At 50.3% G+C, this 1,035,403-nt stretch overlaps 336 protein-coding genes and 1 non-coding gene across 337 annotated transcripts in view; 174 read left to right on the forward strand and 163 right to left on the reverse strand.

Annotated features, from left to right (window-relative positions):
- Window positions 1–303: 303 nt before the first annotated feature.
- VC83_00906 (uncharacterized protein) lies at window positions 304–4,334 on the reverse strand. The gene is made up of 3 exons (XM_024464593.1): window positions 3,515–4,334; window positions 1,681–3,461; window positions 304–1,631 (listed from the first exon to the last, which is right to left on the reverse strand). Exons 1-3 carry the CDS (start codon window positions 3,804–3,806, stop codon window positions 576–578), a joined length of 3,129 nt encoding a protein of 1,042 aa, XP_024327869.1. The 5' UTR covers window positions 3,807–4,334; the 3' UTR covers window positions 304–575.
- Window positions 4,335–5,173, forward strand: VC83_00907 (uncharacterized protein). The gene is made up of 3 exons (XM_024464594.1): window positions 4,335–4,574; window positions 4,635–4,647; window positions 4,703–5,173. The coding sequence occupies exons 1-3, from the start codon at window positions 4,416–4,418 to the stop codon at window positions 4,888–4,890; spliced, it is 360 nt and encodes a 119-aa protein (XP_024327870.1). The 5' UTR covers window positions 4,335–4,415; the 3' UTR covers window positions 4,891–5,173.
- A 3-nt stretch (window positions 5,174–5,176) lies between these two features.
- Window positions 5,177–6,631, forward strand: BET1 (protein transport protein bet1). The gene is made up of 4 exons (XM_024464595.1): window positions 5,177–5,476; window positions 5,807–5,998; window positions 6,093–6,186; window positions 6,243–6,631. The coding sequence occupies exons 1-4, from the start codon at window positions 5,466–5,468 to the stop codon at window positions 6,447–6,449; spliced, it is 504 nt and encodes a 167-aa protein (XP_024327871.1). The 5' UTR covers window positions 5,177–5,465; the 3' UTR covers window positions 6,450–6,631.
- Window positions 6,632–7,860, reverse strand: VC83_00909 (uncharacterized protein). Its single transcript, XM_024464596.1, has 2 exons — window positions 7,726–7,860; window positions 6,632–7,665 (listed from the first exon to the last, which is right to left on the reverse strand). Exons 1-2 carry the CDS (start codon window positions 7,759–7,761, stop codon window positions 6,670–6,672), a joined length of 1,032 nt encoding a protein of 343 aa, XP_024327872.1. The 5' UTR covers window positions 7,762–7,860; the 3' UTR covers window positions 6,632–6,669.
- Window positions 7,861–8,581: 721 nt separating this feature from the next.
- On the forward strand, window positions 8,582–18,315 carry GLT1 (glutamate synthase [NADH]). Its single transcript, XM_024464597.1, has 5 exons — window positions 8,582–9,646; window positions 9,699–10,566; window positions 10,621–15,339; window positions 17,438–18,063; window positions 18,118–18,315. The coding sequence occupies exons 2-5, from the start codon at window positions 9,915–9,917 to the stop codon at window positions 18,223–18,225; spliced, it is 6,105 nt and encodes a 2,034-aa protein (XP_024327568.1). The 5' UTR covers window positions 8,582–9,646; window positions 9,699–9,914; the 3' UTR covers window positions 18,226–18,315.
- Window positions 18,316–18,772: 457 nt separating this feature from the next.
- Window positions 18,773–21,717, forward strand: VTC2 (Phosphate metabolism transcription protein). Its single transcript, XM_024464598.1, has 3 exons — window positions 18,773–19,759; window positions 19,810–21,407; window positions 21,492–21,717. Exons 1-3 carry the CDS (start codon window positions 19,102–19,104, stop codon window positions 21,597–21,599), a joined length of 2,364 nt encoding a protein of 787 aa, XP_024327567.1. The 5' UTR covers window positions 18,773–19,101; the 3' UTR covers window positions 21,600–21,717.
- VC83_00912 (uncharacterized protein) lies at window positions 21,718–22,638 on the reverse strand. Its single transcript, XM_024464599.1, has 2 exons — window positions 22,038–22,638; window positions 21,718–21,984 (listed from the first exon to the last, which is right to left on the reverse strand). The coding sequence occupies exons 1-2, from the start codon at window positions 22,559–22,561 to the stop codon at window positions 21,921–21,923; spliced, it is 588 nt and encodes a 195-aa protein (XP_024327566.1). The 5' UTR covers window positions 22,562–22,638; the 3' UTR covers window positions 21,718–21,920.
- A 347-nt stretch (window positions 22,639–22,985) lies between these two features.
- Window positions 22,986–26,596, forward strand: VC83_00913 (uncharacterized protein). Its single transcript, XM_024464600.1, has 2 exons — window positions 22,986–25,930; window positions 25,981–26,596. The coding sequence occupies exons 1-2, from the start codon at window positions 23,069–23,071 to the stop codon at window positions 26,299–26,301; spliced, it is 3,183 nt and encodes a 1,060-aa protein (XP_024327565.1). The 5' UTR covers window positions 22,986–23,068; the 3' UTR covers window positions 26,302–26,596.
- VC83_00914 (uncharacterized protein) lies at window positions 26,597–28,396 on the forward strand. The gene is made up of 2 exons (XM_024464601.1): window positions 26,597–26,816; window positions 26,871–28,396. The coding sequence occupies exons 1-2, from the start codon at window positions 26,698–26,700 to the stop codon at window positions 28,321–28,323; spliced, it is 1,572 nt and encodes a 523-aa protein (XP_024327564.1). The 5' UTR covers window positions 26,597–26,697; the 3' UTR covers window positions 28,324–28,396.
- On the reverse strand, window positions 28,378–29,943 carry VC83_00915 (uncharacterized protein). Its single transcript, XM_024464602.1, has 3 exons — window positions 29,842–29,943; window positions 29,580–29,764; window positions 28,378–29,512 (listed from the first exon to the last, which is right to left on the reverse strand). The coding sequence occupies exons 1-3, from the start codon at window positions 29,842–29,844 to the stop codon at window positions 28,480–28,482; spliced, it is 1,221 nt and encodes a 406-aa protein (XP_024327563.1). The 5' UTR covers window positions 29,845–29,943; the 3' UTR covers window positions 28,378–28,479.
- A 219-nt stretch (window positions 29,944–30,162) lies between these two features.
- On the forward strand, window positions 30,163–32,220 carry VC83_00916 (uncharacterized protein). Its single transcript, XM_024464603.1, has 7 exons — window positions 30,163–30,457; window positions 30,511–30,815; window positions 30,876–30,974; window positions 31,025–31,305; window positions 31,355–31,378; window positions 31,428–31,721; window positions 31,780–32,220. The coding sequence occupies exons 1-7, from the start codon at window positions 30,246–30,248 to the stop codon at window positions 32,128–32,130; spliced, it is 1,566 nt and encodes a 521-aa protein (XP_024327562.1). The 5' UTR covers window positions 30,163–30,245; the 3' UTR covers window positions 32,131–32,220.
- A 250-nt stretch (window positions 32,221–32,470) lies between these two features.
- Window positions 32,471–34,076, forward strand: VC83_00917 (uncharacterized protein). The gene has a single exon (XM_024464604.1). It carries the CDS (start codon window positions 32,645–32,647, stop codon window positions 33,845–33,847), a length of 1,203 nt encoding a protein of 400 aa, XP_024327561.1. The 5' UTR covers window positions 32,471–32,644; the 3' UTR covers window positions 33,848–34,076.
- Window positions 34,077–34,749: 673 nt separating this feature from the next.
- Window positions 34,750–35,429, forward strand: VC83_00918 (uncharacterized protein; the record flags this gene model as incomplete). Its single annotated transcript, XM_024464605.1, has 2 exons — window positions 34,750–34,859; window positions 34,913–35,429. The coding sequence occupies 2 exons, from the start codon at window positions 34,750–34,752 to the stop codon at window positions 35,427–35,429; spliced, it is 627 nt and encodes a 208-aa protein (XP_024327570.1).
- A 727-nt stretch (window positions 35,430–36,156) lies between these two features.
- Window positions 36,157–38,502, forward strand: VC83_00919 (uncharacterized protein; the record flags this gene model as incomplete). The annotated part of the gene is made up of 3 exons (XM_024464606.1): window positions 36,157–37,190; window positions 37,239–37,542; window positions 37,592–38,502. 3 exons carry the CDS (start codon window positions 36,157–36,159, stop codon window positions 38,000–38,002), a joined length of 1,749 nt encoding a protein of 582 aa, XP_024327569.1. The 3' UTR covers window positions 38,003–38,502.
- Window positions 38,503–40,072: 1,570 nt separating this feature from the next.
- VC83_00920 (uncharacterized protein) lies at window positions 40,073–40,516 on the forward strand (the record flags this gene model as incomplete). The annotated part of the gene is made up of 1 exon (XM_024464607.1): window positions 40,073–40,516. One exon carries the CDS (start codon window positions 40,073–40,075, stop codon window positions 40,514–40,516), a length of 444 nt encoding a protein of 147 aa, XP_024327841.1.
- Window positions 40,517–40,857: 341 nt separating this feature from the next.
- Window positions 40,858–43,201, forward strand: DAL81 (Fungal specific transcription factor; the record flags this gene model as incomplete). The annotated part of the gene is made up of 2 exons (XM_024464608.1): window positions 40,858–41,213; window positions 41,266–43,201. The coding sequence occupies 2 exons, from the start codon at window positions 40,858–40,860 to the stop codon at window positions 43,199–43,201; spliced, it is 2,292 nt and encodes a 763-aa protein (XP_024327842.1).
- Window positions 43,202–46,887: 3,686 nt separating this feature from the next.
- VC83_00922 (uncharacterized protein) lies at window positions 46,888–48,662 on the forward strand. The gene has a single exon (XM_024464609.1). It carries the CDS (start codon window positions 47,122–47,124, stop codon window positions 48,256–48,258), a length of 1,137 nt encoding a protein of 378 aa, XP_024327839.1. The 5' UTR covers window positions 46,888–47,121; the 3' UTR covers window positions 48,259–48,662.
- A 1,553-nt stretch (window positions 48,663–50,215) lies between these two features.
- Window positions 50,216–50,550, forward strand: VC83_00923 (uncharacterized protein; the record flags this gene model as incomplete). The annotated part of the gene is made up of 3 exons (XM_024464610.1): window positions 50,216–50,239; window positions 50,289–50,354; window positions 50,455–50,550. The coding sequence occupies 3 exons, from the start codon at window positions 50,216–50,218 to the stop codon at window positions 50,548–50,550; spliced, it is 186 nt and encodes a 61-aa protein (XP_024327840.1).
- Window positions 50,551–57,634: 7,084 nt separating this feature from the next.
- VC83_00924 (uncharacterized protein) lies at window positions 57,635–57,891 on the reverse strand (the record flags this gene model as incomplete). Its single annotated transcript, XM_024464611.1, has 2 exons — window positions 57,635–57,663; window positions 57,711–57,891. The coding sequence occupies 2 exons, from the start codon at window positions 57,889–57,891 to the stop codon at window positions 57,635–57,637; spliced, it is 210 nt and encodes a 69-aa protein (XP_024327837.1).
- Window positions 57,892–58,521: 630 nt separating this feature from the next.
- On the reverse strand, window positions 58,522–65,861 carry VC83_00927 (uncharacterized protein). Its single transcript, XM_024464614.1, has 4 exons — window positions 65,307–65,861; window positions 63,322–65,213; window positions 62,447–63,271; window positions 58,522–62,398 (listed from the first exon to the last, which is right to left on the reverse strand). The coding sequence occupies exons 1-4, from the start codon at window positions 65,548–65,550 to the stop codon at window positions 61,970–61,972; spliced, it is 3,390 nt and encodes a 1,129-aa protein (XP_024327836.1). The 5' UTR covers window positions 65,551–65,861; the 3' UTR covers window positions 58,522–61,969.
- Window positions 58,772–60,187, forward strand: VC83_00925 (uncharacterized protein; the record flags this gene model as incomplete). Its single annotated transcript, XM_024464612.1, has 1 exon — window positions 58,772–60,187. The coding sequence occupies one exon, from the start codon at window positions 58,772–58,774 to the stop codon at window positions 60,185–60,187; it is 1,416 nt and encodes a 471-aa protein (XP_024327838.1).
- Window positions 60,559–61,632, forward strand: URA3 (orotidine 5'-phosphate decarboxylase; the record flags this gene model as incomplete). Its single annotated transcript, XM_024464613.1, has 1 exon — window positions 60,559–61,632. The coding sequence occupies one exon, from the start codon at window positions 60,559–60,561 to the stop codon at window positions 61,630–61,632; it is 1,074 nt and encodes a 357-aa protein (XP_024327835.1).
- A 378-nt stretch (window positions 65,862–66,239) lies between the features above and the next one.
- RPT6 (protease regulatory subunit 8 (SUG1 protein) (CIM3 protein) (TAT-binding protein TBY1)) lies at window positions 66,240–67,772 on the forward strand. The gene is made up of 3 exons (XM_024464615.1): window positions 66,240–66,486; window positions 66,537–66,656; window positions 66,715–67,772. The coding sequence occupies exons 1-3, from the start codon at window positions 66,372–66,374 to the stop codon at window positions 67,647–67,649; spliced, it is 1,170 nt and encodes a 389-aa protein (XP_024327833.1). The 5' UTR covers window positions 66,240–66,371; the 3' UTR covers window positions 67,650–67,772.
- VC83_00929 (uncharacterized protein) lies at window positions 67,773–71,103 on the reverse strand. The gene is made up of 2 exons (XM_024464616.1): window positions 68,968–71,103; window positions 67,773–68,919 (listed from the first exon to the last, which is right to left on the reverse strand). The coding sequence occupies exons 1-2, from the start codon at window positions 70,726–70,728 to the stop codon at window positions 67,984–67,986; spliced, it is 2,697 nt and encodes an 898-aa protein (XP_024327834.1). The 5' UTR covers window positions 70,729–71,103; the 3' UTR covers window positions 67,773–67,983.
- Window positions 71,104–71,378: 275 nt separating this feature from the next.
- VC83_00930 (uncharacterized protein) lies at window positions 71,379–73,865 on the reverse strand. The gene is made up of 5 exons (XM_024464617.1): window positions 73,247–73,865; window positions 72,734–73,146; window positions 72,519–72,681; window positions 72,337–72,468; window positions 71,379–72,274 (listed from the first exon to the last, which is right to left on the reverse strand). Exons 2-5 carry the CDS (start codon window positions 73,073–73,075, stop codon window positions 71,619–71,621), a joined length of 1,293 nt encoding a protein of 430 aa, XP_024327546.1. The 5' UTR covers window positions 73,076–73,146; window positions 73,247–73,865; the 3' UTR covers window positions 71,379–71,618.
- A 203-nt stretch (window positions 73,866–74,068) lies between these two features.
- Window positions 74,069–75,325, forward strand: TRM9 (tRNA methyltransferase, has a role in tRNA modification). Its single transcript, XM_024464618.1, has one exon. It carries the CDS (start codon window positions 74,180–74,182, stop codon window positions 74,897–74,899), a length of 720 nt encoding a protein of 239 aa, XP_024327548.1. The 5' UTR covers window positions 74,069–74,179; the 3' UTR covers window positions 74,900–75,325.
- Window positions 75,326–78,795: 3,470 nt separating this feature from the next.
- Window positions 78,796–82,022, reverse strand: VC83_00933 (uncharacterized protein; the record flags this gene model as incomplete). The annotated part of the gene is made up of 6 exons (XM_024464619.1): window positions 78,796–79,656; window positions 79,778–80,248; window positions 80,908–81,056; window positions 81,137–81,163; window positions 81,209–81,328; window positions 81,891–82,022. The coding sequence occupies 6 exons, from the start codon at window positions 82,020–82,022 to the stop codon at window positions 79,020–79,022; spliced, it is 1,536 nt and encodes a 511-aa protein (XP_024327547.1). The 3' UTR covers window positions 78,796–79,019.
- A 975-nt stretch (window positions 82,023–82,997) lies between these two features.
- Window positions 82,998–84,325, forward strand: VC83_00934 (uncharacterized protein). The gene is made up of 2 exons (XM_024464620.1): window positions 82,998–83,345; window positions 83,497–84,325. The coding sequence occupies exons 1-2, from the start codon at window positions 83,103–83,105 to the stop codon at window positions 83,983–83,985; spliced, it is 732 nt and encodes a 243-aa protein (XP_024327543.1). The 5' UTR covers window positions 82,998–83,102; the 3' UTR covers window positions 83,986–84,325.
- Window positions 84,326–84,614: 289 nt separating this feature from the next.
- Window positions 84,615–87,391, forward strand: VC83_00935 (uncharacterized protein). Its single transcript, XM_024464621.1, has 3 exons — window positions 84,615–85,056; window positions 85,111–86,003; window positions 86,054–87,391. The coding sequence occupies exons 1-3, from the start codon at window positions 84,862–84,864 to the stop codon at window positions 86,484–86,486; spliced, it is 1,521 nt and encodes a 506-aa protein (XP_024327542.1). The 5' UTR covers window positions 84,615–84,861; the 3' UTR covers window positions 86,487–87,391.
- Window positions 87,392–87,901: 510 nt separating this feature from the next.
- VC83_00936 (uncharacterized protein) lies at window positions 87,902–90,634 on the forward strand (the record flags this gene model as incomplete). The annotated part of the gene is made up of 3 exons (XM_024464622.1): window positions 87,902–88,334; window positions 88,415–89,974; window positions 90,438–90,634. The coding sequence occupies 3 exons, from the start codon at window positions 87,902–87,904 to the stop codon at window positions 90,632–90,634; spliced, it is 2,190 nt and encodes a 729-aa protein (XP_024327545.1).
- Window positions 90,635–91,485: 851 nt separating this feature from the next.
- On the reverse strand, window positions 91,486–92,250 carry VC83_00937 (uncharacterized protein; the record flags this gene model as incomplete). Its single annotated transcript, XM_024464623.1, has 1 exon — window positions 91,486–92,250. Exon 1 carries the CDS (start codon window positions 91,864–91,866, stop codon window positions 91,486–91,488), a length of 381 nt encoding a protein of 126 aa, XP_024327544.1. The 5' UTR covers window positions 91,867–92,250.
- A 64-nt stretch (window positions 92,251–92,314) lies between these two features.
- On the forward strand, window positions 92,315–94,621 carry VC83_00938 (uncharacterized protein). Its single transcript, XM_024464624.1, has one exon. It carries the CDS (start codon window positions 92,762–92,764, stop codon window positions 94,079–94,081), a length of 1,320 nt encoding a protein of 439 aa, XP_024327541.1. The 5' UTR covers window positions 92,315–92,761; the 3' UTR covers window positions 94,082–94,621.
- Window positions 94,622–97,144: 2,523 nt separating this feature from the next.
- Window positions 97,145–99,431, forward strand: VC83_00939 (uncharacterized protein). Its single transcript, XM_024464625.1, has 2 exons — window positions 97,145–98,359; window positions 98,407–99,431. Exons 1-2 carry the CDS (start codon window positions 97,405–97,407, stop codon window positions 99,192–99,194), a joined length of 1,743 nt encoding a protein of 580 aa, XP_024327540.1. The 5' UTR covers window positions 97,145–97,404; the 3' UTR covers window positions 99,195–99,431.
- Window positions 99,426–102,126, reverse strand: VC83_00940 (uncharacterized protein). Its single transcript, XM_024464626.1, has 9 exons — window positions 101,186–102,126; window positions 101,042–101,121; window positions 100,918–100,976; window positions 100,800–100,867; window positions 100,648–100,722; window positions 100,355–100,587; window positions 100,091–100,202; window positions 99,724–100,004; window positions 99,426–99,645 (listed from the first exon to the last, which is right to left on the reverse strand). The coding sequence occupies exons 1-9, from the start codon at window positions 101,587–101,589 to the stop codon at window positions 99,590–99,592; spliced, it is 1,368 nt and encodes a 455-aa protein (XP_024327817.1). The 5' UTR covers window positions 101,590–102,126; the 3' UTR covers window positions 99,426–99,589.
- A 1,526-nt stretch (window positions 102,127–103,652) lies between these two features.
- On the reverse strand, window positions 103,653–104,613 carry NHP6 (Non-histone chromosomal protein 6; the record flags this gene model as incomplete). Its single annotated transcript, XM_024464627.1, has 4 exons — window positions 104,466–104,613; window positions 104,062–104,147; window positions 103,899–103,994; window positions 103,653–103,828 (listed from the first exon to the last, which is right to left on the reverse strand). The coding sequence occupies exons 2-4, from the start codon at window positions 104,120–104,122 to the stop codon at window positions 103,653–103,655; spliced, it is 333 nt and encodes a 110-aa protein (XP_024327818.1). The 5' UTR covers window positions 104,123–104,147; window positions 104,466–104,613.
- A 2,199-nt stretch (window positions 104,614–106,812) lies between these two features.
- VC83_00942 (uncharacterized protein) lies at window positions 106,813–107,329 on the reverse strand (the record flags this gene model as incomplete). Its single annotated transcript, XM_024464628.1, has 2 exons — window positions 106,813–106,933; window positions 107,151–107,329. 2 exons carry the CDS (start codon window positions 107,327–107,329, stop codon window positions 106,813–106,815), a joined length of 300 nt encoding a protein of 99 aa, XP_024327819.1.
- Window positions 107,330–107,849: 520 nt separating this feature from the next.
- Window positions 107,850–111,089, forward strand: VC83_00943 (uncharacterized protein). Its single transcript, XM_024464629.1, has 6 exons — window positions 107,850–108,701; window positions 108,834–109,274; window positions 109,323–110,119; window positions 110,166–110,361; window positions 110,415–110,720; window positions 110,773–111,089. Exons 1-6 carry the CDS (start codon window positions 108,537–108,539, stop codon window positions 110,815–110,817), a joined length of 1,950 nt encoding a protein of 649 aa, XP_024327820.1. The 5' UTR covers window positions 107,850–108,536; the 3' UTR covers window positions 110,818–111,089.
- Window positions 111,090–111,406: 317 nt separating this feature from the next.
- Window positions 111,407–112,963, forward strand: VC83_00944 (uncharacterized protein). The gene is made up of 2 exons (XM_024464630.1): window positions 111,407–111,616; window positions 111,680–112,963. The coding sequence occupies exons 1-2, from the start codon at window positions 111,556–111,558 to the stop codon at window positions 112,792–112,794; spliced, it is 1,176 nt and encodes a 391-aa protein (XP_024327813.1). The 5' UTR covers window positions 111,407–111,555; the 3' UTR covers window positions 112,795–112,963.
- Window positions 112,964–113,276: 313 nt separating this feature from the next.
- Window positions 113,277–116,625, forward strand: VC83_00945 (uncharacterized protein; the record flags this gene model as incomplete). Its single annotated transcript, XM_024464631.1, has 9 exons — window positions 113,277–113,324; window positions 113,404–113,482; window positions 113,549–113,724; window positions 113,779–113,895; window positions 113,949–115,042; window positions 115,103–115,565; window positions 115,885–115,929; window positions 116,207–116,251; window positions 116,446–116,625. 9 exons carry the CDS (start codon window positions 113,277–113,279, stop codon window positions 116,623–116,625), a joined length of 2,247 nt encoding a protein of 748 aa, XP_024327814.1.
- Window positions 116,626–116,821: 196 nt separating this feature from the next.
- VC83_00946 (uncharacterized protein) lies at window positions 116,822–118,613 on the reverse strand. The gene has a single exon (XM_024464632.1). It carries the CDS (start codon window positions 117,850–117,852, stop codon window positions 117,070–117,072), a length of 783 nt encoding a protein of 260 aa, XP_024327815.1. The 5' UTR covers window positions 117,853–118,613; the 3' UTR covers window positions 116,822–117,069.
- On the forward strand, window positions 118,614–120,235 carry VC83_00947 (uncharacterized protein). Its single transcript, XM_024464633.1, has 4 exons — window positions 118,614–118,695; window positions 118,753–118,871; window positions 119,078–119,243; window positions 119,296–120,235. Exons 2-4 carry the CDS (start codon window positions 118,775–118,777, stop codon window positions 120,062–120,064), a joined length of 1,032 nt encoding a protein of 343 aa, XP_024327816.1. The 5' UTR covers window positions 118,614–118,695; window positions 118,753–118,774; the 3' UTR covers window positions 120,065–120,235.
- A 33-nt stretch (window positions 120,236–120,268) lies between these two features.
- VC83_00948 (uncharacterized protein) lies at window positions 120,269–122,398 on the reverse strand. The gene is made up of 2 exons (XM_024464634.1): window positions 121,273–122,398; window positions 120,269–121,219 (listed from the first exon to the last, which is right to left on the reverse strand). The coding sequence occupies exons 1-2, from the start codon at window positions 121,932–121,934 to the stop codon at window positions 120,655–120,657; spliced, it is 1,227 nt and encodes a 408-aa protein (XP_024327821.1). The 5' UTR covers window positions 121,935–122,398; the 3' UTR covers window positions 120,269–120,654.
- An 81-nt stretch (window positions 122,399–122,479) lies between these two features.
- RPN8 (proteasome regulatory particle subunit) lies at window positions 122,480–124,088 on the reverse strand. The gene is made up of 3 exons (XM_024464635.1): window positions 123,619–124,088; window positions 123,292–123,563; window positions 122,480–123,241 (listed from the first exon to the last, which is right to left on the reverse strand). Exons 1-3 carry the CDS (start codon window positions 123,800–123,802, stop codon window positions 122,639–122,641), a joined length of 1,059 nt encoding a protein of 352 aa, XP_024327822.1. The 5' UTR covers window positions 123,803–124,088; the 3' UTR covers window positions 122,480–122,638.
- On the forward strand, window positions 124,089–125,272 carry ADK1 (Adenylate kinase). Its single transcript, XM_024464636.1, has 4 exons — window positions 124,089–124,386; window positions 124,460–124,512; window positions 124,576–124,730; window positions 124,789–125,272. The coding sequence occupies exons 1-4, from the start codon at window positions 124,227–124,229 to the stop codon at window positions 125,234–125,236; spliced, it is 816 nt and encodes a 271-aa protein (XP_024327507.1). The 5' UTR covers window positions 124,089–124,226; the 3' UTR covers window positions 125,237–125,272.
- Window positions 125,273–125,468: 196 nt separating this feature from the next.
- On the reverse strand, window positions 125,469–127,198 carry HEM13 (Coproporphyrinogen-III oxidase). The gene is made up of 3 exons (XM_024464637.1): window positions 127,137–127,198; window positions 126,689–127,073; window positions 125,469–126,637 (listed from the first exon to the last, which is right to left on the reverse strand). The coding sequence occupies exons 2-3, from the start codon at window positions 126,905–126,907 to the stop codon at window positions 125,618–125,620; spliced, it is 1,239 nt and encodes a 412-aa protein (XP_024327506.1). The 5' UTR covers window positions 126,908–127,073; window positions 127,137–127,198; the 3' UTR covers window positions 125,469–125,617.
- Window positions 127,199–127,427: 229 nt separating this feature from the next.
- Window positions 127,428–128,614, forward strand: ATG8 (ubiquitin-like protein atg8). Its single transcript, XM_024464638.1, has 4 exons — window positions 127,428–127,507; window positions 127,603–127,753; window positions 127,815–128,022; window positions 128,079–128,614. Exons 2-4 carry the CDS (start codon window positions 127,664–127,666, stop codon window positions 128,144–128,146), a joined length of 366 nt encoding a protein of 121 aa, XP_024327505.1. The 5' UTR covers window positions 127,428–127,507; window positions 127,603–127,663; the 3' UTR covers window positions 128,147–128,614.
- On the reverse strand, window positions 128,615–129,326 carry VC83_00953 (uncharacterized protein). The gene is made up of 2 exons (XM_024464639.1): window positions 129,137–129,326; window positions 128,615–129,072 (listed from the first exon to the last, which is right to left on the reverse strand). Exons 1-2 carry the CDS (start codon window positions 129,280–129,282, stop codon window positions 129,015–129,017), a joined length of 204 nt encoding a protein of 67 aa, XP_024327504.1. The 5' UTR covers window positions 129,283–129,326; the 3' UTR covers window positions 128,615–129,014.
- Window positions 129,327–129,759: 433 nt separating this feature from the next.
- Window positions 129,760–130,848, reverse strand: GGC1 (Mitochondrial GTP/GDP carrier protein 1; the record flags this gene model as incomplete). The annotated part of the gene is made up of 4 exons (XM_024464640.1): window positions 129,760–130,527; window positions 130,586–130,627; window positions 130,678–130,715; window positions 130,773–130,848. 4 exons carry the CDS (start codon window positions 130,846–130,848, stop codon window positions 129,760–129,762), a joined length of 924 nt encoding a protein of 307 aa, XP_024327511.1.
- Window positions 130,849–131,525: 677 nt separating this feature from the next.
- Window positions 131,526–133,672, reverse strand: RPC82 (RNA polymerase III subunit C82; the record flags this gene model as incomplete). The annotated part of the gene is made up of 4 exons (XM_024464641.1): window positions 131,526–132,596; window positions 132,652–133,428; window positions 133,533–133,595; window positions 133,664–133,672. The coding sequence occupies 4 exons, from the start codon at window positions 133,670–133,672 to the stop codon at window positions 131,526–131,528; spliced, it is 1,920 nt and encodes a 639-aa protein (XP_024327510.1).
- Window positions 133,673–133,881: 209 nt separating this feature from the next.
- QCR2 (ubiquinol-cytochrome c reductase core subunit 1) lies at window positions 133,882–135,734 on the forward strand. The gene is made up of 4 exons (XM_024464642.1): window positions 133,882–134,279; window positions 134,335–134,509; window positions 134,562–135,415; window positions 135,470–135,734. Exons 1-4 carry the CDS (start codon window positions 134,016–134,018, stop codon window positions 135,563–135,565), a joined length of 1,389 nt encoding a protein of 462 aa, XP_024327509.1. The 5' UTR covers window positions 133,882–134,015; the 3' UTR covers window positions 135,566–135,734.
- Window positions 135,735–135,856: 122 nt separating this feature from the next.
- VC83_00957 (uncharacterized protein) lies at window positions 135,857–136,633 on the forward strand. Its single transcript, XM_024464643.1, has 3 exons — window positions 135,857–135,949; window positions 136,046–136,160; window positions 136,218–136,633. Exons 1-3 carry the CDS (start codon window positions 135,918–135,920, stop codon window positions 136,296–136,298), a joined length of 228 nt encoding a protein of 75 aa, XP_024327508.1. The 5' UTR covers window positions 135,857–135,917; the 3' UTR covers window positions 136,299–136,633.
- Window positions 136,634–139,653, forward strand: VC83_00958 (uncharacterized protein). Its single transcript, XM_024464644.1, has 7 exons — window positions 136,634–137,011; window positions 137,060–137,206; window positions 137,261–137,328; window positions 137,380–137,508; window positions 137,559–137,786; window positions 137,838–138,296; window positions 138,347–139,653. Exons 1-7 carry the CDS (start codon window positions 136,978–136,980, stop codon window positions 139,589–139,591), a joined length of 2,310 nt encoding a protein of 769 aa, XP_024327503.1. The 5' UTR covers window positions 136,634–136,977; the 3' UTR covers window positions 139,592–139,653.
- VC83_00959 (uncharacterized protein) lies at window positions 139,654–143,040 on the reverse strand. The gene is made up of 6 exons (XM_024464645.1): window positions 142,818–143,040; window positions 142,749–142,766; window positions 142,600–142,686; window positions 142,261–142,547; window positions 140,064–142,209; window positions 139,654–140,013 (listed from the first exon to the last, which is right to left on the reverse strand). Exons 1-6 carry the CDS (start codon window positions 142,858–142,860, stop codon window positions 139,844–139,846), a joined length of 2,751 nt encoding a protein of 916 aa, XP_024327502.1. The 5' UTR covers window positions 142,861–143,040; the 3' UTR covers window positions 139,654–139,843.
- An 813-nt stretch (window positions 143,041–143,853) lies between these two features.
- On the forward strand, window positions 143,854–151,285 carry VC83_00960 (uncharacterized protein). The gene is made up of 4 exons (XM_024464646.1): window positions 143,854–144,332; window positions 144,395–144,719; window positions 144,771–150,712; window positions 150,765–151,285. The coding sequence occupies exons 1-4, from the start codon at window positions 144,084–144,086 to the stop codon at window positions 150,804–150,806; spliced, it is 6,558 nt and encodes a 2,185-aa protein (XP_024327796.1). The 5' UTR covers window positions 143,854–144,083; the 3' UTR covers window positions 150,807–151,285.
- Window positions 151,286–151,352: 67 nt separating this feature from the next.
- On the reverse strand, window positions 151,353–154,150 carry VC83_00961 (uncharacterized protein). The gene is made up of 3 exons (XM_024464647.1): window positions 152,563–154,150; window positions 152,164–152,510; window positions 151,353–152,108 (listed from the first exon to the last, which is right to left on the reverse strand). The coding sequence occupies exons 1-3, from the start codon at window positions 153,611–153,613 to the stop codon at window positions 151,722–151,724; spliced, it is 1,785 nt and encodes a 594-aa protein (XP_024327797.1). The 5' UTR covers window positions 153,614–154,150; the 3' UTR covers window positions 151,353–151,721.
- A 751-nt stretch (window positions 154,151–154,901) lies between these two features.
- On the forward strand, window positions 154,902–156,182 carry NTF2 (Nuclear transport factor 2). Its single transcript, XM_024464648.1, has 6 exons — window positions 154,902–154,976; window positions 155,114–155,131; window positions 155,245–155,309; window positions 155,373–155,444; window positions 155,503–155,601; window positions 155,685–156,182. The coding sequence occupies exons 1-6, from the start codon at window positions 154,970–154,972 to the stop codon at window positions 155,793–155,795; spliced, it is 372 nt and encodes a 123-aa protein (XP_024327794.1). The 5' UTR covers window positions 154,902–154,969; the 3' UTR covers window positions 155,796–156,182.
- Window positions 156,183–156,535: 353 nt separating this feature from the next.
- TVP18 (Golgi apparatus membrane protein tvp18) lies at window positions 156,536–157,278 on the forward strand (the record flags this gene model as incomplete). Its single annotated transcript, XM_024464649.1, has 4 exons — window positions 156,536–156,572; window positions 156,628–156,643; window positions 156,831–156,923; window positions 156,978–157,278. 4 exons carry the CDS (start codon window positions 156,536–156,538, stop codon window positions 157,276–157,278), a joined length of 447 nt encoding a protein of 148 aa, XP_024327795.1.
- Window positions 157,279–158,637: 1,359 nt separating this feature from the next.
- On the forward strand, window positions 158,638–162,043 carry VC83_00964 (uncharacterized protein; the record flags this gene model as incomplete). The annotated part of the gene is made up of 2 exons (XM_024464650.1): window positions 158,638–159,643; window positions 159,699–162,043. The coding sequence occupies 2 exons, from the start codon at window positions 158,638–158,640 to the stop codon at window positions 162,041–162,043; spliced, it is 3,351 nt and encodes a 1,116-aa protein (XP_024327799.1).
- A 180-nt stretch (window positions 162,044–162,223) lies between these two features.
- VC83_00965 (uncharacterized protein) lies at window positions 162,224–163,846 on the reverse strand (the record flags this gene model as incomplete). The annotated part of the gene is made up of 1 exon (XM_024464651.1): window positions 162,224–163,846. One exon carries the CDS (start codon window positions 163,844–163,846, stop codon window positions 162,470–162,472), a length of 1,377 nt encoding a protein of 458 aa, XP_024327800.1. The 3' UTR covers window positions 162,224–162,469.
- On the forward strand, window positions 163,346–166,807 carry VC83_00966 (uncharacterized protein). The gene has a single exon (XM_024464652.1). The coding sequence runs from the start codon at window positions 164,389–164,391 to the stop codon at window positions 166,720–166,722; it is 2,334 nt and encodes a 777-aa protein (XP_024327798.1). The 5' UTR covers window positions 163,346–164,388; the 3' UTR covers window positions 166,723–166,807.
- An 82-nt stretch (window positions 166,808–166,889) lies between these two features.
- On the reverse strand, window positions 166,890–170,492 carry MSH5 (mutS protein 5). Its single transcript, XM_024464653.1, has 5 exons — window positions 169,671–170,492; window positions 169,368–169,618; window positions 168,704–169,312; window positions 168,218–168,647; window positions 166,890–168,164 (listed from the first exon to the last, which is right to left on the reverse strand). The coding sequence occupies exons 1-5, from the start codon at window positions 170,287–170,289 to the stop codon at window positions 167,071–167,073; spliced, it is 3,003 nt and encodes a 1,000-aa protein (XP_024327943.1). The 5' UTR covers window positions 170,290–170,492; the 3' UTR covers window positions 166,890–167,070.
- A 17-nt stretch (window positions 170,493–170,509) lies between these two features.
- On the reverse strand, window positions 170,510–171,360 carry VC83_00968 (uncharacterized protein). Its single transcript, XM_024464654.1, has 2 exons — window positions 171,111–171,360; window positions 170,510–171,052 (listed from the first exon to the last, which is right to left on the reverse strand). Exons 1-2 carry the CDS (start codon window positions 171,164–171,166, stop codon window positions 170,689–170,691), a joined length of 420 nt encoding a protein of 139 aa, XP_024327801.1. The 5' UTR covers window positions 171,167–171,360; the 3' UTR covers window positions 170,510–170,688.
- On the reverse strand, window positions 171,345–172,778 carry EFB1 (Translation elongation factor 1 beta). The gene is made up of 4 exons (XM_024464655.1): window positions 172,644–172,778; window positions 172,486–172,525; window positions 171,638–172,232; window positions 171,345–171,579 (listed from the first exon to the last, which is right to left on the reverse strand). Exons 1-4 carry the CDS (start codon window positions 172,681–172,683, stop codon window positions 171,559–171,561), a joined length of 696 nt encoding a protein of 231 aa, XP_024327802.1. The 5' UTR covers window positions 172,684–172,778; the 3' UTR covers window positions 171,345–171,558.
- Window positions 172,779–173,166: 388 nt separating this feature from the next.
- Window positions 173,167–175,566, reverse strand: HSP78 (chaperone ATPase hsp78; the record flags this gene model as incomplete). The annotated part of the gene is made up of 1 exon (XM_024464656.1): window positions 173,167–175,566. One exon carries the CDS (start codon window positions 175,564–175,566, stop codon window positions 173,167–173,169), a length of 2,400 nt encoding a protein of 799 aa, XP_024327483.1.
- A 620-nt stretch (window positions 175,567–176,186) lies between these two features.
- On the reverse strand, window positions 176,187–178,062 carry SAH1 (S-adenosyl-L-homocysteine hydrolase). Its single transcript, XM_024464657.1, has 4 exons — window positions 177,911–178,062; window positions 177,780–177,840; window positions 177,459–177,726; window positions 176,187–177,406 (listed from the first exon to the last, which is right to left on the reverse strand). Exons 1-4 carry the CDS (start codon window positions 177,992–177,994, stop codon window positions 176,467–176,469), a joined length of 1,353 nt encoding a protein of 450 aa, XP_024327482.1. The 5' UTR covers window positions 177,995–178,062; the 3' UTR covers window positions 176,187–176,466.
- A 271-nt stretch (window positions 178,063–178,333) lies between these two features.
- On the reverse strand, window positions 178,334–180,348 carry VC83_00972 (uncharacterized protein). The gene is made up of 4 exons (XM_024464658.1): window positions 180,176–180,348; window positions 179,634–180,127; window positions 179,286–179,573; window positions 178,334–179,233 (listed from the first exon to the last, which is right to left on the reverse strand). Exons 1-4 carry the CDS (start codon window positions 180,230–180,232, stop codon window positions 178,951–178,953), a joined length of 1,122 nt encoding a protein of 373 aa, XP_024327485.1. The 5' UTR covers window positions 180,233–180,348; the 3' UTR covers window positions 178,334–178,950.
- VC83_00973 (uncharacterized protein) lies at window positions 180,349–181,773 on the reverse strand. Its single transcript, XM_024464659.1, has 2 exons — window positions 181,098–181,773; window positions 180,349–181,044 (listed from the first exon to the last, which is right to left on the reverse strand). The coding sequence occupies exons 1-2, from the start codon at window positions 181,553–181,555 to the stop codon at window positions 180,825–180,827; spliced, it is 678 nt and encodes a 225-aa protein (XP_024327484.1). The 5' UTR covers window positions 181,556–181,773; the 3' UTR covers window positions 180,349–180,824.
- A 1,064-nt stretch (window positions 181,774–182,837) lies between these two features.
- VC83_00974 (uncharacterized protein) lies at window positions 182,838–184,357 on the reverse strand. Its single transcript, XM_024464660.1, has 3 exons — window positions 184,271–184,357; window positions 183,715–183,904; window positions 182,838–183,669 (listed from the first exon to the last, which is right to left on the reverse strand). The coding sequence occupies exons 1-3, from the start codon at window positions 184,301–184,303 to the stop codon at window positions 182,894–182,896; spliced, it is 999 nt and encodes a 332-aa protein (XP_024327487.1). The 5' UTR covers window positions 184,304–184,357; the 3' UTR covers window positions 182,838–182,893.
- VC83_00975 (uncharacterized protein) lies at window positions 184,358–185,270 on the forward strand (the record flags this gene model as incomplete). Its single annotated transcript, XM_024464661.1, has 2 exons — window positions 184,358–184,663; window positions 184,720–185,270. Exons 1-2 carry the CDS (start codon window positions 184,582–184,584, stop codon window positions 185,268–185,270), a joined length of 633 nt encoding a protein of 210 aa, XP_024327486.1. The 5' UTR covers window positions 184,358–184,581.
- A 116-nt stretch (window positions 185,271–185,386) lies between these two features.
- Window positions 185,387–186,517, reverse strand: VC83_00976 (uncharacterized protein; the record flags this gene model as incomplete). Its single annotated transcript, XM_024464662.1, has 4 exons — window positions 185,387–185,863; window positions 185,935–186,000; window positions 186,052–186,296; window positions 186,370–186,517. 4 exons carry the CDS (start codon window positions 186,515–186,517, stop codon window positions 185,771–185,773), a joined length of 552 nt encoding a protein of 183 aa, XP_024327489.1. The 3' UTR covers window positions 185,387–185,770.
- A 365-nt stretch (window positions 186,518–186,882) lies between these two features.
- EMP24 (p24 complex component) lies at window positions 186,883–188,008 on the forward strand. The gene is made up of 4 exons (XM_024464663.1): window positions 186,883–187,302; window positions 187,360–187,567; window positions 187,620–187,807; window positions 187,861–188,008. The coding sequence occupies exons 1-4, from the start codon at window positions 187,108–187,110 to the stop codon at window positions 187,876–187,878; spliced, it is 609 nt and encodes a 202-aa protein (XP_024327488.1). The 5' UTR covers window positions 186,883–187,107; the 3' UTR covers window positions 187,879–188,008.
- On the reverse strand, window positions 188,009–189,280 carry VC83_00978 (uncharacterized protein). Its single transcript, XM_024464664.1, has 3 exons — window positions 188,979–189,280; window positions 188,705–188,930; window positions 188,009–188,647 (listed from the first exon to the last, which is right to left on the reverse strand). Exons 1-3 carry the CDS (start codon window positions 188,982–188,984, stop codon window positions 188,319–188,321), a joined length of 561 nt encoding a protein of 186 aa, XP_024327491.1. The 5' UTR covers window positions 188,985–189,280; the 3' UTR covers window positions 188,009–188,318.
- A 240-nt stretch (window positions 189,281–189,520) lies between these two features.
- NAR1 (Cytosolic Fe-S cluster assembly factor nar1) lies at window positions 189,521–191,260 on the forward strand (the record flags this gene model as incomplete). The annotated part of the gene is made up of 1 exon (XM_024464665.1): window positions 189,521–191,260. One exon carries the CDS (start codon window positions 189,521–189,523, stop codon window positions 191,258–191,260), a length of 1,740 nt encoding a protein of 579 aa, XP_024327490.1.
- Window positions 191,261–191,318: 58 nt separating this feature from the next.
- Window positions 191,319–192,162, reverse strand: VC83_00980 (uncharacterized protein; the record flags this gene model as incomplete). Its single annotated transcript, XM_024464666.1, has 2 exons — window positions 191,319–191,931; window positions 191,993–192,162. The coding sequence occupies 2 exons, from the start codon at window positions 192,160–192,162 to the stop codon at window positions 191,319–191,321; spliced, it is 783 nt and encodes a 260-aa protein (XP_024328089.1).
- Window positions 192,163–192,465: 303 nt separating this feature from the next.
- On the forward strand, window positions 192,466–192,942 carry VC83_00981 (uncharacterized protein; the record flags this gene model as incomplete). The annotated part of the gene is made up of 3 exons (XM_024464667.1): window positions 192,466–192,472; window positions 192,548–192,841; window positions 192,911–192,942. The coding sequence occupies 3 exons, from the start codon at window positions 192,466–192,468 to the stop codon at window positions 192,940–192,942; spliced, it is 333 nt and encodes a 110-aa protein (XP_024328090.1).
- Window positions 192,943–193,409: 467 nt separating this feature from the next.
- On the reverse strand, window positions 193,410–194,627 carry VC83_00982 (uncharacterized protein; the record flags this gene model as incomplete). The annotated part of the gene is made up of 4 exons (XM_024464668.1): window positions 193,410–193,748; window positions 193,796–194,199; window positions 194,310–194,524; window positions 194,587–194,627. The coding sequence occupies 4 exons, from the start codon at window positions 194,625–194,627 to the stop codon at window positions 193,410–193,412; spliced, it is 999 nt and encodes a 332-aa protein (XP_024328091.1).
- A 640-nt stretch (window positions 194,628–195,267) lies between these two features.
- Window positions 195,268–197,023, reverse strand: VC83_00983 (uncharacterized protein). Its single transcript, XM_024464669.1, has 2 exons — window positions 196,370–197,023; window positions 195,268–196,316 (listed from the first exon to the last, which is right to left on the reverse strand). The coding sequence occupies exons 1-2, from the start codon at window positions 196,854–196,856 to the stop codon at window positions 195,673–195,675; spliced, it is 1,131 nt and encodes a 376-aa protein (XP_024328092.1). The 5' UTR covers window positions 196,857–197,023; the 3' UTR covers window positions 195,268–195,672.
- Window positions 197,024–197,488: 465 nt separating this feature from the next.
- PLR1 (Pyridoxine 4-dehydrogenase) lies at window positions 197,489–198,624 on the reverse strand (the record flags this gene model as incomplete). Its single annotated transcript, XM_024464670.1, has 4 exons — window positions 197,489–197,882; window positions 198,024–198,407; window positions 198,462–198,526; window positions 198,577–198,624. The coding sequence occupies 4 exons, from the start codon at window positions 198,622–198,624 to the stop codon at window positions 197,489–197,491; spliced, it is 891 nt and encodes a 296-aa protein (XP_024328093.1).
- A 10-nt stretch (window positions 198,625–198,634) lies between these two features.
- On the reverse strand, window positions 198,635–200,604 carry VC83_00985 (uncharacterized protein). Its single transcript, XM_024464671.1, has 4 exons — window positions 200,371–200,604; window positions 200,068–200,313; window positions 199,422–199,734; window positions 198,635–199,371 (listed from the first exon to the last, which is right to left on the reverse strand). The coding sequence occupies exons 2-4, from the start codon at window positions 200,181–200,183 to the stop codon at window positions 198,793–198,795; spliced, it is 1,008 nt and encodes a 335-aa protein (XP_024327997.1). The 5' UTR covers window positions 200,184–200,313; window positions 200,371–200,604; the 3' UTR covers window positions 198,635–198,792.
- On the forward strand, window positions 200,605–204,338 carry VC83_00986 (uncharacterized protein). The gene is made up of 3 exons (XM_024464672.1): window positions 200,605–201,164; window positions 201,223–203,442; window positions 203,493–204,338. The coding sequence occupies exons 1-3, from the start codon at window positions 200,763–200,765 to the stop codon at window positions 204,252–204,254; spliced, it is 3,384 nt and encodes a 1,127-aa protein (XP_024328094.1). The 5' UTR covers window positions 200,605–200,762; the 3' UTR covers window positions 204,255–204,338.
- CKB2 (casein kinase 2 regulatory subunit) lies at window positions 204,331–206,243 on the forward strand. Its single transcript, XM_024464673.1, has 3 exons — window positions 204,331–204,717; window positions 205,204–205,449; window positions 205,506–206,243. The coding sequence occupies exons 1-3, from the start codon at window positions 204,661–204,663 to the stop codon at window positions 205,986–205,988; spliced, it is 786 nt and encodes a 261-aa protein (XP_024328095.1). The 5' UTR covers window positions 204,331–204,660; the 3' UTR covers window positions 205,989–206,243.
- Window positions 206,244–207,789: 1,546 nt separating this feature from the next.
- On the forward strand, window positions 207,790–209,975 carry VC83_09590 (uncharacterized protein). Its single transcript, XM_024473003.1, has 2 exons — window positions 207,790–208,382; window positions 208,431–209,975. Exons 1-2 carry the CDS (start codon window positions 207,795–207,797, stop codon window positions 209,682–209,684), a joined length of 1,842 nt encoding a protein of 613 aa, XP_024328771.1. The 5' UTR covers window positions 207,790–207,794; the 3' UTR covers window positions 209,685–209,975.
- Window positions 209,976–210,021: 46 nt separating this feature from the next.
- Window positions 210,022–211,372, forward strand: VC83_00988 (uncharacterized protein). Its single transcript, XM_024464674.1, has 3 exons — window positions 210,022–210,407; window positions 210,471–211,025; window positions 211,079–211,372. The coding sequence occupies exons 1-3, from the start codon at window positions 210,294–210,296 to the stop codon at window positions 211,340–211,342; spliced, it is 933 nt and encodes a 310-aa protein (XP_024327783.1). The 5' UTR covers window positions 210,022–210,293; the 3' UTR covers window positions 211,343–211,372.
- A 58-nt stretch (window positions 211,373–211,430) lies between these two features.
- On the reverse strand, window positions 211,431–216,742 carry DNA2 (Tripartite DNA replication factor). Its single transcript, XM_024464675.1, has 4 exons — window positions 216,642–216,742; window positions 214,974–216,590; window positions 214,822–214,917; window positions 211,431–214,775 (listed from the first exon to the last, which is right to left on the reverse strand). Exons 1-4 carry the CDS (start codon window positions 216,684–216,686, stop codon window positions 211,512–211,514), a joined length of 5,022 nt encoding a protein of 1,673 aa, XP_024328088.1. The 5' UTR covers window positions 216,687–216,742; the 3' UTR covers window positions 211,431–211,511.
- Window positions 216,743–216,945: 203 nt separating this feature from the next.
- On the forward strand, window positions 216,946–218,686 carry VC83_00990 (uncharacterized protein). The gene is made up of 7 exons (XM_024464676.1): window positions 216,946–217,098; window positions 217,173–217,235; window positions 217,287–217,309; window positions 217,364–217,374; window positions 217,430–217,459; window positions 217,513–217,596; window positions 217,647–218,686. The coding sequence occupies exons 2-7, from the start codon at window positions 217,193–217,195 to the stop codon at window positions 218,368–218,370; spliced, it is 915 nt and encodes a 304-aa protein (XP_024327529.1). The 5' UTR covers window positions 216,946–217,098; window positions 217,173–217,192; the 3' UTR covers window positions 218,371–218,686.
- Window positions 218,687–220,703: 2,017 nt separating this feature from the next.
- Window positions 220,704–224,322, reverse strand: HIR1 (HIR complex subunit; the record flags this gene model as incomplete). The annotated part of the gene is made up of 4 exons (XM_024464677.1): window positions 220,704–221,053; window positions 221,112–223,829; window positions 223,916–224,209; window positions 224,286–224,322. The coding sequence occupies 4 exons, from the start codon at window positions 224,320–224,322 to the stop codon at window positions 220,965–220,967; spliced, it is 3,138 nt and encodes a 1,045-aa protein (XP_024327528.1). The 3' UTR covers window positions 220,704–220,964.
- Window positions 224,323–226,190: 1,868 nt separating this feature from the next.
- VC83_00992 (uncharacterized protein) lies at window positions 226,191–229,991 on the forward strand (the record flags this gene model as incomplete). The annotated part of the gene is made up of 2 exons (XM_024464678.1): window positions 226,191–227,009; window positions 227,090–229,991. Exons 1-2 carry the CDS (start codon window positions 226,474–226,476, stop codon window positions 229,989–229,991), a joined length of 3,438 nt encoding a protein of 1,145 aa, XP_024327527.1. The 5' UTR covers window positions 226,191–226,473.
- A 1,646-nt stretch (window positions 229,992–231,637) lies between these two features.
- VC83_00993 (uncharacterized protein) lies at window positions 231,638–233,094 on the forward strand. The gene has a single exon (XM_024464679.1). The coding sequence runs from the start codon at window positions 232,073–232,075 to the stop codon at window positions 232,958–232,960; it is 888 nt and encodes a 295-aa protein (XP_024327526.1). The 5' UTR covers window positions 231,638–232,072; the 3' UTR covers window positions 232,961–233,094.
- Window positions 233,095–234,256, reverse strand: VC83_00994 (uncharacterized protein). Its single transcript, XM_024464680.1, has 3 exons — window positions 234,134–234,256; window positions 233,678–233,945; window positions 233,095–233,467 (listed from the first exon to the last, which is right to left on the reverse strand). The coding sequence occupies exons 2-3, from the start codon at window positions 233,933–233,935 to the stop codon at window positions 233,405–233,407; spliced, it is 321 nt and encodes a 106-aa protein (XP_024327525.1). The 5' UTR covers window positions 233,936–233,945; window positions 234,134–234,256; the 3' UTR covers window positions 233,095–233,404.
- An 889-nt stretch (window positions 234,257–235,145) lies between these two features.
- VC83_00995 (uncharacterized protein) lies at window positions 235,146–236,369 on the reverse strand (the record flags this gene model as incomplete). The annotated part of the gene is made up of 1 exon (XM_024464681.1): window positions 235,146–236,369. The coding sequence occupies one exon, from the start codon at window positions 236,367–236,369 to the stop codon at window positions 235,146–235,148; it is 1,224 nt and encodes a 407-aa protein (XP_024327524.1).
- A 1,036-nt stretch (window positions 236,370–237,405) lies between these two features.
- On the reverse strand, window positions 237,406–237,789 carry VC83_00996 (uncharacterized protein; the record flags this gene model as incomplete). The annotated part of the gene is made up of 1 exon (XM_024464682.1): window positions 237,406–237,789. The coding sequence occupies one exon, from the start codon at window positions 237,787–237,789 to the stop codon at window positions 237,406–237,408; it is 384 nt and encodes a 127-aa protein (XP_024327523.1).
- A 1,074-nt stretch (window positions 237,790–238,863) lies between these two features.
- Window positions 238,864–242,424, reverse strand: VC83_00997 (uncharacterized protein). The gene is made up of 3 exons (XM_024464683.1): window positions 241,612–242,424; window positions 240,706–241,564; window positions 238,864–240,654 (listed from the first exon to the last, which is right to left on the reverse strand). The coding sequence occupies exons 1-3, from the start codon at window positions 242,218–242,220 to the stop codon at window positions 239,258–239,260; spliced, it is 2,865 nt and encodes a 954-aa protein (XP_024327522.1). The 5' UTR covers window positions 242,221–242,424; the 3' UTR covers window positions 238,864–239,257.
- Window positions 242,425–242,557: 133 nt separating this feature from the next.
- Window positions 242,558–244,313, forward strand: BAT2 (branched-chain-amino-acid transaminase bat2). The gene is made up of 2 exons (XM_024464684.1): window positions 242,558–243,072; window positions 243,126–244,313. The coding sequence occupies exons 1-2, from the start codon at window positions 242,832–242,834 to the stop codon at window positions 244,097–244,099; spliced, it is 1,215 nt and encodes a 404-aa protein (XP_024327463.1). The 5' UTR covers window positions 242,558–242,831; the 3' UTR covers window positions 244,100–244,313.
- A 337-nt stretch (window positions 244,314–244,650) lies between these two features.
- VC83_00999 (uncharacterized protein) lies at window positions 244,651–245,408 on the forward strand. Its single transcript, XM_024464685.1, has 2 exons — window positions 244,651–244,686; window positions 244,740–245,408. Coding segments are annotated over exons 1-2 (555 nt in total). The 5' UTR covers window positions 244,651–244,685; the 3' UTR covers window positions 245,294–245,408.
- Window positions 245,409–245,423: 15 nt separating this feature from the next.
- On the reverse strand, window positions 245,424–246,795 carry VC83_01000 (uncharacterized protein). Its single transcript, XM_024464686.1, has 2 exons — window positions 246,599–246,795; window positions 245,424–246,548 (listed from the first exon to the last, which is right to left on the reverse strand). The coding sequence occupies exon 2, from the start codon at window positions 246,250–246,252 to the stop codon at window positions 245,593–245,595; it is 660 nt and encodes a 219-aa protein (XP_024327778.1). The 5' UTR covers window positions 246,253–246,548; window positions 246,599–246,795; the 3' UTR covers window positions 245,424–245,592.
- A 716-nt stretch (window positions 246,796–247,511) lies between these two features.
- Window positions 247,512–247,863, forward strand: VC83_01001 (uncharacterized protein; the record flags this gene model as incomplete). The annotated part of the gene is made up of 2 exons (XM_024464687.1): window positions 247,512–247,584; window positions 247,649–247,863. 2 exons carry the CDS (start codon window positions 247,512–247,514, stop codon window positions 247,861–247,863), a joined length of 288 nt encoding a protein of 95 aa, XP_024327779.1.
- A 30-nt stretch (window positions 247,864–247,893) lies between these two features.
- Window positions 247,894–248,559, forward strand: VC83_01002 (uncharacterized protein; the record flags this gene model as incomplete). Its single annotated transcript, XM_024464688.1, has 1 exon — window positions 247,894–248,559. The coding sequence occupies one exon, from the start codon at window positions 247,894–247,896 to the stop codon at window positions 248,557–248,559; it is 666 nt and encodes a 221-aa protein (XP_024327776.1).
- Window positions 248,560–248,775: 216 nt separating this feature from the next.
- On the reverse strand, window positions 248,776–249,077 carry VC83_01003 (uncharacterized protein; the record flags this gene model as incomplete). The annotated part of the gene is made up of 2 exons (XM_024464689.1): window positions 248,776–248,782; window positions 248,893–249,077. The coding sequence occupies 2 exons, from the start codon at window positions 249,075–249,077 to the stop codon at window positions 248,776–248,778; spliced, it is 192 nt and encodes a 63-aa protein (XP_024327777.1).
- A 231-nt stretch (window positions 249,078–249,308) lies between these two features.
- Window positions 249,309–250,580, reverse strand: VC83_01004 (uncharacterized protein; the record flags this gene model as incomplete). The annotated part of the gene is made up of 4 exons (XM_024464690.1): window positions 250,302–250,580; window positions 250,071–250,213; window positions 249,891–250,024; window positions 249,309–249,651 (listed from the first exon to the last, which is right to left on the reverse strand). The coding sequence occupies exons 1-4, from the start codon at window positions 250,363–250,365 to the stop codon at window positions 249,309–249,311; spliced, it is 684 nt and encodes a 227-aa protein (XP_024327782.1). The 5' UTR covers window positions 250,366–250,580.
- Window positions 250,581–250,590: 10 nt separating this feature from the next.
- VC83_01005 lies at window positions 250,591–250,713 on the forward strand (the record flags this gene model as incomplete). The annotated part of the gene is made up of 1 exon: window positions 250,591–250,713. It is a non-coding gene; the product is annotated as a tRNA-Leu (tRNA).
- Window positions 250,714–261,438: 10,725 nt separating this feature from the next.
- On the reverse strand, window positions 261,439–262,248 carry VC83_01006 (uncharacterized protein; the record flags this gene model as incomplete). The annotated part of the gene is made up of 1 exon (XM_024464691.1): window positions 261,439–262,248. One exon carries the CDS (start codon window positions 262,246–262,248, stop codon window positions 261,439–261,441), a length of 810 nt encoding a protein of 269 aa, XP_024327780.1.
- A 555-nt stretch (window positions 262,249–262,803) lies between these two features.
- VC83_01007 (uncharacterized protein) lies at window positions 262,804–263,166 on the reverse strand (the record flags this gene model as incomplete). Its single annotated transcript, XM_024464692.1, has 1 exon — window positions 262,804–263,166. One exon carries the CDS (start codon window positions 263,164–263,166, stop codon window positions 262,804–262,806), a length of 363 nt encoding a protein of 120 aa, XP_024327781.1.
- Window positions 263,167–278,454: 15,288 nt separating this feature from the next.
- On the reverse strand, window positions 278,455–279,318 carry VC83_01008 (uncharacterized protein; the record flags this gene model as incomplete). The annotated part of the gene is made up of 1 exon (XM_024464693.1): window positions 278,455–279,318. The coding sequence occupies one exon, from the start codon at window positions 279,316–279,318 to the stop codon at window positions 278,455–278,457; it is 864 nt and encodes a 287-aa protein (XP_024327774.1).
- A 7,958-nt stretch (window positions 279,319–287,276) lies between these two features.
- VC83_01009 (uncharacterized protein) lies at window positions 287,277–287,822 on the reverse strand (the record flags this gene model as incomplete). The annotated part of the gene is made up of 1 exon (XM_024464694.1): window positions 287,277–287,822. The coding sequence occupies one exon, from the start codon at window positions 287,820–287,822 to the stop codon at window positions 287,277–287,279; it is 546 nt and encodes a 181-aa protein (XP_024327775.1).
- Window positions 287,823–292,530: 4,708 nt separating this feature from the next.
- On the forward strand, window positions 292,531–293,652 carry VC83_01010 (uncharacterized protein; the record flags this gene model as incomplete). Its single annotated transcript, XM_024464695.1, has 2 exons — window positions 292,531–292,698; window positions 292,747–293,652. The coding sequence occupies 2 exons, from the start codon at window positions 292,531–292,533 to the stop codon at window positions 293,650–293,652; spliced, it is 1,074 nt and encodes a 357-aa protein (XP_024327455.1).
- A 666-nt stretch (window positions 293,653–294,318) lies between these two features.
- On the reverse strand, window positions 294,319–295,720 carry VC83_01011 (uncharacterized protein; the record flags this gene model as incomplete). Its single annotated transcript, XM_024464696.1, has 4 exons — window positions 294,319–294,693; window positions 294,756–295,057; window positions 295,113–295,435; window positions 295,482–295,720. The coding sequence occupies 4 exons, from the start codon at window positions 295,718–295,720 to the stop codon at window positions 294,319–294,321; spliced, it is 1,239 nt and encodes a 412-aa protein (XP_024327454.1).
- Window positions 295,721–298,872: 3,152 nt separating this feature from the next.
- VC83_01012 (uncharacterized protein) lies at window positions 298,873–302,376 on the reverse strand (the record flags this gene model as incomplete). Its single annotated transcript, XM_024464697.1, has 1 exon — window positions 298,873–302,376. The coding sequence occupies one exon, from the start codon at window positions 302,374–302,376 to the stop codon at window positions 298,873–298,875; it is 3,504 nt and encodes a 1,167-aa protein (XP_024327457.1).
- Window positions 302,377–302,600: 224 nt separating this feature from the next.
- On the forward strand, window positions 302,601–304,573 carry SIR2 (NAD-dependent histone deacetylase sir2). The gene is made up of 2 exons (XM_024464698.1): window positions 302,601–302,922; window positions 302,983–304,573. The coding sequence occupies exons 1-2, from the start codon at window positions 302,664–302,666 to the stop codon at window positions 304,245–304,247; spliced, it is 1,524 nt and encodes a 507-aa protein (XP_024327456.1). The 5' UTR covers window positions 302,601–302,663; the 3' UTR covers window positions 304,248–304,573.
- A 1,597-nt stretch (window positions 304,574–306,170) lies between these two features.
- Window positions 306,171–311,588, forward strand: VC83_01014 (uncharacterized protein). Its single transcript, XM_024464699.1, has 2 exons — window positions 306,171–310,070; window positions 310,124–311,588. Exons 1-2 carry the CDS (start codon window positions 306,793–306,795, stop codon window positions 310,998–311,000), a joined length of 4,155 nt encoding a protein of 1,384 aa, XP_024327459.1. The 5' UTR covers window positions 306,171–306,792; the 3' UTR covers window positions 311,001–311,588.
- Window positions 311,589–312,238: 650 nt separating this feature from the next.
- VC83_01015 (uncharacterized protein) lies at window positions 312,239–315,292 on the forward strand. Its single transcript, XM_024464700.1, has 3 exons — window positions 312,239–312,624; window positions 312,722–313,159; window positions 313,210–315,292. The coding sequence occupies exons 1-2, from the start codon at window positions 312,347–312,349 to the stop codon at window positions 312,801–312,803; spliced, it is 360 nt and encodes a 119-aa protein (XP_024327458.1). The 5' UTR covers window positions 312,239–312,346; the 3' UTR covers window positions 312,804–313,159; window positions 313,210–315,292.
- VC83_01016 (uncharacterized protein) lies at window positions 313,492–315,151 on the reverse strand (the record flags this gene model as incomplete). Its single annotated transcript, XM_024464701.1, has 3 exons — window positions 313,492–313,802; window positions 313,863–314,008; window positions 314,913–315,151. The coding sequence occupies 3 exons, from the start codon at window positions 315,149–315,151 to the stop codon at window positions 313,492–313,494; spliced, it is 696 nt and encodes a 231-aa protein (XP_024327461.1).
- Window positions 315,293–318,039: 2,747 nt separating the features above from the next.
- VC83_01017 (uncharacterized protein) lies at window positions 318,040–320,686 on the reverse strand (the record flags this gene model as incomplete). The annotated part of the gene is made up of 4 exons (XM_024464702.1): window positions 320,562–320,686; window positions 319,637–320,490; window positions 319,517–319,579; window positions 318,040–319,354 (listed from the first exon to the last, which is right to left on the reverse strand). The coding sequence occupies exons 1-4, from the start codon at window positions 320,571–320,573 to the stop codon at window positions 318,040–318,042; spliced, it is 2,244 nt and encodes a 747-aa protein (XP_024327460.1). The 5' UTR covers window positions 320,574–320,686.
- Window positions 320,687–321,229: 543 nt separating this feature from the next.
- Window positions 321,230–323,539, reverse strand: VC83_01018 (uncharacterized protein). The gene is made up of 2 exons (XM_024464703.1): window positions 322,212–323,539; window positions 321,230–322,161 (listed from the first exon to the last, which is right to left on the reverse strand). The coding sequence occupies exons 1-2, from the start codon at window positions 322,976–322,978 to the stop codon at window positions 321,651–321,653; spliced, it is 1,278 nt and encodes a 425-aa protein (XP_024327453.1). The 5' UTR covers window positions 322,979–323,539; the 3' UTR covers window positions 321,230–321,650.
- A 23-nt stretch (window positions 323,540–323,562) lies between these two features.
- VC83_01019 (uncharacterized protein) lies at window positions 323,563–324,904 on the forward strand. The gene has a single exon (XM_024464704.1). The coding sequence runs from the start codon at window positions 323,665–323,667 to the stop codon at window positions 324,367–324,369; it is 705 nt and encodes a 234-aa protein (XP_024327452.1). The 5' UTR covers window positions 323,563–323,664; the 3' UTR covers window positions 324,370–324,904.
- A 299-nt stretch (window positions 324,905–325,203) lies between these two features.
- On the reverse strand, window positions 325,204–328,366 carry VC83_01020 (uncharacterized protein). The gene has a single exon (XM_024464705.1). The coding sequence runs from the start codon at window positions 328,173–328,175 to the stop codon at window positions 325,500–325,502; it is 2,676 nt and encodes an 891-aa protein (XP_024327790.1). The 5' UTR covers window positions 328,176–328,366; the 3' UTR covers window positions 325,204–325,499.
- A 1,847-nt stretch (window positions 328,367–330,213) lies between these two features.
- Window positions 330,214–330,537, forward strand: VC83_01021 (uncharacterized protein; the record flags this gene model as incomplete). The annotated part of the gene is made up of 1 exon (XM_024464706.1): window positions 330,214–330,537. One exon carries the CDS (start codon window positions 330,214–330,216, stop codon window positions 330,535–330,537), a length of 324 nt encoding a protein of 107 aa, XP_024327791.1.
- Window positions 330,538–331,316: 779 nt separating this feature from the next.
- On the forward strand, window positions 331,317–335,346 carry VC83_01022 (uncharacterized protein). The gene is made up of 3 exons (XM_024464707.1): window positions 331,317–331,833; window positions 331,942–332,429; window positions 332,477–335,346. The coding sequence occupies exons 1-3, from the start codon at window positions 331,706–331,708 to the stop codon at window positions 334,882–334,884; spliced, it is 3,024 nt and encodes a 1,007-aa protein (XP_024327792.1). The 5' UTR covers window positions 331,317–331,705; the 3' UTR covers window positions 334,885–335,346.
- A 127-nt stretch (window positions 335,347–335,473) lies between these two features.
- On the reverse strand, window positions 335,474–336,226 carry VC83_01023 (uncharacterized protein; the record flags this gene model as incomplete). The annotated part of the gene is made up of 2 exons (XM_024464708.1): window positions 335,659–336,226; window positions 335,474–335,518 (listed from the first exon to the last, which is right to left on the reverse strand). The coding sequence occupies exons 1-2, from the start codon at window positions 336,091–336,093 to the stop codon at window positions 335,474–335,476; spliced, it is 480 nt and encodes a 159-aa protein (XP_024327793.1). The 5' UTR covers window positions 336,094–336,226.
- Window positions 336,227–336,561: 335 nt separating this feature from the next.
- VC83_01024 (uncharacterized protein) lies at window positions 336,562–337,337 on the reverse strand (the record flags this gene model as incomplete). Its single annotated transcript, XM_024464709.1, has 2 exons — window positions 336,617–337,337; window positions 336,562–336,566 (listed from the first exon to the last, which is right to left on the reverse strand). Exons 1-2 carry the CDS (start codon window positions 337,041–337,043, stop codon window positions 336,562–336,564), a joined length of 432 nt encoding a protein of 143 aa, XP_024327786.1. The 5' UTR covers window positions 337,044–337,337.
- A 230-nt stretch (window positions 337,338–337,567) lies between these two features.
- VC83_01025 (uncharacterized protein) lies at window positions 337,568–338,073 on the reverse strand (the record flags this gene model as incomplete). The annotated part of the gene is made up of 2 exons (XM_024464710.1): window positions 337,568–337,750; window positions 338,053–338,073. 2 exons carry the CDS (start codon window positions 338,071–338,073, stop codon window positions 337,568–337,570), a joined length of 204 nt encoding a protein of 67 aa, XP_024327787.1.
- A 248-nt stretch (window positions 338,074–338,321) lies between these two features.
- On the reverse strand, window positions 338,322–342,241 carry VC83_01026 (uncharacterized protein; the record flags this gene model as incomplete). The annotated part of the gene is made up of 2 exons (XM_024464711.1): window positions 341,285–342,241; window positions 338,322–341,222 (listed from the first exon to the last, which is right to left on the reverse strand). The coding sequence occupies exons 1-2, from the start codon at window positions 341,369–341,371 to the stop codon at window positions 338,322–338,324; spliced, it is 2,988 nt and encodes a 995-aa protein (XP_024327788.1). The 5' UTR covers window positions 341,372–342,241.
- Window positions 342,242–345,251: 3,010 nt separating this feature from the next.
- Window positions 345,252–346,613, reverse strand: VC83_01027 (uncharacterized protein; the record flags this gene model as incomplete). The annotated part of the gene is made up of 2 exons (XM_024464712.1): window positions 346,376–346,613; window positions 345,252–346,066 (listed from the first exon to the last, which is right to left on the reverse strand). Exons 1-2 carry the CDS (start codon window positions 346,419–346,421, stop codon window positions 345,252–345,254), a joined length of 861 nt encoding a protein of 286 aa, XP_024327789.1. The 5' UTR covers window positions 346,422–346,613.
- An 8,271-nt stretch (window positions 346,614–354,884) lies between these two features.
- On the reverse strand, window positions 354,885–356,297 carry VC83_01028 (uncharacterized protein; the record flags this gene model as incomplete). The annotated part of the gene is made up of 1 exon (XM_024464713.1): window positions 354,885–356,297. One exon carries the CDS (start codon window positions 356,295–356,297, stop codon window positions 354,885–354,887), a length of 1,413 nt encoding a protein of 470 aa, XP_024327784.1.
- A 92-nt stretch (window positions 356,298–356,389) lies between these two features.
- VC83_01029 (uncharacterized protein) lies at window positions 356,390–361,716 on the forward strand. Its single transcript, XM_024464714.1, has 4 exons — window positions 356,390–357,266; window positions 357,362–357,815; window positions 357,870–361,400; window positions 361,450–361,716. Exons 1-3 carry the CDS (start codon window positions 356,954–356,956, stop codon window positions 359,911–359,913), a joined length of 2,811 nt encoding a protein of 936 aa, XP_024327785.1. The 5' UTR covers window positions 356,390–356,953; the 3' UTR covers window positions 359,914–361,400; window positions 361,450–361,716.
- A 276-nt stretch (window positions 361,717–361,992) lies between these two features.
- Window positions 361,993–362,994, forward strand: VC83_01030 (uncharacterized protein). Its single transcript, XM_024464715.1, has 2 exons — window positions 361,993–362,619; window positions 362,714–362,994. Exons 1-2 carry the CDS (start codon window positions 362,060–362,062, stop codon window positions 362,934–362,936), a joined length of 783 nt encoding a protein of 260 aa, XP_024327467.1. The 5' UTR covers window positions 361,993–362,059; the 3' UTR covers window positions 362,937–362,994.
- Window positions 362,995–365,864, reverse strand: VC83_01031 (uncharacterized protein). Its single transcript, XM_024464716.1, has 2 exons — window positions 365,714–365,864; window positions 362,995–365,541 (listed from the first exon to the last, which is right to left on the reverse strand). Exon 2 carries the CDS (start codon window positions 365,378–365,380, stop codon window positions 363,425–363,427), a length of 1,956 nt encoding a protein of 651 aa, XP_024327466.1. The 5' UTR covers window positions 365,381–365,541; window positions 365,714–365,864; the 3' UTR covers window positions 362,995–363,424.
- A 29-nt stretch (window positions 365,865–365,893) lies between these two features.
- On the forward strand, window positions 365,894–367,344 carry VC83_01032 (uncharacterized protein). Its single transcript, XM_024464717.1, has 3 exons — window positions 365,894–366,295; window positions 366,366–366,592; window positions 366,655–367,344. The coding sequence occupies exons 1-3, from the start codon at window positions 366,109–366,111 to the stop codon at window positions 367,063–367,065; spliced, it is 825 nt and encodes a 274-aa protein (XP_024327465.1). The 5' UTR covers window positions 365,894–366,108; the 3' UTR covers window positions 367,066–367,344.
- Window positions 367,345–381,428: 14,084 nt separating this feature from the next.
- VC83_01033 (uncharacterized protein) lies at window positions 381,429–383,184 on the forward strand. The gene is made up of 5 exons (XM_024464718.1): window positions 381,429–381,517; window positions 381,621–382,186; window positions 382,275–382,598; window positions 382,666–382,765; window positions 382,820–383,184. The coding sequence occupies exons 2-5, from the start codon at window positions 381,676–381,678 to the stop codon at window positions 383,076–383,078; spliced, it is 1,194 nt and encodes a 397-aa protein (XP_024327464.1). The 5' UTR covers window positions 381,429–381,517; window positions 381,621–381,675; the 3' UTR covers window positions 383,079–383,184.
- Window positions 383,185–392,887: 9,703 nt separating this feature from the next.
- FBA1 (Fructose-bisphosphate aldolase 1) lies at window positions 392,888–394,739 on the forward strand. Its single transcript, XM_024464719.1, has 5 exons — window positions 392,888–393,296; window positions 393,348–393,458; window positions 393,515–393,817; window positions 393,870–394,347; window positions 394,406–394,739. Exons 1-5 carry the CDS (start codon window positions 393,147–393,149, stop codon window positions 394,486–394,488), a joined length of 1,125 nt encoding a protein of 374 aa, XP_024327471.1. The 5' UTR covers window positions 392,888–393,146; the 3' UTR covers window positions 394,489–394,739.
- A 284-nt stretch (window positions 394,740–395,023) lies between these two features.
- KES1 (Oxysterol binding protein) lies at window positions 395,024–396,924 on the forward strand. Its single transcript, XM_024464720.1, has 3 exons — window positions 395,024–395,443; window positions 395,532–395,851; window positions 395,904–396,924. The coding sequence occupies exons 1-3, from the start codon at window positions 395,378–395,380 to the stop codon at window positions 396,682–396,684; spliced, it is 1,167 nt and encodes a 388-aa protein (XP_024327470.1). The 5' UTR covers window positions 395,024–395,377; the 3' UTR covers window positions 396,685–396,924.
- An 11,520-nt stretch (window positions 396,925–408,444) lies between these two features.
- Window positions 408,445–410,742, forward strand: VC83_01036 (uncharacterized protein). Its single transcript, XM_024464721.1, has 2 exons — window positions 408,445–408,674; window positions 408,745–410,742. The coding sequence occupies exons 1-2, from the start codon at window positions 408,614–408,616 to the stop codon at window positions 410,676–410,678; spliced, it is 1,995 nt and encodes a 664-aa protein (XP_024327469.1). The 5' UTR covers window positions 408,445–408,613; the 3' UTR covers window positions 410,679–410,742.
- VC83_01037 (uncharacterized protein) lies at window positions 410,743–411,664 on the reverse strand. The gene has a single exon (XM_024464722.1). It carries the CDS (start codon window positions 411,619–411,621, stop codon window positions 410,950–410,952), a length of 672 nt encoding a protein of 223 aa, XP_024327468.1. The 5' UTR covers window positions 411,622–411,664; the 3' UTR covers window positions 410,743–410,949.
- A 54-nt stretch (window positions 411,665–411,718) lies between these two features.
- Window positions 411,719–414,723, forward strand: YME2 (mitochondrial escape protein 2). Its single transcript, XM_024464723.1, has 2 exons — window positions 411,719–412,154; window positions 412,206–414,723. Exons 1-2 carry the CDS (start codon window positions 411,929–411,931, stop codon window positions 414,542–414,544), a joined length of 2,565 nt encoding a protein of 854 aa, XP_024327473.1. The 5' UTR covers window positions 411,719–411,928; the 3' UTR covers window positions 414,545–414,723.
- Window positions 414,724–420,456: 5,733 nt separating this feature from the next.
- Window positions 420,457–421,753, reverse strand: VC83_01039 (uncharacterized protein). The gene is made up of 3 exons (XM_024464724.1): window positions 421,481–421,753; window positions 421,194–421,362; window positions 420,457–421,103 (listed from the first exon to the last, which is right to left on the reverse strand). The coding sequence occupies exons 1-3, from the start codon at window positions 421,589–421,591 to the stop codon at window positions 420,607–420,609; spliced, it is 777 nt and encodes a 258-aa protein (XP_024327472.1). The 5' UTR covers window positions 421,592–421,753; the 3' UTR covers window positions 420,457–420,606.
- Window positions 421,754–422,060: 307 nt separating this feature from the next.
- VC83_01040 (uncharacterized protein) lies at window positions 422,061–425,539 on the forward strand (the record flags this gene model as incomplete). Its single annotated transcript, XM_024464725.1, has 3 exons — window positions 422,061–422,898; window positions 422,948–424,914; window positions 425,159–425,539. The coding sequence occupies 3 exons, from the start codon at window positions 422,061–422,063 to the stop codon at window positions 425,327–425,329; spliced, it is 2,976 nt and encodes a 991-aa protein (XP_024327809.1). The 3' UTR covers window positions 425,330–425,539.
- A 4,382-nt stretch (window positions 425,540–429,921) lies between these two features.
- VC83_01041 (uncharacterized protein) lies at window positions 429,922–430,525 on the forward strand (the record flags this gene model as incomplete). The annotated part of the gene is made up of 2 exons (XM_024464726.1): window positions 429,922–429,958; window positions 430,020–430,525. 2 exons carry the CDS (start codon window positions 429,922–429,924, stop codon window positions 430,523–430,525), a joined length of 543 nt encoding a protein of 180 aa, XP_024327810.1.
- Window positions 430,526–434,835: 4,310 nt separating this feature from the next.
- On the forward strand, window positions 434,836–435,633 carry VC83_01042 (uncharacterized protein; the record flags this gene model as incomplete). The annotated part of the gene is made up of 3 exons (XM_024464727.1): window positions 434,836–435,168; window positions 435,261–435,388; window positions 435,486–435,633. The coding sequence occupies exons 1-3, from the start codon at window positions 434,944–434,946 to the stop codon at window positions 435,631–435,633; spliced, it is 501 nt and encodes a 166-aa protein (XP_024327807.1). The 5' UTR covers window positions 434,836–434,943.
- A 255-nt stretch (window positions 435,634–435,888) lies between these two features.
- On the reverse strand, window positions 435,889–437,371 carry VC83_01043 (uncharacterized protein; the record flags this gene model as incomplete). Its single annotated transcript, XM_024464728.1, has 2 exons — window positions 436,780–437,371; window positions 435,889–436,698 (listed from the first exon to the last, which is right to left on the reverse strand). Exons 1-2 carry the CDS (start codon window positions 437,047–437,049, stop codon window positions 435,889–435,891), a joined length of 1,080 nt encoding a protein of 359 aa, XP_024327808.1. The 5' UTR covers window positions 437,050–437,371.
- Window positions 437,372–437,510: 139 nt separating this feature from the next.
- VC83_01044 (uncharacterized protein) lies at window positions 437,511–440,826 on the forward strand (the record flags this gene model as incomplete). The annotated part of the gene is made up of 1 exon (XM_024464729.1): window positions 437,511–440,826. The coding sequence occupies exon 1, from the start codon at window positions 438,127–438,129 to the stop codon at window positions 440,824–440,826; it is 2,700 nt and encodes an 899-aa protein (XP_024327805.1). The 5' UTR covers window positions 437,511–438,126.
- Window positions 440,827–441,698: 872 nt separating this feature from the next.
- VC83_01045 (uncharacterized protein) lies at window positions 441,699–443,276 on the reverse strand (the record flags this gene model as incomplete). The annotated part of the gene is made up of 2 exons (XM_024464730.1): window positions 441,699–442,929; window positions 442,981–443,276. The coding sequence occupies 2 exons, from the start codon at window positions 443,274–443,276 to the stop codon at window positions 442,218–442,220; spliced, it is 1,008 nt and encodes a 335-aa protein (XP_024327806.1). The 3' UTR covers window positions 441,699–442,217.
- A 1,123-nt stretch (window positions 443,277–444,399) lies between these two features.
- HSP70_1 (Hsp70 chaperone) lies at window positions 444,400–446,810 on the forward strand. The gene is made up of 3 exons (XM_024464731.1): window positions 444,400–444,517; window positions 444,608–445,344; window positions 445,400–446,810. The coding sequence occupies exons 1-3, from the start codon at window positions 444,510–444,512 to the stop codon at window positions 446,605–446,607; spliced, it is 1,953 nt and encodes a 650-aa protein (XP_024327803.1). The 5' UTR covers window positions 444,400–444,509; the 3' UTR covers window positions 446,608–446,810.
- Window positions 446,811–449,194: 2,384 nt separating this feature from the next.
- Window positions 449,195–450,047, forward strand: VC83_01047 (uncharacterized protein; the record flags this gene model as incomplete). Its single annotated transcript, XM_024464732.1, has 2 exons — window positions 449,195–449,621; window positions 449,680–450,047. 2 exons carry the CDS (start codon window positions 449,195–449,197, stop codon window positions 450,045–450,047), a joined length of 795 nt encoding a protein of 264 aa, XP_024327804.1.
- Window positions 450,048–456,742: 6,695 nt separating this feature from the next.
- VC83_01048 (uncharacterized protein) lies at window positions 456,743–458,353 on the reverse strand (the record flags this gene model as incomplete). Its single annotated transcript, XM_024464733.1, has 3 exons — window positions 456,743–457,007; window positions 457,054–457,166; window positions 458,096–458,353. 3 exons carry the CDS (start codon window positions 458,351–458,353, stop codon window positions 456,743–456,745), a joined length of 636 nt encoding a protein of 211 aa, XP_024327811.1.
- On the forward strand, window positions 457,934–460,042 carry VC83_01049 (uncharacterized protein). Its single transcript, XM_024464734.1, has 6 exons — window positions 457,934–458,460; window positions 458,526–458,695; window positions 458,748–458,784; window positions 458,834–458,991; window positions 459,052–459,582; window positions 459,662–460,042. Exons 1-6 carry the CDS (start codon window positions 458,133–458,135, stop codon window positions 459,962–459,964), a joined length of 1,527 nt encoding a protein of 508 aa, XP_024327812.1. The 5' UTR covers window positions 457,934–458,132; the 3' UTR covers window positions 459,965–460,042.
- Window positions 460,043–465,088: 5,046 nt separating this feature from the next.
- On the reverse strand, window positions 465,089–465,931 carry VC83_01050 (uncharacterized protein; the record flags this gene model as incomplete). The annotated part of the gene is made up of 1 exon (XM_024464735.1): window positions 465,089–465,931. The coding sequence occupies one exon, from the start codon at window positions 465,929–465,931 to the stop codon at window positions 465,089–465,091; it is 843 nt and encodes a 280-aa protein (XP_024327497.1).
- Window positions 465,932–466,370: 439 nt separating this feature from the next.
- Window positions 466,371–468,112, forward strand: VC83_01051 (uncharacterized protein; the record flags this gene model as incomplete). The annotated part of the gene is made up of 2 exons (XM_024464736.1): window positions 466,371–467,023; window positions 467,074–468,112. The coding sequence occupies exons 1-2, from the start codon at window positions 466,767–466,769 to the stop codon at window positions 468,110–468,112; spliced, it is 1,296 nt and encodes a 431-aa protein (XP_024327496.1). The 5' UTR covers window positions 466,371–466,766.
- Window positions 468,113–468,142: 30 nt separating this feature from the next.
- On the reverse strand, window positions 468,143–469,750 carry VC83_01052 (uncharacterized protein; the record flags this gene model as incomplete). The annotated part of the gene is made up of 1 exon (XM_024464737.1): window positions 468,143–469,750. The coding sequence occupies one exon, from the start codon at window positions 469,748–469,750 to the stop codon at window positions 468,308–468,310; it is 1,443 nt and encodes a 480-aa protein (XP_024327499.1). The 3' UTR covers window positions 468,143–468,307.
- Window positions 469,751–470,467: 717 nt separating this feature from the next.
- On the reverse strand, window positions 470,468–471,743 carry PEX14 (peroxisomal membrane protein pex14; the record flags this gene model as incomplete). Its single annotated transcript, XM_024464738.1, has 4 exons — window positions 470,468–471,214; window positions 471,264–471,580; window positions 471,633–471,639; window positions 471,711–471,743. 4 exons carry the CDS (start codon window positions 471,741–471,743, stop codon window positions 470,468–470,470), a joined length of 1,104 nt encoding a protein of 367 aa, XP_024327498.1.
- Window positions 471,744–472,129: 386 nt separating this feature from the next.
- On the forward strand, window positions 472,130–474,824 carry NDC80 (kinetochore-associated Ndc80 complex subunit ndc80). Its single transcript, XM_024464739.1, has 3 exons — window positions 472,130–472,293; window positions 472,388–474,351; window positions 474,416–474,824. Exons 1-3 carry the CDS (start codon window positions 472,249–472,251, stop codon window positions 474,621–474,623), a joined length of 2,217 nt encoding a protein of 738 aa, XP_024327493.1. The 5' UTR covers window positions 472,130–472,248; the 3' UTR covers window positions 474,624–474,824.
- A 406-nt stretch (window positions 474,825–475,230) lies between these two features.
- Window positions 475,231–478,324, forward strand: VC83_01055 (uncharacterized protein). The gene is made up of 7 exons (XM_024464740.1): window positions 475,231–475,607; window positions 475,709–475,837; window positions 475,889–475,894; window positions 475,983–476,140; window positions 476,724–476,800; window positions 476,860–476,956; window positions 477,015–478,324. Exons 1-7 carry the CDS (start codon window positions 475,556–475,558, stop codon window positions 477,294–477,296), a joined length of 801 nt encoding a protein of 266 aa, XP_024327492.1. The 5' UTR covers window positions 475,231–475,555; the 3' UTR covers window positions 477,297–478,324.
- VC83_01056 (uncharacterized protein) lies at window positions 478,320–480,383 on the reverse strand. The gene is made up of 3 exons (XM_024464741.1): window positions 480,115–480,383; window positions 479,935–480,037; window positions 478,320–479,871 (listed from the first exon to the last, which is right to left on the reverse strand). Exons 1-3 carry the CDS (start codon window positions 480,172–480,174, stop codon window positions 478,667–478,669), a joined length of 1,368 nt encoding a protein of 455 aa, XP_024327495.1. The 5' UTR covers window positions 480,175–480,383; the 3' UTR covers window positions 478,320–478,666.
- A 508-nt stretch (window positions 480,384–480,891) lies between these two features.
- Window positions 480,892–481,602, forward strand: VC83_01057 (uncharacterized protein; the record flags this gene model as incomplete). Its single annotated transcript, XM_024464742.1, has 5 exons — window positions 480,892–480,916; window positions 480,987–481,081; window positions 481,119–481,232; window positions 481,276–481,385; window positions 481,428–481,602. 5 exons carry the CDS (start codon window positions 480,892–480,894, stop codon window positions 481,600–481,602), a joined length of 519 nt encoding a protein of 172 aa, XP_024327494.1.
- A 410-nt stretch (window positions 481,603–482,012) lies between these two features.
- VC83_01058 (uncharacterized protein) lies at window positions 482,013–482,876 on the reverse strand. The gene has a single exon (XM_024464743.1). The coding sequence runs from the start codon at window positions 482,865–482,867 to the stop codon at window positions 482,310–482,312; it is 558 nt and encodes a 185-aa protein (XP_024327501.1). The 5' UTR covers window positions 482,868–482,876; the 3' UTR covers window positions 482,013–482,309.
- Window positions 482,877–483,393: 517 nt separating this feature from the next.
- On the reverse strand, window positions 483,394–483,804 carry GUF1_1 (Translation factor guf1 mitochondrial; the record flags this gene model as incomplete). Its single annotated transcript, XM_024464744.1, has 2 exons — window positions 483,394–483,678; window positions 483,730–483,804. 2 exons carry the CDS (start codon window positions 483,802–483,804, stop codon window positions 483,394–483,396), a joined length of 360 nt encoding a protein of 119 aa, XP_024327500.1.
- Window positions 483,805–490,972: 7,168 nt separating this feature from the next.
- VC83_01060 (uncharacterized protein) lies at window positions 490,973–494,103 on the forward strand. The gene is made up of 2 exons (XM_024464745.1): window positions 490,973–492,563; window positions 492,616–494,103. Exons 1-2 carry the CDS (start codon window positions 491,449–491,451, stop codon window positions 493,736–493,738), a joined length of 2,238 nt encoding a protein of 745 aa, XP_024327825.1. The 5' UTR covers window positions 490,973–491,448; the 3' UTR covers window positions 493,739–494,103.
- A 380-nt stretch (window positions 494,104–494,483) lies between these two features.
- On the reverse strand, window positions 494,484–495,767 carry VC83_01061 (uncharacterized protein; the record flags this gene model as incomplete). Its single annotated transcript, XM_024464746.1, has 2 exons — window positions 494,484–495,573; window positions 495,745–495,767. 2 exons carry the CDS (start codon window positions 495,765–495,767, stop codon window positions 494,484–494,486), a joined length of 1,113 nt encoding a protein of 370 aa, XP_024327826.1.
- A 74-nt stretch (window positions 495,768–495,841) lies between these two features.
- VC83_01062 (uncharacterized protein) lies at window positions 495,842–497,803 on the forward strand. Its single transcript, XM_024464747.1, has 2 exons — window positions 495,842–495,948; window positions 496,009–497,803. Exons 1-2 carry the CDS (start codon window positions 495,912–495,914, stop codon window positions 497,076–497,078), a joined length of 1,107 nt encoding a protein of 368 aa, XP_024327827.1. The 5' UTR covers window positions 495,842–495,911; the 3' UTR covers window positions 497,079–497,803.
- Window positions 497,103–497,552, reverse strand: VC83_01063 (uncharacterized protein; the record flags this gene model as incomplete). Its single annotated transcript, XM_024464748.1, has 2 exons — window positions 497,103–497,420; window positions 497,487–497,552. 2 exons carry the CDS (start codon window positions 497,550–497,552, stop codon window positions 497,103–497,105), a joined length of 384 nt encoding a protein of 127 aa, XP_024327828.1.
- Window positions 497,804–497,982: 179 nt separating the features above from the next.
- Window positions 497,983–498,969, forward strand: TRM8 (tRNA (guanine-N(7)-)-methyltransferase (tRNA(m7G46)-methyltransferase); the record flags this gene model as incomplete). Its single annotated transcript, XM_024464749.1, has 3 exons — window positions 497,983–498,125; window positions 498,175–498,392; window positions 498,443–498,969. The coding sequence occupies 3 exons, from the start codon at window positions 497,983–497,985 to the stop codon at window positions 498,967–498,969; spliced, it is 888 nt and encodes a 295-aa protein (XP_024327829.1).
- Window positions 498,970–499,158: 189 nt separating this feature from the next.
- MDM1 (Intermediate filament protein) lies at window positions 499,159–503,190 on the forward strand. The gene is made up of 2 exons (XM_024464750.1): window positions 499,159–502,849; window positions 502,907–503,190. Exons 1-2 carry the CDS (start codon window positions 499,215–499,217, stop codon window positions 502,971–502,973), a joined length of 3,702 nt encoding a protein of 1,233 aa, XP_024327830.1. The 5' UTR covers window positions 499,159–499,214; the 3' UTR covers window positions 502,974–503,190.
- Window positions 503,191–503,200: 10 nt separating this feature from the next.
- Window positions 503,201–504,823, forward strand: VC83_01066 (uncharacterized protein). Its single transcript, XM_024464751.1, has 2 exons — window positions 503,201–503,650; window positions 503,716–504,823. Exons 1-2 carry the CDS (start codon window positions 503,357–503,359, stop codon window positions 504,577–504,579), a joined length of 1,158 nt encoding a protein of 385 aa, XP_024327831.1. The 5' UTR covers window positions 503,201–503,356; the 3' UTR covers window positions 504,580–504,823.
- Window positions 504,824–505,481: 658 nt separating this feature from the next.
- On the reverse strand, window positions 505,482–509,465 carry VC83_01067 (uncharacterized protein). Its single transcript, XM_024464752.1, has 6 exons — window positions 508,591–509,465; window positions 508,116–508,539; window positions 507,761–508,030; window positions 507,037–507,712; window positions 506,743–506,982; window positions 505,482–506,684 (listed from the first exon to the last, which is right to left on the reverse strand). Exons 1-6 carry the CDS (start codon window positions 508,913–508,915, stop codon window positions 505,923–505,925), a joined length of 2,697 nt encoding a protein of 898 aa, XP_024327832.1. The 5' UTR covers window positions 508,916–509,465; the 3' UTR covers window positions 505,482–505,922.
- A 984-nt stretch (window positions 509,466–510,449) lies between these two features.
- VC83_01068 (uncharacterized protein) lies at window positions 510,450–511,072 on the forward strand (the record flags this gene model as incomplete). The annotated part of the gene is made up of 2 exons (XM_024464753.1): window positions 510,450–510,636; window positions 510,696–511,072. The coding sequence occupies 2 exons, from the start codon at window positions 510,450–510,452 to the stop codon at window positions 511,070–511,072; spliced, it is 564 nt and encodes a 187-aa protein (XP_024327823.1).
- A 1,580-nt stretch (window positions 511,073–512,652) lies between these two features.
- On the forward strand, window positions 512,653–513,057 carry VC83_01069 (uncharacterized protein; the record flags this gene model as incomplete). Its single annotated transcript, XM_024464754.1, has 1 exon — window positions 512,653–513,057. The coding sequence occupies one exon, from the start codon at window positions 512,653–512,655 to the stop codon at window positions 513,055–513,057; it is 405 nt and encodes a 134-aa protein (XP_024327824.1).
- A 12,202-nt stretch (window positions 513,058–525,259) lies between these two features.
- On the reverse strand, window positions 525,260–527,215 carry VC83_01070 (uncharacterized protein). The gene is made up of 3 exons (XM_024464755.1): window positions 526,011–527,215; window positions 525,885–525,958; window positions 525,260–525,830 (listed from the first exon to the last, which is right to left on the reverse strand). The coding sequence occupies exons 1-3, from the start codon at window positions 527,125–527,127 to the stop codon at window positions 525,735–525,737; spliced, it is 1,287 nt and encodes a 428-aa protein (XP_024327539.1). The 5' UTR covers window positions 527,128–527,215; the 3' UTR covers window positions 525,260–525,734.
- Window positions 527,216–527,281: 66 nt separating this feature from the next.
- CLB2 (G2/mitotic-specific cyclin) lies at window positions 527,282–530,175 on the forward strand. Its single transcript, XM_024464756.1, has 5 exons — window positions 527,282–527,513; window positions 527,679–527,806; window positions 527,940–527,997; window positions 528,067–529,438; window positions 529,494–530,175. Exons 3-5 carry the CDS (start codon window positions 527,989–527,991, stop codon window positions 529,580–529,582), a joined length of 1,470 nt encoding a protein of 489 aa, XP_024327538.1. The 5' UTR covers window positions 527,282–527,513; window positions 527,679–527,806; window positions 527,940–527,988; the 3' UTR covers window positions 529,583–530,175.
- Window positions 530,176–530,440: 265 nt separating this feature from the next.
- Window positions 530,441–531,622, forward strand: OPI3 (phosphatidylcholine biosynthesis). Its single transcript, XM_024464757.1, has 4 exons — window positions 530,441–530,577; window positions 530,654–530,693; window positions 530,746–530,762; window positions 530,826–531,622. The coding sequence occupies exons 1-4, from the start codon at window positions 530,517–530,519 to the stop codon at window positions 531,335–531,337; spliced, it is 630 nt and encodes a 209-aa protein (XP_024327537.1). The 5' UTR covers window positions 530,441–530,516; the 3' UTR covers window positions 531,338–531,622.
- An 885-nt stretch (window positions 531,623–532,507) lies between these two features.
- On the reverse strand, window positions 532,508–533,034 carry VC83_01073 (uncharacterized protein; the record flags this gene model as incomplete). The annotated part of the gene is made up of 3 exons (XM_024464758.1): window positions 532,508–532,582; window positions 532,751–532,901; window positions 532,997–533,034. 3 exons carry the CDS (start codon window positions 533,032–533,034, stop codon window positions 532,508–532,510), a joined length of 264 nt encoding a protein of 87 aa, XP_024327536.1.
- Window positions 533,035–533,574: 540 nt separating this feature from the next.
- VC83_01074 (uncharacterized protein) lies at window positions 533,575–535,301 on the reverse strand (the record flags this gene model as incomplete). Its single annotated transcript, XM_024464759.1, has 4 exons — window positions 533,575–534,770; window positions 534,826–534,985; window positions 535,042–535,163; window positions 535,226–535,301. The coding sequence occupies 4 exons, from the start codon at window positions 535,299–535,301 to the stop codon at window positions 533,575–533,577; spliced, it is 1,554 nt and encodes a 517-aa protein (XP_024327535.1).
- Window positions 535,302–535,777: 476 nt separating this feature from the next.
- On the forward strand, window positions 535,778–538,211 carry VC83_01075 (uncharacterized protein). The gene is made up of 2 exons (XM_024464760.1): window positions 535,778–536,211; window positions 536,265–538,211. Exons 1-2 carry the CDS (start codon window positions 535,887–535,889, stop codon window positions 538,133–538,135), a joined length of 2,196 nt encoding a protein of 731 aa, XP_024327534.1. The 5' UTR covers window positions 535,778–535,886; the 3' UTR covers window positions 538,136–538,211.
- On the reverse strand, window positions 538,188–539,773 carry VC83_01076 (uncharacterized protein). The gene is made up of 3 exons (XM_024464761.1): window positions 539,408–539,773; window positions 539,219–539,357; window positions 538,188–539,171 (listed from the first exon to the last, which is right to left on the reverse strand). The coding sequence occupies exons 1-3, from the start codon at window positions 539,600–539,602 to the stop codon at window positions 538,231–538,233; spliced, it is 1,275 nt and encodes a 424-aa protein (XP_024327533.1). The 5' UTR covers window positions 539,603–539,773; the 3' UTR covers window positions 538,188–538,230.
- A 159-nt stretch (window positions 539,774–539,932) lies between these two features.
- VC83_01077 (uncharacterized protein) lies at window positions 539,933–542,784 on the forward strand. Its single transcript, XM_024464762.1, has 3 exons — window positions 539,933–540,099; window positions 540,147–541,985; window positions 542,037–542,784. The coding sequence occupies exons 1-3, from the start codon at window positions 540,010–540,012 to the stop codon at window positions 542,625–542,627; spliced, it is 2,520 nt and encodes an 839-aa protein (XP_024327532.1). The 5' UTR covers window positions 539,933–540,009; the 3' UTR covers window positions 542,628–542,784.
- Window positions 542,785–542,800: 16 nt separating this feature from the next.
- Window positions 542,801–544,121, reverse strand: VC83_01078 (uncharacterized protein). Its single transcript, XM_024464763.1, has 2 exons — window positions 543,102–544,121; window positions 542,801–543,026 (listed from the first exon to the last, which is right to left on the reverse strand). Exons 1-2 carry the CDS (start codon window positions 543,462–543,464, stop codon window positions 542,838–542,840), a joined length of 552 nt encoding a protein of 183 aa, XP_024327531.1. The 5' UTR covers window positions 543,465–544,121; the 3' UTR covers window positions 542,801–542,837.
- Window positions 544,122–544,410: 289 nt separating this feature from the next.
- VC83_01079 (uncharacterized protein) lies at window positions 544,411–547,293 on the forward strand. The gene is made up of 4 exons (XM_024464764.1): window positions 544,411–544,764; window positions 544,820–545,641; window positions 545,694–546,815; window positions 546,863–547,293. The coding sequence occupies exons 1-4, from the start codon at window positions 544,683–544,685 to the stop codon at window positions 547,039–547,041; spliced, it is 2,205 nt and encodes a 734-aa protein (XP_024327530.1). The 5' UTR covers window positions 544,411–544,682; the 3' UTR covers window positions 547,042–547,293.
- TIM54 (mitochondrial import inner membrane translocase subunit tim54) lies at window positions 547,294–549,274 on the reverse strand. The gene is made up of 2 exons (XM_024464765.1): window positions 548,949–549,274; window positions 547,294–548,895 (listed from the first exon to the last, which is right to left on the reverse strand). The coding sequence occupies exons 1-2, from the start codon at window positions 549,015–549,017 to the stop codon at window positions 547,477–547,479; spliced, it is 1,488 nt and encodes a 495-aa protein (XP_024327855.1). The 5' UTR covers window positions 549,018–549,274; the 3' UTR covers window positions 547,294–547,476.
- Window positions 549,275–552,139: 2,865 nt separating this feature from the next.
- CBK1 (Serine/threonine-protein kinase) lies at window positions 552,140–554,902 on the forward strand. The gene is made up of 4 exons (XM_024464766.1): window positions 552,140–553,114; window positions 553,174–553,674; window positions 553,729–554,205; window positions 554,254–554,902. Exons 1-4 carry the CDS (start codon window positions 552,459–552,461, stop codon window positions 554,552–554,554), a joined length of 1,935 nt encoding a protein of 644 aa, XP_024327856.1. The 5' UTR covers window positions 552,140–552,458; the 3' UTR covers window positions 554,555–554,902.
- A 141-nt stretch (window positions 554,903–555,043) lies between these two features.
- VC83_01082 (uncharacterized protein) lies at window positions 555,044–555,766 on the reverse strand (the record flags this gene model as incomplete). The annotated part of the gene is made up of 1 exon (XM_024464767.1): window positions 555,044–555,766. The coding sequence occupies one exon, from the start codon at window positions 555,764–555,766 to the stop codon at window positions 555,044–555,046; it is 723 nt and encodes a 240-aa protein (XP_024327853.1).
- Window positions 555,767–556,033: 267 nt separating this feature from the next.
- Window positions 556,034–557,883, forward strand: VC83_01083 (uncharacterized protein; the record flags this gene model as incomplete). The annotated part of the gene is made up of 3 exons (XM_024464768.1): window positions 556,034–556,205; window positions 556,264–556,669; window positions 556,713–557,883. The coding sequence occupies 3 exons, from the start codon at window positions 556,034–556,036 to the stop codon at window positions 557,881–557,883; spliced, it is 1,749 nt and encodes a 582-aa protein (XP_024327854.1).
- Window positions 557,884–558,069: 186 nt separating this feature from the next.
- Window positions 558,070–559,332, forward strand: VC83_01084 (uncharacterized protein; the record flags this gene model as incomplete). The annotated part of the gene is made up of 2 exons (XM_024464769.1): window positions 558,070–558,554; window positions 558,612–559,332. The coding sequence occupies 2 exons, from the start codon at window positions 558,070–558,072 to the stop codon at window positions 559,330–559,332; spliced, it is 1,206 nt and encodes a 401-aa protein (XP_024327859.1).
- Window positions 559,333–559,906: 574 nt separating this feature from the next.
- On the forward strand, window positions 559,907–560,773 carry VC83_01085 (uncharacterized protein; the record flags this gene model as incomplete). Its single annotated transcript, XM_024464770.1, has 2 exons — window positions 559,907–560,004; window positions 560,059–560,773. 2 exons carry the CDS (start codon window positions 559,907–559,909, stop codon window positions 560,771–560,773), a joined length of 813 nt encoding a protein of 270 aa, XP_024327860.1.
- Window positions 560,774–560,972: 199 nt separating this feature from the next.
- VC83_01086 (uncharacterized protein) lies at window positions 560,973–563,441 on the reverse strand (the record flags this gene model as incomplete). The annotated part of the gene is made up of 2 exons (XM_024464771.1): window positions 560,973–561,530; window positions 561,579–563,441. The coding sequence occupies 2 exons, from the start codon at window positions 563,439–563,441 to the stop codon at window positions 560,973–560,975; spliced, it is 2,421 nt and encodes an 806-aa protein (XP_024327857.1).
- Window positions 563,442–563,716: 275 nt separating this feature from the next.
- VC83_01087 (uncharacterized protein) lies at window positions 563,717–565,663 on the reverse strand. Its single transcript, XM_024464772.1, has 3 exons — window positions 565,496–565,663; window positions 565,008–565,446; window positions 563,717–564,957 (listed from the first exon to the last, which is right to left on the reverse strand). Exons 1-3 carry the CDS (start codon window positions 565,634–565,636, stop codon window positions 564,470–564,472), a joined length of 1,068 nt encoding a protein of 355 aa, XP_024327858.1. The 5' UTR covers window positions 565,637–565,663; the 3' UTR covers window positions 563,717–564,469.
- Window positions 565,664–566,527: 864 nt separating this feature from the next.
- VC83_01088 (uncharacterized protein) lies at window positions 566,528–570,054 on the reverse strand. The gene is made up of 3 exons (XM_024464773.1): window positions 569,868–570,054; window positions 567,709–569,764; window positions 566,528–567,659 (listed from the first exon to the last, which is right to left on the reverse strand). The coding sequence occupies exons 2-3, from the start codon at window positions 569,504–569,506 to the stop codon at window positions 566,698–566,700; spliced, it is 2,760 nt and encodes a 919-aa protein (XP_024327861.1). The 5' UTR covers window positions 569,507–569,764; window positions 569,868–570,054; the 3' UTR covers window positions 566,528–566,697.
- Window positions 570,055–570,923: 869 nt separating this feature from the next.
- On the forward strand, window positions 570,924–572,138 carry VC83_01089 (uncharacterized protein; the record flags this gene model as incomplete). Its single annotated transcript, XM_024464774.1, has 3 exons — window positions 570,924–570,974; window positions 571,052–571,561; window positions 571,611–572,138. The coding sequence occupies exons 2-3, from the start codon at window positions 571,064–571,066 to the stop codon at window positions 572,136–572,138; spliced, it is 1,026 nt and encodes a 341-aa protein (XP_024327862.1). The 5' UTR covers window positions 570,924–570,974; window positions 571,052–571,063.
- Window positions 572,139–575,216: 3,078 nt separating this feature from the next.
- Window positions 575,217–575,650, reverse strand: VC83_01090 (uncharacterized protein; the record flags this gene model as incomplete). The annotated part of the gene is made up of 1 exon (XM_024464775.1): window positions 575,217–575,650. Exon 1 carries the CDS (start codon window positions 575,550–575,552, stop codon window positions 575,217–575,219), a length of 336 nt encoding a protein of 111 aa, XP_024327550.1. The 5' UTR covers window positions 575,553–575,650.
- A 95-nt stretch (window positions 575,651–575,745) lies between these two features.
- On the reverse strand, window positions 575,746–577,098 carry VC83_01091 (uncharacterized protein). Its single transcript, XM_024464776.1, has 3 exons — window positions 576,430–577,098; window positions 576,164–576,362; window positions 575,746–576,069 (listed from the first exon to the last, which is right to left on the reverse strand). The coding sequence occupies exons 1-3, from the start codon at window positions 577,029–577,031 to the stop codon at window positions 575,785–575,787; spliced, it is 1,086 nt and encodes a 361-aa protein (XP_024327549.1). The 5' UTR covers window positions 577,032–577,098; the 3' UTR covers window positions 575,746–575,784.
- A 1,339-nt stretch (window positions 577,099–578,437) lies between these two features.
- On the forward strand, window positions 578,438–580,816 carry VC83_01092 (uncharacterized protein). Its single transcript, XM_024464777.1, has 5 exons — window positions 578,438–578,906; window positions 578,955–579,449; window positions 579,497–579,717; window positions 579,789–580,361; window positions 580,416–580,816. The coding sequence occupies exons 1-5, from the start codon at window positions 578,553–578,555 to the stop codon at window positions 580,582–580,584; spliced, it is 1,812 nt and encodes a 603-aa protein (XP_024327552.1). The 5' UTR covers window positions 578,438–578,552; the 3' UTR covers window positions 580,585–580,816.
- A 30-nt stretch (window positions 580,817–580,846) lies between these two features.
- On the reverse strand, window positions 580,847–582,401 carry VC83_01093 (uncharacterized protein; the record flags this gene model as incomplete). Its single annotated transcript, XM_024464778.1, has 2 exons — window positions 580,847–581,135; window positions 581,205–582,401. The coding sequence occupies 2 exons, from the start codon at window positions 582,399–582,401 to the stop codon at window positions 580,854–580,856; spliced, it is 1,479 nt and encodes a 492-aa protein (XP_024327551.1). The 3' UTR covers window positions 580,847–580,853.
- On the forward strand, window positions 581,928–584,642 carry VC83_01094 (uncharacterized protein; the record flags this gene model as incomplete). The annotated part of the gene is made up of 2 exons (XM_024464779.1): window positions 581,928–582,893; window positions 582,934–584,642. The coding sequence occupies exon 2, from the start codon at window positions 583,422–583,424 to the stop codon at window positions 584,640–584,642; it is 1,221 nt and encodes a 406-aa protein (XP_024327554.1). The 5' UTR covers window positions 581,928–582,893; window positions 582,934–583,421.
- A 1,094-nt stretch (window positions 584,643–585,736) lies between these two features.
- On the reverse strand, window positions 585,737–586,241 carry VC83_01095 (uncharacterized protein; the record flags this gene model as incomplete). Its single annotated transcript, XM_024464780.1, has 1 exon — window positions 585,737–586,241. The coding sequence occupies exon 1, from the start codon at window positions 586,115–586,117 to the stop codon at window positions 585,737–585,739; it is 381 nt and encodes a 126-aa protein (XP_024327553.1). The 5' UTR covers window positions 586,118–586,241.
- Window positions 586,242–586,707: 466 nt separating this feature from the next.
- VC83_01096 (uncharacterized protein) lies at window positions 586,708–589,185 on the reverse strand. The gene is made up of 6 exons (XM_024464781.1): window positions 589,167–589,185; window positions 588,590–589,081; window positions 588,450–588,532; window positions 588,045–588,404; window positions 587,117–587,260; window positions 586,708–587,062 (listed from the first exon to the last, which is right to left on the reverse strand). Exons 2-6 carry the CDS (start codon window positions 588,971–588,973, stop codon window positions 586,810–586,812), a joined length of 1,224 nt encoding a protein of 407 aa, XP_024327556.1. The 5' UTR covers window positions 588,974–589,081; window positions 589,167–589,185; the 3' UTR covers window positions 586,708–586,809.
- Window positions 589,186–591,647: 2,462 nt separating this feature from the next.
- On the forward strand, window positions 591,648–593,221 carry VC83_01097 (uncharacterized protein; the record flags this gene model as incomplete). The annotated part of the gene is made up of 6 exons (XM_024464782.1): window positions 591,648–591,949; window positions 592,229–592,250; window positions 592,305–592,337; window positions 592,407–592,592; window positions 592,645–592,762; window positions 592,809–593,221. 6 exons carry the CDS (start codon window positions 591,648–591,650, stop codon window positions 593,219–593,221), a joined length of 1,074 nt encoding a protein of 357 aa, XP_024327555.1.
- A 409-nt stretch (window positions 593,222–593,630) lies between these two features.
- On the reverse strand, window positions 593,631–595,199 carry VC83_01098 (uncharacterized protein). The gene is made up of 2 exons (XM_024464783.1): window positions 594,858–595,199; window positions 593,631–594,791 (listed from the first exon to the last, which is right to left on the reverse strand). The coding sequence occupies exons 1-2, from the start codon at window positions 595,175–595,177 to the stop codon at window positions 593,735–593,737; spliced, it is 1,377 nt and encodes a 458-aa protein (XP_024328046.1). The 5' UTR covers window positions 595,178–595,199; the 3' UTR covers window positions 593,631–593,734.
- A 523-nt stretch (window positions 595,200–595,722) lies between these two features.
- On the reverse strand, window positions 595,723–599,011 carry VC83_01099 (uncharacterized protein; the record flags this gene model as incomplete). Its single annotated transcript, XM_024464784.1, has 2 exons — window positions 597,444–599,011; window positions 595,723–597,393 (listed from the first exon to the last, which is right to left on the reverse strand). Exons 1-2 carry the CDS (start codon window positions 598,353–598,355, stop codon window positions 595,723–595,725), a joined length of 2,583 nt encoding a protein of 860 aa, XP_024327557.1. The 5' UTR covers window positions 598,356–599,011.
- A 1,631-nt stretch (window positions 599,012–600,642) lies between these two features.
- On the reverse strand, window positions 600,643–603,562 carry VC83_01100 (uncharacterized protein). The gene is made up of 2 exons (XM_024464785.1): window positions 602,830–603,562; window positions 600,643–602,778 (listed from the first exon to the last, which is right to left on the reverse strand). The coding sequence occupies exons 1-2, from the start codon at window positions 603,015–603,017 to the stop codon at window positions 601,170–601,172; spliced, it is 1,797 nt and encodes a 598-aa protein (XP_024327911.1). The 5' UTR covers window positions 603,018–603,562; the 3' UTR covers window positions 600,643–601,169.
- Window positions 603,563–603,782: 220 nt separating this feature from the next.
- Window positions 603,783–606,729, reverse strand: PRP4 (U4/U6 small nuclear ribonucleoprotein prp4). Its single transcript, XM_024464786.1, has 3 exons — window positions 605,705–606,729; window positions 605,428–605,651; window positions 603,783–605,376 (listed from the first exon to the last, which is right to left on the reverse strand). The coding sequence occupies exons 1-3, from the start codon at window positions 606,391–606,393 to the stop codon at window positions 603,890–603,892; spliced, it is 2,400 nt and encodes a 799-aa protein (XP_024327910.1). The 5' UTR covers window positions 606,394–606,729; the 3' UTR covers window positions 603,783–603,889.
- Window positions 606,730–607,294, forward strand: TMA7 (Translation machinery-associated protein 7). Its single transcript, XM_024464787.1, has 3 exons — window positions 606,730–606,862; window positions 606,911–607,003; window positions 607,052–607,294. The coding sequence occupies exons 1-3, from the start codon at window positions 606,841–606,843 to the stop codon at window positions 607,147–607,149; spliced, it is 213 nt and encodes a 70-aa protein (XP_024327909.1). The 5' UTR covers window positions 606,730–606,840; the 3' UTR covers window positions 607,150–607,294.
- VC83_01103 (uncharacterized protein) lies at window positions 607,295–608,120 on the reverse strand. The gene is made up of 3 exons (XM_024464788.1): window positions 607,976–608,120; window positions 607,896–607,926; window positions 607,295–607,841 (listed from the first exon to the last, which is right to left on the reverse strand). The coding sequence occupies exons 1-3, from the start codon at window positions 608,004–608,006 to the stop codon at window positions 607,385–607,387; spliced, it is 519 nt and encodes a 172-aa protein (XP_024327908.1). The 5' UTR covers window positions 608,007–608,120; the 3' UTR covers window positions 607,295–607,384.
- A 194-nt stretch (window positions 608,121–608,314) lies between these two features.
- Window positions 608,315–611,585, forward strand: VC83_01104 (uncharacterized protein). Its single transcript, XM_024464789.1, has 2 exons — window positions 608,315–611,075; window positions 611,132–611,585. The coding sequence occupies exons 1-2, from the start codon at window positions 608,649–608,651 to the stop codon at window positions 611,321–611,323; spliced, it is 2,619 nt and encodes an 872-aa protein (XP_024327915.1). The 5' UTR covers window positions 608,315–608,648; the 3' UTR covers window positions 611,324–611,585.
- A 241-nt stretch (window positions 611,586–611,826) lies between these two features.
- DPM1 (dolichol-P-mannose synthesis) lies at window positions 611,827–612,868 on the forward strand. Its single transcript, XM_024464790.1, has 2 exons — window positions 611,827–612,059; window positions 612,115–612,868. Exons 1-2 carry the CDS (start codon window positions 611,950–611,952, stop codon window positions 612,743–612,745), a joined length of 741 nt encoding a protein of 246 aa, XP_024327914.1. The 5' UTR covers window positions 611,827–611,949; the 3' UTR covers window positions 612,746–612,868.
- A 72-nt stretch (window positions 612,869–612,940) lies between these two features.
- Window positions 612,941–614,269, reverse strand: VC83_01106 (uncharacterized protein). Its single transcript, XM_024464791.1, has 3 exons — window positions 613,810–614,269; window positions 613,571–613,755; window positions 612,941–613,486 (listed from the first exon to the last, which is right to left on the reverse strand). Exons 1-3 carry the CDS (start codon window positions 613,973–613,975, stop codon window positions 612,968–612,970), a joined length of 870 nt encoding a protein of 289 aa, XP_024327913.1. The 5' UTR covers window positions 613,976–614,269; the 3' UTR covers window positions 612,941–612,967.
- Window positions 614,270–615,245: 976 nt separating this feature from the next.
- On the reverse strand, window positions 615,246–615,718 carry VC83_01107 (uncharacterized protein; the record flags this gene model as incomplete). The annotated part of the gene is made up of 2 exons (XM_024464792.1): window positions 615,246–615,249; window positions 615,414–615,718. 2 exons carry the CDS (start codon window positions 615,716–615,718, stop codon window positions 615,246–615,248), a joined length of 309 nt encoding a protein of 102 aa, XP_024327912.1.
- Window positions 615,719–615,892: 174 nt separating this feature from the next.
- VC83_01108 (uncharacterized protein) lies at window positions 615,893–616,919 on the reverse strand (the record flags this gene model as incomplete). Its single annotated transcript, XM_024464793.1, has 3 exons — window positions 615,893–616,051; window positions 616,104–616,334; window positions 616,386–616,919. 3 exons carry the CDS (start codon window positions 616,917–616,919, stop codon window positions 615,893–615,895), a joined length of 924 nt encoding a protein of 307 aa, XP_024327917.1.
- A 313-nt stretch (window positions 616,920–617,232) lies between these two features.
- Window positions 617,233–618,258, forward strand: VC83_01109 (uncharacterized protein; the record flags this gene model as incomplete). Its single annotated transcript, XM_024464794.1, has 2 exons — window positions 617,233–617,348; window positions 617,403–618,258. The coding sequence occupies 2 exons, from the start codon at window positions 617,233–617,235 to the stop codon at window positions 618,256–618,258; spliced, it is 972 nt and encodes a 323-aa protein (XP_024327916.1).
- A 1,143-nt stretch (window positions 618,259–619,401) lies between these two features.
- VC83_01110 (uncharacterized protein) lies at window positions 619,402–620,712 on the forward strand (the record flags this gene model as incomplete). Its single annotated transcript, XM_024464795.1, has 2 exons — window positions 619,402–620,056; window positions 620,106–620,712. The coding sequence occupies one exon, from the start codon at window positions 619,402–619,404 to the stop codon at window positions 619,765–619,767; it is 366 nt and encodes a 121-aa protein (XP_024327607.1). The 3' UTR covers window positions 619,768–620,056; window positions 620,106–620,712.
- Window positions 620,713–621,723: 1,011 nt separating this feature from the next.
- VC83_01111 (uncharacterized protein) lies at window positions 621,724–622,041 on the forward strand (the record flags this gene model as incomplete). The annotated part of the gene is made up of 1 exon (XM_024464796.1): window positions 621,724–622,041. The coding sequence occupies one exon, from the start codon at window positions 621,724–621,726 to the stop codon at window positions 622,039–622,041; it is 318 nt and encodes a 105-aa protein (XP_024327608.1).
- Window positions 622,042–622,844: 803 nt separating this feature from the next.
- VC83_01112 (uncharacterized protein) lies at window positions 622,845–625,771 on the reverse strand. Its single transcript, XM_024464797.1, has 2 exons — window positions 624,486–625,771; window positions 622,845–624,408 (listed from the first exon to the last, which is right to left on the reverse strand). The coding sequence occupies exons 1-2, from the start codon at window positions 625,408–625,410 to the stop codon at window positions 623,546–623,548; spliced, it is 1,788 nt and encodes a 595-aa protein (XP_024327609.1). The 5' UTR covers window positions 625,411–625,771; the 3' UTR covers window positions 622,845–623,545.
- A 4,657-nt stretch (window positions 625,772–630,428) lies between these two features.
- Window positions 630,429–631,712, reverse strand: VC83_01113 (uncharacterized protein). The gene is made up of 2 exons (XM_024464798.1): window positions 631,249–631,712; window positions 630,429–631,195 (listed from the first exon to the last, which is right to left on the reverse strand). The coding sequence occupies exon 2, from the start codon at window positions 631,129–631,131 to the stop codon at window positions 630,457–630,459; it is 675 nt and encodes a 224-aa protein (XP_024327610.1). The 5' UTR covers window positions 631,132–631,195; window positions 631,249–631,712; the 3' UTR covers window positions 630,429–630,456.
- Window positions 631,713–631,829: 117 nt separating this feature from the next.
- On the reverse strand, window positions 631,830–633,401 carry GAL1 (galactokinase; the record flags this gene model as incomplete). The annotated part of the gene is made up of 1 exon (XM_024464799.1): window positions 631,830–633,401. The coding sequence occupies one exon, from the start codon at window positions 633,399–633,401 to the stop codon at window positions 631,830–631,832; it is 1,572 nt and encodes a 523-aa protein (XP_024327603.1).
- A 702-nt stretch (window positions 633,402–634,103) lies between these two features.
- ILV2 (Acetolactate synthase, mitochondrial) lies at window positions 634,104–636,966 on the forward strand. The gene is made up of 5 exons (XM_024464800.1): window positions 634,104–634,554; window positions 634,611–634,709; window positions 634,759–634,826; window positions 634,878–636,569; window positions 636,626–636,966. The coding sequence occupies exons 1-5, from the start codon at window positions 634,391–634,393 to the stop codon at window positions 636,682–636,684; spliced, it is 2,082 nt and encodes a 693-aa protein (XP_024327604.1). The 5' UTR covers window positions 634,104–634,390; the 3' UTR covers window positions 636,685–636,966.
- A 25-nt stretch (window positions 636,967–636,991) lies between these two features.
- Window positions 636,992–639,628, reverse strand: VC83_01116 (uncharacterized protein). The gene is made up of 2 exons (XM_024464801.1): window positions 639,358–639,628; window positions 636,992–639,199 (listed from the first exon to the last, which is right to left on the reverse strand). Exons 1-2 carry the CDS (start codon window positions 639,573–639,575, stop codon window positions 637,084–637,086), a joined length of 2,334 nt encoding a protein of 777 aa, XP_024327605.1. The 5' UTR covers window positions 639,576–639,628; the 3' UTR covers window positions 636,992–637,083.
- VC83_01117 (uncharacterized protein) lies at window positions 639,623–645,807 on the reverse strand. The gene is made up of 6 exons (XM_024464802.1): window positions 641,326–645,807; window positions 641,198–641,275; window positions 640,974–641,146; window positions 640,269–640,924; window positions 639,899–640,218; window positions 639,623–639,852 (listed from the first exon to the last, which is right to left on the reverse strand). Exons 1-5 carry the CDS (start codon window positions 642,845–642,847, stop codon window positions 640,176–640,178), a joined length of 2,472 nt encoding a protein of 823 aa, XP_024327606.1. The 5' UTR covers window positions 642,848–645,807; the 3' UTR covers window positions 639,623–639,852; window positions 639,899–640,175.
- Window positions 643,284–645,270, forward strand: VC83_01118 (uncharacterized protein; the record flags this gene model as incomplete). Its single annotated transcript, XM_024464803.1, has 4 exons — window positions 643,284–643,958; window positions 644,019–644,552; window positions 644,602–645,153; window positions 645,202–645,270. The coding sequence occupies 4 exons, from the start codon at window positions 643,284–643,286 to the stop codon at window positions 645,268–645,270; spliced, it is 1,830 nt and encodes a 609-aa protein (XP_024327601.1).
- A 772-nt stretch (window positions 645,808–646,579) lies between the features above and the next one.
- Window positions 646,580–647,078, forward strand: VC83_01119 (uncharacterized protein; the record flags this gene model as incomplete). Its single annotated transcript, XM_024464804.1, has 2 exons — window positions 646,580–646,697; window positions 646,747–647,078. The coding sequence occupies 2 exons, from the start codon at window positions 646,580–646,582 to the stop codon at window positions 647,076–647,078; spliced, it is 450 nt and encodes a 149-aa protein (XP_024327602.1).
- A 55-nt stretch (window positions 647,079–647,133) lies between these two features.
- On the forward strand, window positions 647,134–647,556 carry VC83_01120 (uncharacterized protein; the record flags this gene model as incomplete). The annotated part of the gene is made up of 1 exon (XM_024464805.1): window positions 647,134–647,556. One exon carries the CDS (start codon window positions 647,134–647,136, stop codon window positions 647,554–647,556), a length of 423 nt encoding a protein of 140 aa, XP_024327896.1.
- Window positions 647,557–649,975: 2,419 nt separating this feature from the next.
- VC83_01121 (uncharacterized protein) lies at window positions 649,976–652,330 on the forward strand (the record flags this gene model as incomplete). The annotated part of the gene is made up of 1 exon (XM_024464806.1): window positions 649,976–652,330. One exon carries the CDS (start codon window positions 649,976–649,978, stop codon window positions 652,328–652,330), a length of 2,355 nt encoding a protein of 784 aa, XP_024327895.1.
- A 69-nt stretch (window positions 652,331–652,399) lies between these two features.
- On the reverse strand, window positions 652,400–653,089 carry VC83_01122 (uncharacterized protein; the record flags this gene model as incomplete). The annotated part of the gene is made up of 1 exon (XM_024464807.1): window positions 652,400–653,089. One exon carries the CDS (start codon window positions 653,087–653,089, stop codon window positions 652,400–652,402), a length of 690 nt encoding a protein of 229 aa, XP_024327898.1.
- A 447-nt stretch (window positions 653,090–653,536) lies between these two features.
- On the forward strand, window positions 653,537–657,265 carry VC83_01123 (uncharacterized protein). The gene is made up of 2 exons (XM_024464808.1): window positions 653,537–654,927; window positions 654,984–657,265. The coding sequence occupies exons 1-2, from the start codon at window positions 654,214–654,216 to the stop codon at window positions 656,991–656,993; spliced, it is 2,724 nt and encodes a 907-aa protein (XP_024327897.1). The 5' UTR covers window positions 653,537–654,213; the 3' UTR covers window positions 656,994–657,265.
- Window positions 657,266–657,842: 577 nt separating this feature from the next.
- Window positions 657,843–659,664, reverse strand: VC83_01124 (uncharacterized protein). Its single transcript, XM_024464809.1, has 4 exons — window positions 659,519–659,664; window positions 659,362–659,407; window positions 658,321–659,316; window positions 657,843–658,252 (listed from the first exon to the last, which is right to left on the reverse strand). Exons 1-4 carry the CDS (start codon window positions 659,658–659,660, stop codon window positions 658,186–658,188), a joined length of 1,251 nt encoding a protein of 416 aa, XP_024327900.1. The 5' UTR covers window positions 659,661–659,664; the 3' UTR covers window positions 657,843–658,185.
- A 98-nt stretch (window positions 659,665–659,762) lies between these two features.
- VC83_01125 (uncharacterized protein) lies at window positions 659,763–660,834 on the reverse strand. Its single transcript, XM_024464810.1, has 2 exons — window positions 660,762–660,834; window positions 659,763–660,675 (listed from the first exon to the last, which is right to left on the reverse strand). The coding sequence occupies exons 1-2, from the start codon at window positions 660,801–660,803 to the stop codon at window positions 659,803–659,805; spliced, it is 915 nt and encodes a 304-aa protein (XP_024327899.1). The 5' UTR covers window positions 660,804–660,834; the 3' UTR covers window positions 659,763–659,802.
- Window positions 660,705–661,801, forward strand: VC83_01126 (uncharacterized protein). The gene is made up of 3 exons (XM_024464811.1): window positions 660,705–660,734; window positions 660,813–661,366; window positions 661,434–661,801. Exons 2-3 carry the CDS (start codon window positions 660,927–660,929, stop codon window positions 661,630–661,632), a joined length of 639 nt encoding a protein of 212 aa, XP_024327902.1. The 5' UTR covers window positions 660,705–660,734; window positions 660,813–660,926; the 3' UTR covers window positions 661,633–661,801.
- On the reverse strand, window positions 661,802–663,443 carry RHO2 (Rho GTPase). The gene is made up of 5 exons (XM_024464812.1): window positions 663,045–663,443; window positions 662,818–662,896; window positions 662,755–662,760; window positions 662,487–662,678; window positions 661,802–662,423 (listed from the first exon to the last, which is right to left on the reverse strand). Exons 1-5 carry the CDS (start codon window positions 663,080–663,082, stop codon window positions 662,133–662,135), a joined length of 606 nt encoding a protein of 201 aa, XP_024327901.1. The 5' UTR covers window positions 663,083–663,443; the 3' UTR covers window positions 661,802–662,132.
- Window positions 663,444–664,499: 1,056 nt separating this feature from the next.
- Window positions 664,500–668,819, forward strand: NST1 (Stress response protein nst1). The gene is made up of 4 exons (XM_024464813.1): window positions 664,500–664,715; window positions 664,810–665,993; window positions 666,048–666,325; window positions 666,374–668,819. The coding sequence occupies exons 2-4, from the start codon at window positions 664,868–664,870 to the stop codon at window positions 668,543–668,545; spliced, it is 3,576 nt and encodes a 1,191-aa protein (XP_024327894.1). The 5' UTR covers window positions 664,500–664,715; window positions 664,810–664,867; the 3' UTR covers window positions 668,546–668,819.
- On the reverse strand, window positions 668,796–670,979 carry VC83_01129 (uncharacterized protein). Its single transcript, XM_024464814.1, has 2 exons — window positions 669,949–670,979; window positions 668,796–669,884 (listed from the first exon to the last, which is right to left on the reverse strand). The coding sequence occupies exons 1-2, from the start codon at window positions 670,720–670,722 to the stop codon at window positions 669,027–669,029; spliced, it is 1,632 nt and encodes a 543-aa protein (XP_024327893.1). The 5' UTR covers window positions 670,723–670,979; the 3' UTR covers window positions 668,796–669,026.
- On the reverse strand, window positions 670,980–673,814 carry IML2 (Mitochondrial outer membrane protein iml2). The gene is made up of 2 exons (XM_024464815.1): window positions 671,425–673,814; window positions 670,980–671,374 (listed from the first exon to the last, which is right to left on the reverse strand). The coding sequence occupies exons 1-2, from the start codon at window positions 673,344–673,346 to the stop codon at window positions 671,131–671,133; spliced, it is 2,166 nt and encodes a 721-aa protein (XP_024327575.1). The 5' UTR covers window positions 673,347–673,814; the 3' UTR covers window positions 670,980–671,130.
- SEM1 (26S proteasome complex subunit) lies at window positions 673,815–674,710 on the forward strand. The gene is made up of 3 exons (XM_024464816.1): window positions 673,815–674,011; window positions 674,328–674,430; window positions 674,518–674,710. The coding sequence occupies exons 1-3, from the start codon at window positions 673,882–673,884 to the stop codon at window positions 674,549–674,551; spliced, it is 267 nt and encodes an 88-aa protein (XP_024327576.1). The 5' UTR covers window positions 673,815–673,881; the 3' UTR covers window positions 674,552–674,710.
- On the reverse strand, window positions 674,711–676,511 carry PGK1 (phosphoglycerate kinase). Its single transcript, XM_024464817.1, has 3 exons — window positions 676,165–676,511; window positions 675,672–676,092; window positions 674,711–675,602 (listed from the first exon to the last, which is right to left on the reverse strand). Exons 1-3 carry the CDS (start codon window positions 676,228–676,230, stop codon window positions 674,836–674,838), a joined length of 1,254 nt encoding a protein of 417 aa, XP_024327573.1. The 5' UTR covers window positions 676,231–676,511; the 3' UTR covers window positions 674,711–674,835.
- A 23-nt stretch (window positions 676,512–676,534) lies between these two features.
- On the reverse strand, window positions 676,535–677,828 carry VC83_01133 (uncharacterized protein). Its single transcript, XM_024464818.1, has 4 exons — window positions 677,677–677,828; window positions 677,498–677,588; window positions 676,898–677,445; window positions 676,535–676,839 (listed from the first exon to the last, which is right to left on the reverse strand). Exons 1-4 carry the CDS (start codon window positions 677,743–677,745, stop codon window positions 676,708–676,710), a joined length of 840 nt encoding a protein of 279 aa, XP_024327574.1. The 5' UTR covers window positions 677,746–677,828; the 3' UTR covers window positions 676,535–676,707.
- A 283-nt stretch (window positions 677,829–678,111) lies between these two features.
- VC83_01134 (uncharacterized protein) lies at window positions 678,112–680,780 on the reverse strand. The gene is made up of 6 exons (XM_024464819.1): window positions 680,420–680,780; window positions 680,349–680,368; window positions 680,200–680,300; window positions 679,921–680,145; window positions 679,256–679,864; window positions 678,112–679,205 (listed from the first exon to the last, which is right to left on the reverse strand). The coding sequence occupies exons 1-6, from the start codon at window positions 680,487–680,489 to the stop codon at window positions 678,260–678,262; spliced, it is 1,971 nt and encodes a 656-aa protein (XP_024327579.1). The 5' UTR covers window positions 680,490–680,780; the 3' UTR covers window positions 678,112–678,259.
- Window positions 680,781–680,951: 171 nt separating this feature from the next.
- VC83_01135 (uncharacterized protein) lies at window positions 680,952–684,396 on the forward strand. Its single transcript, XM_024464820.1, has 4 exons — window positions 680,952–681,670; window positions 681,734–682,232; window positions 682,288–683,038; window positions 683,092–684,396. Exons 1-4 carry the CDS (start codon window positions 681,512–681,514, stop codon window positions 684,218–684,220), a joined length of 2,538 nt encoding a protein of 845 aa, XP_024327580.1. The 5' UTR covers window positions 680,952–681,511; the 3' UTR covers window positions 684,221–684,396.
- A 136-nt stretch (window positions 684,397–684,532) lies between these two features.
- Window positions 684,533–686,689, reverse strand: VC83_01136 (uncharacterized protein). Its single transcript, XM_024464821.1, has 2 exons — window positions 686,210–686,689; window positions 684,533–686,153 (listed from the first exon to the last, which is right to left on the reverse strand). Exons 1-2 carry the CDS (start codon window positions 686,397–686,399, stop codon window positions 684,559–684,561), a joined length of 1,785 nt encoding a protein of 594 aa, XP_024327577.1. The 5' UTR covers window positions 686,400–686,689; the 3' UTR covers window positions 684,533–684,558.
- Window positions 686,690–686,726: 37 nt separating this feature from the next.
- On the forward strand, window positions 686,727–689,251 carry VC83_01137 (uncharacterized protein; the record flags this gene model as incomplete). Its single annotated transcript, XM_024464822.1, has 4 exons — window positions 686,727–686,910; window positions 686,960–688,206; window positions 688,258–688,374; window positions 688,427–689,251. Exons 2-4 carry the CDS (start codon window positions 687,409–687,411, stop codon window positions 689,249–689,251), a joined length of 1,740 nt encoding a protein of 579 aa, XP_024327578.1. The 5' UTR covers window positions 686,727–686,910; window positions 686,960–687,408.
- Window positions 689,252–690,186: 935 nt separating this feature from the next.
- RLI1 (Fe-S cluster-binding ribosome biosynthesis protein) lies at window positions 690,187–692,406 on the reverse strand (the record flags this gene model as incomplete). Its single annotated transcript, XM_024464823.1, has 7 exons — window positions 690,187–690,213; window positions 690,262–691,430; window positions 691,482–691,643; window positions 691,697–692,099; window positions 692,151–692,162; window positions 692,255–692,279; window positions 692,387–692,406. 7 exons carry the CDS (start codon window positions 692,404–692,406, stop codon window positions 690,187–690,189), a joined length of 1,818 nt encoding a protein of 605 aa, XP_024327571.1.
- A 197-nt stretch (window positions 692,407–692,603) lies between these two features.
- Window positions 692,604–698,642, forward strand: VC83_01139 (uncharacterized protein). Its single transcript, XM_024464824.1, has 6 exons — window positions 692,604–692,828; window positions 693,259–693,692; window positions 693,748–693,774; window positions 693,827–693,920; window positions 693,979–697,846; window positions 697,908–698,642. The coding sequence occupies exons 1-6, from the start codon at window positions 692,822–692,824 to the stop codon at window positions 698,086–698,088; spliced, it is 4,611 nt and encodes a 1,536-aa protein (XP_024327572.1). The 5' UTR covers window positions 692,604–692,821; the 3' UTR covers window positions 698,089–698,642.
- A 2,825-nt stretch (window positions 698,643–701,467) lies between these two features.
- VC83_01140 (uncharacterized protein) lies at window positions 701,468–703,843 on the reverse strand (the record flags this gene model as incomplete). The annotated part of the gene is made up of 1 exon (XM_024464825.1): window positions 701,468–703,843. One exon carries the CDS (start codon window positions 703,841–703,843, stop codon window positions 701,468–701,470), a length of 2,376 nt encoding a protein of 791 aa, XP_024327968.1.
- A 4,544-nt stretch (window positions 703,844–708,387) lies between these two features.
- VC83_01141 (uncharacterized protein) lies at window positions 708,388–709,372 on the forward strand (the record flags this gene model as incomplete). Its single annotated transcript, XM_024464826.1, has 3 exons — window positions 708,388–708,487; window positions 708,599–708,672; window positions 708,734–709,372. The coding sequence occupies 3 exons, from the start codon at window positions 708,388–708,390 to the stop codon at window positions 709,370–709,372; spliced, it is 813 nt and encodes a 270-aa protein (XP_024327967.1).
- A 13,166-nt stretch (window positions 709,373–722,538) lies between these two features.
- VC83_01142 (uncharacterized protein) lies at window positions 722,539–726,519 on the reverse strand. Its single transcript, XM_024464827.1, has 2 exons — window positions 725,729–726,519; window positions 722,539–725,626 (listed from the first exon to the last, which is right to left on the reverse strand). The coding sequence occupies exons 1-2, from the start codon at window positions 726,202–726,204 to the stop codon at window positions 722,896–722,898; spliced, it is 3,207 nt and encodes a 1,068-aa protein (XP_024327966.1). The 5' UTR covers window positions 726,205–726,519; the 3' UTR covers window positions 722,539–722,895.
- Window positions 726,520–727,298: 779 nt separating this feature from the next.
- SAM2 (methionine adenosyltransferase sam2) lies at window positions 727,299–730,225 on the reverse strand. The gene is made up of 3 exons (XM_024464828.1): window positions 730,041–730,225; window positions 729,317–729,982; window positions 727,299–729,267 (listed from the first exon to the last, which is right to left on the reverse strand). Exons 1-3 carry the CDS (start codon window positions 730,098–730,100, stop codon window positions 728,809–728,811), a joined length of 1,185 nt encoding a protein of 394 aa, XP_024327965.1. The 5' UTR covers window positions 730,101–730,225; the 3' UTR covers window positions 727,299–728,808.
- Window positions 730,226–730,283: 58 nt separating this feature from the next.
- FET5 (ATP binding protein) lies at window positions 730,284–732,265 on the forward strand. The gene is made up of 2 exons (XM_024464829.1): window positions 730,284–731,101; window positions 731,156–732,265. Exons 1-2 carry the CDS (start codon window positions 731,054–731,056, stop codon window positions 732,002–732,004), a joined length of 897 nt encoding a protein of 298 aa, XP_024327964.1. The 5' UTR covers window positions 730,284–731,053; the 3' UTR covers window positions 732,005–732,265.
- Window positions 732,266–734,675, reverse strand: VC83_01145 (uncharacterized protein). The gene is made up of 2 exons (XM_024464830.1): window positions 734,156–734,675; window positions 732,266–734,104 (listed from the first exon to the last, which is right to left on the reverse strand). Exons 1-2 carry the CDS (start codon window positions 734,538–734,540, stop codon window positions 732,684–732,686), a joined length of 1,806 nt encoding a protein of 601 aa, XP_024327963.1. The 5' UTR covers window positions 734,541–734,675; the 3' UTR covers window positions 732,266–732,683.
- A 361-nt stretch (window positions 734,676–735,036) lies between these two features.
- SIN4 (mediator complex subunit) lies at window positions 735,037–739,119 on the forward strand. The gene is made up of 9 exons (XM_024464831.1): window positions 735,037–735,557; window positions 735,617–735,974; window positions 736,023–736,269; window positions 736,322–736,770; window positions 736,821–737,040; window positions 737,091–737,210; window positions 737,259–737,372; window positions 737,424–737,714; window positions 737,762–739,119. Exons 1-9 carry the CDS (start codon window positions 735,412–735,414, stop codon window positions 738,730–738,732), a joined length of 2,916 nt encoding a protein of 971 aa, XP_024327962.1. The 5' UTR covers window positions 735,037–735,411; the 3' UTR covers window positions 738,733–739,119.
- Window positions 739,120–741,155: 2,036 nt separating this feature from the next.
- On the forward strand, window positions 741,156–741,887 carry VC83_01147 (uncharacterized protein; the record flags this gene model as incomplete). Its single annotated transcript, XM_024464832.1, has 1 exon — window positions 741,156–741,887. The coding sequence occupies one exon, from the start codon at window positions 741,156–741,158 to the stop codon at window positions 741,885–741,887; it is 732 nt and encodes a 243-aa protein (XP_024327961.1).
- A 708-nt stretch (window positions 741,888–742,595) lies between these two features.
- Window positions 742,596–743,119, forward strand: VC83_01148 (uncharacterized protein; the record flags this gene model as incomplete). Its single annotated transcript, XM_024464833.1, has 2 exons — window positions 742,596–742,611; window positions 742,674–743,119. 2 exons carry the CDS (start codon window positions 742,596–742,598, stop codon window positions 743,117–743,119), a joined length of 462 nt encoding a protein of 153 aa, XP_024327960.1.
- Window positions 743,120–743,750: 631 nt separating this feature from the next.
- On the forward strand, window positions 743,751–744,611 carry VC83_01149 (uncharacterized protein; the record flags this gene model as incomplete). Its single annotated transcript, XM_024464834.1, has 1 exon — window positions 743,751–744,611. The coding sequence occupies one exon, from the start codon at window positions 743,751–743,753 to the stop codon at window positions 744,609–744,611; it is 861 nt and encodes a 286-aa protein (XP_024327959.1).
- A 1,606-nt stretch (window positions 744,612–746,217) lies between these two features.
- On the reverse strand, window positions 746,218–749,356 carry DIS3 (exosome catalytic subunit dis3). Its single transcript, XM_024464835.1, has 3 exons — window positions 749,140–749,356; window positions 746,876–749,084; window positions 746,218–746,822 (listed from the first exon to the last, which is right to left on the reverse strand). Exons 1-3 carry the CDS (start codon window positions 749,333–749,335, stop codon window positions 746,243–746,245), a joined length of 2,985 nt encoding a protein of 994 aa, XP_024327636.1. The 5' UTR covers window positions 749,336–749,356; the 3' UTR covers window positions 746,218–746,242.
- Window positions 749,357–749,441: 85 nt separating this feature from the next.
- On the forward strand, window positions 749,442–751,936 carry VC83_01151 (uncharacterized protein). Its single transcript, XM_024464836.1, has one exon. It carries the CDS (start codon window positions 750,470–750,472, stop codon window positions 750,824–750,826), a length of 357 nt encoding a protein of 118 aa, XP_024327637.1. The 5' UTR covers window positions 749,442–750,469; the 3' UTR covers window positions 750,827–751,936.
- A 1,163-nt stretch (window positions 751,937–753,099) lies between these two features.
- On the forward strand, window positions 753,100–756,927 carry VC83_01152 (uncharacterized protein). Its single transcript, XM_024464837.1, has 3 exons — window positions 753,100–753,958; window positions 754,106–754,216; window positions 754,322–756,927. Exons 1-3 carry the CDS (start codon window positions 753,889–753,891, stop codon window positions 756,070–756,072), a joined length of 1,932 nt encoding a protein of 643 aa, XP_024327638.1. The 5' UTR covers window positions 753,100–753,888; the 3' UTR covers window positions 756,073–756,927.
- Window positions 756,928–758,016, reverse strand: VC83_01153 (uncharacterized protein; the record flags this gene model as incomplete). Its single annotated transcript, XM_024464838.1, has 3 exons — window positions 756,928–757,472; window positions 757,547–757,779; window positions 757,894–758,016. 3 exons carry the CDS (start codon window positions 758,014–758,016, stop codon window positions 757,193–757,195), a joined length of 636 nt encoding a protein of 211 aa, XP_024327639.1. The 3' UTR covers window positions 756,928–757,192.
- Window positions 758,017–758,361: 345 nt separating this feature from the next.
- VC83_01154 (uncharacterized protein) lies at window positions 758,362–761,768 on the reverse strand. Its single transcript, XM_024464839.1, has 2 exons — window positions 761,327–761,768; window positions 758,362–761,277 (listed from the first exon to the last, which is right to left on the reverse strand). The coding sequence occupies exons 1-2, from the start codon at window positions 761,528–761,530 to the stop codon at window positions 758,446–758,448; spliced, it is 3,036 nt and encodes a 1,011-aa protein (XP_024327640.1). The 5' UTR covers window positions 761,531–761,768; the 3' UTR covers window positions 758,362–758,445.
- On the forward strand, window positions 761,756–766,367 carry SSK2 (Suppressor of Sensor Kinase (SLN1)). Its single transcript, XM_024464840.1, has 2 exons — window positions 761,756–765,802; window positions 765,856–766,367. Exons 1-2 carry the CDS (start codon window positions 762,361–762,363, stop codon window positions 766,359–766,361), a joined length of 3,948 nt encoding a protein of 1,315 aa, XP_024327641.1. The 5' UTR covers window positions 761,756–762,360; the 3' UTR covers window positions 766,362–766,367.
- Window positions 766,368–770,084: 3,717 nt separating this feature from the next.
- Window positions 770,085–770,387, forward strand: VC83_01156 (uncharacterized protein; the record flags this gene model as incomplete). The annotated part of the gene is made up of 2 exons (XM_024464841.1): window positions 770,085–770,120; window positions 770,145–770,387. 2 exons carry the CDS (start codon window positions 770,085–770,087, stop codon window positions 770,385–770,387), a joined length of 279 nt encoding a protein of 92 aa, XP_024327642.1.
- A 2,793-nt stretch (window positions 770,388–773,180) lies between these two features.
- VC83_01157 (uncharacterized protein) lies at window positions 773,181–775,235 on the forward strand (the record flags this gene model as incomplete). Its single annotated transcript, XM_024464842.1, has 2 exons — window positions 773,181–773,504; window positions 773,553–775,235. 2 exons carry the CDS (start codon window positions 773,181–773,183, stop codon window positions 775,233–775,235), a joined length of 2,007 nt encoding a protein of 668 aa, XP_024327643.1.
- Window positions 775,236–776,204: 969 nt separating this feature from the next.
- Window positions 776,205–778,273, forward strand: PUT2 (1-pyrroline-5-carboxylate dehydrogenase). The gene is made up of 2 exons (XM_024464843.1): window positions 776,205–776,312; window positions 776,367–778,273. Exon 2 carries the CDS (start codon window positions 776,525–776,527, stop codon window positions 777,887–777,889), a length of 1,365 nt encoding a protein of 454 aa, XP_024327634.1. The 5' UTR covers window positions 776,205–776,312; window positions 776,367–776,524; the 3' UTR covers window positions 777,890–778,273.
- A 196-nt stretch (window positions 778,274–778,469) lies between these two features.
- VC83_01159 (uncharacterized protein) lies at window positions 778,470–779,929 on the reverse strand. The gene is made up of 3 exons (XM_024464844.1): window positions 779,598–779,929; window positions 779,439–779,548; window positions 778,470–779,289 (listed from the first exon to the last, which is right to left on the reverse strand). The coding sequence occupies exons 1-3, from the start codon at window positions 779,720–779,722 to the stop codon at window positions 778,796–778,798; spliced, it is 729 nt and encodes a 242-aa protein (XP_024327635.1). The 5' UTR covers window positions 779,723–779,929; the 3' UTR covers window positions 778,470–778,795.
- Window positions 779,930–779,987: 58 nt separating this feature from the next.
- On the forward strand, window positions 779,988–781,933 carry VC83_01160 (uncharacterized protein). The gene is made up of 2 exons (XM_024464845.1): window positions 779,988–780,170; window positions 780,235–781,933. Exons 1-2 carry the CDS (start codon window positions 780,149–780,151, stop codon window positions 781,797–781,799), a joined length of 1,587 nt encoding a protein of 528 aa, XP_024327938.1. The 5' UTR covers window positions 779,988–780,148; the 3' UTR covers window positions 781,800–781,933.
- Window positions 781,934–781,970: 37 nt separating this feature from the next.
- Window positions 781,971–784,058, reverse strand: TUB2 (Tubulin beta chain (Beta tubulin)). Its single transcript, XM_024464846.1, has 6 exons — window positions 783,957–784,058; window positions 783,798–783,821; window positions 783,715–783,740; window positions 783,608–783,649; window positions 783,498–783,552; window positions 781,971–783,445 (listed from the first exon to the last, which is right to left on the reverse strand). The coding sequence occupies exons 1-6, from the start codon at window positions 783,966–783,968 to the stop codon at window positions 782,264–782,266; spliced, it is 1,341 nt and encodes a 446-aa protein (XP_024327937.1). The 5' UTR covers window positions 783,969–784,058; the 3' UTR covers window positions 781,971–782,263.
- A 163-nt stretch (window positions 784,059–784,221) lies between these two features.
- VC83_01162 (uncharacterized protein) lies at window positions 784,222–787,153 on the reverse strand. Its single transcript, XM_024464847.1, has 2 exons — window positions 786,137–787,153; window positions 784,222–786,086 (listed from the first exon to the last, which is right to left on the reverse strand). Exons 1-2 carry the CDS (start codon window positions 786,932–786,934, stop codon window positions 784,620–784,622), a joined length of 2,265 nt encoding a protein of 754 aa, XP_024327940.1. The 5' UTR covers window positions 786,935–787,153; the 3' UTR covers window positions 784,222–784,619.
- Window positions 787,154–790,166: 3,013 nt separating this feature from the next.
- VC83_01163 (uncharacterized protein) lies at window positions 790,167–794,797 on the forward strand. The gene has a single exon (XM_024464848.1). It carries the CDS (start codon window positions 790,820–790,822, stop codon window positions 794,234–794,236), a length of 3,417 nt encoding a protein of 1,138 aa, XP_024327939.1. The 5' UTR covers window positions 790,167–790,819; the 3' UTR covers window positions 794,237–794,797.
- A 1,260-nt stretch (window positions 794,798–796,057) lies between these two features.
- VC83_01164 (uncharacterized protein) lies at window positions 796,058–796,399 on the forward strand (the record flags this gene model as incomplete). Its single annotated transcript, XM_024464849.1, has 1 exon — window positions 796,058–796,399. One exon carries the CDS (start codon window positions 796,058–796,060, stop codon window positions 796,397–796,399), a length of 342 nt encoding a protein of 113 aa, XP_024327934.1.
- A 1,549-nt stretch (window positions 796,400–797,948) lies between these two features.
- Window positions 797,949–800,147, forward strand: VC83_01165 (uncharacterized protein; the record flags this gene model as incomplete). Its single annotated transcript, XM_024464850.1, has 5 exons — window positions 797,949–798,326; window positions 798,487–798,757; window positions 798,811–799,335; window positions 799,387–799,481; window positions 799,537–800,147. The coding sequence occupies 5 exons, from the start codon at window positions 797,949–797,951 to the stop codon at window positions 800,035–800,037; spliced, it is 1,770 nt and encodes a 589-aa protein (XP_024327933.1). The 3' UTR covers window positions 800,038–800,147.
- On the reverse strand, window positions 800,127–801,863 carry SEC13 (GTPase-activating protein S13). The gene is made up of 4 exons (XM_024464851.1): window positions 801,774–801,863; window positions 801,647–801,685; window positions 801,433–801,548; window positions 800,127–801,326 (listed from the first exon to the last, which is right to left on the reverse strand). Exons 1-4 carry the CDS (start codon window positions 801,774–801,776, stop codon window positions 800,582–800,584), a joined length of 903 nt encoding a protein of 300 aa, XP_024327936.1. The 5' UTR covers window positions 801,777–801,863; the 3' UTR covers window positions 800,127–800,581.
- Window positions 801,864–802,245: 382 nt separating this feature from the next.
- On the forward strand, window positions 802,246–804,079 carry VC83_01167 (uncharacterized protein; the record flags this gene model as incomplete). Its single annotated transcript, XM_024464852.1, has 3 exons — window positions 802,246–802,359; window positions 802,419–803,252; window positions 803,399–804,079. The coding sequence occupies 3 exons, from the start codon at window positions 802,246–802,248 to the stop codon at window positions 804,077–804,079; spliced, it is 1,629 nt and encodes a 542-aa protein (XP_024327935.1).
- A 1,642-nt stretch (window positions 804,080–805,721) lies between these two features.
- VC83_01168 (uncharacterized protein) lies at window positions 805,722–807,601 on the reverse strand (the record flags this gene model as incomplete). The annotated part of the gene is made up of 3 exons (XM_024464853.1): window positions 805,722–806,434; window positions 806,497–807,072; window positions 807,571–807,601. 3 exons carry the CDS (start codon window positions 807,599–807,601, stop codon window positions 805,722–805,724), a joined length of 1,320 nt encoding a protein of 439 aa, XP_024327942.1.
- Window positions 807,602–808,159: 558 nt separating this feature from the next.
- VC83_01169 (uncharacterized protein) lies at window positions 808,160–810,651 on the reverse strand (the record flags this gene model as incomplete). Its single annotated transcript, XM_024464854.1, has 6 exons — window positions 808,160–808,445; window positions 808,507–808,853; window positions 808,915–809,050; window positions 809,100–809,136; window positions 809,189–809,794; window positions 810,465–810,651. 6 exons carry the CDS (start codon window positions 810,649–810,651, stop codon window positions 808,160–808,162), a joined length of 1,599 nt encoding a protein of 532 aa, XP_024327941.1.
- Window positions 810,652–810,725: 74 nt separating this feature from the next.
- Window positions 810,726–813,088, reverse strand: VC83_01170 (uncharacterized protein; the record flags this gene model as incomplete). Its single annotated transcript, XM_024464855.1, has 2 exons — window positions 812,690–813,088; window positions 810,726–812,637 (listed from the first exon to the last, which is right to left on the reverse strand). The coding sequence occupies exons 1-2, from the start codon at window positions 812,893–812,895 to the stop codon at window positions 810,726–810,728; spliced, it is 2,118 nt and encodes a 705-aa protein (XP_024327620.1). The 5' UTR covers window positions 812,896–813,088.
- On the forward strand, window positions 813,089–817,632 carry KIN1 (serine/threonine-protein kinase KIN2). Its single transcript, XM_024464856.1, has 3 exons — window positions 813,089–814,190; window positions 814,246–814,882; window positions 814,932–817,632. Exons 1-3 carry the CDS (start codon window positions 813,639–813,641, stop codon window positions 816,908–816,910), a joined length of 3,168 nt encoding a protein of 1,055 aa, XP_024327621.1. The 5' UTR covers window positions 813,089–813,638; the 3' UTR covers window positions 816,911–817,632.
- Window positions 817,633–818,163: 531 nt separating this feature from the next.
- Window positions 818,164–819,733, forward strand: RCD1 (Cell differentiation protein rcd1). Its single transcript, XM_024464857.1, has 4 exons — window positions 818,164–818,647; window positions 818,703–818,858; window positions 818,913–819,288; window positions 819,346–819,733. The coding sequence occupies exons 1-4, from the start codon at window positions 818,287–818,289 to the stop codon at window positions 819,521–819,523; spliced, it is 1,071 nt and encodes a 356-aa protein (XP_024327618.1). The 5' UTR covers window positions 818,164–818,286; the 3' UTR covers window positions 819,524–819,733.
- A 702-nt stretch (window positions 819,734–820,435) lies between these two features.
- VC83_01173 (uncharacterized protein) lies at window positions 820,436–823,187 on the forward strand. Its single transcript, XM_024464858.1, has 3 exons — window positions 820,436–821,026; window positions 821,189–822,766; window positions 822,827–823,187. Exons 1-3 carry the CDS (start codon window positions 820,592–820,594, stop codon window positions 822,971–822,973), a joined length of 2,160 nt encoding a protein of 719 aa, XP_024327619.1. The 5' UTR covers window positions 820,436–820,591; the 3' UTR covers window positions 822,974–823,187.
- On the reverse strand, window positions 823,188–824,291 carry VC83_01174 (uncharacterized protein). Its single transcript, XM_024464859.1, has 2 exons — window positions 824,180–824,291; window positions 823,188–824,125 (listed from the first exon to the last, which is right to left on the reverse strand). Exons 1-2 carry the CDS (start codon window positions 824,226–824,228, stop codon window positions 823,293–823,295), a joined length of 882 nt encoding a protein of 293 aa, XP_024327616.1. The 5' UTR covers window positions 824,229–824,291; the 3' UTR covers window positions 823,188–823,292.
- A 115-nt stretch (window positions 824,292–824,406) lies between these two features.
- On the reverse strand, window positions 824,407–825,431 carry MMS2 (E2 ubiquitin-conjugating protein mms2). Its single transcript, XM_024464860.1, has 6 exons — window positions 825,348–825,431; window positions 825,156–825,281; window positions 825,022–825,101; window positions 824,832–824,957; window positions 824,698–824,777; window positions 824,407–824,645 (listed from the first exon to the last, which is right to left on the reverse strand). The coding sequence occupies exons 2-6, from the start codon at window positions 825,226–825,228 to the stop codon at window positions 824,579–824,581; spliced, it is 426 nt and encodes a 141-aa protein (XP_024327617.1). The 5' UTR covers window positions 825,229–825,281; window positions 825,348–825,431; the 3' UTR covers window positions 824,407–824,578.
- Window positions 825,432–825,441: 10 nt separating this feature from the next.
- On the forward strand, window positions 825,442–830,983 carry VC83_01176 (uncharacterized protein). The gene is made up of 5 exons (XM_024464861.1): window positions 825,442–825,691; window positions 825,772–825,838; window positions 825,892–828,842; window positions 828,900–829,113; window positions 829,163–830,983. The coding sequence occupies exons 1-5, from the start codon at window positions 825,614–825,616 to the stop codon at window positions 830,929–830,931; spliced, it is 5,079 nt and encodes a 1,692-aa protein (XP_024327614.1). The 5' UTR covers window positions 825,442–825,613; the 3' UTR covers window positions 830,932–830,983.
- VC83_01177 (uncharacterized protein) lies at window positions 830,984–832,531 on the reverse strand. The gene is made up of 2 exons (XM_024464862.1): window positions 831,958–832,531; window positions 830,984–831,904 (listed from the first exon to the last, which is right to left on the reverse strand). The coding sequence occupies exons 1-2, from the start codon at window positions 832,455–832,457 to the stop codon at window positions 831,133–831,135; spliced, it is 1,272 nt and encodes a 423-aa protein (XP_024327615.1). The 5' UTR covers window positions 832,458–832,531; the 3' UTR covers window positions 830,984–831,132.
- VC83_01178 (uncharacterized protein) lies at window positions 832,528–834,119 on the forward strand. Its single transcript, XM_024464863.1, has 2 exons — window positions 832,528–832,741; window positions 832,793–834,119. The coding sequence occupies exons 1-2, from the start codon at window positions 832,718–832,720 to the stop codon at window positions 833,648–833,650; spliced, it is 882 nt and encodes a 293-aa protein (XP_024327622.1). The 5' UTR covers window positions 832,528–832,717; the 3' UTR covers window positions 833,651–834,119.
- Window positions 834,120–834,124: 5 nt separating this feature from the next.
- Window positions 834,125–837,226, forward strand: VC83_01179 (uncharacterized protein). The gene is made up of 4 exons (XM_024464864.1): window positions 834,125–835,215; window positions 835,262–835,391; window positions 835,440–836,100; window positions 836,160–837,226. The coding sequence occupies exons 1-4, from the start codon at window positions 834,642–834,644 to the stop codon at window positions 836,394–836,396; spliced, it is 1,602 nt and encodes a 533-aa protein (XP_024327623.1). The 5' UTR covers window positions 834,125–834,641; the 3' UTR covers window positions 836,397–837,226.
- VC83_01180 (uncharacterized protein) lies at window positions 837,192–839,277 on the reverse strand. Its single transcript, XM_024464865.1, has 3 exons — window positions 837,730–839,277; window positions 837,423–837,683; window positions 837,192–837,361 (listed from the first exon to the last, which is right to left on the reverse strand). Exons 1-3 carry the CDS (start codon window positions 838,952–838,954, stop codon window positions 837,225–837,227), a joined length of 1,623 nt encoding a protein of 540 aa, XP_024328031.1. The 5' UTR covers window positions 838,955–839,277; the 3' UTR covers window positions 837,192–837,224.
- A 361-nt stretch (window positions 839,278–839,638) lies between these two features.
- Window positions 839,639–840,707, forward strand: VC83_01181 (uncharacterized protein). The gene is made up of 3 exons (XM_024464866.1): window positions 839,639–839,986; window positions 840,058–840,204; window positions 840,263–840,707. The coding sequence occupies exons 1-3, from the start codon at window positions 839,840–839,842 to the stop codon at window positions 840,434–840,436; spliced, it is 468 nt and encodes a 155-aa protein (XP_024328030.1). The 5' UTR covers window positions 839,639–839,839; the 3' UTR covers window positions 840,437–840,707.
- A 12,153-nt stretch (window positions 840,708–852,860) lies between these two features.
- VC83_01182 (uncharacterized protein) lies at window positions 852,861–853,328 on the reverse strand (the record flags this gene model as incomplete). Its single annotated transcript, XM_024464867.1, has 1 exon — window positions 852,861–853,328. One exon carries the CDS (start codon window positions 853,326–853,328, stop codon window positions 852,861–852,863), a length of 468 nt encoding a protein of 155 aa, XP_024328029.1.
- A 404-nt stretch (window positions 853,329–853,732) lies between these two features.
- VC83_01183 (uncharacterized protein) lies at window positions 853,733–854,396 on the forward strand (the record flags this gene model as incomplete). The annotated part of the gene is made up of 2 exons (XM_024464868.1): window positions 853,733–853,829; window positions 853,918–854,396. 2 exons carry the CDS (start codon window positions 853,733–853,735, stop codon window positions 854,394–854,396), a joined length of 576 nt encoding a protein of 191 aa, XP_024328028.1.
- Window positions 854,397–854,566: 170 nt separating this feature from the next.
- Window positions 854,567–854,931, forward strand: KTR5_1 (alpha-1,2-mannosyltransferase (Kre5); the record flags this gene model as incomplete). The annotated part of the gene is made up of 2 exons (XM_024464869.1): window positions 854,567–854,592; window positions 854,646–854,931. 2 exons carry the CDS (start codon window positions 854,567–854,569, stop codon window positions 854,929–854,931), a joined length of 312 nt encoding a protein of 103 aa, XP_024328035.1.
- A 170-nt stretch (window positions 854,932–855,101) lies between these two features.
- SDH4 (membrane anchor subunit of succinate dehydrogenase, Sdh4) lies at window positions 855,102–856,193 on the reverse strand. Its single transcript, XM_024464870.1, has 3 exons — window positions 855,748–856,193; window positions 855,675–855,692; window positions 855,102–855,618 (listed from the first exon to the last, which is right to left on the reverse strand). The coding sequence occupies exons 1-3, from the start codon at window positions 855,971–855,973 to the stop codon at window positions 855,266–855,268; spliced, it is 597 nt and encodes a 198-aa protein (XP_024328034.1). The 5' UTR covers window positions 855,974–856,193; the 3' UTR covers window positions 855,102–855,265.
- On the forward strand, window positions 856,171–858,199 carry VC83_01186 (uncharacterized protein). The gene is made up of 5 exons (XM_024464871.1): window positions 856,171–856,421; window positions 856,482–856,607; window positions 856,673–856,750; window positions 856,802–857,496; window positions 857,545–858,199. The coding sequence occupies exons 1-5, from the start codon at window positions 856,272–856,274 to the stop codon at window positions 857,930–857,932; spliced, it is 1,437 nt and encodes a 478-aa protein (XP_024328033.1). The 5' UTR covers window positions 856,171–856,271; the 3' UTR covers window positions 857,933–858,199.
- Window positions 858,200–858,894: 695 nt separating this feature from the next.
- Window positions 858,895–861,305, reverse strand: VC83_01187 (uncharacterized protein). Its single transcript, XM_024464872.1, has 7 exons — window positions 860,672–861,305; window positions 860,515–860,584; window positions 860,345–860,463; window positions 860,030–860,288; window positions 859,746–859,979; window positions 859,435–859,682; window positions 858,895–859,327 (listed from the first exon to the last, which is right to left on the reverse strand). The coding sequence occupies exons 1-7, from the start codon at window positions 861,201–861,203 to the stop codon at window positions 859,143–859,145; spliced, it is 1,647 nt and encodes a 548-aa protein (XP_024328032.1). The 5' UTR covers window positions 861,204–861,305; the 3' UTR covers window positions 858,895–859,142.
- Window positions 861,306–861,739: 434 nt separating this feature from the next.
- VC83_01189 (uncharacterized protein) lies at window positions 861,740–865,253 on the reverse strand. The gene is made up of 2 exons (XM_024464873.1): window positions 863,692–865,253; window positions 861,740–863,643 (listed from the first exon to the last, which is right to left on the reverse strand). The coding sequence occupies exons 1-2, from the start codon at window positions 864,903–864,905 to the stop codon at window positions 862,299–862,301; spliced, it is 2,559 nt and encodes an 852-aa protein (XP_024328027.1). The 5' UTR covers window positions 864,906–865,253; the 3' UTR covers window positions 861,740–862,298.
- On the reverse strand, window positions 865,230–865,881 carry VC83_01190 (uncharacterized protein; the record flags this gene model as incomplete). The annotated part of the gene is made up of 2 exons (XM_024464874.1): window positions 865,230–865,789; window positions 865,846–865,881. The coding sequence occupies 2 exons, from the start codon at window positions 865,879–865,881 to the stop codon at window positions 865,565–865,567; spliced, it is 261 nt and encodes an 86-aa protein (XP_024327478.1). The 3' UTR covers window positions 865,230–865,564.
- A 369-nt stretch (window positions 865,882–866,250) lies between these two features.
- VC83_01191 (uncharacterized protein) lies at window positions 866,251–869,452 on the reverse strand (the record flags this gene model as incomplete). Its single annotated transcript, XM_024464875.1, has 2 exons — window positions 866,251–869,169; window positions 869,358–869,452. 2 exons carry the CDS (start codon window positions 869,450–869,452, stop codon window positions 866,847–866,849), a joined length of 2,418 nt encoding a protein of 805 aa, XP_024327479.1. The 3' UTR covers window positions 866,251–866,846.
- Window positions 869,453–870,300: 848 nt separating this feature from the next.
- On the reverse strand, window positions 870,301–871,957 carry VC83_01192 (uncharacterized protein; the record flags this gene model as incomplete). Its single annotated transcript, XM_024464876.1, has 2 exons — window positions 870,301–871,547; window positions 871,693–871,957. The coding sequence occupies 2 exons, from the start codon at window positions 871,955–871,957 to the stop codon at window positions 870,301–870,303; spliced, it is 1,512 nt and encodes a 503-aa protein (XP_024327480.1).
- Window positions 871,958–873,626: 1,669 nt separating this feature from the next.
- On the forward strand, window positions 873,627–877,907 carry VC83_01193 (uncharacterized protein). The gene has a single exon (XM_024464877.1). It carries the CDS (start codon window positions 874,200–874,202, stop codon window positions 877,506–877,508), a length of 3,309 nt encoding a protein of 1,102 aa, XP_024327481.1. The 5' UTR covers window positions 873,627–874,199; the 3' UTR covers window positions 877,509–877,907.
- Window positions 877,908–877,918: 11 nt separating this feature from the next.
- Window positions 877,919–879,549, reverse strand: VC83_01194 (uncharacterized protein; the record flags this gene model as incomplete). The annotated part of the gene is made up of 2 exons (XM_024464878.1): window positions 877,919–879,059; window positions 879,142–879,549. 2 exons carry the CDS (start codon window positions 879,547–879,549, stop codon window positions 878,190–878,192), a joined length of 1,278 nt encoding a protein of 425 aa, XP_024327474.1. The 3' UTR covers window positions 877,919–878,189.
- A 717-nt stretch (window positions 879,550–880,266) lies between these two features.
- Window positions 880,267–881,751, reverse strand: VC83_01195 (uncharacterized protein; the record flags this gene model as incomplete). The annotated part of the gene is made up of 1 exon (XM_024464879.1): window positions 880,267–881,751. The coding sequence occupies one exon, from the start codon at window positions 881,749–881,751 to the stop codon at window positions 880,267–880,269; it is 1,485 nt and encodes a 494-aa protein (XP_024327475.1).
- A 2,037-nt stretch (window positions 881,752–883,788) lies between these two features.
- GLD2 (Glycerol 2-dehydrogenase (NADP(+))) lies at window positions 883,789–885,370 on the forward strand (the record flags this gene model as incomplete). Its single annotated transcript, XM_024464880.1, has 2 exons — window positions 883,789–884,199; window positions 884,286–885,370. The coding sequence occupies 2 exons, from the start codon at window positions 883,789–883,791 to the stop codon at window positions 884,835–884,837; spliced, it is 963 nt and encodes a 320-aa protein (XP_024327476.1). The 3' UTR covers window positions 884,838–885,370.
- VC83_01197 (uncharacterized protein) lies at window positions 885,371–887,512 on the forward strand. The gene has a single exon (XM_024464881.1). It carries the CDS (start codon window positions 885,978–885,980, stop codon window positions 887,040–887,042), a length of 1,065 nt encoding a protein of 354 aa, XP_024327477.1. The 5' UTR covers window positions 885,371–885,977; the 3' UTR covers window positions 887,043–887,512.
- A 59-nt stretch (window positions 887,513–887,571) lies between these two features.
- VMA13 (H(+)-transporting V1 sector ATPase subunit H) lies at window positions 887,572–889,741 on the forward strand. The gene is made up of 3 exons (XM_024464882.1): window positions 887,572–888,068; window positions 888,173–888,707; window positions 888,765–889,741. The coding sequence occupies exons 1-3, from the start codon at window positions 887,768–887,770 to the stop codon at window positions 889,378–889,380; spliced, it is 1,452 nt and encodes a 483-aa protein (XP_024327682.1). The 5' UTR covers window positions 887,572–887,767; the 3' UTR covers window positions 889,381–889,741.
- A 21-nt stretch (window positions 889,742–889,762) lies between these two features.
- GCV1 (Aminomethyltransferase, mitochondrial) lies at window positions 889,763–891,331 on the forward strand. The gene has a single exon (XM_024464883.1). It carries the CDS (start codon window positions 889,800–889,802, stop codon window positions 891,207–891,209), a length of 1,410 nt encoding a protein of 469 aa, XP_024327683.1. The 5' UTR covers window positions 889,763–889,799; the 3' UTR covers window positions 891,210–891,331.
- Window positions 891,332–891,895, forward strand: VC83_09591 (uncharacterized protein). Its single transcript, XM_024473004.1, has one exon. The coding sequence runs from the start codon at window positions 891,571–891,573 to the stop codon at window positions 891,886–891,888; it is 318 nt and encodes a 105-aa protein (XP_024328772.1). The 5' UTR covers window positions 891,332–891,570; the 3' UTR covers window positions 891,889–891,895.
- Window positions 891,896–892,727: 832 nt separating this feature from the next.
- On the reverse strand, window positions 892,728–894,164 carry VC83_01200 (uncharacterized protein; the record flags this gene model as incomplete). Its single annotated transcript, XM_024464884.1, has 2 exons — window positions 892,728–893,330; window positions 893,956–894,164. The coding sequence occupies 2 exons, from the start codon at window positions 894,162–894,164 to the stop codon at window positions 893,006–893,008; spliced, it is 534 nt and encodes a 177-aa protein (XP_024327743.1). The 3' UTR covers window positions 892,728–893,005.
- A 350-nt stretch (window positions 894,165–894,514) lies between these two features.
- Window positions 894,515–895,965, forward strand: VC83_01201 (uncharacterized protein; the record flags this gene model as incomplete). The annotated part of the gene is made up of 2 exons (XM_024464885.1): window positions 894,515–894,632; window positions 895,589–895,965. The coding sequence occupies 2 exons, from the start codon at window positions 894,515–894,517 to the stop codon at window positions 895,963–895,965; spliced, it is 495 nt and encodes a 164-aa protein (XP_024327744.1).
- A 216-nt stretch (window positions 895,966–896,181) lies between these two features.
- On the reverse strand, window positions 896,182–896,946 carry VC83_01202 (uncharacterized protein; the record flags this gene model as incomplete). The annotated part of the gene is made up of 1 exon (XM_024464886.1): window positions 896,182–896,946. One exon carries the CDS (start codon window positions 896,944–896,946, stop codon window positions 896,182–896,184), a length of 765 nt encoding a protein of 254 aa, XP_024327904.1.
- Window positions 896,947–897,886: 940 nt separating this feature from the next.
- Window positions 897,887–898,584, forward strand: VC83_01203 (uncharacterized protein). Its single transcript, XM_024464887.1, has 4 exons — window positions 897,887–897,970; window positions 898,023–898,140; window positions 898,190–898,252; window positions 898,311–898,584. The coding sequence occupies exons 3-4, from the start codon at window positions 898,241–898,243 to the stop codon at window positions 898,533–898,535; spliced, it is 237 nt and encodes a 78-aa protein (XP_024327745.1). The 5' UTR covers window positions 897,887–897,970; window positions 898,023–898,140; window positions 898,190–898,240; the 3' UTR covers window positions 898,536–898,584.
- Window positions 898,585–899,072: 488 nt separating this feature from the next.
- On the reverse strand, window positions 899,073–899,783 carry VC83_01204 (uncharacterized protein; the record flags this gene model as incomplete). Its single annotated transcript, XM_024464888.1, has 1 exon — window positions 899,073–899,783. The coding sequence occupies one exon, from the start codon at window positions 899,781–899,783 to the stop codon at window positions 899,073–899,075; it is 711 nt and encodes a 236-aa protein (XP_024327905.1).
- Window positions 899,784–900,502: 719 nt separating this feature from the next.
- On the forward strand, window positions 900,503–903,093 carry VC83_01205 (uncharacterized protein; the record flags this gene model as incomplete). Its single annotated transcript, XM_024464889.1, has 5 exons — window positions 900,503–900,688; window positions 900,951–901,051; window positions 901,119–901,527; window positions 901,797–901,897; window positions 901,965–903,093. 5 exons carry the CDS (start codon window positions 900,503–900,505, stop codon window positions 903,091–903,093), a joined length of 1,926 nt encoding a protein of 641 aa, XP_024327746.1.
- A 1,548-nt stretch (window positions 903,094–904,641) lies between these two features.
- VC83_01206 (uncharacterized protein) lies at window positions 904,642–907,281 on the reverse strand (the record flags this gene model as incomplete). Its single annotated transcript, XM_024464890.1, has 4 exons — window positions 904,642–905,255; window positions 905,346–906,465; window positions 906,516–906,805; window positions 906,858–907,281. The coding sequence occupies 4 exons, from the start codon at window positions 907,279–907,281 to the stop codon at window positions 904,642–904,644; spliced, it is 2,448 nt and encodes an 815-aa protein (XP_024327906.1).
- An 11,011-nt stretch (window positions 907,282–918,292) lies between these two features.
- On the forward strand, window positions 918,293–922,252 carry VC83_01207 (uncharacterized protein; the record flags this gene model as incomplete). The annotated part of the gene is made up of 5 exons (XM_024464891.1): window positions 918,293–918,304; window positions 918,798–919,413; window positions 919,513–920,737; window positions 920,799–921,054; window positions 921,677–922,252. The coding sequence occupies 5 exons, from the start codon at window positions 918,293–918,295 to the stop codon at window positions 922,250–922,252; spliced, it is 2,685 nt and encodes an 894-aa protein (XP_024327907.1).
- Window positions 922,253–923,048: 796 nt separating this feature from the next.
- Window positions 923,049–925,119, forward strand: VC83_01208 (uncharacterized protein; the record flags this gene model as incomplete). Its single annotated transcript, XM_024464892.1, has 4 exons — window positions 923,049–923,552; window positions 923,601–924,270; window positions 924,322–924,716; window positions 924,765–925,119. The coding sequence occupies 3 exons, from the start codon at window positions 923,049–923,051 to the stop codon at window positions 924,444–924,446; spliced, it is 1,299 nt and encodes a 432-aa protein (XP_024328087.1). The 3' UTR covers window positions 924,447–924,716; window positions 924,765–925,119.
- Window positions 925,120–925,599: 480 nt separating this feature from the next.
- On the forward strand, window positions 925,600–927,277 carry VC83_01209 (uncharacterized protein). The gene has a single exon (XM_024464893.1). The coding sequence runs from the start codon at window positions 926,023–926,025 to the stop codon at window positions 926,824–926,826; it is 804 nt and encodes a 267-aa protein (XP_024327903.1). The 5' UTR covers window positions 925,600–926,022; the 3' UTR covers window positions 926,827–927,277.
- Window positions 927,278–928,184: 907 nt separating this feature from the next.
- On the forward strand, window positions 928,185–930,238 carry VC83_01210 (uncharacterized protein; the record flags this gene model as incomplete). The annotated part of the gene is made up of 5 exons (XM_024464894.1): window positions 928,185–928,870; window positions 928,919–929,309; window positions 929,393–929,650; window positions 929,705–929,785; window positions 929,837–930,238. The coding sequence occupies 5 exons, from the start codon at window positions 928,185–928,187 to the stop codon at window positions 929,888–929,890; spliced, it is 1,470 nt and encodes a 489-aa protein (XP_024327976.1). The 3' UTR covers window positions 929,891–930,238.
- Window positions 930,239–933,952: 3,714 nt separating this feature from the next.
- VC83_01211 (uncharacterized protein) lies at window positions 933,953–935,643 on the forward strand. Its single transcript, XM_024464895.1, has 3 exons — window positions 933,953–934,128; window positions 934,179–934,967; window positions 935,029–935,643. The coding sequence occupies exons 2-3, from the start codon at window positions 934,455–934,457 to the stop codon at window positions 935,281–935,283; spliced, it is 768 nt and encodes a 255-aa protein (XP_024327975.1). The 5' UTR covers window positions 933,953–934,128; window positions 934,179–934,454; the 3' UTR covers window positions 935,284–935,643.
- VC83_01212 (uncharacterized protein) lies at window positions 935,644–937,142 on the reverse strand. The gene is made up of 8 exons (XM_024464896.1): window positions 937,010–937,142; window positions 936,864–936,928; window positions 936,732–936,809; window positions 936,660–936,678; window positions 936,522–936,598; window positions 936,405–936,466; window positions 936,233–936,353; window positions 935,644–936,180 (listed from the first exon to the last, which is right to left on the reverse strand). Exons 2-8 carry the CDS (start codon window positions 936,882–936,884, stop codon window positions 935,920–935,922), a joined length of 639 nt encoding a protein of 212 aa, XP_024327974.1. The 5' UTR covers window positions 936,885–936,928; window positions 937,010–937,142; the 3' UTR covers window positions 935,644–935,919.
- Window positions 937,143–937,356: 214 nt separating this feature from the next.
- On the forward strand, window positions 937,357–940,226 carry VC83_01213 (uncharacterized protein). The gene is made up of 3 exons (XM_024464897.1): window positions 937,357–937,830; window positions 937,931–937,966; window positions 938,018–940,226. The coding sequence occupies exons 1-3, from the start codon at window positions 937,485–937,487 to the stop codon at window positions 939,922–939,924; spliced, it is 2,289 nt and encodes a 762-aa protein (XP_024327973.1). The 5' UTR covers window positions 937,357–937,484; the 3' UTR covers window positions 939,925–940,226.
- Window positions 940,227–945,388: 5,162 nt separating this feature from the next.
- Window positions 945,389–945,756, reverse strand: VC83_01214 (uncharacterized protein; the record flags this gene model as incomplete). Its single annotated transcript, XM_024464898.1, has 2 exons — window positions 945,389–945,535; window positions 945,628–945,756. The coding sequence occupies 2 exons, from the start codon at window positions 945,754–945,756 to the stop codon at window positions 945,389–945,391; spliced, it is 276 nt and encodes a 91-aa protein (XP_024327972.1).
- A 1,520-nt stretch (window positions 945,757–947,276) lies between these two features.
- VC83_01215 (uncharacterized protein) lies at window positions 947,277–947,588 on the forward strand (the record flags this gene model as incomplete). The annotated part of the gene is made up of 1 exon (XM_024464899.1): window positions 947,277–947,588. One exon carries the CDS (start codon window positions 947,277–947,279, stop codon window positions 947,586–947,588), a length of 312 nt encoding a protein of 103 aa, XP_024327971.1.
- A 969-nt stretch (window positions 947,589–948,557) lies between these two features.
- Window positions 948,558–951,587, reverse strand: SFP1 (split finger protein). Its single transcript, XM_024464900.1, has 3 exons — window positions 951,096–951,587; window positions 949,803–950,969; window positions 948,558–949,751 (listed from the first exon to the last, which is right to left on the reverse strand). Exons 1-3 carry the CDS (start codon window positions 951,413–951,415, stop codon window positions 949,430–949,432), a joined length of 1,809 nt encoding a protein of 602 aa, XP_024327970.1. The 5' UTR covers window positions 951,416–951,587; the 3' UTR covers window positions 948,558–949,429.
- A 15,657-nt stretch (window positions 951,588–967,244) lies between these two features.
- On the forward strand, window positions 967,245–968,036 carry VC83_01217 (uncharacterized protein; the record flags this gene model as incomplete). The annotated part of the gene is made up of 2 exons (XM_024464901.1): window positions 967,245–967,881; window positions 967,945–968,036. The coding sequence occupies 2 exons, from the start codon at window positions 967,245–967,247 to the stop codon at window positions 968,034–968,036; spliced, it is 729 nt and encodes a 242-aa protein (XP_024327969.1).
- An 864-nt stretch (window positions 968,037–968,900) lies between these two features.
- On the reverse strand, window positions 968,901–970,739 carry VC83_01218 (uncharacterized protein; the record flags this gene model as incomplete). Its single annotated transcript, XM_024464902.1, has 1 exon — window positions 968,901–970,739. The coding sequence occupies exon 1, from the start codon at window positions 970,656–970,658 to the stop codon at window positions 968,901–968,903; it is 1,758 nt and encodes a 585-aa protein (XP_024327773.1). The 5' UTR covers window positions 970,659–970,739.
- On the forward strand, window positions 970,740–973,701 carry DUS3 (tRNA-dihydrouridine synthase 3). Its single transcript, XM_024464903.1, has 3 exons — window positions 970,740–971,264; window positions 971,332–973,194; window positions 973,249–973,701. Exons 1-3 carry the CDS (start codon window positions 971,011–971,013, stop codon window positions 973,337–973,339), a joined length of 2,208 nt encoding a protein of 735 aa, XP_024327772.1. The 5' UTR covers window positions 970,740–971,010; the 3' UTR covers window positions 973,340–973,701.
- Window positions 973,511–975,208, reverse strand: VC83_01220 (uncharacterized protein; the record flags this gene model as incomplete). Its single annotated transcript, XM_024464904.1, has 2 exons — window positions 973,511–974,489; window positions 974,550–975,208. The coding sequence occupies 2 exons, from the start codon at window positions 975,206–975,208 to the stop codon at window positions 973,511–973,513; spliced, it is 1,638 nt and encodes a 545-aa protein (XP_024328073.1).
- A 440-nt stretch (window positions 975,209–975,648) lies between these two features.
- Window positions 975,649–976,293, forward strand: VC83_01221 (uncharacterized protein; the record flags this gene model as incomplete). The annotated part of the gene is made up of 2 exons (XM_024464905.1): window positions 975,649–975,696; window positions 975,748–976,293. The coding sequence occupies 2 exons, from the start codon at window positions 975,649–975,651 to the stop codon at window positions 976,291–976,293; spliced, it is 594 nt and encodes a 197-aa protein (XP_024328074.1).
- A 127-nt stretch (window positions 976,294–976,420) lies between these two features.
- On the forward strand, window positions 976,421–978,344 carry PGM2 (phosphoglucomutase pgm2; the record flags this gene model as incomplete). The annotated part of the gene is made up of 3 exons (XM_024464906.1): window positions 976,421–976,934; window positions 976,984–977,997; window positions 978,052–978,344. The coding sequence occupies 3 exons, from the start codon at window positions 976,421–976,423 to the stop codon at window positions 978,342–978,344; spliced, it is 1,821 nt and encodes a 606-aa protein (XP_024328071.1).
- Window positions 978,345–978,849: 505 nt separating this feature from the next.
- On the forward strand, window positions 978,850–983,408 carry VC83_01223 (uncharacterized protein). Its single transcript, XM_024464907.1, has 4 exons — window positions 978,850–979,226; window positions 979,302–979,548; window positions 979,609–982,551; window positions 982,618–983,408. The coding sequence occupies exons 1-4, from the start codon at window positions 979,149–979,151 to the stop codon at window positions 983,223–983,225; spliced, it is 3,876 nt and encodes a 1,291-aa protein (XP_024328072.1). The 5' UTR covers window positions 978,850–979,148; the 3' UTR covers window positions 983,226–983,408.
- A 367-nt stretch (window positions 983,409–983,775) lies between these two features.
- VC83_01224 (uncharacterized protein) lies at window positions 983,776–986,131 on the forward strand. Its single transcript, XM_024464908.1, has 2 exons — window positions 983,776–984,838; window positions 984,886–986,131. The coding sequence occupies exons 1-2, from the start codon at window positions 984,814–984,816 to the stop codon at window positions 985,926–985,928; spliced, it is 1,068 nt and encodes a 355-aa protein (XP_024328069.1). The 5' UTR covers window positions 983,776–984,813; the 3' UTR covers window positions 985,929–986,131.
- A 64-nt stretch (window positions 986,132–986,195) lies between these two features.
- VC83_01225 (uncharacterized protein) lies at window positions 986,196–987,097 on the reverse strand (the record flags this gene model as incomplete). Its single annotated transcript, XM_024464909.1, has 2 exons — window positions 986,196–986,818; window positions 986,908–987,097. The coding sequence occupies 2 exons, from the start codon at window positions 987,095–987,097 to the stop codon at window positions 986,196–986,198; spliced, it is 813 nt and encodes a 270-aa protein (XP_024328070.1).
- A 58-nt stretch (window positions 987,098–987,155) lies between these two features.
- Window positions 987,156–989,980, reverse strand: VC83_01226 (uncharacterized protein). The gene is made up of 3 exons (XM_024464910.1): window positions 988,777–989,980; window positions 988,548–988,703; window positions 987,156–988,497 (listed from the first exon to the last, which is right to left on the reverse strand). The coding sequence occupies exons 1-3, from the start codon at window positions 989,285–989,287 to the stop codon at window positions 987,425–987,427; spliced, it is 1,740 nt and encodes a 579-aa protein (XP_024328067.1). The 5' UTR covers window positions 989,288–989,980; the 3' UTR covers window positions 987,156–987,424.
- Window positions 989,502–991,125, forward strand: VC83_01227 (uncharacterized protein; the record flags this gene model as incomplete). The annotated part of the gene is made up of 6 exons (XM_024464911.1): window positions 989,502–989,513; window positions 989,891–990,180; window positions 990,231–990,281; window positions 990,307–990,421; window positions 990,471–990,881; window positions 990,925–991,125. The coding sequence occupies 6 exons, from the start codon at window positions 989,502–989,504 to the stop codon at window positions 991,123–991,125; spliced, it is 1,080 nt and encodes a 359-aa protein (XP_024328068.1).
- Window positions 991,126–992,408: 1,283 nt separating this feature from the next.
- VC83_01228 (uncharacterized protein) lies at window positions 992,409–992,944 on the forward strand. The gene is made up of 2 exons (XM_024464912.1): window positions 992,409–992,660; window positions 992,725–992,944. The coding sequence occupies exons 1-2, from the start codon at window positions 992,472–992,474 to the stop codon at window positions 992,857–992,859; spliced, it is 324 nt and encodes a 107-aa protein (XP_024328075.1). The 5' UTR covers window positions 992,409–992,471; the 3' UTR covers window positions 992,860–992,944.
- Window positions 992,945–997,912: 4,968 nt separating this feature from the next.
- Window positions 997,913–998,379, reverse strand: VC83_01229 (uncharacterized protein; the record flags this gene model as incomplete). The annotated part of the gene is made up of 2 exons (XM_024464913.1): window positions 997,913–998,270; window positions 998,318–998,379. The coding sequence occupies 2 exons, from the start codon at window positions 998,377–998,379 to the stop codon at window positions 997,913–997,915; spliced, it is 420 nt and encodes a 139-aa protein (XP_024328076.1).
- A 4,869-nt stretch (window positions 998,380–1,003,248) lies between these two features.
- VC83_01230 (uncharacterized protein) lies at window positions 1,003,249–1,004,969 on the reverse strand. Its single transcript, XM_024464914.1, has 4 exons — window positions 1,004,796–1,004,969; window positions 1,004,640–1,004,742; window positions 1,004,183–1,004,591; window positions 1,003,249–1,004,134 (listed from the first exon to the last, which is right to left on the reverse strand). The coding sequence occupies exons 1-4, from the start codon at window positions 1,004,856–1,004,858 to the stop codon at window positions 1,003,408–1,003,410; spliced, it is 1,302 nt and encodes a 433-aa protein (XP_024327757.1). The 5' UTR covers window positions 1,004,859–1,004,969; the 3' UTR covers window positions 1,003,249–1,003,407.
- Window positions 1,004,970–1,005,761: 792 nt separating this feature from the next.
- VC83_01231 (uncharacterized protein) lies at window positions 1,005,762–1,006,259 on the forward strand (the record flags this gene model as incomplete). The annotated part of the gene is made up of 1 exon (XM_024464915.1): window positions 1,005,762–1,006,259. One exon carries the CDS (start codon window positions 1,005,762–1,005,764, stop codon window positions 1,006,257–1,006,259), a length of 498 nt encoding a protein of 165 aa, XP_024327756.1.
- Window positions 1,006,260–1,006,815: 556 nt separating this feature from the next.
- On the forward strand, window positions 1,006,816–1,010,117 carry VPS35 (retromer subunit). Its single transcript, XM_024464916.1, has 4 exons — window positions 1,006,816–1,007,081; window positions 1,007,168–1,009,388; window positions 1,009,440–1,009,586; window positions 1,009,640–1,010,117. The coding sequence occupies exons 1-4, from the start codon at window positions 1,006,948–1,006,950 to the stop codon at window positions 1,009,802–1,009,804; spliced, it is 2,667 nt and encodes an 888-aa protein (XP_024327759.1). The 5' UTR covers window positions 1,006,816–1,006,947; the 3' UTR covers window positions 1,009,805–1,010,117.
- Window positions 1,010,118–1,012,149: 2,032 nt separating this feature from the next.
- On the reverse strand, window positions 1,012,150–1,012,912 carry VC83_01233 (uncharacterized protein; the record flags this gene model as incomplete). Its single annotated transcript, XM_024464917.1, has 2 exons — window positions 1,012,150–1,012,705; window positions 1,012,779–1,012,912. 2 exons carry the CDS (start codon window positions 1,012,910–1,012,912, stop codon window positions 1,012,150–1,012,152), a joined length of 690 nt encoding a protein of 229 aa, XP_024327758.1.
- Window positions 1,012,913–1,013,031: 119 nt separating this feature from the next.
- Window positions 1,013,032–1,013,751, reverse strand: VC83_01234 (uncharacterized protein; the record flags this gene model as incomplete). Its single annotated transcript, XM_024464918.1, has 3 exons — window positions 1,013,032–1,013,531; window positions 1,013,578–1,013,647; window positions 1,013,701–1,013,751. The coding sequence occupies 3 exons, from the start codon at window positions 1,013,749–1,013,751 to the stop codon at window positions 1,013,032–1,013,034; spliced, it is 621 nt and encodes a 206-aa protein (XP_024327753.1).
- Window positions 1,013,578–1,015,319, forward strand: VC83_01235 (uncharacterized protein). The gene is made up of 3 exons (XM_024464919.1): window positions 1,013,578–1,014,251; window positions 1,014,478–1,014,813; window positions 1,014,870–1,015,319. The coding sequence occupies exons 1-3, from the start codon at window positions 1,014,132–1,014,134 to the stop codon at window positions 1,015,020–1,015,022; spliced, it is 609 nt and encodes a 202-aa protein (XP_024327752.1). The 5' UTR covers window positions 1,013,578–1,014,131; the 3' UTR covers window positions 1,015,023–1,015,319.
- A 681-nt stretch (window positions 1,015,320–1,016,000) lies between these two features.
- SFH1 (Chromatin structure remodeling complex protein sfh1 (SNF5 1)) lies at window positions 1,016,001–1,018,449 on the forward strand. Its single transcript, XM_024464920.1, has 2 exons — window positions 1,016,001–1,018,016; window positions 1,018,099–1,018,449. Exons 1-2 carry the CDS (start codon window positions 1,016,343–1,016,345, stop codon window positions 1,018,201–1,018,203), a joined length of 1,779 nt encoding a protein of 592 aa, XP_024327755.1. The 5' UTR covers window positions 1,016,001–1,016,342; the 3' UTR covers window positions 1,018,204–1,018,449.
- A 271-nt stretch (window positions 1,018,450–1,018,720) lies between these two features.
- Window positions 1,018,721–1,019,589, reverse strand: RPL30 (60S ribosomal protein L30). Its single transcript, XM_024464921.1, has 3 exons — window positions 1,019,446–1,019,589; window positions 1,019,231–1,019,385; window positions 1,018,721–1,019,151 (listed from the first exon to the last, which is right to left on the reverse strand). The coding sequence occupies exons 1-3, from the start codon at window positions 1,019,522–1,019,524 to the stop codon at window positions 1,019,056–1,019,058; spliced, it is 330 nt and encodes a 109-aa protein (XP_024327754.1). The 5' UTR covers window positions 1,019,525–1,019,589; the 3' UTR covers window positions 1,018,721–1,019,055.
- Window positions 1,019,590–1,019,991: 402 nt separating this feature from the next.
- Window positions 1,019,992–1,021,479, forward strand: VC83_01238 (uncharacterized protein). Its single transcript, XM_024464922.1, has 2 exons — window positions 1,019,992–1,020,704; window positions 1,020,784–1,021,479. Exons 1-2 carry the CDS (start codon window positions 1,020,123–1,020,125, stop codon window positions 1,021,156–1,021,158), a joined length of 957 nt encoding a protein of 318 aa, XP_024327761.1. The 5' UTR covers window positions 1,019,992–1,020,122; the 3' UTR covers window positions 1,021,159–1,021,479.
- A 344-nt stretch (window positions 1,021,480–1,021,823) lies between these two features.
- VC83_01239 (uncharacterized protein) lies at window positions 1,021,824–1,023,838 on the reverse strand. The gene is made up of 2 exons (XM_024464923.1): window positions 1,023,575–1,023,838; window positions 1,021,824–1,023,524 (listed from the first exon to the last, which is right to left on the reverse strand). The coding sequence occupies exon 2, from the start codon at window positions 1,023,299–1,023,301 to the stop codon at window positions 1,021,955–1,021,957; it is 1,347 nt and encodes a 448-aa protein (XP_024327760.1). The 5' UTR covers window positions 1,023,302–1,023,524; window positions 1,023,575–1,023,838; the 3' UTR covers window positions 1,021,824–1,021,954.
- Window positions 1,023,839–1,029,965: 6,127 nt separating this feature from the next.
- On the reverse strand, window positions 1,029,966–1,031,794 carry VC83_01240 (uncharacterized protein; the record flags this gene model as incomplete). The annotated part of the gene is made up of 2 exons (XM_024464924.1): window positions 1,029,966–1,030,531; window positions 1,030,834–1,031,794. 2 exons carry the CDS (start codon window positions 1,031,792–1,031,794, stop codon window positions 1,029,966–1,029,968), a joined length of 1,527 nt encoding a protein of 508 aa, XP_024328042.1.
- Window positions 1,031,795–1,032,281: 487 nt separating this feature from the next.
- On the forward strand, window positions 1,032,282–1,033,600 carry VC83_01241 (uncharacterized protein; the record flags this gene model as incomplete). The annotated part of the gene is made up of 2 exons (XM_024464925.1): window positions 1,032,282–1,032,395; window positions 1,032,446–1,033,600. The coding sequence occupies 2 exons, from the start codon at window positions 1,032,282–1,032,284 to the stop codon at window positions 1,033,598–1,033,600; spliced, it is 1,269 nt and encodes a 422-aa protein (XP_024328043.1).
- A 285-nt stretch (window positions 1,033,601–1,033,885) lies between these two features.
- VC83_01242 (uncharacterized protein) overlaps window positions 1,033,886–1,035,403 on the reverse strand; it is a gene marked incomplete at its 5' end in the record, with an annotated part of 3,515 nt that continues 1,997 nt past the window's right edge. The window contains one exon of the mRNA XM_024464926.1: window positions 1,033,886–1,035,403. This exon is cut by the window's right edge and continues 158 nt beyond it. Coding sequence (XP_024328044.1) covers window positions 1,034,717–1,035,403 — 687 coding nt within the window. The 3' untranslated portion in view covers window positions 1,033,886–1,034,716.

Raw genomic sequence — 1,035,403 nt, forward strand, 5'->3', positions numbered from 1 at the left:
TGGCAAAGCGTCCCGTTACGCCATCCGTCCCGTTACGCCACGAGTTACGTTAAATTAATCATGTAAAAAGATGCTAGAAACACTAGCATCTTTATGTTAAATAAAGGTACATATATAAAACCTAAACATTGAATAGTTAAGCCCTATAATTTTTATTAATGGAGATATTTAGGTTTTTAGTTTTGCAAGTGTGAAGTACCTTTGCATATGAATTTGTATATAAAGGTACATTACTGCATCTACGCCATTGCTGCATCTACGCCACGACCTACGTTAAGTATATAAATTATCTAAGTTTAATAACAGTAAGCTCTAGCAAGTTAATTAAAGTAATTATTACAAGTTTGAATTATATATCACGTGATGTGAATTTGCTTGTGAATTTACCTGTAAAATTGAAATAGCCGGTCTGGCCATGTAGCCGGACCACGATCTACGTTACAGCAGGAAACGTAGCTATATAGATCAATTGATTACTCCTACTTCTGGTTGTGCCGGCCAGTTCATGAACCAGCTCAGTTCACGGTTGGGCCGGAACATATACAAACTAAGCTGAGGCGCTGCTGTTTATGGGCTTATCGTGATGAAGCTGGAACAGTCTGCTTCATTTGCCAAAGGGCGGTCTTTGCTCTGTCGCGAACATCTAAATCGCAGTCTCGCTCAAGAACTTCCATTTTCGCAAGAAACCCCAACTTTGTCAACTCTCGGACCCGTTGAGTGCGAGTCACAGTGTCTTGGTCATCTTCAACCCACGTCAGGTTGATGACAAGCCAGCAAAGAGCCAGCCGAACCTCCTTGTCTGGATGGCTGGATTGTTCCAATACAAGCTTTAGCAGTTCTGTCTGGGCCACAACCTGCTGTCGGTGCCGAGGAACACTTGCAGCTACGTTAGCTAGTATGTATTCGACAGACGTGATAATTTCTGGCTGAGGAGGCACAATTCTTGTCTCGCCATTGCCAGTTCCGTTATCTAAACCACGTTTGCTGAATGGATTTATAACTTTCGGCCTCAACTTAGATGCCAAAATTTCAAATATTTGGTCCTGGCCAAACGAATGGAAGAGGAAGTCAATCATATCGGAGTTCTCAGCCGGTCCAGTACTATTGTAGGCGCCAATGAGGTTTCGAATCAGGTCAAGACCTTGCTCTTGCACTGCGGTATCGTTTTCGCGTGCCTTTTTTCCCGGGCTAAGCTCTCCTTGTTGAAGAGCTGCAAAACGGGAATTCACAAGTTGACTCGTCGAACCTGAAATTGATCTGGCCCTTTCGGACTCTGGGAACTTTTGGCTAAAGCCTGGGCTTTTGTTTGCGGAGCTCACACCGGTTGCAGTATCTGCCATTTTTTGCTTATAGTCTTCGTCGTATGAGTAGTTCATATGGACATCATTGTCCTGGTCCACAGCTGTCGATCTCGTCGTGGACAACGTATAAGCGGCATCATCCTCTGTATCTTCACAGATGAGTTGTACGAGCCAACCCTGTCCAAGTTCTTCGACACACGCCATTTTGATATCATTTCCAGCGGACTGCACCAAATGCTTCAACGCCCAAAGCGCATTAAGACGAAGATTTACGTTGGCCGAGTGCGCGTGCTGGCAAAGGATTTTCAAAACGCCGGCGGCCGAAATTGTCTAGAAGCTTGTCAGCAAAGTCAATGTGAGGCTTTCCCGTATATCATACTTCACGCATCGGACTGAACTCAGTGACAATATTACACACCGTCGCAGTTGCCGCTATCTGAACTTCGATATCCGAATGGCTCAGAAGATTAAAAATCGGCATGACGACCCCATTATCCACTAGGGTCGTCCTCAATATGCTAACTGAGCGCGACAGATGGCGAACAGCGCCACAAGCCGCGATGAGGACAGAAGTTGGGTTTATCCCAAACCCAGAGTTAAGGCTAGATGCTTCGCCTGCGCTTGTTTTCGGGGTTGTTTCTACTTTGTGTGACGGTTTCTCACGGTGTGGTTTTAGTGACTCGACGATAAATGGCATGGTGCCTTGATCCACAATGGATTTTCGGTATTCATCCTTGAAGGGAACAAGAGCCGCAATTGCTCTCAGCACGCTTTCGCGGACCCTGATCTTGTGAACAAGAAGGGCGGAAAACCCACTGTCTCCAAGTTTTGATGACCTTGACGTATGCACACTATCCTTATCGACCTCAGAAGAAGAGCCGCCTGATGACCATGTACGGGCTTCATGGTTGGTTGGCACCCGGTCATATGAAGATTTCATCATCCTTGCAAGCTTGGTAATAATTCCAGCGTCATACGCTGATTTTTGTAGGTATTCGCTGTCGATAATCAGCTTCGCAATTACTGCAGGCGTGCGTTCCATGAGCAGCCACAGTTTGGCAGTCTGTCGTGCATCGTTGGTTGTGGAGTGTTCCGCTGTGCGTTCAAGTAAACCAACCAATATCGGGATGACCAACAGTCCGATTGATATCTCTCTGGATTTGGCTGTAACCCCTGCCCTGTATAGCCCTGCCAGGAGGTATGCTGCCATTAGCCGACCAATGTCAGTGCTAGACCTCATAAGCCATATCAAATATGGTACCAATGGGCTTTCAGGCTCTTCGGCGTCGCCTACCCCGCTACTACCAGGTGGTAGTTCGGTGCTCGCGGGGTTGCGGTGAGGCCACGCGGCTGTCTTGGAACCGCTGTCTTGCATGATGGAATCAGACGGCCCTTGTGTTCCCAAGGGAGGAAATGCAGAACCGATGCCAGAAACACTGTTTGTGTAGCTCGTAGAAACGTTGGGGATCAGATAATCGACGGCATTCATTTGTAACTGTCTGCCTGATGGGTCAGAGGCATTGAAGGCAGCCCATGCTGCTTTGGTTGATCGGTTTGGAGCAAAATCAGTTATTGGGAAAAGGGGGAACACAGCAAGTATAGCACTGGAATAAATAAGCTGGCAAGCTAGTAGCTTCGAATCAGCTACAATAATACCGATGCATTCCAGAATGATCGCAAGGTCGGCACCCTCAGAACCTTCTGCGTAGGGGAACTTGTTTAAGAGGCCCTCTTTCTCTACCGTCGCATCAGCCCCGGGAATAACCAGTCCCTGAAGGGCTATAATTCCAGCCAGTCTAGTGGCAAGAGCATCTAATACCCCAGCATTAACAAGGATTGACTGATGGCGTTCGTTTTGACAAAGTTTACTTATCAAAGATGCCGCAAGACATACTTGGCTGCGTGTATGAGGTAATGTCGACGATTGGCTGAAGATTTTGTACATAGAGCCAACATGAGGGGTAGATAAAACAGCATCGGCAAGCGAGGTAATGCTGAAGGAACTTGATGCCAGTGATAAGCAAGTTGACTCTGTCAAGTTAGACAGAGCCTGCAGCGCCGTCGCAACCAATTGCGGCGGGTTTGTAGACGGACAAAGGTTCGACAGTATGGCAGGCAGAGCGGATGCACAGTGCAATGGTTCTATGAATGGTGGTCCACCTGATATGCTTTAGTAGTGTAACATAATTTGGTTTGGCTTGAAGGTTGTTTACCATATGCCAAGCTCCCAAGGATGGAAAGAGCCTGTAGTCTCAGAGTCTCCTCTTCGCTCAATGATTCGGTATCCCGCGCTGGTTCCTGACCCAACTTGCTGTCCTGTCTGCTTTCTGTGGAAGCCGAGGCTTGCACTATTGAATCCAAAATTCCGAGGCCTACCCAAGCCTCCTTCCTCTGTTGGTGGCCAATAATATCATTCTTTAAGGTCCTTAAAGCAGTGACATGCTCTGTAGGTGAGCCAGGATGGAGGATCTGTGCCAGTATCGGCTGGGATGAGGAGGTTTCCATCGTTTATTGAGTTGTCTGTGAAAGACTGTCAGGAGATATAGAGGCTTGGTTCATCCCATTAGATCTGTGTTGATTTGAAACCAGAATGGATCAGGTCGAATATCGCTCTTGCTCCGATCCAAGCTGCGTTTGCAGTCACAATCGGAAACCTTCGAGCAGTTCTAGGATCATTTCCAGTTCGAATTCAGCGATGGCGGTGGTGGGCGAACACTGAGGAACGACAGAGGTGCCACTGTAAACTATTGTAGTTTAATCTTCTAAGTATAAATCATGTTGAGTAACAATTAGGGTAGAATAAAGTAATCGAAGCAGCCGGAAACGAAAATGCGATAGAAGCGCGTATTCGAGGGTGTTCCTTATCAAAAGATACCGAGATGAGCTGTGATGCGATCATGGCCTGTCTGGAGCGGTGTCGTATACCTAACCAGGTTCCCCAAATCCGAAAGATCTAGGCTGTGTCACATGATATTGCCCCACGTAACTCGCCCACGCGTCAAAGCTCGCGACTGAACTCCACATAAACACGGTTCTGGCTGAGACCCAATTGTCTTCGCCGCAACCTCTCCATCGTCCAGTCAATTACCTCAAGTACCAACGACGACACTCAGGATGTCCGACATCAACAGTTCAACTACTCAAGCCCAGGGTGGCGATAGCCATGGAGCTGAAACCGACAAGGGAAAGGGCAAGGCTGCCGACCCAACCCAAGATGTGAGCATGGGCGAAGACGATGATGAGGAGGACACCAGTGACGATGAGGTCGATGAGGTCAGTATTTGGGATTGCGACCCCTATGATGCATCGAAACTAAACTAATATTTACAATAGGCTGCTCCCGTCGGTATGATCTTGAAAACGCTTAAACCGCTGACCAACCACTCTGCTAACACATATAGTCGACGAAGCCGATGAGGACAACATGGAGGAGATCGATACCAGCAACATCATCAGTGGTGGCAGACGTACTCGTGGCCGCCAGATCGACTTCGTCAAGGCAGCCCAGGAGCTTCCCGAGGACGAGGAGGACGAGGAGGATGATGGGGATTTCGAGGCCCCAGCGGATGAAGATAAGATGGACGAGTAGATCATGGGCGGATATCTGCTATCAAGAATTAATGCATCTATGAGAAGCGTCTGGCCGGCGATGCAGTGAGCCTATGAACGTTCCTCTTTCTGTTCCAGAATACTCCCTTTCGTGTCGTCATGTTTGCCTCCATAAGCTCTATTCCCAAGAGCCCATACCATAAATTATGGTGTCAATGAGAGTTCTTCCAAATACGATTTTATGATTTGCCCTTTATTTGCAGCCGTTCCGTGCTGATCTTGAAATGCATGTGGTTGCAACAACGAGCTTTCCTAAAAGTAGCACGTGCTAAAGTTCTGATATATCTAAAGTATTGTAAACGTGACACGGTTTCCCAATCGCCAGGCTATTTAACTTTCAACACGACAATTTGTGGTGATGGTTGAAGATTGATTCCTCACCACCGGGTTATCGATACCTCTTCATAAAACGACTATCGCCCATGCCCAGGTTTGCTGGGTCAGTGTCAACAATCTAGACGGGGATTAGCGTTGTGAAGCGAGTTACTGCCTGTCTGTCAGACAGGCAAATCAACACAAGCCTCCTGTCCAAGTTTTATCTTCTCTGCCGTAGTTATGGCCTCGAGGTATGTGTGTGTGTATACTTCTCCCGAGAGTTTTGCGTCTGGCGAAACAACGCGTCCAGATCACCCGATAAAGGCCATCGAAGTTGCGAGCTGCAAGCTAGCCAGGCTTAAAACATAGATCATATGCATCCTTATGCTATTTCCAAGATGTCGCCGGTCTAGCTAAGCGCGTCTACTTCAGCTACATCATGATCGATCTTGTCAATCTGCGCTGTCGCAGCGAGAAGCACGGCGAACCTAGTCGGTTCGCGCCTGAGCCTCTCTGATCACTCCGCGACGTCATTGGTTATTGCAAGTGCCACATGGAAGCCCATTAACTCAAACTTGCAGGTTCGGACCGTCCTCTTTACACCAGAGAGATCCTCGCAGCGCTCTCTTCGAAGGATACGATGGTGGCGGGGCTGGCCGGGTAAAAAATGAAAACGCTTCACGACGGAACGATGGTGGTTACATCGGCAGTGGAGGAGCAGGGACGCTGGGGGGTGAGAGGCAATCGTATAGGCCAGCAACACCCAATTCAAGGTACGAATTATATGCGACACAAGCTTCGATTCCACAGCGTGATGTGGCTCTTTGGTGAAGCCTAAAGAATAGGTAATAACCTGGGAAACTTTAGGGGACAGTACAGCGATGCTACTCTGAACGAGTTGGAAAGCCAAAACGATGGGCAGGTGGAGGGGATTCTGGGAAAGGTGAAACAGTTAAAAGATGTATGTATACCTGGAGCTCCAACATCGGAAGGCGACACTAACACTTTGGCTTTCAGATGACGATTGCAATTGGCGACGAGATCCGCGAATCCTCAGCGCTAGCCGAAAAGATGAACGATTCATTTGACAATACCAGAGTGAGATTAAGGGGGACTATGAATAGAATGCTTCTCATGGCAGAGAAGACGGGTGTTGGCTGGAGGGTTTGGGTTGGCTTCTTCGCCGCTGTTATGCTCCTCTTTATGTACGTCTGGCTGTTCTAGATTTCGGGATTGGTACATGGCGTTTGAAGGTGTATAAATACTCTAGTTGTGGGATGAAGTCAAGCACAATTCAAGCTCTGCATGGCATTTCAGCATTTCAGCCAAGAGAGTTGAAAATGCGTGGTGTTCCGAGACCATCTTCTTAATCAGATATCCCATCATACCACCGTGGGCGATATCAATATCATTCAACCCGCGATTATCACTCTTTAATTGATACTTAATTGATACTCTGACTTGAGTGGTGAGACTCATCGTCTTCAATCTCTCGAAATGAACTGTTCCTCCTGTCACTTCCTAGGGTGCGAGGAGCAAGGTTACTCGACCTTGGGCTGCTCTGGAATCCACTGCTCTCACGGAGACCTTCATTCGCCCGCCGCCCAAAAGGCAAGCCTCCCTCGCCCTCACTTTCGTCGCTTGAACTTGTTAGTTCCTCTTCGGTGTCTGTGTGTTCGTAGCCGCCCATAGCTGACTCTGGAACCCCACTATCCAAATCAGCGTCCATGTCCATGTCCATATCAAGGTCCGCATTGTCGTCAAGCCCTTGCTCGTGGATGAGATCATCCTCTTGAAGCATTTGAGACCCGTCCTCGTCTTCAGATGCCAACCCGCCCTCACTCCCATACCCGTGGCTATGGCCTTCGTTACCGCGTACCAGCGCATCTCGATACATTTCATCAGGAATGCGTTGTGCCATGGTGGCTCCAGCAGATTCATCAGCGTCCAAATCGTCCTCGCTGCCCGACTCACCCTGGTCTAGCCTGGTGATGTCGGCTTCAGGAATATCGTCGTCAAGATCTCGTGCTTCTTCCATCTCCCCATCGCCCCCTTCTCCCTGCAGGAGTTCGTCTGCAGCCTCAGCCTCGGCAAGCTCTTGGGCAAGTTGTTCGCGTCGCAACGCTTCTTGGTGCTCCTCCAGTTCGCGCTTCTCCTCGCGGAGCTGGCGGAGGCTTTTCACAACTCCCGGCGGTTTTATCCATGAGCTACCATAATTTTGTACGTTCTGCTTTCGGCGCTCCATATAGAGCTCATCAGCACGCAGTCGCGCCAATGGCGTTCTACTGGAAAGTCCTTGTTGTCCCCGCCGTAATGGGTGTGGCCCTAAATTCTGGCCGGAGCCTGCGTTGGGAGAAAAGTGGTCGGCATTGGTGATGGCCTCGTGCTGACCTGGGAAGTCGTTGGTATGGTGGTTTGAGGAGTACCACAGCGTGTGAGACTATAGATCAAAGGTGAGCAAGAAGAGATCGCGTAGATACCAAGTAGCAGGGCAACCTACATCTCGTGGAGCGAGACTGGGAAGTGAGCACATCATCCCGAAGGATCTGAGGGAGGCGGACCGCCAACGATGCAGCCGATGATCTCGACGTATTGAAAGCTTTCAGACACCCAAGGTCACTGGGGGTGTTTGTGGTGGCGGCGTGTGATGCGCCTTCCTTTGTAAATAGAGTTGATGGCAAGACGAGGCTGCGACTGTACTTGTGAAACTAGTACAGTGGTTTTAAGGTTGGCACATGCATGTGGAGTAACGAACACAGAGCACAGAGCACAGACGGAAGTTGACAAGCGCATAGCAGTTCGGAGTGTTCCGAATCCGATAGGCTTGGTGCATCTTCCAAATGCGAGCGCTCCCATTGGTTTTCGAGGGATGAGACACGCCTTAAACTCCGAGGAGCCTCAATGCTGGTGTGGATGGTGTGGTGCGGTTGCAGCGAGTTGCATGTGATATAAGAATTTCTGTGCAAGGGTTTTTTGTACAGAGTCAACGTTAGGTTACAGCAAACATAACATACGGAGGTAATGTTAACGTCGGCACAGTTCTTGGGTATTACTCAGTATGGTGACTGATGTATTGCCCCCCACTTCGGGTATCTACACCACCAACCACCTCACCTCATCTTTCCCTATCTAGCGGGGTACGAGTACTTCCTTGTCCCCGCCAACCGCCTAAAGTTAGTTATATGTAGTGCTCCGAGTACCCCACGATGACAGAGGCCAAGGCTATGATAGAGTACTTCGGACTGGCCTGCAACTCACATATAACTTGTTGTACCCTGCTAAACTTAGTCACCACATAGTTTTGTACACTATGGCAGGTGGAGTATAGTAGCTCAGAAGAAAACATCCATACAGCTCACTTGCTTTATTCAGCTAAACCTCACCCCGCGCACCTCTATTGCCCACTTCCCTTCTCTCCCTTCTGTTTCCGGGGTGCTCCTATTTCTCCCGTCTACCCTCACTTCCTTCTCTCTGCCTTGCCTATTGCTTCCCCCCCTCCTCTTCCCCTCCTCTTCCCCTCCTCTTCCCCTCATCTCTCTTCCCATTCCCTTATCCCCTCTCTTTGAACAAAATCACCTTTTTCGAACAAAATCACCTCTTCCCTCTTCCCTCACCCCTCACCCCTCACCCCTCACCTCTCACCTCTCACCTCTCACCTGCTCACCTTCGACAACTGTGAGTAGAATTGTATATTATTCATTGATGCGCAGGCAGTGTGGTTTGTCAATATCCCAGGTAAGTACATCAGAATCCCTTCCCTAGTCTTATCCGAACCGTTCGGCGTTCATCTTTCGTGTTGTCATGGCATGGGGAAGCTTGGTGGTCCCGACGAATCACCAACCTCCTCTTTATCGCCAATCGCTCGTGGGAGAAGCACCCCCAAGGTGCTCACGCACCAGAGATGCAATATCGGTCGTAATCGACCAGGCATCAATTCATCTTCATATCTACTCAAGGGTTTATGCAGCCCCTGTTTGCTACCTCTTGCGCCTCGGCTTCCGGTAACGGGGGTCCGACTGATTGATTGCATTGGGACTCAGCTGCACCGGATTATCAGCAACCGCCGCTCCAAGCTATCATCCGAGACAAAGCAACCCCTCCATCTTATCAGCCCATAATCTCACCTTTTTTTTTTTCCCAAATTCAATCACATATTTGCAGGATCCAAATAACTAATGACCCTCAAATGTCAGCAGGGAACACAGCTATATTCACGTAGCTGGGAACAAGACGACATTACCCAACTGTTCCACGCAACATCCCGCGGTCTCCCGTTTGTTGGCCCTCTTGCCTAACATGGGCAGAGTCGATGATTTCGATGATAGACATATTCAAACTGAGGCCGAAAATGAGCCCTACAATCAGTATGAATACCAAACCAAGGACAACGAGTCGTGGGCTGGAGCTCTTCCAGTGAAGCAGTAAGTCTTTCTGTGGGATTAATCTTATACTTTGCTAATATTTGACATTTAGAGGCTTGTATGATCCATCATTAGAAAAGGATGCTTGTGGAGTGGGATTTACCTGGTGAGTATAATCCTCTCAGTTTGGACGCAACAGCTTACAAAATAATAGCCATATCAAGGGCAAAGCCAGCCACAAGATTGTCAGCGATGGTATGTCTACTCCACTGGTTGATGTTTTGATAACTGATTTTTTTTCTGTACAGCTCGGAACTTGCTTTGTAACATGACCCATCGTGGGGCGGTTGGTTCTGATGCACGAGATGGAGACGGCGCTGGTGTCATGACATCGATTCCTCACAAATTCTTCATTAAGAATTTCGAGCGCGAGACCGATATTAAGCTTCCTCCTCTGGGGCAATATGCTGTTGGCAACTTGTTCTTCAAGCCAGATGAAGAGGTTTTGCAAGATTCCAAGAAGCAGTTAGTAAATATCGCTGAGTCTCTTGGCTTGCGTGTTTTGGGTTGGCGCGAGCCGCCCAGGGATTCTACTATTCTCGGCCCTGCGGCTGCTTCGCGTGAACCCGTCATACTGCAACCGTTTGTTGTACTTACATCTGCGTATGGCCCTGGAAATGCGCCAGAGACTACAGACCCTGACCAATTTGACGAAAAGCACTTCGAACGACAACTATATGTTCTCCGTAAGCGTGCTACCCACACCATTGGACCACACAACTGGTTTTATTTATGCTCGCTATCCAATAAGAACATCGTCTATAAGGGGCAACTTGCTCCTATCCAGGTATACCAGTATTACTATGATTTGGTAAATGCAGACTACGAAGGTCACTTTGCTCTTGTGCACTCGAGATTTTCGACGAATACCTTTCCATCTTGGGATCGGGCTCAGCCACTGAGATGGGCAGCCCATAATGGTTAGTACTCTCTACACCACGATGCTTAACTTTGGTAACTAACTACTCATCCAGGCGAAATCAATACTCTTCGTGGAAATAAAAACTGGATGCGCGCTCGAGAGGGTGTGATGCAATCACATGTTTTTGGCGATGAGCTGGAACTACTATATCCAATTGTCGAACATGGTGGATCCGACTCGGCCGCCTTCGATAACGTCCTCGAGTTGTTGACAATAAATGGAGTCTTATCTCTCCCAGAAGCCGTCATGATGATGATTCCGGAGGCATGGCAAGATAATCCTGCCATGGATCCTGCAAAAGCTGCTTTTTATGAGTGGGCTGCCTGCCAGATGGAGCCATGGGATGGCCCAGCATTGTTTACATTTGCCGACGGAAGATATTGCGGCGCCAACCTCGATAGAAACGGACTGAGACCCTGCCGGTACTACGTTTTGGATGACGATAGAATTATTTGCGCTTCGGAAGTTGGCACCATCAGCGTGGACCCGGAACGTGTGGTTCAAAAAGGTCGATTGCAGCCTGGAAAGATGCTCTTAGTCGACACGCTGGCTGGCCGTATCATTGATGATGCTGAGTTGAAGGCTACTGTATCGAATCGCCATGACTTCAAAGCATGGCTTCAGGACCAGCTAATAAGCCTGCCTAAAATTCACGATACCTTTGCAACGGCTGGGGTTCTTGATCTTGCTCCAAAACCAACCAGCTATGCTATCCAAGAAGATCCAATGCTTAAGGCATTTGGCTACACTTTCGAGCAAGTCAGTCTACTCCTTGGCCCTATGGCCACTGATGAGAAGGAGGCACTAGGGTCAATGGGAAACGACGCTCCTCTAGCATGTCTGGCGCAAGCTCCGCGTCTACTTTACGAATATTTTAGACAACTATTTGCCCAAGTGACAAATCCGCCAATCGATCCCATTCGGGAAGCCATTGTTATGTCCTTGGAGTGCTACGTTGGGCCGCAGGGTAACCTCCTTGAAATGGATGCCTCGCAATGCAGTCGTTTACTTCTCCCCACGCCCGTTCTATCGATCCCTGATTTGAATGCTTTGAAGGATATCGCTAAGCTACATCCGCAATGGACAGTCAAAGTCATCGATCTCACCTTCAAGAAAGAGGAAGGGGTTCAGGGGTATATCAGACACCTGGATTACATCTGCAGCGAAGCAACGGCAGCGATTGAGAATAATGACCGCATTATTATCTTGTCCGACAGGGCTACTTCTGCTGACCGTGTTCCCGTTTCCACTCTTCTCGCCTGTGGAATGGTCCACCATCATCTAGTCAACAATAAATGGAGATCGCTTGCAGCAATTGTTATCGAAACTGCCGAGGCCCGCGAGGTCCATCATATGTGTGTTCTCCTCGGATACGGCGCCGACGCCATCAACCCGTATCTTGCTATGGAGTGCATCCTGAAGCTTAACCGCGAAGGACTTATAAGAAAGAAGTTGAGTGACGACACGCTTATCCGGAACTACAAGTACTCCGCAGATGGCGGGATTTTGAAAGTCATGAGCAAAATGGGCATTTCCACATTGGCTAGCTACAAAGGAGCTCAAATTTTTGAGGCTCTCGGTGTAGATGACAGCGTCGTAGAGAGATGCTTCAAGGGAACCGCAACTCGGATCCGCGGTATAACCTTCGAGCTGATTGCCGAAGATGCCTTTAGATTCCACGAACAAGGATTTCCTTCGCGCTCGACAACTAGTATTCCTGGGTTACCAGAGTCTGGTGAATACCATTGGCGCGATGGAGGAGAACCGCATATCAATGATCCTACGTCGATTGCCAATATACAGGATGCAGTACGAACAAAAAATGATAAGTCTTACGAAGCATATTCACTTTCCGAGTATGAGTCGATCAAGTCGTGCACACTCCGCGGTCTCTTGGACTTCAAATTCGATGAGTGTACTCCAGTTCCGATTGACCAAGTTGAGCCTTGGACCGAAATTGTTCGACGATTTTGCACAGGCGCCATGTCCTATGGCTCCATATCCATGGAGTCCCATTCCACCCTTGCTGTTGCGATGAATCGCCTAGGTGGCAAATCGAATACTGGTGAAGGCGGAGAAGACCCGGAGCGTTCCAAGCAAATGCCGAACGGCGATACGATGAGGTCCGCGATCAAGCAAGTTGCCTCCGGACGCTTCGGTGTGACATCAAATTACCTTGCGGACTCAGACGAGATACAGATCAAGATGGCCCAAGGTGCTAAGCCGGGTGAGGGTGGCGAGCTTCCTGGCCACAAAGTATCAAAATCAATTGCCCGGACTCGTCATTCTACACCTGGTGTTGGGCTCATCTCCCCGCCACCCCATCATGATATTTATTCTATCGAGGATCTCAAACAACTGATTTACGACTTAAAGTGTTCAAACCCTCGAGCTAGAGTATCGGTGAAGCTGGTATCTGAAACCGGGGTTGGCATTGTTGCTTCAGGGGTTGCAAAAGCCAAAGCAGATCATATTTTGATCTCCGGACATGACGGTGGTACCGGAGCATCTCGGTGGACTGGTATCAAATATGCCGGCTTACCATGGGAGCTTGGGTTGGCAGAGACTCATCAGACTCTAGTGCTCAATGACCTTCGAGGACGTGTCGTTGTACAAACCGATGGGCAGCTGCGAACTGGCAGAGACGTCGCTATTGCCTGTCTTCTCGGCGCCGAAGAATGGGGATTTGCTACAACACCCCTCATTGCAATGGGGTGTATTTTCATGCGCAAATGTCATCTGAATACTTGCCCTGTCGGCATTGCCACTCAAGATCCAGAGCTTCGTAAGAAATTCAAGGGTGCACCAGAAGATGTGATCAATTTCTTCTACTATATCGCCAACGAGCTTCGTGCCATCATGGCCAAGCTTGGATTCCGAACGATCAATGAAATGGTTGGGCATGCAGAGGTCCTCCGTGTCCGCGATGACTTACGGACTCCTAAAACAGCCAACATAGATCTGTCGTTGATTTTAGCACCAGCCCACCAGTTACGTCCTGGTGTCGCGACATTCAATGTGCGCAAACAGGATCACCGCCTTTATGTTAGGCTTGATAATAAGCTCATCTCCGAGGCTGAATTGACGCTAGATAAGGGCCTGCCATCACGCATCGAGTGCGATGTTATTAACACCGACCGTGCTATGGGGACTTCGCTATCCTACCAAGTGTCGAAACGGTATGGTGAGGAGGGCCTGCCGATGGATACTGTTCACGTGAACATTAAGGGATCTGCCGGGCAGTCATTTGGTGCTTTCCTTGCACCTGGTATTACGTTGGAGCTCGAGGGCGATGCCAACGACTATGTCGGGAAAGGCCTTTCTGGCGGTCGCTTGATTGTCTATCCTTCCCGGGCAGCTGTATTCAAGGCCGAGGAAAATGTGATCGTGGGGAACGTTTGCCTCTATGGTGCCACAGGCGGGTCCGTCTTCTTTCGCGGCATGGCTGCAGAGCGCTTTGCAGTGCGTAACTCGGGTGTTACAGCTGTTGTTGAGGGCGTTGGTGACCACGGGTGCGAATACATGACTGGTGGCCGAGTTCTCATTCTCGGAAGTACAGGGCGCAACTTTGCTGCTGGAATGTCTGGCGGTATTGCTTACGTTTTGGATATTCACCAAGACTTCATGTCCAAACTCAATATGGAGATGGTTGAAGCTTCTGCCATCGACGATCCTGCGGAAATAGCTTTTGTCCGTGGACTGGTAGAAGATCACCATCACTACACTGGGTCTGAACTGGCCGCCCGCATTCTGCTAGACTTCAATCGCGCACTTAAGCGCTTCATAAAAGTACTGCCCGTCGACTATAAGAGAGTTCTTGCTGAAGAAGCCGCGAAAGCAGTTGAGGCAAAACAAGCCGAATTTCAGTTACCTCTCTTGCATAAAGCTGAAGACCGAGGGCCGCGTGAAGCTGCCTCGGGCAATCATGTGCATGGAAAGAAACAGGACCTTCAAGATATAGAAGAGACAGTTGGCGATGCTGCCGCAGAGAAAAAACGGTCCTTGGTCCTTGATAAAACAAAGGGATTCATGAAATACCAACGGCGCTCGGAAAAGTACCGTTCGGCGAAAACAAGAACTCGTGATTGGGCTGAACTTTCTAAACGGCTTGATGAGGATGAGCTCAAGTACCAAGCCGCTCGCTGCATGGATTGTGGCGTACCCTTCTGCCAGTCTGACTCGGGATGTCCTATATCGAACATCATTCCAAAGTGGAACGAGCTCGTTTTCCAGAACCAATGGAAGGATGCTTTGAACAGGCTTATCATGACAAACAACTTCCCTGAGTTTACAGGCCGTGTTTGCCCAGCACCGTGCGAGGGGGCCTGCGTACTCGGCATCAACGAAGATCCGGTCGGTATCAAATCTATCGAATGTGCGATCATAGATAGAGGGTTTGATATGGGTTGGATGGTGCCTCAACCACCTAAAGTACGCACCGGAAAGAAGGTTGCAATTATAGGATCTGGACCTGCCGGCCTTGCCTGCGCCGACCAGCTCAACAAAGCCGGTCATCTGGTAACTGTTTATGAGCGTGCAGACCGACCCGGTGGCCTGCTGATGTATGGCATCCCAAATATGAAACTCGACAAGATGATTGTGAAGCGCCGCACAGACTTCATGGCATCCGAGGGAATTATTTTCAAAACCGGAGTCGCTGTGGGCGAGGATGTTGAGCTCTTAGACCTCAAGAAGGAAAACGATGCGGTTGTTATTGCTACCGGGGCAACGGTTGCGCGCGATCTCCCAATAAAGAATCGTAACCTTAGTGGTATGTATTGTTTTTCCTCTTCTCGTCCGTGACTTCCTTTCTCGTAATGTTCCGTCTTTCCTGTAATGCTCCTTCCTTCGGATACCTGGACCGCACCTCCCTCTGGACCTAGACCGCACCTTCCTCGAGATGCCTAGACACGCCAACGAGATGGATATCTTTCCTGCCCTCCATCTTTCTGTCTTTCACTGTCGACACGTTCTCCAAAGAAGTCAGGTAAGTCGACTCTTGATCTGATCAATTCAATTTACTGATACCATAGCAGTGATTCGAGTCTGTCGCTCTGCTGTCGTCTGCCCATTCGCTCTGCTGTGCTCTGCTGTCGTTTCAATCAGTGGCTGTCTTCTGGTGCTGCTCTAGTAAGTCAAAAGGTGCATTTTAATTCAGCCGTGTCACTGACGACTCGATTAATAGTCTTTCGTTTTCAGTCATCTGTCTACCTCTAGTAAGTCGACATTCGTCAACTTGAAGTAGTGCTGGAGCTACCAATCGGCAGCGTCGATTTATAGACTCTTGCCGCCTACAAGATGTCTCAAGACGAGGTCTCTAATGTCTTTGAGTATGTCTTGTGGCTTTTGTGGACCGTTCTGTCCCTTACGCCTGCCAAACTGAAGAACTCGGTTTTCGACATGGTCTTGACTTCGCAAGAAGTGATCGAGACCAAGAAGTGATCGAGACCAAGAAGTGATCGAGACGCTCATGTTAGATTCCCAGCTAGCGTTTGCGCCGGGCATTTTGGACGCTGTCCAAAGTAAGGAACTGCCAACGATTGCCTTCTTTAAGGGCTTACCGGAATGTCAGAAGAAGACCTGGGGCGTGTACGTCCTTGTGCTTGAGAAGGAAGGCTATCGGCCTAAGATTTACGTGGGCTCGGGGACTGGGGCGAACTCTGGTATACACCAACGGCTACGTCACTACGACGACGATTTCTACCTCTCATGTTTCTCGACGTATCCAGCTTTCCTTCAAGGATGGCTTTATGATTACACAGAAGGGAATACTCTGCTGGGCACCCCTACCTGATGCCCTAACAAGATTCAAACTCCGCGTGCTGGTCCTCCTTGAAACCGCATTTTCGATCATCTTTTGGGCGATGCATAATAACGACAAAGATTATGGTATGCCGAAGCACCTTTGCCCCTGGGGAATCGGCACCCTCGATTATGACGGTTTGTGTACCCATGCTACTACCATCGAGGCGGTTCTTGCCCCTGAGCAGATACAGGCGAAGGAGGCTGAGATACTGCAGCGCACTTCGGATACAAAGAAGGCGACTTATTATGGGGCGAAAAATAGCGATTTCGCTGCTTGGAAGGCGACCCGGCGCCGTTACAGTCGAAGAGGGATCACGCCGAGAAACTGTCTTCTATGTATAGGTCGAAGGCGAAGGCAAAGGCAGAATGGAGATTCGCCTGTGAGACATGCGGCCGTCTCTTCCTACAACAGGCCGCTCTCGACATGCACAACACCAGCAAGCGACATATCGATAAGATCAACGGCATCGCTCCAAAGGCTCCCAAGCGCCCGGGGCAAAGCGTGTGGGCCAAGGCGAATATGGCTGCGAAGAAGCACTACTGCATTGCCTGCGACTACAACGCGAGCACGAAAGAGAAATTGCATCGCCATTTTAAGTCCCAGAGGCATCAGAAGCGTGCTGCTGCGGCCAAGTTGGCTAAGTCCGAGTCCGAGTCGAGCTCGTAGCTGGCTACTCCTAAAAAGGTGACTTTTAGACTCCCCATCGCTTGATGCGATGGGTAGAGAGCATCGATATGTCACCAATTGCGACTATTTTTCGAGAGCATCGATATCATTGGACTGGGCATCGAAATCGGCAGCGCCGATTCTTCGAGAGCATACAACTCCAAATCGGCAGTGCCCATTCGTTGAGAGTATGTGATATTGGCAGAGGGGGCATTCGATATCAGCAGAGCAGGGCATTCGCTATCAGCAGAGGAGGGCGTTCAGCAGAGGGCGTTCACCATCAGTATTCTTTTCATGTGACCCAGATTTTTTTTTGTACTCTCAAGACTAACAAACCAATACTAATTTTTATTCTGTCTATCTATTGTTACGCTTGCTAATTATTATAACCTGAAAGGTATTCACTTTGCGATGCAATTCTTGCACAAAAATACCAAATCCCTTCTCGATTCTAACCTTGATGATGGCTCATACATTTCTGCCAAGGGGAAGAATGTAGTTGTCATTGGCGGTGGAGATACAGGCAATGACTGCATCGGTACATCACTCCGTCACGGTGCCAAATCCGTGACAAACTTCGAGCTGCTGCCCCAGCCGCCCCCTGAGCGTGCTCGTGACAACCCATGGCCTCAGTGGCCAAGGATCTATCGGGTTGACTATGGCCATACAGAAGTAAAGCAACACATGGGCAAGGATCCACGTGAGTTCTGCGTCATGTCCGAGGATTTTGTTGATGATGGCAATGGAGCTGTCAAGGGAATCAATACCATCCGTGTGGAATGGACCAAGTCTGCGACTGGTGGATGGGACATGAAGAAGATCGAAGGGTCGCAGCAATTCTTCCCAGCTGAGTTGGTGCTTCTCTCGATGGGTTTCTTGGGCCCTGAGGATCGTGTTCTGGGAGACGAAATAGAGAAGGATACACGCAAGAACGTCAAGACGCCTCCTGGGAAATACAGCACGAATGTAGAGGGCATTTTTGCTGCCGGTGATTGTCGTCGTGGGCAGTCGCTAATCGTTTGGGTAAGTCACCCAACTGCTTTTCAGTGAAGCTTGACAACTAACAGGGATATCTAGGGAATAAACGAAGGCAGAAGTTGTGCACGGGAATGTGATATGTTTTTGGAAAATTCGTCCCTTCTCCCGGTGACGGGTGGGATCGTGAAACTGTCCGTTAGCGCCTAGACCGGTTTAAAATAGAGGTGACGGCGGTATCTAGGGTTTTCGTAGATAAATATAGGGAATATGAACAAAATGACACCATAGGCTTTGGAGCATGGGTCGTATGTCCTTTTTTGATATAATCTCAAATATGCTACAATGAGGCATGGCTAACGGTTGTGGTATGATTGGTGGCATTGGCATTGTTGTGTTATATGAACCATGCCTTTTATTGGACTCGTGTGTTTCGAGTGTAGTGACGTCAGATGAATATGTCGACATGACTTTATATATTTTGCCAATAATTACATTAAAAAATTAGCTCACCATATATTCTTTGCCTACCTATTCCTGAGGAGCTAGTATACCTAATTTTAGGCTGGCTCCTTTGACAACAAGCGGCATACCAAATATCTGGATAGTGTCTTCATACCATATGTTACGTACATAGAGTTCTCACATGATCTATACTTCAGTAACCTATTGCTCTGGTTATATGTGTGGATAAACATGCCAAGCATTTGTCTCAGTCCTGCACAGTAAAGAGTATTACTCTGTAGCATATGCAGCTGTCAAACTTCTCCAAATATTGCAAATATTGGAGTTCTCAGTTAACAAAAGAAGAAATTATCCACTTTATTGTGGTCCTTATAGGTCGCAGCCAATACATCAGACACGTGCACGAATGGAGCTTGCCAAGTGACGTTCGGGGCCAATGAACAACGTGGTGGCGGCTAAAACTACGAGTACGTCCAGACGCAGCTCTTATCGCGATAGCTATGGTTACAGCAGATCGACACAAGCCTCATTGACGACAACCGAACGTGTCCACACATAAAACCTGTCACACAGGAATCAGAGCCGCAAGAAAGGCTCTCTTTTCAAAGGCACCACATCAAGATGCGGTTTGGGCAGATATTGGCGAACTCTGTTCACGAGCCGTGGAAAGAACAGTACCTTGACTATGCAAAGTTGAAGAGGCTCTTGAGAGAGGATGGCACTGGAGGTGACAACAAGCCATGGACGGAGGATGACGAGTCTCGCTTTTGCGAGGAAATACTCAATACGCAGCTCGGAAAGGTTGCTGCCTTCCAGGAATCGACATTCCAAAAGCTCGAGGAGCGTGCCAACAATGTTAGTGAGCGACTGAAAGATTTGGCACCCCAGGGTGCCGATACGGCCGACATTGCCAAGTTCAAGGAGATCAAAGATGAACTGGATAGCATAACCAATGAGGCGAACCAACTCAAAAAGTACAGCGCTTTGAACTATACTGGGTTCTTAAAGATCGTTAAAAAACACGACCGGAAAAGAGGGAACAAATACAAAGTCCGCCCAATGTTGCAAATCAACCTATCAAAGAGGCCTTTCAACTCAGAGCAAGCATACACTCCCATGATCAACAAATTGTCGGTAATGTATTTCATTGTGCGGCAAAACCTCGAGGATAGGGCGGATAAAGGACTGCCTAATATTGGGGACAAAAAGACCGCGTCGACTGCAGACATGCCACCACAACCGCATCCCCAGAACCGCGAGAAGTACATGGCATACAAATGTGAGCTTCCCGAAACCATTTGAAATTGAAATACTAACACATTTCCAAAGTTTGGATCCACCCTGATAACCTTTTGGAGGTCAAAACATACATTCTACGCCGCCTACCTGTGCTTGTATACAGCGAGCAGTCCGCAAACCAGGCCGATGCCTCCCAGGGGGACCCCACTATCACGTCTTTATATTTCGACAACTCTCAGTTCGGTTTATATTCACAAAAGGTGGATGGAACCGTTGATGCCTCTTCGCTCCGAGTTCGTTGGTATGGCAAATTGACCGACAAGCCAGAGCTGTTACTTGAACAGAAGACAATCTACAATACCGGGAACAGTGAGGAAAAGCGCTTCCCGATCAAGGAGAAATATGTCCAGCCTTTCATCACTGGCGAATATAAGATGGAGAAGCATGTGGAGAAACTCGAAAGACAAGGCCAACCAGAAGAGAAGGTAGCCGATTATCAGCGATCCGTGAACGAGATCCAAGAATTTATCAAAGAGCGAAACCTCCATCCGGTATTGAGAGCCAATTACACTCGTACAGCGTTTCAAAAGCCGTTGGATGATCGGGTGAGGATTTCAATTGATACCGAATTAGCTTTCATTCGGGAGGATTCTCTAGACCCTGATCGACAGTGCCGAAACCCAGACAGCTGGCATCGAACCGATATTGATAACACACAGATGGAATTTCCGTTTCCAAACGTCAACCAAAATGAAATATCTAGATTTCCATACGCTGTCCTCGAAATAAAGGTCAAGGAAAACTCCGGGAAAAAATCCCCCCAATGGGTTGAGGACTTGATGGCTTCGCATCTCGTGCACAAGGCGCCACGCTTCTCGAAGTTTGTGCACGGCGTTGCATCCTTGTTCGAGGATTATGTGAACAGCCTCCCTTTCTGGCTAAGCGACGTGGAGACGGATATTCGAAAGGATCCGCATGCCGCCTTTGCAGAAGAAGAGCTGGCGAAGGCGCAAAAGGCTGAAGGTGAACTACTTGTCGGAAGCTACATGGCCTCGGCCAGCAACCGAAAAGATAGTTACAAGGCGGCCGTAGGATCACTGTTGGGCAAATCATATATGACGGATAGACTCGATTTAGAGGCAGCTACAAAATCTCGGGCCATGGCTGATGCCGCCAGCAAGGGGAAAGGAAAGGGGAGAGCCCAGGATAATGAGAGTGGAGACCAAGACATTGGGACTATCAGTGGTGGATATGGTACCACATCATCTGTATTCCCTTCCTTCTCGCTCTCAAGATATGCACAATCGCGCAGGCAGCATAAAGCGGCCCTACCACCCGGAGTCACCAAACCCGGAGTCCTAATCAAAGATTCAGGCCCATTACAAGTGGAGCCAAAAGTGTGGCTGGCAAACGAACGAACGTTCTTGAAATGGCAGCACATTTGTATATTACTAGGTGCTCTTGCTGTAAGCCTCTATTCAGCTGCGGGCGAAAATAAGCTTGCGGAGTACATGGGTATTGCCTATATCATTATCGCAGCCTTTGCTGGATTTTGGGGTTACTACATCCATTTCGTCCGACGCAATATGATCATCGCGCGGAGTGGAAAGGACTTCGACAATTTTGTGGGACCGTTGGTTGTCAGCTTTGCCTTACTGGTTGCACTGTTGTTGAACTTTGGCTTTAAGGTATGAACTTCCCACGAGAGGAGCGGGAGTACGGTTGAGCCGTGATCCCCAGTTAGGTTGATACAACATGCTAACAGTTTCTAGTATCACGCCGCACTGGAGAGAATCGGTCAGAATGGGCAAGGAATCAATGGTACTGCTTCGAGCTCTCAAATTGTTGACAATAGAGTCCATTCGGAGCTTGTGAGATAGCATGGTGAGGTGTAAATAAAGTTGTTAAGTAGTGAGCATAGGATACGTTCTTACAACATCCCTAAGGCTGGGCCATGAAGCTGTTATGCTCATGCCCCAGAAATTCTATAATTATTTGTCCCCTGAAGATGCTATTGTGATGTCTCAAGAGTAGGCTAATTAGTTGTTAAATACATCAATAACCTCGCATACTAATTCGAGCATTTCACCACAAGCAGCAAATGTTGCTCGCCAGCTACTTAAACTCGTTTTATTTTATTTGAGAGCAGGATCTCATTGAATATCGCTTATAAAACTCTCTCAATCCAGCGTCTAATGTGCCTATTTATCTCCCCCGCCGCTCAACACAAGTACCAGGAGGATACCCATCCCGAACATCCAGTATCTGGCAAAAATATTAGCGAAGTGGCTTTACGACAACTGGTCGAATAAACTTACTTTTGAAGGAACGTCTTCTCGGGTTCTTCTTCCTCAACCTTGCCCTCCTTCGATAGTGCAATCGGCCTGTTGAGATTTGGCTTTTTCCCACCGGCCGTCCTCCTAACCGTCACCTTTGGGCCAAAATCCCTCGTATGCCCTGCATCTATCTTTTCGCTCTTGCAGCTAACTCCAATAACGTCTCCATCCGGACTAAGAGAAAGCGTTATGACTGGCGCATATCCCTTTGTGAAGTTGTCCAAGGACAAAATAGAAGTCGAGGACGCCCATGCGTTCGAGGCCTTGTCATAAATGCCCACTCGAGCCAGACCAGCACCCGGGGCTACATCGGGAGAATCGTATGAGGCAATCACAGCTTCGAGAGTGGTCGGGTTGTATTGTATCTGCGCGAGGGGGTCGATTGAGGATGTAGAGGCTTCGATGGGTTGAATGGACACAATTGTCGAAGATGGATGGTCGGTATCGCTTTGACCATGAGCGATAATCGCAGACGTACAAAGCACCAAGAGGGCGGAGAGCCTCATGGTTGATGCCAAAAGGATTGACTGGATTGAGGGGATGCGTCAGCGGCACGTAGGAAGCTACGAGAAGAGCAGGTGTTATGGGAGGAGGTTCTGGACGGAACCCGGTGGATTCATTAGAAGCCTAATCGGATAAGCTACACTTAAGCTTAATTACACTACAGGCCATGACAGTTGGTCGCCAGAAACCCCAATTGGATTTATTGTGCGCAACTCTGTATTTAATACAATGTAGAAATAAAACTTCTCCACGATGATATCGTAGTTTATAACCCGCCGTCATTTTGAAGTCTCGGAGTGGATCTATAGGCGTGAGAATAGAAGAACCCTGCCTCTCGCAGGCTGGAATTTGGTGCCTGGGGCATGACTTATTGCGCGGCGCGACTGTATAAACAAAGTTAACGACCAGAAAAGCTTTAGAGCAAACGAAACGCACTTCCCTCACCCGAACTTAGACATCCTGCGCATCTGTCCTGAGGGCTACAGCTCTCAAGAGTAGCCGCAGTGAATATGTCTTTATTCGGTCAAACTGCGAGTTCAGCGAACCAGCCTGCTGCTTCGAGAACCAATTTCTTCAGCGGACTTAATGCGCCCAAACCAGCTCAACATGCCTCAAGCCCCTTTGGCAACCCCCCGCAAGCGCAACAACCTACAGCATCTCTGTTTGGATCTACAACCACGGGCCAGTCACAGCCACAACCAACGCAGTCTTTGTTTGGCTCGATATTAAATACTGGCGGGCAGCAAAATAGCAATGGAGCTTTGAATACCCAGCAGCCAACCGATAGTGGACGGCAATCCCAAGGCCCAAACCAACAAACCGGGGCTTATTTCGACACCCTATTACAGAAGAGTCGCAAGAGAACACATGGCGATAACAGCCTTGAAGAACTCCCAAGCTTACAGCTTGGGCTCGGCGATTTGAGAGATCGCATCAAGAGGCTTGCTCCGCCATCTATGACAAACGGGGCCGATGGGAGGGCTCATTATCTTCTGGCCGCATCGGGTGTGGAACCTGGCTCAGCCGTTCGAGATCTAAGCCAATTCGACTCTCAAGCAAAGCGTCAGGACTGGGCGCCTCAACCAAGCGACGTTGATACGGACGTGGACAGTTATATTACCAAACTCCAGACCCAAACAACTTTGAGCATGATAGCTGAAGGGCTTTCCAGATCCGCCCGCGATTTTGATAGGTTCCTGGAGGAGAATGCGTCAATGGAGTGGGACTCGCAAAGGAATCGCATTTACCAACACTTTGGAATCAAATCGAGAGCCGAGGAACGAGCGACGAAGAACGGAGAATCGACTACAAATGGCAGTGGTGGGTTTGGGCGTTCTCGGCGAAACAAAAGCACACGCTCCGAAGAAAACCGAAACTTTGACAGCTTGAGCGGTAGTGCTTATCAGAGACAGTCTATGCAAAGATCAGTCATTGGTACTGTCGGTCCTGTCGGTTCATTACAACAGTCACTGGCCACAGACTCGGATGGCAAGGCTCCAGCATATACAACTTCGTCTTCAATGCCGTCGGGTCGTCTGCTGAGAGAGAAAGAAATCAAGTTTTCTGAGAAGATCAACCATCTTAACGAATCAAGGTTGCATAAGAGTGCCTACCCACTACTACACGAATTTGGAGCAGTAGAAGCTCAAAACCCCGGCGACCACACCGAGCAGGTTCTGAATGCCTATAAAGCAGTCGTCGAGATTGTCGGAGAGCATCCGGATCTACGAAGTTTTTCTGGGCCTAATGTGGTAAAAGAGCGCCAGTTTGCCAGTGCCTGGACCGATGAGGCCCCAAATTATGTGGCCGCAATTGACCTAAGGAAGAGGATATTGAGAGGAACTGCTCGCCACTTGGAGAAACAGTGCTTTCAAACAATGGAAGTCTTGCTTGCTAAGAACCCCAGGGAAGCCAATCTTGGCGGCATTCCAAATGTCCTGAGCAAAGTGAAGGCGTACGTCCGACTACGAGCATCACGCAAAGACCTTGCCCCAGATAGCACTGGCCTACAGACTTTGGATGGCGAGGCAGTGTGGGCAATTATCTTCTATTTGTTACGCACTGGTCACGTCCAAGAAGCCGCAGATTATGTACATGCGAATAAAAACGCTTTCCGTGCAATCGATCGCTACTTTCCACATTACATCTCCGAGTACAACGGAAACGCAGACAGACGCCTTCCACCTGATATGCACAACCGCATCAACAATGAATACGGCCAGAGATTTCGGATTGCTCCCGAGAATTCGGTTGATCCGTTCCGCATGTCATGCTACAAGGTCATCGGAAGATGTGGTCTCACAGAAATGACATTTGCGGGTCTCCATCAGGATCTAATGGACTGGGCCTGGTTGCACTTCGTGGTTGCAAGGGAGGTCAATCTTGCAGAGGAGCATGCCGGCGATGTATTTACTCTTACGAATGTCCAAAAGTCGGTGAAGGATCTCGGGGACCTTCTTGCTGCTAAGGGCCTAGTTGAACAAAAGGCATCCTCTGGAGTTTACTTTTACCTTCAGATTATCTGTGGCCGTTTCGAGTACGCCATGCAATCCCTGTACGAGATGGATTACGCAGCCGCTCTACATTTCGCAATAGGCCTGGGTTACTATGGCTTGCTTAACGTTTCGGATCCTATCGCATCGGAAGGCCGATTACTTACAACCAGCGTCACTGACCGGCCGCAAATTAACTTCGCTCAAATGATCGGGTGGTATACGAGAGATTTCCGTGCAGCAAATGTTACGGCAGCTGTCGATTACCTCACACTGATCTGCCTAAATGGCGATCTACCAGGCGGCATCGGGAGTCAACAAGTATTAGCGTGCCATGAAAGCCTTCGCGGCCTTGTCTTGGAGAGTCGAGAGTTTGCCAAATTATTAGGAGATATGCGATTGGACGGCCAACGAATTACGGGTGCCATTGAAGAGCGAATGAAGCTTCTTCACTTGGCCGACACTGATGATTTTATGCGTACCGTCATCATGCAAGCCGCTAGCATTGCAGATGATAGTGGAAGAGTTACAGATGCTGTTTTGCTGTATGATCTGGCCGGAGAGTACGACAATGTTATTACCATCACCAACAGAGCCCTAAGTGAGGCTGTGGCTGTCGAAATTGGCGAAGAAAAATCGTCTCTGCCATCGTTCCGACCTGGTCCGGATCAGGGCATCCCAGGTCAACGTGGCAGCCTGAGTCTAACATCTGTGGAAGATCCTGTTAAACTTGCGCAGACTATCACAGCCATCTACAATGGCAAGCCAATGTACCATGAGAAGATCACCCCAATCAACAAAGAAACGTGTCGTGTTCTTCTGAGAATGAATGAAGCGAAGAGTAAAGTGGAGGCGCAGAATTGGACAGGCGCTCTGGATGTAAGTTGTTAACCCAGTTTTAAATGTACAGATCAATGCTGACAATATAGATTATTGCGAGCCTCCAGATACTCCCCCTTGAGGCACATGGAGATTCGAATATCATCCGCCAGTTTGCGGGCAAGTACGCGGCGTTCCCGGAAACCATCACGAGAAACATTCCGAATCTCATCATGTGGACTGGCCGCAGCTGTGAGGAACAGCGGTCCCGGCTTGCAAACTCTCAATACAACAGCAATGACGGCACTCGGCGCCACATGATTGAGGACTTGAAGCGGAAAGCAAAGGATTTAACAATGTACGCCGGATTTCTCAAGTACCGCCTTCCGCCGTGGGTGAATGACCTGTTGGCGAGGATTGCAGCGGAATAATGAGACGGGGATGGGCTTCTATAGCGATGTGGCACGGAATATGTTTGCAGGTCCTAGTAATAGTTAAAGTCTTTTACGTGGTGGTGAAAGAAGGCTGATAAATGTTGCACGTGATATACCTGTGATCTTGTCGTGGGCTGGGTGTTGGTGGTCATTGTGATGATGATACTTTGTGATAAATATAATAAACAGCAACTACTTCAAGTCCGGACTGAACGGTATAAAGCACTTCAGTGGTTATAGTATAAACATACCATCTTATAGTGGAGACAAGGCAAAACAGTGCTCAGTAGTACGTGTTATCTTATCAGACAAGCCTAGCGATCGTTGGAACTTCAACTTCAAACTGGAGGATTATACGTATTTTACACTTGTACATCCAAAGAACCTCCTGCTATGGCGTCTCAAGAAGACCTTCGGGACCTACTACGGCTTATGACTACGGGCCGTAATAAGGTGCCTATGATGGCTGCCATGGGACGCGTCAAGTCCTTGCAAGCAGCCAATATCCGGAGGTACTCGGACATGTGATGCACATCAACACTGACTATTTACTTACTTTGTCCTAGCATTGCCGATATTGCGAAATCTGACCTTGCACAAGTGACAGAAGCCATCAGTGACGATAAAGCAGCGAAGCAGTTACATACAGCAGCTAAGAATAGCATCAAGGATCCGTCCAAAAAACGTGCGGCACTCGAGGGCCTTGTGTCAACCCAAGCAAAGCGCAATAAATCTGCATATGAGCTTGATTATGAGCCGCAAACCCCAGAGGAACTCGAGGCAAAGCTCGAACTTCCTACTCCTTCGTCTGATGAAGAGGATATCAGAAAAACGACCATAGTGACCAACCGTGCGCCTCTGGTTCTAGCATTCGCAGTCGCACTGTTGAAGTTTACCAAGCCAGAGCAACCACTATCAAGCAGACTGAGCCTCGCACAAGCGGTTGTCAGTGCCAACTCGAGGAGTAAAGCAGGCAGCATTGGAATTACAAAAGGTACGAGCGCCGAAGATGATGGGTGGGGGCAAGGACAGCCCAAAGTGAGGATTATGGGACGGGAAGTACACGTTTTAAAACGAGATGGGTACTATGTAGGAGATTCTGCTGGAAGCAACAGCAATGAAGAGAGCTCGGCAGCAAATAATGGGATAGAGATCCCAGGGTCTGATGAAGGCCATGATTCCACAAATGCCGCCCCTGATGAAAGAGATAATACCACTATGGATGGTTCACGCTGGGCTGTATCACAAAGCGTTACACTCAAAAAGTCAACCTTTAATGCCCGAGCTATTGGGATAAAATCAGCATCTGACGCTAGGTCTCTGAAGCAGGAACTCATATCAGGAACTCATATCAGGAACTCCGAGCTACGAGATGCGAGCCATAATATCACGGCATGGCGCGTGCAAGGCGACCACGGCGGAGTCATAGAAGATTGCCACGACGATGGTGAGAGCGGCGGAGGCCGTCACATCCTTGGAATCCTGCAATCTATGGATCTTGTCAGTATTCTCGTGGTAGTTACGCGATGTTATGGCGGGATTATGCTTGGAACTGATCGATGGAAGCTGATGACACAAGTGTGTCATGATGCACTCTCGCAGCGCCTTCGTGTCGCAGGAACCATTGGAAACGAAGCATTATGGGGCTTAGATCTTGAGGCTATGAGGTCTACGAATTCATCTGGAAGAAGCATAGGTGCTGGGTTGCCGATTCATGAGCCTGACGGTGGTAGGTCATATATCATGAAAGCATTTGCACCATCTGGGGATGCAACCACCAAGAAAAAAACTGGAGTTGCCTTGGAGAGAGAGAAAGAGCGAAACCTAGGGCTTCTTTTTGGAGCTCTGGAACTTCTGTTTGGTTCATGGGTCGAGCATATTGGTGCTGACGAGCTAGATAAGAGAGCATGGTTGTGGTATGTTCAAGTCAGGCCAGAGGTAGAGAGTGGCGCTGCGGGATGGGGTGGCAAAGGAGAAGTGAAGCTTTCAGATATACTTGGTTTGCGACGTAAAGGATAGGGTCCGTAGAATGTATAAAACTGCTCGATAATTTTGCACTTGGCACAGTATGTTATCCGTTATTATATTTATTGGTTATGCTAATTGCGTGAAATATTATTCGAATAGTTGGGGTATAATGAATCAACGCTAGCCTCTCCACACTCAACTCCGACATCAAAATTCTGGACTAGGTTCTCTCGCGGTTCTGGACCTCCTTCCCTGAGCTGCCATAGATGCAACCCCACCCTTACTTTCGCTGAAACTTGTCCCAACCCCAGAAGGTGACCTTCCCTCCTTGAATATATCACTCGTATAGGTTGGCTCTTCGGACTCATCATCAGCCTCCTCTGTTTTAGGATAAACGCGAGTTTCGACTGAAAATAGGGTTTTCTTATCGTCATCTTCCTTTTTGATCTGTGGTTCATGTCGCACAGGTGCCCGTCTGTCATATGTCGAATACCTTTGTAGCCCACCATATACATCTGAATCATCCGTATCTAGAATATCATCGTCAAAGGGCTCAGTCTTGACTTTTGAGCTGCCACCCTGGTGTTTTTGTTCCACGGCTGAAGTCTGATCCTCGGTGGCATTGAATGTTGATTGCAATAGAATCCAGGCCACTAGAGCGAAAAAGACTTCTGCAGCCCAGAATGCGGTTGTGAATACCATAAAAGAGAAGATCCGATGGTTGTACATAAGCCACCTAAGACCCGAGAACTTTGCCAGCAGTAGCAGACGCATGCTATAAACTTGAAGGGCCTGTTGATGGCGACACTGTATGTCGAGATACACTTTCCTTGGTGCATTATTATTCCCATTTTCAAAGACGATCCCTTCAGCCATCGGAATCCGCAGCCTTTCGGATTCACGGTGCCAGCCCAGGATATATAGTGGGAGGCCAGCGAGTTGTTTACCGAGGCTCACGACATCGGACCGGAAGGTGAGAATGGCAGGGCGTCGAGATGAGAATAGAATAGACCCAGCTGGGATCCAGCTATGAAGATCAGATGGCCGGCTTGTCGATGTCCCAGGTCGGCTCGAGTCCTTGTATTCAGATGACAGCATCACCATGTCCACCATGAAATTCCCAAGCTTGCTGTTTGCTGGTGATGTTGGGAGATCGATTTCGACCAGTATATCGTACGCCTGTTGTGGCATAACAGAATTATCTAGAGACACAAGCCCATAAGGGCTGGACGCATCGCCCCTAGACCGCTATATCAGTCCTGAAGTGTGTTTGGGGAGCCAGGTAGCTGAGTGTGGCTGGCACGTACCCATATTGGAGATGGACCTCCCGCTCAATTCCAATCTTTGGAATATAGTTCACGTAGAAAAGGACATAAGCAACAACGGCCAGGCCAAATAGCGTAGCGGAGGTTGCTAGAAAGAGGGCCGTGTTAAGATAGGCTTTCCTCGCAGCCTTGGACGACGCGAGTCTGATGGATCTCAATATCAAGTCCTATGGAGTGTTAGATAGTATATCGGACATTTCAGCCAAGACTTTCAATCTCTCGACTGTTTAATGTCACTCCTTACCATTGAGAGTATCTACCATTGCGCGTCGGCAGTTTAGTGGGCGTTACAAGCGCGTGTGAGGGGAGCTTCGTTGGACTCCAAGCTCAACTCAGAGCTTCAAAGGGCATAAAGGGCATTAGTGACGTACGGATGGATCACAGATAAGATAACCAACAGGAACCCGGATGACTAAGCAGGCTGCTGGTTTAGCACATCGGCCACATCCTTAAATATATCACGTGATACCAGAGAAACACACGGTGTGCAGGGGTCCCTTGCAAGGTAACCAGGGCCGTGACGTGCGGGAGCGCGTCGAGTGATCAAGCGAGTGATCAAGCGAGTGATCAAGCGCCCTGTCGTATCCATCCAGGCGCTTCCCGAGGATGAAGGAGCTGAGAGCCACAGCCTGACTCGATACAAAAGATATGTCGACTTTCGATTTGTTTGTGGATTACGACGACGCTCGTTACTACAGGGAGGCCCGCGAGTGCGCCGCGAAAAGAGATGCGGAGAATTTTGTTGTCGACTTCGGGTCACGCATGTCTAGGATTGCTTCCAACGTTCCGCCAAGTGGTTTCAAGACCCTTATGACGGAGGGTGCTGCGCCCAGGACCAAAGGAGCTCCAACACGGTGGATGTAAGTGTCAACCACGCCGTCACGGTTAGCTGGCAAATCACTGATATCCCCAGAAATGTTTGGGCACCCGACTCGCAACCTGATGCTGTAAAGGCTATTGGTGATCGGTATGGCTTTAGCAAGAGGCTTGTGGCCCTACTACTTACCACTCCTCCACCGAGTTCAAGAGAAGCTCCAGCGGAGAACTGGACGCCTGAAAAGGAGCTCGACTCTCCTAGCGCCGATATCGAAAAGGCGTCTCCTGCCCGGCCCACCCACCTCGATCGCGATTTAAAAGTAGTGAAGCCGAATACCACAAACTTCTTTAATATTGCGGCAAATTTCTCAAGCTACCAGTCAATTGATATCGGAGACAAATGTGGGTTCAGTCTGCGTTGGAGATCGTTATGTCTATGTGCCTCTCTAACCATTTCGAAAGTTATCTGCGTAGGTGCCAATTGGATGCATCCTGTAGAGCGCGACTCCGGAATAATTGAACCAGAGAGATTGTGGTCTTGGCTTGTCCTCTGTCATGACGGTATGCTTCTCCATATGCTTCTGTTTTGAGTTATCGCTGATCCAAAGCAGCTACTGTTATTTCGTTCCACGAAGATCCAAGCCCCAAAGAGGTGGACTCGAAATATATCGAAACAGTTCGCAAGAACACGCTGAGTGTTTTAAGTCAGCTTTCGACAATTGGGTCAGCTGACGGCGTTGAGCTTATCTCTCTGCGGCAACCTGCGGAATCCAAGGACACTTCGGAACTCACTGGTGTTGAAGGTGCCAGTAATCTATTCTATTATCTGTTCGACGATTGGACGGCGACCTATACGCTGTTGATGGTTCTTCAGGGGAACATCGAGAAACTCGTAAGTTTGCGAATCTAAACTTATCTTCCCTCACTAACGACACAAACAGCGCCAGAAGATTATGGCCGGCCTCGTATGTCATTAACCCGAGTACAGTTTCTGGGTAGAACTAATTTTAACAGGGCGAAAATAAGCCTGATGCACTAGCAAAAGAGATCATCCCCAAACTCTATGAGGTTGGAAAACTACTGCGCTCAAACCAGCATTTATTTAGCGGCTATGAGAATTTGATCTCTCGAATACTAAAATACGAAGAAGACAAGGAAAAGGAATCTTCTCATTGTCGCATTGACGAGCGTGTCTCGGTGGTTCAAACTGCACGCCATCGCTTCGAACGTTTGCGGGACAACATCAAGTTTCTCGTACTTAATTATGTGGATGAGGCAATTGGCGAGATAGATGGGCTACATACCACAGTACGTCTAGCATGATCCCCCCGTTTGTTTCATCTTCCGCTGTATTAACTTGCAATAGTACTTCAACATCACAACCCAAAAGGACTCGATGGCTACAGCGAAGCTTAATTCGAGCGCGACACTGCTCTCTAAACTAGGCGTGCTATTTCTCCCCGTCAGTCTCATGACCAGCTATTTCTCGGTGCAAATCAAGGAGCTGGACGGTGTGTATACAGTCAAAACGTACTGGGTCACGTTTGCTGTCGTTATGGTCCTATCGTTCGTTGCACTGTTCATGTTTAGCCGCGTGTTGGTAGGGGCCGGAACTGCAGTGGCCAAGCGCGTTGACAGGGTGGTCTACCGTGTTACTGGACGAATAGCGAAGGGCGGTTCTCCCAACAGGACGAGAGAACAGGAGCCGTACAGGTGAGTCATATAATGACAATGTACATTAGTATGTGCGGTCTGGAATTTTTAGTAAAGCAGATACCCATTAGTTTCAGTTTTAAGAGGAGGCCCAATGCATATATATAAATCACTTTGTTGTAGTCTTCTCATATGTTACAATACGCATAGATAGCCCCCACAGATTTGGCATGTAATTTCATAACCAAAACTCCTCCTTTCCCAGGTCCAACTTGGAGGCCTTTCTTCGATATCTACATCTTAAAAACCTATAATTGTCATGGTAAACTATAATTATCCCAAGGGAGCTGTGGTTGCTACCGAAAAGTGTTAGCGCGATTATGGGCGATCCTGGACAGAGCTATCGGACTACGTCAGTATCTCCAGTATTACCCGCCGGTTGGAGCTTCAGAACTTATTCTATCCCACCAAGCATCTCAACCCGACAGTTCGCGTTCCCATGCAAACCTTCAGGGCTTGCTATATTACATAAAATACCGGAATACCACGTCTACCTCGAGCTTTGCGGCTCCATCGCAATGGTATACAACGACAGCGATAACCCCAAACCCGACCGTGGATTCGAAGACCCTACTCCCCAATCCGACAACGATCGCTATGACGAATTCAAGGAACCTCCGAACCTGAAAAGGTTTGAAGGGACATACCTCCCAAGGCCATTCATAGGGGCCCGGATTCTGGGGCTCAACGATGCGAAGGTAGCTTCATCCGTCGACCAAGTCATCAGAAGTGCTGAGAAAACCCTCGGGAGGCCGCCAACAGAAGAAGAAGCTTCCGCCCTGGCATATTGGGCAGCAAAGCATTTGTCTTTATTCTCATACGGACCCATCGCGGGGTTTGCTGGTGGGATGATGCAAGCGTACAGAACAGCGCCGTCGTTCAAATTTCCATTCGTCAAGCCCAACCCTGACACGTTCAATCCCAAAGTCTTTCCATCCGCTAGACTCGCCTGGGTGATGGGCATGGAGGCCATTCCTTTTTGGCACGTAGCGAGGGTGTCTGCATATAGCACTGTTGGGATGCTTGTTGGGACAATGTTTTTTGGTATCTACTCTTCCTCCGTGGCGACAGTTGGTATGGTCGCGGATGCGAGGTTAAAGGATTTTTTGGCACATGTTAAGTCACAGGCACAAAATGCCCCCGGGTCAGGGCCGAGCCGTTCACGACGGCCAGTGCTACCAGTTCCTCGCGGGAGCCAAACGAAGCCAAGAGAACAGGCCACCGGAGACGACGCCAGCCCCAATAGCGACTCATTCTGGGGGACAAGCAACGAGGAGGGCCCGTTGAATGGGGGACTTCTAGGTGCGGAAACTGCGAGAGAGTCCCAAATCCCAGCACAACGCCCCGTGGGCGCCGCACCTAGAAGAGGCACTCAGCCTGCACCTACTGCAGAGAAAGAACTGTCATACTTTGATGATGCATCTCCAACCGGCGGCGTGGGAGTTACAGACGAGATGTCATCTGGCGGATCAGCCTGGGAGCGCCTTCGGCAGCAAGGGCTCACGAATGGGGGTTCACAGCAAGGGTCCTCATCACAGCCCAGTCGGCAGCCTCGAGCTGATTCCTCTGCTCAAAGTGGATGGGGTAATGGTGCCGATACTGCCAGTAGCGCCCAGGCACCAGAGGGGCGTCAGATGTCTGCAAGGGAGGCTGCTCAGCGAGAGTTCGACGAGCAGATTGAACGGGAGAGACAGGGTGGAAGCTTTAACAGTAGGGGGTAAGACGCGGTAGAATGTAATACTACAACTACACAAAATAAGACGCCTATCTTGTACAGTACTTCATGGGATTTTCAGTGAAGATTCGAGTTCAAATTCATATTGGGCAGATAAGTTTGCTAGCATGTTTACAAGGCGTTGGCGATGGTGGACCTATCACGACATCACTAGCAATAGCTGCTTCTGTTAAGAAATATTCCCCGCGGCCACTCTATCATACACAGCCTTATATTACGGAATGAAAGGTAGAAGTTACGTATGGTATGGCCTGCTTAGGTGAGAAAATATGAGACAAGACAATGGGCATTGTGCAAGGGATAAGCCGCAGGATACAACGCCTCTTTACGGACGCCCACGTTAAAGCCCGTGGGCGTGGCTTGTCTACCAAGAGCTGACAGTGAGACTCTACTTCAACGCTGTTGAGATCTCTACCACATTAACTATAGCGGTGGCTTTATCACTTCTCGTAGTTCTCACCCAAGCTGGCCATGCAGTACGACCAATAAGTTTCCGTACGAGTCCGTGCTTTTCCCCAGACAAAGACCCGTACGGAAACTTATATCGCCCTACCGTACACTGTACTGTATCTATCACTATGCGAGGCAAAATTCATTAAGTGGTTCTGCACAGTTTAAGGATCGTCAGTAGCCTCAGTCGTAGCGTCAGCCATGCTGGGTGGATTTCGCCCTACTAAGTGGGAAATAGGCGCGGGCCGTGTCTTTAACTAATAAAACGCTGTGGCACAGGCCACCCACACACCCCCTAGTTATTACAGAAATGCTTCAGCTTTGGGAACAAACCCAGGAATAGCCAGACAAGATGTATGTAAGCACATCCCGCCTATGGGCAGAAATGTTGAGCAAAGAATGCCAACTATGTTGTCCCATATTTTCAAGTTGCTAGTTATGGTGCTGGCGTTCGGCGCTGGCACAGCGTCGTCCCAGGATTCATCAAATTCGCTCGTGAGCCGCCGCCTCACCGAGTATCTAACGCCAGCCGCGTCTGGGACGCATGAGTTTGCCCGCGTGCCAGGCACGAATTTTGTGCTGTATGGCAGATGTCGGACAGCCAGCTTATCAAGATCGAGCTGAATCCGATCACCGAGGAACCTACTGCTTTCCAGTCATTTCCTATGGGAAACAACAGCAAGTCAGGGCTCCATGGCGTGTGGCCTTCGGAGTTATACCCCGGCAAGATGTGGCTATCGCTGCAGTGGGAAAATAAGTTGCTGCTCGTGTATCCAGGACAGAATCTCTCGGCCGTTCCGTCCATCATCAAGACCATTAATATCCCGGAGCCAGGAAACAGCCCACATTGCATCTTTGAGATTGGCAATCGCGTCTGGGCCGGCCTTAAGGATGCTTCCGAGCAAACTGGCCAGTACTATTTCTTCTCAGCAGATATCTCTAACTCCACCGACCAGAAGCTGTACCCGTGCCTCAAAAACCCTGTGTTCATCAAGGAGGAGCCAGCCACCAAGTTAATCTATGTCACGCAAGACACAGAGTCGTCCATCATGCGCATCAATGCTACCAGCGGCAGTTGCCGATTCCGCCAAACGTCGGCAGCACGCCAGTCGGAATGACCACTGCCCACGGTCCAATGAATGGAGTCTGGTTCAGTCTCGCTGGCAATGCAACCGGCGGCTCTGGTTCCTTTGGCTACATCGCATCCACTGGCGATATGCGATTCTTTCAGCTTAAGAAGCCGTAGCTAGGCACCAATGCTGGTTTGTTGCATATCGCCGACGCGCCAACCGTTGCAGGCGGTCCGGCTTTGTGGCTCTTTTCAACGTCGCTTCTCAGCACTAACTAACTCGCCCGATGATCTGATCCCCGTGACTGAAGGCATATCATCATGGAAATCGCGTGTGTCAGCAGGGTGTAGAGCTAAAAGCCGGTGGTTCAGTAGCCAAACAGTACTGCTTGGACTAAATATGTAATGAAGGCGTGGTCGAATAATAACCCTGAGTTCCGTAGTCAGTGAATAACAACATAAGTAGAAGGAGCGCTGGTGGATAATATATTATTACATCTATAAAAGAACGGTCACTGAATAACCGTCTGTGTCGCCTGTCCGAGAGCCAAAGCGCTCGTTACGTACATTTTGCCCGAGTGTTTCAGAAGCTCCAGAATCGAACATATATTGCGATAGCTTCGTACAAGCTATACGCAACATGGAGTCCAGCTGAAGAAATATATCCTAAAGTTTGACAGCGTGCGGAAAGTGGTCAATCGGGCACATCACCAGCTGGTCAAGCTGGCATCTCGTCAAAATCCCAAATACGTGTCCCGTACAAAAAATCACTGGACATGGCCAAGCCAAAGTCGCAAAAGCGCGAGGCGAACGTCAGCAATGCCAGCCCGCCGCTAACGCAGGAGAACTTCGAGAAAGAGCTGAAGGAACTGGCCAAGAAGGCGAAGGAGGAGACTTTCTTCAATCATGCCGTTGACTGGGCTGGCACCACCGTCAGGGCTGTGGTGATACTCGCCCTGGCGGCGGCGTCTTCGTCGGTTTCGCAACTTACGCTGTCGCCTGTGTACGGTGCCATTCCAGCGTCGATATGGCATGATAAGCTTGTTAATGCTGCGTGTTTCTTGGGGTGGTCGGGGAGCTTTTGGTTGAGGAGGAATGTGCGATGGAGGCTGATTGATCTGCTGCCATTGATTGCATTCTACATCCCGACGGTCCAACACTTCCTCTTTAACTACAGTAATACGTTTGGTGCTACGTATGGGCCCCTTATTACAGAGTTGTTGACCGTGGCGCCGCTTCTCCTACTCTCAGCGTCAGCTGTAGGGTTAGTATTAGAGGGGTTTGGAATCACGGGGAAGTGGCACTCGGTGCCAGGAGTAGCATCCTTTGTCTTCCTAAAGATAACATCAGCCTGGTCCGCGAATGTTATCCAGAGCACCAGCTACAAGTCCGTACTCCTGTCACGCGTGTCCTGGCAGGTCCAGCTCGCGGCGTCCTACGCCCTCCTCGCTCCGTCAAAGCTGCTGATTTACGCAGTGCCAGCTCTCCTGCACACAGCCGTCTTCAATGCCCACGCTCAGACCCCCTGGGCGACGCAGGCCCTGAACTCGAGTCTGCAAGCTGAGGGCTATAGGCTCATCGCACGCCAGGACTCGAATACTGGCTATATCTCCGTTCTGGAGAGTGTCAGCAATCAGTTCCGCGTCTTGCGGTGCGATCACAGCTTGCTGGGGGGAGTATGGACGATGCACCAGAGCCACAATCCGGTGGTTGGCGAGCCTGTGTATGCTATATTCACCATGCTGGAGGCGGTTCGGTTGATTGAAGCGCCCGTTTCCGTCCCTGATAGCGAGGCACAAGCTCTAGTCATGTAAGCATTCTTTGCTATGAGTCTGTTCACCCAACTAATATTGTACAGCGGCGCTGGCATTGGCACAAGTCCTGGTGCCCTCATGGCCCATGGCATCAACACGACGATCGTTGAGATCGACCCCGTCGTTTTGGAGTACGCAGTAAAGTACTTCGACCTCGCACCGAACCACCACGCCGTCATCGACGACGCCGTCCACTACGCGGCGCAAGTCGCCAACGACACCACCCAACGCTACGACTACATCATCCACGACGTCTTCACCGGCGGCGCCGAGCCCATCGCCCTCTTCACCGACGAGTTCCTGCGCAACCTCCACCGGTCTCTAGAACCCGACGGCGTCATCGCAATCGTAAGTCCAGTTTCTCCATTCCTCCCCCCACCAGCACTAACCGCCGCAGAACTACGCCTCCGACCTACTCCAACCAAGCACACATCTCATCATCCGCACCATCCTCGCCATCTTCCCCTCCTGTCGCATCTACCGCGAGACGGCGACGCCCACAGCCGCCGAGCTCCTCGCCGCGGGCCAGGACTTCACCAACATGGTTCTCTTCTGCCGCGCACGCTCGGAGGCGCCGATTACCTTCCGCGAGCCCGTGGAGCGGGACTTTCTGCGCAGCGGGGCGCGGAAGGCGTATCTGGTACCGAAACATGAGATTCTGCGTGGGGAGTTTGATTTAGAAGACGTTGGGGATGTGCTGAGGGCGAATGATACGGCGAAGTTGGAGGAGACGCAGAGGAGGAGCGCGGTGGGTCATTGGAATGTGATGAGGGCTGTTGTGCCGGGGAAGATCTGGGAGTTGTGGTGAGGGCGGGGTGTGTGGTTTGTTATATTTTCACATTTAGCATGGAGGGATGTAGTTGGTGTCATATGGTTGGTGATATAGTTGAGTATGGTACATAGTGTTGGATTAGGTGACATATAGGTGTATATAGGATGCAGATTAGATAAGAGATATGATCTATGGCCACAAGATCATGGCTGGTTAGAGCTGAGGATACAAGCTGGGAAAGAGACTGACTGGAGATAAGATAGCGCATATCCGCAGTCCGAGTCGATGATATCACGTGACAAGAGACGGGGAGGATAATCTATCTAATCACACCATCTGATCACGAGACCTCGCTCTCATTCCTGGTCTCGATTCAACGATTCGACGATGCCACGATGGGCCTCGATCGTTCTTGGTTATTGAATTGGCCATGGATCTCACAACTGTAACCTGCACTCCGCCTCCCAGCCCAGACGGCACATGTACATCATACGCGGAATCTGTATACGAGGGTACCTGTCGAAATTCCTTTTACACACATCTTTTACCTAAGTCCATCCATCGGCAGTGGCACAGGCAGATGTCAGACGGCATCATTAGGTAATCTTTAGGCCTCCTTTGCCGACCTCGCTCTGTCCCATCCACTACCCATCCACTACCCATCCACTGCCCATCCACTACCCATCCACTACCCATCCACTACCCATCCACTGCCCATCCACTACCCATCCACTACCCATCCACTACCCATCCACTACTCATCCACTACCCATCCACTACTATCCACTACCCATCCACTACTCATCCACTACCCATCCACTACTATCCACTACCCATCCACTACTCATCCACTACTCATCCACTACTCATCCACTACCCATCCACTACTCATCCACTACCCATCCCCTCCTCACTCCTGCCACCTACACCCCTTGGTCCCGCTCACACCCCATATTTCCCTTATCTTTCCCACCCATCAACCAACTCCCCCATACATACGTACTAAGTAAAACGGTTACCTTCTCTTTTTAATCAACATAAATGGACGTCGTGGTCATGGAAATTCTGCCAGGCCTCCACGACCACTCATCACGTTTGCATTACGTCCAGCTTTGCCTTCGGTCCTCGCTGAGCGGGTGAGAATTTCCATGCGGATGCGACTGTACTTTGATGGGAGGTACTGTACAGACCCAACTGTCACTCACGCGTGTACGCACACGCTTCCTTAACTTACAAGTCGGCGGGGAATTCGGCTCGGCGGGGAATCGGCGGGGAATTCGGCGGGGAACTCGGCGGGGAGGACCAAGGAAAATATGGCGTACGTATCCACCACCATCGCCACCCAGCCGTATCCAATTATCCACTTGAAGTTCCATAGTGCTGTAGTCATCAAATATGGCTGAGAGCTGTCATATTTTTCTTCTCATCGGTTGGGTTGGTGCGAATTGCATGGCGAGGCTTGGTTTGTTGGTCATCGCTTTTCCTTCCCGTTTATACTGCCAAGGTAAGACACAGTTGGTCCATGTATTGCGCCCTGCACAGCTAAAACAGCTATAGCAATCAGCCGCCCACAGCTACTACGAGGACGGTCATTTGCCAGATATTGGATATTGTGTCTGGGTATATCCCCCTTCGGCTCCAACTCCCCGGCCCATTTCTCCCTTTACTTGATTGGTTGGTCTCGTGACTCACAACCCATACATTTTCCAACATACATTTTCCCAAGAACACAGTACGTACTCTGAACTAGGGACCATACTTTGGCAACTAGGGCTAACTAGGATTGACTAGGGCTAACTAGGACTAACTAGGCTAACTTGAACTAACTAGGCTACATAACTAGGACTAACTAGGCTAACTTGAACTAATTAGGCTAACTAGGACTAACTAGGCTAACTACGACTAACTGTCCTGCCTTATCTCATTATCCGCACCTTTTTATCCTCTACCTTACCTAACCTTACCTAACCTTTACCTTACCTAACCTAACCTAACCTAACCTAACCTAACCTAACCTAACCTAACCTAACCTAACCTAACCTAACCTTACCTTACCCCCTACCTCACCTTACGTTACCCTTCCATACTTTTACCCTCTTACCTCTTATGGTACTCTCTTTCTCTTCTCTTACTTCGCTATCTTTAGCCCCCGAATATACGAAATACCTAATCTTCCTATCTATCCAACAACCACCCACCACTCTATCTCTGCATACCGTCAACACCCGAAATCCAAACCTCGAAAATTCCATCTCCGCCATTTCCACCACACAAACACTACCATTACACCCATACTATACTCAAATCACACAGTACCCCATATTCCCCAGAATCCACTGCGCCCCTACGCAAAACTACTCTCTTATCTATCGCTCCCATCCCCATCTATCTGCACCCGCTGCACGGCTGCACCTCTACGCCTCTGCACCACCACCTACCTCCAAGAAACTTGCGCCAGTCTCACTGCAGAAACACGATAAGCCTTCCCCGGATACCCCATTCGCCTTCTGCCTCGAGCTATCCTGTTCAGGGCTAGTAGAGCGCTTCTAGAGTACCCGCGCTGCTCTCGATACCATGCCCATTTGGCATATCAGGCGTCCTTGCACATCCCTCGCCGGCCCGCCGAACGTCCTCATACGTGTCGGTATCTGATAACCGTTTGACCAAAAAAGAAGCATAAGCAAAACCAATTCCATTGTCTAACGGACTGCTTGGTACCCGTACCAAGTCCAATCCGGGAGATCATCCCGATTACCTACGGTTGGTTCTTTGCCCGTGTCACCCAGTGCTTGTGTCGTGGGATCGGTCCGCGGGGGACTCTTCTGTGGGGTTCAATCGGCGCGCCACCTACCCCGTCCCCTGCGCACTCTCACCCAGCGGCCTCGAAAGCCATGTCGACCCCCATTTCTATCCCTCGGACGGCTCCCATCCCCATTGCTGCCAAACCCAACCATGCCAAGAACGACACGCCTGCGGAGGAGAGTATAAAACCAAAGGCCTCCTCGAGCATGAGAAGCTTGATAGTAGACGGTGACCTACCCAACACACGTACCCGGAAGGACCGACCGTGTGATGCCTGCAGAAGGCGCAAGAGTAAGTGCGTCATACACGAGGGCCAGGTTGCGTGTGTCTTGTGCAAATTCCACAAGCAGGATTGCACGTTTGTCCAGAGTCCGCAGCCGCGCAAGAGAAAGCTTGTCCCTGAAGAAGGAAAGGTGGGAAAGGAGGACTCCGCTGCCAAGAGGAGGTATGTATTTCTCGTTTTCGTCCCCGATACAGCGCATCTGACTTCCTTCTAGGTCGCCAGACAGGCCTGAAGAACCATCCAAGCGGAGGCAGCCTGACTCGAGCAATTCCAGCACCTGTGCCGGCTCTCTCACCGAAGATATGGCCAACATTGGCGGGCCAGCGATGCTGAAACGCACGCTCGGTCTACAGAATGATCGGTACAGTCAATATATAGGGCCGACAACAGACTTCGAGCCCTCTCTTCTCGACTTGTCGCATTTCGATCCTCAAGATGAGAGTCTACTTTCGCGAGGCACGCTGAGGAAGGTCAGCGATGTCGATACTTTCTTGATGCTCCCAGACTACAACACCCCTGGATACGAGCATGTCATAGAGGACTCGGATGCCGTTGAGGCAATCGTCACTCCTCACGGCCTGGCCCTGATAGATCTGTACTTTCATGTTATTCACCCAAGCTTTCCTATAATCCAAAAGACCGTATTTCTGGAGAAATATGCGAGGTCCTATCAAGAGTTTTCGCCTGCACTGTTAGCTGCAATGTATATTCTAGCAATCAACTGGTGGGACCACAGCGAACAGCTGGCCAAGTCCCCGAGACCGAATGTCAGAGAGCTTGAGCGGCTCGTACGTACGTCATTGGCAGATGCCATGTATCGGCCAAAGTTGTCGACAATACAAGCCGGCCTACTCCTATCGCAACGTCCGGAGGGAGACCAATGGGCGCCGACGGCACAGCTTGTCGCTATCGGCCAAGAGCTAGGCCTTCATCTCGACTGTTCGACCTGGAAGATTCCACTTTGGGAGCGCGGTCTCCGAAAGCGCTTGGCTTGGGCGTTGTATATGCAAGATAAATGGGGGTCGCTCATACACGGACGGCCGTCGCATATCTTTGCATCTAACTGGGCAGTGCGATCACTCACATGGAACGATTTCCCTGACGACCAGAGCGACCCGGGTGATGGAAGTGGTCGTGAGGATGGAGAGGTGCTGGAACACGAGCGTGGCAGGCTCCTCTTCACAGAGATGGTATCCTTGTCGCAACTTCTTGCTGAAGTCCTGGAAACCTTTTATACTCTAGCCGCGATGGATAATGTGACGCGTGCCGGCACGTCTGGTACCCATATGGTTCTCTCCTTGGCGAAGCCCGTGCAGCTGAAGCTGAAAGAATGGTTTGCTGCGCTGCCGGTGTGCCTGAAAATGGAGAATAGCCACACCAATCTGGCATCCTCGCCGTCGCCACTCAGCAATGGAAGCCAGGGCAGCAGGCTTTCGTCTACCGGCTTCTTGCATCTCTCATACTTCGCCACTGAAATTACGCTTCATCGCCGCATCGTGCGCTCTCTCACGCCACCTGGACCGAACCTTCCTCCCATCGACCCCTATATTCTCCACATCTGCCGATCCGCCGCGAAAACTCGGCTCATCAGCGCAATGGATTTTGTAAATAGGTTGACACCAAGCCATCTCCGCGCGTTCTGGTACTTCTCGTCCAAGACCAACTTCGCCCTCATCGGAACCTTCGGATCTCTCCTATGGGCAACGGCCCCTGGAAAGGAAGAGGCCGACTTCTACCGTATGCGCCTGAAGGAGTACCGCTGGACGCTTGGAGTCAGCGCGCGCGCCGGAGTCAGCGCGGATGGTGAAGGGCGTGGCGTGAAGGGCCTAACTGAGTTTGCGCTCGGCATGTTGGATACCAGCACTGGCCTCCTGAAGGCTCTCCCCGAGAAGCCTCTGCTCTCACGAGACAATAGCGAGGTCGGGCTGGGCAGTTCTCACTCCGCCAGCTTAATAAGCCTAGGCGGGATGATGAGCTCGAGTGCGCGCAGCGGCGGTGGCGGCTATGGCTTTGGGATGGGCGATGGCCAGGCGGGGTCGGGGGATGTGGATAGTGGACTTGCGAGCCCGAGTGATAGTACCAGCTCGGTGGAGGTGAGCCAGGGGTTTGAGGCCTTTATGGCGGCGCATCTACAGGGACGGGAAAGATGAGGGGCGATTGAGTGGGCGTTTTCCCCGCCCGACAAGGCTGCGGGGTAGTGAGATTGCTCCCCCGAGACATGTGTTTTATTTATGGAAGATGATGGGCACGACCCGGATGAAAACGAAAAAGCGGCAGGCTGGCTGGGCTGGCTTGGAGTTGTGTGTTTTTATTTAGCGCGGCGTTTGATATCCCCCAAAAACAGAATAGTGAACCACTAGAGATCTGGCATTGCCGCCGTAGGGCGCCGGAGTTTTATGAAGAATTGAAGAAATATCTTCCTTTATTTCCATGATTTTTTGCTTGTGACGTCTGTGTTGTGGTTTATGGTGCGAGATGGCGTGCGAAGAGGTAGGGTATGTGCGCGGTTGAGGGATGGGCATGGTCGGTCTTTCGTGATTGTTACCACCTTCCCAGTTGATGTATTCGATGGTCGTGAGAGGAGGTCGTTGTTACTGAGTGTGGTCTTGGTCTCGCATTGTGTCGACTCTGAGGTTAAGCTGAGGGGACCAGCGACCTCCACCCATGTGTCGAGTCCGAACTTTCGATGTAAACACCCACCTCGCAGGAACGAAACATCCCCATCCCATCCCCCTTCTCCTCACACCAGCATTCCCAACACCAACCATCAAGACGCAGAAGGGCAACACCCCCAGCCGCCCTTGTAAACAACACCCTCCCCTCCCCATCGATCCTGGGCTCCCTCCCCAAAACGGGAATTGCGGGGTTAGCTCTTCCCGGCACGTGCCTCCTATGCAGATGTGACTTGCGCCCTAGCGCCCCTTCCATGCCCCCTACGATAATTTTGGCCAAGTATATGCTATGACTATACAGCGTCTGTGTGGCTTTGTGGGGTAGGGGCGACCTAGAGGGGGTGTAGGGGCGGCGCTTAGTACCTTTCTTCTCTGGCCGTGGCGTGTTGCGTTGGGGGCCGGGGTGGCCGCGATGTGAGGTTCGTGGTCGGCGGGTTTGGCGGTTTTGGCGGTTTTGGCGGGTTTGGCGGGTTTGGCGGGTTTGGCGGGTTTGGCGGTTTGGCGGGTTTGGCGGGTTTGGCGGTTTGGCGGTTTGGCGGTTTGGCGGTTTGGCGGTTTGGCGGGCGTGGGATGGGGGATGTTGTAGTACTGTTGTCTGTTGTGAATGGGTGTTGGCGGTTGTTTTTGGTGTTGGGGAGCTGGGGATGGGGATGGGATGGGGGATGGGGATGGGGGATGGGGATGGGGGATGGGGGATGGGGGATGGGGGATGGGGGATGGGGGATGGGGGATGGGGGATGGGGGATGGGGGATGGGGGATGGGGATGGGGGATGGGGGATGGGGGAGAAGGGGCGAGATTGCAGGGGTGGTGATGGACCCCCACACTATTATTAAATATTGGGACGCGGGACTGGGGTAGAGTGTTTTAAGAGCGCGTTTGTATTGTAGGCGGCCCAGTTCGACGAGGCTGTGTGTGTAAGGAGATGTGCGGTGCAGTGTCAGCGTCAGAATGTGGAGTTGGGCCTTGAAGAGAAGGGCACACGACAGTGCAGCGACAGTGCAGCGAGTCCTGGAGCGAATCACTATTTTGCTGTGGATGCTCAAGTGGGCGGTCGTGGGAGAGCACGAGGGCAGTTTGCGCAAGCGCGTGATGCAGAGGAGACAAAAAGGAAAGGCATATGGAGATGATATATGGAGGGTTCCATGCCTCCGCAGTTTGCAAAAGGCAATCTGCAGCTGAAATGCAGCTGAGCGTCAAAGATGCTCTAGCTCGACGTCCGGGGGGGATGCAGCGCCAGCCAAATGCGTCCGTCCCATTCGACTCCCATCACATGAGACGATCGGGTAGGAACCTCGCGAGGTAGGGGGTTTTGCCCTCTGGCACCTCCGTAACGCTGCTTACCACCCACGCCTCGCCAATTATAGGGCGATCCCAGCTGTGCGGATTGCTGGCGTGGCGCTGGAGCTCCCCTCTAGATGTCCCAGCCTTTGTTTTCCCAGCACGAGACCGGCTGCAGATGGTGTCTCTCCCTGTCGATTTGGCGTTGTCTTGGGAAGAGAGGTTGCATCTGGATTGGGCAGATGTACAACGCGGAGTACTCACCAGCACGATATGCGGAGCCGAGACGGCAGGCGGAAGTAGGAGGAAGTAGGAGGCAAAGCTTACTCAGACACGGCGTAATCCGCATCACCGTCGGATTAAGTGGAGAGGCGGTTACTTTATAACTCCTTTATACTCTTGTCTTGGTGATTGGATTTGTATTAGGAGGAAGTAGGAGGAAGTAGGAGGAAGTAGGAGGAAGTAGGAGGAAGTAGGAGGAAGTAGGAGGAAGTAGGAGGAAGTAGGCGGAAGTAGGCGGAAGTAGGCGGAAGTACTGTAGGCGGTCGTAGGCGGAAGTAGGTGGATGTACTGTAGGCGGTAGTAGGCGGAAGTAGGTGGAAGACGACGCGGAGAGAAAGACCGATCGATGATTAACGGAAGTGAGTTGCAGTAGGTTGGTTTGGGAGCAGCAGAACAGCGAGACTAGCATGGTCCAGCTACAACGGCCGTCAGTTGGGAAGTTGGAAAGTTGGAAAGTTGGAAAGTTGGAAAGTTGGACATAGCAAGATTGGAGGGTTACTTACAGTACGGAGTAGTCGTAGTTACTATATTGGAATTCGAGGATTCATTCCCCTTGAGGAGGAGAGAGGCCTGTCCTTCAACGGGTCGATCGTGTTGACCCCCACGGAAGCACGAGTCCTTGTGGATCCTGTGCATCACGAATACGCGGCCAGTGTGCATCCAGTACTTAAAAGGTACTTGGTTGGGTACTGTGCATGTTACTGCATTAGAAGTATCTTCGTTGTCATTGCAGCAAGGGTCATTGGTACTCGACGGGAGGTGGAAGCGGGGGGGGTGGCGACGACAAGGACGGCGTAGACGAGGGCATCACGCCCCCCATTCACAAGACGCTTCACACGCGGTCATCGGAGCATGGACACGAGCCTTTCCATACCTGTCAACGCTAAGTATAGTACCTTACATGGTACTCTATTTTCAATCCAGCTACTTTACAGTATGAAGTCATGAAGACATGAATGAAAATATGAAGACATGAATGAAAACATGAAGACATGAAAACATGAAAACATGAAAACATGAAAACATGAAATATGAAAACATGAAAACGACAAGACGACAAGCCGGCAAAGCTCTGGCTGGGCTCTGGCATCTGGGCTCTCATGCAGTCTGTGTGTCTGGCCGTAAAAGGACGCTCTCCGGTTCTCCAGCATTGCATTTCATGCATCATATATCGTATACACGACTTCTGATAAGTCGAATGCTCTGTATAGGAGGTCCCATGCCTCGGAATTGTCCACTTGAGTAACCCTGAGGCCCTGCCATGATACCCTGAGTCGTGTGTGAGGATAACTTTATATATTTTAGTGATGCTATGGAATCATCAATAGCATCACTAAAATATATATCCTTCGAATCCAATGCCAATAGCATTTGGTGGCCAGAAGCAACATATCGTACTATCTATACTGTACTGTACGGTACGGTATGTACTGAGAAGTATAATGGGCTATATGGATATGGGATATGGGCCTTTATGGGCCCCGTTGTTCTGATTCTGGTCTTTCGTCTGCCCTTTGTGTCTGCCGCCGCCCCTCACCCGCCCCTCACCCCCCCCCCTTCACACCCATCTCCGTTATTAACGACCCCGTCCACGCCTGACAAGGCTAACCTACCCCCCCCCCAGCCCATTTTCTTGGATCTCGACTCATCATCGTGCCTTCCGATCGCCAAGCCACCTTTCCAACTGAGAGCGAAAATTTCACATATAAGTCACACAGACTTCCCCCTTCTTTTCCATCTCATATTCACTGCATTTGAAGACCCATTGTCCCATTTGCACACCGTCACTTCCCACCTGAATCATTATTTAAGGGTGCCTGCCATAAAACTTGAATCATGTCTCCTCACAGCGATGCCCCGTCACCTTCTGGGAGCTACACACAACCTCACGGTATGCCAATTAGGATCACTGCCTCACAATCTCAAATTCCAAGAAACGTTTACTCAGACTCCGAAGCACACTACAGTAGCTCATTTGAAAGCACCTCTACTACGGCATCATCCTTAGAAATGGCAGAGAACGTCTCGCGGCCTCTTGTTCCAGGAGTCTATGTCCCCACCGTCTGCTTCTTCCATGTGGGCTCGGAGGATCTTGACCACGAGACCATTGCCACCCATGCCGTCCGCTTGGCACGAGCAGGCGTTGCTGGCATTGCAACCCAAGGCTCCAACGGCGAGGCAGTACATCTATCACACACCGAGCGCCAACAAGTGACATCCACGACTAGGAAAGCCCTTGCCGATGCCGGCTACAGTGACCTTCCAATCATTGTTGGTTGTGGCGCACAGTCTACTCGTGAGGCTATCCAATTATGTAGAGAGGCACACCGCTCAGGAGGAGACTACGCTCTGGTTCTACCACCATCCTACTATGCACCTCTGTTTGCACCAAGCTCCAAATCGGTTTTGAAGTTCTTCAACGATGTCGCAGACTCTTCGCCAATCCCACTCATCATCTACAACTACCCTGGCGCTGTTTCGGGTCTTGACTTGAGCTCGGATATCATCATTGAGCTTTCCAAGCATTCAAACATTGTCGGTGTCAAACTTACCTGCGGAAACACTGGAAAGTTGAACCGCGTCGTTGCAGCTACCAAGTCATCCAAACCTGCCTCAAACCTGCCATCATTCCTTGTCCTCGGAGGCTCAGCGGACTTCACCCTTCAGACTATGATTGGAGGTGGACATGGTATCCTTGCTGGGCTGGCAAACATCTCTCCAAAGGCTTGCATTAAGACCATCGATCTTTACAAATCTGGTAACATTACTGAGGCTCAGGCCATGCAAGAGGTCGTAGCCAAGGGCGACTGGGCCGCCATTCAAGGAGGAATTGTTGGCACCAAGGCTGGCATGCAGGGCTGCTTTGGCTATGGAGGATATGCGAGAAGCCCTCTACCGCAGCCAACCAAGGAAGAGGGACAAAGGTGGACAAACATGTTCAAGGAGCTGGTGTCTCTGGAGAGGAGCCTCTAGTATCTTCGACAGATGGCCTCTCCGCTTGATTACGCCCAGGGAGAATTTCAAAACGCGTCAAGGAAAAGCATGGCTGTCACAACCTCGGAATTCGCAAAAGCAAACTTTACTAGAGAATGTTTGGCAGGTTAATAATGGTCCAACACGACTCTGGCTGGGCCGGGGACAACTTAATTGAGGGGTTGGACGGGGAGGAGGGTACGGCTAGAATACGGAGATTGACTTATATGGCGTTGCATTTTAGGGGCCTCTCTGGCCAGAGAGGGCTATTCATGCGTTGCACCTTTACTTGTGATCATAGATTGGTTTTGGGATTGGGAGGCAACTCTGGGGCTCGATTTAGAGCGCCTCAAAAACCATCGTTATAGCAAAAAATTATCAAACCATAGATAATAAGATTAACCCAATTTTTTGAGTCTCGTTCATCCTATGAATCCCGAATAAGGAAAGAATGAAGTGGATGCTGATGGCGTGTCGTGACTTTACTGCTCCACAACTGAGAAGATTGTCTGTGGGTCTGTATCCTCTCGTTACAAGGGGGTGGTGGGGAAGCGTGGGGGTCCATCTTCTTCGGCTTAGTCAGCGACCGGGTAAAGTTCGCTGCCGTCTTCCGTTTCCTGTCAGAACGTAGGTGACCCGAGCATCCCCCCAACCTAGGCTGACCCACTCCACTTCCGGCAAAACCTCGGCTGACCCCCATAAATAAATCTTCAACTTCCGACCTTCGACCTTCCGTCAACAACAGCACCAACTCCACCACCTCCGCCACCACGATGGCGCCCATCAAGCTATGAATACATTACCAATGGATTGATAATTCTACTAACAACCACAACAGGCGGCCTATAAGGCCTACAAACTCCTTACTGAACGCCCACTCGGAATGAAGCCTTTTCCCCAAGATGTAAGTTCAATTCCAGTTCAACTTCACTTTCAACTTCACGCTGAGATTAATACATTACTAATACATTATTAATGCATTAGTCATCCTTTTACAATAAGCATTGTTAAGAACACTGCAGTGCGTTGGCTTTGGTGGCTGAAGTCGTTTATGGCAATATTGGACCTATAATGCATTAATAATGCATTAAGAACACATTACCAAAGAACACACATTATTACACATAGCATCAACTGCTTCTGGTGTCATTGAGGAAGTATTGATGATATAGGCGACCCCATTTTCGGATGTTTAGGGGTATTCTGGTAAATCTGTTGTATAGTTTACCTTCATTACCCGGGTTGCTTTGTCGCTAACATCGCTTGAAATAACTGTGGTTGTTTCGATATTAATGCATTAGTAATGCATTAAGTATATATTAGGCGGCTCTTACCTTCTCCTCCTCTTCTTCTTCCTCAGTAACAAGTTCCTGATATCTTTCATCCTCAAATTGAAGACTACTATCAATACTAACAGTATCAGACCATGGGTCTAGTTGAGGTAGTGAAATTATCTCATCCATTGTGAATAATGCATTAGCAATGAATTACTACTGTTGTTGTTGCCATGCCCTACAGGTTTTATGTTGGTAGGAATTTAGGGCCCTATTATATACTGTTTTTAGCCCTACCTGACCATATCATCTGATGCAACGCAAGCTTAGCTGACCAACGTGCAAGGTTTAGTCATAAAAGTGGAGCATTTTCGGGTCAGCTGAGCTAACCCCTGATGGTCTGCTCACCTGTGTACTCGTTTCCTGTCCCTTCGCGCCCAGGATTATCCCACCAATCATAAGTTTTGCCCACTGTTTCCACGTTGTTGCAGCTGTCGCAGCTCAGCTTAGGTTAGGGGGGGGTCAGGTCACCTACGTTCTGGGCAGTGGGTGAAGTGCACCCAGCCCACTTCTGGCAAAATCTCGGCTGACCCCCCCACAAATAAATCCTCAACTTCTGACCTTCCACCTTCTGTCAACACCACTACCACAACCACCAACCACCACCACACCCAGCTACCACCATGGCTCCTAAGCTCGAGAACAATGTGAGAATGCATTGCTAATGCATCAGTAATATACTAACAATTGAAATAGGAGGCCGACAAGGTCTACCAAAAGCTCCCTATTCGCCCTCTAGGCATTCCTCCTTTTGGAACTGATGTAAGTTCACCCCTAGCCCACCCCTCTCAAAACTCACTTTGCATTTCACTTTGAACTTCACCTCCTTCTAATACATGCTAATCCATTCGGAATGCATTAGAAGACCGGCGCCTTCATCGTTTCCTCTAGAGAGCTGTTCTGCTGCCTTAACATTCTTAATGAACAGGAGAAGTATAAAGCTAGATTAACCGACTAGCCTACTATCCACCTCTGCTATCATGATGTAAGTTCAACTTAGCAATACATTACTAATGCATTCGTAGTCCTCGACCTCAACATTGTTAAGCTTAGCTAAAGTGTAGCGACGGTGAGTGTCATGGTTCACCAAGGCATAGGGTGCCTGTAAGAATGCCTTCTCGTCTCTCATTCTAGGGAGTAGACTCCAGGTAGCCGTGGGGTCACGTGTGATCATTTGGGTGGCCTAACTGAGTCGGAACCGAGTCGGATGGGTTTCGGATACTTGAGAAAATCGACTGATGGGGTTCCCCATCATCTTTTTTGTATCCTTCGTAGTAGACCTATAGGATAGCATCCGTTTAGCCTCCGACTCGCACTCTCATATGCTATTACTGTGAGCTGGGTGCCCTGTGTCCTTACAGTGCCAGTTGGGTATTATGAATTAAACTCAATCTAGAGAAGGAAGGAAAGAGAAGAGGAGCACTCGAGCAGTGACTCGATCTATATACAGCTATGTTGTTGTGGAGTGAATTCTCTTTAGCGAGACCAGTTCTGAGAATTCACTCCACAACTGAAAACTTTGCTCCAACCCTGGAAAGCTCCCCACACCCCTGAACCCCCACTCAAGCTGCAAGGTGCACTTGATATGCTAACAATGAGTAGCTATAGTAGCCTTAAAGAATTCTAGTAATGCATAAGGGCGCACCCTTATGGACCTTAGCAAGCTTGACCTTGTGGCCTTTTGTTAGGTGCGCCCGAAGGTTGCTAGTATGAGAGGAGACTTACTACTAGCATCAAGAAGTGATTGATGCTAGTAGTAAGTCTCCTAGTAATACATTCCTAATGCATTCCTAATGCATTCCTAATGCATTACTAGAATTCGTTAAAGCTACCATGGCTACTTATTGTTGCTACACTTTAGCCAAGCTTAACAATGTCAAGGTTGAGGACTACAGTGAAGATAAAGCCCTAAAGACACCTTAGAAAGAGAAACTACGCGCTATGGTCACTATCTGCCGTCCTACCATGCATAAGAAAGGTGATGGATTAGTAAGTCTCCTAGTAATGCATTCCTACAAAGACTAATAAGGCTTGCATAAAGGCAATTGCTAACATCACACGTAAGTGCTAGGGCTACAAAGACAGCAAGGAGAAGTGTAAGTGAACCATCTAATATATTGCTAATACATTCCTAATGCATTATAGTATGCCTGCTAACTGAGCCTTCTGACTACTGTCTAGTATAGGATTTCTTCACTAATGACAAGGGGGAGGAGGATGGAGGAAAGGAGGGCCTAGTTGTTGTCCCTTCTAATGACTCTTCATATGATGTCATACTGACATTCGTTGCACTCAGTTTGCTATCAAACTCAAGAGCAAACTTAGAAATCTCCTCCTCAAACCTACCAGTCACTATACATATTTTGGCTTGTCACACCAACAACAAGAGCAATACTACTCAACGATTGCTACAACCCTCTATGATTCATTACACGTCATTGCTCCTTAGTTACCCACAAGATTGGTTAAGTTATGACATAATCTGTCTATAGGGGTACTCTGACCTTGGACCTCCTTTCACTTCCTATAGGCTAGGAACCTAGGAGATGGTTCTATGGGATTTTCTTACGTCGACTACAGTTACCAAGCCTGGTTAGTCATGGAAAGTCTTGGAAAATGAGAGAACTACACTCCTTTGGTATAAATAGGATTGCCCTTTCCTTAAGAAATGGCAAGCAGACAATACAGTAAATCGACTAGCACATACTTCTACATCTTTTCCAAGCTTCCAAGCATTGATCTTGTTATTCTTTGTTTCTGAAAAGTCAGTGAGGTGCTAACCTCTGACTTACCCCTGAGTTCTCAGACTCAACATTTGTTACAACTTGTCTAAACCACTTCACTACATAATACACCTAATTGCTGTGTTGTGGAATAGTCTAAGCTACGACCCTTTGGCTCTTTTTCCCAAGACAGTGTGTTGTCTTAGTAAAATCATCCCTTCCTTGGGTGGCTAGATTCTCACATCTGGTGCACCCACCATTACACAAGATCGTAAAAATGCCTCTTCAACTTTCCGCCAAATCCGATATCCTCCCCGTCTATGGTTTAAAACAACAGAAGTTTCATCTGACCATATGACATTTTTCCAATCCTCAAGTGTCCAATCTTCGTGGTCAAGGCACCACTTTAGCCGTTGTTCTCTCATTCTCTTCGTCAATCCAGGCTTCCTTGTCAGTTTCGTTTTCCGATATCCTGCTGTTTTCAAGATTCGCCATATGGTAGTTGAAGAAATATCAAAACTGTTGATACTAAGTTCCCCTGCAATATCAGCGCAAGTTTTCTCACGGCCATATCTATCTCTGCATACTTTCGAAACAGCCTGATTGACTGTTTCCTCTGTCTGTTTTCGAGGGCGTCCAGAGCGAGGGGTGTCGTCTAGCCATTCATCTTGGAGAGAGAATGGCATGTGGTTTGGGTCGAAACCACGCTCAATTGCCCGAGTGTAAATCCGGTTTATCTGTCGAGCAGATACTCCTGTCTTCTCAGCTACTTCAGCTGTTGTCTTCCCTCTGATAGGGGATTTTAAGGTCACGATAAGAGCCCAAGTTGAGAGACTTGTATTTGGCGCCATGATTTTAACGTTTACGAGTCACAAAATGAGGGGTTCATAAGATTACCATTTTATGCAAGGCTTGGCACTACTAGCTCAGACACGACTTTTGAACTCGACCTCTGTATAAGCAATTACATTAGTAATTTATCTTATCTTATCTTATTGCAACTTAGTCCTAATTAGGTAATGTATATACCTAAATAGGTTTAATGCATTTTATAACTCATTAACTCATAAGTCTACTCGAGTTGGTGAGTTTGAGTTTGAGTACAGGTCTAAACTCAACTTAATGAGTTGAGTTTGGTTTCAAACTCATGAGTCTACTCGAATTGCTAACCCTAACTGAAGCCCTAACTAGCCAAATACACACATCTAGACAACATGGAACTAAGACCATTACAATTTCCTTAGATCATGACGAGGTCTTTATAAGTTGCCTAGGGTCTGGCAATTGCAACCCTAGAACCAAGACTAACATAGACAAGTTCATTGCTAAAGTTAGGTTGACACACTTGACTTTATTGACCTAGAGGTAGACGATTTACAAGGGCTGCCCCTAAGCCAAAATGAGGGTGATTATTCGCTACCTTCACTTACAAAGCCTTCTATTGCAAAGAGGCCACGGAAAGATAATGGGCTTAACATACACTAGAAGGGGACAACAGAGAGAACTGAACTAAGTCAAGTCTATAACAAGTCATGGTCTAGTCGAGAAATTCTAGAGTCATGGCGTAATACAGACATATAGCAATAATTATAGTAATTGCCATTCTATCTAAACCATGTGAAAAATGTTTAATAGTCCTGTGAAAACTGTTCTAGTAGGCCTAGTCCTGTGATAAAATTCAAGTGGTCCTATAACTGGTTTCTTAGAAGACTAGTAGGGGACTGTTGTAACGCTGACTTCTAAACGATAGAAGACACAAGAGGTTTCTTGCGTAAGGTTGACTTGACAGAGGAGGCAGGGGATTAGACACAAAGGCTTTCCAAGTAACACGTTACAGTATTGTAAAGAATACTATATTGAGTTGAGCATGAAGCTCCTATCTAAGGAAATACTATCTACTTATATAGTGGCGTCGTGCATCATGGGTAACCTGGATAGTTGGCGGATAGCTAGATATTCAGGATAGTTCGTGGATAGCTCAACTATCCAATATCCACTAGTTTCTGCAACTATCCATTAGCCCCGTCACATGGCAGCCTACCCTGCTTGCCCCCTGTGACTAACACGTCACGTTACTAGGCCCTGGCCCTGTAACCATGATGTCATGTTACTGTAGCCGTAACAACTGTGGGTTATTGGCTTTAGACTAGACCGTGATCTCAGTTGAAGATTTAGGACCAGACCGCCCTATGGTCTGGTCTAGGGTCGGTCCCCTAATAGGGTCAGTCCCTAGTGACGCACGCTAGTTTTAGACAGCTCTCTAGTCTTCGCTAAGTCATTGTGATAGGCAAAGTAGAACTTTATTTTGCAGTAATGTGGCTACGTGCCATACCTTTATGAATGCCATCAATTTAGCTAAGCTGAACCAACCCTAATGATACAATAAATGATAAGAGCCTAAATGATAACATAGAGAGCACTCCCCTTAGCCATCGTTTGAATTGCACCACAACGGCAAAGATATCAAAAATTGTCATATGCCGATTTTTCGCCTTTGCGTTTAGTTCAACTCTCATTTTGGTAGTCTTGCTCATTTTGCTCTAACATCGTCTTGTTGTAGACACCCAAATCTGCCACTCTAGCCTTAGTACCTCAAAGGCCTATGTGAGCGCTAAAGCTCTAAATAACATACAACTGCCTACTAGACACCCTTTCATCCTTGATTTCTTAAGCAACAGCAACAGACAGAGTACAATGAGATGCTAATCGATTTGTTTAGGTAGTAGATGACGTGTTAGGTTTGTGGATATCATAGGCTAGAGCCCTTAATATTGCAGCTAGCATAGACGTAGATCTACTAATGCACTTGACTTGAGCATCTTGAGGGTGATGTAGTTGGCGGAAAAATGCAGTTAAAAATAAATTTTTGCTTTCTATATCCATCTGCTAAGGTCCTGCTAATTTTGTCACTTTAACATTAGTAGGAATGCAGAACAAACTTTCAGGGCAAAGCAGTTCACACCGTTGTTTAGCTATTCGTGTGTAATGGTGGGTGCACCAGATGTGAGAATCTAGCCACCCAAGGAAGGGATGATTTTACTAAGACAACACACTGTCTTGGGAAAAAGAGCCAAAGGGTCGTAGCTTAGACTATTCCACAACACAGCAATTAGGTGTATTATGTAGTGAAGTGGTTTAGACAAGTTGTAACAAATGTTGAGTCTGAGAACTCAGGGGTAAGTCAGAGGTTAGCACCTCACTGACTTTTCAGAAACAAAGAATAACAAGATCAATGCTTGGAAGCTTGGAAAAGATGTAGAAGTATGTGCTAGTCGATTTACTGTATTGTCTGCTTGCCATTTCTTAAGGAAAGGGCAATCCTATTTATACCAAAGGAGTGTAGTTCTCTCATTTTCCAAGACTTTCCATGACTAACCAGGCTTGGTAACTGTATTCGAAGTCAAGTGCGACCCACAACTAGCTTGCTAATCATGTAGCGAACGTAAGAGAATCCCATAGAACCATCTCTTGGGTTCCTAGCCTATAGGAAGTGAAAAGGAGGTCCAAGGTCAGAGCACCTATAGACAAATTATGTCATAACTTAACCAATCTTGTGGGTAACTAAGGAGCGATGACGTGTAATGAATCATAGAGGGTTGTAGAAGCTTCTATGTCATACTGACATTCGTTGCACTCAGTTTGCTATCAAACTCAAGAGCAAACTTGGAAATCTCCTCTTCAAACCTACAAGTCACTATACATATTTTGGCTTATCACACCAACAACAAGAGCAATACTACTCAACGATTGCTACAACCATCTATGATTCATTACACGTCATCGCTCCTTAGTTACTGGGCTGATATTACCACATAGCATATCTCTACAACCCTCTATGATTCATTACATGACATCACTTATACTACCACATGACATATCTCTACCAACTAGAGGCCTAGGAGCATGAACGATAGCTCTAAAAGCTCCTACGAACCTCTATGATTCATTACATGTCATCGCTCTTTAGTTACCCACAAGATTGGTTAAGTTATGACATAATTTGTCTATGACATAATTTGTCTATGACATAATTTGTCTATAGGGGTACTCTGACCTTGGACCTCCTTTTACTTCCTATAGGCTATGAACCTAAGAGATGGTTCTATGGGATTCTCTTACATCGACTACAGTTACCAAGCCTGGTAAGTCATGGAAAGTCTTGGAAAATGAGAGAACTACATTCCTTTAGCATAAATAGGATTGCCCTTTCCTTAAGAAAGGGCAAGCAGACAATACAGTAAATCGACTATCACATACTTCCACGTCTTTTCCAAGCTTCCAAGCATTCATCTTGTTACTCCTTGTTTCTGAAAAGTCAGTGAGGTGTTAACCTCTGACTTACCCCTGAGTTCCCAGACTCAACATTTGTTGCAACTTGTCTGAACCACTTCACTACATCACACACCTGATTGCTGCGTTGTGGATGTTACGATATCAAGTGCGCCTTGCAGCTCGAGTGGGGGTTCAGGGGTGTGGGGAGCTTTCCGGGGTTGGAGCGAAGTTTTCAGTTGTGGAGTGAATTCTCAGAACTGGTCTCGCTAAAGAGAATTCACTCCACAATAGCTGTATATAGATCGAGCCACTGCTCGAGTGCTCCTCTTCTCTTTCCTTTCTTCTCTAGATTGAGTTTAATTCATAATACCCAACTGGCGCCCTATGCCTTGGTGAACCGTGACAGTGGAATAGTCTAAGCTACGACCCTTTGGCTCTGTTTTCTAAGACAGTGTGTTGTCTTAGTAAATTCATCCCTTCCTTGGGTGGCTAGATTCTCACATCTGGTGCACCCACCATTACATTCTAGAGCTATCGTTCATGTTCCTAGGCCTCTAGTTGGTAGAGATATGCCATGATGTATGTATCATAAACAGATGTATTAGAAGAGTTTGCAGCAATCGTTGAGTAGTATTGCTCTTGTTGTTGGTGTGATAAGCCAAGATATGTATGGTGACTTGTAGGTTTGAGGAGGAGATTTCTAAGTTTGCTCTTGAGTTTGATAGCAAACTGAGTGCAACGAATGTCAGTATGACATCGTGCTACTAAATGTTACGATGGTCACAGAGGTCAAGAAGCCAGTCTAGAGAATAATAAGCTAGATTGAATCTAAAGAGAGAAGGAGAAGAAAAGGAAGGTGGTGAGGCTATTCCTGTTATGTACAGTTGTGCGCTTAGCAGTTCCTTGTAACCTTAGTGGCTACTATGGCTGCCTGTTCCTATAGTTTCTAGTGGCTATGAGCTGTGATTGTAACACCACTAGCTTAAGTAGCTTTAGCTAATATCGTAACACCAAACTATCGATATCAGAGTTCTTATGACCTTCCTTCTAGCAGTCTAGATCCATCTCCTTATTGGCTTAGATAATGTCAAACATAAGCCTTGAGGATCACAGCTTTCTATACGCTGCTGGGTTGAGAGCTGCAATACTTCTGGTGTGTCGGCTTCGATTTGCCCCTCAATCGTAGGCTGGATAGGCAGAGCAGGGCTTGCTCTGCCATCTTCTTCGAAGGTAGAGTATTGGCGATGTCTCTGGGGTAAGGATTGGGGCTCATAAGCCAGGAATTCGAGCGGCTTCAAGGCCATTATCACTTATATAGAGTGACGTATGTAGATACTGCTATACTACTGTATTCGCCTTACAATTACATGGCGTCTATCCAAGGTGATTACTAACTTATATTCTAACTACAATAGGAATCTAGCTGGCTGTTAGCCTTGAACAGATAACTGTCTGACGCTGACAGTCTTACTTCCTATTTAGGAAATAGTGGGGTTCACAGCGAGCAGGGTTTGTACAGGGTTTAGACAGGGTTCCTGGTCAAATTTTCTACACTAACTACATACAGGACTGTCGAATGAGGTGTCTAACAAGGCCCCAATTCGCGGTCAGGACCGCGGCCAGTACCACGACCAGGCCCCACCAATCACCACCACCTACTTTAGCCCAGGCACACACAGATTCACATCAGCGCTTAACAGCTCAGAACTATTGGACACCAGCTATCCAAACATCCAAACATGCCAGGGTCCTCTCCCATTGCCCACATCAACTGCGGGACGTCAACTTCTCGTCCACTAAACATCTCCATATCGTCGTCGCTCACATGCGCTACCAGATTGATATAATTAATGCGTCTCCTTGCAGTACTTTGGTAGGGTCTTCGATTCGACACCTGCCGTCCCTCTCTACCCAAAGGCTGCCCCTCCCTCGATTCCCAGGTGCACAGCTTCCTGTCACCTTGCGTCCCGCCTTGCATCCCGTCCAGCCTATCATGTCGCTGAAGGCTGCTATGTATGCTGTATCTCCAGTCCAGCACCTGTCGCCCCCTTGCGCCCACATCTGATCCGTCGCACTTCATCACGTTCACATCCCATGAATAGCTTCTCGCCTTGAGACGTTCGCCCTTCAGGTGCCGATGATCTCTCTCCACTCGACTATCGCTTCATAGGAGTGAGAATAGCCATGCGGGAAGCTTTCACCGGTCTCCCAGCTCTTGTTACACGAATCGCCCGCAAGGCTCCACAAGTCGTCGAGAACGTTATAAATGCTCGAGGCAATCCGCTGGATATCGACTGGGACACAGCGCCATCTCCAGAAGACGGCCCTCTCTTATCAGCTAGAGCACTTCGCGACAAGTCCTTCCTTCCTGCTGAAATAGGTGGAATCGTTGGCGCATACGTATTCGTGGTGGTCACCATCCTTCTCGCCCTATTCTTCGTTCGACGCGGACGCCGACTTCGCAAAGCAAGAGAACTCGCAGCACAGAATGATGTTGAGATGCTAGTTGGACACGTTATAAACCCCGCCGCATATTATCCATCTCCAATCTCGCTCACTTCGGCCGCCACAGCCTTTCGCACCGCTGCGCGGCCAGCTGCCGAGAAGACCCAGAATCCCTACGTCTTCCCCTCTCAAAACTGCTCTCCCGCCTCGCCCGGGACCAACCCAGGAGTCGATTCGCGAATTATACAAGCAGATCGCGAGCTTTTAAATCGCGGACTCGAGGACCTATACGCGCATGTTATGGAACAGGAGGAAGCTAAAGCAGCCGGACTCAACATAGCAGATATGCCTGCCCCAACCCCTCTTCCATCTGCCTCGCCTCAGAGGCAAAGCACTGCCTCCAGCAAGCTCCTGGAGAAGCTCAAGCCGGCCAATCTGAGCAGCACCGAGAAAACACACTCGCGCGCAGCGTCCTTGATCTCGTCCCTCAAATCGCCGAAGCGTAAGGGCATCCGTGGAATGAAGATCAGCTCTCCAATGGCCACGCCTCTCTCTGCAACCTTCCCCGCAACATATGCGTCGGATGAGGAGCCACTTAGCCCTCGCCACCACCAGCTTCCACCTCCACCTCCGGTTCCTGAAGGTCAAATGCCCTATCAGTACCATTCCCGTAACAACTCCAGCGTGCAAACTGCAGATCCGTCACCCATCTCGCCGGCACGATCAATTGCAGAAAACCTCGCTTCAGCTTCAATGGGGCCACCACCTAACAACAGGCCGGTTGCTACGAACCGTCCTTTGAACTTGACGATCCCCGGTCCCGTTTCCGTGAACCCTTCGTCGGCAACCTCATCTACACGACAGCTTCCCTTCAGAGCGTTTGACCCACCTCCCGGACTTTCTTCACCGTCATTCTCATATTCTACCAAGACAACGGTCCTGGAACGGACTACGCCGCTGTCGCCAGGGTTAAGAACTCCGTGGTCTGCTGGAGCAACACCATATAGCCCCTACCAACCGTTCACTCCTCTGGTGCCAATCACACCACGACTGATCACGCGGGAAGATCGCAAGGCGATGAAGAAGATGGAGCCGAAATCTCGTGTTATGGAGATGGTGAAGGACAAAGACGATCTCTGGGATAGTGGGTATTAGGTGGGCTAGACGTGCGGGGCAATGATACTAGCTGTTGTAATCATGAGCCATTGGAAGCGATGTATGGCGTTGTAAATAGAATTTCCCTTTACTCAAGTAACGGCAACCGGGTAGCAATTTCACACATTCGAAATATATATAATAAGACACTGTTCAGTCGTAAAAGTTGTGGTGATTCGTCGGCTAGTCTTCGTACCTGGTTGGACCCCAAACCGCCCTAGCACCATACCAGAACAAACCCATGGGAACCTCGAACCGCAGAGTTTGATTTTATAACGACCCCTCGCATCTCAACATCCCACGACTAGCCCGGAGCACTGGAACACCCCGCCGACGTGCACAGCGCAGTCCCCGACTGCCAATTACCGGCCATGTCTCGAAGCATTGCCCAGACCCCGTACGAGGAGCGGCAATCGGCTCACCCCTTGAGCGCGTACCTGTACCGTCTCATGGTCGTCAAGGAGAGCAACCTCTGTCTCTCCGCCGATGTCTCAAGCGCGCGCACCCTGCTGCGCCTAGCGAACTCGATCGGCCCGTCGATCGTGGTCCTCAAGACGCACTACGACATTGTCAGCGATTGGGACTCGGACGTCGAGACCGGCACCGGCGCACAACTGGCGGCGCTGGCCGCCAAGCACGGCTTCCTCATCTTCGAGGACAGGAAGTTCAGCGACATCGGATCGACGGTGCAGAAGCAGTATACCGACGGGCCCGGGAAGGCGGTCGAGTGGGCGCACATCACGAATGCGCATATCCTGCCCGGCGCAGCGATTGTGTCTGCGCTGGCCGATGCGGCGAGCGCCTGGCGCGAGAAGAAGAAGTACGAGGTCAAAACGGATATTACGGTTGGCACGCCCAGGCCAGAGAGCCTGTCCGAGGACGATGAGGGCAAGGATGACGAGGACATCAAGAATTTGAAGGCGCTTCAGGCACGTCGCAAGGCGAGCATTGTCTCAATCACTACCGTGTCGCAGTCTTACGAACCTGCCAACTCGCCACGTGCGCCTATTCCAGAGTGCGAAGAGGACGTTATCTTTTTTAAGATCGAGGAGGCGCCGCTCGATCGCGGTCTGCTTCTCCTGGCCCAGATGTCCAGCGCTGGGAACCTGCTCGACGAGGCATATGCAAAGGCTTGTGTAGAGATCGCAAGGAATAACAAGGACTTTGTGATGGGCTTTATTGCACAGGAGACGCAAAACACAGCTGCAGACGACCAGTTCATCACCATGACTCCTGGCTGTCAATTGCCCTCGGGCGAGGAGCAGCGTGCCAACAGTGACGGTCTTGGGCAGCAGTATAACACCCCGCAAAAGCTGATCGGAGAGAAGAGCGTGGATATCATTATTGTCGGCAGGGGCATTATTGGGGCGGCGGATCCGGTTACGGAGGCGGAGCGATACAGGAGGAAGGGGTGGGAGGCTTATACGGCTAGGATTGGTGCCTGAAATCTCTCTGATACGATTTTATTTGAAGATTTGCTATGGATGCATATTGGTCTTTGGAATTATGGCGTAGATTGCGTTCAGAAGTGCCGCCTCGCGGCTCTCCACCATGGCTTGGGCATTCGGGACTGTGCGTTGGGCACAGTGTTTCAAACGGGATGATAGAAAACGGTTGGGATATTTATATGAGTTGCAACGGTAAATGAATAATTTACAAAACCGAATTATTAATCAGTCCCAGAGGATCCGTTTGTGTACTGGATATGCAACGCTTCCCAACTCCAGCCTAAACCACACAAAAATCTTTGCTACAAAAATGAATGAGGGACATTTGGTCCAATTATGCGCGCCGCTGAAACGCCACACCCGATTTCCCCCTTCCCACCGTCGCAAATACGGCGCCGTCCTTAATAACATCGAATCTACTCATGCCCATGGAGTCCGTATCGGCCATGCTGGAGAACCAGAAGCCGACAATGACAACAAAGTAACTGAGGATTAGAATCGATCCCTTGAAGTAGTTGCTCTTGCCTTCTCCGTACATGTAACTCAACAGGAAGACGCACAAGATGACTGTAACCATATCCCACTGAGGGAATATGAGGTTAAAGGTCTTCTCAACAGCATCACCTCCTTCGACATATGCAGCGGTAACAGCACTGAATAGAACGAGGGCGGGAATCTGCAAAAGACACACTTGGAGCGCGTATGCAGAACCAATCTCCATGGAGAGTGCAATATTGCCATTCATGGCAAAAGATATTGCGTTCTACAAATATATTAGTTGTGTGGAAGGACAGGGTAGTGGTATACTTACAAGGAACTCGGTGGTGTTGGGAACAAGTGCGAAGAGCGTTATGCCAAGGAATTTCTCATCAACAGCGAATCCTTGCAAGACAACATCGACAGTATCGACTAGTATTTCGGCAATAAGGGCGTATAAGATCGTAGCACTCATTAATATGACCGAACTCTTCGTTCTACTCCAGTTGGGCGCATCGTGAGCACCTGTTACAGCCACGTCGACGGCGGCTACCTCTACATCCACAGGGAGAGGTGATGGCTTGTGAGACGAGACCTTCTTGCCAGCATCCGTAGCATGTAGGGCAGTATCCACGGTTGGATCTGTTGCACCCTCCGTAAGTGGGCTCGCGGCATTGTCGAGACTGGCTCTAGGTGGTACCATGTGAGGTGTCGTGACAGGGCCATTGTGATTTGTCCCCGGCGAATCAGTCGGCGTTGCCCCTTGTTTCAATGGCTGGCCCACAAATTTCTTGTACAGTGGAGAATCACGGATCTCAGCACTGCGGGCAGTACCTGGGCTAATGTTTAGCTGGTGGCTACGTAGAGCCCTGTCGGCGGCCTGCTGAGTAGCTAAAAGGTGGCTTGCGTCTTGGGCGTGGATTTTTTTCTCGTCGACCTCGATGTTCCAGATGACTGCAGCATGTGTCCGGAGAGTAAACCATAGCCCGATGATATATGATAGAAACAAAAGTGTGGCGGCAAACCAACAGTAGGGCCGCACCGCTTCGATGTAGAATCGGTCGTCGAAGGAGGGAGTTTGCGAAAAGTAGCAGCGGCGACAGTCGCGGCTTGGACCCTCACTCTCGGTGTCGATGCATGACAAGCAAGAGAGTTCATGCTGGATGCCTTGTTAGCTGACTTGCCGTTTCGAATTTGGATTGGACTTACAGTTCCATATATTTGGTAGAATAGGGTGGGACCAAAAGCAGCAATGACTGCAAACAGCAGCATTGTAGACGTAACACCAGCGGATTTCGCATTGAACCTTTGCGTCTTCCGTTTTATGGCCCCAAAGCACATCGATAGCCCGGGAAGGAACAGGATACCAGCAAATATACTACCGATAATACTGCCCTCGACAAGTTGCCCCTTGCCTTGGTTTAAAGCAACACAGTACAAGTAAACCTCGACCAGCGTAGAGAAGAAGGCATTGATTGCCGCTCCCAGCCCCATAGAGGATTGCGCGGAAATGGATGCAACGGCTTGTCCAATAAAGTATGCAAGTGGGATGATGGATAGAAGCGCACCCACAAAGAGGAAGGCCGGTTGAGTGATAGCCAAGTCAAGCTCCATCATGTCGCGCAACACCCAGTAGTCGAGTATGACGAACATGACGACGGCCATGAGATTGATGAAGAATATGTTGGTACCGTCAACGGTATACTTCCAATACTTGAGGCCCACAGCACGGTATGTGCACAGGAGTATGGATGAGTTGGGTCCACCTCGTGAGTATGAACTGTCGGATTGAAACGAGAGTGCCAAAGGATGGCGGCGAAGGTGATATATCAGTAGTAGAGTTACTTTGCCCATTGGAATCCAAAAGACCATGATCCAGCAGATTCCAGAGACAATAAAGAGCAGCGGCGTAATCAACCCGTAAAAGAAGATGAAAAAGATTACGCGGCCAAGATTCCACTGGCCTCGACCAAAGAGTCTCCTCTTCGTTCGAGGGACCGAAGAGTCTCTATCACCTCCACGTCTCGTTCTGCCAAGGAGACTATCCGTCTCGGTAGCCACAGAGTCCAAACTTCCTCGCCTGCGTCCGACTATTGACCTATTCCCGCCATCAGGTCCGAAGAACAGTCTTCCATCCTCAAGGTCGCCGGATTGCCATCGTTCATATTCCGTGACACTTCTGCCTTCTCCCTCATCCTCGTTTGCATATGCTTCGTCTTGCTCCAGCCGTACGAACTTGCCAAATGGGTAGAATATGTAGCCCGATAACCCCCAAAGGACTCTTCCATACTCAAGTGCGCCTGGTGCGGCGCCAAATACAAAGCACACAAGTGCACCAGTTAGTGCAGCAAGCGCTAGCCACCATCCAAACAATATAGTCCAGGCGACGTTGAAAAGCAGAAGCCACTTACTTACCAGCCCCCCAGGAGCGGAATGAATGTCTCCCTCTGCTATTTTTTGAACCGATCTATCCTTTTTGTAGAGCGCAGGCTTCCATATACGGATACCAAAGGGATGCGTCTCGTTGATGGCTTCCTGCCTGTCCTTCAAAGTAAAGCTCTCGGTGTCGCTAATGTCACCATCCTCGTTATCATCATCGTCGTCGTCGGGGTTGGTTGTATCCGGATCCATATCATCGTTTTTACGTATCGTCTCCTGACTCTCGTCAGAACCAGAACCCTCTTCCGTAATTCCATCCGCACGGCCAGTAAAGCCAGATCCTGTTGCGCGTAGCTCGTCCTCGCGGTTCGAGTCTTCTCGAGGAACAGCCCCTACAGCCATGGGACGCCTTCTGAGCGATGACTTGGTTGTCCCAAACCCTGATACGGACCCTCCCACACCCGCATGTCGAAGTGCTTTGTCCCCTTCGATTTCATTTGCATCATCGTCGACCGAAAATTCCTGGCCGCGATGCGGGCCTTGTGGAGTGGATGAGACTCGACGTGTCATTGCGGGTTTCTGGCCTCGTTGATATCTTCCACGCTCTGGGCCTAGAAGTGGAGACTGTGCAGATTGTATAGAGCGCGCCGAGTCAACCTTTCGCGGGGTTGTTCGTTCGGATCCATGCGAGGGACTAGGGTTCGAGGGTCCTGATATCGATCCTAATAGTCGTGAGTCAGCCTGCCGCCTTTCTTGCAACGCTTGTTTCCGGACTGTGACAAGGCCTGGGGATTCTTAAGGGCAACATAACATACCATATCCAGTAGCGCTGGCTTCTGGTCTGCGGCGTACTGTATCAGTAGACCTGACGCTTGAGCCAAGCAAATCTTCGGATTCCTTCGTGATCGACTGGGACCGATGCAGAGGATGCCGAGCCTCAGTGCCGGTAGGGATGCTGGAGCCAACTGGTGTTTGTGAAGGACCTGACTCTTGTTCTTGAGCTTGAGAGGTTCCCTCTGAAGCTTTCGCCTTCCCGCTGCTAGAGTCTTTGGAGGACATAGCGAAGACCTTTAGGATCTAGGTCCTTCGCTGTATAGCTGTGGCCTCGACTGTTGACAGTAAACAGCGCCTGGAAATTCAGTTGCGAGATTATGAAACCAACGAAAAGGAGGTTTATAAAGGATATGGCTTGTGGATCATTGTCGAAATTGCTAACTACAGCCTCGGCCGCTCCAGTTCCTGAAGCAGAGCAAGGTGTGGATATACAAGCAAATAGAGCAATGAGAAATGCACCAAAGATGCGTTTGTTACAGTGCAGGTCTGTACGCTGTATGCGTGTCGATAAACCTGTTGTTGTATAACGAAGGAAGCATGAAGATTGGAGATGTATGCTGTTTACCTTGAAATGACGAAGACTGCTTTAGCTTGGTACAAGCTGCCAGGGTCAATAGATAAGTACTCCATACGCCAAACAGTACTATACCAAATGTTGTCCTCACATATATGCCTCCTTGAAATCGGAGATCGTCAACTCTCACAGAACTTTTTGTCCCGCGTTCTGTGGTACTTCATAGTTATATTTCATGCGCGCAGGAGAACTGTAGCTATTGGTTTCCCCCATTGGGGTTCAGAGTGTAAGTTACAGACAAAATGTACACCACGTATGTATAAACGCGAGCCAAGCACATGGTCCGTGCCCAAGGCCCCAAAGGCTTCACGCACTTCTTGAAGCTTACCTTGCCTTCTTACCTTATCAAACATCGAACCCCAACGTTGTCAACACAACAACCAGTCGAACCATCATCGCCACCAATACTCTCTGTTGACTGGCATAATATCGAACTTCCTACACCCATATATTCGTCGCCAAGCCATTCAAGATGGCGCTCGACAGCTTCTTTCACAACAAGATCGAGAGCATGAAGCTCGAGATCATCCAGGGCCAGGCGGTCCTCCGGAGACTTGAAGCGCAACGAAACGATTACAATTCAAGAGGTATTTGGTCTCTGCAGCAGATCTAGAGTGTGTATACTAATCACCCATAGTTCGTCTGCTGAGAGAGGAGTTGGGGCTGCTACAACAGCCTGGTTCATATGTTGGAGAAGTCGTGAAGGTGATGGGCACCAAGAAGGTTTTAGTGAAGGTTCATCCAGAAGGGAAATACGGTTTGTTGGCCTTGGGAAGCGAATATGACACAGGCGCCAGAGACTAACTTGAACTCAGTTGTGGACATCTCCGATAACGTCGACATTGCCAAGCTTACCGTTGGGAAGCGCGTCACCCTCCTCTCAGACTCATACAAACTGGAGAAGATGCTTCCGTCATCCGTCGACCCTCTTGTGTCGCTTATGATGGTCGAGAAGGTGCCCGACAGCACATACGATATGATTGGAGGGTTGGATCAACAGATTAAGGAGATTAAGGAAGTTATCGAATTGGGACTCAAGCATCCGGAACTGTTTGAATCGTTGGGGATAGCACAGCCAAAGGGTGTGTTGCTCTACGGCCCTCCTGGAACGGGGAAAACTCTCCTCGCGAGAGCTGTTGCCCACCACACAGACTGCAAGTTCATCAGGGTGTCCGGATCCGAGTTGGTCCAAAAATACATCGGAGAGGGTTCCCGGATGGTCCGTGAGTTGTTCGTCATGGCGCGTGAGCATGCTCCATCTATCATCTTCATGGATGAAATTGATTCAATTGGATCGTCTCGTGTCGAGGGCTCGTCTGGCGGTGATTCGGAAGTGCAGCGCACGATGTTGGAGCTTCTCAACCAACTTGATGGTTTCGAGCCGACAAAGAATATTAAGGTCATTATGGCGACAAATAGGCTTGATATCCTGGACCCAGCATTATTACGACCAGGACGTATCGATAGGAAGATTGAATTCCCGCCGCCAACCGTCGAGGCCAGAGCAGATATTCTCCGCATCCACAGCCGCAAGATGAACCTGACGAGAGGCATCAACCTGACCAAGATCGCCGAGAAGATGAACGGGTGCTCAGGAGCTGAGCTCAAGGGTGTATGCACGGAGGCCGGTATGTTCGCGTTACGAGAGAGGCGAGTGCACGTCACACAAGAGGACTTTGATCTCGCCACAGCGAAGGTCTTGAACAAGCACGATGATAAAGAGGTTAGTTTGGGCAAGTTATGGAAGTGAGCTAGGGAGGTTGGCGCAATTTTGCTACGGATAGGAACAATGAGGATGCGCTTGTGTACAATACAATAGAACCCGAAATAATATCACCACCATCACTGATGGTGATTGGAGACAATTGAATTTTTAGACAAATGTATCTCTATTCCAATTTGCCTATGCTTTCCAGTCTAATCATTCCCCGCCTGCTACCCATGCAAATCAATCGCCCAACACATTAAGTTCATTAGCAATGCCTGACGCCATCGCGATGCCAACCAGCGGCAAGGATATCCAAAGTGATACCACTTGTCCAAAACACGCCTCCAATGAATCAAACCAAGAGAAGGATGCATATTCACAAATCATCTATGTCGTAGTGCCCCCCAACCGTCCCGCACATGCAAATCCAACCCCGTCTGTCATCCGATGCCAATGATTCGCTCCCGCTTCGTTCCCTCTTCGGTGCCTGATACTGCTGAACAATCCACTCCAGAACAGCCTCGTAGCAAAGGACATACTGCCGTAAGCTCTGAACCATGCTGATTCGCTGCTTTCGAAGGTCGGCTACAGTGCGCTCTATAAGGTCTATGTTTGGATTGAAGAGCCAATCGTTCTCCATATCCTTGGATGCGTGTTTTGTTGTTAAATAGTCTGTTTCCTCCTCGGTCGAGATATCCATCGGCGTGACGCCACTTAGATTCTCTTTTCGTTGACGTTTGAGTATGTCGATGACCGAATCCACGGTGCAGAATGTCCCAGTCCGACCACATCCTGCGCTACAGTGAACTAGGATCGGTGGCAAAGACTGGTCTGGCTCTGGTTCCTCCAAGTTTATTTGCGACGCGACGGCTGGTGGTAATGCCCCATGTTGCAGCGAGTTAGACAGCTCGATTATTCCGAGAAGCTGGCTGGGCCGGGCTGTGGTCCCGAAATCTGGCCAAGAACTATACTGTAGCTGCATGATCTGCCTGGCGGGCGCGTGGGGTTGTGTCGAACAGGACAGTGTAATGGTTCGAACAACGACATCTGGATTGTCACCAGGGCTGGCCTCTGGGATTGCTGATTCGACCACAGTGTTCGCACGGCGCCTCCCAAAGGACTCCTTCCTTATAGGTCGGAAATGCTTAATGGGTTCTAGAGGGACCCTCTTCTCGGCTGACGAGGTTATTTTGAATCTGCCATATTCTTGAGCAGACCAATACGGATGGCACTTAACTTGCCCGCCCTCTGATTCTGCTGTCAGCATGACAATAACTCGTACATCTTGATCCCAGATAACGCTCCAGAAATCCTATCAAAAATTAGTATACGCGTTAACAATGATGAGAGGCGAACGCACCTCAAAGGTAGCAGGTAGAGGACCCTGGGATGCAATATATCGCTTATTGCTCCATAAAGGCTTGATATGAGTCGCATTTACATAATCGCAGACGCCTTCAGCTCTCCCTTGTAGTCTGACTCGGGAATGCTCGAAAGGCCAGATGTTGTTGTATCGGTTTTTCCCCCCTTTTTCAAATCCGGCGATTTGAACGTCATTGTCAGATCTGGCTGTGGGCGTTCCATAAGAAACTCGAGACGACAAGGCGTTTTGCATTCTAGATTGCTCGATTTGTTCTATATGTAAGAACTTATCTGACACTGTCTTGCCGTGGTCTTCCTTGTCAGTAGCGCTTCGCAGCCACGTAGGGAGGAAGTCATCGGCCAATTGATCTGCATCGTCCGGACGCCTGATATCGATTTGACCCACGCCACCAACGAGGTCCATGTTCTGTCGAATGTTGCTGAAAAAAGGGTTTGCGACACTTTTCGTCTGGGGCATTGCGCAGCCGCCAGCGACATCAGCAGCGTTAGGAAATAGGGAGCCCAACGAAAGATTCGTCGCATTTTGAGTATCGTTCGTTGGCTTCTGGTCAATGGCGTCGCTCTGGATTGCAGAAAATGCCTTGTATCCACCCTTTAGTATATATGCCTTCCCATTCCAACCTTCATTTGTGAACTTCTTGATGGTGTTCAGAGGTGCAACTGCGTCTTTCTTCTCTGCAGAGTGAGAATCGTAAACGATAATATACCTGCATTCACTCCACCTTGAGAACTGAGCCTTCTCCTCCGGAACCTTGAATGTATCGGTGAGCTTCGCCAAATTGAACGACGGCCTCTTCAATAATGTTGTGGGAATGCAAAGATTGAGGGCGTTGCGAATCCTTGATTGAGAATACTGTGGGGCAACTCGAAGGTCTAAAAGTAAGTAATCTAAAGAACTCTGGGTTTTCAAAAAGTCCCTTAGGTCGGGAGCAGAAATAAATGAAGGGCCATCTTGTAACACTGGCGGTAGCGTCTCCGCCCGCGGGATATCGGTTTGTTGGCTTGTATGTGGCGTGGACGGGCTGGGTCTATCATCAGGTAGAGACAACCGCGGGTGCCTATCACCTAGTTGAGAGAGCATATGTTCTCGAACCGGTGCTAGCGGTTGAGATAACTCCGCAGTCATAGGCAACTCCTGCATTGGGAGGCCAAGAATTGGCGATGCCTCAGTCGGAAAGGTGTTGGAGTGACGCGCGGGTGACAACCACGAATTACTGATGGTAGTGACTGCGCTGTTCGTCCTTTTCGCCTCGGTATTCCTGTCGTGGCCAGCTGCACTCTTGTATCCATGGGCATGAGCTGGGAGGACAGGCGCCGAGGCAAAATGGGATAGGTTGCCATGGCCCAAGCTGAACGACTGGTTGGCTTCGCTCTGTTTCCGGAAAGCGTCAAAATTTGCACGGTTTTCTATTGAAATATTCCTGGGCGTTTGCTCGATATAACATTGTACCGAAGAAGCAGTTGGGCTGCGATTATCTTTGGGGCCACTGCCGGAATCTCTTGTATTGTTGCCAGGATCAACGACAAGCCCAAAATAATTTGGGCTTGAGGGCCGCGCCTGTTCTTTGCCCCCTGGCGTGCGTATCGGAGAGAAAGACGCAGGTATTGTAGGTGGTGCCGCTGATGAAGGTGCTCTGATAGCCTGGGTCAACGGACTGCCTCCGGCTGACGAGGGGGTCTTCGGTCTATGAGAATGGGACCGAGTCGACCGCGGGGGCGGTCGTGCCGCCGCCTTCATGGTTTTCGTGTTATTGCCAAAGTTCGAATATTCGATAGTCTCGATAAATTTGCGAGCGACGAAGGATCGGGCTTTCAGGAGCGTGTTGCATTAGGATTCGGCGCTGACCGCAGGCCCCCTCGTATTTCTTGCCGCCGTTACAATCAGTGCCGTAGATGGCCCCCAGTGAAAGGCAAGTAGGGGCCAGAAATACGTTACGATGTGTCGGGGAAATAATAGAGTGATGGAGGTTGTGCGTCGGGGGATTAAACGCCTCGAATGGCGATTTGTAATGGATAAATGGGAGGGAGGCAATAAGATACTTGTAAAACTTGATGGAGTGAAGAGCGCGATGGATTGGACATGCAGGTGGGAGGTTGTGCGGCTGCACTAGTGTGGTCTGCCAGGTACCCCGTCGGTACCATGACCACATAATACTGGGTGGGAAAGGGTGGGAAAGGGTGCAAATGTACATCATAGGGACTAGAAAGTCCAATAGTGGGCTAGGCACAAGATAACGCTGGACAACTGGTGGCTGGACCGTGCTCGATGACTTCATTGCCGCGCCATCGTTTTGTTGGTGCAGGATGGATACCTGAGGCAGGAATAGTGGGCAATGGAAATTTAATACCCGACATAGTCTGATAATTGATACTTGAAGATGATATTATCTATCAGATGGGCCAGGTACGTTGACTAGGCCTCGATTTTGATATTCGTAACTCGATGAAACTCCGTCGCTATGCCTCCACAGACCGCGCTTCCTAATAGCGTCTCCCATATGTACATGAATGGCCGATTCCATCGAAAGGCCCAAAACAAAACCACCATAATCTATCAAACAACCAAGCCACCCCTAAACACCGTAAACAGAACGCCGGCCATCATCAAAACTGAACGAGTTCAAAATCCTACACCCGCTTGTAGTATAATAAAACGGGTTTGAAGCCTGCCGGCATAAGCACAGCCTTCGAACTCACTTTGCGGGTACACTCGTCGTTAAACTCCGTCCACTTCCCATCAGGACCAACAGCGTGGGCGATATAGTGCCCGAACCGGCTATTCCCCTGATGAGACACCGTCGAGACCAGCTCGTATCGGAGTTGGGTAGAGCCATCCACGGCGTGCTTCGTCAGGTCGAGCACCCGCGTGATCCCAACCTTGGTCTTGACAGTCCCATTCCATCCCGCCCTCTTGAGCTGAACCGAGATCACGTCTGCTGGCGATGCGATTTTGACATCTCGGGTCACGTTGACGGACTTCTGGCATCCCTCGCATCTGTAGCCTGAGATCTTGTCGCGAAGGAAAGCGGCAACAAAGACCTCGAGGCTAGACCCACTGAGGGCGGATTCGAGAGGCACCGAGAGAGTCCGTTCGGCGGAATGGTGAGGATTGGTGGTATGACCACACGAGGAACAACGGATACTAGAGGTGAGCAGAGTACTATGGATGGCTTGGAACCTAGTGTGGCCCATCGCCCCCATGTCCTCCGACATCATCTCGAGCATTGCCGTAAACTGGTCATCGGGGTCACCATATTCCTCCGGGTTGTCTGTTGCCCAGCCGCCTGAAGGAACTATGTTAGCCCTACAAATAAAGAAAGGTAGTCAACTCTGGACCTGCACTTACGAATAGCCAGAGTGCGATCTATGTCCTTTAGGAGCGTATAGATCTCTTGGCGTGAAGAGCTTTGGGCCCAATAAATGGTAGCAAGATCTCTCAACTTGCACGCGAGGCAAACCGCTGGGCGCTGACTGCAGCCTGTAGTAGATTAGACCTAGAACTAGACAAGGCATATGTGGTGAACCTACATTCGCCGAGTTTGTGAAACCCCAATAGCCAATTCACAAGCTTCGGGATATGTAGCAGGGCCTGCAGCAAGCTGTGGCGATAACATCTGGACATCTTGATGTTATCGAGCCCAGGCTGCTTCATAGAGATCCTTTCCATCCACTCGTCGGACACTGTCGCCGCCTGATCTTGTGTCAGAAACATATTCAGAGTCCTCACCGACCGGGATATTTACCATTGCCTGCCGCTCGGCACATTTCTTCTCAAGCCCAGCTTGAGCTTCCTTCGCCGCTGAGTGTTGATCATGGTAACTGGCAGTTGGTGGAACGAAGCCATATGCCAAGTCCACCTTTGCACCTCCCACAAAGGCAGAGTCGAGCTTCTTCTTCTCTTCAGGGACCGGCTGCATCCGTTTGCGTTGCGGGCTGCGCTGCGGGCTGGATTGCCGGCGGGCAGTTTTGGGTTGTTTGCTTACTCTTGGCCCGTAGTGCATCCCGTCGCTGGACGACGAAAAGGTCCGCTTTCGGATCATTGGGGACCGAGGAAGGGTGGGCTGCTGAATGGCTACTGTAGCCATGGCAATGTATTTTTGGGGGAAGGATTTTGTTGTGGTTCAAAATCGTCTTGTTTTTGTTGGAATTTGAGAAACTGATATTGTATGAGCGGACGGAAGTTTGAAATTTGAGAAAGTCGGAAAGGAAAAAACGACTGCAGCGAGTCTATAAGAGGATCCCATATATATACGCACCTCTTTAGTTCATATTATTGCTCGTGATCTTTATCCTCTTGATCTTTAACCAACAATGAAAATGCCAGTCGCCAATGGAGCTATCTAGCGACAATAAGAATCTCCCCACCGACAATAGAATTCGATAGGCGAACAATAGCAACGCTCAATGCAGTAACAAAGCACTAACGAGCAGCCTTTGCACTAGCTCGCTCAATACAGTCTCTGGCGATCGCCTGAGCCTTTATTGAATATTTGGAGGAGGTTAGGACACCAGCGATTGATTCTTCCAGCGCAAAGTGCTTCAATAAACATCGAGACAGGCAAAGTTCGGTCTTTCGGGGACCGTTTGTATATACGTATAGTAGTATATAGCATATATTGCAGGTGAAATATGAGAAATGTTCTCGGTTCGAGGCTTTCTTCGAAGATTCTGCGATTATCGTTTCGAGTAGACGGAAGGAGCGAGTACATGCGAGTACATGCGCCCCGTGAGTTTTTCGGTGGTCGGATCAGGCGCGTCGCTCCAGAATAACGAAGCGATAGACTCCTCACGATGCCCAAACGCTCAGCAAATTATTGAGGCGATACAGGACGCTCAACGGTGAAGCGCTCGCAGAAAAGTCGTGGCGACGGCCCCTCCAATGTTTGAACCGACGTTTCCCTACACAGCTTCCCACCAAAACTTTTACGCGGTCGAGTCGCCCACTAAACTCTATCCAGCAGGCGGTGTCACATTCGTCCTGCAGTACTTATCGCTCAATTGGAGAAAGTCACGTGCTAAACGACGGAGCGATTGCGCTCACATATCACGAACGCGGAATTTGAAAACACAAACTCCCCCACCAAACCACAGAGACACCATCTCACAAAGTGCTTTTATATACAACAGCGAGTGTGCCATGTCTCACCACGCTGCTACCTTGATATAACGTCAGCCTTTTCCAAACCGTAATGGCGGAGCCAACCCTCAAACCCAAGGCCTATGAAGAGCAGCATGTTCACGATGTGTATGAGCAAATCGCAAGCCACTTCTCGCAAACTCGCTACAAGCCGTGGCCCATCGTCAATGAATTTCTGCTCGGTCTCGAGGCTGGGTCCGTCGGACTGGACGTCGGATGCGGCAACGGCAAATACCTGACCGTCAACCAAGACGTCTTCATAGTTGCCAGCGATCGCTCGACCAACCTAGCCAATATCGCGGCCCAGCACCAGCCACATTCTGCCGTCGTGGCAGATAACCTTTCCTTGCCACATGGAGGTGGTGCGGGCGCCGGGCGCTTTGACTTTGCGATTAGCATCGCGGTAGTTCACCACCTATCGACCCCCGAGAGGCGGACAGCGGCCATTGGCGCAATCTTGGAGTGCTTAAGGGATGGGGGCCAGGCACTAATCTACGTCTGGGCACTGGAGCAGAAGACGAGTAGGAGAGGTTGGGATGAAGGTCACGAACAGGATGTTATGGTGCCTTGGGTGATGAAGACGGGGAAGCAGCAGCTTCCAGATGGAGAAGTTTCCAAGCCCAAAGAAACGACTTACCAGAGGTATTACCACTTATATAAGTCGGGAGAGCTTGAGGAAAACATCCGTTCGGCTGGGGGACAGGTCGTTAAATCTGGTTATGAGAAGGACAACTGGTGGGCAATTGCGACGCCAAACAGCGCACCTACCTGAGAATGTTATGTGGAAAAGAAGCCTCCACGAGAGATGCTGCCCCGCATTGAGTCATCGGGTATAGCCCTATGCTATATAATTCGTATCACATTATACTATAGTGTTGGACAAGGCGACCGCCACGTGTCCAAGGCGTCACCTGTGCTGCGTCACCCTCGGTATGGAACAGTTTGCACAGGAATGTGCGTCAAATGTGTGCCAAGCCAAGGCTACATTCGTACAGCAGGCATTGGGTGCCTCTTGCTCGAAACTCATCGGGCACTGGGATGGTATGGATGCTGCCAACAGTTTTAGGGCTGGGTTTGAAGGAACATGGCTCTATATTGAGTCATTCTATGAAATAACGATAATCTAGTAATACATTATTGTCAAGTGTGGTAAATAGACAAAAAAGAAATAGAAGTAAAAAATAAAATAAAAAGTCTGATCTTGCCAGAAGATGGATAAAAAGAAGTAATAATAAGAAAGTATAATATACTACATAAGCTAAGAGCTATTTAAACTACTAATTTCGCTATAAATTATTCCTTAAAGTCTTCCTCTTCTTCTTCCTTTATAAAAAAACTCTTTAAACACGCTATAACTTTAAAAAACTCTTTAGAAAGCCTATTCCTAGTTTTTGAAATAATAAGTCTCCCTATACTAAAAGAACTCTCTATAGGAGCACTAGTAGCAGGAATTTGTAAATATCTTCTAGCTATTATAGCTAGTATAGGAAATCAATATTAGTTTATTTTCTAATAGTCTAAAGGATTAACCTATAGAAATATTAGTATACTACTTCTTTAATAAGATTATTAAAGAAGTAGTATACTAATATTTCTATATCTATAACTTACCTTATAATTAGAAATAGGCTCTTGAAAATAAAGAGACATCTGTGTTTCAAAATCTTCATCTATATTTTGAGAATATAATAATTTCTCAAAATCAGCTAATGAATTATCATTATCATCATCTTCTTGTTGTTGTTTTAGGCTGTGTACATTTAATAGTAACAGTCCTTTCCTTATTTTTAATAATAGGGTTAAGTTCATTAATAAGAAGACCTTTAAAAAAATATAAGGTTGACTTTCTAGAATATCATACAGTCAACTCTGTTAAGTCGATACAATTGATGACATGTGTAAATATCGTAAAAGTGAAAATATCATTATATTGAAATGCCAAGTATTATGTAATCCACCTATATAATGTAATGGTGGGTGCACCAGATGTGAGAATCTAGCCACCCAAGGAAGGGATGAATTTACTAAGACAACACACTGTCTTAGGAAAAAGAGCCAAAGGGTCGTAGCTTAGACTATTCCACAACGCAGCAATCAGGTGTGTGATGTAGTGAAGTGGTTCAGACAAGTTGCAACAAATGTTGAGTCTGGGAACTCAGGGGTAAGTCAGAGGTTAACACCTCACTGACTTTTCAGAAACAAGGAGTAACAAGATGAATGCTTGGAAGCTTGGAAAAGACGTGGAAGTATGTGATAGTCGATTTACTGTATTGTCTGCTTGCCCTTTCTTAAGGAAAGGGCAATCCTATTTATGCTAAAGGAGTGTAGTTCTCTCATTTTCCAAGACTTTCCATGATTACCAGGCTTGGTAACTGTAGTCGACGTAAGAGAATCCCATAGAACCATCTCTTAGGTTCATAGCCTATAGGAAGTAAAAGGAGGTCCAAGGTCAGAGTACCCCTATAGACAAATTATGTCATAGACAAATTATGTCATAGACAAATTATGTCATAGACAAATTATGTCATAGACAAATTATGTCATAACTTAACCAATCTTGTGGGTAACTAAAGAGCGATGACATGTAATGAATCATAGAGGTTCGTAGGAGCTTTTAGAGCTATCGTTCATGCTCCTAGGCCTCTAGTTGGTAGAGATATGTCATGTGGTAGTGTGAGTGATGTCATGTAATGAATCATAGAGGGTTGTAGAGATATGCTATGTGGTAATATCGGCCCAGTAACTAAGGAGCGATGACGTGTAATGAATCATAGATGGTTGTAGCAATCGTTGAGTAGTATTGCTCTTGTTGTTGGTGTGATAAGCCAAAATATGTATAGTGACTTGTAGGTTTGAGGAGGAGATTTCCAAGTTTGCTCTTGAGTTTGATAGCAAACTGAGTGCAACGAATGTCAGTATGACACAAAGCTAGAGAATATCCTTTGGGAGTGGCAGAATCGGATTGAAGAAAAAGGAGGGTTTACAACTGGCGATATACTACAGCAGAAGGCACAGCAGATCTGGAAACGACTGCCAGAATATGCTGGCCAAGAGTGCCCATCGTTTTCTACTGGCTGGCTCGAAAAATTCAAAAAGCGGCATCATATACAATCACGACAGCGGTTTGGAGAGGCGGCATCAGTTCCGGAAAACGTTGAGGAAGAAATGAGGGCACTACGGACAATAGCAGGGGAGTTTCAAGAAGAGGATATATACAATATGGATGAAACTGGACTCTTCTGGAAGATGATGCCATCACGAGGCCTGTCATCGCAACTCCAATCTGGTGTGAAGAAGAATAAGACTCGGATCTCCCTGGTTTTCTGCGTCAACGCTACTGGAACAGACCGACTCCCTGTTTGGGCAATTGGCCATGCAAAAGCACCTCGAGCACTACAACGAATCAAAGGCTTGGATGACTGGAATACTTATGAGCGAATGGCTTCAAGCCTTTTATCAGCATATTGGAACTACTCGGCAAATACTCTTAACAATGGACGGCTTTTCAGCACACTATACAGGGGCTGAGCTTAACCCTCCTCCCCCTAATATCCGCATTTGTTGGCTTCCAGCTAACAGTACCAGTCGTTTCCAGCCTCTTGATCAAGGAATTATTCAAAATGTTAAAGCTTATTATCGACAACATTGGCTTCAGTTTATAATCGACACTATCGATTCAAATCAAGATCCACAGAAACTTATGAATCTTCGACTCGCTCTTCGCTGGATTATTCGTGCTTGGAATACAGAAGTTTCAAACACTACGATATACAACTGCTTCCAGAAATCTACACTTGTTTCAAATCCAATTAGCCTTCCAACAATAACGATGCCTACTGGAATACAAGAACTCTACAACCAAGCGATAACTACAGCATCAATTACAGACTCAATGGCTATTTCGAACTTTCTAAACCCTGTGGAAGAGGCTAGAGCGGTGGAAGGACAGACTACTGATGAAGAACTACTTGAGGAGATAATAGAGGGGCAACTTGGGCATCAGAACTCTCAAAATGATGACGAAGAGGAGGAGCAGCCTGAGCAGCCTGCGCCTATGGCAAAGGAGGCCCAGGATGCCCTCCAGATACTGATTGAGTATTCTGAAGGCCAGGATGCTCTTACTACGGGGCATATACGGGCACTAGAGCGGCTGCAAACAGCCATTGAGGCTATTCGAGCACAGTCACAGCAGCAGGTTACGTTAGATAGGTGGCTTACATAATATTACTCTATATAACGATATATACGATAAGACGATGGAAATGCTTGCTACGGATGCCATCGTCTTAACAAGGGTTTGACTGTAATCCGACATCGTCTTGGCGAGAGTGGACTGTACAGTCATGACGCGTTAAGTCGATACTCGATTCACGTTAAGTCGATACGTTTTGCTGGCCTCAACCCCCCTGTCCACTACCAAAATACGTTTGATATCTCGATATTTACGCTATCTCGATGGTATTTACGGGACCCGAGCTATCGACTTAACGGATTATGACTGTATAAGCTAACATTATATATTTCCACTTTTTTATCTTATCTTATCTTATCTAGCCTTATCTACATACTATTCCTAATATAGAAATTACCTTACCTAATTTAGCTAGAGCCATCTATATTCAAATATTCATCAATATTCATGAATATGTATTTATGAATATGAATATAGCCTAGTCAAGTTTATATTCGAATTGCTAACCCTGCCAAAGTCCATCCAAAGTTGTCGTGAAGTCATCCTCTATTCGTTTCCCCAGGCCACGCTATGCATTTTGCGCCAAACCAACCCATGCATCCCTTTTTTCAATCGTAGTCACACACAGCGGCGTGATATCGCAACCCTTCAATGTAGTGCGCTTAGCTGTATTAGTGAATTGTTTTGCGTTCGTCCGTGTCTATCGGTCCTGCCGTCTTCTAGTCCCCCCATGGCCGGAGTCAGGGCTGCGACTCTTTCCTTCTGGCATCGGTGGTAAATTTGGAGGTAAAGCGTAGCCTATGGAGGGCAAAGTAGAGCCCGGGCTCGAGCGTGGTTGTCCGCCGGCCATGGATGCTGATACTGAGTACGCTGGTGTGCTGTATGGGCTCATTCCAGTTGTCATTTCTGCTACGCTGGGTAGCATAGGCGGCCCTCCGGTCATTGGCATCCCCATGCCCTGTCCCATCCCGATTCCGCCATATATGTACCCATCTGATGGGGAAGTGGGCAACCCACTTCTCGCCATGCTCTGCCGCCGCGCAGCTATAGAACGTGTAGCGGGTCCCTCACGATAGTATCGGGAAGAGGGTACTGAGCTGCCTATCGTAGATGCAGTTGGGGACGAGAGCGACTGTGAGTGCGAGTGGCCGCGTGATGATAGCGGCCTCGCGCGCCCATGGGCGGGAGTATCGACAGGGGCGCTTGAAAGTGAGAATGGGACGACGCCGGCGCGACGTGCCATGTCGGCCTCTCCAAGCTGCCAATGCATGGCCTCCGCTGCCCGCCATGGAACGCCCATCTCTTCGGCAACCTTAGCCCACATTTCTGGTTTAAACCTACACGTAAAGTAATCAGCTGTGTGCTGGGGGGGGGGATGTTGGAGCTCATAGTTTGTATCCCAGGATCACAATTATGACAATCTGGCAAGTCTCAGGAATGTGGAGGTCATGTACATACCTCTCATAAAGTCTCGCCAACTTATTTTTCCGTTCCTCATCCCACTCACTTCTCCTCTCGAGGTAATTTTGATAGTGCAACCTGCAACTTATAGCACTTCGCCCTGGTAAACACTTGGAGATATCTTCCCATTTCATGCCACGTCCTCTCACGTCAATAATCAGTGCGTCTTCTTCCGGCGACCACTTGCTTTGCTTCTTGGCTGGCATCTCTGACGGATGTGCAGGCATGCAGCGCTTCCCTCCAGTGCCACCGGTTTGTGCTGTTGGATATGGAGGGACGCTTTCAACCGTTGTTATTGCTGGCAGAGAAGCTGGGCTCGTGGTCGCCGGCCTAGTTGGAGGAGGGGGCTCATTCGAGTCCGAGGCCCTGAGAAGGTGGGAGATATCCACCTTGACGGTTCTGATGGCGAGAGCCGTCACGGCTGACGTTCCTGCCACGTCTTCTGAATACCCGTATCCGGAAATGTTGCTATAATTCAGCCTGCTCTCTTATCGACGGCGCCGTGGAGACGATTGGAGGCCAAAGCTTGATGAGTCGTGCTAAACCTGGGTAACGGCAGTAGATGACAAAACCGGCTTGGTCAGGGTTCCTATCTCTGGAAGAATAGAATGACAGGTTGGGGTAGAGGGGGATAAAATCAACGGCAGTTCTCTAGTACTTGAAGGAGGCTATGGCTTTATGTTAGCAAGCTCCCAGGACGCTGGGGGAGCTCGCCTAGGTTAATCTGCTGATAGCATGATTGGCAGTGTCAAGAAGTAATGCTGGACCAATAAGATGAGACAGGAAGTAAAAGAGGACCTCCACTGGTAGCATCAGAAGGTAGATCGAAATCCACGATCTCAGGCGGCGGCAACATGGATCACAATGGGTCTGAGGGAAGATGTCCGGGAAGATGCACGGTGCATATAGAGTAGCGCTGATCAGATATGGAGGGGCAGGGGAAAGGGTAGAGTGGTGACTTACGGAGCATCATGCCACGAATTCGTGCATGAACAAGTCCTTCTATACTCCAAAAATGGCCAGCTGTGCAGGCGTTGTACCCCAGCTACCTTGTATTTTTGGTGGCAGAAAGCCCTCGGCAACGCATAGGGCTCACGAAGTGGTGGCTGAAAATGGTTGGGACGAACCCTCCAGGGGCCCTTGGTGGTAGTTGCAACAGGGCTCGGAGAATAAAATCTCCTTCTAAGGAATACGGATGCTCTCCCACGACAACAGCTGCTACCTTATGAGTGTCTCCTTTAAGATCGGGGAAAGCGGCGAGCGTCTGTGCGTATTCCTAGATGGATATATCGCGTTACTGCACTCTAGCATGGTAGTGTATGGTAGTGTCAGCGATCTTGTAGTATCAGTACGTACGCATGGTGGAGCATTCGTATTTTGACACTGTATAATACAGTACAATAGAATTGTTCGGGTGAAATAGCTTACCCCAGGCACGAGTTTTGGGGCTTTAGGATTCCACTTTGGGCGCTTGACGAGAGAACTGGCGGTCTGGCCTGCAAGGTAGGCAAGGTCAGGGGCCTTCAATCCAGGCAAGATCTGAATTGCCTGCATTGACTTGCATTAAATGCGCGTGCCTCTCCGTGGGCCGCGAGGCGCGAGTCCGCTTTGGATCCATGACTTGCAGTACTCAGCTACCGACAGGGCAAATTCCAAGAGCCCCGGAAATCCGAGGAACAGGTTCCGATGCCACGATATGACCCGCCTCAATATGGCTCCATGTCAAGTTGGGAGCCTTTTTCAAGCAGGAACCCACGCCAAGCAAGGCAACCGTTTGCAAAGCCGGCCAGAGATGATCAACGCCTCCAATTACGCATGACTCTATTAAAAGTTTGCTTGATCTGGAATTTGATGCGACGGGATATTACATTTGGCGGTGTGCGGCTTCAATGATACCTCGAAAGATTTTCTAAGACGATAGTCGACAATCCAAGTTTGATTGATGCCACCTCTAAGCCGCCGGCCGACGTCCGAGACTCTCTAGTAGCCGTGTTATGGGCCTCGAAAGGCACCTTTTCCTCGACCAGAATGGTTTCAAGCTATAAATATTGGCGGCCAACAATGCATTGATAGCATAGAGAGCGGTTCTTGGTGAGGTATAAAATCAGACGAATCCAATCAGCGCTCGGACTTGGACAGGGTGCATAGGGTACTTCACCATGGTGGACGAGGGTATAGACCCGCTATCAAATGTCGCACGGAAGACGTTCCGAATGGATTCCTGCATGTCGAAGAAGGGCATTGTGACACGGGAGGCTGGATTGTTGTCGGTCGTAATGACAATTCATAGACAATTCGAACGTATTGTAATGTGGTTGGCCTAGCTTTCTTGCGGCGTTTGCGTCGTGTCGGCGAGTTGCACAAAGGGGGAAAACGGTATAGGATATCAACCCCACCGCCAGCCCCATACATAAGCCCCCGGAACATTGCTGAAGGGATTCATGCCGCACGAGTTTGTCTGGGCGGTCTAGAAATGGATGTTGCAGCTCAGCTTGTTCCATGGAGAAATCCACAACGGATTGTGACCTATGGCGCCTGCAACCTGCCCCGAACGGAGAAGGAGGCTAAAATGAGGGACGTCTCAGATCGAGCCCATGTTTGAGCGGTGTATGTGGGCGATGCGACAAGGGCCAGCATGGTACGCAAACCTTACCTCCGTATTGGAGGCTTAGAGACCTGGGTGGAATGATGGCCTCATGTTGATGACGACAAAAAGCTCAAGCCAACGGCAACATCAGAGACAAGACGACGATGCCCATTCCGCGTAAGAATAGCAGAACGTCCGGACTGCGCACGACCCGAGCAAAGCCAAGGCGCCTTCTCAAACTGGTCGTGGATGAGTGGCCTGTTGGAGGTACTTGCCTGCGAATGTACTCAAAGAGCTAGCTGTTGTAAAGGAGGGGTGAGAATTGGCATTTTATTATAGTACTAGTACTGTACTGTGTGTGGTAAGATGAGGCAACAGGAGGGGTCGAAGGCACAAACCATGGGAGCGATCAAGCATCCCAAAGATCAGATGAAAAGACAGGATAATTTATGAATATCCCGATTCGGCTCGCATTGAGGCTTCTCGACGATACCCAATGGCCATTTAGCGTGGGGGGGGGATATGCGTTGAGAGTTTACAAAAGCTCCCTCCCACTTGTGGAGGGGACGCTAGCACTGCCGTTCGGATGAAAGAAGAAGGGAGCTGCCTTATATCCCTACTACTTGTATCAATATTATTTATTCTATAAGTTACACACCGAATACAACAGAAAAGCTCTCAACTCTCAACTCTCATCATTCTAACGCCCAGACTCCCATAATCGCAGTCGTCACAATGCAGACCGCAGGAGATATCCCCCTTCTCATTACTTCGGATAACTCTTCATCGGAGCGCCGAATCACACCCTCTTGGACCATCGGCCAGCTGAAGTCGAAACTTGAGGCAGTCACAGGCGTACCTCCGTTGTCGCAGAGGATCACACTCCGTGTCAACCAGCAGGGCATTCCCGTTGAAGCCGCGGACGAAGAGAACACTCAGCTTGCTACCTTTCCCTTGGCCCCTTACGCCGAGCTACACGTGAGTCCCCTGATTTACTGTGCGTCACGTGATAATCAATCGTGAAGTTGCCTTTCGTTTGAAGCTCCTACGATGTCTATTGTACAGGCTACGGAATCACATTTCATTCAGTGCTTGTCGTTATTCGCAAAAATAATCTAACACAATCCAGGTTGCCGACACCCGTCCTCGCGGCGCGCGCCCGAATTTCACTGATGCCTCGACCGTCGAGAAGTATGTGATGCCTGCTGAAGAATACGAGCAGAAGAGTGACAGCGTGCTTGCATGGAAGAAGGCACAGAAGCTTGGACGCTTCAATCCCGACGCTCCTACTATCGAGGAAGCCAAGATCAAGGCCTACCAGACCGAAATCGATTCGAGGGGCATTGCCGTTGGCAAGAGGTGCCGTGTGGGCGGGGATGACAGTCGCCGAGGCGAGATTATGTACGTTGGGGATGTGGAAGAGATTCCAGGGTCATTGGGTTCTTGGGTGGGCGTGAGATTGGATGAACCGGTGGGCAAGAATGATGGCAGTGTCGGTGGCACCAGATACTGGGGAGAGGAAGGGGGACCCAAGCATGGAGTGTTTGTGAGGCCAGAGCGAGTGGAGGTGGGCGACTGGGAACCCGTAGACGATTTGGATGATATGGAGGAGATCTGAACGTAACGCCACCTAGATCAGTGAAGATTAAAAGGCTCAGTAGGTGTGGGAGTTGTTTTAGTCAATACCATGGATGGCGTTGATATGGCCAAGCCCAGCCTTCCCGTCCGGAAGCCACAGCCACAGCCACAGCCACAGCCACACGATTGCCCTATTACAACCGTTGTGAAAGTCGGGTAACTGCTGATGACATGAGAGCTGCTGCAAGGCTGCTCGTGACCTTCTGGGCGGCTGTGCCATGGAAGAGACTATTCAACTGTTTGGATGATTCCAAATACAAATCCAATCACCAAGACAAGAGTATAAAGGAGTTATAAAGTAACCGCCTCTCCACTTAATCCGACGGTGATGCGGATTACGCCGTGTCTGAGTAAGCTTTGCCAGTGCAAGTGTGGTTGAATAGGCTCGGATAGATCGTATCCGTACTCATGACGAGCCCAGCCACGATTCGAGCCTAGCCGTTGATATTTGTATGGTGAGGCTACGTTGAAACCGTTCCGAATTCCACTGCCGAATGTGGAGGCCTATGCAAAGAGGCGCTTATCCTTATCGCCCGACCGCCGATCGCCGCCCGCACTTGCTCACTCCACTCCATGGACCCACCTGTCACATTTCCAGCTGTACCCATACTCCCAGTATCATTCGTTTCCGTCATACCTCGACCAAACTTATTCCAAATTCATACCAAGGATAATGAGCCGCACCATCCACGCAATCACCTTCCAGATACACCTTGGCATTCGAAATCTAGTAAGATTCACACCTGGTGGCCAATCTCCCCAGATGTGAGGAGGCGGAGTGCGAAAGGCGGCAGGCTGCTTGAGTATAATACTGACAGACAGACACTGGGAGAGCACCCAAATCGTTTCGCCTACCATGGCTATCCACGCCCTTATCGTCCTCCTGCTCACCTCGATGGCCGGTGCTGTCGACGTCTTTGGCACTGATGCCCCATTATCAAAGCAAGCCACGCAACTGACGTTGGTATGGGAGTCCCCACAAGGAACCCTGACTCCTCTGCTTGAGCCCTTGACGGCACAGGCCGGTAGGGGCGGGAGTATCAGAGCCAGTGTTCGTATAACACCATGATAAACTCTTTCCATTGTACGCCGGCTAATTTAGCAGACCAATATTCAAGGGAGCTTCAAGTCCGTGACTACGAATGGTGCTGGTGCTGGAGAGGTCAATAAGGGCGATATTGCTTTGGTATCATGCGACTCAACCAACTCGTCCTTCCTAACTCAAGACGCCGTCATCGACTTAATCGTCCCCAAGAACCCAGGCGCCATCGTGTTATACAGCGTCGCGTCCGCACACTGTGGCGTCAAGGACGTCGGCTCGTTCGCAAACTACTACACGTTAAGGAACGTCACAGGGAATGCTATGCAAATGTTGGCGTCGACGACATCAGCGAATGCAACGATTCAACCTGATACGGCCCAGGCCGAAAACCAGCCGACATCACGAAATCAAAGTCCGGCAGTGGCTATGAGCGTACTATATGCTGTTACTGGCATTGTCACAGTGCTCTTCCTCATCATCATCACCACAGGCGCCTGGCGCGCTCACAACAATCCGGCAAGATATGGACCAAGAACTGGCTTTGCCGGCCGTCCGAGACAGAGTCGGGCAAAGGGGCTTGCCAAAGCAATGCTCGAGACCCTTCCTATTGTGAAATTTGGAGACCCGTTGCCGCCAAAGGCGGAGAACCGGGATATAGAACTCGACAACACAAATGCATCAGAAGAACCTAATGCTGTACACGTGGCAACTGACAGCCCTCAACAGGATGCAATCCCTGTTGCAGCGGATATTGCGACATCATCCCCCAAATCTAATGAAGTGGGTTCATCTTCTCAACCAAACCTAGAGACTCTGGATGAACACCTTGGATGCTCTATATGCACAGAGGATTTTACAAAAGGGGAAGATGTCAGGGTATTACCCTGTAACCATCAATATCACCCAGCATGTATTGACCCTTGGCTACTGAATGTCTCCGGAACGTGCCCCTTATGGTAAGTAGATACCCCACCGCTTTCTTCATGCTCACTCTAATATTCCCCAGCCGCGTTGATCTTCGGCCTGTGCGCAGTAATTTGAGTGCCAGCGAGCCCTCTTCCCCAACGGATGCCGACCAAATGCCAGCTGTACCCGCTGAAACTGTCCACCAGTCTCGGGTCCAAAGGATCCTGGCTACGCGCCACGCGCCTGTCCATGAACGCATGGCCATTCTGAGGCAGCTAGCCAGGGAATCCGGTCAGCACCAGCCGACAGAGCCGGACTCGCCAGCCGCTCCTGCCGACGGGTCACGAAATAGATTAAGTCTCGCCGATAGGCTGAGAGATAGATTCTCGGTCTGTACGAGGTCGAGTAATGCGCACGATGAAACGTCGGCACCAACGACAAGCGTGACGGAAACAACCGCCAATACGACAACCACGAGGTCTAGTGGACCGGATGCCAATGCGACAAGTGAAGAAGCCCCGCCAAGGCCCTAAGCCAAAGCACTCACCTTGTCGAAATTAAAGTTTCCTTTTATAGGTACGGCTGCATTGGGGTGAATGGACAGTTTAGGGGTATTTTTGGCGTAGATTGCGCATGTGGCAGCTGACACCACGAGGATGGCATGGTGGCGTCGGTTTGTCAGCTCAAACGGCGGGTGTATATATAAGGTTTTGTACGGTGGGACGGCCCTGGCGCATGGGAAAGGCTAGTACAATTAGGCTCATGGCCTGGACGGTTTGGGAAGGCGTTTTGCGGGCCCTAATGACCGGATTGATTGCTTGCTTTATAGTACTCTATATGGGAAGGAATAGTTCGTTTTGGGGGCTGCACCTTTGTATATAGCGCCCGATATATGTTGTAGTTATCGTAACAACCATAGTAATGTTCATGAGATATTATAATGAGATGAGCATCCTAATACCGTAGAGACTAGGATGAAGTGGATTCAATAGCCTTATCTTCACCTCGGCAAAGGGTGAGAGTTGGAGGAACGGTGAGAGTTGGATGAATGGTGAGAGTTGGAGGAACGGTGAGAGATTGTAAAAAAAAGGGGGTTGCGCGCTGAAGACGCAAATGATTCAGCCACAATGCCCAGACAAATTCCGAACATGGGAATCTCTTTCTCTGCTTGGAGTAGGACTGCCCCGCTGTCAGTTATGCATGTCCTGGGTGCTGGGGGGTTGCAAAGGAATTGATCTAAGTCAGCTATCCCGATATCTTGGTATGAGAAACCCAGCGGGTCGACCCAGCACAGCCAAGCCCATGGTGGGGGAAATGAGTGCGAGCCTAAAGCGGCTGTCGCACCGGAGATCTCTCCATGGGAAACGGGATTAGCATCCGCATATTGCTGGATCAGCCGCAGAGGAGAGACAAGGGAGTCCCATATGGGGAGGCAGCGCATTCTCATTTCCGGTGAGGGGGCAGAACGAGGGGGGGGTCGCGAGGGTGGGGTCGCGAGGGTGGGGGGGGGTGGTTGACTTTTGGGGCACGCTGGCACCAAATCGTCGACCATCTCCTACTTCGCACAGCGTAAGGGCGACCACGCCAGCGATCGGCGTCACTCTCACCGGATTGGATCCACTTGACTCGCCCAGGGGAACCCGACGGCACTCTCTGCTCATCCTGTTGCGATCAGCTCAGCGGCGAACCCGCGCAAAAAAGTCATGACCGCCGGGCGACTAGAATCCGTATCCTCCAGCAGCACCGCCGCGGCAGCAGCCATGAATTAAACTTTCCCGGAATCTGGTCTGACACGGAGCCCCACGCTGTCGCGGCCCGTTTCGTCTCCCAGCACACCGCCATCAGCTTCCGGTGTGTGCGCGCGCGCTCAGCCCCTCACACGCCATCCGCCCCCCTACACACCTACCTCCCGCGGGAACCCCAGACGCGGCGGCCGGCCAGCGAGCGAATGGATCCTTTGTCCCAGGCATCGCTGTCGCCAGGCGACTACTACCTCGGCGGGCTCTCGCCACAGGCACAGGGCTCCTCAGTGGCTATGCCCGCCGGCGTCAAGCTCGAATTGCCGCCGGCGGCGCAAGCGCCTACCACCATGCAACAGCCCGGTCCGGGCCCGGGGCCGCGCAACTACAAGTCCAGGAAGTACCGGCCGTGTGACTTCTGCCGCGCGCGGCAGGTAGCCTGCAAGATCGAGGTTGCGCCGCCGTGCCAGCTGTGCCAGTCTCACCGGCGCGAATGCACGTTTGTAGAGCAGCCGAAGAAGAAGCGGCGGCCGCCAGCGGAGAGTGCGGGTGCGCCGGTGGTGGCGGCGGCGTCGTCGTCGCAGGGCTCAGGGTCCAGAGCGGCAACAGGGACTCCAGCTGAGGGGTCCAGGGTGCATATCGGTAGGTCTCATATCATCACGTCTCAACGTCATATCGATGCGACAGTCTTAGAAGGGGCACCCCAACTTACCATGTGCTAGAACCTCCACAGCTTCCAATGCTCGCGCAGGACAGCGACATCTCGGGCCATCTACACCCCAACTACGTTGCGCATTTTGACGAGCGCCTGCATTTTGAGCGCCTGCATTTTGACGAGCGCCTGTTCGAGCGTCAAATCGGCCATGACCATTTCCTCGACCACCAGCAGCATCAACAGCAGCACCATGAGCACCATCAAGGCTTGGATCACACCGCGGCAGCTAGCTTTCAGATGCCGCATCTCGACGTCCCATCCCCCGAACGAAGCCTCGACTCACACCCCTCCCGCTCAGCACGCCTCGTCGGCGAGACAGGCGAGACAAACCCCTACCTTTTGAGGAGGTACCACTACGACGAGAACGACGAGTGCACAATCTCACAAACACAGTACCGCCGAATCCGCCGCCGCCCAAGCTCCAGCAACCGCCCAACCCCCAAAGACGCACCACCCCCCGTCTTCACCCTCTCCGCCGACAGCACCAGCCTCTCCGCCGAACCCCGCACCGAAGACCACGTCCTCGCGCAGGCGCGCTACGACATATCGCAACTCTTCACATCGGAGCAGTGTTTCCGGCTGCTAGCCCTCTACTTCCGCTTCGTAGATCCATACCTCCCGATCCTCGCTCGCGCCTCCCTCTTCGTCAACGGACTCATCTCCCGCGTCGCCCTCGACGCCCTCCCCCTCTCCCTCACGGCCGCCCTCTACGCAACCGCCCTCCCCTACACTCCCTACGACGCGCTCCTCGCGCCGTCGCTCGCTCACGCCCCGGATCCATCCACGCAACTCTACCGCACCGCGCACCTGGCGCTGACGCATGAACTCCACAATCCCCGCCCCGCAACCCTACAAGCTGCGCTCCTCCTCCTCCATCGTCCCGCGCAACACACCCCCTTCCGCCCCGCCCTCATCGCAACAGCCGTCTCCCTCGCTCACTCCCGCGGTCTCTCACACGACTCCACATCCTGGTCTCTCCCCGCGCCCGACCTCGCACTGCGGAAACGGCTATGGCACGCCGTTTTCATCACTGATAAATGGACTGCCCTGACTCTCGGGACACCTTCCTGCATCCGCACAGACGATGCAGACGTCCCTCCCCTCTGGCCCGCGGATCTGGAACCCGCGCTTGGCCCTGACGACGGCAGCGACGCATCCACAAATTTCCGGCTCCTCGCCGACCTCTCTGCCATCCTGGCGGATATCCTAGACTCCTATTTCTCCGTCCGCGCCACGCAGCGCACCGCCTCCAATTTCGCTCTATCCCTCGATCTCGGGCGCGGCCTGCGCGCGCGCCTCGATGCGTGGAGCGAGGGGTTGCCGAGGGCGTTGTTTGTGAGGGGCGCGCCGGTTAGGAGGGAGGGAGGGGACGCGGGGTTGTATTTGGGGTATTTGGTTGCGAATATGACGTTGTTTCGTGGGTTGATGAGGCCGCTTGAAACGGGGGGTGGAGGGGGGCAGGAGATGGGGATGGGGAGTGGGGGGGCGGTGAGGGCTGGGGCGAGGGAGTGTGCGGAGGAGGCGGTGGTGTTTGTGGAGGGGTTGGCGGGGGCGGGGGGGTGGAGGGGTTTTGGCATAGTTGTATGTTTTGGATTTTTTTTCTGGGGGGAGGGTATCATCTACGCTCTTTCCTCTTTCGTTTTTCTCTCTTCCCTCGTTCTGTCCCCTTCGTTCTTTCTTCGTTCTTTCTTCGTTCTTTCCCCATCGCTCTTCCTTCGTTATTTCCCCTTGCCCCTTTATCCCACCCTTCGTTCGCTCCGTCCCCCGTCTCCCCCACTTCCCCCGTTCTTTCCTCACCCTTCGTTCCCTCCTTCCCCTGCCCCCCCCCCACCCTCCTCTCGTTCCTTCCTTCACTCACCCTCTGATTATCCCCTCGCTCTTTCCCCCGTTCCTGTTTTGCTCTTCCCTTCGCTCCTTCCCCCATTCCCCCCTCGCTCCTTCCCCCATTCCCCCATCGCTCCTTCCCCCCTAGCTCACTTCTCATAAACCCCACCTCACCTCACTCACCCACAAAGCTAACCACCACCCAGGGTCCCGCGCCAACTTCGCCATCGCCTCCGCCTTCCTCACCCAACTCCTCCTAACCGCCTCCACCGAAGCCGAAGGCGCCGAGATGAGCAACCTCGCCGCAAGATGGCGGTGGGCTATGCGCATGGGCGCGGAGGGTAACGATAATGGGGGTGGGTTGATGGGGATGGGGTTGGGTGTTGGGTTTGGGTTAGGTTAGGACTGGAGGTGGGGGGTGAGGGGTGAGGGGGGAGGGGGGAGGGGGGAGGGTATGAGGAGTAAGTAATGTGTAATTGGGAAAGAGCGAGGGGGGTGTAATTGGAAGGTATGAGGGAAGGCACGATAGATGATTGAAGGGAAAATATGAGAAGGAAGGCACGATGGAGATGAGAGACGGCGGAAGGGCAGTGGAATCTTACAGTACATAATCAGCCATGGCGAGGCATTGGGGGGGGGGGCGAGACGCGTATACCCAGCAGACTGCAATTCAATTCAAATTTTCATATTGGCCATGCCAGCCACACCTAGTCATCGCCCATCGTCTCACTTTCCACACGGAAATCACGTGACACACAACCTACAGTAAAACTGCAAATTATATTTGCAGTTTTACTTGTAGTTTTATCTCACCAAGTGGCTGCCACAGCGATTCGCTGACCGCAATATATTCAGCAAAGCGCGTACTCACTCACACCCGCCCATCGACGCAGTATCACCACCACGGCCTCATCTAGTCTCACTCTCCAGTCTCACCCGAGTCAGACACCCGCCGACCAACAGACCAACAGACAACAGACCAACAGACAACAGACCAACAAGACAACAGACCAACAGACAACAGACCAACAGACAACAGACCAACAGACAACAGACCACAGACAACAGACAACAGACCAACAGACCAACAACCAACAGACAACAGACCAACAGACCAACAGCGCACCAGCATTGGCTGGCTGTGGCACACTCGTACCTGTCTCCGCGCCTAAATAATCTCCGAAAATTGTCCCTCCCATCTCCTCCTGAGCGTCGCATCGACCACCCCAAGTGGAGACATGTCTGGTCCGGTCTCTAGCCCATGTCTGAGGACGTGGCCTGTCCCACCATGGCGTCGTTCCGGAACGCTACCCGCTTACCGCTTGCTGACTGTGGGATGGGGAGGACGGGGTGACGTCGAATGAGAGCGTATGGGATTGTGCGATGCTGTGGTCTGGGGCGTGGGGCGGGGCTGGGGCGTGGGATTTGGGGATAGGGAGTGGAGATACACGGCGCATCGACAGTACAGTAGCACAGGACACAACACGGATGCGGTTGATGAGGAGGTCGGTGTTGGATGCGGTTGATGAGGAGGTCGATGAGGAGGTCGATGAGGAGGTCGATGAGGAGGTCGATGAGGAGGTCGGTGTTGAATATCTCGTCGCACAGTTCTTGACGCTTCAGTCCCGCCATCATTGGCTTACGCGCTGGTATGCCATCCGTAGTGGACCTCGCTGACGCATGTTTTGAAACGGGTGTGGAGACAAAGGCGTCGTCCTGGTCTCCTCGTCGCCCTGGTCGCCCTCGTCCGGTCGTCCTCGTCCGGTCGCCCTGGTTGTCCTGGTTGCCCTGGTCGTCATCCTCTCTGATGCGCTGTACCTGACGCTAAATATTGAAAGGAAGCCTTTTCTCTTCCTTGCAAGCCCGTCATATCTCGGATTTCGGCGCTATCTGGTATGTACAGTACAGTCCCCCCCCATCTGCCGCAAATGTATTCTATCGTGTACCATCCTTGTACTCTTCCTCTGAAGCCAGGCTTGTGTTACATCCTCTACCACACTGTATCATACTGCAATCCTTGTCCTATTTCTCTAAACTATGTTGTGCTCTACCTCACTCTACTTGGTGTGATTGTGTTATGTTTATGTTGGGCCTCAGACGTATATATGACACCCCAAACTCTTCCCCCTCCCTCCTCTTCCTCCTCTTCCTCCTCTTCTTCTCCTCACCACCCGTTGTTACTTCTCTCAGTAACATCACACACTCCTTTTCGTTCTTTTCCCCCCTCGCTGCTGGAATCAAGATCCGTGATCTGATTAAACAGTTGACTCTTGGTTCTTGATTCTTATATCACATTCCTTTGTTTCACTCAATTCCATCCCCACTGCTGCGCCAGTGCCTTGCCTTGACGGTATCAACAACACTTTTAAGACACAAAATCACAAAACAAGATCGATCTACACTCCACCTCCCACGACGTCAAGACAATCATCTCCCACGCACATACTGCAAAGAATCTTCTTCCCGCGAAGATCGCATCCTCTTCGACTAAACAACAACAACAAAGAAGAGCATCCCTCAATTCATCGCCATGTTCTTCTCTCTTCCGACAATCGCCCTCGCCGCCTCGTTGCTGTCCAGCAGTGTCGTCGCTGTCCCTCACAAGGGGCACAGACACCTCCACGCCGCCGCAAAGCGTAATGCTGCTATCCTCGTTGACAGAGATGTTGTGGTGGTCAACACCGTCACCGACTGGGTGACTGTCTGGTGGGACGGAACCAGCTTCATCACCCCCACGGCCACCTCCGCCAATGCGATTCAAACCCAAGCCGCTGATGCCAAAGCGAAGGTTGCTGCTGAGGCCCCAGCCCCTATCATTACCGCTGCGCCCGCCGCTCCAGCTCCAGCTGCCCCCGCCGTCGCAGTGGCTGACACTGGTGCTGCTGATGCTGCTGCCGCCAAAGCCGCTTCCAAAGCCTCTGCCAACGCTGCTGCCAGCGAAGCAGCCAAGGCCGCCGCCAGTGCTGTTGCCAACGACACAGCGAAGGCCGCCACTAACGCTGCCGCCGCCGCAGTAAAGAACCCCGAAGGCATCATCGCCGGCGTCGTCAGCGTCGTCTACTCGGTCGTTGCGCCAATCGTCCCAACCCCCATCGCGCCAGTCATCAGCACCCCAACCCCCGTGGTCGTCACACCCCCCGTCGTCCCCGGCGGCGATAAGCGCGGCCTCGCCTACAACAACGCCAAGCTCGCCTCCAGCTTCACCGGCGCCGACTCCAAGGTCTCCTGGGCCTACAACTGGGGCTCCTCCACCCCTGCCATTCCGTCGCCTTTCGAATACGTGCCTATGATCTGGGGCACGCAGCCCATTCACTCCGATGGCTGGACCGAGGCTGCCAACTCCGCCATTGCGAAGGGGAGCAAGCACCTCCTGGCTTTCAACGAGCCTGATCTGCCTGCGCAATCAAACCTTGATGTTGGTGCTGCCGCGGCGGGGTACAAGACCTTCATGCAGCCGTTTGCTGGGAAGGCGAAGCTTGGGTCGCCTGCTGTTACGAACGGTCCCGCGCCAATGGGTATTGCGTACTTCAAATCGTTCATGGCTGCCTGCGATGGGTGCACGGTCGATTTCGTCCCAATGCACTGGTATGATGCCGCCTCCAATGTTAAGGGATTCAAGACCCACGTCGACGGTATGCGTGATGCGGCTGAGGGGCGCAAGCTGTGGATTACTGAGTTTGGCGCGTCTGGAAGCACGGAGGAGCAGGAGAACTTCCTGCGTGAGGTTATCCCGTGGTTGGATTCTAACGACGCTGTGGAGAGGTATGCGTACTTCTATGCCGACGGGGCATTGACGCAGAATAACGTTGTGTCGGCGCTCGGGAACGTGTTTATGAGCTTTGTCTCTTAGATGGATGTTTCTATTTGCGTTGTCGCTGCTGCAGATGCTTCACTTCACTTCCACTCGACACCTCTCCACGACGCATCAAGATTCACCTCGCGGATTTCACGCACCTTCACACATGATACACACTCTTTTCGATCCTACTTCAATTGTACATATTACTGTCAGCCTTGACGCGCTCTGGCACAACCTTTGACTTTCTCTTCTTTACTTCACTTCACTTCTCACACTATTACTTCGCACTTCTCCCGCGACCGACGACTGAACCGACTTTTACGATGACGATGATGGGTGGATGTGGTGTTTGTTCTTTTCTGTTCTTTCTGACGCAACGATAACAACAAGGAGGAAGATTGTTGGATGGATGGATAAACACTGGATCTAGACCTATTGTCGAGGTTCACTTGTCTGGTTATTGGAGGAGTAGGAGTAGAAAGACTCAAAACAGGATAGGGCTTGCGCATAGCAAGGGGCGGAAAAGGGGGGTGTTAGCTGGCTGGATTGACGGATGGCGCGTTTTACTTATATGTGTATTTGAAAATGGGAAAATACATACGACCTTCATATGTCTTATCTTTTTTTGTTGTTGTGTGATATTTGTGATATTGTATACATGTGCTGAGATGAAGCGGGTCGAATTTGATTCCCCATCCCGTTGTGATCCATCCCCGAACCCCTTTTGAAGAGGGGAACATCACGAAATACACCATCCATCGCCCCACTCCAACTCTCACCTCTCCCATCCAACACCCACCATCCCCAATAACCTCACCCCATCCTCTCCCACTCCGCCTGCCACCCTCAATATACTCCGCAGCTTTCTTTCTCCTCTCCTTAGCACTCTCTTCGCCGCCCTCGGCGGGCCTGGGGATGCGAGGTTCTCGGTGATGGTTGGAGTGGTGGCGAGGTATTTGTCGAGCATTGCGGGGGGGGTTTTCTTTGAGGCGGTGGGGTGGGTTAGAAATTAATTTCATTGTGCTTGAGGAGGTAAGCTGTGTGTGTGGGTTTTCTTTTACTTGTTGCCGTGGGTGGTGCTGGTTGCTGATGGGTCTGAGGCGGTGGACATGGTTGGGGTTTGGGTGTTTGATGGGTTATACGTCGGTATTTCGCTTGGACTGTTGGGTTTTCCCTTGGTTTGTCGTTTTATCAAGATCGCAACTGCTGGTTTACATGTCTTTCTTCGTTCGGTCTGTTGTATTATGAAGATCGCAGCTGCTGGTTTATTTTCATACTAATTACGGATTACAGCTGGGTTCTTATAATAATTCTCTACTATCTATTTTGAACACAATTCATGGCTGTCTATGGAAATGCTCCTGTTCCGTGAATATTGCGATACTCATGGACGATCTGCTATTGATGAGGAATATGAGTCTACTCTAGTTTGGCCAACCCCAGAAAGCACTGCAGAGCAGCGCAACGCCTTCCTCCAAATGGTATTTTCTCAGGGGTCTAACAGGGTGTTTTGAGGATTATAGTCGTCGTTCGACTCGCTTCTTGGAATCATTGAGTAGTATTTTCGGGACATCATGGCGATAGCATGCAGCACGCACAACCCTCAGCTCCACTCAGTTCGATTGCGGATAGTGGGATTGCGGTGGATAGTCAATATCCACCGCGATCCGCTCCGAGTCAACTTCCTATTCTATTTGGTAATGGAGGCCGCAACCGTTCAACTGTACCAACCGTCTGTACTGCTACTTGCTTACCGCGTCACGTGATGGCCGACTAGTCTAAATCGACCAGTTGGTCATCACTGGATCACGTGGGTTTGAGATTTCTAGGATAGGGTGAAGGAAGGACGGAGATGAGTTGGGATTTTATGGGAGATGGGGATCTGGACGTTCTTTCATTCGTTACAGTGGCTCAGGCCAGGTTAGGTCAGCGTTTTGCTGTACTGTAGAGTTGGGTTGGGATGAAGGAGATGGCAGAGCATTGTGTGAAGTGTGAGCGAGATATGCGCTCGTCAGCACTACTCCACGATGGGAATTTACTTGCGTAGTCTACAAAACTACTACAATACTGTAAGCAAGTCGCCTCCACTCCCCTCCTTACTCCTTACCCACTGCGGTCATCTGTATGCGCTGGGCTAAATCTCGTGCATGCATAATACGTACTCGCTTCAGCTATATGTCAGCTATATGCATACATGCATATAGCTGACATATAGCTGAAGCGCCGGCTGTACTGGTGTATAGGAGCCAGCGAGCGGCGGCGGTGCAAAGAGCAAGTTTCATATTAGCCGCTGCGTATACAGGGGCAGAAGAGTACACTTTTTAGTATTGAGCCAGGGTTAGATCTTACTGTACTGTACTATATCTTCAACTCGGCCGTTGGTCTGAGATCTGAGGGTTGAAGTGGAATGGTATTAGGGGAATGGTATAACCTGAGGGTTGAAGTGGAATGGTATTAGGGGAATGGTATAGGCCTGAGATCTGATCGAAGTAAATGGTGTAGGCCTGAGATCTGAGGTCTGAAGTGGAATGAATGGTATAGGGGAATGGTATAGGGGAATGGTATAGGGGAATGGTATAGGCCTGAGATCTGAGGATCGAAGTGAATGGTGTAGGCCTGAGATCTGAGGTCTGAAGTGGAATGGTATAGGGGAATGGTATAGGCCTGAGATCTGAGGATCGAAGCGAATGGTGTAGGCCTGAGATCTGAGGCCTGAAGTGGAATGGCATAGGGCGGTGCAGGTTATTTTGGTAACCACCAACGGAGATAATGCTTAGGGTACTTGTCTGGCATGTATCCGCCATTGGTCTGGGGCTGTGGATTAGCCAAACTTTACACACAAATCAACCCCCAATACATCACTGCCGTTGAGAGAGATACTTCTATACAAGGTCACTGCACTTAATCTCCGATTCTACCATTTACTTCTCCCCTTCTCTCTACTTTGTACCTCGCCACTCTAAAACAGCCCTACCGCTACTTCCCCGTAACCTTCCCTTCCCCGAGATCGTGCTTGCTGGCTGACGCGGCCTTTCACACCCCAGCGCTTGAATCCTCACCTGCTGCGCATTCAGGCTGCCATTATCCAAAACCATCCTCCACTTCTCATCATCCCTTTTACTCTTTTACTCTTTTACTCTTTTACTCTTCCTCCGTCAAAAACTATCACCATTATTTCACCATCACCGAGTAAAACATCTCTCGATCTTCACTCGAAACATTCAGACAAAGCAGAACCCACCCATTGCACGCCGTTGCATGCTCCCACCAGCGCACCCGGGACTGCACACTCACCACCAACCCGCCAATCCGCTCTCGAGCACCCTTAACCACGCCTGAACAGACGGGCAACAATCATCACCACACCAGACGCCATGTCGTCCCAATCATCACAAGACGCCATGTCCCGCAGCGCCTCCCAGGCCAACTGTCTCGACCCGCTCGACTCCCTCCTCGATCTCTCCTCCTACGAGACCATGACCTACGGCTCGCCCTCTATCTCCCCCGCACAGTCCAGCAAGTCCGTCTCCTTCCGCCCAACCGCATCAACACCCACCGCAAACACTCTCCTCCCGCCGCGTCAACAGTCGCACGCCCCTCCTAGCCACCCCTACGACGCCCACAAGCAGCAGACTGGCATCCCAACAGGCGGCCTCGCGACGACCCTCGCCATCAACAACAACTCGCAGATGTACGCCGGCTACGGCTACCTCTCTGGCGTCGACAACTCCGACGACTTCAGCGACATGGGCTTCAAAGCCGGCAGCGCCTCGGGATCCGGCAGCTTCGACAACCTGGGCATGGGCATCGACTACGACTCCCCCACCGTGGACCCGGCGTTCTTCTTCCCCCCCCCCCCCCACGCCGCCGACTACGCCAGCCAGACGCAGACGCCGGTTCCCGCACCCGCCGTCAAGGTGGAGGCGGGCAACGTCGGGCGGCTCTGGCCGGGCATGCATCAGCAGCAGGCGGCGAAGGCGGAGCAGCAGCGCAAGCAGCAGCAGATGCTGATCGCGCAGCAGCAGAGGCATAGCGCGGTGCCGACGCAGGCGGCGAGGGCGAGGGCCAGGCCGGCCACGGATCCGATTGTTGAGGAGAAGATCTCGCAGCTGCTTAACTCGATGAGGCAGAATAGCGAGGCGACGTCGAATGGGGATGAGGATGTTGCCGAGGGGTATGGGGGACATGGACGCTCGAGGAAGGATGAGGAGGATATGGATGAGGATGAGAAATTGTTGGCGAGTGAGGAGGGGAAGAAGTTGAGTAGCAAGGAGAGGAGACAGTTGAGGAATAAGGTTTCTGCGCGCGCTTTCCGCTCGAGGAGGAAGGGTATGTTTATTGATCTCATATTTCTGTCCTCGACTAACATATAACAGAATACATTGGCCAACTCGAAGGCGAGATCGCCACCCGCGTCAACGAGAACCAGGGCCTGCGCAACCAGAACCGCGAGCTCCTCTCGGAAAACAAGCGTCTCGCAGACCTCACCCGCATGCTCCTCTCCTCGCCCTCCTTCTCCGGCTTCCTCGACACGCTGAGCACGAACCCCAACCCCGTTGAGCGTCAACAGCAGGCCACTCCTCCTGAGCAGCAACAACAGACGCAAGCGCCAAAGGACCCGAACCCGTACGCGCAGCAGCAGCAGCAGAACCTGGATATGAACATCAACTACGCCATGATCCCTGATGCGGCGCCGTTGGATTTCAGCCTGCTGGATCTGAATACGCATGATTTCATCTATCAGCCGCAGGTCTTCAGCGTGCACAGTGTGGAGGAGGTGAGGTTCGATGCTAGTGTCCTCTCCGGCAAGCTTTCGAGTACGTTTGAGGCTGAGGAGGATAAGCTTGAGCTCCCGCTCCCGTTGTTTTCGGCCCCGGAACCGGTCGCGAAGTCGATGGTGGAGGCTGTTGTGGAGGAGGTGGATGAGGAGTTTGATTCTGATCCGATGTTCTCCTTATTCTCCCCTTCGTCATCGTCGGCTGCATCCGCACCGCTACCTCTTGATACTGCGGCGTTGATCGCGGCTATCCAGCCTGCGAAGGCGATGTTGAACTTTGAGCTTGTGGACCAGGAGGAGAGCGAGAGGAGGTTTTTGAGGGTGCAGAGGTTGGGGGCGGGGATTGAGGCTGTTGTGGCGAGGTTAGAGGGGTTAGGTCTTGAGTAAAGAGATCGTGTGATGGGGATGTGTGGTGGAATTGGTTTTGCGGTTTTAGCGGTCATGGGATGGGATGTTTTTTGGTAGGATAGGGATTGGGGGTTATGGAAATGGAATACTTGTAGTTACACTGTCGTTTGTTGGAGGTGTCTTCATTCACTATTGTGTGTTCTCTTCTTGAGTTCTAGGGAGGTGAAAGCGGGATTATAGAGATTCAAAAGACGAAATGAAATCAAATGAACTGAACTGAACTGGATTCGATTTCGGTGACTATGATGTGAAGAATTACAATGTAGAATATAAAATGCATATATCCCCCTCCCAGTTCAAAGACTTATACATGGCCAATTTAGATTCCCTGATACAAAAGTTAAAAAGTGAGTCGTTCAAATTATCTCCAGCGATCACAGCGCCGCTTCTTTCGCGAGGGCTTTCCAGGCGCTCAGGAAAGCCTCTGCGTCTATAGAGAGTGTTAGCTATCCCCTTCTTCCCCAGCGCCCAACAGACAAAACCGGGCAAGAAAAGGGGAAATACTCACCGCCGTCCTCGCAGAAACCAAGAACCATCTCCCCCCCCCTCCCCCTCCTCCTCCCCTCATACCCCTGGTCATAAACATTCATATCCAATTTCTTCAACAACACCTTCCTAGCACGCCGTCTGAAGTTCTCGGGCTTCAGCGAGTCGGGGTGGACGAACGCGGTCCAGACTGGGGAGCGCTTGAGGGGGCCGTGGGGGATAGTGGCGGAGAGGCGGGGGGTGGATGTTGTTTTGTCGAGGTAGAGGGTTAGGATATGGGGGGTTGAGGCGGTGGTGATGCGGCTGGGGGGTGTGTGAGCTGAAATCCGGCAGCTTGACGAGGGGATGGGGGACGGGAAGGGAGGAAGGGGATGGGGCGAGAGACGTACCCGCGGAATAGTTTGCGTTCTTCGCCGAGCATGAGTTCTTCGGGGTCGCACATCACGGTGCGTGGACAGTGCTGTTTGAGTACTGCGAAGACGTCGTGGAAGAGTACCATTTCTGTCATCCATTAGCACAGCAATCCCCACAATCCTCCTCACCCCCTCCCCAATGCCCCACACCCAACCCAGCCCAGCCCAACGAAACCGGAGCAAAAAGGGAGGAGGGAAGAAGCCAAAACCGAGCACAGGCAAGAAAGGGAGCAAACTCACTCTCCCATCCCTTAAAATACAGCACCAACCACTCCTCCGGCTTCCCCCTCTCCAGCGACCACCGCTCCAGCTTAAGCGCGCACCCCTTCCGCTTTATGCGTAGCTCATGTAAACCCCTCGATGCGTAAGCGGGGGAACCGTCGCGGGCGGTCCAGCGGCAGAGGAGGCGTGCTGCGGTGGGGGGGTAGGGGGGGAGGTAGAGGACTACTGAGAGGGTGTTTTGGTTGAATTTGCTGCAGGGGGTGTTAGCTTGTGTGAACGAAGGAGGGGGGAGGGGCTTGTGGGGGAAATACAGTTTGAACAACACCGTTGAGCCCGGCGGGGTTTCGAGGGCAGCGTCGGGCATGGAGGGGGCGTAACAGCAGGATCTTGGTCGGGCGGTTAGTTGGGGTCGACTGTTGTGGAAAGGGGGAAAGGGGGAAGTTGGGGGGAGTGAGGGACTCACACTACTTGGTGCCTCATCCTCGTCATAGCGTGTTTACGGTCGAAGATCTGTTGAGCCCAGTGGATTTGCTGGATATGTGAGTTGGTGAACGGTGAAGAGGATGGTATGGGATACTAACGCCTGTTTGGGGGATCCGGACTTGTGACCATAGGGGTAGGAGGGGTAGGGTTCGCGGAGCTGGATAGGGGTTAACACTCAGCTGCGGTGCTATTCAACGACAGGGGGGCGGAGGGAGGTCATACCTTCAATCCCACGAGCAGCTCTCAACCGCAACGTCTTCTCGATAAGAGTTTTCAAGACCGTGGCCTCGTACATCGACGGCCTGTCCGCAGTTAGCATTCGGTACCACCACTCCGCTTGCTCCCATCCTCGGAAACAAAACCCACCTGCTCAACAACCTCACCAGCTGCACCATATACCCATTATACATAATAAACCTCGTATACAGACTCCCCCCCCCATCCTCCCCCATCCTCTCCACAACCCCCCCCCACACCTGCCTAAAACTCCCCTTCTCCCCCAGCAAATACCTAATATCCTCCACTGACCTCCCCAAACACGGCGCCAAGATCCCCAGAAACCCGCGCACGAGTGACACCCGGTCGCGGTAGATCCTCAAAAGGTCTGAGAGATCGCGGAGGAGGGAGCCGGAGTGAAGAACCTCGCTGATGACGTTGGTGATGTCGGCGTGGGAGTGCGAGGGGAGGGGGGAGGTCCGGATGCGGGTTAGGGCTGCGGCGATGTCGTCGGCGCGCTTGGCGAGCCACCAGCATTCTACTGTTTCGGCCATGGTGGTGGCTGCATGTGTTGCCTGCTGTGCCGGTAGGTGGGCGAGATGGGAGGAGTTGTTCAGGGCGCCCGTGGTGAGGTGATGGGTCTTGAAGTGAGAGTTTGAAGCGGCGGCGGCGGCGGGATGGGGTGGAGATGGTCAGAGTCTGAGTCTGATAGAGGGGGCCGGGAGCGTCTGACGTGTCGCTGTAGAGGGGTGCGAGACCCTTATCCAAGACGAGGAGTGCAGGAGTGCAGTCCGTGATTTGGCGGTGGGCGAGTCAGTCCAGAGTGTGTACTCTCAGAGCAAGCCGTATGTCGACATGGTCATCTTGCCTATCAGTCTCCAAGACGGTGTATGGACTGGTGTAGGTATCTATCTCCACGTCGACTGGTGTAGAGACCTGAGGAGGGGGTGAGAGGTATCTATCGACCACCACGTCTCCTCGCAGCAGCATGCAGACCTCAACCTCAACCTCAACCTCGCGTGACGTTCTCAGTAGCAAAGCAAAGACGTCCTCAGTAGCAAAGCAAAGACGTCCTCGGGTATCAAACCAAACCAAAAAGCCCAAACGTAAACGAAGGTACGAGCGAAGATCCCGATCCCCCCAAGCGCGGTCCTGTGATAGCAGTGCGAGCCCAATCCGAAAACCAGTAAAAAGCAAGCGGGCGAGTACACCAAGAAAAGAAGAGGTGTATAGGAGCGTTGGGAGAAAGAGAGATAACCCAAAGAGAAGCAAAAGAATCCCCACAGCGCGGGTGAACCACTTACCTCCCCTCTCCCACGACCCGAGACTCACCGTCCAGTCCAGTGCACCACAGGTCCAGTGCACCACAGCACATCATCGCCCGGCAACTCACCTGCAAAACATCCCCCCCTCCCCCGCGCGCTATGGTGCCCCCCCCCCCGCGTCTCCAGAGCAGAACGCCCTCTGGCTCGCTCGGTCGCTCGCTCGCCCGCAATACAGTACAGCAGCGTGGGTGGTGGTGGTGAAGTACGGTATCGACGGACAAAGCGAGGCGGCGCTACGTCTATGCATCATTGCGTGGCCGTTCGAGAGCGCTCAACGGGTCGACAAGGGGTGGTGCTGATTGGAGGCTTGGGACACTCCTGTCGTTATCAGATCTGCGCCCTCGTCTGTGGCTTGGAGCCATTGGCTGGGGTGAGATCAGACGGGCGAATTGGAGGAGGGGTCGCGGGGGAGGCGAGAAGAGTTTTGTTATAGGATGGACGTTGCGAGTCTATGTCGACCTCGGACCCACTCGTCCGCCCATCTCCCTCCCAGGCATCTAAAAGGCTGCATGTTTCAACGACCATAGGGGGGCAGCTTCAGGACGAACACACACGGCCCGGAGACAGGGACATCGCACGGACGAACTACTCGGGGTTTAGGTATAAGAACAGGGCAGGCTGCGTACTACCGGATACCATTTGAGAAGGGAGTCGTACAGGGTGATGATGGTGTGCGGTTCCTGCATACGTGATGGGGGGGAGTAGGGGTTCCAGGTCGTCAAAACATCACACCATATATATCAATCACATCACCATCGCAGCATACACAAATCATGGCAAGCAACGACGTCCTAGTATTGCGGCTCATCCACGACGACGAGGCCTGATTATGTCGTAAAAGCCCAACCGTCCGAGCAGGAAAACAATCCGCACACTTTCTCCCCCCCATCCATGGCCGTCAAGGTCAAACCACGAGAGTCCAAACATGGAACAAAAAAAAGCACGTTACGATAAGAGTAGCAGTAGTAGTAGTAGCATGATTGCAGCCCCCCCAAGCCCCGAGCCCACCGCCGCAATTTCAACACCGCCCAGCCAGCCCCGAGCCCAAAGCAATAAAACGGCAAGAAGACGACGCAACGACCAGGTCCGCACACGCGAGAAACGGCGCAACGCACGCGTCGACACCACACCACCACCTTCCGAAATCGCCAAGTCTTGTGAAAAACACCGATTGCGAGGGGCGGCCGTGGCGTGGACAGACACATGTGGAACGCCTCGAAGGCGCGAGGAGCAGTCGTGTCGAGAGAGCTTACTTAGCCCGACTCTTCCTCGGCATCAGCCTGCACGACGCGTCAATCAGTGCGGCTGGGACGTTTGCGGACGCCGACCGGCTTCTCGGCACTTACATTGTAGGAAGCCTTCTCGTCCTCGTAGCGCTTCTTGTCCTCCTGCGCCTTGGTCTCGTAAGGGGTGCGCTGCTTGTCGTTGAGGGCCTTCCAGCGCTCGCCGAGGACCTTGCCGACTTGGCCTGGAGGGAGGTGTTAGTATATATTTGGCCACGATTGACAAAGGATGGATGGCCGTGGGGAGGTTCATACCGAAAGAGATTCCGGGATTCTCCTCGCGCACGTTGTCGCGCTGCTCCTGGGCGAAGAACATGTAGGCGGAGAGACCACGCTTAGGCGCGTTTGGGTCTGTTCCGGAGTCAGTATGGACGCGTCCAGGACACCCAAAAAGGCTAGGGAAGGGAAGTGCGCGCACCCTTCTTCTTCTTCTCGCCTCTGGGCTTGGAGGCGCGCTTGGTCTTGGTCTCCTTGGGCATGGTTGCGGTGAGGTGTGGGAGTGGTCTGGGAGAATGTGTCAATTGAGGTCCAGCCAATGTTTGCGCGACTGAAGGGAGAGAGGGGGAGATGCGATTCGTGTGGGGAGATGCGATTCGTGTCGGGCGATGCGATCGTGTCGGGCGATGACGAGGTGGCAGTTGTTGTTGTTGGTGGAGTTGCGGGATCTGCGCAGGGACGTGACGAATGTGATAACTTTTGTGTGGGCGAAATCGCGTGGTGGGAAGGTTGGAAGTGGTGGTTGTCGGGCAGAGGTTGCAGATGGACGCGACTGGGAAAGCGCAAAGATGTGAATGAAAGAATGACGATAGGTGAGGAACTTACGATGATTGATTGAATGAAGAGTATTTATTTATTTATTCCTTCGAAAGGTTGCTGTGTGAGGTGATGGAATTGAGCTGTGAGGAAGCAGTCGCGTCAGTGCGAGATCAGATGAGTGGTAGGTTGGGAGTGGGTGAGTGGGCGAGTGGGTGAGTGGGCGAGTGGGTGAGTGGGTGAGTGGGTGAGTGGGTGAGAAGTGGTGAGAGGGTGAGAGGGTGAGAGGGTGAGAGGGTGAGAGGGTGAGAGGGTGAGAGGGTGAGAGGGTGTCAAGTGAAGGTCGACGACGACGAGGGAAAACAACGACGAGAAATGGGCAGAGATGGGGATGAAAGCAGAACAAGTGTAGGGATTGAAAAGCGATAAAGGCGAGACGGAGAATTGTATTCTTTGGGTATAAGGAGGAGAGGTTGAGGATATGGGGGTAAACGTACCTGTTGGATATGAGTGACCTTATTGTAAGGGCGTAGAAGGAGGTAGTATGGTAGATTGTGAGAGAGAGTTATGAGGCAGAGTTGTGTGTAGAGAGAGAGAGGTGGGAGGTGGGAGGGAGGTGGGAGGTAGGTGGGTGGTAGGTGGGTGGTAGGTGGGAGGTGGGAGGTGGGTGTGGTAGGTGGTGGTAGGTGGGAGGTGGGAGGTGGGTGTGGTAGGTGGTGGTACTCGTAGGTGGTGGGTGGTGGGTGGTGGGTGTGTGGTGGGTGGTGGGTGTGTGGTGGGTGGTGGGTGTGTGGTGAGAGGTGGGTGGTGAGAGGTGGGTGGTGGGTGGTAGGAGGTTGGAGGTTGGAGGTTGGAGGTTGGAGGTTGGAGGTTGGAGGTTGGCTTGGGAGGTGGGTGTGGGGGGAGAAATGTGCGTGTGTGGTATGTATGGTGCGGACGGGAGAGAGGAGAGAGGAGAGAGGAGTAGGAGGAGTAGGAGTAGTAGAGGAGAGGAGAGAGGGGAGAGGAGAGAGGGGAGTACAGTAAGTAGTAGGAGTACAGTAGGAGTACAGTAAGTAGTAGGAGTACAGTAGTAGGAGTACAGTAGTAGGAGTACAGTAAGTAGTAGGAGTAACAGTAAGTAGGGGTAGGCGTAGTAGGAGTACTGTACGTACTGTACGTAGTGTGTGTGTGCGTGTGGGTGGGGGGAAATGTACATACAAATGCGCGTGTTGTATGTACAGTATGTACAGTATGTACAGTATGTACAGTATGTACAGTATGTACATACAACATACAATACGCTACTATGTGTACACTCTCTATGTACAAGACACACTCGATCCACCAATCACCGTACTTGGCCGTGGTTGGTACTGTGCCCACCCCAGCTGAGAGACACACGCATATCACAGGCATACAGACATGGGCCCGGAGAAACACGCATCTCACAGACGGCAGAGGCTCAACTTTCTTCCATCCTGTGCCATACCGTGCCATGCCGTGTTGCCATACCATACCATACCCTACCATACCATACATACCATACCATACCCTACCATACCACTACCATACCATACATACCATACCATACCCTACCATACCATACTCTACCATACCATACCCTGCCACGGCGGGACGCACAACGAGGCAAGTATACAGAGCCAGGCTAGACTCTCCTCTCGTGCGGTTTATGGTAAATGTAAATGCACGCACAGGTAGATGACCGCATCGCCCAGCAAACAAAATACGCCTGCTACCAAGCAAACACTGCTGAAACGCGCCATACTGTACTCCTTCCCCCCAGCCCAGAACCCTCAATCCGCTGCCAAGACTGTCCTTTGCGCCTTGACGTTCATTTACTGCGGGCTGGCTGGGGGACTATACCCACGCAAGTAGCAGGCTAGCATGGACGGCGCGGGCCTGAGTGGCAGTTATGATGTATGTGACCGAGACCGAGACCGAGCGGATTGTGTCACGTGTTGGTGTAATGGCTTGGGAATGGTCACGTGGTGTGTCGTCATGGAGTGTGTGCTGTGCCGATATGAGGAGGTGGAGGTGGAGGTGGGGATAAGGCGTGTTGGGGTCGTGTTGGGGATGGAGATGGGTTGGAGCGGTAGGGGAGAGCGTCTTGGTATCGAGTAGAATCGGTAGGGGAGTAGTAGGAGATGCGCCACGGCGTCATAGAAGGGCGTCATGGTTGGGGTAGACAGGAAAGGAAATAGATCAATACCATCAAATTCAAATTCAAAATATAACTCAACGCTCCCATTCTTCCCATCCCATCCCTTTCTCGCCGCCTAAAACTAAAAACCCTTCTCCCGCCCAGCGAGACAGTATCCCTTATCCCATCATCCATATCGTATCATCATAGCCATCATCATCCCCGCAGTCGGTTCGTCGGCCTGTCTGCCCCCTCACCGACTCGCGACTCGCTCTACTGCGCACTACCACTGTTCACAGAGACGATGGCGTCTTCCTCGATCAGAGCGACGTATTCGGAACCCATGGCTTGCACGGTCTCGAGGGCTTTGGCGGGGGCTTTCGCTGCGAATCCTCTGTTGCTGTAGTCAGTATCATCCATGATAATCATCCTTCACCATCACACGCATTTCCATCCATCATCCATCCATCCATATATCCATCCATCCATCCATACATCCATCCATCCATCCATACATCCATCCATCCATACATCCATACATCCATCCATCCATACATCCATCCATACATCCATCCATCGCTCGGGAAGATCGGAGAGAGGGTTCTACTCACTTGAAAATCTTGTACTCATGCGTGATCATACCCCCCGCTGCGCGGATCTCATCCATAGCCGCTTCCACGACGCTATAAGGCGTGTTATCGGGGTAGGAGATGATGACTTGGCGCTGGGGTTGGGCGGCGGCGGAGGCGAGTGCGAGGAGGGAGAGGAGGGGGAGGAGGGTGAACTTCATTGTTGGTGTTGGTGTTGCTATTGCTGTTGCTGTTGCTGTGGTGTGGTGGGGTGTGTGGTGAGCGTCGCGATACCACGGTGATTGTTTTCGTTTTGATAGAAAAATGGTTCGTGTGTAGTATGTATGTAGGTCTTGAGATTTTCCAAGGTTGGAAGTTAAACGTTATATGGGGGGTTTTGTGGTGGCGTGTTGTGGTACGGTTTATGGGATGCCTGGGGATGCATGTGATGTGACGTTTTTGGTATCAATAAGTACCTTCCCGACCTGGACGACTGCTTGGTGTTTTGACGGGCTAATTCCAAATGTTGATTTGATCAATGTCGGAGAGATAGTAGCCAGTGGGAATGATTTCTATGTTTATTTATACTGCGAGGGGTAAGGTAGATGGGAGTTATAAAAAGACCAAGGTGGTATTGATGTGTTCGCGTGATATGCCCCGCTGTCACCCGTGCAGTATCAGAAAGAAAGTGCCGATTGAAGAATGAGTGAATTAAGTTCACGCTCGCATCAGACATAAAACAAACACTTCTCACTACTGTCCTGTTCGCTTTGACCTGAATTAACGTCCTCTTTAAATTTCTCTTTCACTTCTCCAACTTCGATACTTTGGCGGTGAAATATTCATATTCACTTCCATATCAAGATCTTATCAATACCCCAAAACGGACTAGCGCTCCCCCCCGTTGATGCCAAGCTCATCGTTTTGTTCAGGTCGCGACCTGGACAACCTCACCACCACAACTCCCTCCTCCATTCCCTTGAAAAACACCCTCTCCTACAACTCCAACTCTCATTCACTCCCCCCATATCACCCCTTCTCCCACTACACGACATCACAGCCCCAGCGGCTCACGAAAACTAATAACTGGCGAAAAACCTGGCTAACAGGAGGTTGGGTGAATCATCGTTGCTTTGGAGGCCGTTGAGCAGACCAGGCGAAGTTGTGGGGTACTACTACTTTGCGTTGTTGAGGGAGGAGGGCAGAAGGCATCAAATACACGATTCTAGTTCTCCCAGAGAGTTGAAAACTATCTTGCATGGATATAACTAGGTGCTGCTGTTGTTGAGACCAGAACCTGCCCCGTTGAACAACTGTGCGCGCTTCTCGCCGCACGCCTGCCACTGGGCCAATTGCTGCTTGTTTTTCCATTTACATACTACCTCGTCGTCAGACCTTCCTTCCTCTACTACTACATATCCCATAACCATGTCTTACGGGGCGTCAGATGAGGTGGCGGAGGACTTCAAGGTGGCGCTGGAGGACTTGACTATGAACTCGAGATATGAAATCAGCAATCTGACTATCATCGCGAAAGAGAATACAGAGAACGCCCTCGCCATATCGGAGGCGCTGAAGGATCATATTAAACGGGTAGGTGAACATTTCCATACTGTAGAGTTCACTTTTGAACTATTGTCGACGCAAGGGGTGTAGCTGGCATCTCTTTTCATCATTCATTTGTATTCCTTCACTTGATTTGACCCTTTACTTACATTCATTCAGACCGGCCCTTCGAAGAAACTCCCCGCTCTCTACCTCCTCGACTCGATTGTGAAGAATGTCGGCACACCTTATACATTGTTCTTCGGTCGACAGCTGTTCTCGACATTCATGGAAGCGTACGCGCTTGTGGACAACAACGTGCGTCGGAAGATGGAGGAGATGCTCAAGACGTGGAAAGAACCAGTCCCTGGATCGATCGATACACGCCCAGTGTTCCTCCCAGAAGTGACCAGACCGATTGAGAATGCCCTCATAAAAGCCAGGACGTCGGCCATTCAAGCACATCAAGAATACTCCAGACAGCAACAACCACTCGCCGGCAAGAATCGTCCATCTCCCGTGCCTTTCCGAAATACTGCGACAACGCCGCTGCAACACCCAAATATGGGCGGGAACCAATATCCTGGCTCTCAATACCCTCCGCCATATGGCGCCCAGCAGGTATGTCCCTTCACCTCTCTTGACGATTCCGTCGCTGACCATTCCCAGCAACAACAACCCGCCCAATACCAACCGCCACCTGCTGCGACACAGCCGTGGCAACCTCAGCCTGTACAATCTAGGGGGTATGGGGTGCTGGATGATAACATAGACACACTGAACAGTGATATTGCACGTCTCATTACTGCTGCAAAGAGTGAATTTGCTCAAAATCCATATGATGGCAGTATCCAGACAAGACTTAAGGCCCTGCTTGATCTGCAGAGCATAGTCGGCAGCCAAAAGCTGCCTCCTGATCAGATAGCGCTCATAAAGGACCAAGTCAAGGCGTTGTCTGCTGCATCTAAGCCTCGAGCGCCGCCGCCGCAACCTGCGCCGGCACCTGTACAAACCCCCGTAGCCGTATCACAACCGCCTGCGCAGCAGCCCAGTCTTGCGTCTCTCTTGGGGGGGCAAAATGCATTGGCTGCTCTGCTGGCGAGGTCAACGTCGACACCTCACGCGACACCTCCACCACCACCAGCAAATGTACAGCCAGCGCACTCGCAACCGTCGTATACACCCCCAGCATACCCGCCAGCCCAGGCTAGACCGCCTTCAGCGATGCCAAACCCAACATCTCTCCTCGATCAGCTGCGGGCTGCTGGATTACTACCCAGTGATCCCGCGCCGACGGGAACGCCGCCAATCCGCCAAATGCCACAAATTCCTCCACCAGGTGCCTTCCGAGGCATCTTTCCTCCCCCTCCAGTTCTCCATGGTCAACCCGGCCAACTTCCCGCGTGGGCTGGAGGTCCCCAAGCTGCAGTCGACATCGTCCAACTCACACCCGCGTCGCTCAAGATGTAAGCCCTTCCCCCCCATGCCAGTCCACGCTTCTAACACCCACAGTCCTCGCCCCCATCTGATCGGTCGCCTCTACGAGCGCCTCGGCATCCCGTGCACGCAATGCGGACGCCGCTTCCAGACCGATGAGGATGGCAAGAGGAAGAAGGCCGCCCACATGGACTGGCATTTCCGTGTGCACCAGCGCATGGTCGAGGCGGAGAAGAGGGGACAGCATCGGAGTTGGTATGTCGATGAGCTGGTACGTACCACCCACCCTCTTCACAAAGGAAACAACCCTAATAGACACGGCAGGATTGGATCAAATCCCGGGAAACGGACGAAGAGCACCTCGCCAGCGCCACCACGGACAGAGATGCCCCAGCCTCCCAGAGACCCAAGAAACAGCAGTACCTCGCTGTGCCAGACGACCCGGAGCTGGCGAACAGTCTCTGCCCGATTTGTCAGGAGAAGTTCGAGATGAAGTGGCTGGATGAGGAGTTTGTGTGGATGGATGCGGTGAAGGTTGGGGACAGGATTTATCACGCGAGTTGTCATGCTGAGGCACGGAAGAGTTATCGTGGGACGCCGGAGCCGGTGTTGGGGAAGAGGAAGAATGAAGTGAGTTATTCTGGGTGTGTGGGAGATGCACGGGGACTGACATGTTGTATAGGAGGAGTTACTTTCTGTGCGGACGAAGATTAAGACGGAGCCTTGAGGGGGGAGGCGCCGCTTCTCAGATCTTACGGGATTTGCAGAACTGAATGGGAAAGATCACGTCAGGGTTGAACGTCCCATCAATAGACGCTCTTGGGTTGTGATTTAGTCACCAAGGAACAGATAGGGCCGTACATAAAATGCTGGTGGACTCTATGGGAAGAGAGAAGGCAATCGGCTGGAGGGACGGGGGGGGTGGAATGTATTACAATGCATAGCGCACGGAGTTCATGACGCACTTTGTGCCAGAAATATATTTTTTTATTAAATTCATTCACAAAATCTTGTTGAGAAAGTACAGGTGATAAATTAAACAAATTAAACAACAAACATTCCCATCCCCATCCCCAGACATACAATCCAAAATTGATATTTACCCCGACAACGGGTGGGTCACGTAACGTAGCCAGCTGTACTCCGTACCAGCGTAACGTGCCTAAATGTGTACTCGTAAACCAGGTGTGGGTATCTTTGGATAGGTTCTTGCCGCGTATGGTTACACTGGCCTTGCGGTGCTATGGAGGGGTTCCCGCCGATCGGAGATCCAAGACATGTTATTGGGCGGGCCGCCTCTCCGAATCTGTGGAGGACGGGTTTCTTTAATAAGGACACCTGGGCTGGCAGCTTTATCCGGACTTTTTTAAACTCGGTTTCTTATTTCTATTTCTACTTCTTTTGAAATTATAGAGCTTCTTCAACTCGAGAAGTACGGAATTTGTGTCACGCCAAACCAGAAATCATGTCTTGCTCTCCCTTCGTCGTCAAGTGGGGTATCCTAGCCACCGGAAACATCGCAGAGAGTACTTCCCCCCAACCCGCCCCAACCTTCCCCCGCCATCCCCTCCCCATCTAACAACCCCCAGAATTCACCAAAGACCTCCTCACCAACCCCGCCATCCGCGACACCCACGATGTGCGCCACGAGCTCGCCGCCGCGGCCTCCTCCTCCTCCGCCTCGCGCGCCCAGGACTTCATCAATAACTGCAAGGGCCCCTCGACGGCCAAGGCATACGGCTCCTACGCCGAGCTGGTCGCCGATGCGAATATCGACATCATCTACATCGCCACCCCGCATTCCCACCACTTCCAGAACGCGATGCTGGCGCTGGAGGCGGGGAAGAATGTGCTCTGCGAGAAATCGCTGACGGTGAACGCGAAGCAGACGAAGAAGCTGTATGAAGTCGCCAAGGAGAAGAAACTGTTCTTCATGGAAGCGGTGTGGACGCGGTGCTTCCCGCTGTCCGTCAAGATCCGCGAGATGGTCTCAAGCGGCGAGATCGGCGATGTCATCCGCGTCGTCTCCGACCTCTCGTTCCCCGAGCATGCCGAGGGCGGGAAATTGAACTTCCCCAACGAGAATCGCATGGTTAATAAAGAGCTCGCTGGGGGGGCGCTGCTGGATATCGGGATCTACGCTTTAACCTGGGTGTTCCAGATCATGTACACCACGCAGCCAAAGCCCAGGGAAGCGCCGACGGTACTAGCAGCTATCCAGAAGTACGCTGAGACCGGGGCGGACGAGATGACGAGCATGATTCTGCAGTTCCCCAAGCACAACGCCATGGGAATCGCATTAACAGGATTGCGAGCCGGATACAAGCACGGCAAGAATTACGGGGCTGCTATTACGATTACAGGAACAAAGGGGGAGATCCAAGTCGACGGCCCGGCATACTGCCCCACGCATTACCGTGTGATTATGAACTCTGATCCGACGAAGGTGGAGGAGGTGGAGTGTGCGATCCCGAAGGATGAGGAGAGGGGGGGGTGGGGACAGGGCATGTTTTGGGAGGCGGATGAGGCAGCGAGGTGTTTGAGGGATGGGAAGTTGGAGAGTGAGTGGATTAGTTGGGAGGAGAGTACGGTGATTATGGAGACGATGGATGAGGTGAGGAGGCAGGGGGGGTTGGTATATCCGGATTTGATTGAGAGTGCCGAGTATGATCCGAAGAGCCCTCTTAATGTGGGGAGAGCTTGAGGAGGGGTTGGGGGGTTGACAAGGGATGCTTGCCCTCAATGGATGCCCTCGATAGAGGTAGAGCTTGATAATGGATTGAGAAATGAACAATGAGATCATGAAAGGAGTGTGTCTTTATCGAATAACTATTCCCAAAAACAGACCAAATCACAATGAAAATCACTGCAACCCTTTATTACTTTGAGTTGTTCTAGAAGTTTGTTTTTTGGGGTTTCCGTTGTACGTAAATAGGCTCATTGTACGTAAATAGGCTCATTGTGGCGTGCATAAAGGTACGACGTTTATGCTTTGATCGGCCCTCGGCACCCCTGTCGTTAAGTGTTCCCTCACAAGACACGACAATGAAACTGCGATAGCTATAATACAACGACGATTTGTGGCCCACCGACAATGATATTCAACGATCTATCACGATTCGCAGCATACTGGCACTTGCGCGATCATAGCCCACAGTAACAGAACCATACCGAATCTCCACAACCATGAGTTCCGTTGACAGCAAGGCGGCGCAGGCCGCGCTGCTGCACTGGGTATACCCTCGCCCCTCCCCCTCCCCAAGACACGCATGTAATAAGGGTTGTGACACACAGAGCTAACGGTGTCTTGCAGGTGAACACATTCCCCCTCCATAAGGAAGCTAGGTCTCTGGTAGACCTGAGCGATGGCAAACTCCTATACCAGGTTATGGGTAAGTACCTCCTGCGCTCCCCCCCCCCCTTACTCCCACCAGAAGGCTAACATGTATATACCACAGCGGACATCGATCCGACCTTCACGAGACGGCGCATCAACGAAAAGAAAACCTTCCAAGCGGTCATCCGCGGCCTTCGATGCTACATAGTCACCGAATGCGCTGAGCTGGAGGAGCTGGTGGAGTCGCCGAGCTTCATCGCCATCTCCGCTGATGGCAAGACAGAGGACATTCTCGAGGTAGCCGTGGCTCTCAATGGCGGATCGACAACGTGTATTGACTTTTGTGAACAGCTTACTTCGTTCCTCCTCGTGGCCGCCATGAGCGGGCCCAGGCGCCAGGATTACATCAGTACGATTATGACTTTCGATCAGGGCGTGCAGGGAGAGATTAAGGAGATCATCGAGCAGGTGCGCATCCCCGCTCCCCCATTTGCAGGTTTCGGCCAGCTAACTGAGTACAGAGAATAACGGAGGCTCACGAGGCGAGGGAGTCGGGAAACAAAATATATCAGCCCCCGCCTGGCAAGGCTACTCCGGATGAGTTCCAGCTCGAGTATCGATATGGAGTTCTGCTCGGGCAGAAGCGGGGGGTTGAGCAAGAGAATGAGAGATTACTGAAGCAGACTGCAGATTTGACGACTCGGTTAACACATCTGCAGGAGAATAATGATAGCCTCCAGGATCACCTCAGAGACGCCGAAGATAGACTTAACGCTCCTGTCAGGGACGATGAGACGGAGCATCGCATTAGGAGGCTCGAGGATGATATCAGGGAGCGGGATGAGGTGATTGAGTTTCAAGAGGGCCAGCTCGAGCAAGACCGTGACAAGCTGGCGAGGATGGGACGGGAGCTTTCGAACTTGAAAGATGCCGACTCGCGCCTCATTCAGCTACAAGATGAGATCAAGGAGCTCGAGTTCAAGAATGACGAGCTTACCAAGAAGGCTAACACAGTTGACCGCTACAAGAACAAGCTCGAGGTACAGAAGGACCTGCAAAAGAACTTCAAGGACCTTGAGCTCGAGAACGAGGAGTTGAAGACGCAGTTTCAACACATCGATAAGATCATGGAACGTAACAGCAGTCTGGAGGCTTCCCAGAGACAGTTCCAGAACAGTATCTCCAAGGCCGAGATGGAAATCTTTGAGATTGGGAGCCAGAAGAAGATGCTCGAAGCTGAGAATTCCGAATTACGCTACTCCTTATCGACGCAGGAAGAGAAGATCGCACAATACGAACAAGCCATGTTCGAGCTACGGGAGCAATCTCCACTCCCCGAGATTTCACCCCACGGACAAACATTGGCAGAGCAGATGCAGAATTCCGAAGGGAACCGACAGAGTAACCTCGAGAATTTCAGGTTGAAGGCAGAGAATGCCCTCCTGAAGGGGAATACACTCGCGGCCCAGGAGAACAGCTCGCTTCGGGCACAGTTGGAGGAGTCCGACGCACATATCAAGGTCATTGAGGGGAAGTATCGCGAGGCGTTTGAGAAGGAGGTCATCACGCAGCAGCAGCTGCGCGCGATGATGAATCTGGTGGATGATAATAAAAAGTTCGTCAATGCCGCTATATCCATTGGCACATTAACCTTGCTTACACCTGAGTACTACAGAGATCAAGCATTTGTGGAGTTGAAGAGGGCGCATACGAGCGTGACTGAGCAGCTGGAGGCTCTTCAGAAGCAGCTTACTGCTCTCGAGGCCGAGCACGAAGACGCCAAGCGAGAGCTCTTGATGGCAACGGCAGATTGCAAGTTTACCCCTATCCATTCGCAGAGTTATGCTAACGTTTTCATAGTGAGTATGGTCGAGAAAGAAGAGATCGATGCCCTCGAGGAGTTGAAGGCCACCCAGGAATCCCTATCCAAGTCCTTTGAGAATGAATTAACTGCTCTCAAGGGCAAATACAAGGCCCTCCTAATTGACTACGAGGCCCAGAAATCACAGCTGATCGAGTCGTTACTCACTAACAACAAGCTTCGTGAGGCCCTCGAGAAGAACACGAACGTCGAGGATGAAACCCCTATCGTGGACGATGAACCCAAAGAAGTTCCCGCGACCCCAACCCAACCAGACGTAAGCACTCCGTTTTCTCCTCACCTCTATTCCAAGAACTGGAGGATCTTCAACACCCGATATTTCGTGGGCTCCTACCCCAAGCGGACCAAGGGCGCGAAGCTGTCAGCACAAGAAATTGCGCAGGCATCTCGCATCGGCAACCATTTTTCTTCCCACATCCCACACTCGTCGAGGATGGCCCCCGTCCTTAATCCCGCGGCCATCCCACTGCCTGATTCCCGGCCCACCACAGCCCGCAGCGAGCCCTACCACAGTGGCGGTGGACACGTCGGTGAGAAGATGTACAAGTGCAGATCACTAACAGCTACCCACACAGGCCGGAGAAGTATTGAAGAAAGACGCAACAATCGCAGAACTCCAGGTAAGGGCTCCAACCTACAACCCCTGTGGATCCCCGTCCCCCGCGCCGCAACGGGCACTACCCTGCACCGCGTCCCTACGCCGGCGTCTTTTACAGATGCCGAGCTGGACGCTGCGCGCTTTGCTGCTGAGACTGTAGCGGCCTCGCGGGCGCAGGAGGCGCTTGTGAGAGAGGCCGAGAAGCAGAGGGGAAATGCGATTGGCAAGGTGCTGGCGAAGATGCGTCGCTAGACGGGGGTGGGAGACGTGGAGGAGTTGCTGATTTGTTTGTTTTATAGGCTCAGGTCAAGGAGTTGGAGGAGAATGGGAACGATGCGCAGAAGGTAATGTTTATGTCTCTTGTTTTCCCGTCATTTCGTACGCGTTGTAGAAAGTGTGTTGGGTGCAGGGCTGGCTCTGTATTCCTCATGACTTGTTATTATGTTATCTCTTGCGAGCTTGTTGTCCTTTTTATCTCCTGCGATCTAAATTTACATATTGGATACAACCCATCTTTCTAATGCAATCAAACGTGCAGGCTGCTCTGGAGCGCGAGAACGACAATCTCAAGCGCGAGTACTCTATGATGACCATGGCGTGGTACGACCTCTCCAGCCGCGTGCAGAGCAACACCGTGATGCTGCAACGGCGCAGCGAGGTGTCGAAGAGCTGGATCAACAAGCAGCGACGCGCCGTGAATCCGACGGGGAGGAGGTGATGAGTGAGCCGTGCCGTCTGTGGGGTTGCGCGGCGGAGGTGGTCGTGACCTATATTGGACATATATTAAAGATCTACTACTACTGTTGCATTTGGGAAAGACGGTGTGTGTGGTGGTGGGCGCGGGGAAGATATATTTTGCCATTTACTCAGTTTGTAATTATAGCCTGGTGCGGCGGCAGGGTTGGAATGTGCGGATACCCTGCAATATAAACTTTGGCTTGGAAGTGCTTAGCAGTGCGTCTCATGTGATAGTTTTGCTTTTTTGTGTTCTTCGAGCCTCATTAGATGAAAAGAGAAAACCATACCATGACCCCAAACTCCGTTCTACCAACCCAGCAAAGGTAGTATCCCGAACCCGTTCCAATAACTCCTGCACACGTCAATTCCATATCCTCCGTCTCCCAAGAAACTCCCATCCATACCAATCCCTCCTCCCACGCCCCTACCCTTCACACCCCAACCCCGCCATCTCCTCCCTCCCCACCTCTCTCTCCTTCACCACCCCAACCCACCCCTCCATCCTCTCCGCCAACACACACGCCAGAATATGCTTACAACACGGCACTCCACCGCCAAGCCCATCCCTACTCACCCCGCCAAACTGCCACTCCCCCCCTCCTCCCCCGTGCCCACCATCCACATCCACATCCACCTCCTCCTCCTCCTCCTCAGCGTCAAAAACAAGTGAACTCGCTGCCCCCGGAAAGGCAGAAAACGCAAACGCAGCACAACTGCAATTCCATGCCCCCAGCCGGACGATGTACACCCTCCCGCCCACCGCACCGCGGGCGCCTGTCGTCTGTGAAGAGCGCACGAGGTAGACCTGTTTTCTCTGGGACTGGCTTGGCGCGGCTGCAGGCATGGACCCCGTTGCTTCGGTGCTAGACGCTGTTGCGGAGGTGGCGGATGGTTCTGGAAGGTGCGGGGGGGTGGTGATGCGGGTGAGGAGGGCGCGGTCGAGGAGGTCGAGCGCGGGGAGGAGGAGGGTGGGGAGGAGGATGTGGAGGGTTGTGAGGAGGGTGCGGATGGGAGCGGGGGCGTGGACGAGGGGGTTGGGTGTGGGGTTGGGGGTTGAGGGACGCGTGGTGGATGGCGGGAGGGAGAGGAGGGCGGTAAGGAGGGCGTGGGGTGTGGGCAGGGGGAGAGGGATGGGAGGAGTGGTGGTGGACGGGTTGTAGATTAACTCGCAGGCTGGGCGAACAGCGTTGACCCGCGCCGTTGTCATGATGCAGCTACTCTTGTGGAGGTGAAGTGCCGCTCTTCCCCCGATCGTCGTCGCACCGACGGAAGGAATGGGAATAATAAGGCCGCAGGCACGGGAAGTGCGTGGTACTCTTGTGGAGGTGAAGTGCCGCTCTCCCCCGATCGTCGTCGCACCGACGGAAGGAATGGGAATAATAAGGCCGCTGGCACGGGAAGTGCGTGGTACTTGGCGATACTGTATATCAGGGACCGTGAATGTACACGGCGTACTCTAGTTGGCACCCCACGATTAGCGATTAGAGTAGAGTATGTGCATGCATACGGGACTCAGCGCGACTTACAGAGTAGATCTGTTAGGGCGCTGTAAGGTTGATCTCGGCGTGATGGGTTGATGGGGGTTGTGGCCTATGGCGGCATCGCATTACACACGGGGGAGGTCACACTACAATACACTCTCTCAGACATGTGCAATTGATACCCACCACACCCACCATTTTCACCATTTACACCACTTATATGCACCGAACTATGGCTTCTTCACATAGCGCTACACCACGCTATATCACGCTATTCCGCGCTACATTTTGGGTTCTCGTGCTGCTATAACTGGCTTCAACGCCGATTCGGGGGCAAGCCACAATATAGAACAAGTGTTCCCGCTGATCACCCGAATGTTCCTCGGCCCCCGCTGAATTGGGGAGCTGAGAAGCATTCGGCAGTTTTTGGATAATGTCTTAGACCAGGCGGCTGGAGGGCTGGCGGGGGAGTATAATAGGTGCCTGTCCTGCGTCTTTACTTTGGCCCTCTGGTGTCCCTTGACGTCGTCTCAGTTCCTACGTGTCAATTCATACACTATATACCAAAGGTATATCCAAAACCTCCCAACAGTGAAGCATAGATAGCCCCTAATATATGATGATAGGTAGTATAAGCATCAAGACAACATGAAGTTCACATCTAGCCTCGCCGCTGCCAGTGTGCTGGCCGGTGTTCTTGCTTCGCCTATAGCTATCACCGAGACATCTTCGTTGGCCAAACGAGGTAAGAGCTGAACTTTTCGATTATACGTATTTGAGAATCCACTGCAGGTAGGTACCTGCAGTGGATTCTCAAATACGTGCATGAAAAATACTACCTATCATGTTTCAAAGGCTTGCATAATTCTGGGCTATTTTTTCATACGCTTTACTACTGACCAGGAGCATTATGATAATGCATATGAGAGAAGCCTACTAACAACCCATCAGCTGTCGACGCCGCTCTCTTCGCAAAATTGAAATACTACGTTCAATACGCCGCCGCAGCCTACTGTTCCAACAACGATGACAGCTCTGGCACTCCCATCACCTGCGCGACGGGCAACTGCGCCGATGTCGAAGCCGCCAATGCTGTCTCCATCCTTGAGTTCGAGTGGTAACCCAATCCCATCCTCACTTCCCCCTACCCCCACGCTAACAAACCCCAGCTCCATCCTCACCGACATGAAAGGCTTCCTCTCCGTCTCCACCGTGCGCCAGGAAATCGTCCTCGCCTTCCGCGGCTCCTCCTCCATCCGCAACTTCATCGCCGACCTCAGCTTCTCCTACGTCGACTTCGGGTGCTCCGGCTGCTCCGCCCACGCCGGCTTCGCAACCGCCTGGTACGAGCCCCGCTCCGCCATCCTAGCCGCCCTCAAGACCGCTCGCGCCCAGTACCCCTCCTACAAGATCGTCATCACTGGCCACAGCCTCGGCGGCGCCGTCGCCACCCTCGCCGCCGGTGACCTGCGCTCTCAGGGATACGCCGCCGACCTCTACACCTACGGTTCGCCGCGCGTGGGCAACGGCGCCTTCGCCTCCTGGGTCTCCGCGCAGCCCGGCACCACGGCGCGCGTAACTCACGTCAACGACCCCGTGCCGCGCCTGCCACCGATGCTGATCGCCGGGTACCGTCACACCACCCCCGAGTATTGGCTGAGCACGGGATCGGCGACGAATGTGGATTACACGCTCGCGGATATCAAGGTGTGTGAGGGGATCTCGACGACGAGGTGTAATGCCGGGACGATCCCGACGCTGAATCTGGATGCGCATCGCTATTACTTCATCGCTGCCACCACGTGTGCGCCGAAGCTGGTGTTTAAGAGGGATGAGCAGATGTCGCCGGCTGATGGGGCGGCTAGTAATGAGGAGATACTTTCGTGGATGACGGCGGATGCTGCGGCTAGCCCCACCGAGTTGTCTGCTACGACATGATGGGGGGTAGATAGCTGAGCTGGACTGGGCTGTTGGCTGTGGATATACTTGACTTGAAAATGGATGTGAGTAACGCTGTAAAATTATATAAAAGGCAATGTTATGGACTTGATGATAAGGGAGGAAGTAAGTAGGTCGCGTTAAACATATGACGGCTTTCAAGACATAGGAATTACATATTGATTTTCAAATGTCTGCTTTCATTCTCACTACACCTTACTACTATACCCTACTGGCGCAAGAGACCTGCAGTAATATCCGAGATGCACAACATAAGATCTTACAGCCCCTATTCCCAATATCACGGCGGCACAACATATCCCAACAGTCACAGCCAGAGTTACACCAACAGGCACAAGGTATATATACGTGAATTGTACTGCCAACAACGCGGCATTAGTTACCCTAATTTCATTTCCAACCCCCTTCATCATCACGTCTCCAAACCTTCATAATCGATCGGCCGGCGCCACAACCAGCGCGTACCGCGCGAAGGGCCTCGCTATTAACGCCACCCCGCCCCAACTCCTGACCAATGCATGTATGTGCGACTTATATCTCTAAGTAATCTCCGGGTTCTGTGGCCCCCTTCAGGGCTGCCCCGATGCTCCGACGTTGCCGGAGTTCTCCCCGGATGGACCTCCTTTTGTGTCCGATGTATGCGCCACGTCTCTCATCCACATTTCCCATTTCGTATCTCGTCCTCCTCCCTCTTCGTCAGGCACCTCCGCTGATCCTGCTACTGCCGGCTCCCCCATGGCGTCCACATCCGCGTCCTCATCTTCTATCACGTAATCACCCGTCCGACTGACAAGCCCGCGATAGTAATCCACCAGCACCTCCGGATTGGGAACGATGCGCCAATCAACACGGTGCAGGAACTCGAGCTCGAGCAAGCCCAGCTCGGCGAGCTTGATGCCGCCAACGCGGGCGTACGTTGTGTTGTTCCAGAAGGAGTCCGAGAGGCCTTTTGCGGCGACGGTGGCGGCGGTGATGAGGAAGCGGTGAACGGTTAGAGTTGTGATTGTGAAGGCGGGGTAGAGCGAGCAGAGCCGGTCCATGTAGTAGACCATGGACAGGAGGAGGGGTGGGGTGAGTGCGGCGTGTTTGGCGAGGCGTTGGAGGTAGTCGAGGACTGAGATGCCTGGTGGTGTGCTGTGTTGGTTAGCAATCGTTCTACTGCGATTGTTTTAGAGGGCAGGACAAACCGAGAGTGGAAGCGTGTGAGTACCACATCCCGCAGTGGCAGATTGTCGTTCGTCTGGATGAGCTCAGACACCATACCGGCAACGAGAATAACCATATCCTCCGCATCGACCAGTTCGTACCGTATAGGTAGCACCTTTGGCGCACGCTGTGCTGCCCGCGGCCGTTTCGGAGGCAAAAATTGCTGGCTCGCCCGTGATGAGCCGTCTTTGGCTGGCTCGGGGTCCTGGCGGCGCTTCGCGCTGGGAGACTGTAGGAGCGCTTGAATATCTATCGCTGTTCTTACTCCGACGCCTTCGCCTGCCGAGTCGCCCTGTGTGCGCCCTTCACCATTGGCAACCCCCCCATTACTGGACTCCTCCGGTTTACCCGACTCATCCCGCGATTTGCGCCTCATATTCAGATTCTTCAAGTCGACAAGATCCTGCGACGAATTTGACGATCCGAGCGCCGTGGTAGCCGGCGACCCAGACACGCCAGTCGACGCCGTATCGGCGGTCATATCGCGGTGCTGGCGGAGTAAGGGAAGCGCGGGGCTCGCGCTCTTGCCATTTCTGGTCGACGGGCTAGCGGTGGTGCTGCTGTTGCTGTAGCGGAAGGCGCTGGTGGTGCTGCTCGCGGGCGACGCGATGCGAGGGCTCGAGTTGCTAGGCGTGGCGAGCATCGCGCTCTTCTCCCTCCACTTCTGAATCGTGTGCGCGCGCGCTCGTCCTGTCCTAGCTTCCTGATTTGGAGCTGCGGTTGCACATCGCCTCCTGCGAGTACGTGGGCGGGGCTGCGCGAGGCTCAGGGAGGCGGTGGGGGAAATGGCCTGTCGAGGGCTTGAGCGGGGTGGGATTCGGTGGGGGTTTGATAGTTCGCGGTTTAGTCGTGCCGCGTAGAGTCGTTGGAGGGTATATGGGGGTTGTGGTTGCTGCAAATGTCCCCGAGGTAGTTCGCTGGTGCGATTTGTTCGGCACGGCGTGAATTTGGCGGGCGGGACTCGCGAGGCTTTGGATGACTGACCCTGCTTGTTGGGAGGGTTCGCGCTAAGACAATCAAGCGAACCTCAATTTACAGGCATCATTGGACCGAAGACGGAAGTCGGAACAGATGCTGATCGAGTGATTGTGATTGAGTGATTTAGTGACAATACATAATACATACATGGGGGCATGTTCACAATTTACGACATATTACCTGTTTCTTTGCCGCATTCAGTTTTCGGTTTCTTGGAATCATGGATAGTTGCATTTGCTGCGTCTATGGCATTACCACCCCATTGCCCACTATATAGTACAAATGCATATCTATTTTGCCCTTGTTCGATATGCCGCTCAGAACACCGTGCCAACGATTTGCAGACCAGACGCCTCGCCGACACCCACATTACTTCTTCTCCTTGTCCTCCTTCGCCTTCTCTGCGTCTTCTACGGAGGTGATTTCCCCGTTCGCGACGCCCTCAGCCTTCTTGGCGTCCTTGCCCTCCTTCTCCTTATCCTCGTCCTTCTTCGCCTCCTTCTCCTCTTGCTGCTGACGGTTCTGGATCTTGTTCTCGATTAAGTCATGGAAGGCTGTGATGGCGCGGATCAGACTGCTAATGTAGATGGCCATCAGCTGGTCGTTGGTCTTGATGCTCATGGCGTGTGCCAGTTCGCTGGTGGCCTCGCCCGACCCTGGGGTTTCTGATGTGGAGGCCTTTGGTGTGGAGAGGTTGGGGAGGAGGTTGAAGACGTCTTGGAGGTTGCCCAAGATGACATGGTTGACTGGTAACTTCCCATCGCTGACCTTCTGGAGGTATTGTTGTATATCACGCAGCCTCAAATGCAGCCCTTGGAGTGATTGCAGTTGCGATGTAATCCTTGTTGAGAGTGTGCCGACTGCTACATCACGTATATCTCGTAATAAGTGCTCAACTCCAATCTCCTCTGCCTCCTCTGCCTCGATGATAGATGGGGTGTGTACGAAGGTCTTAGATGTGGTCGTTCCGTCCTACAGAGTGTTAGCTGTGATGCCCGCTTAACAGAACATAGAGCGCCTACGTCTTTAATCTCATCCACTGCGAAGTATGCATCCGTCGGTACGCCAGCCTCTTTGGGTTGAACATCGATGATTACCAACAGCGGGTTGGGCGTATATCTCTTGAACAGCTCGTTGATTTCCAGATCCGATGCCCGTAACTTGGGGCCCGAATGATACCACCCAATCAACTTCTCCTTTGCGTTCACCTTCTTGAACATGTCGTTCATCGACTCTACGTAGTTGTGGTCTAGAAACCATACTGATGGGTCCTTCTCGTCTTCCTCGAATGGCACTGCAGCGCACAATGTCAGATTCGTTTCATTGGGGTGTGTGGACGTGATCCCTACCTGCGAAACTGTTTGATACTCTCACGTTCTTCCCCTCGTTCTGTCCAAGCAACACACCAACCACCCGCTTGCGAGTGCCCTTTGCGGAGCGGCCATAGTGATCGGCGGCGGAGAGGAGGACGAGAGGTGCGACGGAGACGGTGGTAGTGACGAGGGAATGGGCTTCTGCTGTAGTGGCCGGCATTATGGAGTTGTGATGTGGGAGGATGTGATGTCGTGGTTCAGATGGGGTGGATGGGTTCGATATGGAGCTTTGATATTCTGACCGCACTGTACCTTAGCTACTAGGCTGACCTCAACGCGACATCTTTGTGACGCTGCTTTAACGAATAAGCGCCGCTGCTTTTCACGAATGCACGTGATTGAGGCAACAAACGAAACAAAACATGCAATTCGGCGGCGCATACCGGCTAAAGACGCCAGCTTTATTTGCCCGGATTAGAGTGATCCATTCCGCCGATTGCGAGCGAGGTCCGAACCAAGCTTTTAAACTTCACAGCTTCTGCCATCACCTTCAACAACCCCAAATCTCTGTACAATATTTTTCTGCAAGTCCCTACCCTTTTGCGTACGAGCCGTTCTTCGTGAATTGACTTACTACCGCAGCAATGTCTCCAGTCACTGAGGATATTCACCACCTGGTCGCGAAACTCGAGCAACGGGTGAAGGACTTGGAAAGCAGGCTGCACCTGGCTTCCGGCGGAGTGTCGAAGCAATCCGGTATCGCCGATGGCGTCAGGATGATCCTGATGGGACCTCCAGGAGCTGGTATGACTTCCAATGCCACTCTGTTGTTGAGTGATACCCTGCCTCGGTACTCAAGCTGACCTGTGATAAAAAGGCAAGGGAACACAAGCACCAAAGATCAAGAGCATGTTCTCATGTTGCCATTTGGTGAGTAAAAACTACATGCACAACAATTCCCCTACTGGATACAATGCTGATTGTCCGCGTTAGGCAACTGGTGATATGCTTCGGTCGCAGGTAGCGAAGAAGACCGAGCTCGGCCGTCAAGCCAAGAAGATCATGGACGAAGGTGGCCTCGTCAGCGACGAAATTGTCATCGGCATGATCAAGGACGAGCTCGAGAACAACAAGGAGTGCAAGGGAGGGTACGCCTACACCCCCCATCCCCCATCAAGAAAAACACCCCATCTAATTCTCACATAGCTTCATCCTCGACGGCTTCCCAAGAACCGTCGTCCAAGCCGAGCGCCTCGACGAGATGCTCACCCAGCGCAAGGAGCCCCTAAAATACGCCGTCGAGCTCCAAATCGACGACGGGCTCCTCGTCTCCCGCATCACCGGCCGCCTGGTGCACCCAGCGTCGGGCCGCTCATACCACAAGATCTTCAACCCCCCCAAGGAGACCATGAAGGATGATGTGACCGGCGAGCCGCTGATCCAGCGCTCTGACGACAACGCCGAGGCACTCAAGAAGCGTCTTGTTACCTACCACAAGCAGACCGCGCCGGTGGTCAACTACTACCAGAAGACGGGCATATGGAGCGGGATCGACGCGAGCCAGGAGCCGGGACAGGTGTGGAAGTCGCTGTTGGGCGTCTTCCGCAATGAGCAGAAGCCAAGTCTTCTGTCCAAGATTTCGACGGTTGTTTGAACGGGTGTTAGTGCTTGTGGTGGGTTAAGGTTTGGGGGTGGGTGTGGGTGGGCTGGCTCGCATAAGTCAAAAGTTCCGTGTATAGAATGTCCGAGCGGCGTTTTTTTGAAGCATGGAGACGGATGTTCATGTACGATCAATTTTGCCTAGGTGGATTGTCTTCCTGAAGGAAGATTTTGTATACTACATTAGCACTGATCTGGTGTCATGGCCAAATGTATTAATGAAGAGATGCGAGATATAATTATTCTTTCTGCATGTTTGGTTGTCCCAACATCCACTAATATATTTACATGTGATAATCCAACACTATATATCTTTTCACTTTTTTGTAGCCCATAGTAGTACAGCTCATAATCTTACCGTCGTCCATGTTAACCCTCATACCCATTCTCTGGGTGATTTCAGGACCTCCTCTAGCTTTGCCTCCCTACTCCCCTTTTCTGGGCTATGCATGTATTTCCAGCTCGCAGTGAGCGGCAAGCTCATCAAGATGCTCTCCACTCGCGCACCAGGCGTATTCAAACCGAACGCAGTTCCGCGATCATGTACGAGGTTGAACTCCACATACCTCCCCCTGCGGATCTGCTGCCAGTTCTTCTCCTGTTCCGTGTACGGCATATCCTTCCGCTTGTTGATAATGGGCAAATAAGAAGGCAAGAAGGCCTTCAAGCACGTCTGGATAAACGCGAAGCAGTTCTCCTGGTCGTTCTCCGAGTCGTCGAGGTCGTCGAAGAAGATTCCGCCTACGCCGCGGGTTTCGTTGCGGTGCTTGACCGAGAAGTACTTATCGCACCACTCCTTGAATCGTGGGTAGTAGTCCTTGGAATGCTTGTCGCAGGCATCCTTCACGGTCCTGTGGAAGTGGATCGCGTCCTCGTCAAACAGGTATGACGGCGTCAAGTCCGTGCCGCCGCCGAACCACCAGGTTCCCACACTCCCATCTGGGTTCTCAGTCTCAAAGTACCGGTAGTTGAGATGCACAGTCGGAGCCATCGGGTTCTTCGGGTGCAGCACCATGCTCAAGCCAGCCGCAAAGAAGGGCAGAGAGTCAACAGAAGTGTCGATTTTCTTGTGATCCGCCCGCATCTTTATGATAGCCTGTTTCGGCAGACTGCCGTAGACGACGGAGATATTGACCCCGGCCTTCTCAAAGACGTTTCCCTCCTGCAGCACACAGGAGATGCCTCCTCCCCCATGCTCGCGCTCCCACGTATCGATTTGGAACTTCTTGCCGTCGATTTCCTGTAGCACCCGCACGATTTCCTTCTGTTGCTCTTTAATGAACGCTTCCATGCGAAGGCGCATAGGCGAGTCAGCAGTCACGCCAGACTCACGCTTCGTGAGGTTGTCGCGGTCCGCAATTGACGCTGTCTGTAGCTTGGTGGGCTCGTCGGTGACCTAGAGACCCAATTAGCATTGCGTTGGAGGACGATCAGCTAGGACGACTACCATGGAATAGATGAGGAGGCCGCAGAAAACCACGCCGACTGCTATGCGGGTCTTGGGAAACAGGACACCGGTCCGCTTTTTGTCTTCGGGCCTCGGGGGCTTTGGCAGTATATCGGCATAATTGCGTTTGAGGCGCGAGATCCGGGCAGGTTGTGTGAATGGCCGAGGGGCAACCCGGAGCAGGTTCGAGGCCCGGGTAAGAGAGTGCATTGGAGGCATGTTCGCGGCAAAGAAATAGCACCCTATAATATATATATTGGGTGTTAAATATGCACCCCTTGAAGTTTGACGGGAATTGCGGCAAAAGTGCGTGGGAGTAATACGTGAGGAAATCCCGTGCCGTGGCCTCCCAGAAATTATACTAGGGACCTGTTGATGCGACTCTCTGGGATGACGATAATAAAGTTAGTGCCTCAGGCATGACGATATTGTAGTAGAAGCAAAGTACCATAGTAAGCAGGCTTATCCCGAAGAGTATCCCGAAGAGTATCCCGAAGAGTATCCCCAAGAGTATCCCCAAGAGACCCCAAGAGTATCCCGAAGAGTAGTAGGGCGTGATTTTGATTTTGCTTTGTCTGGTGATGATGCGAGTCACTGGTTTGCCATTAGTCGGCGGCGGCTGAGCACCCACATCAGTCCAAAAACAGCTTAGCGTTATACGACACCGCTTTGGGCAATCTTGCCTCAGGACCACCCCCGCCATCTCGCCAGGCTGCATCGGTACGACTACTTCTACTCTATACTCCTACCAAAACACTCCACACCATCACCATCAACCCCACGACAACCTTCTCCAACGTTCTTCCCGTACCTTAAATAGTAAGCCCACCCCCCGTTCCTGTCGCTTCTTCAATATCAGCCTTGGATATAGACAGGAAAGACAGAAGAGCACGCTTACTGACCTCAACTTCAAGCGCCCACCTCACATCGGACCACAACCTAAACTACAAACCAACCAACCTCCCAGAGATCAAGATGCGCTCCAAGTTCAAGGACGAGCACGAGTTTGCCAAACGCAAGGCTGAGGCGGAGCGTATCCGCGCAAAGTACAACGACCGGATTCCAGTAAGCTCCCACCTTCACCTCACCGTCATTTCACATTCACCCACCGCTAACCCATGATCAGGTCATCTGCGAGAAGGTCGAGAAGTCGGAGATCGCAACCATCGACAAGAAGAAGTACCTCGTCCCGGCGGACCTGACAGTCGGCCAGTTCGTGTACGTCATCCGCAAGCGTATCAAGCTGTCCCCAGAGAAGGCCATTTTCATCTTCGTCGACGAGGTCTTGCCACCGACCGCTGCCTTAATGTCGAGCATCTACGAGGAGCACAAAGGTATGCCGATCCCACCCCACTCCCTTTATCCGTCCAGCATGCTAACTCGATCCCAGATGAGGACGGCTTCCTTTACATCACGTACTCGGGAGAGAACACCTTCGGATTCGAGGAGCTAGCTTAACCAGTCGGCATCAACTCTCTTTAACGACCCTCCTTTCGACAGGCATCGACGACACCACCCCCAACTTTCCCACACACCGGCGTTTGGGCTCCTATTTTCTCCCGCGGTTTCGACATTTGCGAGAGTGGACAGTTTTTATTGGGGGGTTATGGCAGCAGCGGGGGCTTGTGATAACGTTTTTTTATTATTTCGTAAACGGAGACGACGATGATGACGGCCAAGGCGGCTACAGCTCTCGGCAGGCCAGGCAGAGCAACGGGTTGTGCGGCTTGTAGAGTCGCATGGCGCTGGTGCGCCAAAGGATGGATGACGGTTCAACTAACTGGCTTTGCTCGATGATTCTGTGAGACTGCATGTGGAAGACTGGGGGGGATAGGGTCTTTATACAAGAGTCGATTTCCTGCGTGTCTATTGCGTCTTGAGATTGTAGTGGTTTTCTATCGTGGTTTCATAATGGGAATCCTAGAACCCAAGTTTGTGCCAAATATTGCTGATGTGATGTGCTTTGCTTTCCGACTGCTGCAACTCTTTGATACCGGGGAATACGCGCTTTCTCCCCCTCGTACAGAACTCCTTTGTTTCCCGTCCGTGATTTCCCCCTATGACTTTTGTTATACAACCGCTTCCCGCCCTGCAAGCACCCCCACCTCCTGCGTTCTTGTGCTTTCCCAACACAGTCTGATCATACAGTAGTATACAGCCATATCCACACCTCATATCATCCAAGCCGCCCAGATCCGTAGCCAGCCCGGCCCTACTTCCCATCCCAGATCCCCGCAGTGCCATCCATCCAACCCCAGCACTTGGGACCGGCGTCGACTCATCGGTCCCCATATCCCTGCCTATCGCAACTTCCCCCCCCCGCCTTTCACTTCTTCGCCGCAGCAGCACCAACCGGGTCGTCCGCCCTCGGAAATCCAATCCTCCTATAACCCCATTAGCCCCATCCCCTCTCATCTGACTCAACGGCAAGGAAATGGGAAAGCTCACCTTAACCCAGCGTCAATAGTCTCCTTCGTGCTGCGTCCGAGCTCCTTCTCTTCGCGGTTTATGCGCATTGATGCTGCGCCGAGGCCGATGAAGAGTGCGAAGATGGGGTCGAGGGTGCGGGAGATGATGTAGGCGGGTGGTGCCATTGTGGGCGAGTGTTGAGAGGGAGTTTGTTCGTTTGAGGGGATGTGGTGTTGTGGTTGCTTGGGGCGTGGATTACTTTTTTGGGATGGTGAAGCTACGGGGGTCGGTAAATGCCGTTCGTTGATATAACGCTCCCCTACCAATCACCCAAAACGCCTACAAGCACCAGCAAAATAATTTGAGATTTAAAGTTATTAGAGATGGGGTTTTTCATAAGGAAGGAGACGATAATCCCCTCCCGCATAACTAAGTATGTACAATGATTCTATTTACAATCATATTTCCCTCCGCATGTCGCAGGCCAAGAAGAAAACTGTGCGCCGGATTCTCTTTTTTGCCCCCTCTTCCTCAATCGTACACGCCAAAGCTCCAAAACCAGGTCTAGCCGTCTACCGTTTCTAACTCGCTCTGCTGGCCCAATGGCCGGTTGCAATAACTTTGATCTCTTCGTCCTTTCGAACACGCTACGGTAGGGTCATCTATTTGCTGAAGGCAATGTCGAAGGCGGGGATCAGGGTCTGAGCCAGCCAGAAGGAGAAGACGAGCTTGGGTCCAGTCATGAGCAGCTTGGGCACGAGACCCTTGAAGAACGACGATGGGCCCTCCTTCTTGATCATATCCCTGATGATCTTCATGCCGCTCTCCGGGTTCTCAAAGTTGCGGTTCTGGATACGGGTCTTGATGACATCCAGCGGCGCCGAGACGATCAGGGACGCCGACGCACCCGCAATCGACGCGACGAAGTTCTGAAACCAAGTCGCCTTATTGTAATCCTCCAGCCCGTAAAGATATCCCTTCGTGAACGCGGAACCTCCGAACAGCGCGAACGAGCCCGGCGCATTGCGCGCAGCGGTCCAGCCCCAGCCTCTGTACAACCCGAAGCCCTCATCCTTGATGATGCGGACGATGCCGCGGCCGCGGAAGGCCTCGGGGTTTGTCTGGCGCTTGATCTTGAGGACGTCGAGGGGGAGGAGCACGATCTCGCCGATGCCGATCATGGAGCCGGCGAGGGAGGAGATCATGGCCTTGCCGGTCGTGGGGCCGAAGGTGCGGTCGAAGGAGTCGCCATAGTTTTTGGTGATGAGATCACGCGCGAAGGGCTGCCCGCCGTACTTGTATACACGCTGTGATACCTTGTAGCCGGCGGCGTATCCGAGACCAGGGAAGAGGGAGAGGAACTTCTTTCCTGCTGAGACGGTGGCCTTGTCTTTGAAGATGACTTGGTTGAGCTGGGCGGTGCTGGAGATCTGTTGCGGGTTAGTTATGATATTCCAGCTGGCTTGTGATAAAGCATTCTGCTCTTACCTTTCCGTGGTTGCTCATAAGACGCTTCGCAATGGTATCGACCTTCAGTTGGTCAGCTGCGTCCTCTCGAGTTCTGCCCAAGCAATTCATACCGGATGGAAGACAGCAAGCTCAGCAATACCAGCAGAACCTAAAGGAGGTGTCAGCGCGGTTCCAAGCAGTACATGAGATCCTCATAAGGACATACCGGAACCCAGCAGACGCGCCGCAGTCGACTCCTTCTTAACGCCCTTTCCACCAGCGGTAGCCATTGTGGGAGACATTTCTTTTCTGTTTTTCAACGAAACCTCGAGGGCTATAATAAATAAAGGATAAGACAATTAAGGATTCCTTTTCAATGAAACAGAATTAGATGCCTCTCTGAAGGTTTCGTGAGAAATGTATATATTTCGTGGCAGGCGCAACGGGAGGGAACTCTTTTCCAATTTCTCGAATAAATCCACCGACTATCGGGCAAAATTAGCTTACAAGACCCCGGCGAGGCTGCACCAGTAACCAGGAACACCGCCACAAGCCGTGTACTACTCGACCATAAGCGAGGTCCCTTTTCAGCGAGGTCCCTTTTCGAGGTCCCACATACAATTCCGACTATCACATGGCGAGCGATGGGATGCGAGTCATCTACACCGCTTCTGGTCTCACCAGCACCTGTTCCATTTAAATCGTACGACAAATACTGATAGCTTAGCTGAGAAGATGCACAGTGAGATTTTTTGTTATCTATTGCTATAATTATACTAGGCGCCACGAGGAGATTTGACTCCCTCGATGCCTCATGGTATCACAAATTCCCAAAGCTCCCAAATATGTAGATCCAAAGCCCATCGGCCAGGTTCAACGCCTTCCATATATGCTACAAATAGAACGCCAGCAGCCCCCGTGCCCTAATATATCACATCTGAAGTTAGAATCCGGTAGCCCACCACCATGCTCAAAAGGTTCAGAACTCCTTGAAGATCCCCACAAGCTGATCAAGTCTGTTCATCTGCGTCGTCAAACGGTCTTCCTTTTCATTGAAGGCACTCAACTTCACCAGATGGTCTTCTGGGAGCATTTCATGCTCGTTGCCTTTGACATCTGATCTATCTGCCAGCGCAAGCACAACACGTTCTTTGTATCTTTCTGTCTCGAGAACTTGCAAACACCGCGCAATGTTCTTGTAAATACGATCGAGTAACAGGTTTGTGATCCGCTCTGTGTCAAACCACCAGAGGAAGATGGTGCGGCCGGGTGTTCGAAGGGTATCCCTGGGAACTTCTTGAATATCCGCGAAGCCTGCCATCTGCATTTTGACTAAAGTCTTGCGTACCTCCCCTTGCTTCATCAAGGCAATCTTCTGGACCTGTTTCTCGTCGAGCTTGCCATGCTTTCTCAGAATGTGAGACATGCGCAGGCCCTCTTTACCAAAGGCAGAAGCAATATATGTATCTAGTTCATTTTCTCGCATATATTCTGTAGCCTTCTTGAAGAGGACAGTAAACTCTCCCAGCCCATCATTGCTGAGCTTCTTTAGAAGGTCGTGGTTGTGCCCAGTCAGAAGCAATAGGTGGTCTTTTAATTGTGTGATTCGAGCTTGGTGATTCTCTGGAGAATGCTTCGCTGGGGCCTGAACGTCAAACTTCACTTTGCTTGCTCGTGATTTGGACGTCACCACGTCCTCTTCATCGGAGCTCTCCCCGCGTCGTTTGCGCGATCCATTGGCGCCATCAGTAGCGCTTGTAATTTTATTACCAGCAGCCTGGCCAATACCAGTACCGATATTGATGTCGGCGCTTAGCGCCTGTGCCAGAGTTGACGTTGTAATTGTAGAGCCTCCAGTGTCATTCTCTTCGTCATCGTCTTCAACGATATTCCCCCGGCAACGAGGAATCTTATCTTCTAGCAAACGAAGAAGCTCTCCGTAGACTTGAGACGTTACATCCCCAATGTCGTTTTTGGCAACCTCCGTGAGAGCATGTGTCCGTAATGCGACTGTAAATCTTTCATAATTTATCCGAACAACGAGTTCGCGCTAGAAATTTGGTCAGCAAGATGTTCTCTAGGAGTCACGGTCGCTGAAAACTTACATCAAGCTTTACATCTTCATCATAGCTTCCTGATCCTAATACTGCAGGTTTCCCACTTGCGAGCTTCCGCCGTTTATCTGCACCTTTCGGATGCCCGCCAGGCATATAACGCTTCATGTTTCCGTGTCGCCAGGATCGTTCCTTGTATTGTTTTTGTAGAGTGGCTGTGACGATTCTCTTCAACTCCAGGGTTGCCTTTGCGCTTTTAGAAGCGCCACTCTCTGAGGACGAGAGGGCTTCTTTCTCGGCCTGATTATAGGCATCCTTGGGGCTTCTGAACATGCTTTCTACCACTGGTTCAACAAACCCATCGTCCAAAAGCCTGGCCAATATGCCGTCCAGATTGATTGTAGGCTTTTGATCATCGTGGTGCCCATTTGTGCCATTGCTGGACCCGTTCACTGTGGCACCATTCGCTCCATTTGCTCCATTCGTATGCCCATTTGTAGTCTTGTTCTTCGATTCGTATGCCTCTGCGAGATCTGCAACCTTTGTATGCCCTAGTAAAAGCAGATTCTGGACAACATCCCGTGCGTCAACACCGTATCTCTCTTCGACCGTCTCTAATATCCTTCCAGAGCGCAGGAGGAAGTACGCCGAATCTTCGTTCGCCTCATAGAAGGTAGAGCCAGATTCTTGCTCGGTATTGTGGAACAATAGGTTTTGTTGTATCAGCACTACGAGTCCATGTCGCACCTGTCGGCCCGTGAGGCCAGTATGTTGTTTAATAGTGTTGATCGTTTGTCTTCCTCGTCGCTGGAGTATGGCGAATATGCGCTGTTACGGAGTTAGACTTTGGAGCTTAAACCTTGGTGAAAATAACACGCGCATGATTTAAAATGTAACAGGTACTTGATAGATCGCAACGAGGATACACATACACTGGTCAACTCTCCATAAGCTTCCCTGACGAGGAGGGCGCAAAGATCTGCCAAATGCTGCGTCTGTGATCTCATCGTTAGATTCCTATTGACTCAGCACATCCCCTCTGGGGTGATTTGTTTCTACTTACATGAGACATAATTTGTTGCTACTAGAGAGTATCTCAAGTTCTCTAGAGCTGCCACCAATACTACAGAAAAGTCATTGAACCATCAAATTGCACACAATTAACAAAACTGTTCGGATGAAGTTCGAGATATTATATGTGGGTGGGGTACATTTTGGCTGAGGCACCGATAGCAGAAACTCGGGACAAATTTGGGCGGTACTGGTCTGCCTGAGCAACTTTGATCCCGTGGCCAATCACAGTGCGGCTTAATCCGGGTGTCAATTGATGGTCATCCCGAATTTCTCCAACCACAACAGCTCGACCTCGTCACAACTCTCCTCTCGCCATAACTTTTTAGATCTCCCTCCTCACAATGATCTCGCGTTCGGCGATTGGACAAACTGCGCAGCGTGTCGCTCGTCGGCAATGCTGCGCTCAACCGGCAACCCGCCGCGGCTTCGCTGCTGCCACCGGCTCGACTTCTTTCAGCTACGAGAACGCCGATGTTAATGGCATCAAGGTGGCCAGCAGAGACGTTGCCGGACACACTACGAAGCTCGCCGTGGTCGCTAAGGCTGGAACCAGATACGAACTGCTCCCAGGACTGACCACCGCTCTGGAACAATTTGCCTTCAAGGTCAGTGGGATGGGCATCGACTTCTGGGCATGTAAAGCTAAATAAACTATCCCAGAACACCCAAAGACGATCCGCGCTACGTCTTACCAGAGAATCCGAGCTCTTGGGAGGACAACTGGTTGCCTACCACACCCGCGAAGCCCTGGTCCTCGAAGCCAACTTCCTCCGCGATGATCTCCCATTCTTCACTGAATTGCTCAGCGAGGTTATCTCCCAGACCAAGTTCACGCGTAAGTTCTTCCTACGAGTCTATCTGGCGCAGCACTGATGGTTTGAATTTAGCACATGAATTCCTCGAGGAGGTCAACCCAGCGATCCACCTCAAGCAGAAGAGGGCATATGCCAACACAGCTCAATTCGCTTCCGATGCGGCCCATGGTGTTGCGTTCCACCGCGGACTTGGAGCACCCCTCCAGCCAGCTCTAAACACTCCTCTCGCTAGCTACCTGAACGAGGAGTCCGTCAGGGAGTTTGCATCATCTGCTTACACCAAGCAAAACATCTCGGTTGTCGCCAACGGTGCCAACCAGGCTGAGTTGGGCAAGTGGGTTGGTGAGTTCTTCGGCGATGTCTCCACCAAGGGGAGCCACGAGCTGCCATCCAAGGCGACCAAGTACTACGGTGGTGAGGAGCGTATTGCTCACTCCAGCGCCCAGAACGCATTCGTCATTGCGTTCCCAGGATCAAGCTCATTCACTGCCGGATCATCATACAAGCCAGAGATTGCCGTTCTTGCGGCTCTCCTCGGTGGAAAGTCGACCATCAAGTACTCCCCAGGCTTCTCTCTCCTCGCCAAGGCCGCAGCTGCAGCTCCTGGTGCTACCATCTCCACCACCCACGCTGCCTACTCTGATGCCGGCCTTCTGACCATCAACTTCTCTGGCCCAGCCTTGTCTGTCAACAGCGCTGCCACTGAGGCAGTTAAGTCGCTGAAGAGCATTGCCGAGGGCTCCATCAACAAAGAAGAGTTCACCAAGGCTGTTGCGCTTGCCAAGTACAGATCTCTTGAGGAGGGCCAAAACATCGAGTCTGGCCTCGTTGCAACCGGTTCCGGCCTTATCCAGGGCGGACAGCCATTCCAGATTGACCAGGTTACCAAGTCGATTGAGGGTGTGAGCCAAGAAAGCCTGAAGACTGTAAGGATCCCCACATTCCTCGTACCTTGAATCTATGCTAACGACGTTCTACAGGCTGCCAAGGCACTGCTCGAGGGTAAGGCTAGTGTTGCTGCTGTTGGAGATCTTGGCGTTCTGCCGTTCGCTGAGGAGCTTGGTCTGTTGGTTTAAGGGGGTTGTTAGATGCATTGGAGTAGTTGATTTACGAACCCTGTACAAACAGTTTTCAGAGGGTATTGTAGAACACAAAATACAATTTTGAACATAGAAATATCTCTAAACTTATTCTTTCACTAAGATCATAGCTATTTCACAATTACGCATAGCTTTGATGTATTCCATTATCTGGGCTGTGTTGACTAGAATTTTAATTATATGGCTGTCCGCCAAGCGCATTTCACGTGACTTTCTAGCATCGGGCAATCTTGGCCCTCACCACCCGTCCAGCCGAGCTCGTCGACAGAACCTCAACATCACAACCAAGACACCTTCGTCACCTCATCCAACCCCTCCCACAATCAAGATGACTTTCGCCTGGAAGCAAGCTGGCCTCAGGTATGTTTGAAATTAATCGCCAACTCAATTGGCCCTTCACGGCCCTACCGTCATCAACCCGACGTCGGAATATTTTACTAACGAAAGACTCTTTAGCTACAACAAGTACCTCTCGGTCGCCGCCCGCGTCGTCCGCAGAAGCTTGAAGGAGGAGCAGAGAGTCGCCGCTGAGCGCAGAGGCGTCTCTGAGCTGCGTTCCGCCAGATGGGAGGTAAGAACCAAGTTGCGACCCCTTGTGCAGAATATTTCCTGACAGCGGCAATTCTAGAACGGCAAGCAAGGCGAGGTCAAGAACGTCGCCGATGCGAACGCAGAGGCCCAGGCCGCTGCCGGTAGCGCCTCGTCTTAGATCCGACATGTTTGAGTTATGAGATAGAAGGATAGAGCGGTGGGAGGATGTGGGAGAGCGTGGGCTTGTACAAATGTATTACACTCGATACGAATCTATCGCCCAACATTCTAATATCGACCGAACCAGTGTTTTTGGACAGCAGTGACAGCGGTTCTTCTCTGATACAACGTGCCTGTGATATCCAGGACTGAGTGACAATGTTCAAACGCTGCAACAGTTGGAAAGGCAACAAGACAAATGCACACGCCCCGAGCCACAGCTTGACAACGAATTATATCCTCCTCCGCAATGCATAGTTATATTTCCCAGAGAATCTATATCAGACCCAAACTATTCCTTTGGAATCCCGTCTTTTGGTAGAGTGCTACTTTGAATACGCCATATGACACATCACTCGTACTATTCAACTTGTGCAAATAAAACATAGCTTAATATATCAATGTCCCCAGTAACATGCCGATAGAAACTATGGCTAGAGTTCCTCACTGTCGTCCATTCTAAAAAATGGTGGCCGCCAAATTCTTCTCCCAGGCCAAAACCTTCGATAAATCTTGACATTGGCCCAAAATCCTAACCGAACCACATGACGAACAGCGACAACCCGTCATACATCACCATTCTGGCGGCCCTGTGTTAAGCTCAGCATTCCAAAAAGAAAAATCCGGCAGAGTCGGTCATGGACGCTGATGATATCAATTTCATCTCCAGGGGTAAGGTCGTGGTTTTATCGGACCTCTGCAGTTGCTAACCGCCTTCAGGAACCTCAAACCTTGATATCAATAATGGAGACAAACAACCCCAACCTCTGGATGAGTATGGGGAAGTACTTCGCCCGGCACCCCGAATTCATAGTTCGGGCGTCGTCGCTGTAGATATCACCGACGTTTTCACTAAAGCTGCTGAGGGTACGTTACTGCCCCGCGTCGGAGACCGAAGAGAAACACTAACCCGCTCGGAAGGGCTTGAGGTTGGAGAACTCGTCAAGGATGAGTATTTTACTCTTTTTGAGTCGGTTGGTGCCATAGAGGTATGTCCATCTTGTGTATGTTTCTTGCCCTGAGTCTAAATCTTTTTATAGATCATGGATACCAAAATGGACACAGGTTACCTTGCAAAGGGCGAGACTATGGAAGACAGTTATGATATTTGGAGAGAGCTTTTGCCAGAGGAGTGTTTAGGAATAGTAGATCAGTTATTATGTCTCGAGGTATGTGGTTCTATTCCTGCCCATGGAGGTTGTCGCTAAGAAGCAAACAGATGGCATGGCATATGGGTCATCCATTGTCACAGACGCTGTTCACCAGCCTCTACATTGACAAGATACTCACTTTAAAACTAGAAAATGTAGAAGATCTTTCTTCTCCAGCTGATTGCCCGAGTTTGATGGAGCCACTGACACTGAGGGTTCTTGTAGCCTACTGTCTAGCTATAATAAAGACATGCTGGCACATCAATGAGCGGGTCAAGTCAGAACATTTCTATGAAGTAGGTTCTCTAGATCCTTCGTCCGCTTCTCTGATTCTTATTATTCACTAGGAAGAAGATTTCGTCACCCACACATACAATAGGAGCCTTCTCGCGGAACTGGATGATGCGTCGATCACGAAATTTATAGATGTGACCATACATCTACTTGCAACTTCAGATTCCATGGACCCTAGGATTAAGGGGGCGTTGGTTCAAAGGCTCAAATGCCGAAATTCTCTCCTAAATACAGTTGGCGTAGCAGAAGATCGATCGTCCTCGGAACCATTGCTGTTAGCATGGTCTAGAACGCTCGAGCTTCTACCTGGAATCAAGTCTGAGAGAGAGCTAGCTAAGCCAGTTCCAAACGCGTTCAGTGTGAAGTTGCAACGGAAGCTTGCGAGTACGGTACCACCACGCCCTGTAGTAACAATTGCATTCGACGATGCATATCAGCATCTGGAACGGCTGTGTAAAGACGGACTAGTGGTTTCCGAAGTCTTGGACTTTCATGACACAAGCAGCTTGATGGTGAGTTCCTCCAACTAACACGCGGAGCATCATATTGATTATTATAATAGAATTTTGTCTTTCTCTTTCAAAATAGCAAACCCCAACCATCAGTGTATATACGCACTCTCCTTCAACACTATCTATTCTGCCAGATGGTCGTTCTCGGAAAACTCTCCCTTCGGTCCGTCCTTGATGAGGATCTCGCTGCGCTCGTCCTTCCTGCCAACCCCCTCCTCGATGCTATCAACGACGAGATCGAAGTTCCACATGATCCTCGTCACCAAATGGCCCAACATATGGAAATCTTCCGCAGTCGAGCCGCTCAATCCTTCTTGGATATCCTGCGAGCTTTATGTCAGAACCGCTGCCGTATACGGCGAACTCTTCACCACACTATTATCGATTGGGACACCCTACAGCTCGATGCCGAAGAAATCGACGCCGAACTACGCGATTTTACCAAAGAGAAACCGGTTGTCGATCCTGACTTTGGCCCAGAACCCATCTACTCTTTTCCCCTGTCGAGCTGGAGCTACTATTACAAGCTCAGACAGATGGAATGGCTAATACAGATGGGTTTTGAGCTTGAAGTATACGCCGCCGATGAGTTGGCCGGGATGTATTGGTATCTCCATAACATTTCACAGACAACCTTCCGTCACCTCCAGCGCATCCGAGGTTTCCTAACGGAAGACTACGCCGAACTGCGTCGGGATCCAAAGCAAGAGAATTTCGCCACCAAAGACGAGGCATTCGCTGCAACTATAAGCCACGTCAATATTTCCATGTTAAGCTCATCCGCTAAGCAGGGATTGGCTAATTCGACCGGCTGCCTATATACCGTGCTCACGAGGTACAATTTGATTCCTCAGACACCGCATCCGTACAGTACAGACGCCATCCGGTACGAGCAGCGGATGAAATCCTTCCTCGCCGTTTCTCTCCCGGAGTTCTTGCCATTCCCTGTTTTCCAAGAAGTTGTTTCACAGCCGCACGAGTCGTCAGCTAACCTACTTGCGTTTGCTTCTGATGCCGTGGCGAAGGCGAGGAAGGACTTTGAGTTGCTGAGCAAACTAGACGCGAAGACTGCGAAGTGCAGGGGCAAGTGGTGTGATGAGGCGTGGCATAACAACGTGAAGGATGAGGTGAAGAGCTGTATTAGTGTTAGTATAACACTGATGATGGTGAAAAAGGCCATGGCCGCAGCAGAGAAGACGAAGTCGAAAACACTGCAATTGAAGGTGGAGATTGAGTCTAGTGAGAAGGGTTACCATGACTGGTGGGTGGTCCCGAAAGTGACGCCAATAAAATAGATATTTAGCCTCGTTCTTGTTTTACATAAGGCACTCACAGGCTACATTATACAGAAGGCATATTTGAATAGGATTTGAATTCATGAGAACTATACGTATACGTAAACATTGGTGCATATTCCGGAGTCGAAGCTCAGGCACATAACTCGCACAGCAAATACCAATCGTTACAAAATAAATCAACCATAACGCTTGCTCCTATACCCAAACAAATTACTTTACCATATTTTACCATACTTATGAAGCTCCTGCTTAGATCTGCTGGAGATAGTTGCTTGGAACCAGGCCCGGCCGTTGGTTTTTGCCTGCAACCTCAGCCTCCCACCAACCATCGTCTTGCAGTCTCAAAACAGCGAGGGTATCGCCCTTCCCGAAACTGAGCTCCTCCGGGATTGCGGCCGTGTAGTTGTATTGAGCGCGAGCTATGAGCAAGTTAGCAACATTCCAAAATAAATTGACCACACAAACATACCGAAGTGTAAAATAGGTCGCCCATCTCTGTTAAACTGCCTGTTGTCCGCCACACTCTTGCTTCGTTGATGAGGGTTCACCTGAGCAATCTGCTGTCGTCCTTGCCCGCCATAGTAGCTCATGGGCCTGCTAGTTCCACTAGTGCTTGGCCTTCCGCCTCCATGTCGTCCTTGCTGCGATCCATATCCATCATCTCCAGCAGGAGCAAGCTGCAACGACATGTCCCCCCCGCTCATTCTACTTCCAGGCCTCTCTCTGAAGGGAGCTGGAGACACAGAACGTGCGGTATCACCTGGGGAATTGTAGCGTTGGTATCTTTGGGCCTGTGGTGCTCCTCGCTGTTGGCTGTTGCCGCCATATGGGTTTGGCGATGCAGAACGATATCCCTGTCTCCCATCATTGTTCATGACTTGGCTAGATTGACTAGGTCTCGGGGAGACACTTCGGGTAGGCATAGGGGAGGTTGCCCTGGGCATGTCGCTGCCCCTCGTTCCCGGACGAGATCTGGAAGAGCCATAGTCGGCTTGAGGCTCGGGTCGCGACTGGCTAGAGTTGAACATGTTATGAGTTTGTGCTTGATACTTTTGGCTTGTCTGCTGCATTGCTTTTGAGGTGAAGGCAGGCTGTGGAAGATCCAGTCTGGACACTGGCTGGTCATACGAAGGTGGAGGTGTCCCACGTGTGGCAGCTACCAAAGCCCCATTTCCCATAGGAGTGTTCCTAGTTCGCGAGGCACTTGCAGATTCTGGAACAGGCGTCGCCATTCCAGAGTAATGGTCTGCAGAAACCCGAGATGATGATTGTTTAGTGACTCCCTTTAACTCTGCTAAAGCCTGGGCAATGGGGTCAAGTTCATCCACTGCCCTCTCTTGTGGAGCAGTATTCCTTCGGTCGGGCGTTGCAACATCGAAAACATTGTTTCCAACGTTCAACTGGAAACTTGCTCGGGGGTCAACAGGTTCACCGCCAGTGGTCTCTCTATCGGTAAGGCTATTCTGGGAGTTGCCATAGCCCTGGGATCGACCAAACGAGGAAGCTTGGTAGTTCGACGCAGGCTTTGCTGACCATGTATTTCTATTTGATGGGCTGGGGGCTGCCGCTTGGATCTCCTTTCCGTGCTTGCTCTTCCTTCTGAAAGGGCTGTGGCTTTGAAAGAATCCGCTCTTCTTCTTTTGAACAGACTTATCGGCCGCGGGTGCAAACGCAGCATCTTGCTTAATGGGTGATTGCTTGCCGCTTGGAGGTTCCATGCTGGAAAACGATGTCGGATTGGAATATTCGCTGTGCGAATCACGGCTTGATGGACGAAGCCCGCTGACGGCGGAGCTTCTGTCGGATGGTGGTCCAGTTCGGCAAAGCATTGTCATACCATCCATTGGGTAAGGGTCATAAGGCACGGATGCCAGTTGTCCATTCTGGGGTTGCTCATATTGCAACCTGCTCGGTTCTCTCCTGTAGTCTACCTGTGGTTGTGCTGTCCTATCGGCCAATGCTTTCTGTGGAGTGATGGTAGTTTCGCGGCTTGGAGGTGTCTCTGGCTCTCTGTGCCCCAACTCTCGTGCAAGGCTAGACTTTGGATCGTGGTGAGACTCGTATGTGGAAGGTTGAGGAGAAGAGGACCTGAAAGCAGGATTAATAGTCCTTTGGAATTGTGCCACGGAATAGGCATCGTCTTCAGAAGCCTCCGACTGTGTGTCGCTTATATCGCCACGGCAGAAATTGATATACTTTGGAGGATCCGGGATCTCCTGGCCGGTTCCACACTCTCTGATGAATGAGAGGATGTCTTTCTCTACCTCGCAGTTCTCAAGTGATAGGCGGATCTTTTCGCAGGAGGCGTCGTCGCTAACACAGACAGTGGATGCAATGTTCGCAAAGGTCCACAGACTGCTCTTTGTGAAGTCTAGCCTCTCTTCTTCGAGATCTTGGAATTTATCGGATGCGCCCTTCCAGTCTCTATTCCAGCGGCCCGTGGTTTCCTCTAATACCTTAACGGCAGCTTCGTATTCGGAATTCGACGTGGCGACGTTAATTTGTGTCTTCTCAAGCTTGGCTTTGTTTTTACGCTCCTCCTGACCCATGACCATGTGGCCCTGTGCAAGATACCCCTTGATCTTAAGGCACTCTTGTTCGTATCTGTCCCGAGTCTGCACCAGTCAGTATGTGGAGAATATTACAAGGGTCAGATCAAGACGTACCTTATTAACTACTTGGGTTTGCTGAATTTTAGTCTTGAGGAGCTTCTCAATGCCGCCTTGGACAATTTTACGGCGCTCCTTCAGGGCTCCAGCGAATGCCGCCAGCGGCTCTTCCAACTCCGTCTTCATCTGTTGTGCAACATTCTGGTGTGACTTCCCCATGGACTCCACCTCTCCTCGCATCACGTCCATCGAAGCTCGTAGGGTGCCAGCCTCTTGTGACCCCAGCGGCTTACGGCCCAAAGCCAACAGCTTGCGTGCATATTCTTCCTCGAGTGATGCCCTAGCTGTTTAGGTGTGTCAGTGTTGAGTCCGATTCGGTTTCCAGGCTTTCCATACCATTATAAAATGCCTTCAATTCATCGCAAGTCTGCTTCGCATTGTGCATGCGCTCGAGGAGTGGGTTGACTCCGGCATCTTCCTTTCCTATTCCCCGTGTTGTTAGACTTGATTCTTTACTCGTATGGTTTAACGCTTTGCTTGCATACCCCAGAAATTATTGGCAACTGTAATAAGTCAGTATCATTCGATGCTTCTGGTTGGGACAGGGAGCATACATGACAGTGCGACTGATGGACCCTCTGAGACCGTGCCAGGCATCGCGACGATGGCTGTGTTGGTGGTCTCGTGGAGTGTGTCTCTCGATCGCGAATCAAAGGTATTTCGTATATTTTACAACAGTAATAATGCAGGTCTTGATGGTGAACTATCGGCAGGATAAGCCTTGTAAATCGTGGGTATAATAGAACAGTTGAGGTTGCGTAGTATGCGCAAATGGATGGGATGGTTAACAAGACTCCATTCTGAATTTGTTGACTTGGGTTGTTGTTCCCCCAGCAACCGGTCTTTCGTGACCACCAGACCACCCTCCACATATTAACATAGGGGTTGTTTAACCCCACCAACTCCTGACCAAGTATCATGTTTCAACGTTAGCTTTGCCTTATATATGATCTATTGGTATTTATTTTCGTCTGCTCTTTTTGTATAATATTGTCATTACGGTTCTTGTTTGTGCGGTAACGAACCCGGAGTTTCAGCTGAACTTGGTTATATTTAAATCCATGGGAAATATAATAATTGGTGGTATGTAATTATTATTAAATTCCAGACAGCCAAATTATCCATGATATATATACGTATATATATACAGAAAACCAACAAACTACTGTAGTATACAAGGCCCCTATCAGTATGGTATAAAATGTCAGATTTTCAAAATTGAAGGCTTGATAGTGAATACACGCACCCCTCGCCCCTCGCCCCTGACCCGTTTGTAACATGCCAAACACTGTAGTACGTGATACCAAGTGGTAGGAATGTACTAAAATAAAGATTGCGACTGAAAACCAAACGGCTTCTGATAGCCTGCTAAAATACAAAGAATAAACCCTGACAACCCCTTATAGTAAGTTCCAACTTACTATAAGGGTTACGTGGCAGGGACCATAACATAAGCACGTGACTAGAATGGCCGTTGCCAATCTAAAACTGTTGACCATTAGATTGCTTAGTCATCCGACATTAGTGCACTAAGTTAGTGCAGGTAGGTACACCAGCGCAGACGCTCGGTTAGGGAGCAAGCCTCATCAAGCGCGACTGTACAACACCACTTCACTCTAACCTCACTCGCCCTTCCTCCAAAGCCTTATCCTCATCCCTCTCAATCCACTATCCCGACCGCTCCCCCACCGGCATCCTTCACCGCCACCCTTTTTATCTGATCCCAGATCCCATGTCCATACAACTTGGTCTCTATCCTCTGACAACTGCAAGGTTCGAGAGGGAAGCTTCCTTGGTGTAGTGGACCTCTGCCCTACTCGATGGTCCCAATTCATCATCGGAGCGGCACATATACACCTTCGCCCGCGCAGAGTATCATAACAGCCAGCAGCCATTCGCCTCACGGTCCACATACTGGAGGCCTCAGCGCAGGCCCAAGCCCAAGCACCCCGACTGGCTCGAACTCATTGACGAAGATTGTCGTCGCACAAGTATACCTACTCCTCAGCACCATCAAGGAAGATAAGGACAGAACAAAGTGGGAAGCACAAGCAGAACAGCTCAGGAAGGTATGCTTTTGTCACGACTTCTCGCTTTAAACACGTCCGCCGCGCTAACTAAACTCCTGCAGCTGATCGATGACCACGGCATGGAAGTATTCCAGAAATACTTCAGCCGACTGGTTGTTGGTAATGCGCCACAGATATTCCCTGGCGTGAATAGATCAGTTGCAAACCCCGGAAACTACCAAATCCTGGTCAATGAGGTCCGAAAGGTATCGCATGATGTCGACCAAGCTGGGAAGATCGCCGAGTCCATCGAAACAGCGAATGAGGATATATTCCGCGACTTCGATCTGTCAACCTTTATGGAGCACTTTAAGCTGGATGCGCTCGAGAAGACAATCCTAGCTTTAGCGTTCAAGCAATGCTCGCGATCAGATCTAAAGACCAAAGGTTCGATAGTCCCAACCGATACCCTCAATGCAAACCACTGACACGTCACAGCCGATGCCATACTTTCTGCAAACTTTCAATCATTCCTCCAAACCCTCTCCTCACCACATGATAATCTCCATGGAGACATGACAGCATCATTTGTGGCAACCATAATCGACCGTTTTATCCAAGAGCACCCGCCAAACTTCAACGATGGGGCCAAGGCCGACTTCACGATGGCGATACGATATCGATACTCTCAACCGGAACAGGACACACTTCCAGTCGAAATTTTAGCAGCGCTATATTTAATGAAACCCTTTTTCAACCACAGCCCTTTCATATTATACATTCGACGGATGGGGGCTGCCTTTACGGCCGATGAGGAAACGTGTATAAAATACATTCGCAGCATGGGAATTAGTCGGCTTGATGAAGAACAAGTCGGCATGGCCCTTTTATATACAGCAATAAGCCGCACACCTCGATTTTCGACGCCGGTGCTCGTCAAGAGCCTTCGAAAGGAGCTACCTCGGAGCTTTAACTGGCAACGCGCCGTGGCACAATTTGATCAAGAAGGCCTCCGCATTTCTTCCGATCAGTTCTTTGCCCTCTATTCAGCCCTTAAACCGCTTGCCGACGACCACAGCTCTTTCGACGTGCAAAGCTTGTGGGGTGGCCGTTGGCAGAACTCAGAAACCCAGTTGTCTTTCATCAATGCCTATGCTTCATTGAATCCGGAACAGCTAGATGCAAGCACTATTCCGGGGTTGCAGCCGTCCTTTACTCTTGCAGAATTCGCAGGAGCGATGTCGAATGTTCAAGAGCGTGCAGCAAGCGCCGTGAGACACCCCCTGGTGTCTGTACTTGCGCTGGAAGCGGTGTTTCATGTGGCACTGCAATCCAATATTGCCTCCGACACTCCTGAAGCCAAGCGACTCTTTCAAGAGGTTGTTGTACCGAACTTGGATGTATTCGTGGTGTCTGCTTTTGGTGTGCCAAAACCTTGGCCGGAGCTGGCGACTGATACACTTAACTCTCTATTTGATCGCTTCCTATACAAAATCGACCCAAATTACGACTTTGTGTTGTTCTCGGTTTGGAATAAAGACAGGAATTGGCTCGTCGGGCGACTCATTGAGACGCATGGGCGAACACCACTCGAACTGCCTATGATCCTTGAGCATTCAATCAGACATAATTGGCTGTATGACCTCCTAATATTAAATGGATTTGGTTTGGATCTTGCTGCCTGGGCACATGCGAGCGGCAAACTCGAGCTCGATCAGTGGCAGCAAAAGCATTCCCAACACCCCGACGAACTAGCACAGATGCTGCTTAACTTCCTCGGCATTAAGGCGCAGCATGAGCTTCAGGTGCAAAGGACTGATCAGGAGCAGCCTACAAGTGTCATGCTACCTGTGAGGACGATATCAGCGCTTTTGAATATATTGACCAGTATCCTGCCTCGATCATTAAGCACGGAGCAGATGGCGCTTCAACGGTCATGCATCACGGCTTACCCTCGGCTGGTCAACTATGGCGAGGGTTTTGATGACATTATCGATGAGAACGGTCGTGAAAGGAACTCGCTACCCATCGAAGCCAACGAGAAAATGGAGGAGCACTACAAGCGCATGTACAGTGAAGAAATTAAAGTTCGAGCTGTTGTCGAAGCCCTCAGAGACTATAAGCTGTCACGCAACCCCTCTGATCAGGATGTCTTTGCCTGCATGATTCATGGACTTTTTGACGAGTATAGTCTCTATAGCACCTACCCTCTGGAAGCGCTCAAAACGACCGCCGTCTTGTTCGGTGGAATCATCAAGGCGAAGCTTCTGCCGGATTTACCATTGGAAGTTGCCCTCGGCATGATTTTGGACGCGGTGAAAGATAATACTCCTGACCAGCCAATGTACAAGTTTGGTGTGGAGGCACTGAAGCAAACTTTCGAAAGGTTTGGAGAGTGGCCAGGCTTCTGCAGGCATCTGTTGCGAATTCCTGGACTTCAAGGGACAGATGTTTGGGCTAGAGCTGATGAAGTCTGCCGTGAGCAGGCGGATTTGTCACGAAGCGGCAACGCGAACGACTTGTCCGCCGACAACTCCGTTAATGGCGGTGCTATCCCGAATGGAAACTTTGACGACATGCTTTCCACTGACCCAAGTGTTGCGCCGTTCAACGCGCTACACGTTGACCAGCCGGCATATAACAGTATTTATGAGGACCCGTCGGACGACACCCAAGAGAAGGTTTTATTTGTGTTGAACAATATCACAGAGAGAAATCTTGAGACGAAATTCAAAGAGCTTAAAGATGTCATCGAGGAGAGGCATCAGCAATGGTTCGCAGGACATCTCGTCGAAGAGCGCGCAAAGATGCAGCCAAACTACCACCAGCTCTACCTTGACCTCGTACGCCTGTTCGGAAACAAGTCACTTTGGTCGGAAGTCTTACGCGAGACCTATGTTAGTGTGATCCGAATGCTTAATGCGGAGGCCACTATGCAGTCGTCTACCGAGCGCGCTCACCTGAAGAACTTGGGTGGATGGCTGGGATCCTTGACGCTAGCACAGGATAAGCCGATAAAGCACAAGAATATCGCGTTTAAGCAGCTGCTCCTCGAAGCTTTCGATACTCAACGCTTGATCGTTGTTATCCCCTTTGTATGCAAGGTATTGCTGCAAGGCGCATCGTCGACGATCTTTCAACCTCCCAACCCTTGGCTGATGGACATCATACACCTGCTCATTGAACTCTACCAACACGCAGAGCTCAAACTTAACCTCAAATTCGAGATAGAAGTTTTGTGCAAAGGCTTGAACCTTGACCATAAGAGTATAGAGCCTTCGACGGACATTCAGACTCGCCTGCCAGCTATTGATGAACCAACCGAGCCTATTTCGCTTGATGTTGTCGACAGATTTGATAGCCTTTCTATGAATGGTATCGCACCTGGCGTTGGCACCGGCCGATTCTCGCCGCAGGATATAACTTCGTCAATTCCCGACCTGGGTCCTCTTCTGGTGTACCCCCCAGCAAATGATCTGGTTAACCAACCACGCCTGCAAGATATTGTTCGAACAGCGATTACCCGTGCTGTGCACGAGATCATATCACCCGTTGTTGAGCGTTCAGTCACAATCGCAGCGATCTCAACTGCCCAAATGATCCACAAGGATTTTGCCATTGAGGGCGATGAGAATAGATTACGACATGCTGCTATTGCTATGGTCAAGAAAACTGCTGGCAGCCTTGCCCTGGTTACTTCGAAGGAGCCTCTCCGAGCTAGCATGAATAATTATATTCGCGAAGCCTCTATGAGCATGAACCAGGGCTTAGCAGAAGGGACCATTATCATGTGCGTCAACTCTAACCTTGATATGGCCTGCAAGCAAGTTGAGAATAAGGCCGAGGAGCGTGCCGTTCCCGAGATTGAGGATATGATCGAGTCAGAAATTGAGGCGCGCCGCAGATGGCGAGCTTCAAGACCTACCGAGCCATACGTTGACCCTACTCTGAGCCGTTGGGCAATGACCATTCCAAACCCGTATAAGCTATTACCTGGCACTCCGGGAGGACTCAACTCAGAACAAATGGCTATATACGACGAGTTCGCCAGACAGCCTCGCATAGCCCCTCTCGGCATTTCAGCACATGCTACGTCTGCATCGGATGCCAGCCGCTCCATAGCAAATGACGTCCTCCAGGACCAATATCCATCTGTGGGGAACTTGCCAACGCTGGCAGAACCCCCAGTAATGCCGCTTCTCAACAGTCAGCCGCATACATATGGGCAACCGGCTGCCTCGTTGACTAACGGACGATCTCCAGCTCCTCCTGTTGACCACAGAAATCTTGCGGACCGAATTCAAGAACTACTCGATGAGCTCTTGAGGGCAGCAAGCAGCTCTCCAGAGCAGCACTACTCTGAATTGCCTCGACATCACACTATTGTTGATATTGTTGATGCACTCGGTCAAATTATCATTAGGAACACTCAAGTGTCTGATGAGGCCTCGAGGTTCACTGCAGACCATATTCTGCAATTGCTATTCAGGCCAGCTACTGAGGGTGACCTTGCCATTGAGAGCTTGGTGCACATTCTAGATATGCTTTGCCAGCTGCACGGTGGCACAGCTCGGCATGTTGTGATGTTTATTGCCCTGCAGCCCGATGAACGCTTGTTGAGCGTCCCACTTGTCCTGTCCTTGATCAATACGGACATCTCGCTTCTCGACTGGCAACGCGTTGATATCGCTGCCTCCAAAGCTTTGCAACAACGCAAGGTGTCAGCAATTGATTTCTTGTCGGCGCTCACAGGCCGAGTGCTTCTGGTTGATAGACCTGTCGCATTATTCACAGACTTTGCAAGAAGCTTTGAAGCTCTTGCTCAGTGGCTGGGCGAGGAGCCCGATTTGGAAGCTGGCAAGCAGCTTATCCAGAAGCTAAAATCATCTGGCCTAATGCAGACTTTGACCAGTGATAGCGACAACAAATTCCAGGCTCACAAGGACCAGATGGGCTACGTCTTCGAGGAATGGGTCAACCTGAGTAACAGCGCAAGCGCCACTGACAGCATCACCAATAACTTCATTGAGCAACTCCACAACAAACAGATTGTTACCGATCAAGAGAATACCTGCTTATTCTTACGTATTTGCATTGATGCGTCTGTCGATCGTTTCGATCACCACTTCCAGAACAACGGCTTAGCCAATGACGCCTATCTCCCAATTGATGCTTTGGCTAAGTTGGTTGTACGCCTGGTGAAGCGATCTGACGAACGACCTGGCGAAGTCCAGCGTGATAAGGTGGCTTATTTTGAGGCCATCTTGTCTCTCATACTTCTTGTTTTGAACCATCACCACGTCATGCGTGGTGAAGGTTTCAACCAAAAAGTTTTCTTCAGGCTGTTCTCGACAATGTTGCACGAATTCAATGTTGTTGCGCCACAATTCTCAGAAGCCGACAAAAATCGATTCTATCAAGTATTTGCCGATGCATTCTTGAAGTTGCAACCATCGCGCTACCCCGGATTTGTTTTCGCATGGGTGGGACTCATCTCTCACAGAGACTTCATGCCTCACATGTTTCGATTGCAGCAGCAGAGTGGGTGGGAACCACTCGTGAAGTTATTGGAGTGCCTGATGCTATACTTGGGAGAGCTTCTTAAGCAGCTCCATATATCGCCAGTGACGAAAGACATTTACCATGGAGCAATCAAGGTTCTTGTGGTCCTGCACCATGATTACCCAGAGTTCCTATCGGGCAACCATGTTCGCCTCTGTGCTGCTATTCCTCCCCACTGCATTCAGCTGCACAATATGATTTTGACGTCAGGTCCATCGGCATTCTCCAAAATGCCTGATCCTCTGCAGGCCGGTCTCAAGATTGACCGCGTTGAGGACATTCGCGAGCCTCCGTCCGTTGCGTTTAATACGGAGGCGCCCTTGAAAGAAGCCGGGCTCTTGGATCTTGTCGACCAGGCATTGCAAAGTGGACCATCTGAAGATGCTGTCGCTCATATTGTACATGTAATTCAGCGCCAGAAGAGCCACCATACATCAGCGGGATACCTACCAATTCACGTTGACTTGGGGCTTATCGACGCAATCGTATTGCACATGGGTATGCAAGCAATAGAAAATGCTGCTCAGAAAGGCGGGCCAATCTTCATCCAAGGGTCTCCTGATTCAGCTCTCTTGACTATGCTTATCCACGAGCTGAGCTCAGAGACACGCTACTACTTCGTGAATAGCATGGCCAACCACCTGCGGTTCCCCAATGCCCACACTCTTTATTTCAGCCAGTCCTTACTTGATGTATTTGGCAATGACATGAATGACCAGGAAGAGTCTGATATCCGTCAACAAATAACTCGGGTTTTACTGGAGAGACTCATTGGCCCTTGGCCACAACCCTGGGGCCTGCTCATCACAATCTTCGAGCTCATCAAGAACGAAAAATACATGTTCTTCGACCTCCCTTTTATCAAATCCGCACCAGAGGTAATTCACATCATGCGTTCCCTTGGCACCGAGTAATAACTGACCTCTCCAGGTCGCCGAACGATTCGCCGCGTTGACCCAACGTAATCCTTGAAGGCGTTCCCTTACGCTCTCTTCTGATTCACCAGACTATTGTTGACTCGAGCATACTCTGGAAACAAAGGATACGATTTATACATGCTGCCTGCCGATCGCAGGCAGCATGCACTTTCCACAAAGCTGTGATTTTTCAATTGTTTACATAAAAACTCTTACTATCCATTGGCGGCGCATGACATGAAGATTTGGAGAGAGTCTGGTTCCCTGCATAGCGAGCGTCGGGTTTTAAACGGTGGATAATGCATATCTCAAAACGATAATGGACGCCTTTGCCCCTCAGTAATGTCGAGCGGGACAACAAAGCGTATGGGGTTTCGGGAGGGGATGTATGTTTCTTTTACGGGGCTTTTGCTTTGCTGTTAGCGGGGCTAGGCAGCGCGGGGTGGGGGGGATGGATAGAACCCATGGATGTCACACATATGGCGTTGGGACTGGGGCTCTTTTGCTGCGTTTTTATTTATTTATATGAGGGGGTCTAATGGGAGTTTGGGATTGGTGGGTGGGTGTAACCGTTTATGTAAAATATAATGGAGTTTTTTGCCGATTGAATACGTTCATCACTGATGCCAATGTAACCAGCGGGTTTAAATCTATTCGGAGACCCATCTCTCCACTGCACTTCTCTCGCCGGGTATAATACAAAATGCTACCTACATTGCTTGCGAGCACGTCTCCCCATCTCATCTGTGTTTCTAAGCGACCCCCCTCCTTCCCACCCAACCAACAATAGTTACTTGCTCTGAAGCTAAAACAGCAATAGCATTCCTCCAACGGTCAAATTCCCCCCCCCGGCCCTCTCATGAAAACCATTCAGGCCGAATCACACCCCATATAGATAGATACCCAACAACGCCAGTGTCGATGCAATAAGGAGATAGGAGATATATTCATTGCTCCTCAAAGCGCCCATCTACAGCTCCTCCTCCTCCTCCATCTCGGCCTTGGGGAAATTAACCATGGGCAGTTGTGGTAGAGGGGCAGTGTTTGAATGAGCCGCTTCAGCAAGACTGAGGATGTTTCCAGACGGCAGCGGGACGCCCGCAGAGTTCAGGAGGGTCTTGGCCTCCTCGGGCGTGGCGCTGAAGGTCGTGGCGCGCTGCTTCTTGAGGGGGCTGCCGATGACGGAGTCATCGGGGAGTGTGGTCTTGCCGAATATGTTGTTGGTGATATCCATGGCGGGGGTTGCGGTGGGCGCTTCGGTGGTGGCTGGGGGTGTCACTGTTCCTGAGGGTGTGCCGGTGGATACAGGGGACTGGCGAGCACCGCCCAAAGGGTCGGCGGAGTGTTGGCGCTTCAGCTGAGAGGTATGTTAGTTGTTGTTATTGAGGAGGAGGAGGGTGCTCAATGCATACCTTAATTCGGCCAACGCCTTCAGCTAATTCTCCAGAGTACTTTGCGTCTTCTGGGCTGAGCATGGCCTTGACATGTTTATCATCGGCCTCTTCCATTTTACCAACAATGTCGATATCTTCATCATCATCGTCGCTGTCTTCAAGTATGCTGCCGTTGCTTGCTTTTCTAGCTTTAGCCTTCCGAGCCCAGTCCTCTGTGTCTCTGAAGGCGGAAAAGCCAACCGTGCCGCCTGGTTTCAAGGGGCCGAGATTTGAAAAGTCCATTTGTGTAGATCCACGCTTGGTAGCAGCTGGAGTTGTCTTCGCATGCTTGGAAGAGTCGAGTATTCCCATCTTCTGCAGCTGGCCTATATTCAGTTAGCTATGCATTTTCAAGATTTGGGTGTTTTTAATACTTACGTTCGCCCCTGTAGAAAAATGTGAAGACAGCGTATGGCTTGTCAGGTCCATCAATGCCAGTAACTGTTTGTGTGCTGATAGATTTTGGATCCAGAGTTTTGGGCTTAGCAAAGCTTGTCGTGTGATCGATATCAGCTTCGGACGATCCTCCATTTGCGTCTTTGTTGCCGCCCTCAGAGCCTTCATCGTCGTCATGCGCGTCGAATTGTGGAGAGTATTCACCCCTTTTGATTTCCCCTGATGCTAGCACTCTAAACATAGCAACTTTGATCTGACCAGCAGCTTCGGGGGGCGCATCATCATCAGAGCTCCAGTCAGAGATAGCATCATCATCAGATAGCTTCTCAACTGGTGGCCCCTCACTGTCTCCATAGCGTAACACCTCATCTCCCATCTTCTTTGTTGGCGACATGTCAATGTCGCCATTCCCAGTCCGCCGACGACTGCGCCTCTTCTCAAATTTCTGCCGGCGTCGTTCGAGCTTCGCGGCAGCATCTTTGCCACCATCAAGGTCCAGTCCATTAAGCCAGCGCTCTAGGCCCACCTCGCGGAATAGGAACTCTCGCTCAGCAAGGCCCCCGCCTTCAGAGTCTGGGACTTGCACCCATCTTGAGTTTACCCATGTCTCCTCTCCAGGGCGCAACAACGTAGCCACCTCCTCTTTTGGGCGCCCATCGAAATAAATATATGCAGCTATAGTTTCGTTTTCAGAGTTTGTAATCGGTATATAGGGTCCAATCATGCCATGTGGTCCTTTGTCGGCATTTTTATTGGAGGGGTCGCAGACAATCTGGGCACGCGGGTAAGGTTTGTCGGCAGTGGCCTTTGGAGTCGAGTAAGGAACAGCTATGCCAGAAGTGAGGAGAGTGATCGAGATAGCAAACCGGGAAGGTTCCGGCTTATTGGAGAGGGAATCCTTGGGGACATGAGCTTGTGGGACCGGGATGTAGGTGTTGACACGGGACACGCGCGACTGCTTCTGAACCGAGTACTCTGGAAGTGGCGCCCCTTCAGCGTGGACGGACACTGCTATTCCTTTGAAGCAAGGCATTTGGCTGTTAGCTAAGCCAGCTGCAGCGCTACAATAAATACAGGCTTTGCGGGCCTTGAGGATGATTTGGTGGAATGGCGGGCTCGGATGAGGAGGGGGGGACTGATGATTGGGCGAGGTTGAAGTTCGAGGTTGAGCTTGCTGGAGTGCGGACGCGAGGTCCGTGAAGCCTGAAAGAACAGAAGCAATATATCAATCTTAGTTCGAGTGCCTCAGCTCCTTGTGAAAGAGAAATAAGCTCTGTGGGTAAAGCAGCTGAGATGCAGAAGTTACAAAGTTGGTGAAGCGAGATGCGAAGGTGGTGCTGGTGCAGCCTGACCAAACAGCGGCGGTAGCGCAAGGGAGAGAGTGAGACGACGACACGACCCCACGAGACTGAGGACATTCGATTTCTTTATTCTAGGATGGGCTGTCCAACATTTACTCGACGAGCTGGAGCTGTCTGGTCGGGTAATAAATAAACAATATCTTATTATACCATCCAAATCAGAATAAATATTCCAATATTACAGCTTGTATAGCATATAGTCGTGCGGGCCAGTTGTGGACCTTGTTTATATCATGTAATGTACTCCGTACACACACTTTCTCCCAAGTACGGTAGCTCAACCCTTTCAGAACCACATAATGCACATTTATGGGAAAGTAAAATGGCATTATTTCAACGTGGCCTAATTATTTCAACAGTTCTCAAGACGATAATGGTATCACGAAAGCTGCAGTTCTCATAAAATATATCATTTGAAGCCTTTTCATTATTATAAAGTGCCCAAATAGAGATCCCCGTCACACCATACGGGTTTAGAATCGGACCAGGCCCATGCGGCTCTGGGAGGCGGTGAAGGCACCAGACTCGAGAGAAATGACCTGCGCGACAGATTGTTAGCATTCTGTGCTTGTACATATATGTTTGAATATGTGTAAATGTGCATATAGATCAGACTGTTGAGCTTGATAATTGATTGTCTCGACATGGAAGATTCCGCTGGCCGTTCTTAATGGAAGGTTTTATCATCATAATATGGTGGGTTGTGAAGGAAAAGCTGGACAGAAACATACCATCTAGAGAATATTAATTGAGCCTGAAATGTGTCCAGCACAAATCAAATCCAGGAAGCAACGAAGGAGAGAATTTGTAGAGAACGAAGATTGGGAAAAAGAGAAAGATGACCGGTTGAAAGGCATAAGTAAATAATTTCCCGCTAGTCACTAGCGCCGTTGTTACCTGAGGCACAACAAGCTTGTTGTCTCATTTGTATATCGGACCCCTCCATGAACAGCACTCTGCCTATCTGTGCAGAACCATAATCCTTTTTAAGCTTTATAAACCATCGCAACAGCGATACAGCATTCAAGATGGCTGGTGAGTGATTTCATTTATCCTCCTCTTATTGATGCACTTGTCGGACAGTGGGCAGCGCACACCTCTGCGTTGTCTGTTGTCCGTTGTCGCTGAAATAACCCCGCCAAAGAAGTCCAAAGCTAACCACTTCGTTGTAGACTTTGCAGGAATCGCGAGTGAGTAATTACCAGTGCGATATGGCCAAAATCTGGCTATGCGAAGATACCTCTGTTTATTTCACGCAATCGATGCCTCGTGCAGACGGGCCTTTGCTAAGTCCTGGGAACAGAGCAGTTTACGGAGTTTTATTACAACCAGTTCGATACCGATAGATCGCAGTTGGCTCCTCTTTACGTGAGCACCCATGCTTCAATACCATTCACTAGATAAGGCGACTAACAAGTGGTTCTCACACAGCGCGACAACTCCATGTTGACCTTCGAGTCCGCGGCTGTCGCTGGTGCCGGGCCCATTGTTGAGAAGCTTATGGTATGTACTGCCCATGGCGCGCTTCCAGTGGTCTAATGCTAATCATCATAATGCTCAGTCTCTCCCATTTGCCAAGGTCAAGCATCAAGTGTCGACTTTGGACGCCCAGCCAGCCGAAGGCGGTGGTATCATCATCTTGGTTACCGGTGCTCTGTTGGTTAGTTACCCCGCCTCCAAGCACATTGGAAACGTTATATCGCTATAACTGCGCCTCTTCGATAAGAGCTAATTCTGTTCTAGGTCGATGAGGAACAGAGACCAATGAACTACAGCCAGTGTTTCCAGCTTCGGCCTGACGGAGCCGGAAGCTACTTCATCTTCAACGACATCTTCAAGCTGGTATTCGGTTAGTGGCACCAAAAGTACTAGGCTGGTGGGAATATAGACAGCCCAAGACCTACTCTGTGGAGCGTAATGTGCCTTTGCTTGCATAGTGCAGCCAGACTTTGATGACGAATAAAAGAAGATATCGAATACGAACACGGAATTGTTTTGAATGTTATGATAGTTCTCGCAAGCCGCATAAAATAGAATGCACAGCGAGGCGTAACCACTTCTGCCTGATGACCTGAAGCGCTGTTGAACAGTATCACAAAGATTCCGCCTAACCCAAAGTATATAGCTCCAGAACTCGTGGTATAAGTGGATAGCAAATGCGACATCACTTTCTTGCAGCAGAGCATTATATATACACCATTGGATACACGAAGCTCAGTTGTTGGTGCCTGTAACGTAACAGATAAACAGTAATGTAAAAGTAAATTTAAAGGAAGTAATAACTGACGAGTGCATATTTCCGGTGCCTGCCGCATAAATCCGTGAAAGGCTTAGCGTGGGACGGTAAGGTACGCGGCATCACTCGAAGCTGCATAACAAAAGGACCCTCAGTCTGACCTTGAATAGGTAAACAGAATATTGAAACAACCAAAAGCTCTCTATTGCTCTATCCGCAGCTTTTACCAAGAACCTAAACAATAGTGAGTACTGACGAGACGGGCACACAGAGAGCCATCAGCAAGCTGGCGAGCCGATGCTAATCCACTACTGCGACAGCCACCGATACCCAATAGCTTTCAAAGAAATCAGCAACGATGACGATCTCAGAGGAATTCGCCACAAGGAATTTCAGTGAGTACAGGACCTCATTTACAATGATACCATGGTGATTAACGTTGCTCTACAGGTATATACGCGCAATGGTGAGAGACTCTCTTCTTGACAACTTGCAAGCCGGGCTAGTGCGTCCAGCGAAGCTCAACAAGCAAACATGCTTCCGAAGAACCAGCTTGTAGCAAGCAAGGGACCGGATATTGATCAGACTCACTCTCCCATATTTTCCGGAGGGCCGACTTTTGGACATGGCTAACGGGTTATTGCTTTCTTCAGGACGGGCGTAATCTGCATGTTACTCTGCTTTGCGCTTGGCATTGCAAACATGTTCCACCTCAGTCTGATTATCCTATTCAGCGCGCTCTGCCTGTAAGCCATCAGCCTCCGCCCCATGCCTCTTCAAGAGCTCACTAGATTGCACAGGGTATCGTCATTCATCATCGTCTTCATTGAGATCCCGCTCCTCCTGCGAGTCTGCCCTACCTCGTCGACATTCGATGAATTCATGCGGAGATTCTCGACGAACTACATGCGCGCCTTGATTTACTTCGTCATGGGTGCCATCCAATGGATTAGCATTGCAGTTGGCGTCACATCTCTCATTGCTGCCGCCGCGCTGTTGACAATTACGGCTGCGCTATATGCGGCGGCCGGCCTGAAGGGACAGGCATTCACCGGCAGCAAGACCCTCGGCGGACAAGGCGTTGCGCAGATGATTGTGTAGGGAGGGGGGATGGAGACTTGAGACCCAGTGGTGACGCCTGGTTAGTGAGCGGGGGGCTACAATGAAAGGGGACAAAAACTGGAATTGCTGGACAAGGAACGACCGACTGATATGGTGAGCATTGCCTGGGTATAGAATGGCTATTCTCAGTTTGGAGCATGGGCGTTCATGGATTTTTGGAGGCGTGTGTATTTGTATTCTTCTTCGAAGGAATTCGATGGCTGCCGTGCCTTGCGGCGGGTTATAAGTTATAGCAAGCGGGTGTTTATGCTGGTGCAGCAACTTTGCAGATGTCTGTTGCGTATCAAAGTGAAAATTAGGAACTCAGCAACCTCATGGCGACCATCTTTTTGATATTGAGTAGCTTTTCGAACTCCTACAATGGCCTCTATATTCTTATCCAACGGCGATATCTAAACTGGTAATGCACATATGTGGAGGCAGACGGGCGCCAGCCGATCCTTAACGCCACACTTTCTCCTCGTGATTGCTTCAAGTAAATGGCTGAAAGTGGCGATACCTCATCGTCTAAAGGTTAGTAGTTGCTACTGCACGTGTAGTATCATAGTCTGGTAACACAGCGAACGCATTTACAAACGCATCGACGCTCATCAAATCGAAATGTGACAAGTGTTGGATAGTGTGAGATAGACCTCAAACGTACCCCTTGATGATAAACCTCTTACAACTATCCAAGCGGTCTGAGAGTTTGGACGCATATCTACTTGCGATCGTCGGATTGGAGGTACTGGCCGTATTGGAATATGTGCATGAAACTTGGTCAGCAGCCTGTGGTCTGGCCATCGTCTTGGCCGTCTTCCCTCGAAATATAACACGTCTCTGATCGCCCAGCGCACCTCGATGGAGTCTTGTCCATAAAAGCATGACAACTGTGCGTTAACACCCTGTTTCACCGCCGCCATTCGATATCACATTTAGAAGCGTTATCTTTTATGTAGGTAAGTGGTTGCGCTGCGTGCTTATCAGTGGAATTCGAAATATATCCCTCAGGGCGTTGTGATTCGAGAGGTTAGTTCTATTTTAGTGGTGGGGAGATGATAATGACGCTCCGCTTTGGGAACAGCCTAGCTGGAGCCATGACGCGAGTCTGGCCCAAGCAAGTCCAAGGTCACATCTTGAACTTTCTCAACCCGCTCATGAGCATCCTCAATGCTACTTTTTTGAAATCCTCCATATCAATCAGACTGCCTTTCTCGTTCTCATCATTATTTTTTTAAATGCACGGTGCCTTGCCTACCAGTGTATTGCTGAGACCTACCAAGCTGACTATGGAAACAGTCCCTTGACAATCCATAGAATCCCTTTACCAACAGTTACGCATCATACACTCGTACAATCATGGCGACCCAACAGATACCCCAAATCCCTCCCCGCCCGACGCGAGGCCAAGCCCAGAAGCCAGCTTCCACGAACAGCGGCAGCACACTGGGCAGCGACATCCCCAAGATCCCACCTCGACCTACCAACCGCCGCGCTGACCGATCCGTATCCCCAATGCGAGACAGCTACGCACCCTCGCCTCTCAACGAGCTAGACTTCGTCGCCAGCGGCAAAACCGCATCACATCTGAGGGAGAATGGTCATACCTCTGCGTCAGATGCGCCTCCCAGGCCGTCGAGCGTAACACACATGCCCTCAGTTGGACAAGAGGGCATGGAGTATGCGGAAATCTGCACACCAGATGCCGTAGATTCGCCCGGAGCGCCCAATAAAACAAGGAATATTGCGGAGGATTTGAAGCTCTATGCTCCTAGGCCATCGCTTCCTGGGTCCAGCGCAAAGGACCAAATCAACACTGTTACAAGGACCGACTCGTCACAAGCTGCGGCCTTTGGTCTCGGAAAGCCGAGGAGTCAAGAGCGAGTTTCCGTTGATGACAGGGACCCGGAGAGACACTCGTTGAGAACGAAAGACAGCTTTGCTAGCTCAAGATCGACTGGGCTGGAACGCCCAACTTCCTCGGCGGATAACGAAGACCAGCCCGACGGCCCTGACGTAGGACACAGAGTGCCTATGTACCCCAACGCTGGCATGGTGCAGGCTCCTTCTACTTCGCCACAGTCCCCGTACCAACCAGGTATTGGATTCCACAATGACGGATCTAGGCCACGCCACCAACGTCAAAAGAGCGGCCGTGGCTTCGAGGGCCCGCCTGGTAGCTATGGAATGCATGGGCATGGGATTATCTCCAAGGATAAATTCGAACAAGCATACTATGAGAAGCATCCTGAGCTGTGGAAGAAAGAGCTTAGTGCATACGGCGAGGAGAGAAATAACTGGGCTATGAGCAGCGAGGATTTGAATAAAATTGTTAGGGATACCGGAAATAGAGGTTCAGGACTGGGTACGCATTCTTCATTATTTTTACCAAGATATCGGTAGCTAACACTTCTAACTAGACTCACCAGCTCTCATTGGTACCCCGACAGAGCAAATCGGCTATGTCGCCACAGACGAATATATCTCACGGATGGCTTCACCAAGGCTTTCATCTGATATCTCGCCATTGAAAAAGGAGAGCTCCACTTCCGTCGACAAGGCTGAATCAGCTGAAAGCCTGGGACGTACAGCCCAAAAAGCCTCTGAGACGAGCCTTGCGAGCGAAAACGACGACGACACTGTTGTGCACGTTCAAGAACCAAACCGTCGGATTAGTAGGATCTACGGAGGCGAGAAGCACGCAGAGTCTACGGAAAACCTTGGGCCTACAGGCGGTAACGCCCCTGGTGCGGGCGGTTTCATCACGGAGAGCGGTTATGGCGTCCCCATTTTGGCTTCGGACGAGGTGGCTAAAACACCGCTCGGGCATGAGCTCCAGCCGGCAGTTTCACCACTACAAGACAGCAATTACGATGATGAGCGGTCCTATTTCAGAAGCAGACAAGGCAGTGGCTTGTCTCCCAGTGGCAGTAGGCCGACAAGTCGCCATAGAAGCAGTCAGGACATCCCGAGTATATCTCAACAAGGAGAATTTGATAATCCTCGCTCACCACCCCTTGAGGATGTTCAGGAGTATGAACCATTGTTTCCTGAGGATGATAAGAGCAAACAACCACCAGTTAAGCCACTGACGGAGGCTGATAAGCTTAAATCTCGCCCAGAGCTGAAGAGCCGCCATTTCCCGTCCCAAGACGTCTGGGAGGATACCCCAGAATCTCATATGCAAACCGCCACTGTTTCCACGCCGCAATTGCCAGAAGGGCCCGAAGACGCCAAAGCCACCGGAGAAACCCTGGAAGTTCGCAAGGGCGAGACGCCTGAACAAGCGTTTGCGCGTCGACAGGAGGAGTTGGCCGATATGGAATTCAGCAAGAAAGAGACTGAGAGCTTCTTAAAGAAGCAGCCTTGGGAACAAAATGCATCGATCGCCGCTGAGGGGTTAAAGCAGCAGCGATTCCCGAGTAGAGATATTTGGGAAGACTCACCCGATTCGTTGCTACTTCAGACGACTGTGTCGGGGCCACAGAGCGAGGATGTGACTTCGCCTGTGGATCAGCCTGCGGGTGATGCTGCTGGTTTTGAAGAGAAACAGGTGCCCGCGACTACCAGCATTGCAGCGGCGCTGAAGCCATCCATTCCGCCTCGCCCGATGAGGAAACTGTCTGATCAGAAGCCGGATTTGAAGGCAGAGACTGCCGCGACTGATACAACAAAGTCTCCAAATACTTCACCAATTTTGAAGGCGAAACCTGCCATTCCCGAGCGCTCTAAACCAGTGATACCAAGCCGGCCAGTCAAGAAAGCCTCTGGAGACTCCGCCGAGGGCGCGCCGCTCACCACAGTAACATCGGGGGGATCCGCAAAGTCAAATAACTCCGCCAGCTCGCAGACCGGTGCGGCTGCAGCCTCGAAGCCGAAGCCCCCCGTGCCATCGCGGCCGGTGGGAAGCAAGATTGCAGTGCTCCAAGGCGGGTTCTTGTCGGATCTAAATAAGCGTCTGAAGCTCGGGCCGCAGGCGCCGAAGAAGGAAGAGGAGAAGGAGGAAGTGGCGGAGGAGAAGGAGAAGGTGCCGCTTGCTGATGCGAGAAAGGGGAGGGCTAGAGGGCCGGCTAGGAGGGCTCCTGCTAGGGCTGCGGTGGCGAAGGTGGTGGAGCCGACGCCGACGGGGGGGAAGAAGTTGGTGGTTTCGGTGTCGTCGGTGTGGGAGATTAGCCCTGAGGATGGGGATTTAATTTTCAGCTCTGAGCGGGAGGAGTTGAAGAAGGCTGAGGAAGCGAAGAAAGCCGAGGAAGTGAAGAAGACTGAGGGGAAGAAAGTCGAGGCTGAGGCTGCGGCGGTTGCCACCGAAGACAAGAAGGGTGAAGCTTCTGAGCCCGAGGAGGAGGTTAAGAAATCTGAGGATACGATCGTTACGACTGACAAGAATGTCGACGCCACCGAGCCTGAAGAAGAGGACAAGAAGACGGAGACTTCCCCTATTACTACAGCCATTGGTGCCCCTCTGCTAACCGTAAAGGAGGTTGTGGCAGAGACCGCGGCTGCTACATCTAAGGAAGTCAAGAAGGTCGTTGGAATCAGTGAATCCCCGGAAGCGGATGCTGAGGTCGAGGAATCCACTGTTGCTGATACGAGTGGTGACAAGGAGGTTAAAGATGAAGTCAAAGACCTGGGTGATGAGGATGCAACTTCTTCGTTGCCTGTCAAGCCGTCGGAAAGTGAGAGTGTCAGCAAACCTGAAGAGGAGAAGGAGGAAGATGAGAAAATAAAGGAGAGTGGGAAGGCTGTGGAGAGTAAGGAAGAGTAGATGGCTGAACTGGGGTATATCCTTGAGTAGAAGCATCGTGGGTTTGGGGTCGGGACTATTTAATGCAGACACAGGCAGCATGTTATATATACGAGTGTGTCAAGGTCAAACTGTAGTAATAGGAGTTTGGTTTGTTTTGTGAGCATGATAATTCATACATTTTGGGTATGAGGGGAAGCATTCTCCAGTAGCAAATTATAAATACTTGTTATTGGGTCTAGGACCTTGTTCACTATATATCTCGTTCTAAATCGGGAACTATAATGTCATTGCTCTGCATTCCACACTAACAACGTATTTAACAATGCCATATACTCTTCATGCAGCCGCCCAAACGCCCCAAAACCACCCGCACAAACTCCTCAAAGGCGCCCATATTTCAAATACTCGTACACAGCACTCCTGACCAAAGGCACCCAGGTGCCCTCAGGTCTTCTTGTTGAAGAAATCGCTCATCTTTTTCATACCGCTCACATTCACCTTCTTGAGGTCTCTCACGCCTCTACTCTCATTCTTCTTCGCCAGCTTCTCCTCCTCATCCTTCCTCCGCTTCTTCTCCGCCCTAGTCTCGCCCGTTTCCTCGTCCTCGAAACCTCTCTTCCTGGAGAAGTCGTTCATGGACCGCGACGCGAGAGCGTCGGCGCGTAGCTTTGCTAGGTGCGCAAGGTGAGCGTCTAGGGGGGTGAAGTCTCGAAAAGACGATGCTTGGTCGGGGGAGGGGGTGTTGAACTTGGAAGCGAGTGAGGTGCTGAGTGCGGCTGGTATGTAGGAGGAGCAGAGGTACTGGAAGGCGGTGCGGAGGCGGAGGAGGTGCGGCACACCTTCAGGGGCCACGATTGGTGGTTTGGCATCTGGCGAAGGCGTCGTCAGGGCGGTGGATGCCTCAGATACTGGGGTTGCAGAGCTTTCTGTAGCCGAACTTGGTGTTTGCGACTCGGCGCTCTCGGTCTTAGGAGTCGCGCTGCTGTTCGCGTCCGCAAGTTCAAGTTCCTCATCTGGGCAGTCCTCCCCGCGCGTTATGGAGAGGAGAGGGACTGCTAGTGCTTTGCTCACTAGCAAGTCTTCCATGCTTGCCGGAAGCCCCTTTTCAATTACTGCCGCGCATTTCTCGGCTAAGATGGCGATGAGTTTAGGTTCAGAGAGGCGGTACATGGTCTCGCCGGCGTCGACCGTGTCGCAAACAGCGCCTAGGCGATCTGTGAACTTGCTGCGCAAAGAGTCTTGGCCAAGAAGTGACTTGAGGTGGGGCGAGGTGGAGGAGAGGACGTCGAGATAGTCGTCTGCTTCGAGGAAGAGGCGCTTAGGTTCTTCTCGGGGCTTGGAAGACTTGCCAGCGAGGGCAGGGAGGAGGAGGAATAACGGGTCTATGGGCGTGGCGAGGAAGAGGTCGGCGGAGGAGGTGATATAGCCTTCTGACGGTGTATATTCGTTTCCTTCGTCTTTCTCAGCGGCCTTGTTTTCCCCATTGCCCGTGGTTTGAGAACCTTCATTGGCGCATTCCTCCTCGTTAGGAGCGAGCAGCCAACTTCGAGGTTGGGATTTCGGGGCGGCAATTTTTGTGAACTCAAAGAACCCCTTTTCAGGGCAGATAAAGTATCGTGTCGGTTCGGAAGTTCTGGGATGGGCTAATGTAGCAATTCGAGCTGTAGGGCTGGTGTCCTTGGGGAGGACGAAGAGTTTGGGCGGGTTCTTGGAGTCGGGTCGTACTGGCTTCTTCTGTGTGGTCGCGGATGTTGCGCCGGGCCCAGTATTGGGTGCTGGCCCCTTCGCCTTTGCTTTTGATCTGGTCGTACTGGGCGCCATTGCCTCTGTCGCTCAACAATGGGTGCTGTAGGTTCTGTTGATGCCGAAGTCTCGAACAGCCGTTCTCGTTGATACATGCCGATAACGATAAGAGACGCGACTCAAACGCGTCAATTCCCGCGCAACTTTCGCGACCCCCAAGAAGGAACGAAGAACAACAGCAAATTACAAGTTGAAACCCGCCGTTGACGAACCGCTGGCGGGATATAATATTTACTTCGCAGAGGTCCGGAGTTGTCCAAGCTACATCCGTATTTTATATTTTGAGTGTATTTTTTGGAGCAGAGTTTATACAACTTTCAGCATCACTTGAATGACAATTGATTTTTATTATACCCCGATCCCTGCGTAACAAAAACAACAACACCCCATTAGCATGGTGCGACCCCTCAGTGATCCGAATATACATTGATGGAGGGAAGGATTCGGCGATATGTCTCAACGTATGGCTCTCTGTTCCCATCCCGGCGGCGGGAATTATTTACATGTACTAATACCTACCAGCAACGGCGGATATACCACATTGGCCGCCGAGGTCTCCAATGGATGCGCTCAAGAGCACCCCAGGTGGGCGAGAACGCCTTCGCCGGCTTGGGGAACGAACATCACCTTCGCCGTCCCCTTCGAAACGAGATAAACAAACTCCTTCACGAAACCGACAATATGGCGCAGCAGCCCTTGCGACGGCGTCAGGTGACTTAAACGACAGCGACGACGAAGAGGAGGACGAGGAGACGTTGCAGCTGAAATTGCAAGAGATACAAGCGCGACTAAAGCTTAAGAAACTACAGAAAGCGAAAGCTGGGGGTGGGGATGCCATCGTGGCGGCTATACCGAGGTCTGGGACGGTTCCTAATTTACGAGCGAATTCCTCAGCAGCAGTCCACGGACGATCGAATATATCTGGACTCCGTGAAGAGAGGAAGGAGAGGGCCAGGTCTCAAGCTAGCATCCATGTGCCGGTATCGCCGGTCCGAAAACTCCAAGCACCGGAGCCTACAAGGTCGCCTAGTAGGGTGCTTCTGGGAATCGACAAAGGGCTTAGAGGCTGCGATGTATCCTTGAAGAGGCCGCCGCCTAGTCTCCGCAAACCGGCGGATGCGTTAATGGAGAATGTAAAGCGTGCTGGTGGCTATTTACGGGGATCCAAGTCACCTATGGCCAACCAAGATCCGTTTGCTCCGGTGCCTTCAACGTCGCAATCTCAGAGCAGGCCTGCCACTTCCTTCAGTGAGCGTATGGCCAAAGTTAGAGATCAAGAAACCACACAAAAAGAAACAGATGCAAGGCTCAAGAGGCTCCGGAGTAGGGCCTTTGATATCGATGCGAGGCAAATGGAAGACTTTAAGTCTGCCGCAGTTCCGTTGCCAGAAGTACGACCACAAGTGCCAGAGTTTAGCAGAGACCAAGTGTTGAACGGGTTGCAAGGCCCTGGCGGTGGCACATTACACAAAAGTAAAAGCACAGGCTACCTGAATTCGGCGTCAAGGAATGTTGGTGGATCGACCGCTTCGACACTTGCACAGTCCACAGACTCTCAGCCTTCTTCTCAACTTGGGCCTAAATCTTCTGCCTCGTCAATCCAGTCTATACCCAGCGGCTCACAAACCGATCCGGTTGAATTTGAGTCATTTTCCTCCCTCCACTTGTCAAAACGGATCATTCCCCATAACGTCGTTTCTCGAACGTTAGCGGGCAAGAAAATATTTACACTTCCTGATCTCCTTCGAGAGGTCAAAGCGCCAGATTTTCGATTGCCTGAGATAGAGGAAGACATTGTCGTTCTCGCCGTCCTTGCTTCGAAATCCGATCCCAAGCCTCAGAAAAATGGAGCTACCAAAGGCCAGAAATTCATGATCCAGTGTCTCTGCGATCTGAAGTGGGAGGTGGATCTGTTCCTCTTTGATACAGGCTTCCAAAAATACTGGAAACTCACCACGGGTACAGTGGTCGCCATCCTCAACCCGACCATCATGAAGCCCGTGAAGACAGACACAGGACGGTTTAGTCTGGTCATCAACTCGAGTGACGACACAATCTTAGAAATTGGCACAGCACGAGATCTGGGATACTGCAAGTCGATCAAGAAAGACGGCAATGCTTGCAGCACCTGGGTTGACAAACGTCGCACAGAGTACTGCGAATATCATGTTAATGAAACTCTCAAAAGGACTAAAGCCTCCCGAATGGAGGTGAGCACCATGGATTTCGACTCTAAAGCTGGTAAGAGGGGTGGTCGCCGCAATAACGACATATATAATCACGCAGAACGTCGATCGGAGCTGCTGAAGAAAAACCAAGGTGTTGCATATGATAGAGGTACTCAGTCAACAATGTATGTACATAGGGGAGACGTTCGTTTCGAAGGAGAAGCCGGGGAGAAAATGCAAAAAGCACAGAGAATGAGGCAAAGATTGGCAGAGAAGGAGAAGGAGCGTGATTTGCAAAGGCAATTGGCAGATTTGGGCGGCGGGTTAGGCGCAGAGTATATGCGTGTTGGATCCGGCTCCCAGCAATCGCAACGGCAGGAGAGCGAAGCTGATCTGTGGCAGCCAGAGGCTCGCCCTGACGCGAAACAGCTTGGGCTTCTAGGCGGGAAGGCTAGCGACATGAGTCTCGGCCCGGTAAAGCGGAAGAGGACAGGGATTGATTCTACAAGTTCTAGTGCCCCAGCAATGGGGTGGGGAGGGCATCTTACGAAAGAGCTGGGACGGATGAAGGATGGGGAGAGATTGCAGCCTGTGAAGAAGAAGACGCGTTTTGTTACTGCGAAGGGGATCAGGGAAGCTGGGAGGGAGAGCTTTGGTGGCGATGCGGCGAAAGTTCTGTTCGATGATAATGATGACGACGATGATGATCTCGAAATTATCAAGTAGCGAGCGTTGTGCTTGAGTTAGATAGAAATTCTAATCGAGGAAACTCTTTCTTGATTGTCCGCGTGCGGCTTCAAATAACTGCCCCTGAATCAAAACCCTCTGGTCTTATATGCTCATCGACTTGAATTTGTGATTAATGCTCGTCAACTGTTCTAATTGATTCTAGTTGGCGAGGTACAATAAACCAACACTTTCAGTTGGTGACATACAGCGGCTTGATAAAATAAATGATTCATAAAGCTCCTTTATAGCGCGATAGCTAGCTTACTCCACAAGATTGGAACATGGTTTATGTGTTAGCAATATAGCAAAGAGATGTGCAGCTTATCAACAATACAGAGCTTGAGTTCAAGCTCTCGCCAATATGTCGTGAAGCATTTCCTTAATATCAGGAGCCACCGTGCCCCGTTCACCATTCTGATAATGCATATCTTGCGCCAAGAATCTCCTCGCCATCTGCTCCGCCTCCTCCAAACTGGCCGCCTCTTTTTGTGAAATTTTCGCACAGGCGGCTACCAGATCCTCCCCCTTGCTCGACAGGATAATCAGTTCCTCCGCTCTCTCAACAATCGCGGGATCGACCCCATTCATCGCAGCGCAGTAAGTCCCAAAGCTCGACATGCTTTTACCAGATTTATAGTTGTACAGATATGTGACCTGGTCCTCAACGCTCTCGCTCTCAGCGTCGACACGTACTTCCATGTGCCCGAATTCTAGCTCTGGACGATCCTGCAGTGCACCACCTGCGAAGATCTCGTGGAAGTGTGTGGCACCGAGGACTTTGGGTCGGTTAACCCCTAGGCTGAGAAAGCATTCAAAGACACCACAGGCAAGGCCAGCTCCATCAGAAGAGTTCGTCCCTTTCCCAAACTCATCGATGACAATGAGACTGCGGTGTGTAGCCAAGGTGGTGGCCAGGGCAATCTGCTGCAGGTCGATCATAAAGGCGCTCTGGGCGCGGGAAATGCTTTCGCGCGTGGCAATTCGAGTTAGTATTTTGTCAGTTAGGCCAATGGTGGCACTGTCTGCCGGGACAAAGCTTCCAATGTGCGCCATGTAAACGATGAGTGCAATTTGCTTGAGATAAACGCTTTTGCCAGAGTAGTTTGGCCCAGTCATCAAGAGGAGGCTTGGGCCCTTTGGTTGGTTATTATGTGTAGACATCGCTTCCTCACCATCATCTTTGCCACTACCTCCCTGGAGAAAGACATTATTGGCCACATATGAAGGTACTGTCAGCTCCTGCAAAAGATGCCGGCCACCAGTAATATCTATTACGTTGTCGTTTGTCATCTGTGGAGGCAGAAGGTTGTGCTTTCGGGCTCCTTGTGCGAGGGCAACAAGACAGTCGAGGTCTCCTATAATGTCTGATGTGTCTTTGAGAACTTTCTCATGTTTGAGTACTCCTACTGCAAGTTCATGAATAATTTCAATCTCCCTGTCTGTGTCTTGTGTTAGCCATTCCCCATTTATTGGTATTTCAGCTGTCACTTACCACAGATCATGCCATACATGTCACCAAAATGATTATCTATCTCTTTCATTTGGCGGTTCTTGTAGTATCCCATGTCCTCAGTGCAGAACGATAGATTCCAGGCGTCGTCATCCAGTCCCTGGCCCTCATAGTTACCCCTGCCAGTTTCGGGATCGAGAGTAACCACTGTGAGAAACCCGAGTTGGGGAAAGAATATGCAGTTTTGGACATACTGAGCAGCCCATTCAGGTAACTCAGCAACCAATTTTGCCGCCATTTGGCTCAAGAAATCTTCGAGCCCATCATACGTCCTCTTTAGGTTGTCCAGATCTGAGTCCACGCCTTGCATCACGATAGTGCGATGGTGTAGATCTGATTCTGCAAAATCTACAGTTTGGGTGATGAGCTCACCAACAACATGTAGCTCGGCTGGCAGCAACTCTTTCAGAACCTAATGGGGTAGTAAGAATATAGGACAGAATTAGAAATAAAAACTGGAGTATTTACCTTGCCTACAATTGCCAGCTTGTCCCCGTCTTCAATGCTCCGAATTGCATCTACAACTTTCAACGAATGAAAGGTAAACTGCTGCAGGCTTCCCCATATGCCCTGTTTTATTGCTCCGCCTTTGCTAGCTGAGGCACCGACCCCTTTCATGAGGTGAATCAGCACAGTACGAATATTCTTGATTCGTTTGAGGCTCTGGGTAATGATATTCAAGGCGTCCGCATTGCCAGGTCTGAGGAGGATGGCAATCGTATTGTGGCGTTCCTGTATCAAATTCAAATCTAGGCTTGGTCTGAGGAAAACTTGTCGGAGCTTGTGTTTGCCTTGGGGAGTATGAGCCAGTTGGTGGAAGAGGCCATACACAGACAAGCTCTCTTTGACCCCTGAGTTGGATTTGGTAGGTCCTTGCATGTGTATATTTGGGTGAAATTCAGACTGGAGAATCTGTAGCGAGTTGAGGGTATCGGCATTGATGAACATCATGTCTGCCAGGCTGAACATCTCAATCGTGCTAACATTGAATGCTATCAGGGCCTCCTGGTCCCCTGGTAAATATTCAGTCGTTCTGCGTCTCGAAAGATAGCTCAATACTGCGCCCGCACACCCAATCTGTAATGACGTTAGATATTTATTTGCCATTAAAATAAGACTCTACTGCACCCACCGAAACACGGCTCTCAAGGTCAATGCACCCAGCAAGTCCGAGAAGTCGTCCTTGATAACCCGCAGCTTCATACTCTTCGGGATCTTGCATATATCCCATGTTTCCCATAAGCTCGTCACCTGGTGTGGAGAACTGCATGCGCGGGCCATTGCTACCGCTGAGGTCGCAATTCACCAGTTTGCTCTTTGCGGGTTCGTACTGAAACTCAGCTGACGGTCTCGAATCAAGAACATATGCACCGAAAATTGCATCTTATAACAGTTAGTTTGCTATTCGAATTGAGTTAAGCTATATTGAGCATACCAGGATTATCACCGCGACTTGCATCCTTCATGAGATGGTCTTCGAGGGCGTCGTCTGACTTGGTACTAATAAGAACGACAGTGGGTGAAGCATGTAGCTTCAGAGTATCAACAATATCCAGGCCAGATAGTTTTATGTCCTCCGTAAGGAACAACTTCTCCTCCCTTGCAATGTAATATGCACACCCCAGCGTACCCCGATCTCTCATGTCAATCGCCATTATGATCTCGTTCAACGCATCGGCATCCTCTCGATCCTGTACTTCTGCTTCACTCTCAATCTCAGCAATATGGTTACTGGTTCGTGAGAGGGACGAGGAGCCGCCATTTGCATGAGACCGCGGCAATCCGAAGGCGGCTCGTTTCGCTGATGCCAGTTGTGACAGAGCGGGTGACGAGGGGGGCAGGGAAGTTTGCAGCACGGAGCCTTGCCTAGAGAATTGAGTCTTCGCAGATTGGCTCTTAGCAATGGCCCTTCGACCTATCGGGGTTTGAAATCCAGGAGATGAAGTGGTTTCTGAGCTACGGGAGTTGCCTCTGGGGGCGAACTTGGGCCCACGGCCTGAAAACCAAACAGTTGAGCTCGACTGTGAGCTGATTTTCTGGCGCTTGGAGGACATTGCTAGCTAGTTTTGCATTCCGTGGCTATTAAGAGTTGAATGTGTCTTTTAGACACTCAAGAGACAGCAGTATGGACAAACGGCCTTTGGTGACTGAGGTTGGGAGTTGGCGAGTGTCACCCCTCATGCCTCGGCCTGGAGAGTCAAGTGTGTCCCACGCAGTGCCACTCGGCGGATATAAGTAGTAGAAGAATCCATACAGCACATAAAAGTTGGGTTTGAAAGGATTTGAAATAAATAATATTGACGCAACTTACACCTACGATTTATCACAGGATTCCAGTATAAATGCGAGCCAATTTTTTGTTCGACGCTCCCTCAATGTATGACATGCTTGCATTTTTTATTCATCTCCATCTTGCCCATCCATAACCCATATTATACACCCTCAACCCCCTCTCAGCGCACCTCCGCACTCCCCCCCTCCCTCACCCACTCCGCAAACTCCTTCTTCTGCTTCCTAATATCCACAAACCCCGGTCTGCTCTCCAGCACCTTATACGGATTCCCAACATAGTCCTTCGCGACCTGTCCATCCGCGCCCAGGAACCCCTTCTCGCCCTCGCGCTCGATCTTGCCGGCCCACACGCGCCAGCGTATCGGACGCAGCTCAGCTGTGCCTAGCACCAGGCCGAGGATGGTGGTGAATAAGGAGATGATGGTTTCGAGGACGATGTCTATGGGGAGGCTGGCGGAGGAGGGCACATCGTGGAGTGCGTTGGTGGTGGACTGTAATGCGGAGTGCTCTTGGGCTGAGTAGCAACTAGAAGGGTGTTGGGTCAGAAACGGAGCTCAAGGGGATGGATTGTTGGGGGGCGTACGCGTGTGCGAGGAACAGCAGGCCGAGGCCCGTCGTTGCTTTCGAGATCCAGGTCATTGTTTGTTTTGTTGGGTGTTGTCGAGGCTGTTCGTCAGTACAACCCTCTGATAGCTTGTGTGGTTGACGTTCACTTTCTGGGGTCCAATGCTTGGCGCTACAGCTCAACCCGCAAACTAAGCTAGGGTCACATCAGGCGTTTCCCATACAGCTACTACAACAATCACGAATACGTATATCACAATATTTACAGCTCTGTATCATTCCCAGACATTTTCGGCGCATGGAATTTTCGGGTTCTATCGCTAGTTATGATATCATCATGTCATAAAGCTTCGTTTGTACTCTTCTGACAGTAAATTAACCTTCAACTCCAGCTCGAAAATGTGACATTACGCCGTCACGGCGCTGGATATGGGCAAATAGACTAGATCTAAAAGACTCCATACCATCTACAACTTTTGCATAGCAACCTAGTAAATGTGTTAGCGGTTTGATGCTATATTTCGAGGGATATGTGGTGCAACTTACGACATCGGAAGACTGGATGTACTCGTCGAACGACTCGGCGAGCTCCTCCTGGAGGTCATCAAGACCAACCTTCTCGTCCTCAACAACCAAGTTAATCTGGAGCTTCTTGATACCGAAACCAACAGCAACGAGCTTGGATCCACCCCAGACGAGACCATCCTTCTCGACGCTACGGACAGCGGCCTCAAGAGCGACCATGTCGGTCTCATCGTCCCAAGGCTTAACGTCAAGGGTAACAACGGACTTGGCAGCAGGCTTGACCTTACCCTCCTTCTTCTTTCTGTACTCCTCTAGTCTCTCCTCACGGATCCTGACGGCCTCCGCATCCTCCTCCTCGTCATCAGAGCCGAAAAGGTCGACATCCTCATCCTCCTCCTCAGCGGCGGCAGGTGCCTTGGCTGGGTTCAGGGTAACCTCGGCGACCTCAGGGCCGTAGGCGGTGTATGGCTTGGTGGAGTCTCCGGAGAGGGTCTCGAACTCATCGGTGTAGGAAGCGATGTGCTTGTACCATCTGGCAGCGTTGGGGTACTTGGCTGCGTCTGGGGCGGAGGAGAGAGCCTTGAAGGTGACAACATCGGCTTGGGAGGCGTTGTAGCTATAGTCTTGTTAGATTTGCTGATAAGACCACAAATGCGTATAGGGCATGAAAAGGAAGCCAATGTTTAAAAATCAGAGTTGCACAAGTGCTTGGTTTTGTCGCCATAATGGGGTTCTTGAGGCCCCTCAGTAACACGGACCAATATCGTTCTTCATAATGAGGGGAAGCTCTAGTCACCGCTACTGTCATGGACAGCAACGGAGTGGCATGGCAGAGAGGTATAGGTGAAACTTGGAGATTGTATGCTTACCCAACGATGTAGGAGCGGGTGGTCAGGTAGCTGTTGAGGACTGGAAAAGAAGTCAGCGTTGTTGATCTCCAAATTTTCCATTTCTTGGCCAAATAGAGGGGTTCAAATGGAGCGGTCGAGAGGCAAGATGAGGGAAAATGACAGAAGCCAAGACTTACCAGTGAGACCAGCCTCAGAGACAAGATCGGTGAAACCCATGGTGAAAATTTGTAATTGAGGATAGAGACGAGGTTATTGAGCGATCGTAAAAGAAGAAGTTGTAATGTCGCGATCTCTATTTGGGCTCGAGGAGTGCGGATGTTCTTTTCGCAAATATTGTGGGAGGGGTGAGAGATTTAATTGGTCGCCTATTTAGCGCAGAGCCGCGTTGCCGCACGTGTGGTTCCTCAGTGGTACCTGAATCGCAGCCCGACGAATAATTTGCCATCTACCACTATTCAAATCTGAGAAGGCAAATTTCTCAGTGGAGAAGTTAGCTGGATGCTATTGAGTGAAAAATGCTACTCTAGCAGAGCATAGGTGGCGTAAGACATAATTTGGAAGAGGAGAGGCATCCTTGAACCAACTGAAGCCCATGAGCTCTATTGGGTGATAAAATAATCACTATAAATATAGTCGTATATGTGTAACTAACTCCATTTCAATTTTGACTTCCCCCGAATTTCCAATCCATTCCATCCCCTACTCTTCATCCCCACCTGTGATAGATGCGATTTCCAGACCATCTCCCTTCACCTTAACATTGGCAACCTGGTTTTTCCTCAGCTGCCCCCGAATAATAAGGTCCGCAAGCCTGTTGCCCACCTCCTTCGAGATCAATCTGTTCAGCGGCCTTGCTCCAAAGCGAGGATCATATCCTCTATCCGCAAGCCAAGTCTTCGCCTCATCATCGACCTCAAGAGTGATTCTCCGCTCATCCAATCTCCCTTGGAGCTCTTTGAGGCGAATATCCACAATCTCGCGCAAAGCCTCATGTGACAGCCGCTTGAAGACTATGAACTCGTCGATGCGGTTCAGGAACTCGGGTGGGTAGTTCTGGGCAACCACATTCATAACGGCCGTGCGGACCTCAGGATCGATCTGTCCCTCGTCGTCCTCCTTGTAGGGATGATCCAGGTTCGCTCCGACCAGGATGTCAGCACCGAGGTTGGAGGTGAGGATTATGAGGGTATTGCGGAAATCAACCTTGTGGCCTTGAGAATCGGTCAGGAAGCCTTCGTCCAGCACCTGCAGGAGTAGTGCCGAGATGTCGCGGTGAGCCTTCTCGAACTCGTCGAAGAGGAGAACCGCATATGGTTTCCGCCGAACAGCTTCCGTCAATTGCCCGGCGTCATCGTAGCCTACGTATCCAGCAGGAGACCCGATGAGCCTGGAGATGGTGTGCTTTTCTTGGAATTCACTCATATCGAAACGGACAACGGCTTGCTCGGTTGAGAATAGGAAAGATGCTATCTTCTTTGCGAGCTCTGTCTTTCCAACACCAGTAGGGCCCAGGAAGAAGAATGAGGCGAGTGGACGATTCTCGCCGTTCAACCCGGCTCTTTGCATCCGAACGGCATTGGCGACAGAGACAAGTGCTTCATCTTGACCTCTAACAAACTGCCGCAACGAGTCTTCCATGTGAACAAGCTTCTCAGCATGACCCGAGGTCAGCTTAGAAACCGGAATTCCAGTGGTACGCGATACGACCGCAGCGATATCGTCCGCTGAGACTGCGTCGTGGATGAGGTTGCTTTCCGAACCGGCATCCAATCCAGTCTCGCCATCTGCTGGCAACTGCTGCTCCAACCCTGGGATAATAGAATATCGAAGCTCTCCTGCACGGCCATAGTTGTTGAGGCGTTGTGCTTGTTCAAGCTCTATCCTCGCTTCCTCAAGCTCAGCCTTCAGCTTTTTGATAGCCTCTAACCCCCCACGTTCTTTCTCCCATTTGTCATTCAGAGCGCCCACTTCTTCCTGTGCAGCTTCCAAATCTGCTTCCAGCTTCTCTCTCCTCTCTCTGCTGGCAACATCCCTTTCTTTTCGGAGACTCTCCAGCTCGATCTGGATCGTCATAATACGCTGATCCAAGCGTAAAATATCCTCCGGCTTGCTCTCCTGCTGCAATCGAAGAGCGCTAGCTGCTTCATCCATGAGATCAATTGCCGAGTCTGGGAGAAACCTCTCTGTGATATAGCGATTTGCCAGCGAAGCAGCTGCAACAAGCGCGCCGTCCAATATGCGCACTCCATGGTGGATCTCGTAACGCTCTTTAATACCGCGCAAGATGCTAATCGTATCTTGGATATTTGGCTCATTCACCATTATCGGTTGGAATCTCCGCGCGAGTGCGACATCCTTCTCAATAAGTCGGTACTCATTAATCGTCGTCGCACCACAGCACTGAAGCTCGCCACGAGACAGTGCCGGTTTAAGCAGATTCGACGCATCGATGCTACCCTCCGCCTTCCCAAGTCCAAGCAGTATATGCAACTCATCCACAAACAATATGACCTTCCCCTCCGCCTCCTCCACCTCTTTCAGCACCTTCTTCAACCTCTCCTCAAAATCCCCTCTAAACTTCGCCCCCGCAATCAACTGTCCCAAATCCAGCGAGACAACCCTCTTCTCCCTCATCGACTCCGGCACATCCCCCCTCACAATCCGCTGGGCCAGCCCCTCTAGTATCGCCGTCTTTCCCGTGCCCGCTTTGCCGATTAGGACGGGGTTATTCTTCGTTCTGCGCGATAGGACTTGGATGGTGCGTTGGATCTCGGAGTCTCTGCCGATGACGGGGTCGAGTTTGCCGTCTTTGGCTTTTTGGGTAAGGTCGACGCCGTATTCCTCCAGCGCGGACTTTTCCTCCCCGCCACTCATGTCCATGCGGTGTGTGCCCCCTGGAGGGTGTGGCTTGCGGGGCCCATTGGCATAGTGTCGAAGGGATACCACGGGAGACAGTTTCGGTATGAGTCGTAGATTCGTACGAATAGTAGGTAATAAATATGATCGAGGAGTTATAGCAGAGCTTCGTGATGTAACAGTTGATAGCCTCGCAGAGGCGCAAATGCGCCTTGCTGGCGCGTTCATCCTTGAGGATAGCATTGCTGTAATGTGCAGTTATTCATAGACTTCGAAACATAAAGGGCATAATGAGATTTAAGACTTAAGTATTGCAATTATATGCAATGTTGATTGAAGCTTTGTGGAAATTTCTAGAACTTTCAAGAAACGTCATGACGTCCGGAATTGCCAAGACAACGCTGAAGGGCCGAAACCACCATCCCAGCCTCGTCATACCGCACAACATCATAATACTTTGAAGGAGCATCTCTTTAAGGCTTGGTTTATAAAAATTAGCTCATTGAAGTCTATAATATCGTAATTATAACCTTGGATAGGTTTGAAGATTTAGCTTTGTTTAAAGTTGCTGTCTTGGCGACTTGGTACTGCTCCTCAGTTCGAGATTAGCTGCAACAAGGGACTTGATGGACTCCATCTTGCAGTCAGTCTCAACCCCAATGCCTCTGGTCCTGCGCTCGAGGTCGTCTGTACTGGCAATCTGCGCCGAACGATCACTGGGTTAGTAGAGACTGGCATCTAGGCTATAATTATCGTACGTGTTGTTGTGGCGTGTTAAATTTGCCCTGTATTCATTATTCCGGCTGGCCATGCATACACCATATCACTTTATTCATAAAGCCATTTATCAGATAACCAAATATTTAATATCCTAGTTATGGAATTACTCTGTCAAGTTCATCTCTACATTCTACTTGACCGTGGTTGAAGAGCCAGCCAAGCAAACGCCATACGCTACAAAACGAAACACCCTCCATCCCATTCCCTTATCCTTTGTTGAAATATAACCTTTCCGGAAAACCCTTTGTTGTGAAGATGCCGTTGAAGGACAAATGCTCCTAGTTCCCCAGATTCATGCTATCATAACTCGTGTTGAAAAATGCTCCTGCCCATGATTGATTAAGACTCCAAAAGGAAAACTGTCTAGTAACGGTACATGTCTGGCTTGTATGGGCCCTCGATGGCGAGGCCGAGGTACTCAGCCTGAACAGGGGAGAGGGTGGAGAGCTCGGCGTTGACGTGTGCCAAGTGGAGCTGGGCGACCTGCTCGTCCAGGATCTTGGGAAGAACGTAGACGCCGACATCGAGCTTCTGGCTCTTGCCGAACTCGATGTACTTCTTGCCGAAAGCGGCATCCTCGGACTTGTACAACATGATCTGGGCAAGGACCTGGTTGGTGAACGAGCACGACATGACGAACGAGGAGTGGCCGGTGGCACAGCCAAGGTTGACGAGGCGGCCCTCAGCGAGGAGGATGATGTGGCGGCCGTTCTTCATGAGGAAGCGGTCGACTTGGGGCTTGATGTTCTGGACGGACTCGGCGTTGGCCTTCAACCACGCGACGTCAATCTCGATATCGAAGTGACCAATGTTGCAGACGATGGCATCGTTGGGCATGGCCTCGAAGTGCTCGCCAACAAGGATGTCACGGCAGCCGGTGGTGGTGACAAAGATTTGTCCCTGGGAGACAGCCTTCTCCATGGTGGTGACCTGGAAACCAGAGACAGCAGCCTGGAGGGCGTTGATGGGGTCAACCTCAGTGACGATGACACGGGCACCCATGGAGTGGAGAGCCATGGCGCAACCCTTTCCGACATCACCGAAACCGGCGACAACGGCGACCTTTCCGGCGATCATTACATCGGTGGCACGCTTGATACCATCGACGAGGGACTCACGGCAACCGTAAAGGTTGTCGAACTTGGACTTGGTAACGGAGTCGTTGACGTTGATGGATGGGACCAACAGCTCGCCGTTCTTGAGCATCTTGTAAAGGTGGTGAACACCGGTGGTGGTCTCCTCAGAGACACCGTAGCAGCCCTTGAGCATCTCAGGGTACTTCTTGTGGACCAGCGAGGTCAAGCTAGTTGCGATTAGACTCGGATTCCAATGTACAAGAAAATGGTTAAACTTACTCTCCACCGTCATCGAGAATCAGGTTGAGGCCCTTGTTGTCTTTGAAGGCAACCAATTGTTGCTCAAGGCACCACTGGTACTCCTCCTCGGTCTCACCCTTCCAGGCGAAGACTGGGACACCAGCAGCGGCAATGGCAGCAGCGGCGTGGTCCTGGGTGGAGAAGATGTTGCAGGAAGACCAGGTAACCTCAGCACCGAGGAAGGTGAGGGTCTCGATGAGGACAGCAGTCTGGATGGTCATGTGGAGACATCCAGCAATGCGGGCACCTTGGGGACGAGTTAGCACTGGATATGTATTATGAGGCAGTAGATTCAATTACCCTTGAGTGGCTGATCCTCAGCGTACTTGGCACGGGTGGCCATGAGACCGGGCATTTCATTCTGTTCAATATGGTCAGCTTCAAGTCCGATGATTATTTTATCTGTTTCAGCTAAGGGGTGGTGTAAATACCTCAGCGAGCTCGATCTCCTTGCGGCCGAAAGCCGCGAGGGACAGGTCAGCGACCTTGAACTTGGATGCTGGTGCTCCGCTCATGATTGTGATGTGAAGTGTTTTGGGGGTATTTTGGATGGGAGGAAAATGAGGTGTTTGGGAGAGTAAGATGAATGAGAAGGTGAAGGCGGGGGGGAGGGAAGTGGGACAAGTTGGAAGGATCGTATATTCGCTAAAGATAACCCCACCAACCTTTCGGGTTTGGCGGCCTTTGTGGTGGTTGGCCCTGAACGAATTGTGCCCGTGGCGGTGAGAGGACGAAGGAGGGGCAAGTCTCCGACGTCCAGACAAAAAACTCTACCACAACGTGCAGAAGCGCCCAGGAAACGTGCGATTGAAGCAATTATGAATAACAAGAATACTGATTTAGTATTTCTAGTTGTATAGTATAGATGTAGGACGACTACGATCGGGGAACTTGTGGTCTGAGATCTCTACACACGTTTTCCTTCCCAACGTAACCCTGCTGCCTTTACAAACTAGACGGGTTGCACCGAAGCTGCGACTTCCATTTGATTCACCACATTAGAGTACACTGTAACAGTTTTGCTGCGGGGCATACTGTGCTGGAAACCTTGTGTGGCCTGTCTCGACTATATGATTGGCTCCCAGCCCGCATCGGGTTTCTAGGAAGGGCGCCAGAACTCCCCGAACAAGTGATATGACAAACCCCTCGCTCCCCACGCAGCGTATTCCGATGTTATCCTTGGCGAAAACAACAAAATATGTGTGTTACTAGCGTGGTCGAAGAAGGTGCGGTTCCTAGATATTCCACTGCTACTCCGTACTTCACTTCGCAAGTCCCCGAAAAGGCAGCTGCTTAATATAGTTTTGAATCTTCTTTTATGGCTGTAATAGGGCAAATACTATACACAGCTTGTTCTATGCCGTCGAACGCCATTGCCATGCAAATCCCCCAAACGAGCAGATCATTATCTCGCGTTCCCCGTTCCCCATCCATGCCCCCCTATCATCACACAAAACCCCCCTAAGTTAGCCTAGGATGACTCTCCAGGAAGCAGGGTATCTTTAGAAAGGAACATCTTTGCGCTGATGGTGGCGGTGAAGTTGTCGACGGTGCGTCCGTACTGCTCGACCTGGCGAGCTAAGAGCATCGACTCGAGACGAGATGGCTCGGTTGGCAGCTTGAAAAGGGTCTTCCAGTCGTCTTCCGGGAGCGGCGCCTGGCCAGCCGCAACTCGTCCAGCGTTCTCGGCCTTCCTCTTTGTTTGCCAAGCGGTGACCTTGGTTTGTTCACGGGCAAGTTGTCTTTGGTAGTATCTGAACAAGCAGTGTTAGCCAAGTAGTAAGACGGCGCGAATTTGGAACGTACTGGAAGTTGTTCAATTCGGTGTAGTGGCTCTCAACAGCGTCCAAAAGCAGGTCGCACGACTTTTCCAAGAATGGGTCAATCGACATATCAAGAGTGGTCTCGTATGCTGGATATAATGGGATCTCTGGGTTGAGACCCTTAATGTCTGCCAAGCTGGTGGGGAACTCAAGCTCAGCGGATGGGACTGCCGGTAGTTGATGTAGGAAAGAAGTCAAAAGGTGGGAGTTGTGGACGATAAGGGGGAGCTCAACAAGGATATCCTTGTAGGTCATCTTGGACTTCTGGAGGCTAAAATAAAAAGGTTAGCATTTCGAAGCGACTTCCAGCTATGATATGCATGCGACGAACCTCTCGGTTGTGAACCTGGCAACACCTTCCTTATAGGCCGCCATAAACGTAGGCGAGAGTCTGAAAGCACGCAGGCTCAGTGCCCCCTGTGCGCTCCTCGACACATCGTGTACCAAGCATACAGTGCGCTCGTTAACCTCCTTCTGGTAGAAGTACTGGTTCTCGATCAGGTTCAAGTTAATGAAGCTGCCCATATTCGCGCTCGTGTACCACCCAACGTTGTTGGCGTCCACGTTGACCTCACGCAGGTACTTGATCATCTCGTTCTGGTAAACCACGTTGGCCTTGGCGCGCGGTGCCGCTGCCGCCGCATTCGACGCATTTAGGTGGTCGTTCTGGCTCTGGTGCGACGAGTCGGATTGGACGATATCTGTGGTAGGGAAGGGGAAGCTGTTGGTGACCTCGAGGGTGCTGTTCTTGTCCATGCCGACGATGGAGCCTGTTGCGGTCGTGGGGAACGCAGCTGCGCAGTGCTTGACGATCTTCATGACAACCTGTTTCCTGTCAGTCTTGAACTGGCCACCAAAGCCCTATCGGCATACCAAAGCCTCCACCTGCACCGCGTTGAGCGGAATCTCCTTCGAAATAGCGTCCGCCATATTGAATATGTAAGGTTTCCCTGGTGTACGACGAGTTGATGAAGCTTGCGATGGCGATCGGCAAGAGGGTTGTCAAGGTGAGGTGGTCGTCGCAGATTGAATACTCGTCGGGGCGGGACACTTTTTGGACGTCGTTTCTCGTTTGTGGGATCGCAAACGCAAAGTCTTGGCGTCAAAATCGCGCTAGTACATTTAGCACCATCACCACAGATTTCCCGCTCTCTCATGTCTCCCAACTATAGGTAAGTCACGTTCTCACAACCCTGAAATATGTTCTTCTAAGGTGATTGATTAGGTTTGCACGTTTTCAGTTCAAAATATTTTCAAAATATTATCATTCCAGGCCAGTAACGGCGCCTATTGGCAGAGCCTTATACGATGGAAGTCGATTGTAACGCCCGCTATGATGAGCTCGCTTGAAAGCAAAAAGCACAAAACCTCCCAAACCAATCTAGGTTGAAAGCAATGAAGAAACCAATATGTATCGCAACGGGTACAAGTCTATCTCATGTTTTGTCGTCTCATCATAACTTTCTTCCCCTTCATTAACTTTTCCTTCGCGGCGTCAAATCGTTGGTGTAGCTTGCTGTCTTCATTTGGCTGCTACCCATTTTTCAATAGCCCAGCTGTCAATGTTGTCCTTGATGACAAGCGAGAGGCGCTCAATGTGCCACTCGGTGTAGCTGTGCCTTGCAGCACCCGCGGCGCGGCGGTGAGCTGGCCCAATTCCACCAAGAACGGCGTCCTCCTGCGTTCTCCAAACGCAAGTCGCGAGGTTTCTCCCAGTTACGTCGGGAGATCCAAACCAGTACCTAGGGAAATGTTAGAAACTTACACCGGAAATTTTCATGGGGGTATCACTTACTTCAAGAAACCACCACTCTGGATCGCCTCAATGTGGGCCGCCTTGTCGAGAGCGTCGAGGTTTGAATAGTCGGTTGTTGGCGGAACTTGGGACCTGAATGCAACGATATAGAAGGCTTGCTCGGTCCACGAATGCCCAATCGCTTTGGCACGCTCACGGAGGTCCTCGACAACTTCGGCCCAGTTGAAGGTTTCGATATATGGAGCAGTTGCGTAGTCTTCCCTCAGGGACTTCATTTTAATCAATGCGAACGCCAAAAGTTGTTCTTGGATGCCGACTGTGCTGAGATCAAGCAGATGAGCATGGTCGGTATATGGCGAGATGACCAGATGAGTTTCGTCCCCAAGCTTTGGCGGAGGCACTGGAGCCACCGGAAGAGCAACTGGTGCTGTGATCTTGACGGTAATGGGCACCACCACGGGCTTCTCCACGAGAACTGGACCAATGTCGATCGCCATTGTTACGGCGGGGATGCAAATGTGATTGTGAAGCACCTACCGCGTGACGAGGAGGCGGCTTTGTTCCCGAGCTTTAGAACGAGGGGCGATAGTTGGTGTGACGAAGCCAGAGACACTGAAAGTATGTTCTTTGCCCAATTGACCGCGGCGTCGATGTGAGAAGGAGAGAACGAAGCGGGCAGGCAAAAAGAGAGAATGAATGGACTCAAAAACTACCTGGATTTTGACTTTACTATATAAAACAGAGGGCAAAAAAGAAAATGCGCAAGGCGGGCAGTCTAATAAATACCACAATTACTGTTAGTAAGTAGTGGCAACCGAGACAATCTAGCTCGACATCTTAAAGCCCGATGGTGCAAGACGGCCTCGGGTTGCCAGGCACACACTGTGGGACCCTGCCGGTCCTGAAGGCGGATAGAAAAACGATTAATCTAGGGTGGTGGATTTTTGGTTTTGCTTGGCTCGTCATGACTCGACAATATTTTACTGGCCGAGCTTCTTTTGTTAGAAGCTAAAAGAATAATCTCTTTTTCTTTGTAGAATATAGTACTGATTATCCGATAGCCATACACACATCAGATCCTGGCACGTTTGAAGCTAACAAGGACATCCACACCCACGGGTTTTTTCTGGCCAAACAGAGAACAAAGTTGCCCATGTCCCATGTCTCACGAAACGGCGTCCGGCATATCTGATTACTGTATATTACCAAAGCATCAATAATAGTTAAGACGGGGCAATCGTCATCATAATTCGAGATTGATAGCCTCCAAAATGCCATTTAGTCCTAGCCCTGCCTGGGGTGTTGTAGCCAATATACATCGTGTCTGCAACGCACAGTCCACACCCACCGTCATTAGATTATCCCGGCTGATTCTCACCGCTCACATCAAACGCTCGCTCCCTCCTGCTGATCCTGTCTAATTGACGGCTGGTGATATTACTCATATCACATTCAGCTGCCTGTACGAGACGGGGACCAACAAACATGCGTGCAAAATCTCAGTTTGGCCTGTGGTATACTCTTCGTCCGCTACAGCCTTACCCATTCAAATATATCCATCTATAGATGCTCTCCACGTAGCTAGAGAGATGTAGGAATGCTAGCATATTTTCACAAACCCTCTAGTCGACTTTTGCTTACGCCGTTTCGAACCAGGGTGTGCGATACAACGTCTCATCATCCACATCTCCCCTCCACACTCCACACTCCACACTCCACACTCCCCTCCACACTCCACACTCCCCTCCACACTCCACACTCCCCTCCACACTCCACACTCCCCTCCACACTCCACACTCCCCTCCTCCTCCAAGAATTCCCTCCCTATCACATCCTCATACATCCGTCCCTACCCGCCGCTCCCCGAGCCACATCCGCATGCTCTCGTAGACCCCGAGATACAGCCCGCTTGCCAACGCAGACCAGGCGGATCGCAAGCTTGCTCCGCGGAAGAGGCCCTTGACACCGCTTTCGGAAAGCACTCGTCGTGCCACGTCAATATTCACGCCGCGGCTTGCTCGTGCAGGAGCGCTTCCCTTTCCAGGAGATACTGAGCCGGCTGGCTTCGTGCTGCTGTTATCGCTGCGCTTGTCCATTGCTGAGAGCATGACCCGTGTCTTCACGACGTCTAGTGGCGTTGTGATAAACGATGCGACTGAGCCAGCCGCACTTGCGCTGACCGCCGTGACGGCTGCTAATTCCGAGATTGACCCCGTTGCCTTGCCCTTCTTCTGCCTACTGGAATTGATAGTCCGTTTTAAGTGCTCGTACATGGGGAACTGCATTGCCGTGAATGGGAGGTTCCGAGCTGCTAGGGAGGTGTAGCCCCTGAGCAACTGAGTTGGCTTCTTAAAATGTTGCAGGACTTGGTAGGTTGGTGATTGCTTGAAGCTAGAGTGGTGGCTGCCAGCTGGCCGCCGTACCATCTGTGCATTTTGTTTAATGACCTCTGCCGGTGTGAGAATCAGACATGATGCAAGCTCAGCTACAGATGAGGCTACGGAGTGGACAATTGGTAGCGGAACTAATGGATGTTGCGACCCGCTCTGTGTTGGGTTGATTTTAATACAACCGCTCTTGACGGCTTCATATGTTGTGAAGAAGATTCCCGCTACCAACAATCAATACAGAACAATAATTATATAAATGGACTCACATGAGGGTAAAGTAACGAGGATCACGCTCCCTACGCCCTGGTACAATCCCCTGAACAGAACCGCCTTATTCACGGCATTTTTGGCCGGGTCATAGTAGATCCTTTTGTAGTCTTTACTCTGGAATCGCGTCTTCAAAGTATCCAAAGGATACGCTAGCAGATCGATAGTGAAAGCAGCGATCCCTCCAGCCTTTATGTAATTATCAGCAACAGACCTGACGTCAAAATAAGAGACGCGAAAGAAGCAAATATGCAAGCGCCGCCGTGGGGGTAGACCCGTGGGGGGTTTGACATTATGAAATTCTCAAGATCCGCTCGTCGCACCAAATTAGGTGGGTAGATGTCTGTGGTGGGGGTTTGAACATTTTAGAACAGAGCAACGAAATTCTCATAACGATGTAAGATCTGAAAATTGTAAATGGCCGCCTATACACTGGATAGGTCTTCCAAGGTGTTGCTATCTCGTCTGACATTCACTTGTCATCCGGTTTGAGAGCGATTTGTACGGAAGGGAGAAATGACAGCCACAGGACGAATATCCTTAGAAAGAACTCACAATGAGGACCTCCACATTCGTATTATTCGACATATTTCACGCATCTTACAAAAGCATCCCCAACCTTGAAGCTCGACAGATTCCACATCCAAGGAATAGCTCACTTCGTCATCGAGGTCTCTTATCAGCCAAACCGCGCTTAGATAAAACCAGGTAAAAGGTACATACTGTATGTAGTACCAACATCACCGCCCAAACCAGACCTTCCAGACCACCTAACCGCCAACCCACGAACCCACGAAAACACCATACCAACACCATCCACCGTGGCGAACTTCATCTGGTCGAAGCTGCCTCCCTCCTCGCCCACTATGGCAACGGAAGAGATGGTTTCCCAACCCCGCCATCCAGTACTAACTCCGCAATTCTGCTTCTCCATCGCCGCCCTGCGAGGTACGCCTCTCCCCAAGCCTGCACCCACCTCCCACCCCCTCGTCTAACACTCACAGATTTCATCCGCATCTCACGCTCCTCAATCGACGACTCCATAACCCAGAACCTCAACGCCCTCGCCACCCCCGCCGCCCGCGGCTTCGACGTAACCTCCACCTCCCACCGCACCCCCTCCGGCGCCTGCACGCTCGACCCCCGCGCCTGCACCTCTTTCAAGTCCGAGATTCTATTCCCAGCATGGCAGGCGCGGTCCGACGTGCTTCAGTACTGCGGGCATGTAGCGGTGTCGCCGGACCCGGATGATCCGGGGCTTGTGGCGAGGCAGCTTGAGGAGGAGAGGGGGAAGGCGAGGGTGATTGATGATAGGCTTGATCCTTATTCGTCGAGGTTCTTTCCGAGGGAGAGTAGGACGGAGGAGTTGGCGAGGGTCGTGAGGATGGAGAGTGGGGTGGAGAGGATTGTGAGGGCGAGGACTTGGGAGGTTGTGGAGGAGAGGTGTGAGGGGGGGAAGGGGAGGGGTTGGGAGGAGGCGTTGAGGGAGTGGGAGAGTGGGAAGAAGAGGGGGGGAGTGAGGGCGTGTAGGAGGGAAGGGGGGGGGGATGTGTAAACATATAAGAGATGCATGTGGAGGAGTTTGAACGCGCAATATTACCCCTCTGCGATTAGAGTGTACAACATAGATACAAGTACGTATGGAAAACAAAACTACGAGCACATTACGGATCAGAGTTAAGAATATGATTAGATGACACATGACGATCCTGCTCTAAAGTAAAATCCATTATCGAGTAAACTACCAACCACGTCTCATCCCTAATCTACCGACTGCTTTTATACCATAAAGACAACATCAAGCAGACTGAGAGAGGAGACCCAAAAGGCACGCAAAGAGAAAGGCTTCACGAAGGCGAAGCCAGAGCCATGCAGGAAAGCAAAGAGCCACAGAACTTCGCCATCGAACAAAATCCACCCTTGCGCCTCTCATAGGATTCAAACCGCTGAAGTGACAAAAGACCAGGATAGGGATGTGTAAAAGCATTTGTCGTAGATGGATGATTGGCTGAGCTGTGATGAACGATTGAGGAGAGATGATATGTGTTACAAATCTTAGTTCTGGCCAGTCTTGCGGAGAGCGCTGCTGAGCCACTCAAGACCCTCGTAAAGTCCATCACCGGAGGTAGCGCAAGTGGATTGAATGTACTGTGTCCAAAAGTTAGTCGTGTTATCTTCACATGCCAAAAGCGGCTGCCTAGACAGGAGGCGATTCTTACCCAGCCACGCTGTCTCAAGCTGTGCAGACCAAGCTTATCGGTGATTTCGGCGGCGTTCATGGCGTTCTGGAGGCGGTTAACACATATTCAACAAGTCTGTCTTTGATGGCAACTCACTGGCAGATCCTGCTTGTTGGCGAAGACCAGGAGCAGAGCATCCCTAAGCTCATCCTCGTTCAACATGCGCTGCAACTCCTCCCTGGCCTCAACAACACGGTCGCGATCGTTGGAGTCGACAACGAAGATAATACCCTGGGTGTTTTGGAAGTAATGCCTCCACAAAGGCCTGATCTTGTCCTGTCCTCCGACATCCCATACGGTGAACTGGATGTTCTTGTATTCGACGGTCTCGACGTTGAATCCTGAATTAAAACGCGTCAGTCCCGATTGCGATGACTGATAAAGCAGCTGGGATGATTGTTGGATTTGCCATACCGATTGTTGGGATAGTGGTGACGATCTCACCAAGCTTGAGCTTGTACAGGATGGTGGTCTTTCCGGCAGCATCCAAACCAACCATCAAGATTCTCATCTCCTTCTTTCCCCACAACTTGTCGAACAGCTTCGAGAATGTAAGACCCATATTTGCGGTATGTGCGAGTAGGCTATGTTATGGCGAGGCGCTCGTGCGTAAATGTCTGTTCACCGTCATTCGAATCAGCGAGAGTTCTTCCGGCAACAATAGAGTAACAGTGATAGAGGAGGCCATGGTGGGAATGTGTAATATCATCCCCGTGCACGATGGGAAAGGCTTGGCCGTGTACGTAAAACCAGGCACTGTATGCGATGTTTATGGTTTTGTCACTAAGGGGATATTGGCGGACTTGACTGTTGGAGACTCGGTGAGGTTGATAAGATTCCTACTTACAACGCGGTGAGTTAATGAGGACGAGGTCGTTGAAGTGTTGGAGAGTTGGATGATGGAGTATCTACCTAGTAGATGATAAGGTGAGGCGAGAGTGGACAGGTCGTCTTCGTGGGATTTCTTGTGGTCTGTTAGCCGCGCTAAGCCACTTTTAGCGCTTCCAGAGTCTAAAAGGTGCCCCTAGGTCTGCTGTCATCATTTTAGGAGGTAACCAAGATCAGGAACCGCCCATATCAACGAGGATCAGGTAGCAGGTTTACGGCATACAAATAAACCGGCCACGATTGCTCAATTGCCATACCGACATCATGCGCTTTATCTCAGCCTGCCTCCTGGCAATTGGTACCCTTTTTACCGCCGCGACAGCTCACAACATCCAGCTCGCGGGACATGGACGCGAATGCTTCCACGAACAGCTCCGCAGAGATGACAAAATGACTGTTACCTTCCAGGTCGGCGACAGGGAATTTAAACAGGCTGGGAACTTGGACATTGATTTCTGGGTGAGAAGCTCATGACGTGTTGTCCATTGGAAGGGCTGTTGCTGACAGGTATACCAGATCACCAACCCTGCCGGCGGACTCGAGGCAAATGAGCGCAGTGTATCAACAGGAGACCACTCATTTGTTGCGAAGCACGATGGAAAGTTTGTATACTGCTTCAGCAACGACAACTGGTCGGCGAACAGCAAGGAGGTCTCATTCAACGTCCACGGAATTGTTTATGTGCCCGAGGCGGAAGAGACCACTGATCCTCTAGAGATTGAAGGTAACAATATCGCCTGATGTCTACAAAAATTGTTGCTAACTACTTCTCAAAGTTCGCGCGCTATCCGATCTTCTCGCGCAGGTTAAAGACGAACAATCCTACATTGTCCTCCGCGAGCGCATCCATCGCAACACTGCTGAGAGCACCAACGGCCGCGTTAAATGGTGGAGCACCTTCCAAATGGTTGTTCTGATTGCAAATGGTGTCTTCCAGGTGTGGTGGTTGAAGAGATTCTTCGAGGTAGGCACACGGATCAAATAATTCTTGGAAAGGTTGCTAACTCACTTGAACAGGTTAAACGTGTGGTCTGAAGGGGTTTGTCTATATTCACCCGATGGCGGGATTCTGATGTTTTGGCTCGGTTTTCAAGGGCGTTAAGCTGCGCTGCATAGTGGAGTACGGACTCATGGAAATGAAATCATAGGAGAGTGATCCAAAAAGTATGTAATATTACACGAATATGAATGCCACATATGACTTTCGTTGCTCGTATTTGAAGCAGCTACGATGGGTTTGATTGTGTGGCCGTGCGCAATGTCTCGATTAGTGGAAGCAACCGCCAGCCACTCCTCTAAGACATGTCTCAATGGCGGTGCTATCTTCGACCAACTAAGCCTAACCAAATCCACGAGATAGCCACGAGGCTTTGAAGGCCTGGCTTGTACGAGATTCTTCAAACAATTTGCCAGTCATCGCCCAAAAGGCTCAATACTATCCTCATACCCAACATTCAACCCTCAGATATGATCCATCACAATTCCTTGAGCTCGATACCCTCCTCCTGCCTTCCCTTCCCCTTCCTCCTCTTCATCTCCACAGTGTTCTTAAATGGCCACCCGCTCGTCCTCTTGTCTGCCCCGGTTCTCTTGCTAATATGGCTATCATTTCCAAACATCGCCGACCACAGCCCTAGAGCAGCCAAGAGTCCAGATACCGTGGCAGCTAGCAGGTATGAGAATTGTGACGTGGATCGCTGAGCGTAACGTGCATATGTGTAGAAGCTGATCGAAGTATGGTATAGACCTGCTAGGAGGAGAGTAGGAGTAGTGTATGGTGTCGTTTGGGCGTCTTCGGGTTCAGCTGCGGTTTGTTAGAGTATTCCAAGACGCAAAAAGAGGCCATCGTAGGGAAACATACAGAGTGAGCTAGAACCATCAAGAGGGAAAGCGCCGCTCAGGAACAGAAACAGGATGGCGAAAGGTATGAGAGTGAGACCAAGGAAGCGGGCAAAGTAGGTCTCGAGAGAGTTTGGCTGGTGGATGTCGTTGGAGAGAAGCGCAACGATGAGGCGAGGAGATATAATCAATGGCGTCGCCTGCAGAACTAGCCAGCCTGCTGTAGCATAGCAGAACAAGTTAAATGACTGAGAAAGTTAGAAAGCGCGTCAAGAACAAAGCTGTGGGCAACCTGCATTCATGATTCGAACGTGGAAGGTTTGCGCCAAAGCAATCGAGTGGTATTGTAACAAGATCAAAAGTTGAAATCACAATGGATATTGACGGATATCGATGTATCAATTCAAGTTAGAAGTCATACACCATGAGATTTACAGCAAGCTTCCATATATCCAAAAGTTCAAAACAGCTACCCTGCTGAACATTGAGGCCGATAGTGGCTATCCGCGTACGTGCGTCATCTGAGACCCAAAAGCAAAACCGAGAACCCACCATCCCTGTCCTGGCCAGAACCCCACCATCGCCACTCAAATCGCGCTTCTCCGGACTCGGGACCTTATCGAATTATCTTATTCCAATTTACAATAATCTGGTATTATTAATCGCATATTTATGACTACAAATCAATACTACTTTTGATTTTGAAACCACCCTAATGATTTTATTATTCTCTTTTCCCATTTATAGCTAGTGTTTTTCAGCTTCAGAAGTTCGACTGCTTGAGAAGAACTATATAAAGTTTCAGCATCCGCACGCGAAGTGCCCCTCCATCTGGACCATGTCCGCCATCCTCTCCGCAGACGACCTCAACGACTTCATCTCCCCAGGTGTCGCCTGCATAAAGCCGATTGAAACTCTCCCGCCCCCCGCAGCAGACGATAACCCCTACGAACTCAAATTCTCGAATGAGGCGCCCCTCCCCTCCGACTTGCCACCAGCAGAGATCAGCCTCACAGATTGCCTCGCGTGCTCCGGCTGCGTGACGTCTGCTGAAGCCGTGCTTGTGAGTTTGCAGAGCCATGCGGAAGTGCTGAATGCACTGGATACGGCGCCAGCACTGCAGCTCGGGCAAGATGGTGGGATACAAAGCGGGGTAGGGAACCAGGACGGGAGGATATACATCGCGAGCGTTTCCCCACAAAGTCGAGCCAGTATATCCGCTGCTTATGGCGTATCAGAGCGCGAGGCAGGGTATATGATTGAACAGCTCCTGAGCGGGCCTCAGGGACTGCGCATAGGAGGCGAGCAAAAGAATGGGTTCCAATGGGTGGTGGATACGAATGTTGCGAGAGAGGCATGCTTGGTTCTAGGAGCTGAGGAGGTGGCGGCGTCTATGCAAGGTCGCAAAGAAGGACCTACTAAACCTATTCTCACGAGTTCGTGCCCAGGTTGGATTTGCTACGCAGAAAAGACGCATCCTCATGTTCTGCCGCACTTGTCGCGGTTAAAGTCGCCACAGGCACTCATGGGAACGCTTCTCAAGACGACGCTTAGCAAGAAGTTAAAGATTTCACCAGATATGATATGGCATGTAGCAGTCATGCCATGCTTCGACAAGAAGCTAGAAGCGAGCCGCGAGGAACTCACGGACATTCACTGGGACGGGGAAGCATCGCCTGGGACAAAAGGGGTCAGGGATGTTGATTGTGTTCTCACAAGCAAGGAACTAATAATGCTCGCCGAATCACGAGGCATCGATTTCGCGGCACTACCTCGTTCACAACTTTCAACTTCGCAATCATTTCCTGATCAAGCCCTGCACAACTTCCTGTTCCCACCACGCTCATCTATCCAAAGCAATGGAGACCGCGCTGCGGGTACATCGGGCGGCAACCTCCATTATATCCTCCAATACTTCGCATCTCAACATCCAGGAAGCACTATTCAAACCACCCGAGGCCGCAACGCCGATGTGATGGATTATAACATCATCTCTTCCAGCGGCGAGACATTATTCAAGACCGCAAGATATTATGGTTTCCGTAATATCCAGAATTTAGTACGAAAATTGAAGCCAGTGCGGCCGTCTCGGATGCCAGGCGGACGTCCGGTTGGCGCAGCCAGGAAACCCGTGGGGAAAGCTGGTAGCTCCGTGGAACTCAGCTACGTCGAGGTGATGGCCTGTCCCGGCGGCTGCACAAACGGTGGAGGTCAGATTAAAGTCGACGACCCAATTGTAGCGGAGCGGCTGGGTAGGGAAACCAAGTCGGGGCCACAGGAGCAGAAAGAGTGGCTTGCCGCGGTGGATGAAGCGTATTTCTCCGGTTCAGAGAACGGGGTTGTGGAATCTAGCAGCAATGGGGAGATGGAGGTTGATACCCCGTCCGATACCATTTATGGCATATCTCCCTCCCACATCAAAAATACCCTGTCCCACTGGGCGGACATAACGGATATACCCCTTGAGAAGCTAGCGTATACATCCTACCGCGCTGTCATCAGCGACGTCGGTAAGGACAAGACAACTGACACGGAGCGTGTTGTCCAGCTCGCGGGCAAGATCGGTGGAGGATGGTAGCCGACGCCGCAGCACCACCCTGGTAGATAGATTTAGACCTAGCGCAGAGACGAAACCATCAACCAGATTTACCTCCCCTGTTAGCAAACCCAAAGCCCCCTCGCCCTGCGTCCGGACCCCTTGGTGTGCGTAAGATCTGCGCGTCCTCGCGATCGCCGCGAGTAGAGTTGGGTGTAGAGCGTCCGGAGGTGGTTTCGTTGCCGCGACGTGCCATAGAGACGGCCCCAGGCTTGGCCGTGTAGTTCGGGTCAAAGAGCTCCCTTGGGCCATTATGGCTACTGTCAGGGCGGCGAATATCCTGCTGAGCCCTTCCGCCTCCCCCACCATTGCCTCGATTCCTTCCCTTCCCTCTGCCACCACCCCTCCCATCGTCTCCTTGGCTCGGGGGGGTGACGTTCCCGGGACTAGAGCTACCAGACTTTGTATCTGTTCCAAATAGCCTTGCGCGCACCTCCTCATATTTCTTCTGTTTCTCCTCGCGCTCCCTCTGTGCCTTGGCGCGCATCTCTTCGACGGAGAGTTGGTTCTTGCCTGGTTGCTCGTCTTCGTCGCTGTCTCCGGCACCTTGCGAGGCGGGTTTCCGGCTGAGTACTTTGAGGGTAGGTTTGAATTCTGACTTGAGTGGGACGGTGTCTTTGGCTGCGAGGAAGTGGAAAGTTTCGGGGGTTTCTCTGGTCATGGTGTTAGAGTCGGACGAGGACCAGGAAGTAATGTAATTTGAGAGAAACTTACGCAGACCGCCACGTCTTCTTATTCTCTTCGGCGTGTTTAGCCAATCTCTCCGCTTTGCTCAACTTCACCTCCTCAGGTTGTTCCAGCTTAACCCCTCCTTCTTCTTTATCAGCCTGAGACTCCCAGTCGTCATCCCAGGCGTCGGGCACCGATGAGCCATTTTTAGCCATTCCAAGAGCTGGACCTATTTATATATAAATATATGTGCTTGTATATAGTAAAAATAGCAACGAAAGTGGTATGTTGTAATGTTGGAGAACTAAGCCATGAAACTCGCAACTTTATGTCTCGGTTGGATTCGTGCCAAAATGTGGGGGTTAGCGGGCCACTGCTGCGGCCGCCCAACCCCATGAAGCGCTCTGGAAGCCCTCCAGGTCGTTGCTGGCACAAGCTCAGGTACTTTACATAACAACAGGCTTTGGTCCATTGAACTCACAGCCGGACACGTAGCCACGTCGTTCAAGGGTGACACAATGGCAGGTGAGTTATAATTCTCAGATTCTCAGAATCTGTACATCATTTCCCAGCTGTTGGTTCATGGATTAACCCCACTAGACTCCAATTCCCCAGCCCCGACTTCGTCTCCCCTGCAAACGCATGGACTACACAATGATACGGCGATGCTGGACTCACCAGCTGATACACCAGACCGACAAACTACTCGATCATTCATAGAGTCGGCGAATACCTCAAATGTCACGGGAGGACCAAGGGGTAGGAAGAATGGCGACAAGGATGGGAAAGGGAAGGACCCCTTTGGGGCGCCGGGAAGCTGCTGGAAGAGCGCAAAGTATCGAGAGGAGGTCGCTAGGTGCGAGTCGGTTTTGGTACACCAGGATTGGAGTATGAGTACGTTCTTCCTCGAAGCCTTTGGGGCCGTTGAACGCGAATTATTATAACTAAGCTAACTATTAGTAGAGGAGTTTCCTGATCCATTAGGGAAGAGGTGATGGAACCAATATTGATCTAAGAGAATGGATATGCACATATTGTGCCGATGATACATAACTGGTGTACGGAGTTTAGGGGCATGGCAATGCAATGGCGGTGAGCTTTACGGACAGGGAATCGCTCGCTGGGATACCACTAATAGCGATGTAGTTGGTCTCTCATTAGGCTTCTACTACGAGCCTGAAGTGAAAACAATTTTGCAGTTGGAGATTCTTGGACTGTGGTATTCTTCTGTGCTATCGTTTAGCATGCTTCGCGGCACATCGGCATGCATTATGAAAGGCGGCAGCAATGACAGCTATCATGAAGTTATATATTGTCCCTGTATATTTGAATATACAGTCCTTATTCTTTATGACCCTTCATATCTTGCAGGCCAGTCTCCCCTTGTATTCTATTTGCGGTCAGGTCCGATCTTCTCTTCAATCCAACACCTGAGACTCTATATGCCCCGTCGTCGGCAACCTCACATATCCTTCTGCTCCCACACCGGGCTCTTCAGTGTTCCTGACTGAATAGCCATCTTCAAATTCTCAATCGTCCACACCTCCATCTTCGTTTGCGTCTCCATGGTCCAGGTTCCCATATGGGGCAGCAGAATCGCACGCTCGCAAGCCACGAGCCCGGGGTGAATCTTTGGCTCCTCCTCATACACGTCCAAGCCTGCCGACCTCACCTTACCAGAGTTCAATGCCTCCACCAGCGCTGCCTCGTCAATAACCGCACCGCGTGCCGTGTTGACGATCACGATTCCATCCTTCATCTGCTCGAATTGCGGCGTAGAGATGATGTGGCGTGTGTTTTTCTGTCCCTATCAGTTATAACCCCCTAAAACAAGAACGAATTACTCACATTCAGCGGCAAGTTCAAGCTAAGCACATCACTCGTCGCCAGCAGCTCCTCGAAGCTAACATACTTCGCTCCCCCTGACAGCTCCTCGCTGAGCTGCGTGCGGTTGTGGTATTGCACGGACAATCCGAAGGCCTCAGCCTTGATCTTGAGGTTACGTCCAATTCCGCCCATACCGAGAATACCGAGGACCTTGCCCTGGGGGTCGTGGCCTAGGGATGGGTTGGGGTTACCGCGCCAGTTGCCGGCGCGCAGAGCGACCATGCTGGTGTTGAAGTTGCGCAGGGCGCCGAGAATCAGGAACATGCTTGCGTCGGCGCTGGCATCGTCGACGGCTGAGGGAGTATTGGAGACGCGGATGTCGTGCTTGGTGCAGGCGTTGACGTCGATTTGATCGTATCCAGCCCCTGTGTTTGGTTAGCCCGTAACTCTCTTGTAGTTTTCTATTGCCATGCCCCGCAGTGTCCAGTCGGCAATGGAATGTTGAGTATATATGATTGAAGGAAATAGAGCGTACCATTGTGGGAGAGGTACTTCAAGCTCTTGGGCAGCGAGCTGACGAGCTCTTCGTCTATGAGCCCAGTTATGGAGACCGATTGGAAGGTTCTGTATGCAGCGACAACGCCGTCAAATGCACCGCCCTGGGCTTCCTTGATGAAGTCTGCTCTGTTGGTAGAGGTAGGCTGGAGAACATCGGTAATTGACGCGAGATCGGACCAGTCCTTGTGAGCACTGGGAAAATGAGGGGTCAGTGTCGTCGACGGATGCGAGGGGAAACGTTATAGGAAACATACTGGTCAATCACACCCAGGAGGAGCACCTTTGGCTTGGACATGGCGGAGTCTTTGAAAGTGAAGTATTATATGTAGTTTGGGAAGTAGCAAGGAGGCAGTAGTGTTCAATTAGAGTGGTGCTGTCTGGATAAAATACACTCCCTGGTCTGAAGTGCGAGGCTGATAAAGATGATGTTGAAAGAATACAGGCCCAGGCGACGGCATACACCTAATATACTTTATAGCTACTAGATACGACCCCCAGGAATGCAACAAGACCAAGTTTCCCACTGATACTCTTAGCGTCAGGTCCCTTTCTACTTGGTTCGATGTCTTTTGTTTTCCCCCAACTCGCCTGCCGTTACCCCGCGCTCTATGGAAATATAATTGTCACAACGCCCAACGGCCTTCCCTATCCCCAAAGCCTCTCATCTAGCAGCTCAGTTTAACCAATTCGGGTTTCGATATATCTAACTATTTCTTTATTATTCTCAATACTCAATACTTTCCATGTAACTTTGCATCGTTTTGTCCCCCGCCATGAAATCGCGATATCCGCACATTTGGAGCCGTGGGTTGACCGTCACCCTGCCATGCCCCGCATAATTACTGCCAGCGGAGAACCAACGCCGCTCCCCCAATGTCTTTTCTGGTCCGGCGTGGGGGTAATATATCTACCAATCACCCAAAGTAACTGCAGGCTCGTAGAATACATCGAATTGCTGTCAAACTATCAATATGCGATTGCTCCTTTCTCGCATCTCTAAAATCGGCCGGCTTTCCCTCCCGGAACCGCGAAAGTGGGATAACAGCTTGGTGTAATAGTAGAATATGGGAAATATACGGTTTCCATGTTGCTCTATGCTAATGACAACTCAAAGTTGGAGCGTAACCCAAGCAAGGCCAGCCCATCTGATATGATATTGTCCCTTCAAATCTACCCGCCATTACCAGTTCCCATCCCAATATCATAATCATTTATCCGTTCAAAACGCCCAATATTCGCTCCGTGCATGCCACACTAAAGGGGGTTCCTTTGTGCAAATCCAACACTCCAGCTACACACAGAAGGAAGCCAAACGATCCTTTGTCGAAAGCAAGCTGCTTCTACTGTTGGGCCAGACTGGCCAAGGCGGCCGCCGCCTCCCGCTGGTCCACCTTCTGTTCCGCCTCTCTCTCTTCTCGTCCACCCTTACTATTGCCACTACCACTGCCACTGCTTGCCTTCTCCATCTTCGCCATTGTCTGTGACCTCAATTCCTCAACCGTTGGAAGCGTTGCAAGTACATGCTTCCGCCTCTCAAACCAATCCATCTCATTATTGATGACCTGGTCCAACAGGATCTCCTTCTCCAGCCATTCCTTGTCTCGTATTTCATTCATCGTCTCGATTTCTTGTTTCAGAGACTCCGCCTCCTCATCCGCCCAGTGTGCTTGTCGTCTCAGTAACCTCCACAGCTCCTTCGTTCCCAATGCCAGCTCGTCCAGTGTAAACCCATCATCTACAGTCAAGGGCGTGAGACCATCGTGTCCTCGTCTAGGAGCGGGCGACTGGCCCCCATCACTGCCTCGGGTACCCTGGTTCTTGATGATGATCTTGAGACGGCTGCTGCCCTTTGTCGCCTGCGGCTGCATTGACTTCGGAAGTATAGACCTCGGGGTTGGGTCTGATGGGCGCAGTGCTTCGGTTTCGTGAACTATGCGCATGTGTTTTGCAAGGGCGTCGGAGCGAGTAAAGGACCTGTCGCATTCTATTTGCTTATTAGCTTGAGGGTTCAGCAACATCGTATAGGAAGTAACCTACCAGGCAACGCGCAGAAAAAGGGCTTTTCCCTTGTGTGGCTTCTCATGTGTGCCCTTAACGCGTACGCACTGGCATGCGCATGGCTCTTCCTTGGGCAGTTCGCCCACTCGCACGTATTCCTCTTCCCTTTATGCTCGGTATGGACATTGTGTATGTGTGTCACTAGCCTGTCCATATCACTAAAATCTCCACCATCGCAGCCTTCCCACGCGCACACAGTGACCTGTTCCTGCTGTGCATCTTCGTCGTCCACTTTCGGCAGTGAACTTGGGGACTGTGGCACGTCGCCAGAGGTGTCGGAGGATATTGAAGATAGGGTGTCGAATTTAGGATCGTGTGAGGCTGATGTGGCTCCTAATGAGCCCCCGTCAAGGCGCTGTCGTTTGGAGGGATGTGAAGCTGCAATGTGTCGTTGGTAGTATTCAGCTTCGTCCGAGTCTACGTTTGAGAGCGGCGAGCTCGCCGGAGAGGGGCTCCGTGAACCCATTTTGAAGGTTTGGTGCTGCTGCCAGGTAAGTTGTTTGAGGCGATTGAGTGGTGGTTTGCAGTGTTGGGTTGTCGCTGGTGAAGCTGGCGTTGCGTTTGTTGCTCAGTCTCTCATCTGATAGTAGAAATCGCGAGGCATCGCGATACAGGAGTACCGCTTAGGGAATAGCGTCGGTGGGTCGGCCATGCTCCCCTTCAAAAAGTCGATTTTTCTCGAGCCTCAAAAACGAACATCATTTCGAATCTCTGATTCCACTTTGTTGCTGGAATGTTATGGAGATGGTAAGTAGCGGATATTAATGCCGTACATGGGGACCTGGGGGCATTTACTATCAAAAGGTATGATACTACTTCTCTCTTCTCTTTCCCTGCACATGATGAATATTCTTCCAAGAGTTCTGCAATTCGTACGATTCTTTCGGGGATCCCAAGGCGACAGATTATCACATTTTACACTATTTCTGATGCAAATTCGCACTCTATCATTAGCCATGAAATACCTCGTGGCATGCATGCTAACTTGCGATGTAGTTGCTTATATGTTTATATTTTTCGGATTTTGTTCAAGACCTTCTACTGCCTAACGCTGATGTCGGTGAGCACGATATTAAATTACAATGCTCTAAAATACTACTAACTTATATGTAAATATATTACCACGGTCATATTGGAACCAGTGCCAATCCTGATGCTTTCTACCTTCTCAATGTGCGCCAGTGCACTCTTGTCGAGCGTGACGGTCTTGCAATTCTCGACGACTCTCTCCTTCCTGGTAGCTCCCGGAATGGGCAGGATCTGAGGGCTTCGCTTCACTGTCTTTCCTGCCTGCCTCACCCATGCAATTGCAAGCTGCCCAGGTGTGCATCTACTTCTATTGGACACCTCCTGGAGTCGCTGAACTAGCTCTATGTTGTGGTGGAAGTTCTCCTGTTGGAAACGCGGGAACCTCCTACGAAAATCGCCCTCTGAGATGTCATCCGCAGACTTGATCTGGCCGGTGAACATCCCACGTCCAAGCGGCGAATATCTATATTTGTATCAGTACTGCATCTCCAAGTTCAGATATACCGATGAGACTCCCGCAATAACGGGGATACTGGCCTCGCTGCAAGCTTCCACGACACCATTGGTCAAGATATCCGTCGACCAGAGGGTTAACTCCACTTACACAGCGTCAATCTTTGCGATTGCTGCACTTTTGTTGATAGTAGCCGCTGTGACTTCACTGAGGCCTATGCCTCCAATGAGTCCCTCCACACACTTCTGTAGCTCTTTAAGCGTCACACTGAAGAAATCAACATTAGTTGGCACCCTAGCATACTCGAAGATGTCAATCTTCTTCGTGCCTGCCAGGATCCTGTTGCAGTTATTGACTCGATCGCGGACGTGTTCTGGGTTACCATCAATCTCAAAACCGGTCTTGAACCCCGATTTTATCGAGAGTACGACCTTGTTGGCATCCTCAGGGTACTTTGTGAAATAGGCGGCAAGGAGATGCAAGGAGTAATAATGTGTGCCGTAAAGTCGCCGCCATTCCAGAAAGTTGCTCCCGCTTCGAGGGTAGCCTTCATGGCCTCCGATGCTCTATGATGACCTCCGATATTACGTGATGCCCTCCAATGCTTCGTGATGAGTGCCTAGGACTGAATGCGTCAATCGACCGTAGGACCTCTGTCTGTTAGCTACAACTGCGCGGAGATAACGGGCATTGACTGATTTACTGTGTTGTGGGATGAGATAGTAGTGTAAAGTGCCGATGTGGCATTCATCTATGGCAGAGATCGCTATTTACTCTAGAAACTGATTCCTAAGAACCATATGGCCATACAGTAATGATGTAGAAACTCGTGGTTGTAGTAGTAAACAGCAGGTATTTCTACAGAACACTCCTTAAATTAAGGTATCTTACTATCAACAGATACCCCAAATTGCTGGTCTCAGTTGTTATGCTTCTTATCCGAATCGATGCCAATGATCTTCAAGCCTCCAAAATCCGTATATGCGAGTTGATATTTCGTCGGATGCCATGCCACCACCGGGCTCGGCGCCTGCGATTTCACGCTGTGAACAGATTCCCCCGTCTCTACGTGAGATATTTCCAAGCCGTTTCCTTCGTCGCTGCCTCCAACCACATACATCCCGTCCCATGAAAAGCTGATGTTTCGGACTGGTCCAGTCATGTCAATCAGCGTCCTCTGGCAAAGCCAGTCTTTTGTGTCCCAGAGTGATATGATTGAATCTGACCCGCCGCTCGCTAGAAAGCGAGCTGTTGGTTGTAATGCCAGCGATAGGCACGAGGATGTGTGGCCGTTTAATGTGAGGGGCTTATCTTCCCATCCGCACTGAAAGACGGGTTGAAGGTCGGGATAGCTCAGTATTTTAACACGGCCCTCTCCCGTTGAAACAAATATCCTCTTTCCACTCCAGCAGAAGGCGATCTCGTTTGTTTGCACGTCTTGTGCACGCTCAGCCACCACTTTGAACTGTGTCGGGTCTATGAAGAAGAGGGTATCCGTCTAAAGAAAGTATTAGATATGAGCATGCGATCGATAGTTCTTTTGCATACCTTATTGCCTACAATAATGCCCTCGCCGTCCGGATGCCACACCAGCGAAACAGCCGATCCAAGTTGTTTGAGCTCATTGATACAGGTTTTCGTTCGCACATCCCACAGCTTTAAGACTCCATCTGCGCTCAAACTACATAGCTCGGCATCTTTGACTGGGTTGAATGCTACTTTCTCGATGCTGGCATCGTGTCCTTTCAGCTCGGTTGAATAGCGGACATTTGGCCTGTCGGGGTTCCAGACTCTAAGGGTACGGTCTGCTGAACCGGAAGCAATGAGTGTTCCCAGGGGGTTCCAGTCTAAACATCGTATCCTATAACAATAAAATTTAGCTTCTTATTGCCTTGATTAACCAGGAATCCCCTGATTTTAGAAGTAGTCGTCATGAAAGACACGCAATCATACCGCTTGGCCTTGCTCAGTCGTCGGGGGGTCATCGGGAAATAGGAGAAACATTTTAAAACTCTGTACAATCGGCATTATTCCGCAGAGATATATTGTAAATGAAAAAGAAAAAAAGGCAGCAACTCGTAGTTTTGAGCAACGGCCCAGGCACCCTTTGTTGGCTCTCGTGCCATACACGAAGCGGGGCAATGGTGTTTCTTTACCAAGAGACATAAAATTTCAGGAAAATAGAGGAGCTTACGCGTGTGACCCAACACCACGAGCAGACGGGTCATGGTAGGTTTGGGTTTTAAGGTTACTGAAAACCGCGGGGAACCGCTCCTTGGAGAGGCTGGGCCTTGGCCTCATGGGCGCCATTGCCCCTTCCTGCTAAAAGGAAACACTGGCAGTCGGTTCAAACAAGGGCCAGGATATGGACCGTAGAGAATCTGCAAGAAGCCTCCCACAGCTAGCAGCACGATTGCCTCAGTGGGCTGTTGTCTTTATACTATAAGGACTTGTAAGCCTTTGATGTCACGCGTTTTGGGACTGAGAGAATACGTACAAAGGTCAGGTATGAAACTTCGGGCTATATGCCTGCCTTCTCAAAAACAAATATATGGCACAGGCTCGAGGAATTAAACAATTGTGCACAAATGTAGACAAAATAGAGCGAGTCTAAGTGATCGATCGGCCTGGCTCTATCTCTATCTTAGATCTTCAATATCGACGCGCGGACCACGGGACACTGGGGTACCTCAAGGTCGTTGCATACGAGTACGCTTAGCCAATCTCGGCGCCATACCTGTTCCTGTTTGATCACCTTTTCGATTTATGGCTATAAGCTGTGAATTGACAACTCGGGGCCTCAATTCTCGTCTTGTGCTCTCGAAGCAGCAATATTGCCTACAAGGCATGCGTTGATTCGAATGAGGCCTCGCGCGCCATCACTGAGCCATGTACTGGCCCGTTGGAGCTCCCCGGATATACGCCGCTTCCAATAGCTCCACCTCGAAAGGCCGCATCCATCACTCCAATGATGATGTAGAGCCTCCCAATGCTCCCCAGAGCACCTCATATCTCAATGCCTCAAGCGCAGCTTCAGACAATGCCCAAGATGGTGACGAGTTACTCTCTGGGCATCTGACTCCAACCACTCCTCGCACCCCCGCTATTCAACCCGTGGAACACGATGCTCAACGCGGGCCACCAGCCACGTCTCTTGACGATTTGGAAGACGGACACAATGATTCGATTCGAGAAGCAGGGAGGCAGCCCATATTGGGACTTCAAATGTCTAGGACAGGGCACCTGTTTGCAGTTATTACAGCAACTTCGATGACAATATGGCAAACAAAGGTATTCAGCTTCTTGCTTCCCTAACTTGTTGAAATATCCATCCGCTAATTATAGATAGCCAACAGCAATACTGGCGGTTGTTGTACGTTCGCCTGGTTCCCTCGAAACTTATGGACCGAATGTCTCTCTCCTCATACGCCCCGACTCGGCCATATTCGTCGTTCAAACTACCCTAGGTTACCTTATCACCTATTCATTGGCAACCGACCCAGATACTCGCGCTTATAGGCCGCATTTCCCCGAAAATTCCAGTGTGAACACCAGAAGACAAAGCAACTTTACTGGCGCTAGAAACCAAAGCGATAGAATACTATGGGGCCCTGGCGAGGGTGGCGGAGTGCGTGAAGTCAGTGTTCGATTTCGGATGGTGATTAAGGTTGATGCGGGCATTGAGAGAGCTTTGGCGCTCGACGAAGAACTGGTTGTTGCAACCACCAAGCCACCTGCAGTGCAGTGTATAAGATGGGCTCCGGATAGCACTGGTAACCAAACCAGTACCGAGCTTCTGAGCAAGATGGCATGGCTGCCCAAAAAAGTCACCGTTTTGGACATGATTTATGATCGCCCGATGAATTTGTCGGCATGGATAACCAGTGACGGTAAGGCCTTTGCTGTGCAACGACTAGTCGAATCGAGGGAAGCCATGAAAGCAGAACCACAAGACACAGGCAACACAGCAAAGAAGTCTACCAGCACAAGCAAGCTCTTTAAGGGATATTGCTTCCACGATCCAAAGAGCGAAACGACTCATGCCACGAAGGTGGCTATAAATGCCCGATTTTCTTTAATTGCTGTTGCACGTGCGGACTGCAGAATTGATGTCTACGCAGCAAAAGATTACGCTGGAAACATACCCTTATCTCACACTCAAAGAACTTCAGTGTCAAGTGCTACTTCAGGGAAGATAACTTTCTTGGCATACTCTCCTGATGGATATTGCCTCTTCGCCGGCTTTGAAGAAGGCTGGGCATCCTGGAGTGTGTTCGGTAAACCTCAAAGCACAAGCTTCGCTGCCAACCTAGGGGCCGCCAAAAACGGCGATGAGGGATGGCTCTATGGAGTAAGCAAAGGGACATGGCTCCCTGGCGGCTCCGAGATACTTCTCGTTGGGCCCAACGATGATAGACTTTGGATCTTGGAAATGTCACGCAGTTCGATTACTGGGTGTTTTACTGCATCGAACATATCACGAACAATGCTTCAGACTAGGGACTCGATAATGGTGTACCGAGGTTATGATTTACCTGATCTTACTACGATATCCGCAGAGTCATCTTTGTGGCACCATGCCCAGATTCCTACGAACTATCTCACTGATCAATGGCCAATCAGGTGCTCGGTGATATCTCTCGACGGGAGATATGTGGCAGTCGCTGGTCGACGAGGTCTCGCGCACTATAGCATATCCAGTGGCCGATGGAAAACATTTGACGACGGGAACGAGGAAAATAGTTTTGTGGTTCGCGGGGGTATGTGCTGGTATCAGCATATCCTCGTTGCAGCCGTCGAGGCCGGTGATTCTTACGAGGTTAGACTATACCCTCGAGATGCACCTCTTGGAAACTCGTCTGTGAAACACGCAGTCCGCCTACCAGCGCCAATTGTACTCGTGTCTCCTTCCGGGGAGGATTCATTGCTTGTCTACACATATGACAACTTACTCTACCACTATATTTTTACACCCATTGATGGGAAGATCAAACTTGTCCAGGTTGGCCAAATTGCTTTCCATGGAATTGTCAGATCGCCAGCTCGGGTCAGGGGACTCAGTTGGATCTTGCCTGACAAACAAATGAACGAAGGGGACCCAGCTCAAGATGTGGCAACTGCTACTGTGGTGTTTCTAGTGGATGGGAAGTTGGTACTTCTACAACCATCATTTAACGAAGAAGTGCAATTAAAATATGATATGCGAGTTATCGCTCATAATATCGAGTATTTTGCTCTTACGAGAGATTTGCCCGACGAGAAATCTCAGGGTGTGGCAACATCAGGGTCTTCAAATACAGGTACATCTATGAATGGTTTCGAGGCTCAAGGCCTGAAGGATTCTCTATGGATGTTTGATGGACAAGAAATGAACGCATGGCCTGATGTCCAAGACGTGTTACGGTCGGCGCCTTCTGATTTGGCCCGAGAACTCCCATCAACTGTTCACTTTGCCACAGATTTTTACCCCTTGTCTATCTCACTAAACAAGGGGATATTAATAGGCGTTGAGCCCGAGTTGGTGCAACGTAGAGACATCAACTTCGCCTTCTTCCGTTTTGCAATAAGGGTATGATATATCCCCTGCCGCTCTAGTCGTAATTACTAACTGTTTACCAGACACATTTATTCATACCTCCAGTGCTCAAATTCCACTTATCTCGCTATGATTCGACGGCGGCGCTTCACCTCGCCCATCAGTATCGACATCTTGAATATTTCCCTCACGCCTTGGAAGTTTTGCTACACGATGTACTGGATGATGAAGTCGATAATCCGCCCCGCCCTGATCAAGCGCTACTACCTGGTGTGGTTTCATTCCTGTCCTCTTTCCCACAATATTTAGATATTATTGTGCAGTGCACGAGGAAGACAGAAGTGCGATCCTGGCGAACACTGTTTGCATACCTACCGCCTCCCGCAACCCTTTTCGAAGAGTCTTTGCAGCAGGGATCTTTGAAGACAGCAGGAGGATATCTGCTAGTCTTACATACCTTCGAGGAGCTGTCCTCAAGCTCCGAGCAGCTTGTTCGATTACTTGGCAGAGCCAGAGACGAAGGTGACTGGGAGTTGTGCAAGGAGCTGGCACGCTTCCTAACAGCCTTGGATGAAAGCGGTGCGACTTTGAGGGAGGCACTGGAGCTGGTTGATATGCGGAGCCCCACGACGGATGTTGAGCGCGTGGGCTCCCTTTTAAAAGGCACGACCCTGAAACCGCCACGGCGATCGGGTAGGCATAGTTTGCCGACAGGCTTAGGGATACACGATGGTTCGGACCGATCTGGCAGTGGTACTGTAAGTCCGGGACAACTGTCGAATAATAGTAGTGATGGAGGGTTACGCCAAGACCCGAGCAGGCCAGACTACTACTCATTTCCATAGTTTTTGTTTGTATATAGAATAGACTATGTATTGGGAGCATAGTATGATCGAGGGATTCGACAATATAAAATAATGACCTTACCCAAATTCAAAAGAATTTAGAACTGCTTTTGTTGTAAAACGTTCAATAAAAGTGGCTTCTGGAAAATTGTTGTAGAAATTGTCGGAATCGGCTGTAGCGCGCCTTCGAGTTTAATCGCGACAAGGGGTGTTGACATCAGATCAGATTATAACAAGCGGCGCCCGCTTTCCCCCCACGCACAAAACAACGCAACTTCCTCAACCAAAGCGGGCTCCACGCAACGCAGCCTTCCGTATCAACACCTCTGCTCTTTCGCAACACCCGGCGGAGCGCAGGAAGCGGCAGCAGACTCAGTCGCGACTGCCTGTCCAACAGGCCCACGAAATGGACGACTTCAATAGCGAAACCGATAGCGATTACACTAGTTACTGGAGAGACTGGGTAGGTCTATCATGATCGTTCCTTCTGTTTATAACCTCTTCTTTGAGCAAGTGCGATGGCAGGCACACTGCTGCTTATTTGGACGATGGGAAGGCGCGATGGGAGGGGCGCAAAATTCGACCATTGTCTCGCGCCGATCGGCCAAGGAAGGCTGTCTTTCCGCAGCTTTGAAGAACTTGCGCCCAATCCAACGTGCACGTCTACAGGAATAAATAGAAGACTTCAAAGGATAACCTAGTTCTATCGGCGCCGACGAAATGCAATCTATTTCCCCAGATCGCCTTAGGCTCAGACGCAAACTTTTTGGGCGCGAGACCAAGGAACTCCCACCAGCCGCCCCCAAGTTTATCCCATCGTCGCCCGATCACTCGTCGGACCGTGTAAAGCCACCCTTGTCTGGTTGGCTTCCACACATATGGAGCGATATGGTTCACATCTTAGTTGTGTTGTCAAATGCAAGAAACAATGGCTGACTTCGCTCTACAGTTCATCTCATCACGGGGTAACGAGTATTTCTGTGAGATCGACGAGGAGTACTTGACGGATCGGTTCAACTTGACGGGGCTTAATACGGAAGTGCAATACTATCAGTATGCACTCGACTTGGTTACTGATGTCTTCGATCTGGACTGCGACGATGATATGAGGGAGACGATTGAGAAATCTGCTAGGCACCTATACGGCCTTGTTCACGCAAGATACATTGTAACGACTCGAGGGCTGGCAAAGATGGTATGGGTTTTTTTCTCGAACTATGTATATGGATATATTGGCTAACACTGCACCAGCTGGACAAGTATAAGAAGAACGACTTTGGCAAATGTCCACGCGTCATGTGCAAATCACAACCCCTCCTTCCCATGGGCCAGTCGGACAACCCCAACATCAAAGCCGTGAAGCTCTACTGCGCCAAGTGCGAAGACATCTACAACCCAAAGTCCTCGCGCCACGCTGCCATCGACGGCGCGTACTTCGGGACCAGCTTCCACAACATCCTGTTCCAGGTGTACCCAGCTCTGATGCCCGCCAAGAGCTACGAACGCTACAGTCCTAGGATCTATGGGTTCAAGGTGCACGCGCCTGCGGCGCTGATTAGGTGGCAGAACTGGCAACGGGATGATATGAGGAGGCGGCTGAGGCATTTGAAGGTTGACAGCGGATTTGTGGAGGATGACAGGGAGGACCTGGACACCGAATATGAGGAGGACTTTGAGCCAGAGGGTGTCGCGAACGGTCCCGTTGCGAGTGGGCCCGTGAATGGCATGAAGTGAACACCTTTGTGACGGGATATAAATCCCGGGGTGAACTGATGAAGATATGATGTCTGGTTTCTCAACAAATGGGCTGATGGCGAGTGTAAGGGGGGGGGGATGCTGCACTGTAGGCATTTTTCGATATGGGATAATTAGGCGCGGCAAATCATACATGATGCTGCGATGGGATGAGGAATGGCTTCATATGTTGAGTGGCTTATCACTACCCACCCAAGGCATGTAGAAAGTCAACCAGCTTCCTTCCGCGCTTATAGTTCAATGTGCCGTGCTGTAGTATTGTTCTGTATGCTTCAGGTGATATATACGTGTGTGTCCCTGACCAAGCTATCTGTTGTTGGGGAGCTTCCTTGATGAATTCCAATTCTATTCTGTACAAACTTAGACTGCAAAATTGCATCAGCTGGGGTTTGTGGCGTTTGAGGGACCCAAGGGTCAGCCTCTAGTAGGGGGGATCCAGTTGGTGGTGGCGTCCGTAACTTGATATCAAGCTTTGAGAGAACTGCTTCTGGGTTGTACGGGACTAGGCCAGTACCTCGAAAGCCAGCTAGGATATTTTCAGTTGTCATTGTATGGTCGTGGGCAGCCTTGAATGCAATAAAGAACTCAATCTTAGTGATATGGGTAATAGAGGCCTTAATGAAGACCTCAAGTTCTCGACCATACATTCGCTTTAGTACACTAAAACACCCAACATCAAGAGGCTGGGTAAGATGTGAGGAGTGCGCAGGGAAACAGAGCGTAATAATGTTGCTCTCCTTGCAGTACATATCAAACTGGGCAGATAGGTGGCTCTCATGGCCATCTAGGACAATCATCTGCCAGACCCCTTGTGTTCGTACACGTGTATGCTGATTAAAGTGTTTTATCCAGTCTAGACCTGTATCATTGTCGGTCCAGCCATTTGGTGAGGTCTTGATGGCCCAAGTAGGTGGAAGGCCGCACTCTGTGTACCAAGGCGCAAGGTGATGCTTGCCTTGTACAATCAAGTATGCAGGCACTACAAAGCCGTCTGCACTCACACATTCAATCGCTGTTGCCCATTCCCGATTACCAGACTGAAGCTGCTTTGCTCGGCCTTTTCGATCTGAGCTCGTAACAACCATATTCCCACAGATAACACCCATCATAAAGCCCGTCTCATCAAAGTTGTAGAAGTCAGCATCCTGGATGCTGTACTTCGCCTGCATGTTCTTTACCAGCTCAAACCACTTTGTTATACAATCAGGATCTTCGCAGAGGGCTCGCTGGAGGTCGTACGCACGAGAGAGACGCGTCTTAAGCTTTGGTTCATTGTGTACAAAGCGGTAGGGCCAGTTTTTTCCAACTGGGGGTTCGCGACGCGTCGCACGGAGGAGATTCGCTATATCTCGTACATCCTCAATTCGAGGTGGAAATCCTCGCGAATCTAGGTCAAGTACGTATCGTATGAGCTCCTCTTCCTCAATTGGGGTCAATGGACGTTGTTTGTCGCGTCTACCAGCTCGTGGTTGGCTTCCGTGTATGCGACGGGTAAGTGTTACATGTGGGACCTCATATAGCTGCGCAGCACGTCGGATGGACAGTTTGTGGGGTGATTTGGTAGCTTGAATGGCTAGTAAAACTCGGCCTTCATTAGCTTTCTGAGGCATCTTTTTGTTGTGGTGTGGTGGAGTAATCGTTGGTTCTCAAACCACCGCCTGGAGGCGGTTGGCGAAAGCGAACTGGGACGCGAAAGCGATTGTGGGACACTTCGGGAGCGGACTCGCGACGCGACACGACCGACCATGAACATGACCGACAACGAGCACAACTACAACCACAACTATGCCGGTAGTTGAAGTAAATAAAAATGAAGCTCTTTTAAATGCCATTGAATTTTTAAATGAAAACCCAACAGAGAAGAGTGCTACAGTAGCACGGATGTACAGAGTAAACCCAAGTACGCTCCGGACTATACGACTACGACAACGACGCGCATCACCACAACGCACCGCTGTGCCACGCGGAGGCCAGAACAGAGTACTGTCTGATGTACAAGTTACAGCTATACAAAGATACATCCAACGCTCGTACGAAAATGGGTACGGTGCAACTAAGCCTATGGTGTTCAGTGCCATCTGCCAACTACGTGCAGCAGAAACTCCAACACGTGCACCACCATCACAACGGTGGTTCCAGACATGGATTAAGACACAACAACACAACTTCCATACAATAAAAACCCGGCCAATTGAAGCAGCACGGGTTGCATCTCATGAAGTATCAGCTATTAAAGAATGGTTTTATGAATTTAAAGATGTGTGTAATCAACTAGATATTACTGCAGGTGATATCTACAACTTTGATGAAGTTGGATTCCGTGTAGGAATGAGCACCGGTGAACATGTGTTGGTACCATCTGCAGTAAAGAAGGTAAGTTGTTTCTACTTATCTTACTTTATATTATTCTAATATTTATAGCTTTATATACAAGCTCCAGAGAACAGACAAAGTCTTACAGTTATAGAGACAATTTCAGCTGCTGGCATTGCACTTCCACCGTTCCTTATTATACAAGGAAAATTACACATGGAAAGTTGGTACCATGACAATCTACACGGTGATGAGAAAGTTGCAGTATCCGATTCCGGATATACAAACTCTGAGCTTGCAATGGAATATCTACAGCATTTTATTCAACATACACCGTCTATAAGAACGAAATTGTTAATAATGGACTCTCATGTCTCACATGAAGTTCCAGAGTTTATAATACTTGCACATCAACACAATATACACTTACATGTGTTTCCGTCTCATCTTATGCATATTCTACAACCGCTAGATGTTACTGTGTTTGCACAATATAAACATTGGCACCGACGTGCAATTCAACAAGCAATCCGGAATTTTGATACAGATTATAATGTTATATCTTTCTTTAGAGACTTGTCTACTATCCGTAAGCAGACATTTACAAAGGGTAACTGTATCAAGTCTTTTAGAGATGCAGGTATTTGGCCACCTAACTATGAAAAGATTCAAGAGAAGGTTGCTATATATGCAAAACCAGAAGTTTTAGAAACACCACAACGTGCATTTCAAGCAAGTTATGATCTTTCAACATGGAGTCAAACATTTGATAGGATCCTTAGTTCACCGTCACGGCAAAAGTGGGCATCTTCTTATACTGAAATCCAAACTCAGTTAACAGAGGCTGAGCTGTTCCAGTCAGAGCTTGTACAAATTACTACTATTATGACTGAGCAACGACAGCGGAAGGTTAGAAGTCGGAAATCTATTCAAAAAGGTGGTGCTATTACAGTTGAACATGCACGGCAAAGGATTTATGAGAAGAAGGTAAATGAGCAACTTTTAGAAGAAGCACGGGAGAAAAGAGAGAGAACACGCATGGTGAACGTTGAGCGTAAGATGCAGCTCCGTGCTGGCATCGATGCACGGAAGGCAGAACGTACACGGAAAAAGGACCTACATGAATTTCAAAAAAGTAACCCAGACACGGAGCCACCAATTGGCTTACGTACAGAAATCATTGACCCGGACGTTACACAGAAGAAACGTGAGGAGGAGGAGGAGGCGGACCGACTGTTAGCCATCGAGGAGAGTGGGTACGTGAACTTTGCAGGCTTGGACTACGACATGATTCACGATGCAAGTGACGGTGGCTGTGATGATCAATCACTGCCTGACAATATTGATCCAAATCTTTTTTAATTATTTAATTCTATAACTTATATATATTTACAGCATTGTTACGTTGTCAGTCGTGTTCATGGTCGGTCGTGTCGCGTCGCGAGTCCGCTCCCGAAGTGTCCCACAATCGCTTTCGCGTCCCAGTTCGCTTTCGCCAACCGCCTCCAGGCGGTGGTTTGAGAACCAACGATTAATTGGGTTTGAGGTTGCGATGCTATCGGAAAGTGTTTCATTTGGTGGGATGTTCCGTTTGGTGGTAAACCACGTTACTCGTATAACTAATTGCTTTAAAATTCAAATAGCCAAACCCACAAGCGCCGATTTTACTCCACCCCACACCAAGTAACTATTATATTGTTTGCAAGTGCCGGGGCCTAACGTGGTAGTTTCCTCTGTAGGGAAAGAACTGAAGCTTTATCGTGACGTATGAGAACAACATCGATCTTGAACGACAAGTGACCGAAGTGGCCACCAACGTCACAGTAATTATAATGTTTTTTCCACATAGATCCGATGCGTCTAGGGCAGCATAAATAATTTCGTCATCACATAGTTCATAGCATATAGTTTGCACACCTGCGCCTACTCGATCTCGTCAACATAATTATCTAGCATAGTACAGCTTGAAAGATGCCGACTATTCAAAAATTGAACACTGGTGCCTCCATCCCCGCCATTGGCTTCGGCACTTGGCAGGACAAGGAAGAGCAAGAGAATGCTGTTCTTGAGGCACTGAAAGCTGGCGTAAGTTTTACGACCCTAAGATTCGTCCAGAGCCAGGGCAAGTTCTAATATTTTTTTAAATAGTACAAGCACATTGACACAGCACACATCTACGGCACTGAACCTGCAGTTGCAAAAGCCATCAAAAGATCCGGAGTAGACCGCAAAACCCTCTTCATCACCACCAAGCTCTGGAACAACGCCCACGCACCAGAGGATGTCGAACCAGCTCTCAATGACTCTCTTAAAGCCCTGCAGACCGACTATGTCGATCTCTACTTGATGCATTGGCCCGCGGCCTTCAAATCCGGCACTGAGCTGATGCCAAAGGACGCGAATGGAAAAATGGAGACGGCGAATATCGACTACCTCGATACGTGGAAGGCGATGGAGAAACTGCTCGAGACGGGCAAGGTGAAGGCGATTGGGGTGTGCAACTTCAATATGACTGAGATCGAGAGGATTTTCAAGGAGGGAAAGGTCCCACCGGCTATGCATCAGGTGGAGATGCATCCGTGGCTGCAGCAGACTGAGTTTGTAGAGTGGCACAAGACGAAGGGTATCCATATGACGCAGTACTCGCCGTTTGGAAACCTAAACCAGACCTACGATGCTGGGAAGAACTTGGGCAAGCTGACGGTAAGGAAGCATATCTCCTTTCTCACAAAGGATTAGTTACTAATACAATGTAGGAAGAGCCTGTTCTCGTGGAGATTGGCAAGAAGTACGGGAAGAGTGGCGCACAAGTTGCTCTTGCCTGGGGTGTTGCTCATGGCAGGTGTGTGGTGCCGAAGAGCAAGACTGCTCAGCGGATTAAGGATAATTTGGAAGGGGACTTTAAGCTGAAGGATGAGGACGTCAAGAAGATTGATGGATTGGATAAGAAGCTGAGATTCAATGACCCATCTGAATCATTTGGATATAACTTCCACGTTGGCCTGGATGGGAAAAAATAAGATAGTTATTAAGTTTGTAATGTATTGTGCAATATCTAGAATCACGTAATTTACCAGCTGGTACTATAAAATATTCATGATCAGAGTTGTCAGGTTATATATTGTCATGCTGTATTCAAACTAATTTCTCTAATCATATCCAACGATACCCAGTGCCCCCCACCCGCTATCATTGACGCGCCTCATTCATAATATCCCTCAACACCGGCTTCCCAGAAAATAACGCCCGCTCATTAATCACCGCCTTCTTTGGCCCCTTAAGGTTCTCATTTCCAATTCCACGCCCGTCAAATTTCGGCTTCCTTGCCGCTTTCAAATCAAGTTGCTTCAACACCCCCTTTTCCGGCGTTGCCGCGGCACTGCCGCTCGCCTGCGTCGCCGCATCGTCAAAACAGTGGCTATCCAATGCGCCCCCCGGGAGGTCATATACCCAAGCTTTCCTCTCCATAAGCCTCACAAACTGTCCCACCATCTCCTCGCCACTCCCTTCCCCGCCCTTAAGCGTCGACCCGCTTCCTACGACTAGTAGCTTCGTTTTCGCACGCGTGAACGCAACGTTGATTCGCCGCCAGTCACGTAGCAGCTCTCCAATCCCACCTGCCTCATTGCTTCGTACTAAGCTTATCACCACCACCTCCTTGTCGCGGCCCTGGAAGCGATCGCAGGTGTGCATCTCCACCTCCTGATGAGAACGTAGGTTGTGTTTTAGCAGAGCGAGTTGCGATCGATAATGCGTCATGACTCCTATTTCGCTTCCTGGAACTCCGACGCTGAGTAGCGCTTGCACGAGCTGCGAGCAGATCGTGGCTTCTGTCGGATTGACGATGCGGTTACCCTTCGCCTCCTCACGGGGCCGGGGAACTAGGGTATCTGTATTAACGAAGCAGGCCTTCGTCGCTGGGTCTAGCAGGTCGCGGATCCAACACTGACCCTTCGCTGGAGCAGCGCAGATGGTCTTCCCCGCGCGCGACATCGTCGAGGGGGAGAAATGGTGCGTTTGGAGGTTAGCCATATTGGGGATGCTGATACTGCGTGCCGCGATCTCAGGTGTGCCGCATTTGAGTCGACCGGAGTAGATGAGCTCGTTGGAGAGGGCCATTACTTCCGCACACATGCGATACTGGTGCTCGAGGTTCACAACGGCGGCAGGATGGGCGTCGGAAAGCAGCTTGAAAAGGCTAACATCTAGCCCGCCTGTACGTGCTGCCTCGTTTTGCACGAGAGGAGGTAATTGGTTGTGGTCGCCGACGAGAACGAAAGTGTGAGCCATGCGGATTGGGCCAAGGCAGACCGGAAGGGTGATCTGCGATGCCTCGTCCACGATGCAGTAGTCGAAAGTGCGTTCGCTGAAGATGGCATGGTTAACTCCAAGGCAAGTTGTCGCAACTACGGGAGTATCATGCCACAGACGGCCCAATTCCTCAAATGACGTTCTGGGTTTTGCAGCCAGCTCAGCAAATTCTTGAACCTTCGTATTAATTTTCGCCGCAGCTCCAAGGCGGAGAATAGGGATCTTGTCATCACGAAGTTTGAGAAGGATGTTATCCACGGCAGTATGCGTGTAGGATGTAAGTAAAACGCTCTTCCCCTGAGATACCAATGCCTGGATGATATGAGCTATGGTAGTCGTCTTTCCTGTGCCAGGCATGCCGAGTACGAGCGCATAATTTTGCGCGCTCATGACCTTGTCAATAGCTCTTCTCTGATCAATGTTGATACTTTCCCGATCTTTCAGCACGTAGTTGGTGGCCTGTGACTTGAACTTTGGCGCTTCTAAGTCGACCACCAAGCTTCTCAACCGCCGTGACATAAAAGGCGCGTCCGCCATGAGTTGAATGATGTTATTTCGGACTGTTGCCATACCATTGCTGAACTCGTCCTTGTCAAGTCGATATCGCACTGGTGCCTCTGTTATCTTGCCTTCGGTCGATTCTGGAGGTGACCCTTCTCCTGCAACTTCCATAATACTTGCGAAGACCTGATTGTTGGCCTCATCAAAGCCGGGGCGTCGGATACGGGCGTTATGTAGGCGCCGGTCGACTGCCACAGTGATTCGGTGCTTTCGGACGTGTGTCACATACCCATTAGCAAGGGCAAAATGACCCTTCTCATCAGAGATCACTATGGGTTCGCCAATAGTGATCTGAGATTCAAGGAAAGACGCATTGATGGCTTCATCCTGCCTGATTAAGGTGTATCGGAAGCGATTGATCTTAGGGTTGTCCTGTTCTTCATACGCTGAACCCGGTTCAATAATCACATTTGAAAAGCACCTCCCTAGCTTTTCTCGTTCGGAGCTGAGCATGGTCCATAGCTCGCGTCTGAACTTCAGGCTTTCTTTCTCCTCTTTAGTCAAAAGGTCGTCCCATTTGAGAAAGAATTCTTTATGTTGTGGAGTGAGATGTTTCACAACCTCGTCGAACTTGCCCTTTATACCGCTCGTCTCTCCGTCTCCGTCGTCGGCAAGCTTATGATATATGAAGCAAGTGGTTTTGGCATAGCATCGACCGCACAGGTTCTCCTTTTTAAGCATTGGCGGCAGCTGCGCATGTCTTTCACGAACAAAGCAGGCAAGCTCGTTCCTCTGCATGATCATGTGGCGTAGCTCATGGCGAATGGCCGGAATTCGTATTGTCTCCGAAGTTTCCATATAATATAGGACGCCGTATGCGATGTCGATATCGTACCTGTCGGATAGAAGGAGATTATACAGTGCAGTCTGTGCTCGATGCGATGCATTGGCATTCTTGCCAGTCTTAACTTCGAAGGGAACTGTTAATGTCCGGCGGGTTTTCGCATCTTGCATTGTCACTTGGACAGTGGCGTCAATATTGCCCTTGAGCCCGTACATTGGCGACCACACGTGCTCTTCGACGTCCAAGAGCTTGCTAACACACATTGTAGCTGTCTCGCCGTTGCCAGCCTTGACGATTGCTTCCGGATGTCGTTTCGAAGTGACGAAAACTTCGGCCCAAGATTGTAGCTCTCCCATCTTACTTTGTAGGTGTTCCACAGCTTGAGGGATCTGTATCTTTATAGTATAGAGGTCCTCCAGATGCCTCGTTGCAGTTTTCTCAATGAGGTCATGTAGCCATGGGCTATCCCATCTGTTGGCCATCATCGCGGCTTGGAATATCTCATGGAGAATAGTCCCATAAACAAGTGGTGCACTGGAATCACTCGTAGCTTTGACACGGTCTTGCAACACCGCGCGTCTCGTGCAGCCGAACGAGTCGGCGACCACGGTGGCCGAAATCAAATGGTCTGGATGGAGGATCAACAAGTTATGCGAGTCGTCGATAACACATTGACCAGAAACAAAATTGCCGATGACGTGAACAGCGGCCTTCTCTGTGACCTGTGTTTCGATCCATCCATCTCTTAGTCGAATAGTTCGATACTCTTTGGTGTTTTCGACTTGTACTATGAGAACCTGTGACTGTTAGCTAGCTCTTAACGTGAGGCAGGGGCAATTAAACCTTTTCGATGCATTGACGCCCCCTCGAATTCTGGTAGTTATCATCGAGTATGTTTGTCACAAGATATCGCTGAATTACTCTGGGCTTTTGACTGAGCTGTAAAACATATTCTTAGTAATTTAAGCAGCAGGCTATGTATACTCAGTACGTACATTCGAAAAGCAACTAGCTGAATTCTGCAATGCCTGTGCCTGTGTAGCCGATGCCTCCGCCACAGCGAAGTCCGTGTCATCTAAATCATCACCGTATTCATCATCAGAGTCAGCTATATCCGCCACTGTCTTATTATCAGGGCCTTTCCCTTCAGCCAGTTCCTCCTGTTTCAAAGCAGGTTGATTGCCTGCGTCGGCAGAAGCTGGAAGGGTGTCATATTTCGAAAGGATTTCCTCGAAGTCTGCAGCAAACATTTCTTCGTCGGAATCTGCGAATTCATCTTCTTCTTCTGTATCCGCAGGAGGCATTATGCTGGGTTTCTTGGCCGCCGCGGGGCTATATTGAGTATTTATAGGTCGCCTATCGAGGTGCGTTCCTGTTGCAGGAGATTGTGAGGTTTGAATGCTGGTCTGATTCGATTCAAGCACCTCCAGGAACGATTCGTCAAATTGATCAGCGTCGAAGTCACCGTAATCGGACGAGGTGGAATCCGACTTTTGCGACACCACCGTATCGTCTTTTTCTTCAGGCTGCAATTGGAGTCGTGGTGCTTTGCCTTCCACAATGCCAGCATCTGCGGTCACATGGCGATCTTTCGCAGCTAAAGGCGACGCCTGATGCATCTCCTTCCTCTCGCTCCAGGCCTTACTTCGTGGGATAGGCGACGAGCTTGAGGGGCCGGAGGAAAATGCTGATTTATCCGGGCTCACTGCTGCCACTTTTATCCCATCAAGCAACTCACTAACCCGTGAAGGTTTAGACAGTGCGCTTTTCATAGGCGCCATGAAGACATCTGTAGCAGTATGATCTTCAAACACCCCAACTTTCCTCCTTTTCGGAAATTGTGTACCGCAGCTGATAGACCTTTTGAACGTTCCTTCCCTTGACGCAGAATTTTTGACATTTGCGCTTTGCGGTGACGAGCTGTTGCCCATGAGGTGTGCAAACAGAGGATTTTGAGGGCCCCTCGGGGTGCATTTGTCGGCCCCAATGGCATATCCAGACCATAAATCTAAACCCGGGCCGGCATGAGCAGCGTGGGCGCCTAGTTGTTGAAGATCACCAGCTTCTGGATTCGCTGCAAAATGTGACGATACATTTCCTGGCGACGACATTGGTGACGAACTTCGAGGCCGCTTTCTACCCCGCCTGGGTCCAACATAAGTAGTGGTATTGTTATATGCAGCGTTGATGCCATGGTCCCACATTACACGCTCGTCTGGCGTTTTTAATTGAAGTTGTGCCATTGACCCCACATCCATCATGCCGATGAGTTCGGGAAGCGCCAGTTTGCTCGAGGGAGTGGCGGGAGTTTCAATACTCGGTTTTGCGAAATCTTTTCGAGATAAAGGGCTTATACCATGCTCTGATCCTTTGAGTGGTATGTTCTCCTTGTCCTCTTCTAAAAGAAGAGGATTTTCCCCCGTTCCAGACATGTCTACGGAAGACCGGCGGTTCTTGATTTGAGAGTTGCATTGGAAGACCTTGAGTTTGCTTTTCGTGGCCGAGGATATAGGGATCGGAGGTTTCGCTCGCGCTGGTTCTGAGGGATTCACATCATATCGGTCCTGGGGCGCGTGGAATGTTTTATTTCGTTGCCATTGAGGCCGTCGTTGCTTGTTCAGTCAGCCCACACTGTCTCAATCACCCTGGAGGAATATAAGTACCTTTGTCGAATGATTCGTATCTGAGAATGACTTCTGAAGAGGCATAGTATGGTATGGAGGGGTGAGGGGTGAGGGGTGAGGGGTGAGGGGGCGAGGGGTGAGGGGTGAGGGGTGGTGGGGATGTTGGTAACAATTACACTCATGTCCCTCTACGTCGTCGTTCCTACTCTTGTGTTTGGAAGACGCGTCCCAAGTCGCGTCCACGAGAGCACGTGATATGGGGTACTGGGGTACCTCTAAACCTCTCAAGAAGCAAGAACACCACAAGCGGAGTTTTCCGGGACTCGCTCTGGCCCCTGGCGCTAAGCTCGTGGAGTGCTGCAACGTGGGGAAGAGCGATTATCGGCTAGCACCGTCGAGAATGGCGCGTGGGTGGTCGATAAGGATTTTGAGATTCTCTCGTGCCAGCCAGGGCTTCGAAAAACTTCATCTCTTCCATCTTCACCGCAACAGGTTTGTAGGTCTCACCCTTCACGGAAAGCCATCCTCATACGGAGGTGGCTATTTGAAACCATTTTCTAACCTTTGTAGCAGCTCACAAGACAGCAATCATGACTGAGAGACCATTGCCGTTCGTATACCAGTTCGCGGCTGGTATGTTACCCCGGACCCAGTATGCAATTGACTCTTGCTAACAGGACATAGGCGCCGTGGCTGGTGTGTCTGAGGTGAGGACAGGTCTGAAATTAACATGAACAATGGCTAACCCTAGTTAAATTCAGATCTTGGTTATGTGAGTCAACTCGGGAGATCCGGCGCATTTGAACTCTTCTGACTCTCACATGCAGGTACCCGTTAGATGTCGTCAAGACCAGAGTGTACGATATCTTTTGAATATACAGTCATTGTCGCGAGGCTAATATGGCGATAGACAACTGCAGACCGGCACGGGAACGGGCGCAGATTCCTACAATGGCATGTTGGATTGCTTCCGCAAGATCATCAAGAATGAAGGGTTAGTTAAACCACGCGCAGAACGCAGCTTGAGATTCTAATCAATACCAGTGTTGGACGGTTATACCGCGGAATCGAGGCACCAATCCTGATGGAGGCCCCCAAGCGCGCCACCAAATTCGCCGCCAACGACAAGTGGGGACAATTCTACCGCGACGCCTTCGGCATCCCCAAGATGACCCAATCCCTCTCCATCCTCACCGGTGCCACCGCTGGTGCCACCGAGGCCGTCGTCGTGGTTCCTTTCGAGCTTGTCAAGATTCGTCTGCAGGACAAGTCATCGGCAGGCAGATATACCGGCATGGTTGACTGTGTCGCCAAGATCGTGAAGCAGGAGGGCCCACTCGCCCTGTACAACGGCCTCGAGAGCACCATGTGGCGCCACATCCTCTGGAACGCCGGGTACTTCGGCTGTATCTTCCAGGTGCGCGAGCTGCTCCCCAAGGCCGACAACAAGAACCAGCAGATGATGTACGACATGTTGTCCGGTGCCACCGGTGGAACTTTCGGTACCATCCTCAACACCCCTATGGATGTCGTCAAGTCCAGGATCCAGAACACCACCAAGGTCGCCGGTCAGGTCCAGAAGTACAACTGGGCGTGGCCAGCGCTTGCGACAGTTTTCAAGGAGGAGGGATTCGGTGCGCTGTACAAGGGATTCACACCTAAGGTTCTGAGGTTGGGTCCTGGTGGAGGTATTCTGCTCGTCGTCTACACTGGCGTTATGGACTTCTTCCGCGCCATGCGGGATAAGAAGGAGGCGGCGGCGGCATAAATGCACATACCATTTGTCTCTGTTCCTTTTGATTATCTGTACATGTATGACTTGTATGGGCTATTGCTTTTTTGATGACATAGAAGTTATATATTGGCTGCGCTGGCAGGCATTAGAGTTGGTTGAGGCATACATATCATATCAGTTATGGGTTAGCCATGGCACAATATATCTAGAAACACTTGCACTATTCACATGGAGTCAAGATTATCAATGAGTATGTGTCTGGGTTGGGTTACATGAACGAAGTGCTCGTGCCGCTCAAAAGCCTGGCAAGGAAGGGCAAGGCAGTGCCTAAAAGGAGATTATAGTTACTGATAAGAAAGTATATAAAACCCCCGTATGCGAAAGCCTTCTTGTCAGGCGAACCGTCCAACGCAGACACTGCACAAAGCCCTTCTTCCCTTCCGAACTGTTCAACGAGGACGACGACCACACTGGCTTTTAGATCTCAATTAGCCTTACTGACTGAGTTCGAGCAGCTTTAATTAAATTTTTAAATTTTGGTCATTACATTGTCATTCGCTCAAGAGTAGTGGCGGTAACGGAGTAGCATCGGCAACAAGAACAGCATCGGCAACAAGGTAACAGTGGTGACAAGAATAGCGAATAGCAACAGTAACAAGAATAGCAGTGTTAGTAAGAACAGAAAACTTCTATACTGGTCAAGGAACTAACATATGAACGTAAAAGCAAGTGTTAAAGAACGTGTACGGTGTGAATCTTTGTCGAAACATTTCAACGAGTCCTCGCGATATATGAACGCTGCAGAGCACGTCCGGGAGTGAGGTAATATGAAGGAAGCGACGAAAACATTGCTTAAGGTGCAGTCTACAAAACATCATATGGGCAAAAAGACAAGTTCTGCCCAAAGTCTGAGGGGATGATAGTAGAGTCGTTTGGCTACAGAAGTTCGTGCATTAGCGATGGCCGCCCCTGAGCTCGGCATATTTATTGCGCGCCAGCTCAAGCCGCAGAGGAGCCCATCATGGGCACGACCACCGAGGATACTGGTGAGGGCGTTAGTTCGGCGTCGTCCCCTGTTTTGGGGCGGGTGTCAAAACCTCCCCGCTCATGACTGCCGGGCATTGGCGGTTGAATGAGTGGCGGCGGTGGTAAGAGTAGCAGCGGCAGTGAGAATACCAGTGACAGCAGGAATGGCAGTGATAGCAGGAGTGGCAGTGACAGCAAGAATAGCAAGACAGTAAGAATAACAGTGGCAGTAAGAATAACAGTGGCAGTAAGAGTATCCGCCTGCCCACTCGAGGGAGGGTTGGAGTGCAGGTCGACATCGTAGGGGAAGCTAATGAGCTGTTGAAGAAGTGGCAATCCAGATCCTTAACATGAATCGCATTGCTCGAGGGTCTCACTTCATCGATTTGAATTGTTGCCCGTGTGAGAGTTTGTTTGTCTGCCAGCTCCGAAAGTCACCGTAGCTCTTTATCTCCATGCGCACGCACGCATGGACGTCGACGGCATAATGCCGAACCAACTAACTATATGCTTGCCCTGAGATCAATAAACTAGCGTATGAACAAAGTATTAAAGAATTCGTACAGTATAAAGCGCCGTCGGAATATTCCAACTCTCCTCGCTATATCAAAGCTGCAAAGCACGTTCGGGAGTGAGGTAATAAGGACCAAGTGACGAAGACATTTCTCAAGACGCACTCAATCAGATGTATACACAATGATTATGTTTCTGCCCAGAATTTTGAGGGAAGGACAGCGAAGAGCAGCAGAGTAGTTGACTCCAGAGGTTCGTGCAGCAGCCAATTCGGCATTTCGGGTAGATGAGAGTAGCAGCGGCGACGAGAAAACTCCAGCACAGCACAAGTTATCACAGTAGGAAGAGTCGAGCGCACCGCAGCTCCCCGAGATCTTCTCCTTCTCCGAGCCCTGCAATGACAGCGTCCATCTTCGAGCCACAGTGCCGTGCTTGGCATCAAACAACTCGATGTCCCCCGTCGTGTGGTGATGGTTTTTGGTGATCCGAGGCCTTTACCTGCCCGTGGGAAGTCTGAGTAGAAGCGGTAATGCGGGTAAAAGGGGTAACGAGAGTAACAGTGGTGGCAAGAGTAGCAGCGGCAGCAAGAGCAATATGACAGTAACGACAGCAGCAACCTCCGGTAACTCCAGCCATCCCTTAAGAACGGCTTCTTTGAGCTTCTCGTATATCAGCAATGGTGACATTTGGGTAACGATCGAAATTTCAGTGCATGCCGTTTTTTACTTTAAGTCAAGCGAAGAAGTCATATTATATTATATTAGCTTCAACCACGGCACTCAGCACTCAGCGCAAAGTCAATCCAGATTTAGACCTTCTGGGCGGTACGAGTGATAATGTGACTGCAATTAAATTATCTCTCATTCCCCATAATCCCCAGCGATATACAGCCAGCTATCAATACCCCCCCCTTATCGCCCGTCCAAAAAAATACAAGTCATTCCATTTCATCCCCCCCCGGCCCGCACCAAAAAAAAAACTCATTGTGATATCGTACAACAGTCATCATCCCACCCCAAAAGAAAAAGAGCAACCTAGCAAAGCAAAACCAGGACCCGTGCAAACTCCAGTGGAAACGATAAGTAAGCTCAAGTAGACTCCATCGCGTCCTCGTCGTCTACCATGTCTAGGACGCGGGCGTACTGGACTGTGACGCGTTGGAGGTCGCGGAATTTGCCTGCGGGGATGGTTACTTTTCTGATTCAGAACGAAAGATTGAGACGGGACAAACATACCAAGAATCAACACAACACCCTTCAACAACTCCCTCCGATCCCACCCACAAATCGTATCCCCCTCCGCCATCCACCCCTTCCCCTCCCCCTCCCCCTCCCCGCCCTCAAGAATCCCCCCCAACAACCCCCTCAATAGCTCTTCCACCTTCCCCTTCGCACCCTCCGCTCCGAGACGCTTCGCATACATATACAGATACAACCTAAACTCGTCCCTCGCCCCCAGCCCCAGGGCACCCGCCACCCGATTCTCCAGATGCGCGACACTAACTGCACTTTCGAACCTCTCGAAGCCAGGGCGCGGTAACACACCCTTGACGAGGCGCTGGAGCATGTATGCGCGCCCCTTGAGCAGTACTTCCGCCGTTGTATGGCGCTCCAAGTGCGGGATTATACCAGCAGACACCAGCGTCTCGGGCGCGGAAGAGGTAGACGGCCCGCCGACGGCAGTGCTCTGCAGAGCAGACACAGAGGAATCATTACTATTCCAATACTGCGACCCCACAGCCCACCAAGCCTCACTGAGGCGCTGCCACACATACAGCGCAGGCGCATAAGCAAACCCATCTCCATTCGTGAGCGTAACCACAATATTCCCCGTCGAATTCAGATGCGCGGACGTAATCCCCGGCCCCGGCACCGTATGCGCCGACAGCGATTTCACCGCCGCATCCAGCACCGGCGCGAGCGACACAGGCGGATGCGGCGACGACAGCGTACGGATGTTCCAGACGTGACACATTCCCACCGCCGTGATGCAGAGGAGCCACCACCCGCGACATTCGAGGATGACGGGCTGGGCTTCGAGGACGAGGGCGTTGAGGAGGCGGCGGCCGGCGGGGGTCCAGACGTAGAGGGACCCGTCTTCGCAGGCGGCGGCCCAGAGGTTCTTGTTTCCTGTTACGAGGAGGACGGGGCGGGGGAGGAAGTCTTGCCAGAGAACTGCGGAGCGCTTGAGGGCTGTGATACGTGTAGGTTCATTGGCGTGTGCGCCTGTGCGCGCGTCATTGCGGGCTTCGAATATGACATCGTCCGCATTTTTCGCGGCGTCGTCAGGTGCTGCGCCATTGGAGAGGGGTTTCGTGGTAGGCAGGCCACCACGGTTGAGGGAGCGGAGGATGTGCGTGCGCACTTTCGGGACGGAGAGGCGCGTCTGCGAGACGGACATGACGGGGTCCACGACGGCGGGGCGGATGAATTCGGGGGTTACTTCCTGGCCGCGGGTGGGTGTTGCGGTGGCGGGTTCGACGCCGTCGACGCCGTTGCGCATGATCGGGATGGTGCCGTTGGTGCTGGTGCCGTTGACGCGTTTGCTACCGGTTTCGTCGTCGTCGCCGCCTTCGAGGACTACGGCTTTGCGCTTGTTGCCGAGGAGCATGGATGCGAGGCCGCCGGAGGGGAGGCCGTCGTAGGGCTTGGAGAGGTCGAGGATGGATTGGGGGGCTTCACCTATGGCGTTGCTTGAGCTTGCTGCCATGAGCTGGGATTGCGGTAGTGAAGATTGCCCGGTGCCAGAGGATGATACCAAGAGGGGAGCTACCCTCTTCTTTCCCTCCTTCGTGATCGTTACTCTCTTCTTCATTGCTTCGATCTTGGCAGCATTCGTCTCCTCTGCCGGCGGTGTAGGCGCGGCATCTTTGTCCGTCCCATTTGTTGCAGGCGTTGAAGCCCCCTTACTATCAGCAGCCTTGCTATCACCGTTTGTGACCGAAACCTCGTTCTTTTCCGGGCGCGCCTCAGTAGCTCCATCGCCCATCAGCGCACCCATCCTCCATTCAGCTCCGCGAAGTTCTCCGGCTCTACTCCGCTCCTCTAGACGAAGACCTGCGACGTCTTCAATAACGCCCACGCCCTTCCGGCCAACGCCGAAGCGTTGCAACACCTTGTCATTCTCCTCGATCCGAGCCACATAGCCCAGATCTCCGAGTTCAAAGGCAACAGCAAGGATAGTCCCATCTAAACTAGTGACGACCAGGGTCCGTCCATCCGGTGTCCAGGCAAGATCGGAAATAGATTTTTGAGCAAGGTCTTGTACAATGACCAGCGGCCTCGACGTGCTCGTATTCCAAACCGTCAACGCCTTATCCTGACCAGCACAGGCAATCACAGATGTCAAAGGCTGCGTACTGAAGCCATTGGCATCCGTATCCTCCGGCCCTTGCGCCTTGGGGCTGAACAATCTCGGAGCAAACGCACACACCTCTACCGGGCCCTCATGGCCGATGAGCGCGATATCGCTATCCCACAGACTGCGATTAATGATCGCCACAGAGCTGACAGGTCCATTGACCGAGTTCGCAGCAGCGATATGGTTCCCATCCGGACTCCACGAACAGCGACGAAAGTATGTAGTGAGAGGGCTCGATTTAAACGGATTCGCAATGGTATGCTCGAGGACGAAATTATTCACCATATCATGCGCCGTGGCGTTCGGCGCGGGGGATGTAAAGCGGAAGATTTTGATGGTGCGGTCGTCGCTCGCCGTTGCGAAGTATTTGTTCGCGGGGTCGAAGGTGATGCCCTTGACGTGACTTTGGTGCACGGAAAGGGTCTTCAGCTTCTCGAACGTATGACCGGACCACACCACGATTTTGGAATCGAGGCCAACTGACACCAGGATCGAGGAGTCGTAGGACCATGCTAGGTCTTGCACGTCGTTATCGTGTCCGATGAGACGTCTGAGGATCTTCCAATTTTCGACTGGCGGAGGTTCGTTGGTGCCTGGATGATTATTAGCCCATCTCCCTACTTCATCTCCCCATTCTCCTGTATTCCGCCCCGCCCCTCGTTTCTTGTATATAACTCACCGAAACTTGCCCCATGCGCCGGGGGCTCTTTCTCCAAGTGATAAACGCAAATAATCTTGTCGTCGGCGCCACTAGCCAGCCAGCGGCCATCGGGGCTAAACCTGACCGTATGAATTGTGCCACTATGGTAGCTCATATGGCACAGCTGCTTCGGGCCCCTGTACTCTGTATTCGCCGCATTGCGGATAGCCTCCATGCTCCAGATGCGCACATGGCCATCGCCGGCCGCCGTCGCGACACGGCTTCCATCGGGCGAGACGTGACAGGAGTAGACCTCGAAGTCCTTCTGCTCGCCTGGACCTCAGTTAGTTATATGGCTCCTTGTACTGGGGGCACCAGGGAAAGCATCGGTGGGAGGCGAGGGACGTACCGCTGTGCGTCAGCCACGCCGGTCGGATGAAATGCATGTTTGCGCGCTTAGTGTGGGACTGGCATGGTACGGCGTGGTGATGTCGTCAATCGACTCTGGTGATGGCTTGAGGTCGCGCGTCTGTGGGGGTACCGCGGAATTGTGTCCTGGCGCGATTCGTGAGGGAGACATTTAGCCGCGGTGCACGCACCCCTAGTAGCGCGAGGCTAGGTGCAAGGCTGGGATAGGCTGGGGGTCTTGATGATGTTTACTTCCGGATTGCTTGGAATGGGAACATGCACTGAAAGGCGTACAATATGTCCCCCCCAAAAAAAAGAAGGCGTGCATTGCACAGTGCTGCTCTGTGTACCTTGGAGGTGAGGTGGTTTGAAAACGAAGGCTTCGGGAAAACGGCAATGATGATAGGAGAAGTTTCTGGATATTCTACTCCATCTCACGCAATTTCGGTGTCCCACATCATGCCCATGGTGTACTGAGATATGCTTATAGGCCTACTTATAATCACTTGTAGCGAAAGGCTTATGTGCATATTCTACAGCCATGCAGTGCCGGCTTTTGTATTCCTCGGTCAGTATCCAAGCAAGCCTTTGTCCCACCAACCGCCACGTCAAAAGCGTGCGACAACGGATAGCCAACTTCCACCGCCGTCGTTGCCAACTTCGAGAGGACTTTATAAAGAACATCTGCCCTATATTTATACTAGTGCTCTTCGCTGGAGGCCACATCAACGAGTCGTGACTATCTCTGCAATAGGGAGGAGGGGCTGTGTGGGAGGGGGGGACTGGAGTCCTACATACTCGCTGTCCAGTAGCACTGGTGCGATGTGATACTGGTAGTTCTCGTAGCAGCGAGGGTCTACGAGAAGTTGTGGGAAGCACTAGAGTCGCCGCAGAAAACGAAGGGATTCCCGGCCGCAGTCGAATGGAGAAGGGGTCTCAAACGCTGTAGCACGGGTGGTCCCCATGACGGGCGTTGCTTAAATTTAGAGTCTTGCTGGTGCCAGTAAGTCTTGATTCTTCTCCTATCAGTTGGGCACCATGGAAGGACAGGGTCGACCCGGTGAGCATCTGAGACCAAGGCATCCGGCGAGCCGAAGAGCGAGTCCAAAGGGAGATGAAGTCTTTCCCAGGCGATTCATGGGAGAAGTGGAAGGTGGGGATGCCATAGGGCAGGATACATGCATCGGAGTTTGGGTGCAGATAGTTACAGATAGTGCAGATAGTGCAGATAGTGCAGATAGTGCAGATAGTGCAATAGTGCAGATAGTGCAGGATAGCACAACAGGAGAGTCGGTACGCTTTTGACGACAATGAGTGTACAAGTTTCTGCGGTTTCTACTCCACATTGAGTATATTGAGATTATGGTTTTTGGGTCAGCAATGAGCAATGTTATGTCATCCTCATCTTCCCTAAGGGATGCGCCAGGCGCGGATACAAGTCCGGCTTCACATAACTTCCCTATGCGATGCCGGACTTCTATCCGCGCCTGGCGCACGGAACATTAAGTGGCCGGTACCCGCGTTAGTTGACTCCACTACTCGTACCTCAGCTAGACAAGGTACTCGTACTGTACTCTGTACTCTGTAGGTACTTCACCAACTAGGCGGGATTCCTGCGTAACCCCGCATAGTTCTTGCGTAAATGGTCCCACTTTTAATGTACCCACGCAGGTAACGAGGTACCTGCGCTTTAGGGGCTTGCGGAATATAAAAACGCTCTAGTCGGACTACGCATACTGTGCCATAGTCAATACGGAGATACGCTTCTGTTTACGGAGTACATCTAAGACATTTTTTGATTTTGTCCACAGAGCCCACACCACGCCCCCCCCACCCCAACCCCCCCCCCAACCCCCCAACCCCCCCAACGGTCATGGATTCCCTGCCGTGATCTGCCACCCAAGACCTCTTTATGCTGGGTGACCCCTCGTGCTTTCCTCGCTGTCTGACCCAGCGCATACCTTTACGTATACAGAGCATATGAGCACTGCATTGCATGAGGATTGGCTCTTCAGCTAAAACAACTACTGCCGGATCCGTCGCCTCCCCCACACGTCATTGCCACCCTTAAGACCTCCACTACCTACCACCGACAGGCGAAGTCGAGCTCGAAGAAAGAAATATCGATGGCGTTGCAATGATCTCTTGGTTTTGACCTATACTCTCGTTGACCCCCCCAATCCCCACAGATGGGTCTCATATCATCTATCTTCGGCGGGAAGACGGCCCAGGAGATGCCGGCTGAGCCAAAACGAAAGAATGCGAAGCCGCGGACTAAGTCGAAAAAACCGAACAAATTATCGAAGCCCAGGACGAATACGTCAGCGAATAATCTGCTGGATGTGCCTGGAGGCGGGGTTTCGAGGAAGAGCTCGCTAGCGGGTGTTCATGCGAGGGGGAAGAGAAGATCGAGCAGTGTTCCTGCGAGATCTGATGTAGACCTTCCATTCACAGAAGATGTGGGAGGAGATTCTGGATTGGATCGTGGGAGGCAGCAAGAGAGGGATAAGAGGGCGTCGAGGCTGAGCAGCTTGTTTCGAAGCAAATCGAGCACGCCTGGGTCGATAGTGCTCCAGGGTAGGCCAGAGGATAAATGGATCTTAGACGACAATGGTGGAGTTGAGGCGTTGGATAATTCGGATCCGCTGCGTAGATATTCGCAGCTGGGGCTTGCAGGTTATGCTCAGGATCTGCCTACGGATAGTCAATGCTCAGTAACTGACAGGTAAGTTTATTCAAACGCTTCATTCAGCCGCACAACGGTATACAGAACATCGATATGCAGAAAGCTAACCCCTGATCCAGCACACCGGATTTGCACAGATCCCCAAGCTATATAAGATACCAACAAGCTCGACTCTCCCTTGTTGCCGAAACATCATCCGCTGTTCAAATAAATGATACCCTGCGCCGCCAGCACCTTGCCGAAACAGAAGCTATCCTGACGAGAAATGCAAGTGTCGACTCGAGAGACTCAAATGCATCTAACCGCTACTCGATGAGATCGGGCACATCTCCCGCTCGATCCGCCCGCATGAGCTCAACAGAACAAGTGCACATTCAACCAGAAAACTATACCTCCCACTCAGCTCGCCGCCGCTCCCACCTCACGCCCGGCGTTGCAACGAGAATGGGCGAGGCCAGCAAAGGGTCACGTTCTTCGCGGCTGCAGAAGCAAAATCCGAAGGCACGGAGACAACCAGCAGCTGAACCGGAATACAGCCAGACATTCACCCACCATTTCGAAAGGTCAAAAACACTGCCTAGTGAGGAGGAAATATATAGTTACTACGACCAGGCTAAGGCAAGCGAAAGCCCCGTAGAGGACCTGGAGATGTTGGCACCGCTCCAGAAACGGCGGTTTAGAGAAGACATCACAAGCACGCAGAGGATGAGCACGCCAACGGATTTGAGGCATATTGGTAGCTTTGAGCTGGGTAGCCTTAGGATCATGAATGGTGTCGCGACACCAAATGCGGCAAACACACCAAAGGCGCGAAGGGCACTACCTGCAGATAGTGAAGCAGACGATGTCTCTCTACGGACGACAGCAATGAGCCTCGCTAGCTTGGCACGGCATCCGTGGGAACAAGGGAAGACGCATGAAGTCAAACAACCCAGGGAGCCAGAAATCACAGTCAACCTTGCAGACCAACTCACCGTTGACCCGCTCTCCAGAAACCCAAGCACGGCAACAAAGCAATCAGCCTACTCAGACGTCCTGGCAATCAGCAGAGCGTCGTCGCAGCGTCTAGAAACGGCACCGCAGATACCCGGCGGTGCTAGCGAGCTTGCTGAGTTCTACCGACTGGATATTGATTTCCTTCCCAGCTTGTTCACTGCTGATTTATCAATGCCGTCGACCCCTAGATTGGAAACTTCATCTAAACGCACATCTGAGGAATACGAACTATTTGAGGACGCTAGGTCACATCTTGAAGTATTTGAGGACGCCAAGTCGGAGCTTGGAGTGCCCGATCGGCGCAGCCCTATTTCTGAACCCCCGAGAAGGCAAGACGACGAGCTGTACTTTCCTGCTGTCGAAACCATGCCGCAACGCCGTCCTGCGCAAACAATGTATACCTCGACGCACGCACGTCTTGAACCGTTGGCTGTCCCCGATAGTGGGTATAACTCTTATACTTCCCTGGCATCGGTGCAGCCATCCGGGTCACTGTCGAAACTGAGGAATGCCTCGGAGTCTCCTACTGAACTTGATGGTTATCAGGTAGCTCGACCAGCTGAATTTGAGGTGTCTTCTAAACCTAGAGTCCCCAAAACGGACTATTGGAGGACGCAGCATGCTCCGAGCGAGTTGGCTGGAGAATCTCGTGCAGAACCAATAGTGCCACCGCCGGTGGAAGCAGCTCCATCTGAGCCCCAACGAAGTCAGATGCCGCGGCCCCCGATCCCAACGACGGTTGCCCACGTGGATGCTTCATTGGAGTCCCAACCAGAAGCTGAGCTTGCCAAATCTACCAGCAAATCCGCACCTACATCTCCCAAGCACCGGTCTCCAGGCAAAGTTTTACAAAAGTCGTCTCGAGCTCGCCCAAATTCGCTAGCAGCTCAAGGCCGTGCTAATTCCGAAGACGCGATTACCCCCGTCAAGAAGAAGTGGCAGAGACACAGCACCCAGTTGAGCTCCGAAGTTCCCATCATGGTGCAAAAGGTTGACGAGCTGGAGAAGACAAAAGTCCCGCCCGTGCCAAAACGACTTTCTCTCACGTTCAAAGAGCGCGCAAGCAGGTTCTCCTCCGGATTGAAACATACAACAACAATGCCCGACACCGTCGAGCCCACGGAAGCGGAATCAAAACCCGCCGCCCCTCCAACAAAAGAGGAAGTCCAGCGCTCAATCCGCCGCCAGTCCTCTCCCGCTATGCCAGGAATCCGACTCGTAACAGCTGCCCCGTCCTACTACGCCCCCGCACCAACACCCACCCCCCCCACAAAATCACCCAGACCCCTCTCGTCCCCCCCACCAAAAAGCACCAACAAAGCCCCCCGCGCCGACCTCGAGCGCCACATGACAAACGCAAGCACCATCACCAGCTCCCTCGGGAAGAGTCCCTACAACGCTGGCGCCTCTGCCATCTCCCCAGCGCCAGCCGCACCAGCCAGGGCCCCACCTAGCGGCAACCATCCCCGCCGCGACCGCACCGGCCGCCTCATCGGCATGGACGAAGAATCCGCCTCCAACTTCGCGCGCGCCCGCAGCCAGGTACGCGCCGCCGAGCGGGCCCAAGAGGCTGAGAGGAGAGAGGTGCTGGTGACTCGCATGGCGCCGCCTGTCCCGTCGCTGATGGTGCTAGCGGCGAGGCAGAGTCCGTTGATGAAAGGTAAGCGCGAGAAAATCGGCCCTCCACCCTCGCTGATGAACGGACGGAACCGTAAGCACGGCATCCTCGGTTTCTGGAGCGAGTCCTCGTCTTCCAGCTCATCGAAAGACGGGCAACAAATCGACATTCCCAAGCGTCCCATGCCTATGGGCCCCGTCGGATCCTCTGGCGAGATCCCCGCCGTCCTGTCGGCGAAGAGCGCGGGGTTCACGACGCCGGTGGGGATAAGTTTGCCGTCTATGGCGCCGCAGTGGAGGGGGCCGAGTCCGGCGGAGCTGGCGGAGATGGCGTTGAAGGCGAGGAAGGAGGGGAGGTTGAGTGTCGAGGGGGGGAGGAGGAGTGTGAGTGCTAATGGGGTTTATTAGAAGGGGGGTAAGGTGGGGAATTGGGGGGAGAGGCCGGGGTCGGTGATGAGTGAGAGTGAGCCGAAGGGGAAGGGGAGGAGGAGGGGGTGGAGTTAGATCGAGGAAGGAGGGGGAGGTTTGAGGTGGGGGTCAAATCTCGGATTTGGAGAAACCCAGGCTGCTGCATATACAAAGGCACTACAGCACAGCACCTCTTTTTGTCATATTCGTATACCGGCGTTTTTTTGGATTTTGTTTTTCTGTATGGATTACGAATGGAAAGGATGGAAGGCAGCTGAGGCCGGACATTTGATGAGCATACGACATGATTTTTTCGCGCATACATACCAACTACAATGATAGGTAGTACGTATATAATATTTTTTTTTTTACTTGGGGGGCATACATGGGGTGGGGAAGGATGGATTGGGGGGGTAGGTAGGGGATATAGTGTAATGTATATGCGTCGAATTTCACCTGATCTTTCTCGACGGAAGTGATACTGATGCTGGCGGTTCGAAGCTCTTGACTCTAAAACACCACGAAAACCACCTAACTCCACTATTGGGTTGGGATTTGGTGGTTTGATGCAGACGTCGCTTTGCGAAGTAAATTTGGTGGGGGGAGGTGGCGGTGGTGAGCACGTACGAGCATCGTACGTGCTGGTTCACCACTGTATATAGCAGTCTATACAAACGGCGAACATTTGATCTGATTGTTTGTTGTACGGTAAAGATGTTCCGTGGGATCTACGCCTGGAACCGAGTGAATTGGGTGAGGAGCGGTTGTTGGCTGGGCGCCGTCGCTGTTTAAATACCCCGTTGCCTGTTCAATTCGTCTAGAGCATTGATCGCCCGGCTAGAGACGTTGGATGTGCTTTTCAACCTTTAGAAAGGAATTATGTTCAGTATGGGGCCGTATGACGATACGACAGGCATATAATAGCTTTTCAAGGAGTCGGCTTCTAAGGAGTCGGCTTCTAAGGAGTCGGCTTCCAAGGAGTCAGCTTCCAAGGAATATAATTCCATTAGCTTCAATTTCAGTATCAATACTCCAACTTTTGGTAGCATGACCATTCCGACCAAAATCACGCCCACCCCGCATCGTCAGCAGCAACCCCATAAGACCATGGAGGCGGCTGAGGTGGTAGAGGTAGCACTAGAGGATCACGAGAGAAAGAAAGGGGTTTTGTAGCGCCGCTCATTTTTTTTCTTTTTGCTTTCTCGCATACTTGCCGCCCCTGGCTCTGTTCCGAGAGACCCAAAGACAGTCTGATCCTGCCGCGCTCGTAACTTTTTAGTGTCGTCTTCGGGCACTCAATAGGAGCTCTCTTCTTCGGTGTTGGCGGCCCTGTACTCGCAATTAATGCTCTCTTTCTTATCCGAAAATTCCCAACCGTCCTTCCTATCCCACCGTTTAAAACTTTCAAGAGCATATGCCATAAACTCGTCGTGTTACTGGTTCCTGTTTCGGCGTAAGTACGTACGGTGGTGAGAAATGGTGGTGGTGAGAGATGACGGTGGTGAGAAGTTATATTGCTGCGCTGGCATAGGGATGGCTAGTTGCAAAAGGATCGGACATGGTCAAGAAATAGAATCAAAGAGACATATCAACTTTAACTTCAAGATCAATTCCCCTCCGACCTTTAGCCGGCACGAGCACTCCGATCCCAAGTTGCGTTCGTCCCGCATCATCCCCGCATTTTCGGTCCTGAGCAAACTTATCACAACCAACCCCACTTCCTCTATCGCAACCTCATTTTATGCAACATTACCACAACCTCGCCCTGCTGTGACATGCCCATCAAAACCTCCACACAAATACGACCAGAACTACCCACAGAGATCACACAACGTCACCTACTAACGAGATCCGAGGCCCCCTGAGAGCCATGGACCCCTCATCCCACCTTCCCCTCTGCCTCTAAGGCTCGGGCTAACCTTCTCCACAGCACGATTGCTACGTTACATCTCCCAACTACGGCACCTTGAGCCTCGCCCCTCCAGCCTTCTCAGCCTTATATCTTCAAGCCAAACCCATGTTATAAACTCTATTCCTCCCTCAGCAAAACCACCCCCAGGACCCCCCCACCAGCCCTCAAAATGTCGGCCCAAACCGGCTCCCCCCACCCACTCCTCGACCGCCTCAACAAAGACGGCTTCGTCGTGATCCCCTCCCTCCTCACCCCCGAAGCTCTCACCACCCTGCGCACCGCCACCACCTCCGTCGACGCCCAGGCCCGCGCCGGCAACTGGCCCTACATCCGCACTCTCCCCAAGCAATTCCCCCCCTGGTCCGCCGCCGACCTCGACAAAGGCATCTGGGGCGTGCAGCACCTAATGCACCCCGAACTCCCGCCCTCCGCTCTCTTCACCTCCTCGTATTTTAGTCAGCGCACTTTGGCCGTCGTGACGGAGCTCTTACAGTGCTCTACTGATGATCTGGTCATGGAGCTGTATAACCTCCTCGTGCGCCCTGATCACCCCTTTGCGCTGCGCTGGCATAGGGATGACATCGCGCCTACTGCCACGGCAGAGGAGGAGACGGAGCGCTTGGCCAAACCGGCGTGGCACGCGCAGTGGAACCTGGCGCTTTATGACGACGCATCGCTGATCGTGGTTCCGGGAACGCACGCCAGGCCGCGGACAGACGCAGAGAGGAGCGCAGATGAGTACGAGGATAACATGCCCGGGCAGCTGGTAGTGCAGTTGAAGGCAGGTGACGCGGTGTTTTATAATAATAATATCCTACATCGCGGTGTGTATGATGCGGGGAAGGCGAGGGCAACGCTGCATGGGAGTATGGGACATGTGAAGGGGGGGAGGGATAGGGCGAGGAATGTGCTGCAGCATGGGTGTGGGGAGTGGGTTGATCAGGTTGATTTTGGGGCTATGGAGGGGAAGGATAGGGAGGTGGCGGAGGGGATGAGGAAGAGGCTTGTGGAGTTGGGGAGGGTGAGTGGGGATATTGGGTATTCGCAGGTTGATTAGAGTAGGGGTGGATGCATACCAATTGGTGGTGGTAAGGTGTTACAGTATAGTAAGTAGCGCGATGAGCAGCAGGCCTCATGGGACGTATTAGACAGGTATAATTAAACCAAATCTAGCAAATCGCAATAAACGTTACTATAACCCGATTGCTCGAACGCTCCTCCCCATAAAAAACCCTGATAAGTCGCTCCCTCAGCCCAAACCTTAATAGAAAACATCGAAAGAGGAGCACATGAAAAGCGAGATATAGGCCCATAACCCGGCTCCGAAAAAGCACAAAAAGGAAAATATAAAAAGGACAGAGAGAGAGCCAGATATAGACAAGTCATTTAGACGGAAGATGAAGTGGGATAACCCATTCCAACCCTTATATAACCTCGGTCCGCCTTCCGTTTTCTTGTATGTGATGGCGGTGCGGTGTCCATGAGGCGGGTAGAGACGCGTCTACTTCTTCGCGACGACGGTCTTGGGTGCCGCTGGGGCCTTTTCCTTCTTGGCTGGTGCAGCCTGTGGGGTGGGTGTGTTAGTGTGGGTAGAGGGAGGTATATGGTAAGTATGATCGATCCAGCACCCTTCTCACACGCCATCATCGATCACAAAGAAACCCTTCGTCTCCTCCCAATTCCCAATGATACGCAAACACATAAATAGATACAAAACTAAAGGAAACCCCGCATATGAAAACAGAAATAATAAAAAAATCACCACCCAACTAACCTTCTTCTCCACAACCTTCTTCACCTTCTCCACCTTCGCCTTAACAGCTGCAGCTGCCCCTGCCTTCGGCGCCGCCGCCGACTTCTTCACACCCACCGGTTTGCTCCCCGCGGCAGCAGCCTTCTTAGGCGCGCGCTTCGCAGTCGTATTGGCTTTCGGCTTGGGCGCAGCGCGCTTGCGCGGCGCGACGGGCGAGGGAGGGGCCTCGAAGATGCGCGGGCGCGAGTTGCCGGTCGCGGCGCGGGTTTCGCGGGCCATTTTTGGAGATCTGGGTGGGTGTGTTAGTTTCGGTTGCTCTGGGGTGTGGAAGAGAGGAGGAGGTGGGGTTGGGGGAGCTGTTGTGGAAGGTGTTGTGGAAGGTGTTGTGGAAGGTGTTGTGGTGGGTGTTGGAGGCAGGGCGCAGCGGTGATAACGCCAGCGCGTAGATCGGCGCCCCCAGCGGGGAGGGGGACTCACGGGATTGATGGGACTGGGGACGTGGAGATTTTGCGGTGAGGATCGCGCAGATGAGGCGACTGTGATGAGCGGGTTTGGGGATGTGGAAGGTGTTGCGGGACGGTGTTGTTGTGAGGTTTCTGGGAGGGAGGGTGGGCAAACGGAGGGTGGGTGTTTTGGGGGATTTGTTGTTGTCGCTTGCGATGTGGTCGGTGCTTTTTGGGTCGGGCTGGGGGCGGCCAAGGGGGTTGCGGACTGGGGGACCAGAGTTGGTGTAGGCTGTGGGTTAATGGGTTTGGAGTATTGGGAATTATTTTATTTAAGAAGATTGGGATTTTGTTATTTGATTATTTGTTGTTCGAGAGAGGACTGGAAAGATCTAGCCTTGAATTCATACTGGGCGATGAGTCTTGTCTCGGGAAGACGTGGGATGTGTTTCGAGGAGCCCTAGATGACGAAGTCACTCGAAGCGCATTGTCGACTGACTTACAGAACGTACACAGACCTTGCTAGTTGAATCCCAAGGGACCTCCTGAATATCAATTCTGATGTGAGTTGCGAGTTCGTCATACGAAACATCCATGGTCAAAAACCACGCAAACCCTGATACTCTAGGCCGAAAAGCCTCCGCCAGTGCTATAATTACCCCGTCCCGCCCTGTTGAATTATATGTATTAGTATTTTTTTTTTTAAAAAAAATACAGCCTATAGTGATTAATGTTCTTTACTTTCATGCATAGTTGTTCTATGCTTTCATTTTAGGTGCTTCTGGCAGTCCATGTGAAGCCGTTGCGTTGGGCCACACTAGCATTTATGATATCTTCAGTCTCTCACATGTTATAATACGATCACGAGAGTTGACAAGCCCAGACAAGAAGCTTTAGCAATGAGTTCTGTAATTCATGAAGAGCCATTGAACGTGAATATTTGAACATTTGAATATCCAGGACTCCGAGACTATGCGAATATTATCTACAGTCATTTATCCTCCCCATCCTCCGCGTGCCAACTCCAGGGACTAAACACCAACCCCTTACTTCTTAGCATCATTCGCTGCCTTACTCGCAAGATCCTCAACCTCATCAGCCTTCTTCGACAGGATCTCTGCAATCTCCTTATACGCCTCCTTGGCAATCTTGTCCGCCTCTCCACCATGCTTCTTCACCGCCTCATGTAGCTTGTGCAACTTCGGCACGATCTCTTGACCGCCAGGAATCAAGTTGATATACTCCTGAATGTTCTTCCCCACGCCCGGGCTATTCACCTTCTCACCAGCCTTCTTCGCATACTCCTTCAGATCGCTAACATCGCCGTTCTTGATCTTCTCAAACAGCTCCGAGAAGTTCGCCTGCTTAAGCGCATCCGAGTTCTCCTCAATGACCTTCTTGATCTCGGGGTTCTTATCAAGGTAAGGCTGTGCCTTCTCAAGGCCCTTCTTCCACGCCTGGTCGCCCATTCCCTTGAGCTTCTCAATGTTCTCCTCAACAACCTTGCGGATCTTGTCCGCCGCGTCTGTGCCGCTACTATTCTTGAGAATATCCTTAATCTGATCGTATGTCTTGTTCACCTGCTCCTTAGCTTCCGGTCCGTAAGAGTCGGCCATTTGCTTTAGCTGATCGATGCTGCCGCCAACCTTCTCCTTGAGGTGAGGGTGGTTATCCAAGATCTCGCCCGATGCTTCGCTGGCAAGCTCAGTCACCTTGCTGAGGTGCTTCTGGAGGATTTCCCAGGTCTTGTGCGCGGTCTCGATGGTCAACCCGCCCTTGGTTGCTTCCCTCATATCGGAGTAAGCATCGCGGATAATCTCGTCGACCTTGCCGCGGTGCTTCTGCTCAATTTTATCGAGATCGTTGAAAGCCGCGTCAACGTAGGACTTGGCCCCGGGGATAAACGCGGCGTATGAGGTAACGGTGCTACGGAACCATTTTAATAACTCGTTCGGCTCAGGAGCCGAGTCTTTCATGGAGGATGTGATGTTTCGGAACTGCCTCTTGGTTGCTGCGGCGCCATCGACAATGGTCTTTGCGCCACTGTAATGGTAGTATCCGTATCCGAGAGAAAAGACAAGGGCGCCGCCTGCGATTCCGGCAACGACTCCACTGCCAGCACCACCCCCGACGTTCGATGCCACTTGCGAGGATTGTTGTGGCGTCAAAGTCGATTGTAGTCTGATTTGGCGGGCATTGGAGCAAATTGGGGCCCTTGCTGGTGCTTTCAGCACACGTGCCGACCTAATGGCAGTTCTTGAAGCCATCATGATTGTAAGATGTGATAAAATGCGGGAAGTATGATATTATGCGGTGAGAATATCGGAATCTTGCAAACACAGCTCAATTGAATTAAAATGAAGCTTCACTGTGTATAGACTGTGCTCAGAAGGGGGGAGCTACTCATATTTGTAGCTTGCATCGTTGCATCAGGGTAACTTTAGAGTCATGCCGTCATTGCAATGGCCAGGCCCACATATAGGGACTACCATTTTCAGGGACCTTGCTCCTGAAAACGGTGTACCTATAGCGTATTTTAGTAGCCGAAAGCTGAGCTAGTCGAAGCTCCAAACTCTGAGCCTCAGCACGCATTTTTTAAGAAACCGTAATGTCGATGCTTGTGCTAGTGCTATGGTAGGAAGCTCAACCATCGCGCCGCTTTATTATATTGGACGACCTGATGACCGTCCCAGGTAATACCATTTATCTTTTCAGTGAAGGCCTATTTTGTAAAACCGTCACTATTTTGAAGCTTCCACATTATTCTCTTGAGGTGGTGTTCATCCAAGTTCAAAATCCTCACAACAGTAACATTGACGTCATCACCCACAATTGGCACAATTGGCGCTAGTGGAGCCGCGGGGTTTTTAAGCTTTAATACTATGTACATAGTTGGCCAAGGTTGCCCCGTATATGCCACAATTAAACCGAACATATCAACTTCACTTTCATAACCAGAGATGAAGTTAAATTGATTTATTATAACTTCAAAATGGCTATTTATATTTTGAGCTCCTGAGAGGGACCAGTTATCAGTGTCCACACTCTTGCCTAGCTCTTTCTTCGAGGCCATAACTCCGCAAATGCTTCTGCTTTCAACTGCAAATCTTCTCTCTCTTCCCATTCCATCGCAAGGTATCATAAAAAGTATTGTGATCCGAATGTTCATAAACCCCATAAAATATATATTTGTTCTTCCTTCCCATCTCCCGAATCGCCGCCGTCAAATATCCACGTTTTCATAGAGTATGATTTCCTCCTCAATTGACCACGTCGTAAATTCATAAATATGTTTCACTCTTCCATCTAATCTTCGTCGGCTTCGATAGACGACAATCGACGTCTAAGGTTTGGACGGGCCACAACGTCATCGTCATCGTCATCGTCTTCATCTTCAATGCTTCGCTTTCTCTCCGAGCTTGGGGTTCCAAAGTATCCGAAGACGCGGCTCGAGAAAGAGCGGCGTGAAGTTGTGCTCTGTCGGACGAACAGAGAAGACAGTTCTGTCTGACCTCTCCTTGGAGAAAGTGGGCCGAATGGCGAGCGCGCCTCAGGTTGTTGTGGCCCAGCTTGTCCCTCGAAGACGGGGACGCTCTCCATGCCTTCAGCTCCAGTTGGATCTTCAGACTTGACTTCTTCCTTCAAACCACCTTCCTCCATGGACGGGAACACACTGTCTGGATCTTCCATGTCCGGCAGCTGGCTCAAATCGATCGTTTGCGGACGCTTGACGGAGCGGATGAATTCAACTTCAGGTCTCTTGTTAGACCCGATGAATGTAAGCTCATCTCGTCTTCAATCTTGAGTGGCGAGGGCTTTGCAGAGTGAATGAACTCGAAGCCGTCATCATCAGAGTCTTCCTCTGATTTAATAGCATTTTTTGAGAGCAGAAAATCTTAGACACAGTGAGGAACGTGAGATCGCCTTAGAGAAATACGGCCCAAACTGCTTTGTAAAGAGGCCCAAACGAGTTATAAGTGCCCAGATCTCTCACCTTCCATGTGCATGATACTCGTGATGCGTTACAGGACTGGAGGAAGATGCTCCGAGACTCCGAAAATCCGAGAGACCCGAAGGAACTCAAAAAGATTTACAGGGCTGCCTGCAAACAGTTCAATATGAGCTCAGTCCCTCAGAACCACGGACTATACTACGTTCCGCCAAACCACGAAGAACTTGGACTGAAAGTGGCAGTGGCCGACCCGACAGCGGGTTCCAACCGGGGATGTTTTCAACTTTGCTGCCCTCCTGAAAGACCACCCCACGATTATGGAATATATCCAGCTGATCTTGTTAAACCAGGTATGAATTGTAAATGAAATAACGAGAAGTTGCTGAATATATAAAATATCAAGTGGCAAACCAATTGACAAGTAAAGAAATAACTTACATTGAATTCGAGTGTTCGCGGTTAAATTCACAAGCCCTGACACTTCTGCGTGCTGCTGCCAGTTAGGAAAAGCCTCAGAAGCACAAAAGCTCACCAAGCGTGCAGGGCTTCGTTTCTGGTCTTCAAGAGCCCTATATATAAGTATTCACTTGATGAATTGAGTGAAGATCAAAACCGTAGAAGTGTATTTGGGTATTATAAAGAATACGAGCAAGAAGTAGGAGAGGTGGGATGGGATCATCTGCAGTAATCACGAAGCTGATGACCAAACCTCGGAGCTTGAAAAAAAGTGAAGTCAAGAAATAGGTCGCAATCGTTCATCAAAGTAAAAAAGCGGAAGAGCGATCTTGCAAAATATAGAAAATAGAAATCTGCTCACTGTATATTTCCACCCAGGTGAAATCAAAATAGAGTCTTGATCATTGAAGAAGTAAGAAAGTCAATACATAATCGTGGAGCTTGCAAATGGCAATTAATTGCCATTGAGGCGTTGCATTTGCGATGGGGACAATCCCAGACCGATCCCTCTCGGGCAGTCGATAGAGAAGAGAGTAGGCACAACCGAACACCATTTTCAATCCCCACCAAACATGATCACATTTCCCGAATCTGTCATAAAGTGTCCTCGAATTCGACTACCGACCGAAGCACGCTGCCAAACTTCAGCGCCTTTTTTTGCCGCTCAAAGACAATGCATCACGCTAACCCCATATTTATCTAAATCCCCTAAGTTATATCTACCAAAATAAATACCATCATAACCTATTTTTATAACAAGCTCTCAAAAGCATCTAACCCCTTCTTCTGCCCAGGCTGCTGCCCACCTTGACCTTGCGAGCCTCCCTGTCCTTGTGGTGGTGCAGAGCTAAACGCGCCCCAGCCCTGCTGTTGCATCGGCTGCTGGGGCTGTTGTGACCAGGTTGGCGGCGGAGGAAGGGAAAAGGGGGTTATTGGCTTTTGCTGCTGAGACATAGAAAGATTGCCCATGGAGGTGCTCATACTAGGTGTTGTTCCCGGAAACGACGTCTGCCGTTGTTGTTGCGCGGGGACCATAGGTGCAAATGATGAATTTGTTGACGTTGGGCTTGAGGAGGCCCATATATTGCTGCTGCTGGGGGCCGCGGCCGTTTGCCAGTTGACCGACGCTTGGGTTGCTGGTGGCTGGATGAAGACTGAGGAAACAGGCTGGAGAGGTTGGGAGAACTGTGTTGTTGATGGCTGGAGGGAGTCGAAGCGCGAGAGGTCGGGAGTGATGGTTCGAGATGGAGCTTGTGGCCTCGTGGCCGCGGACATAGAGCCAATACCCGGGGATGATGGGCCAGGGGATGGGGAGGGGGTGGTCGACCATGAGAATGTGGGAGCAGCTGGAGGAGCAGGCTTTGCGGGAGCGTTGGGAGCTGCGTCCCAGCCGCCATCCGCTACTGCATTGCTCGCGGTTGTGCTAGTAGTGTACTTTCCGGTCACGAGACGCTCGAAGTCGTCGTCTTCGCCGCCGTTTGCATTTGATGAGAATGCTGCTGGGAGGTCGCCGAAGGACATGAAATCATCGTTACCTGCAGTATTCTTCATACCGGAATTGCTGCCCAAAAGTTCCTGGAGCTTATTCGTATGTTCCTGTTCTACCTTGGTGCTTAGACTCTTAATCAAGTCCATGAAGGCTTGGAATTGCCTGAGATCCAGTAACGGGCCAAAACTCATGTTCCACAAAATAGGCAGGATATCCATAGCGATAAATTCCGTGTCTGCCTCAGAACTAACCTGTTGTAGAACTTTGAGAGCTGCGAGCATAACAGCAGGCTCTTTGGTCTTGATCCCACGGATGAGAGGAATGATATTTTCTTGCATGGTGTACTTGTCTAGGGCGCTGATGGCAGATTTCTCTTTCTTCTTGCCATTTTGCGGCGCGAATCCGGACAGGCCATCATCAGCAGAGGAGGCAATAGAGTCTGTTGTGCCGCCACATAAAACAACGAAAGCTTCAAGACCCCTGACCTTGATACCCAGGCTCGAAGTTTTGCTGAATACCGCCGCGACGACTGGAAACAGCTCGTTTTTTATTGTGCTAAAATCAAGCACAGGGACTATCACCGGAAGACTTCGTAGGGCCGCGTCTACGATAGAGTGGGTAGGTGACTCTATTGCCAGGTGTATTATCGGTAGTATTTCTGTAATTTGTCAGCGATAAGCTCCACTGCCATAGTCCAACTGTTACTAACCGTCTTTGAAGTTCTTTCCCGAGCAATTGGAGGTGATAATATTGATATTTTGCAGTAATACGGTCAGACCCGCCTCTTTCCCAGTATCACGTTCAGGGGCTCCTGCGGTCCCAGAAGCGGCAGGCTTGGCACCGCTCAAGAAAATCTCTCTCAGGCGAGGCAGCATTTTCTCGGTAAAGGACCGTTTAGCACTAGGCAAAAGTTCAATAATTTTGAATGCATTCTGCAATACCAGACTCAAAAGTTGCTTGTCCTTCATTTCCTCCAGCAGAACTAGCAAAACCTTCTTCTCCAACACGCTTTTGGGGAAGCTCGGGATCACCTTCGTAAGGCCGCGCATGAATGCAGCCTTTTCGGTCGGCGTCTTCGCCGGTAAGGCATCCAGGAAACGAATTGTGGAGACAAGGATGTTGTCGAAGTACGATGATTGTTGGAACTCGCGGGCTGTCATGCGTTGAACAGGGCGACGGGCGATTAAGCGTGGGAGGACACTGGTCGTAAGATCTCTAGGAATTGGCCGAGATGAAATATAATTGTTATTGCTGGAGGGTATCGAGCCCGATGAGGCAAAGAGCCGTTTGTAGGTTGTGACGCTTGAATTGGCATGAAGAGGCGATTCGTGAGGTGAGTTGTAGAGGGCAACAACGAGAAGTCCCAGACTAAACATATCGGCGGAAACATTAAGGTTCGTATCGAGAACAAAATCCGGAGAAGCATAGTCGAGATTTAATTGAACGTATCGTGGCAGCCGTGGGTCTAAATTGAGAACTTCTGAGAGAGATATAGGGGTGACAGAGGATGGCTTGTCAGAGTTGTCCGCAGGGCTAAGAAACGAGAGACCGCTTATTTTCCAATCAGACTGAAACACGTTAGGTAGATTCTTTACGCTGTCCATTCGGGGCATACCTTTGCATTTATGTATATAGCATCTGGAGTCAAGTTGCCGTGGACCAGCCCAGCATTCTCGTGCAGAAACTCAAGGGCCTTGCTGATTTGTAGCAACCCCTTTTGTATTTCCAATTCGTCTATTTCCAAGTCTCTTCTCCTCCTATTCCCCTCGCTATCCTCTTTCACGAATCTGCTTGAGCGCCCACCAACGCCTGTTGCTCTCTCCTCCTCATCTTTCTCCTGTAACAACCCCGCTAGTGATATCGTCACTGGTTCGGTCGCAAACTGCAGCCCACCATATCGTGTGTCTTCTACTGGCTCAGCGAGTTCGAGTATATTGGGGTGTCGTAGCCGCGCAAGCGATGACGCCTCTTTCTTCAGCCGTTCGACCACCTCTTCCACGGACCGTTTGAGACTCGATGCGCTGGCTCTGTCGGATCTGCCCAAGCTGCCTGAGTTCGATTCTAACACCTTGCGATCAAAGACAAAGATAGAGACCTCTTTCGAGGTCTTCTTATTCTTGCCATCGAATATCTTCCAAGGGCCCGAGACACCTGACGGTTGCGAGCTGATCACATAGTTAGAGGAGATGTTGGAGGAGAATGACTTGAGAGCGGAAGAAAACATAGCGTCCAAATTAACGAATATATTCAACCATCTGAGATATTAAATTATAAATCGTTTAAAAAGTACGCGCTATGAGGAGAAGGCAAAGGGGGGGTATATGACGGTTCAGATGCGAATAATTCCCTTGCCGAATCTCAGCCTTGAGAAACTTCAACGGGGCCGTCTGTTCCCCAAGGTAGCTCTTTCTAGCGAGCGACGCTGATTGGCCAATCGGCGGGGAAGGCGGCCGCGCGACCATTGCTCATGGGCGGTTCGGGGACCATTGGAGGGAGACATTTAGATAGACATATTTAACATTTTTTTCTTTTGATATTTCCAGATTCAGCCACATTGGTCTTGTTATGTAGGTGTATTTCATGATAATGTTTTCTTTTTGTGCCTGTCTTATCACTCCGATTCGGCATGGGGTGGCTCAAGCGGGCTACCTACGGCACAGGTGGCATGTTGACTCAATGTCTCTGGGTCCGCAAATCGGACAGACAACTGTGAAGTATACTGACTATATAAAGCCGCCAACACCCGCTTTATAGCCTATTTCTCGAATCTATTCAGCGAATTGTTGACTCAAAGACCATTGACTCGAAATTCTGTCGACTTGGCTCACCAACAAAATGAAGCTCAGGCAATTGTCGACGGCGCTCGCGCCCAGAAGGCTCGTTGCACAGCAATGGGCAAGCTCTTCAGCGATGGCGGCTAGGCTATACAGCACTTCGAAGCTGGCTGAAATGGATGCATCGAAGCTCACTATCATCAAGACTACTACACCTAAGGAGCTTATAGCACCCAAGGACCTTGTCTTTGGACACACTTTCACGGATCATATGCTAACCTGCGAATGGACGGCCGAAGAAGGTAGCTACTTCTGCTTGTAATATAAGTCAAGGTATAGCTAATAATCGGTGTAGGATGGTACGCGCCCAAGATTGCCCCATATCAGAACCTTTCACTAGACCCGTCATCCTGCGTCTTCCACTACGCATTCGAATGTTTCGAAGGAATGAAGGCATACAAGAATGATGCTGGAGAGATCCGCCTGTTCCGACCAGAGAAGAACATGGCCCGCTTCAACACATCTTCTGCTAGAATTGCTCTTCCCACGTTCGACCCCGAGGTTCTCACTGGCCTCATTGCCAAGCTCGTCAAGCTCGACGAGCGCTTCATTCCCAACCAAAAGGGATACTCTCTATACCTCCGCCCAACAATGATCGGTACCCAGGCCACCCTCGGTGTTGGCCCACCAGGCAGCGCATTGATGTTTGTGATTGCATCCCCAGTGGGCCCATATTATCCAACTGGTTTCAAGGCTATTTCACTGGAAGCCACCGACTACGCCGTGCGCGCATGGCCAGGTGGTGTTGGTGACAAGAAGCTGGGTGCCAACTACGCTCCCTGCATCGTGCCACAGCTTGAGGCTGCCAAGCGCGGGTTCCACCAGAACCTGTGGTTGTTCGGCAAGGAGGAGTATGTTACTGAGGTCGGAACCATGAACATGTGGGTGGCCATGAAGAACAAGGAGACCGGACAGAAGGAGCTTATCACAGCACCAATTGACGGTACCATCCTGGAGGGTATTACCAGAGACTCTATCCTGAGCTTGGCAAAGGAGAAACTCGTGCCAGAGGGATGGAAGGTTGTTGAGCGCCAATACACCATGTTTGAGCTGGATGACGCTGCAAAGGAGGGAAGGCTCCTCGAGGCTTTTGGATCTGGCACAGCAGCTGTTGTTTCCCCAGTAAGGAATATCAGCTGGAAGGGCAAGATTGTTGATTGCGGCTTGAAGCCAGACCAAGAGGCTGGTAAGATCGCCCAGAGCATGAAGGAGTGGATTGAAAGGAGACAGTACGGCGAGGAGGAGCACGAGTGGAGCTACAGAGTATAGGATGGGCAGATGATCAAGTTCTATCGAGATGAGTGATGCGTTGGGCGTGGCTGATAAGGGACGATTTGTTTCAAAAGGTACAGGGTGATCGGTAGGATATACCAGACTTCAGCCAGCGTTTGGCAAGTCGAAGGGCTGAAATGAAAGACGGCGATAGAGTTACAAAGTGTTCCATAGAAACAAAAAGTCTATCAGACAATGCAGTCGGTTGAATTACTGAGATTCATTGCCAAACATTTCTAATGTGAACTCTCTTTATGCTCGCGCATCTTTAACGCCCTTTCTCAAGAATACCAACGGCCATAACTCAACTTCCAAAATTGAACACAGTGCGCGTCGTCTAACAAAACTGGAATTTTATAGAACATATCCACCATTGTCCACAAGGCAGAGATTCAGATTCCAATAGAATCCCTGGAATACTCTTTTCTTTTAGCACCTGGAGTATAAACTCTCAAACTCTTCAAAATGAGAAACCTCACGTTCTCACTTGCCAACCGCACAAATCACCAAATTCAGTCAGTCGAGCAGCATCAAGACCACCCTCGAATTTTCAAAATTGACAACATATACATATTCCCTCACTAGTGAGTAACCCCCGACCCCTTTCCCGCCGCCCTCGCCCCGCTAACCTCTCTAGTGTACGCCTACCCCAGCATTCCCGGCGCGCCCATCAAAAAATACCCCCTCCAAATGGACGCCCTCCCCGTCCCCCGCGGCTGGGTCCCCGACGCCTGGTTCAAAGCGTACAACGCGGCAGACAGCCAGATCTACCACCTCGTCGGGAGGGACTGCCGGATCTCGAAGCGGAAGCGGGAGAGTGGGGAGACGAGGGAGAGGGCGCTGAGGTTGTGGGAGAGGTATCCGATTAATAAGGTTATGTGGGCGGAGAGGTGGAGGGAGGATAGGGGGGCGGAGGTGGCGGGCGTGGCGGGTGTGGCGGTGATGGAGGAGGAGGAGGAGGGGGGTGGGGAGGAGAGTGAGGAGCTGGAGGGGGAAATTGACGGTGACGACGAAGATGAGGAGAGTGGGGATGAAGAAGAGGTGGGGGAGAGGGGGACCGAGATAGTTTGGGAGCAGGAGGTTGAAGAGTCGGAGGAAGGAGAGGATGAAGAGATGGTGGATGCGATGGATGTAGATGGAGACTCAATCGAGGGGGCTTATGATATGAGCTATCTGTTCGAGGAGTTTTGAGGCCTCACAGATCGTTTCGAATCAACCTACCCTAAACAAAAGCGGGATAGAAGCAGAGTAGAAGTAGGATTGTCAGGGTAGTCTAGCCCCGTATGAGAAGGACAACAAACTTGAGGAGTTGAATTTTAAAGTACGGTTTTCATTCAATAGAGTAAAGCCATAAGTGCTAAAAGCAATGGCCTGATAGAAATTAATGCCTGAGCTCGCGAGACCTTTTCCTACCCGCAGTTTCATATTCCCTCGATTTCATAAAGGCTCCACGCACACAGTCAACCATCAACGTATCTCCCAATCACCCATTACTCTCCCCCATCTCCTTCACACCACTCCTTCAAATCCCTCGCCTGATCCGCAAACCTATCGATCAATTGTCCTCCCACCGCAAGCCTAACCACTGGAGCCATCATCCCCCCAAAGCTCTCCCAAGTGACATACTCGCATCCCCCCTCCGTCTCCACGATCTCCTGCACGCGATCCCCCTTCAGCATAAAATGGCCATCAGCACCCCAAGCCATGCGCCAGCCCTTCCTCCCCTGCTCTCGCTGCGGCACAAGCTCCTCCACAATCGACAAGTACTCATTCGACTTCCTCAACTTCTCCACTGGTTCGCGCTTCTCCTCTGACTTGCCGCTCATGTTCACAAACATGGTGAATACGGCACCGACCCCGAGGATGTCCGATGATTCGGGGAGGGCGGAAACAGGCGTCCCGCCGTAGTAGATCTGGACCGCGGGAATGAAGCTGTTCCAACGTGGCCAGGAGCCGGTGTCGAGAAGGGCGCGTAGGACAATGATGGGTGGAGCAGCGATGTGGATGCGCGCATGGACGGTGAAGGATAGAGTGGATTCATCGGGGAAGGTGGGCGTAGGGACGGGGGCTCGGACGAGCGCTGACGTCTTGCCCTCGGGGAGGGCGGGTAGTAGGGGCCGAGCGAAGCCTGGCTGGAAGGTGGACGACATGGCCGCAACGTATTTAGAGTTAGAGGCTCACAAGTGCCTAGTCAAAAAGCCGTAACGTATTTAGAGCTGCAGGCCCACAAGTGCCTGGTCAAGAAGCTAGCTTGAGCAGAAGGGTGTAGCTTATTTGTCTCGGTGTCAGAATTGAGAGGGTTTGTTTGTTTGTGTAGTATAGGGGAGAAGGTGAGGAGATTAAGGTCGTAAACAAGGATGCTCCATGCCTTATTGATTGATTAGACCTGGAATCATGTGATGGGTCTGCTAGCGCAAATAGGTGACCAATGGCACATACACGTCCACTATATGAATTATCAGCATATTGTAGATAGTTTTTTATATGTCAAGTTACATTTTAGAAGCTATACAGACTCAGACACAGCTCCAAAGCTTCATAAACGACCATTTCACACATAGAGTCCAGGCGGCTGTATATACTGCCGGCAGTTAAAGGCGGTGTGGATCGACTACTTTAGAATTGATATTCATGTGAATCATGATAGTGAAACGTTTGCCTTGACTCCGGCTTTAAGGGACCATTTAAATCTCTTCAATGGTCAATTGCAGCTGTGCGAGAAGAATTCAAATCTAATTTGTTGCCCGAATTTACCGTGCTACCTAGAACTATCCTAATTGACCTGAAGCCAAATACTGGCTCTCCACAATCGCTATGCCGGTGGCGTTTCGCGACAGCCAGCGGTAGGCCACCGTTACGTGGTTTATGACGGTGATCTTTTGAATACCTTTCACCCATACGTGGATAATCCATTTTCCACAGTTTCCCCATTTAATATATCACTCTTTTATGCACTATAATGCCTCCATGTTTCCGTCTCTGAACTATTTCCTTGGAAGAGACTGACGTTTCATGGTGTCTCGCTGCATCGTGATAGATCGGCCTGGTGAGTTTCTTTAATATATATGTCTTGCGCATGCTTTCACCCAAGCCACGTTTATTACAAGAGTAGTAGTTCTCACAATATCGCGCCACTTAAGGGCAGACGATCGGCCATTGCATCTACACAGCGGCACTCTCGGCAGGATTGGCAGTCAGCATAGATTGAGGAGAATGCGGGGACAAGTCAAGCATACGAGAGCGCGTACGGGCTGTGTTACCCCGTAATTACTCAACGAAGCACTGTCGGTTGATATAGGAGTGAAAAAAACATGAGTTACGTGTATAAAGAGATGGCGTCCGTCACGGCCTTTGAAGGAGCACAAAGAGAAGTAAGACGGTAACCAAACTAGACTCTTCATTTGCAACCATGGCCCGATTATCCACCCTCGCGGCAGCACTCGCCCTGATCTCCTTCACCAATGCCGCCGACTGCGGTGCCGGTACACCCGAGGCCAGGGTCACAGGCTCTTCGGGTGCCTATGTAGCCACCAAAGGTGGTTCCAGCGTATACGGACTACTTCGCCGCGATCAATGCTGCGCTCGGCACCGTCGCCAGCGGCGAGCGCGTTGCCGTGATGGCTTCGGGTTCCATTGGCACCAACATCATCTCGATCGACAGCGGCAAAATCTTCGAGGGCTGCTGCACCATCGACCTGGGCTACAAGGCTGGGAGGGGCGGCATTGAGTCGCTGAACACCAAGGGTGTCTCCATCCCCTAACTGAGCCTAACCGGCGCCCCCTACTTCGCCATGCACTTCTACGGTACCACCGACCTGTCGCTCGGTAAAATCGTCATGAACCTCATTGGCGGTATTAGAATCCGCTTCGACCGTGACGAGGCTGCAAACACCAACGTGAAGATGGACTCCATCAACGTGACTGGCGCTACCAGCCATGCCGTCGAGACCTGGAACATCGACGGCCTCACCATCAACGAGGTCATCGCCCGTGACGTCGGCGAGTGCGGCCTGCTGCTCCAGATGACGACCAACGCGAAGGTTGGCCTCGTCGACGCCGACAATGCCGGCGCCGGTACTGGCTACGCTGCCCTCCGCTTCGCGAACCAGAACGGCAAGCTGAACGGCGGATATGAAACTAACATCTACGTCGACAAGGTCGTCGCCAAGAAAGGTGGCCGCGGCTTCTTCTGCGTCTCGGAGTCTCGTGGCGCTGAGATTGGCATCGTCGATATTTCTGACACCGAGATCTATGTTATTCTCATTGAGAACTGCTACGGCGTCACCGTCCTCGGTGGCACCGTATGGAGGTGGAGAGGTCTGCCTCTCGGCGCGACGAGTTCGCGCTTACCGATGACATTGAGCTCCATCTTAAAGTCGACGGCACCACTGTCCGCGAGTCTCCTTGCGGTACCAATATCAATATCGTGCTTGACATCACGGGCAGCGCCACGCTAGGCTAAATGGCTCAAATATTCCTGGGCGGATGATAGCCTGGGAGTTTGGCCTCGAAGAACGGCGTTTGCTCTTCTGCGCCGGCTCCATCTGTTTTTTCTTGGGACAAGAATAGGAAGTATCATATTTATATATAACTTGCATAAAGGGTTGAAACACGTGTGGCTTAGAGCCGTAGAACAAAAAAATAATACTGACAGCACTGAGTATTTTCTAGGTTTATATTCTTCGCCCATCTGTGTCAACCAAAAAGCCACAATAACCGAGTCCCCAAAATCAGTGTAGCGTTTAATCTCTCTAATATCCAGCCCTGCATCCGCCAGCAGCGTCCGCCACTGCATCTCGCGGCGCTCAAGCGCGTTGAACATGGCCTTGATAGCGAGGCTGAGGCCGGCCGTGTACTCTACGGTCCCCGTTGCGGGCTTCGGGTCGGGGAGGACCTTGTCGTCGATGAGGATAACGGAGGAGGGAGAGAGGGCGGCGAGGATACGATGGCACTGCCATCGTATCGTCGCTGCCATTATGGCAGGTCTCGTCGTTGTTGTTGTGGAAGATTTGGCGGAAGTAGTAGGCGCGGGCGCCTACGGGTGGGTTAGATGGATGGGGGGTGGGAAAGGAAGGGGGCAGGGATGAGGGATGAAAAGGGGAGAGAGAAAGAGAAGAGAGAAAGATGAAGGAGAAAGGGGTTACGTGGGTAAGAAGGGATAGATAGGAGGAAAGTCTGGCGAGCTGAAAAGGACGGAGAAGGAAAATTAGGACGCGCCTTTGACTGGCTGTTCACCTAGATAGTCATACGGCATTCTCTCGACGATGTCAGGGGTGATTGCCTTCTCGAGGATGGCCGGCCGGTCCTGGAGGATGATGCGGCCCTGAAGAGCTGGATACTTCTTCCGGAGCGCTACATATTGCTGGCCATTTCCGCCGCCTAGATCAACGAAAATTAGGGTCTCGGGAGTAGCGGAAGCGGCATATTCAGTGTCGAACGGGAGGACATCAAGCCAAGTAGGGAGCGATGCAAACTGAGCCTCCATAAACCTATGGAACGCGGCGCCCTGGACAGGGTGAGACTCGAGATAGGTGTAGAAACCAACGGGGCTGTCATGGCCGATCTCGAATGGGGTTCGTGGGTCAGTTGGGTGCGGCGAGAGAATAGTTTAGGGCGTTGAAAGAGGGGAGGCAATTATCATGGCTAGGACAGGGGGTTGGACAGAAACGTAAGCATTGGTGTTTGGAGGGCGCGAGTACAAGTGAAGGACACCGTCGATGAAAAGGGGTGCAACTAGGATGTTAGAGAGCTTGGTGGCCTTGTAGTGCTGTGGTGAGACCTTCTCTACCATGAACTGCGTCGATAGATAGTCTTAGTCTCCTCTGATAGGACGGTGACGCTGGTAGGCTCATCCTTGTTCGCGATTAAGGTTTGGAATATGTTGTGCTCCTGTGCGATGCGGGCTGAGACAAGGGGAAGGGCCTGGAATGCATAAGTCAATGCAAGATCGCAGGACTGTAAATCAAACCGAGTATGCCAGTCGTTGGAATGTCTCGAAGGGACCCTCCAACGCAACAGCAACTTGGCGACTCAATTGAATAATCTCCGTCCCTTGAGTGGAAAACGCTTCCAGGTTCGCAATCAGCGCCTTTAGCTGCTGGACGAGGAGATCTGGGTTTGCAACCGTGCTTCAATAGCGTCTTATAGCAATATTTATTGGTTGATCTTTCTTCCCTAACAAGTACGAGTGAAAATTTACAGAATTCTAGGAGATAACTTAAGATCACCCCGCATCTAATACGCCTGTTTGAGAGGAGGAGCATCGCACCCGTATCCACTATCTCAGGTGGAGACACGTTTCCGTGTTCTGATCAGGAGAAGACCTAATCCCACGCTGATCCCCACTCCCTAGTCTCATCAGGAATGGGCCGAACCGCGATTACAATTGGATCCACTGGATCGAGTTTCACCAAACCTTACGGAAATCCCGCTGAGGAATAAGCGTTTAAGGATTACATCTGTGCTGGTGTCAGTTGCTGGAATCAAATCGGACAGATGGCCGAGCGGTCTAAGGCGCGTGACTCAAGAACTTACAATTCTTCTGGTCGGTTATCAACGCCTAGTGCATTCACGTATCGAAAGATTCGGGGGTTCGAATCCCCCTCTGTTCAGACTTTTTTTTTTTCTTTTTTTCATGGATACCAAAAACAACTATAATGCTTCAGTTGCTGTTTATGCGCATGGTTTTATGGATGGGGAGGCGAGGACGTGGGTGGAGGGGGGAGTTGAGGCATGGGTAATTGTTCAGTTCTATTGTTACCAGTGTTCGGCAGATACTACCCAGGTAGTATCTGGGTCCTGTAAGGACACAGGGAATACGGCTCTCCGTAGGTGCATATGGGAGTGCGAGTCGGAGGTGATGCTGTATTCTATCCTATAGGTCTACTACGAAGGATACAAAAAAGATAAAGGGGGAGCTTACAGCTTCCTACCCCTTAAATATCCGTCTCGGGTCCGACTCTAATCAAGCTTAGCGTACCCTCGGTACTACTTAGTCGGTAATCCGAATCGACCCCGACTCCAACCCCTATGTTGCTGTACTACTATGTTATCTACTGCGCGTCCCCTTAGGGGTCCGAATGCACCCCGTGTAAGGAGGCATCCTTACATTACCCCCCGCCTTAAGGAAGTGCTTTGTCCTCAATGCACGTGGCATAGTATCGCGACCGAGGAGTGTCCGAGTGTAGGCCCTAACCGTAGTCTTTGTTATGGGAAACGTATGGCTGAATGCGTAAATTGGGAGTGGTGCTTTAATCGTAATAAAGGGTATTTAGGCAGGTCCGAATGCACCCCGTGAGGTGTCCGAGGGTAGCAGTAAGCGTCGCGAATTTCTCAGTTACTGTGCGCGCGCTAATCCGTCTCAGAGATTCATTGTTGTAAGCGGATGTTATGAAGCAACCGGTTCCGCCCACATTTCGAAGCTTCTTTTACCACAACAACGCTCACAAACCCCCTCCCGAGAACAGTAAGTGGCCCCGTCTGTTCGAATATTGTATACTAACTGATTGTTTCATAGAAACAAAACCAATACCCAGACGATCGCGTAGGTGATGGTTGCGCGTCGACGCGCGGGTGATAACTCCTGTGGCTTGGCTGACGGTTCCGTAGGAACCCATTCCGCGACGATGCCGGTGCCCCCTCCTCCCGGGGCCCTTACTGCAGCCTTCCGCACTTTGTGCATGCGCTGCGTCCGCCGCAAGGCGAAGGTGGGAGCGGGCGAGCCCGCCCACGACTGTGTTTGGAGCGCCTCGAGCTCCAAATGCAACCACTGTGTGGGCCAAAAGGCCAATTGTGTTCCGGTGAGTTGTCGGGTGGCCTACGGCCTCGTGTTTTGGTTTCTGTGGCTGACCTTGTGGGGATAGATGGCCTGGTTCCTAGCCGACGAATACCAGGCGATTGTCGACGCCGAAACGTCAACCAACCCCGATCCCGCCGCCGCGAAGGCTGCTGCCGCGGAGGCAGTTCGGGTGGCCAACCTCACGGCCGCCAATATGCCGAAGTTTCGCTCTCCGGCCGAGGCTTCGGCCTACATGGAGAGCATGGCTCTCCGCAACGCCGTCGAGGACGGCCTGCGCGTAAGTCTACCCCTTGTGTTATGTCTTGTTTTGGAACTGACGCTGTGAAGCGTGTCCGCCAGGCGGTGACGGCAGTGGGGAGGGATACGGCCACGCTCCTCGAGGGGCAGGGCTCCTTGCTGGAGGGCCTGGAGTCCTCCCTGAAGGGGGTGGGGAAGTCGGTGGTGGCGGCGGTGGACAAGGTGTCCGTGGCCGTGGCGGCGGGGCCCCGCGGCCAGAAGAGAAAGAGGGGGGAGGAAGATGGGGATGAGGCGGCGGAGGGGACGTTCTCCACGCCCATTGGATGAGACTCTGTGTCGGAGGGAACTCGGGCTGGGCTCTTCGCGTGGGGTCGCTTCGACCCTTCATCTCACATGGTGGTAGCCGCTTGTTGCGACGCCGGTGGGACGTTTGGGAAGGGTGGCTCCCGCAAGAGCCCGGGACGAGTGTGCCCTGGCTCAGAGGGTATTTAGTTTAGATTCGTGGGTAGCAACGAGTCTGTTTTTTCTGCTTTGCCGTGCCTTCCGTGACCGTAGCTTGGCCCGCCCGTCTCCCATGCCGTGATCCATCCGGGTAAGTCCTTCGGCGGTCCTGGTAGGTTGGGGTATTCCGTGTGGAACTCTCGAAGCTTGGCGGAGAGTTCTCGAAATTGGCTGCCGGGTACCACTCCGGGTCGGGGTCAAATCCTACCCAGCTCACCTGGTATTGTAGCTGCCGGCGGCGAAGTCTCACGGCGAGGATCTTTTCCACTTGCCATTCTTCTAGGCCGTTAATGACTTCGCTGCTAGGCTCTGGTGGTGCTTGCCCAGGTAAGGGGTTACTCGGAGCTTTAATGAGTACGTCCGGCGAGAATACATCGTGTATTTGAGACCCAGTGGGTAGTCGTAATCGGAATGTGTGACCGACCTGTTCCAATACCGTATACGGTCCGACCCATTGTTGCCCTAGCTTACGGCTAGGACGGGTATTTTTGAGATTCTTCGTCGAGAGGTAGACCTTGTCCAATCGACAGCTCTTCGGCGTCGATTAGCATGCCTTGACATCTCTTCTTGCGCTTTCGCCATATTTCTTTTGGCGTATTCCCAGGCGGTGTGCATACGAGTAGCCACCTCCTTAGCTTCGTCTTGGTTCAGAGTTTCTCGGGGGGTGGTTCCCTTTGGTGTGTTCCAATCCCAACTGGTACGGGGATCCGTTCCGTACTTGAGTCGATACGGGGTCATCCCGATCGATGCGTGAGGGAGCGTCATCTGGACCCGATCCATGATAGGGATGAGCTCGCTCCAATTATCCTGGTAATAGGATACGAATGGGCGCAGTCTCTGATCGATATATCGGTTCATGATTTCCGTCTGTCCGTCGGTCTGCTTATGATAAGCCGTCGACAGCTTGATCTTGACGCCGATGATCCGGCAGAACTCGTGCCAGAAGGACGACACGAATTGGGGTCCGCGATCACTAATGATCGACACCGGGGTATGTCCGAATCGATAAATCCATTCGATAAATAGCTGCGCCATTTGCCGTGCATCCGTAGTCTTGTGGCACGGTATGGTTACCGAACTCTTCCCGAGGCGGTCCATGAACACTAGGATGCTGTCGTATCCGTGCTTGTCCCTGGGGAACTCCTTAAAGTCCATCGTAAGGTGTTGCATAGGGTAGTCGGGGACCGGTAGGGGGTGAAGGAAACCCTGTTGCTTCGTGACATTGGTGTGCGATAGGCGGCATGTCATGCAATTGCGTACGTACCGTGAGCAGTCCACTTCCATACCGACCCAATGATACTTTGGGGCGAGCAACTGGTAGGTCTTCCTGCCACTTGGGTGTGCGGTCGACACTTGGTCGTGTGCCTCCCGGATGAGTTTCGTACAAAGCTCTGTGTGACGGTTCACACATAGGCGGTCTTTGTACAGGAGGAGTTGGTCGGCTAGGGCGTACCCATCCGGTAGGGGTTGTTTCGCGCGTGTCTCGGCGAACGACTTCCGGTTGCCTACGCATAGTGCCTCAATCAGATCGAAGGGCATCTGCGTTTTCAGGGGGTCGATGGCATTAATCGATGCTACATAACTGTCGGCCAACTCGGCACTGATACGGGGGTGTAGGCGGGCTGGGCCAAGTAACACCCTCGCACGACTGTCTAACTTGACTTTTTGCTGCATTACGAGGTCTTGGCCTCTTCGGCTTAGAATATCCGCCTTCTGGTTATTCTTACCTGCCGTATACGTAATGTGGAAGTTGAAGTCAGAGAGTAGCTCCATCCACCGTACCTGCTTCGCGGTGAGAACCTTCGTGGTCATGAAGTATTCCAGCGATCGGTGGTCCGTATAGACGTCCACCCGGTGTGTCACCGAAGCCAACTCGGGTCTCCATTTCGCGAACGCTTTCACGATTGCGAACAGTTCTTTGTCGTGGATCTCCCAGTTGATCTCGTGGCCGGTTAGTACGTGGCTATAGAAGCTTACTGGGTACCAGAGCTTGTCCGGGTGCTCCTGTGATAGCACGCCGGCGACGACTCCGTCTGAGGAATCGGTCTCCAGCTTCGTAGGCAATTCGGGGTCGAAGTGGTGAAGTGCCTGGACTGTTAAGAGTTGTCGTCGCAATTCCTCAAAAGCGTTCTCACACTCCTCAGTCCATAGGAACGGCTCCGAGGGGCTTGTGATAGTGGTTAGGGGCTTGGCTATTTTCCCGAAGTTCCGTATGAACTGGCGGTAGAAGCCACAGAAGCCTAGGTAAGACTTTACACCGGTGACGGTGGTTGGTCTGATCCAGTTACGGAGTGGTTCGATCTTATCAGGGTCCGCTTCCACCCCGGAAGTGGTCAGTATGTAACCCAGGTACTTCGTACGGGTAACGTCAAACTCACATTTCTTAATGTCGGCTTGGAGTCCGGCTTCTCGTAGTCGCTGTAAGACTTTATGTACATGATCTACGTGTTCCGAAGGGTCTTCGGAGTATATTAGGATGTCGTCTAGGTAGGCAGTACAGAAATCATCCAAGTACGACATGAGAACGTCGTTCATGTACCTCTGATAGGTTGCGGGACCGTTGGTTAGGCCAAACGGTAGCACTTTACATTTGTAGGATCCGTAACGAGTCCGAAAGGTCGTGTACTCTTCAGAGTCGGGATGCATCCGTATACGATGGAAAGCTTGTCGGATGTCGAGCTTCGTGAAGATCTTCGCTTTTGACACCCGGCCGAGCAATTCATCGATGCGCGGAATGGGATATGGGTCGTTACGAGTGAGGCCATTCAGCTTCCGGTAGTCGATACAAAATCTCAGTTTCCCATCCGCTTTCTTAACGAATAGTATAGGTGACGCAAAGGGGCTATCGCTATTGGCGATGAAGCCCTTGTCGAGGTGCTCCAACAGGTATTGCTTAGTAGCCTTTAGCTCCTCGGTGCTTTGTCGGTAGAGCGGTGAAAAGGCGTTTGGTAAGGGGGCCTCGAGCTGTATCCTGTGATCGTATATGCGGTGTGGTGGAAGGCGATCTGATTCCGACTTCGAGAAGACGTCGGCATAGTTTCGATGCACAAACGGGAGCTTCTCCTGGATGAGTGATGTCGTCTCGTCGTCCTCTTCCGATTCTCTCTGCCGAAGGATCTGATCAATTTCATATATACTAGCCTGGAAGAACTCGGCGTCGCTCCGCATCATCTCATGATAGAAGGCATTCGCACTAATCTCGCAGATCTGCACCGGTGCAAACCCATGCGTTGGCGTCCTCTTCGGTGGTCGTGACGGAGGATCCTCCTCCTTCCGAGGTGTGCTCGGTGGGGAGTCGGTGATTTCTTCGTAGTCCGAAATTATCACTTTCATTTCCATCGGGCGTCCGCCTGCGCGGCGTCTGTCTTCATGTTGGATGGCGGCATCCCTACGATTCGCATCCGACTGGTGTGCCGGATGTCGAATGGACGTTTCGCGCGAGTGGTAGGGCAAGGTGATCTCCTTGCTCCAGCTAGGAGTTGGCGGGTACTCCTTTGGCCATACTAGCCGGCTCTTTGCAGAGTCAAGTAGTATTCGGAAGCGGCTGAAAAGCTTCCTCCCAATTATCACATCTTGCGCTCCGAGGTCCAGGAGCACAAAGGGGCAGTTATATATTCGGCGTCCTTCGACTGTTAAGTGCAACCGAATATACTCCGATACGTGACTTTGGATTTTTCGCTGAAAACCACGTATGGGTACAGAGTAGGGCAGTTTCCGTATGGGGCTCTGAAGCGCCTTCGACAGTCGTAGCGCGAAGGGCTTGTTGATGACGAGGTATCCGTTTGCTCCTGTGTCTGCGAGAGCCTTCGTTGGCACACCGAGTCCGTTCAGACTCAGCGTCGTGTCGACTAAGAACTGGGTTCCGCCCAAGAGTTCTTGTAGGTCGAGATCTCGCAGATCACATTTGCGTAGACCTAGGAAGGAGCCTTTCCCTAGGCCTCGTCGTTTTCCTCCAGGGACGCATCCGATTGGAGTTCGACTGCCTCCTCCCACTGCTCTTCGGGTTCAGGGGCTTCGCGGTCAATCTCTTTGACTGTGGGGTTGAGCGGGCACCTGTCCTGGAAATGACCGGGCTTCCCGCATTTGAAACAGTTTCCAGACGCAGCCGGCACGGCGGTCCGCACGCGACCTGTTATGTCCGGCTTGGGGGCGGTGGGTATGAAAGGAGTCCTCTGGAAGGAACCCAACGGACTTCTTGTCGTCTTCGGTGGTTGGGTCTTGGCGGCCTCCACAGGCGGGAACCTGGATGAGCCGAGGCGGGCCCGTCCTGGGAAGCTCGACTCGCCGCTCTTGGACTGGGAGCTCAACTCGCCGTTCCTGCGTCGCTCTTGGTCGAAGGCGGTTAAGGCTCGGACCATGGTGAGGTAATCGCCTTTCCATTGGTCCTTCACGACCGCCACGCGGCTGCGGAATTGCGGTGTGAGCTTGTTCCACATATACCGAAACCACTCCGATTGTGATACTTGTCCCGTAATCGCCGCACTTTGGAAGCGGGCTTTGAACTCGGGGAAGGTTTCGTGTAAGTGACCCTTTTCGCCCATCTGCATATCGTCGAATTCGTTCCGGGCCTGTTCGGTCTCATTACCCGTAAGGTAATATGATCCTAATAGGTCCATCATTTCGTCTGCGCTCTGGAAGCCCTGCGTATCCGATAGGTATTGGGGTTCCAGATATTTCTTTGCCAGGCCGGTCGTAGTTCCCCATATCAACGCTCTTCTCGAGACGTCGGTAGGGTAGTGGTCCTCATTGACTACAAGTCGGTCCCGAATGGACGCGCTCCATTGCATAAAGGTATGTTCTATCCCATCGCTGAGCGGCGTAATCTTCTCAGAGATGGTGGATTTCTTGTAACGGTTCAGAGGGTCCACGGTGTACTGTCGGGGTAGACCCGGGATTGAAGGAGAGCGCGCATTGTCGACAGGTGGCAGTCGAACGGTGCCGGGCGTGTTTCGCATTGTCGGTGCAGGCTGTTCGTCTTCGTCGGCCTCAATGGTGCGCACTGGGGCGTCGGCAGCCGGTGGTGGCGTAGACGGTATTCGGGTCTGGCTAGCTACGAGGCTGGCTACCATCGCCTTGAGCTCCCGCATCTCGTTCTCGAGGTTCGCTATGCGATCCGGGGGGCTTTCGGATGGCCCTGCGGTCGTGCCCGCTGTGGCGGTTTGCCTAGTTGTCATTCGTAGCGGTTGACCGTCATTGTCGGGTGGTGGGTTTTGTGTCGTCTTGCGCGACATCTTGATTCGGGGGTGTATCGAGTCGCAGTCGATACGGAAGAGTTTGACTTCCGGTAGCTCGTAGCTATCAACACTCTTGTTCACAATTGCCTCTGTGCTTGAGGGGGTTCTTTAGGATCTCGTATCCTATTCGGCGCCAACGCGTCGGCGACTTTACCAGCTTGCTCTGCAGGATCAAACCCTGATCCACTGGCTGTCCGTGAGTTCTCTGGGGTCACGGCTATTTGGAGTCATCAGGTCTCTACTTCGAAATGTCACCGAGTCGCGGTCGGTGGTGTTTCGACAGTTCTCCTGAGTCGTTCCGGTTGTGGGATATTATTTAGGTACGGCCGTCCCCGGCAAGCGTGATCTTTTTTGTATAATGTAAGGACACAGGGAATACGGCTCTCCGTAGGTGCATATGGGAGTGCGAGTCGGAGGTGATGCTGTATTCTATCCTATAGGTCTACTACGAAGGATACAGAAAAGATAAAGGGGGAGCTTACAGCTTCCTACCCCTTAAATATCCATCTCGGGTCCGACTCTAATCAAGCTTAGCGTACCCTCGGTACTACTTAGTCGGTAATCCGAATCGACCCCGACTCCAACCCCTATGTTGCTGTACTACTATGTTATCTACTGCGCGTCCCCTTAGGGGTCCGAATGCACCCCGTGTAAGGAGGCATCCTTACAGGTCCTCACCAGGTAAGGTAAGTATCTGAGCGACTTTGCTCAGGTAAGGTAGGTATTTACAGATACTTTAGCAGGTAGTTGAGCCTCAATTCCGTATACAAAAATGACGCTTTTCATATTTGAAATAGATAATGATATGTAACTAGAATATGTAACTAGAAAAGTGAAACTCGTGACAAATATAATAATAAAATAGACAGCCCCTATTCCTATTCTTCTGCCTCATCATCTGCATCATCACCGTCGCTGTCGGCATCTGGTAAATAACCCCAATTCCGTAAGCAAAGCAGATATCTAATTGTCGATGGCGACAATCTATTCCTTTTCTTAGTAATGATATCGCTACCATTGCTAAATACCCGTTCTGATGGTGCTGATGTCGCAGGAATTGCAAGATGGTCTCGAGCAACTTGAGCAATTATTGGATATTGATATTGCTTTGCAGACCAATATTTGAGAATATCAGTATGCTCACCAGGCCGTGGTTCAAGCATCCATCGTTTCCATTCTGGTTCTTCAAATGATATACCCTCTGATGCAAATAAATCTTCATCAGAATCTGGTTCTTGCACTCTAGTATTTGCATTTCCTAATGCATCTGCAAGAGCTGTTTCACGTTCAATACGCTCTGTATCAAGATGATATTGCCGTGTCTTATATGTTCTACAAACATCTTCAAACTGTGCTCTTGCCCGTGTGATTCGTACATGATCTGTACTATCTGGATATATCTTTTTAAACACTGTATGGTTCATCCGTGGATCGCAAATTGTAGCTACAGCTGAGTGCTTACATTGCTGATTTGTTGCAAGAGTATAATACGCGTGAAGCTTTTGATAAGCTACTGTGCATGCAATACCAATTGCTGAGTGCTCGCCAACTTCTTGTTGCATCTTCTTAACTTTATTTATCATTTTAAGATAAAGTGGAATAGCAAAGTTAAGTGACGGATATGTATCACTTTGTAGCCGTCTTGATGGTTTGAGAAATATTAAGAACAGTCGTTCAAGATCTTTAATAACAGCCCAATCTCCTGTAGTTAATGCAATATCTTTCATACTAATATCAAGCTGTTGTGTTATGCATACTGCTGTGATTGGTATTTGGAGTTTTAATGCTGTATCAAGCATACGATGTGTTGAATTCCATCGTACTGGCATATCAAGTGATAGTTGCTGTGGTTTTAAACCTATAGCTTTGACTTGTCGTTGTAAAGCATCCTTCCATGCTCGTCGATTACGAAAGACATAGATATGTCTTCATAGCTTTGCAAGAGCATTCATGACTTCCACATGACTATCTCTACTAAATGGAATCCGAGCTGCACCTTGCTCACACCAGTATGTCTCTGTCTCTACATCTGGTTCTGCTTTTAAACTCGTAAGAGCGGCTTGAACTGCGAGATTTATGATATGTGCAATACACCGGACATCGCCTTCTTTGACAGTAAATGTCCAAGGTTGTTGAGTTGATGTTTGGGCGTTGCTAGCCAATTTCTCATATTCTGAGAGCATCACAGTATTTGATGATGCGTTGTCTCGGGTGCATGTAAAGATAGCGCCTGTAATAGCTATACTATCTGTTACAGCTGCTAATTGCTGAGCTAAGTATTCACCGCTATGAATAGGCTCTTGAAGATGTATCACATCAAGCAATTTTGATTTCTGCTGCCATTTATCATTAATCCAATGAGCGGTAACAGCAGCATACTCTGTATAGTTCCGTGCAGACCATGCATCTGTCGTTATGGATATCCGGCCTCCATGTATAATATGAGAATGGAGTTCAAGCTGTAGTATGCCTCGGTGATATGAGAATTGGCGTTGTAGTTCTCGGTGCAATGTTCTTGACGAAAGTGATAACACAGATGGACTTAAGAACCATACTAATTGACGATATGAATAGCTTTCGATAATGCGTAAAGACAGGTTATTAGATACTATAAACGATAGCACTAACTCTCTATATTTGGCTGGATTGTTTGTTGGTCTTGATTCATGGGTCGCTGGTCTCTGAGGCTCAAAAAATGATGATGTGCTGCTAGATTGACTTGAAGGCGCTGTATTCTTGTGTTTAAGAGCATCATAGATTCCTTTATGCTTAAGACTATAGTGTTTCCAAAGATTGCCAGTTGAAGCAGCAGCTTGAGCATGGGTTTGAGCTGCGGGCGAGTATCCGCAATTAGGCTGCATACAGCATACTTTGATAGTTGGCGGGTTGCTCTCAAGTAGTATTCTTGAATATAGTTCCTTCGTGAACAGCAGCGACTGCGTTGGCGGTAGCATTTGGCTAGGCGGGTGTAGATGGACAGGAATTGGATTTGATTGCTGAAAAGGGGTAAAAAGCCCTGGTAGGGCTGGCTCATCGTGAGGATTATAGCCATCAAGGTCCGTCGGCACGTCTGACAACGGAGAGTCACTCATTTTCACGGCAATTATCACCATATCAAGCATGAAGACGAGTATTTCAACGTTAGCATTTGTGCGGCTTGGCTACACTTGGCAATACTTGGCATGTATCTGGGTAAGTATCCGAAAATACCGGGATACTCAGGTATTTTGAGAATGAGCCCAGGTAGGTAATTACCCAGGTAATTACCTGAACACCACAGGTAATCAGGTATCTGTGCCGCACACTGATTGTTACCTTCCTCTGCCTCGACTCTGTGCTACAGTCAATGGCTGAAATGGTGGCTTCAGCAGGATCTGTGCCAGATCGTGGCGTTCAAAATTAATAGTTCTCATGTGGGTTATGATAGTCTTGGCTAGCGTTACGGTTGTTATGAGTGTATATGAGTACTACGAATGACGAAGACGGCTCTTGCAGTTGCTAAAGGTGTCTTTGTTTCTCCTATAAAAAATCTTCGGTCAGGTCGCCTTATAGGGTATGCAACGCAGTCACCTACCAAAGTCCTCCAGAACGCCTGTAATTCGGACTCCCCATTTACGTACGTCGCCGACGAGTCTAAGACGTCGGAGCTGAGATAGGCTTCTTATACGCATAGAGATTCTGGAGTTGCCATTCGGGCTCTGCGTCGGAAGAATATTCCCACTCATTGAATAATAGGGGTCCACGCGACCGATGATCGTTCCGCGGAGGCGTAACACACGATCGGATAGCAAGTCGCAGGGGACTTTGCATTCTGCGCTGCTGGCACTGTAGATCCACCGCTGCGCGAAAAGGATGCTAGAGTACTGAGTAGAGTAGTCGTCGTACATGTTGCATGAAAAATCAGGGACCCAGGACGGGAGACCGGCTAGTCGCTCGGTGGAGTCGTTCACCTGAAAGGGGTTCTGGGTGATGATATCTAGGTTCGCGCCCCCGTTGATCTCGATGGTGGTTACTTCAGTATAAACTTCCACGGCCGACTTGCGGTAATCGACCATCATCTCGCGGCTTTGCAAGGTGAGGCCGAGAAGGCCATAAATCTTGTCCCGTGGGTCTGTGGACTTGGAACCCTTGAAGCGCTCCAGGACATCCATCAAGCTTGACCGCTGCCCCGCCTGCATCATGGTGCGCTGGTTCTGGATAGTCTTGACCTTGCTGAAGGTCTCACCAGCCATGGGTCCTACAGTGCCGTGTCCCCATTCCATATGAAACGCATCAGAGTACTGCGCGTCCCCAAGAAACGAGTTGAGCATATCCCAATCCAGCGTCCGCTTCCCGATGATGAGGGAGATCCGCGGCGCGCACGCGAGTTCCTGCATCACCCATATGCGCGACCATAGCGAGGAGTAGAGAAAAAGCGTCTGCAGGGAGTCGATTTGCTCGTACTCCAGGAGCACACGTCGTCGCCTGGCTCGTCGTTCGTGGGTGCTCAAAAATCGCTTTCCCCCCTCTTGCGCCGCATCGGCTCAAGAGGCTTGATGTCACGCGTGTAAATCCTACTAAACAACTCCGCGCCCTCCATCATGACTGCGAGCGTTTTAGCTATCTGCTGCCACTCTGCTCTTCATCCACCTCCTCCCCTTGATCCTCGCCCTCGGATATAATGGAGGGTGTGGGAACCATAGGATGGAGCCAAACCAGATTCCCCGTACAAGACTCGTAGATCTGCATGACCTGCTCGCCGCGCTCCACATCGTCGCTCTGGTTGATACACACGGCGTCGATCCAGATCGTCCTATCCTGGAGGCGAGGCGCAAATGCCGAAGTGGGTTCTCTAGGTGCGCGTGACCTTGAACGGCTGCGCTTCTAGCTCGATGGTCTGTGTAAATCTAGGGACGCCCCAGACGTATGACATGGTCTCGTAAGGCTCGTGGTCATCGAGCGTGGTGTGCACGAGCCGGCCACGGATGGGGGAGTCGAAGGAATCGGAGGTAGCGCCACGAGATACCCGGCACGTATGGGTCGTCGTTTAGGTCTTTACTGCCCAGTACGGGGAATGGGATGCGTACGTGATCCAGGCCCGCGGCGGCGATGGCCTTGAAGTCGTCTTCAGTGATGAAGGTGGAGTAGTGTTTTTCCAATGTCTTGGCAGCTTCCTTTGGACCCAACTTCTTGCACAGGCTGTACTCGTCGACGAGACTTGTGTCGGGGAACAGTGAGGGGGTAATGAAGGGTTCAAGAGAGAGCCACCCGCCCAAGTAACACCGCGGAAAGGTTTGCTGGCGTGTGATCCCCATGGCTTGTTCAATGCAGGTACGTTTGCGTTGGCTTGCTTAGAGTCGTCCCATGTCGATTTCAAGCCGACAACGGGAAGGCCACCCACAGTCTCATCCGTAAATGTGCAGTTGAAGCCATCCATATCCAGCCACGATGTTGTGTTGTAACACATAGTCACTGGAGGTCATTGGAAGTGTTGGTGGTAGACAAGTTGTTGATTAGTTGAAGTATATAGGTTACAACTACTGAGAACTATATATGTGGGTGGGTGCCACGCCAGTGGCTCCCGTGGCTCTGAACCCCGATTCCTGCAACACACCCCTCTGGTGATATTGTAGAAAACATATCAACAGTTAGTAGCACCCCTAGTTCTTCATCCGTAATCTATAATCAGTCCATCTTTGGGAGCTGTTTAAGCTTGATCAGCTCAATGAATCTCTGATGATCTATCGTTGATAGTGGCTTCGTCAGTCCATCTGCAGCCATCTCCTTCGTATACACATAATATAGATCAACAAGGTTTTCCTTCACTTGATTTCGGATGTAGTGGTATTTGATGTCGATGTGCTTCGTTCGCTGATGAAACTCTGGATTCTCTGCAAGTGCAAGAGCTCCTTGGTTGTCGCCGATGATTTCCGTTGTGAGTGCATCCTTCTTCTTATATCCAAGCTCCTTGAATACCTGTCGAAGCCATGCTCCTTCCTGTGCAGCCTTAAACATAGCCACGTATTCAGCTTCAGTAGTCGCAACTGCAACGGTTGGCTGTCTCTTCGAAATGCTCACAATGACGCCTCCACAGAAAAGGTAGACGCATCCTGTGTGGGACTTGCGCTCGCTTCTGTCGCCTGCGAAGTCTGCATCGACGTATCCTCTTAATGCCATAGCCTCATCATCCTTCCAATCGCCTCCATAACAGATGCACAGATGAATAGAGCCTGCAAGATACTGCAGACAGCGACGAGCAGCTGCAATATGCTGTGGTGAGGGGTTTGCGAGAAAACGAGATAGAACGGACATGCAATAGTTGATATCCGGTCGAGTGTTCGTGGCTAGATACATTAGAGATCCAACCATAGACTGATACAGCTTGATTTCGTGAGCTGTAGCTTTGTCTTTGTATGGAGTCATGAGAATTTCCCATCCTTGGGCACAAGGCGTCTTCACCGTGTGGCAATTCGTCATTCCAAAACGGCTGAGGATCTTTTGAGTATATGCATCCTGTCCAAGGTAGATCTCTCGCTTCTTTCTATCTAGATGAATGCGGACTCCAAGGAAGTATTGTGCAGGACTGAGTTCTTCAATTGTGAACTTTGTCTGCAACTCATATTTCAACTTACTTAAGTCCTCGTTATCTTTGCCAATAATGAGGCAGTCATCAACATAAGTGACAATGATGATCTTTGTGTCCTTGTTGATGAAGATGCATTGGTCTGTTTCGAGTGGTTCAAATCCAAGAGATTGGAGTGCTTTGCGAAGCTTTTTCTGCCAGAGACGTGGTGACTGCTTGAGACCGTAAAGCGCGCATGATAGCTTGCACACATCCTCCTTTGAAAGCTTGACACCATTCTCACACCATCCAGGAGGCAATTCGACATATACCTCTGCATCGATATCATTTTCAAGGAATGCAGTGTCAACATCCATCTGTTCAATCTCAAGATCGAAACGTGCAGCGAGGGCAACGGCGATTTTCCATGTGGCTGATTTGCAAACTCCTGCAAAGGTCTGCTCATAATCCTTTCCATATCTCTGCTCATAGCCCTTTACAACCCATCGAGCCTTGCGGCGAAGGATTTTGCCATCTCGATCTCTTTTAGTGCGCAAAACAAGGCAAACCAAGGACCTTTTTCCCTTTTGGAACTTTGCTTTTATGCATGACTTTCCACACTTTCTTACGAGTAATGGATCGATATTCAGACGCAATGGCCTCACTCCAGAGATCTGCATCAGATCGAGCAAGTGCTTCTTCCATGGTTTGCGGATCTGAGTTGTATTCTGTGCCTGTGAAAAATGCATTTTGGAAATCTTCGTCTTGATATTCCTGTTCTTCCTCTGCATACATGGCATTTCGAGATGAAGCAGCATCCTTTGCTTGGCTTCTCGTGACTCGATTCTGTTCAGCAATAGGAACCCAGACTTTGCAAGTTTGGGTCTTCTTTGGAGGTTCGCGCTCCTCATGCTCGATTTCTGCATCTGGCTGATCTTTAGGAGATTCTTCCGCATCCTCCTGATTGTGAATTAGGTCTAGAGTCTGTCCTTCATAGTCTTTATTCATTGAGACAGAAGGTGGAGGGTATTGCAGTTCATCCATTTCTTCCACTGCGTTGTTGTGGGCTGCTTGGACATTTTCGTCACTGATTTCAAATGTTGGCTCTGTAATGAAACCACTGCCTTCATCAAATTGAGCATGCGAAGTTCTTATAATCTTCTCTCCAGCTCGAGAGGGGACATAAACTCGAAAAATGTTATGACCCTCATATCCAACGAGAATGCCGACTTCTGCCCTTGAGGCAAGCTTCTGGCTTTGCACTCTGCATTCCTTTTGGATAATAACATACATCTTGCATCCTAGAACTCGCAAGTGGGCGATGTTAGGTGTGTGATTCACCCCTGGTTCAATTTTGTCCCAAAATGCTTCAAATGGTATCTTCCCATCAATGGTTGAAGTGGCCACTCTGTTTGAGATGTAAATGGCAGCTTGAAACAGCTCTGGCCATAGGAATTCAGGAATTCGCTGATCGATTGCAGCGGATTGAACACGTTCAAAAATGGTGCGAAAGCTTCGTTCGGCTGTGCCGTCTTGATATGCGCAAAATGGAGTGGACAGCTCAATGATGGTTCCGAGATCTGCTGTAAGCTCATTGATCTGGGTAGGAGCATATTCCTTTCCTCCATCCATTCTGAATCTCTTAATTGTGATGTTGTATTGCGTCTTTGCAAGTCGAATCATCCAGACAATGCATTTGTACGCGTCTGTTACGACGGAACAAGAAGGCTGGCCAACTACAGGACAGGAAGGAGGGAGGTCGCATGAGACCGGCCCTGGTACCTGGAGGGGCAGCGGGGAATAGTAGTTCCGAAAGTATCACGTGACGGACTCGCAGGATGATGAGAAGAGTCCTAAGAGTCCAGGACTCCGAGGACTCGAGTGAGTTCCCAGGAGTCCACTAGGCACGTGATGGACTCGCAGGATGATGAGAAGAGTCCTAAGAGTCCAGGACTCTGAGGACTCGAGTGAGTTCCCAAGAGTCCACTAGGCACGACGCCACTATATAAGTAGATAGTATTTCCTTAGATAGGAGCTTCGTGCTCAACTCAATACAGTATTTGTTATATACTAGTAACGTGTTACTTGAAGCCTTTGTGTCTGATCCCCTGCCTCCTCTGATAAGTAAACCTTTACGCAAGAGAACCTCTGTGTCTTCTATCGTTTAGAAGTCAGCGTTACAGCGTCACCCTTATTCTTAAAGGTTCATCCATAGCGGACACTGTACTTTCCACAAGTAAACAGTATGCCATACTTCTCTCCGTGGAGTCCGTGAGGCTTGACAGTAACAACATCACAATGAACTTCTTCAAGAGCTGTTTTCGGTCTTAGTCGAGCTGAAATTTTGTTCACTCGACGGATTGGCTTTGCCTCTTCGCATGGCTGGCACAACCTCGTCGCAATGGCAGTGCCTTCTTTGCTATATGAGATCCCATTTACCATGTCTTTGGTCTTGCGGATGTTATCGAGTCCAAGATGACAGAGGCGTCGATGCCAAAGTTCAATGTCTGTGTTCTTCTGCTCAATCGCAGCAGGTAAAATCAAGGGCAGGATAAGTGATTCCTTTGCTTCCATTTTGAATTCGTAAAGGAACAGATCTGAGTCAACTGTGCTCATCTCATTGGCATGCTTATCGAGAAGCTGGCCATTCTGTAGATGACCTCCGCTGCTATAAAGCTTCTTTCCGCTAAACAGGCAAACTGGCAAGGAAGGCATATAGATGACATGATAGAGGGTAATTTGGGTCTTCTCTCTGTTTCCCTTTACTCCAAAAAATCGAACTGAGCCACAGCCTTGAGGACGAACAAGTCCATTTGCTGTATTCATGAATGGTAAATCCATGCGCTCTTCGTAAGTGTCAAACTTCTCAAGACTGTTTGCAATGTGCTCATCTGCTCCTGTATCGAATAACCACCTATCTCTGCTTATAGTGTTCGATTTGGCAGGCATTGAGAAAGCTACGAGGTCGAAATAGTTCTTAGAGTCATTGCCCTCATCTTTGGTTTCACTTTTCTTTTTCTCAATATGCTTCCAATATGGGGTCCATTTCTTCCCATTCTTCCGCTCCGACTCATCATGCTTCTCCTTGTTATTTTCGAGGCAGTCTTGAGGTGAGTGTTGTCACGGTTCACCAAGGCATAGGGCGCCAGTTGGGTATTATGAATTAAACTCAATCTAGAGAAGAAAGGAAAGAGAAGAGGAGCACTCGAGCAGTGGCTCGATCTATATACAGCTATGTTGTTGTGGAGTGAATTCTCTTTAGCGAGACCAGTTCTGAGAATTCACTCCACAACTGAAAACTTCGCTCCAACCCCGGAAAGCTCCCCACACCCCTGAACCCCCACTCGAGCTGCAAGGCGCACTTGATATCATAACAAGTGTCGAGGTTTCGGCATTGTGCAATGTGGGCAAGATGGTCGATCTCCATTCTTCTTGTCCTTGCTTGGGTTTTTGCCCTTACCCATTCCTTGAGACTTGTTTCCGTACAAGGCATTCGAGCCTGTAGGAGTCGATTTCGATCTTGCCTCATCTGTGAGGTCATCGATAAGAGAATCGAGAGTGATGCGGTGATCTGGAGACCAAAGGAGTGATCTTTGGCATTCTGCCCAAGTTGGCCACTTGTTCGCACAAGAAGCTATAAACATAACAGGAAGCCAATAATCATGAGGAGGACATTGTAGACTCTCAAGTTTGTCGATAGCTTCACGGACAGCGATAATAAACGTGTCAAGCGAAGAGAAATTCTCGTACTTGAGGTGAACATAATCCTGAATTGCATTGTACTTCAGGACTGAACCTGAGCCTTCGTATTGCTGTTGTAGGGCTCTCCGCATCTCAAGTGCTGTGTCCTTTGCAGATGCCACTTTTCCTGGAATCGTCTTGCAGTTATATTGGATCGCGAGCTGCATCTGAGCGTCGCCCTTCTCCCAAGCTTCATACTTCCTGAGCTTGTCTCCATCTTTAGCCTCATCGTAGTCCTCATGGAATTCATCGATGTATTCTGGCCTCTTGCATCTATCGTTGATGTATTTCGCCAGTCCGTTGCCTCAGGCGATGTTGACGATAAGTTCCTTCCAGTTGGTGTAATTCTCTTCACCCTTGAGCTTCAAATGCTCTAGAAGTCGTATTCAGACTCACCATAGTTGTAGAAGACATATTGGCTATTGGTGTAGTTGCAGTCGTGTTCGAAATTCAGTTTGAGATGAAGTTGCGAGTTGATCTGTCGCGTCTTCAAAGATCTTGGAAAGTCCTTCTGGCTCGAGCGCAGAGGACATAAAGTGAAATAAACAGTGTGGATATAACTCAAAGAAAGAGAGCCACAATCCTCTTCACCGTACTTCAAAACTGTTTGAGGTTGAGGTTGTGGTGCTGTAACGAAAACACTGACTTCAGCGAGTCTGTTGACGGATTGGTGAATTGGACTGCACAAATCAACACTCAATGATAATTCTGATCTTGTAAATACCTTAACAATAGGCTTCCGGGCTCATAACCTGTAACACATAGTCACTGGAGGTCATTGGAAGTGTTGGTGGTAGACAAGTTGTTGATTTGTTGAAGTATATAGGTTACAACTACTGAGAACTATATATGTGGGTGGGTGCCACGCCAGTGGCTCCCGTGGCTCTGAACCCCGATTTCTGCAACAGAAAGAGTCCTTAGTACCAAGGAACTGTACTGTAACACTGCGCACAATGAAGGATCCTTTGAGCGAACTTGGAATGAGAACCCCCGTAGCATCCGCATCCTCCACGGACTGCAATGCCTCCAGGACCTCCCCCCTCTACTTTCTGAGGAACCTACCCAACTACCCCCTAATTCTACGGACCTACTTGCCCCTACACAAACCCCTGTGGACGGGCAATGGGACACACCGACGAACTCCCCCTAACATTACTACAGTCACAATATGATTGAAATCAAATGGGCACATACGGGGGCCACGTCCCGAAACTATCAGCCCCCTTGACCCAAAACACTACAATAGAAGAGCGATGGAACGGTGGTTCGACTCCACCATGAAGCTCCCAGTGGCAACATATCTCTTCTACCTCTATGGAGGATACAAAAACAACACCAATGCTTCTTCTTCAGGAGTTGAAGTTGACCTTTTCCGTCGCTTGCCATTTATTTACCCTCGCCCCTACTAGGCACCTGGGATGATGTATAGCCACATGAAAACTTGCATGTAACAATGCGGTTTAAATTAACAATCTTACTAACTTACTACTAGTAGTAAGATTGTTAATTTAAACTGCATTGTTAATTCCAGTACTATCACCTGCTGTAATGTAACTAAAAAGTTATTAGGTATATATATTCGGAGCAAAATACCCCGACAGCCCCTAATTATAGAGGGCCCCTTAAAAAGGGGGCCCTGAATCAAATGCCAAAATGAAAGCTCGCACACCAAACTATCCCCCAATCTCCCCCGAACATGGTTTATGCCTCCTCTTCGGTAGCTAAAAAAGATAAGCAGCACGCCCAATCAGTCCCTTGTGGCATTCTAGGCTGCAAGAAACTCCTTTCTTAACACAGCCACACCTCTTGCCACAGGTGGTAGAGCACCTGCATCCTTCGCACCTAGTTGCAAGATCTAGAAGTCGAGCACAGGTCTCTTCGAGCTGTGGGAGCTCTTCAACCGCATACCCAAACTTTTCCGGCTCAAGTCGAGGCAGTAAGTATTGTAAGATTTCTGGAGTTTGCTGCGGTAAAGGTTCGTTTGTACAACTGCCATTGTTCGCGAGGAAAAGCCATTCTGTCAAAGAAAGTTTCAAATCTCGTTCTCGTCAAACCATTGTACCAGTAAACATGCAATCAGTGAGGGTTATAGGGGCATGTATAGTACCAGGTGGTTGAATAAGAGTATCCCCACACACTAGTGCAATGACTGGTATTTGTGGCCCTTGTAGTTCTGGTCGCCAGTTCTCAGCATGCTCCATGAAGCCATTTCAAAATGCCTCCTGCTCTTCTGGCCCAAAGCGGTTAATTGGAAACACTGGCCAGTATTTAACGACATCTTCTGGCTTGCTGTTGTGCCAGCCCGAGGCTGCCCCTCGCTGGGCGACAATTGAAAACCCCATACATTGCTGGATATCCACTGGGTGGACTGGTAGAAATGTTGGCTTTCCCACGTTGATCTCATTATATTTTAAGGATTCACAGTAGCGAACAACCTTCCATAGATAGCTGTAGTGTTTGGTGACACCTGCAGGCCAGCATTCATACCCACAGTCTGCAATATTAAGAAATTTAACAGGCGGATTTTGTATGCAAACTTCTAGAGAAGCCTCTGCATTCTTCCATAAGGTAAACGCATCCTGTATCTTTAAATTTACAACAGCTTGTCTGCTTGTATCTTTATTAAGTATCTGGACATCGATTTGCATTGGCTTTGTAGAGATTTGAGCCTCTGTCTCCATCTCATTGAACCACTTTTGCAGCGTCTGATATGGTCATCGCTCCAAGAATTTGTGGTCTCGAATAATAATGAGCTTCGGGTCGTTATTATTAGCTGCCCATATAGCATGCTCTCCCTCTGTAAGGAGTAATATATCTGTGTCGTCATACTTGCAGTCGCACTTTCCATGTATAGAGACAGTATCAAAACTAAATCCCACATTATGGGATACTTCACTACCAGCTGTCCATACCTTTGCAGGGCACCCGTACTTGAATATATGGGTGGCGAGTTGCCCAGCATTTGTAAGGGCACAGGGCACCCAGCTCACAGTAATAGCATATGAGAGTGCGAGTCGGAGGCTAAACGGATGCTATCCTATAGGTCTACTACGAAGGATACAAAAAAGATGATGGGGGAACCCCGTGAGTCGATTGTCTCAAGTACCCGAAACCCATCCGACTCGGTTCCGACTCGGTTAGCCCACCCAAATGATCACACGTGACCCCGCAGCTACCCAGAGTCTACTCCCTAGAATGAGAGACGAGAAGGCATCCTTACAGCATTGGCAAGGTGAGTGTTTGGGTTTTCTTCATAGATTCTGCGATATGCACGAAGTAACGCATGCCTTTGTTCGTCATTAAACAGGTCATCCTGCTGCTTCTGTGCAGAGAAAAGGCTTTGGGTAGATAGGGGATTTGTTCGTATATCTTGCTGATAGGCATGTCTCTGCCTATCTCTCTGTTGGTGACTCTGTCTTATATAGCGTCTATGACATTTCTCATGTAGAGGTCCCGCTATAGCCAATCGTCGTTGCGACTTCTCGTGTGTAGTACCCATCTGAACATACGGCCGTAATTGTCATACTGACATTCGTTGCACTCAGTTTGCTATCAAACTCAAGAGCAAACTTAGAAATCTCCTCCTCAAACCTACAAGTCACCATACATATCTTGGCTTATCACACCAATAACAGAAGCAATACTACTCAACGATTGCTGCAAACTCTTCTACTACATCTGTTTATGCTACATACATCACGGCATATCATTTGGACACTCATTGAACAAGTTATTAAGAAAATCTCCTCCTTAAGGGGGTGGGCCAATACTACCACATGGCATATCTCTACCAACTAGAGGCCTAGGAACATGAACAATAGCTCTAGAAGCTTCTACAACCCTCTATGATTCATTACACGTCATCGCTCCTTAGTTACCCACAAGATTGGTTAAGTTATGACATAATTTGTCTATAGGTACTCTGACCTTGGACCTCCTTTTCACTTCCTATAGGCTAGGAACCCAAGAGATGGTTCTATGGGATTCTCTTACGTTCACTACATGATTAGCAAGCTAGTTGTGGGTCGCACTTGATTTCTAATACATTTACCAAGCCTGGCTAGTCATGGAAAGTCATGGAAAATGAGAGAACTACACTCCTTTGGCATAAATAGGATTGCCCTTTCCTTAAGAAAGGGCAAGCAGGCAATACAGTAAATCGACTAGCACATACTTCTACGTCTTTTCCAAGCTTCCAAGCATTGATCCTGTTATTCCTGTTTTTGAAAAGTCAGTGAGGTGCTAACCTCTGACTTACCCCTGAGTTCTCAGACTCAACATTTGTTGCAACTTGTCTAAACCACTTCACCACATCATACACCTGATTGCTGCGTTGTGGAATAGTCTAAGCTACAACCCTTTGGCTCTGTTTCTTAAGACAGTGTGTTGTCTTAGTAAATTCATCCCTTCCTTGGGTGGCTAGATTCTCATATCTGGTGCACCCAACATTACATCAGTCACGATTAAAACTTTTGGATGCGTTGACTTCAGTAGTGTTGACGGCTGGCCTAGGTCTAGCCAGAGGGCAAGTCGTTGTACGATTGGCTTAAACTTTCCAACGTCATCTGCGAAGACACAGAATACGTCGGTAAACGGGGAAAGAAGCCTGAAGTAGATTCTGTCAGCGGATTCAGACAGTGTTGGAGTAACTAGAGTGCTAGCGTTTAGTGGCCTGCTATCTGTTGTTACGACGGAACAAGAAGGCTGGCCAACTACAGGACAGGAAGGAGGGAGGTCGCATGAGACCGGCCCTGGTACCTGGAGGGGCAGCGGGGAATAGTAGTTCCGAAAGTATCACGTGACGGACTCGCAGGATGATGAGAAGAGTCCTAAGAGTCCAGGACTCCAAGGACTCGAGTGAGTTCCCAGGAGTCCACTAGGCACGTGACGGACTCGCAGGATGATGAGAAGAATCCTAAGAGTCCAGGACTCCGAGGACTCGAGTGAGTTCCCAAGAGTCCACTAGGCACGACGCCACTATATAAGTAGATAGTATTTCCTTAGATAGGAGCTTCGTGCTCAACTCAATACAGTATTTGTTATATACTAGTAACGTGTTACTTGAAGCCTTTGTGTCTGATCCCCTGCCTCCTCTGATAAGTAAACCTTTACGCAAGAGAACCTCTGTGTCTTCTATCATTTAGAAGTCAGCGTTACATCTGTCTCGTGACACTTCTCAATAGTAAGTGCACTTGTTAATTTAGAGAGGTTAGGCAAATCCCCATCGGCGAGCAAAACCAGTCTACTGCTAAAAACACTTGGGGGGTGGATGTGGAGGTGAATCTCTCCATGTACTCGTCGACCGTTTAACTTTGTCTGACCTTCCCAGCTCGGCTCTTCATTATGCTTAGAGGGGTGGCAACTATATTTTGGCGGTGGGGAAAAGGATTTAGCAAGCTCTTTTATGGCCATAGCCTTAGACTTATTCCCTATAAATACAAAGAGACTTGGGGTTTGTTTATCTGGGTTTGGAAGGTCATCTAGAAGGGTCTGGAGTCTGTCGGTATTCTGGAGGAATACATCCCCATCATTAACAGCTAAACCGAGCCACTGTGTGTGTTTGCAATATCTCATCGCAGAAAGCGGTAAATTAAATATTAAAATAGTCGTACCTAAAATGATTGTTGATGAATAGTGAATGTCTGAGGCGCTACCAGAGAAGTGCCAGCGACGAGGCCCTTTATTCACTCTTCTGTCCCAGCCAATTTTGGCTTCGTTGAGAGTTGTTTTTGGCTATCGTCAAAAAGAGCGCCACCACTGCACATTTAATAAGAATAACTGCGCATTTACTTATGGGATATTTACCAAGCAACGGGCATCACCAATGGCAGGAAAACCAAAAGGTCGAGAGTTTACATTGAACATAAGAATCTCAAAGCCACCAAGGTACAGATGTCTAGCCTGTGGTGGGCCAAGATCCCCGTCATATCATTTAAGACACCCCCCTAGCGAGCCTCGCCCAGCACCGGGCCTATGCCGGGAGTGTTTCGAAATGGAAAGAAGGACTGAACCTCTTCCCGTGTCGACAGTCACTATACACGAAATACATCATTACCACACCTACATATGTCAACATGGACAGCATTGTATGGGTCGTGCGGAAAATCCACCTCAGGAACAGGTAGTTAGGCCAGTAGAGCTTCCCATATTGCCGGCATGCCCTGCAATAATAGAGCTTTCAGGAGAAGAGCAGGGAGGCAAGTTTTTTTCTCCATCTCAACTGTTGGAGCGTCCACCGCCACAGGCGATGCCTTTGAAAAAACCCAGTTTTTGTGATGGCTTTCACTCTAGCAGAATCTGTAGCTAAATGAGTTGTTGTCGATGTAATCTCTAATATAATGCTTTTGTTCAACTAGTTTTCAGGTATAGAATTATCTATCTCCAATAAAGTTATTCTATCCCCACACATCAAGCTACCAGTCTAACTTACCAATCGGCCACATTATGTATGAGACACGAAAAGCCACTTAACGTACTTATTCCCTTAAGATAGTGCTTATCTAATCACCGAAGCTCCTCATCCGCGTAGCATCATCCACCCAAATACGTGTATTTTAAACGAAGGTATCAAAATGTTCGTTATAAGTTACTTAATCAATTTAACAGCTTTGTGGAGACTTTGTTTACAAATCAAGTTTCATAGAATTAGGATGCCTATTATACGTGTAGACTACGACAATGTATCGACATCAGGTCTGCTAGAGTTTGTGTTTCCCACATATTTTCCACAATTCCACCCTCTATATCAAGCTCGTATGTGATTTAGGGCGGACCAAGAGGGTTTATCGAGCTGTAAGGTGGTGGATCTAGCGTGTGCCACGGATGTGGTATAGAGCAAGGCACTGAAGGCTGAATCCTGAGTTAGATTACGATTCACCGCAGACGCTGATTGCACATACACTTGGACGAGTCTCTCCAGAACCTATGAGGCGCCTCTTTGTGTCTCCGAGGCCAAGGAGCTGCTTCAATCTACGCCAGATGGTTGTATTTCCAATTCCCCCGGTAATCAAGAGCTTTTGCATTCGTCATTTTAAGATGTAGATATGAGTTCAGAGTATGACTGAGGTAGAGTAGAGTTATTGTGGGTGGAAAATCTCCACGAAGGGTTTATTGGGAGGGCATTGAACCTTTCACGGCTACTTCCGACTTCAACGGAAGCCATTTCAGCTCCTCCACCGTGTTACAATTACGGGCTGACCCCAAGATGGGGCCACATTTGATGATAACTTTTTACATTGAGGTCGTCAGAATAAGCTCCGGGAAATATCCACTACTCTCGTGCTAATGTAAGATGATGTGCTAACTTGGGCCCACGTCTACCCAATCAAATTTCACCCGACATTAGTCAAAAGTAGCTTTCTCTCCACACGGTGCAGGAGCTCGAAATGACTTGCGTTCAAGTCAGAAATGGAAGTAGCCGTGAAAGACTGATTCATGTACACGTCTACCAATCAGATTTCACCTGACATAACTAAATGTAGCTTTCTCAGCGCACAGGGACTTACGTCTTTGACGCGTATGTTTAGTAGTACCTACACATGTACCTACACCATACAAGTGATTCATACGTAATCCTTATATAAATCTTTTTTCAAGCGCAGATCCATACAAGCCAGCAATCTCACATGCTGTAGCTATAGCTAATCAGTGTTGCCAGTAGTATATTGGTTCTTGGCAGTATATTGCGATATATATCGCAATACGAGTCTTGGCAATATAAACAATATGCTTGGCAATATGATATGGCCTTCCTTCATTCCTTGGCAATATGATATGCCCCACATTATATTGCCAATATAAACAATATAAACAATATCGCTTATTATAATACACGTGATGATAATGATGTTAAATATAGCTATGAAGCTAGTAGATAAGTGCCGTTGAAAACTCTGCACGCATAGTACTATTACTATTATATAGTAGTACTATGGCTTCAACAAATGCAGATTCTAGTAATTTATCTTCTCTTAATACTAGCAGCTTCCAAGACAATGCCGATGTGTTCCAGTTACAGTCCTCACAACTAGATCTTGATAGTACTATAGTACCTTCAATTTCATCAACAACCCAACGAGTACGAACCTCATGGGTTTGGCAACACAATAAAAGCCCTTCATTAATAGAGGATGCTAACAAGTGCATTTGGCAATGCTTATATTGTACTAAACAATACAAAGGGTCGGGTGGTACAGCTGCTCCAGCAAAGCACTTGACAGATTTACACCAAGTGACAGATACTTCAAAGGAGTTACGAGTTAAGAACATGCAGATGAGTATTTCAAGCGCCTTCTCAAGTGGAATAAGTAACCCATATAAACGGCGACGAGATACCGACTTTGATGCTCCAACTTTTGAGCAGCTACTTGTCCAACTTATTGCTAGATGCTCATTATCATTCACAATTGTCCAACGCCCTGAATTCCGAGACTTAATACATTTCTTAAATGTTAATAGTGAAGAGTCTTTACCTCGAAGCCATAGTACTATACGAGAATGGGTAGTTCGAAGATACAAGCAAGAGAGGGTCAAGATTCAGCAAGCTTTGCAGTCATCTCAGTCGAAGATCCATCTTACCGTTGACTTATGGACATCTCCAAACACAAAGACATTAATGGGTCTAATTGCACACTACATTGGGGAGAATGAAGGGCTTCGACAGTCGGTACTATCGCTACGAGAGCTAGAAGGACAGCATACAGGTGACAATCAAGCCCAATTAATATATACTGTACTTGAAGAGTATGGTATATTATCAAAAGTTGGGTATTTCATGATGGACAATGCATCAAATAATGATACTATGATGATAAGCCTTTCAAATCGTTAGTCCTATTACAAAAAATGATAGTACTATAAAATTCTAACTTCTACTATATAGTACTATCACTCCAAGGTGTTAAATATGATGCTCAACACTACCGACTTCGTTGCAATGGCCATATCATCAACCTAGCAGCAAAAGCATTCTTATTTCCATACGGGGATGCTCTTTCTGTGGATAACAACTCTCAAGAAGCATCACAAGTACAGGTTGAAACATGGAGGAATGCAGGCCCGCTAGGGAAGCTACATAATATTGTAGTGTATATTCAACGTTCTCCCCAACGCCAGGCAATGTTTGAGAAGTATAGTGATGGTAAAAGGCTTGCTCGGGATAACAAACTCGATGGAACTCATGGTACTTGATGCTTCATAATGCTCTTGATGACAATATGAAGAAAGCTATCAATGGATACTGTCACAAGGAGTACTACGACCTAAGCCAAGACGAATTGACAGAGAGTGATTGGATAATACTATCACACATCCATGACTGCCTCCAGTTCTTTCATGAAGTGACGTTAGCTACAGAAGGCCGAGAAGCTACACTAGAACGGGTATTATTATCTATGGAGTTCCTTCTCGAGCAATTAGAGAAAGGCAAACAACAATTTCAAGACGATATAATACTTAGCCCATGTTTCAACTCAGCTTGGAAGGTTATAGACAAGTATTATGCACTAACTGAGCGGTATGTAATAGTACTATCAATAGTCTATAGTACTAACACTTTATAGGTCTTCTGCGTATATTGCTGCTGGAATACTCATTCCAAGTCAAAAATGGAAGTATTGCGAAGAGAATTGGCCTATTAACTGGGTAACACCAGCAAAGATAGCTGTTCAATCACTATGGGATGAGCATTACAAGCCAACAATTGAACCATCAATTATAGCTGCAATTCAACCTCAAAATAAGAAGAGCGCATTTGAGGAGTGGGCTACACAAAAACGCCGTCAACCAGCTATTCAAGATCAGTATTTGAAATACTGCCAAGCTCCAGTTACCCCTGAATGCGATGCTCAGGGTTGGTGGATGGAAGGCGCTCAGCGGATAGCATATCCAAACCTCCAAAAGATGGCTCTTGATATCTTATCAATACCTGCAATGAGTGCTGAGCCTGAACGTTTATTCTCAGGGGCAAAGATCACAATTACAGATCGAAGGAACCGACTAGGGGTTGATACTATTGAGTATTTAGAGTGTTTAAAGTCATGGCTAAATCTTTCGACTAATTCTTGGATTGATGATGATGAGTAGTACTATTACTATTTCATTCTATATTAATGCTATTAGTTTCTAAATTATTATATATAGTATACTACAGCATAATACCTTACTGTCTACAGTATTATGGCACAGACAGGCATCACAGTCAATTTGCCAGGTCAAGTGATGCTAACTACACGAACTGCACCAACTGCACCAACTACACAAGCGTCACTCTAGGTTTGTGACATTTAATAGTACTATAGTACTATAAACTTCTTCTACGTAACAACCTCTGATCCTCCTCTACCTCCTCTACACTCTGACAAGCACGAGGAGCCAACCTCTGAGGAAGGATGGGTTTGAGGAGGTCAGGATCCCCAACACGGGACTCTCTCTCATAACTCCGAAGGGCCTCAGCCAAGGCATCTAATGAGCCAGCGTCAGTGCCAAGAATATCACGCCTAATCCGAAGGATTAGGGCAATCTCCCGAGCAAAGAGGCGGCGACGCCCAGCCCGAAGCCACTCATCCTCAGCCTCACGGTAAGTGAGACCCAAAACTGCCTGTCTCTCACCACTAGCTCCAACCATCTCTACCTCCTTCTCCCCCCAATCCCCCTCATCCCCCTCATCTCCCTCATTTCCCCCATCTTTCGCTTCTAAACTCGCTGGGCCCCATGCTGGTGAGGCAGCACCAACAAGGCGGGGCGCAGAGACAACAAGGTGGGGCGCAGAGATGACGAGGCGGGGCGCAGAAATGATGAGGCGGGGCACAGAGACGACAAGACGGGGTGCAGCAGGAGGAGGACGACCAGCAGCGACACCAGAACCAGCAGCGCCAAGGAAAGAGCATGACCCTGTACCCGTAAAGTGGGCACAGTTGGTGCAGCGGCCATCAGGGTGGGCAGTAGTGTTTATAGCGCAGCAAGCAAACTCATGCTTTACTGTGCCTTTCATGCAGCGGGAGCAAGCAGCAAGGGCGACAACAGCGCGAGAATGAGCCATTTCAGCTAAAGCTTGACTCTTTCTAGAGCCTTTGAATTGTTGAAAGTCGGCTAGAGAAATATCAGGAGGGCCTTCTAGTATGCGTGGTTGTGCCATTACAGCAGGAAACTTTGATGGCGGTGCCATATTTGCCTATTTTCAAGTTAGTATAACGTGGTTTACCACCAAACGGAACATCCTGTAGTGGTGGGTGCACCAGATGTGAGAATCTAGCCACCCAAGGAAGGGATGAATTTACTAAGACAACACACTGTCTTAGGAAACAGAGCCAAAGGGTTGTAGCTTAGACTATTCCACAACGCAGCAATCAGGTGTGTGATGTAGTGTAGTGGTTCAGACAAGTTGCAACAAATGTTGAGTCTGGGAACTCAGGGGTAAGTCAGAGGTTAACACCTCACTGACTTTTCAGAAACAAGGAGTAACAAGATGAATGCTTGGAAGCTTGGAAAAGACGTGGAAGTATGTGATAGTCGATTTACTGTATTGTCTGCTTGCCCTTTCTTAAGGAAAGGGCAATCCTATTTATGCTAAAGGAGTGTAGTTCTCTCATTTTCCAAGACTTTCCATGACTTACCAGGCTTGGTAACTGTAGTCGACGTAAGAGAATCCCATAGAACCATCTCTTAGGTTCGTAGCCTATAGGAAGTAAAAGGAGGTCCAAGGTCAGAGTACCCCTATAGACAAATTATGTCATAGACAAATTATGTCATAACTTAACTAATCTTGTGGGTAACTAAAGAGCGATGACATGTAATGAATTATAGAGGTTCGTAGGAGCTTTTAGAGCTATCATTCATGCTCCTAGGCCTCTAGTTGGTAGAGATATGTCATGTGGTAGTATGAGTGATGTCATGTAATGAATCATAGAGGGTTGTAGAGATATGCTATGTGGTAATATCGGCCCAGTAACTAAGGAGCGATGACGTGTAATGAATCATAGATGGTTGTAGCAATCGTTGAGTAGTATTGCTCTTGTTGTTGGTGTGATAAGCCAAAATATGTATAGTGACTTGTAGGTTTGAGGAGGAGATTTCCAAGTTTGCTCTTGAGTTTGATAGCAAACTGAGTGCAACGAATGTCAGTATGACACATCCCACCAAATGAAACACTTTCTGATAGCATCGCAACCTCAAACCCAATTACTCCACCACACCACAACAAAAAGATGCCTCAGAAAGCTAATGAAGGCCGAGTTTTACTAGCCATTCAAGCTACCAAATCACCCCACAAACTGTCCATCCGACGTGCTGCGCAGCTATATGAGGTCCCACATGTAACACTTACCCGTCGCATACACGGAAGCCAACCACGAGCTGGTAGACGCGACAAACAACGTCCATTGACCCCAATTGAGGAAGAGGAGCTCATATGATACGTACTTGACCTAGATTCGCGAGGATTTCCACCTCGAATTGAGGATGTACGAGATATAGCGAATCTCCTCTGTGCGACGCGTCGCGAACCCCCAGTTGGAAAAAACTGGCCCTACCGCTTTGTACACAATGAACCAAAGCTTAAGACGCGTCTCTCTCGTGCGTACGACCTCCAGCGAGCCCTCTGCGAAGATCCTGATTGTATAACAAAGTGGTTTGAGCTGGTAAAGAACATGCAGGCGAAGTACAGCATCCAGGATGCTGACTTCTACAACTTTGATGAGACGGGCTTTATGATGGGTGTTATCTGTGGGAATATGGTTGTTACGAGCTCAGATCGAAAAGGCCGAGCAAAGCAGCTTCAGTCTGGTAATCGGGAATGGGCAACAGCGATTGAATGTGTGAGTGCAGACGGCTTTGTAGTGCCTGCATACTTGATTGTACAAGGCAAGCATCACCTTGCGCCTTGGTACACAGAGTGCGGCCTTCCACCTACTTGGGCCATCAAGACCTCACCAAATGGCTGGACCGACAATGATACAGGTCTAGACTAGATAAAACACTTTAATCAGCATACACGTGTATGAACACAAGGGGTCTGGCAGATGATTGTCCTAGATGGCCATGAGAGCCACCTATCTGCCCAGTTTGATATGTACTGCAAGGAGAACAACATTATTATGCTCTGTCTCCCTGTGCACTCCTCACATCTTACCCAGCCTCTTGATGTTGGGTGTTTTAGTGTACTAAAGCGAATGTATGGTCGAGAACTTGAGGTCTTCATTAAGGCCTCTATTACCCATATCACTAAGATTGAGTTCTTTATTGCATTCAAGGCTGCCCACGACCATACAATGACAACTGAAAATATCCTAGCTGGCTTTCGAGGTACTGGCCTAGTCCCGTACAACCCAGAAGTAGTTCTCTCAAAGCTTGATATCAAGTTACGGACGCCAACACCAACTGGATCCCCCCTACTAGAGGCTGACCCTTGGGTCCCTCAAACGCCACAAACCCCAGCTGATGCAATTTTGCAGTCTAAGTTTGTACAGAATAGAATTGGAATTCATCAAGGAAGCTCCCCAACAACGATTTTTTCAGCTGTAAAGCAGCTGGTGAAGGGTACAGACCGCATTGCGCACCAAATGACCCTTATACAAGAGGAGGTCCGTACCCTTCGAAAGGCCAACACAGCACTTTCAAAGCGTCGGAAAGCCAAGCGTACACATGTCCAAGATGGAGGGTCACTTACTATAGAAGATGCTCAAAAACTGATCGCTGAAAAAGAGGATAAAGGGTTGAAACGACAGAGAAGGTCAAATGAGGAGGGTGCTGTAGAGGCTGGTCCGTTGACTTCGCGGCGCTGTGGGAGGTGCGGCAAGACTGGGCATAATGTACGAACCTGTCAAGAGGTTGAAGAGATATTAGGAGAAGAGAATTCAATTGAGTGTAGTTAATTTTAATGTGTTAGGGTGGAGTAATTGGGTTTGAGGTTGCGATGCTATCGGAAAGTGTTTCATTTGGTGGGATGTTCCGTTTGGTGTAAACCACGTTATAACATAAAATAGTAATTAATAGTATTAACGTGGTTTATCAGTACGTCGGACATATCAGTACCTCGGACACTTTTCATTGGCATTCTACTTTGAATATCAATAAATCAACCATAACATATTAAATTAACTATAACTAAGCGGAATCAGATGAACTAGACATATCTATAGCTTCTTGACAAGTTCGCGCATTATGACCAGCTTTTCCACAGATCCCACAGCATCGCCTAGACGGTTGCCCCTCCTTGCGACTACCCCCAACCGCACGTACGTCGCGTCGTACCTGCTCATCCACATCCTTCTGTGCGATAATAGCCTGTGCATCCTCTACTATAAGTGCACCTCCTTCACGGACACGAGCCTTTTTAGCCCTGCGGCGTTTGCTAAGGGCTTCGTTGGCTGCTCGAAGGGTACGTACCTCAGCAGACAGAAGGGTGTTCTCATGTGCTAGTCGCTCCGTACCCTTTGCCAATGCAATAACTGTCCCGAAGAGTGGAGTTGGCGAGCTTCCTTGGTGACGGGCAATTCGATTTCGAACGAGGGTTGTTTGTGAAAGAGCTTCAGTTGGGTTGGAAGGGGTCTGGGAGACCCAAGGGTTGGTGTTGGCAGTAGAGGGTCTAGAGGGAGTTGGAGTCCGTAACCTCACGTCAAGCTTTGAAAGCACTGCTTGCGGGTCGAAAGGCACTAAGCCAGCTCCGCGGAACCCGGACTGGGCGTTTTGGGCTGTCATGGATTCCAGATATGCTGCTCTAAAGGCGAGAAAGAACTCAACCTTGGTAATGTGGTTGATATGAGCCTTAATGAAGGTCTCAATCTGCTGACCATATGCCCGCTTCAACACACTAAAGCACCCGACATCAAGTGGCTGAGTTAAATGAGACGAGTGGGGAGGTAGTCCAAGAGTTATAATGTTGTGTGCCTTGCAGTACTCTTGGAACTCAGCCGATTCATGACTCTCGTGCCCGTCTAACACCAGCATTCGATATGGACCCCTTGCACGAACAGCAGTATGTTTGTCGAAGTGTTTCAACCATTCTAGACCCGTCTCATTGTTTGTCCATCCATTGCTTGTCGGTTTAACAACCCAGTTGTGTGGAAGGCCGCCGTCTGTATACCAATTTGCAAGATGATTCTTGCCTTTAACTACCAAAAATGGAGGAATACTCCAGCCGTCACTGTTGATAGAAGCAATCGCTGTAGCCCATTCCCGATTCCCTGGCTGAACTGCCTTACCTCTGCCAAGTCGATCTGCACGGGTAACAACCATTGCAGGGCAAATCACACCCATCATAAACCCAGTTTCGTCAAAGTTATAGAAGTCGCAGTCCAAAACACCATATTTTGCCCTCATATTTTCCACTAGTCGAAACCACGCGCCAATTAGTTCAGGATCTTCGCACAAGGCCCTTTGGAAGTCGTAAACGCGATTAAAACGCGTCTTTAATTCTGGACGTCGTTGTACAAATCGGTGGGCCCAGAGCTTCCCGACGCGCCTCCCTCCACGCGATTCGAGTATAAAATTTGCCATATCTTCTACACCAGCAAGCCGGGGTGCAAATCCTCTTGAATCCATATCAAGTATATTCCGAATAACCACCTCCTTTTCTAGTATAGTTAATTTCATCATTGCAGGCCGGCGTTCGTAGACAGTAGTTCGGCCGTTCATTCTGTCGCAGAGTGTAGAATGAGGTACTTCATAGAGCTTAGCAGCCTTCCGACGACTTAGATTTTTTGATGTTCGGATAGCCTCGATAGCTAGAATGATTTTTGCTTCTTGGGTAATCACTGACATAATAAAAGGTGGAAAAAACGCGTTGTGAAGTTAGAGGGTAGGAAATTCGGGAAAAGTGTCCGAGGTACTGATATGTCCGACGTACTGATAAACCACGTTAGTTCTATTGTCGTACTTACTGATCTTGCATATAGTAACGATGTAGAAGAAAGAAGAAAGAAGAAAGGAAGGGCAAAATAGTGAGGTTATAGCTTAACATCATAACAGGCGTTGATAGTACTACAATAAGTAGTACTATAATAAGTAGTACTATCAAAGCAATAGGGGTAACTTAAACACGTGATATTCTACACTATTGTTGTCACGTGATGTCCATATTGTTTATATTGTTTATATTGTTTAACGTGCATGTATAACGAAAGTGCCAAAAAAGCGAAAGTGCCAAAATCATGCGGTGACCAACCCCCCCAACTAAATGTTAAATTCCTCCACAACAAAACATGCGCCATAAAAATGATGAAAGCAAATTAGTGCTAGCTATCCAAGCTATGCAAAGCGACCCAAATTTGCGCCTTCGAGTTGCAGCTAGGATCTATTCTGTAGACCACCGCAAGCTACGTCACCGTTTACAAGGCGTACCTTCACGATGCGATATCCAAGCCAACTTACGGAAATTAAGTAACCTAGAGGAATCAGTTCTTGTTCAGTATATACTTGACTTAGCTGCTAAAGGGTTCCCTCCTCAGTTGTCTATTGTTGAAGATATGGCAAATCGACTACTCGCAACATGCGACGCGCCACACGTCGGGTCACGTTGGGCTTCAAACTTTGTTAAGCGCCATGTAGAGCTCCGGACACGCTTCCAGCGAAAATACGACTACCAGAGGGCTAAGTGCGAAGATCCAGAAGTCATTCGTGGCTGGTTTGAGCTTGTATGGAACACAATTCTAAAGTATGGCATCAACAATGCAGATATCTACAACTTTGATGAGACTGGGTTTATGATGGGCGTCATCTCAAGCGCAACGGTAGTAACGAGCTCAGATGGGCGGGCAAAGGCAAAAAAGGTGCAGCCTGGCAATCGGGAATGGGTTACAGTAATCCAAGGCGTTAGTTCTCAAGGTTGGGCAGTGCCGCCATTTGTCATTGTGGCAGGTAAAAACCACCTTGCATCTTGGTATGAGAATAGCGGATTTCCAGCAGATTGGGTAATCGCTGTTACTGCAAATGGCTGGACTACAAACGAGAGAGGTATGGATTGGATTCAGCATTTTGAGAAGCACACAAAGCCCCGGAGTGTTGGTGGTTATCGCTTGTTAGTCCTTGATGGTCATGAGAGCCACCACTCAGACAAGTTTGAGGAGTACTGCAAAGAACACAACATTATTACGCTTTGTATGCCTGCTCACTCTTCCCATATACTCCAACCACTTGATGTTGGCTGTTTTGGCCCATTAAAGAGAGCTTACGGTCGGCAAATTGAAGATATGATGCGGGCTCATATTATTCACATTACTAAGGATGACTTTCCTGCCTTCCATGCTGCATTTAACATTGCAATGACAGAAAGCAATATTCAGGGAGGGTTCCGAGGTGCTGGGCTTCTTTCATTTAGCCCTGAGAGTGTAATATCTACACTTGACCTTAGGTTTAAGACGCCAACACCTCCAACCTCTCGCCCAAACACCGCTCAACCATGGGTTTCTCAGACACCAAATAACCCAACTGAAGCTGTATCACAGTCTACTTTCATTAAAAACCGAATTGCGCATCATCAAAATAGCTCTCCAACCTCAATCTATGCAGCTGTTGACCAGTTTACAAAGGGTGCATCGCAAATAATGCATCAATTAGCATTGTTAAAAGCAGAGAACCAAAACCTGCGACAGGCAAATGAAGTGCTAAGCAAGCGCCGGAGAGCTAAAAAAACACGACTACAGCAAGGAGGATCACTTAGTCAACAGGTAGCACAGGAGCTACAGGACGAGAGGGACGTTGTGCAGCAAGTAGAGCAAGAAATAAGGGCAAGTAGTGGTCGGAAGCCAAGGGAAGAAACCCATGCACGTCGCTGTGGCAAGTGTGGTGAGACTGGACACAATGCGCGCACTTGTCAGATTATAATAGACAGGTCTGAGGAAGAGGACTCCGAGTAGTTTTAATTAATTTATATTGTTGTGGTGGATTTATCGCAATTCTTATGGGGTAGTCGCGATATTTTGGCACTTTCGCTTGTTTGGCACTTTCGTTATACATGCACATTAGATCACGAAGATGCAGAGTTTTCACTATATGGTACTCATATATTAGGCTAATAAAATTTCCACATTAGGCAATTTAAACTGCAGTTCAAACTGCAGTTTGAACTGCCAAGAACCAACTACGGACTGTACGGCATAATGTTACGACGGAACAAGAAGGCTGGCCAACTACAGGACAGGAAGGAGGGAGGTCGCATGAGACCGGCCCTGGTACCTGGAGGGGCAGCGGGGAATAGTAGTTCCGAAAGTATCACGTGACGGACTCGCAGGATGATGAGAAGAGTCCTAAGAGTCCAGGACTCCGAGGACTCGAGTGAGTTCCCAGGAGTCCACTAGGCACGTGATGGACTCGCAGGATGATGAGAAGAGTCCTAAGAGTCCAGGACTCTGAGGACTCGAGTGAGTTCCCAAGAGTCCACTAGGCACGACGCCACTATATAAGTAGATAGTATTTCCTTAGATAGGAGCTTCGTGCTCAACTCAATACAGTATTTGTTATATACTAGTAACGTGTTACTTGAAGCCTTTGTGTCTGATCCCCTGCCTCCTCTGATAAGTAAACCTTTACGCAAGAGAACCTCTGTGTCTTCTATCGTTTAGAAGTCAGCGTTACACATAATCTTTAAACCAACTGCCAAGAACTGCGTAATGCGAAAATCAACTGTTTAACTGCATAACAAACCGACTAACTGACTAACTACTGGACACATTGAACTAATGGTGGAATCTCCCATACAGTGTGTACAGTATGTTCCAATGTGTCGGCAGTATTTCTCAGGGTTACAAGCGACGACGTTACTTTCTGATATTTACGAAGAACCAAGGAATTCATGGGAGATGAAAGCCAGTACAACTAACAAATAATCCTATTCGTCATCAGATGTAGAGCTCCTGAGCTCCTGTCCTTCAACTTCGTACAATAGTGCACTTGAAGTGATTCAATGCTCCTCTCTGGGAATGCAAGGTTAAAAGAGCGATGTATCCTCTTCCACGGTAAGCCCTTCTCCTCCTTCAGCTGCATTAGCACGTATATTTGATGCGCCTGCTCTTTCTATGCTTCTCCGGTGCCAGTCACGTCCGGCACCGGGCCGAACATGGATATGGCCCGTATGAGCATGTGCTCCACATTACGTCGCCGGAGTACAAAAAGCTGTGCCACATTCTCGCACTACTGATCTGGCTGGTAAAAAAAGCCTAGGGAGGAGTCTAGTTTGTGCTTTTTCTCTGCCAACTCCAGAGTGGCTCTCTTCTCCATCTTTGATTTATCTTGGGCCAACTCGTCTCTTGATTTCTTTACCTCCGCCATTATTTGCTCAATGTTAACCTCCATATTGGTCAAAGTCGTGATGGTAATCTCCTGCATCTTTGTCAGCTCGTCTTTTTTACTGCACTCTTCGTCCAGCTGGCTAAGCCTATTCTTAGTTTCATCCAGCATCCTCAGGTTATCCATAAACTGGACATGTAGATCATTAATTGCGCGGTGGGTGGACGATGGGGTTTCCATACTCTGAACAGTCTCCCTTACAGCCTGCGTCCACGGGTCAAGACCAGACTGATTATTGGAGACGTTAGCGCTGGGCGATGGTTTCACAACAGCGTAAAAGGCTATGGATTTCCGGTTGTGCCTAACCGTGGGGGGAAGTGAGTGCGTCCACTCGTTTATGAGAGAAAGCAAGTGCGTCCTCTCAAATTGCGACCGTAAATACCCAACCATAGTAATTTATATGTAAAAGTACTTAAAATTTCAATTCTACGAAATTATCACTTCTTCATTCTCACGCTCACTCTCACTCCCACGACCCTCAGTTGCGCTCTCATACTGGCTCCCAGATTCGGCTTCTGGGTCAGTAATAGGGTCTTCCAACTCTGGAGGAATTGGGAGGCCCAATTTAGTGAGCTGAGCTATGCTCTTCTTCCGGAGGCGCTCCCGTTTCCGGGCTTCGATTCCTGCCCAGCGGAGCTGCTTCTGGGCTCGGGTTTGGGCCTGGCTCAGTTTCCGAGCTTCTGTGGCAGCGAGCTTCTGGGTCTGAAGCTCAGCTTTCTGGGCCTGAAGCTCGTGGGCTTCAGAAGCCCGGAGCTCACCTCCACACTGGAGTCGGTCCCGGCCCCCCCGCTTCTTCTTCGAGTCCTTGACCTGCTGCCGAACAGCCCATAGGTCGAGTTCCTGGAGCTGGCCGGCAGCCAGAACCCGGGCTGCCCCAGTAAGCCAGTTGCTGTAGCTCTGCCTTGAGGGGCTACTAAAGGCCTCCGGAACCCGCTCCTTCCACTGCTGTAGGCCCTGTTCTACGCCCTGGAAAGTGGAGGGAATAGGGGTAATAGGCTGTGGTAGGGTAGGTGTTGTAGGCTCTGTAGGCTGAGTAGGCTGCGAGTACGTACGCAGCTTCTCAAGGGCTGTATTACAGCTTATAGGCCAGATTCCAGCTTTCCGGAACGCTGATTGTATGGTAGATTCCTTAAAAGTCTGCTCCCGCATTTGTGGGAGATCTCTCATAAATCGGGGTAGGTTATAGGTGATGTCCACTTCCCGTATAGCACGGAGCACAGCCTGCCTATGCCAGTGCTTATAAGGCTGGAATATTCCCACGTCTAATGGCTGTAAAACGTGTGTAAGGTGGCTGGGAAACGCCCATAAGATGATGTGATATTCGGCTGCCATAATGACGAACTCAGGGCTTGTGTGGCTCACATGAGAATCGAGTAGTAGAACCTTGGGATTTCCTGCGTTGTGTGGAGCAGTAAGCTCTATGAAGTGCTGTAACCACCATAGAGCAAGCTGGCTATTAGAATAGCCAGTCTCCGAGAGCAATATCAGCTCATTTCCACTGAGGTTTTCAGGGTACCATGCTGCCATATGGATTTTACCCGGTACAACAAGTACAGGTGCAATCTTCTGTCCAGCTGCAGATACTGCCTCTATGATCGTAATAGATATACGATTCTCAGGGCTCGGAGTATAGAGCTGCTTTACAGCTCGGGGGACCATAACTCTCTCACCCCCTGGAATTCCAACCCTAAATCCAGTTTCATCCATATTCCAGATTGACTCTGGATTTATACCATGCTGTAGTACAAATTCCGTGTACTTTTCAAACCACTTAACAATAGCAGGTTCCTCTTGAGCTTGTGTACGCTGTTGCGCAATAGGCTTTGTAGTGATAAAGTGGAAATCCATAAGCTCATTCCGTATATATTTAGTGAGCCAGCTCTGTGACGGTGGAGGCAGTGGGCTCCGTAGGTGGCATACTGCCCCATAAACCATATGCCTATTAGCCCCTAATCCTAGGTAATACTGCTCTAGAATCCAGGTCTTTAGGGCCTCCGTTTGGTCTATAGAAAGCACCCTATTGTGACCTCCATGGGGCAGCTTCCGTGGGACTGCTCGGGTGATTCTTGACTGTATAGTCGACTTTGGGACCTTAAAAATCCGACTGGCAGCACCTATAGATTCAGAGGGGTTTGCTGCCAGCCATTCACAGGCATTTGATAGAGGTGTCCCTTCCATTATATGAATTACATTTGATTACTATATAAATTACTATGTGTAGGAATGTTCGAGGTTTTGGTAAAGAGTAGCGGTGAACATATGCAAGTTGAGAGGACGCACTTGCTTCCTCTCGTAAGCGAGTGGACGCACTCGCTTCCCCCCACGATTACTCGGTGTTCCACCCACTCGCTTCGCTCGTAGGTGGCGACAGCAAGTTGTGCGTGCGACAGCAAGATGTGCGACACATAAAACGAAGAAAAAGACGCCTTATATATCAACTATATAACTATATAATTAAAACATAAAATCAATAGAACTACTATCACTATCGCTACTGCCACTATTGCTACTATCACTTTGATCCTTACTATACCGTAAAATGATCACTTTTGATTTCAACCCTTCCTTCTTCCGCTCTGCTACCCGCTTCCTCTCAACCTTACGCTCTTCAATTTCGATTTTACGTGCTTGCGCTTGTAGCTGCTTTACTACTTGGTCCGATTCCCTTGCTGCTCTTGCGTCTGCTTTTGCTTGCAACTTTGCTTTCTTCTCTTCCCGCATTTTCCGTGCATCTGATGCATATAACTGCCCTCCTTTCTGTAGTGATTTCCGTGCCCTTGCCTTTGCTGCCTTCTGCTCTACTGCACGTAGAGTCATAATATCTAGCTCGGTCTTATAGAGCTCTGCCCGGTGTAGAACAACTGTAGTTCCACGTGCAAATGATTGAAACCCTTCTCTTGAAGGCGATGAGAAAGCTTCCTCTGCTCTCTTCTGCCAATGTTCAACCGCTTGCACACTTTGCATAGTTGTTTTCGGTGTTGAGATAATATTATATGAAGCAAATGGCTCATAATCAGGTGTTTGATTCCGAGTCTCTTGTATCTTGTCAATTACAAGTGGAGGATTATATGGATATAGTCCTGTATTTCTCCAACCAGATTGAATTGTACGGACAGTTAGAGATTGCCGTCGGATTTGCGGGAGGTCTGAAAGGAACGTACGTAGCTTATACTCATAGTCGTAGCTACGTACTGCTTGATCAAGTGCCTTTTGATGAAAGTGTTTGCACTGCTTAAAAACCGCTACATCAAGAGGTTGTAATAGATGTGTTGTATGAGCAGGAAGGCAGCAAATAACAATGTTATGCTCTTCTGCTAATGTAAGAAAGCGCTCTGTTTTATGAGAGTCATGGCCGTCAAGTAATAAGAGGCGAGTATCATCTGGTGCCATATGCTCTGCAGATAGTTGGATAAAATGCATAAGGTATTGGATTGCAATGTCGTCGTTTGAATACCCGCTCTCATTTACAATAATGAGAGCATTTGGCTCAAGGTCATCATTGTACCATGAATCCATATGAAGTTTGCCAGGGATAATGATAGCTTCTGCAAGTGCAGCACCACTTGCATTTACTGCCTCAATTACAGTAACAGAGAGCCGATTCTCAGGATTATCAACAGTCCACTGCTTTACACCGATTGGTACAATAACAGCCGTAGACTTATAACACCCAATCATATAGCCTGTCTCATCAACATTCCATAAATTATATGGCTTAATGTTATGTTTTGTAATAAGGGCGTTATATGTGAGAAAGAATTCCTCAAACACCTCTTTCTTTTGTGCTTGCTTCCGATGTGTATTTAACGTCTTCGTGTGAATTGTATGAAATTCGGGGTGTGCTTTTAGAAAGCGTTGTAGCCACCGTTGTGATGGTATCGTACGATTAGGTCGTAAGTCTGCAACTGCCCGTAGTATCATAGATCGGTTGGCAGGGACCCCGCGCTCAAGTTGGTCGTATATGAATTGACAGACCGCGGTCTCTTGCGATTGAGATAAGACTCGATTGCTACCTCCGTGGGGTAATTGAGGAGACGTAGTACTCGTAATACGACGTCGGAGTGTCTCACGGTTGACATTGAATTTATTTGCAACCCAAGCAATTGTATATGTACTTGGTTGTTTTAAGAAGAACTGTTGGGCCTCATTAAGGCGAGCAATCATAGTAGGATCGTTATTTTGAGGCATTGTAGATACTACGTTATGAAGAATACTATTATTTTTTCTATATATCAAAATAGCGGTGTACGCACATCTTGCTGTCGCACGCACAACTTGCTGTCGCCACCTACGAGCGAAGCGAGTGGGTGGAACACCGAGTAGTAGTTTTAGCCACTTTGTTCCTCCATGGCCGTGGTAGACCACAAAGGCCATCATATCCCAGGCCTCGACACAAACTGTGCAAGCTCCTACCGCTCAGCTACCATTGAGCTAGGCGGAAAAGCAGTCATCAAAGTCAGTCGTCACTTTACATGTCGGTGCTACTAAATCCGAGGATGAGGGTTGCAAACTTCTGCCTAATGGAGGCAGCCTCGAAGCATACGACAGTTATTAATCTCGATCTGACAATGAGGATGTCAAGATGAGGTCCGAACGAAGACGAAGAACACCGCAGGAGGTCGACAATCATCGCTTGCCAAGTGTTACCCCTGGACTGCAACTCGACGCATCCTCTTGCCACTATCTTGGGCTCTATAAACGAAGGCCCAACCTTATTCGCTTTCAGCAAACGGGTGGTGCAGTAGTTGCAGGATGGGACTCGTCTTTCATCTATGGTGGCGCACTACAGAATTGACTTCGCGTTAGAATTCGCCCTTCAGCCTTCCGCACGTGTAGACATGTAAATCGCCAGAACATGACTTCTGGGTCTTGAATTAGATAGAGGCTATATGCTGCAGGACTTAAGATTTGAAGTCAGTTGGAGCATTATGGTAGAACTGCAAATAGCTCGAGCTTGCAAACTACCCACATGTAGAGTTCGAGTCGCTCGGCTATTCTGGGATTAGCGCCCATCGCTGACGACGCTCAACGACATACAAAAAAAAACACAAAACATCGCATTGTACTCGAGGAATAGTATTTCATCGTCTGCGAAAGTATGAATTTAGATGGCATCTTGTTTAATGCGAGCGCATTTATAGCTGGCCTGTTTCTCTTAGAATTCGGTGCTGATCGTTTTATTGACCACACGGCAATTGTCGCCAGCCGTCTCGGCGTCTCTCAGACACTGATAGCTTTGCTCACTGCAGGTGCAGAATGGGAAGAGGTGCGCTTAATTCAACATCTTCTGGGCTAACTTAGTTAACTGGTATAGCTCGCTGTCGTTGTAGCGTGTATCCTCCAAAATCGCTCGTCGCTCGCACTTGGCAATGTCGTCGGCTCCTCAATCTCAAATATTCTGGGAGCATTCTCCTTAGGTCTCCTCTTTCACCCGGGCCGAATGGTATTTGATCGAAGCGCAAAGTTGTACGCTGGCATACTGTTTCTGGTGACCACGATCTTTACGTTAGTCGCTCTGACGACAGGCCTTGGCAGGGTCGCGGGAGGCCTTTTCATCGCAGCGTTTGCTGTGTATCTGGTGTCGATTGGCTACGGGATTTACAGGGGTGCGTTAGATGCCCCAGAGCGCTTGGATAGCGACAGCGACAGTGATAGCGATGACGATGGAAGCACCCATGGTGGCGACTCAGAGGCACAGCATCTGCCAACTGAAACATCTCCTTTTCTCCCCAATGGAGCTAGTGGAGGCCGTTCGGCACACAAACATAGTCTTATCTATCATACTGTCCAGCTCATCCTCGGCTTTATAGCACTGTCGATATCGGGATACGTTCTCTCCCACAGCGCCGCCTCGATCGCCGACGAGTTCGGATTATCCAACACAGTCCTCGGCGTCACAGTCTTGTCATTCGCCACCACATTGCCCGAGAAGTTCGTGGCCGTTATCGGTGGCGCGCGCGGGCATGGCGGCATCGTTGCCGCAAGTACGGCGGGAAGCAATATCTTCCTCCTCACTCTGTGTCTTGGAATAACGTTCGTGGCGGGGGATCAGGTGGAGCTCGCGGACTCGGTGGTGCCGTTCGAGTTGCTTGTTACTTGGGCATCGTCGGCGCTGTTTTGCTTGCTTGTGTTTTTAGGATCAGAGCGTTGGGTTGGTGGTTTGCTACTGGTGTTGTATGTTGCGTTTATCGTGTTGGAGTTCACGGTGTATAGGAGATGAACTACAGAGAATTGAGTGATACTCGCCCGATTGCGCTCATATGGCCATGCACCTTTTTACTCTAGGATACGTTGACGATTACAAGGACAAGTCCCCAACCACCAGCTCTGTGAGTATGTAATGATATGGATATTGCCTCGTGTGACAACAGCTGATAATAGCTTGTCCTTCAATGAAGTGAACGACTCCCTCTGACTTTCGAAGCTTTGAAGGTGACCAAAGTACCGTATGTAAGGACCGTCGGGCTTGATCTCAGAAACATAGACCACCAAGTTGCAAGACAATACTTCCCAGAACAGACAAAGCATGTCAGCCGACGACGCAACCCAGCAGCAGCGAACGGAGAGACGATGCTCTTGAAGCAGCCGTATCTAGAAAAATAGCCCAAGCGCAGCGCGTTGTCTTTGGAGAACTAGCACGGTTGAAGACGCTCACCTTGTCATTGTCTCGACGCGCGGAGATCCGATCTCAGCCAAGAGAATCAGCGTTGGGGCTCGAACTTCAGAGTGGCTTGGTCATATATCTCACCAATCCTTACAGACGCTCTCGCAGAATCGTAATTGTTGGCCTCGACTTTAGGCTACTCTCATCATCAGGAAAGACATCCTGGTGCGTCCTACCATCTAAAACCCCTCAAAAATAATAAAAGCACCACCTCCTGGCAGCTCATCCTTGTGACCTAGTCAGCCAGGGATCGTTCAACAATTCCCTTGCCGTCTTTCGCTTCTCCGGTTCCCACTGCAACATCGACTTAATAAAGTTGAGAAATAGCTCTTTATCCTTCCCGTTGAGATTCTCCTCCGCAGCCTCGAGACTACTAGACGGCAAAAGCGGTAAGCGTTCTGGCTCATTCTCGTCTGGTTCAAGCCATTTGCCATTCCCATCGAACCATTCCGCAGATCTCTCGCCCCGCTTGATGAGCTTCAGTGGTGGCGGTCCGAGAACAGAAATCAGTTCTGTAAGATGAGCACGAGTTGTGTAGCGGCCTCGTTTCGGATCTTGCCCACTAAAGAGATGTTTACCCTCAAAGATATCCCAGATCTACTGCCAAGTGAGTAAAAGAGTCTCATGAACCTATTTTTGCGTGGAAAAGGGTCACTCACCATGGCGCCAACATTCCAGATATCAGCGCTATAACTCCATGGGAGATGAAGCATCACTTCTGGACACCTGTAAACATCGGGGTAGGCATCATCGTCGTTGATTTTTGTGCCATATACCGCATTTCCAAAGTCGCAAAGTACTGGCTCCCCAATAGACTCTGGCATATCTAGAGTCCGGGAAACATATATTTCTCGATCCACCGCTTTCTTGCGCGGTGAGGGTTGAGCAATCTCGGCCTCCTCAAAAGCAGCAAGAATAGAGGTATCTTCGATAAGATGAAGAATGTTATCGGATTTGATGTCTAAGTCAAATAAAATCAGCAGAGATTCTAGCATGAAAGCCAGGAGTAAATTAACCTGTGTGGATCAACTTCCGATCCGTGTGAATATAGTCTAGCGCTAGTAAAAGGCGTTGGAGGTTTACTCGAAGCAGGTCTTCCGTGAGCCTATCTCGACCACTCCGTTCGAGGAGTGTCCTTATACTGTCCCAGAGTGGTTCATGTACCAGGCATGGATGTTTACCACCACGATTCATCAACTCAAATGAATCCAGAGCAGTGCGCACGTAGCGGTAGCCAAGTCTTGATTTATTTCCTTGGCTGATGTGCTTATAAATGGCAATCTCATCGGTATCCTGGCCATCATTTGTAAATATTTTGACGGCAACGTGACGGTGGGCTCTGTTTTGAAATTAGCTTCGTCTTATGTTAGTGCAGCATCGCTGACTGTAAATCCTGTGCAAGCCACACCGTTGACGAATTTCCAAACCCTAGCTTTCCGACGATTTGATACCGCGCGGAAAGAACATCCCCAATCCGCGCTGGGTAATATCGCTCAATTCCAAAATTTTCTTCTTCAACCTTTTCTGATGGGTTGATAAGAGAGAATTTCACATTCGGGTACTGCCGTGGTGGTGAGGGTGCCCGTTTGACTGCACTTTTGGCCCACTTCAGGAGCCTAGCCATGAGTGAGCTGTGCTTGACGATCTGGCGGATATTTCGATGTAGATTGATGGTTTACAGGAAGTAGTCAAGGGGCTGGAGGTGGGAACGAGTCGATGGAGGAAGGAATTGAACGAGGTTGGGCAACGTAATCGTCGTATCCAACTTTTCGCTTCGCTCAAGGTTGGAGGAAGCGAGTCGGGTGATTGAGAAAGTTGGAGAAGCGAGATGCGCGATTTCGCAAATTGTATGTTATATGTACCATACCATAGTAATTTATATGTAAAGATACCTAAATGCGCCATTCTACAAAACTATCACTTCCTCACTCCCACGCTCGCTCCCACGCTCGCTCTCGCCCTCAAACTGGCCCTCGCTCTCACTTTGAGGGTGTTCTGGGTCAGGAATTGGAAGCTCGAGCTCCGGAGGAATTGGAAGACCCTCTTCGTATAATTGGGTCAACATATTCTTCCGGGCACGCTCTTCCTTCCGGGCCTCGATTCCAGCTCTCTTAAGCTGGTTCCGAGCCCGGTTTATAGCCTGGCGGGCTACTCGGGCTTCTGTAGCTGCGAGCTTCCGGGCTTTAAGCTCGGCTTTTTCAGCCCGGAGCTCGTGAGCTCGAGCAGCCCGAAGCTCACCTCCAAATTGAAGCCGGGCCTGTCTTCGGCTTGCCCGCTTCCTAGAATCCTCAACCTGCCATCGGGCAGTCCGTAAATCAAGCTCCGTAAGCTGGCCGAGGCCACGACCTCTTCAGTTCCAGTAAGCCAATTCCTGTAGCTCTCTTTTGAGGGGCTACTAAAGCCCTCCGGAACCCAGTTTTTCCAACGCTGTAGCCCCTCTTCTACCTCCCTAAAATTAGAGGGTTTTGGGGTAGAAACCCAGATTGGTAGGGGCGTAGGTGTAGGCGTAGGTGTAGGTTGTGAGTAGGTGCGTAGTTTTGTAAGGGCTGTATTACAGCTAACAGGCCAAATACCAGCTTTCCGGAAAGCTGATATTATAGGTAGACTCCTTAAAAGTCTGCTCCCAGATGTGTGTGAGATCTCTCATAAAGGACTGTAGGTCGTAGGTAATATCCATCTCTCGTATGGCTGCAAGCACAGCTACTCGGTGCCAGTGCTTATAAGGCTGGAAAATCCCTACGTCTAATGGCTGTAGAATGTGTGTAAGATGTGAGGGGAATGTCATACTGATATTCATTGCACTCAGTTTGCTATCAAACTCAAGAGCAAACTTAGAAATCTCCTCCTCAAACCTACAAGTCACCATACATATCTTGGCTTATCACACCAACAACAGAAGCAATACTATTCAACGATTGCTTAACACTCTTCTACTACATCTGTTTATGCTACATACATCACGGCATATCATTTGGACACTCATTGAACAAGTTATTAAGAAAATCTCCTCCTTAAGGGGGTGGGCCAATACTACCACATGGCATATCTCTATCAACTAGAGGCCTAGGAACATGAACGATAGCTCTAGAAGCTTCTACAACCCTCTATGATTCATTACACATCATCGCTCCTTAGTTACCCACAAGATTGGTTAAGTTATGACATAATTTGTCTATAGGTACTCTGACCTTGGACCTCCTTTCACTTCCTATTGGCTAGGAACCTAGGAGATTGTTCTATGGGATTCTCTTACGTCGACTACAGTTACCAAGCCTGGTTAGTCATGGAAAGTCTTGGAAAATGAGAGAACTACACTCCTTTAGCATAAATAGGATTGCCCTTTCCTTCAGAAAGGGCAAGCAGACAATACAGTAAATCGACTATCACATACTTCCACGTCTTTTCCAAGCTTCCAAGCATTGATCTTGTTACTCCTTGTTTCTGAAAAGTCAGTGAGGTGCTAACCTCTGACTTATCCCTGAGTTCTCAGGCTCAACATTTGTTACAACTTGTCTAAACCACTTCACTACATCATACACCTGATTGCTGCGTTGTGGAATAGTCTAAGCTACAACCCTTTGGCTCTGTTTCCTAAGACAGTGTGTTGTCTTAGTAAAATCATCCCTTCCTTGGGTGGCTAGATTCTCACATCTGGTGCACCCACCATTACAGGGAAGGTGTAGACAATGATGTCATGCTCTGCTGCAATGACGAAGTCATCGCTTGTATGACTTGCATGAGAGTTGAGTATTAGAACTTGGGGGCTCCCATTATGAGGGGTTGCTGTAATGGTGGGTGCACCAGATGTGAGAATCTAGCCACCCAAGGAAGGGATGATTTTACTAAGACAACACACTGTCTTAGAAAAAAAGCCAAAGGGTCGTAGCTTAGACTATTCCACAACGCAGCAATCAGGTGTATGATATAGTGGAGTGGTTTAGACAAGTTGTAACAAATGTTGAGTCTGAGAACTCAGGGATAAGTCAGAGGTTAGCACCTCACTGACTTTTCAGAAACAAGGAGTAACAAGATCAATGCTTGGAAGCTTGGAAAAGACGTGGAAGTATGTGATAGTCGATTTACTGTATTGTCTGCTTGCCCTTTCTTAAGGAAAGGGCAATCCTATTTATGCTAAAGGAGTGTAGTTCTCTCATTTTCCAAGACTTTCCATGACTAACCAGGCTTGGTAACTGTAGTCGACGTAAGAGAATCCCATAGAACAATCTCCTAGGTTCCTAGCCAATAGGAAGTGAAAGGAGGTCCAAGGTCAGAGTACCCCTATAGACAGATTATGTCATAACTTAACCAATCTTGTGGGTAACTAAGGAGTGATGACGTGTAATGAATCATAGATGGTTGTAGAAGCTTTTGGAGCTATCGTTCATGTTCCTAGGCCTCTAGTTGATAGAGATATGTCATGTGTAGTATTAGCCCAGTAACTAAGGAGTGATGTCATGTAATGAACCATAGAGGGTTGTAGAGATATGCTATGTGGTCATATCGGCCCAGTAACAGCTCATTCTAAAAGTGATTAATGAGTTTGGAATTGTAAGTAAAGTTGGGTAATTTATGATAGACCCCCTGGTTCTCATGTTGACGTTGCCTACACAATCTGAGCGCTGATATTCGACATAACGCGCCCTTGTTCATAGAAGTTGGGTCGAACCTTGGCAGAATATACTATCTATTTGAAGATCTTCAACTGTAAAATCCCTAGTATTACATAAAATTACTGTTTAAATACAGCTTCGAATATATGATGTATATTCACAATACTCACTTGTTCCACTCGCCCTCAATCTTATGTTCCACCTCCGCAAAATCGTCCGGGTCAAATCCCACCTCTCCACAAATTGCCTTGGTGTACTTTTGAAGCTGCTCAAGATGCTCCACACACTGTGTGAGGCCCTTACTGTAGGCAAACTGGTACACCTGTGCAAACCGCATACCACTCTCCTCAGCCTTCGGCCTTCCTTGACCCTGGTTATTCCTCTTTCCTGCCGTCTCATCGTGCTCATCGTTGCCATATTTATGACGCTCTTTCTCCTGCTGCTCCATTTCCAGCTCCTCCATCCGATCCAATAACCTCTTCCTCGTCACCATCGCACTGGGTAAATAGCGCGGAACTCTTCTCTTTCCCCGCAAGGCTCCGGCGAGGATATACAGAGTCATGAGGATGCTAGCCACGGCATCGCGTCGGTACGGAAGTAGCTCGTTCGAAACTGCCTCGTTCTGACTCATATAGTTTGGGTGGAAGTACAGACTAAACTGGCGCACTTCAACGAGGTTTTCAAAGAACGCCTCACAGCTCTCAATGAGCGCCGAATAAGGCAAAGGATTAAACGGCTCACGTAGTCGGATCTCGTGTCTGGTTAGGGCCAGGAGATGGCGCATGCGGACGAAAGCTTCGCGGAGGCGACCTTCCAGCATCTCGGAGCGGGTGATATCTTCTTGCGTTGGCTCGTCGCCTTCTTCGTAGTAAATGTACTGCGCGACAACACCGCGGTAGATGAGGGCGGAGTAGTATATCATCCCCGACAGAGATTTTCGCAGCTCGTGACGTGCAACAAAGGGCCATAGAAGCCAGCTGACTAGGATCGCAGATATGACGCCGACGACAAAAGCGACGCCCAAAGTCCACGCGATGTTGATGTTCGACAGGCGATTTCCTTGAGCTTGTAGGTCGAGAGATACAATGATGAAACTGAGACAGCCGACTAGCCCGGACCGAGTATGAGAACTCTGCGTATATCGGTATACCATTGGAATCATATAAATGGCTGCGAAAACTGCAACAACAACGGGATTTCCGTCGCGTGCTGCGTGTGCCACTCCGCCCCATATTGCACCGAGTATTGCGCAGAAGCTGCGGGTGAACAAATCCTGGATATTTCCTCCCGTTCGAGGATGAACCATTATCCAGACAACGATTACAGCCCACCAGCTTTGGTAGTCGTTGTACCACTTCCGACTCTGTTCCAGCCATGCCGGAACGGAGAGCATGGAGACGACAATTGCAACCTTTAGAGCATAGCGCATCTCGAACCCCTGTGCCCTGTGAAGCACTTTCCATAGCTTGTATCGGAAAGTTTTCTTCGGCGAGGACATTTCGTCATTGATAATAACATCCTCGTCACCATCGTCGGACTCCTGGATAGATGATACAGCGCTTTCTTCAGCCTTGTTACGAGGCAGAGGCTGGAACGTGCTTTTCTGAGCGCCGATCATCAGAGCATTAAGTTCCCTCTGGCTGCGAAAGAATAGACCGGTAGTCATACCTCCACGGTCATGACGTACCTGCGCATTAGTTCTCTGGAGACTCTTGTGAAAGGGATAATGAGGTAGATAAAACCGCCATTTCGTCTGACTCTGTTGCATTTTCATCACCAGGACCAACAGAGCCTCCAAGCTATCTGCTGTTTGCCTAACTGGGTTCACAAATATGAATAGCTCCACGACGTCGGGGTAATTTGAAAAGGTAGCTGGGAAGGCCTCATTGTTAATGAGCTCCTTATGGAGTTTGTCAAACTTGATTTTGGCCTTTCGGAGATTTACCAGACTCCCAAGGACATCTGATGAAACTTCAGGAGGAGGGCCGATATACTTCCTATACCCTGACATCCCCAAAAGAACTGCATTGCAACAGTCAATTCCATCCCTCATATCCGCAAGTAACTGCTCGGTAGGACCAGCAAGTGTCTTGGTTACGAGGTTCACCGCTTGCTCCTCAATGGTGCCTATACTCGCTTGGCGTGAGCGTGGCTCCTCAATATCTACAACCACGTCGCCGTCACTCGAGTCATTTCCTCGTTGGTTATCGTTTTCCGCACCATTGAAGAGTTCTGTCTCTGTCTTCAGCGACAACAATGATCGAACCACTGCCTGCATGGCATTTCTGACTTCCGCAATATCCGCAGGAGCAAATCTTGTATATGAGATATCGAGTGCGAGGTCTCGATAAGCTTGAGAAAGGTTGACAAAGGTCCACGACAGCTGGCGATGAATACTCTGGTTCTCCGTTCGTGGAAGATTCAGCCCTTCTTGCATGACTCGGAATGCGTCAAAGAGCGCCAGAGCAATCTGGCGAGAGCCGCCATCTGGAGCGATAGCGAAGCACACAATGAGACTGATAGCCTGCCCCAAGGCCCACGGTATCCCATATGCAAGAAGTTTCTTCCAGGTTATATTTCGCCCGGTCTCGGCCAAGCAACAGAACATAGCAGCAATTCCGGCGGGTACGACGAACTGATATATCCTTATAAAATAGGACCTTAGGGATGCCATGACGCCCATAAATATTATCAAGAAAGCGGCAAGTAGGCCTCCATATCCACTTTCTGCTACACTTGTAGAGTCAGAGACATACAGAGCCAAGGCTCCCCAGCCAAGGCCAGTACATGTTCCCATGGTAGTCAGAAATGTGCCATCAATCTGAGCCCCGATTGTCCTGCCCGGATGATTAAATAGAGCAGATAAAACCATGATATACCGGTATCTTCCTACCCAGTTACCAACAACCGGTATCAGGCACAGGATATATGGTATGAAAAATCCAAGAAATGATTTCGTAAGCTTAATGCCAGCTCGGGTGGTCATCAGTCGTCGCGCCACGCTCTTCAATTCGTGCCATTGCTTCGGCAAGAAGTGAGACACTGACAGCGGGTGCTTCTTTCTGAAAGACGCTGGGAGTGTATCCCTCGCCGACCGCATCAACTCCTCCTTATCCGTCTTCGGCGGCTTGAAGAAGGGAGCATCAAAAAAGCCATCACGCGTTTCCTGAATTCCATATGTTTCCAGATGCACATTGAGGTCTCGTAGCAGATGACCCAGCTCTTCCAAGTGCACTGTATTCGTTTCCACAGCACTCAAACTGTGCCTAGACGTCGCCATTGCGGAGTGTCTTGGTGTCCCCATCGCAGAGGGTCTTGGTGACCGTGGAGACCCCGGGGACCGCATCAATCGCATCGAAATAGGGCGGGAGGCGCTTGGACTCAGGCCATAGGAGCCCATGTATATGCTCGAGGCATTGACGAGAGCGTTTGGCCGTTGCGGGCCCTCCTCTATCTTGACATGTTTTTCTTTCTTTCGTGGCCCGAGGGTTGGTCTGCGATGTAATATACCTTTGGAGGTACCCCCAGCTCCGCTGCTCTGGCCTTCATCGTTAGCTTTGGGTTTACTGCTCTTGAGAACAGAGAGGGCCCTTGATCTTCGCTCAATTGTGGGTTTCGAGGTGGTCCGTTGGGATTGATATGAGCCTTCCGGCTGTTGAGATCCTTCCATTGAGCAATCGCACTTGACAGTGCATCTTGCTCAACAAAAATTAAAGCGCGCCAATTGGAATTGACCAGAGTCTCTCCAAGAATTCGAATCGTGACGTTTGCAATCCATAAACCCTGTCGCGGACGGAGCCTCACATCAAATTCGCCCTACCCCACACCAGCCGCCCTTGGCGGAAGCCCGATAAGCGATAAGCCGTTAATCTTAGCTTATATTTAAACTCCGAGACGGAGACGCCATCCACATGCGCCGCGAGGGACCGAGGTAGTCGACTACAAAGACAAGTCGCGATGGACCTAAGTCAGCTCGCCGCTGGCCAGACCATCATCGAGACCTCGTTCAAGGCCGTGGTCGACCTTGTCTCCGACGATGAAGCGGGGGGAGAGCCCGAACTGAGGCCCGAGTCCGAGACCGAGGCGCCTGAGGCGGATGAGGACGAGGACGAGGAGGATTATGAGAGTGGAAGTGACGCTTCGGGGGAGGTTTGGGAGACGGAGTCGCTCTTTGAGGATGCCTTGGAGGAGGTCGGTGACGGAGAGCTTCAGGGCGGTATGTTACGCAGGATCGATATTACAAGCAAAGCTAGGGGTTACTAATATCAGCCCATAGGAGACGATGTCTGTACGCTCGAGGAAGCGCGAGAGTACCGCCGTCTTCTGCGCGACAGCGGCCCGGCGGTCTTCTGTGAGACTACTGTTGAGGCGGGGAAAGTCACAGCAAAGAAACTCATAACGGCGTTTGGCATCAAGCCCCCCGCATTCCTCGAGGGCGCGCCCGACATAGCGTACTACAGCCTTCTTTCCATGGCCCTGAGCCGCGAACTGTCCAAACGATCAAAGCTATCGAGTTACAACACGATCGACGACGTCGTCAAGCTCCTCAACAAGTGCAAAAACATCATTGTTCTCACGGGAGCCGGCATAAGCACCTCCCTCGGGATCCCCGACTTCCGCTCCAAAGACGTCGGACTCTACGCCAAGCTAGAACACCTCGGCCTCTCCGACCCCCAAGAGGTCTTCGACATCGCCCTCTTCAAAGAAGACCCCTCCATCTTCTACAGCGTCGCCCGCGACATCCTCCCCACAACCTCCCGCTTCACACCCACCCACGCCTTCATCAAGCTCCTCCAGGACAAAGGAAAGCTCCTCACCAACTACTCCCAGAACATCGACAACATCGAGGGCGTCGCGGGCGTAAAGCCAGAGAAGCTAATTCAATGCCACGGCTCCTTCGCTACCGCCTCTTGCACGAAATGCGGCGCCCAAGTCGCTGGCGAAGCCATCTTCCCTGATATCCGCGCTGGCCTGATCCCGCGCTGCAAGCGCTGCGTGCAGTTTCTTCGTGTGGCAGCCGCGCCGGCAGCTATGAAGCGGAAACGCTCTGCTAACGGCAGCGAGCCGAAAAAGCGCAAGAAGGCTGAGTATGAGGATAGCAGCTCCGAGGAGGGAGGGGATGATGAATACGACCTCCCCGAGGCGGGGGTGATGAAGCCGGATATCACATTCTTTGGCGAAGCACTCCCAGATACATTTCATGATCGTCTGATGAAGCATGATAAAGATGTAGTGGACATGGTGATCGTGATCGGGACGAGCCTGAAAGTCGCGCCGGTGTCAGAGGTAGTTCCCTTCCTCCCAGCGCATATCCCACAGATTTACATATCGCGCGAGCCGGTGAAACATGTTAATTTCGACGTCGACATGCTGGGGGACTGCGACGTGGTGATCGCCGAGCTGTGTCGGCGCGCCGGCTGGGAGTTGGAGCATGAGATGATTCCGAAGGGGCAGAAGGTTGATGTGCAGCTTGTGGAGGAGTTTGAGAGTCGCTGGAAGATGGTGGAGGTGAAGAAGGCGAAGGAGTTGGAGTTGGAGTAGGGAGTTATGGCTAATGGAATATCAACGTGGAATGAATGCTTTAGCCTGGCGTTCGTTTGGGGGGGGGGGGTTATATATGGCGCGTTGGCAGTGGGCAACTGAGTATCGGTGGGATATTGAGCGGGTAGCGGTAGCTGTCACTCTGGCTTCGGCTTTGGCTTTGGCGTTGGGAAAGGCTCAACTTGAGCGACTATGAGCCTGCATACTGAGCTGGCGCATACATTTCAAGAGACGGGTGTTGTTCATCTTAGCGTAGCATTAGACAGAGCTTTTGCTTTGCTCTCAATTCTATACATTTCCTGCCATCTTACTATCAGAGCTCGGGGGGCAAGGTGTAGTTATTTCCAGCACTAGCACTGGGCTTTTGTATTGCGCTTCAATTATTCAAACTCCTCTCGTCTTATTACAACGGGATATAATTAACCCTCAAACCCGTTCTCAACCCTAACCCCCAACCCTCTTGCCCTCGCATTCCTGGCCTCAAAATCACACCATCTCCCCCCTCGGCCTGATTACCACAAATCACCCCCCAACCCCCCAACAACCTCACGATCCGCCCTCTGCGCTGACAGCACAAGGCGCAGCGACACGGGCATTTCTCTCTCACACCCGGTGCGCTGGTGTCGTACTGAGGTTGTAGCACATGCGGTTTACATGTCTCACACGCCACGCAACTCTGTGCACGCATCCTCTCCTCTCTTCTACCTACCGTAAATCTTATCTCCACCGCCGCTCGCTGCGCACAAGACCCAGCGGATCCCCCCGCAGCGGAGAGGCGCGTCCGTATACTGTGGAGGGGGGCGGGGTTTACAATCCAACACGGGGAATTACGAGTTGTAATCCCAAGATGTAATTTTACAAATTCACACTTCCGCACGTGCAGCTCATCTCAGGACAGCGCACGCGATGCATGATGACGCCCGCGCCCCCGGATCCCTCGCGCTCCCTCGCGGTCGGTATCGGCATGGTAACTTACACAAGTCTGTCTAAGCAGCAGCTCGCCCATTCCAGTCAGCTATCTGTGATCGTTCGCCGGGGGGCTGGGTAGCCTGGGCATTGGCAGGGCCAAGATGTCAAGAGCAATGCCCCTTTTTCCCCTCAGCATCGGCATGTGGATGGGCCGATGTGTGGCGGTGGTGTGGCGGTGGTGTGGCGGTGGTGTGGCGGTGGTGTGGCGGTGGTGTGGTGGTGTGGTGGTGGTGTGGTGGTGGTGTGGTGGTGGCCTTAAAAGCCTTAAAAGTGTAGTCATTTTAGTTGTTTTAAATGGACAGGTCACGTGCGTACTCCGTACCTTGCATGCATCCATCTCGGCAGACGGAGAGTACGCAACGCAAAACCTCCGTTCCCGATCGTCGCACCCGTCTCACCTTCAAACATTCTCATTCTCCCCAACGTCCTGGACGCTCATCAAAGGGAGGCGCAGCAACCTACAGAGTACCACGACAGAGTACCACTTGTCATTGTCACTTGTCACTTGTCACAAGTCCAACTGTTCCAACTGTTCCACACTATGTTTTGCCCAGCCGCTCACCCCAATCGAATCGGGCGCTCTTCGAGGCCGTTTTTATGGCCAGAGAGATGAGATGGTGATGGTAGAAAGAGAGGGCGGGAAAAAACGAATCATGATGGTCGTTGGTGAGTGCTTGTCTTGCTTGTTTCAAAGATGGCCCGCAAGCAAGCAGGTATCTAAAAACCCTTCTTGACCGCCACCCACGGCCGCTGGTTTGGGCCAATGAGGAAATAAAATGATATGACATGTCCTTGTCCCTTGTGCTCCTGGTTGCTTGCGGATTTCCTATTCAGAGCGTGTCGCCTCACCAAAACACAGCGATGTGAATTATAACCGTAGAAACGCTACGGAGTAGAACCGTAAAACCATAGAACAATCACTGGCTATCCCTGACAATTGCCGGCATTTTTCCTTCTCCTTTTTGCTTTCGCAGATCCCACTTGCGGCCTTTGGGCATAAAATAGCGCAGGCCCAGAAATGTGCACAGCCTCGTTAAGCGGATCCTAACTCATCAAAGTGCTCTCTTGGACATTCTTGGCGCCATTCCCACAAGTCCCTCGGACCCAGACCGACCACAACACTCATTTTTTGCCTTCGACAGCCGATGGCATTTCATACATGACAGTAGACTAAATACCTACCTTTCGGACCACCTTTGGATTCTAGATCATATGCCAGCGCCGCGAGACAGGTGCCTAACCCAGCCTCTTCTGAGCTCAGCTTCCTCTGGCAATCCCAAGACGCTCGAGGCCTTGTTATATCGACCCATCTGCGACAGCCATGACGACTCCTGACGGGCCACCGCCAGCCATGGGCGATCAACCTCGCCGCCAGCGCGCGTAAGTTGACTCTATCTATACATACCCCTTTGCCATCTGTTCCGTCTGGTCCAAGATTTGCAGCCTCTCGATTTCCACTCACTAACTCGGTGTGCTCAACCTCTACAGCCCCACGATTACAATCGATACTTCCGCCGTCAGTACTCCTGCCGCGGACGTCGAAAACTCGCAACAGCCAATAGCTCTTCGACCTCAGATGGTGTCACGATCAGGGTCGGAAGCATCGAACTCGAGCAACATCGACGCTGGAAACGCGTCGGCCCCGCGAATTAGCTCCACCAGCAATAGGAGTCAAGGTTCGGCGCCCGAATTCAGGAGCCATCCTTCCTTTGAAGGCAGCGAGAGGCCTAAGTCGCCACACAATGTTTCATCACCTACTTCGAAGAGCAACGACAAGCCGGGCGCCTTCCTTTCGGTGCCGGGCCGAGAACGTCAGGGTTCCGTAGATTCAGATGAGGCCTCGTATGGAGGCGAGACATACGTTCAGAATGGAGGTAGCTCCAGTGATAGGGATAGGGAGCACATCAACAACGACTACATCACGAATGATACGGATGCCTTGACCCCCGACCCGGGAACGGAGGAGGATTTCAAGCGCCAGGATAATAAGTTTGCCTTCACGCCAGGTCAATTGAACAAACTCGTAAACCCAAAGAGCTTAGCTGCATTCTTTAGCCTGGGAGGACTCGATGGGCTTGAGGCGGGACTGCGGACAAACCGTGATGGTGGACTAAGTGTCGAGGAGACATTTTTGGAGGGATCGGTTACTGTGGACAATGCTAAAACTCCCGCACTTGATAGACTCAAGAAAGCCTCGAGGACGGGAACGAGCGGATCGCACACAAAGAAAGGCCACGATTTATTCTCGGACCGCAAAAGGGTGTTCCAGGACAATCGCTTGCCAGAGAAGAAGGGCAAATCTATTTTCGAGATCATGTGGATTACTTACAACGACAAGGTCCTCATCTTGCTATCTATTGCTGCACTTGTTTCCCTTGCGGTTGGTCTGTACCAGTCGTTTGGACAGAAGCACGACACCGAAGAGCCACGTATCGAGTGGCTTGAAGGTGTAGCTATTACCGTCGCCATTGTTATTGTTGTTGTGGTAGGATCCGTCAACGATTACCAAAAGGAACGCCAATTCGTCAAGCTGAACAAGAAGAAGCAAGATCGCGAAGTTAAGGTCATTCGATCTGGAAAATCTAGGGAAATCTCTGTTTTCGATATCCTCGTTGGAGATGTCGTGCTACTCGAGCCAGGAGACATGGTGCCTGTTGATGGAATTTTTATTGACGGCCACAACGTTAAATGCGACGAGAGTTCTGCTACTGGCGAGTCTGATATCATCAAGAAGAGACCCGCAAACGAAGTCTACGAAGCTATCAAGAGCGGCCAAGATACCAAGAAGCTCGATCCATTCATTCTTTCCGGAGCCCACGTTACCGAAGGAATTGGAAGATTCATGGTCACCTCTACCGGTGTTAACTCCAGTTACGGCAAGATTATGATGTCTCTCAGGGAAGATCCAGAAGTCACGCCTTTACAATCCAAACTCAACGTTCTTGCCGAGTACATTGCGAAACTCGGTGGAGCTGCTGGTCTCTTGCTATTTGTCGTCTTGTTCATCAAATTCCTGGCTCAACTCCCTCAAAACACCGGAACAGCTTCCGAAAAAGGCCAGCAATTCTTGAGCATTTTCATCGTCACCGTCACTATTATCGTCGTTGCTGTCCCTGAAGGTTTACCATTGGCTGTAACTCTTGCTCTTGCATTTGCTACGACTAGAATGTTAAAAGATAATAACTTGGTCCGTCACTTGAAGGCCTGCGAAGTTATGGGTAACGCTACTGCTATTTGCTCCGACAAAACTGGTACTCTTACACAGAACAAAATGCAGGTCGTAGCCGGCACAATTGGAACTAGCTCTCGATTCGGTGGTACCACTGAGCCAAACAACGACGACGACAACTCGAGCAGGGAGAGACCCCCACCTGAGATTCTAGACAACATTTCAGCAAAAGAGGTTGCGGCCACTCTCGGCAGCGACGTCCAGGGCTTACTCCGCGAATCGATTGCTATCAACTCAACTGCATTCGAAGGCTTGGTAGACGGCGAAGAGACATTCATCGGATCCAAGACGGAGACTGCTCTACTGATATTCGCCAAGGAGCAACTCGGTCTCGGCCCCGTCAGCGAGGAGCGATCCAACGCAATTACTCTTCAGTTTGTTCCCTTCGATTCCGGCCGCAAATGTATGGGTGTCGTGATCTCCACCGGAGATGGCAAAGCACGTCTGCTCGTCAAGGGTGCTTCCGAAATTCTGCTTGATAAGTGCTCGCGCGTTATCCGCGACCCCACACAGGGAGTTGAGGATGCTGGCATGACTGAAGAAAACCGAAAGACGCTTAACAATCTCATTACCAGCTACGCCGAACGATCTCTACGCACTATTGGTCTCATCTACAGAGACTTCGAGCAATGGCCACCGAAGGATGCCCGCCGCGCCGAGGGTGAGAACGACGAAGTCTTGTTCGAGGATATCTTCAAGGACATGACCCTTCTCTCTATTGTCGGTATCCAGGATCCTCTACGCGAAGGTGTACGTGAGGCCGTCGAAGTCTGCCAGAAAGCCGGCGTCGTTGTGCGCATGGTTACTGGTGACAACGTGACCACTGCCAAAGCCATTGCTATCGATTGTGGAATTTTCACCCCTAGCGGCGTCGTCATGGAAGGACCAACATTCAGAAAGCTCAGTAAGAAGCAAATGGATCAGATCATTCCGTCGCTGCAAGTTCTTGCTCGTTCCAGCCCAGAAGACAAACGTATCCTCGTCAAGAGACTCAAGGCTCTTGGCGAGACTGTCGCAGTTACTGGTGATGGCACCAACGATGCCCCGGCTTTGAAGGGCGCTGATGTTGGATTCTCTATGGGTATTGCTGGAACTGAAGTCGCCAAAGAAGCGTCGGCTATCATTCTCATGGACGACAACTTTGCATCTATTGTCAAGGCAATGATGTGGGGACGTGCTGTCAACGATGCCGTCAAGAAGTTCTTGCAATTCCAAATCACTGTCAACATCACCGCCGTTGTCGTGACATTCGTCACCGCTGTATCCAGCGCAACCGAGAAGTCTGCCCTGACAGCTGTTCAGCTGCTGTGGGTCAACCTCATCATGGACACAATGGCTGCCCTTGCGCTTGCCACCGATCCACCAACCCCTAGCATCCTCGACCGCAAGCCTGAGCCAAAGTCCGCACCTCTCATCTCTCTTCGCATGTGGAAGATGATCATAGGAGAGGCTATTTACCAACTCGTCATTACCTTCATGGTCTACTTTGGAGCAGCCAACATCTTCTCTTACAATACGTCTCCACAGGATCCCCTTGACTTGTCCGAGCCTCCCGCGGAAACAGAGCTGGTTGGCACGCTCGTCTTCAACACCTTCGTCTGGATGCAGATTTTCAACCAATGGAAGTAAGTAAACCCTACAACCCCTATCCTTGATACAGAAAGTTAACCAGCCACAGCAACCGCCGCCTTGACAACAAGTTCAACATCTTCGAGGGCGTCCTGAACAACTACTTCTTCATCGGCATCAACATCATCATGGTCTCCCTCCAAGTCCTAATCATCTTCGTCGGCGGCAAAGCCTTCTCCGTCGAGCGCCTCGACGCCCGCGGCTGGGGCTACTCCATCGCCTTCGGCTTCCTCTCCATCCCCATCGGCGCCGCCATCCGCTGCATCCCCGACGAGCTCGTCCGCAAATTCATCCCCACCTATCTGCTCCGGTCGCCGGAAACCCCCGAACTCACCATCGAAGACGCCGAGGAGCAAATGCCCCTCCCCCAGCCCCTCGCCGACGTCAAAGAGGAACTCAGCTTCCTCAAGAAAATGAAGGGCGGCCGCATCAACAACCTCCGCTTCAAGGTCGGCCAGGCAAAGGATAACTTTATCTCCCGCTCCCGCAGCGGCTCGCGCTCCCGCTCAAACTCCACCGCTGGCATCCCCCAAGACGGCTCTGCGGAGGACGGCCCCGAGCACCCCCCTACCACCGCTGAATCCCGCAAGCGCGGCCGCGCGGGCCGCTCGCGCTCGAACTCCGCGTTGGGCGCTACGGCTGTCATGGCTGGTATCATCGCCGGCAGTGTGGCTGGGTGGTCGCCTATCGAGCGTCCGCATGATGAGCAGGGCTGGGGGCGCGGACGCGTGGACCTGGAGAATACGCCGGGGGGGGAATTGCACCCGGCGACGAGTCCGAGCGATAATTTGATTGTGGAGGAGCCGCTGGATACGGAGGCGCAGCTGCCGCCGAGTCAGACAGAGGATGTGCCGCATCCGATACCGGCGTCGGAGGGGTCGGAGGAGTCGAATGAGGGGAAGGGGGATAAGGATACTAAGCCTTGATGAGCTTCCTTCCTGTCCTATTTTAGAGACGTGAAAGACGTTGGACTATGGCGGTTATACGATTACTACTATCATTGGGCGATTGGCGTTGGGTGGTGGCTTGAGTGCCGATACACCTTGCATACACACACACATACCTCCGCCCCACTGGGACGCCACTATTTATTATTTTTTTTCCGCCATCAAGAGACATAGCTCTTCTCAGCCTATCTCACCAAGAAACATGGCTCTTCTCAGCCTGTCGATTCATATTTCACACACACCACTTGCCATTTTTTATACCGTCTGGAGAAGCAGAAGACCTGGGTACCACGGCGTTTTTTGTATTTCGAGAGGGGGATCCTGCATATGTGTGCCCCTGTGTTGGGCGAGGAGGAAGAATTGGAGAGAGAGTTAATGGTGTTACGGGACGCGCGCTCAATGCGTGGTCGGCCGTGCTGACTGTTTTGTATGTACTGTATGAGTATACGGAGAGGGAGGTCTCGTGTATATGTGTGTGGTGGACTATAAAAAGAGTTTTGAAGGAAGGGTGGTTAGATGAGTGAATTGGAGGGGATTAGTCTAGTAAAGACAATAATCATTAGCACGTAATGGCTTGGTCTTGAGGTGTGCTTTTGGTTGTGTATGTGACTGATATGGCATGAAGTGTTTTGTACGATTTGTGTGTGGAAATGAGATAAGATGTTGGAGGTTACACTTCAGCTCAGCGCCTATAACTCCTTTGAGGCCGTGCAAGTACTCGTAATGTTCCAACCATTGTTTCGTCGCTCTCTATATGCATTCATGCAACCAGTGGGTCACCACAAGCTTTTCCTAATAATAACATTCAAATTATCCATATTCACCATTCAGAGGCTCTATAATCAATCACTGCAGTGCAACGGGACTTCATGCATTTTTTGTTTCCTCCGCATTAGACGACGTAGAGGGACATCAGCCATCTCGGAAAATTTCGTGTCTAGGCGTTGTCATGCCTTTTCGTTCCGAACAAACAAACACCACACCGCAAACTCTCCCTCCCCCTCCCTTAAAGTCCTCATAATCCCCCGACGGTATATAATTACCTCAAACCCCCTCCATCCAGTAAAACCAACCCGAATCTATTCAAACAAACAGCGGCATTAGTGATCCAGTCAACCTACACGCGGGACAAATCGTGTCACTAGCGCCGTCCCAACCGCGCGCTAAAATGGGTCTTCTTACCACACCCACCCAAACCAAACGAACATCTCTCCTCACCGCACCTCACCCAGCATCACCACAAGCTTATTGGCACCACCACGCACTGCCACCACACACACACACACATACACTGGACATACCAGTTGTCCACACACGCCGCAACAATGCAACCGCTCCTCCGCAGCGCGCACCGCTGCACGCTCAAGCCACTCCGCACTGCCGGTACCGGCGGCAAGACCACAACACGCGCACTATCGGCGACCACCCGCGCCAGAGCGGCCGCAGAGGGCGAGAGCCACTATGATCCACCCACGGGGTGGCTGTGGGGCGTGAAGCCGGGGGAGAAGTATGAGAAGGAGGGGTGGGAGGGGGTAATGTTTTGGGGGTTTGGGGGGGGGTTGGTGGCGTTGACGGTGGGGTATGCTTTTAAGCCTGATACGTCGTGAGTTTGCTCTTTTCTGGATTTAACTACTCCGAGGGGTGGTGAGGAGGCTGTGGGGAGGAAGGAGGGGACGAGGCAGAGGCTAATTGGGAAATAGGATACAGACTTGGGCGCTTGAGGAGGCGAGGAGACGGTTGGAAGTTGAGGGGATCTTGAAGGAGCCTGAGTCGAAGGAGTAGAGCTTGCGAGCTATCGAATTGTGCCCAGGAAACCCGAAACGATTGGGGGAAAAGACATGACGGGGGGATTGAAGGGCGGAGAGACGTATATACGGAATTTTGCTGGATTTTTCCGGCGGCGAGTTCGAAGTCGATGAGGAGCTTGATTAGACTGATGGTGGCTGTTGAGATTGGATGAAAGCATATTACACATAGAGTGTGGTGTTGAGCTGGCATTGTGAAGAGAATCTTATTTGAGTTTTGTTTTTTATGACTTGTTTGGGTGCATTGTGGTTGTGTTTATATGTGGAGGTCCTAGCGATGCTGTGACTCCGACAAAGGCAGGCTTCCTGATTAATTGCTTCTTAAAGGGGATTGTATGAGATATGATCCCACCCTTTTGCTGCCTCATATTGACCAGCTATAGATCTAGCATGAGGCAGGTATGCCCAAACCATCCACACAATCCACACAATCCGAAGCACCACCTCTGGGCAAGAGCTTCTTACCTCAACCGCCCACGCCCCGCAACTCAACCATCAAAGCCTGTCCGATATTTCTAGACTTCGATGCCAAATATTTTTCCATATCTTGGATCGAGAGGCGGGGTTTCGGGACGGGTTCTTGCTAAGAGCGGGTAGGGGCGTGGGAAGGAGCTACTATATAAATAAACGTTTATCTAATTTCTCAGGGCCAGACAGAGATATACTCATCGGCGTATGGCAAATTGTCCTTGAGGTAGGTTTGCTCTTGCCACGGCTTCTGGAGAATCTGGTGTTGTGCTGTGGGCAGGTAAACGAGGGTTGGATTGTTGGGGGAGGTGGCACAAAGTTGTGGCGACGAGAAGCTGCGGTGAGAAGAAGTTGATGGTGACGAGACGCTGCGTCGGCAAGAAGCGGCGGAAGAGAGGAGTTACAGATGGATGGCTTCGTCCGTGGTTATATGTTTCTGGAGTGTGGCCCGCAGCATCCTTGGTATAGGTTTCCACGGCCGCGTGGTCGGCAGTGCCTTTTGCGGTGTCTGCCTCCGCAAGCTTCGTGTATAGCTCGCAAATTAAACTCCTTCCGCAAACTTACAAACCACTGAACTTTCTCCTGCTCTGAATAACACTGGTCAAGAGAGGGATATAGCTACCAAGAAGCGCGAACGAGGTGGCTAAATGGACAGTTGATATGGCGATGATTCGCATTCTGCGCTCGGGTGTATCGATCGAAGAGGCTGTCCGACTTGGTCTGCCAGCTCGACAAAGAGGCTTGCACTCACTCAGAGTTCGTGTACTTGCCTCAGCGCTTTTTTAGCCTCGTTCTGAAGCCTTGCGGATTCTGCGACCTGTTTAACCATGTCCTTCCTTTCACTCCTCACCTCGCAACTCAATCACCTAAACCTCTACGAGATATCCCAACTTTGATGTCATGGAGACGACGGCAAAGGCACGGTTCACATATTACCTTGAAATATTTTCTAGGATATCTTTGGTTCGGCTGACGGGGGTTCGGGACGGCGAAGAGGGGTTATGAAGAGTCAGGGGCGTGGGAAGGAGCAACTATTAATAAACGGAGACTTTAGAGCCAGATCAAATAAATGCGTCATGACATACTAAGCCAACCGGTTAGGAAGCCTCCTGTCCTATCGCCCTTGTCATCTTTCCGTCTGGGGAACCTGGTGTTGCTGGTGGCTGTGGGCTGTGGACACGTCAATAAAAGGGCCACCCGGTACGAAATATTATAATGAGTTCACTTCTTGCCGATATTAGATCACACGAGGAACAAAAACTACTCTCATTTGACGACACCATACTAAGAGACATTTTTGGATGATGTTGGCACACTTTGGCATAAGATGACGGTAATGACGGCGATTGAAAGGATGGTTAGGACAACCCCAGTCCTCCATAGACGGGAAGAGCTGCTATACTCAACAAACGATGCGGATGAACGCGGCCAGTACACGGTTGCCCTAGATTGTTGTGGGGGGTGGCACAAGAGGCTGTAGTAACTAGAAGCTGTAGTTACAAGAAGCTATGGTGGCAAGAGGCAGTGGTAACAAGAAGCTGTAGTAATAAGAAGCTGTGGTGACAAGAAGTTGCAGTGACAAGAAGCCGCGGAGAAAGCCATCGGCTACAAGGCTTACACGATATGGCTTCCTCCGCAGTTATGTGAGAACTTCGAGAAGAGTAGTGTGAAGTACAGAATGTCGGTGATCGATTTCAAATCCGGTTTCACAGACTTGGAGGCCCATTTCAGTACTCGTATGGACGACAAGAACGCCCACTCGAGATTGGTATGGCTCAACTTCAAGTCGACCTTTATTCCCTCCTGAGAAAGTTTGAATTCCGCGGCGAGATCCTTCTCAGTGTTCGGCGGATACATATCCGGGTAGTATCCGTGAAGCTCACGGGTAGGGTATATACCCGGCGACGATCTGACGGGTAGGGTAGGGTATATATCCGGATACATGAGGCTGAATATTGTATATAAAAATAGAATAGCGTATATAAAAAAGAATGAAGCTTTTGATAATAGTAGTAAACCCCTTTCCGCGAGCCCCCTTTCCGTGAGACCCCCCCTTTCTGCGAGTCCCTATTCAGGTGCTTCATCGTCAGCATCATCGCCGTCGCTATCAGCCTCCCGTATTTTACCCCAATTCCGTAAGCAAAGTAAATATCTAATAGTTGGCGGTGATAACCTATTCCGCTTCTTTGTAATAATATCACTACCATTACTAAATACTCGTTCCGATGCTGCAGATGTTGCTGGAATAGCTAGATGATCACGAGCAATACGGGCAATAACTGGATATTGGTATTGCTTTGCGCACCAATATTTGAGAATATCAGTATGCTCACCGGGCCGTGGTTCAAGCATCCAGCGCCTCCATTCTGGCTCTTGAAAAGCCAAGCCTTCTGACGCAAATAGATCTTCGTCAGAATCAGGTTCTTGATCTATTGTAGCAGTAGCACTTATTGCTTCTGCAAGAGCTGTTTCGTGAGTAATTCGCTCCGTATCAAGGTGATACTCTCGCTTTTGGTACGTTCTACAAACGTCTTCGAACTGCGCTCTTGCTCGTAATCTTCGTGTATCGTCTATAGCATTTGGATATATCTTCTTAAATACTGTATGATTCATTCGTGGGTCGCAAATTGTAGCAACAGCTGAGTGCTTACATTGCCGATTCGTTGTAAGAGTATAATACTCATTAAGCTTTTGAAGCGCAGCTCCACAAGCTACTCCGATCGTAGAGCTTCTACCAAGCTCTTCTTGTAGTAATGTGACCTTATTTATCATCTTTAAGTAAAGAGGAATTGTAAAGTTGAGCGTTGGATATGAATCGCTTTGTAGCCGTCTTGACGGCTTTAAGAATACTAAGAATAATCGTTCAAGAGCTTCGATAATAGCCCAATCGTTGCTTGTTAACGCAATATCCTTCATACTGATATCAAGCTTCTGCGTAGAGCATACTGCAGTAATTGGTATTCGAAGCTTTATAGCTGTTTCAAGCATATAGTACGTTGAATTCCAGCGTATAGGCATATCAAGTGATAGCTGGCGTGGCTTCTGGCCTGCAGCTTGTATCTGCTTCTGTAAAGCATCCTTCCATGCTCTTCGGTTTCGAAAGACATAAATATGCCTTCGGAGCTTCTCAAGCGTAGCTGATACTTCAGTAGAAGAGTTATCAATACGCTGCGGAATCCGGGCAAGCCCTTGCTGACACCAGTACGCTTCTGTTTCTGTATCCGGGCTAGCTTTCAAGCTCTTTAGAGTAGCTTGAACTGCAAGATTGATAATATGAGCAATACACCGAACGTCCCCTTCCTTTACAGTAAACGTCCATGGCTGTTGAATAGTCGTCTGCTGCTTACTGGCTATTTTCTCATATTCTGAAAGCATCACAGTATTCGCTGAGGCATTATCCCGCGTACAAGTAAATATAGCACCTGTAATTTCGAAGCTATCTGTTACTGCAGCTAACTCTTGAGCGAGATATTCGCCGCTATGAATTGGCTCTTGAAGGTGGATTACATCAAGTAATACGCACCGGTGCTGCCACTTCTCATTAATCCAATGGCCTGTGACAGCAGCGTACTCTGTATAGTTCCGTGCAGTCCATGCATCTGTTGTAATAGATATCCGGCCGCCATAGGTAATATGAGCCTGGAGTTCTAATTGTAGCAATCCTCGGTGATATGAGAATTGCCGCTGTAGCTCTCGGTGTAGTGTTCGCGACGATATCGATAGAGTACTTGGGCTTAAGAACTGTACTAATTGATGGAACGAATAGCTCTCAATAAGTCGTAAGGAGAGGTTATTTGATACAACGAATGAGAGTAATAACTCTCGGTATTTCGCTCTACTATTTGATGCTTGAGCTTGAGCGGGCTGGACTTGCGGGTTCCGCGGCCGTGGCTCAAAAAATAACGATGCACTACTTGATGGGCTTGACGGCGTAATTGTATGACCTTTCATTGTATATGCTACTGTTGGATGCTTCTGCGTATAGTGCTTCCAAAGATTACCGGTTGAAGTCTGACTTAATAGCTGCGGAGTAGGTGAATATCCGCAGCCTGGTTGTAAGCAAGTTACTTTGACTGTAGGTGGGTTACTATCAAGTATCAATCGCGAATATAATAGCTTCGTAAATAGTACCGACGACGTTGGTGGCAGCATTCGTCCTGGAGGCTGAAGCCGGAGCGGTGTAGGATTAATATCCTGTTGAATATGAATAGGGGGTGGCAGCGTTGGCAGACTTGGCTCATTATAAGTATCATAGCTATTATAGCCCTCAGGCTCCGTTGGTATATCTGATAACGACGAGTCGCTCATTCTGAGGATAATTATCACTTTATACAGCATCAATATAGATCTCACGGCGTTGGAAAAAAGAGGTCTTGGCTGCGCTTGGCTATTCTTGGCATGTATCCGGATATATACTCGAGAGTATCCGGATACGCCGGATACTCCTAAAATATCGCCGGGTAGGTATATACTCGAGGATATACCCGGATACCACGGGTATATTGGTATCCGTGCCGAACACTGATCCTTCTTGCCTCGCTCGAATTCTTCACTGTGAAGTCTTCAGAAGACTTCACAGCATGTCTTCAAATCTGCGGCTAAGGATGTAAATAGACTTTTATAAATATAGTTCAAAGGGGGTAAAGTTTGTAATAGATATCAACGCCTTAAATCAAATGATCACGCCTTATCCAGCTCTCAATATATCCAAAACCCCAGCACAACGCCCCAACAGATAGACCCCCTTACCGTCTCCCCAAATCAATCTTCCTAACCTCCACCATCCCCCCCTCCTCCCCCCTCGCCTCCCCCCCAAAGAACGGCTTAACCGCCACATCCACCACCCCCTCCCACAACCCCTCTACCACATCCGCATGCGCCTCCCCCGTCTGCCCAAAATCCGGAAACGCATTAACCTCCAACAACCACACCCCCCCCTCCTTATCAACGACAAAATCCACTCCAAAGACCTCAAACGCATTCGGCAGCGCCTGAAAGTGCGTCCCCATCGTCCTCGCCGCGCCCTCGAACAACTCCCCCGTCACTTCGCAGATCTGCGCGAACACGTCCTCCTGCCATGAACTAGGCAGACCGGGCTGCGTGGCGCCAAGCTCCCAGAACGCGGCTACGGATCCGTCGCGAGACCCGTCTTGGAGACAAGTGTTTGTGAGGTGTGCGCGTAGGTCGGGGAGGGCGGCGGGCGCGGTGTAGGGCGTCCCTGCGAAGAGGGCCAGCATGGGGCGGTAGACGTAGACCGTCAGAGCACCGATGGCGAGGACGTAGGTGCGGATGTGGAATTTGTGGGGGTTGTCTTGTAGGAGAAGAGGGGGGTGGATGTACGGCTGCGTAATGAAGTGGCGGAGTTGGGAGGTCATGATGTAGTCCTTCCCATCATGCATGTTCGCCTCCCCATCATCCTCTTCTTCGTCGTCGGACTCGGGACGCTCGGCTTCCCACTCGTCGAAGATGGATTGGAGGGTTTCTTCTGAGTCGAAGAGGCGGATTCCTTGGCCGCGATCGCTCATCCCGGGTTTGAGGATCCACCACTCCCTTTCGCTCTCTTCTTTGTCTGCATTACGCGCGAACATCTCGTGGAGCTCGAAGCATTCGACGAGCGCGTCGTCGAGGAACTCGGCGTAGTCGACTTCGAAGTGCACGGTGGGGGCGATGTGTTTCGCGAGGGCGGTGGAGGGGTTCTTGGTGCCCCAGGCGTGCGCGGTGGCGGAAAGATAGTGTTTCCGGATGAGGGCTTTGCGGATGATGTAGGCGTTTGCGAGGGTGGTGGTGGGTTGAGAGAGGAGGGTGTCGAAGGGGAGTTCTTCGTATTGCTGGATGTGGAGGGTGGGAGATAGGGAGTTGATAGGGATGGAACCGGGCGAGATGAGGGTGTATGAGTCTTTTGGTAGGAGTTTTGAGAGAGCCGAGAGAATGAGTGGCTGCACGTAGGTATCGCCGTAGTCGATGAGGGCGTTGAAGTGCTTGATGCCTGCTGCAGGGGCGGCGAGGGAGAGATCTTGCATGCTCTGTGGTAGTGAGACCGGGTTTGACTTTTCGGATGTTCTGAGCGGAGAAAAGCAAAAGTCAATGTAAAGCGCGCGATGAGCAAATGGGGCCAAAGCAATTGCAAAGGGAATCAAAATCTGCTTGTATTGGTCTAACACGAGGTCTAATGCTCTATGCCTTTTTCCATTTCAGCCCGCTAAGTAATGCCATCGTACTCACAGCGTAATCTCGCCTTGTTGCTTCCCCGTCGCTTGCATGAAGTTTGCTTTCAGTGGTGTCACGCTGTGATTTTGTCAGGTATGGAATTCCAAGGTCGCGCGGAATGGTTTCAAGACTTACCTCGTGAATCCCTCCTTCACTACCCACCCGTCATTGCCAGGCGGGGCATCTTCCACACTCTTGTAGACGTCCGTAAACCTCGGCGACCATTTGAAGTTCCTATGCTGATGCGGTATCGGCGCCTTCCCACCACCATTCTTCTGTTCAACCTCTCCTTCCCTAATCTTGTACTCCTCCTCATCCGCATCCTCGGTATCCTCAACAGCCTCAAAGCAGCTACCCGGGCCCCAGTAATTCTGCAGCATATCCGTCCAGAAGATCTTCTTGTTCTCAACATCCGGCACAAGCGGCACATTCACCGTATATACATCGGTATTCGCATCCCAATTCGCCACGAGGTGCTCCACGATCTTGACACTCAACCTCGACGCACCCGCAATGATCTTCGGGTCGTGCTCCCGCGTCAAGAACGCATAGCTCAGCGCAATCGCCTTTCGCTTACAAACTGCTGCCTCGAGCGCGCCTCCCAGCGTCCCCGAGCTCAGCGCAAAGCACGCCGTGGTATTGCGGCCGTAGTTCGGCCCGCTGAGAACGACGTCCACTGGTCCGCGCTCCTGGAAAAAGTAGTACAATCCGATCTGGACGCAACTAGCGGGGGTGCCGTCAACGAGGACCCAGTCGTCGCCTGCCGGCGAAGGGCGCTTCAAGATCACGCCGTCGTCTTCGTGGAGGGTGCCGGGGCGGAAATACGTCGGCTTCACGGTCTGCCCGATGATGTGCGCTTTGCCGATCCAGCTGCGCTGTTCGCGGGGCAGGATGATGGAGACGACATGGCCGGCTTCGAGGAGGTTGTTGACGAGGGAGTGGACGTAGGGGGAGCTTTGGTTGCTGGGGGGCCCGTCGTCATTGACTACCTGGCGGGGTTATCAGCGACCCCTCACTCGCTCGGTAATGGATGGGAGACTTGGAGATGGGGGAAACCTACCAGGATATGCATATTTGCGAATTCTGGATTCTTTGGGGATGAGCTATTCGGCGCTGCAAAATAAAAGACGCTTTCGAGTATATTTTGTGTTGCAAATTTTGTACGGCGGATGGTTGAGTTCCTGAGTCGCTCTACTATCACGGCATCCAGGGACCAGTGGCGGGTAGAGACTAGCGAAATACCCTTGTCGGAACCTTTTTCTCAAAAAACTGCTTGGCGCCAATAATCACGTGGGAGATGCCGCCGTCAATCAACTGGCGTCTCAAAAGCCGCTCGGAAAGAAACCAAGCCATGGCTTGCGATCGAGGCAAAATATCCTGCTTTCCCTCATTGGAATAGGCCTTGAATTACTGATATTGCAGCGCTGACATTGGACAGTTGTTGCAGTTGCCAAGTAGCCCGCAGTACCCAGAAGCCCAGCAGTACCCAGACCAAGGAAGCCGACCAGACGGACATACCAGCAGGTGACGGCCCCGTTCATATCCTGTGTTAACTACGCTGGGAGATCATGAGCGTGCTTCTCATACGAAACTGATGTGAATTTGAGGTGAATTTCAAAGTTGTTAGTTAGATGGTCCAACCTCGACAGTAATAGGGAACACACGTATGACAATATCAGGAGGGGAATTTTAGTGGCGGGTATCATCACTAAGGGACATTCAGGGACCATTCGTATTTGAATTCGCTCTTTTATTGGCGCAGTTATTCTAGTCTACATTATCCAGCAACCAGTAACCATCCTCTGGCTTCTTTTCTCCAGTCCATGTTACATTGAACCCCTATTGACTCGTCCTACTTCATATTCTCACCCCATGTATCCCACCCCCATTTGCCCTGCCCAGTGCATCCCAGAACCGGAAAGATTTCGTTGCGCCATTGTGTGTAAAGCCATGAGAGTCGTGCCGTATGTATCAGGTTGGTATTAATTGAAAAAAGAGAGTCGCGGTCAATGCATCGTCGTTATACAAACAGGAAAAAAGGACATCGTGTCCAAGCGCCGCGCCAGTGACGACAGCGTGATGAAAGAGAGCAGGCTGGATACAAAAAGCTGCCATGTAGCAGATAGATCCAGGCCATGCAAAGAAAGATTTAGCCACGGACACGTTTGTGATTTCCGGTGTCGAAAGCGGACACGACGTCACTGCCCCTCTTTTGACCTTTGGGTTTGGTGCGCTGCCAGCTCTCAAATGGTGATGCTGAGCCTAAGCTGGAGAAGCCGGCCCCGGCCATGCCATCATCGGAGGACACCTTCTTGGAGCGAGTCGTTCGGGCCACGGTACTTGGCGGCGAGACAGGTGCAAATCTTGGAGCACGTGGAGTTGCAACCTTGTCGGTTTGCAGGGAAGGAGTAGCGAGGGCGTTGCCTTCTTCGATGTCGGTGTCAGCTTCCTCGTCAGCTTCGCTGTACTGGCTGTCCCTCTCATCGAGTTGCCTTTGGGTGGGGAACAGAAGACGAGGCTTCATGGAAGATCGAGTAAGAGGACCACAAAGTCTGGAAGGGACGGTAACATCAACCTCATCCTCAACTTCATCGGCAGCAGAAGGACGTGATTGTATCTCATCCAGGTCACTGAATCTGCGGAAGATTTTCTTGCCACGGCTAAAAGTGTGTTAGTGGGAGTCGGGTGAATTTTAGATCGATCTACTCACAATACATATACAAGGCCATCTTTGCGCTCTTCATCTTGAGCCTCCTCATCTGCACCGTTGGACTCGCGTGGCTCGACTCTTCTGCGCTTGCTTCTCCGTTTCGATGGCTCGTCAGCTGTGATCACCTCTGGCCCGTAGAAAGGGTTGTCAGAGCTCGCGTCAACTTCCGGAAGGCGTTCCTTGGAATCCGTAAAGATGGCAATTGATTCATCCTCATCTTCGCCATATCCGTCGAGGGAAAACCCTTTGTACTTCTTGCGTTGGCTCTTGGGAGATGGCATCGCCTGCTCGACAGTTTCGAGGCGGACTGGGAAGAGGTTTCGGGCGATCGATGTGATCGTTGGGGTTTTGGTTTCTGCACGCTTCTGCGGCGTCTTTGCTGGAGTTGGAAGCATCTCGTTCCTTGTGCCGATGGAGGAGTAGAAGCCCTGTGGGGAACTGGCACCTCTTGTTGTTTGGGAGGAGGCTTGGTCTTCGCCCAAAAGTGTGGGTTTGTTTGCTCGCTTGCGTGAAATGGTGGAAGGAGGTGTAATATTGGAAGAGCCAGAAACACTGCGCTTTGTGGCAGACTGAGGGGAGGAGTGTGCGGATCTAAGGTTGTGGTTGGAAGCGGGAGGTGGTGCCTGTGCCGAGCTCTCACGTTGTGATGCGACGCGAGTTGACTTTCTGCGCGCGTAAGGTTGGTAGTCGTCTTCTAATCCGAGTCGTGGGGTTGGAGGAATCCTGATCCGCGAAGTGGGAGGAGGAGTTGTAGTCGCGCCTGCCATGTTGACAAATAAAGGCTTCGTTTGTGGTTTTGTGGTTTGAAGGTTTATTCGCGGTCGCTTTCTGGCAATTCTGTGTCCACGGAGACTGAGTAAATAGCCAATCTGTCCAGCAGAAACAAAGCAGCTGTATATATAAGGGGGTTGCAATTAATTTCTCGATTGTAGAAGTTGTGGTTGAGGGTCTGTTGTGGTCGCAAAGTTGAAGTCTCAAAACAGAGTTACAGAGAATTGAGCTTGGTCGTGGCTTGTTTTGGTTGGTAGTCTTTCGCTAGTTGCGCAGAACCCAATAATTGAACTGGCGCAATAGGATATCAGAAGAATAGATTCAATAGCTTCCAATAATAGTTGAACAATAAAGAGCCCTTGACATTGTTTATGTATTATGGTGGATTTGCGCAAAAAGTTATGTGGTGATGGTGTATAAATGGGGTTTGGGGATGTGGTTGTCCCAACTACGCACAATGAGGAGGCTGGGACACTGAAATTCCCCACTAAGCGACCAAATAGAGGAGGCTGAACAAGGCCCGTGCACACACCTAAAGTACGCCGTCGACAGGGCTGAAGACGCGTCCAATTCCCCATCCCCCACGACGCGTCAACCAGATCAGATTCCATAAATACACGCGTCAAAATTGTATACAAGTACCATCACTACCCCCTCCAACCCACATCAAACGACACAAAAAATGGCACCAGCCGCCTCCGAGAAGCTCGACATCTCCGACACCGAGGAAGACCTCTTCGCGTCGCCCTCGCGCTCCCCCCGCGCCACCTCCTTCCCCAAACCCGCCGTCGCCGCTGCTACAGCAGAAGCCCCCCGCGAATCCCGCTACGACGCCGAAGCCGCACGCACAGCGACCTTGCAGCGCGAGCTTGCCTCATTGCAAGACACAAATGCAGCGATCGAGGGGGTAATCGCATCGCTTGAGAGTGCACGGGGGAGCATGGGCACCGTGTCGACGACCGTGACGTCCGCATCAACGCTGTTGAATACGTGGACGCGCATGCTGGGGCAGACGGAGCATAATCAACGGCTGCTGCTGGATCCGAATTGGAAGGGCGCGAGTCAGGATCTGGTGGATGCGGAGAATGAGGTTGTGATGAGGGCGCAGGCGGCGGAGAGGAGGGCGGCGGAGGAGGCGAGGCGGAGGGAGGAGGCGAGGGCGAAGGCGGAGGAGGAGGAGAGAGTGAGGTTGGCTGGGGGAACTACGAGGGGGAGAGTGAGCAGGGGGAGGGGGAGGGGGAGGGGGTTAAGAGGGAGTGTGACAGGGTCGTCGGTGGGGGGGCAGAGACCGGCGTCGGGGCTTGGAAGGACGGCGTCGCAGAGGGGGTCGGGTATTGGGAGGGGAGGTGTTGCGAGTACAAGAGGCAGGGCTCGTGGTGTGAGATGAATGGAGTACGAGAAGATGCTACAAACGCAATTCTATCGACAGTGGTCACGCTGCCGTTGTGTGTACGTTCAGTACAGAGTCGATCCAAGGACGACGCGATCGGTCTTGGCGATACGGCCCAGTTACCAACAGCAGGGCCAGGAGAGGACCATTTGAACGTAGGTTGTTGGCTAAATGGTTCCTGTGGCTGGTATTTTGAGGCCTTGGCTACTGTTAGACTATCTGGGACCAGAAAGCTGGATGGCCATACAGTAGGAACTCCAAGTGAACCTGGAACGACATGGCAATCACAATATACAAGTCGCTACATATACCATGGACTTGTTACTGTGTTCATTAGCATCATGTCCCCTAAAGAATTGAAAACTATACTCCAAGGAAGCTGCGACTGATAATCATTCCTTCCCTATATAGAGGGCTTGAAAGTTTTGAGGAAGCTACGACTGAGTGTGCTTGGTAATCGTTCGTCCATATATAAAGTTTGAAAGCCCCGAGGAAGCCACGACTGGGTTTGCTTGATAATCATTCCTTCCCTGTATAAGACTTGAACGTTCTGAGGAAACTGCGATGGAGTTTGCTTGGTAATCGTACTTTCCATATATATATATAAGGTCTGAAAGTTCCAAGAGCTGCGACTGTGGCCTTGCATGGTCATCGTTCTTGCCATATATAGGGTTTGAAAGTTCCGAGGAAGCTGCGACTGAGTTTGCTTGATAATCGTTCTTTCCATATAAAGGGGTTGAAACTCATGAGGAAGCTGCGACTGAGCTTTTGCTTGGTAATTGTTCCTTCTATATACAGAGCTGAAAATTAAAGACGTGTCAGTCAAATAAATAGCATTGTATGAGCTCATATTAGAGTAAATTCGAATATGACTATTCTACTAAAGCCCTAAGAGGTATCTAAAGTCCAATCCCCCCTACATATCTCCATCCCATCCATTCCTCCTTCCCTATACCAACTTTCACCCCCAACCTTTGCGGGAACGAGACAACAATCCAATGCCCAAACGCACAGCCTTATTAACATCGTAAAACATAAAAGTCAAATCAAATCGCCCGCTCGCTAGCTCGCTCACTATCAAATGATATCCAGTTCAATGCAAATAATGAACTTAAATCTCCTCGCACTCATTCTTGCGGCTCCCCGGCAGCTTCAACAACTGGCTCGACGGATTCGGTTTCTGGCACCACAGGCTCGGACTCGACTGATTCGGCCTCAACTGGTTCAGCGTCAACTGGTTCAACGTCAACTGGTTCAGCGTCAACTGGCTCAGCGTCAACTGTTTCGCCCTCAACGACAGGTTCGATAGACTCCACTGCTTCCTCTACGGCAGCGGAGAAAGGCGAACCCTCCTCAGCTAGATCGACCTGCTCATCTTCGACAACAGGCTCAGAGGCGCCCACTGCCTCCTCGAAAACTTCTGTAGAAGCAGAAGCCTCCTCGGTTGCCTCGACCTGAGAGGCAGAGCTAGATTCTTCAACTTCTTCGGGAATTGAAGAAGCTTGTTCCTCCTGTGCCGGCTCTGCCACTTCAACGACCGTTTCCTCCTCGTTTACTGACGCCGCTTCGACAGCTTGTTGTACCTCAACAGGAGCTGGGACAGGACCCTTAGCCTCCGCTTCCACAACCTCAATATACGCCGCCTCCTGCACAGGGACCTGAACAGGAACCGCCATTTTCTCCTCCACAACTTCAGCCTTAGCCACAACTTGCACCGGAGCCTGCTCTGGTGCGTATATTTCCTGCTGCTCAACCCTAGCCACCATCTGTACGACCGGCTGAACAACATCAGCAGCCACGCGGGCCGCAGCCGCCGCCTCAAACTTCTGCATCGCCATCTCCTGCATCTGGAAGCTGTTTACTGGCGGCGCTCCACCGGGCCTAAGAGCAAGTAACAGAACGACCAGACTCAGCAGGAAAATCATGACGTTCTTCTTGTCTTGCAGGAGCACTTTGGCAGCAGCCACAAGGAGCGTGATGAAGGATTCGTCCTGCTGATGGCGGGCAGTGGGACGTCTGCTCGAGGGCCTTTCGTGTTGCGGGTGAGGATCGTGTTGTGGATGAGGATCGTGTTGTGGATGAGGATCGTGTTGCGGGTGGGGAACTCGCTCCGGTGTTTGAGATGCCTGTTCACCATATATTTCCCTCAACCGCATCGCATCTCTTTCACTCCTCGCAATGTCGGCAAAGTCGACATGGCTTTCCTCCTCTGGGGCTTTAATCTTAACAGAAGGCACTGGCTCCTCCATAATACTATGGTGAACCTCCTCAAAATGTCCCTCGTCGGGGGTCTGATGCGCCATGACCGTTTCGGTCAACTCATTGATCTCTTTCGCGGCAGTAGCCTCAACCCACGGCGTAATCTCCACATCCACCCTCTCCATCTCCCTCCAACACGCCGCCCACGCACCAGCGCCCATAAGTCCATTCGACGCAAACAGCTTAACCTTGAAACTCTTCTTTTGCCGCCCTGGCATCGAATCGTACTTCCCGAAGCGAACATCACGGCAGCAGATGTCGCACCACAGAGACTTGGTAGACACTTCCGAGTCCAGGTCCTCGGAATCAGAGGAGTCGGATGCGGAGAGCTCGCTGTCGGAGAAGGATGTCGATGGTCCGACGTAGTGTCCGCAGGCGAGGATCTTGGCGCGGGGGCGCATGGGCAGCTCGAGTGCAGCACAGAGTCTCTCCTCGAGAGTCTCGTATGAATCTTGGGGATGGGGTAGTAGGACGCCTCGTTCGAACACAGTATCGCCGAGTTTGTCTTGTAGCAGCTTCCAGCTCTCTCGTACAGCTAGAAGGTCTTTTGATAGCACATCTGGTGGCGCTGTGTCCATTATCTGGGCATGTTGCCAATATAATGGGAGGACAGTGACGTGTAATAGAACTAAGGGATGCTCTTCCTTTGCTTTGAATTTGGTGGGGGTTCTGTGCTTCGTGAGTGATGACTGATGTCTGTTTGGCGTGGATATGCGCGAGCTGTTTACCCTCTTACGCGACGTCGGTGAGCCGGAAAAGACTGAGGGCGTCGGGCTGGACATCTGCATTGCCCGTACTGAGCTTGGGGTCCGGAAAGGAGGGCGGTTGAGGACTTTGCTGGGCGTGTGAGGTGAAGTTACGGACGAGAAAGATAGCGGCTCTGGTAGCATAGAGTAGGCGTTTGAGGCCATGCTGGGAATCCGAGATATTGTTTCAGGTATGTTGTTCATTTCATTGCCCAGCTCCTCCTCCTGTTCATCATGCCGCATGGATCTATTTTCTGTTTGTGCGGCTTTGTTGTCAGACTTTGTAAGCTGGTACCGCCTCTCTTCGTCTGTGTTTTGTTCATCACTAGAATTGAGACTCCCACCGGAGCTTCTCCTGCCGTGGCTGAAAACGTCATCTTCATGGTGTGAGCTAGCGGAGCCATCGTAGGGGTCGTCATGAATGTCTTCGTTGTATGAATTTTCCTGGTCGCCCTCATAGCTCATCTCGGTTCCCTCTCCATATGTTAAATTCGATCGTTCAGTATAACAGTTGTCCGATCCATCGACGCCGCTGTAGCTCAGGTCGTTAATGGCAGAGCCAGCATGTTTGTCATATGCATCTTGCTCGATGCTCGTAATAATTGCTCGTGCAGCGGCATGGATGACTGCTTCCGTATGCTCGTCCTGTTCGGTCTTCTCGTGGACTTCGTCATGGTGTATAACTGTCTGGTCGGAGAGGTTCCTCTTTGGGGATGCGTGCAGGTCTGTCGAATCAGTGAGACAGGAGCCATCGACATGGATTCCAAAGTCGTCGTAGGAAGGTGTAGGCTTTGCCATTGCTGATGGTTACAGCAAAATTGCTGGTGGAACAACCGTTGGAATACGAGTCTTTGAGGGTGTAGCAACCCCACTTGTAGATGGCAGATACAATATGGAGCTGGCGAGAAGATTTCAAGATATCGCAATCGTATATAATCGTGTATTCGTGCCAAAAGGAGAAAATGTTGTGATCAGAGATTCTATAAATGTGGCCTCTATATCGACGTAGATTGCATCCAGAGATGGGGGACATTTGTTGACATGCGACGGGATGGCACAGCAACCAAAATTGTCTGTGCACCGCATTGGACTGCCACCATGTTCTGGTTGGGTTCTCTATAGGTCCCCATTTCCAAAAAATGCCTATGAGCCTCTAAACAGAGATATCATTTTGAAGTTCGGAATTCGTGAATAATAAGCGTTTAACTGAGGAGATATGTTCACACAACTTCTATGACTACAATAAGGGGCATTTATTGCCTTATCTAAGCCTGTGCCTTGTGTCCTACGAGTGCTTTTCTACTCGTCATTTGCCATAAATGGTTGCGGTCTAGAAGTCCCGTCCACCAGGGGAATAGTAAATTTAAGATAAACTAAGGCAGGAGAGGCCCTATAAGCATCCAGAACAGATCACGTTCTTCCCAGGGGTTTTTGCGATATTTCTCTACAGTTTGTATTTCTGTTTCTGTCCTTGAAAATCATTCCTGGCTCCTAACCTACCCCTCACCTCATCAGTGCTCAGTTTCTGAGCCTCACATATTCAAGGTATGCAAAATTCCCCTGCTGTTCTTTTATAGTAGAGACGGTCGAACTTACACTTTGCGGTAATAGCTAACAAGCAACCCATACAGATGGGAGGAGACAATGGCGAACAGGTGCCCACACCTGAGAACATAACCATGATGCAAGCTTTCGAGTGGTACGTCCCCGACGACAAGAAGCACTGGAAGCGAATATAGTCCCGGTTGCCCCAGCTGAAGGCTTTTGGCATTGACAAGTTGTCAATGCCAAAAGCCTTCAGCACCTTGGATCCGGGCGGGGTCCAAGGCGTCCTCTCCGAGTGGAAATGGCTACGACATCTACGACCTGTATGCCTCGGCGAGTTCGATCAGAAGGGAGCCAAAAGCACAAAGTGGGGCACAAAAGAAGAGCTACTGTCCCTGACGGCTAAGCCAAGAAGTAGGGGCTGGTATTTATTGGGATGTGGTGCTTAACCATAAGGCAGCCGCCGATCATAAGGAAATGTGTCGCGCTGAGGAGGTTGATAACGCGGACCGCACCCAAAAGGTCTGAGAACCCTACGAAATTGACGCATGGGTTGGGTTCGATTTACCTGCCCGTGGCGAAAAGTATAGCGCCCAGAAGTATCATTGGTATCACTTTAGCGGAATTGATTATGACGCGAAAACGAAGAAGACGGCCATTTACAAGATTCTCGGCGACGACACTTGGGCGGAGAGCGTCGATGATGAGAAAGGAAACTATGACTACCTAATGTTCGCTGACCTCGACTACGACCACCCAGAAGTGAGACAAGGTGTGATAAACTGGGGGAAGTGGTTGAGCAAGGAAGTTGATATCTCCGGTATTCGCTTCGATGCTGTGAAGCACTTCAGTAAAGACTTTCTACTGGAGTTTAATATAAAGATGGACGAGGCTAGGGGGGATGGTTGGTTTTTTGTGGGGGAGTTCTGGAAGGGCGGCTTGGATGATATGAGTGAATATCTTACTATGTATGGGCACGAAATTCTCGCTGTTTCATGCGCCCCTCGTACACAATTTCTTGGAGATGAGCAAGACTCTAGAAGCCGATCTGAGAAAAGTGTTCGATGGATCATTGGTTCAAAAGGAGCCAATCAACGCTGTGGTAAGTACTCCCAATCACCACTATGACAAAACAAACAGCTACTTACTCGAGTAGACGCTTGTGATGAATCACGACACTCGACCTTATTAAGCCTTAGAAGCCGCCATCGAGCCAGTCTTAAGCCCTTGCGTACTCATCTTTCTTCGATACGACGGGTACACTTCCGTCTTCTGGGGCGATCTCTACGGCATGGACCCGGTTGGGGACAAGCAAAACATTTCCGCCGCCATCCTGCGGGGGGGCTCTATCGGCATAGGTTGGGTACGATATGGTACATTGGATAGGCGGTTCGGCTGCGCGACGGTCCTCAGCAATGCGGGGCCCGGTAAGAAGCGGATGCATGTTGGAGGATACATGCAGGCGATGTCTGTGCTTGGATGGTCAGACAGAAAAGTGGTCATTGAGGATGACGACTGTAGCAACTTTGTTTGCCCGGGTACCAGTGTTAGCGTCTGGGTCAACAAAGATGCCGAAGGACGAGACAGGTTCCGCGAGTTTGAAGAATGTCTATGAAAACCGAAGGAATCAAGGCACGAGGTATTCGGTACCGTACTTGTGCAATACTCAGCGATGAGGCTTCCCAAGGACAGGGGTGTGATGTTGGTCCCGGTTGTGCAAACCCGTTTAATAGGCCCGTAGTTGAGGAATGAGCGCTATTTTCAATCATCGGGCTTACCCTCCCTCGCACATCTCTCCTAGTCTCCGCCAGCTATAGCAGGGTTCATGGCTTGATATCTGAGACAAACAATCCTCCCAACTGTCATCATCCACTACTATCCACTATCACAGTCAAGCAGCGGCTAGAGTACTAGCTAGTCGCCCGTGAAGGTCACTGTCAATCATCGAAGACGCCTCGCTGATCGGATCCCAAGGAGCATAGGGAGTTTGTTCGGCAGTTACAGCATCATGACCATGGCGAACAAACGTCGCCTGGCCCACTAGGAGGGGGTGTCCATTTTGGGACGTGGCTGCATCCCTCATCTCATATAATGATCCTGGGGGGGCATAGCACATTATGCGCTGCATTATTTAAAAGGCCGTGGATTTGGTTGGAGGAGGCTGACCCCGCCAACATTCAGATGGATGGGATCTTCGGGACGATGAAGGTACAGATAGAAGTGTACAGTACTTCTTTCGGACCTCTCTGAGTATCCGAAGCCTCACCTTGTTGTGGTAGGAGTCGTGGCGCTGAGTTGAGGAAGTTTTAGTGGACCGGGTGTTTTCAAGACGTGGCCTCGAGACAATGTATTTAAGCTTGTCCCCGTAGTCCCCTGGCGCTTATGGGGGGGGAACTTGTCGTGCCCACTGATCCCCACTTGGAGCTCAGCGTTAGTTCTCCCCGCTCTGCCCCCGTCTATCCGCCCGCCGCCCACAACAAAGTAACCCTACCACACTGTGGCTTTCTAATATACCAATCTACCCCATTCTACCATGCACTGCACCAACACAGCTCCAGATAGCTGCTGACTTCACAATCGCTCTTGCTTGGGACAAGCGATTTATCCCAGCCTTTGCAGGCTTTCCTTCCACCTTCCGCCAGCTTCGACACGGACAGCCGCCGGATCTGTCGTGTCAGCATAACATGACCATAGAAACGTGCAACTGGAGATGAGATGCGACTCTGCCCCGCTCACGCTCAGCCCTGCAAGTTTATCCAGCTCTCCCTGGTTCCTGATGAAGAATGAGCTTGTGGTCGGCTGGCAGAGGCGCCGCTAAGATGTCGACCGTGGTGCTCCCAACCCCGAAGCAGATTCGATTCGTGAATAACGAGGGTCGCCCACCGGCGAAGAGGAGGAGGGTCGATGCCGCGTATGTTGCCTTCACTTGGTCTTGTTTATTCGCCTTCTTACATCGTACAACCCTCGACATCTTTCGTGCTTTGGAAAGGAACTGTGCTAATGTATATGTTACACGTAGATGCCAGACGTGTCGCAAGCGAAAGATACGATGCGACGGAAAGCGTCCGGAATGCTCGACGTGCAAAGAAAACCGGCATGTGTGCATGGGGTATGAGGCTCCATCGAACTCGGGTGCAGGAAAGAACTCGGATACCAAAAACTTTGCTGCCGACGACGCCGACGAGGACGACGAGGACAACATACACGAAGACATCAGGCCGAAGATTCCTTCCCCCACCTCCCGGCGAGCTGATACGAAGCTTCATAGAGTCCTCTCTGAGGAACATAGGATTTCCGAGGAATCGACTGGCTATGGCGACCAGTCACCAGGTGCCGCTGGTGACAATACAGCATACACTGACGATGGCCAAAGTTCCCAGACCCTGAATCGCCGAGTCCCATATTTCCGTTGGTTCGGCCCAACGGCCATCGTGCGGGGATTTAAACAGATGGTAGTGTCTGTTAGTCATCCTGGCCGTAAAATAGGTCCTACATCGCTGTCGTCTGGTTAGTACTTTGTCCATCATCAGGCTCGTATATACTAATCATAGTAGCATCACCACTATCAAACTCCTATAGCCCTGGAGGAGACCAAATTTTTTCAAATCCACGTCGCTCATCAATGTCGATTGGAGAGCCACGGAACGATCTTGGGCTGCCATTATATGATATTAGCAATTCAGAGCCAGTTCCATCATTGATAAAGCACCTCGTCAAGATCTTTTTCGTACATCTCGGATGCAACTTTCCATTTCTACGCAAAGATAAGGTGCTACGAATGATGGATGACAAGCACTTGGCGCCAATACTCGTTGATGCGATTTGCTCTCTATCTGCACGGTTCTCAGAAGACCCTCAACTAATTGGCTCTTTTGGCCCAAAACGCCTCAAGTCGGAATACGGCCAAGCATTTGCGCAGCGTGCTAAGGCCGTCGTCACAGACACCTTCCTATGCCCAACAGTGGAAGCTCTGCAAGCCTGTCTACTTCTCGCATACGAGGCTTTTGGAGACAACAAGGATAGCGCCTTGTGGATGTACACCGGATGTGCGATACGTATGGCATCTGACCTTGGACTAGAAAAACTAGATGGGATCCGCATCCAAGGTGGCCGACTGCCTAATTATTCTCCAATCCACAATGACTTCAATCAGCGCCAGTCTGATGGTCACCCAGGCGCAGATATCGAGCAAAAGGCATCAGAGCAGGAACGCATTGACACTCTTTGGGCCATTTTTACACTTGATAGGTTCATCTCGTCCGGATTAGGAAGACCAGCCACGATGCGGAGGGAAGACTTTGAGCTAGGCCTACCTGTCATTACGATGCTGCCGAAGAGCAACTGGCCCGCACCTCTACCAGCTCTAATCCAGATTATACACCTCTACGGTAGAGTATCAGATCTTTTGAATGGCATCAAAGGAACTGAGGACATGACAGAAGGGAAATTACAAGGCCTCGAAGACATATCGATGGAGGTGACGGCTTGGCAAGCATCACTGGGTAAAAAACTCGCGTTCAATTTGGGAAATTTTTCACATTATGACAAGGCCGGCGAAGGAACCAACTTTATCCTACTTCACTTCTGGTACCATACACTCATCATGGTTGTGTACTGCCCTCAGCTATGGAGCAGTGCAATCGCCCAACTACTACCCAATGACAACCGCAAGTTAAGTATGTCATCGGCTAAAACCATAGCGGACATCCTGGCATTCGCATTTACGAACGAGTCAAAGTGCTTCGTCGGGAACCCCTTTACGAGCCAGCCCATGTACTTTGCCGCTTCTGCATTCCTCATGGAAACGAACATCCAAAAGGCGTCATCGCCTACTTCTAGAGAAGGAACTCCACATAAGGATACGAAGGCCTCCAGCAAAGCATCTGTAAATGTTAATATAAAATGCGAACCTTCGCACCACAATACGAAACAGACCAAAGTGAAGGCTCAATCCAACCCTAGTCAGGATTACCTATGTTGTTATAAAGCCCTTCAGCAACTGGAAACATACTGGGCCGGAACAAAATACATATTGACTGCCCTTGACCAGAAAGCTATAGGCATTGCAGACCCAGAGGCCTTCACATCAGAGGAAATGGAAAGCACAAAGGTTCGTCCAGGTACCGTACACGATTGGAAACGAACTCTTCCGCCTCCGTTTGCACAACCGTCTCCTAGCATGAAATCTATGGCTCCGAAGATGTCCCCAAAGACCGAAGGATCTGCGTCGCCCACTGTGGATGGAGGGACAAATCAGCCTATCTGGTGGGCATTGACAGGAACGACGAACTCTCCCAACTCGAATGTAACTTTGATGTTTCCGCAGGCACCTGGCGACACTGCATCGCCAGCTCCGCCACCCGCAACAGGACAGACCCAACATAAGTTTTATGATCCTATTCGCCCAAGCGTCCCGGAATCCACGAGACCAACGAATATAACAGTTACGTATCCGCCATACAATATTGGCTATTCTCCGCAGCAGCCGCAGCAGCATATACCAATGCAGCAAAGCATGGTACCACCATCACAAAGGTATAACACGATCGACGATAGTCACAGGGACGCTGCAATGCTCATTGAGCTAAAGCAGTCGCCTAATCCCTATGGAAGAAGCATGGCTCCCAACCCCTACGACACAATGAGCAGCCAGCCTTCGACGGGGCCCTCGCAGCACTTGGCGCACGGGCTGTACGATGGCCCTGTGCGGTACGATTATGGGGCGGCCTTCGGCCCCATCACGGAGATGCCCTACCAGGGCTGGGGCGTAACTGGCTACTATGGTCTGGACATGGAGGGCGTTACACTGGGGTCGGGCGATATGACCTTCACGACGCGGGATGTCGATTTGAGCAATATGGATACCGATTTTTCGCAGATTCTGGAACATGTGCAGTATCTGCCAAACACAGACTTCAACGTGGGCGGTGATGTAGGGCACTATAGGGGTAACGGGGAGTAAGGGGAGTAATGGGAGTAATTGGGGGTAATGAGGAATAATGGGTAGGCGGGAGGCGCTCGAGGGAGAAAGGGGATGGGCTGGTCTGTGTAATCTGGGGGATAACCACCAATGCGTTTGTGTGTGGGTGAGGTGGGTGGACATCTGACTACGATTATGACTGATATGAAACACGGCTTCGCCGCAATATGTTTTTTATTTTCATTTCATATGTAGATACCCTTTTTCCATGTCGTACTCTCTCAATATTTAAACATTTTCTATGAAGAATATCATGCTCTTAGTTAATGTGTTGTTTCTCTTCAAAATGAGAACGGTTCGCGGGGTCCAGAGATCCGTTTTAGGTTTAGTGCCACGTTGAGGGGGACAGGAAGGAACGACGCATATCTGGGGACGTCGATTCTAGAACAGGGGCAAATTAAAGAGTAGTGATCTAAGGGCAATATAACTCGATTAAGTCTCAACTAAATATAAGATTCTATTATAATGCCACGTAGAGTTCAGGCTAAATAATCTCACGTTTTAATTTACAAGCAAGTATGTAAACAAGCCCCAAAAAGGTTAGCGTTATGTTGGCTAATTTCATATGTATTCATACTTTTTGCACCCTACTGTCGATGGGAGTCTCTTCCTCGTCCTGTGTATTTAGCTAATCCCCAAAGCGAAAAGGCGCCCCGATTACGTATAACAACCATCCAAAGAAAGCTAGCAGATCTCATACAATATACCTATATGTATCCAGGCCTCGTAGCAGCCCCCAAAATGAGCGGGCCATACCCCAGCACCCCAGCACCCCGCCCCCCCTACAGCGGCCACAGCCTTCAAGCCACCCCTCCACTGTCCGCATCTACTTCGCCGCAGTCCTCCACCAGCTCCATGGCGTGCCGAGCCCGAGACCGCGCGCATTGCCGCCGCCTGGAAGCTGGGACGCGGGTCGGAGCTCCTGTCGTACGACCAGTAGACGTTCCGCGACCTGTTCGGCAGCGAGGCGGGGATGTTGCTCTTCACCGACGAGCGGGACGAGGACCTAGCGGGGGCGAGGACAAGGGCTCGGCGTGGTGCGCCGATGGCGAGGAGGACCCATATGAGAACCACCGGCTGGGAAACCGGACTGTGGCTAATTCTCCTGTTGTAGTTGTGCTCATAGAGTTCTTGTTCTTGGCGACGGTCTATTTTGCTGTCATTGCCTTTCGAGATTACAATCCCGAGCATAGAATGGCTATTTCTAGACACCTATACACAACATCTTTGCTGTAATGGTACTTGTAAGGAGTGTAATTATTAAGCCTAGCCTGCCCGCTTTACCATTTCTAGCCAGACTGAAAAGAAATTGAAATAGAGAACATAGGATATTACAAATGCCAACGCAGCCATAAAAGAGTTGGTTGTCAGGATCCTAGAGCGCCCCCCCCCCCTTTTTTTGCATAGTCCCTGCATTTTCTTCCCCCTTCTATCCTAACTCCAAAAGACCCCCAAGAACATGTTTCCAAAAATTCCCTAAAACAAAAAACAAAAGAAACCCGCGAGGACAGACAAGGTCAAGCGTTGCTGACCCCCTCACTCTATATTCACCTCCTTCCTTCTTCCATCTCTCAACCCCCCAGGATCAATCAAGCAAAAGATCTTCAACAGGCGACAAAACAGCGCGCCAGCCCCTGTCCCTCTCATCCACCCCGCATCTCAGTCTAGCGCTTCCTCCTCATCCCCCCTCCTCTCCTATTCACCCCCCTCCTACTTCTCACAGCCCTCGGCGCCTCTCTCCTCCCTGCAGTCCTAACAGCTGATCTAGCCCCCGCTGCCTCCCTCGCCGCAGCCCTCTGCTGCTCCGCCGCCTCCAACGCAGCCTCTCTCTCAGCCTCCCTAGCCGCCGCCCTGGCCTCCCTCTCCGCCTTTTCAGCAGCCCGCTTTTCCGCACTCGCTCTCCACACACAACTCTTACAGTTTTGTGTAATCAAATGCCTTGGGTGCGTGGGACAGAGGAGACAGATCGTTTGGTGGGTGGTACAGTAGGTGAGGCCCCGGGTGGTGGGGTAGGGGGTGATGGTACAGCTTCTTCCGCTGCTGCTGTTGGGGTGGGAGGAGCCGGGGCAGACTTGTTTGTTAGAACCAGTGGGGAGTTTGGGTTTGTGCCCCTTTTCGGGGGGCGGTGGAGGGGTGGGCATGGTGCTTGGTTTGTTGTGTGTGTTGTGGTGATTTTGGGTGTGCTGCTGTGGTGGTGATTGGGATTGTTTTGGTGTGATTTTGAGTGCGCTGTAGCAATTGGGATCAGGATTGTGAGGCTTGATAGTTCTGGAGTAGAAAAGAAAAAGAAGATGGGAATCGAGAGGAATTTATACTCCCCCCCGAACACTACCATGGACCGCTCAGGAGCTCTAGCCCCTGAAGCCGTCGCAGTGCGAGAGACATTCGTGAACAGTTCCCTGTAACCCCCCAAGTCTGCGACATGAACAGTTTCCATGTTCTCGAAAACCATTGTTGGTTTTGGTGAAGTAAGTCGCACCATGAGCTTGCTTCGGCGAGTAGTGGCGCGTCGGAGGTGATGGGGGGGATGAGACGCCTTTATTGTCCAAAACATCTTTGTTCCCCCTCCACCTCCGTGGCGACCTCGATTGGGAACTTGGTCGGGGCGACAAATATACTTCTTTGATGACCGTGGGGAGAGAGGAATTGATGGTAGTTGTTTGCTTCAAGGACGAGGGGTGCTATCTGCATAGTGTTCGTTTCTCAGCCGCGGGGCGCCGTCTGCGTTGTACTTGTCGCGGTTATCTTCCGCTTTCAGGTTCTCAGTGTTAAATTTGTAGTCCGAGGCTGTGCAGGTAATACTGTTCGCAGTCTGAGACTCGATATCGAAGTTGAAAGAATTCCGTAGCTGTGGGTGTTAGAACGTCCATTGAGTCGAGGATTGAACCGGGTCTCTATCGACAAAGGCACTGTGGCTGGGCGTCGTGTCTGAGACTCGATTTCGATTCTAGAATAATTCATAAGGCTATTCACCCCCTCACTGCCTCCAGGCCAGCCCGAGGCTCTATCAACAAAGGCAGGCGTAGTGGCTACAGCGCTGTCCTAGACTCCATCAAATCCAAAAGAACCACCATATAAACACCACAGCCACAACCCCCCGATACACCCCAGAACCGACGGCGAAGTCCATAGAAATACAAGTTCACATACCACCGAAGAAAGGTTAAACATAAGGGTGGAAACATATACACCCGCACGCTACTCTGCCGCTGCTAGTCTTCTCATTACAAAAATCGTATCCTGTTCTTCCCATCTCTCATCCATTCAGCCAGCCTGCCAGCCAGTCGATCCTATCCCCCCCAAAATACTCCCCGCAAAATGCCTATCCAACGCCCTCGCTATCTATCTATATACAGCCATTAAATCACCCTCTCTCCCTCTCACCTCATCAACCCCCCCTTCAAAAAAAAAAACTCAAATTACCTAGCACCCCTCCTCCCCCGGTAATAATCATAATCCCCCCTCCCATCCGCCGCATCCGCATCCTCCTGCGGCAACCCGCCATACCCCTGCGGCCCTCCCCCCAAGAACCCCGGCGGGACAGCCACGCTCACAGGCACACTATCCGGCATCCCCGCCGCGGCCCTGACCAGACTCTCTCTCGTCTGACTCCCGCTTCCCCGTCTGCGATCATTGTTGCGGAAAGCTGGGTGGATGGGCGCGCTATACGGACTTTCGTGTCCTCCTGATGAGAACGGCGGCGGCGGGCTCGAAGTATTATACCTTGAATCCCCCCCCAGAGGGGTCGGGCTATACTGACTCGGCACCCCCGGCACCGGCGGCGCCGGACTCCCCGCCCTCGAACTCCCCGGCGACGACGCAGTATAGCGATACGTATCCGCAGTCCCCAGGCGGTCATACGGATTCGGGGTCCTCGTAAAGATATCCCCTGCGCCATGGTCATCCCCGAACTCAGCACGATTCTTGTAGAACGAGAAGTCGAGCTGGGATTCGGGGACGACTTCGAAGCCGGGGATGATGTTTTGTTGCAACTTGCCGGGCGGACCCCCAGCGTCACCATGGGGGGATTTCATGGTAGACAGGGTGAAGGTGTCGCTGTAGCCGCTGACGGAGGCGATGTCGTGGGCGTCGGGGTTGTTGGAGTTGGAGAGGCGGCCGCTGTAGATGGATGCTAGGATGCTCTGGGCGCGCGCGTGCACCATCGGGGTTGTGAGGGGTTTGTACAGAGCCGGGTGACCGAAGCGGGAGGCGAGGCGGTCGGTCTTGCGCGAGTTCTTGAGCGGGGCGGCGGCGGTGTCGTCGCCGTGGCGGCCGACGGCGCGGAGGGAGTAGTAGTGCGTCTTCTTGTCGAAGGTGCGCGCGCAGTAGATCTTGAAGGCGATCATGAGGAAGGGGAGGGGGACGACGGCGAAGGCTTGGATGTGTGTGTGGTCGCCTTGGACCCAGACGGCGAGGAAGACGACGAGGTTGGCGAGGATGGAGGCGAAGACCATGCGGTTGAAGAGGACGCGCCAGAACATGCCGCCGGATTCGGTTTTGGTCACGAAGATGTAGAGGAGGAGGTATTTCTTCAGGTAGACGTCGATTGTGAAGTAGAGGGCTGCGGCTGGGAGTACCAGGGGCTGGATCGTCGCAAAGGTGAGAGTCACGGTTGAGTAGAAGAGGAAGTAGTTGTAGTAGGCAGCATAGTCAAAGGCCGGTGGTGCAGTAAGCTCGATGAGCTCGCGTGGAGTGGGGCTGGAGAACTTGCGCACGCATGAGCTCCAGAACAGCGTCCAGAGCTGGGCGAGGTCGATGGCGGCACCGAGGTTGCGCTGTAGCAGCCAGGTCACCCAAAAGGGCGAGATGATGCAGAGCGAGGTGAAGAGGACGCGCGCAATGTCCTCCTCCTGGATGACCTTCCACGCGTCCTGGCCTTTACCCGTCTTCTCAACCACCGCGCTGACGAATGTCCAGACCGTGCTGAACCCCGAGAAGATGATGAGGTTGTTGAACACGAAGAACGTGTACAGCTTTCCCGTGACGTTGCGCTCGCGGGCGGACTTGGTGCGGTCGCCCGCGCGCATCGATAGCCGGCGGAAGATGATGGGTAGGATGAGGTAGATGAGCGAGGTCACGGCTGGGGAAGCTACACCCTGCACGATGGACCAGATGGTCGTGTTTGCCGCCAGGGAGGCTTGGAAATTCTTCCACACGCGGCCCAGGTTCGCCAAGTTGACGAGGAAGATGGATATCATGGCGTTGGGCCCGATCCACAGGAGAGTCAAGAGGGTAACCCACAAGTTGTTGACAATACGTCTCCAGCGCCTCGTCTTCTGATCTAGGTGCATGTTCTGCCAAATAATGTCATCAGGGCGGGGCGCAAGCACAATCGTCGTGCCATGGGGGTGCTTCTTGCGAGCCGCATACGCAATGGTGTGCGCCTCTCCGATGTCCTCGTAACTGGCAAAACCGTAAGGCATAGCGTTCCTCTTATCAACCCTCAGCCTCACGTCCTTGATCTCCATCTCCAGGTCGCGGATGCGGCCCGTGAGATACTCAATCGCATCGACCTTCTGCCCCTTTGCATACGAGCCGTACGATGGGTCCTTCTTCGAGGGCGCGCACGTCGGCCGCACGGGAGGCAGCTGATCCGGGTTCTTCAGGTACTTGGCGAGATGCTTCTCGAGCTTGCGAACGGTGCCCTCATGCTGCGCGATCAGGTCGGGCAGATCCTTGACGTTGCGGGCAATAGCCGTGCGCGAGAACGACGACGTCGGCACCACCTCGTCAATAAGTCGGCCAATACCCTCGTCCGTGCAATACGGCTTCGGGATATCGTTGATCATCAGCGTTCGCGCGTGCAAACTAGCTAGGTACTGCGGGCTATCATAGTACTGTCTGCGCAGCTGCACGATCTTGCGGTAGTTGAACCACAGGAAGCCTGATACCACTATGTTGAAGAGGTAGGCGCACACAACCTGTGCCCAGGTGGGCGAGCCAGACGTGCTGAGCGGGGTCAGCTTCTCGAAGAAGGATGTGCCAGTGCCTTTGCGCAGGTTGATTGGGATGAGGATCGCACAACCGATGACAGAGATGCTGAGGAAGATGTTGCGGCACATGCGGGTGAAGCGCAGGAAGACAGCAGCGTCGAGGCCCATGTGTTTGATCAGGTCCTGCTCTTGTGTCTTTATCACCGGCCCCAGCCATGCCAGAATGCCCTTTCCCATCGGCGGGGGTGCATGCGCTTCATCCGCATGTTTAAGCTTCGGGGCGTAGACGACGGAGTTATAGGGTCGCAGGAGGGAGAAGGCGACGGCGATGAGGACTGTGAAGCCGATGGAGGTGCCAAAGGACGCCCATATCGAGTTTTGTTGGAACTGTGCCCGCGGTTAGCAGCTGGGCTATAAAAAATAGGGTCCATGTCTTGGGGCTTCCTTACATTAGAGCTGAACGGCATTTTCAAGAGCAAGAGCAGTTCGTCCGAGCCCTCTGACCGCCGCAGAAGCTCCTCAAACGCCATGCTCATGGTAACGAGTGTATGTGTGGCCAGAGGCCTTGCCTGAGGGTCGTGGTTCGAGTCCTAGATATATCGGAGATTGCTGACTTGCCCGGAAGCAAAAGTTGTAAGCTGACGCTTTCTTCCTCTACTCTCTTCCTTCCTGCAGCGGGCGAAGTCGAGATGTGTTCGTGAATAATGGCAATGCAGGTGAATGGCGTAGCGCGTCAAGGGAAAGAAAAGTCGATTCGATCGTACAGTACAATTTTCGTAGGACGTCGGGTGATGCGGGTGGCGGCAACACCAGCGCGTATCTGAAGGCTCACTACTCTGATTGGATTCATGCACTATCGAGGGGGACGGATGGATATATTAAGAAGCTAGAGGAAGCGACAGTGAGGGTTGAGGAGGAGGAAGATGAGGAAGAGGAGAAAGATATGTAGAGGTCGGAGTGGTATAAAAATACAAATGGAGGAGAGGACAGGATTTCCCCTCTGGGAAGATGGGGGCTGGGGGGACGCACAAAAGGTACCACTCACAAACCAAACCCACAACACAAAGGTACCACAGCAGCCTGCCATAGCAGTAGAGGTACATTTGTATCCCCATCCCCATCCCATCCACCCATATAAACTTTTTTACGCAGCGGGCAGTTTTAGGTTGTGGGATGGTACCTAGGATAGGCATGATAGGGTGGTCCAGTGCGAGGTACTGTCCCCGATCGCCATTGGCGAGAATCTATTGTTAGAAAGAACGGCGGCCAGTCTTCTAGAATCGGCGGCGCCGTGGTCGGTGGTCCACAGTACAGTTGAGTCGCGCCAAGTCGATTAATTGTCCGTAGGCAGCTAAAATATATAGATTTCCATATAGCATTAGTACAAACTGTAACAGTAATGCGTGCCTTGTCTTTCTTTAATCCAGGCCTTCTAACCCCTTAACGGTGTCATCCTCTAGTAAAGCCCTGTTTCATCTATGTTATATATATCTTCCTCTTTGAAATCTCCTACTAGCGTTTGAATTGCCTTCGTCTCGTCTTCTGCTCTTGTAAGAACTCAACCTGCTTCGCCATGTCTAATGTGGTTTTTGATCTAATGCTGTTCAACCTATACTAAACAGTGTTGCCCGAGTAGTACTCGCCGTGAGTAGTACTCGGTGAGTCCCCGAGTACTACTGTACTCGGGTGATATTTTTGAGTACTCGGGGACTTGCCGAGTACTACTCTGAATACTCTGAATACTGCCAAGCCCTTGGCAATGAGGGGTAACTGGGCGTAGAATAGAATAGATAATTGAAGCTTTCTTCCACTTGAGCGTTCCGTATTACTTCCTGACTGTGAAAATGAGTGGCTCTTCTCTGTCGCCAGTGCCGGCTGAGTATCAGTCTGATGCTTTAGAGCTGCCGCCCCTTATTCCGATGCCGCATATGCCTCTAAGAGTTCAATTACCTGATTCTATATCAATCCTCTTTTCGAAAGGGCCATTCTACCGTACTTTATTAGATACAATACCTGCTAGAATCCAATACCAATGCCTTCAAACTGATTGTAGCTATATGCCGAGCCAGCTACTAAAGAGCCAGACGACGAGTAATCTTTGGAAGCATCTTAAGAAGATGCACCCATCTGTGCATGCAGAATACCAGAAGCTATCCTCCTCAATTAGAAGCTCGTTAACGCCGTCTGCTTCTGCTTCTGCTTCTGCTTTTTTCCAGCCCCGCTAAGCACCCAGTAACGCACCCAGTAACGCTCGTAGAAATATAGAGAGCTTGTACTCCCTTTTGTGGTATCAAATAACCTACCGCTACGCCTTGTGGAAAGCCACTCATTCTGGCAATTAGTTCATCATCTAAACCCTACGGTTTTGACAGTTAGTAGAACTACGATCGAACGGGATCTATATCGTCTATTCTGCTATCATAAAGCACGGCTTCAAGTAGAATTACAACAACATATTATAAGCGGTGGACGACTTGCAATAACGACAGATACTTGGTCCGCTCGAAACTATTCTGAGTACGCAGCAGTTACAGTACACTGGATAAATGATAATTGGCAAATGAGAAATACTATACTTGACGTTATTCACCTTTAGGTGCCAATCCACTCTGGCGAATACCTTGTCGAACAGATGATACATGTAACGGACGATTATAGTATTACACCTGCGATCTTTACAGTTACAAGAGATAATGCGTCTACGAATACAACTATGCTATTAGAATATGAGAAACTGGCATTGGCGCAACCTATTACCCTGAAACAACCATGGGATTTTACAGCGAAAGCAGGAGACGTACGCTGTATTGGGCATATTATCAACATTGCTATTCAAGCTACTTTAGCTTCCTTAAAGGCAACGCCTGACGAAAGGGTAGAGGCATACCGGCTTGAGGTTGGGGCTGCGCGAATACCAACTACTATTGAAAACGAAATCGTTACTGTTCTTGCCAAGCTCCGGCGTCATATATATGTATTTCGGAACCGCCGTGGATGGAAAGGTGCCTTGAAGAATCAGTGTAAAGCTGCAGGTATTAAAGTCCGTCAGTTGACACTTGATATGCCAGTCCGCTGGAGCTCAACTTATCAAATGATCGATATGGCTTTAAAGCTTCAGGTTCCGATTACAGCTTTTTGCGCATCACAGCAACTTGATATTAGTATGAGGGATATCGCTTTAACAGCAATAGATTGGGCTACCTTACATGATTTATTAAAGCTATTCTATATCTTTATCCGCCCAACTGAGAAGCTACAGGGCTCTTCTTATCCAACTCTTAACTATGCTGTTCCGCAGTATATGAGAATGATCAAGAAGCTTGAAGATATGAGAAGTGAGCTACCAGAACGAAGCCCGATTGCTAATGCTACTTCAATTACATTAAAGAAGCTTAATGATTACTATACTCTAGCTACGAATCAGCAACAGAGTCACTCTACGATTACTACAATTTGTGATCCTCGGTATAATTTCAACGTTTTCAATATCATATGGAAAGACAGTACACAATCGATCAAAAAGAACAGGGCAAAGGCACAGTGGCAGGACTGCTTCTACCGATATTCAGGCCGCGAGTCTGATATTCGAGCAGCAAACGTTATTAATAGTATCGAAGATGAGGATCTAGATCCAGAGCAGCAAGCTATGAGTATCGATATAGACTCAGAAGACGAGCTATACGTATCGCAAAGCCATCACGATACTGAGCCAGAATGGAAGCGATGGATGAAGGAGCCGACGGTTGGTAGGAACACAGATATTCTCAAATATTGGCAGAGTAAGCAATTCCAATATCCGTTGATTGCTTCTATAGCAAAGGACCACCTAGCTATTCCAGCTACCTCAGCGGACTCGGAACGAGTATTTAGTGTTGGTAGTGATATTATCACAAAGAAACGGAACAGATTATCACCGTCTACACTTTGATATCTACTTTGCTTACGGAATTGGGGTATTATATCACAAGGCAACGACGAGGACAGCGGCGACGATGCAGATAATGAGAGTTAGAATAGTAAATACAGTCAAATTCTATTTTATATGCGAGTACTACTCACGGTATTCGAGTACCGGTATTCGAATACCGGTACTCGAGCTTCAATTTTGAGTACTCTACTCGAGGATGCTCGAGTAGTACTCAGAGCGGTATTCGGGCAACACTGTGGGCGGATATGAGACGCTCATCTCGGAGGGGCTGGATGGAGTAAAGTTGTCGGATCTACTGCTTACTGTGTGTTTAGAGTGTTATGATGGAACGTGTCAATCGGGGAGTATAAACAGACAAGCAAAAAATAGAAGTTATTAACAATCCCAGGGACTCCTAGAGTGGAGGGACAATGGAAACTCCCCCAATCCCCCCAATCCCCCCAACCCCCCCCATCCTTTCTCCCTTCCCATCTTCCCACGCCACCAACTCACTCACTCCTCCCCTTAGCCCTCGTACTCCTCCTCGTCCCCTCCACCGTCTCCTTCCCCCCCTTTCCCCCACTACCCCCATTCGCCTCCCCCTTCGCTGGATTCCCCCTCCCCCTCTTCTCCCCCTCCCCATGCTCCTTCTCCGCCTTCCTCTTCCGATCCGCCTCACCACCTAGCGTCCCATCTTCCCCCTTCCCCCCAGCAGCAGCAGCAGCAGGGACAGCCGTCGAAGTCGCAGCCGCATCCTGCTCCCTCGCCGCGCGCACCGGCGCCTCGCCCGCTGCCTCAGCCGCTACTGTGGCAGCTGGTCCCGTCTCGGCCAACTTCTCCGCCTCGCCCGTCTCCGCCTCAGCAGCTGGTCCGCCCTCCGCCTTCTTCGAACCCGCAGTCTTCTCCGGCGTCCCCATCTTAGAAGGCTCCGGTTCCTTCGTCCCCTCCCCTTCGTCCTCCTTCCCAGCAGCAGCTTCCTCCCCTACAACACCTCCAGCATCCCCATTAACCGCACCGATCTCCTTCTCCCCCCCCTCTTCCTCATCCTCCACCTCCTCCTCGATAGCATCAACCTTCCCCTCCGGCTCCAGCAACCCAATCTCCCTCCCCTCCTCGACCTCCTCGACGACGCCGCCGCTGGGGACCCCGAGGTGGCCTTCCCGCTTCTCGACGTAGCCTTCTTCTTCGCCGAGGGGGCCGGCAAGGACTTCGTGCCGCTCGACGAAGCGGTCACCGTCTGTGGCGTAGGTGGTGGTTTCGGAGCGGACTTGGGTTACGACGCCGGGGGCTGAGGCGAGGTGGGTGGCGGCCCATTGGACGTTGTCTGGGGGGGTTGTTAGTTGTGGGGTTGGGGGTTTGATGGGATGGCCCGGGGGGGGGGTTTGTGATGGGGGCGTGCAGATCTGGGGGAGGAGAGGGGGGGGGAGGTGTGAGCAAGGTGAGAATGCAGCGGGTAATGGCATAAAGCCCATCACGCACTTCTCCTCTCCACCGGCGCGCTCACACGACCAACCTCCCGATTGAGCCTCGAGAACGACCAATTGGCACCTCCCCAGCACCCAATCCATGCGCTTCAAACGCCACGACCGAGTATAAAACGGAGAATATCACAAAGAAAGAATAGAAAACTCACTCTCAGTCCCATTGCTGACCTGCTGCTGCTGATTCGATTCAGACATCTTGATAGATATGACGTAATACAGTCCCTTATAACCTCCAGTGATTCTCAACAAAGCAATTGATAATTCGCCTTAAAACGGTAGAGCTTTCTCGTTTGAACTGCTCTGGTTTTGGAGATGTGCAAGGTTGTTCAATTGACCGTGTGTGTGTGTGGTCCGTTTGTGATGGGATATGTAGAGAGAAGAGAGAGTGGTGGGGTTGGGGATGGATGGGTGTGTGTGCGATTGTGAGAACAGAGGGTGCGAGTGCGGGGTGTGACGTCAGGGTCTGACACGCTGGTTGTAGTTGCCCAGAACCAATAGGTGGGCGTGTGGTCCGATTGCCGTGCCAGACACGATCACGGCGATTCCTGATGCGGAAGGGGATCAGCCTCCCCCCATTCCAACAGCGCCTTGTCTTTTTTAGCCACAAGCGCCTCTATAGCATGAACTATTAAGTGATAGTTATGCTAGACGGTATTATGTTGTCTGTAAAAGGGCCTTGGCTAGGTCCTGTTAACAACTAGATGTAACGCTGACTTCTAAACGATAGAAGGCACAGAGGTTCTCTTGCGTAAAGGTTTACTTATCAGAGGAGGCAGGGGATCAGACACAAAGGCTTCAATTAACACGTTACTAGTATATAACAAATACTGTATTGAGTTGAGCACGAAGCTCCTATCTAAGGAAATACTATCTACTTATATAGTGGCGTCGTGCCTAGTGGACTCCTGGGAACTCACTCGAGTCCTCAGAGTCCTGGACTCTTAGGATTCTTCTCATCATCCTGCGAGTCCGTCACGTGCCTAGTGGACTCCTGGGAACTCACTCGAGTCCTCGGAGTCCTGGACTCTTAGGACTCTTCTCATCATCCTGCGAGTCCGTCACGTGATACTTTCGGAACTACTATTCCCCGATGCCCCTCCAGGTACCAGGGCCGGTCTCATGCGACCTCCCTCCTTCCTGTCCTGTAGTTGGCCAGCCTTCTTGTTCCGTCGTAACACTAGACTATATGGTGCCACTGTTCTATAGAGTAGTGTTTACAAGAGGTATGTCCCCCTGTTAACCCCCTTATTCGAGTTTACTAACTATCTACTCTCTATCTAGGTTATAGAAGGTCATGAGACCGTGCTTTGAGTCTATGGCGACCCTGTGTATAGGGCTGCCTTTAGAACAGTTTGTCTATAGACGCATCCATAAGCGACACTTCCTTAGCATTAAGGAAAGAGCCTAGTTTCATACTGACATTCAGTTTGCTATCAAACTCAAGAGCAAACTTAGAAATCTCCTCCTCAAACCTACAAGTCACTATACATATTTTGGCTTGTCACACCAACAACAAGAGCAATACTACTCAACGATTGCTACAACCCTCTATGATTCATTACACGTCTCCTTAGTTACTGGGCTGATATGACCACATAGCATATCTCTACAACCCTCTATGATTCATTACATGACATCACTCCTTAGTTACTGGGCTAATACTACACATGACATATCTCTATTAACTAGAGGCCTAGGAACATGAACGATAGCTCCAAAAGCTTCAACCGTCTATGATTCATTACACATCATCGCTCCTTAGTTACCTACAAGATTGGTTAAGTTATGACATAATCTGTCTATAGGGGTACTCTGACCTTGGACCTCCTTTCACTTCCTATAGGCTAGGAACCTAGGAGATGGTTCTATGGGATTCTCTTATGTCGACTACAGTTACCAAGCCTGGTTAGTCATGGAAAGTCTTGGAAAATGAGAGAACTACACTCCTTTAGCATAAATAGGATTGCCCTTTTGTTACGACGGAACAAGAAGGCTGGCCAACTACAGGACAGGAAGGAGGGAGGTCGCATGAGACCGGCCCTGGTACCTGGAGGGGCAGCGGGGAATAGTAGTTCCGAAAGTATCACGTGACGGACTCGCAGGATGATGAGAAGAGTCCTAAGAGTCCAGGACTCCGAGGACTCGAGTGAGTTCCCAGGAGTCCACTAGGCACGTGATGGACTCGCAGGATGATGAGAAGAGTCCTAAGAGTCCAGGACTCCGAGGACTCAAGTGAGTTCCCAAGAGTCCACTAGGCACGACGCCACTATATAAGTAGATAGTATTTCCTTAGATAGGAGCTTCGTGCTCAACTCAATACAGTATTTGTTATATACTAGTAACGTGTTACTTGAAGCCTTTGTGTCTGATCCCCTGCCTCCTCTGATAAGTAAACCTTTACGCAAGAGAACCTCTGTGTCTTCTATCGTTTAGAAGTCAGCGTTACACCTTTCCTTAAGAAAGGGCAAGCAGACAATACAGTAAATCGACTATCACATACTTCCACGTCTTTTCCAAGCTTCCAAGCATTGATCTTGTTACTCCTTGTTTCTGAAAAGTCAGTGAGGTGCTAACTGTCATACTGACATTCGTTGCACTCAGTTTGCTATCAAACTCAAGAGCAAACTTAGAAATCTCCTCCTCAAACCTACAAGTCACCATACATATCTTGGCTTATCACACCAACAACAGAAGCAATACTACTCAACGATTGCTGCAAACTCTTCTACTACATCTGTTTATGCTACATACATCACGGCATATCATTTGGACACTCATTGAACAAGTTATTAAGAAAATCTCCTCCTTAAGGGGGTGGGTCAATACTACCACATGGCATATCTCTACCAACTAGAGGCCTAGGAACATGAACGATAGCTCTAGAAGCTTCTACAACCCTCTATGATTCATTACACGTCATCGCTCCTTAGTTACCCACAAGATTGGTTAAGTTATGACATAATTTGTCTATAGGTACTCTGACCTTGGACCTCCTTTTCACTTCCTATAGGCTAGGAACCCAAGAGATGGTTCTATGGGATTCTCTTACGTTCACTACATGATTAGCAAGCTAGTTGTGGGTCGCACTTGATTTCTAATACATTTACCAAGCCTGGTTAGTCATGGAAAGTCATGGAAAATGAGAGAACTACACTCCTTTGGCATAAATAGGATTGCCCTTTCCTTAAGAAAGGGCAAGCAGGCAATACAGTAAATCGACTAGCACATACTTCTACGTCTTTTCCAAGCTTCCAAGCATTGATCTTGTTATTCTCTGTTTTTGAAAAGTCAGTGAGGTGCTAACCTCTGGCTTACCCCTGAGTTCTCAGATTCAACATTTGTTGCAACTTGTCTAAACCACTTCACTACATCATACACCTGATTGCTGCATTGTGGAATAGTCTAAGCTACAACCCTTTGGCTCTGTTTCCTAAGACAGTGTGTTGTCTTAGTAAATTCATCCCTTCCTTGGGTGGCTAGATTCTCATATCTGGTGCACCCAACATTACACGACAGTGCCTTTCAAGTTCAAACGATGGCACTGAACATGGATATCTTGACGAGGGCCCTGATTGTGGCCCTCAAATCTCCGACTGGAGGAAAGACTTCAGTGGAAGTTACTGAGAAAACTGGCCTGTCAACCTGACAGGTCAACCGCATATATACTCGCGCAATTGAGCGTGGGTTTGACCCCAACCATATGCCACTCACCTTACGAGATGAGTGGTTACAGGACGCTCCCCAGTCTGGCCGCCCGACAAAATAAACAGCTGAAGCAACAGAGGGAGTTGTCGCAAAGGTGCGAACCGACCGTTACGGAAGGGAAAAAACTTGGTTGCTGATATCGCGGGGGAACTTAGCTTGCAAGGTATCGACATCTCCTCCACGACAATATGGAGGGTTTAAAGGACTGCTGGCTTCTGGAAAACAAAACCGACGAGGAAGCCTGGGTTGACGAAGAAGATGAGGGTGGAGAGATTAAAATGGTGCCTCGACCATCAGCACTGGACACTCGAGGATTGGAAAAATGTAATATGGTCAGACGAGACATCTGTGGTACTAAACCATAGATGGGGAGGTTATTGGATATGGAGAAAGGCAAACGAGGCATTTTTACGGAGTTGCATTAGGGAACGGTGGAAAGGATACTCAGAATTTATGTTTTGGGGATGTTTTACTTACGACAAGAAAGGGCCATGTCATTCTTGGATCCCAGAGACATGGAATGGATAAAGAGTTGGAACCAATTTTACGTGAAGAATGGGAATTATCAAATGAGATATGCCAAATGTCTCTACGCAATATTCCTGGTATAAAGCCGCTATGGAGATGGAATAAAAAGAATGGGAAGTTAAGCCGTGAGAAAGGAGGAGGGGGGATAGATTGGTACCGGTTTGCACAAGAGTGTAAGAAGGAAAGGCCAAATACTATTGTACAAGAAGATAAAGCACCATCTCATGCGTCAAAGTGGCAAAAGGCTGTCTTTGATAGGTTTGATATTCAATGGCTATTATGGCCAGGTAATTCGCCTGACCTTAATATGATTGAGCCTTGTTGGCCATTTATGAAGCGGGTTACTACTCATAAAGGGCCTCCTACAACTCGAAAGACTGCAGAAATCGTGTGGAAAAAGGCATGGGAGGAGCTTGAACAATGGAGAATAAAGGCGTGGATTGAGAGGATTCCACGCCATATTCAAGAGGTTATTAGACTCGAAGGAGGAAATGGATATAAGGAAGGGGTTAGTGATATATCTACACATGGCAAGGCACATAGGAACTATTAACTATTATAATTGATTCTCATTTTATGAAGCTACAGGTGCAAGTATCGTGAGTGCTCATTTTGACAGGGGTAGGCTATACCCCTGCCCGGCAAAGACTTTTGGTACACGCCTCCGTAGCTTAGTAATAGAGTAAATCCAACGTCGTTAAAGTAAAGCGTGCCTACGATCGTGAGAAAAGTGACAATTTGATGCACTATACTATACGATGCCCCCAAAACTGACGATTACTGGTATTCCAGCCAGCTTCCAGTCCTTTTGGAATTCGGATTCAAATTTAAATAGGGGCAATAGCCCCCTTATTCGAGCAACCCCTCCAGTTGACGTCTTTTCCCTTGACGATGATAGCAATATTTACGACGGCGACGACTACAGCTTACCTACCCCTACCTCTACCAACAGAGATTCAAATATTCAAGGAAGACCGAAGAAGCGGCAAAGGCAAGGGGAAGAGGAGGATACAATACAAGGAAAGGGTCAGATCTTGAGTCCAGAAGACTATATGGAGGAAGCGTTCAAAAGTTTTGTCCCATGCTAGGAAACACCACAGTTCACAATTTAGTTATGTACATAGTTATGAAATCAGTGTTCTTCTTGCCCCTCCTTGTACTCATTTCCGCCTTCTAGCTCGATGACTTTCTGGATATGTTGAGGAATCCTCTCGACCCAGGCTTGGATTTGCGACTGAGGGAGATCTTCCCAACAGGTCTCCCAAGCTCGTATCATGTCTGGTCGACTTTTTGATGCCCCCTTCCTTGTAGTCCTCCTTTTCATCCATGGCCAACACGGCTCGATGACATTTAAATCTGGAGAGTTGGCACACCAGAAGAGGCGATTAATGTCATGTAATTGAAATACTCGCTGCTGAATGTAATGATTGTGTGATGGAGCGTTGTCTTCTTGTACAATAGTATCCGGACGGTCTACCATGCATTCCCTTGCGAATGGGAACATCTTTGGTATCAGAATCTTTCAATTCCTCCTTTTCCTTTCTCACAGGTCATTGCTCCTGTCTTTTTTGTAAACTTCCACTCTGGCTTCCTTCCTCTATAGTTCCGTAATCCAAGGCGACGTATTCCATTTTCAAATTCCCATTCCTCTTTGCATTGTGCTTCAATTGTTGCTTCTCTCTTCTCCTTTGCTGTCTCCTTTTTCCAAATGTGATATGGCCCCTTTTTATCGTATGTAAAACAGCTCCACCACATGAATTCCGATGCTCCATGCCATCGAGAGCGAATAACAGATGGCTCGAATCTCTCATCTTTTGTCCTCCATACTTTAAATCCTCCACGTCGATGGCCAAGGACAATAGATGTTTCGTCTGTCCATATAACGTTTTTCCAATCCGTAAGAGTCCAATGTGCATATCGTAGAGCGAATTGTAGTCGTGCTTCTCTCATCGCTTTAGTTAATCCTGGTTTCCACTTTCGTTTTATCAGTTTATGCCGTTGTAGTACTCGAAAAGCAGTCATTGTAGACACAACATTTTCATAACCAATTGTTGCTGCTGTCTTCTCTCGAGAGTTCCGGTCCATTTTTATACTCTTTATAAGAGTCTCTTCGCCATTTGCACTTAGTTTCCGAGGGCGTCCTGTTCGAGGGGCATCAATAAGATATTTATCAAGTAATTGCTTGTCAATATCTGGATTATATCCACGGCGGCGTGCTTCAGCCATGTAGTATCGCACTTGCCGCTCGGAAATTTTTGTATTCTCTTTAATTTGCTGATATATAGCTCCATAAGCTCAGAGTCTTATAGCTTGAGCTCGCGTTGCAAGAGAGTAGGAAGGCATATTTAATATCTGTATTATCTTCTACTCTACAAAATACGAATTGACGATGCCTATTTACTGACTTTACCCCTATTTTTAGCCCCAAACGCTACATTCCTTGGCACTGTTAGCCCGGCAAGGACTTTTGGTACACGCCTCCGTATATACTAACTACGGAGGTGTTGTTCATAAGTTTTGTGAGTGGGTCGGGCTAGGGCCCCCTGCGTAGGCTGGTTTGGCAATTCTGGCCAAAGTACCGATTCTCACGCGTCACGAACACTTGAGTGTGAGAGCAATCAATTCTGTAGAATAATGAGTAGAGTAGATACCTAAACCCCTATATAAAACTATACTATAAGCCTAGTACTCTGTGTGCATACCATTTGCAGCAATTACTGCTGCCATACGTGTAGGCATACTATTAAGGAGAGCATTAAGCTCAGCTTCTCCAACTTGCTCCCATGCTTCCTTAACAGCTACACGGAGCTGGTCATAGGACATATGTTCTGGATGATTATCTTGTAGATAATTCTTCATAATATGCCACACCCGTTCAATTGGGTTGAGATCTGGTGAATACGGGGGCCATTCTATAGGGCAAATACCACGGGATCTCAACTCTTCATATGTTGCACCTGCTCTATGACCTGGAGCTCCATCTTGCATCAATGTAAGGCCTGGGTATAGGCGTAGCCAGCCGTGGATTAGAGGGACAGTATGAGCCATATAGGACTCAGCTCCTATTTTCCCATATTCCTTCTCCCAAAATAGTATAGGACCCTTTCCAAGACCACCTGAGAAGCAGCCCCAGAACATCCAACCTCTAGGGATTGTTAGTAAATCCTATAGTAAATAGGAGTCTCTTACCTTCTCCGTTGTACTCTATCTACAACACATGTATCATCCCACATTTCCCCTGCTTTTCGAGTAACCCATGTACGAGTATGGCGGCCTCCCGTTACCCACGTCTCGTCAGTCCAAAGTATCCTATTCCAATCATTCCGTACCCAATCCTTATGTTCAATAGCCCATGAAAGTCGCTTTTGTCGATTTGTCTCTGAGATAATAGGCTTCCGCATAGCAATCCCTTAATAATTATTAGTCTATATAGTAGTAAAGTAGAGAGGGATACTTACGTCGATTATAGCCTCTCACAGACAGAGCGCGGGTTAGGACAAGCCGTGAGCATGGAATATTAAGAATGCGTATTATATTTGTATATGGCATACGCCTATTCGTGCGAGATGAGGCTATAAACTCAATAACCTCTTGAACTTGCTCATCGGATAGGATAAGTGGCCTACCCGAACGCTTCTTCGGAGTTGGAGGGCCCTGGCAAGCATACCAAGCCTGCCGTTCCGTGCAGCCAATATAGGCTGCAATTTTTTGGAACTCCCAATCTAGGGAGCGTAGTAGTGCGCAACGAAGCCGCTCATCGCGAGTAAGATGAGGCATTGTAGTTATTGAAAGAGTATGAATTTCCTACATATAAAATACAATAGTAGGAATTTTGACGCGTTAAAAAGGTACAAACAAGCCTATGCGTACCCATGCTCCAACCCATGCCCAACCCCCGGTCATCTCATGACCCACTCACAAAACTTATGAACAACACCTCCGTATATACAGTGAATTGAACCTGTGCAGAGCAGGACAGAAAACTGTTCTGCTCTGAACAGGTTTTTACTCCGAATCGCCTAGAGCGGCCTGTTATGGTTGATCTAGAACAGGGGGCAGGGGGCGGTGGCAGGGTTTAAAAACTGGCGGCTTGGCACCTTCTTATTCAGGCCATGGTCATGGTCACGGCCTGGCTGCTAAAGCCATCTAGTGTAGCAGCCGCTATCCTAAATAGGCAACTGTGATGCCAAGCCTACAGGGGTCCTTCCTTCCTACTACGGCTAGTATTATGGGGCTGCTGCAAAACGTAACAGTGTTACAGCAAATCTAAAATGGCCTAGTAGTACTTTGCATTCTGGTAAATGAGTGGGTATTGGCTAAGTTAAGGTATGGGTATCTCTAGAGTAAATGGTAGGTAACTTAGGTATGGAGCGCAATTGGGCCCATGAAATAGGCGTGACTTTCGTAAATCTGAAGAGGACGCTCTCATGAACTTGTCAGTCCCAAGTCCAGTCTATCCAGCTCCTCCACGCTCGCGATATCATCCTTCTCCTGCACAGACGTGGTCTTGCCGGCCTGGCTGGGTCTAGCTCCAACCTTCTTCATCTTCACCGGCGGGACCTTGAGCTCCGCGTACCTCTGCTTCACGAAACCCAGTAACTCCATTGCTCTCGCGCTATGGCTAGGCTTGGTTTCAGGCTGGGAATCGCCTTGGTTGAGCTCTGGGTATGTCTTCTGGACAAAGCCTAGCACCCAACGCGCGTCGTCGAATTGCTCGTTTACTATTAGTTGCTTCGCCGTGTCGAGAGCTAGCGAAGCTAACGAGTTTGAAAGCACTTTTGTCGCCTGTAGGAGGTGCTCAGACGACGCCTCGTTGAGGCTCTCGAGGTAGCGTAGGGCGGGCCTGGCGTCGGGATTTTTTGGATGGCGTAAGTATAGTTGTGGTATGAATAGATTTGACTTTGAAATTGTGCTTCGACTAGGTAATGTCTGGACAGTGCCTAGGAATGTGTTGAAAATTGCTGGTGATTGTTGAACATTCTCTGATGTGGTGTTCTTGATATAGTTGACCAAGAGAGAAATAGCGGGGTTCAATATTCTTAAGCGGTCTGCCAAAGGTGTTTCTGCTTTGATAAGAATCTCGTTGGCTCTGATCACGCCTTCAAGCCCCGCGTCCACAGAGATATTTTGCGCCAGGCTCCTGCTTAGTTGGAACACGAAATTCTGTCCGTCGCGAGCGTTTAGAGCCTCATAATGCCCGAAAAGTTCCCAAAGGGCCTCTTGCTTGCCCTCGAGAACAAGGAAGTCAATGATGATATCCTTCCTCCATGCAGATCCTCCACTGTTAGGTTGTAACCACGAGGCATCACTCTCTGCTCCAGTCGACAATAGCCACTGTAAGACCTTCGAGCCGGCACCCGAGGTCTTCATCCCTGCTCGCTGCTCTTCAAGCGATTCTCCCAGTGAAGTTCTTTTACCCTGTAGACAGGCTCTTGCCCGGGCAATATTCATATAGCCTCTCGCGCACGCTTCCTCAAACACGTCCATAGGGTCTCTCTGGCCCGTTCGAGTCGGGGGCGGCTGGAACGAGAGGAGGGGATTGCTGAGGACGTCGTGTAAATGGCGGTCGGTGAGAGTCACATTTGGCCGTGCCGGGCGTTTCTTCGGAGAACCCGAGCTGAGAGTAGTGGCTGTTGATGCCGAGCCAGTATGTGCAGGATTCCGTGTTCTGGTGTCGTGCTCTTCGGCAAGTTGTCTCCGAAAGGAAGTTGTTAGGGCCTTGAGCAGCTGCCTCGATTCATTCGGGGTCAACGGGACCTTGGGGTGTGCGAAGATGTTGAAGTTTGCCGCCAGTGTTGCTGCTGGGCGGAGCAGGAGATGGGGCGACGGTTGAACCATTGCGATTTATGCTGGGGGTGTATGCTGGGTTGTGGTGTGGTGTATAGTGGGTTGAGTGTGTTCGAGTTGGGAGTTGGGCGATGCCCGCCGTCTTCTACGCTTTACCTCACTGGACCACCACCTCACACCACGCACAGTCACGTGCTACATCCGCATTTGTGCCTTAGGAGCCTTAGAGCAGAAATATTTCCGAGTCTTTGTTCCTTTTAGGCTTAGCGTAGAGTTTGGCCTGTACGGTGATGTAGAGTACAACAGTGCGCAGTATCAGAAATTCGCCTCGCTGTAATGAATAGGTATTTTTTTACTATGTAGTATACTGTAATATAGATATATAAACCCTGCCTTTAAAACTGGCCACTCCTTAACTCTTTAATCCCCTCACCCCTTCGCGTTGTTTCGCGTTCTTTCCACATACGATCTATCACGTTTGCTGGCTGCTGGGGCCCGTTTCTGAGGCTCAGGCGAGACGGGAACCTTGGCTCTTCCCTCTCTCTACCTAACTTTACCAGTACTTACCTGATTCTTTCATCAACCCCTACGCGAACATCTTCGTAACTCTTTATTCCACAACCACATCCTTTCCCCGAAATACAACAACCTTCCTGACAGTGTAAACCAAAACCCACTTTGCCTGTCAATACACACAACCTCATACCATGTTTGAGGTACAATCAAGACCATCTGCGCCGCGAGGCAGAGGCGCTTCGCGCGGTGGCAGGGCCGGTTTTGGCTCGAGAGGCGGCGGCGGTCGTGGTGGAAGAAGTCACGCAACCAACGGCGACTGGCCAGACAGCGCATCAGCGCCATCAATTGAAGGTGATGCAGGCGTCGGTCTGTTGAAGAAGCAGTACGGTACCAAGGTCGCCACCATCAAGGAGATGTACCCAGACTGGACAGATGAGGATGTTGTGTTTGCTCTGCAAGAGACCGGTGGCGATCTAGAGCTTGCAGTAGAGAGGATTACTGATGGTAAGTGACTTCGTGTCTATCGACTTCAACCGGCGATGATATTTTCATTCTACGGTTGAGGGTGTTGAGGATGGAGATGCTGACGTGTTGGTTAGGCACGATCACACAGTGGGGAGAGGTATCGAAGGCCAAGAAGGACCGATCGAAGTCCAAGGTCAAGGAGACTGCCGCGAACATCCACACCGACTCTGGCAATTCGCCACGCGCTGCACGAAGCGGCGCGGATAGTGGACGTGGTGGTCGTGGGCGAGGCAGCAGCGATCGTGCTCGTGGTGGGAGAGGTCGCGGTGCCGCAACCGTCCAGACAAATGGCACACACACAAAGCCATCGGCTCCTCTTTCGGTTCCAACTGACCAGTCGGTTGTCTGGAACGCTTCGACCAAGGAGGCTCCATCGGACGATACCAAGCCCGAGGAATCGTGGGGAGGCGCAGCTGACATCGCGAAGGCCGTTGTATCGACCGTGGTCCCGGATGGAAAGAGGACCTGGGCGAGCATGTTCAAGGCTGAGCCCGCGCCAAAGCCAGTGGAGAAGAAGGCCCCAGCAGAGTAGGCTACCTTTTCTACAGGTATATATTGAATATTGCTAACCTAATTGTACAGGGTTCCAGAGAAGGCTGCACCCGAAGCACCAGTTGAGCCCGAAGCTACCGAAGAAACACCCAAGGCTGAAGTGGCCGAACCAGCGGTAGCGGCCAAAGAGACTGTTCAAGAGGAGGCACCGGCAGCTGAGGCTCCACCGGCCGAGGCAGATGCTGCCCTTCCACCATCTATGGACGAACTTACGGAGACAAACTTGGAGCAAGTCTTGGATGAATCGGGACCTGCACCATCTGCAACGGTTGCGAGCACTGCTGCTAGCTCATGGGATCCTCGCAGCGGAGCCACAAGCGGAACACCATACTCGGGTCTCCAGGGGAAACCCGCTGCTGCACGCCCAACAACCAGCGGCTTTGCGGCTTCGGCTATGAAGGCTACTGGCCCGTCACCACGCGTCGCAAGCTACCAGCGTCGCGTTCTCGACCAGGAAGAAGCTGTCCGTATGCCAGGCAACCGCGAGGTTGACCGCGCCGCGGTTCAATTCGGCGCATTTAGCTTGGGAGGTGCAGGCGAGGAAGATGTTGACGGCGACCGTGAGGAGCCAGAGACACGTGCCCAGCCTCCCCAGCACTCCCCGATTGCCCACCCAAGGGCTTCTCTGCCACCCGCACCCGCACAGGCAGCTGCCGAAGGTCTCCCAACCGCAAAGGAACCTTTAGGCCTCCCTTCTGCACCACACCCAGTTGCCGCGCCTGGTCTCCCTACGCCCCTCCCGGGCGCACAGTCCATGTCTCAACAGGGCTCCCAAGGCGGCCAATACCCACAGTATGGCCGTTACGGGCAACCTGCCGGACAGGAGCAATCCGCGTTTGGCCAGAAGCCATATGACCCATTCAGCCACCAAGTCCCAGCCACTGCAAGCCAGTACGAAGGCTACCCCAACCAGCCAAACCAGGCACAAACCCAGCCCCAGGCTGGTGCCTTCTCATCTGCCCCTACCGATTACTCGCAATACTACACCGCAGACCAGCAACGCTATCAAAACTACTACGGCCAGCAGTACGGCCAGCAGCAGAATGCGCAGGCCCAGGAAGGCCCATCCACCCAGCAGCGTGCTTTCAGCGGATACAATCCTCCCCCGACCGACACCGCCTCTCCTTTCCCCCTATCTTCTGCCCAGCAGACACAGTCCAGATATGCCACGGCTGGTGAGGCCCAAACCAGTGGACACACTACTCCCAACCCAGTTGTGCAGGCCCAGCAGGCTGCTCAGACTACTCAAGCTCAGCAGGCTCATCCTTCCCAGCCGCAGGGACAGCCAGGTGCTCAGTACCCATATGGAAACCCATACTACTCTAGCCCCTATTACGCTGCATACATGACCAACTACCAGCAAGGCTACGGACAGGGCAGCTATGGTGCCGGCCCATACGGCGGAAAGGGTGGCATGTACAACCAGCCCCACCAGTACGGCATGTCTCCTCAGGCCCCGTACGACCACGCGTCATCTCCTGCCGCTGCCGGAGCCTTCTCCCAGTCGTCGCTTCACGGCCGTGACAGCGCTGTCGGAGGCGGCCTTAACGAGTATGGCCGTGGTGGCTCCCAGCAGTCCCAGGCAGCCCAGCCTCTCGGTGCTAGCGGCGGCTTTGATGCCTTCGGAAGAAACTCCTCTTACCAGGGCCAAGGTCAGCAATACGGACAGGGCAGCCAGCAGGGCGCCGGTGACGACCTGAAGTCGTTCGGAGACGCGAAATCGGGCAATGGCCCCGCTCCTTCGACCGCGCAGGCCGCCCGCCCCGGATCAGCTGCCAACACTGCACCGGGCCAGTCCACTCTGCCACCCCCGCAGTCCTCGCAGCAGAGCTACGGTGGATATCCTAGCCACCTGCAGCAGCAGCAGCACACCGCACACGGCGCCCAGACCGGCAGCCAGTACGGCGCTCTTGGCGGGCTCGGCGCTCACCAGGCTGCAGGCCAGGGCCACCAGAGCAGCCAGTACGGCGGCGCCGGCGGCTATGGCCAGGGCCAGGGGCAGGGCTTCACCGGTAGCTACTATGGCAACAACCAGCAGCAGCGCGGCGGCTGGGGCAACAACTACCAACATTAGGTGACCATCACCTACCTTCGATCTAGGAAGCTATTGAAAGTTTCGGGCGCGGCTTCCAACGCAACACATTTACGTTGGATCCCGTGTTCCTGATTTCAGCGGTCCACTCCAGATCTGTGTGTATTACCATCAAATGTTATCTTTTCCGCTTTTTTCCAAAGAGTTATTTGTTCCCCAATCGTTCCGGGTTTTATGGCAATAAAGGGGACGTACCCCAAACCACCTCCGCTTTTTGTTTTCCAACGTCGCGCGCGCGCACGCGCAGAAAGGACGCCGCCTATGAAGCAAACCATCAAAAATCTGTAATTTTGTTACTACTAGTACCAACGTCCATCACGAAAATGCCAGCTCCCGGAAGGAACTTCCCTCCAGAGACTTTGTTTTCTTGAAGATAATTTGCGCTGGAACCTCTCTACTTCGCTCTGGACCCCCCTCGTTCGGCTCCCGCCTGAAAAAAAATCTTTCGCGCTCGCTCTTCCTCCCTCCCCTAGGGACGTCGATCTTTTGCTCTCCTCCGCCGCACGGGTTTTTGCGGTTTTTTGTCTTCGTCTTCTTCTTCTTCGGATGTTATTTTGCTCTCGCGCACTTTGTCCTTCAGACAACGAAATTTGTGTCTCGCGCACACCGGTAATTTTGTTTCGCTGGATGCTGGATGGGACTTCCGGGAAAGGGAAGGGGGGGGGGTAAAAATCTGCGTTTTGCTTTTGGGGAATGGCAGGGGCAAAGGGGAGAGACCATCGTTTTTCTGTGGTGTGGGTGGAGTTGCAGATTTTTTTTTTGAAGGGGGGAGAGTTTAGTTGGCGGTTATGAGCAATGGACTGGGTGATCTGATGGATTTTGACTTCTGGCTTTCTGATTATGTGACTGCGACTGACTATGTGACTGTAAAGGATTATAGAGTGTCTACGGTGTGTTGTAATCGAATGCTATCGGTATTGTAACACGATACAGAGAAGCTGGAGAGGCTCCCTGTAACTAGTGATACGCCCCTTAGCAACGTCGTACTGGTAGTCAACTAAGCCGTGTCCCTCATTTGCATCACACACTCAAATCAGCCCTGTCGGCATCACATGAATGAGCCATTAACCAACCAATCCTTGCGATGGCAGTGGGAAGGCCGTAGATAAGGTACTAACTACCAAGTCCATCAACGTAATCCAATAGCCATCCCGATGCTCCAACAAGCCTCAGTCAAACGCCTAGGTATAACGCCTGCAGTAGCGTCGGAAAACACGTTGCAGTAGCGTCGTAAAAGCATGCGCCGAAGGGGTTCATCCTTGGCGAGGACGACCATGCGTCGAGAAAGGTCGCCAATATATCTCGCAGCTATTGTGACTTGGCATCCTTGAAGAATGTCGTTTTATTGTCCAAGGTGTATTCTGAGAACATGGGATTGTGTTGAATCTAGGCAACGCGAACCGAACTGCATATACATCTATATTAAAGACTCCCTGGGATCAAGGTCAAGCAGGACAACTTCCAGTCCAGTCAGTCCATCTTACCTATCGGTAGGCTCAGCTGCTAATATTGAACCAGGTGGAGCAAAATCCCTCGTACCATTACCTGCTTGAGCTCGAGTTCAGCCCGAGAACTCGGGAGCAGAAGGTTTCCGTATGGGGCCAATGATATTACACCGAAAACTGATCCGTAATGGTTCAGGGGTTAACTGCTGGCAGCTTATCACCCGTAATCCCCGAGCGGGCTTCAGTTGCTTTAGTTGCTTCCGATGTTGGTACAGTACGGTACGGTACGGCGCCATAAGTTTCCGTACGGGTGGGTCTGTGCACGAATTGCGTAAATGACAGTCATTTTATATGTCATTTGTATGGGAAAAGGCACAGACCCCTACGGAAACTTTTGGCGCCGTACTGTATATCTCCCCCCCCCCCCCCCCCCCCCCACGTGGCATTCTGTTGTCTCCGTTCGTCCATTTGTCTTTTCTATCGGTGCCCTCTTCTTCGTAACTCTTTTTTTGTGGATATTTCTTAGCATTGCACTCAAGACTGAGCTATGGCTACCACCGACGTCGAAGCTCCTCCTGCTACCACCGACGTCGAAGCTCCTCCTGCTACCACCGACGTCGAAGCTCCTCCTGCTACCACCCCCGAGTTGCCAGACTATCTCTTAGATCCAAATGCGGTTCTAAATGACAGCGGTGCCAACTGGCGATATGGCCAACCTCCTGATTACTCTAATACCAGGAAGGTATATGGCGAAAGTAAGTCTAGAAAACGCTCGGTTTCTAGAGTATATCATTTGCTCTCGATCTTGGCTCTACGCTCAAACCTACATATCAAAGCTGCGCTTAGCTGACCCCTCTCTAGCCAAAACCAAGAATCACGAAACGGCCAGCCTCCCATTCCTCGTCGAGAACTTAGTCAAGAACTGGGAAATCGAAGCCAGCTTCAAGCCCGACATCTCAGACTGGCGTACCATCGACCATTCAAACTACACCTTCTCCGTGAACGGCGGCCCGCCTCAGTCCGCCGAGCACATGCTAAGTGTCGGCACCTACAACGCCATCATTGCACCGAACGAATTCTACAGCCCGGAACACGCCGACTTCGCGTCTTCTCATAAAACTTTCAAGCGCATGATGCCGGCGTTTGCATGGGAGGTTCTGGAGGTATACAGCGGACCGCCGCTTGTGGCGTTTAAATGGCGCCATTGGGGGGAGATGAAAAGGGATTATGTTTCGTTGAATGAGTACGAACTCCGATTTTTTTAGAGGGGGGGTTCCTACCCAATTCCTATCTTATACTCCTGTTTTAAACCTCCTTCTGACATGAGAATACTATAGCAAGGGCGAAAAAGTAACCGTCCCAGCACACGGAGCAACAATCGATATTCAAGGTGTCACCATAGCCCGTGTCAACGCATCAATGCAGATCCAAAGTATAGAAACCTTCTTTGATCCGCTCGAGATGTTCCGGCAGATTGCACCCAACGGCATACCGGGCAAGACGACTGTGGCTCCTGAAGGAGGCGCAGAGGCATGCCCTTTCTTAGCGGGCAAGGAGTGATATGGAATGTTAACTCGCCGATTTATTTATGGGCTTTCTTATATTGCCTTTCTTTTCCTCATAGTCGGTATTAGCACGTAAATAAGTTTATTGGAATATATTTTATTAGTAAGACCTCAGCACTCCCCTCTTCGCCGCGCTTTACGCTGTCTAGCGAAACAAGAGAAACCCGGGTGTTGCCTTCAGCTTTGTGATGATATTAGGCTTGGATGTTAGTTATAAGGGGCTATACTAGGAGATAAATAGTTTAAGCGAGCGGTCCGAACAAAACAGACGCCAACGACCACCATCTACTACCATCTATCTCATCTGTCTCTGTGCGCCGCCCTGCGTGCGCCGTCTGAAGATGCATCCATCCGTCTTGCCATCTCCCATCTGTCCGTCTAACTTCTAACTCTCTGATTCAACCCCTATCTTATATACAGTCAATCCATTCACCAACCCAACTCCACCACTCCCACACCCACACCCACCCATCCACATCCACCTCACCTAATCAACTCATAAAACAACAAATACACCTCCTTCTGCATCCCCAACACCTCAGACGTCTTACTCTCCTTAACCCTCTCATCACTAATTCTCCACCACCTCTCCGCCGCCTTCCTCTGCCTTCTCGCCCGCACCCTCCCCACCTTCTCTCCCCTCCCCGCATTCTCCTTCCCCCCCGCCGGCGTCCCATCTCTCGCCCCCGGCCTTGACAGAGACGACGAAATGTTCTTGGACAGCTTACTCAGCGACGCCCTCGTCGCAGACCTCAACGACGACCCCTCGCCATCCTTCTCCCTCCCCCTGGGCGACGGTGCCGACGACGACGAACTCGACTCGCTGCTGCCTATTGTCTCCACCGACGCAGTCGTGAGATGGTCAGTCGTAGGCTGCGAATTCGAGTCCGCAAGGGAGCTTGAGCTAGCCGCTGGGTGCGGCGAGGGGATGTCAGGGGTGAGCGGCCGAATCGGGGTAGCGCGGAGCTGTGGCGTCGACGTGGCGGGTGTGGCAGTGCGACTGTATATATCGGAGCGACCAAATGGGCCCTGATTCGCGAAAGGTGGAGCAACGGTCTGGCGACGGAAAGTCTCGTAGTGCCCGCTGCTGTGGCTGCCCTTGTGAGTCACGAGGGCAAGAAGCTTGTAGCGGCGCTGATCGATGATAGAGCCTAAGGGGAGGGTCTCAGGGAAGGAGACTTTAGCGGCGTTTTTGGTGGAGGCGCGCGCCTCGAAGATGGAGCGCGAGAGGTGGAGGGCGAGGACTTTGGGGAAGGAGGTGATGCGGATATGGCGCTTGATCTTGCGCTTTGGGGCGTGCCAGGCGTCGGGGAGGGTGAGGTCCGAGGTGGGGTTTTCGGGGTCGGTGGCGATTGCTTCGTTAATGCGGGCGATCATGGCGGTGAGCTTTTCGTCTTTGCATTTTTGGGGGTCTTTTTGGAGGGTCTCGACGGCATGGATTAGGCGGCACTTTTCGCACTTGAAGTCGTCGATGTATTCGAGCTTGAAAATCCCGTCGAAGCAGGATGAGAGGGTTGTAGAGGGTAGTTCGGGAACGTTCAGTGTGAGGGTGCAGAAGGTCGATATGTTGGGTTTCGGTTTGAAGCCGCATGTGAGGCATTCGATTTGTGACTCGTATCCGCCTTCAAGGGGGAAGGATTCCTCCTCCAGCTCTCCTTCACCAGCTGACGGTGCCACTTCCGCTTTTGTTACTGGAGACTCCGTCTTTATTGGAGATTCCGCGTTTTCCACATTATTGATGTCTGCCTTCTCCGTTTCTGGCTGCTTGCCAGAATCCAAGATCTCCACCGTGGATCCCTCCTCCTCTGCAGCTTCAAGTGTAAGGGTAGTCAACCGTTTTTGAAGAGTTTCATCGTCCACAATAATCGTGCCCAGTTCTGCCGCCCGCTTCCTCGCCCGTCTCCCGGCATGATACTCATCGCACAGTCTCTCTGCAACAACCTGCAAGAACTCCTGCGCATCCTGCTGCTGCCTGCTTATGCGCTGTCTGAAAGCGCCCTCAAGGCACTTCACAAACCCCGACGCACTGGCCGTCTTTTTGTATATAGGCCGCTCATTCAACGTATCCAGCAGCTCCTTCAGTCCCTGCGTAATCAGCCCCTCCTGAAGCCCCTCTATCTTCCACGGCGCCAGATTCTTCCTAGTCGGATCCTCAACGAGATTCCTATACACCGCCGGCCCGTCAAGCGCCCGCCGGTGCGTCTCGCGGATCAGGTATAACCTCAGGTCTCCCAGACCCGCGAGCGCCTGCACCGTCGAGTTGATAAAGCAGTCGTTGGCCTGGTTGTGGAGACCCACGACTCCGCGCTTCCGCGAGCTGGACGATGACTCCGCCTCGCCGTCGATGAAGAAGGTGGGCGCGAAGACGTAGACCAGCGTGATGGCCGCGAGCGAGGCGCCCGCGGCATACGTCGCCATCTGGAGCTGCTTGTCGGGCATGGCGCCGGTTGAGAGACGGGGTGCTTAGGGGCAGGGGCTGTGGTGCTGTTAAGCTGCTTCCATCGCAGTCCAAGGCCCTGGTCTGGCTCCGGAGAGAAGGGCGCTTGGGTGAGTTCGTGCTGGAGGGCTCCTAGGGCTCGTAGGTCTCGGTTTATGGGGTACTTTATGCAAATGCGGGTCAGCCGGGTTTTGTGGATTCAGTTATGAGGGCTGTAGAAGTCGTGGTAGAAGTTGTTGCTGTAGTTGGGGGTAGTTGGGGGTGTTTTTGCATGGATGGATTACTTTATGAAAGGAAGGAGGGATAAAGAGAGATAAAGTGTTCAGAGGGCTTACTTTAGTATAAAAAGTATAGGGAAACAACCAGCACGATGAATACTACTGTATTCTGTGGTTAATAACCTTCCTGTTGAATCAGAAGTATGTTAAATACCCATTTACAATTCACAAACAAATAGTTGTAAACATACGAATATATGAATTCTCAGGGTCTAATTTTATGTCGATATTGGGAGAAAAGGGTCTGTCTTTGTCTTGTCATAGACGCGGAGATCTCCGCAACGTACCTGTAGAGGTACATAGGTACATACTCTCGAGATACCTTGGGACGATCACAAAAATCGTAGATTTGAAGCTCAAACCGACCGCCAGCTACCAGCCAAACGCGCATCTCAGTCCGCGCACGCAACCCATCAGACAGCCAATTGCCGCCTGTCGACTCGGGAAGTGCAATGTCTTCCCTCGTGGGCTCCTTACGGGCTCCCCAATGCATGTCCTGCATGCGCCGTGTTACAATGAGCGTCGGCGATGCGTGGCTCGCGTCGACGAAGCAGCAGGTTAGGGGGAAGAAGCGGTTGGCGAAGGTGTCGACTGTCAATGTCCGCCTGCTGAAGAATGTTGCCCGCTATGGAAAGGAGGGTGAGCCGCGGTCTAATTCTGCCGCAATGGATGGCAATTACAGTACAAAGTGCTTACGAACTTGTGCCAGGATCGGTCATCCCCCTACCGCCGGGACGTATGCGGAACCAGTTCTTCCCGAGGAGGATGGCAGAGTATATGACACAAGCTCAGATTAAGGAGGCCGGGTTAGAGAACGTGACATTGGAGAGGAATTTTACCTTTGGCATCAAGGACGCCGGTAGTCTAAAGGCCGCTGAGCCAGAGGTCAAGGCTGCGCCGGCAAAGGTGGTACCAGTTGATCTCGATCTCTTGAGTGTAAGTTCCCTCTAACTTACCAATCCATACTTGGGTGAGTGCAGTGGACTAACAGAACCCAGGGCGAGCAAGCCGCAGCTACGATCGCAAAGCTTATCCCGAAGAACATCGACTTCTACCGCTCCGCCATATTGCCCGCCGCCCCAGCCCCGAAACGCTCCCCATCGCTACCAGCAAGTTCAGTGCTATCCGAGGAGGCAGCAGGAGTCAAGCCAGAGCCAGCGCCGCTGGATCCAAACGCGAGCATCTTCGGATCCGTCTCGACATCCGATATTGCATCCAGCATCCGCGCCATCCTGGCTGAAGATAAGGAGGGCTCCCGCCTTGTGTTGGGCCCGGAGGATATCACGTTTGCCGTTGAGACGGAGGAGAAGGGCCGCGTCAAGAACCTGGGGACGTATGAGGTGCATATCAAGATCAAGGGCGGGGAACAGGCGGTGCGGAGGACGATCACGGTCAAGCCGCAGGAGTAGATTGGGGGGAGCGGTTAAGATGTTTTTGTACTTGTATAGATATGAGAGCACGGTATACAGATACAGATACTTGGCATCGCGCGGGGCCTGGGAATGCAGTATGACTACAGACAGCGATTGGGGGGTATAGAACGAGACCCCTTTTTCGTGTGACAAGCGTGACGATTTCTCCAAGGATGCCTCAGGATTATGTTGTAACTCTATCTTCACGGGTGTTATTTGTGCAACTGTTGTAAGTAGGTTTGGCGTTCCAATAGATTCGTGGCACTATGATCGACGCAAACAGTTGGGTATTTATATTCAGCAAAAGAGTAAATACCCTGTATTTAGCCCTGTAAGGAATCAAATACCCTAAGCCATTCGAAAAGAATACAATGCCCTGTAGTGACCCATTCTGTGCCTTTCTATTAGAGTTGAGCAGGAAGCCCCAACTATAGCACCTAGTTCTGAGTGATAATGAGCCTCGCCTGCCTTCTACCGCCTTCTGCAGCACCAGCTAGAATAGCTCATACAAGATCTGATTATAGATCTCTATCCCTTTCTAGCGAATTATGCAATGCCACCCTAGGTCACTTGTAAGATGATTAGAGCCTTCTAGTCGCAGGCAGCATCGAGAGCGTCGTGAGCCACAACATAGTTGGGTTTTTGGTAGGTGAGAAGTGCTAGCTTGAGCTCAATTCCGAGCTCGAGTGCTTACTAGAGCTATGGGTCGATGAGAGCTTCAAGCTTATAATAATGGCAGCAAGCCTTTGTCTTGTATAGAGGTGGTTGGTTACGGGGCATCGGACTAGGTTTTGCATCATTAGTAGCCCATCCCGCCTCTTATATATAAATATAGGCTTAGCCCAGCTCTAGGAATGAATAGAGGGTTTCAGCTCAAATAGCATAATTGCATATAACGTATTTCACATACGAGCTGCGCATACAAGCGAGCTGCGCACCCCATTTTACACCCAAAATCATGGGTCCTATTCCAAGCTTTTTTCCTGGCCAGGTCTTTGGCCCTAAAGAAATGCCGCAAGCTCAGAAGGCTGCCAGGAAGACTGTGGCAGCCAATGCTGTTCCACAGAAGAAGAAGGATAAGAAGCGCAAATGGAAGGCTGGAAGTACGTCTCTGGTTACTATAATGATTACTGTAAGACCTTACTGATTGAAAACAGCTGTCGCTCTTCATGAGATCCGTCGCTTGTAAGGACACAGGGCACCCAGCTCACAGTAATAGCATATGGGAGTGCGAGTCGGAGGCTAAACGGATGCTATCCTATAGGTCTACTATGAAGGATACAAAAAAGATGAAGAGAGGAACCCCCGTTGGGTCAATCTCCTTAACTACACGAAACGGGTCCGACTCGGCTAACCTGCCTTCACTCTTACCACGTGACCGTAACCTGTCTGACTCAGATACCTTCCGTCACTGAGGGAGAGGGACCCCGTTGGGTCAATCCCCTTAAGTAGCCAAAACGGTTCTGACTCGGCTAACCTGCCTTAACTCTTATCATGTGACTGTAACCTGCCCGACTCAGATCCTTTCCGTCACTGAGGGACAGGCATCCTTACACTACCCCCCCTCTTAAGAGAGTGTTATGTCCGCCAAACACGCTGTGAGAATCATTTCCGCAACATCTCCAAATGGTATCCTGTAATGGTGGGTGCACCAGATGTGAGAATCTAGCCACCCAAGGAAGGTGTAACTCTGACTTCTAAACGATAGAAGACACAGAGGTTCTCTTGCGTAAAGGTTTACTTATCAGAGGAGGCAGGGGATCAGACACAAAGGCTTCAAGTAACACGTTACTAGTATATAACAAATACTGTATTGAGTTGAGCACGAAGCTCCTATCTAAGGAAATACTATCTACTTATATAGTGGCGTCGTGCCTAGTGGACTCCTGGGAACTCACTCGAGTCCTCAGAGTCCTGGACTCTTAGGATTCTTCTCATCATCCTGCGAGTCCGTCACGTGCCTAGTGGACTCCTGGGAACTCACTCGAGTCCTCGGAGTCCTGGACTCTTAGGACTCTTCTCATCATCCTGCGAGTCCGTCACGTGATACTTTCGGAACTACTATTCCCCGCTGCCCCTCCAGGTACCAGGGCCAGTCTCATGCGACCTCCCTCCTTCCTGTCCTGTAGTTGGCCAGCCTTCTTGTTCCGTCGTAACAGAAGGGATGATTTTACTAAGACAACACACTGTCTTAGGAAACAGAGCCAAAGGGTTGTAGCTTAGACTATTCCACAACGCAGCAATCAGGTGTGTGATGTAGTGAAGTGGTTCAGACAAGTTGCAACAAATGTTGAGTCTGGGAACTCAGGGGTAAGTCAGAGGTTAACACCTCACTGACTTTTCAGAAACAAGGAGTAACAAGATGAATGCTTGGAAGCTTGTAAAAGACGTGGAAGTATGTGATAGTCTATTTACTGTATTGTCTGCTTGCCCTTTCTTAAGGAAAGGGCAATCCTATTTATGCCAAAGGAGTGTAGTTCTCTCATTTTCCATGACTTTCCATGACTAACCAGGCTTGGTAAATGTATTAGAAATCAAGTGCGACCCACAACTAGCTTGCTAATCATGTAGTGAACGTAAGAGAATCCCATAGAACCATCTCTTGGGTTCCTAGCCTATAGGAAGTGAAAAGGAGGTCCAAGGTCAGAGTACCTATAGACAAATTATGTCATAACTTAACCAATCTTGTGGGTAACTAAGGAGCGATGATGTGTAATGAATCATAGAGGGTTGTAGAAGCTTCTAGAGCTATCGTTCATGTTCCTAGGCCTCTAGTTGGTAGAGATATGCCATGTGGTAGTATTGGCCCACCCCCTTAAGAAGGAGATTTTCTTAATAACTTGTTCAATGAGTGTCCAAATGATATGCCGTGATGTATGTAGCATAAACAGATGTAGTAGAAGAGTTTGCAGCAATCGTTGGGTAGTATTGCTTCTGTTGTTGGTGTGATAAGCCAAGATATGTATGGTGACTTGAAGGTTTGAGGAGGAGATTTCTAAGTTTGCTCTTGAGTTTGATAGCAAACTGAGTGCAACGAATGTCAGTATGACATATCCGTGAGAAGAGCATTCTATGTTGGCGGTAATTCTGTTTGTAATTGCATTTGTAACAACCCTCTTTATATTCCGTGTCAGGAAGGTGCACTATATGTCATGCTAGAGTTGTGCCCTATCGACTCTGTTTAGTGTGCAAAACCAGAGTTCGCTTTGTTCGCTCTGGGGTACATTCCTGGTGGTCCGAGTGGGCTCCCAATCGTATCCGCGAAGCGTTCGGGTTGAACTTTCCGACGTATGTAAGGAGAAGTGGCCACGCTAACCCGATTCGGAGTTCATTATTGTAAGCCAGACTATGAGAATGCAGCCGCGTCCACTTCTTCTTGTTGTCTCCAACAACAACACCAGCGACCACCCCTCTGAGGATGGTAAGTGAACCCTTCTCATGGATTGTCTGACGGTGTACTAATGAATTGGATAGTATAATTGCAATCCACAAGAACAAGTAGGTGATGAGAACGCGTTGATGTGTGGGCGATTGTTATGGCTAAGTGCTAGTGCTATGGCTAGCGCTTACGGCTGCAATCTCACATGATGGATAACATTGGATATCATGGATATTATGTTATCCATGTTATCCACGGGGATCCACAGAATATCAGGTGATGCATAACATTGGATATTGTCATACTGACATTCGTTGCACTCAGTTTGCTATCAAACTCAAGAGAAAACTTGGAAATCTCCTCCTCAAACCTACAAGTCACTATACATATTTTGGCTTATCACACCAACAACAAGAGCAATACTACTCAACGATTGCTACAACCATCTATGATTCATTACACGTCATCGCTCCTTAGTTACTGGGCCGATATTACCACATAGCATATCTCTACAACCCTCTATGATTCATTACATGACATCACTCATACTACCACATGACATATCTCTACCAACTAGAGGCCTAGGAGCATGAACGATAGCTCTAAAAGCTCCTATGAACCTCTATGATTCATTACACGTCATCGCTCTTTAGTTACCCACAAGATTGGTTAAGTTATGACATAATTTGTCTATGACATAATTTGTCTATGACATAATTTGTCTATAGGGGTACTCTGACCTTGGACCTCCTTTTACTTCCTATAGGCTACCAACCTAAGAGATGGTTCTATGGGATTCTCTTACGTCGACTACAGTTACCAAGCCTGGTAAGTCATGGAAAGTCTTGGAAAATGAGAGAACTACATTCCTTTAGCATAAATAGGATTGCCCTTTCCTTAAGAAAGGGCAAGCAGACAATACAGTAAATCAACTATCACATACTTCCACGTCTTTTCCAAGCTTCCAAGCATTCATCTTGTTACTCCTTGTTTCTGAAAAGTCAGTGAGGTGTTAACCTCTGACTTACACCTGATTGCTGCGTTGTGGAATAGTCTAAGCTACAACCCTTTGGCTCTGTTTCCTAAGACAGTATTGTTACGACGGAACAAGAAGGCTGGCCAACTACAGGACAGGAAGAAGGGAGGTCGCATGAGACCGGCCCTGGTACCTGGAGGGGCAGCGGGGAATAGTAGTTCCGAAAGTATCACGTGACGGACTCGCAGGATGATGAGAAGAGTCCTAAGAGTCCAGGACTCCGAGGACTCGAGTGAGTTCCCAGGAGTCCACTAGGCACGTGATGGACTCGCAGGATGATGAGAAGAGTCCTAAGAGTCCAGGACTCCGAGGACTCGAGTGAGTTCCCAAGAGTCCACTAGGCACGACGCCACTATATAAGTAGATAGTATTTCCTTAGATAGGAGCTTCGTGCTCAACTCAATACAGTATTTGTTATATACTAGTAACGTGTTACTTGAAGCCTTTGTGTCTGATCCCCTGCCTCCTCTGATAAGTAAACCTTTACGCAAGAGAACCTCTGTGTCTTCTATCGTTTAGAAGTCAGCGTTACACTTTGAGCACCACTTCTACGAGGTACCGGCTTACACACAAAGCAACATGTCTGTCGTCAGTTCGAAGGGGAAAACCCCCACCACGCCAACTTCGTCTCAGAGGTCTAAGCCTGAGAATGAAGAGATGCCCGATGCACCCACCGTCAACGAACTCAAGGAAACTCTACGCGTCAAGTTGCCCGACACTTACTCCGGCAACCGAAAGGAACTTGAGGTGTTTTTGCTACAGGTCGAACTGTACCAGCACTTCAATGATGAGAAGTTTCCCACCCAGGAGAGCTATGCCCTGTGGACTGCGTCCTACCTTAGGGGGGAAGCCCTGCGATGGATCGAACCATTCCTCAAGGACTATTTCAAATATGAAAGTACCAATGGAAGCATGACAACTACGCAGACTATGTTTGGCAGCTGGAAAGGATTCTGTAAGGAAATCCGACGCATGTTCGGAGACATCGATGAGATTAAGACCGCGGAAGACCATCTGTTTGCACTTAAGCAGACTGGCAGCGCCCTCACGTACTCCACAGAATTCCAGAGATACGGCAATCAGACAGGATGGGACGCCAGCGCACTCATCAGCCACTACCGACGTGGGCTGAAGAGCCATATACGTATGGAACTTGCCCGTTTGGAACAACAACCAACGGACATGGTAGCGCTAATCGAACATACGGTCCGAATCGACAATCGACTATACGAATTCCAGAAGGAACGTCGGACCTATGACAAGCCCAAGAAAAGTTACCCCTACCGGGGAAACGAGGGCAGACGACGGGATCAACACCCGCGAGACAACCGTTGGTCGGACCCAATGGAACTCGATGCCACGTTCAAACCTGGACGACCCCGTGACCCTAAGAAAGACAGACAATTCAAGGAACGACTCTGTTTTAACTGCGACAAGCCAGGCCACATGGCCCGAGACTGCAGACAGCCAAAGAAAGGGAACGGCGGACGCAAAGTCGGCAAACAACTCAATGCCACCTGGACAGGACAGTTGAACGCAACGTTTGTGAGCAAACAGGACTGGGGAATAAACGGCGAAAGCACCCCAGAAGACGAGAGCTCAGATGAAGGGTCGGAGGCGGAATCGTTCACCGTCTCGGAACAGGAGACCTTCGATGAACTCGCACCTACGGAACCAATGAGTCCACGGTGCAAGAACGTAGTAAGACGCATGGCAAAACACGCCCACGCGAAGATTAGGGCCGAACGAGACAAGCCCAATGGCCAGAGGAAAATCCCCATGCTTAAAGACCTCTACGGGAACCTGTTACAGGAACTTCCGTTAAAGTGCAAGGTGGACGACTGCAAGGATGACCTCTGGAGATACTACGACCAACTAACGAATACCCGCAGGCTGCTTGGCACATCCCAAGACGTAGCTAAGTTGGAAGCCCAAGAAGCGGAAGAACTGAAGAAGGATGTCGAGCATATGGCTAAACTGAAGTATATGAAAAGCGTCAAACTTTACTACCAGGACCGCAGGAGAGCCCTGAAGAAGTACGACGAGAAAGCCAGAGATATGCTCCGACGGGAAAATGCGAGACCCACTCCACGCATCGAAAGGAGAGCCATGGAGCAACTAGACACGTTCTCCACGCCTCCGAGGGAAGATAGTGCATGGGTGAGAGGACAGCGGGAACTATCAACGACAGACGCAACAGAGACTGATCATCCCTGGCACGCGTATGTCTACTGGGAGTATTGCAGCGAAGATGACTGCAAGCTCCACTGGAAAAAGAAACACCAGAATCAGTTGTTTCCCCGATCCTCGCCCAGGATACACTTCAGAGACGCAGAGCAAGTTCACGCCCTCAGGCGAAGCCAGTCTGAAGGGGACTTGCCTATCAAAAGCGAACAGGTATACGAGAAATACCCACATCTGCTAGATGAAGCAGAAGAGTGAGGGAAACGATCTCCCCAAGGACCACCATTGGAAGCGGATGAATACTATCCTTCCTCGGACGAGTCAAAAAACTAGGAGTCCTCGACGGTAGGCCACCGGCGAGCGACATGAAGAGGCCTAGTACAGACCAGCTATGCGCCACGACGGGCAGCATGCAACTATATGTGGTCGCTAAGATACAACAGCGACACCTCCGAGCAATGATTGACTCAGGAGCGACGGGCAACTTTATGACAAAGAAAGTAGCAGACACGCAAGGTTTCAAGACGCAATTGAAAACCGAACCATACCCGTTAATGGTCGTAGATGGAGAGCCCATCTCGACTAATGAAGGAATGGTGACCCACGAAACGGTCCCATTGGAAATGGTCATGCTACACGGGCACAAGGAAACGATTCAGTTTGACATCGTGCACATGGACAACCATGCGTGCATCCTTGGTATGCCATGGCTCAAGAAACACAACCCCCAGATCGACTGGTGGAACGAGAAAGTTGTGATGAGCCAGTGCGCGTGTGAACAACGGACGGACACGCGACAACGGGAGAAACCCTCCCAGGGCCGGAAGGAGTTATGTGCAACCTCCGAGCTCGATGACCTAGCCCAGGCATCCTCACCGACGAGTATACCGGTGGAGTACAAGGAATACGAGCAATTATTCCAGGAAGGCCCTAAGAATGAGGCGCTTCCTAAGCACCAACCATGGGATCACGAGATACCTTTGGAGAAAGACAAGAGTCCACCGTTCGGACCAATATATCAGCTATCGGAAAAGGAGCTGAAGGTACTTAAGGAGTACATTGATGATAACCTAGCGAAAGGATTCATCAGACCATCCACATCACCAGCAGGAAGTCCGGTGCTTTTCGTACCAAAGAAAGACGGCTCCCTATGGTTATGTGTGGACTATCGAGCGTTGAACAACATCACAATCAAGGACAGGTATGCCCTGCCGTTAATCAACGAACTACACAATAGATTTCAAGGAGCAAAGATCTTCAGTAAGCTAGATCTGCGAGGAGCATACAACCTGATCCGAATCAAGGCTGGGGAAGAGTGGAAAACAGCATTCCGCACCCGCTATGGCCTATTCGAGTATCAAGTCATGCCCTTTGGGCTAACAAACGCACCCGCATCTATGCAACGACTGATGAATGATGCTTTGCACGAATACTTAGACATCTTTACCATTGTCTACCTAGACGATGTCCTGGTGTATTCAGCAACCAAGGAGGAGCATGTCAAGCATGTCAAACTCGTCCTGAAGAAACTAAAGGAGTACAGCTTACTCCTCAAACCAGAGAAGTGCGAGTTCCATAAAAACCAAGTCGAATTCTTGGGTTACATTATTGGAACGCATGGCATCAAGATGGACCAAGCAAAAGTAACGGCAGTGTTGGAATGGCCAACACCGACCACGGTCAAGGAAGTGCAAGCCTTCCTAGGCTTCGCCAACTTCTACCGAAGATTCATCTCGGGATATTCCAAGGTAGCTCAACCACTCACGGAGCTTACCAGAAAGGATCTCGAATTCAAATGGACGGACAAGGCAGAGGCTGCTTTCCAGGAACTTAAGACGAAGTTCACGGAAGCACCTATCCTTGCTACATTTGACCCTGCAAAGAAGATCATCCTCGAAACGGACTCTTCTGACTTCGCAATTGGAGCATGTCTGAATCAACCAGACGAGAACGGTAAGTTCAAACCAATCGCGTACTACTCTAGGAAACTGTCACCCGTGGAACTCAATTACGACATCCATGACAAGGAGCTACTGGCTATTGTCGTTGCCTTTGAGCAGTGGCGAGTATATCTTGAGGGACCCACCTACCCTGTGCAGGTATGGACGGATCACAAGAACCTCATATACTTCACCACGACCAAGGTTTTAAACCGCAGACAAGTCCGCTGGGCAGAAACCCTCGCAGCCTACAACTTCACGATAACCTATCGCAAGGGCTCCGAGAATGCAAGAGCAGACGCTCTCAGCAGACGGACCGACTACGCCGGCCCAAAGGAAGAAAGACCTAGAGCAATTCTGAAGAAAACAGATGCAGGAATACAGTACAACGAGTTACTAGCGACGATCTCAGTCATCGAAGATACAGAACTCGAGGAAAGACTCAAGAAAGCTTACGCAACAGACGAATGCGCCAAGCGAGTCTTGTCCAAAGTCGAAGGCGACTTCACCATCGACGAACAAGGATTGATTCGATACAAAGGGTTAGTGTATGTCCCAAGTCAAATGAGACGCCCGCTGGTGCAAGAACAACACTCGTTACCAGCACACGGTCATCAGGGAGTAACACGAACCTTCGAACGAATCACCCGACACTACTACTTCCCAGGTATGAGGAAGCAGGTAGAGACAGTGGTAAGAGAGTGCGACATTTGCAGCAAGTCAAAATCCAATAGGCACCTGCCATACGGACAACTCAAGTCGACACCAGTACCAAAAGGAGCGTGGAAATCAATAGCTTTGGACTTCATCGTCAAGCTTCCACCCTCCAAGGACCCGTTAACAGGAATAGAATATGACTCTATCCTCGTCATCACGGAAAGACTCACGAAATATGGGAAGTTTATACCATATCTAGAAGCTAGCGACGCCGAGGCGCTCGCATATACCTTCATTCGAGTCATATTAGCCGATCATGGGATGCCAGAAGAAATCATCTCAGATAGAGACAAGCTCTTTACTTCGAAATTCTGGAAATCATTGATGGCGCTACTGGGAACAAATCATAAGCTGTCAACAGCTTTTCATCCCCAGACAGACGGCCAAACAGAAAGATTAAATCAGACCCTTGAACAGTACCTGCGAAGCTATGTCAATCATCAACAGGATAACTGGGTTCAGATCTTACCCATCGCACAGTTTGCATATAACAGCGCGATGACAGAAGCAACGAAAGTCTCACCGTTCTTTGCCAATTATGGCTACCAGCCAGAAGCATATAGGCAACCAAGACCGGATGAATCACGAGCTGAACAAGCCCTGATCGTGGTGGAACAACTGAGATCGTTCCACGAACAACTTGCGACGGACATCCAATTCTTAAATGAACGATCCGCCGCATACGCAAACAAGAAGCGCAGTATGGAACCTGCCTTCAAGGAGGGGGATAAAGTATACCTACTCCGGAAACATATCAAAACGAAACGACCAAGCACAAAGTTGGACTTCAAGAAATTGGGACCATTCAAAATATTGAACAAAGTCAGCTCAGTTAATTACAGACTGCAGCTACCCAGGAAGTCTAGACTACACCCGGTATTTCATGTCTCACTACTGGAACCAGCAAGAGGAAATACCCCAGTTGCGACCGACACCGAACTCCAACCCGAGAATGAGATAATCGAATATGAGGTCGAAGCGATCCTAGACAGAAGGTTAGTAGGACGTCGAGAAGAGTTTTTGATAAAATGGGAAAATTACGAACCTACGGATAATTCGTGGGAACCAACAAGGAACATCAGCAAAGAACTGCTGGAGGAATATCGACGCCGCCATCCGCCAGCCATTGATCCCAAGATGCAGGGGAGTAGGCCAGTGGATCGGAGGAAGCGGAGGTCCCGGTCACAGACGAGGAGGCAGCGCTAACTGCCTGTTCCTCGGCCTCAACAGCGTCACGCTTCTCAGCAGCCACACGTTCGGCCTCCTCTGCCGCATCAAGCTCGTCGAGGGTTTTCAAACCTCGCCGGAGCATATCTTTACCACGGGTTCGGATGAGGCGTTTCTGCTTCCGCAGACGAAGTAACTTCGAAAGGGTTTCTTCCTCTTCGCGATCCAGGCGATCCTCCTCCCGTTCGAGCTTCACCCAGTCGGGATGCTCAGGACCCATACAGTCACATTTTTCTTTTAAGTTGCGACGAACGCACTCGGCGCACCGCCGTGAATCATTTGGAGACGACACACAAGTAACGTTTCGCCTCACGCAGTTCGAGCAAGAATCCATTTCGGGTAGTTCGTATCCGTGGTTCTTTATTCGACGGACAAGATCGTTGCGTTCCTGGAGTTTGCGGGCAGTGTCAGTAGGCATGTTGCATGTTGAAGGACTCGCTGAGGAGCAGCAGAGTCCCGGGGACATGGACGTACTTATAGGATTCGAGACGAATGCCCAGGGGAAGGGAGCGAGTGTTACGACGGAACAAGAAGGCTGGCCAACTACAGGACAGGAAGAAGGGAGGTCGCATGAGACCGGCCCTGGTACCTGGAGGGGCAGCGGGGAATAGTAGTTCCGAAAGTATCACGTGACGGACTCGCAGGATGATGAGAAGAGTCCTAAGAGTCCAGGACTCCGAGGACTCGAGTGAGTTCCCAGGAGTCCACTAGGCACGTGATGGACTCGCAGGATGATGAGAAGAGTCCTAAGAGTCCAGGACTCCGAGGACTCGAGTGAGTTCCCAAGAGTCCACTAGGCACGACGCCACTATATAAGTAGATAGTATTTCCTTAGATAGGAGCTTCGTGCTCAACTCAATACAGTATTTGTTATATACTAGTAACGTGTTACTTGAAGCCTTTGTGTCTGATCCCCTGCCTCCTCTGATAAGTAAACCTTTACGCAAGAAACCTCTGTGTCTTCTATCGTTTAGAAGTCAGCGTTACAATACTGCTATACTACTGTATTCACCTTACAATTACATGACGTCTATCCAAGGGTGATTACTAACTTATATTCTAACTACAATAGGAATCTGGCTGGCTGTTAGCCTTGAACAGATAACTGTCTGATGCTGACAGTCTTACTTCCTATTTAGGAAATAGTGGGGTTCATGGCGAGCAGGGTTTGTACAGGGTTTATACAGGGTTCCTGGTCAAATTTTCTACACTAACTACATACAGGACTGTCGAATGAGGTGTCTAACACCTGCTGAATCGCTCTAATACGGTGCCTCATTTAACAGCCATGAAATATGTCGACGCGACCAGATTCAACGAGTAGCATATTGCAAAGTCGAATTTTATGGGACCTTCATCAGTGAATTTAGGCAGCAGAGTTAGCTCTATGTATAAAGTAATGTAACCCTGACAGTATATAAATTGAACATACTCGCCTTCACGTCGACGTTCGCATAATCTTCAGCAAACAAAGGCTGGCCACACAGCCAATATAAAGCTCCAAGTTCATGCAGGCAGTTTATTGACATACGTAACACACATAGTGACACATCTAATCCTATCGTCAATAGGACTCTGCGATAATGACAACAAGTTCAGGTGTATCAGGGTCATGGTCACGGCCTGGCTTATCATACTGACATTCGTTGCACTCAGTTTGCTATCAAACTCAAGAGCAAACTTAGAAATCTCCTCCTCAAAGCTACAAGTCACTATACATATTTTGGCTTGTCACACCAACTGTTATGATTATAGCTTACGGTTGTTACGGGTGCAGCCTTAGCCACCAAGGCTACAACCGCTAAGCGGACAACTGTATATTACAAGGAATAGCCTCACCTTCCTTCCTTCCTTCTTCTTCTTCTTCTCTCTTTAGATTCAATCTAGCTTATTATTCTCTGGACTGGCTTCTTGACCTCCGTGACCATCGTAACACCAACAACAAGAGCAATACTACTCAACGATTGCTACAACCCTCTATGATTCATTACTCAACGATTGCTACAACCCTCTATGATTCATTACACGTCATTGCTCCTTAGTTACTGGGCCGATATGACCACATAGCATATCTCTACAACCCTCTATGATTCATTACATGACATCACTCCTTAGTTACTGGGCTAACATATCTCTATCAACTAGAGGCCTAGGAACATGAACGATAGCTCCAAAAGCTTCTACAACCCTCTATGATTCATTACACGTCATCGCTCCTTAGTTACCCACAAGATTGGTTAAGTTATGACATAATTTGTCTATAGGGGTACTCTGACCTTAGACCTCCTTTCACTTCCTATAGGCTAGGATCCCAAGAGATGGTTCTATGGGATTCTCTTACATTGACTACAGCTACCAAGCCTGGTTAGTCATGGAAAGTCTTGGAAAATAAGAGAACTACACTCCTTTAGCATAAATAGGATTGCCCTTTCCTGAAGAAAGGGCAAGCAGACAATACAGTAAATCGACTATCACATACTTCCACGTCTTTTCCAAGCTTCCAAGCATTGATCTTGTTACTCCTTGTTTCTGAAAAGTCAGTGAGGTGCTAACCTCTGACTTATCCCTGAATTCTCAGACTCAACATTTGTTACAACTTGTCTAAACCACTCCACTACATTATTAATACATTAAAAATATTCATACCTATTTGCTTGTTTTTGAATAGATTCAGCGATATTTTGTTGCCATAGCTGATAATTTTCTTCCAATCGTCACCACAGAGCTTTGTGTGGTGCATTTCTTGTAACTGTGGGTGAAGATATTCACAATGTGTTATACCTGTGCAAATATAAGTTATCCTTTTACAATAAGCATTGTTAAGAACACTGCAGTGCGTTGGCTTTGGTGGCTGAAGTCGTTTATGGCAATATTGGACCTATAATGCATTAATAATGCATTAAGAACACATTACCAAAGAACACACATTATTACACATAGCATCAACTGCTTCTGGTGTCATTGAGGAAGTATTGATGATATAGGCGACCCCATTTTCAGATGTTTCGGGGTATTCTGGTAAATCTGTTGTATAGTTTACCTTCATTACCCGGGTTGCTTTGTCGCTAACATCGCTTGAAATAACTGTGGTTGTTTCGATATTAATGCATTAGTAATGCATTAAGTATATATTAGGCGGCTCTTACCTTCTCCTCCTCTTCTTCTTCAGTGACAAGTCGTTCTTCCCAATGTCTTTCATCCTCAAATTGAAGACTACTATCAATACTAACAGTATTAGACCATAGGTCTTGTTGAGGTAGTGAAATTATCTCATCCATTGTGAATAATGCATTAGCAATGAGTTACTACTGTTGTTGTTGCCATGCCCTACAGGTTTTACGTTGGTAGGGCCCTATTATATACCGTTTTTAGCCCTACCTGACCATATCATGTGATGCTACGCGAGCTTAGCTGACCAACGTGCAAGGTTTAGTCATAAAAGTGGAGCATTTTCGGGTCAGCTGAGCTAACCCCTGATGGTCTGCTCACCAGTGTACTCGCCAGCTCATTCATCATTAAAGGCCAACCTCTCGATCCTCAAAACCACTTTTCGCCAAGATATCTTCTCAACGCCACCCGAACCCTACTCACCTTACGTACAAACCCGAATTCCCGAATTACATAACCGGGTAATTCCGGCCGAACTCCAAATTAGGGAAACTTGTCTCTTGGCAAGGAGGGCCAAAGGCTACAGTGAGCAGGTTATCGCTCCCTTGGCACCGCACCACTGGCTGGGATCGGCTTTCAGTAGGTAGGAGTTGGGTACAGCAAGGCTTTAGTTCAGTACGCCACTTCCTGGAACTAAAATTGGAGTCGGAACTTTTGGGGAGAGGTATTAAGGTGAGGCTAACGGCACGTTTATCTTTAGTACCGTAGACCTCAAACAATATATTAGTTTTGGAATTTTGATTCTTTGAGGAATTTGGCGGATGTATTGCGCTTTGTGGTCTAAAGAACGTGTGATCGGTGAGTGAACTGACGTCCATTTGACACTGCCGAGTCTCCCGCATAGGCCAAAATAACCAAAAGTAACTACTTGCCAAATAATTTTATTCTAACTTACCAACAGATCAGATATACAATAACACTCTCATTGTCCACCGTTGACCATCCATCAATTTAATATGGGATCTTCACTAATGAGGAGAATACTGATCGCGCGTCAAGTAGCCACAGATGATGCGAAGCCATCGTGTGCGACGGCTGCCAATGGAGAAGACTATAACCTCAACCTCCACATTGCCGCTGTGTTCATCATCCTCTTCGTGTCATCAACAGCTTGCGCTTTCCCTCTCATCGTGGTTAAAGCACCCCGCCTCCGCATCCCACCCACCTTCCTCTTTATCGTGCGTCATTTTGGAACGGGTGTCCTAATCGCTACTGCGTTCGTGCATTTGTTGCCTACGGCGTTTATTTCTCTCACTGATCCCTGCCTGCCCGATTTCTGGAATAAGGATTATCCTGCTATGGCGGGGGCGTTGGCTCTTGCTGCAGTGTTCTTGATTGCTGTAGTAGAGATGGTGTTTAGTCCGGGGAAGAATGGGTGTGCAATGCCGGTGGGGATGATGGAAGAGAGTGTCGGGAATGAGAATGCGAAAGAGGGTGCTAGTGTCGGGAATCAGGAAAGAGAAAGGCGTAGGTGTTTTTTGTTTGTTCTTTTCTAGCCCATAGGAGGAAAAGAGTAGAAAGGAAGAGTATAGACACGTAACTGACAGCGAAACAGGATCAGAACAGGGAATCATACACGGCCGAAATAATAGCACAGGAAGGGAGCTTCAAAGAATTACGAAAAGCAGCGCAGCTTTCGATGCAGGGGAGCGCCATACACTCCCTCAAACTAAAGGGGAGTCTAAGCAGTATATGGCTTCATCATCTGGGAATGGGACAGCACTCACGCTAATCGAGATGCAAAAACACAAGAACACTCTAATGCAGTGTTTGCTGTTGGAGATGGGGATTCTGTTTCATAGTGTGTTTATTGGGATGGCGCTCAGTGTTGCTGTTGGAAATGATTTTATCGTGCTTTTGATTGCAATTACTTTCCATCGTAAGTTTCCACACCTTTCTGCCCCAATATGGTGTGAAAGCTCCCGGAACTGATGACTTGTAAATAGAAACATTCGAAGGTCTCGCACTTGGGTCAAGAATTGCGGTCTTAAGCTGGAGAAGACATGCTCTCCAACCTTGGCTCATGGCGCTCGCCTACGGCTGCACGTTCGCTCTCCCTTCCCTCGCCTCTCCTCCTTTACCCAACTAACACACCCTCAGGACGCCAATAGGCCAAGCCGTAGGTCTAGCAACACGCACCCTCTACGCACCCGGCTCACAAGTCGGCCTCCTTATGGTCGGGATTATGAATGCTATTTCATCTGGGTTGTTGACGTTTACGAGTTTGGTGGATTTGATGAGCGAGGATTTCTTGAGTGATGAGAGTTGGACGGTTTTGAGGGGGAGGAGGAGGGTTTGGGCTTGTTTGTTGGTTTTTGCGGGCGCATTTGGGATGAGTTTGATTGGCGCTTGGGCTTGAGGTGATGTAGATGTAAAAATGGGAGGGTGAAAATAATCAATGGAATCGGAATGTAGATCCAACAAACGTGCATACAATAGATTCTATTTTCTTCTCCTTGGTGGCGTGGCAGGTTTGCCGTGTCCATACTTCTTTTTTGCCAGGAAGCATGATTTTATAACCGACATGAACCTTGAAAGAGCAAGGGTCTATCGGTACAGTCTTGGAGCCTTTTTAGAAATGCATTCATACAAACACCGGTTCATGGCTAATAAAGTCAAATACAGACTTCAACTCTGTAATATATCTATGCTTAGTCTCTGTCGCTAGTGATTAGCTAATAAATGTCGTGAGACAAACAAGTCATGCGATTTCATGTCCATTCGCATACGAGAACCAAACGCCAAATCTAAAAACGGATCAAACCAAAAGCACCCACCACGCCCCTTCTTACTTCTAACTCTATATTATGCTTGAATATTCAAATTCACGAATTATTCATGAATACGTATGAATAACGTATTTCACAAGCGAGTGGCCACAAAAACAACCAAAATATAACTATTCCTACTACCAGTGTTCGGCACGGGTAGGTATATACCTAGCGTATCCGGGTATATACCCGGGTATATACCTACTTTTTTTTTTCTAAGAAACTAGCCGGGTATAGGAGTACCTACGTGGTATATACCCGTATATATGCCAAGCCTTGCCAAGTATTCAGAATCTAACGTCTTGAATATAGTCGTGATATGCTCGTAATGTGCATGCCATAACACACAATGAGCAACTCATCATTATCAGATGTGCCTATTGGCCTTGACGACATTGGCCTTGATGACATTGGCCTTGACGAGGTTGATGAGCCAACCTTACCTACCCTTATTCCATCGCTCTGTCTCTAGACCCCCCGCGCAATGCTTCCACCAAGCTCCTCACCGCTATTTGTTAAGAATCTATATAGGCGTACACTGTTAGACACTACACCACCAACTATTCGGGTTATCTGTAGCCAGCCAGACTGCAGATATTCACCGCAGCCATTGGTATTCTCAGATAAATCAACTGGCAACTTATAGAAGCACTACACCCAAAAGCACCCGCAAATCTCATTTAGCATAAGAAAGAATGACCAGCTGCAAGCAGCATCAAGTCCGTCAAGTAGCTCATCATTCTTTGAACTAAAGAAGACAACGACTAAGCAGCCAGTCAACGCATCAAAGTATAGAGATTTACTGCTCCAATTTGTGGTATCAAACAATCTGTCATTACGCCTTGTTAATAGTGTATCTTTTCGTTAAATTATTCAACTCTTAAGCCCTATTACTTTGTTAGTATCTGCTAGAATGCTACACTGCGACCTTCAAAGGCGGTTCTTACTATGCCATGCTCAGTTACAAGCAGAACTTCATTCTCATATTGCAAATGGGGGCCGAATATGCTTAACTACCAACTTGTGGTCTACATGCAACTACACTGAATACTCTGTAGTAACAGCACATTGGATTAATAACGTGGCAGCAGAAGTCAAATCTGCTAGATGTGGTTCATCTAAAAGAGCCAATTTACAGCAGTGAATATCTTGCAAGCCAATTATATGCCGTTATAGATGACATGGGGATTACAGGTGCTATCTTTACATGCACACGAGATAATGCATCAGCAAACACTGTCATGCTTACTAAGTATGAGCACTTACTAGCAATCATTTGACATGTATGCAACAGCCATAGACATTTACTATTAAGGAAGGCGATGTACATTGTATTGCACACATCATTAATATCGCCATTTAACATGCTTTAAAGACACTTAAAGCAGACCCTTTAGCAGAGGTGCAGGCATATAGGTGTGAGCTAGGTGTGTAACACTGACTTCTAAACGATAGAAGACACAGAGGTTTCTTGCGTAAGGTTGACTTGACAGAGGAGGCAGGGGATTAGACACAAAGGCTTTCCAAGTAACACGTTACAGTATTGTAAATAATACTATATTGAGTTGAGCACGAAGCTCCTATCTAAGGAAATACTATCTACTTATATAGTGGCGTCGTGCCTCATGGGTAATCTGGATAGTTGGCGGATAGCTAGATATTCAGGATAGTTTGTGGATAGCTCAACTATCCAATATCCACTAGTTTCTGCAACTATCCATTAGCCCCGTCACATGGCAGCCTACCCCACTTGCCCCCTGTGACTCACACGTCACGTTACTAGGCCCTGGTCCTGTAACCATGACGTCACGTTACCGTAGCCGTAACAAGGTGCTACACGAATTCCATAAACTGTTGATTATCATACAGAAGTTATTGTTACGATCACAGCTCACAGCTGCTAGCAACTATGGGATGGGAACAGGCAGCTATAGTAGCCACCAAGGTTACAAGGGATCGCTAAGCGAACAGCTGTATATAATGAGGGATAGCCTCACCTTCCTTCCTTTCTTCTTCTTCTCTCTTTAGATTCAATCTAGCTTACTTTACCCAGACTGATCATGACCTCCGTGACCATCGTAACAGTTATGAATACACTTGCTAAACTTCAGAGACATATCTATGTGTTTCGCAATCGCTGGTTATGGAAGGATGCCCTACAGAAGCAAACAATGGTAGCAGGCTTGAAGTATAACAATTATCACTTGATATGCCAGTCTGCTAGAATTCAACATATAAGATGCTTGAATCTGCAACAAAGCTACAAGTGCCAATTACAGCTATCTGTATATCGCAGCAGTGGGATGTTAGCATGAGAGATATTCCTATTAATGCTAATGAATAGTTAACAATTAAAGCACTTAAGCTATTTTTCATCATATTCTTAAGCCCTACATAGAAGTTACAAGCTAGCGCATATCCTACTCTTAACTACGCTACTCCATAGTATTTAAAAATGATTAACAAGCTTAATCATATGCTAAAGGAAGTAGGCAAGCAGTCTACAATTAGGATAGCATGCAATGTAGCACTTCATAAGCTAAATGAGTATTATACTCTTACAACAAACCAGCAGTATAGCCACTTAAGTGTAGCTACAATTTGTGATCTAAGAATGAATCTTAAGGTCTTTACAAGCTTGTGGCCAAGTAGTGGTGAGGCAAGTAAAAGGAACCGAGTAAGAGCACACTTTCAAGATATCTTTACGTAGTATAAGACCTGTTATTATCATCTTGACACTAAGAGAATTGAGCAGCAGACAGAATGGGCTAATGTAGCAGTGCATAAGACTGATTCTGACGATGATTTATATACTATGCAAGGAATCTCATTTTTTAAGAACCTAAGTGGAAGCGGTGGGTACTTAAGCCACAGCTAGGCCAACAGACAGACATTCTAAAATACTAGTTATCAAAGCAGTATAACGTGGTTGTACACCGAGTCGTGAATGTCACCGAGTTGTGAATGTCACCGAGTCGTGAACTTTTCCCTACTTAGCTACCTACGAACTTCAACATGCGTTTCCTCCACAACTACCAATGGAAATCCAAACCCAAGAAGCGCGAATCATTCTAGCTATTGAGGCTCTTCAAACATGTAAATCGCTTAACGCAGGTCTGCATCAATACTATATAAAGTGCCTTATTCTACGCTTACTGATAGAATGGCCGGCCGAACTTCTCGACGCGAAACCAAAGCCAATAGTCTTAAATTGACTGAGCTAGAAGAGGAAGTGATTATTCGAAATATATTGGATATGGATGCAAGAGGATTTGCGCCTCGGCCTGCTAGTGTGGAGGATATGGCAAATTATATCCTTGAATCGCGTGGGGGAAAGCACGTTGGGACGCGGTGGGCATATCGATTTATACAACGCCGCCCCGAGTTAAAGACGCGTTTTAATCGCGTTTATGACTTTCAAAGAGCCTTGTGCGAAGATCCTGAGCTTATTGGAGCGTGGTTTCAACTTGTGCAGAACATGAGAGCAAAGTACGGCATCCAAGACTGTGATTTCTACAACTTTGACGAGACGGGCTTCATGATGGGCGTTATTAGCTCAGCTTTAGTTGTTACGCGCGCCGATCGACGTGGCAGAGGCAAGGCAGTTAAGCCTGGCAATCGGGAATGGGCTACAGCAATTGTTTGTGTGAATGCTGAAGGCGGGAGTATCCCTCCGTTTTTAGTAGTTCAAGGGAAATGTCACCTTTCAAGTTGGTATACTGAAGGCGGCCTTCCTCACAATTGGGTAATTAAACCAACAAGCAATGGATGGACCAACAACGAGACAGGTCTAGAATGGCTTCATCACTTCGATAAACATACTTGCAGTCGTGCAAAAGTACCATATCGGATGTTGGTTTTAGACGGGCATGAAAGTCACGAATCAGCTGCGTTTCAGGAATATTGCAAAGCAAACAACATCATAACTCTCTGTCTACCTCCTCACTCGTCTCACCTAACTCAGCCACTTGATGTTGGGTGCTTTAGTGTTCTTAAATGCATGTATGGGCGTCAAATTGAGACCTTTATTAAGGCTCATATAAACCATATTACAAAGGTTGAGTTTTTTATAGCTTTCCACGCAGCTTATAACCAGTCAATAACAACTCAAAACGCCAAAGCTGGATTTCGCGGAGCTGGTTTAGTGCCCTTTGATCCGCAAGTAATCATTTCAAAGCTAGACGTCAAGTTGCGGACTCCTACACCTACAGGACCCCCCTCTATAGACGCTGATCCTTGGGTTTCTCAAACGCCTCGCAACCCAATAGATGCTCTCTCACAGACTACTCTAGTTAAAAATCGCATTGCACGGCACCAAGGAAGCTCGCCAACTGTCCCATTTTTTTGCTACTGTTACTGCATTAGCTAAAGGGACAGAGATTTTGGCACATGAAATGACTTTATTGTCAGCTGAAGTCCGCACCCTTCGAGCAGCAAACGAAGCTCTTAGCAAACGCCGGAGGGCTAAAAAGTCTCGTGTCCGTCAAGGGTGTGCACTTTCTGTAGGGGATGCACATGATGATTTGTCCCAAAGGGCAGTTACAGAGCAAATAAATTGTGAGAAGCGCTCTGGAGGGGTTGGTAGGAATGAGGGGCAACCAGGTGTACGACATTGTGGCACTTGCGGGGGGGCTGGCCATAATGCACGAACTTGTCAGGAGGTCATAGAAGTACTTAGCTCATCAGATTCTGGATAGTTTTAGTTTTAATACATGTTGTGGTTGTTTAATTATACCTTACAGTGGTGGGTATAAAAAAGTTTCACGACTCGGTGACATTCACGACTCAGTGTACAACCACGTTATGTATCCAATTGTTGCGCAAATTGCAAGAGACCATCTTGCAATTCCAGCTACATCTGCTACATCAGAGTCGGTATTTAGTAATGGCAGCGACATAATCACTAAGAAGTGGAACTGGCTGTCGCCTTCAACTGTGAGATATTTACTCTGCCTATGGGATTAGGGTGCACTTGTAGAAGGTGACGACAGCGAGGGCGATGGAGATGATGAGTGGGAGGAATAGGGGTTGCGACAGTATAGTACATTATCATAACAGATTCTTACAACCCATTATCATAGTTATTATTAGCCTCATTTCTACTTTTCTACATGACAATTTTATAGCAGAGCCTCATCTACCTAGGTATATACCCATACCTACCTATGGCATCCTACCTACCTACCTACTTTACCTGTGAAGCTCCAGGTATATATGTTACAGCTACGGTAACGTGACGTTAGTTACAGGGCTAGCGGGGCTAGGCTCTAGTAATGTGACCTAAGAAGTTAGGAGGCTAGCAGGGCTAGACTGTAGTGTGACCAGGCTAGTGGATAGTTGCAGAAACTAGTGGATATTAGATAGTTAAGCCATCTATCAACTACATAGATTATCTAGCTATCCATCAACTATCTAGACTATCCATAAGGCATGACGCTACTAAATAAGTAGATAGTATTCCCTTAGATAGGAGCTTCATGCTCAACTCAATATAGTATTCTTTACAATACTATAACGTGTTACTTAGAAAGCCTTTGTGTTTAATCCCCTGCCTCCTCTATTAAGTCAACCTTATGTAAGAAACCTCTATGCATCCTATTAGATAGGAAGTAGCTGTCATACTGACATTCGTTGCACTCAGTTTGCTATCAAACTCAAGAGCAAACTTGGAAATCTCCTCCTCAAACCTACAAGTCACTATACATATTTTGGCTTATCACACCAACAACAAGAGCAATACTACTCAACGATTGCTACAACCATCTATGATTCATTACACGTCATCGCTCCTTAGTTACTGGACCGATATTACCACATAGCATATCTCTACAACCCTCTATGATTCATTACATGACATCACTCATACTACCACATGACATATCTCTACCAACTAGAGGCCTAGGAGCATGAACGATAGCTCTAAAAGCTCCTACGAACCTCTATGATTCATTACACGTCATCGCTCTTTAGTTACCCACAAGATTGGTTAAGTTATGACATAATTTGTCTATGACATAATTTGTCTATAGGGGTACTCTGACCTTGGACCTCCTTTTACTTCCTATAGGCTACCAACCTAAGCGATGGTTCTATGGGATTCTCTTACGTCGACTACAGTTACCAAGCCTGGTTAGTCATGGAAAGTCTTGGAAAATGAGAGAACTACACTCCTTTAGCATAAATAGGATTGCCCTTTCCTTAAGAAAGGGCAAGCAGACAATACAGTAAATCAACTATCACATACTTCCACGTCTTTTCCAAGCTTCCAAGCATTGATCTTGTTACTCCTTGTTTCTGAAAAGTCAGTGAGGTGTTAACCTCTGACTTACCCCTGAGTTCCCAGACTCAACATTTGTTGCAACTTGTCTGAACCACTTCACTACATCACACACCTGATTGCTGCGTTGTGGAATAGTCTAAGCTACAACCCTTTGGCTCTGTTTCCTAAGACAGTGTGTTGTCTTAGTAAATTCATCCCTTCCTTGGGTGGCTAGATTCTCACATCTGGTGCACCCACCATTACAGTAGCGTTACAGTGCACTACTTATTCTGCTACTTAAGTATGGGATTTAAGTGATAAATGGAGCACCACGGTCACCACAGATGCAATGCCTAGTTGAGCAGGCAAATGGAATTGTAGAAGCAAAGCTACAAGCATGGAAAATGGATCATGGGTCTATAGAGTGGAAAGATGGGCTACTTGAAGTCACACTTGCAATGAACTGTAACGCTGACTTCTAAATGATAGAAGACACAGAGGTTCTCTTGCATAAAGGTTTACTTATCAGAGGAGGCAGGGGATCAGACACAAAGGCTTCAAGTAACACGTTACTAGTATATAACAAATACTGTATTGAGTTGAGCACGAAGCTCCTATCTAAGGAAATACTATCTACTTATATAGTGGCGTCGTGCCTAGTGGACTCCTGGGAACTCACTCGAGTCCTCAGAGTCCTGGACTCTTAGGATTCTTCTCATCATCCTGCGAGTCCGTCACGTGCCTAGTGGACTCCTGGGAACTCACTCGAGTCCTCGGAGTCCTGGACTCTTAGGACTCTTCTCATCATCCTGCGAGTCCGTCACGTGCCTAGTGGACTCCTGGGAACTCACTCGAGTCCTCGGAGTCCTGGACTCTTAGGACTCTTCTCATCATCCTGCGAGTCCATCACGTGATACTTTCAGAACTACTATTCCCCGCTGCCCCTCCAGGTACCAGGGCCGGTCTCATGCGACCTCCCTCCTTCCTGTCCTGTAGTTGGCCAGCCTTCTTGTTCCGTCGTAACATGAACACCCAAATCCACTCTACTATTAGGTGTGCACTAGCTAAGCTGCTATTCTGAGACAGGAGGTCTCATATTAACTAGCTTAATAGCCAGGCCTAGAAGGATCTCGCAATTGGAGTTGAGCAGGAAGACCTAACAATGGTGCTGATATTTAAGAGTGAGCTTGGAATTGAGCTCGAGCGCTTAGGGCTTAATTCTGAGCCTAGCTCTGGCTCTAAGCCTAAGAAATCACTTAAGCAATCACTTGACCACATAGGCCTAGAGCTTAAGCGATCACTCAAGCCTAGGCAACAACAGAGCTCATAATTAAGCTAGAGCAGTCAAGGCTCAATTCTGAGCTAAGCTCTAGCTTAGAGCTTAAGCCAGATCTAGAGCTTAATTCTAAGCTCTAGCGTAGGAGCTAGGCTCTAGTGCTAGCTTAGCCTAAGACTAAGCTTCCTAACCCTATAATTAAGAGAGCTATAGCAGCTACTCAAAGAGCAAAGGCTTCTATGGTGCGCAAGTATACAAAGAAGCATGATATCCAACACTTTGATATTAGAGCTATAGTCTCTATTAAGGTTCCTTGAGAGGATAGAACCTCAACTAATAATAAGAGGCTCTTTGTACGCATTCTAGAAGAGCCTTACCTACACTGATATCATGTTCTTACACTCTCTGGTATAATACAACACCTTATACCTACAAAATCACTTAGAGTTGTAGAACAAGCTTTCTAGTCTGATATCTTAATTCCTACTTCTATAAAGCAAGTAACGCTAGGGCTTATAGCTAGAGATGCTTCTATAAGTGCATAGGTTGGAGTATCATGCCAATGCAAAGGACAATGTACTACAAAGAGGTGCTGTTGTTATAAGGAAGCAAAGGAGTGTAGTATACACTGCCATAATGATGATCATGACTATAGCAACATATTAGGCCTAGCTACTCATATAGAATTAGTTTTAATTAAGAGGCCAAAGTGGGCGAAGCAGGCAAGAGCAGACACTATTAGAAATGTAGTATAGAGCATTTTAATATTTACTATTATATTATACTAGTAGCTAATCGTTAATCTTATGTATGTGATGAGATTTTGGGTGTTTGGGGATGCGTAAAGCAGCAACTAGCGCCAGCTGAAAACAGCAGCTCTAACACCACAACCTCACATAAAGTTATAATTAAGAACTCTAACTACTCCTATAGTTAAGAGTAACAATTAGACTTTAAAGACTCCCTAAACTATAAGGGAGCTTAACTTTTAAACAAAGCACGTTAAGAACTGCATTATATAGCATTAGAACAGCTCTCCTACCTTAATTAATGATACATTAAGCCGGCTTGCTAAAGGGGCTTAGGTTATGATGCATTCTGCTGTTCTACTAAAGGCAGAAGTTAAGGCTCTATAAGTGGCAAATGAACAGAAAAAGAGGAGGGAAAGGAAGCGCAAGAGGCGTATAATGCAAGGGGGTAGTCTCTCCATACAAGAGGGAGAGGATATCCTTTAGAGTGCTGAGGTTGATGCTCAACTCCGAACAGAGGTGGCAAGTGAGGTAGTTGGCAGGTGGGTTCTAAGGGACAGCAACGGCGTTGTGGCACATGTGGTATTATAGGACATAATGCCCGGACGTGCGAGAGGCGCCAGGAATCAATTGCAGTTGAATAAGGGTCATAGGAATAGTCAATCTTTGGTGTTGTCGTTATCAAAGACATTGATTGATATTCCTCAGCCAATGGCCGCGGGTATGTCATAGAATTGCCAGCGTATAAAATGTTTGCTCTTGACGGCTTGGCGTTGGGCCTGAAAATAGTTGTAAATGCCTCATAAATCCCCTTGTTTTCTGCCCGACACCGACAGCAGGTACGGATTACATACTTACGGGACTGTATGTCCCGAATTATGCCTTCCCCCGCCGTCGTTCCTAGCTAAGCCGCGGATATTGGTGGTTGTGACGGAATGACACGGAAACGAAGCATCATAGACGGTTATGGCACTGGCTGGTACGCCCAATATCACCCAAGGAGTTTCACGAACCCCGCCATTACCTCATGCAGCTCTCCCCTACCATATTTTGCGCTCTAGAGACACAATCCTTAATAGTTTAACAAAAAACCTCAATTATCGTTCAAAAATATCGTCTTTATACGCTGTAAGTGAGTCTTGTCCCCTATCTATCCTTTCTGTTTCGGTGACTATGGCCAATGACCAGAACTGTCGCCCGCTCTCCGCGATAGGGTCGTCATAACCCCCACCATTAGCGGGGCAATAATCAACAAGTTGTCTCCACACAACCTCCTCCTCCCCTCCTTTGCTCCATCATACAAAACAAAAGTTTCCTGCAGCTCAACACTTTCTCAAGAAGCTGACTTTTTTCTGTCTCCTACAAAGATTTTATGATCGTAAAGCCTCAATTTACAACAAACTACTTCGCAAACATGGGTTGCCAAGACGTCCTCACCCGCAAGACTGGTGTCATCGTTGGCGATGATGTCCTGAAGCTTTTCAACTACGCTCAGGAGCACAACTTTGCGATCCCCGCCATCGTGAGTATTCACTGCTGTTTCTGTTACCAAGAAACATGCTGACACAGACAGAACGTCACCTCCTCCTCCACCGTCGTTGCCGCTCTTGAGGCTGCCCGCGACCAGAAGGCCCCCATCATCCTGCAGATGTCCCAGGGTGGCGCCGCATACTTCGCCGGAAAGGTATGGATACCCAGAATCAGACCTCGCATGAACCATTCTGACTGATGCGCCAACAGGGCGTTGCCAATGGAAAGCAGGAGGCCTCCATCGCCGGTGGCATTGCTGGTGCCCACTACATCCGCGCCATTGCCCCATCATACGGTATCCCAGTCATACTGCACACCGATCACTGCGCCAAGAAGCTCCTGCCATGGTTGGATGGCCTTCTTGACGCTGATGAGGCCTACTTCAAGGAGAAGGGCGAGCCGCTTTTCTCTTCCCACATGATCGATCTTTCCGAGGAGGAGGTTGATTACAACATCAAGACCACCGCCGCCTACCTGAAGCGCGCTGCCCCAATGAAGCAGTGGCTCGAGATGGTGAGTTATCTCGCGCCCACTTTCTTAAATGGAGATTCTAACGTCACTTCAGGAAATCGGTATCACCGGTGGTGAGGAGGACGGAGTCAACAACGAGGATGTTGACAACAACTCCCTGTACACCCAGCCCGAGGACATCCTTGCCATCTACCAGGCCCTCTCCCCCATCTCCCCATTCTTCTCCATCGCCGCCGGCTTCGGTAACGTCCACGGTGTCTACAAGCCCGGTAACGTCAAGCTCCACCCAGAGCTCCTCGGCAAGCACCAGAAGTACGTCCAGGACGCCATCGGAGCCAAGGAGGACAAGCCCGTCTTCCTCGTCTTCCACGGTGGATCCGGATCCGCCAAGAAGGAGTTCACCGACGCTATCAGCTACGGTGTCGTCAAGGTCAACCTCGATACCGATCTCCAGTACGCTTACCTCACCGGTATCAGAGACTACGTCCTCTCCAAGAAGGACTACATCATGCAGCAGGTCGGCAACCCCGATGGAGATGATAAGCCAAACAAGAAGTACTTCGACCCAAGAGGTATAATTTCCCCTTCCCAGAAACATGTTGCAGGTTGCAGGCCACTAACACAATGTAGTCTGGGTTCGCGAGGGCGAGAAGACCATGTCCGCGCGCCTGACTGAGGGCCTCAAGGACTTCAACACCAGCAACCAGTTGTAAGCGCCTAGTCGCAACGTCGATTTACAAGGCTTTTGAGTATGTTTTTAAGTGGCTGTGGGGAGTGATTATGGAGCATGATGGCGTGGCAGATTTAAAAGATTGAAACAAGCCGGCCGGTGGGCGCAATGTATCAATGCTTCTGAAACTCTTTTACGTTTAGATCCGTGATGTGAGAGTGAACAAATGCCATGGCTGACTACTGTAGCTACTGGGTCTAGAACCATGCTGTGCTACTAACATTCCAATATTCGATAGCCCAGCTGCCTTTTTCTTATTCGTAAAATTTCCAGAAAGGGTCAGAAGTTGTAGAGTAGCAAAGGGGAGATAGACTACAAGCCACGCACGCCACGCAAGCCCCAAGCCGAATCGCCCCTTTCTTACCCCATGGATTCCCTAACAAATCAAATCCCGGCTTTACAAAAATAATTGTTCGACGCGGCGTCATGCTACTACGGTCCGAATTTACGTAGTCAGTCCGGTGCCGCGATGGCGGACGGCGGGAAAACGAGGCGGGGTACGGGCACACCACTCACTAGAGTGATTGATGAACCACAAAATGACGTCTTGAGTGGTGGGAGGAGGTGGGAAAGTGGGCTATTACCAGAAATGGCACACGACAGACTGCAACGACAGCCACTCCACTCCGTTACTCCTAAACTTGGACAACGCCCTTTTTTGTACTCTTACAACTCATCACTGTTCATTGCAAGCAAAACACCGTCAATTCGGGATATTTCGCATCTTTGTTACGAGTTGCTGCTGTGACAGAAGAAGGGGGGCTTTTTATTTTTTGGTGCGACTTGCATTAGCTGATCCGATCGCACAACACGACGAGTCTTTGGGATAGAGCAGAACGCAGAGCAGCGAAGCAGTTCACCACCGCATCGCCATGGCTGAATCTGAAGGAGGAGGAGTCCCGCAGGGCCAGAAGCAGGGATGGTCCTCTTTTATCAAGGTACGCTCTCATCAACCCCCGTCCCCCTCATTTCACCCCGCACACTCAATCCCCATGGTCGCGTGCTGATTTGGCGGGTTGCATGTAGTCGATGGCGAACTTCTCGGGCGACCTGTGCTCGCTGACCGCACCGCCGTTCATCCTCTCTTCGACCTCTCTGACGGAGTTCTCGTCCTACTGGGCTGAGCACCCGTCCATCTTCGTCGCCCCGGCCGCGGAGAAGGACCCGCAGAAGCGCGCGCTGCTTGTGCTTAAGTGGTTCCTCAGCACCCTCAAGCAGCAGTACGCCAGCCGCAGCGACAAGTACGGTAATGAGAAGAAGCCGCTCAACCCGTTCCTCGGAGAGCTGTTTCTGGGGAAGTGGGTCGATGCTGCTGGCACGACGGAGCTCGTGTCGGAGCAAGTTAGGTATGTGGTCTATTTTCATGAATGATGATTAAATGGCTAACTGTGCTGGTAGCCATCACCCGCCGGTGACAGCGTACTCGATCTATAACAAGGAGAAGGGCGTCCATCTCCAAGGTTACAATGCGCAAAAAGCCTCATTCGCACGCACCATCCATGTCAAGCAGATCGGGCACGCCGTCTACTCCATCCCTGCCTTCGACGAGACCTACCTAATCACGCTACCCAACCTACACATCGAGGGCCTTATCTTTGGCGCCCCCTTCGTCGAGCTCAACGACAAGGCCTACATCACCAGCTCCTCAGGCTTCACCGCCAAAATCGACTACTCCGGCCGCGGCTGGGTATCCGGCAAGAAGAACAGCTTCACCGCCACGCTCTACCCGACCGGCAAGGAGAGCTCCATCCTCTACACCGTCACGGGGCAGTGGAACAAGACGTTTGAAGTCCGCGAGGGCAAGAAGGGTGCCGTGATCGATGACTACGACGCCGAGGCCTCCGCGCCCACACCCCTCACCATCGCCCATCTCGAGCAGCAAGACCCGATGGAGTCGCGGCGCGCGTGGTCCAAGGTCGCGGCTGGGATTGCAGCGGGCGATATGGACGTTACGGGGGCGGAGAAGAGCAAGCTTGAGAATGAGCAGCGCGCGCTGAGGGCGAAGGAGAAGGAGGACGGGTCGGAGTGGGCGCGCAGGTACTTCACGCGTGTTGAGAGCGATAAGTTGCTCGAGGCGCTGGCGCCGAAGATTGGACTGCTGGTGGAGGATGATAAGACGGGGGGGGTTTGGAGGTTTGATGAGAAGAAGGCGGCGGCGGAGGCGGAGAAGAAGAATTAGATGCCGGGAGTGGGGGCATCTTTGATGGAACATATTGGTGGTCATAGTAATTGTTGCCTTCGTTGGCATATAGGGAGCATTTTGGCCTATGCGACACCGCGATATGCTGGTGGGCGAGGAATCCATCTTGTGGGGGGTAGTAACAAAACAATAGACAAAGCAAAGCTCGCGATCGCAAATATGGAAGGAGATATATTTTGGTTCTTTTTAGCTTTGAAGATGCAATAAATCACTTACATACACTATGCATGGTCCCTTGCTTCACCGCCAAACCTGGATGTTAGGATCCGTTCTGTATATGTTTATTTTTTACCGTGACATGAGACCTCATTATAAGGACTGTCTATTATGATGACATACCTAATCCAACAAGCATCCTTATATCCAGATTTAAGTAGAAAATCATCGCGCACGTCCTTGACCACTATACAGTCCTTATGTGGGTCACGACGTGCTGACCGCATCGCCAGCAAGGGAGCTTGGACACTCGGTCTCCAATCCAAACAAACATCCCTACCGCCTCACCCACGCGCCTAACCACAACGCTTCACCACACACCGCATTTTGCTCACGCCGCATCTTGCTTCCTCCACGGCCTCCGAGTACCTCCAGCAATCTACCTCACCTATTCTTAATCCCCATCCTCGGTCCCAGCACCACCGCGCGCGTCCGCCCAACACCACCACCCTAGCTACAGCAACCGCGCCCGACAAAGCATGCGCCCCCCATAATCCCACCACCCAAGGCGCGAAAAAAAGATAGATAATGACGAGTACACGCCCCGATGGCCCCCTGCGACGCGCAGACCAACCTTTCTTTGCGGCGCGGAAGCGCGAGCCGAAATACTTCGCTCTCGACACCGCCGCTGCTTCCACGGCGACCGGCGCGCCCAGCGCGCCCACGACTACGACTACAACTATGACTACAAACACGAACCTAGCAGGGGCCTCGAATACACACGCGCGCGCCCAGAGCTATGCCGAACCCGCGACGACGCTACGAGGCGCATGGGAGCGTGCTGCCCTCGAAGACGGAGTGGTGGAGGGGAGTCCGAGTCCTGCTGCGAGGCGGCGGAGTGGTCCAACTGCCATACCAAGAGCTGTGACGAATACAGCAGAGCAGGGTCGGCGCGATAGGGATAAAGACGGGCGGAGTCTTGATCTCTGGCGGCGGAGCGCGGGGAGTCCTGCTGTGGGAGGAGGGAGTACGACTGGGAGCGAGAGCGGGAGCTTGACGGGCACGGATGAGGGGGATGAGTTTGATAGGAAGATGGGGAGGTTTGCGAGGGATGAGGAGAGGGTGAGGAAGTTGGTGGGGGGGGATGGGATTTTTGGGAGGAGGGGTGCTAGTGCCGGGGGGGGGGTGACGGGGACGGTGGAGGAGAAGGAGCCGGGGGTGAGGATACCGGCGCAGTGGGGGAGGAGGGCGAGGAAGTCGGATAAGTGGATGCAGAGGATTGTGTCGCCGGAGTCGTCGGGGGAGGTTGATGCGCCGCTAAAGAAGGAAGGGCGAGACACCATAAACTGGGCGGAACCGGCTGCGGATACACCACTGACGACTGTGGAGGGCGAGGCCGGACAGCAACAGTTGACGCCGCCGCGGTCAAGGCATGCATCGGTACAGCCTGAGAAATCGGCAGTGTGGGATGCGGAATTGGATTTTACGGCTACGTCTTTGATGGGGGGCGAGAGCCCGCAGTTAAGGATACGGAATACGAAGCTTGATGAGGTGAGGGCGAGGGAGACGGAGGCGATGAGTAGGCATGCGGTTGCGACGGCACGGTTGGAGGAGATTAGAGAGAGGCTTTCGGAGGAGAGGTCGATTTCGCCGCAGGTGGAGAAGGCGGCAGTGAGGGAGCCTACGAGGATTCCGTCGCCGGTGGTGAGGAATCCCGCTTATAGGTGGACGTCTACTGAGTCGTTTGAGATTGTGGAAAGCGGGAAGTCATTGGAGGCCGGCCCGGCGACGGAGCGTTTGTTTGGAGAGATCAAAGGCGCGAAGACGGAGCCGAAAGAAATCCAACGTGGTAGGAGATCGCGGTCTCGGGAACGACCTGCGGTATCTAGAGCGTCGCCGTCGCGGGCCACGCTGGATGACCCCGACCAGTTCCACGAGAAGACAATCCTCGAGGAAGAAGGCGAACAAATCCCTGGGACTCCCATCATCATATTCCGGAATACGGAGAGGCCACAAGATGGCCACAAGCGCGAAGACTCCTACGACACCCTCCGCCGGCTCGCCGCAATAAGCAGCCCAAACCCAAGCCCCATCCCCTTAAAATCTGAAGAAAACCAGCCGCCAGAGGACACGCGACGACGCCGGCCCGTTTCTCAAGCACCAGAGGAAAAGCGACATAGCCGCTCAAGCAGTCTGACGAAATCAGACATTGACCCCGAGGAGCGCATCGCGGCGGAGAAAGACCTCTTTGAGATCCCGGATAGCAAGTCGGAGAGGAACTCTATGCGCGAACCGTCGCCTGGAGATGAGGATGAGCTACCCGAGCAGGAGACGCCGCGGCCGAAGCAGAAACAGAACCCCCTTACTATGGCTACACCCGTCGTAACGGGAGCCTTCATTGAGACGCCCGCACCCACAGTGCGGCACTCCAGGATCCGGCCCCCCTCCCCCGCGCTGGAGAGAGTAAATCCCAAACCCAATTCGAAATCCGACACAAAACCCTCACAACCCACCCAACCCCAATCCAAAGCACCCTCGCGCCCGCGCCGCTCCTCATCCACCTCCTCTCGCTCCCCCTCCCGCTCACGCAACCCCTCCGCCTCTGAACCATCCGCTCAAAACCCCCAAATCGAGCGCCTCAAACCCGCCCCGCGCGCCCCTCGCCCACGCCTCACCAACTCCGCCCCTCCACCGTCCGCAGCCGCAGACCTCCTCCGCATCCAGCACGAAGCTGCCATAGAAGACAGCACGCTCGACGACCTCGCGGACCTGCTGTCTTCCTCCCCTCCCCCCGCTGAACCGCCCATACCGGTCCCAGACCGCGATGATAAGGGTCGGCCACTTAGTGCGAGTGCACGAGAGAGGAGGCTTAGCGAGCAACAGCTTGTTAAGATGGAGAGGGGGCTTAGTCATGGGCTGGAGAGTATTAGGGATGCGAAGCGAGGGATCGAGAAGCTGGAGCAGGTCGTCTCGTCAGCGCCGCCTGTGGTAGCTAAGGATGTAGCGGCTGTGCCAGGAGGTGCCGCGGTATGTGCGCACTGCGCGTCGCAGAGTAGCGTGTATCACCTCATGATCCCGCTTCCGCGGCTGTGGTTCCGGGACCGGTCGCGGATGCTGGGGGTAAGGCTGACATGGTTTGGGTTGCTGGTGCTGGTGGGAATGATGGTGTATATAGCGGAGTGCCTGGCGTATGCTTGGATTGGGAAGCCGGAGTTTGCGTCGGGATGGGATTATGATATTAATGGCCCGGCGTTTGGGTGGTCGCTTTTGAGGCTGGGAGAGAGGGCGGGGGGGTGGATGTGGGGAGTTTGGACGGAGGGGATGGGGGAGGAGGTGAGAGGGGGAAGGGGAGGTGGAGGGGTAGGGGGTGGCGGGGGAGGGAAGGTGAGAGGGATGTGGGAGGATGGGAGTATGCTTGAAGATGAGATGTTGTAAGTGGGCGTGTATAGTTTGTATATCTCATAAGCGGGTCGAAGTAGTGGCTGTACAAAGCACTGCAGTTTATAAATGTTGGCCAATCCAAGTATTGATGTTCTATACACAGAACAATGTGATCAATGTTCCCATTACTCTCTAGGAACATCCTTGCCCACACAACAGTGGGTAGGTATTTAGTAGTTACCTACCGAACTACCAATTCAATCATCCAGTCTTTCATGCCAATCTATTAAGACTCGACTCGAATGATTCAATCGAAGGGCAGCAACAGGAGCCAGAGCCTCCAGTCATTGTCAATGGCGAAGAGGAGTGGAAAGTGGACAAAATCCTCGACTCAAAAGTTATTCGAAAGAAGCTTTTCTACAAGGCAGCTTGGAAGAACTATCCACTGGACGAGACATGGTACACTGCAGAGAGCTTCGAAAATTCTCCAGAAGTTACCCAAGCATATCACAGAAAATACCCTCAGAAACCAAAATGAGAGCTGGAGACAATTTTTTTTTTGAAAATGGGATTTCTTGATCAGGAGATCAACTCTGGAGTAGGGGGGGGGTAGTGTTACGATATCAAGTGCGCCTTGCAGCTCGAGTAGGGGTTCAGGGGTGTGGGGAGCTTTCCGGGGTTGGAGCAAAGTTTTCAGTTGTGGAGTGAATTCTCAGAACTGGTCTTGCTAAAGAGAATTCACTCCACAACAACATAGCTGTATATAGATCGAGCCACTGCTTGAGTGTTCCTCTTCTCTTTCCTTTCTTCTCTAGATTGAGTTTAATTCATAATACCCAACTGGCGCCCTATGCCTTGGTGAACCGTGACATTTTTAATATAGTTGTAGCTAAATTATTTTATGATGTTATTTAATAATAATGCCTCTATATATATTTAATAGGAGGGTACAAATGTCTCGTTGTTAGCGAGGAGTTAGGGTTATTCCTCGTCCTTAGCGAGGAATCTAATGAGGCTCTACACAGATTATATAATATAGAGCACCTTCCCTCGAACCTTTCCTTTTACCTACCTTTCCCTTTACCTACTATTAAAGCTTTAAGATGGATACACTCGCTGAGAACAAGGATTTTGAAGATAGAGAGGATCTTATTACAGCAACAGAGCAATTACTGGCTGACAAGTTACAAGCCCAGACTGCGTATGAAGAATTCAGTTTTCGTCAAAGTACAAGTCAAATTAAGCAGTCATCAAATGCTGCTTTAGCACCTACAACACATGCTGCATATACCTCGTAGGTAACGAGTTATTATAAAACGCTCATCTCTAACGAGATATTAGGATGCATACACAATTCCTTATATTTATTAAGGCAAAGTACCCTTACAAGGTGAGGATGGGGTTAATACAGCTTCTAATAAGTCTCCAGAATATATTTGTGAGTGGATTCAGGATGCTTGCGAAGTCCTAAGTACAATAGAAGGGGTAAGGAAAGTTGGAAAAGGGTTGTCCCGGACAAAGAAGCTAGTTGACTTGTCAGGAACGAAGGATCGTGCTGCTACATACTCTCATGCTCTAAAAATGAGGGCAGCTATAAGCTTTTGGTTTGCCTATATATGCCCACGTCAGTGTGGTCATGGGGAATGGCTTAGTTGTTGAGACTGGTAATTGGCAAGGAAATCCCTCATTATCAACGACAGTTTCCCGCTATATGAGAGCCCTAAATAAGATGAAGGTAAATTCTCTCATTCCCATCGAGGTATTTTATACTAATAGATTCTAGACACATGCTGGTGAAGTCTCTACAAGTGCAAGAGCTCTTACTTCATATGATTTACAGTGTATGTGGAAGTTTAACCAAGCTATTCCACAGGTTGAGTTTGGTAAAAAACTCGTTCATGACAAGCATACATATTATTGGAGTGGGCAGAAGTGTAGGATAATGCTACAAGCTATCTATACACTTGCATTTCAATGCCTGCTTTGGATTGACGAGGTATTACAAATTCAAAGTCATCATATCCTCGTTATCAACGAGGAACGAGGTGAAATTCAACTTAACCTTCTCTTCCGGAAGACAAACCAATATGGAGGTGTGTACTCTACTACTTAAATTCCTCAGTACTAATGAGGAATTAGGAATTAAGCCATTTCACCTATTTCTTAACCCACATGTTCTTGCACTCTTACAATGGATAAAAGTCTCGCAGATAACGAGTGGTTTTATATTTCGTCGTATTGATGCCTATGATCGGGTTATAGCAAGTGATAAGAGCTTAGTATGACTATCTTATATATTAAAATACCTCAGTGTTAACGAGACATTACGATGCTTCTACATTTACAGAGTATTTTCGACATAATCTCCTCGATATAGGCGTAGATTTTCGACTATATGGAACACACTCTTTCTGTAGAGGTGGCTGTCAATGGCTATATTCAGAAAAGAGATGGGGTCTACGGCAGATATGCGATTGGGGTGGATGGAGTACAAATTTTGACTCAAGCTCTATTATGCGGTACTTGTGTGGCCCAAAAGTTTCCACAGGATCTGTGCGTAATAAGTGGGGCATGTAAGTACTTGGAGAAAATGCATGTACATACTCTACTTGTACTATTGATCTACCCACGAAAGTTGTTCCCCCCATTGACTGCAATTACACCGCTCCAACTTGTCCTTAAACGAAGCACATAATTGTGTAGATTTCCCATCCATTTTTTCCCCCCATTCTTCCTCAAGAAATAGCCGTGCATGAGCTCTCTCAAACTTCCCTCCGTTTAATGGTGTATAGCCGTCAACCTGATCCTTGAGATAATCAAAGGCATTTTCAATAGGGTGCAAATCGGGAGAGTTTGAAGGCCAAAATTTCACTCTATAGATTCCCTCCTTCTTCATATAATCTCCAATGATCGGTGAGCCTTCAAATGAAGACTTACATTATCATCCACAAACCATACTCGTTTTGTAGGATGTAAAGCCTTTACTTTTCGAAAGTAGGGGAAGAGAAGAGGAATAAGAACCATCTCTCGATATAGAAACCAATCAATCCCGCCCTTTGAAACTTCTTGCCCTTCTGGTTGCCGTCCTCTACTCCATGTCTCTATATCTCCAAACTATTGTGAAGCAACTTGTGCCTTTATCCATTTGCTTTTGCCATTCCGAATATCTGCATTTAGAGTTTCCATATATCCGTACTCAAGAGTTCCAACTGTTGTTGCTCTAACAAGTTCATTCTCTGCTTTTGATTTCCAATATGCATTTATCTCTCGTAGTTTCTGCACATGTATCTGCTTCTCTTCTATACTTTCAGGAATCCATGAACGAGAAGGGTGTAAGATAGAGGTTTCTGAACTCATTGCTTCCCAAAACAGAACTTGAAATAAAGATTTCTTCTGTTGAATTGCCATGCTCTCTGCTGTTTGACCCCGTTGAACTGTTATCTGTCGTTTCTTATGTGGATTCCCTCTGAAATTGATATATGATTCGTCTGAGAAAATAAAAATTGATCCAGCTTCAAGTTCGGATAGTGCCCATTTGCAGAATTTCCATCGTACTGAAGGAATGATATTATCCAAGTAGGGCTTGAGGCAGATGTTTTTCCGTACAATAGGTTGTGGAATTTCAACACTTGAGTGATTCTTTGCAACTTGTTCGACAATTGATCGTGCGTAAGGTAGATTTTCCTTATTAATAACTTGTTGAAAAGTGTCAAATGGATTTGCAAGTAGCAAAGATCGTATGCATAGTGACTCTTCAGAATCCTTTTGAATTGTCTGTGGTCTTCCACTTCGTGGCTTTTATTTGAGGTGTTGGAGAAGGTTGTGAATTTCAGTATTCCCTGCACTTTTAACAGTTTGGTGCCATATATATGCAATAGAGTCAGCTGAGATTCCAAGCTTCTTTTCAACCTCTCCATATGATGCGTTCATATATACACGCAAGGTAATAATTGCAGCACATAGTGGTATTGAGATTTCAGCCATTGTTGAGCATTACTTCATTGCTTCATTCACTCTCATATTCTACGCGTGTACTCAGGTACAAGTACATGGTGCTTGGTAGATTCCTACAATCTAATTGGCTGTTGTGCACAGACCCTGTGGAAACTTTTGGGCTGCACGAGTATTTAGTCAGCTGGAACGATGATCCTACAAAGAAGAGAGAAGAGTTTATGAATCCTAACCAGAGTGGAGGGCTCCGGTGCATAGTATGTGGACGGGAATGCTCATGTATTGGTAGATAGTAGCTCTTAGAAATACCTCGTTACAACTGAGGATTCTGTCTTGTTTTGATTCTGTCTTGTTGTTTTGCAACTGAGGATTCTGTCTTGTTTTACGACCAAGGATTCTGTTTGTGACTGAGGATTCTGTCTTGTTGCGACTGAGGATTCTGTCTTGTCGTGACCGAGGATTCTGTTGTTTTGATTCTGTCTTGTTGCGACTGAGGATTCTGTCTTGTTGTGACTGAGGATTCTGTCTTGTTGCGACCGAGGATTCTGTCTTGTTTTGATTCTGTCTTGTTGTTTTGCGACAGAGGATTCTGTCTTATTACGACCGAGGATTCTGTGTTGTTGTTTTGGATTCTGTATTGTTGTTTTGCGACTGAGGATTCTGTTGTGTAGAGAGCCTGCGACTAAGAGGCCTTACTGAGAGCACTACCTCAACCACTACGGCAGGGAGTTTCCTCATTGTAACTGAGGGTTCCCTGCTCTTAATCTTAGAGCCTATAGTGCGACTGATAGCCTATGAGCCTGCGACCGAGAGCACTACTGTAACCACTATAGCAGGGGGTTTCCTTGTTGCGACCGAGGGTTCTATGTAGAGAGCCCTACTAAGAGAGCTCTCGTTACAGTACATTACAACCACATAAGACAAGGAGAAAGGAAGGAAAGCAAATTTTGTATTATTCTATTTTACAAGAAGCTCGTTGTTGCCGAGACTTCTAGATATTGTGGCCAGAGGCCAGAGCTGCAAGGGTGGTGTTGGCACGGCGAGTTCCATCTACCAAGTCCTTTTCCTCGTTAGCACTGAACTATTTTACAGCTATATACAACTTAATAACACAGTCATATTACCTCCTTGGAGGTATTGCAACATCTCCCAGAGCACACAGCGGTGGGTGCGGGTGAGGGTGTTTGGGGGAGCCTTAATTCTTGTTAGTGACGAGAAATCAATACTCTACAATACTTACGTCGCCAGGAGGGAGGGTGGCAGCCGGGAGCGCCCTGCGGTAGAAAAGCAGCTCTACTGCAGTATGCTGCCACTTACAGCTGCAAGGCAGTAGGTCCTCGTTGTCGAGGCCACGGGTGTAAGGACACAGGGCACCCAGCTCACAGTAATAGCATATGAGAGTGCGAGTCGGAGGCTAAACGAATGCTATCCTATAGGTCTACTACAATAGATACAAAAAAGATGAAGAGAGGAACCCCCATTGGGTCAATCTCCTTAAATACCTGAAACGGGTCCGACTCGACTAGCCTGCCTTCACTCTCACCATATGACCATAACTTGTCTGACTCAGATACCTTCCGTCACTGAGGGAGAGGGACCCCGTTGGGTCAATCCCCTTAAGTACCCGAAACGGGTCCGAATCGGCTAACCTGCCTTAACTCTTATCATGTGACCGTTGTCACGGTTCACCAAGGCATAGGGCGCCAGTTGGGTATTATGAATTAAACTCAATCTAGAGAAGAAAGGAAAGAGAAGAGGAACACTCAAGCAGTGGCTCGATCTATATACAGCTATGTTGTTGTGGAGTGAATTCTCTTTAGTGAGACCAGTTCTGAGAATTCACTCCACAACTGAAAACTTTGCTCCAACCCCGGAAAGCTCCCCACACCCCTGAACCCTCACTCGAGCTGCAAGGCGCACTTGATATCGTAACAACCGTAATCTGCCCGACTCAGATCCTTTCCGTCACTGAGAGACAGGCATCCTTACACTACCCCTCCTCTTAAGAGGGTGTTTTGTCTGCGAAACACGCTGTGAGAATCATTTCCGCAACATCTCCAAATGGTATCCGTGACAAGAGCATTCTATGTTGGCAGTAATTCTGTTTGTAATTGCATTTGTAACAACCCTGTTTATATTCTGTGTCGGGAAGGTGCGTTGTATGTCATGCTAGAGTTGTGCCGTATCGACTCTGTTTAGTGTGCAAAACCAGAGTTCGCTTTGTTCGCTCTGTGGTACATTCCTGGTGGTCTGAGTGGGCTCCGAATCGTATCCGCGAAGCATTCGGGTTGAACTTTCTGACGTAACATAAGTGACGGTGTAATGCGGGGGACTGGGTAACGCGGTGGATTTCTGAAGACGACCTAACAAAACTGTAAATTTAACTACAATTAACAATGATACATGATCCACCGTCACTCTTAGATTGTTCCCCTGCATCCTCTTCAATATACTCATCAATTTCAATGTCTGATGAGGCGTGCTTGTCCTTTGTTTTGCGCTTTTTCTTACTTGCACTATGCGTCGCCGTTTCTGCCTCCATCACTGCATCACACAATTCTTGCGTAGAAACATGAAAGTGACCCTTTAGAATAACCCTTTTCCCCTTTGTACGTACCGTACGTCGCTTCATAACTGATCGCAAGTTGTTGGCATCAAGTTGGTGGACAATGCTACGTGCTCTAAGTTGCTCTGATGCAACGGTGAGTTTTTGGATGTACGTCCGCACTGGTGTTGACAGCACCCCACTACCATTAATCATAGTTGTAAGGAGCGCATTTGCAGAGCGTAAGGTCATCCCATCAGGGGGGGAGCTGTTAATAAAGACTCGGTCAAAAACATCATACTGATGTGGTGTTTTTGGTCGCTCAGCCTCGACTGATGGCTCATCATTGAGCAGCGTACGCAACGCTCGCTGGGGATTAAACAGAAACAAGCCAGCACCACGGTATGCTGACTCAATGTTCTGATGGTTGCATACATCAAGCCGCGCCTGGATGTATGCCTCCATCCATTCATACTTCTGTATGCGCGCAAGTTGCGCTTGGTTGAGTGGGGAGAGCGCTGCCGTTAGACGCTTTTTTAGTGGGCCGAATATCGCAACATCTAGCGGTTGTAGCAAATGCGATGTATGAGGTGGAAGTATCAGTAATACAATACGGTTCTGCATGCAATGCGCAATGAAACTCCCACTAATGTGTGAGTCGTGGCCGTCGCATATAAGAAGCCGGTGCTGACCATCTGCTTTTGCGTGTGTTGTTGGCTCGAAGATGCGTTTTAACCACTCTATCCTGTGGAGATTGCCTGTCCAGCCTTTCGTATTCGCAGAGAAGAACCACTCGTTGATGATTGTAGGAGGAATCCATGATTGGAGAACGTTCTTGCCCTTAAAGATCCCAAGGGGTGGAAGGATGGTTCCGTCTGCGCAGATGCACTCGACCATTGTAACCCATTCCTGACGGCCAGGATGCGCTTGATTGCTTTGTACGAAGCGTTGAATCAAGTATAATTCAAGTAGATTCCATTGTCCCAATTGAAAATCCAGATTCATCCATGTTATATGTGTTCTCTTGTGTGATTCCGAACTGTTGAACCACCTCGGTGTACGCGTCAAACCATGCTGTAAGCACTGGTTTTGTTGCACCGTCCATGCGTACAGTTTCGATCCGTCGTCCGATGACAACCTGTAGATGGGGGTGCCGTTTTATGAATCGCTGTACCCAGTGGTAACCAAGGGCAAACCGTGGTTGGAGTGGAAGTGAGTTTGGTGTCGCGTCATCAAAATTGAGTGATCGGTGCGACTGGATTTCTTCAGCTATTTCCTTTAACAACCGATGCCCAGGAGAATAACCGCTAATTGTTAGGTTCTTAATCCACTTCAGAAGTATCGTCTCTTGCGCGCTTGATAAACTCTGCTGTTGCTGACGGACTTGAGAGCGTGTCAAACCTCCATTGGCGCGACGCGTCACAGAACTCTTAGGTAACCCTAGCACTTTCTCAGCGTGATATGCGCTCTTATACTTCCCAGATTTGACGTCTAATACTGCTTGGGCTATTAAAGTCTCACGTTCAGCAATACCCAGGTATTCACGACGATTCATTGTTGAGTTATTTACAATTATCTGAAGTTGGTGGGGGTAAATCCACCGCGTTACCCAGTCCCCCGCATTACACCGTCACTTACGTTAGCGCCGATACCTGTTGAGAGGTTCCCGTTTGGTGCCACTGCCGCAAGCCTTTCCCGACCTCTCACCAAATCTTCAGCCTCGCACAGCATTTCTTCAGTATTCATACGCATCCTCTTGAATCACGACTTCTGCATTGATCTGCCACTGTTTAACATCACCTCTTCAACTAGCAACTCACTCAGGATGACCACATCCTAGATCTCGAGCGTTGATTGCGAGTTGAGTGGCTAGGGATGCCGCGTCTCAACAATACTCGTCGGGCAGCGCGGCCCTGGACGCTCACAGATACATATGGTGAGGAGCTGACGACCTCCTTGAACGGACTCATTGTGCCATGGAATATAGCTGACGAGAAATTATCTAGGATTTATAGCGACATATCTCTCGATTTCGCCCGGACATGGGCACTCGTCACGATTACTACGTAGCCGATTGCCAACTTTTTCACGATCTTACAGGAATGCATCATATATACCCATACTTGCGAATCAATCACTCGACAGCTCTCTCCAGGCGAAACAGGGAGATGGCATACAAGGCCGCTCTCTGCAGATAAACCAGCGCGACTGCGTCCTCCCTCGCTCCCAGCGCCGTCACTTCCACAACTACTTCGTCACACACCTTCCCTCCAGCTCTCTGCACCCGGACTCCCGCTCTCCCCACCACAAACTCCCCCGCGCAGCCTCAATCCCACACACGAGTGCTAGCCCACCCCCAACTGCCGTCCCGCTATTAGCTAGCTCGTCACGCGACCTCACCGTCGTACGCATCCCGATCCAGAGCGCGAAGCACCACTTCGGAGCGAAGACATCTCGCGGCACGCGCCCCTACAACGAGGACCGCTTCGAGGCCGGCACGATTGAGATCCCCGCCTTCGCGAACCGCGCACCGATCAGTTTGACCCGCAGCGATACCGGGTCGGGACAGGGACCTGAGGCGACATCGGCGGACAGCGCGAGCGGGGATCCGCAGGTGTTTTACTTTGGGGTATTTGATGGGCATGGCGGTTCCGAGTGCTCGGAGTTTTTGAAGCAGGAGTTGCATCACTATGTGGAGGATGCGGCGAAGCAGTTTGGGCTGCAGTCGAGCTTGAAGAGGAGCCCGGATTCCATGCAGGATCCGGCGATGGGAACCGCGGTGCCTGAGGTAGGGGTTGCGACTGAGGGGGAGTTGTGGAAGGAGGGGAAGAAGGGCTTGAATGCCGTGGATATGAAGACGAAAGAGGAGACGAAGCCGGCTGATACGAGGAGCCCCAAGGAGCAGGTAGCGCAGCGTCCGCCGGATGCTGAGCGTCTGAAGTCGGAGGACCCGCTGAAGCAGCGGATGGACAAGCCGAAAGCTCTGGAACTCGAGGCATCTCTCCTTGATCATTGGAAGAGCACAGTTGGGGGATACTTCCGGCGATTCAAACCGGACTACTTTGATGTTAAGGTCAAGTACCAGCATCGGAACCACAAGACAACCAACGAGCCCGCCAGCCCGGAAACAGCACCCTCTATCGAGACAGTGCTCATGTATGCATTCCTCCGCTGCGACCTCGACTTCGTCATCGCGCAGGCCTCCAAGCCCGACAAAGAATCCATCTTCGACCTCCCCCTTAACCACGGCGAGGTCCTCGGCCGCCCCTCCCAGGCCGCCCACAACATCGGCGGCCCAATCCGTTTCAAAGGCGGCTCCACTGCCTCCGTCGCCATGGTCTCAACCCCAAGCCCGACGCCCTTCTGGCACCCGAGCTCGCCCTCCACCCTCCTCGTCGCCCACGTCGGGGACACGCGCATTCTCCTCTGCGACACAGCGACTGGCCTCGCCGTCCCCACGACAACCAACCACCACCCCAGCTCACCCATCGAGAGCACGCGTCTGCACCGCTACGCTGCGACCTTTGTGACTGACTCTTTCGGCGAGGAGCGTATGTCTGGACTGGCTAACACGCGTGCCTTTGGCGACATGAAGTCCAAGCGCATCGGCGTTAGCGCCGAACCAGAGATCGTGCGCGTTGCGCTCGCGCCAGCGCAGTACAGCTTCCTCGTGCTGGTGTCGGATGGGGTGTCTGGAACGCTGACCGACCAGGAGATCGTGGATGTGGTGAAGGAGGCGAAGACGCCGGAGCAGGGCGCGCAGGAAGTCGTGACGTTCGCGACCGAGACGACTAAGGACGGCGATAATGCGACGTGCCTTGTTGTGCGTCTTGGGGGGTGGGAAAGGCGGGCCGAGGGCGGCTCAGGGAGTTTGGGGACGAAGGAGGTGAGAGATTTTAGGAGGCAGGAGGCCACCGATCCAAGGCGCAATAGGAGATAAGGGAAACATGGTTATGATATAGGGGATGTGGCGTTTGCACACGATGATTTTTGGAAACTGGCAGCATTATACACAACGCTTGATTTCCAGGTGAGTAGATACGCTTCAATATACATACATAAACCGTACATGACATATACATAGTCTGTATTCGGCAGTGGTGATTTCCCATGCAAAAGCAACGACATCCAATGTTATGCCATCAAGACATTCCAAAATATACACTCCCAACACCACATCAACACTTATCATACATCCCACACCATCACCCCTATACCGTCCCCCCATTCCTCCCCTCCCTCCTCTTCCTCTCCCTAACATTCCACTCCTCATCACTCTCCCCCGGCAACAACTCCTCCACCCCCTCCGAAAACGCCTCCCCCCACTCCATCTTCTTCTCCCTCCCCTCCCACACATCCTCACTACTCGGCCCAACCTTATACTTCAACGCCTTCTTCCGATAATGCTCCTTAATCATATCCTCCCGCTGCCCCGCATAGCTCTTCGACCTCATACAGAACCAGAAACTCTTCCAGTGATCGCTGCATGACTGCATCCCACCGTACCGGTACACGGCGTTGAATTGGCCACCTAGAGATTGGCAGTAGAATGCTGCGTCGAAGGCGTCACGGCATGACATTGTCGTTGGGTATAGCGAGTCTTCGACGTTGAGTTCGCTGTGTGGAGCTGTGGCGAGAGTACCCTCCGTGGGGGCCCGGGGGGTGCGTTTGAATATGGGTTTTTTGGGCGCGGAGGCCTTATTCTCGGCGTCGAACTCGGCCAGTGCGGCTTGTAGGTCTTGCTCAGCGAGCTGGGCGGGTGTGAGTGATTGAGAGGGGGTGGTTGCGGGAGGAGGCGCTTGTTTTGTCAGGATGGGTGTGGCTTGGGAAGTCGGCGCTGCAGCATCAGCTGGCGTGGCCGCGGAACTCCATAGCCAGCCCATTATTGTGGTTATCGGATGGATTGGTGAGAGGTTGTTGCGGTTGATATTGGGATGAGGCTGAAGCTATCTCGGAAATTCTTGGGTTTTATGAAATATCACGTGATTCACGAAATGAGCTTCAGCCTTGCGGTGGAGATATGACCTCATGTGGTAAATAGTACCTTGGGTAAACTTGTGGTGGCTTGCTGTAGACCCTGAACCCCAAGAATCTCATATCAAAGAGAAGCACATTCTTTCCGTGGCTATCTATTTCTCGTGCCATGCGATCTGAGCTGTAAAGTCGCATCGGGTTGCGGCTGTCAGCAAGATGAGCATTCCCGCTCGGCGCGCGGTGTTCAATCCCACCAGCATCCCGGAATTGAGACCGCGACGGGCGTATATCCAGCCGGCGAGGACGATACCAGGACGCCCACCTGCAGGGAGGCCGAAGAATTGGTCATGGAGGGTTGTGAGGAAGGAGAGTACGGAGGTGGGGAAGGATCACTCGGGGCACATTGAGGCGCATACCAATGAGGGAATTCTCTTCTTTGACAGTAAGCCCCAAACTTATCCCGGCGCCTCTGATAGAGACTAACAGCCTCTAGGTATATTTCCGCTGCGATTTAACGTTGGAATGCACATGAGACTGCCATTTTTTAGGCATCGAAACTTACCGGAGCTCCTCGAGCGCTTCAATTCCGCGTCGCTCCAGGCATTGGATCCTATGGTTATGGTTAAGCGTGCCATACCACCCAATGCACCCATAACAGTGACCGAGATCCTGCCCCGAATCAAAGATGGCGGCGCGTTCGTCAAGTTCTCACACCCGGATGGCGTCTCGTCGCAAGAAGTCGAGAGTCTCATCATCGGGTACTTGAAGGAGAAGTACGTTAGGCCGTGGTTCAACCCGATGCGGCCTATGAAGGCGAATCTCGTCCGTGGTGTCCCCTGGCTGGAAGATCTCCATCGCTTCCCGAGCTCAAGAATCAAGGTTGAGTTCGCGCCCACGAAGCCGGGTGGTGAGGCGGCAGAGCTGTCACAGGAGACTCTGTACAGTCTATTCCGTCGCTACGGGATGCTTGCCGAGATCTCCTCGCAGCCTGCAGACTCAAAGGTCCTGCCTAGGTTTGCGACCTTGGATTTTGCGCGTCTGCGCAATGCGGTCATGGCGAGGAACTGCATGCATGGGTTTAAAGTTTTGGAAGAGGCTGGAGGAGGGGTCGGCGGGACACAGCTGCGGTTGTCATATGAGCAGAAGATCAAGGCACATATGATACGCGACTGGGTTATGGGACACCCCAGGATCTTCATTCCCCTTATGGCGGCGCTCCTGGGTACGCTCGCTGTTGCGGTATTTGATCCGATCCGCACATTCTTCATCAAAGCTCATGTCACGCATTCTCTGAAGATCAGGGATTCGAGGATATACAAATGGTTCAGCAGCCAAGCAAAGGATATTTTCACGTTTAAGAAGCGCAATGTTGAAGAGGCAGGGCTGGGCGCTATCTGGGATGACCGCAGGAAACTCATTGACCAGCTCCAGACTTGGATGATGGAGACCACGGATACATTCATTATTGTGCAGGGCCCACGTGGTTCCGGAAAGAGGGAACTGGTGCTCGATCAGGCATTGAAGGATCACAGGAATGTCCTTCTCATCGACTGCAAACCTATCCAGGAAGCTCGTGGCGATTCTACGACGATCAACTCTATTGCACAGCAAGTTGGCTATCGACCCGTGTTTTCTTGGATGAACAGCTTCAGCAGCCTGATCGATTTGGCTGCACAAGGCACAATAGGTGTGAAGTCCGGCTTCTCGGAGACGCTGGATACACAGCTGGGCAAGATCTTATCAAACACCGCTACGGCACTGAAGCAAATCGGCCTTGAAGACCGGGATAAGCACGACAAGGATGCTTCAATGACCGACGACGATTACCTCGAATCCCACCCAGAGCGTAGACCAACAATTGTCATCGACAACTTCCTGCACAAGAACGAAGATTCATCGGTCGTCTACGACAAGATAGCTGAGTGGGCAGCAGGTCTAACCACGGCAAATATTGCGCATGTTATATTCCTTACCAACAATATCTCGTACTCCAAGTCCCTCGGCCGTGCCCTTCCAGACCGTGTCTTTCGCCAAATCGCCCTGGGAGACATCACCCCAGCTGCAGCAAAGCGCTTCGTTATCACCCACCTCGACACCGAAGAAGACCCCAGCGGCACAGACTCCAAGCTATCCGAAGGCCAACGTCGTCAAGACCTCTCTAAACTAGATGCCTGCATCGACGTCCTCGGCGGCCGACTAACGGACCTCGAGTTCCTCGCCCGCAGACTCAAGACGGGACAGTCGCCACAACAGGCCGTAGAGGAGATTATCGAACAGTCCGCTAGCGAAATCATGAAGATCTTCTTACTGGCCGCGCGTACTAATGACCGCGAAGACCGCACCTGGAGCCCCGAGCAGGCCTGGTTCCTAATCGAGCAACTGGCCAAGGCCGAGGCGCTGCGCTACAACGAGGTGCTCCTCTCGAATACATTCGCGTCGTCGCTGACACCGTCGGCGAGCAATGGGGAGGCTGTCCTAAACGCGCTGGCCCAGGCGGAGCTCATCTCCATCAAGACTGCCAAGGGTCGCCCTGAGAGCATCAGGCCAGGGAAGCCGGTGTACCACGCTGCGTTCAAGATACTGACCGAGGACAAGGTGCTCAAGGCGCGGATGAACCTGGCGGTCTTGGCGGAGCTGTCGAAGATTGAGGGGAAGAGCATTGATAAGTGTGAGGCGGAGCTGGCGCTGATTGCGGGGATGCCGAGGGTACCGCCGCAGGTGGCGCCGAGGGTAGAATATCTGCTTGGGAAGGTGGAGGCGAGCCAGAGGAAGGTAGAGCAGTGGGATAGGGAGATGGGGGGGTTGAAGAGGGTGCTTATGCGGGAATACTAGAGTGGATTAGGGTCGTGGGATGAGGGACGGTATTCCCACTCAGTTTTTTGGGATGAGAAGAATTTGTATATATGTACAGGAGATTTGTATTTAGGGACAAATTTTACGTTGGGATTATAAGTCTAGAAACCCATTGTATACTAGGATTTGTTCTGTTGCCGAGGGTCTCAATAATGCTGTTAAGTAACATCGGTGTGCTTACTGAATGGCTTGACAACTTAGCCTCAGTGACTCGTAGATGCACGAACACATCAGATGCCTGCTTGTTATACAGGAGGGGGTAAAGCGTAGGCCCAAGGGTCTCATGGGAGTCCAGCGAACCAAGTCAGGGGGCAGGAAAGGATCGTATTCTTGTAAGCACAATAGGTCTACGTAGGGCCCTGCCGAAAGGGGCCTCACGTGGTGGCACGTGGGCTTTTTGTGGGTGGCATTCTGTTGGATGGGGGAAGGTGTACACAGACCTTGGGATACGGTGGCCGTTTGGCCCCGAGACAGCTGTGTTTCCCAAGGCGACCGTCCGACTCCTATGCTAGATGGTTGTGCAGAGTCTGATGCAGCCACCGAAACCCTACACGGCTCAGGTAATTACCCCTTAGTTGTACAGGGTATTCGGGCTTCCCCCTTTGCCTACAAATAGGATACGTAGGCCCGTAGGATAGGGAGCAATTGAATTGATTCATTTATTCTATTTTACTGTACTACAGTGAAGCGTTCTGTTCTGGTGCGCCCGGGACTAATTACGGTAATCGGGGATTTACATACATTCTTGGCCCTATATCCCAGCACCGCAGAATTACTCCCAACACATTCGAGCCTTGCGGGAGTCTCATCAGTGGATCTAAAGCCATAGATGACTCTAGGTATAAAATGACGGCCCCATTTATGTATCAAGGATTATTTCACATAGCTACTCACGTACTGTCTACTGGAATCGGACGATGTAAGTTTTCAACTTGTGCTTTCGTGATCGGAATCTAACTATCGTGGCCTAAGCACGTCCGTCAAGCGCACAGAGCTACTTGCGCTTTGGTAGCGACGAAAGGAGGCGAGTATGCGGAATTAAAGTTGACTCTATTTAGCAGGTCGGCAAATGGGGAAAGACAGAAAGTTTTAAAATGCCATGTCGCCTTGACACGATTGGAGGTGCGGACTGTTGGAGAATCGAAGTAACGCAAGGGGCCTGGCGAGGCTGAGATTGATTAGCCAGGACTACACATGACGAGTACTATGAAATGAATGGTTCTTTCGACATTTGCTAACATAAATATTATCTAGAGGATTGCTTACATGCTGTTTGGAAGTTTGAGCCGATATGCAACTTGCCCAATTCGCTCTAGAATTTCAAAAGGTCCCACTTGCTTGTGGTCTAGCTTCTTTGATGGCCTCTGTGTCTTTATATTTCGACTTGAAAGCTATACTCTGTCTCCCACTTGATAGCGTGGTGCAGGTTTCCTTTTCTTGTTTGCGAAATGTTCCATTTTTGCTTGCGAGCGTGATTTCATCCTGCAGAAACTCCCAAACCTTTGCCATCTGTCATACTGACATTCGTTGTACTCAGTTTGCTATCAAACTCAAGAGCAAACTTAGAAATCTCCTCCTCAAACCTACAAGTCACTATACATATTTTGGCTTGTCACACCAACAACAAGAGCAATACTACTCAACGATTGCTACAACCCTCTATGATTCATTACACGTCATTGCTCCTTAGTTACTGGGCCGATATGACCACATAGCATATCTCTACAACCCTCTATGATTCATTTCATGACATCACTCCTTAGTTACTGGGCTAATACTACACATGACATATCTCTATCAACTAGAGGCCTAGGAACATGAACGATAGCTCCAAAAGCTTCTACAACCGTCTATGATTCATTACACGTCATCACTCCTTAGTTACCCACAAGATTGGTTAAGTTATGACATAATTTGTCTATAGGGGTACTCTGACCTTGGACCTCCTTTCACTTCCTATAGGCTAGGAACCTAAGAGATGGTTCTATGGGATTCTCTTACATTGACTACAGTTACCAAGCCTGGTTAGTCATGGAAAGTCTTGGGAAATGAGAGAACTACACTCCTTTGGCATAAATAGGATTGCCCTTTCCTTAAGAAAGGGCCAGCAGACAATACAGTAAATCGACTATCACTTACTTCTACGTCTTTTCCAAGCTTCCAAGCATTGATCTTGTTACTCCTTGTTTCTGAAAAGTCAGTGAGGTGATAACCTCTGACTTATCCCTGAGTTCTCAGACTCAACATTTGTTACAATTTGTCTAAACCACTCCACTACATCATACACCTGATTGCTGTGTTGTGGAATAGTCTAAGCTACAACCCTTTGGCTCTGTTTCCTAAGACAGTGTGTTGTCTTAGTAAAATCATCCCTTCCTTGGGTGGCTAGATTCTCACATCTGGTGCACCCACCATTACAAATTAGCACGTGTAACAACCATTATATACCCATCATAAATCCCGTCTCGTTATTAAAGTTGTAGAAGTTGTCGTCTAAGATGCTGTATTTAGCCCTCATGTTTCGTACAAGGTCGAACTAGTTGCTGATAAGCTTAGGATCCTTACAGAGGGCTCTCTAGATGTCATATCTACAAGAAAAACGCGTCTTAAGGGCTAGTTAGCATCATACGAATCGATGCACCTAGAGCTTCCTAACGTGTCGCCTACTACACGACTTAAGGATGAGATTATCCATATCTTCCACACTAGCTAATCATGGCGCAAACCCTCCTGCATCTAGGTGTTACGGCTAAGTGCTAGTGCTATGGCTAGCACTTACGGCTGCAACCTCACATGATGGATAACATTGGATATCATGGATATTATGTTATCCATGTTATCCATGGATAACCCTTTGGCATGACGCCACTATATAAGTAGATAGTATTTCCTTAGATAGGAGCTTCGTGCTCAACTCAATATAGTATTCTTTACAATACTGTAACGTGTTACTTGGAAAGCCTTTGTGTCTAATCCCCTGCCTCCTCTGTCAAGAAACCTCTGTGTCTTCTATCATTTAGAAGTCAGTGTTACACTAGGTCAAGTATGTGTCATACGAGCACCTGCTCTTCTATAGGCTCTAATTTAGTCATTGCTAATTGGTGTTTAGGGAGTGGGAGTCGGCCATTCATTCTGTTATAGAGGGATGTTTTAGGGATGTTGTAGATCTTAGCAGCTTGTCTGCAACTAAGTTTTTTGGTCGTACGAATAGCTTCGATGGCAAGGATAATTTGTGCTTCTTTAGTTTAGACAGACATTGTGTTGTTATGTTGTGGTTCTATAATTGAAGGTTGTGGTCGGAGGTCATGGAAAAGTGCACTAGGTACTATGTTATATTTAATTGAGGTCTAGTATTTACAGCAGGGTGTATTACCAACTCACTTGTGGAATACGTTATTTAACTTATAACTAGTCTGCTTACATAATATTTGACTATTCGAATAACGTAGTTAGTATGCGAGCTGTGTTTTCCACCCTACTACTCCACATAATTAAATACATAACAACATAGCATCATATTATTAGCTCTTGAAATTGACTCTCACAGTAATAGCATATGAGAGTGCGAGTCAGATGCTAAACGGATGCTATCCTATAGGTCTACTATGAAGGATACAAAAAAGATGATGAGGAACCCCGTTGGGTCAATCCTCTTAAGTACCCGAAATGGGTCCGACTCGTCTAACCTGCCCTAACTCTCCGCACGTGACCATAACCTGTCTGACTCCAATCCCTTCCGTCACTGAGGGCGGAGGCATTCTTACATATTAATTATACTCGTTAAGGGCATGTTCTGTCACAGTTCACCAAGGCATAGGGCACCAGTTGGGTATTATGAATTAAACTCAATCTAGAGAAGAAAGGAAAGAGAAGAGGAGCACTCGAGCAGTGGCTCGATCTATATACAGCTATGTTGTTGTGGAGTGAATTCTCTTTAGCAAGACCAGTTCTGAGAATTCACTCCACAACTGAAAACTTCGCTCCAACCCCTGAACCCCCACTCGAGCTGCAAGGTGCACTTGATATCTTAACATGTTCAAGCATTATGTACAGTCGATCTACATATACTACACAGTCTTACAGCTCATGTTCGTGGCTGTTCTAGCTAAGTAGCAACCCTACCTTCAGGCTCTTGTCTAGCTAATTGCACCTTCTCTACTCCTTCTTAAACTATAAGAGCACCTCCCATACAAATAAATGACCGTTTCTTTGCTCTCTTCTTCTTCTGTTATTTGTTTTTAGCTCGTAAATGTCAATTTTCCTTTGTAAGAAGTGTGGCTGAGTACATGGCCATTTTACAGCCTTTTACTAACTGTTAGAGTGTAGTATCTGTAGGACTTGATAGAATATTGGTATGGTGACGAATTCTAGAGCTAATTGACTCTATTTGTTGGTCTACACCTATAGGATTGCAAGGCGTCTCTAGAATCCATTGTTGTGGTAAGAAAGAGGGAGCTAATAGAGAAGGGGATGGAGTCTGTAACTACACATTAAGCTTTAAAAGTACTTGATCTAGGCCATATGGGACTAAACCTGTGCCTGTAAACCTGCTACAAATAATATCTAACGTAAAAGACTGTTTTCGGGCAGTAAGGTAGGCTGTAAGAAAGTCTGGTTTGTTAATATGATTGACGCTAGCTCGCATAAGGTCTTCAACCTGTCGCCTATAAGCTCGTTTTAAAGTCGCAAAACAGCTTACGTCTAATGGCTGTAAAAGGTGCGACAAATGAGGTGGCATACAGAGAGTAATGATAGAGTGTTCTAAGAAAAATAAGTCAAATTCAGGTGTAGAATGGCTTCTATAGCCGTTAAGAATAAGAAGCTAGTATACCCCTCACGTACGGTCCTTTGTATGCTTTTGGAGTATGTCTATAATCCACTTAAGGCCTAAAGAATCATTTGTCCAACCCTTTTCACTAACTGCAATAACCTAATCTGAAGGTAAAGTATCAGTAGACCATGTAGAGATATGCACTTTTCCTATAATCATTGCTAGTAGACTCCACCCATCAGAACAGACAGATTCTATTGCCGTAACCCATTCACGGTTTCTAGGCTGTACGTAAACCGGCCGGCCGGCACGTTTAGAGCCTGTAATTACTCTTGCGGTTGCAATAAGCCCCATTTGAAAGCCAGTCTCATCAAAGTTGTATATATCCTCCTTGAGTATCCCATATTTAACAATTGAATTATAGACGAGCTGAAACCAGGCTCGTAGAATTGTAAGATCTTCGCAAAGGGCTCGTTTATAATCGTATTTCCGAGTGTATTTGGCTTGTAAAGAACTATGGCGACGTACGAAGTTATAAACCCATCGTTGGCCAACTATAACTGAATCCACTCGACTTGTTTCAGACCGTTTTTAAAGCAGTAAATTAGCCATTTGCCATATAGAATCGATTCTGACCGGTAGGCCTCTGCTTTCCATCGTTGATATCCATCGTATAACTGCTAACTCTTTAGAATCGCTGAGTTTCTTGTTGTTAGGTGTAGAATCGCGTCGCGCAACAACGCTCTTGACGCGGGCGCGTGCAGTCGAGTATGGCGCGCCGTATGATGTACAAGCGACCTTAAGAGACGAAAAATGGCCCTTTTGATAGGCATCGAGAGCAAGAACAATTCGGCCTTCGTTCTGAGACATTGTGAATGCGAATAGCTGAGTTATTCGGAGTTGAAGTGGAGAGTAAAGTGGAGTGGTGGGGTGGAAAACACAACTCGTTTGCAAACACAGCTCGCAAACCGACTACGGTAGTTATGATTATTATGATTATTTGTGCTAACCCTGATCTTTGTATCGACAGACAAGATCTCTCATTACTTAAGCTGAAATAATAGACTTATCTGTAGTTCTTCTATGTTCGGAGAAAAGATTTGGTATGAGTTTAGAAGAGGCTTGAAATAATTGTCATTTTCTCATCTATCTGCCACGGAGCCTTCAGGGCCCAACTTCGATGCACAATTCCAAAGGATCATTCTTTAACAAGCACATCTAAGATTTCATTCCATTACCTCACACCCCTTTGCGACTTCTCATTCCCCTTCTACCCCTTAACACTGAAATCCGCCTTTGCCGGCCTCGTCCCAAAAATCGTACTCCCCACCCTCACCTCCCCACTCCCCATGGCCACTGCGCCCTCAAAATCGTCACTCATTCCCATACTCAGCTCCAGTTCTCCCCCCAGCTCCTTCACCAGCGCATCCCGCTCCCTCGTCAGCGCCACAAAGTCCTCGTTCTCGTTCTCTGGCGTCGTGGCCTGGGATCGCGCAATCGCACCAATTGTCATCAGGCCCAGCAGCTGCAGGTTCGCGCAGTTCTCCTTGATGTGCCGGCAGAGCTCGAGCGTCTCGGTGCCGGGCTGGCACCCGGACTTGGCTTCCTCGCCGGAGGTGTTGACCTGCACGTGGACATAGAGCGGGGTAGTGGCGGGTGGGGAAAGCGAGGCGCGGCCGAGGTCCAGCTGGGTTGCTTTCTTGATGGAGTCAATTGAACTTACAACCCAGAGGTTGGGGATGGTGGAGGCGAGGGGTTTGCATTTATCTGTGGAGTGAGTGAGTTTGGATGCATTGATGGTGATACACGTGACGCGGCGGAGGGGGGCAACGTCGACGAGGTGTATGTAGGTCTTACTTGACTGTAGGCCGCCGATGAAATGCCATTTGATCAATTTCGGCAGTACTTCCGCCTTCTCGGTCAACTCTTGGGCGTAGTTCTCACCGAAGTGCTCTTGGTTGATCTCTTGATGTAGTGCTAAGATATCGGCAGCCGGCTTCAGTTTGGAAACGGCGACTAGCCTCACCTATAAATTGTAAGTCTCGTGTATAGACGAATTCATCATAGGGGAGGTGTTGTATTGCGTGATCTGATATGTGTGAATTTCGAGGTTATTAAATAAATAATCACCCAATTATCCTTACATTTCTTCCCTGAGCTCTGCTCGAAATCAATCCAGAAACATGTTGAAGATTTGACACCAGTGTCTTTGCACGGGCGGGGTCTATCCTCATATCGACGGTACCTTCACTCATTGTGTCTTTCCCTATGCTCTTGTGACGAATATATTCAAAGTTCAGTTATCTCGTCATGTCATAACGTTGTGGTTATCAACCAATGCTCGGACTAACATAAACCCGGGTACGAGCTCCAGTTTATGGCTGGGACCGCTCAAAGTGTGGAGTCGACAATCCGTCCCGTCGACCATCGACCAAATGCGAAACCATACACTCGAGCTTCCGTGGCCTTTGGATGTAGAAAAGCGTTCCGACACCGAGTAGCTCAATCGAAAGCCTTCAGCCCTCCGACCCCACCACGAACCCCCACCAGCAGTCGAGAAACCGCCTTCTCAAAAGCTCGGTCAGCACGTCGCATCCCCACGACCCCCCTTTCCCGACCCGCCCAGCTCCGCGCAGCCTCGTCGGCACCCCGCGCCCCCGAGGATTTGAACTCGACGCCCTCACCCGCCACCCGCGGATAGGCCTATAGGCACGGGCAGGCCGGATGGCGAGCTCGGCGGCGGCCGGCTTCCTGAGCCGGGGCACGAATGGCGGCGGCTCGAACATGCGCGGGCTCGTGCAGTTCATTGCGGACCTGCGGAATGCGCGCGCGCGCGATCTCGAGGAGAAGCGCATCAATAAGGAGCTGGCGAACATCCGGCAGAAGTTCAAGGATGGGAGCCTCAGCGGGTACCACAAGAAGAAGTATGTCTGCAAGCTGCTGTATATCTATATCTTGGGGTGGAATGTGGATTTTGGACATCTCGAGGCGATGAATCTTATCTCGGCGAATAAGTACTCGGAGAAGCAGATTGGGTATCTTGCGATGACGCTGTTTTTGCATGAGGAACATGAGCTGTTGCATTTGGTGGTTAATAGTATACGGAAGGATTTGTTGGACCACAACGAGCTCTTCAACTGCTTGGCTCTGCACGCTATTGCCAATGTGGGAGGGAGGGAGATGGGAGAAGCGCTCAGTGGAGAAGTCCACCGACTGCTGATTTCGCCAGCTTCAAAGTCGTTTGTGAAGAAGAAGGCCGCCCTCACACTGCTCCGGTTGTACCGGAAGCACCCAGATATCGTTCAACCACAGTGGGCGGAGCGCATCATCTCTCTCATGGATGATGCGGATATGGGAGTTGCTCTATCTGTTACTTCACTGGTTATGGCGCTCGCACAGGACAATCCAGACCAGTACAGGGGGTCATATGTCAAGGCTGCGTCACGCCTGAAGAGGATACTTGTCGACAATGAGTATCAGCCTGATTATCTCTATTACAAAGTTCCTTGTCCGTGGATTCAAGTTAAGATGCTGCGTTTGCTACAATATTTCCCTCCTTCAGGTATGTTAATCCCCACTCTCTACCATGCGGAAGTTGACCAATGATCCAGATGATACCCATGTCCGGGAACTCCTCCGAGAGTCCCTCCAAAAGATTCTCAACCTAGCACTGGAGATGCCCAAGAACGTCCAGCAAAACAACGCACAGAATGCTGTCCTTTTCGAAGCGATTAATTTGATCATTCACCTTGACACCGAGCACGCACTAATGAAGCAGATATCCTCTCGGCTAGGGAGGTTCATTCAATCGCGAGAAACGAATATCCGCTACCTCGGCCTCGAAGCCATGACCCATCTTGCCGCACGAGCAGAAACATTGGACCCAATCAAGCAGCACCAGGATATTATTATCGGTTCCCTGAAAGACCGGGATATTAGTGTCAGGAGAAAGGGTCTCGACTTACTCTACAGCATGTGTGATGCCAGCAACGCCCAACCAATCGTAGGCGAGCTGCTCAAGTTCCTACAAAATGCCGACTTCGCCATCCGAGAGGAGATGGTTCTCAAGATTGCGATTCTGACCGAGAAATACGCCACCGACGTGCAGTGGTACGTGGACATCTCGCTGCGCCTGATTGCCATGGCAGGCGACCACGTCAGCGACGAGGTATGGCACCGAGTCATCCAGATCGTCACCAACAACGAAGAGCTCCAGATCTACGCCGCGCAAAACACCCTTCAGTACGTCAATGCCGAGCACTGCCATGAGACGCTCGTCAAGATCGGTGCCTACATCCTCGGCGAATTCGGCCACCTCATCGCCGAAGACAAGAACTGCAGTCCGATCGAGCAGTTCCTCGCTCTCCAAGGCAAGCTCCAAGGATCCTCCTCCAGCACCCGGGCCATCATCCTCTCCTCCTTCATCAAATTCGTCAACCTCTTCCCCGAGATCAAGCCGCAGCTCCTGCAAGTTTTCCGCGTCTACAGCCACACCCTAGACTCCGAGCTCCAGCAACGCGCCTGCGAATACCTCACCATCGCCTGCCTCCCCACCGACGACCTTCTCCGCACAATCTGCGACGAGATGCCCCCCTTCCCCGAGCGCGAATCCGCTCTCCTCTCCCGTCTGCACCAGAAGCACGCCGGTACGAGCGATAAACGCACATGGGTCATTGGTGGGAAAGACGCCAACGCCGATGCGCGCGAGCTCAATTTGGCTAAGAACCCAGGCCTCAAGCGCGCGTTCAGCAACCAGAATGTCCCGCTGGCTGACAAGCCTTCCCCCTCCATCCCCGGCGCAGACGGCTCCCTCGCCAGCCCAACAGGGCTGCACGACCTCGCCGGGCTAGACATGCGGAACCTCGGCCCCGCGGAGCCCAAGACCCTCAAAGCACCCAACCTCGCTAGTGCGGCGCATCTTTCGCCAGACTGGGAAGTCGGATACCAGCGCCTGCTCCTCAAGAACGAAGGCGTGCTGTACGAGGATCGCCAGATCCAAGTTGGCTTCCGCGCCGAGTTCCGCGGCCAGGCGGCGTGCGTGATCCTCTACTTCTCCAACAAGGCATCGAGTGCGATCAGTTCCTTCACCACCACCTTAGATGTCCCAGCAGAGGATAAGGCGAAACTGACATACGACGTTAAAGGATTGCCAGACGCCACCCTAAACGAAGGCGCGCAAGCCCAACAAATGATAATGTTCGAAGCGCGCGCCCCCTTCTCCAAGCCCCCCACGATGCGCATCTCCTACCTCGCCGGTGCCCTGCAAGCACTCACCCTCGCGCTCCCCCTCACCGTCCACAAGTTCATGGAATCCGCCGCGCTGTCGTCTGAGGATTTCTTCAGGCGGTGGAAGCAGATTGGCGGTGCGCCGCGGGAGGCGCAGCTGGTGTTTGGGGTCAAGGGAGTGGGGAGGTTCGATGCAGCGGGGGTGAGGAGGTGCGTGGAGGGGTTCAGGTGGGGGGTGTTGGATGGGGTGGATCCGAATGCGAGGAATATTGTTGGGGCGAGTGTGTTACATACTAGTGAGGTGGGGAAGGTTGGGTGTTTGCTGAGGTTGGAGCCGAATTATGAGACGCAGGTATGTTTGTTTTCTGGGTTTGCATGTCATTACACTCACTTCCCTTCCCCTTCTTACCTATTCCCTCTCCCTATCCCTCACCTGCTCGGGTTGCCCATCTCATTCCTCATTTCCCCTCTGCTTTCTTTTGTTTGTTTGTCATCGGACTCACACTCCGATAATGGCGTGCTCTGCCCTGCTCTGCTCCCTCCCTACCAACTTCCGAGACAATCCAGAACCCGACGACTAACATCCCTCCCCCTAGATGCTCCGCCTAACCATCCGCGCCACCGACGCCTCCGTCCCCTCCCTCCTCCTCGCCCTAATGACCGACCGCCTCTCGAGCGGCACCGCCCAACCCGCCGCGCCGCACCGCGCCGAGACGTCAAGGAGCGAGATGAATGATGCGTTTGCGAATGTGATGATTGAGGGGTAGACTGCCCATCCGGCACTCATTAGCCACCCATCACCCCCACCACCCTCGTGGTGGATGAACTGGTGGGGGGTAGGTGCCATGACCCGTACGGGGGCAGGGAATTAGACTCCCGGTCCCGGGTGTGTGGATAAGTGCGGCATGGTGGGTATTATGATGGGATGGGAGGGGCTAGAAACTCACGATACGATATAGTGCCTGCACTGGATCGGGATCTATGATCTAAGAGGGGTGGGGGGGGACGCGTGGGGGATCTGCGCGCGAGTAGGATGTGGGGGGTTGTTTGGCTGATAAGGCGTGATGAAGGGTGGGGGATGAAGGGTGGGGGATGAAGGGTGGGGGATGAAGGGTGGGGGTGGATGTACACCCTACGATTTTGATTCTGATTGTGATTCCGATATGTCTTTGTTTGGCGTGGGTGTTGAAGTGAAGTGTCACCGGCGCGATGTGAGCGGTTGCGGTGTTTGGATGAATGAATGAGTTGTGGGAGTTGGAATGAGTGAGGTGTGCACTTACCTTTCTTTGCACCATCGTTGTTTCCCCCCCACGCAAAGAAATCGTAGCGTAGAGTACATGCGAGCAGTACGAACACATGCCACACACAGCACCTCCCAACCTACTCACCTACCTTCTCCTGAACGCACCCCCCACAACCCACACTCACATCGTGAACCTCCACCACGCCACTTCCCCCCCAAAATACCCGCCCATTCACCCATCCCACCCCCAAGCGTTCGCTCGGTCCGACCCCCCCCCTCCCTGGGACTTGACATCACAAAACACCACAAACACCACAAAACACTACAAAACATCACGTTGCACACACGTGGCACCGGTAGATTGCATTGCAGCGCACTGCGCTGCATTGCATTGCATTGCATCTTCCCCCTCTAGATCGTGGCATAGAAGGAGGTTGTAGGTGGTGGGTGGTGGTTTGATCGCCGCTGGGGTTGGGAGTTGGGGATTGTCTTTGTGGTGGTGAGTGCGGAATGTCGCGGGAGATATTGAAGGCTGCGTGCGCCTCGGCACAGGATGTTGCTGCTGTGCTCCGGGAACTACCTGTAACTTAGCATGCATGCAAGCTGACCGTTTCCGTTCCCATCGGGAAAATGCCGTGGAACGAACCGGGTGAGAAGTCAGCAAGGATCGGGTCGGGTCACACAACAAACCATTGAGATGCTGCAGCCCGCCGTGCTATGCCCATGGCTCAGCCAGGTAGGGAATGGGACGGACGGACAGACGGCAGGGTTAGGGATTTCGCGGCACCGTAACGGTCGGGCTGTTGCATTTCGGAGAAATTTCAAACGGCCTCACATCCTAGAACAAGCTGCTTCCTCCCTGTTTGCAGCATCCATGCGTGCATAGGCTTCCAAATAACCCTCACGCGCGGCGCACTGTTGGGCACAGCACACAGGGTACAGCAAAGTAGATTTGGTACCCTCCGAACCCGAACGGCACCTACCCCCGTCATCCCCGGCCCAACAACACCGCACTCCCTCCCTCCCTTGCTTCCGTAAAACCACAGTAGAACCAAGAAAGCAGATGATCTAGCTCCATCCCAAAGAACAAAGAACGACTGACGCGCCGGCGGCGATCGACCGACCGGCCGCATATGCCCCCACCCCCCTGCCCCGCAAAAGGGGATACACATACAGCACCAACCCATTAACGGCCGCCGGCTCTAGCCTGAACGGGCACGCTCATCTCCGCGCTGTCGGATCCCGTGTGCGGGATGGGGGGGGCGGCTCCGTGGTGGTGGGTGGGTGGGTGGGTGATGGACGGGCGGTGTTTCAGGATGGGGGAAGAGATTTCTCCAGGGTTGTATGGGGGATTGGCGGCGGCGGTGGTGGTTCGGAGAGTTGGCGGGATGATGGTGTTTTTTTGGTGGTGGTGATGATGGGTGGTGGATGGAATTGGAATGGAGGGATCGACTTTGGGTGGGGGACGAACGAAAGGGAGGGAGGGAAGGGAACGGAAGGAAGGGAGGTGGTTAGGGGGTTGGGGTTTCGGGTGCATGCCGAGTGGTTTGGTTTGTTGATGGGATATTGGGTTCGTGGAAGGGGAAAGTGGGAAGTTAGGAAGTGAATCGCAAGGCCCATCCCGAACGCCTTCAGCGCGCACGTATCGGTGAATATCAGACGAACTGCATTCCAGCGGAGCCCTACGCAGAGCCCTAAGCAAGTGCCGCCAGTCAGTCAGGCAGTCACATGTTAACAAACGCCACATATCGGCTTTGTAAGGAGTTGATGGTGATGGTGAATTGGAAATGGAAATGGGATATGTGACTCGTAGCCCGGGTGGCGTGTCAATGGCCCGCCGGTCAACGACTCGCATCCCTCCCACCACGTCGGTAATGAATCCGAAACCGCGAATCGGGGAGATGGGCAGACGGACTGGCTCAGACAAACAGCGGGCCTGGCTCTGTATGGATTGGCGGCCTTCCCTTCCCTTCCCTTCCCGTGCCGGGGCGCGGGCGCGGGCGCGGGCGGGCGTGCAAAGAAAAAAAACAAAGGCTTGCCGAAAACAGGCGGAAGTGCGGACGATGCTGGCCGGCGCAGGTACGGCGCAGGAAAGAAGCAGCTACAGCTCCCGTGGGCGGCGGAGCACATGTGCAGCCCGGTTGCCTCGTGGCGCCGGGGAAGCTGCAGGAGAGCTTCCGTAGCGCCATCCCGGCGGAAGGCTGGGCGATCGCAGAGTTTGCCGAAAGGGGTTTAGGGTTATTTTGGGAAAAAGGTACGAGAAGGGGGGCGGGTTGCATTATTTTGGATACATACTGTAAGTTATATATGCTGTGGAGTAGGTCGCCGGCGCTTGGATGTTATGTTTGGACGACCAGAGCGAACTCGTGGATGCGCTTTGTCTTAGTGTCAGATCATGGTGGCTGCTTGGCTTAGCCGCACGGCGGCCCGTTTGAACGAGGGCTGGACGAGGCCACGAGTCTGGGTTGGCATTCTGAACTTCCCGTGATACGTGATGCGTGATCCGTGATATAATGCGCCGCGGAGATGCCTCTTGTTTCTGTTTCCGCACCCGTTCCCGCACGTGGAGAGTGAATCAATACTGCTGCTCAACCAGCTCTCTGGCTGGAAGTGAACTGTCGTAGCCCGCCCTGTCTCGGGTCTCCTTTCTCTCGTTCTGCAAAACCGGCTCCGCGAGAGACATCCGTAGTGTAGTGTCTGCTCCAGCGATCAAAGCGATCAGGGCACGACCCACCAGCCCGACAGCCTCACGGCATCATCTGCGACGACGGGGGTTTGAGTGTTCTACCGAGCCCCCCCCCCCCCTCCCCCCTCCCCTGCCCGTCGTGAGATTAGCAGGCTTCCATGCGTCTTCATCACTCATGTCGCGTTGCTTCCATGCATGAGACCCTTCGAAAGAGACCCTCCTCACGCAGAAAGTGTAGTGTACTTTTGTACTGTATGTAGGGTCTATCCATCCTAATACTAGTAGGTCGTAGTCGTAGTCGTAGTCGTAGTCGTTGTCGTAGTTGTTTGTCATAGTCGTAGTCGTAGGGTGCAGCAGTACCACTTTAAGCCGGGGGTGGGCACAGTAGTCTGCTAAGGCAAGGTACCTTGCCTTGGCAAGTTTCAGCGACCGAGATGTCCATTTTGTCGATTCTGTCGATTCTGTCGATTCTGTCGATTCTGTCCATTTTGTCTATTTTGTCGCGTGTTGAGATTGCTTGAGATTGCGTTGAGAGTGTCTGTTCGCCTGTGAGAGTGCGCGTGTTCAGTACAGCGTGTCCAGCATAGTCACAGTCGCCGAAGAGTACCCGCAAAGTGCGCAGTCAGTGCCTTGTTTGGCCCCTTGATGTTTGCTTCTTTCGCCAGGGTAATAATAATAGTCCAATGAATTATGTGATTATATTGTGATTATGTGTGATTAGTTGTGGTTTCTTTGAGTTGGGGAATAAAGTGAGCAGTCAGTGTGTTGAGAAGTCAGAAGCCTCTAGTGCCTGCCCCTTTTGGGATTTCGGAGGGAGAAAAAAGTGATGAGAGGGAAAAAGAAAAGGAGGGCGTGGGATTAACTCGCAATCAGATTGCATTCTTTACCATCTTTACCTTCTTCCCCGTACCGCAGCCCCGGAACCGACCGATCGATCCCACACTGTAAAGTGTAAAGTACATGGCCATTTATGCTTCACCATATACCTCAGCCATCCAACACCGAACCAACCATGCTAACTATAGAAACAGGAACCCCACTACGCCGAAAGTACTCACCAAGGGGCTTTCCCGCGGAGATCGGGAATGCGGGAAGTGGAAAACAGCAAATATGACACCAAAATAAACAAAAAAAAAATCACCCAACTAGCTAACTGTGAGACATTACGACGGCAGCCACAAACCAGGCACAGGCACAGGCACAGGCACAGGCACAGGCACAGGCACAGGCACAGGAACAGGCACAGGAACCACCAACAGGAAAAAAAAGAGGCTATCGATGGGGACAACACGACGCCGCATAGTATGTGTCTATTGCATACGAATCGCATACTACAGATAATGTTCAAAAGTTTTGTGAGTGGATCGAGCATGGGACCCCAGAATTTGTGTGCACACAGCATAAACTCATGTATCGATCACATATAAAACATGAGGCGAGATACACCATCGATTTGCGCGCAGCCCTGTACGTGGCTTTTATAGCCCCCCCACTCACAAAACTTATCAACATATGTACATTACTACAGTAAATAATGTACCCTACTACTACTACTACTTCTACTATTTCTACTATTTCTACTATTTCTACTATTTCTACTATTTCTACTATTTCTACTATTTCTACTATTTCTACTATTTCTACTATTTCTACTATTTCTACTATTTCTACTACTATTTCTACTACTTCTACTACTTCTACTACTTCTACTATTTCTACTACTATTTCTACTACTTCTACTACTTCTACTACTTCTACTACTATTTCTACTACTTCTACTACTTCTACTACTTCTACTACTATTTCTACTACTTCTACTACTATTTCTACTACTTCTACTACTTCTACTACTTCTACTACTATTTCTACTACTTCTACTACTTCTACTACTTCTACTACTTCTACTACTTCTACTACTTCTACTACTTCTACTACTTCTACTACTTCTACTACTTCTACTACTTCTACTACTTCTACTACTTCTACTACTTCTACTTCTACTACTACTACATCTACTACTACTACTACTTCTAAACTACATACATGCTTGGACCTTCTTCCCTATTCCCCTCCCCTTCCACCTCCCCTTCCACCTCCCCTTCTCCTTCTTCTCCTTCCCTTACCCATCTTACCCCATCACCCCCCCACCCCCTGTCCCCTGTCCATCCCCCCTACCCCCTACCCCCTGTCACCATAACCCATACCCATACCCACCCACTCACTCCCATACCCACCCACTCACTCCCATACCCATCACATCCCACATCCCATACTAAAATTGTAAAGTACCACCACACAGTACAAACTAACCAACATGTCCCCATCTCCCCATCCCCCCATCCCCAATCCCCCAACCCAACCCAACCCCAACCCCAACCCCTGGCAACAAATTCAAACTCTCACATCCAACCTATCTCTCCCTCCTCTACTCTCCCCTTTCATATATAACACCTCTGCCACCCCTACGCACACTAATCTCGACTCTTATTTTGTTTTATTTTGCATTCCTCCCCGTGTGCTCTCTCCTCTCCATCCATCTATCTTTCGTCTTTCGCTCTCTCTCTCCATCTCTTATCCTCAAAACTACAGGAAAGACACGAATAAAACTGTAAGCCACGGTGCATACATCCACACGTCAACATCCCAGCAACAATTATTCCTCCTCCAAACCCAACACACCGCACCCAAACACCTCACAACGCACCACTCCCACAAACTCTCTCCCGCTGGGCAAACCAGGCATTCTCGAGGCACAACAGCCCTTGTCACCACACACCTCGCACATCAGAAGAGACAAGACAAGACAAATCCACATATATACCTTCCCACCCGCGCCGCACCAAGCTTCCCACGAACACCCGCCAGCGTCACCGCTCCCAAGTTGCCAACATTACCACCCCTACCTCACCGCCACCCCGAACGCTCCACAGAGGCCCGCGTGAAACACATCAGAGCCCAGCGAAGCCAGTACCAAGCCGTTGCTGAAGTGCCAGCACTCTCCACATCCTGATTCCCCTCTCCCACGGAAGCTCTCCTTTCGTCCAAGCCGCCCTCTTCCTTGTGAGTAGTTTATTAATAACATGCCCTCCCTCTCTCGTTCCTCCTGCACGGAAATAAAAACCACACAAAAACAACAGCTTCCACGAGAAATGCGAAGACGAGCAAAGAAAAAGAGACAAGAAAGATACACGCGATCACAAGCATCAAAAGTCCAATAATATACTTACTTTTGCCTCCTCCACAGTCCACACACAAAATCAACATGATCACCTTAGAGTTCCCCGACTTCAACATGGGCCGCGGCGCCTACGACACAACCGGCGTCGAGAAGCCCCCGAAGCCAAAGCCAAAATAAATCCTCACCACACCCCCGTCATCAGAAAAAAACCCTCTGCTCGAGGGTCACCCGCGCGGATCCAAGGGGATGAAAGGGGCCCGGAACCCTCTTGTCCCTGAGGATCCCGCTAGGCCGAATTTACACCAACGAGCCGTGCCGGTGGCGTGAGCTCGGAGATCGAATTACTTTACCGCCCTCCGCTTTTACCACTTAATATCTACCTTTATACTATAAGCGGAGGGGACTTGATAATACTGTCACATTATATCTGTACCACCAACACCACGACTGCAACGACACTACACAGGCGCACACGCCGCCAGCCAAAAAGCCATACGTCTATACTACACACATCATCATCATCATCACCATCGTTTCTACCACACGACACACAAACTGGCGGCGCGAATACATCACATCAACCGTTTTTTACATCTTTTACATTTCCTTACGTCAAGCAATTTACAAGAAGGGCGGCACTCAAAATGCACAAATCAAAAGTCGGGAATTTCACAGGCGTTTTAATATAGACGGGGGGGGGGTACAATACCGGGAACAAAGGGAAATTGGGAAATTTTGGCTGGATTACTTTTTATAGCGGTTGCGTTTTTTCTATTAGCATGCATCTTTTACATCGTTTTGGCTTTTTTTTCTCTCGCGGGATTTAGCTGGTTTTGGTATTTTCTCTTCGTTGTCTGAGGGGTTTTTATATTCTGTTTGGTCACCAACGTCATCTTGGGGGACTCGGGGGGAGGGAGGGGGTTATCTGCTTTAACAAAATGTCATCATCGGGGCGGTCGGTTGGTGGGCTGGGAAGGCAAAAACTGGAAAGATGGTGTTTGCAGGAGGCAATTGTTTTAAACTCCTTTTTTATCATTTATTACTTTTAACTCGTTTTTTGGATAGATACCCGTCCGCGTTTTCTAGATAGAGAGCCTTTTTTGTACCGTGCTCAGGTCCTTTTTATCTTTCTGGTTTGGTTTTTGGGTTTTTGAGAGACGTTTATTAGAACAGGACATCGACAGCACCGAGACCGCAAGCCGCAAGGATATTGGGTATGGGAGGAGAGAGAGGATATATGGATAATTTTAGAAGATAATTATAGAAGATAATTATAGAAGGATATGGATAATATTGTGATATACGCCCTTTCGCTGTGTCGTGACCCGAACTGCCTTGGCTTTCTGTGAGAACATCCAGCGCATATGTATATCTTGATATAACTTTTGGACCGCATGCCGCATAAACCATTTCCTTGTTCCCATAAGAGCAAATCCTAGCTACATATTTTCGACAATTTTGCGGGTTTTTGACAAGATTATGAATATTGAATCCTTTGTGCGCTGGGCGCGATGAGGGGATTGGTCACTTGAGCGCGTTGGGCATCGTATTGGTTGGGGATGGGATTGGAGACATTTTTAGCATTACATCGCATCGCAGTGCATCGCATCGTGTGCGCATAGTTACCGTAGGAGCGCAGGGTATCATATCATCTCATCTCATTTCATCTCATCTCATCTCATCTCATCTCATCTCATCTCATCTCATCTCATCTCATCTCATCTCATCTCATCTCATCTCATCTCATCTCATCTCATCTCATCTCATCTCATCTCATCTCATCTCATCTCATCTCATCTCATCTCATCTCATCTCATCTCATCTCATCTCATCTCATCTCATCTCATCTCATCTCATCTCATCTCATCTCATCGCATCACATCGCGCATCTGTGGAAGCAACCTCCTCTACTCTACTCAAAGAATTCACGACCTGAATTCACGACCTTTAACCTGTTCCCGAGCCGCGGGGCGAGTGGACATCGCTCTCCCTCGCTTCACGCGGGAGACCTCGGCGGGACCCACCGCGCGCCTGTACGAAAGCGGAGTCGGCGAGCTGAGGCGGCGGGGGCCTGGATGCACGGCGTGAGTCAGGCCGATTCTACGCTGTGCTAGGGTTGGGAATTATGAGAAACGGAGGGAGAAATGCATATCGGAAGGAAAAATCGGGATTTGGATTTGGATAACGGAGAGGGCTGAGACGCGGAATGGCGATGGATGGGGGGATATGGGAATGCAAATGGGAATGGGGAGGCGTTAATTGGTCATATTTTACGTGTCTCTTGTCGTTTGCCGCTGTCTCGGTCGATAGGCTCAGCGCGGATGGGGGCAGATGCGGTTGGACCGGGGGTGGGAGGCGATGTCTCATTCCCATCTGATCTTTATCATATTTTTTGTGCGTGTCGGTTCGGGATGTGGGCTGGATGGGAGGTGTCCACCGTGTGTCGTGGGGGGAGGTGAGATGGAACGCGGAGTGGCGAAGTGGATTGAAGGGTCTGAGGTTGTGCATAGACGCATTGTGGTGAAGTGATGGTGATAGTGATAGTGATAGAAGTGATAGAAGTGATAGAAGTGATAGAAGTGATAGAAGTGATAGAAGTGATGGAAGGTAATTGTGAAACTCGGGAGAAGGTGTATCTTTCCACTCAGACATTCTTCATTCATGCTATCGTCGGGGAATCTTAAGCATGTCCCCCGACAGCTTACGGCGAGTGAATGGGGTCTCATCACTGTGGAATCTCCTCCTCCTCCTCTCTTCAGGGTGATAAACAGGAACCCGTACTTATATTCATCAATATCCATCTGTTCGTCCTCTTTTTTGTGTCAATTTGACCCCTCGAGCTCAGGTCTCAAGAGGTACACACACACCCAGTATTCAAAAGAAAAGAAAGGAGAAGAATCAGAGATGCACAGCGGTATTTATTTGCCAGAGCAGCGGTGCCAAGATCTTAAGCGAGGCTTACCGCCCTGTCAGATCGGGGAAATTGGGATCCGGCGTTGAGCTAGCTGTGTTCTAGCGGTTGACTAGTTGTAAACCACGTGATCATATCAACAATGGTTGCACGTGATATGGATTAGGGCGGTGGTGATGGTGGGGAGGCGGGACTGTGATAGCACGGAATAGCAGGAGCAACCCAGTACCAGCAACAACACTCCTCACCATCCATTCACCTCACCTCACCTCACCTCACCTCACCAACACATCTCACAAACTCCTCACCACCAATACCACACACACACACACAGAAATCCACCCAACCTCGAATCCACCAACAATGTCAATTATCCAATCCCACACGTCCGCCTCCCTCACCGACCACTGGCGAACCATTGACATCGACGCCCTCGACCCCGAATCCTCGCGTAACTTCCCCATCGCCACCCTCGCAGCGCCGCCGAGTGGACCGAGAGCGCTTGATGCCCAGAGTGTGAGGGGGTTGTTGAGGGGAGGGGATGCGGAGGGGGCGCTGAGGGGGGCCGTGGGGTCGGGGGTTGATAAGGTGCGTTTACTTGCTTTTTGGGGGATGAGGGGGAATTGGGGGGGTGGGGGGGGGGGGGGGTGGAGAAAAACGTGTGCTAACAGGGCAAATAGTACGCGCAACTTCAGATCGTCATCGAAGTCCTCCAGTCTATCAAGGCTGCGGACATGACGCCGCTTCTGCGCAGCGTGTATGCCTCTGAGGGCGGATCGGATGTGCTGGATTCACTGATGAAGTACTTGTAAGTCCTACCCACTTCCTCCTCATTCCCTTATGGGTTGGGGCAATTGTTGGCGGGTAGCATCCGAAAAGGGACAGGAGGCTAACGCGGTGAGCAGATACGCAGGCATGGCAGCACCAACGCAGCGACAGGGCGAGAGCAGCGGCGCTGCGATGAGCGTGCTTCTTAGCTGGCATGAGAAGGTTGTTGAGGTTGCGGGATTGGGGTGTGTGGGGAGGGTGATGACGGATCGCAGGACTACCTAGATGGAATGGGCTGCTTTGGGTTGGGAGATATGTGCTTTAAGATCGGGATGAGACGAGACTTGGCGGGTGGGTTCTAGGGGCGCTGTACATGTTGGGTGCTGAGGACGATGGATGCCCGAAGAGAGGTTAGAGACAGAGATTCGAGCTGGGCGTCAATGGAGCAGGTGTCGGAGGTGCATAGACAAAGCAGAACAGACGCCCAAAACCCAATACAAAAACATTGTTCCTACAAAATATCCTACACCCCCCCTCAATTTATACCCCCCCCCCCAAGATATCCTTCATATTCACCTCCCCCGTCCCTCTCTCCAACGGCTTCCTCTGATCCGGACTCTCCTTCCATCCAATAAAGAAGATAACCCTAAACGTCGCCGGCACCCCCTCCTTCCCCGGCTCCCCATACAACTCCTTATAAATCCCACTCGCGGCAGCCAACACCTCGCGCCCTATCCCGCCCATCTCCCGTCCTAGCACCGCATTACTCTCTCCCATCGCCTGCAGGTCTTTCATCAGCGCGAATATGTCGGGGAACTCGACGACGATGTCCTCCACGTCGACTGTCAGGAGTTTGAACCCCGCTTTTGTCAGCAATCCGCCTATATCCCGCACATCAGCCAGGGGAGAGGTATGGGGAGCTACACCCCCGCGACGCTCTTGCGATGCAAGTTGCAAAGCGGTGCGCAACTCGAATAACGTGTCTCCCCCGAACATGGCGGCTAAGATCGGCGCATCGGGTTTCAACGCGCGATTCGCGTGCGCCAGCAGCGCAGGGAGGTCGTTAACCCAGTGTAGCGCGAGGGAGGAGAGGATAGCATCGAAAGTATCCGCTCCGTACGGCAGCGACTCGAGGGTGGGGAGGACGGTGCGGGTTATCGCTAATGGCGAGGGGAGGGGGAGTGCGTCGTCGCGGTGTAAGAGGGTTGGCGAGGTCTCGGCGCAGGTTAAGTGCCCGATGCGCTCGCTTGCGGGGGGTTCGGTGGAGGAGAGCGGCGTGGTGAGGGCGCGGGAGAGGTTGCATGCGTTGGCACCGAGGTCGAGGATGTGTGGGAAGTCGCGGTTGATGTCCTGTTGCGGGGAGTGTTAGCTTGGGTGCGTCCTTACTATTTACTATTTTTTTGGGGGGGAGGGGGGAAGGTGGGGACGAACGAGCAAGCGGTCAGCGAGACGGGTAGCGATCTCGTCGCGCAGGTAGTCGACTTCGCGGCTCTGTTCGGGGTTGGAGGCTGCGCGCTCTTTTTGGAGGTGCTTGACGTGCGAGTTGAAGACCTGGAGGGTTGGTGCGCCGGGGGCTTGGACAGCGTAGGTGCGGGTGCGGGGTGTGAAAGGGGAGGAGGGGCGGATGGAGGGGAAGGAGGGGAAGGAGGAGATGGCCGGCCGGCGGCAGCGGAGGAGGGGGCGGAGGGCGAGGGGTCTCATGCTCGGCGTTGTGGAGTGGACATTTGTGGTTTGGTGGTGCTTTCCGGAGATAATGACGGGGATGGGACACTGGAGCGGAAGATAGTAAGGCCGAGTTCCGGGGGTTTGGCGGTTAGGGACGGGAAGGCCGCTTTTAAGGCTAGGCTTGGCTTGGCATAGGGGACCGAAATAGAGAGGGTTTCACCCTATGTTTGAATTTCACATGCTCTTTCTTGATGCTCCATTCCGCTCGCTGTTCACATCAGAATGAAGATCGAAGTCAAATAATACAGAAGAATAGGAATATAGGAATATAGGAATATAGGAATATAGGAATATAGGATAGGAATATAGGATAGGAATATAGGAATACACCAATGCATGCAGCAGACCTGATAATAACTTCGTTTCCCCTTCATTGCCCTCTTCCCATCTCGCCCTATCGTCGTGACATGAAACACAGAAAACGTGACTTGTGGATAGTACGTACTGTTTCATGCGCCCCCCCCCCCCTCCTACAATTGCGTCGTTGTCCAACAAAGACGACTACCAGCTCAGCTCAGGAGGCGACTTTCTATTTTCTTTTCACCTTCACTTTCACCTTCTTCATCCTCCACTTATTGCTACGACTTTTCCTATAGCTTCATTCTGCTTTGCCGCGTTCTCTCCACAACTCCCACCACCTACGTCAAACACTCCACCAAATCCGCATACTTTGAAACTTACTAGCATTTGATATTCGCTCGTTATATCATCGACACTACCCCAGGGTCAACATTCTCTTCCCACTCTGCTTGCCACTTCGTACTTCTATCCCCAGCTCCATCTGCTACGTCAGACGGAATCGCTTCAACCGTTGCGCTTCCACGTGCTTTCGTTTTCGGTCCAGGATACGAACAACCCTTCACGGCCTGCATCCCAACTACGCAGCCCACGGCAAGGATCAGAGGGAAGAGCTGCTTCCTATAGTGACAACACTTGCATAATACATACTCCGGTCTTCAGCCGGCTGTACCAACACCGCACAGCACTGTCCGGCGCTATACACGCGACCAACACGGCTTCCTTCATCCTTCTGTGAGCTGGTCTCGCTATTCGATGTCCTACCAATCTAGAGATCCATCGCCTAGACAAGGGGGATTTATACCACTCTCAAATGCTGCGTCAAAGGAGACGCTACGCAACTACGACGCCATGAACTTCGAAGATATCCCCATGACCAAAGTCAAATCCAATGCCAGTTCGGCTTGGCAGCAGCGTGATGGCCAGAGCACCTATGGCAACGACGGCGACGCATCTGGCTCGCGACTTGCCCCGCCCGCCAACCATGGTCACCACGGCCGACGAAAGCTGAAGAATATAAACTCGAGACAATCGACAAACCAGCAGTCGGTGCTGACGGGCATGGGAAAGTTTTACGACAAGATCGTCAACTTCTCCATCGTCACCCGCTACCTCGTCTACGTCCTCCCCGTCGCCGCCTTGATCGCAATCCCAATAGTCATTGGCGCTACCGTCGCCCCGGATGCGAAGATCGGTGGAATCCGCCTCTTGTGGTTCTTTGTTTGGATCGAGTGCGTCTGGCTCAGCATCTGGATCGCTAAGCTCTGCGCCAGGAACCTCCCATACATCTTCGTCTTCGTCTGCGGCGTCATCAGCCCTGGCACACGCAAATATGTCCTGATCCTGAAGAGACTGGAGATTCCCCTCTCCCTCGTCGGCTGGGCCGTCGCATCCATCGCCACGTTTGAGGCGCTCATCAAACGCCCTGATAACGCTCCCCAACACTGGGTAGATATCATGAAGAAGATCCTGGCCGCGGCCCTCATCGCATCCTGCATCTACCTCGTTGAGAAGGTGATTATCCAGCTCATCAGCATCAGCTATCACTCGCGCTCCTTTGATCTCCGTATCCAGGAGTCGAAGCACCAAACACATCTTCTCGGCATTCTCTACGATGCATCCCGTGCCCTGTTTCCCCTCTACTGCCCCGAGTTTGCTGAGGAAGACTACCTCATCACTGGCAATGTCGACAGTATACGTATTGGCAAAAAGGCATCAGGCGCTGCGACCCCCATGAGGCTCATGGGCAATGTGAACCGCATTGGTGACAAGATCACCTCGGCATTTGGGAATGTTGCGTCTGAGATCACAGGAAAGAAGGTCTTCAACCCTAACTCTGCCCATTCCATCGTGCTGGAAGCCCTAGAGAAGAAGAAGTCCTCCGAGGCGCTGGCCAAGCGTCTGTGGATGTCTTTTGTCATCGAAGGAAAAGAGGCACTGGGCATCGAGGATATCCAAGAGGTCCTCGGCCCTGCGCACACGGAGGAGGCCGATGAGGCGTTTGCGTATATCGACGCTGATAACAATGGAGACATTAGTTTGGACGAGATGATTGCCAAGGTTGTGGCGATGAGCCGCGAGCGCAAGGCCATCGCGAACAGCATGCACGACATCGGAGATGCTATTTCCGTGCTCGACTCCGTCCTCGTTGCTGTTGCCTTTGTTATCATAATCTTCATCTTTGTCGCCTTCCTCAACGCCAGTTTCGTGACTACGCTTGCGACCGCCGGCACAACTCTGCTCTCGCTCTCCTTCGTCTTTGCGGTGACTTGCCAGGAGTTCCTCGGTTCCTGCATCTTCCTCTTCATCAAGCACCCCTACGACGTCGGAGACCGCGTAGACATCAACGACAAGCCCCTCATCGTCGAGCGCATCTCCCTCCTCTACACAGTCTTCAAGCGCATCGACTACATGAAGATGGTGCAAGTCCCCAACATTGTCCTAAACACCGTGTGGATCGAGAACGTCACACGCTCCAAGGCCATGAAAGAGCAAATCGAGCTCTCCATCTCTTTCGACACCAGCCTCGAAGACATCGAGCTCCTCCGCACCGAACTCGAAGCCTTCGTGCGCCAACCCGACAACAGCCGCGACTTCCAAGAGGACGTCGTCCTCGAATGCGCCAGCGTCGGCACCATGGACAAGCTCGTCCTCAAGGCCGAGATCCGCCACAAGTCCAATTGGGCAAACGAATCCATCCGCGCCTCGCGCCGCTCCAAGTTCATGTGCGCCCTCGTCCTCGCCGTCCGCAAGGTCCCCATCTACGGCCCCGGCGGCGGCGTAACCGCTCTCGGCGAGCCTGGAAACCCATCTTACTCCGTCGCCGTCTCCGATGACCTCGCCGCCGAAGCCCGCGCCAAGGCTGCTGAGGAGAAGGAGGCAAAGCGCCTCGTGCCAACCCCCAAGCCGGACGCAGATAAATCGACGGAACCGGGAGCCACGGTACCGGAATCTGGCGTCCTGGGCGCTACCCACGAGGCTGCTGCTGCGGCAGCGATGAACGCGCGCCGTTCCACGGATACCAGGCTAGACACCCAGCAGAGGGGTAGAGGCGACGCCCTCGACCGCGCACGCAGCAGCGTCATCGAGGACCTACGCACGGACCTCCTCCACCGCGCCAGCACCCGCGGCCGCCGACGCGCCGACATGACCGCCTTTCCCCTCCAAGTCGGCACCAGCGGCGCCAGCATCGGGTTAACCCCCAGCAGCCCCCTCCGCCACCGCGCGGACGAGGACGAGGAGGCTAAGGTGGGTGGTTATGGAGGGTATCCCGCGTCGCCGGTGTCTTCGGCTCAAGCGCAGCAGCAGGGGGCGGGGTTTCCGGCGCAGGCGCAGACGTATCCGACGCAGCAGCAGGGGCCGGGGGGGAGCTATGCGCAGTTTCCGGCTGGGACGGCGGGGCAGGGACAGGTGGGACAGCAGCCGGCGCCGCCGAGGAAGGATGAGAGGTTTTAGGGGTGGGGGAGGTAATGAGTGGGAGAAGGGGGGGATTGAAATATATGCTTTGACGGCCGAATGTGGCGTTATTTTTTTATTAGAGCGTGGTTGGGATAGGATACCGCCGTGCATTGATTGCATATGTGGATGGATATTCGTAAAAGAATAGAAGGGGGATGAGGGAGGGTGGGATATAGACGAACGAATAGGATTCAGGATTCAATTCATTTTACTATTTATAATGGGATCCGAGCATAAGGGAATAGGGTCCACCAGCACCGAATGACTTGTGGGATGGGCATGAGTGTGAAAGCTGGCAAAAATTAACAAGTCTCTGAGAATTTCGGTCTCTTGGAGTGGACAACAGTAGCAACAGCGAGTGGCTACAGCAGGTAGCAATGCTAAGCAAGAACGGTAACGGCAGGTGGCAACGACACCAGAAAGAGGTAATGATTATAGCAACGACAAGTGGTAACAGCGACAGTGACAGTGACAGCACCACAGCAGTGATGCGCTAGAAGCATCTGTTAGACTTCCAAGTGCCGTGGTTGATAAAATCCTCTGCAACACGCTTGGCTACTCTCAGCGGTCATGTTCACACGATCTATCGCGACCGCGTTCTGTTTCCCGGCAGTAAGTCTCAGAACACGGACGTTCGATTTCCGGTATGTTGGCTTTTTGATATCTTCAGCCTTGGTGTCGTCGAAGTCGTCGCCCTCTACGTCAGGCTCGCACTTAGTGGCCTTACTTGGCTTAGAAGTCGTGCCTGCTGAAGGTAGGCGAGGATGGGAAGGTGAAGGAAGTTTGGGTGCACTAAGTAAAGAGGTCTCAAACGGCAACAATTCCCATCTTGGCTATGGAGGGTCAAACTATAGAAAACGTCATTACAGTCACACTTGTAACGAACGCCAAGAACACACTGTTGATGCAATATTCAATTTATGCGTTATTGCTGATGCAACAAGTCTCTCTGGGAAGCTCGGTCTTGTAAAGCGGACGGCAACAGTAACAGCAAGTAGTAAGAGCAAGTAGCAACAGTAAGTAAGGTACGACAGCGCCCCTTTCTTTACCTGAAATTCTATCCGGAACCCCATCCCAGATCTCATCAAATCAGAATATGGAATCAGCTCCTATAAGTCTCATGTTGCAAATGCCGTGAACTTGGTGGTAGTGGCGTTATATTTTACAATTCGATCTTGGTCTCGCTTTTTATTTCGACCAGCGCCTGTTAACTTGGTGCAGCCCAAAAGTCTGAAAGAGACTGTTACGCACATATCGGCGTATCCAGCATATCCCAGAGTTGCACGTCAAGTTGGACGTCACGGACAATATGGACGGAGAATTACAGCTACTGTAACCACTACTACCACGCACCAGCCCCTCTTCAACCCTTAGACGAGCACCCCCATCTAACAAACATGTTCCACCTCCCCTCCCCCCCCAACCCGCTCCCCCAACTCCGTCCTCAACACCCTCCCAAAAACCTCCTCCAACATCCCCCAACAAACCCTCGTCACTGCCCCATCAAACCGTCCCTTACTCATCTCATCCCTAATAAACGCATGCTGCGCCCCCGCCACCTCAAACCAGCTAAACACCACCCCCGCCTCCCTCAACTTCAACCGAATCTTATCCCGTCCCGCAGGCGGCACATGCGTATCCAGCGTGCCGTGGATACACACCAGTTCCCCCTTGATCTCCTTGCACCTCGCCAGCGTATCATCCGGATTATTCGCACCCAGCGTGGCAGAGTGCAAATCCGTAGCGAAATACGCAACCGCTGCACTAATCCTAGGATCCAACGCACACCGGATCGCCAGGTGGCCACCGAGACACATACCCGTCGCGCCCAAGCGACCCGTGCACGTCGGCAAGGCGAGTAGGGCGTCGATGGTGGCAGAGCTGTCGGCGTCGTAGGAGGCGAGCGTCTTCTTGGCTTTGAGGGCGTTGCCGAGGTCGGTGCCGGGGACGTCGTAGGCGAGTGGGGTGGAGGGGACGAAGTCATGGTAGGAGGAGGGTGCGGCGACGATGTAGCCGGCGGAGGCGATGGAGCGGGCGAAGCGGGCGACGGGGCCGGTGACTTGGTAGATTTCGGAGAAGAGGGCTACGCCGGGGAATTTGCTGGGGAGGGGGTTAGTTGGGAGGGGGTTGGAGGTGGGAAAGGGGGCGTACGCGTTGGGGTATCCGGGGATGGAGGGGTGGAAGAGGCAGATCCCTTGATAGATGTCAGTCAGTATGTGTTCAGAGCTCATGGGGATGGAGTGACGAGAGGTAAGGTACTCATTGATCCCTCCACGCCGTCTGCCTTGGTGGGCACATCTATATGGGACTCTACGATAAGCATTCTGGGGGATAGAGAGTGAATTGGAGAGATTGATGTCGTTGGGAAGATAGAGCTCTGACAGCTTCAATCGTGGAGGGGTTTTTGATAGTGGGGGCGGGGTAGGTGGGGTGGATAAATAGAACATCACGTGAATATATGCAGGACGATGAATGATATATCACGTGGTATAAATGAGTGAATATACACGTGACGATAAAGAGCTATGAACAGCGTTGGTGGGGTATTTTGGGGTTGGCAGTTGATTGGCAGGGCAAGTGACAACTCACTTTCGCCAACTCAACGTCATATTTTCTGGGCTCCAGTACAAGATACCTGGGCAGTACTTGGGCGCATCAGGCTGCAACTGGGGAATAACGCCGATATCCCAATGGAGGAGGGAGGTTATTATGAGGGAGTCGTGTATTCTCGTGGTATTCTGTACCACGCTGGTTAAGTAGTTGCCGGCTTCCAATAGTTACTTAGTCGGCGTTTTATTCCGACGAATTCCACGGTTACGTACTTGGCCAGGCCAGCTCCACGTCGTTTGTTCGTAATTCGTATAGCGGAGATATGGCGAGTCCCTTGAATTGAAGCTGGTAGATATGCTAAGAAATTGTAACGGGGTGCCACCGAGCTGGAATACTATAGTTATAGTCTTTGTGGCTCAGTGGTATGTATCGCGAGCGTAACCGTACATCGTTATAGAAATGCTAAGAAATGCTAAGAAACGTAGGAAAATGGTAGGGAAATGGTAGGGAAATGGTAGGGAAATGGTGGGAAAATGGTAGGAAATCGTAGGAAATCGTAGGAGGAAATCGTAGGAAATCGTAGCCTTGCGGGTCAAGCGGTGTGGTACATCTGTTTGTGTGCCGTTCAGTATGTACGTGCCAAGTACCTTTAACCCCTCATAGACGAGGGGTTAAAGGTACTCTCAGTTGATCAAAAATCAAACTGACAGGCCCTGTAGCAAAATCTAAAACATAATAGAACATTCTCTAGCTTTCAGGGATCATCCAATACAATTACCATAATTAAAATAATTAAATCATTAAATTCTTTTATCTTCCCCCACCTATGACGTTGTTGATGGGCCTCCCGCGAATTTTTGCGATGATCCCAGAATGTGCGTGATGGTTCCAGCCACTAGCGCCATTGGCTTAGAAGATGCTGGAACTGCCTGGAAACCACCGCCTGCTGCAACCAGTGCATACAAAACCTCGAATCTTCCTCGCACACAATTTCTTTTCTTCCTTCTACTTCATACCATAACAAACCTCTCTCTTCTCTACCACCATTACAATTGCTCTCCTACTTCAAAATCAAGGTTGAAGATTCTTATCCCAACATCACTCAATACATCTATACACACAGAGCAACGATGTCTGCGTACGTTCACCCCGCCAAACCTCCCCTCCCCCGTGCCAGTGCCAGCGCATGTGCCACCCCCTCTTCTGACAATGTACTAACTGGCCCCAGCATCGGTATCGATTTGGGTACCACCTACTCGTGCGTGGGTATCTTCAGAGATGACCGCATTGAGATCATTGCCAACGACCAGGGCAACCGCACAACCCCCTCGTTCGTTGCCTTCACTGACACCGAGCGTCTTATCGGTGATGCCGCCAAGAACCAAGTCGCCATGAACCCAGCCAACACCGTCTTCGACGCCAAGCGTCTGATCGGTCGCAAGTTCGCCGACGCCGAGGTCCAGGCCGACATGAAGCACTTCCCCTTCAAGATCATCGACAAGGGAGGCAAGCCAGTTTGCCAGGTCGAGTTCAAGGGCGAGACCAAGGACTTCACACCCGAGGAGATCTCCTCCATGATCCTCGTCAAGATGCGCGAGACTGCTGAGGCCTACCTCGGCGGAACTGTCAACAATGCTGTTGTCACCGTCCCAGCTTACTTCAACGACTCCCAGCGTCAGGCTACCAAGGATGCCGGTCTCATTGCCGGACTCAACGTCCTCCGTATCATCAACGAGCCTACCGCCGCTGCTATTGCTTACGGTCTTGACAAGAAGGTCGAGGGTGAGCGCAACGTCCTGATCTTCGATCTTGGTGGTGGAACTTTCGATGTCTCTCTCCTCAGCATCGACGAGGGTATCTTCGAGGTCAAGTCCACTGCCGGTGACACTCACTTGGGTGGTGAGGATTTCGACAACCGTCTCGTCAACCACTTCGTTAACGAGTTCAAACGCAAGCACAAGAAAGGCGAGTGCTCTCAGTCTCCCAAATCTAATTCTGAACTCTCACTAACTGAAAATAGATCTCTCTTCCAATGCCCGTGCCCTCCGTCGTCTCCGCACAGCATGCGAGCGTGCCAAGCGCACTCTTTCGTCTTCAGCCCAGACTTCCATCGAGATCGACTCTCTCTTCGAGGGTGTCGATTTCTACACCTCAATCACCCGTGCCCGTTTTGAGGAACTGTGCCAGGACCTCTTCCGTTCTACTCTTCAGCCCGTCGACCGCGTCCTCTCAGACGCCAAGCTCGACAAGACCAAGGTTCACGAGATCGTCCTCGTCGGAGGCTCCACCCGTATCCCGAGAATCCAGAAGCTCATCACCGACTACTTCAACGGCAAGGAGCCCAACAAGTCCATCAACCCTGATGAGGCTGTGGCTTACGGAGCTGCCGTCCAGGCTGCCATTCTATCCGGCGACACCTCGTCGAAGTCCACCAACGAGATCCTCCTTTTGGATGTCGCTCCTCTGTCTCTCGGTATTGAGACTGCCGGTGGTATCATGACTCCTCTCATCCATCGCAACACCACCATCCCAACCAAGAAGTCCGAGGTGTTCTCCACCTTCTCCGACAACCAGCCTGGTGTCCTGATCCAGGTCTTCGAGGGTGAGCGCAAGCGCACCAAGGACAACAACCTGATGGGCAAGTTCGAGCTCACCGGTATCCCACCCGCACCCCGTGGTGTTCCCCAAATCGAGGTCACCTTCGATCTCGATGCCAACGGAATCATGAACGTCTCCGCGCTCGAGAAGGGCACCGGAAAGAGCAACAAGATTGTCATCACCAACGACAAGGGCCGTCTTTCCCAGGAGGAGATCGAGCGCATGTTGTCCGAGGCCGAGAAGTACAAGGCCGAGGATGAGGCCGAGGCCGGACGCATCGGCGCTAAGAACGCCCTCGAGTCGTACGCCTACTCCCTCAAGAACACCCTCTCCGACGCCAAGGTCGACGAGAAGCTCGACGCCGAGGACAAGACCAAACTCAAGGCCGAGATCGACAAGACCGTCTCCTGGTTGGACGAGTCCCAGCAGGCCACCAAGGAGGAGTACGAGGAGCACCAGAAGGAGCTCGAGGCCGTCGCCAACCCTATCATGATGAAATTTTATCAAGGAAATGAAGGCGCGGCGCCCGGAGGAATGCCCGGTGCTGGTGGACCCGGTGGCTTCCCAGGAGGCGCCGGCGGCCCAGGTGCCTCCCACGACGACGGCCCAACTGTCGAGGAGGTTGACTAAGCGCTAGGATTTCTTCGAATGGTTCAATTATAAAGCTTTCGGTGTTCACTGGGGTCATCATGAATTGTAGACTTGTTTATCTGCGGGTTTTTGCGTTTCCTTTACACTACGACGATACGATAAAAAGCTGATGCAAAGACAAGAGATTTTTTTGTACTTGTGTATCTTTAGGCTGCCGATAGGGCGGTTTCCATAATGAAAGTCGTTAAATTTATATATGCTGTTCCTCGTGCACTTCTGATGTGAATAATGATTGAAGTGTTCGAACTGTGTCCTCTGTAGATGCCAGTATCCAATTCACTCCCGGTCAACAACAGCCACTGCCTCCTTATGATTATTATTTATTTTCTCCGTGTAAGATAATTTAGCCACAGTACTCGTAATCGTGCGGCTACACCTCCCGCGAGAACTCTCGCTTCGGGGGCCGCACCTCTTTCCAAGAGGTGCGGTGCAGCGTTATAGATGTGCAACGTTATAGAAGTGGGGCAGATTTGGATTATGTAACTATCTCCGTACTTTCTGCTTTTTAGGTACATCCGTATTTCCTGCCGTGAGAATTTCTTGCAATGTGATACCTGCTTTGCAACCCGCTTTGTACGCTCTTTTGCAGCTTGTGCAATATCAAGAATATAAGAATGCTCGTCTATTATTTGCTTTGCCTCTTCTTGGCTTTTCTTTTTAACTAGACGTATAAGAGCTAGTGCATCCTTCTCCTTCTCTTGTACCTTGTTATCTTTAATTGATCCCCGAGCATTTGCAACAGTAACTTCTCCACCCTTTTGCAATTGGAATCCTCCTTCTCTCTTCCGCTTTGTCTTTGCTTGAGATATAGAATAAATTGAACGGAGATCACGACGTGCAAGCTCTCCTGCAAATATACCTACCTTTGCTCCTTTTATAAATGCCTGAAGTGATTCCCATTGATCTATAGTTGTAGTTTCTATATCAAAGATTTGGAGAAGATAATCTCCATGGCGTAATAGCTTCTTTGGATCTTGTGGAGTATTGCTAAAATCTGATTCTTTGTGAGGTTGGGAGAGAAAGGAATCTGTATCTTCTGGCCGTATTGGTGATGAACTTGAAATGTCGATTTCGAAGGGCTTGAATCCAACAACCCTTTGCAGGGGTATATCTGGATTAAATGGTACAATGCCTGGTTTTTGAAATGCAGAGAGGATTGTAGTTCTTGTAAAGGTTAGATCATGCATCTCTTGAAATACATGAAAAAACTCAACACGGTCAAATGTCATATCGCCAGTTCTTGCAGACCGGTCAACCATTTGCGAAAGGTTGGAAAACTTGAACATCATCAAGTGGCTGAAGTAAATGAGTTGAATGAGGTGGAAGGCAGAATGGGATAATTTGATTTGCAAGAGCATAATCAATGAAGTCTTTTGTAAAATGAGAGAGGTGTCCGTCAAGAAGGAAAAGTCGATATGTTCCCTTTATTCCTTCCTTTGAATGAAATCAAAATGCTTCAACCATTGTAAAGCAATCTCATCATTTGTATAGCCAGAATCAGAAACTGTAATTGTAATCCGAGAGTCGAGATTTGTAGCAATCCATTTTGAGGAAATAACTCGAGCGGCAACAATCATGTAAGAGGGAATATATCTACCTCCGCCACTTATACACTCTAGTTGTAAGTGACTCTCGATTATCAGCAGATGGTATATATGCCTTGTGTTGTTGTATATGAGTTATCACAAGTGTACTCTTAGAACAGGATATCTACTACCGGACTCTCGACATGGTCAATTTCCACTTCCGTCTTTGGACCTGAGCTGTTGCTGCTTTAACCTGAGTGCGGGTGAGCTGGACTGACCTGTGACTGACCACTAAACCACTGATGCCGGACTGTTGTTGACCAATCGCGTATTGCCACATATGATGGTTAGGCCCCGGATGCTCCACACACACTCCGCTGCTTTTGCAATTTGTGATTTCGCCACTTACAAAAGCGGCTCCCCTTGGTGTCCGTCAGACATGCATGAGGTGGGCAGTGCAAGCAGGGTTCTGCCCCTCCTCGGCGTAGGTGAGGAGCTGGGCGTTTTGTTTTGGCCCCTCCTTTGGCAAAGAGGAGCCAGAACAGGGACCCGTATCAACGCGGGGTACGTATTTGGTGCAAAGTTCAGGCGCCAAGTCTCACAAATGGACGGTCGGCATTACAATTATCCGCACTTGGCTAGCGTCCAGCACGGAACTGTTAGGGGACAACTCTCATCATTATGTCGCAGTCCACCGAGTCTGACGACAGCAGTATGTCTTCAGGTAGCCGGTTGGAACTCCCCCCACTACGGACTAAGGCCCGTGGATTATCACACCTGTTTGGGCATCTCACGAAGGTATTATTACCAAGTGTATAACGCAGCTCAAGTCTACAGTGGATGATCATGAGGACCGCGTGCGATCACTAGAACACCACCAACGTTATGCTAGTTCACCCAACGAGATAGCGACCGATGTACCTACCGCGTCTAGTTTCGAAAGATTACAACAAGAAGTAAAGGGACTCGATGAAGTCGTCAATGAAAGGGATATAAGGGTATCTGAAGCTGAAGGGGATATTGGGAATATAAAGGCAGAGATGGAAGAAGTCCAAGAATTCATGGAGAAAGGCAATATTGTGACTGACGAACACCTACGCGAAATCCTTCCAACTCTTGCTACCAAGACCGACCTCAAGGCCGACCTCAAAGAACTTTGCCTTACAACTAAGGCTGACCTCAAGAACGGCCTCGAAGAACTTCGCCTTACAACTAAGGCTGACCTTAAGACCGGACTCGAAGAACTTCGCCTTGCAACCAAGGCTGACCTTGAAGAACTCAAGACCGACCTCGAAGGACTTCGTCTAGAAATTCGTGCATCACAAAACTACAGAGCATCTAGATTCTTCGACGAAGTTCAGTCTCTTCCTATTATTCGAGATAAGGATGGAGTGAAGCGGATTGAATATATTTCAACCCCGTTACGGCAAGTAAAACACTATTGGAATCTGCATAACCAAGAGCATGGTATGTCCTTTCGTTGAGTCTATATTAGATTCGTGTGAATGCTGCTAATTATTCCAAGCGTCAGAGTTAGTTCGTTGTCTTGAATTCTACCTTTCTATTGATACTTGGCCCTTTAAAACCTTGGATGAAGCCGATGACTTTGACCACGTCGACGTCGACTTATTGGGTCTCTTGTTGCATACCGTTCCTACATCATGGGAAGAAGCAGTGAAGCTATCTCCTAGACGCTCTGTTTACCTGCTCTTCGGAGCGTTAGGGCTTAGGTATGACCATTTTTCGGAACAGTACGCTATGATCAAGGCTTTAGTTACTCAACGCCAGGGCGCTACGAAGTCAAAGGCATCAGAATCGCAGCCTGCTATTCGCGTGAAAAAGCGCGCAAAGAACGAATCGTCTGAATCGACTACCGAGCCTTTCACGGCTTGAAATCTTCTCATGGACAAACTGATGGCTTGAGGGTCGATGTTCGAGAGGGCAAGTATGACGAGAATGGCGCGGAGAGCGGGATGAGGAAATGGGGGTTGTCTACGACGACGCCGACAATTGTTTTCAAAAGTCGTGCCACGGGTGGGGGAAGCAGTTCTACTCCAGGCCGGGTGAGTCCTGGAGGTTGTATTGAGAAGGCGAGATATTGAGGGATTGGTGGGTCTGTGCTGCATAGATGCATCGTCGTCAACGTATATTGTTCGTATTGTTGAGCTGCCTTTGGCCACTGAGACGCAACATCATCTACACTCGTGCCTTGGGCTGTTTTTGCCGATACTGACGGGCCACTTGCGACAGGATGCCTAGTAGACGCGGGGGAGGCGCTGGTAGGATCCGCGGCGTTGGCATGGGATGACAGTATCTGGAGAATGGGCGAATTTGGTTAGCGCCTCATGCAAACGAACATGGGCGAATTTGGTTAGCGTCTTATCTAAAGATAAATGGGCGAATCTGGTTCGTGGAGTGGCCATCCCACTGGGGTCACTGATATAACGTAAGTCGTGGCGTAACGCGGGGGATGGCGTAACGCGGGGAATTCACCCCGCCGACTTCTGATAACTGTGAATAACTCAACAATGGTTTGCTGTAAAAGCCTGGGTGTTGCTGAGCGTGAAACTTTAATAGCCCAGGCAGTATTAGACGTCCAATCTAAGAAGTATAAGAGTGCATATCACGCTGAGAAAGTGCTGGGGCTGCCGAAGAGTTCAGTGACGCGACGCGTCAATGGAGGTTTGACACGCTCCCAAGCCCGCCAGAAACAGCAGAATTTATCAGGCGCGCAAGAACAGATACTTCTAAAGTGGATTAAAAACCTAACAATCAGCGGCTATTCTCCAGGGCATCGGTTGTTGAAGGAAATAGCTGAAGAACTCCGGTCGCACCGGTCACTCAATTTTGACGACGCGACGCCAAACTTACTTCTACCCCAACCACGATTTTCCCTCGGTCGCGACTGGGTACCACGATTCATACAACGACATCCCCATCTACAGGTCGCTATTGGGCGACGGATCGAAACTGTACGCATGGACGGTGCAACAAAACCAGTGCTTACGGCATGGTTTAACGCGTACACCAAGGTGGTTCAAGAGTTTGGAATCACGCAAGAGAACACATATAACATGGATGAATCCGGATTTTCGATTGGGACAATGGAATCTACTCGAATTATACTTGATTCAACGCTTCGTACGAAGCAATCAAGCGCATCCTGGCTGTCAGGAATGGGTTTCGATGGTCGAGTGCATCTGCGCAGACGGAACCATCCTCCCACCCCTCGGGATCTTTAAGGGCAAGAACGTTCTCCAATCATGGATTCCGCCCGCAGTCATCGACCAGTGGTTCTTCTCTGCGAATACGAAAGGCTGGACAAGCAACCTCCATGGGTTGGAGTGGTTAAAACGCATCTTCGAGCCAACAACACGTACAAAAGCAGATGGTCAGCACAGGATTCTTATATGCGACGGCCACGACTCACACATTAGTGGGAGTTTCATTGCGCACTGCATGCAGAACCATATTGTATTACTGATACTTCCCCCTCATACATCGCACTTACTACAACCACTGGATGTTGCGATATTCGGCCCGCTAAAAAAGCGTCTGACAGCAGCGCTCTCCCCACTCAACCAAGTGCAACTTGCGCACATACAGAAGTATGAATGGATGGAGGCATACATCCAGGCACGGCTTGATGTATGCAACCATCAGAACATTGAGTCAGCATACCGTGGCGCTGGCTTGTTTCCTTTTAATCCCCAGCGAGCATTGCGCCGCTGCTCAATGCTGAACCATCAGTCGAGGCTGACCGACCAAAAACACCACATCAGTATGATATTTTTGACCGAGTCTTTATCAACAGCTCCCCCCCAGATGGGATGACCTTACGCTCTGCAAATGCGCTTCTTACAACTACGATTAATAGTGGTGGGGTGCTGTCAACACCAGTGCGGACGTACATCCAAAAACTCACAGTTGCGTCAGAGCAACTTCGAGCACGCAGCATTGTCCACCAACTCGATGCCAACAACCTGCGATCAGTTATAAAGCAACGTACGGTACGTACGAAGGGGAAAAGGGTTATTCTGAAGGGTCACTTTCATGTTTCTACGCAAGAGTTGTGTGATGCGGTGATGGAGGCGGAAAAGGCGACACATAACCCAAGTAAGAAAAAGCACAAAACAAAGGATAAGAACGCCTCCTCAGACATTGAAATTGACGAGTATATTGAGGAAGAAGCAGGGGAACAATCTAAGAGTGATGGTGGATCATGTATTATCGTTGATTGTAGTTAAATTTACAGATTTGTTGTGTTCTCTTCAAATTTCCACCGCGTTACGCCATCCCCCGCGTTACACCACGACTTACGTTACAGCTATTCGTAGCCACCTTCCTCTCAACTTTTCAAGTCCCTTCATTGAATGCGTCAGCCTGAGGCAACAATATGGACGATGGCAATATATACACCTGGTTGCCACTTATTTCCGCGACAACTCCCTATTTCACAATCAACGACATGTGTACCTCACCAGAAGTAAAACGTTTACCCATTGAACACATTCGTCAGATAAAGTTTTATGAACCTCTTGCAGATCTAACCGAAACCGGACAAGTTTATAAGGCTACTATCGATCGCAATACATATGCTGTGAAATTAGTGAGCCCCTCCCGACTCCAACTTTAATCTATCCACCTGACATAATTTCTAGTTCGAGCCCTACAGTGTCATACTGACATTCGTTGCACTCAGTTTGCTATCAAACTCAAGAGCAAACTGTAACGCTGACTTCTAAACGATAGAAGACACAGAGGTTCTCTTGCGTAAAGGTTTACTTATCAGAGGAGGCAGGGGATCAGACACAAAGGCTTCAAGTAACACGTTACTAGTATATAACAAATACTGTATTGAGTTGAGCACGAAGCTCCTATCTAAGGAAATACTATCTACTTATATAGTGGCGTCGTGCCTAGTGGACTCTTGGGAACTCACTCGAGTCCTCGGAGTCCTGGACTCTTAGGATTCTTCTCATCATCCTGCGAGTCCGTCACGTGCCTAGTGGACTCCTGGGAACTCACTCGAGTCCTCAGAGTCCTGGACTCTTAGGACTCTTCTCATCATCCTGCGAGTCCGTCACGTGATACTTTCGGAACTACTATTCCCCGCTGCCCCTCCAGGTACCAGGGCCGGTCTCATGCGACCTCCCTCCTTCCTGTCCTGTAGTTGGCCAGCCTTCTTGTTCCGTCGTAACAAGAAGCTGACACGGCTAGCAACTACGATGAGGATATGGAGGATGTAAAGTGCAGTCCCTAGGGTCTCACGGGAGTCCAGGGAACCAGGTCAGAAGGCAGAGTGAGATCGTATTGCAAGACAGTAGGTCTACGTATGTACAGTGACTATCGGCTGGAGGCCTCCTTCTTGTAATGGTGGGTGCACCAGATATGAGAATCTAGCCACCCAAGGAAGGGATGAATTTACTAAGACAACACACTGTCTTAGGAAACAGAGCCAAAGGGTTGTAGCTTAGACTATTCCACAACGCAGCAATCAGGTGTATGATGTGGTGAAGTGGTTTAGACAAGTACAAATGTTGAGTTTGAGAACTCAGGGGTAAGTCAGAGGTTAGCACCTCACTGACTTTTCAAAAACAGAGAATAACAAGATCAATGCTTGGAAGCTTGTAAAAGACGTGGAAGTATGTGATAGTCGATTTACTGTATTGCCTGCTTGCCCTTTCTTAAGGAAAGGGCAATCCTATTTATGCCAATGACTTTCCATGTCTAACCAGGCTTGGTAAATGTATTAGAAATCAAGTGCGACCCACAACTAGCTTGCTAATCATGTAATCGTTGGTTCTCAAACCACCGCCTGGAGGCGGTTGGCGAAAGCGAACTGGGACGCGAAAGCGATTGTGGGACACTTCGGGAGCGGACTCGCGACGCGACACGACCGACCATGAACACGACTGACAACGTAACAATGCTGTAAATATATATAAGTTATAGAATTAAATAATTAAAAAAGATTTGGATCAATATTGTCAGGCAGTGATTGATCATCACAGCCACCGTCACTTGCATCGTGAATCATGTCGTAGTCCAAGCCTGCAAAGTTCACGTACCCACTCTCCTCGATGGCTAACAGTCGGTCCGCCTCCTCCTCCTCCTCACGTTTCTTCTGTGTAACGTCCGGGTCAATGATTTCTGTACGTAAGCCAATTGGTGGCTCCGTGTCTGGGTTACTTTTTTGAAATTCATGTAGGTCCTTTTTCCGTGTACGTTCTGCCTTCCGTGCATCGATGCCAGCACGGAGCTGCATCTTACGCTCAACGTTCACCATGCGTGTTCTCTCTCTTTTCTCCCGTGCTTCTTCTAAAAGTTGCTCCTTTACCTTCTTCTCATAAATCCTTTGCCGTGCATGTTCAACTGTAATAGCACCGCCCTTTTGAATAGATTTCCGACTTCTAACCTTCCGCTGTCGTTGCTCAGTCATAATAGTAGTAATTTGTACAAGCTCTGACTGGAACAGCTCAGCCTCTGTTAACTGAGTTTGGATTTCAGTATAAGAAGATGCCCACTTTTGCCGTGACGGTGAACTAAGGATCTTATCAAATGTTTGACTCCATGTTGAAAGATCATAACTTGCTTGAAATGCGCGTTGTGGTGTTTCTAAAACTTCTGGTTTTGCATATATAGCAACCTTCTCTTGAATCTTTTCATAGTTAGGTGGCCAAATACCTGCATCTCTAAAAGACTTGATACAGTTACCCTTTGTAAATGTCTGCTTACGGATAGTAGACAAGTCTCTAAAGAAAGATATAACATTATAATCTGTATCAAAATTCCGGATTGCTTGTTGAATTGCACGTCGGTGCCAATGTTTATATTGTGCAAACACAGTAACATCTAGCGGTTGTAGAATATGCGTAAGATGAGACGGAAACACATGTAAGTGTATATTGTGTTGATGTGCAAGTATTATAAACTCTGGAACTTCATGTGAGACATGAGAGTCCATTATTAACAATTTCGTTCTTATAGACGGTGTATGTTGAATAAAATGCTGTAGATATTCCATTGCAAGCTCAGAGTTTGTATATCCGGAATCGGATACTGCAACTTTCTCATCACCGTGTAGATTGTCATGGTACCAACTTTCCATGTGTAATTTTCCTTGTATAATAAGGAACGGTGGAAGTGCAATGCCAGCAGCTGAAATTGTCTCTATAACTGTAAGACTTTGTCTGTTCTCTGGAGCTTGTATATAAAGCTATAAATATTAGAATAATATAAAGTAAGATAAGTAGAAACAACTTACCTCCTTTACTGCAGATGGTACCAACACATGTTCACCGGTGCTCATTCCTACACGGAATCCAACTTCATCAAAGTTGTAGATATCACCTGCAGTAATATCTAGTTGATTACACACATCTTTAAATTCATAAAACCATTCTTTAATAGCTGATACTTCATGAGATGCAACCCGTGCTGCTTCAATTGGCCGGGTTTTTATTGTATGGAAGTTGTGTTGTTGTGTCTTAATCCATGTCTGGAACCACCGTTGTGATGGTGGTGCACGTGTTGGAGTTTCTGCTGCACGTAGTTGGCAGATGGCACTGAACACCATAGGCTTAGTTGCACCGTACCCATTTTCGTACGAGCGTTGGATGTATCTTTGTATAGCTGTAACTTGTACATCAGACAGTACTCTGTTCTGGCCTCCGCGTGGCACAGCGGTGCGTTGTGGTGATGCGCGTCGTTGTCGTAGTCGTATAGTCCGGAGCGTACTTGGGTTTACTCTGTACATCCGTGCTACTGTAGCACTCTTCTCTGTTGGGTTTTCATTTAAAAATTCAATGGCATTTAAAAGAGCTTCATTTTTATTTACTTCAACTACCGGCATAGTTGTGGTTGTAGTTGTGCTCGTTGTCGGTCATGTTCATGGTCGGTCGTGTCGCGTCGTGAGTCCGCTCCCGAAGTGTCCCACAATCGCTTTCGCGTCCCAGTTCGCTTTCGCCAACCGCCTCCAGGCGGTGGTTTGAGAACCAACGATTAGTGCGTAAGAGAATCCCATAGAACCATCTCTTGGGTTCCTAGCCTATAGGAAGTGAAAAGGAGGTCCAAGGTCAGAGTACCTATAGACAAATTATGTCATAACTTAACCAATCTTGTGGGTAACTAAGGAGCGATGACGTGTAATGAATCATAGAGGGTTGTAGAAGCTTCTAGAGCTATCGTTCATGTTCCTAGGCCTCTAGTTGGTAGAGATATGCCATGTGGTAGTATTGGCCCACCCCCTTAAGGAGGAGATTTTCTTAATAACTTGTTCAATGAGTGTCCAAATGATATGCCGTGATGTATGTAGCATAAACAGATGTAGTAGAAGAGTTTGCAGCAATCGTTGAATAGTATTGCTTCTGTTGTTGGTGTGATAAGCCAAGATATGTATGGTGACTTGTAGGTTTGAGGAGGAGATTTCTAAGTTTGCTCTTGAGTTTGATAGCAAACTGAGTGCAACGAATGTCAGTATGACACTTCTGAGGCTTCCAGCTCCTTATATCCTATGTTCCTACATGCCCTAGTTTACCGAGCCCTAGTGGCTCCACTGCCAGGCAGCCCCTGAGTTCAGGGCGGCCTCACATGATGGGCTGCCTTACATTCAGACTCAAAGTCGATTTCGATGGTGTTGAGGCTATTAAAGCTATCATCGCCGTGACATCAACATGGTAAGGTATGAACATGTTCTTGGATTTTAGGATTTCCGTGTCGTTTAGTCGCACAGTCGCAAATGTGTCTAAGCCCTCAAATACCAAGACAGTTTTTGTTCCTTCTACATTCGAGCGGTAAACTTGCATCGGTATGTCCATGACTTTTCGTATATCTAGGGAAGGATCGAGAGTTCTACATTGCGTTAGTTTATATTACGTTGTAAGCAGTCAGATCATACTTCTCATTGTCTAAGAGATCGAGATGAACCACCGTAGGCACCTTGGCAACGGGGAGCCACGAGTTCGGCTGGCTCTCTTCAGCGAGCTTGAATTCCCATCCCGTCGAAAGCGCCTCTGAGGAAAAAGAGCCATGTCAGCGCAACTTGCTTCGTCGAGTATTTGGAAATTTGCCCAGCTGTTTTCCTTCAGGTATGAAAGTTGCCAGGGACACTTTGGTTTACAAAACAAGTTAATAATAGTGGTTGCGCAATGCCAGCATACACGAAACCTTATATCTCTACATATTTCAGCTTACAGCACAGTGATCCGCATATCGCTGCCGTCGTGAACACGGAGTGGCTCGGCGATTCTCAAATCCCGTCCTAGCTGCGGGGAAGATGTTGTGCGGGGACGACTAAATGGGGAAGGCCTAGGATTTGGCCATTTAAATGAGAATGGCATCATAGAGATTTACAGATCTATGGCTGGCGTCCCACGCCGCCATCGCCCACGCTACGATCTCCCATGCTTTAGCGCCTGTAATTTCATAATGCCATTATAGATGTAATCTACGACAAATATATAGTTTTAAAGATTATTAGAATGATTTAGGGTTCAAATCCAACGAGTGGGCAAGGAGCCTGACGATAACACTGGGAAAAGCTGCCATTCCAGGGCCAAAATGCCACCGTATCCCATCCTCTTTCCCCAACACTATATGTTGAGCACATATTTGGAGCTTGACGACTTGATTGAGTAACTAAGGGTGCAAAGCCCTATATATACCGGGTAGTAGTATACAATCTACGCTGTACAGCGTACTACTAGGAACGCAGTTCCAACACTATAAAAATAGTTAGTTAGTCACGTGTACGCAAATGACCTCGACTGCTGTTGAGTAAATTTTTCTTCTCCCTTCGAGGCCTCTAGCCGTAAGGGCAGAGTTTTTCTGTGGTTCTACCTGTGGTCGCTTACTGTAGCCCCTGTATATTATAACAACTGCTTCCTTGAACCATGAGCGGGCAGGCGGATCTACACAAACGTCAAGCACGAAAACGGTACCGCAGTGAGTTCCTTGCCAGCGGGGTCCTGTTTGCCGATGGATGAAGAGCGCAGTCCTCTATTTGGCACTACCGCCCATGCTGAAAGCGTTGTGCCAGACGGTACCACAGGAGACGAAAGAAGGGACAGCCAGGTGCCAGCGAGAGTTACTAGCCGGCTGTACATATCCCATTTCCTATCAACATGGAATTCTCGAGTCTTCGAGTTTGGGGCTGCGCTATATCTAGCCTCTATCTTTCCCGGAACCCTGCTACCCATGTCGGTCTATGCCCTGGCTCGTGGCGCGGCGGCCATTCTCTTTTCCCCAGCCATTGGACAGTATATTGATACGGGAAATCGTCTTCAAGTCGTGAGGTTATCAATTGGTAAGGTGTATCCCTGATTTTTGTGCTGCATTACGCTAATTGCTTTATGATTTTGCCTGAGATAGTGATGCAGCGTCTCGTTGTAGCTGGATCGTGCGTTGCGTTCTATATCCTTGCTATCGGTTCACCGCGTACCCACGGCGCGGAAACAGGTCTGTTGGTGCTCCTAGCCGTCCTAGCCTGTGTTGAGAAACTCTGCGCCATTATGAACCTGGTGTCCGTTGAGAGGGACTGGGTAAGAGGACATTCTCTAGTCGTGATGAAAGGGTGCTGATCTTCCCGGACAGGTCGTTGTTGTCGCTCGGGATCAAGCGGCATTACGAGGTTAGTTGGTAAATGCCGTCTTGTTTTATTTAGCTAACCACTAGGATAGTGATAAATGCACAGATAAGGCGAATCGACTTGACTTGTAAACTTATAGGCCCCCTGTTCATAGCTCTTATAAATGGCATGTCGACAGAAGCGGCAATATTGGTTAATTTAGGAATGAATGTGGCGTCAGTCGCTGTAGAATACTTTGTAATAGCCCAGGTAAGTCCTAAACGGCTATATTCTCCTTATTGGCCATTATACTGAAGCTGCCATTCGAAGGTCTATTACGAGGTTCCAGAACTACAACAACCTAAGACAAAACCGCGAGACGAATCGCTCGGCAGAACAGAACGTAGGGGTCGCTTTGTACACAGCTGGCGGAACGTCCGCAAGGTTATACAGAAGAGTGTATATGATTTTAGTCTCTACTTCTACCATCCAGCTTTCTTACCGTCATTCGCCAGTGCTTTATTATACCTAACCGTGCTCTCGTTCGCAGGGCAGATGGTCACATATTTGCTCTCAGCCGGTTACAATTCTACCCAGGTAGGCGTAGCCAGGACGCTGTCTGTGGTCATTGAGGTTCTGGCTACGTGGATGGCACCTTGGCTGATGGGGAGAATCGGGCCTGTACGTGCTGGCCTCTGGCTGGTTAATTGGCAGATAGTATGCTTGATGGCTGGCACAGCGGTCTTCTGGGTGTTCTCCGACCAGCCTAACATCTCTGCTTCCGGCCTCGTGGTTGGCACAATCTTCAGCCGCATGGGTCTTAGAGGTTTCGATCTCTGTACACAGATCATTATCCAGGAGGTCAGTCATTCGCCAACCGCTTCCTATCCTGCCCTGTTGTATCAAGTCGCCCAAGCTGATCAATCCATATTGCATGTAGGACGTCGAAGCTGCTCATCGGGGATCCTTTTCTTCCGTTGAAGCTTCTTGGCAAAATGTGTTTGAGCTCTGCTCTTACGCCTCTACCATCATATTCTCGCGGCCAGAACAATTTAGGTGGCCAACGCTTCTCAGCGTCATCGCTATAGTGGCTGCAAGCATATTGTACACGATCTTTGTTTATTTACGTCGGGGTCATCTGGTGCATTTATCGAAGTGGATGGAGATGGTGCGTTCTCAGAAGGGGAAGCAGCGTTCAAGGGAGCAGGGACTCCGAAGGATCGCATCGAGTAGTGATATCTAGATCGATATGTAAAACTTTTAGACCGTCAAGTCCACGAACCACACATTGCACATTATGTTAGCGAGTAGTAATGTTAAATCGGAGCTGAGAGGATCTATTCTTTGAAGAACGAAAGGGCCTTGCAAAATTCTTATCTAAGAATACAATTCATACCCTTAGAATTGTAGCAGCCAAGCATCACCAATCCGATTGTTCTCCTCTCCCAAACCACCAGACACCAAAATTGCAGACTGGTCTACTACGTCTGCATCAAACCACCCTCTTGGAGTAGGTCTGTTGGATGTGTTGGTAGCTTTAGTATCGACCTCAGACCAAGTCTTCGAGGCAATATCATATGCCCAGACGTCTCCGAGCATTTTACCCGCACCCTGATGCCCCAGCGAACTAGGATCAGTTTCGCCAAATAGCGTCACAAGAAGAGGCTTTCCATGTGCGACGACGACAAGGACTGCAGCTACGCTTCTTGGAGTAGGCCCCGAGATGCCGTCTGCAGTATATTGCTGCGTAGACCAAGTATTGCTTGCTTGGTCATAGATGTCAAGGTTACCGCCCTGCTCCGATTTTCCGTCGAATCCATTCATCCTATACAACAAACCGTTATGAAATGCAATGGAAGTTCCGCCCCGAGGAGGGCTAGGGGCATCGGCAAGCTGAGTCCATGTACGGCTTGATGGCTGGAAAGACCACAAATCTGCGAGGCGTCCGGATTCTGGGCAACCGGCATGGACGAAAATCATGTCATTGTTGTTGCTTGTGGAGCAGTGGTAGCTGCGGGCTGGTGGCAACGGCTTTGAGGAGTCCGATGGCGAAAGGGATGTCCATTGCATGGCCGAGGGGTCTAGCGTCCATACTGCACCATGCTCCTCAACTGGAGCCATGGCTTCCCCACCGCGCCCTGAGAATAGATATATCTTTCCATCAAGAGTAGCAGAAGCCGTTCCAACGCGGGAAGATGGTGAAGCGGAAGTGCCCTTTGTCTCCTCTATAGGCTGGGCAGCTATCATAGTATGTGGTCAGTCTATGCTTATAGATAGATCTCACAGCAAGATGAAGCACAGCATACCATTAGATTTCGAGTCTATCCTGTAGACGTGGTTATCACGTGGCTGGCGAGGCAAAAGCTCTCCTCCGAATATATACGCACTTCCGTTCACGACAGACAGTATGTGTGAGGAGCGCTGCAATTCGTTGGAAGCGGGCAAGCTGGTCCAAGAGGCTGAAACCATGATGGCTAGAGATGATAAGGTTAATCCTGCCTTAATCGCTTGAATCGGTACAGTACATAAAATACAAGTAACGTAGGTCGTGGTGTAATGGTGTTGGAGGGATTCAACGGGATCAATTCGACTGCCTATTCTACGGTCAGGATAAGCCCCAATTTATACTGTATTCTCGGGTAATTACGTGGCAATCCCATGGTAGGTTCGGGCTGTGGTATCATTTCCATTTATCCCTACCTTACCGGCGTAGGCCCATTTTTTTACACTATTGTGGCAGACTTTGATAGGGTACCGAGCAAATGTTTTATGGGGCAGATGTGGTCGCTAAAGAAGTCCAGGATTAGTTGCCTAATACTGTACAATCTCTCCACACTGACATAATGCAGCACTATAATAGGTCTCTTAAGCGAGCTTAATGACCACCAAATTTTACCTATAAATGAAACTAATAATCGTCGTAACCAACTTTTCGCTTCGCTCAAGGTTGGAGGAAGCGATCCGCGCGCACGAGAAATGGAGGGGAAGCGAAGTGCGCGCACGAGAAAAATTGTAGTCCTAAGTACCTCCCTATAGTAAATTGTATGTAAAGGTACAAAATTTCCCCATTTTAAAAAATTATCATTTCCTCATTCCCATGATCACTCCCATTCCCGCTCCCATTTCCACTCCCATTCTCATATTCGCCCTCACTTTCGAGGGTTTCTGGATCAGGAATTGGGACCTCTAATTCCGGAGGAATTGGGAGGCCTAATCCCTGAAGAGTAGCCAGGCTCTTCTTCCGGAAACGCTCTTCTTTCCGGGCCTTAATTCCAGCCTGGTGGAGCTGCTTCTGGGCCTGGTTTCTAGCCTGGCGAGCCTCCCGGGCTTCTTTGGCTGCGAGCTTCTGGGCCCGAAGCTCGGCTTTCTGGGCCCGAAGCTCGTGGGCTTCAGCAGCTACGAGCTCACCTCCGTTCTGAAGCCAGGCCCGGCTTCGGCTCGCCCGCTTCTTCGACTCCTCCACCTGCCGCCGAGCCACCCGTAGGTCAAGTCTTGGAGCCGGCCTACCGCCATAACCTCTTCAGCCCCAGTAAGCCAGTTCGTATAGCTCATACGTGAGGGGCTACTAAAGGCCTCCGGAACCTGGTCTTTCCAGCGCTGTAGCCCCTCTTCAACCCCCCGAAAAGTGGAGGGTTTAGGGGTAATAGGCCGTATTGGTAAGGTAGGCGTAGGCTCTTCTGTAGGCTGGGTAGTAGGCTGCGAGTATGTACGTAGCTTCGTGAGGGCTGTATTACAGCTTATTGGCCAGATTCCAGCTTTCCGGAAAGCTGAGAGTATTGTAGACTCCTTAAAAGTCTGTTCCCGGATTTTGGTGAGATCTCTCATAAATGAGGGTAGGTCGTATGTAACGTCCATATTCCGTATGGCATAGAGCACAGCCTCTCGGTGCCAGTGCTTATATGGCTGGAATATTCCCACATCTAATGGCTGTAAAATGTGTGTAAGGTGTGAGGGAAAGGCGAAAACGATGATGTTATATTTGTCTGCTGTAATGATGAAATCATCGCTCGTATGGCTTATATGAGAATCAAGGAGTAGAACCCTGGGATTCCCATTTGCATATGGAGCTGTATGCACTGCAAAGTGCTCTAGCCACCGTAAGGCAAGCTGGCTATTCGAATAGCCAGTATCGGAGAGTAATATCAGTTCTTTGCCTTTAAGATTTTCTGGGTACCAAGAATCCATATGGATTTTACCCGGTACAATAAGTACAGGTGGAATTACTCTTCCTGTTGCAGATACTGTCTCCATAACTGTAATAGACGTACGATTCTCAGGGCTTGGAGTATAGAGTTCTTTTACTGCCTGTGGTACCATAACTCTCTCACCTCCAGGAATTCCAATCCTAAATCCCGTTTCATCCATATTCCAAATTGACTCCGGTAATATATTGCGATCCCATATAAATTGGAAGTATTTTTCAAACCATTCAATAATCTTAGATTCGTCTTGGGCTTTCGTACGCTGCTGTGCAATAGGCTTTGTAGTGATAAAATGGAATTCCGGAAGCTGATTCTGAATATATTTAGTAAGCCAGCTCTGTGACGGTGGAGGTAATGGGCTCCGGAGCTGGCAGACTGCAGTAAATAGCATATTCCTATTGGCTCCAAGCCCTAGGTAATATTGCTCGAGGATCCATTTCTTAAGGGCCTCTGCCTGAGCAGTAGAGAGTACCCTATTCTGCCCCCCTTTACGTTGCTGTGGGTTCTGAATACGGCGCTTGATGCTTCCTCGTAGAGTTGATTCTGGGACCTTGAAAATACGACTAGCAACACGCCTCGACTCAGAAGGATTTTCTGCGAGCCACTCACGGGCATTTGATATAGGAGTCCCTTCCATTAAATGAATTACATCAGGTTACAATATAAATTACTATGTACAGCTATGGAAATGGTTTTGTTGAAGAGTAGCGGTGAACAGACGCACGTTTCTCGTGCGCGTACTTCGCTTCCCCTCCATTTCTCGTGCGCGCGGATCGCTTCCTCCAACCTTGAGCGAAGCGAAAAGTTGGTTACGACGATTAATAGAAACCTCAGGAAAATAGTTTCAAAATAGTTTCAAAATAGATATGTCATAATAACGAATGATGATATATAATAAAGCAATTTAGCAACTAAATTACTATTGCACTTTTAGCTTGTGACAGTAACTAGGGCCCCTGCCGCTCTATTCCTAAATTAGCAGTAGGCTCTCTAGGCTAAGAAATTGCCATATATGGCAATATCTAATTGAAGGCGCCTATACCCCGCCATTACCACTATGCCCATCAACACTGACAGTCAGCAGGGCTAACGAATGGTAGATTCACCACCTGCTGCCCTTAATGAGGCACTTAGAAGCCCTTTGTCATACTGACATTCGTTGCACTCAGTTTGCTATCAAACTCAAGAGCAAACTTAGAAATCTCCTCCTCAAACCTACAAGTCACTATACATATTTTGGCTTATCACACCAACAACAAGAGCAATACTACTCAATGATTGCTACAACCCTCTATGATTCATTACACGTCATTGCTCCTTAGTTACTGGGCCGATATGACCACATAGCATATCTCTACAACCCTCTATGATTCATTACATGTCATCACTCCTTAGTTACTGGGCTAATACTACCACATGACATATCTCTACCAACTAGAGGCCTAGGAACATGAACGATAGCTCCAAAAGCTTCTACAACCCTCTATGATTCATTACACATCATCGCTCCTTATTTACCCACAAGATTGGTTAAGTTATGACATAATCTGTCTATAGGGGTACTTTGACCTTGGACCTCCTTTCACTTCCTATAGGCTAGGAACCTAAGAGATGGTTCTATGAGATTCTCTTATGTCGACTACAGTTACCAAGCCTGGTTAGTCATGGAAAGTCTTGGAAAATGAGAGAACTACACTCCTTTAGCATAAATAGGATTGCCCTTTCCTTAAGAAAGGGCAAGCAGCAATACAGTAAATCGACTATCACATACTTCCACGTCTTTTCCAAGCTTCCAAGCATTTGGGCATGTGGGGCTAGAGTAGGCACCTTAGCATTAGGTACGCCTTACCAAATATGTTACTGTTACACGCTAAAAGTGTGACAGTAACAGTTGCTAAATTGCTCTAATATATAAGATAAATAAATGTAAAAGAATCTATGATTCGTTACCTCCATAGGTGCATCTGGCAAAACGCACTGTCCGAGGCTAATCGTAGAGTCTACCATTAGCCTAGCAAGGCTTTGGAGATGGCGAACTCTAATGATCGGGGAGTTTGAATGATGGAGAATCATGGATCATCTATGCACCCTACACCCATTCATCCTTTTCTAGGTGGGTCGCATGTTGAACAAGTCGAGTCGGCTGAAGACAAAGCGTTTGTCCATTACAATCGCGCTGATAGCTTCATCTGACGGTTCACGTCCTTGTAGAGCAGGTAGCGGAATTTCCCAGGGCCACCGGCGTAACAGGCCTGCGGGCAAAAGGCGCGCAACCACATGAAGTCGCCAGCTTCCACCTCCACCCAGTCCTGATTGAGCCTATACACAGCTTTCCCCTCTAGCACGTAAAGCCCGTGCTCCATGACATGGGTTTCTGCGAATGGGATGACTCCCCCGGGCTCAAAGGTGACAATGGTAACATGCATGTCGTGGCGCAGATCGTTCGGGTCGACAAATCGTGTGGTTGCCCAAGCATTGTTCGTGTTTGGCATATATGTAGGTGGAACATCCTTTTCGTTAAGGAAAAGCGGCGTAGGTTGGTCGATTCCCTCCACAGATTCGTAGGCCTTACGTATCCAATGGAAAGAGGCGGTGGTTGCACCGGTGTTGCGTAGGGACCAGCCGCTCTTCGGTGGTAGGTAGGCATAGCCGCCCTCGGAAAGCGTGTGTTTCTCTGATCCTAGGGTGATCGTCACCTCCCCCTTGACGACAAACACCACCCCTTGCGCGCTGTCATCCGTTTCACCGCGGTCGCTGCCGCCCCCAGGTTGCACTTCCATGATGTATTGCGAAAATGTTTCGGCGAAGCCCGATAACGGACGGGCAATCACCCACAACCTCGTCTTATCCCAGAACGGCAAGAAACTCGTCACGATGTCGCTAAATGTGCCCTTTGGAATTACCGCATAGGCTTCGGTGAACATAGCACGGTCGGTGAGGATCTGTGTCTGTGGCGGCAACCCGCCCTTAGGCGCATAATAGGCACCGAGCTTCTTGTTGTTACCCATGGTAGAGAGGGTTCTTTTCAGATGTGGTATGTGAGTCGTATAGTAAAGTAGTTAAAGGGAATGATCTTAAGAGAGCAATATAGTAACAATTGGAGAATTAAGAGTGCAAAGTGCTCTCCCCGCACATTTAAATGCGCCGGCTTATCGGAAGTTTCCTAGCGTTAATCGAGTTGTATTCGGCAGGGGGCCACTCCGAAAGATTGATAGAACCCCGCCACTGCTCGACGAAATAAAGTAAATAAAATAAATAACACAAATGAGTAATTGGACCATCAAAAATATATATACCGAGCCTTCATGCAAGGAAGCACGTAGCTTGAGCATGCCTAGACGGTTGATGAAAGAAATATTGCTAATGGGACATCAACAAGGCAAGACGATCCAGGCTCGCTCAGTCTTGCCGCAAGGCTTGTTTAGTCACTCGTTCTCATAATAGGGAAGGCTATATAAGCTTAATTAGTTCAAGCTAGAAGGATAGCTCATGTCTTATAAAAAATATCCCAAGAGACGACATGAGAAGGAACGATATGAGAAGGAACGTAAACAAAACAAACATACTTTGGGCAACGTGGCGGCCCCAGGAACGGATTTAACGTTAATTCCTTATCTCCTCTTTTCTCTCATATTTACCCTCCAGTCATCCTCCAGCTCTCCAACAGGAAAGATCTCAGGTAAGATCCGACCCGACCCTACGGACTTACGACCTACATACGTACATACCCCAGCCTCGTCGCCTGCATCTGCCTACAAGTACCTTTTATAGCCTCGTCGTCTGCATTTTATATATAGTCCCTCCCCCAAATTCTCATATTCACCTCCACCTCCACCTCCCCCCATGCGTCGTCTCCTCCGCACCCTCTTCCACCTCCGCCGCCCAACCCCCGCAACAATGACAGCAGCATCCTCCGGTACCCTCGCCGGCGTCGCCTTAGCCACCTACACCGTCTCCGCCTCCGTCCCCATCCAAGCCGCCGACGCGCCCACCGACGCGAAGAACAAAACCCACCACAACAAGAGCGGCAACGGCTTCATAAACCCCTGGGAGAGCTGGAAGCCTCTTGCCCCCCTCCAAATAGTCTCTAACATCCTCTGGTACGCGCCCCTCTTACAGCTTAACACACAGTCTCACTAACCCCCGCCAGGCGCCGCATCTCCGGCATAGCCAACAACCCCGTCCTCACGTCCCCCCTCACCGTGCAAACCCCCACCTTCCTCCCCTCCCGCACTGCCTCCACCGCTCTCCGCGCAACCTGGCTCGGCCACGCATGCATGTACCTCGAGTTCCCCTCCGGGCTCCGCGTCCTCCTCGACCCCGTCTTCGAGGAGCGCTGCTCCCCCGCCGGCTTCCCCGGTCCAAAACGGTACACGCCCACCCCCTGCGGCCTGGGCGACCTTCCGGTCGTCGACATCGTCGTGATCAGCCACTCGCACTACGACCACCTTTCGTACCCCTCCGTGATGGAGCTCGCGAAGCTACATCCCAAGGCGCTGTTCGCGGTGCCGCTAGGCTTGGAATCGTGGTTTAGGGATGCGGGGATCCAGAGCGTGGTTGAGATGGATTGGTGGCAGGAAATCGATATCACCCTCTCGCCTAACGCTGCGGAAGGGGTGAAGTGGGAAGTCACCGCTGCTGCTGCTGCGGGCACCCCGGCGGCGCAGAGTCCAGGGGGTCCGATCACAGCGCGCATCTCGTGTCTACCGTGCCAGCATACGAGCGCGCGCACGCCGTTTGATCAGGCGCGCACGCTGTGGGCGTCGTGGGCGATTAAGTCGGGTGGGAAGTCTGTGTGGTTCGGTGGGGACACTGGGTACCGTACAGTCCCCATGCTTCTCCCCACCGTGGACGACTATAGCGCGCCGTACGCGGATCTGCCGCGTTGTCCTGCATTTAAGGATATTGGGAAGCTGAGGGGACCGTTTGATTTGGGGCTGATTCCGATTGGGGCATATGACCCGAGGTATTTGTTTAGTAGTATGCATGCGGATCCGGCGGATGCGGTTGAGATTATGAAGGATACGGGGTGTAAGAGGGCGTTGGGGGTGCATTGGGGGACGTGGGTGTTGACGGAGGAGGATGGGGGGGCGCCGCCGAAGAGGTTGAAGGAGGTGTTGAGGGGGAAGGGAATGCCGGAGGTGGGGGTGTTCGATATTTCGGATGTTGGGGAGAGTAAGGAGTATTGAGGGCTGGAGGAAGGGGGTGTATGTAGATGGTGTATTTTGTGAGAGAGGTGCTCAGTACGGATATCCAATATGTACGGGTCTTAGATATGATGTTACATTTCCTCTCCATTTTATCTATCATCCCTTTGCCCTGCAAGTGGTATATCCGTCACTATGTCATGAAAACGAATCTATGTATCAAAGCCCACCACTAACCTACAATTTCGCCATCGCCCCCTTCCTCTCCTCATTCTTCTTAACCCTCTCCTTCATCCTCCCCATCGTAACCTCCCACCCCTCATCCAACCCCTTAACATCCACCCCCCTCTCCTCCAAATTCTTAAACCCCACCACCGTCCCCCCCACCCCCACACTCCCCGGCGCCTCAACTACCATCTTCATCCACCACGCCCACTCCCTAATACACTTCCTCGCCCCCGCACTCCCCTCCACCACCATCGCAAAACAATGCGGCATAGCCTCAAACTCCAAATACCTCACCCTCACCCCCGCCCCCGCCATCCGACCCGCCACCGCCCTATCCTCATCACTCAACAACTCCCACCCCGTCACCATCCACACCGGCGGCGCCCCCGTCCACAGCTCCCCCTTCGCAGCCAACGGCGACACAAGCGGATGCAACAGCAGCGCATCATCAACATGAAGCGCCGTCCGTGCGGGTGTAACGGGCCACATCGCATCCGGTGCGTATTCCATCCCATTCTCGTACGCGGTGCGACCAGGGAGATAGTCAAAATGCGCGTAATCTGCACAACTGGGCGACGACCCCGTGATATCCATCCACGGACTCACCAGCGCCGTCCCCGCCGGCAGCGGAACAGTGCGAGGGAGACCCCCCCAGAGCACAGTGCGCGACTGGCGCTGCAAGGTGAGTAGCAGGATGAGGAGCGAGGTGGCGAGGTTTCCGCCCGCGGAGTCGCCAGAGAGGACGATGTGCTCTGGCGCGACGGCGGTGTGGAGGGCGCCGGGGGGTGGGTAGAGGAGGGTGAGGTAGGCGACTAGGGCGTCGATTAGGGGCGCGGGAAAAGGGTGTTGGGGCGCAAGACGGTAGCGAATGGAGAGGACGCGGCCGGTTGTGTGTTTGGCGAGGCGGGCGGTGGTGGGGCGGTGCGTGGCGGGGTCCATAAGATAGTATGCGCCGCCGTGGAGGTAGAGGATTGTGGTTGGGGAGACGACTTCTTTCATCATGGCGGCGTACTTGTCGGCGTCTGAAGCGTCGAGGGGAGGAGTGGAGGAGGTCGCACCGGCGCGGTACCCTGTCCATTCTGCGGTTATCTCGGCCAGTTCGGGGGCGCTGTAGAGGTCGCCCTGGGGGGCGCCGGCGAGGTGGTCGATGGCGCCGAAGATGGCTTGGCGGACGTCGTCGTCGTCGGGGGTGAAGGGGAGGGAGACATTGGCGATCCAGACCTTGCCTTTTACGCCGGGGTCGCGGAGGGAGAGGTGCTGGGATTTTCCGACGGAGGTGGGCTCGGGGGTGAAGACGAAGGAGCGGATGACGTTGATGGTGACTGCGGTGCGGAGGTCCCAGTATTTCGACGTCTCAGACAGGCCGAGAGAGTGCATCAGGGCCGTCTTGCCTATCATTGGGACCTTGGGCGCCAGGGCCTTGATGATGGGAAGCGGTTGCGACCAATCCATTGCGGCGGCGGGGCGATTGCGCGGCGCGTCGATGGGTGGGTGTTGAGGGGAGAGAGGGTTTGGGGAACCGCCAACTTGAGTTCGGAGAGTGATATCGTCGATGATGCTGTTTCTTCGAGGGAATCTGGGGCTCGAGGCCCTTTTGTTCCCTGCCCGCCCTGGGGCGTGGGTAGCACCACCCACGCCGGATCCGCCATGGTAAGGTTCTCCCCGCCAAATTCCTGGGCAGCGACAAGGTCCAAAGGCCATCATGGAGACCCACAGCCCGTGGCGCCGAGGTAAGTCGGGATGCGCCACACGCGATCGCCGCGTTTTAGTGCTGAGTAAGTGATGTAGGGGTTTAGAGCCGATCATTCGAAACCGTCGTATTTGGAGAAACTCCTTGAGAAACTCCTTGATAATTGGTAATATAGCATGTGTATATTGGAAGGGGCCTTGCTTTACTCTTGTGTTTCGAGTCAAAGTTGCATAAAACATATGTTTGAACACCCTATAACACGTACTATATTACATGTGATTTCACCCAATTTCAAATAGCAAAGTTCACATAGCCGCAGCCTACAACCCCACCACCAACTAACTTTCGAACAAACATTGGCCATCCTATAGATCATATAAATACAACAAACAAGTAGCTCTCACATTATCCCCAGCGCCGTCCCATGCAAACCACTTCCTTCCTCTCCGCTTCACTTCGTGATATTACAACCAACCCCCCTAAGCCTGTGTCTCCTCCTGCGCATCAGACGCGCCCGCAGCTGGCGAGCTCGAAGAAGCCGCCGGTGCAGCAGCAGCAGCCTTATTGGCCGCCGCCATCTGCCACGCTGGAATCGGTGCGCGCCCAGTTGGCACACCTGCGCTGTATGGGGTGCTAGACCCGCGACCAGACAGGGACGCGGTAGACTCAGTGCCTTTGCCATTGCTGACCGAGGCCGGCTTTGGGCCTCCCTCAGACGCAGGCGCAGCCGGGGAGGACATGCCATTGGACTGCGATACGGAAGGGGCGGGGGTGGTGTTGGAAGGGGTAGTAGTAGCGCGGGCGGATGGGCCGACGCCGAAGGTCGAGGGTGTAGGCGAGGCGGGGGCCATGCGTTGACCCATTAGCTTCTTGAGACTTTTGAGCTCGGCGTTGAGCTCGATGAGGCGGGCATCGGTGCTCTCCTTCTGGCCGTCCATTGCCTTGGGGATGAGGTCCTTGAGGGCGCGGACTTCGTCGGTGGTGCGGCGGGACTCGTCGTCGCGGCGGCGGGCGGAGGTCTTGAGCTCACTAATGGCCGACTCGACATCTGCTAGGGCGGCATCGAGGCGCGTGGTGCGCTCTTCTTCGGCGGATTTGAGGGCGTCGGTGTCTTTAGAAAGTTGTTCGAGGAGAGTGAAGGCTTGCTCGAACGAGGCGTCGATCGAGGCCTTATCTTGCTCGAGTTGGGGGGGAGTAGGAGGGGCAATCAGCGGGAGGACGTAGCGCTGTGGTTGTTAATGGCCTGCGTTGTTTGGGGATATTGGGAAGAATTACCTTAGCCACGGTGTATAACCCGTATCCGACACCACCCGCGACTGTGGCCATGATGAACCAGTCCCTCCAGTCTCTCTTCGGCAGCTCCGGCGGCGCTTGTGGCTGCCATGGCTGCTGGTAACCCCCTCCATAGCCAGGAGGTGGCTGCCTAGCTACTTGCTGTTGGGGTGCATAGTTTGCATATGATGGCGCCGCTGCTTGGTTGCCGTCTGCTCGCGCGAGCGCAGCATCCACCTCTTCTTGGGTGAGGTTCTTCGATTGAAGGAACGCAATGCGGCTCTCCACCGGGGATGCGGCAACGCTTGGATCCTGAAGGACTGGGAGAACTGTCAGTGTGTGCGCTCTGGGGATGGAGGTTGATTCTCTCACATGTCACCTAGATGGGCGTTAGCAGGGGCAAACACAGCGGCTCATCGAGCGATGATGGGAGGGGAGAGAGTAACTTACAGCCGATGCGACGATATCCTCTCTAATAGCCATAGTGACTACTTGTTCACCACAACTTCGCTGCTCCTTTGCGACACGTCTTGGGTTGAGGGTTTGAGGGGATCGAAGTGTGTGGAAGGAGTGGACATCGCCAAAGTTATCTGGGGAAGTTGGCGTCACTGACGGGCCGAGGCTCACGCTCTGGGATGACTAACCACGTGACTTAGTACCGAATACTGATGGAACTCCAAAGACAACAAGTGGTCAATTTAAATGATATTTATTAGAACAATTTCATATAATTATATCCTCCGGAAGTTTTCCGATGCAATCCGAACTTATTGCGTGGTGGTTGAAATTGGCCAATCAGAAGCCTCCATTTTGGGGTTTGTTTACATGACATCTCGTCTCGCGGACAACAAGACTTCGATATCGCATCACAACCCAAGAACCACATCGTTTTCACCACAACAGCGAGAACACCGCGCACCAGGCATTATAAGCCTTATCGGTTACAAAAACATATACCAACCCCATCCGCGACCACGAATACCCACAAATGTCGCAAGACACCGGCATATTCAGCGTGCGCCGGCCCCGAGAAGTAAGTAAACAAACCCCTCCTGGCCATGTTCTCCCCCCTCCTTCCCCCATCACCAAAAAATAAACAAATCGCTGACTTTGCGTGCAAAACTCAGACCCTCGGTGGCATTAACTACAACTCCAACATTCCCCAGCCCGCCTCCGCCATGAAGCGCTCCAACTCCATCTCCGGCCCCGGCGGCTTCACCGCCAACCAGTCCCGCTCCATCTCCGGCTCTCGCGCCTCCCTCGCCCCCTCGCGCCCAAACCAGCCGCAATTCCAGCGCTCCTCCTCCGGCACCAACCTCGCCGATATGGGCCTGTCGTCCGTGAAGCGGACTTCGTTCCAGAACGCCAGCAGCGGGGGACGGAAGAGCTTCGCGCCGGGCGGCATCGCGACGGGGTCGAGGCCGTCGCAGGAGGCGAATGAGAGGCGCAGCAGCATTTACAGGTCGCGCGCCTCGAGCAGTGGGCCGGGCGGCGCGCATCAGAGTTTCTTCCAGCAGGCGCCGGCGCCGGCGGGGGCGCCGAGGGATCCGCGGCCATTGAAGGATCGGGCGTACCAGACGAAGATTGGACAGGAGTTGTTGGATTATATGGCGAATTATAATTTTGAGATGGAGATGAAGCATATGCTTTCGCAGAACACGATTCGGTCGCCGACGCAGAAGGATTTCAACTTTATGTTTCAGTGGCTGTATCATCGGATTGATCCGAGCTATAGGTTCTTGAAGAATATTGATCAGGAGGTCCCGCCGATCATGAAGCAGTTGAGGTATCCGTTTGAGAAGAGCATTACGAAGAGTCAGATTGCGGCGGTGGGGGGGCAGAATTGGAGTACTTTTCTCGGATTGCTGCATTGGATGATGCAGTTGGCGCAGATGCTGGATGGGTATGCCGCTAACCACTACGACGATGCGTGTCTTGAGGCAGGTGTCGACGTTAGCGGTGACCGTATCATATTTGATTTCCTGCGCGGCGCTTACTTGGAGTGGCTTCAGATGGACGAAGATGCCGATGACGACGACCAGGAGCGCGTCTTGGCGCCTCACGTCGAGAACATGGCCCACCAGTTCGAGAACGCCAACTCCAAGTACCTCGAAGAGATGAAGATCCTCGAAGCCGAGAACGAGCATCTCCGCCTCGAGATAGAGGAGGTGGAGAAGTCGACGCCCGACATCAACAGCCTCGACAACCACTTCAAGATCCTGCAGGAGGACAGAGTCAAGTTCGAGGGCTACGACGAGAAGATGGCACAGAAGTGCGAGAGGTACGAGACGCGCATCCAGTTCCTGCAAGACGAGATCAAGAAGGCCATGACGGAGCTCAACGACGCCGAGGAGGAGCGCATGAACCTCCAAAAGTCCGTCGATGACCAGGGAATCAGCATGCAAGACATCGACCGCATGACTTCGGAGCGCGAGCGCCTCCAGAAGGGCATCGAGGGTACGGCATCGCGGCTAGAGGATGCAAAGAAGAGGGTCAACGAGAAGGAGTTCGAAGCCAGCCGGAAACTCGACGAACTCGAGCGCCTGGTGGAAAATTACAACAGCCTGGGTTACCAAATCGGCCTCATCCCCTCTACAGCCCCCAACGCAAAGGGCAAGAACTACGAACTGCAGATCCTCGTCAACGAAGGCCAGCAGTTCTCCAGCTCGCAGATGGGCAACAGCGCTGGTTCCGAAAGCGACCGACTCCTTGCCGACCCCGTCAGCGGCTACCAGCCGCACCAGATCCTCAGCCTTGACCTGCGCGGACAGGCGCGCGGGGCCTTCCTGGCGCTCAAGAAGGAGGTGTCTGACCGGCGCAGCGCGGTGGTGGAGGCGATGATGAAGAACCACGATCTGCTGGACGGGATCAAGGAGGCGATTGAGGATAAGCGCAGCGAGGTGGAGGCGCTGGAGCACCGGGTGCGGGCGGCGCAGGAGGAGTTTGAGAAGACGAAGGAGGTGACGACGACGCAGAAGATTGCGTCGGATACGCAGATTGAGAAGATGGAGAAGGAGTTGGCGAAGATGAGGGGGGGGTTGACGGAGTCGGTGCAGTTGATGGAGCAGAGGGAGATGAATACTAATATTGAGTATGTGCTACACTGTTCTGCCCTTGTGGATTTTTAGGGGAGATGCTAATGGAGGTGTTTTTAGGTATGAACAGCTTACTCTCCGCGCGAACGCACTCAGGGAGGAACTGCACACAGAGGTTGAGCGTATGCTCAATGATATCATCAAGTTCAAGGTGCACGTGCAGAAGAACCTCGAGGACTACGAGGGGTTCGTGGTGGAGGAGGTGGAGCACGAGCTCGGGGGCGCGGAGGAGGAAGGTGATGATACCCGTACGGTTGATATGAGCTGAGAGATAGGGAGAGGAAGAGGAAGGAGACAGACGGGGAGTATGATATCCGAGAGGTTCGTCAGGAGTTGAGGAGAGTTTTTTTCTTCTAAGGGTAGCCCGGAAACGGGGATGGAAGGGGTCTTGTTTGCGGAGGGCAGCACATTCCAAGTAGCTGGTCGGCGTTCTTTGTTAGTTGTAAATGATGATGTATGGGGGGTAGGGGTGGGGGGTATAAATGCATGATTATTGAAAGACTGGAAACTTGACAGGTGTTCCCTGGCGCGAAGCCAATCTTTGACGTTGTTTCATGACTGTCCATTCCAACTGTCAACAATAGCCGCCCAAGGCTATTCATTCCAACAGCCAATCTCCCTTCTTGATGCATGCAGGAACTATTGAAAAAAGAAACGAAATAAATATTCCGCAGTGTGTGACGGCGATGTCTCGGCCGCGGGCTAAAATGGGGGACTGGAGGGGGACTTTACCCTGAGCGTTCCAGCGTTCTTTAATCCCTATTTCATATTGCATATTGGTTTCATTGTTGATTTTATAGATACTCGACAGTACTGTATTCTACTGCATTATACATAGAAATACAATAAATAACAATAAATAACAATAAAATACTCGACCACTAAACTGATACTACCAAGGCCTTTGTTGTTGGCGCCGAATAATGTTGGTGGTACGTACTTCTCCAGTAAGACTTCGTCTCCACACTCCACCCTCGTCCAACCCTTCGACCTTTCAACTTTTCTTCCAACCTCCCACCTTCTTCTACCACAAGAGTACAAGAAGGCCCCTGTGGATCCCCATTTCAATCTAATCCTCTTCGATCTTATACTACCTTTGGCATCGATCTTCGTTTCCATCCATATAAGCTTGTTTCGCGCCGACGCGACCTACTCGACCTTGTCTTCTGTTGAGACAATTCACCCGCCAGCCTCGACAATATGACGGAGGTGTCCTCCACGAGGCTCTACTTGGGCAACCTCCCTCGCGATGGTACGAGCAAACATTCCCATCCCCCGCGACAAGAATTCCACTGCATGATCAGCAGCCTGCTTGCGCTATCGCTGGTCCTAACGATGCTGATCTTGCTATAGCCACCAAGGCTGACGTTGAGGCCCATTTCGCCACTCATGGCACCGGTACAATCAAGGAGATCAAGCTCATGAACGGCTTTGGATTCATCGAGTACGAGGATGCCATGGATGCCCGAGACGTAGTTCCTGGTAATTATCCCACCCCTCCTCTCCAGAAAGCCAAGCTAACACCCCCTCGAGCTTTCCGTACGTTATAACAATCGAAACAATCTACTCGGCAACCTCCTCCCCCACAACACACACCCCGAACACCAATTCTAACCCCCCCGCACAGATGGCTCCGAGCTCAAGGGCGACCGCCTGACCGTCCAGTTCGCCCGCGGATCGCGCCAGCGCGACAACTTCGCCGCCACCGACCGTACGGCCCCGCGCCCCAGACGCACCCCACACAGGATGCAGATTTCGGGACTCTCCGGCGAAACCAGTTGGCAGGTCTGTCCCCCCTCGTTCTTTGCTCCCGGATTCGTGGATCTCAGCTCTTGCTCTCGCTCTCTCTGGAACAAACAACCCGTGATGAAATGGGACACCCAGCTCGTGGTGTGAAAGCGCCCCTTCCGCGCAATCACACCTGGGCTTCATAAAACCCATCTTTCTCCTTCGATATGGCCATCTAGCCTCTTCGTGGAGATATAAATAAGGTGGCAACTCATCTTGCCGATCTGCACCAGACCGGTTTGACTGGGCCATAGCCTTAGCTGGCTCTGGACTTTCGGCACCCCACCTCCACCTTCCCCCCCGGCCCTCCAACCCAACCCTTCCTTGAGTTTCCTACTCTTCCATGGCCAGCACTTCCCCTACTACTGCGTGACAAGATTACCAGGGACAGGACCTGGATATCGCAACCTCGCCGATCGAGCTGGAGGCTGTCACGCATCGCCGAACCCAATCGGCGGCGCCTGGCACCACCTACTTATTGAAAACCCTGCCACTATCACTACCACTACTATACGATACCATCACAGTGCGTGGCAACTTTTAGTCCTGGAACATCAACTTACTTGGAATCGGGATATAGGACCTGAAGGACTTTGCGCGTCAGTCCAGCCTCGACGTCGTCTACTCCGAGACCGGCCGCGACCGTGACGGCAAGGGGTAAGCCACCCTCAGCCCCCCATTTCAAGCGCAACCCCCTAAGCTAACACCACCAGCAGCTTCGTCGAGTTTGAAACCGCAGCCGACCTCCGCACCGCTGTCGAAAAACTCGATGGCCGCGAATTCAAGGGTGCTCGCGTGACTTGCACCGCTGATGTCAGCCCCTCCCCCCCTACCACCGCACCACCAAGTCCACCCCCACTAACGCCCCCAGACCCAACCCGACATGCCCCGCGACCGCCTCCGCTCCCGCTCCCCCCCCGCCGCCCCTATCCCAGCGACGACTACGACCGTCGTCCCCGCGGCTACTCCCCCCGCCGCGACGGCTACCGCGACCGCTCTCCCCGTCGGGACTACTACGACGACCGCGGGCGCTACGGACGCTCGCCTCCGCGCGCTAGGGGACCGATGGACGATTATCCGCCGCCGCCTAGGAGGGGGCCGTATGATGACCCGTATAGGGGCGGGTATGCGCCGCCGGTGGATCCGTATATGAGGGGGGGGGAGTATGGGAGGCCGCCGGTTAGGGAGTTTGGGATGAGGGAGGCGGGGTATCCGAGGGAGTATGATAGGAGGTATTGATATGCTTGACCTGTTTGTCTGGGGTTGAGTGGGGTTGTTGGGTACCTGGGGTGAGGTGATACTGGATGAGGAATGAGGGATAGGGGATTAGGATGAAGGGCGTCGCTTTTCTTTGCTGCTATGATATGATACGTATATCCGAATGGATGGGTTCGGTGAATGGGTCGCTCGGTCGGTCGAGCTGGGAGGGACGGGGATGAAAACTTCACCTACAAAACGTCTTGTGGGCGGATTTGTTTTCTCCCTTTTTTATAAAAAACAGATTGAGCAGTTTTTTCTTGCGCTTAGCTAGCATGCATGGATTCTATGGCGGATATTGATTTCGGGGGGTTTTTATGGGATTCTCTTAACTCCGGCTCTTTGTATATGATTGTTTGTTGTTTTTGTCCTGATCTGTGTTCTTTGGTGCAATCAATGTGGGTGGTTGTCCTTGATGTTGGTCCTGGGGGGTGGTATAAGATGTATTTCTTGCGCAAACTGGAACCAAGACCTACCTCTGTGACAGAACCATAGCCGGGGAAACAAAAGTCCACGCAAAACAACACAACACACGGACCAAAAACAGTCTACACGCAGACCACAGGAAGCAACTTTTAGGCTAGGACGGTGGATAAAAATAGCCTTGAAATTGAAACCACAGCCTCTATTCGATCTTCGCTTGCAGCGAGGTGGGATGGGCATAGGCGGAGGGAGTGATGGGTCTTATTTTATCAGCCTTAATTTTTTACACGCTTTGTTTTCGTTTTCGTTTTCGTTTTCGTTTCTGCTTATGCATTTCTGACTTCTGATAGCAACGCACGTAGGCCAGATAGCTCCGTGGTTTTACTATACAGGCATATTTTTTGACCTTTTTTTATCTGAGCCTGTGAAGGTGGGTGATTGATGGTGAAATCACAAAGACGGAAAGATCTGGCACACAGGAAATGTAATACTCTTAATCCCATAGTGTTATCATTATAAGATTCTGGTTTTTTGTAGCTTCACAGACCACCCTCTCTACCACTCCCCCGTGCCCGTAAATGGTGCGGAGGGCAACGTCGAGTTATCTACAGTGCGTATCCCCCTCCCCATCCATCAAGCATGATCCTCATGACATCCATCAGCGTAAAAAACCCCTCATCTTCTGTCTAGTCTATCCATAATGCCAATTTTGCCACGCAAAAAAATGCCTCGTAAATGCCTGTGGTTGTGCAGCCAAAAACCTTTAACTACCCACTCACTCACCCACTCACCCACTAATAAGGAGTGCATGAGTGAGTGGAGTGCGAGAAGTTAGAGAGCCCTTCAAGCCTTGACAGAGTAGCTGCGACGGAACAACTCATCAACCTCCTCGAGGTAGTAAGTCCCAGCCACAACCGTCTCCGCGCTGCCCGCTGGCTTATACCCCTTCTGCAAATGCGCCTTCTTCCTCAAATCACAAAGCTCATCATAAACCTCCGGCTTAACAGTCCTCCTGGCGGCCAAGCGTGCCTTGAGATCGACAGCCTTAGCCAAGTCGCCAGTTGGTCCAGCAACGCGCAGACTGAGCAAGCTACTTGCTAACCCAGAGCCGTAGGAGAAAACTCCAATGCGCTTCCCCTGCAGATCCTCAGAGCTGACGTTAGAGAGCAGAGACACGAGACCGCCCCACACGGAACCGCAGTACATGTTCCCGCACATGGTGGGCACCTCGATGGAAGGCTGGACACGGGCGCCGAAGCGGGCCTTGGTGAGGCCCATGAAGGTCTTCTCGACGGTCTTGTCGGTGATGGAGGTCTTGTAGTCGATATCACGGAGAGTCTCCGGGACGTCAGCGAAGGCCGCGGCGGTGGGGTTGGTGAGGTAATCGTTGTAGAGCAGACGAGCGTAGGACTTTGCCACGAGCTTGCAGGTCGGGGCGTGGAAGGTCATGTAGTCGAAACGATCCAAAGGAGTCTTGCTGGCGTCCTCCTCAGAAGCGCCGTTAGCAAGCTTTTTGAGCGTGGCTTCGCGCGCGTTGTAGGCCTTGTAGCATGCGTCCACGGCCTCGGTGTAGCAGGAGATGGAGAAGTGGCCGTCGACGATGGGGTACTCGGAGGTGAGGTCCGGCTTGTAGAAGTCGTACGCGTGCTGCATGTAAGAGCCACGGAGCCCGGGCTCGACGACAACAGGAGCGTTGGGACCTATGAGCATGGCGACGGCGCCGGCGCCGCCGGTGGGGCGGGCGTTACCCTTGGCGTACAGCGCGATGTCACCGGCGACGACGATGGCGTCGCGGCCGTCCCAGCCGGAAGACTCGACCCAGGCGACGGAGTTGAGGAAGGCGTTGGTGCCGCCGTAGCAGGCGTTGATGGTGTCGACGCCCTCGATGTTGGAGTTGGTGCCGAAGAGCTGCATCAGGACCGACTTGACGGACTTGGACTTGTCGAGCATGGTCTCGGTGCCGACCTCGAGGCGGCCGATGGAGTTGGGGTCGATCTTGTATTTCGAGAGCAGGTTGGCTGTCACGGTCAGGGCGAAGGAGTAGATGTCTGGAGGGGGGGGGAGTGTCAGTGGGGGGGTGGTCTTGTGAGGTGCGGGGTGGGATGTCTCACCTTCTCTGTCGTCGCAGAAGCTCATCTTCGTCTGGCCAAGGCCGATGGTGTATTTGCCTTGGCTAACGCCATCGAACTTCTCGAGCTCGGCTTGGTCGACGCACTGGCGAGGAAGTGTTAGCAGAGGAAGAGGTGCATTCGGGGAGGATATCCGGGGCTCCTGTGCAGCTTGAGACATACCTGGCTGGGGAAATAGATCTCAATGGCCTTGATGCCGATGTTTTGGGGGCGTTCCGACATGATACGGTGAGGAGATGGCGTTGGGGGGGGGGGCAGGTAAATCAATTTGAGAGCTATTTGAGGGAGATTTGGAGGAGAGCAAGTGGCAGAAGATTGAAGTGTGAGCTCTGAAGTGGTCAGTCCAACGATGCTTCCCTTTTGTTTGGAGAAATTGGACCGTTGGAGATGGCGGTAAAGGGGGGTGGAGGGAGGATGGAGCTAAAGGCCGGGGGGGGGTAACAAAGCGCGTAGGGTAGCGGTAGAGGATGGATGGTCCTATCTCGGACCTCAATAATTTGTTTTTAGTGGTGATAAGGGGTACGTACCAGAAGTTATTCGCTTAATGTGAGATGTGGGAAGAAGATAACTAGAGTCGCGGCTGTGTGGTTGGGGGACTAGACCAGATTGGGGTATAGTTTGGTGTAGTTCGGTGGAAGGGCGGTCGGTGGAAGGGCGGTGGAGGGGCGGTGGAAGGGCGGTGGAAGGGCGCTGGAAGGGCGGTGGAAGGGCGGTGGAAGGGCGCTGGAAGGGCGATGGAAGGGCGCTGGAAGGGCGCTGGAAGGGCGCTGGAAGGGCGGCTTGGGGTGACGAGAGAGGGGTGGATGTAGAGTAGAGTATAGTAACTAAATATAGTAACTAAAGAGGAAAAGAGGTAGAGGGAGAGAGGGGTGGATGCAGTGTAATAAGCAAGTTGTCTTGTGGGAAGCAAGATGTCTTGGTCAGACATTTTCAACAACAATGTCTGACCACAAGACTACACTTCGTGAAGCAAAGCAATGGCTCCTTGCAAATTCCTTCTGAATTGGTTTCTACTGCTGCAACTATTTTCAAAGTCAAAGCAGACACGCGCACGTATAACTCGCAATCCGGATTCCTCTTGAAGATCAAGGGAAAGAAGGCGACCACGTATCTCTATCTTGGCGATCAGGTAAGACTCCCCCACCTCTCATATTCCCTGGCTAAAGGACAGTGGGACTCCAACCCCCTCTGGGAAAGCCGGTACATCTGGCTCGCAATCCGGATTCCTCTTGAAGATCAAGGGAAAGAAGGCGACCACGTATCTCTATCTTGGCGATCAGGTAAGACTCCCCCACCTCTCATATTCCCTGGCTAACAGGACAGTGGGACTCCAACCCCCTCTGGGAAAGCTGGTACATCTGGCTGCCAATGGATTTCAACGACAAAAAGAAGACGCTCGACATTGTTTGGCACGACGTCTATGATCTCGACGTGTAAGCTTCCCACCCCTTAAACGATCCTGCTAACCGCCACAGCAAATCCGGAGAATACAAGGCCATCAAAGGAAAAGAATACCGCGGAATCAACGCAAAGACAACCCCCCTCCAAAACAATGCTAATTTCCAGAACTTTGCAAGCGACAATGTCATCCTTACGGGCATCTCCGGAAACGACAGCACCGTCAGCTTCGAAGGGATTGCGGCAACATGAAAGCCGCAATGGGTCTCCTTCTACCCCCTCCACCGTTCGAATTATAGACAGTCGTTGACATCCGTCTCGATATATTATAAACGAAATCGGCCTTTCATAATTCTCGTCTCAGTATGATAACCAAGTTATAAGGCGAGGACCGGACTTTACGGAACCTACGTGATACTAGGTGTCACCACCAACCAATCACACACGACCTCGGGCACAACGGGCTACATATAGTTATACTCCGTACATTAACGTAAGTCGTGGCGTAACGCAACGGGTGTCGTAACGCAACAGATATCAGAAGAGAACGACGTAGAAAATTAAATAGCTAAACATCAACAATAATACATGACCCAGTATCGCTCTTAGAATCCTTGTGAAGCACTTCTTCATCATCGCAATCACTATCAGAAATGTACACAACTGCCTTTCCCTTTCCCTTTCGTGTTTTCCTACCTTGACTTTTTGTAGCATTCTCAGCCTCCACCACTGCATCGCATAATTCTTGCGTAGAGATATGGAAATGGCCCTTTAAAACCACCCTCTTTCCCTTCGTACGGGTCGCACGCTTCTTTATCATAGACCGTAAGTTGTTGGCATCATGTTGGTGGACGATACTTTGCGCATGAATTTGCTCAGTCCCACTGTTTAATACACCACATATATATGTAATAGGTAATCAAAGAGAGAATGCCAAAAAAGCATAATAAAAAAAATCCTTATACTCTGGTTGTCAGTTTTTGGATATATCTGCGGACTGGTGTTGCAACAGTCGTATGGTCCTTAATTGTTGAATTAAGTAGCTTATTCGCATCTCGCAGTATCGCTGGATCAGGTGGCGAGCTATTTACAAAGACTTGATTAAAAATATCAAACTGGGTTGGTGTTCTTGGTCTTTCTTGCTCGGGTGTTGCATCGCGGGCCATCGTACGAAGTGCTCTTTGTGGGTTGAATGGGATTAAACCAGCACCGCGCCAGGCAGATTCAATGTTCTGACGATTGCATACATCTGATCGTGCTCGAATATATGCTTCCATCCACTCGTACTTCTGTATTCGTACGAGTTGTGCTTGGTTCAAGTGCGATAGTGCCGCTGTCAGCCGTTTTTTTGAGAGGGCCAAAAATCTCAACATTATACGTGTTGACTTCATTGTCCCAATCGAAAATCCAGACTCGTCCATGTTATATATGTCTTTTTGGTCGATTCCGTGTTCTTGAACCACTTTCTGATACGCATCAAACCACGCGTCAAGCACTGGTTTTGTTGCCCCGTCCATTCATACAGACTCAATTCGACGTCCAATAGCAACTTTGAGATGTGGGTGTCGTATAATGAATCGGGGAACCCAGTCCTCACCAAGCGTATCATGTGGTTGGAGTTCAAGCACGTCGGGTGTCGCATTGTCCAAATCATATGTTCATTTTTTACGCAGTTCCTCTGCTATTTCTTTTAATAAGCGATGCCCAGGAGAGTACCCACTGATTGTTAAGTCTTTGATCCACTTGAGAAGTACGTTTTCCTGAGCGTATGAGAGTTTCTGCTGTTGTTGGCGGGCTTGATGGCGAGATAACCCCCCATTGACGTGTCGCGTCAATGTGCTCCGCGTCAACCCCAAGTCCTGGGCAGCCTTATACAAGCTTTTATATTCACCATTTTGAAAGCCAGTTATTGCCTGAGTAGTACGAGACTCTAAATTCGCCGTCGCTACGCTTTTCCTACGCACCATTGTTGAGTTATTCAAGTTACAAGTTGGTAGTCCTCGGTTATCAGTTGCGTTACGACACCCGTTGCGACGACTTACATTATACTACAAACACTACTTGGCCAAGAACTTCTGGAAAGCCTCCTGCTGAATCGTGGTATTCCCCACCGAGCTTCTTCCTCCCCTTCTTCTGCTTCTCCAACAGCTTCTTCCGCCGCGAAATATCACTCGCGTGCAGTTTCGCCAGCACATCCGTTCGGAACGGCTTGATCGTCTCTCGTGCCACAATCCTCCTCCCTGCCATCGCCTGGATGATCACCTCGTACATCTGGCGATCCACAAGCTCCTTGAACTTCTTCATCCACTGCCTGCTGACCCTATCCACCTATGACGTGTGCACCACCCGCGAGACGGCATCCACCAGCTCCTTGTTCACCAAAAGCTGCATCTTGACAATCTGACTCCTCCTCCACCCAGCATCCTCATAATCGAGAGAGGCATATCCCCTCATCGCTCCTTTAAGCTTACGTCGATCAATCCTCCGAGAAACGAACACAACAGCTCAACAAGAACAGCATGGAGGGCACAATAAGCTATATGCCAGTGCTTATAAGGCTGGAATATTCCCACGTCTAATGGCTGTAAAACGTGTGTAAGGTGGCTGGAAAACACCCATAAGATGATGTGATATTCGGCTGCCATAATGACGAACTCAGGGCTCGTGTGGCTCACATGAGAATCGAGTAGTAGAACCTTGAGAGTTCCTGGGTTTCATCCATATTCCAGATTGACTCTGGATTTATACCATGCTGTAGTACAAATTCCGTGTACTTTTCAAACCACTTAACAATAGCAGGTTCCTCTTGAGCTTGCGTACACTGTTGCACAATAGGCTTTGTAGTGATAAAGTGGAAATACATAAGCTCATTCCGTATATATTTAGTGAGCCAGCTCTGTGACGGTGGAGGCAGTGGGCTCCGTAGGTGGCATACTGCCCCGTAAACCATATGCCTATTAGCCCCTAACCCTAGGTAATACTTCTCTAGAATCCAGGCCTTTAGGGCCTCCGTTTGGTCTATAGAAAGCACCCTATTGTGACCTCCATGGGCCAGCTTCTGTGGGACTGCTCGGGTGATTCTTGACTGTATAGTCGACTTTGGGACCTTAGAAATCCGACTGGCAGCACCTACAGATTCAGAGGGGTTTGCTGCCAGCCATTCACAGGCATTTGATAGAGGTGTCCCTTCCATTAAATGAATACATTTGATTACTATATAAATTACTACGTGTAGGAATGTTCAAGGTTTTGGTAAAGAGTAGCGGTGAACATATGCAAGTTGAGAGGACGCACTTGCTTCCTCTTGTAAGCGAGTGGACGCACTTGCTTCCTCTCGTAAGTGAGTGGACGCACTCGCTTCCCCCCACAGTTAGTGTGTGCCCAATACAAACAAAGTTGACAGGCAGGTTCTTCTTTTGCACCTGTACAGCAACATCGACCATCACCTCCCATCACTCCTCCCTTCCAGCTCCCATCCCCTACTCTACATCCACCCCTCTCTCCCTCTACCTCTTTCCTCTTTAGTTACTACACTCTACTCTACATCCACCCCTCTCTCCCTCTACCTCTTTCCTCTTTAGTTACTACACTCTACTCTACATCCACCCCTCTCCCCCTCTACCTCTTTTCCTCTTTAGTTACTATCAGACTACACTCTAATCGTCGGATCCGCCTGGTCGCTTCGCTCCTAGTCGGAATAAGCAAGTTGTCTTGTGGGAAGCAAGATGTCTTGCCTCGCTAAACCCACCACTTTAAATCAAAGCAAAAGTATTTAACGTGCATGTATAATGAAAGTGCCAAACAAGCGAAAGTGCCAAAATATCGCGACTACCCCATAAGAATTGCGATAAATCCACCACAACAATTTAAATTAATTAAAACTACTCGGAGTCCTCTTCCTCAGACCTGTCTATTACAATCTGACAAGTGCGCGCATTGTGTCCAGTCTCACCACACTTGCCACAGCGACGTGCATGGGTTTCTTTCCTTGGCTTCCGACCACTACTTGCCCTTATTTCTTGCTCTACTTGCTGCACAACGTCCCTCTCGTCCTGTAGCTCCTGTGCTACCTGTTGACTAAGTGATCCTCCTTGCTGTAGTCGTGTTTTTTTAGCTCTCCGGCGCTTGCTTAGCACTTCATTTGCCTGTCGCAGGTTTTGGTTCTCTGCTTTTAACAATGCTAATTGATGCATTATTTGCGATGCACCCTTTGTAAACTGGTCAACAGCTGCATAGATTGAGGTTGGAGAGCTATTTTGATGATGCGCAATTCAGTTTTTAATGAAAGTAGACTGTGATACAGCTTCAGTTGGGTTATTTGGTGTCTGAGAAACCCATGGTTGAGCGGTGTTTGGGCGAGAGGTTGGAGGTGTTGGCGTCTTAAACCTAAGGTCAAGTGTAGATATTACACTCTCAGGGCTAAATGGAAGAAGCCCAGCACCTCGGAACCCTCCCTGAATATTGCTTTCTGTCATTGCAATGTTAAATGCAGCATGGAAGGCAGGAAAGAAGTCATCCTTAGTAATGTGAATAATATGAGCCCGCATCATATCTTCAATTTGCCGACCGTAAGCTCTCTTTAATGGGCCAAAACAGCCAACATCAAGTGGTTGGAGTATATGGGAAGAGTGAGCAGGCATACAAAGCGTAATAATGTTGTGTTCTTTGCAGTACTCCTCAAACTTGTCTGAGTGGTGGCTCTCATGACCATCAAGGACTAACAAGCGATAACCACCAACACTCCGGGGCTTTGTGTGCTTCTCAAAATGCTGAATCCAATCCATACCTCTCTCGTTTGTAGTCCAGCCATTTGCAGTAACAGTGATTACCCAATCTACTGGAAATCCGCTATTCTCATACCAAGATGCAAGGTGGTTTTTACCTGCCACAATGACAAATGGCGGCACTGCCCAACCTTGAGAACTAACACCTTGGATTACTGTAACCCATTCCCGATTGCCAGGCTGCACCTTTTTTGCCTTTGCCCGCCCATCTGAGCTCGTTACTACCGTTGCGCTTGAGATGACGCCCATCATAAACCCAGTCTTATCAAAGTTGTAGATATCTGCATTGTTGATGCCATACTTTAGAATTGTGTTCCATACAAGCTCAAACCAGCCACGAATGACTTTTGGATCATCGCACTTAGCCCTCTGGTAGTCGTATTTTCGCTGGAAGCGTGTCCGGAGCTCTACATGGCGCTTAACAAAGTTTGAAGCCCAACGTGACCCGACGCGTGGCGCGTCGCGTGTTGCAAGTAGTCGATTTGCCATATCTTCAACAATAACAACTGAGGAGGGAACCCTTTAGCAGCTAAGTCAAGTATATACTGAACAAGAACTGATTCCTCTAGGTTACTTAATTTCCGTAAGTTGGCTTGGATATCGCGTCGTGAAGGTACACCTTGTAAACGGTGACGTAGCTTGCGGTGGTCTACGGAATAGATCCTAGCTGCAACTCGAAGGCGCAAATTTGGGTCGCTTTGCATAGCTTGGATAGCTAGCACTAATTTGCTTTCATCATTTTTATGGCGCATGTTTTGTTGTGGAGGAATTTAACATTTAGTTGGGGGGGTTGGTCACCGCATGATTTTGGCACTTTCGCTTGTTTGGCACTTTCGTTATACATGCACGTTATGTATAGTAATATATAGTACAGTCAAACCCCTGTTATAACGATCCTGAGCCAGAGGCACAGTATTACATTAGAACAAAGGCGTGCCCTTCGTCGCTGGGCACATCGACAGCACCCAAAGCCTACACAGAAGCAATGCATCAAATGGTTCCTCCACGAAATACAATCACAAACTTAGCCAGTCAACTGTTTCCGAATCCTTAAGTCTACGCTTCTCCCACCTCGACGAGAATAATACACCACAAGGCGTGCGACTTCGAAAAGGCTTCTGGCCTGACTTAGAGAAGCTTCTGTTTGCATGGCAGCAGCGTATTGAAGCAAGAGGGGGATTTACAACTGGAGAGCTTCTGCAAACAAAGGCAAGAGATATCTGGCGTCAGTTTCCACAACACTCTGGCAAGCCAGTCCCAGAGTTCAGCATTGGATGGCTTGAGTGATTTAAGAAGCGCTTTAAGATATCATTAAAAGTTCGACATGGAGAAGCCTTATCTATCCCAGCTTCTACAGAAGAGGAAATGAGAGCCTTACAAACTGTGGCAGGGGAATATCAAGAGGAGGATATCTACAACATGGACGAGAGTGGCCTTTATTGGAGGATGATGCTCTCTCGAGGCCTCTCATTACAACATCATGCTGGTTTAAAGAAAGACAAGTCTCAGATCTCTCTTGTATTTTGTGTCAATGCAACTGGCACAGATCGATTTCAGTCTGGTTCATTGGCAAAGCTAAAACACCACGCGCTTTGCGATTTGTATCAGTTCATACAATGGGAGGGCAATGGCGTGTAATGGTGGGTGCACCAGATGTGAGAATCCAGCCACCCAAGGAAGGGGATGATTTTACTAAGACAACACACTGTCTTAGGAAACAGAGCCAAAGGGTTGTAGCTCAGACTATTCCACAACGCAGCAATCAAGTGTATGATGTAGTGGAGTGGTTTAGACAAGTTGTAACAAATGTTGAGTCTGAGAACTCAGGGATAAGTCAGAGGTTAGCACCTCACTGACTTTTCAGAAACAAAGAATAATAAGATCAATGCTTTGAAGCTTGGAAAAGACGTGGAAGTATGTGATAGTCGATTTACTGTATTGTCTGCTTGCCCTTTCTTAAGGAAAGGGCAATCCTATTTATGCTAAAGGAGTGTAGTTCTCTCATTCCAAGACTTTCCATGACTAACCAGGCTTGGTAACTGTAGTCAACGTAAGAGAATCCCATAGAACCATCTCCTAGGTTCCTAGCCTATAGGAAGTGAAAGGAGGTCCAAGGTCAGAGTACCCCTATAGACAAATTATGTCATAACTTAACCAATCTTGTGGGTAATTAAGGAGCGATGACGTGTAATGAATCATAGACAGTTGTAGAAGCTTTTGGAGCTATCGTTCATGTTCCTAGGCCTCTAGTTGATAGAGATATGTCACGTGTAGTATTAGCCCAGTAACTAAGGAGTGATGTCATGTAATGAATCATAGAGGGTTGTAGAGATATGCTATGTGGTAATATCGGCCCAGTAACTAAGGAGCAATGACGTGTAATGAATCATAGAGGGTTATAGCAATTGTTGAGTAGTATTGCTCTTGTTGTTGGTGTGACAAGCCAAAATATGTATAGTGACTTGTAGGTTTGAGGAGGAGATTTCTAAGTTTGCTCTTGAGTTTGATAGCAAACTGAGTGCAACGAATGTCAGTATGACAGATTACAGCTCACAGCTTGTCACAGCTTGTTACGGTTGTTACGGTTGTTACGGTTGTTACGGTTGTTACGGTTATTACGGTTGTTACGGTTGTTACGGTTGTTACAGTTGTTACGGTTGTTACGGTTGTTACAGTTGTTATGGGGATTACGGGTGTAGCCTTAGCCACAAGGTTACAACCGCTAAGCAGACAACTGTATGTTATGAGGAATAGCCTCACCTTCCTTCCTTCTTCTTCTTCTTCTCTCTTTAGATTCAATCTAGATTACTTTTCCTGGACTGGCATCATGACCTCTATGACCATCGTAACAATTTTATGCTAGTGCTTGTAAGGTTGGAAAACCCCAACATCGAGTGAGAGGGAAATGTAAATGGGAATATGTTGTGCTCCTCTGCAAGGATTGCAAATTGAGGGCATTGATGACTTACATGAGAATCAAGCAAGAGGACCTTTAGCTCTAAATCTTGTGTGCTTTTTGTATGTTTAATGAAGTGTGTTAACCATTCAATTGCAAGTTCGTCGTTGATATATCTAGAGTCTGAAAGTAGAATCCTCTCTGCTTAAAGATTCTGATGGTACTAAGATTCTATATGAGTTTTGCCCTGTATGATAATAACAGGTGGAATCACTTGCCCACTTACAGAGACAGCTTTAACAACACTAAGGGAACTCTTGTTTTCAGGACTTAGTGTGTAGAGTTCGTATATTCTAATAGGCACCATGACTTTGTAACGCTGACTTCTAAACGATAGAAGACACAGAGGTTCTCTTGCGTAAAGGTTTACTTATCAGAGGAGGCAGGGGATCAGACACAAAGGCTTCAAGTAACACGTTACTAGTATATAACAAATACTGTATTGAGTTGAGCACGAAGCTCCTATCTAAGGAAATACTATCTACTTATATAGTGGCGTCGTGCCTAGTGGACTCTTTGGGAACTCACTCGAGTCCTCGGAGTCCTGGACTCTTAGGACTCTTCTCATCATCCTGCGAGTCCGTCACGTGATACTTTCGGAACTACTATTCCCCGCTGCCCCTCCAGGTACCAGGGCCGGTCTCATGCGACCTCCCTCCTTCCTGTCCTGTATTGGCCAGCCTTCTTGTTCCGTCGTAACAGACTTGTTCACCACCTAGGATTCTAATTCGAAATCCTGTTGCTTTATCCCATGCTCTTGTAGAAATGTAGTATATCTTTGAAACCATTCTTCAACTACTGTTTCATCATGTGCTGTTGTTCGCTGTCATGATATAGGCTTTGTAGTAATTGTATGAAATTCAGAAAGCTCATGTTAGACAAATTTTCTCATCTAACGGTGGTAATGGATCACATAAATGACAGAGAAGTGGACATCACTTATAACCTACCCCGATTTATGAGAGATCTCCCACAAATGCGGGAGCAGACTTTTAAGGAATCTACCATACAATCAGCGTTCCGGAAAGCTGGAATCTGGCCTATAAGCTGTAATACAGCCCTTGAGAAGCTGCGTACGTACTCGCAGCCTACGCAGCCTACAGAGCCTACAACGCCCACCCTACCACGGCCTATTACCCCTATTCCCTCCACTTTCCAGGGCGTAGAACAGGGCCTACAGCAGTGGAAGGAGCGGGTTCCGGAGGCCTTTAGTAGCCCCTCAAGGCAGAGCTACAGCAACTGGCTTACTGGGGCAGCCCGGGTTCTGGCTGCTGGCCAGCTCCAGGAACTCGACCTACGGGCTGTTCGGCAGCAGGTCAAGAACTCGAAGAAGAAGCGGGGGGGCCGGGACCGACTCCAGTGTGGAGGTGAGCTCCGGGCTTCTGAAGCCCACGAGCTTCAGGCCCAGAAGCTCGCTGCCGCAGAAGCTCGGAAACTGAGCCAGGCCCAAACCCGAGCCCAGAAGCAGCTCCGCCGGGCATCCGGAAGAAGAGCATAGCTCAGCTCACTAAATCGGGCCTCCCAATTCCTCCGGAGTTGGAAGACCCTATTACTGACCCAGAAGCCAAATCTGAGAGCCAGTATGAGAGCGCAACTGAGGGTGGGAGTGGTCGTGGGAGTGAGAGTGAGCGTGAGAATGAAGCGTGAGAATGAAGAAGTGATAATTTCGTAGAATTGAACTTTTAAGTACTTTTACATATAAATTACTATGGTTGGGTACTTACGGTCGCAATTTGAGAGGACGCACTTGCTTCCTCTCATAAGCGAGTGGACGCACTCGCTTCCCCCCACGGTTAGTTGTGTAACCTGCAGTAGAATCATTGGTGGTAATACTTTATGGACCACTACTTGGTACTTCCTCAGGGCCCTTCCCTCCCCATCCTTTCCCTCCTGTCGGTACTTTCATCCCATCCCAGCTACCACCACAGCCACCACCACAGCCACCACCACAGCCACCACCACCCACACCCACACCTACAACCACACAATCCTCAAAACATCCACCTCGCAACAACCTCCGTCCAACTAATACCAACTAATACACCAAAGTCCTGATATTGTAACCCAATACTGTATCAACTACGGAGTATATCAAACTATATCCACCGACTCATTATTCCACCACAACCATATCCATATCCTCAACTCAATCAGCATTCGATCACGAACGCGTCACCGCTATTCCGAGCGCTTATTCTCCTGCCCTGCCACTCCGCATTGCCTCTCTTCCACGACCAGCCCATGAGCCAAACCTGGGTTTGAAGGGAACCACGCCATCCCAGCGCGAGCGCCAAAGGGCGTACAATCTTGCCCTCGACACAACTCTCTCCGCGGTCAACTTCTCTCGAGGCCTTCGATATGGCGCCTCCCGACCACCAATCGAGTGATGTCGGCCGACGCGAGTCGCAGAGGCTCTCGGTCCGCCAATCTGTCGACAACACGATTGACGAGGGCGACGACCTCTATGGACTCGAGACTATGGGCGTGTCTGACGGGTTCCGGCCGCCTCACGTCCAGAACCACAACCGCATATCATCCGACTCGTCACAATTGAACAGATCGGCGCCGCCGCGGCCACCGAGTATATCAAAGCCGAGGATGGTCAGCAACTTTGCCCTTCGACACGATGGTGCCCCGGAGTCATCGTCTTTGGGACCGCCTGCTGAACGCAACGAATCGACTGATGCTCCCATAATAGCGCCCGATGGGCCATACCAGGGCCCAACGAGGCCGTCACATCCATACCGAATGTATTCGCAGATGGATCGACCTGCGAGGGCAGCGAGCATCGCTACGATTTCAAGTTTTCCCGCGTCGGAACAGAGTTACAGTGGACCCAACGGCCCTACGCATCCCTACGGCATGTATCCCCAGAATACTGTTCCGGAGTCAGAAGCGGGCGACATCGAGCCACCAGCGAATATTCCAGTCGGCTTCCCAGGTCTCTCCGGGAACCAATATCAAAGGCGATTAGGCCCAGATGGCGAAGACGCCGCCGATATTATTGGCCCAGACGGCCATACAGAACAATTACCACCCTACACGAAATACCCCGACGAAGTATTCGCGAGGAAACTGATGCCTTTATCCGCCCCAGGACCGTCTGCAGCGGCCGCCTCGGGCGCAGGGGGAATCGGCCTTGCAACACGTAACCCTGAATTCTCATCAGAAAACCTCGCCATCTCGCCCATTGAACCGACGTCTCCCCGGTCTACACTCTCCGTACGGAGCGGCGAGCCCGTGCGAAGTCGCGACGCTGCCGCGGCCGCAGAAGCGGAATCCGAGAAGCCGGCCGAGAAGAAGTGGAAGACGATGGCGAAGCAGAAGGTGTGCGGCTATCTCCCAGTTTGGGCACTGACTTTGATCGTGCTGCTCATCGTCGTTATTGCCCTGCTCGTCGGTAACATCCTCGGCGTGATGGTCACGAAACGGAGAGATTCGAAATTCAAGCACAGCCGGCCACTTACCATACCGTACGTCCCCTCTCAAAAAACTCCTTTCGTCACGTACTAACCGATCCCTCAGTGTCTCAGGCGATTACTACACAACCGTAACCACCACCCTAGACGCCACTCCCCTCCCCTCCCTCCCCACCAGCCTCCCCACCCTCCCCACTGGGACTTTTTCCCTCTTCATGAGCTCTGCCTTGGAAAGCACAGGCCTCTGCCTCGAAAACATGTCTCAGCTCCTCGCCTGGTCCTGCGACATGCCGCCCGCGCGCATTCAAGTTACCATCGCCAACCTCGGCCTCGACGCGCCCAAGACGAGTAACCACGCCTTCTCGCTCAAGCTACCGGATGGGGCACAGCAAGGGTTCTCGTATGGCACGCAGCCGCCGGTGTTCAGGCCGAAAAACGTGATGACCCTGGTGAGCGACTACGACGATCCGTATCTAGGACCAGCCTGGTTCTTCCAGGTCACTTACGATAAAGTCGTCATCCTCCCGGCAGAACTCTTGCCGGCGCCATCGGCCAAGGCGAGGACGCGGCGCGGGAATGTGGAGGCGGTCGGCGATACGACCGCTACAGCATCCGATGCCGCAGCAGCCCCAACTTCCTCCACCACAACCGCCCCGTCTACAAACAACTACTCCGGCGGCGACGGCAGCGGCTGGCCCACGCCACCGGGCACGTACCCGCGCCACAGCGTCGTCCTCGCGGGCTCCACACCCTGGTTCTGCTACTGGAACGGCACCCTCCTCGAGACCTTCGTGTACCCCAACGCCTCATCGAAAGCGAGCGAGAAATGGGCGTCGAGCTACGGCGCCTCCTCCACTACTGCCTCCGGGTATGGTAGGACGAGCGTACCCACCGATGCTGGCGCCGTGACGGCTGCTGGTGGGACGACGACGGGGACGAGCGGGTTACTGCCGCCGTACCCAAAGGTGGTGAAGATTGAGGAGAGGAGGATGCCGAGGGGGGCTTACGATCAGCCGTACTGTGTGCAGATGCGCATCTCGGCGGATAGGGCGACGGCGGCGCCGGTTAGGGGTGCGGATGGGAGTGCGGTTGTCGTGATGCTTGATGAGAGGGTTGGGGCGAGTGGGGGTAGTAAGGCGGAGAGGGATGGGGTGGAGATGGAAAAGAGGATGGGGTGGGGGAAGAGGGGGATGGCGCAGGAGTGTCATTGTGGGTGGGTTGCTAAGTGAATACCGCCAAGGACCCCTTGACGGTTGTTAATTGAAGTGCCTAGAATCGACACACAGCGAGCGTTGTGAGTAATATCCTGCAACTCGAGAGATGGAGGATGCAGCGAGCTTGTGGATCGATTAACTAGCTGTGTGCCCCTCCCAGTCTGGGAGAGGCACACAGCCAGTTAAATGATCAACACATTCTGTCTGTGTCGACAGCGCTAGGGGAGGGGTTTGGATACCACGGCGTCATTCTTGGTCGATGTTTTTTTTGGGGTTTTTTTGGGGGATATGGGATCACAATGGGGGACTCCATGTCGCAAAATGGGTATTACTTAACTCTTCATGTTTTTATGTTCTATGTTTCTGGGAAAGCGTGGGGGGTGGGTGGGAAGCGGGTACCGGGGGGTATTGGAATGAAAGGGATAGGGTATGGTGTTTTTCTGGTTTGCTTGTTTGTTTGTTTTTTTTGAGAGAGAGAGGCAAGATGAGGGAGGGGCTGTATGTTTATGTGGTGTGTGAATGAGTGTTATTGTGGTGGATGGATGGATGGATGGGTGGTGTGGTGTGCTGGGTGAAAAAGGGGGGTTACTCGTGAAGTATATAAATTATGTACGTACACACACACGTTACCGCACCTCCTTGTCCCCTACCTAGTCCCAATTATTTTACTTGCGGCCTTGAAAACACTGTAATTACTTCCTCCCTCCCCAATTCCCCCCCTCCAACCCCTCCAAAAACACCTCCGCCTCCCTCCTCGCCTTCATCCTCGCCACCAACCCCCCTTCCTCCCCCTTCCCCCCCCATCCCCACCACCCCCATCCTCCCCCCTCGCCCCAACAGTCTCCCTCCTCAACCCCTCCAACCCCTCCATCTCCCCCTTCCTCCCACCCCCCTCTCTCGAAAACTGATAAAACCCCACCCCCCGACTCCTAACCTCCTTCCTACTATCATAATGCACCGCTTCGGGGGGTGTAGGGCTGCGATCACGTTTTCGTGCTAGTTCGCCCATTTTAACTTCAATTTCTGCGTCGGGGTTGAAGGCGGAGCTTTGGATGGCGGCGCCGTGGATGAGTCCCTCTGGCATGGCGGGGCGGGCGGACATGCGGTCTAGTTCTTCGGCGCCGCGGAGTTGGTTGCGGAGACGGCGGTGCATGCGGTCGCGCTCGGCTTTGGTGCCTTCCCTCAAGCGCCCATACTCATCCTCAAACTCCACCTTCTCCAGATCTGCAAACGTCCCCCGGCCCTCCTCAAGTTCACTATCATCCTCGCTGCCCTCCCCCTTCTCGCCAGCTTCAGTCCACTTCCTATCCCACTCCACCAATCCCCCCGCCCCCTCCCCTCCCTCCTGCACATCCACATCCCCCCTCTTCATCGCCTTATACCTCTTAGCTTTTTCCTCCATCTTCCTCCTCGACCTCTCTAACGTCTCTTCATCCACGCCGCCGATATCCTGTTCCCCCTCCCTCCCTCTCGCATCTTTATCCTTCCGACGCCGCCGGTGCGCGGTGAAGATATCGTCTTTCTTCCCCGCCCGTGCGCGGCTGGCGCGTGAGCCGGGGGGGGAGGGGGGGCGAGAGAGGAGGGAGGAGAGGGTGGATGTGAAGGAGAGGGAGGAGGGGGTTTGGGTGGAGGGGGGGTTTTGGAGCGTTTGGTGGGGGGGAGGGAGGAGGAGGAAGGACGGTAGAGGTGCGTGTCGGTTTTGGAGAGGTGGGAGGACATGGTTTGTTTTTCTCTGTTGCGGTGAGGTGAGGCGAGGTGTCTCGTGGGGGGCGTGGCTGGCAGGTGTAAGGTCGAGAAACAGGCGTCGCAAAGTGTAGGGTTGTAGGGATATTTTTAGGTCGGTAGGAGCGCTGGATCGAGAGGTTGGTTATGGCGACATTTAGAGAGACTTATGCGAGACTTGGGGGGTGATGCGGAGGTGAATTGGACGCAGTCGATAAGGTCCTAAACAGGTGTTCGCGACACTAAACTCGCGGTTCGATTGTGCTCCAACATGTCCACGGCGGTGACAGAACGCGCACCCAAACCAGCTTAGCGGCACCATCCTCCCCACCACCCTACAAACCCCCACTATTGGCAGTATGTAATGGTCCGCCAACCTCCGATTCACGCAATCGCTCTCCTCCAAGCTTGGAAACTTTGAAAAACAACATTTAGAGATAAATCAATCATATACAATCACGTCAAAATGGCTGCTCAGAAGACTGTTTTCATTGGTATCATCGGTACGTAACCCTAACCCCCCCCTCCATCTCTAGCATTGAGCAAACACTGATGAATCGCAGGTGTGGGCGGGGTAGGAAAATGCTTCCTCTCGCAACTCAAAGGCGTCACCGAGCGCCTGGCCAAGAACCCGCGCAACCCAGCCCTCGCAGTCGTCTTCATGTCGCGCAGCACGACCAACATCTACAGCGCCGACTACTCCCCCCTCTCTCTCGACACCAGCGCCGAAACCGTAGCAGCATCGAAGCAGGACGTCCTCTCCACGGCTAAGTTGATTGAGTACCTCGCTGCGGCGCCGGGGAAGGCGGTGGTGGTTGATAACACCAGTGCGCAGGATGTGGCGGAGCAGTATCCGGAGTTCCTGGCGAAGGGGGTTAGTGTTGTGACGCCGAATAAGAAGGCGTTCTCGGGGTCGTATGCGCTGTGGGAGGCTATCTTTGGGGCGGCGGCGAAGTCGGGGGCCAAGGTTTATCATGAGAGTTCCGTGGGCGCGGGGTTGCCGGTTATCTCTACGGTGAAGGACTTGGTGGAGACGGGGGATGAGGTTACCAAGATCGAGGGCGTGTTTAGCGGGACTATGTCGTTCTTGTTTAACTCGTTTGCGCCGACGGAGGGGGAGGGCGGGAAGTGGGCTGCTGAGGTTAAGAAGGCTAAGGAGCTTGGGTACACTGAGCCGGATCCAAGAGATGACTTAAACGGTCTGGATGTTGCGAGGAAGCTGACCATCCTGGCGAGACTTGTGGGGCTGAAGATCGAGTCCCCCACCTCCTTCCCGGTGCAGAGCTTGATCCCCAAGGAGCTGGAGAGCTGCTCCAGCGGCGACGAGTTCATGCAGAGACTACCCGAGTTCGACTCACAGATGGAAGAGGTGAAGCTGGCTGCCCAGGCGCAAGGAAAGGTCGTCAGATTCGTGGGGAGTATCGATGTGGCTAAGGGCGAGGTCAAGGTCGGGCTAGAGATGTTCGACAAGTCGCATCCGATTGCGGCGCTAAAGGGAAGTGATAATATCATAAGCTTCTACACGAAGAGATATAGTGCCAGCCCTCTTATTATCCAGGGCAGTGGCGCGGGAGGCGAGGTAACCGCCATGGGTGTTGTGGGAGATCTGCTGAAGGTCGTTGCCCAGCTATGATTATGATAGACGAAAAGTAGACAGTTATTCATTTGCTGGAGGGTTCGGAGACGTCCTCCGACGATTTTGGCCTTCCTGAAGTCTTTGTATGCTCTCTGCTCCGCCTTGCTCGTCTTGCCGCCCTGCTTCTGGTGGTATTGATATGACTGGTACCGACATTCTGAATTCCCGAGGCTGTCCGCTCGGTCGCTCGCTCAAGCTCGGTGCTCGTGGCCTGGGGCGGTTCTGCGCTCTCCCACCGATGAAAGGGACCTCATATGCGACTATTCGGAAGATGTAAACGAAGAAGTCGTAGACTACGAGTAGGAGCCATGGCCCCAGCACTAGGCCGCCCAGAATAAGCTGTGATAATGTCAGTTGTCGCTCAAGTAGATATTCCAGTAGGGACATGAATAAATCCTGACTTACAAATAATCGAGTAATCCAGACCTCTATGTACTCAAGGTTGCTGGGGAGAATAGATGACCACGACATCGTCTCGAGCTGGCGATGTGTGCACACGAGCGATAGTTGTTCCCCCTCAGTGTTCACGGTCGATCAGATTCGAAGCCTGGGCTCGATTATTATCGTCTTCTCAGCTGCGATTCCTCCACAGGATATGAGAGCTTGGCGCAGACTTGATCGGCGGATGGGAATGGCGCAGAAAGAAGATCTATCACTTTGCGCTGATCAGCTCTTGCCTGGCGCGGACTGAAAGTTAAAGAGTAACAGCACGACCTTGACGGGTACAGGGGTCCTTACCCGTCGTCATGTGTGAACGGCGCTAAGATAAAGATGACCGCCGATAACCTGAATAGTCTTTGGAGTCGCAAGCCGCCAGGTCTCACTATCTTTGCGCCATTACCGTCTGTACCAACAACATAACTCATTTGTACCAGGCGAACCATATTATACATCGGGCATCATGGCAGGTGCGGCTGGAAAGAAGCAGAAGAGAGAGGAGTACCGCGCCGCTCAGCGGGATGAGGGCGGCACGGAGCTTCCCAAGAAGAAATTCTACAGGCAGAGGGCGCATGCCAATCCGTTCTCAGACCATCAATTGACATAGTGAGTAGTCTGATATGCTTATAATAAGCTTGTACCTAATTTTTTGAAGCCCAGTTAGCCCAGCAGCAATGGACTGGTCGTCCTACTACCCCGCATATGTTGCGCCGTTACCAGCGAAAGACGAGGATAATGAGACCATGGAGGGCAGAGAAGCAAGCGCCAAACCAAGGCCGTTGACAAAAGACGTAGAGATTGCCGATATTGGCTGCGGCTTTGGTGGTTTAACGGTGGCGCTCGCTCCTCACTTCCCAGACCAGCTCATATTGGGTATGTACTCTCAATTCATCTGCGCTATAGTGCCATACTAACGACAACAGGCCTGGAAATCCGAACACAAGTAACAGAATATGTACATGAGCGCATCAAGGCCCTGCGTGCGCAACACCCAGATAGCAACGCCTATCAAAACGCATCCTGCCTCCGAGCAAACACGATGAAGTTCCTCCCCAACTTCTTCAAGAAGGGACAGCTCTCGAAGATCTTCCTCTGCTTCCCAGACCCCCATTTCAAGACCAGGAAACACAAGGCGCGGATTGTGTCACTCTCATTAAATTCGGAGTACGCATATTCTGTGCGACCAGGGGGGGTCATCTACACTATCACGGATGTGGAGGACCTGCACAAGTGGATGGTGCAGCACTTTGATGCGCATCCGTCATTCGAAAGGTTGACCGATGAGGAACAGGAGGCGGATAAGTGTGTACATATTATGAGAACTGAGACGGAGGAGGGGAAGAAGGTGGAGCGTAACAAGGGCATGAAGTTTGTTGCTTGCTATCGCCGGAGAGAGGAACCACCGTGGCCTTCAGAGGCGGGGCGGCCGCTGAGGCTGCTTAAGTCATAAATTCAAAGCATAGTTCAATTTTCATGACTGTCAAGTCAATATTATCTTCCAGTGTTCTTGTATTTGTGTGAATGAGTAAACTCGTAAAATATGTTTGGATATTATGTCTCACCTTGATTCCGCGCGGCAATATAATTACGCGACCAGCCGACCGCCGCACAGTAGCACATGCCTATCAGATAACCAGAGCTCCCGTTGCTACCCCATATGATGACGAACAAAACGACGAATAGTCCATATAGACTATGGCCCTGAGCAGAAGAGATGTGATCCTAGCAGGGATCGCCATTTTCTTCGCCTGGGGAGGGGTCACTAGCCTAATACCGTCCTTGCGCTGGACAGCTTGGGCGTTCGTGGCTGGCATCCTGGTCACCGTCCTTGGGCTCGCAGCGATTGTCCTAACGACTACGAGGGGCTCTAGCTATAGCTCAAAGAGCAAAATTATCCGCCCCCGAGGGCCCGATTTCCTGGGCACAGAAGCATGGCGAGAGGAACTTGCCAAGCTCCCAAGTCGACAGCCATACGACCCACGACCATTATACCCAGAGTCCTTCCTCATATCCGCTTCTCTCGACGAGCTCCTCGAATATATAGTGCGGGACTTCGTCAAGTCCTGGTACTCCAACATAAGTCGCAACCCAAGCTTCACCAACGAGGTCGACAAGGGGATAAGGGATGCGCTCGTCGATATCAAGGACAGGCTGTTATCAATAGACCTGGTCGAGGTGGTGATCGAGCGATTCGTGCCGATACTTACGGCTCACTTTAAGGATTTCTACCATGCGGAGAGAGTTGTACGGGGAAAGCACCTCAATCGGAACGTTACAGAATCAGAAGAGTTGGACCTTGCGATCGCCGCAAAATACAGAGATGGCAAGCTGCACCCCGCAGCATCGCTGGCATATTCAGATACACGGCTTGTGCAGCAGGAGCATCTGCGGACATTGGCGAAGGAAATCATCCCCAAAGTGGTGCCAGAAAGCCTGATATCAAGCAAAGTGGTGACGGTTCTCATCGAGGAGTTGGTGAGCTGCGCCGTCCTGTTCCCTGTGATGCAGGTAGCCTCCGACCCTGATACCTGGAACCAAGTCATGGAGAATTATGGCCGGTCGATGCTCCAAGATCGGTCGACGGTGCGGAAGCTGCGTGCGGCTCTTGATCAGCATGCGTCGCCGGCTCCGAAGGAGAAGCGCTCCCTGCCCTTTCCACGGCTGTCGCCGAATGATAACGAGCGGAAATTCGAGAAGTTCATACGTGCCGCTCGCAGGGTCAATAACTTATCAGATGCTCGCCGCTTTCGAAGTGAAGTGTCAAGTCAGCTGAAGCGGGATTCTCAACTTGAGGCCGCAGACTCGGTCTACCTCCGCCGTCTGGAAATAGCCAAGAAGATATTAGACCAAAGAGTGAACCATCTGGCATCCGGAAACTGGAGCGCAAACGGAAATAATACCCTGGATTTTTCCTCGAATAATGGGCCTAGCTCAGACCTTAACAATGCGTCGCTTGTGGATATCTTGCATGATTCATCGGCACTGTCATATTTTATGGAGTACATGGATAGGCAGAAGGTAATGCCTCTTGTTCAATTCTGGATCGTGGTTGATGGCTTCCGGAATCCACTCGAAGAAGACCCAACTGAGGATGATGAAGTGCCTCCAAATCTGCCTCCATGGACTGATGCAGACCGATTAGATCTTGCACAGATCCATGACGCATACTTATCCAAGCCTGAGCTTAATATATCAGAGTCATCAAAGCAATCCGTAAGGACCTTTTTGAAGGCTGGGAAGGGTGCTTCCCAAGAACAGTACTATGCTGCGCGCAGGACTATATTGCTCGCGCAGACAAGTGCCCTAGAAAAGATGAAGGGCGAATACTTCGATGGATTCAAGAAATCAGACCTTTTTTACAAGTATTTAACCTCACAGGAGGCTTCGAAAAACACAAAGGCCTCAATGTCCCACAACCCATTCGACGACCAAGACAGGCCAGCTTTGCCGCCTAGGATTGATACCGCCCAATCACTTCATCCAAAGCCCAAGGCAGTATCCAGAGTCTCGTTACAGCAACCACAAAGGAAGATGGCATTGCATCGCGCATCGCAGTCATCTGCCGACCTACCAAGTATGCAGCGGCGTAATGTTATGGATCTCGCGAATTCTCGCCGCTCTCTTGATGGTGACGGTGATTCGCCGCTTTTCGATGACGACGATGCAGATAGTGAGGCTCTTGCTGGTTCTGTGCATAGTCTGGACCAGGATGGAGACCATAATGACGGACCAGCTGCACCAGATAATCAAATTGTCAAGGCAATGGAAGCGGCACTCAACGATATCATGGAAGATGCCCCTAATGTTGACGATTTGCGTGGATCCTTATTCGACAATGGATCTCCTGCTACAAGCCTTTTGTTTGGCAAGCCAGAAGGGTCTCCGCGGAACTCAATTGATGTTATCTCTCATGACTCGTCGCAGAAAGAAGGTGGCAGGCCAAACATTGCGTCTCTTGGTCTTGTGAACACATCGTCGCGTATTGGAGTCTTCACGGATGATGACCTATTTGGCGACGAGGAGAAATTTCTATCTGACGAGCATGATGATCCAGATGAGGATAAAGAGGATTTTACTGATCAAATTCACGAGGCAGCGCCAGGCGACTTGGGTCTTGCGGAAGCTATAACAGTCCTAACTACCGACATTGAGCGTTTAATTGCACAGAACGCAGTTGTGGAATCTCTTACTAGAAAAGCTGAGCTCACCAACAATACTGCAGAACTACGAATTTTACGGAAGTCCAAGGCCAGCTTGCAACGCGAGATCAGGCGTAAAGAGCTCCAAAGACAACAATATGTTGTGCAAGAGAGCGATAACAGCTTATATGGCCGCTCCACGATCAGGATTAAATCTATCATGGTTGGTAAAGACGAAGATGGGCGAGAATTTGCTATATATGTCGTGGAAGTACAACGGAAAGCTGGTGAGCAAATGACTGCTGCTTCTTGGGCAGTCACTCGGCGATACAGCGAGTTTCTCGAGCTGCATCAGAAGCTTCGAGAGAAGTATCCTTCTGTCCGCCACCTCGATTTCCCTCGGAGGAGGATGGTTATGAAACTTCGAAGCGACTTCTTACATAAACGCCGCCTTGCTCTAGAGAAATACCTGCGAGAGCTACTTCTCCTACCAGACGTCTGTCGCAGCCGAGATCTGCGCTCTTTCCTGTCACAGAGCGCCATTGCTCCTGGTACAGAGGCGCCTAGCAACTTGGAAGATAAGCAGGATATGATGACCCGGTTCTATAACTCTGTCACGGACGGAATGGAGGATATTCTAGGAAATATCCCAGTGCTCGACCAGCTGTCAACGGCAGGCCAGAATCTCATATCAGCAGCTACCAATCAACTGACCACCATGCCACCCCTTGTCAGCGAGGACCCAATGACGGCAGCCGAGGCCGAAGCGGAGCTGAATGCCTTTGAGAACCGCGAGCTCGAGCCATTCGTCAAGCCCATCTGCGACATCTTCTTAGAGGTCTTCGAGCTCAACAGCGGGAATAACTGGCTCCGTGGCCGAGCCGTTGTTGTGGTCTTGCACCAGTTGCTAGGCGGGACAATCGAGCGGAAAGTCAGAGAAAATGTAAAGACTTTGGTCGTGGAGGATTCTATCATGCGATATATCACGTTGATAAAAGACAACATGTGGCCTGGAGGGAAGAAACGCGAGATGGTGCAGCGGACGGCGGCACAGAAAGCCAAGACAAGGACGGAGGCGAGCCTTATGCTGGCGACGCTCATTCCGGATCTGGTTGGGAATGTTGTTGGGCGTGTTAATGCACAGGCTGCAAGCAGGAGGATATTTGCTACGCTTAATAATCCACGGTTGAAGTGAGTGATACATGGAATACACCCCCCTACATGGCATGTTTGCTAATATGACCACAGTTCTCATCTCATGTTCACTTTCCTGGACGAGATAGTAGATGTTCTTTTCAGGGGATCTCGTACATAGTCAAATTTGGGTCTTAAGTAGTCTCGTTGGGACTTGGCGTCGGTGTTCGGGAGCACAGCATGGGGTTCACAGGTTCAAAGAATGTGACCATCCAACCCATAATGAAAGGAGTTTGGGAAGCTTATTATTAAATGGTTATACTCGAATACGTTTTCTATTAGTATATAGCACAGTTGAAGATTTTACTGCACATAACATTAATATAGAGATGCTTGGCACTTGCATAAATCCCCTCAGTTATCATACAGGCGAGGCTACGAGAGATAAATGTGTTCTGCCAAGGCGGTGTAACCGAGAGGCAGCCTTACCCTCGATTTCCAAGATGTCCCATCTCCAGCTATAAACAAACCCACGCTCGATATCCCCTCAATCAAGTCCTTGCCATGGACAATCAATCGCCGATAAAGCACGGGCTCTCGTCCTTTCCCATTGACCCGCAAGCCTTCGATGCCGACGACCGCATCTCGTATTCTAAGCTCGACCAAAAGTTCCTCCTCGTCGCCGACGATGGCTCTGAGTACGAATTCGACGACGCGCTGATGCGGTGGATCCCAGTCCTTGATGATGAGCTAGCGGCGCAGCAGCAGGCGGCGTATAAAGTTCAGGGAGTGGATGAGGAGGAGACGGTGGAGGATATGAGGAGGAAGAGGAAGAAGGAGTATGTCAATGGAGAAGATGTGAGTGGCACTCTCTACACTCTTGCCCTTTATCCTCATAAGGTGCCGCTTACTAACTAGCACAGGACAACGGTGGACGCGCCGTAAAAGCACCCAAGAAAGCGAAGGCACCACTCCCACCACGACCCAACACCGCAGTCTACGTAACCGGCCTCCCGCGCGACGTAACCATTGATGAAGTCGCCGAGGTCTTCTCGCGCAAATGCGGCGTGATCGCCGAAGAGATCGACAGCGGGCGCCCACGAATCAAATTATACACAGACGAGAGCGGGGCCTTCAAAGGCGACGCGCTGATCGTGTTCTTCAAAGCGCCCAGCGTGAACATGGCCATCACGCTGTTGGACGACACGGATTTCCGGTACTCGGATCTAGGTGGCAGCGGGAAGATGCGTGTTATGGAGGCAGATAGCAGTTATAAGAAGACTAAGGCGGAGGAGGGGAGCGGTAGTGCTAGTACTGCTGATAAGGAGGCGGCGAGGGAGAGGGCAAAGACGAGTGCGCGCGATAAGGCGAAGGTTATTAAGAAGACGCAGAAGCTGGATGCAAGGCTCGCGGACTGGGATGATGATGACCCACAGGCGTTGTATGAGGCTGGACCCAAACCGCAAAAGTTGGTGGTGTTGAAGCACATGTTCACACTAGAGGAGCTAGAGGAGGACCCGGCTGCGATGTTGGATATCAAGGAGGATATCCGTGAGGAGTGCGCGAAGCTCGGCGAGGTGACGAATGTTGTGTTATTCGATCTCGAGGAGGCTGGCGTGGCGAGTGTGAGGTTTAGGGACGAGGCTGCTGCAGCGGAGTGCGTACGTGTTATGAATGGGAGGAGCTTTGCGGGTCAAACTGTGGAGGCGTATTTGAGTGAGGGGAAAGAGGGGTTTAAGAAGAGTAAAGCGAAGGCGCAGGAGGGAGAGGAAGGTGAGGGTGCTTGAGGTATGGATATGGATGTATGAGTATCACGCACAACAACTGTATTGTCTGGAGTTGGTTAAGGCCATGGCTTGGAGAAAGGAGTAGTTGGGAAAATTATCAGTCCCAAAGTTATCATCATGAAGGAAGAGCTGTTAAAAAGGCACCTGTTGAAGGCAAAAGTATATCCTACTTGTACCGCTCAAATCCCGAGAAAGGGAGTGTGTATAACAGCAATGAAGGAGCAACGAATAGCTTATAGACTCTATTCCTTACTTATCAGTTTACAGTAACTATGCATAAAAAGAGGCTTATAATCACTGTGAAATACAATCCCTACAGTAGACCCTCTAAGCAAGCTAGTTATTTAAAAGCCCAATAAGGGCGATAAGTTCCATTGGTGATCTAGCTCCGGTCTTATGTCCCTAGTGCCTCAGGTCCAGAACTCGGCGATTGTGGCGGAACTAGTTCCCAGCCACTCTCAAGAGCGATGTTCGATACCCAGAAATTCGTGGGAAGTATGTCTACATCGGATGATGTATGACTCACTTGGACGACGGACCAAGTATTTATTCCCAAGAGTCCGCTTCCTCGACTTCTGGAAATAAAGAAGCTAGAACTCGTCAAATTTAGAGTTTCGAAGCAAACTACGCTAGCAATCACCGACTAGAGCACCCATGTGTCCATGCGCCTAAACCCGCTTTAATCCTTGCAGCTTCTCGATTTAGGATCATGCCATCTACTGATCCACGTCCACCATGGGATTATGGCGCTTTCGAAGGACTTATATCTTTCACTGTCTACTTCATTGTCTTTGTTCTTAGATTCAAAGGTAGCTAGATATATTTGTGAATATTTCGTACTCCCAACACCCACGACAAACCCCAGCAACTTCACGAGTACACAGAGAGCATGTAGTGATGAATCTCGCATTTAGTATTTCTCAAAAAGCGCGTGTGTATGCCCAGCTTCCATACATACAAGTATCCCCCGTCCGATTCATCGGGCGACACCATCAGTGCTAAAAAAGCAAAATAGCAAACTAAAACCCACAAAAGCAGTTTACATAGAAAATCACCCCCCTTTCATGTTATCCCAGCCAATAGTCCCAGATTAAAAACAAAAGCAAATCCTTGCCCCCACCGTCGCTTGCAACCAACCCCAGCCACTTCGCCCTTTTTGTGGTGCTACTATGAGCCCAGGCTTTGAATATCGCATAACAAAATATTTCGGACGCTTCAGTTGTGAGGCAGCCCTTCGCCAGTAAAAACGCCCCCCCAAATTCCGTCCTTCCGTCATAAAAGCCGTTAATGAATTATATATACTCTCTCTCCTTCCATTCCCCAAACTGACTTCGGATCAGTCTTCAAGGAGCCCGCCCTTCCCACGGACCCATATCCATCGGCCCAATACTCATCAGCTCTCTCAACATCCCCTCCCCAATCGGCGTCAGCGCCGTCGCAATCTCCCACTGCGCGCCCGCGAACCCCGCGCCGCGCCCCCGCGACCCCGCCATCGTGTATCCTATCCCGCCCTGATTCTGCAGCGCAGGAATATACCCCTCGCCGCGCTGCTGCTGGTAGAACCCCTGTGCGGCGCCGTTCTGGTGCTGCTCGGGAATCCCGGCGTTGTGGCTCGCGACGGGTGACGTCTCGAAGGAGCTGCGGCCTGAGCCCTTCGCTGGTGCGAGGTTGGCGGGGCGGTGGCCGTCGGAGGGGGCGGTGGAGGAGGGTGTGGGGCGGTCGGAGACGGCGGCGTCGCCGGAGGAGAGGTCCATTTCCATCTCGGACGTGAAGTGGCGTTGCATGCCGTAGGTGGTGTCGTTGGTGTTGGGGAGGACGACGAGGCCGGGCATGCTGCCTAGGTTTGTGCCGGCGCCGGGGCGGCTGGGGAAGCCACGGTCGGCGGGGACCCAGGGTATCCCGATATTGGTGTAGCCACTGAAGGTCGGGGGTGCTCGGTCGGAGGTTATGGGAGGACCGGAGGTAGTGGTTGCGGGTGCGGTGGAGGTGGAGGTGGTTGGGGAGTTGGGTTGCGCGCTGGTGACGACGTCGTCGACGATCTTGAGGAAGTTGCATGGGTCGGTGCCATTACCGTGATGATCTTTGAAGATTTGCGCTTGGGGGTTCTGTGGGGCGTTAGTATTTGGGTTTAATTGTGGTGTGAGCAGTGGGGAGGGTGGTTACATTTAAGTGTCCGTTGATAAGGACCTTATATTTTGGATCTCGCAGTCCGAGGCTCTCCAGGTCGACATCGAGCTGAACGAGGAATGACTCGGTGAGCGGGTTCTTAGCTTTCATTGCGTTCATGGCAGCCAGCAGGAATCGCAGTGCGTCGCCCGTCGTGTTGTCCTCCGGTCGGCTCTTAAGATACTGCACGAAGACACGCGCAGCAACGTAGAGACAGAAGGAGATAAAGGGGTTCATCTATGCAAGTTAGTATTCGTAATGTTCTTTCTGGTGGAGGGGAGGGGCCCATACAGCTGACAGATCTAGGTGGGAGATCATGCGCATGATACCCGCGATCTCATTCGCAGCATTAATGCAGCGCATCTTACTCTCCTTGCTTACCGACGCCGGGAGGTGATTCTTATCTGCTTTATATACAGCTGCCTGGTGCAGACAGATAGTCGAGGTGTGGATATTCATGTTCGCATACACGATATTCGGGCTGTGAATATTTGGGTTGTTTGCGTTCGATACTTTGAGGTGCTCAGGTAGCTTTAACGACGTGTTCAGCAATATATTGTCCAGCTGTCTATGACGCTTCCAGAACTCGCCGTTGAGGTCGGAATCGAGCTCATTGGCGTCGGGGCGGTGAAGGTGCACGAGGTTGCGGCCAAAGAGGGCCGCCATCAAGGCGATGCTGCCGAACGCGGAGAGTTTTTCTGCGCCGTTGGGGCCGAATGCTTCGGACAGCGAGGTGGTCTGCTCCGGCTTGCTCTTCTCAAAAGCCTCCTCTGACGCGGGAAGATTGGTGAGAACGTCCCTCTCATCGATGGTCATCGGCCACCCAGTGCCTATACTGGCGTACCGGTCCTCGGCAAATGCCATCCAGAATGTCCTGCGCCGTTCTTCCCGCTCCGTCCAGTCCCGTGCCGGTGGGAGGCATTGCTTAACGTCCAGTCCTTCTCCGTCCAACCTGTGTAGGCCCATCCTGCTAATGTTAGATTTGCGACCCCCTATCTTCAATGTCGTGACTTACATCTGACATAATCTAATACCCGAGCCAGTACTCATCCATGCCCTTGGGAAATACATCATCTTGAACTCGTACGTGCTTAGAAGGATATGAGTCTGCGCGTGGCCGACGGATATCAAATGCTCGCCGTGTCCCTTCAGGTAGTCCTGCTCAACGTATTTGCGAGATCTCTGGTAGAAGTGGTCTTTCAGGCCCAAGAATTTGTCTGTGACGGAACACGCCAGTGTCCACATCGCGTATCGCAGACAAACTGGAGGCCGTTGATTCGGAGCACTTGTGTGGCATAAGCTTCCATACCAATCGGAATCACGCCAACCACGAAATTTGGCGTGGACAGAAATACGATGGGTAGACTTACAGGTTCATAGCCGCCAAATAACGATACTTATGTATCATTGGCACAGAGGGGTGTATCTTTTCGAAATAAATCCGGTGCAACTCATCAATCGTGTCCTGCGGCGGCAGCGGCTCATCGAGGCCCAATCCGATCATCTCCCATGTAAACGTCGGGTCCATTGTCATCCCCCCCATATTCAAGTTCGGATCAAAAGCGAGTTCCTCCATGCCCGGCTGGGGCGAATCGCCGGGGTAGTGCCAGCGCTCGTGATCTCGGTCGTTGACAACAGCAATATCTGGGTTGTTGACGCCGAAATCTGCATTCGCTGTCACAAGCATGGCCCGAGTGCTCGTATGGGTGTTCGCGGCGGTAAAGGCTGAGCGTGCTAGGTCGGGGCTCTTCGCTGCTGAGGGGTCGCGCGTTTTAAGCAACTCCTCGACTTGCTCTAAAGGTAGAAGTTAGATGGGTAGCATATGTATGGGTGGGGCCGGCATACTCAGTCTCTCCTCGAGGGCCTTCACATATCCTCGTTTTGGGCCGCTCTTGCGTCGAACCTCGTCGTAGGCGCAGTCGTGGTGGAGGCGCTTGCAGGTCGAGCAGCTAGGCTTGCTGCCGTCGCACTTTAGCTTTCTCTTCCTGCATATTACACATGCTATCCGCTTTATGGAGGGTGTGCCGCTGCCTGCGTTGTTCCCCTTGGGAGAGGTTGGGTCATCGGTACTTCTGCGACGCTTGTGCGATGACTGTCCGGCCGTGGACGTATTAACAGAGTCGAAGGTAGGGTTGGAGTAGGTGTCGGGGGAGGTGTTCGACGAGGACATTGTGGGTGATGGTGCTGACTATCTGTGGTGGGGGTCTATCCCTGAGAGTGTCTATGATCGGGATTCGGTCTGTACTGCACCGGCGACCCTAAGACAGTGCATCTGCGAACTCGAGTGCATGAATGAAGGCGGCGCGTGTCCGCAATATGCTCGTCGGTGAGGATTTATGGTTCGCTGTTTGGGGGGTTCCTTCAACAAGCCCCCAACGGAGTCGGAGACTATAGGTAGCGAGGGTGATGTATGAGCGACCACGGACGGAAGGGCGCACAGCGGTTTCGAGGGTTTCGAGGGTTTCGAGGGTTTCGAGAATGTCGTGGAAGGAACGAGCGCGATTCCTTTACGGTGGTGATGAATCTCGGTGGATGGATGGCTGGAAGAGGGCGGCATGAAGGCCTGTATAAAGTATGAAAGCCTGTCTAACGGCCTCTGGTAGAAGCGAGATACATGCGAGTAGGAATTAATTTAAGCAGGCATTAACCATTAACCATACAAAAGGCATAACTTATTAAAACATAGAAAGAGTGCATCCTACTGCAAACCACTAACTTACAACTTAACTTACTCCATTTGTGACCAAGGGGCGGCTGAGTGACAAATCAATTGGCTGGGGTAGGGGACCTCCAACACACCACCGAGGGACACTAAGTTACCTTGGCGGAATATCACATCACCTATTTTTGTAGCGGTCGTATATCCTCCGACACCCATACACTCATCCCTTCCTCCCTCCTGTCAAACACCGCGTCCGAGTCAAGAGGGGATATTTGATCTGATGCCATGGGTTTAGACCGTCGTGAGACAGGCCAAGCGAGTCAGTAGAGCATTCCGCCGCCGCTGACATGCAACCCCAGCCAGGTCCTATCCAGCAATCCGCGACCCGGACACCCAGAATCGCATGGCGCCGCCGCGGACGGGGGGCTTCCTCGCGCCCAAACGCGTATGGGACCCGTTCCAAAGTGGGTTGCGTAGGCACCGACCTGATGATGATCCTAGATATGCTTACTGCCCTCGCAGCCCTGTGCCCGCCATGGTAGGATAGACGGGCGAGGCTGACCAGGCTTGAGATACTTGCCAAGGGCCGTTCCTCCCCGCTTGACCGCCAGATGGACCTCTTTACCCTTACTCGCTGCGCCTATCCGTTTCCATCTCCATCACTCATGCCCATTACAAATGTCGCCTTCTTTGGCCTGGAGGCTATCAAGGAGTGCGAGCTTGGACGAATTTAAGATGCCGATGTCTAATATTTAAGGTTGTAGGGACAGAGTGGGATGCGAGCCTGCGAAATAGGCTATTTCCGTGGCTAAGGCCGGGAAAAGGCGTGTTTCCAAGTTATGATTATACAATTGGCGGCTATCACCCTACCATCATCGCGGACTGTTTCCACGATGGCCGATACGAGGTTGTCCACAAGCTTGGGTTTGGTGGTTATCCAACGATTTGGCTAGCCCGTGACAAACGCCTGCAACGCTATGTATCATTGAAGATCTTCGTTGCTAGTGAATCTTCAAAAAGCACTGAAGGCAGTATTCTCCGGATGCTCCGTAGCGACGACTCGACGCACCTAGGGCAGCGGTTCATTCCACGTTTACTCGACGAGTTTTCATTCGATGGCCCTAACGGGCATCACGTTTGCCTCGTACATACTGAGACTGCAAGGTCCATCGCCGCTCAGCTCATCATGGGGGTTTCCTATCTGCACTCCCGTGGATTATGTCGTGGTGGTAGGTTTTAAATCCACAAGCTTCATAGCTACATGTCCCACGGTTCTCACTCTGTCCAGATCTACACACGCGAAACTTCCTCCTATGCGGTCCAGATTTAGACTGTCTCAGTCACAACGAGCTCTACAATCGTTACCGCCTAGACAAGGCTCCCGTCATGAGGGTTGATGGCGCGGCAGTTGAACCTCACGCACCGCCATATGCTGTTTACCCAATGCACATCAAGATGCCGGCAGTTACGATATCCGGCTATGGGACCTCATTCGTGGTTGCAATCAAGCTATCCCCCAAGCTTCATACACCTGCTCTCTACCTTCCCCCCGAAGACTTCTTCAACGACCCCATCACTCAAGCTGCCGACATCTGGACACTCGCCGTCAATCTCTACGAAGTCCTGCTCTCTTGGAAACATTTGGCTGGGACCGAGATGATATAATAGCTGAAATGGTAATTACGCTTGGCTCGCCGCCCGCTCGCTGGTGGGATGCATGGGAGCATCGCAATGAATTCTTTGAGTCCGACGGCTCCTGGGTTCGTGATATGAAGAGGATTTACACGCCTGTGTTCCGACCTCTGAACCAGCGTATGTGGGACATGGGACGTGGCGAGGCGCCTGAATCATGCCAGTGGGATGTGAAAGGGGGAGAGATGCAGGCGTTGGAGTAGTTACTGAGGGGTTTAATGGCTTTGGACCTGCGGAGAGGTTGACGGCGGAGCAGCTCATGGAGCCAGAGTATATGGTGAAGTGGGCAATGCCGGCTTGGAAGAGACAACTAAAGAGACGTGGGGGCCTGCTTGGAATAATGGGTGCTTCGCCGGCTCAATATCACTAACTCAAGATAATTGGGCATCCCATCCGCTATGCCAAACAAAGCTTGGGATTTACTTTATTTCTACTCTCAATCATGCTAATAGGAATATATGATGTGCAAAACAAGACAGCCTGATAGCTGTCGTTCGATCATACTTTCTACCGCCGCACACCCTCTCTCAACTTCTCCTCGCCACCTCTCATGTGTCTTCTCAAAAGGCTCTCCTTCAAAAGCCTACCATAACACGTGCTCCCTAGCTGCAAGCCCGGCCTGCACAGGTCCATTGCTGTTGTACGCGGGGGTTGTATAATTCCTCTCTCCAAGAGGCCAAATCCCCTCCTGGCGCAACTCCGTATTGGCATAGTGGTCATTCTGTACCGGCATTCTTTGGCCACCAATTCCATCGTCATGATTCACCGCGGTGTCCCCGGAGACACTCCGCGCGTGCTTAAGTCTGGGTCTTCCGCTCTCATAATGGCCAGGAATGGTACCGCTCTCCTGTGGTACCTCGTCTTCGCCGCAGTCCTGGCCGGGGTTACAGGTCTGGTAGCGCATGCTGTTCAGCAGTTTATAGAAGCCCGCTGCGAGGAGGGCGCCGAGAAGCGGCCCGACGAGGTAGATCCAGAAGTAGTCTGGGAAGTGGCGGCTCACGACTGCTGGGCCGAGGGAACGGGCGAAGTTGAGGGAACCACCAGTGAAGTAGATGCCTATTCTCACACGTTAGACAGCTGCCATACGGACATGGTTGGGTCGGCACAAACCGCAGAGTTCGCCCAGGAAGAAGGCAAGTCCGATCCCAACAGGAGCTAAGAATGTCGACCTGTGCTTGACCACCGCGAGCATGATGACCACGAACACCAGCTGCGCAGTCAGGAACATTTCGATGAACAGCCCCTGGACTATCGACGCTCCTCCACCCAGAGTTGTTTCCACATTGAGTGGTCCCGGGAAGAGGGCAGACACCACCGCCGCAGCACAGATCCCTCCAAGTATCTGAGCAACTAAGACGAGGAGGGCGCGCATGGCTGGCATCCCACCAACAAGGAACAACGCAAGCGTCACCTTTTTAACATCAGCTCAGCCCAGCACGTAGTTCTGGAGGAAGGAAACTCATACCGAAGGGTTAAACAGCCCACCCGTGATCCGATAAAACGCCCACACGTTCACTGTTAAGGAGAAGCCAGAACATAGCGAAGCAAAGAGAATGTTCGACGTATTCGGCGGGGCGCCATCTTTAGGCTTGGGTGTGTTGGAAATCTGGGTGCCGACGAAGGACCAGGAGAGGAAGAGGAAGGTGCCGACGAACTCTCCGATCACGGCGACGGTGTTGTTGCGCGTGTCGTCGGCGAGACCGAGTATGCCCAGCTGTTCTTTATGCTTTCTTCTCGTGGAGGAGACGTTGTCGTTGCCGCCGCTCGATATTCGGGAGGAGAACAAGTTCATCGTGATAGCGACGGTGTTGTGTAGTACTGTTATGGGTACGTTGGAGCACAGAACGACTGTTGACAGGCTGTATGACCCTTATACGAACAGCCAGGGCAGACTCCATCACGTTAAAGCTCCTTTGAGGCAACGTCATCCTGGATTATGGCGCATCGGTGATAGATAGTTGTAGCTGAGTTGTCATTCGTGGATCCATTCTTATGTGAGGTTGCCTGGAGGCTATAGCTATGGGGCAATTCTCAAGAAACCTGTACCAAACTCTCGTAACATCTCTATAGCGGTGGCACGTCATGGAAGCGTCGACCTGAGCGGCCTCACTTGGATAACCTCGACTTGGGTATCTGTCACGAGCAGCATCACGTGCGGACTCCAATCACCTGCGCTGCAGTGCCAGTCTTCTGCCAAGGCTCTCTTATAGTATCACGGCCCAGCTAGCTTACGTGACAGAGGGATATATCTCTGGCAGAGGGGCCGATAGAGCTCTAGATCACAATAATCTCGGCGGTCTAGAGCCATATCGATCTTCAATATAGTGGTAAAACCATTTGATTTGGTTTACCCGAAGTCCCCAAAGTTTCAGATGGGTTATGTCATTCTAAAACAGGCCGTCTGGTTGTATAGATTATAGCCACCAGCTACTGACGACAACAATAATAACGAATAATAAAATGCTACATTCCATCTGTTGTATCGTGTCAAACATTATCTCTTATTTATTGCTATTTCACTGAATAGCAATAAGACTCGCGCGCAATCTTCAAGAGGTAGATTGAGAATCCGTGACGTCCAGAGGACAATAATATTGACATTGTGAAATATAGATGGTTTTTTTCGGAGTCCAAACCGCCTGCTTAATCTCACTGCACCCAAGAGCTAAATTCCCTTAAGTCTCTTCAGACAATGTAGTTGTCCCAGAAGGCCAAGCTTTTTTTAGTCTATTCTTAAATAAATCTAGCTGCAACTTCCCTTAACTTCATGACGGCACGGGTGCTATATCAAGTAAGCGTTGTTTAAAATATGAGGTTCAGCCACTGTCGTTCTTCCTATCGTGGAGCTGGACCTCTTAGTTTGCTGGCAATCATATGATCTCAAAGTATGTCTGGGTTTCCCGTTGAGTCTACAATGTCAATATTATTGTCCTCTGGACGTCACGGATTCTCAATCTACCTCTTGAAGATTGCGCGAGTCTTCGCTTTCACCAGTTTCATTTATAACCACAGCAGCGGGGCCACAGTCTACACCGGTTCATTGACTCGTCATCGAGTCTCGGGAGCGCAGCCGGCGGCCCAATAGATCCACATCTCGGACCCGGCACCTAACATACTGCAGTCATAATCCGTTAAGTCGATAGCTCAGCTCCCGTAAATAATATCGAGATAGCGTAAATATTGAGATATCGAATTTCACGTGACATCTATATAAAATGAGGCTATTTACATAAACCAGCCATCTAAGGTTCCCTATGCCTTAGAATTGGCTACTATAAGCTCTAACTCTCTCTTAAACTTCTCAAAGAACCTTAAATACACTACTGCCTCCTAGATTCTATGAACTCAATCAGACGTTGTACAGCTTGATGTGCAGCTTATGGGGTTAGCACAGACTGTGGATTAAACTCTTCATCCTGTTCTTAAGCCTTAGAATCTGGTATATATTGTACAATGACCTGCTCTAGCAGTATATCCTCCCCTATAGGCTCTGTAATGCTCTCCTCTATCATCTCTATGTCCTCCTCTACTAGATTTAAGAAGTTCAAGAGATCCTTAGCATTGCAGATGTGGCCAACTTGTTGTACTTGTTAATAAAGGTCATTTATATTAGGAATAGGGTGTATTAGAAGCTGAATTAGGCGTTAGAGAATTGTGCTTTTTCGAAAGCAGTTATAGATAGTTATGTTTGTAACATCGTAAGTCTATGATCGAATGAGCCATCAAATGGCAAGTTGGACGTTCATTGCTTAGACAGGGTCTTTATGCTGTAAGGATGCCTTCTCGTCTCTCACTCTAAGGAGCAGACTCTGAGCAGCTGCGGGGTCACATGTGATTATTTGGGTGGGCTAACCGAGTTGGATGGGTTTCAGGTACTTGAGGGAATTGACTCATGGGGTTCCCCCTTCATCTTTTTTGTATCCTTCGTAGTAGACCTATAGGTGTAAGGATGCCTCCGCCCTCAGTGATGGAAAGCATCAGAGTCGGGCAGGTTACGGTCACGTGGGGAGAGTTAGAGCAGGTTAGCCGAGTCGGACCCGTTTCAGGTACTTAAGGAGATTGACCCAACGGGGTTCCTCATGTCATACTGACATTCGTTGCACTCAGTTTGCTATCAAACTCAAGAGCAAACTTGGAAATCTCCTCCTCAAACCTACAAGTCACTATACATATTTTGGCTTATCACACCAACAACAAGAGCAATACTACTCAACGATTGCTACAACCATCTATGATTCATTACACGTCATCACTCCTTAGTTACTGGGCCGATATTACCACATAGCATATCTCTACAACCCTCTATGATTCATTACATGACATCACTCATACTACCACATGACATATCTCTACCAACTAGAGGCCTAGGAGCATGAACGATAGCTCTAAAAGCTCCTACAAACCTCTATGATTCATTACATGTCATCGCTCTTTAGTTACCCACAAGATTGGTTAAGTTATGACATAATTTGTCTATGACATAATTTGTCTATGACATAATTTGTCTATGACATAATTTGTCTATGACATAATTTGTCTATGACATAATTTGTCTATAGGGGTACTCTGACCTTGGACCTCCTTTTACTTCCTATAGGCTACGAACCTAAGAGATGGTTCTATGGGATTCTCTTACGTCGACTACAGTTACCAAGCCTGGTAATCATGGAAAGTCTTGGAAAATGAGAGAACTACACTCCTTTAGCATAAATAGGATTGCCCTTTCCTTAAGAAAGGGCAAGCAGACAATACAGTAAATCGACTATCACATACTTCCACGTCTTTTCCAAGCTTCCAAGCATTCATCTTGTTACTCCTTGTTTCTGAAAAGTCAGTGAGGTGTTAACCTCTGACTTACCCCTGAGTTCCCAGACTCAACATTTGTTGCAACTTGTCTGAACCACTTCACTACATCACACACCTGATTGCTGCATTGTGGAATAGTCTAAGCTACAACCCTTTGGCTCTGTTTTCTAAGACAGTGTGTTGTCTTAGTAAAATCATCCCTTCCTTGGGTGGCTAGATTCTCACATCTGGTGCACCCACCATTACACCTTGTCTGCTTCCAAGCTTCAACTATTTCTATAGCAGCACTTCGATACTACAATGGAGGACGACCAAGCTCCTACAACTACTGCTGAACAGCAGATGCAACAACTGTTTGCCTTTATACAAAGTATAGCAAACAAACTTGAGAATTTGGAAAACACCTTTCAAGCCAACACTTCAGCAACACAATCCTCAACTCAGACACATCATACAGAGCTTCCCACAGCTCCTCTGGCTATGTCGGGTACCCCAGGTGCACTTCCTAAAGTGTAAACACCAGATTTATACCATGGAGACAGGAGGAAGTTGAAGGGATTTCTTATGCAACTGGACATCTACTTCACCCTCAGGCCTCATCAGTTCACCTCAGACATTCAGAAGATCTATTTTGCTGCCAGCTACCTCCGTGGATCTGCATTCAACTTCTTTGAGCCATATCTTAGAAGACTTAGTGGCAACAACCAAAATACCACTACACCTTTGATTACCTCTTATGACCAGTTTCAAGAGGAACTTACCAGGACCTTTGGAGACATCAACGAAACTTCTACAGCAGAAAGAGAGCTACAGAAGCTATGTCAAAAGACCTCTGCTGCTCAGTATACAACAGAATTTAGGAGAATCACTTCTCACTTGACTTGGAATGAAGAAGCCTTAGTCTTCACTTACTACCAAGGGCTCAAGAGCTCTATTAAGGATGAACTCAGCAAAGAAGAACGCCCTACAACACTTCAAATGCTTATAGAGAAAGCTGTCAGACTTGATGATAGGCTTTTTGAAAGAAGAAAGGAGAAGAACCAAGACTGGCATCCAACAAGAAATTTCAACAATTACACCTCTACACCAACTGCTAAGGACTCAGCACCTGAACCTATGGACTTAGACGCCTCTATAAAGAGATCTACAGCAAATCCATCACCTCAGCCTACAAGAAGCCCTCAAAAACTGAAAAGGGGTAAACTTACTCCTCAAGAAAGAAAACACAGAATGGACAACAACCTTTGTTTATACTGTGGCAAAGGGGGACACAGAATTCAGGAGTGCTATTCAGCACGGGGGAATGCTGATTCAAAACATATAGCAGCCTCAGACACAGTCACAGCTGCTATTCCTGAAAACTTGAAAAATCCCCACCAGGCACAACTTCAACTGAGACTACAACTTCCCCCCTAGACAACAAAGATGTGTCGATGGTGCTTTCTCAGAGTTTCACACACCTGTTAATCCCTATTCAACTCCATTTCAAACAACAGGTGTTATCTACAAGGGCTATGATAGACTCAGGGGCAACAGGCAACTTTATATCTCAAGACCTCATCTTGACACACCAGTTACCTACAATTCCAAACGCACTCCAGAGTTGCTCCGAGTCATTGATGGAACTCCTATCAGTTCAGGTTCCATTACCTGCAACACCCCAGTACTCAAACTTGAGATTCCCCTAGGAAAATCAACATTTTCAGACACCATCTCTTTAGATGTTATACCAATGAAGTACTCAGTCATCCTAGGTCTTCCATGGCTTCAAAGGCATGATCCAACTATCAATTGGAAGCATTTATCGCTTGGGTTTAGCTCAAATCCGGAGCTCAATACTGAAAAAACCCTTCAAGCCTCAGTTACCCCTATTCAGGTCCAAGACTCAGACTTGTCCCAGATCAAGGATTTTGACCAAACTATGGACGATATATCATCTCTGATATGGGTTAAACCTTTCCAACCTGTCCTGGAGATAGCAGCTACTTCAGATTTGGAGAAATCATCTCAGGAGGTCATTTTGCCTTTAGCATACCAAGACTACCAACATCTTTTTGACAAGGCAAAGGCATCAATTCTGCCAAAGCACCAGCCTTATGACCATGAGATACCACTCGCAGAAGGCTCTATGCCTCCCTACGGCCCTATCTACTCTCTATCTGAATTAGAGCTGAAAACTCTCAGAGAATACCTAGATGAGAACCTTAGTTCTGGCTTTATCAGACCTTCTTCCTCACCAGCAGGAGCTCCTATTCTCTTTGTCAAGAAGAAAGATGGCTCCTTGCGTCTCTGTGTTGATTATAGGGGCCTTAATGCAGTCACTGTTAAAAACAGATATGCTTTACCCCTTATCCCTGAGCTCATGGATAGGCTCTCTTCAGCAAAGATCTTTACCAAGTTAGATCTCAGGGGAGCTTATAACCTGATACGCATCAAGGAAGATGATGAGTGGAAGACAGCATTCAGAACACGCTATGGTCATTTTGAATACCAGGTAATGCCTTTTGGGCTTGCCAATGCACCTGCTTCTTTCCAAGCTCTCTGTTACGACGGAACAAGAAGGCTGGCCAACTACAGGACAGGAAGGAGGGAGGTCGCATGAGACCGGCCCTGGTACCTGGAGGGGCAGCGGGGAATAGTAGTTCCGAAAGTATCACGTGACGGACTCGCAGGATGATGAGAAGAGTCCTAAGAGTCCAGGACTCCGAGGACTCAAGTGAGTTCCCAGGAGTCCACTAGGCACATGACGGACTCGCAGGATGATGAGAAGAATCCTAAGAGTCCAGGACTCCGAGGACTCGAGTGAGTTCCCAGGAGTCCACTAGGCACGACGCCACTATATAAGTAGATAGTTAGTTCTTAGATAGGAGCTTCGTGCTCAACTCAATACAGTATTTGTTATATACTAGTAACGTGTTACTTGAAGCCTTTGTGTCTGATCCCCTGCCTCCTCTGATAAGTAAACCTTTACGCAAGAGAACCTCTGTGTCTTCTATCATTTAGAAGTCAGCGTTACACTCTCATGAATGATATTCTAAGACCTTACTTGGATATCCTTGTTGTTGTCTACTTAGACGACATTCTTATATACTCTTTAGACACTCAAGAGCATGTTCTACATGTTAGACAAGTCTTAGAGAAGCTATCTCAAGCACAACTCTTTTGCAAACTTGAGAAATGTCTTTTCCATATGTCTCAAGTTGATTTCTTGGGACATAGAATTTCAACAGAAGGCATTCAGATGGATCCTGAAAAGACAAAAGCAGTACAAACGTGGCCTATTCCTTCCAGCATTAAAGAGGTTCAGTCTTTCCTTGGGTTTGCCAACTATTACAGGAGGTTTATACCAAGATATACATCCTTGGCTTTACCCCTTACTCAATTACTTCACAAGGACACTTTGTATCACTGGGATAAGACACAGCAAGATGCTTTCGATGCTCTTAAAGGAGAATTCAAAGAAGGGAAAATGTTACTACACTTTAACCCCTTGAAACCTGCCACTCTTGAGACAGATGCCTCAGATTTTGCCATTTCTGGAATCTTATACCAAGCTCCAAAAGACAAACAAGAAGAGCTACAGCCTGTGGCATTTTACTCAAGAAAGCTATCAGCAGCCGAACAAAACTATCCCATTACAGACAAGGAACTGCTTGCCATAGTATGTTCTCTAAAGCATTGGAGATGCTACCTTGAAGGGGCAAACTATCCTATCACTATTTACAGTGACCATTCAAATCTCTTGACCTTTACAACCACTAAACAGCTCAATCGACGACAAGCAAGGTGGTCTGAACAACTAGGAGGTTTTGACTTTGTTATAAAACATGTCTCAGGGGCCAAGAATCAAAGAGCAGATCTCCTCTCAAGAAGACATGACTACCAAGATTCTGCTAAAACAAGCAATACAAAGGCCCTGCTAGACTCTACAAAGCTTATAGCAGCATCTTTAAGCAACCCTCGCACTACAGAGGACTTAGAGGGAAGACTTAGAGGGAAAAAGAGCAGATCTCCTCTCAAGAAGACATGACTACCAAGATTCTGCTAAAACAAGTTGCCCCCATTACCTCTTCTCAGAAACCAGAGACCTTTAAAGACTATACACCCTCAGCAACACTTCTTAAAGCATTCAAAGATGCTTACAACCACGATCCCTTTGCCAAAAGAACTTTGGAATACCTCCAGAAGAAAGGCTCCTCTCTTGAGAAAGTTGGACTACAAAATTTCTCAAAAAATCAGCAAGGACTTCTCTTATTCAAGAGCTATATCTATGTCCCAAGGGATAAACGATTACAGCTACACCTCCTACAGCAGTTCCATGATGCTCCAGCTGCAGGGCACTTTGGCTTTGCAAAAACTTATGAACTTCTAACAAGAAAGTTCTACTGGCCTAGTCTAAGGACTACTCTTCAAGACTATATATCTTCTTGCACTACTTGCAACTTGAACAAACCTACACGGCAAAAGCCCTATGGCCTCTTGCAGCCTCTACCTATACCAGAACGCCCATGGGACTCCATATCCATTGACTTTATAGTCAAGTTGCCTCCTTCTATCCCAAAAGGGGGTGCTACCCCTTATGACTCTATCCTTGTGGTGGTAGAAAGGCTCACAAAAATGGCACACTTTGAGCCTTGCAATGAGACTATCACAGCTTCTGAACTTGCGTGGCTATTCCTCAAGGTGGTCTTTAAATATCATGGAATTCCTGGACACTGGATCTCAGATAGGGGAGCAGTTTTCACTTCAAACTTTTTTAAGGAGTTCTCTAAACTCTTAAACATGGAACAACGCTTCTCTACAGCTTATCACCCTCAAACAGATGGCCAGACAGAGAGAGTCAACTCTGTACTTGAACAATATCTAAGAATTTATACAAACTATGCTCAAGACAACTGGGCAGATCTTCTCCATCTTGCAGAATTTGCTTACAACAACACAGTCTCTAACACCACAAAAGAGACACCTTTCTATGCAAACTATGGTTATCACCCTAGGTTTGAAGTGGCAGAACTTAATTGTCCTGAAAATCTCAAAAACCCTTCTGCTACTGAAAGAATCATCTACCTTAAGGGCCTCCAGGACTATCTCAAGGTCCAAATACAGCGTGCACAAGACGAGCAGGCTCAGGCCTTTAACAGGGGGGTGGTTGCACCACAATTCAAAGTTGGTGATCAAGACTTTTTGTCTAGAAGACATATCACAACTACTAGACCATCAGACAAACTTGATACTAAAAGACTTGGACCTTTAAGATCACAAGGACTATTGGCAAGAATGCTTTCGAGCTTGCATTACCACCTACTTGGACTATCCATAATGTCTTCCATGCATCTCTCTTGTCTAAGGCACAAGAAAGTTCCTTAAGACCACTTCAGTCTCCTCCACCTCCTGTTCTGATTTTGGATCAACCAGAATATGAAGTAGAGTCTATCCTTGACAAAAAGACACTTAGAGGTCAGGACTACTTCCTCGTTAAGTGGAAAGGCTATCCTACAAGTGACAACACTTGGGAACCTAAGAGAAATCTAAAAAATGCATCCAAGCTAATTCTAGAATTTCTTTCTAAGAAAGCCACCTGGCTAAAGGGCAAGCACACAGCTAACAAACGTCCTTAAGAGGGGTATCATGTCATACTGACATTCGTTGCACTCAGTTTGCTATCAAACTCAAGAGCAAACTTAGAAATCTCCTCCTCAAACCTACAAGTCACTATACATATTTTGGCTTGTCACACCAACAACAAGAGCAATACTACTCAACAATTGCTATAACCCTCTATGATTCATTACACGTCATTGCTCCTTAGTTACTGGGCCGATATGACCACATAGCATATCTCTACAACCCTCTATGATTCATTACATGACATCACTCCTTAGTTACTGGGCTAATACTACACGTGACATATCTCTATCAACTAGAGGCCTAGGAACATGAACGATAGCTCCAAAAGCTTCTACAACCCTCTATGATTCATTACACGTCATCGCTCCTTAGTTACCCACAAGATTGGTTAAGTTATGACATAATCTGTCTATAGGGGTACTCTGACCTTGGACCTCCTTTCACTTCCTATAGGCTAGGAACCTAGGAGATGGTTCTATGGGATTCTCTTACGTTGACTACAGTTACCAAGCCTGGTTAGTCATGGAAAGTCTTGGAAAATGAGAGAACTACACTCCTTTAGCATAAATAGGATTGCCCTTTCCTTAAGAAAGGGCAAGCAGACAATACAGTAAATCGACTATCACATACCTCCACGTCTTTTCCAAGCTTCAAAGCATTGATCTTATTATTCTTTGTTTCTGAAAAGTCAGTGAGGTGCTAACCTTTGACTTATCTCTGAGTTCTCAGACTCAACATTTGTTACAACTTGTCTAAACCACTCCACTACATCATACACCTGATTGCTGCGTTGTGGAATAGTCTAAGCTACGACCCTTTGGCTCTGTTTCCTAAGACAGTGTGTTGTCTTAGTAAAATTATCCCTTCCTTGGGTGGCTAGATTCTCATATCTGGTGCACCCACCATTACAAGATGTTGAGAGTCAACATGTGCCATGTTGATAGAGTTCCTACAGATGAAGAAGGAAGAGAATTGCAGGACTAGGATGCAACTAGGACTAATCATCCTTAGCACTATATTGTGCCATGGTCGAAGTGTTATACTAATGACTGCCTGATCCATTGTCTTGACAAGACAAAGCATTCCTGTTTTCCCTTCTTAGAACAATTAGTTCACTATAAGTAGAAGTACATGAAAGAGATCCTTAAGAGACGACGATCTACTAGACAACTCTAGTCAAAAAACTAGGAGTCCTCGATGGTAGGCCACTAGCGAGTGACAAAGACAGGCCTAGTACGAACTAGCTATGTGCCATGACAGGCAGCATACAGTTATATGTAGTTGCTAAGATACAACAGCAACACCTCCAAGCTATAATAGACTTAGGATCAACAGGCAACTTTATGATGAAAAAAGTAGCAGACACATATGGTTTCAGGAGGCAACTAAAGACCGACCCATACCTATTAATGGTTGTAGATGGAGAGCCTATCTCAACTAACAACAGAATGGTGACCTACAAGATGGTCCTATTAGAAATGGTTATGCTACACAGACACAAGGAAACGATATAGTTTAATATCGTATACATGGACAATCATGCATGCATCCTTAGTGTGCTATAGCTTAAGAAACACAACCCCTAGATCGAATGGCAGAAAGAAAAAGTTGTGATGAGCTAGTGCGCATATAAGCGAACAGACACAATGTAAGAAAGAAAGAGACTACTAGGGCTGACATAAGGCATGTGCATGCCTTATGTCAGCCCTAGGAGTCTCTCTATAATTATGGCAGTACGGCTCCATGTAAGACCAGTACCTACGTGCGGGCTCTTGCCCGAGGTAGATTGGAAGGGAAGGGAAGGGAAGATATGAGAAGATATAAATGGCTAGGGATCCATCTTTATGGTTATGAAATGGGGTTATCAAAGGCATTTCTTGCAGATGTAACTGGAGTATTTGGACCCCTTCAATGGCCGTGGTCAGCTATGGCGGCCCTGTATAGTCATGCGGCCCTGAAGTCTGGAGAATATGTATAGCTAATGGGAATAAAAACTGATGCAATTCCTTCCTTCGGCTTGATATCTGAGAACGGCCTTGATATGATAATTACAGCCCTAAGGGATTGAAAGCCTCTATTTTATTCACAGATACTATGATCACCCAAACCCACAATAAGCTCTAGCAGCTATTCCCAACCTCTGGCTGATTATTATGTTTCCACGTCGCACGAGCACCATTTCCGCCAAGACTAACCGTCGACACAACGAAAGATCACTTAAGATGAGTGGTCCCTACTAGCCTTGCTTCAGCAGAAATATCAACGCATTAGTTAGGGGCTGCAAGACGATTACTTGTTCTTAATGTAAACGAAGTTCTCCCATCCCAGCAATACCTTTTTGTAAGCAATGCAGCCACCTGGCCGAGCCCCGAGATTCCCACCAATATCACCGCCAGGAACATCAGGCAAGCTTACTCTCTTGGTTTGGTGGTGACAAAAAGCACCACCAAACCAAGAGAGTAAGCTTGCAGATGGTACGTAAAATAATTTAAGATATGTATATACAGTTGAACCTGGATATAAGGATCCCTCGATATAAGGATATCCTCGGTATAAGGATGGGTAGTCTGGTCCTGTAGTTTTTTAGCTGTAAAATAAGGATTATTTCTGTATAAAGATGATCCTTAAATCCGTGGTCCCAAAATTATTTTTATATCAAACAATCCTTATAACTCGTGTTCACCAACTCCATCATGGAGGCCTCGCAACCAAAAAAAAGGCACGCTCAACTGGCAACAATGCATGCAAAAGAAAAATGCGATCATTACTGGTGACATTCTAAAAACTAAGGCGCACGAACTTTGGGACCGTCTGCCACAATATACTATTCATAGGAATGAACCGAAATGGTCGAATGGCTGGTTAGATGGATTCAAGAAGAGATTTAAGATTAAAGGAATATGTTCGACATGGAGAAGCAGCTGCAGCAGACATCCACAATCCTACAAATATCGCGCAAATGGAAGATCTCTAACAACTATGCGCAAGATATGCAGAAGAGCCCAGTTTCATCCATGTTGAAAATATCTTTAAGCATCGCAAGATACTGTTATTACTTGATAACTTCTCTGGACATGAAGTCGGAGTTGAACTTGTTGGTGGATTACAAGGTTTGTTGAATGTTCGAATTGCTTGCCACCAAATACGACATTTCATTGGCAACCTCTCGATCAGGGAATAATTGCAAGCTTCAAACTTGGGTATTGAAAACAATGGATTAATTACATGTTGCGCCAGCTTGAGGCCAATAAGAACCCTAATAAAACAGTTAATATTCTAAAGGCGATACAGTGGAGTCGACTTACGTGGGAAGCACTTGAAGCACCAAAAATCCAGAAGTGTTGGTGGCGATCGACTCTCATAAAAAAACCAGAAAATATGGATATGCGTCAAGATAATACTGCTGAGGTCGAGGAACTGGGAATGGAAATTGCGAGGCTACCAGGAGATGTCATGCCAATTGCAGATTTTCTCAACCCTATAGGCGAAGAGATAGTTGACAGAGATGAAGATATTTTTGAAGCTGTAGTACAGAGATACACTATTACAGAGGAGGGGATTGCAGACAGGGACGAGGAAGGGGAAGAGGAAGAGATCCGATCATCACTTGCGGAAGCAAGCCAGGCGCTGAATACCCTTCAATTATTTGCTTCCCTCGCTGAAGACGGGGGTCGGATTTCAGTAATAAAGGCATTAGAACAGATTGGCAAGGATATCTCGCAAGAGAAAGTCGCGAAGAGTACCCAACGTTTACTAGATGGCTGGGTGTCAAAGTAGCATACAATTTTTTAATTTTTTTTTACATATATTCCTCAGATTTCCGTGAACCTCCACATAAGGATATCCTCGCTATAAGGATGCCACGCCCGGTCCCGAGGGCATCCTTATATCCAGGTTCAACTGTATTCCCCGCTTCTATCTATACAAGAGATTCGGCTCAGTCCCCATTCTGGAGATCCCGCGCCTAGATCTAGCTAGCTCCTCCAAACGAGCCATTCTATACTACAGGGAGGGGACTAATGCTCACCGAGATACGGACACGCCGAGTACTAGGAAGTATCTCGGGGTTGTGCCTCTTCTCGGCGCATATATGCATATAGTAGTACAAGTACAGTTGCTTTCCTGCTCCGCTCATCCGTCTTACATGTCGTCGCCATTCAAACAAAACGCTTCTCCAATGTATCCCCAAGGTAGTGTCTCTCTACTTGGCTCTACGCTTGCCGCCGTTACGCACACGGGGTGTGACAACCCAATTGTTGGGTTTGCGGACCTGGCGCGTCTTGTATCCTCCTTTCGCCTGGATATGGAGTTAGATATTTGCATTGCTAGATGGCTGTCTGATAGAACTTACCGGCATACCCCATGGGCTGACGGGATCGACGTTGCCCTTCGATTTACCTCTACCACCTCCGTGGGGATGGTCGCCTATATGATCGTTAGAGATGAGGGCTTCAAGTCCGGTAAATAGGTTACTTACAGGCGTTCATGGCAAGACCACGGACGGTAGGTCTGATGTTGAGCCAGCGCTTTCGGCCAGCCTTTCCGAGCTGCTCGTGCTGGTAATGGGGGTTGCTGGCGACACCAATCGTTGCGCACGCTTCCCTGCTGACTTTGCGGACTTCACCACTCTGTAGCTTGACCATGACATGCTTCTCGCCGCCCTTGGTCGTAGCATCATCTTTGCTGATGACCACGGCGTATGTGCCTGCACTTCTGCAGAAGACTGCTCCGCGGTCCTTGGCGGAGCCGACGTTGTAGACAATGCTTCCCATGGGAATCATATGCAATGGCAGACAGTTTCCTCTCCATGCGGTCTTAGCTGCCAACACACCGGGATCAACCACTCCTCCCATGCTATCAAGCAAGTCCTTTGGAATACCAGCTCGGTAGCTCTGCACGACATCTCCTGCTCTCATCCCCTCAGAAGCAACGATGTAGCTCTTCTTGCCAGTAGCCTCCTCGTTCAGCAACGCAATATGCGCTGTCCGTCCAGGGTCGTGCTCAATACGCTCCACCATATGTGGTCCAGGAACCATCCTTTCGAAGTCCACTGTGCGGATTCTCGTCTTGTGTCCACCACCACGATGCCTGATCGTCACACGTCCAGAGTTATTCCTGCCACCCTTACCATGTCCCTTCTTAGCGAAGGTCAATGGGAGAAACGGTCGGCCCTTCCACAGGTGGTCGTTGATGGCTCGCTTCAAATGACGCACACCCGGAGTCCTGGGTGTGTACGTGCGCATAGCAAAGCTGGCATTGCTGTCGACTACAACAGCCGGAGGCGCAAAACTTGACGAGATCGAGGTAGTGAAGGTCTGCTGAGATTCAGCGGGGATTGGTTCTTCGACAGCTGTGGCATATGTTCGAGGGCGGAGAGGCCGCAACGTGAGGGTGTGGCATAGCGGCTTCTGCACCCGCAGCAGTACCCTAGGCTGCAGCATCTTAAGCAATCCGTCCCACCGCTCTGGGAGTACTGCTTGAATGGTGGTGGTTGAAGGGGATAAGTTGCACCTGGTCGTCACTTCCAGGGTCGATCCGTGCTGTCTTGATGAATTTCTTAGCTCGGAACTCCTTTGAGACACACGGGTTCTCATTGGTTGATTGAGTTGACCAATCAGGCGCGTTATGAATTGTGGTGGTAGCGGTTGCCCTGCGGTTGCCCTGCGGTTGCTATGTTTATCGTTCGCGGCTTGAAACTACTCAAGCGAAAGTACCCAGGTATACTACTCCCCCCACACAGCTCTGTACACGAAAACCACGAAAACCGACTCGTGATAAATCTCCAAAAACATACAAAACGCGGCCATGAAAACTTCTTCATTATAAAGTCTCACTATAGTTTCTATTCTACTCGAAATTATACGCCAGATTTATTTCGCCAGATACTCCTCGACACTTCGTCTCGAATCGCGTGCCTCCCGTTGAAACTCGCGCGCTAAGACGTGCAAACAAGCACAGAGACGCAAAGCTCCACCTACAGGTCAGTACTTCGTAGTCTTTCTTCCTGCATTCCTCCTTCGACGTCAACAGCAAACCTTCTACCCCTACCTCCACAACCTCTATTTCGCCCAATTCTTGTTGTTCTCCGCGTCCATGATCGAAATCACTCTATTTTGACGCACTGAGTTATCCTAACGCTCAGTAGCGGTGTCCCCGAGACGTGGCAGCCTCTTACCAAGTCCTTTCTACACAGCGTCGACATCGACCACGCTCCTATCCCCAACACTCTTACAATTCTCGACAGTTTATGCACACATAGACTCCTTCAATACTGTAAGGCATCCCATCCTACTCGAGTTGTTTTGGCAACAAAGACGCGTTGTTTATGGCGTCTTTGTCACCAATGTTACGCCTACTTCGGCCAGCACGCCTTAGCCTTATGTACGCGTTGCTAATATAATTATAGCTTCATATAACATTCGAAACAATCATTATACTTCTGTATATCCTCAAATATGCCTCCAGTGAGTATGCCGCGTTTGTTGTCAAATGCAAATTCCACCCATTCACAGGCTCTAACACAATCCCAACAGGCCCAAGCACTCAGAACCCGAGTGGCAAAGAACGAGAACGATGAGAATGTCGGAACAACAAGACTGACCAGAGCTAAGGCAGCTGCTTTCAGCGTGGATGATCTGTCCAGTGCCGCTCAGAAGCCTCTTCAATCCAAGAAGTCAGGTCTTCAAATCAGCCAGCCTCTCCAACGCAAGCGTGCTGCACTAGGAGACGTCAGTAATGTTACAAAGGGCGACGGGGCTGTTGAGGGAAAGAAGCCCTTGGGAAAGAGTGGCCTCGTGTCCAAGGCCGCCCAACCGACTGGCATCCAAAAGGTGTCCCGAACCAACTCCACCAGAACAGCATTGGGCTCGAAGGATAACAACAAAAAATCCACGGTTGAACTGAAGAGAACGGCCAGCGGCTCTGGAGTCCTTAGCGGTGGTGTCACAAAGAAGAGGCAAACAACCTCGAGCACAAGCTCGCTCTCAATCAAAGAGTCCGTCACAGAAGATGAGGAGCCTGCGAGGAAAAAGGTCCACACCAGTGTTGAAAAGCGAGTTGCTCCTAAGGTTATGAGTGAAAACAGGGTGGAGAACGTTCCAGTTGAGGCTATCAAAGAGCCTGTAGTTGAAGACGAGGTTCTCGACCTTGATGCCGAGGATATTGACGACCCATTGATGGTCGCTGAATACGTCCACGAGATTTTCGACTACCTGAAGGAGCTCGAGGTTGCAACCATGCCCAACCCAGTCTACATGAAGCACCAAGAGGATTTGGAATGGAAGATGCGTGGCATCCTAGTCGACTGGCTGATTGAAGTTCACACTCGTTTCCACCTTCTGCCGGAAACTCTCTTCCTCGCTGTCAACATCCTCGATCGTTTCTTGTCCGCCAAGGTGGTTCAGCTCGATCGCCTCCAACTCGTTGGCGTCACGGCCATGTTCATCGCTTCCAAGTACGAGGAGGTCCTCTCACCTCACGTTCAGAACTTCCGCCACGTCGCCGACGACGGATTCACGGAAGCCGAAATCCTCAGCGCCGAGCGCTACGTTCTGTCAGCCCTCAACTATGATCTGAGCTACCCCAACCCAATGAACTTCCTCAGACGTATCTCCAAGGCCGACAACTATGATATCGAGACCCGCACCTTGGGCAAGTATCTCATGGAGATCAGTCTCCTTGATCACCGCTTCATGGGCTATCTTCCTAGCGAGATCGCCGCTTCGTCCATGTACCTGGCTCGCAAGATCCTCGACAAGGGCCCATGGGATGCCACCATCGCACACTATGCCGGATACTCAGAAGAACAAATTGAGCCTATCTTTATTCTTATGGTCGACTATCTCGCTCGCCCAGTCACACACGAGGCTTTCTTCAAGAAGTATGCCAACAAGAAGTTCATGAAGGGTAAGTCTAATATATACACTGAAACTTACTTGATAATATACTAACTCTGGCTTAGCATCAATCTACTCCCGCCAATGGTCCAGCAAGCATGCCGCAGAGCTCGGCATCGAAATCTCTCAACCTTTGGATTCCGTTTCTCAATAAACGAGATAATATAAACAATGCTTGGCATATTCAAACTGAGCTTCGCTACAACTGAAATGAACTCTGTGGATGAATCACGAAAGAAAAAATTACGAACGGTAGACGGCAAAAAGGCTCTACTTGGATAGGGCCAGAGCAATCCTGCTGGTTCCAATATTTTGCAATGCAATGGTGTTTGCTTTTCGCACTGGCTTGGTTCGCTGCACATCTTATTTCCTTAACTCATCTGTCTGGCGTCATGTACATGCTCGAGGCGTGCTAGGCGTTTGGACAATATTGCTTTTGCTATTGGTCTGCTCTACCCTTATCTTCATACCCGCTTCCTGGGCCTGCTGCCTCGCAATTTAATGGCGGCATTGCCAGGGAATGCCTTCTACTCTTGTTTGTGTATCGAAATGGGGGGGATGGGACGTTTGCAGTTTTCGGCCTTCATCTATCTTCAGGCTTGGCTTGACAGTCCTCATAAATGGATCGGGGGGGCGGAAACGCGTATAGGCTTGGCTTGACAGTCCTCATCAATGGATCGGGAGGGGCGAAAACGCGTATAGGCTTCGATGGAATAGAAGAGGCTTACAATGAATTAACATCAAAATAATATGCATTGTCTTGACTATGTGAACTAGACTGGTCGTATGTATCCAAATGAGCTTGCGGCAACGCTCATCTGGTCAAGACCCGTACACAACAAACATGTTTATAGTAACCATAAGTGAAATAAAGCCTCTCGTCACTCAGGGTAGCTTTAAATGGGCCAGCTACTGTGAACTCGCTTCATTAACTTAACGTCATTGTATCCACCAAATTAAGCTCGCTTGGGAGCTTGCCCAGAAACCGGAACCGGGGCCGCCTTCTACCGCCGTCACGTCTTCAAGCATTCCTCGCCGCCAGCTGCAACTCGTCAACAATAGTTCCCTGTTTCCTTATCCACATCAACATGGCCGAATACCTCAAACTCGCCAGCGTCTTCGTCGACTTCGACCAGAAGAGCCTTGCAGGTATGTTTACATGAATATTAGGCTCTCTGGTCACATGCCGGTGTCAGTTAAAAAAATGCCACTGACACTCCGATAGTCGCCGCAGCTGCTATTGCATTCAACCCCATATACTGGAAGTAAGAACCTGTACCTCTCTTGTACCTGAATCCAAAAGCTAACCCCGCACAGCACGGTTGCCCGCCAAGGTTCGTCCGCCCTCGACCATCCCACCACTCCCAGCCTGCAAACTCCTCTCTAATAACCCGCAGAATACCACAACAAGGTCCTCACGAAGCTCGCTGGCGGCAACGCACGCCTAGGCTGCTACCTCCTCGCCGCATCCATCTTCTCTCTTGGCATCTTCCGCGACTACCTTTACGAGCAAGCCCTCCGCAGCCAGCCCGGGCACCCTGACCTCGAAACGGATCTAGTCAGGCTCATCGCCATCGGGCTCTTCCTCGCCGGAAATGTCCTCGTTATCTCCAGCATGTGGGCCCTTGGTCTCACCGGCACGTATCTCGGCGACTACTTCGGTATCCTGATGGACTCCCGCGTCACTAGCTTCCCCTTCAACGTTACCGATGCGCCGATGTACTACGGTTCCACCCTGAGCTTCCTCGGGACAGCGCTCTGGTACGGAAAGCCGGCCGGTGTGCTCTTGACGATCGAGGTGCTGGTTGTCTACCTTGTTGCGCTTCGCTTCGAGGATCCGTTCACGGCTGGCATCTACGAGAAGCGCGAGAAGGAGCGCGCAAAGGCCAAGCGGGGAAAGAAGAACTAGATGATAAGGAGGGTCTTGAGAGGGCTTGGGTGGAAGTGGAATAGATTGTAAATGGATGGCATAGGTAGACAGCAAGGCAAGATCAGACGGGGGTTTGTACCTGCTGGCAGGGTGGCGCATACAGCGGAGTTCAACAGTATTAGCGACGTTTGACAGGACTGCACATATATCAACTACGTGTATGGAAGGCGCTGGATGGAGCAAAAGTCGTTTTTTAAGTACTCACTAAAGAGTAGAACGTATAATTTTACAATAATATTCCCCTATTGTAAGTGGCGCAAAGGATGTTCTTACGCATAGAGAGGGGTAGGAGCCGACCGAAGGATGCATACTTATGATGACCGACGCCACCCACTCTATATGCAGTGATAAGTGACGAGTGACGCGAGCGATCTCGTTGCGGCAAAAAGACGCAGACACTCTAAACGCTAGAAAGAGGGGCAAGTGACGCGATGGAGGCTGTTACCGTATTAAGACGCGCGGGCTCTGAAGACGGGGCGCTGGGGGCGATCAATGTGATCCATGATGTTGCATGCATTTACGGCATGAGGCGCGGGCAAGAGAGTAAGCGCGCCCTAATAATCTCTATATCTGCCTCTAGCACGCCGTCAGTCTTAGACAAAAAGGATGCGGCAGTCACTAACGGCAGTGAAATGTGTGGCCCAGAGAATATATTCCTGTATTCCCGTATGCTGAAATGTGTGGCCCAGAGAATATATTCCTGTATTCCCGTATGCTGAATATACTGGCTCCGTACAATTAACTATTCGTACAACTCCAATCCTGAGTTCCTACTCTTCTTCTTGCCCTTCTCCCTCTCTCGCAACACCTCGCTTCTTAGATGCTTTCCATCTTCCACCTCCATGGTCCCATCAAATGCGCAAACATCTATACCGAAAGAAAAAATAACAATCCCATATGTCGGACCCCTGAAACGCCGCGCTCCTACTGTGGAGAGCGCTAAATGCTCGCCTATCCCTCCTGCCTATCCCTCCCGCCTATCCTCGATTCTCTTCTTCGGTATCACTCTTCGCTAGTCGGCCACTATTCGCAGTGGTCCAGCTCAATTCCATCCCATCTCTCCTATCCTAAACCTCAAAGATCAGGTGCTCGATTAGCCGATAGGTCGGCCACGGCTCGGGAGGCTGTGGATTCCCATATCGGCGGTATCTATAAAGCGATCGCTCCACGCCTCGACTCGCGCGCGTGCAGCCACGCTTGAAGGCCACAGAAGACAAGGAAGAACTGCATGACACGTTAGCCTTCTGCACACCTAATTCACTTCCCTTTCTCCCCGTCTTCCCCATACATCTCCACCATCCCCCAGCTCTCCAGGCAGCCCCATATACCCCTCGCCGGCTAAGACGCCAACCCCACGCCACACCACAGACGGAGAAAAAAAAGAGCACATACCCCATAAACACCCACAGCCGCAAACGCCGTCCCTGCTACCACTGTCCCATCCTCTGGATCGTCGTTGCTATCCATCAGGCTGTGGTGGTTTGCGTTGAACAGCGCGCCGAGGACGGAGAGGATCACGATGGCGAAGACAGAGATGACGATGCTGGTTCATATCGTTAGCTGTGTGTTCGAATCGCGCGGGCCGGTAGTTGCGGTTTGATAGTAAGATGGTAGGGGGGATGGGGCAGGAGGACATACCATGACCAGGCATGCATGATGCTGACGACGGGCTTCATATTGGCGACGGTGGGGGGTGTGATGGGGGATTGGCGGTTGGTATATTATAGGAATGTATAGCTCCCCTGTTTGAAGCGGTGAAGTCTCTTTGGATATTGAGAGTCGTGGTTAGAACTGGGGTATTTATGGAGCTGTAGCTCGAAGCTCGAGGACGGCGATGGATCAATGTCGTCGCCTGATGACTAAGCTAAATTATCACGTGATTGAACTATATATTGTTCATGTTAGACGATTACTATGCAGCTTTTGGCACATTGTAAAAATACCAATATGCCCGAATTTCTGCTACGATAATTTTAGCTATTATCGCTTCGTGCAGAGATAAATAGTTTGCATCGAGATCTAAAGACCAGTTTAGATCGGCGAGTACTGTGTCGGTATCCGAAATCCCATGCAACCCGTCCTCCGCCGCTTACTTTCGACTCATACTGTCTATCATAAAGTTGAATATGTGGAAACCAAGACCGTTTGTACGCCTAATATCCCAGCTTTCCGTTCCTATCTGCCGTCCTGTGCGCCCGTCAAATCGATACGAGAACTTATTGCCTCCTAGTCCTCGTTTTCTTCGCAGTCGTAGCCGCGTCCTCGTCGTCTTCGTCCTGCCCCTTCTTCAACTCCTCATCCAAATTCCACTCCTCCATATCGTACCAATCTTCGCCGTCACTCATTCCATTCTCGCCAGTGTGCGCCTCGGCCTTGGCCCATTTCATCACATCATTGCGCAGTCGATCCGCCTTAAGAAGACCCTCGTAGAGCTTCTCGCTTCCCCTGCACACCTCCTCCTGCTTCTGTACAAACAGCTGCAGCAACCGCCTTGTCTCATCTGCCTCCTGCGTCGGGAGCCCAATGTCTCTGTCTGGAATCGCAGACTGGGGTGCCAAGAAAAACGGGTGTATGAAAGAGTCGTTGGAGGAAGTTGAGAGGGATCGTGTGCGAGATCTCACGTTGTCGTCGGATGCGGCTTGCGCCTGGGCGCGCGTGCGCATGCGCCTTGGCTCCGGGGCATCAGTTTCGTCCTTCTCTTCGGATTCATCGTCTGCCGGTACATCAGGGTCAGGAAGGGTGGTGTCGGGATCTTCGAATTGGTTAGCTTTGTCCTCGGCGGGTTCTTCGGCATCTGCAGTGGCCGCTGCATCGGTAACGACTCCGTCCATCTTGTCGGTCTCGTTGGCATTTTGTTGATTTTCGGATTCATGAGGCTCGGTGGCTTTCTTGTCGGCATCTAGTTCCGTTGCATTGGTGTCTCCGTTGGTTGCAGCGGTCACGTCCTCAGCCACGGGAGGCTCAACGGATGTTGAAACCTTTACTTCTTGGCCAGAACCGTTCTGAGTGGGAACATCAACCATTGCGACTTCGTTTTCGGTCGCAGCATTGTCTACAGCCTGTTCAGGCGTAGCAATGTCTAGTTGTGCCTGTATGCCCCCGTTCATAGATGTATCTTCGCTACGAGTACCTTCCAATCGCTTTTTTTCGAGAAGGTGTTCCCGGTATTCGTTTCTGCCATCACCAAAAAATCTTATATCGTTCGGCGTCTCGAGTAGAGCTGTAGGTACCCATATGTGATCACCGCTCAGCCTTGTCAGAAGGCGCTTCATTTTCCATAGAGTCTCCTTTTCCTTCTGCATCATTGACCGCGCATTCAGAGTGAGTTCGGTGAGCGTTTTTGATGTGAACGGCCTAGATAATGTTGGGTGGTTTGGCAGGTCGGTAACTGATGTCAATGGCGCAAGCAACTCTACACCACAAGGTTAGGAACGTAGGTCGACTGAGAGGGCAAGGTTTCTTCTGACCTTCCATTCGAACATCATTATATGGATAGAATTCATTCGCAGCGGCCAAAGCCTCGCCATCTTCATCGTCTTCACTGTCCATCTCGTAGCCATCCTCGTCGTAAAGCATCGGGCGTTCGCTAATGATTGTTCTCTCATAGTGCTCGTTGTAGGTGATCGTCTAGCACAGTATCAGCATACACAAATGACTCTCTGGATTAAACAGCTCCTCATTACCTTTTTGTAAGCCTGTGGACCGTTCGGCATCGCCAACCTGCCCTCGCGGACGTATCTGGCCCTCTTCTTCAGCTTGTTCCCCCTGTTCGTGGTTTGGTCTATTGAGTGTTCCGAGTCCGATTCTGAGAAGAAACATCAGTCAGTTAAGTCCAAAGCTACTGGATTCTGGATCTAGATTTCCTACCATCGGCTTTGCGCTTGACTGCTTGCTTCATATCCCCCACAAGCCTAGCAATCATCATCTCTTGTACACTCGGCATGGTTGCGTGGTTGCGCCTTATCGGAACTCAGTCGTTCCTGCTCTGGGATTCCGGTTGCAAGTATTACACCACAGTAGGTGAATCAGTTCGGTCGCCTTCACTGTTCGAGCCCCACGGTGAGAGGTTAGGTATGGAGCCGCAAGTGTGGTCGCAGGAATGACAGCTGATCTCAGTGTCAATAGATAGCCTATTTGGCTACATTTGTTGTGTGGAGCGCCCGACAGTAAGTGGATTCGCGTAATTGTTGTTGTAGTATAGATCAAGGTAGTTATTCAATTACATCGATGAGTGACAGTCCCTCAGGATATGTTGTGAGTATTGTGGCATGAATGGCGCAAAACAGAAGGGCGGCCTCTCAGCAACATTTGGATAGCGGCGGCATTTGACCACACCGACACTGCCCGCACTACGGTAGCCTAATTTAGGCGATTACAACCCCAATGGCCGAGATACCCTCTTTGGAATTAATTGTACGATTTCGGCATCCAGGCTCACAGGCGCCTAGATTCTGGATATACTGAAATAAATAATTACCCATGGGCGCTTTGGGAGCGTCTCGGGGTTAACAGATATCCCGAGCCGCAGATGTCAGAATCCCAGTCGCAGTCGGAAGTTCCTTCCATGGATTCGTACATGGCATCGCTGAGAGGGGCTATTTCAGAGTACGAGTCCGGGAAAAGTATACGCTCGGCGCAGGCTGTGAAGCTGCAGCTGGCACAAGAGCTCATAAAACAGGAAGCCTGGGACGATGCGCTACGCATCCTCCGACCACTATGGCACACCATGTCTTGGAGGAGGGAAGGGTGGTGGGACTTGACTGAAGAGGTGGGGACTATCCTGCGTGAGGTTGCGGTTAAGGCTGGAGATGGCGGGACAGTTGTTGCCGTGGACTGGGAGCTTATGAGTTCAAGTAAGTACATAATTGGGCTATTTGTATCAAGACTGGACACTAACTCGCAACAGCTTTCGAGCGGAATCCACGACAGACTCTAGTCATCACCAAGTCCCTTGACGATGTGGACACTGTGAAGGGAAAGCCGGCAGTTGTGCTTCAAGGGCGGGATATACACTCATTCCTATGTGCGACTTTCGTTTTTGAGCAGGCCGAAGGAAAGGTGGGGGAACCATGCACATCACAACTGAGTGTCATGTCCTTTGCTTCAAAAGGTTCGTCGCCCGTTACTATGGCGGAAATAAAGATAAAGTTTGAAGGGTCTCTTAAGCCCGTCACGATCCGGCATAGCAGTGAGGCTCAAGATGTTGAAGTCCGCCCGGATAATACGTCCTTCACCAAGGTGGCGCTTCGCGAAGAACATGGAAACTCTGAGGATACAGCTATGTCTGTTGGGAAAGAACGTGGCTTGCGGTTCAGCACTCTCGTCGGAGACGAGAGTTTGATTTTCCTCCCTGGACAAACACGTGTCTTTGAGTTAAGTTGTCCTCTGAGAGAACCAGGCAAAGCCAAAGCTATTTCAGCGACGTTTGCACTAGCTGCGCCCCTTTTTGATCTCGAATGCATCATAGAGTTCGACCACATCACCACTCGCGACATGTGGTGGAGTCAGAAGCCAGCTCGCAAGCGGGTTGTGCGCGCTGATCCGCATTCTATTACCATTCTCCCGAAACCACCCAAAATGGAAATTAAGTTCCAGGCGTTGAAGGATCAGTATTATACAAACGAGCCGATTGACCTGAACGTCGATATATTTAATGGCGAAGATGAAGAATCACTTGCCAGTTTGGAGGTCACCATTTCCAACGATGGTGTAGGAACTCCTCAGCTTCCCTTCAAGATTATTATACCCACAGCACCTGAATCAAACGTGGAATATACACCAGATGATGAAACGCCACCAAGCGCCAAACTTGGATCAATCTCAAGCTCTAACACAATATCAGCTATTGTTGTTCTAGGTCCAATATTAATACAATCAACTTACGAGATAACTCTGCAGTTGAAGTATAACCTAGCTTCCGACTTAGAAACTCCAATCACCAGAACTGCAGCTATACGTTTCAATATTGGCAGTCCATTCGAAGCGAACTATGACTTTTCGCCTCGCCTCGACTCAAGGTCATGGCCAAGTTTCTTTGATCCTAAGGACGGGAAAACGTCTTCTACTGGCGAAGTCGCCGCACTTGGTCTCCCACAGAAGTGGAATCTCACCGCCAGATACTGTTCGTTTGCAGGTGAAGCTTTAATAGTGGAGGACGTCAGCCTCGCCATCCTCTCCCTTAACGGCGGCGTCGCCTGCTCTGGTATCCACCCACTCCCAAACACATCCTTAGGGCTACCCATCCTACCCGAAGCACTGGCAGAATCTCACTTTGACGTTTTGACTCAAAAGCTAAGCCTGGATGGCCGTCGGTCAGCATCGTTGGACTTGTCCCTATTAATACAATGGCGACGCGATGTACCTGAGTCGCCATCTAACACATCAACGCTGCCCATTCCAAGGCTGCTAGTCGCCAGCAGCGAGCCTCGCGTCCTCACAAAGTTGTCATACAGCGAAAACACCACTCAACCAATGGTCCTGCATATGGAATACATGATTGAAAATCCTTCGATGCACTTCCTCACCTTCAGTGTGGTGATGGAACCAAATGATAAATTTGCATTTTCAGGCGCCAAGCAAAGTACTATCCAGCTGTTGCCATTGTCGCGGCGCGGTATGAGCTTCAACCTGCTCCCGAATGTGAGGGGAGAGTGGGTCAGACCGCAACTGGTGGTGACTGATCGATACTTCCAGAAGGTACTGAAAGTCGCTCCAGGAGATGGGATGAAGAGTGACAAGGAAGGAATCTTAATTTGGATTCCGCCGGATGAGGAATAAAAAATAGGAAAATATATATATTTGTGAAATTATATACTATGTCTTAGAATAATGATAGTTCATATGACAATATATTCCGATCTATATATCGCACTTTATAACTTGACCGCGCCATCAGTAACCTTCCTTTTTTTTGGATCTCCAGTAAGTATGTTCTTCCACTTCTCACTTATGACTTGCTTCTCTATGACACCCATCTTCGCCCACCCTGCGAATTTCTCCGCCTCTTGCCTCCAGAGCTGCATTTCCTGGCCTATCCACTTCGCTGTATTCTCTGCAGTTTGCACCGGTGCCTCCATAGCAACCAGGTGGCCGATTCCTTCTAAAACAACTTCCGTAACGCGCCACTTCGCTGCCCCTCCTGACCCTCCGGTGCCAGTTCCTGTGACACGCATTTTTTCCGCATTAAGGGCTGGCGAAGCCATGAAGCTGGTGCCACCGAATATGTACAGCACGCTTGGCCGTAGATGGGGGAGCTGTGCAAGAACCATAGATGGTGCTGGGGAATAAAATGGCTCGGTGGATGGTACGGATTGATCGATATCGGGATGGGAGTAGTGGGTAATGGGAGCCAGAGGGCCGTTATTGGGGTCGGAGAAAGTTGGGCGAATGAAGGTTTGCACTTCGTGGTACTTGGGAGTGCTCAATGTCACGGAGCCCTTTTCATTTGGATAGAGTAGCGTGGGCGTCTCGCGTACTCCGTGCTTGTTCCATGCCTCTAAAACCCGAGGGTCCCAGGACTTGTAGAATGGGTTTCTACGGAAGCCCGCCGCGGCTGCTTCGCGGGATGGCCAGAGGTCACGACGGAATGTTGACGCCATAGGTGCTCCCCTGCCGTCACCGCTGGTCAGAGGTTGCCCAAAAATGACTGGATCCAGGAGGGTGAGTGAGGTAAAAAGGCGAGGATGTATCAGGGACAGGCTGGCAAGGTTATTGCCTCCGAATGAATGGCCAACCCCAAACAACGGAAGTGGCATCTCCTTGCGGAAGTGGTTAATCATGTGAAGAAGGTCACGGGGATGGTCCATCCATGATGCTTGGCCGCTGGTCAGCTAGAATTCGAGATATTTTAGGAGAACTTACGATCGTTACCCAACTTCTCTTCATTCAGAATTGCACTTTGATTTTGGTGGGCAGCATCGGCGATCCAGATACTGCGGATGCGAAAGCCATTGGCCTTTGAGCGTAAACATAGTTCATCCCACAAGGCTTCGTAGAGCTCCTGGTGTAGTGTTAGCAACACGGATATGAAGTCTAAGAACGGGTGCTTGCCTTGGGAAACCCATTGGCATGTGCTCCAATGATTGTAACATCTCCCGGTTGCGGATTTGGATTATCTAACGGCGTATACTGCTTGATGGAAAGCTTTAGAATCTCCTCCTCCGAAAACGATGTCGCTCTTGCATATTCCCGAATATGCTGGGCTTCTACTACGTGTTCTTTGATATTGAAGTTAGTTGTCGACATGTTGGCGATGATATGTATACGTCTTTATTATAGCACTTCTAGAAAAATATAACAGGGCCATGCAAACCACGAGGAAGTCGTATATACACTTTTGGTCTTACTGTACTCCGATCTCGAATAGTATTATATAAGTAAGGTTGAGGAGTTGACCTTCCATTGGATCCTCTGGTGCTCTTACAAGTGAGCCTCGGCTTCCGGCTACAGTAGGCCGCATCTTGTTGGATAGCAACCTCCGTAAAGGGTTCTTATCGGCGCCCCGCATCACGTGACAATAGACTTGGCGTGTTTTTGACCGCGTTCAGGAACGCGTTCGCCTGTAATTACTGAACTTCAGTTGGAAATGCCTCATTCATGAATATTATACCCACCCAAAACAACAGCATTTAATGATATAACAGCAGCCTGCCATGGCTAATGAGGCGCCACCGCTATTGTTTGACGACTGTCATGTCGCTATTATTCCAAGCAGAAAGTTAACAATTGAGAATGCGCGTGAGGTAAGAACCTCACCAGTCATGGTGAACCCCTCTAACATGCAGTACAGTTTGGATCTATACTCGAAGAAAATGGAGCGACAATATCAGAACTCAGCGCCGATGGCACTGTCGAAATCGCCGAAGTTACACATATAATCTCGTCAACTTCTGACTTCCCTCAATACCACGTCGCTTGCGAACACTTGCGTCCTGTTATCACACCAAGTTGGATTGCAGCGTCGCTCAAGAAGAATAAACTAGCTCCCTTCCGGCCATATACGCCAGATCCCAAACTTTTCTTCTCTGGCGTTAACGTCACTTGCGCCGATATTCCAGATGGCGACCAAGATGCTATTATTGGTGCGGTCATTGCCATGGGAGGCCAAGAATCCAGCAGTCTCACGAGGCAAGTCACTCATATCGTGGCGCTGACAGAAGACCACCCGAAGTGCCAGAATGCAAGGGACAAACAATTAAAGTGCAAGATCGTTTTACCCCACTGGTTTGAGGACTGCATTAAGCTCGGGCATAGAATCGACGAAAAGCCATATTTGCTCCCTGATCCCGAGTTTCTTCGGATAGGGTCTGAGGCACAGATTCTGGTCCCGATCACAAACAGCGTGACAGGAGCCACAACCCCACTCCCTGATTATATTCCCATCGGGGCAGATTCTCCTTCAGGATCTCGCAAATTAGGCGTTTTCCGCGACAAGAAGGTCATGTTTTCAGAAGATGTGAAACTCCGTAGCCGTCATCGAGGCATTCTTGAGAACCTCATTACCAATGGGGACGGCGCGATAACTACTAGCGTTCACAAAGCCGACATGTATATTTGCAACTACCGCGATGGCGATGACTATATCACGGCTTCCCGGAATGGAAAGGATGTTGGAAATATTTCCTGGCTGTATTATCTCATGACTTACAATGAGTGGACCTCGCCTTTGCGGCGACTCCTGCACTATCCAATTCCTCGAATGCCGCTTGAAGGGTTTGAAGGAACGAGAATCACTCTTTCTAACTATGGTGGAGACACTCGCATTTATCTCGAAAGCCTCGTTAAAGCTGCCGGAGGCGAGTTCACGAAAAGTATGAAGCAGGATAATACCCATCTTATCACGGCGCGAAATAACAGCGAAAAGTGCGAGGCTGCGCTTGAGTGGGGAATTTCGATGGTCAACCATTTGTGGATTGAGGAAAGCTATGTCAAATGCAAAGCACAGCCTTTAACAAATCCAAAATACACCCATTTTCCACGGCGCACAAACCTTGGTGAAGTAATTGGCCAGGTGCCTTTTGATCGCGCGATATTGGAGCGAATCTATTATCCTGGCGATGTTGCCACTCCTGAGTCATCAAATCGGGATAGGCCCGTTATGAAGACGAAGGATCGCAATGCAGATGTTCAGCATGCTACTGAACCACCTAGCGCTACCTTGGCTGATGTCTCTATGGCGGATGACCAAACCTTGCCCGTTCTTCCTCGATCAAAAGCAACTCCTGTCCCAAAGCGAACGGCACATCTCCTATCGACACCACACAGCAACCGACTGGCTAGAACAGGCAAAGAGAACAAAACGCCATCATCTACAAGTAGCCGTGGGGCAAAGGACCGCGCGTTATCCAAGCTTCATGACCAAGCTGCCGACATTGCACTTTATGAAAAGGAGAAAAAGCGTGCTGGCAACGGTGTCTGGGGCGGAAAACGAGCTGCAGACCAGGTCGACAGAGAAAGGGGCACCCGGAGGGCTTCTAGTGAAGCTGGAGAGGAGATCGATGTAGAATCTGAGGAAGAGGGTCGGGTAATTAAGAAACCAAAGACTGGTTCGCGCCCAGTGAGCATCAGGCTTCTAGTCACTAGCTACAAAAGGTGGGAAGAGACGCCAACAAAGGAGGATTCCGATAAGGTAAGTACACCAGACATGACCTTGATGTGGCTATACTAATGTTTTCCGTAGAAAAAGCTGCGTGAACTTGGAATTCTCATCGTCCAGGACCCTAGTACTTGCAACTATCTCGCGGCGCCAGGCATGGTTCGCACGCATAAGTTTCTCTGCGCGTTGGCTACTGGCGTTGGCATCTTGTCGACTGAGTTCATTGATGCGTGCCTTACGTCGTCAACGGTGCTGCCTCCGGACTCCTTCGTATTGAAGGACAAAGCGAAGGAAAAGTACTTTAAGGTCAAACTCGCTGATGCCGTCAATCGTGCCAAATCGAACTCCGGGCATTTGCTTCGGGGCATTGCCATATACTGTACGGAAGCTATATCAAATGGCCCTGGTACATACAAGACTATCGTGGAATTCAATGGAGGCGAGTTCGCCATATTCAGAGCGAAGGCTGAAACTTTGAGGATGAGGGAGGAAGGTGAAGAGGAGGCTGTATATCTGCTGACAGGGACGTCAATTAAAGAGAAGGCACTGTGGCCAAAGTTTGCACAGATGGCCCAGGACAATGGGCATGAGCCGAGGATTGTACAAATTGAATGGCTACTCGATGCAGCGATGAGGCAGGAGGTGAGATGGCATGAAGAGTATTTGGCAAATTAGACTATCTGGCTTGCCGTTTTTAGCATTAGCTTGGAGTTCGGTTTTATGGGACAGAGCGTGGTTGTCCGGATTGTTGGGCATAGTTGACGTTGGAATGTATTAATCCAGGATATTTGTCCCACAACATGCCTTCTCATCCCATTTTGCAACGTGCTCTGAGTGAACCAAATATTGGCTTTTTGAAACTAATATTTTGTATTATTTCATAGTCTAGAAGAATTTAACACCTTGTTCGTCTTCCTGCCCAAATACTTGCGCCTTGCCTCTCCTTACAAGAACACCCATCGCCCGCTGTAATAAGTCTGGATCCATGCCATGGAACTCCTGTGATATCGTCGCTTCGCTCTCTGTAAGTTCATATAGTGTAAGCACAACGTTCTTCTGTCCCGTCTCGTCAACCTGTATATCCATGTCAGTTACTACCATCCATATGTCTAAACAACGAAAGTCACTGAGCTGTAAAGAACTCCATACCCAGTCATATATCAACCCCGCCCATTCTTCCGGTGTCCTCCAATAGATCCATGCCACCTCTTTACTCTCGCTATCCTTCTTCCCGCCCAGCCACTCCGCCCTTCCCTCCTTCCTCATCGCATTCACAATATCCTTCGCATCCGCGAGGCTAACCCGCTTATTGATCGTCTTATTCCAGAACAGATCCGTGTCGATGGCATCCACCAGCGTCAGCTTCCAGAGCTTCTTCTGCCGACAGTAGGCGAGGATGAGGCTGCTCCATTTGCTGCGACGCGCGTGCTCGGTGGTGGTCGACGGCTGGGGCGAGAAGAACGGGGGAAAGGAATAGAAGGCCGGGAACTCGAAGGTGTCGGCCTGAGCCATGGTCGAGAAGGGGGCGTAATCGGGAGTTATATATATTGTCCTGTCATTTATGCGTGGGCCATGGATAGTGGGCGCAATTCAGATCAACGCGGTCATCGCGGGGTCATCTTCAGCGTTGTCTGTTGGTGGGGGGCACGTTGGACAGTGGGAGCTTGCGGGGAAAGTGCAAACACAGCAAACATCTCTTGGTGGGTGGCCACGCTGAATTGGGAAAGTGCAAACACGACAAACAATTGCTAGCTGCAGGCAGTTTGGGACCGGAAACTAATCCCCTTTCGCACAGGATTGGATTAGCACTAGCGTGATTTCGAAAATTTTCGCTGCCTATATATACTCGCCCTCCCCCCTTCCTTTTGATATTTTTTTTCTTTTCTCTTTAGCTCTCTTTGCCTATTGGCTTAGATCAAGTGTAGTATCTGTTCTTTTCAGTTTAATCTCTGAAATTGTCCTATTGGACAAATCAATGATTAAATCTATTTTTGAAATGAGTCTTGGGACCGCTGAGTTTACTCATGTCCTAGGACACAGTGTCTCTGGTATTACACTGCCTCCAGATGACGCGACCTCGCATTTTCATTACATTTCTGGCTTGCCCAGGGTTGTGAAGAAGATTGGTTTATTTCGTAGGTAGTTCGTCTAAATTATTGTAATGTGATATATTAAAAGCACGGATATATAAATATGAAGAATTCCCCGTGGCCGCAATTGCGCACCAAACTCGCCGCCAAGTTCTCTGATCAACACAATATAGCCTCTCGGATTGATTTCCTTTGCACCACTCCCATCATGTCTTGTTTGGAGAAGCCATCCATCGACGGTGTTTTAGAATTGTAGCTTCTGAGCTTTGTTTTGGTTGACATGGTTGAGAGCCGACACTATCCTGGTTGCTGATGCTGGAAAAGTGCCGTTATATATTGTTTTTATCGTAGCACCCAATTTTCACACGAAACAATCCCATTCGTATTTCTCCACGTCCCCACCATCAGTAATATATAACTTGACCTTCACATTCCCTGTCGAGGCTATCATAGATTTTGCGAATTAAAGCCCTTTAAGCTCTTGTGTGCGGCGAAACTGGATTTAGAGTTCTGTAGCCTCGAATAGTACGTGGGGTGGGTTTGCTGGCCTCAGTTCTCTGCACTCACGCGCTCCGATACCGACAGCCTTCTTCCACCCTGTGCCCTTCCGCGCTCAAGCCACAAACAGCATATCTATAAGATGCCACAACCATTAAGTTCGAAGGAGTCTTCGCTCTTTCGAACTGTAGTTCGCAATTATGAGGATAAGCAGTACAAGAAAGGTGGGCATCTCCTCAGCGGCGACGGAATGACTGGTGCGCTGACAGATTACACCAGGTCTCAAAGCGGCCGAGCAAATTCTCAAGAAGAACCCGAAGCATGGAGATACCATGGCGATGAAGGCATTGATCCTGAACTCAATTGGCAAATCCGATGAAGCTTTCGCGCTGGCCAAGCTTGCTCTCCAGGCTGACATGAAGTCGCATGTCTGCTGGCACGTTTACGGTCTACTCTATCGATCCAACAAGAATTTCGAAGAGGCCATTAAGGCTTACAAATTTGCCCTGAAGCTGGACCCAGAATCGCAGCAGATCCAGAGGGACCTGGCCCTTCTCCAAATACAAATGCGGGACTACCAAGGCTATATTACCAGCAGGAGGGCAATGCTGCAAGCTCGGTCTCATGTACGACAAAACTGGACTGCACTGGCAATTGCGCAACACCTGTCAGGAGACCTTTCTGAGGCTGAAGGAGTATTGTCCACATACGAAGAGACCCTGAAGAGCCCTCCATCGAAACTCGACTTCGAGAACTCGGAAGCGGTTATGTACAAGAACTCTCTTATTGCTGAGCAAGGAGACTACAAGAGGGCTCTGGAGCACTTGGAGACTGCGGGCAAGCACAACCTCGACCGCCTGGCAGTTCTGGAGCTTCGTGCGGAGTACCTGTCGAAGCTTGACCGCAACGAGGAGGCGGCGACCGCTTTCCGTGCCCTGGTTGATCGTAACTCGGAATGCAAGAAATACTATGATGGACTGGCTGCGGCATTGAACATAGAGCCGGGCAACCACAAAGAGCTAAAGGCAATCTACGATGAATACGCGGAGAAGTACCCACGAAGTGACTCTGCCAGAAGGCTACCTTTAGATTTCTTAGATGGTCAGTATTTGAAGCCCAGAAACTTAACGTGCCCCATAACTAACTGGTGCAGGCGACGAATTCCGGACAGCAGCAGATTCCTATGTTCACAGAATGTTGGATAAGGGAGTGCCCTCGACATTTGCCAACCTGAAGCATCTTTATTCGAATAAGTTCAAGCAGCAAACGCTTCTGGAAGTCGTCAACGAGTATATTAACAGCAAAAGGGGACAGGCCAACATTGAGCCAAAGAGAAGTGGGGACACTTCAAAAGGAGACTCGTCCGCCTACTATTACCTTGCGCAACATTACAACTATCACCTCAGCCGTGACCTTGACCAGGCGTTGGTATATATAGACAAAGCGATCGAGTTGGAGCCGAAGAGTGTCGATTTCCATATGACTAAAGCCAGGATATATAAGCACAAGGCCGATACAAAGACTGCATCGGCAACAATGGAGATTGCACGGACTTTGGATGAGAGAGATCGCTATATCAATACTAAAGCTGCGAAATACCAGCTGCGAAATGACGAAAACGAAGCTGCTTTAAAGACACTGGGCATGTTTACTCGCCTTGAGGCTGTGGGAGGACCACTTGCTGATTTGCACGATATGCAATGTATGTGGTTCCTAACGGAAGATGGGCAATCGCATGCCAGACAAGGTGATGTGGGCCTAGCTCTTAAGCGCTTCACTACTGTTCACAACATCTTCGATGTTTGGCAAGAAGACCAGTTCGATTTCCACAGCTTCTCTCTCCGAAAGGGCCAAATTAGGGCATACGTCGAAATGATCAGGTGGGAGGACAGGTTACGGGACCACCCTTTTTACACTAGGGCAGCAATCGGTGCCATCAAAGAGTACCTGAAGCTGTATGATAAACCCCAAGCCAATGGGAACTCTGCGAACGACGATGAATCGGCCTTGGAGAACAAGAAGGCGGCGAAGAAGGCGCGCAAGGCCGCGCAACAAGCAGAGAGAGATGCGGCGGCCAAGAAGGCCGAGCCAAACAAGGCAGTTCCGGTAGATGCTGCCACAGCAAAGAAGGTGGACGAAGACCCGAACGGTGTCAAGCTCGTCGAGACCAAGGAGCCGTTGACCGATGCGATGAAGTTCTTGGGCCCAATGCTGGAGTTTGCACCAAAGCTGCTCGAAGGACAAATTCTTGGCTTCGAGGTTTATTTCAGAAGAGGTAAGAAACTATAAGTCCCTTGGCATTATGTAAACTAACAAAGACAGAAAAATACCTTCTGGCCCTGAAGTGCCTCCTGGCTGCATCAACCATCGACTCGAGCAACTCAACAGTCAAAGAGCAAATCTCTCGCTTCAACAAGGGACTTAAGGCGAAGTCCGCGTCCCTGTCAGAAAAGGTCCTTGAGACCATCAAGGAGGAGGCAAAGAAGTTACCTAGTGCATAAGTTCGGCGAAATATCATAATCAGCGCATGCGTGATGAACGCGGATAGGCCGCTTTGTGAACATTTATCAACGGATCTTGGGAGGTTGTGCATGGAGGTGTAAAAGCGTAAAATCGAAAGAGGCAGCCCTACAGGTTAAAATATGGATAACTCGATAGAACGCATTGCTATGGAGATTTCTGATATAAAGTTAGCTACAGTACAAGTAGCTGCAATTTAACACCAAGTCAAATGATTCTGGTTGCAGAGGAGGTTTCGTGCTCATATTTGTACATACATAACCCGAATGAGTTGCGCTCCTCATCGTCTATAACTATAATACATCTGGTGTGACAGATAATATGCAAAACCAGGCTACCTTATCTCATCCCAGAGATAAATACCATATCATACAAATTTTCTTACATCTTCCTTCTTATCACATCCTTCAACCTCATCATATGTCCTCCATGCTCTCATCCTCCACAAGGCCCTCTCCCGGCCTCTTCGCCTTCTCCCCGAACAGCGCCTCATTCCCAGCCCTCCACCCCTTCCTCAGGCTCCCCTTGATCCATCCCTCAATCTCTTCCTCCGTGATCTCCTTCGCAATCCGCTCCGCGCGCGCCTCATCCTCCGCGCTTAACTCCGCCCTTCTCATCCTCCCCGCGATACGGGGGTCGAGCACCACATCATCGAGCCACGTGCGCTCCTTGGTCAAGTCATCGAGCGGCTTGTGGATGGACTTGTGCCAATCCTGCTCCTCCTCCTTTAGCGTCGTGAGCTGCTCCGACTTGTCGGCCTCGTCGTTCACCACGCCATCGGTCCCATCCGCAGAGGGCGCGAAGGAATCACCTTCCGCACTGGAGGTAGTATGGTATGGCCGCGTGTTCGCGAGGATGACAGCTGCTACGTCGCGGCCGATTTGGTCGGCGAGACGGCGGCGCGTGAAGAAACGGTACATGCGTCTTGGGGTATTGAAGAATCCGAGGATGTGTGGGAAAGCAATTGAGACGGATGGGTCGAGTTCGTTAGGGAGAGTGGGCGCGGGAGTGGCGGCGGAGTAGGCGGCGGTGGAGATCCATGGCTTGGGCTGCGGGGGTTTGGCTGGCTTGCCGTCTGGCTTGAGGTCGGGGTTAATGGGAGCAGGGGGGACGTCGTCGGTGGATGTGTGGACAGTGATGCCGGGGAGAGTCTCGATAACTTCAGGTTCGGCAACTGGCTCCGCTGCCTCTACGGGCACTTCTGGTTTGGCAGGTTCCGTGACGGGACCAAGCCATCCTTCATGGATACCCCGTACGTATTCTTTCCAGGTGTTCCGCCCAATGACTATATCTCCCAGCGGACCCTCATATAATTTCGAGCCATTGGTAACGCGGGCAGCGAGGACGGGGTCGTCCTCTTGGATCTCGTTCGTGGCAAGCTGGCGCTCCTTTCGGATCTTCTCTGCCAATTCGGCGCGGACGTCGCCCTCTTTGCGCCCTTGGATGAACTCCCAGTCAAGACCCGAAGAGACCAGAACCGGCTTCACGTAGTCTTTGAAGTGGTCCTGGGCAATTCGTAGCCCATCTGTCGGAGGAGCCTCGAGGAAGACTGTGAGTTTCCTAGGCATCGATTTCGGATCGAGTGGTTCCTTGGCCAAGTGCTCGACAAGCTTGCTCCATTTCTTTTGCACCCTCCTCTGCTCTCTCTTATCATATACTATAAGCCCAGTAATAGTACCGGTTATTGAGAGGAATATAGACCAGTTTCGAGATGGTAATTTGAGCCGCATATTCGGCAGACCCATCATTTTCCATACTGGGTTCGGTGGGCGCACTGGTTTCGCATTTTTCGCTGCCGATTTAGGGATTTCCGCCTTTGGCGCTGAAGCTGAAGCCTAACAGCACGTTAGCCACTTGTTATGTGAAGGTAGGGGCGTCTAGATAGTACCTCCGGGTCAACTGGCTTCGAGTCCGCCATGCTGGGAACTGGGCGCGGCTGAAATCTCCGATTAAACATTATACAGTATTCGGAAGCCTTGGACCACGGACTTGTCGTGGCGTCTACGAGTCGGAACTTGAAGCGTGGTAAGGGCAAGTCGCGTTATGGCGCCTCTCAACGACTCAAGATTTCTCCCCGATGCCCATTATCAAAAGTTCGGTCGGGACACCCTTGCCAAAATTCCTTAGCCTACAAATGGTTAGACTAATCACAGGGGAGGCCACTTCCCCCCAATTCAAAGATAAGATTTGGAGATCACGTGCCATTCTGCAAGCAGACAGCTTTAGCATTTAGTGTGAAGAGTGTATATCTATAATCCTAACAGATGACTTTGGTTAGTGCCGTGTAAACGTCGCATTCCGCGCCTTGTCCACTCATAATTTGTGGCTAGACCTATGCATGGCGTCGTGCTTCAAATATCAGGCCACCTCAGCCATCTGATACACTGTAGGTCTAAGAGCCTCATCCCAAGCTCCACTTCACTAAATGTTTTGCTTTTGAATTTTTTTTAGTCATATATCACTACTAGACCACTTAATGAAGGCATCTAGAATGCTAGTATCACTGTTACTTCCTACTACGTTAAGCTAGACACATTAAGAACAAACGCACTTTTGCCCACAGCCTCTACAACAAGGTAGTTAGCTTTCTCAAACCTTCCAACTACGCTCCTATCTGCCTTAGAAGCCAGCCCTTACTAGCAGCTACCTCTATAGGGCTGAAATCTGTTAGCTAGGCGGACGTGGCTAATACCCTGAAAAACTTAGGGGCTTCTCTTTAGGGAGCTAGGGTCCCTAGCTTGTCTGTTTCTGTCATACTGACATTCGTTGCACTCAGTTTGCTATCAAACTCAAGAGCAAACTTAGAAATCTCCTCCTCAAACCTACAAGTCACCATACATATCTTGGCTTATCACACCAACAACAGAAGCAATACTACTCAACGATTGCTGCAAACTCTTCTACTACATCTGTTTATGCTACATACATCACGGCATATCATTTGGACACTCATTGAACAAGTTATTAAGAAAATCTCCTCCTTAAGGGGGTGGGCCAATACTACCACATGGCATATCTCTACCAACTAGAGGCCTAGGAACATGAACGATAGCTCTAGAAGCTTCTACAACCCTCTATGATTCATTACACGTTATCGCTCCTTAGTTACCCACAAGATTGGTTAAGTTATGACATAATTTGTCTATAGGTACTCTGACCTTGGACCTCCTTTTCACTTCCTATAGGCTAGGAACCCAAGAGATGGTTCTATGGGATTCTCTTACGTTCACTACATGATTAGCAAGCTAGTTGTGGGTCGCACTTGATTTCTAATACATTTACCAAGCCTGGTTAGTCATGGAAAGTCATGGAAAATGAGAGAACTACACTCCTTTGGCATAAATAGGATTGCCCTTTCCTTAAGAAAGGGCAAGCAGGCAATACAGTAAATCGACTAGCACATACTTCTACGTCTTTTCCAAGCTTCCAAGCATTGATCTTGTTATTCTCTGTTTTTGAAAAGTCAGTGAGGTGCTAACCTCTGACTTACCCCTGAGTTCTCAGACTCAACATTTGTTGCAACTTGTCTAAACCACTTCACCACATCATACACCTGATTGCTGCATTATGGAATAGTCTAAGCTACAACCCTTTGGCTCTGTTTCCTAAGACAGTGTGTTGTCTTAGTAAAATCATCCCTTCCTTGGGTGGCTAGATTCTCACATCTGGTGCACCCACCATTACACTCATTTCTATTTTTCCTACTATGTTACCACCTACTACTTAACTATAGAGCTGCAACTCCGTAGCAAGGCCGTAGGGCACACTACACACCACACTCGCAGTGGCTTATAACATTAGACCAACTAGTCCTACATACACCCCCTTTCTAGAGAACCTCTAAGGAACCGCCCTCTACTAACACCATCCCAACTAGCAGGGAAGGCGCTTAGTTAACGGGCCTTACAGCTACGCAAACATGCAAGAACTGCTCTCTAAGGTCATACTCTATACATAAACCCATAGCTTATTAGCATGCCCCTATACCCTTCGGGAGTCTTAGGGCCGTGGGCTACACCCGTGTCCCGCTAGACGTAAATAAATATCATCATCATCATCATCACCTAGAAAGGCACCGCTTAAAAAGTGACCGGATCTGCGCCTAGGCTTGCGCATTTAATGATATAAATAGGGGTTAGGTTAACCAAGATATCGTCGTTAGGTCAAGACGGGAGGGGAGGATTGTGGCCACTTTTTCACTAAACATATATGGGCGCCATGGTGATTGTTGAGGGAATTGAGAGCACTTGGCATTGAATGATAAAGAGGTTTATGGCCATGGAGGCTCTTGATATTTGGGATTGGCGTATGGAGAAGTCGGCTGGGAATGCCACAGGATGGGATTTACTCACGCCCAACCAAGGGAAGTTGGAGAGTTCAGCTAGGGCATATAGACAGATAGATCAAGGAAGATGGATTTCCTTTCCCCATCAATAGAAAAACATTTTCACTGGAAATATCCCAAATATTAACAATCGTTGGACCTATCGTGTCCCCTGATAGTGTGAAGTTTCTGACAATTTACAACTCCGCGTTAATAGTCCAACGATGCAGCAATACCACACCATTTTTTTATAGACTTGCACAGAAAGTGAAGCCGCCAAAAAGACCTGTATACTTTATCACGGACTTTTGCCGTCGATGATGGTTTATAAATTCCCCGCCACTACTGAGTTTATCAAGCTTCCAGACCCCTCTGGTACCCCTTAGTCGCGGTCACATAGTGTGCTTAGTTAAAGCCAAGAGCCATAGCGTAAGAGGGCAACAAAGGATTATTGAGACTTTTAACGAGAATTATATTTATTGTTATCTATTGTTAACTGCTTTGATGGCTAGATAATGGCACGTAAAAGGCCTCTTGCTCTTGACTGTTGTACCCCGTTGCTTGGCTAAAATGCCCTTGAACTGTCCTACTGCTCGAGTATGGAGCCAGCGTTTTATGTACGTAGCACAGAAACATCAGGGGTTTGCTACACCTAGAACCCTTCGTAAATGTCTTAAATCGGTCTCACAAACAGCTCCCAAGCTGCTCTTAAATATGCTCTGATGGCGTCTCGTAATATAAAGGGCACCAATTGTTTCCGTGTTATGTTTTAAAGCGGTGAATATTGGGCACCACTAACATCAGAGCGCTTACTGTACGTTTGGTGGTGTACATGCATGCACGACAAACAGTGCACTGGCCTCCCTCCACCAACGTCTTAACAACTTCCAAAGTTTGCTCGACCCCATTCTCTAGATGGTCAAACTCGCAAACCGTCACAGATTATCATAGCGCCCCAGCACAAACCACTCCCTGTGGGTAGCCCTCTCCGACGTGTGTACTTGTGGACATCTTCGGTCCGATCAACAACCCCTCTTTCTGGCATAGCTACCAGATATACACAACGTCGACAGCATGGAGAACGACGGCGCCCATGGCAATAATGCGAACAATGGCAATAACAACCGGTTGTTCCTGAACTTCAACAACAATGACCGATTTTCGCCCACCGATCGATCATACCCAACAACACCGTCAACCTTCCCACAGCCTGTCTTCCAAGCTCAAGGCCAGAACAATCAGGGGCAAAGCCAACAACAGCAGCAACAACAGCAGCAAAATGGCTACACACCTACCCAGGGATACTTTATGAACAACCCTTACCCGGCGAACAACCAACAAAGCAACCAGTACCAGCCTGGCCAGCAGGCATATGCGCAGCCCTCATACCAGTCCCGAGGCCCGGGTGGAAACGCCGACTCGACCACCAATGGCCTTGTTCACCAGTTCTCCCACCAGAACCTAGGCGGTGCTGCTCGAGGAAACCAATACGCCAGACAACAAGGTGGTGCCCAGCGACCTCGAACGGCTGGTTCGACTGGCGTACAACAGAATTACTACTCCGCTGCTTCCGCTCCAGTTGTCCCACAGCAGCCCGAGTTTGAGCCAGCCCCAGAGCGAAACCCAGATAAATATGGCCCTCTCACCCATAACAACCAGAAGAGATGTGCTCAGCTTGCATCCGACTTCTTCAAAGACAGCGTCAAGCGTGCTCGTGACCGCAATTTGAGGTAAGACATGAAGGACAACCCCTCATTTGATATTGGATGCTAATTTGGATGACCTATAGACAAAGCGAAACGGAGCAGCGCCTGAAGGACCCGAATATGTCACAAACTAGAAGAGAACAAACCTGGGCAAACACTGGCAGACAGGAGGGGAAATATCTACGATTTTTGAGGACAAGGGACAAGCCCGACAACTACAAGACACTTAAGATTATTGGAAAGGGTGCCTTTGGCGAAGTTAAGCTGGTCCAAAAGAAGCAAGATGGCCGCGTCTACGCAATGAAGTCTCTTGTGAAGACTGAGATGTTCAAGAAGGACCAGTTGGCCCATGTTCGCGCCGAGCGTGACATTTTGGCCGAGTCTGATAGTCCCTGGGTGGTGAAGTTGTTCACAACGTTCCAGGACTCTAACTTCCTCTATATGTTGATGGAGTTTTTGCCTGGTGGAGACTTGATGACCATGCTTATTAAGTATGAAATATTTTCGGAGGATATTACGCGCTTCTACATAGCTGAGATTGTTCTGGCAATCGAAGCTGTTCACAAGCTTGGTTTCATTCACCGGTAAGTCATATATTTCCATACGCTCTTCAGGGAATTGTATCTAACTTTTACCAGTGACATCAAGCCTGACAACATCCTGCTTGATCGGGGCGGACACGTCAAGCTCACTGATTTCGGATTGTCTACTGGCTTCCATCGCCTCCACGACAACTCTTACTACCAACAGCTTTTGCAGCGCCAACCTGCGCCAAAGCCTCGTGACCGCAACTCTGTTAATCTTGATCAGATCAATTTGACGGTCAGCAACCGAGCTGTCATTAACGACTGGCGTAGGTCTAGGCGTGTTATGGCATACTCTACTGTCGGTACACCTGATTACATTGCCCCCGAAATTTTCAGTGGACACGGTTACTCATACGACTGTGACTGGTGGAGTCTTGGGACCATTATGTTCGAATGCCAAATTGGATGGCCACCGTTCTGCGCCGAAGAGGCACCTGACACTTACCGCAAGATTGTTAACTGGCGCACAACCCTTCACTTCCCCGACGATATCCAGCTTGGAGCCGAGGCGGAGAACCTTATCCGAAGGTAAGTTTCTATATGCCATCCTACAGGCAAGCCACTGACACAACCTAGTCTTATTTGTAACTCTGAGAACCGCCTGGGCAGGGTCTCGGCGGATGAGATTAAGGCTCACCCCTTCTTCAGCGGCGTTGACTTCGATAGCCTTCGCCGCATTCGTGCACCATTCGAGCCTAGGCTCACGTCCAACATCGATACCACCTACTTCCCTATCGATGAGATCGACCAGACCGATACCGCTACTCATCTCAAGGCTGCACAGGCTGCTGGCCAGGTTAGAGATGAGGTGCCTGAGATGGATATCCCCTTCCTGGGATACACCTACAAACGCTTCGATACCTTCAACTCCAGATAATTTCGAGTAATCTGTGAGGGAAGGCGGAGTTGACGACGTACGGAACAAATATCTGCGTAATGATTACTTGAGCGCTAGATATCTGATATATGTTTTTCAGATGTCCACTATTTGGTGTCCCGTTTTGCATTGATGATGAAGGAGAGTATTTACTGTCGCCCATGATAGCATTTTCCAGATATCCAGCGTGTTGACACGACTCTTGAAATGATTTTCTCTGTTTCTGTAGAGGTTTAGGGATTCGCGATGGCACTGTTACGGACTTTTTTATGGCATACTGCAATGTTTTGCTCCGAATATCTGCATAGCGAAATGAGAGACTTATGAGAGACTTATTAGATTTCGTCTTCGCCCTTTGCAATGTGCCTGTGAATTTAACATTTAATATCTGGTGAATGCGCTGTGATATCTATACAATAATCGTAATAAGTTGGTGACCAACGCCTTTGACGCCTTCCAATCTGATTCCCCCATCCATTCAAATAACCATTACCTTCTTGGCGCAAGTCCAGGCACGCCACTGTATCTCTCCTCTCTCTCCGTCTTGAACATGACCTGCACCCAAAACTCCTTCAAGTCACTATCCCACCACGTCCAAAAACGATCGTTCGTCCTATCCACCTCTCTGGCCTGCAGTTTGAATCCGCACGTCTGGTATGGCTCGGCCGCGACCAACATGTACTGGAAGTTCTTGTCCGGGGGATCCTCAATCTTCTGCTCGAACGCACTCATGAAGCGGACCTTTGGCGTCATATCTGGCGTAATCTCTGGATATTGAAGCTGGAAGAGCAATCCCTGCTGGCGCGTCACCGGGTCCCTCGTCTTCGTGATCTTATATCCCGGCCTGCCAATCTTAACCACGTTCCTCCGCACCGACACCTGCGCTCCAACCATTCCTATTGGCAACCCTGTGACTGGATCTGTGCCGACGCGCCCTTCCTTCTGCTCTCTTGCCGCACGCCTGGCTAGGTTGGTTTGATGCTTCCGCCCTTGGGTATGGGCGAGGTACGATCCATCGTTCTGGTGCACAGTGAGGCATAGTCGACATTCGAAGGAGCCAACGTGGTTCTTGAAAAAGTATGGGTCTTTGTCGAGATCGATGGTTTCGAGGGCGAGCTTGCGAAGGCGCTCGCGACGGTCGGCGTTGGTGGCGGATGTGGAGGCGACACCACCGCCGCCGAACTTGGAGCCAGCGCGGTTCTGGTAATCCATCGTGGAGGATGCGCAGTGGAATCAGATGCAACTGAGGTACTGCAGGTGCGCGAGGGGAGCGGGAGTGGTTGAAGGAGGTGTGGATGGATTGGCTTGAATATGTCGAGCCGCAGTCATATGATGTTCGACGAGGCTCAATGATAGCGCGAGCCACGCCAAGAAATATTTATTCTCGGCTACAGTGATATGGGAGCCTCGCGACAAGGCTACGAGATTAGTTGACCACAGCCCCTCCAGAAGTTCACATATGGCGAGGACAACGATGAAATGGCATCAAATTTCTATATCGGCCAGCGGCTGTCTTATGACTCTGTGCCTTGCACAGTGAGATATATTGGGTCGGTAGCTGGCACGAAAAATGACTGGTTGGGGGTTGAGTGGGACTACCCATCGCGGGGCAAACATGATGGAGAGCATAAGGGAGTCAAGTATTTTGATAGTAAGATATCTTCTTCAAATTTATATCCAGTGGGCATGTTTATGTTGACTGGTTTTAGCTAGACGCGGGTCAACTAATGCTGGCTCCTTTGTGCGCCCTACCCGAGTGCCAGATGCCGTAGAGAGTTTCGTCGAGGCAGTGCACCGGAAGTATGCCTCGGAAGACATAGAAAGACGGGATGAGCAAAACGAACTAATCAAGAAGAAAGAAATTGAGATATCTGGTAAGGTAGTCTACGAAGTGGGCTTTGATAAAATCAGGAAACAAATGGCCCAGCTGGACGAATTGAAGATCGTGCTGGTGGACGGAATGCGCATTGTCAAGGCCTCAGCGGCAGGGAAACGAATCAGGGATATATGCCCAATAATATCGGAGCTTGATATGAGCAGAAATCTATTTCAGAGTTGTGGAGAGATCATACAAATATGTGCGGAACTGGACCACCTCAAGAGTCTCAGACTAAAGTAAGCGCTCCTGAGAATATATGGCCATGGCTAACAGAAGTAGTGGGAATCGTTTAACTATTTTACCCCAAGAGTTTGAAGGCGGGGAATCCCAGAACGCCTTTGCAGGTGTGACAGACCTCAGTCTCAATGAAATGATCCTGCCGTGGGAAGATATATGTCTCCTTTCCCGTCAATTTAAGGACGTCACATCCATCGAGGCCAGCTCAAACGATTTATTAACGCTATCACTGAACGGCCCATCGTCATTATTACCAATGACACTTACATCTCTTACGTTAGAACATAACGACTTTTCGAGCCTTTCAGATCTGCTACCACTTACTAAATTATCTTCTCTCAAGTCCCTCCACCTGAAAGGCAACAAAATTAACACTGTTGGTACTGGCCTCCAAGGAGAGAAACCCGTGTTTTCGAACCAGTTAAGCTATGCTGACTTGTCATACAACAAAGTCGCGGATTGGCAGTTTGTCGAAAGCTTGCCAGATGCTTTCCCAGGTTTGACAGCTTTGCGAATGTCCCACAATCCAGTTTATGAAGTTGCGGCCAAGCCCGGAGACGTGATGACAAGCGCCGACGAAGGGTACATGCTTACACTGGGTCGTCTGGCAAATCTCAAGTCGCTGAATTTTAGCACCATTACGCCTGCTGAGCAGACAAATGCCGAGATATTTTATCTCTCGCGTATTGCGAAGGAAATGGCAGCCGTACCAGAGAATGAAGAGGGTGCTGTTACTAGAAAGCACAGGAGGTTTTCTGAGCTGTGCAAGATCTACGAAGCCCCTGTGGTGCGGCGGGCCGAGAAGGCCATTAATCCCGATCTGCTTGAGGCACGACTCATCAAGTTTACGTTTCGCCTCCCTGCAGGCACTCTTCCAGGCCAAACTTCAGAAATCAGCAAGGTACAGGAGATCCCCAGGGGATTCGATGTATATCGGATCAAGGGCATCGTGGGAAAGTTGTTTGATCTCAGGCCCCTGAGCTTGTGTTTAATATGGGAAACTGGCGAGTGGGACCCTGTTGCTGGATACGAAGAGGAAGAGTATGACAGTGAGGATTTAGAGGAAGCGGATGATTCGGTTGCCGTGGATGCAGAAAGCCGAGGCGCAAAAGGCAAATGGATGAGGAGGGAGGTGGAGCTCGAGGATAGCACGAGACAGGTGGGAAATTCTGTGGATGGAATGGAAGCAAAAGTGAGGTTAGAACTCAGATGAACTACTCAAAAATTTGGGTCACGATCAACCTTACCAACCCAACTATCCATCTTCAAAATTCTCGGTGGCAGACTTCAGAAGTACTTGTGGTTTTCGATGTTGGTGCGGCAGCTTGCAGTTACCGCCATACTGTGCTTATCAAACTCCACTAACAAACGAAACAACTAGAGGTTGCATTTGTTTGGTATGCTTTACTTCAAGTTTAAGCCCCCAGAAGACATTGTATGTGCTCATATACTGGGTACAAATACACCATTTGATCGCCACCACTATCATCCCCATCGTCAAACTGGAACTGGGGTCCCTCGGCTTTACTTCTCGTTCTTCTATCCTGAATTGTACGACCGTCGTGTATTGCCCATAACTCTACGTATTGTTGCTGTGGAAGTCAGTAATCCTCAAACAAATACAATGCCCGCACAGCACATTGCTTTGTCAACGGGGCGATCTACCCAGAGGCACCTTGAGCTTCCCAGGAGAGGGCTCCGATTACAACCTGAGCATTACATCAGGCGTGATACTGGAGAATTAGTTCCCCTCGTCCCTGCTGACGAGCTGCCATTCGAGTTCCATGGGTTATCGAGGTGGTTGAGCTCCGTCGAAAGTTCGAGGATGGTTTTCTTGGGACAAAAAGGCCCATGGACTGGGTACTATCGAATGAAACAACCCAAGTGAGTGATAACATTCTACTTCGGTATAAACTTGGTTTCTAACATACATTTTCAAAGGTCCTCGGTCCTTCCAGAGCAGTCCGGTGCCCAAAACGGTCCTCCCAGGAACCAAGACCTTAAAACATCCCGAGAGTTATCAGGAGATTCCATTGGTAGAGATCCTGCATCAGAGCCGGTTGTTTCCAACACCACCGCCGGCACTCCATCAGAAGCAGCCACCTCACAGGTTCGGTCAAGGCCATCAATGCTGTTGGACTCTCGGCACCAGCTATGCCACAACTGGATCAGGGGTCATTGCAAGTTTGACCTAAATTGCCATCGCCTCCATCAGATGCCTGAAACGACAGAAGAATGGCAGGACATAGTATTGCAAGGGATCCTGCACCGAGGAGGAAGTTCCAAGGGTGTGGACAACCCTCATAAACCGGCTCGCCATAATAAGCCGCAATCAGAGCTGGATGTTCTGAACCGAGAAATTGTGTTCTTGAGGCAGGCACTCGCGAACCAGTCTCATATAAGGAAGGGAAGGCACCAAAAAGCGCCGCGCGCTGGTGTTCGTGACATTGAAGCGCGGCTCATTCAGAAAGTGCTTGGTGATAAAGATGTGAAGCGGAGCTTAGACGGAGAAGCGGAATTGGGAAGGGGGCAAGGACAAAAAGATTCCACTGCATTAGGCAAGGAGAGAAAGGAAGGAGCCGGCGCCCAGACTGCAAGCAATCAGCCGATAGCTTCAAAGACAGAAGGAGTTAGAACTGGGCACCTCGTTGACGTGAAGTAAACTTGGAACGGAGACTAGATGAGTTAGCTGTCGATTCTCAAATTGTTCGGGGGATGATTTCGGGTTTCAAAAGTATGCGCATAACGGCCTTCATAGACTTACACAATGAAATATTAACGCTTTCCATAATTCAAATCAAATTGATGCCTTCTTGATCTCTGTTGAAGTAAAAGGACCCATGGAGTTTGGCCTCGATGTACATAGTATATGTTCCCAATCGGGTTAGTGAACCTACGTTAAGCACTAATTTGACATATGATTGGTCAGTTTTAACGTCCCATATAATTGATTTAGAGAGCGCGATTTGGCAGAGATAAACAAAATCTCGTCTAGCGCTCGAACAGTCCCTATATCACGTATTATGGCAGACAGAGGAGAAAGGGATCCGGAAAGGAGGAGGGAACGTAGATCCGTGTCCCCGAACCGCTCAGGTCGCCATGGGCATCGGGAGAGATCACCAGCATCTCGCCACCACAAACACCACCACCGCCGAGAGAGAGTAGCCACAGCTCCAGTAGAGCTGCCGTATAACTCGCGGCAACTCACCAAACATGATTACAAGGCGTTCAAACCTATGTTTGCCCTGTATCTGGATATCCAGAAGGGAAAAATACTAGACGATCTTGACGAAACTGAAGCACGAGGTCGGTGGAAGAGCTTCATTGGAAAATGGTAAATACAACAGCCTATCTACACGCATATAATCTCAATTATTAACACGTTTAGGAACCGCTGCGAGCTATCAGAAGGTTGGTATGACCCGTCAACCTACCAAAAAGCTGTGGCGGCAGCTTCAGAAGTTGAACCAGAATCACGTGATTCCGAACCACCACCTCGCGATGCTCCTAAACAGCGGTATCAGAGAGACGAGCCGACCAGACGGGAAGATTCAGAGAGTAGTAACGATGATTCTGTTGGCCCTGCTCTCCCTGGTCAGGAAGGGCGACATGGGAGGGGTCGGATGGGACCTAGCATCCCCAATATGCAAGATCTGGAACTGAGGCGAGAAAACGAGTCTGAAGAAGCCTATACCCGGCGAAAAGAGCAGCGTGAAGATATGAAGTATGCACGCGAACTTGATCGTAAGGGGCAAAAGGAGGCGCTTGATGAACTGGTCCCCCGTGCCGAAGCTGGAACGCGAGAGAGACAGCTCGAGAAGAAGCGCGAAAAGAATGAGACGATGAAGTCTTTCAGAGAGAAGTCGCCTGGAGCGGCAGAAGTACCCGAGAGCGAGTTAATGGGCGGTGGGGATAGCTTGGGTGAGTTTAAAGCTAAGAAGCAAGAGTTTGAGAGGAAGAAGAATGATAGGGAGCTGAGGAGAGAGGAGATGCTTATGGCGAGGGCGGCGGAGAGAGATGAGCGATTGCAGGAATACAGGGAGAAGGAAGATAAGACAATGGCGATGCTCAGGGGATTGGCAAGGCAGAATTTTGGAGCATAATCAATTTAAGTGTACTTTCATGTGTTAGAGCCTCGGTTTCCTGAGTTTGGTATAATAGCTTTAGCGGAGCATAACTAATGGCTATGTCATAAAGCAACATTTGGCCCTCATAATAGCTCGAGCTAGCTTGTCCATTAGGTGGTAAGTAGCGCAATACCATCCTAGTAATCACCTTACAGTCCCTCCAGCAAAATCCGAATCAATGCTTCTGCAGAACCGCATATACCGTGCCATCAACCGTAACTCCTTGTATAACCGCCTCAAAAATCCCAGTCTGTTCGCCACTTCCATCCTGGAGCCATTGCTGTAAGAGATCATTGCTCTCCTTGGGCTTGACATTATCCAGCCTTGTTCCTACTGTGATATGCGGAACCGTGTTGACACACTCCCAACCTTCAGTGACAAGCCGGACAACAATCGCCATAATCCTGTGGCTCCATACAACACGTTCTAATTGGATTTGGCAATCTCCCAACGGCTTTTCTTCATCTCCATGTTCTTCAAATAGGGCCTTGTATTTTCCCCATATCTCGGGTTGCAGCCTAGCTGAGGCGCGGTGGATCAATGTGACATGGAACTTTGGCTGAACTCGGCGAGTCTCTTGGAGCTGTCTGAAGAATGCCGCTTTTGCATCTTCTTGAGCCGAAAATGTCTTCTCCAGAGCATCCAGGATCTGGTTGGTTGGTATGTCGACCGCAATATATTCAAGGGCCTTCTTTTTAGGTGCAGCAGGAACATTGGGCTTCTGCCTTGGCTGCTGAAAATCCGTTAGTTGTGGTTTGATATGCTTATTAGTAGAACGTACCTGGTTTGTCTTTACCTTCTGCCCACGTCCAGAAACATCATGCTTCAATTCCGGCTTGTACTCATTCAAAGCAAAAGCGATAGCATCGTCCAGATCGTCGCTTGTAGGCATATTGGTGAATAGCTTCGGGTACAGTTCGCTCAACCGGGCGATCACAGTCTCCAAATTTTGACGTGAGTCCGAGGTTGGATCTAAATCGATAACAGAATCAAAACCATGATCGGGATCTTGGTCCAGGCGGAGTGGCTCAAAACGGTTGATGAAACCCTGCATTATTCCCATCACTTTGCTTTTGTCGGATGCAGCTTGAATCGTTTGATGGTTGTCTCCTCTGGCAAAAACGCGGTCCATGGTGACTTGTCTTATTTTCTCAATCGAGTCGCTATCATGGACGAAATTCAACGCCACTAAGCGTGCCGAAGATATGTACTGGTGGTGCACGTCGCCAATGAGTTGCTTCCTCTCATGCTTTTGTGCGTTGTTTCTGTCGGCGATCACAACCGGCTTGTCTTCAAGCTGGCTCATAACCTCCTTGGTAAACCTCGGAGGTCTGCCTTTTCCTTGGATGTTGTCGTTCTGCACATGGCCCCAACCGAACAAATGTTGCAATGCAATGGAAATTGTCGTCTTTCCGCACCCGATAGTTGCAATTGGTACAAGGATGATATTCCTCGTGGCATCTTGTGGTGCTTCACCCTCATTTGAGTATTCCAGACGGATGAGGTCTGAGCCCTTCAGATTCTTCTCTTTTAGAAAATCGACTCTTAGCTCAATGATGCCGTGATTGCTATTGTACTCTCTTGCCAACTTTGGGTTTTCAGCCAGCTTCTTTCTCGCAAAGAGCAGATACTCCTCGGTGATTTTGACGTGTTTCTTGAAAAGAGGTGGTTTTCCATTGATCATCATCTTGGTGCATTCCCTCCACTGTCTGAACATCAAGTATGGTTCCTCGAACTTATACTTGAAGAACCAATCTTGGTATTCTTTTGACCTAAAATTTGATTTGCATCGAATAACAAATCCTTCCACGTCTCGTCCATTGTACGAGCCCGTCTCTGCCACCGATTCGAGGAATGATCGGACTTTAGTGATCTCGTCCAAAACGAGAAAATCAGTACGCTTGAATCCCCAGTCGTTGGCGAACCGTTGGACTTGTGGCCCAGAGTAAGTTGTGAATTCCGGGATATTGATATTGATTCCATGTAGATACAACCCAGCAGAATCTCCGCGATATGCAAGGATGTGCTCTTCGAAATCATCATCACATAGTTCTGCGACTGCTGTGGCATTTCTCTTCCTCAACTCGCGGGAAAGATCCTGCCTCGTCTTCCCTATGGCCTTGAGCTGCCTGTCGACCCATCGTTCGCCAGCCATGGCATGGCTAAGATTTGAGTCCTCACGTGGCCCAGTCGAATGCTTGCTGCAAACCAGCAGCGAGTCATCGGACAGGCCGCTGATGAAGATGATGCATCCGTTTTCCTTGAGACTCAACTCATATGGGCCTTTGGTGTATTGCTCAATGTTGCTCCATTTTGTTGCTTCTACTTCTTCCGTGTTGAAGAACTTGTCATAGCCGCGAGTAGCAATCTCTGGGCGGTTGTCCTTGGTGTGATATGTGAACAGCCCTCTTGCGTATGTTGGGAGATCGTCACGCTTATAATCCCATTCTTGAAAGCGCCAGGAATCGACAACTAGCTTGTCAGGAGAGTTCTCCACGTTGAAGGCGTTCTTCTTGCAACTGAACGTTTTCTTTGAACGTGACACTCCAACCCATTTTTTGGCATGTGACTCTAGATCTTTGAGAAAGCTTCCGATTTCTTGTATATCCTGGGCAACGAAGGGTACATTCTCTTGGTCTGCCATTTTGACACAGAGTGACGAAGGCGTGTATGGGCAAGTTCTAGCCAATTTATAGCCGTAATAAATGAAGTGGGGGATATTAAATTCCCAAAAATGGAATTTCAGATAAAAACATGCAAAGGACTTGATATAATTGAAAGAAGATGGATATAAGAGGGTTCTAGTATCCACAAGCTTTACCACGCCCCTTGCAATGTTGTTCCCAGTCATGGTGATTTTAGGCGACTTGCGCTAGTGAGCCTTGTCAGCCTTGTCGGGGGGGTAAATTTTGTAGGCCGCAACAGTCACCGTCCAACACCAACCTCGCGAAAACCAAATTTTAGAAAAGCAGCACGACATTGTCATTAAACTATTCACGATGTCTAACCCATTCCTTCTTGCCGCTGATAATTCGCCCGAGCTCCTGCCGCTCCTACGCGCCAATCCCAGCCTTGCATCATCCCAAGATGACCATGGGTACTCTCTGATTCACGCCGCGGTGTCCTACAACCACCTAGACCTCCTACGAACACTGGTCAACGAGTTCAAAGTCAATGTTGATATTAGAGATGAGGATAATGAGACGGCTTTATTTGTTGCCGAGACTGTTGAGGCTGCTCGGGCCCTTGTTGAAGAGTTTGGTGCCGATCCAAAGATCACAGGCGACGAAGGAAGAACAGCTGCGCAATCGATTCAGGCCGACGATGACTTCCCCGAAGTTGTTGCATATCTCGCATCTTTCTCAGATGGAGGTAGCACTACACAAGCGAATGGCAGCAGCACCGATGCACCTTTGGCGCCAGTGATCGGACAGGCTCCTCCGTTGCCAGCAGGAATCTCGATTGACATGGGCACCATGGCACCAGAAGATATCGGTGAAAACGAGGTTGACCAAGAATTCAGGAGAAAGATCGAAGAGTTGGCTGCAAGAGAAGATTTCCAAGACGAAGCTGGCCAGGCGGAATTAAGAGCACTCGTCACCGAGGCGTTTAGAGGCCAAGTGAACCCGGCGGATAGGGACGTACGTCAACGTACGGATTGAAGAGATATGTTCAATTGTGCTCGACCTCCCAGAGCATAAATTCTGATGAGGGTCCTGGTATCTTCGATATGGTACAATCTCTGGAGGTGGCTGGCAAGCTGTTTGGGAATCCAGACAAGGAGAAGGAGAACCAGGACTTTGTCGCTGCTGCAAGCACGGCTGACACGAAAGTTTTATGTGCCCAAGATGAAGACATGAAGCCTTTCCAGGTGATTTTCACCAGGGCCTGATTCTCCCTTTCAGGCTTATCAGATGGAGGTGATGTGTATCGTGATAGAAAAGGGTCTATCTGGTCGTTCACATCTACCCGGGGGCTTTCCAAGGAGATGAGAGACAGCCATTCATATAAATCAGCTGCGAACTCGCCAAAGTCGTCTCCTTCGTCCAAGCTAGTTGGCGGCTTGATATTTGGCATGTTAACTATTGGGCCACGAGTTATACTTGGCGGGCAGCTGATCTTGACAGGAAAATGTTTGGCCAACGGATCAGGAGATGGAGCTGTTTATATGTTAGCCACATGGTAAAGTCCATAGACAAGAGTAACAGACCTTCGCCTTCCAAATTGCAAAACAGCCATGTAACGGGTTTGTTCAACACGTTCTTGAATGCGTAGACTATCCTATCAAAACCTTTCTTCCCATGTAACATTGAAGGTTGGCGTAGGTTAATCTCCACAAGCCATCTAGCTCGAGCACCTCTCTTCCCCTTCGCGCCATCCGGCTCTCCAGCCAAGCCTGCTCTCTCGTAACTCTCCTTCTCCAGCGCCAAGGTCAGAACGCCATCTTGTAACGAGTAGACATCATTGACCCCTTGTTTTCCTTCGGAGATCATGAGGACATTGCCCTTCTTAATATACTCTGTAAAAAAATCTCCGCATAGCAACTCGGCGAGCGGCAGGATAACACGTGAATACGTAGGCACTGAGAATTTACTGTCCATATCACTCTGGATACTCTCATATAACTCTTGCGGCAAGATCAGCTCAACCTGTACTCGTGTTAGTATCATTCTATCTTGAATCAGATGTTGCTTAGACCTTATGTACGATTGGCACAGTCAAAATCGTCGAATAGGGCTTCCTCTTCACAGGCGGCTGCGCCGGGTCTAAGTGACCTATTGCCCCATGAGTTACAAAGCATGTCTCCCTCTCCTTCTTCCCACCGTTAAATTGAAACATGATAATGGCTTCCGTAGGCAATTCTTGTCGTTATGCTTGAAGCTCTGAGCTCCTACGAAGAATCGAATTAGGACTAGCGTAATTCTCGTTTCTGTCAAGTCACGCTATGTGATCACCTGATCTTGACCCACCAGCAATTTTTCCACGCTAGTGCCCGCGCTAGCTGCGACAATTGTATAAATTCTTCAACTTCCTCAGAAGCTCTTCCTTTTCTTTTCATGTCGATTTTACTTCGTGAGTTTACCCCCCACAACTTCCACAACACTCCAGCACAACAAACTGGCAGTGTCGACAGCATACTTTGCTTCAAAAATACGTTTGAACACCAGCTAATAGCATCCCAGATGGAATCATTTTCTTTAGTAAACATCCCCATACTGTGTTTCTCACGAAAGCCACAGATTCCAACCTGGTTGATGACTTATCTCCTCACGGCCCAAGAGTGATACCTTAGACTCTCGCACTGCGCGCAAGCGTGGCGGTTGCCTCGCAAGAGGTGCTGTATAGAGAGTGGTGATGATCTTGTCCCGGTCTCGCGGTCTGCCTTCGGGCGCGTGGATTGGGTGGGTGGTGATGGATGTCTGACAGGCCTATATTTTTTTCATTGCAGGCGCGACTTCATGTCGCGTTGTGAAGAAGAATTTGATCGATGGGACGTGCATATTGTAGTATAGTGTATGTAGAAAGCTAATTTGATATCAAGCTTGTAAACAATCTACCTGAGATTCTTGTGATTATCGTGGAAATATGTGCAGCACTGCAAAAAAAGTTTCTGAAAACACCCCACCCCATGCCTCACAGGACGAGGGTCCGCTGGTAGCTCCGCCCCATATATTTTGCCTCCAGCCACGATACAATCTCAGCTCATCAGTGAAACGTTCGAAGACACAAACTGTAAGACGACAACTTTTTGTACCGTGTCATTATACGACTATAGCTGACTTATATCCTCTCCTCGGTTTGTGACAAACCTACATGCCCTGACCAGGTCAGGAGATAACCATCAATCTGACCTCCCATCATCCATCGTATCCAAAAAGTATGACATCCTATTAACCCCTCTACCGGAAGGCACTAACACTCCGACTCTCCCTCAGCCTCCGTCCAGCCTCCTCTCCCTTATTCCCCCCCTTACGCTCAACGACTTTCATCCAATCATCCCACTCCCCCGCGATCTCCATAAGCACCCCCCCCATAACCTGTGCACTAGCCATGAGCCCATGGCCCTCTCCCTCCAGTATCCTCACCTCGCACCTCCTCATCATCTTCCCGAGCCACTTCACATTCTCAACCGGAACGCGCGTGTCCTTGCTGCCGTGGTGAATCACCACGGCCCGCGTAATGTCCACGTATCGGAACCCAATCGTATGTCTCCTCTCCAAACACACCAACAAGTCCACCGCGGGATTGGCCCCGCTGGTAGCCAGATCCCAAATGGCATGCGTCACGCGCGTGTCGTAGGTAGTCTGCCTCTCCTTGCTCGACGCCGACATAGCGGCAGCCGCCAGGATCGCAGCCTCGCTGCTTAGGTCAGGAGGGTTATTGGCAGCGCGAGGAAGAGGTGGCGCCTGTCCGGACTTCACGGGGCCATATTTGTCTGTGTGTGGGCCAACATTCTCCTTATCACCGGGACCAACAACAACGTCGTCTAGCCTAATAATGGTAGGCGCGTCTTTAGCGGTGGTGGACTTGCGTTTCCCGCGCTTCTGCTTTGGTAGGCTTGAGGTGATGGAGCTGCTTGTGGCGGACATGAATGATGAGTTTGCAGCTTTGAGGATTGGCGTGGGGAGGGCACGGAGAATGCGCTGTGATGTTGGGATGGAGTTGGCTGGAGGCATGACCTGTTGCCCGCCGAAAACGTTCAGCTGGGACGGAGGAATCCAGGGTGCGAGGAGGTGGATGCGGCCCCGGATGTGCTGTGGCATGCGAAGAGCGGTGGCAAGGGCGTAGATGGCACCAGCGGAGTGAGCCAGGATGGAGAATTTAGTGATTTTAAGAGTCTGGCAGATGGCGTATACATCATCTAAAGAATTGTTAGAATAGCAAGAGTGACGACGAAAAGGGGAGCTTACCAGGCCAGCTAAGCGGTGTGGCAGTTCCGTCCGTATAAGGCTCACTCTCACCAACACCGGGTCTATCAGGGGTAATCAAACGCAACTTCAACGTGAGAGCAAGCTCATCGTAGAAGGCGGTGATATATCTCGTCAATCCCATTCCGACGCAGCAAAACACAGCGAATCCTTCTAGGTCTCCAACCTCGGAGAACGAAATGACTCGTCCAGTTTGTGGATGCGTAATCTTGTGTGATAATCGTGGAGAGCACAGATAGGCATCTACTGCGTCATCGATAGAATCTGCACTCGTTGGCCGAGCATCTGTGCTCGTGCGATTGGCCTTACCATCACCCGCCTGTATATCCTTCTTTGACGGCGTTGATGATGTTCTGCGATTCTTATTGTCGCCCTCTGCGCCACTCTGGTAACCCGACAAACGTCTGCCCTTGCCAGACTCCCGCTTCGAGTCTCGTCTCCCTGCAAGCCTCTCAAATGGATCTGGCGTTAGCCTTCCACTAGATTTCTTTGCTTTATTCTGCGCTTGCTCGGACTTATCGCGAGATGTACGCTGGGTAACATTTGGCGATGGTGCTCCGTCGTCTTTGACTGACTGGCCCCTCGCCTGGTTGGCATACAGACTCTTTTCTGGTTCGCCGTCTGTTCTTGGTTTCTGGGAGGTTGGCGGTGGGATTGCCGATTGCTCTCTGGGTTTCTGCACTGTCAAGCTGGCTTCCGACTTGCCAAACTTCTCGGCACCCTTGTCTATAACTGGACTTAAGTGTTCGTCGACCTCCTTGATGGTACCATCAGCAAGCTCTGGAGCCGGTTGCCTTGAGCTTCTACCGCTGTGGGGTGTACGCTTCTTATTCCGCAATGACGAGTCCCGCGTGGGGATGTACCGCCCTGATCCGATCCCGCCATTGCTGGTCCCATTCATAGAGCTATCTGGCCCAATTAACTGACTCGGTGCGGCGGAGTCATTCCAGAGATATTCCGGTTGTTCAACAACCGGCTCTTCCGTTATTGGTGCTTCAGACATGAATGATTTCGTATCAAACTCTTGCTTTGGAAGACGTTCTACTCCCGAACCTCTCGTGGTACTGGATGATGAGCGCTTTCTCTCAGACTCGCGCATCCGTTCTTTGGAGCTCATGTAGAGTAATCCCTTGTTATGTCTCCCTTGCTTCTTATCCCAGCTATCCGAGGAGCGCCTCCTCCTCAGGTCTCGTGGAAGCGAGCCGGGCTCTATCGACACGCTTCCAATGCTCAGAGCGTCGTCTCCGCTAGATTCCCTCGACGTCGGTCTTGAGCTCCTCAACAAGTTCCTAATCGGTGTTCCGTCGGGTTTAGGTGATTTTAGAGCTGTCAACGCCGAGAACCCAGACGGAGGCTTGGCGGTTCTGATAACTGGTGCGGTCGCAGACATTTCATCCAAAGGCAGCTCATTCATTGAATAGTTGTGAGACGACTGGTTGTATGCGCCATAATCGATACCAAAACTGCCGCCCTGGCTCGACTCATTCTGGAGCAAGCGATCGATAGGGTCGAAGGTGGTTTGTGTCGCATATGGAGAATTAGGTAGAGAGTGCGCGACGCCTGGGAGTTCGAATAGTCGGTTTGCGGGTGACGAGATGATCGACAGCGACGTAATAAGGCTCGAGATGACCTCAGGGGAAGCAGGGTGGACATGCAATCGATTCCCGTCTGTCGCGCGAAGCTTTAATGACAGAGGAGGAAGCGATCCTCTTCGGCCTTCGTATTTTCCTTCGTACCTTGTACGCTCCGGAATGGGAGGGGGGGTGGAGGGAGGAGCCATATTGGCTAGTTGGTGGCACTGGGTGGTTCGTTTGGCGTCAACGGTTATCCCTTTGCTCCCGCTGTAATCTCAGTTGGTCGGTTCACTGCATCTGCAGTCTGCAGTGTGTCGCCTATTCGTTAGAACCCTGTATATCCTACCAGACCTAACAAGGGCGCAGGTGAGCGAAGTCGGTCAAAAGAGAGTTCTAAACGCCCGAGCGCATTATGCGTTAACTTTCGGGACGGGTAACAAGGCGACCACAGCGCGCGACTGAAGCTATTGTTTGCATAACTTTGGTCAGTTTTAACTTCAGGAGAGGGTTTGTGGGATGATGAGAAGAGAGGGGAAGGGACGAAAGTGGACAATGTAGGAGACTCACGCCGTGAATGTCTCGGAGATGTTGGTTCCCGCTTTCGATTCCGCGACCGAATTGAGAATGGTAAAATATAATCAGGAGGTAAGGGACGTCAGGGAGAGGATGGTCGATAATGATGCAGGAAATGCGCGCAGTAGTAGGAAGGAAGTCCAGCGTTAATTTGACTCCACGACCAGGTCGGAGCTTGCCCCTGAATCTGCTCATTACTGTCATCAGGGGGAAGCTGGATTGATGCGGGGGTCTTCGGGGATCTAAGCCTAATTGGGCTGAGCTTAGTACCGCGACTGCGGCTTGTCCCTTGGGGCAGGGCGGGAAGGCGGTGAAACCCTTTTTTAGTGGGAATTCTGCCCTCCCCTGATTGACCCGCCAGCAGCTTACGGACTGTCAAGTACATATTTAGAGTTTAACGACTTAATTAAGTAAACTAATAGGTACGAAGCCATATATGTACTGCCTAGCAGTATATAGACTACACTATGTAGCGTACTTCTAGGAACGTAGTTCTAACATTCCCCTTACGCTATACAGTGTTACTATGGCGAATGCTTACTCTAAGCGCCCCTATTGCCCCTACCCTTATAGTACCTAATAACCTAAGTCTCTACCTATCCCACACACCATCGCTATAGTGGTGTTAGCCGCTTACGCACCCTCATGGTGTCGAATCTAGCTAGTAAGGTCTAGTTGATCTAAACTAAAGTCCTAACAGTATTCCTAGCTCTTACGTTCAAAGTACTGTAGCGCTTGCTTAGTGTGCCCTGCACTCGTCTTGTAATCAGTGCTGCTTCTACTGTGTGATGGTGGTCGTAGGGAGGCTTTCTGTGACAGCGAATCTTTCGCTCGATCGTACAACATAGCTACTCTCTCCTACGAGAGGAGGGAAGCCGTCAATTATCTTGCATATTAAGCACATATTTGGAGTTTAACTACAGGTGCGAAGCCATATATATACCGCATAGCGGTATATAGACTACACTGTGTAGCGTACTTCTAGGAACGTAGTTCCAACACAGGCTGGTTACAAAGCGGCACGTACGGCGCCAGTCAACAATACTCGTAGAGCATGTCTTTGTTATTTTAAAACAAAGCCAGTATATATATAAGGACATAGTGAGTGAGGTTCCTCATCTCTCTCCGTGCGCATATATCATCGTCGCATATAGTATCTCAACTTATCTGACTCGCAGCTCTCCTACACCATGGGCTCATTACTCTCACTTCCCGTAGTGGGCCACCTCCTACTGCCCACACGTGGCACCTACTCGACCTCTCTCAACCTCCTATTCCTCTACATGACCTGGTCAACCCTCGTCCTCACGCAATCACAGCTCCGCATCGAGGTTATCGGGACCCTCGCCGTGCGCGCCCTCTTCTTCCTACTCCCTGCAGCCTTCTTCCTCCTCTTCGACACTATCATACCAAGCTTGGTAGTGGGTCTCAAGATCCAGGGCGCCCCAGCACTACCAACTAGAACCGGCGGCGTGCAAGGCGCGAAAAAGAGCAAGGGAACGCCGCCATGGTGGCATGTTATTGGGGTCAGCTTGTCCAACATACTTCTGTCTGTCGGGATACAGGTTGCCGTCGAGCTCTTCTTCACTGAGGTACTCCACATGCGCAGTGCCATGAAGATTACCACCACACTCCCAATGCCGTGGTCGATAGCAAAGGACGTCCTCCGAGGTCTTGTCATACGAGAAGTATGTCGTTCTCCTCTTATTCCTCTCATACACCACTAACACCCCACAGGTCCTCCAATACTACATCCACCGCTTCCTCCACCGCCCCGCGCACCCCAACGCCCTCTCGACCCTCCACAAGAAATGGAACCACTCCATCACAGCCCCTTACTCCTTCACCGCCTACTACGACCACCCCCTCCCCTACCTCCTCCTCCACTTCCTCCCCCTCTACGTCCCCACCCTCCTCTTCCGCACCCACATCCTCACGCACCTCCTCATCCTCTCCCTCACCACCCTGGAAGAAACCCTCGTCGCCTCCGGCTACGCCACGCCCCCCGGTATAATGCTCGGCGGCATCGCGAGGCGCCAGGATAGGCATATGCAGAACCGCGGACGGGGGAATTTTGCGCCGTGGGGGTTCATGGATTGGTTGCATGGGACGAGTGTGGGGGGGAATGTGATGGAGGATGTTAGGGATGAGGCGGAGGAACATCACGTTAAGGAGAGGGTGGGGGGGGTGTTGGATGATGCGGTGGAGCGGGGAGGAGAGGGGGTGAGGGCGTTGAGGGCGAGGAAGAAGAAGCAGCATGCTTAGGGGGGTGGGGGTAGATATTTGATATTTATTGGAGATTGTAGAAAATGTATCCCTGTTTATGTTGGCGGTTTGCGGTTTCTCGTAAGGGCGTGTGTTTGATGGCATGTGCCTGGCTAGACAGCCCCGCAGCTCAATTGCAAGGCCAGAACTATCAGTCTACCAGCTCGCCACACACCGAGCGCCGGAGCAAATAAGAAGCAATCACCGTTGTTACAAGCTCCGGCAAAAATCATCTGGAACATGGCATTAGATGAGCGGGAAACAAGGATCGTCATGCCTCTACCAGAAACGAGCATATAACCTCAATACGGGATGTGGAAGAAGGTTCTGGTTGCCTGCTGTCGTCGACTTTGCTGTCACCACCGGCGTATGCTGCTGCCACCTCCTTCCTCACCGTTTGTCTCCCGTTCCTCTCCCACCGTTGCGGATTCCTGCCCTCGGTGCGGTGAAGTATCCATCTACAGCTCCGATAGGGTGCCGTTGCTGATCGTGTGATCTGCCGTCCGCTGCCCCAATGATTTGCGAATGTTCTTTCTTTTCGGCCTTTGTTTCTACTTACTCCCTAGATGAGGGTTCTATATAAGCATCGATTGTTCCATATACAACGATGAGTATAGCTGCCACCTTTTTCTTGCTTTCCTTCATCAAAGTGAGTCCTTAGAGCCATTCATCGCAGGCCCCTGCTTTTCAGCCCCATGAATTGTTCTTGGGCATCGTCAGCCCGTTATGCCCTTCAGTTGTGTGTGGTGTGTGGTATACCACTCGCTGTCGGCGCAACTTGCAAACTCTGTGGCCAAACCTCTTTTTGTCAAATGGGCGCGAGCTCATTTTTATGAGGGCGGGGGTTTGCAAAAAAAAAAATGAAGCCCTCAAGCACACGATACCAAACAATCAAGAAGTGAGAAAATCCTAACACCCGCCAGCCGTCAGCCCGGACACAGATCCCAAGGCCAATAAATAAACCCCGATCTGATTTTCGGGTACGCAAGAACTACCCAATTCCGGGTGGGGAATACCCTCAATGTCGACTACTTCAAGAGTCGCAAGTATGGAGTGAAGCTCCCAAGACGTCTGAAATGATGTGGCAAGGTAGAATAAGGCCTATCTCATACTTCAAGCCTGCGTATTCTCGCTGCCAGTGTCTTATCACCACCACTTTCCTGTCGTTGTCACGGATTCTCACCGTCGCTGCACACACCACACCCACCGCCCGGATTCAGCCATCATCGCGTTGCTGCTTCTGCTCCGATTGCGGCGTGTATACAGCTGTAGAGACACTGTACCCCGCGCCGCTTTTTATGTATTTGTGTAGTACACTGATGTGATTGCTGAATGTTGGAGTTGGGTAGGAGGGTATTTATAGGGGTATCCCACAACCACACTTGGCTGAGGTGAATGAACGAAAGGTAAATAACTGACCAAACACGGAAGTAGCTAAATATGTCTTCATGTACGCATCAAACCCATCACCTCATTTCCACAGCGAGACAACGAGCCATTCCGATTCAATCTCGAGTCAGGAGCTGCTTGCAAAACCTTAAGGCCAAGCCCACCAGCTGCACCGAGTGGCCATCAAACTAATATCAGAAGGTCGGGCAAAACATACTCTCATTATAAATATCAAAAGAATACGGGTGGCAATCGACTTTTTGGAGCCATTGCGATAGAAAGGGAAGGGAAATTTTACGCGTAGGTTCCGGGTTCCACCCTTAACCCTATCACCAGCGAAGATCCTGGATAGCAAGGCGTGCTGCCTCTTTTGTTTGATCTGCTGTTGTTGGATGATTTCTTCTCGTCGAGGCGGATTCTCATCACCATTCCCCCCCACCCATAACAAATTCCCACCGCCACATCGACCAGCGCCGCCACTACTCCGACACCTCGTAGCCAAGTACAAGCAGCCAGCCCTACTACTGCTATCGGGGCGTCGCGTGTGTCTACTTGTCGAGACACGGCATTCCAGGGCTATTGATTGTCAGAATTGAAAATCGCTGTGATTGTTTAGTACCGTCGCTGGGCGGAGGAGATATTTATAGGGGTTATGCGATATGTACTCGGGCTATCCCACAACCACGCCTGGATGTCAGGGAAAGGGATGGGGGGTAAATGGCTGGATACGAGACGGATTGAGTATATCCCCGAGTGTGTAGTAAACCCATTACCAACCCCCCCAGCCCGCCAAAACCAATATCGCCATGCTCATCGTGAGGGGCTATGAGCAGGATGGAATAACGTACATAAACCCCCCAACACTCGTCCCAAAACAACCAACATAAGTCTACACCACCACTCCAGTCCCACGAGCGGCATGAGCTCGTGCTCATGGATCTGGATCTATGATACCCGTACTATGTTGCGGGTCTATCTGATGGCCATGACTGGAGTGATGCTCTCTCCACGATCAACTACGTCTCACATACGTAATCGTTTATAGTCGACATGTGTTATCAGTGATGAATCGCTTGAGAAGTGGCCTCTCCTCGAGAAATGGCTCGCTACTCATAGCTGTCGTTTTGATTCTCTGATCTGCACTGTTTCTATTTGCTCTGCTCGTCCCATCTTCTTTTCGTCGCGATCAACTTCTCACCGTAAGCTATTTCTCACCACCAACCCCCCACCGCCATGAATTCTCACCGTCCCCTCAGAAACCCCCAGCCCCTGAGACAGTAATCAAACCCACCCCCCAATCAACCTACGAACATGGATCAAAGCTTGGTTGGCACAGGCACACATTACAAGCATTGTGACAGTATATATAACCTATCAGTTTCTCCGGGCCGACCAATCTTGGACGGCCTCGGAGAAACTGATAGGTTATATATACTGCGAGAGCCGGTGTGCATGTACACTTTGGGGCGATATCTGTGATCAGCGAGCGCTGTTCTGGGGGGTGGACGTGCACGGCAGTGGATAGTGGGAAAGGGGAAGGGGGGTGAAGTGGGATGTCATTTTTGTTTTTGGCCGCGTCTGTTGAGTGTGCCATAAAGCTATCACTGACCCCCCACAGCGAGATGCAACTATTCTACTTTCCGCCGCATGGGCGCATAAATCTATATAAACCCCCCACAACCCCAACCTTCACAACCACCATAGAATCTCTAGACATCGTCCAAACGACGGTATGTGGAGATGCTCCAACACGCAGCCCCCCCCCGGGCCCCACCCCCGACCTCTAATAAGGCGTGCCGTATCACTGGCTGGCACCTCTACGTTTGTCCAGCTGTTGTTGCTGTTATTAATTTCTTGTTGTCGTGGTCTACTTCTCAGCGGTGGGCTCTTGTCACCGCTTCCCTCCTGTCGTTGCGGATTTGTACTGTCACCGTCGCTGGCGAGGGGAGGGGGGCTTGGGTTGCTGGTTGGATTGCGTCGCATAGCTTTGAGGGGAGAAGGGGGAGGGGGGTATGTATGCATCATAGGAATGGCGAACAATTCGTATGTTTATTTTTGATATGCAGACGGAGTCTTGCACGGCGTATTTGTTTGGGGTGTGAGGTGTATTCATGTGGGGGGGGGTTCGACTGGCGTATTTCGTGTTTTTCAATGGGGGAGATGGGGAGGTTGGATATAAAAGGTTCTATTTACATCAATTCACTAAGTTATCCTAAATCGCAATACAAAATTTTGGTATCTACTCCCCCACCCCCATCTACTCCCCCACCGTCTCCACAGTCCTCGATTCCACAACATTCGTCCTCTCCTCGTCCCCCAAATCCCCACTCCTCTCCACATCCTCCACATCCACCTCCACCTTCCTTCCCCAAGGCCAGCGTCCCTTCACCTCCTGAAACCTCATACTCGCAAGCATGGCGATGACGAAGATCCAATAGATGTTGTAGCTGATCACGCTGCCGTAGGTGGCGGAGTTCTGCCATCCGAAGATGGCGTTGAAGATTCCCCAGCCGCCGCCGCCGTTGAGGTAGGGGTTGCCGAACTGGAAGTGGTGTCAGTAACCAGGACCTATGATTTCCAGATCTGACCAGGGAGAAGAGGATTGGAGGGGAGAGGAGAGGAAAGAAGGAACCTACATTGACATGCCACACCGACTTCCCGATATCATATGACCCCGGTCCAGCACCCGTCTCCGCCGCGTCCCCTCCAACGGCATTATTCCACAGCTGCGCCTCGAAGAACCACACAGCGCGGGAGAAGAGGCCCGCGGCGACGAGGTAGAGGAAGCAAGTTGAGATGATGAGGAAGAACTGTAGGCGAGCCGTTGCGCCGCCCCTGTTTTCTGTTAGTCCCTTTCCTCTTTCCCAGTTTCACAGCAACAGCGGTAGGCGGAAGGACTTACTTATAAATGATATACCCGATCACCGCACCAGCCAACAAGCCCATCACGACAGGCAACGGCACACTCGCAGCGGGACTAGAAAAGCTGACTCCAGCAATAAAAACAATCGCTTCAATCCCCTCCCTCAGCACCGTAATAAACGGCACAAGGAACATAGCGTACCTCTCGCACCACCTCTGGAACCTATTCCTCTTCGCCTCCCGTTTTTCCGACTTCTCACTCAACGCCTTAGCAAGCTTAACCCGCCATTTATCCTGCATCTTGGACACCCTCAACAGCGCCGCTCCCAGCGCTGTAATAATTATCGCCGCCAGGAGCCCGAATGAACCCTCCCAGTAATACTCAGTATATTGCCAGACATTGCGACTCAGACCATAAAACGCGCCTATGACGCCACCACCGATGATGAGGCACAGGGTGAGCCCGATGATGGAGCCGAGCCAGACTTGGCGGACGAGCTTGCGGTAGATGGCGGGGTCGGAGTCGGGGCCCGAGAGGGTTTGTTTGAGGAAGGCGAGGAGGACGGAGATGATGATGCCGGTTTCGATGGTTTCGCGGAAGACGATGAAGAAGACGGGGACGGCGAAGACGTTGGGTGCCATTGTTGGGCAGGGGCCTCTGGGGGAGAAAAGGGGGGGGTTGGGTGGTGGGAGAGGTGGGAGAGGTGGGAGAGGTGGGAGAGGTGGGAGAGGTGGGAGAGAGGAGGTTTATGGGAAGAGGACGTGGGGTGTAGAAGGGAAAAAAGGAAGTGAGAGGAGGGAGAGGTGAGGGTTGTCAGGATAGTACTAGGCCTTGTCGCTGGGTCTGACACAGCAGCATGATCTGATAAAGCCGAAGAAGCGGACGAGGGAGGGGTCGGGTGGGGTGGGAAGGATCAGATAACTGGGAAAAAAGCGCGCGAGGGGGTGGGAGGGAAGCCAATCGGGATGTAGATGGGGCGGAAGGGTGGGAGTTGGGAGTTGGGAGTTGGGAGTTGGGGGCTTTCGTGAGAAGGGGTGATGGATGGTGGTGTGATTACTCGTTTTGCGGTGTTTGATAGATGAGACTGGAGAGGAGAGGGAAATAACGAGTCCAGTCACAGTCACGGTCAGCCATCCATTACCGAAAAAGCTTCAGGTGGGTCAAGTCGGTGACAAGCATGGCTAAGCATGGCCAAGCAAGTTCCGCCCAAGTCGGCGAAAAATGTTTTATGTGGGTTGTATTGATTCAGCAGCTCCACACCCTCCCCGCCTGCCCACGAACAGGGGTAATTTGGCGGAAATCCCTCCGTAGAACCACTAGAGCCAGTAGAACTAGAACCACTAGAATCACTAGAACCACTAGAACTAGAATCACTAGAACCAGAACCACTAGAACTAGAACCAGAACCAGAACCACTAGAACTAGAACCAGAACCACTAGAACTAGAACCACTAGAACTAAAACCACTAGAACTAAAACCACTAGAACCAGAACCACTTAAACATTTGGCAGACAGATGCCACACCAACCGAGCTTCATCCCCTCCCATCCCACAACCGACATTACTCACGTTTATGCGCATACGAGAACACACCCCACGTGCAACTCTACTGCTACTGCAGAACTTCTCGCTAACACTTGCCATCTACTCCATGCGCCATCTGATAACCTTTTACTCCGCCCCTCCCCTCTTTTCTCCCCCCTCTTTTCTCCCCCTCTTTTCTTCCCTCTTTTCTCCCCCTCTTTTCTCCCCCTCTTTTCTCCCCCCTCTTTTCTCCCCCCCTCTTTTCTCCCCCCCCTTTTCTCCCCCCCCTCTTTTCTCCTCCCCCAGTTCCCTCTTTTCTCCCCCCTCTTTTCCCCCCCCCTCTTTTCTCTTCCCCTCCCCCTCCCTCTCCCTCTCCCCCTCCCTCTTTTCTCCCCCCCTCCCCCTCTCCCTCTCCCTCTCCCTCTCCCTCTCCCCCTCCCTCTTTTCTCCCCCCCTCCCCCTCTCCTCTCCCTCTCCCTCTCCCTCTCCCCCTCCCTCTTTTCTCCCCCCTCTTTTCTCCCCCTCCCTCTCCCTCTCCCTCTCCCTCTCCCTCTCCCTCTCCCTCTCCCCGTATCTTCCCCTCCATCACCCATGCCGTTGTGAAAATATTCTCTTATTGTTGAGAACACAGCTCGCAATGGCTCTCTCCCACCCCTCCTTATACATACTCTCACTCTCCCTCGCCATATTTTCCCTACTAGCCGACGCCAAGGTCGTGACCTATGACTTTAACGCTACCTGGGTGAGAGCAAATCCCGACGGCCTTTTCGAGCGCGCAACAATCGGAATCAACAATGCGTGGCCACTCCCAACCATCGAGGCAGACGTTGGCGATACCGTCATCGTGAACCTCGAGAATGGCTTGGGAAACGCGACTACCTCCCTCCATTTCCATGGCCTATTCATGAATGGAACCACAGAGATGGACGGCGTTATTGAGGTCACCCAGTGTGGCATTGTGCCGGGGGCCACCTTCAAATACAACTTCACAGTATGTAATCTCCAGTTATCATGTTCCTCGTTACTAAATATTTCGCAGATTGTCCAGCCGGGAACATATTGGTATCACTCGCATTTCCGCGGCCAATACCCTGACGGAATCCGTGCTCCCCTCATCATCTCTGACCCCAAGTCTCCCTTCAAGGACATGTATGATGAAGAAATTGTCCTCTCAGTCTCAGACTGGTACCATGACCAGATGACGCACCTCATCCCCAAATTCCTAAACAAGGCCAACCCCAAAGGCGCCGAGCCGGTGCCTCAGTCAGTACTGTTCAATGACACGCAAGACCTACAGGTCAAGATTGAGGCGGGGAAGACTTACCTCTTCCGCATGGTGAACATGGGCGCTTTTGCGGGGCAGAGAGTCTGGTTTGAAGGTCACACGATGAAGATTGTCGAGGTGGATGGCATCTACATCGATCCGTATGAGGCAGACATGATATATTTGACCGCTGCTCAGAGATACAGTTTCCTAGTGACGGCCAAGAACGAGACCACTGCCAATTACGCCTTTGTTGGAAGCATGGATACGGTGCGTAGTCCTCTCTGTTCGAGTTATTCACATACTGACAGATCCAGGATCTATTCGACAAGTTCCCGGATACCCTAAACTACAATGTGACAGGATGGCTTGTATATGACAAGAGCAAGCCTCTCCCACAGCCAAAGCTCATCGATGAGTTTACAGACATTGATGACTTCGACCTTGTGCCGCACGACAAGGAGCCACTCCTAGGGGACGCAGACCAAACCATCACTCTCGAAGTGATGATGGACAACCTCGCCGACGGAGCAAACTAGTAACCCCCCCCCCCCCTTTAACCCCCTTCCTCCCACCCCTCCTCAATCGCCCGCTCTAACCCCCTCCCAGCGCCTTCTTCAACAACATAACCTACAAGCCCCCCAAAGTCCCCACCCTCTACACCGTCCTCACCAGCGGCCTCACCGCCACCAACCCCGCCATCTACGGCCAATACACGCAGCCCTTCGTACTCGCCCACAACCAAATCGTCGACATCGTCGTCAACAACAACGACCCGGGCAAACACCCCTTCCACCTCCACGGCCACGCCTTCCAAGCCATCTGGCGCAGCGCCAAGGAAGCCGGTAACTTCGACCCCTCCACTGCTTCTTTCTCCAAAATCCCGATGCGGCGCGACACCCTGATGGTCAGGCCGAATGGGAATATGGTGCTCAGGTTCCGCGCGGATAATCCGGGGGTGTGGCTGTTCCATTGCCATATTGAGTGGCATGTTGATTCGGGGCTGGTTGCGACGATGGTGGAGGCGCCGTTGGAGATGCAGAAGACGATTAGTATTCCGGAGGATCACTTTGAGGCGTGTAAGAAGGCAGGGACGGGGATTACGGGGAATGCGGCGGGGAATACGGAGGATTTGCTGGATTTGACGGGGGAGAATAAGCCGCCGGGGAGGTTACCTGATGGGTATGTGCTTGCTTCTTAGTTTTTTTGGGTGTGGGACCGACTAATGCTTTGTAGGTTCACGTCGAGGGGCATAGTAGCGATGACATTTAGCATCGTATCTGCGCTACTGGGACTGGGATTCATCACGTGGTACGGACTGGCGGATATGGGAGCAGCGGAGAAGGAGAATGAGAGGAGGAGAGTAGTTGATTCTGGCGTCGTGCAGTCGCCGAGGTCCGAGTAAGGGGTTCGGGGGACATATTGGATTATACCATACATATGTAACGTGTAGATAGCGATTTAAAGCCGCAGGGACGGCGTATACATGTAACATCTTATAACTATCATGATCGATCCATAATATACCCCTCCCTCATTCCTTTCAGAATTTCCGGCAACAGCAAGAACTATTATCAAACGCGGCAAAAAGCCCACTATCCGCAGTAACACATACAAGCATCACCGCCCCCCTTCCCCCTCCCGTCACACAACCTCCCCTCTCACTTCACCCACTTACTCCCCAATAACCCCCAAAAGCGCCCTCTCAAAATCCCCACTCGTCTCACTCCGAATCGCCTGTCCGAGATCCCTATGAAACCTCCCCCGATACGCCGCCTTAACCCTCTGCAAATGCCCCTTATCCCAGTGCGCGCGCACCGCGCGGTTGAGGAGCAGTCGGTCCTTGGTGCCCATCCCGGCCATGGAGTCTTCGAGGAGGAGGGCGTCGCGGAGGGCGCGGTCGGTGCCAGAGCGGAGTTGGTGGAGGAGGGCGCGTTCCATGTGGCCTGAGAATTCCTTTGGGGGGTGTTAATGTTTGTCTCAAAAACAGGGGGATTGTGGTGCTAGGACGATGGGGGGACTCACGCTCTTAATAACCGCCTCCAAACTCCTCCGATACTTCTGCTCATACAACCCCGCAATCGCCCCAATCTGCGCATCGTTCCTGCTACTCAGAATCTGACAAACCAACAACTCATCCGTCCCCGTCTTCCCCTCCGTCGCCTTGTAAATCTCCAACACATCCTGCTCCACCTGCTGCCGCATCACCGGCGCACTACTCTCCGCTCTTGTGCCCGCTACGACCATCAGGAAGTGCCGCTCGGTTTTCATGCTCAGCTCCGATTTGAGGTCTGCTTCAAGATTCCGCTTGTAGATTTTGGTGTACTGCGCTTTGATAGCAGCAATATCAGCATTACTCCTCCCCAGCAACACATCATTTAACGCCTCCTCATCCGTCCCCGGCCCCGCCATCCCTGTGCGTAGGACATGACAATCCTGCAACAACGGCCCTCTCACTATAGCAAGCAGCACCTCCTCAAGTTTCCCACCACACTCGCTAGCAATATCGGCTATCAAGTCGCGACCATGCTCTTTTTTGTAAGCAGCGCGGAGAACATCGACTTGAAGGGCGTCTTTGGAGACGAGAACGAGGATTAGGGTCTTTTCGTCGGTGCCGAAGCCTTTCATGGCTTTGCGGAGGGCGCGGGCGTCGGAAGATCCGTCCCATTGGATTGGGGGGGGGGGGACGACGTAGCCGATGCTGGGGAGGTCGGGGGGGCCGTAGGAGGGTTGGCCGTAGGGGGCGGCGGGGGCGCCGTAGGGTTGCTGGGGGGCGCCATAAGGTTGTTGCGGGGGGGCTCCGTAAGCGGGCTGCTGGCCGTAGGGGGGATGTTGGCCTTGGGGAGGGGCGTCGTAGGGTTGTTGAGGGGGAGCACCGTAGGCGGGCTGCTGTCCGTAAGGTGGTTGTTGTCCATACTGTGGTTGCTGGCCATATGGAGGCTGTTGCCCTTGGGGAGCGCCGTATTGGGGTTGTTGGCCATATGGAGGCTGCTGGGGAGCTCCGTAAGGGGGCTGTTGGCCTTGGGGGGCGCCGTATTGGGGCTGCTGGCCGTATTGAGGTTGCTGGCCATACGGCGGCTGCTGTCCTGGAGGCGGAGCGCCATACTGAGGCTGTTGTCCGTACTGGGGCTGTTGTCCATATGGAGGCTGCTGTCCTGGGGGAGGAGCGCCGTATTGGTTTGGAGGTGGGGCGCCACCGCCATAGGGTTGTTGGTAAGCCATTTTCGATTTATGGAATGTTGAAGACTGGGGAGAGAGCTCTTTGAGGTCGATGGAGATGGAGATGGATGCTCAGGATGCTCAGGATGCTCTGGATGCTCAGGATGCAGTGCAGTGATGATGGAAGCGTCAGAGATGGCGAGTGGCTGATGTGTCCAACTGTTCCCGGATAGCGGGGCTGAAGGATGGGGGAGAGCTTGGGAACTCGTCACAGTTTGGGTCTGATCGGTTCTAATCGTTCAACCCGAGACTTGGCGGTCCAGTGAGATGACAGTGAAAGTCCCCATGAGATGCTAGTGAATCCTAGTGAAATCCCGGTGAATCCCGGTGAATCCCGGTGATTCCCAGTGAGTCCCAGCGAGTCCCAGTGAGTCCCAGTGAGTCCCAGTGAAATCCTAATAAATCCTGATGGAGAAAATGATACCGCGCTTGTGAAGATGGAGCACATTTCGCTGATAGTCTTACCAATATTTTATCTGGGGCTTGGCGGGGCAGGTAGTCACGGCGCAAACAAGGCTGAGGCTTGGCGGGGCAGGTAGTCACGGCGCAAACAAGGCTGAGGCTTGGCGGGGCAGGTAGTCATGGCGCAAACAAGGCTGAGAGCTCCAGGAGATCTTCACATTTACCCTCTTCGGTCAGTCATACAAACGACGCCACACTCATATCATATCACTCTAAGGGTCCAACAACATCATCCGGGTCCAACACGGGTCCAGGTCCAACATCACCAGGGTATCAGGGTATCATCGTACGCTTCGGTACAGATATCCCTCAATCCAGCGTTGGTGATGCATTGGAAGCTGGAGTCAATATCAACATTTCATTTCGTCTTCTCCTTCGATTGGTGAGCGCAGTAACCTGGGCGCGTAACTCTCACACCATTCCTTGTCTGTAGACCCGCGCTGCAAGGCCGCGCTGCAAGGGGTCCCTCTCAATGAATGGCACACCCATAACCCCCGCCAATCCTCACAGCAAACAAGCCTCCCAGCGGCCCAACGCCCACATCAAGCTTCTCATCCTGACATGGGCGGCAACGTCTTTGCCAACTGCTTGACCCCCCGCATGCCCCCTTCGGTCTACTTCCCCACCCGCGACCGCTGTCATGCCATTCTCTCAAACTACTATACCCACATCTGTACGCCCCTCGAAGCTCCGGAGAAGACATCATTCGGGGACATCGACATCCTAGTCCACGGCCCGGTGTCCAACCCGCCAATACCTCTCAAAGAGCTCGGCGCCGCCCTCAACGCTGCCGCCAAAATCCTCCCGCGCACTGAGAATCCGGAAGCTAATTTTGCTATCCCCTGGCTGTCCTTTTCCTCTCTCGACTCAACAACCTCCACCCCCGACGCCCCAGAACTCCGGGATAAACAAAACCGCTTCATCCAACTCGACATCCTCACCCTCCCCACCGCAACCTCCTTCCACTTCCTCTCCTTCACCCACGCCCACTCCGGCCTCTTCACCCTCCTCGGCCCCTCTCTCCGGCAGTCCGGTCTAATCCTCACCCCCACCTCCCTCTCCCTCCGCATCCCCTCCATCGAGGCCCACCGGCGCCGCGGCTCTACCCTCCCCCTAACCTCCAACCCGTCTGCGATCCTCGACTTTTTGGGTCTGGAGAAGAAGGGGTACTGGACGCGGTTCGAGAGCGTGGAGGAGATGTTTGGGTATGTCGCGAGCAGTCGGCTTTTTACTACGAGGGTGAGGGAGGAGGAGGAGGGGGAGGGGAAGGTGAAGCATCGGAATAGGAGGAATTCTCGACGTCCGCTGTTTGTGCGGTGGAAAGAGGAGTTTTTGCCGCGCGCGAGTATGGAGGGGGGATATGACCGCCTTGTCCCCTCGCGCGAGGAGGTGAGGGAGGAGGCATTCATGACGTGGCCGCCGGCGCGGGATTTGTATGAGGCTCAGGCTAAGGCGTTTGAGGAAGAGAGACAACTTGAAGAGGTAGGTAAGTTGATTCGCGAGGGTGTGCCGGTGGATGTGGTGGCGTTGGGGTTACCCCTCGGGACCAGGGGGGCAGCGATGAGGGGGTTGAAGAGGATTTTGGTGGAGAGGGATGAGTCATATGGGGTTGTTTTGCCGGAGGGGGTGAAGGGGGAGGAGGGGTGGGATTTGGAGGGGGTGGAGAAGTTTGTTGAGATGAGGTGGGAGGAGGTTGGGAGGGCGGGGTTGGAGAGGGGGTTTGGTAGGATGGTGGAGAAGAGGGAGGCGAAGAGGGGGCAAATGGACGGGGGCGATGCTTGAGGGTTTGAGTGGGGATGATCCCCCGAGAGAGGTAATGGTGGTGGAAGCTTCAATAATCAGTAGCAAGCAGCTACTTATTTAACTAGGGGTATAATGATATTGTCAAAGAAATCCATGTCTGTCTGTTGCCGTAGCCTAAGTTAACCTCGACTCAGTTCTGTATCGATCATGTGTACTCATCATTCCAACAAAAATCTGAGCGTCCCTGCGATTTCTTCACCAAGTCCTCAACTTCAGCACGGGATTCTTCCCATGTCGAACCGTGTTTCATAAAATGTAACAACAGCTGAAGATTATCCCAGTAATGCACCTGACGTCCCGTGCTATTCGATACCGCTACCGCGGGTTGCCGCCCCTGCAGCTCAAGAGACCAGCTCTGAACATCATGCCGCTGCTTCTTACTGACTGGTCGATAGGGGAGAGGGAGGCTCCAGATAGTGTCGCAACTAGACAGCTCATTCGCATAGCGGGTTGGTAGTGGATGTCTGAGTGTGGAAAATCTCGCTGTTTTGCAGAAGGTCGTCTACAACTACTGCTAAAGCAGAGGAGCTATCAGCTATTTCGGGGCTGATATCAAACGCGATCAGGCAGAGATCATGTTTAGTAGGCGGCGCGGTTGTGAGATCCAGAGTCGCGACGAGGACCATGCCGTATACCGGGGTCGGTGGCGCATCTATCGGACTGAACCTATAGTCTTCTTCAAATGTGTTGCCAAAATGACTGCACCTTTCGCATATATGAATGTTATGATCCTGCTGCAAGGAAGTAACCTGCGTCCTCTCAAAATCTCGGATAAAGGAGAGCTGGTAGGCTTAGGATTGACTTCCCACGAGGATCGCTGCACGTTCTGAACCTTGGGGCTAGATTGCTTTCGGCTGTATTTGTAGCATCTTTCGATTATCCTCCGCATCGATATTTGAGATGTACGAGGAGTACGAGGGGTGCGAGAAGTACACGTAAAGCTGAGCACCTCTTTGTCTGCAGCATAGTCCACGCGCTTTCGCATGGGAAGGGAGGAAATAGAGAGCTGTGTGCAAGAGATGGCGGCGCAGAAGTGTTGCCATGGAGAGCCAAGGCGGAGACATTCGATAGTATCACGCCACACGGTGTGAGTGCATGGTCGAGCTCTCAGCGCTATCGAGTTCAAACCATAAGGAGGTTTCTTGAAGCCCGCAGCGGTGATTAGTGCATCCAATGCCGCCTTTGACACTGCTAGATATGATATCTCTTTTGCGATATTCCAGGTATTCGTTATAAGGGAATTCTACAAAGACGTAGAATGTTGTTGAGTTTGAGGATGTAGATGCTCTAGCCTCGGCGCTCATGTCGCCTGTCCAGCCGTCTTCGAGGAAATCGAGATCTGTCTCCGGCATCGCGATGCAGTCGCTCCCGGAAAACAAGTTCAGGATATCTCTTGCCATCTTGTCGGATTTTTCGCGTTCTCTTTTGTAAATTCCCATAGAGAATCTGAGCATATGTTTGACGTTCTGCTCTGTCAGACGCAACCCAAATATCCTGGACTCGAAGAGGGACACAACCGCAGCGAGCCACGCTCCGTGTTAGATATCGAAACTGGCAGTATGCTTTTGTGGAGTATAGGTCCTGGATCAGATAACATTCCCCCAAGCGTTTCATCTGCGTCTATCCAATTCGAAATTTCTCTTGTGAGATGATAGGCACTCCTCAGAGAGAATATGTCGCTGTCGTTACTTAGGCTTACCTGATCGTAAGCAATTTTCGAGACGGTTGATTTGAGATGCTTCAAAATAGATGGTCGATAGATATCCCTTGCCCAATCGGCGATATAATCGATAATTAACAGGAGCTGTAACGAGTCATCTTCTCCGTGATACATCCGTCCCAGAGTTGCAAAATTTCCTTTGTTCGTATTAGCTTGTTATCCCAAAACGAGCTGCTATTTAACATTGCTGTTTGTGTTCATCGATGCTAGGCAGGTTGCCATGATCACTCACATATTGCTTTGGCTCGTTTATAACACCCATACACTCTCCAGCTGTCGCCTCTATTTGCAAAGAACCAAACCAGAGGGCTAGCGCTATGTCATCCCCTTGATACTTCAGCCCGAATACTCTCTTGCAGCCTTAACAGCTCCCAAATAGGAAGGGCTGTTTGCGTCTGAGTCTCTTCGAAGCCGACAGACTTTTTCTCAGGCTTGGCTTCGATTATCAAGAAATGGAAACAACAGGGGATCGTTGCAGTCTTTGAATGGACTGCATCTAGAATCCTCGTCGTTGTCTCGTCCTTCGATATCGAGAATTTTAGCAAAATCCTTCGTCTTCTTCAGCCCAAAAATCCGATCGGGTTTCTTCTTAGGGAGCTGTATCTTCTCCACGAGTGGTCCATGCATTATCAATTCCTCGGCCCGATCATCGAAAAGTAGATTTTCGCCAACATCGTAGCTAACCATCGGTGAGACTTAATGATAAAAAAACCTTATGACATACTGCACTTACTATGAGTCCCTTGGGCGTTGTTCAAGTGGGCAGTTACACGGCTCTCGCCTGCTTCTACGCTCGTTGAGATTGAAGGCTTGAGCGTACGACAAATCGTTATAAGCCTCAAATTCGGACTTCCAGATTCGTGCTCTGCATGTAGGGCTGTACTTAAAATTAGAACTCTTCTGAATGATTCAAGGATATGTAATATTAACCAAGCCACCTCTACTCGGAATCTATGAAATACATCATTCTCGAGTGTGGATCTCCATCTAGCCTCGTTGCGTTGTTGATTAACCAGGGTTGCCGCACGACATGCGAGCCATTTCACTCGATCATGAGTCTGCTTCCTCCAAGGCTCGTTATTCTTGAAAATTATATCCTTGTGATAATCATCCAAGGGGGTTTTTTTTGGATGAGCGGATAAGTCCGAAAGTCTCGCGGTGCTCTATCGGTAGCACCTCGGTGCTGGGGGGACGCTTAAATGAAATTCCAAGCTTCTTTCTAAGGCGGCGGAGTTCGCGATCGCTATTGTCTGACATATCTTCTGTGGAATTAAATCTCATAAATACACGGCGATGGCCAGCAGTGTCAGAATGCGACAGAGTTTATATTAATCATATTGCACTGCGTGGCTAGCTATTGTTGGTGTTTCATCTTGCCGCCGGCCTTCAACCTTGTCGCAGCGGCCATGATACGCATTCCTAAACTTCAAACATCACGACAGAACATTCTACCTGGCCACACAGCCTAGCAGCAACAAACCCAGAACGATAAGTTTCAATCCATCGCTTTCCTCCCCAATATCTACTTGTCATCTCTAAAACTCACCACCTTCCCAAACGTATCCGCCATCCCCCAAATCCCACTCCTCAAACACGCCAACTGTACAACCTGGCTATGATCCACAAACAAATTAACATCAACCCCAAACTCCCTCACATACCAATTAAACGCCTTTGGCTCCGCAGCCTCGAACATCACGGTCTCCATTGGGAGATCCCTCAGGATTTTCTGGATCACATCCGTCCTCCACGTCCGCACATTCTCCGTGATGCCCTCTGATTCTATCATCATCACCTCCACGCCTGCCGCGAGAAACTTCCTCCCCATCTCCACCAACTTGGCCGGGTCGCTCGTGCCCGTCTTTTCCAGAGCGGAGGCCTCCGTGTCCCCGCCGGCGCCGAACTGAATGCCGAGCTCAGGCTTCGGCTTGAGGCCGTGCTTCTGCACCTTCTCCACGAGGCGAAGCCAGTCATCTGGTGGGAAGGAGAGGAAGCCGCTGGACAGCTCCACAACATCGAAGCTGTTCCTAATAAGACGAGTTTACAGTTGATGGGAGGGCACCTACCCGAGATCCTTGCACTGCTCGAGATACCTATCCACCACACTGTGCACATCCGCATGAGTGAGGATATGCTCTATAAACCCCCCCTCCCCATCGTTAGCACCATTATACACATATAATCTTACTATCCCGACACCACTCACAGTAGACACATACACCCCATTCCGGTGCGCCACCTCAATCATCTCCCTCACCCTCCCCTCCGGCATCACCGCAAACGAGCCCCCCGCAAACTTCAGCCCATCGACATGTGTTCCCATCGTCTCGAACACATCCTCCAGGTGTCGTGTCCCATACGCAGAGTAGTATGGTCCACGCATCTCCGTGAGGCCGAGCTTGCGCGGCTTGGGGGCGCGGGGGTTCGACCGGATGAAGCCGAGACCTTGGTCTTTGTCTTCGAGAAGCGTTTTGGCGCGCTGGGTTACTACTGAAGAGCTGGAGAAGGCGCGTGCAGAAAGGGGGAGGGAGCTGGCTCGTGACAAGGCGAGGCGGGTAGGGAGGCGTGGGATGGCGAGGAGGCTGGGCATTGTTGTCGATTTGTGTTGAGGTTGGAGTTGAAGTTATGTTTTCAATGGCTATGGTATTCAAAGTATATTGAGTGCAGTTATGAGGCGTCGTGCAATTCTGCCTCTTATCTAGCTTCGGCAGTGACGTTGTTAATGAAGTCACATCTCCTGATTTCTGTTCTGCCTACCGTCCTAGGTGTATGTATAAACCTACCTATAAGAAATACTCTCTCCTCTATCACACTCGAAATTAAAAAATAAAGAGCATTAGCTGACAAATTACATAAAGCCAAATATAAGTAACCCTAGCATACCTCTTTATCACTTGCAAGGAGTTTGTTGCACGTCGTCCTAAATTTTAGGATGGCATGTTGATATTATCATACGAGTAATAAACGAATGTCTTTCACTTATTATGAGAGTTATCATAGTAATGTCGTCATGACACCGATATATTTAATTAAATAATTTACTTATTACAGTAACTTATATATTTTATAACGTACATGTATAGCGAAAGCGCCAAACAAGCGAAAGCGCCAAAATTATCTACCCTCACGACAAACATTGCGATAAATCTACCACAACATTAGAAATCAATTGAAACTACTCGGAGTCCTCTTCCTCAGAGGTGTCTATTACAATCTGACACGTGCGCGCATTGTGCCCAGTCTCACCACACTTGCCACAGCGACGGGCACGGGTTTCTTCCCTTGGCTTCCGACCACGGCTTGCCCTTATTTCCTGCTCTACCTGCTGCACAACATCCCTCTCATCCTGTAGCTCTTGCGCCCCTTGTTGACTAAGTGATCCTCCTTGCTGTAGTCATGTTTTCCTAGCTCTCCGGCGCTTGCTTAGTACTTCATTTGCCTGTCGTAGGTTTTGGTTCTCTCCCTTTAGCAGTGCTAATTGATGCATTATTTGCGATGCACCCTTTGTAAACTGGTCAACAGCTGCATAGATTGAGGTTGGAGAGCTATTTTGATGGCGTGAAATCCGAGTTTTAATAAATGTAGACTGTGACATAGCTTCAATTGGGTTGTTTGGTGTCTGAGAAACCCAAGGTTGAGCAGTACCTGGGCGGGAGCTTGGAGGCGTTGGTGTCCTTAACTTAAGATCAAGTGTAGATATCACTCTCTCAGGGTCAAATGGAAGAAGCCCTGCCCCTCGGAACCCGCCTCAAATGTTACTTTCCGTCATTGTAGTGTTAAATGCAGCGTGGAAGGCAGGAAAGAAGTCATCCTTTGTAATATGAGAAATATGAGCCTGCATCATATCTTCAATTTGCCGACCATAGGCCTGCTTTAACGGGCCGAAACAGCCAACATCAAGTGGCTGGAGTAGATGAGAAGAGTGAGCAGGCATACAAAGCGTAATAATGTTGTGTTCCTTGCAGTACTCCTCAAACTCATCTGAGTGGTGGCTCTCATGACCATCAAGGACTAACAAGCGATAACCACCAACACTCCGGGCCTTTGTATGCTTCTCAAAGTGCTGAATCCAATCCATGCCTCTCTCGTTTGTAGTCCAGCCATTTTCAGTAACAGAAATCACCCAATCGCTTGAAAATCCACTATTCTCATACCAAGATGTAAGGTGGTTTTTGCCTGCAACAATGATAAATGGTGGTACTGCCCAACCTTGAGAACTAACGCCTTGGATTACTGTAACCCATTCCCGATTACCAGGCTGTACCTTCTTTGCTTTTGCCCGCCCGTCTGAGCTTGTTACAACCATAGCAGTTGAGATAACGCCCATCATAAACCCAGTCTCATCAAAGTTGTAGATATCTGCTTCATCGATACCATATTTCGCAATTGTGTTACGCACAAGCTCAAACCAGCCATTAATAACTTCTGGATCTTTGCACTTAGCCCTCTGGTAGTCGTATTTGCGCTGAAAGCGTGTCTGGAGCTCTACACGCCGCTTAACAAAGTTTGAAGCCCAACGCGACCCAACGCGTGACGCGTCGCGTGTTGCAAGTAGTCGACTTGCCATATCTTCAACAACAGACAGCCGAGGAGGAAACCCTTTGGCAGCTAGGTCGAGTATATACTGAACAAGGACGGACTCCTCTAGGTTAGTTAATTTCCGTGAGTTGGCTTGGATATCGCGTCGTGAAGGTACACCTTCTAGACGACGACCTAGCTTGCGGTGGTCCACAGAATAGATCCTAGCAGCAACTCGAAGGCGTAACTTTGGGTCGCTTTGCATAGCCTGGATAGCTAGCACTAATTGGCTTTCATCGTTTTTATGGGGCATGTTTTGTTGTTGAGGAATTTAACATTTAGTTGGGGGGTTTGGTCACCGCATCATTTTGGCGCTTTCGCTTGTTTGGCGCTTTCGCTATACATGTACGTTATTGTTTCTAGATAAATAATTCCTTTCGCCACGGACACCTTGAAGAATAAAATACAGAATATTGTAGGTCATGACTTGGAGCCAAATTATGATAAGGCTGTATAAGAGCTGAAAAGTACCAGCGTTGGTAGGCGATAATATGACGAGGGTAGGTAGGTGGCTGTCAGTGGCTGATGAGCTACGCCAGAACAAGTAAAACGAGGTTTGTAATGCATCGGCTTGGGGACAAACTTAAGGCGGCGATGCTCACCAGCGAGGCTGGATGTTACTGACCAAAGAGTAAGTGTCTTCTACATACATTCCTTCTTTACGTATATGCCTTTCAGCTACAAACATGGTATCGAGTCGCCCCCCGACATGGCGGCGGATCCAGAACATCCCAGCCCACTTCACCGAGGCGCGGCTCAAATCATGCTTCCACAGCGACGACAAGAAGTGTATTCAGATCAAGTCGCTCGTGCCAGACGTAAGCAACTACGATGGGGATGGCACGCTAACAGCGACAATGCTGTTCTCGCCGCAGGAGCTGCGGGAGCCGCGGGAGCCGCGGGCTGAGGAATATGACGACTTCGACATGGACAAGGACTTTATCGGCTTCACGCCGCTCAACAATCCAGGCAAGGATGTCTGCGCGGAGTAAGTGCTGACGTGAAAAAAGAGGGGAAAAGAAGAGAAATGGAAAGTAGGGCAACTTTACTGATATAAGGCAATTGTAGCATTATCGCAGTCACCGGGCTATGAGTCGCAGCTGCACGGCGCCAACACAGCCAAGAGCATTATCTCGGACTATGGGAACAGCTTTACTCTGAGCCTAATGGATCTAAGAGACCATCCATCTGTACGCTCTTTCCCTATTTCCCCCCTTCTAATCTTTCTATAATTATAACGGCTACTAACGTTCTCATTAGTGTGCAGGGATAGGCCTCTTATCCTAATTGTACATGAAGACTTCTAACTTCTTATGGATAACCTAGACTAACCATCTGAGTAGGGCCATAGCCTCGGTGCCATTATCATCAAACAGGTAATCATGACTCCTTTGTATCTAAATTCCATGTTAACCCCCCTAGGCCATCACTGATCTAGAGCCCAGCACCGCTCACGCCTCCTAGTGCGCACCCTCATCTTCTTTGTGGCCCCACACAACGGGCTCGAAGTGACAGCATTAGAGACACTTGTGAAGGGCCGCCCAACACAGACGCTGATCAGCGAGCTGAAGCGCGAATCGCCGTCTATCACAGCGGTTCCGACACGTGGCCAAGGACATGGCAATCCACACGTACTATGAATCGCGGCCAACGAGCACGGTGGCAGAGGGGCTGGACGGTCAGTGGGAGCGGCACGGCGAGGCAAAAGTGATGGTGGAGCGGTCGTCGGCGCAGCTCAACTTCGAACCAGAGAAACGTGCAAGGAAGTCTACGGCGACCAGAAGGAGATCGCGCGGCTGCGGTGCGGCCAGGGTGGTGTCTATCCCAACATACTGCGCATGATTAAGGAGGCGCTGGTGGACCGTCATCTCAGCTTCCTGCGCCTCAATATCACCTGCCAGCACCGACCGCGCCGCCGCAGCAAACTGGTGCCCAGGTAGTTGAGCTGGAGGCGCTGGCAACCAAGATTGTGGCGGAGGAGGCATCGGCTGTGAAGCCAGATCCCGGTGTCAGAGGCGGCAAAAACACCACCGAGTACAGGTGGGACTACGAGGGCGGCGACCATCTAATATGCGACATCTGCTACGACGAGTTCCCTAAGAGCGAGGAGCACTTTCAATGCTCCATCTGTAGGGATGGCAACTACAACATCTGCCGAGACTGTGACACCCCGTGTCTAGGGGGTCATGACATGACGTTGCGCTGCCAAAGGATAATGAGAACAACAACCAAGAAAAGGACAAGGCCGGCTCTAGATTGATAGCCAATTGCGCCGTGTGTTGCTATGTCTTCCTTGACAACAGGTTCCGCTTCTACTGCGCTTCCTGCAACTTTAATATCTGCCTAGCCTGCCGCAAGTCAGGCAACATCTGCGTTAGGGGCCACCTGCTAGCGACGCCTGTGGTCGCAAATAGAACTTACCCTGCTCACTCTCAAGTAAACCTAGGAGTACCCACGAGGCGACTAAGGTCATCCGCGAGGCAGCAAAAGTCACCCACGACGCGGGAAAAGTCGCCCATGAGGCCGTTATGGTCCCCGTTCTAGGCTATAAATATTAGCATAATTGAGGGCAAAGAGCAACTACATTGCAAGCTTGTATATAACATAGCGGACGGGATACCTATTCCATTGAGTCTATAGTCGTATGTAGAAGATGCTTGCATATCCGTCTTCGAAACGTATGAACAGCCTCCCTCGCCTTTAATCTCTCAACTTACACGTCTAAATTGGAAGCTCCTGTAAATGCTACAACTAAAGCCTACCTTCTCCTCCGCTATTTACATTCCCTCGCCCACTCCGGAACAACTCTCTTCAAATACCTCATAAACTTCCACAACCCAACCGAACTCTCCACATTCCCCTCCTTATCCGTAACCCGTTCAGGCCACGCAATCCCAACCCCCTTCAACCCCCTAATCTCCCCAAACTCATCCCTCAGCCCCCCCGTCAACCCATCCGCCTCAATCCTCCCAATCCCCTCCCCCTCCAACCCAGCCCTCTCAGCCCTCCTCTCCAACCTCGGCAAATCCCCCTTCTCAAACCCAACCGCCTCACAAATCATATCCACCCCCTTCCCCCCAAGCTCCCTCTCATACGCCACCTTCTCCCCCTCACCCGGCGTCGTGAAAATCTTCCGGACATACTCTTTCACGTTACTCTGTTCCCAAACCCCCTCCTCCAGATTCTCCCTCGCCCAAACAGCCGTCTCACCTTTCAACCCAGTATTATCCCTCAATATCCAATCCCCCTTGTCAACCGCATACCGTAGCGGATGCCGACTAAACCACTTCACGCGCAGCCCAGGGTGTGTGCTTCGCGCTAGCTCGTAGAGGTTCCGTAGGACGAGGATGGCGGAGTGGGAGGCGCCTACAAGGCCAATTTTCACGTCCCGATTCCGGGGTAGCGCCTTCGCCAGCGCCGTGGGGCTGAGCGCGGTGTCGAGGTGTAGGGGCGAGAGATGGGTATACGTATCCGGCAGCCGCGGCGGGAGCGGACGCGCTCCGGTTGCAAGGACGAGAAGACGCGTCGTGGGAGCGCCAACCTGCTTCCCCTGTCCGGCGGCAGTCGGACGCGTAGTAACGCTCCACACGCCCTCCTGATTCAACGACCCAGCTTCCACATGTCCGTACTCCATAACCACATCCGCTTCCCTCCCTAATCCCGCCGTGAGCTCAACACACATATCCCCCGCGGCAGCGAGGTCACACCCGGTGTCCTGGTCCATAGCCTGTAGCGCCGCGTAGGCCGGGGGCGTGGGGTCTTGATCTGCGATCTTGCGGAAGGCGGCTGTGGCGCGCGCGAAGGCGATGAAGAGGGAGACTTTGGTGTTACTGTCATGTCGTTAATATAGTATTTCTGGAAGTTGGGGGGGGGGAGGGTCATGTGATGTGACGCACCTTGGGACCTCCCTGTATTGCGCGTTGAGTCGGCCACCTTGGAATTCATGGTCTATCCATAGGATGGGTTTGACGTCCTCGTCGAGGAGGGTTCCAACTGTGGCTAGGCCGGCGGGGCCGCCGCCGACGACGATTGCGCCGTAGTGGTGCCTGGGGGCTGAGGGGTGAGCATCATGGATGACTCGCCCGACGCTTCCTAGCTTCTTTGTCTCGACGGTGAATCTACGGAAGCCCGCATGATCTAGTGGTACCCTCCATGTAGCGGTTGCCCTTCGATGGAGGTGCCTTAGAACAGAAGGATTCCTGTGAATGGGGACCATGGTGGGTAATTCTGAGGAGGTGCCTATATTTTTACGGGTTGCCAGACGTTAGAATACGCGTTATCACGCGTTATCACGTGGTTTGAGTCATGTTGAAGCCCCCCTTTTTTTAACATTTTAAAAAATAAAGCGAGTAGGATCGACCGTAGGTTACTACAAGTCTATGTAGCTCTATTCGTTACTGATTACGCGGTTGAAACAGTAAGTGGCACGGTTCTTGGAACATTTCTGGTAGAGTTTTTGGTGGTGACCGCGTACTGATCACCCTCGTGGCAAGGGGCTTAGAGCGCCTCAGCGGGGTAAAGGACGATATTATGTGATTTCATGCTTTTATACTTGGCAAATCCATCCCAGGGGATTATTGTACCCCCCTAGTATACATAGAAACCCAGCCGAAAAACCCCTTCATGTGTATACCCTTGTTGCCAGACCCCCCCCACGCTTTAAACGCTAACCGAATACCCTTAAAAATTCAAACACCACACAAAACCCCATATAAATCCAACAAGCCAACCCCCCAGAAATCACACAAATCCCCTATTCCCCTATTCAAACCCCCTATTCTCCTTCTCATCCCTCCCATACTTCCCCTTCCCCCAAGCGCTCCGCGGCTGCGCCGTATCCCGATACGCCTCATTCTTCACCGGCGTCCTGCGCGCCGGTATACTCGTATCACTTCCATCATCGCTATCACTCTCCTCCTCTCCCCTCACCTCCCTCACCTCCCCCACCTTCTCCCCCGGCCGCGGCGAGCTACGCGCAGGCAGCGCAGTTGGCCTCCCACACACCCCCGCACTCTTCCTTGAGTCAGGCGGAACATCCGCCGACGACGGGGCAGGCGCTTTCTGCGGCGCTTGCGCGACTACTTTCTCCTGGGGCGGGGTATGCGAATACGACGACGAATCGGACAGAATCTGGATCAAACCCCCCGTCCTCGCGCTCGTCTTCCTCTCCACGCCATTCACCCCCAACTGTCCGCCGCCACCCTGAAGATTCTCCCACTGTGCTTGCGCCTCGCGGACAGGGACTTTTTTATGCGATTTCAGAACCCCGAATGTACCCGCTGCGTCGTGGGTGGGGTGGCCAGGGTGGTAGGGCGGGTGTGCGGGGTGCGCGGGTTCCCGCCGGTCTTGGTCAACGTAGAAAGGGGGGGCGGCGTAGGTTTGCATTCGTGCTACTGGGGCGTGATGTCTATCGCAGCGGCCGTGCGGGGTAGATACGCTGGGCTCAGTATTGACGCTTGTAAACCCTCCCGTCGGGGTTTGGTGGTGCTGGTAACTCGGTTGCCGGTACGGGTCATGTTGTGGCGTACCGTGAGGTGGTCGCTGGGCATGCAGCGGTAGCGGCGGTCTCGAACGCGGAATGATACCGTTCTGCCTCTGTGCCGTCGTCGGGCGATTATCTGATTTCAGCACCTGGTCGGGATGAGGAAGTTGTTGCGCCCCGTTGAAACCAGGACGTGGATACTCCACGCTGCGACTGCGCTCCGAGTCATCGCGGAGCGGGTCGTACATCGACGGATTTCTCCCCCTAACCTCCACTTCGCCCGTACGCCTCCTCTTCGAGTCCGGCTCGCTCGGCTCCGCGCGGCATGGAGCAATGCGGTTTATCGCTGCGAACCCATTCGTGCTCGGCGGCGCATCGACCATCGAGATATCAACCCCACCACTAGCCGTGCGTATGGCGTTCGCGGTGGCGACCTTGGAGCGGCGGACTTGCACGCCGTATTCGCGGCGGATGATGGATTTGCGGGTTGAGCTTCCCGCTTTGAGGCGCTTGATCTCGGCGTGGCGGTCGGCGGAGGAGAGGTGGGGGGATACTTTTGCGAGGACGGATTCGAAGCGGCGTTCTTCCTTTTCGAGTTTTGCGTTCATTTCGGTGAATTGTTCGGGGGTGAGGGCGACGGATGGTTTGGAGCCTGAGGAGGGCGTGGATTGCGGTTGCGGTTGGTATTGCTGTGGCGATGGGTGCATGGGTAGTGGTTTGGGAGAGGCTTTGAATTCTGTGAAGCGCGCTGCTGGCATTTGCGCGTTCCGAGGAGGAGAATAGGTGCGAACGTTCAAGGCCCCGGGGTATGGCTCTGATTTAAGAAGCTCTCTGGGTGTTAGGTTTCGTGGAGGCTTGGCATATTTTGCTGCCTGCTCAGCTTGAAGCTGGGCGTTGGGAGACGACATCGCTGAGGTTTCATGGCCCTTGCAAACATTGTTCAATCGGTGCTAAGAGGCTGTTAGCAGGTCACAGTGCATAACCCGTGGGCAATACATACATAAGTGAGACCCCCAGATGTTGTAAACCCCTTTGAGCATAGATCACACCAAAACTTCAAAGGAGCAGTCGGTTTTTGTCTCTCACAGACCTTACGATCCATATGATACTTCAATCCAGCAGATTGGAGAAACGTCGCGCCGCAAGCCGGGCACACCTTGCGTTTACTCTTGCGCTTGGCATGTCCCTCAGTCTGGCTAAACACCGTCTGCGACCCCTGGCGCGCATCATCCTGCTCCTTCATCCTGAACTCCATCAACCTCTCCTTCGCCCAGCTATCCTTCCGCGCACCACCCTCCACCTCCAACACTTCAGGCACCTCGACCTGCAATTTCTCTTCCGCCTCCTCCTCCGTGTCGTTCGGCTCATCCGCCTCCGCCCTCTCTGCTGGCACGACCATCTCATCCGCCTCAACCAAGTCCATCTCATCATACCCCAACCGTCTCGCCTTAGCCAACGCCGCCACCAAATCCTTCGCGCTAATACTCTCCAACCTCATCGCCATCGCCTGATCCAGAAAGGCCTTGCAGTGCTCACTCGCCACCTCCAAGATCCTCTCCTGCTCATCCTCCAAGGTCCTAGTCATCACGTGATCTGAAGTCCGCCCCATGAGACTACGAATGAAGAACGACTCATCGCTGGATGAGCCCAGGAGGCATTTGCGCCAGTTTTGGCGCACGCCGGCGCGGGCTGCGGCGGGTGAGATGGAGGCGACTACGGCGTTGAAGTTGGAGAGCTCGCGGTCGTAGAGCTCGTTGTGGTGACCCGAGCCGCTTGATGGTGCGGGTGATGGGTGGCCAGATGAGGGTGGCGCATCGTGTGTTTTGGCGTGTGAGGTGGTGGAAGTTTTGTCGACTTTGTGGCTTTGGTTAGTCGGCGGCGCTTCAGGATCGAGATCCATGGGCTGTTGCATTTTGAGGGTGTTAGAGGGTGCACATCAGACCCTTGCTGTGATAACCGGTTGATGATTTGTTGCGCGATAGGTGAAGTCAGGGAGCTCGCGGGGTGATTATAACTTATGACCGACCGGCCCTTTTGAAGAATAATGAGGGACCAACCCTTTGACACGAACAAGAAAGAAGAACAAGTGATTTTGAGTTAAAAGAGGGAACAAAGAGTTTCACGCCACGGAGAGAGAGAGAGATTATGATTTGAAAGCAGCGAAAGTGACCATTGGGGGTGGGAGGTATGTATATTATCGATTATGGACAAGCCAACCTTTTTAAGAGTTCATGGGTGGATCAGTCTACAGATATGGGTTAGGATCAGTTTGTATTAAAGGAAAAAAGTCTAGAGGCAAAAAAGGACGTTGCTACATACCTATCTACCTACAACGCTACAAACCACGCCGGGCCCGGCGTATTAAAGAGTAAGAAAGGAATAAGATGGGACAGAGAGAGATGATTGGTCGTATCAACTGTATTAATTTCTAAATAGTACACTATTGATAAGTAAGCGTCAGATTAATTTAGTACGAAGTAGAGTATGAGCGACGTAGTAGGTAACAAAAATCTAACAAATCAGACAAATCAGACTAGCCAGAGTAGTAGGTAGAGTAGGGAGTAGGTAGAGTAGGGAGTAGGTAGAGTAGGGAGTAGGTAGAGTAGGGAGTAGGTAGAGTAGGGAGTAGGTAGAGTAGGGAGTAGGTAGAGTAGGGAGAGTAGGTAGTAGGTAGTAGGTAGAGTAGGGAGAGTAGGGAGAGTAGGTAGAGTAGGTAGAGTAGATAGAGTAGGTAGAGTAGGTAGAGTAGGTAGTAGAGTAGGGAGAGTAGGTAGAGTAGGTAGAGTAGGGAGAGTAGGGAGAGTAGGTAGAGTAGGTAGAGTAGGGAGAGTAGGGAGAGTAGGGAGAGTAGGTAGAGTAGGGAGAGTAGGTAGAGTAGGGAGAGTAGGGAGAGTAGGGAGGAAGAGTAGGTAGTAGGGTAGGTAGAGTAGGGACAGTATAGGGAGAGTAGCCAGAGTAGGGACGGACAGTAGCTAGCCAGACTACCCAGACTAACCAGAGTAGGCAGCGTAGCCAGAGTAGACAGAGTAGCTAGAGTAGGGAGAGTAGCCAGAGTAGGCAGACTAACCAGAGTAGGCAGACTAACCAGAGTAGGCAGACTAACAAGACCAACCAGACTAACAAGACCAACCAGACTAACCAGAGTAGGCAGACTAACGAGACCAACCAGACTAACCCACCAGACTAACCAGACACCAGACTAACCAGACCAGACTAACCAAACTAACCAGACCAACTAGACTAACCAGACCAGACTAACCAAACTAACCAGACCAACTAGACTAACCAGACCAGACTAACCAAACTAACCAGACCAACCAGCTAACCAAACTAACCAGACCAACTAGAGTAGGCAGAGTAGCCAGACAACCAGACAACCAGACAACCAGACAACCAGACAACCAGACAACCAGACAACCAGACAACCAGACAACCAGACAACCAGACTAACCAGACTCCCATTGAGAATTATAATTAGTTTCCTAGGGGATATACTACTCGCACTGATATATAGTGACTTTGAGATACTCGGAGTATTATATTATGGTATTGTATGGTATTGTACAGTACATACTAATACCATGTCTATTTTGACACAGTATCTCCAATATTAGATCGAAAAAAAGGGAGAGGAAAAATGTGATTAATCAAAACCCCATCCATACCCATAACCATCCATACCCATAACCATCCATACCCATAACCATCCATACCCATAACCATCCATACCCATAACCATCCATACCCATAACCATCCATCACCCATCTCTGCGCCCAATTACGCAATATGCATTATGCATGAGGCCTGATTATGCATAGCGCCAACCTGCTAACCAACAATCCGAGTTTACTAGCTGATCTCGGTTTCCTTTTCGTCACCACATCACCCGCAAAAAAGGACATCTGCCCTTCGCTTAGGAATATTGAAAAAAAAAAGTATAATTGATGTACTATATTGTACTGTACGTTACATTACGGTATACGGTACTCTACTCACGCCACTCTATTACCATACCAACGCCCCCCTGCCCTTTAACCTCTACAAATCAAACAATCAAAGCACCTTCCTTTATTCCAGCTCGATATCCATAATATCATAATATCCACAATATCCATAATATCTATAATATCCATAATATCCATAATATCCATAATATCCATAATATCCATAATATCCATAATATATCTCAGACACTAATCCCCCTATCACCACCCTCCACGATCCACGATCCCCCATCTCATCAGCTGGACAGGGCGCGACCGCAACCGCCCTTAAGCTACTGGAGTATTCCGTACATAGTATCTTAGAAAAAAATAACCCTCCATCACGTGCGAACCAATAAAACCCGCTCCATTGCCGTTATGTGACACCTGTGAAACATCGCCAACACGCGAGTCCACTACAATAATTACTCTAGTCTACATCGTATAATAAAGAGACGCAGGAAACGGAAACAGTCGCATATATGCACACCCAATGGGCATCTCTGATGGCTTGTTATTCAGCTCAAGTAAATCATGGCTAACAAAAACATAGCTGCACGTATCTTGCGCTAGACCAACGCCCTTCCACACTACAAATCCATGCTGCATGCATATCGTATAGTGTGCCTGTTATACAGCATTTGAACACGTCCGAGAAACCCATCCCCTCAGTATCAACACGTCCGAGAAATCCCCCGCGTCACAGCAGTACCACCGTCAAAAAACAGTTTCACTCACCACCTCACCCCATAACCCTCCTAACCCACAACCCACTCGGCTCATAAACCGCCCTCTCATCCGCCTTCTTCAGCGCCCTATGCAACTTCAACCCCACCTCATGTTCCTCCCTCCTAATCCCCGCCAAATCCCCCCTCAGCACCTCCACCCTCCTCTTCTCCTCCTCCCTCCTCGCCATCTCCGCTATCCTCGCCTCACTGCTCATCCCGCGCCCCAACCCCGTCATCTCCCCCGGCATCAGCTCCGTCATGCGTCGGATCGAGGAATCGATGTTACTCCGCTGCCTCGCGAGGTCATCGAGCTGCGCCTGCAGCAAGGCGACCTTGTCGAGCGCTTGGCCCTCTTCGGGGGACTTGGGGAGGGCTTTGGAGAGGGATGCGCGGTGGGTCATGCTGATGAATTTTGGGTCGCCGGAGGGGGGGTGGCGGAGCATGCCGGTGGTCCGGTCGAATGTGTAGCTTGGGGCGCCGACGGGGCGGCGGCGGTTGAGGATGGGAGAGTGGGCGGGGACGGAGCTGGTGTATTGGTAGGGCTCGGGGAGGGGAGGCACGGAGTCGGTGCTGGGGCGGGGAGAGGAGGTGGTGGTTGAGGGGGCGTAGGTGGTGACGCTGAAGCGGGAGACTTCTTGGGGTCGGCCGGAGGCGTTGCTGATCGAGACGTCTTTTAGGGCTTCGTGGAAGTTGCGCTCGATGGTAGAGACGGACGGTGGTAGGGTAGATTTGTCAGGCGTAGCTGGAGCGGCAATAGGTCGGCGCGCCTGCACTCGTTGTGATGGAAGGGAGTTTAAGGGCGAGGAGGGCTCGTAGTGTGGTGGTGGTTCTGGAGCTTCCGAGGTGGTGTTCAAGAAGTACTGCGGGCCACCGTGCGCGGTTGGTGATACAACGGGAGTCTCATTAGAAGGGGACGGAACTCTCGAACCACCCAGTGATGGGTTGGAGGGCACGCGCTTGCTGCTCTTTCTAGGGATTTGCAAGGGCAGCGCGGATGGGTTATCTTCAGGCGCCGGCACGATCGCCATCCTTCCACTAGACCCTTCCCACTCTGGCTTGCTGCCACCTGACTTATTACCCTCCTTCAGCTTCCGGACGCGGTCGCTAAACGCTGTCTGCGCCTTGGGAGCTGAGTGCGCTGCATTATATGAATCTTCTAGGTTCGTAACAACCGGCGTGAACTGTCCCGGTTGCACGGATGGCGGCCGGCCTTGCTCGTTAGCCCCCCCCGGGTAATCGTCCCATCGTGTCCCACTTGTCTTTCTCAGCCCAGCAGTAGCAGCAGCCGCTTGTTCCTCTCTCCGCGCAAGAAGGCCCGCTGTGGTGGCCTGTGCCTGGTTCCGCCGCTTCTCGCGTCGCGCAACTGGGATGCTGCTTTTGACCGGGTGCGCTGATAGCGCGGCTGGGACGTTACTTAGGTGTGTGTTATAGGATTGAGGGGCCATTTCACTTCGAGGCAGATCGGGTGAGCTGGGCGGGGATATCTCTATTTGCTCCTCGTAGCTCGAGACTTGTTCTTGGAATGTCGCGGGGGCTGGATAGCGCGGGGAGTGTTGGGAGTATAAGGATGATGCTGGTCGGTATTTGCCTCCTTGTCGCGCTTGTGGTTGCTGTTCAGACTCACTGCGATGTTGTTAGCGCCGGTATGTGGAGGTCATCCTGGTGTTTACTTACTTTGGCAGAGCTGGCAGGCCTCGTCCGTAATTACCATCCTGGGGTGAGAGAAAAGAATCCTGAGGGCCTTCTAGGGCGCCCCCATTGCTCCCAGGCAAGATAGGTTGGTTCTGGTGCTTCGCAGACTTGCCCTGCTGCATTCGTTTCCACATTGTGGTTTGCGACAATGAGATAGAGGTCGATGGCATTCGATCAGCCAAGTGATAGCGGCAGTCTCTAAGCAACGAGACAAGTAAGTCAGACCAAGGTCAGAGAGTAGGTGGTATTCGAGGGCGTGCACGACGACAAATAATGCATGGAGTAGAGCAGAGAATAGGCAATGACACCTCGCCCAGTTGGAGTTATGGCCTTGCCGTTCCGCGTGCCACTCTCAGACGAAATGAAGGCCTTCAGACCTTAACCCCTCTCTCAGCGAACTATTGCACCTGTAATCTTCTTTGAAAATGATCCGGACGAAGGCCGAAGGACTAGAAACAGGAACGTGGTGTACTTGAAACAGACTGTGCCGTTTTGGTGGTGGCTGTTATGGGTCGTCAGGGGTCAGTCACTATGATTCGTTTCACGATTAGATGTTCATATACGACAAGCGCTGTGAATGATCTCGCGGTGGACAGTGACCAGCAAACTCGATGATTCTTTGAGCAACTTAAACATTGCTCGGCCCGTACTTACAACTTGTGCCTTGAACGATTTGATGTGTTATCTTGACCCCAAACCCCACCCTTCGTCGATCTGTCTACTCTACCTGGCTTCTACCCTCGGGGTCTCTCTCTGGTCTGGAATGTAACCGCTCTTGGCTTAGAACAGGCCCACACCAGACGAGGCTACAACACTAATGACAGCAGCCTCGCTCTCATATGAACTGAGACGACGATCTCACATGTGCTCTAGACAATTCACTGGCACATATTACAACAGTTCAACAGACGTCATCATATTATCCATAGCAATTATGTAGAGCATCCCGTATATTTGTTTCTTTTATGGAGTACAATCCCATATTTACCCACCCTGGAATCAGCTCCGAGTGCGCCATGGTTCTCTCCGAACCAGTTCTCATCTATCTACCAACTGGCCTATTAAGGAAGGGATGCTTCAGCGCCTCTGCTGGTGTGCATCTCCTCTCGGGATTCAGTGCCAGGCATTTATCCAATAAGTCGATGAACAGGTTCAACTCCTTCATCTCATCGTCCGGTAATCCCTTGGCACCCGTCGCAAGTCTCGTTCTCAGATCCCTCGTGGGCTTTGCGAAGGGAAGCGTCTTGACTGTGTCCCTTCCGCTCAGCTTGTCCTGCTCCACGCTCAGAAAGTTTGTCTGCTCGTCGAAATGCATGTGAGCAAACTGAGCTTTCCTCAGCATCTTCGTTGTGAATTTGCCACGGCATTCCATGATAGACCGCAGCATCTGGTTATTAGACCGGCCCACAAAAAGGATTTTGCCGGTATACAGCTCATACAACGTGCAGCCAACAGACCATATGTCGATGGCGAAGTCGTATGGCATCCCTAGAATGACCTCAGGAGCACGGTAGAAGCGTGATACAAGGTAAGGTGTGATTTCGTTGTCAGAGGCATCCGAGGCAGATCCCAAATCGCAAATCTTGAGCATGCTCCGGTTTTCATTGACCAGAATATTGTCGGGTTTCAGATCGGCGTGAAGGATATTGCATTTGCGCATGAGTGTCAGTCCAAGGAACATCTGCTGGGCATAGACGCGCACAGCACGGATGTTGATGCCAACATCGCGTCCAAACTTCTTCAACACCTCGCGTAAGTTGATGCTGAGATGCTCAAAAACCATGCAGAGATGGCCCTTGTGCTCGAAGTGGCGTTCCAGTCGAATCATGTGCTTCTTATCGTCAACATCTGCACTCATCAACTTCTGAAGGATCTCAATCTCCTTCATGCCCGCCTTTCTCATGGTCTCATTTGCGCGGATCATCTTGACCGCCACCAGCCTCTTCGTTGTGATATCGGTAGCTCTCACAACACCAGAAAACATACCCTTTCCGAGATTGGCCTGGACATGGTACTTTCCATCAAGGAGTTCACCCAATATCACCTTGTAGTATCCTTCGGCGTCATCCCAATTATCCAGCATCCCGACATTCAAAACCTTTGCTTCCGGTATTGGGACGGCGACGGCCGAGTCTCCAGTTTTACGTGTTGTCCCAGCTGTTGTTTCCGGCTCCTCGGCAAACATATCATCGTCGTCGTCGTCCGCAAACATGTCAAAGTCGTCCTTTGATTTTTGGGGCTTTTCTTCGACCTCGGATGCTGGAAGTAAAACCTCCTGTTCAGTGGTGGGCTTTGTCTCGTCGTACGCAGATGACGGAACGTCTCCGGTATCTCCAGTGTGGCGTTTGTCGTCCCGGAATCTGTCCTCTTTCATATCCATTGTTGGGTCGTAGTCCGCTGCAGAAGGGCTATCCTCTGGGTTAGCTCTCACTCCGGCTTCATTGGCTAGCTCTTGATCATTCAGGGCTGTGAATGCGCTTGGATCCTGGATTTCCTTGGGTGTTGAAGGAGTAGCAACGTCTGGAGAAGCTATATTTTGGTTGTTAGAATGCACTTTTTCGAGGGATATTGCAGCCTTACCATTCCTTGTAGGCTGATCATCGCCGTCCTGTTCACTCTGGCTGCGTGTTTCTGGCGTTGCTCGGTCTCCTATCTGTAAAGCCTGCACCATTAAAGGCGTAGCCGTAGCTGACCCTCTATACTTCGCTTTGATCGCCTCACGGCGTTTCCGTCGCTGTTCAATCAATGCTGCTTCATCAAGAGGCTCTGTGTCAGATGGTGGTTCTTCCACAGGGGGGTGGGATCTACCGAAGAGTTAGCTATTATCCAAACAGTCAAGGGTGCTCCACAAACTAACCTTTCAATATCACGCTCGCCCTTATAGCTATCACCACGCTTCTGTGAGTATCCTTGAACAAATTTAGCCTCTCCATTTGAAAGGTCAGTTGGCATCCGCCCATCGGCCCTTTTGCTCACTGACTGGTCTCTTGAACCCTGGCGTCGATGACTTCCATATCCATTCATCCTTGGCCTGTCAGGCAAATCGCTCCTACTGCCGCTGTAGTTGTCACGCTGTGATTTCGTATTATAACTGCCTCGAGATTCGGTTTCGCGAGAGGCTCTATAAGGAGAACGGCTGCGTGTCCGAGTACGCGAGCGCCTGTCACGGTTCCTGTCGCCATCATCGTATCGAAGACCAGCTGGTGCGGCGCATTCCCTGTCCAGATCTTCGTAGGAGTGCTGGCCACGCCGTTGAGTCGGGCGGTCTTCGTTATGACTCTTGAGTCGTCGAGAGTCTCTGTGACTGCGAGAGTAGTGGTCGTCATCCCGATTTCGCTTTGAGCCCCTTGGTGATAAGCGCCTCTCTGATGAGCGCCGCAGGGCGGAAACAACGCTATCTTCGATTGACAGAGACGGAGAAGGCGAGTATCTAGATCGTATTCTGTGTTGACGGTCAACTGAAGTGTCTTTCATCTGCGGCGACGTAGTTGCCTTGTCTAATCCCGTGTCTCTTATCTCCCCCTCGTCCGAGCTAGATGATGCCATCGTCGCGGATGACCTTTGCTGGGGCCGATATAACCCACTCCCTTTGATGCCAGAACGTGTTAGTAAAGGATCAGAAGGTGAATCTCTGTGTGAGAATGAGCCCAACCGGGTATATAACTTCTCGTACTCCGTTTTCAGCGCATTGTCCAAGTATTTGGAATCCGCGTCTACCCTTGAAGCCTTTGTTTGCACGTATTTGATGCGTTGTTCGAAGTATTAGTCGAGGTCACTTCCAAGATTTCGAGCCTAGAAACAACAAGGCTTGCCTGACTGATTGCGCTAGTGGCGCTAGTGACATTCGGCAATGCGCGTTGGGAAAACGCCGTCTCCAGTTGCCCCTCCTCCAGTTTATCTGAAGCAAACCTTATCTGCATCTACACTCCGATTTTCAACGTACAACTCAACTCATCTACCCAAACTAATACTTATTCAAGTATAATCATCAGCATGGGTGGTGCAGACAGAGCAGGTATGTTATAATAGAAATAATGTCTGGTACAGGCCTAACTTTTTGCAGGTGGAAAGGCGAAGCCTCTCAAGGCACCAAAGAAGGCGCCAAAGGCCGAGTTGGATGATGAGGACAAAGCTTTCCAAGAGAAGCAGCGTGCCGGTATGTTACACGCACATTCTTAGACGTTCTTATGCTAATATTTTGCAGATGCGAAAGCCAAGGCTGAGCTCGCCGCGAAGGCAAAGGGAAGCAAAGGACCCCTCAACACTGGCGCACAAGGAATCAAGAAGAGCGGAAAGAAGTGAACAACTTAGATGGTGTGCTGGATATATTAAAGACATGCTACGGGCAGACGGTCGATGAGTGCAGCATGGAGCAAGGGCGTTTCTCTGGTCATCAATATACAATCATAAAACAGTCTTCCGAGGCCGGAAGGCTACGGGTGCATGTCAAATTTTGAACTTTTACCCATTATCGCCTGACGACGTCGTTAAAAAACATACAATCTTCCTGTCGTTGTTCCTGATTCTCTGGTCCGCTTCATTCCTCCTCACCGGCAGCAACAAGCGTTCCCACAACTAGATACTTCTCGTTGAACCTCTCCTCCCACCCCTTCAGTGCATTCTTCTGCTCATCATTGAGATCACTTAATGTATCCAACGGCCCATCCAAGTCACTCGTCAGCATATCCTCGTCGAAGCTGCCATGAGCCAGTCCTCGACTGGCATCTCGTCCAGCGAAGTTTTCGTATGGCCCACCGGGTCCGTAGAACTGGCGACCAGAAGTAACATCGAAGACATGGCCCCGCACCGCGAGATATACTGGCGCGCCGTTTTCCCCGTTGTTTGGGAGTAGAGTGCGTGGGGTGAAGGTCTGGAAGACGATGGCGGGAGGCTGCTTCGGAAGGGCGGTTGGTGTTTTAGGACGTAGTTGGTAGTAGATAATAAGGACGAAGAGTGACAGCAGGATGGCATTGATGGGCGTGAATAATGTCGCTCTTTGTAAGACTAGAGTTAGCAAGGGCCCGTGGTTCTGAGAGATGCCAACCAACACTTCAGCCTTTGGCAACGACCTTGCGGCTTCTGAAGAACAATTAGCAGGCGCTCGGCTTCGTGGATGTTTAGTATGTACCTTTGGCCACTCTATTATCGACGTAATCCATCTTGATGTCAAAAATTCCGACGACAGCTTGATTGTTTGAAGTGAATGATGTTCAGATCGCGGGGGATTGGAACCAGAGAAGCATACGTAGCCTTTTCCTTCCGTGGTACAAAATGTACGGATAACCACCAACCTAAGCCGGATTGCCAATTCATTTTATGTATCAAACACGTGATGTCGAATCTTGTTGCATAACTTTCATCATTAGTTGTCTTTATAACATGAGCCATTTTATTGTACAATATCTTAACATATTGATCATTCTAATCAAGTTACATCTGTATTCAAAGCATTTTTGTCCCAGAACTGAGCGCAGTTGCTTGTTTTCTTGAAAATATATGACGAGCGATACGATACCTTGGTGTTTTATGTATTGTAGGGGGTTGTGATATGGGTGTTTTACCAAGCCACTGCCGAGCGTACAGTAGTGCGTGGACCTCGTCCAGATATTCTCAGTCGCAGGGGCTTACATTATTGATACCATATCATTGCCATACACCAGCATCAAGGTACCATTGAAACGTCAATATCTAATGGATTCGCATGTGATGGATATCCTTTTCTAGATCTATCAACCTAAGCATACACATCGACTACTGGACTATCGTCAGTTGGAGCCGCATGCGCCCCCCCTCGAGGCACCATGCCCGACGAGAAGCCCTACAAATACGAGAACCTCCCTATACCTACATATGACGAAGCGACGTCCTCTCGATCTCCTATACCTGCAACCTCGCGGCCGGACGAACCAAGCAATAATGAAGAGCGTCAAGGGCTTCTGGGCGACGATGCCCGGCTCCCTGTACCAACAAGACGCATAGGTTACCGCCCACCTCCCACTGAGGATGACGAGTCTCGACGAGATAGCTTGGACTCTCTCGAATTCCTTGGGTCGGATGAAGGGAGGGACTCAGTGGCGGAGGATGCAGAGATGCGGCGAGAAATGGACGAGATGGAGATAGAGGAGCCCCCAGCAGAACAATCCCGCTGGGGAAAGCGCATATCCAGTATCTCTCAGTCATTACACTTTCCGTTTAAGTTTCGGCTACCAAAGTGGAAGTTCAAGATGCCGGAACTGGACGCTTCGATCTTCATACTACTGGCCCGGATGTTTGCGCTCCTTGTAGTAGTAGGGCTGGCCTACCTACTCTTTATGAGCGACTTTTTCTCGAATGCGTCGCATCGCATGGGGGTTCAAATGTTTGACCCAGGTCGTGTGAGGGACTGGCTACAAGAGCAGATTGATTCGGAAAAGATAAGGGACAACCTCGAACATCTCACAGCTTACGACCATCTTGCTGGAACACAAGGTGACTTTGCGCTAAGCAACTGGGTCCAGCAGCAGTTCCTCAATGCTGGGCTAGAAAATGTAGTAAGAGACAGATACGATGTATATTTAAACTACCCAAAGGTTGGCGGCCGTGCAGTGGAGATTTTGAACGCGGATGGCTCGGTCAAGTGGAAGGCAAAGCTCGAAGAGGATAATGTGTACCCAGAAGAAAAGAGACAGCAAGCCCTGGCTTTCCATGGCCATTCAAAGTCAGGAAACGTAAAGGGCCCGTTAATATATGCCAATTTCGGGTCAAGGGAGGATTTCAAGCGATTGAAGGACAGCGGGATCGACACAAAGGGTGCAATTGCATTGGTGAAATATTACGGGTCTCAAGGCGACAGGTCCTTGAAGGTTAAGGCTGCGGAACAAGCGGGTTTTGCGGGATGCATTATCTACAGCGACCCTGCCGAAGATGGATTTACCAAAGGGAAGGCTTGGCCCGATGGAAGATTCATGCCAGCCGATGGTGTTCAGAGGGGTTCGGTCAGCTTGATGAGCTGGGTAATTGGAGATGTTCTGACACCTGGCTGGGCAAGTGTGAAAGGTGCAAAGCGCTTACCAGTAGCGGACAACCCGGGCCTTAACAAGATTCCCAGCATTCCCCTTGCTTGGCGAGATGCCCAAATCCTTCTGCAATCTTTGAAGGGCCACGGGCAAGCCGTACCTCCAGAATGGAAGGGTGGGGTGCCAGATGTCGAATGGTGGACTGGAGACTTGTCGTCGCCAGTGGTTCACCTCAAGAATGAACAGGATGAGGTTGAGCAACAGCCAATCTGGAACGTCATCGGGCGAATTCAAGGAGTTGAGCAAAGTGAGAAGTCAATTATCATTGGTAATCATCGCGATGCATGGGCATATGGTGCCTCTGATCCAGGATCCGGGACAGCTATCCTTATTGAAATGGCTCGGATTTTTGGGGAACTTAAACACCATGGGTGGCGGCCTCTACGAACCATTGAATTCGCCAGCTGGGATGGGGAAGAGTACAACCTCATTGGCTCTACTGAATACGTCGAAAACAATATCGACAAACTTCGGGCGAATGGAGTTGCCTATATAAACGTCGATGTAGCAGTCAGCGGACAGGACTTCCAAGCCTCTGCTTCTCCTGCGTTTGAAGAGGTTATCCGTGTTGTCATGGACCGAATCAATAACCCTGTGCGAAACGGCAGTACGTTACTTCAGCTCTGGGAGGAGTCCAAAAGCAAACTGAAGGGCCTCGGCGCTGGGAGTGATTACGTAGCATTCCAAGACATCGCAGGTGTATCGTCTATTAACATTGGATTTTCGGGCGAGCGGTTCCCATACCACTCTGTATACGACAACTTTGAGTGGATGGAAAAGTTTGGCGACCCCGGTTTCCTATACCATCATATGTTGTGCCAAGTCTGGAGTTTACTTGTTCTAGAAATGGCGGATAACCCAATTGTGCCATTGAGCATGCCTTCCTACGCCACTGCTATTGGGAAGTATGTTGAGGATCTCAATCAATGGGCCGGATCCAAGGGAGCCAACCAAGCTGGGAACCCGAAGTGGGACGTCGAACCGCTTCGTGCCGCTGCCCTTAAATTCAAGGGGGATGCAGAACGATACAAGTCTTGGGGGTCGTACTGGAGGAATTTTATAAGCAACAATGGAGGCTATGAGCAAACGGATGTAAGCATCATTCGACAAAACTACAACAACCGCGCTTCAAATTTCGAGACTCTTCTTCTGGACTTGGAGGTTGGAGGTGGAGTAAGTCTTAATCCTATCCCCTCTTCTTTAGATCCTATCTAACATCTGTGACTTAGGTTCCCGGTCGTGAGCAATTCAAACACGTCCTGTTTGCTCCTCAAGCCTGGTCTGGATACGACGAATCATATTTCCCTGCCATCCGCGACGCTATTGAGGTCGGCGATTGGAAAGCTGCCGAAACGGCTGTTGGAACGGCAGCCAGGCTTCTCACGATGGCCAGCGAGCAACTGGGTGAGGGAGACCTGTGATAGCTGGGAGGCTTCATACTCTGTATTTGTTTGTCATTTAGCGGGATCTTGTGACTTTCCCGTCGTCGTTTCACCTGTACATTTTCCTTGGGTAGCAGCAGGCGTTGCATAGGTGGCGTTCGCATATGTTTCTTTATAGGATGGCAAGAAGGTTTCATTGTGTTTATTGTTCGATAGTTACATAGACAGAGGCTTGATGCTGCGCGGGTGGGTATGGCTGACTTAGAGCCTACGCTCTTGAAAGAATGAATATATTACCTTGGTATCCCTCGTCGCAATTGTTACTTATAGCCTTCAGTAATTGAGAGTCTTCATTTCAATTACAGTTACTGTAATCACTAGCGTAATGCACAATGTCTCGGTCTTTTAACATTTGACAATTTGGCTACTCTAAACCAAAGTCGTTAGCTTCCAAATTTGCAAAGCACGCGGGAGCTAACCCAATCCCCTCGGCTGCAGGTTCCCCAGCCAGCCGTCTCCTGAGCCAATACCAATAATTGACATCGCAAAGCTTCACGACAAGAACCAACTCTCGACCCTCCTTCAACAACACAAAAGTGAACGCTGCGCTAAGCACTACAGCGCTGTTTTGCAACCGTGTACATAATATCCATATCGACTCCGCAATGGCGCCCAAGGCACAGAAAGACAAATACTCCATCCTCCTACCTACCTACAATGAGAGGCGCAACCTTCCGATCATCACATGGCTGTTGAACCGCACCTTCACCGAGCTGTAAGCTTCTCCCTGTGCGGTTCCCCTCTTCTTGCCTCGAACTAACGTTCCATAGCGATCTCGATTGGGAACTCATTATTGTCGACGATGGCAGCCCAGACGGCACCCAGGTCGTTGCCAAACAGCTTGCCAAAGTATACGCACCACACGTCCACCTACATGCGCGCGCTGGCAAGCTAGGCCTAGGCACGGCATACGTCCACGGCATGCAATTCGCAACCGGAAACTTCGTCATCATCATGGACGCCGATTTCTCGCACCACCCAAAATTCATCTCCGAGATGATCGCGAAGCAGAAGTCGATCTCGACGAACAGTGGATACGATATCGTTACCGGCACAAGATATGCAGGGAATGGCGGCGTGTACGGCTGGGACTTGAAGAGGAAGCTGGTCTCGAGAGGAGCGAACCTGTTTGCGGATACTGTTCTCAGGCCGGGTGTGAGCGATTTGACGGGCAGTTTCAGACTGTACAAGAAAAAGGTGCTTGAGAAGGTCATTCTGAGCACTGAGAGCAAGGGGTATACTTTCCAGATGGAGATGATGGTCAGGGCAAAGGCGATGGGATGCACTGTTGCGGAAGTGCCGATCAGTTTTGTGGATCGAGTATACGGAGAGAGCAAGCTGGGATCATCAGAGATCGCCGAGTATGCGATGGGGGTATTTGCCTTGTGGTTGAAGGTCTGAAGGGATGTATATGGGAGTTTGGGAGGGGGTTCACTATACTAATATATGTCATGTAGTCAACTGTAACCGTTACAAAATACAATTTTCTGTATAATTGCTGGGTGTGATCAATTACATTAGCAGCGCTGGCGCAAGATATTGTGTCTCTGGGATCCATGGCACGGTAAAATAAATGATGGAACATATATGAATTTTCTAACTGTGATTACATCGTATCGTACTTTACATATTCCTTCCACCAGTAACCATAATGGTCTGGCCACTGACATAAGAGAAAAGCGGACTGGCGACAGCCAGGATGGAGCTGGCTCCCTCAGATGGGCTACCTGGTCTCCTCAATGGGATATCGGCATATGCGACCGATCCGTCCTTTGGCGGCTCTCCCATGCCAGGGATACCGATAGCAATTTTCTCTCCATCAGGGGTGGTAACAAACGCACCCTTCTCCTTTGCCTGCGTCAAACGCGTGGTGATGTGACCGAACGCGATGGTGTTGGCGCGGACACCGAACGCTGGTCCCCACTCCTTGGCGATGACCTTAGTGAAGCCGACAATGCCAGCCTTGCCGACAGCGTAGTTGGCCTGTCCAGCGTTGCCGTGCACTCCGGAGGTGGAGGAGATGTTGATGATGTTGCGGGGCTCGCCGTCCTTGACGCGGAAGTAGGGGGCGGCAGCGCGGACGAGCTTGAAGGGGGCGGTGTTGTGGACCGCGAGCATGGTCTCCCATTGCTTATCGGTCATCTGGTGCATGTTAGCGCCTGTCTTTGACTGCTACTGCCCAGTATCGACGTTTCGTCTGGAGCTGCAGTTTATTGGAGAGCTTACCTTGTGGATAACTCCGTCCCAGGTGAAACCGGCGTTGTTAACGATGATGTGAATCTTGCCATTTCCAAACTCCGCCGCCTTCTTTACCAAGGTCGTCAGGTAGTTATCATCTAAGACGTCGCCAGCGACGGAAATAGCGCTGCCACCAGACTCGTTGATCTTCTTTGCGACATCAGCAGCCTTGGCTTTAAGTTACAGTTAGTATTCATTCTCGAGAGTAGCCAAGGTAAGACGCTCACCAGCATCAATATCAGCGACGACAACTTTAGCACCCTCGTTGGCAAAGAGCCTTGCGGCCTCAGCACCAATTCCTTGACCAGAGCCAGTGATGATAGCAACTTGGCCAGCAAGCATGCCCTTTGGCCAGTTCAAGTGGCCAGCGATCTGTTGTGCGCGGGAAGCCATTGTGTTTGAAGGGATATGGTATGGAGATGAGAGGTTTACTATTTAGAATATATCTTTGAAAGTTAAACCAGCTTCCCTATCAAAGATTATAAATGGATTGGGTATCGCGGTACAAATAAGTGCACACCCGAGGGATTGAGGGACTGAATGCGGGGCGTACCCCAGATGGGCAATGCCGAGGCTAACTCTGGGGTAAGCAAGCCTCGGAAAGCGGCTGTCAGTCGCCAAAGCTTCAATTATAGCAGCATACTCTTTGGGTTGTCGTATTTCTATCTCATAAGCTTTAACTCGACACCAAATTTCGATTTCTCTATAAATATATAGGGCAAAAGATCTATATACTCTGTACAACCCCTGTAAAGATTGGTATACCAGACGCTAACTATTAATAGATTTCCTCCGCCAAGCCGGCTCACCGCCTCGACCTCGCCGTCGCCACCTCGCCGTCGCCATTCCCGTCATCCCCTACTCTGAAAGCCCTCTCCGAAGAGGCCCCTTTTCAGCTGAGATGTCCTCCCTCGCTAAACTCTCAGTGCCTACCGATGGCACTGAGACCTTGACGCCCTTATCCACGACTTGGGATAATTGCAGAAGAAGTTCTGCTTCCGGACCCTCCGGAGGGATCAGACCGGGTGATCTTCGTCTGCCCAGAGGATGGCTGTGGCTAGCGCTGCCGAGCCACTCCTCGCGACAGCTTGTGGGTGCTCATTGTCTTCGACAATGAGCACCGTTGCATTGGCCGAGGCTAGCGCAAGTTCTCTTCGTCTTCGAAGAAGACTTAGCTGCCCTAGACCCCAGTCCCTGGTATGGCATACCACCTTAAAAAGCGCGAAAAAGGATGAAGAAAGGGCACTAACTCGCCCTCTAGTTAATAAAGAACACGATGTCACCAGAACAAGAGTAGCAAAGCTTCAACAAAATCTGGTACGAGATTTATTTTAAAAACTGCCCCAACCACTGGCCGGCATCTCTTCTGCTTGCCATACTGTCGCTGTTACCAACATCTTACTGTCGTGGTCAACTTCTCACCATGGCGAATTCCGTCTCCGCCTTCTCGCTAGCGATATAGGCGCACAACGGCATAGCTTCCAGCTATTGCCGGCCTACATCGCGCTCCTTGAGACAGCGTCTCTAGGAGTTCATGTCGATCTCGTACGATATTGGCATGACCACTTCTAGCGGATCTTCGTTTGTCCCCCTGTTTCAGAGGGGGCACTCTCACAGCGCTTCGTTGCTATAGACGGGACCTTTTTAAAGGCCCGTTTCATTCTTACCTTGTTGCTCGCTGTTAGCATTGATGCTAACGGCAAAAACGTACCACTTGCGTGGGGTATTGTTAAGTCCGAGAACAAGGACTCGTGGGAGTGGTTCCTCCGCCACTTACGCTAGGCAATTCCAGTCTGTCTCAATGTCGGCGGCTCAATGGAGAGCCGCCTACCTTGACCCGTTGCCGCCGGTTGATATAACCGGATTGTCCGTTCTTGCGGACATCCCGTGCGAACCCCCTGTGACACGGGTTCCACGGGGGCGGCCCGGGTTCGGAGGGACGAAGCTCGTCGCCCTCAAGGGCGACGAGCTACTCGAGACCACGGAGGACTCCTCCCGCTTGGGGCCATGGTTGCTGCTGTCCCCGACCCCGTAATAAGTCGATGCTCGACTTGCGGGGAGCCGGGCCACAACTCTCGGCGTTCCGTCGTCCCCAATAGGGGGTCGGTGGAGGAGTTGGCGACGGCGAGGTCGCATACGGGGGTTTGGGGGCTACGGGTATCACGGCAATAGGGTATATAGATCTTATTTTAATTTACAGGGTATATCAATCTTTACAGGGGTTGTGCAGGGTATATAGATCTTTTGCCCAAATATTTACTATAATATGGCCACCCAAATAATTTTTCTGGGATATAGACTTTATTCAGTTCAACACGCTGCCGCGTTTGCCCCGTGGTGGAAGTCAAACGCAACTACCAGGCCGTAAAAATGCGTTACTGCCGCCAAAACTACCAATATGTGGAATATTTGATGCGAACTTCCCCAAATATCATATTTTCCAGGTGCCCCTCGTTCCGGCCATCGTGCCTATTAATCATCAGCAAAGGGGGCTCCACTTCGAATCTCGGGTGTGGCTTACAGCATAGATTCCCGCCCCTAAAATATATAATGCGCCTTGGGTAAGAAGCCAAATAAGACCAATTCGGTCCCGCATGTCTTGTATGCCATAGACTTGCACGCCGTGAAGCACGGGGAAGATGGCAGACAAACCCATGGCAACGAACATGGCAGCTCGATACGGGCGCCATGCTGGGGTGCGGAAATTTTCGAATATAGAAACCGTCGCACAGCCAAGCCCTAAAGTGCATATCTGTATTCCTGGTCAGTGATATAAAAGCAGGTCGCTGAGCTGGAAGCATACCATTGTCCAATAAGTCCGCTGCAAATTGGGGTGGCAGTAAAAGCCATAGTAAACACTTGGGATGAAGCTGCCGGTGATCAGGAATACGATTCCTACATAGTCCAACTTGTTTCCAAATCTTGCCACGATATGAGAGTGGTTTGAGATGGTGTGATAGGTCGCCGACATCCCCAGGCAGAACGCTGCCCCTGCGAAAAAGCAGGCAAATGCGAGAATGTCGCCTTGAGTGATAGACTCATATCGAGGCACCACAACTCTGTACAGGGCAATTGCCAAGACCACTGACCCGATGGAGGGTATCAGATGGGAGAATATATTCACGGATTCGTTGTGAAGATAGTTAAGACTCCCGAATGATTTGGAGAAAGACTCTGATGCTGGACGATATCCGGAGATGATATAGTGATTGTCTTGCTGCCAGCTTGGGAGGTCGTCCCAGAGCACAACCAAGGCATCCTTGACCTTCCCCTCTGCTTTGATGACCTTCTCAGCGATGGTATCTGGCGTCGACTTTTTGCGCTGGCGAGTCGTCATTGTGAAATTTTCCTGTGATAATTCTACGAACTCAGATAGTAATTTTCCCTCATTTCTTGCACAATTACAAGTATTTGAAGTCTGAGAAAACGTTGAGAAGCTGGTGAGGCTACGGATTTGGTGAGGCTACGAAATTTGGTGAGGCTACGAATTGGTGGGACCGAGGCTGGCCTGTGACAGCCTATGATGAAACGGATAGCCAATTAGCGGCATTGCCAAGGGAAGGCTCCCTCAGCCTTCTCTTGACGACATTCCGTTTTGTTTACCCCGCCAGCATCTGTTTCAATATCCGGCGACAACAGCATTTTAACTAATGTCCGGCCGCGGAGATTCTGGAGGTCGTGCGTACTCTGGGGGATGGGGTAGACTCAAGCCAGTCACCCTTGATCCCTTAGAAGCAGTTGGCCTGCCTTCAAAAGGCGACAATAGGTGAGACAGATTGGTTGGTATTACATTTGAGGTAGCATCTGATTCCTCGACCAGGCTGCTCAACTTCAAGACTCAAGAGAACTATTATACCAAGATTGTGGATCGTTATATGAGCTTCTGTTCGGATGCAGGGCGAAGTGATGAACTCCTCCGTCGCATGTCGCAGCTGTCACTTCAACCTGGTGGGGCCACGCAGAAGCCACCCGCCAAACCCCTTAAAGGGCTTGCATCGTCCATCTACGCCACACCCGATACCAAGTCAACCAATGCTCTATCACAGCTTTCTTCTGTACTCAAAAAACCTGTTGAATATGATTCCTCCAAAGACTTGTCCGTATTGACAATGTCGATGCGCAAACTTCGCGAGGGTATCGTGGCCTCGAAGCGCATTGATGAGTTCTCAACGCAGGCTTATATTTTTTGCATTCGCCTCTCTATTTTGATTAAGCACATGGAATCCTATCATCCGGCCCTTCTTCATCTTCTTCACAGGATGCACACAGTACGACCCCTGTCGCGCCTCGATTTACAAGAGTTCGCTGGCTACCTTGTCCTCGACCTTGCATGTCGGCAGCAGGACCTGGCCCAGGCGCATGTGGTGCGCATTCGATATGGGGTAAAGGATACAAAGATATTGACCGTCCTGCATGCGCTGGCGCACGATAATTACTACGTCTTCTGGCAGGTCAAGAGGACCGTCGATGGTCACAAAGCCAAGTTGATGGAATTTGCCGAAGAGGCTATTAGGTTACACGCCTTGAAGTGCCTCGGGAGGAGCTATTTTACAGTGTCCCTCAAGTTCCTCGAGCAGGTGACAGGATCGACGTGGGATGCGCTTGTCAAAGAAAACAGAGTGGGGTGGGAGCTGAAAGGCGGGGAAGTCATTATTCGGAAACCAAAGACACGCTGATATTGATATCATGGACTATTGGCATCATATCCCTTGACTCTTTTTGCGGTGGCTCTTCCATGTACGTTGGATTGCTCTTGAGCACTTGATAGATTGCTAACTATCGAACGATTCAGCCGTGATACAGGTAAATGCACCGCATATTATATCAAGAGATTACCGCTCAACAGGCCCTGGAGGAAGGATTCCATGGTGCCATGTTCTTGGCATGGATCTTGGCGAACACCAGGTAGAGTATTCCCCTCCGACGGACGATCCCCGAACCTTCCGGCATTGCAAACAAGCCACGATCAGCTGTTTGCCCAATGTGTCACCATATTGCGTGCCAGGGTTGGAATAGCCATGGCTACTACTACAGGATCCCAACTCGTTCTATATGGGTTTACCGCCACTAAGCTGAAGGTCTCGCTACCGAGACGAAATATTAAGCTCGAGGAGGCGCTGGTCAGCCACCAGACTAGTACAGAGTACAGTGAGGTAAAATACGTATGACATGACAGATAGACGATAATTGCCTTACTAAATGAAGTATTCATCATTCAGTTCCTAATGCTCATGCTATGAGCGCACCGTTTCAGAGAAAAGCCACTTGTTCGTGATTGGCCATATATATGCAGTTAATATGGAAAATAGATTGCTTACTGCATAGAAGGCGGCCCTCCGCTTCTAGAAACAAAATAGATAACATTCGAGGCTTGGTGCTACTGCACGTGGCCTTGCCCGACTGTTTACCCGTCGCTATGGAGAGATCGGCGGCTTCAAACGTCATACTCGACACGGTGCTCCGTTTACCAACGGCTTGTAATATAACCTCAATCAACATGGGGTAAGGTTAATCTCCGATTAGGTCTCTCTCCGCGACAACTTCAGAGATATGGTAAGTCCGGGTTCCTGAGCTAGGTAAGCTACCGTGTTTATCCTTTCGTCTGCGTGATTGCGCCTTCTTGGCCGTTGTTGGTTCTCCAATTTTTAGCCCGGCTTCACGGCGACAAATCGCGCCGCTGTGTATGATACCATATAGCAATCCCATATCGGGATTTCTTTATAAAGGAGCTAGTTTCCACAATGTAGATCCATTCTCAATCGATCGGCTTCTTACTGTCCTTTGAGATTCATACGTGGGAATTCTTTCCATCGCTCAAGATGCTTCCGTCCGTTGCTCTCCTCTCTCTATTGGCGGCGGCTCCTTGCGCCGTTGTAGCCACTCCTACCAACCCTGTCAAGGATGTCAACCCCTTCATAGGCAAGAACTACTACGCAAACAGCCACTACTCCAAGGAGCTCCAGGAAACCAAGGCTGCCTTCCTCAAGAAGGGCGACGTGCTCAATGCCGCCCGCGTCACCACTGTGCAGCGTACCGGCACTTTCGTCTGGGTGAGCAACGTTGCCGGCCTCTCCGGCATCGACACTGCCATCGCCGAGGCACGTCGTACCCGCAAGCAGCAGATGCTGCAGCTTGTCCTCTATGACCTGGCCGACCGCGATTGTTCGGCCGGTGACTCTGCTTGAGAATTCTCCTCCGCCAACGGCGGTCTCCAGAAGTACAAGACCGAGTTCGTGGACAAGTTCGCCAAGGCGGTCTCAAGTGCTCCCGACTTGACATTCGCGATTGTCCTCGAACCAGATTCTTTGGGCAATGTCATCACCAACCAGGCCATCGAGTTGCGCGCCACCGCCTCCCCCAGCTACGAGGAGGGCATCGCCTACGCCATCACGAAGCTTCAATTCCCCAACGTGAGCCTCTACATCGATGCCGCCCACGGAGGGTGGCTAGGCTGGGCCGACAACCTCCCCCTAGGTAAGTCCCCCCCTTCCGTCCTCCCACAGCCCCACTAACACCCCCCCAGCCGCCGCGGAGTTCTCCAAAGTCCTCAAGCTCGCGCAAGCCTTCAAAAAGGGCGCCACCATCCGCGGCTTCGCCACCGACGTCTCAAACTTCAACCCCTACATCGCCAACCCCCGCGCCAACTACACCGAATGGTCGCCCTCCTACGACGAGAAGAACTACGCCCTCTCTCTCACCCCCTACCCCCAGAACGCCTCCGTCCCGCACCACTTCATCATCGATGTCGGGCGCTCTGGGCTGCAGAACACCCGCGAGGAGTGAGGGGATTGGTGTAATGTTAAAGGCTGGGTATGTGGAGAGGCCGACGACGGATACGGGGAGCGAGATTTGGGTTCGTTGGTTTGGGTTAAGCCGGCGGGCGAGTCGGATGGGGCGTGTGGGCCGCAGATAGATGGGGAGGGCGCGCCGGGGGCGGGGCTGTGGTGGGATAAGTATGCGCGGCAGGCGGTGAAGTTGGCGAACCCGCCGTTGGCGCCGACGTGGTGGTAGGTGAGTGGCAGAATATCATTTGTACTGCTTTGACTACACTTTTGTTGGGGTTTAAGGAGAGTGTGGATAAACAGTATTATGTGAATGGTAGAATAATAAAATGTAAATTTCACGTGGAGATATTATCTACAGTCTAAGCTGAGGTATAGTCAGCATGTAAAGGTATTATTAGAACTAAAATATTACATGGATATAAGCTTGACAATAGACATTACAGTAAAGTTCGTAATAAATGGATAATATCAAGATAAACCGAGCCCTTTTACACGAACATACAGGTGATATTTACAGACTGATGTGAAGAGGATGAGAAGGTTGATGTAGACTTGACAACGAGTATTATAGTAATAATCAGCAGCAAATGAATAATATAAAATAAAACAAATCCCTTTTTACACGTACATACAGGTGATCTTTACAAAATCGATCTGAGGAGTATGGGAAGAGTGACTCACAAGCAGTAATACTGAATAATAATATGTATCGAACCCCCTTTCCACGCACATACAGGTAACATTTACAGCCTGATCTGAAGAGAATGAGCAGATCTAAATAAACTTGACGAGGAGTATTATAGTAATAATCAGCAGCAAATGAATAATAATAAGATGTATCGAACCCCTTTACAGGCACATACAGCTGATCTTTACAAACCGATCTGAGGAGGATGAGCAGATCGACCACGATATGATAAAGTTATAGTACGATAATACCTAGAAGAGAAACTACTTGACTCAATTACAATAATACAACTTCTGATTTCTCTCCCCCCGCCCGAAAAGTCAATTACAACAATAAACCTGATCCCTCGCCATAAACTCCTGATTCACTCCCCCTTATAAATCAATTACCCCTACAAGCAACAAAATCATGCTTGATATCACGAGATTCCAACATTCCCATGACGACCCCCACCCAGGTCGTCAAGTAGAGAGACGGAGTAAAAAGTTTCTTAGCTCCCACCTAGCCTGGAAGCTAAAAAGAACTCTATTTCTTCTCGACCAGAGCCGCATCATTCTCATCGTCAACCATATCTTAAGTTCCCGCGCGCCGGCGCAGCAGCTATGATGTGAAACAACCGCCACGGCCGCCCTTAGCTGCGTTAACCTCACCCCCCCCCACCAACTGGCATGATCAGTCTCATCACACATCTCATCGTCAACCATTCATATCCCAGCACCCACACGCCGTCGAAGAAGCCGCGACACGAAACTGCCGCCGTCGCCGCCCTACCCGCGATAACCTCTTCCCCCCCCACCAAAACCGACATGATCAAATACCAATACCAGCCTCACCCATCTCATCGTCAAGCACCCCACTTAGCGCCGGCACCACCCCCCTCCCCATCATCACCACCCACTCCTCCAGCTTCCCCATCTCTGCGCCCAGCTCTCCCGACCCCCCCCCAAAAGGGGCCATCACCCCATGACCGCGTGCGACTCACCTGATTATGGCGTCTCGGACCTGGTTCTGGGGCCTTACCCTCCCAGGCCCGGTACCCGGTACCCGCTACCATTACCACGGGCGAGACGGCCTAGTGCGGTGGGAGGACGACGACATACCGATGATGGCGATGATGAGGCTGGGTGGAGTGCGGCTCTGGGTGTGTGAGGCTGTCGCAATGGGGCTTTGAGGGATGTGATGTGGATGAATGGGGGCGGGTTGTGCGAGGGTCTGCACTGTAGTGAAGGAAGGGCAGGCCTACCTCTAGCCCATCATCTCATATCGCACAAGCGGTGTACAGATAACCCCCGTCCGCATCACCGTGTCGCACTGTATCATCTCAAAACCACTCGTCGCGTCTGATCCAAACCCCTCTCCGCCAACCAGCTAGAGTCTAAACACTGAATCGAGCTGAGTCATACACCCCTCCCGCCTTATCTTCACCTATCATATTGTTCATATGCATACTGCCGCTTTAGGAAAGGTAACGTGGCCGCGCGTGTGTAGTGTAGCTGTGGGTGGTAGATAGTAGGTGTGGGTGGTGATGCGCGTTGCACACCGCTTGTGCGGCGTCTGTCTGAGGTGAGATGTGATGATGAGAACGGGTGGGATGTGAGACACGGGTGTGAGCTGAATTGTTTTCGCGCAGTGTTTTCCCTCCTGCGCTTCCTGTACACTGAGTGTTTGGGGGGGGGGGAGATGAGTGAGCGAGAGTGCGAGAGGGAAAGGGGAAGTTGCAGAACACGAACATATGTTCACATTCACGGTATCACGGCATTGTATGATAAACAGTAGAAGTTTGCAGAGGCTCATCATTCTATCATCTCTCATCAACACATATAATCTTCCATCTCTCTCTCTGCGAACAACAGCAGCAGCGGGTATATCCGTTCCGTTCCAAACAACAACAAAGTCTTTATCCCTCCCAAACCAGACACCTTCCTCCCTTTTGAAAATCCCCAAAAATACACGCCGTCGATTAAACCCCATCGCCCCAAACCCAACAAAAAGTTCCAAACAAGTAGAGTTTAACACCCATCCATCAAATCATTTCGTATCCCCATTATCCCTCGCTAAGGTAAAAACAAAAAACAGGTAGTATCTAAAAGGACGCCGGGTTTTTCTTGCCATGCCAGACAAGAAAAGTTATTAAATGCCCAATCTTGACAGCGTATATCCCAAACTCCGCCCATGGCAGGGGCTTGCTTAACAAAATACAAAAAATCTCGAAAAACAGATTTCCCTCCCCGTCGCCGCCAATTTTTGAAAGTATTGATATGTCCACGCCGGGACTGGTAGAAGTTTGTTTGTTGAAGTAAAAAAAGAAGAGAAGATGTGTCCGTTGTCGGTGGGGTTGTTTTTTATATACATCATTAAAGTAGTATGTCTTCTCGAAAGAAAAGTAAAAATGTGGTCCTCCAGTGGTATGTGTCCATCCGGAAAGTGGAAAAAAAGAATCCGGGGCTGGCGTTCCTTCCTATGTATGGGAATCCCATGGAAAACTGCAACTTAGAAAGCGCGACGCACAGGGGCCCCGCGCTGGCTTCCTTGCGGGCAGAACGAGTTCAGTAGTGAAGGGGTAACACAGCGCGCAATGAGCTGATGCATGCTCTTCTGCTGTCTCGGCGGAGCCGAGCGCGGGGGAGGGGAGAGGAATCTCTGCTGCTGGATCTGTGGTTGTGGGATTCCAAGGTCCTTGGGTGCGCTCACAACAGGGTCTGCGGGAACGTAGGGTTCAACGAAAGCGGGCTCAGCGACCCAAGGATCCTTAGCCGCGGGCGCGAAGTCGTCGGATGAGGCAATGTGGTGGTCCTGGTGGTCCCGGTGGTGATCCTCGTCCATGACCTCGAACTGGAGGTCGAGGTCGGGGGAGGAGCCGGCTTCGCTGGGGGCCGTCGAGGTGTCGGAGGCGTCGGAGATCATGGAGCCTTCATCGGAGATGGTGGAGGCGGGAGAGAGGGCCGCGCTGTACACGTCTAGGTCCGAGTCCGAGTCGACGAAGGCGTCGGCTGTGACCTGGATGGTGGGCACGGCTGCCGGGACGTAAGTGGTGGTGGTTGCGGCTGCGGCGGCGGATTTGGTGAAGGGTCCGCAGGTGGCGATGCGGTGGCGGAGCTCGGCCAGGGAGATGCGGCGCGATGGGTCGATCTCGAAGACCATGTTGAGGATTTCGTTGAGCTCGTCCGAGAGCGGGAGGATGGACTTGAGGAACTGGCGGTCTGCCAGGTAGGCGCGGAACGTGGAGTCCTTCGTGGAGGCGGACTTCCAGGGGTTACGGCCGCAGGTCAGGTTCACCAGGATAACTCCGAGGCTCCAGATATCATTTGGGGCGCAGGCATAGAAGGGCATCCCAGAAGACTGATCTTGACATTCTACAAACGGGGGAAACCGTGGTTAGTTGGCTGTCCGGGGGAAGGAGGGAGGGAAGGGAAAGAATTAAACTACCCACCTGGTGACATGTAGAATGTAGATCCACATCCGAAATCCGAGGAGAAGCTGTCCGCAGTGGCCAATCCAAAGTCGGCCAGTTTGACCTGGCTACCCCCGTCGGAGACGAGGATATTCTCCGGCTTCAAGTCCCGGTGGTAGACTCCCAGGCGATGGCAGTGGGCAACGGCATCCAGGATCTGCAGGAACACGGTCTTGGCCGCAAGGTCATTACCCACATAGCGGCCGCGCTCTGTAATGTTCAAGAAGAGATCTCCCTCAGGGCAATACTCCATAACAACGTAAGTGCAGTCGGCCACATCGAGGATCCTGAGGAGCGAGACGATGTTGGGGTGTGCCGAGACCTCGTAGTGCAGCTGCATCTCGGTCTGCTGGAAGTGCTGCTGTCGCGCATCCAGGGGGAGACCATTGGCATTGAACTTGTTCAGGACCTTTACGGCATACTGGATTCTTGTGCGGACATCCTTGGCCAAGTGGACTACTCCATAGGCTCCTGATCCGAGGGTGCGGAGGAACTGCAATCGCTGGCTTGGGTCGAAGAACTGGGCCTGGTCGAAGGTGGACGGCGGGGGAGGGGTGTCTGGGGGTGTCGGCGGGAAGTGCTGGAAGTGTTGAGCCTGCTGGTGGACTTCGGGCTGCTGGAAGTAGCGCATGTTGTCCGCGACGGGCGCGAGCGGCGCGTTGTATCCATAGGGCGACTGGGGCGACTGGGACGGAGTAGGGAGGGGAGCCGCGTGGAAGGGGACAACGGGACACTTTACCGGCTGCGGAGAGCAGTCGGTGGCCTTCTGGGACGGGAAGAAATCCGAGAAACAAGATGAGTCTCCATGGGGCGCATTCTCCTCGAGGGCAGCTATTGTCGGTTGGGAACTGTTGAATCGGGTCGACATCCTGAGTGGCCTGTATTGAGGACCGACATTCTGCATGGCCCAAAGAAAAAAGATCCTGTGGTAATGCAAGGAAACCAACTGGTTGTCCGGGTGGAGGAGTTGTTTGTTTTGGAAATCCGGGTCGAAGCCTTGGGGTAGTAGAGAGATGAAATTTGGATCCTTTAAACAGAAGTAGTCTGAAGAAAGGAAATTTGGATCCTTTGAACAGAAGAGGTCTGAAGAAAGGAGATTGAGATGGTTTGGTGGAAGAAGGGCGGAAGAGTTTGTAGTTGTTGATGGATGGATGGATAGAAGGATAGAAGGATAGAAGGATAGAAGTATAAGAAGGTGGGTCGGGCGAGGATGATGATGATGGAGATGACGAAGGTGAAGCGAGTAAGACCAGACTTGGGGGGAGGAATATAGATATTTGGGGAGGGTGGGGGAGGGGGGGGGGGGGGGTGGATGGTGGATTTAGGTGCGGGTTCAGGTGGGTAGGGGGGTAGGGGTGTTGTAGTTTAGTGGATATTAGGTGGAGATGAGGGAGGCGAGTAGAATTGTTAGGCGTCAAAAGTAGTGTGAAAGTCAGGTGACTTGGGGGGAAAGGGTTTTGCAGAGAGGCAGAGAGGGAAGAGAGGCAGAGAGGGAAGAGAGGCAGAGAGGGAAGAGAGGCAGAGAGGGAAGAGAGGCAGAGAGGGAAGAGAGGCAGAGAGGGAAGAGAGGCAGAGAGGCAAAAAGAGGCGGAAGAGGCGGAAGAGGCGGAAGAGGCGGAAGAGGCGAAAGAGGCGAAAGAGGCGAAAGGGCCTCCCCCCTCCCTTCGCACATCCCAATCCCCACACCCCTCCCAATCCCCACACCCCTCCCAATCCCCACCTCTCACTATCCCATCACCATCCCATACTCTCCCTCTCACCATCCCATCCATACTCCTCCCCCCAACCAACACACACCCTCTCACTATCCCATCCATACTCCTCCCCCAACACACACACCCTCCCACCTCCCAATCCCCACACCCCCTCCCAATCCCCACACCCCCTCCCAATCCCCACACCCCCCTCCTTTCCTTTTCCTGCACGACCCATGACCAGCACCCTTGACTGACCCACCCACTCTCCCACCCGTTCACACCGATCCACTCTCTAATCCACAATTCCACAATTCCACCCCCCCCCCGGCTTCTTCAAAGCCAATTACGAGTGCGTTGGATGTAGTTCAGTTGGTGAGGCGGTCGTGCATCCTGCAATGCTCACTGCAACCAGTGCATCAGTGCAATCAGTGCAATCAATCAGTGCAATCAGTGCAATCAGTGCAATCAGTGCAATCAGTGCAATCACTGCAATCACTGCAATGCAGGGTACCAATAAGCCACACACACACACCGCAAAATGAGTGCATCACCCACTTCCCATCCTCACATCTGATTGGTCGCCTGACACATACCCCCGCCACCCCTCCACCCCCTCACCAACCACGATGCGCCAAATCCAAAGACAAGGCTGGCGACAGGAAAACCCGGGACGCGAGACGGACGAGGCGGACGGCGGACGGTGATCGGTCACGTCCCAAATTACAACGACTCCCACAGTCCAGTCACGTCCAGTCACGTCCAAATTACAACGACCGACTCCCACAGCCACAGCCACACCAGACTGCCTGCCTGCCGCCGCCGTGATGCCGTGATTCCATGCATCGACTCACCGTCCATGCTCCATCGTCCATGCTCCATCGTCCATGCTCCATCGTCCATGCTCCATCGTGATTCCATGCATCGACTCACCGTCCATGCTCCATCGTGATTCCATGCATCGACTCACCGTCCATGCTCCATCTCGCCCAACCCTCGCCCCGTGTGCACGGGCCAATGACTGTCGTTGCCCTCCTAGTTGGCCGCGCAGCTTGTGTGGAGTCGAGTCGGTTTTGGGTCCGAAGCCTGCCTGGTTGTTTGGTCGTGGGACCGCACAGTCCACTCCGTGCTGTTGTGAAGTGGACTGTGCGGTCCCGACGATTACTACCCATTCATCATCGCCCGCCTGTCTTCATCCTCAATCTTGTCCGACCGACCGCTCCGCCCGCCGCCCCCCGGCCCTCCACCCCACACGCTCCACACCCGCAACACTCAACCCAACTTGTAAGACACTCACCAAACTCGTCCAAAATTAGCGCCACCGTAATCAAGAACAGTACATACTGTACAGTACTGTAACAGTAAAGACAGTACTGTAACAGTAAAGACAGTACTTCTAACAGTCAGACAGTACTTCTAACAGTCAGACAGTACGTCTAACAGTTAAGACAGTACTTCTAACAGTTAAGACAGTACTTCTAACAATAAGACAGTACTTCTAACATTAAGACAGTACTCCAACAGTAAAGACAGTACTTCTAACATTAAGACAGTACTCCAACAGTAAAGACAGTACTTCTAACAATAAGACAGTACTCCAACAGTAAAGACAGTACTCCGTAACAGTAAAGACAGTAGTACCATCGCCTGGCGCCCGCACCCAGCCTGACCTCCCCCCACTTATCCTCTCCAAGTTCCTACAGGACGGCGCCATAACTTTCCGTACGGGTCTGTGCACGAATTGCGTAAATGACAAGTCATTTGTATGGGAAAAAGCACAGACCCGCACGGAAACTTATGGCGCCGTACTGTATGCAGGGCCTTGCGCGTTCCGAGACCGCTGTGGGTCTCCAGCAGCGTTTCCAGAAACCCATCGCCCAAAGTCAGCGCCAGGGCCGCACGCCTCGTGGCGCTGCGTCCCTCGAACCGCGGCCGGCTTGCTGATTGGGTCCCTGCCCGTCCTGGGTGTGTGTGCTGACGACAGCCATGGTCGCTGTTCAGGGCCCTGATTGGGCATGGGGGGATGGTTGGTCGGTTGCGGCCTTTGTTGCTGTCCAGAGAGAGTAGGATGGCCGCCCTGCCTGGGAGGGGACGGCGCTTCGCATCAGGCTATCGCTACAGGTTGGATGGTCGATCTGATGCGGTGAGGATGTTGGTCGAGTAGGATGTTTCGAGTAGGATGTTTCGAGTAGGATGTTGGTCGAGTAGGATGTTTCGAGTAGGATGTTGGCCGTAGGATGTTGGTCGAGTAGGATGTTGGCCGTAGGATATTGGCCGAGTGATCGACGGGATCGGTGCTATGAGAGTCTCATAAATCGAACCCCAACACTCACCGAAACGCCCAGCCCAGCCCGTCCAACACGCCCCCCTTCCTTTCCCACGCTCGGTCGAAACACGCATATTCTGCCCCGGGTGGGGACACCCACCCCGTACCTACCACGCTGTCCCGTGCGTGCCGTGCGAGTAGCAATGCCATGGTACTGGATCGGCTTGCGTGGTTTCTAGGCCTGGAACGGCCCTGCACTTTGCTTGCTGGGAGACGGAGAAGGCGATGCCGATGGAACGCGCTATGCTATCCGATCGCTATTTTTGCCACACACTGCGCTGGGATGGGTCCGATCCCAGTGAACCGCAGTGGAGGGGCGTAGCGTAGCATGGATGCGGACAGGAATAGGCCCGTTCACGATAGTGGTGTTCTAGCTGTCACTGTCATCATCTTCTATGATCAGTTATGACATTCTTGCTGTAAGCTCTGTCACTTCTCACACTCCCTCGCCCACTCCAACGGCTCCCTCGCGAGCGAGGCGCCCTGCAAGGGAGCGCTGCGATCCACTGGGATGGAATGTACGTGGACTGCCCACGCGTCCCAGATAGATTGCTATGTGATTTGTGACGAACTCCACACTATTACCGCCGACCGATGGGAACCTTATTGCGTCGCAGACGGGGGATGTGACATGTCGCTCATTGAGAGGGTTGATATCACTGTCACCGAGGCGAAGGCGTTGGTCACGCTGTGGTACAGGGAAGTGTAAAGGGGGAAAGGTGGGCGTCTGGAGGGAGTCAGATGAGGCTCTGGGGTTGTACGGGTGGTGGGAGGAGTGGTACGAGAAGGCTGGTGGGTTGGGGAGTTTGCTCGGTGGCCTGTTTGTTGTGGGTTTGGCAACGGGTGAGTGGTCACGTGACTGTGGTTGTGAGGGAGGGCGGGGAATTGTAAATCCGGTCGGTTTGGTGATCGGCGAGATGGCACGAGTAAACACTGTTCTGTTCATGGAACTACTCGAAGCCTAGGAATTCTTGCTGCAACGAGACCGCGACTTGCCTTTTTATCTAGGCTATTTCGGGTGCTGAGTTGAGGATAGCAGGAGAGAAGGGGAATATAATACTCTCCCCCCTTCACTGGCTGACTACCACATATTGTGATTTAATAACCTCCGTATCTAGCTGGACAAGCCGGGGTTGATGTTGCCGTGCTGTGATGGATGTTGGTCAGTAATCAATTCCCTTGAAAGAGATCGCAGCCTGGATTCGCCTTGTCCTCCCATTCTTTCTATCCGCTATTCGTTCCTTCCCCCATTCATTCCACTATCCCCTTCCCCCCGTTCCCTCCCTCCTTCTGTATCTGCCATTCGTTCCTCCCCCCGTTCCTACCCCCGTTACTTCCCTCGTTCCTTCTCTCCTCCTCTCCATCTGCCTTTCGTTCCTTCCCACATTCTCTCGTTCTTTCCCTCTTTTTATCCATCCGCCGTTCGTCCCTTCCCTCCTCCTCCTCAACACCCACTCGTTCTTTCCCCCATTCGTTCCTTCCCACCTCCTTCCCTCCTCCCGCTGCCCGCGCCTTCCATCCTTCCTCCTTGTGCCTTGTCCCGTTCGTTCCTTCCTTCCCTGGAGCATAACTTCATGACTTCATCGCGGTATTACATAATCCTACGTCCCCTAAATTTAGGGGCAAATGAAACGCGACTGGAGAAAAATCTGGAATTCAAGACGAAAATCAGAGGGGAATAGCAGACGATTATGAGAATAGGAGACTAAGATGTGCTGGAGTCTACCAGTACAGCTGCGAAATGAGTGTAGGCGTTAGAAGTTAGGATCTGGAATTTATGAAGTTATTGCATATATAGTATTTGGACGCCTTATAAGTGGAAGACCGCTACATGATATAATCCCGTAAAATCAAGATCTCTTCCACATATCCAGATGGGGGCTACTGCGACCCCAGGAGCTGCTCTATATCAAATCAACTCCAGACGCCCCTAGGGTATCTCATTCGCATGGGCCAAGTAAATAATAGGGCATTTTTTCCCATCCTTCTCCCACAACTTAGCCAAAGGCCTACTGATACATTGTCCGTGAACATCCAACGAGACCGAGTGAGGGACTTTTATCCGATGGTCAACTTGATATATAGCCTCCAGAGCCGGGAAGAACCCTGGAGTAAGCGACCTCGTTGAGTCCATCACAATGTGATCCACGCAATGCCTCATAACGAGGAATCTGATCTTCGCCAAGTTGGTGTTGGGAGATGTCCTCGCCGAATGGAACCACTGAGTCGGGAAATAGTGTAGATTATCGAACCAGACCATGTCTATGGAGAAATCAATATAGATCTGCGCCGGCGATGTCTTCGTCTTCAACCTCATCGTGTTCGGAAACGCAAGCGTGTAGTGTTTCAGGGCCACCGAGCGGGATTCAGAGCATATGTGCAGGATGACGGGGTGGTCGAGTGAGCTCATGAACCGAGGGGAATTGGTGACTTTGCCGGTGGATGCGCGGAAAAATATGCGACGCATCTTGACGTCGAGTACCCGCGGACCAGGCAAGCAAAAGTTCCAGACCATGAGTCGGATCTCGCTGGGCAGGTTGGGGAAGAACTTGAACCTCTGTGTCCGCTGTTTGACTGGTGCCGAAGGTAGCTCCGCGGGGCCCATCGTCACTGACAAGACTTGGAGCACTTGGACTGAGACTGTTAAACTGCATATATTCTCTTGCCCCCTTTACAGGCGATATAAGCTGGACAGAGCTACGGGCCTAGGGTGGTCACTTACTATAAATCTTTACTTTCGTGAAGCAAGTTGGTATCCGCGAGAGCTCCTGGTGTGTCGATGGCTTGAAAAAGAGAAATAGCAGGAAGAATATCTGAATGCATATATATATATATATCAAAAGGAACGAGGCCAGACGAGGCCAGACGAGGCCAGAAACCACGGAGAGTCATCTCCAGACTCACGGACGAGTCGTTGTGGACAGGCTAGAACGAGTGCACATTGTTCGTGCAGCGTCGAGGACTTACTTGGAATAGACATGGTGAAGTGAGAAGGTCGAGCTGAGCCCACAAAGTCCAGCGTAATTGAAGAACTATTTGCATAGTAGGAATTCGTGAGACCGAGCGGCATTTAGTGAGAAAGTTCCATGCCATTGAATTTCGTTCCATTCCATTGCGTTGCGTTCCTAGCGTCTCATTCTATGCACGTCGAAGCCGAATGAGCAAATAACCAGGCACCAACCGAATATCTGCGACGGTAATAAAGAACACAACTTAACCACCAGAAACAAACCCTGTATGCATGAGGAAACAAAAAGAATGACGGAGGTAACAGTGATAGATAATATGCTTATACTATAATATCTACAAACCCCCCTCCTTCACCAGGAACACGGCACTGCCGCTTCCCGGCCTGCTGACAACAACAGCCCCCTCCTTCTGCTCCGCAGTCAATTCCTTCTTGCTATAATACTCCTTCTCCCAAGCCTCCTTAACTGCCTCCACCTTATCAGCGGGGACAAGATGCACACTGCAGCCACCCCAGCCTGCACCAGTCAACCTGCTTCCATAGCCTCCTGCCTTCTTTGCAATGGCGCACAGCTCGTCTAGCTCAGAGCAACTGCATTCATACAAGTCCCTGCAGCTATCCTGCGTCTCATTCATGATGTCGCCGAGCTTGCGGTTATAGCTCTCCGTGGAACCAGAAGCATCGCGTTCAAGCTCTTCGGCTGGCTGTTCGAGCATCTTGATAAACTTGGAGACACGTAGGGCCTCAGAGAAGACGTGGAGGGCGCGCTGGCGCAGCTTGAAAGTCTCAGCGCGGACAGGGAAGGTAGATTCAAATCTCTGCTCGAGCTCTGGGACGGTCATGCGGATCACCTTTGCGATTTCTTCGCGAGTATAGCCCTCTTCCTTTGTGAATGTGGACTTCACCTTCTCCACCAGCTCGGGCAGCTGCTCGTTGATCGACGCCGAGGAGTTGCGCTTGGCGAAGTATGCCTTCTGGAAGCCGTACAAGCTGATACACAGCGGCCCGGAGTCTGCTGGAAGAGGCTCCTTTGTCTCGTTTAAGAGGGCATGGAGGTAGGCTGCAGCAAGAGAGCACTCGACGACACGGAGGTTATAGCAGACGGGGCCAGTGACATGCTTGTCTGATTGCACGAATGATTGTGCGATCAGGAAGGCGAGTTCGGGGTTTGTGCTTGGGAACTGGACCGGGCGAGCCGAGAGCTCTGGCACAAAAGAGACGTAGAGCGCGCTGCCTCGGAGGGAGAGGACAGAGGCAGATTGATCCATGCCACCTGAGTTGACGCCCACCTCACGCTCAGCAACGATGGCAATCTCGGTCAAATCCATCTTGCTAACATCCTTGACGCCATTGGCGACCATAACCGCCAAAGCGCTGCCGCTGACGAATGCAGCACTGCTGCTAAGTCCGCCACCAGCTGGAATCGAACCATCCATCAGCACGTTCATGCTCTTAGGACGGAACCTCTCGCCATGTGTTTTCTTCAGCAGTTGTAAGGCGCCCTTCAATCCGCACTTGAAGTAGTTTGTCCACTCATGGACTTTTGAGTCGATATCGACGTTATCATATGGGATGTCGAATTCGTGTGCGGAGAATTTCTCAGACTCAACATTCGAAATGCGGATTTTGAAAGTGCTGGACGAGGCCGAGGCGGAGTCGTCGGGGCAGGAGACGGCGAAGATGGCGTCGGATGTAATTGCCATGGGCAAGACTGGATAGAGGGAGTAGTCGATGTGCTCGCCGATTATGTTGACACGCCCAGGGGAACGCGACACGAAGGATGCGGGGTGCTTGTATGTGGATTCGAAGGTGCTGAGGAGCTGGCTCCAGCGCTTTGTTTGCGCAGATACTGCATCTTGAGTATAAATGCCATCCAAAGAGGCAACGACTGGAACTGTGCCGGCCATATTGACAACAGAATTGGTGCTCTGACTGCTCTAAACGGCAAAAGAGGGGTTCGTTGGGTGTGTGGGATAAGACGAGTCTGGGCGATAAGACTTTTGATACCCAACGCCTGGGAATCTTGTCGATTGTCAAGCACAGCTGCGACGAGGAATGATAGGAAATAGGTGAAAGAAAGAGAGATGAAAAGAAAACCTTTTGGATGATACAAATTCTTCCTGAACAGCCAGCTCCGCACGTAGTATAGGCAGGTTACATACTGGTACCATAGGGTAGGGCACTGGAATTCTGCCTCGATGAGAACGCCAACGTAAATGCGGACCCTGAGTTCCACCACCAATTAAAGCATCGTATGTCCTCTGTAGTCAAAACTGCGGTCTGCACTCCCCACAGCTTCGGGGCGAGATATTGTTTTTTATGCCCCATATATATGTCAGCCACGAGTAAACAAAGCGAAGATAGGAGTATGATCGCATATAACGTGTAATAACGTACGATAGCCACGCAAACTATGCTGGCTATATACTCCGACGATGAGCTTTGTTGCACATACTCGGGCACAAATAGGACACAATACATTTTAAATCGGGAGCTATGGGCACCCTGTGTCACCTGACTAACTCCCCGCCTATTCCCCGCCGAGGTCGGAGATCTCTATGTCAATCCCCACATTATGATTGGCCAATCCCCATTTTATCGCTGGAATTCTCACAAACATATCGTGTGCACGTGATCGTCGCCCGTCCGCCTCTTGTTCTGGCTATATCTCATGGATGACTCTACAATTGTTCTTTGCATAACAAGTCCTTGCGTGCCAAAACCTCGTTGTCACCACCCTGTCGAGACAACACCATAGTGGAACAGGACACAAGGACAGCTCTTCTTTAGCTGTACCTGGTGTTATCTTTACAGGGCCTTTGAAGTCGCCACACGGCTTCGATTCCATTTTTTCAGTCGCAGACTTTGGCCCACGATCTCTCACAATAACCTCACGATGCTCCGATCACAACCAGCGCGGTCAGCTGTCCGCAGCTTGGTGAAGGCGTCCACCCGAACATCGAAACCTCTCTCAACTTCTTCCGCCGCCAGAGTTATATCAGCACCGAAAAAGACTCCCGGTACTACCAGATCACAAGCCACAACCGCGGCTGCTTCGTCGTGAGTCCTCCTCGATTCCACCTTCATTGACCTATTCTAACCGACTGATTTTGTAGGCAAGCAAGAGAACCTCCGGCGTCAACATTCAACACAACTCCTCCGCAAAATGAGCCGCAACCTCTTCAGAATGCGAGGCAACCCGAGATGGATGAGTCGTACGTCGCACTAGTGCCTCGAAATTTGACAATGCTGATAGAGATATAGGTTCATTGGGATGAGTGGAGGAGAAATCTTCCATGAGATGATGCTCAGGCAAGGCGTTAAGCATGTTTGTATGTTGCTCGAATAATTGTCTCCAACTTCAAAGCTAACCGTGGACATAGTTGGTTACCCTGGCGGCGCTATTCTCCCTGTATTCGATGCGATCTACGACTCAAAACATTTTGAATTCATTTTACCGAAACACGAGCAAGGTGCTGGACATATGGCCGAAGGTTATGCCCGTGCATGTGGAAAGCCGGGTGTGGTTCTGGTAACCTCTGGACCCGGTGCCACCAATGTGATAACGCCTATGCAAGACGCTCTTTCTGATGGTACACCGATGGTGGTATTCTGCGGTCAGGTCGCTACAACATCCATTGGAAGTGATGCTTTCCAGGAGGCTGATGTCATTGGTATCTCGAGATCTTGCACCAAGTGGAATGTTATGGTTAGAAACGTCGCAGACCTGCCCAGGAGAATTAAGGAGGCCTTCGAGATTGCCACAAGCGGACGCCCTGGACCAGTTCTCGTCGATTTACCAAAGGATGTTACTGCATCGATCCTGAGAAAGGCTATCCCGATGATCAGCACTCTCCCATCATCGCCGAGTGCAGCTTCCAAGGCGGCATCAGAGATCACCCAGAGGCAAATCCAAGCTACTATCAAGCGTGTCGGAGACTTGATCAACATTGCGAAGAAGCCTGTGATCTACGCTGGACAGGGTATTCTTGCACTCCCAGAGGGCCCAAAGCTGCTCAAGGAGCTTGCCGATAAGGCCTCCATCCCTGTGACCACAACCCTCCAGGGCCTCGGTGGCTTTGATGAGCTTGACGAGAAGTCTCTCCACATGCTGGGTATGCACGGATCTGCATACGCAAACATGTCGATGCAGGAGGCCGATCTTATCATTGCTCTCGGAGCAAGATTCGATGACCGTGTGACTCTTAACGTTCCAAAATTCGCTCCTCAGGCAAAACTTGCCGCTACCGAGGGCCGTGGTGGAATTGTCCACTTCGACATCATGCCAAAGAACATCAACAAGGTTGTTCAGGCCACTGAGGCCGTTGTCGGTGACGCGGCAGCAAACATTGCCAAGCTCCTCCCATACGTTGACGTCAAGACCATGGACGATCGCTCGGAGTGGTTCGGCCAGATCAATGCATGGAAGAAGAAGTTCCCTCTCTCCTTGTACGAGAGGTCTGGAGAAAATGGCATGATTAAACCGCAGACCGTCATCGAGGAGCTCTCCAAGCTGACCGCTCACCGCAAGGAGACCACCATCATCTCCACTGGTGTTGGCCAACATCAGATGTGGACCGCCCAGCACTTCCGCTGGAGACACCCCCGCACCATGATCACCTCCGGTGGTCTCGGCACGATGGGTTTCGGTCTTCCCGCCGCCATCGGCGCAAAGGTCGCTCGCCCAGACGCCCTTGTCATTGATATTGACGGCGACGCCTCGTTCAACATGACTTTGACCGAGATGTCCACCGCCCATCAGTTCAACATTGGCGTCAAGATCATCGTCCTGAACAACGAGGAGCAGGGCATGGTCACCCAGTGGCAAAACCTCTTCTACGAGGATAGATACGCACACACCCACCAGCAGAACCCCAACTTTATCAAGTTGGCGGATGCTATGGGTGTCCAGGCACGGAAGTGCGAGAAGCCAGAGGATGTCGTTGACAGCCTCAAGTGGCTCATTGAGTCCGATGGACCAGCCTTCTTGGAAATTGTTACCGATAAGAAGGTCCCCGTCTTACCGATGGTGCCGACAGGAGCTGGCCTACACGAGTTCCTTGTATATGACGAGGGTAAGCATATACCATTGACATCCCATGGCCTTCCTTTATACTAACGAACATAACAGGCCGCGACAAAGAGCGTAGGAAACTCATGAGTGAGCGTACTTGCGGTCTCCACAAGTAAACTTACCGCTTGTCGTTTCTCTACATCTGCCATTAATACTACATATCTTCATCGTCGCGGTCTCCACATCCCCCGAAGAGTCTCTGTTTTATATCCGGGCATGGCGTTATCGCTCTCTGGGGCAAAAGTTCTCGTTCTAGTTGTCAAGATGTATCCGATTGTTTTTGGGGTGAAAGGAAATATTTAAGCTTCAAAAGTGATAGCTTACGGGGATTATGCGGTCTACGTGGTATATAGTGTCTGGGCATACTTGATGAGGAATATGAACACGCTTTTCCCCGTTAATACTAGTAAAGAGTTCGATTGACTGATTTTCTAACGCTTTGCTGAATACGCTGTGTGATTTGAATATCACAGTACTACTGTACAAAGAATTGTACCGCTCAAATGCATGCTCGCTTAGTCGGCTTCCTCGTTGGGAATCTCGACAGTCGTATCATCAGTAATACTCAACTCGCCCATGGAGCTGTTCAACGAGCCACGACCCCTACTACTCCCACGGCCCCTAGCACTCCCACGGCCCCTAGCACTCCCACGGCCCCTTGTTCTATTACGCTTCTTCTTCCTGCTCTCTGGATTAGTTATCTGAGGCGCTTCCCGAACCCATCTCACAATACTGCGTGCCCGAGTCGAACCCGCAATGTGGTCTTCGCCCTGCGCTTTATTTTTCGATGGACCAGCCTTATGTTCATCCGATTTGCTCGTACTTTTCCTTTCCTCCTCCTCTTGTTTCTTCTTCCTTGCTGTAAGGTTCTTCCTGAAAGTCTCGTTGTCACTTAGGTCCGTATACGCTAGCGTTTCTAAAACAGCCTTCCTGTGTAGCCTCTCCCTCTTCTCGTCTTCGGTCTCTTTCGTCCCCCCGCCTTTCTTGGGAAAAATCGGTGGGATTCCTCCCCTCCTATACAACCTGGGTCTGCATAGGAAGTCCCAGGATTCACCAAGGTCGAATTTCCCGCCCACTCGGCTCAGGATCTCAAGCCAATCTTTGCGGCTCTGCACCGCCCGAGGCTGTTCGAAAATCGGATATCCGTCGCAGCTGCGGATGAGGCGTGCAGCCATGTGAGCATGGCGGCGTAACTCACAGGTAGAGGTCTGCATAAGAACGTGGCAGAGAAGCAGGGAGTGTAATGCATCTACGAGAAGAGGATGGTAAGTGAGCGACTCATGTTTATTGGTACTGTCAAGGAGTTGCTGGGCTGCTGCATGGAGAGCAGATGTATCAGATGCGTTTTTGGGGGCTGAATCGTGGTCGACTAAGATGTCCGTTTGAGGATTTGATGAGAGGCTTGGTGGAGTTGCAGAGAAGAGCTTAGATATCTGGTAGGCCACTGGTGGTGGGATTCCCGACAAAGGGTCGCTGCTGCTACCAGTATTCCCCCTAGGTGACTTATATCCAACTGCAGCTTGATAAACCCTGCGTTCGAAAGCTTCCATATGCTTTGGATCAAGTTCTGGTGTGTAATCCAAAAATGAGAGATAGGCAGTATAGTCACGAAGAGCTCGTTTTGCGTATTCTTTCACCAAATTGCCCTGTTTCTCCTGCTCCATCGCTTCTGGATCCCACCCGACGCTTGGACCTCCAGAATTGCTCTCATTGCTCGCTCCCATAGAACTGCTTTGACTTTGACCTGTTGAAGGAAGTGCCTTTTCAACAGTTTGAGAGGCTAAGTCAAGGTATGCGCTAGCCCTATGGAACAGTATCTGAGCCTCTAGACTACTGGGATAATCGTTTTTATCCAGTTTCTTCTCCTTACATTTCGATGACTCACTTGTATCGGCCGCCGAGCTTGAAGTATCCTGTGAATTCTGAGGCCACGGCTTGTGCAAACTCTTTTGAGACCTGCAGATCTGCAACGCCTTGGTAAGATCTTCCACGGCCTCCAAATTCTTCTCTTGGAGCATCTTAGCAACGGCTCTTGTACGTAACGGCTCAGCTGACATATGCCGTTCACTTATGACCTCGTCGAGTAGTGATAACGCCTCGGGCTTCATCATAGCTTTGTCATCTGTCTTCTCATGGAAATAATGCACATATTTCCCATCGAGACGGTCCAGATTTTCCCGAGGGGTTTCAATTACTTGTTTCGCAACCCTTTCAAGGACAGACGCTCCTCGCATGGTAACAACACAGGATGCTATATCATCAAGATGATACGCCTCCGAGAGCTTTTGGGTAGCCTTCTCTCGCATTCGAAATTTCCGTTCTGGGCTCAGTTGCGCTTCGACCCCAGGTCCAAAGGATCCCAGCCCTAGCGCTTCTACCCTACTTCCTCGCATGCTTCTAGCAGTAGTGAATGGGTTTGAGAGAGCCGACGTGGCAATTCCGGCTGTTGCTCGTACTGCAAGGTCGCAGGCTTCTTCAGTAAGCTGGCGGATCTTCAACAAGTCAAAGAAGACAGCGGGGTTAACGATTCGGGGTCGAGGGAGGGCCCAGTTGATCTTTGCTAAGACTTCGAGCTCTTCATAAGGCATATGAACCCAAGAGCCATGATAGCTATTGATATAGGGCCAGTGCCTATAGGGACATGAAAGTTAGTCTCTCTCTATGCTATAGTGTGCGTTTGGTGCAGATGAGCCTGGCTGCCAGGGTAGTGGTCTTGCATAGAGAATATTCAGAAAATATATAGAATATGGTCTGCTGAGTAGTGTCAAGTTCTGCAAGGCTGTACGTACTTATTGAAGGTCATTTCATACGGAGGCTGCGACCCTGAAGCCTCAGTGCCATCCGTCTGGTCTCTGGACCTCGAGGGTCCTGGAGTGGGAGATGGACCTGTGCGAGGCGGGCCCGTGGGAGGCGGGCCTGTCTGGTCTCTGGAACTTGAGGATCCTGCAGCAGGAGGCGGGCCTGTGGGAGGCGAGCCTGTGGAATTGTCGTCTGGTTTGTAAGCCATGTTTGTTTAAAGATGTTGCTTGAATCGATACTCTCTAAACATATAATTCTCCGTTAACTTATCATAATATTGTGAAGGAGGAAATCCTCTCGCAGCTCCAAAACGAAACCTATATACATCGAGCAGCCGTCCTGTAGGCAAGAGTGACCCTTTCGTAAACAATAAGGAGCTTTCCTTCCGTTCCTGGCATAGAGAAGTATAGTACACAGTGCTTGTAGCTGGCGCTGGCAGGAACGACTGGACGGGACATAGCTTATAATGAGCCATTGCACTTAACCTACTGTTACTTAGCTGTGTAGCTTATGTGGCAAGATATTGCTTACAGGTGCATGTACGGTAAGTTCGCTATACAGTCAAAGAAGGAAGGTACGCCTCATTCTTGAGTAGAAGGCTATTGACTCCAAATTATCATTCATATATCTTTGATGAAACCGTGAGAGGTACAAGACTTCAATCAGAGACCTAGGTATATATATGCCAAACAAACCAACGCTATGCAAGCTCAAATCGGTAATGCTCTGTAACCGTAATCATCTCTGGCTGCGGTTCCAGTACCACCATGGGGTATCTTTGAGTAAATATTATATATCTGATATGAGACTACGAGCTGAGTGCCAAGCATGCATCGACGGCAAGGCCGACCCTAGGTCTCATTAGTATTCGTGGGAGGAGCATTGGCTACGGGGATCGTACCTTCCGTTCTTCTGAGCTACTACATCGCTGATGAGTTCTTTGTCAAGGTCTGGGAACATGCCAGAAAGTGTCTCAACAACATTTTCGTGCTCTGCTCTTTCCAAATGCTGTGCTTGGGCTGTTTCAACGCTTGCCTGCCGCACTGCCGCATTCTCAGCACGCAGGTGGTTTCTGTCAATAGTATCACGGGTCGGTTCAACAAGTCTCTGTGGGCTTACGGGCCTCTCTGTATTTCTTGGCGCTGGCGATAGTCTTGATGTATTGCCGGTCGCAGGGCCTCTGCTAGGGCTACCTTGAGAGCTGTCATCGGCGAAGATCCGTCCAATGGAAGATAGGGGTCTTTGGATGGACCGTAATAGTCCACTCATGGCTGCTTTTTCATCGCCGCCGTCAGCATTGTTAGACTCATAAGATGACGTCGATTTTCTTGGCTGCGAGGATTCGGCTTCAGTGGATTTCCCAAAATTGGGCTCCGATGAAGGCTGCCCAGACTTCTCGGATAGCTGTTGGGTAGGTGTTGGTGGAGCGTCGGCCTCGTCTGTGCGATGTTTCTCAGCAATGGCAAAGACTGCAGCCTCCACATTCTTCTCGAAGTCCTCGTCGGATATTGTCAATGTTGTACGGTCTAGATTTTCTATAAACTGAACGGCACCCAGCTGCAAAAATTAGTTGATATTTGCAATATACGAATCAGGATTTTCTTACCAACGAGGACAGATAATAGCCGGCCTCCCCACCAAGCTTCTCCTGGTTGCGGAAACGCAAAATGTATTGGACATTAGATACCAAATGCTCCGGATTTGCTTGTAGGACTGTGTAAATCAACAGAGGCATAAAGGAGTCCGCTGACGAATCTGACTTGGAATGCTTTAGTAGTCCTGGAGTAGAAAGTTAGCAGAGTGAGAGCATGTTTTTGTCAGCTTACTCACCAAAAATGACTTTGCAGCAGTTGAGAACACAGATGATCTTGTCTCTTGGTGCTCTATATGTATTGATTTTAAGTAGTTCTACACGTGGGTTAGAAATGCTCCCTGGATTGAGTCGAAGTTGTATTCACCTTGTTGTGCTAAAATTAAAAATCGCTTCCCACTCTCCCCAACAGGAGGTATGTCTAGGTGTTCTTCTTTCACCCACCCATAGATGCCAACTTTTTGGGCTAGGATATCATCACGCTCAACATCCTCTTGATGCTGGCCTCTCCTTCCGGGCCCCAATGGGCGCTCTCCGTTTCTTCTCCTTGGCCTCGCCCCGGGTATAGGCTGTGGAGGGGGAATTGCTGGCGAAAAAGTCTGTGTGTATAGTCTGTTCATAACAAGCTTTTCCATGCCCTCGCGAGCATTATCGAATTCCGCATCGGAAACTTCCTTCCATATCTCACACTGAGCCATCTTATTTGTAATAAATGCCAGGAAGTCCCCTATAATCTTGACCTGCTCATGCACCATCCACTGTTTCTTACCAAACTCCTGCAAGAAGGACCGTAAGAATTTCGCAACTGGGTCAGCGGTACGATGCCTCAGCTGCTCCAGAAATCTATGGAAATCAAAAGGAAGGTCTGGCTCCGGTTCGGGTTCTGGTGGCGGGGGTCGATGTAGCGATGTAGCATGAGGCGAAACGGGCGATTCGATTTGTGAGATGTGTCCCTCAGACGAGCGCATGGATGGCATTGCATACATGGAGGTGGGCTTGGGGGGTACTTCTGGGCCTATATCACTATCTTTGCTTTCGCGCCGAGATGATACGCCCTTCCCCAAATCAGTGCTCTCTAAACCTTGGGATATATTGATCACCCTGTGATTCAGCGGGTCAAGGCTTGATTTCCTAGGAGGATGCTGGATCTGAGTCCCAAGCAATGGCCCTGCGAGCTCGAATCGAGGAGACATCACCTCCTCTTCACCTGGCCCTCCTCCTTCTGCACTGAACTGATCCATGATGCTCTGTATTTCCGATCGGGATTCTCCTTCGCGCCCATCTTCGCTAGGAGAAGGCTTCTCATCAAATCCCGCATCAGACCGTGTCGGCGACCTGTCGCTTGGACTTTCCCCAGCCCCAGACCGAGGTGTAGATGCGCTGTTAGACGTCGGGGGTACGGCTGTGTGTGGAGAGTGCGGGGTAGGCTCGAGGAACATATTGTTTTTAGTCGGAACTTGTGTAGTGTTCGATTCGTTATTTGAAGGAGGATGTGGCCTCAGCGTTGCCGTTGACGACTCCATCGGATCTGAGCCGACATATTTATCTTCGGTGGTTGGCTCTTCGGTAGTTTGCGCTTCGGTGGTTGGCGCGTCGAGCGTGGTTTGTTGATCCCGATGGCTTTCCACAGCCTTTTCCTCCAGTGCTGTCTCGTCAGTAGACACACTGGCTGTGCCAGCTTTTTCCATCGTATCCTCAATGATCTTGCCCGTGTCTGACGGACCTGCCGTGCTGCCTGCGTCTTGTAGCTCCTTCCCCGCAATTCCTACTGGGTCATCGTTCGTGCCCGAACGGTCCCCAACCACGGTGTCTATCTCATCCAACTTCGGCTTGTTCTCAAGATCGCGGTCCGGTTCAGCTTCTCCTTCTTGCTGTTTCGGGGGAGACATGCAGGATTTGCCGGCCGCCGTGGCAAGAGTAGGTAGGTTGTTGGAGCTGTGAGCTGTTCGTGGTGGGGTAGGGCGGTAGGTACCTTGGGAGTGGTCGTAGCTGTTAGGTGATCGAGGTAAGGCGGCTGAGGTGGTAGGAACAATGAACTTCCACTATAACAAGTATTCTCCTGTATGCTTTTATTGTGTATGGACCGGCTTTTGTGCACTTGTCACTTACCAGACGTAGAAAAGCCTAAGAGCTGCAGGTGGTGATGGAGTTCCATGTGTGAAACCCCCAACAAATGACGAAGTCTCAATTAGCGAGGTACGAACATCAGACATCACCAACCCCAAGCGAACTAAATTTGTAAGGACGGACAGGACAACAGCACGGTTCGAGTGAACGTGTCTCTCACCTTAACGGTAAAGGCCTCTGTCGGGCTATTCAGCAGAAATGTGTGGCATATTTACTTCCATTTCTAAAACTGAAGCTCCAAGCCCAAACCCTGAACTACTACAACGCCTCGCCAACAGGGGGCCGGACCTCTCCAATACCTTAACCATAGATGGTGATATCGTCTCGCTGCTATTTACATCTACCGTGCTTTCTCTGCGTGGCGGCCACGTAACTGCGCAGCCACTTTCAACCACAAAAACCGGCTCGGTCTTGTGCTGGAATGGAGAGGCCTGGAAAATTGGCCACGATGCGGTAGAGGGTAATGATGGGGAGGCAATTATTGGCCTCCTTGATGCCAGTATTACCTCAAGGTCTACGGCTGATGAGTCTATCAATGGCGTCCTCGATGTCCTGAGGACCATATCTGGTCCCTTTGCATTCGTTTATTATGACAAAATCCATCGTCTTGTTTATTTCGGGCGGGACTGCCTTGGGAGACGATCGCTGTTGTACAATTCCGAAGATATCTCGGATGCTATCCAGTTTTCTAGTATTGCGGACCCAACGAGCAGTTCTTGGAAAGAAGTTGAGGCAGATGGGATCTATGTGGCCGCGCTTGATAGAGCATCTATAACCCCAGGTTTAGCTTTACTAGAGGAATCATCCGTGGGAAACAAACACTTTCCTTGCTACAGATGCCCATGGCCAAGTGACAACCAGGGTGCTACTCCTGTAAGTCAACAGTATAACTGTGCAGCCAACGTTTTGCAACAAAAGCTGATTTCTATTCAGTCGCTTTCTCTCGGTGTTCTTAACCAAGTAGTCCCCACGACGCTGTGGTCTCTAAATATGTTATCCGAATCTGTCAGGCAACTTGAGCAGCATATGATACAATCATTGCGGCTACGCTTGCTGAATATTCCTGATCCTCCGCGTTCTGAGGGTCCAGCCAAGGTCAAGCTGGCCATACTATTCTCTGGCGGTCTGGACTGTGCAGTCCTTGCACGCATGGCGCATGATATACTGCAATTGGAAGAGCAGATAGATCTCCTTAATGTGGCCTTCGAGAACCCACGGGTTGTTTTGGCATCAAAGCAACCTCCAAAAGTGAAGCTACAGCGAAAAGCTCGGCAAGGACGAGACAAGCTAGATATTCATGGCGAGGCTGTAGCCAAAGAAGATCCATTAGGCGATACCCTACCCGTTGTCTGTCCGCCTGTTGGGGTGGACAGCCCATTTGAAGCGTGTCCAGATAGAATGACTGGGAGAAGTGCGCTCAAGGAGCTGAGACAAGTCTGTCCGGGGCGGAAATGGAACTTCGTAGAGGTAAAGCATCCCAAAGCCTTGTACCTTATGGCTCTAACATTATATCTAGGCTAATATACCATACGAAGAATTCTTAGCTCATAGAAGTAAAGTCGTATCTCTTATATACCCACACAACACAGAAATGGACCTATCTATAGCAGGTGCATTGTATTTTGCATCTCGAGGATCTGGGAAAGCATCCATTGACGACAGTATTCCTGCAACCGACTATACAACAGAAGCTCGAGTTCTTTTGTCGGGTTTGGGCGCAGACGAGCTCTTTGGAGGTTATACCCGACATGCCACAGCATTTTCTAGGCGCGGATTCGAAGGGTTAATTGAAGAGCTGGACCTAGATGTGGGTAGACTGGGAAAGCGAAACCTAGGGAGAGATGATCGGGCCATCTCAAACTGGGGTCGAGAAGCCCGCTTTCCGTATCTTGACGAGGATCTCGTGAGATGGTCACTGGCGTGTCCTGTGTGGGATAAATGTGGGTTTGGTGGCTCAAATGAGGCATTGGACACCGGTGGACCGGCATTGGAGCCAGGGAAGAAAGTACTTCGTCTCCTCGCATGGAAGTTGGGAATGCACTCTGTGTCCCAGGAGAAGAAACGCGCGGTAAGACGATCTGTTGTTTATTGATCGAACCTACTAACGGACACACAGATCCAATTCGGAGCACGAACTGCGAAGATGGAGACGGGACGCAGTAAAGGAACGACTTTACTCTCATGAGATAATTTGGCGGAAACCCAAGATCTGGCGATGATGACACTTCAGATACTACTGAATTGATACTGCAACCCGTCAGCCATTTCGTATACTCTTCGTGTGTTTCTGTACAACAGTAACCAGAGAGTTTGAAATAGCTAACGGCTTTATGCAATCAATGATGACGTGGTTAAAGGCAAGTCTGAGCTATAGTTTCTGGGCGCCCAACTCAGTTATGATGGCGCTGACTGGAGGTGAATGGCGACCTTAATCCCAAGGACTGATCCTTCAATACCTACCATTTTTCAGCTTATGGGGTGCCGTGATCCGGACCACCTGAAATTAAATTATCCGCAGAGGACTACACATCGGTTCCTGGATCTCCATTTGTAGCCGAAGATTAGCTGTCCATGAAGGGCCGTGATCCAGCCCGCCTGGAAATCCCCGTAGAGGAAACTTCCTCGCCTGCACATCGGTTTTCTATGACATGACCATACGGTGTCAATCACGTGATGATATGTTGATACCTGTCAGAGATCTCTGCACTTTCTAAAATTCCACCAGCCATAACGCGCTTGTTTCAAGTGCAGCACTGTACAAGTACAGTAAGTTACTCCGATACAACGAGTTTGTTCTGGGTCTGGGTCTTCTCCAGCTATCATGTGTGGCGTATTGCGTCTGGGCGCGTAGTTATGGTAGGTGCCTGTGAGGTATGTCCACTTTCTGTATCATGGATGGGCAATGGCTCATCGTATATGCTGCTCCCGAGCACCTGCACTTTTTCCTCCTGTTTCTGTTTCCCTATTCACCGTCGGACCAAGGACACCCAACACTGTATACCTTTTGTAGGATAGTCAGCCTCCTTTAACTCGCCACAATGGCGATCGTTCACAGCACCCGCGTGTACAATTGGTAAAGAGAAGAACTTTTCCCCCATATCATTTCTATACTGATGCCGCCAACAGGTATATTTCCATGGTAGCTGCCAGTTGTATGGTGCTATACGGATATGATGCTTCAGTCTACAACTCTGTATGTTACTGCAGAAACTATGATCGTACTACATATGCTTATACTTAAATAGGTGCGAGGCTCAGCCAACTGGGTCAATTACTTCAACAAGCCAGTAAGTTGAATATCAGATTAAAGCTTCCTGCTTATACTAATATCGAGAGCAGATGTTATTGGTGCCGTCAATACCGCTTATACTGTCGGTGCGATCGTTGCTGGCTTCTTCCTCGGTGGCCCTACTGTGAGTAGTGCCGATGCTTATTGATCGTTTGGCCTGAATCCAACTCCTAACTAGGCGGATCGCTTGGGGCGACAATGGGGAATGGGTATTGGATGCTTTTTGACCATTATCGTGACATTCATCCAGACACCAAGACACAATATCGGTACATTCATTGGTGGCCGAGCAATTATTGGTATCGGCCAGGGTATTGCCTTGAGTATGTCGTTATCACTCTAGTTCCATGCACGTATCTAACAGTCATGCAGCCGCCGGCCCGATTTACATCGGTGAACTCGCCCCGCCAGAGATCAGAGGCAAGGTCATGTCCTTTTGGCAACTGTTCTACAGTGTGAGATCCTTCCTTGCCTACTGGATCAACTACGCCTGCCAGCTCAATGTAGAGAAGCTTGGCGAATGGACTGGAAGATTGTCAACATTTTCCAGATCATGGTCCCTATCTATATCATCATTCTTCTTCCGTTTATTCCCGAGACCCCACGTTGGTACCTCCAGCACGGCGACCGGGTCGACGATGCCCGTGCGATACTCCGCCGTGTCCGAGAGACTGAACAAGGAGTTGAAGATGAAATCCTCATGATTTGTGAGGCTCTCGAGTTTGGGAAGGAAGCTATCTCCAGCAGCTACTCTGCTTTATGGAAGGACGTTCTGTCCGTAAGCGTCTCATTCTGGCATCATCCTCAATGCCGGACAGCAGGTTACTGGCCAAGGAACACTCAACACCTACAGCACCATCATTTACAAGGGTGTCTTCAAGTCTCAGTTGCAAATTTCTCATCAACGCTCTCAATGCCACTTTCGGAATCATCTTCACTCTGAACGCAACTTGGACTGTTGACCGTTTCGGTCGCAAGTTTTTGTTCATCGTTGGTGCTATCGGAATGGCTGTTTGTATGCTGGCTGTGGCGTTAGTGGGAACAAAGACCAAGACGATCTATTATATGGCTAAGGGCGTGAGCAAGCCGACAAAGGCAGAGCCGGTCGGCATTGCCATTACCTTCTTGCTCTTCCTCTTCATCTTCTTCTACAAGCCCAGTTGGGGAGCGATGATCTGCTGAAGTTTTCTCCATGAACGTCCGCGCACAAGCCGTTGGCATGGCATCCCAGACACAGAATGTCGCAAACTCGATCTTCCAACAGTTCTTCCCGATTTTCCTCGCAAACTGCGGCTTCTCGACCTCTTCGCGATCAACGCATGCTTGGCTGTGTTCGTTCACTTCATGATTCCCCAGACAAGGAGAGTCAGCCTGGAGGAGATGGATGTCCTATTCGGTGGAGCCGATCACGTTGAGAAGGGAGCCGATCTGCTACATGTTGAGGATGCTCACCATGCGGTCCCGGTTCAAGAGAACAAGGGCAGCAGCATCGAGGCTAACGAAATCGAGGTCAACTCCGCCGTGCCGACGAAGATGGTATAATTGAGTTGAAGTTGGAATGTTGTTAGCAATTTTGCCGTATTTAATGTTGATCTCACATAATTGTAAAGCTCGTCCGTGCATGTGATAACGTGGTGGTTGCGTCGACATAATGCCAAGACCATGTAACGATAATGGTCATGGTGGCGTAATGGTCACCAAAATCCGACTCGACAACTTCAAATTAATTTTGTACTATAATACAACTAAGTGTACCCATTTACGAGTCGGACAAATCATCTCTAAGTAGGTCCTCCTCAATTTAGTCGATAATACTATCTTGTTCAACCCTTTGTGCCGACCTTTCCCCTTGTTGTTATAGGTCTCATTTTCAATCTGTGAAACTGCCGACTGGATTTCTTAAGAACTCATCACAATAACTCCTTTCAACACTACTCTTTTGCCTCGCTTGTTAGCTCTCCGTACAGGCAGAACACTTTGCGTATCTTGTAGCTCCTTTAATAATAATGTGTTTTGTGTTCTTAAGGTTTCAGCTGTGCGTGTAAGTTGTGAGATATATTTTCGCGTTAGTAAGTCAAGTACATTTTGAGCTTATAACATCAAATTAAGAGCCGCGTTTGAGCTGCGCAACTCTGTACCACTTGGTAGGGAGCTGGTGTGTAAAGTTAGCAAGTGTTTATATGCGTTTTGAGGATTAAATGGATAAATACCCGCTCCTAACCATGCGCTTTGAATGTTGTATTGATATATCGTGCTTTGTAGTACATTTCTATCCATTGTATACGCCTTACTCTAACTCGTGTAAGTTGGTCTGTCTCGCTTTTGTAAGCGCAGTCTTTAGCAGTCCAAACACCGTAACATCAAGAGGTTGAAGGATATAGGAACAATGTGGCGGAAGTATAAGAAGGTCGATATTATGTTACATGTAATGAGCAATAAAGTTTGCTGAAATGTAGCTTTCATGGCCATCTGCAACCAAAAGCCGTGGTTTGCCATCTGCAATTTCATAGGTTTCTAGCCCAAAAACTTGCTGTAACCATTGTAATCCATGGACGTTTGACATCCAACCCTTCGTACTTGCTAAGAATCGCCAATCCCCTACGTGTGGATTTGTAGACCAAGTGCTGTTAATAGTGTTGGCTTTAAAAAATCTCAAGTGGTAGCAAGACGCATCTATCTACAGAGATGCACTTAATGACTAACACCTACTCTTAACGGCTAGGATAATTACTACACATAGTTGCGTCAACTACTACACATAGTTGCGTCAACTACTACACGGTTCGTTTAACTCGTTCCAATCCCAAAACCTAATTCATCCATGTTATACACTTCCAATACCTAAACCTAATTCATCCATGTTATTACACGTTGCAAATATCATAGCTTTGTTCTTGCGTCTTTGCTTGTAGCTCGATTTGTCAAGTAGTAATTGTAGCAAGCTCTATATGGCGTCGAATAAAGCGTTGAACCCATTGTTGACCAATTAGTGGATATGTATAATTTGGGATGACGCGTCATTAATGCGTTGCACTCTTTAGATCCTCCAATTCCTTGATTAGCTGGTGTCTAATAGGGCGTCCCATAGATGAAAATTGACAAATCCACTTCTCTAAAGTGCTCTCTTCAACTGCAGATAAAAGTTGTTGGTTATGTCGCGCTTACACTTAAGAAAGATGTCCCGACACCTGACGCGTCAATGTTAAGCGGCTGACTTCAAAGTGTTCTGTATGCCTCTATAGCTTCAGCGCCTCAGTTTCCTGAACCCGAAGGCTCCTTCGTCTCGCCATTGTTGTTTTTTTACAAGTTTGAAGTTACGAGGTGGGGTTTTGGTGACCATTACGCCACCATGACCATTACAGCACCTCACCACCTCCAACGTTATCAGGCTGAAGTGTAGCTTTGTTAGCCTCAATCGTGCCTTACTTTGACACATCCGATTATCTCGGGAGGACAAAGTTCTTTATTCAGCTAAGACGCTGGAACCTAAACTAAGCATTCTTGAATATAAAAGCCGTGGCGACTTGGATATGAGTTTGCAAGTCTTGAATCTTTTACCATTATTGTTTGGGGTGTGAAGTACGCGCTTCTGGATGAGAGTATGGCGCGAGAGGACATGGATAAAGCCGCATATTTTAAAGCACTGTCCTCACTAGATGAGGACTCAGACGACGAGAGCCCCATAGGCTCCAGTCGAGATAGGCCTACTACTTCTCTTCCACCTCACCACAATACATCTCTACATAAACGTCACGAACCGGTTCATCCTAAACCAAACGCAGCTCCTCAGTTGGAACGAAGTCTATCAGCACCAACTCTGAAGTCACCATCCCCAGGCCACCTCATCAAAGAGACTCCATTAGTATCAATCAAGAATCGGCTACGGCAGGGCCGCACTGGTACCCCGCTGTCAAGCAAAGTCTCTTTTGTCGCAGAAACGCCTACATCCCCAAAGCCTATCCAAAGCGGTGGCGCTCGGCCTCTGAGAAAAACATCAGCCCCAACCCCTACTACCCTCAACCGCAGCGCTCAGTTCTCATCCTTTTCCTCGACAGCCCTCGGAAAGCGAAAGCGCAAAGAGCCGAGCATAAAGCTTGTTCCGGAACAGCATCGCATCTTCAAGGACTTGGTATTCTTTTACGTCCCTCCTGATGACATCGCCCCAGTGCGCAGGGCACGGATCGTGAAGGCCAGGGAATATGGCGCTACCTGGGCTACAGAATGGACCGAGACTGTTACGCATATCATCGCTGATAAGCACCTTTCATATGCGGATATCACCTCGTTCCTCAAAACCTCATCCATTCCGGACCACATCATACTCGTCAATGAACTATACCCGTTGGACTGCATACAGTTCAAGGCTATTTTGAACCCGAATCAGAAACAGTATTTACTGAAGGGATATGAGTCAACGACAAAAGATTCTGCGGCGGGAACTTCGGCACAGCCACCCTCTTCGCCGGTCTCTCATCAGTCTCTGGAACTCAAAACTGTGAGGCCAAAGCCGAGAAGATGGAGCTATGTACCTCCGAAAGCTACACCGGACAGAAGCCAGAATGGAGGGGATAGACAATCCGTACCACCTACAGCGGGAGAAACTGATGATATGGCGAAGAGCCCAGAGCACGCAGAGGCAGCCGTCTATGGAACGATTGGCGATGAAGACACAACAGAAGCTCCAAGTGCAGGACCTGTTGTCGAGTCCCCACAAAGTGTGGAAGAGAGTACTAGGGCAGATGATGACCTTGATGAGATTATCAAAGGCGCTCTCAAAGTGCAGCATCTACCCTTGGATGATGATGAGGACCAGTCCCCGACAGGCTCGCCCCGTCACGGGGGCGACAGCTCTGATGACAACGGATCACCGAAAACCAAACGAAAGCATATTACTCGGAGGTCCAACTTCAACCAAGAAGGCTTTAGCTGCATGAAAGGTGGCACCTTAGATGCCACTTCCTCGAATCCTAACGCGCGAACCATATCCATTCTCCAAGAAATGGCCGCCTACTATACACGGATGGATGATACGTGGCGCCCAATAGGATATAGGAAGGCTATAACGACTCTCAAGAAGCAAAATAAGCTCATCTCAACCGCAGGAGAAGCTGTCAAGTTACCAGCGATAGGACAGCGGATTGCGGATAAGATCGAGGAGATCGTCCACACGGACAAGCTTCGACGTCTGGACAATACCAAGTCAGATCGCAACGACATGATACTCCAGCTCTTCCTCGGAATCTATGGCGTCGGAATAGCGCAAGCAACAACGTGGCTACAACAGGGCTACACCACCCTCGAGGATCTCCTGGCCCACGCCAGCTTGACTGACAACCAACGGCTGGGCATTGATCATTATCAAGATTTTCAGACTCGAATACCGCGAGCAGAAGTCAGCGCCCTGGCTAAGATCGTCGCGGATACTGCGAGGGGTATTGATAGAGGTATCGAGGCCATCGTCGCAGGTAGCTATCGCCGTGGCGCGGAGAGCTGCGGAGACATCGACGTCCTCCTGACTAAGTCAGGCACCTCGGCCTGCTCTGAGCTGACGCCCCTTCTCTATAAGCTCGTGTCGCAACTTCGGGCCTCGGGGATGCTTGTGGCGCCTCTCTCTGTCGGACGGACAGAATCCAGCTCGAAGTGGCATGGCTGTTGCGTCTTGCCGGGGCAGGGGCCGCCGATTTGGCGGCGGATTGACTTCCATCTTGCGCCGGCGTCGGAGCTCGGGGCTGCGTTGTTGTACTTTACGGGGAATGACATCTTTAATAGGAGTATTCGGCTTTTGGCTTCGAAGCGTGGTATGAGATTGAACCAGAGGGGGTTGTATAAAGATGTAATGAGAGGGCCTGGGAGGGTGAAGCTTAATGAAGGAGAACTAGTGGAGGGGGCGGATGAGAAGAAGATATTCGCCGAGCTTGGAGTACCGTGGAGACCGCCCGAGGAGCGAGTTTGCTGAGGAGTTGAATAATTAGGATAGGCCGAGACTCTAATTTAATAATGCTCTCCCCGCCGCGGGGCTCTGTAATCAAGCCTTAGCCACCGGCTCCCTAATCATAATCCAATTAATCCACCTCCTCTCGTCCTCCGGCGTCTCCCTACTCGCATTCACAATCTCCGTCTCATCCACCACCACCCACCCCAACTTCTTATACAACGGCAACCCCGCGGGCGTCGCCTCGATATAAGCCTTCCTCCCCTCGCGATCCGCCATCTCCAACCCATACCTCAACAACATCGTCCCGCACCCCCTCCCCTGAAACTCCGGACCGGTCGCCAACAACCCCATCAAATACATCTCCTCCTCCACCACCCACTTCTTCTGCATCCGATCCAGCCCGCCAAACATCTCCCAACACGCCGCCACATTCGCGCCCTCGGGCAGGGAATCCGCATCCATGTTTCCCCCCTCCTCTACATCCGCCTCGGTAGCCTCGTCCGGCGCAGGAGTGTGCGGGAACTCCCACCGAGCGAAACTCGCCATGTGACCACTCGCCGTCTCGATCACTTTGAAATGCCGCTCTCCTGGCCCGGGGTGGTTGAGTCGCTTCCCGAAGCGGTTGGTGAGCCAGGCGGATTGGGAGGACCAGGAACAGGTGGTGTTGGGGAAACAGGCGATGTGATTCGGTTCGGGGGTGAAGGCGGAGAGGTAGACGTGCACGAGGGAGGCGACGTCGGCGGGGGTGCACTCTTCGATGTGGAAGGTGGTGGACGACATGGTGATGGTGCGGGGTTGTGGGGGGTCGTCGGGGTGTGGTGAGGGATTGATTTGGATGGGGATGGAATTGGGTTTGGTTTGAGGGGAGTTAAGGGATGGACTACGGGTAAGTTATCTATTATGATTATTGGGAATGAGGAGTTGCATTTGGTTTTGACAGGTGTAATCCGATGTAAGCGGAGTTTTCGAGCAAGCGCCGCCAAAACGCTTCGCCGAGTGACCGTCGCTGAGCGACGAGCGAAACGGGAATGTGGGGAAGAAGGGAAGAAGCTCGGGAGCGCCTTTTCCGTTTCCGCGATGCCGGTGACTGAAACGTACAGGGTCCATCTCGAGAGACTTTTGGGGCAACGCGCGGGTCTCGGCTTGTACCAAAAGTGCGCCTACAGTAACCGCCGCATAACCGCGTAACCGTGCCGTCGAGAAATTATAATATTCAGATGGAACTAGGGAATATCTCAATCTCAATTTCGACCTCCATGCTACGGCATTATCTCTATAGTACTGCAGATTAATTGTACACATACACGAGTAAGTTTATGCGACGAATGACCTGCATGTGCCTTTCCCTTAAACGCAGAAAGTACTGTAACTTCGCAGTAAATCGGTCAAATTGGGATTAAAAAGTCCCGCCAAGGGGCTTCAAACAGGGATTGTCAGCGAATGAGAGGGCAGTTGATTGCCGGCCGCCTCCACTGAAAATGCCATCCATCCCTTACAACGGCCGCTAATTCCTCCCATTGCCATCGCCATCGCCGTCGTCGTCGTCAAACCCTTTCACACGATCACGCGCCTTCACGCCAACGGACATGCTTCACATGGCGCTCTAGACATACAACATTCCACTTTCACGCGCTCTACCGACGACCATGCGATTGGACTAGACGAGCCACTTCGACCACGACTACCGCCTCGACATCAACGTTGCGATCGCGGGTGGGTGGACAATTGGTCTTGGACAAATTGGTCTTCAATCCCCGCAAGTTCCCCATACCGCCATCCCCTACCGTGCCACCGAACCGCTTCTCGAAGCGGGCCATATAAACCATATCTAGCGGGCCGTCGCATACGGCAACTCACATAGAACTGTTCCCTCCCTCCCGGCTTGTGTCTCACTCAACGGCAAGATGCATCAGGGGGCACCGACAACGACAGCGACAATGGCCTACCCCTCCCTTCCCGCCTCCCCGACCCTCACGAACCCGGACATGATCCTGCCCTACGGCGACTACGACTCCACCCCCTCCCCGCCGCGTTCGGCCGTGTGGAAGGGCCGATCACAGGACATGGACTTTGCGCAGCCCCTGGCGTACGGAGACAATAGCATGGTCGCCGTGCCTATGACGCCTATCACACCGATTATATATGGGAACGGCACAATGTTATCTGATATCGGCGAGGTGACGGAGGCGGAGAGCACACCTGGGGTAGGCGTGCGACGCATGCGGGACCGGCTCGCAAGGGGCGATGATTCACCAGTGAAGTCGTCGCCAACGATGGGATACCAGAGTACGGTGAAGCGGTCGAAAGTGCCGGCTCACCAGCGCAGCGCCAGTATGGAGAGTACGAGTACCGTGACGACTGAGGCTCCGGCGGGCGAGCCGTTTGGGGATTTCGATGATACTGTTAGCGTGGATGAGAGCGCCTTCCAGGGCGATGATGAGGAGAGTGTCGTGGGCGAAACCTACGGACAGGCAATGTTGGCCGAGGTGAAAACTATGTATAGAACGGATGCTAGGACCGTAGACGCGAGGAGGGAGAAGGAGGACGAGGAATTGAGCAGTGCGGCGCTGAGCAAGAGGGCAGAGATGATCTTGTCAAACGCCAAACAGCGGCTTGATGTGAGTACTGACAGAATAGATTTGTCCGGGAACGCGCACTGACCGAGTTATTCTAGAACATGGAGGGGAATCTCAGTCGTGCGCGGAGCTCCCTATATATCAGCCCCTCGTCCTCGATGTCGTCAATACATAGCAGCAGCCCGCTATCAAGATTGACACCCTCCCCTCCGGAGCCGCGCATAATCTCTCAGATGGGCCTGCCTCCCGCCAGACACCGACAACTGAATCACCCCAACCTGGGCCCCAACGGCCCGGCTCACGCAAGAGTCGGTAGCGAGAATTCGCTTCCCCTATCTCCTAATAATAATATTCAAAAAACGACCGTCATCTCAAGGCCGACCCTCGTCTCAAGGCAATCCCTGCCACCAATCGCGTCACCACAGTCGGAAGGACCGCAACGGCAGGATTCTTATAGATCTCAGACTGCTGCTCAAGAGAGCCGCCGGTTATCTTTAAATGAGCACTTAGACCCAGTATCTGGGATAGTTATCATGGAAACGGGGAGCGATGGCGATCACCCCTTCCCGTCACCTCTTGAAGTTGACAGATTCATCCGATCCAGCACTGCCGAGCCCCATTCCTGGCACGAGATCGATCCACGTGCCCTAACGCGCTCGGCTTCGTCAATGCAGATGCGAGACCTGTCGGTCAAAATGAAGGACCTAAAAGGCAAGATATCGACACTGAGGGACCGAGCGAAGGAAGAGAATATGAAGAGGCGTAGCGTGCAGAGCCTCCGTACCCTGAGTCCATTTACAGCGGCCGAACAGTGGTACACGACGTCAACAGAGCAGGAAATCCAGCAGAAGCAAGTTAATAATACGCTTGATCACGTTACTGAGGACGCGGCGGAAGATGTGGAGGATTACCAGGAGTCGGAAACGACGAGTATCTACCAAGACTTTGAGGAACACCAGGACCAAGAGGAATATGGGAATGTTGTTGACTCGTTTGGAGAAGAGGAACAGGGTAATGACCATGAGGCTTCCGAAGAACCCGCCGAGTTTGAAAATGCCCTCGCGGAAAATAACCATCAGCAAAACGATCTTCAGGATGACGACCTTGAGCAAGATAGCCTTCAGGAGCACGTCGAGGACAGAGAGCTCGATGAAGAGCAACCCGTCGACGATGAAGACCAGGACGAATCCGTCGACGGCGAAGAATACGACGACGCCTCCAGCGACGTCGCCTCCCTCTACCACGACACCTCCCAAGTCCCCCTCTCCCACGAAGACCGCGAAGACGCCTTTGACTACGAGCACTTCTTCCTCCACAGTGCCATGGGCACCATGTCACAACAAAAATACGGCCGACGCGGCAGCACCGACAGCTACGGCTCCGAGGACTCCGTCGAAACCACGCGCGGCGTTGATGCTCCTGCTACTGGGACTTACAAAGATGAATTAAAACACGCGGTTGTGGGGCATACGAGGCATAAGAGTATTGATACCGTGAGCACGATGGCTACATTCGCGACTGCGAAATCAAGACATACGGAGGTGGATCTGCAGACTGAATACTACAATTTCGCCGTCCAGCATGTGCGCCGCTCTCAGCAGATCCACGGGGTTGACACATCAAAAGCCTTGCCCACCACACCTGACAACGAGGCGGGAGATGCGGGACAGGAATCCCGCCGCGGCTCAGTAATCAAATCCGGCGTCATCCAACCCGTCGCCATCCAGCGCCCCTCCATCTCCTCCTTCACCTCCTCCTCCAGCACCACGCGCTTCTTCCCCCTCATCAACAGACCCAGGAACGCGAGCGGTACCTCCACGCCCTCTAGCTACCCCTCTTCTCCTGCGTCTAATCCGGGTGAGCTCCTCGGGATGGCGCTCACGACGGGGATGCTGAATGGCGGCGAAGAGAGGGCGGCGCAGCCATCTCCGGTGTCGATGTTGCACCGCGATGATCAGATTTTGGTAGAGCGGCTGGTGGCGAATGTGGGGAAGTGTGTGGTGGGGTTGCAGGAGACGAGGAGGACTAGTGCCGAGAATAGGGTGTGGAGGAAGAGGTTGGAGATTGCGTATCGGATTTTGGATGGGGATGAGAGTTTGTTGAAGTGAGTGGCCCAGTAGAACCTAATGACTGGCCGCAAGGACATGCCAATAATGGGTGAGAGAAGGGGGAGGGGGTAATATATTATGATGCTGGATCGTTGCTGGCGGCGATGATTTTTTATGTTGGGGGCGAACTGGGGGGACTATTGCTGTGGTAATTATAGACAGACATACATTTACAAGATGGGGAGGGGCAGCGAGGTTTATGGGTTTGCTTGCATATACCCGGCTATACTTTATGAACACATACTTCGGCTAGGAGATTACTAGATCTAGGAATACAAATATTTGCTTTATATGTTCTAGCTAGCACGATGATGTGTGTGTGGGTTGGGGGGTAGGGTTGGTTCTGTGGTGTCTCGCTGCCGGTTTTCTCTGTATCATTTTGTTCTCCTATAATCCTTCGCCATGCTGTTGGTGATGCTATTGCCACTCAGTACCCCGCTATTTCTGCCTTCAAGAGCCGCTCAACCCATATTCATGGGTATAAATTAAGGTTCATGAGTCTGTCCAGCTATTCAACAGCAAGAGAGCCGCAGTCAAGCGCAAGAACACACGGGATGCGGGTCTGCACCATGGCCTAGTAAGTTTTTCTTTCTGCTAGCTTTGCTTACCTGCTTCCCCTTTTCGATTCTGATGCCTATTTTCGGTGTTCGAATTCTTGTTGTCGTGTATTCTTCTTGTCGCGGCTGTTTGCCGTCACTGCAGCGTTCTTGTCACCGGTTTCGGGCTCCGGTGAGAATCTTGCTGAGTGTGGCTTCGTGGGGTTGAGGGTTGGTGGAGCGCGAGTTGGTAAGTTGGTAGATGTGAATGCAGGCAGCTCCATCCTTGACAGCCTATGGTTCCATATGTTTACCACCGATGGATTGACTGGTTGAATGCTAACTACTCCTTATATACAGGTTTTCGAAGTGCTACAAAGAACCCTGGTTCGGTGACCCGCTCTGCAATGTATAGTATTAATTCGGGGCCGCGGGTCATTGCTGTCAAAAGCTTTGCGGGAGCAAAAAAGACAGTAAATAAAACAGAGCCTGAGGTTTTGAGCGAAGTATCGTAGACTATGTATGTATCTACAACTTGAAATCGGCATTGGTTTTTTCCCACCCAGCCCTATCAGCCTCTGGCATAGCCGCCACTTTCTCCACGAGCTGCAGCTTTAACTGTCTCGAGCGATCGGTACACAGCTCATAAATCGTGCTCAGGTTAAAAGTGAGCGCGTGGAAGCTCTTCCCCTTGTCCAACAGATCCTCAAGCATATATTTTGCCTATACGCCGTTAGCAAAACCATCACGCCACCCAATTCACCAGCCAACGAAAAGAGCCAACAACGTACCTCATCAATCTGCCCCGAGTACAACATGCACACAGCCAGATTCTGCGCATACATCTCATTCCCCCTATCCCTCTCAGCAAGCTGCTCCCAAATCGTCGCCGCATCCTCATACTTCCCATCCGCCATCTCCCCCAACGCAAGCACCACCCCATCCGCCTCCTCCCTCCCCCCCACACACCCCCTCGCCGCCTCCACATCCCCCAACCGCAACCACAACAACGCCCTCCTCGCCACAACCATCCTACCCCCCCCTCCCCCAGCGTCCTCAAATGCATCGCCGCCCCCTCCAAATCCTCCATCTCCACCAAGGCCCCCGCAACACGCACCCCGAGATCAACAAGACGCTCCTCCCACATCTGTCGCTCTACCAGCGTCGCGTCCCCGCTCTCGGGGTCTTCAGCGATGGCCTTTCGCAGCGCGGCAAGCGCGCGCCGCGCATCTCGCGCTAGCTCGAAGTACCCTACTACTCCGCGGCGAGGATCGTTGAATCCGATGCCCTGGAGTCGCACGGCTAGGACGCGGAGTTCCCAGGGCACGAGGTGCGCGGAGGTGAGCGGATCGAGGTACAGCGCCGAGTTGAGGTCTTCGACGGCTTTGACTTCCTGTGCGGCGAGCGCCGTGGCGTTGCAGAGTGTTAGTGAAGCGAGGCGGACGTAAAGGAGGGCGAAGATAGTGGGGTGGTCCGTTGGGGCAGTGGCGGTGGTGAGGAGGTTTGCAGCGAGGACGGCGGCGGCGCGGAAGCGGGAGGTGGAGAGGAGGGTGGGGAGGTCCTGTGGGGGAGAGGAGGAGGGGCGCAAGGGCGCCGGGATGTCGGTTGTGGGGAGAGGGTGGTAGAGTTCGGGGCGGAGGAGGCGGGAGAAGTCTTTTGCGGGGAAGGCGGGGGAGGAGGTCGGGCGCGAGGAGGGGTTGGGTGAGCGCTGGGAGTGGGTGGGTGAGAGAGTTTGGGAGTTAGAGAGGGTGGGTGAGGAGGAGCCGAGGGGACCGGAGACGGGTGCCCTGGAGGGGTTAGCTTTGCGCGGAAAGAGAGAGATGGGGACTTACTGCGATAGATCTACGAGACCTCTAGTTGACCGACGCGGCATCTGGGCTGCTTCTCATCAGCTTGTGAAGTGAGAGTGGACGTCGATATGTCACGTGATATTGGTTTGAGCTTGAGAGGGAATGGGCAGGCGGGATGGGCTATCGAGGGTCATCGTACCTCTACCGCTGGATATGGGCCTTTCTTGCCGTTCTCCGACGGAAGATCTTGGTGGAGTCGCCATCCTGGTCTGATTGTATGTTGTCTTTGAAGGTGGAAGTTGAGGTTCGGAGTACCGAATCGGACTATACCTCACCTGCATTGGCGCGATTTATGACACTTGTAGACGATTTTATGCACGCGACAGAGCTATATATGGTGCCGAGTTACAACCTTTCACATTAATTCTCAACAGCAACCATTCTAAATTATAATATCGATTGGTCTCATTGATTTTTCTACTTCTATAGATCTGATACAAAGCTAACGACTCTCGAGAAGACGCCATTAATGACCTCCTCTGGGTTGTTTTTCAAGTCATGGGTTGCCCCTTCCACAACGCCAGAATTCTTCTCATCCACCTCACCAGAACCCTTTTTCACAAACCCAATCCATTTCTCAACCAGCGCTTTCTTATCCACATGCTCAGGCACATACTCATCCTTCCCAGAGTACAGGATACAGAGCTTACTTCCCTTCGGCAAGCTCCCAAACGATCTTTGGTACTGCTCATCAGTCAAATCTGAGCTGAAATAATCATCCTCCCCATCATGATTCGGGCTGGCCAGGCTTAACCACCGTCTCGCACAGATTGGAGCATCAAAGAAGCCATGTGTAGCCGCGGAGGATAGAACATCCTCTCCCCTACCCGCGGCAACCCATTCCGCGGCGATTTTGTTCGTGTTAGATCGCTGCCCTTCATCAAGCTGCCCCTCCATAGCCTGCCTATCACTGACAGAGGCCTGCATAATCCCTCCGTCTATAGGTGCGCGACTCTCTTGTCCGAGGCCCACCAGGTAATGCATTACATCCTGGCACCCGGTAGAGTGGCCCATGAAGACAATCTTGCCAGACCTCCCCGCTATGTTACGAAAGTAATCAACACATTGTGATAGCTCATCGACGTCCTTTCCTAGCGATGACTTTCCCCAGCCGATGTGGGATGAGGATAGATGGACTTGCACTAGAGACCAGGTGGGTGGGAGTTGGCTGGCAAGCTGTGCCGCGTATGAGACGGTGAGCAAACCATCACCTAGCCCTCCAATAAAGAATAGGATATTCTGGCGCGGTTCTTCTTTCTCGGTGGCTGTAAGCTCGAAAGCTACGAGTTTGCCAGCCTATTCCTGTTAGCTAATCTGATACCAGTTGGGCAATTTGTGTTGTTGAAGGGATTAAGGTGCGAATTGCCACGTTGAAGACGTACATAATGGTGCAAAGTACCAGGAACAGCGCCGTTACTAATCATTTTGTACAGATATGTTGTGTTTGTTTTGTGTTATTCCTTCGATTGATATCGATCAGATGTTGATAGCCAACTGGCATTCATAATTATGTCGTCACGTGGTATCCGCCGTGCACAAAATAATTCATGGATCCAGCAACCGAATTTAACTCCATCGCAACTCAGGAACCCCCAATCCATCCCCAACCTCACCCACCCACGACCTCACCACGCCCAACCGCCATCATGGCCTCCAACAATGTCTCACCCCTCTTCCGCCTCCTCACTCCCCTCCTCCAAACCGTCCGCCGCACCGCCGCCCCCTCAACCACCGCCCTCCCTGTCCGCTCCCTCTCGACCACACCCGCAAACCTCGCCTCGGGCGGCACCATGAACCCAAAGAACCGCGGGAAGGACGTCAAGCCAGATCCCAGAGTGCAATTGATCCGCTACCATCTCCAGCACTCGAAGACGCCGCGACCCCTGCGTCTGAGCCGCATGAGGAGTCTGCGACACTGGACGATTCATCGCGCGTGGATGCTGTTTAGGCGGCAGAAGATGTCGGAGGAGGAGCTGGAGCTGCAGAGGTATGGCAATTCCTTGCTCCCCGGTAGCTTGACAGAGAGAGGATGGTTGCTAATGGTGGCTTCTTAGGATGTACAAGAGCATGCACAATGCCTGCGAGGAGCTGCGGGCGTTGCAGGGGCCGGGCGACAAGAATACCGGACGCTTGTACAGAATCGCTTTGGAGAAGAAGGGTATCTTTGGCCCGAATGGAGTGCCGATTGAGTATGCGCGTGCGCAGACGGATACACCAGGGAGGGAGCCGTGGGACCACTCGTGGACCCGTTAAGAGGAAGGCATGGATAGGTCAAAGGGGGGTGCTATAGAACTGCTAGGAGGGACAGGGTTCAGCGAATGTGGGAGATATTGTACGAAATGAGATGGAGATGTTTGAGGGGTATATAGACGAGGAGTCGAGGGGATATCCCAATGGGCGCTCAGTATAACATCTTGTAAAATTCGCTTCCATCCTATGTACATTTTTGCTCATCCATCGCTACCAAGTGTGGCTCCAGAACAACGCCGAAATCTGGCTATGTAAGGGAAGTAAAGAGTGAATCGACTCGTAAGTCATTAAGGGCGTTGAGCCAAGGTATAGTAACACCATCCCATGCCGACATTAGAAATGGCGTTCTTGTGTGAACGAGGCCCACATCCAAGCCCATATTTTGCTCATGAAAACTGCAATATCGCCGGCACTGCCCCGGACCTCTTGTCGCGAGCGCAGCAACACTGTGCCAACCCTAGCTTGGGTGCCATCCTGTTCATTATCGACGTCCACGGCACTTCTCATAGAATAACGCAGCACCCGTTCGTCTTCTTACCCTCAAACGTGAGCAGCGCCGCCCGAGTAGCTGCCTCAAACACATCGTCAACCCCCTCACCAGTCAGAGACGAACACTCTAGGTACTTCCTCGCCCCGATTTCATGTGCGACATCTGTGGCCAGCCTGGTCCCGACAAAGTTCTGCGATTTCTTCCGCATTTCCTCGATTGCGACGGGGTCTTCTCGAAGATCCTTCTTCAGGCCCACCAGTATAATCGGGACACCAGGGCATCGCTCATTTGCCTCTTCAACCCACTGATAGCACTGTCAGCCTTTCTCGTCCGGAGGCGGAAATATACCGGAAATATAGCTGCTTACCTTGTGCTTCACGTTATCAAGAGAATCTGGGGTGTCGATTGCAAAGCCTATCAGGATAACATGTGCCTTGGAATATGCAAGGGGTCGAAGCCGCTCGTAGTCTTCCTGTCCTGCAGTATCCCACAATGCTAATTGTACCGACTTCCCATCCACTCTGCAGTCTGTCACGTAGTTCTCAAACACCGTGGGAACCTGTATATCTGATATCAGTATGAATTCGAACAACCCGAGTAGTTGTTTATGTCGTTCGATGGTGGTGGTAGCTCACATAATGCTAGAGAATGCCATTAGTAACTGTCCAGGTGTGTTGCTCAGTTTCAGGTCTGCTTACTGTGGGAAAGTACCCCAATGTGAAGACGCTTAACAGACTTGTCTTTCCACATGCACCATCGCCTATAATAACCAGCTTCCTAGAGCCACGCTGTCAGCAAATGTCGGACCCAGAATGCCCGGCTGTGTTCTGGTGAGCCCACAAGGTGGGGGGTTGATAGAGTCGACGGGAGCAGTGGTTTTGCTGGTGGTAACTACATGGAAGAAAATTGTAGATGATGTGCTCACCTACGCATCACATTCTGAACTTGTGGGTGCTCTTCCATCGTGCCGGAGTTAACTTCTCCCGTTGGAGAGGAATAAGCTGGCTATGCTCCTCTTTCAATTCCCGGGCCTGTATGGAAATACAGATTGGTTATGCTGGTTGGTTGTTTGAAGATGGTCGTGGTTTGCACTTGTAGGGTGGTGGAAGTAAAAGTTCACCAGCAGGGAGACTTGTCGATAGTGTCGGATGATGTTGTCGGTTGCCAGTCGTATGGGGTGATCAGCCTCGCCGGAGCAAAAGAAATATACGGCTAGAAGGAATTAAACGCAATTAATAACCTAAATACTTGTGAAAAATGGCAACTTGAAAAATGTTGCTAGGACGGGAACCGTACTCCGTTGTTTCTGTGCTTGTATAGTAAGCTGAGATGTGCAACTCTAATCGCTCGAAGCGCCCCGATACAGATTGGGTTGACCACCGTTGACGCGCGGGTCGCTCCAACCCCCATCTTACCAAAAGTGGTTAGTCGGCTGAACCACAACGCCAAACACCCTACTTACAGGTACCTACGTATCTTACAGCCGCCACGTTCCACAGCGTGGCTGACGGTAGCTGATAGTGGCTGAGTATGATTTCGAGCCTCTCAACACTTATCTCGTAGTTTTTGTGAGAGCCAGTTCTGTAACATTCATTTTGGCATTATTACAGTCAAATCTCACTCTGAGTTTTGGAATGGTACCATCATAGCGTTAGTGTAGATTTTGATATCTAACGCCCTGAGTTTCCCTTCTGCGGCCGCCTAGGCGCCATATCTGGGTCCAGGGGTTTGCCGTTCACTAAATTACGGCCTGAAAAGTGTGTGCACGGGCCAGTTAGGGATTTCAACAACGACGGCTAGGCTAAACTGATCCTGATATATACTGGAATCTCATTGAGAATTCAAACTAGATAAATTGAGAGAGAATTTTTTACTCTGTGAAGGGCTACTTTAATACGATGATATTGGATCAGATTACGTAAATATTACTAGAAGCAGGCACATAGAGTGAAAAAAGGAATATAGGCGCTTCGTTGTCGAGAGACTAAGATTTGACGAGAATCAGCACCATTTAAATAATATAGAGAACTTGAAACCTATTTATACGTGTTTATAGAGACTTAGATGCTCCGAGATAATGTTTCATTAGCGTTGGCAGAGAGGTTTCTATTCCAGTCCAGATATGATAAAGCTACCACGTGTCAATGTCGCCAACAAAGGCGCTGTCTGATGCGTCACAGGAAATTTGTCTCTTAATTAAGAATTAGATATAATGGGCTTTATTACCTTTTCGAATAATTATATTTGTTTTTGTAGTTTATTATAAATGCTTCCTTTTATTTCCTTGCCGTTGTCAACAAGGAGACGAGGCTAGCCACTTGTGGCTTGACGTTGCTTTATGCCTGAGGCACAAAGCCATCTTTGACCTTCAAATCCATACCAATGCCAGTCACGATCTCCAGGACCTGCATTTCCCCACCGTTTCTGGGCAAGCCGGACAGAGCTCCGTACTCTTTCAAACATTTGCCTGCCGCCTTATCACAACCTCCCAGACACACCGCGGCATATCTCGACTTTCGTTGATTCTCTGGAGAAGCTGGTCTTGCCGACTTGGAGGGGCAAGTCGCGGGTTGCCACCTACTCATCCATATCGCAGGTACGTCCGACGGAACCAATACTAGTTTAGTCTTTGGCAGCAATTCCCAAACATCCAGGCCGAGCATCTAGTTACTGACATCGTCACGCGCCAGCCAACAGACGTGAGCACCCCCTTCCGTTGGTTGTTTCCAAGCTCCTTGGGGACGCGGAATGCGAACGAACTCAAAACAGCAACCTGCTCAATCGCCTGGCATAGACGCAGTAACCACGACTTCGAAATATACAAACAAGGATGATTCCAAGTTCATAACCATACCAAAATTCTCCAACTCAACCGATTCGTCTGAGACATCCCCAAACATGGCGCAAGCCACAGCGAAGGCAAACGCAGAAGCAATAAACCCATCGCCCGCAGACCAGGCTAGTGCGCCAACTGTAAATAAGAAGAAACAGAAACGAAGGCAAAAACTAGCAGAACAGGCCGCAAAAATAGCAGCAGAAGCAGAGGCTTTAAGTCGAGCGGGCGATGCTCAATCAAGGCCCAGCCCCGGATACCAGGGAGACCAGGCATTCGAAAATACGACAAGCGACCGGGTATACTATAGCGATGACGAGGGAGATGGATACTCCGGGTCATATGAGCACAGCGTGTCTCCGCCGCATAGTTTATCTCCACCGCCTACAAATATGACTGCCAAGCCGGGGAAGAGGAAGGGAAAAGGCAAAAGTGCTCAGTCCGACCAGACCGCCCTGGCAACAGCGGCCGCACCCTCTCAAGCAGTTGGCATGTCGAAGGAAAAGATTTGGAACACATCTTCGCAAGAAGAACGTGAAAGGATCAAGGTCTTTTGGCTTTCTCTTGGAGAGGAAGAGCGCAGGTCCCTCGTCAAAGTGGAGAAAGATGCCGTGCTTAAAAAGATGAAGGAGCAGCAGAAGCATTCGTGTAGTTGCACAGTATGCGGGCGTAAACGCATAGCTATTGAAGAAGAGCTGGAAGTTCTGTATGACGCATACTATGAGGAATTGGAACAATACGCGAATAACCAGCACGGGGACCGACCACCGCCAATGATGCCTGGATCACAGCGCTTTGGCGCTCTAAGTGGCCTTCAACCACCAAATCGATTACCCCCGGCTTTTAATGGTCGACAGCCTTCTCGTGGCCGAATAGTAGAGCAATTTGGAGACGATGAAGAAGATGATGAAGGAGACGAGGAATACAGTGAGGATGAAGCAGAGGAAGAAGATTATATTAGCGACGAGGACCCTCCGGAAGAGATTGCAAGGAGCCACGCAACCGATTTCTTCAACTTTGGGCAGAGTCTCACGGTGCAAGGTAACTATATATATATGCGTGAACTACTCTCCATTATGCTAATGCGATTTCTAGGTGGTATACTCACAGTTGCAGATGATCTTCTGAAAAACGACGGCAAGAAATTCATTGAGATGATGGAACAGTTAGCTGAGCGGAGGATGGCGCGAGAGGAAGATGCTAAAGAACATTATACCCCGAACGGTTACCCGCATCCGAATGGGATGCAAACTCATACACAACACTCACATCATAACCACCCACCGGCCCCTGAGGAAGATGAGGATTATGATGACGAGGAGGAGGAGGATGAGTATGATAGCCAGGATGGGGAGTACGACGAAGAGGAAATGGTACCCTCTCACACCGATGATGCTTTGAATTCGGCTAATCCAGCCCAGGATGCCATGACGGAAGAACAACGTATGGAGGAAGGGCGGAGGATGTTCCAAATATTTGCGGCTAGAATGTTCGAGCAGCGGGTACTCACAGCTTATAAAGAGAAGGTTGCCGCCGAACGCCAAGAAAAGCTTCTACAGGAGCTCGATGAGGAAGACATGGCCATTATGCAGAAGAAGGCAAAGAAAGCTAAGGAGGCCCAGAAGAAAAAGGAGAAAGCTGCGCAAAAGAAGCTGGTCCTTGCCGAGGAGAAAGCCAGACGAGATGCCGAGAAAGCTGCCGAAGAAGCTGCACGACTAGCCGAGGAAGCTGCGAAGGCTGAGGAAGCTCGGCTGAGAGCTGAGGAGAAACGTAGGAAACGTGAAGCTCAGAAGAAGGCCGAAGACGAAGAGCGGTTAAGAAAGGAAGCAGAGAAACAACGCCGGGTTCAAGAGCAGCGAGAACGGCAGGCTGAGCAAGAACGCAAGGCACGAGAAACCAAGGAGCGCGAGAAAAAGGAGAAGGAAGGGCTAAGGCAAAAAGAGAAAGAGGCCAAGGAAGCCAAGGAGAAGGAGCTACGAGAGAAGAAGGAGAAGCAAGAGAAAGAAAGGAAAGAAGCTGAATTGAAGGCCAAGGCAGATAAGGAGGCGGGCGACAACCGTAAGCGCGAAGAGGCCGCCCAACAGCAAAATAAACGCCAACAGCAGCCTATTTCCATTCCCACCCCTGGAGGACACCAATCATGGCAGACGCCAAGCAACCCCCATATTCCTGTTGTTACGCCTGCAATTCCTAAAGGTCCAACGCCTAACCGTCCAGTGAACCTACCTCAAAGAGAACCGGCAGTGCCAATACCCCATACGCCACGGTTTGGTTCCTCAGGGAGTCAGAGCACTTCTCCGAATTCTTCAACTCCTTTACGGAACAGCCCAGGCCCCCAGGTTCTTCCTAGTAGGACTCCATCTCAGCCATTCCTACATCACCCTCAAGCAAATGCACCAATGCATTCTACTCTAAAGGGACCTCAATTGGGGTTTGGGCCTCCGCCATTTCCAGGAATGCAACCACCTATGGGTATGAATGGATTCCAACCCGGTTTGCCCCAAATGGCTCCAGGGTTTGGTGGTAGGATGCATCAAGAACCGATGTTTCCACACCAGTCATTTGGAAACCAATTTCGTCCAATGTCTGGTCACAATGCCGGGCCTATGTACCCTGGAATGAGCAACATGCCTATGCCACAAGGCAGGGGATTACCTGGCCCACACGCTCCTCCGCCGGGATTCATGTCACAGATGTCGAACGGAATGGGGCCTCTATCGCAACCATTTGGCGGCCACAAAGAACCTGGGCCATCCCAGCTGCACAGCAGACAAAAGTCAGGGTCGTTTGACAAACCGTTGTCAGATTCTAATGCACCACCCGCTGCGGGCCAACCTATTGCGCGACCTGCCCCTATTGGTCGCCCTGGAAGCGTGGTTCAAGGCCAGCGTTCTGACGCCGATATCGATGACCTAGCAGGCCACCTTGGAAGCAGTGCATTACTAGATGACTCGGATGAGCCAATCGCTATTAATACTCGACGTTCCAGTGCAGCGCCTGGTAGTCTTAGTCGACAGGGTGGGTTTGGACAGCCATATAGCATGGACCCGTCAGCATTTTCAAGCCCAGGGTCATATGGTACCTGGGGTGGACCTCCCAATCCATTTGGTTCGGGATCTCTACCTGGTCCGGGCTTCATGGGTGGCTGGGGTAACTCGGCACCAAGTGGGTTTGGTAACGTCAGCGGACTACCGGCAAGGCCGTCACAACCTCGGTCTGTTGCCGTACGACTGATGCTCTGCAGAGCATGTAAGCTACTCGAAGGCTCTACACCCGACGGCTTCTTTCCTATCAATGCTGTTCGCGAGCAAATCAACCGCATCAACACAACTCGCGATGACATTGTATTCGACAAAGAGCTACTAGATCTGTGCGAGACAGAAGGCAACCCAAATAATGGCGGTGGATTCTTCGATGTACGGAACAAGCGAGATGGCCGCGTCTTGATTCGGCACGAACCCGACTCAGGGGGTGGCTCTCTTCGGCCTGTCGGTGCACCTGGTGATATAGGCAGCCCGATTGCCACCAGCGCTAACGCAACGCCCTCGAATCGATTCTCGTCCGGGATGTCAGGGCCAGGCTCGGGGTTCTAATATCCTTACCTGTACGGCAACTTTGATTTTGCGTTCTCTCTCATTTTGTGTGCATTGCAAGACAAGCAGGGGCTACGGCTATTTCTGCACTTGCTACCTTTGGTGTTAACTCTTACCTCCACGCTGCGGATGCGGCTGTTGTATCTGTTTAGCGAGGCTGATATATTGGAACTAGGACTTGCTAATGAATGAATGCGAGCTGATCCGCACATTTAAGCTACTCACATGCCGTCTTCATTCATGATTGTGACTCCTTTGATTATATGAAAGGCCTAGAGACTTGTACTATTTACATTCGCCCATATTCTCTTAGCAGGTGATGTCTGTTGTATTCTGTATAAAATCCTTCTAGGGCCTGAGATATTATAATTGAGGCGCATGTATGCCCATAGGTTTGCCACTTCTGAATCCAACCCTATAACTCCCTAGAAATGACCCCAAACTCCCATTAATGCAATCATCATGCAAATCGCCGCTACCGCTATCTCGCAGCTTGCCTCTTCCCATTATTGCCATTATTCCCATTCCTACTCCTATCATAATCCAGAACCTTCCTCTTCCCCTGATGCTTCGCCTTGCGCCACTTACAGTACAGCGTCAGTGCATCTTTAAGCACCACAAACAAGCATCCCCCCACGATGCTCCTGCCCCACTTCTCCTGCAGCAACCCCGTCGCTTGCTGCTGCTGTAAGCTAAATTTCTTCACCGGCTTCATGACCCAGGTTGACGGTGCAGTGCGGAAAATCAAGTCGCCCATGAGCGAAGAGACGGCTGGGAAGAAGAGCGCACCGATCATAGAGCGTGCGACTTGCGCCGTGGATATGTTCTGTCTAAACTCCCAGGGCTCGTTACCTGCTGCTGGGACCCCATTAGGCGGCGCAGGTTGACCTGCCAGTGGTGGTGGCGGTTGCCCTTCCTGTGGAGCTCCAGCCTGTTGCGGTTCTCCTTGTGGTTCCTCAGCCTGTGGTTGGTTGTGCAGAGGTATTTCTATATTCTGCGGCTGCCCTTCAGGAGCATCCAGGTTGAGGTTTATATGTGGTGGCGGGACGTCTTGTGGGTTTAGTGCGCCATGCCCCTCTTCAACATTGATGATTTCCACTTCGAAATCTAGAATGTTGCCCTCGTTCGCGCGGGCGTGCTGTCCATGAGCGACGTCTTCGGCGGTCTCGCCTTCGCGCGGTCTACGCTGAACAGCGAGGTTCCAGCCGTTCTCAAGGTCCGCAAAAAGGGAGGAGTAAAGCTCGTTATAGGCAGAGCGTATGTATGGGAGGGTGGCGAGGGCGAGGCCGGGGGATGGCGGCCAGTGTGGGATATGGTGGTTTTGAGGGAATAAAAGGTACTGGTATTTGTTAGATCGTTTTCGACAGCAGCTTGGGAAGATCCATGGATATTAGGTCACTTACCATTATGGGCAGCATCGAGAATGTGCGGTCCGCGATGTGGGTGCGGGATAGGAGAAGCGCAGGGGCAATTAAAGGTGCAACTCCAAAGACCCAGGTACCACCCGAAGTAGGTACGAACGGATCCGTCATTCTGAGGACTGTAAAGAACCAGTCTATGACAGCGCCTGGAAGGATCTGTCGGATTAATGACGGAGTCTCCCTTGCTGCGAATAGCATCCGACGCCCCTCCCCCCCACCGAATACCAGCTCTATAGCGTTGAACCCATACACCATAGACCCAGAATATAGGCATCCAAGCAGCATGCCTGCCCCAGTGGGGAAAAGCAATTGTTGTCCGATGGCGGAAACAAGGTCCGTAACGGCGACTATAAGCTCGATTGGCCTTTCCACCTTGATTTCAGACTTGCATTGCGGGCATAACACCTTCCTGCTCAGACTCGTTCCCCCAGATGGCTGTGCCTGGATGTCGGTTATCCATTCTAGCAGGCACTCTTCGTGGGCTTGGAGATTGCAGGGACATGGCGACCGCCATTGTGAGTGCTCTGGGGAGTCGTCGCCCTCATCTTGGAGGCAAATCCAACAGTGCCGAGGTTCAGCCCTCTCGGATTCGAAGGGACCACGCGCATCCGTTTTAGTTTCGTTCTCTTGACTGCTCTCTGGCCGCGAATCTTGTGGGACATCCACTATAACGCCAGAATCTGTTAGATTTGAAGGGTCCTGGATCGGAGACTCTGGGGGTGGGCTGCTCATGTTCCTTGCGGGGATCTGGGACATGGCTGGGCGCGAGTATAGCGATGCTGGTGGTGCTCCAGGGGAGGTGTTCGCATTCGAATGTAAGATTCGCTATGGCGCCATATACTCTGGAAGTGATAAGACTACTAAACTGACATAAAACATTGTCAAAGAACTTGCCACTGCCGCTAACCTGTATTTGGCCTACGGCAGCCTCATATCGACGAGGCTATAACTTTGGTATCAAGCGACGACGCAGAACAGTAAGTTGGCATGTGGGAACAAACCGATGAATATCAACTGAAACTGCTTTCAAACTGCTTTTATTCCACGCCAAAGAACGCCAAATCTCTTCTATCAGTTTATATGTAAGAAGCATTGCATTAGCCAATAAATGCTTTTCTCTACTCCAAACCCATATGTATCCAATCCAAGCCCTGTCCCAATAATTTACACTCTTGGGCGACATCTTTTGATCGTATCTAATCCGGTAGTAACCTTCATCCCAATACGAGCGTCCAAAACATATGATGTCTCCCATTTTGCTACCTTGTTTAGCCATTCCTCGCACTCCGCTAGCTTAGCTTTGCTATCCGTGCCTGGCAGGTCTCTTTCCATCCATGATATCACTGCCATTTCGTAATATGAAGAGGGACAATTCCAGTCGTCGTAGAGGTGGCCCTTGAAGACATTCCTAGTCAATAGGTTAGAATATGAGCAGTAACAGAACTCTTGTGGGCTTACTTGTCGCGGCTGGTGAGATTCTCTGTAAGCAGCTGCCGCGCTTCGGTGAATTTCCCAAGATATCTCAGAACAGCCCCATGCATTAACGATTGAAGTCCGACTTCATCCATATTATCCTTGAACTTCTCCGGGTAAGTGGCATTGTCCCATTTCAAGGTCTGCAGGGAGACTTGCAGCTCTTCTGACCGCATCCTCTTGTAGCCGTTCCACAAATAGATTATTTCCTCCAGGGGGCTGACACCAATGGCGTCCACAAGATCGACCTTCCATTCCTTCTCACGTTCTTCCCATTTCTGAACTTTGCGGGCCACGTAAATATCAAATGGTAGTTGCTTCGCCATGAAGCGTTTTTTCCCGGTTAACGTTGGAGCCTTCCGTAACAGTCCTGTGGCCCTGTCTTTGTGCTTCTTCGCAAGCTCTGGATTAGAAATTCTGTGTTTCCGGTATAGTTCCACTTGTGCTGATCCAGCAGCGAAGATATATAAAGGATGGCTCCAGCTGTTCAATGTCGTACATTCGACGAAGCTTTCTGTGCAAAGTTCGAACTCGTGGAGACTCATAGAACACAAACTTTTTTCGAACATATTCAATGCCAGAATTTGCTTCGTTTTACTATCTTGGTTGTTGTTGAGAATTTGGATTGCACCCTTTAAATTGCGGTTCGTAGCCTCTTTTCTGGCCTCTTCTAGGCGCCACAACCGGGAAGTTGGGTAGCGTGACTTCATGGTCTCAATAAGGTCGTTGCATTTAGTCATTGAAAATGCTGTGGAATCATCCTCTCTCGCATCCTTATCGGTGAGAACAATATCGCAAAATCCAACAACGGCATTGTAGTAGCTCAGCAGTACAAGCCCAGCGACAGCGCCATTGATGTTGTCAAACTTAGTCGCCTGCCATAAGAGCCTTATACCCCGTCCACGATCACCTTGGAAGCCTATGATGTAAAGGAGCTTGTTAAAAGCTGGAGGGACCATGGAAATAATCAAAAGGACGAGTCCGTAGCATAAATTGGTGCCAGAGTGGATAAAGAGGTCCATGGGATTGGCAAAAAAGTCGGCTTCAGGGGCATGGTGAGATGATGCTATATCTGTAGCTGTTCGCAGCATCTCACCTTCCTTTTCGCCCTTTGCTGAACCATTGGCGGCTCGGAGCTCATATTCCTCATTGGAAATAGTGTGGCCTAGGTAATTCGCCGTAGCTTCGATTTCTGCCTTCGATTCATCTGCATCCATAAATTCTAAATCGCTATCGTCTGGAGTCTTTTTCACCGACTCTGCATCTATTGTGGCCAGGTTCGTTTGGCTAACGTCTCTCGAGTCCGTTAAATCCATAAATTCTCCTTCATCGAAGCTCCCAGGCATAGACGGTCTTCTTGGCGCATCTTCATTTGAAGTACTTTTCTCGCCCCGTTGTTTGCGCATGAATGCCGCCTCCTCCTGTATGATCGAATCCAGCGTAAAGTAGGCCTTTCTTAGCTTATAAAACCCTTTAATGCTCTCCGTCAAGCTCTCGTTCAGCACGCCAACCACTGCGCTCATCATCTGCGATTCTGCGTAGCATAATGCATACTCTGCTCCGGGAGAATACAGCCTTGAATGGTATGACTTGTGGTCCTTTTGCGCCCGCTTTAGATCGGCCCAAGATGATGCCTCAGCCGCCGCAAGTCTGTTGGATGCTTCTTTCATAACATCCTGTTCAAATCCCAAGACTGATCGCAAAAACTGAGTTACCCCGCGGCCGAGATAATGGAAGGAGGACATCTCTTCGTGCAGAGCATTGTCCGCCGCATCGACGTCATCCGACATAATCCATATTACAGCTGCCAGGGCATGCTCGAGTTGTTTCAGCTCATCAGCTGGAGTTTTGGGCGAAGTTACAGGCTCTGGTTTTGCTGCGCCGCGAAGCCATCCGAGGCCGACCATGATGTAGTCTCCGAGCGGTGCTGTGGAAACTGGCCCTGGGGAGGTTGAACAAATTCACACGAAGGAGGCGAATGCTGACATGGAGGGTTATAGAAAACCAAGGGTCCCACAAGTTCCGTCTGGGGAAAGGGTTTAAGCAAGAAAGAACGACGGGGTACGAAGGAAATCGAGCATATACAGTAATATTTACACAATGGAAAAAATAAGGAAGAAGTAACGTTGGATCCTCTCGCGGCTGTGACCGGGGCCGCCTCAACCTGCTTCAAGGCTTTCACACATTTACATCATCTACGAGCTGAATTAACCCCCAATAACGCCGATGGATCCGACCCTGCCAAATCGCGCTAATTGCTTATCGCGTTTGCGCTTCTGCATTAGGTAGACTTCGTCTACGGATGGCTCTAGCTCCATCTGTGCATTTCAAAGCCGCAACTGGTCTATCGCGACAAGGACATACGACTCCCAATAACTCTTCGCAATCTACAACACAACCGTATTTCTTGACAGCCACAACGAACACATAAAGCCAAGCACGATGTCCACAGCTCCAGCTTCTGGCAAGGTGCCAGCAAACAACAAGGCAGAGGCCGCGACACCTGCCAAAGACTCGAAGCCGACTGTTACCTTGGAGGAGGATGACGAGTTTGAGGACTTCCCTGTAGATGGTAGGAAGAATATGCTTTTCGTTGGACTTTTTGCATCACTATCTATTTATCGGCTGCTTTAATACTGGCCCGCACGAGATAAAACGCCGAAAGACGCCCCAACCAAGCTCTCAACTCCGAAGGCACCAAGTGGCGGTCTTGTGTGTCCATTGGCGACGCAATCTATCAGATCTCACAGATGCTGCGAAGTGGTTTCTAGGAACTTGCCAGCGCAGGCAATCTACTTCAACCTCGTCGTGGGCTCTGCGTCTTCATTATGAACTGAGCCATGCACATACACAACAAGCAAGAGCTAAAGCTAACTAAGTCATCACAGATTGGACACAAGAAGAGACCGAAGTACCAGATAACAACACACATCTTTGGGAGGAGAGCTGGGACGATGATGATACCAGCGAGGACTTCTCTGCACAGTTGAAGTATGTCAGCATCCTACATGCACCTCAGAACCCCAACCACGCCTTCCCGAGTATAATATCAGCATACTAACGCGACATCTATCACAGGGAGGAACTAAAGAAGGCGAGCAAAAAGAGGTGAACTGGGAGTTTGGAAGCTAAAGGGAGACACATTATATTCGGAGTCAGGAAGGCCAACCACCAATGCAATGCATAGCATAGAAGGCAGCTGTTTGCGCAAATAATACGAACGCCTCACACAAGCTATCGAACCATGAGATCATTTGTGACTTCGAAACACATGTGCAGATATGCTATTTTATGCTATCACATTCCAAGCTCATAAGCGCAGTTTTGATTTTAGAGATAGATCTAGCAACATCAGAGCTGCTCTAAATTGCTATACGTGCCTGCACTTTTCTAAATCTACTTACTCGACAGGGCAGAGACACCGGGGAGCTCCTTGCCCTCCAACAGCTCCAAGCTGGCACCGCCACCAGTGGAGACGTGGCTCAGCTTGTCCTCAACACCGTACTTGGCCGCAACGGTCGCGGTGTCACCACCTCCGATGATGACAGTCTTTCCGTTTTGTGCGGCGGCAACAGCACAATCCAGGATCGTCTTGGTGCCATTGGCGAAGGCCTCGAACTCGAAGACACCTGGTGGGCCGTTCCAGAGGATGGTCTTGGCCTCGTTAATGGTCTGGTTGATGAGCTCGATGGACTTGGGTCCGGCGTCGAGTCCCATCCATCCGTCAGGAATGCCGAGCTCATCAGTGGCGGTGCCAGTCTTGGCATCAGGGGAGAACTTGTCGCCGGTGATGTAGTCAACCGGCAGGACAAGCTTGACGTTGTTCTTCTTGGCCTTCTCGACCAGGTCGCCGACGATCTTGCTGCCAGCCTCATCGAACAAGCTGTTACCAATCTTGACGCCCTCAAGGGTCTTCTTGAAGGTGAAAGACATGCCACCGCAGATGACGAGCGAGTCGACCTTTCCGAGAAGGTTGTCGATCAGCTGGATCTTGTCGCTGACCTTGGAACCTCCGAGGATGGCGAGGAATGGGCGCTCAGGGCTCTCAATGGCCTTGGCGAAGTACTCGAGCTCCTTCTTCATGAGGAAGCCGGAGGCCTTCTGTGGGGTGTTGACACCGACCATGGAGCTGTGAGCGCGGTGAGCGGTTCCGAAAGCGTCGTCTAATTATATGTTAGAATCTAACCGCCGTTTGAAAGTGAAGTGACTGCTAGAAATTGAGTAATACTTACTGATGAAGATATCCGCAAGCTTGGTAAGGTCTGCACGGAACTTGTCAACGCTCTCTTTCGAAGCCTTGACCTTATTTCCCTCAGCATCCTTGCTGCTTCCCTCCTCCTCGGCGTGGAAGCGCAAGTTCTCCAAGAGAACAACCTCGCCGTTCTTGGCGTTGTTGACAATCTCCTCAACCTTTGGTCCGACGCAGTCGGGGGCGAAGGTGACGCTGCGGCCAAGAAGCTTCTCGAGCTCTGGAACGACAGGCTTGAGCGAAAACTCCTCGTTGACCTTTCCATCAGGGCGGCCCAAGTGGGACATCAAGACAACAGTCTTGGCGCCGTTGTCGAGAGCATACTTGATGGTTGGGATGGCACCGGCAATACGCTGTGTGTTGGTGACGTTCTTCTTGGAGTCGAGGGGAACGTTGAAGTCGACCTGTTTACAGAACCGTTGTCAATGATGTATTTTACAAGAGGATAAACACCTCCATAAGCTGAGTCAACGTACTCTGATCAGGACCTTCTTGTCCTTGACGGTCACGTCAGTGATGGATAACTTGTTGGAGAGAGACATGGCGATTATTTTGCAATAGTTATTTGCAATTGAAAAGCACGAAAATGTAAGAAAGGTTGAGATGCTTCGTGGCTGCGGGATGAAACGGATAAGCGTTTTCGGCGAGGGGTCTTGTAAAAGTACCCCTCCTATTGAGATTTGGTGGGGTGATGCTATTACCTATCGACGAGCTTACCCCCTGCGAGATCCATAGCCGATGACATCGTCCATTCCATCACGTGAAATCGACAATACGATTACCAATGTATGATTCAACGAAGTTGTTCAAGAAATACTCGGAGAAAAATATAGTATAACTTTATTTAACGCCCAAGAATATGATCTAGATGCTCCGCCTTTTCGACCACGACGCCCCCTTTGACCAAGAACCGTATGTCCTTAAATATAATCCATGAATCCATGCCCATCTACCCTATGACAGTTGATATGAGCGTGTCAAGTATGAAACATGTACAAATACAACACTTCATCACGCCCCTAATCGGAATATTCCCTCCGCAGTTGCGCCCTCTGAGGTGTTACTGGAGATCCGGCCTCCTTCACGTCCTCCGCCGCATTCGTAAGTGACAAGTATGCTGTCCACGCGATTCCGATAGTAGATACGAATGGCTACAAATAATGTATTAGTAGAGGCCGAGTGTATGGGATACAATGAGATGTGTCTTACCAACTGGAAATGGATTGGAATTACGCGGAAGTTCAATATCTGAACCGCCGGCCAGAGGACATAGTTAGCCTTCAGCGTCGGCACAAACATATCTTGTAGTTTATGCACGACCTGCTTCATTTTCCCTCCTTCAGCAACCGTCATAGCCGTGAAGAAGAGACAGAGGCCAAACGGCGCGAATATCAGCTGATCAAACGCAACCCTCTTCATTGCCGGTCCGAGCGCACTTCCCTTCGTAATCGGGAACGACTTGCTCAGGAACTGGAACCACTTGAACTGCACCGGGGCAATCATACAGCCGTATCCCACAAATCTAGACAGCCGCTCGAAGTCGAATGGCGGAGGAAGGATCTTGGATTCTGGAATGAGGTCCTCCACGTGGAAAGGGTTTCTCTTGTCAAGCTCGTGGATCTCGACTGCAAATGGGTCGTCTATGTTATTTGGGCCGCCGGGTTTTCGGAGGGCGCGTTCGCGGATTTCAGTTATGCTTTGGGCAACTGTGTCGGCGATGCCACTGAGGACGGCGTTTGACGCCATCATCGTAAGGACTGAAGGCCAATTAGTGAACGCCATGACAAGGGAGCTGCTGGATTGGCATACTTGGATGTTCGGCATAGTAGCCGTGGAATTTGGCTACGAGCCTCGACATGATTGCAAGTTCTATAAAGGCGATTATAGCATGGAGAAGCGGCTGTGTGGTGGAGAGGTCTCATCAGCAATGGGTTCGAAACAAACAATTGCACCAGGCATCACGAAATCGCAACATGTATCCCACTTACAGTATTCCAGTAGGTATATGTGGTGTTTAGGTATCGTAGTAACTTTCGCCTCTGTATATCGAACACCATGGCTGCGACCTTGGGAATGAGGAGTTGAAGGTTGAGGTATCGAAGGCGGATCCGATGTCATGATCGACGCCTATCTATGACGTCTGTCTGGGGTGACTAGGGGTTGTTGGGAGGTCCAAGCGCCAAGAGCTCGTCATTCATACGACACGACAAACCTGGGGAATATAGTCGCTAATTGAACAAACTCTTGACGACAAACTCTGAAGAGAAACCTAAGAGTTATGATGTTCTATTGACAGGCTTTGATGGAAGATTCGTTGAGCCGTCTGTCGAAGCACTGCTTGTTTAGGATATTATGTAAATCAATACAGGGATTCTCGCTTTGGGAGGAGGTAACCGAAGTTTGTGTATTAGACTCTGGAGTGGTTAAGGTTTAGATTGTCTGAACATTTTATTTCTATTCTCAGGACATCTTAAAATGATAGGCTATTAAATAAAATCAAACATGGATAAGTTAAGGATCTCCAGGAGCCATGTCTCCAGCACTCTGACGAGCCAATCGACAACCTCTCGTTCATCCCTTATATATGTCCTCGGTGAATCGATCTATACTCCATCCATCTCCCAGCTGTGACTGTGACTGGGAAGGAGGAGAACTTTTATAATCAGTTCCAGGGACTGTAGTGCCGGGAGAGCTTGAATTTCTAATATCCTGGTGATATTGCTGCTGCTGTTGCTGTTGCTGCTCTTCTTGCCGCCTGTATAACTCGCCCAGCATACCTGTCGATTGTGCCTCGAAACTAGACTTGAGCGCTTTCGAATCATCCCAACGCTCACCATAAGTCTTCAGTGCCTCAATAATCTGCTCGATACAGATAATGCTCCGGCTAATGTTATCTGTACGCCCCATATTTGGGATTGGGGGCGGAGGTGGCCCGCCTGGAATGGTGTTAACGAATGGAATGATTCCTTGCAGAAGTGCATTGAGGTTATCAGGAAGTACAGCGATGAACTGGCTTCCAATAAAGTAGACCCTGAGGGCGTCATGATATGTGTAGAATGCGGTATTGATGGGGTCCTTGGCGATGGGTAATAGTTTTTGAATATAAGACATGCAATATTCGAATATGAGTGTCTTGCCCAATTCTGACACTAACGGGAATCGGCATGACGGCGCCAAGCAATAGACGTAGCTATATAGTAGCTCTAAATCGAAAAGTTCTCGTGTGGCCTGAGGGAGATGTTTTGGTAGATTTTCGGACCAGGTGCGCATTTCATAACACATCTGCCAGAGATATTGAGATGAGTGATGAAGAGGGTCGCGGCTCGACTGAAAAAGCTCTTGGTACCAAGTGGATTGAGCTTTCCGCAGTTGGAATATGAGGAGTGATGCATCGAGGGCTGGCAGTTTCGAAATTGGGCTTTCTGGGTCAGCTGTCGAAGAAAGATCTGCTGGAAATGCTACGGTGATGGCGTCGTCCGTAAATGAGAATGGTCGTGCATGTACCATGCTGATAGATCTATGTTGCGTGAGCACAAGCATATCAGTGATATATGGCATGTACATTACCTGTCAAGTCCATATGCAGAGTAGAATATCTTTCGCCGTTGTTGAAGAGCCTTCTTGTCAATCGCCTGCTCTTTTGGTGGATCCTGGTGATAACCCAAGTCGACTGCAGCGCGGCAAGTGAATCCTATCAATTGCCAACTGTCAAAGTGTGCCGGGTCCAACGTGGAATATTGCACAAGCAGAATCAACGCTTGGATCTGCTGTGGGTAGCCGGGCATCAGGACGCGGTCGGCAAATTTGAGTGCTCGCACAACAAAATCAACGCCATCCTTATAGAAGGTATCTGTGCTGCTGCGGGACTGGCACATGGAGCCTATCGCCAAAACCATATACAGTATCCAATAATCGAAGTCCTCAACATGCTGTTGTGGATTTTCTTGATAGACCGCATCCAATGCGTTAAAGAGGGCAGTCTCTGGAAATGCTGGAAACAGGGACAACACGTTTTCCAAATAATACTGAAGTAGCCCCATAGCTGTTTGCCTCGAGGGCATTTGTTGATTCTTCAGCCTTGGCAATGGCTCATTGAGAGACGCTGCCAAAATAAGCCTAGCAAAGGTTAAGCTTGTAGTTTTCGTGTCGAAGTCTCGCATGGTGGCATTGACAGTCCTATAAAAGTTAGGAACGGGTACGGTCAACGTTGGGTAAGGAAAAGGGGGTCAAACATAAACCCAAAGTCAGACACAAGTTCATTGACATCGGTGGCCTCCCGCCGTCGAGCAGCCTTTCCTTGGATGGCCGCACGAATAGCAGCCAGTGAGTCTTTTCGATCGGGGGGGGGCATAGGCGGGCTATCGCCTTCGTGCATAGTGACAGATGCATTTCTCATCTTCGCATATGCTATGCGTTTCTCGAGCTTTTCCACTCGTGATTCGAGAGATGCAACATAGCTTTATATTCGTCAGCATATGCCTCCAACCGCCCAGTTCCCCACTACAACTGACCTCCTTTCTTTTCCTTTTGCAAATTGGTCATTAGAGCTCGAACATTCATTCTCCCTACCACTCTTTTCACACGCCGTGCAAGCGGGGAGCTTGCCGTCACACTAATGGATGTAAGTAGCAAACCTCTAATACACCTCCAGAGCACATGCCTTGATCTTTGCTGCACGGCCTATGAAAAAAATTAGGGCCATGTTTTAATTCCTGAGTTTCATGAACTCACATCTTGAGCACGCGGCTACTGGCCGAGAGACCCTTAACAATGGCGAATCAAGGGCAGTATACCGATGCATAATGCCCTTTCCGACGCCCGGCTCCCGACGCCCGACGCTTTCGGCAGAAATGAGGGTGTTTGGGAAAGTAAGACGTGCAGGATAGAGACGGAGATGTTTCTATGCTAAGTAAGTGGGGTGAAGAGGGGAAGCAAATGATACGACGAGTTGCAGCAAGGTGATGTTGTGCACTTAACTCCTTTGGTGTTCTAGGCTCAACTCTGTCGCGGCCCGTGCGCGGGTGGATTGGAGCCAAGGACGGATGGTACCCAACTGGTACTTGTAATTGTTTGCATTTCGCACGTCTTCATGCATGTCGACAGGCAAAATGACCAAGTCAACACAGGGTCCACATTGTCTTTTTAGCGACATTCCAGTACTATTCTCGTAACTCCCCAGTATGAATTGAACAAGTACCCGCTTCATTTTGAACCCCAGAGAAACGGCGTACGGAGTAGTACTCCGTCCTCCGTATTGGCATTTAGTTGTGCCGGTCTTCTCCGTGGGCCAACCACGCCGGCGCTTAAGATTTGAGCACTCGAGTCCTCTGGAGACAGGAATCCAATATGTACGGAATCTCTCGCTGAGTGTGTTGTACATTGTATGTACTGCACACAAACAGTATAACTTTGACATTATTATTTGGTTGGTACATCATCTTCCAAATCTGTAAAGCCACTCCCCCACCAAGTCTAACCTACACCTCTGTTGTGGGATTGTTCCCCTCCACAAACACAAACTACGGTTCTGTCAGTTTGCTCCAGTGGGCACTTCCAACACTACTCCTATGGCCGCATATACCCAGCGAAGATGAAATGCGCCACCAAGGACTGTGATGACCAACGACGAATCTCAATCGCACATTAACCGGTCGTCTCCATATTTCGCATCAACCCCGGAACGAGTCGCCTCGAGAGCCTCGGGTGGCTAGCAGTTGCGAGACACAGCTTCTCCAGAGACAACTGCTCATTGCTGAGGTCGCCCCAGCATGCGCAGTATTCTCCTCGCGAACAGCAATTAATATACTCTGAGCTCCAGAGCAAATGGATGTAGCCGAAGCTTTTCGGCAGGGCCTGGGGTCGGTGAGCAAGGCACGAGAGGCTCGAACCCCTCGCGCGAGGGAGAGCAGCCATGAGAGCGACGGGAACTCGAACTCACCAAGAATCGCGCACACATTAGCCGCATGTTGCCGATGTCGACAGGTTAGTACCTCTTGATACAGCGATAATAGGCTTTCATGTTGCCGTTTACTAATGCTCTGATAGAGAAAGACGCGGTGCGACCCAACCCTTCCGAAGTGCCTGCCCTGCGAACGAAAGGGCTCTGTCTGCGAATATTATGATACCACGAAAAACAAGAAGATATCTCGAACCTATGTGATCCGCCTCCAGGATCGAGTCCGCGCCCTACAACTGGAACTAGGACGATATGTTGACGATGATGATGCTCAAATTAAGACGGAGGATTCGATACGTCCTGGAGGTCTCGTTCGATTGGAGGAGGACGATGAGATGCCACGATATCTTGGGCCCTCGAGCGGCATTGCCATGACGAGATTGGTGATGGAGGAAGCTAGGCGCTACACAGATTCCAGGAGCATTCGTGAACTTGTGCCGGAGGTTAGCACTCGACGAGCTCCCGGCCAGTCTCCGGAGTCCATCCAAGAGAGGATGAAATCATACCCGATGATCAGTGCCATTCCAGCAGATCGATTGCCAAATCGATCAGTGACTGATAAGCTGATAGAAGTCTTCAATCAAAAAGGTCGGTCATTAAATTTCCCGCTCTATTGAACGAGTAGCGATTAACCAATTCGCAGCTCAGTATCTTTTCCCTACCTTACATGAGCCTACATTTTATAAGGAATGTGATGAAGTTTATGCTGGCGGTACAGACCCGGTTAAGAACTTTATTGTGCGAATAGTTCTAGCCATCAGCATGCAGAAGCTTGATTCGCAATATGCGGGCCTGGCGGATAGCTACTACTTGGCTGCCATGCAAAGCGTTGATGAAGTGGTGCGGCCAAAAGATCTCAGGACATTACAATGCCTCGTCCTGATAGCACAATATTCCCTCTTGACGCCTACCAAGACACCGATATACTACATAGTTGGCCTCGCAACGAGATTATGCCAGCAGTTAGGCCTCACAGAAGAGAAGACCATTGTTCAGGGCGTGTCTCTTGGGCAAGTTGATCCACTACAGATGGACATGAGAAGGCGCTTATCATGGATTGTACTCTCGATGGAGTTTGGGCTGGCGCATAGCCTTGGTCGTCCCAATGGATATGCCACTGGTCAAGACCATGTCGATGTCGGCTTCTTTGCCACAGTCGATGATGAATACATCACGCCGGGTGGGATCACTACCAACCAGATATCAGAAAAGAAGGTCATGGCGGTTCATTTCTTCAAAATGCGTTTGCTACAAGCTGAAATACGCCGAGTACTGTACCAAAGGAAACGGTCTGAGCCCAAAAACGACTCACACCCTTGGTTCCCTCAGATGGAAGAAAAACTTCAATCTTGGCTAGAAGCAGCCCCTGAGAACCCTAGCTGGAGCAAACCTTGGTATGGCAAATTTCCTTCAGATCGTTTCGAATATTCGCTAACCCTTCTCATAGGTTTACTGGCAAGGTCAACACCATGATTGTATTCCTTTTTCGCCCTTCTCCTCAGGTTCCAAAGCCATCTGCTCGTGGCGCTATAATGTGCTACGACGCCTCAGCGTATAATATCAAGATGCAACACCATCAGATGGACAATCCTTCTGTGGACGTTACTTGGATCTTCCTTCAGAGCCTGTTCATGGCTGTGAACACACTTCTCTGGTCGATATCATACCCAGACGTGAGAAGTCTGCACCCGAAAGAAGAACTTGAAGAACTCCTCGAGTTGGCGGTAGGCGTGATGGTCCGCTGTACCGACCGATGGCCTGGTAGCAAACCCGCGTCAGAGCTTTATCAACGGCTTGGGCGAGCGTGTTTCAAGGCCTATGATGGTGGAAAGGTTTCCGATTCCTCCTCTTCACTCTCGGCAAACTCACCTGCATCAATCAACGAATCCATGTCATCCCCATTTTCTTACCACTCAAATATTACTGCGTCATCCATAGCGTATTCTCAGAATTCACAAGAGCCAGCTCCAACTTTCAGCTACGTGTTTAACCAGTCTCCTGAGAATACTGCGGCAAATGAGTACCACCAGAACGTTCGATTCCAGCAACAGCAGCCTACATTTCGGTCAGATTCCATTTTCATGCAGCCGGCGACTCGCTCGACAGATCGACGCTTCAGTTACTTCCCTCCTGAGTATGGGCAAGTAGAGCCACAGTCGTACCAGATTCAGCCAGAGCAACCTCAATCGCAGCAGGCTCAACAGCAACCACAGCAGCCTCAACCACAGCTACCTCAACCACAGCTACCTCAGCAACAGCAGCCACTACCGCCTCAGTGGGGCCCTACACCTGTTCAGACTGCCACATTGCCAATGCAAGCCCCAGGACCCACAACGGCCCAACAAAGTTTCAACAGTCTGGATGAGACCAACTACTTCATCCAACCGACGTACAACTTTGGGCCACTAGTATATACCGATCAAGACTATGATACGCAGACAGACCGTATGGGGAGCTTGAGCTACAGCCAACAGGTGGAACTCATGGAGAGCCTGGAGACTAATGGGCTTGATGGCATTGATGATTACCTGGGGTTGGTCCCGCCGACTTATTATAATCCGTCGAGTGCGCTATGACGATAATCATGTCTAACAGTAGCTGCACTAAGGGATTATGGATGATCTTGTAGCGCAGCTCCGAAGCTGCGGTTATAGAACTCCATGGCTTCATTTTTGGCTAACGGAGTTGATTGGTTACGATGAGACATGACATTTTGGCGTAACAGGGCGTATAATCCGTCGAGTGCGCTATGACGATAATCATGTCTAACAGTAGCTGCACTAAGGGATTATGGATTGCGGGGTATTGCATTAGACATTATTTGGAAATCACTTGGGGGACTCGAGCGGGAACATTTGAAGAGAGATCTTGGGGGAGTAGTAGGAGGATTTAAACCTCTATAAATGATTTATATTTATTTAGCCCCAGAAACAACTATACTCGGCAGATCCTTGATATCAACATGCTCCTGTGTCCCCAAATCCACAACTCGCACCGCCTCCAGGCCCAGCACCCCGCTTTGGAGCGAAATAAACCGCAGCTCGGTCATGTGACATGCGCTGGGTGCCAGGGGGCCAACACGAACGTCGGTGCTGTAGCATATGATGTCGGCGCACTCGATGCCGGCGCCCTTCTGCGCGGCGTGTAGGATATTCTCGTCGAGCACTGCGTCCGCGATGTCGGTGTTGGCGCCGCCAGAAGCTGCTTTCTGCTGTGTGTACGAGCTTGAGAGCGGCCGGTTCGTCGGGGCGCGGTGGTGCGAAGAGGATTGGATTCTACGCTTTGCGATCGGGATGAGTGCCAGCTTGCGCGAGTGGTCAGAGCGGTTCACGACGAAGACGGTCCAGGTGAAGAAGTCGCCTTGGTAGATTGGGGTTGTTGGGGCGGTGAAGGTCATGGTGACGCCAAAGTCGGGGACGGAGAGGGAACGCTGGTGTTTGGTTGTGAATTCGATGGTGGGAAGAGCATCGGGTCGGGATGCGGCGAGCGAGGTGTTTAGGGCCTCGTGGTTGGAGGATATGCTTAGCTGGGCTGAGCGGTGGTCGCGCTGGATGGTTGCGCTTGGGTTTCCGAAGCCGGGGTTCAGGGGGGGCGCGAAGTCAACGCTTGTGGCCCAAATCATGGTGATTTTTGGCAGGCAGTTGGAAGAGACGCAGACGGTGCCAGTGACGGTGACGCGTAGCGGCTTTACTGGGTTTGAAGATTGCTCCAGAGGAGTGCGTGAGAGGCGATATACTAAGGTGACATCGTCTTTTGGAAGGCAGTCCATGGGAAGTGCCATATCAGGGGCTGTGTTCAGATCTTCAACGTTTCCGTCAGTAAGCTTAAAATCAATTGACGACAAGCTGAGGGAGTTGCCAGCCCATGGGGTGGCCTCTATGTCTAAGGAGGCGAAAATGCAAGGGTTGCTTTGTGTGTTGTTTGGTCTTGCATAACGTGCTCGTAGTTGGAATGCAGGTAATATCTTAAGAGGGCGCGCAGGTGCTATCCTCAATGGGCTGAGAGAATCAGCCTCGCCTGGTGAAACTGGTTTAACCCGTGAGACCCGTAGAGCAGATAGGCGGGGCATGGCATCTCCAAGAGCCGGATCCCCGTTGAAGGATTCAAACAGGTTGATTCCTGAAGGCATCTGACTGGGCAGGTATTCGTTCTGCCGAATCATCGCCTTCAGCTGCTTTGCTGTTTTTAAGTTCGCGGAAATTGAAAAGACGACGGAAGGGCTTTGGAGGCGCAGCCTACCAGGCCTTGTGAGAGGGACTGGGAACTTCCAGACCACTAAAAGACTCGTTTTATCGTCCTCCCCGGGACTTTTAATGATAACAGGTGCATCTTTGAGCTGATCATTTGATCCTGAATAAATCAATTCATGACCGGACTGGCCTTGTGGATCTGTCAGTGCATTGACAACGTTGGCATCTACCGTGACCACCAGCCGGTCAAGGTATCGATGAACAGCCCTTTCATCCAAATGTGGTGTCTGTAAAACAACATAGACATTCAATATTTCATCTATAATCTAGTGATAAGTAAGATATGAATTTTCGATGAGCCAATCATTTACTCACCAAAGAATATGGTTTGCCTCAGGGCCATGTCCTGAAGAGCCGCTTCTACATCGCCATTTTTTGCAAGTGAAGTCCGCAGCCCTTCTTCAAGACTTAATTCTGTAAATTCCGGGACAATTGTCTGAATAATTGAAGTTTCCACAAATTCCAAGCTGCCACGAGACTGTTGTGGATGGTCATCGTCAGACATCTCGATTCTCAAAGCTTATATACCCCCCTCCCTGTAATATATATACAGGACAGAACAGAAGTCGGTAAGCTGACTCCAAAACAAAACATAAATGATTTCTGCAATTTTATGCTCCAGCCTCGCAAAGGTCGCTTGGATTAAATTCAGGTGTTAGTTGTGGCTTATTGTGAATCCGAAGTGCATTGTTGCATCTCTCCTTTAAGTTCCTGGCACGGTGGCTACTGCCGTATCACAATCTTGATTGGATAACGCCTTCCAGGTGTACTACGCCGCAAATTGACCTTCGAGACCACTAGCGCAGGCGACCTCCAAATACTTTGATAGTCCTAACATTTTCCGTAACGTTATTCCATCAACATCAACCAGAATAATGAACGGCATCAATGGGCACATGGCCCCTCCGGGCCTTTGGCAAGAGGCGCGCAATGCCGAAGGGCGAGTGTATTACTACAACACTATCACCAAAGCGACCCAGTGGACCAAACCTGAGGAGCTCATGACTGTAGTGGAGGTAAGATAAACAACGGTATTAGGCATTGAAATAAGCTAACACAAAACAGCGCGCTCTGGCCGATCAACCATGGAAGGAATACACTGCTGAAGGTGGCCGTAAATACTGGTATAATACCGAAAGCAAACAGAGCTCGTGGGAGATGCCCGCGGTCTTCAAGGATGCGCTTTCGAAAGAAGCTGTTCCTGCGCAAGCCGCGACGCCATCGTAAGTTACACTTCTTATTATCCACCTTATATATGCCGATCTGATCTATTTAGTGCCCCGAAATTTGTTGCTGGAGGAGGTTTCTCGCAGTACGATCAGCCACGCGACAGAGAGCCGGTTGGCGAAGCTCGTCAAATCGCATATGGCAACGATGTCAACGGAAGCAGAGCCCAAGTGTTCGTGCCCGCAAATACCGACCCCGACTATTCAACTTTCGAAGAAGCAGAGACAGCGTTTTTGAAGCTTCTCCGACGAAGCGGAGTGAGGCCGGATTGGACTTGGGAAGAGGCCATGCGCGCGATTATCAGAGATCCACAATACAGAGCTTTGAAAGATCCAAAAGATCGCAAGGCGGCTTTTGAGAAATTCGCGGTCGAGGTGCGCCTAGAAGAAAAGGATCGGGCGAAGGAGAGGCTTACCAAGCTTCGTACGGATTTCAGCACTATGCTGCGAAGTCACCCTGAGATCAAGCATTATTCACGCTGGAAGACTGTTAGACCTATCATTGAAGGCGAAACGATCTTCAGGTCCACAGACGACGACAATGAGCGGCGCCAACTATTCGAAGATTACATTATTGAGTTAAAGAAGACAAACATGGAGCGCGAGGCTTCAACTCGCAGGGCCGCTATGGACGAGCTTGTTGAGATCATGCATGGTCTTAACCTGGAACCGTACACTAGATGGGCAGAGGCACAAGGTATCATCCAATCAAACCAGCGATTCAAAGGTGATGAGAAATTTCAGACACTCACGAAATCTGATATGTTGACCGCTTTCGAGAATCATATCAAGTCTCTGGAGAGAACATTCAACGATGCTCGCCAACAGCAGAAAAATCAGAAATCGAGACGAGAACGCCAGAACCGCGACCGCTTCATTGACCTTCTGAATGACTTGAGGAAAGCTGGAAAGATCAAGGCTGGGGCTAAATGGAGTCAAGTATACCCCTTAGTTCAATCTGACGAAAGGTACACCAATATGCTCGGTCAACCAGGCTCTACGCCACTGGATTTGTTTTGGGACATTGTTGAAGAAGAGGAACGAGCCTTGCGTGGAACTCGGAATGATATATTGGACGTGTTGGATGTTTGTAATCCCCCTTTTTCCGTCGAGTTTACCTTTATTAACGCCTTACAGGACAAACGTTTTGAGATACAGCAGAAGACCACCTTTGAGGAGTTCCTTACCCTTATGCAAACAGACCGGCGTACTGCTAACATCGATCGAGACGCTTTGTCTTTGATATTTGGAAGGGTGAGTTGAATCAAAATCTTTGGGTTCCGCGTGCTTTGCTGACAGATTATAGCTGCATGAGAAGGTATCTCGTCGAAATGAAGACGACAAACATATGGCAGAGCGAAAGCAACGCCGTGCTGTAGATGACCTGCGATCTTACATGAAACATCTGGAGCCTCCAATCAAGGCGGATGACACTTATGAGAAGGTTAAGCCTCGCATTGAGCGATCAGGAGAGTACCTTGCCCTTCCCATTGATGATCTACGCCGCTCTGCTTTCGATAAGGTTATTCGTCGTTTGAAAGACAAGGAAAATGATGAGAGAGATCGAGCCAAGCGCCGTGACAGAGAGTCTATCGAGAGATCAAGCTATCGAGATGGGGAAAGAGAGAGAATTGACAGGGATAGAGGTGAGAGATCTCACCGAAATGGTGTCCGCCATGCTAGGCCAAGTCGCAGCCCCGAGCCCGATGCATACGAGGCAGACAGACGCAAGGCTATCGCCGATCGTGAGAAGAACTACCGCAAAGGTAACGTTGCAGATACTCTACTCTCACCTGCCCGCCGAGGAAGCGATCGGTCTGAAAGGGATCGCGACTTTGATAGGTCTCACAGAAGCCGGCGTGATGATCCTCTCGATCACCATGAGAGGGATCCCCGCGACAAGAGAGAGCGAGATGACGACCGCGAGAGGCTCTATAGGAGGAGAGGTGACCCAAGGGGTAGCATTGATGAGTTGCCCTATGGTGATGAGAGGCCGAGTTCGGTCAGGCGTAGAAGGGCTGACAGTGACCTTGAAAGCGGGGGTAGCAAAAGGGATTCTAAGGTTCGTCGATTTTCTAAAAACTGTGCTCAGCGTGATCACAATTTCGGCCGTCTGGCCTCCCCGTATTAGGAGTAGGTATGCTTGACCAACAAGATCTCTAAGAGTATTGCTCTCGAGGTTTCAAACAATAGTTGTTGTTGTGGTTAAAGAAGCTAAGCTCAAAGAGACTCCCGGCCGATGGTGGGGTTGGAGAAATGACATATTATAACTCCCACGATACCACGTAACAACATTTGTGATATAGTAAGAACATTGCCCTAACATTACATTTCTATAGAGGACAAGGAGGGAACGAACCCCGCCACGAGAGTCTCCCGCACAGGACCGTGCCTTGAAGGCTAAGACGCCAACCACAACATTGCCGCCAAAGGAGGATCCAGCCGTACACTCAGGAAGCGAAGAAGGCGAAATTGAAGAAGAGTAGGGAACTAACATGCCATCGGAAGGCACTGTACAAGACCTGTACGTACTAAGTTAACATTTTCGGCCCAACACGATAACCTCGGCCATATGACAGTTCTATTCTAGCCAATCTTTAACTGCACCAAAAGAGATATCCAAATCACGATCATAAAGCCCAGGGACAACTAGTGGGACATCTGGTGTGTATATCGTATCTCTTTGCTTTTATTCGATGAACTAGTTTTAAAGCCGTAAATGAATCCATTTCGGAATACTTAATATGAATGACGATGCCAACAGTAGAAGATTTTTGTTCTCCATGCTAGCTTTAAATCACCACCCAGACGGCACTCATCCGCTTCATTCATTGCCCCTCAATCTATACCATGTGCAGTAAAGAGAACAGCTATCAGTGTAGGACCAGGCAACAGGGGATAGAGCGCCGCCGCTATCGTTAGTCATCCGGATCGTCTTCTTCGTTAACCTCTTCCTCCTCAGCCAACCCAGGAGAACCCCCTCTATGTAATACCGCTCCTGATGCCAACCCAGTAACGCCTAATGATGCATCTAAAGCCGGTGTGTTTTTATATTGAGTGCCCTTTTCAACTCTTATTCTCATCCAGGAAGAACTAGGCCTCGTTAGTACATTCTTGGGTATATGGATGGAAAATGCTTACGTAGTTTCCACTCAACTTCTGTTCCTGGTCCAGCTGAGAGTTCAGCTTGTTAATACGTGGCCTGAAGTTGGTCGGGTCACGGCGGAAGGTAACATCAAGGTTTTTGAGGAACTTGTTGCAACCAGTAAGGAGGGACTCGGGTGTATGAGCGCGAGCCTCAATTCCTGGCTCACCGTCGAAGACGATGACACGGTCGGCGAGATAAGTTGCCATGATGAAATCGTGCTCCACAACGAAGGCTGTCTTCTTCGAGTGCATGATGAATCGCTTGATGACGCGAGCAGCAATAATACGCTGCTCGGAATCGAGGTAGGCAGACGGCTCATCGATTAGGTAAATATCAGCCGGCATACCAAGGGCGAGGACGATAGCCACACGTTGCAATTCTCCGCCAGACAGGTTCTTCACTTCCTGGTCAATGAAATCCTCGAGCTTCAACGGCTTGACAACATCAGTCTGGAACTGGGGAGAAAGGAACGCAGTCTTGATCTTCTTGAAGAACAGCTGGCGAACACTGCCGTCAAACTTAGGTGTGATCTTCTGGGGCTTCATGCTGATCTTCATGTCGGGGACCTTTCTATTGCCATCGGGCTTTGTAGCGCCAGCCAGCATCTTACAGAATGTCGTCTTTCCCGTTCCGTTCTCTCCCATCATCACAATAATTTCCGAGTCCGTAAAGTCACCGTCGTCAATCGTAAGATGGAAGTTTCCTAGGGTCTTCTCCATGGACGGGTATTGGAAGGCGCGCGAACGATCAACTATGAATTCGTCTCCGGCTTCTGCGATGCGGAAAGTCAAGGACTCGTCTCGGAAACGCAAGTTCTCGGTTGGGATATGGCCATCCAGGAAAATATTGATGCCTTCACGGACCGATGCAGGCATAGTAACAACACCGTACACTGCTGGGCGGCCGTAGAGCACACAGATGAAGTCGGAAAGATAATCCAGCACGGACAAATCGTGCTCGACACAGATCACGTAGTTAGATGATTTGAGAAGGGAGCGGATGATCTTGGCTGCACTCAGACGCTGCTTCACATCCAGGTAGGACGACGGCTCGTCAAACATGTAGACATCGGCTTGCTGGACACAGACTGTTCCGATGGCGAAACGCTGAAGCTCTCCTCCAGAAAGAAGGTTGATATCACGATCCATAACATGATTCAACTCTGTATGTAATTAGTACAACAGAGTCAATATAAATGAATATATCTGCTCACCTAAAACATCACAGACTTCCTTGAGGTTGTCCATCTGAGACCTGCCCTCGATCAAGGCCTGGACCGACTTGTCCGGTGCTCGCACAGCTTTGGGGATTTGGTCGACATATTGGGGCTTTACAACAGCCTTGAGGTCGTCTTCGAGGAGTTTCGTGAAATAGTCTGTAGCCTTTGTCAGAACATTTGCTTCCTCCACTTTCACAGGGTACACAGACTTTGTAGTTCCGAGCCACGGAAGTATTTGATGACGTCTTCCCAGTCTGGGGGGTTTTCGAATCTTCCGAGATTGGGCTTGAGCTTTCCACTCAGGATCTTCAAGGCCGTACTCTTTCCGATACCGTTGGTTCCGACAAGACCAAGCACCTGTCCGGGTCTTGGCATGGGCAAGCGATGCAGCTTGAAGCTATTCGCGGAATAACGATGGGTAACTTGAGACTCGAGGTTGGTCGGCAAGTTGATGATGTTGATTGCGCCAAATGGGCACTTCTTGGGGCAAATACCACATCCTATGCAGAGTGTCTCGGATATGAAAGCGATTTTCGATGAGGCGTCGACTTCGATACAGAGGCGACCACTGCGAACAACAGGGCACGATTTCTTGCACTCTTGCCTACATTTCTATTTCCATCATTAGTGCCATACCATTATCGTTCGAACAAATGTATATACCTTCGGCTTGCACTGTATGCGACGGGCTTAATTAGCATTTGTGATCCCTTAAACTTCAACGCGGGGTAGTAGTGGGGTAGCCATGGTGGCAATATGTTTCGCACCTTGTCGCTATTGATGATCGCGATTCTATTCAAATCAAACAATCAGTATATATCACAGCAAGACAACCCAATAATACCCAGTGAGCTGCCTGGGGTTATGCTTCTAAAGTCGTGAGCGGCGGCGTGGCATACCTGGTAAGTTTATCAGCCATCTTGGGTTCTTCGGCTTAAGAGCCACTCAAACGAGCCGGGTATTTGCTGGTTTGGGCCCCTATTTATTTCAAGGACAACGTCGAATATTTGTGGCAAAGCGACAAAAATAATTTATATTTCGATTTTGGAGAATGTCGGGTTTGTGACTTTGGCGTCGAGATTTGTTTGGTGGTAGCGTGGGTCCTCGCGATGACAAAATCCTTTTGATCTGTGCTCATTCGTGTGAAACGGCCCGCGCTAATTCCGGTGTAAGCGAGTCTTCATGTTGAATGTAACCACTGGGTAGTCCAGTCCAGCTTCACGGTCTTCACTGTGAATGAAGCGAACGTCTCCTTCATGTACGACAACCACCAATTCCACCAGTCATTGACGGATAATACCTTTTGATTAAGCTGCCTGGAAGGCCTTTTCATTATGGCTTGTAAGTATTCTTTTTCCAAAGTTCTTTTGCCGCCTTATTGCGCTCCAGTTGCTCCCAGGCTATCACCGTGCCTACCGCCCGCTCACAGTTACGCCGTCTTCTATACAGCTATATTGTTCAGGTTCTTGGACATGTAGAAGCGTCTAAGTTGATGAATACACACTCTCTGAGGTTTCTATCAGATTTTGTACTCACTTGAGCGAGCGCTTTGGGAGCGCGTGTGTCCACTACCCCGAGTGCAACTCATCAGCCTCATTCTGATACATCATCGAATGCAATGCGCCGGCGAGGATATGAAGGCATTTAGATGTGTTTTAGATGCTGTGCATATCGATTTACGGTCACAGATAGCAGATGCACTACACCGTGTGAACCCGATGCCGATTGCATCATTTGGAAGGTTATTTACGCTGACACTACCGTCTTATAGCAGGCAGCTCGTCACCGTCAGAAAATATGGACACGACTACTTCCATCCCAATGTCCAATGGATACCACTCTCCTGTTGGAGATATCTCGGTCGCCAACGATGCTGCTTCAGACAACTCGGGAAGCGACTTATCTGAAGTACGTGAAGCCCCAGCGGCAGAAGCCTCGCCGTCGCCATCCAGCACACCACATCACCAATCCGATTTCGCCGCCGAGGACACCGAACCTTCCGATGAATCAGAAGATGACAACGACAAGGGATCTGATAATGACGAGTTCGATGCGGAAGAGGGCATGCGGACAGTAGCCCCTCATCACCCGCGCATGGACCGTTCGTCATCCCACGATTCACGACGCCCAACAAAGAGAAAATTGGGGATAGAGGACGATGAGCATATAAAAGCCAATCCGGAGCTATATGGATTGCGCAGAAGTGTATGTATCAATGTCAGACTGTCTGTGGGACTAGTTTTTAACGCGACATAACCAGGGCCGGCCTGTCCAGCATCGCACCATAGTGAGATATATCCAACCTGCAATACCTGAGCGTGTATGCTAAATGTTTTCAGATTGATAGCGATGATGATGATGATGAAGATCACTATGCTACTGCTTCAGACGTTGCCCCACGAAAGAGGCGGAAAGCAGAAAAATCTCGACCAAGTAAGCTCAGTCCATCTACACCTGCCGTCGCCGCCGTTGCTGATACTCGTCGTTCTAGCTTCTAAACGGGAGACTCCAGTATTTCGGTCAGCATCGAATGACTCCGAATCCGACACATACGGTGGCTCTCGTGCCCGGAGTCTAATAAAGAAGAACCGGCGCCGGCAACTGGATACACTACCAGTACCTGCTGCCAGATGGAGCAACCGTCGCGCGGCGCAGGTCTCCGCTGGGGCATACCAAGAAAGCGAAGCTGATGAGGAAGATTCAGAGATGATGACGCCCACCCAAGCGCTTGAGGGATATGAGGATAATTCTCCTTATATCGAAGTTGTTCTCAAACACAGGCCGAAGGACGGTGTCGACATCAGTCTGTCGGGCTCAACACGTGATGACTTCGAGTATTACGTTAAATGGCAAGGGAAGTCATATTACCATGCCACATGGGAGGATGCAGTTTATTTGGGCACTGTCCGAGGTCACCGACGGCTGGAGAACTATTATCGAAAAGTTGTCCTACAAGACGTCTATTTTGCAACCGACCCTGATGTTCAGCCGGAAGAAAAAGAGAAGTGGATGCTAGACAGAGAACGAGACGCCGATGCCCTCCTTGACTATACCAAAGTTGAGAGAGTCATCGGTGTTAGAGACGGGGATGATGGAGCGGAATACTACGTCAAATGGAAAAGCCTCTACTACGACTCATGTACATGGGAATCGGAAACTCTCATTGGTGAAATTGCTCAGGACAAAATCGACGGGTATTTAAACCGCACTTCCCAAATACTAACTTCAGATAAGTCTGAATCCAATTCGAATACGCGACGTTCACATGTCCCAATCCGTGAACAACCATCCTATATCAAGGGTGGCCAGCTTCGAGACTTCCAGATCACAGGACTCAATTTTCTTGCATACAATTGGAGCAAGAACAAAAATGTCATTCTCGCTGACGAGATGGGTCTCGGGAAAACTGTGCAGACAGTTTCGTTCATGAGTTGGCTACGCCATGACCGAAATCAGAATGGCCCATTCTTAGTCATCGTCCCTTTGTCAACAATGCCAGCATGGGGTGATACCTTCGATTTCTGGGCACCAGACACCAACTATGTAGTCTACAATGGCAAAGAGTCGTCCCGCAGTATTATAAGAGACTGCGAACTTTTGTCGGGCGGGGATGTTCGCAAGCCAAAGTTCAATGTCTTGCTCACTTCCTACGAATACATCTTGGCTGATGCCAACTTTTTAGGCCAGATCAAGTGGCAATTCATGGCGGTTGACGAAGCGCACCGTCTGAAGAATAGAGAATCTCAGCTCTACCAGAGACTTTTGGATTTCAAAACCCCCAGTCGGCTGCTCATTACTGGTACCCCAGTGCAAAATACACTCGGCGAACTTTCCGCGCTCATGGATTTCTTGATGCCTGGCGAGGTTGATATTGAGGACGATATGGACCTGACCTCGGAAGCCGCGGGAGAAAAGATTGCGGCATTGACGACTAAGATTCAGCCATACATTTTGCGCCGGACAAAGCAGAAGGTTGAGAATGATCTTCCTCCAAAGACTGAGAAGATCATCCGAGTTGAACTATCTGATGTACAATTGGAGTACTATAAAAATATTTTAACTCGGAACTACGCCGCACTCAACGAAGGTTCAAAGGGCCAAAAGCAATCTCTTCTCAACATCATGATGGAATTGAAGAAGGCTAGTAATCATCCATACATGTTCCCCAACGCCGAGGATAAAATTTTGAAAGGGGGGGACAGACGCGAGGACATGCTGAAAGGGCTCATTGCTAGCAGTGGCAAGATGATGCTTTTGGATCGATTGTTGACGAAGCTCAAAAAGGACAATCACCGTGTTCTAATTTTCAGTCAAATGGTAAAAATGCTCGACATCCTTGGAGACTACTTGCAATTACGCGGGCACGCTTTTCAAAGACTTGATGGTACCATGGCTTCTGGCCCAAGAAGGCTAGCCATTGATCATTTCAATGCAGACGACAGCCAGGACTTTTGCTTTTTGCTTTCAACGCGTGCCGGTGGTCTTGGCATTAATCTCATGACTGCAGATACTGTTATCATTTTCGACTCTGACTGGAATCCGCAGGCGGATCTCCAAGCTATGGCACGTGCTCATCGAATTGGACAAAAGCGGCCAGTGAGTGTCTATCGACTACTTTCTAAGGAAACCGTTGAGGAAGAGATTCTTGAGCGCGCACGCAATAAGCTCATGTTAGAATTCATCACTATTCAGCGCGGCGTCACAGACAAGGAAATGAACCAACTCCGGGAGAAGGCACAGAAAGCTGGGAAAATTGAAGAGCCAAAATCCTCGGATGATATATCACGCATTCTTAAGAAACGAGGCCAGAAGATGTTTGAACAGTCAGGCAACCAGAAGAAATTGGAGGAATTGGATATCGACTCTATTCTTGAAAATGCCGAAGAGCACCAGACGGAAGTTCCCGAGGGCATGGTCGCCGATGGAGGAGAGGACTTCTTGAGAAGTTTCGAATACACCGACGTAAAGCTCGACCTTGAGTGGGATGACATTATCCCGAAGGATCAGCTCGAGGGGATTAAAGCTGAGGAAGAAAAGAAGGCCCATGAAGAGTACTTGGCTAGGGTCGTCGAGGAAAACGCACCTCGAAAGGCTGCATTAAAGGTCACTGCCGAACAGGAGCGTGAGCAACGTTTGGCAAAGAAGCGCGAACGAGACCTAGCCAAACAAGAGGAACTTGAGCTCAAGGAGGCCGACAAGGTGGACCCGAAGAGAGAACTCAATGAGAAAGAAGCTAGATGGCTCTTCAAAGCTTTCCTACGCTATGGCTCTATTGATGACCGACCGGACGAGTTGATCAAGGATGCTCGCCTTGTGGGCCGTGACCACGGCATGTTGAAGGCCACGCTGCAGTCTATCATTGACGAGAGTGACAAACGCTTGAAGGCAGCTAGTGCTGAGATGGAGGCTAAAGAACGAGAGTCTAACAAGGCTCTTACGAAGAAAGACAAGAAAGCTGTCCTGTTTGATTTTCTTGGGGTAAAGCGTTTAAATGCAGAGACTGTGATTGAACGGCCGGGCGAGATGAGAATGCTGAAAGAGGTCATTGAAGCATTTTCTGACTTTGGAAAGTTCCGCGTTCCCGAGGCTTCAAAGGCCGCGCACTATTCTTGCGAGTGGGGTGCGAAAGAAGACGGCATGTTACTTGTTGGCATTCATCGCCATGGTTATGGAGCCTGGCCAGATATTCGGGATGACCGTGAACTAGGGCTACAAGAAAAGCTCTTCCTCGAAGAGCATCGCGTGGACAAAAAAGAGCTGCGTATACAAGGTGAAGATACAACGGCCAAGTCACCTGGGGCCGTGCATCTTGTTCGACGAGCTGATTACCTCCTATCTGTCTTGAAAGCAAGATACTCGGATGACCAAGCTGCCCGACGAGCCGTTGAAAATCACCATCGGAATAACAAGAAGAATGGTATTCGCCGAGCCGAACATAGCGCCTCTGTATCTGCGTCACCGGCGCCACAGATCCGCAAGGCCCATCGTCAATCTGAAGGACGTGACCGCATGAGCGATCATCGTCACGAGAGGAGCCGTTCGAGTCACGAGGATCACAGACACAAGCCCGATCTCAAGCGCAAGCATAGTGCTGCAGATGATGACCGTGTTGATCGCCACAAGCACCGCAAGTCTGAGAATGGCTCAAGCAGCAGCAACCACGAGCAGGATCAAATGTTGCGAGTCATTTTCCGACCAATGAAGGATGCTTTCCGACGGGTCGGGGGTGCTACTAAAGAGAAGATCAAGTCTCAGAAGGAGCGTGCGAACCTCTTGAAGAACGAATTGGTCACTATTGGAAACTTCATTGATAGCCTAGAGGCAGACGAGGACGTGTCTGCCCTGAGGCCAAGCTTTTGGTAAGTCGGATCACTCACTGGGTATATTGGGTATATTGAATCAAGTACTAACGTTCTACAGGACCTATGTTGCTTCTCAGTGGCCACTAGACCCTAAACCTCAGGGTCGCGCTCTCGAAGATATGCACCACAAGATCTTGGCCGCAGCCAAGGCCAGGGCAGCTAGCAGCGACACATCTGGTAGCAAACCGAACCCCAGCACCAAGGTCGAGCCCGTCTCATCCAAGCCGGTCATCACCTAACGAGGCTACTCTTCATATTTACGTGCGCTATTGCTAGAGACTGACAGATCGGTCATTCACATATCCTGCGTTTATATAACCACATGGCGGCGGAGTTTTCTGGACCCGTATATCTCTTTCAACACCACTGTTTCTTGGGCGCGCATGTTCGCGGAATGCTTGACTTTATTAAGCTGGGAATCATGGGTTGGGTTTGCATTTGGGTCGTTTACATCATTTGAAAACTTATTTGGCATTCTGGCGTTTTTTTTTTTTTCTTCTAGAAAAGATGATTTTTGTTTTGGTCAAGCTCTGTAATATCGCCAGAGGGGCTGGCTGATGGTGGTAGGTGTGCTTGAGAGATGTGGCGATGGGCGGGGAGGTGGCATGTGGCACGATAGATATACCAACAGGAGCATATTTGGTGGGATGCGTTGGGTTAGGAAGCAGGATGTATAAGATGAACTTCTGCGCTGTGTGGACTGGGCGGCAACCTCACTGTGACGCATGTCAGCTTGTTCACGTCTTCTTGGTAGCGTAGCGTACTGTGGTCAAGTAGAAACCGCGCTGGCAATATAAACAATCTATTTAGAACTGCTTTGGCTATGCTTGTAGCTCTCTTGTTGTTGTGATATACAAACACTAACTATATTCACCTTCCCACGACAATCTTCTCCATGGGCCACACCAGCAGACTCTTCCACTCTCTTCCACGACTTGATCCAATTCTTGAATCAGCTTACTTCCCCATCCCATCAACCACCACGTATCTCTGATTTCATTAAGGATAACAGCATAGTGCGCAAGAATCACTAAAGCCATCTGCTGATGGAAGCGGAGGAACGCAATATACTCCTGACTAACAGAGATAGGCCAACTACAAACACCATCCCGTTGTCCCGATCCTTCGACGATATCAGCTTAAAACACCCCTTCAACCCCTGAATGGCAAGGGTGTATATATGCCTATCAGAATCCGACCTCGACATTAGCTGATTCCGATCTTCATGCAGTTTAATGGCGTTTAAACATCGTCCGATAATACAATCGAGTCGTCTGGCCGTCTGCCTGCGAACAAGGGCGCAATCTCGCTTTCTCGAATCCAGGTCCACATTTCCGCTAGGACCAACGGTGCGCCTCGTAGGAGCATAAAGATGTCTGTGAGTTCCTCGATGGATCCAGTCGGCTCCTCATGCGGTCTTGATATGGCGAGACTGAGCGCGAATCACCAGTTAGGGCTGCACAAGTAAATAATGATGTGCCGTTCTCCTGATTAATGCCCCGCAATTCTAAGGTGAATTCCTGAAGGGCGATGTTGTGGTGGCGGATGGCTCTGTCAATGTATGAAGATTTGTTTTCCGGAAGGGAGCGAGCCAGGTGTAATGCTGTGACACTGAAAATGCCGTGCATTAGAAATCTATGCTTCAACGCCATCCTAGGAACCTGGGTTTGCCACATTCGGCGAAGATCATTTCGACTGGCCAATGTTGCGTAGGTGGCTGTTGAAAAATGATGCAGTAGCTCTAATTCATCCCATGAGGCATTCTCTGGAGCAATTGCCCTCCTATCTGGCGGGGCCGTTGTCAATAGCGGTGGATTTGTTGGATAACTCTGAGTATATGATGCAGACAGGGTGTTTGAAAACCTTGCATTAACTATAGTTTTGAATTCACAATTCTTTCCAGTCTTCATACATTTGCCGCATGTTGGTTGGACAACGTCGCACTGCATTTAATTAGTTGGGGACTAGGGTGGTTAAATATGGCTTCCATATCTTGACATGGGCCGCTTTGTACTGTGAACAGCCATGACGGGACTTGGAATACTTGCGCCGCGATGACATATCCTCAAGCTCCTATCATATTAGCCAGCTCTTCTGCCAGTTAAAGCTAAGTCCACGTGTACAGTGATAGCGTAGTATTCGTTTTCGTATCTGTCGCAGTGATGAGCGAAGCGAGTAGGTGGCGAAAGCGAGTTGGGTATGCGAAAGCGAGTTTGGGTATGCATCAATATGATATACATATATATGAATCAACGAGGTAATAGCGTAGTAGTGATAGATAACTACCTGAACAATATATAATTAACAGAGCTATTTTCACTATTTTCATCTTCGTCGTCGCTACTCTTGTATGCCTTATACTGTAAGACCACTACAAGCGACTTCAAACCATTTGCTTTACGGTCTGCAACACGCTTACGCTCTGCTTTGCGGTCTTCAATTGCAGACCGCTTAGCCATATTTAGTAGCTGTTTTGCTACCTGAGCTGACTCTCGTACCTTTTTCGCATCTGCCTTTGCCCTTGCCTTTGCTTCCTTCTCTTCTCTTTTTGCACGTGCTTCATGAGCATATAGTTGACCACCACTCTGTAAGCTTTTCCGTGCCCGAGCCTTTGCCTCCCTTTGTTGAAATGTGCGGGGAGCAACAATATCAAGCTCTGTCTTATACAATTCTGCTCGGTGTAAAACCATTGTAGCCCCACGTGCAAAAGCTTCAAATCCATGCTAAGATAGAGAGCTAAAAACCTGTTCAGCTTTCCTTTGCCAATGCTCAACCCCTTCGACTGTCTGCCTACTCATCCTAGTGGAGACCTTCATCGTTTCTGCCTAGCATTTCCTTGCAGACGGCGGACATCTTCACAGAACGAGGGAGATATATCCATACTTCATTGAATTCCTTGTTCATGTATGACTGTATTAGGTTTTCATTAGCAGGGCGTAGAGTGTTTCTTAGACCCGTACTAGAATCATCTACGTCCTTGCCAATAAATGGACGTCGATTTGCCAAGTCATTGACAATATTCTCTGATGTTCCAAACTACGCTAAGTGACTTTAAAGATCAAGATGCGGCGAATCTAAGCATTCTCCAGGAAATCAAGGAGGCTACAACAAATGGCTTGGAAGAAAGCATACCCACCACCACCACTCTCGTTTTCTGCTGAAACTATGGGAATGGAAAGCTGCCCTTGCCCACGAAACTCGCCTAGCAGCCGTCATCCCATTTCTGACTTAGATCTTGTCCTATACTTCGACGTCTTCGAGCTCTTTGGATCTGCCCTAGTCTTGCATCCAGTATGACAGCACTGCCTGGCGAGATCCAGTGGATACTCGCCAGGCAGTGCTGTCCTACTGGATGCAAGACACCGGATCTTGCCGCGTTATTCACATCCGGAATTGGCGTCGAAATTGTGGAATGAGAGGTGGCTTCCTGCGTCGAACTCGTGATTTGTGTCTATTGAACTCGTGAGCTGAGTTGGCACTTGTCTCGTACGGAAATTTCGGTGACGAGGCTCATTAGTGACGACTTCCGGAGAGAGTTCATCCTGCTATTTGACTTCTTCGGCTCCTGATACGCGTTCTGGGCTGAATGAGGTCAGCATCTGTAGAAATGACTACTCCCTACTTCACCACCAATCTCGCCAGCTCCGTCTTAGCTTGACCTATCTCTGATGCAGGTATCTTCTTGCTGCTCTTTCCATTCTGACACTTCCCTTCTTTGTGAGACAAGCCAAGCTTTCGTTTCCGATTTGGAGATAGAGTTCCGAGTACCGCTCGTGGGCGTATGAACTCGGCTCGTTCAAAGTCAATCCAGGTAATTCCTGGCCGATCCGGGTGGACGAGAATGTTCCGGGCTGCTGGATCACCCTGCAATACTCCCAACTGATGTATGGCATGCAGACCGGAGATGGCGTCGTTAGCGAGAGTTTGTGAGATTGGCGATCGTAAATGGAATCCTCCAAAGCTTAGAAACATCATATAGACAATACGAACGGCTCCTGCGTAGTATAATATACTGTCCACTTTCGTCTCTCCTAGGTGCACAGGTACGCACTTCCCCTGAACAGGAAGGAGATGACGGTAAATTGTCGATTCGTGCATCAGATCTTTAACACACTCAATCCCGGTGCCTTTCGCGGCAACGGTGTACCCAAATCCAGGTAACTTGACCTTGAAAAAAGCTCCTCGAGCTCCATGAACGTTCATTGCCACACAATAGTCAAGCTGATTGCGCAACAACTCGCGGATATGTCGCATGAATGTATTACGGTCGAGTTGATGACGACTTTTTCCATGTTCCTTGACATTTGGACACCGCCAATCAAGTTCTCCCCCATCTACCATACCCATTAGGCAGCTAGGCGTACAAAATCGACCTAAGTCCTTTTGCCGATGAGTCTCGCTAGAAGCCCCCTTTTCCCCACCACCTTCGGTCCCACCACGTTCGGTAGATTGTGATGGTGGGTTGGGGAAAGTAATACGGTTTCCGCTTTTTGGAGGCGGTTGAGGACGACTTGGTGTGTCGGGATGATGGTTGTCATCATCGCTGCTGAAAGAAGACGTCACCGAAGCACAACTTCCCACGTATATGTTCTTCCTGCGAGGTCGGAATTGGATCGGTGACCGTATAATATCCTGAGTGACCCTTGGTGGAGGGCGATACTCCGAAGACGGAACTTCGTCATCGGCGACGGCATCCTCGACCTCCTTAACGACGACATTCCATGTCTTGAGCTGACGCAGAGCTTTCCTTATCCATTGTGCACTGCGTGGAGGCGTTTTAAGCGCGCGAAGAGTAAACGCTACAGCCTGACCAACCGCGGTCATATGCAATCGATTGGGCTCGTTTCCACGCTCGTCCCAGCCAGTGGACGCCCCGACATCTCCTTTTGGAACAGATAGAGAGTAGTACACGGTCGAGGGATCGTCAGGAATGCGCAAGAATATCGTTGCTTCACCAGTGTAGATCTCGCCATATTCCACCCCAGCCTTCACCATATATGAGAAGCCTTGCGTGATCACAGCGGCCACCAAACGACGACAGCGAATTGTCACACTTTCATTCTTGCTTACTTCCACAACCTCGTCCAGGTTCATCTCGGCAAGACCTTTATAAATATGCCCTAAGGTCAACTTATGAGGAGCTTTGTATTCGATCGTCAGCGCGGTCACTCGGCGCTCAGTCTCCCCCTCACCACCGACATTGTAAACGCAGAACTGATCTGTGCGAGGACGGGAAGTTGTCGTTACGGATTCCGATGACTTGGAAGAATCAGTCCGTCCCGGTTTTTTTGCAGGGGCTCGAAGGCGTTCCGACCGTCGCGGGTTATCAGCGATGCTAAGAGATTGCATTTCCTCTGTTGTTCGATCCGGACTGAGTGTGTTACTGTGGTTTTCAAACTTGACTGAGCCTTTGAGACCAAAACGATGGCGTAATACGCTGTCTTTAGAGAACCGCTCGATGATCTGGGATACCGGATCCTCCAAGGTGAGTCGAGCAAAGGTATGAAGGTCTAGCTCCGACCCCATCTGGCGCCGGCGAACGGCTTCTCCTGACTCTTCCAGTGTATGCAAAGAGGTAAAGTGTCGTTCAAGGACGAATTCTGACTCCATCAAATCGACCCACGTACGTGCCTGCTCCGAGTCAAATTCTGGCCATGGCAAGATTCGTTTAGGGCGCGGTTTGTTATGTGCGTTTGCGGCATCGCCTTGCGTGGACTGCGTACTATCAGGTTGAATGGTCAGACCTAGGCAAAGGTGAGTATGGCATGCATCGAGGAACTCGGGCAGCGTGGTCTTTCCGGTCCTCCGTTCGTAGCGCTGTCGGTCTTCTTCGCGGAGTTGTTCTGCTTCTTCGCGGAGTCGTTGCTCTTCTTCGCGGAGTTGTTCTGCTTCTTCGCGGAGTCGTTCTGCTTCTTGTTCACGTCGTTGCGCATCTGCCTCGCGTTGCTGCGCTGCCCGAAGCTGTTGCCGCAGAGCCTCAATTTCTGACGACATCTTCGAATGCTGAGTTAAAGGGCTGGCTTTCAAGTATGCTTGATGTTGGAGGTAATTGCGGGATACGGGGAACTACACACGAATTTGTGTGGTAATCTCCGACAACCGTAATCAGTCTCTTCGGGCAACGGAGCAGAAGCTTCACAGTAGAGTACAGTAAAACAGTACAATACGGAGTATAATCAATTGAATTACAACCTAATCTACGGGCCTATGTACGCTATTTGTACTCGAGTAGGCCTGGGGGAAACCCCAAGACCCTGACGAGCTGAGGGGCTTCAGCTGAGCTCAGTCAGTGGCTTTCAATAGCCTGGCGCCACTGTCTGACTCGTGAGCCAACCGGGAAGCTAGACAGTTCCTCGGGGAAAACCCGTCATTTTTGGGCGTAAAAGTCCACCGTATCCCACGGGAACGTCCGTTTCCCCCAACATTTTGGTTCCAGTGCTATTCCAGTGCTAAGTCTTCTTAGATATATTACTCCGTAATCTTCTTAGATATATACTCCTGCAAAGGGTGCTTCAGCTCACAGCACTTTAAAGCTTGAGGTAACAAGGGTCAACAGTTGAGCTATAATTGCTGAAACCAGCCACCTGCTCGACCATCGTCTTTCTGTCACGCGTTCCAGACTTGTACCAACAGGAGCACTTTCACATCTATAACGTAAGTCGTGGCGTAACGCGGGGGATGGCGTAACGCGGGGAATTCACCCCGCCGACTTCTGATAACTGTGAATAACTCAACAATGGTTCGCTGTAAAAGCCTGGGTGTTGCTGAGCGTGAAACTTTAATAGCCCAGGCAGTATTAGACGTCCAATCTAAGAAGTATAAGAGTGCATATCACGCTGAGAAAGTGCTGGGGCTGCCGAAGAGTTCAGTGACGCGACGCGTCAATGGAGGTTTGACACGCTCCCAAGCCCGCCAGAAACAGCAGAATTTATCAGGCGCGCAAGAACAGATACTTCTAAAGTGGATTAAAAACCTAACAATCAGCGGCTATTCTCCAGGGCATCGGTTGTTGAAGGAAATAGCTGAAGAACTCCGGTCGCACCGGTCACTCAATTTTGACGACGCGACGCCAAACTTACTTCTACCCCAACCACGATTTTCCCTCGGTCGCGACTGGGTACCACGATTCATACAACGACATCCCCATCTACAGGTCGCTATTGGGCGACGGATCGAAACTGTATGCATGGACGGTGCAACAAAACCAGTGCTTACGGCATGGTTTAACGCGTACACCAAGGTGGTTCAAGAGTTTGGAATCACGCAAGAGAACACATATAACATGGATGAATCCGGATTTTCGATTGGGACAATGGAATCTACTCGAATTATACTTGATTCAACACTTCGTACGAAGCATCAAGCGCATCCTGGCTGTCAGGAATGGGTTTTGATGGTTGAGTGCATCTGCGCAGACGGAACCATCCTCCCACCCCTCAGGATCTTTAAGGGCAAGAACGTTCTCCAATCATGGATTCCGCCCGCAGTCATCGACCAGTGGTTCTTCTCTGCGAATACGAAAGGCTGGACAAGCAACCTCCATGGGTTGGAGTGGTTAAAACGCATCTTCGAGCCAACAACACGTACAAAAGCAGATGGTCAGCACCAGCTTCTTATATGTGATGGCCACGACTCACACATTAGTGGGAGTTTCATTGCGCATTGCATGCAGAACCATATTGTATTACTGATACTTCCCCCTCATACATCGCACTTACTACAACCACTGGATGTTGTGATATTCGGCCCGCTAAAAAAGCGCCTGACAGCAGCGCTCTCCCCACTCAACCAAGCGCAACTTGCGCGCATACAGAAGTATGAATGGATGGAGGCATACATCCAGGCACGGCTTGATGTATGCAACCATCAGAACATTGAGTCAGCATACCGTGGCGCTGGCTTGTTTCCTTTTAATCCCCAGCGAGCATTGCGTACGCTGCTCAATGCTGAACCATCAGTCGAGGCTGACCGACCAAAAACACCACATCAGTATGATATTTTTGACCGAGTCTTTATCAACAGCTCCCCCCCAGATGGGATGACCTTACGCTCTGCAAATGCACTCCTTACAACTACGATTAATAGTGGTGGGGTGCTGTCAACACCAGTGCAGACGTACATCCAAAAACTCACAGTTGCGTCAGAGCAACTTCGAGCATGCAGCATTGTCCACCAACTCGATGCCAACAACCTGCGATCAGTTATAAAGCAACGTACGGTACGTACGAAGGGGAAAAGGGTTATTTTGAAGGGTCACTTTCATGTTTCTACGCAAGAGTTGTGTGATGCGGTGATGGAGGCGGAAAAGGCGACACATAACCCAAGTAAGAAAAAGTGCAAAACAAAGGATAAGAACGCCTCCTCAGACATTGAAATTGACGAGTATATTGAGGAAGAAGCAGGGGAACAATCTAAGAGTGACGGTGGATCATGTATTATCGTTGATTGTAGTTAAATTTACAGATTTGTTGTGTTCTCTTCAAAATTCCACCGCGTTACACCATCCCCCGCATTACGCCACGACTTACGTTAGTGCTGGAACACAAGTGATTATTAGTTCAACTTGGTATCGAGTATATTGGGGGTTGGGCTAGCTTGAGGAGCACCAAAGAGAACCTAGCGGCTACGAGTGTATAAGGTTGCACAGCATATTGGTGCCCAAATCTTCCTGCCAAGCAGCTCGAGTACTTCCTTTCGTGCCGGGATATCACAGCTGCAATGCTGGGTAGACAACACTAGGCAATGAAACTGCTAGTAGTATGAAAGAATCCCATGAGGGGAAGGCTAGAAGAATGAACAGAAAGAATGTGCCGTTCAAGGTGGACACTGTGCCAGCAGCAGTAATGATCGGTGTGGTAAGTGGCTCTGATTTTGAAATATTGCTTACCCCTCAGCATCTCTTGGGAATTCTGATAAGCGTTCCACTAGATATAGAGAGGATCACATTTCCCAGGACGGTGATTGGCATGCACAGTCGCATTTCAGTGATCCCGCGAGAATTTCTTGACTCCCAAAACGGTAGCTTGCAGCAGTTAGGTCCTGGTGAGGAAAATTTCTTTGACATGAATTCGTACACTAACTTTTCTCCCTAAGATACGTCCATCCTCAAGTCAATATCGTAGCCTAGATTGGCTAGCGCAACTTGTTAATATGCCACGAGCCCCAACTAATCATTCTCCTTTGGCCTCTAAGCTCCATATAAAACAGCCTGCTGTTAATATATGGCCAGATGCAGACATGCCCGACTTGGGGAAGATATGGAATGCTCATGGTCAAGAGAATAGGACAGTTAATCCCAGACACTTTTTGCAAACACCTATACAAGATTACAGTACTGTAAAGGGTTCTTATAACGTAGAATATCCTGTACTCTGAAGTGCACCGTCGGAACCATATTAGAGAACCATATTAGGTGGATGGGCGGCCGTAGACTTAGTAAGAAGCCGCAAATCCTGATCAGCAGGGCTAAACGGATCTGGCAGTTTTGCTCCACCTGCTGTCATCCAGCCTTCTTAGCCACTAGGCCACTTCAGAAGTGCTGTAACACTGTAGCAAAATGTAGCAGCCCCACCTGTATTGGCCATAATAGGAAGTAGACCCCTGACTAATCCTAGCATCAAAATTGCCTGATTAGGAAGACTGCTGTTATAGTGTAGCACCAAGGTGATACACTGTAGCAGCGGGTATGTAATGGTAGGTGCACTAGATGTGAGAATCTAGCCACCTAAGGGAAGGGATGATTTTACTAAGACAACACACTGTCTTAGGAAACAGAGCCAAAGGGTTGTAGCTTAGACTATTCCATAACGCAGCAATCAGGTGTATGATGTAGTGGAGTGGTTTAGACAAGTTGTAACAAATGTTGAGTCTGAGAACTTAGGGGTAAGTCAGAGGTTAGCACCTCACTGACTTTTCAGAAACAAGGAATAACAAGATCAATGCTTAGAAGCTTGGAAAAGACATAGAAGTATGTGATAGTCGATTTACTGTATTGTCTGCTTGCCCTTTCTTAAGGAAAGGGCAATCCTATTTATGCCAAAGAAGTGTAGTTCTCTCATTTTCCATGACTTTCCATGACTAACCAGGCTTGGTAACTGTAGTTAACGTAAGAGAATCCCATAGAACCATCTCTTAGGTTCCTAGCCTATAGGAAGTGAAAGGAGGTCTAAGGTCAGAGTACCCCTATAGACAAATTATGTCATAACTTAACCAATCTTGTAGGTAACTAAGGAGCGATGACGTGTAATGAATCATAGAGGGTTGTAGAAGCTTTTGGAGCTATCGTTCATGTTCCTAGGCCTCTAGCTGGTAGAGATATGTCATGTGGTAGTATTAGCCTAGTAACTAAGAAGTAATGACATGTAATGAATCATAGAGGGTTGTAGCAATCTGTAATGGTGTGTCACGGGTAGGTAGGAAGTAAGAAGGGTCAGTCGCGGGTCCGCGTCGGGGGCGCCCCGCTAGAGCGCCCTAGGCTGCCAAGGCCACTAAGGGAGGCCCCATAGCCTAAGGCCGCTATTAGGCTGGAAGACTGCAAGATGGCGCCCGGACCCGACTCGCAACCGAGACGGCGGGGGCCCAACCCCGAAGGAGTAGATAAGGTAGCTGAGCCCCCTATTAGTAGGGGCTCAGAGATTAGTCTGTTGAATACTATACTATTTGCTCCAACCTACGGTCTTAGCACACTGCCTACCTAAACCCTTACATTCTAATCTCTCGCAATACGGGAGGCAGCCCGCTAGGACCTAGTTGCGGCAACGCCCCTACTCGGCAATGGACGTACCATTCGAAGGGGCCACGACGCGTTCGCGCTCCCAGAACCAGTACGCTACGCAAACCCTCTGAGGCGACGACGAACCGGGGCCGCACCCGGGGTCGAGCCAGTCGGGAGACGAGAGGCACGCCCAACACCAGCCTAGCGCTAGCGAGGACCTCCACGGCAACCAGGATGGAAGCCCTGACGGATCGGAACTCTCCACCCTAACTGAGGTCCCGTTCGACTTGGGTGATCGGGTGGACGAGACCCGCCGCGAGGCTGACCACCTAGAACGCGAGGTGCGTGTCGCCCGGCTCCGGAAGCGAGCCGCTGTGGAATTGCGAATCGCAGAACTAGAGGTCCAGGAACGACGGAAGCGCGCGCTCCAACAGGAGCTGCGCGAACTACAGGAAGACTGGACGCTAACGGGGGACCGGAAGCGGCGCGCGAGCAAGGGCCACGACGGCTACAACCAAGGGAGAGCTTTCCTCGAGATAGGGAGCGTCGTGGGCGAGTCGGCTGCGAGCCACGACCGGGGCCCCCGCAGAGCGCCGAAGTTCCGCGATCTAGCAACCTTCCAGGGGAAGAGCCTGCGGGAGGCGCAGGTCTTCGCCGCTGGGGCAGACCACCGGTTCCGTATCGACGCGGGGTCGCAGTACCCCACGGACCAGAATAAGATTGACTACTGCGTCCTCGCCTTCGGACCAGCGCCGGCAGCGAAGTGGGAGCGCCACGAGCGCCGCGAAGGGCTAGGGAACACCACCTAGGCGGAATTCAAGGACTGGATAATGGATTCCATTATCGACCCCTCGAACCGCACGTTCGACGCCATCACGTCGTACAACGAGGCAAAGCAAGGCGAGACCCAATCGGCGGAAGATTTCGCGGCCCACCTCGACACTCTCGAGCTCGAGCTCCGGATCGAAGACGAGGAGCTCCGGAAGAACACCCTCTACGCAAAGCTGCGAGAGGAGGTGCGGCGCGAGATCCTGCACCACGACGACATACCCCGTACGCGGCAAGGCATGCTGGCCCTAGCGACCTGCATAGAGAACACGCACCGCCTCACCGACAGGAGGCCGAACCGGAGGCGATCCGACACCCCGGCGAGGGCGGGAGACCGCGAGGACGTTAGGGCGGGGCCCCTGCGACCGTCGCGGCTTACGGGGACTGAGGAGCGGGACTCTGAGGGCCACAGGAGAGGCCCAGCCACGAGCCCGAATCGCTCCCTAGCGGGCGCGAAGGGAGATCGCCGCGGCAACGGCTGCCACGGCTGCGGCTCGGCAGAGCATCGGCTGGCCCAGTGCCCTGAGGCTATATGCTACAATTGCAGCAAGAAGGGGCACATTTCCCCGGATTGCCCGAGCCTAACGGGAAAAGGCGAGTCCCAGCGGTGATATCCACTGCCCTAAACCGACGGGACCAAGGCGGGGCGCTACCGACGCGGAGGCGGCTAGTGATCGCGGTCCAAGTCACGGCCGCTGATGGGTCCACGCGAACGGAGCAAGCCCTGATCGACAGCGGGGCAGAGGAGAACTGCGTCCGCCAGTCTCTAGTCGTAGAGTGCAGATGGGAGTCTAGCGAAGGGGCTGACATGGGGTTGTCAACCCTCGAGGGGAGAGAGGTATGGACCTACGGGGCCCACTACCTACCCATCGGCGCCACGGACGGGGCGGGGAGGTCGTTAACGACCCGCCACCATTTTGTAGCCTGCGCGTTCGACGGGTTAGATGTGAACCTCATCCTAGGGTACCCTTGGCTGGCTGACGTAGACCCTACGATCAGCTACAAGGACGGGACATGGGAGTTCCCAACACGGCAGGGGGCCGTCCGGGAGGTAGGACCTGAACAGTTCTACGAGGATGTCCAGGAGACGGGGGGAGCCTACGGATTCCTCGCCCAAGGAGCGTTGTGCGGAATGCTCACCCAAGGGGCAGTAAGGGGGCAGCGTGTCGGCGTCGTCACCGCCGATACGGCACCAGCGGTTCTCCCCAACCAATACCATGACTACGCTGACGTCTTTGACGCAGCGAAGGCGGGCGTATTGCCCGAACACCACCCAATGGAGCACAAAATCGAGGTGGAGGAGGGCAAGGAACCCCCCTGGAGCCCGGTATACCCCCTTAGCGAACCGGAGCTCGAGGCGCTACGAGACTATCTCGATTCGGGCCTCAAGAAGGGGTGGATCCAAAGGTCCATCAGCCCGGCGGGGGCCCCAATTCTGTTCGTCCCAAAGAAAGACGGGAGCCTACGACTCTGTGTGGATTATAGAGGGCTGAACGCGGTTACGATTCGGAACCGGACCCCGCTACCGCTCATTACTGAGACCCTCGACCGGCTACGCCGATCGAAGGTCTTTACCAAACTAGACCTTAAGGACGCCTATCACCGAATACGTATTTGTAGGGGAGATGAGTGGAAGACGGCGTTTCAGACCCGGTACGGCCACTTCGAATACCTCGTCATGCCGTTCGGACTATCGAACGCACCAGCGACCTTCCAGGCGTACATAAACCAGGCCCTCATAGGCCTAGTAGACGTGACCTGTTTAGTCTACCTAGACGACATTCTGATCTTCTCCAAAGACACGAAGCACCACGAGGGGGCGGTGCAAGAGGTCCTGAACCGGCTACAGACCCACCGGCTATACGCCAACCTCAAGAAGTGCGTGTTCACCACGAACAGCGTGGAATTCCTCGGCTTCATAGTAGGGCCCCAGGGCATCACCATGGACCCCACCCGAGTCGCCACCGTTAACGAGTGGCCACCGCTGAGGTCGGTTAGGGAGGTCCAGGTGTTCCTAGGGTTCACTAACTTCTACCGATGCTTCATTGAGGGCTACTCTAGGGTAGCGGGCCCGATCACTAACCTCCTAAAGACTACTGGGGCCGAGAAGGGGCGCAAGTTCCAGATGACGCCAGACGCCATGACAGCGTTCGACGCGCTAAAGGCCCGGTTCACCACCGCCCCGATGCTGCGAGACTACGAGCCCGAACTACTAACGCAGGTGGAGACGGACGCCTCGGGGTACGCCGCATCGGGTATCCCGTCGCAGCTATTCGGGGCCGGACCAGAGGCGAAGTGGCACCCAGTGGCATTCTTCTCTAGGAAGTTCTTCCCTGTGGAGCTGAGGTACGACACCCACGACAAAGAACTCCTAGCTATCATCCTGGCTATGGACCACTGGGGCCAGTACCTTCGAGGCGTCACGAGGCCGGTACAGGTACGGACCGATCACAACAACCTCCGATACTTCATGACCAAGAGGAGCCTAAACGGACGGCAAGCACGCTGGGCGGAGTCGCTCGCCCGCTACGATTTCTACATCGAATACCGCCCTGGCAAGGCCAACCCTGCGGACGGACCGTCGCGGAGACCCGATTACCAGCCCCTCGATGACCCTACGCTCGACCAACACTTGCCTGGCCTACACTTTCGGCTATGTAGCGGCCCTGAGATGGCTGCGGATTCGACACCTCCTGTAATTGCGGTAGGCCGCCGACGAGGAACGAACCACCCAAGCGCGGAACGGGCGGCCAGCCTGGAACGACCTAGTCCGACCGCAGAAGCGACGCCGTCACGGCGCCGGGACACGAACGCCATCATCACAGGAGAAAGACCCTACTCGCCCGCAGGGGTAACGGTAAGAGAGGCTCTCCTAGAACTACAGTCCCGGGACGACTTCGTCACCCAATGGGCGGCAGCCCCACACTCAACGCGGCGGCCCCGCGAGGCCGCCTTGTGGACGATGGGGGAGGACGGCTTACTCCGAAGGAAGGGCGCCATATACGTCCCCGACTCGCCACCGATGCGGGCAGAACTGCTAGCCACACACCACGACGACCCTCACGCTGGCCACTTTGGTTTCGCCCGCACCCAGGAGCTGCTGCAACGGAAATACTACTGGGCGGGGATGAGGAGGGACGTGAAGAGTCACCTCCGGACGTGCGACGTCTGCCAACGCACGAAGACTAAGAGGCACGCACCCTACAGCGAGCTGGCGCCTTTCCAACCCCCGACCACCCCCTGGCAGGAGATCACGATGGACTTCATAGTGGGGTTACCGCCGAGCCGGTTCCGAGGCCGGGTCTACGACTCGATCCTCGTCGTCATGGATCGCCTCACGAAGATGGCACGTTATATACCCGTTAACGCTACCATTGACGCCCCGGAACTCGCGGAAGTCTTAAGGACTATGGGACCCCGACAGGAATCACCTCCGACCGGGGCCCCCAGTTCACGAGTGCATTTTGGGGAAGCTTTATGTTCTACCTCCAGATACGGAGGCGGTTGAGCACCGCTTTCCGTCCCCAAACCGACGGCCAGACGGAGCGACAGAACCAGACGCTAGAGCAGTACCTTCGCTGCTACTGCGATTACTCACAGGGTAACTGGGCTAGCAAACTAGCGCTCGCCGAGTTCTCCTACAACAACTCAGTGCATGAGTCAATGGGACACGCCCCGTTCTACCTACTATACGGCTACTATCCCGCCATCGAGGTCACGGCAGCGGAGCCGCCTAATGGTGCCAGCACGGCGGCGTCCCGAGTGGAGGAGCTCCAACGGGAACGAAAGGAGCTAGAGGCCACCCTTCGTCAAGCCACAGAGGCCCACAAAAAGCAATACGACCGGAAACACACGCCGATGCGGTTCCGGGTCGGCGATCAGGTGATGCTCGCAGCAAAAAACATCCGCCAACTCCGCCCTAATCGGAAGCTCTCTGACAAGTATCTAGGCCCGTTTAGGGTCACAGAAGCCATCGGAGCGCACGGGCAGTCGTACCGCCTCACGCTCCCAAAGGGGTACCAAATCCACGACGTGTTCCACGTGTCCCTACTAGAACCGTACCACGCCCGGACCGGCACCGTACCGCCTGAGACGACGCAAACCTGAGACCAAGATGAATGGGAAGTACAGTCCATTCAGGCACACAAGGACACCCCTAAGGGGCGCCGATACCTCATCCGATGGAAGGGGTATTCCCCCGCGGAGGACACGTGGGAACCCACCGACAACCTAGCTAACGCGCCGGACATCCTACAAGCGTACCACGAAGCCGCTCCGCAACCGATCCGGACAAGACGCTAGCGCACACGGCGACGTCAGACCACCGACCCAAACAACCCAAACGCACGGGAAGGGATGCACCCCACAGACCCCTAGAACCCCAACGCACGGAGGGGGGCCGGGGGGGCGGCAACAACCCCCATGACTCAGGGGGCCGAACCGCCAAAACGCACCAAAACCCCCCCGAGTTACGGGAAGGGGAGGTCGGCGAGCCCACCTCAGTCGAATCGGGTACGTACCGGTACCGGTCCGACCCTGGCCAAGAGGAGGATAGAAACGACGCGCACAACACCACCCTACTACCAGCAGCCAGAGCGAGGCACAGGCGCAGGGTGTCATACTGACATTCGTTGCACTCAGTTTGCTATCAAACTCAAGAGCAAACTTAGAAATCTCCTCCTCAAACCTACAAGTCAACATACATATCTTGGCTTATCACATCAACAACAGAAGCAATACTACTCAACGATTGCTGCAAACTCTTCTACTACATCTGTTTATGCTACATACATCACGGCATATCATTTGGACACTCATTGAACAAGTTATTAAGAAAATCTCCTCCTTAAGGGGGTGGGCCAATACTACCACATGGCATATCTCTACCAACTAGAGGCCTAGGAACATGAACGATAGCTCTAGAAGCTTCTACAACCCTCTATGATTCATTACACGTCATCGCTCCTTAGTTACCCACAAGATTGGTTAAGTTATGACATAATTTATCTATAGGTACTCTGACCTTGGACCTCCTTTTCACTTCCTATAGGCTAGGAACCCAAGAGATGGTTCTATGGGATTCTCTTACATTCGCTACATGATTAGCAAGCTAGTTGTGGGTCGCACTTGATTTCTAATACATTTACCAAGCCTGGTTAGTCATGGAAAGTCATGGAAAATGAGAGAACTACACTCCTTTGGCATAAATAGGATTGCCCTTTCCTTAAGAAAGGGCAAGCAGGCAATACAGTAAATCGACTATCACATACTTCCACGTCTTTTCCAAGCTTCCAAGCATTCATCTTGTTACTCCTTGTTTCTGAAAAGTCAGTGAGGTGTTAACCTCTGACTTACCCCTGAGTTCCCAGACTCAACATTTGTTGCAACTTGTCTGAACCACTTCACTACATCACACACCTGATTGCTGCGTTGTGGAATAGTCTAAGCTACGACCCTTTGGCTCTGTTTCCTAAGACAGTGTGTTGTCTTAGTAAAATCATCCCTTCCTTGGGTGGCTAGATTCTCACATCTGGTGCACCCACCATTACAGAAATCAACTTGAGACATATGGAAAAGACATTTCTCAAGTTTGCAAAAGAGTTGTGCTTGAGATAGCTTCTCTAAGACTTGTCTAACATGTAGAACATGCTCTTGAGTGTCTAAAGAGTATATAAGAATGTCGTCTAAGTAGACAACAACAAAGATATCCAAGTAAGGTCTTAGAATATCATTTATGAGAGCTTGGAAAGAAGCAGGTGCATTGGGAAGCCTAAAAGGCATTACCTGGTATTCAAAATGACCATAGCATGTTCTGAATGCAGTCTTCCACTCATCACCTTCCTTGATGCGTATCAGGTTATAAGCTCCCCTAAGATCTAACTTAGTAAAGATCCTTGCTAAAGAGAGCCTATCTATGAGCTTAGGGATAAGGGGTAAAGCATATCTGTTTTTAACAGTGACTGCATTAAGGCCCCTATAATCAACACAGAGACGCAAGGAGCCATCTTTCTTCTTGACAAAGAGAATGGGAGCTCCTGCTAGTGAGGAAGAAGGTCTGATAAAGCCAGAACTAAGGTTCTCATCTAGGTATTATCTGAGAGTTTTCAGCTCTAATTCAGATAGAGAGTAGATAGGGCCGTAGGGAGGCATTGAGCCTTCTGCGAGTGGTATCTCATGGTCAGAAGGCTGGTGCTTTGGCAGAATTGATGCCTTTGCCTTGTCAAAAAGATGTTGGTAGTCTTAGTATGCTAAAGGCAAAATGACCTCCTGAGATGATTTCTCCAAATCTGAAGTAGCTGCTATCTCTAGGACAGGTTGGAAAGGTTTAACCCATATCAGAGATGATATATCGTCCATAGTTTGGTCAAAATCCTTGATCTGGGACAAGTTTGAGTCTTGGACCTAAATAGGGGTAACTGAGGCTTGAAGGGTTTTTTCAGTATTGAGCTTAGGATTTGAGCTAAACCCAAGCGATAAATGCTTCCAATTGATAGTTGGATCATGCCTTTGAAGCCATGGAAGACCTAGGATAACTGGGTACTTCATTGGTATAACATCTAAAGAGATGGTGTCTGAAAATGTTGATTTTCCTAGGGGAATCTCAAGTTTGAGTACTGGGGTGTTGCAGGTAATGGAACCTGAACTGATAGGAGTTTCATCAATGACTCGGAGCAACTCTGGAGTGTGTTTGGGAATTGTAGGTAACTGGTGTGTCAAGATGAGGTCTTGAGATATAAAGTTGCCTGTTGCCCCTGAGTCTATGATAGCCCTTGTAGACAACACCTGTTGTTTGAAATGGAGTTAAATAGGGATTAACAGGTGTGTGAAACTCTGAGAAAGCACCATCGACACATCTTTGTTGTCTAGGGGAGAAGTTGTAGTCTCAGTTGAAGTTGTGCCTGCTAGGGATTTTTCAAGTTTTTCAGGAATAGCAGCTGTGACTGTGTCTGAGGCTGCTATATGTTTTGAATCAGCACTCCCCCGTGCTGAATAGCACTCCTGAATTCTGTGTCCCCCTTTGCCACAGTATAACAAAGGTTGTTGTCCATTCTGTGTTTTCTTTCTTGAGGAGTAAGTTTACCCCTTTTCAGTTTTTGAGGGTTTCTTGTAGGCTGAGGTGCTGGATTTTTTGTAGATCTCTTTATAGAGGCGTCTAAGTCCATAGGTTTAGGTGCTGAGTCCTTAGCAGTTGGTGTAGAGGTGTAATTGTTGAAATTTCTTGTTAGATGCCAGTCTTGGTTCTTCTCCTTTCTTCTTTCAAAAAGCCTATCATCAAGTCTGACAGCTTTCTCTATAAGCGTTTGAAGTGTTGTAGGGCGTTCTTCTTTGCTGAGTTCATCCTTAATAGAGCTCTTGAGCCCTTGGTAGTAAGTGAAGACTAAGGCTTCTTCATTCCAAGTCAAGTAAGAAGTGATTCTCCTAAATTCTGTTGTATACTGAGCAGCAGAGGTCTTTTGACATAGCTTCTGTAGCTCTCTTTCTGCTGTAGCAGTTTCGTTGATGTCTCCAAAGGTCCTGGTAAGTTCCTCTTGAAACTGGTCATAAGAGGTAATCAAAGGTGTAGTGGTATTTTGGTTGTTTCCACTAAGTCTTCTAAGATATGGCTCAAAGAAGTTGAATGCAGATCCACGGAGGTAGCTGGCAGCAAAATAGATCTGTCTGAGGTGAACTGATGAGGCCTGAGGGTGAAGTAGATGTCCAGTTGCATAAGAAATCCCTTCAACTTCCTCCTGTCTCCATGGTATAAATCTGGTGTTTGCACTTTAGGAAGTGCACCTGGGGTACTCGAAATAGCCAGAGGAGCTGTGGGAAGCTCTGTATGATGTGTCTGAGTTGAAGATTGTGTTGCTGAAGTGTTGGCTTGAAAGGTGTTTTCTAAATTCTCAAGTTTGTTTGCTATAGTTTGTATAAAGGCAAACAGTTGTTGCATCTGCTGTTCAGCAGTAGTTGTAGGAGCTTAGTCGTCCTCCATTGTAGTATCGAAGTGCTGCTATAGAAATAGTTGAAGCTTGAAGCAGACAAGGTGTAATGGTGGGTGCACCAGATGTGAGAATCTAGCCACCCAGGGGAAGGGGTGATTTTACTAAGACAACACACTGTCTTAGGAAACAGAGCCAAAGGGTTGTAGCTTAGACTATTTCACAAAGCAGACAATACAGTAAATCTAATATCACATACTTCCACGTTTCCAAGCTTCCAAGCATTGATCTTGTTACTCCTTGTTTCTGAAAAGTCTCAAGATTTGTTACAACTTGTCTAAACCACTTGTCATACTGACATTCGTTGCACTCAGTTTGCTATCAAACTCAAGAGCAAACTTGGAAATCTCCTCCTCAAACCTACAAGTCACTATACATATTTTGGCTTATCACACCAACAACAAGAGCAATACTACTCAACGATTGCTACAACCATCTATGATTCATTACACGTCATCGCTCCTTAGTTACTGGGCCGATATTACCACATAGCATATCTCTACAACCCTCTATGATTCATTACATGACATCACTCATACTACCACATGACATATCTCTACCAACTAGAGGCCTAGGAGCATGAACGATAGCTCTAAAAGCTCCTACGAACCTCTATGATTCATTACACTCATCGCTCTTTAGTTACCCACAAGATTGGTTAAGTTATGACATAATTTGTCTATGACATAATTTGTCTATAGGGGTACTCTGACCTTGGACCTCCTTTTACTTCCTATAGGCTACGAACCTAAGAGATGGTTCTATGGGATTCTCTTACGTCGACTACAGTTACCAAGCCTGGTTAGTCATGGAAAGTCTTGGAAAATGAGAGAACTACATTCCTTTAGCATAAATAGGATTGCCCTTTCCTTAAGAAAGGGCAAGCAGACAATACAGTAAATCGACTATCACATACTTCCACGTCTTTTCCAAGCTTCCAAGCATTCATCTTGTTACTCCTTGTTTCTGAAAAGTCAGTGAGGTGTTAACCTCTGACTTACCCCTGAGTTCCCAGACTCAACATTTGTTGCAACTTGTCTGAACCACTTCACTACATCACACACCTGATTGCTGCATTGTGGAATAGTCTAAGCTACGACCCTTTGGCTCTGTTTTCTAAGACAGTGTGTTGTCTTAGTAAATTCATCCCTTCCTTGGGTGGCTAGATTCTCACATCTGGTGCACCCACCATTACACCACTCCACTACATCATACACTTGATTGCTGCGTTGTGGAATAGTCTAAGCTACAACCCTTTGTGTTACGGCTAAGTGCTAGTGCTATGGCTAGCACTTACGGCTGCAACCTCACATGATGGATAATATTGGATATCATGGATATTATGTTATCCATGTTATCCACAGCGATCCACGGAATGTCATGTGATGGATAACATTGGATATCATGGATATTATGTTATCCATGTTATCCATGGATATCCCTTTGGCACGACACCACTATATAAGTAGATAGTATTTCCTTAGATAGGAGCTTCATGCTCAACTCAATATAGTATTCTTTACAATACTGTAACGTGTTACTTGGAAAGCCTTTGTGTCTAATCCCCTGCCTCCTCTGTCAAGTCAACCTTACGCAAGAAACCTCTGTGTCTTCTATCGTTTAGAAGTCAGCGTTACACTTTGGCTCTGTTTCCTAAGACAGTGTGTTGTCTTAGTAAAATCATCCCTTCCCCTAGGTGGCTAGATTCTCACATCTAGTGCACCCACCATTACACTAATCCCCTGCCTCCTCTATCAAGTCAACCTTATGCAAGAAACCTCTGTATCTTCGATCATTTAGAAGTCAGCGTTACACATAGATAATGCTTCACCTTAATGGGCGAATCCTAACCCTATGCATTAAGACTCTACATCTTATGCTCATACTTAAGCAGCAGCTAGTATAGACACTGTAATACCCTAATATGAAACTACTAGCAGCAACGACGTAGCTGTAAAAGGAGTATAGTAGTAACTACTGCCTACGAATTGGCATTTCTAGCGTAGTATTTGAGGCTATTTACAATATGACAATTTGGTTTTGGTTAATATGGATCAGAGAGGTACTTTATGAAAATACAATTATTATGTATTTTTATATAGGGGGTGCATTAGGGGTAAGTACTACTTGTGACCAAAAAATCAGTAGAATCCGTCAACTGCGTATTCTAGTTAAATCACGTATACATGGTCAAACCTATCACTAAGAGGCACTTAGGGGGTATTACAGTATTCTTATATAGTAAGATAAAGTTAACTTACCTACAACTAGGTTGTGTACACTTAATAGTAAGTGTTTGTTCTTTATTTTCAATAATAGGATTTAACTCTCTAGTAAAGAGTCCTTCCTTAAAAATATAAGGAAGGTTATCTAAAGGAAGAGTATAGCTAGGGCTATTATATTAACCTTTAGAAGAAGACATAGTTATAGTAAAGATAGTATAAAGTGTTGTTATTGTTGCTTTTGTTTTAATAGAAAAGTTAGTTAAGTAGGGAGTTAAAGGCTCTATATATACCTAGATTATATATTCTAGAATAACGTGCATGTATAACGAAAGTGCCAAACAAGCGAAAGTGCCAAAATCATGCGGTGACCAACCCCCCCAACTAATGTTTAATTCCTCCACAACAAAACATGCGCCATAAAAATGATGAAAGCAAATTAGTGCTAGCTATCCAAGCTATGCAAAGCGACCCAAATTTGCGCCTTCGAGTTGCAGCTAGGATCTATTCCATAGACCACCGCAAGCTACGTCACCGTTTACAAGGCGTACCTTCACGACGCGATATCCAAGCCAACTTACGGAAATTAAGTAACCTAGAGGAATCAGTTCTTGTTCAGTATATACTTGACTTAGCTGCTAAAGGGTTCCCTCCTCAGTTGTCTATTGTTGAAGATATGGCAAATCGACTACTTGCAACACGCGACGCGCCACGCGTCGGGTCACGTTGGGCTTCAAACTTTGTTAAGCGCCATGTAGAGCTCCGGACACGCTTCCAGCGAAAATACGACTACCAGAGGGCTAAGTGCAAAGATCCAGAAGTCATTCGTGGCTGGTTTGAGCTTGTATGGAACACAATTCTAAAGTATGGCATCAACAATGCAGATATCTACAACTTTGATGAGACTGGGTTTATGATGGGCGTCATCTCAAGCGCAACGGTAGTAACAAGCTCAGATGGGCAGGCAAAGGCAAAAAAGGTGCAGCCTGGCAATCGGGAATGGGTTACAGTAATCCAAGGCGTTAGTTCTCAAGGTTGGGCAGTGCCGCCATTTGTCATTGTGGCAGGTAAAAACCACCTTGCATCTTGGTATGAGAATAGCGGATTTCCAGCAGATTGGGTAATCGCTGTTACTGCAAATGGCTGGACTACAAACGAGAGAGGTATGGATTGGATTTTCAGCATTTTGAGAAGCACACAAAGCCCCGGAGTGTTGGTGGTTATCGCTTGTTAGTCCTTGATGGTCATGAGAGCCACCACTCAGACAAGTTTGAGGAGTACTGCAAAGAACACAACATTATTACGCTTTGTATGCCTGCTCACTCTTCCCATATACTCCAACCACTTGATGTTGGCTGTTTTGGCCCATTAAAGAGAGCTTACGGTCGGCAAATTGAAGATATGATGCGGGCTCATATTATTCACATTACTAAGGATGACTTCTTTCCTGCCTTCCACGCTGCATTTAACATTGCAATGACAGAAAGCAATATTCAGGGAGGGTTCCGAGGTGCTGGGCTTCTTCCATTTAGCCCTGAGAGTGTAATATCTACACTTGACCTTAGGTTTAAGACGCCAACACCTCCAACCTCTCGCCCAAACACCGCTCAACCATGGGTTTCTCAGACACCAAATAACCCAACTGAAGCTGTATCACAGTCTACTTTCATTAAAAACTGAATTGCGCATCATCAAAATAGCTCTCCAACCTCAATCTATGCAGCTGTTGACCAGTTTACAAAGGGTGCATCGCAAATAATGCATCAATTAGCATTGTTAAAAGCAGAGAACCAAAACCTGCGACAGGCAAATGAAGTGCTAAGCAAGCGCCGGAGAGCTAAAAAAACATGACTACAGCAAGGAGGATCACTTAGTCAACAGGTAGCACAGGAGCTACAGGACGAGAGGGACGTTGTGCAGCAAGTAGAGCAAGAAATAAGGGCAAGTAGTGGTCGGAAGCCAAGGGAAGAAACCCATGCACGTCGCTGTGGCAAGTGTGGTGAGACTGGACACAATGCGCGCACTTGTCAGATTGTAATAGACAGGTCTGAGGAAGAGGACTCCGAGTAGTTTTAATTAATTTATATTGTTGTGGTGGATTTATCGCAATTCTTATGGGGTAGTCGCGATATTTTGGCACTTTCGCTTGTTTGGCACTTTCGTTATACATGCACGTTACGACTAAATAATCATGATTATAAATTGATTTTCTAACCCTGCAGGAAAGGCGTAATGCTTTGGACCCGTCCGGCGCTATTAGAAGTGGCTTGTGTAGAGTGACAGCAGCGAAAGTTGTTGTATGTTCGATAGTTTGATAGTTTTCCGATAACTTATAGATTTATAGACAATTATTTTGGTTTCAATCTGGTATTCGACGCCATATAAGATAGTTGACCATCTTCAATGATCAACTCACTGATTTATCTTCCTTGTCGCAGTGCCTGTTCTCGTAGTCGATAGAGCTGTCGGCCTAAGATGTGTGGATGTCAAACTTCATTGTCGACCATAACCTAGCAAATCAGTTCTATTTAAAGACTAATGGAGCTGTATATAACTGATCTTCTGTTTGTTGAGACCATTGTCTCGTTCAGGGGCTCATCTTCTTCATGACTGTTTGCTGGCCACTTTCTACAAGTTCTTTTGTTTGAGGGGCTACACTTAACTGTCAGCGATATTCCCTAATATAGAACCAAAGCATCATTCTTCACCTTAGACTTTATTTAGGTTTAGGAGGACGACACAGCAGCTGTGCTACACGTGTATATCCATTCGCCACAGCCCAATACACAGCCGTCCTCCCAAACCTATTCACCACCGAATAACTATCTCCAGATTATAGATCAGGAACAAGGGAATAAAATCGATACGGAGCATCACAGCGGAGAGAAGAATCAAAGGTCACATCTAAAGAAAAACATCCAATCTCAAAAATACACATATATTGTTCTCCCTCACCCATCTATCTACCCATCCCTCATCTCCATATGTAAAATATCCAAACACATCCCCCCACCCATCCATACATCCCCCACCACAATATATACTATATATAAGGTTTAAGAATGAAACAATCCCCCCCAACCACCACCAATCGGGGTCCGGTGGACTCAAAGAAAGCCATGATCCCATACATAATCAAAACAAATCGACAGCATACCAGCTATCTCCCAACGCCCATCCTAAAAAAAAATGCACAACCATGAAGGTAAAAATGCTGTCGCTAAAGCGCAATATCGGGACACATCAACCACCAAAGCAAACATCACGCAACTCGACTAGGTGGGCGGGCGAGTAGGCAGGGGTCTAAGTCTGGAACGACCTAAACCTCCCCTCAAACCCCCTCAACCTCTCCTCCTCCACCCTCTTCTCCAGCATCCTCGTCGCCGCCACCGCCTCCTCCCTCTCATTCTGCAGCTCCATCACCTCAATCTGCGCCACATTCATCCTCCCCACCACCTCCTCCATCTCGCGATCCGCCTCCCCCAGCGCGCGCTCCAGCTCCTCGACTCGGCTCTTCAGCATGCCCACCCTCGACTCCTCGCCGACGTTCATCGCTTTGCCCCCAGACGTGACGTCTACGCGGGGACTCCTGACGCCGCCGGCGAAGAGGGGGCTCATGGGGGACTTGGGGGCGAAGAGGCGGGGGGAGCGGATAGCGTTCTTGACGCGGATGAGCGGGCTGTGGCGAGTCTCCTTGAGCTCGCGAACCTCATCCTCATGTCTCGCGGTGCGCTCTTCGGACGCCTGTTGCGCAGCCATAAGCGCCTCTTCAAGAGTACGGAGCTTTCCCTGCATCCCCATAATCCTCGCCACATTGGCATTCTGCTCCACCTCCCCGCGCTTGATCGTCTCCGCAAGACGAGCGCGGAGCGTCGAATTCGCAGACAGCTGGGCGCGTACCTGGCCCGCTAATCCCTCGATGTGCTCCGCGGCATGCTGGAGCTGGGAAGCGAGGTCGGTTTCGGTAGAGAGGTGCGAGAGCTCCGTGGTGTGGAGGGAGGAGACGGCGGAGTCGCGGTCGGCAATGGCGGTGGTGAGGGAGGTTTGGAGGGATCGGAGTGCCTCGTCTGTTGTGCCGTCGCGGGGGACTTGAGATTCCAGCGCCTTTACGCGATCAAGGGACGCAGCGTAGGTCTTCTTGAGCTCGGAGTATGCCTGCTCTAGCGACGAGGAGTTAGCGCTACTGCGCGAGCCCGGGATGTTTTCCGGGACGGCGACGCCTTTATCGACGAGGAGGTTGCGGAGGGAGCCGATTTCCTGCTCCGCGCGGTCGAGGTCCATTTTTAGGCCACTGAGGCCCTTCTCGCACTGCCACTTTTGCTCTATGGCTTCGTCGGCGCGGCGACGGAGGGTGTTGATTTCATCCCTCAAACTGGAGACGTCTTTGCCGTAGCCGGCGCGTTTGGGTGCGCTCTTGAGGGCATTGTCGCGCTCGATCTCGAGCTGGCGGAGGCGCTTGTCGTTTTCTTTTGTTTGGTGTTCTTGCCTCTCCAGTAGGCTCTTCAGCGCACGATGGAGCGCGTCCCGTTGGGCTTCGACGTCCTTCACGCGCTCAAGGAGCATGTCTCGTGACTCGACGCCTTTGGCCAGGGACATTGAAGTAGGCCGCGACCTCATTAAAGGTGTAGTAGTGACTGTAGAGTTCCTTACCGAAGTGGACCTCTTCAAGCCGGAATTAGGTTGTGGACCATCTTCACCGATGCTGTCCATATGTGATTGTATATCAGTCTGCAGCTTGCGCACGCTGTCGCCTCTAGTCAACTGCATCTGCTGCTGCGCCTTTGTGTGGTCGTATGCTAGCTTCTCATGTTCAGCGGCCTGCGCCTCTAGCCCTTCAACCCGAGCTCGTAGTTGTGGAATAACTTCGTCTCTGAGGTTGTCACGCTCATTATGAGACGTATGAAGCTCGCCTCTGAGTGCTGTCAGGAGATCTTCAAAGTTCTCCTTGACTTTCCGTTCGTCATTAAGTCGTCGCCTTAGGTCTTCGCATGTCGCTTCCACGTCTTTTAATCGACCGCCGCTGTCGAGAGAGTTGATGGACGCGAGGTCAACATGCGACACCTTCTCCTCTAGCCGGCGAATCTTCTTCTCAAGACCTGATCGTCGTGTCCTCTCCTCTTGGACTTTTTCTTGGCAATCCAGTCGTATTTGGGCCTTTTCACGGTCTGTTTTCCGCTGCATCCGCTCGATCTCTTCCGTTCTTGAATCTGTATCACCGCCATACTTGACCGAGCTCGTACCCGAGTCGGAAAAGTAATCACTTGTTCTCTTATTAGGTCCGCGAGGGTTGTCAACTTCCGATTGTAATCGTTCGACAAGATCTTCTAGTTCCATCTCCCTCCTTATAGATGTGGCCAGCTCGGCACTGATAGTTTTGAGTTCCTCCTCCATCTCTCCCACGTGAGACTCGCTGTCTACACTAGACGGTGCGAATTCCTCGTCAAAGAAGCTCTCATTCGCCGAATTGGCTTTAGGGACGTCGGTTCCAATCGGGATAGCGCGGCTGGCGATCGACTTTGAGAAGTGTTTCGCCGGGGACGTCGGCGAGGGTATGGGAGAGAAGTTCTTATCCTCTGAGAAAGTAGTCGTCGATGACGCCGGCGAGGTGTTTCCACCCCACCCGAAGAAGGAACCAAGTTTAGACGCTCCAGGCGACTTGGAGAGTTGTTTATCGGAGGGGCTCTTGATGCTGGTTGCGTCGAAGGAGGCGCCGCGGGCATCGTTGTCAGGCAGGCCGAGGTTGGGTGGTTGTGGATTCGCCGCGAAAAGGGACATTGTTCCTGATCGGGAGCGGTGTGCTGGACTCGAATCCTCGTATGTATAATAACTCGAGGTGGTGCTGAGGGCCGAGTCACGCCTCAATCTTGCATGGCGGACAGATGAGGTCGGAGGGGTGCCACCTATTGAGTGTTTGTGTGTGTGTGTGTGTGCGGCAGGGGTGGGTTGGTTTGGTGTGGCAGTCGGAAGCGTCTGATGAACTGAAGCTTCGATTACAGGTGACAACGGTCTGAATGGCTCCTGTGGGATGTCGAGACTGTTTACCCGGTCAGTATCTTTAACCCAAAGGGGAAACAATGTGAAGGGCTGGTAGGTAGGGTGGTATGCTTGGTGAGCAGAGGGATACGAGACGACGTACGTTGAGATTCTTTGTCCCTGGTGCGGCCCAGCCTCTTCCACGAAGTGAGGAAATCGGTGTACCGAAGGGTCGTAGAGCGTCGGGCTGTCTATCGACAGGCGTCTGAGGAATCTGGCAGACGGTGAGTCGAAAGTGCTGGCGCTCGATTCAACCGAATATCTGGCAACTAGAGGCAGCGCCGACAACGGTAACGGTTTTCTCTTGATGGACGAGGTGGTTGAAACAAGGGACGAAGCTCGCGGCCTCACTGTGTCGGCAGATTGACGATCGGGGCCTGGCTGCACGGGCTGGAACTGCGAGGGGAGGGAGGAGGAGACGTCAGATGGGGATGAGGCAGAAGGAGCATCAGAATGGGGAAGCGGGCGGGCCATGGCGTGTGGTGGTGGTGAGGGAGGAGGAGGTGTCGGCAATCGCGATGGCGGCGAGGGTGTCTGCGTCGATGCTAGGACGCAGAACCCTGTCATCTCGGGCGCCATGATCCGTTTCGATTAGGAACAAGGTCAATCAGACATGTAGACAGATGAAGATGTACAAGATAGAGACCAACGCCGACAGACTGGGCGTAGATTGGGTGTGATTAGGTGATTAGGTGTGATATGGATATTGAATGGGGACATCAATGTGTCTGGAGGAGGAGAGTGGCTGGTGGGATTGGGGAGAGGAGGGGGAGAGGAGAGAGGGAGGGGTCAGGGTCTCGGCAAGGCAAGGGCGTTAGTTCGTTAGTTCAGCGGAGTAGTCGAATAAGGCTGGTGAAGCGATGAAGCTAGGAGGGATTGCAATTTCAATTTCCTTGTTGACAAAGATGAACAAAGACGACAGCGGCCAGCCGTCTCTTCCACGACAGAATCCTACCTTGCATTCGCCGAGTGGCGGGTATTGGCGCATCTCCTTCTGTGACGCATTCTTTGTCTGTCTTGTCTGTCTTGTCTGTCTTGTCTGTCTTGTCTGTCTTGTCTGTCTTGTCTGTCTTGTCTGTCTTGTCTGTCTTGTCTGTCTTGTCTGACTTGTCTGCTTGTCTGTCTTGTCTGACTTGTCTGCTTGTCTGCTTGTCTGCTTGTCTGCTTGTCTGCTTGTCTGCTTGTCTGCTTGTCTGCTTGTCTGCTTGTCTGCTTGTCTGTCTTGTCTCATATCTCTCTTGTCTCTCATATCTCTCTTGTCTCTCATATCTCTCGTCTCTCTTGTCTCTCTTGTCTCTCATATCTCTCTTGTCTCTCTTGTCTCTCATGTCTCGACTCTTTTTTTGTCAAGCGCGCTAATTAGATGGCGGCAGGCGGTGGATTGGGGGAAGGGGTGTGGTCAGGAACAGCTAGTGACGAATGCGGGAAAGCGTCAGGGACAGATGGGAACGTGGAGGCGCCAATCGCTGGTGGGCGTGGGACGAAGGGGAAACCTCATTACAGCACGCGCTGCCCCCATTCGTCACGCTCACTCCATGTCCATCTCTCCATATCCAGCACCATCTAAACCCCCTTGGCCTCATCCCCTTGGCCTCATCCCCTTGCCCTCCTCCCCTTGGCCTCATCCCCTTGGCCTCATCCCCTTGCCCTCATGCCCTTGCCCTCATCCCCTTGCCCTCATCCCCTTGGCCCTCATCCCCTTGCCCTCATCCCCTTGGCCCTCATCCCCTTGCCCTCATCCCCTTGGCCCTCATGGAACACCAAAGCCGAGAAATACACACCGCAACCCCCCTAATTAACTCTCGCAGGGACTCCGCCCCCCTAACTAACTCTCGCAGGGACTCCGCCCATCCTAACTAACTCTCGCAAGGGACTCTGCCCATCCTAACTAACTCTCGCAAGGGACTCCGCCCATCCTAACTAACTCTCGCAAGGGACTCCGCCCATCCACTCACTCATCCCTTACTAACCGTCCAGCACCGACCACCACCAGACCCCGACTCTCCCCGTCTCCCCATCCCATCATCCACCCCCCCCCCACTCTACTAATTATCTGCCACTAAACCCACTCCGTCATGCCCCAAAAAATTCCCACATCTCCGAAATTAACCTTCACTTCAAAATTTAGACTCCACGCACCATGGGTTAAGATCAACCCAGCCACACCTCTGGCGCCCCCATATCGCTCCACCGGACGCTCGCTGGCATGGTCACTGGGGAGTGGTACGAGGTGAGCGGATTGTGTGAATAGCCGCATCGTTAATTGGGACTGGCCGCTGGGGAAGTCGGTCGTGGCTTCAGCTGCGGGGGAGGAGATGGGATTGGAATAACACACGGGGAAGGGGAAAGCTCCATCTCCAAGCTCCAGGCGGTCGATCGATCGTACGTTCGGCAAAAAGATCGCAATAACCTCTTCAGAACGGCAAGACTCCAAGCTCCGGGCTTGAGCTGCGACATATTACGTTGTGGCACAAAGGCGGAAACGATGGGTTGTTCGAGACAAGCTGATATTAGTGCTATCTACCCCCTACCCCACTGTCCAGCTCCTTCAACAGAACCAGGAACAGGAGAAAGGCGGTATATGAAAGATAAAGCCTTCACATCGTCAACTCGCTGTGCGTCCGCGCAGAAGGCAAGAGAAGCACATCACATACACCCATCCCCAGAGCCCAGCCAGACATTTCCCTCCCTTTCCATCCGTCCACCATTGCTACCCTGCCCGCTATGCATAAACAGAGAAAATGTTGAAATTCTCCGTTGAACGCCGATTGCTCAAAGCATGGAAATGCCTGTCCTGCTCCCCGTCTCGAATGTCTAAATGGTCTATGTTGAAAGACTTTTCCAAAATCAATCACAATATACATATCATGATTCTCGGAAAGCTTTTTGTAGCAACGTTGATAAAAAATGGCCGTTAAACAGGCCAAACTCAATAAAATGCAAATTCGCTTAACATAACCCCGCAGTCGTTGAGACCGCCCCGCCGCCCTGTGCATATAGACCCGTTTCGCCGCGTGTGAAAAATGTAAGGGAAAAGTTCAAGATGTCATCAGTCATCATCATGGGATCGAAGATGGCCGTTGTCGTCAAAAAGGAGGTAAGGAGGAGAGAGACGTTGAGTCCCTTTCGGATCTATTATTACTATTTGTGTCATGTGATGTGTGGTGTGTGAGGCGAAGCCGCTTAGAACTTGAGGGTCTTCGGCTTCTCCCAGGTGAAGCTCTGGTTGGTGAAGTGGCCGTTCTTGGCGGTCTGGAAGTAGATTGGCTTGGCGAGGTCGAGCTCCTTGACGATCACTCCCGGGCGGAGGTCGAAGTTGGCGCGGATGATCTTCTCGAGCTCGTCAGAGGTCTTGTCCGAGGTTCCGTACGAGTCGACGAAGATGGAGAGGGGCTCGGCGACACCGATGGCGTACGACAGCTGGACGAGGCAGCGGCGGGCAAGCTTGGCGTTGACGAGGGACTTGGCGATCCAGCGGGCGACGTAGGCGGCGGAGCGGTCGACCTTGGAGAAATCCTTTCCGGAGAAAGCACCACCTCCGTGAGCTCCCCATCCACCGTATGTGTCGACGATGATCTTGCGGCCAGTCAGACCGGCATCACCCTGTGGGCCACCGATGATGAAGAGTCCAGAGGGTTGGATCTAGTTTGGTCAGACAGGTGTCTTTTTAGAGGCGTCAAGGTCAACTTACGTGGTAGATGGTCTGGTCGTCAAGGTACTTGGCGGGGATGACCTTCTTGATGACCTTCTCGAGGATCTCCTTGCGGAGCTCCTCAGTGGTGATGGTCTCGGCGTGCTGGGCAGAGACGACGACGGTGTGAACTCTGAGAGGGACAACGGCACCGTTGTCGTGCTTGTACTCAATGGTGACCTGGGTCTTGGTGTCGGGTCTCAACCATGGGATGGAGCCATCACGGCGGGAAGCGCTCATCTCAGCGTTAAGCTTGTGTGCCAATTGAAGGGTCAATGGGAAGAGCTCAGGGGTCTCATCAGTGGCATAACCGAACATGATACCCTGGTCACCAGCACCGAGCTGCTCAAGAGCCTGCTCGTAGTGAAGACCCTGGGCGATATCGGGGGACTGCTCCTCGATGGCAACGAGGACGTTGCAGGTCTTGTAGTCGAAGCCCTTTGCGGAGTCATCGTAACCGATGTCCTTGATGGCACCACGGATGACCTTCTGGTAGTCAAGCTTGGTCTTGGTGGTGATCTCACCGAAGACCATGACCATACCGGTCTTGGTTGCGGTCTCGCAAGCGACCTTGGAGAGAGGGTCATCGGTCAAGCAGGCATCGAGGATGGCATCGGAGACCTGATCAGCGATCTTGTCTGGGTGACCCTCGCCGACGGACTCGGACTGTGGCAATGTGTCAGAACTTCATATTTCTCGCCAGAGCGGGGTTTTCAAGACTTACGGTGAACAGGAAGTTGCCCTGGTTGTGGTGGCCACCGGGGGTAGATCCGTTGGCAGTCATCTTGAATAGATTATGGGGGAGTAGAGAGAGGTTGAGGTATAAAGAAGATGAAGAGAAGATGAGGACAAGAAAGTGTCTAGAGGGGTATAGAGAGAGAGGGAGAGGGATAGTAGACAAGAAGAAGTTGAAGAGGGGAGAGGGGAATATTGAGAGATCGAGTCTAATTTATTTTAGCGAGACGAGAAGGCACCATTTCTGGGAAAATGTACCGATGTACCGACCAGCACAATAAACCGCGCAAGGTACAACAGGGCCACCGCCGAAAAAAGTAGGAAAACGACGGGCTTAGAGATGAAAAATTGTGCTGGCGATTGGGATGAAGATGGAGAATTCTCGAGGGCTTCTGAATTGATAGACACGCCTCATAACTACTATGGTAACTACTATGGTAACTACTATGGTAACTACTATGGTAACTACTATGATAGCTACTATGATAACTACTCGATATTATACCGAAAATAGGGCCAGGAGTACTTCGTCGGGCGGTGAGAATGGGCTGTTTATGTTTTGTTCCTTGTCCCTTCCGTAGCGGCCACATTTCAATCAACCAGCGCCTGAAATGCCCGAGTCGCACCAAGTGCGTGATGCACGTGCCCCCAATCACACACCCAACTCGCAACTCGCAACTCAACGCCAGTCATCCCCGCACTTACCATGGATTTCAACGAAAACCCCCTTAAACAGCTCATTCTACAGCACAATAACAATACACGTGTGCTACTTGAAAGACCTAAACCCTCACTTCTTTGAAACAAAACAGGTCGAGGTCCAGCCCTCCATCCCACGGAGCCTTCTCATTCGCCAGCCTTTCGGGCGAGGCTGACCAAGCAACGCTGCAAATGAATTTTCTATGATCGCATTCCTCAGCCTCACCAACCTTCCCCCCCCCCCCAAGCCATGCTGCGTCGACTTTAAGAAACTCATCCCCCACCAACACCAGTCTCTTCACAATGTCCAAATTCGGCGTGCTGGTCATGGGCCCGGCGGGCGCCGGCAAGGTCAGTCCCCATATCCCCCACTGTCCCTTGATCCCTTCTAATCCGTGCCCATAGACCACCTTCTGCAGCTCCCTCATCACGCACCTGCACCATAACCGCCGCTCCTCCTTCTACATCAACCTCGACCCCGCCGCCGAGACCTTCGACCACGAGCCCGACCTCGACATCAAAGACCTGATCTCCCTCTCCGACGTGATGGAGGAAATGGGACTCGGTCCCAACGGGGGTCTAATCTACTGCTTCGAGTTCCTCCTCGAGAACCTCGATTTCATCACCGAAGCTATCGACCCGCTCTCCGAGGAGTACTTAATCGTCATCGATATGCCAGGGCAGATCGAGCTGTACACGCATGTTCCTGTGCTGCCGGCGCTGGTGAAGCACCTCACGATGCAGGGGGGTTTGAGTGTTAATCTCGCGGCGGCGTATTTGTTGGAGGCGACGTTTGTGGTTGATCGGGCGAAGTTTTTTGCGGGGACGCTGTCGGCGATGTCGGCGATGATTATGTTGGAGGTGCCGCATGTGAATATCCTGTCCAAGATGGACCTTGTGAAGGGGCAAGTGGGGAAGAGGGAACTCAAGCGGTTTTTGGATCCCGATGCATCGCTGCTCGATGATGATCCTTCGGACCTCGGGGAAGGGGAGGGGCCAGGGGTCGGTGATCCTCTGGAAAACGGGAGTATGATGCGCGGCGAGAGTTTTCGGCGGCTGAATCGCGCGGTGGCGGGGTTGATTGAGAGTTTCAGCATGGTATCGTATTTGCGGCTTGATGTGCAGGATGAGGATAGTGTGGGGGCGATTCTGAGCTATCTCGATGATGCGATTCAGTATCATGAGGCACAGGAGCCGAGGGAGACGGGCGATTTGGCGGAGATCGAGTATGAGGATGGGGATGGGGGGGAGTAGGGTGTTGGGAGGAAGGGGTGGTTAAGTGGGTTATGCATTTGTTGGAGTTTGGGGGGGGGATAAACTGGGATAGGTTCGCATAGCGGGGGCGTTATACTGGTGCCTATCTGGGATTTGTTTGGGATCTTTTGTATAACAAGTATATTCAGCTTGAAAATGAATACTTGTAAAAGTTCTAGGATAAGGCTGGGAAAATTCATGACGACAACACAGATTTCAATCTCACTTCGCGAAGTCACAACACACAAATCAAATCATACCAGTAAAACAAATACAATTACCCATCCATTTATACCCAGCCCACAGCCAGAGCGACATCCAGAGATATAACCCTATTCTAAAAAAAAGCCACTAGCACACCTATCACTACTATCCCTCTATCACTACTATCTTATCTGTATGTGACCCCTAGCCAACATCATCCACGCACGCAATGCAATGCAATGCTCCCGATGGGCGAGAATAACCGCACCGAAAGAACAAAATAAATGACGACACGGATGGTATGACACCCCAGCACGACACCGCGTGCTGTCTTGCCTTTCCCCTGACGCCAAAAACGCACATATGGGATGGGTGGTGGTATGGTATAACCTCCCCCTAAACAATCCCCAGCACCCCGAATCCAACCACAGCACCAAAGAGATCAACCATGGGATTACAAAGCCACCCACGCTGCTCAAGTCTCAATCAAATGCCCCATCCCCCTCGGCACCCCCCCCGGCGACACCGTCCCCCTCCCCCCCTCCCTCCTCAACTGCGCACTCGGCGAATCCGGCTCCGCTGGCTCCGCCTTGCCTCCACCCCCAACCCCGTACTCGCGCTTCACCGGCGTTGTCTCGGCATTATTCCTCACCTCCACTAACGACAGCGGTAGCATAGGTGATGACGGGGCCGCCTTGCTAAGGTTCGGGAACATGGGCGCGATGGGCTCGTGCTTGATGGCCTTTCCCGAGGTAGCCTTGGAGGACTTGGTGGCTGTGAATGCCTTAGTGATCTTGGCGTTCTTCGCTGCGGCGGCGGGTTTCTTGGCCACGGGTTTCTTTTTATTCGCTGCTGCGGCGGCGGGTTTGGTGATGGGCTTAGTAGCGGTTCCAGAGGAGAAGAGCTTACGTTGCTTCATCTTCTTCAAGTCCTTCGACGGAGCGGGGCTGCGGGTTCGCGGGCTGGCAGTAGGTGTCACCATACCCTGCGTCTTCTCAACAGCCTTATGTATAGCCGCACTACCCAGCTCAACCTTCATCGGGGACTTCGGAGTCTCTCGCGGAGGAAGAACAGTATACGGCCCAACATCCTTGTCATCCCATTTTGGAATCGCAGCATGGCGCGCAACCTCATCGCAGTCCCCGCGAATCACCAGGTCCCAGCAGTCCTTGAACTCCAGACCGACTGGCTCGGGCCCGTGGTTGATCCAGGCTGTGAAGCCGTCTTTGCGGCCGCGCGCGACTTGGCACATCTCACGTGCGATGCGTTTTACGCCTGGGACTTTCAGGCTCGTGCCGACGACGATGACGGCGTCGGGGCGGCTCTTGAGATCGGCTGTTGTGACGGCGCCGATGGCTTCTTCGTCGGGGTTGTATTCGTTGTAGAGTACGATTCTGGGCCTGAGGCGGCCGATGCCGTGGCTCCTCTTTCCGGCTAGGGTGGTTCTGATCTCATCTAATTCCTCACATGCTTTACAAGACGGTGGCTCCGAACCCTCGAAAAGGGAGCCGTCGAAGTCAGATAGCGCTCTGCACTTGGTGCAGACCATCTTCTCCAATCCGCCGTGAAGCTGGATAGTTTTTGGCCACGGACCCCTTGAATTGAGCGGGATATTTGTCCGGAGCGGCTGTAGGGATGTATCGATCCCATCCACGTTTTGCGTGTAGAGGCGCATTAGACGGCCCTCTTCGGCAATGGTCGCGATCATATGGTGGAACATTGTTGGGTTTGCTTGCCGAGTTATGTGCGACATTTCGCGAACCATGTCATGAAAGGAGGCTGTTGATGAGTCGCTCTTGTATACGGCCGCATCAAAGAGGTCTTTTCCAGAAGACTTTAAATCATACTTGCTGCGAAGGGTGGTGAAGAGTCCAGTTGAAGAGCGAAAGTCGGGAACTTAAACCTAGTTAGTTTATGGCAAGATAAAAAGGATGGGCAATTTCTTACTGCCTGCCGAAACGGAAATTCCAGCTCCTGCAATTACAACAATCTTCCGCTTCGTCCGTAGGACTTTGAGAAGACGCTGAAGCTGCATGTCATCATTGGCCAACTTCTCCGGATCGGTGCTCTCGTCGAGGATGTGCAGATCTAAGTACTCCGTCGTCCGTTCCTTGGGTTGAGCTAGCTTGCGCTTCTTTGCTGGCGGCGGGCCCTCAGCCTCGTCTTGCATGTCTGGTGCTGTAGAAGACGACCTACTCCCCGACGGCTGAGAAGACCTGGGAGACGGGTATTCGTATGGTGGCGTTGGTGACCTGGATCGCATAGACAGAGGGGACGAAACCAGGGACTCCAGTGGAGACGGAGGCGGCGACATGCCCGGCATGTCGTCCATTCTAGCGGCTGTAACTTTGGGATATTCGAAATGGGGGGGTGTGCTCCTGCTGCGGAATTACTGACTCATTTTCGAGATGTCTGTGTCGTTTAGTTGTCGAGTTGGGGGGGGGGGGGGGGTTTGTGGAAATGGGAGCGGCGGATGACGAGGTATGAAGGAAGGTATGAAGGAAGGTACGCTGTTAGGTCGTTGGAGAGGCTCTTTCTTAGCCTTAGGGTGGGTGTTTTGTTTTGGTGAATGGGCTGGCTAGTTTCTTTAACCGAGAGTCATAATAAAATGGCGGGCATTCCTGGCGCCAAAGTGACATCGCACATGTGATATCAACCTCTTTATAATATAATATACGCCGGAAAATAAATAAAAATCACAGCTAGCCCTACTATATTCCAGCTTCTTATTCTTAGGTTTTTCTACATCTCTCTCCGGGCGTCATTTTACGATCATCTAGATCATTTATTGGAGGATCCGCTGGTTGCCGTCGCTGGTTGCTGTGTCAATGGGTGGAATGGGTGGGTGGATGTTCCACTAAGAGAGACGCGGACTAACCCCCCATTGCCCCATTGTGCGGCATCCCTGCAGCCTGTGGGAAAGCGCCAACTTTTGTCCCAGTGCATGGACATACATACTACTACTACTGACGGAATCTCCAGAGTCCGTTGCTTCAATATATACTATAACGCATCTATACTATAACGCATATAACGGCTAATAGGCTCTATAATCACTCTTGATCCCATTTATATACATAGCCATTTATATACATAGTTACCCTACAACCCCAATCACGGCCGGGAAAATTATTCGCTTGCCGTAATTAGCAGCCGCATGGTGGTGCGCTACGCTATTCGCCCGCGTGGGAAGTAGAAGAGTGATGCCGCTCATGATGGACGATGATATGGAGGTCGACATCGATGACCTCTTTGGAGATGGGGCTGGCGGTCTCTTACCTCCTGCCCGGCCATCGCCGAAAGAGCTCGTCCAACGGGTCGACGAGCTTCGTGGAAGTGGGTGCTGCCAGTACGTCCTGAATCCCCACGACGAAGACTGAGGAAACACAAGCTGACGATAGAGAAAAGGAGTATTGCGTGGTCACGCTGGGGATCTATTGCTTCCATCACTTCAAATGGGCTAGGCTTGGAATTCCGTAATCTGCGGATTCACCCCAAAGATGGCTCTTGGGACTTGAGTGATGCTACCATTATCCCTCAGATCGCCCCAATCGCCGATGGTGGCCAACTAAAGCATCTCTGTTGGAGCCCCAATGGAGCGGACTTGGTTGCCATTGATTCCGCTGGCCGTATTGCAATATTGAATCTTGGACAATCCTTGAACACGCCCACGTTCACGCGGAACAGCAACGTAGATCCTATTGAGGACCTTCGCGCCGTCGTTGGTGCGTACTGGCTAAATTTATCGCCCTCAAATCTGCGACAGGTAGGTTTGCATTGCGTCTTGGGAGAAGCCTCTCTAAATATTTCCTAGCCTGGCATTCAAAGTGTAGCTGTCAAGACGTCGACGGACTATAGGTACGAGATATCTCAGGCCATAGCCTTCGGGCCTTGCTTTCCAAACGCCCACAAGTCGGCCCTTGTCACCGTGAGTACAGGTGGCACTTTGTCGCTCCTGTGGCCCCAAGCAGATGGAAAATGGTATGAGTTGTCTTCAGAGATTGAAGGTATCTCCTCCTCAGACGACCTCATCACGCATGCTTCAATATGCGCAGATAAAAGTATGTATCTCGGAGGTCACAAGTCTTGCAACGAAACTAACTCGGCGGCTAGATAATACCCTGCTTCTGGCATTTGCAACAACGGCAAAGAAGCTGAGCATAGCCAGAGTTGCTATAAAATGGGGCAGTCCTACCGCCAACGCTCCCGATCGGCCCGTCAATCCTGCATTGAACACAGTGACGCCAACTATTATTATTCGGCTTTTATCTGATACCAACTGGATGGATGGGAGTACTAGCGATCCATTCCATCTTTCGCCGTCTATGGCTGCGTTGTCCCATTTATCTATTTTATCACCATCCCCTGATGGACCTGGTGGCCGCCCCACATCACCAACAGTCATTACTATCAGGTCTCACTTACCGAACTCCCTGTCTCAATATAATCAAGATACCCACAGCCTCATTAACAGATGGGAATTATCCGAGGCTTCTCCAAGTGTTCATCCCGCTTTTGAACAGCTGAGTGCGCGTCGAAATAGTGTTGGATCGAAGCCAGGGGTGAGCATTATCCGTCTACATTACCGATTCACTGCTGACATATATTACAGCCCTCACCAAGTCTAAAGAAACAGGAAGGATTTACGTCTAATAAGGTAGTGATCTGGATGGAAGCGATTTACTTTGAACGAATCATTTGCTTTGGTTATAGTGACGGGTCGGTTGAATATCGTGACCGAACATCTTTGGCAGAACTATTTACACAGGGAGGGTTGGACAAGTTTTCTCATATTTCACAAATAGGGTTTACCTATAATGGCTATGAACCGAGTGAGTCTTAGAGCTTTCTCAAATCTATTTCTTGCTAACGATATCGGAAGGTTTGGTCGGAGCACTGTCCCCCACTCATCTGTCGGTCGTCCAGAAAGGCTGCGATGGAAAGATTAAATGGAACCCGCTGGTTTACAACATGGGCGATATCGGCACTTCCCTTCAAGATAGTAAGATCCCCTTCATACAGTCTGATTTATAAGCTAACATTGTGTAAGCACAATATGCAGCAGTCATCGCGGGGTTCAACATGGCTTGCTCGACGGCGATAATGAACTCTAGCAACCATGATGATCTGATGGCAGCAGCTAGTAAATTCAAACATTTGCCATGTAAGTACAGCAAACCCACGCCAGGTTGACAAATGCTAATCTTGTATACAGCCTTTGCATTCGACTTAGTTTCAGAGGTTTCGAAAACCCTCAAATTTAACGTTGACTACTCTGAAAAATCGCATCACGATTCGCTGATTCGAAACCCATCCATACAGCTCTCACTGAGTATACAGAATGCTCTAGGATACAATGGTGATGCTCATAAGCGGACATTTGAGTCGAATATTGCTTGGATAAGCCTTCAACTCCGCAATTGTGTTGTCCTGATTACAATGGCTATGAATATCAGAGTACCTATCCCCGATCAACAGAAAAATGTATTGGGGCTAGAGGATCCCGGTAAGTTCACTCCTTCCATGAGGGTGTTCAGTTACTGATAGCTCCAGAGGTCATACGTCTACTCGCGGGCTCAGTCCGGTGGTGCCTGGACCTCATGTCCTGGCTTATAGACTGTCTTCTGCACCCTGAGGGCCCAGAGGTCTTCGAGTCAGTAACCAAGGGCGAAGATGGGTCAATACCACTCCTTAGTGCCCATCTACTTGCAACCAACAACATCGCATTGCACGTCCTCCTCTCATCAGCAACAAGAGGGTTCCTCACTGGCATCTGCCGCCGGCTCGCCCATCTCGATTACACTGCACGCAAAGCCATGTCAGCAGCGCAGAGCGTCTCTGCTCCTCCCGGCCAGTCCGCGCCACTAATCTCCAACTCCCTCCGCTCCTCATACATCGCAATCGCGACACTCACCTCATCATCAATCGTGCCAATCAGCCGCTTCGAAGCCTTCGTCGCTCGCATCGCCGATGTCGTCAAGGAAGCCTACACCGCGGGGAAATTCCCCTCGCAGCAGCAGGCACAGGGCGTATCGGGCGACTGTAGCAGAAATGATGTTGAGCAGGGGATATTGTTTGGGGGGGCGCTGCCTGAGGTTATGGCTCCGGCCATATCGCGCATTTTTAGCGAGGAGCTCCCGAAGTTGAGGGCGGAGATTGATCCGTCGAGGCTTTTCTTTCATGACTTCGGCATCTTGGGGTTGCCGGAGTCGAATGCTTCTATGGGCAAAGGGGCTATGAAGGGTAGCGCGACGACGAGCAACGCACAGTATAGGGTAAATCACACGATAGACATTTTCTCTCGCGTGCCGATTCAGTTGGGGGTGAAGCCAGAGGAGGCTCAGGGACTAGATGCAAGGGGTTCTCGCCCGGGGAGGCGGTGGAGGAGATGTGTTAGGTGCGCGGCGGCTATGGAGGATATCCACAGCTTGACGCCGCCGGTACAGTTCCTAATCATGCAGCAGAGACGTTGCTACTGTGGCGGGAACTGGGATATTCTCGCGGGGGCGAGGGTGGTTGCTTGAATTGTTAGACGTTGGTATAGCATGGAGTGTGACTATGGGAAGAGGGGTTTTGGATAGTGCGTTGCGTTACCAGCTTAGACCAAGGTGATTTACAGCGTTTTGGGAAGAGGAGATGGCAATACATACTGAGAATCAATATTATCACTGTTATGACAGGTCTCACTCATGATATCTACCAGGACTAGACTAGGTAGCTACAAATTGGGTTGCGGATAAAGTAGTGAGGGCATTTTTATCGAGGAACAGGGGAGGGTGGCCTCATACACTGAACCCATCGACGATAATGCCATGTCTGAATGCGACGCGGCCATGATGGTCTAGCTGCCAACTTTTCACGACTTCGTCAACACACAATGTCTCAGAAAACGGGGTATGACAATTGTTCAACCCACGACTTGACTCGGAAACGTATGTCTGTTCGGCATAGATACGGTAACTTAGTCATCGTCGTCTCTCCCTTCCCTTTATCTATCAAGTACCAGTTCATCGATATTTCGCGCTAATTGCGGGAGGATCCAGTAATAATTTGCTGAAGGGACGAGGTGGACGACCAGGAGGGATCATCGGGCCTTGTACCTGAGGTTTCGCACGGGCCCGTCTTACCCATTCGACACCATGTCCGTTGGCGCCAGTGTTTCCCGTCTTGCCCATCACCTCCTCGCCCATCACACACACACACACACACACCTGTTTGTGAGAATCTACCCCCCCCCGCGTCCGCGATATTTCCTTCCTTCCTACCAGCATGGGCTGGTCAGCCGGAGAAGAGGTCTGGGTTGGGTGAGGTGGCGGGAGTGGGGGAGGGAGGGTATTACGGACCTTGGACTGTAACGGTGCTGGTGCGGTCGCTAGGCCGCTATTGTTTCGAGTGCTTGCATGGGAGTTGCATGGGAGGAGGGTCTGGTTGGTGGGATACACAGACCCTATCTCTTACAGTACTATGCGGAAGGGTAACCCGTCGGTCGACCACTCCACGAACTCCACGAGAATTGATGGTGGATGATGGTGGATGGTACTCCGTATGCCCGCACAGTTTGCTGACCCGCGAAGGAATAGGTGCCAGCGCATACCTCCCAACTCAGGTTGGGCCTGGACGCCAGGAAGGAGCGACGGAGGCAGGCAGTGATGATCGAATCCGGCCAAACGTGGGCGGTATAGACAGGTCTCGCGGAAGCCCGAATGGAAAGCCGTGCCTGAGATCATGCACTCGGCCAGTTCGATATTCGAAGAGGGGTCGATATTCTGTAAACCCCTGATTCGTGCACTTGAGTTCTCCACTGATTCGTGGCAAGTTCTTTGCACAAATGGCGACTACCAGTCATACTACTGAGTGAACGGGTCCGAGACCCCAAAAACCTTGCTTTAGCTTGGAACATGGAGCGACGGTGCGACAAACAACACCACCACAGCAAACTGCCAGTCCACTCCAATCGCGACCCTTACACGCCTCCCACAATGACAACTCCACTCTGCACGAGGTCCCACGAGGTTAGATGCAAAGTGCTCAGTACTGCACGAGATCAGGGGTGTTATTATTTTCGACCCCCCTGACTGCCATACCCATCGCCTCTCCACACCAACCAGAACTTCTCTCTCCACACCGTGCGCCTCAACCTATCTTCTTTGCGGAGGAGGAGGTTCCCCTCTCTCCAGAGCGTTGCGATCTTTACCGGCTCTCAAGTTAGAGTGGTGCTAAGAGTACTCCTGCGCCCGCACGACCTTAGTATTAGCCAAGATCCCCATGCGGTAGCGATTAACGACGGCCCGCCCTGGCGACCAGCATTGGTACCAAAGAGGAGAACCTCTGTGTGGTGCTTGGACAACTTTATATTCCCGTCCCTCCCGTTCCTCCTTTACCGCTGCTTCTGCACGCCTTGACGTCGCCGCTGAGTTGCTTGTTCTGAACGTAGAGGACCCTTGGCTCTACGCCGTTTACAATCGTTTTCAGAACCAGTCTCATTTACCTTTCCATATACTCCGATACTCGATCTTTGCCAGACCATATTTTTTTTTTTGGAGCAGGACCTTCTCTCGCCATGCTTGTCGGACCACAGCTATAAGGATACTATTAAGAGCTAGCAAAATTACGGACTGAGGTGGTGGATTGTGAAAATTGGATTCGGCACTATACTTCTGGTTGCCGTTACCCGTTCTTCAAGTTGACCTTCGAATACCGACAACGATGTGGAGCTGTAGGCCAAAGATCATAGAGATTCATAGCTGCTACTTGCGTCTTTGACATTATCCGAATTGGCAACGACCCCCGATCCTTCGATCAGTTACCTTGAGGGAACTCTTTCGACCATTTATCTCGACTTCAAGAAGTTCTTATTGTCCTACGACGGACTCTCCCAACATCTCTGCCGGCCAGATAAAATACCACACAAGGGATTGAAGCCAACGGATCTTCAATCCCCCTACCAATGGTTTCCAAATTCCCAAGAAACACGACACTGTTCAATGAACCGAATGAAAATAGCCGCAATCTTGTCATCGTCCTTTCCGCCGTTTTCGGCTCACTCGCGCTTTTTATGGTAGTGTCAGCCACCGTTTTCATTATTAGGTGGAAACGTAATCCGAAATATCACAGGCACAGGAGGGGAATCCCCCCAGTTGACGACGAGGAGATCGAAAGGTGGCGTGGGCGGAAAGAAACCTACACCGAGGCCTCAGGCCGAAGCCCTGAAAAATCTCACAAACGGCAATCCTCTTCTGTTGTGATCGTATCACATCCCCCAGGATGGACATGGAGCGCTGGGCCAAGTCCGTTCGGCACGAGGAACATTGGTGTGACGGCCCTGTCGCCGCCGCCAATGGTTGCTCGAGCACCAAATTCGAGAAGCGGGCTTACAGACGGCGCAATATTGGGCGCGGATCCATTTGTACCGCCTGTACGACGACAGAGCACAAGACTGGCAAAGCATGTGCGGAACCAGAGCAGGAAGGGCAGTTTTAGCGCATCAATCCCAGAAAGGCAGTCCACAGATTTCCCACAGCACTACCGAGACGACTCTAAGAAGTCGTTTCAGGCTGACCGCGTCAGCCCGCCGAGTTCGATATTCAACGGGTCTCCTGGCAGCAATGAACCGCTCTCTACCTTGGCCAGGCCAGCATATGGAAGGGCCGCAAGCAGACAAATGGAAAACCAGATCTGATGCGGGATTCTGCAGGTTAGAATAGTTATTATTGGGATTTCGCATTGGGATTTATTGGCGCACATATACGGATTGATATCACTTGGGAGCACAATATCATGGCCCGTTTTGGCCATTGAGTCACGATTTTCACGGTTTCCATGGACTGGTGTAGCCCTGTCCTTTCGTGTGTCCTTTCTGCTGCGCCTGTCCTGGGGAGCCTCTCTTGAATCGTGTGTTGCTGTAACCTACACAATTTTTCGGGAATTAGGGAGCAAACCCATCTTCCACTCATTAAAGAGAGTATATATTTATAGCCCTCTCTCTAAATATAGGCATGTTCTAGTTAAACGTAAGACTTTATGAATGATCACAATTTTACAAACCTTGGTGAAAGTCTACCTACCATGAGCGCAACCCTGCACGGCTGAAAAATCACGTGGGTTGGCGCTAAAACCTCTCCACCACGGCACGAGGCTGTGGGTTCTTCACCAAGGCTGCGTTCGACGACACGAATCCATTTCTAAGACAGGTCTCCAGTCAAAGCCCACAAAGCAAAACAATCAACCATAAAAGCAGACTTGAAAGGCGGAAGGAATCGCGAGGCAAGCTCATCGAAACCCTTCTACGAAGCCCATTATCCCGGGTTACCGCTGTACTTGTACCTATAAACCCCGGCGCACCAGGGCTTCCTGCCAGTTTACGCGCTCCGCGTGCAACCCGCTCGAAATGGACGCCCTCGAAGGTCCTACCCCCCCCCCACCCCCCTCTTCCCCCTCCCAAACCCCCAGCTAACAAACCCCCCAGACTATCACGCCGTCCTCTCAACCCTCTACTCCCTTCTCTCACCAATCCTGTACCCAACCCTCCGCTTCATGAACTGGGCGCGCACCCTCCTCCTCCCGCTCCTACGCCCGCTCCTCGTCCAACTCACCAACGCCGCGCACGACTCCCCCGCCGTCGTGTCCCTGGGCGTGCTGCTGGTGACGCTGTACATTTCGATGCGGGTGATGGGGTTTATGCAGCGGATGGTTGCGTTTGGGGCGCGGGTTATGTTTGGATTGGTGTTTTATGGCGCGGTTGTGGTGGGGGGGATGATGGTTTATCAGAGGGGGGTGGAGAGGACGGTGGGGGATGTGGTGGGCTGGGTGGGGGAGGTGCAGAGGGTTTGGGTGAGGGAGTATGGGAGGTGGGAGGAGGTGCAGAATCAGGCTTCGGGGGGGAGGCAAAGGGGGGGGAGGGAGAGGTGGTGATTTTGAAGTGTTGGGGGGGGGGGGGTTAAAGGGCGGCATTTGTTATTGGTATCGGTGTGGCGTTTTGGTTTGGGGTTGATAGAAGATTGGGTATTGGTATACTCTTTGGGTAGTATGGTATTGAAGGTTGGTTTTTGCGGCTGCAGCCATTACTTATTCTCTTCTCCAGATTCTATACCACTCGTGTTATTCTATGTTTCTACTCGCAACCTACATACTATTATGTTAGATGCGAGTATTTCTTAGATGCTTCGCTCGTTCGACCTCCTTCCTACTTACAACATCTTCACCCACCTTCATCTTCATTTCACCCACCTTCATCTTCATCCTACCTTCATCTTCATCCTACCTTCATCTTTATCCTACCTTCATCTTCATCCTACCTTCATCTTCATCCTACCTTGTCATCTTTGTTACGGCAGTTTGAACTCACTCACTCACTCACACTTTATGCCACATTTTGGTTACAGCCTAGAAATATTCAAATTCAAGCTTTGCGATATCATCTTATTCACTACCGCCACAATGGCAGAAGATAGGCCTGTAGGATACAGATCCCAATACCTTTGTTGCCCGAGAAGCCGTCAAGCGACCCTACCTCAAGAAATGCTATCCTGCAGATGACGCCGTCATGAAGTTGCTCGTCCACAAGCATGAAGGGCGCTTACGCGGAATTCACTTAACGATATTCAATGAGACCGAATTTCTGAAGAGTGACCATCTAAGGTGCAATCACAAGGGAAAGGGCGCACCTGCACTGGCACTAGATGGAACTGCCATGACCACGATGGCCGGACAAAAATATAAGCATTTGATTGTGCTAAACGGTGGCGATTCGACATTGCCTATTGGGAAGTGGACCACTAAGAACTACCGGTCAAAAAGTGACCACCCAGGGTACGAGGAATGGCTTTCCAGGATCAAATGGACAGCGGCGGAAGCGCGGGAAGATGGAGTTCCATCGGCGTCAATAAACAAGATAATGACCACTCTGAACAAGTCAAAGAAGAAAGATTTAAACGCGACATTGACAATTCCGAAAAAGTCCAAGGGAAAAGATTTAAGTGGGCCAGAGATGAATGAGAACGATCAGGAGAAGAACGCGGACGATTCCCGGCTCAATGCCAATGAATTCAAAAATGAAGGCTATGAGTTCATGACTGCCACTCCTTCAGAGTCTTCTAGGTTATCATCAGCTAGATCAAACTGTACGACTCCAGAGCCTTTTCGTTCAGAAGCAGCTATTTCAGAGCCTTCTCCTTCCAAACCTTCGTCTTCCGTCAACACTCAGGCTGGAAGAAATCTGCCCGAGGCTCCAGAATCCAACAGTACGCAAAGTCAAGCGTCAGCTTTAGTTCGACAACAATTTGCTTCCCTAGTTGTGGCTCTATCAACACTAGAGGCAAATACAACGATAGTCGAATCTGGATCTCTGGCTGAACAAATGGCCTCAGGAAATCCAAGACACGGTTTTCTGCATCATCAACTCTAGAGGAAGTTTCGTCGTTTGTCGAACAATCAACTCAACCCACTTCAAATTCAGACACTCCACGAAGTCGAACACCTGGTTTCTCGCCGAGGACTGACACAATGAATATCAGCCATGTCAACTCGTCTACTAAAGACCATGGCCTACCAACCACCCAACCCACTTCACAAACTGATCAGGCGAAAACCGCATTGCCAACCTCACTATCGACGCCAGTCTCGGGTGGGTCGGGTGATGCGGGGTAGTAAGGGGTCTGTCTTATCTTTACGATTACTTGGAAGTCGCGATGGCTGGGTCTATCGCAACTTCCAAAGTAAACTAAGGTACAACTATAGCAGGATAGAAAAACGATGTCAGGCCGTTATAATCCTAGCCCATCCATCATGATGCACCTCCAAGCTACGATATAACGATAGACAACCCTGCTGATATCGAACTTGCAATTCTTACCGCGGATATAATTCGACAGGAAATTACACAACTTGAGGAACGACAGCACGAAGCCCGATTCGCAAGCAGCAGAGCCGTCATTCTTGCGCGACGGGATGAAAGGCTCAATTACTTTCGTGAGCGACAGACTGCGAACCAAAACCGCGAAGAACAGGCTGTGAACGAAAACCGCGAAGCACAGACTGCGAACGAAAACCACGAAGAACCAACAACTTCAAGGCGCAAGACCCTTACGATCTGGGTAAAGAAATCATTCGCTTGCACCTCCCGTGGACATACTCGCGGTTGTGAATCAACAGCCCGAGTTTGCAGCGATTACAAATCGATCGTTGCCTCAGTATCTTTCCTAGGCCTTATTGGAGTTCTAGCTTGGATGGGAGCTACGGGCAGGTTTTCTAAGGTGAAATTGAAGTCAGTTTTCATTCCTATCGAATAGACATCGTATTAACCTTATGAAAAGGGTTTCTAGGAGACGTCATAGTAGAGGGAAGTTCGTAATAAAACTGGAGACTGACTGAGAAGGCTTTACTTTCGTTGTCTGCTAGCCATGAGCGCTGAGGTGTTCAAGGACGCTGATATGAAAATGAAAGAGGCTGCGGTTGTCGAAGGTCTTGGCCACAATGGAGTTTTCAAGAATGTATGTTTAATACCGGAGGATACGCAGGCACCGAGGAACCTGGGACTCCACGCGTTGGCTTTTAGAGCGGTTTAAGAGCTCTATGCCCTTCACTGTACCGATAGATGGAACTGCGTCGTTACGCATTGATTATTGGGGCGATTATGGGGCTGAATGGCTTTCGATGTACCGATAGAGAACTGCGTCTTTTACGCGTTGATTCTTATTTGGGGACTGAATGGCTTTCAATGTACATGGATAGAACTGGGTCTTACGCGTTGGTTTTCAGAGCGATTGAAGTGTTGGAATGGCTTTCAATCCAGTTTCGTGGCTGGAGCAAAAGCGAAACGCTACCTCCCAGATAATACATTGGGTACGCGCAAGCTTATTCTGATCCATAGTATCTTTAATTCAATGGGATACATACAGGTCACGAGCTTCCATCATTGTTTCGTTCTATCACCGTACCAAACAAGTTTGCTCAGGGGTATCACGTGTGCAACCAGACTGTGAATGTTGTGATACAATAATATGCATAAATATTCCCAACCTACAAGACGAGGTCTATCTATTTTCCACCAACACTAACCAGCTCCAACTTCACCTTCCTCTTATTCGTACTCTCCTCCATAACATCGCTAATCCTCACAACCACCTTCTGAAACAGCTCCACCTGAACCTCTCTACTCCCACTCGTCTTCAACACATAATTCTCAGCATCAAACGCAGCATCCGGCTCTGGATCCGCCAAATCCCGCAGGCGAATCAAACTCTCGATCCCAAAGCGCGGCACGAAAACAACGAAGCCGTTAGAGAAGACCTTCATCACGAAACCCTCCTCCTCGATGATGCGTCCCTTGAGAGCCTGGCCGACGTAGTACTCGATCGATGCTCGACCAGCCTGCTGAGCGTTGCGGTGACGCACGTTGATGTTCTTACAGATGCCGTCGAGCTTGCCCTTGCTGCGCATGCTGGCGTCTAACTGCTCATAGTCGATTGCTGCGGCGAGCATTCGGTGGGCGACTAGGTCGGCGTAACGACGAATGGGGGAGGTGAAATGCGTGTAGATCTCTGAAGCGAGACCGTAATGGCGGAATTCGGGGTATGCGAAGTTACCGGCTACATAGTATTCGGCGCTCATCATGCATCTGGGTTTGGTTAAAGAAGTGTCTTGATCGAATGAATTGGGTTGATAACTTACCGAGTGGCCATGATGCGGACCAGGGTGTTGAAGAATTTCTCTTTGGGATCCACGCAGAGATCTAGTGAGTCCGCGAGAGCTCGGGAAGACTCATGCTTGAGCTCAAGGCCACGCTTGACCTTCAGCTGGTTGGCAAGCTCCTCGAAATTCGACTTTGGGGGTGCGGCGTGGCGGCGTAGCAGCGCGGTTTGTGGGTATGCCTCGTGGATCTTGGTAGCGACACTGATGTTGGCGAGTAACATGAACTCTTCAACCAGGGAGTTTGTGTCTAATTGCTGCTTTGTCTGGACATCAATGGGGTCCGAGGTCTCCGATTCCATCTGGACCTTGACTTCTGGCGACGACAAACTCAGAGCACCAGCATCCATTCTCTTCTGCTTGAGCTTCTTCGAAAGCATGAGCAGTGTCCTCATACCCTTTGTTAGATCATCTTGTTGCGACGCATCATCAATGCGGATCTGTGCCTGCTCGTAACTGAAAGCCTCTCTAGATTTGATGACCGACTTGGTAAAGCTTGACTTGACAATGTCGGCATCTGGGGTTATCTCCCATACTGCTGAAAAGGCGTAGCGCTCAACATATGGCATCAAAGAACACAGGTTGGTGCCCAGAAGCATTGGCAACATATCAATGCGCTTATCCACTAGGTAGACAGTAGTACCTCTGATGCTAGCCTCTTTGTCCATTGCATTGTTCGGCTTTACGAAGTTTGAAACATCCGCAATATGCACACCGACTTCGTAATTTCCGTTTGGCAAAGGCCTGGCGTGGAGAGCATCATCAATATCCTGACACCCAACGGGATCGATACTGCAAATCAGTAAACCTCTCAGGTCCTGTCTACCCTTCCAGCCAGGGTCTTCTGTGCTAGACGGTACAATCCAGTCACTCCCTTCCTTGGGCAAGCAATCGAGGACCGTCTTCGGAAAGGGTCGATATTGGATATCATACTCCAGTAGAAGAGCCTCGGTTTCAGCACCCTTTGTTTCCAGCTCGCCAAGAGACCTCACGAAATGGCCTACTGGATAACGTGACTCCCTATCCCAAGAGTCTATCGTAACCAGGATACGTTTCCCAAGAAGTTCTCCCGCTTGGCGAGTGCGAACTCTAATTTTAGGGATCTTCTTGTCCATAGGGATGAGAAAGACGGTCTGTTGTTTCCGGCTCTGCTTCACAGAATCACTGACCGAGGATTCGTCGACATGACCAACGTACTGTCTCCAGTTCCTCTTCAGTACTCCTACCACTTTTGCGGTCGGTTGTGGACGGCCTTCTGTGCTCTTGCTGTGCGTCTTCTTCACCTCCTCTTGAAGGGCACGCCTTTCTTGTGGTGTCACCAGGGCCTCGCCATCGTCTGCATCGGCATTTTCGTTCTTATTCAAGATCTCCTCTTCGATAATCTTGGATGATGGCTCTTTCCACTGATCCTTGGGAAGAACTTCCACGACCACAACGTCACCGTGTACACCTCTGTTGATACTATCGCGCCCGAGAACGAGCAATGGTTTGTCGAATGATGGGACTTTTATTGAGCCTTCGAGGTAGTTGTAAGGAGAGATGTTGAAGACGCCTTGGTGTAGCGTTCCGTCCTTTACCCCGGTCATCATCTTCGAAACTGTGTAATACTCCGGATAAATGTTCACCGCAGTTTTCGCATCCCTCGCCTCCCGGCTTTCTTGGGAGGCACTGATCATGTCCAAGAGCCTATCAGCATCCTCCAGAGACCCAACATATTCCTTCAATGAAACAGCATGTAAGCCCTCGGCCTTAGCCAACCGCAAATTTTCCTTGTCGTCGCTCAGCATGACCACAGCTGGCACCTGCTTCGGTTTTCCTCCTGCCTCCTTGACAGTCTTGGTCAGATGTTCGCCGTACCATTGCACCGCCTTCCGTACGGATCTGTCGTTTCGGTCATTGATTGTCTCGCCCACGCCTCTGGTGATGTATGTCTCCAGTCTAAAATCGTTGAAGAAGACGTAGAATCGCTTGTCTTCGCTGTTTGTCAGTCCAATGAGTCGGTTGTAGAGTGGCAGGGATCGGTTCTTGAGTTCCTCCAGGACAGTCTGGAGGATAATGACGTCGTAAAATGCCGATGTCTGCTCGAACAAGTCGGTGGCGTTGAGGAGGGCGTTTGTATCAGGGACCAGGTAGTGCCCCTGGGGGAATGCTTTTGTGCCTGCCGGCTTCTCGGAAAGAACAAATGGAGCAGCTATACGGATATGTTAATTGAATACATTTACCATAGAGCTATTTTCGCAACATACCGTTGCCGCCGGCATCTCGTGGGGCAGTTTCTAAGCAGCCCGTACATAATTTCGACGAGCAGGGTATATCTTGACGCAAGTATAGTTCGCGAACAATCTTCTGGACCTTTCCGCTCTTTGTTGATCTCACAAAGACCTTGTTTGAAATATTCGAGCCATATGGATCCGACGCCAACGACCTCTTGAGGCTAGTCATGTTGGCAATGATATTGTCGCGTATCTACAATTGCCGTCAGTAGCGATGTAGGTTGAAATTTATATCTGTGATGCTAGCGTATCCCGATAAGATAGGCGTGAGTGTGGGGTACTCTATCGAAGCTCCACATCTCGAACTAAGTTTCTGTCAACATCATCTCTTATCTCATACAAAAGCGATTTTGTATTTTATATTACTGGCGTTGCTTCTACAGGCGGCTATGATTATGTAGATTGTTAGGGAACTATTATGAGCCTATCTAGTTTTTCGAGTATTATTTTTATTACAAAATAAACCCACACCGGGAATAAGATTTTAATTCGTCAATAAATATGAATATAAATTATGTAACTTAACTTACCCCCAAAACCATTACCAAATACACCAACTCGTACAGTGCATCTAGCGACCACTGTATGTACGACCTTCTACGAAACGACCAGACATAAAGCTCGACTTAACACGTACACTCTTTATATTGGTGCCGGAAGCCAAGGATGGAGTTCACTGATCTTAGTGTGGGAGCCATTCTTATACGATATATTTGAACCGATGATCGAAATAGATGTGGCGTGCACCCTCACACTCCCGCCCGTTCTTAGCTCTCTACCTTCTCTACCTTCTCGGGATGTCGCACCACTTCAGTTATGAACCTTTGCCCGATATCTCCAACAACCAGATGATCTCCCGGCGCACGTACTGTCAACGTGGAGTATATTTCGAGACCGTGGACGCTTTTGAGTGCGAAATGGTGTGTTAAATATCTTCATGGAGATGTACTACTAACGCATCCTCCCGGAGCGTTTTGTGACCGGTTTACGAGTCAAGCCGTCAAGGGCGGTCAAGGGCAATCCAAGCATGCATCAGCAAGATGATGTGCATAAGTTATGAAAACAAGGAGCCAGGCGGGGACGGACTACACGCCCAGGTGGGCCGATGAAGGCTGTGGGCGAAGGGCGAAGGGTGGGAATTCCAGTCCAGCTGCAACCTTAGTTCGCGGGCCGACGCAGCACACCCTCAGTTCCATGCCGACGAGGGATTCGCATCCAAAGAATCACCCACCCATCTTTCAAGTAGCGCGAGGCAGATGGTGGTCACACGCTGCACTTGCATTCCACCAGTGGCATTGCCTGCATGATATCTGATGGATATTCAAGGACGGATGCTCGATCGACGCGTTTCTCGACCTTCGCAAGTACACCATCTACATGGCATGACGCGAAAAGAGGATACCTTATGCTTCACTCCAGAGCTACCAGACTCTTCTGTGCTTCTCTCCACGTCCTTACGCGATCTATACTTGGTACTCTACATGCAACAGCATCGCCGATCTTTACGAACTCCAAACGCTCTTCTCTTGGTGTTTCGAACTTGAAATCGCACTTACTTGATTTATACATCTCCGAGCCTCTCCGAGCCTGGTTGGCCTCACTCACATGGCTGGCCGTTGGGTATCTAATCGTGGAACGGATTATTGGGCAATACTGGTGACCACCGGAGCGAGCAGGATACCTCATCCTACATGCTATTGCAGTACTTTGTTTCACTTCGCACATGCAGTTTGAGACAGTAATAATGGGGAGAGAATGTTTGCTACGTTGAATGGCCAATCACATGCGATGAAGAGGCTCAGGCTGTCCTCAAGGATATGACTCTTTCCTTTGGAAGTACTTCCAGGCTGTGATATTCAGAACCGCCTTGTTCTTGACTCGATCGTAGATAGGATATCCGTGTTGAGCCGCGAGTCCCAGTCCGGTAGAGGCACAATCCTCTTAGGAGACTTTAGTCTTTTAAGTCGGCTCTTCCTCTTTAATACGACCTGCTGCTCTAGAAGCAACATGACCATCTTATGGTCACGTTCCTTCCGGGCTAGTAGTAGCGGCGTCGCGCCAAGTCAAACTCTCCGGATCTGCCTCAGCATTGCTGCCTGCTCACTCGCACCGATGATCCAAGGGCCAAACCCGCAGTGAGAAAGCCACATCAAGCTGAAGCGGGGTACTATGCGCTCTGTGATCAATATTGGCCATTAGAAGAGCAGGGCAGAGGCGCACAACTGCCGTTAGGCTGAGGAGTCGTCTCACCAGCCAGCCTTCCGCGGGTCTCCGCCGAAGTCTGGGGGGAAGGAATAATGTCTCAAAGCGGAAGACTGAGGCCGCCCATATCTAGGTGTAAGATGCTGGTCACGGCGAAATACGCGTTTGATGCATGTTACTCGATTAGGCCGCTCGATATTGCACATCCCTACGGTCGTTGCGTCGTCTAGGCAGAGCGAGGGTTGGCGACGCCTCCGGTTATCGCGAGAAAGCCCAAAAATACAGAGTACTCGAGCAAGGCTAGGCTGATCTCGCCAGGCGCAGTCATCATCTTGGTCGTTGTCGCCGTACTCGCGGTGGAACAGAGGCGGCGCCACGCTGAGTGATAGACTGCGGCATATAGTGCCTGGGCTGTCTTTGGTACCTTGCTCGTTGGAGGAACCGTATGTACGTACTTGATGCGCGGCAAGTACCCTAACTTGGAAAGTGACAATGAGAAACTATCTATAGAAATTTAGATCATATCGCTATAACAAGATGGCAGGCACTCTCTGGATCGCCATCAAATGTATCCCCATGGGAATAGACTCAAGTAAAGAAAGTAGTACCCGAAGCGCTTTCCCCTCCACACTCGAATCACCCAGCGCCTCTTTCCCTTCCTGTGGCGGCGAATATGACAAAGGCCGCCGTTGGTCGCCTTCACCCCTGCCCTGCCGCCCCATGGTCGTATCGTATGGCGGGGGGGGGGGCTTGCCACTTGCAATCAATCCACTCAGTCTTGAACCAGCCCCATTGTACGGAGTATTTGACCAAGAATGTTGTAAATTGAATCTTGCCACCAGCTTCCTTCTTTCCCCACGCCCGCAGCGCAAAAATACAGAACAGAACATACATACAATAAAGACGAAGGAAGCCGACGTGGACGCGACTCGTGTGTGCCCTGGCGCTTTATAAGACAAGGTGGTGCCAAAACAACCTCGTGCAGTAAGTTCCAGTGCTCCTCATACTGTACTACGTTGCGTATAGTGTTCTCAAAAGTGCTGTACAGCCAGTTATCACCTTCCTCATTAACGCCGATTGGAGAGACGATCTTGTGGGGTCCCGCAGCGAAGAAGGTCCGCTGGAGTCGCCGACGAACTGGGACAAACTGTGGCGGAACAAGGGATACCTGAGCTTTGAGCTTTGAGAGAGTTTGACTCGTGGCTTGACGCGCTCCCGCCCGACGAAAGTTCCATACTGTGGTATTCACGGCGGATACTCTAGACAAGTGTGGACAGTGAGCAGCGCCCGCTGTGTGCATCGACTGGGACAAGACAAGCAAATCCCTCTCTTGCCACTGGTGGATAATCGCATGTGCTGTATTGTACTCTACTCTATATACTCTACTCTGCTTCACTCTATTGCAGAGTATCTACAGTATACGGTATACAGTTAGTATACTGTAGTTGGAAAGTACTCTCGCTCGAGACTCATTTGCTCAGCTGAGGTCGCCATTCAGAACACAAAGCTTCAAAAAACCACCAACGCTTTCTAGTGGTTGGATATCTTGGCCGACTGGGAAGTACCTCACAGATTCTACATCTACATACATACTCGACTACCTCGTGAATATCATCGGAAAAGACGACTTTAGAGTTATCGCATTCGAGAAGCTCGAGTCGACAATAGCACAGCCGCAACCGCCGCCTGCACACGCCCATCTCTACCTGCCCGTCGTCTTCTCATCGTCTTCTCATCGTCTTCTCATCGTCTTCTAATCGTCTTCTAATCGTGTGTCGGGCTGGTTGACGAACTATCATCCTTGGATCCTGAGAGAATTACTGTATGCTGAGTACTGATTACTCTCCAAGTATACGTACCGTACCGCGCGGAGTGTACCGGTAACGGCGACGGCACGCACCATAACCAGACACCGAACAGACCAGACAGACCAGACAGATCAGACAGACCAGATCAGACCAGATCAGATCAGACCAGACCGACTGAAGAGTCCAAAAAGCCGCGTCTCTCTCGACCCTAATGATAGGCTTTGCCATCAGTTTATTATATTCCACAGAGAACGAAACCGATGGGGACCGAGGAACACCTTTTCGCGTTATTGTTCTCGCTGTATTAGCTGGGATCACTTGAACTAAACTGTTCTGGTTCCCGACGTAATCTCTGCCACGCTTCGCTAGTTGAAAGCCACAGGCTCCGAAAGGGACGTGATCGCATCCCTCAGCTATCACCCACTACTCCTCTAGCCGCGACTGCTATCGCCAACCGGGAAACATCAACCATCACCGACATCTCACAGCTTCCCGCCGCTGCGCATCATCGGGAATACGTTGTAACACTTGGTTTCGGGACAATATCCAATTGTGTCTGGAGTCGCCACGGCTTCCCTCGTGAATTGCGACTGCGACCGCCCGTTGCCGCGACGCGGAGACTTGCATCGGCCTGCCTGTCGCCACATTCATCAACTCGGCGAGCTTGCTATCACACACACGAACTCAAGTCGCGACCGGCGGCCCTACGGCCATGTATTCCGGAGTCCAGGACAGCGCGGGCTCAGGCACCGGCACATTAAATCCTGCGCTCCTCAACTCTGGTATGTGTCGAGATTCCGATTATTGCGCTTTGCGCGCGCGCGACTCGCGATCACACTGGGAACCGAAGTCTCGGACTTCCCGCATGCTTGCGCGATCCGTCGTGCTTTTACGCGCTCGTAACTGATGCACAGCTAATATCCTGATAGCAAACGCCAATCCATCATCATCCTTCCCGTCTGATGTCAGCCCGCGCGGCACGAAACGAAGCCGTTCGCCAACGGAGACTTTCAACGAGTTGCACAATGCAGATGAGAATGGTATGACCCCAATGCCGCGCGAACGCGACGGCTGCTTCTTTTTACGCGCCTCTTCCTTATTATTTACGCATTTGGAGATACGAGGAGATGCTGACGATGCCACAGTGATAGGTGACGGCAAGCCGAGAAAGAGAGGACGACCGATGAAACCACCAAGCCGCACCTCTGGCGGAGTATCCGAGAGCCCAACACAGCAAACGGTGTCACAGCCAGCCCAGAATATATTGCCACAGACCCCGCAGCAACAAACAACTGCGCTGTCGCTACCTCTGAATTCGGTGGTGCCAGCCCAGACATCACCACCCAAGACCACACCATCCAAGCCTGTAGTGAAAGCACTGCCTACCGTACGCGACCACACTACAGATCAGCTGGGCCCAGAGGGAGACGAGTACATCCCAAGGGAGTACGATGAGGCTGGAGAGAAAAAGGTGGGTCCTACTGGGCACCTGAACGATGGACGGGAGTACAAATGCAGGACGTTCTTCGTGCCCGGGAGAGGTGATAAATTATTTATGCTGGCGACCGAATGCGCACGAGTCCTCGGTTATAGGGACTCGTACCTTCTATTCAACAAGAACCGGTCCCTATACAAGATCATTGCGACCCAGGAGGAGAAGGAGAACCTTATCCACCAAGAAATCCTCCCATTCTCCTACCGATCTCGTCAAATTGCGATAGTCACAGCAAAGTCCATGTTTCGCCAGTTTGGCAGCAGAGTGGTTGTGAATGGGCGCAGGGTGCGGGACGATTATTGGGAGACGAAAGCACGGAAACAAGGTTTCACAGAGGCTGATTTGGCGGGCGAGAAGAGACCAGGTGGGGCGAAGGCCAGGGACGCAGCAGCCGCTGAGGCGACTGCAAACGCAACTGCGATTCTTGGACACCAAGGAGATGTTGTTTACAGCAGTGCTCCGGTGCATTTCAACCATCCTCAACCTCAAACCGTTCAGCCTGGCATGCTGGGGCCAGCTGGCGGTGGAACGCCTCTGCCAATGATCACATTGACCCCAGACCAGAATGAGCTACGGCTGGGAGAATATCGTAACGTTTCCCGTCCAAGGCAGGAGATTACGGGCCCTGCGTACCAGGACCGAACCCAGTCAAGCCCGCCCGGAGAATTGCTCACGCAGTCTCACCATGCTGCTGAGTATAACAAGCAAGTTAACCAGCAGAGGAACTTTCGTGGCAAATACATTGAGGAGATTTGGCGACAGCCACACGAGCCCCTTGTTCCGAGTCTTCCACCGACTACAAGCCTCAGCGACAATCTGCCATCCGTGACACAGTCACTGCAGTCGCCCCATCAGGGTACAAGTAACGTGCAACAACCGATGCTGTTAAACCAGCCGGGCCAAAGCATGATTTCAGGCACTTCTTATACACAACCCCCGCACCAACCTAACCCTCTTGCACAGACCCCGATGAGGGGCGCTATGCGGTCCGACCAAATGCATGGAAGATCTCCAAGTCTATCTTTGGCATCTACTGGCATGGGCCAGGGAGCACAGTACGGGTATCCTTCGCAGACTCAAATGTGGCCACCGTCACAACCCCATCAATCTTCACACCAGGCCTATCCTCACTATAGCCCTCAAGCCAGTCAACAATCTCCCCACCAGTCACCCACGCAATTGCGGCACGCTGGAGGCAGCTCGCAACTCCCACCCGGCATGCAATATCAAAACATGGGTCAGGGATATCCTTCCCAGAGCCGAGGAATCTACCAACCAGACCAAATACAACAGCAATACGTGCAACCACAAGCTGCGCAAGCACCAGCCACGCCCCAAAATTGGGCGTCACAGCAGCAGCCTGGCACCCAGGGTTCTTGGGGATGGGGCACTCAAGGATAATCCCCGCATCAAGTTAACAACGAAACGCCTTTGGCGCATAACATTCGAGAAGAACACGATCGAGACGGCGATACGTATGGATCATGCAATCAACGATAATGTTAATACACACGTTCAGGACATGAACGCGGAAACGGGAGTCGTATTTGTCTCCCCGGTATCGCCCATTACGATATGGACGACGGAGTTTGGGTGGACTTGGGATAGTTGGTCAATTTTCTCCACCCTGGGGTATACATAAGAGCATGAGCTGTGGGGCTGCTGACTGTTTAATTGGGTGTAAATTATTCTAGGGTGGAATTATTATTTGGCGGCTTCGTGCTCTTCTACTATGCGTGGTTTCGCATTATACCTCGTTTTTATTTAGTTATAATTCCTTTTCCAACACTTTTCTCTCCGCGGGTTTTCTTTTTTAGTGCTATCAATCAATCATGGAAGAATGCATTTCATTTGGCACACTTTGTTTCTGGATTTAGGGATTATGATCATTCTCATGATTGCTTTTCTGTCGCCAGGCTGACTAACGTTTTGCTTTCGGCCAAACCCCATGCATATTTCCTTTAACCAACATCTTCTTTTTCACTAGGGCCAGACTGTCACCGTGACGAAAGAGAGAGGGAGGCGTTTCTATTGGCAAAGGGGGATATTTTCGAGGCTCTATGTGATTTTTTTTTTTACTTTTTCAGTTTTTCATTATGGGTTGGGACGCGTTTGTTGCATTTGCGATGGGCTTCGTCGTTTGGCTTGGTATCCTTGGAATTGGATAGCATGCGAGCATGTGTGCATGAGATATACCCAGATGTGACGACACGGGAGGTATGGATTTGCCCTATCCTAATTACAATGGAAACACTTAATTCTGCTTGCTGTGTCTGTTCTGTGTTGCTGTGATGTGCGACGAAAGATTTCTGACGGAGTTTTTGAAGCTTTGTAAAATTCGACAAGGAAGCGGTAATCATGAAGAGATGATATAAATGTGATGGAGTGTATTACTGGCAATTTTGGACGTTTACCCACTCTCCAATAAATGCCTGGCTACCTCGTATACCAACCCTATATGCCCCTGCAGCGCCGTGCCCAAACGCCTTACCATTGATCATATCTAGATCATGTTTGAGACTTAGTCGCTATCCTCGCCATTATCAAGCGCCTCATCCTCATCCCTCCCATTCTCCACCCTATCCTCGCCATCGTCATCATGGTGATCCTCATCCTGCTCCTCCTCCTCTCCATCATCCTCAACCTCATCATCCGGCTCATCATCCCCCTCATGCTCCTCCTCCCCCTCCTCATGATCCTCCAACACCGTCTCCTCCTCATGATCCTCCCCCCCCTCCCCGGCACCCTCCTCCAACCTCGGCTTCTTCGCCTTCGGTCCCCCCTCCCCCTCCTCCTTCCCCCTCCCCCCTTCTTCTTGGCCCCCGCCCTCTTCCTCGCCGCATTCTCATTAAACACCTCCAACTCCGCCTCCAACCGCGGCCTAAACTCCCCAAACTCCAGATCCTCCAGCGCCCTCAGCACATCCGCCGGCGTAACCGTCTTCCTGTTCGCCGCCTGCGCATACTCGTTCGCGTGCGCCGCGAGGTAGCCCACGAACACCGTCGCGGATTTCGTCATCGCGAGCATCGCGTTGCCTTGGATTTGTGTGCTGGGCGGGAGCACACCTTTCGCCAGGCGCGTCACGATGGATTTGGGGAGGTTGAGATCCTAACGCGGGAACAGGTTAGTTGAGTTCAGCTTCAGCGACAAGTTTGCGATCCGCGCGCGGTTGGAGCCCGAGAAGAGGGTACGCGCCGGAAGAGGACGGAGAAAGGTACAAACCTCGATATTAACACCATCTTTCTCCTTATGCGCTGCCTCCTTCGCAGGCGTGCTGGCACTCGGCGCGCCAACACCCACCTCCTCGCTGGTAGCTTTCGCCACGTCGCTTTTGCGGGGCGGCATGGTTGGTGCCTCGCGCAGAAATGCGATGGGGAGATGCTGGGATATTGGGGGGTATTATAGACGCATTGGACGGGTCAGCGGTTTCGTTGCTCGTAACTTTTTATTATATCGCGGTTTTTGAGGTGAGGCGAGGGGAGCTGGGCGGCAGAGCTGTGTGGTTTGGATTTCCTCATTGGGTGACGTGTAAATTGTGGGTTTGGACGCGGAATATCTGGTTCACGCGTTCCGCGTCGGGTCACGTGTTTATGGGGGTGTTTATGGGGGATTGGAATATTGATCAGTGATCTTGTTATGCTAGTGATACTGTTTTAATTGTTACTAGCATTCATGCAGCATTCATCAATGCTTAGGTATCATTTCTATGTTGTGATTCCAAAGGAGCCCATCCTTGCAAATGCCCAAAGCGCCATCCATCCGCCCATGCAAAATTCATAAATCATCATCGTCCCAGCCAAGTGATTTGTATATGTCACCTTCATCAGCTGCTGCCGCCGGCTTTACAGCCTTACTTTCTAATAGGCTGCTGCCTTCTTCAAAGCGAGAAGATGCGGCTGAAAAGTTTAACGGCTTCAATGGGCTACGCGGCCTCACTGCCTCGTTTTGTGGTTCCGTCCGCGTTTTGACAGGAGTGCATAGGATAGGTGCGCTCTTCCTGGGTGTCTCAGAGATGTTCTCACTGTATGGCTCCGTTGGCACACGCAGGAAACCATCAATTGTCGAACTCCGTGGGGCCCGTGGTGGAGAAGGGGAGGGCGGGATCTCTAAGTCACGCCGCGGCTTCGGCGCCGCAAAGGGGTTTTTGGAGTTGTCGGATGCTGCCCTGCTTGTCCGTACTGGTGTATCCGCAACTACACCGGCTTGATTTGTAGCTCCTAAGTTCCCATAATATGCAGAAGTGGCTCGCACAGGAGTAGTATCTACCACAGATGTGTTATAGTCTAGTTTCGTCTGTCGAGCGCTTCGAGTTGGCGTGGCATTCGCCACTGATGACTGATATTGTTCCCTTAACACAACTGCAGTCCTATAGAGAGGCGGGCTAGAGTCGGGTATGGCTAGGCGGTATCCCGAACTTGGAACTCTAGAAATGCTCGACGGAGGCACAAAGCTTGGTTCCAATTCAGGCTCTGCTTGATGCTGGGAAAACAACTGAGATCCAGGTCCTATATTCATATCCTGATTGCGAGGCTTCTTTGGCGTTGCAAGAATTTGCACGCCGGTAGGCCGCAAATTTTGGAAACCTGGGTTTCGAGTAGGCTTCTTGGCCTTTCTAGACTGCGACGCGCTAGCTAGAGCTCTCTTCTCCGCTAAATCAACCGTCGTTTGGCCCGCAAATTGTCTGTTGGGCTTCTTTAATGCAGATATGGCATACTTTAGTTCTGCTTCAATGTTGGCCTTCTTTGAGTTGCGATCAGGAAGGGCGCCGACGCTCATGCCATTCTCTGTTTGGGAGGGCTTCCTGGCCTTATGTGCAGCTGTGCGACTGGCATGCTGAGACTGAGAGTTCATTGTCGGAATACTTGATAAGGAAGTGGCCTCACTACCTTCTCGTTTACGAGTAGGAGGAAGTATCGGGGCAGTTGCAGACCGTAACAAAGATACCGCTACAGACGGGCGTCGAGATTTTGAGCGGGCCTGAAGTTTCTCATCTGTTAACGCCCGCTGCAAACTTCGACGACTTTCGCTCGAGGCGCTCTTTTTGCTTATTGCGCTTGGGCGCGAAGGTGCAGTTGCTGACATGCTTGACGACTTCCTCAGCGGAGGCCGAGCTGGCGAGGAAACTCTAGGGCCACCCAACTTGCGGCAAATAGTGTCGCAAAGCGACGGTAATCGTGCTGAGAAGAAAGGCACCACAACCTCCAAGCAAAAATTTCGTAAGATATCAGTAGCATCACTACCACCAGTCGTAGTTAAATTTGGAGCGTTGCTCGTTGTTCCTGTTTTGGATGTTGACGTCCCTTCCCCAGCTGATAATGACCAGATGCTAAGTCTATCAAGGTGAACAGCAACCAGTGCAGGCAAATCCCGAGGTTTCTTAGCCTTACTTCGGACGGCCTTGTCACCTGGAGTGGCTTCCGCCACAGCTGGAAGTGGGAGGTCGTCGTTAGGATCGGGGGGAGGACATAGCTTCTGGAGTGCTAGTGTCTCTAGAATAAGAATTATTTGGAGCAGGATCTCGCGAACACGCAACTTAGAGATCCTACTTCTGGTGGTGTCTTCTCTAGCTGCTCCAGGGACCTCCGCATCGGCATCATGGTTTTCCCACCAGGACTTGATGAAGCTATCCTCGGTATTGTAAAGCCCATTTTTACCCAGTTTAACTTTCTTGATCTTTCGTTTTCTGGGGCGAGTCTTCATATGCGCATCTAGATCGCTATCAATCCCTGGATCCAGTGTGGAAACAAATTCCTGGAGGCCATCTTTATATTTTTTATCCAGTATGTTGGTGGGGAGAACAAGGCTATCGAGGAACTGAGTGAGATCTTTCATATGAAGCGTGGAATCCAAGTCCAAATGGAAAGCAGCTCTAGCACGAGAGAGAGGGCCTTTCGCGAAGTATGCCGTTGAGACTTTTGATAGGTACAGAGTATCCAAATACTGCGACCGAACGCCGTCCAGCATGTCTTCTGCCCGTGGTTCCTCCAAAGCAGCATCTTGCAACAGTTGTACGGATGCAACTGGGTCGGGTTGGGCATTTTGAATGGGTTCCAAAGGTAATGCGGTGCTCGGGGGCTCCATAGATGTAGATGCTGTCTCCTCGATGTTCAGAGATTGGCTGGTAGACGGCCTCTTCACCATGGACTGGATTGCTTCGATTGCCAGCCTCTTTTTCTTGCTATATTTATCACTCTCGGCCGGAGATAAGGCGTTATTGGCAGAGGCTCCACGGCCAGCCACATCCTGTGGGTTATTAAGTTTGTGTGATTTTGTATAAGGCCGCCTGGACACCACGGCGACACTGCATAGCTTGCCTAGATCAACCCATGAGCCCAATTTAAAAAGGACGTATAGCCCCTTCGATTCGTATTCCACAGCGTAAAGAGCCTTGTTATCGTCCAATTGGGCAATGAGAACCACTGGAGTATTGCCCATACGTTGTTCCAGTTCCAATATCTTTACATGCGACTCATATAACCGTGAGTCGGGCAATGCAGATGGCGCTGGCCTGGATCGGTCAAGGTATGAGAGCGGGAAGTCGGATCGAGAAAGGAGCGCAATGGGTTTGAAGGAGCGGGGTCGGTCGTGAACTGAGGATGGGTGCGGCTGGTATGGGCTTAGATATTCGTCCAGCAAAGGACAGGATCGTGCAAACCTTCACCGTAAACCTCTCAGAGAGTAGCTCCTCCAAGCCTCCCCCGTTCTCAACAGGGCCTCTCTTTCGTTTTCGGGAGATAACCTGGGATCCGTTGTGGGAGGAGGAGCCATCGGATGCAGGCGTCAGAACACCACTTTTCGGACGCGTTTCGTAGCACTGCAAGGACGCGTCTTGAGCCATGAACCCGTCATGAACGAGCATGGCCTTCTAATAATGTCATAGAGTCATGGATGGTAGAGAATTGCACGTAAAAATATGCAAAGGATACAAGCAGTAGGTGAGAATGTTCATATGGGCATGGCGTTCATTCTGTCACTCTCCTCTATCTCTAACCGCGTTTGCCGAGGGTCGCTACAGTATAGTTGTGCGTACCTGTAGAGCGTTTGGTTTCGATATAAGTACCCTTGTATCTCTAAGCGCAAGGGGAGCCAAAATGGTTGTCGCTTAGGGCGGCATGTGATGTCTCGCAGTCAAACAAATCACACAGTGCTGATCACCTGATCATACAGTCGGGTTGGGTTCTCTGGGGCCCAGATGAGCTAAATTGGTTACAGATCTTAAAGCAGCGACCCAGCTAAGGCCCAGTGGTCTTTCTTTGCTCACATTAACGCACGGGAAGACCCTATGGGGAAGCTAATCTTGTACTAACCGTGCTAACTTAATAACCCAAGCTCTGTCCTGGATACAAGAGCTTGCTTGAAGAGTGAAGTACGACAGGAAAGGGCAAACAAGTGTCAACGTTCCTGCTCAATCCAATCGAAATAATAATTGTTACCAGCCCCGTACTGGTGCCCTATCAACACTATACCATATACCATTCAGGGGCTTGAAGTTGCTCTCCGAAGGAGCCCGAGACTGTCGAACCTGGTTCAAGTCTGTTACGCCATCACTCTAATTGTGGCAAATAAACCACGATAATCGACCACGAGGCTACAAGACTTCGCGATGAACAAGTGCGAGACTCAAATTACCTCGACTTACCCCAGGATACACACTTTGGCTTCATTTACTGCTCTGAAGACGTTGCGGTAATGGAGCGACCGCCGTTTCCACCTGCCGAACCTACTGAACCACCAGTGTTCACGTTTTCGCCGGACGATGAGGATCTCGAACTAGACAACGGTATCAACGCATTCTACGGCAGCACAAACCGGGCCCTGTCGCCCCCGCTCTTGGAAAGTCATGGTTCGATTAGTGGCTCCGTTCCGGGTTCTTGGTCGAGGGCCTCGAGTGATGCAAGCGCATCTGGAGGAAGGCTGCCAGAGTCGCCAGTAATGGGAGCGACGTCTCGACCTCAACGACCAACCGGACCTGCAAGGACGCCTTCAGGCACCTACAATCCCCTTCGCCGCCCTGGAAAGACGTCACAACCGTTGGGGTTAGGTGGTCGCAACCGCTCAAATTCGACTCCGCGACCTCACAGAGACCCACGGGCATCCTACCGTGCCCAGGAAAAGGCCTATGTCAGAAGGCTCCGACAAGACCAACCGGATTACTTCGATGACTATACCCCGGGTTTAGCATATGACTCAAATACGGAAGAAAGCGACGATATATCCCCCTCGTCGGAGGCTCACTTTGATACCGATTCATTTGACCAGGAGACCTTACTATTTTACGGAAACGACGAGATCGAAATAACGCCAGAGGAGCTGCAGAATCCACGGAACCGAGAGCGATTGGAGTGGCACGGCATGCTTGCGTCAGTATTGACTGGCGATGTTGTGAGACAAGAGAAGAAGCGGTTGATTGGTGTATCTGAGCAACAAGGCGCGGGTTTGAAGGAAGATATGTGGGTTGGCATACGCGCAAGGATATGTGGCCGAACTTTTGCAGCGCAGCGAAGGATAATCGAGGATGGGCGGGCGAATCTTGGTACAGTTCTTGATGAGATTACAGAATTTCAGGTCAAGGGCGAAAGTGACACCGGGAAAACTGCAATTGAGCAAATACGTGAAGTTGTTAAGAGCATTGAAAAGTATGAGAGCCTCTACCCTTCAAGGACCGCCTTAATTGCTGGACACAAGGCGGCCGATTCTCCCGCTCATCTTGCAACCTGCGACGCCGTTATTTCATGGCATAACACCACCGAACTCATCAACATTGAGCTCAGTGTGCTTCAAAACTGGGTTGGAAATCCCGAACTCGACTTCTTGAAGGTCAAGGAACGCTCTCCGGGTTCTGATGGACTACCAGATGGCGCGCCTTTTATCGATAGGCTTCTCAAAGAAGATGGCTTAAAATCTCTTCATGGCGATGAGAGTATGCTCGTGGGCATTTCCGACGTCGTTATGAAGGCAAAAATGACATTGATTGAGAACTCAGCAGAGTTTGCCAAGAGACATCTTCCACCTTACATCGAGGAACTTCTCACACTCATTAGTTTCCCGTCCAGGTTGATTGAGCAGATCATTGTGGTGCGGTTGGAATATGCAAGAAAGGTCAGGGAGACGGCGCAACAGAACCCCATGATGCAGGAGCAGATGATTTCGCAGTTTCAGATTCTGCTCAAGTTGGCTGTGCGTATAAAGCAGGGGAATGCAGCTATATCCCAGCCGGAGCCAGGATGGGATTTGCCGCCATGCATCGACGACTCGTTTGATCAGGTTATTCTTGACGCCCTGAAATACTACTTCAAAATGCTCGGTTGGAAGCTAGGAGGGAATAAGAACGCTTTCAAGGAGGCGGAGGTACTCGAGCAGGAATGGGCATTTTCCAACGAGATTGGCCGCCATTTGCAGGGTGGTGATGTGGAGGTGGCAGAACAATTCAGTTCCTTGACTCACAAGGCCTTGAGCCGCCTCAGCTTAACGTTTGAACGTGAGCTTCAGAAGAGACCGACAGAGACGACAGCTGAGATGAACAAACGTTACAAAGCAATTCTTGATTCCGTCCGAGTTCGACAGCGTATGTTGCAAAGATTTTCCCGAGTTTTGAGCGATCGGTTTGAGAATGCAACCGATTTCAGCATGTCCATGGATAGAGACGAGACGATACAGTTTTACGATAAGCTCATAGATTCTGGCCACTTTCTTGTCTATACCGCGAGTTTTGAGCATGATGGCATCTTTTTATTGGCCTCACCGTCTCTATGGAACAGGCCTAAACACATTGCTACTATACTGAGCAATTGCTACCACGAAGATGAGGTTGATGGGGTGGACCATCCATATCTATTGATCATGCGCCCTGAAGTGCCTCTTCAATGGATGGGACGCCAGATGGATGCAGACACCCGAGAGCCATCGATTGATCTGAAATTAGGGCATTTGCGCTTAATTGCAGATGGGTCGCAGGCACGCCTTGCCAGCGCTAGGCTGGCATTCACAAGCAGAATTGAGTTACCACTTGATATGGTTGTTGAACAGCGGTCGAACTTGCACAAAGTGAACGCTAAGCTTACCGAGATCAAAAAGGTGGCTTACAAGCTGTCCAACACTATAATGGACAGCGTTCAGGTTATCCGGAAGCTGACAGCGGGGTTGGACTGCCAGGAGCTCATTCATAATTGCTTTGTTTTTGCAACTGAGTTTGGGCAACGGTCCCTCCTTTATATGGACAGGAATCGTCGGCAGATGAACAACCTGAAGCTCACTAAGCTGGCTTTAGACTGGGTCAGCTTCATCTGCGATGACTGTGTTGCATCCGACAGAAAGACGTTTAAATGGGCAGTCCTTGCCTTGGAGTTCTCCATGCTCATGACGCAAGGCCAGCATATCCTCGAGCTGGGAGACGACGAGTATGCTAGGCTTCGGGCAAAGGTCGCTGGATGTATGAGTTTGTTGATCTCCCACTTTGATATTATGGGCGCGAGATCGACACTAGCGGCAGCACAGGCAGAAAAGCAGCGAATCGATGCACTTGCAGGCCAATTCCGCAAGTTCGATGCGAGCAGAATGCTTGACGATGAAGCTTCTGCCACCTACATCAGCGAGCGGCGACTTGAGCAATTGAATGAGATTGATCAACTCCGAAAGCAAAAGCAAGCTGAGAGACAGACGCTTGGGCGGGTGCTGGAGGAATCTAGTGATGCTGACCGCTCTCTCACCTTCCTGTCATCGTCGGCAACGAATGTTACTATGCGTTGGCAGCAGGGGAAGTTCGTTGGAGGTGGAACCTTTGGGTCTGTTTATGAAGCGACCAACCTCGATTCTGGCTTCCTTATGGCCGTCAAGGAAATTCGTCTCCAGGATCCACAGCTCATCCCGACTATCGCGGGCCAGATCAAGGATGAGATGGGCGTCCTTGAAGTTCTCGACCATCCCAATGTAGTATCTTACCTCGGCATCGAAGTTCACAGAGATAAGGTCTACATATTCATGGAATACTGTTCTGGCGGATCGCTCGCCGGCTTACTCGACTACGGCAGAATCGAAGACGAGCAGGTCATCATGGTTTACGCACTTCAACTTCTCGAGGGTCTGGCCTACCTCCACGAAAGCGGCATCGTCCACCGCGACATCAAACCAGAAAGTAATAATCCTCCCCCATCACCACTCCCCAAGGCCCACTCTAACAAGTACTAGACATCCTCCTCGACCACAACGGCGTAATCAAATACGTCGACTTCGGCGCCGCCAAAGTGATCGCGCGCCAAGGCAAAACCCTCATCAACGGCAACTCCTCCATCCTCCCTAAAGCCAACAAATCCATGACCGGCACCCCCATGTACATGTCCCCCGAAGCCATCAAAGGCGAGAACCCCGGCCGCGCCGGCGCCGTCGACGTCTGGTCTCTCGGCTGCGTGATCCTCGAGATGGCCACTGGGCGGCGGCCCTGGGCGTCCCTGGATAACGAGTGGGCTATCATGTTTAACATCGCCCAGGGCAATCCGCCGCAGTTGCCGAATGCGGATCAGCTGAGCGCTGGGGGGATTGATTTCTTGAATAGGTGCTTTTTGAGGGATCCGAGAGAGAGGGCGTCAGCGGTGGAGTTGTTGCAGCACGAGTGGATTATGACGATTAGGAATCAGGTTAGTATTGAGCCGACTACGCCGAGCGATTCGGGGAGTTCAAGGGGGAGTGTCTATTGAGCTGGGAGGTGCGGTGGGGGGGAGGTGATGTGTTGAGGGGGGTTTGAGGGGGGTTGCATATATGTTTTTCACACGTACACATAACGTTCAGCGAAGCGCGTTTGGCGCATTGGGTGGTTGGTCTCTATTGCTGTTTTGTTGGCTTTTTTTGGTTGTTGGTACGAAGGAAGGGGGTATGTAAACGATTGTAGTTGATGGATTGACACTGTTTTTTTTCTTGTCCTCTATCCATACATATATTCTAGCCTTCTTTCGAGTGGCAACTCTACTGCAAATGAAATTATTTATCTATGACTGTTCTTTACATGGCTTCATCAAGTTGCTCTACATAGCTCTCAGGGGCACTCGTTGTATCCAAAATGTGATATATATCTATGAGCGATTTTGGGCCATGGGGGTAGCTGTTTGGTTGGGTAGCAGGGAATAGGGATGCGCTTCGTCATTTACAACATGGGCTGTAAAGGGGGTTTGATCGGCACACAACCATCTGACGCGGCACACACAGAGGGGTCGAATCTCCAGAGTAGGACTACCGAGAGCTTTGATGGTTATCACTGCAGCTTATGGATATCAAGCAGCGACCTTCTCATCGCGCGCCGAAATCCGGGGCGCGGGTCGTCACAGAGTCAAGTCTGGTGGCGGTGGCATGGAACCGAGACTGTGCGGTTCTACGCACCCGCGTCCACTCCACGCACGACGGGTCGAGGAAAGGGAAGTTAAGTTTCAAGTTAAGCCTTTGGACTGTGCACTCCGTACCTCACGCCTGGGCCCGGCGGTCAGGCTGGTGGCGTTGGGGTTGGGGGGTTACTTGCACAACTACAGGAGACAGGAGTGGATGGATTCTCTGGGATGGGATGGGGACGGAATATCCCTCCAGCAGGCGAGTTGCCGGGCGCCTGGAGAGGGCTGGCTGACGGCTGATGGCTCAGCTCAGCAGGGTGACATAGGTATAGGGGATGATGGGATGAGATGAGATACCGCGTGGTGCCCCCTGAAAGGGACATATCCCTTCGTCGCCACCGCGGCGCAGCAGGCGAGCGGTTCTCGTACCTGCATGCGGGATCCCAACATACTGTACGAGGTTTCTGCGCCGGTGGGTTTGGGGGGGGGTCGGGAGTGTCTTCTACCGTACAGTTTTCCAAACGCTGTTGAAACCGCCAATGCAAAGCTACAGCAAGTGAGTACGCAGGTGGTTCTCCTTCTGTCCTACCAGACGGATTGGATGTGTTATAATATAGCCGACTATAAGAACTACAGCAGAAGTGGATTGATTCACTTTTGCTAGTTCAAGGGGATGTGATGCTAAGGCGGGAGACAGGTGCGTTGCATTGTGTGGATACAGCGCTGCCGGTCGGTTGGCGCATCAGTGGGTTTCTGCAAGTCAGCGGGGGGGAGGGGAGGTGTGTCAGGTCGCTGGCCATGGACATGCTGGTTGGCAGGCAGCCAGCCAGCCGACTCACTGCCGTGCCGCCGGCTCGAAGAAGAGCTCAGGTCGCTGTATTATCCCGGTGTATTGTACGAGGGCTGTACGAGGCCTATGCGTGCCATACCATACGGTGTGCGTGTGTGTGCGGTGCGTGTGTGTGCATTACTTTATTTATACTTATACCCGCATATTATCCCCCCATCGCATCATACGTGGCACCCTCTCAGCCCCCATTCACCCATCACCCATCATCACCCATCACCAATCACCCATCACCCATCATCCTCATCCCAACTATGCAGCATGGCGTGGCGTGGCGTTTCGTAGCTCGCAGAGCTAGATATCTACCTCCTGGGCACCTACATCCCAGCGATCCCCCCCCCTTCCCCACCCCTGACCCAAAAACCAGGGTGCCACGAGGCCCTCAGCCCCTGCCCAGCGCGGAAGGTCTTGGTAAATACGCGAGCCCGTACGGACGCCCATCGTCAGTGCACGGTTAGTTACAGTTAGGCCTTTCATCCCACCGAAGAGGAAGAGCACCGAAGAGGATGAACACCGAAGAGGATGAACACCGAAGAGGATGAACACCGAAGAGGATGAACACCGAAGAGGAAGAGGGGACTGATGGGGAAGAGGGGACTGATGGGGAGATGCACTGCGCATTGCTGGAGAGGAGCCGGGCGCAGAGGGGCGGGGGGAGAAGAAGGCAGATCTGCCGAGATGAGATGAGATGAGATGAGATGAGATGAGATGAGATGAGATGAGATGAGATGAGATGAGATGAGATGAGATGAGATGAGATGAGATGAGATGAGATGAGATGAGATGAGATGAGACGAGACGAGGAGACCTGGTGGTGGGTGCCTCGGCGCGCCGAGTCCGCGATTCCCCTCATTTCTGTCGGCCAATCCGCGGCCCCGCGTAAGCCGTAAGAGGGTGCTCAGGTACGGGGAGTTGAAAGGGTGGGCTCCAGGAGCAGAGCAGGAGCAGAGCAGGAGCAGAGCAGGAGCAGAGCAGGAGCAGAGCAGGAGCGAGAGGACGATGCGATGAGATGCGATGGCCACCCACCACCCTACATCAACCTGCATGTAGCGCTGTATTGTAGATGCACATACACAGGGCTGCTGTCTGTCGTGCCATGGCAACCAAGGTGCCTGTGTGCCTGCTTGCCGCTTAAATTTGCCTAATCCTACCCTATCCCATCCATTCCAACAAGCCCCCCCCCGGAACCCAGAGGCAAAACTCCGGACGCGCCGGGGGGGAGGTTCGGCTTCGAAGATAGCTTTCTACGCTGCCGGCCTCCACAGGAGAGTGGCGGTGCGGGGGGGTGTGCCGGTACACCGTGGTTTGAGGTCCATATTTACCTAGAGAGAGAGGGGAGAGAGAGCGGAGAGAGAGCGGAGAGAGAGGGAGAGGTGGATGAGAGATAAGGTGTCCTGGGTTATCTTCGTCATGATATGCTGCCGTCCAGGCAGGCAGCATATCATGGCGGTTCATGGCGCTATCTTGCCATCCAGGCAAGATAGCGCCATGAACCGATTGTGTGGGACGGGACTGGCTGGCTGGTGCTGTACCGTGGTCGTCGTGTTCGCCGGTGAGGGGTGGCCAACGTATCGCCGCGTGAATGGCGTGGGGTTTTGGGGTGGTGGTTCGGGGTAGCTGGTGGTGGTATCACCAGCGCATTGGGATGTGAGATGATATGGTGATGGGGAAGATTACGGTTATGCCTCCCGGCGCGAAATGAGGCCGAGTTTGTCACTTGTATGATCCTACTGGTTGAAGCACTCTGGAGCACTCTGGAAGATATCTCAGAATCCCAGAAACTTTGAATAGGGGCCCTACCTCACCGCCGCGATACGAACCACATATTGCAACAAAGGCCCTGGATTAACGCAGATCAATCCCCCTTGTATGCGCGCCTCGCAGCCCTCGCAGCCCTCGCAGCCCTCGCAGCCCTCGCAGCCCTCGCAGCCCTCGCAGCCCTCCCAGATGCGAATATCTATATTTGACTTCCTATAGCAAACAGCTATTATACTTTCTCCCGTCAGCGAAAACAGATTCTCTTCCCCAGCGATATGGATGGGCGCAAGCCGCATGGCTGCAATTGGAGGAGGACGCTAGATCATGCACAAGCCATGCATACATAAACCACAGAGCAGACACCCCCCCCATTTGGGAATCGCACACATTGGAAATGGGCCGTATGCGCACACTGTATGGGTAAGTTGCTGTGCCCAAAGCTGGAGTTTCCGTGCCTAGGCGCGACTGGGAGTCCCGCATCTTCTGGTCACTGCAAAATGCAGTGCGCATGCATGGAGAGTCGACGCCGGCATGTCCGTGGAACTAGGCCGCCGTAGACCACCGACCCCCTCATAGATCTCGACCAGCGGCGGTCGTGGCCCCAGCCGCAGCAGGTCAGCATGCCAGTTATCGGGGATTTAACTCCCATTATCGCCGGCGGCCAGCAGTTTGTCAGATCGTACTCCGTAGACATAGTCCCCACAGAAGCCAAAGCACCTCGTGGCAGAACGGCCGCCGGTGGCAACTGTCTGTCTGTGTGTGGTGGTAGCCAGCCGAGCTCGGCTTTCACCAATTATTAACCGCCGTAAAATTACTTTTACAGTATTGTTAAGCGATAGCAGGGACGCCTCTAGCTGAAATTTGTCAAGGCTAGACTCGACTGTTTTGCGGGTCGCTGGTACTCGACGATGAAATGGAGCCAGTTACCAGTCGAGGATCGCGGGTGTTTTTTGTCCAATGGACGGCCCCTGTCCTGTCCTGCACAGCACAGTCGCCCCCATAGCCCATGAGGGTTTTCTGGGTGGCGGTTGGAACCAACTAACTACCCCAACTACCTCCCCGATCTCCTCGCCGGCCAGTAAGAGGGATTCATATACGGAGGGAAAGAAAAACTGCTCGCCAGGTTTTTATGGTACTGGGCGTGTGGTAAGCATGTATGACACTATCCGTCTAAAGCAACGGACACAAAAGAACACGCGCGATGCCTGTCAAGAGCGCAGGTGACAGACAGGCCATTCGAGGGTTCGGGTTCGGGGTCGGGGTCGGGGTCGGGTCGGGGTCGGGGTCGGGGTCGGGGTCGGGTTCCTTGGAGTTGTGCAGTAAGTGTAGTAGTACAGCAGGATCCTTGGTCTTGTTTGGCCTGCTGCTACTCCGGCGGCGAGAGACTGGGCGTCCCACTTTGCCTGGTGATCAAACAGCTTGACCTTGGTTCCCGAACCTCGAGATCAGCAATCGTTATGGGCCACCCCCCCTCGGGCCCAAGCGCTGGTGCATGCATGATGGGGCTCGCTTCCGGCCTGCCAGTCAGTCAGCTAGCCTGAGTAGCCTGAGTAGCCTGAGTAGCCTGAGGAAGAGAGACGAATGGAGGAGGGTTACGGTGTACCTACACCGTAGGTACGGGATGGATGGGGAGGGGAAGTGATATAGGCGCCTTGAGGTCGGATCGGACCAAAGAGGAAAGAAAGAGGGCTGAGACGAGACACTACCAGAGGAAGTGGGAGGAAAGCAGAGACACGGGGGGCGGGGGGGTGCGGGGCGGGGCGGAGAAAGTAAGTGGTGGTGGGTGGTACGGTAGTGTATGTGGTGGGTGTGGTAGTGGGATGGTAGTGTATGTGGTAGTGAATGGTAGTGTACGTGGTAGTGGTATGGTAGTGTATGTGGTAGTGAATGGTAGTGTATGTGGTAGTGATATGGTAGTGTATGTGGTAGTGGTATGGTAGTGGTATGGTAGTGTACGTGGTAGTGGTATGGTAGTGTATGTGGTAGTGAATGGTAGTGTACGTGGTAGTGAATGGTAGTGTACGTGGTAATGAATGGTAGTGTACGTGGTAGTGATATGGTAGTGTACGTGGTAGTGGTATGGTAGTGTATGTGGTAGTGAATGGTAGTGTATGTGGTAGTGAATGGTAGTGTACGTGGTAGTGATATGGTAGTGGTATGGTAGTGTATGTGGCAGTGGTATGGTACTGTACGTGGCAGTGGTGGTACGGTACTGTACGTGCTAGTTGTACGGTACTGTACGTACGTGGTAGTGGTACGGCTGGTGCTGCGAACTACTGCGAGGTCTACAAGTAGTCGAGTAAGGGTTACAAAATTACAGTACAGCACAAATACAGTTTGGTGCAGTGCAGTTACAACTGGTACGACTCGACTACGACTTTCATAAAGGAAATGGAAAACTACACTCGGGGATTAATCCAGTAAATCCAGTAAATCCAGTAAATCCAGTAAATCCAGTAAATCCAGTAAATCCAGTAAATCCAGTAAATCCAGTAAATCCAGTAGATCCAGTAAATCCTACTCCCTACACACTAAACACTCCTACTCACACCCACATGTCACTTTTGTCGCGTCTAACCCCACCCTTACACATGTATGTAGTACCTTAACTGTGTACCGTACTTGCTTGCAGCATACCGCCCACCCGCTGAAAATCATTCCTATTCACGACCAAACATCACTTTCTCCTCCACACTTTCCCTTCTCATCTCAGCCTCCAGAAGATCGACACCGAAAATCGATCCCAACCTGTGCACTGTTGCTTATCTTCATTCTCCTTCTCCCCCTCGTCGCCCTCCCCCCCTCGCGAGGCAACCAATCTCGCCGATTGAAGAACCGCTTACCTGCAGACGGGACCGACTCGGCTGCACTCTTCTTCTCCACCCCAGATCCCAGCGCGCGAAAAGCGAACATCCCTTTCCCCTTCTGCCCGCCAAATACTCATCGACCTCCTTCTCTCCGTCGACTGAGCATACATTCGCTTCGTGTTGTGTTCCCGTTTTCCCAGATCCGACGCGACCAGTATTTTATACCTCTCTCATCCTTCGCTCGGGATGCGCAATTAGACACGAAGAACGTGAATTGACGCTTGCTCTGCTTCATACCAGTCACAATACCTACGACCGAGGCCGATTCATCCCGCGGAGAAACGGCCGCGCCTTGAGCAATTGGGCCTTCGGATCTCGACATTTCGCGAAGGGATCTACAATTGACGCATTTCCGATCCTTCAATTCTGCTCCTGTCGCTCTTTTAGCCGACAATAACACTCGCTGAGCCCGTTTCGTCCGATTTCAAGGATACCTTCCTCTACACTCGCTCTCGCGATATTAGCCTCATATTGTGTTTATAACTCACCACAGTCGCTCGTTTTCGGCTCCCAGCTCCCGGCATTGTTGGCCCGCTTCCCTACCTGCGCTTGTTCAGGGCACTTTGCAACTCTGCACTTGCGCCCGCCGCATCTGCGATTCTGCTCTGATCTTCGGTCTGGGAATATTGTCTGAGTCGAACGTTACTCGGTAATACGACCAGACACCTTCAATCGCCACAAGAAAGAGACCCAGTGACTCCCTGGCCCCGCGATCTCAAAGTCGCAATGCAGCCCACCAGTTATGGACAGCAATTCTACCAGCCCGCGTATGGCCTTCCAATGTCTATGCCTTCATCGTATCATGGCCTTCCCTACGACGATCAGCAGTTTTACCAGCCAGAAGTGTATTCGGATATGATGCAGCCGTCGCCAATGAACAACACAGCGATCCACAGTGAGGATTTCCCCGATCGCAACGATGCCAAACCGCGTCTTGCGAAGCAGGAGGTTGAGCTCTTAGAACGCCATTTTCAAGAAAACCACAAGCCGCCGAGTTCTTTGAAGCGCCAATTGGCAGAGAACATGGGTGTGCAAGTGTGCAGGATAAACGTAAGTTGAGACGAGTTGCTATCAGAGCCCCTACTGACTATTTCCCAGAACTGGTTTCAAAACAGACGAGCGAAGGCCAAACATGAAGTCAAGCAAGCAGCAAGACTTCTCACGATTGAGCGCGCCCAATCTGACGAGCAAGAGACCGAAGAATACGATTTGTCGAAGGAGTTCTCGGAGATGTTTGAAGAAGAGCAGCCTGCGTCTGAAGACGAACCAAAACGTCCTCGGAGTGGCAGCGTTCATAAAAAGGCTTCATACAATCAGACGTATGAGGCTCCTGTAGCCGCAAGCTCTCGGTCCCTTGAACACGCAGAGCTCGATAACCAGGCCGCATATCAACGGAGAAACTATGGTTTCGAGTTCGATCACCAGGCCGATGGGGATCAATTCGGTGTCACTATTTATGAGAGTATGGCGGAACTGGATCATACTCAATTTCAAAATACGGCCTCTGCCAACGTTCTTGAGTACGAAGACAATGGTTATACGACATCGCCAACGTCAATGGAGAACTTGGATCGCAAAGCGATGATCATGTCGATGCCAAACACCCACAACTACTCTTACAAGATCCCAGCTCAAGGGAGCTCGAATCCTGCGAAAGCCACTTTTCCGTCACAGCTGCTCGTTGGCAAGCACAGCCAAGGCAGCCTACGTACCATTCCAGACGACAGGGGCGACACCCGGAGGCCATCCGAGACCTCGCAAGAAGGTGCAACTATGAGATTCATGTCACCTCCCCCTTCAGCAGACATCGCATCACGCCGCAGCAAACGACGCCCTGCCCCAATTGGAACAGAAGCGATTAGAGATCGCGCCTCCCCGAGTATGAAGACTCCTTTAACTGCCGCGCCACAGCGACGCGCAACAAAGAGCCCTGGTATTGGGGTCCGTCGTGCAGCATCTATTGGTGCAGGTCTCAACGTACTGGGAAGCCGAGTTTCCAAATCTGTTGCGCCTCTTTCGCAGTCTCCTCTTCGTCCACACTTCCCCCACGAGCTAAAGAAGTTTGCTGGGATGGACAGCCAGGTCAATTTGATCCATGCACCCAATGGCCTCGCCCCTCCAACCCCGAGATCTCCAAATGAGATTGCCGGGGGGGCTCAATTCTACATGGATGAAGAATCTAAGCAGTACTCCCATATCTCCCAACAAGAGTACGACGTACTGAGCACCAACCAAGATCCTTCTAACGGATATTTCGCACCGTATGACCTCGGTTTTTCACCTCCCGAGACCCCTGGCGGTGGGCATCAGTGGACAGGATATGACGTCGGAGACAACGCTCTTCATACTCCAGGTCTTAGTTCGTTTCCAAGCGATGAATTCGCCCTGCAGATGTCTCAGCCACTTCAAATCCCTCAATATGCGTCTGCACCAACAGATACAGACTCTGGCACATCCCATGGCCACGGGCCAGTGAGCGATCTTTACCATCCCCAGATGCCGATATCTCAACATTATTTATCTTCGCAGGGTTCTGAGCTCTCGGTCTCTCCTCAATCTAGCTGCAATAATGTAGCATACGCCAACAACAATACCCAATTCGACGCCACTGGCATAGAAGGCAAACTCCATGTCCAGTATCAATGGGACCAACAAGGATCTGACTATCTTGTTTCGCTATCAGAGCACTCATCGCCTGATCAGGCAAGGAATCAAGGCCTTGTTTTTCGTAACGCCACGCCCAGAGATTTCGAGGGCAAGCCGTGTTCAGGAAGCCCCTGACTACAATCTAGCAACGACAATACGGGGATCAACTTCCACTGTGCCTCTATCTAAGGCGCCAACTATACGCATGTACCAACAACAGCACTTTCTATTCTAGCGTTGATTCTCATTCGAGCTCATCTTTCAACTGTACTAAAGCATCGAGCGACAGCATTATTTTTTCCTTTGTTCAACGATACGATGGAGCGATTATACCAGGCACTCACAAAAGGGCCATTCATGGATGGCGATTGGGAATAGGGTGTATATATACGACGGGCGGAACACTATTAACTCGATACGAGTCGAGAGGAGGGGGGGGAGCATAATTAGGGTTACGGATTGGATTGCGATCACGATGACTCTTTCTACCATGTATGCCGACGGCAACAAACGATTTCATGATATCTAGGAGTTTGAGTTGACTTATTTTGTTGATTGTCCATTTCGCTTGAACCTCATAATATGCAAACATTTTAGATTAGGCGGATTGGGTATAAAAATAAGATCAACACTGACAATGCCTCCCTGATGCTCTTACTGTTCCTGTCCTGTACTAAAGTGATAATTGCTTTTCTCCGAACGTAATAAAATCCGTCACGTGAACTAGTGTGACGTAAGATTGATAGCTGTCCCCGCATCGCTATTTCCTCATTTGATGATAGCGTCGCATTGGGGTTCAGAGGGAGCCGATGGAAGCCGCCCATCAGCCACGCAAACTTTTTGTAATCACCAGGTCGCTGGAGACCTTCTTCTTAAGTCCCTTCATTCTTCTTCAAGATCGTTTCTGTTGAGGATCAAAAGCAACAATGGCTACCAGAAGCATGCGCAGGATTCCTGCCCTCAGCAGCCGTGGCGCCCTGATTGCGAAGAGGAACGTCAGCCTTGCCTCGTTCAAGATCCCAAAGGTTACCAATGAACCTAACGTGAGTTTACCAACATGACGATAGCAGCAGCTCTTGCGATTGAAAGCTAACAGGATGGCAGCATCATTATGCCAAAGGCTCCGCGCAACGGACTGGGCTCATGAGCGCTCTGAAGCAATTACAGAGCTTGACGCCACTCGAGGTCCCGCTATTCATCGGCGGTGAAGAGGTACGCAAAGCTCCCAATCGAACTCCCAATCGAACTCCCAATCGAACACAGCAGCTAATTGAATCCAACCACAGGTCAAAACCTCGCACACCCTCTCACAACTCAACCCCTCCGACCACGCCTCAACCATCGCCACCTACTCCAAAGCCTCCAGCAACGATGTCACCAAAGCCATCAACTCCGCCCTCGGCGCCAAGCCAGCATGGGAATCAATGCCCTTCTCCGACCGCGCCGCCATCTTCCTCAAGGCCGCTGACCTGATCGCCGGGAAATACCGCTACCAGATGATGGCCGCCACGATGCTGGGCCAGGGCAAGAACGCGTGGCAGGCGGAGATCGACGCTGCTGCGGAACTGGTGGATTTCCTAAGGTTTAATGTACAGTATGCAGAGGAGTTGTATGCGCAGCAGCCTGTCTTGAATTCGCCGGGGGTATGGAATAGGGTTGAGTATAGGCCGCTGGAGGGATTCGTCTACGCGGTCTCGCCGTTCAATTTCACTGCCATTGCGGGCAACCTACCCTGTGCACCAGCGCTGATGGGCAACGTCGTAGTATGGAAGCCCTCGGACTCCGCCATCACCTCAAACTGGCTCCTCTACCAGATCCTCCTCGAAGCCGGGCTCCCACCAAACGTCATCCAATTCGTCCCCGGCCCACCGGCGGAAGTCACCAAGGTCGTGCTGGGAAGCAAGGACTTCGCCGCGCTGCACTATACCGGCTCCACCGCCGTGTTCCGCAAGCTGTACGGCATGATCGGCGAGGGTGTTGCCAGTGGCAAGTATATCGGCTACCCCCGCATCGTCGGCGAGACGGGAGGGAAGAACTTCCACCTCATCCACGCCTCTGCGGCCGTCGACAACGCAGCTCTCCAAACTGTGCGCGGCGCCTTCGAGTTCCAGGGTCAAAAATGCTCCGCTACATCACGCTGCTACGTCCCCTCCACTATCTGGCCGTCTTTCAAATTGCGTCTCGTCGCCGAGACGAAGGCTCTTAAGATTGGCCCCCCTACCGACCCTGAGAACTTCGTCGGGCCGGTCATTCACGCTGCGTCTTTTGATAAGCTTGCTGGCGTCATTGATGATGCTGCTAAGGATGATTCGCTTGAGTTACTTGTCGGAGGGACATATGATAAATCCAAGGGGTATTTCATCCACCCCACCATCTACGCCACTACCGACCCCAAACACCATCTTCTGAGCACCGAGCTCTTCGGCCCCATCCTCGTCGTCCACGTCTACGCCGATAAACCCTCTACCCGCGCTAAAGACTTCAACAACGCCATCCAGGCCATCTCTAACGCCTCGGAGTACGCACTGACCGGCAGCGTATTCGCGCAGGACCGCGCGGTGATTAGGTTTGCGGAGGACAGATTGAGGGATTGTGCGGGGAACTTTTATATTAATTGTAAGAGCACCGGGGCGGTAGTGGGGCAGCAGCCGTTTGGGGGGGCGAGGGCGAGTGGCACGAATGATAAGGCGGGGAGTGTGAATCTGCTCACGAGGTTTGTGAGTATGAGGAGTATTAAGGAGGAGTTTGTGGAGACGAAGAAAGTGGAGTATCCGAGTAATGAGGTTTAAGGGGGCGGGGGGTAAGCGGCCACTACAAATAGGCATTTGCGGTTACGGCGCTGATGCAGATATTGGTCAAAGAAGCACCACAGTACGCTATGTGGACAGGGGAAAATCCTTGAGGGAGTGGTTCGTTGCTGCCATTATAAATACCTATTTGTGTCGCTATGCTGGCGAAGAGTTGGGTCGAAGAAGTTCAGATACTTCAAGGTGTTCATTTAACTTGTAGGCATGTTTTGAGAGGCATTGCTTGATTAGCTGTGTACTTGGATTGCTTATGGTAGTAGATATAGCACTTACTCGATGTTTTATAGAGATGCACCCAACAATTACCGCATATATCAGTATATCAGTATATCGGCAGTGGTAAAATAGAATCATGTTGAATTGTGTTACTCCTCCATCTGATGGGCAGATGCCGTATTTGTAGGCTGTTCGGCCCGACTATCCCTTGCAGAAACACATTCGTAATAATCTCCACCCATTCAAGAGCGGTGAAGAGATGCCTGCTCACTCTTCCCATATACTCCAACCACTTGATGTTGGCTGTTTTGGCCCATTAAAGAGAGCTTTTGCACGGAGGGAATGATATTCATACTTGCGATAGAATTGTTGCGAACTCAGCTCCCTGCATACTTTAGCGCACATCTACCGTGGCTATACACTGAGGGCCTATCAATTTTATGAAGCCATGTTACAGTCAACATACGCGACGAGATCTGTCACATCGACAGATAAACATAATTGGTAGTCCATAAGTTATGGTTGCTACTCTACGCCCAGTACCATCGTCTAGGGTCGCCGGCTCTAAAACCCCTCTTGGGTAACTCCGTATAGCCATTCATGGAATGCCGTCTAAAAACAAAACAAACATCAAGCGGATTCCTTCTTCTACGCCTCCCAGCACCCATCTAATTAGTTTCCAACCCATCCACCGCTGATCTTAAGCACAACCCCCCCCTTCTCCCCCACCCTCGCAACAACAACACTCCTCAAATCCTCGACAACCCAATCCGCACCCGCCTCCTTCACCTCCTTCGCCGTATGCGTGGTCGCCACGCCCAACACCCTGCACCCAGCCGCCTTTCCGGCCTTAATTCCCGCAGGGCTATCCTCCAGCACTAGCAGCCCCTTAGGGTCGAGCTTAAGAGACTCAGCGCCCATCAGGTAGCCCTGCGGATCCGGCTTGCCGTTCGCCACGGACTCTGCGGTCACAAAGTGCTCAGGGGCTGGGAGCTTGAGGATGCGGAGCCAGCCATTGGCTAAGGGAGCGGTTCCGGAGGTCACAATGGCCCAGGGAACTGGAGGGGTAGTAGTTGAGAGAGAGTCGCAGAGGGAGCGGGCGCCGAGGATCTCGGTGGCGTCTGCTCCGTAACGGGTGGGTATTTGGCCTTCCACTTCGCAGACGTCTAGAGGTGTGTTAGTAGATGATTGATAGTAGGTGGGAAACGAGTCGGATGAAGTGTTGGATGTGAGAACTTCATGGTTTTGTGCAATATGGGCCGTGAATAGAGATGGACGAGTGGGTTACGTCAACCGCAGGGGAGTGGTAACTCACATTCCCAGTTTGCCTTCTCGGGGCTTATAATTTGAAGAACGTCTATGCTGCGCCTGCCGTGCGAGGTCTGCAGGATAACATTTGGGTCCACGCCAATCTCCTTCCCGATCCTGCGCTTGGTCAGTGGCTGGTGAGGCTTAAGATGGGAGGGGCGCTTACTGGTGCCAATGCTTCACAACTGCGTCTGTGGAATCGATAATTGTGCCGTCCAAGTCGAACAGAAGCCCAGCAAAGGATACTTCCTCGGCCGGAGCAGTATATGATCCTTCATTTGTCGACCCCATTTTAATTTGATATTTCTTTCCGACGTGGTAAGTGAGACTGATTTGTAATGAGAGCTGGTTCGGTATGCCGTAAAATATATCAAATATCTGAGTTCTCAAATTTTAAAAATATTTATAACTCCAATATGATCTGCCAGTGACTTTAAATTTCGTAACAATGTGTTCTCATAAATAATTGCGTGTCGTCTCAGGGAACCGGCCTCTGATATATACGTACTAGATGCGAGAAATCATGCGGCGGCGAGTCCGGCAAAACCACTTGCCCCATCTCTTAGCCTAACGAATCAGGCATGCACAAATGACAGGGATTCGCTCTTAGTGGTGAAATCTTGGAACCACACACCGAAATTTCGCGATTAGATTAGAGAAGTGGAATTTTGTTTCTGCTGCAGCGAACCTAGCCACATAAATTCTGCCAACGGAACAATGGCAGGAAATAAACCAGGAAGTAAGCAAATCACTCGCAATATGTGCGCAGAATTGTGGGGAGGTGCTAATTTATACTCTTGCAGAGCCCAAGAGCAAGCGCGTCTCTGTGCGCCTTCGTCATAAGATCGAGAAGGCCTCGTCCGCGAAGCAAAGAAAGGAACGGAAGAACGGAAAGAAGAACCCAGAATGGAAGTCGCGCATGAAGAAGGATCCCGGGATCCCCAACCTCTTCCCGTACAAAGATAAGATTCTCGCAGAGATTGAAGAGGCGAGGATAAGGAAGCAAGAGGAGGCTGTGAAGAGGCGTGCAGAGCTTAAGGCTCTGAAGAAGTCTGGAGAGGAGGTTGATAAGGACATTGAGGCCCAGATGGAGGGTGTCGAGGCAGAGGATGATGATGATGAAGAATTCGACATGGGTGACATGGATGGAGACGATGATACCAACCCTATGGCTGCCTTGCTCGCAAGCGCAAGAGCCAGAGCTCAAGAATACGAGGAGGAGTCTGGTAACGAGGACGAGGACGAGGACAGCGATATGGAGGGAATGGATGTCGATGGAGTTTCACAAGCTTTGCCAAACAAGAAGGACGGCTCAAGAAAGGCATTTGACAAAGTCTTCAAGCAAGTCGTCGACCAAGCCGACGTCATTCTCTACGTCCTCGACGCCAGAGACCCCGAAGGCACCCGATCCAAAGAAGTCGAACGCATGGTCATGGCCGCCGCAAGCGGAGGCAAGCGTCTCATCCTCGTCCTCAACAAAATCGATCTCATCCCCGCCCCCGTCCTCAAAGCCTGGCTCATCCACCTACGCCGCTACTTCCCGACTCTCCCCCTCCGCGCCTCCGGCCCAGCCCCCAACGCGCACCAATTCAACCACAAATCCCTCACCGTGCAGAGCACCGCGACCACGCTCTTCAAGGCGCTCAAATCCTTCGCGGCCGCTAAGCAGCTCAAGCGCGCCATCTCCGTCGGCGTCATCGGCTACCCCAACGTCGGCAAGTCCTCCGTTATCAACGCCCTGACCTCGCGCCTCGGCGGCGGCCAGTCCTGTCCCACTGGCGCTGAGGCAGGCGTCACCACCTCCCTGCGTGAAGTCAAGATCGACAGCAAGCTCAAGCTTCTCGACTCCCCCGGTATCGTCTTCCCCAGCACCCACGACGGCTCCAAGGCGTCCAAGGTAGAGGAGAACGCGCGCCTGGTGCTCCTCAACGCCGTGCCGCCGAAGCAGATTGAGGACCCCGTCCCGGCTGTCACGTTGCTCCTTAAGCGCCTCTCGAGGACCCCGGAGATGACCACGAAGCTCATGGAGGTGTACGGACTGCCGCCTCTCGTGACGGCGGCGAATGGCGACCCCACGAACGATTTCTTGATCCAGGTCGCGAGGAAGCGTGGACGTCTCGGGAAGGGCGGCGTGCCCAACCTTCCTAGTGCAGCTACGACTGTCATCACGGACTGGAGGGATGGGCGTATTCAAGGCTGGATGGACGCACCGCTGCTGGCTGTCGCGCCGACGCTTGCTCCTGGTGAGGTTCAGGTGGGCGCTGTTGTCGGTGACCAGAAGGAGATTGTTGCTGAGTGGGCAGAGGAGTTTAAGTTGGAGGGCCTTTGGGGCAGTGGTGGGGCGAATGATGATGCGATGGAAGAGTAGGGATAGATGGGACAGTATTCTTGGCATAATATTTGGCGTCTGGAATAACATGTGGGACTGGAAAAAGGACACAGCTTGTAGCGTCATATGTTATAGTTGTTAGCTGTGAGATCAAAATATGACTACATCACGAAACTATCTTCCACAATGCGCCCCTAAACTTTGCGAATTCCGAGTATTAAATAATTACGTCTATTCTCACTCAACGGGATGAATCATAGTTTAGCACGAAGAGTTCAGAAGATATTTAAGATACGAGTGTTTTCATTGATTCTCGCTCCAGTTAAAACCTCAAGAGGTATTCTTTGCATTCGCAATTGTCTTCGCCTGAAGTAAAGAAGCGCTGTCAAAGACCAAACGTTTGAAAATAACAATTAATTCCGGACACATCCCCTGCTAGGATAGATTTGACTGAGGACTTTGCAACAGCCAAAATTCTCATCAAGTCATAACAGGTAGACACTTTACTCCTCGTCAACTGGGAGCTCCTCCTCGTACTCCTCCTCTCCCTCGGAGACGGAGGCCTCCTGGTACTGCTGGTACTCGGAGACGAGATCGTTCATGTTGGACTCAGCCTCAGTGAACTCCATCTCGTCCATACCCTCACCAGTGTACCAATGCAAGAAAGCCTTGCGCCTGAACATAGCAGTGAACTGGTCACCAATACGCTTGAAGAGCTCCTGGATGGAGGTGGAGTTACCAACGAAGGTGGAGGACATCTTGAGGCCACGGGGTGGGATGGAGCAGAGAGCGGTCTGGACGTTGTTGGGGATCCACTCAACGAAGTAGGAGGAGTTCTTGTTCTGGACGTTGCGCATCTGGTCCTCGACCTCCTTCATGGAGACCTTTCCGCGGAAGATGGCAGAGCAGGTCAAGTAGCGACCGTTGCGGAAGTCAGAGGCGGCCATCATGTTCTTGGGGTCGAACATCTGCTGGGTGAGCTCTGGGACGGTGACGGCACGGAAAGAGTGGGCGCCACGGCTGGTGAGAGGAGCGAATCCAACCATGAAGAAATGGAGACGTGGGAAAGGCACCATGTTGACTGCCAATTTGCGGAGATCAGAGTTAAGCTGACCGGGGAAACGGAGACTGGTGGAGACACCGGACATGACGGCGGAGACCAGGTGGTTCAGGTCACCGTAGGATGGGGCGGTGAGCTTAAGAGTCCTCATGCAGATATCGTAGAGGGCCTCGTTATCGATACAGAAGGTCTCGTCGGAGTTCTCGACAAGCTGGTGGATGGAGAGGGTGGCGTTGTATGGCTCGACAACGGTGTCGGAGACCTTTGGCGATGGGACAACGGAGAAGGTGGCCATCATGCGGTCGGGGAACTCCTCGCGGATCTTGGAGATCAAAAGCGTACCCATACCGGCACCGGTTCCACCACCCAGGGAGTGGGTGATCTGGAAACCCTGAAGGCAGTCACAGCCCTCAGCCTCACGGCGGACAACATCAAGAACTTGGTCGACAAGCTCGGCACCCTCAGTGTAATGTCCCTTAGCCCAGTTGTTACCGGCACCGGATTGTCCGAAAACGAAGTTGTCGGGGCGGAAAAGTTGTCCGAATGGGCCGGCACGGACAGCGTCCATGGTACCGGGCTCCAAATCAACGAGGACGGCACGGGGCACGTACTTGTTGCCGGAAGCCTGCAATATGTTAGATATTGCCGTGTTGACAAGATACATAGGATGTACCAACCTCGTTGAAGTAGACGTTCATACGCTCGAGCTGGAGGTCGGAAGTTCCATTGTAGCTGGCAGTTGTCAGTTTAAACCATCCATACATATACTGATGATCATTATACTTACACTCCGGATCCATCAAGGCCGTGCTCGCCAGAGATGGTTTGCCTATAAATCGGTCAGTCGGGGTTCATGTTGTGCTGGGCTAGGTAGCCGTCGTTGAAGCTACACACCAGAAGGCAGCACCGATTTGGTTACCCTGAAGAATCAAGTTAGCTATATTGTCAATAAATATGCTTTGGATCGGGTTTCTTACGCATTGTCCGGTCTGGAGATGAACCTATATCACAAAAAACACGAGTTAGCCATTGTGTTCTCCTTGGTAGCTGTCCGATGTGGGGCAGGCATTCAGGAGCAACGACGCGTCGCAACCATGTGCTGCTCCCCGACCTGCTGTCGAAGGGTTGTTACATACGATTTCACGCATCTTGAATGGTGTGTAGGTGGAAGTTGGAGATGTACAGGTAAATCTGCGGACGAGTTATGGGGCTTGAGATAGCAAAAAGGTGAAGGGTGGTTGTTGAGGTGGATGGGGGGGTTGTGGGTGAAAGGATGAAAATAAGCGGTGAGGTCGTGTTGACCTTGCCTAAAGTGGAAGCTACTAGCGCGGATTCACCCCTTCCCCTGTAAACAAACGGACCTGGGAGACGTGGGAGGTGACAAAACGGCTTTTGGCAGCTGCATTTCAACGTTTACTACGCATAAATGCAGATATTTGTATTGACACCGCAGTAATTATATAAACCACGTATGAGATGCTCGCGAATTTATCAGCTTCCCATTTACCGCATTAAGCTGTGTGCGATGACTGTCACTCCGCAGATACTCCCTGTCGCTTAACTGTGTGCTACACACCGTACAGTACAGCACATCATCGTCAAAATAGGGGCACATGCCAAATTTACGGGGTCACGGATAGGGATCAATGTGTGTTACTGATATTTTGTAGATGGTCAACCCATCGGTCACATATATGATCGTCAGGTACCACTCTACGCTGTAGTAAAGCTCACCGCTCTCTATCTAGCAATGTCAATCCATTTCCAACGGGTTAACGGTAATTATCCGTGCAACCCCCCTAATGCGCTGCTGCCACACCGGCTGCATCGGCCTGAGCAGTAATCCTCTTCTTGTACGCCTGGACATCACCAGGGAACTTCTCCACGATCCCCTCGTCGCAAACCCATAATGATGTGCACACAGTCTGCAGCATCGTCACGTCGTGAGAAACCATAAGAATACCTCCCTGGAACTGCTTCAGCGCCTGGGCCAAGGCATCCATAGCCTCAATATCCAAATGATTAGAAGGCTCATCAAGAACCAGGATGTGCGGGTTTTGGAGTGACAAGCATGCGAATGCCACCCTAGACTTCTGTCCTCCGGAGAGTAACTCCATCTTCTGTAGACCAGTCATACCAGTGATACCGAAGGCACCAAGATGCCTTCTGTAGTCCTCGTCGGGCTTTCCAGGGTAATTCTTAGACATAAAGCCGACAGCGCTATCGTTGAGATCCAAGGCATCAACGTGATGTTGAGCAAAGAAGCCAACTCTAAGTCTGGGGTTCTGAGAAATAAGACCCTTCGTAGGCGTCAACTGGCCAATCAGTAGCTTAAGTACAGTCGTTTTACCAGCACCGTTGGGACCAACGATACCAATACGAGAGTCGAGTTGAACGTCGAGATCGACATTCCTGAGGAGTGGCTTATCAGGTGTATACCCGAAGCTCACATTCGTCATCTGGATAATAGGAGGCGAAAGTTTCTCAACTTCGGGGAACTTGAAGTGGACACTGTACTCTTTCTCCGGTGCCTCGAGAATAGGCATTTTCTCCAGCTTCTTGATTCTGGACTGTGCCTCAGACGATTTTGCGGCATTATAACGGAACTTGTCAATGAAATTTTGCAGATGCGCTCTGACAACCATTTGGTTTTCATATTCGCGTATCGCTGTCTTCCGACGCTCCTCCCTATTTGCATAGAAGGAGTCGAAATTGGAACCCTTGTAGTAATCGAGACGCTCCGAGTGCTGGTGGATAATGTCTGTGGCAACTTCATTTAGGAAGGCTCTGTCGTGAGAAACAACGAGAACAGTGCTGGGGTAAGTTTGCAGGTAATTCGACAGGAAAGTAATAGATGGGACATCCAACATATTGGACGGTTCGTCGAGGAGTAGAAGATCCGGTTCGCAGAAAAGAGCTCTGGCCAGCGCCAGACGCATACGCCAACCTCCAGAAAAGGTCTTTGTAGCAAACTTTTGGCGCTCGGGTGAGAAACCCAAACCAGCCAAGATACTGGCTGCACGAGGTTCTGCCTTGTCAGACTCCATTTCTGCAAGTTTCCCTTGTACGTCACCAAGCGTTTGATCTAAGGCATCACGCTCGCGGTCAAGCCTTGCGGCGTCAACAGAGGTGTCAGCCATAGCTGAGCGTTCCGCCTCCATAGTTGACAACTGTTTGGACAGTTTTTCTTGTTCAGCCAAGAGATGTTTTCTCCACACATCAGCGTCTAACACTGCCTGTATAGCAGGGGTATCATCTCCAGAAATCTTAATCGTAGTTAGCTTTTGCACTTTATGGGGTACATGGTTCAACATACCTCTTGCTCCACATGCAGAATGGAAATATGCACTGGAATGGCAAGTTCTCTTCTTGCCAGCGCTCTCAGAAGAGTAGATTTTCCGATACCGTTCTGACCAACCAGACCATAACGCCTACCGTATGCCAACGTCAAGCTGGTATCCGTCAGGATTCTTAATCCACCAATCGTCACATCAATACCATCAAGCTTAATGTCCTTGCTCTTAGCCTGTCCCATAGCATTCGATCCCAACTGCAGAGGATTAACAGCCATGAAGAACTCTTCATAGGACTGCGTATCATCCGTCTGGTTGAGCAATTTAGAAGCCTCATATTCAACCGCCTTATACTCCTTCTTGTTCTGCTTAGCAGCAATCTTCCTCTCAGCCTTTTCTAACTTCTTGCGATCGACCTTAGACTCAAGCTTCCTCGTATTCGCCGACTCCAAGTCCACCCCCGTGGTTGTAATACCCAATGTGGAAGACATATTCCGCTGCGTGCTCACTTGGATGGCCTGGTCCAATCTCTTGGCCGCCCCAGACGCTCCGCTCAAGTCCACATTTGACGCATTGGCGGCGCCGAATTTCGCCGCCCATTTCTCGACTAGCTGGCGGATTTGTGTCTCATTCTTCGTTGATGTCTCGCCAGACGCTGATATGAGCAGGGCCGTAATGGACGCAACGGCCTCTGCTAATGGCGACGTCCCGGTGGACTCGGCATCGGTGTATGAGCTGGAAGCATGAGAGAGGTATCCCACCGAGTATTCCGTGAGGATAGGGTCGATATTCGGAATCGATCCTCTGATTTCGGCCTCCATTTTTTTTATAATTTATGGTACAACGTCTGTCGTTGTCCTTTCGTCACTAAATTCCGGGCCGAGCAGTTTCTGAGACGGGGTCGGACTTGGACAGTAGCTGTATTTGTGATCGTACAATACATACACAAGAAGTACAGGTCGACCTTGGAAAAGGAGAGATGAGTCAAGTCTCGTGGTTTAATTCGTTTGTCTCAGTGTGGCTTTGAAGCTACTTCTAGATTCCCCATGTTCGAAATATTGGAGGCGGTCAGTGCTGTATCCGGCAGAACTAAGAGGCTCTTACGCTAAGCCGAAGATGGCCTAAATTACACGCGTGTGAAAGAGACGCGTCGCTCCCATAGCCGCGACGCGTTTCCACTAGGTAGGTACAGTAGCTATTTAAAGCACGCGGTTTTTAAGAGGCTCGGTTCCTTCCTCTCCTTTTGAAATCCTTACCATAGCATACATATATGGCGATCCTGGCAAATTACGGCGCTACTCCCTGAAAGTCCTATAGGGTAAGACGGAGCAATAATGGAATCGCCCGAGTCCTGGCAATAAGCTCCATGTATGTCTCGGATAGATATAGCCCTAGACATGTAATAGGAGATTGTAGGGCAAGATCATTGGGCCGTTCCAGCCTGACACCACGCTTGATGAATTCCTCGCGTCAGATTGGTCAGAGGTCACGTAAGGCAGTCCAACTGCAATTGCCACCATATGCAATACAGACAAAATATCTGCCCAGACTCAATTTTAGACAAAGCTGGGGGTCAGGATGTTGGCGCTATGTTTGATACCTTGCCAATATTTCGTCTTATATATGACTCGAGAAGCGGTGAGGTCCCCAAAAGGGTTGACGTGATCCCATGGATGTGGGGGGACTTTTTGTTGCTGCGCGATCCTTGCTCCAATCCGATCCCCAGATATTGCCCTTCTCTCTACCGACATTCTGTTCGTGGCTTAAGGTGGTATGGGAAACCTGCTTTGTAAAGTTGTCCACAGTTATGGGTTCCTCTAACTAGTCAAGCGCCTCTCCCGTCTCTCTTGCACCCCTGCTTTAAAATCTAGTACATAGTCGTTCACCGTACAGTTACTTTAGTTACGATACTGCAACCCCCGCTGAAACGAAGAAAGGAAAGCATCCACTAGAGACTGGGTCGGAGATACTCGTCGTATCAATTTTCTCCCATAGCCGACCCCACTACGAACTAGTACGTCATGCCATATGTTGCCAAGCAACTTGTCGATTTATCAATATTAGTTCCATCGGCCAAATGTTTTAGATATAAAATGTCTCAGGTGGCGAGAACTGTTGAGCAGCAATCAATGCCCGCGATATCTTAGCCTAGGATCTGTGCGGAATCCCACACAACTCGTGGCATGTGTGAGTAGAAAGAGACTGGGTGGTAGAGGATTCAGCTCATAATGGAGCTAGTTTATAGAGTAGAATCTCTGGCGCCGATAGGAACAGGGGCATAAAAAGACGGAGACACCGTCTTTACTCGCTAATTGGACTGTCTTTGCGAACCACAACAACACACAATGCAGCCCAAACCCGTCTGACCTACCAAGACAAATCGTCTACTAGTAAGTGAGATTCGGGGAATGCTTGTGGTGCTGTCTTATGGTACGCCGATCCAGGCCCTACTCCGTACTTGCGTGATCATCTACACGCTACTGGCGGATCCTATCAATTATCAATGGAGCTACCAACGTAAGTAAAGCCCTCTCTTAGGGAAGATCTGCCATTTGTATTGGTAATGTCCATATACATTAGGATTGCTCGCGAGGCCGGCACGAGGGACAACCGATTCTTTCGGGAACAAAGTGAGGTGTTGAGCGAAGTGGGAACTGATGGCGCCAGGTACTTCCCATACCTTGGTAAAGCTAGGTTAGTCGCAAATCCATATGTGGAGCGCGTTCGGTGATCAATAATATTTACATTGGGAGGAGCAACAAAGGTATAACAATAAACAGATTCATTACTTCTGGACGAGCTCTTGCTGCAAGGTAGGAGAGGATAAATCCCAAGCTTTACTTCGCTTCAAAATAAACACCTCATAGCGCCTGACCTTGCGTATATCACGGGTTTGGCTTACAACGAGGGGCTCAAAATTATGAGGCAGGGAACAGGCTTGCCCTTACCTTGGACCTTACGCCTCAACTTGACTCCCCGCCAAATGCTGACGATAGCTGCATGGATTGGGTCCGTTCCACAGCCTGGACCAAGCCCTTCTCACTTCTAGCCCTGCCTGCCGTGCACTTAAAAAGCAGATGGATGAAGATACACGGAACAAACAGGACTTGTTCTGCACTTGTTTCCAGCAGATATAACAGTATCTCTTGGATGACCTTTGATACAACTCTTGCGGCCTGTACTCGGCACTACCAATGTGTCACTAGCACAACGTGCCGCGTTGCGAGAGCAAGCACAAAGGAAAGGAGGGATCCCCTGATGTATGTGTAAGCTGTGCCTTGCCGAAGGCACGCTTGTGGGTAACTACAGTGTATAGGGCGCACACGGATCGAAGAATGGATTATGGCTGCACGTAGCCCATAAGAAATTAGAGTGACTGTTAATTCAGGCCGCTGGTGAGGGCCATTGGAGAGGGCCATCGGTATCAAACACAGTGCCTGAGCCGGCCTGGGAACATCCGTACCAAACAATCTTTCGATATCAGGCTCCATGGTAGATCTCACAGCCATCGACTTAGCTCCACCGCTCCACCCTTGGCTCTGATCAGAGGCATAACATGGAAGCCATCGGAGCAAGGATATGGGAGATGGGGGCGTGGCAAGGCGTCGCACTTCCCTATCAGTAGGCCCCTTCTGTGATACGCCTTGACCGTGGTAGGGTGGTCGTATACCAATACGAGTAGGGTGGTATAGCAGGATGGCACATAAGTTATAGTATTTTCGGTATTTCATGTACGGAGTACTCAGCGTACTCACAGTACTCTACTCTTACCAGAGTGGCACCCTGCGGCAAGCCACCCAATCGTAACGACCAAGGGAATGAATGCCTAGCATGACATACACTGGCTGGACCAGCAATACCTGAAACGCTGCATGGATCGACCTGTAGCTGGGGGGGGGTGTCCAGGGATAATATGTAAAGTATCTTGGAGACGGATGGCCTTTCTAGCATCTCTATTCGCCCCCAGATAGAATTGTCTGTACGTGTATGTGTATATATATCCTGTATATCGTGTATATGGGGTTAGCATGGTGTTATGGTGTCGTGGTGTTATGTTATTATGTACTCCTTGTACCCTATACACTCCCATGTACTGTACACCCGATTCTTAAAAGTTTGTGGTGTCGACTGGCTGCGTTGTGTCGTGCCTACGGGTAGGAAAATAGTATTGTCTTACTGTAGGCCGCCTCTACGCCTTTCACCTGCACTGCTGCAGCCAGACAGAATCTCCGCCTTCCTCTTCACGGCCACAACAACAAACAATACCGACGTCGTCTTTGAAAGGCACATTCATTCTTTTCTCCTGTTACGGGTACTCAGTTATTGGTTCTTGCCCTTGTTCCATTGTACTTACCGGGCCGCCTGTTGAAGGGCCCTTTTCTCACGGAGCCCTCCATCAGATTGTTGTTTACACTCGATTTACGTTTCGTCCCACTCTTCGCCCACCAAAAAACTATTCTGTTCGGACATCAACATCACTAATGACTCCCCGCACAACGTCCGTTTCGTCCTCGGTGCCTCTCTCTTCTCTCGGTCGCTGTGCCTGTGGTGGTTGGGGAGTGTCACGATGAAATCAATCCCAACTGTAAGATCGGCCTTGCTCCCTTTTCCGTGAAGGTCAACGTCTAGCTGGGCGAGCACCGCAATCGCAGCTTGCCGTGGTCCAGCAGCCAGCATTGCCTTCGGCTCAGAATGCCCCCTTCAGTATGATAGCTAAAGAATACTCTGCTAACAAGTGCCTTCAACAGCTTGTCGCTTCAAGTACAGTCGGGGTTGCTGTCACGGGCCTGGCCTTCGGTCAACCACAAACTCCCGACACATCTCGACCTTCTTCAAACAAAAGAAAGGCCACCGAATATGACGCTCAGCACAGAAGCTATTCCTCTCCACCCATACGCCCAGCGACAAGCTCCGTCATAAACACTCCGCGTCGTGGCCAATTGTCTGCTTCCTCAATCCAGCCGTCATCATACCCAAGCCACCGATACATGAACAACACATTCACAGCAAACGACTCTCCCATAAATAATACAAGGCGGATAGGTTCGCTCAGTAGATTGGGCGAGAGGATATCAACCCCTGAACAAGGAAGTGAGGACCGACTGGACTCGATTTCGTCAAAGGGGTCTTGGATGCGAAGGCTGTCCGTTATACCAAATTCACATAATGGGAGTCCGCGGTCAAGCATAGGACCCGATTCTCCTTCGTTGTTTTCTCACGGGTCCACAGGTCCCATTTTACACAATGGAAACAGTCCGTCCCAATTAGAGCCTAACAAGCTAGTCAAACGCTCAACTTCAATTCGAGGGACAAGTGGAAATAAGCCTTCGAGGCCGTCATCAAACCAACGCATACCAACTCTACGCCGGCCGGCCACCAGCCATCAGCGTTCTGTCACTTTACAGCAACAATACAGGGACGAAGAGTCCGGACCGGAGGTCTCTCCACTCCAGGAAGAGTTTCCCGTTACCTTAATACACGAGTTTGCGCCGACCCCACGTCGGGTATCCTGGCGACCTTATTTTACATCTCGGCGGACGAGGCTAGCAAAAGAACGCCCATCCACAGCAATAAATGACAATAGTGCGGATGGGTTCTATTCTACCTTTAAGAGAGTAGTTACACCAGATGGCACAGCCCTTCCAACTTTAATGAAACCAGCCCTAATTGAGGATCCTGCGAGAGCCAACAAGATCAGGAACAGGGATTCGGTCATGAGTATAGATAGCGGTACGGGATCGCCGCATCCTGGAGATGACTCTGGTATCCATGCCAGTGATTATGAGACCCATAAGCGGCCACGCCAGTCGATATCGTTAAACTTCGGTTCCCCCGCTACATGGATCAGCAAATCGAATAGCGTCCGGTTGACAAAGAGCGGCGGCCTAGGGCGAGGGGCTGCTAAGCGCAACATTTCGGCCCCTTTATTGTCAATACTTGATCGCGCTACGTCGTCCCAAGGGCCTTCTAGCCACGATATCTTCGACCCTTCCCCTTACCAACAAAAGATAGACGCTTCGCCGAAGAATTTTCAGGGGACCTTACCTCGCCCTCGTATCAGAAATTCCTCTTCTCCGTTGCCTACAAGCTCGCGACTATCGAGCTTCAACTTAGACCTGAATGGGCCAGACCAAACTCCTAATTTAACCGCGCGACTTCGGACACCAACTTCGTCGGCTTCTTCAGATGGCATACGAACTACCTCCTACCCCTCTTCGAGCGGCAAATTTAAAGGCCTTTCTTCCCACCCAGTTGTTCTGCACCAACAACGCCCACCTCGACTTCCTGAGTTGAATACCTCAGACCAAGCGTCGACTCTTGTCGGCTCCGATTCGGATGCTAAGGCTTTCGCATCAGGCGAAGATGACGAGACAGATTTCCAAAGCGACACGGCCTATGACTCCCTTAGAACAGGGGCAACTGCTAGTTTGAGAGCACGGAGTACACCTCTGGACTCTATGTTCGACGAATCTCCACCTAGCAGTGGCGCGGGATCCAAAGCAGCCGATTTTAACGACCTGGGGGCAATGTCAGGATTCCGAAATGTAGATGACAGCATCGTGGAGGAGGATGAGGGGATGTCCACGCCAATTAGAAACAGGCGGCGGCTCAATGGCGACGTTTACAGCACACCAATAAGGCAGGACACCGATATGGATATGGATTCTATAGTTCGCTCTTCGCCTCCAAGCTTCTGCCTGGCCACTACGGGGTTTGGTCGCATGTCCCTAGGTGATGATGATGATGATGATGACGAAGACTGGACGAGAGATGACGACAGCGACGCGCTCAGCAACCCTCTTTCCCCGCCGTCAAACTCACTTAACTCGTTAAGAGTTAGCCATGCTCTACGCTCGGCCCTGATGGATGTCACTGATAGCGGTTCTTCTGTGCGCAATGGCCGTCAACTTGAGAGCCGGCCTCGAAGTGTGTTTGATTGGTCTGAGCCGCTAATGCAAGAGAAGGTGGATAATATGGGGAACTCACCAAGGCCGAAGACTGTTCACGGTAAACAGGGTAACGATCGCGGCGGAAGGGCCGTTGGACGGAATCGTCCAAGCGCTTTGCATATTCGCAGCCAAAGCGTCCCAGTCATACCAGATGTTGGTGGCAACCGCGATACTAAGCTAGCACCGAAATTTGGGACGTGGGGTTTGGGAGGCAAGGGTGTAAGTGAGGATTGGGATAACGACTTTGAGTTTGATGGCATGGATATTGATGAAGGGGATGACCTGCCAACTCTCGGAAGCGGCGCGCCTATGCTAGTTCCTCCGGCAATTCGTGCAAGCCAGGCGAATGTTGTTGGACATGTTGGGCAGATTCGCGAAGTATGCCTACTGGTTGAAGACCTCAAGCGGTTGCGAGGACTAGCCCGTGAAAAGGGCCTTCTGGAAGGGCCCTCTGCGGATAAGTGGAGGGAGGCAGAAGGAATTATAGCTCTGGCAATTCCGGATGAAGAAGACGAGACTCTATCGCCACCACAGTCTCCACTAGCGGCTGTTATTTCTCGTGATGGAGGGTACCAGAATCACGAGACGACAGTTCATATCGACTCTACTCGCGATTCGGGATTCCAAGACGAGGAGAATGACAAGCCAATTCGTTCCACAGGGGTTTACGGCAGCACTCGCCCGAGGCGTAAGTCGGTTTTCTCTCCTGAGGACGACATCTTTGGGTCTTTTGAAGAAGCCCAGACTCCGAGAACAGCTCCTCGACGCCAAGCCAGCAAGGATACTTCGGATGTGGCACGTTCTGTCATGCAAAACATCCATCAGCATAGGGCCACTTCAGACCCGATCTTCACAGCAGCGCCAAACGGAACGCCAAGTAAGATGCCATTTGACACGACGAGTCTTAAGGATCTTGTCCAGCGAGCCAATGCTTTGTCCCGCGCGCTGTCTGAGATAATTCGAAAGGCTGATGGCACGACTCAAAGTCCATATCGGAGTCCTCACCTCAACCACGACTCGAGTCCAGCGTTTACGAGGGTCTTTACCGATCCCCTTGCTAGCCCGCCTAATATCCATCGCTCACAGAGCAGCAATGCGGTTTTGAATACAACGATTGACTCGTCGCCTACTCGCAATCTCGGTCAACGCATGCAGATGATGACTGTTGTCTAAGGCGGCTGCCTTCTCATGTGGAGTCTTCAAGATGTCGAGTATACTCGGCTACTTCCACCGCGGATATCGTGGTGTTTCTTCCTCAGGTTTATTGACGGTTGACATGCAATACCACAGCTCGTGTGTCAGAACCGATTCTGTCTTGGAAAATATTTCTTTTCAGGCTTCTTGTTCTCCTCGCAAGTCTGGATGGACTATACGATGGCTCTTTCTTTAATGCGGTGGGGGAAAAGATTTTTAGTTTGGGTCGGCTACGGCGGCGGCGGCGGCGGACGGCATGGTTTTCCAACATTTCACAAGGCAAGCATATGCGAAAATGACTCTTTTACGAGTGGTGGCGCATTACTGGTATTTTTCCTTTACGGCACAAGTTTGTGTGATGCATACAATTGGGGTGGTTGGTTGGTGTTTAGGCGGAGTTCTTTGTCTTTTTTTTTGCTCTTGCGTTTTGTTCTCTGCATTTCAACAACGACGTACATTTTTATGTTTGTACGGCAAAAAGAAGGGCTCGGATAAAGGGTTTCTTTCCCAAAATGATATTTGAGAAGGCATGGATGGGATTGATGGGGGCGGGGGGGGAGCGGTACATTGCGCGCATGATGCATTGGTTCCTCATGGTTTATGGGGAGGGGGGAACTTTAGAGCAAAAGGATGGTTCACCAAGGTGTCAAAATTAATGAGCTTTTGAGTGATCTTGGAGTCCTCATTGAACTGCATTTCCGTGAATATTGAGGCGAATGGAAGAGAATGCTTATACACGTGACTCTAGATAATCAGGTACCAGGGCCCACGTCCGTCCCCGTAACTTACTGCCCAGACACTACCATTTACTTACCTGCCCAGTTCGGCATCCAATGCATCGCATCACCATGGTGCTTCGCCGAGTTCACCGTTTCGCCGAAACCTGTGGTATGTCCGTATCTCGAGAAAGCGGGGAAGCATAAGCAAACACCCATGAAGCCAAGCTTCTGTTTTGGCTCAGATTTCCGCAGGCTAAATCAGCACGCCGGTTTCTTGGTAATATATAGAGTGTTCTGATGCATCATTTTTTCTTGCTTGGCTGCGAGGGAGCGGCCGGAATTGAGCATAAACTCAATTCACCACTGCCGGTGCAGACGCAGGGCCCGTGATATGTGTGTGGTATTACAGGGTTGGGGGTTTCTTATAAATAAGAAGCTTATCACCCACCCCCCTCCCCCCTTCTCCACGGATGCGCTGTGTCCTTAAGCTTAACATTTTAAGACCTATTGAATTTTTGGGACAAAATGCGCTCCTCGCCTTCCTGGCCCATATCTTGACAGCGTCTGCGCAGGATGCTTGTCGGGGGCGCTGACGCCGAGTTATGCGCAGCCAGTTTTCGCGGATGGATGGACGGGGAGTTTGATTGCAGGGGCTGAAGAGGCTGAGGGGGATGCAGTTAGATTCGCGGGGGAATTTGTTGGTTGTGCAGCAGGGGTTGGGATTGTGCCTTTGAGGTTTACGGATGGGGGGGGGACGTGTCTTAGTTTGGTGGAGCAGAAGACGTTGGTTTCGGATAGTGTTGTGAGTATTGTGGTTATTCTTATGGAGAGATTGTAGTTGTTCAGACGGGGGTTTTGCTGGTCTTTGGTTTATTGTTTTGCTTTATATTTCTCTTTTGCTTTTTATATTTGATTTATATATGGCTTGGGACAGGGCTGATTATATTGAGCAGCTCAACCATGGAATTGGTCTCTCCGAGGATGGCAAGACCCTATATGCATCTTCAGTCGATGCCGCCTTCTCCTGGCCATATGAGCGGAGGCAGTTACCTCGGGCACGAAGTCAACCATCGTCACTGGAATGAACAACGCCGGCCACAGCACACGCACCATCCTGTTGTCAAAGAAGGAGTCCGGCTGGCTGATTATAAGCCGCAGAAGCGCGGGGAACATTGATCCACTGGCTGAGGATAAGTCGAGTGGACACTCTCATCTCAAGGCTTTCAATATCGCCAACCTGACGGCATCCAGCCCTCCGTATGACTTCACGGCTGATGGGAGACTTCTCGGGTGGGGTATGAGGAATGCGGTCGGAGTGGGGAGGAACCAACCACTGGAGGCATCTTCACCGTGGAGAACTCTGCGGACGATGTCGCCCGAAGTGGAACAGACATCCACGCCACCAACCCGGGTGAGGAGATGAACTTCGTTGGCACTCTGGCCTCGAGCGAGAACCAAGCGGTAACTACGGATATCCCAACTGCCTCGCTGTGTGGAATACAGATATCCCGGATATTGGAACAGTGACGGTCGGCAGCCAGTTCGCTGCTGATGTGACAGATCAGACCCCAACTGTTACCGATGCCGACTGTGAAGAGAGAGTCAAGCCCAGGTTGACCTTCCAGCCGCATACGACGCCGCTGGACGTCAAGTTTGCTGCTGATGGAGGCAAAGCATTCGTCTCATTCCACGGAAGCTGGTAAGAACTAAATAAACACACACGGTTCTGGCTATCTGGTGCAGGAACAGTCCAACCCCGGTCGGCTACATGGTGGCCACGATTGACTTCGCCAACGGCCAACCCGTAGCTGCTGCGGACAGTCAAACAGCAGCGGTGGATCTCTTCACCAACCCTGATATCACGAAATGCCCAAATGCTTGCTTCAAACCAGCCAGCTTGTTCCTTGATGGCACGGGGAGGCTGTATGTGAGCTCGGATGCCACGGGCGAGATTTGGATCCTGGGCCCGACTGGTTCTACAACTCCACCTGCCAACTCTGGAGGTAGACGACGAGCCCGACTACCACGTTTGTAGGTTCAGTGATGTATGGATGGTGGGGTGATAGCGTGACGGTCTCGCTGAGCACGCTCATTTGGATTTGTAGATAGCTGACTATATAACGGAAAAATAACGAATGGAAAAGTATTCTGCTTATGAAAATACCTGAAGACTATTTCGAGAGCGGGGAGAAACAAATATACAACCCACGTATTTCGATCTGCAATATAATGAAAGGAGGATATAAAGAAGTAGTGTCCGGTTGAACGTTGGGTGCGGGCCGTCCCGAATGTGGTCATGCAGAATGAGCATACTCATATGGGCCATTTTATCACATTCCGGCGATATTATTCAGAAACCGTCGAAGAAATTGACCACCTCTTTGTTAATCGTGATATAATAACTATATAAATAGGGCCCTATGGTAATTTATAGTTTGCGAATGTGCTTCCCCACCCGAGATAAAGTTCATAGAGGCGTGAGACTCGGATAGATTCTCATATATTCCCATCGATTATGGCCCGCATATAAAGAAATTATATTCTCGCCGAAGATGAGCTGCCATGTTAACGGCTTGCAGTCCTGGAGCGCCACTTGCCTGTCCCTGATTGTCGAAGGGTAGTTGTTTAGACTCGGACTAGGCAAGTGCTCGCCGACTAAAAGGGTTGCACCTTCCGACTTACAGATTCGGGGACTTCTCACTTTCCACATCGACAATCAGACAACAATCTTCCCTTCTCCCTCTGAACGATATTGATAATCGACAATAAGCGGAGCACCCCCCCGGTTCTGCTTATTGCTTTTACCCTCCCGGCTACTTGTAGATCGATCCGTGTTGGTGCATCTCAGTTTCCTCACCCGACATTCACAACTTTATAACTGCGATTGCTCAGACACAGGAATTCTTTTCATGAACCCGCTCATAAACAAACACCATTAGTTTTCTATTGGGCTTTTCAATACATCAATCACCATGGTCACCCTTCGCGATCGCCCGTCTCGAGAGATCGAAGACTTCTTCATACCAACGGAACGAAGAAGCTCACTTCGTTCACAAGCTTACTCTTCCCCATCTACAACAGCCAGGCACTTGTCATCAGCCTTATACATTGACTCTGATCAATCTCCCTCGAGGAAAAGAGGGAAGGTCGTTTATATGGACGGTGGCGGATCTGGATCCGAGTCTGAAATCCACCCATCGCCAACAAAGCGTCCAAGAGCCAACAAAGCCAAGGTCAACAAGGCCAGGCTGAGTTACCCTTCTCCACCTTCTGAAGATGAAGGCATAAAGACTCCATCTGTGAAATCGGAAGCTATGTCAGGAATTGTTCTCCTCGATCTTCCACTCGAAGTAAGTTCGAATGCGTTGAAGCTCCCGACCTCACCCACCCCAGATCTGTCACGACCTGGAAGATGCTGATCTGTGCCATGATGAACACGTTTGCTTTTGTCAATTCCTTTTCGTGCCTTTACATGCCCATTTGTTTCTGTTGCTGACTATTTATTTGTAGGTTCACCAAAACATCATTGGATTTCTCCCGAGCGACGAAGACGTCAACCACTATGGCGCTGCATGCAAGGCTCTTCGGGCATGTGTCGGTCCCATTGTTTGGCAGATGCGATTCCTGAGAACCTTTGATGGTATCCCAGATGCAGGTCCGGTCAAGCTCCAGGCCCAATACAAGAAACGGAGAGGCATCGCCACCAGATTCGTCTCATTTGAAAATGGCACATTGTCGCATCAAAAGGCTTGCCTTGACATGCTGAAGGAAATGATTATTGGTAAGGGCTTCCTTTCATAGTCTTGAGCAGAGACATGTACTTACTCGCCACAGAGTCGAATGGTCACATCGTTCGCGATGCATATGAAAATGAATCTGTCAGCGGCCTCAACCACCGCTTCTTCTTGAAATATTTACAATATACCGGTCTCGAAGTTCGACCCAAAGGAACTGACATGCTACTCAACATTGCGGGAACACGATATGATTTCACACCGAAGAAGAAACCAACACGGCAAGAGAGACTCGCGATGGTGATCAGGCTGTGCTTCATTCATCTCCTTTTGCATCCTCAAATATGCAATATCAAGACCAATGTATTCCTTGCATCACAAGAGCAGGTCTATAAGTGTTTTATAGAGGCCCCCTTGTTTCTAGGACGAAACAAGAATGAAATTAACATCCTGTGGTTATTACATGCGGCCAATTTTTTCAAATTCCACTTCAAGACGCCTGATGGAGAAGGCATTCTGGCTCATATGTATCAGCACCTTGAGAAGGGCGAGTTGGCGATGGCTTGGGCGGGCAAACTCAAAAGTGGAACACAAAAGCTTGGCCCATATTGGAAAGGGGCATTCAGTGAGTTCTGCCAAATGAAAGTCGGGTATGCCAGATGCTAACATATTACAGCCTTTCTCCACGAAGAAGATCTGGAAATATATCGTCTCGGACATAATTATCAGAATATTGTCGATGAGACGACAGATGGGAACAATGGGTTTCAGGTATGACTTCGAACCTAACTTCTGGTACAATGAATGCCCTAACCAATTCTAACAGGACCTCACATTATTTTCAGACCTGAGAAGCACCCCCCAGCTGGCATGTCCGCCAGAGATGGAGGTGTGGTTGAAAGCAGGCCCGAAAGGAGAATACAAGGACGAAGCCAGCGGAGAGAGGGTGATGCCCAAGGTCCAAGACTTTTTCGGTCTGGGTCGGAGCGACGCCGACTACCACCTCCATGGTCGCATGCATGGCCTTCCACCCCAGGAAGGAATTCCAGGCTTCCAGCGTGTCTCAATGCTGAAATATCTTCCTTGTGTCCACGGGACGTATGGCACTGGGCTCACAAGTTTCTGGGCATATGAGGGCTGCGTACTTCCCGGCAACCAAATCATGTTGGGGAGATGGTGGTGCCCGACCGGAATAATGGATCGTGGTCGCACATACTGTGGGCCATTCATCTTTTGGAGAGTTTCAGGCTCGGTGGAAGACAAAATGAGAACTACTGACGATGCCCTGAAGTTCTTGGATCGCGTCGAGGAGAAAACGGTCGGATAGTAAGCTGCATTGCTACTATCTGAACTTTGAAGACGATTTGTTTTGCTGAAATGCAGCATATATATTATATAGTGATATCCAATTTGCTGGGGCGGGTGAGCATTGATGCTATTGCCAGATCATTGCACATGTTCTGGTCGGGTTTTCGAGAATTGGATGTGCATTGTCATTAATCTGAGAGCATGCACTGTGCCTTATATATCAACTCTCAGTAGTATAACTGCAGAGAATCGGTCAAGCATTGCATGAGAATAAATAAAAAATGTTTCCCACATACTGTTTGTTTCTGTGTGATACAAATATGGTGGTTGAGAGGCACGGCACTGAGCACAGCTGACCCCTTTACATTTGAGACCCTGAAACCTGGGTTCATTAACAAACTTAATCTGGACCACATAGCATCATATATTCCAAAGGGACTGTAGAAATGGTACATGGCAAAGTTTGATTATCTATGCTCAGCCCACAGTAAGACCGGGTATGCTCACTGCTTTTCCCGCAACGCCAAATTCGGAACACCGTAACCACCATCCCTATCTCCACCCTACTCCTCAATCGTCTTGACGCACTCCCACTCGCCGCTCAGATTCTCAGTCCACAAGCTAACCTTGTTATCCTGCCCACTAACCGCCAATACATTGCCGCTCAAGCTCCAGCTGACGCGCCAAATAACCGCATCAAACTTGAGCTCCTTGCTCTCCCACTGCCCCGGGTGCGCCGCATCGCTCGTCCAGATCCGCACCGTCTTATCCTGCGACGCAGACGCAATGCACGACTTCTGCAGCACCGACGGCGACCACGCCACATCTCGCACCCAGTCCGTGTGCCCCGTCAGCGCAGCACCCTCCTGCTTATACGTCTGGCTCGCCTGGTCATACGCCCACAGCCTCAACGTATTATCGCTCCCCCCCGTAACAAATCGGCGCTGCGCTCCCGCCGCCGCACCACCTGCGCTAACCAGGCTGCCTGGGGCGGCGCTGGGGGCCCAGGAGACGCTGTTCACGCCCATACCGTGCGCTTGAAAGATCTTGTGGTCCATGCTGTTATCCTTGAATTCGAGGACGGACACGTTGCCGTCGGAGCTGGCGCAGGCGAGGAGGCAGCCGGATTCGTGGGGCGACCAGGAGATGATGTTCACGGAGGCGGTGTGCAGGGCGAAGTCGAAGACGCGAGACCAGGTTGAGTTAGATTCACGCCAGATGAAGACTTTGCCGTCGTAGCCGGCGGAGGCGAGGATGTCGCCGTATTTGGGGTGTGCCCAGGAGACGCACCAGACGGCGCCTTCGTGGCTGGGAGGTGTTAGAGGGGAGAGGAGGGGGGGGGGATTGAGGGGGGAGGGGCCAAGGGGATAGGGGGGAGGGGAAGATATGGTCCTTGAGGGGAGATGTGGCGTACCCTTTTAATGTCTCTTGTAATTTGTGTGTTTCTCCATCCACCTCGAATATCTTCACGGTGCGGTCTGAAGAGCAAGTCGCGAGACGGCGCCCATAGTAGTCGAGGACTGCATCGTGCTGACAGGGTGTTAACATCCAGACTTATATCCCAGCAGATCCCTCTATGATGCCCGCCTCCTCCGTAGACTCGGCGGGTTGGTGGGGGATAGACTTACGATCATGTCATCGTGCCCCGAGTTGGTGATAACTTGTGCCTATAGCTTGTATTAGCACCGTCCATCGTCGAGCTAAATCCAGGAATGCAGGGTCGACAGGGATCTCGCAATCAGGGGATGTGCTTACCATGTTAACAAAGGTTGGAGCACCAGGAAACAAGAGCTGTGGTAATTGAGAGGCTGTTGCTGTGAATGTTTGAATCCCTTATGTGTCCTATCGTGGCCTTGTTCTTGAGGCTGAGTGGGTTGGACGGCGGCTCTGAGCTAAGACACGCCCGGCTGGACCCACCCAATTAGACCCCCCTCTACATCATGGAATCCCCATCATCCTTAATATTGTCCTTACCAATACACGATTTTTCCTTTGAAAGCGACGATAAAAGCACTTGTTTGCTCGCACTCCTCATTGACGCTTGCTTGTTCTAGTAATTTCTGCATCGACGCATATAGAACCGCTGTCGCGGGTCGCCACTACACACATACCATTCTAGTCACCGAGATAGCCTCGGCTCGATACCACCGACAGCCCTTCCTCAAATATCAGAATCTCCCCCCGAACTTCACACTTCACATCTACGACAAAACAACAAGCCGCCAAAATGGCAGACTCCATGTGCGGCCCCTCTAACGCCCTCCAAAACTTCCAAAAGCAAAGCCAAGGCGACCGAACCCTCCAACAAGACCGCCTCTCCGCCCGAACGCCACAATCACAAGTAAGTCCCCCCCATCCCCCTCCAATCCAACCCTCACAACACTCTTAACACCATCCCAGGGCTTCCGCAGCGCCGGTCCCAGCGCCCGCACCCTCGACCCCGAATTCGAAGCCTTCCAAGCCGGCCAACTCCCCCTCCAACACCCCGAAGCCGGCTTCCACCCCGGCTTCCAGCGCGCGCACACCCCCCAGCCGGGGCAGCACATGAATGTCGGCCCCGGCGCATCATGGGCGAAGGATTTCCAGCGCCTGGTCATCGCGTCCCCGGGGATGCAGCAGCAGGGTCTCCCACAAGCCCAGCACGCGGGAGGGTGGCACCAGGAATTCGCACAGATCCATAATACCCAATCCGGAATGACGCAGCAACAACACTCCTACAACGCCCCGCTCGAGCGCCTCTCCTCCCTCGCCATAACCCCCTTCGGCATGGGCGCCCAACCCATGTACCAAACCCCCATGTACCAACCCGCGCAGCAAGTGCACGCCGAGCAACCCCAACAACTCAACTCCGACGTCGGCACCTTCGATGAAGCCGCCTTCGCCGCCGCCTTCGACCAAGCCGCACAATCCGAGCTGCAATCCGAACAAGCCTCCCTCTCGCACGCCCTCCAAGAAGGCCACCTGGCATCCGCCCCCATCGGCGCAGACGCAATCCACCACCCCGACACGCCCTCGCAACAACACCTCAGCCCCGCCCAAGAAAGCGACGATCTCGCCCGCACAGCCGGCGCGCTCCTGACGAGCGTGCAGGGGGATCAGAGTGATAAATTCGCAAACAGCCAGTTTTTGCAACTTATGCGGCAGTTGAGGGATAAAGAGGTCGTGGTGGAGGGGGATACTATCATGCCTGCTGCTGAGGCGGGGATGGGCGGGCCGGGGGGAGGAGCAGATAACGTGAGTCCCCCCCCCGCCTCGTGACTGCGCTCCTCAACGCACCGCGGCGTGCTCTGCGCCTCCTCGCGCGCGACCCTAGGCTGGCCCCCTCTCCGCTCAGTCCACAGACGCTGATTCCGTCTCAGACGCGCTAACCCCCTAGGCAGTCGCTGGGAGGACCGCCGTGGCTGGGTCCCGATGGGCGGGGGATGGCGTATCAGAGCGCGAGTGGGCGCACGTCTTACCTCGGGGTGTTTCCGGGGGAGGTGATGGCGCAGCAGGGGTGGAATGGGGATGAGGGGGGGCTGCATCGGATGTCGTATAGGCGCGCGGATGGGCGCGGGCCGGATGGGGAACCGTATCCGTTGCCGTCGAGGGAGGAGGTGGAGGCGAACCTGGCGAGGCGGGGGGAGGAGATGCCGAGGAGGGATGAGGAGGTGGGGGCGGGGGGGGGGGCGATGACATATCGGATGTCGAATGGGAGGGTGGCGACGAGGGATGTGAATCCAGAGCCTCTAGGCCCGATCCCCTCGCTAGATTCGCCAGCCGACCACACCCACACGCCCGTAATCCCCCGCGCCACGGGCGGCGGTATGAGGGGTATAATGGGCTTGAGAACAGAAGAGGGCCGCGAGCGCGCTCTGAGAAAAGAAGTAAAGAGGTTAGGGCCGGAGGAGGTGGAGAGGGCGATTAGGTTGGCGGAGGAGGAGGGGGTGAAGGGGGTTAGGGAACGGTTGAGGGCGGTGCAGGAGAGGATGATGGTTGAGGAGGGGAAGTTGAGGGAGGTTGCTGAGGAGGCGGTTAGGGAGGAATTGGCGAGGGAGGGGAGGAGTTGGGGGGATTCGTAGGTGTATTTTAGAGTAGTCGGAAGTTTTCATGTTTGGAGTTGAAGGTGGGGGGGATAATATATATGGGTTTGCATGTGCTATTTATCATTCCATCTCCACCAGTCCGTCCGTCTCCTACCATCCACCCCCCCCCCCAGACCGACACATAACCCCCCTCGAACCGCTCAGATCCAGCCATGACGATCAGGATCCTCTCCATCTTAAACTCCATGTCGTCGGGTTGATCGCCACCTACCCGTCTACAGTGCTGCCCCTCCAACGACCCATAACCGTGTAAACATGCAACAATCCATCGAAACCCTTCATACAAATCTAAAAACGGCAAGTGCACGGGTCGATCGTAGCTGCCATATATATAAGTCGGTCGGAGATGTCATACAATACATAAGTGGCAGGTGCCGTAATTCGTTCCTTCCACACCATATACCATAAGCCGTACAATTTTAAAAAAGGCAAGTGCATGGGTCGGTCGTAGCTGCCATATTTCTTAAGTCGTAGCTTCCATAAGTATAACTTGGAGATATCATAGAATACATAAGATATCATAGAATACATAAGATATCATAGAATACATAAAGTCGGTCGTTCATACCCACTACTGTCGTTAAGTTCGTGCTTGCCATACATTACCAGTCAAATACCCAAAGGTGGGTGTATAGCGAGTATACAAATATGATAAAAAAACAGTTATACGAACTGGATCCTCATACTACGATATTTTATACGAAACAAGGAGAGAGGGGGAGGGGGTGGAGTAGAGAATTACGAAGCCTCTAGACGATGGATGGTATACAGCTTTGATACTTATCCACGGTCTCTCCAGGACCAACAACGGGGACAGACTTGGAGGAGATACCAGGCGGGAGCAGGAGTGTTGGGTGGGGAAGATGGGCTGGCTATGTGACATCCTATATTATTGGTGTGCGTTGGGTGGGTGTGGGATGGGTTGAGGTGGAGGGAGTTGGATATATTGATGGGTCGAGTTATAGATATTTACCAGTCGAAGTCAACAGATGACGTATTCAGAGCCCAAGTCAAAAGAAGTGAAGTAATAATTATCAAAACCAACGCATCTTCAATTCTAAGCTCAACGCTAAACCTCTGGCGAGGCCCAACACCGAACAAAAACCATATCAAGGTGTCTGTTCTAACACAAAACGCAAAAGCTGGTCACCGTTCCTCTCCCCCCTTCCCACGAAAGTTCTTCCACAATGGGAGAAGGAGAGAGAGTCGGAACACAATCGAACAACATGTATAAGCGAAGTCCTTCAACCCCTCTCGGGAGGACACGAAATATAAAAGCAACGCAGGCGGATCTCTCATATCCTTCCTTTCTTTCCATCCCCGATGTAAACTTTCTCACTCTCAAGTGTTACCCAAAACGCGAATTCGTAATAAACAGTGTGAGAAGGTGGTAAAAGTCTTCGAGAAAACAAAAAGGCCGTGAAAATCCGTAATACACTCCGCACAAAGAAAAGTACAATGTCCAGTAAAAAGAAATGGAGAACTTTTGTTGCAACCCACGGCGGGAATCGGGCACGAAGGCCCGAAAAACCGCCTCCGAAACTACCAAGGGCCGAGAGCGCAGCAAGCCTCCCAACCCCAATCAAAGAAGTGAGAAAGTGTGATGTCAAGCGAAACATCAGTTCGCGCCCCTCGCGAGCGCCTTCGCCTTCCACATATCCCTCTCCGAGGCGATCCTTGCAATCTCCGCCTCGAGCTCGTCAAAGCGCTCCATCTTCTTCTGCCTCGACTTGCGCGCCGCAAGCGTGTTGCGCGCGCGCTTGATGGCGACAGTGTCGTTGGGGTCCTCGACCACGATGGGTGGGAGGGGCTGGTTGCGCTTGCGGGCGCTGACACCCGCGGCTGCGGAGGCAGCCTTGGAGTGAGGAGAACTGTCGGAGCGACGGCGGCGCTCGCGGAGGGCGTCGCCGACCTCGAGCTCCTCGTCTGCGGCGAGAGGAGACGTATCAGCCGCGACGGGGGCGGGGAAGGAAACGTCGCCTTCGGGGAAGAGGGGGAACCACGGGTCGCCGCCGTTGAGGTCGTCCGAGTTGTACATTGGGGAGACGTCGAGGTCGTGGAGGTAGTCGGGCGACTCGTTGTATTGAGAGGGAGACGTCAGGTTGGTGAAGACGGTGGAGTTGGGCGCGGAGAAGGTGGCGTCGCGAACCATGAGGTCCTGCGGCGACACCGTGCCCATGCTCGTGGACGCGGAATCGGTTCGGTTCATGGCTGGTGCGGGCGAGTACATGGTGGGCACTGCGGGCGAGTACTTGTAGTCGAGATCTGGGAAGTTGACGTTGTCCGAGGACTTGAGGTCGAACGAGTCGAAGTCGTCGAATAAGTTCATGTCTGGGCGGGGGGTGTGAGTGTGAATCATCGCGAGGCTGTGAAATGGGGTAGTGAATAATTACCTTGCGCCATGTTGGTGGGGGGGAACGATTGCATGTTGGTGCTGGTGCTCTGCGAGAACAGCGGGACGTGGGGACGGGTCCTAATCTGGGACTGTAGAGCGGCGGACGATGACGGGGCGGACAGCGCGTAGAACTGCTGGTGCTGCGCGAATGGATTGTATCGGTTTGTAAACGCTGGAGAAGAAATCTGATGGCCTGTGCCCTGGATGATCGCGGCTACTCTCTGGTTCTGTAGGGACGGGGCAGACAGGGGGCTTGCGGAGTGACGACGACTGTTACCACTGGGGGCGTGGTTGCGGGGCAGATTAGGGATATTCTGAGCGTTGGGAGACGCGTCGAGAGAACGACGCGGGAAGAGCACGAAGTCCGGAGGAGTTTGATAATCCGTCTGTGGGGAGGAGGGTTGCTGCGATTGCTGTGGTGCCAAAGGGCTCGTTGATTGGGGTTGGGTAGGCCATAGTGACTGAGGGTTTTGGGAAGCCGTCGTAAAGACGTTGGGTAGAATGGTGGAGGGGGGTAGTTGCTGAGAGCTTGAGCTGTTCCGAGGAATGCTGTTGTTCAGGTCTTGGAAAAGAACTGGGTATTGGGGGGTGGAGTTGGGTGAGGTGCTTGAAGTTTCGAAATGAATCTTGAAAGCGTCCGGAAGACCAGGGGCGGGGTTAAGCCATTTTGGGTGGATTGACGACAATGGGTTGTGTATTTTGTTGTGTTGTGATATTGGTGTGTTGTTGTGTTGTGATGAGATGATGAGATGGTATTTTGGGGGGAGTTGAAGAGAAGAAAGAAGGGAAGAAAAGAGAAGGAAAAAAACAGAAGCGTGGGGCAATGGGTGGGTTATAACTATTTTCCGTGGCAGCCTCAGGGTGACAAATTGAGCGGTTAGTGGGGTGTGGGAAGTCGTAGTCGTATAGGGGTGGTGACAGCGAAGGGCGGGGCTGTAGCATGGCAGGCAAGTAGCATGGCACGTCCAATCCGCGCTGTCGATACCTGGAGTGGATGCATCACATTATTACATCCACTCCAGGTGTGGGTGGGAGAGAGATTGGCATTGCATTCTGACTCATAGTTGCTTACTAGGGGTGATGGGCATTACTGCCTCGGGCATTACTGCCTCAGGCATCCACACGCCGCCTCGTCCACCGTAGACACTAGTCGGGAGGCCGAGTGAGTCATAGGTTAGTTGCCGGTCCACTTCACACAAAACATTCCAGACATTTGTGTGCTATGAGAGCATACTCTGTCTTCTCTGGATGCCCTCTATTCTCGGGATGCCCTCTATTCTCGGGATGCCCTCTATTCTCTGGATGCCCTCTATTCTCGGGATGCCCTCTATTCTCTGGATGCCCTATATTCTCTGGATGCCCTATATTCTCTGGATGCCCTCTATTCTCTGGATGCCCTATATTGTCTGGATGCCCTATATTCTCTCTATCCTCTCTTCTCTGCCCACCTATCCTAATATCCCCATCTTAGTCCTGTCCATTGCCCACTCGCTGTTGTAGTACTATCAAATGAAAGAAGAAAACGACGACGCATAATTGAAGAAAATCCCCCCAGGTTTTGCGAACCCCAAAAAGGAAATTTGTTGGTTGTTGAGATGACGAGAATTACAAAAGAGAAAATCCACACCCTCCCCTCCCCTCCCCTCCCCCACTCCCCCACTCTATCTCAACCCAATAACACTCATCTCCAGCGTCCACACCCTCCTAATCCAGACCTTCAGCTTCCCCTCCACCCCCTCCACCCCCTCCAGCTCCACCCCCTCCCACCAGCACCTCCTCGCCGGTTTACGCCAGAACAACAGCAGTTTCTGCGCCATGCCTACAGCAGCGCCGCCCTCGGCGCCGGAACGGACGTCAGTGCGCAGGCGTGCGAGGGCCAGGCTGCAGATTACGGCTTTGTTCGGTTCGCCGGCCCGGTGGCCCCAGCCGTCTGTGTGGTTGAAGCCGCTAAAGACACGATATCAGCTTTGAACACAACTAACTAACACGGGGAAAGGTTAGCACCCACCCAGCAGTCAACATCTCAATCAAATGCTGCTCCGTCGTCCCCGTCTCCTCACTCCTCCTCAGCCCCGAAAAAACCCCATCCTGCCCCAACAGCGCCTTCCCCGCCGCCCGCTTCACCTCCACCATCTCGCTCTGCTCGATGTCCGCGCGCGGCGGGATGGCGTAGAAGTCCAGATCTTCGCGGAGGACGATGATGCCCGCGCGGTCGCGGAGCATGTCGCGTGCGGATCCGGCGGGGTTGTCGAGGTTGCTGGTGTTTTCGTCGTCGAGGGTGGAGGGGGCGTCGGGGATGGTTTGCGCGACGTTGCGGAAGAATTCGAGCATGTATTGGAGGGAGGCTGGGTCGTACTGTGGGGGGGGGGGATAGTTAGTGGGTGTGCGTTGGATTGGGGGGGGAGGGGGAGCTTACGTCGACTTGGAAGGCGTCGCCTTCCTGGTAGGCGTTTACGTGGCCATCTGGTAAAAGCCCGTTGGGGAAGAGGGATAGGAGTACGAATTCGGGGAGTGTTAAGAGTTCGTCTCTTGATAGAGTGAAGCGCGTGCCCCTGTCTCTGTTAGCTATACCCCTGACCAAAACTCCATTCCTAAACCTACCTCAGGTCCATAATGATATCCTCATCAGCACCAGCATCTATCCAGTCAGCATCTCTGTCAATTCCCGCAGGCGAACCGACAAAACTCACCTCCAAGCGTATTTACCGACGGCGGACCACCCTGCTGCACCTGAGTAAGAATACTCGCAACTGCTCCCGCGGCCGCCATCAGATAGCTGAACGAGAGTAACGGGCTCGACCCTTCCGTGTATGCAGGCGGAGGCTCTTCGTCGTCCTTCTTACACGAAGATTCGCCCTTATTATCCTGCGGTAACGCTGCCTTTGTCTCTGCAACCGCGTCGTCGACTCGTGTCCGAGGTCCAAACTCAGGGGCTAGCGATGCGTAGGCTGGTACTGAAGCCGAGCTCGCTGCGTCGGGGACTGCTACCTCGTCAGCGGTGCCAGGGTCGGCGGCGGTGGACGAGAAGTAATTGTCGTGCACCGAAAATGGTGGTGGGCTGCGAGAACAGGGTCGGACCGAGGATGAGGCTCCTTCTGACTCCTGCGGGTACTGCGGCGGCGGTGAAGACGGCGTGCTGCGCTCAATTCGCGACTGCTCCTCCTGCGACTTGTCGTGCTGCGCGCGGTGGCCGTGGCCGATGGGAACGGGGCCGGCGCGGGCGTCGGGCGTGTCTGACAACGTCGTGGCCGATGGGGAGGAGATGGGGTTTAGAGTCGATGGGTTGGGCCTCGCGGCTGGATTATCGGATGTGATGTTGATGGGTAAAAGATATCGCTTGGGTGGATGCGCGAGGTTCTATACCAACGGGGTATCAAATGGGCATATATATCCAGGTGTATTGACGGGGTTGGGGGTGGTGGTGTTATTGTGTAGTTGTTGCCGGTGAGCTCTCTAGCTGCGTCTCTCTCTCTCCTATCGCTTGCCTCGCTTGTTGTTGATATGGCGTTGGTGTTGCTTGGTGCTTGGCCAATTTGTGGGACCCCTGCCACTTGTAGCCGCCGTCATTGAAAGTCTATCGGAGGTCTGTCACTAAACTACTTTCTAGCACACACCTCACCTATCAAAACTCATTCGCCATCACACATTATAGGGGTCACCACAAAAATCATTGGATCACCGATCCACTCTTTATCTTTTATTCACAAATTTACCCAAAGCAGCCCTCAATCATACTATACAAACTATACACTATTAATAGACTGCCAGGTGTGCTGAAACCTCCAATTGCACTGTATCAGCCAAAGATCCAAGGAAGCGGATATTGTAAAAGTCATAACATGCCCTAAAAGATCAGTTTAACGGCGATCTTGACATTTCGCCAAGAGGCATCATGGCTGCTTTTCTTACTGCAGGGGCAAGGATGAGGAGGAATCCGAAAAGATGCTGGAGTGCATCAAGAACTACAAGAGTGAGCAGCCAACCCAGGTTTTCGTTGGCTTGAAGTGTGATGAGCGTTCAGGCGCGACGATGTTGAGGAGGTCGAGCGGTTGGGCTGGTTTAGTGGTGCTGGGTCTGGTGGTCTCGACGGCTGCCACGATGTTGTAGGGAGATTGGCGGGGACGGCGAGGATGTGGGTAACCCAGGCGGTCATAATAGAGGCGTGCGGGCGGTATCAATCACAGCATGGAGCAACGGACAACTTTCTTGATACCAAACAATGAATATTTATTCTTCATCACTAGCATCACCGAAAATTGATTTAAACACGGCCTCTCCGGGCCTTTCGCCTTCTAATGCTTCGTTCCGTTCCGTATCAACCACAACTTCCCTAGGCCGTTCCACCAGTGGTATTACATCTCCGCCAGTCGCAGTTTGATAGTGTTGGTTGCGGCCACCAGACTCCCTGATCAAATCGTCGATATCAGACTTCGAAATCAACTCCGAGGCCCGGGGAGGTTGGCCGGTATTAGTCGCTGGACCAGAATCTTTCCCACCAGCCCTTTCGTTCTCGGGGTCTGGCTGTACATGAGCCGGAGGGCGAACCCCAAATCTCTTGCACAGTAGCCTAGTTGGGTAGAAATCTTCCTTTGATCTCGTCAGGCGCCCAAACATACCAGCCTTGGCCGCGGCTTCGGCTGGATCTTCCTGCTTTGGCTGCGGCTTACTGAGTAGAGTCTCAGATTTGTTCGCAGCGCCTTCAGATGTGGTAGGTGCTGAGGACGAGGAAGTAAACCGGGTTGCCATCATTCCAGCCATCGGCTTGAAGATCTGCGCACTATGTGCAAACTCCTGAAGTTCCCTAATCCAGTCCTCCTTTGCCACCCCAGGTTCCTTCTCAGGAAGCCCGTCTCTAATGCCTGCTTGTATTTCCAAGTAAATTTTATACCGTGACCGTTTTTCTTCGTTGTCGGAATATGGCATCCAACCACTCCCACTCCGGCCCAGTGCAGCCACGGCGACATCAATGTCAATATTTGGAATTTGACCAGGCGATTCTCGACGACGTTCAGGTGGTGGAACATAACCCTCTGGGACTTCTCCTAGAGCTGCAGGCAGGTTTGTCTTCCCTGATGCTGAGGCGATTCGATCTCGGGCGGACTTGGAGAGGAAGTCGAAAACGGACTTCCCTGGCAAAGGTGTCTCGCCCAGTAACGCTGCACGCGATTTCGGGTCTAATGTCGAGGCTCTGGCGGTATCTGCAGTTGATATATAATCAGATGCTCCTGAGGCAGCGGTTGTTGTTTTTGCAGAAGTCCAATCTGGAGGAACTTCGACTGGTCGATATTTATCCATCGAAGTGACGTCGACGGAGTCCGTCCCACTGCCCAATACGAATCCATCTAGAGGAAGGCGCCCATCATGACATTTCCGGAATCCCAGAGATGCCCTTGCTGCTGCTGCCTTTTTAGAAATGAACACCGGCTTGGCCGCGCCACTAATGACTGGATTCTTCTTTTTCCTGTCGCCGCCAATAACTTTATTGTATGATATTTTAGGGCCAATTTCGTATGGATCTTCGTCATCAGAGCCAGTGTCGTTTAGCACCCCCATGCCGATACCACCGCGAACTGCTTTCTTTGCCTTCTTGGTTGTCATTGGCCGGGTTGTTCCAAACACTTCCCCCCTGTCGACTTCCGGTTTAGAAACAGCATTGTTTTGATTTTCTTCTCCCAGCTTGGCCGAGCCAGCAAACCCCAACCCTTTGTGATCGATCTTTCGAATAAATGTAATCATTGGCGTATTATCTGGCGCAAAAAGATGCTCCTCTTGGGACTGGCCAGCACTTGGAATCTCCATGCCCAGCCGCGCAGCCCTTCGAATTTTTGGTCCCACCCCTTGACCTTCTCGCCATCCCATTTTCTTCAGAAGTTTGACTCCCATTGTCTCGCCCTCTGTTTTGAAAAGGTCCATGTAGCCTCCACGCTTCATGACCTCACCTTCCGTAGAGCCCAATGCAGTGAAATCCCCGGCTGTGAGGACTCTCTGGTGTTCTTCGGCATCCGCAAGATCTTCCTCATCCATAAAATCCTCAGGCCGCCGTTCTATTATCTTGGTTTCGCCATTCTTGCGGCTCGATCGTGACGAGACAAAGGTGGATGGAGTCCATCCTTCTTTCGATCCAACAGTGTTGAAGTAGCTATAATATACAGTCAGTAACAGTTCAGCCAGGCGAAGACGAAGAATCATACCCTGCGCTAAATCCACCTGTGAACGCTCCATGTAGACGTTTCCTTCCTCTCTCATCCGTCACCTCTTGCTTCCAAACAGGAACATACGACCCGTCATCCCGGACATCAGGATCTAGCGGAGGAAGCGGAGTGCCATAAGCTACAAACGGGCTCTGCTTGGCCCGTAAGTCAGACTCGTAGGCGGCGCGCGTTCGTTTCACGGACATTTCTCGACATGAATGCGGTTGACAAATGTTTCGTTTTGCCTGACCTTGCTGGAGTGCGATTCACGTCCTTATCTTAGCCGCTTTAAGCGCGCTCAGGAAGTTTGAGTACTATTGAATCTATTTGGGAAACAATGGGAGCTATAGGAAAATGAAACTTAGTCAAGGCAGATAGTTGGCATTTCTAGGCTCATGCTGCATAGCATAAATTATTTTATTATTGGCTTAATATGTGGTAGCGCAAAGTATCCCGTTGACTCTCAAGGATGGACGCCAAGTAACCAGTTGTGTCGGGTGAGGATCTTGGGTTGCTTTGTCCGTCTTGTGCCAAGGTACGACACGACAGCATGTCAGGTCCCATCTCGGAATGCCATCGAGCATGAAACTAGCCCTTAGAGACACATTTTGATCTATGTCTCCTTTATGTGAAGCTCCTTTGAAATAATGCCTATATCCCAACTGTAAATCAGACTTTAAGTGTCAAGAAACGCCACGACTGAACTGCCACGCTTACCGTTGACCCGCATTTGCGTCTGCCAACCTTGCCAACCTACCTTGGGCTATAGCAACATCCACCACAAACCATGCAACGTTGATGACGCCCAGCTGCAAACCAACCACACCTGTCGCGATAGCATATCAGGCTTTCGTTTCCATTAAACGTCTCGTTCGATCTTGATATCGAGTACATACGGCACCGCGAGAAGCTTGGCTACATTGATCTTCAGCGGCGCCGCTGGCTAACAATGTCAGCAACCGCCTCAGCTCCTCCCAGTGCAGTTGAAGCACAGGGCACATCCAGACGTGAGGGGCAGGGGTCTTCCAGGCGCGACAGTCAATCGTATACGAATTCATCCCGGACTCAGTCGACGAGATCGAGACCCTCTGCTGCTGTTCCCAGCCCAGTTCGCGCCCACTCCTCGAATTCACGGCCGACCTCGCGACGCGTGGACGAGATACTCCCGCAACAAGACTATGAGACAACGAACGTAGCTCAACCAAGCAGGAAGAGGTCCACCGATCGTACCAACCATATTCGGACAGAGTCGACGAGAAGCGGACATACCAGGAGCTCGTCGCGCCATCATCCCACCTCAGATATGGCGAGCGCAGCTAGTAGCTCGAGTGCCGCTGGCCCAGCGCCAGTTGTGGTCCCCGTGGAACAAAAGGCCACGAGACAAGGGAGATCGAGGACTGTGATACCCGCTCAGACAGGTAACTGGATCCTGGGGAAGACCATTGGTTCGGGAAGTATGGGGAAGGTGAAGTTAGCGAGACGTGTAGAAGGTCAAGAAGAGGTAACGAAACGATAGCCCATGACATTATCACTAGGTTACTAACTGTTCGCTGCAGGTTGCTGTCAAGATCGTTCCCCGCGGCTCGACCCCCGATGAATCCCAGCAGCAGAGCCGGGCTGATCGCGAGCGTGCGGAACGCTCCAAGGAGGTACGCACTGCTAGAGAAGCCGCAATCGTGACGCTCCTCGACCACCCATACATATGCAGCATGCGAGATATCGTACGCACGAGCCACCATTGGTATATGCTATTCGAATACGTCAATGGAGGCCAAATGCTCGACTATATCATCTCTCATGGTAAATTGAAGGAGAAGCTGGCGAGGAAATTCACACGCCAAATTTCCAGTGCTCTTGACTATTGTCACCGCAATAGCATCATCCATAGAGATCTCAAGATCGAGAACATTCTCATAAGCAAGACAGGTGATATAAAAATCATCGATTTCGGCTTGAGCAACTTGTTTGCACCAAAATCACACCTGAAAACATTCTGCGGCAGTCTTTACTTTGCGGCACCAGAATTGCTGCAGGCCAAGGCGTATACCGGCCCTGAGGTTGACATTTGGAGTTTCGGGATTGTTTTGTTTGTTCTGGTGTGTGGAAAAGTTCCATTTGATGACCAGAGTATGCAAGCTCTGCATGCCAAAATCAAGAGGGGCATTGTCGAGTACCCGAGTTGGCTCAGTTCTGGTAAGCTTCTCCCGTTCTTATAACATGCCCATCCACTAACAAAAGTCAGACTGTAAAAATCTTATCTCACGGATGCTTGTAACAGACCCAAAACAAAGAGCCACTCTTCATGAAATCATGAATCATCCGTGGATACTCAAGGGTTTTGGCTTCCCTCCAGAAAACCATCTCCCCGCACGCGAACCAATTCAACTTCCTCTTGATCCTGAGGTGGTACATGCCATGACAGGATTTGATTTCGGTGCGCCGGAACTTATCCACCAGCAATTAACGGAAGTTATTGAGTCTGACGACTACCAACGCGGTATTCGACTAGCCGCCCGCGACAAGGGATCGCAAACTCCGAGGGACGTTGAGAAGAAGAGAGGATTTGGTTTTGACTTCTACAAGCGCAGAAGCTCCACAAATAGCAAGGACACACTCACAACACCTTCGACTGAAGGCTTGCAATTGGGCAACGACCCGATAAATGCATTCCATCCTCTGATATCCGTCTACTACTTGGTTCGTGAGAAGCAAGATAGGGATCGTAGAGCAGCCAATCCAGGGGCTACTAGCCTGCCACGTTCTCCAAATGAGGCGCCTCTGCAAATGGCTGAGATTGCTCCCCCTCAGGCTGCACATACCAATACGGCAGCGTATGAAATGCCAGGTGAGGCGGCAACTGGAGGAAGAACTCGCGCCCGTGCACGAACACATGGCGAAGAAGATGTTACCGAATCCATGAAGAACTTGAAGGTTGGAGGAGCAAGCGGACCTACCTCTCCAGCTGCCGTTGATGCGCCAGGCGGGCAACTGAAGAAGGAGAGTGCTGCAACCAGCCTTCTTAGGCGATTCAGCACACGTAAACGCAAGGATACACCTGAGCGAAATATTGACAAGCATTATCCCCCAGTTGTAACAGTGCGATCGCCAAGTGAGGCACCGACTACACCGAGAAAGAGCTTCAGTATTCGTCGTGTTAGAGAACGCGACCGTGGCGCTCAATCAAGCACCATTCTGCCTTCAAGCACCAGCAACCGTCAGGACCGTGACTTGCTGACTCCACCACAAACAGCAGACGGCGTGAGGAGAGGCAAGATGATCGGAAGATCTACAAGCGTCAACTCAGCAGAATACCGCCGACGCCATGAAGACCGTGACCCTAAGCTGCGGGTGACGTACAAAGAGCCACCAGCAACAAGCGGTTCAGACCACTCACTTGCAAGTGGAATTTCCATGAATGAGAAGTCTCGCGATGAGGACCAGAGTGCAGCCCCACGCTCTGGAACTAACAGAGCGAAATCGCTCGGCCACGCCAGGAGAGAGAGCATCCAAGCTCGCCGTGCCAGACGCGAGGAGGCAAAGGAGAAGGACATCCCAGAGAAGGCCAGTCTGGAGGTATCCGATAATAACGGCGATAGCTATGGCAATGCCGAAAACGCGAGACCCGTATTCCTGAAGGGTCTCTTTAGTGTGTCGACCACCTCGACGAAGCCTGTCAACACTATTAGAACGGATATCATTCGCGTTTTGAATCAACTCAACGTGAATTACAAAGAGATTCGGGGAGGATTCCAGTGTCGCCACATGCCCAGCATCGACTTGAAGAAGGTGGTTGATGTTCCTTCCAGCTCCCAGAACTTGCAACCTCCGGGGTCCTCACACCGTCGTCGCATCAGTTTTGGTGGGTTTACCTTGGGCGGCGGCAATGATCGAGAGCGTGATGAATATAGAGATGTTGAGAGAATTGCTCCAGCACCAAAGAATTCCCGACGTGCTGCTGCAGATGTGAGCTATTCCAACTCGGACGTATCTGATGATAGCATTGGCCGATCTAAGCAACGCAGCTCGTCGAGGAGAGCTGCGGGAGAGACTACCACCCATGTCCAGAGCGATCTTGGTGGCAGCATGATTCTTGAGTTTGAGATATTGATTGTCAAGGTTCCACTGTTCTCTCTGCACGGAATCCAGTTTAAGAGACTGACTGGGGGTACTTGGCAATACAAGAATATGGCGGATCAAATCTTGAAGGAGCTTCGCCTCTAAGGGCCTAAGTGACGGTAGTTGGCAATGCAAGAATATGACAGATCAAATTCTGAAGGACTTCGCCTCTAAGAGGCTACCTGGCGAACTCGACAATACAAGAATATGGCGGATCGAATTCTGAAGGAGCTTCGCCACTAAGGCGATATAATAACATAGCCGGTCAAATTTAAAAAGAGCTTCAACACTAAGAAGCGAACTGGCGATACACGACAAGACCAGATTACAGCCAATCAAATTTCGAAAGAGCTTCAACTCTAAGTCGACGGGGCAACACGAACGAAAACGGTGATGAGTGAACGGCGGTATCGGGGCGACGATTTGTTTTTTTCCTTTTGCAGACGATCAAGATTCCATTATGGACACAACGGATCAACGAGTTTCTATGTTTGAGTCGTGCACATTTGCTATTTTTTTTCTTCTACTTTCTGCCTGGTCACTGCATATTACGATGTGGTTATTTGAGCGTTCAGATGCCTACTCTTTTTCTCGTCCAGCCTTTGGCACACATTTGTTGGGGCGTCTTATAGGTTACGATGCCTCGGAGTATACAGAAAGAATGGGATATTGCGGGTCGTAGGAGCGTAATGATCGGCTATTGCCGTAGGAAATATAGTAATGATCTTTATTCGGGGGTTTGAGTGTGATTTCCATGATATGCGTGTTGTCTTAGCTGTGCAGCTCAGGGTGGTATAATACGCTGAGCTTGGAGTAAATGGTGAAGCCAACCTGACTTCTTGTAGCAGAGAGTGGTATTTACTTAATATTGCTCTTTTACTAGACTCTGACCTGTGATTGTGGTATTTCATGTGAATTTATTCTTAATCTTGTTTGCCAGAAACGTGTTTGAGGTATCTAAATTCACTGGTGGACTAATATAAATACTATTTCGCCAGTCAAAACCAACCATCCTTCCTACAAACTCCCGATCCAGATCAACTATCCACATATACACAAGTTCAAAGACATCTTCCATCTCTTTTATCAATATATATATATTATTTTTAAAGATCTCGCTCAGACCACAAGTCTATCACATATCGAATCTTCAATGTCGCCGTTGTCCCTGTTCTGCCCTGCCACTCACAGTCGCACGGTCCAGCACGGTCCAGCACATCCGGCTCACCGCCTCCCAGTAGCGCCTCGGTTACAACCCCCATTGTCTTAACGAGACGCTTATTATACGCTATCCGTTCATTGTTCGGCCAGTCAGGTGCTCAGGCTTGAACTGTACATGCCGCCGTAGCGTGGTAGCCTCATCTCAACGATCTACCTTCAGCTAAAGAGCCGACCGAACGGACACCAACGACGACAACCAGCCCCTCCTCCCAAGACCACCAACCACATCCACAAAACATCAGCGTACCGAAACTCTTACGATGCTCTCTCAAGGAGCCCACGTGTTCTCGCACCAAAACTTTGGCCACAACGAGGCGGCTTGGTTGAACCAGCACAACCACCAGCAAACTTACCACCAGGCTCAAGCAGCAGCTGCCGCCCACGCGAGTGCAGCTCACTACAACCGCATCCAGGCGACACACAATGCATCTGTTCCTTCACACCTGCCAGGTCACGCACAGGAGAGCGCAATGATGGATGGTGTTACTGAGGAGAACCGGAGAGTCCTGGTCTGGATCGCGGAGCTGTTGAACGAGGACACTCGCGAGAGCGCATTGCTCGAATTGAGCAAGAAGCGCGAGCAGGTCCCCGAGTTGGCGCTGATTCTCTGGCACTCTTTTGGTAAGCTGATGAATTAAATCTGACGATTGGAGTCCTTGCTAACGTGGCATCGCAGGTGTCATGACCTCGCTGTTGCAGGAGATCATCTCCGTTTATACGTTACTCAACCCATCGCAATTGACTGCGGCCGCATCCAACCGTGTCTGTAACGCGCTTGCTCTGCTCCAGTGCGTGGCGTCGCACAACGAGACCAGGGCTCTCTTTCTCAATGGTATGAATGCTTCCCGCGCTTCCAATGAAGGAGACTGACTGATTCAATCTATAGCTCACATCCCGCTATTTTTATACCCATTCCTGAACACGACTTCCAAATCGCGGCCATTCGAATATCTCCGTCTGACCTCCCTCGGCGTCATCGGCGCCCTGGTCAAGAATGACAGCTCGGATGTCATCAACTTTCTTCTCACGACAGAAATTATCCCACTCTGCCTGCGGATCATGGAGACCGGCTCCGAATTGAGCAAAACTGTCGCCATTTTTATCGTGCAGAAGATCCTTCTTGACGACCATGGATTGAACTACATCTGCGCAACCTACGAGCGCTTCTACGCTGTTGGGACTGTTCTGAGCAACATGGTCAACCAGCTCGTGGAGCAGCAAACTGCCCGGCTCTTGAAGCACGTTGTCCGCTGTTTCCTCCGGTGAGCTCCTCAGTACTGTCTACCAATACGTTCCACAAATGCTAAACTCATATATAGCCTCAGTGACAATGCTCGCGCCCGCGAGGCTCTCCGCCAGTGTCTCCCAGAGCCACTTCGCGACGCCACTTTCTCCTCCGTCCTCCGCGACGACGCTGCCACGAAGCGCTGCCTCGCCCAGCTCCTGATCAACCTCTCCGACAGCGTTGTCGACAACCACTCCCACCAGGGTCTTTAATTCTGTACAATATATCGATGCATACAAATGGCGAGAGTAGGATTTCCTTTGGTTTTGCATAGACGTAACGATACCCGGTCTTCATTTCGACATCTGGGAAAGAAAAGCTAGAGCAGCACACACAATGACGGATATGAGGATTTTCAAAAACCACAGAAGCAAAGTTTCATTCGCGCCTGGATTTGGTTGCTGCAGCTAGGGAGGGGGAGGGGGAGGGGGAGGGGGAGGGGTGTTTTTTTGGGGCAATTGGCTTTTCGGCATTTAATGGGCAAAGAACGAGGATTGGGCTTTTTTTGGGGGGGGAATCTGTGGATTGGGAAAGGGGGGGCTTGCAGTTGCACATAAGATTAACCACCCGGGCTTTTATTATTTTTCTTTTTACGGCGGCGTTGGACGTGCGATGGGATGCATGGACGGAAATGGCGCAGAGCTGGAATTCTTTTTTTGATTGCGATGTCGTGTTGTAAGATAGCTACTATGAGGAAGAAGAGAATGGCTTTTAGGGAGGGATATGATATTTGCTTTTCAGGAATAGAAGCTTGATTTTCGACTCATGATACGCCCCTGCAGAGACAAGTTACGTGATCTTTTGATCGTGGATGTTGGCCCATTCGCAACAATTCGTTCCGATTTATGCGTTGAGACAATATACGATGCCATTACGATATTGCTTACTTTACATGAATCAACAAAACGACAGCCGCCCGATGTTGATTCACGTGTTCAGCCACTGCTTGGTTTCAAATAAGCCCCTCCCTACGCCCCTCAACGCCCACCAAGTCGAGGGGCGCCGACGATTTGACAGGTTGCTGGACCATTAGTCATCGAAACAAAGCCCGTTGACATTGGCTGAGGTGAGAAAGTGATCAGTAATCGACAAGGTTCAGACCCCCTCCCCATTACAAATCCTCAACGATACAGAGCTACAACAGCTTCCATTCACCATGAATCCATCCCACTGATTGTGGACCGTCTGCGCAGGCTTCAAATCTCCGCCTCATCCTCCAAGGTACCGAGCCCGCCGACGCCTTTGGAGCACTAGCGCCAAGGCTGCGATTAGAACCCACGATGCCGAGGCAGAACTACCAGATTGGCAACGCCGGCGAGGGATCTAGTATTATAGACCAGATGGAGATTCTGAACGCCGAGACATACAATGATGAGGCTGCTGTGTCGATTGCGCGCAGTATGACGGAGCTGGCGAGGCAGCGACCAGGGTCGGACCCGCATATATTTGGGATGACCGGAGGGTTTGAGGCTGTGACGGAGAGGAGGGTGAATGTGCCGAGGGTTGCGGCGCAGAGGGTTGAGGTGAAGGAGATGACGAAGACTAGGAAGGCGAGGAAGGCGAGGGGTGCGAATACGGGGGAAGATGAGGATAAGGGTGGGAGGAGGAGGAAGAAGCAGAAACTGAGCGAGGACGAAGATGGAGATGAGGATGATGGGTCCAAGAAGTCGAGGGGGCGCCCGAGGCTTGACACTAAGGATGAGACAGCTGCAGACGTAGGTGTTTATATTTCTCCAAGTCATTATATGCATACCATATACTCCGAAGATGGTAACGGCTCATGGCCTAGGAGGCACCCCATATTTTACCTTGGATTATGAGAATAAATAATAGTCTCGTGTGCTCTTACGCAAATAATGTACTGACATTAAACATAGCGCCGTCGGACACAGATTCGCCTGGCACAGCGAGCCTATCGCTACAGAAAAGAAACAACCATATCGTCTCTAGAAACACAGGTCGAGAAGCTACAGAGTACGGCCGAAGCAATGAATAATGCCTTCCTCGGGCTCTATGATTTTGCCTCCTCGCAAGGTGTCCTCCACCGAGAACCCGACTTTGCACGGCAATTACAGGCGACAACTCAGCGAGTCCTGGAACTGAGCAAGGCAGCTGCTGCAGATCAGTCCAGCCACGATGACGACTCTAGCCACGCCGATGAAAAGGACCTTGACAACCAAATCGCTGTTGTCAAACCTAATTCCAAGAGGCCAAAATCAGAGACACTGAGCCCTCCGGAAAAGGTCATACCAATTCTTGGTAGATCAGCTTGGGGCAATGACTCTCCAAGCCACAGAGATGAAGATGAATGTTCTTTCCAGCAAACTTTCAACCAAATGCCCCTTCCCAACCAACTGCCAGTGGAAGGGAAGATTAATAGTCTGCCTAATCCCGACGATGACAACTTTGTCTGTGAGCTGACTGAATCCGATATGGATCAATTGCGAGCCGAAGCCTCTCGCATGAACCCGTACCAGTTCAACCTCGGACTTGGCAACGATCAAGTCCTCACCTCACCAACCTCTTTCGCAAGCCTTGAGACCAGCTTCGCACGGCGCCTTCATCGTACCTCGAACGAACGCGGCTTTCGGCTTCTCACGAACCCTCACTCGAACCCCCTAATTCTTAAGAGAGTGTTTGGGTTCTCACTCCTTTTTCGGACCAAAGAACAGCTACTGGCGTCGCTGGTCGAAAAATTGGAACGCAGCTCATCTAAAGGACTGCTGAATCTTTGGTCAGCACCCTTCGTGCATGTTGGCGGGTCGGGGACGTATTATCCGCTGCCCGAAGAGGATATCTCGAGTAATCTGATGCCGAAAGTTAGGACGGGCCGATCAATAGGGCCTCTTACGACTGATGCTATGTCGGCGCGGGAGAAACATATGATCGATAACTTCACTTGCAGCGCGGAAGGATTTGAAGGGAAATACTTTGACGCTAACGATGTGGAGAGTTACCTGAGAGGCAAGGGTATCAACATCGCGCCACATACAGAATATGTTACTGTCAATTTGGACATGATCTCACTGGAGGGCATGCCAGCTGCGCCGGTACCTACCAACTTCAGCAATGGCACCAGTAGTTCTATTTCACCTAGAACACCGCTGAGCCCTAGCGCTATGGGGACCTCGATTGGAGAACAAATTCCGCAGACACAAACATTCGAGGAGGTAATGGAGGAAATCCAGATGACGATCGATTTCACATCTGGATCAATGTATGAGAATGCCGCCTCGAATTGGGCGATTTCAACCCCTCCGAACCTCGTAAATAACAACGACGGTAGCAACAATAGCAACAATAGCAAGCAGCCGCCAGCTCTGAACGCATTTGACCTCAGAGGGCCGATCTTTGACGCAGGACCTGGTAAACAGAGCCTGGATGGATATGATAACGGGTCGTCATCGTCGACTTTAAATTCCCTACGGCTTGTGACGCTCAGTGTTGCGACCTTGGTACGGCGCGAGTATAACCCTTTCAAATAGGAGAAGTGAGCAATTGCTGATTATTTATAGATATATCTAGAGAAGGGGTTTGCCTTGGTAGAGCACCGGGATTTAGGCCCCGGGATGTCGATCGGGCTCTGCGGAGGACTATTGGGGAAGCTTTCGAGTATTAGAAACAACCCTTGTTGTATGAGGAAACTTGACGAGTGTATTTGAATTTGGGCAGGGGTTGGCATGTGGTTTTTTGGAGGAAAGTGTTTTGGCGTTTGAGGCGGTTTTATAGTATGGCCAGGGAAAAGGCCGACAAGGGGTATGGGCTCAAATGTAACAATATGGGTGGTTGCACTGTAGATCACCATCAGCTCTCCAAGCAACTTCAACTAATGAATCAACTACGGAGCATAAGCCGCTGGAAATAAGTTATTGTACATACGTATATTTTACAATTAAAGTGGTATCCAAGCATCTAACAGTCTGACTGATAGGCTATTTACTCATGCCAACCGCTCTAAGAATGAATACGGATAGCCACTACTCAGTGCTTTGGTAATTCTCCCTGGAGAGCCTCATCCCTCTCCCGCTTCCTATGCCTATACCTCTTTCGCTTCTCCCTAAGCCACTCCCTCTTCTCAATATCAGCTAGCCTCTGCTCCTCATCCACAATAGCCAGCATCTTCCGTGCAATCACAACATTCGCCTCGCTAGCCTTCTCGAGCGCATTTTCAACACCCAATTTCTCACGATATGTCGCCGCGCTCCAGTGCTCCCCCTCCACCATCCCCAACTCCTCATCCCACATCTGCTCCCAGCTCGTCATATCCAGCAACCCCCCCAACCTCTCCAAATGATTATTCCGCTTCTGCCGCAACTTAATCTTACCATTCAGCACCTGCGACAGGAACGGGCTCTGCGGCTTCTTGAACCGTAGGAAGGGTATCGAATTCGCACTCACGAGCTTAGGGACATATCGACGACCCGTCAGCTGCGATTTGGGGCGAGGTTGCCTTTCGAGGACGGGCGTGACGCCGGGGTAGGGCCCTGGTATGCGCCTCGGAGGCGGGGGCGGGAGGGGCGGGTTCTCGGCGTTCTCGAGGCGTGTGGCGTCGCCTTGGGCTTGGACGCCGCGGAGGAGGTCGAGGATCTTGGAGTGGGCGGCGCCGGAGCCGGTGGTGGCGGTGTGGAGGAGTTCTTCGGCTTCATATCCGACTCGTAGTGCTGCGACTACGAGGGGGCCGCTGGTGACATGGACATTGCGACGGAATTGTCGGCGGATTAGGTGTTTTATGGGGGGGACGGGGCCTCTGTTGAAGCTCGCTGGTACTTTTATCTGACGGCATTTTGAGAGAAGGGCTCGGTAGAGAGCGATGCCTAGCTTGAATGTTAGTATTTATATAGATAAATATATGATCGTCTTGTACATACAGGCAATGCGGTGTGGCCCACGCCTATGTGGAACGAATTGCTTCGGCATTCATCTGGTGGTGTGAATCGTTGTGGCTATATGTTGGTGGTGTGAATCGTTGTGGCTATATGTACGTGCTCCAAGCTACAAGGCTGAACATATAAATTCGCGGCTGCTCATAGAGTACTGGGCCCACAAGCGGCCACGCATCACGTGCACAACTTCAATATCAAGTAGTTTACAATGTCATGGCTTATTGATCTTAGCTCTGTTTAGTTGCTATCTCACGAGATCGTTTACGCTTGCCAACCAGTTTCGCCACGCTGATGCACCTGCAAAAAGAAGAAATCGCAACAATCCAACACCCACTGAGAACCCAGCTACAGCTAGTGCTTCGGCATAGCAGCCCGAAATCATATTTATAAAGCATATGTTGAACCCTCGGCCGGCTGAGGAATCTTCTTGTGTGCAGGGTGCGCCATATACCTGTGTTGTGTCAGTAAACTATCCATGGAATAGGTGATGTGTGTGACCCCACCTTCTGAGATCGATCAGAACAGTCTCCATGGTGTATTCCCTCTTCCACTGAGCCAGGCATGGCAGCTTGGAGGGATCGACCTATAAAGCAATAAGTCAGTGAGGCCAAGGATATATGTACAATATGAGGCTGACCTGTCCATTCCTTGGGTTGACGCAGGGCAGGATGATTTCGCTGATAAATTGGATCGCCGGTGGCTTGTCGGGGTAGTCCTCGCCGCAGTGCATCTTCAACGAATAGATTCTGTTCTCGTGCACGCTCTGGAGGGTACAGTATTAGTATTGAACATATTTAGAGACCCAGGAAAGAAGGGTTTGGCCATACGTGTGGGGGACCCAGGATTGTCCCGTTCCAGTTCGACATGAGAAGGTCATCACCCTCCGCAAGACCGTATGAGCATGCCTCTTAAAGATAGCTGTCAGTCAAACTCCCAAGCATATTAATTTAGCTTTCCATACCTGCTCCAAGACCCTTCTCGCCCTTCTCCAGTTCTTCCAGCAACCTGAAGTTCCTTGGGACCTTGGCACCCATGATAGCTGATGTATGTTGTTATTGAGAGTTTGAGAGACCGCCGCGCAAAATTCCTGAAGGTAAAAATTCGCGTTAGTATCTTTGTCTGAATACTCTAAAATATTAGGGGTTCTTCTTACCACTTCTATTCGATCTGGAAGTCGTAGATTGAAGTAGAGTCAGACAAGGCCGTTTGAAACCGAGCCGAGGCGGGTACACACAAGGCTGGTGGTACTTGTGGAATCGCGTCCAGACCTTATATATAAGGCACAAAAACAAGGCATGAACATCTCAGGGCGTGGTACCTTGTGTAGGAAGAGGCCAGGTTTGGGTAAATTCACAACTTATAAAACATGGAAAGGTAGAGGCGCCATTACCATCTAAGGCATGGGAAGAAATAGGCAAGATGTCGTTGCAGATTCTTAGTTCGGAGCTTTCCAATCTCATCCAGGAGAGCAAGAGAAAGCACACCGAGCTCCGTACAGTATGTCCCCTTTAGCTTCGCGAGCTATACAGCGATGAAGACCACTTGATATTGGCGAGAGCACAGCTGACCACACAAAGGCCGCGGAACATTCTTTAGAAGAGCTTAAATCGTTACGGTTTACGTCCGAAGCACAGGTAGCTGCTGGTATATCAGCCCCCTCTCTTTACTGAACCACACAGCTGACATAGATGAACTAGATCTAAGCCAAAGGGTCAACTTTGTCACCCCATTTCTCATTGCTTGCGGAACGAAGAATGCAAAATTCACGGGCATTGCAGTTGTTTGCTTGCAAAGACTTGTTGTGTCACGTGGGCTCCCAAGGTTCAGGCTGAAGGAAGTCTTGAAGGCATTCCTTGAAGCAACTTCGTCAGGGCTAGATGTCCAGTTGAAGCTATTGCAAGCTCTTCCTTCCTTGCTTCAAAACTATGGGAAAGATATTCAGGGCGAGCTGTTGGCGAGTGTCTTGAATATTTGCACCATTCTCCAAGCGAGCAAGAATGGTATTGTGAACAACACCGCAGCTGCAACTCTGCAGCAACTGGTAGTTACAGTCTTTGATAAGGTCGTTACTGAAGATGGGGTCCTTCTCGAAATTCCTACTATTGCCGAGGCGCCGGTAGAAAAGGGAACAGTTCAAGTCAGGGCGTCTGCCTTTGATGCCTACAGAGTATTCAACGACCTCTGTCTCCTGACAGAATCCCAAAAGCCACAGTTTCTGAAAGTCGCCGGCCTCCCGCAAACCTTTGTGTTAGAATTGATTGAATCGATTTTAACCAACCATGCCGATGTCTTCTTGGAACACCCGGAGCAGGCAAATGTCCTTCGCACGAGACTTATGTCTTTCATTATCAGCTCTATGTCCGAGAAGTTAACGTTTCCCACGACAGTTCGGGTTACACGGATTTTGTACACATTGCTTCGGAGACACCTTCGGATCCTTGTTCTAGAGAGCGAAATGGCTGTGGGGTTGCTAACTCATATGCTGGATCATGACTCCACGCTTTGGCGGCGGTCTCTGTGTTTGGAAGTTTTTAGAGGAATATTTGCAGACGCAACTCTTACCAGGGAGATATTTTCGCTATACGATGCACAGCCAGGGAAGAAGAAGATTCTGGGCGACCTGATGGCAGCCTTTGTTCGACTGAGCTCGGAGAAGCCTGCCGTAGTTGGCCTGGGAAGCCAGTCCACTGTGCCATCAGCCAATCCGTCGAGCAACGAATCAAATGATCAAGCTATGCTGGAGGCGGCTGGTATACCAGGAATAATTGGTGGTTCCACAGGGCCCTACGAACATTCTGCTGGTATTAGCGTGCAGTGGAGCTCCATGAGGGTGCCATGCATTGATCAGTTGGACAAGTCCGATCCACCGGGGATTCCTGATTCTTATATCTATGGGCTCGCCTTGACTTGCATCAATAGCTTCGCTGAAGGGCTCGCAAAGTTTATTTTACCTCTGACCATTCCGAGTGATTCCAAGTCAAGAAAGAGAGGCCCGCGAGGTAGTGATGCAGCGAAGGATGTCATCGAGGCAGCAGATAATATTGCTGATGCTACGAGCAATAAGGCAGACCGAGGGCCGTCACACAAAAAGGGACCTGTTCCTCTCAACCCTCTTCTACTTGAAGACCATGCATCATATAGCGAAGTTAAACTTTGCGCTGGTATTGTAGACAGTTGCTGGCCTGCTATTTTGGCCACATGTTCTACTTTTATGTACGCATGTTTGGATGCAGAATATTTCCACGGTCTGGTGCGCTCATTCCAGAAATTTACGCATGTGGCGGGGCTTCTCCGTCTTTCTACACCCAGAGATGCGTTCCTCACAACTTTGGGTAAAGCCGCCGTTCCTCCGAATATTTTCACCGGCTTAACTGGCCCCCCGTCCACCCCGACTACGCCTGGCCCTGAGAGTCACGGAATTTTTAGCAATGCGAGAGGTTTACTCAGCGTCGATAGCCTAGCCAGCAATGCCTCAAGCATGGCAGACAGGACAAGGCATGGATCTGCTGATTTTGCACCAGCCTCACTCAATACGCGAAATCTACTCTGTCTTCGAGCTCTGCTCAACCTCGGAATTGCCCTCGGTCCGACATTAGACGATGCCGCATGGCTAATCATCTTGGAAACCCTTCAACAGGCAGATTTCGTCTTATTTTTCTCAAGTAAGGGTACTGGCCGGCCGCCCTCTTCATCAGGGTTTAAGCAAGAGTCACAACAGAGTGCAGATGGCTCAGCCCTGCTTGCGAACTTTGGCACCGAGATTAAAGCGGTTGAAACCGCAGCCTCTAGGCTATTTGAAAGCACTGCTAGCTTTCCGAATGATTCGTTCGTGCATGTCGTCGCCGCCTTGTGTATTCTCTTTGGTCGAGAAGACGAAGCAGATGTAACGAGAAATTCCATTGATAAGGCCTCCCTCTCTCCGACAGCGAGCCGCAAGGCATCATACACGCACCGGCGAGTGATGAGCACTTCGGCATCCGTATCCTCCCAAAGTCATGGCGATTTCTTCGCACTGGCTAAGTTGGGGAATATTGCAAGTATCAATATCGATCGCCTGATTTCATTTGACCCCGAAGTATCAGGCTGGACCATCCTGACCTCTGAGCTTATATCCGCCCTAACGACGCCAGCTGTCGCATCTCCTATAAGGCAGCGAGCTGCGGAAGTCGTCGTGCGTATAGTCCTTGAGGCTGCCAATGTCCCTACGTCCGCCTCTGAAGATGTCCGAGGTCCGCTTCAGTGGCGCTTGCTTGACACATTGCGACGTGCATTGAAGCCTTTACAAGAAGAAGATCGCAAGGTATCAACATCGGTAGTTCCTACGGACATTGAGGTCCATAGAATTGTACTGGAGGGACTCAAAAGCATTCTGGAGCACTGTGGAGAAAACCTCATCACTGGTTGGGACATTACGTTTGAGATCATAGACTCCGTCTTCCTGCACGACAAAAACCTGGACTCGTCTCGTCCAAATAATACGAGCTTCCTAGGAACACGCTCCCCAAGGCTTGTTCGATCAGCTTTCAACTCTCTTGAATTAATCTGTTCCGACTTTCTTACATCACTGCCAAATTCTTGCTTTTTAATACTCGTTGATACCCTTTACCAATTTTGTACCCAAGATGACGACTTCAACATCTGCTTAACGGTAAGTTTTTCGTATTGCCCCAGGCTTTACACGACCTTTATTTCTGACGAAAAATAGACTGTAACATTCTTTTGGGTTGTTTCGGATTTTATATCAAGCAGAGGCGGGTCATTTTCGTTAGATAAAGATGTGATCGATTCGACCGATGAAGATCAACTCCACAAGAAGGCAAAGAGTGATGACCAGGCTGTCTCGAACGCCGCGCTTTGGCTACTTTTGTTGCACCGTCTGACCACCGTTACAACCGACGAGAGATTGGAGCTCAGAAACAGTATGTGCCTTCCCAGTATTCAGTTGGTATTGAAACTTACAACTTGCAGGTGCAATCCATACCCTGCTGAGGATATTTGATGCCTATGGAGACCATCTCAGCCCGCAAGCTTGGTCCATGTGCTTTGACTCTGTCATATTCAAGATGCTTCTTTCAATAGCGTCTCAACTGAGTGGTGCGAATACCAGGCGGACTTCCGAAACGGAGAGAAAGGCATGGATCGAGACAACAATCGTCGTCCTAAATGGCGTCGCTAATTTACTAGCAACCTATGTCAATGTTCTGGTTACCCATGAAGGCTTCCCAGACTGCTGGCAGTCATTACTGAGCCACTTTGATACTCTACTAAAGCTTGGTCATCTTGATATCAACAGTGCCGTATTCATGGCTTTACGGCAAATACTAGCCCAGACAAATACAGAATCGAAAGACTCAGCAAACCTATCACGAGAGTCCACCGATTTGGTTTGGGCCCAATGGTCTCGTGGGCTGCCCCTTGTCTCAGGCTCAGAAGAAAACAATCAAGATTGTCTCATTGCCTATATCGCATGTCTCCAAGAACTATACCGGCTAATGCAGCAATATGTTGATACTGAACGAACTCAACGCATACTGGACCTTCTTCGAGAAGCAACGGAACAAGCTCATATTGGAAACTATTCGGCAGATATAGAATATCTTACCCCGCTCCAAACGAATGTTCTCGAATCTCTGAAGTTGTTACGTACGGACATTAAGGGAATTCCTGGCGCCATTATCAAGCAAGTGGCCGACTTTGTGTCCCTTGCATTCCAAAACCGCGATCAGAGCGCCCCGGGCAAGAAACCAACTTACATCGCCTTGTCTAAAGAATCTATGGGTTTATTGGAATCGTTAATTACTTCTCATGCCGCCGACCCCGAAATATATGCCAATGGAGCCGTTACAAGATCACTAACGGCTCTTTCAATGCCAGTCGCATTGAAATACGGCTTCAAAACCAAGACTAAAAGCATAGCACCTTGGCGACGCGCCACAAGCACGGCAATCGCCATACTCGAAGCTACTCTTCCAAAGATAGCAGATGCTAAGATTTCCGATGAGAATCTGCGCCTAATATGGGCCTCTATTATCGAAATCGCAAACGGGATCATGGCGGCCGATTGCAGCACAGTCACAGATCTCGCAACGATTAACAGTGACCAAGATTTTGATATCCAGTCCTTCATCTCCCTGCGGAACCTCATTATACCCTCGCTGGGTAACCACCTCATCCCCGACAAGACGCGCCGATCCTTCGCCGAATCTCTCTTCCATACCTCCTTCATCCACGCCGCTTCTCCATCCGAACTCCCTCAAATTAACCAAGAATTGCTCGCCACCCTCTACGCTCCGCGTAAAGGCCGCACAATCGATCCTCCGCCGTCTCCAAGGACAAAAATGTCTTATGTCTGCCTCGACCAGCTCGTATACCTTCTGAGCTTCACCGATTCGTCGCCAGCACGAGTCAAGCTCGCACAGGCCGCAGCGCCTTTCTTCATATTACGCGCAGGCGTGACTATCAGAGCATATGTGGCGGATCAACCTCTCAGGGGCTGCATGCCACAACCACTAAGCCAGCGCAAGGAGCTGCTTTGGATATTGAAGGCCCTGGTAGACTTGCGATGTGAGCCCGACGCAATACCTGATGCGCCTGGCGTAGAAAGTGATAGCAAGAAGCATTTGCATAGACTGTACCCGTTCTTAGCACAAGCTGTGAGAGCGGCCGGTAGGGACCAGGAGGCTTTAGAGTGGATTGGAAAAGCGTTCGATCAAGTTGGGGTGGAGTTTGGATTGTAAACACATAGCAGTTGATAGAGGCAGAGCATATCATGTATTATTAGTTCAACCAAATTGCATTAAATGATCTTGAATTGTTGCGCCTGGCCTATGCTGACCGTACACCTACAGAAGACTACAGTAGACTTGAAATGAGATGAGTGACGCTCCGTCGGACTCGATTTTACTATATTTACAACCCTGGGCCAAATCCCAGCCTCTTTACTTTTTGTGTGTTGCGTTCTCGAAGCCTGCCAACATGCTCCTCTTCATCTCCTCATTAGGGGACTCGCTCAGCCCCGAGTGCTCCTCGCTGGCATCCCATTTCCTCGATGCCTCCAACTGGCGCGCAGCCATCGTCTTAGCCTGCGCATCACCAACTTGGCCGTAGACCGCCATCGCACTGGCGATCATGCTTCCAATATCCCCAACGTTTCCGGGCACGACAACAGCCGTCCCCTCCTTCGCCAATTTTCCGAACGCCTCGACGTACTTCTCTGCAACGCTGAGACTGACAGCTCCCTGTGCGGCCTCCTTGCCAGTCGCGATACTATTCGCCACCGCATCGATACCCGCCGCCGTTGCCGTCGCCTTCAGCAGAATCGCCTCCGCCTCTCCGCTCGCCATATTAATCTGCTCCGACCTCAAGGCCTCAGATGCGAGAATAACACTCTGCTTCCGTCCCTCGGCAATGTTGATCGCCGACTGCCTCTGACCCTCGGAATCCAGAATCTCGGCGCGCTTCGAGCGCTCCGCGGTGACCTGTCTGTGCATGGCCTTGACGACCTCCTCGGGGGCGTGGATGTCGCGGATCTCGTAACGGAGGCAGGTGACACCCCAGTCTTGTGCGGCCTCGTTGATGGCGGCTGTGATGTTGGAGTTGAGCGCCGTGCGCTCTTTTAGGACGTGGTCGAGAGTCAATTGTCCGATTTCGGAGCGCATGGTGGTTTGCGCCAGTTGGGAGATAGCATATTCGGCGTCTTCAACACCGTAGCTACACAACGAATGAGGTTCTGAGTTTGTAAAAGGATGAGAATTCCGGCTTACCTCGCCTTGTATGCATCAAACACCCGAGTATATAGAACGCCGTCCAGGTCAAGTGTGACGTTATCGGCTGTGATCGCGCTTTGGCTCGGTATCTCGATCGCAGATTCCTTTAAGCTTTTGACGTATGCTATCCGGTCAAGGAATGGCACCAGTATCGCAAGGCCGGGCTGCAGTATCCTGTTGAACTTTCCCATGCGCTCGACAATCCATGCTGTTTGTTGGGGCACGAATCTAATGATGGTATTTGCTGGGAGCGAGGGGCGTTGGAAGTATGACGACGGAATTGAAGAGCCGCCTAGGCCCATAAGACCAGAGTTGTTACTCGGCCTCCTCGGGGAGGTATGAAGAGTCCTATGCTGGGGAAGAATGGACCCGGTCGTTCTGTGTGCGGATATCCCAACGGGTAGAGGTCGGATAGCTCTTGCTGAGATGGCTGCTGGGGAAGCAATGGCCTTCGCAGATGACGATAAGGCCACGCGGGCAGCGGCTTCTAAAGCCATGTTTAGAGCTCAGGCGTAAGGTGGACAAGAGGAGGCTGGGTGTTGTTGCCCGTAACAATTATTTAACATGCTCCGTCGTCCTTGCTTACAGACATCATCCCAGACACCTCTAGCACTATTGGCTAATCACAGGGAGCTTGCGCGCGGCTGTAGCCTGACAGTCGCCAAGTCCGTCTCGCCCTATCATCAGCCTCGTCAACTAAATTCACGTCGGAGGCAACAACCACAGCATCACTGCAGTTTCGACTCAAGAAGCAGCCATGTCCGAATATTGGAAAAGCACAGTAAGTTTGGAGTTACCCTGCCTCAATAGATCTCAGCTAATGTTCAACCAGCCCAAATACTGGTGCAAGCACTGTAAAATCTACGTCCGTGACACAAAGCTCGAAAAGGCAAACCACGATGCGACACCCAAACATCAAGGCAATTTAAAGCGCTTCTTACGAGACCTACATCGAACACATGAAAATGAAGAGAGGGACAAGGATAAAGCTAAGAATGAAATCGCCAGGCTAAGCGGGCTTGCGTCTGGGAGCTCTGGCGGCGAAAGCTCCAGCTCAGCATTTGGGCGCGCGCCAACCCCAAGAATACCAAAAGGGCAAGCGACGCCATCACAGCTGAAGCAACAAGCTTCCCAACTTGCGGAGCTAGGGATCAGTATACCCGATGAGTTCAGGGGCGAGATGGCAATGCCTGGGGAGTGGCAGGTTACTTCACAACGGCTCATTGCGCCAGAGGGGGAGGGCGAGAAAAAGCCCGAGGCTCTAGGATTTGGAGTCAGGAAACGGGTTGCTGAAGATGAAGATGAGGAGATAGTGCAGGCGAAGAAGAGCAAATGGGGCTCCGCGTATCGAAAGCATCCCGGAGCAGACACAGAGAACGATGACCTCGACGAGTTGTTGAGCAGAGTTACCGCTCCAAAAGTGGATCCGGGCGCCTTGGAGACGAAACAAGAGCCTCCCAGTGACACTGCGGCGACCCCGAAGGTCGAGGCAGTTGATAGCTCCCTGGTCAAGGCTGAGCCGGATGAGACTGCTGGTATTAAGGCGGAGCCACCATCCGATGAGCCATTGTTACAGACAGAAAGTGCAGCTGTTGCTAGCGCTGATGTAAAGCAGGAAGAAGGCGAAGCTGTTGGAGGCGTAGTTTTTAAGAAGAGAAAACCAAAGCCTATGAGGCATAAGTGTAAGTGAGAGGTCATCGTCGGAGAACACTCATACCCATGGGTGGAATGAACGCCAGAAATCGAATCCTGATGAGCCGTGGCAAAGGATATATTACTACCTGCGCTATCTCAACTACGCCGATATTAGCTGACTTCCAGCATTGCCATCGAGGTACCAATCACGGAACCGATCAGCCAAATAGCGATGGACTTATGTCCCGCAAAGGCTTGCAATGTGAAAACGATGCCACATTTCTACTGAGGGGCCTTGCAGAAATTAAAGCGCTTGGCCAACGGCTTAGTACGAGCTGTCATCTGCGATGAGGATAAGGATAGGAAGTCACCCTTGTATGGAGGCATGGCGACTTAAGCTATTAAATATGGCACATGGATCGGCAGTGCTTCATCTAGAAGGATTCGAGAACCATGTTTGGAATAGTTTCAAAAGCACTGCATGATAGCTGCAGCTCTACTGAATATAAAAATTAGCTCACCGGCCACTCCGTATTTGTTTTTAATTATGTATCTATTTAGCTACTTTTTCTGTTGGAGTGTACTGTGTTGTCATATATTCACTTCATATATCGTAAAAGTGGCGGCGGCTGGAGTTCCTTGTTGGTGGGGTTGCTTTCACTCAAGCACATTCCTTGCTATGAATGGTCCGCTTTACTTTGCTTACAAGTAAGGCAGTACGGCTGATTTGACAAGAATCAGCTGGACCGGGACCGCCATTTCCAAGTTTAATCACTACAGGTTCGTCTGGGCCATCTGTGGCTTAATTTTGGTGTAACAGGGTAGCCAAGCCTTGCTACCCACCAGGTTACAGCACAATACTACCCCACACCACACCCCCATCAACAACCGCCGCCCCCAAATCCCTCCTGCCAACAGAACAAACGACTCCTCCCGCGCGTCCGTCCTTCCTTTGTTGGGTAAAAAAATCCTCCCTCCGACCTCAGCTGCAGCCTCGAGTCAAACCACCCCTCAATCACCGCCTTGAAAAGCGTCGCTGCCTAGCTATGGCCGGACGGCGGGACGACTACGACGACCGGGACTACCACCGCGGCCCGCCACGCGGCGCTCCAATCCAGCTCGCGGAGCGGCCGGCGCCATTGAGATCACGAGACCTAGAGGACCTATGGCGCCGACCCGCGGCGGAGGAGCGTGATCGCCAGGTAGCCTTCCTGCAGGATGATTATGGGCGCGTGGATGATGACCAGCCGCTGGTCTTGAGGGAGAGGAAGGTGGAGACGTTTAGGCGCCATACGCCGCCGCGGGCGAGGTCGCCGTCTATGGAGCGTGTGAGGACGAGGATTGTGGAGGAGCCAGAGGTGTATAGGCGGGCGAGGTTTGTGGAGAGGGAGAGGGAGAGGGAGAGGTCGCCAAGTCCGTTGTATGACAGGGAAAGGTTGCCGAGTCCGATACATGAGAGGGAGAGAACTAGTGTAAGAGTTGTGGAGAGGGAGAGAGAAAGACGAAGGTCGCCGTCTAGCTCTCCGGAGCCGCGTGCTAGGATGCCTCGAGAGCCTCCTGTTATTCGGGCACCCCCGATTCACCAGGAGATTATCACGCATCATAGACATATAGATCATGGTATGTGGGTTTGAAACTGCTTAACGAACAATCTAATGTTCTTCAGGTTACCAACCAGTTGCGGTCCCAACACCACCTCTGCGCCTTCGGTCTCAACGCTCCCGGGGAGATATCAGAGAGACTGAGATAGACATAGTCACCGGGCCGGGCGACACTGATGTTGAGGTCCATCGATCGTAAGTCCCCCAATACCCGCCCTCTAAACCCAAGCTAACTTTCCCTAGCCAACAACGAAGATATCGTGACGGCCGCCCCCAGTTCGTCGACGACGACGAGATCTACGAACGAGACCGCGAACGAGACCGCCTCAGAGCCCGCACCGACATTCGCCGTTCTGTGTCCTCGGCGAGAGATGCAAGGGATTCGAGAGATCGCCGCATACGTCCCAATGATTGGGAAGCAGAGTATTATGCGAGGAAGACGGACGAACGTGCTTATATCGGCGAGGCGTACAACGGCGCCACTAAGAAATGGGAGATCATCGACGTACCACCCGGAACGGAGAGGGTGAGGATGGATGGTGTCGCGGGGGGGAGCCAGGAGGTTACGTGGCAGAAGTATAATGGAGTGAGGAGGAGCAAGTTTATCCCGGAGAGGGATAGTATGGGGAGTTATGATCGGGAGAGGGAGTGGGAGAGAGATATACAAATGGAGATGGGACGCGGGATGAGACGAGAGAGGGAGATGGATAGAGAAAGAGATACGTTGAAGATTAGCATTGATAGAAATAGAGTGTCCCGACCGGTGGCAGAACCGAGAAACAGGTTCGGGGATCTGTGGACGGAGATTACGAAGGACTTGGTGGTGAGAGAGGCGATTGAGGTGATGGGATACGATTACGAGGAGACGGAGTACTTCTTCTATGTCTTTCGGTATATGAAATATGTAAGTCCCGCCCCATGACGCCTCCATGTTGGTCTGAATGGTTATGCTAATCGACGTAGGATGATGTTGTTGAGCTCGTGGACCTCTCGGATGATATTGTCCAAGACAGGAGGAACAGGATCCGCGAGATTGCGTGGGAACGCGAGCAACCCAGGCCTCGAGAGAGGGAGAGGGATATGCTGACGATTGAGGCTTCGAGGTCGCGTGCCGAGCCTATGTATGATGAGGAGAGGATCATTGACCGGGGGGAGATCGTCTTTGATACGCCGAGACGATCGACGAGGGTATATTACTGAGCCTGTTTAGAGCTCTATGAGAGATGGGCGGTTTGGTTTGCGTGGATATGATTTATGACTAGGCATATTGTTGGGCCAGAGAATGATAGTTTATGCGGCATTGCAACAGCCTTATTGGCGGCATGTGGGGTTATGAGGATTTTTTTACCATACTCTTTACTCTTGGGATATGGAGATTGAAGGATTATGCGAATCATATAGAGAAAACTAGCAGTATAACTATAAACGACATACTAAGGAATTTTATTCTCGCAGAACGATCTTGTCCGTTGAAACAACATTTCCGCGGCCGTCAAGTATCACGGCGACTCCCTTTCCCCTTACCCGATAGACACCAACAGATATGCGACTGCTACCTCACCATAGAGTTAATCCATTGATATGCCTGTATCGCCTTCTTTTCATTGTTAAAAACGCAGAATGGTGACGGGCAAGGATATGCAATATCGAAAAGCACCTCGTATAACTCATCCTCCTCCCCCTGCCCCAGCCTTTCTACGAGGCCTGGGAATACGATTCGAGTATGAAAGCGTGTGTGCATCTCGACATTTTCTTTGTCGGACCACAGGGGGTTTCTAATTATCGCATCTTTTGGTAAGAAGAGTTTTGCGAATGTCTTGAGATAATCTGGTTTCTGTAACTTGTCTCGTAACAATCGAGCTTTCTGTTCTATCTCATGGATACCTATATTATTGTCTTAGGTTGCGAACATGAATATGGATATGCAACTTACCACTATCGCATATACTACCTACTGAACTGAAAGTAATCTGTTTATTTCGAGAAATGCTACGCCACGAGGCTTCGGAGATGATCGTGGGGTAGAATTCAAGGTCTGGATGATTCACGAGGGGAGATGATCGTGGGGTAGAATTCAAGGTCTGGATGATTCACGAGGGATATTTGATTAAGCACAACAGCGAACATAAGACGAGCTATGGCCTCGTTGCGGATCACATGGCTCACTATAGTGATATATGTTAGTTTATCTGCAACCTGTAAATATCTCACATAGGAATGTACTACCTTTTGCGATCACGTCCTCCGGCCCATCAGCAATGACACCTCCCTCTATAGAACGACCTCGTAGTACCATATTCCGCACCTGCTTGAGATAATACCAGAGTCGCCACACAGGGAGCTGGCTGAATATTTTCTGGAGATTCTCGCGGATATCATTCCGGAAACGCTCATTTAGCCCCGTAGACCAAACGTCGAATTTAATTCTCATATTCAACATGTTCCGGGCCTGCTCTAAGTCCTTCATCAATGCCGCATAGGACCCACCTGCATTTAGTTAGTAAATACATTCAAATGTATCGATACTGCTTACCAAGTCGCATATAGAGTTGCATATGCTCACCCCTTTCCTCGGGGGGGGTAAGTTCCATCATCCGAGCGACTGCTTCGTATTCCTCCTCTTCCGTAGGCGCATTATTTCTTGTGCGATAGACGGCCACAACATTAGAACCCATCTGCTTAGCGACATGCTCCAGTTTTTGGAGAAAAATCAACCTGGGGTCGTCTGGCTTGCCGTTCACAGTCTTAAAACCAGATTCTACAAGAGGAACGGCGCTCAGATAGGATTCGAATATCTTCCGAGCTCCGGTGCGAGATCCAAAGACTATCGTAGATATGCCGTAGGACTCCTCGAGCATAATACCATTGATCTTGTCAACGTGATCAGTAGCAACCGGAAAGAATCGAAAACAAAATCGGTGATCATTTCGATGGCTCCCATCCTCGCCATTGAGCAAAACTCGCATGCCATTTTTGTACTTCGTGTATGAATTGTGAGCCTGCAATATCGGTAGGTCCGCTAATATAGAGTGTTCTTCATTCGGATTGACATGCGTGCTAGCACAAATCCGATACACGGTCTGTCTAAACTCTCTTATACCTTGTAAGTTGTCTTCCATAGGATTAGGCAAGATAAAGCTTCGTAGCACAATCATTAACCTCGGAGAGATGACTGCAAAGACGTGGTACTCGGTGTAGGATGTTGCGGTAAATTTACCAGTGCTAGGATCCACCTGACCACTCACTGGTCCTTCGTGGATTCCATAGCCATTCTCGGTCAGTAAAAACTCATCATATTGCTCTGATGGCGTGCACAAGGCCATAAACATATTTTGCGTATGGTGAACAAACCATTCCGCGTCGGCAGGATAGGCACGCTTCCTAATTTCTTCCATCCACTTACCACCTGGATCCATTTCCAGTTCTAACATAGCTCTGATGTTGTCGAACCACACATCGATCGGCTTCTCGAAATCTTTCCCGCGTACGTATTTTAACAGCTCCTCTCGGTCATCAGCAGAATAGTCCTCGAAAGTCTCAGGACAAAAACGCTTGTACATGTTCGAGGACCTGTATTTCATAATAAATAGAAATTTGCGCAACGTATCACGCTCTAGACGGGTTATCCAGACATTCTCATTCCCAGCCTCAAACCTCTTTCGGATGGTAGCGACAACCCTGCCTGCAAGAGACTCGAGGCCCGCCAACTGTTTTTCAAGTCCTTGCTGATTCTCGGCTTTCGCAAAGTCTCGGTACATGTCGACCTTCCCAAGTGTGCGGGCGACAGTTGTGTCGACGATCTTTGCTTTACGTTTAAGAATTTCAAAAGTTGTGCAAGTATCGATTTCTCCTATACTCCGTATTTTAGCATAGGTCGTACTCTAAACCCCTGCCAATAGAAAGTCACGTTAGCATCTCGCCGTCACGCCTAGTTTGCGGAGAGTCTCCTTTATTTTACAGCGCAATATACTCCGTAGTTCTTATATCACAGGCGCAATAGAGGTGGAAACCGGCACCCGTTAGCTCCGGCCAGCCCTGAATGCCCTGCACTAAAAGCGGCCGGATGTACCCTAGTCCAGCCTAGACCGACGCGTTCCGATAAAGCTCCAAGCAAAGCTGCGGTCGAAAGTGACGTCAGTGACACTGCCCCTTCCGCTATTTAGCCGATCGTCGCGGTCGAGAACGGAGAACGGGCAAAAAAAAACAGGGAAGGCACTGATGCGAAATAAGTAGCTTTAGATGGCGAGTATTGCTGCTATAGAATGCGCCAAGTAGCCAGAAAACTCTGTCGCACTGTGATTCCTTTACATCAAATCGTTTACATCAAATCGTTTACATCAAATCGTTTACTGAGTAACTTATCGCAACGTTCTGTAACCTGTAACGAAAGCTCGTTGTTTTGGATAGCCGCGCGCGTTAACCTTTGTGTGCTACCAAGCTACCAAGCTACCAAGCTACCAAGCTACAGCAGTTCTGTTTTTTTGTTTTTCTGTTTTTCTGTTTTTCTGTTGAGAGATCAACATATAAACGCCGCCACCCGCCATACTTAGCGAGGGGTAAAATCGTAAACCGAAGTGTTGCACAATCAAAGAAAGGGAAGAGAATATACCATACCACTCGACAGAATATACAATACAGTCAAAATGGCCATCCTCAATGAACCCATGACTTACCTCGCCTTCGGCGTCGTGCGCTTCTTCCAGTTCATCCTCGCGCTCACCGTCTGCGGCCTCTATGGTGTCGACATCACATCCGCGCGAAAGGCGCATCACGCTACTGATGGCCGATGGGTAAGTCAACTCACACTCACTTCCTCCGCAGTTCGACTGCATCGAGGCGCATTCTGACATCTGTCGCATAGGCATACGCCATCGTCGTCGGCACCTTCTCCGCCATCACGGCGCTGATCTACTTGATCCCTGTTACGATGAAGAAAATGTCGATACTGTTCGTCTGGGATACGTTGCTGTTGTTCTTCTGGATTGTTCTGTTCGGCATCTTCGGCAAGGTGGGCTACCCTCTGGGTGTGTTGGGGATACGCGGGACTAGGCTAACAGAATCTATAGCTGTTCATCAAGGAAGACGCAGAGGGCAACAAGGATATCCAGCGCATGAAGAACGCCGTCTGGGTTGATCTGGTCAACATGCTCCTCTGGCTTGTCTCGTCGATCGCCGTTGGCATCTACTGGTTCAAGCACAGGCACAACAGGTCGCAGTTCACCGGAAGGGCAGTGGTCTAATCGACCGGCCTACTTGACGAAAGGTTGACCGCAGGGCGGTGGTAATGGGCATCGACTACCTATGAGGAAACACTGCGTGAGATGGATAATGGTGACGGTTTTTAATACTCGCATGGATTTGCACTTGTTTTAATGGTTAGAAGCCTTTTCAGCAGTCCGGTTTTAGCGGGTGGGGTGAGAAGCAAAGGATACCACTTTATATTATTATAGTTCACACGACACGATTAATTACTACTTTGCCACTTGTTGGTACTTGCGAAATTGAGAAGACATTTTTTTATAAAAAAATATTGATATTATGATAAAATATAGATGTAGAAGTGATGATGTGATAAGAGGAAATCTATGGGTAATGAATGATACTCGAGTACCACGTACATATATAACGAACCGGCCAAACAAGCGAACCGGCCAAAATATCGCGACCACAATACCCCCCAACTAAATTTTAAATTACTCAACAACAAAACATGCCCTAGAAAAATGATGAAAGCCAGTTGATGCTAGCTCTCCAAGCTATATAAAGCGACCAAAGTTACGTCCTCGAGTTGCTGCTAAGATCTATTCTGTTGACCACCGCAAGCTAGGCCGTCGTTTATTAGGCATACCTTCACGACGCGATATTCAAGCCAACTTACAGAAATTAACTAACTTAGAGGAATCAGTCCTTGTTCAATATATACTCGACCTAGCTACCAAAGGGTTTCCTCCTCAGTTGTCTATTGTTGCAGATATGGCAAATCGACTACTTGAAACGCACGACGCGCCACGCGTTGGGTCGTGTTAGGCTTCAAACTTTGTTAAGCGGCGTGTAGAGCTCCGGGCACGCTTCTAGCGCAAATACGACTACCAGAGGGCTAAGTGTGAAGATCCAGAACTTATACGTGGCTGGTTTGAGCTTGTGTGTAACACAATTGAGAAATATGGTATCTATAAAGCAGATATCTACAACTTTGATGAGACTGGGTTTATGATGGGTATTATCTCAACTGCTACTGTTGTAACAAGCTCAGGGTGGGCAAAAGCAAAGAAGGTACAGCCTGGCAATGGGTTACAGTAATCCAATTAGTTCTCGGGTTGGGCAGTGCCGCCATTCGTCATTGTTGCAGGCAAAAACCACCTTACATCTTGGTATGAGATTAGTGGATTTCCAAGCGATTGCGTAATTGCTGTTACTGAAAATGGCTGGACTACAAACGAGAGAGGCATGGATTGGATTCAGCATGTTGAGAAGCACACAAAGCTGCAGAGTGTTGGTGGTTATCGCTTGTTAGTCCTTGATGGTCATGAGCAGTGTGTTAAATAGTATGAACCTGTATACTGCCAAGGAATGCACATGCCAGCATAAAGCACGTGCATGATAGTTGCTCTACCAACATGATAATAACCTCAGTAACACAATGTTTATTTATCCCAAATTTTCCTATTTGGAACCCGCTCAGACTCTATGATGTTAGGAAAAGTGCTTGGCAGTATACGGGTTTATACTATTTAACACACTGGTCATGAGAGCCACCACTAGGACAAGTTTGAGGAGTACTGCAAAGAACACAACATTATAACTCTCTGTATGTGTAAGGAAGGCCATCACGTGCCACCACGTGAGGTCCCTTTCATAAGCAGCCCATAGGGCTCGGTAAAATAGGGCACAAGGTGCATAGATAAAAGGGGTTGGAGGCCTCGGAAGAAGGCCTCCAGTCAATAGTCGATGTATCTACGTAGACCTATTGTGCTTACAGAATACGATACCTTCCTGCCTCCTGACCTGGTTCCCTGGACTCCCGTGAGACCCTTAGGCTTACGATCCTTACAGTATGCCCGCTCATTCCTCTCATCTACTCCAGCCACTTGATGTTGGCTGTTTTAGCCTATTGAAAAGGGCTTATGGTCGGCAAATTGAAGATATGATGTGGGCTCATATTTCTCATATTACTAAGGATGACTTCTTTCCTGCCTTCTACGCTGCATTTAACATTGCAATGACAGAAAGCAACATTCAAGGAGGCTTCCGGGGCGCTGGCCTTTAGGGGCATATTTGGAAGGGGTCAGTGTTCCCATTAGTATAATACTGTCATACTGACATTCGTTGCACTCAGTTTGCTATCAAACTCAAGAGCAAACTTAGAAATCTCCTCCTCAAACCTACAAGTCACCATACATATCTTGGCTTATCACACCAACAACAGAAGCAATACTACTCAACGATTGCTGCAAACTCTTCTACTACATCTGTTTATGCTACATACATCACGGCATATCATTTGAACACTCATTGAACAAGTTATTAAGAAAATCTCCTCCTTAAGGGGGTGGGCCAATACTACCACATGGCATATATCTACCAACTAGAGGCCTAGGAACATGAACGATAGCTCTAGAAGCTTCTACAACCCTCTATGATTCATTACACGTCATCGCTCCTTAGTTACCCACAAGATTGGTTAAGTTATGACATAATTTATCTATAGGTACTCTGACCTTGGACCTCCTTTTCACTTCCTATAGGCTAGGAACCCAAGAGATGGTTCTATGGGATTCTCTTACGTTCACTACATGATTAGCAAGCTAGTTGTGGGTCGCACTTGATTTCTAATACATTTACCAAGCCTGGTTAGTCATGGAAAGTCATGGAAAATGAGAGAACTACACTCCTTTGGCATAAATAGGATTGCCCTTTCCTTAAGAAAGGGCAAGCAGACAATACAGTAAATCGACTAGCACATACTTCTACGTCTTTTCCAAGCTTCCAAGCATTGATCTTGTTATTCTCTGTTTTGAAAAGTCAGTGAGGTGCTACCTCTGACTTACCCCTGAGTTCTCAGACTCAACATTTGTTGCAACTTGTCTAAACCACTTCACCACATCATACACCTGATTGCTGCGTTGTGGAATAGTCTAAGCTACAACCCTTTGGCTCTGTTTCCTAAGACAGTGTGTTGTCTTAGTAAATTCATCCCTTCCTTGGGTGGCTAGATTCTCATATCTGGTGCACCCACCATTACACCTTGCCTGCTTCAAGCTTCAACTATTTCTATAGCAGCACTTCGATACTACAATGGAGGACGACCAAGCTCCTACAACTACTGCTGAACAGCAGATGCAACAACTGTTTGCCTTTATACAAACTATAGCAAACAAACTTGAGAATTTGGAAAACACCTTTCAAGCCAACACTTCAGCAACACAATCTTCAACTCAGACACATCATACAGAGCTTCCCACAGCTCCTCTGGCTATTTCGAGTACCCCAGGTGCACTTCCTAAAGTGCAAACACCAGATTTATACCATGGAGACAGGAGGAAGTTGAAGGGATTTCTTATGCAACTGGACATCTACTTCACCCTCAGGCCTCATCAGTTCACCTCAGACATTCAGAAGATCTATTTCGCTGCCAGCTACCTCCGTGGATCTGCATTCAACTTCTTTGAGCCATATCTTAGAAGACTTAGTGGCAACAACCAAAATACCACTACACCTTTGATTACCTCTTATGACCAGTTTCAAGAGGAACTTACCAGGACCTTTGGAGACATCAACGAAACTGCTACAGCAGAAAGAGAGCTACAGAAGCTATGTCAAAAGACCTCTGCTGCTCAGTATACAACAGAATTTAGGAGAATCACTTCTCACTTGACTTGGAATGAAGAAGCCTTAGTCTTCACTTACTACCAAGGGCTCAAGAGCTCTATTAAGGATGAACTCAGCAAAGAAGAACGCCCTACAACACTTCAAACGCTTATAGAGAAAGCTGTCAGACTTGATGATAGGCTTTTTGAAAGAAGAAAGGAGAAGAACCATGTAATGGTGGGTGCACCAGATATGAGAATCTAGCCACCCAAGGAAGGGATGAATTTACTAAGACAACACACTGTCTTAGGAAACAGAGCCAAAGGGTTGTAGCTTAGACTATTCCACAACGCAGCAATCAGGTGTATGATGTGGTGAAGTGGTTTAGACAAGTTGCAACAAATGTTGAGTCTGAGAACTCAGGGGTAAGTCAGAGGTTAGCACCTCACTGACTTTTCAAAAACAGAGAATAACAAGATCAATGCTTGGAAGCTTGTAAAAGACGTGGAAGTATGTGATAGTCGATTTACTGTATTGCCTGCTTGCCCTTTCTTAAGGAAAGGGCAATCCTATTTATGCCAAAGGAGTGTAGTTCTCTCATTTTCCATGACTTTCCATGACTAACCAGGCTTGGTAAATGTATTAGAAATCAAGTGCGACCCACAACTAGCTTGCTAATCATGTAGTGAACGTAAGAGAATCCCATAGAACCATCTCTTGGGTTCCTAGCCTATAGGAAGTGAAAAGGAGGTCCAAGGTCAGAGTACCTATAGATAAATTATGTCATAACTTAACCAATCTTGTGGGTAACTAAGGAGCGATGACGTGTAATGAATCATAGAGGGTTGTAGAAGCTTCTAGAGCTATCGTTCATGTTTCTAGGCCTCTAGTTGGTAGAGATATGCCATGTGGTAGTATTGGCCCACCCCCTTAAGGAGGAGATTTTCTTAATAACTTGTTCAATGAGTGTCCAAATGATATGCCGTGATGTATGTAGCATAAACAGATGTAGTAGAAGAGTTTGCAGCAATCGTTGAGTAGTATTGCTTCTGTTGTTGGTGTGATAAGCCAAGATATGTATGGTGACTTGTAGGTTTGAGGAGGAGATTTCTAAGTTTGCTCTTGAGTTTGATAGCAAACTGAGTGCAACGAATGTCAGTATGACAAACCAAGACTGGCATCCAACAAGAAATTTCAACAATTACACCTCTACACCAACTGCTAAGGACTCAGCACCTGAACCTATGGACTTAGACGCCTCTATAAAGAGATCTACAGCAAATCCAGCACCTCAGCCTACAGGATACCCTCAAAAACTGAAAAGGGGTAAACTTACCCCTCAAGAAAGAAAACACAGAATGGACAACAACCTTTGTTTATACTGTGGCAAAGGGGGACACAGAATTCAGGAGTGCTATTCAGCACGGGGGAGTGCTGATTCAAAACATATAGCAGCCTCAGACACAGTCACAACTGCTATTCCTGAAAAACTTGAAAAATCCCTAGCAGGCACAACTTCAACTGAGACTATAACTTCTCCCCTAGACAACAAAGATGTGTCGATGGTGCTTTCTCAGAGTCTCACACACCTGTTAATCCCTATTCAACTCCATTTCAAACAACAGGTGTTGTCTACAAGGGCTATGATAGACTCAGGGGCAACAGGCAACTTTATATCTCAAGACCTCATCTTGACACACCAGTTACCTACAATTCCCAAACGCACTCCAGAGTTGCTCCGAGTCATTGATGGAACTCCTATCAGTTCAGGTTCCATTACCTGCAACACCCCAGTACTCAAACTTGAGATTCCCCTAGGAAAATCAACATTTTCAGACACCATCTCTTTAGATGTTATACCAATGAAGTACCCAGTTATCCTAGGTCTTTCATGGCTTCAAAGGCATGATCCAACTATCAATTGGAAGCATTTATCGCTTGGGTTTAGCTCAAATCCTGAGCTCAATACTGAAAAAACCCTTCAAGCCTCAGTTACCCCTATTCAGGTCCAAGACTCAAACTTGTCCCAGATCAAGGATTTTGACCAAACTATGGACGATATATCATCTCTGATATGGGTTAAACCTTTCCAACCTGTCCTGGAGATAGCAGCTACTTCAGATTTGGAGAAATCATCTCAGGAGGTCATTTTGCCTTTAGCATACCAAGACTACCAACATCTTTTTGACAAGGCAAAGGCATCAATTCTGCCAAAGCACCAGCCTTATGACCATGAGATACCACTCGCAGAAGGCTCAATGCCTCCCTACGGCCCTATCTACTCTCTATCTGAATTAGAGCTGAAAACTCTCAGAGAATACCTAGATGAGAACCTTAGTTCTGGCTTTATCAGACCTTCTTCCTCACCAGCAGGAGCTCCCATTCTCTTTGTCAAGAAGAAAGATGGCTCCTTGCGTCTCTGTGTTGATTATAGGGGCCTTAATGCAGTCACTGTTAAAAACAGATATGCTTTACCCCTTATCCCTGAGCTCATAGATAGGCTCTCTTCAGCAAGGATCTTTACCAAGTTAGATCTCAGGGGAGCTTATAACCTGATACGCATCAAGGAAGGTGATGAGTGGAAGACAGCATTCAGAACACGCTATGGTCATTTTGAATACCAGGTAATGCCTTTTGGGCTTGCCAATGCACCTGCTTCTTTCCAAGCTCTCATGAATGATATTCTAAGACCTTACTTGGATATCTTTGTTGTTGTCTACTTAGACGACATTCTTATATACTCTTTAGACACTCAAGAGCATGTTCTACATGTTAGACAAGTCTTAGAGAAGCTATCTCAAGCACAACTCTTTTGCAAACTTGAGAAATGTCTTTTCCATATGTCTCAAGTTGATTTCTTAGGACATAGAATTTCAACAGAAGGCATTCAGATGGACCCTGAAAAGACAAAAGCAGTACAAATGTGGCCTATTCCTTCCAGCATTAAAGAGGTTCAGTATTTCCTTGGGTTTGCCAACTATTACAGGAGGTTTATACCAAGATATACATCCTTGGCTTTACCCCTTACTCAATTACTTCACAAGGACACTTTGTATCACTGGGATAAGACACAGCAAGATGCTTTCGATGCTCTTAAAGGAGAATTTAAAGAAGGGAAAATGTTACTACACTTTAACCCCTTGAAACCTGCCACTCTTGAGACAGATGCCTCAGATTTTGCCATTTCTGGAATCTTATACCAAGCTCCAAAAGACAAACAAGAAGAGCTACAGCCTGTGGCATTTTACTCAAGAAAGCTATCAGCAGCTGAACAAAACTATCCCATTACAGACAAGGAACTGCTTGCCATAGTATGTTCTCTAAAGCATTGGAGATGCTACCTTGAAGGGGCAAACTATCCTATCACTATTTACAGTGACCATTCAAATCTCTTGACCTTTACAACCACTAAACAGCTCAATCGACGACAAGCAAGGTGGTCTGAACAACTAGGAGGTTTTGACTTTGTTATAAAACATGTCTCAGGGGCCAAGAATCAAAGAGCAGATCTCCTCTCAAGAAGACATGACTACCAAGATTCTGCTAAAACTAGCAATACAAAGGCTCTGCTAGACTCAGCAAAGCTTATAGCAGCATCTTTAAGCAACCCTAGTACTACAGAGGACTTAGGGGTAAACTTATCCCCTCAAGACCAAGTTGCCCCCATTACCTCTTCTCAGGAACCAGAGACCTTTAAAGACTATACACCCTCAGCAACACTTCTTAAAGCATTCAAAGATGCTTACAACCATGATCCCTTTGCGAAAAGAACTTTGGAATACCTCCAGAAGAAAGGTTCCTCTCTTGAGAAAGTTGGACTACAGAATTTCTCAAAAAATCAGCATGGACTTCTCTTATTCAAGAACTATATCTATGTCCCAAGGGATAAACGATTACAGCTACACCTCCTACAGCAGTTCCATGATGCTCCAGCTGCAGGGCACTTTGGCTTTGCAAAAACTTATGAACTTCTAACAAGAAAGTTCTACTGGCCTAGTCTAAGGACTACTCTTCAAGACTATATATCTTCTTGCACTACTTGCAACTTGAACAAGCCTACACGGCAAAAGCCCTATGGCCTCTTGCAGCCTCTACCTATACCAGAACGCCCATGGGACTCCATATCCATTGACTTTATAGTCAAGTTGCCTCCTTCTATCCCAAAAGGGGGTGCTACCCCTTATGACTCTATCCTTGTGGTGGTAGAAAGGCTCACAAAAATGGCACACTTTGAGCCTTGCAATGAGACTATCACAGCTTCTGAACTTGCGTGGCTATTCCTCAAGGTGGTCTTTAAATATCATGGAATTCCTGGACACTGGATCTCAGATAGGGGAGCAGTTTTCACTTCAAACTTTTTTAAGGAGTTCTCTAAACTCTTAAACATGGAACAACGCTTCTCTACAGCTTATCACCCTCAAACAGATGGCCAGACAGAGAGAGTCAACTCTGTACTTGAACAATATCTAAGAATTTATACAAACTATGCTCAAGACAACTGGGCAGATCTTCTCCATCTTGCAGAATTTGCTTACAACAACACAGTCTCTAACACCACAAAAGAGACACCTTTCTATGCAAACTATGGTTATCACCCTAGGTTTGAAGTGGCAGAACTGAATTGTCCTGAAAATTTCAAAAACCCTTCTGCTACTGAAAGAATCATCTACCTTAAGGGCCTCCAGGACTATCTCAAGGTTCAAATACAGCGTGCACAAGACGAGCAGGCTCAGGCCTTTAACAGGGGGGTGGTTGCACCACAATTCAAAGTTGGTGATCAAGTCTTTTTGTCTAGAAGACATATCACAACTACTAGACCTTCAGACAAACTTGATACTAAAAGACTTGGACCTTTTAAGATCACAAGGACTATTGGCAAGAATGCTTTCGAGCTTGCATTACCACCTACTTGGACTATCCATAATGTCTTCCATGCATCTCTCTTGTCTAAGGCACAAGAAAGTTCCTTAAGACCACTTCAGTCTCCTCCACCTCCTGTTCTGATCTTGGATCAACCAGAATATGAAGTAGAGTCTATCCTTGACAAAAAGACACTTAGAGGTCAGGACTACTTCCTCGTTAAGTGGAAAGGCTATCCTACAAGTGACAACACTTGGGAGCCTAAGAGAAATCTAAAAAATGCATCTAAGCTCATTCTAGAATTTCTTTCTAAGAAAGCCACCTGGCTAAAGGGCAAGCAGACAGCCCACAAACGTCCTTAAAAGGGGGATCATGTCATACTGACATTCGTTGCACTCAGTTTGCTATCAAACTCAAGAGCAAACTTAGAAATCTCCTCCTCAAACCTACAAGTCACCATACATATCTTGGCTTATCACACCAACAACAGAAGCAATACTACTCAACGATTGCTGCAAACTCTTCTACTACATCTGTTTATGCTACATACATCACGGCATATCATTTGAACACTCATTGAACAAGTTATTAAGAAAATCTCCTCCTTAAGGGGGTGGGCCAATACTACCACATGGCATATATCTACCAACTAGAGGCCTAGGAACATGAACGATAGCTCTAGAAGCTTCTACAACCCTCTATGATTCATTACACGTCATCGCTCCTTAGTTACCCACAAGATTGGTTAAGTTATGACATAATTTATCTATAGGTACTCTGACCTTGGACCTCCTTTTCACTTCCTATAGGCTAGGAACCCAAGAGATGGTTCTATGGGATTCTCTTACGTTCACTACATGATTAGCAAGCTAGTTGTGGGTCGCACTTGATTTCTAATACATTTACCAAGCCTGGTTAGTCATGGAAAGTCATGGAAAATGAGAGAACTACACTCCTTTGGCATAAATAGGATTGCCCTTTCCTTAAGAAAGGGCAAGCAGACAATACAGTAAATCGACTAGCACATACTTCTACGTCTTTTCCAAGCTTCCAAGCATTGATCTTGTTATTCTCTGTTTTGAAAAGTCAGTGAGGTGCTAACCTCTGACTTACCCCTGAGTTCTCAGACTCAACATTTGTTGCAACTTGTCTAAACCACTTCACCACATCATACACCTGATTGCTGCGTTGTGGAATAGTCTAAGCTACAACCCTTTGGCTCTGTTTCCTAAGACAGTGTGTTGTCTTAGTAAATTCATCCCTTCCTTGGGTGGCTAGATTCTCATATCTGGTGCACCCACCATTACAAATACTTAAGTATTCAGGCCATTATGATACTAGTGAGCTCTGTATCAATACTTAAGTATTAATACGGGCAATACTTAAGTATTTCATGTAATGTTAAAAATTGAAGCTGTAAAAACTGTATACTCTATAACCCTGTAAATTTCAGAACATATTGAACTAGCTAGATATCATAGTCATTGCTGCCTCTTGCAACAATATATCTGGGAGTGTTGACAGCTCATCATCTACAAACGGCAAAGCTGTACTCTTATTCTTCTTAAACCAAGACTTCAAGCACTCAACAGCTTGAATTGCCATAATACCTAGCCTGTTTGTCATACTGACATTCGTTGCACTCAGTTTGCTATCAAACTCAAGAGCAAACTTAGAAATCTCCTCCTCAAACCTACAAGTCACTATACATATTTTGGCTTGTCACACCAACAACAAGAGCAATACTACTCAATGATTGCTACAACCCTCTATGATTCATTACACGTCATTGCTCCTTATACTGGGCCGATATGACCACATAACATATCTCTACAACCCTCTATGATTCATTACATGACATCACTCCTTAGTTACTGGGCTAATACTACACATGACAATCTCTATCAACTAGAGGCCTAGGAACATGAACGATAGCTCCAAAAGCTTCTACAACTGTCTATGATTCATTACACGCATCGCTCCTTAGTTACCCACAAGATTGGTTAAGTTATGACATAATCTGTCTATAGGGGTACTCTGACCTTGGACCTCCTTTCACTTCCTATAGGCTAGGAACCTAGGAGATGGTTCTATGGGATTCTCTTACATCGACTACAGTTACCAAGCCTGGTTAGTTATGGAAAGTCTTGGAAAATGAGAGAACTACACTCCTTTAGCATAAATAGGATTGCCCTTTCCTTAAGAAAGGGCAAGCAGACAATACAGTAAATCGACTATCATTCTATCAACTAGGGCCTAGGAACATGAACGATAGCTCCAAAAGCTTCTACAACTGTCTATGATTCATTACACGTCATCGCTCCTTAATTACCCACAAGATTGGTTAAGTTATGACTGGCTGACAAAGGGTCGTAGCTTAGACTATTCCACAACGCAGCAATCAGGTGTGTGATGTAGTGAAGTGGTTCAGACAAGTTGCAACAAATGTTGAGTCTGGGAACTCAGGGGTAAGTCAGAGGTTAACACCTCACTGACTTTTCAGAAACAAGGAGTAACAAGATCAATGCTTGGAAGCTTGGAAAAGACGTGGAAGTATGTGATAGTCGATTTACTGTATTGTCTGCTTGCCCTTTCTTAAGGAAAGGGCAATCCTATTTATGCCAAAGGAGTGTAGTTCTCTCATTTTCCATGACTTTCCATGACTAACCAGGCTTGGTAAATGTATTAGAAATCAAGTGCGACCCACAACTAGCTTGCTAATCATGTAGTGAACGTAAGAGAATCCCATAGAACCATCTCTTGGGTTTCTAGCCTATACGAAGTGAAAGGAGGTCCAAGGTCAGAGTACCCCTATAGACAAATTATGTCATAACTTAACCAATCTTGTGGGTAACTAAGGAGCGATGACATGTAATGAATCATAGAGGGTTGTAAAAGCTTCTAGAGCTATCATTCATGTTCCTAGGCCTCTAGTTGGTAGAGATATGCCATGTGGTAGTATTGGCCCACCCCCTTAAGGAGGAGATTTTCTTAATAACTTGTTCAATGAGTGTCCAAATGATATGCCGTGATGTATGTAGCATAAACAGATGTAGTAGAAGAGTTTGCAGCAATCGTTGAGTAGTATTACTCTTGTTGTTGGTGTGATAAGCCAAGATATGTATAGTGACTTGTAGGTTTGAGGAGGAGATTTCTAAGTTTGCTCTGAGTTTGATAGCAAACTGAGTGCAACGAATGTCAGTATGACACTTCCTTGGGTGGCTAGATTCTCACATCTGGTGCACCCACCATTACAAGAAGGTTCAGAAGCCATGATGTAGGCTGAATCATAAGACGTAAGGATAGAATGCAGAGTTTTCACGACGACCTGAAAATTGTGAAAGGATCACGTGGAATACTTAAGTATAATACGGGCCCGTATACGAGAGCCTCCCGTATATGGGCAATACTACTGGAAACACCGGAAGGGGTTAGGAATTGGTGGGATATAGCTTCGCATAACACACATCTTCAATGGCAAACCTTATTGTTGAACGCTATGGAGCGTGGGAAGCCCGTCTAGTGTCTTACCTGACTGCCAAGGGCCATCTCAGTTGGGACTGAAGCTATTCATGTCACATGTTCGATATTCTCACATATATGCGTGTCTCACATATATAACTATTTAGGCCTAGTTTACTCACCGAGAGCAGCATCCTGAGCGAGCTTCAGGATGTGGCTCTCTAGACAATACACACTCGTTGGAGCGATCCATTTGATATATCAGTTGGTTGATATCGCCCGTAAATCGTACCGGCCGCCAACTGAGAGGCCACAATTGCTGTGCCTCTGATGCAGCAATCCTTTCTCATAAATGGGACCGCCTAGTATGGACGCCCATGGCATGAAATAAATGCGCTTTGTGGGTATCTCTAGACACTCCCGAACGCCACCCGCACAATCCCAGTCCCGTATAGTCTATGCGCAGTATTCTAAACCACCCAATGCATCACCCCCTTGCCCTCAAGTGAACTCCAAGCATAGTCCATCTGGTCCTCACTCATCATCCCCAAAGCTCAGCTTCACCTTCTTGACCTTCTTTTTCTTCTGTGGCGGCGCCTGTTTATCTTTCCCGGGGGCATCACTGACTTTCCCTTCTTCCTCCTCTGGCGCCCCTACAACCTTCCCAACCTTTCGTTTCCTCGCTGCCCCAATTGCGGCAATCTTCTCCTCTTTCCTCTCGGGCTCTCCCACCGCCTCTGGCTTGGCCTCCTCCGCAGCTTCCTCGCCTTTCTTTGCGGCCTTCTTCGTCACACCTAAACTGTGTAGCTCATCATCATCGAGATCTGCCCCCTCTTCGTCTACATAGACGGGCTCATCCTCCTCGTCAGCGTCAGGGTTTGGGGCGCGCTTGGGGCGTGGTGCGGCTGTGGAGCCCGAAGTGTTCTCGGCACGGAGGCGCTGGAGGAAGGGCAGGAGAGAGGAGTCGTATGAGAGACCTTTGGAAGTGATTTTGGGGGACATGTCGACAGAGGATTGTTAATTGGCTGTGATAGTGCCAAGGCGGGGCCGTCGAGGCTGAATTAACAGGGCGGTGTGCAACTAATTGTGGTGCAATTGTGGTGGTGTCTCCTTCCCTTTTCTGGGTCCTTGGCTCGAATTGGACCTTCCTACTCAACAGGGACCCACGAACGTTTTCCATATCTTTCTCCCATACCAAGATCTCGTCAGTTCTCACCAGCCAAGACGTTCAATCGACCCGGAGGACCACATATAAACAACGTGCGAGTCGCTTGTCATAGTTTCCCAAGAAGAGCGTCGAGTCTGCACCACTCTTGGAACCAACTTCCTCTCTCGAATCTCAACGCGTCCAAACGCCATCACAAGGGCGAAGGGATTTTTGTTTCCCTTCGGCCACTCATTTTTTCATGGATCCTAACAATTTGCCCCCGAACATCGAGAGTGTCTCCGCTGCCTTCAACAGAATAGCAGAGGACGCGAACACTATCAACGAAGAGATCCCGCGTCTTGCTAATATAGAGCCCATCCAGCAAGCCGGGCAAATTCAGACCACTCTTGCGCAGCACAGCCAACTATTTCAAACGGATCCTAGACCGCCTAGACCAACAATCCAATAACTTCCAGGAGACCTCACGCCGCCTGACCGTCATAGAAAGCACCCTAGACCAACGATCCAATTACATCCAGGAGACCTCACGCCGCCTGACCGTCATAGAAAGCACCCTAGACCAACTGGCCAATAACTTCCAGGAGACCTCACGCCGCCTGACCGCCATAGAAAACACCCAAATTCGGAATTCAAATTCACAACGCCTTCACTACGATAGTTTAGCCATCATTTCTCCGCTTCTAGACCCCGAAACAGGAGTCGCTATACGAAACTGCCCAAATACAATTGCTGCTATTTACACATTATCTGCGCACCGAGCAACGCGCATCCTAGGTATCCTTCAGGTCCCTATACCCGCCTCTTTAGAAGCAAAGAGAGGCTGTACGGTTCCAATTCATCTAGGTTCAGTCTTCGCAGCTAGGAGGTTGTACGGCGAGCTATCAGACGCCCCCTGCGGTTAAAAGGGAATTCCGCCGTTTCCGTACCTCTCGGCGTCGTGCTTTTATTTCCCTTCATGGTCGTTATTTGCATCCTGGTTTTGTTTGTGCAGCACCCGTCGTCGCCGGGGAGGGGGTTATTAATGCCTGCTGGGGGACCGCCAACTATAAGGTATGGCTTGTGGATCTCTGCGATGGCTAGCGAGAAGTACGACAAGGTGTTTGTGACAGGAGATGTTCCGGATACCACGAAGCCAAGGGCTAATGCCAAAGAAATAAGGAGTTGGAGGGGGTTATCCAATCGCTCAAGTCTATCGAGCGTCATTTCAACAGATGGTATCATTACTTATACGTCTTTCTCAACGACGGCGACTTCAACTCAACTTTCAAGGAGACCGTCCAGAACCATACCAGTTCCTCAGTAGAGTTTGGGAAAATCGACTCGAGCATGTGGGACTTCCCGGATTGGATAGATCCAAGGGTTGCGAAGGAGGGAATTGCAAAGCAAGGCGACGCCGCAATTATGTATGGTGGCATGGAGCGCTCGAAGCAGATATAAACCAAGTTAGACTTTTAGAGGGCGAAGGCCTTCTACATTCAAGTCCCTTAAAGCATGTGCCCCCTTCGGGTTAAGGGAACGAGAAGGCATACCACTGGCAGCTAACTATGCCAGAAACCTCTAGGTCTATAGAAATGGGTAGAAATGCTATAGTATAGTGCTTTGGAATGCTGCAAGTGAATGTGTATCTTTATTACGTCTTAATTTTCCCTCTCGAATCACATGCAATGCAGCTATACAAAGCAGACTTCAGGAAAATACTTGACATTTGGTATTGCTGTTTAGCCAGCTACTATGTATACACCACACCCCAATCCCAAACGCGCAAACCAATCTAAGCCGTCCAGATCTTCTTGATCGCCTCCGTAACACCAATATCATTGGTCTCGAACTCGTAAAGTCCAACACCCACCGCCACCGTCGCGACCCTCAGCACCCATCCCAGCGCCTTCTTGGTCTTCGGCACGCGCCTGGCGGGGAAGTAGTCGACGATCATGGCGTCGAAGCCGATATGTGAGTGGACGAGGACGGCGCCGCAGATGATGGCGTCAGTGGCTGGGTTGACGGAGCCGGCGACGAAGGGGGCGATGGTGATGGGGATGAGGCCGGCGGCGATGAGGCGCTCGAAGGTCCAGTGGTAGGAGCCCTCGGAGGCGTTTGTCGGCGGCACAACGGCGGCGTCGTTTGCTGCTATGGTCAGTATTGCTGTTGTTGTTGTTGTGCTCCTTGGGAGTATATCATACCAGTTCCGTCAATGATCTCTGCGGGTTCCGTTAGCGGTGCGTTATAGGGATTGGGGGAACTGAGTAGACGTACGGGGACCTGCAGGGAGAATCTGCTGGCGGCCACCGGCGTGGAAGGCAGCTACTCGGACATTGCCAGGCGCGAATGCGCTCTCGATGGCCTGTCGTGCTGGTGCGGGTCGTGTCGGCTGGGACAGGACGGCTGGGAAGGACGACGAGACCTTGGTTGTGTATGCGCGCTTCGAGGCGGCGGCCAGGCAAGATTGCCTCAGCACCGTAGGACGAATAATTGAAGCCATTGGCAAAACCCCCGGTGAGTGTACAGGCGTGGAATTGGTGATGCAGGGCAAAAGTGAGGTTCGGTGGTCGAGCACACTCGGAATCCTGTGACATAGCCGAGGAGAGAGCCGCTTAGCTCAGATACAATACCGGCGCTCTGATTGGCCGAATCAGATTTCAAGCCTGAGCGAATCTAAAATCCCGACTACCACCGGTCCTCTCCCATTGACGACGACTTGTGCTGATTGCGTTCACTGAGCCTCCTCTCTTCGCATTTTCCTTTTATACCCTCATTGAACACCTTCACATACAGCAGCCATGGCGTCCCGGCGGTTAGCACTTAACCTCACCCAGGGCCTCAGCAAGCGTGCTGCGTTCAACGCCCCCGTGAGGAGAGGTTTTGCAACTCCAGTCACGACGAAGAATGGCGTTGCCACGGAGTGCACGACTCTGTCAAACGGCATGACGGTATGCGCGCATCGAGTTGATGGAAGCTGTGAGATTCAATGGACTGACGGAAACACGTAGATTGCCACGGAGCACTCGCCATGGGCACAGACTTCGACTGTTGGTGTCTGGATTGATGCCGGATCTCGGGCGGAAACGGACAAGACCAATGGCACAGCACACTTCTTGGAGCATCTTGCATTCAAGGTAAATAGTCATGGAGAAGCTGGGAAAAGCTTTTGGGGATGGCCGGATGTTGATTTGATGAATAGGGAACCTCCAACCGCACACAACAGCAGCTTGAGCTCGAAATCGAGAACATGGGCGGACACCTGAACGCCTACACGTCTGTATGTTTAGACATCAGCAATGACATAAGGCAACATGCTAATCTACAATAGCGCGAGAACACCGTCTACTACGCAAAGGCTTTCAACGCCGATGTGCCCGCGACCGTCAACATTCTCTCCGATATCCTTCAAAACTCCAAGCTCGAGAAGTCCGCCATCGAGCGTGAGCGCGATGTTATCCTCAGAGAGTCTGAGGAGGTTGACAAGCAGCTCGAGGAGGTTGTCTTCGACCACCTTCACGCCACCGCGTTCCAGGGACAGCCGCTCGGCCGCACAATCCTTGGCCCGGCAGAGAACATCCAGAGCATCCAGAGGGAGGATCTCGTTGACTACATCAAGACCAACTACACTGCTGACCGCATGGTTCTCGTCGGTGCTGGTGGCGTTCCCCACGCTCAGCTCGTCGAGCTTGCTGAGAAGCACTTCGCCGGTCTCCCATCTGAGCCAGCTTCCCAGGCCTCCGCTGCCGTTGCCCAGCTCCAGAAGCGCAAGCCTGAGTTCGTCGGCTCGGAAGTCCGCATCCGTGATGACACCATCCCAACTGCCAACATTGCCATTGCCGTTGAGGGTGTCTCCTGGAAAGACGATGACTACTTCACTGCTCTCGTTACCCAGGCTATTGTCGGTAACTGGGACAAGGCCATGGGCAACGCTCCTCACATGGGCAGCAAGCTCAGCGGCTTTGTTCACAAGAACGACCTGGCCAACAGCTTCATGAGTTTTTCCACCTCGTACAGCGATACTGGGTATATTACACCGTAACCTTGTTTTAACTATCTAGCTAACATGTCTAGTTTGTGGGGCATCTACCTTGTCTCCGACAACCTGACCCGCTTGGACGACCTGGTTCACTTCACTCTCCGCGAGTGGTCTCGCCTGTCGTACAACGTCACTGAGGCCGAGGTCGAGCGCGCCAAGGCTCAGCTCAAGGCTTCCATCCTCCTCTCCCTTGACGGCACCACCGCCGTCGCCGAGGACATCGGCCGCCAGATCATCACCTCTGGCCGCCGCATGGGCCCCGAGGAGGTCGAGCGTGTCGTCAGCAAGATCACCGAGAAGGACATAATGGAGTTCGCACAGAAGAAGCTCTGGGATCAGGATATCGCCATTAGCGCTGTTGGCTCGATCGAAGGCCTCTTTGATTACAACAGGATCCGTGGAGATATGTCGAGAAACGCATAAGAATTGTAATTAAAAGAGCTAGAAGATGGACGGGTGGGTGGTTAGGGTATTGAACTTGGATTCGAGGTTGGTGGTAGGGGGCGGCTGCAGCCGTGGTGGGTTGCGAGAAGCGGGAGCTGGGATTCATAGAGTGTATGATGAGAGTTGCCGCTAAGATGTTTGTACACATATAGATTCGATCAAGGTTTTGTCAATACAGTGTAACCTCTCTTTGCAGATCGTGTCTGAGACGGAAGTAGCCGCGTAGTATGGAATGTGAGAAACCAACGACGAGTCTACTCTAGATATTTCGTGCTCATGTCTGATTTTCTGACAGAAACCACTGCGATAATAAAATATCTCAGCAACCAACGGATTGTTTCAAGGTGTAGAGCACTATCGTCAGGTTACATGAGTCCTGTTCAACAATGGAACGCGGAATTTGCCTTTGCACAAGTAACAAAATGCAGAACAATCTACTTGCCTTGAAACATCCGACCCTTACTCCTAGTGTTATGAAGCTATATGAAGCTACTGCATTAAAACATAATATATCCAGTGCCTTTAGAAACAAGGCGCAATGACAACGCACAAGTTTCCACGACAGATCAAGAAGCACGGCGGAGCGGGCCCAGAGCACTACAGTCGGACCTAGATGGGAATACAAACATCGCGAAAGTGCTAAACCCCAGGATTGGAGGTGAACCATGTAATATACATATTTGACTGGTTGCTGAACTTAGAGCGGTAATGAGTGCCACTTAGGTTGATAACTTCAATATACATCCGGATGTGATACGACAGTGAAGAGGCCCTACATACTACCACACCAAGTTTGCTCTGTGTTATGGACACAAAGGGAATATATAAATGAAAATAACAATTAAGTGATAATATTATACTATGGTAGTGATTGTTCCCAGTTGCAGCAACGAACATCCCGGACCCATGCAAAGTGAAAACCGTTTTCCAGCCGTTTCTCCCCCTGAATGAGCTCCTTGCTTAACAAAAAATCAACTTACCCGCCGGCCCCTCGGCTTTTTTCAGCCTCATGCAGTCCCGTTTTCCAAGTCATGTCACACAGCCTATACATCTCCATCCTGCTTTGCAGTCGTAGGCCTCTTCTCCTCGTTGCTCGTCCCCACTATCCCCGTCCCTATTAATGCCACAGCACCAAGTAAACACGCTATCACCATGGTGCCGAAACACATGTAAAACACGGCCCGATATCCTAACCACAGTGCATCTTGACTCCCGTCTTGTCCTCCCTGGACCCGCGCGCGGCCACGACTCCTGCAAGCGCCAGACCGAAGGCACCTCCGAGCTGCTGGGCGGTGTTGGACATAGCGCCTGCGAGAGCCTGTGTCTTTTTTGGGAAAGCATCAGTAATGACGAGGTTGGCGATTGTGAAGACAACTGTTTAGAGATGTTAGTTATTGTCCTTTGTTTACGTGGATACCCAGCACTAGTGATGAGCCGGTTGTGAAGGAGACGATGCTTGGAGATGGGGAGGGATTATTTACCTCCTGCAGATACCGGACTCAGTAGTACAGCCCAGAAACTACATATCCAGTAATTCCAGGCGGGGTTGATAATACACAGAAGCAGCGGGGAGAGGATCCCAAAAACGTTTGCAGTTAGGACAAGATAGTAGCTGCTGACATGACACGCGAGGAACCCCGTGAGAAGATTGAGGGCGATACCGGCGATGACGTTTGGGAAGAGGAGAACTGCAGCGTTCAAAGCACTGAAGTGTTGGATATTTTGGAAACTAGTCAGGAAAAAGTCTCGTCAGTTTGATCTCGTATTAGCACAAGGATAAGAGGTAACTTACAAGAGACTGAGAAACATCCTCATACATTGAAGGGTGGCCCAAATAAGCACTACCATAAGACACATGCATGTGAAAGCTTTATTACGCCACATTGAATTCGGAACCAGTGCTGGGCGTCCATGCTTCTCTTGTAAATTCATCCAAAAAGCGAACATGGGTATGAGAAGTGCAGCGAGGCAAAGAAGAACTATATTGACCGGGTGTTCTATGGCCTTCAGGTCTCCCGAAATGGTTCTGGAAAAGGCGTGTTAGCACGTATCCCATACTCGACCGGACAGACTTGCGCAAAAACGTATGAGAGAGTGCCGAAGCACGTACTCGAGATAGTAAGACCTATCCAATCTACACTGCGGTAGAAACTGCTCCATGATGACGACTCTTTCCTTGTATCGTTGGGGAGCGACCAGGTGTTAACCAATCCAAGGAGAATAGTCAGTGCTGCCGTGATGTGGATTGCAAGCCGCCATCCAGGCCGCGACCCTCCCCTGGGGATCTGCTCGGACTGGGGAGCTGCCTTAATCAATAGCAGCCTCTGGAGGTCAGCTGCACATGCTTCATTAGCTCAGGCCTGTATGGTGGAATTGGAGAATTAAAGATACCTCTTGATCGGTATCTAAATTGAAATATAGCGATGGGATGGTTCCAGATGTTGTTATAAGTATGATAACTAGTATGAGCCACCGGAATCGCTGGGGGATTGAGGATTTTGTCGGTGTATCTGCGTTGAACAATCAGCATTGATGCCACGGACGAGACGTATATAACTCACCCAATGCCTAACGACAAGCTTTTTCTTGCGGCAACTTTCTCCGTTATAGTAGCCATGGCATGAGCGGTATCTGTGATAGAGTCAGAAAATTTTACGGGGCCTTATTTAGAACTTCGTTTCCATGGGCGTAGTTTTTCTGGGATATTTTTATACTCACGATTTGCTTGTTTTAGCCCTTGCGTCCACTGTGAAGCCCTGGCTTCGTCTGGCTTTCCTGGTATGATCCGGATCTGGAACATCCCCATACTTTCCATCTTCTTTCTCTCCGTTAGAGATAGACCATCGCTCTCACCGTCACCTGAAAGTATTTTCAACTTATCAAACTTGAAGGTTCTCACTAGTGGGTTCCGTTCATTGCCACCAGCATATCCTTCCGACGCACCTCTCAACCATTTGTTGTCATTCGACCAATTGGAAGTGTAGCTCATCCAATTTCGGATATCAGCACCAGGGTCTTCGAACCCGAACATAACCCCATGAGGAGCATGCATATAATCTGACCTGACATAGAAATTCAGCCAGAAGGGTCCACCATCTGGAGGAACTTCAATGTAGTTGGAAGTCACAACGGAAAGAGGCGACTGCAGCCCTTCAACAATATTTGGTTCGACATCGGCGTATTCGGGGAGTTGCCCTTGTGCGTTATGAACAGTGACAGAGATACCTGGAAAGGAAGGGAGGATCGCCATCTTTGATCTTGCGGCAATGAATAGATAGTTGGTATCCGAGGAAGCGTGAAATGAAGTGGTATTCGGATAAGAGCGAAGTGAAGTGAAGTAGATGTAGTAAATTTGACCCGCTATTCTGGTTAGGGTGCCTACAAGATGTGAATTTGAAGTAGACTGGCTTGATATGGGTTTCGTTCAATATGCTTTGGCTCCCGATTTGTTTATATTTGATAGAGCCCCACCGCAGGTATGGTCAAGATAGATAATGCGAGAGCCGCCGAGGAAGGTGAACGTGAGGTAGATAGAAGAAAAAGCTTCTTGGAGTTGATGGAAGCAAGTAGGGTATACGAAGCAAGTTGTTTGGATACTAGGTGTTTGTCTAGTGGGCGACGAAGAACCCTCAGAGCCAACTCCTTTCGGGAAAAGAAATAATCGAACCAGGAAGTACAGGAGCTGTGGCCCTTATATTCCCAGTGTTCAACCAAATGAGGATGTAAGGTGCTTTCTTGATGTGGTCAGATTCCTCAAGAGAAGGTGCTAACTTTGTAATATGATAAGCTAGAATTATATAGTTGGTTTACTTCTTGAGTAAAGGGTACCTGGAGATTATATCGTGTAATGAAATGAACCAGGCACGAATTGAGAACGGGATGTATTAGGGGCAAAGAAGCAACTCTCAAAGAATTCCTAGAATGAGATTCACCACAACAAAAAAGTACTCTTCACGAAATACACCACTTGGTCTATTATCCTCCTCGAGCCTTGTTATGCCCCTACTTTATAGTTTACGACACAACCAAAGCGTTGTGTTCTCTCATTACATCCTTGATTTCAACGCCTTCTCCAGATGATAAAAATCCTAGAACAAAAGTAGAACATACAAATATTGCCATTCATTGGGCCCGTTTGCTCTTCGTGTATCAGTTCCTGTCTATATGGAAGCCTTCTTATTAATATTCTTCCCATATATGCATATGTGTGTGCAAACTGTGTAGTCCGCGACTCATTTCATAGTCACAATATCTGGACGGAACACCATCTATAGATTGCCCACAAGGGTTGCTCCAGCCCGAGGTACTGATCCTCAAACCTTTACATCTATCTCCCCGAACCACGTCACGAAGTATTTTCGAACCTCGTTCTTTTCGGGTCCGGCCCATCATCAGGAAGATCACTCCGCCCAGTACCCCCAGTTGCCTGGCCAACAGGCTCTACCGGCACCATCGGCGGGCTCCCAGAGTACGCAAAAACAGGATCATCCCAAATATCCCTCGGCACCATAGCACTCGCAGGCGTCCCTCTATGACGCGGACTATTCGGGAGAAACATTGGATTATCTGCGATTCCGAAGCGGTAATAAGGGTGTATAAGGTCGTTGCTAAAATCAAGGCAGATATTTTGATTCAATGTCGGCTGGACGGGCGTTTCGGGATCTGGCTGTAGCGTATTTGATGTGGTGAATCCGCTGGAGTGGTTGAGCGTTTGGGAGGTAAGTGGGCTTCTGGAACCTAATAGGTTGTCCTTGAAGCTGATGAGTCTTGAAAAGGGAGTACTTGGGTGCTGTAGGCTGCCGCTGGAGAGTTGCGGTGCTGTTGCATATGCAGAGCTAGCATTGCTCCCACCCTCGACTCCGCCGGTGCTGTTACTCGGCTCTGAGGTTGATGCAGGTTGCAGCAATGGCGTTGTGGCTGTGAGAATGTCCCGTATATTCTGTGCTCTGACCCGTTCCCCATCTCTACCACAGGACACCATATGCTCGAGGAGTTCAAGACAAGTGTGAGTAGATTGTCTTGCCGCAAGCTCGAATTTAGTTGTCCCTGTCGTCCCGTGCTTTTCTTTTGCATCTCTCAGCTCCAACAGGCCGTACATCAACATTAGCCCGCATTGCCAAACGGTGTATATATGCGCCCCTGGATTGATGTCAAATACCAGGAGGTATTGCTTGAAGTGCGAGAGCAATAGAAGAGTTTGTATATCAACTTGCATGCACTTCAATAACGACACCTGGCTCTGATCCGTTTGTGGCTTAAATGAGAGGGCAGGTCGATGAATCACCAGCCGTACATATAAATACACGAGCTGTATGAACACAACTTCTGGTGCACCTTGGCCAAGGTCTGCCAGAGCTTCTTCCGGTGACATCAAGGCCATATCGGCGAAGCTGACTTGGATATGATCTGGAAGCACGTTTGCCCATTGATCCAAAAGGCGATCGAGAGACCTAATCTTCGCAGGCGTCCCTCTGCGGTTTGTTGTTGTATAGAGGATTTCTAGGGTTTGGGCCAATATTCGGGCTACTTTGACCAGTGCCACAAAAGCCATCATGCCCGTTGGTTCTCCGGGCAGGGCTGCCACGTAACCCTCTGCTGAGACAAGGTCGTCATCAACTTCTGATGGACCGTCTGCATCGATGTCTTGATCACGAAGGGATTTCGGTGATCCGGCTATTGTTGACAGAAAACTATGGGATATTAGAGCAAAACTTGAAAGATAATGTATCGGAACATACCTGTCAAGAATATAACAGACCCAGAAGATCCTTTTGCGGATCTCAGTTGTAACGGGGTTGAAATCAAACCTCCTCGAGTATCGGTGCAGGCCAAGCTCCAAGGATAGCTTGACAACGCTTCCAGTAGTCTGGAGGGCCAGGCTCCTCTTGCCAGTAAAAACGTACCACAGAGCTTGAAGTTCCAAGAACTGCACGGTTCGAAGCGTCCCCAGCTTTATAACAGCATCATAGTAGCTCATCGCTTTCTCAAAGTAAATCGTATCATCGCCGCTGCTCCGGACATGGGGCCCATCATCACCGGTGCCGCTGGTGAGTTGGATTTGGCGGCTCCCAAGGGCAAGTACCATATAGAATATGCCAAATATCTCTGCGGGGATATCTACATCCGGGGCAGTTTGTCGCTTGAAGTACATCAGCTCGAGATTTCCCATGAAAGTCGGCCGATGTAATATTGGAAATATATATCTCCAAAACTCGAACCACGCCTCGCAGCACCTTTTTGCTGTCTCATAAGGCGGTAATTCCTGAAGGAAATCTTTCCGTAGCTGGGTCGAATAAACTTTGTACTCGACATTGTAGTCGTCTGTTTCCACTTTCAGAAGGTCATGCCCGATTTTCCACTGCACGTTGCTTTTGAGAGTTGAAAATCTTTGCTCAGCCATACCAACGAAGAATATCCCCGAGGACGAACCAATATATCTCCCAACCCCTCCCCTGTCCGAGTTCATCCGTCCAACCTCACGGCATATCGAGTCATCCACGGTGATGGCCCTTGGCTTTGCTCTATTATCTCGCCGACCAGATGTGGTCAATCCCAGAGCACGTGTGGTGTGACCTTGGTTTTTCGGCGACTGCGCATGAGACACCGACCTACTTCGCATGGCTAATTCCAACTCCTGGATTTTGACATCCTTTGCAGCATTCTCGGCTCTCATTTTCTGAGCTTCCCCCTCCACGATCCGGAGACGCTCCTCAATGGACTCCGTATAGGTTCTTGGGTAGCTCTTTCTGGTCAATTTGACCATAGTCAAGCATTCCAGTCCCGCCACCTGGCACCTCCCGCAAGTGGGAACAATTCCATCGCATCGGACCTTTTTCATCCGGCACCTGTCGCAAGCCTGGATGGCCCTTCCAGACCCCGTGAGGGCTGGGCCATCGCTGGAGGAGCCTTGGCCGGCCTGGCCGCTTTCTGACACTTCCCTTTGATCATCCATTTCCGATACGCGCTTCTACCGGCGCATAGAATAGTCAAGGTTCTAAGAACATTATAGCTTAGGTTGGCGCATTATTGACGCTAGTGATCGACTGTTTATAGCATATTCCGCGTGCCAATGTCGTCGCGCAACTTCTCGAGTTAATACTTCAGCTGACCCCTGGAAGAAACTGCGAGCTGAGAGAAGTAACTGTATGTTCTTGGGAATTTTTCTATTCAATGACTGGAGAATAGGTCGGCATGAAGTCGGCAGTGTGATCATGGTGGGATGAAGGCGGGACATGTAGTGGGCAGTCAACTGTGGATCTGAAGGTGGTAGTGGGCAGTCAACTGTGGATCTGAAGGTGGTGTAGTTGGCCACACTCATGCCAAGGGCGGTCCTAAGTTGGATGAGTAAGCACGGAAAGAAGGACATGAGAACCTCAACACTCACTTACAAGACAATTATGCTGTGCAATTCGTTTTCCGTTCGAAATAATAAACCATATCGTAGCTCAGGTTTGCTGATATTGTTTGCTTGTATCTCTTGTATTTCCACCTCCAGGATTTGTTGCCATTGGTCTCGAAGTCGCTCTATCCCACAACCTTGCCTTTCTCACCTCATAGCTTTCATGTCCATTTCAATTCGAAACCTGCCTTTCTTGCTATATCTCACGCCAGTCAAAATATGGTGGCATTGCACCTTATATCCTTAGCAGCAGTTCTATAACCCCTCAGCAATGGCCAGCCATACAGTTCAGTTTTTGTGTCGCTATCCCTCTTTCCCTTCTTCTTCTTTCTCTTCTTCTTCTTCTTCTTCTTCTTTCTCTTCTTCTTCTTCTTTCTCTCCTTTTTCTTCCTCGTCTTCTTCCTCTTCCCCTTCCCAAGCTTCGCATCCACAGAATCCTATTGACTTGCGATATAACACTCATCACATAGTCGCCTTCGAGTTTTCTTCTTACCGGTATCGACGACCTTGTGTCCCTTTTGTCCCACATATCCGCAGGTTTTGATTGTACTCGGTTTTCTACAACCGCAAGTGAAGGTGAGGGTGATTCGTTCACACATTATGAAAGATCGGGCAGAACTCGGGCCAACTGAGGTGGCAGATCGTGTGGGGGGTTTGCTGGAAGTCTATGAGGCATAGACAGCGGGGTGTAGTAGACTCTATGGTTTGTAGTCAAATTGTAGAGAGAAATCAAGTTGAACTCGGGTCAACCGAGTTGGCAGATCGTGTGGGGGGTTTGCCGGAAGTCTAGGAGGCATCGACAGCGGGGGAGTGTAGTAGACTCTATTATTCGTAGTCAAATTGTAGAGAGAAATCAAATTATAAACGCGAATTTACTCTGATATTTATATATTTTCAGTTATGGCGAACAGCTAGTTTAACAAAGACCCCCTTAGTATCGATACTCGAGTCGAGTCTGAATTGACTTATGGAGACAATGGTGAATGGACCGTGTAACAAAGACCAATGTCGAGTATTTGAAACAGACCTTGATTGTGGTGATTATTCACGTTAGAGGTGGCTTCAGTAACAAGGTCAGAAGTTCTTTCATCCAAATCAGAAGTAGCTTCATGTAAGTCAGAGGTAGCTTCAGCCAACAATGGAATGGCAGACGTGACTCTCCCGAAGTCAAGCACCAAATGTCGTTTTTGACCAAATGTCCCAAGCTTGGGACATCCTACCCAAGCTTGGGGCATTCGGCCGGGAACCGTTTTTGGTTTTCGGTTTTTGGCTTTGGTGATCACCCCCTGGTCAACCTCAGGACACTCCCCCCTGTCAACCTCCGGCCACTTAAAAATAGCTTCTGTTCGTTACCCATATTAGGCGCCACCAACAACAAGGCTTAGTCATTATCAATTGCCCTCGATAAAAAGTGGGTAAAGGGTAAGAGGTAAAGGGTAAGGTGGTAATGGGTAAGAGGTAAAGGGTAACAAGGTTACTTCTGCCCAGCCCCCCTCAGAAAAGCCTATCCAAGCTCTCAATATTCCACCCCTTCTCCCTAGGCGTATGCCATTCCGCCCCTGGCCCCGCACTCCCCCAACCCCTCTTCTCATCCTGTCTCGCATTCCAACTCCCATTACACTCCTCATACGAGGACCTCCCATGAAGCAGTCCCTCGAGCCCTTCAATCCCATCTTCTTCAAGCCAGTACGTGACTCGCGACCCGATAGTCCCTACGAAGCCTCCAGCATCGAAGCGGGCAGTGACGCGAACTTGGTTGGGGGTCGACCAGTCTTCGCAGGCTATCTTCCACCGCGGCTTTAGCTTTGCAAGGTCGATCCTTGCTTGGGCTGCCTGTCGAGCCTCTCGCAGTTCTGAGGTTGGTCCGGATGAGGAGTCGACGTTCGCTGCGTGCCCGCTGGCACCGCTTGTGTTACTCGGCATGGAAGTTTCTGAGCCTTTCCTCCGTCCTGTGGGTATCTGCCCGTTCCTTCCATTCCCATTAAATGATGGTGCTATTAGCGGAGTATCAAATCCACTACTTGGGCGACAGGTGCGTTGTAAGATCCCATCGTAATCTCTCGGGGCTCTCAACCTTCGCAATTTTGGGAATCCACCTGCATCAATGGCTTTGGCGAGGATATAGTTTGCGTCGTTGCAGTTCACCTCAGAAGTCTGGGGTGAAGATGGGATATCCCAATGCAGGAACTTCAACCTGGGTGAGGCGATATAGGGGTGTAGGAACACGGTTGTCCCCGCAGGGAGAACCAGCGGTGTTGGTGAAAAGAAGGAGACTTGGGATAGTGAGGGTAGAGATGAGAGGATGCGTCCAATAGCCACAACGGACATGACGTCGGGTTGAAGTAAGGATAATGTTAGAGATGAGAGCGTGGCGGTAAGTGGAGCTCTCGTTAGGTCGATGAGAGTTTGGGCAGTAGCGGTTGAGATGATTGAGAGGTGGAGGGAGGCCAGTGGTGGGAGATGCATTATAAAATCTGGCGGGGGTGATAAGGAAGAGAGAGCCAGATGACGGAGGGAGGGAAGATGGCTCCAAAGTGGTTCTAGTACCGAGGCATCAAAAGCACTGGTCGGTCTACAGTGTATTGCCAAGGTACGAAGGAAATCCCACCCGGAATGATGGGAGATGAACGCCCGAGCTTGATCGGACAGTGGAACCCCGTATCCACCAACTGACCTGGCGTAGGAAGTCTGGAATGATGGCTGTCCATCGATATTCCAAAGCTGCTCCGCAAGCCTCGTCCTGGTGCTCAGCGCATGAGAGATGCGTGAATAATCATAGTCATAATGGGGATAAAACCCAACAAGTCTTTCGAGATTCGGGCAAGCCATAACAATCGATGCGACAATATCGTCGTATAGCAGCTGATCTTTCTTCGAGCTCCCCGCACCCGCCTCCATGTGCGAGGGTACTCGTATCGTCTTCACCAACTCTGCAAGCCCAGGGTTTGCCCGCAATGTCCTCCGGAGGAGCTTCAGCCTTGTTCCATACTTCACCCTGAACCTCTTTTTAATATGGCCCATAGAGTCCGATCCTGTGGTTATGATGGTCTCGTACATAACTTTCTTCGCAGGACCCATAAATTGGCGGTTTGCGAGCGTGAGGCTGCATACATCTCGCATATAGCAAGTTGGGCATGTCCTCTTCTTCTCGTCCGCATCCAGATGCACAGTCCTGAGCTCTGCGACTATGAGTAATATGATTTCCTCTGGCAAGCGCCGTAATGCCGATTCGGAATAGTAATCTGAAGTATTATCGAAAGCGTCGAAAATATTCAACCGCTGTGGCCGTAACTTCTGTGGCCGTAATAATCCTCCCGTTCCCATCTTTTGTACATTTCCATACCCATTACTTGATTCATTATAGCCATAACCTAGTGATGACTTCCTCGGCAGATCTGACCTCGCGAACGTCGACCTTTTGGGACTAGAACTCGCAGCATTTTGTGTGTCCATGGACGTTTTCGAGCTGCTTCGCCCCCCACTTGCCCAGTTCACTGCCCGCCACCCTGTCGTCGCCGCCGATAAAGCTGTTGAAGGTCGCATACCGTAGCTATCGCTGCTATCTGACCTGCGGGGGAGATGTGGTTCCATTCCTGGCTCCGTGTCGCTCTCATACGCCTTTGTCGGTTCTGCCCGCGCGTACCAGCTCGATGTCTCAGTCCGGGCGATGAAGTCGATTTCGTCCTGCGTCAATTTATACGACGGCGATGTGTCGGAGCTGCGGCTTGTTGCCAATGTGCCATGCGACATTGAGCGGGTTGAACTCGACGCAGGTAAGGGGCTTGGCTTGCCGTCTGTGGCGGCTGAGGCCCGTCTGCTATTGAACCAGCCATGTCAGCCATTCTGATCCGAAACGGGGAGGCGGGGGCGCCTGTGCGGTTTATTGATTTATTGATTCGTGCGAATACTACGCGTTGAGGCTGAAAGCGCAAGGTGGACTTGGGGGCACTCTTTCGGAAGGGACAAGGCTGACAGGGTGAAGGCGAAGGAAGGGGTTCCACTTACGCCTTGGCGATTCTATCATCTTCATTGGTGCCATTAATGTCATAAGTCGTCGACGGCGCAGATGGCGCTCGGCGCCGTGGGCTTTCCATTGACATTGCCTCCTGGTATGGTTTATCGAGAGGTTGAAGCTCATTGGCGGCGTCCCATCATTTGGCCCTCGATTCGTATACTAGAACTGTTGATGTCTCTAGCTCGGGCTGAATGTCCGTCTTACCCGCAACCACCAAGCTCCCACTGGTGAACGATTGATGCTCGAGTAGACATGAGCTGAGACGTTCGGCAGTTAGGAGTTAAAAACGATCTTCATACGAATGATACCATGCTTGGGTGAACATTGTTGCTTGATGTGCGGTGAGTGGGTGGATACTAGTGGGGTTTCTCCGCTCCGCTTCCCCATTCACGTATTTGTTCAGCAACGTTGCCTCTTTGCTAAATTCTACTATAAGCGCTCTCCTTGAGATATGTGGCCTTTTGTCTAATAGTGTGTCACGATTTTACAGCCTCTTTGATGCCCAACTCTCGGTATCTTCGGAACGGCATCGTACACACGGCATGTCATGTTTATAAGCCTTTTCTTAGCGCACATCAACCTCGCATTGTATGACAAGAGTTAAGTTACAGGGCTACGTGGATGTGACAGTAACTAGGATTATAATGTTTGACAACACGGGATTGATTACTTCCCACAGACCAAGCCAAAAAAATACTTTCTAGGAACGCGCTGGCTATTGCTTTATAGCAACGTGGGTATACGTATTCCGAATTTGATAAACGCCTTCAAACAGATCCAATTTTCATCATCTTCCAGCCAGCCCCTTCTCCAAGTCTTCGTCCGATGGCCCTCTCCTAGTCAAAGGTAAGAACAGTCAATGGGACAGTTGCCGTTATTTTGATATTCGTGCGTCGGTGTAAAAGGTAACCGCCTCATCTCGTGTGGGACAACTTAGGTGGCGGTACGATCAAAGCGTATGGCGGTATTGATCCGATCAATCTCCGCAGTCAGCAGGCCCATGCCGCATTCCACAACGGAAAGTATTTTCCTTAGCTCGTCCAGTGCTGTATCGTTGTGATTGTAAAAGACACCATCAATGCTGCTCCTCCAGTGCGAGGTGGTGTTGTGGCCGTGTTGGAAGCTGTCAACATCATATTCCGCCATCGGTTTGGATATGGTAGATGAAGATGGATCCTGGCCAAGCGCCGCCTCGACGAAACGATCATCAAATGAGCGCTTTCTTCCAGACGGGTCATCAAGATCAAATTGTACGTGATTGACGAAATCTCGCCCAGCCGCATACTCATCGTAACCCAGTGCGGTTGCACGTAAAATAGACAATTCCAGGCCCGGCATTCCCTGGAGTTCTTCGGCAATCCATTTTGCGCCATGGGGCTTAGAAACTTCAGGTCCCAGTCCGATCCATAGTGGGATGGCATCCCCAATCCTGACCTTCAGGTAGACTTCGTTCAAATAAAGCTCTTTGAGAGAAGAAGCGCATTTCTTGACCATGTTAAGAAGGGAGTCTGCCTCGACATCGACGCGGTTCAGTTCTAGGTAACGGAGGTTGTCGAGGTTGCTGCTTCCATTGATATCGTGATACGGCAAAGATTGCATTTGCCAACTCTGCAAATCTCCTTGAAAGCCCAATTCATGCTGACGAACTGCAGTAGTCCTTTTGCTATTCCAGCCAATGATACACAGGCTTTCCAGATTAGTGGCCTCGGTAATAAGCCTCCAAAGAGCTGCAGAAAACCTATTCTGGCTGTGGCCGCTGCTTTCTTGACGCTTAAGGGAGAGGACAAGGTGCTTCAAAGGATTGAAAATCTTGATGGCGTTCTGCAGGTCAATGGGATTTTGATACACGTCAAGCAGTGTTGTGTCGGATAGGTGGCTCAGCACCATGGTTTCAATAGGAGCTGCCTCTTCCGAGCGGTTGGCAAGGCACTCAGCAGCTGTTGCAAAAAGCATGGTGCCTGATCGACTTGCTTGGCCTACAAATTGGAATGGCAAGTTGAGTTTAAAGCAGCTTGCTTTATTTGCTGTATCAAGCATTGTAGTCACCGCATTCTTAAAGTCGCTTTCATCGAACGATGCTGAGCCCATACAGTATCGACGAAGGGAGTCAAAGACATCATTCATCTCGGGGAATTTGTCCACGATAGAGGCAAAAGCATTTTGGAGGCGTAGGATTTCATCTAAAGTCCGAAGGTCAGCAACCGCCGGATGCAATACGCAGTTCAAGTATATAGAAAGGTGTTCTGTGGGTTAATGTGGCACATGACACTGCCCATTCGACTCGGATGATTCTTGATTCGTAGTAGTTAACAAGTAAAGGCTTACCGTCGTCACGTATAATCGTGAGATCGACATAGATAGCATCGCAGTAGTCTGCAGTTCCTGCAAGGTATTTCAAGTCTAGAGGCTTTCCATTCCTCTCAAGACGGGAGAAATCTAGCTGGACGGTCTTGAGAAGGTCCTCCCGAAGCAACTCGTTGAAGACCTTGCACACCAAGCGGAATGGCAGTATATCATTTTTGGAGCTTGGATTCAAAGCAATCAAGGACCCAAGGATCCCTCTGAGTATTTCTGGTGGAAGATTGTCCATGGCGGCTTATAACGAACCAAATAAGATGGTGGGGCAATAGATGGAGGTTGACCTTGTCCTCAACGACGCATGCGATAATGGATAGGAACAATATTGATCCGGAGTGGTGTCGTCTAAGTAGAGAGGGCGAGCGGGTTATGGAGCATGGGGTGTCGCATGGAGTTTCTTTTCTCGGGACCTACAGTATCTCTGAGCAAATGGCTTAATGAAAGGCCACAATATGGCAACTCTAGTTTGTTGTCGCACTGCCGTATGCAGAATGCTTCTTCGGACTTTCGGGGCGGGACGAGTGCCACAGCTGTTGCATCGACCCATCGACGGATGGAGACGATCCACAATTACTCGGATATTACAATGACGTAGCAAGGCTTCCTTGCCGCGATGATCCCAACGTGCTGTTTCCCGAAGAATAGGATGAATGGGGTTTTGAATCACCAAGAAAATACTCGACACGGCCTCGATGATTACCCAGCGAATCGGGACAAGCTGAGCGAGGGCGTGTCATCTCACTGGTGTGAAGAATGGAGCCACATTAACACGCCGTGATGATGATGACCACCCATGCCTGCGCGCGCGCAGCATATTATTGAAAGTGTGCAGGGGTTGTGCCTAATCCACGGACAACACAGCCTCTTTGGTTAGGGAGAAAATTGACGAAGGCGGACCACCAGCACAAGGAGAAGTCCATTTTGGCAGAAGGCGGGTTGTCTATTCCGACTGATTCACTGCCGCAAAGTCGCCATTTTCTGCAGACCAATTGGCAAATCTGCCTTAGCTCCCAGCAGGCGGGACGCAATCCCTACGAAAATCAATATGGAAAGCGCGTCAGGGGTGCGAACATCACAATGCGCCAGTGTCCAAATTCCTTACCTTATTTGAAGCACAGTCCACGTTTACTCATCCACCGCCCGGGCACGCACAACATAGGGGCATGAGACGACTCAGTTTTGAAATGTGACTGCTGGAGAAAGGGGTCTGTCATGTGGAGTTCAGGGCGTGGCCCAAGCACTGATTTGAGGCTTTGACAACAGATCTCGGAGCCGCTCTTTGACAACGACAACAGCAGCGAGGACCACACACCACCAAGCGGGTCAGAGCAGATGGTCTTAGGGCGCACAACCATGCGGGGTATGGGCCAAGTGGGCCATATGGGCCAAGGTATGGGCCATCTTTCAGCTGGACTTGGTCTCTGCTCATGGGAGCCTGTCAGCACCGACTTTGACGTCTTTTGCTCCCGGTCTCTGTGGCCATACGGAGCGTAGTCAAGCACGGGCAATTGTCCACTCGCAATCTAGGTCTTACAGGCGGTCAAGGCCGACATAGGTAGCTGACATTATCGCCTCTGTAACCCATCTCACTGCTGTCAGCCCCTACGATTATTTCCTCTCTGGGCATAAGTCAGACATTTCGAACCAGGTCTCCGCATGGCTGTGCGTGCTGTATCATGCTGTATCATGCTGTATCATGCTGTATCATGCTGTATCGTGCTGTGCTTGCTGTGCGGGCTACACTGATACCCTGCTACTACCCTGCTACTACCCTGCTCCTACCCTGCTACTACCCAGGTTATCAACAGATGCATGAATAGTTTGGATCTCTCACAGAGGTACAGTTCTGGTTCAGTACTGTACATATATAACAACGAACAGCACATCCTGTATGTAGAGCAGTGCTGCTATTAGTAAAATACGACAAATTCTGTACTGTGCAGAAAAAATGCCTTGAAAAGAGTACATGTAAATGTCTTACCTGTTCCCTTTTTTTATGAACCCATCGACCCATCCCCGTCTCCCCTTCTCACTATCTGCTATCCCCCAGGCCTCCGACATAGCCCTCTCTAATTCCCCTCTCTTTCAATTACCACTTTCCCAATCTCTTTTCTCCACGATCTTTTAAAAGTTCACCTCAGTTATTCGCATAGGATTTTATTTGTGGCTACATGGTGGCTATTACGATCAACTGACGCGAGCATTGAATAATACCTGGACCGCCGGATTCGTTTAATCGCTAATCACCCAGGTCACCTTTTTGAAACACGACCCATCCCGATAGCTTTGACTAGGCAGGCAGGTTTCCAAGCAAGGCGCTTCAGAACAACTCTTGTTTGCCACTACCCACGCTTCTCTGCAGGACAGAGGAGCTTTACATCTTCAAGATCTAGTAAAATAGCATCCTACGCCGTTCGAACATGCTCAATTGAAGGCTCCACGCTCGCTTTGGTTGCATTTGTGTCACCCTGGATATGGAGGTCTTGTCAGGCGCTGCCAGTTCAGCCTTGCCGCGCTCTCACTCCTCGTCCAACTTGCCAACCCGCCAGTCCAGCGAGTTCAAACATGTTCGATCTACTCGGGATTCTGAAGAATTACCTCGGTCTGCCAGCTTCACCTTCTTGCCCGGTCTCGACGTCGACACCTTCAAACTCAACGACTACTTTGACGCTGACGTAGCTGTTGAGCCTTTCAAGCTCTCCCGGACATCATCGGAAGCTACCATTACTGAGAAGGGTCATTCGAAACATGGAGGAAGTAAAAGCCAACAGCAAGAGCTACAGGCAGCCGACAAACGAAAATCCACTGTGTCAGGGTGGGTGTCGAGGGTCCGGGGGAGCCCCGAACGGACTATATCGTTACCTTGGAAAGCACCCACGGACCGAACCACACAGTCACGTCCTATATCGATAAGAACTTCCTCGACAAGGTCGACAGCGTCGCAATCGAGAGCACAATTTGACGACTGCAGCTCCTCCGGATCGTCCTCCAGGTCGCCTTCCCCAAGCAAGAAGCTGGATTTGATGGGACACAGCCCTGATGATCAGTCCACACCTCCAAGCTCTATATCATCCTCAAGCCCGAAACAATCTATAGCTGCCTTATCGATACGATCTGGGTTATGTAAAGCGAAAAATCGATCTGAGAGCCCAGGGGCGGGACTAGTGAGGAGAGGAACTCGGCTACTCGAGCGGTCGAAGAAGATTCAGAGTAGCAGCTTTGATGACGGCAGCTCTCGGTTTTCAAACACCTCCAACAACAGCTTGGGAGGAATATTTACGCTGAACATAAATGGCCTATCTACCCCCGCAACGAGCAGACCAAGTTCGAGAGGCCTGAAAGGCAAGCTCGCCCCTCTGGCAATGCACTCAGCACAAAAGAAGGATGAGCTCTGGCCGGCCTTTTGTTCATTGGATTCTGATTTCCGGAAGTTCCAGACGAAGACGAGTGCTTTGAAGGCTCAGGTCGTACGATCGACTCTCTTGCTATTTCTACGAAATGATTTCTATCTTGATCACCCATCTACTAGGAATCTAGAGCCCGAGCACCTGGATAGGAGAGTGAATGTTCTCGATAAGTGGTGGAGAGGACTACTGGACATGGTTGACACGCAGAATGGCATGTCAGGAGTAGACAGGCCCGTGATTCTCGAGGCAATGGCAGAGATCATGGCGCGACCGGAATGGCGGTTACCACCGTCCCTATTCGCACCATTGGGGGACAAACCAGCGGCTACTGACATGGAAAGAAGTCAATCCACTGGGTCTTTCTCATCTAGCTCTTCCGGATTCGTTACCGATTCGGTTTATCATAATGCAGGCACGACATTTATTCGAAATTTGAATGCCCAGATGAGCACCATTGTGGAGAAAATGTCTCTTAGACATGCCCCAGCAAGTCTTGTTACATTCTGTGGGAAAGCTACAGCATACGCCTTCTTCTTTTGCCCTGGAGTCGCCGACGCACTTGTGCGAGTTTGGAGGACTCCACTGGAAACGGTCAAGAGAGTCGCAGATGAATTTGGATTGCCCCGACGCTATACCAGTCCGAGTGGCGGGAGCGATGGTATTGTCGACACATTTCCGCCCAATCTGCAAATGCTGGGCTGGACATCAGCAAAAACGCTTTCCATCCAGCTACAAAGACCTGCAAAGCTGCCTCTGGAGGTTGCAAAAATCACATGGGGTGGCGCATGGGCTGGTCGATGGTGTGGACGAGACAGTGACCTGTTTTACGTGTTTTGCAAGCATTATCATATTCTCATGGAGGAATTTATACCTGCTGACACACCACTTATCGAGAAGGCCCGGGCACCGGCATTCGTGCTTGTACATGCCCAGATTGTGACGGTGCTTGATGGAACGTTCAGCAGGAAGCCAGCAGCCGCAGCTGGCGCTGGCCCGATATCGCTACTCGGTGGCTCCCTGGCGGGCGCTGATGCTTCGGCAGCGGCGCTACCACTTCTGCCATCCAGCAATCTAGCCCGATTGATGTGTGAGAACCGTCTGATTATGCTGGTGCGAGACTTCTTGTCGGAACAGCCACAGGGCGTCAGCGAGGCACGGCGAACATTCGCAGAGTCTTTCGCGCTCTCTTTGAAAGCTGCCACGAAGAGGACATCGGTGTATAATCACAACGCATGTTCCATCTTGTGTGACTTCCTCGAGGAGGTCCTACCGATATACCTGAGGTATAACACGACGAACTCATTCCACATCGACTGCATTGACTGGTGGTTCTGGCTCGAAGTCTGCCAGAAGATGCTAGAGAGCGACAACCAGATGACAGAAATCCGCCTCCTATCCTTCGTCTACACGACCTGGAACATCCTCACCGTCGTCAACGCTCGAAAAGAAGTCGTCTGCCTCGACTGGCTCCTCTCCGAGCAAACCTTCGAAAGACTCTTCATGCACTGGTCCCCAATGGTCCGCGCCTACTTCATGCGCCTCCTCTGCTGGCGCATCTGCCGCTTCGAAAACGACGCCACCCAGATCCTCAGCACCGTCTCCTCCCGCCTCAAGCGCATCTGGTCATACTACCAGCACCAGAAACACACCGCCCTCCACACCAGCACCCCCATCCCCTCCTCGACCCCCTGCCTCCCCGCTCCCGGCCGTCGCCTCCTAATCATCCGCAACGAAACGCACCCCCCACCACCAAACCACTTCCTCAGCTTCGACGGCATAATCCCCGGCACCCCGCGCCCCCCTTCGCCGACACGCCGCCACTCTACCGCTCCCTCCCCACCCTCACCTGCTGACTCCACCGCTCCCCGCCGCCGCTGGAGCATCCTCGGCAAAATAAACCCCTTCATAGCCGACCCTAATGCACCACCCCAACCCACAACCCTCGAAGCCGCCCGCCTCGCCACAGCAGCCTCACGCTCCCCATCCTCCTCTTTCTCTCATCCCCCTGCGCCCGCGCCCGCACCCGAACCCTCTACCCCAACCTACCGCGCCTTCTCCTTCCGCTTCTCCCTCGAGTGGCACAGCGGACCCCTCCATAGCGCGTCGGACCGACGCATCTTCGGGCGCGACCGCGTCCTCGGTGTGCCGCGGCTGCCAGGGGCGGCTCAGACGTTCTTGCTTGAGACGGTTGAGGGCGCGGCGGATGAGGTGCCGGGGGTGGAGGGGGGGTCGAGGTATGCGGGGAGAGCGCTGGCAGAGTGGGGGATGGTTGCGAGGGAGCTGGAGGGGTTTGTGGAGAGGAGGTTTGGGGAGGGGGTTCCGAGTCTTGGGGCGGTGGAGGTGCCAGAGTTGAGGGCTGAGGGGAGGAGGTGGTGAGTGAGGAATCGGAAAACAGAACGGATGGTTGAGAGGAGAGGGGGAGATACGACAGTGGGGATCGCTGGGTCGTTGTTCTGAACATTTTTTTTTCTGTATTTGTGGAGAGGCTACCTTGTTTTTCATCGCACCGGCGTCTCTATCTTACCGGGGGCCCTACGCAACACCGTGGGCTATCCGTTGCCTTTTTTTATTTTTTAGTTTATACCGCGGATAGGCTTGGATAGCCGCATCGTTTTTTCACGTATTGGGGAGTTTTGGGGATGGATTTATATAATGCCTTTAGGGCGCGAAAATGGCGGGATGGAAACACGGTGGAGTGGGAATATTTACACATTACAAGGAGTATATACCTAGAATTCGAAATACCATATCTTTTTCAGGAAGAGCACTACTGGATGTTTTTTAAAGTCTTCGATTTGAGGCCTATTGCGGCTCGAAGTTGTTATCTCAGAATTAACATTATCATTCCATCAATGGAGCAAATAGTACAAATGTGGGCACCGCCACTCTCTCCGCCCAGTTTTCCCAGCGCGGGCGGTTCAGAAGATCCCTCCCTCAGTCCTCCGTTTGCTCCATAGTAAGTACACAGTGATAAACCAGCCAGCAAAAAAACGCCACAAGTACGCCATCCATCCGAACCCCCCCTCGCCATCCAACAACAACAAGCAGTGAGCAGCTCTACTCCTCCACCTCCCCCTCCTCGCTCTCCTCTCTCTCATCCTTATCCCCAGATTTAATCCTCTTCGAATCCCTCTCCCCAGTATCAACATCGACTAAACTCTCCTTCCTCTTCGGCGGCACGCCCTCTATCGACGTTACTGCCTCATCACCCCTCTCATGCGTCGCCGGATCATTAGCCACCCTCTTCAACACCGCATCATCATCCCCCGCCTCCGCCCCCGTCCTTTCAGTCGGCGACCTCTCCCCCCCCTCCCCACCCTGTTCCTTCACACTCTCCGGGCTCTCCCCCCCCCTTTCCCTCGTCGCCTCCAGCTCCCCCGCACTTCCCCCCGGACTGCCCTCCAGCGGTAAATCCGTCCTCCCAAGGGGGTTCTCCGCATAAAACTCCTGCACAACCGCCACCGCCTCCCCAATTCTCTCCTCATCCCCCCCCGCCCTAACCCACCACGGCCGTCCCCCCTCATCCGGGATCTTCTCCCCATTATACCTCGCAGCAAAATACACCGCCGCAACAGCGACATCCCTCGGCCCCATCCTCAAACACATCGTCGTCATCTGACTATCATTCAAGAAAGCCCACGCAATATTCCTCAGCGCCTTATCATGCTCCAACCCCAACTGCTGGAGTATACTCTGGAGATGACTATACGGGCTCTCGAGGACGACGTCGAAGGTGAGCAGCTCGAGCATCGTCTCTTCGTAGAGCAAGATGGAGTCTTTCCAGCGCCAGAACTCTTTGGATTGCTCGTCGATGACGAGGTTGGCGTTCTTTTGGGCGACTTTGGCGACGGCGATAACGATTTCTTTGGTTTTGCGGCAGTTTTCTTCGGCTTTGGTGGCGAGGAAGAGGCTGGTTGCTGCGATGTTCTAAGAATCCCCCAGTTAGCACACATCACATCTCCTCATCACCACTCCGCAATTCCCTCGAAGAAAGGCGCAAGAAACTCACATAATGATGCACCCCCCTCTCCCCCACCATCCCCACCCTCATATAAAACCTCTGAAAAAACACCGCCGCGCTCCCCAACGTCACCTGCGGCACCTTCAACAACATCCCCGCCTGCACAATAAAATTAACCCCCTTCGCGCGCCTCGCCCTTTCCTCCGCCGGCGTCAGCCCCGCCGCCACGCTCGGTGAATTCGCGATCTCCGAGGCGCTGAAGAGCCATTGTGCGTTCGCCATTGTCGTGGGTGTCGATGCCGTCAGCGGGGGGGGGGAGGGTGAGGGGTGCGGGGGAGGGGAGGGCGCGGCGGGTGGGATGGGTCGCGAGGCGCTCGAGCGGCTGGTGGTGCTGATGGTGGGAGGGTGGTATGAGGTGGGGAGATGGTGCGGCGCGTGCACGGCGGTGGAGGACATGGGCGGTTTTGTTGCGCGGGTGTAAGAGGTTGGTGGTGGTTGTGGGTTGGTGGTGTGGTGGTGTTGAGGTTAATGAGCGCCCTGGTCGCGAGGTGGTGTGTGTGGTCTGGAGCTGTGGTTGGATTACGGGTGCGTGGTGAGGACTGGTGTGCAGTTTTGTTATCTTATCGGCTTGGAGCTTGGAATTATGTCTTCATTTCATTGTTGACAGGCCAGTCAGTCATCCAGGAATCGAACTGAAGCAGTAAAGGCCTGAATAACCGGCCTTTATTACATTCTTACTTCCTGAACACATTTAATCAGCTTCAATTCCAGGCTTAAGTTCGCAGCTATACCCCTCACAACGCTTCACAACGATTCACAGCACTTCTCACAACATGGATGGCTTCCAACTCAACCATCTGTGGTAAAGAATCTTTTGTCTCCAGTATATCTAAAAGAATCTTTTTTGTCTCCAGTATATCTATACTGTGTAGCCTATTGGGTCTGTGGGTATTTATAAATCTATATACAATAAGAAACCCCTCGTTCAAAGAAATCACCCCCAACCAATGAACCCTAGCCAAAGAAATAACTTTCATAGAGCCAGAACATATCTTCGTCCAACGTCCCAAACGACCGGGGCGGTGTGAAACGCCTTCGTATCTCCTTTCCCAAGGTAAAAAAAAAAGACACTCAAATCATCAAAGACAACTTTTCCGCACTCTCTTTCTCTCTTTACTCCACCGCCGAAACCGACTGGTTCCCGATAACGGGGTTCATGGAATCACTCCAGTTGAGCCTGAAATCCTCACCCAACTCCTGCTTCAGCGCCGCCTGCACAGCCTCGAGCACATTGTTGAAAACCCCAAAGCTGGCCGGGTTCTCCTTATCATTGCCCTCGCCCTGGAACACACCGGTGCGCACCAGACACGTGTTCCAGCCGTACATGTTCCCGCCAACGATATCAGACTGCGGGTTGTCACCGATCATGTAGATGTTCTTGGGTAGGCGCTCCTCATTGTGAATTGTCTCCATCCAGGACGACATCACCTCATCGGCGTACTTGTACGTTGCCAACTCGGGCTTGCCGTACACCACACGCTCCAGTTCGTGGCCGGTGATGGACTTGTAAATAGCCTCGAGCGCGATGCGGAAGGTTCCCTGCGACATGCGGGGGATTGGGTACTCGGTAGGGCAAAGAACATCGCCCTGGGAGAAGTAGACGGGGATGCGGTTCGCGAGGGGATCCTTGGCCTTGGTCCCCAGCACGCCGTCCTCGGAGAGGAGGAGGTCGATCATGATTTGGAGATCAGTCGCGTAATCGCGGGAATCCGAGAACACGAGGATAGCATCGAACTTAACCTTGCTGAAATCCCTCGGCGCAGACGTAGCACGCTGCTCCTCGGTGAAGAACTCCTTCAAGGGCGAGATCTCGGGATTGGCGGCGTAGATGTCGTTAGGGACGACAATATCCTTGAACCCGTACAGCTTGGCCACCTCGCGGCACTTGTACTTCTCGCCGCCCACCACGAGGACGGTGTCGTAGTACTCAGCCAGGGCAGACATGGGGGTGTGAGCTTGGATAAACTGCTCGGTCGAGATGGGGACGCCGAGGATCTGGGACAACTGGTCACAGCGCTGGCTCTCGATCTTGCCACTGCCGTTGGTGAGGAAGATGTGCGGGATCTTGATGCCGAGCTCGTTCTCACCGTTCAGGATCTCCAGCGCGAGACGGCCCTCGGGGATCAGACGGTCACCGTGCACGAGGACTCCGTCAATGTCAAAAGCGAACGCCATGTCCTTCGCCGCCGTCGTCTTCACCGACGACATATCCTGCAGCTGACTCGCAATAATCTCCCTCGTCGGTTGAATGGGCGGCATCCCCGGCCTCATATTCGCCGCCGCCATCGCATCCTCGATGTTAATGTTCGACGATAGTCTCGACTGCCTCTTCGAGCGTGGGATGGGGAGGGAAGTGCCGAAGCTGTTGCGGGAGCCCCGGCGGTCGCGCGAGGAGGGGGCGTTGCTGAGGGGGTGCATGAGCTCGTTTGTATCGGCGAAGGGGGAGCGAGACATGGGGACCTCGATGGTGTTGCGCTCGACGCTGCCCTTGTCGCCCTCGGGGACGGAGAGCATGCGGCGGAATATGGGGCGGTCGACGTTCCTCTCTGGCGTCTTGTCCGCGGACTGCTTGCCGGGGGATGTGGTGGCGCCTGGCATCTTGAGGGGTTTGGTGGTGGTGGTGGGTTGTTCTGGATGTGATAAGAGGGAAGACAAAACGGTTTGCTTTGTGTGGTGAATGAATGTTGAGGTTTTGATGGGTGATGAGAGAGCTTTTTAGCTCAATGTGCTGACAGACGAAAGATCCAAAAGGCCGGATTTACGAGTGACAGAATGTGTGGGTGAGAAAGGGACAATGGGGGAACGGGAGGGCATATATACGGTCAGGTCTTTTCGATTTGGACTGGTTCACAGGTTACATTGCTTTCCCACTACTAACCAGTAGTAAGCTGGTCCAGCTACTACTACTACCCTGAGTTCGCCGCCCCGGTGAGCCCGTATGAAAATTGAGATATCTGGACCCCCTTCGGCAACCGCTAATGGTTATCAAAAAGGCAAACGGAGTCCCCCCTGCACAGCCTCGACTTTCCGAAACGTACTTGGGCATCATGGAGGGGATAGAATGGATACTGATACGCCATGTATGGAGAGGGTATGGAGATAGCGAGATTTATGTGGATGAGCAGCACCGTCATACGTCGGGAGGAATCGCCGTTGGATGTGATGACGCGTGCACTGATGTTGATGTACCGGGTACTACTTAGTTAGTACCTAGCACGAGTTTCTAGTGGGATGCGGCCGCAGAGTGTTGGATGGGGGCGTGGGAGAGGGAAAGGGTGAAGAGTGAGCAGACAGTTGAGTTACATATTGGCTGAGGCGGAGCCATAATAAAAATGGGACTTTGATGGTGGGGGGGTTTCCTGATGGGGACTGATATCGCAGACGTTTCGTGGAGAACGCACATCATTCTGGTAATGGTTGCGGGTTATATGGCTCACTAAGGCGCGTTTGCTAGCTGGGATGTGATTCTCACTACTATGACTACTAATTACAACACAGCCAACGCAAGTTGAAAGTCAAACACAGTGAAGAAAGAATAGCTAAAACAACCCCCAAACAATTTGAGAGTACATGGTAAAAGGGTAGCTGTACCTTGCATAGGTACATCTCTACAACCCTACCAGATCTAAGTTCTTTTTAGCTTTTTTCGCCACTGATTATTAGATGAGAAAAGATAAAAAGAGGCTGAACGGCATAGAGGAGAGGATTGGAGGCGGCAAACGGCGGTGTTATGTCATAGGCCGGTATCTTAAAACGCTAGGGGGTGGGAGGAGTGAGGAGCGGGTGGGAGAGGATGATGTCATTTTCACGATCCGCAGATTTGCTTAGAGAAGTAGAGAAGTAGACTAGAGAAGTAGAGAATAGAGAAGTAGAGGATAGAGAAGTAGAGAGAAGTAGATAACTGATAACTAGAGAAGTAGATAACTGATAACTAGAGAAGTAGATAACTGATAACTAGAGAACTAGAGAACTAGAGAACTAGAGAACTAGAGAACTAGAGAACTAGAGAACTAGGAGAAGTAGATAACTGATAACTAGAGAACTAGAAAACTAGAACGAGTAGAGCTGTCTGTATACTGCTACTGTAGAACTCTACTACATCCGCCATATTCTCGTCCAACGGTACTCTGCTATCGGTACTCTACCACGGCAATCACTGCAAACTATACAAGTACTACAAGTACACTCTTACTCTATTCTTACATGCTATAATGAATGAATATGAGCCAGAACACCATGACGAGGAAACTATGAACACCATAAAGAGACCAGGAAAGTACCAGGAAGACTCGGCTACATTTCTAATGATAATAATTAAAACAAACTCTGTAAAATACATCCCACTTTCCAAGATCATCGATCATCACTCGCCTCCATCGTGCAATGCCTCCATGCCTCCCTCCATCATGCCTCCTCTCCGATTCCCCCTCCGGTTCCCCCCCGGTTCCCCCCCGGTTCTCCCCCTTGCATCCTCGTCTACACTACTCCTGCCCCTCCAAATATATTTCCCCCCCCCCCGCGATTGACATCATCCTTCACTTACCTCTCTAAACCCAAACCCTCCCTCTCTCCCACCAAACAACATCACAACACCACCACAACCAACACAACACCCACGAACCTACACCACCCAACATGGCCGTCTCCTCCCCCCTCATCAAGCTCAACAGCGGCGCCACCATGCCCGCCCTCGGCTTCGGCACCTTCGCCTCCGTCGGTTCCGCAGGCGAAACGCACCGCGCCGTCGTCGCTGCGCTGTCCGCTGGCTACAGACACCTGGACTGCGCGTGGTTCTACCAGAACGAGGATGAGGTAGGCTCCGGGATCAAGGAGTTCCTGGATGCCCATAAGGACGTCAAGCGCGAAGACCTCTTCATCTGCACGAAGGTGTGGCAGCATTTGCATGAGCCGGCGGATGTGGAGTGGAGCATCAATGATTCGTTGAAGAAGTTGAGACTGGAGTATGTGGATTTGTTCCTGATTCACTGGCCGTTTGCTGCGGAGAGGAATGAGGATCGCAGTGTTAAGCTTGGTGCTGATGGGAAGGTAAGCTACCCCTCTACCCCCTCTCCCAATCCTCTCAATCCTCTCGATCGAGAGTCAAAGCCAAAATACTAACCCCCCCCCCCAAGTACATCATCAACAAAGCCCTAACCGAAGACCCAACCCCCACCTGGCTCGCGATGGAATCCCTCGTCGCCAGCGGCAAAGCCAAATCCATCGGCGTCTCCAACTACACCATCGCCGGGCTAAAACAGCTCCTCTCCCTCGCCAAGATCCCCCCCGCAGTCAACCAGATCGAGATCCACCCCTTCCTCCCCAACCAAGAGCTCATCGACTTCTGCCGCTCCGTCGGCGTCGTGCCCGTCGCCTACTCCCCCCTCGGTTCGCAGGACCAGGTCCCAGGGACCGGGGAGAAGGTGGCGACGAACAAGGATCTGATTGCAGTGGCGGAGAAGAATGGGGTTAGTTTGGCGCAGGTGCTGATTGCGTGGGGGATTAGGAGGGGGTATGCGGTGCTGCCGAAGAGTAGTAATGAGGGCAGGATTAGGAGTAATGCGCAGTTGATTGAGTTGAGTGATGAGGATTTTGAGGCGGTGAATAAGGTGGCGGATAGCAGGAGGACGAGGTTTGTGAATATGAAGGATACGTTTGGGTATAATGTGTGGCCGGAGGAGAAGTAGAGGGAGGGGGATGAAGTAGAAGTTTGAAGACTTGACAACAGCAAGAGAGGTTTTAGGAAGCAAGGAAGTGGCTCTAGATGGCTTGAAATAAAATGTTTCAAAATAGGGCTGCTTACAACTTCACATCAATGAGTGAAGATATCAGACACGCATGTCCACAGCCAGTCTCACAGCATTAAGATATGTCTTATACAGTAAGTTACTCAACGTATGCCATGATTTACACCAAATGACCGAGCAAAGCCAAGAGCCACAGCCTCGTGTCGGCAGGGACACGCATCCATGTAACAAGCACCCCAATTAATTACAGCGACCTTTACTCTTACCATTATTGGCCTCTGTGGTCACATTTTGGCGTTGCAGGGAATTAATTGAGCTAGATATCCATATCAATGGAGGGAGTTCGTGCATTGCCAGCACAGCAAAACCGAAACTGCCCCTGCTCCTGCGATTATCACCCAGCGAACCCGTTATCAGAGGACCCTGCATCAACAAAGGACCCCCGATTTTCCCAACCTGCCAGCAAAACGCTCACACCGCACATCCCCAGGAACCCGGACTTCTTTTAACAAAACTACTTTAGTTGGGATTTACCGGCACTTTGAATAACTCTTGAAGCGACTGATTTATTGCGACAGGGATTTGTTTTGGTGGGGTGCGCAAGTTCGTTAAGGAAGCAGGTTGTGGTGGTGATAATTGAGGTGGTTGGCAAAGACAAACGAGGTGGCTGGGAACGATATAATACACCACCCAACACAACCACATCTTTTGATTTTAAGTTTCCTCCCTTATCTTTCCTATCCATCACCCTGAAATTCTGGACTGTTCCTTTTCCTCACTAACTCGATATATTTTCGCTGCATTTTCACGAACAGCGGTCTAGAGAAAACAGCGGTCTAGGGAAAACGAGGGTTGACGACTGCGAGGCATACGACGAATTTGACGATACCTTGGCGGATTTCGACGTCTTGGGATACTTTCCGGTCGTACGAGAGTACTGAAAACGATCAATTACGTCAATCACGAATCCATCAATTCTGAGGAGAGAGCATCACAACCCCCCTACTTAGCTTCCAAAGCTGGGGCGAGGCAGCTCAACCACACCTCCCTCACCACCACCACCCATACAGCACTCTCACCATGCATCTCCCAACACCCCTCCTCCTCCTCACCTTCACCTCCCTCCTCACCCCCGCCCTTGCCGGCCCCTTCCCCCGAAATGCAGCACACGATTACAATGGCTCTGGCTTCCTCATGCACCGCCAATGCGACTCCTACTGCGGCTACGGCGACGCCTACTGCTGTTCCGCAGGCCAAGTCTGCACCACCGACGCCGCCAACGTCGCTGCGTGCGTTGCTCCCACTGCTGGGTCCAGGGGTGACGGGAGCTGGAACTTCTACACCACCACCATCGTCGACTCCGTGGCAACAACCCGCGTCGTAACGATATCCTCCTTCATCGGCGCACCAGCTAGCACACACCCCTACGTCGCGCAAAGCACGGCGGTCTGTTATGCGCCTCTGACTTCTTGCGGAACGATCTGCTGCGCTACGAATCAATATTGCTATACCAGCGGGCAATGCCGCGCTAAACAAGACGGCGGCGTGACAAGTGGGCCCCAACCCACCGCCCCTGTAAAGGGGACGAGCGTCATCGCTACTACTGTGCCGGTTACGACAACCCAGGGCTTCGTAGCGCCTGTTGAGACGACGGGGTGGAGCGACTCTATCACCTCTGGCCATAAATCGGGGCTGAGCGGCGGGGCAATCGCAGGGATTGTTATTGGTGTTCTCGCGGGAATAATCTTGCTCCTCCTCCTCTGCGCCTGCTGCTGTCTCGGCGCTGGTATTAAGGGGGTGTGGCACCTCATCGCCGGCAAAAAGAAGGGTGACAGCCGACGCGGTTCTCGCACCGAAGTTACTACTGAGACTCGTCGGCATTCGACGCGCTACGGTAGATCGGCGGCGAGTAGGAGGGAGACGCATGGAGGTTGGTTTGGTGGCGCGGTGCCGAGTGGAAGGGATGCTGAGAAACATGATAAGCATAAGAAGGAGGCTGTGGGACTTGGGGGGCTGGGACTGGGGCTTGCGGCGTTGTGGGCGGGGATGACGTTTAATAAGAAGAAGAAGAAGGAGAGGAGGCAGAGTGGATCGTATTATACGAGTTATTCGGAGAGTTATACGGGGACTACTGATAGTGAGTAACTATCCCGCTTCCTGATTGAAGATACTAACAGCTTTTTAGGTAGTACGAGCTCTGGTGGACGGACGAGGAATTCGAGGAGGTCTAGGTCGAGGAGGTGATGTGGCCTCCTCGTTTTGCTGAGAGAGAAAAATCGATTTGATCGTGTAGCGACTTTTTTTTACGGAATTTTCATGGCTTGTTAAGCCGAGGAGTTTGGGATTGCAGGAGCAATGAATGGCATTTACATATGGGGATGAAGATGAGGTATATATGAGATGAGATGGGATGGGATGGGATGGGATGGGATGGGATTGTATGAATTATGGATACGGATAATTGGGCTGAGAAGATGATATTGAAGGGAGGGAAAAGACTGTGGATATGTCAAATTGAAATGACGAAGGGAAGGGATTGATGATATTGAACATAGGAAATCAAATACCCGGACGATCTTGAATCTATATTTCGGATTCAATCAGATTCTTGCCCAGTCCAAAGAATGTGATTGATTTAACTTGTAAACTTTGTAAACTTGTAAACTTTGTAAATCCCCCAACAAGTCGTTGCCCAACACGTGATATCACACCCAGTTTGGCATCTCTACTCGGTGCACGGCCCAAAACCTTGGTGCCAGCTCCAAGCTCACACCCTCGATAAGGCACCTCCAACCAACCTATCCCCAACTTCACAGCCCCATTCGGCGCTCCTCTCCATACCAATAACAACCACCCCAACAACCCTCACCATGTCTCTCGACCCCCCAACCTACCTCTCCTCCCTGCGCAACAACATCCGCGCCCGCCCCATCCCGTGGGACGGCGCGGTGCGCGCTGGGACCATTACGGAGGAACAGCTGGGCCGGATTCGCGCGGTGGATAAGGTGAGGAAGGAGCAGAGGAAGAGGACGGTGGAGGAGAAGGTTGATGCTTATAGGAACTTGTTCTTGGGCGGGGAGGGGGAGGGGGAGAGGAGTATACTGGAGAAGGCGGCGAGGAGGGCGGATGTGGTGCAGTATGTTTTGGTGCTGTTGGGGGATTTGCTTGAGGGTATGTTATGATCTTTTGCTTCTTTGGGGGAGGGGGGGAGGGTGGTGGTTTGGGGATTTGGGGGGGTGTTAAGTGTGATGGGGCCAATGCTAATTGATATACAGGCAGCCAGACGCTGGTAGATGGACTTGTCGAGCATGAGAATACATATGCGCCATTCTTGCCGCTTTTGGCACAGGCTACGAGCCCCGAAGAGGCTATCCCCCTCTTAACCTCAACGGCACTCACGACCCTCCTAGCCAGGGAATCGACTACAAACCCCAAGGGCAGGCCAGCGAGCGACCAAGCGCTGCCCATCTTATACAAATACCTGAGTACTCTCGCCAAGAGCTCGGATAGCGGACTCCAGGATATCGCAGTGATGGGGTACTCGTTGCTCCTCCGGAGCAGGCGGTCGAGAGAGCTGTTTTGGGAGCACAGAGATGTGACTGTGCTGCCGCTCATTTCGATCTTGAGGACTGCGGCGGGGGTGTCAGCGAGTGAAGAGAGTGCGGCGTCGTTGTGGAGTAGTGCGACGTCGAGGACTGCGGCGGAGGGGTTTATAAATGGTGGGATTGATTTGCAGTTGCTTTATCATGTGCTCTTGGTCATGTGGCAATTGAGCTTCGAGGGCGCTGTTATTGGAGATGGGCTTGAGGAGTATGTCGCACCCCATGCTCCCCTTTTACTTCTTGATTGCATGCTTACGAGTTATAGTGAGTACGATGTTATCCCGCTTTTCACACAGCTACTACGGTTATCGCCCAAGGAGAAAACGACACGTCTGTTAGTTTCGACGCTTTATAACCTGATATCTGGGAACCCGAAATCCCTCCTTCCTGCGGCGGCACTTGTACGACTACCCGCGCTTCTTCAAAACGTAACCGGACGCCATCTTACCGATCCGGACCTGATTGAGGACCTGACAGCCCTATCTGAGCTGCTCGAGGAGCACACCAAGACCCAGACGACCTTTGATCAGTACGCAGCAGAGGTGGATTCCGGCCACTTACGCTGGTCGCCGCCGCACAGGAACACGGCCTTCTGGGCCGAAAATGCACGGAGGATTTTGGAGCACGACAACGGCCACCTGCCGAAGAAGCTGGCTGAGATTATTGCCAAGCCTTGGGATAATGACAAGCAGGTCCTTGCTATTGTGTGTAACGATATTGGGTGCTTGGTCAAGGAGGTGCCGGAGAAGAGGCAGCAGCTGGAGAGGCTGGGGTTGAAAACGAGGATTATGGAGCTGATGGCTGCGCCGGATGAGAGCGTAAGATGGGAAAGTTTGAGGGCTGTTGGGGAGTGGCTGAGATATAGCTTCGAAACGAAGTAGACTGTCGTATTTCAAGATGGTAGGGGAATATGTGACGAGCAGTTGGTGCTAGAGACCGTGTACCATCATAGTTCGTGGTTTTGGTGGGGGTTTGCATAGAGGTGATACAGAGCCATTGTGAAGCTTTCCGATTTTATTACAGATTCCACGCGGTATAGCATTCATATTATTCACTTGACAGGAATTGAATGCAAATGGAGTTTATGCTATCTGACGTCTTTCCGAATCCATTTATTCTTGATTGTAGCCCAGCCCAGTCCAGAGCCCAGCATTTTATGTGGACTCGGACTTCGCCCACCACCTTATCCGGACTTGAGCTCCCGATAACAAACACCCCATATAAAAGGTTGCTGTCCCCGACTACAAACTTTCCGAGTTCCTCCTTCCACCACCACAACTTAAACAGGTCAATTTTCAAGATGAAGTCTCTCCGCTCTACTCGCTATCTCAAGGATGTCATTGCAGCGCGCAATGCCCTCCCGCGCTCCTCCAGTCTGATCACCGCAGCCACGCGCCGCAGCATCTCAACACGCACCTCCCAGCATCATATTCTCAAACCCACCGTCTCAGTCCCAGCAACACCACTCCAAACCACGCGCCACGCCTCCTCCTCCGCCGTGGCCGAGGAAGAGCTCGCCAAAACCCCCCTCTACGACTTCCACCTCCGCAACGGCGGCAAAATGGTCCCCTTCGGCGGCTACGCCATGCCCGTCCAGTACTCCTCCCTCTCCGTCCTCGACTCCCACAAATTCACCCGCACAGGCTCCTCCCTCTTCGACGTCTCCCACATGGTGCAGCACCACTTCACCGGCCCCGGCGCGGCCGCTTTCCTCGAGCGCATCACCCCCAGCGACGTCGCGGGGCTGCCTGTGCACGGGAGCACGCTGAGCACGCTCCTCCTGCCCACGGGAGGCATTGTGGATGATTTGATCATTACCAAGCTGTGGGATGATCGCTTTTACGTTGTTACGAACGCGGGGTGTCGCGAGAAGGACTTGGCATACCTCAAGGAGCAGCTTAAGACTTTCCGTCTCGAGAACAGCTCTGAAGTCGAGTGGACGGTGCTGGAGGGTAAGGGGCTGATTGCCCTGCAGGGCCCGAAGGCGAAGGAGGTGCTTGGCAAGCTTGTTGCGGACCCCGCGCGCGATGGGCGCCTGTCGAACTTGTATTTTGGGCAGAGCAGGTATATGAAGCTCCAGACTGCTAAGGTGGGCGAGGAGCTCCCATTCCAGAGCAGCTTGTTGCTGGTTAGCAGGGGTGGATATACGGGAGAGGATGGGTTTGAGATCTCGATCCCCGCGCAGGAGACGGAGAGGGTGACGGAGATGATCCTCGAGGCTGGTGGTCCGGAGATGGTACAGCTGGCTGGCCTTGGAGCCAGAGACAGCTTGAGGTTGGAGGCGGGTATGTGTCTGTACGGCCACGACCTGAACGAGACCATCACACCCGTCGAGGCTAGCATGAGCTGGATCATCGGCAAGAGGAGGAGAGCAGAGGGCGGATTCCTCGGCGCCGAGACGATCTTGCCCCAGCTGAAGCCGAAGGCCAAGGGTGGACAAGGTATCGAGCGCCGCCGGGTCGGGCTCATCGTACAGGGCCCGCCGGCCCGCGAGGGCGCGGTGATCAGGGTGGACGGGAAGGATGTGGGCGTCGTCACGAGCGGATGCCCAAGTCCATGCTTGCAGAAGAATATCGCGATGGGGTATATTCAGGAGGGGTTGCACAAGTCGGGGACGCCAGTTGAGGTTGTCGTCAGGGGGAAGGCGAGGAAGGCGGAGGTTGCGAAGATGCCTTTCTTGGCTACGGGCTACTACAAAAAGGAGGAGTAGGTGCTATGTTGGGCAGCATGGGCTTGGTAATCTAGCCTTGTTTCTTGTATAGAAGGGACACAATTCCTACGTTAGCTGGAAGAGAATCGAACGTGACAAATGTTATTTCTGGTAGCCTTGAACATTCTACACCTGCATGCCGACCAGAGGCCAAATTGGACCCGTAGGGTATCAATTATAGGTCATAGAACCCATCGGCATGGAATACAGGGTTAGATATGTCGACAGAGGACTGAAAATACTGGTAGACAGGTGGATTGCAGGTGGATCGCACGATGTTGCGTTGCACTAACGACATAAAACCAAGTCGTCCCAAAGCCCAACAATCCACATCCAGATCATATTTTTACCACCAAAAGCAATGGATACACCTAGTAAAGCAGGTCGATTGGTTATGGCTATTAAGGCTATGGAAAATGACCAAAAGCTTAGTGCGGGGAAAGCTGCAAGCTTATACAACGTCAGTTATGTTACATTACCGCGTCGACGACGCGGTATTAAATCACGACTTGATTGCACGCCCAATTCTATGAAGCTAACAAAACTAGAAGAGGAGGTCATTATCCAATACATTCTTGACTTAGATTCACGATCCTGTGCACCACGGCTTGGTGGTGTGGAAGAAATAGCCAACAGACTACTTGCAGAGCGCAACGCGCCAAAGGTTGGCATCCACTAGGCGGAAAACTTTGTAAAGCGACAACCACAGCTACGGACGTGCCGTTTTCGGAAATATGACTACCAAAGGGCCTAATGCGAGGATCCTAAGCTTATTTATAGCTGGTTTTCACTTGTACGGAATACAATTGCAAAATATGGCATTGTAGAGTTAGACATCTACAATTTCGATGAAACTAGGTTTATGATGGGGATTATCTCTGTAGGCACTGTGGTTACAACATCTGAAAGACATGGTCGAGCGAAAATGGCACAGCCTAGAGGTCGGGAATGGGTTACAGTAATCCAAGGTGTTAGTTCAATGGGATGGTGCGTCCTACTATTTATTGTTGTAGGTAAATTTCACCTTGCATCATGGTATCAAGATGATACATACAGTACCTCGCAATTGGGTTATTACAACATCTCAAAATGGTTGGACAACAAACCAGATAGGGCTTCAATGGATTTAGCATTTCAATAAGCATACAAAATCTCGAACTTCTAGTGCATATCGCCTCCTTGTGTTAGACGGTCATGAAATCACCAGTTAGTGGATTTTGAGCTTTACTGCAAGGATAACACATTATCACACTATGTATGCCGCCTCATTCGTCTCATATACTCCAGCCTCTTGACGTTGGCTGTTTTGGTCCACTTAAACAAGCATATAGGCGACGAATTGAGAATCTTATGCGTGCTAATATTACACATATTACGAAGAATGACTTTATCCTAGCATTTGTTAAGGCCCTTCAAGAGTCTATGACAGAAAGTAATATCAAGGGGGGTTTCGCGGAGCAGGGCTTGTTCCGTTAGATGCAGAACGTGTTCTGTTAAAACTAAATGTTTAGTTGCGGACTCTTAACACCACCTAAGGGCAGTGTATTAGATAGTATTATACGGCCCGTATACGGGTTCATTTTTGTAACCAGTGCGTATACGATACGGGTTCAACTCAATACGCACTGGCACTGGTTAATACGATACGGAGCCCGTATACTGGCCGTATACGGGCCGTATTAACCACGTGACACAATGAAAAATGATCTGAAGTATATAACTTACTTCAATGAGGGCTTGTAGTATAGAAAGTAGTGCATTGGGCTATCTAGTATATTCTAAAAGCAGCACTTGATCTACATATTGTAGAACTGGGAGAGAAGCTCCTCGGATTCCTTGGTTGGGGACAACAGCAACAATCTGTCGTCAGATGGGAGGATCCACTTGTACTCAGCTGGCTCAGTCTCTTCTCTCAACACCTCCCAGGCCCGAAAGGCGCCAAGTGCATCAGAATCCAACTGAAAGCCATAGAACTCAGTATCATAGCCATCAGGGTACCAGTCAGCAGGGCCAGGAAGGTAGACTTGTTCGCCATCGAAGCTCCATGATGCAAAGTTCCGCCAAACTGCCATCTGTGTCTTGGTGAAGTAGAGGTGCGGGGGGGTCTTCTCATAATAAGTCCTGTAGATGTTAGCTGATTACTATAAATATTACTATAAAGTTATTAACCTGTATGCTCGCCATCTAGTTCTTGTAATGCAAGAACAGAGTGTTCTAATTGGCCAGTTTCGGATATATAGTGTGCGATTATACCAAGAATTGCAAGAGAGTTGGGAGAAGTCCAGAGGTCAACTGTAAAGTGGGCTTTTGACAGAGCTGATTGTACATCGCGTTTGATCTGTTGCTTTTGAGCCTTGTATGTACGCAACGTCCAGGTCTGTATTGTTGAAATGAGTTAGGTAGCCAGTTATCGATCTCTGGATTAAGGTAATGGAGTAATGCCCTAAATTCCAATATTGTTGCCATACGGAAAGGGACTCCACAAGTTGTAATCCATCGTACATATAGCTGCTCAACAACAGCAGGGTCTAAGGCTTCAGTTGCAACAGTAGAAAGGCAGCGGCGTTTATGATTTATCTCTTTAGCTTTGTCGAAAGCTTCAGCGATATTGCTTTGAATTGAAGTAGTTCGAGATTCCTGAGTAGAGGATATATCTATGTCGTGTTCTTTTAAGTGCCTTGTAATAATCTTTGTTCCGCCAGACTCAAGATACTCTTTTAGACAGTATCTACAACGCCATATTAACCTGCCCTGGTAGTTCCGAATGATATCGCAGCGGCTAACAGGTGTATGGTCCCAGACTTTCGAAAATCGTCTGCTTGCAGTTGTTGTTACAGAAACAGAGGGAGAGGATAGCGTACGTTTAAGTATAGGCGAAGTCGGGGTTTCGAATCGTTCACTGACAAATAGCTCACTGTCGAGCTGTGACAGTATATCCGAAGGTTGTGAAGTCATTGTAGTAATATATAGTATATAACGATCTATCAATTGAAGTTATTCGAACCCCTTGTTTCGAATTTTAAGCCTCAATACTAGCTGTATACGGCTAGTAATACGGCCCGTATACGGCCAGTATTGAGAACTGAATACGCACTAGACCCGTATTGGGATTTTGGAATACGCACTGACTCAGTATTGCCGTATACGACCCGTATCGCCAATACTATCTAATACACTGCCTAAGGGGGCTATTGGCATACAACCACCTTGGGTTTCAAAGACACCAAACAACCTAGTTGAAGCATTTTCACAGTCGCAGTATATTAAAACCGAATTACGTATCATCAAAACAGCCTCCATTAGCAATGTTTGAAGCAACCGATCATTTTGCAAAGGGGACAGGGAAAATGATGCACGAAGTTGTATTACTACGAGCACGAGTTGAAGTACTAGAAGAGGCAAACACAGCTATAAGCAAGCGTCGTAGAGCAAAGAGAACTCATCTCTAAGAAGGAGGCAGTCTTGCTATATTTGAAGGACAAGCTATTGTCGACCAAATGGATGTGAATAGGCAAGTAGTAGAGGAAGCACGCCAGGGTGCGGGTCGTGCAAAGAGGACTGTGAGGGAACGGCGATGTGGAACATGTGCAACATAGGGCACAATGCACGAACGTGTACTATGTCTATAGAAGTGCTTACAGAAATGATTTTATTGTATGTAGTTGATATTCTAGTGTTGTAGTTGATTTTATTGGCATTTTGTCGTGTTATCGTAGTTGGGTGTTTCACTCGCTTGGGTGTTTCACTCGCATATGGACCACGTTAGCTTGACTTCAGTGAAACAGTCCCGATGGTGATTTGTCGTTCAGTATATTATTCTGAGGAGCTAGTCGATAGAAAGACGTTGGTTGAGCCGGAGATATGTTATGATATGTGATTCCTGTCGCACGAATCTATAGTATCAAAAATAATTGAAGCAAGGAGATGGAGAATAAAATTAGGGCCCGTCTGGCCAACACTTCAGTCGAGCCGAACAGCCCCTTGTTGAATTAAAATTAAATACCACCGAGTACGTGGAATGGTGATCTATTACAGCGGATTATATGGACAAAAAGTCTAAGCCACCCTAAATCGACGTTGGGGCGGTAAGACTCCCCTACACAATACGGTAGATTAAGCTTCATCTCTCCCGACGGCTTATCTCTCTTGCGCCCAGTAATGCCACGTCTCCCTTCCTAAATACCCGATCTACATTCCTTGTTCTATCAGATCTAGTTCCAGATCTCGAGATATCTCTTCCGATATAAGACATCTAAGACCTCCGCGCGTCCAGGAAGTCTCACATCTGCGGCCGCCCCCCTCTGCATCATTCTTCTGGATTAGACTGTGTAGTTCTATCCAACGATATTCATTTTCTATCATAACATACGACCGCGGAGAACGCTGGGATGCGCCAACCAAGAAGAAGCCATATCACTGGGCCTTTTTCCTGCAGACCAGCACTACTTCGAATGTTGGACATGCATTTCAGCTTCGCGGGATGCCTGGGGCTTTTTATTACTCTGGTGAAGAGGCTGTGGACGTCTCAAAGTCTGGCAGTAAGAACGGGCAACTTGAAGTCGGCTCCGTCCCAGTGGAGAAATATGAACGCTTCAAGCAGCTCTTGAGAGCGGTACCGATTGACAATGTCGAGTCTTCGGGGTGGAATTGTCAGAACTGGAGCCTCGCAGCCTTGGATTGGCTTCGAGCAGAAGGTTTCATTGCCGAAGAGTACCCCAACAACGTGATTCAGTACTGGCTCCGAGAGGACCAGTAGCTTGGACATTGGAGTATGTACGTACCAGAGTCATCAGTATGCTGACAGGCTGTGTTTGCTCTTGCATGGGCGGATCCTATTTGTGCCATGGTTTCCAGATTTCATTCCTGCTACTACCATTATTCTTGCTCCCCGAGAAACAATGTTCATGGACGTCATATTTGAACCAGATTGAATTATACAATGAATTATACAATGATAACGTTAGTGTCACACTCAGAACTGCTGCAGATCTTCTTCAATTCGAAGCTCGCGCTCGTGTGAGTCCAGAACATGACCTAGCAGTGTCTTCCACCATGTTTGGTATCTACTACCAAACCGTGATTTAGTATACTCCCAATACGCAGGCCACCAACCAGCCATCTCCCAGTCAATGATCCCAGTGATTCTTCCAGTTTTTGGCTCGACAAATATATGATCCCCGCACAGATCCGCGTGAGTAAAAACAACCCCATGATTATCTGCAAGTTGTTGGCGATAGTATGTAACTAGCTCTTGCCGAGGACATCTGGCCACAGGGACCACAAGAAAATCGTGAAAATCTGATACTGAAGCGAAGGGTCCACAAGGATAGCCATTGTTGAGGCGATGGTCATATGCTGAACCACCACTACAAGACCCGATGTAGGCTGGCGTCGGAGAAGGCACGGTCCGTAGTTCGTGGAGGTAGCTGCGAAGATCCGCCTGGGTCGCTCTGCGTGCTTCGTCGTTCATGCTGGGCCAAGCATCCGTGAGAGGACTTCCAGGAATCGCGCTCATAGAGAACCAGCTGCTTGCACTCGCATCGTTGTCGTTGACATAAATTTCGAACACGGAGGGGATGGGAATAGATGTACGTTGGCGAACAAATTCCATAGCCTCAACCTCTCTATGAACTTGGCGACCTGTTCCGTGCTTGACATAGATGCCTTCAGCCTTGTGAGTACGCTTTGGTGGTGACTGCAGAGGATTGATAGAAGCTGAAAGGTTTGCGTCCGACATAATTCTCGTGAGATAACCTACGAATGTCAGGTGGATTTTCAACGCAGATAGCGAGATCATACAACAAGGGTCATTTTCAGACGCAATTATGTCCAGGGAGTAGCAGAATTGATCATGAAAGGAGCTCCAGAAAGCACAGTAAATCGTGGATACTCAATGGTTTTGTTTCGCTGATGCATCGTGTTCTTGGCAGTCAGCGGGTGGTCCAAAGCCAGCAGCATAAATTGGCCCCTCCTGACAGATTTATGTTACTTAGCGACCCAACTTCGTGGCGCGGGTCTCCAGTAACATAGCCTCGGCATGCGGGGAAACACAAACCCCGACCTTTGGTATGACCCGTCAATTATGGGAAGAACCCGTACTGTCGCAGTAATTTGCAGAGACCATTTTCACCGTTTATATACTTACCTGCGGAACGAGCGCACCCACCAGCTTCTCGCAAGGAGCAAAGGCTGGTTTGATTAGACTGTGGTGCGAGGTATCAACGCAAAAATGTCCCGTGTCCACTCTTGAAATTGGCAGCCTGAAGGCATTGAAGCCTAAGTGCCTGGGGTGTATTCGGTGCGTATCGGATTGCTGATCAAATCACATGGCATTGAGCCCCACCACCACCTGCTAAAGTCGCGAACAAACCACTTCAAACGAGTTATCTCATCAACCTCAAATTGCAAGCAAGATATCAGACACCATCCAAGCTGTTTCTGAGCGACAACCATGACTTAGTTATTAGCCAACAAGCTCCGCCAGCTCCGCCAATAGACTTCGTCCGACCTATACTGCCGTCGCGCCCGCTGTTGCCCGTTAGTCCGTCGTCCATTACCTTCTCACCAGGTTCATATCTCCTTCGCCGTCTGCTTTATTCTTTCATACCATCATCGTGCAGAGCATAGTCTATTATATTCTATCAAAGGCTTAGAGCCTCTGAGAAGTTTACCCTTCAGCGTTTGCGCAGATTGGCAACCTCACTACCTCTCCCAAACCGGCGCAATCACCCTTCAGGACCAAGGTGAACACGGGATCCACGATCAGTCCATACAGCCGCTGATATTATGTAGGCCATGCTGACGAGTATCCACAGCAACCAAGGCATTTAGGACACAATATATACGTCTATTCCCTCTTCTCGACAGGGTCTGCAGTTGCCAGCTGCGTTCACCCGATCGACTGTCCACTATTCTTCTTCATTTCTCGGTTGTATGGATGCATTTCAAGGCATGGGGAAATATTTGTTGACTTGGGATAGGTCGATCGCGGCGCCACGCGCTATCTGGCAACATATCACCAGTTGTCCATTATGTCCGAGGAAGTATGTTGGATTATATCAATTTTCTTCAAAAAAAAAATTGAAGCTAACTCATATGCAGACTGAAGACGATTACATACAAGTGAAAGGCGTCAAACTTTTTCCGGCAGTGGATGATGAGAGGAAAATAACATGCAAAGGCAAATCGATCATAGTATATGATCCTAATGCGCCCATGGATACAGAGCCATCTTGGCAACACCATAGCGCTACTGAATATGGGACGGGTATCGTCCCTAAGGGGTACGTAGTCCGCGTGATAGGGGCATTCGTGAAGTTCACGTAGTCGCCAGCTGGAATGTCTCGATTACCTCTAGTCCTTCGATATAGCCAACGCTCAAGGTGATGGAGATGTCTTGGCTCCGGTCTTCTGGGACTATTGCAATCAAGCAGTCTGTTGTTTTTCCGCCTACATTACGTTCCCATTTCCATTGATTGCTGGCTGCAACTGCATCGAATAAATGTTTGCCCAAGAATGGCATCAGTTTGATTGGTGCTTCTGAGCACTTATAGTCGATTTCTATTGTATATATTATTTCTAGTGCTCGGAATAAACGAAGGGTTCTTGCTTACTTCTGCCTGCCTGCACCAGCTGCTGCATGTCTCTTATGCCAGAGATCTGGTTGACTGATGGTGATTGTTCACCTGGTTGAGGCTAAGCATCTGTTCGTGACTTGGGCGGTGTCAAAACTCACCTTCAGTTCTTTGGCGTTTCCTCCCTTTTCTCTCGTTAGAAGAGGCACCTTGAGTTATTTGGATCTCGAGAACATGATAATCTAATCCATTTGAGTATTGTTGACATACGGTGAGTTGAACTCAGTACTCACTCTTTAGAAATGATTGGGTCAACCCTTTTGATTTGGTCACGTGCAATCCATTCGGAAGGTAACTCCTGGACTTGAATATATTCCTGCACGTTCTCCACTAGGCTCTCATATTGTTTATCCGGCAGGGAAAACAATCCGTTGAAAGCCATTGTGCTGAATAAAATCGCTGGGCAGTTGAGCTTCTGCATCAGCGTCCAGCGGGGCTTGCACGCCTCGTCATCCTCAGCTAGCTTTCTGATGTTGTAATTAATTCGTCGAACAGGCAGTGTGTTTGCCTCTCGAACTGCTCGCGCTAGTTCATTCAACTTCTTCTGAATTTCAACCAGCGCCAAAAGATTAGATATTTTCGTGTGCAGCTCGTCAAAGACAGTGTCAGGAACGTTGCGGAACTTCAAAATAGTTTGCCTGATATCATCGAGTTGCTGATGTGTCTCTTTAGACGACATGACGAGGAGGAGCCAGAAATCGGCGAACAGAACGGTATCACGAAGGCTTACGATTAGCTTCGAGCGATCAGTTCGAAAGTTGACAGATGGACGGAGGCCTTCACGACAGTTGGCGATTAATCTGTTAAGTTCAGGGGTTGACAGGTGAACATATGCGAATGCCACAGTTGGCAGTGCAACGTCTGAATTCGAAGGTTTAACAGTTGAATGGGGCAAGTTGGATAGTTGGCGCTGAACCGTCTTTATAGGATGGTTGGGCATTTATCAGCTGAAAAGGTGGGGTACGGAGCTTCGGCAACCTCGAAGGCGAGCGCCTATTGGGTACGTCCTCGTGATATCTTAAGCGAACATTGATTGATTCACAGCTGGAGAAGAATCTCAGCTGTCCGGGAGATCCTCACACAGCTCTGAGACCTCGTGGTAACGCTCCCTACGGACTGCATCATAATATTTTATTTGGTAAACCCAGACTGGGATCATGCACACAAGCCATATCTTCTTAGAGCTCAATCTAGGGTCCATATCCACGGCCCGAACGCTACCACTGTCTCACATCAAGGGGCTGCTCTCCCCCCACACTGCTGCATTTTGAATCGGTCTCGCCAGCGTCTCCCCCAACACTGTCTTGCAGATATGTGCTTCTCCCCGCGTTGTTTGCATGCACCCTTGAACCTTTTTGATTTTTGAATCGGCCAATGCATGATGCTGCAACCATGGACTGCTGGTGATCCTGAACCGAAGAAGGATCAGCTTCCATCATCCCCCCGGCCGTTGTTGGTTTGAGGGGGATTGGTCTTGCGTTAACATGATGGCAGAAGAATTGAGGAATATATAAGGGCGTGCAATTCCCCAGAAGTTCAATCACAACCTCTGCAGTCTCCAAACTCGTCAATCATCTCCAAGCTTCTTGCCGCTGATATATCTTGTCTATCACCTACCCCACCACGCACATCAATCCACCTAAGTTCTCTGTGTTGATCATGGCTCCAGAGGTGGCCCATCAAATGCGAACCCCCCCGCCGAATACCCCGAAGGAATCATCGGAGCCTGTTGCCACATCGACGATAAAGATGGGCTCATCGCAACCACCTGGCGGAGTTGCACATCCAGCACGTCCAGATCAGGGTGCTCCAGCGTTGGGTCAGGAACGACGAGTTATCTCGAGTGTAAGTTTCCCCTTCTATACGATATCAAACTCTAGACCACCACATTTCTGTGGTTGGTGGGGACGTGACCATGTGTTAGTGTGAGCGCTCTGCAAGGCATAATCAGGTCTTGTGCGCTCTTTTGAGGGTGGCCCGAGAACGTTTGTCGACCGTGTACGGAGTAACTTGAAACAGAAGCCGAACAATCATTTTCGTTACCTTCCTCAGCACGAATCTTCCAAAAGACAGGAAAGTCAACGCATCGCTGACAATAGTTTTCCAGGAGGCTGTTAGCTATATTAGACAAATCCAACTCGAATTTGTCGACCAGCCGGATATATATCGTACTTTTCTCCACACCTTGAAGGATTACGAGAGTCAAGTGTGAGTCTTCTAGCCAATCATGCCGACATCATTATCACATTTTCATACTAACACAATGGCTACCCAGAATCGGCTTTCCTGGCGTCGTTACCCGTATATCCGAATTACTTGCTGGGCATCCCAACCTTATACAAGGACTTAATATATTCTTGCCTCCCAGGTACCAAACTGAAAGCGATTCCAGCAATGACCCTAATGCCATCTGCGCCACTGGTCATCCTGCCACAGGAAACGAAAGAACTCTCATCTCGCACATCAATCCACCTAAAATGCTAGCTACCCCGCCGAATACGCCGACAGAATCATCGGAGCCTTTTGCCCCATTGACAGTACATGAGATCGGCGCGTCAACCAGCATGCTATCAGAGCAATTGGGCATAAGAACGAAGATGGGTCCATCGCAACCACCTGGTGGAGTTGCACATCCAGCATATTTAGCTCAGGGTGCTCTAGCGTTAACTCAGAAACAACTAGATGTAAGTAGGTTTCCCCTTCATTGCGATATCAAACCCTTACCCCACCATGTATGGTGGTGGGGACCAACGGCAATGTCTTAAATGTGTGAGCGCTCTGCAACCGTAGAATCAGGTGCTTATGTGCACTTGTGACAGAGATGGATAACGTTTGTTGACCGTTTCAACGGATTAACTTGCAACTGAAGCCGAACAATCATTATATTTCCTTCCTCGTCAGGAGTCTTGCGATAGACAGGAAAATCAACGCATTACTGACAATAATTTCCCAGGAAGCTTATAGCTATCTTGACCAAGTCAAAGCCCAATTCGTCGACAAGCCGGATATCTATAGTACTTTTCTCCACATCTTGAAGGATTTCAAGAGTCAAGTGTGAGTCTTCTAGCTAATCATGCTGACATCATTATCACACTTTCATACTAACATAAAGCCTAACCAGAATCGACATTCCTAGCGTCATCAACCGTATATCAGATTTGTTTGCTGGACATCCGAGCCTCATACGAGGATTTAGTACATTCTGGCCTCAGGGATACGGCGCTAGCAATGATCTAAATACCATCTGCGCCACTGACTGTCCTGTCGCAAATAACGCATCAACGCCGACACAAACCGCACAAGGTGCCAGTATCAATGGTGCTGTACCTCAGCAGCCAGATGCTGCAAAAGGTGCTGAGTCATTCGACTTATCGACGATGATGGATCCATGGAGCACAAGCCTGCCGCCCCATCAAATGCTCGCTATATTAATACAACCGCCAGAACTCACTCGGCAGAAAATAGAACTGTTCCCCCCCATCGTGGTACAGCTGTTGCAGCCCGAGGACATGCTAAATGTCTGGGCTATCGCGACGCTGCTTGAAAATGGCACAGATGTTACACATCAGCTCGGGGGAGAACTCATTCAATCCCCCATTGGCGGAACCTTTCATTTCTCTGGGCTGACAATCCATGAAGAAGGAGTATATTGCGTCAGGATATGCATATATCAAATGGATTTCGACTCTTGTCCCAAAGGTGTTGCTCAGATCGGGTGTGTTGATAGCAATGATATCATTATAGCACCTCGACCTGACTTCATGGCAATCTGTCTATCCATTGGGGATGTTACAGCTGCTCAAGACTCTCCATGGGTCGCACAACCACTATTGTGTCAAACAGTGGATGCCAGCACATGCATAGACGATCACACCGGTTACTTTCCGAATTTGAAAATTCATACAAGTTCATCTATTACAAATATAAAGAAGATCGAGTATTCGAAGTATATGGTAATAAAACCAGTTTCCGATTTCATGCTGGAGACTGCAAACTTGGAGCATGGACTCTACAACTTCGGATATGGGTTGTTTCTGGATGAGCGCGGAGTATGGCTTGATGATGGGGAGATTGAACGGACTGAAGGCCTAGATGAGTCAGTCTTGCTTGGTGACGATGGGGAACTGTATCGCAAAAGGACAGATGGTGTGTTTAACGGCTTATTTGTCGGGTTGGAGAGAAGGGTGACGACAGTAGTGAATGGCGACAATAGCGTCATGTGCATTGCGCATAATGTTTTGATTAACTGAGAGAAGAGTTCAAAAGATGAAATACATGGCTGCAGTTTGGTTATTTGCTGTTAATAAAAGCCATGCCTGGATGGCGAACCACTCCATCTGTGCAGTCGATGAGCGAAATCAACTGCCTCCACCGATAATGCCGCGACAATTGCAACAATGGTCTCGTACCCACCCTGGGGAGCAGCTGCAGTATCACCTCCTTCGTCACTAAAGATAAGTTGGTGGATAACAGATGAGCGTTCATTGAGTCCATCGGGTGGTGAGAGGAGGGTCCATCGGGTGGTGCAGGTGGCACTATATCTGGTGGATCGGTGGATACGCGGACCCTCATCTGGAGGTGGATACCAAGCTTGAGACGCCAGAATAACCGTTTTTAGAGATATTAGATCTCGTTGACATCTTCAAATATTCGTAGCTTGCCATGAAATGCCAACGACAGCTTCCAATAATTTTCTAGCTATTACTATCTAAATTACAAGTGGCACAATAATTCCCTTAATTCCATGCTCAATAGACTCTATCACAACATGAGCAACGCATACTATTTTCGACAGACTTAAGTCTTTTCGCCCCGGGATAAAGAGGTACCCGCAAAGAGGCAGGCACCTGCTTTCAGGTACCTGCTATATCGAACTAGATCTCATTGAAACACTTTAAATAGCCTTGCCTGCTATAAATTGCCAGTGGCACCCTGCGACTATCTTGATCGAATTACAACTCTTCATATTACAAGAGGCATCGCATTCTCTATCCCAACATGTGCAACGTACAGAAACGCCAAAGCCAGAATGCATCTCGAAGGAGAAGCACTTTGACCAACAAGGTATATGAGTATGGGAAATTATACGGCGCAGATGTTGCTTTGATCATCTATCAGAAGGGGCGTTATTACACTTATGTATCTCCTGGTAACCCATGTTTTCCACCATCCAAGAAAGAAATCGTACGTTCATTCCTGATTTTGAAGGTATTTACTAAGTACTGGCAAGATGAATTCGTTTCCAATCCCTATAAGTATGTTGCCACATAACGCTGACGCGAAATATCAACGGAAACGCAATGCAGAAGGTCCAGAGCAAGTTGGGTAAAGAGAAGGAATAAACAAGGTGTGGATAGTGCAACTACCACGGCGCCAAGAAGTGGGATGACGCAACCCCGGCTCAGATCTGTTCGACCCGTTGCTGATCAGAATACGGATCTACCCGAAATAGTGCCAAATGAACCCTCACCTGCATTTTCGAGAAGGTTTCCTTACTCGTAACAGTCACGTGGAAAATTATGGCTCTCTTATACTTAATGTCACTCTCTAGCTATATTACTCTCTAGATGCCCCAGCAATACTGGTTGCAAATTACTCCGCAATGTCATGATACCGTTGCCATATTTACTATGCACCCACGTGACTCTCAAAGGAAATGGAACTTCCTGACAATGGAACCTGCCAAACGGTAGCTCATTCCCAAAGGCGCAGAAGACACTACACTACCAACAAAACGACGGTACAAATAACATGATGGTAATTCCCAAAGGTGCAGAAGACTCTACAGTACCTGGCATTCACGGTAGCTCATTCCCATCGGTGCAGACAACCATCTTCCGTGGGTGGTAATTGTGAGACAGATCTTTGGTGGCCTTGCGTTTCAAATCAATGACTCTCTTGGTTGCCTCCGCGTGGAGATTCGCTGCAGATTCATGCATCCTATCATCAATAGCAAGCTCGTCTTCTGCGATTAGGAGGATTGTATGTGTCCTATTATTGATGACTACCTGAAGGCATTCTGTGGGGCTCATCATTCTCAGAAATGTGTTGAAAGCCCTGATTCCTTCCGTCATGTAATCGTTGACCAACCGTTCGATGTTAGAAGGATTCTCTGGATCGACTGCGAGTGGTGTTAGGTATTTCCAAGTATCGTCCTCCCATCTAATAAGGTCGATGTCTATCTCTCTCTCCAGTCGCTCTCTCTCCAACCTCTCCCTCTCCAGCCTCTCCTTCTCCAGCCTCTCCCTCTCCAGCCGCTCCTTCTCCAGCCTCTCCTTCTCCAGCCTCTCCTTCTCCAGCCTCTCCTTCTCCAGCCTCTCCTTCTCCAGCCTCTCCTTCTCCAGCCTCTCCTTCTCCAGCCTCTCCCTCTCCAGCCGCTCCTTCTCCAGCCTCTCCTTCTCCAGCCGCTGGGCTTCCCTTCACTTTTTTTGTTCCAGAAGCTTCCGCTTCCACCTTTCATGCTCGGCTGGCGTCGAGCTGTTCGTCGGCTGCTCTGGCTGACCACCATCACCTATTCCTCCCGCCTGGGTTTGGCTTGGATCCGCTTCTGGGACAAAAAGGCCCATGTCATCATCTGCAGGTTCTAGCGTACTAGGTGGCCGGTCCGTTCGGGACCCGACCGTGTGGTGTTGAGCATCAGGGCCTGGGTCTCGAGGTAAATCTCCGAAGTCTGGAGCAGGGAGAGATGGAGAGCGGCCATGGCTACCACCCTGGGCAGTAGGCCTCCAGGTCGGCCAGCCAAAGAAGGCGAGATAAACTTGTTTTCGGACGAAGAAGTTCGTGATGCCTTTGCCTTGCTGCTCCCTCTCGTCGTGGAGGTGATTGATAAACCAGAATTTCCGGTCCTCGTTGAATTTCGGCCTGAGTGGGGTGCCGCATCTATGAGCTATCCCTACCCCGGATCCCGATGTAATGAGGGGAGGATGCTCCGATGGTGGGGCTTGCTCGGCGAGTGCAGCTGGGTACTGCTGCAAATGCTTTATCCTGGGGCTGGTAAACCCCAGCTGGTCAGCCAAGTCAGCGAAGCGGCGGAGGACGTCTCGATCTGCCATCGCTGCAGGTTGCATCACGCGGTCCTCCTTCACTGGTTCCTTTGGCATATCCGCGAAGTGCCGCATGGCATACGCAATGATCTGCCGGTACCCGAGATCGACTTGGTCTCCGCGCGTCCCCTGCCCGTACACAAAAGCACTCTCAGCAACCTGAATCTTAGCCTGGCCGTCCGTGATCCGAACGCGGCCGTCTTGTTGATCAACAGGGGAGAATAGTTGCTTGAAGGCATGAGAGATCTGGACATTGTCGCCCGTTAGCCGCTTGACGCAGTTGGCGAGGCGCTCCAAGTACCCGATGTCTTTGAAGAAGGTCGCAAGAGATGGAATTAGGCCCTCAACGCACTCTAGACGGCTCCAGATATCGTCGCGCTCGCAGTCGTCGAAAGCGCTGAATACCTCCCCCCCACGCACTCGAATGCGGAGGAACTCCATGTCCGCTGTTGACGCTCGTGGTGCCTTCAGCTCTAAAGCCTTCACTGTGGTTTGATCGATCTTTCCCATAGCAGCCTTATTGCCACGTACTAGATCGGACCAGACCTGCTTGATGCGGCGGAGGTAGTGTAAGAGTTCCTGTAGCGCGAGAAATCAGCCAAAATCAACTAGGCCAGCACTCTCCCTACTGTATCACACTTCAGAGCCATCATTTTGTGCAGCGTAGTGATCTTCATCCCGCCCCAGAGACCTGGGATGTCGAGCAAGTCATCGAATGCCGCCGTCATTGCTTCATTACGGGTGAGCGTCAGCAGGTACTGCTGCCGCTTGCCTCGCAGGCGCGCCTTCCACCGCATTTCAAAGCTGAAATTCCGCTGGAAATGGTAGCGCCGCATCTTATAGTAGATCTCGCCATCAGAGGGCTTCTCCTCGTTGGAGTATTCTTCGACGAGGCATGTCTTCAGGTCGACGTTCAGGTCTAGGTAGTCACATGTTAGCACGACCCGTCTTTCAGAAAGCCTTGATCTTACCTGAGAGGTACAGATCAACCGTCCACCAATCGTCCCCAGGATCGAGAAATTCGCGCCCAGCTTCGATCCTGTGCCGGCCGTGGAGACACTCAAGGTGGAAGCTGGTCGGAAATTTGAGCAGGGGATAGTCGGGCACATCATTATTAGTCAGCAAGTCGTCCGCCGTCTTCCCCAACTGCTGCATTGCGGCATCGAGGCTTTCCTGGTCGATGATCGCAGGGACGTGATTGCAGAAAGGCAGTCGATGACATCCTTCCTTCTGAAAACAATCCACCAGGAACTCCGTTTGTCTCTTGCTGGATTTACGTGGCTGATCTTGGCAGAAAAAGAGCACGTCGAGACCGATGCGGGCGGTACCCTTATACTTCAGTCGCCGCTCCCCCTCGAGCACGGAGTCCTCGTTTTGGGCTTGAGACTGCTGCATATCGAGGGCTGAAGGGAGTGGACTAGAATGGAGGCTGGAGGGAGGAAGAGGGTGGTGGGAATGAGTGTGCCCTGGGTCGTGTGGTACTTATAATACCATCGGTGCATCTGGGCTGCTTCTAACTAGGTACCACCCAATTGCTGCTGATAGTCAAAGGCCTGTCCGCTTCTTTTTCGGCTCTACACACTCCAGGCCCTTTGTCTGTCTGACATAAATGCTCCGTTTGCCCACCTGCTGCACACCAGTCGCAGCTGCCGTCATTTACAATTGTCTACGAATAATGGAGTCTCTCTCTGCCAACGACCGACTACAGTCTGCTTCAACCACTGCCGACGACCTTGAGCACAATGTTTCCGTCAAGGACAATCGTATGACGAGGATCATCTTTGGCGATGGGCCTGACCTCGACACCAACGCACGAATCGACATGCCAGAGGAGAGCGTCTCTCCTGGCTTTGCTTCGCTGATCTTGAACAAGAGAAAGGTTATGGCATCGCAGGACCACGAGCCTAAGCAACGCCGCCATATAAAAGCTTCTCTGGACAGCCGTGAGACAGCCACTAAGTCCGGTCTCAGGGACCTACAGGTCGTGAAAGCTGTCCAGAGCGGTGCCAGCGTGCTCGACTGCACAGTCCAGTTTGAATCGCCATGGGCCCGCTTCTGTGAGAAGTTCGAACTGAATCTCGGCGGATATGTCTCCATTGTAGCTGATCGATCTCCCCCGTACGATATTTTCATGGTGAAGCGCCTGAAGGGATCTGATGCCGTCCAGAGGGTCCGCATGCTACGGAGAGTACGGCACCAGAACTTCCACAACATGGTTGACTGCTTTAGCTTTGAAGGCTCTCACTACGCCGTCTTTCAGCACCTTCCTGTCACGCTTGACAATATCGTGTACTCGCCTCCCTACCCTACCGAGCTTGAACTGGCGGCGGCACTGGCACAGGTGCGTTCTACCAACTATGATGGGTCGACGTGCTGACTGGTACAGATTGTCAAAGGGCTCAAGTATCTGGCCTCGTGTCAGCTCGAGCATGGCTCTCTCAACTGCTCTAGCATTCTCGTCGGCACAGAAGGAGATATACAGATTGGTGAGCTAGCTGCCTGCCCCGAGTCCCCAATCTAACACTCATCAGCTGGTCAGGAATGCTGCAGTGAAATGGCACTTCCGGGTTGGGGAAGTTCGCGAGATATGGTGTCTCTAATGAGTATTACCATGAAGCTGATGCAGAAGAGCGCCTATGAGAATGGAGCCGGGGGTGCCCACGACTTGGAGCGATGGCCAGCCGACTGCAAAGCTGTCGACTTCCTGGCCAAGATCCAGGTAGCCAGGTCTTTTGACGAGCTATTAGATGTAAGCAAGTCCATCTACAAGTCGTGCTACGCCTAACCTTACTAGCATCCACTTTTACAGCTCAGCTGGAAAAAAGAAGACCTCAAATGGATGGTAGCTCTGGCGGCAGTCAGTTCTCACCGAGGCTTCCGGTACCATGAAAAGGCGCGAGATGTTTTGGAAGCATAAGTTAACACACTCGTCTGATTTTGCTCTCCTTGCTAGTATGCGGTCGTGTCAGTGTTTTGTTTTTACAGCTGTATTTCAAATGTTTCTACGTGGATAAAGGTCGGCGGATTGTGCAGCGATGGAATCACTTCGAGCTTGGCACATCTTGGTATATAGGTGACAATTGATCATATATCAGAATAACGGTTCCCAACCCTTTCATAACCGTGTCTCTGCGGACAGTTTCTATAATCTACGCCTATGAAATCCATTCCTTGTACCGCTGCAGCCACTGGAGTACCAAAGGAAGACGCGCCTAAAGTGAACTTTAGTAGTGGTAAAATAAATGAAGCTGACGAAGGAACAGGCTAGACCTTGTCTGGATCTACGGTGCTCGAAATTCTCGGTGAATCTTTGCCTTGATCGGAAGATGCATCTCGTTAGATTAATGTTACGATGGAACAAAAAGGCTGGCCAACTACAGGACAGGAAGGAGGGAGGTCGCATGAGACCGGCCCTGGTACCTGGAGGGGCAGCGGGGAATAGTAGTTCCGAAAGTATCACGTGACGGACTCGCAGGATGATGAGAAGAGTCCTAAGAGTCCAGGACTCCGAGGACTCGAGTGAGTTCCCAGGAGTCCACTAGGCACGTGATGGACTCGCAGGATGATGAGAAGAGTCCTAAGAGTCCAGGACTCCGAGGACTCAAGTGAGTTCCCAAGAGTCCACTAGGCACGACGCCACTATATAAGTAGATAGTATTTCCTTAGATAGGAGCTTCGTGCTCAACTCAATACAGTATTTGTTATATACTAGTAACGTGTTACTTGAAGCCTTTGTGTCTGATCCCCTGCCTCCTCTGATAAGTAAACCTTTACGCAAGAGAACCTCTGTGCCTTCTATCGTTTAGAAGTCAGCGTTACAATTAATTATTAACTAGTAGTGTTTCCCTACCAAACAGCCGTGTGTTACGACGGAACAAGAAGGCTGGCCAACTACAGGACAGGAAGGAGGGAGGTCGCATGAGACCGGCCCTGGTACCTGGAGGGGCAGCGGGGAATAGTAGTTCCGAAAGTATCACGTGACGGACTCGCAGGATGATGAGAAGAGTCCTAAGAGTCCAGGACTCCGAGGACTCGAGTGAGTTCCCAGGAGTCCACTAGGCACGTGATGGACTCGCAGGATGATGAGAAGAGTCCTAAGAGTCCAGGACTCCGAGGACTCAAGTGAGTTCCCAAGAGTCCACTAGGCACGACGCCACTATATAAGTAGATAGTATTTCCTTAGATAGGAGCTTCGTGCTCAACTCAATACAGTATTTGTTATATACTAGTAACGTGTTACTTGAAGCCTTTGTGTCTGATCCCCTGCCTCCTCTGATAAGTAAACCTTTACGCAAGAGAACCTCTGTGCCTTCTATCGTTTAGAAGTCAGCGTTACAATTAATTATTAACTAGTAGTGTTTCCCTACCAAACAGCCGTGTGTTACGACGGAACAAGAAGGCTGGCCAACTACAGGACAGGAAGGAGGGAGGTCGCATGAGACCGGCCCTGGTACCTGGAGGGGCAGCGGGGAATAGTAGTTCCGAAAGTATCACGTGACGGACTCGCAGGATGATGAGAAGAGTCCTAAGAGTCCAGGACTCCGAGGACTCGAGTGAGTTCCCAGGAGTCCACTAGGCACGTGACGGACTCGCAGGATGATGAGAAGAGTCCTAAGAGTCCAGGACTCTGAGGACTCGAGTGAGTTCCCAAGAGTCCACTAGGCACGACGCCACTATATAAGTAGATAGTATTTCCTTAGATAGGAGCTTCGTGCTCAACTCAATACAGTATTTGTTATATACTAGTAACGTGTTACTTGAAGCCTTTGTGTCTGATCCCCTGCCTCCTCTGATAAGTAAACCTTTACGCAAGAGAACCTCTGTGTCTTCTATCGTTTAGAAGTCAGCGTTACACTTTGAGCACCACTTCTACGAGGTACCGGCTTACACACAAAGCAACATGTCTGTCGTCAGTTCGAAGGGGAAAACCCCCACCACGCCAACTTCGTCTCAGAGGTCTAAGCCTGAGAATGAAGAGATGCCCGACGCACCCACCGTCAATGAACTCAAGGAAACTCTACGCGTCAAGTTGCCCGACACTTACTCCGGCAACCGAAAGGAACTTGAGGTGTTTTTGCTACAGGTCGAACTGTACCAGCACTTCAATGACGAGAAGTTTCCCACCCAGGAGAGCTATGCCCTGTGGACTGCGTCCTACCTTAGGGGGGAAGCCCTGCGATGGATCGAACCATTCCTCAAGGACTATTTCAAATATGAAAGTACCAATGGAAGCATGACAACTACGCAGACTATGTTTGGCAGCTGGAATGGATTCTGTAAGGAAATCCGACGCATGTTCGGAGACATCGATGAGATTAAGACCGCAGAAGACCATCTGTTTGCACTTAAACAGACTGGCAGCGCCCTCACGTACTCCACAGAATTCCAGAGATACGGCAATCAGACAGGATGGGACGCCAGCGCACTCATCAGCCACTACCGACGTGGGCTGAAGAGCCATATACGTATGGAACTTGCCTGTTTGGAACAACAACCAACGGACATGGTAGCGCTAATCGAACATACGGTCCGAATCGACAATCGACTATACGAATTCCAGAAGGAACGTCGGACCTATGACAAGCCCAAGAAAAGTTACCCCTACCGGGGAAACGAGGGCAGACGACGGGATCAACACCCGCGAGACAACCGTTGGTCGGACCCAATGGAACTCGATGCCACGTTCAAACCTGGACGACCCCGTGACCCTAAGAAAGACAGACAATTCAAGGAACGACTCTGTTTTAACTGCGACAAGCCAGGCCACATGGCCCGAGACTGCAGACAGCCAAAGAAAGGGAACGGCGGACGCAAAGTCGGCAAACAACTCAATGCCACCTGGACAGGACAGTTGAACGCAACGTTTGTGAGCAAACAGGACTGGGGAATAAACGGCGAAAGCACCCCAGAAGACGAGAGCTCAGATGAAGGGTCGGAGGCGGAATCGTTCACCGTCTCGGAACAGGAGACCTTCGATGAACTCACACCTACGGAACCAATGAGTCCACGGTGCAAGAGCGTAGTAAGACGCATGGCAAAACACGCCCACGCGAAGATTAGGGCCGAACGAGACAAGCCCAATGGCCAGAGGAAAATCCCCATGCTTAAAGACCTCTACGGGAACCTGTTACAGGAACTTCCGTTAAAATGCAAGGTGGACGACTGCAAGGATGACCTCTGGAGATACTACAACCAACTAACGAATACCCGCAGGCTGCTTGGCACGTCCCAAGACGTAGCTAAGTTGGAAGCCCAAGAAGCGGAAGAACTGGAGAAGGATGTCGAGCATATGGCTAAACTGAAGTATATGAAAAGCGTCAAACTTTACTACCAGGACCGCAGGAGAGCCCTGAAGAAGTATGACGAGAAAGCCAGAGATATGCTCCGACGGGAAAATGCGAGACCCACTCCACGCATCGAAAGGAGAGCCATGGAGCAACTAGACACGTTCTCCACGCCTCCGAGGGAAGATAGTGCATGGGTGAGAGGACAGCGGGAACTATCAACGACAGACGCAACAGAGACTGATCATCCCTGGCACGCGTATGTCTACTGGGAGTATTGCAGCGAAGATGACTGCAAGCTCCACTGGAAAAAGAAACACCAGAATCAGTTGTTTCCCCGATCCTCGCCCAGGATACACTTCAGAGACGCAGAGCAAGTTCACGCCCTCAGGCGAAGCCAGTCTGAAGGGGACTTGCCTATCAAAAGCGAACAGGTATACGAGAAATACCCACATCTGCTAGATGAAGCAGAAGAGCGAGGGAAACGATCTCCCCAAGGACCACCATTGGAAACGGATGAATACTATCCTTCCTCGGACGAGTCAAAAAACTAGGAGTCCTCGACGGTAGGCCACCGGCGAGCGACATGAAGAGGCCTAGTACAGACCAGCTATGCGCCACGACGGGCAGCATGCAACTATATGTGGTCGCTAAGATACAACAGCGACACCTCCGAGCAATGATTGACTCAGGAGCGACGGGCAACTTTATGACAAAGAAAGTAGCAGACACGCAAGGTTTCAAGACGCAATTGAAAACCGAACCATACCCGTTAATGGTCGTAGATGGAGAGCCCATCTCGACTAATGAAGGAATGGTGACCCACGAAACGGTCCCATTGAAAATGGTCATGCTACACGGGCACAAGGAAACGATTCAGTTTGACATCGTGCACATGGACAACCATGCGTGCATCCTTGGTGTGCCATGGCTCAAGAAACACAACCCCCAGATCGACTGGTGGAACGAGAAAGTTGTGATGAGCCAGTGCGCGTGTGAACAACGGACGGACACGCGACAACGGGAGAAACCCTCCCAGGGCCGGAAGGAGTTATGTGCAACCTCCGAGCTCGATGACCTAGCCCAGGCATCCTCACCGAAGAGTATACCGGTGGAGTACAAGGAATACGAGCGATTATTCCAGGAAGGCCCTAAGAACGAGGCGCTTCCTAAGCACCAACCATGGGATCACGAGATACCTTTGGAGAAAGACAAGAGTCCACCGTTCGGACCAATATATCAGCTATCGGAAAAGGAGCTGAAGGTACTTAAGGAGTACATCGATGATAACCTAGCGAAAGGATTCATCAGACCATCCACATCACCAGCAGGAAGTCCGGTGCTTTTCGTACCAAAGAAAGACGGCTCCCTACGGTTATGTGTGGACTATCGAGCGTTGAACAACATCACAATCAAGGACAGGTATGCCCTGCCGTTAATCAACGAACTACACGATAGATTTCAAGGAGCAAAGATCTTCAGTAAGCTAGATCTGCGAGGAGCATACAACCTGATCCGAATCAAGGCTGGGGAAGAGTGGAAAACAGCATTCCGCACCCGCTATGGCCTATTCGAGTATCAAGTCATGCCCTTTGGGCTAACAAACGCACCCGCATCCATGCAACGACTGATGAATGATGCTTTGCACGAATACTTAGACATCTTTACCATTGTCTACCTAGATGATGTCCTGGTGTATTCAGCAACCAAGGAGGAGCATGTCAAGCATGTCAAACTCGTCCTGAAGAAACTAAAGGAGTACAGCTTACTCCTCAAACCAGAGAAGTGCGAGTTCCATAAAAACCAAGTCGAATTCTTGGGTTACATTATTGGAACGCACGGCATCAAGATGGACCAAGCAAAAGTAATGGCAGTGTTGGAATGGCCAACACCGACCACGGTCAAGGAAGTGCAAGCCTTCCTAGGCTTCGCCAACTTCTACCGAAGATTCATCTCGGGATATTCCAAGGTAGCTCAACCACTCACGGAGCTTACCAGAAAGGATCTCGAATTCAAATGGACGGACAAGGCAGAGGCTGCTTTCCAGGAACTTAAGACGAAGTTCACGGAAGCACCTATCCTTGCTACATTTGACCCTGCAAAGAAGACCATCCTCGAAACGGACTCTTCTGACTTCGCAATTGGAGCATGTCTGAATCAACCAGACGAGAACGGTAAGTTCAAACCAATCGCGTACTACTCTAGGAAACTGTCACCCGCAGAACTCAATTACGACATCCACGACAAGGAGCTACTGGCTATTGTCGTTGCCTTTGAGCAGTGGCGAGTATATCTTGAGGGATCCACCTACCCTGTGCAGGTATGGACGGATCACAAGAACCTCATATACTTCACCACGACCAAGGTTTTAAACCGCAGACAAGTCCGCTGGGCAGAAACCCTCGCAGCCTACAACTTCACGATAACCTATCGCAAGGGCTCCGAGAATGCAAGAGCAGACGCTCTCAGCAGACGGACCGACTACGCCGGCCCAAAGGAAGAAAGACCTAGAGCAATTCTGAAGAAAACAGATGCAGGAATACAGTACAACGAGTTACTAGCGACGATCTCAGTCATCGAAGATACAGAACTCGAGGAAAGACTCAAGAAAGCTTACGCAACAGACGAATGCGCCAAGCGAGTCTTGTCCAAAGTCGAAGGCGACTTCACCATCGACGAACAAGGATTGATTCGATACAAAGGGTTAGTGTATGTCCCAAGTCAAATGAGACGCCCGCTGGTGCAAGAACAACACTCGTTACCAGCACACGGTCATCAGGGAGTAACACGAACCTTCGAACGAATCACTCGACACTACTACTTCCCAGGTATGAGGAAGCAGGTAGAGACAGTGGTAAGAGAGTGCGACATTTGCAGCAAGTCAAAATCCAATAGGCATCTGCCATACGGACAACTCAAGTCGACACCAGTACCAAAAGGAGCGTGGAAATCAATAGCTTTGGACTTCATCGTCAAGCTTCCACCCTCCAAGGACCCGTTAACAGGAATAGAATACGACTCTATCCTCGTCATCACGGAAAGACTCACGAAATATGGGAAGTTTATACCATATCTAGAAGCTAGCGACGCCGAGGCGCTCGCATATACCTTCATTCGAGTCATATTAGCCGATCATGGGATGCCAGAAGAAATCATCTCAGATAGAGACAAGCTCTTTACTTCGAAATTCTGGAAATCATTGATGGCGCTACTGGGAACAAATCATAAGCTATCAACAGCTTTTCATCCCCAGACAGACGGCCAAACAGAAAGATTAAATCAGACCCTTGAACAGTACCTGCGAAGCTATGTCAATCATCAACAGGATAACTGGTCAGATCTTACCCATCGCACAGTTTGCATATAACAGCGCGATGACAGAAGCAACGAAAGTCTCACCGTTCTTTGCCAATTATGGCTACCAGCCAGAAGCATATAGGCAACCAAGACCGGATGAATCACGAGCTGAACAAGCCCTGATCGTGGTGGAACAACTGAAATCGTTCCACGAACAACTTGCGACGGACATCCAATTCTTAAATGAACGATCCGCCGCATACGCAAACAAGAAGCGCAGTATGGAACCTGCCTTCAAGGAGGGGGATAAAGTATACCTACTCCGGAAACATATCAAAACGAAACGACCAAGCACAAAGTTGGACTTCAAGAAATTGGGACCATTCAAAATATTGAACAAAGTCAGCTCAGTTAATTACAGACTGCAGCTACCCAAGAAGTCTAGACTACACCCGGTATTTCATGTCTCACTACTGGAACCAGCAAGAGGAAATACCCCAATTGCGACCGACACCGAACTCCAACCCGAGAATGAGATAATCGAATATGAGGTCGAAGCGATCCTAGACAGAAGGTTAGTAGGACGTCGAGAAGAGTTTTTGATAAAATGGGAAAATTACGAACCTACGGATAATTCGTGGGAACCAACAAGGAACATCAGCAAAGAACTGCTGGAGGAATATCGACGCCGCCATCCGCCAGCCATTGATCCCAAGATGCAGGGGAGTAGGCCAGTGGATCGGAGGAAGCGGGGGTCCCGGTCACAGACGAGGAGGCAGCGCTAACTGCCTGTTCCTCGGCCTCAACAGCATCACGCTTCTCAGCAGCCACACGTTCGGCCTCCTCTGCCGCATCAAGCTCGTCGAGGGTTTTCAAACCTCGTCGGAGCATATCTTTACCACGGGTTCGGATGAGGCGTTTCTGCTTCCGCAGACGAAGTAACTTCGAAAGGGTTTCTTCCTCTTCGCGATCCAGGCGATCCTCCTCCCGTTCGAGCTTCACCCAGTCGGGATGCTCAGGACCCATACAGTCACATTTTTCTTTTAAGTTGCGACGAACGCACTCGGCGCACCGCCGTGAATCATTTGGAGACGACACGCAAGTAATGTTTCGCCTCACGCAGTTCGAGCAAGAATCCATTTCGGGTAGTTCGTATCCGTGGTTCTTTATTCGACGGACAAGATCGTTGCGTTCCTGGAGTTTGCGGGCAGTGTCAGTAGGCATGTTGCATATTGAAGGACTCGCTGAGGAGCAGCAGAGTCCCGGGGACATGGACGTACTTATAGGATTCGAGACAAATGCCCAGGGGAAGGGAGCGAGTGTTACGACGGAACAAGAAGGCTGGCCAACTACAGGACAGGAAGGAGGGAGGTCGCATGAGACCGGCCCTGGTACCTGGAGGGGCAGCGGGGAATAGTAGTTCCGAAAGTATCACGTGACGGACTCGCAGGATGATGAGAAGAGTCCTAAGAGTCCAGGACTCCGAGGACTCGAGTGAGTTCCCAAGAGTCCACTAGGCACGACGCCACTATATAAGTAGATAGTATTTCCTTAGATAGGAGCTTCGTGCTCAACTCAATACAGTATTTGTTATATACTAGTAACGTGTTACTTGAAGCCTTTGTGTCTGATCCCCTGCCTCCTCTGATAAGTAAACCTTTACGCAAGAGAACCTCTGTGTCTTCTATCGTTTAGAAGTCAGCGTTACACCGTGTCGCAGATGATGGAATAGTCCACATTGGATGTATCTTCGCGAGTATGATGGTCCAAACACCCCAACAACTGCGAAGCTGGGGTATTTATGTCAGTCCCTGCACTGGTGGGTCAAGGCGCTAAGCCAGAAATGCCACCCCTGCTGCACGGCACTTCAAACAGACTCGGTACGTACTCGGCACGTACTAGGTACGTACTAGGTACGTATCGAATTTTTCTTCCCTTATAGATTCAATGGTCCAAAAACCCAAACCGATGAGAATAGTTTTGATATTTGGTATTGGTGCCTGCGCTAGTGAGCTTAGCGCTAAACCAAGAATGCAACCTTTTCGAGCAAGTGTTCGAGGCCTGCTCATCGTGCATACTAGTACGTTACCTTCATGCTCTTTGTATAAGCCTCCACTCCATTTACTTGGCGCCTGTGGGCTATTCAAGTCATTAGTTGGAGTCGTGAATGCCATGGTTGAGCAAAGGCATGGAGGAGAGGAGAAGTTGTGGAGAGTGGGTGTGGGCGGGATAGGCTTTCCTCGTACCGATAGCACCACACGCTAGGCTTACTAAAATAGCCGTTAGACCTCCCCACCCAAGTTCCTGGACGGCACGGGATCGTCCACGGCCCACTCCATAGCTCTGACAGCGGCGCAGGTTGCGGAGATTGGACGCCTTATCGATATTGCGTGGAGTTATAGAATGTACTGCTCAGCCCAAATTATCCCGGATCAAATTCATACAGTAAGGCACTCCGAGCATGATACAGTAAGTGGCTCACCACATGGTAACTGAACCGCTTGCCACACCAAGCAGGGGAAGACGAAGTCAAGAGGCCCTGTCGATTAAGGACCATGGTCTCCAGGGACAGTATATAAAAGGAGACTCTCCGCAAGCCAGGCATGAGGGCAACGATGCGAGTCCGATTTTTAAGTGAGAGGGGTTCAAAGTATTCAAGAGTGGCCAAGGAATACAATTCACGCAGAAATACACCTCATATACTGCGATCCGAGAACATTCATGCTTAAGCAAATGTGCTTTGAAGGTCATGAGTCGAAGAGATGGTCAACGAGAAAATGGCATGTATGCGGTGGGCAGAGGGCAAAGCAACAGAAAAGGTCAAGATGGGTGTGACGGTGCGGGACTGGGGGGCGGGGGGGGGTCAAAAGCCAAAAGCCATTACGATTTTTGACCCCTGCAAGTACTTCTGAGGGTACATAAGACTGCCTCACTGTCATTAATAGTTGGCAGTTTGGCACTTCTATATATAACTGTGTGGCGGTCTTATGTACCCTCGGAAGTACTTGCAGGGGTCAAAAATCGTAATGGGTTTTGCCCATTACGATTTTTGACCCCCCCCGCCCCCCAGTCCCGCACCGTCACACCCATCTTGACCTTTTCTGTTGCTTTGCCCTCTGCCCACCGCATACATGCCATTTTCTCGTTGACCATCTCTTCGACTCATGACCTTTAAACAGCCGATCCAAGAGACTTATTAATTTGATGGCTCGTCCAGATCTAGACGACGATTCAGAGCTGAATATTTTGGACACGTCAGACGTTGACAAGGTCTAGTATCATACACTTCTTCCAATTTCTTTGAACGTAGCATTGCTGACAGCCTCTCAGGCGGTTAAGTCTGTGGTCCGATGGCTACGGAATGAGAACACTACTCGATACTTTGAAAAACACCCAGTCGCTCGTGACGCAATCGTGACAGCAGTCCGAGAGGTAACGCACTCAACAGCGCTTGCCACTCCCATCTCGACACCTTATAATCCACGCACATCTATCGACCAGCCTCTGACCTCTCTCTCGTCACCGTCTATCGCATACGAGGAGTCTGATCCTGGCGACCAGACTTCTACCCTTCTCCTACCTCTGGACAATGCACAGACGGAAAGGGTTGACTTGAATGGCTCGACCGACCCCCGCAAGCTCTCTCTCGAGGCTTCCGATCAGACCTCTCCAGCCGCTCAACAAGAGCTCGACAACGGAAGCCAGCCCCAATGCTGTTCATCTATCAAACAAGGAGACACACTAGACAGCGAGCATGGGACCAGTGATTCTCAGCATTCTGCGAGCCTCGGGGCCTCCACTCCGGCTGAACATAACGATGTCAGTGATAATGATGCTCATCCTAATGGCCTGCCATCTACGCAGACCCCTACGTCTTTAGTACAATATCGATCGAACACTGCACGGCGCAAATCCCGAAAACGCAAACACAACTCCGAGGACTACAGTAAGTTTCGATTGAACACTGCACGATGCCAGCCCCAAAAACGCAAACACAGCTTTGAGGACTGTTGTAAGTTTAAACAGGCCCGCACTGACGTTACAGATACAACAGATGCAGAGCTCGGGGACAAAAGCCTTGAAGGCTCTAAGCAAATTACATCCCAGCCTGTTCCTATCAGGGACGAGCAGTTTGGCCAACATCCTGAGATGTTAGAAGGCGTCCAGGACACCCAGCCCTCAATAGCTGTCACACGGGCAACCCCTGCCTCAACGCCCTATAATACCGACATACCTGGCGAGCCGGCTCCTGCCCGGGACGTAGAGGACTCGAGTGGCGATTCTCAGCATGCTGCGAACCTCGATGATCTGCTTCCGAGTAGTGACGGCGATGATCGTCAAGATGGATGGTCGAGTGGCGATTCCCAGCCTTCAGCGAACCTCGACGATTGGATTTCGAGTAGTGACGGCGATGATTGTCAAGATGGATGGTCGAGTGGCGATTCTCAGCATGCTGCGAACCTCGACGATCTGCTTCCGAGTAGTAAAGCAGATTGTCGAGGTTTGCAGCCTTTGGATGGAACGGAGGTGTATCTTGGAAGCAGAAGCCCTCAACTCTCAGAGACTTACGAACTCCAATCTGCACCTGACCGGAAATATGAGACTCACGGACAGCGACCTGACACATCAGACGCTGGCCAGGACTTGGTATCACGGCATTCATCCGAACCGCCGAGCGCGACCGAGCTGCCAGAGGAAGAAAGCAATAGGTCCACGAAGATTCCAGCGGACCTACGCGCAAAATTACGTATGATTGGGGATGAATCAACACTCGCAGCTCTTATGGACTACGTGAACTACACAGCAAATCCACCTTCCTCTGCAGATTATTGCGCCGATACTTTGGAAGATTATCAAGGTCCTGACACTACCTCAGATCAAAGGTTCAGGGTCCTCAGGAACCGCATCGTTCGAGATGAGGCGGGCGAGGAGATAACGAAGTATTTGAGAGTGAGCTTCCGCATCTCGAAGCGATTTGCACTAGCAGAGCTGAGTATCAGGTACGCTGAGGCAAAAGACGCTAGGAGCGCTGTGCCTAAGAAGAGACGAAAATTGGAATTTCCTGGGTTGTCGCCGAGGGGTCGCTTTACTGACTCACTCTCCCCCGAATTAGGTGATATCGAGGGGGAAGAAGAGAGAAACAAGGCGCGAGAGACAGCTAAGGGAAAATTTAGCTATTGGATAACCCAGGGAGACCCGCTGGCGGAATTGGCAAAGCAATTTGGCAGTCTCGTTCTAGCTATCCTGCCTGAAAATCTGACGGTGACGGAGTAAGTTGTTCTTGCTCGACTACTAGTGAGTCTCGCTACTTTTCGGCTGATTATGATTTAGCCTTCATAATCTCAACCGACATCGGATTCAGGATGTCGTAGATTACGTTGACTTCATTCGCCCAGGTTTGAAGGAGAAAGTCATAAATCAGACCGGCGTCCTCCTACAGAGAGTAGACTCTAGCCGCCCTGCACAAAGGCAACTGCTCGACTGTTACGACGGAACAAGAAGGCTGGCCAACTACATGTTACGACGGAACAAGAAGGCTGGCCAACTACAGGACAGGAAGGAGGGAGGTCGCATGAGACCGGCCCTGGTACCTGGAGGGGCAGCGGGGAATAGTAGTTCCGAAAGTATCACGTGACGGACTCGCAGGATGATGAGAAGAGTCCTAAGAGTCCAGGACTCCGAGGACTCGAGTGAGTTCCCAGGAGTCCACTAGGCACGTGATGGACTCGCAGGATGATGAGAAGAGTCCTAAGAGTCCAGGACTCCGAGGACTCGAGTGAGTTCCCAAGAGTCCACTAGGCACGACGCCACTATATAAGTAGATAGTATTTCCTTAGATAGGAGCTTCGTGCTCAACTCAATACAGTATTTGTTATATACTAGTAACGTGTTACTTGAAGCCTTTGTGTCTGATCCCCTGCCTCCTCTGATAAGTAAACCTTTACGCAAGAGAACCTTTGTGTCTTCTATCGTTTAGAAGTCAGCGTTACATCGACATATTAACATATGACTTATTTTCGAAGAGTAGAAATAGACCCCCAGAAGAACTGCTACAGTTCGCTAATCATCCGCCCAAGTCAGACCTTGCCCAGGCAATTGCTAGCCCTTCATTTGATCAAGTGTACGCTAATAGCCAGTTATCGCATCCCCAGAGGATCGTGAAGTCAGTAGAAGATATACATCTAGACTGTTCTTTTGATAACTCTCAGTGGCAACCTTCTAGTGCTGGCATTGAGGACGGAAATTCACCAAACTTTGCCGCAGATTGCAATGAGTACTCACTCCCATCAACACCTCTTGGGAATTCTGATGAGCAGTCCACCAGGTATATGACGGATCACTGTTATTCCCAGGACGGTGATTGGTGTGAACAGTCGTATGTCAGTGACGAGCCAGAATTTCTCGACTCCCCCAAGGGTGATTTGCACCAGTCAGATCCCGGTGAGGAAAATTCCTTTGACATGAACTTGTACTTCAACTTCTCTCCCGAAAATACGCCCAGCATCCCATCTCCATCCTCAGGTCAATATCATGGCCAGGATTGGCTAGCGCACCTTGCCAATATGCCGCGAGAAGCAACGCCGCTACCAAGCCTTAATAATTCAACTAATCATTCTCCTTTGGCCTCCGAGCTCCATATAAAACAGCCTGCCGTTAATATATGGCAAGATGGAGGCATGCTCGACTCGGCGAAGATTTGGAATGCTCATGGTCAAGAGAATAGGACTGTTAATCCCAGAGACATTCTGCAAACACCTGCGCGGTATCTAGAATACCACCAATGATACTATAAATATACACCGAAAGTGATCATGGAACGCCTAGAGGCGTTACCTAAGCTTTACGTATATAAGCTATACCCTCATCTGTTACAAAGCTGCGAATACTATAGAGACCCTTAAATCAATTGATTGGGCCGCAATGACAGCATGGGAGCATATGGGAGAGGCTCTACTACTCAAACTACTCGATTCATGGTAGCTAGAACAGCAACAGTAATTGCTGTAGACGGGTGGTATACAAAATATGAAAGCGGCATCCAATTTGAGCTTTGACCCGTACGGAGACTTATGGCGTCGTACTGTATGAAGGGTGCCTGCTGCAGGTGCCTTTGATTTAGCTGGTGCCTTCAAAAGCAGGTACCCGCAGGTACCCTCTTTTGTGATGGCACTAAGGCACGTGACCCCGTGTCATCGATCGCTTCCTGTAATCATGTATACCCCGTTTAAGGACGTCTCGCGTTATTCTACCTTTGCTTTCTCGCATTACGTATCTAGTGCCAACCATAGCTACAGTATTACATATTATCCTATCTGACTCATGAGCCAGAGCATGACATATGAGCAACTTTGATTTAGCAGGTACCTTTAAAAGCATGTACCTGCTTTTTTGCAGGCACCTCTGGTTTAGCAGGTACCTATAAAGGTACAACATAACAGCTAAAAATAAGGGAAATCCATGGTACAGTCACTCCTCGTCCTCCCCGCTCCACCCATATATCTACCCTCCCCCATCCACTTCTCAACCACCAACTCACCATATTCACTCGTTTCTCGCGATCTCTTCGCATTTCCGATCATTATGGATGCTATTCAAATCTATTCTATCGCCGCAGGCGGCACACTTTGTATCTTTGCTCTCGTTAACTTGCTTCCCCTCCTAATTCCACTTGTTACTCGCGTCTCCAATTTTGTCTCGAAGCATTTTAGGTATCCATACATACTTCACAGACACCGAATCCTAGGGCCGTGGACTCGGGCAGGCGTCGTTATACAGCTGGCCTACCTCGCAATAAACCTGTTCTGCGTCTTCGTCGTACTCTCGTGGGACGGCCTTAAGGCCGCCAACTTCTCGGACGCTGGTCGGCGAGCTGGCACTCTCGCAGAGGTCAACATGATCCCCCTCCTCGCAGGGCCTCATTTTGCCTTCCTAGCCGACCTGCTTGGGCTCTCGCTCAAGACCATCCGTGGCATCCACCGGTCGGCTGGATGGATGACAGCTGCACTCGTTCTTCTCCATGCCATGGCAGCGGCGTCCGATGGGCCTCTCCCAATCGATGTTTCCCAGAATCTGTTTGCAGTTATTGTACGTTTCATCCATCACTCTCTTCGTTGTCTGACTAAATTTTGATAGGGAGCGTCGCTGCTTTGCCTACTCCTCGTCCTCTTGCTTCCTCTCTTCCGCAAGCTCTCGTACGAGCTCTTCCTACGATCACACCAAGCCCTAGCCTTGGCTTCCATCTACGCGGTGTGGCGACACGTTCCTTCTGACAAGTCTTCCCCGCGCGCCTATATCTACATCACCATGGGGATATTCGCAGCAACATACCTCCTGCAAACTGGTGCCGTCATCGTCCGAAACGGGGTCTTTCGCCACCAACTGTCACGCGCCACTATCACGCACGATGCAGGTGCGGTCAAGATGCAGCTACGTCTCTCCAAGCCTCTGACGATGGATGCTTCTGTCAGCTTCTGGTCTTTCCTCCAAACTCACCCGTTCACGGTCATCTCGTGGGACGCAAAGGATCAGGACAGGCTTGATCTGCTGATTGAGCCTCGGAGAGGGCTCACGCGAGAGCTGCTGTACCACGCAAAGAAAGGCTACACCATCAACCCTCTCGTCGTGTTCAGTGGCCCTCACGGAGCCAGCCTGTCGATGGGTGAGTACGAGAGCGTCCTAATGGTGGCGAGCGGCTTCGGCATCGCTGCCTTCGTACCACACCTGAAGAAGCTAATCCACGGCTATAACACTCGCGCGGTCCAAACTCGCCGCATTCATCTGGTGTGGCAGATAAAGAATGAAGGTGGGATTGCCGTATGCAATATGCAAATCCGTACCAAAGCTAACAGTGTAGCTGACGGCCTTACGGTTCAGGAACTACTTAACATTGCGCTGGAGGAGGATAAATTGGATGATGGCTGTGTAGGTTCAGTTTTATATGACACCCTCCAAACTGCAGCTAATGATTACCCGGACTAGATCCTCTCAATTTCGGTGTATGTTGAAACTAAGAGCTCGCCTAAAAAGCCATTTGGCGAACGAGCTACTTTGTATCCGGGGCCCGCTCCCTTGTCAGAGATCTTCCTCGCAGAGCTCTCAGGAAATAATATCAAGGTCCACGCAGCGGAAGTCGGTGCTGAAGGGGAGAAGGCTTTGGAACAGAGCGAGTCAAATCCAGTACGCTGCAGGGTGATGCGGAATCCGGGAGTAGGTGGACGGTGGCAGGAGATGGAAGGATTCTCGTTGCAGGTAAGTACTCTACGGTCCGGCCATGTGAGTAATGCTGACAGACGAAAGTGTCTGGCTCGGAGGTGACTCGAGATGATTTATGGGCGGTCGTGAGGAAGTATATTCGGGTGGGGGTGAGATTCGTAGAACTAGATTACCAGCCAGAGTAGACAGGTCACGCTTAGATAGCTGAGGTTTTTGTAGCGTATTCGTAGAGCCTCGGAGAGTGCTCCTAGCTGGGTGGCACTCCAAAGGGTACCCTCGCGGGCGAGTGGAACGCCTAGGATTGTGGTGTCGCAGGGAGGCTCCTCCTGGGACGCTAGTGCCTCGAGGAGGGAGCCCCCAGGAGCACCCACTGCCTAGGCGCATCCTCTAAGGACCACTAGCGCCCAGGGAGGATCCGCCTAGGAGGATCCTCCCAGGCGCTCGTACATCCAAGGAGTATGCTCCGGGTTCGTCTCTGCTCCGTGGACAAAGCTCCTCGGAGACTCTCTCTCCTAAGAGAACACCCCCTGGAGAACTCGACTCCTGTGAGCCCTTCGCCCCCGTGAGCTTTCTCTGTAGCGCAGTGCTTCCTCGCAAGATCTCACGTGATGCCCGCTCAAGCACAGAAGAGAGTCGGAAGGCGAAAGGTCTGAGATGTTGAGTGTTTCGGGTGACGCCTGCCCGTAATTTGCGTTGCTAAATAGGACTGTTCATTGCTGTCCATTTAAGCTTCCCACCCGCGAGTGGCCGTATCGATTGCCAAGGCTGATGTGCGTGGTAATAACCTGGTAGACTGGCTCGACCGTGGCTCCACTGCTCCCCCCAGCGCAGATCAGATAGCTAGCGAGTTACTAAGCTGGTCCTCGCCATTATAAATCGCCCTCGACTCCCCTTCTTTCTCTCCAGCCTCATCTGCCTTACCCGCAATCGACTCATTCAAGGCCCTCCAACGTTTCCACAATGACCATTGACAGTCCTGAATTATCGCCTCTTGAGACGCTCCCGACGGAGATTCTACATGCCGTTGTTGGCCATCTTGTACCCTGGGAGTTCAAAGGTCTTTCCTGCACCAGTAAACGGCTCAGACAAGCCTGTCTGTCGATCCTCTTTCGCCACGTGAAGTTTGAGTTCTCTCAGGCCGGGATTAGGGGGCTCAAAGACCTCTTGAAGTCAAATGTTTGCGGCCATATTACCTCCTTTTCTTACCAAATCACAGAATTGCTGAAGACTGGTACGTATCTCCAGTCGTTCGGTGAGTTTACGCTGATGCTACTCGTAAAATTGAGTAGAAATATTAGATTTTGACCTTTTTAGGTCCGATATCCTAACTCCAGACAGCTATATGGAACATGCGAAAGATATGTACGACGCGGGGTATGAAGCAGATGATTTCCATTCATACATGGCCATATACAAAAGCGTCCACGGCATTTGTAGTGAGCAGCGCAGCATCATCGATGAAGGTGCTGACCTCATTCTATCATCTATCTTCTGTGCACTTCCTCTGTTGCGGGAGGTGAGATTGTCCTTCCGTGAGGTGCTGGAAGATGACGACTGGCTGGCCTCAGACATGATCATAGAGGAAGAGTTTTACAAGCACCATCTACAAGTCGTCTCGAGCGCCATTCACAGTGCCAGAAACGTAGGCGTTGCCATTCATACCGTTAGCTTGTTGCACTTCAAGATTCCATACTACCATTCATGGGAACAACTTAATCTAGATCCATTATCCGAATCACTAAGACAGCTGCTGGGGAACAGCAAGGTCCTACGCGTACGTGGAGTTGACGAACGTGTACTGGAACTGCTGCCTCACTGTGTACTTGATCTGCGACAGCTTGACATGTGTGGAGTGGTGGCTCCTGAAAAGGTCATCCAGGATTTTTTCGAGACTAACAAGAAATCCATTCGCTCTATTGGCTTTCACGACGTTAAAATCCTCGGGTTGAACCGCCTGGATAGCAATACTCCACTGTCGGCAAGCATGCTTTACCGTATGCTGGGTGTGCCACAGTCCACGCTATGCCGAGCGGCTGATTGCGGCTGTCTTCTCTGGCGAAAAGAGGGATGGCGGCTGTTGGTTGGCGACGGCCGCTCGCAGCTTTCCACTGGAACTTCTGCTAAGAGAAAGTATGATGAGCTGTAACAAGCTAGACTTGGAAGCCACAGACTCTTGCCAAGCTGGCGTCCCCTTGCCCAATTGGTTTGAACTGCTAGATAATAGGGGTCCTCGGTCTATCATCCATATGAGGTTAACCACAGTGGCCTGGGCAAACTAACCACCAAAACCAACCAGCTGGGTTCTGATTTGCCACGTCAGCGCGGCCGGTTGCCATGAACTAAAAATTCCAGCCAGTATAACTGGGCTCTGATGGGTGAGATATAGACAGCTTTGGATAGCTGGAATCACCTCTTTGGCAAGGTTTCAAAGGGCGTGCATTTGGTCTCGCACCTAGAGAGCAACTTGACAAGTCAACCACAGAGTTTTTGAGGCATCATGGAGCGGGTTATACTCTCTAGTGTAGAGTTAGGAACTGTTTTTGCATGAAAAGTAGTGCCAAGGGCGTTTGTTATTACAGTCGCTTGCAAAACCGGCTTCCCCTCCCAGCGCGCCCCTAGATTTAAACCGTGCCACTGCTTCGCAATCGCCTTACCAAACGAACCTAGCGTCAAACAAGGGCTGTACCTGTGACGTGGCAATCTCATGAGCTGCGCCACATGTGCTCTACTCTCCCATAATCAACACTCTTCTTTTTTTGCCAAGGTACAGGCGATTCTATCGCAACATTTTAATTCCAAACGTAGCCGTCAGCGAATACTCATCCCGGGGTATCTCTACTAGCATTTATTCTTGCATCAATACTCTCCAATAAACGGCACGTTAAATATGCGTCTACATGTAGCAGCGAGAAAGGGGGACAAAGCCCTTATGGAGAATGCACTTAACGATTGCGAAGAGATTAATGGCCAGGATGAAAACGGCCGGACAGCGCTGTCGTGGGCCGCACAAAATGGGAATGAGGAAGTGCTAGGACTGCTATTAAGAGAGAAGGGCATTGATGTGAACTCCAAGGATAACAAGGGCTGGACAGCGCTGTCGTGGGCCGCACAAAAACGGAATAAGGGAGTCCTAGGACTGCTATTAAGAGAGGAGGGCATTGATGCGAACTCCAAGGACAATAACGGCCGGACAGCGTTATCGTGGGCTGCACAAGAGGATGAGGAAGAGCTAGGACTGCTAGTAAGAGAGCACGGCGTTCATCTGAACTCTGACGACAATAAGAACCGGACCTGGGTGTCGCAAAGAATAAAGAGAGAGAGAAAGGAGGCGGTAAGACTGCTGCTTGAGAAGAACAGCATTGATGTGAACTCCAAGGATAACAACGGCTGGACAGCGCTATTGTGGGCTGTAGAGAGAAGGAGAAGAAGGGCATTGATGCGAACTCCAAGGACAATAACGGCTGGACAGCGCTATTGTGGGCTGTAGAGAGGGGGAGAGAGGAGATGGTAAGACTGCTGCTTGAGAAGAACGGAATTGATGCAAACTCCAAGGACAATAACAGCCGGACAGCGTTATCGTGGGCCGCACAAGGAGGGAATGAGGAAGTGCTAGGACTGCTATTAAGAGAGGAGGGCATTGATGTGAACTCTAAGGATAACAACGGCTGGACAGCGCTATCGTGGGCTGTAAAGAGAGGGAGAGAGGGGGTGGTAAGACTGCTGCTTGAGAAGAAGGGCATTGATGCGAACTCCAAGGACAATAACGGCCGGACAGCGCTGTCGTGGGCAGCAGAGAAAGGGAATAAAGAGGTTGTAGGACAGCTGCTTGACAAGGAGGGCATTGATGCGAACTCCAAGGACAACAACGGCCAGACAGCGCTGTTGTGGGCTATAGAGAAGGGGCACATAACGATGGTGAATCTGTTCACCAAAAGAGACAGCACCACCCTGAATATTGCAATTCAGTGCAAGAATCACCGTGTTATTGAGCTGCTGCTCAATGGGTTGGTGTATACGAAGGATATCATGGCGGTAAGTTGGCGCCACGCATATGGGCGACAACCATCGGATATTTTGCTGCTGACGGAAGGAGAGGGCCAACGGAAATCCCTGCGCTGTATTGCAGAACGAGGAATTCGACACGAACTAGCGCAGTGGTCAGCCGAAACTGGGATAAGGAGATCTCTCTTGTTCGTCATCTCTCTTATCTCATGAAGAAACTCAACTAATTTTCCAAGCCTAGTTTTGGACCTCTCGTCATGGCAGAATGACTTGTTTCCCGGCTTGGAGAAGGTGCTCACTTTAAAACACGGCCAATTGCGCTATTTCCAGGAGCCGATTAATGGAATTGGCACTTGCTTCTGTGTTGCTGTCTGCTTCCCCCCCAGACATGGTGCAGACCAGAAACACGGCAATATGCCTGCCTGGAACAAACGCGCAATAGCGTGGACAATGATACCGCCCAAGGACCCAAGTGACGGACCATCGAAGATGATAAACCACTTGAGCACACTGCCATACGGTTGGATTCCAGACGACGGTGTTGACTTCTTCAAGCAGTTCATAATCTGCTTAAAAGATAGGTGGGTCGTTGGATGTGACCTGGTCGAGGGAGATCTGGCTAAACGTGTAAGTTCATCCGGTGCTAATATCAATCTTGAATATATATTTACCCTCCTAATCTTGTTTAATCCACTAAGTATATAATATAGCGTGGCGACCAACTCCGTCAGAAAGGAGAAAGCCCTGAGCTCATACGTAACCTGGCGAAAGATGCTCAGACGTTGGCCGGTCATCATAACTTCCTACAAGACCAAGTCGCCACTGCTAAGGAGTTTGCAAAAGAGAGTGGAGGTTACCGTGAAGACAATGCCCTGAAGGATCTGCAGAACGTAATAGATGGCTTTGCATACGACGTTAATAATCGTATAAAACAACTGGACCAAACAATAAGGGACCTTTTACAGTTTGTGAGTATAATAATCATTATTTTCAACAAATTTATCGGAGTTGACCTTGTGCAGGAGTTTGCCTGGGTCTCGATCAATGAAGCACACAGATCAACAAACATTGCAACAAGCATGAAACGTCTCAGCTGGATCACTGTAAGATTTTGCTTGATTTGTCACGCACTTGACCGAAGCTGATATGCCTAGTTCATCTTCCTACCAGCATTGTTTGCTTCGGTAAGGCTTCGCAATATATTCTAGTATAGGCATTTTAGCCACAGCTGCTAATGGAGAGGTTTCGCATGAAGAGTCTATTTGGCATGAACATCGATTTATTGAAAGACAACCCCGATTGGCGTTGGTATGTCCTTTTTGGAGGAGCCTTTGTGATAATCACTTTTGCGATATGGCTCATCTTCAAATTCAATCCTGTTCGTGGCATCTCCTCAAGAGTGACATTCCTTTGTCGTTACTGACAGACATGCAGAATATCGAATTATGGATTGAACGCAAAGTGGAGAAAATACTGCAAATGGGTCAGAAGCGCACACAAAGAGACACTGAAAGAGGCTGAACAATGGAAATAGATCGTTTTCTTTTTGAGCTCTGCCATATTCATCAGAAACACCAGGGGCTGTCCGGTATGTGCGATTGACTGAGTTGCGTGCCACGCGCTCTCCGGCTCTTAGCAGAGCACACTGCAAGGGCTAACAGGGCTGAGCCTCCGAGAAAGCATGGAGAGGATTATAATGTATGGTATTCAAAAAGTCTGAGGCAAACTCAGCCTGCCAGCAGACATTAAGACTGCATTTGCTGTGACCGCGCGGGAACTGGCAGGGAGGGTGGTCGACTCGCCCCGGCCTTAGGGTTGTGGACATTCTGAATTATACAAGTATAGGAATGTGAGTGTTGATTATGGCAGAGCAAGGAGGTATAGCCATATGTGGCGCAACTCATGAGATTGGCACTTGCTGAAGTCGCAGGTACAACCCTTGTTTGACGCTAGGTTAGTTTGATAAGGCGATTGCGAAGAGTGGCGTGGGGAAAATCTAGCGGCGCGCTGGGGGGGAAGCCGGTTTTGCAAGCGACTGTAAACATATAAGCAGATAAATCATCCTTCTTTATATAAATATGAAAAAAAAAAAAAGGGCATTGTTAGGTTGACGGGCACGAATAACAAGCTGTGCAGCGTCAGGTCACTTTGATAAAGACGTGAACTGGTATGGGTCTTCATGGGGGGGAAGCTAGATTAAAACTATGAATGACGCCAGATACTCCTGCCTCCTCCCTATATAATTAATCCTTCTGTCTACCTAATCAAGAGAAGCCATAACACTCCTGAATGATTCCATCTAGTTGCAGGACCGACAGACAGTTCCGTGAAATATCTCTGCGTGGCTTTGAAAATGCATCCGATGCTCGAGCCGGACGTCACAGATCCGACACTCCGTAGGCTCGTTAACTCCAAGTCTTCTAACATGCTTTCTCATAAAGTGCCTCGTCAGGCAGCCAGGAGTTGCAAACGAGACGACCCTCTCTCGAATCGTCAGGTTCGGGTTTCCAAGACATGCGAAGCATATAGTTGGCCTCTTATCCGTCGTAACCGACGATATTGCATGTCTGAGCATGATATCTGCCTCGGACCGCAGTGGCTTTTCGTCTTTGACCGCGGAGACTGGTGGAACTGCCTGACCAGCACGACTGCGACGGAAGGCCACCCCTTCCTCAACACTGCAGTACGCCGTCACAGCGTTGATGGCCGTAATCCTGCGTTGACATTCCTTTTCCAGCGACGTCTCGGGCAATGTCAAAACCGCGTCGATTAGAAGCAGTTGTTCAGGCGTCATATGATCCGATCGCTCTAGTGCACCTCGGACGTCCTCGTCGACCACCTTGCCAGATAGCTGCCGCTCGCTGTCAATGACAGGCTGCTCTTTCTTGTATCGATCGACGATGTCAAGTAGTAGCAACCGCCGCTGTCTCGCTCTCTCGCTCGTAGGCGTTTCTTTCCGATAGCGCTCTTCCCTCCGGCTGCCTTCTGGAGACCCTGACAGGTGGGCTGCGATCTGAGACAATTTCACGATACATGGAAGGTTATTGACCGATGCTGATTGCGCAGAAGTCAGCTTCCAGGGGCGCCGGGGGTCGATCGACCGGCTCATTGAACATGCGAACCTCATCAAAGCCTTTTGCGGCGCGAGTCCGCGATATATATTTTGGACGTCCACATTGATATTCCGATCAAGGTAGTGTTTAAGGAAGGTGTCGATACTCGCATGCTGCAAGATTAAGTTTTGAACGGAGTCACTAACATCAGCTGTGCCAAAGAGACCACATTAGTTGAGGACAGCAGGATCTCAGAAAAACACTTACGACTCTCATTTAGCGCCTTAGCGGCTCCGTCACGTAGCACATACGGCTTCGTGACTTGTTTAAACCCGGTGATCTGGCCGCCTATCTTCATGCGGTACCGGATCGATGCCGACGACAGCTGTAGATTGTGAGCGATGCGAACGCCTTCCGCCTCACGAACCGCTTGACAAAAGACGAAATTGTCGAGCATCTCATCCTTTAACGGTAGCTCCTGCTCATTCATCCCCTGCAGAACGTTCAGACTGTACAACTTCTCGGGTGAATAGACGGTAGGAGACTTGAAGGCCTGAACCTTGAACAGCATGCCAAGCAGGAAGACATGCGGACTCAGTACCAGCGTCGGGTCGTAGATGATTTCGGGGATTTTAAATTTATTGCTTTGGGTTCTAGTCAGTACGATGCATGTTACAACTCAAGATGGCTGACGAGAGGGCACTCACACGTCCTTTAAGCCGAGAAAACCCTTGGTGAACTCGGGCGATAGTTCGATAAACAGTCGGGGACGACCTCCACTGGGGTCTCGAATCAGTGTCAGTTCGAGGTGCCGGAGACGGAGCTGTAATAAAGCCTCCGGTCGATTGCCAGTGATGCCTGCGAGTTGAGAGAAGAGGATCTGCTGAATTCGAAGCCAACCGATAGCAAAAGTCATTTGCGTTGTCGTAAGAAGCACGCGGGAGAATTCAGCTAGATCTTCAGCATACATAGTTGCACTCTCCCGCTTTGAGTTATCAAGACCCTTTTGATCGGCCACATACTTGATCAGCTATAATTATATTAGACTGAAGACAAACAGAAGCCCTAACGTAGTAACTAGAAAAACTCACATCTTGCCCTTGTCGTATGATCATTTCGTCAATCTTCTCGCCAACCTCGAGCTTGTACACAAGGTTGTACCACTTCCAAAATGTCTCCAACGACGTCGTATGTTTGATGCCTGGCCGTCTCCGCCCGCCTTTCCCTCGTCGTTGGTCGCAAACCCAGCTCAAGAAGCCTTTGAGGAATCTTATCGTGACATCGCGGAAGCATTGTACTGGGTCTTTCTTAATATAGGAGCAGTACCTTCAAGGGGGTGGAAAGTTAGCGTAAGCAACTATAGTCATTTGAATGTTGACTTACTGATCCCACTGCAACTTCACTCGATCAAGCTGGACTTGGGTATTGGGGCTGTATCGTCGTTGCCGAAGCCGCTGCACATCGAGTTCTTCTGCTTCGGCGAGATAGTGTTCCGGAGGGTGTTTTATTTCGTCGTCAAATAGCCACGACTCGTCATCGGTGTCATCGTCGATACCATCTAAAAGGGAATCGAAGTCGAAAACGCTCGAGCTGTCGGATTCATCGTCGGAGTAGGAAGTCATTGCCATGTCGAGACGGAGACGTGTGGAGGGTTGATTGGATTAGTAAGAAGAGAATCCAGAGAGCAGTCGAGGGTGCAAAGTGATTGAACAGAAATGCAGACAAGGAGTATTGACGACTGAAAAGAGAGACTACGAGCGAAAGCTTGTAGGAGGGGTGAAGAATCGAGTGACTGAGACGTGAAAGAGAAGAGATGGCGAAGAACAGACGAAAGAGAGCGAACAAGGGACATGCTGCCTTTAAATACCTTTGAGTTAGCGGTTCAACGAGGAGATGGCCAGTTTTGGCTTTCGTGGGCACCGGGATAGTAAGGGCCAGGTGGGATGGGTTGGCCAGAGGTTGGATGGGGTGAACGAGGTGAACGATGTGGACGAGCTATTTCAGGTACCTGAGGCACCATAGGTGTGCGGCGATTAATTTTGGGGTGTGAGAGTATTGAAAAGTGGGCAAGCGGGGTGCGTAAAACAGCGACGAAAGCTGCCCTTTTCAGCAGCCTCCTACTCGGTGTTCCACCCACTCGCTTACGAGCGAAGCGAGTGGGTGGAACACCGAGTAGCCGTCACATCGTTAAATATAGTATAATAGTAAGCAATAAGATCTTCTTCAACTAATTATCTCTTGGTGCCTTGGTGCTTCATCTCTAGAGCTATTGCAATTCCGACACATAATGTGTTGGAATTGCAGTAACACAACTGCACATAACTTCTTCCATTAGTGGTAGCCCTGAGAGACTGTTGCTGACAATTTTATTATAGGCCTCAATCAATGTACTCGTAAGTATTGCACTAAATAGCATACTACAATAACTAATAAATCCTTCCAGCCTTACCAACGGCTGCTTCCTCTTCCTCGCCGGCTCGATAGCGGACCACATTGGCAACCGCAACATGAACATCTTCGGCTGCTTTTTCGCGGGAGCTTTTGTCCTAGCTGCCGGCCGCTCACAGACAGGACTTCAATTGACCGCCTTCCGTGGGCTGCAAGGTATTGGTACTGCCATGTGCCTACCGACTGCCTTTAGTATAATTTCAAAAACAATTCCCATGGGGAGGAAGAGGAATATTGCTTTTGCGTGTCTAGGTTTGGGACAACCACTCGGATGGTTTTTAGGCCTATTAGTCAAGGTTCTCAAGCAGGACAGCGAACGCAAGAACTACAACCTTTCCAGCCCGCACAACCAGCATCTGCAAACTCTTCCGGTGTTCCCACCCCAGCCCGACCCAAAGAGCAGATGAGGTCACAAGTTGAGCACGGCGATATGCATCTCCAGGTAACTCCGAACAGCGCCAAGTCGCCAAGCTCATCTCACTTGACCAGCACTTCAAGGGCCTTCGAGAAGCTCAAATTTGCTGAAGTTCGGGACCTCGCAAGAAAGAAGTATAAACGCTTCGACGATCTGAACGGAGATGAGATTGAGAAGCTAGCCAGACAAAAGCATGGCGAGGAAATGCCAAATGCGCACAGTGGGCCCTTGTCCCATGCTTCAAGGGCGTTCGAGGATCTCACATTTGAGGAAGTTTGGGGACTTGCAAAAAAGCAATATAAAGACTTCAATGAGCTGAACGGACACGAGATTCAGGATCTGGCTAGGCAGAAATATGACGAGACAATGGTACGTACAGACCCGGACAATGCCCTGCTATTATCCTCGTAGAGCTAACTTTGGAGGTTAGACTTCAGTCTCTGAGACGCCTGCGCCAATTGAAAATCAGAACAGGACCATAACTGAACCTGCCACATCACAGCTAGTGGCTAATAAGGAGGCACTAGATGCAAATAACGAGAAAGGAAAGAGAACTGCGCCTATCGAACTCGGAGACAGCGATGAAGGCGAAAGTGACGCCGTTATCACTTTTAAGCCGAAGGGAAGGCGCGCGGCTGTAGATAGCGCCTACAAGCCTGGGAGGTCAAACGAAAAGAAGACCTAGACTTTCAGGTCCCAATTTCGTCTATGTCTCGCATGCGTTGGAATTATAATTAGTGTGCGCAGGCATATCTCGGTCAGAAACAAGGGTTGTGCCATTCCTCACTGCTTCCCGCTCCAGTTCTTATACACCAATGGCCGAACCACAGCGTCCTTTCAGCGTTATATCTAGGAACATAACCCGCGGGGTTATTTGCGCGGAGGATAATAGGTATCATTTTGCAATGCATGGTGTTGATGACGGACATAGGCGCGGATCGGTATCTCAAATGCCCGGAATCAAAATGGGAGACGAGCCGACAGTTACAGCTATTCAATATCCGAATGGGATAAAACAGCATTTGAAAATCAATTGAGCAAGAATACGTCCAGATATCAATACATTGTGACCGCTAATCCCCAAAATATCATTTCGTGTACATGTACCCACAAGCATTGCTGACAAGAGGGACAAAAAGATTGTCCTTTTTCCTACTTATGTGTAGCTTATATCCCTACTCCAATCTATGTTTATCCACAAGGCGCTATCTCACCGCGCCTTCTACTCCTTACATGTACCGATGGCCATCTCTTCCCTCAACACCCCAGTTTCGGCCGCGCCCAGGCCCAGCTTCTTTTGGTTTGCACATGCATTTACCATTTACCTATCCTTCTTTGGTAGGGTCTCGGTAGATTGTGTAGAAGCGTACTTATCGCTGAGCTCATTGTACTCCCGGGTAAGACCGGCAGACTGCTTCTTCAGATTCTCGAGGTCCTGCTCCTTCTGGGCGAGCTTCCTCTTCAGGTTTCCGATCTCGTTGATACCGCCAGCCTCCTCAAGCTTCTGGGCGTCCTTGCCGCTGGCCTTTGCGTCACCTTGGTATTGCTTGAGCTTGGTCTCGAGTCTCAGGGTCTCCATGATCTGCAGATGTGTTAGAGAGGTATCGGGAGGTTTGGTGCAAGGGGGGTGTTACCATCAGGTATGTGCGGTTGAGAATCAGAGACAGGAACAGCGTGAAGCCACAGAGGTACATGTTGCGCTGAGAGTAGAACTTGCGGGCCTGAACTTCCATGCGCTCATGTCCGAGAACAGCTCTACTAACTGTGGTTAGTGCTATACTGTAATATGGATATAAGGACACATACCCAGTTTGCGATTGCTCAGTTGCCAGGGCGAGTTCAACTTGGACTCGGTACACACGGTTTACCTGGGATAGTCAGTACCAAGTTTTTCCTTGTAGTATCAATGATTTGGGAACATACACTGTCTAAGAACAGGATAAGGATGAAGATAAACGTTATCTTCAGACCGTGTTGTACTTTGGCTATGACAGGACTTTCTTGGAGGATGTCAGTACTGGTCTGGGGGGTTTTCGGGAGTCTGGAGTGGAGCACACGAACCGGAAATGAACGTATATAGCTGGTTGTTGGTTAGCAGCTGGCAGTAATGGGGAAATTATGGTGGTATCTTACCTTGAGCCTCCAGTTGAACGGGAGGGGCACGATGAGAAGGACGAAAAGGCCCATCTCTGCTACAAGTAGCATGAAGACCTGCAGGATCATTAGCAAGGCGAATCATAGGCCTAGGACGCGCGAGAAACCCACGAGACTGTAGTAGAGCGTCATCTTGGAAGTTGTTGAAGCTTGACAATATTGTATATGTTTCGTTTCTGGAGGTTATAGAGTCAATGCTGTAATGAGAGTATGGCAAAGGATCGCGTAGTAGCTATTCGTCAAAGGGAGAGGCTTACTCTGCAAAAGATCAGTTAGTAAGTGTATTGTAGAGCTTCATGAGCAGTAAATACCTTTGGACTTTGCAGCTGCAGTTGTTGGAGAATATTTGAAAATTGTCGTGTGTTCTTTGGAGACGTCAACTCCAACTTGGCAACTTGCAAGGCAACGTCATTCGCTTGCGACAAGAAAGCGTTGGACCCCACCCCGTCTATCCAAGCAGGTGGCACGTGCAATTGAATCACGTGCAGTTGATTAGTCAACAAAAACGATCACATAACACGTGATTAACGCCCAATCGCAGATCGCGCCACAATTCCGATAAGGCCATTCCACATTCAGTAGCGTTCTTTGAGCCCATTACCATTGCCATTTTCTCGCTGCTCTTTCCTCACTCACCTCAACAACCGTCTCGAAAGATACCTGGCTCTCTGTCTGGCCATTGGATTGGAACAGTTACTCGCGCCGTCGATGGGATTCTAGAGGCCTGCGAATATGGCTCAGCCCTCTACCCCCGCCAGCAGCAACGCCGGCATATTTGGCTCGGCGATCTACTCAGGTGCCGGCAGCCATGCACCTCTCGGTCTCACTCCAGGTTCAGCAGCCTCCTCGACCAATACTTTCCTCATGCCTAATTCACCAGTGAAACCGGCCGCAAAGGATAATTACCGACCAAAACTCGTTCGGACTCTAGGTCAGAGACCTGCCTGCTTGGTGAATGCGACAGTGACCTACTGTGGTGGAAACAACATATATGCGTTTGGTGGATTCGATGCCTATACGGACGAAGTCTACAATCATGTCTTAAAACTGGACATGGTCAGCCATCAATGGAGCTTGGGTACGTTCTCCCCGCCTTATTCTGGACATTTTTTGTACCCACCACGGCGTCTCGGAAAATTGAAAAAAAAGTTATATAAGATACTGATACACAACAACAGTTGACAACTATGGCGACATTCCAGGTGTTAGAATGGGTATGTATTGATTCCGTACACGCAGTATAAACTCGTTCTAATGATAAACAGGGCATACTGCCACACTCTACCAAGGGGACAAGCTCCTCATTTTCGGTGGTGAGAATGAGCACCGAACTTACCTCTCCGACCTTATTATATTCGACCTGAAGACTGCGCACTGGACACAGCCTGCCGTGACTGGCCCGATTCCAAAAGGAAGAGCCAGACACGCTGCTGTGCTCCACGAAGACAAACTTTTCATAGTTGGTGGAATCACTGGGCACAACAACTATGTCTTGGACGACATTTGCTATCTTGACCTTAAAACATTCACCTGGTCGCGGGCATGGCGCTTCGTTGGTCGCTTCGATCACCAGGCATCCATCTGGGGTGACAGGATGTGGGTATTTGGAGGCCTCAGCCAAGATGCTGAAAAGGTGGGAGACATCTACTGGCTTGACCTCAAAGGCACTCCCGCCTTCGACTCTCCTCCGGCCTATGACACCTGGGACCGCAGAGTTTCCCGCCAAGGGTCTACTCGCCAGAGTGCAGCATCGAGCCCAGCACCTGTTGGAAGCACGGGCTATGCGGCAAATTCGAGCAGCGCGCAGGTTAACCCCGCTTCATTCCAACTGAACACGTCGCCGCCAGCAGCACCCGGTGCAGTTTCGTCCCTCAAGTTTGTTTCGGGGCCCAATATCCCAGCTCAAGGATCTGGCATGCACTTCCACGTGTTTACTTCAGGAAACCTCCTTGATTTCGTCACGCCGGCTGTTACGATCACCCCTGCGGACTGCTCGCTGTCATCCCTGGACTTGGACACCCTGCGCTGGCAGAAACTTGCAGAAGGCCGCGAGATCTTCAGGAGTGGTTACCGCTGGCATTACTGTACGATGAACGAAGACGGGACGAAAGCATGGCTCCTAGGCTGCCCGACCGACCCAGCTGCTACTGATCTTGGCCCGAACGGCTTCGAGGAATACCTGAGCGACATCATGGAAATCGACCTCCGCAAATACGGACTCCTTGGGAACGACCTCGCCAAAGAGAACCGAGCAGATGTCAGAACTCCATTTACCTCACTCTCAGGCCACTCTGGCCGCAGCACCCCCCAGCCTTCCCGTGGCCTCGGTGCCGACTTGGCAATTCTATTCAACGTCCCCCCCGAGAGCGGCAGCGGCACAGACTTCATCGTCACCGCCTCGCGCGAAGACGACGACTGGGACGACAACGCAGCCATGTCCTCCGCCGGCTCCCCCTCCGGCTCCGTCGTCCAAAACTGGCTCGCCCCCGACGCCTCAACCTCCCAACCCATCCACGTCCACAAACTGATCCTCCAAGCTCGCTGGGCCCATTTCGCACGCCTCTACAACGCTCAGATGGCCGAGTTCCACACTAAGAAAATGCATATCCCCGAACCCTACCCCGTCGTCAAGGCGTTCCTCTACTACCTCTACACGGACAGTATCCACATGGACGACGTACCGGAGCTCAATGATGTCGCGGGCCTCCTTGTTCTCTCGAACATCTACAACATCCCGCACCTCCGCTTACTGTGCGTCAACCGCCTCTCCAAGGAAATGGACGTCGAGCACGCCTGCATCACCTGGCACAGCGCCGGCGTCGCGAACGAGGAGTGGCTCCGCAAGCGCGCCGCGAACTACTGTCTCCTCCACTGGGGCCGCGTGGTGCGCACGCAAGGCTTCTTGAAGTTGCCGCGCATGGCGCTCGTGGATCTGAGTCAGGAGATTGATATGGAAGGTCGTGTGGTGGGGGGGGAGGAGCTGGAGGTTGTGGGGGGTTGGGGGGGGGGAGGTTTGGGGTTGGGGGGGCGTCGGCGAGGAAGTTTAGTGGGGGGAGTAGTGCGACGCAGATGCAGAGTGGGGAGGAGGGGGAGGATGATGATGAGGAGATGGGGGTTTTGTGAGTGGGGTGGCGCTTTCTGTGGTGAGGGAGGGGGTTGGTGGGCTTGCTAGCTGGCGACTTACTTCCCTCACCCCTTTTATTTTTGCTCATCCGTTGGGGGGTATGTTAGGAGGAGTATATTACGAGAGACGACGACGGGATGACGGTTCATCGGCGGCGTTTATTATCTTCCTGCTTGGGGAACGGAATATTTGTTATGTTTATGTTTCTGTGTTCTGCATTGGCCTGGAGTCAGGCTTTGCTTTTGAAGGGGGGGGTTCGTTTATTTGCTGGTGGCGTTAGATACGAGTAGATGCATCATGGTATGATGATAATACGATGCGTTTTAGAGTACTTGCACTTTCACATAGGGATATGATTTGGTCACTCAATTCGATGCTATTCTGGCAATTATTGATACTGGTCAGCGAGGCTGGCTGGTCGCTCTTTCCTCCGACGTCCTCCCAGCCAGCCACCAGCCACCAGCCACACCCGCCAAGCCGAGCCTGGCAGCCGAGGCCCACCCGGTCTTCCAGAAGAGCGCTAGAAGAAACTAGCGCTAGCGTATGGTAGACTTGGCGCCGGCGGTTGGGGGGGGATTGGGTTATGTAAAGTGGGTTTGGGGGGAAAGAGAGAGGGGGAGAGGGGGATGTGGGAGGTAGGTGGAAGTACCGCGAGGTAGCGGTTCGGCGAGGGTACGGCGAGACGTCGGCCGGCGGGGAGACAGGATTACTGATCTGCGTCCTCCTTTAGCACATGCACGCGCCGATTTCCGCCATCCCATCCCATCCCATCCCGCCGACAAACCACACCCACCAGCAACCACCGGCCGCCCTGGTGCTAAACGTTCCCACTCTCAACTCTGGTAAATGAGCGCCCGTGGGCATACATGTTCAAATAATAGACTGTGCTTTCGGGTGTAAAGAGATTTTATTGATGCTAACCACTAAACCTAATATAATACAGGGCTATTACTAATATGATACAGGGTCTTTGATATCCTCGCACCGATGTAGGGGGAGCGGTCTCGGTGATGCCCGTGATGCCGGTGGTGCCGGTGCCAAGCACCGAGTTCTCATTCCAACACTCCCACTCTAACACTACATCGGTGTCATGATTCCTCTACCTTTCTGTATAGTATATTGTAGCCTGTAGGTTTGTGTCTAATAGTGTATCGTTTTTGTGGTAGTCAATTTTTTTGTTTATGGTGACTTATCACCCCATTCTCATAACTGCTTGCAGTTCTCACTGTGAGTGTGCCAGCTCTCCTTTCGTGGCTCCCGCTCAGGGTGTGTACGCTTCAGCTTTTTGTTTCTTGTCTGCAAGGCCCTTGGTTTGTAGATCCTTATTCTTTTTGTCGATTTGTGGCTCTTTGCCCTGAGGCACCGTTGATTCTTCGCCCCGGATTCCCAAATCGTGACGGAAGGATGAGAATTTAATTCGAGGCAGTGCCTTGGTGAATATGTCGGCGAGTTCTTGGTTTGTTGAGATGTGTGACACAGTGATTTCTCCATTAGTGATTGCTTCTCGTGTAAAATGGTATTTGATCCTGATATGTTTCGTTTTCTGGTGATACTCTGGGTTTTTTGCGAGCGCTATGGCTCCTTCATTGTCTGCACGAATATCGATAGGGTGGAGTGCAGCATCCACACAGAAGAACTCTAGTAGTCGTTTAAGCCAGATAGTTTCCCTGGTGCATACATAGAGGGCCACGTATTCTGCTTCGCAGGTGGAGGCAGCTATGGTGGTCTGCTTTTTGCTTGACCAGCTCACAGCTCCTCCACCAAGCGTGAAAACGAAGCCGCTTGTGGATTTGCTAGTTCCCTTATCGCCTGCCCAGTCTGCATCTGTATACCCTGTGAATTTCTCGGTGCCGTCATATTCAAGACCTAGGTTGAGGGTGCCTGCGATGTATCTGAAAATGCATTTAATTGCCACATGGTGTTCTGGTCCAGGGTTGAGGCGAATTTGCTGACAAGTGAGACCGCGTATGCTAGGTCTGGTCTTGTGCACAGCATGGCATACATGAGCGAGCCTACTTTGGCTTGGTAATCGAGTCGTTGGGCCTTGAATTCGGTGGTCTCTGATAGCAAGGAGGTTTAGTTTCTCGTCCATTGGTGTAGCAGATGGGTGGATATTCCATGAATCGAATCACTTGAGTATTCCTTCTAGGTATGCTCGTTGTGACAGCCTGATAGTCTTGTTCTTCAGGTTTCTTTTGATTTTGATTCTGAGGAAGAATTGGCAGGCCCCAAGGTCTACCATTTTAAACTGATTTTTCAGCTGCTGCTTAACTTGGTTGATATCACTCATTTCTGGGCCAACTATTAGGAAGTCATCAACGTGGAACAGTATAGTCATGTCCTTTTTTGTGAAGCATGCTGAATCTCCTGGGCAGGGTAGGAAACCAAAGGATCGTAGCGCTGTAGTAAGGCATTCAAACCAGAACCGTGGAGCCTGTTTGAGCCCGTAGAGTGCCTTGTTCAGTTTGCATATTCCGTTAGGTGAGTTGTCCAGTCCTGGGGGCAGTTCAACGTAGACGTCAGCATCAATATTGCCATATAAGAAAGCTGTAACGACATCCATTTGTTTGATGTGCCACCCCCTTGTAATGGTGGGTGTGTTACGACGGAACAAGAAGGCTGGCCAACTACAGGACAGGAAGGAGGGAGGTCGCATGAGACCGGCCCTGGTACCTGGAGGGGCAGCGGGGAATAGTAGTTCCGAAAGTATCACGTGACGGACTCGCAGGATGATGAGAAGAGTCCTAAGAGTCCAGGACTCCGAGGACTCGAGTGAGTTCCCAGGAGTCCACTAGGCACGTGACGGACTCGCAGGATGATGAGAAGAGTCCTAAGAGTCCAGGACTCTGAGGACTCGAGTGAGTTCCCAAGAGTCCACTAGGCACGACGCCACTATATAAGTAGATAGTATTTCCTTAGATAGGAGCTTCGTGCTCAACTCAATACAGTATTTGTTATATACTAGTAACGTGTTACTTGAAGCCTTTGTGTCTGATCCCCTGCCTCCTCTGATAAGTAAACCTTTACGCAAGAGAACCTCTGTGTCTTCTATCGTTTAGAAGTCAGCGTTACAGGGTGCACCAGATGTGAGAATCTAGCCACCCAAGGAAGGGATGATTTTACTAAGACAACACACTGTCTAGGAAACAGAGCCAAAGGGTCGTAGCTTAGACTATTCCACAATGCAGCAATCAGGTGTATGATGTAGTGGAGTGGTTTAGACAAGTTGTAACAAATGTTGAGTCTGAGAACTGAGGGATAAGTCTGAGGTTAGCACCTCACTGACTTTTCAGAAACAAGGAGTAACAATATCAATGCTTGGAAGCTTGGAAAAGACATGGAAGTATGTGATAGTCGATTTACTGTATTGTCTGCTTGCCCTTTCTTAAGGAAAGGGCAATCCTATTTATGCTAAAGGAGTGTAGTTCTCTCATTTTCCAAGACTTTCCATGACTAACCAGGCTTGGTAACTGTAGTCGACGTAAGAGAATCCCATAGAACCATCTCCTAGGTTCCTAGCCTATAGGAAGTGAAAGGAGGTCCAAGGTCAGAGTACCCCTATAGACAAATTATGTCATAGACAAATTATGTCATAACTTAACCAATCTTGTGGGTAACTAAAGAGCGATGACATGTAATGAATTATAGAGGTTCGTAGGAGCTTTTAGAGCTATCGTTCATGCTCCTAGGCCTCTAGTTGGTAGAGATATGTCATGTGGTAGTATGAGTGATGTCATGTAATGAATCATAGAGGGTTGTAGAGATATGCTATGTGGTAATATCGGCCCAGTAACTAAGGAGCGATGACGTGTAATGAATCATAGATGGTTGTAGCAATCGTTGAGTAGTATTGCTCTTGTTGTTGGTGTGATAAGCCAAAATATGTATAGTGACTTGTAGGTTTGAGGAGGAGATTTCCAAGTTTGCTCTTGAGTTTGATAGCAAACTGAGTGCAATGAATGTCAGTATGACACCCTATAGACAAATTATGTCATAACTTAACCAATCTTGTGGGCAACTAAGGAGCGATGACGTGTAATGAATCATAGACAGTTGTAGAAGCTTTTGGAGCTATCGTTCATGTTCCTAGGCCTCTAGTTGATAGAGATATGTCATGTGTAGTATTAGCCCAGTAACTAAGGAGTGATGTCATGTAATGAATCATAGAGGGTTGTAGAGATATGCTATGTGGTCATATCGGCCCAGTAACTAAGGAGCGATGACGTGTAATGAATCATAGATGGTTGTAGCAATCGTTGAGTAGTATTGCTCTTGTTGTTGGTGTGACAAGCCAAAATATGTATGGTGACTTGTAGGTTTGAGGAGGAGATTTCTAAGTTTGCTCTTGAGTTTGATAGCAAACTGAGTGCAGCGAATGTCAGTATGACAGTTACGGTTGTTACGGTTATTACAGTTGTTATGGGGATTACGGGTGTAGCCTTAGCCACAAGGTTACAACCGCTAAGCAGACAGCTGTATGTTATTAGGAATAGCCTCACCTTCCTTCCTTCTTCTTCTTCTTCTCTCTTTAAATTCAATCTAGGTTACTTTTCCTAGACTGGCATCATGACCTCTATGACCATCGTAACAGAAGATGTGATAAATCTGATTTTTCGAATGCGATACCAGGCTTCAAAAGGGGTAATTTGAATGGCCGATGTTGGTGAGCGATTTTTGAGGTATACCATCGTTCTAGTCACTTCTCCCCAGAGCTCTTTTGGAAGATTTGCTTCACTCATCACTGAATGGGACTTGTCAAGCACTGTTCGGTTTCCATGCTCAGAGACGCTGTTCTGGTTTGGTTGATTAGGACTAGTAGGTTCCCACTCAGCGCCCATCTGGTGATACCAGTCCACACACATTTTGGACTGGTATCACCAGATGGACGCTGATGCGAACTCTCTGCCGCCATCTGCATGGAAGCATTTAACTTGGAGGCCAGTCTGATTGTAGACAATGTTATACCAGTGTTTGATATATCCAAGGACTTTGACACTGGTTTTTGTTTTGATAAAATAGATCCATGCGAAGCATGTAAGGTCATCAGTTATCATAAGGAACATGCTTTCGCCAGATTTAGTCTTTGGGGTTATAGGGCTAGCAAGGTCCATATGGACAAGGCCAAGTCTCTCTGTAGCATGGCGAGGAGTTGGCATGTTGTTATGGGCGAACCGTTTGCCTAGCGTACAGGGTTTGCAGAACTCTCTTTCCTTGTCGCAAGTTCCAGACTCCAGAGTTAAGCCGTTAGATATGCTAGCGAGTTGGTGTATAGCATCATAGCCAAGATGTCCGAGGCGGGAGTGCCAAGTGTGAATGGGCATGAGTGGTAGATGTGAGACGTATAGAAGGCTATAACCTCACTCGCCAGGGTCTGGGGTTGTCATTGTGACTCGATCAGCTTATGGACAGACTGATTGAGTCTGTATAGCCCACCAATTTTTTGTCCTGTAGCTAGGATATTCCCGTTCAGAGTGAGCTTGCATCCTCCTTTCACTGTTCGAAAGCCTCCTCCTCAGTCCTGGATAGCAGATATCGACAGGAGGTTTGTTCCTAGTGATGGGACGAGCATGACGTTTTGTAGTTCAAGATAATCGGCTCGCTCGCTAAATGCTGAGGCGTACTGTTCCTTCTCCAATAGCGACTGTTCCAGGACCTGCAGCTGCAATGGGCAATAGGAGTTGGATATGGTTGGTATTTGGTAAGGTGTTCTTGTCAGCAGGCCATGTGTCTGTTTGCTCCAGTGTCGAGCACCCAGTCCATGTCTTTGACAATAGCGCTTCTCACATCACTTGTTGATGGTATAGTAGTATGGAAGGCAAAGAAGCCGCCTTCCGTAGGCGGCGCATCTTCATGGTGAGATGCTGTGGCAATGTTTGCCATCAGCATCATCTCTCTGTTTGTAGATGTCGCTTCAGGTGTGTAGCTGGCACACCTGGTCTCATTCTTTTTGATCGCTGTTCCCTCCTTTTGTCAAACCATTCGGGTCACTTTTCAGGGTGTTGCTGCCAGCAGTCGGCATCAGAGTGATTGTTGTCAGGTCTCTGATGCATCACGCATGTTGGTTTGTTTAGCGGGAAATCCCTCTCTTGTGGGCTAGGAGCCCTGTGGCAATGCTTGCACTGGTTGTCTTCTGGTTCTCTATCAGCTTCTCATGGTTGTTGGCCATAGAGATGATATTTTCGAAGGGGAGGGTGCCTTGGGGGAGCATTGTAGGTCGACATTGTCGATGGAGTTACAATTCGTTCAAGTTCTAGATAGATGGTATGATCTTGTCTTTGTAGTGTTGCTTCAGTTTTCTGTGTTATGGGGTCTCTTGCACCGATTAACCCAGAAGTGAGAACATGAGTGTCTAGTCTTTTTGACGTTTGGTTCTTCATGTTAAGTCTGCCTTGTAGTAGGCGGTTATCACTTTCCTCACTCGATGAGGAGGATGGAGAAGACGATTCTGGCACCACCACAGGTTTTTTGATCCGCTGCCTCTTGTGTCTGTGATCTTGTTCAAAGGGCTCACTAATGGCTCCTATCGTGGCTTCACGTATGCTACGGGACACTTCTTCAAGATCTGAGATGTGTCCTCTCCTGTTTCCTTGTATAGTTGCACCCTTTTCTCTCATCAGTCCGCTCATCGTAGTACGGCGACGCTCCCTTTTTCTTTTGGAGTATTATAGGACTTTTTGGTATGTTTTTGCAGATATAGTCGTGTCATTTACGCTCAGCAAGCTTGCGCTTTAGTTGAAGCAGAAAAATCAGAATTTATCACGCCAATCCGGGCTCATAACCTGTTCAAATAATAGACTGTGCTTTCAGGTGTAAAAGAGATTTTATTGATGCTAACCACTAAACCTAATATAATACAGGGCTATTACTAATATGATACAGGGTCTTTGATATCCTCGCACCGATGTAGGGGGAGCGGTCTCGGTGATGCCCGTGATGCCGGTGGTGCCGGTGCCAAGCACCGAGTTCTCATTCCAACAATACGCAGTAGTAGCAGTAGTTAGCCCAGTACTTGGCACTGACCTACAGTTAATCCCTGTTATGCACGAATGTGCGGTGGGCGGTGGGCGGTGGGCGGTGATGACTTTACTGGGCTGGTCTTGCTGGGTGGCTGGCGGTTGCTTCTTGTGTCCACTGGGTTTGGTTGTGGAAATGTTTTATGCACTGTACTTACTCTACTATACTAGTTACTGCACGCCCAGGCATAACTACAGCGTTTCCTCCACCACAGCAACCATACCCGTAGCCAAGCGGCATGCTCGCGTGCGTTTGCGCATCCAAAATTTCCGCATGGGGAATCATCGTCAACTCCAGCTGGGATATGTGGGGCCCCATGGGTTAATTGGGCGGGCATAGACAGGGGCAAGTCGCGCAGGGCGGATACTTGGCGTGGGAGATGGGAGATGGGAGATGATGGGAGATGGGAGATGGGAGATGATGGGAGATGGGAGATGGGAGATGATGGGAGATGGGAGATGGGAGATGGGAGATGGGAGATGGGAGATGGGAGAAGATGGGAGATGGGAGATGATGGGAGATGGGAGATGGGAGATGGGAGATGGGAGATGGGAGATGGGAGATGGGAGATGGGAGATGGGAGATGGGAGATGGAGATGGGAGATGGGAGATGGGAGATGGGAGATGGGAGATGGGAGATGGGAGATGAGCGGGCGCGCGGTGTGTTCGAGACGAGGGGGATAGGGTTTTTGGATTAGCTTCCCTTGTCCATGGTCTGCGGCGAGAGGAGGGCGGATATGGCGGCGACGGCGGCGGTGGTCTGGTCTGGTCTGGTCTGGTCTACGCCGTTGTTCTGTCCACCCCCGCCGCGCGCCATTTGTCTGACTCGTTTTAGGGAGCTAGCTCGTATCACCTGAAAACAAAACAGCTTGCGAGCTACCCTTACCTAGCCACTCACTCGGTTCGGTGGCGAAGGAACCGGCCCAGCGAATAGAGACGGGTGAATTGCGGCCGCGTGGAACGGCCAAGCGCTATAGCGCAGGGCGGGATTCTGGTTTCTTGGGTCAGGACGGCCAGTCGGTCGGTCGGCCGTTACGGAGAGGCTGGGCGGCATACAGTACAGTACGTATGCAGGTATGTGCGTAGGTAGGTATTCGGCGTGTATGCGCAGCTACGTAAGGTGAGTTGATTAATTGCCTGTACATTGGAGCTGGGTGCTGTAAGTTATCCTTCGTAATACTGTCGTAAGGGGTGTAGGTGTAGGTACTGTACTGTAGGGGGGCGGGAGGAGGTGATAAATAAAGAGAGGCGCGTCATACGATTACCACCACCACCACTACACACACGAGCGGCATGGATGGGATTCCTCCTTCCCCTCCCTCATACTTACCCCTACGTAGGTAGCTGTAAGGTGTTTGGTCGAAATCAAGGAACTGCCAAGAGGGAACCACTGTGTCAGAGCAGGAAGCCACGATGACAGAGGAGTTAAATCAATCGATGATGGATGGGATGGGATGGGATAGGACGGGACGCCCGCTCTTCTCGAAAACTCGTACGTTGCTCTGGAACAATTCCCGCTCTTTTTGTTTTATTCATGCCAAGAAGGCTGGCTATAGTATAGTAACTTATAGTTAAAAGTCTATTCATTGCATATCTCGACCTGCAGATTGCAGAGTGCACTCCTTGCCAGCCAACCAACCCCCCTCCCCCCCCTTCTAACTCCCCTCCCCCGATCTAAAGTAAAATAAGTAAAAACTCCGTCATTGATTGACCGACCCGTTCTGTTTCATCCCTCTCGCTGGCTCCCCTAATCCTCATGACTCCTCTCGACAGTGATCCAAAAACATTCCAGTCCTTTCTTTCCCCCCTCTCTTTATCCCTCTCAACTTCTGCTAAAACAGACGTAGCTATGACAGCTTGCATGCCCTTTATTATAAATATCAACATGAAGATGAAGATGAGGAATTGACGAAAAAGGCAAATAGATCCATGTACAAAAATCGTAATTACGCCATAATGCGAAGTGAAAACCCCGATGGTGGCCAAACCGCAACCACAACCCCTTCCGTAGCACTCCAACCATCAAACCCAAGAAACAGCAGAGAGCAAAAAAGCAAGAAAAAGCATGGCAAGGAGCAAGCACAGCAAAAAAACAAGCGGGAAGGTAAAACGTATTCGTTCAGTGTACTGTAAAAAGTAAAAAAGCGCTGCACTTTTGGGGCTTGGCGCTCTCTCTTAAATCGTGAGTGAGGCCGGTAATTATAAAATCCATGACGAGGTAAGTAAAGGAAGTTTTTCTAATGAGAACTCGGCTGAGCGAGTACATGTGTGTGTGATGGTGTGGAGGGGGAGGTAAGGCCATCAGGGCGTAAAGTGAGTGCATCGACCTTTATTGTAGCGTCGCTAGCTCTCGAGCGCGGCGCTGCGTGCCCCGGGGTATCGTGTGGCCTCATTTGTTTTAACGCCGCGCAAATGCATGATGAAATGATGATGGCCCAAAGAGGAAGAAATAATGCAATAAAAACCGTCCGACGCAGTGGAGGAGCAAGTGTGTTGGGCCGAAGTGAGTGTTATGGTGTATCCGTCGCTCGGGGGGATGTCAGAGCATGCCTTCCTCGCCGATGCCGGGGAGGCCGGGGACGTTGACGTTGATGCCGCCGTTGATGTTGCTGAGGCCGGCTGCTTGGAGGTGGCCGTTGAGCTTCATCTCGGGGTTGCAGGGCGGGGAGTGTTGTTTGTGGTATTTGAGACCGTTCAAGTTCTTGTATCGCTTGCCGCAGACGTCGCACTTGTAAGGCTTCTGCTTCTCCATGCCAAGAGTACCAGGATATGGAGCGGAGGTCTCGGGGTTGACGATTGAGAATGTTCCGTCGCCGTTCTCATGTAATTGCTGAGTTTGATGGCCGTGGGTCTTGTGGTATCTAAAATTGTATTAATATCATATCACGCATCGGGTAAGCACCTAAACTTACTTGAGACCGTTCTGGTTCTTGTACGCCTTCTCGCATCCAATAACAGGACAGCGGAAAGGCTTGTGCTCCTCTCCGCCCATCATCATCGCCGCCGAAGCATTTCCAAATCCTTGCATTTGCATCATCTGCTGCTGGCGGAGTCTCCGCACGAGGTCGTCGTTATTCGCAAACTGGCCGTTTCCGAGTCCGAACTGCGCAAACTGTTGTTGGAGGGCCTTCTGGTTCCCAAATCCGCCGTTCGGGCTAAACAGCCTCTTCGCAGGCTCGTCGATGCAGAGCTCCAGGCCCAAGTCGTTGCCGAACCCGTAGGGGAAGTTCATATTGTTCGTATTCATGTTCATGTTCCCGATGTTGTTCATGTCCATATTCATCGTGTTGAAGTCATCATCCAGTTCTGCTGGGGTGCCTGGTATGGAAATGTCAGGAGAGAATTTGGGATTATTTTGCTGGGAAAGCTGAGCGTTCAGGGTTGGCGTGTTGACAGATGAGACTGTCGGGTTGTTCTGGAAACCAAAACCTGCGGCGGAGGGGGTGCTTGGCTGGGACGTACGAAGGCCTTGATGTAGCATTCCACCAGTATTGGTCATGTTATTCTGTCGTTGTTGCTGTCCAAACATCGACTGCGGTGCAACCGGCCGATTGACAGAGCCATCCACTGGATCCATAGGGCCAACTGGGTCGTCCATCTCCATGTCCTCCACTCCGTCCATATCATCTCCTCCCGAAGGTTGGGCAATCTTCTGTGTGGGCGTAGAAGGGTTGGATTGTTGGCGACGCATTTGCTGGATTCCTCCGGTAAGTGTCGAGATTCCGCCAGCTGGCTTATTGGCATTGAACCCGCCATTCTGAGACCGTTGGTGCTGTTGCTGTCTCTGTTGCTGTGCTTGTTGCTGGACCGAGTTGGCCGCCTGCGAGGCGATGGCGGCTTTGCTGTTGGGCTGCTGCTGGTCCCTCACTTGTTGCTGCTGCGCTGCAGTTCGCAGTGATTGTGGGGTCTGCTGGGCGTGGCATTCTTCGTAATGTTGGAGGAGATCGTGGAGAGTTGGTAGCGTGTGGCCACAGCAAGAGAAATCGCGCATGAAATTCGCCTCAAGTTTTGGCAGGTATGATGACGAGTGATATGATGGTGACTGGTAAGGGAACGGCGAGGTACCTGCCATGATAATACTGTGGAATGTCAGAGTCGTCCCCGGCTGCGGCGCATGCATGATTGGTATCGGATGAAAGGTGAGACATGGACTCGGTGATAAAGAGCCATTATAACATCGTTTCAAGAAGAAGGGGTAAACTCACTCATCTCGAATCCATGATCCCACAGAGACGCCACCCCAGCTCATGCCGCCAACAAGGCTGCCTGCCAGACTCTCTCGTCGGGGTCGTTGGTCGAGGTTTCTTGGGTTGTTCATGGAAATGGGTTTCGCGGAGACGAAGGACTCCTGGCGAGGGCGACCGCCATTCTGGTCGTATGCTGAGGCGCTCATGATTGCTGATATTCTCGAGTCGTCGACGCCGGAGTTAAATCTTGCAGTCGCAGACTTGGTGCCTTGGGATGATGGTGACGATGAGGCGTTTCGTGATGGTGTGGCAATATCGATAGGTGATGTTGTCGTCATCGTCAGTAGTGCGAAAGACGGGGCTCACGGCGATGCAAAACAGATTCGGGTGAAGATAGATAATATCTACTTCGTCGTTGCCAGAGTAGGGGTGAGGTGAGGTTGAAAGACAATAAATTCGACAACGCCCGGCAGCAACACTTTTGTTGGAAACCCACCAGGTGCATTCGACTATGCAATCTGGATAAACAAGTCGGAGCGGGCAGGGTGGTACTTTAGTGGCTATAGGATGAAGTACACAAGCGCAGAGTAGTAGTAGTAGTAGGAGGCGGATGGGATGGGTGTGGGGCTTTGGGGCTTTGGGTTGGGTAGAGTAGAGTGAGTAGATGGGTAGTGTGAGTAATGTACTCCAGAGTACATTACGGTACGGCTCAGTGGGCGGGCCATGGGATGAAACAGCCATAGAGCGAGCGACCAAGCCAGTTCTAGTCGTAGGCTCGAAGTAGTGGCAAGTAGTGGCAAGTAGACTGGGTATCTAATACTCGACTAATATTCTTCGGTAGTAGTTTTAGTAGGAGTTATACGGTTAGTCGAGTATAGTCGAATAGAGTAGTGTATAGTAGTTGAGTATAGCCGGGTATACTACTTATTTACTAACTACTCTACTTACTCACCTCTCACCTACTTACTCACCTACTTCCTACTTACTTACTTACTCACTACTAGGAGAGCAGTCAAGAAGAATCCCAAGGCGACGTTTACCAGCATCGTCTACCAGCATCGTCTACCAGCATCGTCTACCAGCATCGTCTACCAGCATCGTCTACCAGCATCGTCTACCAGCATCGTCTACCAGCATCGTCTACCAGCATCGTCTACCAGCATCGTTTACCAGCATCCCAAAAGCACCTCTTGTGTTATTGTATTAGCTGACTTAGCGTTAGAGTTATGGTGCCTCTAGAGCCAGTTAACTGGTTTACCAGCCTTGCATTTGGTACTTAAGGGAACTAATTACGACCGTACCACTCGCGGTACCAGTACAACCACTTAACTCCTTGGGAGTAGAGACAGCAGTAGTACTGTAGAGGAGAGGAGAACTCGTTGGATGTCGAGTAAAACCATCTCCACTCTCCACTGTACTGGTCCTCCTCTAGTCCACTAGTACAGTACTTACTGTACGTATTGGGTACTGCATGCACATGCAGACGGACGTGCAGTACAGACTGCACATGTACTTTCTGTGTATGGTGGATATGGTGGATATGGTGGATATGGTGGATATGCTGGATATGCTGGATGCTGGATGCTAGATGCTGGATGCTGGATGCTGGATGCTAGATGCTGGATGCTGGATAGATTGACTTGACGTGGATGCTAGGTGGTGGACTGCACTAGGCCAATTTAGAAGCTGCTTTGCTCCGTTTTGTAGCAGCAAGGGACCCCTGTCTAACATACTATATATGTAGTTAGTATAATAGCTTGGCATTCAATCTAACTAAATATAGTAATATAAAAAATTGATTCTTACTGTACGATTTGAAGCCTAGAACTAGTGATTTGGTGATTTGACTATTGTATAGATGGATTTTAGCTGGATTTCAGTGTATTCTAGCTAACAACTAACAACTAACAACTAACGCCCCTTTTCCAAACTAGGATACTCTGCTAACTCACCAGCTTTCGCCCTCATTGTGGCATTAGATATACCTGTTGCAAAGAAGCATAGGTATTAAAAGCTCGAAAGAAGATGCCTCCTCTTATAGCCAAAGGTAGAAGTGTAACGCTACTTCCTATCTAATAGGATGCATAGAGGTTCCTTGTGTAAGGTTAACTTAACAGAGGAGGCAGGAGATTAAACACAAAGGCTTTCTAAGTAATACGTTATAGTATTGTAAAGAATACTATATTGAGTTGAGCACGAAAGAAATACTATCTACTTATATAGTGGCGTCATGCTAAAGGGAATAGTTGGAATAGTAGACTCCCTTACTATTCCTGCTATTCCGTTACATGTAGGGAATAGTAGGAATAGTAGACTCCATCACTATTCCTGCTATTCCTGCTATTCTGTCACATGCATGCCCTAGTTAGAATAGTAAACTCTCTAACTATTCCTCCTATTCTGTTATGTTACTATAGTCTAGCCCCACTAGCCCCATAACCATGACTGTAATGGTGGGTGCACCAGATGTGAGAATCTAGCCACCTAAGGAAGGGATGATTTTACTAAGACAACACACTGTCTTAGGAAACAGAGCCAAAGGGTTGTAGCTTCGACTATTCCACAACGCAGCAACCAGGTGTATGATGTAGTGAAGTGGTTCAGACAAGTTGTAACAAATGTTGAGTCTGAGAACTCAGGGGTAAGTCAGATGTTAGCACCTCACTGACTTTTCAGAAACAAAGAATAACAAGATCAATGCTTGGAAGCTTGGAAAAGACGTGGAAGTATGTGATAGTCGATTTACTGTATTGTCTGCTTGGCCTTTCTTAAGGAAAGGGCAATCCTATTTATGCCAAAGGAGTGTAGTTCTCTCATTTTCCAAGACTTTCCATGACTAACCAGGCTTGGTAACTGTATTAGAAATTAAGTGCGACCCACAACTAGCTTGCTAATCATGTAGTGAACGTAAGAGAATCCCATAGAACCATCTCTTGGGTTTCTAGCCTATACGAAGTGAAAGGAGGTCCAAGGTCAGAGTACCCCTATAGACAAATTATGTCATAACTTAACCAATCTTGTGGGTAACTAAGGAGCGATGACATGTAATGAATCATAGAGGGTTGTAAAAGCTTCTAGAGCTATCATTCATGTTCCTAGGCCTCTAGTTGGTAGAGATATGCCATGTGGTAGTATTGGCCCACCCCCTTAAGGAGGAGATTTTCTTAATAACTTGTGTGTCCAAATGATATGCCGTGATATATGTAGTATAAACAGATGTATGTCATACTGACATTCATTGCACTGAGTTTGCTATCAAACTCAAGAGCAAACTTAGAAATCTCCTCCTCAAACCTACAAGTCACTATACATATTTTGGCTTGTCACACCAACAACAAGAGCAATACTACTCAACGATTGCTACAACCCTCTATGATTCATTACATGTCATTGCTCCTTAGTTACTGGGCTGATATGACCACATAGCATATCTCTACAACCCTCTATGATTCATTACATGACATCACTCCTTAGTTACTGGGCTAATACTACACATGACATATCTCTATCAACTAGAGGCCTAGAAACATGAACGATAGCTCTAGAAGCTTTTACAACCCTCTATGATTCATTACACGTCATCGCTCCTTAGTTACCCACAAGATTGGTTAAGTTATGACATAATTTGTCTATAGGGGTACTCTGACCTTGGACCTCCTTTCACTTCGTATAGGCTAGAAACCCAAGAGATGGTTCTATGGGATTCTCTGACGTTCACTACATGATTAGCAAGCTAGTTGTGGGTCGCACTTGATTTCTAATACAGTTACCAAGCCTGGTTAGTCATGGAAAGTCTTGGAAAATGAGAGAACTACACTCCTTTGGCATAAATAGGATTGCCCTTTCCTTAAGAAAGGGCAAGCAGACAATACAGTAAATCGACTATCACATACTTCCACGTCTTTTCCAAGCTTCCAAGCATTGATCTTGTTATTCTTTGTTTCTGAAAAGTCAGTGAGGTGCTAACATCTGACTTACCCCTGAGTTCTCAGACTCAACATTTGTTACAACTTGTCTGAACCACTTCACTACATCATACACCTGGTTGCTGCGTTGTGGAATAGTCGAAGCTACAACCCTTTGGCTCTGTTTCCTAAGACAGTGTGTTGTCTTAGTAAAATCATCCCTTCCTTGGGTGGCTAGATTCTCACATCTGGTGCACCCACCATTACAATGTAGTAGAAGAGTTTGCAGCAATCGTTGAGTAGTATTGCTCTTGTTGTTGGTGTGATAAGTGTAAGGACACAGGGCACCCAGCTTACAGTAATAGCATATGAGAGTGCGAGTCGGAGGCTAAATGGATGCTATCCTATAGGTCTACTACGAAGGATACAAAAAAGATGAAGGGGGAACCCCGTGAGTCGATTGTCTCAAGTACCCGAAACCCATCCGACTCGGTTCCGACTCGGTTAGCCCACCCAAATGATCACTCGTGACCCCGCAGCTACCCAGAGTCTACTCCCTAGAATGGGAAGGCATCCTTACACTACCCCCCTCCTAAGAGAGTGCTTTGTCCGCAAAGCATGCCATCAGGGTCCTTTCCGTAACCTCTCTGAATGGTATCCGTAAGCTGGGCGTTCCTTGGTGAAAATTCAGGCGGTACGTGCATCAGTAACTCCCCCGTTTGTACAATGTGTCGGGAATTTGCTTTGTGTGCGGAGGTGGCTGTTCTTGAAGGGTACCGTAACACCACCTCGTGGAATGCGACACTGGAGTTGGCTTTGTTCAATCTCACTTTCCATCTTGGTGGTCTGAATGGGCACCGGGAAGTATCCGCTAAGCGTTTGAGTTGAACCTTCGTAAATGTGAAAGGGGGAGTGATCGCGCTAGCCCGATTCAGAATTTATTGTTGTAAGCCAACATTTGAGTACTCCGCTTCGCCCACCTCTTCCTGTTTTTCCCTTACAACATGCCAACGGTATCCACGTCGAGACTGGTAAGTGGCCCCCTCCATTCCTATAGCTGTATACTAACTGATTGTTTAGAATACAACAATCCACACAAACGAGTAGGTGACGGGAACGCGCTCGGCGCTCAAGTGATAATGTGGGCTTGGCTGACAGGAGCATAGATCCCGAACAATTGACGATGCCGATCCCCACGCCTGCCGGAGCCCTCTCAGTCACTTTCCGGGTCCTGTGTCTGCGCTGTCCAGGCGCACGATTGCGTCTGGTCTCCCTCGAGCTCAAAGTGCGAGTACTGCACTACGCAGCACTCCACCTGTGTCCCAGTGAGTTTTCTTGTGGTGTTCTGTTTGTTGGTTGGCTGTTGCTAACCATTTGGGGGAATAGCTGCCCTGGTTCCTCGATGAGGAATACCGCGCCCTCATTGCCACAGAAGCGACAATCCCTCTCGTCGCCGCAGAAGTCGCGGCCGCTGCCTCAGAGGCAAATCGGGTGGCCCTCATGGCTGCCCAAAGTGTTCCCAAGTTTCGTTCCGTCGTGGAGCGCGACTCCTACGAGGAGCTCCGCACCACGCACGCCGCCATCGAGGTGGGTATGGGCATGAGTATACCCCTGTCCTGTGTTGTTTCAGTGCTGACACGGTTCAGCAAATCCGGTTGTCGCTGCGCCGTCTTCGGACGGAGCAGGGGAGCATGCTGGCTCTTTTGGGGGAAGTGGTGGCTTCCCTGGGCAGACTTCCTGCCGTCGCTGTCACTGTGACGGTCCCGGACCGCACTGGGGGGAGGAGGAAGAGGGGTAAGGAGGAGGGCACCATTGGTGCAGGTTATGGGGAGGGGGAGAATGGGGAGTAGGGTGGAGGGAGGCCCTGTGTCGGAGGGGACTTGGGCCTGACTCTTCGCGTGGGGTCGCTTCGACCCCTCGTCTCTCTCAGTGGTAGCTGCTTGTTGCGATGCCGGTGAGACGTTTGGGAAGGGTGGCTCTCGCAAGGGTTATGGTGGTAAGTGCGCCCTGGCTCAGAGGGTAGTTAGTTTAGGGTCGTAGGTAGCAACGACTCTGTTTTTCCTGCTTTGTTGTCCCTCCTGTGATCATAGTTTTGTTCCTCGCCCGCCTCCCATGCTGTAACCCATCCGAGTAGTTCTTGAGGTGGAACTGGTAAATCCGGGTATTCCGTGTGAAACTCTCTGAGTTTATAGGGAGAGTTCATAAAGTTCGACGCTGGGTACCACTCTGGGTCCGGATCGTATCCTACCCAACTAACCCGGTATTGTAGTTGCTTCTGTCGGAGCCTCACGGCGAGGATCTTTTCCACTTCCCATTCCTTTACGCCATCTATCACTTCGTTGCTAGGCTCAGGCAGATCCTGACCAGGTAGGGGGTTGTTCGGATCCTTCATGAGGACGTCTGGTGAGAACACATCGTGTATTTGAGAACTGGTAGGTAGTTCCAATCGAAATGCGTGACCAATCTGTCCCAACACCATATATGGTCTGACCCATTGTTGGCCCAACTTGCGGCTAGGGCGAGAGTTCTTCAAATTTTTGGTCAATAGGTACACTCTATCTCCTATGTCCCAGTCGATGGCCCTTCGGCGTCGATTCGTGTGCTTAGACATTTTCTCTTGTGCCTTTGCCATGTTTTCCTTTGTGTGGACCCATGCGGTATGCATTCGGTCTGCAACCGCCTTGGCTTCCTCTCAGTTTAGAGTCTCCCGGGGGTTTGTGCTTTTCGGAGTGTTCCAATCCCAACTCGTACGCGGATCGGTTCTGTACTTGAGTCGGTAGGGGGTCATGCCAATGGATGCGTGGGGGAGTGTCATTTGCACACAGTCCATTATGGGGATGAGTTCGCTCCAGTTATCCTGGTAATGGGATACGAAAGGCCTCAGTCTCTGATCGATGTATCAGTTCATGATTTCCATCTGTCCGTCGGTCTGCTTATGATAGGCAGTCAACAGCTTAACCTTAACACCGATAATTCGACAGAACTCCTGCCAAAAGGATGATACGAATTGGGGTCCACGGTCGCTTACAATCAACTCCGGAGTGTGTCCGAATCAGTATATCCATTCGATGAACAATTGTGCCATTTGCCGGGCAGTTGTGGTTTTGTAGCAAGGTATGGTCACCGAACTCTTTCCGAGTCAGTCAATAAACACTAAGATGCTGTCGTATCCGTGCTTGTCCCTTGGGAACTCCTTGAAGTCCATGGTGAGGTGTTCATAGGATATTCAGGTATGGGCAGCAGGTGTAGGAATCCTTGTTGCTTGGTGACATTGGTATGAGAAAGCCGACATGTCACACAATTCTTCACATAGCGCAAACAATCCGCTTCCATCCCGACCCAGTGGCTTCGGGGCAATCAATTGATAGGTTTTCCGGCTGCTAGGATGTGCCACTGACACCTGGTCATGCGCTTCTCGGATTAGTTTCGTACATAGCTCGGTGTGACAGTTCACACATAGCCAGCCTTTGTATAGAAGAAGCCGGCCGTTCAACGCGAACCTGTCAGGTAGGGGGTGTTTCGCATGTGTCTCTGTAAACGACTCTCTGTTGTCCTCACATAAAGCCTCTATTAAATCGAAAGGCATCTGGGGCTTGGGGGTGTCCATCGAATTAATGGATGCTATGTAGCTCTCGGCAAGTTCGGTGCTGATTTGGGGGTGCAGGCGGCTTGGACCTAACAATACCCTCGCCCTACTATCAAGCTTGACTTTCTGCTGCGTTACCAAGTCTTGGTCTCTTCGGCTCAGAATATCTGCCTTCTGGTTATTCTTGCCCGTGGTGTACGTAATGCAGAAGTTGAAGTCAGAGAGTAGTTCCATCCACCTAACCTGCTTCGCGGTGAGAACCTTGGTAGACATGAAATATTCCAGCGAACGGTGGTCAGTGTAAACGTCGACTCGGTGGTGCACCGAAGCCAACTCGGGCCTCCATTTTCTGAAGGCCTTTACTATTGCGAATAGTTACTTGTCGTGGATCTCCCAGTTGATCTCGTGTCTGGATAGGACATGACTGTAGAAGCTTACGGGGTACCACCACTTGTCAGGGTGTTCTTGGGAGAGGACACCAGCTACGACTCCATCGGAGGAATCTGTCTCCAGCATCGTAGGCAATTCGGGGTTGAAGTGGTGAAGTGCCTGTACTGCTAGGAGTTGCCGGCGCAATTCCTCAAAAGCAGCCTCACATTCGTCTGTCCATCGGAATGGCTCCGAGGGACTAGTGATGGTAGTGAGGGGCTTTGCTATTTTGCCAAAATTATGAATGAATTGTCTATAGAAGCCACAGAATCCCAGATAGGACTTCACAACTGTAACAGTGGTCAGTCGGATCCAGTTACGAAGGGGTTCAATTTTGTCAGGGTCCGCTTCGACACCGGAGGTAGTGAGAACGTAACCCAAGTATTTTGTCCTGGTGACGTTGAACTCGCATTTATTCAAATCGGCTTGGAGTCCAGCTTCTCGGAGACACTGTAGGACCTTATGCACATGCTCTATGTGTTTCGTAGGGTCCTCTGAATAGATTAGGATGTCATCTAAGTATGCGGTACAGAAGTCGTCTAAGTATTGCATCAGGACGTCATTCATATACCGCTGATAGGTTGCGGGACCGTTCATTAGTCCAAACGGCAGCACTTTGCACTTATAGGATCCATAGCGAGTCCGAAAGGTCGTGTACTCTTCCAAGTCGGGGTGCATCCGTATGCAATGGAAGGCTTGTCTAATATCTAGCTTCGTGAAGATTTTGGCTTTCGACACCCGTCCTAGTAGTTCATCGATACGTGGGATGGGGTAGGGATCGTTCTGGGTGAGACCATTTAACTTCCGGTAATCGATGCAAAATCTTAATTTACCATCCGCTTTCTTTACGAATAGGATAGGGGACACGAAGGGGCTGTTGCTGTTGATGATGAATCCCTTTTCCAGGTTTTCCAGCAGGTATTGCTTGGTAGCCTTAAGCTCTTCAGTGCCTTGTCAGTATAGCGGGGAGAAGGCGTTTGGTAAAGGAGCTTCGAGCTGTATCTTATGGTCATATATGCGGTGTGGAGGGATCTGATCTGATTCTGACTTCGAAAAGACATCGGGATAGCTTCGGTGCATATGCGGGAGTTTCTGTTGGATGAGGTGAAGTGTTTCTGCATCCTCGTCCAATTCCTTTTCATGAATGATCTGATCGATTTTGTAGGTGCTAGTCTAAAAGAACTCGGAGTCGCTTCGCATCATCTCGTGGTGGAAAGCATTTGCACTGATTTCGCAGATATGCATGGGCGTAAACCTATGTACTAGGGGAGAAACCTCCTGGTTTCGGGTAGGGCTCGGTGGCATATCAGTGATATCTTCATAGCCTGAAGTTATTACTTTCATGTTCATCGAGCATCTGCCTGCGCGGCGTCTGTCTTCGCGGTGGATTGCATCATCCCTGCGATTCGCATCCGGCTGGTATGTGGGATGTCGAATGGACGTTTCTTGCATGTAGTAGGGCAAGGTGATCTCCTTGCTCCAGCTAGGAGTCGGCGGGTACTCCTTTGGCCATACTAACCGGCTCTTTGCAGAGTCGAGTAGTATTCAGAAGCGGCTGAAAAGCTTCTTCCCAATTATGACATCTTGTGCTCCGAGGTCCAGGAGTACAAAGGGGCAGTTATATATCTGGCGTCCTTCGACTGTTAAGTGTAACCGAATATACTCCGATACGTAGCCTTGGATTTTGCGCTGAAATCCACGTATGGGTACAGAGTAGGGTAGTTTCCGTATGGGGCTCTGAAGCGCTTTCGACAGTCATATTGCGATTATTAATGACAAGGTAGCCATTTGCTCCTGTGTCTGCTAGGGACTTCGTTTTGTTCATACTCAGGGTCGTGTCGACTAAGAATTGGGTACCTCCCAGGAGTTCTCGTAAGTCTAGTCCTTGCAGGTCACATTTGCATAGACCTAGGAAGGAGCCTTCTCCTAGGCCTCGTCATTTTTCTCTAGGGACGCATCCAATTGAAGTTCCACGGCTTCCTCCCATTGTTCTTCTGCCTCAGGGTCGTTACGGTCGATTTCCTTTAATAGTAGCATTAAGGGGGCATTTGTCCTGGAAATGGCCGGGCTTGACACACTTGAAACAGTTTCCTGAGAACGCTGGGACTGCGGTCTTCACGCACTCCAGCATCATGGCTTGGGGAGGAACGTGGTTCGGGTAAACAGAGCAGGTGTGGCTCGAGTCAGCTTCGACGCCGACGCCTTTGCCGTATCCATGGTATGTGTGGACGTCCTTGCGAGACGTCGCTAAGGCAGTGGTCCTCATTGACTACGAGTCAGTCCCGAATCGAAGCGCTCCATTGTAGGAAGGTATGTTCTATCCCATCGCTGAGCGGAGTGATTCTCTCCGAGATGGTAGATTTCTTATAGCGAGTCGGTGGGTCCTCGGTGTGCATTCGTGATGTGCTTGGGATCGATGGAGAATGAAAGTCTTGAAGAGGCGGCAATTGAACTGTCGCAGGGGTGTTTGTGTGCGAGGCGTTCGTTGCTCTGCAGCTTCGACTGTGGGTATGGTGGCGTCCACCGGCGGTGTGGACGGGATTCTGGTCTGGGCTGCCGTCAGGGTAACTAGTAGATCCTTGACCTCCTGTATCTGTGCTTCGAGGTGGGCCATTCGACTCGGGATGTCTTCGGATGGCACAGCGGTCATAGCTGCAGCGGTGGTTTGTCTGGTAGTCATTCTGGGCAGTTGACCGTCGTTGTCTTGGGGTGTGTTTGATGTCAGCTTTTTTAACATATTGCCTCGGGTGTGTATCGGTATCGGTACGAAAGAGCTTGACTTCCGGTAGCTCGTAGCTATCAATGCTCTTGTCCACAATTTCCTCTGTGCTAGGAGAGGGTTCTTAAGGATCTTGTATCCTATTTGGCGCCAACGCGTCGGCGACTTTACCAGCTTGTTCTGAAGAATCAAACCCTGATCCACTGGCTGTCTGTGAGATCTCTGGAATCACGGCTATTTGAAGTCGTCAGGTCTCTCCTCTGAAACATCACCGAGTCGCGGTCAATGTTGTAATGGTAGTTCTCCTTAGTCGTTCGGGTGTGGGATATTATTGAAGTACGGCTGTCCCCGGTGTCATACTGACATTCGTTGCACTCAGTTTGCTATCAAACTCAAGAGCAAACTTGGAAATCTCCTCCTCAAAACCTACAAGTCACTATACATATTTTGGCTTATCACACCAACAACAAGAGCAATACTACTCAACGATTGCTACAACCATCTATGATTCATTACACGTCATCGCTCCTTAGTTACTGGGCCGATATTACCACATAGCATATCTCTACAACCCTCTATGATTCATTACATGACATCACTCATACTACCACATGACATATCTCTACCAACTAGAGGCCTAGGAGCATGAACGATAGCTCTAAAAGCTCCTACGAACCTCTATAATTCATTACATGTCATCGCTCTTTAGTTACCCACAAGATTGGTTAAGTTATGACATAATTTGTCTATGACATAATTTGTCTATGACATAATTTGTCTATAGGGGTACTCTGACCTTGGACCTCCTTTTACTTCCTATAGGCTACAAACCTAAGAGATGGTTCTATGGGATTCTCTTACGTCGACTACAGTTACCAAGCCTGGTAAGTCATGGAAAGTCTTGGAAAATGAGAGAACTACACTCCTTTAGCATAAATAGGATTGCCCTTTCCTTAAGAAAGGGCAAGCAGACAATACAGTAAATCGACTATCACATACTTCCACGTCTTTTCCAAGCTTCCAAGCATTCATCTTGTTACTCCTTGTTTCTGAAAAGTCAGTGAGGTGTTAACCTCTGACTTACCCCTGAGTTCCCAGACTCAACATTTGTTGCAACTTGTCTGAACCACTTCACTACATCACACACCTGATTGCTGTGTTGTGGAATAGTCTAAGCTACGACCCTTTGGCTCTTTTTCCTAAGACAGTGTGTTGTCTTAGTAAATTCATCCCTTCCTTGGGTGGCTAGATTCTCACATCTGGTGCACCCACCATTACACCCGGCAGGTGTGATCTTTTTTGTATAATGTAAGGACACAGGGCACCCAGCTTACAGTAATAGCATATGAGAGTGCGAGTCGGAGGCTAAACGGATGCTATCCTATAGGTCTACTACGAAGGATACAAAAAAGATGATGAGGAACCCTGTTGGGTCAATCCCCTTAAGTACCCGAAACAACAGGTCCGACTCGGCTAACCTGCCCTAACTCTCCCCACGTGACCGTAACCTGTCCGACTCCGATCCCTTCTGTCACTGAGGGCGGAGGCATCCTTACAATATACAGCTGTTCACTTAGCGATTGTAAGGATGCCTTCTCGTCTCTCATTCTAGGGAGTAGACTCTGGGTAGCTGCGGGGTTACGTGTGATCATTTGGGTGGGCTAACCGAGTCGGAACCGAGTCGGATGGTTTTCAGGTACTTAAGGGGATTGACCCAACGGGGTTCCTCATGATCTTTTTTGTATCCTTCATAGTAGACCTATAGGATAGCATCCGTTTAGCCTCCGACTTGCACTCTCATATGCTATTTACTATGAGCTGGGTGCCCTGTATCCTTACAGCGATCCCTTGTAACCTTAGTGGCTACTATAGCTGCCTGTTCCCATAGTTGCTAGCAGCTGTGAGCTGCGATCGTAACACCTTAAGCTGTTGCTCCTTGTTAGGGTTGTAGGGTTGCTATTAGGCTTGAAAGTAGCATCGAGTTCTATAGGTTAGGGCTAATGACTCTTTGTTTGTCTTCTCTTCTAAGTCTAGTGTTAACTAGGTGGTCCCCCCTTCTTCTCAAGTTGCTGTTTATAGTGTCGGCTAATGACTCTTTGTTTGTCTTCTCTTCTAAGTCTAGTGTTAACTAGGTGGTCCCCCCTTCTTCTCAAGTTGCTGTTTATAGTGTCGGTTGTCAATCTTCTAGGCTAATTCAATCATCCTAAGGTCATCCGATTTGTCAGACCTTGAGATTTGGTCCTTTACATGGTCCTTTAGACCTGTGTAGAATTGGTCGCAGGTAGCCTCATCTCCCTAGTTAGTGAGTGTTGCATGCTGTTAAAACTTAGCAGTGTATGCAACTGCTAACCCTCTCTGCTTAAGAGCCTAGAGTGCCCTAACTACATTCCGTCATTCATCGATGTCTCTGAAGTTTGCCTTAAGTTGTTTAATGAATCTGCTCTAGGATACAAAAATCTCCTTCGTTTCTTAGCTGGCTTAGGTGTTGCATTTTCCTTCTGATGTTCGATAGGTCATGTAGTTAGCAAGGTAATTAGAGATCCATTCTAAGGCTAGTCCTTATAAGAGGGCCAAATCCTATAGGATCTGTTCTACTTCTTGTGAAGTGTTTGGCGTTAAACGCCATCTATAGCTCTCTCTAGATGAGGAAACTCTTCAGCTTCTTGCGACCCATTAAAGGTATTAGGGAATGCAATCTTGAGTTTGCCTAAGGGATGAGCCTACGTGGCTTTGATGATAGGTTTAGTGGCTACCTTCCCCTTTGTTCTGACATTTGATCTAGTATCATTTCTAGCCATGTTGCTTTGTGTGTAAGCTGGTACCTCGTAGAAGTGGTGCTTAAAGTGTAATGCTGCTTCCTATCTAATAGAATGCATAGAGGTTTCTTACATAAGGTTGACTTAACAGAGGAGGCAGGGGATTAAACACAAAGGCTTTCTAAGTAACACGTTATAGTATTGTAAAGAATACTATATTAAGTTGAGCATGAAGCTCCTATCTAAGGGAATACTATCTACTTATATAGTGGCGTCGTGCCTTATAGATAGTTGGGATAGTTGGGATAGTTAGGATAGTTAGGATAGTTGGGCTTTTTCAAACTATCTAACTATCTACTATTTCAAACTATCTAACTATCTACTAGTTTGCCAACTATCCACTAGCTAGGTCACACTACAGCCTAGTCCTGCTAGCCTTGTGACTTATAAGTCACATTACTAGAGCCTAGCCCTGCTAGCCCTATAACCATGACGTTATGTTACCATAGCCATAACAGTTAGATGGCTGTGGCTACTGCCATCTAATGCTATTCAGAAAGCTAGACAAAGGAATAGGGGGGCTATAGGGTATATTCAGTAGATTCGAAGGCTAGATAGGAGGCATATTAGCCTAGAACGTTAACTAGAATGTTAAATAGGAAGTATTCATACTGTAATTATTATATATAGATTAATGGAATTATCACCAACTTCATCTTCATATGTTAGAACATAGTTTTACAGCTAACCCAATTCAATTTAACTAACTACTTATAGATAGTAACCCTAGCTGCTACACTGTAGCAGCCGCAATTCTAATTAGGCAATTATGATGCTAAGCCTACTAGGGTTTAGATTTCCTACTACGGCTAGTTTTATGGGGCTGCTACAAAATAGAGCAGTGTTACAGCAAATCTAAATTGCTCTACTACAAGGTAAAAAGTCCCTGGTACAGTTCCTGGTTAACGGCAGGTTGAACTCCTGGTCGCGCGACTCCTGGTCGACTCCTCCTCTCATGTCAAACGCGCATCTATACAGCTTCTGGGGTCCCCGAAAGCATCCCATGGCTTGAAGTCCGATTCGGCCCTGTTGCTATCTGTCACTCCTGTCACCGCTGTCGCCAGCGAGTGACGTTCACTTGAGCTCAGACATTGACTTTGAATGACCGTTGGTGGCGGTGACCTCAGATATCGAAGCTGACCATCCTTCAGTGACGGCAGAACTCGATATGCCGTGTTGAGCAGCTAAGTGTTTGCCCCTTGGAACCGCTTGTCCCGGAGTGTCTTACCGAAGTTAGAGCCCAATCATGGCTCCAAGTCCTAGTTTCACGGGTAACCCAAAGTTCCACAAGGCTACTAGAGGTGTAGTAGAACACAAGAAAGCCGAGTCATGGCCATGCGGAGGGCGGTACCGTACATTGCAGTAAAGTTTAGTGACAGAGCCGTGAAATGGTTGAGCATCTTTTGAACCTAGACCATAGTTGCGCTTTTCTGTTCAAAACATGACGGATATGCTTCGTATACAGCTCCCACCACCGCATGAAGAACTGGGACATTTGATCTCCCAAGACTCTGTGAAATTGGTCGCGAGCTATGGTGCATGGCAATGACAATAAAACACGCGAAACGGGAGCTAGGTCAACCTGGGCTAGAGCATATGCGTCCTAGTTGCTTTTGAAAGTTGAGGAATTATTCCGGCCGCTCATTTCTCTCGAGACCGCAACATCACATCACAGTTCTGTGTCAGCTGATACTCTAGCTTGACACGCTTGCCCCCTTCTTTGGAACCTGACAACGATATATCTCGTGACGTAAGGTAAAGGGATGAAGAGAAGCGTCAACGCTAGAGCGGTCTGAAGATCCCCAATATTCAGGAGACCCCATCCACCACTGACTCCCAAACTCGAAATGACACTCTTAAAGACGGAAATACGATCAGTGTTGACAGTCAGGACAACAGCCAGGACATGGGAGTCCACATATCCTGGACCCTCAAAATTTCGCCTGGGACGACGTTCAACATTTTAACGGGGCCTGGATTCGAGGGCTGGCATCACAGATCTGGCGATCTTGAGGTCCCATCCCGAAGCCGCCTTTCTTCTGGATGTACGCACAGACGATTCTTCTGCATTTCCATCAGATAACGCTTCAAAGACCATCGTTGAGCTTAATTCCACAGCTCCAGGAAGATACCCATTTTTATACCACTGTAGCTTGATCTTGTGTCCAGAACAGTATACGAGTGTGCATCCCCGCAATATTATCCCTTCTTTCCGAAGCCCAGCCCGTATTCTTATATATTGTAGTCGAGACTGTGATCTGCAGTTAATCCGGTCCTGTACGAGCCCATTCCTTCGCTCACAGACAAAAAAGTTCCCTATCAGCTGGCTCTTGGAACTCTTTAACATCATAGGGAGTACGATGGATGAAATACAGCCACATCGAAAATAATCAAATAGGCCAATGAAGTATGGTTTCTAGAAGTTATTGTTTGACCACATCTGCCTTCGGATTACGTAACCGGTGGCTTCGGTGGAACGGGAGGTGTCCGTGCCCGCTAAACCTATTCAGTCGATCTGAATTCTTGCGTCACGCTACAGCTTTCCACCATCTCCACCATAACTCCGACAAACAAATACCAGCTTTCCCCCACTGCCCAGCAAATCCCAAGACAACTCATCAATCTGGGCAATAGCAAACAAACATCAACGTTTTAGGGGACATTCCCCATCCACTAATCCAACACCGATAAGATACTCACCACACATCAACCATGAAGGTCCTCACCAAAGAACAAGAGGAGGCTCACTACAAAGTCACTCTCAAAGGTGGCATGAAAGGTCTCGCCCTTGGCACAGCAATTGGTCTCACCGGCCTCGGTCTCGCAAGCCGCCGCTATGCCATCATCCGCGGCCTTACCCTCCCCATGAAGTCCTTCCTCATCACCTCCTCCTCGACCTTCTGCGCCATCGTCGCCGCGGACCGCGCCTCGCGCAGCTACGAATTCGAGAGCATGCCGAAGAACCTGTACAAGGACCAGGCGTCGCGAGACATGGCGGTTGCACGGGAGAACGACACCACCTTCGATAAGTTCAAGCAGTGGGGTCGTGACAACAGATACCCCATTGTGACGGCGTCGTGGATTGCCAGCATGGGTGTTGCCCTGCAGCTGGTGCGCAACAACCCGTATCTGTCGAAGGCCCAGAAATTGGTCCAGGCGAGAGTGTACGCTCAGGGTCTGACCCTGGCTGTGCTGGTCGTGACGGCACTCTTTGAGGTGGGAGACGCGAATAAGGGTAGGGGCAGATGGGAGACAGTGATGGTCGTTGACCCCAATGATCCCGAGCACAAGCACATGATCGAGAAGAAGATTCACCACGAGATGTATCCTGGAGAGGATTTGTGGAAAGGTAAGCTAATCCTACTACGTCGGAGCGACGGATTCGTGTTTGAGCCGAGCTGACAGGTTATAGATATGGTGGAGGCCGAGGAGCAGAAGATCGCAGCCCGCAAGCAACAAGAGGGAGCAGCGGCGGCGGCGGCAACCAAGCAGGCCAAGAACTAAACATCTCAAGTTGGAATATACGGAAAATACGGGAAAACGACGGCGATACCGCATATCTTCCTTTTAAGCGTGAACATTTTAACGAACACGAAGGCGTTGGGGAATCCGCGCAAGGACGCCCGGGATGTAAATAGGGCAGCATCTTCTCTCTTTGGAGCATTTTCGGTTGGGCCAATTTTGTGCTCAAGCATTGTTAAATCTGTACTACTACTCGCGCAGCCGGCATATGGGCAAAGGCGGCGATTGATACTCTCGCAAAATGCGATGAGGCTCGGGCTTTTATCAGTGGATAGATTAATTCGTTCATTTATTCAAAGACACCTTTTCCTCTCTTACCGTCCATAAAATGCACCCCGCCATCCGTGCCACTCCAGTGCCATCCACATCAAGTGCCAAATGACTCTTTCATACCCAAGAAAATCTTCACCGGTTCAGCCCCGTCATAAAAACCAATCCTCAGACGATAAACAAAAGCTGCAAATCCCGAAGCGCAGTGTGACGCATCCGACGTCCATCAGTAATTCTGTACCCCACAAAACCCCGTTCCACCGAGCGGCTTAGCCTTCATCCGGGACCTCCCGATTCGCCAAGCGCAAAAACTTTCACACCAACCGGGCGCGAATAGGAGTGCTCCCAGCATCCGGCCCTTCCACCATGGCTTGCTTACAACGCAACGGGCTCTCCTTGCGAACACCAGATCTGGGCCAGGCTTGGAAAAGCTCTAGACCGCCTAATGGAGGGGTAGCCACGTGCCAGCCATGTGAGGGAGAGTCAAGAGAGGGGTTAAACGCCAGCTGATCGTCGTCGTCATAAACCCCTCTCCTCTGGTGACTGCGAACCCGGCGCCCGGCCGCCCACGGCATCCTAGACATCAATAGTATAATGCGAGATCTGGGAGTAATAAGCATGCACCGCCAGCTCGAGGATATACACATCCTCAAATACCGTCACGCCGTCGAAGCCACCGATAACAAAGAGCCGACTATCATGCAGCACGGTGCCGTGGTATCCGCGCCCGCTCGGCGGCTTCCCGTAGATGATGCGCTTGTCCCACTGCATGTTGACGAGGTTGAGCAGCATGACCTCGTTGCTGTACTCGACGCCGTCGTGGCCGCCGATGACGAAGAGGTAGGACCCGACGATCGTGGCGGTGTGAGAGAGGCGCGGGTATGACACGGGGATGTTGACAGGCTTCCAGTAGAGCGTGTCCACGTCGAAGACCCAGACGTCGCGGAAGCACTCCCCGCCGTCGGAGCCGCCGAAGATGATCAGTTTCGCGCCGACCATGTTGGCGGTGTGGTAGCCGCGCGCTTTGGGCTTGATGTCGCGGTCGGCGCGGAATTTGAGGTCGTGTCGGTCGCCGGTTGGGGAGGAGGATGTGCTACTCGAAGGCGCGGAGATGAGCTTCCATGACATCTTGGTCACATCCGATACGTCTAGGCGCCACACGTCATTTAGGGCGCGCACGCCATCGCCGCCCCCAAAGACGTAGATACCGTTACGGTAGAGACATGCGGTGTGTGCTCTCCGCTTGCTGGGCGGGGTGCCGCTTATGACAGGCTTCAACCAGCGGAAGTTGACGGTATCTAGGACATAGACATCATTGTAGTATATGGGCCCGTCGCCTCCTCCGAAAATCACGAGCTTCTTGCCCACGGCGGTGCATGTCATGGCGCGCAGAGGCACTGGGAGGTCGCCTGTGACCAGGGGCGAGGACCAGTAGAAGGCGTCCGCATCAAAGACATAGACTTCATCGAAGCAGGACCGTGAGTCGCAGCCGCCAAAAATGTAGATATTTGAACCTATGGCGGTTGTTGTATGTGCGCGGAGCGCGGTGTGAGGGGCGCCGGATGTGGGAGCGCGGGACCAGTACATGCCAGATGCTGGTGCAGGTAACACATCACGCTCTTCCTTCGTATCCGGCGGAGGAGGAAAGTATGCGTGTTTCCCAGTCTTCTTAGACTGGGATGGTGGCTTGGGGGTAGTGAGTGGTGTAGTTGAACTGCTTGTTGGCTTTCCTGCAATAGCGGAGGTTGACCGCAACACTATCGGCCGGCGTTCGTTGGCAACTAAGCCGGCTGAAACTGCTGGAGATCCTTCACGGACAATCGGACTTATAACAGGCCCATTGCTCTCATGGATTGAGGCAGGGAGCTTGGGAACTGAGGCACCAGCTACGGGGCTTCTTGCTGATGCTTGTGATTGAGATTGTGAGCGAGAGCGGGGGTCCTTGCTGCTGCTTCCTTTCTGCTTGTCGGTACTTTTAGTTGATAGATGGCCATGAGTATGGCTGCGTGAAGGGCCCTTGGCCTGAACTAGTTCTGAGTCTTCTGGGATATCGTCTGACCGAGTGTCCGTCGGAGATGACTGCATGATCTTTTGGGATCGTATGAACTTCGTCTTGAGCGGTGATCGCGTCTTGCCCAGGGACTTCCGCTGGTCAGCCATCGTTTCTCTCAACCCTATAATCCCCCCCTTCGCATTGTCCTCTGTTGAAGTTGCCGTTTGTTTCGTCAGGAGGCTATCATATGAAATTATGAAGGAGGCTGTTAACATCCAAGTCGGTTCCCAACGCATAGACGCGTAAGATTGGGTTGGGGGTAGGTACCCACCCCTGTCCATAAGCCAAATAAATACGTCAATGCTAATGCGACTGGCGCTGGAGGAATCTCGATATTAGTAAATAATCATTCCGAAAAGCTAAATATCATAAAAAGACACCGAGATAATATATGCCACTACTAACAAGACTTTATAAACCAGCAAAAGGATTTATGGGAAAAGGAACAGGAACATTAATTACATGAAAGCCAATGGGGAGAGGGGTCCATTCAGCCTTACGCTAAGATAACACTCTATGGGCGAATCATCCACCGAAAAATATTGACCATGTCAATAATTGAACAACACTCTTCAACCAACGCATTCGAAAATTCTCGCGCTCTAGCCCGACTTCTACGACCAGTGCGGAAAGATGGGTGATACATTGGCCTCTGTGCCCTCAAAAAGGCCATTGGACGATGTCGCAGTTGGAGAACAGGTACCAGTCGACACCACTGGAGGCACGGCTGAGACCGTTCCAAGCAATGGCCTCGGCGGCGCACACAATGCCGAAGAAGCTTTGGAATCTTCTGCCAAGAGGCCGAAGCTTGGGGGGGACGATATGTCTACGCCCGTCAAATCGGATTCTAGAGACGGTGGCCGGGGGGTGGCTATGATCAAGGCAGAGTAAGTGGCAACCACCCCAATCCCCGCCCTGCATGCGCCTACATTGCCAGACTGACTTGGCCTTTAGATATCTCATACATAGACCTGCAAAGGAAGCGACCCCATCAGAGCCAGCTGCTGCTCAGGACGACGAAGCCGAAGGCAAAAAATATGCCGTAGATGATAGGGATAATAGAGACGGCGGCGACAAGAAGAAAAAGAAGAAGGAGAGGGGTCAGAATACTTCCCGCAACTTTGGGTCGTCAAACGATTTCATCAAGCTGTGCAATAGCGTCGCCAATTCATCCGAGTTCTCGCCAAAGCCATGCTCATTTGGAGAGAGATGCAACCTTTCTCACGACCTCCGCAATTACCTGAAAGAAGGCAAACGGGAAGATCTTATTACATTTAGTGGAAAGTGCCCGGTGTGGGAGGTCAATGGCAGATGCTATGCCGGCTGGAAATGCCGGTTCGTCTCGAGCCATATGGAGAAGATTGAGAGGGAAGACGGCAGAAAAGAGCTTGTTCTCACAATCGACCCAGCCAGAGCAACAGCTGCTGAGCTCGAAGACGAAGAAAATAGGGCTGGAGTGGCCAACATTGTGTCAACAGCAGATAAACTTGACCTGGCTAGGAGGAGATTCAAGACCGTAAGGTCAGATCAGTACAATGCATGGCTCGAGAAAGAGACAAAGGCTTCGGAGATCTTTCACAACCAAAAGAAAGGAGACACCGAGGACCACCGTGCCCAGTTTGTGGACCCGCCCTTCCGCGCATCTGAGAAGCGCCGACTCTACTACGGCCCCGAGACACCAGTTTTAGCTCCGTTAACAACACAAGGCAATCTGCCATTCAGACGCCTATGTGTTGAACTAGGGGCCGAAATCACGTATTCCGAGATGGCCATGTCCGAGTCGATCATCAAGGGTGGAAAGGGAGAGTGGGCTTTAATGAAGGCTCACGAGTCCGAGCTCACACCTCCGAAATACACACCTACATCAACTGTTCACAACTATGATAACGCCAAAGATCTGAAGTTTGGTGTCCAGATTTCCTCGAGTAAGCCGTGGATGGCTTTCAAGGCAACCGAGGCACTTGTGACCCTCGTGCCCAACCTCCGCAGCATTGATCTCAACTGCGGCTGCCCTATTGAGCTTGTGTACCAGACCGGTGCTGGTTCAGGGCTCCTTGATGCTCCGTCAAAGCTCGAGAAGATGATTCGCGGCATGAATGCGGTCTCTTTGGACGTCCCCGTAACCGCTAAGATCCGCATGGGCACCCGCGACAACAAACCCACCGCTACTAAGACCATTGAGCGTCTTGCTTTCGGTGGTCTCGAGTCGCGTGATCGACTGGGTCCTCCTGGCTGCGCAGCAATTACGCTGCATGGACGCAGCAGGCAGCAGAGGTATACGAAGAGCGCTGATTGGAGCTATATCGCCGAGTGTGCCGCTCAAATAAAGAGCTACCATAAGAAGAAGGACGAGTTAACCGATACCATTAATGAGCCAGATGCGAGAGACCTGCCGAACGGGGAGAAGCTGTACTTCATCGGCAACGGTGATTGCTACTCGCACGTCGACTACTTCGACCATGTCCAAAACGGCGGCGTGGATTCCGTCATGCTTGCGCGTGGAGCACTCATCAAGCCTTGGTTATTTGAGGAGATTCAAGCTGGACAGTATATCGATAAGTCATCAACTGAACGTCTTGCGTATATTGAGAAGTTCGCGAGATATGGGCTCGACGCATGGGGCAGTGATGAGATGGGTGTCGGTCAGACTAGACGATTCTTGCTGGAGTGGCTCAGCTTTGCGCATAGATACGTGCCGGTTGGTATTCTAGAGCATCTGCCGCCCAGCCTGCAGGATAGGCCGCCGGCATATAGGTCGAGAGATGACATGGAGACTCTGTTGGCGAGTGCTAATTATAAGGATTGGATCAAGATCAGGTATGTTGTGCTGAAGCTTGAACTACAGAGAATTGGAAGCTAACTATGCAATAGTGAGATGTTTTTGGGCCCAGCGCATAAAGATTTCCTGTTCCAACCGAAGCACAAGTCAAACAGCTATGATGGTATCGAAGCTGAGGGTTAATGGATGCGTGTAGACAAAGACTAGCGGAAGGACCAGCAATGCATATATTGTAGAGTATAGAGCGATACAATCGCATCATAAGCATATCATTACTACGGTACCATATATTCCTTGACGAGCTTAAGCAAAGTTCCCAAGAATCATGTCGACGTATGAAACCAACAGCAATATTCACTTCAATACCACCTCCCTCTTCCACCACTCAGGAAAATCCAACACAACCTTGTTCCTCCTCGCCTCCTCCGCCGCAAACACCATCGCATGACTCGTAATAACCTCCTCAATCGAACACCCCAACTCCTCCCTCTGCGCCGTCACCAAATCATCCCCCCTCTTCACCCTATCAATCGCCAACACAAACTGCCTCGCCAGCCCCGCATCCCCCCCTCCATGCCCACCACCCGCCAAATGCGGATAGAACTTCTTACTCTCAAACGCGGCCTCCTTCCTTGCATCGAGCGGGCGCGTCGGCTTCGTGAAATACGTGACGGTGATGCAATCGCTGTCTGCGTAGATCTCGCCCGTCGTGCCGTAGATGTGCGTGTACCGCTCGCAGATCTTGGCGGTGAATGCTACCATGTGGAATTGTGCGATTTTGGGGCCGCGGCCGTCGCTGGGGCTGGCGGCGTCGTCGTTGTCCCATGTCATGGTGACAACTTGGTCGTCGCAGACGTCGTTGTCGGATTCCCAGACGCAGCGGCCGAACCAGTTTTTCTTGCTGATCTCGTCTGCTGGGGTGTCGGTGTCGTAGTCGGCGGATAGCTCTTTTAGTATTGCTGCTTCGCCGGCTGCGTGGCCGCCAGTGGTGAGGTAGTCTTCGATGTCAGGGACTACGATTTTTACAGGCCATCCCGTGTTTCCGCTTCCGAGGCCACGCAGGTCATTGCCGGCGTAAACCTTTTTGGCAGAGAACATGCAGTCGGGCTCGTGTGGGCAGGAGAGACAGTTTGTAGCTGAACCTGCTGCGGCTGGTTTGCGGTGCTTGTTGAAGAACTGGCGAGCCCCTGACGAGGTTATGCTGCTTGGGAGGTGCCGTGGGAGGGACGAGTTAGGTGGTTGAGAAGAGAGGAGCCAGAGGAGAACGTCTATATCGTGGCAAGACTTGGTGAGGAGTGAAGGGGCTGATGTAGACTCTTTGCGCCAGTTGCCCCTGAATTTGATGTTAATTTCCCATCCGTGTGAGTACATACTCTATAGATCGTGGCTTTACCTGACATAACTATGAGCGAAGTGCCACCAACCGACTGGTTCTGTATGGTTGACGGAGAGAATGTCTCCAATGATTTTGTCCTCTAGGAGTAGCTTTCTCAGAAGCATGTTATGGGGGCTGTACCGAAGGACATGGCCGATAGAGAAGAGCCTCTGGGGGGGCGATGAATCAAAAGGTAATAATGATTTGTATATATCGATACAGTCATTCAAAGTCGTCGCCAGTGGCTTCTCGCACATGATATGGATGTTCAGCTTCTCCAGTCCGAGAATAACAGACTTATGGAGTTCGTCCTGGACGCAAATAAAGGCTCCATCCACACCTTCTGGGACCTCCTCCCCCGCGGCTTTCTTTAACCTTCTGGCCTCTTCCCATGCCACGAAGTCCTGCCAGTCCTCGAATTCCTGACCATCGACAGGCTGTCCATCATCTCCCCATATGTAGGCTCGGCCAAGAGCTTGCCTCTTATATGCAATGGGTTCAACTACAGCAGCACATATGCCATTCGTAGCTTCACCTAATGCTTGTGCATATGCGTTTCCCCTCGATCCTGCACCAATGATTATCAACCGCGGGGGAGATTCTGACATCCGAGGCTTCTCTGGAGCAGGAAGCCGAACGATGTTTTCTTCATTCTCAACCTCCGAGTGAGGTGCCATTGTGAATATGGTTTTAGAACAAGAAATGCTGGTAAATGTGAGAAACGAAATGACAACAAGTCGCTGCAATCCAGTCGGGGTATTTCTTATATATAACGCTGTAGCCTAGTCTCAGGCAATCACATATCGGTCAAGTCAATGAGGCGTAAATCGATATGGAACGTTGTATTCCAATATTAGTTTACAACACATTCGGCTAGTTACATAAACATCTTAACAGAGTAGCATCGGCACTAGATCCCTAGCTCCCTTGACCTGAGGTTGAGATCGCTTCGACGACCCCGCAAGTTGCTGCACCTTGACCCAAAACGGGTTGATTAAACCAATCTACACGTGATTTGAGATATTATATTTCGCACAAAGCCAAACAAGACAGTCGATTTCAACTTAAGACGCCAACCTTATTATACACGTCAATCTTGAGTTTGCCAATATCAGCCATGGCGAATCCTGCTGTCAGCCAGCCATTGGTGTGGATCGATTGTGAGGTATGAGCAGCAGAGGAGCTCCTCCGTGACAATCAACTGATGATTACACAGATGACAGGTCTTGACCCCGACAATGATGTTATTATAGAAGTATTTTGTATCATTACGAACGGAGATCTCGAGATTGTCGATGAAGAAGGCTGGGGCTGTACAGTTCACCAAAGTAAAGAGCGGATGGACCAGATGGATGAATGGTGTACCAAAACACATGGAGAGACAGGTCTCACGTCAGCGGTGATAGCTTCAACGACGACAGCAGAAGTCGCTGCGGCTGAGCTCCTAGCATATGTCAAGAAGTATGTCCCAGAGCCTAGAATCGCCTTGCTGGCAGGGAACAGTGTGCACGCAGACAAGGCGTTTCTCAGGCGCGCGCCCTGGGCCAAGGTGCATGATCACCTCAGCTACAGGATTCTTGACGTGAGCACTATGAAAGAGGCTGTGAAGCGATGGAGCAGTCAGGAAATCCTCAAGGGAGTTCCTGGGAAGAAGACCCTTCATCAGGCAAAAGAAGACATCCTGGAGAGCATCGAGGAGGCTAGATATTATAGGGCGGCTATTTTTCAAAAGCCGACTGCGACACAAGAAATAAAGAAATAAAGCACTCATGAAATAAAGAAATCGGGCCAACAGAGAGCTGAATATAGATTCCCACGTCAAAGTCAGCTTATTCATTTTCGTTGGTCTTTCTTTTAGATCTTATCCTGCCAATCGACGCACGTGCCATATGATAGCTCCACCCCTCGACCCCTCACAGAGCTCCAGTGATGTCGTCAACTGGCTGGTGGGGTTATTTACCTTGTTGGCGCCCACGTTCCAACAGATCCTCAACACAACCAATTTCTCTTCTGTTCTTCAAAACGTCGACACAGATACACCCGCCACCATGAGCATTAACACGGTAGAGCTGAAGCCGTTTACCGACCAGAAGCCTGGAACCAGTGGCTTGAGGAAGAAGGTTGTTACATTCCAGCAGCCGCATTACAGCGAGTCGTTCGTTACCAGTATTCTCCTTGCCATCCCCGAGGGAGCTAAGGATTCTTACCTGGTCATTGGAGGCGATGGCAGATACTGGAACCCGGAAGTCGTCCAGATAATCGCGAAGATTGGAGCTGCGTATGGTGTTAAGAAACTGCTGGTCGGTCAGAATGGCATCTTGAGTACCCCAGCTGCCAGTCATGTCATTCGCAAGCGTAAAGCGACTGGTGGAATTCTGTTGACTGCTAGTCACAATGCTGGAGGTTGGTAACCTACGTTCCCCAAAATGTTCGTTACTAACAGAAATCCAAGGCCCAAAGAACGATTTTGGCATCAAGTATAACTTGTCCAATGGTGGCCCGGCTCCAGAGAGCGTCACAAACAAGATCTTCGAGGTCTCAAAAACTCTCACCTCGTACAAAATCGCCGACATTCCAGAAATTGACATTGCCACTATTGGCACTAAGACATACGGCTCCCTCGAGGTCGAGATCATCGACCCTGTCGCCGACTACATGGAGATGTTGAAGGATATCTTCGACTTTGACCTGATCAAGAAGTTCTTCTCTAAGAACAAAGAGTTCAAGGTCCTCTTCGACGCCCTTTCCGGCGTCACAGGTCCATACGGAAAGGCCATCTTCGAGGAAGAGCTTGGCCTCAAGAGCAGCACCCAGAACTGCATTCCTTCGCCAGATTTCAATGGCGGACACCCAGATCCCAACTTGACATATGCTCACTCGCTTGTTGAGAAGGTGGATAAGGATGGAATCCACTTTGGTGCTGCAAGTGATGGTGACGGAGACCGCAACATGATCTATGGCGCCAATGCGTTTGTGTCGCCTGGTGACAGCTTGGCCATTATTTCTCACCATGCCAAACTTATCCCATATTTCAAGAAGCAGGGTGTTTACGGCCTGGCCCGCAGCATGCCTACCTCTGGAGCCGTGGATCTCGTTGCCAAGGCTCAGGGCCTGAACAGCTACGAAGTGCCCACGGGATGGAAGTTCTTCTGTGCTCTGTTTGACGCGGACAAGCTGTCCATTTGCGGAGAGGAGAGTTTCGGAACCGGTAGCAACCATATCCGCGAGAAGGATGGCCTCTGGGCTGTTGTGGCATGGCTGAACATCATCGCTGGCGTTGGTGAGGCGAACCCAGATGTCACCCCAAGCATTTCCCAGATTCAACATGACTTCTGGAACATTTATGGTCGTACATTCTTCACAAGATACGACTATGAAAATGTGGATAGCAATGGCGCAGATAATGTTGTAAAGGATTTGGCGGCAAAGGTCGCGGACAAGTCTTTCATCGGATCAAAGATTGAAGGTAACGAAATCATAACCCTTTTGTTCACTGACACCCACTAAATCCTGTGCTTAGACCGAACCGTCAAAAATGCTGGCGATTTCGAGTACACGGATCTCGATGGCAGCGTCAGCAAGAACCAAGGTCTTTTCGTCCAGTTCGACGATGGAAGCCGCATTGTCGTCCGCCTTTCAGGCACTGGCAGCGGTGGTGCCACAATCCGCCTCTACGTTGAGAAGCACACCAGCGACACCAAGGCCTACGGCCAGGATGCACAGGACTTCCTCAAGCCTGACGTCAAGCTTGCAACTGAGTTACTGAAGTTCACCGAGTACATTGGACGTGATACGCCTGATGTCAAGACCTAAACTATGCCCAATGGCCAAGGCACGAAGGATTTTATGGGGATCTGAAACCGCGGGGCAACAATTCATGCGAAGCAGTGGATCGTCGAGTCCCACTCCGGATAGCGATAGCAGAGCGAGCGTTGAAGGTGGCTCCTAAAATATATATCTCGCTGGTTCAAACTTAATGTCCTTTGGAAATGATTAGTTTCACGCTGGTCTATGTTTTCCGTTCGTCAATAGGCCCCAGCGCCCATAAACCCCAATTCAGCCAGCCAGCAAACTCACATAAACCCCTTTAGTCCATGATGTTACTCCAGCTAATGGCCGAAACTTGGGGGCCAAGACAGCTTTTTTGTTTCAATACGTACAACTCATAAACAATAAGTGGAATGCTTGTGGAGATCACCATATGGCGCATTATGATGTTTACCCGCGAAATGCTTACATTTGGAGGGGAGTTGGGCCTGGTTAGAGTTTCTCCTTCAGGTCAACGTGGACCACTATCGGCTAAGAACACCACAACCAATAAAAGTGTTAGCGTGGCTTGTGATTGCGCGTAGTGATCGAGTGCCATCATGGCTTGGTAGCTTCAACGGCCATTTGAACAACACGAGCAATCGCAACATCGACATGTCGCATGTCGGCTTGATATAATACCCAGTTTGAAAATCGATTTTTGCAGCGTCTCTTATAGTTTCTCCGGAGCTTTTTTGGCATGTCGATCGTGCGGCGCGAAGCTCCCAGACTCGAGCTACCCTCCGCAATCCAAGCTCTGTCGTAGGACAGGCACACTGAGTTGGCAAACTTGAGGCGAATGTCGAGTGAATGCAACCTTTAAACCCTTTTCTCAGCGCCTTCTTCAGGGGTACATTTCCAGCTCAATGTACACCTGCTCATCATCACGTTAGTTATTTGTTTTATTGGCGTCGAGATGCGATGACGCTCCGGATAAGTGGCGGATAGCTGACTGTGCCCCAGATCCTCCTCGTCCCGACCACTGAAGTCCTCCTCACCTCCCGCGATCGCGAATCCGGCGCCCTCTTCTCAGATCTTGCTCAGACAGAGGACTTTCTAGGAAGCCATGTGCTGCGGATACCGAATGGCAATGGCGCGACGCCGGGAGGGAAGGAGAGCATGCGCGAGCATAGGGGGAAGGCGAAACAATACACAACCATTAATGGCAGGACGGTGATAATTAAGGACGCATTTGTGTATGCGAATAAAGGTGCGTCACAGAGACCGTATCTAGCAAAGCATACGGTGGTCGCTGACGGTTTACGAACAGGCTTCAAGACACTCAACCAGGCACAACTTCTTTACGACTCCCTGTGGTACCCCGATTCGCTAGAGCCAAGATCATGGCTTGTATACTATATATCCAAGCCGCTGATAGGCACTGTTGAGTATTTGAAAGACGAAAACGCCATATCGAAGCCCGATTCGAATGGCATCCCGAGAACAGTCCCTTCTACCATGGACCCTCAGTCCGGGCCAGTGAATGCAACAGTTCCTCGCAAAAGGGACATCAAGTCTTTCAATGATCTGCTAGGCAACTTTCCCATGATAGCGCGGCAGATGCAACCTGGATTGGAGCGGTTATTTAAGGAGTTCAACCATGTATTCGATAAACCTCTTCCGCCGCCTCCATCTGCGAACCACATACCGGACCCAGACCCAGACGGACCAATTTCAACCGCCGTGAAGAATGTGCGGTCAGGCAGCGTAGCCCTTGGTTCACAACAAGAAAATGGCCATCTTGAGCGAGTCTTAACTGGGTCATCGTTTTTCGACGATGAAGAACAGATAATGAGAGGAGCGCTGGAAACTGCGGTGACGGCAGCCATTGACATCTTCCAAATGGTTGATAAGCAGCAATTATCACTTCTCGGCGCCACAACTGATCTAACCGGGCCCATTGTCGAGAGGCTTATCGAGCGGTATGTTGCAGAGCAACTACATGGCGAGATCTTATACCCGAGGATCTGCGCTCTTAAACGCCCGGAAGACCTGGAACTTGAGTCGAAGATTAAGCAGATGGAGTTTATCGATATATCACAGGTCGGCATACCGATTCAAGGGGGAAACGTAGGAAAGCACGAACTTACATTGCGGCTTGGGCGAGCGGTCGAGGAATTTCGGAAGCTCAGAGTTGCCGGAAGCCCCCAACAGATGATGGATATCCTGCTCCTGACTTTAAGAACGGTCACCCAATTTTCGGATGTGCCCAACGGTGCATCGTTTGACAATCCCAATTCAGAGAAAGTCAGCCCTATCCTGACTATAAATGCCGATACTCTAGTGTCGTTGCTCCTCGTCGTGGTTATTAGATCGCAAGTCAGAAATCTTCAGGCAAGATTATTGTATATGCGCCATTTCATCTACATAGACGACGTCGAAAACGGGGAGATGGGTTACGCGCTGAGTACGCTTGAGGCAGTACTATTATACCTACAGCGAGACTCAGGAAGTCTGCGGAAGGCGAGTCGACGGAACAAAAAGTTATGGCAGTCGGCCTCAAATGGAGACTTACATGAACTCCAGAAGATAATGGAACCGGAACGCTGCGAGTACGAGGCCGATCAACAAGACACACTGGAGCCGTGGAACTTCACAAACGGGATTAGAATTGGCGTTCCCCAGTCTCCCACTTTCCAATCTAGGAGGTTGTCTCAAGTTTCGCCTTTGGCCCATGTCTTTCCTTTCCAAATCCAGGAGAATAACGAGAACACGCCGCCAAATAATGAAGAACTACCCCCGGCCCCCCCGCCTAGACGGCCGAAGACTGTAACGATGGACATGCGGAGTATGTCATCCAGTTCAGAGATTTCGTTCCGATCCAGAGCCACAACAATCGATTCTATGGGCAGTGGAATTGAAGGCGATACTTCAATCGAAAGATTATCTCAGACGGAAGATCTTCAGGGAGAGTCGGTGCTTATGATGGCTGTCAATAACAGACGCCCTGAATCATTACGATATCTACTCTCGCTCGAAGAGTATTACTCTGTTCTAGCCGTCCTGGCAGACGCAAATAACGAAGGCACCACATTGTTTAGCGCTGCCGTGCAACTCGGCAATAAAGAGATCGTAGACATTCTTTTGGAGACTATGAATCGTGTCGATGAGCCTACTAGAATATCGTACTTGGCAAGACAAGACATTCGTGGGAGAAGCGCAGGCCATTACCTCTTCAACACTCATTGGCTTATACCGCACCTTGGACGGTTAATACCGTGGAGGCAAAAGGATAAGAACGCGCAAACTCCATTATTCGCGCTATGCCGCTCATACGACCATAATGAATACAGCGAAATGGTAGAGTCAGGACTCATCGCAGCTACCGCCGCACAAGGAGACGGCCTACTACTTCATGTGGATGATCACGTTGATTCAAAAGGCAATACCTTGCTTCACATCGTCAATGTCCCCCATATCGCTTTACGTATACTGTTAAGGAGCGACGCAAATGTCAACGCAACCAACGAGAAGAAGTTCACGCCTCTTATGGTAGCCAGCAAATATGGTCGACTGGAAATGGTCCAGGTTCTCTTCGGAGACCCCAGGGTGGACATCTATGCTCGAGAACTGAGGGGCCTTACCGCAGTAGAGCTCGCGAAGGACGACGAGGTTAGAAATCGCATAGATGATTTGGTACTCTTTTCCGGCCAGCCTGGAGAAGACGGTCGAATTACAACCGTAGTGCGTTCATTCTTCGTTGAAGACGCCACGATTCGTCTCGTTCTCAAATCTGGCGCGCCGTCTCACGACACTAGCTTCACAGTTACGACCTGCCGCCGCTCGTTAACGGATTTCGAGCACCTGGCAAAGCTCCTCGCCATCGAGAATCCCGCATCTTGGCTTCCGATCATCAACGGGATGCGCAGCCCCTTCCAGATCCCGAGCAAGCCGTCGCGAGCTGTCCTGAGGGATACCCAGATACGGCTTGACGGATTCCTGAAGATCCTGTTGTCGCACTCTACCTTCTCCACGCACGAGATGCTGTGGGAATTTTTCCTCGTGCCAGATATCCAGGCGGACATGATGGAGAAGCGGAGTAGGCTGAAGGCTGAAGCGCGTGTCGACCGGTTGAAGGAGGAATATGAGCCGATTCAGGATGTGAAGGATGTGGACCAGTTTGTAGATCACGCGAGGGATATGGTGCGCAGCGTTAACTACGCTACAAAGAGCGTAGTCAGACGGACGAACGCGCTGCGCACAGCAATGCTTGGTAGGTCCACGGTCTCCTTTCTATCGAGCGCATCTCCCCAAGGACCAGAGCTAACAACCACCTCAGACGTGGCCGACGCCGGACAAATCGCATCCAAGAACATCCAACCCCTCGCCTTCATCCCTTCCACGCACAAACAAGCTCTAGAAGCTTACCTCGACACCCTCACCCCCCCAACCATCCACCCCATCGGCGCCCTCCACTCCACTCTCACCTCCCTCCACAGCACCCTCATCGCGATCCTTCTCTCGCTCTCCCGCCCCACCAGTCTCATCTCCAGAATCACCGCCTCCTCGCGCAGCCTCCAGCGCAACTACGCGTCCCTATCCCGCTCGACGCGATGGCCGCTCGGTCTATTGGATGACACTCGTCAGCGGCTTGATCGGGAGAAACAAGATGTTATTCGTAGGGAAGAAGGGGAGCGCGATGGGCTCGGCAGGGAGCTACGGTATACGCAGCAGGTTGTCGCGGGGGAGCTAGCGGGGTGGCAGGAGTGGCGCGCCAAGACGTTGAGGAGGGCGGTTAGGGAGCTGGTGGAGGGGATGGTGGTGGTGGAGAGGGAGAGGTTGAAGGGTATGATGAGGGCGGTGAGGAAGGTTGGGGGGGAGGAGGGGGGGGTGGTGAGTGAGGAGGCGTATGAGAGGGTTGTGGAGAGGGAGAGGGAGGCGAGGTGATGGGTGTGGGTCGGTGGCAATTGTTTGGTCATTTTGCCGGGCTTTTAGAGGGATGGCGTTTGGGTGGTAGGGTTGCTACTAGGAGCGGGTTAGCTGTTCAGATGTTCTTTTGGGGGTGTATAAAGAGGGGATAATATTATAATTTCTTATGGATCACACAGCACGCGGAAGACGAACTGTGGGACGTAAGTGGTCTGACCACCACTTAACCACGATTAATCAAGTGTTGCTTTATGGAACTTGGGAAGCCATGCTCCCCCACTCTGCCAAACAATTTCACGTCGCCGAATGAAGGATGCTGTCGCAACGGCGGCGTTCTTGTCGCTGCCATTCATGTTGCCACTGATCCACAACCACAACGAATACATGTATTCCACTCCGTTCCTGTTACGGCTGCTCTCTCAAACCTCTGTAGCCACAGACAGAATGTATTCTCTATTGCCTTGTTTTCGAGTACGGTCGGAGCTACTTTGACGCCACCTTTGACGCCAATATATACTCAATTGCATTGTTAAGTATTTTGTGTTCATTAAGAAGACTGAACGCTAACCCTCCTCTAAAGTCCTACGTTCCTACTATATACACTTCCCTATAGGGGCGGAGGGAAGACCCTCCGCCTTAGCACCGTAGCGCACGTGATCATAATCTGCACGTGATGCTGCTCGTGACACCCTTTTTCTAGAGAATGACTACAGCACAGGCACATTCTAGTGAATCGCAGCTGTCCGTCGTAACTCGGACCTGTATACGAGTTACGAGTTACGAGCTACTCCGTACCGGTCCCTCCACCGCCCTGCTCTAACAAGTTTGCCGCCCCAGCCCAGGCTTCGTCCCCTACTATTCACTACTATAACTTAGCTTCGGAGCACAAGGCTTATCTGCAATTGGGTCAGCAGCTAATCTCGCCCCCCGTCCCACTCCCATGCCCTGGCCACAGGTTCTGGATGGTCCTGAGCCCTGCAAGTGATGGTGTTTGAAGATCTTGGAGATCGATCGACCACAACAGAGTCTCATTCCTCCTCCCCTATGGACCAGGACCACGGCCAGGCGTCCTCCGCGCCGGTATCACGACCCCAAGCCTTCCGCCGGCCCCATCACAAGTCCCGTCTAGGTTGCCAGTCCTGCAAGGCTAGAAAAATTAAGGAAAGACGGCCCTGTTTCCCCTCAATCCACATAACTCGTATACCCCCTTGCACTCCTCAAACCCCATTTCCAGAGCCCCAGGTCTGTCGGAGTCACGTACATTTTTATATTGAGTTTGTGATCACGTGGTGATGCACGTGTTACCGTTCGAGTCTACGACGTCGTCGTTATCACTGAACTTCCTAGCTAACATCCTCGTTTTTAGTGTGACGAAAATAAACCAAGCTGTAACAAATGCACCAGGTACAATACGCCATGTTCATTCGTACGACTTCAGCCGTCCAAGCCGGCCCTGGAGGTCCAGGCCAACTCGTACCCGCAGCTCGCTCAACGCCTCGAGCCTAATAATGGCACTTCCCATACAACACCCTATCCTTCTCCATCAGTCTCTCAAGGCCCTTCGAACTTCTCTCTCCTTTCCGGTGCCCCCGTGTTCTTCACATTAATGGACCTCGAGCTTCTCCACCACTGTAAGCACCTCGCCATTTCCCTCTTGATTCAATCTAACCATTTCCAGACACAATCTCAACCTGCTTCACCATCTCCGATCTTCGCTGCTGGCAAACGGCCGTCCCCGCCATCGCAGTCGATTATCCCTTTCTCATGCACGGCATCCTCGCCACATCCGCACGCCACCTCGCCTACCTACGCCCCAGCCAGCGCGACCGCTATATCGCCGCCTCTGACAAGCACCACCATCTAGGACTGACCGGCTACCGCGAAGCCCTGACCGAGATCACGCCAGCAAACTGCCACGCCTGCGCCGCCTACACGCTCATGCTCAACGTATACGCGTGGACCTCCTTCCACGGCTCCGACAGCTTCTTCCTGCCCGACCTTGACAGTGACTCCTCGCCGAACAAAGTCGAGCTCATCACCATCCTCCGCGGCGGCAACGCTGTCATGTCTGTCGCGCGGCACTGGGTCCTCGTGGGCCCACTCTCGGCCGTCTATGTCCCCTGGGTCAACTGGGACAAGGATCCCAACATCAGCCGCCTACCGAGCGTGCAATCCCTCCTCTCCCGTCCAGAAGACTCCTCCCCCATCCTCCCCCACGAAGATGACGCACGCCTCGAGCGCCTCGCCGCCCTCTGGGCTCCGTCATCCGCTGATCTCCCTTCCCCGCCCGCCTCACACGGAGGCGCACCGTCGGGCCCCGCACCCCTGACGCCAGAAGCGCGGCAGGTGCTATTCGAGGTACTATTCTTGCTACGTCGCATCTTCGTCATCAGCGTGGCGGATAATGGCATTGAGGCGCAGGCCGCGACGCTGTCGTGGTCGATTATCGTGTCTGACGCGTATATCGCGGCGGTGCAACAGCGTAGCCCTGCGGCGCTGGTGCTGCTGGCGCATTACTGTATTTTGCTGAAGCGGTCGGGTGAGAGGTGGTGGATTGAGGGGAAGTCGGAGGAGCTGCTGGGGAAGATTAAGCGTATTTTAGAGGCGAGTGGGGAGGGGTGGATGCAGTGGATTGAGTGGCCGATGAGGGAGGTTGGGGAGGGAAGGGTGAAGGGGAGTGTGTCGAGACAGCGGTCGACGGTGGCTGGGACGCCGATTTAGAGGATAGGGATGGGGTAGGTGTTGATTTGTTGCTGGTTGCTCGGCAGCTGGTCGCTCGTCTGTTCTTTCGTGTCTTTACTTGATGGGTATGGGCTGGCGTTTTTATCAAAATATGGCACGGGTTATGGTGCCTTGCATTTGCATTTGCATCTATAAAGAGGAGATTAAATCTCTAAATACGATTGCAGCTTCTAGAACCGCCTTGCGGGGAATGCAGCGACTCTGCAGCTTTCAGCGGTAAATTCGCGTGTAATATTGTAATATTCGTCATTCGCAATCATCCGCTGGCCTCACCGACAGGGTTGCGCCAGCCATGATATTGAACCTCCGAGCCACAGGGAAGCGAATTAATTTGCGATGAACCTCTGCCAACATCCTGCTTTCTCTCCTGTACCACCCCGTCGTCATCCAAGTAAACAAATTCCACCTAAGCCGGTCAAATCTCCCCCACTCCTGGGGAATGATGAAATTGCGCATGCCAGCGAACTCAAAGTACCTCAGGTACCAGCCCGCATCATCCCAATCCACTACCCACAGGTTCCTTGTCGAGGCTTCGAGTATCAAGTTACGAGGGGCGAGGCCATGGTGCGTAAAGATGAGACTGTCCTCGGGCTGAGTAGGTCGTTCGCAGCTCCGCCTATGTTCTTCTGGGCTCTTCGCCTTTTCGGAACGGAAGGAGACGAGATTATGCCAGAAATTGACGATAGAAGAAATTGTTGACAGCAGTGCCCGCGCTGGTACACCGAACCTATCGTCCAGCCACATTGAACGGCAGACGCCTGCGCCTAACGAGCCCGCAGTCGGACTTGTAACTGCTCGCATCCGCCGCAACATTCCCCGCAGTTGAAATGCCAGGCGGAACGTCAAAAACCAACCAATATCAGTCCAAGCTTCCATGAGGGTACGTCCATGAATGCGTTGTTAGATGCATTCGAAGTGTCCATCTCCTTTGGCGACGCGTTTGATGGGGAACTCGGACATCGAGTGCCTCTGTTAGCGACGGCTAGCACCACGTCCTCCATCTCGTCTTCGCCGTGATGTTTCGCGACATAGGACTCTGAGATTTCAATTACACATTCATTGTCACCTCTTCTTCGGAGTTGGATAATGTGTTGGACCAAGTCATCGTCCTGGAGATTCCCCACTGGATCAGGATCTTTCTCGACCATCTGGTCGTCGCATTCGTAATATATGCAAAATTAAGCGCGAGTTGTGGAACAAAGAAGTAAATCGCTATAAATAACCGTGTGGTTTGTTATATAAAGTTTGAAGTTTGAACCACCCCTTCGGGGAGCACGGACCGACCCGGAACACCCATGCCTCTACACCGAAAGCCCGAATTTATCAGCAGCTAGGGCTTTGTCATTTACATTGAGGATTTTTCTTCCTGGATATTGAGGGGCGAATACGCAATTACATGGAGGCGGGAATTATGGGGGAGGATTATGATAGCGGATTGAGGTGGGGGTGTTACTGAAAGCCTACAACTAGAACTTCTAGTACCCCAGCTGCTCAATCATCGCGGGTGAGTTGATAAACTCGCATCTCTCTCTCAACTTCTGCTCCCGCAGGACCTCCGTCGAGTTCGGGCCATCTATCGCCGACAGTCCCTCATGCGGTCCCCCAGCAACGAAAACATACAACTCATGCCCACCACTGGGAAACGCCTTCCCAACGCCCTGGAACGTATCCCGCCCCTTCACTCCAGGCTTTCCAACACTCGCAAACGTCGACCAAGACCTCGATCCCCTGTCTCGCAGCTCATAGTCCTCAGGGGCTGGGTTAAACGGGTACCCATTGATGTCGTAGTGCGACAGGTTTCCAAAGATGTACGCAAACTCCGAGGTGTGGATCGGCCCGAACCCAGTCTCGTTTGTGATAGACTCCAGAACCGGGTCCAGGATCGTTTGGTTCCAGTTGTACAGGTAAACGTCGTTTCCGGCAGCGGCAATGTGCTCTCCGTACCACATCGGCTGGCACGTCATGAGGATATCGCGGAAGATGCGTGCAGCGCGGAAGAATTCGCTCGAGAGATCCGTGATGGCTGGGTCCGCGGTGAAGTCTGAGACGGGGTAGAGAAAGAGGAGATGCTCGATACTCGCGGGTGTCACGCCTGGGACGTAGGACGAGATGAAGGCGCGGGTGTCGGCTGGGGTTGTGATGGTGGTGTCAGTGAAGAAAGTGACATCGGCATCGCACCACCCAATCATGGTGGTCACTTTGGCGAAACGGTGCTCGCGGATGAGCTGCGAGGGCGCCACTGGGAGGAAATCGCCGTCCACAACGGGCAGCCAGATGTCGCCAATGTTGTGGGCCATGTCTGCGACATATGTGTCCAGCGACGCTGAGAGGAGCGTCTGTGTGTCGAAATCACGGAGGCACGCCACCGTCTCGGCGGAGTGTAGGTCTGTCGTGTTGCATCCTACGTAGTCAACTAAAAGGCGCATGGCGTCAATGGTAAAGTTGCCAGTGATTCCGGGCTCCAGCGCTTGGCTTTGGCATATTCCTTGCTGGAATGGCACGGGCTTGCTTCCTCCATAGGCCATTATCTGCATTCCAATTGACAGACCTGTGGGAAATGAGCCAGGGTATGGGGAGAAAGGTTTGAGCTACACATACCGCCAGAGGACTGCCCGAAGATGGTGATCTTATTTCCGTCACCGCCAAAATGCCCAATGTTATCTCGAACCCACTCAATCGCGAGTCGCTGGTCACGAAGCCCGGCATTCTCAGAGCCCTCGGACTCGAGGGCATCGGATTGTGCAAACCCGAAGACTATGCAAACAACATGTCAGCCACTCTCAGGAACGTAACAGAATCGGGGGATAGTTGGAGTTGGATTGCTTACATCCCAGCCGGTAGTTCAAAGCAACATGGATGATTGGCAGCCCATTTTTCTCCGACTCCAAAATCATTCCATCTGGCAAGATAGTAGGGTCGTGGTTGTCTCCTGTCCAGAAACTGCCGCCGTGAATGTACACCATGACGGGCAGCTTGTCGCCTGCACAGGCTCCCTTCGGCCTAGCTATATTGAGGTTCAGACAGTCCTCAGAGATATTCGTAATGTTGCCCAGCGAGATTGGAGGGGTCCAGTTTCCAAGCTGCTGCGGGCAAGAAGGGCCATATGACTTAGCCTCGATTGTGCTCCCGGCGGCAGCGACATACGACTTCGGTGGCTTGAACCTGTTGGCGCCGCCCGTGTCCTGGCCGTAGGGGATGTTGAGGAAGACCTCGATGCCATTGCGCTCTAACCCCGTATACGTCACGTCTTGTTTTGTATCGGCCACCCTGGGGGTCGTCGTCGCGACGGCAACCCCGCTGTAGAGAAGCGCGACGGCGACGCGAAACTGTGACCTCATACTTACTCAAGAGAATAACTGAAGAGAGAGAGACACAAATTTAATAATACTGATAAGGAGTGGGAATAAGACAAAAACAAAGAGGTAATCCGAACCGGAAATGCGGAAATCCGGTTCGGGTTACTGTTCTTCGCTATAGTGCCGAGGCAAAACGGCGCTGCCCACACCCTACCTAGAACCCACGCGTTGGAGAACCACATCCATGTGAGAAATGATGGCCACGGGGGTTTTCCTGTAGATCCAGCAAAATAGAGCGTGGTTTAAAGCTTTGGGTTATTACTCCCAAGAAAAGAGTTCCTCCTCCATCCAAGGTGGGTCAGGGTAGTAGGGACGACCCTCTATAAATAGGGGTAACAATTCGGCACGGTCCGAGTTTACTCCAACTTCTTAAATAAGGCTTACGGCAGCTGTGGAAATTACCTTGTCCGTGCCCACCACCCTTCGCCCAGCCACCTATCGGTGATCTTCGCTTTGCAGCGTCACTGCCCTTCTACAGAACACGCCACTGCCCTTCTCCGATAGACCGTCTATTTACGGTACTAAATTCGTGCGTTGCCCCATAGTCTCATATATATTGACTGTTGCTCATTATCCTCCGCGTAGGGTGCATCCTGCCCCGTGTCAAGCTACTTAGCTGGGAAAGCGGTTACGAAAGGAAAGGGCCTAAGTGCGGCGGGGCTGGCAACGCTTGCCCAATTAGCTAAAGGCAATAACGACACCAGTGAAGACTGCCTGACCCTTAATGTGTGGACAAGGCCGCAGACTAGAGATGAGAAGAAAGCCGTGGTGATATGGGTTCACGGCAAGGGGTATACGACCGGATCTTCATCTGATCCAGTATATGATGGGCAGTTCATAGTGAACGAGCAGGACATCATTCTCGTGACCTTCAAGTACGTCTCGTCCATGCGATGTCTATGGGCATAGTCTAACAACACTGCAGCTACCGCATGAACATCTTTGGCTCCCCAAACCCTCATTGGAGATTCTGCTGGTGCAGGCTTAGTTGATTTGTACAGTTTCGCCTACGTCGACGACCCCATCATCTCCGGCATAGCCCTCCTATCCGGAACCACCTCACTCAGCGGATGGGATCCCGACTCGTTGCCAAAAGCCGATAGGGACTGGAACAGTGTGACCTGCGACATCTGCCGCATGGGGACCGAGACTGATTTCGCCAAAGTTATCGCCTGCATGCGCAACAAAACCACCGCCGAGATCACTGCCGCCATTCCAATCACCACTAACCCGTAGCAAAGCCTTCTTCCCAAATAACGACGGCAAGACGGTCTTCTCCGACTACTACGAGCTCGCCAGGACCGGCAAGTTCATCAAGGTGCCCCTCCTCATCGGCAACACTGATGACGAGACGGCCTACCACCGCACCATGGCCGACGTCTTCGCCCCTTCATACGGATACGGCCAGACAAATTACGATAACGAGCGCCGCAACTACTACATCTGCCCCGCATCTGAACGCGTCAGGCACACCACCGACCTCGGCGTCCCCACCTGGCGCTACGGCTACTTTGGTGACTTCAAGGACGCCCGGCTCACGACAGCGGCGCATGGCCGGGCCTACCACGACTCAGACGTGCTTCTGGTGTTTGGCACGGAGCTGTGCCGAGCGTGAGCAGGATGCCGACGAGCTTAAGCTGGCAAATTACGCGCGTGGTGCTCTGGCGGCGTTCGCACGCAACCCCAAAACCGGACTGAAGACCTACAGATGGCCGCAGTATAACCCGAAGACGAAGTCGCTGGTTCAGTTAGGGAAGGATAATAAGGTAGGGACGTTTACTGTGACTCCTGCGGCCTTCGATACGGGGTGTCTGTATTAGAAGGCTCATTTGGGGTTATGTACAGTACACTATGGTTCTCGTCGCACTCGTGCGGAGGCCTCTGCGATGGGCGGTGTTGTCAGATTAATTTTGTGGCCACTTTTCCTGGCTTTCGCGATGCTGTTGAAGTGATGATTATACCCTCCCTGTGTTAATGGAGACGACCCTACCACATATTCATGTTCGCGTCACAAACACTTCATCAGTAATATATTAGAAAACGACCCCAAGGAATTAAATTTGAATAAGTATATTTTGTTCATTTAAATATTGTGCTATCTCCCCATACAGAACGCTTAGCAGTCTCTAAAACCGTAAATTTTGTGAGTTATTGATCCACAAGTCAGATTGTGCCGTTCTATCAACTCAATATAAGATATCAATGGTTATTGTTAACTTAGCAAACTGCAGGATATAACCTCACAAGCATTGCGATAAGCCGACATTCTTGCAGCCATTAGCACAGCATGATACAAGATCAAAGTCGTTACCAGCACGGTTGCACATAACCTATAGCACAGGATTAGCACGCTGATAGTTAAGGAGTTGGCAGAGGACACACGGTGGTTGAACCACGTCAGAGTCTAGTATAATTGATAGCGGAGAAACATGTCAAAATACGTACAATTGCTTGTTTGCCACCACAATAGGAAGGGACCTGGGCGCAGAGATGGATCCCCGTCTGACACTGTATTTGGGTACTGGGGGTAGCGGCAGCTTGGATGACGATAGGGCCAAAGGCCAGGCTGAGGAGGGTAAGAGCAAATTTCATGTTGGCCAATGAACTGTTGGCGATTTTTGCTTCGTAGTTAAGGATGGGTTTTAAAAAGATTAGACGGACGAGCCCTCCCTTTTATGAGCTCTTGCACATCTGTGAAACCCCGCACTATGATTTTTGAGGTACGAGTAGGTAAATGCACAGTCCTAGAGCGGGACCACAGAAGCGGAATGCTAACTGCAAGTGAGGTACTCGAGTAACAGTGAGTGCAAGGGACTGTTATGGTGGTGGCGGTTGGCCCAGGAGCAGATATAACGCAAGAATAATTGGGCATTTGGGCATCCTGTTCGCTCTGCCATACGTAAGCTTGTGTGACCTGACTCGAGCCATAGCACAAAGGCACGAAGTTGGAGTCTTGGAATCCAAGCCAAGGGGCTTGGATTCTGAACGGTGATCTTGGGGATTTTGGGATGAGACCATGAAATTTCTTGCCCTGTTCACGTGATCTCCCACCACCACTTACTCGCATCTGTTATGGCTCTTGAGAAAACTATTACAACTATATACATATAATCCATCCAATCCCCTTAATCGTCACTAAAGCCGATTCCGCCGACGAATAGCAACCATGGTTTATACTCTTAGCGTCCACCTCTACTGCAACGAGGACCCCCAGTCTATCCCCCGCCTCAAGGCGAAGCTTGTCGAAGCTGCTCGGATCTACCGCAAGGATCGCGAGACAATTGATTGGCTTGTTATGCAAGACGTTCATGACCCTCGGGCATTTACTATCGTTGAGCGATTCGAGAACGAGGCTGTAAGTCCCATTGCTTCCAAGTTATATCTTGGCGTTTTTGACCAGGGCTGATTGGAATATACAGAGCCAGAAATACCACCTCGAAAACCCATACTGGCTCACCTTTGATCCCTATGTCATCCCCCTCCTCTCCAAGCCTATGGACCTGCGCCGCCACGAGGAGCTCGATACGAGCAAGGATGTTGAGGTACCACTATGATTGGAGTTTTTGGTGAGATGGCAACGAGGCTGTATCGACTGCTGAACTCTGGCTAGCTGTATATGATTACATGAGTATGAGGGTTGGGAGATGCAAAGAGCCTGTTGGCTCCAAGTTTAACAGCAGCCTAGATTTAGTTGGTAATCAAACCATGATGGCCAGCACTTGACAGAAACGTTGATTCCACTCAACCTGTAACATAATCGTGACGGCGATGTCGCCCACCACTCACCCACACTCCACTTCGGGGCACCCCATAATCGTCGGTGTTCGCACCGACCACCCTGCAGGTGGTCGGCGAAAGCAAGTTGCACACGGAAAGCAAGTTGCACACGGAAAGCAAGTTGCACACCGCCAGATAGTATTGGTATATAGATTCCAATACAACCACCATGGTAATAAATGTACCATGACTTTTGACTGTAAATGATAAGCTATTCCTAACGTCAAAATAAACCAGAATCTAAATTGTCCTCAAGATCAAGCTCCTGGTCTACAAAAAAGCTATCGCTCTCCTCCACATCTAACCCACTGAATCTAATAAAACCAGTATCCTCATCTTCGTCTACTTGCGACTGTGAATAGCCCATTGTTGAAATTAGCTGGGAGGTAGCTTCTTCTTGGAGCTCTGATTCTTGAGCTAATTTCTCTGGGTCTTGAATTGGCTCAAGTAAATCAAGAGGAACCTCCTTATTTGCCTTTAACAGAATACTAACTTGACGCTTTCTTGCCTGCTCAGCTTTGCGTGCTTCTACTCCAGGCTTGTGGAGTGCCTTCTTGACTTTGCTCAGTGCAATCCGTAACCTATAATTTGCAGTCCGCTCCTGTGATTCCTTATGTTTTTTAGCCTTGTCTTATTTCTTTTTCTGTGCATCTCTTGCTGTTAACGGACCACTAGTTGTCTGAAAAACAGAGCGACTTCGGATCTTAGCCTTCTGTTGATTTGCAACCTTTATAGATAGTAAATCATGCTGTAGGACTGCAAGCTCTCCGTATGCAAGCATGTTTTTCAGTACCGCGTGCCCAGGAATTCCACTCTAGAGCTGATGGACTAGACAGTAGATCTGGTATTCTAGCTTGCCAGTGTTGAAGTTTTAGCTCTGAATGTATAAATTTCGTTGGTGTTCTTGGAATTTCTTGACAGTCTTCTTGATGCTCAAGAGGAGCATATACCCTCATTTTCTTCAAAGCTTCTTGGGAGTTGATTGGCCACATTTCAGAGTCGCGAAAGGCTCCTATAATGGTTCCCTTTTTAAATGTGTTCTTGCTCTCTGATAAATCGCGGAAGAATGAGGCTATATTGTAATCAATATCTAAGCTCCGCATTGCGTGTTATGTTTATATGGTTGGAAAACACCAACATCAAGAGGTTGCATCACATGAGTAAGATGTGACGGAAAGGGATATGGATAAATATTCATCTCTGTAGCCCGTAGGACAAACTCTGGAGTTGTATGGCTTATATGGCTGTCCATAAGAAGCACTTTCATCGGTTTATTAGGGCCAGCATCTGTATGCTTTATAAAGTGCTCCAAAAATATCATCGCAAGCTCGCTGTTTGTATATCCTGAATCTGAAAGCAAGACTAATTAATCGCCATTCAATTTTTCATGATACCAAGACTCCATATGCTGGCGTCCTTGTACAATAATCACAGGTGGAAACTCTTTCCCAATAGCACAGATAGACTCGATCACTGTGACAGATTTGCGGTTTTCAGCCATAGGAACATACATCTTAAATAAGTAAGCTTAAAGCATCTAAGAATAATAAACTGTACGAACTTCTGTGATATATGCTGGAACAACCACCTCTTCTCCTGGTGCTACTCCTACTCGGAATCCAGTCTCATCAAAGTTGTAAATATCCCGTGGCTGGATATTATGCTGCGTACACCAAGCTAAGTACTCTGCAAACCAGTTTGTGACTGCAGATATGTCGTGAGAAGTGACACGCACTCGAGCAATTGCCTTAGTTTTAATAACTCGAAATAGATCTGGATGTGCCTTCATAAATCCTTGAAACCAGCGCCATGAAGGTTGTGGCTTTGATGGTATTTCTGTAGACTGTAAATGACTGATTGCTGTAAATACCATCTGTTTTGACGCTCCATATCCTGCATGATATGAGTCCTCTACATACTTGTAGACTGCCTTGATTTGCGTCTCTGAGAGTATCCTATTATGTCCTCCATGTTCAAGTGGACGAGTATTTAGAGCGTCCTTTGCTCCCATGCGACGGAGGTTTGAGTAGAGGGTATTTTTATTGACATGGTATATTCGTGCAGCAGTGACAGGCTTTTCAAACGGGTTCTCATTAAGGAACTCAAGGGCTTGCTCCATAGGATCGAGAGTAGTAGAGTGTGAGGAAGCCATTTTGTCACAAGTGAATAGGTAAGAAAGAGAAATGTATGTGTTTTCTGAAGTAATTTCCTTCTCGGCTATGCGACCGTGTGCAACTTGCTTTCCGTGTGCAACTTGCTTTCCGTGTGCAACTTGCTTTCGCCGACCACCTGCAGGGTGGTCGGCGCGAACACCGACGTTAAATGCCACTATGTATGAAGAACAGTCATACTATTACATCCATTAGACGGTGAAGCAATTCTTGTAAAATCACATGAGCCTTCCACTGACAAAAGGAATATAATTGGGTGGATGTTTATGCTGCCTTTACAACTTGAGTTGGGCCCCAAGTCCTTAATATATCTCCAAAGTCCACCCACGTGTCTACGTTGAAGTATAATCGGGTAATCCTCGTGACCAAACTTTTCGCTTCGCTCAAGGTTGGAGTAAGCGATACGCGGCTGCCCAACTCGAGAGGAAGCAATACGCGGCTCATCACAATTGCAACCATAAGTACCTCTCCATAGTAATTTGTAAAGGTACATAATTAAGCCATTCTATGAAATTATCACTTCTTCGCTCCCACTCCTACCCTCTCTCCCACTCTCACCCTCGCCCTCGCCCTCACCCTCGCCCTCGCCCTCACCCTCGCCCTCACTCTCGACCTCACTCTCGACCTCAGTTTGGAGGGCTTCCGGGTCAGGAATTAGGTCCTCAAACTCTGGAGGAATTGGGAGGCCAGCTTTCCGAAGAGCTGCTACCCCCTTCTTTCGGAGGCGCTCTTCCTTCCGGGCCTCAATTCCTGCCCGGCGAAGCTTCTTTTGGGCCCGGTTGGCAGCCTGGCGGGCTACTCGAACCCGCTTGGCCTCAAGCTTTTGAGCTGCTAGCTCAGCTTTCTGGGCCCGAAGCTCGTGAGCGTGAGCTACCGTAAGCTCACCTCCAAACTGAAGGCGAGCCCGGCTTCAGCTCGACCGCTTCTTCGACTCCTCAACCTGGCGTCGAAAAGCCAGTAGGTCAAGCTCTTGAAGCTGGCCTCCTACTACAACCTCTCCGTTCCTGTGAGCCAATTCTTGTAGCTCTCCCTCGAGGGGCTACTAAAACCCTCTGGAACCCGTTGTTTCCAGTACTGTAGCTTTTATTCAAATCGGCTTGGATTCCAGCTTCTCGGAGACGCTGTAGGACCTTATGCACATGCTCTATGTGTTTCGTAGGGTCCTCTGAATAGATTAGGATGTCGTCTAAGTATGCGGTACAGAAGTCGTCTAAATATTGCATCAGGACGTCATTCATATACCGCTGATAGGTTGCGGGACCGTTCGTCAGTCCAAACGGCAGCACTTTGCACTTATAGGATCCATAGCGAGTCCGAAAGGTCGTGTACTCTTCCAAGTCGGGGTGCATCCGTATGCAATGGAAGGCTTGTCTAATATCTAGCTTCGTGAAGATTTTTGCTTTCGACACCCATCCTAGTAGTTCATCGATACGTGGGATGGGGTAGGGATCGTTCCGGGTGAGACGATTAACTTCCGGTAATTGATGCAAAATCTTAATTTGCCATCCGCTTTCTTTACAAATAGGATAGGGGACGTGAAGGGGCTGTTACTGTTGATGATGAAGCCTTTCTCTAGGTTCTCTAACAAGTATTGCTTGGTAGCCTTAAGCTCTTCGGTGCCCTGTTGATATAACAGGGAGAAAGCGTTTGGTAAAGGGGCTTCGAGCTGTATCTTGTGGTCGTATATGCGGTGTGGGGGAATTTGATCCGATTCCAACTTCGAAAAGACATCGGTTGTAACGCTGACTTCTAAATGATAGAAGACACAGAGGTTTCTTGCGTAAGGTTGACTTGACAGAGGAGGCAGGGGATTAGACACAAAGGCTTTCCAAGTAACACGTTACAGTATTGTAAAGAATACTCCTATCTAAGAAAATACTATCTACTTATATAGTGGCGTCGTGCCTCATGGGTAATCTGGATAGTTGGCGGATAGCTAGATATTCAGGATAGTTCGTGGATAGCTCAACTATCCAATATCCACTAGTTTCTGCAACTATCCATTAGCCCCGTCACATGACAGCCTACCCCGCTTCCCACTGTGACTCACATGTCACGTTACTAGGCCCTGGTCCTGTAACCATGACGTCACGTTACCGTAGCCGTAAAATCTCTGTCGGGGAACAACAAGATTAGGAACCGAACGCACTGTGAAAACTCGAGTCAGAAAGGCAGCAAACTTCCATATCTGGAGACAAAGTTCGCTTGGAAGGCGAGGGAAAAGGTGGAAAGTATCAAGGGAACGAGATGCTGCCATTGCTAACGGAAAGTTAAATTCAGTAAACTAGGCAGGTTGGTATTGGAATATAGTAACAGCTGTTAGGGATGCTGGGATGAGGCAGCGCAGTGTGGTGTAGCTGTATGATTGATGTGAGCGATGGAGAATAATTTAGGCAACCAAAGCACGGACGCTTCAAGCCTTGAAGTTCAAGGTGCAAGTGCTTCACTTAGCGATGACATCCTAAAAATGCTGCATAGGCTCACTTGATCACTAACTTGTTCCAAATTTCCTTAGTCCTAGTACATCGTCCCCCTGCATGCAGTTACAAGATGATGATGGGGTGTATATTTGGACCACTAATTCTGAGAATATCTTTGGTGCGTTCCCCCATCTCCATTCCTTATATTCCCATTGCTCCCTTCAAACTCAACTCAACCCTTAAAATGGGCACTGGAGAGCAGACCCAGCATTCTTCTCACAAGAGTCCCGATATCCGTAGGAGCAGCAAGACTTCATGGCCCCATTGATCTGGTAGGCGTAGTACCTGTGATTTCTGATTGCCCAATCGGTACCTTGAATCACTGCACAATAGCCACAGTAGATGCCGCCGCTTACGCCACTGGAGCCGTGGCATTTGGCAGAGGAAAGGGAAGTGCAGGCACGCTTGTCGAGGTCGGCGGGGATCTCGACGTCAGCGTTGGCATCAGGGGTTGGGTTGGCCATGGAGAGGCCGAGCAGGGCGGTAGTAGCGAGGAGCTGGAGAAACTTCATTGCGCTGGATGGGTTGGTTGTGTTACTAGTGATTGTCAGTGTGGTTTTAGAGAAGGAATAGTATGTTCATACCGGTTGTATATTTGAGTATGAGACTTGAGAGCTTGGAGGAGGAGTTCAGTTAGAGGAGGCATCGAAGGGGTTATATAGTAACATTTCTTCAGGTGCTTAGAACAAAGAAGCAATTCGATTGTTGATTCCATTACGTCTTCAATTTTATAACCTCAGACTCATATTCGTCGTTACTCCTTTTATCCGCTCATTCTGCATCCTGATACGAGTGAGACTAAGCTTAATGCCAGTTTGTGGGGGTATCCATACTCCCAAGATTGAGAAAAAAGGTGAAACATAAGCTTCAACGCTATAGACAGTGACAACATCGTGTCTTCAAACTGCTTTACCCCTCAACTCTGTCTTTCTCCATCTCTTACGGCCGTATATACGGTGTGTACTCTGACCTGCCAGGTCGACATCAACCGAATCATGGGGTGCCAAGTGCGCTTTTCTGCGACATTTAACAGAGGAACAGCTCGTGGTATAAATAGAACACCATTGGGTAGAAATAGAAATCATATTCAAAAGTGAGGATGTTTGGATTTGTTGCCACGCAGGCCCTGCATTTTCATGATTGCTGAACTGTATAAGACGGGGCATAGTCTAACTGCAAAAATATAAAGTAGGAAGGCTTCATGGACTTTAGGGATAGATTTAAGACTTAAGGCCTACTTGAGTTGTAAGGACGGCTTAAACATCTAATCGTCGTGACCAAACTTTTCGCTTCGCTCAAGGTTGGAGTAAGCAATACGCGGCTGCCCAACCCGAGAGGAAGCAATATGCAGCTCGTCGGAACGTGCGTCTGTTCACCGCCACTCCTCAACAAAACCTCCACCATAGTTGTCCATAGTATTTAGATAGTAATTATATGCAATTCATTTAATGGAAGGGACTCCTCTATCAAATGCTCGTGAGTGGCTCCTAGAGAACCCCTCTGAAACAGCAACTACTGCCAGTCAGATTTTCAAAGTGCCTAAATCAACGATACAGTCAAGCATCAGCCGACTAGCCCAGCAGCTCCCACACTGAGGGAGCTACTCTCTACTGCGCAGACAGAGGCCATAAAGAAATGGATCCTTGAGCAGTATTACCTAGGGCTTGGAGCAACTAGGAATATGATATTTGCTGCTGTCTGTAAGCTGCGGAGCACAGCTGCCCCCGTCACAAAGCTGGCTTACAAAATTTATACGGAATGAGCTTAAGGAATATCACTTTATTACTATGAAGCCAATTGCGCAGCAGCGTACGAAGGCTCAAGATGAGCCTACAGTTCTAAAGTGGTTTCAAGAGTACGGCTGGTTTATACTAGAGCGTGGTATAAAACCAGAGTCAATCTGGAATATGGATGAAACTGGCATTCGGGTTGGGATTCCAGGTGGAGAGCATGTGATTGTGCCACAAGCCGCAAAGGAGCTCTACACCCCAAGCCCTAAAAATCGTACGTCTATTACTATACTTGAGGCTGTGTCTGCAACTGGAAAAGTCATAGCACCTGTACTTATCATTCCGGGCCAAATACACATGGATTCTTGGTACCACGCCAACCTTCAAGGCACAGAGCTCATCATGATCTCTGACACTGGATTTTCAAACAGCCAGCTTGCCTTACAGTGGCTAGAGCACTTTGCAGAGCAAACTCCCTCTGAGGAAATGAAGGTTCTACTACTTGACTCTCATGTGAGCCATACAAGCGAGGCTTTCATCATTATGGCAAAAAAACACAATATTATCATATACACATTCCCATCCCATCTTACTCATATTTTACAGCCACTAGATGTGGGGATCTTCCAGCCGTATAAGCACTGGCACAGAGAGGCTGTGCTTGCTGCCATACATGATATGGATGTTACATATGACCTACAGTCCTTTATGAGGGATCTTACCAAAATGTGGCTACAGACTTTTAAGGAGTCTACAATTATATCAAAGCAGGAATTTGGCCAGTAAGCCACATTATAGCTCTCCCAAAGCTATGTACGTACTCACAGCCTGCTCCTATGCCTACACCTACGCCTCTACCTATACGGGTTTCTACACCAAAATCCTCGACTTTTAGGGGGGTTGAAGAGGGAGTTCAATGTCACCAGTGTAATGGTGGGTGCACCAGATGTGAGAATCTAGCCACCCAAGGAAGGGATGAATTTACTAAGACAACACACTGTCTTAGAAAACAGAGCCAAAGGGTCATAGCTTAGACTATTCCACAACACAGCAATCAGGTGTGTGATGTAGTGGAGTGGTTCAGACAAGTTGCAACAAATGTTGAGTCTGGGAACTCAGGGGTAAGTCAGAGATTAACACCTCACTGACTTTTCAGAAACAAGGAGTAACAAGATGAATGCTTGGAAGCTTGGAAAAGACGTGGAAGTATGTGATAGTCGATTTACTGTATTGTCTGCTTGACCTTTCTTAAGGAAAGGGCAATCCTATTTATGCTAAAGGAATGTAGTTCTCTCATTTTCCAAGACTTTCCATGACTTACCAGGCTTGGTAACTGTAGTCGACGTAAGAGAATCCCATAGAACCATCTCTTAGGTTCGTAGCCTATAGGAAGTAAAAGGAGGTCCAAGGTCAGAGTACCCCTATAGACAAATTATGTCATAGACAAATTATGTCATAACTTAACCAATCTTGTGGGTAACTAAAGAGCAATGACATGTAATGAATCATAGAGGTTCGTAGGAGCTTTTAGAGCTATCGTTCATGCTCCTAGGCCTCTAGTTGGTAGAGATATGTCATGTGGTAGTATGAGTGATGTCATGTAATGAATCATAGAGGGTTGTAGAGATATGCTATGTGGTAATATCGGCCCAGTAACTAAGGAGCGATGACGTGTAATGAATCATAGATGGTTGTAGCAATCGTTGAGTAGTATTGCTCTTGTTGTTGGTGTGATAAGCCAAAATATGTATAGTGACTTGTAGGAGGAGATTTCCAAGTTTGCTCTTGAGTTTGATAGCAAACTGAGTGCAACGAATGTCAGTATGACACATATAATGGGTGAAGCTTACGATATTTCGCTAAGCGAACTTTATTTAGGTGGCAACACCTACTAAATAACAATAACCTGACTTTACCTCAATTCCTACTTTTACTTCTCCTTACACCTCTCTAACCCAACTATGTGATTTGCTACTAGCTATTTGGTAAGCTCCCTTCTCTTACTCTATAGTAATCGCTATAGTAACTAAGAAACAGCAGAATGGAGGATAACAGCTTAGAGTTCAACCTAGGCACAGACTCTACTGGTTCAAGTTCAAGTTACAATCTACAAGAACACCAACCTTTGCTCAACTAGAGACACTAATTTGCCAAAGAGACTTCAGCTCTAAGCCCCCTAACACACAACTAGAGAGGAGGAAGAGGAAGAAAGGCCTAATCCCTTCATTCTTTCCTAGTTAAAAGTTTGATCCAAAAGAAGCACCTAAGATGCCTTCTGCTCAAAAAGCCCCATGGAAAGCACCTATAAACACTACGGCTAATGCACTACTCAAGCTAAAGCGTCATTAGAAGTCTAGAGGTAAGCTGATTACTATAATGATTACTATAGACCTTCCTACTAACCTAGAACAGTCGTTGCACTTCGTTAGATCAAGAGATACTAAAAATCGACAGAGCCCCTCATCCTACGTGTGCCTTTTATCTGACTTATCCGTGAAATCATAGTCGACCTTAAGGTGGATTTTTGACTCTAATCATCTGTAGTCTCTACGCTATAGGAAGCAGCTAAGATACACTAGTTAAGGAGTTTGAGGGTAAGTGAACCTACACCTCTATAATAATCATTATAGTAACCAAACTAGTGGCGCAGCTTGCAGCAATTCATGCGAAGCAGGTTACGATCTAGCAGAAGGATATGAAATTAGTCTAGGCTATATGTCTTCACATGACTAGGTTCGCATTTCTAGGCATGAAGGAATGAGCAAAGTAGATAGATGGTAGAAACTTAATGAAACTGTTCTACTAAAGCTACTGTATAGTAATATTCATAGTAATCCTTCTGTAGTATATGGTGAGATTGTAGATATTTTCAAGCTACCTATCATGTGCCTCATACACGTGATTGTAGTTGGTCTGCTAAGGAACTGTTAGGGGACCACACACACTAGTCTAGCTGGTTTAGTCTATATTTCTAGACCAGACTGCGGTCCGGTCTAGAAATATTTCGAACTGACGGTTCTGAACCGACGTGTTACGGCTATAGTAACATGATGTCATGGTTACAGGGCCAGGGCCTAGTAACGTGACGTGTGAGTCACAGTGGGAAGCGGGGTAGGCTGCCATGTGACGGGGCTAATGGATAGTTGCAGAAACTAGTGGATATTGGATAGTTGAGCTATCCACGAACTATCCTGAATATCTAGCTATCCGCCAACTATCCAGATTACCCATGAGGCACGACGCCACTATATAAGTAGATAGTATTTTCTTAGATAGGAGCTTTGTGCTCAACTCAATATAGTATTCTTTACAATACTGTAACGTGCTACTTGGAAAGCCTTTGTGTCTAATCCCCTGCCTCCTCTGATAAGTAAACCTTTACGCAAGAGAACCTCTGTGTCTTCTATCGTTTAGAAGTCAGCGTTACACGACGGTCCCCCATGATGCACACTAACCACATGTACTGTAACGGCAGCACCTGTTACAATTACCCCCCCCTTTAGTCCGTGATGTCCCGGCATGGATGTAGAGGCTTCTAGCATATCATCTCGTACTTGCTTCTAGGCCTGTTAATATTAGGATGCTAAGGTGTGTATATAATAGCTTAAGCCCCCAAGGACGCCCCCTTGTCAGCTAGGTAAAAGAATTACAATGATTGCTCGCTTAGCCCACCTAACTAGCGAGCCAATCAAAACCCATTGACTGGGGAGCCGGAATACTCTTGTAATGATGTACGGTTACGCTCGCGCTACATCCCACTAAGCCAAAAAGACTACAGTATTCCAGCTCGACCAGAATACGCGTAACACGCTTTAAATACCACATGTACTGTAACGGCGGCACCCGTTACACAGACGTTGACTTCAAGTGACGGTTTTGTAGCACTTAGCACACGTCCTCTCTAGTTCTATAGACTATTGGGCCCAACCACGCACATAATGGTCTCAAGCACTGGCCTTGATTCTATTATCAACCGGTACTAACCCTCGCCCCATCCTTCCGATCTGCGCCACGTAGTAAACAGTTTGGACCCCAGCACCAACTTGCTTCAGTCCAAACGTGCGGACGTAGAGAGGCATCTGAAACGCGGCCAGAGTGACATTAGCCTGTTCGTCTGAGACGTCTTTGGTGTTTAGTATGATCTCCTTTGGTAATCTGGGTATCACAGCTGCTGGTCGCCCGATGCCGACAATATCACAGCCGCCTGATTTAAGCGCGTGCTCCATGCCGAGTCTAGTCCTGAAGCCGCCAGTGACCATGAGGACGAGGTCTGGAAATGTTTCTCGCACGGTTTTGGCGAATTCTAAGAAGAAACTCTCTCTCTGGAATGTCTTATTCGCAGCGGCACTCGCGGGAGCTTTGTGGGCAGAGTCCGCCTCTGGATCGACCATCATTTTAGGATTTTCGTACGTGCCGCCGGAGATCTCAATAAAATCAATACCACAGTCGACGACAAGCTTGATCTGCTCCATAGTATCGGACAGCGAGGCCGAAGAGGCTGTATCGACACTGTTCATCTTGATACCAATACAGAAATCTTTACTTGTCGCACTTCTAACAGCGCGGATGATGCGGAGGACAATCTCAGCTCTCTTCGCAGGGCTTCCGCCAAACTCATCGGTGCGCCGGTTTGTCTGGGGCGATAGGAATTGGGCAAGTAAATACCCGTGTCTGTGAGAATCGTCAGTATCTAGTATGGGTGGGCATAGATAGTCTTACGCTCCATGGAGCTGTACGCCTTTGAATCCAGCATCCATGCATTGCTTTGCAGCTGCTACGAACTGATCGACCAGTCCGCCATCCCCTGAGATTTCGTCGACTGTCATCTCTCTTGGCGTTCCAAAAACAAGAGAAACGGCAAGTTTGTCGACTATCCTAGGTCCAAAGTCCAACTTCACGGCAGATGGAGCGACCGTCTTCTCAAAAAATCCCCGGCTGCCTGCCCCTGGGGGCGATTGCCGCCCTGGATGACATAGCTGGACCACTGTTGGAGTTCCGTGACGCTGGCAGGTATCCGCCCAATGTTTCCACGTTTCCTGGAGGTCTTTGGAAGCTTGAGCCGACGCATTGGACGAGATGGCGACGTCTTTTACACTTCCCATGTGAGTGTCTGATACCATCACATTCCCTATGTGGTCTTAGTACGTATATAGCAGATCATGTTCAAATTTCTTACCAGTCAGCATCATGCCCCAATCACCGTCCGACCATTCCTCATACGCTTTTATAAGCTTATCGTTGGGAATGTGGTTAGGTGCTAGGTTCTCAGCCATCGCAGCCTGCATATTGTTAATGGTCAACCACCTAGGTGCATTGGATCTTTCATCAGTACCTTAGAGAGGCGATTTGCGAAGCGGAGGCCGCAAGGCAGCACAATTTCTTGTGAGAGAAGCATCTTCAGGTAGTTCAATTACTAAGGATATCAATTACGAAGTACGGAGTATATTGAAAGGGCGCCGTAAATGGACTTCTCATGAACTAGGACAGTGGTCGTTTCATATCCGTGTGCACAATATGTAGAATCTTAGGGCGATTTGCACCGAAGACCACTTGACTAGGCATTAGTGGAGCATGCGGATGAGCCGAGGCTCGTCTCCTCCATCTCCACCGTCCCGTGCCTCGCACGTGACGGCAATGCTACCCCTGTGCGGAGATATAAAATAAAAGAAATGCGGACCTCCGAAGGAGAGTCAGTAACTGCCGATAACGTGACTACTGGTGCTCTGTTCAACCCAAGGATCCTTACAAATACTGTATTTTTATGCGGTTTTTCACCCAGTAGTACCTGAAGAAAATGAAACATGCATTTTGCGCGACAATCATATGATCTACATTGAAAACAAACAGACACATTAATCGCATAGATCCCCTACATCTCACTTCACATGACCTCCATGATCACCTGTGCTGCCCGTCGTCTAAATATGAGAAGGCTGGTAAGCGCGCTAGTAACCAGTGGTACGTACCACAAGCGCCACTATCCCGCCTTTAAGTGAGGCTTGGCAGCCAATCACAGCCGACCCCCAGCCTCGCCAGCCAGCCCCTCGAATATCAGAAACATCGTCGTGGTCCCCCCAGCCATTTTATAAACCCTAGGATTTTTAGGAGGTGAGATATATCTCTGATGTCATGGAAAGAATGGAGACTAAATAGTCTGGAATGTTTCTGCTACTCATCTCGTTTTTATTAACAAGAAAGCAAACGGAGAAAGACAGAAATCAATTGCTGTGTTGGAGACGACTAAGCCTCGCTGAAGAAAGTCAATTCACAAACGCTGTTTATCATATTAATATCCACGATGCGCTCCCCGCTACCACTCACGCCGCTGGTGGCTCTCTCGTCGCTGTACTCGCTCTCCGTCGCTCTACCACTCATATCGCGACCGAACAACTTGCAGCCAGAACCGGTTCTTGTAGCTCGCGCAAACTACTCCGTCGTTCCTGTCGACGGCGGCGCCCAAGGGGGCACAGTCACCGTTACACAGACTGTGGCCGCCAGCGCGTCCACAGCGGAGGTGTACATCACCGTCACGGCGTTTGCGGCAGTGGTCACGGAGACAGTCACGGCAGTTGTGGCAACGCCGTCGGCTGCAAAGGAGTTTAAGACGGTGTATATCCCCACGACGGTGTACCAGTCCGTCGCAGCTCCGACGGGGGGTGCAATAATTAGCACGGTGACGCTCAGCTCGAGTATCAGCGCATCCAGCTCGGCCAAGGTTTATGACAATGGGATGTGGCATACGACGTACCCTGTGTGGTCAAACTCAACGACGACTTCGACACAAGCAGCGAGGTAGTTGATTTTGAATGGACGGCACTATGAAGTGCCTCCATAACCTTCATACCTTCATACCGAGCTACACAAGGGCTGGATAGAATTGATGCGGAAAAGGATCAGCCGTTCGACTGTTAGAAAACAGACCCAGATCGACACCAGCGGCGACAAAGAGCGCCGATTCGATATGTGTATATGAGGACACGTATAGATGAAAGACAGACCGACGAAATCACCGACACGGTGTAGATGATTTGCACAAACATCGCATCAAGATGGTGGGAGGGACGGAGGAGCAGGGAGCGCACCAAGATCTGGATGGCTCATAGCATGTGGAATGGGAGAGCCGTGCTGATTGGGCGGGGGATATATAAACTGTGATGTTAGACTTAGAATAAAATAATTAATAAACAACAACAATGCTCTATCGTAAGTGAGTTTCCTATTGTGAGTGAGTGACGATCATATTGGAGTTCCAGTACGGTTTGTGAAGTGGACGCTGGCACCCCCATCCCCGCGCTAGCGGATGACGCTGCTGTAAGTTAGCGAAGACGCAGACGTCGTGACCTGAAGGCCAACGTCCTGGGCCGCGCAAGCCAGTAATCAACCTTTTGAGTCAACAACCCCAACGATTCCAGCCGAAAACCAATGCCCATTCCATTGTACCCTGTCCCGACCAAGAACTGAATCCTACATCGCTGAACTCGACCATGGCGACACCTCCGGCGGTGGAGGACCAGGCGCGGCTGCTTGAGGATGCCTTGACGGTGGTGAGGCAGCAGACGCACTTGATGCGCAAGTGCTTGGAGACGCCGGGGAAGCTTATGGATGCGTTGAAGTGCAGGTGCGTGACTCTTTTTGATTGGAACGATTTGGCGGAATACCCGGGTTGTGGTTTGGTCTGTCCTGGTGCTAACTTAGATTGCGTAGCTCGACCTTGGTATCAGAGCTTCGAACGAGCAGTCTCGGCCCCAAACAATACTATGAGCTATATATGTCCGTATTTGATGCTCTCCGACATCTGTCGGTGTACCTCCGCGAATCGCACCCCGTCAACCATCTGGCCGACTTATACGAGCTCGTCCAATATGCTGGGAACATCGTGCCCCGGCTCTACCTGATGATTACCGTGGGAACCGTGTACATGGCCATTGAAGATGCACCGGTGAAGGAGATCATGAAGGATATGATGGAGATGAGCCGAGGGGTCCAGCACCCGATCCGCGGCCTCTTCCTGCGCTACTACTTGTCCGGACAAGCCCGCGACCATCTGCCCACGGGCAATGGAGACGGACCGGAGGGGAACCTGCAGGACTCGATCAGCTTTATCCTGACGAATTTCGTGGAGATGAACAAGCTCTGGGTGCGTCTGCAGCACCAGGGCCATTCGAGGGAGCGGGAGCAAAGAACGAAGGAGCGACAGGAGCTTCAATTGCTGGTTGGCAGCAATCTTGTGCGGCTGAGCCAGCTGGTCGACCTGGAGGCATACAAAAACGTTATTTTGCAGCCTCTTCTGGAACAGGTTGTCCAATGTCGTGATGTGCTTGCTCAGGAGTACCTGCTCGAGGTCATCACGCAGGTCTTCCCGGACGAGTTTCACCTTCATACCCTGGATCAGTTTTTAGCGGCTGTTTCGAGACTCAATCCTCATGTCAATGTCAAGGCGATTGTGATTGGGCTCATGGATAGGCTGTCTGCGTTTGCGGCGAGGGAAACAGAGCCGGAACCATTGGAGGAGCGGAAAAAGACTGAGGAGGAGGCCCTCGTTAAGCTTTTGGAAGATGTACGCCTAAGCAGTGAGAAGAAGAAAAAAGAAGTGGAGGCTGCTTCCGCGGCTGAGGGCGGAGACGATAAAAAGAGCGAGCCAGAGGAAAGCACTGACGAGCTTCCGAAATATGAAGGAGGTGCTGAGGCCTTAGAGGACAAGAAAGAAGAGCCCGCTGCACCAGAGCCAAAGGATGAGCCTGCTAATAGCGAAGATGAGGCTTCCTCGGCGAAGAAGAGTAGAGGCATCCTGGATAACATCAAGTTATACGAGATATTCTTCGATCAGGTCATGAACTTGGTCACGGCTCAACACCTTCCAATACAAGACACGACGGCATTGCTGGTCTCCTTGGCCAACTTAGCTATAAATATTTATCCGGAGCGATTAGATTATGTCGATAAGATCCTCGACTACGCAAACCACAAGTGCCAGCAGCACGCGAACAGCCCCGAACTGCACTCGCAGGCCACCCAAACAAACATCCTGAGCCTTCTCCAGGCCCCTCTACAGAGTTACGCATCGATATTCACAGCGCTTTCTTTGCCCCAATATATACCCCTTATCAACTCGCAAACCTACCCTACACGGCGCGCTATTGCTGGTGAAGTGGCTAAGACCCTCCTGAAAACTTACACCAAGACGTCCACAGTGTCAGGATTAGAAAGCGTACTGGAGATCTTGAAGGTGTTGATCAAGGAGGGCTCACAACCGCCAGCAGGCTATCCAGGTGTCCAGCAAAGAAGGGTCGTAGAGACAGACGAGACCATCGAGGAGCAAGGGTGGCTGGCTAGAATTGTTCATTTGATCCACAGCGACGACAACGATACGCAATTTAAGCTTCTTCAAGCAACTAAGAAGGCCTACTCAGAGGGCAACGAGCGCATCAAGTTCACAACCCCAGCCCTTATCACCAGCGCCATCAAGCTCGCCAACTGCTACAAGGCTCGCGAGCACTACGACGACAACTGGTCGACGCAATCCTCCTCGCTATACAAGTACATGCACTCCTCACTTTCAACGCTGTACACACGCGTCAACGGCGCCGCCGACCTATGTCTGCGCCAATTCGTCGCCTGCGGTCAGATTGCCGACCAGAATGGTTTCGAGGAGGTGAGCTACGAGTTCTTCGCTCAGGCCTTCACCATCTACGAGGAGGCTGTCAGCGACTCGCGCGCCCAGTTCCAGGCCGTCTGTATCATTGCGGGTGCGCTGCACGAGACGCGTAACTTCAGCAAGGAGAACTACGATACCCTCATCACTAAGTGCGCGCTTCATGGCAGCAAGCTGCTCAAGAAGCCGGATCAGTGCCGCGCAGTGTATTTGGCGAGTCACTTGTGGTGGGCTGTGCCGATCGCTGCGAAGGGTGAGGAAGACGAGAAAGGGGTAAGTACTGGATAATCCGCTGGAGAATGTTTTTGTACTGACATTATTTAGCTTTACCGTGATGGCAAGCGCGTGTTGGAATGTCTCCAGCGCGCCCTTCGCGTCGCAGATGCCTGCATGGACACCGCGGTGTCAGTTGAGCTCTTTGTCGAGATCCTGAACCGCTACGTCTACTACTTCGACCAGCAGAACGAAGCCGTGAGTTGTCCCTTTTCCTCTCTGCCGTTGTTCGCGTTATTAACAATAGCTAGGTGACTATCAAGTACATCAACGGCCTCATCGAGCTCATCCACTCCAATCTCCAGACCAACCAGGACGCGGCTACGATTGAGGGCCCGAGGAGGCACTTTGAGCGCACCCTGGAGTATATCGCTTCAAGAGAGTACGAGGGCGTCGTGATGACGGCTGCGAAGTGAGAATGCTGTGTGCAATTCCGGGGCGGGATGTGCGACGAATTTAGTGAAAAGTGAGGGGTACGGACTCCCTGGCTAAGAGAGGTAGTATGTTTGAAAGGGGTGTGTGAGTGAGCAGAGCAGTCGAGCGGTGGGGGTGGTGGTAGCGAGCGCTTTGTGGAGTATCTGTACATTTTCTGGGGCGAGATAGATAATATGACATGACATTTGACCTTTCCCGCTACATATTTCAGAGGTAGAGAAAATATTTCTCAACAGATTTTCGACAGCACCAGATGCGAACAGGACAACCAAAAAGACCAGACGAATAATCACGGCTTATTATTAGATAATCCCAGCTATCCCCACTTAATTTTTGATGCATGTATTGGAGAGAAATATATAAAAAGGGTGACTGAGAGGATTAGACATAACGCTGTGCCGAGCGATCGGATAACAAAGAAGACTCAAATATGACCTACCATCCTGCCCACTTATCATTGCACGACTTTTCGACACCATTTCATACACGGCGTAGATCGGGCAGGCGCGTGCTGGGTTCTTGTCGCCGAGAGGTTCTTCTCGCCAGGTCCTTCTCACCACGTTCTTGTCGCCGGGTTCTTGTCACCAGGTCTCGTCACCAAGTTCTTGACATCGCCTGCTGGGGAAATTCTGTCTTCGACAGTGTCCCGGTACTCTAGCAATATAGAACATATTATAGGAGACAGTAACAACGGCTGGATTCCTCCATCCGTGTTTCCCATCACGGGGGCCAAGCGTTATTGGCGCCTTAACACATGGTAAGTTACTGTCCCCTTTGATAAAATCGGTCGCGGGCAGAATCACTTGTGGTTAAGCGTCTTTAAATGAGACCGACCGACGCAGCACGCTTTAACGTTGTATATCTTATTTGTGTTTCGGGAATTGCATCTCCTGAGAATAGGTGAATAGGTCGTACTGTACAATGTGACTGTGGGGTGAATGTATTTATCGATCCTGGTATGCCACACCCAGACTTGAGCTCATAGTCGGGGGGTCGACACGGTCTGTATCAGGGAATGCCACTCGACAGGGCAACGAACTGCAACAAAAAATGCAGATATACACTGCAAAGAGAAAGATATTATATCCAATATGTGAAATAAATGGGCAGACGACTGCAAGGTACATACATGCAAGGCTGCAAGCCACCTCCCAAATCAACGCCACCTATGTATCACCGCTCCCCACGCGTACCTCGCGCTTGCAAAATCATCTTGCCTAGGGCGCAACAGTTCCTGGCACTGGGCACGCTCCTCGCGGACTCAGAGACCAATGTATGAGTGCCTTCCGCGGGACTGAACATGGTAACTGTGTTTACCACCGCGCGACAATTCGCGAGGGGCAGATGGGGGCTGTGGGCAAGACTGGGTCAGACAGAACTTCCAAAGAGCGAAAAGACGCAGTATTTTGACCTGTATATAAGAAGGGATTAACTCTTCAATCTTCTCGTAGTAGAATACATCAAACATCATCAATATCTCGACCGTTTTCGACATTGATATCAGTATCCAGCCCTGTCTATCAAAAGTTAGCCTTTCCTGTACCTGATCCTAAACTGGTAAGTTCGCAACAAGGCTAGGCCTCTCACGCAGCCAAGCTGACACTAGGCAGCAAGGATAGCCAGCCAAAAGAAAAAAAAGTTTCAGCCTTCCAATGCCAAAGAGAAAGAGCACGCCTCGAGGCCTAAAGAGTATGTGACCCTTTTATAGTTCCCCATGCCCACCACCTATTTGGCAAATACCCCAGTACTGACGCATCGTTGCAGTAAAAAGGCTAGCAAATCGTCGCGACCCTCGACAGGTACCTCTATGATACAACTTCTTCTGTACAAGAGCGCATGGCATACCAGCCAGTGGACAATCAACATCGGAAAGATATGACGGCGCCGTTAAAGACTAAAGCAGAAGGCTGGGAGAAGACCATTAGTAAGGCCTGAATGAAGTTGGATGTGGGCGAAGCTTGTTTGGGATTTGGACAGAATGCGAATGTATCATGAAATTTAACTAGAGGATATCAAGCCCACTGCAAAGCCTCTGTATAAAGTTTTTGGATGTTGAGGAGGTGATACCTGTACTCGGTGATACTTTCGGGGTCGTTCCTTCCCAGCGCGATGTGGAGTAAGTGTCAGGGTCCAGCGTGGGGTAGCCGCATGCAAGGGGACTTCTCATCCATATCCACGGTCAGCATCGCCATCCATAAAATGAGTATAATAATCATCGATTAAACTTTTGGTCCTATAGTTATTCTTCTTTGTCCGGTTATCACATTGTTTCGAATACGCAGTCCCAGTATCTGTAGCCCATAAAAGTACCCCTGATGCCCACCCCCTATTGACCCTCCTCCACAACCGACTTCTTAATCCCCTCCACAAACTGCCTAACTGCCTCTCCTCCCTGTGCATACATTGCCTTATTATCAACCTTGATCTTCAGTGCTTCGGCCACGCTCGGCAGGCCACCCTGCTGTAGAGCCATCGTCAAGCTGCCAAGGCCTTGGCTGAACTGTGGGCTATGGAGCACTCTCTTCAGGATCGCTCGCTTTTGGGACACGCTAAGTGCTTCCAAAGCCGCCTGTACTGTGCCGCTGGTTGGCTCCATGCCGTCGATTTGTGCGGAGGATTCTTGGGCTAAGAGCAGCACCGTCGGAGGCAGGTAGGAGAGGAAGTTGTCGAGTTGCGCTTCTGTGGCATTGTTGATTACGGGGATGGTGGTGGAAGTTGTGAGAAGGTCAGAGAGAGTTATGTATGGGCCCTGACCCTGGCCCTGGCCTTCTCCTCCTTCTTCTCCTTGAGCGAGATTGTTGTTGCCGCGGAGCGAGGCAAGGAAGTTGTTGACAGCGGTTTGGGCATCTGTTGGTGCTGCGGCAGAGGAAAAAGAGGCATTACTATTTGAAGTTAGCTCTGCGTTGGAAGTAGAGCGATGATTGAGGAGGAGAATATTAAGACTGGGCAGCAAACATTGGTGGAAGTGCAGGCAAGAAGAAGTAACAAGCGTTGGCAGGAGTGCAGGCCGGGACGCAACAAGAAGCGTTTGGTGCAGGCAGGTTCAATGGCATAGTGTTTCTAGAAGTAAATGCGCAATAACGCCGCATATACAGCACCCATCTTCGTTTTCAAAGTCACCAAACGCCTCTTGCTTTCCCTAAAAGCTTTGCTCGACCTATGCTAACTTCGCCTGGTACGCAACGCAATGCAACACAGTGGATATAACCTACGCTCTTCCGCCCTCGGCGCCTCCTTCCCTCGACGGCTCGCCCTCCTCACGGACATCTCCACCTGTAGCATCTGGGCCAGCGCCTCCGCCACTTCCTTGGTGGTGTTCTGATGGGTCGCCATGGCCTTGTACGTCCTCCATAGTCTCGTCCTCATCGTCTCCGCCCCTGAAATTTTGTACATCCTCAAGCTCGCTGCGAACATTCACATCCTCGCCCTGCAGCAGGGAGTCCACAATTTGCCCAATCTTCTGATCACGGGTCGAAAATGAGCTGGGATCATCGGCGCGTTGCGGCTGTGATTGGAGCCAGAATAGGTGGCGCTGGGAGGAGGACGAGAACTTGAGGACAAAGATGCGTCCGTTTGTTTTGGAAGTTGGCTGATCGGAGGTTTTGTATTCGTATGGGACAAAGTGGCCATCGGTTGGGATCATCATCAGATCAAGCTCTGGCTCGTCGAGTTGAGCTTGGCGTGGCCGCCAGCAGAAGTGGATCAGTTCTGGAACATTAGACACATGCTCAATATAGTTGGAAAGCTACCATACCATCCTCAGAGTAGAGATATATGTAACCCTTCGTTGCCAAAGGTGTGACCTTGTAAGGCTTGCTTGATGTCTGAAGCTGTTGTTAGGAGCCCATCTCAGTTATGTGGCGCAAAAGAAGCTTACATCAACTTCACACTGGCCCGCCTTGAAAGTGATTATAGGTTGAATAGACATTGTGAAGGTATTGGTGTCGTTGGAAATCTGTGGCGGTTGATTTGGAGAAGCACCACAGCTTTATGAGGGCAGCGCGTTCGTCATGTAGCTATCTACCTTGCGGAGCAAGCGGAACCTGTCAACCGCAGCTTAGCCCAAGGTGTGGCTGAACCACACAGTCATTCTCATTAGCCACATATCACATGACATTAGCCCTTGGATTTTCCCTCCACCACTCACTCAAACATGATAACCCTACAAAATTAAGCGAAAACATTAGGGCATGCTAAAACTCTACGAGAGTCGCGACAACCAGAACAGTGCAGGCCCGACAAATCCAAGACGACAACACTCAACGAACCGATACCCAACGAACAAACCGAATCGGTTCTTCGTCCAAGATGTCGGCAACTCAAGAGAGTCAGAAGAAGACCTTCGGAAAGTCGACGAGAGAGATTCCTCACCACAGCCAAAAGGCCAGCAAATGGTACCCGGCCGAGGATGAGGCCCAGCACAAGAAGGTGCGTTACAAAACCCAACCCGAGCCAGAGCAAGAGATTGCGACTGGCGTACTGCAGGATTGTCATCTGGGAAATTGATGGTTGTGGTGTCTGGAGATATTGTGCGATCAGGCTATCAGGGTTGCACCCAAAATATGGACCTAAATGCATGGACATCAGACAGCGCCACAATTGGATATCAGAGACAGATTCGCAGAGAGAACAATCGCTAACAGACATATTATAGGTCCGCAAGACCATCCGTGCTTCCACCCCTCGCTCTTCCCTCGTCCCCGGTACCGTCCTCATTCTCCTCGCTGGCCGCTTCCGTGGCAAGCGTGTCATCCTCCTGAACACCCTCGACCAAGGTGTTCTCCTCGTCACCGGCCCATTCAAGGTCAACGGTGTCCCCGTCCGCCGCGTCAACGCCCGCTACGTTATCGCCACATCCCACAAGGTTGATATCTCCGGTGTCGACTCCAAGAAGATCGAGGAGATCTCCGACGAGAAGTACTTCGCCCGTGAGGCGTCCGACAAGAAGACCGGCGAGGCCGAGTTCTTCAAGCAGGGCGAGAAGCCAGAGGTAAGATTCCAGAGCCAATTGCGACGATTAAAAGGGGAAAACTAACAACATGACAGAAGAAGAAGCCTTCTTCCAACCGCGCGGCTGACCAAAAGTCCGTCGACAAGTCTATCCTTTCCGCCATCAAGAAGGAGCCCTTCCTCGTCAGCTACCTCGCATCCTCTTTCTCCCTCCGCAAGGGTGACAGACCACATGAGATGGCATGGTAAATGGTGAAGAATGTTCTAGGCGTAGCAGTGGTGTGAGGGAATCGCTCTATTAGGTGCTCGCAGTTGGGCCTTGATGTGGCATCGGTCAACAATTGCTGGGCGCTTTGTATTCAGACAACTTCAACGCATCAAAGACATTACAAAGCATTCCAAAACTATGTTGCCTCGAAGAGTGATGAGTGTGATCATGGATAGTGAATTTATGGGTTTGAAAGGAGTGATGAGATCAGGTATTGACATGAGTTTAGAGCAGAATTGAGACACGGGATCACTATAGATTTCCATCCATCTTTTAATGGTTTAAAACTTCCCTTGTGCAGTTTCCATACCCCCGCCCAAGTCCAGCATATCTTTCGAGCCAACGATATGTGCAATGCTTGTGATAACCAGCTTGCACAACTTCAAGCTATCGGCCCTGCTAAGCCACCTTCCAGCGGCCAACAAGATGAAACCGACCCACCTGGATTCCCAGTTATACGGTATATGCCCATTGTGATATAGTTTACGTTCCATCCCTCCGCTCAAGCCTGGGATAAACTATACTAGGCCCTGACCGTACTACTTGCCCAAGGCATATGAAAGCTTGGCTGAGATAAAAGGCAGAGAGAGGACATAGGAGAGTTATTTCCATGGCAGCTTGAAGGTGTGCAGCCCTTTGAGCACTGGGTAGGGAATGCCGAATGTCTCGGCATTCCCTGCCTAGTGCTTGTTCCTGACGACTGGAGATATAAATGAATCAGGCCTCCATGAATGAGATGATAGGCAAAACATACACAGTGCGTACCGCTGGCTATTGAGAAAACCCCACCACAAATATATACCATTTTCCCATATCTAGTATTAAGTCTAGTATTAAGTCTAGTATTCAGTCTAGTATTCATAGTATTTATAATTCCAAAATTTATCGCTACAAACAAGACTGAGATAAGTGTGTGCTTTGGTGAAGTTGGTTGGTAAGGCCTTGTCAATTGGAGGAAACGCACGTGACGTATATATTTAAGCTAGTCTATAAGCATCTAGCGCGGACGTTCATCCCATCGCATCGCGATTTTGAGTCGAGAACGCGACGAACTGAGCTCAGGTAGAGTTAAATCCAACACCAGCAAGCCTACAGGCCGTCGCAAACTCGACACTCAACATTATATACGGTCTAAGCGCAGTGTATGCAAGCTGTGGCTTTACAACGCCAGCCGACTACGATTTTATTTCCCCAATTGGCGCTAAATCGCACCCCAAACTTCACAAGGGCGTGCCATCGACGCACAGCTTAGCCAGCTCTCATTAAGTCGGCCGAGCAATTTGCATGCGTAACAAGACAAAATGACCGCCAAAGCACCGCCCCAGGCTTTTATTTCTAGCTATGCTCCACGACTACGGACATACGCCAACTCCCTCCTCACACCAATATTACAACCTGCGGCAGCGGTTGCGACTCCATCGTCAAGAACAACGAAACGAGGCACAACAGCCATTAACTACGCTGAAGATGGGTTTGAAGATTACGATGAAGATGACGATGAAGGACGGCGCAGGCCCACGGGTTTGAGGAGCTTAAGGAGGGAGGAGACCCTACAGGCAAAGCAAGACGTCGCGGACAAATTTGGAAAGGAAGCAACAGAACCAGTCGAGGTTCAAGGAGTATGGCGTGAATGGATGGGCAAGGCTCGTTCAGGGAAGCCAGACCTCCAAGCACACTCGCAGGCATCGTTGCCTCTCACTCTCGTCCCAATTCGCATCGACGTCGACATTCCAGCCTTCATTCCACAGGCCCCTCTTCCTCTGCCATCAGGCGCAGCTTACAATAATATCGATCCCTCATTACCAGTATATCGCACACCAGATGTCACAGTACCCTACCGACTAAAGGATATCTTCCTATGGAACCTCCATGAGACTCTTACCACCACGGATCAGTTCGCGCAATGCATGGTGCAAGATCTGGACCTTCCGAACCGCCAGGCGCTGGCGATGGAGATCAGCAAGCAGATCCGCACGCAGCTTGAAGAATATGCCGGTGTTGCCCTCCACCCTCTCTTTCACTCCCAGCAGACACCTGCTGCCAATGGAACTGCTATCAAAACGATTCGGGCAAGTACCGCGTCGCGTGACCATTCCGCCCCTGCCGTCAGCGGGCGAGGGACTCCTCTACATGCGCCTCACCTGTCAACAAATGGATTCTCCACGCCGGTAAAGGCAGTTACACAAGAAGTTACAGCGTCGGCGGTTCCCATATCACAAGATGCTGACGACTACAACCCGGACGACACGTATCGTTGTATCATCACCTTAAACATTAATCTCTCCAACAACCTCTACACAGACAAGTTTGAATGGTCCCTACTGCACCCGCCTGGAACCGCTGAAGTCTTTGCGAAACAAACATGCGCGGATATGGGACTCTCTGGGGAGTGGGTGCCAGCAATGACACACGCAATCTACGAAGCTGTACTCCGCCTCAAAAAGGAAGCTTGCGAATCAGGGGGACTCGTGGGTGGATACGGCGGCGAAATCCCCAACGAAGCCGTACACGGTCTCGAAGCCGGTTGGAGATACGACAACGAGCACCTAGCCGATGAATGGGAGCCCAAGGTCGAAGTCCTCAGCAAAGAAGAGATCGAGAAGCGAGAAGGCGACCGCGAGCGCCAGATCCGCCGCATGCGCCGCGAGACGGCTCGATTCTCGAGTAACACGGGCATGCTAGGCGGCATGCCGCAATCGGGCGGCCTAGGATTTTTCGACCCGGGAGAGCCGACGGAGGAGCGGATGGGTCGTGGTGAGCGCAGCAAGAAGAAGCGGCGCTTCCGTAGCTTGAGTCCGCTTGGTCGCTCGGGGACTCCGGGAGGGAGAGGCACGCCGGATACGGGCTCGGGTGTTGCGGGGTATGGGGGTGGTGGTGGCTTGAATGATTATGAGAGGACTACTTGGCGGTGTGCGCACTGTCGGGTCTGGGGAACGGCTGTGTGGGGTGTGAGGGATGGGCCTGCTGGCACAAGGGTATGTTTCTCTTCTTACTTCCCTACGTGTTCACTCGCGGTGGCGGCCGTGTTTATTCTTGTGCGATACTAACAAAGCTTAGACACTTTGCAACAACTGCGGTTTCTTGTATGAGCGTGACCGGAATTTGCCTGCCTGGACAAAAGACTTGCACAAGAGTGATTTACGCGCGACCGATTACCGGTAAGAGGTTGGCGGATTGGATTGGTGGAAGAAACTTCATCGCCACAGGCATTGTTGTGTGTTATAGAGAACCGGGAATTTCGGGGCTTGGGGAAGGCTGGGTATGGGAGCATTTAGGCGTTATTGTTGCGGGCGGTTCGCTGATGGGAGCAAGGTTTGAAGTGTCTAGGAGGGACACACTGCGCGTAATGCACTTGTATCAACATATAGGTAGTGAGCAGGACTTGGAGCAAAATATCAAGAAATTTGAGATCTCAACGATCCCGTACCAGGCGATGATAAGAGTTTCCATCCTTAAATGCCCTACTAGAGAATTTACGGTTCATTTTGACGCCACTGCGCGATGATAAAGGGCATATCAACAGAATGTCAGGGCGAGGATTCAACGGTGGGGTAGAATGGTGGTGGTGAGAATAACAAGTGAGATGACAGCAACACAACAACGACAGCAAGAACGAACCTGTAGCAAGTGATTTCGCGGCGTTGCCAATCACTGGACCCTTCACATCGCTTCGGTGCGTCTTTGAAAATCGCAGTAGTAATCTTTCGTACAATGACTACTCCTGCCCATAGTTTTTCTCTCTTAGATCCTGTGAGCCGACAAGTTGATATAGCGGATTGGGTGGTGGTATTAAATCCATCTCGTCTCGCGTGGTATCAAGGACGCGCCGGGTAATAGTCATCTCTGATAATCACGAGTAGACATTTAAGTTGGGTGGGACGCTAATTTGGCATTGATGGGTATATATAAAGGGAAAATGTACCCTCCACACTTCTCGCTCAAGTTAATTTCTCCGGTTGACATCAAAATGACGCCTAGTGACCACCCAAACCACCAAAAAGAGACTCTCACTCCTTAAGCCACCTGGCTCAGGATATCGGAGTCACCGCCGTCGAGGACGACCATGGTGCCAACGCGGAACATCTTACCGCAAGCGGTGCCGAGCTCCAGCTAGACGGGGAATTAGTACTCCTCCAGACTTTGCGGAAAGTCCTTCTCAGGAACGCAAGGGGATATGGGGGGGACGTACGTTGTTGCCGTTGAAGTGGTGGACGGGGCTCTTGGAGAGCATGGCGTAGTACTCGAGCTCGGACTTGCGGAGGGGAGGGGTGTTGCCAGAGATGAGGACCAGCTTGGCCTTGCCCATGCGCAGCTGCTTGAGCGAGGACTTGTAGCCGAGGACGACTGCGCGCGTGTGTTAGTTTTGATGCTGGGGATATGGACGGAGGGGATTGGGAAACGTACCCTTGCCGGACTTCATCACAAGCGCGAGGCGCGAGTTGATGGTGTCGCCGGACTTCTTATCCTTACGGGAGGGAGCCATTTCGAGGATGAGAAGGGTTGAAGGTAGGGTGGTTGTTGGTTGGCGATTGGCGGTTGTTGGAAGATAGTTGGTGGGATTTCGGATTTCGTCGCAATTATTATTATTTTGCGTGTGCGTTCGGATATGGCGAGCTAGTCCACAATTGACGCTAGCGTAGATTTTTGAGTTTGCTGAGTCAGCCAGAGAAATAGCAACGTATCACGTGAGACAGTTTTTTGAAGATTGGTCAGAAGTGGATTGATTCACTTTTGCTAGTTCAATAATTAGGCGAATTACGTGAGAATTATGTTGAAATTACCCACTCAAACCTTCAGTACCACCACCATCACCATTGTTGCCATTTAATTTAGCCATTTAGCCATTTAGCCATTTAGCCATTTTATTATTGTATTTTTTATAAATTGGATTTGTTAGTTATTACTGTCTTTCTCTATAAACACATATTTTGCGTTCTGTGCATGGCATATGTTGAAGGGAAGTGTTAACTCGTCGGCATCATTACTTATCATTATCCACCAAGGTTACCGCGATGACTTCCAATTCTTCTCACTACCAACCGGCTTAACCCTCATCAATGTCCATGGCGACAATTTGATATATGGAATATTGTCCTTTTATACCCTTTATACCCTTTATACGTTTATATATTTTTACATATCCCCATCAAAATAAGCCTAAAACGAACGGCCTTTTTCTTTGTGCGCAAACTCGAAAATGCCCTCATCGAACAGCAACCTTGAGAGGTATTTGTCTCTTGCTTTTGGTTAAATACGCGGGGCCACGCTTGCTAGTGAGCACAAACACCATTCGAGCACGTAACCTTTGTGGTTATTTGTCCATCCGTCCTTCCCCTCCCTCCCCGCCATATTTCAACGTCGCTCCCTTCCTCACCCCTTCACCCCTCCTTCCTTCCTCTTTTTCCTTCTTCCTTCTTCCTTCTTTATTCTTCATCTTCCATCACCATCTGTCTTCTGCATCACAAACCACTCAAAGCATACTTTTTATTGGCTTTTTGATTAGTATTCGCTCTCTTTCTGTACGACACGGCATTGGTATTTTGAATATGACTTCTCCAAGTCCGGATGCGCTGCTGCAGCTCCCCGTCGAGATTATCCTTGGCATAGTCAGGCAGCTGGACTGGCAGCCGGGCGATATTGGGAGTTTGCTAGGGAGTTCCAAGGTAGGCAGACTTCACATCTCATCGCTGCCGCATCACAGCTTTTATTTTCAGTTCACTGACGTATTCGCTCCTTGTATAGACAACCAGATTCATCCTAAAGAGCCACGAAGAGCATCTCTCCCAGCAATTCACATCCCACCTCTACACGCCCTCCTCATTAGACCCCATCCTCGCCTCCACTATCCCCCCCCAACCCATCCTCACCCCCCCTCCACCGCCGCATCGCAACCCAAGCGCACACGCCCGCAAAAATTCACCCCCCCGCTCCGCTTCCCCTACACCTACCCCTGGACCGCCGAAATCCACAAACGGAACGCAATCTTCTGCATCCTCTCCACCTGTCCCCTCCTCTCTATCACGCCCCCGCGCCTCCTCTCCCTCTTCGAGACATCCACCCGTCTCTGCGCCAACTGCCACCACGGGGGGATCACGGCGTTTAAAAGCCATGGTCTGAATACCCTCCTCAAGCTCTCGGATGCAAGGGTTACTGCACATACTCCTATTTCCAGCGACGAGAAAAGCGTAAATGGCGACGATCTCGGCCGTCGTGGTCAAGAGGCTTGGTTAGCCCAACAAGATGCGCTTGCGCTTGCGAGCGTGTTGGCACTTGTCTGGGTTGCAAGCACGGTGTTTGAGTACGGCGAACGCTCAACCTGGGGCGCAGGCGCGTGCGAGCACAACGGTCACGCCGCCTCCGCGACCTCAGGCGCGGCAGAGAGCAGTGATGGCAGTCTCGTGGAGCGACAATGCATATACCGCGAGATGGCTTTAGCTCACGGGCCGTACTTCCTGTGGTGCAGTGTGCGTGGATCTGAAGCGGAAAGGCGGTGGGTGAAAGATACGCTGGATGAAGGTGTGGAGGGGCTGAGGGAGTATGAGAATGGTGGGAGCGGGGCGGGGTTGAGGAGTCTGCAGAGTGTGGTGTTGAGGCGGTTTGCAGAGCTGAAGGGGTGCCAGGTGTGGGAGGGGTGGGATGAGGTGTTTTCGTGTGTAGGGGAGGAGATGGTGAAGTGTAGGGCGAGGATGGGAAGTTGTTAAGGGTATGGGGTGGATGAGGGTGTATGTTTAGCGGCGTGATGAAGGATGCGCGGTTTTGAGTATTTGTATGGTTAGAAACAATGCTGTGCTTCCTCTATTCTGTGGTGCCGAAGCAAATAAAGATAATAAGGGTATGAAATCCCCGCCGTATAAACGCCATCCCTAAACCGACCGCCATCCAAACGCGTCACAAAGCAAAAGAAAAGCTCCATCTATCTCCTCTGCTCCTGACTACACCTCCGATCCAACCTCTTAACCACACTCCCCAGACAAACCTTCAACATCCCCTCCCCCGTCAACTTCGGCGCCTCCCCCTCCTCCGCCGGGCCGCTCATCCACGTGCACGTATCCACCATATCCCTGACCCCCCCCCTCACGAGCCCCTGAATTCCATCATCAAGCTCATTAAGCGCCTCCTTAGCGCCCTCCTCATTCCCGACCTGGAAGAACTGCACGCCGATCTGGTGGGGTGCCGCTTCGAGCTTATCGAGCTTCTTGGCTGCGACGAGGAGGACGCTCTCGACGTCGTCGCTGGGGACGCCGTCGGTGATGGTGAGGATGTTGAGGGGCTTGACGGCGTCCATGGCGTCGGTGTTTAGGGCGTTCGTGCCGCGCTGGGCGGTTAGGTGCGCGAGATAGGGTTTTAGAATCGCGCTCAGCCGAGTACCAGTCGGTGTTCCTCCACCAGGTCTCACGGCGGCGAAAATAGAAGTTATCCGCTCAGCCGTAGTGATGTTCCTGTACCCCCCCCCCGCGATCCCCTCACCCGGCACACCGGGGTCAGCGGACTTGTGGTTCAGGAAGTAGAGGTCTATCCCGTTGGTGTCGTGGGCGACGATGGTGGGGAGAAGAGCGGCGAGGGCCTGGGAGGTTTCGCGCCAGGAGCGGCCCGCCATAGAGCCGGAGTCGTCGATGAGGAGGACGGTGTCGAAAGTTGTGAGGAAGGAGTAGGGGTCTTCTGGGCCGCTGCTGGTGGTCGTGATAGGGGTGGGAGGTGTGTAGGCGGGGGATGGGCCGAGAGCCGGGCCGGATGCTGCGGTGGGGGAGGGGGTGTATGCTGGTGGAGGCTCGTTGGAGGCGACGGTGAAGGCGTTGAAGCCTGCGCGGACGGGGCGGCGGGTTGGAGGGCTGGGGTTGAGGAGTTCAGGGCGCTCGGGAGGTTGGAGGGTTGTTGTTGGGAGCTCGACGGGGATGGGGGAGACGGGGGAGGGGGGGGCGCGGGCGGCTTCGCGCTCGTCGGCGGAGTTGGAGTTGCAGGAGGAGGTGGAAAGGTTGCTCTTCTTGCGGCGGAGGGAGGCTTTGAGGGAGGCAAACATGCTGGGAGAGCTGGGGGTGGAGAGGAGGGTGATGCTGGGGAGGGAGGTGGGGGGGCGGGATTGGATGGCGTTGGGGTGCCTCCTGGACGCGGTGTCGGAGGTTCGGCCGGTGCTGAAGTGGGAGTTGTCCATCAAGCTCAGGGCCCCTTCGCCGTGACTGTATGAGTAGATGTTGCGTGGGATTCTGTCGTCAGCTGGTAGTTGCCATGCAGGCGTGTTGTTGTTAAATGGAGGAGAAGACATGGTGTCGTTGGGGGTAGCTGTTTGCTACCAGGTGAATTTGGGGTAGAGTGTGTATTTTAAGTGTCGAGGTAACAAAGAAACCCAAAGGTCTTTGAGAAGTTTGACGGATCTAGTTACGATGATTCAGATGCCTGATAATATAGATGTGTAAGTGCTTAATGAGCAAGTCCATCTCGGTGAAGTCATGCATCTATTACGAGTATTTAGGCGCCGGTTTGTGACTCTGCCTGCCGTAAGTGGTCATATGTTTAAACCCGTAAACATATTACGAACGAAATCCAAACCTAGTAAACGCCCGTAACCAGAAATTGCCATATATGGCAATATCTGGTCGAAGGAGCCTATACCCCGCCATCACCACTATGCCCGTCGACCCCGACGATCAGCAGGGCTAACAAATGGCAGATTCACCGCCTGCCGCCCTTAATGAGGCACTCGCAAAGCCCCCATCGCGAGGCACTCGGAAGCCCTCCTCGTCAAGGCCAAAGACTGGCGCTAGGCGTTAGCACACAAGGAGGACGAGGCGGGACGAGGGGGAGGTGCTCCTACTGTTGCTGCTCGTCGCCACCTAATTAAGCAGCAGTACAGTTCTCACGCGATAAGTCGATACTCGATTAGGCAATATTTACGCCAACTCGATATTTTTCGTAGGATTCTTTTTTCCCACCAAAATCACGATACACTCGAAATTTGACTAGATATTGTCTTATACCAACATTACATAGGCTAAGATGCCTCGAAATTAGCTGTCTACGATGACGATTAAGTAACGTCGCGCACTCTGAAACTAATATGCTTACTAGTCACTAAAGCCTTTGTAAAAAGCCTCTATCAACTAGTTCTTTAGAACCTTTAGCCATTGTACTCGACAGTTAACAGTCTCGGAATTTTGAGCTCTTAATACGCTTGATACAATACCTCTTAACAACACAATTTAGCAATTAACTTACCATCTTTAAATGGTAGCAGTTTATTAAAAGCAAGGGAGGAGTTACAAGCACTGATATACTACAACTACATGCTAAAATGATTTAGGAGCAACTTCCACAATACCACAACTAGCCTATGCCTCAATTCTCTCAAGGCTAGGTTGTGAATTTTAAAAGACGACATAAGATTAAGAGTTATACTTAACATAGCAAAGCAAGCTTAGTTCCTACACAAGCAGAGGAAGAAATGAAGGGGATATTGACAATAGCAGCAGAATATTAAGAGGAGGACATTTATAACATAGACAAAACTAGGCTCTTTTGAAGCTGACTCCTTTAAAGGGTCTTTTAACAATATCACAGCTAGGATTTAAGAAGGACAAGTTGTGAATATTAGTTGTTTGTTATACAAACTATCCAGGAGCTAATCAGATGCCACTTTGGTTTATTAGAAAGGTGAAGAAACCTTAAGCACTCTAGTATATTAATGTTAAAGCTGTTACGATATTAGCTAAAGCTACTTAAGCTAGTAGTGTTATGATCGCTACTTACAGCTGCTAGTGATTAGGGTAACAAGTACCTATAGTAGCCACTAAGGTTGTAGGGAACTTCTAAGCATACAGCTATATATAATGAGGGATAGCCTTATGTCATACTGACATACATTGCACTCAGTTTGCTATCAAACTCAAGAGCAAACTTAGAAATCTCCTCCTCAAACCTACAACTCACTATACATATTTTGGCTTGTCACACCAACAACAAGAGCAATACTACTCAACGATTGCTACAACCCTCTATGATTCATTACACATCATTGCTCCTTAGTTACAGGGCCGATATGACCACATAGCATATCTCTACAACCCTCTATGATTCATTACATGACATCACTCCTTAGTTACTGGGCTAATACTACACATGACATATCTCTATCAACTAGAGGCCTAGGAACATGAATGATAGCTCCAAAAGCTTCTACAACCGTCTATGATTCATTACACGTCATCGCTCCTTATTTTCCTACAAGATTGGTTAAGTTATGACATAATCTGTCTATAGGGGTACTCTGACCTTGGACCTCCTTTCACTTCCTATAGGGATTCTCTTACGTTGACTACAGTTACCAAGCCTGGTTAGTCATGGAAAGTCATGGAAAATGAGAGAACTACACTCCTTTGGCATAAATAGGATTGCCCTTTCCTTAAGAAAGGGCAAGCAGGCAATACAGTAAATCGACTAGCACATACTTCTACGTCTTTTCCAAGCTTCCAAGCATTGATCTTGTTATTCTCTGTTTTTGAAAAGTCAGTGAGGTGCTAACCTCTGACTTACCCCTGAGTTCCCAGACTCAACATTTGTTGCAACTTGTCTAAACCACTTCACCACATCATACACCTGATTGCTGCGTTGTGGAATAGTCTAAGCTACAACCCTTTGGCTCTGTTTCCTAAGACAGTGTGTTGTCTTAGTAAAATCATCCCCTTCCTTGGGTGGCTGGATTCTCACATCTGGTGCACCCACCATTACATATCTTTGATAGTGACATTATTCGTTCCTCAATAGTCCATGCAGAGTCTTAGCTTCTTGTCCTTCTTTGGCACAAATAGTATTGGACTTCCTGCTGGTGATGTCGATGGTTGAATGAACCATTTCGCGAGGTTCTCGTCAATGTATTCCTTCAGTACGTCTAGCTCTGCTGCTGACATCTGATATATTGGTCCGAACGGTGGACTTTTTCCTTCCATGATAGGTATCTCATGATCCCATGGTTGGTGCTTAGGAAGCGCCTCTTCATTAGGGCCTTCCCAGAATAACTGCTTGTATTCCTTATACTCTACTGGTATTTGCTTCAGTGAGGATGCCTGGGCTAGGTCATCAGGCTCGGTGGTCGCACATAACTCCTTCCAGTCTTTGGAGGTTTTCTCCTTCTGCGTCGTGTCCGTTCGTTGTTCACACGTGCACTGGCTCATCACAACTTTCTCATTCCACCAGTCAATCTGGGGGTTGTGTTTCTTGAGCCACGGTACACCAAGTATGCATGCATGATTGTCCATGTGCACGATATCAAACTGTATCGTTTCCTTGTGTCCGCGTAGCATGACCATTTCTAATGGGACCGTCTCGTGGGTCACCATTCCATTGTTAGTTGAGATGGGCTCCCCATCTACAACCATTAATGGGTATGGGTCGGTCTTCAGTTGCATCCTGAAACCGTGTGTGTCTGCTACTTTCTTTGTCATAAAGTTGCCCATTGCTCCTGAGTCTATCATAGCTCGGAGGTGTTGCTGTTGTATCTTAGCAACCACATATAGCTGCATGCCTCCTGTCATGGCGCATAGCTGGTTTGTACTAGGCCTCTTTGTGTCGCTCGCCAGTGCCCTACTGCTGAGGACTCCTAGTTTTTTGAATCGTCTGAGGAAAAACCGTCTGAGGAAAATCCATCATGTTCACCATATTCTAATGGTCGTAGAACTGGTATCCTTTCTCTTCTTCATTCTGCTTCACGACGTAGGCATTCATGTGCTTCTAACACTCGTGTTCCCCTTTCTTCTCTTGGGATGCTTTCCTGGGAAGGATACTTATTTGCATCCCAGATTTCTGCAAGTTGTGATGCTTCATACTCTCCCTCCTGTTCTAGTTGTTGTAATACTCGTAACAGGTTGTTCCATCGAGCCTCATAGACCTCTTTCTTAGGGTGGTGTATGCCATCAATTCTCCAATCTGCGATAGCATCCCGGACGTTGTATTTGCAGAGCTTGTACTCTAGCCATCCTGTGGCTTCCTTCTCTGTGTATTTCGCTCCACGGGGTTCCTGCTGGTGAGGGTATTCTGGTCGGCACTGTAATGGTGGGTGCACCAGATAATGAGAATCTAGCCACCCAAGGAAGGGATGAATTTACTAAGACAACACACTGTCTTAGGAAACAGAGCCAAAGGGTTGTAGCTTAGACTATTCCACAACGCAGCAATCAGGTGTATGATGTGGTGAAGTGGTTTAGACAAGTTGCAACAAATGTTGAGTCTGAGAACTCAGGGGTAAGTCAGAGGTTAGCACCTCACTGACTTTTCAAAAACAGAGAATAACAAGATCAATGCTTGGAAGCTTGGAAAAGACGTAGAAGTATGTGCTAGTCGATTTACTGTATTGCCTGCTTGCCCTTTCTTAAGGAAAGGGCAATCCTATTTATGCCAAAGGAGTGTAGTTCTCTCATTTTCCATGACTTTCCATGACTAACCAGGCTTGGTAAATGTATTAGAAATCAAGTGCGACCCACAACTAGCTTGCTAATCATGTAGTGAACGTAAGAGAATCCCATAGAACCATCTCTTGGGTTCCTAGCCTATAGGAAGTGAAAAGGAGGTCCAAGGTCAGAGTACCTATAGACAAATTATGTCATAACTTAACCAATCTTGTGGGTAACTAAGGAGCGATGACGTGTAATGAATCATAGAGGGTTGTAGAAGCTTCTAGAGCTATCGTTCATGTTCCTAGGCCTCTAGTTGGTAGAGATATGCCATGTGGTAGTATTGGCCCACACCCTTAAGGAGGAGATTTTCTTAATAACTTGTTCAATGAGTGTCCAAATGATATGCCGTGATGTATGTAGCATAAACAGATGTAGTAGAAGAGTTTGCAGCAATCGTTGAGTAGTATTGCTTCTGTTGTTGGTGTGATAAGCCAAGATATGTATGGTGACTTGTAGGTTTGAGGAGGAGATTTCTAAGTTTGCTCTTGAGTTTGATAGCAAACTGAGTGCAACGAATGTCAGTATGACAGGCACCTGATTGTGCGAACTGCAACCTCCCAGTCTTGTGTAGTGTCCTGCCAGCTCATTGGTGGCTTGGGCACAGGAATTTCTTGGTACCGCGTTTCCTGAAGCATGGCTTCCTTGAAGGTTCTCACTGCTCCTGGCAGTTGTTCCTTGAAGAGAGACTTACTTGCTGTCTTCTCAAATGCTTGTAACCGGTGCTTTTGAGAGCTAGTGAGCTCCTTGTCATCGTTCTTGTCATCTCTGTTTGACAAGTGGAATTCCTCGGGTCCTGAGTAGTAATACTCCAGTTCTCTTTTCCCTCCAACATGGCACATAGCTGTCCTCACGGGGCCTTGCACCCGCCTTGACCTTGCCAAGTAGTGTTAAGCTGTTTGCCATACTTTCATCCTCCATTCCCTTTCTTTGACTGTCTGCAGTTTCGCGATATGTGTCCAGGCTTATTGCAGTTGAAGCAGAGCCGTTCTTGGAACTGTTGCTCCTTGTTGGGATTGTGGGGTTTAGATAGGAAGTAGCGTTACATCCAAGCTCTAGCGTAGGAGCTAGGCTTAAGTGCCAGCTTAGTCTAGGACTAAGCTTCCTAACCCTATAATTAAGAGAGCTATAGCAGCTACTTAAAGAGCAAAGGCTTGTATAGTGCGCAAGTATACAAAGAAACATGATTGTAATGATGTACGGTTACGCTCGCGCTACATCCCACTGAGCCAAAAAGACTACAGTATTCCGGCTCGCCCGGAATATGCGTAACACGCTTTATATACCACATGTACTGTAACGGCGGCACCCGTTACAATGATCTAGCACTTTGATATTAGAGCTATAGTCTCTATTAAGGTTCCTTAAGAGGATAGAACCTCAACTAATAATAAGAGGCTTTTTGCATGCATTCTAGAAGAGCCTTGCCTACACTGATATCACACTCTCTAGTATAATACACACCTTATAGCTACAAAATCCCTTAGAGTTGTAGAACAAGCTCTCTAGTCTAATATCTTAATTCCTAGTTCTACAAAGCAAGTAATGCTAGGGCTTATAGCTAGAGAGGCTTCTATAAGCGTATAGGTTGGAGTATCATGCAATGCAAGGGACAATGTAATACAAAGAGGTGCCGTTGTTATAAGGAAGCAAAGGAGTGTAGTATACACTGCTATAATGATGATCATGACTGTACTTATTAGGCCTAGCTACTTATACAGAATTATCTTTAATTAAGAGGCTAAAGCAGAGGAAGCGGGCAAGAGCAGACACTATTGGAAACGTAGTATAGAGCGATTTAATATTTACTATTATATTATACTATTTGTGATTGGGCTGGCCCATTCGCGAAGGATCATATTCGTGGTTGGGCCGGAACATATATATCACATTTCCAAGACTTCCAACATAAATGCTATCTACATTTCGCCCTTTTGTTGCCTTGTAGTATGCCTCTCTTTCACTGCCCCTTAAGATATTGGTCACAGAAATTGCCGTCATGCCCCATGATGAGCGCTTCTGTTGGCTTGGCCTAGCGCATAGAGATCCCATACAATTGGAAAGTTTGCGTGACGCCGCTGTGGATTGTGTGTTTAAACTTGTGGCAGTGGTGTTTGTCTGGTGGGACGTGGACCAATCACAACAGAGATTTCGTCTGCCAGCTCGGGCGCGAGGCTGAGGGCGGTGCATCGGCGCGCCCATCACTTTTAACGTTTCCATTCTTTCTCTAACGTCTCCGGATTTTCGGTCTCCTGTGAGGGGTACAGCGGAGACACGAGAGTAGGCAATCTGCAAGGTAATCGGTAATCTGTCTCGGTAACGGTCACTGCGAGAAGTCGCCATGGTTACGGGATTTAAGGTTGATGATCACCAGGGCTGCATGGTGGCTCATTTAGATCCTATGGACATATTTTATCATTTTTCCATTGATGTATTCAAAACAACGCCGCGCTTACCCGAAAATGACTCTCACAGCGGCGCTACCCCTCATTCCTCCGGCGTCCAGTCCCAGCTACCCGCCCCAAAGAACCTCTTTGACAAAGAGCTCGATGTCAGAAAGCCCTCGAGCTTGAGTCTTGAATCCGTCGCCACGCTCTTTGTTAACCGGAAGGGTTCTACCCCTTCCACGCTCTCCCACGACGTGCTCGGCCGCTCTGCTTTCCAGTTTCCACGGTCGATGCCGACTCCCGATGCTAGCATCGCCTGGATGAAGTCCAGAGCGGGGATGAGCCTTGTACGTAATCCACAGTGCGCGTGATTCTTATCGTACTGGTAAGAGGGGCATTGCCGGAGAGCCGTGATGAGGTTCTCAATGTCTCCATCGTAGGGCTCGGGGTAATCCTCCTCGTTAACTAGCAGGGGGGAGGTAAAGGCAAAGAAACCCTTGTTAACGAAGAACTTGACCATCTCACCGAGCTGGAAGGAGTCGCAGGCGGCAGAAGAGTCATAGAACATCTTGCATTGCCGGTCGCGAGACGAATAGAGACGTATGAAGTGAGACTGAAGAGACGCGATTGTATGAAGGATGCAAGTTCGACGATAATGGAGCTCGGCTACATACCGTCAGCTCTATAATTAGGACCATGTGCCTGGAATGCCTGCCCTAAGGATTTGAGAGCCTCATAACCGTTTTTAGCTCGTCGTCAAGGCAAGGTAGAGTATGTGTAGGACTTCCTACTTTATCTCTAACTTTACGGCGTCGCCAACTATAAGACATATCCGAGACGAGGCTCCTGAAAGGCACCAGGCCGTAGAATCATAGCCTCGAAGGTATCACGTAAACGACGAAATACACAAGAAAACAACATAGCCAAAAAGCGCAGTGGCTCAAACACCATAAGAAATCCCACATTACCTTCAATACCATCAGGCAAATCCCACCACACGCCCACCTGTCCGCTCTGCATACCCCCTCCTCCTCCCCACCTCGCACTTCCCCTAAACACACACTCCTTCGTCGCCGCCGCAAACTTCACCCTATCCTCCAACAACCATGCCACCAATGCCTTCTGCCTCAAGAGCTCTTCGCTCGCAAAACTCACCGTCCCGTACGTCTGCGGCCAGGGCACCCTCTTCGCACCGCGCACGTATCTCCCCACCGTAGCTGCGCAGTCGAAGCGATCTGTCATCACTGCGAGGATCGCTAGATATGGTATAGATAGCTTCGATGTCGCGTCGCCGCTGTGGAGGATGTGAAGGAGGTCTGCGAGTACAGGAGCGCGCCCCGCGACATGCGTCGCATCATCATCATCTGTGATAGCGACGCGGGGCAGCTCAGCGGGTTGTGACTCAGCGGGTACAACACCGCGAGCTTTGAGAGCAGCGAAGGAGCTAGATACCTTCGTGGCCTCCTGGAAGCGGGCGTCGGTAAGGAGACGTGAGAAGTACGCGGAGGTCTTGGCGAGGGTGTCTAGGCGAACGCGGAAGAGTGTGCGGTCGGATGGCAGGCCAGGCTTGGAGAAAGGGGAGAGCCGCGGGGGTAGGGCGGAGTTGAGCGCGAGGATTGTGCGGGTGGAGTGGCTGTTGGTGAAGGTTATGTCGAGGAGGATGTCGCCTGTGGCGCGGATGTCGATGAGGTTGACTTCCTCCTTGTCGACGAGTAGGGTTTGGGGAGGCTCTGGAGACGCAGGCTTAGCCTCTTCCTTGTTGGCGGCCTTCTGGGCGGGCTTCGCATCATCTTTGTTGGCGGCCTTATTAGGGGGGTTAACCTCTTCTTTGTTGGCAGCCTTATGTGCGGTCTTCGCATCTTCTTTGTTGGTGACCTTTTGGGCGGGCTTCTGGACGGTCTTGCGTGTGCGGCTCGACTTTGTATCCATGGCTGATGAGGCGGGTTGAGGCGGACATCTGATGTGATGTCTCGTGCTGGCGGGAAAGTTTGTGCGTTGCTCCCAGATCTGTTATAGAAGAAGTATATTTATGTTATATATGCATCATATGCGTTATGTGGTATATAGCCGCTTATGTGTTGTTGTCCAGTAACTGTTCAAGTCGTGAGTGGCTGCCTTCCCAAAGATACTATCCCCAGTTATAGTATTGCCAGATCTTGGCATGGTCGCTCACCAAAACTGAACGCCATTCCGCCTAACTTGGACGCGGTGAGGCAGTAAAAACAGTGGATCGTTACAATCATACAAGGGGGACCCGTCGACTTTGTCAGCCTTCCCCCGCCAAGACAAGGCTACCACCACCCAACCATCACAAAACAAAAAAATCGCGGGGCAGCACCTGACTACAACCTCTTTCTCACCTCCATAACCCCCCCTCGTGCTCGCCCTTACAGACCCACCGGGTCACAGAGCCAAGATGGAGTACCTCCTCCGCTTCATCCAGACGCACGAGACGTTCCGGCTCCCCGAAATCCAAGCCCTCGCCGACCTCGAAGGCATCCCCATGGAGGTCATCTCCTACAGCCTCGACGTACGTGCCCCTCCCCCCCCACGGACACCCTCAACTAACCCCCCTCCCAGTCGCCCTTCTGCACACTCAAGCTCCCCTCCGACGATGCCGCTCGCCGCCTCCTGAGCCGCAGCATCTCCGCAAAAGCAATCTACGCCCTCTGGGGCAGCGGCCCCACCTACCCCGCGCTCCACGAGTCCGTCCTCGCCACGTCCACCCCCTGGTGGCGGCAATTTCAAGGGCAAAGCTTCAAATTCACCATCGACAGCTTCCAAGGCTCACGCATCCACGCCGACATCTGTGAGCTCATCAACTCCTTCGCATACATGTCCTTCACCGGCCCCGTCGCCCTCAAGAACCCCGATCTCCGCTTCTGCGTCCTCGAAGACTGGGCGTTCGACGCGCAGGCCCACGGCTCGAGTACCCCTCAGCACCTCTACCTAGGGCGTCTGGTGGGCACTTCCCAGCGCGAGATAGTGGGGAAGTACGACCTCAAGAAGCGGAGATATATCAGCACCACATCCATGGACGCCGAGCTGGCCCTGATCACCGCGAACATCGCCCTCGCGCGCCCCGGCGCAATCTTCTACGACCCCTTCGTCGGCACGGGCTCCTTCCCGGTCGCATGCGCGCATTTCGGCGCGCTGGCATTCGGATCCGACATCGACGGGCGCGCGATCCGCGGGAAGGGGGGGAGGAATCTGAGGGCGAATTTCGCGCAGTATGATCTTGCTCCGGGATTTGGAGATAGTTTTGTGGCGGATTTGACGAATAGCCCGTTACGGCCGGGACAGTATCTTGATGGGATCGTGTGTGACCCGCCCTATGGCGTGAGGGAGGGGTTGAAGGTGTTGGGGCATAGGGAGAAGAGGGTTGGGCCGGTGTATGATGGGCCTGATGCGCATCATCTACAACCCGGGTACGTGCCGCCGAAGCGGCCGTATTCCTTCTCCGCAATGGTAGGGGACCTTCTTGCGTTTGCGGCTGGGTCGCTGGTGGAGGGTGGACGGCTGGCGTTTTGGATGCCGACTGCGAATGAGGAGGAGGTGAGGCTTGAGGTGCCGGGACATCCGGATTTGGAGCTGTTGAGTGTGTGTACGCAGAGTTTTAATAAGTGGTCGAGGCGGCTGTTGACGTATCGGAGGAGGGGGGAGGGGGAGGAGAGGGGGGAGCTGGTGGGGATTGATGGGACGAAGGTTGGGGGGAGGGGGTGGAGGGGGGGGTGAGTGCGGATGAGTTGAATCCGTTTAGGAAGCGGTATTTTGAGGGGTTTGCGGCGAAAGGGGGGGAGAAGGGGGGGGGTGGGGGTGGGGGTGGAGGTTAGTGATGTGATGTGGTTGATGTGTTTATGACCTTAGATGCGTATAGATGGGAGGTTGGGAGTGATTCCTTCCTCTGAATAGCTGTCCTAGAAACCCGCTGTGGGTAAATATAAAAGCAATGACAAGCTAAAAACAGAAACGGTGCTATTTAGTCTGTGGGGAATAACTTGTCATATGTTTATATAACCCCTCTTAGTCAATAACAAAGACAAGGCTCACGCCAACAGTCACATATAAAACCTGAGCATAATAGAGAGCCATCTTAATTGAAATAACCCATCTAAGAAACTACTACCATCTCCTATTCATAATGCACCCCCTATGCCATTGCTTCCCCCTCACTCTCCTGGAAAGCCAATCTAGCAAACAAAACACAAAGAATACCCCCCCCCAATCCTCTAACGTAGCAATCCCTTTTGCATCCACCATAAGCCGAAAACTCCAAGTCGACGAACACATTCAGGTTGCTGCGGCGATGATGCTGCCGCCCCACCCAACCGTATGCAATGTCTTCGCCTAGCCCTATTTATCCCCCCGTCACTCCTGTGAAGAAGCTACAAAAACGACCCACGTAAACGCCAGACTTGTTTTCTTTCCTCTCTTCTTTCTTCTATCGATTTGATGCATCCGTTTTGTATTAGGAAGTCCTTCCTAATACAAAGCGGATGCATCAAATCGATCTGTAGGAACGCCAACCCCGAGTCGTCATCGAGCTCTTTCTTTTAGTTGTTTGTTGCTGAAAGTTGAAAGGCAGTAACAACAATGACGACCATGTAAGTGCTGGTTCTTCAAGGACGTTTGCTGACAACAAAAGTATGCAGCGATCTCGACCTCGGTTTCACCCTCGATCTCAACTTCCGAACAAAGCAAGCATGCTTGAAAGGCGTCTCTCCTCCTCCTCACGTATAGTTTATATGCTCAAACATCATCAAACCCAGACAAATACATCTACCACACCACCCCTCAACCACGACGTCCTCCCACCAGACGCCATCCATCACCTTGATCCACGGAATTAAATCACGGATTCCAAGGCCTACTCGCTAACTCGCAGAAGCGGCGAATGACATTCGTCGTCCCAGCACCATTACCCTCATCACGAACAAATCGCTTGGCAACCATAAGTTTACTCCTCGTATCCTGCTCATCAAGATGCAGCGGCGCCTCGCTCTCAACGTACTCAGAAACGCGCTGGCCGATGGCACGCACAATCGCAATCGAGTAGAGCACATCGCGGTTCTCGCGGCCATCAAGCAGACTCCTCAGCGCGGCAAGCGTCTCATCAACTTCCTTCGCCGATCCAGGGTCATTGTCATGCAAGCGCAACGTCACGAAGTGGCCGAGGTGGAACCAGAACTCCATCTCGCGGAGCTTATGGTAGTCGCCCGTCGCCGGGGGTTTAGTAAGGGAGTTACCCTCCGCGATCTGGGAAGTGACGAGGTTCTCAAAGACAGCGAGACGGGCAGCGGCCTCAACCGGGTCTTCGGCGGGGGGGATGCCGTCTGGGCGGGGAAGGGGGGGAGCTGCGGATGCGGCTTCGGCGGCGGAGCGAACGAGGCAGGCAAGGGACCAGACGACGCGGCCTTCGATGGAGGCGGTGTACAGCATTTCGGCGGGGTTGTCGGGGGTGGCCTTCGCGAACTGGTTGAGGAGGATGGCGAACTGCTCCATGACGATCTTGTCTTTGAGGAGGTGCTCGAGGCCGTC

Source organism: Pseudogymnoascus destructans, assembly GCF_001641265.1.
Source record: "Pseudogymnoascus destructans isolate 20631-21 unplaced genomic scaffold scaffold_2, whole genome shotgun sequence".
In the NCBI taxonomy this organism is placed as follows: Eukaryota; Fungi; Ascomycota; class Leotiomycetes; order Thelebolales; family Thelebolaceae; genus Pseudogymnoascus; species Pseudogymnoascus destructans.

Bases quoted from the DNA above. Each gene is read 5' to 3' on its own strand.
- VC83_01180 (XM_024464865.1), bottom strand. From the start codon at position 838,954: ATGTACCGAGACTTTGCGAAAGCCGAGAATCAGCAAGGACTTGAAAAA. The intron at 837,684-837,729 runs GTAAGCAGTATC...AACTAAATGCAG, and splicing joins GCAACTCTATATGCGACTTG to GTGGGTCCTATGCGGCATTG. The intron at 837,362-837,422 runs GTAGTACATTCC...ATATCACTATAG, and splicing joins GGAGGACGTGATCGCAAAAG to TGAGCCATGTGATCCGCAAC.
- VC83_00978 (XM_024464664.1), bottom strand. The intron at 188,648-188,704 runs GTATGTTTCCCT...AACAAACCGCAG, and splicing joins TGATGGTTCTAGCTCACTCT to CTGAACCCGAAGACGCCCAA.
- EMP24 (XM_024464663.1), top strand. From the start codon at position 187,108: ATGCGCTTTATCTCAGCCTGCCTCCTGGCAATTGGTACCCTTTTTACC. The intron at 187,303-187,359 runs GTGAGAAGCTCA...CAGGTATACCAG, and splicing joins ACTTGGACATTGATTTCTGG to ATCACCAACCCTGCCGGCGG. The intron at 187,568-187,619 runs GTAACAATATCG...TACTTCTCAAAG, and splicing joins TGATCCTCTAGAGATTGAAG to TTCGCGCGCTATCCGATCTT.
- FBA1 (XM_024464719.1), top strand. From the start codon at position 393,147: ATGATCGTAAAGCCTCAATTTACAACAAACTACTTCGCAAACATGGGT. The intron at 393,459-393,514 runs GTATGGATACCC...ATGCGCCAACAG, and splicing joins CCGCATACTTCGCCGGAAAG to GGCGTTGCCAATGGAAAGCA. The intron at 393,818-393,869 runs GTGAGTTATCTC...ACGTCACTTCAG, and splicing joins TGAAGCAGTGGCTCGAGATG to GAAATCGGTATCACCGGTGG.
- VC83_00986 (XM_024464672.1), top strand. From the start codon at position 200,763: ATGTACTGGCCCGTTGGAGCTCCCCGGATATACGCCGCTTCCAATAGC. The intron at 201,165-201,222 runs GTATTCAGCTTC...AATTATAGATAG, and splicing joins TGACAATATGGCAAACAAAG to CCAACAGCAATACTGGCGGT. The intron at 203,443-203,492 runs GTATGATATATC...ACTGTTTACCAG, and splicing joins TCTTCCGTTTTGCAATAAGG to ACACATTTATTCATACCTCC.
- VC83_00940 (XM_024464626.1), bottom strand. From the start codon at position 101,589: ATGGCCGAAACAGTAGAATGCTGGTGGCTCGCCAAGCGCGCCGACGAC. The intron at 101,122-101,185 runs GTGGGTTTTGTT...AACTGCGGACAG, and splicing joins CTGGTGAGGTTGTTGAGCAG to GCCGTCGATGTACGAGGCCA. The intron at 100,588-100,647 runs GTATTTCCCCCA...CACCCCCTGCAG, and splicing joins TCAACGGTGTTGTTCAAACT to CAAATTCAACCAAAACACCC.
- VC83_01077 (XM_024464762.1), top strand. From the start codon at position 540,010: ATGGCTAATGAGGCGCCACCGCTATTGTTTGACGACTGTCATGTCGCT. The intron at 540,100-540,146 runs GTAAGAACCTCA...CATGCAGTACAG, and splicing joins CAATTGAGAATGCGCGTGAG to TTTGGATCTATACTCGAAGA. The intron at 541,986-542,036 runs GTAAGTACACCA...TGTTTTCCGTAG, and splicing joins CAAAGGAGGATTCCGATAAG to AAAAAGCTGCGTGAACTTGG.
- VC83_00915 (XM_024464602.1), bottom strand. The intron at 29,513-29,579 runs GTACGTGCCAGC...ATAGCGGTCTAG, and splicing joins GAGGTCCATCTCCAATATGG to GGGCGATGCGTCCAGCCCTT.
- VC83_01151 (XM_024464836.1), top strand. From the start codon at position 750,470: ATGATATCTGATGGATATTCAAGGACGGATGCTCGATCGACGCGTTTC.
- GLT1 (XM_024464597.1), top strand. From the start codon at position 9,915: ATGACCCATCGTGGGGCGGTTGGTTCTGATGCACGAGATGGAGACGGC. The intron at 10,567-10,620 runs GTTAGTACTCTC...CTACTCATCCAG, and splicing joins GAGATGGGCAGCCCATAATG to GCGAAATCAATACTCTTCGT. The intron at 18,064-18,117 runs GTAAGTCACCCA...AGGGATATCTAG, and splicing joins GGCAGTCGCTAATCGTTTGG to GGAATAAACGAAGGCAGAAG.
- VC83_01174 (XM_024464859.1), bottom strand. From the start codon at position 824,228: ATGCCGAAGCAATTCGTTCCACATAGGCGTGGGCCACACCGCATTGCC. The intron at 824,126-824,179 runs GTATGTACAAGA...CATTCAAGCTAG, and splicing joins TGGGCCACACCGCATTGCCT to GCATCGCTCTCTACCGAGCC.
- VC83_01230 (XM_024464914.1), bottom strand. From the start codon at position 1,004,858: ATGCTTCTCTCACAAGAAATTGTGCTGCCTTGCGGCCTCCGCTTCGCA. The intron at 1,004,743-1,004,795 runs GTACTGATGAAA...AACAATATGCAG, and splicing joins TCGCAAATCGCCTCTCTAAG to GCTGCGATGGCTGAGAACCT. The intron at 1,004,135-1,004,182 runs GTAAGACTATCT...CGATTCTCACAG, and splicing joins GGCGTACAGCTCCATGGAGC to ACACGGGTATTTACTTGCCC.
- BAT2 (XM_024464684.1), top strand. From the start codon at position 242,832: ATGAAGCTCAGGCAATTGTCGACGGCGCTCGCGCCCAGAAGGCTCGTT. The intron at 243,073-243,125 runs GTAGCTACTTCT...TAATCGGTGTAG, and splicing joins CGAATGGACGGCCGAAGAAG to GATGGTACGCGCCCAAGATT.
- VC83_00948 (XM_024464634.1), bottom strand. From the start codon at position 121,934: ATGCTCGCCACGCCTAGCAACTCGAGCCCTCGCATCGCGTCGCCCGCG. The intron at 121,220-121,272 runs GTTTGTCCTGCC...TAACCAACACAG, and splicing joins CTCACACGCTTCCACTCTCG to CACACCACCAGGCATCTCAG.
- SSK2 (XM_024464840.1), top strand. From the start codon at position 762,361: ATGGAGCGACCGCCGTTTCCACCTGCCGAACCTACTGAACCACCAGTG. The intron at 765,803-765,855 runs GTAATAATCCTC...AACAAGTACTAG, and splicing joins CCGCGACATCAAACCAGAAA to ACATCCTCCTCGACCACAAC.
- DNA2 (XM_024464675.1), bottom strand. From the start codon at position 216,686: ATGCCTCTTCAGAAGTCATTCTCAGATACGAATCATTCGACAAAG. The intron at 214,918-214,973 runs GTACGTACTGAG...TATGTTTTACAG, and splicing joins CAGCTAGTTGCTTTTCGAAT to CTCAGTCAAAAGCCCAGAGT. The intron at 214,776-214,821 runs GTTTAATTGCCC...TAACAGTCACAG, and splicing joins GGCGTCAATGCATCGAAAAG to GTTCTCATAGTACAAGTCGA.
- VC83_01124 (XM_024464809.1), bottom strand. From the start codon at position 659,660: ATGCAGGTGAGGTATAGTCCGATTCGGTACTCCGAACCTCAACTTCCA. The intron at 659,408-659,518 runs GTACGATGACCC...GATGAGAAGCAG, and splicing joins GCCCATATCCAGCGGTAGAG to CCCAGATGCCGCGTCGGTCA. The intron at 659,317-659,361 runs GTAAGTCCCCAT...TAACCCCTCCAG, and splicing joins GGTCTCGTAGATCTATCGCA to GGCACCCGTCTCCGGTCCCC.
- VC83_01186 (XM_024464871.1), top strand. From the start codon at position 856,272: ATGGCGTCCCGGCGGTTAGCACTTAACCTCACCCAGGGCCTCAGCAAG. The intron at 856,422-856,481 runs GTATGCGCGCAT...GGAAACACGTAG, and splicing joins CTCTGTCAAACGGCATGACG to ATTGCCACGGAGCACTCGCC. The intron at 857,497-857,544 runs GTATATTACACC...TAACATGTCTAG, and splicing joins ACCTCGTACAGCGATACTGG to TTTGTGGGGCATCTACCTTG.
- SFH1 (XM_024464920.1), top strand. From the start codon at position 1,016,343: ATGACCGCCAAAGCACCGCCCCAGGCTTTTATTTCTAGCTATGCTCCA. The intron at 1,018,017-1,018,098 runs GTATGTTTCTCT...AACAAAGCTTAG, and splicing joins ATGGGCCTGCTGGCACAAGG to ACACTTTGCAACAACTGCGG.
- VC83_01014 (XM_024464699.1), top strand. From the start codon at position 306,793: ATGGTGTCACGATCAGGGTCGGAAGCATCGAACTCGAGCAACATCGAC. The intron at 310,071-310,123 runs GTAAGTAAACCC...AACCAGCCACAG, and splicing joins CAGATTTTCAACCAATGGAA to CAACCGCCGCCTTGACAACA.
- VC83_01058 (XM_024464743.1), bottom strand. From the start codon at position 482,867: ATGGACGGGGCAACAAAACCAGTGCTTGACGCGTGGTTTGATGCGTAT.
- VC83_01076 (XM_024464761.1), bottom strand. From the start codon at position 539,602: ATGTCGACAACTAACTTCAATATCAAAGAACACGTAGTAGAAGCCCAG. The intron at 539,358-539,407 runs GCAAGCACCCGT...ACACTACACCAG, and splicing joins ATGCCAATGGGTTTCCCAAG to GAGCTCTACGAAGCCTTGTG. The intron at 539,172-539,218 runs GTAAGTTCTCCT...CCAGCGGCCAAG, and splicing joins AGAGAAGTTGGGTAACGATC to CATCATGGATGGACCATCCC.
- VC83_01078 (XM_024464763.1), bottom strand. From the start codon at position 543,464: ATGGCTCAGGCCGACACCTTCGAGTTCCCGGCCTTCTATTCCTTTCCC. The intron at 543,027-543,101 runs GTATGGAGTTCT...ATGGATATACAG, and splicing joins CGGGGTTGATATATGACTGG to GTTGACGAGACGGGACAGAA.
- VC83_00959 (XM_024464645.1), bottom strand. From the start codon at position 142,860: ATGCCTGGCACGGTCTCAGAGGGTCCATCAGTCGCACTGTCAT. The intron at 142,210-142,260 runs GTACGTCTTGAT...TGACTGGTGCAG, and splicing joins AAACCCAAGTAGTTAATAAG to ACTCGGGACAGATACGAACA. The intron at 140,014-140,063 runs GTATGTTTGTGT...ACTTGCTCATAG, and splicing joins GCGACCTATTTTACACTTCG to CTCGCGCTCAATACAACTAC.
- VC83_01228 (XM_024464912.1), top strand. From the start codon at position 992,472: ATGGTTTATACTCTTAGCGTCCACCTCTACTGCAACGAGGACCCCCAG. The intron at 992,661-992,724 runs GTAAGTCCCATT...TGGAATATACAG, and splicing joins AGCGATTCGAGAACGAGGCT to AGCCAGAAATACCACCTCGA.
- VC83_00939 (XM_024464625.1), top strand. From the start codon at position 97,405: ATGTCGTCCCAATCATCACAAGACGCCATGTCCCGCAGCGCCTCCCAG. The intron at 98,360-98,406 runs GTATGTTTATTG...AACATATAACAG, and splicing joins TTTCCGCTCGAGGAGGAAGG to AATACATTGGCCAACTCGAA.
- VC83_01177 (XM_024464862.1), bottom strand. From the start codon at position 832,457: ATGGCTTTAGAAGCCGCTGCCCGCGTGGCCTTATCGTCATCTGCGAAG. The intron at 831,905-831,957 runs GTAAGCCGGAAT...TTCGTTGTGTAG, and splicing joins TTTGATGCATACAAGGCGAG to CTACGGTGTTGAAGACGCCG.
- ATG8 (XM_024464638.1), top strand. From the start codon at position 127,664: ATGCGCTCCAAGTTCAAGGACGAGCACGAGTTTGCCAAACGCAAGGCT. The intron at 127,754-127,814 runs GTAAGCTCCCAC...ACCCATGATCAG, and splicing joins AGTACAACGACCGGATTCCA to GTCATCTGCGAGAAGGTCGA. The intron at 128,023-128,078 runs GTATGCCGATCC...ACTCGATCCCAG, and splicing joins CATCTACGAGGAGCACAAAG to ATGAGGACGGCTTCCTTTAC.
- VC83_00947 (XM_024464633.1), top strand. From the start codon at position 118,775: ATGAAGTTCACATCTAGCCTCGCCGCTGCCAGTGTGCTGGCCGGTGTT. The intron at 118,872-119,077 runs GTAAGAGCTGAA...ACAACCCATCAG, and splicing joins ATCTTCGTTGGCCAAACGAG to CTGTCGACGCCGCTCTCTTC. The intron at 119,244-119,295 runs GTAACCCAATCC...AACAAACCCCAG, and splicing joins TCCATCCTTGAGTTCGAGTG to CTCCATCCTCACCGACATGA.
- VC83_01098 (XM_024464783.1), bottom strand. From the start codon at position 595,177: ATGGTCCCCATTCACAGGAATCCTTCTGTTCTAAGGCACCTCCATCGA. The intron at 594,792-594,857 runs GTGCGTCACATC...ACGACATGACAG, and splicing joins CAATACAGGGAGGTCCCAAG to TAACACCAAAGTCTCCCTCT.
- VC83_01037 (XM_024464722.1), bottom strand. From the start codon at position 411,621: ATGGGCTGGCTATGGAGTTCCGCGGCCACGCCAGCTGATGCTGCAGCG.
- HEM13 (XM_024464637.1), bottom strand. From the start codon at position 126,907: ATGCCTCCAATGCACTCTCTTACCCGGGCCTCGAACCTGCTCCGGGTT. The intron at 126,638-126,688 runs GTAGTCGTCCTA...TTGGGTCTCTAG, and splicing joins GCCTCCTCATCTATTCCATG to GTCACCGACGAGCCCACCAA.
- VC83_00953 (XM_024464639.1), bottom strand. From the start codon at position 129,282: ATGGCACCACCCGCCTACATCATCTCCCGCACCCTCGACCCCATCTTC. The intron at 129,073-129,136 runs GTGAGCTTTCCC...ATGGGGTTATAG, and splicing joins ACTATTGACGCTGGGTTAAG to GAGGATTGGATTTCCGAGGG.
- VC83_01179 (XM_024464864.1), top strand. From the start codon at position 834,642: ATGGCCGGACGGCGGGACGACTACGACGACCGGGACTACCACCGCGGC. The intron at 835,392-835,439 runs GTAAGTCCCCCA...AACTTTCCCTAG, and splicing joins GATGTTGAGGTCCATCGATC to CCAACAACGAAGATATCGTG. The intron at 836,101-836,159 runs GTAAGTCCCGCC...TAATCGACGTAG, and splicing joins TCTTTCGGTATATGAAATAT to GATGATGTTGTTGAGCTCGT.
- SDH4 (XM_024464870.1), bottom strand. From the start codon at position 855,973: ATGGCTTCAATTATTCGTCCTACGGTGCTGAGGCAATCTTGCCTGGCC.
- RPN8 (XM_024464635.1), bottom strand. From the start codon at position 123,802: ATGCCGGCCACTACAGCAGAAGCCCATTCCCTCGTCACTACCACCGTC. The intron at 123,564-123,618 runs GTAGGGATCACG...TGTGCGCTGCAG, and splicing joins AGTATCAAACAGTTTCGCAG to TGCCATTCGAGGAAGACGAG. The intron at 123,242-123,291 runs GTAGGCGCTCTA...AACACTCTGTAG, and splicing joins CAGTGGATGAGATTAAAGAC to GACGGAACGACCACATCTAA.
- VC83_00943 (XM_024464629.1), top strand. From the start codon at position 108,537: ATGTCTTACGGGGCGTCAGATGAGGTGGCGGAGGACTTCAAGGTGGCG. The intron at 108,702-108,833 runs GTAGGTGAACAT...ACATTCATTCAG, and splicing joins TGAAGGATCATATTAAACGG to ACCGGCCCTTCGAAGAAACT. The intron at 110,362-110,414 runs GTACGTACCACC...TAGACACGGCAG, and splicing joins GTTGGTATGTCGATGAGCTG to GATTGGATCAAATCCCGGGA.
- VC83_00968 (XM_024464654.1), bottom strand. From the start codon at position 171,166: ATGACCTGGATCTCGAAAGCAACGACGGGCCTCGGCCTGCTGTTCCTC. The intron at 171,053-171,110 runs GTACGCCCCCCA...ACACCCTTCTAG, and splicing joins CTGCTGTTCCTCGCACACGC to TTGCTACTCAGCCCAAGAGC.
- IML2 (XM_024464815.1), bottom strand. From the start codon at position 673,346: ATGGTCGGCCTCGGATGGCTTCGCGGCGCAGCAAAACCAGAGCCTGTA. The intron at 671,375-671,424 runs GTAAGCCCACAA...CCTATTGACTAG, and splicing joins AATCTCACCAGCCGCGACAA to GAATGTCTTCAAGGGCCACC.
- VC83_01100 (XM_024464785.1), bottom strand. From the start codon at position 603,017: ATGCCATCGACCTCTATCTCATTGTCGCAAACCACAATGTGGAAACGA. The intron at 602,779-602,829 runs GTAAGTAAACAC...ACAACATCGCAG, and splicing joins GGCCTGCCAGCTCTGCCAAA to TGAGTCTGAACAGCAACCAC.
- VC83_00994 (XM_024464680.1), bottom strand. From the start codon at position 233,935: ATGGCCCGCGAAACCCGCGCCGCGACCGGCAACTCGCGCCCGCGCATC. The intron at 233,468-233,677 runs GTTAGTTGGGTG...CCCACCCCACAG, and splicing joins AGAAGGTTGTGGAGAAGAAG to GCTGCACCAGCCAAGAAGGA.
- VC83_00906 (XM_024464593.1), bottom strand. From the start codon at position 3,806: ATGGAAACCTCCTCATCCCAGCCGATACTGGCACAGATCCTCCATCCT. The intron at 3,462-3,514 runs GTAAACAACCTT...AAAGCATATCAG, and splicing joins CCTTGGGAGCTTGGCATATG to GTGGACCACCATTCATAGAA. The intron at 1,632-1,680 runs GTATGATATACG...ACAAGCTTCTAG, and splicing joins AGTTCAGTCCGATGCGTGAA to ACAATTTCGGCCGCCGGCGT.
- MDM1 (XM_024464750.1), top strand. From the start codon at position 499,215: ATGGCCCTGAGCAGAAGAGATGTGATCCTAGCAGGGATCGCCATTTTC. The intron at 502,850-502,906 runs GTGAGTGATACA...ATATGACCACAG, and splicing joins CTTAATAATCCACGGTTGAA to TTCTCATCTCATGTTCACTT.
- SEC13 (XM_024464851.1), bottom strand. The intron at 801,549-801,646 runs GTAAGTCTATCC...ACACCCTGTCAG, and splicing joins CGGGGCACGATGACATGATC to CACGATGCAGTCCTCGACTA. The intron at 801,327-801,432 runs GTACGCCACATC...AACACCTCCCAG, and splicing joins TTACAAGAGACATTAAAAGG to CCACGAAGGCGCCGTCTGGT.
- VC83_01142 (XM_024464827.1), bottom strand. From the start codon at position 726,204: ATGGCGCCCGAGATGACAGGGTTCTGCGTCCTAGCATCGACGCAGACA. The intron at 725,627-725,728 runs GTACGTCGTCTC...CCGGGTAAACAG, and splicing joins CAGGGACAAAGAATCTCAAC to TCTCGACATCCCACAGGAGC.
- VC83_01181 (XM_024464866.1), top strand. From the start codon at position 839,840: ATGGCCATCCTCAATGAACCCATGACTTACCTCGCCTTCGGCGTCGTG. The intron at 839,987-840,057 runs GTAAGTCAACTC...TCTGTCGCATAG, and splicing joins ACGCTACTGATGGCCGATGG to GCATACGCCATCGTCGTCGG. The intron at 840,205-840,262 runs GTGGGCTACCCT...CAGAATCTATAG, and splicing joins TGTTCGGCATCTTCGGCAAG to CTGTTCATCAAGGAAGACGC.
- VC83_00958 (XM_024464644.1), top strand. From the start codon at position 136,978: ATGGACGCTGATGATATCAATTTCATCTCCAGGG. The intron at 137,012-137,059 runs GTAAGGTCGTGG...AACCGCCTTCAG, and splicing joins TATCAATTTCATCTCCAGGG to GAACCTCAAACCTTGATATC. The intron at 138,297-138,346 runs GTGAGTTCCTCC...TTATTATAATAG, and splicing joins ATGACACAAGCAGCTTGATG to AATTTTGTCTTTCTCTTTCA.
- VC83_01000 (XM_024464686.1), bottom strand. From the start codon at position 246,252: ATGTCGTCCACCTTCCAGCCAGGCTTCGCTCGGCCCCTACTACCCGCC.
- GCV1 (XM_024464883.1), top strand. From the start codon at position 889,800: ATGAAGTCTCTCCGCTCTACTCGCTATCTCAAGGATGTCATTGCAGCG.
- TUB2 (XM_024464846.1), bottom strand. The intron at 783,650-783,714 runs GTGTGTAGCTTC...ACCGATTTATAG, and splicing joins CAAATCGGTGCTGCCTTCTG to GCAAACCATCTCTGGCGAGC. The intron at 783,553-783,607 runs GTAAGTATAATG...GACAACTGCCAG, and splicing joins GGCCTTGATGGATCCGGAGT to CTACAATGGAACTTCCGACC.
- VC83_01152 (XM_024464837.1), top strand. From the start codon at position 753,889: ATGTATTCCGGAGTCCAGGACAGCGCGGGCTCAGGCACCGGCACATTA. The intron at 753,959-754,105 runs GTATGTGTCGAG...ATATCCTGATAG, and splicing joins TCCTGCGCTCCTCAACTCTG to CAAACGCCAATCCATCATCA. The intron at 754,217-754,321 runs GTATGACCCCAA...ACGATGCCACAG, and splicing joins GCACAATGCAGATGAGAATG to TGATAGGTGACGGCAAGCCG.
- SIR2 (XM_024464698.1), top strand. From the start codon at position 302,664: ATGGACCTAAGTCAGCTCGCCGCTGGCCAGACCATCATCGAGACCTCG. The intron at 302,923-302,982 runs GTATGTTACGCA...ATCAGCCCATAG, and splicing joins TGACGGAGAGCTTCAGGGCG to GAGACGATGTCTGTACGCTC.
- SAH1 (XM_024464657.1), bottom strand. From the start codon at position 177,994: ATGAGCGGAGCACCAGCATCCAAGTTCAAGGTCGCTGACCTGTCCCTC. The intron at 177,727-177,779 runs GTAATTGAATCT...CTCGTCCCCAAG, and splicing joins TGAGGATCAGCCACTCAAGG to GTGCCCGCATTGCTGGATGT. The intron at 177,407-177,458 runs GTAAGTTTAACC...AATCGCAACTAG, and splicing joins ATTCTCGATGACGGTGGAGA to CTTGACCTCGCTGGTCCACA.
- NDC80 (XM_024464739.1), top strand. From the start codon at position 472,249: ATGTCGCAAGACACCGGCATATTCAGCGTGCGCCGGCCCCGAGAA. The intron at 472,294-472,387 runs GTAAGTAAACAA...TGCAAAACTCAG, and splicing joins GCGTGCGCCGGCCCCGAGAA to ACCCTCGGTGGCATTAACTA. The intron at 474,352-474,415 runs GTATGTGCTACA...AGGTGTTTTTAG, and splicing joins GAGATGAATACTAATATTGA to GTATGAACAGCTTACTCTCC.
- VC83_00935 (XM_024464621.1), top strand. From the start codon at position 84,862: ATGGCTATCCACGCCCTTATCGTCCTCCTGCTCACCTCGATGGCCGGT. The intron at 85,057-85,110 runs GTTCGTATAACA...CTAATTTAGCAG, and splicing joins GCGGGAGTATCAGAGCCAGT to ACCAATATTCAAGGGAGCTT. The intron at 86,004-86,053 runs GTAAGTAGATAC...AATATTCCCCAG, and splicing joins TCCGGAACGTGCCCCTTATG to CCGCGTTGATCTTCGGCCTG.
- VC83_01125 (XM_024464810.1), bottom strand. From the start codon at position 660,803: ATGATTAGTAACGGCGCTGTTCCTGGTACTTTGCACCATTAT. The intron at 660,676-660,761 runs GTACGTCTTCAA...TAACAGGAATAG, and splicing joins CTGGTACTTTGCACCATTAT to GCTGGCAAACTCGTAGCTTT.
- FET5 (XM_024464829.1), top strand. From the start codon at position 731,054: ATGTCCAAATTCGGCGTGCTGGTCATGGGCCCGGCGGGCGCCGGCAAG. The intron at 731,102-731,155 runs GTCAGTCCCCAT...CCGTGCCCATAG, and splicing joins GCCCGGCGGGCGCCGGCAAG to ACCACCTTCTGCAGCTCCCT.
- VC83_01239 (XM_024464923.1), bottom strand. From the start codon at position 1,023,301: ATGTCTTCTCCTCCATTTAACAACAACACGCCTGCATGGCAACTACCA.
- VC83_01213 (XM_024464897.1), top strand. From the start codon at position 937,485: ATGGCTCAGCCCTCTACCCCCGCCAGCAGCAACGCCGGCATATTTGGC. The intron at 937,831-937,930 runs GTACGTTCTCCC...ACACAACAACAG, and splicing joins CAGCCATCAATGGAGCTTGG to TTGACAACTATGGCGACATT. The intron at 937,967-938,017 runs GTATGTATTGAT...AATGATAAACAG, and splicing joins CATTCCAGGTGTTAGAATGG to GGCATACTGCCACACTCTAC.
- PRP4 (XM_024464786.1), bottom strand. From the start codon at position 606,393: ATGGCATCATCTAGCTCGGACGAGGGGGAGATAAGAGACACGGGATTA. The intron at 605,652-605,704 runs GTTAGTTTGTGG...ACTCTTCGGTAG, and splicing joins GGCGAGCGTGATATTGAAAG to ATCCCACCCCCCTGTGGAAG. The intron at 605,377-605,427 runs GTAAGGCTGCAA...ACCAAAATATAG, and splicing joins TGATCAGCCTACAAGGAATG to CTTCTCCAGACGTTGCTACT.
- VC83_01159 (XM_024464844.1), bottom strand. From the start codon at position 779,722: ATGGGGTCGACAAATGAAGGATCATATACTGCTCCGGCCGAGGAAGTA. The intron at 779,549-779,597 runs GTAAGCGCCCCT...GACCAAGCGCAG, and splicing joins GTTGTGAAGCATTGGCACCA to GATCGGGAAGGAGATTGGCG. The intron at 779,290-779,438 runs GTGAGTTACCAC...ACACACCTCTAG, and splicing joins CGAGAAGGCAAACTGGGAAT to ACGTCTGCGAAGTGGAAGGC.
- RPT6 (XM_024464615.1), top strand. From the start codon at position 66,372: ATGGCGCTCGACAGCTTCTTTCACAACAAGATCGAGAGCATGAAGCTC. The intron at 66,487-66,536 runs GTATTTGGTCTC...AATCACCCATAG, and splicing joins AAACGATTACAATTCAAGAG to TTCGTCTGCTGAGAGAGGAG. The intron at 66,657-66,714 runs GTTTGTTGGCCT...ACTTGAACTCAG, and splicing joins TCATCCAGAAGGGAAATACG to TTGTGGACATCTCCGATAAC.
- VMA13 (XM_024464882.1), top strand. From the start codon at position 887,768: ATGTCTCTCGACCCCCCAACCTACCTCTCCTCCCTGCGCAACAACATC. The intron at 888,069-888,172 runs GTATGTTATGAT...ATTGATATACAG, and splicing joins GTTGGGGGATTTGCTTGAGG to GCAGCCAGACGCTGGTAGAT. The intron at 888,708-888,764 runs GTATGTCGCACC...TACGAGTTATAG, and splicing joins ATTGGAGATGGGCTTGAGGA to TGAGTACGATGTTATCCCGC.
- VC83_01134 (XM_024464819.1), bottom strand. From the start codon at position 680,489: ATGCATCGGTATACTGCCCTTGATTCGCCATTGTTAAGGGTCTCTCGG. The intron at 680,369-680,419 runs GTGAGTTCATGA...TTTTTTTCATAG, and splicing joins AGTAGCCGCGTGCTCAAGAT to GCCGTGCAGCAAAGATCAAG. The intron at 680,301-680,348 runs GCATGTGCTCTG...TACATCCATTAG, and splicing joins GCCGTGCAGCAAAGATCAAG to TGTGACGGCAAGCTCCCCGC.
- VC83_01226 (XM_024464910.1), bottom strand. From the start codon at position 989,287: ATGAGGTCACAGTTTCGCGTCGCCGTCGCGCTTCTCTACAGCGGGGTT. The intron at 988,704-988,776 runs GTAAGCAATCCA...TTGTTTGCATAG, and splicing joins TTTGAACTACCGGCTGGGAT to TCTTCGGGTTTGCACAATCC. The intron at 988,498-988,547 runs GTATGTGTAGCT...CATTTCCCACAG, and splicing joins CTTCGGGCAGTCCTCTGGCG to GTCTGTCAATTGGAATGCAG.
- VC83_01060 (XM_024464745.1), top strand. From the start codon at position 491,449: ATGGCGCCTCCCGACCACCAATCGAGTGATGTCGGCCGACGCGAGTCG. The intron at 492,564-492,615 runs GTACGTCCCCTC...CCGATCCCTCAG, and splicing joins AGCCGGCCACTTACCATACC to TGTCTCAGGCGATTACTACA.
- VC83_00997 (XM_024464683.1), bottom strand. From the start codon at position 242,220: ATGTTTTCTTCCGCTCTCAAGTCATTCTCCTCCAACATCTCCTCTAAC. The intron at 241,565-241,611 runs GTATGCCCCGAA...AACGTGTTTCAG, and splicing joins CTATATACATAAATGCAAAG to TCTGATTGGAAAATAAGCGG. The intron at 240,655-240,705 runs GTTAGTAACAGT...GACAAATTACAG, and splicing joins GGGAAAGAACTTCAAAGACG to AAATACTACCGATAATACAC.
- DPM1 (XM_024464790.1), top strand. From the start codon at position 611,950: ATGGCGCCCAAGGCACAGAAAGACAAATACTCCATCCTCCTACCTACC. The intron at 612,060-612,114 runs GTAAGCTTCTCC...AACGTTCCATAG, and splicing joins AACCGCACCTTCACCGAGCT to CGATCTCGATTGGGAACTCA.
- VC83_01088 (XM_024464773.1), bottom strand. From the start codon at position 569,506: ATGGCTCCTCCCTCCACCCCCCCTCCCATTCCGGAGCGTACAAGGTAC. The intron at 567,660-567,708 runs GTAAGCTCCCCT...ACAATTCTTTAG, and splicing joins CACACCGCTTAGCTGGCCTG to ATGATGTATACGCCATCTGC.
- VC83_00993 (XM_024464679.1), top strand. From the start codon at position 232,073: ATGTCGGCCCAAACCGGCTCCCCCCACCCACTCCTCGACCGCCTCAAC.
- VC83_01092 (XM_024464777.1), top strand. From the start codon at position 578,553: ATGGCTCTCTCCCACCCCTCCTTATACATACTCTCACTCTCCCTCGCC. The intron at 578,907-578,954 runs GTATGTAATCTC...AATATTTCGCAG, and splicing joins CCTTCAAATACAACTTCACA to ATTGTCCAGCCGGGAACATA. The intron at 579,718-579,788 runs GTAACCCCCCCC...ACCCCCTCCCAG, and splicing joins CTCGCCGACGGAGCAAACTA to CGCCTTCTTCAACAACATAA.
- VC83_01209 (XM_024464893.1), top strand. From the start codon at position 926,023: ATGGAACATGCGAAAGATATGTACGACGCGGGGTATGAAGCAGATGAT.
- DIS3 (XM_024464835.1), bottom strand. From the start codon at position 749,335: ATGACTAGCCTCAAGAGGTCGTTGGCGTCGGATCCATATGGCTCGAAT. The intron at 749,085-749,139 runs GTATGTTGCGAA...ATATCCGTATAG, and splicing joins ACGAGATGCCGGCGGCAACG to CTGCTCCATTTGTTCTTTCC. The intron at 746,823-746,875 runs GTAAGTTATCAA...AACCAAACCCAG, and splicing joins GTCCGCATCATGGCCACTCG to ATGCATGATGAGCGCCGAAT.
- BET1 (XM_024464595.1), top strand. The intron at 5,999-6,092 runs GTACGAATTATA...GGGAAACTTTAG, and splicing joins CCAGCAACACCCAATTCAAG to GGGACAGTACAGCGATGCTA. The intron at 6,187-6,242 runs GTATGTATACCT...TTTGGCTTTCAG, and splicing joins AGGTGAAACAGTTAAAAGAT to ATGACGATTGCAATTGGCGA.
- VC83_01036 (XM_024464721.1), top strand. From the start codon at position 408,614: ATGCCGCGTCTCAACAATACTCGTCGGGCAGCGCGGCCCTGGACGCTC. The intron at 408,675-408,744 runs GTGAGGAGCTGA...GAAATTATCTAG, and splicing joins GACGCTCACAGATACATATG to GATTTATAGCGACATATCTC.
- HSP70_1 (XM_024464731.1), top strand. The intron at 445,345-445,399 runs GCGAGTGCTCTC...AACTGAAAATAG, and splicing joins CAAACGCAAGCACAAGAAAG to ATCTCTCTTCCAATGCCCGT.
- VC83_00934 (XM_024464620.1), top strand. From the start codon at position 83,103: ATGCAGACCGCAGGAGATATCCCCCTTCTCATTACTTCGGATAACTCT. The intron at 83,346-83,496 runs GTGAGTCCCCTG...AACACAATCCAG, and splicing joins CCCCTTACGCCGAGCTACAC to GTTGCCGACACCCGTCCTCG.
- VC83_01162 (XM_024464847.1), bottom strand. From the start codon at position 786,934: ATGGAGGCCGAAATCAGAGGATCGATTCCGAATATCGACCCTATCCTC. The intron at 786,087-786,136 runs GTATGTTGAACC...ACTACGATTAAG, and splicing joins TTCTGCATGTGGAGCAAGAG to ATTTCTGGAGATGATACCCC.
- VC83_01112 (XM_024464797.1), bottom strand. From the start codon at position 625,410: ATGCAGAATGTCGGTCCTCAATACAGGCCACTCAGGATGTCGACCCGA. The intron at 624,409-624,485 runs GTGGGTAGTTTA...CCCCGTTTGTAG, and splicing joins TACATTCTACATGTCACCAG to AATGTCAAGATCAGTCTTCT.
- VTC2 (XM_024464598.1), top strand. From the start codon at position 19,102: ATGCGGTTTGGGCAGATATTGGCGAACTCTGTTCACGAGCCGTGGAAA. The intron at 19,760-19,809 runs GTGAGCTTCCCG...ACATTTCCAAAG, and splicing joins GAAGTACATGGCATACAAAT to TTTGGATCCACCCTGATAAC. The intron at 21,408-21,491 runs GTATGAACTTCC...AACAGTTTCTAG, and splicing joins TGTTGAACTTTGGCTTTAAG to TATCACGCCGCACTGGAGAG.
- VC83_01032 (XM_024464717.1), top strand. From the start codon at position 366,109: ATGTCTTCCCTCGTGGGCTCCTTACGGGCTCCCCAATGCATGTCCTGC. The intron at 366,296-366,365 runs GTGAGCCGCGGT...AACTTGTGCCAG, and splicing joins TGCCCGCTATGGAAAGGAGG to GATCGGTCATCCCCCTACCG. The intron at 366,593-366,654 runs GTAAGTTCCCTC...AACAGAACCCAG, and splicing joins TTGATCTCGATCTCTTGAGT to GGCGAGCAAGCCGCAGCTAC.
- EFB1 (XM_024464655.1), bottom strand. From the start codon at position 172,683: ATGGGTTTCACCGATCTTGTCTCTGAGGCTGGTCTCACTG. The intron at 172,526-172,643 runs GTAAGTCTTGGC...CTTCTTTTCCAG, and splicing joins CTCTGAGGCTGGTCTCACTG to TCCTCAACAGCTACCTGACC. The intron at 171,580-171,637 runs GTAAGTTGCACC...CACATTTACTAG, and splicing joins ACATCCAGTCTTCCGATGTC to GTTGCTATGCAAAAGTTGTA.
- VC83_00961 (XM_024464647.1), bottom strand. From the start codon at position 153,613: ATGCCTTGCTTCAAAGGAATAGCAGTGTCCGTCCACGCTGAAGGGGCG. The intron at 152,511-152,562 runs GTAAGTATTAAA...AACTGAATATAG, and splicing joins ATTTTTCTACAGGGGCGAAC to GCCAGCTGCAGAAGATGGGA. The intron at 152,109-152,163 runs GTATGCATTGAG...CATACCTCTCAG, and splicing joins AAGGCGTTGGCCGAATTAAG to CTGAAGCGCCAACACTCCGC.
- VC83_01031 (XM_024464716.1), bottom strand. From the start codon at position 365,380: ATGCCCGACAAGCAGCTCCAGATGGCGACGTATGCCGCGGGCGCCTCG.
- VC83_01113 (XM_024464798.1), bottom strand. From the start codon at position 631,131: ATGGGCCCCGCGGAGCTACCTTCGGCACCAGTCAAACAGCGGACACAG.
- VC83_01178 (XM_024464863.1), top strand. From the start codon at position 832,718: ATGTCCGAATATTGGAAAAGCACA. The intron at 832,742-832,792 runs GTAAGTTTGGAG...ATGTTCAACCAG, and splicing joins CCGAATATTGGAAAAGCACA to CCCAAATACTGGTGCAAGCA.
- CLB2 (XM_024464756.1), top strand. The intron at 529,439-529,493 runs GTAAGTCTAATA...ACTCTGGCTTAG, and splicing joins CAACAAGAAGTTCATGAAGG to CATCAATCTACTCCCGCCAA.
- VC83_01187 (XM_024464872.1), bottom strand. From the start codon at position 861,203: ATGGCGATCCTCCCTTCCTTTCCAGGTATCTCTGTCACTGTTCATAAC. The intron at 860,464-860,514 runs GTGAGTTATATA...TGTTCAACGCAG, and splicing joins AGCTTGTCGTTAGGCATTGG to ATACACCGACAAAATCCTCA. The intron at 860,289-860,344 runs GTATCTTTAATT...AAGCATGTGCAG, and splicing joins ATTTAGATACCGATCAAGAG to CTGACCTCCAGAGGCTGCTA.
- VC83_00973 (XM_024464659.1), bottom strand. From the start codon at position 181,555: ATGGCGATCGACATTGGTCCAGTTCTCGTGGAGAAGCCCGTGGTGGTG. The intron at 181,045-181,097 runs GTAAGTGATACC...ACATTTCCCTAG, and splicing joins CAGAGTGGTGGTTTCTTGAA to GTACTGGTTTGGATCTCCCG.
- VC83_00930 (XM_024464617.1), bottom strand. From the start codon at position 73,075: ATGGCTACAGTAGCCATTCAGCAGCCCACCCTTCCTCGGTCCCCAATG. The intron at 72,682-72,733 runs GTAAATATCCCG...ACACAAGATCAG, and splicing joins GTGCCGAGCGGCAGGCAATG to GCGGCGACAGTGTCCGACGA. The intron at 72,469-72,518 runs GTAGGTTCACCA...AATCTACTACAG, and splicing joins GTTTCACAAACTCGGCGAAT to GCTGCAGTCAGCGCCCAGCG.
- VC83_00974 (XM_024464660.1), bottom strand. From the start codon at position 184,303: ATGTCGAATAATACGAATGTGGAGGTCCTCATT. The intron at 183,905-184,270 runs GTGAGTTCTTTC...AATTACATAAAG, and splicing joins CGAATGTGGAGGTCCTCATT to GCTGGAGGGATCGCTGCTTT. The intron at 183,670-183,714 runs GTGAGTCCATTT...GATTGTTGGTAG, and splicing joins CCTCGTTACTTTACCCTCAT to CGGGAATCTTCTTCACAACA.
- VC83_01135 (XM_024464820.1), top strand. From the start codon at position 681,512: ATGGATGTAGCCGAAGCTTTTCGGCAGGGCCTGGGGTCGGTGAGCAAG. The intron at 681,671-681,733 runs GTTAGTACCTCT...ATGCTCTGATAG, and splicing joins CATGTTGCCGATGTCGACAG to AGAAAGACGCGGTGCGACCC. The intron at 682,233-682,287 runs GTCGGTCATTAA...ACCAATTCGCAG, and splicing joins AGAAGTCTTCAATCAAAAAG to CTCAGTATCTTTTCCCTACC.
- VC83_00917 (XM_024464604.1), top strand. From the start codon at position 32,645: ATGGTATACAACGACAGCGATAACCCCAAACCCGACCGTGGATTCGAA.
- VC83_01129 (XM_024464814.1), bottom strand. From the start codon at position 670,722: ATGTCCCAGATCCCCGCAAGGAACATGAGCAGCCCACCCCCAGAGTCT. The intron at 669,885-669,948 runs GTAAGTGACCTA...AACAAATACCAG, and splicing joins TCTCGATGCTGCCCATAATG to TACCTTTTATTCCCTCAAAA.
- VC83_01160 (XM_024464845.1), top strand. From the start codon at position 780,149: ATGGCAGGAAATAAACCAGGAA. The intron at 780,171-780,234 runs GTAAGCAAATCA...ATACTCTTGCAG, and splicing joins GGCAGGAAATAAACCAGGAA to AGCCCAAGAGCAAGCGCGTC.
- VC83_01211 (XM_024464895.1), top strand. From the start codon at position 934,455: ATGGTTTTTAGGCCTATTAGTCAAGGTTCTCAAGCAGGACAGCGAACG. The intron at 934,968-935,028 runs GTACGTACAGAC...TTTGGAGGTTAG, and splicing joins AGAAATATGACGAGACAATG to ACTTCAGTCTCTGAGACGCC.
- NST1 (XM_024464813.1), top strand. From the start codon at position 664,868: ATGCGAACGAACTCAAAACAGCAACCTGCTCAATCGCCTGGCATAGAC. The intron at 665,994-666,047 runs GTAACTATATAT...TGCGATTTCTAG, and splicing joins GCAGAGTCTCACGGTGCAAG to GTGGTATACTCACAGTTGCA. The intron at 666,326-666,373 runs GTACCCTCTCAC...AATCCAGCCCAG, and splicing joins AGTACGACGAAGAGGAAATG to GATGCCATGACGGAAGAACA.
- VC83_01238 (XM_024464922.1), top strand. From the start codon at position 1,020,123: ATGGAATATTGTCCTTTTATACCCTTTATACCCTTTATACGTTTATAT. The intron at 1,020,705-1,020,783 runs GTAGGCAGACTT...CTCCTTGTATAG, and splicing joins GTTTGCTAGGGAGTTCCAAG to ACAACCAGATTCATCCTAAA.
- VC83_00909 (XM_024464596.1), bottom strand. From the start codon at position 7,761: ATGATGTGCTCACTTCCCAGTCTCGCTCCACGAGAT. The intron at 7,666-7,725 runs GTAGGTTGCCCT...TTTGATCTATAG, and splicing joins CCAGTCTCGCTCCACGAGAT to TCTCACACGCTGTGGTACTC.
- VC83_01055 (XM_024464740.1), top strand. From the start codon at position 475,556: ATGACGGAGGTGTCCTCCACGAGGCTCTACTTGGGCAACCTCCCTCGC. The intron at 476,141-476,723 runs GTCTGTCCCCCC...ATCGGGATATAG, and splicing joins CCGGCGAAACCAGTTGGCAG to GACCTGAAGGACTTTGCGCG. The intron at 476,801-476,859 runs GTAAGCCACCCT...CACCACCAGCAG, and splicing joins CGCGACCGTGACGGCAAGGG to CTTCGTCGAGTTTGAAACCG.
- VC83_00972 (XM_024464658.1), bottom strand. From the start codon at position 180,232: ATGGCGGACGCTATTTCGAAGGAGATTCCGCTCAACGCGGTGCAGGTG. The intron at 180,128-180,175 runs GTATGCCGATAG...GACAGGAAACAG, and splicing joins CGGTGCAGGTGGAGGCTTTG to GTTGTCATGAAGATCGTCAA. The intron at 179,234-179,285 runs GTACGTTCCAAA...CTGCTTGTTCAG, and splicing joins ACCGAATTGAACAACTTCCA to ATACTACCAAAGACAACTTG.
- VC83_01015 (XM_024464700.1), top strand. From the start codon at position 312,347: ATGCAACCGCTCCTCCGCAGCGCGCACCGCTGCACGCTCAAGCCACTC. The intron at 312,625-312,721 runs GTGAGTTTGCTC...ATTGGGAAATAG, and splicing joins GCTTTTAAGCCTGATACGTC to GATACAGACTTGGGCGCTTG.
- VC83_01018 (XM_024464703.1), bottom strand. From the start codon at position 322,978: ATGGCAGGCGCGACTACAACTCCTCCTCCCACTTCGCGGATCAGGATT. The intron at 322,162-322,211 runs GTGAGTAGATCG...ACACACTTTTAG, and splicing joins GATGGCCTTGTATATGTATT to CCGTGGCAAGAAAATCTTCC.
- VC83_00966 (XM_024464652.1), top strand. From the start codon at position 164,389: ATGGATGCGCTCAAGAGCACCCCAGGTGGGCGAGAACGCCTTCGCCGG.
- VC83_01176 (XM_024464861.1), top strand. From the start codon at position 825,614: ATGTCGTTGCAGATTCTTAGTTCGGAGCTTTCCAATCTCATCCAGGAG. The intron at 825,839-825,891 runs GTATATCAGCCC...TAGATGAACTAG, and splicing joins CGAAGCACAGGTAGCTGCTG to ATCTAAGCCAAAGGGTCAAC. The intron at 829,114-829,162 runs GTATGTGCCTTC...TACAACTTGCAG, and splicing joins GAGATTGGAGCTCAGAAACA to GTGCAATCCATACCCTGCTG.
- NTF2 (XM_024464648.1), top strand. The intron at 155,445-155,502 runs GTATGTACTGCC...CATAATGCTCAG, and splicing joins CCATTGTTGAGAAGCTTATG to TCTCTCCCATTTGCCAAGGT. The intron at 155,602-155,684 runs GTTAGTTACCCC...ATTCTGTTCTAG, and splicing joins TGGTTACCGGTGCTCTGTTG to GTCGATGAGGAACAGAGACC.
- ADK1 (XM_024464636.1), top strand. From the start codon at position 124,227: ATGTCTCCAGTCACTGAGGATATTCACCACCTGGTCGCGAAACTCGAG. The intron at 124,387-124,459 runs GTATGACTTCCA...TGTGATAAAAAG, and splicing joins GATGGGACCTCCAGGAGCTG to GCAAGGGAACACAAGCACCA. The intron at 124,513-124,575 runs GTGAGTAAAAAC...TGTCCGCGTTAG, and splicing joins TGTTCTCATGTTGCCATTTG to GCAACTGGTGATATGCTTCG.
- VC83_00914 (XM_024464601.1), top strand. From the start codon at position 26,698: ATGGCGTCTCAAGAAGACCTTCGGGACCTACTACGGCTTATGACTACG. The intron at 26,817-26,870 runs GTACTCGGACAT...ACTTTGTCCTAG, and splicing joins CAAGCAGCCAATATCCGGAG to CATTGCCGATATTGCGAAAT.
- SAM2 (XM_024464828.1), bottom strand. From the start codon at position 730,100: ATGACTGCCAACGGATCTACCCCCGGTGGCCACCACAACCAGGGCAAC. The intron at 729,983-730,040 runs GTAAGTCTTGAA...ACATTGCCACAG, and splicing joins AGGGCAACTTCCTGTTCACC to TCCGAGTCCGTCGGCGAGGG. The intron at 729,268-729,316 runs GTAAGTTGACCT...TGACCAAACTAG, and splicing joins ACGACCAGACCATCTACCAC to ATCCAACCCTCTGGACTCTT.
- QCR2 (XM_024464642.1), top strand. From the start codon at position 134,016: ATGATCTCGCGTTCGGCGATTGGACAAACTGCGCAGCGTGTCGCTCGT. The intron at 134,510-134,561 runs GTAAGTTCTTCC...GTTTGAATTTAG, and splicing joins CTCCCAGACCAAGTTCACGC to CACATGAATTCCTCGAGGAG. The intron at 135,416-135,469 runs GTAAGGATCCCC...GACGTTCTACAG, and splicing joins GCCAAGAAAGCCTGAAGACT to GCTGCCAAGGCACTGCTCGA.
- VC83_09591 (XM_024473004.1), top strand. From the start codon at position 891,571: ATGGATACACCTAGTAAAGCAGGTCGATTGGTTATGGCTATTAAGGCT.
- VC83_01133 (XM_024464818.1), bottom strand. From the start codon at position 677,745: ATGGTGTTCGATATACAGAGGCGAAAGTTACTACGATACCTAAACACC. The intron at 677,589-677,676 runs GTAAGTGGGATA...TCCACCACACAG, and splicing joins CATATACCTACTGGAATACT to CCGCTTCTCCATGCTATAAT. The intron at 676,840-676,897 runs GTAAGACACATC...CATTATTTGTAG, and splicing joins TTCCAATCCATTTCCAGTTG to CCATTCGTATCTACTATCGG.
- VC83_01136 (XM_024464821.1), bottom strand. From the start codon at position 686,399: ATGTCTGACGATGACCATCCACAACAGTCTCGTGGCAGCTTGGAATTT. The intron at 686,154-686,209 runs GTGAGTAAATGA...ACTAGATTATAG, and splicing joins GAGGCAAACCATATTCTTTG to ATGAAATATTGAATGTCTAT.
- VC83_00990 (XM_024464676.1), top strand. From the start codon at position 217,193: ATGACTGAGAGACCATTGCCGTTCGTATACCAGTTCGCGGCTG. The intron at 217,236-217,286 runs GTATGTTACCCC...AACAGGACATAG, and splicing joins CGTATACCAGTTCGCGGCTG to GCGCCGTGGCTGGTGTGTCT. The intron at 217,460-217,512 runs GTACGATATCTT...ATATGGCGATAG, and splicing joins GATGTCGTCAAGACCAGAGT to ACAACTGCAGACCGGCACGG.
- VC83_09590 (XM_024473003.1), top strand. From the start codon at position 207,795: ATGCCGGTAGTTGAAGTAAATAAAAATGAAGCTCTTTTAAATGCCATT. The intron at 208,383-208,430 runs GTAAGTTGTTTC...TAATATTTATAG, and splicing joins TACCATCTGCAGTAAAGAAG to CTTTATATACAAGCTCCAGA.
- VC83_01067 (XM_024464752.1), bottom strand. From the start codon at position 508,915: ATGTCCTCGTCGAACACCTCCCCCGACACCTACTCCAACCCTACCTTC. The intron at 508,031-508,115 runs GTAAGTCTACCC...ATGCCACACAAG, and splicing joins TATTTGGCGGCTATGAACCT to TGCTCCGAATCAACGGCCTC. The intron at 506,685-506,742 runs GTAACCACCCTC...AACGCCCCACAG, and splicing joins TTATCAACGGACACTTAAAT to AACCCCCAAGCGCAAATCTT.
- VC83_01117 (XM_024464802.1), bottom strand. From the start codon at position 642,847: ATGTCTCCCCCGAAACAGCAAGAAGGAGAAGCTGAACCGGACCGCGAT. The intron at 641,276-641,325 runs GTGAATACAACT...ACCCACGTGTAG, and splicing joins TTTAATTTTAGCACAACAAG to AACTACTTAAAATCAATACA. The intron at 641,147-641,197 runs GTGAGTAAGCTG...TTTCTACTCCAG, and splicing joins CTGCTGCAAAGTCATTTTTG to GACTACTAAAGCATTCCAAG.
- VC83_01189 (XM_024464873.1), bottom strand. From the start codon at position 864,905: ATGGATGATCAAAGGGAAGTGTCAGAAAGCGGCCAGGCCGGCCAAGGC. The intron at 863,644-863,691 runs GTATGTTCCGAT...AATATCCCATAG, and splicing joins GTCTGTTATATTCTTGACAG to TTTTCTGTCAACAATAGCCG.
- VC83_01070 (XM_024464755.1), bottom strand. From the start codon at position 527,127: ATGAGAACCCGTGTGTCTCAAAGGAGTTCCGAGCTAAGAAATTCATCA. The intron at 525,959-526,010 runs GTAAGTAACCTA...ACGATCATATAG, and splicing joins TGGTCTTGCCATGAACGCCT to GCGACCATCCCCACGGAGGT. The intron at 525,831-525,884 runs GTAAGTTCTATC...CTCCATATCCAG, and splicing joins TCAGCCCATGGGGTATGCCG to GCGAAAGGAGGATACAAGAC.
- SIN4 (XM_024464831.1), top strand. From the start codon at position 735,412: ATGCCGCTCATGATGGACGATGATATGGAGGTCGACATCGATGACCTC. The intron at 735,975-736,022 runs GTAGGTTTGCAT...AATATTTCCTAG, and splicing joins CGCCCTCAAATCTGCGACAG to CCTGGCATTCAAAGTGTAGC. The intron at 737,211-737,258 runs GTAAGATCCCCT...ACATTGTGTAAG, and splicing joins CGGCACTTCCCTTCAAGATA to CACAATATGCAGCAGTCATC.
- VC83_00983 (XM_024464669.1), bottom strand. From the start codon at position 196,856: ATGGGTTCACGGAGCCCCTCTCCGGCGAGCTCGCCGCTCTCAAACGTA. The intron at 196,317-196,369 runs GTAGGTTACTTC...ATAAGCAAATAG, and splicing joins CTTTTTCTGCGCGTTGCCTG to AATGCGACAGGTCCTTTACT.
- VPS35 (XM_024464916.1), top strand. From the start codon at position 1,006,948: ATGGCGACACCTCCGGCGGTGGAGGACCAGGCGCGGCTGCTTGAGGAT. The intron at 1,007,082-1,007,167 runs GTGCGTGACTCT...TAGATTGCGTAG, and splicing joins ATGGATGCGTTGAAGTGCAG to CTCGACCTTGGTATCAGAGC. The intron at 1,009,587-1,009,639 runs GTGAGTTGTCCC...AACAATAGCTAG, and splicing joins TCGACCAGCAGAACGAAGCC to GTGACTATCAAGTACATCAA.
- VC83_01019 (XM_024464704.1), top strand. From the start codon at position 323,665: ATGGCACCAGCCGCCTCCGAGAAGCTCGACATCTCCGACACCGAGGAA.
- VC83_01096 (XM_024464781.1), bottom strand. From the start codon at position 588,973: ATGCCCAGCCTCCTCGCCATCCCACGCCTCCCTACCCGCCTCGCCTTG. The intron at 588,533-588,589 runs GTGAGTGGTGTC...AACGATGGGGAG, and splicing joins ATGGGGTGTATGTGTCTACT to GGGGGGTTTATAGAGCATAT. The intron at 587,261-588,044 runs GTATGTGAGGGA...TTTTAAGTACAG, and splicing joins GAGCCAAAGGCGTTTAATTG to CCCTACATGCAGAGCACGAA.
- VC83_01030 (XM_024464715.1), top strand. From the start codon at position 362,060: ATGACAGCGGTGCCAACTGGCGATATGGCCAACCTCCTGATTACTCTA. The intron at 362,620-362,713 runs GTACGAACTCCG...AGAATACTATAG, and splicing joins GATTATGTTTCGTTGAATGA to CAAGGGCGAAAAAGTAACCG.
- VC83_01020 (XM_024464705.1), bottom strand. From the start codon at position 328,175: ATGGCAAAGCCTACACCTTCCTACGACGACTTTGGAATCCATGTCGAT.
- VC83_00927 (XM_024464614.1), bottom strand. From the start codon at position 65,550: ATGTCCTCCAAAGACTCTAGCAGCGGGAAGGCGAAAGCTTCAGAGGGA. The intron at 63,272-63,321 runs GTAAGTCCAATC...CAAGGCATCCAG, and splicing joins TCTACCAAATATATGGAACT to CATGAACTCTCTTGCTTGTC. The intron at 62,399-62,446 runs GTAAGTATACCA...ATATATTTGTAG, and splicing joins CCAACACCACCGAGTTCCTT to AACGCAATATCTTTTGCCAT.
- VC83_01116 (XM_024464801.1), bottom strand. From the start codon at position 639,575: ATGGCTTACAAACCAGACGACAATTCCACAGGCTCGCCTCCCACAGGC. The intron at 639,200-639,357 runs GTACGTACAGCC...ATGTCCCTATAG, and splicing joins TATGAAATGACCTTCAATAA to GCACTGGCCCTATATCAATA.
- VC83_01033 (XM_024464718.1), top strand. From the start codon at position 381,676: ATGGGATCTTCACTAATGAGGAGAATACTGATCGCGCGTCAAGTAGCC. The intron at 382,599-382,665 runs GTAAGTTTCCAC...ACTTGTAAATAG, and splicing joins GATTGCAATTACTTTCCATC to AAACATTCGAAGGTCTCGCA. The intron at 382,766-382,819 runs GTTCGCTCTCCC...ACACACCCTCAG, and splicing joins GCGCTCGCCTACGGCTGCAC to GACGCCAATAGGCCAAGCCG.
- VC83_00916 (XM_024464603.1), top strand. From the start codon at position 30,246: ATGTCGACTTTCGATTTGTTTGTGGATTACGACGACGCTCGTTACTAC. The intron at 30,816-30,875 runs GTGGGTTCAGTC...CCATTTCGAAAG, and splicing joins AATTGATATCGGAGACAAAT to TTATCTGCGTAGGTGCCAAT. The intron at 31,306-31,354 runs GTAAGTTTGCGA...CGACACAAACAG, and splicing joins AGGGGAACATCGAGAAACTC to CGCCAGAAGATTATGGCCGG.
- RCD1 (XM_024464857.1), top strand. From the start codon at position 818,287: ATGCTCTCTCAAGGAGCCCACGTGTTCTCGCACCAAAACTTTGGCCAC. The intron at 818,648-818,702 runs GTAAGCTGATGA...GTGGCATCGCAG, and splicing joins GATTCTCTGGCACTCTTTTG to GTGTCATGACCTCGCTGTTG. The intron at 818,859-818,912 runs GTATGAATGCTT...TTCAATCTATAG, and splicing joins CAGGGCTCTCTTTCTCAATG to CTCACATCCCGCTATTTTTA.
- KIN1 (XM_024464856.1), top strand. From the start codon at position 813,639: ATGTCAGCAACCGCCTCAGCTCCTCCCAGTGCAGTTGAAGCACAGGGC. The intron at 814,191-814,245 runs GTAACGAAACGA...TGTTCGCTGCAG, and splicing joins GTGTAGAAGGTCAAGAAGAG to GTTGCTGTCAAGATCGTTCC. The intron at 814,883-814,931 runs GTAAGCTTCTCC...AACAAAAGTCAG, and splicing joins CCCGAGTTGGCTCAGTTCTG to ACTGTAAAAATCTTATCTCA.
- VC83_01123 (XM_024464808.1), top strand. From the start codon at position 654,214: ATGCATCAGGGGGCACCGACAACGACAGCGACAATGGCCTACCCCTCC. The intron at 654,928-654,983 runs GTGAGTACTGAC...GAGTTATTCTAG, and splicing joins ACGCCAAACAGCGGCTTGAT to AACATGGAGGGGAATCTCAG.
- TIM54 (XM_024464765.1), bottom strand. From the start codon at position 549,017: ATGTTTAATCGGAGATTTCAGCCGCGCCCAGTTCCCAGCATGGCGGAC. The intron at 548,896-548,948 runs GTACTATCTAGA...ACGTGCTGTTAG, and splicing joins CGAAGCCAGTTGACCCGGAG to GCTTCAGCTTCAGCGCCAAA.
- VC83_01075 (XM_024464760.1), top strand. From the start codon at position 535,887: ATGTCAGAATCCCAGTCGCAGTCGGAAGTTCCTTCCATGGATTCGTAC. The intron at 536,212-536,264 runs GTAAGTACATAA...AACTCGCAACAG, and splicing joins CTGGGAGCTTATGAGTTCAA to CTTTCGAGCGGAATCCACGA.
- VC83_01139 (XM_024464824.1), top strand. The intron at 693,693-693,747 runs GTATGTATCAAT...CGACATAACCAG, and splicing joins TATATGGATTGCGCAGAAGT to GGCCGGCCTGTCCAGCATCG. The intron at 697,847-697,907 runs GTAAGTCGGATC...AACGTTCTACAG, and splicing joins GCCCTGAGGCCAAGCTTTTG to GACCTATGTTGCTTCTCAGT.
- VC83_01193 (XM_024464877.1), top strand. From the start codon at position 874,200: ATGGAGGTCTTGTCAGGCGCTGCCAGTTCAGCCTTGCCGCGCTCTCAC.
- VC83_01079 (XM_024464764.1), top strand. From the start codon at position 544,683: ATGCCACAACCATTAAGTTCGAAGGAGTCTTCGCTCTTTCGAACTGTA. The intron at 544,765-544,819 runs GTGGGCATCTCC...AGATTACACCAG, and splicing joins GGATAAGCAGTACAAGAAAG to GTCTCAAAGCGGCCGAGCAA. The intron at 546,816-546,862 runs GTAAGAAACTAT...TAACAAAGACAG, and splicing joins CGAGGTTTATTTCAGAAGAG to AAAAATACCTTCTGGCCCTG.
- VC83_01066 (XM_024464751.1), top strand. From the start codon at position 503,357: ATGGACAATCAATCGCCGATAAAGCACGGGCTCTCGTCCTTTCCCATT. The intron at 503,651-503,715 runs GTGAGTGGCACT...TAACTAGCACAG, and splicing joins AGTATGTCAATGGAGAAGAT to GACAACGGTGGACGCGCCGT.
- VC83_00985 (XM_024464671.1), bottom strand. From the start codon at position 200,183: ATGGCGCCCATGAGGCCAAGGCCCAGCCTCTCCAAGGAGCGGTTCCCC. The intron at 199,735-200,067 runs GTAAGCTCCTCT...TTATTGTTATAG, and splicing joins CGTGGTGTTGGGTCACACGC to GATACGATGTTTAGACTGGA. The intron at 199,372-199,421 runs GTATGCAAAAGA...TACTTTCTTTAG, and splicing joins GCATTATTGTAGGCAATAAG to ACGGATACCCTCTTCTTCAT.
- VC83_01103 (XM_024464788.1), bottom strand. From the start codon at position 608,006: ATGGATTACGTCGATAATAGAGTGGCCAAAG. The intron at 607,927-607,975 runs GTACATACTAAA...ATTGTTCTTCAG, and splicing joins CGATAATAGAGTGGCCAAAG to AAGCCGCAAGGTCGTTGCCA. The intron at 607,842-607,895 runs GTTGGTTGGCAT...AGTCTTACAAAG, and splicing joins TCGTTGCCAAAGGCTGAAGT to AGCGACATTATTCACGCCCA.
- PGK1 (XM_024464817.1), bottom strand. From the start codon at position 676,230: ATGTCTCTCTCCAACAAGTTATCCATCACTGACGTGACCGTCAAGGAC. The intron at 676,093-676,164 runs GTACGTTGACTC...TTCTGTAAACAG, and splicing joins ACAAGAAGGTCCTGATCAGA to GTCGACTTCAACGTTCCCCT. The intron at 675,603-675,671 runs GTAAGTATTACT...ACATATAATTAG, and splicing joins GCTTGCGGATATCTTCATCA to ACGACGCTTTCGGAACCGCT.
- RPL30 (XM_024464921.1), bottom strand. From the start codon at position 1,019,524: ATGGCTCCCTCCCGTAAGGATAAGAAGTCCGGCGACACCATCAACTCG. The intron at 1,019,386-1,019,445 runs GTACGTTTCCCA...ACACGCGCGCAG, and splicing joins TGTGATGAAGTCCGGCAAGG to TCGTCCTCGGCTACAAGTCC. The intron at 1,019,152-1,019,230 runs GTACGTCCCCCC...TTCCCCGTCTAG, and splicing joins ACCACTTCAACGGCAACAAC to CTGGAGCTCGGCACCGCTTG.
- TMA7 (XM_024464787.1), top strand. From the start codon at position 606,841: ATGGGTGGTGCAGACAGAGCAG. The intron at 606,863-606,910 runs GTATGTTATAAT...AACTTTTTGCAG, and splicing joins GGGTGGTGCAGACAGAGCAG to GTGGAAAGGCGAAGCCTCTC. The intron at 607,004-607,051 runs GTATGTTACACG...AATATTTTGCAG, and splicing joins CCAAGAGAAGCAGCGTGCCG to ATGCGAAAGCCAAGGCTGAG.
- VC83_01022 (XM_024464707.1), top strand. From the start codon at position 331,706: ATGAGCTTGTGGTCGGCTGGCAGAGGCGCCGCTAAGATGTCGACCGTG. The intron at 331,834-331,941 runs GTATGTTGCCTT...TGTTACACGTAG, and splicing joins AGGAGGAGGGTCGATGCCGC to ATGCCAGACGTGTCGCAAGC. The intron at 332,430-332,476 runs GTTAGTACTTTG...TAATCATAGTAG, and splicing joins TCCTACATCGCTGTCGTCTG to CATCACCACTATCAAACTCC.
- VC83_00988 (XM_024464674.1), top strand. From the start codon at position 210,294: ATGCCGACTATTCAAAAATTGAACACTGGTGCCTCCATCCCCGCCATT. The intron at 210,408-210,470 runs GTAAGTTTTACG...TTTTTTAAATAG, and splicing joins TTGAGGCACTGAAAGCTGGC to TACAAGCACATTGACACAGC. The intron at 211,026-211,078 runs GTAAGGAAGCAT...AATACAATGTAG, and splicing joins AGAACTTGGGCAAGCTGACG to GAAGAGCCTGTTCTCGTGGA.
- VC83_00960 (XM_024464646.1), top strand. From the start codon at position 144,084: ATGGTCCCAATTCATCATCGGAGCGGCACATATACACCTTCGCCCGCG. The intron at 144,333-144,394 runs GTATGCTTTTGT...AAACTCCTGCAG, and splicing joins AAGCAGAACAGCTCAGGAAG to CTGATCGATGACCACGGCAT. The intron at 150,713-150,764 runs GTAATTCACATC...TGACCTCTCCAG, and splicing joins TTATCAAATCCGCACCAGAG to GTCGCCGAACGATTCGCCGC.
- DUS3 (XM_024464903.1), top strand. From the start codon at position 971,011: ATGGGTGATACATTGGCCTCTGTGCCCTCAAAAAGGCCATTGGACGAT. The intron at 971,265-971,331 runs GTAAGTGGCAAC...CTTGGCCTTTAG, and splicing joins GTGGCTATGATCAAGGCAGA to ATATCTCATACATAGACCTG. The intron at 973,195-973,248 runs GTATGTTGTGCT...ACTATGCAATAG, and splicing joins AAGGATTGGATCAAGATCAG to TGAGATGTTTTTGGGCCCAG.
- OPI3 (XM_024464757.1), top strand. From the start codon at position 530,517: ATGGCCGAATACCTCAAACTCGCCAGCGTCTTCGTCGACTTCGACCAG. The intron at 530,578-530,653 runs GTATGTTTACAT...ACACTCCGATAG, and splicing joins CGACCAGAAGAGCCTTGCAG to TCGCCGCAGCTGCTATTGCA.
- VC83_01039 (XM_024464724.1), bottom strand. From the start codon at position 421,591: ATGAGTGAAGGTACCGTCGATATGAGGATAGACCCCGCCCGTGCAAAG. The intron at 421,363-421,480 runs GTAAGGATAATT...TACAATTTATAG, and splicing joins GCAGAGCTCAGGGAAGAAAT to GTGAGGCTAGTCGCCGTTTC. The intron at 421,104-421,193 runs GTAAGACCTACA...CTCACTCCACAG, and splicing joins CATCGGCGGCCTACAGTCAA to ATAAATGCAAACCCCTCGCC.
- CKB2 (XM_024464673.1), top strand. From the start codon at position 204,661: ATGGACGACTTCAATAGCGAAACCGATAGCGATTACACTAGTTACTGG. The intron at 204,718-205,203 runs GTAGGTCTATCA...TTCGCTCTACAG, and splicing joins CTAGTTACTGGAGAGACTGG to TTCATCTCATCACGGGGTAA. The intron at 205,450-205,505 runs GTATGGGTTTTT...ACACTGCACCAG, and splicing joins CTCGAGGGCTGGCAAAGATG to CTGGACAAGTATAAGAAGAA.
- VC83_01223 (XM_024464907.1), top strand. From the start codon at position 979,149: ATGCAACCTTTAAACCCTTTTCTCAGCGCCTTCTTCAGGGGTACATTT. The intron at 979,549-979,608 runs GTGCGTCACAGA...GTTTACGAACAG, and splicing joins ATTTGTGTATGCGAATAAAG to GCTTCAAGACACTCAACCAG. The intron at 982,552-982,617 runs GTAGGTCCACGG...CAACCACCTCAG, and splicing joins GCTGCGCACAGCAATGCTTG to ACGTGGCCGACGCCGGACAA.
- VC83_00938 (XM_024464624.1), top strand. From the start codon at position 92,762: ATGTTCTTCTCTCTTCCGACAATCGCCCTCGCCGCCTCGTTGCTGTCC.
- VC83_01104 (XM_024464789.1), top strand. From the start codon at position 608,649: ATGCCCGACGAGAAGCCCTACAAATACGAGAACCTCCCTATACCTACA. The intron at 611,076-611,131 runs GTAAGTCTTAAT...TCTGTGACTTAG, and splicing joins ACTTGGAGGTTGGAGGTGGA to GTTCCCGGTCGTGAGCAATT.
- SEM1 (XM_024464816.1), top strand. From the start codon at position 673,882: ATGTCCACAGCTCCAGCTTCTGGCAAGGTGCCAGCAAACAACAAGGCA. The intron at 674,012-674,327 runs GTAGGAAGAATA...AAGTCATCACAG, and splicing joins TGAGGACTTCCCTGTAGATG to ATTGGACACAAGAAGAGACC. The intron at 674,431-674,517 runs GTATGTCAGCAT...CATCTATCACAG, and splicing joins GACTTCTCTGCACAGTTGAA to GGAGGAACTAAAGAAGGCGA.
- KES1 (XM_024464720.1), top strand. From the start codon at position 395,378: ATGGCTGAATCTGAAGGAGGAGGAGTCCCGCAGGGCCAGAAGCAGGGA. The intron at 395,444-395,531 runs GTACGCTCTCAT...GGTTGCATGTAG, and splicing joins GATGGTCCTCTTTTATCAAG to TCGATGGCGAACTTCTCGGG. The intron at 395,852-395,903 runs GTATGTGGTCTA...CTGTGCTGGTAG, and splicing joins CTCGTGTCGGAGCAAGTTAG to CCATCACCCGCCGGTGACAG.
- VC83_01029 (XM_024464714.1), top strand. From the start codon at position 356,954: ATGTTTGAGGTACAATCAAGACCATCTGCGCCGCGAGGCAGAGGCGCT. The intron at 357,267-357,361 runs GTAAGTGACTTC...CGTGTTGGTTAG, and splicing joins AGTAGAGAGGATTACTGATG to GCACGATCACACAGTGGGGA. The intron at 357,816-357,869 runs GTAGGCTACCTT...CTAATTGTACAG, and splicing joins GAGAAGAAGGCCCCAGCAGA to GGTTCCAGAGAAGGCTGCAC.
- VC83_01145 (XM_024464830.1), bottom strand. From the start codon at position 734,540: ATGGACGACATGCCGGGCATGTCGCCGCCTCCGTCTCCACTGGAGTCC. The intron at 734,105-734,155 runs GTAAGAAATTGC...ACTAGGTTTAAG, and splicing joins AATTTCCGTTTCGGCAGGCA to TTCCCGACTTTCGCTCTTCA.
- VC83_01197 (XM_024464881.1), top strand. From the start codon at position 885,978: ATGCATCTCCCAACACCCCTCCTCCTCCTCACCTTCACCTCCCTCCTC.
- TRM9 (XM_024464618.1), top strand. From the start codon at position 74,180: ATGGCGGAGCCAACCCTCAAACCCAAGGCCTATGAAGAGCAGCATGTT.
- VC83_00944 (XM_024464630.1), top strand. From the start codon at position 111,556: ATGTCTTGCTCTCCCTTCGTCGTCAAGTGGGGTATCCTAGCCACCGGA. The intron at 111,617-111,679 runs GTACTTCCCCCC...AACAACCCCCAG, and splicing joins CACCGGAAACATCGCAGAGA to AATTCACCAAAGACCTCCTC.
- VC83_01087 (XM_024464772.1), bottom strand. From the start codon at position 565,636: ATGTTTCAATTTAACGGTGGGAAGAAGGAGAGGGAGACATGCTTTGTA. The intron at 565,447-565,495 runs GTCTAAGCAACA...ACACGAGTACAG, and splicing joins CTGTGCCAATCGTACATAAG to GTTGAGCTGATCTTGCCGCA. The intron at 564,958-565,007 runs GTCTGTTACTCT...ACATATAAACAG, and splicing joins TTGCAATTTGGAAGGCGAAG to CTCCATCTCCTGATCCGTTG.
- VC83_00912 (XM_024464599.1), bottom strand. From the start codon at position 22,561: ATGAGGCTCTCCGCCCTCTTGGTGCTTTGTACGTCTGCGATTATCGCT. The intron at 21,985-22,037 runs GTAAGTTTATTC...TATTTTTGCCAG, and splicing joins GAGAAGACGTTCCTTCAAAA to ATACTGGATGTTCGGGATGG.
- VC83_01091 (XM_024464776.1), bottom strand. From the start codon at position 577,031: ATGGCACCCAACGTCTTCGCCGTCCCCGTCTTCTTCATCGTCTTCCGC. The intron at 576,363-576,429 runs GTAAGTCCTTCC...AACAGAAAACAG, and splicing joins ATCGGGTATATCATTTATAA to GGGCGGCGCAACGGCTCGCC. The intron at 576,070-576,163 runs GTAGGTTCCTTC...CACCACTTCCAG, and splicing joins AGTCGGTGTGGCATGTCAAT to TTCGGCAACCCCTACCTCAA.
- VC83_01106 (XM_024464791.1), bottom strand. From the start codon at position 613,975: ATGGCTTCCCGCGCACAACAGATCGCTGGCCACTTGAACTGGCCAAAG. The intron at 613,756-613,809 runs GTGAGCGTCTTA...TGTAACTTAAAG, and splicing joins CGTCGCTGATATTGATGCTG to CCAAGGCTGCTGATGTCGCA. The intron at 613,487-613,570 runs GTAAGCTCTCCA...AACATGCACCAG, and splicing joins GGGACGGAGTTATCCACAAG to ATGACCGATAAGCAATGGGA.
- VC83_01062 (XM_024464747.1), top strand. From the start codon at position 495,912: ATGGCTGCTCAGAAGACTGTTTTCATTGGTATCATCG. The intron at 495,949-496,008 runs GTACGTAACCCT...GATGAATCGCAG, and splicing joins TGTTTTCATTGGTATCATCG to GTGTGGGCGGGGTAGGAAAA.
- VC83_01235 (XM_024464919.1), top strand. From the start codon at position 1,014,132: ATGTCGGCAACTCAAGAGAGTCAGAAGAAGACCTTCGGAAAGTCGACG. The intron at 1,014,252-1,014,477 runs GTGCGTTACAAA...GACATATTATAG, and splicing joins ATGAGGCCCAGCACAAGAAG to GTCCGCAAGACCATCCGTGC. The intron at 1,014,814-1,014,869 runs GTAAGATTCCAG...ACAACATGACAG, and splicing joins AGCAGGGCGAGAAGCCAGAG to AAGAAGAAGCCTTCTTCCAA.
- PUT2 (XM_024464843.1), top strand. From the start codon at position 776,525: ATGCCCTTCTCCGACCGCGCCGCCATCTTCCTCAAGGCCGCTGACCTG.
- VC83_00957 (XM_024464643.1), top strand. From the start codon at position 135,918: ATGACTTTCGCCTGGAAGCAAGCTGGCCTCAG. The intron at 135,950-136,045 runs GTATGTTTGAAA...AAGACTCTTTAG, and splicing joins TGGAAGCAAGCTGGCCTCAG to CTACAACAAGTACCTCTCGG. The intron at 136,161-136,217 runs GTAAGAACCAAG...CGGCAATTCTAG, and splicing joins TGCGTTCCGCCAGATGGGAG to AACGGCAAGCAAGGCGAGGT.
- MMS2 (XM_024464860.1), bottom strand. From the start codon at position 825,228: ATGGGTGCCAAGGTCCCAAGGAACTTCAGGTTGCTGGAAGAACTGGAG. The intron at 824,958-825,021 runs GTATGGCCAAAC...TGTACCCTCCAG, and splicing joins CAATCCTGGGTCCCCCACAC to AGCGTGCACGAGAACAGAAT. The intron at 824,646-824,697 runs GTGGGGTCACAC...GACACAACACAG, and splicing joins GTTCTGATCGATCTCAGAAG to GTATATGGCGCACCCTGCAC.
- VC83_01163 (XM_024464848.1), top strand. From the start codon at position 790,820: ATGATAGCTAAAGAATACTCTGCTAACAAGTGCCTTCAACAGCTTGTC.
- VC83_00913 (XM_024464600.1), top strand. From the start codon at position 23,069: ATGTCTTTATTCGGTCAAACTGCGAGTTCAGCGAACCAGCCTGCTGCT. The intron at 25,931-25,980 runs GTAAGTTGTTAA...CTGACAATATAG, and splicing joins ATTGGACAGGCGCTCTGGAT to ATTATTGCGAGCCTCCAGAT.
- VC83_00946 (XM_024464632.1), bottom strand. From the start codon at position 117,852: ATGACAACGGCGCGGGTCAACGCTGTTCGCCCAGCCTGCGAGTTAATC.
- YME2 (XM_024464723.1), top strand. From the start codon at position 411,929: ATGAGCATTCCCGCTCGGCGCGCGGTGTTCAATCCCACCAGCATCCCG. The intron at 412,155-412,205 runs GTAAGCCCCAAA...AACAGCCTCTAG, and splicing joins GGGAATTCTCTTCTTTGACA to GTATATTTCCGCTGCGATTT.
- VC83_00929 (XM_024464616.1), bottom strand. From the start codon at position 70,728: ATGAAGGCGGCGGCACGACCGCCCCCGCGGTCGACTCGGTCCCATTCT. The intron at 68,920-68,967 runs GTGCGTTCGCCT...AATTTTTGATAG, and splicing joins CTCTACCTGCTACCTTTGAG to GATTTCTGGAGCGTTATCTG.
- VC83_01126 (XM_024464811.1), top strand. From the start codon at position 660,927: ATGGATCCAGCAACCGAATTTAACTCCATCGCAACTCAGGAACCCCCA. The intron at 661,367-661,433 runs GTATGGCAATTC...GTGGCTTCTTAG, and splicing joins GAGGAGCTGGAGCTGCAGAG to GATGTACAAGAGCATGCACA.
- CBK1 (XM_024464766.1), top strand. From the start codon at position 552,459: ATGGAGAACGACGGCGCCCATGGCAATAATGCGAACAATGGCAATAAC. The intron at 553,115-553,173 runs GTAAGACATGAA...GATGACCTATAG, and splicing joins GCTCGTGACCGCAATTTGAG to ACAAAGCGAAACGGAGCAGC. The intron at 554,206-554,253 runs GTAAGTTTCTAT...GACACAACCTAG, and splicing joins GCGGAGAACCTTATCCGAAG to TCTTATTTGTAACTCTGAGA.
- VC83_01212 (XM_024464896.1), bottom strand. From the start codon at position 936,884: ATGACGCTCTACTACAGTCTC. The intron at 936,810-936,863 runs GTGGGTTTCTCG...ATGATCCTGCAG, and splicing joins TGACGCTCTACTACAGTCTC to GTCTTCATGCTACTTGTAGC. The intron at 936,181-936,232 runs GTAACACCCCCC...ACACATCTGCAG, and splicing joins TCAACCGCACATACCTGATG to ATCATGGAGACCCTGAGACT.
- VC83_01173 (XM_024464858.1), top strand. From the start codon at position 820,592: ATGCCGAGGCAGAACTACCAGATTGGCAACGCCGGCGAGGGATCTAGT. The intron at 821,027-821,188 runs GTAGGTGTTTAT...CATTAAACATAG, and splicing joins AGGATGAGACAGCTGCAGAC to CGCCGTCGGACACAGATTCG. The intron at 822,767-822,826 runs GTACGGCGCGAG...GATTATTTATAG, and splicing joins CGCTCAGTGTTGCGACCTTG to ATATATCTAGAGAAGGGGTT.
- VC83_00922 (XM_024464609.1), top strand. From the start codon at position 47,122: ATGTCTCCTCACAGCGATGCCCCGTCACCTTCTGGGAGCTACACACAA.
- SFP1 (XM_024464900.1), bottom strand. From the start codon at position 951,415: ATGACGACAACATCACCTATCGATATTGCCACACCATCACGAAACGCC. The intron at 950,970-951,095 runs GTGAGTTTACCC...GACATTCCACAG, and splicing joins GGATCATGGATTCGAGATGA to TATTATCATGGCAGGTACCT. The intron at 949,752-949,802 runs GTAAGTTTAGGT...ATACAATTTTAG, and splicing joins AAGAACCAGAACGGTCTCAA to ATACCACAAGACCCACGGCC.
- MSH5 (XM_024464653.1), bottom strand. From the start codon at position 170,289: ATGTCCTCCAAGCGCCAGAAAATCAGCTCACAGTCGAGCTCAACTGTT. The intron at 169,619-169,670 runs GTATGCTCAATA...AACTGTTATAAG, and splicing joins AAGTCGCGGTGATAATCCTG to ATGCAATTTTCGGTGCATAT. The intron at 168,648-168,703 runs GTAAATACTCCA...CTACCCCATTAG, and splicing joins AGCTGGCAATTGTAGGCAAG to GTTCTGAAAGAGTTGCTGCC.
- VC83_01154 (XM_024464839.1), bottom strand. From the start codon at position 761,530: ATGCTCGTTCATGACGGGTTCATGGCTCAAGACGCGTCCTTGCAGTGC. The intron at 761,278-761,326 runs GTTTGCACGATC...AGCCCATACCAG, and splicing joins CTGAGAGGTTTACGGTGAAG to CCGCACCCATCCTCAGTTCA.
- RHO2 (XM_024464812.1), bottom strand. From the start codon at position 663,082: ATGGAAGAGCACCCACAAGTTCAGAATGTGATGCGTAG. The intron at 662,897-663,044 runs GTGAGCACATCA...GCGTGGCTCTAG, and splicing joins GTTCAGAATGTGATGCGTAG to GAAGCTGGTTATTATAGGCG. The intron at 662,424-662,486 runs GTAAGCAGCTAT...CAGTGCTATCAG, and splicing joins TTGATAACGTGAAGCACAAG to TGGGTTGAAGAGGCAAATGA.
- VC83_00907 (XM_024464594.1), top strand. From the start codon at position 4,416: ATGTCCGACATCAACAGTTCAACTACTCAAGCCCAGGGTGGCGATAGC.
- ILV2 (XM_024464800.1), top strand. From the start codon at position 634,391: ATGCTCCGATCACAACCAGCGCGGTCAGCTGTCCGCAGCTTGGTGAAG. The intron at 634,555-634,610 runs GTGAGTCCTCCT...CTGATTTTGTAG, and splicing joins ACAACCGCGGCTGCTTCGTC to GCAAGCAAGAGAACCTCCGG. The intron at 636,570-636,625 runs GTAAGCATATAC...CGAACATAACAG, and splicing joins GTTCCTTGTATATGACGAGG to GCCGCGACAAAGAGCGTAGG.
- VC83_01224 (XM_024464908.1), top strand. From the start codon at position 984,814: ATGGACCTCGAGCTTCTCCACCACT. The intron at 984,839-984,885 runs GTAAGCACCTCG...AACCATTTCCAG, and splicing joins CCTCGAGCTTCTCCACCACT to ACACAATCTCAACCTGCTTC.
- VC83_01056 (XM_024464741.1), bottom strand. From the start codon at position 480,174: ATGTCGGAACGCCCCCAAAACATCGGCATCAAGGCCATTGAGATCTAT. The intron at 480,038-480,114 runs GTATGTCTCAAG...CTTCCTCGCCAG, and splicing joins AGATCTATTTCCCCAGCCAG to TGCGTCGACCAAGCCGAGCT. The intron at 479,872-479,934 runs GTGAGACATCCC...CCCCCCCTCCAG, and splicing joins CTTCTGCGACGACAGAGAAG to ACATCTACTCCTTCGCCCTG.
- VC83_01049 (XM_024464734.1), top strand. From the start codon at position 458,133: ATGGATGAAGAGCGCAGTCCTCTATTTGGCACTACCGCCCATGCTGAA. The intron at 458,461-458,525 runs GTAAGGTGTATC...TGCCTGAGATAG, and splicing joins AGTCGTGAGGTTATCAATTG to TGATGCAGCGTCTCGTTGTA. The intron at 458,785-458,833 runs GTTAGTTGGTAA...CCACTAGGATAG, and splicing joins GGATCAAGCGGCATTACGAG to TGATAAATGCACAGATAAGG.